The sequence below is a fragment of the Hyla sarda genome, chromosome 5, assembly GCF_029499605.1.
Source record: "Hyla sarda isolate aHylSar1 chromosome 5, aHylSar1.hap1, whole genome shotgun sequence".
NCBI lineage: Eukaryota > Metazoa > Chordata > Amphibia > Anura > Hylidae > Hyla > Hyla sarda.
The window spans coordinates 53,489,155-54,582,331 of NC_079193.1; the positions used below are offsets into that span (position 1 = coordinate 53,489,155).

The following is a 1,093,177-nucleotide window of genomic DNA, read 5'->3' on the forward strand; positions in this document are numbered from 1 at the left end:
CAAGTGACCTCCTGCATTAGCAACACGACCCTGGCAACCTTATCCTCCTACACTCCTACATATTCTTCAGCAAATATTGATGTGTTTTATGTATTGTTCTAATGCAACTAGAGACTCTTTTTATATACTTTGTAATTTAACCAATATTGTTTGGAAATGAATGTATTTTACTGTCTGAATGTTTTTGAATGTTATGATGTAATTTTAGCCACGCCCCCTTCATATACTTGGCGCCCTTTTGCACTATTTATGTGTGCTACTGTTCATTACATTGTACTCTGATCTGAGGAAGGGAGGTCTACTCCCGAAACACGTATTTTCCTGTATGTTATGTTATTACAATAAATGGTTCTGCTGAGCATCTTTATATCATTACGTTGGTCTGTGCTTATTCTTACCTGGGAGTCTGCAGCGCCATTCTACAGGGGTCCTTTTCCGGTTCTTCTTATTTTGGTGTTTAGTGTGACATTATGGCTAATTTGCTTTAGTTCCAATACACACAAAGGGAATAAACTTGTTTATAGCAAAACATGTGTTACTGCAATCCTTTTCTGTGAGAAATACTTAATTTTCTTGAAAATGACTGGAGACTAAACATAGTGAATAAAATTATGAAAATATGTAGGGTAATAAATTTGAATAAGCCCCTCCACCTGCGTGCAAAAATGTCAGCTTTATAAAAACATAATGCTAATGAAACCACATGTTAAATGGTTAAAAAAGTACCAAAGTCCAGAATTGCAATTTTTTGTTAATTGATATATCAGAAAAAAGTAAAAAAAATAAAAATAAAAGTGATTAAAAAGTCTCATATAAACAAAAATGGTACCAATAAATACTACAGATTACAGGGAAAAAAATATCACTCAAACTGCTCTGTATAAAAAAAAAACGTATAGAGTCAGAAGAGGACAATTTTAATCATTTTCTAAATTGGACATCGTGTAATGTCTGTATTCCGTGTTTTTCTTTGTTGGTGTGTATTCACACCTACTTGTCATGCCTGACCAGTTTTTGCATGTTGTGTGTTTTGGTCAGGATAGTGTTAATGTTTCCAGCCATTAGGCTTCCGGGTGGGATTACTTAGACCCAAGCTCTGCTGGTGTTCCTTGCGGCTAATTGCAATAAGATTCACATAACACCTTAGTCTGTGTCTGTGTATCCTGAGTTCAGCCATGGATTCTGTCCTGTATCTGTGTATCTAGATTATAGCCTTGTTATGTTTGTGCTTTGTTCAGGATATTAGTGTTATGCTTTGTGAATATTTAGTCTATCTTGGTTAGACCCATGTTCAGATTGTTATCTGTCCTGTTTGGTTCTTGTTAGTGATTCCTGTTTAGTTCCTGGAGTCTGTTTAGACTTATCCAGTTCTCAGTCCAGTGTTCGGTATTTATCCTGACCTGTTTGGTGTCTGACAATTGCTCACCCCCTGCATATCCTGGTCCTGTTTAGCCATTATATGTTTATCCTGTTATCCAATCTTGTTGATATTATCATTTCTACCATTTATCTTGTCTCTGGTTCTGAACTGATTGTCAATATATGCTATATCTTGCCTTGATATTTCTGTTTGTTCCTGCTGTGTATTATGTCTATAGTTCTATTTGTTGGTTATTGTGGTAACCCCTCGTGTTCTTGATGTGTACCACAACCTTGTACAGTCAGTTTATTAGGTTGACCATGATGCCCCTGCACTTTAAGATAGGAAGGGACTGTCGTCCAGTTGTTTTTCACCATTAGAGCGGTTGAGTTAGAAGCAGGGAAAGTTATTTAGGGTCAGCTTAGGGTTCACTCTTCACAGCCAAACATAACGGTTTGTGAAGCGTTATTGATGCTTCATGACACATTGTAATTGTATCGACCTACGGAAAAAGGATTACATATCATTTTTACCATGAAGTCCACTGTGTAGATACAAAAAAAAAAAAACACACACAAATTAATAATGCCCCATTTTTGCCAAATGGCTTTGATATAGATAATGTGATAAAATGAGTCATGTCATTACAAAGTACAATTGGTCTTAAACGAAGTTATGGTTATTAAAAACTGCTAAATAAAAATAGCTGTGTCCTTAAAGGGGTACTCCGCCCATAGACATCTTATCCCCTATCCAAAGGATAGGGGTTAAGATGTCAGATCAACGGGGTCCCTCCGCTGGGGACCCCCGGGATCTCGGCTGCGGCACCCCACTATTATTACTGCACAGAGCAGACTCGCTCTGTGCGTATTGACCAGCGAAACAGGGGCCGGAAAATCGTGATGTCATGGCTCCACCCCTCGTGATGTCATGGCCCGCCCCCTTAATCCAAGTCTATGGGAGGGGACATGATGGCTGCCACGCCCCCTCCCATAGACTTGTATTGAGGGGAGGGGCCGTTACATCATGAGGCGGCGGAGCAGTGACATAATGATGCTCCGGCCTCTATATTGCCAGTCATTACGCACAGAGTGAGTCTGCTCTGTGCAGTAGTGATAGCGGGGTGCCACAGCCGAGATCCTGGGGGTCCCCAGCGGAGGGACCCCGGTGATCTGACATCTTATCCCCTATCCTTTGGATAGGGGATAAGATGTCTAGGGGCGGTGTACCCCTTTAATTTCAAGGTACTAAAAAAATCTAATGTTACAATACAGTTACCCAAAAATGTTTATTACAAAAGAAAAGGCCTCATGCAGCTACATTAAAAATAAAGAAAACAGTTATGGATTACAAAAACTCAAGGAGGCAAAAATATATTTCTCATTTAAGGAAATATACAGTGTCTTGGTTGTTAGGGGTTAATATCAAAACTAAAGCTCAACTTCATGAAGTTCCTAACTAATTCTAAGGGACAACAGTTTGTTATTCCAATAAACATGGTTGGATATGACGTCCCTTAGAATGAACTGATAATTCTTGTTGTATTTCAGGTGATGAAACATGGATTTCTGGTCCCTCCGCTGTCACTCCAATTACTACAGAAAATAAATATTTCTGATAAACCACTTTTTTTTATAAAGTGAAATAGTCTGATCTGGGAGTCACATCAGCCTCTCTTTTCCCATTTAGAATTCTTATCTACAGCGACACCTTGAATTTTCAAAGTAGTGAGTTGTTGAATGGAAAACCTGCTTCTACGGTTTGTACCTAGCATTTAAACGATTCTGTATTATGTGAGGAATGAAATGTCTTATAAGAGATGCTGCAGCCTTGAGATCATTTGATATTTTGCACTACAAACAGAAAATATACTGTAAATATAAATGTGCTTCTTTTCATTGTCAAATGTAAAAAAATCAGGAATGTGAAAATGTTAATTATATTTTCTTTATGTTCTAAAATCAGTTTGTTTTTGTGAAGAACACACCCTTATCCAGACCAGGATTTTAATTGTACCATTTGTCTTTGATAAGACCATCACCCTAGAAGACCACTTTTCCTGAAATTTTGGGTAATTGTCTTAAAGAGACTCAATGGTGTGTCTTCCAATTATGGCAATGTAGTTTCATACTGGGATAATAGGACCAAAATCATTATATATAGGATGGCTGGACTGTTATACCTTATATGTCTGTTGTGTCAGCCCCCGTCCTCATAGATTGTAAGCTCATTCCTATTGTTTGAATAATTAGTGTGTACTTCTGTAATGTTTGATTGTCTATGTACCCCCAGAATGGTAAACATCTGCAGAACATGTTGCCTCTATATGAATACATGTTATCATTATTATTATTATTGTTATTATAATTATTATGCTACCATAATCCTAAAGTGTCCCTGTCACTTAAAAAAGTTTTAATCGATTGGCTTCCGAGTGTTCAGACAACCACCAATCACTAGAACAAGTGGGAGATGGGCTTGGGTAAGGGCATCTCTCCCAGATTAACTCAATCTTGCCAGACGATGGGAGTAGTGTACTTAGCCACATGTAATTGTCCCAAAATTTACATGGGAAAAACGGTCCAACAATTACGTAGACGTATATCTAAGCATATAAGTACTATAAATACTAACCAGGACATGCCCATTGCGAGGCATATGAGGACAGTACACAGTGATTCCCCTTTAGAATTACGTTTTTGTGGGATTACCCAATGTAAATTGGGTCCGAGACGCGGCAATCTCAACACCAGACTGCTTCAAGAAGAAGCCCGATGGATCTGGAGACTGAAGTCCCAAAGTCCAAATAGGCTTAATGAAGGCTTTACTTACGCAGCCTTCTTATAGAGATAGGAATCACCAATACCAAAAATATATATAGAAGAGCCACGAGCCTTTACTAGTAACTTTAAATCTCTAACCTAGTATCACTTCCTTTAAACTATGGTAATTAAAATAATAATTTTGTAAGATGTACAAAAACTACTCTTACCAAGGACAAGTAATAAATTTATTAGCAAAAAATCCTATACAGAAAATGATCGGGACTAATGTTTATTTTTATGCATTATATCTATGAATTCACAAATGCTTAGGTGATATGACTAATTACTAATTTTTAATAACAGCATAATATAAACCCCTCCTCTTATCTAATAATAACTATTATGACCTATTAGAACTATCCAATTCCATTTATAAGGTATTATTGTGTACATGATTCTTTTGTGGTAAAACAATCAGTTTATTAATTAAGTACATGCTATCTAATAGCCATAATATAATCTCTCATAACCCAATATAACTAAACTATATACATATAGTTGTGACATATAAAATGTCCTCCCTATGTTGCCGTTTGTCACTATTATAAAAATAGTATCTCGGATAGTGAGATAGCAGCGTTCTCACTATGTAACTATTAGCCTTATACAGTAATACATAATATCTAAAATCTGGCTGTAACACAGCTCCTGTAAGCTTAGTTATATGCAAGCAATGAGGATGTAATAATGTAACAAGAAGAGTAAAATCGGCTAAGTGCCGGCGCATATGGTCTCGCGCAGCTCTGCAGTTCAGTCCCGTTTGTCACAATAACTAAGTACTCGCGCACGCTCTTCTGTGCATCTGGACCGCGCATGCGCCCGATTCGGACACTCGGGATTCTATCAGACAGCGCAGGAGAAGCGGCGCACATACGTGGATGGCTTTGGCACCACTGAGGAGGACAGAAGTATGAATGGAGCGTTCTGGTAGGTTGATATTGCTGTCAATCAAGTGACTATAACAGGATGCATCCTGGTACAATTCGATTGGCTAGGAGGTGGACAATCGTTGGTTGAGGAAGAATCTGTACAGGATTGTGACCAATTAGTCGCCATGGTCATACAGGAAGTGACAATTTTTGGTGATGTCAGAGATAGGAGGTTATATAAACCTCTGCAAGGCTTGTTTGCACGCCATTTGCCTCTTAGCCCTTGATAAAGCCACAGCTTGTGGCAAAACGTCGGGCGGGCGGGCAATGTGTTAAATTTAAAATTTGTCTCACACTCATAGATTGTGGACTGCAGCCACAATCTATTTATTCACTACTATCAGTTGGCATGCAGTGTCATGCAAATTAATGGAATACGCATCTCTATGTGTGAGGTTATTTTAATCTTGGCTCATTAAACGTTAAGTTTTATAGTGGGGGGGAATATAGGGTCTCAGTGATCGCTTAGCGATCAATTGTTAATAATATTGGATTAACCCTCCACTCATAGGCCCCTTCTCCTGTTGCACTAGGTTTTAGTGTTTAGCTCGGACCTTTACCGGATGGCAGACCTGGAAAAGCAGACCCTCACTAAAAGTAGTTGAGTATCCCTGCTCTATAGCAATGACTTGCATTGAGTCTGTGCAAGGTATAGTAGGTTAGTAATGCAAGCGTAGTGAGAGCGGTCTTGCATCTCTTGCATTTCCATAGAAAATGAATGTTGTAGGCCATCTATAGAATGCACTCTTACTGAGAGGTTGGGGGTGGCATTCCGCAAGGACCCCCTGATCACATAGGGATAAGGTCATCACTAGACAACCCATTAAAATGTTCTATGTGTTGCCTTTTCCTGCATAGAATGTTGTACCTTAAAAGAACAGTGTTTAACTCCTTGGGGACTCTTTCGTTTTTGCACTTTCGTCTTTTCCCCCTCACATTTTAAAAATCATAACCCTTTTAATTTTGCACCTACAGATCCATATGAGGGCTTTTGTTTTGCCACCAATTCTACTTTATAATGACATCAGACATTTTACCCAAAGATCTATGGCAAACAAAAAAAAAACACAATTTTGTGACATTTTGGGGGCATCTATTTCTACACAGTAAATTTTTTGGTAAAGATGACACCTGATATTTATTCTGTAGGTCCATACAATTAAAATGATACCCTACTTATATAGGTTTGATTTTGTCTTACTTCTGGAAAAAAATCAAAACTACATGCACGAAAATTTATACGTTTAAAAACATTCTCTTCTGACCCCTATAACTTTTTTATTTTTCCGCATATGGGGATGTAGGCTCATTTTTTGTACCGCAATCAGAAGTTTTTATCAGTAACATTTTTGTTTTAATCGGACTTTATGATCGCTTTTTATTCATTTTTTTACGGCATAAAAAGTGACCAAAAATACACTATTTTGGATTTTGGAATTTTTTTACGTGTACACCATTGACCGTGCGATTTAATTAATTATATAAATTTATAGTTCAGGCATTTACACGCGGCGATACCACATATGTTCCTATTTATTTTTATTTACATGTTTTTTTTTTATGGGAAAAGGGGGGGATTCAAACTTTTAATAGGGAAGGGGTTAAATCACATTTACTAACTCTTTTTTTACACTTCTTTTTTGCAATGTTATAGGTCCCATAGGGGACTATAACTTGCAGTACATTGATTGCCAGCACTGTTCAATGCTATGCCATAGCATTGCATTGATCAGTGTTATCGGCGGTCGATCGCTGAAGCCTGGATCTCAGGCTTGGAGCAATCGCTGATCAGACGCACCGGAGGCAGGTAACGGACCCTCCACTTGCGTTCTAGCTTATCAGCCCAACTGAGCTGCTGGGAATACTTTTTTTTTTTTTACATTTTAAACACGGTGATCAACTTTGATCGCCGGGTCTAAAAGTTTAATAGTGCGCATCATCGTAAGCCCCTAGGATCGACCTGATATGACACAGGGTCACCGCGTGACCCTGCGTTATATTACGGGAGCAGGCACAGGACATACAGGTATGACCTGCGTCCCCAAGAGGTTAAATATAAATATTCAGATAAAATCTTTTTTTTTTACTAATGTAACTCAGATGTCCTTGCAGGACTAAACATTTTGCCTACATTGAAGACTTTATATCAGTTCCGTTCCGATAGTGGTAAAAAGGAACCGTCTTCTGCACAGAAGCAATGACAATGATGAAGATATACTCTTGTCATTTTCTGAACATTGGGTGGTTGATATTGACAGGCTAGATAAGTGCTAAGAAGCTCTTCCTGACAGGGAGTAACGGGAGATGTTTGCTAAGTCAAGATCTCAATGGTAAATAGCGAGTGTGAGAAGGGGAAATGTTCCTGAACAATGCTACGAAGCAAAGCAACGATGAACAAAAGTAGCTGATGTATTTTCTCCCAGTGTATGTTCAGTGGAAGCGGACCCCACTTCCCATTTTATTTTATTTTAGAAGGGGCTCAAATCCTGATCCCACTCCATAATTTCTTAACTCCATCATGATATAAAAGAATGTCATGTGGATGGGGGGGGGGGGGGGGAATAATGGGGAAATAGATAAGGCTAGTAAAATGCTAAAATGATGAAAAAAAGTATTAGTACTTATTATATTTAATATCAAATATGCATTGTTGGCAGACAGTGGGTAAATTGTTTTAACCCCTTGGGGACGGAGCCCATTATGACCCTAAGGAGAGGAGCATTTTTTTTTAAATCTGACCTCTATCACTTTATGCATTAATAACTCTGGGATGATTCCAAGATAGTTTTTTCGTGACATATTCTGCTTTATGTTAGTGGTAAATTTTTGTTGATACTTGCATCATGGTGAAAAATTCCAAAATTTCAGGAAAAATTAGAAGATTTAGCATTTAGCATTTTGAAGCACTCTCCTTGTAAGGAAAAGGGACATATTGAATAAATTATATATTGATTCACATATACAATATGTCTACTTTCTGTTGGCATCTCAGAGTTGACATGTTTTTACTTTTTGAAGACATCAGAGGGCTTCAAAGTATAGAAGCAATTTTCTCAAAAATTTCAAAATCAGAATTTTTCAGGGACCAGTTAGGTTTTGAAGTGAATATGAGGGTCTTTATGTTTGAAATCCCCTATAATGGACCCAAATATGAAAACTGCACCCCTCAAAGTATTCAAAATGACATTCAAAAAGTTTGTTAACCCTTTAGATGTTTCACAGGAATAGCAGCAAAATGGAGGAGAAAAATCTAAATCTCAATTTTTTACACTAACATGTTATTGTAGCCCAATTTTTTTTATTTTCACAAGGGGTAAAAGGTAAAAAAAAAAAGCACCCCAAAAATTCATTTTCTCTCGATTAACCCCTTAAGGACCAAGGACGTACCGGTACGTCCTTGGTCCTGCTCTTCTGATATAACGCGGGGTTACACAGTAACCCCGCGTCATATCACGGCGGGCCCAGCGTCATAGTGAACCTGGGAACCGCCTCTAATAGCGCGCAGCGCCAATCACGGCGCCGCGTGCTATTAACCCTTTAGCCGCGCGCTCAGAGCTGAGCAGCGCGGCTAAAAGTGAAAGTGAAAGTTCCCGGCTAGCTCAGTCGGGCTGTTCGGGATAGCCGCGGCTAATCGCGGCATCCCGAACAGCTGACAGGACAGCGGGAGGGCCCCTTCCTGCCTCCTCACTGTCCGATCGCCGAATGACTGCTCAGTGCCTGAGATCCAGGCATGAGCAGTCATGCGGCAGAATCGTTGATCACTGGTTTCTTATGAGAAACCAGTGATCAGCATAGGAAATCAGTGTGTGCAGTGTTATAGGTCCCTATGGGACCTACAACACTGCAAAAAAAGTGAAAAAAAAAGTGAATAAAGATCATTTAACTCCTCCCCTATTAAAAGTTTGAATCACCCCCCTTTTCCAATAAAAAAAAAAAAAAAAACACAGTGTAAATAAAAATAAAAATAAACATATATGGTATCACCGCGTGTGGAAATTTCCGAATTATAAAAATATATCATTAATTAAACCGCTCGGTCAATGGTAAGGCGCAAAAAAATTCCAAAGTCCAAAATAGTGCATTTTTGGTCACTTTTTATATCATTTAAAAATGAACAAAAAGATCAAGTCCTATCAATGCAAAAATGGTACCGTTAAAAACTTCAGATCACGGCGCAAAAAATGAGCCCTCATACCACCCCATACACGGAAAAATAAAAAAGTTATAGGGGTCAGAAGATGACACTTTTAAACGTATTAATTTTCCTGCATGTAGTTATGATTTTTTCCAGAAGTCCGACAAAATCAAACCTATATAAGTAGGGTATCATTTTAATCGTATGGACCTACAGAATAAATATGAGGTGTCATTTTTACCGAAAAATGTACTACGTAGAAACGGAAGCGGTTTTTTTTTCAATGTTGTCGCACAATGATTTTTTTCCCATTTCACCGTAGATTTTTGGGCAAAATGACTGACGTCATTACAAAGTAGAATTGGTGGCGCAAATAATAAGCCATCATATGGATTTTTAGGTGCAAAATTGAAAGAGTTATGATTTTTTAAAGGCAAGGAGCAAAAAACGAAAATGCAAAAACGGAAAAAACCCCGGTCCTTAAGGGGTTAAAGAAATATCTCATATGTGGATGTAAAGTGTTCTGTGGGCACACTAGAGGGCTCAGAAGTGAAGGAGCGAAAATGGCATTTTGGAGAGCGAATTTTGCTGAAATGATTTTTGGGGGGCATGTCACATTTAGGAAGCCCCCATGATACTAGAACAGTAAAAAAAAAAAACACATGGCACACTGTTTTGGAAGAAGCACCCCTCAAGGAACATAACAAGGGGTAAAGTGAGCCTTAACACCCCACAGGTGATTGATGAACTTTCGGTAAAGTGCTACCCCAATTTTTTCATTTTCACAAGGGGTAACAGGAGAAAAAGCCCCCAAAATGTTTTAACCCCATTTCTTCTGAGTATAGAAATATCTCATATGTGGATGTAAAGTGATCTGCGGGCGAACTACAATGCTTAGAAGAGAAGAAGCGCCATTGGGCTTTTGGAGAGAGAATTTGGTTGGAATGGAAATCGGGGGCCATGTGCATTTACAAAGCCCCAATGGTGCCAGAACAATGGACCCCCCACATGTGACCCAATTTTGGAAACTACACCTCTCACGGAATGTAACAAGGGGTGCAGTGAGCATTTACACCCCACTGGTGTTTGACAGATCTTTGGAACAATGGGCTGTGCAAATGAAAAATTTTATTTTTCATTTTTACGGATGACTGTTCAAAAAATCTGGATGAAGGAAGGAAAATGACCTTGGCAGCAGGCGCTCAGGATCCCAGTAGAAGCAGTTACACTCAGGTCACAAAATGGTGAACTTTCAGAAACTATATTTGATGTACAGCATTACTTCTGTATATTTCTGTAATGCTGTAATATTTCTTTAATACTATAATGTTTCTGTAATGCTGTACATCAAATAAAGTTGCTGAAAGTTCACCATTTTGTGACCTGAGTGTAACTGCTTCTACTGGGATCCTGAGCGCCTGCTGCCAAGGTCATTTTCCTTCCTTCATCCAGTTCCTCTACAGGACACCATCCGGCCATTCCTGGAACCTTTGGGCTGCACAGATCCACACAACTTTCAATAAGAAAAACCCTATGGGGTGATATGCATATTTCCTATATGCTCAAGGTAAGCGGCTAATCTATAGAGCCTGAAAGAACCCCCCCTCCAGCAAGGGACACCCCGCTCTCTCTGTCTAGGGTAACACACGAGGCGCCGTCCTCCGGTCTTTTCTTTTTCTATGTCTCTACAGTGTTCAAAAAAATTTGTCAGACACCTTGCCTTTCGTGAGAGGTGTAGTTTCCAAAATCAGCCACCTCTGTGCAAATCACCAATTTAGGCCTCAAATGTACATGACGCTCTCTCACTCCTGAGCCATGTTGTGCGCCCGCAGAGCATTTCACGTTCACATATGGGGTATTTCTGTACTCGGAAAAAATTGCGTACCAAATTTTGGGGGGTCTTTTTCTCCTTTTGAGGGGGCGCCACAAACTCTCAGCTGCTGCAAAACTACAACTCCCAGAATGCACTGACAGACCATACACACTGGGAGTTGTAGTTTTGTAACTGCTGGAGGCACACGGGTTGGAATCACTGAGTTAGGAAACAGACTCCAGCTCAGTGTTTCCCAACCAGTGTGCCTACAGCTGCTGCAAAACTACAACTCCCAGCATGCACTGACAGCCGAAAGGCATGCTAGGAGTTGTAGTTATGCAACAACTGGGGAAAAACAGTTTGGAGACCGCTAAGTAGTGGTCTCCAAACTGTAGCCCTCCAGATATTGCAAAACTACAACTCCCAACATGCCCTCCCAGCCTTTGCTGGTAGTTGTAGTTTTGCAAATTTTAGAAGGCCACAGTGAAGAATACTTACCTGCTATCTTCACTGCAGCCTTCTCCACCACCGCACTTTCCGGCCTTCCTCCTCCTGCTGCTGCTCGATGTCCCTGCGGCCACTGCTCTGTAGTGTCGAGCGGCATAGGCCATATTAGAATTCGAGAATATTCGCGAATATATGGACGAATATTCGTCATATATTCGCGAATATTTGCATATTCATAATATTCTCGTTTTATTTTCGCATATGCGAAAATTAACATATGTAAAAATTAGCATACACAAAAATTTACATAAGAGTAAAATATGCGAAACTTTGCACATCAGTCTCACACAGTAGTATTAGAGCCTTCTTTACACCACAAAAGCTGGAAGCAGAGAGGGATGATCACTGTGATGTGTACTGTGAAAAAAAAAAAAAGAGTATTCGTAATTACAAATATATAGTGCTATATTCGCGAATATTCGCGAATTTGCGAATATGCGATATTGGCGAATAAAATTCGCATTGCGAATATTCGCGAGCAACACTGCTGCTCTGATGCTGCCCGGTAAATCGGCCATGCTCCCCCCTTGCTGCACTTGTTCCCCCCACTCTGCCTGGACTTCAATCGGTGGGCAGAATGGGGGAAATTAACTTTAACCCTCCCCCCACCCCCAACTGCCATTGGTCAGGCAGCCCTGATCGACCAATGGCAGGGGATAGGAGGAGGTGGCACCCCTGCCACCTCGCTCCTATCCTTTAGGATGATTGGGGCTGTCTCTGGCAGCTCCGATCATTCTTATTTTCCGGGAGATCAGGTCACCAGTGACCATATTGGCCCGGAATCACTGCAAATCGCCGCCCCCAACAGGTTAAAGAGTACTTGTCATGATTATGTTAAATTTTACAATCCTCCCAGTTCACTGCCCCCATCATGATAAACCACCCCCTGCTTTATTTTTATTGTTTGTTAGTTTTCTACCTTGATATAGCTCTGTATTTTCTGCTCAGTCAGATTTACAGACCGGGAAGGGGCGTTACCCAGCAGGTGTGATGTCTACTGAAGCCATACAGGGGAGAACTTCCTCCCTCACACTGCTACACAAAGCCCGCAGCAGTTCAATGTGAGATTACCTATGATTGGCTAAGGCTGCAGACACCCCCCTCAGCACTCCAGACTGCATTTCCTGATTTTGGAATTCTGCCAGTCCAGCAGGAGTCCAAAGTTTGTGTAAGAGATGGGGGGGGGGGGGGGAAATGTGCTCTGGGCAAGTAGGGAGACACCTAGTGGCAGCTTTTTTAAACACAAATAAAACATAGAAAACTTCATTTTTTCTAAGTACATTAGAAGGATTTTTCTATGGCGTGTATTAGCAAAGATTAGTTTTAATGACAGTGCCCTTTTATTTTTTTACTACATCACTACTTACTGGCCTGTTGACTATGTCCTTTTATCCTTCTTTCTGGCTACTTCTGTAGCTATTGGTTGTTCCCTGCAATAAAGTTTGTCCTCTGTATTCACAGACCGTGCCCTCAGCCATCCAGATTAGTGACGGTGGTGCAAGTTACATCCTGACGGTGGTGCAAGCTACATCCTGATGGTGTGCTACATTCCATTATGACAAGGAAATGGGGAGATTGTCTACAAACAGGACAGATTAGGTGTCAGTGCTACTTTGTGGGTGTTGCGGCTCTTCGTCAGTCTGCCAGTAAACAGAAAACGTATTCAGCAATATATTGTCACTACATTTTAGCTGGATGGGTAGTTATATAGCAGTTCTGACACAGAGGGCTCCCTGAGTAAGGAGGCTCTGGCCAATGGCACACAGTTTGCACCCCCCCCCCCCCCCACTGCCACCCCCAAACACCGACACTGAAGTCAAGAGAAGACCAGGAGCAAAGTAATGTTTCAATTTGGGAACAAGAACAAAAGTGATACATTCCCTTTAAATAATGCTAAGTATCCCATTATATATTCTGTGAGCTCATAAACTGTACACCATGCACTAGAATTCAGTTCTAAAATGAATGTTGTAATGCTCCTTTAAGCATATTTTAACAGTCTCCGCACATATGTATCTTGGCTCATAACACGCCTGGCTTGTCTCACATAGTACTGTCGCATCTTCCTAATTACAGATTACTTTAGAAGTTGCTTATACTGTAGAGTGAATTTATCTGAGACAATTGTATATGTTGAGTGTTCCGCCAGGAATTAAATCATCCCATGTTCTTAAATTGGTTGAGGCGTTTAACATAAACAAAAGACAGATTAGAGGGTTTTGTCACAGTTCATTCAGACGAAATTCTGGAGAAGCAATTGTCATATTTGAATTAATCTGATTTACTTACACTCAAGTGAATTTTTTATATTATTGTAACAATATATTTTTAAAATTTTATGTAAAACTTGCTTTGATCAACTCTCACTACTAAAGAAGTTTGATGCCTTTCAGTCATAACATAAGAGAATAAACTTTGCAATATACACTGATCAGCCGTAAAGTAAAATCCACTGACAGGCGAAGTCAATAATACTGTATACTGGGCAATGAGAGAAAAGTTTTTAAGGTTGATAGAAGTGTCAGAGGCAAAATTGTTATGGCTAGATGTTGAGATCAGGACATCTCTAAAAGGGCAGCTCATTAAGATTGTTCCAAATATGCAGTGATTAGTACCTACCAAAAGCAGCTAGAGGATAAACGATTGGTAAACCAGACACGGAGTCATGAGCAGAGATAGAGATAAGCGAACTGAACCCGTGGAACCCGATTTCGTTCAGAACTTTCCTAAAAGTTTGGTTCGGCAGAAACTGCTAAAATAAAATCAGTAACATGGCAGAAAAGAGAAAAAGGAAGATCGCAGGACCACGGAAAATACCATAATGCCTTTCAAACTGCTCTCCCAGCCAATCGGAAGGCAGTATAGAGGAGATGTGAAGCCAGTATAAAAGCCTATGCACATAGTTTCAGCAGCCATTTTAGAGATTGCAGGTGTTAGGTGAAGATCTCTGTGAGGGTCACTAAGCAGTGAACAGCACTTTTAGGAGTAGAACTACATGTATATAATAAGTGTAGTAAAGCAGCATTCTGCATCTGTTCTGTCAGGGCAAAATCTATTTATCTGACAGTTTTTTTGTTTTGTTTTGTTTTACACTAATTGTGATAAAGTCACATAGAGGGTTTTGTGTCATTTTTTTGCCCTAAAATGGGAGTATTTTTTCACAGTTTGTAAAAAGCCATTACTTCTTTACTTTCCAGGTACAAAACCTGTTGCTACTCCCAAAAGGTATTAATTTTTTTGACCACTTGGAAAAAGCCATTGCTTCTTTCGATACCTCTCTGTGTGTATAAACACCAGCCGGCATCTATCTCCAAAAAGGATCATTTTTACATTTTTATAATGTTATTTTTTAAAATCATAAAAACTTACTAATGCAGTGTTTTTTATTTAACCTGTTAGTTACCACCCGGTACCATCCTATTACCCATAGCCATACATGTTGCCATATCTTTAAAATTAAATTTGCATTAAAAACAGCTCAGCACTACATAGATACACTCCTATAGGGCTTTAAGGGCTCTAAGTCAGTACAGAGGTAGAGTTTCTCCTCCAAGGGTATGTTTTGTCCACCTCCCCCCCCCCCCCCTTACCCCTTACCCCATTAAGTAAAACAGCTCAGATCTCTGGACGGCTGCTAGCTTAAATTGAAACTTATAGTTGCCAACGGTCCAATTTTTTCCGGGACACTACTGGGATTTGGGACCTTGTCCTGGGCAATTTTAATGTCCTGCAGAAACTGAAAAGTGCAGTGCACTGGGTCCTTTACCCGCAATTTTACTGCATAGGAAGGAGACTGAGTATTGCTCAATGCTGTCACTCAGCAAGGACACCCTTGTGTCTTGGAAGCATCACATCTGACATCCCACATGGTGTGCTGCGCTCCACTCTGTCCTCCTTATTGAAATGTACCCTTGCATGAATTGCCATCGGGCTTCTAATTTCTCTCCAGCCAGGATATAGTCGGTGTTCCTGCACTTTTACTGCTGGGCAGGTCTACATCAGGGGCTTCCGCAGTCTGTCTCCTGTTATCCTATCCTACTCAAGCAGACTTTTTACTGCCGGTAGTGATGGTGCTGCTCTAATCAGCTGTGACAAGGTCATACTGTGAGCTGTCATTTCACATGGTAAAAAAAACACTTCAGCACTTTTCCTTTACTTGGGTAATAAGTAATGTTTGATTATTGTAGTCAAATATTGTGATTAGAGATGAGCAAACTTACAGTAAATTTGATTCGTCACGAACTTCTCGGCTCGGCAGTTAATCATTTATCTTGCATAAATTAGTTCAGCTTTCAGGTGCTCCGGTGGGCTGGAAAAGGTGGGTACAGTCCTAGGAAAGAGTCTCCTAGGACTGTATCCACCTTTTCCAGCCCACTGGAGCACCTGAAAGCTGAACTAATTTATGCAGGATAAGTCATCAACTGCCGAGCCGAGAAGTTCGTGACAAATCGAATTTACTGTAAGTTCGCTCATCTCTAATTGTGATTATTGTAGCTAAAATTATAATCCCATCCCTGTGTGTGTATCTATCTATCTTTGTAGCATTTTAGAATTGCCCTCCCCCTAATTCTTTCTGCACCCTAATGTGTCCCCCCCAAAAAATATAAAAGCTAGCGTTACCACTGCTTACCAGGGAAAGCCCTAGGATGCACTATGGGAAGAGACAACAAACATACACAGGGATCCACCAGTGTTGGCAGCTAATGATGAGCGGCATAAGTCATGTTCGAATTTGCAATATTTCACGAATATTTGGATGAATATTCATCCTATATTCGCAAATTTTGCATATTCGTTCACTTTTTTTGCCATGCGAAATTCATAATAAAATTCACTAAATGAGTATGCGCGATTATTTATTTCAACTAACTACTTTCCTATTGGTTGCTAGGGATGTTGCTAACCTCTGACAACTGTATTTGCATCCTTATCATTGGCCCACAAGCTAAAAGAAGGGAGGGATCAGTGTCCTCTGGAAGTGCTGATATTCGCATAATTTTCGCATATTCGCGAATTTTCACATATTTTCACCTTGGACCACAAGCTGGAAGTAGGGAGGGATGATCACTTTTTATTTACACAGTACACATCATTGTGATGTGTACTGTGTGAAAAAAATGAATATTCCTCATAATGAATAAAATTAATGATATTCTAAATATTCGCAAAATCGTGAAGTGACGATATTTGTGGTAAAAATTTGCTATTTGAATATTTGCGCTCAACACTATTGGTAGCATGCTGCTTCTCACCAATCCCACTATGTGCCGACTATGTCACACTATTACTACAATCACCCCCATCATGCTACACCTGTCATACTACAACTAGGGGGCAGGATCTACCAAGGGCCAATTATCTTTTAGGTATTTTAGTGATAGCCTTTTGACATAAACTGACTTTATCTTAGTCTGTGAATTCATGCAAAAGACCTTCACAATAGTAGGTAGTTTTAATGTGACCCCTGATTGGTGTAAACCCTGTTTCTATTTACCACAATTTTTACATTAAATGCAGCCAGCAGTGTAAACAATGGATGTTTTTATTCTAGTTTTCATAAGTATGTCAAGGGTCAAGCATGCATCAGCAATAAGCAGTGAGCTGATAGTAGGCATTACTGGCAACTATAAAATGTTTTTTTTTATTAAAGGTCATTTGCAAAGTCTTTTTTTATATATGATCTATATACATTTTATGTATATTTGTAATTTACATTAGTAAAACATGTGTATATCTGGGGATAGAAAAATGCTTTATACTTTTTACACTTGGGGTCCCTGTAGCTATTGCCCATGTGTCTCAGCCAACAGCTGTGTCAAGAAAAAATATAGGTGTGGGTGGGACAAGCAGGGCACTGTGCAGGCTCGTGACTTGTCAATCAGCCTGCTCTTTAAGCCAGAGCCTCAGTGCACAGAGTAGTAAGTTGTCAGCTTTGAGGAGTGAAGGAGGAAGTTCCCTCATAAGATGTGAGGGCAAGCAGGGGAACGCCTGTTCCTCCTCAGTGAACTGCATGCAGTGTAAGCAACATAAACAAAGTAGTTAGGAGCCATACAACAAAATATGGATATAAGCACACAGATAAGATCAGCAACAGTTAAAAAGTAAGCCTGGATTTTGTTTCTTGTTTTGTTAAAATTTTTTATCAAGTAACAAGTACACTTTAAATATATTCTGGCATAGTAGTGAATACCTTTAAAAATCTCCTACCAGACAGCTTTTCAATTGTCACACCCTAAAGGGCAAATACCTTCCAGACCCCAAAAATGTAGGACAGGCCATATATATTTAAACAAAAAAATCTGGATAGCCTTTTTAATACACAAGTATTTCCTAATGTGTTTGGCAGCAGTGATCATTCAAGTTCCCTGTACAATGACCAATACTGCACAGATTTCCTGCAATTTATGCATTATGGGGAGATTTATCAAAACCTGTCCAGAGGAAAAGTTGCTGAGTTGCCCATAGCAACCAATCAGATCGCTTCTTTCCTTTTTAACAAGGTCTCTGCAAAATGAAAGAAGCAAACTTTTCGGTTGGACAGGTTTTGATAAATCTCCCCTTATCTGTCTATAAATGATTTGCGACATGTTGTGTTGTATTGACTTTTTCCGTGCTCCTTAGTTCGTAGTTGTTTACAATTAATGACTTCGAAAAATCCTTTCCAAAAATAAAGCGTTATTAATATTCAAGCAGATTGATGAGATTTTGTAGCACTGTATGCTACTGAATTATTTAGAAAGATCATATTATCTAAATCCTGGGATAGCTGAAAATCTCTCATATTTATATTACTATATACAGTATTACTATTTCCAAATAGGATACTCCAAAGCCGTATATATATATATATATATATATATATATATATATATATTCAGGAAAAAAAACTGCAGAAAATTTTATTTATGAATTTCTGGTTTTGATTGGTAATTCCTTTAATTGGATAGGGAGTTCTTGCATAGTACTCATAACTAAATGTCACAAAATAACAAATATAATGTTAAAGGGAATCTGTCAGCTCTATATCATGCTCAGAGCTAAAGTAACAATGGGGCTGTGCTGAGCCACAGCATGTATGCCTCCAGCCTCTTCCACCCCTCCCTGTCTAGATTGATGTACAGGTCTTTCAGCACTGAGCTGTGCCTGACAATAAAGGTAGGGGAGGGAGGAGGCAAGCACGCTGTGGCTAAACACATCTTAGACACTCGAGCTATAAACATGATCTAGAGCTGACAGATCCCCTTTTAATATTACTCAATTTTATTGATATTAAAGTGGTGTTTTTTTGCACATGGCCGTGGTTTTTTTGCACATGGGCTTAATCTAGGAGATAGTGCTTACTGTTATCGCTTCATTATCAGAAGCAGATAAGTGGGCAGTCTAACTTTGCTGATATATTTTATAGCCAAGTTTATAAGGAAGAGGGGGTAGCTAAAGTTCTGTTTCAAATAATTGTTTATATATTTCTTCCAATTTTAAATGGGCACTGTCAGATCCAAAAACTTTTTACATGTTGTTACTGATAAAAATTAACCCCTTTTTTCATTTTTGCACTTTCGTTTTTTTCCACCTCACCTTCTAAAAACCATAATGCTTGAATTGAAATTGAAAATTTTCCCTATACGGGGCTATATGAGGGATCATTTTTTGCACCGCGATCTCTAGTTTTCATTGGTACCATTTTTGTTTTGATGGGATTTCATACATTTTTTTAGAGTATACAAACTGACCAAAAATATGCAATTTTGGACTCTTTTACGTATAGGCCATTGACCGTGTGGTTTAATTAACATTATATATTTTCATAGTTTGGACATTTATGCACGCAGCGATACATATGTTTATGTTTATTTTTGTTTCCATATTTTTTTTTTATGGGAAAAGGGGGGGGGGGATTCAAACTTTTATTAGGGAAGGGGTTAAATCACTTTTATTAACTTTTTTCCTTTTTTACGCTATTTTTTAGTCCCCATAGGAGACTATTACATGTAATCTACACATTCACAATCGGATAGCGAGGAGGCAGGAAGGGAGCTCCCTCCGTCCCCTCAGCTGATGATCGTGACATCGCATTTTCATTGGTCCAAATCAGCTCAGCTAAGCTGGCAGGATGTTTTTTTTTTTTTACATTTTAGACACTGCAATCAACTTTTATTGTGGCGTTTAAGGGGTTAATGCTGAGCATCACCATTATTGGGTCCCTGCAGCTGAGCTCCTGAGCCTGCATTATAAAAGGGGAGCGGTACTAGGGCGTACAGGTACACCCTTCATACATAAGTGGTTAAAGACCTTTTGTAATATGGTTGTTAATTTATAAAATAAATAAAATACAGTATTTAATAAAGAAATTAGCTCCTGAACCACTAGTGTCCCCCATACCTACTAGGATATTAGCCAGTCCTGCAGCAGCATCAGGCTTGTCCATGAGTCATGGACAAAAGATTACTCGTGGACAAGGCTGTTATAGCAGACACACCACTCACCTTCCACCACAACAAAGAGGGACACGTCCCCTCCCACCACACACCAATTACCTCCCCCACCACAAGGGAAGGACACTCCCCCTTCCCCTGAGAAGATTTCTAACACTGTGAGCTAATGAAGAGAGGTATTTTTATAATAAATGTAGGTGATAGAGGCATAAAATTACAAGTACATTGTCAGGATTAGGTACTGAGTAACGTAACATTTATTTTAAATTTTTTTGTGGGAACTGACAGGTACGCTTTAATGGAGTTTTAGTGATGCCATATCATTAGGTTATCCTATGAAATCCTACCTTCTCAGCATTTAGACCCCCAACCATTCTTTAGCATGAAGAATTGCCTTATGGTTTTTCCATGTACAATAATACTTCTGGCTGCCCAATACCAGGGAACTAAAACCAAGTTGTCCCATTCATTCAATGGAACTGTGTTGTAGTTTCATGCAAAACTGATGGGATCGGCAAGGTTCATAGAGGTTAGATCCACACTCATAATGCTGGAACAAATACCTAAAATGCCATAACACCCTAACATGGGAACACTCCTTTATTTTAAATATGAGACTGAATCATATCATGGATATTATGATATTTAGGGAAAAATTGCTGAATTTTTCTTTTTTTAAATTTTTTTTTTGTATTTTGCATGAAATAAAGCCTAAAACAATGCAATGTCATTGAGTATTAAATATTATATAGGGATACACGTTAGAATGGAATAACTTGTCTTTGCAGCTTTACTTAAAAGGCCTTATATATATATTAACACACACACAAAAGGATATGTATTTGGAGATTATACAAAATTTAGAGCAAGATTAGTTGTCTTATTTAGTTCATTGTACTACATATTGATCACAGCTGGGCAACTGGAAATGAATCATGTAGCAAATCTATGTTTTAATATCCTTCTGGTTATTTAAATGATTGAATACCCCCTAGGGATTTGGGTCTGTTCTGCTCCTTGGCGGAGATCAGAAACAAATAGCTTCTTCCTATGTTATTCTTGTCTTATGTAAAGAGGATTTGTAGAACTAAGTCTCTGGTGTAAACAGTATTGAAAACTTGTTCTAAAGGATTAAGACTTGTCTAATGATTTGACCTAGGAAGAGTGTCTTCCAACAGTCAAAACAAGTGCAACTAACTAAGGTCACTTTTAATAAGACTATTGTCTAAGATGGAAAAGAAAATGGAAATCTAAAATTACCCTAAAAGGCTGTTATCTGGCATTGGTTGTCCTGCCTGCTCTTCGTACAAGGACACTAAGTTCTCTGTTTGTAGTATACATTTTACCTCTTAAAGTATTTACATTTCTCTTTTAGATCAGGTAAAACAATATTTTCAATAAGAACCATAAAAAAATGCTCCAGTGTATAGATATTACTGCTATTCACTTCGTATGGCACCCCCTGCTGTTCCTTTAAAGGGGTACTCCGGCGCTAAGACAAAGGATAGGGGATAAGATGCCTGATCGCAGTCGCCCCGCCTCTGGGGACCCCGTGATCTTGCACGCAGCACCCCGTTACAATCAGTCCCCGGAGCACATTCGCTCCGGGTCTGATTACTGGCGATCATGGGGCCGGAGCATTGTGACATCATGACTCCGCCCCTGTGTGATGTCATGCTCCACCCCCTCAATGCAAGCCTATTGGAGGGGGCGTGGCAGCTCCCATAGGCTTGCATTGAGGGGGGACCGTGATGTCACACGTGGGCGGAGCCGTGATATAACAATGCTCCAGCCCCGTGATCACCAGTAATCAGACCCGGAGCGAACATGCTCCAAGGATGCTGCGATAGCGATGTAGGGCGACATCCAGGGCAGCGGTGACGGCGGGGACAGGTGAGCATAACTTTCTATACTTTACATTGTAATGATCCCTCAACATAAGATGGTTTCAACTAACGATGGTTAATTTGGAACGAATTACCATTGTATGTTGAGGGACCACTGTATTTGATATTGCTTTGTGTGGAAATGTTTGAACTATTAAGAAAATAATGTTTATGATTCCTTATGGTGAGAAGCATAAATGAAGTAAATTACCAAAGACCAGACATAAGGATTTTTGGCCACATCACATATCAAAAATAAAATTATAATGATACCATCAAAACAAAAATGCTACTACTGCAGTCATGGCCGTAAATGTTGGCACCCCTGAAATTCTTCTAGAAAATTAAGTATTTCTCACAGAATAGGATTGCAGTAACACATATTTTACTATACACATGTTTATTCCCTTTGTGTGTATTGGAACTAAATCAGAAAAGGGAGGAAAAAAAGCAAATTGGTCATAATGTCACCAAACTCCAAAATTAGGCTGGATTATCCACCATCTGGATTATCTTGCGTTGACACCTTTCATCCATTTTTCTCTTCTGTCCACACCCAGGGAGATTAACTACAGTGCCATGGGTTGCAAATCTAGATCTCTGGAGATGGACTTGTAACCTTGAGATTGTTGATATTTTTTCACAATTTTGGTTTTCAAGTCCTCAGACAGTTCTCTTCTCCTCTTTCTGTTATCCATGCTTAGTGTGGCACACACAGACACACAATGCAAACACTAAGTGAACTTCTCTCCTTTTTATCTGCTTTCAGGAATGATTTTTATATTGCCTACACCTGTTACTTGCCTCAGGTGAGTTTAAAGGAGCATCACATGCTTGAAACAATCTTATTTTTCCACAATTTTGAAAGGGTGCCAATAATTTTGCCCAGACAATTTTTGGAGTTTGGTGTGACATTATGTCCAAGTTGCTTTTTTTCATCCCATTTTTGGTTTAGTTCCAATACACACAAAGGGAATAAACATGTGTATAGCAAAACATGTGTACCTGCAATCCTTTTCTGTGAGGAAAACTCAATTTTCTAAAAAAAATTCAGGGGTGCCAACATTTATGGCCATGACTGTAAAAACAACAGATCACAGCACAACTCTCATACAGCCCCATATATAAAAAAGTAAGAAATTTATAGGGTCAGAGAAGGGAAATTTGAAACATACAATAATAGAAAAGCCTGTAATCATTGGTATGGTTTTAATAATACTGATCAACAGAATAAAAAGAACATTTTTCATCATAAAGTGCACCTCATAGAAATGAAACCCCCGAAATGACCCCCCAAAAATAATATTGTATTTATTCACAGTACATTTTAGGGTAAAATAAAAGGTTTCATTTGTCATTAGAAAGTACAATTGATTGTGCAAAACACAAGCTCTTATATGGGTGGGTGGATGGAAAAAGAAAAGACTTATGAATCATAAAAGGCGAGGAGAAAAAAACAAAAGTGTAAAAACTAAAGACTTATATAACTTCCATTTATATCCCATTGGTCCCAACCCACACAGCCATTTATTGGCTCTTTTCTGAAGTTACTTGATCTACCGACCATAGATGCACCTTACAATCTCTTAATGACCCCATATCCCTAACATATTTGTCTTCAGTCATTTCTTCTTTAAAAATTAACAAAGCTCCTTATGGGTATAGCTGAGAATACTATAAAAAAATTGCACACATCTGAACTCCACATATTCTAGTAGTTTTTAGCAAAGTATTCTCCTCTAGTTCTATCTTTCCGGAAATGCTAAATACTGTTATTATAACTGTCCAGAAACCAGGTAAATCATTGGACAAACTGGAGAATTTTAGACCTCCTTACTAAATATAGATCTACAAATCTACGAAAAAATATTGGCCAATAAATTCAATGAGATACTTCCCTCGTTCGTAAAGAAAAATGATGAAATTGGGTTTGTTAACCCCTTAAGGACCCATGACGCATGCATATGTCTCCGCACCCTGGGCTTTAAAGACCCATGACGTATGAGTACGTCATGGCGTCTTCTGGTCTCTGCCGCTCACCGGGCGGAGATCAGAACGGCATGCCTGCTGAAAGCAGCAGGCATGCCGTGCAAATGCCGAGGGGTGTCCCGGGACCCCCGCATGTCGGCGATCGCCGGAGATCGCTTGCGAAATCACGCAAGCGATCTTCGGCGATTCGGGTCATTCGGGTCACTTGTGACCCGATGACCCGCAAATACAAGGTGATCAGCGGTGTACAATACACCGCCAATCACCTGCCGTTGCTGGGGAGCGGTGACAATACTGTCACCGCCCCAGCAATGCTGCTATTGGCTGGCGAGCGTCCAGCCAATAGCAGAGAGGCAGAGGAGGGGTTAACGCTCCTTTCCGCCGCTGTACCTGCTCTCTGTGTTCAGTCAGCGGGTGCAGCAGCAGGAAGAGGACCGTTGATCCCCCCCTCGGAGCTCTGGAGCCCCCTCAGTAGCCGTTAGAATAGGGACAGAAGCTTGCAGGGACATTTAGGTGTAATAAAGTATAATAAAGTAAAAAAAAAAGTAAATAAAAGTTTTAAAAAAAGGAACCCCCCCCTCCCCCCCTGACCCCCTAATAGGTCCCCAAGGGTCCTATTAGGGCTTGATCCCTCACCCCAGGCCATATTAGGGGTTCAGGGAGCTGCGTGCACCATCCCTTTTTTTTGGGCCGCAGCTTTTTTCTTTTTCCTGAAAAAAAGGGTTAAAAAAAGTAACAAAAAATCCCCCCCCCCTGACCACCTAATAGGTCCCCCAGGGTCCTATTAGGGTCTGATCCCTTACCCCGGGTCCTATTAGGGGTTCAGGGAGCTGCGTTTGCCACCCCTTTTTTTTTTTGGCCGCAGCTTTTTTTTTTTTTTATAATAACGGTGTGTGGTTGATAATCACACACCATTATATACTGTGATACACCAAGCACCACATACACACTTCCCCGCCCCCCCCCCCCTAACACCCCCCCTCCCCCCCTGCCACCGCCCCTCCCCCCACCACCGTAGAAAAAAGGCGATGGCTCGCAGGCATTTTCGGCAGCGGAGGCTTACGCTTTTTTAGCCTCCGACTCCGAATCTGCCAGTGAGGACGAGGAAGATCCTACATTTTTGTGTTCTTCCTCGCCCTCCTCATCATCTAGCAGTGAAGAAGAGCCCCCTGCACGCCGCCAGGCGAGGCCATGCACCCCCCATGAGAGTCCGCATTTGAGGCAACAGGTTAGGGACGGCCACACATCACAATCCCAGAATGATGATTCAGAGCATAGGGTTTGGGGTGGGCATATTTTTTTTAGTTTTGGCTATGCTCTGGGTCATCATTCTGGGAACATATCCTATTTTATTATGTTTTATCATTTTCTGGCCCACTGTACCCCATATTACGGGCCTCTGTACCCCACCTGTCTACCTCAGTTATGGCCCATTGTCCCCCATAGTGTTCCCCTATTTTAGGGCTCAGTGCTCACCCCATTAACGCTCCTTGAGGGGTGGGGGTCCCACATCCTGGCTCCATATCAAGCTCAAGGTCCCTGACTGCGCTCCCACTCAAGCAAGACCTGCTGTGCACCCGCCAAGCCAAAATCATCAAAAAATAAGGTATGTCCTTACTCCAAAGAAATGTATTTACAAATTGTGGGGAGTCTTTTCTGCTATTAACCCTTGTAAAAATGTATAATTTGGGGGGAAACACTCATTTTAGTGAAAAAAAATTATTTTTTTTACATATGCAAAAGTCGTGAGACCCCTGTGGGGTATTAAGGCTTACTTTACCCCTAATTATTTTCCTCAAGGGGTCTAGTTTCCAAAATGGTATGCCATGTGAGTTTTTTGTTGCTGTCCTGGCATCATAGGGGCTTCCTAAATGCGACATGTCCCCCCCATTTCAGCAAAGTTTGCAAATGTGACTCTTCTGAGCATTGTGGCACCCCTGCAGTGCACTTGACGTCCACGTATGGGGTACCTCCATACTCAGGAGAGATGAGGTTACAAATTTTGGGGGTCTTTTCTGCTATTGACCCTTGCAAAAATGTGAAATTTGGGGGGAGACACACATTTTAGTGAAAAAAATGTTTTTTTTACATATGCGAAAGTCGTGAAACCCCTGTGGGGTATTAAAGGACAACTGCAGCACAATATACACTTATCCCCTATCTACAAGATAGGGCATAAGTGTTTGATCGCTGGGGGTCCAACCCTGGGACCCCCCTCGATCTCCCTAACGGGGCGACGCTATTAGCGCTCATAGTGAGCGCTAAGGCGCGTAGCGTCGACCTAGAGGTCGACGGTGACGCCCCGTATCCTCCCTGTCCCAATACAGTTCTATGGGGGAGACGGGGAGGCAGGAACACTGCCTCCCCACCTCTCCCATAGAGATGTATGGAGGAGGCGTGCCGGCTGCAACCTCATGCTGCGGCTGGCACGCCCCCTGCACGGGGGAGCCCCGGCACAGTCGCGGCCCCGTACAGGAGATCACAGGGGGTCCCAGCGGTCGGACCCCTCGCGATCAAACACTTATCCCATATCCTGTGGATAGGGGGAAAAGTGTTAATTACGCTGCAGATGTCCTTTAAGGCTCACTTTATTCCTTGTTACGTTCCTCAAGTGGTCTAATTTTTCCAAAATGGTATGCCATGTGGGTTTTTTTTTTTTGCTGTCCTGGCACCATAGGGGCTTCCTAAATGCGACATGCCCCCCGAGCAAAATTTGCTCTCAAAAAGCCAAATATGACTCCTTCTCTTCTGAGCGTTTTAGTTCGCCCGCAGTGCGCTTCAGATCAACTTATGGGATACCTCTGTACTCAGAAGAGAAGGGGTTACAAATTTTGGGGGGTATTTCCGCTATTAACCCTAGAAAAAATTTTAAATTAGGGGGGAAACACACATTTAAGTGAAAAATAAATAAACATTTTTTACATAGGCAAAAGTTGTGAAACCCCTGTGGGGTATTAAGGCTCATTTTATTCCTTGTTACATTCCTCAGGGGGTCTAGTTTCAAAAATGGTATGCCATGTGTTTTTTTTTGCTTTCCTGGCACCATATTGGCATCCTAAATGTGACATGCTCCCCGAGAAAAATTTGCTCTCAAAAAGCCAAATATGACTCCTTCTCTTCTGAGCATTGTAATTCGCCCGCAGTTCGCTTCAGGTCAACTTATGGGATACCTCCATACTCAGAAGAGATGTGGTTACATATTTTGGGGGGTATTTTCTGCTATGAACCCTTGCAAAAATGTGAAATTTGGGGGGGAAACACACATTTTAGTGAAAAATAAATAATTTTTTTTCACATATGCAAAAGTCGTGAAACCCCTGTGGGGTATTAAGGCTCATTTTATTCCTTGTTACGTTCTAGTCTCCAAAATGGTATGGCATGTTTTTTTTTTTTTTGCTGTTCTGGCACGATAGGGGCTTCCTAAATGCAACATGCCCCCCAAAAACCATTTCAGAAAAACATACTCTCCAAAATCCCCTTGTCACTCCTTCGCTTCTGAGCCCTCTACTGCGCCCGCCGAACACTTTACATAGACATATGAGGTATGTCCTTACTCAAGAGAAATTGGGCTACAAATACAAGTATACATTTTCTCCTTTTACCCCTTGTAAAAATAAAAGAAATTGGGTCTACAAGAACATGCGAGTGTAAAAAATGATTGTGAATTTTCTCCTTCACTTTGCTGCTATTCCTGTGAAACACCTAAAGGGTTAAAATGCTGACTGAATGTCATTTTGAATACTTTGGGGAGTGCAGTTTTTATAATGGGGTCATTTGTGGGGTATTTCTAATATGAAGACCCTTCAAATCCACTTCAAACCTGAACTGGTCCCTGAAATAGTGAGTTTGAAAATTTTGTGAAAAATTGGAAAATTGCTGCTGAACTTTGAAGCCCACTGGTGTTATTAAAATTATTGGAAATATCCATTTTCCTTACAAGCAGAGAGCTTCAAAGTGAGAAAAATGCAACATTTTCAAATTTTTCATCAAATTTTGGGATTTTTCACCAAGAAAAGGATGCAAGTTACCACAAAATTTTACCACTAAGTTAAAGTAGAATATGTCACGAAAAAACAATCTCGGAATCAGAATGATAACTAAAAGCATTCCAGAGTTATTAATGTTTAAAGTGACAGTGGTCAGATGTTCAAAAAATGCCCGGGTCCTAAGGTGTAAAGTGGCTGGGTCCTTAAGGGGTTAAAGGACAACTGCAGTGGTAAACATTTCTATATGCCCGTGCCTCAAAAATAAACAAAATAAACTCATACATACCTTCCTACGAGCCCCCATTGGTCCGGCACAGGCCTCACGGTCCTGCAGTGCTGAAGTCATTCCACTTCCTGGGGAAGCCGTCCAGAGCCGTCAGCGTATCACCAGCCGTGGCGATGTCCCGCCCCAGTCGGTGAAAGGCTGAGCCCACTGTCATGTAAGAAGCCAGCCAGAGCTCCTTACATGACAGTGGGCTCAGCCTATCACAGGCCGGGGTGGGACATCGCCATGGCCGGCGATACGCCGAAGGCTCTGCGGCGTCCCCGTCCCCAGGAAGTGGAATGATGTCAGCACTGCCGGACCGTGAGGCAAATGGTTGGCAAATCGTTGACGGAACTAGGAAGTTTATTAACCTTATCCACCATGCAGGGTCAAAACTGTGTCTTCTCTGCTGTTGACTCTCGACGCAGAGAAGGCCTTTGACAAGGTCCACTGGGGGTTTCTAAATTCTGTCTGAAATAAATTTGGTTTTGTGCGCCAAATTCATAAAGCAATTGGAGGTCTATATTCCAAACCCTCTGAAACAGTATACTCATCTGCCTTTTTGAGAGTAGGTGGAAGAGATCATTGTATCAGCCTTTTCGCAGACAATATCATCATTGCATGTACAAACCTCTAAACATCTTTGCCCACTATTCTTAAGACTCTGAACGAGTTTGGGTCAGCATCTTATTAAAAAATAAAGGAAAATAAATTGCATATTCTAAACCTAGGCTTGTCAGCTAAAATAGTTAATGCTTATTTATCTTTCAAGTGGACTACCACCTCCATCCCTTTTTGAAGCAAACCATTCATTCCTCCTCAAAAATACTAAACACACCATCTTTACAGTTTTCAGTCGGTTCCAAAACCGGATACGGGGCAAAAATGAGCTGACCGGATTCACTATCTAACGAGATGTGGACGGGAGCGCCCGGTTTTCACATCTCCCAGCCGGATCCAATCACCGTTTTGAAGAATCGTGGTGTGAATGCACCCGTAGATGTCACTTGCTGGCCTATTCTGGTTAGGTACATCAAAATGATGGTTCAACCAAAAATGTGTCCCCATTTACCTACCCATGTCCTAAATTTAAAAAAAATACAGTATACTTTCGAAACATTTCCTTTTTCCTTGAAGGAATTTTTACATAAAATTTAAAATTAAAGGGGTATTCCAGTGAAAATCTTTTTTCTTTTAAATCTACTGGTGGCAGAAAGTTACTTCTATTAAAAAATCTTAATCCTTCCAGTACTTATTAGCTGCTGAATGCTACAGAGAAAATTCCTTTCTTTTTGGAACACTGATGACATCACGGACACAGTGCTCTCTGCTGACATCTCTGTCCATTTTAGCAACCATGCATAGCAGATGTATGCATAGCAGATGTATGCATAGCAGATGTATGCTAAGGGCAGCATGGTGGCTCAGTGGTTAGCACTGCTGCCTTGCAGTGCTGGGGACTTGGGTTCAAATCCCACAAAGGACAACAATAAATAAAGTGTTATTATTATTATGATAACGTCAGCAGAGAGAACTGTGGTCGTGATGTCATCAGAGAGCATTCCAAAAAGAAAAGACTTTCCTCTAGAGTATTCAGAGAAAGTACAGGAAGGATTAAGATTTTTTAAGAGAAGTAATTTACAAATATGTTTAACTTTCTGCCACCAGTTGATTTAAAAGAAAAAAGGTTTTCACCGGAGTACCCCTTTAAATCTCTTACTGTATTGGGGAAAGACAAAGGTGCTTCCTTATGTGGGATCAGCTGTATAACATGGGGGTGCGCAAGCAAAAGAAGCGTGCTCACCTGGGCAGGTTGTGCTATTTCAGACAAAACACTTACGAAAACATGCAAAGTAGATAGAGCTGCTGCGGCTTCCCAAGCCAATGGGATCGGCATAGAATCAGGATAATGGAAGGAGAGAGTGAAACCGGGAAGTGGTATCCGCGCTGCTCTGTGTACGGAGGAGTCGGTGGAAACTCTGGAGACAACGGTGAGGGTAAATCCAACTTTATTTCATTCACACAACGGGTTTCTGGGTGTATACCCTTTCATCAGGCGTGATCACGCCTGATGAAAGGGTATACACCCAGAAACATGCACTGCGTAGAAATGGAAGCCCTAAAAGTTATGAAATGTTTTATTTTCATTTTTTCAATTTTGTCCCACAAATATATATTTTTTTTGTTTTGCCATAGATATTTTGGTACACTGACTGATGTCATTACAAAGTAAAATTGGTGGTGCAAAAAAACAAGCCATCATATGAGTCTATAGGTGCAAAAATGAAAGGGTTATGATTTTTAAAAGGTAAGGAGGAAAAAACTAAAGTGCAAAAACTGAAAAACGCTGAGTCCTTAAGGGGCTAATGAAAAGGTACCAACAATTTTGACCACATTTGTATATACTTACCCATCATTGGGAATGTCACCCCAGAAGAAGAAAATACTCCGAAACATACGGCGGAGTGGGCGTTCTCGTATGAAGTGTGTTTATTATTTGTAATAGGCATGTGGTATTGCACTCTTTGTTGCTTCCAGATATATTTTCAATATGTACTTTATTATTGAGAAGCAGAAAAGGTACAAGTACAACATGTAAGCTGCATTTTAGATATTCTGTAAGCCGCTGCTAATTATATGTACTACATGCAGTGTTGTATTGCATGTTATTATATGTACTACATGCAGTGTTGTATTACATGTTTATTATATGTACTACATGCAGTGTTGAATTACATGTTTATTATATGTACTACATGCAGTGTTGGATTACATGTTTATTATCTGTACTACATGCAGTGTTGTATTGCATGTTATTATATGTACTACATGCAGTGTTGTATTACATATTTATTATATGTACTACATGCAGTGTTGAATTACATGTTTATTATATGTACTACATGCAGTGTTGTATTACATGTTTATTATATGTACTACATGCAGTGTTGAATTACATGTTTATTATCTGTACTACATGCAGTGTTGGATTACATGTTTATTATATGTACTACATGCAGTGTTGGATTACATGTTTATTATATGTACTACATGCAGTGTTGTATTACATGTTTATTATATGAACTACATGCAGCGTTGAATTACATGTTTATTATATGTACTACATGCAGTGTTGGATTACATGTTTATTATATGAACTACATGCAGTGTTGGATTACATGTTTATTATCTGTACTACATGCAGTGTTGGATTACATGTTTATTATATGTACTACATGCAGTGTTGAATTACATGTTTATTATCTGTACTACATGCAGTGTTGGATTACATGTTTATTATATGAACTACATGCAGTGTTGGATTACATGTTTATTATATGTACTACATGCAGTGTTGAATTACATGTTTATTATCTGTACTACATGCAGTGTTGGATTACATGTTTATTATATGTACTACATGCAGTGTTGGATTACATGTTTATTATATGTACTACATGCAGTGTTGGATTACATGTTTATTATATGTACTACATGCAGTGTTGAATTACATGTTTATTATATGTACTACATGCAGTGTTGGATTACATGTTTATTATATGTACTACATGCAGTGTTGGATCACATGTTTATTAAATGTACTACATGCGGTGTTGAATTACATGTTTATTATATGTACTGCATGCAGTGTTGGATGACATGTTTATTATATGTACTACATGCAGTGTTGGATTTCATGTTTATTATCTGTACTACATGCAGTGTTGTTTTGAATGTTTATTATATGTACTACATGCAGTGTTGAATTACATGCTTATTATATGTACTTTATGCAGTGTTCGATTACATGTTTATTATATGTACTACATGCAGTGTTGGATTACATGTTTATTATATGTACTACATGCAGTGTTGAATTACATGTTTATTATATGTACTTTATGCCGTGTTCGATTACATGTTTATTATATGTACTACATGCAGTGTTGAATTACATGTTTATTATATGTACTACATGCAGTGTTGAATTACATGTTTATTATATGTACTACATGCAGTGTTGAATTACATGTTTATTATATGTACTACATGCAGTGTTGGATTACATGTTTATTATATGTACTACATGCAGTGTTGGATTACATGTTTATTATATGTACTACATGCAGTGTTGGATTACATCTTTATTATATGTACTACATGCAGTGTTGGATTACATGTTTATTATATGTACTACATGCAGTGTTGGATTATATGTTTATTATATGTCCTACATGCAGTGTTGGATTACATGTTTATTATATGTACTACGTGCAGTGTTGGATTACATGTTTATTATATGTACTACATTCAGTGTTGTATTACATGTTTATTATATGTACTACATGCAGTGTTGGATTACATGTTTATTATATGTACTAAATGCAGTGTTGGATTACATGTTTATTATATGTACTACATGCAGTGTTGAATTACATGTTTATTATATGTACTACATGCAGTGTTGGATTACATGTTTATTATATGTACTACATGCAGTGTTGAATTACATGTTTATTATATGTACTACATGCAGTGTTGGATGACATGTTTATTATATGTACTACATGCAGTGTTGGATTACATGTTTATTATCTGTACTACATGCAGTGTTGTTTTGAATGTTTATTATATGTACTACATGCAGTGTTGAATTACATGTTTATTATATGTACTTTATGCAGTGTTCGATTACATGTTTATTATATGTACTACATGCAGTGTTGGATTACATGTTTATTATATGTACTACATGCAGTGTTGAATTACATGTTTATTATATATACTTAATGCCGTGTTCGATTACATGTTTATTATATGTACTACATGCAGTGTTGGATTACATGTATATTATCTGTACTACATGCAGTGTTGGATGACATGTTATTATATGTACTACATGCAGTGTTGGATTACATGTTTATTATATGTACTACATGCAGTGTTGAATTACATGTTTATTATATGTACTACATGCAGTGTTGGATTACATGTTTATTATATGTACTACATGCAGTGTTGGATCACATGTTTATTAAATGTACTACATGCAGTGTTGAATTACATGTTTATTATATGTACTGCATGCAGTGTTGGATGACATGTTTATTATATGTACTACATGCAGTGTTGGATTACATGTTTATTATCTGTACTACATGCAGTGTTGTTTTGAATGTTTATTATATGTACTACATGCAGCGTTGAATTACATGCTTATTATATGTACTTTATGCAGCGTTCGATTACATGTTTATTATATGTACTACATGCAGTGTTGGATTACATGTTTATTATATGTACTACATGCAGTGTTGAATTACATGTTTATTATATGTACTTTATGCCGTGTTCGATTACATGTTTATTATATGTACTACATGCAGTGTTGAATTACATGTTTATTATATGTACTACATGCAGTGTTGAATTACATGTTTATTATATGTACTACATGCAGTGTTGAATTACATGTTTATTATATGTACTACATGCAGTGTTGGATTACATGTTTATTATATGTACTACATGCAGTGTTGGATTACATGTTTATTATATGTACTACATGCAGTGTTGGATTACATCTTTATTATATGTACTACATGCAGTGTTGGATTACATGTTTATTATATGTACTACATGCAGTGTTGGATTATATGTTTATTATATGTCCTACATGCAGTGTTGGATTACATGTTTATTATATGTACTACGTGCAGTGTTGGATTACATGTTTATTATATGTACTACATGCAGTGTTGTATTACATGTTTATTATATGTACTACATGCAGTGTTGGATTACATGTTTATTATATGTACTAAATGCAGTGTTGGATTACATGTTTATTATATGTACTACATGCAGTGTTGAATTACATGTTTATTATATGTACTACATGCAGTGTTGGATTACATGTTTATTATATGTACTACATGCAGTGTTGGATTACATGTTTATTATATGTACTACATGCAGTGTTGTTTTGAATGTTTATTATATGTACTACATGCAGTGTTGAATTACATGTTTATTATATGTACTTTATGCAGTGTTCGATTACATGTTTATTTTATGTACTACATGCAGTGTTGGATTACATGTTTATTATATGTACTACATGCAGTGTTGAATTACATGTTTATTATATATACTTAATGCCGTGTTCGATTACATGTTTATTATATGTACTACATGCAGTGTTGGATTACATGTATATTATCTGTACTACATGCAGTGTTGGATGACATGTTATTATGTGTACTACATGCAGTGTTGGATTACATGTTTATTATATGTACTACATGCAGTGTTGAATTACATGTTTATTATATGTACTACATGCAGTGTTGAATTACATGTTTATTATATGTACTACATGCAGTGTTGGATTACATGTTTATTATATGTACTACATGCAGTGTTGGATTACATGTTTATTATATGTACTACATGCAGTGTTGTATTACATGTTTATTATATGTACTACATGCAGTGTTGGATTACATGTTTATTATATGTACATACTGCAGTGTTGTATTACATGTTTATTATATGTACTACATGCAGTGTTGGATTACATGTATATTATCTGTACTACATGCAGTGTTGGATTACATGTTTATTATATGTACTACATGCAGTGTTGAATAACATGTTTATTATATGTACTACATGCGGTTTTGAATAACATGTTTATTATATGTACTACATGCAGTGTTGAATTTCATGTATATTATATGTACTAGATGCAGTGTTGGATTACATGTTTATTATATGTACTAGATGCAGTGTTGGATTACATGTTTATTATATGTACTACATGCAGTGTTGTTTTGAATGTTTATTATATGTACTACATGCAGTGTTGAATTACATGTTTATTATATGTACTACATGCAGTGTTGAATTACATGTTTATTATATATACTTAATGCCGTGTTCGATTACATGTTTATTATATGTACTACATGCAGTGTTGGATTACATGTATATTATCTGTACTACATGCAGTGTTGGATGACATGTTATTATATGTACTACATGCAGTGTTGGATTACATGTTTATTAAATGTACTACATGCAGTGTTGAATTACATGTTTATTATATGTACTACATGCAGTGTTGAATTACATGTTTATTATATGTACTACATGCAGTGTTGGATTACATGTTTATTATATGTACTACATGCAGTGTTGGATTACATGTTTATTATATGTACTACATGCAGTGTTGTATTACATGTTTATTATATGTACTACATGCAGTGTTGGATTACATGTTTATTATATGTACTACATGCAGTGTTGTATTACATGTTTATTATATGTACTACATGCAGTGTTGGATTACATGTATATTATCTGTACTACATGCAGTGTTGGATTACATGTTTATTATATGTACTACATGCAGTGTTGAATAACATGTTTATTATATGTACTACATGCGGTGTTGAATAACATGTTTATTATATGTACTACATGCAGTGTTGAATTTCATGTATATTATATGTACTAGATGCAGTGTTGGATTACATGTTTATTATATGTACTAGATGCAGTGTTGGATTACATGTTTATTATATGTACTACATGCAGTGTTGAATAACATGTTTATTATATGTACTACATGCAGTGTTGAATTTCATGTATATTATATGTACTAGATGCAGTGTTGGATTACATGTTTATTATATGTACTAGATGCAGTGTTGGATTACATGTATATTATATGTACTACATGCAGTGTTGGATTATATGTTTATCATATGTACTACATGCAGTGTTGGATTACATGTATATTATATGTACAATTCACCTGGTTGTTGATTCCTGGAGTCCGCCATACAATGAGCTTGATATGTTTTTAACATTTATTGTTGAATAAAGTTTTTTGTTTCAATATTCTGTTTCAGATTTCTCTTAGGTTTTGTACTATTTGTATAGTGCATGTTAAGTCTATAAACATCCCGCTATACAGATAAAGTACTCCAGTAAAGATGGCGCTAGCCTTGTTATTACAAATAATATGGATACACTGTTATCTTTCCTTCTGCATATTATACATTTGCTTACTTTTTCATCATCCAGTTTGTTCTGCATCATTAGCATGACAAAATGGCAGGAAAAAAAATGTGCTCTTGCAATTCCCGTCATGGTCACGCAAATTCTCTTTGTAGTGATTTCCTTTTTTTTTTGTTCCTAGAAAGATGCACTCGGCTGCATCATAAAAGCACTTTCTCAGCAACCACTGCCAATGTGAACCAGTCCATATAATGAAAACTATTACGGCTGATTTATTGTCCTAACACCATTGCACCCATGCAGCTGTCAGCAGGTCTTGTCCCTTTTAAGGAAACCCTGCGGGCAGAATTTTTTTCTAGTGCATCCAGCAAATTTATTTTATGCCATCACTCCCCAAGTCATTTACTTGAAACTGTCTATATAGGAATGAATCTTGACAGAAAAATAACACTTTATATGGCACTCAAATATCTCTATGTAATTTATCCCTCTATATTGAATTGTGTCTAGGAAACCAGTAATTTCTTAACCTGCAGTTAAAGTTAAGTACAGTACATAAAATAAAACAGTAACAAATTCATTGTGCACTTGAAAACTATGATGAAAGTGGGATGAATATCCACCGTGATAAAGGGTACTGCTCGTGCAGAGTTAGATCTTTGCTCTTTTTTTCTATTTAAAGGTGTACTCCACTGGCCAGCGTTCGGAAGTATATATTCCAAACGCTGTTTTCATGCTGGGGGGGTCAACCACACCCCTCATGACATCACTGCCATGCCCCCTCAATGCAAGTGTATAGGAGGGGGCGTGGCGGCTGTCACGCTCCCTCCCATATAGACTTGTATTGAGGGGGCATGGCCGTGATGTCATGAGGAGCGTGGCTGACCCCTGCAGCGTGAAAACAATGTTTGGAACATTTACTTCCGAACACTGGCCAGTGGAGTACCCCTTTAACGGATTTTAGACATTTTAGTGACAGAGAACTTGGTTTCCTCGAGTTATAGGTCAATATGTTTGTACATTTATGGGATCTGAAGTGGACACTGTCCAGTCTGAGCATTTGTCATTCCTCTTGGTTTTGCTCATGGCTGGTGAATAAAAATGATCAAAAGATCAAAAAGGAATATCGACCCCAATGTTATACCAATGAAAAGATGTCACTTATGGAATCCATCACAGGTACATATTGGAGGTATATTGTACTGAAGGTCAAGGAATTTCCTTTACTAATGTCTTCAACATACACAATGAGTTACATTAATGTCATATTAATGCGTCTACAGAGCCCATGGGGAGCTATGGGTCTTCATGGTATCAGACTACAAACAAATCCTTATTGCTTCCTAACGTTCCATATCGCTTGCTAACATTTTTTTTTGTAGAAAGAAAACAAATGGATGTTGACAAATGAATGGTAATATAACTGCCAGAACAGACGTTACAGGGCTTGTTCTTAGTCCGTAATCATGCCACAGAGATATGGATGGGAGAAGTGGGCACAAAATGATACAAGATGTTTAATCAAGAATAATTGCAAATGTTGTGTATTGACACTTGCTGCTATGGTGGGTTAGTGCAGCCGGAGCCTACCTACAATCCCTAACCCTGCCTACTTATAGATCTGCCCTAAGCGATAGACTCCTTAACTTGGTGACAGTCCTTACTCAGAGTAAGGTGCAGGGCGTTGCAATGTAAAAAAACACACAATGTGTGTCAAATTCAGAAAGCAGGTCAGGACACAATGGGTTAAACAGCACAGAATAAGGAGTAATCACAAAACAAAGGGAAAGAACAGATGGATAAAGGAATGTCAGGCAGGCCAGGCCAAAATCAAGATAGCGGGGAGGTGCATAATCAGAAAGCAAAAAAGTGGTCAGGTCACAAGCCAAGGTAATAATGCAGGTACACAGGCATACAGAAGATACAAAGCCAGTAACAAGGGAGAAACTCTGTCACCGGCAATGTGTGGAAGACACACTGAGGTTTCAATAGCCTACATTAAGAGGGTGTGGACGCTAAGGCTGGATGCTTTTAGCTTGTCGTCCACATCCCCTGATTGGCCCAGGCATCTTAACGGCAATGAGTGGTGCCGCATCCAATAACAGGAGGGGTGAAACTGCTGCCAGAACCAGAGGCAGTCACACTCATTACGATGACAGTATAAGAAATGCCAAGGTCAGGTGCAGTCAAATAGTCCTTATGGTGTAGCCATATTTTTTGTAACCTTTCAGTTGGTCCTAAGTGTAATGGTAATGAAATAGGGGAACTGCATTTGGATTGAAAATAGGGTTCTTCCCCTAAACGGTACCACCGAATGGTCACCACTATGATTACAGTAGGAGGTAACCTCATGTATTAGGCTTGTAGCTTGTCAATAATTTTTTGCCACAAATTAAATAATATAAAGATAAAGTAGAATTAAACTACAAGACTACATATGCAGTAAATGGTGGTGGATCCCCCTTCATCACAAAGTTTTTACAATTATTATTCACTATGAATAGGGGTCAGCAAATACCAGTCTCATGTTTACTTGACCAAAAGCGAAAAGGAAGGTATCAGCATATGTCCTTTATTGACACTCCAGCTAAAAACACATAAAACAAAATAGGAGCGCAATCCTAGTGCATTATCCACGGTTATTTTATATAGTACAAGGTGAAGTTCAGTTATGCTCACCGAGGTTGGTTATGCTCAGAGCATAACATCTGATACAGCATGTCATTTTGGAGCGGGTCAGAATTCTGTGCCAGGCACTGCCTCTGAGATGGGGATGTGATGTCACAGCCACGCCCCCTCCCATAGACATGAATGGAGGTGCGTGGCATGATGTCATAAGGGGCGTGGCCGTGACATTACGTCCCCGTCTCGAGGCAGTGCCCGGCAAAGAATGCCGGGGGCTGCACATAGATCACGGGGTAAGATGTATAAAGCTGGAATATCCCTTTAATGACACGGCAGCTCGTCAATGTGTTTAGGCTCAATTGCAGTTCCAGCTCTCTGTACACCCGAACCAGGCTGCCTATGTAACTGTATAATCTCTTATCAGATCACATTATCATTACAATGAAATGAGGGTCAGTCTGGAGGTGACTCCTAAACAGTCCTGTCTCCTTCCCCCCGACTACCATGTAGCCTCAGAACTGTCTCTAGCAAAACAGGATTCTCTGGAAATTAAGCAACAGATTATTTAAAAAAAAGGGAAACATAACAAATAATCACTTCAGGTAATAACATTCTGTCCTCACATGCCTGCTGCAGGTCTCGGGAATCAAATTGACTTCTGATTGAAAAAGTAAATCAGAGCCGGCACTTGAATAGGTCATTATGACGGAATGGCAGATTTAAATCTCATGCATTTATTTAGAATGTCAGATGATAAAAATCAGCCACCATTCACTACCTGAACCTCTTCTACAGACAACTCCGGCTGCTATTTGCATGATATGAACATAATAATATTTTTTTTTTTTAAGTCGGTATCAGATTTACAGTGCAGTTTAGTCTTAACTATATATAAAAGTTAAACTCGTACGAAGTTGACCAGAAATGTCGAATAGCAATTAACCCTGAATGACCTGTAGAAAAAATGGTTTGAATTCATATAGGAATGTTTTGTGTAGGATGTTATACCATTCTGCCACTAGAGGGCAGTCTATTGTCTCGTGAAAACAGGCTGTTGTAATGCAAGCAGGAGTGACTGACTATTGTATATAATGATAAATAGAGGATACACAATGCAAAGTGATAGACACAGTAGACAGCACTGAATATCGAGTCACAACTAGAAATGTATCTATCTATCTCATATCTATCTATATATCTATCTATCTCATATCTATCTATATATCTATCTATCTACCTATCTGTCTGTCTGTCTATCTATCTATCTATCTTCTATCTATCTATCTATCTATCTAATATCTATCTTCTATCGGTCTATCTATCTATCTCATATCTATCTAATATCTATCTATCTCATATCTATCTATCCATCTATCTATCTCCTGGGCTCTCAACCCCTGGTACGCGTACCCCTAGGGGTACACCACGGTTTGATTGGGGTACGCCAAATCGCTGACAAATTCCGGCCATGCATTGGCCAGTATTTGTCAGCGCAGATAAGGGAGCTGTGTTGTTGCCAGCGAGACGTGTGACCTCCCCTGACGTTGTGCAGAGGTGCTGCACAGCGCAGGAGGGCGTCACACGTCAGTGCAGCCCCGCCCAATGTGCGGCCCCACTGAGCGCTGCACGAAGGAGCAGGCAACAGGACCGCAGGAGGCCCCCCCTCCATATTAATCCCCTTGAGCCATTACCCCCTCCCTCTGATTCCCTTTTGCCATATCTAATAATAATAGTACAAGGGCATTAAGAAGGAGGGGGGGGGGGGATATTGGCACAAGGGGATTAATATGGAGGTGGGGGAGTAATGATTAACCCTCCCCCCTCCATCTTAATCTCTTGTGCCATTATTCCTCCCTCCCTCTGATCCTCTTGCGCCATTTCACCCCTCCATCTTAATCCCCTTGTGCCGTATTTCCCCCCTTCCTCTGATCCCCTATTGCCATATCGGATAATAATGGAAAGTGGATTAAGATGGGGGGGATGGCACAAGGGGATTAATATGGAGGGGAAAATAATGGCACAAGGGGATTAAGATGGAGGGGGGAACAATGGCACAAGGGGATCAGAGGGAGGGGGGGTTGATTATCCCCTTAAGGACCACGGTTTTTTCAGTTTTTGCACTTTCGTTTTTTTTCATTACATTTTAAAGATCATTACCCTTTCAATTTTGCACCTAAAAATCCATATGATGGCTTATTTTTTGCAACATCAATTCTACTGTGCAGTGACATCAATCATTTTACCGAAAAATCCACGGCGAAACGAAAAAAAAAATCATTGTGCGGCAAAATTGAAGAAAAAATGCCATTTTGTAACTTTTGGGGACTTCCGTTTCTATGCAGTAAATTTTTTGGTAAAAATGACACCTTCTCTTTATTCTGTAAGTCCATACTATTAAAATGATACCGTACAAAAAGGTTGAGAACCACTGTTCTATCTATCTCATTATCTATCTTCTATCTATCTCGTATCTATCTATCTAATTAATATCTATCTATCTCATTATATATCTTCTATCTCTCTATCTAAAATAAAAATAATAAAATAAAAATCAGTGCAGCACTCCAAAATATGAAAACATTTGAAAAATGTAATCCATCAAAAACAAGTGTTACAGGCAGGCAACGTTTCGATCCTCTCCAGGATCTTTTTCAAGCGGGAGAGGATGAAAACGTCACCTGCCTGTTTTTGATGGATTACATTTTTCAAATTTTTCCATATTTTGGAGTGCTGCAGTGATTTTGTTTGTTTTTTGTTGTATACTTGAACAAGATATATGGACTTTTCCTAAGCAATTGCCTGCACCTGGCTCTAAAAACACACACTTCTTTTTTTTTTTTTTGAGGGTTGCTGTATTGTTGAATTTTTATCTATCATCTATCTATCTTCCTGCAGAAGTGGTTGCTGCAAATACAGTGAAGGAGATTAAACATGCATGGGATAAGCATAAGGCTATCCTTCATATATGATAGAGCCAGGGACTATTGATAGGATTCAGATTATTGGACAGACTAGATGGGCCAAATGGTTCTTATTTGCCGACACATTATATGTTTCTATCTATCTATCTCTCATATCTATTTATCTCATATCTCATATCTATCTATCTTTTTTATCTATCTTATATCACTCTCAAACTAATGATTCGTAATTTACTTTTTTTTATATTTTAACCCCTTAAGGACTCAGGGTTTTTCCGTTTTTGCACTTTCGTTTTTTCCTCCTTACCTTTTAAAAATCATAACCCTTTCAATTTTCCACCTAAAAATCCATATTATGGCTTATTTTTTGCGTCCCCAATTCTACTTTGCAGTAACATTAGTCATTTTACCCAAAAATGCACGGCGAAACGGGAAAAAAAATCATTGTGCGACAAAATCGAAAAAAAAACGCCATTTTGTAACTTTTGGGGGCTTTCGTTTCTACGCAGTGCATATTTCGGTAAAAATTACACCTTATCATTATTCTGTAGGTCCATACGGTTAAAATGATACCCTACTTATATAGGTTTGATTTTGTCGCACTTCTGGAAAAAATCATAACTACATGCAGGAAAATTTATACGTTTAAAAATGTCATCTTCTGACCCCTATAACTTTTTTATTTTTCCACATACAGGGTGGTATGAGGACTCATTTTTTGCGCCGTGATCTGAAGTTTTTATCGGTATGATTTTTGTTTTGATCGGACTTTTTGATCACTTTTTATTCATTTTTTAATGATATAAAAAGTGACCAAAATACGCTTTTTTGGACTTTGGAATTTTTTTGCGCGTACGCCATTGACCGTACGGCTTAATTAATGATATATTTTTATAGTTCGGACATTTACGCACGCGGCGATACCACATATGTTTATTTTTTATTTTTTTTACACTGTTTTATTTTTTTTATGGGAAAAGGGGGGTGATTCAAACTTTTATTAGGGAAGGGGTTAAAAGACCTTTATTAACACTTTTTTTTTACATTTTTTTTGCAGTGTTATAGGTCCCATAGGGACCTATAACACTGCACACACTGATCTCTAATGCTGATCACTGGCGTGCATTAACACGCCTGTGATCAGCATTATCGGCGCTTGACTGCTCCTGCCTGGATCTCAGGCACGGAGCAGTCATTCGTCGATCGGACACCGGGGAGGCAGGTAAGAGCCCTCCCGGTGTCCGATCAGCTGTTCGGGACGCCGCGATTTCACCGCGGCGGTCCCGAACAGCCCGACTGAGCAGCCGGGTCACTTTCACTTTCACTTTAGAAGCGGCGGTCAGCTTTGACCGCCGCTTCTAAAGGGTTAATACCGCACATCGCCGCGATCGGCGATGTGTGGTATTAGCCGCGGGTCCCGGCCGTTGATTAGCGCCGGGACCGACGCGATATGATGCGGGATCGCGGCGCAATCCCGCTTCATATCGCGGGAGCCGGCGCAGGACGTAAATATACGTCCTGCGTCGTTAAGGGGTTAAAGGGGTACTCCGGTGGAAAACATTTTATTTTTTCAAATTAACTGGTACAAGGAAGTTAAACAGATTTATAAATTACTTTTATTAAAAAATCTTAATCCTTCCAGGATTTATCAGCTGCTGTATGTTCCACAGGAAGTTGAGTGTTTCTTTTCTGTATGACCACAGTGCTTTCTGCTGACACCTCTGTCCATCTCAGGAACTGTCCAGAGTAGAAGCGAATCCCCATAGCAAACCTCTCCTGCTCTGGACAGTTCCTGACACAGACAGAGGTGTCAGCAGAGAGCACTGTGGTCAGACAGAAAAGAACAACAACAAAGAACTCAGGTTCCTCTGTAGTATACAGCAGCTAATAAGTACTAGAAGGATTAAGATTTTGTTTAATAAAAATAATGTCAGGGACCTGCCGGGGGGATAGGGAGAGTGAGCCCTAAACCCTAAAACATCTCTCCCTGCCTACTTGCACACTCACCCTAAACAGTGAGTCGACAACTGTGAGCCAGTCCCTTCCTGTGCTAAAGTGCAGTGGCGTAAAAACAAATAATAAACATAGTCGTCACAGGCCAGAAACAGAAACCTACTAGACAAAACAAATACTAAGAGGGCAGAATATAAACTCACAAACAGAACAGAATATAGTGAATTAACAAACAGTTCACTAAACCAGATATCTGGTAAACGGCAGACATGATAAAATGAACAAGATGAGGCATGATAGAAGTATACAGCAGAATCCAGGAGATGAAGGGGATAAACAGAAGAACTGAGAGCCAAAACACAAAACTAGTTACTAAGAACTATCACAAGCAGGTACAAGAACAAAGTACAAAGGATCGTATCAACCAAACAGGAAATAAATATAGGACACTGTTCACACTGGGACACAGAAAACAGAAAGTAGAACCAGATGAGTCTGAATAGACTCCAGAATACCGAACAAGAATATAACATACAGAGCACAGGGTACAAACTAGACTCGGACACAGTGTGAACACCGACAAAGCTGAACAGACATAATCCTAAAACCAACCTAATATAACACAGACTAAAATACAAGGAGCATGCTATATAACCATGGCTAAAAACCCAGATAAAATGGCAAGATAAATACAAGGTGCATGCTCAAGCAGACATAGTAGTTGTTACGCCGATCGCTCCGGGTCCCTGCTCCTCCCCGGAGCGCTCGCGGCATTCTCCTCTCTGCAGCGCCCCGGTCAGACCCGGCCTCTTTGGTGAATAGCTTCTGCATCCCGGTGACCCGTCTCGTCAAGCCGCTCTACATTTCTTCGATCAACGGAGTGAAGTTGGACTGCACTGTGCGTTATCGCACAGAGCCCATGCTTATGAGCATTGGACTGCATCACGAGAAAATTGAATTTTTCGTCCTGCCCAACTGCACCTCTGAAGTCCTCCTCGGTCTGCCATGGCTCCAGCATCATTCTCCCACCCTTGACTGGACCACCGGGGAGATCAATAATTGGGGTCCTGCTTGCCGCAAGAAATGCATCACATCTGCTCCCAGTCCCATCTGTCGGGCCTCAGTGTCTCCTCCTGTGCCTGGTCTCCCCAAGGCCTATCAGGACTGTGCCGTGCCTCCTCATAGCCCCCGTCCTGGTGACACTCTGCCCTGTGACATGCTTCACCTTCTGCCCCCTCTCCATTCCCATTCCTTCTGAACTACCTGCCGCTGGTGTAGCTACCCAGGACTTTTTGTTCCGGAAGGAAAGTCAAGAGGCGCCCCCTATGTTCTCTTTTCATTTGAAGGGACAAGGAGACAAAAAGAGGGGGAGACCTAAGAGGGGGGGTACTGTTACGCCGAGCGCTCCGGGTCCCTGCTCCTCCCCGGAGCGCTCGCGGCGTTCTCCTCTCTGCAGCGCCCCGGTCAGACCCGCTGACCGGGAGCGCTGCACTGACATTCACGATGGGGATGCAATTAGCATAGCGAATCGCGTCCCAAGCCACTTACCCGTCCCGGTCCCCGGCTGTCATGTTCTGGCGCGCGCTGCTCCGCTCTCTAGGGCGCGCGCACGCCAGCTCTCTAAGATTTAAAGGGCCAGTGCACAAGTGATTGGTGCCTGGCCCAATTAGTCCAATTAGCTTCCACCTGCTCCCTGTCCATATAACCTCACTTCCCCTGCACTTCCTTGCCGGATCTTGTTGCCTTGTGCCATAGAAAGCGTTAGTGTTGTCCAAAGCCTGTGTTCCAGATCTTCTGCTATCCTCATTGACTACGAACCCTGCCGCCTGCCCCGACCTTCTGCTACGTCTGACCTTGCCTCTGTCTAGTCCTTCTGTCCCACGCCTTCTCAGCAGTCAGCGAGGTTGAGCCGTTGCCAGTGGATATGACCTGGTTGCTACCGCCGCAGCAAGACCATCCCGCTTTGCGGCGGGCTCTGGTGAAAACCAGTAGCAACCCTAGAACCGGTCCACCGACACGGTCCACGCCAATCCCTCACTGACACAGTGGATCCACCTCCAGCCTGCCGAATCCTAACAGTAGTAATGCACTCAATAACCAGCACAGACTGCACAGAAGTCTGGCTTAAAATATACACACCCTAGTTACCAGTTGAACAGAGCGTTAACTATTCCCTATCCAGGTGGAATAGCCAACTGCTCTGAACAAACAAACTAGTGTGCGAATACACACCTAAACAGAAAAATGCAAAAAACAAATAAACGAACATTACAAGTAATTTACAAATCTGTTTAACTTTCTGAAACCAGTCGATTTGGGGAAATTTTTTTTTTCCCACGGAGTACCCTTTTAAGTACCTTACTTCATAAGAATTAGTTCTTAAAATACACTTTCTTTTTAGGATTACAAATAAAACATAATATTTTGAGTAAACTAGATAAAGATTTAAAGCCAGGTTTATTTTTTTTTATATAAATTAAGTTATATTTACCTAAAAATTTCCCCAATAGAGTTGACTGGTGATATGCATGCAAACTGGTTGAAAACATAAAGGGGGAATAATTAATAACTGACTTTGTCTTTTCTTTGTGTAGACTGCACCAGATTTGTTAAAAGATTGGCGCAGCACACATTTACAAAATAATTTTGCCTTGTATGCACCATGAACAAGGATTTTTAAGGGGCGTGGCCTCAAAAAATGGGTCACGGCTTCCATTGCGACAAAGTCTATACCACCACAGAGGTGGTGTAGATTGAGCCCACAGTGTAAAATGTGCCAGATTTTCAAACAGCCTGAGACACTTTTAGCCCCTTAAGGACCCGGGGTTTTTCCATTTTTGCATTTTCGTTTTTTTCCTCCTCACATTTAAAAAATCATAACTCGTTTAATTTTTTACCTAAAAATCCATATGATGGCTTATTTTTTGCGCCACCAATTCTACTTTGTAATGACTTCAGTCATTTTACCCAAAAATGCATGGCGAAACGGAAAAAAAATCATTGTGAGACAAAATTGAAAAAAAACGCCATTGTGTAACTTTTGGGGGCTTTCGTTTCTACACAGTAAATTTTTCGGTATAAATGACACCTTATCTTTATTCTGTAGGTTCATACGATTAAAATGATACCCTACTTATATTGGTTTGATTTTGTAGTACTTCTGGAAAAAATCTAAACTACATGTAGGAAAATTTATACGTTTAAAAGTGTCATCTTCTGACCCCTATAATTTTTTTCAATTTTCCACGTATGGGGTGATATGAGGGCTCATTTTTTGTGCCGTGATCTGAAGTTTTTAGTGGTACCATTTTTGCATTGATAGGACTTATTGATCGCTTTTTATTCATTTTTTCATTATATCAAAAGTGACCAAAAATGCACTATTTTGGACTTTGGAATTTTTTTGCGTGTACGCCATTGACCGTACGGTTTAATTAATGTTACATTTTTATAATTCGGACATTTCCGCACGCGGCCATACCACATATGTTTATTTTTATTTTTATTTACACAGTTTTTTTTTCATGGGAAAAGGGGGGTGGTTCAAACTTTTATTAGGGGAGGGGTTAAACGATCTTTATTCACTTTTTTCACTTTTTTTTTCAGTGTTACAGCTCCCAAAGGGAGCTATAACACTACACACACTGATCTTTTACATTGATCAGTGGTTTCTCATAAGAAACCACTGATCAATGATTCTGCCGCTTGACTGCTCATGCCTGGATCTCAGGCACTGAGCAGTCATTCGGCGATCGGACAGCATGGAGGCAGGTAGGGATCCTCCAGCTGTCATGTAAGCTGTTCGGGATGCCGTGATTTCGCCGCGGCGATCCCGAACAGCTCCCTGAGCTAAGCGGCATGGTTTCACTTTCATTTTAGATGTGGCGTTCAACTTTGAACATCGCGTCTAAAGGGTTAATAGCACGCGGCACCGCGATCAATGCCGTGCGCTATTAGCCACGGGTCCTGGCCGTTGTTAGAGGCCATGGCCCCGCGTTATAGATCGGGAGCGGACTCAGGACGTACAGGTACGCCCTGGGTCCTTAACAGGATAAAAGTTTTGTGCAATCTTGTCTTAGTTAAACTAAGCAACTTTTTGAATATGTCCCCCAAAAAGTATAATTAGTCAAACAAATTAGGTATAGTATTCTTTTTCAAGTAGAATTTCAAGTAGAGTTCTAACGGCCTATCAATCCCCACACAGTTATGGTGCTCTCCTCAAGGAGAAACTTTAGCTCTTTTACCCATGTCGACAGGCCTCTTAGCACACCCAGCTCTGTAGTGATGAGGGTCAATCACCTTTAAACAGCTGTCTGCAGATGGGTATTCTTTCCATCTAAATATATTTATTGCTTGGCATACATTCCCAGTCAGTTTCCAAGACTCTAAAGTTGGAGTGAAACACTGATGTTAAGGGAACGCTACCTGAAAATGTGGTATAATTGAGCTGCTTTTAATTTTCTTTCTTCGTAGAATTCCCAGTAGAGTGATAATGGCCTCTAAACCTATACACACCATTATGGTGCACTCCTCAAGGAGAAACTCCTTGAACCCACTATTTTGTGCAAATTATAAATTGCAGACCGCAAATTGAGTTGTCTTAACTTAAAACTACATGTTAAAACATATAGGGGAAGATATATCAAAACCTGTGTAGAGGAAAAGTGGAGCAATTGTTCATAACAACCAATCAGATTGTTTCTTTCATGTTTAAAAAGTTCTCTGAAAAATAAAAAGAAGTGATCTGATTGGTTGCTAAGTCTAAATAGTCAAACAAAGTAGCTTTAGTATTCTTAACTTAAAACTATCATGTGCAAATTGACAAAGTGCGTAATTAGTCAAGCAAAAATTGGTTTAGTTCAAGAAAATATTTACCCATCACAATATTTTTTAAAGTAATAGCAACAAATGATAAAGATTAATGACATACAAAACACATGGGGGCAGATTTACTATAACAAATGTGATAAAAGGAGTGGATGTTATGTTATGAAATTGTCTGTTGTGAAAATCTGATATTTTTAGACTAATGGGGCAAATGTTCTCTTGCAAATTTGTCAGAATTATTTTGTAGTTTGCACCAAAAAACTGTCTTTTACGACATGTACCACAAGTATAATGCATTTAAATTTTTTTTTTTTTTAAATCTTGTGTATTTGTCTTGCTCGAACTTTGGACTCAAACTTTGGAGTCACCTCTGGAATTCCTTCTAAAATAGTTCTCTGGATCTAGTTCAAGAGATGCTGAATCTGAATCTGTATTTCTTCTTTCTACTCAGTTGTATTCACCTTTAACCTCTTAAGGATGTAGGGTGTACCTGTACGCCCTACGCCCGATCCTGGTATTTAAAACGGGGTCACGCCGAGTCATTCCGGGTCGCTCCCGGAGGCCCTGGGTTAATAGCGTTCTGCACCGATTGTTGTGCCACGCGCTATTAACCCTTTAGATGCGGCGATCAAAGTCTTAAATGAAAGTGAAAGCTTCCCGGCAGCTCAGTCGGGCTGATCGGGACTATCACGATAAAATCGCAATGTCCTGATCAGCTAGCATGTGAGCGGAGGTCCCTTCACCTCTCTCTGTCGCGTCTGATTAGCGATTGGCGAATCTCCGAATTATAAAAATATATTGTTAATTAAACCGCACAGTCAATGGCGTACGCGCAAAAAAATTCCAAAGTCCAAAATATCGTCTTTTTGGTCACTTTTTATATCATGAAAAAATGAATAAAAAGCGATAAAAAAGTCCGATCAATACAAAAATTATACAAATAAAAACTTCAGATTACGGCGCAAAAAATTAGACCTCATACCGTCCCATACGCAGAAAAATAAAAAAGTTATAGGGGTCAGAAGATGAGAATTTTTAACGCATACATTTTCCTGCATGTAGTTATGACTTTTTTCAGAAGTACGACAAAATCCAACCTATATAAGTAGGGTATCATTTTAACCATATGGACCTACAGAATAAAGATAAGGTGTCATTTTTACCAAAAAATGTACTGCGCAGAAACGGAAGCTCCCAAAAATTGCATTTTTTCTTCAATTTTGTCACACAATGAATTTTTTTTTCATTTCGTCGTGGATTTTTGGGTAAAATGACTGATGTTGCTGCAAAGTATAATTGGTGGCGCAAAAAATAAGCCATCATGGAATTGTATGTGCAAAATTGAAAGTGTTATGATTTTTAGAAGGTGATGAGGAAAAAAAGAAAATGCAAAAACAGAAAAACCCTGCGTCCTTAAAGGGTTAATAAGTAGTCCTCTCCATTATATTGGGGAGCTTAGTTGTCTTCACTATGCATACACCTCCTCTCACTCTCAGCCCTCAGCCATCTATTTTGGTCTCCTTATCAACATGAATGCTTATGCTTGACACAGCCAAATGTTCATGTGTTTTTAATGGAAAGAGGAAAGGTAAGCTGCTGGTGGCTGCTTACCTCTCTGACAACTATAGTGTAAGGCAGCGAAATTCCCAATCCTTCTCTCGCCCAGCACCATTTGTTGGGAAGCCCCCATACACATTAGATAGTCAGCTGGCCAACTTTTGACTAAAGTGTGTGTGGACCTTTAATGACATTTGTCATGGTCTTCAGTGGCAGGATATGTTTAAAGAGAACCTCTCATAATCATGTTAATTTTTATAAGTCTCCCTGTTCACTGCCCCATCATGATAAATAGGAATGAGCTAATCAAATCTGCCGAATTCAAATTCATTACGAATTTCAGGAAAAATATGATTTGTAACGAATGCGAATATCACTGCAATTCGATAATGCAAATCGCAGTCCAGGCTCCAGGAATCTAAAATGATAGATCCACATGGGTGGACATGGGGGTAAGGAATCCTGGGAAGGAGGGAACAAGGTTAGGCGGGATGATCCTAAATCACATGCAGCATGCAGCCAATCAGCAGCCAGCCACCCCTGTGATGTCACAGCCCTATATAATTGGCAGCCATCTTGCGGCCATTCACATCAGTGTTCTATTACAGAGAGAGAGAGGGACAGACAGCAGTGTGTGTTGCACAGAGAAGCATTTTTACAGCAGAGATTCACCTCCCAGTCACATCAATGTTCTATTGCAGAGAGGGGCAGAGAGCAGTGTGTTGCACAGAAAAGCTTTTTTACAGCAGCGATTCACCTAAAGCACAAATCCAGCCTAGAAGCACTGATAGGGAAGGGAGTGAAAATGAGAGAGGGTAATTTTGAGTGTAGTACACACAACTGTGTGCTGCATCACTGGTGTGTACAACAATTGAAAAGTTAATAGTATACAGCCAGTTAGGGTGAGTAGAGCACAAAAAGCGTATTGTCCTCTATTAAGTGTAAACTGTGCGAACATCTAAGTGGTGTACCATTTTGTTCCTGTTAAAGTCTTAAGGGTCTAGAAACTGAGAAAGGCCAGCCAAAACTACACACCTGCTGGTGTTGTAGACAAATACTGTTTTAAGCATACTGGAGCGCATTGTCCTCCCCTCATAAGTGCATACCACATACGTACATCTAAGTGGTGTACCATTTTGTTCCTGTTAAAGTCTTAAGGGCCTAGATACTGTGAAAGGACAGCCAAAAGTACACACCTGCTGGTGTTGTAGACAAATACTGTTTTAAGTGTAGTGGAGCGTATTGTACTCCCCCCATAGACGCACTAAGTATGTCAGGTAGAGAAGTGCCAGGACGTGCACAGCTCTCAGGCCGTTGGTCCTCTGACAGTGTGCGACTCCGCCTCCTCATCCTCCACCAAGTCCTCAGCCTTCACTGCACGGACAAATTTCAATGCCCTATTAGCATACCATGTGTGCAGGGCACAGCGGTGTCACGCTGTTCTTCACATGGTTTGCCTTGGCGAACGGAGTCACAAAGGGAAGGAGCTGCTAAAAGTAATTTATCAAGAAATGAAATCATGGCTTACTCTATGAAAAATGGAAATGGGAACCATGGTGACTGACAACAGGAAGAACATCTTGTCTGCACTGTGACAAGGAAGCCTGAGACATGTGTCCTGCATGGCACACGTGTTCAATCTGGTTATCAAGTGGTTCCTGAAGTGTTCCCCCCATCTGCAAGACATCCTAATAATGGGAAGGAAACTTTGCATGCACTTCAGCCACTCGTACACCACAAAGCACACCCTCCTTGAGCTGCAGCGTCAGAACGGTTTCCCCCAACAGTCTGATTTGCGACATTTCTACACGTTGGAATTCCACCCTCCATATGTTGGACTGACTATACTAACAGAGAAAAGCCATCACCTATTTCTTGATTATCCAAGCAGATAGGGGGACTCCCCTGTGTAACTTCAATGTCAACCAGTGGCAGCTCATACATGACACCTGGTGTTTGCTCAGGCCCTTTGAGGAAGCCACATTATTAGTCAGTCACCAGGATTACGGGATGAACGACTTCATTCCACTGCTTCATTTACAACACTTGTTGGATATGATGGCTGTTCAGGACACTGGAGACATGGCGCCTACATCTTATGGCCACATGAGCCCTGTGTGGGCTGGACTGGAGGAGGATGGGGAGGGGCACAGTGGAGCACAGCTTAGGCTTCGTGAGATGGGTGGTTTTTAGTCATCTGACAGGAGAGGAGGAGCAGGAGCAGCTAGAGGGCTACGAGGAAGGCGAGAGAGGACCCAGACACACTGTGGCAGTATTCAGTGGAAATGGAGGCAGGGAGTCCCTCCGAGTCACTTGCACAAATGGCACGATGCATACTCACTTGCTTGAGTACTGGCCGCCGAATTGTCACCATTCGGCAGCGGGATGACTTCTGGCTCTCCATCTTATTGGACTCTCGCTTCCAGCACAATATGGGGGCCTTTTTTTACACCCACTGAGAGGGAGGACAAACTGACCTACTACATAGACATCCTACGTAGTCAGTTGGCCGATGCCTATCTGCGCCATCGTTCATCCTCTCGTAAGTCTAACTCGGGGAGCCTCTGTGCTCTCCTTCCACTGAGGGGAGGGGTGTGGTTGCAGGAGCAGTACCAGCTCCATCAGCAGCAGCATGAGTCAACAGTCGCTGATGAGTAGCTTTCTTCACCCGCATAGTGAAGCAACTCATCAGCAGAAGGTAGACCTGGAGCAGGACCTGAACCAGCAGGTAGTGGCATACCTTTACATGACCATGCCAACACACCTTCAAGATTCTCTGGACTTAGCGAATGCCTTGAGAAATAAGAGATCCACATTGTTTGTCCCTGCCATTCAGCCCCAAACATACTAGATGCATTTAGACGCTACTACATTGACCTTTACAATTTGCCTAAACCTCCCTCATTGTCCCCTGGAGCTCACTCCCCACCCCTATTATCCCTGTCGCAATACATGGCTGATACCGCTCTCCCGACCCTTTCCTCGGACACCATTGAAGCACTTGAGAGACCATTCTCCCTGGAGGAACTGGACCTAGCCATTTCCTCTCTACCGACGGGCAAGAGTCCTGGCCCGGATGGCTATACGGCGAAATTTTTCAAGGTCCTCAAAGATGTCGTATCGCCACCTATACTTTCTGCTTTCAATGATGTCTCAGGTAACACCCAACTGCCCAGCTCTTTCTTATGGGCATTTATTACAGTTATACCTAAAGAGGGAAAGGACCCCCTCCTATGCCCCAGCTATAGGCCCATATCATTGATTAATACTGATGCTAAGCTATATGCCAAACTCATTGCAAATAGGTTGGCACCCCATATGCCCTCCCTTGTCCATCCGGATCAAGTGGGCTTCATCCGCGGGAGAGAGGCAAGAGATAACACTTTACGAGCATTCTCCATGGTGCATTGTGCCCGGCAGCGGCAAATCCCTCTGTTCTTGCTCTCTCTCGATGCGGAGAAGGTCTTTTACCGGGTGGACTGGGAGTTTCTAGCGGCCACCCTAACCCAGATTGGCCTGGGCCCGGTGATGCGCCATAGGATAATGGCTCTCTACACTAACCCCCAAGCCCAGATCAGGCTAAATGGCTGTCTATCAGACACGTTTGACATTTGTAATGGGACGAGACAGGGTTGCCCTTTATCCCCCCTCTTATATGTTCTACGCATGGAACATCTATTGGTAGATATCCGTCAGAACCCTGACATCAAGGGCCTTGCCCTGCCTCCTTCCCATTTTAAGTGTTCGGCGTTCGCTGACGACATTCTCCTCTACCTATCCTCCCCCGTTACCACTCTGCCGTCCCTCATGGCAATGCTTCGTCGCTTCTCCAATTATAGTAACTACAAGCTAAACCCCACGAAAAGGGAAGCTCTGAATATTACTCTCCAGCCCCGAACACTGGCCCTACTTAAGACCCTTTATCCATTTAAATGGCAGACGACATCCCTAAAATACTTGGGTGTCCAGGTCCCGTCAGATCTGTCCCACTTTTTACGGCTCAATTTTCCCCCTCTCCTGCACTCATTGAGATCAGACTTGGCAAGATGGGAACGTAGGGACTTCTCCTGGTTGGGAAGAATCAGTATCTTTAAAATGAACGCTTTACCACGACTTCTATATCTGTTTTCTGGCATCCCCACCCATGTTCCCCGGTCCTTTTTCCAGGAGGTCTCAGCATTGCAGTCGAAGTTTGTCTGGTCTCATCGACGTCCCAGGATAGCTAGAAGTGTCTTGTATAGACGGAAGGCGGAGGGCGGCCTGGCCATGCCCGACTGTCTCTCTTATTACCTCTCAGCAGTCCTCACACGACTGCTTGATTGTTGCCATAGCCGCAATGAAAAGCAGTGGGTGGCTCTTGAGAGTAGGGTCAGTGGAGTTGACCCCCTTGTCAATACTGTGGCTGGTCGATACGCCCCCCGCCTTTCGCAAACCAGGGAATGTCACTCCGATATTAAATTCCATATTTCGGGCTCATTCCTCGTATCTGAAGAAACTGAACCTATACTCCCCAGGTGGCCCGCTCACACCACTCTTTGGGAACCCGGCATTCCCCCCCGGCACTGAACTCGCGTACATTCCTTACATACTCCAGAGACAGGGGAACGTCCTTTCACTCCCTCATAACTGATGTGGGATTGAAATCTCTTTCTGACATCACAGAGGGGACTCCCTGCTCTACACTCCATATATTCCAATACAATCAGCTAAAACATTTTTACACCTCCCATAATCGTGCTCTTGCGCTGCATCGTCCGCTCACAAAATTTGAGTCTCTATGTGTGTCCTCCTCTTCAATATCGCACGCTGTTAGTACTATCTACAGCCTTATTTTAGACACATACGCACTGCAGCCACTGCCCTTCCGATCTGCCTGGGAAGCTGAGATTCAGGAAAGTATCCCAGATGAACACTGGAATCGAGCTCTGACACTCTGCCACAAATCCTCCATCTCCAGCAAAGCCTAGGAAACTAACTATAAGATTCTTACCAGGTGGTATAGAGTGCCCACCCTGTTGTCCCGCATCTACCCATCCGTTCCAGACATCTGTTGGAGATGTGGACAACAGGGAGGGACAATGTCGCACATATGGCTCACATGCCCTGTCTTAGACTCCTTTTGGTCCCAGGTATTGGAAGCTATCACCCGCCTGACCTCACTCCCTATCACTAAATCCCTGACCGTCACATTGCTGTCTGGGCTCCCCTATCCCGCACCCCGCTACCCCACTAAATTGGCACACTTCCTATTGATCGCAGCCAGAACAGTTATACCTCGCCTCTGGAAGTCCACTTCCCCTCCTACGTTCTCGTCCTGGCTGACCGAAGTATCCCACATATGTCGCATGGAGGAACTTCTGGCGGATTCCAGGAGACACATAGTTACATAGTTAGTATGGTCGAAAAAAGACATATGTCCATCAAGTTCAACCAGGGAATTAAGGGGTAGGGGTGTGGCGCGATATTGGGGAAGGGATGAGATTTTATATTTCTTCATAAGCATTAATCTTATTTTGTTCCAGGAATGTATCTAATCCTGTTTTAAAGCTGTTAATTGTTCCTGCTGTGACCAGTTCCTGAGGTAGACCGTTCCATAAATTCACAGTCCTCACGGTAAAGAAGGCGTGTCGCCCCTTGAGACTAAACTTTTTCTTCTCCAGACGGAGGGAGTGCCCCCTCGTCCTTTGGGGGGGTTTAACCTGGAACAGTTTTTCTCCATATTTTTTGTATGGGCCATTAATATACTTATATACGTTTATCATATCCCCCCTTAAACGTCTCTTCTCAAGACTAAACAATTGTAACTCCTTTAATCGCTCCTCATAGCTAAGATCTTCCATGCCCCATATTAGTTTAGTCGCGCGTCTCTGCACCCTTTCCAACTCCGCAGTGTCCCTTTTATGGACAGGTGCCCAAAACTGAACAGCATATTCCAGGTAAGGCCGTACCAATGATTTATAAAGGGGGAGTATTATGTCCCTGTCCCTTGAGTCCATGCCTCTTTTGATACATGACAATATCCTGCCGGCTTTGGAAGCAGCAGCCTGACATTGCATGCTATTCTGTAGTCTGTGATCTACAAGTACACCCAGATCCTTCTCTACCAGTGACTCTGCCAGTTTAATCCCCCCTAAGACATACGATGCATGCAGGTTATTAGTACCCAGATGCATAACTTTACATTTATCGACATTGAACCTCATTTGCCAAGTGGATGCCCAGACACTTAGTCTATCCAAGTCATCTTGTAACTTATGCACATCCTCTATAGACTGTACCGTGCTACAAAGCTTGGTGTCATCTGCAAAGATAGAAACAGAGCTGTTAATACCATCCTCTATATCATTGATAAATAAATTAAACAACAGCGGGCCCAGTACTGAACCTTGGGGTACACCACTAATAACCGGGGACCAATCAGAGTACGAATCATTGACCACCACTCTCTGGGTACGATCCATGAGCCAGTGTTCAATCCAGTTACAAACTAAAATTTCCAAACCCAAAGACCTTAACTTACCTGTCAGACGTCTGTGAGGGACAGTATCAAACGCTTTAGCAAAATCCAGAAACACTATATCCACAGCCATTCCTCTATCAAGGCTTCTACTCACCTCTTCATAAAAGCAAATTAGATTGGTTTGACAACTTCTATCCTTAGTAAACCCATGCTGGCTATCACTTATAATACAATTATCCCCTATGTATTCCTGTATGTAATCCCTTATAAGTCCTTCAAACAATTTACCCACAATGCACGTTAAACTTACCGGTCTATAGTTTCCTGGGGAAGACCTAGAGCCCTTTTTGAAGATTGGCACCACATTCACCTTGCGCCAGTCCCTTGGCACAATACCAGACACCAGAGAATCTCTAAATATCATGAACAGGGGTACAGATATTACTGAACTTACCTCTCTAAGAACTCTTGGGTGTAGTCCATCCGGTCCTGGGGATTTGCTTACATTTATATCACTTAACTTACCTTGTACCATCTCTACATTAAGCCAGTTCAGTACATTACATGATGTGTTACCAGCACTGACCTGGCCAATGTCAGCTCCTTCTTCCATAGTGTATACAGAACTAAAGAACCCATTCAGTAGCTCCGCCTTCTCTTGATCGCCTGTGACAACCTCCCCATTATCATTATTAAGGGGTCCTACATGCTCTGTCCTTGGTTTTTTTGCATTTATATATCTAAAAAAATATTTAGGATTAGTTTTGCTTTCTTTGGCCACCTGTCTCTCATTTTGAATTTTTGCTGTTTTTATTACATTTTTACAGATTTTATTAAGCTCCTTGTACTGTTTAAATGTTATAGCTGACCCTTCAGATTTGTATTTTTTGAAGGCTATTTTTTTGTTGTTTATTGCTCTTTTAACATCATTTGTCAGCCATGTAGGATTTAGTTTTAATCGTTTATATTTGTTCCCCTTTGGTATATATTTAGCTGTATAGTTATTTAGAGTTGATTTAAAGATGTCCCATTTACCTACTGTATCAGTATTTGACAACACCTCCCCCCAGTCTATGTCCTGTAGTGCAGCCCTCAGCCCAGGGAAATTTGCCTTTTTAAAGTTATATGTTTTTGCCTTCCCCGCCTGTCTTTGTTTTCTACATTTTAAGTCAAAAGTAACTATATTGTGGTCGCTATTACCAAGGTTTTCCCGCACAGTTACATTACCAACCAGCTCTGCGTTGTTGGAAATGATCAGATCCAACAAGGCATCACTTCTTGTTGGGTCCTCCACAAACTGGCCCATAAAATTATCCTGCAATAAATTTAGGAATTGTCGCCCCTTTGTAGTTTTAGCCAACCCCGGACCCCAATCTATATCTGGATAGTTAAAATCTCCCATTATTACCACTGTACCTGCCCGGGCGGCCCTCTCTATTTGTTTATGAAGCCGAACTTCTATCTCTTCAGTAATATTAGGGGGTCTGTAGATTACACCAAATACTATTTTTTCAGTATTTCCCTCCTTTTGTAATTCTACCCACAATGATTCCACATCCTCAGAATCATCACACACTATGGCATCGTTCACACTGACTTTCATACCACTTCTTACATACAGACAGACTCCACCACCTTTTCTGTTCATTCTATCCTTGCGAAACAATGTAAACCCCTGCAGATTGACAGCCCAGTCATGCGAGGAGTCCAGCCATGTCTCAGTGACCCCAACTATATCAATATGTTCCTCCAGTATCAAGGCCTCAAGCTCCCCCATTTTATTTGCTAGGCTTCTGGCATTTGTGAACATACACTTTACATTTCCATCCTTTATGTTATTGGGGTTAATGGGATTCAAGGGTGTAAGTTTTACTTTCCTATGAAGCTTATTCCTATTAACTATTCTAACCCCTCCCTCCGCTCCACCCCCAGGTACATTTATAATTCCCACCTCTCTATCTACACTATCTTCCCCCTCTTTGCTGTAGGTTCCCTCCCCCCAAGTCCCTAGTTTAAACACTCCTCCACCCTTCTAGCAATCTTCTCCCCAAGCAAAGCTGCACCCTCCCCATTGAGGTGCAGCCCGTCCCTACGGTAGAGCCGGTAACCAACAGCGAAGTCAGCCCAGTTCTCCATGAACCCAAACCCTTCCTTCCTACACCAGCTTCTGAGCCACTTGTTTACCTCCCTGATCTCCCGCTGCCTCTCTGGTGCGGCTCGTGGTACTGGTAGTATTTCAGAAAAGACTACCTTGGAGGTCCTTGCCTTAAGCTTGCGGCCTAAGTCCCTGAAATCATTTTTAAGGACACTCTACCTACCTCATACTTTGTCATTGGTGCCAATATGTACCATGACTGCTGGGTCCTCTCCAGCCCCGCCCAACAACCTGTCAACCCGATCCGCGATGTGCCGAACTCGTGCGCCAGGCAGACAACACACTGTTCGGCGATCCCGGTCTTTGTGACAGATTGCCCTGTCTGTCCCCCTAATAATTGAGTCCCCCACCACTAGTACCTGTCTGGCCTGCCCTGTACTCCTCCCTCCCTCCTTACTGGAGCAGACACCCCCCTGGCGGTCAGAGGCGGTATCCTGCTGCAGTTCTGCTAGCTCTGCTAGCTCTGTAATGACACCTAAATCAGTTTCACGCCACCTGGTCCCCATGGCTGACATATATGGCCTCACCTGACTTTAGAACCCAACATCTGGAAGGCACTGACTCTACAGCCCCTACACCCACATGCCCTTGACATTCTCTCCATCTCGTTCAACCTCACTCACTTATCTACACATGACTTCCTTCTCCGGTGGTGTCGCCCCAGCTCACGAGGTAAGATCTACTTTGCCTGTACATTTTCCTTCCTTCTTTCTCCACCTTTCCTCCCCCCCCCCCTTTTTTTTTCTTTCCTCCCTTTCTGTTTTCCTATTTCTCTACTTTACATATGTGTCGAATTGTTTATATAGCATATGATTGTGTGGTTGCTTAATGCTACCTTACATTTAACACCAGATCTATGTGACATAACCTTGGTTGCGTTAAGTGAGTATTGACTGTATTCTTGTCAGCCAATCTATCGTTTGTGTTGAATGTCATTTGAGCGTTCTCATAACTTTTAGTACTACTGACTTATTGACATGATCATAATGCTATAGTTCCCTGCAGACTTTCTGTATGTATTGTACTGAACAAATATTTCAATAAACACTTACTGTTAAAAAAATAAATAAATAAATAAAAAAGATTCTCTGGACTTCTTGGCAGCCAAACTTGATTTGTGGCTGCAACTAGCAGAGTTTTCCCTGGAAAAGCTGTGCTGCCCAGCCAGTAGTATGCCATCAGAACGGTTATTTAGTGCGGCGGGGGCCATAGTCACCCCAAGGAGAACTCGTCTGTCAACGACAAATGTGGAGAGACTGACCTTTGTGAAGATGAATCAGGGATGGATCAGCAAGGATTTCCAACCACCAATTCCTGATGCATCAGAGTAGATTGACCATGGTGCCACACCAATATCAGCATCAGACCACAAGTAAGTATTGAGTATATGCATTAGCTAAAACATAACTTTTGTTAGGATAAAATATATGTACCCAAAAGTTTTTTTTTAAATCAAACAAAAGGAAAGGTGTGCAACAAACACCGTGTGCAACCTACACCACCAAGTATTGATGTGATGCAAAGATCTCTAAAAGGTGGAAGGGAACAACGTATGGTCTATGGTAACTGGTGTGTGTGTGTGGGGGGGGGGGGATTTCCCCTTTAAGGCCCTACTCTTGCATTATTAATTCCCTTCTTTGCAAGTGTTCCTCGCCCTACAAAGGGCAGCCCCACACAGGAACCTCTTCCGATTTCCACCTACAAATACTGCCATTTCACATGGTTTTTAGGTGGAAATAGGAAGAATTTCCTGTGTGTGGTCGCCCTTTTTAGGGCGGGTATCACTTGCCAAGAAGGGAATTAATATTCCAAGAGTAGGACCTTATAGGGGAATTTTTTTACCCCCACCTGCTACAATGGACAATACGTTGTTCCCTTCAAACCTTTTCGAGGAAAGTGTTACTCATCTTAAAAAGGGCAACCCAAAAAAGGAACCTTTCCCTATTTCCACCTAAAAACCCTGGAAAATGGCAGTGTTTTCAGGTGGAAATAGGGAACGATTCATGTGTGCGGCCGCCCTTTTTAGGACGAGTAACAATTGCCAAGAAGGGAATTAATAATGCGTGAGTAGGGCCTTACAGGGGAAGTTTTTACCCCCACCGGTTACAATGAACCAAACGTTGTTCCCTTCCACCTTTTAGAGGTCTTTGCATCACATCAATACTTGGTGGTGTAGGTGGCACATGGTGTTTTTTGTACACATTTCCTTTTGTTTGATTTAAAAAAAACTTTGGGTACATATATTTTATCCTAAGAATATTATTAATATATTTATATCCTACTTATATAGGTTTGATTTTGTCGTACTTCTGAAAAAACTGCATGCAGACAAATTTATATGTTTAAAATTGTCCTCTTCTGACCCCTATAACTTTTAAATTTTTTCGCGTACGGGGCGTTATGAGGGATCATATTTTAAGTTTTTATCGGTACCATTTTTCTTTTGATCAGACTTTTTGATCACATTTTATTCATTTTTTTATGGTATAAAAAGTGACCAAAAATACGCTACTTTGGAATTTGGAATTTTTTTGCACGTACGCCATTTACCGTGCGGTTAAATTAATGATATATTTTTGTAGTTCAGAAATTTATGCACGCAGCTAGGCAACATATGTTTATTTTTATTATGTGTATATATATTTTTTTATATGGAATTTGGGAAAAGGGGGATGATTTTAAGGAAGGGGTTAATGTGTGTGTGTTTTTAAACTTTTTTTTTACACTTTTAGTCCCTTTAGGGGACTTTTAGGAGGAATCATTTAATTCCTCATACAGATCAATGTGGTTCCATCCTGCCAGGCTTTATCATTCTGAGCACAGGAGACGCTGTGGGAGGAAAGGATCTCTCCCCCTGCGAGTGGATCGTGGACCCCTCAGCAGTGGATCGTCCCCCCCGCGATCGCGCTGCAGGGGGCGATCCACCCCACTGGACCACCAGGGACTGGGTAAAGGCACCTTTAGACTCTGCTGTCAGCTTTGACAACGGCGATCTAAAGGGTTTAGAGATGAGCGAACTTACAGTAAATTCGATTCGTCACGAACTTCTCGGCTCGGCAGTTGATGACTTTTCCTGCATAAATGAGTGCAGCTTTCAGGTGCTCCGATGGGCTGGAAAAGGTGGATACAGTCCTAGGAGACTCTTTCCTAGGACTGTATCCACCTTTTCCAGCCCACCGAAGCACCTGAAGTCTGAACTAATTTACGCAGGATAAGTCATCAACTGCCGAGCGGAGAAGTTCGTGATGAATCGAATTTACTGTAAGTTCGCTCATCTCTAAAAGGGTTAATAGCCGCCCGCGGTGTCCGCCACATGTCGGCTATTAACGCCGGCCCCCAGCTACAGGAATCAGCTGGGGGCCTGCTGGTATGACGCGGGCTCGAGTCTGGAGCCTGCGCCATCCCCGGTTAATGGAACATGGACGAGTATAGACGTCAATGGTCGTTAACCGGTTAATCTTGTGAGGCCCTATTGTCTCGTCAGACTGTTGCCGCCTACTGGCTGGGTCATTTAGCTACTATATGGTCTCCTCATTCTGCCGCCACCCCTACACTGTGTCATTCAGCCACTCATACTGATGCTACCTCCAGGCTCTGTCATTGTGCTGCTTTGTGACAGTGATTCTAATAGCGGCACCTCTAATCTGCATGTCATACTGAATAACAGTATTATTTCCCTAACCCAGCACACACCCTATGCGTGTTACAGCAAGGCAAAGTGTTCCACACCCTTATTGAGGCTCTCTGTAGGACAGAAATAGCTGTTTTTAATACAGATTTGCTGTGAATAAATTCGGAGAAAACCTAATTTCGGGAAATTCGACGAAGCTGCCAAATCGAATTTTTCAGAAATGTACTCATATCTTATGATAAACTGCCCCCTGCCTTTATTTTTATAATTTTTTCGTTTTTTTACCTTGATATTGCTTTGTATTTTCTGCTCAGTCTCAGTCAGATTCACAGACTGGGAAGGGGCGTTACCCACCTGTTCCAGCCCCTGCCTCTCAGCGCCTCCACTCCCCCCCCCCCCCGACTGTCTTACTCTGTGTGGAACTGCAAATGTTTCATTTAACCAGTTACTGTTCATTGTTATCGTTCCAACCTGTTTCATTGGATTGTTGTGGCAATTACAGTAGTAATATATGACAACTAGAGAGGAGTGAATTAAAAAAAAAATTGATTTGTCTGATTTGATTCACTCATCTCTATTGATGACCCATTGGAGGGCAAGTCTGGTGCCAGCAGTTGAGGTAATTCCAGCTCCAATAATGTATAATTAATGCAGTGTATTATTTTCTGTAGTGAAAAAGGTCATACTTGTATCTTAAAATCGAGCTAGCGGTCCGCCGCGAGGCCAGCTAATGCCTGTCCCAGCCCCTGCCTCTCAGTGCACCCCCATGCTCTAAGTGTCCACTTGAAAAGGGATGGACTGCAGTACCAGCAACTTGGACAGGAGCACATTCAGCTTCTGTGCCATTAAATAAGTGGGCACATAAAGCTAGAAGTGGCTGTAGGGAAAAAGCTAGTATGTGTATCTTAAAATTGAGCTGGTGGTCCAGCGCCAGGTGAGCTACCACCTTTTCCAGCCCCTGCCTCTCAGCGCCCCCCTGACTGTGAAAGTACAAATGTTTCATTTAATCAGTTATGGTTCATTGTTATTGCTCCAACCTGTTTAACCCCTTAAGGACCAAGAACGTACCGGTACGTCCTTGGTCCTGCTCTCCTGATATAACGCGGGGTCACACTGTAACCCCGCATCATATCACGGTGGGCCCGCCTCTAATAGCGCGAAGCGCTGATCGCGGCGCCGCGCGCTATTAACCCTTTAGCCGCGCGCTCAGAGCTGAGCCGCGCGGCTAAAACCGAAAGCGAAAGTTGCCGGTTAACTCAGTGGGCTGTTGGGGATAGCCGCGGCGAAATAGTGGCATCCCGAACAGCTTACAGGACAGCGGGAGGGCCCATACCTGCCTCCTCACTGTCCGATCGCCGAATGACTGCTCAGTGCCTGAGATCCAGGCATGAGCAGTAATGCGGCAGAATCGTCGATCACTGGTTTCCTATGAGAAACCAGTGATCAATGATGAAGATCAGTGTGTGCAGTGTTATAGGTCCCTATGGGACCTATAACACTGCAAAAAAAAAGTGAAAAAAAAAAGTGAATAAAGATCATTTAACTGAATTCGGGTAGAAAAACAGACATGGTGCACATCTACAATCTTGTATAATGATCAGATTGCTTCTCAGCATAATATCAAAAACTAACAGGTTGTTAGTATACATTTTTGATCAAAAAGTAAAAGCCCACTCGCCACGTCAAGGCCACCTATCCAGAGTGGGTCCCTAATGTCCCTAGCATAAAATGGCGCAGCACCGGGCGGCGACCACCACCGCCGCGACACCAATGCCCACAGGGGGGAACGACCCACCGGCAGAGCGGCCCCAATGCCACTCATGGGCCGCACCTCCCCGCAGACACGGCGCCACGGCAGCAACGGACGCCGCACGGCACCACACCAGTGTGAACAAGGTGTAATAGCTCACTTACCATGCTCTCCCAGTCAGACTGGGAGGCTGCTAGGAAAGAAATGGCCCATGTGTCACTAACTACTACTTATATAGGGTTGGGCTGAGGGGGTGGGGAAGAGTGCTACACAAGTTAAAACAAAAAGAAAGGAGGGGATAGAAATCACAGTGTGAATTCGGGTAGAAAAACAGACATGGTGCACATCTACAATCTTGTAAAGATCATTTAACTCCTCCCCTATTAAAAGTTTGAATCAACCCCCTTTTCCCATAAAATAAAAAACACAGTGTAAATAAGAATAAAAATAAACATATATGGTATCACCGCGTGCGGCAATGTCCGAATTATAAAAATATATCATTAATTAAACCGCTCGGTCAATGGTGCGCGCGCAAAAAAATTCCAAATTCCAAAATAGTGCATTTTTGGTCACTTTTTATATAATTTAAAAATGAATAAAAAGCTATCAATAAGTCCTATCAAGGCAAAAATGGTACCGTTAAAAACTTCAGATCACGGCGCAAAAAATGAGCTCTCATACCGCCCCATACACGGAAAAATAAAAAGTTATAGGGGTCAGAATATGACAATTTTAAACGTATTAATTTTCCTGCATGTAGTTAGGATTTTTTCCAGAAGTCCGACAAAATCAAACCCATATAAGTAGGGTATCATTTTAATCGTATGGACCTACAGAATAAAGATAAGGTTTCATTTTTACCGACAAAATGTACTACGTAGAAACGGAAGCCCCCGAAAGTTACAAAACTGCGTTTTTTTTTTCAATTTTGTCGAACAATTATTTTTTTTCCGTTTCACCGTAGATTTTTGGGCAAAATGACTAACGTCATTACAAAGTAGAATTGGTGGCACAAAGAATTAGCCATCATATGGATTTTTAGGTGCAACATTGAAAGAGTTATGATTTTTTAAAGGCAAGTAGCAAAAAACGAAAATGCAAAAACGGAAAAAACCCCAGTCCTTAAGGGGTTAATTGGATTCTTGTGGAAATTCCACAGGTAATATATGAAGTTGACAACCATAGGGCCTCAGTCTTGGAAAGATGTTTTTAAATTTAAGATTTTCATTAGATTCACAAGTTTAGTTTCCCGGGTGCTCAAAGCATTTATTTTGAACTAATACTGTATGACCACAAAACCCAATATAACAAGGAGTCACATGGAGGCAAAATGACAGAGCCTAGAGGTGGCTGCAGCCCGACGAGACCATGGGGCCTCACAATAGAAAAGATTAAAGATATTTTGTAAAATTCAAATTGAAGATTTTATATAAATTAAAAGTTTAAAAGTTTAATTAAAAGGTGCCAACAGCATGAGAAGGCCACATGATGGCACAATGACACAGCCTGGAGGTGGCAGCAGCATGAGGAGTCCATATAGTGGCAGAATGACCAAGCCTGGAGGTGGCAGCAGCAAGAGAAGACCATAGGGCCTCACAATTGAAAAGATTAAGGATATATTTTAAAAATTAAATTGAAGATTATAAATAGATTAACAAAACAATTTTTATGTAATGTGCCAGCAGCATGGTGAGACCACATGGCGGCACAATGACACAGCCTGGAGGTGGCACCAGCATGAGGAGACCAAAATGTCGCAGAATGACCAAGCCTAGAGATGGCAGCAGCAAGAGAAGACCACATGGTGATAGAATGATACAGCCTGGAGGTGGCGGCAGCCTGACGAGACCATAGGGCCTCACAATTGAAAAGATTAGAGATATTTTTTAAAATTGCATGTTAACCCCTTAAGGACCCAGCCCAAATATACCTTAAGGACCCGGCCATTTTTTGAACATCTGACCACTGTCACTTCAAGCATTAATAACTCTGGGATGCTTTTACCTTTCATTCTGATTCCGAGAATGTTTTTTCGTGACATATTCTACTTTATGTTAGTGGTAAAATTTTGTTGATACTTGCATCATTTCTTGGTGAAAAATTCAAAAATTTTATGAAAAAATTTAAAATTTTGCATTTTTTAACCTTTGAAGCTCTCTGCTTATAAGGAAAATGGATATTCCAAATAAATTATACATTGATTCACATAAACAATATGTCAAATTTATGTTTGCTTCATAAAGTTTACATGTTATTACTTTTGGAAGACATCAGAGGGCTTCAAAGTTCAACAGCAATTTTCAAATTTTTCACAACATTTTCTAAATCGGAATTTTTCAGGGACCAGTTCAGTTTTGAAGTGGATTTGAAGGGACTTCATATTAGAAATACCCCACAAATGACCCCATTATAAAAACTGCACCCATCAAAGTATTCAAAATGACATTCAGTAAGTGTGTTAACCCTTTAGGTGTTTCACAGGAATAGCAGCAAAGTGAAGGAGAAAATTCAAAATCTTCATTTTTTACACTCGCATGTTCTTGTAGACCCAGTTTTTGAATTTTACAAGTGGTAATAGGAGAAAAAGCCCCCAAAATTTGTAACCCAATTTCTCTCGAGTAAGGAAATACCTCATATGTGTATGTCAAGTGTTCGGCGGGCGCAGTAGAGGGCACAGAAGGGAAGGAGCGACAATGGGATTTCGGAGAGTGAATTTTTCTGAAATGGTTTTTGGGGGGCATGTCACATTTAGAAAGCCCCTATGGTGCCAGAACAGCAGAAAACACCACATGGCATACCATTTTGGAAACGACACCCCTCAAGGCACGTAACAAGGGGTCCAGTTAGCCTTAACACGCCACAGGTGTTTGACAACTTTTCGTTAAAATCGGATGTGTAAATGGGAAAAAAAAATTCACACTAAAGTGCAGTTTTTCCCCCAAATTTACCATTTTTACAAAGGGTAATGGGATAAAATGTTTCCCCAAATTTGTAACCCCATCTCTTCGGAGTATGGACATACCCCATGTTAGGATGTAAAATGCTCTGCGGGCGAACTACAATGCTCAGAAGAGAAGGAGTCACATTTGGCTTTTTGAAAGCAACTTTTGCTGAAATGTTTTTTGGGGGGCATGTCGCATTTAGGAAGCCCCTGTGATGCCAGAACAGCAAAAAATACCCACATGGCATACTATTTTGGAAACTACACCCCTCAATGAACGTAACAAGGGGTCCGCTGAGCCTTTACACCCCATAGGTGTTTGACGACTTTTCGTTAAAGTTGGATGTGTAAATGAAAAAAATTTTTTTTTTTACTCAAATGCAGTTTTTCCCCTAAATTTTACATTTTTACAAGGGGTATTAGGAGAAAATGACCCCCAAACTTGTAACCCCATTTCTTCTGAGTATGGAAATACCCCATGTTAGGATGTAAAATGCTCTGCTGGCGAACTACAATGCTCAGAAGAGGAGAAGCGCCATTGAGCTTTTAGAAAGAGAATTCGTTTTGAATGGTAGTCAGGGGCCATGTGCGTTTACAAAGCCCTCCGTGGTGCCAGAACAGTAGACCCCCCACATGTGACCCCATTGTGGAAACTACACCCCTCACAGAATTTAATAAGAGGTGCAGTGAGCATTTACACCCCACAGATCTTGATATATGTAGTGTTTTACCCTTTATTTTGTGTTAGTGTAGTGTAGTGTTTTTTGGGTACATTCGCTCTGGCGCGTTACGGTGAATTTCCCGCTAGGAGTTTGCGCTGTGGCGAAAAATTTGCCGCAGCCCAAACTTGAAGCAGGAAATTTACTGTAAACCTGTCCGTGTGAATTTACCCTGTACATTCACATGGGGGGGGGGGGCAAACCTCCAGCTGTTTCAAAGCTACAACTCCCAGCTTGTACTGACAGACCGTGCATGCTGTGAGTTGTACTTTTGCAACAGCTGGAGGCACACTGGTTGGAAAACCTTCAGTTAGGTTCTGTTACCTAACTCATTATTTTCCAACCAGTGTGCCTCCAGCTGTTGCAAAACTACAACACCCAGCATGTACTAATCACCGAAGGGCATGCTGGGAAATGTAGTTATGCAACAGCTGGAGGTACCCAACTACAACTCCCAGCATGCCGAGACAGCTGTTTGCTTTCTGGGTATGCTGGGATTTGCAGTTTTGCAACATCTGGAGAGCTACAGTTTTTAGACCAGTGCACAGTGATCTCCAAACTGTGGACCTCCAGATGTTGCAAAACTACAACTCCCAGCATGCCCAGACAACAAACAGCTATGTGGGCATGCTAGGAGTTGTAGTTTTGCAACATCTGTAGGGATATAGTTTAGAGACCACTGTATAGTGGTCTCAAACTGCAGCCCTCCAGCTGTTGCAAAACTACATATTCCAGCATGCCCAAACAGCTGCCTGGGCATGCTGGGAGTTGTATTTTTGCAACATCTGGAGGGCTACAGTTTAGAGACCACAGTCTCAGACTGTAGCCCTCCAGATCAACTTACCGGCTTCCGTAGGAGCCCGGGAGCCGTCCTCTTCTGACGCACGTCACGCTGCCCGCCGATCACGTCGCCGCAGCCTCCGGATCGGTAAGTGGATGTCAGCGCCCGGTCCCCTTCGGTTCCCCGTTCTGCCCCGCCTACTGTAGGTGGGCAGGACAGGGAAAACGAAAGTGAACCCCCCCGACCCCGGTCTGCTATTGGTCGTCGCCTCTGACGATCAATAGCAGACCAATAGCAGGGATAGGAGGGGTGGCACCCCTGCAACCTCACTCCTATGCCTACAGGGGGATCGTGGGTGTCTTAGACAACCGCGATCCCCCTTATATTCTGTGTCACCATAGACCAGTATGACCTGGAATCGGCGCAAATCGCAAGTGTAAATTCACTTGCGATTTGCGCTGATCGCCGACGGGGGGGGGGGGGGTCTGATGACCCCGCTGGGCATATGCGCGGGGTGCCTGCTGATTGATATCAGCCGTCACCCTTGCCCGGTCCCCGCCCGGCGCGCGGCGGGGACCGAAATTCCCACGGGCGTATGGATACGCCCTGGGTCCTTAAGTACCAGGACGTCAAGACGTATCCATACGCCCTAGGTCCTAAAGTGGTTAACATCCTCTGGATACAAGATGAAAAACTGCCACACCGCAGAGTAGCTGATTTTCCCCTCAACAGTCTGCACTTACTGACTGCTACTGCTGCCAACTCCAGGGATCCCTGTTCCACTACCTTCCCAGCAGATAGGCTGCCGTGAAGCAGGTGGTCTACCCCGGGCACATTTGGTTCCAGACTTCCCACTTCTGCCACCATGTTGACTCCCAACCATGCTACCACCTTGCTGGCTCAACTGCTGCCTCACGGTAACCTGCCACCCATCTCCTGATGATGATGAAGCCCCTTCTGCACCTGGCTCCCAAGTGCGATTGGCTTCATCATCATCGAGTTGTATCTGCACGTGACCAATGTCCTCCTCAGGTTCCTCAACAGTGTGTGCTTCAGGAGCCTGAACACTCCCAACACTCTCCTAATCACTACTTGCCCGCCTAGAAAATGAAGCGGGGGATGTATCCTCCACTTCTTGGCTGGGCAGTAGCTACTGACTGTCCTCTAGTAGATCATCCTAACTAAAAAGTGGAGCTGAACCCACAGCATAGGATACTTCTATGGAGGCAGGAACGGCATAGGACAGAGGCACTTGGAGGACAGGGACCCCTCCTGGGCCATGCCAACTAAGGTTTGTGTCTGAGGAACACACCGACTGTTTACTGGGGGGTGTCAGATGTCACTTGTGATGGATTGGGTTACCGAGTTAACCAGTCAATGACAGCAGATGGGTTGCTGGTCGAGACACGACCGCTAGCTCATACCAGGATCTCAGCCCTCTCGCTGAGATTCCTGCTGCCACTCGCCCCTAGTCTGCTGCACATTTTGCCTGCACCTGTTGAATTTAGGCCTCTGCCACTCGTCCTGGCACTTCTCTGCCTGACATACCTTGTGCATATATGAGGGGAGGACAATACACTCCACTACGCTTACAAACAATATTTATCTACAACACCAGCAGGTGTGTACTTTTGGCTGGCCTTTCACAGTAACTAGGCCCTTAAGACTTTAACAGGAACAAAATGGTACACCACGTAGATGTATGTACGTGGTATGCACTTATGAGGGGAGTACAATATGCTCCACTACGCTTAAAACAGTTTGTCTAGAACAGCAGCAGGTGTGTACTTTTGGCTGGCCTTTCACAGTAACTAGGCCCTTAAGACTTTAACAGGAACAAAATGGTACACCACGTAGATGTACGTATGTGGCATGCACTTATGAGGGTAGTACAATACGCTCCACTACTATTAAAACAGTATTTGTGTAGAACAGCAGCAGGTGTGTACTTTTGGCTAGCCTTTCACAGTAACTAGGCCCTTAAGACTTTAACAGGAACAAAATGGTACACCACATAGATGTACGTATGTGGTATGCACTTATGAGGGGAGTATCATATGCTCCACTATGATTAAAACAGTATTTTTCTACAACATGAGCAGGTGTGTACTTCTGGTTGGCCTTTCACAGTAACAAGGCCTTTAGGACTATAACAGGAACAAAATGGTACACCACATAGATTTATGTACGTGATATGCACTTATGAGGGGAGTACAATGTGCTCCACTACTCTTAAAACAGTATTTGTCTAGAACAGCAAGTGTGTACTTTTGGCTGGCCTTTCACGGTAACTAGGCCCTTAAGACTTCAACAGGAACAAAATGGTACATCACCTATGTACGCACAGGTTACACTTAATAGTGGACAATATGCTCCACTACACAACCATTATTAGGCACTAATGGCAGGTAATTATGGCTTTTAGTGCTCTGCTCACCCTAACTGGCTGGCTACTATTAGCCTTTCAGTTGTTGTACACCTCAAATTTGCACTTTTTTTTCTAAGTAATAAAACTTTATTACTTAATTTTTTTATACAATTAACATTAGAAAGATTGCTTGTTTTCTATAAGGAGTGCAATAGCAAAATAATAATTTTTTTTACTGACAGTGCCCTTTTAAAGCTCCTGTGCAATCTCGTAGCCTGAAACTGACACCATCAGGGAACGTTTTTCCAGAAGTCCCATGTAAAGTCAATGGGACTTCTAAAAATGTATTCTCCTGTTATGTCAGTCCTGGAGCAAGTCTACAAGATTGCTCCAGGACTGACAACATATCCTGCCGCCGGAGATCTTGACAGGTACCCTTTACGACTGACATATTAAATATGGGTCTTATGGGTGAGATATGAAATATTATGGTTGGAGATTCCATCTGCTATGGCCGCAGAATTCCTTTGGTACTAGGAACACAAGGACATACACCATCACTATTGACAGCAATGCAGTCCGTGCCGATCTCAGCTGAAAGAGGGAATGCGTTCATTCTTTCAGCAGAGTCTAGAATTTGAATTTCAACTGCAAATTTTTGGGGAAATTCTGCTCTGTGCACAGTGCAGTAGAATCCCACTGAAGACAACGAGAGGCGGCTGTAATAGAATTTCTGAGTGGAATTTCTCAGCTCCAAAAATTGTCATGTTTATGTAGACAAGATATTCTGCTATTGGGGGTGCTAGATCAGTAGCTATATATCCAATAAAAAATATCAGGATGATTAATATGTGAAATAAGCCTTCTTTTTCATAAATAAGGATTTGATGGACAATAGTTGATGTACTTTTTCCTGCTTAGAACTTTCATTGAACATCTCAGCCATCCATCAGAAGAGACATATCTTTTTATCACTTCTACATTAAGTCTGTTCTAATTGAATGGCTTGACTTAATCATAATAATTTTCCATAGCATTTGCCTTGGCACTCTATCTGGGACCATTGATTTACAGCTATTGATCCGTGCAGCTGTTTCTGACCACTAATACTTCTTTGCAAAGTGACAGTAAAACCATTAAGCACATTATATAAGGCTCTTCTAGCAATCAGATGTTGTTAGCGACCCTTCATCTGTGACGAAACTTATAAAAGACCCATTCAGATTTCTTCTTTTTAAATCCTGTTCTTGTTTTTTCTTCCTTGTTCCTTTGTATCACTTAAAATGAGACAACATTTTTCTTAGCTTTCAGCTAAACGTTTTTCCAATGTCAAAGCTGTGAATATTTGTAATGCTCTATGATTTTTGACCCTCACAGACGTCTTTGGAAGAAATGACCCTATTTTATTAGATAGCCTCATTCACTCTAATTATGATGCAAAATTGCCCACATTGACATGTTCTATTTATAAGAGAAAAAAAAAGATTTTCATTAAGAATCAGCTCTGCCTAAAGAATTACAGGGCTTGACATTACATTTACCCATTCACTTGATCTTATACAACTTTGACTTAAGAATAAATGTACATTGTGAAAGGTGACTTTTCAATACCAATTCTATTTCACTATTTTATGAGAAAATATATTCCTATTAACCCCTAAAATAAATCACTTAAAGGGGTACTCTGCCCCTAGACATCTTATCCCCTATCCAAAAGATAGGGGATAAGATGTCTGATTGAGGGGTTCCGACGCTGTGGACCCCCGCAATCTCTCCTGCCGCACCCGGCAATTGTTTAGAGCATCGGGTGCAGCGCCGGAGGCTCATGACATCACAGTCACACCAAGCTTGTGATGTCACAGCCACACCCCCTCAATGCAAGTCTATTGAGCATGATGGCCATCACGCCCCCTCCCTTAGACTTGCATTGAGGGGATGTGGCCGTGACATCATGAGCGGGGCATGGCCATGAAGTCATGAGCCTATGGCCAATCATCCAGCATGGAGCGAAGCTTGCCCCGTGCACCGGATATCTGGGGTGTCTCAGCCGAGATTGCGGGGTAAGATGTCTAGGAGCAGGGTTACCCCTTTAAATTAGATTAATTTAATTTATTTTTTGGATAATCAACCTCATTTTTTTTACCATTGTTTTTATTTTAATAATAGAAAATAGAAACGTGATACAATATTTCCAGTGATACAATATTTCTCAAAGGAGATCATTCACCCCTCAATTGACCACAATTTCCAGGGAAGAACATAAAGAATGAAAATGTGACCCAAGGTTTTTCCAGAACTCCCATGTAAATTGGACTTCTGGAAGTCTGATTGAGTCAGTCTCGGAGCAAGTCTACGAGATTGCCTGGAAGCTTCACACATATCCTGGGAGCAGAAAAGGTCCTACTTTCGCTCCCTGGTTGTCTCAAAGCTGTACTGTTCTGGGACTGGAGAGGGTAGGTGCTTGTCGCAATCATTGTGGAAGGGAAAATCTATTCTTACCTTTGAGAAGACCAGGAAGTGCAAGTGGAGGGCTGGGGAGGAGAACAAGCAGGACCTTTTCTTCTTCTGAGACAATATCTTAAAGGGAATTTATCATCTATATGTTTTTTTTTTTTTTTTTGTTTTTTACTGATTAGAGACAGATACTGAAACGTACTTTTTTTTCCTTATTTTCTGATTGAGATTTTTTTTTCTTCAGCCCTCTTGCCTGAGCTGTTTTTAATAGCATTTAATAGCATTTAATAGCATTTAGTGATGTGCTTTACAGAAGAACCCATGGACATAGACATCAACAGACTGAAACTGTCCCATTCAGATGATTTGTACGACACTACTGAGCATTCTCTGCAAACTTTTCAGAGGCCATTTTACAGAATGGGGTAGGCTGGTCTCTGCTGTAAATAATGTGGATCCAGTGTTATCTCTCTAATTGTGTCACCTTTCACTGTACTGATTGTTTGCTATGAGAGGAAAGGATTGTTTGCTTACTGGGAAATGATCTGTACAGAACAGGAAGTTTCAGTTCGGTTTTAGCCCTAGTGGCCATAATGAAAACTGCAAAATGTCATGATTATTTTAAAATATAGATAGGAAAATACAAAATTAGAGAAAACATCCCCTAAAACATAAAAACTTTTTGTTTGTTCATTTTTTATTACACAAAAGTCCCTTTTACAAAGACATGTCAAATGTTTTGATCAGTTGGGGTCTCAGGGCTGAGATCTCTACCGATCAGGAGCCCGAGCCGGGACTCTCAGTGATCTTTGTCTCTCTGCTCCATTATAAGTCTATGGAGATAAAGATCGCTGAGATTCAGGGGGTAAAGCGCATTACCTAACACTTATTCCCGCTTCTTCTTCTGATCAGTGGGGTTTAATAGCTTTTGGCATTACTCAGTGACATGTCAAAACTTTTCTTAAATGACAGGTATACTTTAAATACCCGAGAAAACCAGACCCAATGGAGCCAGCAAAGTTGTACGCTAGGGATAGTAAAGCAAAAGAAAGAGAACAATTATTTGAAGGGGAAAGGGCAGACAAGACCTCAAGATAGAATATAGATAGGTGCGCCCAACTAAAGTAATTTTATTGACTAACAAGATGGTTGTAGGCAAGTTTCTTGTCCACCATATAAGAGGAGATGTGTCTCTTCCTTCCAAATGGGAAGCATCAAATAACTTTTCCAGCTATGGGTAATTATTTGATTACCAAGAAGATGAATATTTTGAATAGTTTTGGTATGCCAGCAAAACAGTTTTAGGGCTTCCCAGGAGTAATTTGGGGTATTATCATTTTTTCTGGCATATAAGACGACTTTTTAACCTCGTAAAAATGTTCTCAAAAGTCAGGGGGTCGTCTTATACGCCGAGTGCTGCGAGTCGGCCAGGACGCCCGTGGTATGGATTATTCATACCCTGGGTGTCCCGGCCGAGATTAACTTCTCCACTTCTCCCATCACATTTGGGACATCTCTGTGTCCCGAAAGATCTTTTTGGGACACAAGGATGTAGCGGTTACCTTTCTGCGACCCCACGTTAACTTTAAAAACGCAGGGGCCACCGGGAGGTAGTACACGCAGGGATGTCACTGATGTCCCATGTGTGGGCCCATAGCAACAGCAGAGCGGAGAGGAACAGCGAGGACGTGTGGGCATCGTAAGTTACCAGCCGCACGTCATCTTCGGTGCAACGACCACCGCTTCTCCAGTCCCGGGATCTACTGCTATCGCCTATAGGCCATAGCAGTAGATCATGACCCCAGACTGGAGGAGCGGTGGTTGGAGCACTAAAGTGGGATAGTACACAGACATATAGCCTCCAGCCATACATTGTAGATGGCTAAAGGGTGTATGTATGTGGGGTCCACTGCCTACCTAATGTGGGGGAACTACAACCTATTGTGGGGAACTATACTGCCAACCTAATGTGGGGGAACTACAGCCTAATGTGGGGGAAACTATACTGTCAAAGTAATGTGGGGGAACTACAACCTAATGTGGGGGGAACTATACTGCCTACCTAATATGGGGGAACTACAACCTAATGTGGGGGAAATTATACTGCCTACCTAATGTGGGTTAAACTAAACTGCCAACCTAATGTGGGGGAACTACAACCTAATGTGGGGGAAACTATACTGTCAACTTAATGTGGGGGAACTAGAACCTAATGTGGGGGAACTATACTGCCAACCTAATGTGGGGGAACTACAACCTAATCTTGAGGAACTACAACCTAATGTGGAGGAACTACAACCTAATGTGGGGGAACTATACTGCCAGCCTAATGTGGGGGGGAACTATACTGCCAGCCTAATGTGGGGGGAACTATACTGCCAACCTAATGTGGGGGGAACTATACTGCCAACTTAATGTGGGGGAACTACAACCTAATGCGGGGGAACTATTCTGCCAACCTAATGTGGGGAAACTATGCTGACAACCTAATGTGGGGGAACTATGCTGACAACCTAATGTGCAGCTACTATGCTGACAACCTAATGTGAGGGAACTATGCTGATAACCTAATATGGGGGGAACTATGCTGACAACTTAATGTGGGGGAACTGTGCTGACAACCTAATGTGGGGGAACTATGCTGACAACTTAATGTGGGGGAACTGTGCTGACAACCTAATGTGGGGGAACTATGCTGACAACCTAGTGTGGGGGAAGTATGCTGACAACCTAATGTGGGGGGACAATGATAAGGTACCGTATCACGGTAGAGGGGTAGACTTATACGGCGAGTATATCCCAAATTCTATATTTTAACTGTAAAAATTGAGGGTCGTCTTATATGCCCAGTCGTCTTATACGCTGGAAAATACAGTATATCAAAGAAAATATCAAGGAGTACAACCTTATCCATGGCATCTTGGCCCTCAGACATGTCCCCACTATATGTGAAACATGTCCCCACTAATAAAGCTGGTGTGGAAATGGAAGAATATGCTGGCACTGGTCACTGTTTAAAACAAAATTATGTACCAAGAAAGCCACAGAAATCTACGTATTGACCAGAGTTAGACGCTGGTTGAAGGTCTAATTCAATAGTGCACCATTAGCATAAATGATCTAATAATGTGTTTAGTCTCATAGTATTCCTATATTAACCCACTGCTCTGCAGGAAATATCCCTTCACTTTGTCCAGTAAATCTATCTATATATAGAAGTCAATATATGGCTTATGTAAGAGCATAACCATTGCTAAAAAAAAATCCACACATAAGAATTGAGGTTTGATGCACATTTTAATGCAAAAAAAAAAAAGAAGAAAAATAATAAAAAATAAAAGGGCATTGTATATAATTCATAAAATATGTGAGAAGGCTCTCTGGTAAGCATTCAGGATAGAGAGAGATAGATAGTGAGAGGAAAAGAGAGAGAGAGAGAGAGAGAGAGAGAGAGACAGATGGAAGGAGAAAGAGAGAGAGAATGAAAGAAAGAAAAGCTGTCAGGTTCCAAATGCTTCACAGATGAGCCAAAGATCCTGTCAGATGAAAATAAATGTGTTCTAGCACTATTTTCCTCTGCTTTCTGCAATGCCTTGTAGAGTAATGCACACCATGATGACTAGTATCCAGTCATGAGGGGTTTGGATATGACAGCTCCAATCACACTTGCTGAGTCCTCCTTCTGCCTTCTCCTTCTTCTGCCGAGGAGAGCTTGGTGCAGGACCTACCCACTAAGCCAATCAGCAGCATTGTTGTGTCTCATCTCGTAAGCAGGCAAAAGAAATGAGCAGCAAAGTACCTGATGCAGAGGAAACCGGAGCAGAAGTGGGACCTGCAGGGGACTGGGGATAAAGAACAGCTGTTACTGTGTAAAGAACAGCCAAAGCTGTGCTACTAAGGTAGAGTCGGGAAAGACAACTTTTCATGTCCCAGGTCATACATTATGGCAAAACTGAGCACAGCAACAAGACACAAAATACAGAAATCAACAAGGTCACTTCTAAGCAAATAGATTAAAGCTGACTTTGGTTTAAATATCTGCTGTTGAAACTTTTTTGAAAAGCACAAAATAATAGGCAGCATTGAGGACTGCAGATGTAGTGGTAGGCCATGAGGAAAGACACATCGGGGGGCATGTATGAAGGATTTTACCCAGTTTTTTTGACTGTGATTTGTCTCAAATTTCCTTTTATGTCACTTTTTGCAACAAGCAATTGTGCCAAATGGTTAAGAACAAAATCACTGATTTCACTTTGTTAGTGGTAATTTCAGTTACAATCATTCTTTGGTCTGGAATTCATTCATTGCGACTTTTTGATTTGGCGCAAGTTTAGGCGCAAATACCTTCATTTAGGCGCAAATCTACACCATGAATAAAGTGACAGATAAAATAGCTACAACAATAGAATGTCCCAAAGTCAGATTCACTGCCTGGAATTCTGGGGTCTGCGCCTTTTGTAGGGCTACATTTGTGCCAAAGTTACAAACTTGCGTACGACAATTGATCATTTTGGTGCAAATATCCTCCATTTGAGGCAAAAAAACATACATAAAATCACACATTGCTACATCATTATTGATACATGTCCCCCATCATGCTTACTTCACTTAAAAATTAGAACATGTCCAGTAGCGTCGTCAGCAAATAACTGACTGGGAGAAAGCAGTGGGACCCAAGTACATCCATCTACTGCTAGTCATAGGTGGTCCTTATGAAAGAACTGTGTCCATATAGCCGTACCTTCAACATGGAAACCAAACTACGCACAAGAACATAGGAACTGGGATGCAGAAAAATGGCCATAGATGATCTGAACCGAGGAGTCAGTTCTTGATATTTGGCTGTAACAGGTAGGAGTTTGTTCACCAAAGAGCTTGAGAGCGGTACAATAATGAGTGGCTGTAGGCAACAGTGAAGCATGGTGGAAGTTCCCTGCAGGTTTGGGGTTACATTTCTGCTAATGGTGTTGGGTATTTGGTCAGGATTAATGGTGACCTCAATGCTGAGGAATACAGGCACATACTCATCCACCATTCAATGCCATTAAGGAGATGTCTGATTGGCTCCACATTTATTAGGCAGGAGGAACTATCTTCAGCGTAAAGAAGAAGTGATGATATGACCTCCATGTAGCCCAGTCCCAGTCTGTTTGGGGTGACATGATGAGAGAGAAGGATCAGAAAAAGACCCCTGGAGTCGGCATTCTCCTTGAAGCCAGACCGATTGAATACCTTGCCTAGCCTGAGGGCTGGGGATACATTACCTCTTGATGCGCTTACCATTGTTGTGTAGGATCCTACACAACCACATCTGGATCCTTTACTATAACCTGGACTTCGTTGTCTTCATCATCAAGAGTCGCAGCGCTGGTATCCAAGGGCTCCTTTTAACTTCTCCTCCTCAGAAACACAGAAGAATGCGAGTGCTGCACGGACATTGCGGGGGGGGGGGGGGGTCCCAGCGATCAGACATCGTATCCCCTATCCTTTGGATAGGGTATAAGATGTCTTTATCCAGAATGCCCCTTTAATTCTGTTGTATTTTGGTTTCATTTACAGTTGTTTGCCTGTCGCTGTAATAAACAGCAACAAGTAACGTGTTAAGCTCAAAACTAGGACACAAACTTTTTTGTTTACTTGGACTTTAATTACTTTTGTCTGTAGCCATTGACCAGGATTTACTTAACCATTGATTAGAGCATTTGTTATTATGTGTAACCTTCATTATCGGATATTTCATGCTCTCGTCCTCTATTTGTGAAGTGTTCTGACCAGCCTGGTAGACTGCGCAAGTGTCACAGTTATAATATTCCGACTTTCCCATGCCATTTATGTTTATTCCTAAGTGTATAATTTATGCTCTAAAAGTGTTTATTCCAGGTTTAGAAAATAATATGTTTAAAACGTTTTGCACTAATTTATTAAAGAGCAAAAATGATCTGTTGTTGACCGACTGCAGCTGAATACAATGGCATTTTTTTTAATACTATTTTCGTTAACATCCAACAAATTCTCGTAAAAACATATTTATGAAAGGAATGCAGATTTTCCATATTCAGGCTCCTCGCCCTATAAGGCGCTATATAAATAAAGATTATTATTATAAGGCAAGCAGCATGCATCTCATTATGCCGACACTGATTGCAGGATCCCATTGACCACAAGCAGCTTGTCTGCCTGCCTAGATGCTTTGATTAGTATATAATCAATCTTTAATCCAATCAGGGAACTCACTGCCTGCCACTGATAAAGGTCTCAGCAGGGAACTGATGAGGCCATGACCTACCAGTCTCCAGGGAGCACCTACAGAGTGGAAGGTGCAGTTAGCCAAGAGACAGATACAAGGGAAAGCAATTAAGCAGGTTTGAATAGGATTCTGATAAGGAAAAGACTTTTGAAGATACAAAGTATTCTTTCAGTGGATTTTTTTTTCACAATTCCTCCCACTGTTTTTGGAGATTTTAAAAATGTGATGTAGTGATCACAATGTATCACAAATCTTGCTTTTGTTGAAGGGAACCTTTGATTAAAAAAAAAAAAGTTTTCCACCGGAGTACCCCTTTAAGGCGTAAAGGAGTGCTGCAGTGATAGTGATTAATCGTCTGTTTGTGGGGGGTCTGACCGCTAGACCCCCCCCCAGCAATCGCCACAGCTCCATATATAAGAGAGCAGGGGCACTGAGCAGGAGATCAGATGTTGTCTTACACTGCAGTACCCCTTTAAGACACCTGTGATGTCCCAGTACAGGTACACGGTCATGTACCACCTGTAGGCCTTGTCAGGTTGAGTCCCTCAGTGACCTGGGGGCTCCCCTGCCGGGTCTCCCTTTGTTCTCCTGTAGGTTTAATAAATATGGTGTATGTTCCTTTAATCCTTTGACAGGATCCCTATGTCTGGATAGTATAAAAGACTGTGGGAGGTCTCAAGGACCTGTGAGTAAGTTGGTCACATGTTATATTATGTCACATGATCTGATGTCACATGTACTCCCAGAAAGCACTAGCTTTAACCTATGACCCACAGCTTGACCAATGGGCTTTAGTCCAGCCCCCCACTATATAATGGGTGGCCATTTGCAATTCGCTCTCTTAGCTCTTGCTTGCCAGCTCTCTTGCTGTAAGCAGATCTTGTACCATCAGTCTTTGCTGAAACAGCAACCACCAGAGATCTCAGGACAAGTGATCAGCATCTGTAAGGCCCAAAATTTATCGTCACTCCAGTAAGTCTCAAATCTATGTCTGCTGTCACTGAAACTAGTCAAGTCCTGCACATAAGTTTATTACAAGTATTGGTGCAGCAAGCTGCGAGGTCCTCTGGGTACTGGCCACCTCTCTGGGAAATCTGGCCTTAGCTTTGAAGATAATTACACTTGTCTTCTATTCAGTAAAGCCTCCGTTTGACCATAACTGGTTGTGGACTCTTTATTCACTACTAGCCCATGGTATAGCGGAGGAACCGGGCGTGTGGTGTTCCGGTACCCGAAAACCACACTGGTGTCACAAACACATAGCAGGAAAACTCCTCATAATCAAAAACAATCAAGCGTTTTTAAATGTTGGATATCCCCTTTAATAAGGTTTCCTCTACAATAAGTTTGTTGCGGGTAGTAAGTAGTGTACATGCCTCAAATAATACTTTTAATCCAGTGCATGGGGCATGCTAATGACTCCTATGTAGGCAGCCCGGCGCGGCTGTCTTCACCTGGTCTTGACCGGAGTGGCTGTTGCACAAAACTGTGCGACTTTTGCCAAAGTTGCGTACCATAAATCAGTGTTTAAACTGTGCGCCATGCAAACCAGGACCAAACCACGCCTATTGTATTTACTGGGAGAAAAAATTATGAGGCCAACGTCACATCATAAATGCGGCCAACACTGTGACTGTGACTTCAAGGAAATTTAGACCATAGATAAATGACTTTTTTATGCATATATGCTAAACATGGACTCAAATTGTCATGTGAACAGCCTTCTATGTAACCTCCCCTATCTATCTATATACAGTATATATATAAAACTCAATGGGGAAGATTTATCAAAACATGTGCAAAGAAAAAGTTGCCCAGTTGCCCATAGCAACCAATCAGATCACTTTCATTTTGCACAGGCCTTGTTTAAAATGAAAGAAGCGATCTGATTGGTTGCTATGGACAACTCTCCAACTGCTCCTTTGGACAGGTTTTGATAAATCTCCCCCAATGTGTGTATATGTTTGTGTGTGTATTTATGTATATAGATATGAGGACGGGATATGAGGACCAGATATGTGGACGGGATATGAGGACCGGATATGGGGAGGGGATATGAGGACGGGATATAGGGAGGGGATATGAGGACAGGATATGAGGTTGGGATATGAGGACGGGATATGGGGTCGGTATATGAGGACAGGATATGTGGACGGGATATGAGGACTGGATATGGGGAGGGGACGGGATATAGGGAGGGAATATGAGGACAATATGGGGAGGGGATATGAGGACAGAATATGAGGACGGAATATGAGGACAAGATATGTGGAAGGGATATGATGACGGGATATGGGGAGGGGATATGAGGACGGGATATGAGGACAGGATATGAGGTCAGATTATGAGGACGGGATATGAGGTCGGGATATGAGGACAGGATATGTGGACGGGATATGAGGACGGGATATGGGGAGGGGATATGAGGACGGGATATAGGGAGGGGATATGAGGACGATATGGGGAGGGGATATGAGGACAGAATATGAGGATAGGATATGGGGAAAGGATATGGGAAGAGATATGAGGTCAGGATACGAGGAGGGGAATTGGTGTTGGGATATGAGGATAAAAGCTTCCTCCTTTATTTATTTTCCTCCCCCACAAGGATTAGGTAGGAAAAACCAGACAATGCCAGGTACTCATCTAGCTCTAAATAAAACATGGCTGGACCATTGTATCAAAAAAGCACTTTCTGCCTTGTGTCTCAACCCCATTCTTCATAGACTTTAACCTCTCGGGAGCAGGGCCCTCACTCCACTTGTTTGAATATTTAGCGTGTAATATGTGTGATATTTATCTTTAGTTGTATCCCCAAAACTGTAAAGCAGATTCTGTTGGCCCTATATAAATAATAATAATTATAATAATTATTATAATAATTAATTATTATTATCATTTTTTTTTTTTTTATTGCAATATAAGGCTATGCTTACACTGCGGATTTGGATATGTGCATACTTGCGCCAGTCTTTCTGTAGCTTTTTTGCTGATTAGGTGAAAAACCATCTGCATATGCGTGCATATAAAAATTGGATTTTTTTTGCACAGTGTGAACATAGCCTAAGGCATATTAAATATATGTGCGTCTGCAATTGCTGCCTGTGGTTGGGTTGCAAAAGGACATGTAGTTTTACAAGAATCACTTTTTCTGTATTTCCGCAATAGATATCAAAAGGCAGAGCTAATGTGAAACAACAGGGGAAAAAAAGAGATGAATCAGACTTCAGTACATAACACAAATTGTTGGCCCTAATGAAAGTGGCATGTCTTATTGGAGGTGGCCTGCGTGCGTCTGACAAAGCCATTGTGGACATTAGCGAACATTTCATTGGTCATTTTGCAGAAGATTACAGCTCCTCTAACCTCTCCCGACAGCCTAGACTTCATTTTATACAGAATCAATGAGATCTGTAAATGTGCATTGTTTCCCTGAGGAGCTTCCTCCTGGAGGCCAGCCAGTAAATAGGTTTCATTATACACAGCGGAGCGGGACAATCATTATTTGATTTTCTGCAAATTGTGTCTGTGGATTTCCTGTTTTGTCCAGACACCAATAGATGTATTGTAAAACCGTGTCACCACTTAAACTCCAGAAAGTAAATCATGTCAGCTGCTTTTTTTTCCCATTCTGTGCTAGACACCTAATTTTGATGTACTGCAAGATCGACTAAAAAACCTCAGCTAGACTTATTAATCTGACTAATTCTATTCTCGGCGTGGCTCTAATTTTCAGTCTTGTTTACCTGGAGTGTATTAGCTATTTCCTATCCATTATTTACCTGCAAACCAACAGGTCATCGGCAAACGCAACCCTGCTACGTCTATAAATTACACAGTGTGGACCATTAAATGGTAACTCTCATAAAAAATTTTTTTGCTATTGCACTCCTTCTGGTAAATAAAAAATAATATACTTTGTTAAAAAAAAAGAAGTTTTTATTTGTGCTTAAAGGGGTTGTGCACTGCCCTGCCTTTCGGAGCTCCGCATGCAGCATCCGGAAGTTCATTACTCTGAACGCTGTGTGCGGGCTTCCGTGTTCGCGGCCGCCGGGCGTGACATCACTCCCGCCCCCCTCGTGATGTCACGCCCGCCCCCTCTACCAAAGTCTATGGGAAGGGGGCGTGACAGCAGTCGTGCCATAGACTTTCGTTGAGGGAGCAGGCGTGACGTCACGAGGGGGCCGGGCGTGACGTCACGTCCGGTGATCGCGAACACGGAAGCCCACACACAGCGTTCGGAGTAATGAACTTCCGGACGCTGCGTGCTGAGCTCCGAAAGGCAGGGCAGCGCACAACCCCTTTAAAAAAAGCTCAAGAGCACATTTTCCCCCATCTCATACACAGACTTTGGACCGAAGCCCAAACACAGGAAGTGCAGCCTGGAGTGCTGAGGGGGGGGGGTCCAGCCTCATCCAATCATAGCTCCTCTCACTCTTATCTACTATGTGCTGTTGGTTGCCCCCCCCCCCCCCTCCCCCCAGCACTCCAGGCTGCACTTCCTGGGTTTGGGATTCCATCCAAAGTCTGTGTATAAGATGGGGGAAAATGTGCTCTTGAGCTTTTTTAAACTCAAATAAAACATAGAAAACTTCATTTTTTTTTAAAACAAAGTATATTAGAAATATTTGTTATTTACCATAAGGAGTGCAATAGCAAAAAATTTTTTTAATGAGAGTGACCATTTAAGTGATTCTTTTCAACACCACGGGATCGGTCTATTTTGGGTGTTCCCGACCAAGTCATTTTCTTCACTAAAAGAGCAATACAATTGTATAGCAGTTGTCTAGGATTAGAAAAGCACTGCTTCTTTCTTTCAAAAACAGTACCTCTTCTGTCCACAGGTTGTGTCTGATATTAAAGCTTGGCTTAATTGAAGTAAATGGGACTGAGCTGCAGTACTACAAACAACCTGCGGACAGGAGTGGTGCTGTTTTTGAATATAAGAAACAGTATTTTTCTAATCCTGAACAACAAGTTGTAGTTGTTATTGATATCATTTTGGGGTAAATAAAATTTAGTTAGTCCCTTAACCCCTTAACCCCTTAAGGACTCAGGGTTTTTCAGTTTTTGCACTTTCGTTTTTTCCTCCTTACATTTTAAAAATCATAACCCTTTCAATTTTCCACCTAAAAATCCATATTATGGCTTATTTTTTGCGTCGCCAATTCTACTTTGCAGTGACATTAGTCATTTTACCCAAAAATGCACGGCGAAACCGAAAAAAAAATCATTGTGCGACAAAATCGAAAAAAAACGCCATTTTGTAACTTTTGGGGGCTTCCGTTTCTACGCAGTGCATATTTCGGTAAAAATTACACTTTATCATTATTCTGTAGGTCCATACGGTTAAAATGATACCCTACTTATATAGGTTTGATTTTGTCGCACATCTGGAAAAAATCATAACTACATGCAGGAAAATTTATACGTTTAAAAATGTCATCTTCTGACCCCAATAACTTTTTTATTTTTCCACGTACAGGGCAGTATGAGGACTCATTTTTTGGGCCGTGATCTGAAGTTTTTATCTGTATGATTTTTGTTTTGATCGGACTTTTTGATCACTTTTTATTCATTTTTTAATGGTATAAAAAGTGACCAAAATACGCTTTTTTGGACTTTGGAATTTTTTTGTGCGTACGCCATTGACCGTACGGTTTAATTAATTATATATTTTTATAGTTCGGACATTTTCGCACGCGACGATACCACATATGTTTATTCATTTATTTTTTTACACTGTTTTATTTTTTTTATGGGAAAAGGGGGGTAATTCAAACTTTTATTAGGGAAGGGGTTAAATGACCTTTATTAACACTTTTTTTTACATTTTTTTTGCAGTGTTATAGGTCCCATAGGGACCTATAACACTGCACACACTGATCTGTCATCCTGATCACAGGCGTGTATTAACACGCCTGTGATCAGTGTTATCGGCGCTTGACTGCTCCTGCCTGGATCTCAGGCACGGAGCAGTCATTCGCCGATCGGACACCGAGGAGGCAGGTAAGGGCCCTCACGGTGTCCGGTCAGCTGTTCGGGACGCCGCGATTTCACCGCGGCGGTCCCGAACAGCCCAACTGAGCAGCCGGGTCACTTTCACTTTCACTTTAGAAGCGGCGGTCAGCTTTGACCGCCGCTTCTAAAGGGTTAATACCACACATCGCCGCGATCGGCGATGTGTGGTATTAGCCGCGGGTCCCGGCCGTTGATTAGCGCCGGGACCGACGCGATATGATGCGGGATCGCGGCGCGATCCCGCATCATATGGCGGGAGCCGGCGCAGGACGTAAATATACGTCCTGCGTCGTTAAGGGGTTAAGGACTCAGCCCATTTTGGCATTAAAGGGGTACTCCACTGAAATCATCTTATCCCCTATCTCCACTGCGGCACCCCTATATTTCGGTGCACGGAGCGAACTCCGCTCCATGCCCGATGACTGGCAGACACAGCCATCACGCCTCCTCCATTCATGTTTACGGGAGGAGGCATGATTGCCATGTACTATCCGTCACACCCCCTCCCATAGACATGAATGGAGGGTACTTGGCGTGACATCACGAATGCGGAAGCTCCAAGCTGCCATGTTCCGGACGCCACCGCTGCTGGCACGGAGATCACAGGGGTCACAGGGATCCCCAGCAATAAGACATCTTAACCTCTATTCTTTGGATAGGGGATAAGATGTTTTCAGCGGAGTACCCCTTTAAGGACCCAGACAATTTTCGTTTTTGCACTTTCGTTTTTCCCTCCTCACCTTCTAAAAATCAGAACGCTTTCAATTTTGCACCTACAGACCCATATAAGGGCTTGTTTTTTCGTCACCAATTATACTTTGTAATGACATCACTTGTTTTTAGACATGTGCAATTCGTTTCGGAACGAATACTAAACTTAACAAATTTTCCCGTTTTCGGGTGTTCGTTAAAATCCAAATGCACGAATATTTCCGAAAAAGAATACGAATATGAATATACAGTTAACGAATGCATTCGTTAAGTAACGCATAACGAATAATCCATGTTAACGAATAACGAATGCATTCGTTATCAGTAAACCGAATGTAAGGAATGAATTAGATTTTTTTCATTGGGTTTACCTGAGGAAAACTTGCCTTCCTACACAGAGAAAACTGCAAAAAAAGGTGAAAACAACAAGAATCCTAAGGTAACACCTGCTATTTATTGCAAAAGAGCATCAGCAAATGAAACTAATGTGCATTTCGTTTAGTAACGAATGCTAAATTTAACAAATTTTACAGGTATAACGAAAGATCTGAACTAACGAATGCATTCAATGTTATTAACTAATGCATCCGAAAACGAAAAAAAAAATTGACGAATGACGAATGCACAGCATTCCGAATATTCACAGAACCGAAAATATTTAAAAAATGAAAAAGAACAAAATGAAAAAAACTTAATTTTTGGTTCTGCACATGTCTACTTATTTTAAAACATAATCTTTAGCGAAACAAAAAATAACTTATTTGTGGGATAAAATATAATAAAATGCCATTTTGTAACATTTGGAAGCGTCCGTTTCTATGCAGTGCACTTTTCGGTAAATTGATGTCAGTTTTATTTTACTACTTAAAACAAATTATTACTACATGCACCAAAATTAGTATAGCCCGTGGTCTGTAGTCTTCATCGGTACTTGTATTGATGGGATCGGACTTTTTGATCGGTTTTTAGAAAAAATGCACAATTTTGGACTTTTTAATTAATTAATTTTTTTTACATGTATGCCATTGATGCCAAGTGCAGCTTAACTAACCTGATATTTAATAGTTCTGACGTATTAACATGCAGCAATGATTCAAACTTTTATTAGGGGAGGGGCTTATTCACATTTATTAACCTATAGGGGGCTATACTTGCAATTTTTTGATTGCATTCACTGTTCATTGCTATGCCATAGCACAGCATTGATCAGTATAAGAAAATGATGGTGCACTCCACATGCGGTGAAAAAAATTAGATTTTTTTTATTTGCAATACAAAAGTAAGGTAATGTTTCCTTCAATTTAGACCTTCATCAGAGCTAAATGAAAATAATAAAATAATGATATAGTGTACAGTGTCCATAACCATGCATAAAACTATTTTACATTTGTTTTATGCATTTCACAGAGAGAGCGTGTGCTGCAGGCACCCGCTCCATTCATTTCTATGGGAGCAATGGAGATGCCCAAGTGCCATACTAGGTATCTTTTACACTTCAGAATGCTCTTATTGAGATCCGAGGCCATGTTCTAAAAATTGGGGGGGGGGGGGGGGGACCCAGGGGGGGACCCTCCCACGATCCACAATCGTATTTTCCCTATTCTGTGGATAGGAAATAAGTTATTTCTCTTGGACTACCCCTTTAACTATGCTGAACTGCAGAAAGTAAAAGCATTTTAATACTACTAACAATTTTTTTTCTATGACACATGGCATTTCATATTGTCCACCGTTTGACTAAAACAGGATAATGCAAGCTTATAAATTTGACTTAAAATCCCATTAGGTTTTACTTATTTTTTGAAGAATGTCAAGAAAAAGTTTTAGAAAGTCCGAATTGCATTTGTGCACTTTTTTCGAGGCTTTCATGAGTAATTGTACACCCCATCATATTATCTTTGTTTTATTACTTCAATTTCTTTTACAAAGAAGACGTGAATTTCTTTCTCCCTGAATTTCTCTGATAAGGGAATATATGAAAATGAATACAATGAGCCCATTGTTGCAAATTACTGCGCCGATAATGTTGTATGACATTAAGTTCAATGGTGTTATTTCCAAGAGAGAAGTTAGTTAAATTTAAATAAAAGATTGTTCATATAAGAGAGACCTTAAGTTACAGCAGAATGAGGAAGGTTGAATTTATAAATATGTTAATAGAGCCTTCTTTCATAATAAATTAGTTTGTCGTGTCTTGGAATAAGAGGAAAATATGAACTAGTAATTATACTCTGAGTAACTCTATTAATAAATCTGGAAATTGTATCCTGTCATGAAATATTGCATTATGACAACATAATATCATTTGTAGCTGTCCTTCGTATATATTAAAACATTCTTATTCCTATATTCCTAATTGGCCACCATGAAACCCATTGTACGAAAATCAATTAATATGGCGGCAGTACGTACAGATATCATCTCTATGATCTCTATCTTTTTTGCTGTTTTCACTTTTTCAGTATTATAGTGTGTTCAGTGTAGGATAATACATTGCACAGTCAAGCATTTGCTAAATTGTACAGTTTTATTTAACAACTTGCTAAACTCTTAAATATGCTGTAAGCTTGCTACTATATATTGGCATAGGCAGACGCTATTAGACACGAGTTTATGGTAAACACTAAAGCAGTTCTTTAAAATAACATAGGCCATCATCATCATGGGACTACCAGGCAATGCAGCTCAAAATGCCCCTTCCATACCTGTCACAAAACTGGATATGGGGCATAATGAGCTGACCGGAGTCACTATCTGACTCCGGTCGGCTCATTTAAATGAATGAGATGCGGGCCGGGTCCGGCTGGGGTTCGGGTGCGCCCGGTTTTCTCATCCCCCAGCTGAATCCGCTGACTGTATTTAAATCCTTACAGGAAACTCTAGCATTAAAGTTAAAGGGGTACTCCAGGTAATTAAAACTTATCCCCTATCCACAGGATAGGGGATAAGTATCTTTTTTTTTTTTTTTGGGGTGGGGGTCTGACCCCCGGGATCCCATGCGATCTCTGGAATGGGGCCCAGCTACTCACATTCCCCCCTTAAAGATGCATGGAAGTGACTACCCTCATCCTTCAAGTACATTGGATCTTAGCCAATGGCTGAGACTGGGGTCCTGGCGCAGCTGGTGATTGGCTATGCAGGTCATCACTCCAACAAGTCTTTGAGGGTGGGGGCGGCTCTGCTACAAGGATGGGTGAGTATCCTTGGATAGGGGTAAGTTTTAGTTACCAAGAATACCTCTTTAAAGGGGGTTTTCTAAAGAGTTTTACATTCTTCTAGAATGTTGAAATTATTTGGAAATGGTTATAACTTTCACCCAGAGTCACAGTTGTTATTATGTTAAAAAAAAAAACAAACATCAGACGGATTTAGGAGTCAATGGATGACATTTTTGGAAGACATACCTCAAAACTAATACCCCATTCCACAATAAGAACATACTAAACATCAGACATGGTTGTGTGCAGGTCAGGGACTGTCTTGCTTCTGCAAAACCTGGATGACTTGTGATCACTGGTGGAACCATGAATTTTGCTATGAGAAAATCCCATCTGCCCATCAATCTGTGACCTAATCACAAACAGCAGAACAATGATCTGAAGCACATTCCACCTCTGAATAGCTCCAAAGAAGCTAAATTAAAGATTTTGAGTAGCTGAGTTAAAGTCCTGAATTTAATCCCACTGAGATGTGTACAACTGAAAAGCAAATAGTAGCCAGCCAGTTAGGGTGAGCAGAGCACTAAAAGCGTATTGTCCTCTTTTAACCCCTTCAGGACGGAGCCCATTTTGGCCTTAAGGACCGGAGCGTTTTTTGCACATCTGACCACTGTCACTTTAAACATTAATAACTCTGGAATGCTTTTAGTTATCATTCTGATTCCGAGATTGTTTTTTCGTGACATATTCTACTTTAACATAGTGGTAAATTTTTATCGATACTTGCATCCTTTTTTGGTGAAAAATCCGTAAATTTGATGAAAAATTTGAAAATTTAGCATTTTTCTAACTTTGAAGCTTTCTGCTTGTAAGGAAAATGGATATTACGAATACATTTTTTTTTGGTTCACATATACAATATGTCTACTTTATATTTGCATCATAAAATTGATGAGTTTTTACTTTTGGAAGACACCAGAGGGCTTCAACGGTCAGCAGCAATTTTCCGATTTTTCACAAAATTTTCAAACTCAGTATTTTTCAGGGACCAGTTCAGGTTTGAAGTGGATTTTAAGGGTCTTCATATTAGAAATACCCCATAAATGACCCCATTATAAAAACTACACCCCCCAAAGTATTCAAAATGACATTCAGTCAGCGTTTTAACCCTTTAGGTGTTTCACACGAATAGCAGCAAAGTGAAGGAGAAAATTCACAATCTTCATTTTTTACACTCGCATGTTCTTGTAGACCCAATTTTTGAATTTTTACAAGGGGTAAAAGGACAAAATTTTTACTTGTATTTGTAGCCCAATTTCTCTCGAGTAAGCACATACCTCATATGTCTATGTAAAGTGTTCGGCGGGCGCAGTAGAGGGCTCAGAAGGGAAGGAGCGACAAGGGGATTTTGGAGAGTACGTTTTTCTGAAATGGTGTTTGGGGGGCATGTTACCTTTAGGAAGCCCTTATGGTGCCAGAACAGCAAAAAAAAACCACATGGCATACCATTTTGGAAACTAGACCCCTCGGGGAATGTAACATGGGATAAAGTGAACCTTAATACCCCACAGGTGTTTCACGACTTTTGCAAATGTAAAAAATAAATAAAAAATTTTGCCTAAAATGCTTGTTTTCCCAAAAAAAATTTATTTTTAAAAAGGGTAATAGCAGAAAATACCCCTAAAAATTTGAAGCCCAATTTCTCCCGATTCAGAAAACACCCCATATGGGGGTGAAAAGTGCTCTGCTGGCGCACTACAGGTCTCAGAAGAGAAGGAGTCACATTTGGCTTTTTGAACGCAAATTTTGCTCTGGGGGCATGCCGCATTTAGGAAGCCCCTATGGTGCCAGGATAGCAAAAAAAAACCACATGGCATACCATTTTGGAAACTAGACCCCTCGGGGAACGTAACAAGGGGTTAAGTGAACCTTTATACCCCACAGGTGTTTCACGACTTTTGCATATGTAAAAAAAATTTTTTTTTTTTTACCTAAAATGCTTGTTTTCCCAAAAATTTTACATTTTTAAAAAGGGTAAAAGCAGAAAATACCCCCCAAAATTTGTAACACAATTTCTCCCGAGTACGGCGATACCCCATATGTGACCCTAAACTGTTGCCTTGAAATACGACAGGGCTCCAAAGTGAGAGCGCCATGCGCATTTGAGGCCTAAATTAGGGATTGCATAGGGGTGGACATAGGGGTATTCTACGCCAGTGATTCCCAAACAGGGTGCCTCCAGCTGTTGCAAAACTCCCAGCATGCCTGGACAGTCAACGGCTGTCCGACAATACTGGGAGTTGTTTTGCAACAGCTGGAGGCTCCGTTCTGGAAACAGTGGTGTACCAGACGTTTTTCATTTTTATTGGGGAGGGGAGGGGGGCTGTGTAGGGGTATGTGTTTATGTAGTGCTTTTTACTTTTTATTTTATTTTTTGTGTTAGTGTAGTGTAGTGTTTTTAGGGTACAGTCGCACGGGCGGGGGTTCACAGTAGTTTCTCGCTGGCAATTTGAGCTGCAGCAGAAAGTTTGCGGCAGCTCAAATTTGCAGCCGGATACTTACTGTAAGCCTCCGCCCATGTGAGTGTACCCTGTACGTTCACATTGGGGGGGGGGGACATCCAGCTGTTGCATAACTACAACTCCCAGCATGCCCGTTGGCTGTCGGTGACTGCTGAGAGTTGCAGTTTTGCAACAACTGTAGGCACACTGGTTATGTATCACTGAGTTTGTGACCTAACTCAGTGTTTCACAACCAGTGTGCCTCCAGCTGTTGCAAAACTACAACTCCCAGCATGTACGGTGCATGGTGTACGGTGACTGCTGAGAGTTGTAGTTTGCAACAGCTGGAGGCACACCGGTCGTGAAACACTGAGTTAGGTAAAAAAAAACTCTGAGTTTCACAACCAGTGTGCCTTCAGCTGTTGCAAAACTACAACTCTCAGCAGTCACCGACAGCCAACGGGCATGCTGGGAGTTGTAGTTATGCAACCAGCAGATGCACCACTACAACTCCCAGCATGCACTTTAGCTGTTTGTGCAAGCTGGGAGTTGTAGTTATACAACAGCTGAAGGTACACTTTTCCATAGAAAGAATGTGTCTCCAGCTGTTGCAAAACCATAAGTCCCAGCATGCCCATAAGGGAATGCTGGGAGTTGTGGTGGTCTGCCTCCTGCTGTTGCATAACTACAGCTCCCAGCATGCCCTTTTTGCATGCTGGGAGCTGTTGCTAAGCAACAGCAGGAGGCTGTCACTCACCTCCAACGATCCAGACGCTGCAGGTCAGTCCCGCCGCCGCAGCTGCTCCTGGGGCCCCGATCCCAACAGGGGCGCCGGGGATCGGGGTCCCCAGCACCGGGGGTCGTCTTCCCGCACCCGCTCACGTCCTCCGGAAGAGGGGCGGAGCGGGTGCGGGAGTGACACCCGCAGCAGGCGCCCTGATTGGTCGGCCGGTAATCCGGCCGACGAATCAGGGCGATCGTGAGGTGGCACCAGTGCCACCTCACCCCTGCAGGCTCTGGCTGTTCGGGGCCGTCAGAGACGGCCCCGAACAGCCAGTAATTCCGGGTCACCGGGTCACCGGAGACCCGATTGACCCGGAATCGCCGCAGATCGCTGGACTGAATTGTCCAGCGATCTGCGGCGATCGCCGACATGGGGGGGCATAATGACCCCCCTGGGCGATATGCCGGGATGCCTGCTGAACGATTTCAGCAGGCATCCGGCTCCGGTCCCCAACCGGCTAGCGGTGGGGGCCGGAATTCCCACGGGCGTATGGATACGCCCTCGGTCCTTAAGGACTCGGGATTCAGGGCGTATCCATACGCCCTATGTCCTGAAGAGGTTAAGTATAACCTGTGTGTACACCTAAGTGGTGTACCATTTAATTCCTGTTAAAGGGATTCTCTGGTGGAAAACTTTTTTTTTTAAATCAACTGGTGCCAGAAAGTTAAACAAATTTGTCAATTACTTCTATTAAAAAATCTTAATCCTTTCAGTACTTATTAGCTACTGAATACTACAGAGGAAATTATTTTCTTTTTTGAACACAGAGCTCTCTGCTGACATCATGACCACAGTGCTATTTGCTGACATCTCTGTCCATTTTAGGAACTGTCCAGAGCAGCATATGTTTTCTATGGGGATTTTCTCCTACTCTGGACAGTTCTTAAAATGGACAGAGGTGTCAAAAGAGAACACTGTGGTCATGATGTCAGCAGAGAGCTCTGTGTTTCAAAAAGAAAATAATGTCCTCTGTAGTATTCAGCAGCTAATAAGTACTGGAAGGATTAACTTTTTTTTAGTAAAAGTAATATACCAATCTATTTAACTTTCTGGCACCAGTTGATTTAAAAAAAAAAAGTTTTCCACCGGAGTACCCCTTTAAGGGCCTAGATACTGTGAAAGGCCAGGCAAAAGTAAACACTTGCTGGTGCTGTAGACAAATACTGTTTTAAGTATAGTGGAGCGCATTGTCCTCCCCTCATAACTGCATACCACATACATACATCTAAGTGGTGTACTATTTTGTTCCTGTTAAAGTCTTAAGGGCCTAGAGACTGTGAAAGGCCAGGAAAAAGTACACACCTGCTGGTGTTGTAGACAAATACTGTTTTAAGTGTAGTGGAGTGTATTGTACTCCCCTCATATATGCACTAAGTTTGTCAGGCAGAGAAGTGCCAGGATGTGCACAGAGGAGTGGCAGAGGCCTCAGGCAGAGGTCGCAGCAGACTAGGGGTGAGTGGCAGCAGGAGTTGCAGCGAGAGGCCTGAGCTCCCGGTATCAGCTAGCGGTCGTGTCTCGACCAGCAACCCATCTACCGTCATCAATTGGTTAACACGGTCATCTACTTCATCACAAGTGACATCTGACACCCCCAGTCAACAGTCGGTGGGTTCCTCAGACACAAACCTCAGTTGGCTTGGCTCGGGAGCAGTCCCTGTCCTCCCATTGCCTCTGTCCTATGTTTTGGGTTCAGCTTCACTATTTGGTGAGGACGATCTACTAGAGGACAGTCAGAAGCTACTGCCTAGCCAAGAAGTGGAGGAGACATTCTCTGCTTCCTCCACCAGTCGGGCAAGTGGTTATGAGGAGAAAGGCATGGGAAGTGGTGTTGCGAGTGTTCAGGCTCCTGAAGCAGACGCTGTTGAGGGAGGTAGTTGAACAGGGGTTTTGGGAGTCGGCGGCAGTAGCTGTCAATCAGTGCAGACTGTTCGAGGGAAAATAAGCTACGCGGCGGTGTGGCAGTTTTTCATCGACATCAACATTTGCAGCACCACCATAAAGCAGCCTGGAAGAACCGTGGCTCTGATGTAGTGGTCCAGCCTGCTGCATCATCCAGTGGCATACCTCTCCCTGTTTCAGCCAGCCAAAGCTCCATCACCTCAGCCGAAGGGAGCTGTGTGTCATACCTATCTTCTGTCGCTCCAGATGCTCCTGCTCCTCCTACTTCTAGTCAGTCATTCTGCCTGCAATCCATTGGCAAAGCCATGTCCAAGAGACAACAGTATGCGCCCACTTATCCAACGGCACAGAAGCTGAATGTGCTCCTTTCCAAGTTGCTGGTGCTGTAGTCCCTCCCTTTTCAAGTGGTGGACTCTACACCTTTCAGAGAACTGATGGTTTGAGTTGAGGTGGAGAGTCCCAAGCAATCATTTCTTTGCAAAGAAGGCAGTACCAGCCCTGCACAATTTTTTGGAACAGAAGGTGGACCAGTCCTTGAGCCTGTTGGTGTGTATCAAACTGTGCAGCCGTAACTATGGTCAGGGACAATACATGTCCTCTTCTGGCCCACTGGGTGAATGTGGTTCTTGCACAGCCACAAGAGCAACTTGGACAGGTCGCGCCGCTTCCGCCTCCACGCTCTCAGGCCGTTGGTCCTGTGACAGTGTGCGACTCCACCTCCTCATCCTCCACCGTGTCCTCAGCCTCCACTGCACAGACAAGTCTCAGTGCCCCTCCAGCATACCCTGTGTGCAGGGCACGTCGGTGTCACGCTGTTCTTCACATGGTTTGCCTTGGCAAACGGAGTCACACAGGGGAGGAACTGCTAAAAGTCATTCATGAAGAAATCGAATCATGGCTTACTGGAAAACTGGAAATGGGAACCATGGTGACCGACAACGGGAAGAACATTTTGTCTGTGCTGTGACAAGGAAGCCTAAGACATGCGCCCTGCATGGCACACATGTTCAATCTGGTTGTCAAGAGGATCCTGAAGTGTTCCCCCATCTGCAAGACATCCTAACAATGGGAAGGAAACTTTGCATGCACTTGAGCCACTCGTACACCGCAAAGCACACCCTCCTTGAGCTACAGCGTCAGAACGGTATCGCCCAAAACATTTTGATTTGCAACGTTTCCACACATTGGAATTTCATTCTCCATAATGTTAAAACGACCATCACCGATTTTTTGATGATCCAAGGGGATAGGGGGACTCCCTTGTGTAACTTCAATGTCAACCAGTGGCAGCTCATACGTGACACCTGCCGTTCAAGGCCGGATTGAGAGCATCATGGGCCTGGTGCTGAAGATTTTGATGGGCCTTTTTATAGAAATACCGTATTTATCGGCGTATAACACGCACTTTTTAGGCTAAAATTTTTAGCCTAAACTCTATGTGCGTGTTATACGCCGATAAGCCGCTGCAGTTCAATGATTTAAAGCGGGCGCTTTAAATCAATGAATTGCAGCGGCTTTGCAGGTGCAGAGACAGCCAGCGCTGCCGGCTTCTCTGCCCCTGCCTGCCCTGGGGTCTAGAACCCTGCAGCCGGCCCTTCTCTCCCCCTGGCTATCGGCGCCGCTGCCCGTTCTCTCCCCCTGACTATCGGTGCCGGCGCCCCATTGCCGGCGCCGATAGCCAGGGGGAGAGAAGTGGCGCCGGCAACGGGGCAGCGGCGCCGACAGCCAGGGGGAGAGAAGGGGCAGCGGCACCCATTGCCGGCGCCGCTGCCCCGTTGCCTCCCCCCATTCCCGGTTGCATAATTACCTGTTGCCGGGGTCAGGTCCGCGCTGCTTCAGGCCTCCGGTGTGCGTCCCCTGCGTCGTTGCTATGCGCTGCACGGCGCGGCACATGACGTCAGTGCACCGCGCCGTGCAGTGCATAGCAACGACGCAGGGGATGCACACCGGAGGCCTGAAGCAGCGCAATGGGTGCCGCTGCCCCTTCTCTCCCCCTGGCTGTCGGCGCCACTTCTCTCCCCCTGGCTATCGGCGCCGGCAATGGGACGCCGGCACCGATAGTCAGGGGGAGAGAACGGGCAGATAGCCAGCGGGAGAGAAGCGGCAGCAGGGCTCTAGACCCAAGGAAAGGCAGGGGTAGAGAAGCGGGCAGCGACGGCCCCTCTCCCCCTGCCTTTCCTGGGGGTGTATCGGGGTATACACGCGAACACACACGCACCCTCATTTTACCATGGATATTTGGGTAAAAACCTTTTTTTACCCAAATATCCTTGGTAAAATGAGGGTGCGTGTTATAGGCCGGTGCATGGTATACCCCGATAAATACGGTATATAAAATGAAAACACAACACAAAGAAATTGTGTTGGACATTCTGTCTTATTGAAGATATGCATTACAAAAAAATTAACTTTTAATAATATTCTCAGGATAAAATATATGTACCCACATTTTTTTTTAATTAAACAAAAGTAAAGGTGTGCAAAAAATACCATGTGCCACCAAGTATTTATGTGATGCAAAGACGTCTTAAAGGTGAAAGGGAACAACGTATGGTCCATTGTATCCGGTGGGGGTAAAAACTGCATTATTAATTCCCATTTTAGCAAGTGTTACTCACCCTAAAAAGGGCAGCCCCACAAAGAAACCTCTCCCTATTTCCCCCTAGTCCATAGCGCTGAATAAAGGATTTTATCTGTTTGCAGCTCCATGTGGGATTTCCTCGACTGCTCCTGACTTCTACAGAGACAAGCAAGATCCAGGCTGCACCCCGACTCTACACCCTCATATTGGGTATACAAGCTTCAGTAGGTATTGTGCTCAGAGCATAACACCCCCAGGTGAGCAGTTTTAATATTGCTGCTATCATTAACCTCTGCACCACCAGAGTAACGGCACATGACTTTTGCGCTCTTGTCTGTTTTTTTCACATATCTTACTAGCTATTTCCCCCTACAAACACTGCCATTTTCCAGGGTTTTTAGGTGGAAATAGAGAGAGTTTCCTGTGTGGGGCTGCACTTTTTAGGGTGAGTAATACTTGCCAAGAAGGGAATTAATAATGTGAGAGTAAGTTTTTACCCCCACCTGCTACAATGGACCATATGTTGTTCCCTTTCACCTTTTAGAGGTCTTTGCACTGCATCAATACTTGGTGGTGTAGGTGGCACATGGTGTTTTGTTGCACACCTTTCCTTTTGTTTGATAAAAAAAAAAAATTTGGGTCCATATATTTTATCCTAAGAATATTATTAAAAGTTACGTTTTACGCAATGCATATCCTCAATACTTACTTGTGCACACCAACACTTTTACAAAAGAGACCATTTTGCACCTGCCTCAGCTACTATTTTGATCCTGCCACCCGCCTGATGCCACACATCTGATGCCAAGTTCTCCTTTGTCACGGGTACTGGTATTGCCCCCCCCCACCGCACCACTCTGTTACCGGGTCACTTTCAGGATTCCTGATGCTGCTTCTGCTGCCACCTCCAGGCTGTCTCATTCTGCCACCATATGTACTCCTCATGCTGATGCCATCTCCAGGTTGTATCATTCAGCCACTATATGGTCTCCTCATACTTCCGACACCTCCAGGCTAGGTCATTCAGTCACTATATGTTCTCCTCTTGCTGCCACCATCTCCAGGTTGTCATTAAGCTACTATATGGTCTCCTCATGCTGCCACCAACTTCTGTCTGTGTCATTCAGCCACTATATGGTCTCCTCATGCTGCCGCCAACTCCAGGTTGTGTCATTCAGCCACAAAATGGTCTCCTCATGCTGCCGCCACCTCCACGCTGAGTCATTTAGCCACTATATGGTCTCCTCATGCTTCCGCCACCTCTAGGCTGTGTCATTTAGGCATTATTTGTTCTCCTCATGATGCCGCCAACTCCAGACTCTGTCATTAAGCCACTATATGGTCTCCTTATGCTGCCGCCAACTCCAGGCTGTGTCATTCAGCCACTATATGGTCTCATCATGCTGCTGCTAACTCCCCGCTGGGTCATTCAGCCACTATATGGTCTCCTCATGCTGCCACCACCTCCAAGCAGGGTCATTCAGCTACTATATGGTCTCCTCATGCTGCCGCCACCTCCACGCTGTGTCATTGAGGCACTATATGTTCTCCTCATGCTGCCGTGAACTCCTAGCTGTGTCATTCAGCCACTATATGGTCTCCTCATGCTGCGGCCAACTTCAGGCTGTGTCATTCAGCCACTATTTGGTCTCCTCATGCTGCCGCCACCACCATGCTGGGTCATTCAGCCACTAAATGGTCTCCTCAAGCTGCTGCCAACTGCAGGCTGTGTCATTCAACCACTATATCAGTGGTTCTTAACCTTGTTGGAGGTACTGAACCCCACCAGTTTCATATGCGCATTCACTGAACCTCTCTTAATTGTAAAAATAAAATGTAATTTTTTTCAAATTCAAAACATAGGAGGTATATATTTAAGTATATATTTATACATAGGTGCACAATATGAACAAAACCATTAAGAACAAAGAACAAAACCATGAAAACATGATTTTCACAGAAAAACTAAAACATAATGAATATTTACTGCAAATCAGTGTAACTTCTGCTGTTGTCTTTCAGAGACCAGTTCAGATATGTGTGGTTTTACCTTGGCAAGTGCCATTTTCGCAACAATGGCAGTTTTCCTCCACAATAGGCAGACAGAGTTCCCCCACATTAGGCAGGCAGTGTTCCCCCACATTAGGCAGGCAGTGTTCCCCCACATTAGGCAGGCAGTGTGCCCCCCACATTAGGCAGACAGTGTTCCCCCACATTAGGCAGACAGAGTTCCCCCACATTAGGCAGACAGTGTTCCCCCACATTAGGCAGGCAGTGTTCCTCCACATTAGGCAGGCAGTGTTCCCCCACATTAGGCAGGCAGTGTTCCCCCACAATAGGTTGGCAGTGTTCCCCCACATTAGGCAGGCAGTGTTCCCCCACATTAGGCAGGCAGTGTTACCCCACATTAGGCAGACAGTGTTCCCCCACATTAGGCAGACAGAGTTCCCCCACATTAGGCAGGCAGTGTTCCCCCACATTAGGCAGGCAGTGTTCCCCAACATTAAGCTGGCAGTATGGCCCCACATTAGGTGCAATATAGTCCCCCACATAAGGCTGGCAGTATGTTCCCCCACATTAGGTGCAATATAATCTGCCACATTAGGCTGGTAGTATGTTCCCCCACATTAGGTGTCATATAGTCCCCCACATTAGGCTGGCAGTATGTTCCCCCCACATTAGGTGCAATATAGTCTGCCACATTAGGCTGGTAGTATGTTCCCCCACATTAGGTGTAATATAGTCCCCCACATTAGGCTGGCAGTATGTTCCCCCACATTAGGTGCAATATAGTCTGCCACATTAGGCTGGCAGTATGTTCCCCCACATTAGGTGCAATATAATCCCCCACATTAAGCTGGCAGTATGTTCCCCCACATTAGGTGCAATATAGTCCTCCACATTAGGCTGGCAGTATGTTCCCCCACATTAGGCTGGCAGTATAGTTCCCCCCACATTAGGTGCAGTATGTTACGCCACAGACATACAGCCTCCAGCCATACAGTATGGCTGGAGGCTTTATGCCTGTATACTGCCCCACTTCAGTGTTCCGACCACCGCTCCTCGGGTCGGCCATAGCAGGACCGGAGGATCACTGGTTGGAACACCGAAGCTGACGCTCTGCTGGTAAACACTTACCAACTGCAAGCGCGCGTCCTTCTTGCTTCTTCTCCGCTCCTCTGCGCTCCATTGCCAAGGGCGCATGCATGGGACGTGAGTGACATTCCTGCATGTGCTAGTTCCCGGCGGTCAACACATTTTTAAAGTAAACGCGGGGCATCTTTCGGAACACAGGGATGTGCCGAGGCAAAAACACCCGCTGGGGAGGAGACTGCCTCACCGAACCCCTGGGGTTCGATCGAATCCAGGTTAAGAACCACTGCACTATATTGTTTCCTCATTCTGCCGCCAACTCAAGGCTGTCAATGAGCCACTATGTTCTCCTCATGCTGCTCTCAACTCCAGGCTGTGTCATTAAGCCACTATATGGTCTCCTGATGCTGCTGCCAACTCCATGCTGAGTCCTTCAGCCACTATATGGTCTCCTCATGCTTCCGCAACCTCCAGGCTGTGTCATTCAGCCACTATATGTCCACCTCATGCTGCCACAAACTCCAGACTGTGTCATTCAGCCACTATATGCTGCCGCCAACTCCAGACTGTGTCATTCAGACACTATGTGGTCTCCTCATGCTGCCGCTAACTCCAGTCTGTGTCATTCAGCCACTATATGTTCTTCTCATGCTGCTGCCACCTCCATGCTGGGTAATTTAGCCACTATATGGTCTCCACATGCTGCCGCCAACTCCAGGTTGTGTCATCCAGCCATTATTTTGTCTCCTCATGCTGCCACCACCTCCACTCTGGGTCATTCGGCCACTATATGGTCTCCTCATGCTGACGCCAACTCCAGACTGTGTCATTCAGCCACTTTATGGTCTCTTCATGCTGCCACCAACTCTGTGCTGGGTCATTCAGCCACTATGGGGCCTCCTCATGCTGCTGCCATCTCCACAATGTGTCATTCAGCCACTATATGGTCTCCTCATGCTACAGCCACCTCCACACTGGTTCATTTAGCCACTATATGGTCTCCTCATGCTTCTGCCACCTCCACGCTGTGTCATTGCCACACTATATGTTCTCCTCATTCTGCTGCCACCTCCACGCTGGGTCATTCCGCCACTATATGGTCTCCTCATGCTGCCGCCAACTCCAGGCTGTGTCATTCAGCCCCTTTTTGGTCTCCTCATGCTGCTGCCACCTCATTGCTGGGTCATTCATCCACTGTATGGTCTCCTCATGCTGCCACCTCCTCCACACTGGGTAATTCAGCCACTATATGGTCTCCTCATGCTGCCACCAACTCCATGCTGGGTCATTCAGCCACTATGGGGTCTCCTCATGCTGCAGACATCTCCACGCTGTCTCAATTAGCCACTATATGGTCTCCTTATGCTGCCGCCACCTCCACGCTGTGTCATTCACGCACTATATGTTCTCCTCATGCTGCCGCCACCTCCACGCTGGGTCATTCAGCCACTATATGGTCTCCTCATGCTGCCGCCAACTCCAGACAGTGTCATTCAGCCACTTTTTGGTCTCCTCATGTTGCCGCCACCTCCATGCTGGGTCATTCAGCCACTATATGGTCTCCTCATGTTGCCGCCAACTCCACGCTGTGTCATTTAGCCACTATATGGTCTCCTCATGCTTCTGCCACCTCCATGCTGTGTCATTCACGCACTATATGTTCTCCTCATGCTGCTGCCACCTCCACGCTGGGTCATTCCACCACTATCTGGTCTCCTCATGCTGCCACCACCTCCACGCTGGGTCATTCAGCCACTATATGGTCTCCTCATGCTGCCGCCAACTCCACGTTGGGTCATTCAGCCACTATATGGTCTCCTCATGCTGCCACCAAATCCAGGCTGTGTCATTCAGCCACTATTTTGTCTCCTCATGCTGCCGCCACCTCCATGCTGGGTCATTCGACCACTATATGGTCTCCTCATGCTGCCGCCAACTCCACGCTGTGTCATTTAGCCACTATATGTTCTCCTCATGCTGCCACCAAATCCACCCTGGGTCATTCAGCCTTTATATGGTCTCCTCATGCTTCTGCCACCTCCACGCTGTGTCATTCACGCACTATATGTTCTCCTCATGCTGCTGCCACCTCCACGCTGGGTCATTCTGCAACTAACTGGTCTCCTCATTCTGCCGCCAACTCCAGGCTGTGTAATTCAGCCCCTTTATGGTCTCCTCATTCTGCCACCTCCTCCACGCTGGGTCATTCAGCCACTATATGGTCTCCTCATGCTGCCTCCAACTCCACGCTGGGTCATTCAGCCACAATATGGTCTCCTCATTCTTCTGCCACTTCCACACTGGGTCATTTAGCCACTATATGGTCTTCTCATGCTTCCGCCACCTCCATGCTTGGTCATTCAGCCACTATATGGTCTCCTAAAGCTGCCAACACCTCCACGATAGGTCATTCAACCAATATATGGTCTCCTCATGCTGCCGCCAACTCCAGGCTGTGTCATTCAGCCACTATTTTGTCTCCTCATACTGCCGCCACCTCCATGCTGGGTCATTCAGCCACTATATGGTCTCCTTATGCTTCCGCCACCTCCACGTTGTGTCATTCACGCACTACATGTTCTCCTCATGCTGCCGCCACCTCCACGCTGGGTCATTCCGCCACTATCTGGTCTCCTCATGCTGCTGCCAACTCCAGGCTGTGTCATTCAGCCACTTTATGGTCTCCTCATGCTGCCTCCAACTCCACGCTGGGTCATTCAGCCACTATATGGTCTCCTCATTCTTCTGCCACCTCCACACTGAGTCATTTAGCCACTATATGGTCTCCTCAGGCTTCCGCCACCTCCACGCTGGGTCATTCCGCCACTATCTGGTCTCCTCATGTTGCCGCCACCACCTCCACGCTGGGTCATTCAGCCACTATATGGTCTCCTCATGCTGCCGCCAACTCCACGTTGGGTCATTCAGCCACTATATGGTCTCCTCATGCTGCCGCCAAATCCAGGCTCTGTCACTCAGCCACTATTTTGTCTTCTCATGCTGCCGCTACCTCCATGCTTGGTCATTCGGCCACTATATGGTCTCCTCAAGCTGCCATCACCTCCACGCTGTGTCATTCACGCACTATATGTTCTCCTCATGCTGCCGCCAACTCCAGGCTGTGTAATTCAGCCCCTTTATGGTCTCTTCATGCTGCCGCCATCTCCATGCTTGGTCATTCAGCCACTATATGGTCTCATCATTCTGCCACCAACTCCACACTGGGTCATTCAGCCACTATATGGTCTCCTCATGCTGCAGCCACCTCCATGCTTGGTCATTCAGCCACTATATGGTCTCCTAATGCTGCCACCAACTCCAGGCAGTGTCATTCAGGCACTATATGGTCTCCTCATGCTGCCAACACCTCCACGATGGGTCATTCAACCAATATATGGTCTCCTCATGCTGCCGCCAACTCCAGGCTGTGTCATTCAGCCACTATTTTTTCTCCTCATACTGCCGCCACCTCCATGCTGGGTCATTCAGCCACTATATGGTCTCCTTATGCTTCCGCCACCTCCATGCTGTGTCATTCACGCACTACATGTTCTCCTCATGCTGCCGCCACCTCCACGCTGGGTCATTCAGCCACTATATGGTCTCCTCATGCTGCCGCCAACTCCACGTTGGGCCATTCAGCCACTATATGGTCTCTTCATGCTGCAGCCACCTCCCCACTGGGTCATCCAGCCACTATATGATCTCCCCATGCTGCTGCCACCTCCATGCTGTGTCATTAAGGCACTATCTGTTCTCCTCATGCTGCCGTCACCTTCACGCTGGGTCATTAAGCCACTATATGGTCTCCTCATGCTGCCGCCAACTCCACGTTGGGCCATTCAGCCACTATATGGTCTCTTCATGCTGCAGCCACCTCCCCACTGGGTCATTCAGCCACTATATGATCTCCTCATGCTGCTGCCACCTCCATGCTGTGTCATTAAGGCACTATCTGTTCTCCTCATGCTGCCGTCACCTTCACGCTGGGTCATTCAGCCACTATATGGTCTCAACATGCTGCCGCCAACTCCAGGTTGTGTCATTCAGCTACTTTTTGGTCTTCTCATGCTGCCACCACCTCCACGCTGGGTCATTCAGCCACTGTATGGTCTCCTCATACTGCCGCCACCTCCATGCTGGGTAATTCAGCCACTTTATGGTCTCCCCATGCTGCCGCCAACTCCAGGCTGTGTCATTCAGCCACTTTATGGTCTCCTCATGCTGCCGCCACCTCCACACTGTGTCATTCAGTTGGGAAAATTCAGCGAATGGGTTGAATTGAATTTTTAAAAAATTCTCTCATCTCTAATAATGATTTCCCACCCAGCGGTCACTCCACCCATTGAAGCTGAGACAGGCTCCCTTTGAACACTTGACTAAGGATGTAATGTCTCGGGCCACAATACAACCTGAGAAAATCTGAGACGACTCATTTTGTATGGCAATAAAAATAAAAGTTGCGGCAATAATTACAGAAGAATCGCAAGACCACCTTAAAACACTGGTACAGACACTATATTATGAATTATACTAACTAACTTTACAGCTCCTGTAGCATAGTCAAATAAAATAAAATCTTGGAATACCCCTTTAAAGAGGAAGTTAATGCTAGAAGTCTCTTTTAGTGTCGTCAAATGATAACAACTCAGCAAAGAAGAGAATCAAAGTACCAAACTTCCCAAAGCAATGTGAAAAAATCATACCAAGTTTCCCTATTATATCAATATAAATTGGATAATCTGAAACATTTAAATGTGTCTTTTTAGCAAAAATAGAAGAAATGTGGGCAAATACTTTTCACATCCCTGTAAGTTCTCACATCAGACTTCTGGGTATTGTTAATTGTAAACAATACATCACCCATATGTAACAGAATTTACCAGATCTTGCACTTTGCAGACAGGGAACCAGCTGGGCCACCAAGGAGATGTAAGGTCACACAGTACGTGGCTGATACCAGACTGGAGGAATTAAAAGAAAATTACCAAAAGTTTTAGATAAATGCCACTCATGTAAATAAATGTGACATCATCTTTTCTCTTTGCATTTTTTTTTATTGAAGTATCAAAGATCATAAACCTGTTACAGCTAGAAGTATAGGCGTATAATCTCGAAGGATGGTACAGAGGCTGAAATTCACTTTTTAATAGCTTTCTTCTTTGCTGGAATAAGAGCATTTAAAGGGGTAGGTCCATGAAGCTGAGACACCCACAGATCACAAAGTATCTTGTGTTGCATATGTATTAGCCACACATGCATTATATTGTTTTTTTTTTTTGAGCTCCCAAACGTTGTTGAGCACTGAGAAAAGGATTTGAGTGCTGCCGCTACATGTGTGGTGTGCTCCATTCATTTAGGAATAATTTTCTCCTTACTCTCTTGATCCATGGGGGACCCAATGGCTAAACCTCAACAGATCAGCTTGGTATTTCCTATAATCTGGATAGGGGATGATAAATAGTATGCAATCTTTATTTTGAGTATTTACTCTCAAAACAGAGGGAAATGATAAATAGCAATTTTTCAATAACACTTGTTGAATATATATTTGAATCAAGATAATACAAACTACATGTTCATCAAGTTTACTTGATACATCACACGAGCCACGTGTTCAAGTAGCAAGGTTACCAGTTGTCACAAGGATATCACGGTACTATATATATAGAATCTATGACATATAGCTACACTATTTCAGTACACATGGGGGATGATGGTTAAAGAATGAAACCATATATGCACATGGAGTATCCAATCAGAAGAAGCATACACTCACGAGTTAATAAATATTCAGCCAACCCATAAAGAAAAGACATATAATTTTAATAAACCTTATATGTATATTTATGGACACTCAGTGATAGTGGACACATCCTCAATTAGGATAAACACGCCCTCATTTATAAAGTACATACCTTCAATCATTATAGACACGCCCATAATTTGAGCATAAGAGGTATTAGGAAATAGAGGAAGGGGTCTCCAATACAAAGGTCTCCAATACAAGGGTCTCCAACACAGGACCTCCAGGATATGGACACATGGATGAAATAGGAGGAGAATGATGAGGGAGGAGAATGAGGAGAGAAGTTAAGACAGGGGCTGCCATTTTGGAAACATGAACACAAGGTCACTTGCTTGAAGAAGGATCCACCATGCTGGATGAAGTAACCAAGCCATATATTTGGAAGAAATCCCAGCTGGTGAGATGAGATTTAAGGACACAAGCCTATGTACCTCTCCTAAGTATTGACTTATGCTAAGAACTGCCATGAAGAAACATATGCTAAGGACTGCCACTATATGAAGATTTTATTGTTTTATGTACTGTCTGCCAGATTACAATAAATGTATGTTTTTTATACAAACAAAGTGAATAGGATATCCCTCCATGTCGGTCAGACCGGAATATAGTTACATACTGCATTTCCAGTAATCCTTTTTATTTTTAACAGGGGATAACTATGAAATAAAATTTCAGATATTATAAATTAATAGTCTAGGGTGCCCTGATCACACACCTTTTCACAGTTTCTTGATGCACTCTTCTGTTCCTGAGATATGAGAGTTTACAGTTTGTGTGACAGTTCAGTCAGGTGGGTGTGAACTTCATTTTAATAATGGGAGTGACTGCGGGGGATCAGATGATGGGTGGGATTATACAGTCAGGGGGTGTGAATGTTGTACATTGATCGGCGTGTCTGCCTAATACATACCCTTGACTGTATAATCCAACCCATCACCCCATAGTCACCTTTAATAAAATTATGTTCACACCCATCTGACTATTAAAGTTACACCCATCTCAGTTAAACACTCAATTGTCAGACACATTATAAACCCTCATATCTCAGGAATGGAAGGGCGTATCAAGAAACTGTAAAAAGGTGTGTGATCAGGGATCTCTAAAATATTAAATATTTAAAGGGGTATTCCAGGGGTATTCCAAAATGTTTTCATATTAACTGGCTCCAGAAAGTTAGACAGATTTGTGAATTACTTATATTTAAAAAATCTTAATCCTACCAGTACTTATCAGCTGCTGAAGTGGAGTTGTTATTTTCTGTCTGCCACGCCCCTCCCTTTATGTTTATGGAATGGGCATGACGCCCCCTCCCAAACCCAGCATTCTTAAAAAAAAATTTGAACGCTAGGTACTGCAGGGAGATGGGGGGGGGGGGGGGGGTCCCAGCAGCAGGACATTTGCGATCAGATGAGTACCCCTTTAAACCACAAAGCAATGCTCAGGTAGACCTTAGGTTTTATCGGCTAGCTGCTGCTAATATGGGGTGAGGTGAGAAAGACTTACCTATCTGGCATCTCATATTCCTTCAAGGGTCAGTTCAGAAGTTGCAGGAAGATTGGACAATGTCTTCTTCATTCATGATTCCTGCTTCTCCAGATATGGCTGTTTTGTTAAAAAAGAAAAAAAAATCTCTTTTAACCTGCCAAATTTAATTGAACTGAGAGGATAGCTAAATGTGATTTATAGCTGGAGTAATATAATAACAGACAAAAACATTTTAATTTATTAATGAAGTCTACTCTTCTCGAAAAAGATTGAATAGTCAATTGAACAACAGTTCACTAAAATACATTAACATCAGGTCAACTGCTTTGCATTTCAAACAATATGCGCACATTTCCATGGAGGGTAATCTAAAACGGTATTTTTTACCAGCAGCCAGTGCATCTTTATCTTAAAATTCCAAGTGTTTCAACAATGGAAATTTTTTAAGAACCAGACAATTATTTTTCAGCATCAATTGATTAATGACTTAGTCTTGACACAGAGAAAGTATGGAACAAAGAAATCCATTATAATAATGCATAGGCATAAACCATCTTCATTAATTGGCTCTTTTAGCATTAGCTTCCCATAAAAGAGAATATGCTATGAGGAAGACGGACAAATATTAACTTTAACTGCATCCTAAGATGCCCATGATGAAAGTGAAGGATAAATAAAGTGTCTGCACTCCATTAAAAACATTTTGCATGCATGGCTTCCACTGCCGGTTCTAGGGGACACTGACAAATATAGCGTCAGTTACACTTGAAATTTTTCTGCATATTTTATGTAACAATTAACAGATGGAGACGATTTAACTACGACCTCAAAGCATGGGCAGTAATTATACCGTACAGTGGATGTTCATACACAATGGCGACTTTAAATCAGTAATCTGAGTAGCATGCATGTGTCTTGGTTCTTAGGAATCGCTAATAAATTGACTTGCATGACGTACTCAATGAATCCATTAAAGGGGTTGCTTCACTATGACAATCCCCTTTAAAGGGGTACTCCCGTGCAAAACATTTTTTTAATCAACTGGTGCCAAAAAGTTAAACAGATTTGTAAATTACTTCTATTAAAAAATCTTAACTCTTCCATTACTTATTAGCTGCTGAATACTACAGAGGAAATGGTTTTCTTTTTGGAACACAGAGCTCTCTGCTGACATCATGACCATAGTGCTCTCTGCTGACATCTCTGTCCATTTTAGGAACTGTCCAGAGCAGGAGAAAATCCCCATAGCAAACATATGCTGCTCTGAACAGTTCCTAAAATGGACAGAGATGTCAGCAGAGAGCACAGTGGTCATGATGTCAGCAGAGAGCTCCTGTGTTCCAAAAAGAAAACCATTTCCTCTGTAGTATACAGACTCTAAAAAGTACTGGAAAGATTAAGATTTTTTAATGGAAGTAATTTACAAATCTGTTTAACTTTCTGGCACCAGTTGATTTATAAAAAAAACATTTTCCACGGGAGTACCCCTTTAAGACTAATGCTTGATGACTACTTACAGACAACATCTACTTAAAGCGGGCTGATGTTGGCTGGGGGAGGGCTTCCTGCTGGCGAATGTTGGTGTTTTTTCTAGTCTTTATCTGAAATGTGTGTATTTATTTATTTATATTTCATTCTTATCTTATCTCCTTTCTATGTCCTGTTTTAAGGTTACATGGAAGACCCAGGGTTGAACGCAAATTATAGTAATGGGAGGAATATCTCCAAATCAAGGTTATTTCAGTTTAGGGGGGCAGGGGTAAAAAAGGGAAAACTCTAAGACATATTGATAACTGATAAAGAAAAATGGAAATGTGATTTTAGATGGAATGTACAATTTTTGCTGAAAAAAAAATTAATGAAAAAAAAAAAAAAAAGGTTAATTCAGTTTGTACAAATCGTCATGTTGTCAATCTTCACGATTTATATGACTTCTAACCTCTTAAGGACACAGGCCATTTTAGCCTTAAAGGGGTACTCTGCCGCTAGACATGTTATCTCCTATCCAAAGGATGGGGGAAAACATGTCTGATCTCCGCTGCGGCACCCCAGTTATCCGGTGCACAGAGCGAACACCACTCTGTGCCTGATGACTAGCAATCATGCCATGTCCCCTCCATGCAGGTCTATGTTAGGAGGTGTGGTGGCTGTGTACTCGCTGTCATGCCCCATCCCATAGACATAAATGGTGGGGATGTGGCTTGATGTCACATACACGGAAGCTCCAGGCTTACATGACCGTAATGCCATAGCACCGGCCCAGAGATCTCGGGGGGCCAGTAGCCAGACACCCACACATTCAGACATGTTATCCTCTATCCTTTGGATAGGGGATTACATGTTTAGGGGCAGAGTACCCCTTTAAGGACATAGACAATTTCAGTTTTGCATTTTCATTTTTAACTCCCCGCCTTCTAAGAGCCATAACTTTTTTATTCTTTCAACCACAGACACATTGAGCGTGCTTGTTTTTTGCGTGGCCAGTAGCATTGTGTAATGGTATGGTAAAACTGTCTTGTTTTCTTTACTCTGTGGGTCAATGTAATTAAAACGATACCCATGTTTACATGTTTCTCTATTATTATTCTGCTTTAAAAAAAAAAAAAATTGTACTTTTTTTTTAACAAAATTAGTATGTTTAAAGTCACTGTATTCTGACTATAACTTTCTCAATTTTCTGTATACAGAGATGTGTAGTGATCTGTAGTTTTTATCGGTACCATGTTTGCATATATGTGACTTTGTGATCACTTTTTATTTATTTTTATTTTTTTACATTTACGCCATTCACCATATGGGACCATTAACATTTTATTTTAATAGTTTGGACATTTATGCATGCAGCAATACCAAATATGTTGATTTATTTATTTTTGTTGAAATGGAAAAATAGGGAAATTTCATTTTTATTTTGAGAGGGGCTTATTCACTTAAAATCTTTACACTCACTTTATTACACTTTTTTGTCCCCGCAAGGGACTATTTATTGCAATGTTTGAATTTCAGATATTGAACAATGCTATGCATAGCACTGATCAATGTTATCTGCAATCTGCTTCTCTGGTCGAAGCAGGTTAGGAGAGCTTCACCAACCATCTTAACACATCGGACCACCGGTGGCCGGATGTGTGTATGAACTTCAAGACTTAAGATGATCATTATTGATCATGGTATCTGAAGGGTTAATCCATCAGGTCTTGGCTTCTGTTGGGCGATACGGTGATCGCGGAACCACACGGTTTACATGTATGTCGCTGTGCGCTATGTCCCAGGGCACCACAACATACATTATGCCACATGTCCTTTATGGGCTAAACATAACAAGGGCTTCTACTGCTCATCGATTAAGCTACATTTGCCAACTTTCTCTTTCGATTCATTCTCAGAATGTATATGGGATTGTGACGTTCATGAGTGGATCCTTTTGTATGACCTATTCTTGCATGACCTGTAAGGTCTGACCTGTCACCCTGTTCTTGGTTTTGTTTTTATTTTGGTGTCTTATATACTCCATGGGTGATATTTATCATTGGCTTTATACCACTTCAAAATTTTGCACAATTTTCGGTAGAACATCTTTCAAAGTTGTCTACTGCTTGGTGCACCATACACCATTTTTTTTCAGTGGAGCTATATTTATTATTTGTGCAAATTTAATTTAGAAGTTTTTTTGCGCAAACCTACACCACCTAATAGAACACGCACAAAAGTGTCAGATGCAAGAACACAAAACTTAAACCTATCTCTGCAGCCCACTGGTTTCTATAATTGTGCAGAATTTATCAAGTCCTGTGCACCTTTTTAGTTTTGAGCAACTGTGCAAACAATACATCAAGCAAACAGGGGTAAAATATTTACTACCTTACACCAACATTGATAAATGTCCCCCATGTCTATACATGCTCTGTTCTATAGAAATAATTTAGTCAAATCATCTTTAAATAAACAATTATATTAAAAAGGAATTAATCCTGCCTGGTTTATCAATTGATCACTGTGAAATCAGCTCCTAATGGAGAAATGTAATATTACATGCCAGCTAGTCTAATGTGATGGCCTCTTTTCCCTGACTACTTTTGTAACCAAATATGGTGAACATGTGGACTGAGCTATTTCTTGAATAATTGTCCTGAAGGCCCAAGCTTCAGCTTCCTTAAAGAGTACCTGTCACCAAACTAAACTTTTAATATATTGTTCTTTATGTAATTATAAGACATTTTTCTACTTATTTGCAGTTAAAATTCTCAACCATTATATGTTTTTAACCCCTTCCCACCATAGGTAGCATGCATACATCCCAGTTGCTAGCTATTTAGTGCAGGGGGACGTATGCATATATCTTGGCGATATCATGCCCAGCCTGACGTGCTGCAGGAGATCACCGGCTGGACCCAGCTGTCAATCACAGCCGGGGTCCCACCACAGATGCCGAGACCAGGATCGTGCAGGTCTCTGGAGCATTAGCCCCATAGATGCCATGATCAGTCCTGATCTCGGAATCGATGGGGTTGACAGGGGGAGGTGGATCCCCCTGTCCACCAACGGTGCTCCCCCAATGCGATCCTGGGATCCCATTGGTTGCCATGGCAGCAGGAGGCCAGCTGATGGCCTCCTGTCTGCCTAGTACGGCAGCTTGTGAGGTCCAGCCATAGACTAGATCGCACAGGCTGCATCTCAGTGTAGTACTGACTGTTATACTGTGCTGTAGTACAGATGTACTGCAGCATAATATATCCTGTAAAAAGTTAAAAGTATATAAATAAAAGTTTTTTTAAATAAAATAATAAAGTGATAACATTTAAATAAATGCCCCTTTCCCAATAAAACCCTATATTATTACCCCCCTCCAAAAAATTGCCCAAACCTATACATAATAGGTATTGCCATGTTCGTAATGACTTGTACAATAAAACTATAATGGTATTTAGGATTTTGTTGAGAAAAGGAAAAAGAACCTAAGAAAGATATATAAATTGTGTATCACCATAATCGTACCGACCCACAGAATAAAAATAACATAATTTTTACCATTCAGGGAATGCCATAAAAAATTTAAAATATTTTTCACAATATTTTGGAGTTTTTCACAAAAAATGCTGCATGAATCAACAAAGATTTACCACTAATATAAAGTACAATGGCCCTGATTTACTATTGTAAACCTGACATGTGTTGTCGTGTTCTGCGCCAGAAATTCTGCCTGCACCAGAATCTGCGCCATAATTTGCTCCAGAAAAAAAACCCTTTTACTGATGTACCCGACATTTTCACAAAAAAACAGCATAATTACTAAAGTTTCCACAGAAAATGTAGTGGATTTGAGCAGAGGAAAACCAGATCTGCACATGTGTAAAACAAGCAAAATGTAGGGAAAAGTGCAAAATGTAGAGAAACCTTAGTAAATACCTTGGGGAAAAAAATGTAGAGAATTAAAACCCACAAAGAAATCGACACTTCACTCTTAGTAAATCAGGGCCAATATGTCAAGAAAAAACTAACTCAGAGCTATTATAATTAACCCCTTAAAGGGTAGCTCCCACCATCCTTTTTTTTTTCTGTCCCTGCCTATTGTCCATCTATCCCTAACCCCCTCCCTGCCTTGAATTTTTTTTTTACTATATTAAAAATGGCATTTTGTCTGCCTGGTAGTGTGGTCACTACCAGACAGACTTCCCCAACAGGCAACATCTATTTGCTGTCAGGGCATGCTGGGAGTTGTATTGGGGAAACAACTGGAGGAACCCTTTGGTGAAAACAATATATCTTTGGAATAACAATATATTGCGAAAAAAAACAATTACCGAAGTGCTGCAACCCGCTCTATCCCAGCACCCCCCCCTGAAAAAAACTATTACTGAAGTGCCTCAACCCGCTCTATCCCCCCCCTCCCCGCCACCGCGCAAACCCCCCCACCCCCTGAAAATCTATTACCGAAGTGCAGGGCAGTCCTGAGACCAGGAGGCGGAGCCGGCGTGCGAGGCCAGGGAGTCAGGGAGCCGCATCCTCTGTGCTCTCAGCGCTCACTCCCGCCTGTCTAATTGACAGGCAGGGAGCGAGCGCAGGCTGATTGGCTGACTGAATTAGGACCGATTGCCCGGCCAGCGTCGGTCCTAATTCAGTCGTGACATCACGGCAGGCTGCAGCCGGCCACTAGGAGGGAGACCCCTAGTGGCCGGTATTCAAATATAAAATAAACTATTTAAATATTTTTTTTTTTTTATTATGAAAGTGTATTAGAGATATGTAGTAGTACATAAGTACTACAACATATCAAAAAAAAAATTTGGTGACAGTGCCCATTTAAGGACTAAAATTCCATATTTTGGCTTATGTTTTGTGCCACCAATTCTACTTTTCAGTGGCATCAGTCATTTTACCAAAAAATTCACGGTGAAATGGAAAAAAAAAATTCATTGTGCGACAAAATTGAAGAATGCTATTTTGAAAATTTTGTAGGCTTCCGTTTCTATGCAGTGCATTTTTAGGTAAAAATTACACCTTTTATTTATTCTGTAGCTCCATATGATTAAATTGATACCCTACTTATATAGGTTTGATTTTGTCTTACTTCTGGAAAAAATCATAACTACATGCAGGAAATTTATTTATCAGACTTTTTGATAGCTTTTTATAAATTTTTTCATGATATAAAAAGTGATCAAAAATATGATATTTTGGATTTTGGATTTTTTTTGTTTGTACGCCATTGACCGTCTGGTTTAATTAATGATATATTTTTAGAGTTCGGACATTTCCGTACACAGCGATACCACATATGTGGGGGGATTTTATAAAGGGGGTGATTCTTACTTTTATTAGGGAAGGGGTTAAATGATCTTTATTAACTTTTTTTACACTTTTTTTTTGCAATGTTATAGCCCCCACTAGGGGCTATAACACTGCACACACTGATCTTCTACACAGATCACTGACATGCTTTAACTTGGCAATGATCAGTGTAATCTGCTGTCGATTGCTCAAGCCTGCATTTCAGGCTTGGAGCAATCGTCGATCGGACGTGCCGGAGGCAGGTAACGGACCCTCCACTTGCATCAAGCTGATCGGAACATCGAGATTTCATCGCAATGGTCCCGATCAGCCCAACTGAGCCGGGAGTGTATTTTTGTTACTTTAGATCTGGCGATCAATAATGTGCGGCACAACGATTAGCGCCGCACGCTAATAGCCCGGGGTTCCGACTTTCATTAGCCGCTGAGACCGACCCGCTGTGCCGGGGGGTCACGGAGTGACCTCACATTATAGACCGGGACTGGGAGCAGGGCGTACAGGTACGCCCTGCGTCCTTAACCCCTTACCTCTTTGTCGATTTTTCATTTTTGCACTTTTGTTTTTTCCTCCTCACCTTTTAAATATCATAACCCTTTCAATTTTACACCTAAAAATCCATATAATGGACCACCAATTCTACTTTGTAATGACATCAGTCATTTTACCAAAAAATCTATAGCGAAATGGAAAATAAATCATTGTGCAACATAATGGAAGACAAAACGCCATTTTTTCACTTTTGGGGCTTCCGTTTCTACGCAGTACATTTTTTGCCTTATCTTTATTCTGTAGGTCCATACGATTAAAAAGATACCCTACTTAAATAGGTTTGATTTTGTCGTACTTCTGAAAAAAATCCTAATTATATGCAGAAAAATGTATACGTTTAAAATTGTCTTCTTCTGAACCCTATAACTTTTTTATTTTCCATGTACAGGGCGGTATGAGGGCTCATTTTTTGCGGCGTGATCTGTAGTTTTTATCGATACCATTTGTGTTTTGATCTGACTTTTTGAATCACCTTTTATAAAAAAATTTTATGGTATAAAAAGTGACCAAAAATACGCTATTTTGGACTTTGGAATTCTTTTGCGCAAAAGCCATTGACCGTACGGTTTTAATTAATGATATATTTTCATAGTTTGGAAATTTATGCGAGTGGCGATACCACATTTGTTAATATTTATTTTTATTTACACAGTTTTTTTTTATGGGAAAAAGAGGGGGGGGGTTCAAACTTTTATTAGGGAAGGGGTTAAATCATCTTTATGAACTTTTTTTTTACTTTTTTTTTTTTTGCTGTGTTATAGCCCCCATAGGGGACTAAAACATGCAGTACATTGATTCAGTACACTGATCACTATCACTGCATTGCAATGCATTGATCAGTGTTATCCGCGGTTGATTGCTCAAGCCTGGATTTCAGGCATTGAGCAATCAATTGCCGATCGGACGCACAAGAGCCAGGTAAGGCACCCTCCTATTGCATTCTAGCTGATTGGGACATTGCGATTTTACCGCAATGGTCCCGATCAGCCCGACTGAGCTGCCGGGAAGCTTTTCCTTTCCCTTTAGACGCGGTGATCAACTTTGATTGCCACGTCTAAAGAGTTAATGCCGGACATCAGCCCGATCGGCGATGTCCAGCATTAGCCGTGGGTCCTAGTTGCTTATACCTGCTGAGCATGCGTCATACCTCAGGAGCCGCTTATGGACAGTTATAAACGTCCATATGCAGCAAGGGTTAAGAAGTTAAAAGAGACATATGCCAGATTTGAAAAATTGGGTTTGGTCATTAAGGTAAAAACAGGTGGTGTCCGTAAGGGGCAATGTGATGGGAAAAAAAACAGCCACTAGGTGGCTCTGTTCCGTACCCTGCCACAAGTTGTCACGATTCGGCAGGCTGGAGGTGGATCCTCTGTGTCAGAGAGGGATTGGCGTGGACCGTGTCGGTGGACCGGTTCTAAGTAGCTACTGGTTTTCACCAGAGCCCGCCGCAAAGCGGGATGGTCTTGCAGCGGCGGTAGCAACCAGGTCGTATCCACCGGCAACGGCTCAACCTCTCTGACTGCTGAGATAGGCATGGTACAAGGGATAAGGCAAGAGCAAGGTCGGACGTAGCAGAAGGTCAGGGCAGGCAGCAAGGATCGTAGTCAGGGGCAACGGCAGGAGGTCTGGAACACAGGCTAGGAACACTCAAGGAAAGGCTTTCTCTGGCACAAGGGCAACAAGATCCGGCAAGGGAGTGCAGGGGAAGTGAGGTATAAATAGGGAGTGCACAGGTGGAAACTAATCAGGGAGATTGGGCCAGGCACCATCATTGGTGCACTGGCCCTTTAAATTGCAGAGACCCGGCGCGCGCGCGCCCTAAGGAGCGGGGCCGCGCGCACAGGGACAACACAGAGCGCTGGCGCGCGCGCGCCCTAGAGAGCGGAGCCGCGCGCGCCAGAGCATGACAGCCGGGGACCGGGACAGGTAAGTGACCTGGGATGCGATTCGCGGGCGGGCGCGTCCCGCTATGCGAATCGCATCCCCGCCGGCCATGTCAGTGCAGCGATCCCGGTCAGCGGGTCTGACCGGGGCGCTGCAGGGAGAGAAACGCCGCAAGCGCTTCGGGGAGGAGCAGGGACCTGGAGCGCTCGGCGTAACAGTACCCCCCCCCTTAGGTCTCCCCCTCTTTTTGTCGGGATGTCGCTCCACAGAGGACGAGGACATCGGGAGCGACTGTAGAGTCTCCCTCCGGGGGACAGCGAAGTCCTGGGTATGCCCATGCATGGCAGATAGTCCAGAAGGAGTGGGAATGGGGAGGGGGGGCAGAGGGTGAGGCTTGACACGGGGCAGAGTGTCACCAGGACGGGGACTATGAGGGGGCACGGCACGGTCCTGACAGGCCTTGGGGAGACCAGGCACAGGAGGAGACACAGAGGTTTGACTGACGGTGACTGGGAGCAGACGTGAGGCATTTTCTGTGGCAAGAAGCACCCCAGCTCTTGATCTCCCCGGTGGTCCAAACAAGGGTAGAGGAGTGGTGTTGGAGCCATGGCAGACCGAGGAGGACTTCAGAAGAGCATTTGGGCAAAACAAAAAGTTCCATTTTTTCGAGATGCAGTTCCATGCTCAAGAGCAGGGGTTCTGTGCGGTAACGCACAGTGCAGTATAGAAGTAAATCTTCTTTCTTTCTGCGGCGAGTCCTCTCTTCAGGGGTCAGGCGAGACCGATCCACTTGCATAGCCTCCTCGGCGGGAGGCACAGGGGTGGATTGCAAAGGATACTGTGAGAGAGGTGCTCCGAGCGGTGTGGCACATGGCAGGGCCTTCCCAGGCAGGAGACCACGGCAGAGTCTAGAGTCCCCATCAAATTTGTCCGGCAGGGACAAGCAGGGGTTAGGAGCGGCCGGTCGCTGCGGAGGAGTTGCAGGAGCCGGCGGAGGAGATGGTTGTTGCTGTTGCAGCTGCTGTGTCTGTGACTGAAGTTGCTGTATCTGCGGCAGCAGCTGCTGTATCTGTGACTGAAGTTGCTGTGTCACGGTGGTCAAGTATGCCAGCTGGTGATTTCGTTGGGTGATCATTAGGGATTGCTGGGCAATCACCGTGGAAATGTTGGCAAGACTTGACAGCGGCACCTCAGCGAAATCCATGGCCGGATCTTGTTGCCCTTGTGCCAGAGAAAGCCTTTCCTTGAGTGTTCCTAGCCTGTGTTCCAGACCTCCTGCCGTTGCCCCTGACTACGATCCTTGCTGCCTGCCCTGACCTTCTGCTACGTCCGACCTTGCTCTTGCCTTATCCCTTGTACCATGCCTATCTCAGCAGTCAGAGAGGTTGAGCTGTTGCCGGTGGATACGACCTGGTTGCTACCGCCGCTGCAAGACCATCCCGCTTTGCGGCGGGCTCTGGTGAAAACCAGTAGCTACTTAGAACCGGTCCACCGACACGGTCCACGCCAATCCCTCTCTGACACAGAGGATCCACCTCCAGCCTGCCGAATCGTTACACAAGTCAAACATTTAGTTTGGTCTCCTCCCGCCAGGCAGGAGACCAAACTCAGGAAGTGCGTGCGGGGCATGGTGAGGCACAGCTCTCGCAGGCTTCAGTGATGTTGCACCTCCTGAGGAGGTGTGTTAGGAGTAGTAAGGGAATATAATCTGAGTTAGTTTAGAAAATATGGTTTGATGACAGGTACTCTATAAAGGAGGCATGATGCTTTCTTCTCATGTTTCTTGATGCTTTATTGAACATATATTTCAATTGACATGCTTTGAGTTTCCAGTGCCTGACGGTTTCCCGAACCACTGCCTTGTTTAATTGTTTCGGGTCTTGGAGTTCAGGCATGAAGACCTTGTTTAGTTTTCTTGTTTAGAACATGCCTTACTGTACAAATGGAAACCTCAATGCCTGCTGAATAATTTATTGGGGGACTGTCACACATTCTTGTTCAAATTGTTGAATGGTATATTCTGATATATTCTGTAATGTCTAATTTGTACATTTACCCTATGATTGTAAAGAATAACACAATTATATATATATATATATATATATATATATATATATATATATATATATACTGTTATAAGGTGGCAAGGAAAGGGTGTATTTCCTTTGCTCACCCTGATGAATCTCTCACCCGCTTCTTAAGTAATGAGGCAGCAGGGAAGGGAGGTGTATATAACATGGAGACTCAGTCTAATATGTGCTCTCCCTGGGAAACAGCATGTTGCTGTAGGGGGAGACACTCGGTCCCTGTTGAGGAAGCACACAGCTGGAATTTGTGAGTGGTCCAAGAAGTGGTGTGAACTGTAACAGGTTGCAGGTGTCACATGTTTAACTAGCTGAGGGTAGCTCACCAGTTAGTAGTCAGGGTATGCTGATATGTGTAGTCAGTGACCAGACGGTCTAGGATTTTATTTTGTTCCTGCGTTATGTTTGTTTTTCCCCTGCAACCTGTCTAAATAAAGCTGGCAAGGTGCCAGGCTTGCATTAATAACCGTTGTCTGTTGGTTTATTGAGTGGAAACGTGTCCCGTGGCAGTGTCAAGGACGATCCCAGAGCTATCCCCAAGGAGGAATCCTTACAATACATACACAGTGAGTCAAAAAAAAGTATTTAGTCAGCCACCAATTGTGAAAGTTCTCCCACTTAAAAAGATGAGAGGCCTGTAATTTTCATCATAGGTATAACTCAACTATGAGAGACATAGAGAAAAAAAATCCATAAAATCACATTGTCTGATTTTTAAAGAATTTATTTGCAAATTATGGTGGAAAATAAGTATTTTGTTAATAAGAAAAGCTCATCTCGGTACTTTTTTTTATATACCCTTTGTTGGCAATGACAGAGGTCAAACGTTTTCTGTAAGTCTTCACAAGGTTTTCACACACTGTTGCTGGTATTTTGGCCCATTCCTCCATGAGATCTGGAGACTGGCTAGGCCACTCCAGGAACATTAAATGCTCCTTACGAAGCCATTCCTTCATTGCCGGGGCTGTGTGTTTGGGATCATTGTCATGCTGAAAGACCCAGCCACATTTCATCTTCAATGCCCTCGCTGATGGAAAGAGGTTTTCACTCAAAATCTTACGATACATGGCCCCATTAATACTTTCCTTTACATGGATCGGTCGTCCTGGTCCCTTAGCAGAAAAACAGTCCCAAACCATGATGTTTCCACCCCATGCTTCACAGTAGGTATGGTGTTCTTTTTATGCAACACAGCATTCTTTCTCCTATGCAACACAATGAGTTGAGTTTTTACTCAATCCTCTTCTGGAACCTCCAAATTCTCTCTAGCAAACCTCAGACAGGCCTGGACATGTACTGACTTAAGCAAGGGGACACTTCTGGCACTGCATGATTTGAGTCCCTGGCGGCGCAGTGTGTAACTGATGGTAGCCTTTGTTACTTTGGTGATCATTTTGACACCACGGGGTGAGATGCTTGTTTGTAGGTGACCAAATACTTATTTCCCACCATAATTTGCAAATACATTCTTTAAAGATCAGACAATGTGATTTTATGGATTTTTTTCTCATTAGGTGTCTCATAGTTGAGGTATACTTATGATGAAAATTACAGGCCTCTCTCATCTTTTTAGGTGGGAGAACTTGCACAATTGGTGGCTGACTAAATACTTTTTTGCCCCACTGTATATATTGTAAACACCCATAAATCCATTCTTTAGAAAGGTACCTTGACAATAAACTGATAACTCAGCGTTCTCCTGTTGGGATCCTTAGTGATCATCTGCAATCTGTGGTAAAACTTCACTGTAAGGCTATGTTCACATCTCAAAATTTCCACGTAAAGATGCTGAATTTTGGCCAAATGATGTAGACACTTAATTCCAAATCTTTCTGCATATATGCCGAATTTCTGCAAAATTCATGTGCAATTTATGTGGAAATTCTGCATGATTTTTGAGTGAATTTTCCGTGCACAGAAAAAGATGCTTTTCATTCATTGCTTTTGTAAAATTTTGTGCGCAAAATCAGTCTCTGCACGAAATTCGCATATACTCTACATTTTGAGGGAGCAAATCTTGCCCTTGTAGTCCGTTGCTATGGGCAATCCCCAGCATAAAAATGCATACAATGGAGGATGCTTGTAACAGACTACAAGTGCCACAATGGCATCCTCTACCAGATAAACAGTGTGGATGTGTAACAACTAGAATACAATCACGAAATTTAGGTGCACTACTGTGGTAGATGTGTACAAGGACATTGGCTATCCCTCAACACTGATGTTAAAATTGAGACATTCGCCAGTATATCCTTAGATGAAGGACATACCAGAGCCAGCAAACCAACGCCAAGGTTTCTCAAGTGGTACGGGACCTAACGCTAACCTACCTGTGCGTGATAAGCAAAAACCAGGGGCCAGTGGGCAATTACAGCAGCATTAGGCCGACATGCAGCCTGCTCCCAGTTGCCTCCAGTGTGACTGAGCACACATGCAATGCGAGGAGGGAGAGACAGGCTACAAGCCCCACCTAAGTTGGCTGATATGTGTGCCGGCCTCACCGGTGAACCTTAATGCTGCCTTAATAGTGGTGATCAAGGCGCATTAAATGTGGAGTTTATACACCTCCAAGGTTAAGATTTAAACAACAACAAAGACGTGGTCTCAAATGGCAGGAGGTGCTCAACCCCAAATGCAGTTGTGCATATATACTGGGGGAGCAGATCCTGCCCTTGTAGTCCGTTGCTATGGGCGATCCCCAGCATAAAAATGCATACAATGGAGGATTCCTGCAACAGACTACAAGTACCACAATGGCATCCTCCACTAAATAAACGGTGTGGATGTGTAACAATTAGAATACAATACCGAAATTTAGGTACACTTCTGTGGTAGATGTTTACAATGACATTGGCTATCCCTCAACACTGATGTTAAAATTGAGACATTCGCCAGTATATCCTTAGATGAAGGACATTTCAGAGCCCGCACACCAACGCCAAGGTTTCTCAAGTGGCAACGGACTGCAAGGGCAGGATCTGCTCCCCCAGTATATATGCACAACTGCATTTGGGGTTGAGCACCTCCTGCCATTTGAGACCACGTCTTTGTTGTTGTTTAACCCCTTAAGGACGCAGGACGTACTCAAACGGCCCCTTTTCCGAGTCCTTAAGGACTCAGGACGTTTGAGTACGTCCTGTCAAATCCCGGCCCCCCACCGCTAGCCGGAGGGGAGCTGGTGACCGATGCCTGCTGAAATCGTTCAGCAGGCATCGCGGCATATCGCCCAGGGGGGTCATGATGACCCCCCCATGTCGGCGATGGCCACAGATTGCAGGACAATTCAGTCCAGCGATCTGCGGCAGATTCCGGGTCAATCGGGTCTCTAGTGACCCGGAATTACAGGCCGCCGGAACAGCCATAGCCAGCAGGGGTGAGGTGGTACTGGTGCTACCTCACGATCGCCCTGATCGTCGGCCGGTTTACCGGCCAACCAATCAGGGCACCTGCTGCGGGTGTCACTCCCACAACCCGCTCCGCCCCTTTTCCGGAGCACGTGAGCGGGTGCGGGACGCGGACCCTGGGAGCTGGGGACCCCCATCCCCGGCATCAATGTTGGGATCGGGGCCCCAGGAGCGGCGGCGGCGGGACTGACCTGTGCCCGGAGCAGCAGCAGGAGGTGAGTGACAGTCTCCTGCTGTTGCTTAGCAGCAGCTCCCAGCATGCAAAAAGGGCATGCTGGAAGCTGTAGTTATGCAACAGCAGGAGGCAGACCACCACAACTCCCAGCATTCCCTTATGGGCATGCTGGGACTTATAGTTTTGCAACAGCTGGAGGCACATTTTTTCTATGGAAAAGTGTTTGGTAACAAACTCAGTGTTTTGCAACCAGTGTACCTTCAGCTGTTGCAAAAGCTACAACCTCCAGCATGTACGGACAGCAGAAGGGCATTCTGGGTCTTGTAGTTATGCAACAGCTGGAGGCATACTACTTTGGCTGGGGATGCTGGGGATTGTAGTTATGTAACAGCTGGAGACACACTGGTTTGCTACTTAACTCAGTGTGCCTTCAGCTGTTGTATAACTACAACTTCCAGCTTGCACAATCAGCTAAAGTGCATGCTGGGAGTTGTAGTGGTGCATCTGCTGTTTGCATAACTACAACTCCCAGCATGCCCGTTGGCTGTCGGTGACTGCTGAGAGTTGTAGTTTTGCAACAGCTGAAGGCACACTGAGTTAAGTAGCAAAGCAGTGTGTCTCCAGCTGTTACATAACTACAATCCCCAGCATCCCCAGCCAAAGTAGTATGCCTCCAGCTGTTGCATAACTACAAGACCCAGCATGCCCTTCCGCTGTTCGTACATGCTGGGGGTTGTAGCTTTTGCAACAGCTGAAGGCACACTGGTTGCAAAACACTGAGTTTGTTACCAAACTCGGTGTTTCACAACCAGTGTGCCTCCAGCTGTTGCAAAACTACAACTCCCAGCATGCACTGATAGACCGTACATGCTGGGAGTTGTAGTTTTGCAACAGCTGGATGTTTCTCCCCCCAATGTGAATGTACAGGGTACACTCACATGGGCGGAGGTTTACAGTAAGTATCCGGCTGCAAGTTTAAGCTGCGGCAAATTTACTGCCGCACCTCAAACTGCCAGCGAGAAACTACTGTGAACCCCCGCCCGAGCGACTGTACCCTAAAAACACTACACTATACTAACACACAATAAAATATAAAGTAAAAAACACTACATATACACATACCCCTAGACAGTCCCCCTCCCCTCCCCAATAAAATTGAAAAACATCTGGTACGCCACGGTTTCCAAAACGGAGCCTCCAGCTGTTGCAAAACAACTACTCCCAGTATTACCAGACAGCCACTGACTGTCCAGGCATGCTGGGAGTTTTACAACAGCTGGAGGCACCCTGTTTGGGAATCACTGGTGTAGAAAACCCCTATGTCCACCCCTATGCAATCCCTAATTTAGGCCTCAAATGGGCATGGCGCTCTCACTTTGGAGCCCTGTCGTATTTCAAGGCAACAGTTTAGGGTCACATATGGAGTATCGCTGTACTCGGGAGAAATTGTGTTACAAATTTTGGGGGGTATTTCCTGCTTTTACCCTTTTTAAAAATGTAAAATTTTTGGGAAAAGAAGCATTTTAGGTAAAAATGTTTATTTTTTTTTACATATGCAAAAGTCGTGAAACACCTGTGGGGTTTTAAGGTTCACTTAACCCCTTGTTACGTTCCCCGAGGGGTCTAGTTTCCAAAATAGTATGCCATGTGTTTTTTGTTTTGCTGTCGAGGCACCATAGGGGCTTCCTAAATGCGGCATGCCCCCAGAGCAAAATTTGCTTTCAAAAAGCCAAATGTGACTCCTTCTCTTCTGAGACCTGTAGTGCACCAGCAGAGCACTTTTCTCCCCCATATGGGGTGTTTTCTGAATAGGGAGAAATTGGGCTTCAAATTTTGGGGGTACTTTCTGCTCTTACCCTTTTTAAAAATGTAAAACTTTTGGGAAACCAAGCATTTTAGGAAAACTTTTTTTTTTATTTTTTTTTACATGTGCAAAAGTCATGAATCACCTGTAGGGTATTATGGTTCACTTTACCCCTTGTTATGTTCCCCAAGGGGTCTAGTTTCCGAAATGGTATGCCATGTTGTTTTTTTTTTTTTTTTTTGCTGTTCTGGCACCATAGGGGCTTCCTAAAGGTGACATGCCCCCCCAAAACCATTTGTCGCTCCTTCCCTTCTGAGCCCTCTACTGCGTCCGCCGAACAATTAACATAGACATATGATGTATGTGCTTACTCGAGAAACATTGGGTTTCAAATACAAGTAAACATTTTCTCATTTTACCCCTTGTAAAAATTCAAAAATTGGGTCTACAAGAACATTCGAGTGTAAAAAATGAAGATTGTGAATTTTCTCCTTCACTTTGCTGCTATTCCTGTGAAACACCTAAAGGGTTAAAATGCTGACTGAATGTAATTTTGAATATTTTGGGGGGTGCAATTTTTATAATGGTGTCATTTGTGGGGTATTTCTAATATGAAGACCCTTCAAATCCACTTCAAACCTGAACTGGTCCCTGAAAAATTGTGATTTTGGAAATTTTGTGAAAAATTTGAAAATTGCTGCTGAACTTTGAAGCCCTCTGGTGTCTTCCAAAAGTAAAAACACGTCAATTTTAGGAGGCAAACGTAAAGTGGACACATTGTATATGTGAATAAAAAAAATATTTGGAATATCCATTTTCCTTACAAGCAGAGAGCTTCAAAGTTAGAAAAATGCAACATTTTAAATTTTTTCATTGAATTTTTGAATTTTTCACTAAGAAATTATGCAAGTATCGACAAAATATTACCACTAACATAAAGTAGAATATGTCATGAAAAAACAATTTCGGAATCAGAATGATAGGTAAAAGCATTCCAGAGTTATTAATGCTTAAAGTGACAGTGGTCAGATGTTCAAAAAACGCTCTGGTCCTAAGGTGTAAAATGGCCTGGTCCTTAAGGGGTTAAAGCAGCATTAAGGTTCACCGGTGAGGCCGGCACACATATCAGCCAACTTAGGTCTCTCCCTCCTCCCATTGTATGTGTGCTCAGTCACACTGGAGGCAACTGGGAGCAGGCTGCATGTCGGCCTAATGCTGCTGTAATTGCCCACTGGCCTCTGGTTTTTGCTTATCACGCACAGGTAGGTTAGTGTTAGGTCCCGCGCCACTTGAGAGACCTTGGTGTTGGTGTGCGGGCTCTGGTATGTCCTTCATCTAAGGATATACTGGCGAATGTTTCAATTTTAATATCAGTGTTGAGGGATAGCCAATGTCCTTGTATACATCTACCACAGTAGTGCACCTAAATTTCGGTATTGAACTCTACATTTTGCGGAGTTGAAAAAAGCCCCTATTCACTTTAATGGGCTTCCACATTTGAATTCTGCATAATAATTTTGCATGTCAGCATAGCCTAAGTATCCACTTTCCCTGCAGCGCCACCACTCAAAAAATTTAACATTACACGTAGTGCCTATTCAAATGAATGGGTTATCTGTGTAATGTGGGACAAAAAAGATCCTTCAAAGCAAGAAATGCTCTTTATATTTGCTCTCCACTTTGGCCAAGAGATAAGGGCATATGGATAGTTGTTGTCTTAGTTAGACAACCCCTTTTATGAATTTAAACATTGGCATCAGGGTTTGCCAACCGTCTGGAAATTCCTTGACAGTTCAAGTGTCCAAAAATAATAATCATTTGTAGTGTTGAATATTTGGAGACTGTAGGCACTTAAACAGATTATAATGATTGTAATTACCCTCATTGTATAGTAAATAAACAGTGAATGCTGCTAATGTGCTCCTATCAGCATCTGAGCCACAGCTTTGTATTCTTTATCTTAATAATTTATTATAGTTTTCTAATGTTGGTAAAAATAGCTTTTTTATTTTATTGATAAGTTGTCAATGTCTTTACACAGATTTTTTGTTTTAAAAAGTAGCAAATTTTGGAGCAACGCATGTTTGTGTGAGACTTTTTTGGATTTTTTGGCACTGCATGTTTCAGGAATGTGTTATGTAGAAGCCAATTTTATTTTGGCAAATACGGGATGCAAATTTATTATTTGAGACTTTAATTAAAAGATCCGAAATTTTTAAGCAAGGGGATATAAAAAGTCTTAAAGGGGTATTTTTATTTTAAATCAACTTGTGCCAGAAAGTTAAACAGATTTGTAAAATTACTTCTATTAAAAAACCTTAATCCTTCCATTACTTATCAGCTGCTGTATAATACAGAAGAAGTTCTTGTCATTTTGAATTTCTTTTCTGTCTGTCCACTGTGCTCTCTGCTGACACCTCTGTCTATGTCAGGAACTGTCCAAAGCAGGAACAATTCCCCATAGCAAACCTATCCTGCTCTGGACAGTTCCTCACATGAACAGAGGTGTCAGCAGAGAGCACTGTGGACAGACAGAAAATAAATTCAAAAAGAAAAGAACTTCCTCTGTATTATACAGCAGCTGATAAGTACCGGAAGGATTACATTTTTTTTTAATAGAATTCATTTACAAATCTGTTAAATTTTCTGGTACCAGTTGATTAAAAAAAAAATGTCCATCGGTGTACCCCTTTAACCTTCCACCATAGTAAAAAAAAAAGGGTTGCCAACAATGCATAACAAGCAGGTCTGCTAAGGCTGGATTCACATATGTGCGGTGTCTGACACAGTTTCCCTCCGGCATGCACAGGAGGGAAACTGATGCTAGAACTGATCCCATTCATTTGAATGGGACAGTTCACAATCATACAGCGTCTCAATTTTGATGCCGGATGGTTGGACATGCCGGGGGGCACCAGACAGGGGAATGCAGCTTGCTCCACTGCTCAGAAACAAAGGACGCCAGATGCCATACAACTGATGACAATTTTTCATCAGTTGTGGCATCAGTTGCGTCAAGATTTACCTATGCTGGATGTCAGACATGTGTGAACCCAGCCTTACATCACTCAATTTAACTCTAACTAGTTTGATTTTTTAATGTACAAACATTTTTGGAAAACTGAAACCTTATGTTGGTGGGAAGGTTTATTTTCAATAATTTATTTATGTGTAATATTTATAATGTTAAAAAAAAATGGATTGCTTGGTTTTGGTGAATTTTGTGAATAAATAACACCCTTGTGATGATTTCGTGTTCATTTTGTTTTCATTACAAATACAATTTTTAAAGATGTCAAGACATTTGCCTGTGGTTTTATTATTATTTTTTTTATAGTATTCATTGCGCTTGTATCTTTTGTAATAGCTGTAAGACTTTAAAATATTACAATTTTTATTTTATTTAACAATATAAAAAACATGTATGATTACATCTGTGGTAATGTTATTTTTGGTTTCCAGCTGAATTTTCTTTGGTCTTAGTGCACTATTATCTCTAACCGTACAAAGTCACCAACAAAATCCCTTCACTGTCCATACATATGTCTCTACTGACTGAATATCCATTAAAAAGACTCTACAATGTCTCTAGCCACTGAAAAGTCACTTAAAATAAAGTAGGGTAAAAAAGTCTCTAATCATTAAAAACATTGCAAAAAACTTGCAAGGAAACCAAAACTGTTGTAAGCCACTGGTTTAACAGAAAAGTTTAGAGAAACACCATTTAACAAAACAGTGTGCCAATATGATAAATAAGTTGCCATTTTTAGACAACAAAAAATGGTGTAGTAAAAAGGGTTCAGCTAAACCAATACAGTGGTCCCTCAACATACGATGGTAATCCGTTCCAAATGGACCATCGTTTGTTGAAACCATCGTATGTTGAGGGATCCGTGCAATGTAAAGTATAGGACAGTGGTCTACAACCTGCGGACGTCCAGATGTTGCAAAACTACAACACCCAGCATGCCCGGACAGCCGTTGAAGACCACTGGTATTGGAGGTTATACTCACGTGTCCCCGCCTCTCCGGACCGTCACCGCTGCCCTGGATGTCGCCTTCCATCGCTGTTGCCGTGTCCCCGGGATGTCCCCGACGCTCCGGCAAGGCCTCTGCTTTCCCAGCATCCTCGCTCTCCATTGCCCCAATCACCACTCCTATTGGATGACGGGACGGCGTGCGCAGCGACGTGATGATGACGATGCAGGGAATCCTGAAGAGGACGCGCCGGAGCCCCGAGGACAGGTAAGTGATCGTCAGCGGACCACACGGGGCACCGTAAACGGCTATCCGGTGACAGCTGAAGCAGTCTGCCCTGCCGGATAGCCGTTTATGCAATGGCCCCCGACATACAAAAGCATCGTATGTTGATGCTGCCTTCAACACGCGATGACCTCTGAGAGGCCATCGTAAGTTTAAATGATCGTATGTCGAGGCCATCGTAGGTCGGGGGGTCACTGTATTGATAAATCTTCTCCATAGTTTGGGAACCTGGACCACAATTGATTTCAGTAAATATGATATTGTTCTCTCGGAGATTGTTTGTACTCCAAGGGTACGGTCACACTGAGCAATTGGAGCGGAATTGAAGAGGAATAATTTCTGTCAGGAACATCTTGTTTTTTGCCATTTTCTCCCTTCTGCAGAATTCACAATTTACAGAATTCCTGCATGGAATTTTCACACTGAATTTATGCGTGAATTCCGGGCGAAACTCCTTTTTTCAGTAAAAAAAAAAAATCCCATTGACTTCAATGGGCTTTTAGCGGCGAATTTCGCCTGAATAGTGAACATGTTCATTTCTCAGGAGGAATAGAATTTGGTGTCAGAATCCTGCCAGCAGAAATTCCTCAGTGAAGCTGGCAGCAGAAATTCCCCAGTGAAGCTGGCAGCAGAAATTCCATTGACGTCAATGGAACTTTAATTTGAGGATGAACTGGAGCGGTATAAGCGAGCAGAATTACTCCAGTAAATTCCTTTCCAATTCCTCAGTGTGAACATACCCTTTAGTCATTTATGAGCAGTTTCTAGGACACATATGGCATTATTACTACTATGACTACAGGTAATATTACTATTTATCGCTGATAATTACATTGTGCCCATATTATACATGTTGATAATTATTCTGCATTGGCAGTAATTGATTCTCTGTGCATTATAAAGCTAGAATAAGCATTACACAAACATTTATTAGAGGCGCTCAGTTTACATAAGTGTTAAGCAATGTCATACGTGTCACCTCGAAACAAAGAGCATAGGCTAATAAGATCCGAGTAATTAATAGCAGTCAGCCAGGAAAGTCAATGTATATTATGTCTCAATGACAAAAGAATACACTATATTGGTCAGCGGCACAGACCAGACTGAATGCAGGAGAACTTTCCCAATACGGCTAAAACAAAGAATATGGAACCTTGAGTTGGAAACATCACAAGCACTTTTTATACCAAGCAACTTTTGTTCAATAGAATCTGTCATATCCTTTTACATAGTGTACAAGGTAGGGGTCAAAATCTTTTTCACAGGAAATACCTACAGATTTGTGAACTTCTACCTTGTCTTCAACTTGAGGAGTCAGGGGGGCGGGGAGCTGACAAGAAGCCAGAGTGCGGCATGCTGGAAGGTCTAGTGAAGAGGATTCTTTGTAAGAAGGATATTAGTGCAACTTTAAAGGGGTTTTCCAAAATTAGAAATATAAAGATGATTTCTTCTACAGCGCCACCCTTGTCCTCATTTTGTAATACCACACACAAGTTGAGGACAAGTGTGGTGCTGATTTTGAAAGAAATTAATTCAGTTGGTTTGATCCTGGATAATACCTTTAACATAAAGTTCCTGGCTATTGCAGAGTAGATAGTGAGTTGGTAAACTCATCACTTCTACTATCCTGGGGCCAGACAGTGACTGGTCATGGAAGTTGGCGGCTTGCAGTATGCTGTGTGAGCTGCCACTGAAGTGGAGTAGGCAGAGTGCATCATCAGACAGTGAGCATCTAGACCTGGGGAGTCCATTGTGGCTGATCCCCCTAGCACTAATGGGCTGTTGACAGCTACAGTGGATGTCAATTGCCATGCAGACCTATAATGTGGTATATTTAGGCCTGTAATGTGGCCACCTGTATGTTGGAGTCTGGGTTGTAGGACAGAAGAATAGATCTGGTAGACAATAATAAGGGTGGCCAACTTGGGTCCCAGAGAGTAAGGCCCAAACATGTCAACTTTTGAGGAGGGAGAATTAAAAGTGCGGCCTAGTGCCCTCAATAGTGAGGGATAGCCTGCTGTTACTAAATTGACGGGAAATTACATCTGGGTTAGTGCCCCTGAATTCTAGGTATGATGGAGGGAATTATGTGAACTACCGATTCGGTGTGGTCTGTTTGACTTAATACAGATCAGAAAGAGGCTTCTGTAAAGGCAACAGACTTAATTGAAGTGTTAAATACTGGTATATGTCTGTTAACACTGAATTACTGGGAAGGTTCTGTTCACACTTACTAATTTAAGGGATATTCCACGTATGTTTCCACACAGTGTGTGCCTCAATATCCAAACGCAATTTGTCTAAAAAACATTTATTAAATGTTTTGGGCACTGTTTGTGCATAGCTCAACAAGGGGTATGGCTTCACTGTATAGGGTGTGGCCTCATAAGGAAGGATGTGGCCTAAAATGTAATACACTACCCTAGAGGCTCAGATTTTGTCAGACGACCTCAAACTGACATAAAAGGTGGACAGCTCTGAAACTGGGATTAGACAGTCTAAGAATTTACTTACATAAGGATTGCCCCTTGGGGCAAACCACTAATTACCCTAATTTCCCATATACTAAAAATTCCCACAAGCTTTATTAAATAAGTTGATACACACAAATAAATTTAAAAGCTGATTCTATGCTGTCACCCTACTGATTATTAGTGAGTATTGAGCTTGTCTCTCTCTGAGAGCTCATTCTGTAACATCCGATCATGTAAAACTACAGTGCGTCTGCAGGTCACACTGGTATTTACGGTTTAGGATGCAGCAAAGATTATGATAAAAAAAAGTCCTACACAGCCCCCCCTCAACATGTTTCGCTACATCAGTAGCTTTGTCAAGAGGTAGGGGGCATGTGAGTTCGGATGCCGTGCCTGCTCTTTTATAAGCTTGGTTTTGTGACGTCATTGTTATGTAGTTACGTCCTCCCTATCCAATAGGATCTGCTGTTGTGTTGTTTAATATTCAGATTGGTCCTTGTTAAGTGATTGGCGGGTGACTTCTCCTTTCACAGGAGATCTCTGCTGTTAATTCACACCCTTCACTCCCCCACGTGACCTTCCAATGTACAATCCTCCAATTAGATTCTTTATGTTTCTGACGTCTAAGTCTAAGGCTGGACCAAATTTATCAAACTGTAGTTTAATTGTCTACATTATGTACTATTTTGTTAAAGGGGTAAAGTTAAACAGATTTGTAAATTACTTCTATTAAAAAATCTTAATCCTTCCAATAGTTATTAGCTTCTGAAGTTGACTTGTTGTTTTCTGTCTAACTGCTCTCTGATGACTCACGTCCCGGGACGTGACATCATCATTGAGCAGTTAGACAGAAAACTTAAGAAGCTAATAACTGTTGGAAGGATTAAGATTTTTTAATAGAAGTAATTTACAAATCTGAAAAAAGTAGAAAAAGGCCAGCAAGGCTGAATGAAATCTTCAAAACTTTATTCACGAATCCTCGTTAAAAACCTTCATGGTGGCAAAAAGACACAGACATATACAAAAGTAGAAAAATTGCACATGGAAAAACAGTCCCAAACAAGGCTGACACATTTCAGGTTGCTATACCCTTACTCATAGCTATGAGTATGGTATAGCAACCTGAAACGCGTCAGCCTTGTTTGGGACTGTTTTTCCATGTGCAATTTTTCTACTTTTGTATATGTCCGTGTCTTTCTGCCACCATGAAGGTTTTTAACGAGGATTCGTGAATAAAGTTTTGAAGATTTCATTCAGCCGTGCTGGCCTTTTTCTACTTTTTTCTGCTTTGGTTGGAGGTAGCCGTGCACGCCCCAGGTGAGCTGAGACTCTTTTTCTCTTTTATTGTTATAATTTACAAATCTGTTTAACTTTCCGGAGCTAGTTGATATATATAAAAAAAGGTTTTGCCTGGAATACCCCTTTAACTCTGGGACAGTGCCTTATTGAGTGAAAGTAGTCACTAAGCTTTTGTGCCTCTCCTGAAACTATACCATCAAAAATACTTAACCAGTGAAAAAGTTGAGTTACCTTGTTTTTTTGATTACTTTTTCCCTCACTTGTTCTTTTTTCAAGGGAACAAAACATAAGAAAATGATGGAACCCCGTAATAAAAGTGTATTAGCTCTGTTAACTTTCCTACATAGTATAAACTACATACATGTTGTTATCAATTATATACAGGGCCGCAAGTAGAAGAGGGATGTTTTAGATATTGGATCTTCAAAGTTGCTCTTCTGTGAATGAACATTCAGGATCCTAGATGCTTCAGCTGTTGGAGAAGTTGCAAAAGGGAACTAAAGACTGGCACTGGTACCTTTGACACAAGCTTTCCAAAAATGGATCACATGGGGGGACATTTATCAAAGCATTTAGTAGTTTTTTTTTTTTTTGCTTAAAATTGTCGCAAAAAAGTCACACAAAGCAAAAAGTGATTTTTGACTTGCAGTGGTCAGAGATTTATCAACTGCGAAAGTCGCAAAAAAGTCGAATTACATGAAAAAACCTACTAAATTTACTCCAGCTCAGACATGGAGCAGAAAAAGCCACTTCCAAAGCAAAATAAGAAAAATTGCTTAAGTGAAAGAAATTTATCAACAGGCTGAAACCATTGATAAATAAGTTGCACATAAGCAAAAAAATTGTAAGAAAAAAATAACTAAAAAAAGGAATATATAAGCAAGCATTGATAAATGTCCCCCATAGAGTCAAACACTTCATTGTTGAATCGCAAAATTATTTAAAGATTAAAAAGAGTCACTGCTGCCAATGCTCCTGCCCACCCACTTATGGGTCCTATAGGTAGAAATCTATTAATCTTTGTAGGGGAGAGTGGGGGGCAGTGGTGACTTCTCTGGTCCCATGGTGTGTGCCCTCAGGGGCACGTTCTCCTAAACAACACTACATACCAGCATAAGGGATAGATCTATGTTATGCTTCCCTCAGCAAGAGCAACATATCCTACGTGACAGGTTCCCTTTAAGCTCCTGGGCCCCAAAATAACGGCCCCACCTAGTTTCTTTCTATGTGCAAAAGGGGATTTAGCCTCCGAAACATAGATACAACTGTGACCTCTATTTCTTCTTTAAAGGGGTACTCCGGTGAAAAACTTTTTTTTTTTTTTAAATCAACTGGTGCCAGAAAGTTAAACAGATTTGTAAATTACTTCTATTAAAAAATCTTAATCCTTTCTGTACTTATTAGCTGCTGAATACTACTTTTCTTTTTGAAACACAGAGCTCTCTGCTGACATCATGACCACAGTGCTCTCTGCTGACATCTCTGTCCATTTTAGGAACTGACCAGAACAACATATGTTTGCTATGGGGATTATTTTGCTATTTACTCTGGACAGTTCCTAAAATGGACAGAGATGTCAGCAGAGAGCACTGTGCTCATGATGTCAGCAGAGAGCTCTGTGTTTCAAACGGAGAAGAATTTCCACTGTAGTATTCATCAGCTAATAAGTACAGAAAGGATTAAGATTTTTTAATAGAAGTAATTTACAAATCTGTTTAACTTTCTGGCACTAGTTGATTTAAAAAAAAAAAAGGTTTTCACCGGAGTACCCCTTTAACTAGACTTGGAAAGGAGTCCACCAATCCGGACTATTTTAACATGCAATATAAAGTACAGTATATCAGCCCTTTGTGAAGGATAAAACTGTGAACTTCTGACTCAACACATTCCCTGCTATTAAAAGCAAACGAAAAGGTAAAGCCGGACAGAATTATTTTATACTGAAATATTTTATTAAATGTTCTGTTCTCGTATTAATGAAGTACGGTTTCAACAATGCACCTGACAAGTCCCTTTCATGGATAATAAATGGTGTCAAGATGAAAATGCAGAGTATGACATTAAAGCAAATTATACTTTATTGATTTCACATAAGATTGATGGTAGAATGTGCCTCTTATACAGTTTGTACCAAATGAAAATATTCCAGTCTTTTCTTGACACCCCCCCCCCCAAATACAGTCATTTGAAAGTGAAAATGAAAAGAATAGTATTTACATAACCTTCATACAACGCCATGGCTGCTATAATAATGCAGGACCGCATTGGCGGGTTATCAGTAGACTCCACTCTATACAACCCCCTTGTAACCTACTACTATTTCTTAACATTCTGTTGCCTAAAGAGAGATTGTTTATAAAGAACTTACCGTATTTTTCGCCCTATAGGATGTTCCGGCATATAAGACGCACTCAATTTTTAATTAGGAAAATCTAGAATACAATGTAAAGTATAGGTCACAGTGATCTTCAACCAGTGGACCTCCAGATGTTGCAAAACTACAACTCCTAGCATGCCCGGACAGCCAACGGCTGTCCGGGCATGCCAGGAGTTGTAGTTTTGCAACATCTGGAGGTCCGCAGGTTGATGATCACTGGTATAGGAGGTAATACTCACGTGTTCCCGCCGCTCCGGACCCGTCACCACTTGTCACCGCTGCCCTGGATGTCGCCCTCCATTGCTTCACTGCGTCCCCGGGGTGTCTCCGTCGCTCCGGAACGTCTTTGCTGCCCGGTATCCTTGCTCTCCGTCGCCGCCATCACGTCGCTACGCACGCCGCTCCTATTGAATGACGGGGCGGCGTGCGCGACGACGTGATGGCGACAACGGAGAGCGCCGGCCATGCAGGGAATCCCGACACGGAGCAGACACCGAGGAGGCAGGTAAGGTCCCTCCCGGTGCAGCCGGGTTAGTGTCACTTTCGCTTCAGACGCGGCGGTCAGCTTTGATCGCCGCGTCTGAAGGGTTAATACAGAGCATCACCGCGATCGGTGATGTCCTGTATTAGCCGCGGGTCCCGGCCGTTGATGGCCGCAGGGACCGCCGCGATAGGTGTGTATTCACCGTATAAGACGCACCAACTTTCCCCCCCCCCCCCCCCCAGTTTTGGGGAAGAAAAAGTGCGTCTTATACGGCAAAAAATACGGTACATTTGTTTGAAGTTATGACCCATTTAGCCTCAGTCTACATAATGTAGAATGATACATGAAATAGAAATCTAAAAAATAACAACTGTATCAAAAACTACAAAACATTGCACTGTGTTAAGGATTCCACATCCTTTTTCACATCAAAATAAGGTATAAAAAAAAATATTTCAAAGGAGATGAGGCTGGCTGAGCACAGTTATAGATGCGTGTGCTGAACTCTGTCCTGGACATTATTGTCCTCTACATCTTGAACACTTTTTGATTATAATGCTGTATTTTCAGTACCAGTTTTAGACCAAAAAGCTGTATATAACAATTTTTTAGAAGTGCTCCACTGAGACTAGGCTTCGATATAATTACTTCTCATTTGTACATGGGGGTGAAGTGTAGTTTGATATTGAAGATGTTAATTATATTCCTTACCAGATAAATGAATAGAACAAACAAAACCCAAATAATAAATCTTACCAGAGAAAAGTGCTTATTTCTTTACTTATTAGGCTCCTTTTCTGCTCCCCTGCTAAATATTTTATTCACTCTGCAAAAACTGCTCAAATCAATCTCAATATTGGTCAGATTACTGAATTATCAGGTTATAGCTGTCCATAGAAGTCTATGAAGAGGAGAGGGGGAGGAGAGAAGGTGAAGACATGGAGATAATTTAGTAAGTGTTTATAAATTTTTATCTCATCCAAGTGCTTGATTCACGGTTTACATTGTTGAGTACTGCTCCAAAATCTCCTCAATGCTTCTACTTCTGAGAGTGGTCTATAGAGATTAAGGGGAACAAGCTGTCCTTTATGTGTGTGTATGTGTGCAGTATATGGAAGACATCATAGCATCTAGTCTCCAAATGCCTAGGCAACTAAAAATTACAGATGGGGACTGTGGAGCAGAAATCTTGTGAAAAATACCATATACAAATAAGATAATAGAAATTAAAAATAATACTCATCATACACACAGTACACAGCTTATCCTGAAATATTATCTAACATTGCAAGTACAGTATGATTTAAAGGGGTTATCCAGGAATAGAAAAACATAGCTCCCCAGGTTGGGTGTGGTTCTGCAGCTCAGTTCAATTGAATTGAATGGAGTCAAGTTGTTAATACCACACACAACCTGGGGTCAGATATGAAAGAAATTAGCTTTGTTTTTCTTTTCCTAGATAACTGTTACGCCTAGCGCTCCGGGTCCCCGCTCCTCCCCGGAGCGCGTACGGCGTCTCTCTCTCCGCAGCGCCCCGGTCGGTCCCGCTGACCGGGAGCGCTGCACTGTCATGGCCGTCGGGGATGCGATTCGCACAGCGGGACGCGCCCGCTCGCGAATCGCATCCCAGGTCACTTACCCGTTCCCGTCCCCTGCTGTCATGTGCTGGCGCGCGCGGCTCCGCTCTCTAGGGCGCGCGCGCGCCAGCTCCCTGAGACTTAAAGGGCCAGTGCACCAATGATTGGTGCCTGGCCCAATTAGCTTAATTGGCTTCCACCTGGTCCCTGACTATATCTGACCTCCTCCCATGCACTCCCTTGCCGGATCTTGTTGCCTTGTGCCAGTGAAAGCGTTTTGTGTGTCCAAAGCCTGTGTACCAGAACTTCTGCTATCCACCCTGACTACGAACCTTGCCGCCTGCCCCCGACCTTCTGCTACGTCCGACCTTGCTTCTGTCTACTCCCTTGTACCGCGCCTATCTTCAGCAGCCAGAGAGGTTGAGCCGTTGCTAGTGGATACGACCTGGTCACTACCGCCGCAGCAAGACCATCCCGCTTTGCGGCGGGCTCTGGTGAAAACCAGTAGTGACTTAGAACCGGTCCACTAGCACGGCCCACGCCAATCCCTCTCTGGCACAGAGGATCCACCTCCTGCCAGCCGGCATCGTGACAGTAGATCCGGCCATGGATCCCGCTGACGTCCCTCTGCCTTATATTTCTGATATCACCACGGTGGTCGCCCAGCAATCCCGACAGATCGCCCATCTAACCCACCAGCTGTCGGAAGTATTCACCATTGTGCAGCAACTTCAGTCGCAACTTCAGCAGCAATCATCTCCTCCGCCAGCTCCTGCACCCCTTCCGCAGCGAGTGGCCACTCCTAGCCTCCGCCTGTCCTTGCCGGACAAATTTAATGGGGACTCTAAGTTTTGCCGTGGCTTTCTTTCGCAATGTTCCCTGCACTTGGAGATGATGTCGGACCAGTTTCCTACTGAAAGGTCTAAGGTGGCTTTCGTAGTCAGCCTTCTGTCTGGAAAAGCCCTGTCATGGGCCACACCGCTCTGGGACCGCAATGACCCCGTCACTGCCTCTGTACACTCCTTCTTCTCGGAAATTCGAAGTGTCTTTGAGGAACCTGCCCGAGCCTCTTCTGCTGAGACTGCCCTGCTGAACCTGGTCCAGGGTAATTCTTCCGTTGGCGAGTACGCCATACAATTCCGTACTCTTGCTTCTGAACTTTCCTGGAATAATGAGGCCCTCTGCGCGACCTTTAAAAAAGGCCTATCCAGCAACATTAAAGATGTTCTGGCCGCACGAGATACTCCTGCTAATCTGCATGAACTCATTCATCTAGCCACTCGCATTGACATGCGTTTTTCTGAGAGGCATCAAGAGCTCCGCCAGGAAAAAGACTTAGATCTCTGGACACCTCTCCCACAGTCTCCATTGCAATCTGCGCCTAGGCCTCCCGCCGAGGAGGCCATGCAAGTGGATCGGTCTCGCCTGACCCTGGAAGAGAGGAATCGCCGTAAGGAAGAGAATCTTTGTCTGTACTGTGCCAGTACCGAACATTTTTTGGTGGATTGCCCTATCCGTCCTCCACGTCTGGGAAACGCACGCTCGCACCCAGCTCTCGTGGGTGTGGCGTCTCTTGATGCTAAGTCGGCTTCTCCACGTCTCACGGTGCCTGTACGGATTTCTTCTTCAGCCAGCTCTTCCCTCTCAGCCGTGGCCTGCCTGGACTCTGGTGCCTCTGGGAATTTTATTCGGGAGTCCTTGGTGAATAAATTCCGCATCCCGGTGACCCGTCTTGTCAAGCCACTCCACATTTCCGCGGTCAACGGAGCCAGGTTGGATTGCACCGTGCGTTTCCGCACGGAGCCCCTCCTAATGTGCATCGGACCTCATCATGAGAAAATTCAGTTTTTGGTCCTCTCCAATTGCACTTCTGAAATTCTCCTTGGACTACCCTGGCTTCAACACCATTCCCCAACCCTGGATTGGTCCTCAGGGGAGATCAAGAGCTGGGGTACCTCTTGTTTCAAGGACTGCCTTAAACCGGTTCCCAGTACTCCCTGCCGTGACCCTGTGCTTCCTCCTGTATCCGGTCTCCCTAAGGTCGTTATGGACTCTGCCCGCCTTAAGAAGTGCCTCTCCCCCCCTCCCAGTCCAGTCAGTCAAGCCTCGGTGCCTCCTCGTGGCCCTCGTCCTGGTGTCACACTGCCCCGTGCCAGGCCTCGCCCTCTGCCCTCCCTCCCCATTCCCACTCCTGCTGTACTGCCTGCCGTTGAGGAATCCCTCCATCCTTTCCCGGTGTCCTCATCCCGGGGGGGGCAGTTACCGGACAAAGAGAAGGGGAGACCTAAGGGGGGGGGTACTGTTACGCCTAGCGCTCCGGGTCCCCGCTCCTCCCCGGAGCGCGTACGGCGTCTCTCTCTCCGCAGCGCCCCGGTCGGTCCCGCTGACCGGGAGCGCTGCACTGTCATGGCCGTCGGGGATGCGATTCGCACAGCGGGACGCGCCCGCTCGCGAATCGCATCCCAGGTCACTTACCCGTTCCCGTCCCCTGCTGTCATGTGCTGGCGCGCGCGGCTCCGCTCTCTAGGGCGCGCGCGCGCCAGCTCCCTGAGACTTAAAGGGCCAGTGCACCAATGATTGGTGCCTGGCCCAATTAGCTTAATTGGCTTCCACCTGGTCCCTGACTATATCTGACCTCCTCCCATGCACTCCCTTGCCGGATCTTGTTGCCTTGTGCCAGTGAAAGCGTTTTGTGTGTCCAAAGCCTGTGTACCAGAACTTCTGCTATCCACCCTGACTACGAACCTTGCCGCCTGCCCCCGACCTTCTGCTACGTCCGACCTTGCTTCTGTCTACTCCCTTGTACCGCGCCTATCTTCAGCAGCCAGAGAGGTTGAGCCGTTGCTAGTGGATACGACCTGGTCACTACCGCCGCAGCAAGACCATCCCGCTTTGCGGCGGGCTCTGGTGAAAACCAGTAGTGACTTAGAACCGGTCCACTAGCACGGTCCACGCCAATCCCTCTCTGGCACAGAGGATCCACCTCCTGCCAGCCGGCATCGTGACAATAACCACTTTAACTTACAATGCATAAAATTAACAGATTTTATGGATAAGGATTTTGGGTTTCTGTAGGCTACGTCACAATTTAATTGGTGCATGTTACACTTCTTGGACCCCACCAGTAAGGAGTACAGGGGGTCAATTTTCCACATTTTTCTTTTCATGAGGACTGTTGAAAGCAAGCAGACTTAGACATACATGTGCAAGACCCTCTACATTGCATTCTTTGAAAGTTATGGAAACACTGAGCACTATTATCCACTGTGATGTAGAGACAGGGTCCCAAAAGTGGATATGTAATGTGTTTGGTAGGAATATCCCTTTAAAGGGGTACTCTGCCCCGAGACATTTTATCCCCTATCGATCTCTGTGCAGCACCCGGCGTTCGTTTAGAACAATGGGGGTCGGCAGTGGGGGTCATCACGTCATGGCCACGCCCCTGGTGAAGTCATGAAACGCCCCCTTAATGCAAGTCTATGGGAGAGGGTGTGGCAGCCACCCCGCCCCCTTCCGCAGACTTGCATTGAGGGGGCGTGACAATGACATCACGACCCCCCCCTCCCCGCCGCCCGCTTCAAGCATTAGGAAAAAAATGTTAGGAATGCTAGGGCAGCGGAGTACCCCTTTAACCTGTTGGGGGCAGAGTGTGTACCTGTACGCCCTTCGCCCACTCCTGTTTTATAACGCGGGGCAGCAGTGCTGCGCGCTATTAACCCTTTAGACATGTCGTTCAAAGTTGAACTCCGAGACTAAAGTGAAAGTAAGTCAATGCTGGTTAGCTCAGTGGGCTGTTCGGGATCACGTCATCCTGAACAGCTGTAGGGTAGCAGGAGGGTCCCCCACCTTCCTCCTTGCTGTCCGATCACCGAATGACTGCTCAGTGCCTGAGATCCAGGCATTAGCAGTCAAGTGGCAGAATCATTGATCAATGGTTTCCTATGAGAAACCATTGATCAATCTAAAAGATCAGTGTGTGCAATGTTATAGCCCCATATGGGAGCTATAACATTGCAAACAAAAAGTGAATAATTATCATTTAACCCCTTCCCTAATAAAAGTTTGAATTACCCCCCTTTTCCCATAAAAAAAACAGTGTAAATAAAAATAAACATATGTGGTATCACCGCATGCAGAAATGTCCGAATTATAAAAATATATCGTTAATTAAACCGCACGATCAATGGCGTGCGCACAAAAAAAAATTCCAAAGTACAAAATAGCGTATTTTTGGTCACTTTTTAAATCATGAAAAATGAATAAAAAGTGATCAAAAAGTCTAATCAATACAATCATGGTACCGCTAAAAACTTCACATCACGGCGCAAAAAATGAGCACTCGTACCGCCCTGTAAGCGGAAAAATAAAAAAGTTATAGGGTTCAGAAAATGACAATTTTAAACGTATTCATTTTCCTGCATGTAGTTATGATTTTTTCCAGAAGTACGACAAAATCAAACCTATATAAGTAGGGTATCATTTTAATTGTATGAAACTACAGAATAAAGAGAAGGTGCCATTTTTACCCAAAAATTTACTGTTGGAAATGTTAGAAAATTTACTGTTAGAAAATTTCTGTTAGAAACGGAAGCCCCCAAAAGTTACAAAATGGTGTTTTTTCTTCAATTTTGTCGCACAATGATTTTTTTTTCCGTTTCGGCGTAGATTTTTGGGTAAAATTACTAATGTCACTGCAAAGTAGAATTGGTGGTGCAAAAAAATAAGCCATCATATGGATTTTAGGTGAAAAATCGCAAGGGTTATGATTTTTAAAAGGTAAGGAGGAAAAAAAATGAAAGTGCAAAAACCCTCCGTCCCCAAGGGGTTAAATAATAATAATATATATATATATATATATATATATATATATATATATATAATTATTATTTTTTTTTTTAAACAGAAAGCTTTTTTCCTTTCCCAAAAATGTTATTTTAACTTTTGCTTTTGCTAAGTAGTATGAACGAAAGGCCAAATAAGTAGCCAACATGTTGCATGCACACCCAGTAATGTAAGAACTATTGTAAAGCAGTCCTCTGAGTTTCATACATGGGTTTCCCGGTTTTCATTCTAATACCGTTGCATTTAATCTAAGATCTTTTTGTGTCTCAGCGCAGCGAAACAAGCCTTAAAATATAGTTCAGCAACAGCATAACAATTTCATTGCTATGACCCCTGGAGTCTTACAAAATTCAGTGGAACCATAATTGTCAATTCTTTCTCTGCTATGTGTTATAGCTGACAGAGGTCACTATTAGCTACATGACCTTTGGCTGGTACTCAAAGAGGTAATATTTCTTCTCTAGTTTGCTGGACAAAATGTTAAATGAAATCGATGCTACCCTTACTTTGTTGAAAATAAAAAAAACTAAACAAAACTTTAGTCCAACCTTACTGTTAATCACATTTAGAACTACATATTAACAAAAATATCTGATATCATTATAGGCTATTTAGAGAAGTATAGATCAGTGACCCATCATATTGCCATTGGCCTGAAGCCAGACATGGAACTAAACCGCACCTGAACTCCTGCATTGGGTCATTGGCTTACAGGTTTCCAATATCACTGATCCCATTACTTATTTAGGTGCATCAATAAATGGGAAAATCCAATGAAAAATATCAGGTAACATACAATACTTGTAAAATCAGCATCATGACAAAACATATTACACCTTTCTGAAAAAAGACCCCAACAAACAATACATAGAGGGACTTATTCATATAAAGAAGGGATTTCATCCTTTCTACTGGATCTAAAACTGGGCAATCCTAAAATCCTATAGGGAATTGGACAAAACAAGCAGAATACCCCTATTTTTACATAGTAAAATGTAACTTCCCCACCTACCATTACTAGTAATGCCCCCCTTTTACTGTCACTTTGTTTGTATTGCTGATGTAGATCTTTATTATTAGTTCTGTTTTAAAAATCTTGTTTTGGGGGCTTGAATTATCAGACCTGACGATGTTTAAAAGAAAAATTATTGTTAGGGCACCCCTATAGTGCCATCTAAGTTGATGGGTGTGTCGATGGCTACCATTTCCTTGGTTACATCTTAGATTGTAAAGACTGGCAAAACAGATGCAGACAGAAGTAGCTGTGGTCAAAATTCTGCTATATAAATTTTGGTAGGTAAAGTCTCAGAAATTGGACTAGTCTTTTGAATTGAACTAGTCTTTTGTTTATATAACACTGGCACTTCCCTCCAGGCAGTCATTTCACAATTGCGCTCACTCACTTTACTTTGTAAATGGTACATGAACAGTGACCAGCATACAATATTATGGTACATAAATGGCACACTTGCTATCACTGACAAATATATTCTCACCACAAGGATACCATTGACTGGTTATAGATCAACAGACAAATCAGAGATACAAAGACAACAGGGAGCAGCCTCTTGGTTTACAGTGGGGCAAAAAAGTATTTAGTCAGCCACCAATTGTGCAAGTTCTCCCACTTAAAAAGATGAGAGAGGCCTGTAATTTGCACTAGGCTAGAAAGACTGAATCTGCAATAGGCAAGCAGCTTGTTGTGAAGAAATCAACTGTGAGAGCAATTATTAGAAAATGGAAGACATACAAGACCACTGATAATCTCCCTCGATCATGGTGTCGAAATGATCATAAGAATGAAGAGCAAAAATCCCAGAACCACGCGGGGGACCTAGTGAATGACCTGCAGAGAGCTGGGACCAAAGTAACAAAGGCTGCTATCAGTAACACACTATCCCGTCTTTAGTTTGCTAGAGAGCATTTGGATGATCCACAAGGGGATTGGGAGAATTTCATATGGTCAGATGAAACCAAAGTAGAACTTTTTGGCAAAAACTCAACTCTTCATGTTTGGAGGAGAAAGAATGCTGAGATGCATCCAAAGAACACCATACCTACTGTGCAGCATGGGGTGGAAACATCATGCTTTGGGGCTGTTTCTATGCAAAGGGACCAGGACGACTGATCCGTGTAAAGGAAAGAATGAATGGGGCCATGTATTGTGAGATTTTGAGTGAAAACCTCCTCCCATCAGCAAGGGCATTGAAGATGAAATGTGGCTGGGTCTTTCAGCATGACAATGATCCCAAACTCACCACCCGGGCAATAAAGGAATGGCTTTGTAAGAAGCATTTCAAGGTCCTGGAGTAGCCTAGCCAGTCTCTAGATCTCAACCCCTTAGAAAACCTTTGGAGGGAGTTGAAAGTCCATGTTGCCCAGCAACAGCCCCAAAACATTACTGCTCTAGAGGAGATACGCATGGAGGGATGGGCCAAAATACCAGCAGCAGTGTCTGAAAACCTTGTGAAGACTTACAGAAAACGTTTGACCTCTTTCAATGTCAATAAAAGGTATATAACAAAGTATTAAGATGAACTTTTGTTGTTGACCAAATACTTATTTTCCACCATCATTTTCAAATACATTCTTTAAAAATCAGACAATGTTATTTTATGGATTTTTTTTCTCATTATGACTCTCATAGTTGAGGTATACCTATGATGAAAATTATTGGCCTCTCTCATCTTTATAAGTGGGAGAACTTGCACAATTGGTGGCTGACTAAATACTTTTTTGCCCTACTGTATATTCAGAAGTAATATAAAAGAGAGGTGCCCCTGTACAACCACCAGACAAAAAATAATTGATCACTTGTGCAACCCTTAAAATTTTTCCCTGTCTACCATACATTATTTGTTTTCACAGGATGATGTGCAGCCAATAAAAATTATTTAAATTGTCGCCTTATTATTGGTCCTTTTTTCAAAGGCCGATTATTAGGAGCAAGTCTTCCTCATTCAGCCGATAAGTGGCCCATGTAAAAGGGTCCTTGACCATATTTCACAGAAAAAATTATATTGATTAAAAGATATTCCCAGATTGTTCTCTTTTTTCATGCAGGTACCAAAGTTAGAGAGTCTCTTCATCACCATTAGAGACTGGTACTTTCCCTACCTTGTAACAATACAAAAGGCAGGAACTGTACCTATATTATATCAAAACATAGACCATATACTTTCTCCCATGTTCATCTTCCAATGTGGTACACATGGTAGTATGATACTGTAATGTGTACATGGTGTCCAAATGAAGAAACCTATTGTGTATAAGGCAGTTGGAGCAGAGTCTACAATCCAGGATGAATTGGATGAATCTACTCAGATAAACAATAAGAATGAACTGGGACACACCTACGGACAATCACTTTGCAGGACCAAGACACACTGGCTGGAATTGATCATTGTAGGTGTAAGTGAAGCATGTATCATTGAAGGTGTTAGTGAAGCATTTATCATTGAAGGTGTAAGTGAAGCATTTATCATTGCAGGTGTTAGTGAAGCATTTATCATTGAAGGTGTAAGTGAAGCATTTATCATTGCAGGTGTAAGTGAAGCATTTATCATTGTAGGTGTAAGTGAAGCATTTATCATTGTAGGTGTAAGGGAAGCATTTTTCTACACTTTTTTTGTGTGCTGGTAATGTGTAGTAGCACCAAATTTATTAAATGGTTACAGAACATTTGATAAATTTTGTACAAGTAAAAGTTTTCTGCAATTTCTCACTTCACATACATCAAAAAGCTAAGCTAAGTCTGAGCTGGTGTAGTTTTAGAGACTTTTCAATAGCTTTGCGCCTTTTGTGCGCCTTTTCACAAAAGGCACAGTTCATAAAACCCTTCCATATCATGTGCATTGCCAAAATCAGTGGATTGCAACTCAAAATCTGCAGAAATGTGTAAACCAAAAGGCGCAAAAAAGGTGCAAATAAACCATGCTTGCACCTTTTCTAGACACAAAAAAACAGTCTAAAGACAATGATAGATGTCAGTCACTATGACATATTTCAAAGTTTTAGTATTGAATAAAATTAGAAATGAACTAACTTTTTAAGACTGGTTCTGCTGATTTGTGAAACTCTAGCAAAAAGTTTTGGTTCGAACACTTGGAGTGGGCAGCGCGGGGGTCGTGATGTCACGACCTCGCCCACTCAATGCAAGAATGCCACTGGGACCCCCACGTTCTCTATGCAGCACCCGGCATTCATTTAGAATGCTGGGTGCGGGTGGGGGGGTTGTGATGTCACGGCCATGCTGCCCCCTCAATGCAAGTCTATGGGAGGGGGTGTGCTGGCCATCACATCACGACCCCCCCATCCACACCCGTCCACACCCAGCATTCTAAATGAACGCCAGGTGCTGCATAGAGAATGCGGGGGTCCCAGTGGCGGGACCCCAGCAATCAGACATCTTATCCCCTAAGATGTCTAGGGGACAAGTACCCCTTTAACCCCTTAATGAAGCAGGATGTAAATGTAAGTTCTGGTGTGGTGGTACTTAGCACATCAGGATGTACATTTACGTCCTATACATGACCGCGTGCATTGGAGCGATGCTCGGGTCATGCGCGACAGGTCCAGGCTGCTGTAGCAGCCAGGGACCTGCCGGCAATGGCAGACATCAGTAATCGCGCAGATATCTGCCATTAACCCCTCAGATGCCGTGATCAATACAGATTATGGGATCTGCAGCGCTGTGGTCACTAAAATGGATGATTGGATCGCCCGCAGCGCTGCCGCGGAGATCCGATCATCTGGAATGGCAGACGGAGGTCCCCTTACCTTCCTCAGCTGCCTTCCACGGGTCTTCTGCTCTGGTCTGAGATCAACATGTCAACATGTCACTATAAAAAGTGAAAAAACGCTGATGCGTTTTGGGCTGAGATATTAGCCCTTAATCATGGCCATGATTCACTTTTTATAGTGACATGTTGCTATTCCCCCATATTTAATATGGACTATTAAAGTATGAAGTTTTTATCCTTTGGGAGCTGGACACTGTATTTTTTGTTTCTACTATTGATGTCTACGTAGGATACGGCCCATTGTTCTCTCTGTGCTTCCATCCTCATATGTGCATTGGACATTGATGTACTTTCAGACTAAAGTGGTGAGCTGATTTACGTTTTTTCCCTATCCTTTGCATTATGTCTATCTGTGTTGGTAACTGCTTAGTGTCCCTCAGAGAAATCTTCACCTAACACCTGCTGGCTTTGAAATCTCCTGATTTGCTAGGAAAGCTATTTGAAAGGTATTATGGGATTCCCTGAAGTCATGTGATCCCTCCTCCTCCCCTTTCTCCTGAAGTTTCTCCTTTCTCCTGAAGTTCAAATGAAGTTCAAATAAACCAAACTTCTCTCAAACTTCTGACTGAACTCTGGTTCAACACTCATCTTTAAACAAAATGACCAAGGGATCTGCAAATTCCAGCTGATTAGAACTTTTCAGTCATTGATACAAGGAGGACTTAAGCTAACACTTTGATAATGCTAGCACATTCCACAGAGCTTCATATTTTAGAATATACATCTGTAAAGAAAATCAGAATCACCACACAAATTGACAATTCGAACAAGAAAAATGAAGATTCTACTCACAAGAGTTTACAATTGATAAGAAAATAGGGATAACACAAGAGGTAAACATTCTTTGTACAACTGTTTAGCACTCTTGTACATAGAATAGGGTAGTACATAAAAAGCTGCCTGAGGTAATAACCAGCCAGCATCTACTTGAGTGGAAGGTACTTATTATGGAGGATGTTAGCATGACACAGCAGCTACATTCATTTTTACCTATATCTTTACCTTTATCAGTCCTAACAATGGCTCCCAGTACTCAGACACCCCTTAAGACTTACGGTAGGGCAGTATTGTGGGACCAATCAGCAATCATGTGAGAAATGCATACAAGCACATATCACTGTCAAAAACAATAGCAAATCACTAATCACCATAAGGTGACTGAAAAAAAAAAGAGTAGTAGTGCAGGATGGCTCAGATAGTGTTAGGATTCGGCAGGCAGGAGGTGGATCCTCTGTGTCAGAGAGGGATTGGCGTGGACCGTGTCGGTGGACCGGTTCTAAGTTGCTACTGGTTTTCACCAGAGCCCGCCGCAAAGCGGGATGGTCTTGCAGCGGCGGTAGCAACCAGGTCGTATCCACCGGCAAAGGGTCAACCTCTCTGACTGCTGAGATAGGCAAGAGCAAGGTCGGACGTAGCAGAAGGTCAGGGCAGGCAGCATGGATCGTAGTCAGGGGCAACGGCAGGAGGTCTGGAACACAGGCTAGGAACACACAAGGAAAAGCTTTCACAAGGCACAATGGCAACAAGATCCGGCAAGGAAGTGCAGGGGAAGTGAGGTTATATGGACAGGGAGCAGGTGGAAGCTAATTAGGCTGATTGGGCCAGGCACCAATCATTGGTGCACTGGCCCTTTAAATCTCAGAGAGCTGGCGCGCGTGCGCGCCCTAGAGAGCGGAGCCGCGCGCGCCAGAACATGATAGCCGGGGACCGGGATGGGTAAGTGGCTTGGGATGCGATTCGCGAGCGGGCGCGTCCCGCTATGCGAATCGCATCCCCATCATGAATGTCAGTGCAGTGCTCCCGATCAGCGGAGCCGACCGGGGCGCTGCATAGAGGAGAACGCCGCGAGCGCTCCGGGGAGGAGCAGGGACCCGGAGCGCTCGGCATAACAGTGTGCAAACAACAAACAGAATATGACAGACAACAAATAACTAGAAAACACTGTCTAAGGAAAAGTAAACTAATAACAGTAGAACCAGAAGTAACATGCCAAAACTCTGAAATATCCCAGAGGCTAATCCAATACCAATAGGAAACTGCTCAATGTGAACACAGATAAAACATTGACAAGCAAAAACTTATCACTTATGGCAGCAGGAGATAATTACTAACAAAATTCATCAATCAATACGACCAGCCTGAAAACCCAGCCAAGGGATCCATCATATGGACTAAGGAATTAACTCCAATGGAAACACAAAACTTAAAACCGCAGTCTGCAAATAATAGAACATCTTTTTTTTTTTTTGAACATGTGCTGCACTCTTCCCCACCCCCTCAGCCCAAACCTATATAAGTAGTAGTTAGCTACACCTGGGCCATTTCTTTCCTAGCAGCCTCCCAGTCGTTCCCCCCTGTGGGCATTGGTGTCGCGGCGGTGGTGGTCGCCGCCCGGTGCTGCGCCATTTTATGCTAGGGACGTTAGGGACCCACTCTGGATAGGTGGCCTTGACGTGGCGAGTGGGCTTGTACTTTTTGATCAAAAATGTATACTAACAACCTGTTAGTTTTTGATATTATGCTGAGAAGCAATTAGATCATTATACAAGATTGTAGATGTGCACCATGTCTGTTTTTCTACCCAAATTCACACTGTGATTTCTATCCCCTCCTTTTTTTTGTTTGAAAATGTGCTGCACTCTTCCCCACCCCCTCAGCCCAAACCTATATAAGTAGTAGTTAGCTACACCTGGGCCATTTCTTTCCTTGCAGCCTCCCAGTCTGACTGGGAGAGCATGGTAAGTGAGCTATTACACCTTGTTCACACTGGTGTGGTGCTGTGCGGTGTCCGTTGCTGCCGTGGCGCCGTGTGTGCGCGGGGGGGTGCGGCCCATAGACTGGTTTGAGTGGCATTGGGGCCGCTCTGCCAGTGGGTCGTTCCCCCCTGTGGGCATTGGTGTCGCGGCGGTGGTGGTCGCCGCCCGATGCTGCGCCATTTTATGCTAGGGACGTTAGGGACCCACTCTGGATAGGTGGCCTTGACGTGGCGAGTGGGCTTGTACTTTTTGATCAAAAATGTATACTAACAACCTGTTAGTTTTTGATATTATGCTGAGAAGCAATTAGATCATTATACACGATTGTAGATGTGCACCATGTCTGTTTTTCTACCCGAATTCACAACATGTGGACAATGCTTATGTTATATCTAAAATGGAGGTCACCGCACATTTTGATCCAATGTTGTCACCTATCTACTGATGGCAAGGGATTGATGCTTCTGCACCACACATTGATCCACATAAACAGGAAGTATAAAAGAGGGTCATAGATTTTAGACAGGAAATATGTCTCCAAAATCTCCAATAAGTCACCTAATGACAAAATATGTAGAACATGCTTTATGCAATCCTTAATTTGGAACAGGCTATGTCCACCTCCACTAAGAGCAGAGTTCCTCCAAACAGTTACAACGTTTTTAGGGCTTTGCCTTATTACTTATGCGAGCAGTGAGCTGGCATCACATCTAGCTAAATATCCTCTTGCCTGCTTAGGCTTCTTTCACACTACCGTCATGTTCCTGCATGAGATCGATGAGAGCCAGGGAGTAAAGCGCACTACCATCCCATGTTTGGTCATATATGTAGCAATGAACCTCGACTGGACACTATGGGTTGACCTGAGGATGTTCCATTTTCTTTAGAGACCTGGAATCTTTCAGCATGACTAATATGCAAGTAGAGGTTTTCTGGTAAGTACATTTCTTAACACTATACAACAATAGGTCAGCAATGGGAAGGTAGATCTCAAATTTACCTCTATGGTCTAGATGTTACCTCTCTGTAGTCCAGGACTCCTGAGTGTCTACTGCCTATATATATATATATATATATATATATATATATATATATATATATATATATATATACATATATCAAATTATTATTTTTTTTTTTTATTCCAACAAACCTGCTGTATCCCAATGACCTTTATTCTTCCTAGTCTTTCAAACCTCACATCCTGACCCTTACCCTCTCCACCTCATAAACAGCCACTTATTTTAGCAGGAGCCCAAGTGAAGCCATTCCATGTCTTTTTATCACCACCACTCCCCCTCTTTGCATCTGCCCACCCAGTTTGATTACCAGCCACAAGATAAAGAGGACATGATTTGTGTTACGCCGAGCGCTCCGGGTCCCCGCTCCTCCCCGGAGCGCTCGCTACACTCTCTCCGCTGCAGCGCTCCGGTCAGATCCACTGACCCGGGGCGCTGCGATTCTGCTGCCAGCCGGGATGCGATTCGCGATGCGGGTAGCGCCCGCTCGCGATGCGCACCCCGGCTCCCGTACCTGACTCGCTCTCCCTCGGTCCTGTCCCGGCGCGCGCGGCCCCGCTCCCTAGGGCGCGCGCGCGCCGGGTCTTTGCGATTTAAAGGGCCACTGCGCCGCAGATTGGCGCAGTGATTCCAATTAGTGTCTTCACCTGTGCACTTCCCTATATCACCTCACTTCCCCTGCACTTCCCTGCCGGATCTTGTTGCCATTGTGCCAGTGAAAGCGTTCCTTGTATGTTCCTAGCCTGTGTTCCAGACCTCCTGCCGTTGCCCCTGACTACGATCCTTGCTGCCTGCCCCGACCTTCTGCTACGTCCGACCTTGCTTCTGTCTACTCCCTTGTACCGCGCCTATCTTCAGCAGCCAGAGAGGTTGAGCCGTTGCTAGTGGATACGACCTGGTCACTACCGCCGCAGCAAGACCATCCCGCTTTGCGGCGGGCTCTGGTGAAAACCAGTAGTGACTTAGAACCGATCCACTAGCACGGTCCACGCCAATCCCTCTCTGGCACAGAGGATCCACTACCTGCCAGCCGGCATCGTGACAGTAGATCCGGCCATGGATCCCGCTGAAGTTCCTCTGCCAGTTGTCGCTGACCTCACCACGGTGGTCGCCCAGCAGTCACAACAGATAGCGCAACAAGGCCAACAGCTGTCTCAACTGACCGTTATGCTACAACAGTTACTACCACAGCTTCAGCAGTCATCTCCTCCGCCAGCTCCTGCACCTCCTCCGCAGCGAGTGGCCGCTCCTGGGCTACGCCTATCCTTGCCGGATAAATTTGATGGGGACTCTAAGTTTTGCCGTGGCTTTCTTTCCCAATGTTCCCTGCATCTGGAGATGATGTCGGACCTGTTTCCCACTGAAAGGTCTAAGGTGGCTTTCGTAGTCAGCCTTCTGTCCGGAAAAGCCCTGTCATGGGCCACACCGCTCTGGGACCGCAATGATCCTGTCACTGCCTCTGTACACTCCTTCTTCTCGGAAGTCCGAAGTGTCTTTGAGGAACCTGCCCGAGCCTCTTCTGCTGAGACTGCCCTGTTGAACCTGGTCCAGGGTAATTCTTCCGTTGGCGAGTATGCCGTACAATTCCGTACTCTTGCTTCAGAATTGTCCTGGAATAATGAGGCCCTCTGCGCGACCTTTAAAAAAGGCCTATCCAGCAACATTAAAGATGTTCTGGCCGCACGAGAAATTCCTGCTAATCTACATGAACTTATTCACCTAGCCACTCGCATTGACATGCGTTTTTCCGAAAGGCGTCAGGAGCTCCGCCAAGATATGGACTCTGTTCGCACGAGGCGTTTCTTCTCCTCGGCTCCTCTCTCCTCTGGTCCCCTGCAATCTGTTCCTGTGCCTCCCGCCGTGGAGGCTATGCAGGTCGACCGGTCTCGCCTGACACCTCAAGAGAGGACACGACGCCGCATGGAGAACCTCTGCCTGTACTGTGCTAGTACCGAACACTTCCTGAGGGATTGTCCTATCCGTCCTCCCCGCCTGGAAAGACGTCCGCTGACTCCGCACAAAGGAGAGACAGTCCTTGATGTCTACTCTGCTTCTCCACGTCTTACTGTGCCTGTGCGGATGTCTGCCTTCTCCTTCTCCTTCTCTACCGTGGCCTTCTTGGACTCTGGATCTGCAGGAAATTTTATTTTGGCCTCTCTCGTCAACAGGTTCAACATCCCAGTGACCAGTCTCGCCAGACCCCTTTACATCAATTGTGTAAACAATGAAAGATTGGACTGTACCATACGCTTCCGCACGGAGCCCCTTCTAATGAGCATCGGATCTCATCACGAGAGGATTGAACTTTTGGTCCTCCCCAATTGCACCTCGGAAATTCTCCTTGGACTTCCCTGGCTTCAACTTCATTCCCCAACCCTGGATTGGTCCACTGGGGAGATCAAGAGTTGGGGGCCCTCTTGTTCCAAGGACTGTCTAAGACCGGTTCCCAGTAACCCTTGCCGTGACTCTGTGGTTCCCTCAGTAACCGGTCTCCCTAAGGCCTATATGGACTTCGCGGATGTTTTCTGCAAAAAACAAGCTGAGACTCTACCTCCTCACAGGCCTTATGATTGCCCTATCGACCTCCTCCCGGGTACTACTCCACCCCGGGGCAGAATTTATCCTCTCTCTGCCCCAGAGACTCTTGCCATGTCTGAGTATGTCCAGGAAAATTTAAAAAAGGGCTTTATCCGTAAATCCTCCTCTCCTGCCGGAGCTGGATTTTTCTTTGTGTCCAAAAAAGATGGCTCCCTACGTCCTTGCATTGACTACCGCGGTCTTAATAAAATCACGGTTAAGAACCGCTACCCCCTACCCCTCATCTCTGAACTCTTTGATCGCCTCCAAGGTGCCCACATCTTTACTAAATTGGACTTAAGAGGCGCCTATAACCTCATCCGCATCAGAGAGGGGGATGAGTGGAAAACGGCGTTTAACACCAGAGATGGACACTTTGAGTATCTGGTCATGCCCTTTGGCCTGTGCAACGCCCCTGCTGTCTTCCAAGACTTTGTCAATGAAATTTTTCGTGATCTGTTATACTCCTGTGTTGTTGTATATCTGGACGATATCCTAATTTTTTCTGCCAATCTAGAAGAACACCGCCAGCATGTCCGTATGGTTCTTCAGAGACTTCGTGACAATCAACTCTATGCCAAAATTGAGAAATGTCTGTTTGAATGCCAATCTCTTCCTTTTCTAGGATATTTGGTCTCTGGCCAGGGACTACAAATGGATCCAGACAAACTCTCTGCCGTCTTAGATTGGCCACGCCCCTCCGGACTCCGTGCTATCCAACGCTTTTTGGGGTTCGCCAATTATTACAGGCAATTTATTCCACATTTTTCTACCGTTGTGGCTCCTATCGTGGCTTTAACCAAAAAAAATGCCGATCCCAAGTCGTGGCCTCCTCAAGCGGAAGACGCCTTTAAACGACTCAAGTCTGCCTTTTCTTCGGCTCCCGTGCTCTCCAGACCTGACCCTTCCAAACCCTTCCTATTGGAGGTTGATGCCTCCTCAGTGGGAGCTGGAGCTGTTCTTTTACAAAAAAATTCTTCCGGGCATGCTGTCACTTGTGGTTTTTTTTCTAGGACCTTCTCTCCGGCGGAGAGGAACTACTCCATCGGGGATCGAGAGCTTCTAGCCATTAAATTAGCACTTGAGGAATGGAGGCATCTGCTGGAGGGATCAAGATTTCCAGTTATTATTTACACCGACCACAAGAACCTCTCCTACCTCCAGTCTGCCCAACGGCTGAATCCTCGCCAGGCCCGGTGGTCTCTGTTCTTTGCCCGATTTAATTTTGAGATTCACTTTCGTCCTGCCGATAAGAACATTAGGGCCGATGCTCTCTCTCGTTCCTCGGATGCCTCAGAAGTTGAACTCTCTCCGCAACACATCATTCCACCTGACTGCCTGATCTCCACTTCTCCAGCCTCCATCAGGCAAACTCCTCCAGGAAAGACCTTTGTTTCTCCACGCCAACGCCTCGGAATCCTCAAATGGGGTCACTCCTCCCATCTCGCTGGTCATGGGGGCATCAAGAAATCTGTGCAACTCATCTCCCGCTTCTATTGGTGGCCGACTCTGGAGACGGATGTTGTGGACTTTGTGCGAGCCTGCACTATCTGTGCCCGGGATAAGACTCCTCGCCAGAAGCCCGCTGGTTTTCTTCATCCCCTGCCTGTCCCCGAACAGCCTTGGTCTCTGATTGGTATGGATTTTATTACTGATTTACCCCCTTCCCGTGGCAACACTGTTATTTGGGTGGTCGTTGATCGATTCTCCAAAATGGCACATTTCATCCCTCTTCCTGGTCTTCCTTCAGCGCCTCAGTTGGCTAAACAATTTTTTGTACACATTTTTCGTCTTCACGGGTTGCCTACGCAGATCGTCTCGGATAGAGGCGTCCAATTTGTGTCTAAATTCTGGAGGGCTCTCTGTAAACAACTCAAGATTAAATTAAATTTTTCTTCTGCATATCATCCCCAGTCCAATGGACAAGTAGAAAGAATTAACCAAGTCTTGGGTGATTATTTGCGACATTTTGTTTCCTCCCGCCAGGATGACTGGGCAGATCTCCTTCCATGGGCCGAATTCTCGTATAACTTCAGAGTATCTGAATCTTCCTCCAAATCCCCATTTTTCGTGGTGTACGGCCGTCACCCTCTTCCCCCCCTCCCTACCCCCTTGCCCTCTGGTCTGCCCGCTGTGGATGAAATTTCTCGTGACCTTTCCATTATATGGAGAGAGACCCAAAATTCTCTCTTACAGGCTTCTTCACGCATGAAGAGGTTCGCGGATAAGAAAAGAAGAGCTCCTCCCGTTTTTTCCCCTGGAGACAAGGTATGGCTCTCCGCTAAATATGTCCGCTTCCGTGTCCCTAGCTACAAGTTGGGACCACGCTATCTTGGTCCTTTCAAAATTTTGTGTCAAATTAATCCTGTCTCTTACAAACTTCTTCTTCCTCCTTCTCTTCGTATCCCTAATGCCTTTCACGTCTCTCCTCTTAAACCACTCATCCTCAACCGTTTTTCTCCCAAATCTGTTCCTCCCACTCCTGTTTCCGGCTCCTCGGACATCTTCTCTGTCAAAGAGATCTTAGCCTCTAAAAAGGTCAGAGGGAAAACTTTTTTTTTAGTGGACTGGGAGGGTTGTGGTCCTGAAGAGAGATCCTGGGAACCTGAGGACAACATCCTAGATAAAAGTCTGCTCCTCAGGTTCTCAGGCCCTAAAAAGAGGGGGAGACCCAAGGGGGGGGTACTGTTACGCCGAGCGCTCCGGGTCCCCGCTCCTCCCCGGAGCGCTCGCTACACTCTCTCCGCTGCAGCGCTCCGGTCAGATCCACTGACCCGGGGCGCTGCGATTCTGCTGCCAGCCGGGATGCGATTCGCGATGCGGGTAGCGCCCGCTCGCGATGCGCACCCCGGCTCCCGTACCTGACTCGCTCTCCCTCGGTCCTGTCCCGGCGCGCGCGGCCCCGCTCCCTAGGGCGCGCGCGCGCCGGGTCTTTGCGATTTAAAGGGCCACTGCGCCGCTGATTGGCGCAGTGATTCCAATTAGTGTCTTCACCTGTGCACTTCCCTATATCACCTCACTTCCCCTGCACTTCCCTGCCGGATCTTGTTGCCATTGTGCCAGTGAAAGCGTTCCTTGTATGTTCCTAGCCTGTGTTCCAGACCTCCTGCCGTTGCCCCTGACTACGATCCTTGCTGCCTGCCCCGACCTTCTGCTACGTCCGACCTTGCTTCTGTCTACTCCCTTGTACCGCGCCTATCTTCAGCAGCCAGAGAGGTTGAGCCGTTGCTAGTGGATACGACCTGGTCACTACCGCCGCAGCAAGACCATCCCGCTTTGCGGCGGGCTCTGGTGAAAACCAGTAGTGACTTAGAACCGATCCACTAGCACGGTCCACGCCAATCCCTCTCTGGCACAGAGGATCCACTACCTGCCAGCCGGCATCGTGACAATTTGGACATAACTGGGCTCCTGCTGTGCTGGGAAACACATAACAATATACAAACAAATGCTCAGGCCTAGACTTTTTATCAGCAAGTAGTCTTTTTTATATATAGGCCAGCAACAATTCATGAATATATCAGTTATAAAAATAAATCACCCAGAGTGCCCACAAAACATAGGAGGAGGTCTAATAACATCTTCTCTGCATTCAGAGTATTCAGTCCATGGCAGCCATCTGTGCAGGAGAGCTTCAGCATTGAGGGACATTGCTCCTGTACATGAGACACAAGTTAGAAGAATAATTGCTGATATAAAGTCTAGTCCTGAGTGTTTGTATATTATTATGAGATTGAAAGAAACTTTTGGAAAGTGTTCTGTTAGCGGTATATTTGCTCTGGCAATGAGTTAAGTTGTGCTGCTTAGCAGTGCTTGTTAACTCCTCAAAGGTGGGGGTATACAGTATACTGTGAACTGAATATCCACTTACCCGCTTCATTTCTGCTCAGATGTAGCTAAAAATGCATAATGTGAACAGATCCACACTTACCACCCTTGTTTCTGGTTTTCTATCTTCTTGTGTAACTCTTCCTCTAGTGACATTATCACTAGAGGCTAGGGTACACAGAAAGAGTCCATGACCAGGTACCAGGAGGGTAAGTGATCTTCTGTTCACTCTATACAATATACAGCCTTTTATATATTCCCTTCCTCCCAAGGAGTTAACTAGTGCTATTAAAACTTTCCTTGAAGAGCCGCCTCAAAGCCCTCATAGCACTGCTTTAGTGAATATATTGTCAGATTCGTGAGTGCCGAACCTGACAATGTTTGCAAGTTCGGTGAGCTGCTTACAAATAATCCTCACTAGACCTCTTTCTTTGCTTTCCTCTATAAACCCCAAACACAATTGTCTCCAATATTTCTTCTCTGCATACTCTGGAAGTATCAACTCTAACAATTATATTCTCAGACACCTTTCTTTGAAATCTTCCATTGCAATCTGAAAACCAACCTACAATAACCCTGTTGCTACCATACTACCATGTGAACAGCGTCTACCATCAACCTCTGTCATCTTCCCTCTTGTCTGGTCCTTTGTTCGCAAGTTTCAGTAGAAAGCAATAACTTAAATATTTTACTTAGTGAATCCATTTTAATGACACTGTGTCTTCAATTGATACATATGTCATAAAAGAAAATAATGTTCAAAGCCATATGCAATACTATCATTCTGATATTTATTGAGTAGACTATTCAGCATTATTCATTGACCACAAAATATTCACATCTCTTACTGCCGCACAATAGAACCAAAAGGACGATTATCATTTCACAATGTTTTTATGACAGCGAGGTCAAAAGAGTAATACTTTCTAAAGTTATTTAAACAGCCGTGGCTTATATCAGTAGTTTTGACACTTATTTATTAAAATACATTGACTATGCATTTCTTTCAGGACCAAATGAATTCAAATGATGTGGTAGAATTAAATGCTGACATTTCTGTTAAAAATAATAAACTGCAAAATGTATTGATCGGAAATAATGAAATATCAACAGAGTCCACAAGGGCCTCTTGGAACCTCTTTTGTTATGACCATGTGCAAATGCTAAAGTTAATCTGTAAACCAATATTCGGAGCTCAAACAAAGATCATAAAGGCTTTGGGGTTTAGAGAATAATTGCAGACACTTAATTCAAATGCCAGAATAAAATTGCAGAAAAGAACTGAGTTTGCAAAGAAATAAAAGATCAATAAGTTCAGTTTTTGCATTGAAGGGTTGTAATGATTCAGAGGAAATGGAGGAAACACAAAAAGCACAATATAACAATGCTGGAAGAAAAAAGTTCTATAATCGGATATTTTATGTTCAATCAACAAGTGGCTGAGAAGGCTCCTCAATCTAAACAGTGCTTATCATACATAGAACCAAATAGAGTAAAAAGATTAATAAAAGGTTGTTAAAGGATCTGGTACAACTTTGTGCAACAATATTATTTTTATTATTATTATTAATCTCTTGGGCACACAGGGCGTACAGGTATGCCCTGCATCCCCAATCCTTAAGGACGCAGGGCGTACCTGTACGCCCTGGTCCCATTTACCGGGTTTAAACCATTCTCACCAGTGGAGAATGGGTTAAACCCAGTGGGTCCCGGTTGCTACGGGCAGGGATGACCCACGGCTAATGCCGGCACGGCTGATCGGGCCTATGCCCGGCATTAACCCTTTAGACTCAGCGATCAAAGTTGGTCGCGGCGTCAAAAGCGAAAGTGAAAGAATCCCGGCAGCTTACAATGTCCCAATCAGCTTACCGGATGACGGGAGGGTGCTTACTTGCCTTTCCGTCATCCGATCGGTGATCTACTCTTACATGCCTGCATTGCAGAGCACAGAGAACACTGATCAATGCTATGCTATGGCATAGCATTGATTGGTGTAAGCAATCAGAAGACTGCATGTTGTAGCCCCTATGGGGGGTTAAAAAAGGGTAAAAAAATTGTAAAAAAAAGTTAATTAACCCCTTCCCTATTAAAAGTTTAAATCACCCCCCTTTTCCCATTTTTTAAATAAAATAAAGAATAAAATTAATCATATGTGGCATTGCCGCCTACGTAAATGTCTGCACTATTAAAATATAAGGTTAGCTAAAATGCACTGCTGATGGCGTACATGTAAAAAAATTGTGCATTTTTGGTCACTTCATATTCCATAAAAATATTAATAAAAAACAATCAAAAAGTCCCATCAAAACAAATATTGTACCGATAAAGACTACAGATGATGGCACAAAAAATGAGTCCTTATACCTCCCCGTACATGGAGAAATAAAAAAGTTGGGGCTCAGAAGATGCCAATTTTAAACATACCATTTTGGTGCATGTAGTTTATAATTTTTTTAAGTATTAAAATAAAATAAAAACTACATAAATTGGGTATCCTTGTAACCGTATGGACCTACAAAATAAAGATAAGCTATCATTTTTACCAAAAAGTGCACTGCGTAGAAATGGGAGCCCCCAAAATGCACAAAATGGCATTTAAAAAAAAAAATTTCACCCCACAAATAATTTATTTTTGTTTCGCTGCAGGTTATATTATAAAATAAGTGATGTCTAGGGATGAGCGAATCGAATATGATCTGAGGAATCCAAATTGTTTACAAATTTCAGGAAAAATTTCAACAAATCCGAATATTGCCGCAATTCAATTGCACAAATTTAGTGAGGTCCAGGCTCCAGGGCATCTAAAATGGCGGATCCACATGTGAGGACTTGAGGCAAGGAACTCTGGGAAGGTGGCAAGGTGGGTAGATGGGATAACCCAGAATTACATGCAGCATGCAGCCAACCAGCAGCCAGCAACCCCTGTGATGGCACAGCCCTATATAATCGGCAGCCATCTTGCGGCCAGGCATTGCAGCATTTTATTGCAGAGAGAGCAATTTGTTGCTGAGAGAGAGAGAGAACTTTTGGGTATAATACACAGCGACTCCACTGCTCCAGTGGTGTACAGCAACTCTAAAGCTTATAGGGGCCACTTAGACTGAGCACTAAAAGCCAATGTCAACTTCTATTAGTGTCTAATAGTACTGGACTGGGCTCTACTACACAGCGATTCTGTACTGCTGCAGTTGGTTGTACAACAACTGTAAAACTAACAGGGGCCAGTTAGGGTAAGCACGAAAAGCCAGTTTGCGTACCAGAGCTTAAGTGGTGTACGTTATTTTTTTCCTGTAAAACTAATTTGAGCCTAGTTACTGTGAAAGGCCAGCCAAAGCTACATCCTTGTTTTTGTAGCCTAATACAGTTTTAAGCTGAGCGTATTGTCCACCGCTCATAAGTGTAACCTGTGTGTACATAGGTGGTGTATGCTATTTTTTTTTCCTGTAAAACTAATTTGGGCCTAGTTACTGTGAAAAGCCAGCAAAAGCTACACCCTTTTCTTTGTAGCCTAATACTTTTTTAAGCGGGGTATATTGTCAACCTCTCATAAATGTAAATTGTATGTACACCTACTTGGTGTACGTTTTTTTTTCCTGAATAACTAATTTTGATCTAGTTACTGTGAAAGGCCAGCCAAAACTACCCATTCGTTTCTGTAGCCTTATACAGTTTGTAGTGGAGCGCATAGTCCTCCTCTCATAAGTGTAAACTGTTCGTATACCTATGTGGTGTCCTTTATATATTTTCCTTCCTGATAAACTAATTTGGGCCTAGTTACTGTGAAAGGCGAGACAAAGCTACACACTTGTTCATGTAGTCTAATACATTTTTAAGCGTAGTGGAGCGCATTGTCCTCCTCTCATAAGTGTAACATATATGCACTCAGCTGGTGTATAAGTAGGTCAGGCAGAGGAGTGGTTGGTGGCCTAAATTCATCAAGCGCAGGCAGAGGTCGCAGCAGAGTAGGGTTGTGTGGCAGCAGGAGTTGCAGTGAAAGGTCTGAGCTACCGGTGTCAGCTAGCAGTCGTTTCTTGACAAGCAACCCAGCAGCCATCATTGATTGGTTCACTTGGTCATCCACTTCATCCCGAGTGACGTCTGAAAACCCCAGTCAACATTCGGTGGGTTCCTCAGACTCAACCCTCAGTTGGCATGGCCCTCATGCTGCTGTTGCCACCTCCAGGCTCTGTCACTGTGCTGCCATATAGTCTCCTCATGCTGATGCTGCCACCTCCAGGGTCTCTGATTGTGCTGCCATATGGTCTCTAGTGATGAGCGGCATAGGCCATATTCGAATTTGCGATATTTCGCGAATATAAGGACGAATATTCGTCATATATTCGCTAAATTCGCATATTCGTAATATTCGCGTTTTATTTTCGCATTTGCGAAAATTCGCGTATGCCAAAATTAGCATATATACGAAAATTAGCATATACAAAAATTAGCATAAGCGGAAATTTGCGAATGCGGAAATTTGCATATACAAAAATTAGCATAAGCGAGAATTTGCAAATGCGAAAATTAGCATGTGCAAATTTTCGCATATGCGAAAATTTGCGCACCAGTGTCACAGTAGTATTAGAGCCTTCTTTACACCACACAAGCTGGAAGCAGAGAGGGGTGGTCACTGTTATGTGTACTAGGAAAAATAAATAAATAAATAAAAAAAATAAAAAAACGAATATTCGTAATTACGAATATATAGTGCTATATTCGCGAATATTCGCGAATTTGTCTCCTCATTCTGATGATGCCACCTCCAGGCTCTCTCATTGTGCTGCTATATGGGGTTCTCATGCTGATGCTGCCCCCTCCGAGCTCTGTCATTGTGCCGCCATATGGTCTCATGCTGAAGCTGCCACTTCCAGGCTCTCTCATTGTGCTGCTATGAGGTCTCCTCAAGCTGATTCTGCCACCATATGGTCTCCTCATGCTGATGCGGCCACCTCCAGGCTCTGTCATTGTGCCGCCATATGATCTCCTCATGCTGATGCTGCCACCTCCAGGTTCTGTCATTGTGCCACCATATGGTCTCCTCATGCTGATGCTACCACTTCCAGGCTCTCTCATTGTGTTGCCATGGATACTGCAAAACATAACTAAAGGGGCACTCCAGTCCTAATACATCTTATCCCCTAATCCAAAGGATTGGGGATAAGATGTCTGATCGCTGGGGACCCCCGCAATCTGTCATTCAGCACCCACCTTTGTGAGCTCTCTGCAGCGCTGGAGGCTCCGAGTGTGCTGCATGACATCATGTGACGTCACACCTTGAGACGTCACACCCCGCCCCCTCTATACAAGTCTATGGGAGGGGGCGTTATGGCCTTTGGATAAGGGATAATATGTATTAGGGCCGGAGTACCCCTTTAAGGTGCTGGTCTCCAGAAATTCCTCCACATCAGACCACAATTAGTATTGAGGATATGCATCAGCTAAAACTTAACTTTTCTTAGGATAAAATATATTGACCCAATTTTTTTTTTTAATCTAACAAAAGGAAAGGTGTGCAAAAAACACCCTGTGCCACCTACACCCCCAAGTATTAATGCAATGCAAAGACCTCTAAAAGGTGGAAGGGAACAACATATGGTCCATTGTAACAGGTGTGGGTTAAAACTTCCCCTGTAAGGCACTACTCTTGCACTATTAATTCCCTTCTTGGCAAGTGTTACTCAACCTTAAAAGGGCGGTCCGACACAGACACTGTGTATTTCCATCAACAAACACTGCCATTTCCCAGGGTTTTTAGGGAAATAGGAAGAGGTTGCTGTGTGGGGCCTCCCTTTTTAGGGTGAGTAACACTTGCCAAGAAGCCTTACAGGGGAAATTTTTACCCCCACTTGTTACAAGGAACCATACATTGTTCCCTTCAACCTTTTAGAGGTCTTTGCATCGGATCAATACTTGGTGGTGTAGGTGTTTTTTGCACACTTTTCCTTTTGTTAGATTTAAAAAAAAAATTGGGTCCATATATTTTATCCTAAGAATATTATTAAAAGTTAAGTTTTACATAATGCATATCCTCAATACTTACTTGTGCACACTAACACTTTGACAAAAGAGACCGTTTTCTTTTGCCTACCTGCCTCAGCTACTATTCTGATCCTGCCACCCACCTGATGCCAAACATCTGAGGCCAAGTTCTCCCTCTTTCACCCACCTTCGTCACCGGGTACTGGTGTTAACACCCACAACCCCACTCTATCAAAGTGTACCTAAGTGCACGGCAGCAGAGACCAATGGAGCTGTAACTACGGTCAGAGACAATACATGTCCTTTACGGCTCACTGGGTGAATGTGGTTCCTGCACAGCCACAACAACAACTTTGACAGGTCACACCGCTTCTACCTCCACACTCTCAGGCCGTTGGTCCTTTGACAGTGTGCGACTCCGCGTCCTCAGCCTCCACTGCACGGAAAAGTCTCAGTGCCCCTCCAGCATACCATGTGTGTAGGGCACGGCGGTGTCACGCTGTTCTTCACATGGTTTTCCTTGGTGAATGCAGTCACACAGGGGAGGAACTGCTGATTCATAAAGAAATCAAATCATGGCTTACTACACGAAAAGTGGAAATGGGAAACATGGTGACCGACAACGGGAAGAACATCTTGTCTGAGCTGTGTCAAGGAAGCCTGAGCCATGCGACCTGCATGGCACACGTGTTCACCTTGGTTGTCAAGCACTTCCTGAAGTGTTCCCCACATCTGCAAGACATCCTAACAATGGCCAGGAAACTTTGAATGCACTTCAGCCACTCGTACACCGCAAAGCACACCCTCCTTGAGCTTCAGCATCAGAAAGGCATCCCCAACATAGTCTAATTTGCAACGTTCACACACGTTGGAATTCCACCCTCCATATGTTAGACCAACTAGGAGGGGGAGGGGGACAGTGGAGCAGAGCCAAGGTTTTGGGAAATGGGTGGTTTTTATAGTCATCTGACAGGAGGGGAGGTGTAGGAGCAGGATGCGGGAGCAGGGAGCGGAGCCTGCCACAAAGTGGGATGGACTTGCTGCAGCAGGCAGCACCCAGGTCGCTACCCCTGGCATGACTCGACCCCACAGGCGTCTGAGGTAAAGCGTGACATAGAAGGGATGAGACAGGACGTAGTCGGAATAGCAGGAGGTCAGGGCAGGCGGCACAGGAGCGTAGTCATTATGGTAGCAGAAGGTCAATAGTTAGGCGGCAAGGAGCACGGTCAGGTCACGGAATGCAAAGTCTGGTACATGGCAAGGAACACAGGATAAAGCTTTCTCTAAGGCACTGAGGCAAACAAAGATCTGGCAGGGGTATGAGGGAGCTGCTGGCACATTAAATGAAACTTAAAAAATGTAAATCTGTATAAAATCTTCAATTTAAATTTTACAAAACATCTGTTAGACTCACCGCAGTCGACTGGAACTCAGGGGGTAGTACCACGGTGGTCAGAGGAAGAGAATAACGATTTTTGATTGTGATTTTGTTGAGGCCCCTGTAATCAATACATGGAAGGAGAGAACCATCCTTCTTGCCCAAAAAGAAGAATCCTGCTCCAGCAGGAAATGAAGACTTTTGGATACCGTATTTTTCGCCCTATATGACGCACCGGCGTATAAGACGCACCCAATTTATAGGTGCAAAATCTAAAAAAATAAAGATTCTGAACCCAACAGTGGTCTTCAACCCAGCATGCTGGGAGTTGTAGTTTTGCAACATCTGGAGGTCCGCAGGTTGAAGACCACTGATATAGGAGGTAGTACTCACGTGTCCCCGCCGCTTTGGACGCATCACCGGTGCCCTGGATGTCGCTCCATCGCTGTCGTCGGGTCCCCGTGGTGTCCCTGACGCTCCGCTCTCCGTCGCCGTCATCATCTCGCCGTCATCACACTGCTACGCACGCCGCTCCTAGTGGATGACGGCGTACGCGACGATGTGATGACGTCGAAGGAGAGCGCAGGGGAGGCAGGTAAGGTCCCTCCCGGTGTCCTGTAAGCTGTTCGATTTCACCGCGGAAGTCCTGAACAGCCCGACTGAGCAGCCGGGTTAGTGTTATTTTCGCTTCAGACGCGGCGGCCAGCTTTGATCGCCGCGTCTGAAGGGTTAATACAGGGCATAACCGCGATTAGTGATGTCCTGTATTAGCGGCGGGTCCCGGCCATTGATGGCCGCAAGTATTCGCCGTATAAGACGCACCAACTTTTCCCCCCCAGTTTTGGGGAAGAAAAAGTGCGTCTTATACGGTGAAAAATACAGTATATCCTGGAGGTTCTCCTGTTTATATTTTTGCATGGATTTAGTCTCAGGGACTGACAAAGGAGAGATTCTACCATGAGGAGGCATAGTCCCAGGCTGTAAATCAATGGGGCAATCGTAAGGACAATGCAGAGGTTAATTCTCGGACTGCTTTTCGCAGAAGACATCAGAAAAATCTTGATAAGGGGAAGGCAGACCAGTAGCACAGTGGCTAGCAAATCAAAGCTCATTGCACTCACAATCTGAACTACGGTCCTCTATACAAAGACTGTTTTGTTACCTGCAGTTGCATAAAATATGCAGTAAAGCTTATTCTGGTTTTCATCAACATCTGCTGTGGACATTCCTTTATTTTCCCTACCGTTTATGGGACGGTTGGCGGTAGGACCATTACCCTAAGGAAACTTCACCCTGGCGTCACAAAAAAAAAGGGTTAATACCAATACTCCACACTACCCCTCTGCAACACCCCATTGCATCCTTCCAGCACGGCATCACATCTGTATTTCAGATGCGTATTATGGACAAATATCCATATGGTGAAAATCAGGCATCACAAAGTACAAATTAATGAATAAGTCAAACAAGAGGCACGAGAGAGCTTATAATCTAATTTTTGTATTTGACAAAAATCTAAATAGGACCAAAATTCTGTTTTGATCAATTTTTAGAATATAACTTTTTAGCAGTCAAATAGTTCTAAGTCTCTTGCACAGATGAATAATAAAATTCTGGATAAAGCTCACTATACACTGCACACACACAATATTATAACAATGAGCTCATGCAATAAGTATACAATCAACTCATGAGATCTCCCTTTATGTGGCTGCTGGCAGCCAAAATTTGAGAATTGAATTCTATGTCTGGGGGGGAATGTGGAGCCAGAAAAAGGAACTCAGAACGCTATAGAAATATATTAAGGAATGAGAAAACAGAATAAAAATGATATAGTATTAAAAGGTAGGAAACTGTATTGTACTTATCTATTGTTTTTTTACCTGAATTTCTATTTGGCTGATTGAATAAAGAATGGTTGTAAGTGGAATAAAGACTCAAATTCAAAGACAGAAGATAAAGATCAAAGCGTGCTCTCTCTAAAAATAAGCTTTAAAGACGTTTTCTACCAAGTACATATATCGCTTATATACAGGATCAGTGCTCAGTGTATGATCGCAATGGAGCAATGGGACCCCAGTGATCACTAAAATGGGGTTCCAGGCTCAGTGATAATGAAGAGCTTGAACAATTTCATATTTGAGCATGTGAACTCAGCTTATCTGTCTTATTAGTCCCAAAGATTTTGAATAGGATGGCAATGCACAAGGTTGACTACTACACTATTCAAACTCATCCTCACTGTGGAATCAGGGCCCACATTGCAGGGGTTAGTGGAGTCCCCAGCAATAGACTACTACAACACAAAGCAATTTAAATGGGCACTGTCCGATACAATAACTTTTGATATGTTATAGAGCATGCAAAAACAATACGCTTTGCAATTGCTTTCATCTGAAAATTGTCAGTATTTCATACTGAAAAAGCCAGTCAAAAAAGAGGCCACTAGGGGACCCCCTGTCTCCTGGGACAAATACCAGTCCTGCAGTGTCCAGTGGTCATTGACATGTCATGGACACCATGAGTGATTGACAGGGCTGCAGGCAGGTCCAGAGCTGCTGTGCTAGCTCACGGCTCTCTGTTAGTCAGAGCAGATTGAGGGAGGGGGAGAAGGGGGAGGAAGGGGAGAAGGGGAGGAAGGGGAGAAGGGGAGGAAGGGGAGAAGGGGGGGAGGGGTCAGCATAGTGAGGAGAAGAGAGGGACACACCCCATGCCTCTGCATGGATAGAAACCTCATTGAGCAATGATGGCAAGTAAATAAATGTAATTCCGAAATAAATATAGGTTGTATACACATAAAAATTTGATGTACTGACCAACATATAATAGTTTTTTTTTTTTTTGGGAGGGGGGTGGGGGGGGGGTCTGACAGGTCTGCTTTAAGCAAAGCATTGCACAGTGACCTCAGCTGACCTTCATTACTGTGCCCAGTGATTGTGCTGCACTACAGATCCCAGCAGTGTGACTGCACTAAGGAGCCTATTAAGAGCTATCACACTACAACACAAAGCATTTTGAGCAAAGCATTGTGCAGTGGGCTGACCTGCATTTTACCTATATTTTCTGGAATTTAAGCAATAAAAGAGCATTTCTAACTGGATTAAATAAAAAAACAGCATTTCTAGCTGTGAGAGTAAAATGTGACAGGCAGTGTCTACATAACTTAAATATTTGGTGAGTGACACATGACCCAAAAAAACTATATCACCTCAAAATCTTTTTCTATTAAAAATAATTCAGGTACATAAAATGTTTGGACATGTATGGGGTAGAGGTAAGAGCACCCCTGCCATAGCCTTTGCCAGTAAACAAATTGGTAGCAGTACCAGCTCTTGGGCACCACCCACTGATCCAGGCCCAGTACATGTAGCAGCAGCAAGCAAAAATTCATTTCTTCCAGGGTTGTGTTGCTTTAGAGGACCATATGGCCATTGCTGCTACTCCTGAAAAGGTAGAATATTTTGAACACTTGGAAAAAGCCACTGCATCCTCCAATACCTCTGTGCGCATATTCACATTGGCAGACATCTACCGGCAACCAGGGATACAGCTTTATTTAAGTGTTAAAAAGCATACAAAATACTCCAAATCAGTGTGTTTTTAAACAAGCTGTTAGTTACCAAGGGTTACCGTATATCCTTTAACTGGGACATAAACTTAGCTTTAAAACCACTTTAAAACATCTTTTTTTTTTTTTTATCAACTGTTGCCAGAAAGTTAAACAGATTTGTAAATTACTTCTATTAAAAAATCTTGTTCCTTCCAGTACCTATTAGCTGCTGAATGCTACAGAGGAAATTCTTTTCTTTTTGGAACACAGAGCTCTCTGCTGACATCTCTGTTTTTTAAGAACTGTCCAGAGTAGGAGAAAATCCCCATAGAAAACATATGCTGCTCTGGACAGTTCCTAAAAAGGACAGAGATGTCAGCAGAGAGCACTGTACTTGTGATATCAGCAGAGAGCTCTGTGTTCCAAAAAGAAAAGAATTTGCTCTGTAGTATTCAGCAGCTAATAAGTACTGGAAGAATTAAGATTTTTTAATAGAAGTAATTTACAAATCTGTTTAACTTTCTGGCAACAGTTGATTCAAAAAAACAGGTTTTCAACCGGAGTACCCATTTAAAGGGGGACTCCGCTGCTCGGCGTTTGGAACAAAAAGCTGGCACTGGGAGCTCGTGAGATCATAGCCCCGCCCCCTCATGATGTCACACCCTGCCCCCTCAATGCAAGTCTATGGGAGGGGTCGTGACAGATGTCACGCCCCCTCCCATAGACTTGCATTGAGGGGGCAAGAGGTGCAGCATCTATTCCGAGTGTAGTGTAGTAGCATATTGTGGTGTAGTAGCGTATTGTAGTGTAGTAGCGTATTGTAGTGTAGTAGCGTATTGTAGTGTAGTAGCGTATTGTGGTGTAGTAGCAAATTGTAGTGTAGTAGCGTATTGTGGTGTAGTAGCGTATTGTAGCGTAGTAGCATATTGTAGTGTAGTAGTGTATTGTAGTGTAGTAGCATATTGTGGTGTAGTAGCGTATTGTAGTGTAGTAGCGTATTGTAGTGTAGCAGCGTATTGTATTGTAGTGTAGTAGCGTATTGTAGTGTAGTAGTGTATTGTAGTGTTGTAGCGTATTGTAGTGTAGTAGCGTATTGTGGTGTAGTAGCATATTGTGGTGTAGTAGCGTATTGTGGTGTAGTAGCGTATTGTAGTATAGTAGCGTATTGTAGTGTAGTAGCGTATTGTGGTGTAGTAGCGTATTGTAGTGTAGTAGCGTATTGTAGTGTAGTAGCATATTGTGGTGTAGTAGTGTATTGTGGTGTAGTAGCGTATTGTGGTTTAGTAGCATATTGGGGTGTAGTAGTGTATTGTAGTGTAGTAGTGTATTGTAGTGTAGTAGCGTATTGTAGTGTAGTAGCGTATTGTGGTGTAGTAGCGCATTGTGGTGTAGTAGCGTATTGTGGTTTAGTAGCGTATTGTGGTGTAGTAGCGTATTGTGGTTTAGTAGCATATTGGGGTGTAGTAGTGTATTGTAGTGTAGTAGCGTATTGTAGTGTAGTAGCGTATTGTAGTGTAGTAGCGTATTGTGGTGTAGTAGCGTATTGTAGTGTAGTAGTGTATTGTAGTGTAGTAGCATATTGTGGTGTAGTTGCGTATTGTGGTGTAGTAGCGTATTGTGGTGTAGTAGCGTATTGTAGTGTAGTAGCGTATTGTAGTGTAGTAGCGTATTGTGGTGTAGTAGCGTATTGTGGTGTAGTAGTGCAGAAAAGTGGAATTCAGCAGAAGGGCACAGAAACATTACAGGTGCATTTCTCATTTAGCATACATGGTCATTGTTACTTCAGAATTTTTCTCTTTAAAAATAGAAGGAAATTCAAAACAAGGAAATTAGTAAAACATATTAGGGGACCTGTGTTTGGAAAATGGTCTTATCTCTCCTTTGATTTCAATGGGCAGAGTGGGTGCTCTGAATTGGCAGTGGGGAGAACAAGTATTTGATACACTGATGATTTTGCAGGTTTTCCTACTTACAAAGCATGTAGAGGTCTGTCATTTCTGTCATAGTGACTCTTCAACTGTGAGAGATGGAATCTAAAACAAAAATCCAGAAAACCACACTGTATGACTTTTAAAACATTTATTTTCGTTTTTTTTGCATGACATAAGTATTTGATTACCTACCAACCAGTAAAAATTCCTGCTATCACAGACCTGTTATTTTTTTCAGAAGCCCTCGTGTTCTCCACTCATTACCTGTATTAACTGTTTGAACTCGCACACTTAATCAAACAGACTCCAACCTCTCTACAATAGCCAAGACCAGAGAGCTGTGTAAAGGCTTCAGGAATAAAATTGTAGACCTGCACAAGGCTGGGATGGGCTACAGGACAATAGGCAGGCAGCTTGGTGAGAAGGCAACAACTGTTGGCGCAATTATTAGAAAATGGAAGAAGTTCAAGATGATGGTCAATCTCCCTCGATCTGGGGCTCCATGCAAGATGTCACCTCGTGGGGCATCAATGATCAAGAGGTAGGTGAGGGATCAGCCCAGAGCTACACGGCAGGACCTGGTCAATAACTAGAAGAGAGCTGGCACCACAGTCTCCAAGAAAACCAATAGTAACACACTACACCCTCATGGATTAAAATCCTGCAGTGCACACAAGGTTCCCTGCTTAAGCCACTGCATGTCCAGCCCCATCTGAAGTTTACCAATGACCATCTGGATGCTCCAGAGGGGGAACTCTAGAAGGTCATGTGGTCTGATGAGACAAAAATAAAGCTTTTTGGTCTAAACTCCACTCGCTGTATTTGGAGGAAAAAGAAGGATGAGTACAACCTCAAGAACACTATCCCAATCATGAAGCATAGAGGTGGAAACTTCATTCTTTGAGGCTGCTTTTTAACAAAGGGGACAATACTACTGCACTGTATTAAGGGGAGGATGGATGGGGCCATGTATCGCCAGATCTTGACCAACAACCTCCTTCTCTCAGTAAGAGCATTGAAGATGGGTTGTGGCTGGGTCTTCCAGCAAGGGAACGACCCAAAACACACAGCCAGAGCAACTAAGGAGTGGCTCCGTAAGAAGCATCTCAAGGTCCTAGAGTGGCCTAGACAGTCTCCAGACCTGAACCCAATAGAAAATCTTTGGAGGGAGCTGTAAGCCGTATTGCCCAGTGACAGCCCTGGAACCTGAAGGATATGGAGAAGGTCTGTATGGAGGAGTGGGCCAAAATCCGTGCTGCAGTATATGTAAACCTGGTCAAGAACTACAGGAAACGTTTGATCTCTGTAATTGCAAACAAAGGTTTCTGTACCAAATATTAAGTGAAAAGACACTATGGAGCCCAAGCTCAAAGGTAATGTATCACCAGTTTTGTTTTACTAAGTGCAACCAGATACTGATAGATATGTTTAAGCCACTGCATGTCCAGCCCCATCTGAAGTTTACCAATGACCATCTGGATGCTCCAGAGGGGGAACTCTAGAAGGTCATGTGGTCTGATGAGACAAAAATAAAGCTTTTTGGTCTAAACTCCACTCGCTGTATTTGGAGGAAAAAGAAGGATGAGTACAACCTCAAGAACACTATCCCAATCATGAAGCATAGAGGTGGAAACTTCATTCTTTGAGGCTGCTTTTTAACAAAGGGGACAATACTACTGCACTGTATTAAGGGGAGGATGGATGGGGCCATGTATCGCCAGATCTTGACCAACAACCTCCTTCTCTCAGTAAGAGCATTGAAGATGGGTTGTGGCTGGGTCTTCCAGCAAGGGAACGACCCAAAACACACAGCCAGAGCAACTAAGGAGTGGCTCCGTAAGAAGCATCTCAAGGTCCTAGAGTGGCCTAGACAGTCTCCAGACCTGAACCCAATAGAAAATCTTTGGAGGGAGCTGTAAGCCGTATTGCCCAGTGACAGCCCTGGAACCTGAAGGATATGGAGAAGGTCTGTATGGAGGAGTGGGCCAAAATCCGTGCTGCAGTATATGTAAACCTGGTCAAGAACTACAGGAAACGTTTGATCTCTGTAATTGCAAACAAAGGTTTCTGTACCAAATATTAAGTGAAAAGACACTATGGAGCCCAAGCTCAAAGGTAATGTATCACCAGTTTTGTTTTACTAAGTGCAACCAGATACTGATAGATATGTTTATCTTTTTCTTATTTTTCTAGTTGTAGATGTTTTTAATTCTATTTTCTGTAACTGTTTATGAAGGCAGCCATCTTGATTGGGCTTCTTTTAAAAGTGTTTAGAGACTTGCTTCACAGCAGCCATATCAAACAATAGTCTGGAGCTGACCTATTGACTGCTATGGCAGATCATTCTAGGCATGCTATGTGACCTGTGCAGAAGTCACTTGCAGGGAGGGGGAAGAAAGTGGAGCTGTGACTATCCCCTATTGTGAATGGGCAAAAAAAAAAAAATGTATCTCCTTTTATAGAAATCATGACTTAAAAAAAAGACCACCAGGGGTCCCCATATCATCTAGAACATAATTCTGTCTGGCTGCGGCATCATCTTTGCCCCAGCTAATGCAATGGTTGGGACAAAGGCCAGGAAGTGAGGGTGGGACAAGCACTCCACTGTGCTCACTCCTGACCTATCAGATTGCAACATGAAAACAGAGAGGAGGGGGTTACAGAGCAGCCTGCAGTGATTGAAAGAAGAGACACAGCACAGCAGAATCAGAGAGGAAGTGAATGTATGCTAAGTGAGGGCGGGCTCAGTGCTTGCCTTGGACATGCCCCTTCTGAGCAGTGGATGTCAGAATGAGTAAGCAGCAGAACGGAGGGATTTGTAATCTAAATACAGAAGCTAGGCACATAAAAAAGGCATGAAAAGCATCTGCATGACCAAGTGAGTAGCATATAGAAGCATTATTTTTTTTCTGTAATGTGACTTTTAAACAAAAGTAAATTTTCTGATAAAAAAAACTTTCCTTTAATTATAAAAAAAAAAAGAAATCAACATGTTTAAGATACTGTCACCTAGGAAATAGACAAATACAGAAATTAATCATTATAACAAAATGTTCACACATCGTTTTTCCGGTGTTTTTTTTTTGCAAAATAAAAATAGCTGTCAGTATTTTTAACTTATATTGCTCTTCATTTATTGCTTAAATTTCAGTATGCATACATCGGCCACCCTGCCCAGTTAGCCACACCCACATCATTATAAAGTCAAAACTCTAAATTCTTCTGCCCCCCTTAACACCCTTTTAGGAGAGAAAATTTGTTCTTTCAATTTTTTTTTAAAGCAGACACTAAAAAAAAAAAAAAAGAATTACAATTGTAAAAAAAAAAATGTGTGTGAATAAAAAAAAATGGTTTCATAAAAAAAATAAAAAAATAAAAAAGCATCCAAAAATAAGTAGCATATTACATATTTTTACGGATACAAAAAAAAATTCCCTTTTTTTTTTTTTTTTTTTTTTTTTTTTTTAAATGTGTACACTGGCAACTACTTTCCCACAGCACATAAATATTTTTTTCAAAAACAGAAATAATTTTTTTGTGATTTTACAAAAGCATTTTTTTTTACATGTGCCTGAAAATACAATGTGTGAACATAGCCTGATGTTATAAAGGGGAAATATGCCAATTATTTCACATAACACACTTACATACACTTAATTTAGTGTCAATCACTAGATGTTAATCGCCCAAGATGCAACGCGTTTCGCTGCGGGAAAGCAGCTTCATCAGGCAGGGCCATCTGCCTGATGAAGCTGCTTTCCCGCAGCGAAACGTGTTGCATTTTGGGAAATAAACTACCTCAATGTTATCTGATCTCCATTCATTTTGTATCCTGCGCCATGTGGAGCCGGCGTTCTTCTTGAAGCCAGACTGATTGAATACGGTATATATCGCTATATTCTAAATATTCGCGAAATCGGAAAGTGCCGATATTCAGGGTTAAAAATTAGCATTTCAAATATTTGTGCTCAACACTATTCAGATGTACTGCAGATAGATGTACTATATCATTGAAATGCACTGAGACAGACTTCTGTACCATTGTGATGTATGGTGATTTTCTGATTCTACTTAGAGCAGTGTTTCCCAACCAGGGTGCCTCCAGCTGTTTCCAAACTACAACTCCCAGCTGTTGCAGAACTACAACTCCCAGCTGTTGCAAAACTACAATTCCCAGCATGCCCAGACAGCCTTCGGCTGTCTGGGCATGCTGGGAGTTGTAGTTTTGCAACAGCTGGAGGCACCCTGGTTGGGAAACACTGATTTAGAGCAAAACACTCCAATACCCGAAATGTAAAACCAGAGAATTCTAGTTCATCATTTGTTCTACTTGTTCAATATGGTAGTGCCCTGTAATCTTCGCGCCCATTGTTCCATGGGTCATTTATGCTCCACGCAATCATTGTATCCCTCCTCACCATTATTAGCTGTCTGTCACATGTATCGATTCTGCTCAAGCTGCAATTTACATGGATTTTTTCCTCTTTACTGTCTTAGAGAAAAAAAGAAAAAAAAAACACTATCCATAGACCGGCGTAGTCTGTTTCACCAGGTGCTTGAGACAAACAGAAACTTATGTGTCTTACAGCAAAGCCCTCGGCTAGTAAGCAGAGACTGTCAACCGGCTGCTGCTGTATGTAGCTGCTAAATGTCAAGGTGCCACTCTCATTCCCTCTGTATGGTATATTAATTGTGATGTTGCCGAGGGTCTCAAAAAATAAAAAATAAAAAAAAGCAAGGTGATCACAAAGACCTCTTTTTCTGTTTTTCTTAATACCGTTGCTACAGTAACCTCCTCAAAGATTTCGTGTTTGACTGAAGCCTGGAATACTCCATTATTTCTACAAAAGATTGGAACATCCAGCAAAGAGACAAAATGGACTTGTTTTAAAACAATGAAGATAGAGATGGATAATTATTGGAATAGATAGTTGTGAGATAGATAGATAGATAGATAGATAGATAGATAGATAGATAGATAGATAGATAGATAGATATGAGATAGATAGATAGATAGATATGGGATAGATAGATATAAGATAGATAGTTAATAGATAGTCATGAGATAGATAGATATGAGATAGATAGATTATAGATAGATAGGTAGATAGATAGATAGATATGAGATAGATAGATATGGGATAGATAGATATAAGATAGATAGATAATAGATAGTTATGAGATAGATAGATAGATAGATAGATGGATGGATAGATATGGGATAGATCGATAGATATGAGATAGATTGATAGATATGAAATAGATAGAAACAGAAGACTACAGCAGCACACTGCTAGCACAAAGATATAGATAAAACATGAGTATATAGATACAACATGAAAAGCCATACAGCTATGGTGTAATAAATGGAAATATAAAATTATGAAGTTATGAAATAGTGAGGTACTTAGCTTGCAATTTGGCGGCCAAATAGCTTGGACCGTCCCACCGCGGTAAGGTGACCTCATTTGGGACGGACCCTACACTATGAATATGCCTCTGTGTGATCAGTTCAGCGGGCATTGCAGGATCTGAAACATCCAGACACCTTATATACACCTGATAGAGGTGGGTGGTGTGCATCTATAGATAGATAGATAGATATGAGATAGATAGATAGATAGATAGATAGATAGATAGATAGATAGATAGATAGATATGGGATAGATAGATATGAGATAGATGGATAGATATGGGATATATAGATAGATAGATAGATAGATAGATAGATATGAGATAGATAGATAGATAGGCGATAGATAGATGTTAGACAGATAGATAGATAGATAGATACAGCAATGTCAAACACAGGCAGCACTCCAGATTAAGGTGCAAAATAGAAGTGGCTTTATTCACACCAAATAGTGCAAGGCGACGTTTCGACCACCTCCCGTGGTCTGCATCAGGCAATGTGGTACAACAAGTGAGAGCTTTAAATATGGTATAATACATGACACAATTTCCTGGGTGTATACAAATTACATCACATCCTTGTTATACCAATGTTATACGTAAATAAACAAAAAACATGTGCGGTAAGATTACAGTACTGGTACTCATACAACACTCAATCGGGAGCCCATATCCACTGTAAATGCAAAGTGACAAATAAAAACATTTGTATATTTACAAACAGTGTATCATATCAAGTGGATCAAAAAATTATACATCGCATTCAAACTCCTGGTAAATATTTAATCTGCTCATTTGTCTGACACACAGTTGCAATTATTGGCAAAGGGACTGAACTTTTGTCCTGGAGCTGGATATCCTCCAGTTCTTCCGGAGACTACGGCTGAAAGCCTAGTTCTCCGGGAGCCCTGGGAGGGACCCATGTCCGGCTGGATCAGAGCAGCCAAGCAATAGGACTACGTTGTTTACAGCAAAAGAATTGGATTTGTCTGTACCCAGTGATTTTGTACCACCTATTCATTTACCTGTTATTGATGCATATTGCCAGATGGTCAAGGTGGAGGTAGAAAAATGTAGGATTGGGGATACACATTTGTTTTATCCAAACTTAACCAGTGAGCAGGTGACTGCCATAAATGATCTTGTCCATAACCACAATCTGATCATAAAACCCGCAGACAAAGGCGGGGCGATTGTGGTTATGGACAGATCACAATACTTGAAGGAAGCAGAACGTCAGCTTAGAGATAATAAAACGTATGAGAAGTCGGCTGTGGACCCCAAATGGGCTATTGAAAAAGAGATAAAACAGCTGTTGCAACAGGCTAGGGATAACAACATTATAGACAAGGGACTATACAATTTTTTACTTGTTCTATACCCCATCACACCTATACTATACTTACTCCCCAAGATCCACAAGTCTCTTGTGGTTCTGCCAGGACGCCCAATAGTTTCGGGCACCAATTCATTAACCAGTCACATCTACATTTTTCTAGATAAAGTGTTGCACCCATTTGTATACAACGCTAAGTCATATTTGAGGGACACAGCCGATTTCATGAACAAGATAGAAAGATTGTTCATACCAGAGGGCACAACCTTGGCGTCTTTGGACATAACAAGCTTGTATTCCTCAATTCCCCATGAGGAAGGGATTCAAGCAGTACGCGATACCATCCAGGGCAAATTTTCTGACGCACATGCTGATTTTTTGATTGGTCTGTTAACTACTGTTTTATCTAGGAATTACTTTTCCTTTAATGACCAATTCTACATACAGAAAGTCGGGACCGCGATGGGTACTAACGTGGCCCTGACTTATGCAAACATCTTTATATCTGGTCTTGAGGAACACCGGATCTATGTTTCCCACCACTTCAGCCATGTGCTGGGGTGGTGGAGATATATTGATGACATCTTCTTTGCATGGTCCGGCCCTCAGGACCAGCTACAGGATTTTTACAGCCACCTCAACTCAATAAACCCTTACATCCAATTTACACTAACTACATCTAAGGAACGGGTCCACTTTTTGGACACCTGGGTAGAAATACGAGACAACTGTTTAGTTACAAGTTTACATGTGAAGGAGACAGATTGCAATTCTATCTTAAGGTATGATAGTGGACATCCTAGATCCACGACCAATTCACTACCAGTCAGCCAGATGTTAAGAGTAAGACGCATTACAAGAGACCCAGATAAAGTGGGACTAGAGCTAGAAAAAATGGCCAGCAATTTTACGCAGAGGGGTTACCCATCCAAATTAATACAGAGATGCAAGGACATAGCCCTCACAAAGGATAGATTGGAGTTACTACAACCACACAAAGAAGAAAGTGCAACACAAGCAAGAGTGGCTTTCGTCTTGACTTATTGCACTTCCTCACAACAAATAGCAAGAATACTTAGGAAACATTGGGGACTCTTGGAAAAAGGGTACCCCAATGTCTCCGAATTCAAATATCCCCCACTAATGTCATATAGGAGGCCGCGAAACTTGAAGGATCAGTTAGTTAAAGCTGACGTCTCGACTAAAAAAGTGACTCAAAGATTCTTGACATCAGGTAACAAGGGATCATACCCTTGCAGAATGTGTGTGAACTGTGCCTATATGCAGAGGGGCAGTTTTTTCACACATCCTGACACCGTTATAAAACACAAAGTTAACTTTTACTTAACCTGTACCAGCGACTATGTCATGTATATCTTATGGTGCCCTTGTCAAAAATTGTACGTAGGGGAAACTACCTGCGATTTTAAGACACGTATAAATCAGCACCAATACACTATTAGGAAACAAAGGCAGGACCTCCCAGTGTCGAAACATTTCCAGGAAGCTGGACATTGCGAAAAGAGATTTGAAATTTATGTTGATGGACCACGTACCCCCATTGAAAAGAGGGGGTGACAGGATGAGTGCCATAAAAAGAAAAGAGCTCCAGTGGATTTTTAAGTTACAAACATTGAAGCCACGGGGTCTTAATGTGGACTTCAAGACAACACACGCTATCTGTAATATGTAATGTGGATAGCATAGGGGCAAAGTGTATACACCTATAGAGAGTATGAAGTTTCTGTGCGGCAAACTTTTTCCATATATGTATGTACCTTTTTTTCATTCATGTTTTTTACTCTGCTGACACTTACACGTATTTCTCTTTTGTGTTCTTTTAGGTTGGAGTCGGGAGTTGGGATTACCTCCAGCTAATTATAATAATTCGGGAAGATCACTCACCTGCATCTTCACTTTCTACTCTTTTTATCTTTGATTTTATGTTTTATTTTTACTTTTTTCAGCTTCTTTGTTTCCTATACTCCAGTGTCCCTTATGTAAGATACGCCTTCAGGCCATCCATGCTGCTAAGTCCACTGGCTACTGGTTTCTTACGCTATTTTACTATCCCTCCATATCAGGGGCGGCACCTAGCCTGGACCACTTGTCCTACGGCTGGAGGTTCATTGGACCTGGAGATGGATACCCCCGATCTGAGCTTCAGTAAGTGGAGAGTGATGGGGAGATCCGGTGCCTGTAGCCCGCTGGGAACGGATGTACATCTCTACTGCATTACTGTATTCCTCTTTGCCAGTAAATGGATCCAGCAGTAAAAATGGCGACTGCACTGTGAGAACTTGCAGTGCGCACGCGCACCTAGGATTGACCAGCACCACTGGCTGCCCTCACCAAAGATGGACCGGAGCTCTTTAGATCACCTAGGCCCATGGGCGGGCATGACGCGGTGACGCGACTTCCGCCGGAAGTCTCCGGATACCGGAGAATCACGGATTTCCCTTTTTTGTTTGAAATGGGAGTGATCAAAGTACCTGAAGAGACTTCTACACCTGGAGGCTCCCTCTCCTGACCCAACCCGGAGGTACCACACAGGAGTTTGAATGCGATGTATGATTTTTTGATGCACTTGCACTATGATACACTGTTTGTAAATATACAAATGTTTTTAATTGTCACTTTGCATTTACAGTGGATCTGGGCTCCCGATTGAGTGTTGTATGAGTACCAGTACTGTAATCTTACAACACGTTTTTTGTTTATTTACATATAACATTGGTACACACCCACAAGGATGTGATGTAATTTGTATACACCCAGGAAATGATGTCAAGTATTATACTATATTTAAAGCTCTCACTTGTTGTACCACATTGCCTGATGCAGACCACGGGAGGTGGTCAAAACGTCGCCTTGCACTATTTGGTGTGAATAAAGCAACTTCTATTTTGCACCTTAATCTGGAGTGCTACCTGTGTTTGACATTGCTGTATCTTGAGGGACCTTGGGGCTCAGGTCCGACCACAGTGTGCACCTTTTACTTTTGGACTATCTTGTGTGCTGCTTTACTTGCTGTATATATAGATAGATAGATACATAGGAGATAGATAGAAATGGGATAGATAGATGATAGATATGAGATAGATAGATATGCGATAGATAGATGTTAGATAGATATGAGATAGATAGATAGATATGAGATAGATAGATATATAGATAATAGATATGAGGATAGATAGATATGAGATAGATAGATATATAGATAATAGATATGAGGATAGATAGATATGAGATAGATAGATATGAGATAGATTGATAATAGATAGATAATAAATAGATAGATAGATAGATACAAACAAGAATAAGCTGGCCAGCACATACTGATACCAAACTACTGCATGGATCCAGCATACAGGTGCACGCTGCTAGGCTCAGGTATAAGCCTATTGCGGTGGGATGGTCCGAACTATTTGGCCAAATGGTGAGCAAAGCACCTAATTTACCTTGCATTATAGCAATATAGCATTTCATGTTTTATCTGTATATTTGGATAGCAGTGTTCTGCTGTATTCTCCTGTTTATAAAGATAGATAGATAGATAGATGATAAATATGAGATAGATAGATAGATAGATACAAAAGTCCAAAGAACAGCACATCCGCCCAGATATAATAAAGTAATAAGGTGGACGCCATCATGGGGTTCCTGGTCAGGGAATCCAACATCAATCCAATGGAAAGGATCGCAGCACACAACAAGAATATTCCAAAATCGTGTAGTGTTTATTCCATCCTCAAAGAACAAACAAGTGCAACGTTTCTGCGGCCTCTCTCTTTCTTGCTTGAAAAAGGTGGCGAGAGGCCACAGAAACGTTCTACTTGTTTTTTTTTTTTGAGGATGGAATAAACACTACACTATTTTGGAATACTTTTGTTGTGCGCTGCGATCCTTTCCATTGGATAGATAGATATGAGATAGAAAGATGATAGATAAGATATGCTTCCCCTTATGAACAATAAATTACCAAGAGTTGAGTGAACTTTTCAAAAGTTGGGTTTGCAGGGCTTGCCGAACTTTTGGAAAAAAGGTTTGGTTCACGGCAACCAGATCTCGGCAAACCGGCAATGAGATAGGCCTCAAAACACATGTATAATATTGTTTCTAAGGACTCTTAAGTTCTGTATAACACTGCTGGGGTCACCTAGGAATGTATTCAGGTAGTTTTAGGGTGTATTCACTCGCACTGTATCCTGCCCATATTTGATGTTCAGGATTTGAAGCTGCAGATTTCAATGTAAATTAATGGACCGGACACAGGTTGTGTACCTTTTGAACAAAATATGCAAGCCCACCACTCACATCAAGACCGCCTGATAAGAGTGTGTCCCTGAACTAACACTGACGCTGCAACACCAAGCTCACAGGGGGGAATGGGCCAAAAGTCAGGCAACTCCACTGCTGCCCAACCAAGCCCCAGGGTTTGGGACACACCACCCCACGCAAAGCACCACAGCAACAATAGCTGCTGCAAAGCACTACACCAGTGCAACCCTAACATGTGTTCCCTGCCAGAAGGCTAATAGAATGCTAGGAATAAATGGCCAGCATTTGGCCCAGGCATTTTTAACCCCTTCAGGACTGGGCCCAGTTTTCATATCTGACCTGTTCCACTACATGATGTTATAACTTCAGTAGACTTTAACTTATCAAAGTGATTCTGAGAATGTTTTTTCATGACAAATTGTATTTAATGTTAGTAGTAAATTATGGTCAATAAATTCAGCATTTCTGTGTGGAAAAAATCAAAAATTTTGGGAAAATTCTGCATTGTTCCTGAATTCCAGATTCTCTACTTTTAAGAAAGATAGTCACACAACATAAATCAGTCATTAATTCGCATTTACAATATGTCCACTTCTTGCTGACATCATTTGTCTAATGTTTTTCTACTTTTTTAGGACGTTATGGGACTTAGAAATTTGGCAGCAATTTTCAAAATTATAGAGAAAAGTTCAAAATCTGATCTTTTTAGGGACCAGTACAGTTCTGAAGTAGATTTAAGGGGCCTGTATGTAAGAAGCACCTATAAATCACCATACTATAAAAACTGGACCCTTCAATGTAATCAAAATGCCATTTGGGAAGTTTATTTACCCTTTAGAAGTTTCAAAGAAATTAAAGCAAAGTGAAAATCAAAAATGTATTTAGTTTTTATTATTTCGTTTTTTTTGCAAGTGTGCAAAGTTTCTATAATTTTTTCTGCAACACAGCAAGTGCTGAAAGGAAAATATTTAGAAATATCCCATATGTGGCCTTTGTGCTCTATACAGTGGGGATCAAAAGTTTGGGCACCCCAGGTAAAAATGTGTATTAATGTGCATAAAGGAGCCAAGGAAAGATGGAAAAATCTCCAAAAGGCATCAAATTACAGATTAGACATTCTTATAATATGTCAACAAAATTTAGATTTTATTTCCATCATTTACACTTTCAAAATAACAGGAAAAAAAATGGCATCTGCAAAAGTTTGGGCATGCTGCAGAATTTATAACATGCACTGCCCCCTTTGCAAAGCTGAGACCTGCCAGTGTCATGGATTCTTCTCAATCATCATCTGGGAAGACCAGGTGATGTCAATCTCAAAGGTTTTAAATGCCCAGGCTCATTTGACCTTGCCCCAACAATCAGCACCATGGGTTCTTCTAATCAGTTTTCTAGAAATCTGAAATTGAAAATAGTTGACACTCACAAAGCTGGAGAAGGCTATAAGAAGATAGCAAAATGTTTTCAGATGTCGATATCCTCTGTTCGGAATGTAATTAAGAAATGGCAGTCATCAGGAACAGTGGAAGTTAAAGCAAGATCTGGAAGACCAAGAAAAATATCAGACAGAACAGCTTGCAGGATTGTGAGAAAAACAATTCAAAACTCATGTTTGACTGCACAATCCCTCCAGAAAGATCTGGCAGACACTGGAGTTTTGTTACACTATTCCACTATAAAGAGATACTTGTACAAATATGGTCTTCATGGAAGAGTCATCAGAAGAAAACCTCTTCTACGTCCCCACCACAAAAATCAGTGTTTGAACTTGGCAAATGAACATATAGACAAGCCTGATGCATTTTGGAAACAAGTTCTGTAGACCGATGAGGTTAAAATTGAACTTTTTGGCTGTAATGAGCAAAGGTACATTTGGAGAAGAAAGGGAACATAATTTGAGGAAAAGAACCTCTGTCCAACTGTTAAGCATGGGGGTGGATCAATCATGCTTTGGGGTTGTATTGCAGCCAGTGGCACAGGGAACATCTCACGAGTAGAAGGAAAAATTGATTCAATAAAATTTCAGCAAATTTTGGATTCTAACTTGATGCCATCTGTGAAAAAGCTGAAGTTAAAGAGAGGATGGCTTCTACAAATGGATAATGATCCTAAACACACCTCGAAATCCATGGGGGATTACATTAAGAGGCGTAAACTGAAGGTTTTGCCATGGCCTTCACAATCTCCTGACCTCAACATAATTGAAAATCTATGGATAGACCTTAAAAGAGCAGTGCGTGACAGACAGCCCAGAAATCTCAAAAAACTGGAAGACTTTTGTAAGGAAGAATGGGCAAAGATACCTCAAACAAGAATTGAAAGACTCTTGGCTGGCTACAAAAAGCATTTACAAGCTGTGATACTTGCCAAAAGGGGCAGTACAAGATATTGACTCTGCAGGGTGCCCAAACTTTTGCAGGCGCCATTTTTTTTTTGTTTTCTGTTATTTTGAAAGTGTAAATAATGGAAATAAAATCTAACTTTTCTTGACATATTATAAGAATGTCTAATCTGTAATTTGATGCCTTTTGGAGATTTTTCCATCTTTCCTTGGCTTCTTTATGCACATTAATACAAGTTTTTACCTGGGGTGCCCAAACTTTTGATCCCCACTGTATGAATCACACACAGACATGACGGAGCACCATGTGGATTTTGGGTCTTCCTATTTTATAGTCAGTTAGTGTCACCCTATTCTAAGATCAGTAACATTTTTATTTTTTCACCAATGGAGCTGTGGGAGGGCTTAATTTTTGCAGGATAAGTAGTGGTTTTGAATAGTATTATTTTGGGGTATGTCTGACTTTTTGATTACTTTTTATTATATTTTAATGAGGCCGGATTACCCAAAAGCAGTAATTTTAGCAAGATTATTATTTTTTACGGTGTTCACCATACAGTATCAATGACATAGTAAATTTATTCTGCAGGTCGGTTCGATTATGGCGATACCTCATTTATGTACTTTATTCGATGGTTTATTACTCTTACATTATAAAAACTATTTTTAATAAAAAAATCTTGTTAGTGCATCGCTATTTTCTGAGAGGTGTATTTTTTTTATTTTTATACCGACAATGTTGTGTGATGGCTAATTTTTTCGGTGAGGAGTTGACGTTTTTAGTGGTACCATTTTAAGGTACATGGGACATTTTGATCTCTTTTTATTTTAGTTTTACAGAGGTGGCATTGATAAAAAAGATTTGCATAATTTTTATTTTTTACGATGTTCATCATGCGGGTTGAATAATGTGATATTCTCATTGCTTGGGTGCGCGGCGATACCAAATATGTGTATATAGTTTTGGGGGGGGGAGAGAAAGGGAGATTGTGTATGATTATTTATTTTTATTTATTTGTTTATTACATATATTAATAGTTTATTTTTTATTTATTTAGTGTATCTATTTATTTTTAAATTTTATTTTACTTTTTTAAATTTTTTTTTTACTGTCCCACTAGGGGGCTTGACACTTATAATTCACTGCAGTACAGATCTGTACTGCAGTGTACTATCCGTATCAGTGTAACACTGACAGCTGTCTTTGTTTTACTGATACACATACGAGATCAGACTTTGTCTGTGGGCAGAGCCTGATTGGCTTCCATAGCCAGGTAACCAGGGGTCGCTTGGAGGTCCCTGGTTGCCATGGCTACCCTCTGTGACTGCAGCACTGAAGGGGTTAACTGTCAGGGTAGGAGCACAGCTTCACTCCTGACAGCTGCGGCAGGTGCCTGACGATATGCGATCACTGGCCCCAGCCGCCGATCACCACCCTTACACCCACGGCACAGCGATCATGAATAGACGTATATAAACATCCATTTGCGTTGTCATAGCAAAAATGGACATATATATGCATTTGTTTGCCAGAAGCGGTTTATTAGTGGGAGACTTTATTAGGGTTACCTTCTGGCATTCTCTCAGCCCTCTGGCAGGGAGCACATGGTAGGTGTTTGCCCTGGTGTGGTGCATTGCGTTGGCCATTGTTGCTGTGGGGCTATGTCTGTGGGGTGGGGTGGCACAGAGCCGGGGGCTTGGTTGGGTACAGTGGAGCTACCTATCCACTAGGTTATTTCCTCTGTGGGCTTGGTGACATGGTTGCGGTGGTCATGCCCAGCGCTACGCCAGTGTTAGTTTAGGGATCCACTCTTATCAGGTGGCCTTGACGTGGCGAGTGGGCTTGCACGTTTTCATTAAAAGGTACAATTAAAACCTGTTCATTTTTTAAATTATGCTGAGAAGCAAATAGATCATAGTACAACGCTGTGGATGTACTGCCATGTTCTGTTTCTCTATTCGTGAGTTAATGTTTTGTATGTTTCAAGGCTGAGTGAGTAGAAATCAGTCCATAAGCATAATTGTCAAAGAATAAAATGTGTGGAAATAAAAGCAACATTTGGTGGTATATGGCACATCAGTCATTTTAGTTTCCAATTACTCATTTAATTTAATAAACGCTGAATTTATTTTCTCTAATCCACCAACCAATAAACATTTCTAACACTCGGCTTAAAACTCACACATACAATTTAATGTTTGCTTGCTTATTAATTATAAAAAATTGCACAATCTACCGTGTTGTATATTCAGAAATTTAATTTTTTATAAAACCTGAGATTTTTCCTTCAAGTAAAATTACAGATATATAATTACATTTTAATACCTCAATTAAAAAATTGTATCCAGCTTTCCTCAAGTACATCAAGTAACAGGTATTTTATATATAAAAGGATTTAAAGGGGTACTCCGGCGGAAAACCTTTTTTTTTTTTTTTTTTTTTTTTTAAATCAACTGGTGTCAGAAAGTTAAACAGATTTGTAAATTACTTCTATTAAAAAAATCTTAATCCTTCCAGTACTTATTAGCTGCTGAATACTACAGAGGAAATTATTTTCTTTTTGGAACACAGTGCTCTCTGCTGACATCATGACCACAGTGCTCTCTGCTGACATCTCTGTCCATTTTAGGAACTGTCCAGAGCAGCAAATGTTTTCTATGGGGATTTTCTCCTACTCTGGACAGTTCTTAAAATGGACAGAGATGTCAGCAGAGAGCATTGTGCTCATGATGTCAGCAGAGAGCTCTGGGTTCCAAAAAGAAAACAATTTCCTCTGTAGTATTCAGCAGCTAATAAGTACTGGGAGGATTAAGATTTTTTAATAGAAGTCATTTACAAATCTGTTTAACTTTCTGGCACCAGTTGATAAAAAAAAAAAAAAGTTTTCCACCGTAGTACCCCTTTAACAGTTTTCATTGGGACCTCAACTCAATTGATTATTTCATTTGAGTCAACATGACACCATGGGGCAGTGATTGGCTCCTGAGATCACATGACAGCACATGGGTCATCCCAAGTCCACTTCCATCATAAAAGATCCTATTCTCTCAACTCATTCCAATATGACAATAATGCTCCACACTGTGACAATCTTCATTAAACAAGTTATCAGATCTAAAACTATAATGTCTCTCCCTATGCTCTCTGCACTTTAGACTTTCAGAGATTAGCTAGTGACTGGTTTACTGTCCTTTATGTAACCTCCCCTATTTATTAACCCCTTAACCTGCTAAGGACCAAGGGCGTACCTGTACGCCCTGAGTCTGTTCCATTTCTATAATACGGGGCCACAGTGTGGCCTCTAACAACGGCTGGGACCCGTGGCTAATAGCTTGCTGCACTGATCACGGTGCCATACGCTATTAACCCTTTAGATGCAGCATTCAAAGTTGATCGCCGCGTCTAAAGTGAAACTAAACTACCCCCGGCTAGCTCAGGGGGCTGTTCGGGACCGTCACGGCGTCCCGAACAGCGGTAGGACACTAGAAGGGTCCCCTTACCTGCCTCCTGGTGTCCGATGACCGAATGACTGCTCAGTGCCTGAGATCTAGGCATGAGCATACAAGCGGCAGAATCGTTGATCAATGGTTTCCAATGAGAAACCATTGATCAATGTAAAAGATCAGTTAGTGCGGTGTTTTAGCCCTCTATAGGAGCTATAACATTGCAAAAAAAAAGTGGGGGGAAAAGTTAATAAAGATCATTTAACCCCTTCCCTAATAAAAGTTTGAATGACCCCCCCCCCCTTTTCCGATAAAAAAAAACTGTGTCAATAAAAAGGAGATTTTTTAGACTTACCGTAAAATGTCTTTCTCGAAGGAACCATTGGGGGACACAGAACCTTGGGTATATGCTGCTGTCTCTAGGAGGATCGACACTATGGCAACCAAAAAGTCGGCTCCTCCCAGCAGGATATACCCGCCTCCAGGCCACTGAGCAATTCAGTTTTAGTCCCAGAGCAATAGGAGGAGACCGACAGGTCAAAGGAAAAAAAACATGAATTGTCCGAGAACCCGAAGAAACAATAACTGAACACTCCCTCGGACAGATAACCGAAAAGGAACCCCAGAAAAGGGCGGGAGCTGTGTCCCCCAATGGATCCTTCGAGAAAGAGGTTTTACGGTAAGTCTAAAAAATCTCCTTTTCTCTATCGGCTCCATTGGGGGACACAGAACCTTGGGACGTACCAAAGCCGTCCCTTGGGTGTGCAGATAAAAAAGGTCGGTCAGTCGGCTGCACCACCGCCGCCTGCAACACTTACGGCCCAGACTAGCTCCAGCCGATGCGAAGGTATGAACCTGGTAAAAGCTCAAAAAAGTGTGCAAAGACGACCAGGTGGCCGCTTTACAGATCTGCGAGGCTGAGGCCTCGTTTCGGAGAGCCCAGGATGCTCCCACAGAGTGGGTGAAATGAGCCAGAAACCCTGAAGGGCGGGACCTTCCCCTTACAGCGGTAAGCTTCCGAAATAGCACATCGGATCCACCTAGAAATGGTGGCCTTGGAAGCAGGCTGTACTTTCCGATGACCTTTCGTAAGGAAGAAAAAAGAATCGCACTGGCGAAGGGAAGAGGTGAAGAAAGATAAGTCTGAACAGCCCGTACCACATCCAGTTTGTGGAGTAAGCCCTCCCTGGGATGAGAAGGAGCGGGGCAAAAGGACAGAAGACGATGTCCTCGTTGAGATGAAAATGCGAAACGACCTTAGGTAAGAAGGACGGATCTGGCCGGAAAACAACCTTGTCCTGATGAACTATCAGGTGAGGAGAACGGCAGGAAAGAGCTGCCAGTACATATACACTCCTAATGGAAGTAATAGCCATAGAAAAGCCACCTCCCAGGATAGGAGGCGAAGAGGAACCCCCCTAAGAGGCTCAAAAGGGGCGTCCTGGAGAATGCCTAGGACTAAGTTCAAGTCCCGAGAGGGAGAATGGGACTGGTAAAGGGGGACAGCGTGTGCCACGCCCTGAAGGAAGGTCTGGACATGCGAATTGTAAGCCAGAGGACGCTGAAGAAAATGGAAAGGGCCAATCTGCCTTTCGGGGCCAATGCCTTTCAGGGCCAATCTGGAGCCACCAGAATGGCAGAAACTCCTTCCACCCTGAGCTTCCTCGGAACCCTGGAAGAAGGGGGAGGGGAGGGAACATATAGGGCAGGAAAAAAACCCGACCACAGAATTACTAGGGCATCCACGGCAGAAGTCCCTGGACTTTGACACAAACGTCGGAATCTTCCGGTTGTGTCGAGACGCGAAGAGATCCACGTCCGGGGTCCTCCAGACGTCGCAGATCTGTGCGAACACCTCCAGAAGAGGAGACAATTCTCCGGGGTCGGCTAAGGACCGACTGAGGAAATCCGCTTCCCAGTTGAGCTCTCCTGGAATGAGAATAGCCGAAATGGCCGGAACTTCTTGTTCCGCCCAAAGGGGAATCTTTGTCACCTCGGACATGGCTGCTGAGCTGCGAGTGCCGCCCTGCCGATTGGTGTATGCCACAGCTGCGGCGTTGTCCGGCTGGACACGGACAGGGTGGCCCTGAAGCAGGGACTCCCAATGCTTCAGACATGATATATCACCCTCAAATCCAGGATGTTCATGGAAAGAAGGGCTTCTTGGGGAGGCCAGAGGCCTTGAACCGTCTGATCCCTGAAAACACTCCCCCAGCTCGACAGGCTGGCATCTGTCGTGACCACCTGCCAGTGGAGGGGAAGGCGGAGCCACCAGGGCAGGGACCGACTGGTCTGAAGAGGGGAACAAACTTGCGATCGAGAGAGAGAGAGAGAGAGGACCTGTCCCACCGGGCAAGAATTGCCAGCTGAAGAGGACGTTAAGAAACTGGGCAAAGGGTACGGCCTCCATGGATGCCACCATCCGACCCAGGACTTCCATGCAAGTACGGATGGAGACCGGGGATGGTATCCGGAGGGAGCAGACTCCCGACAAGAGGGCCAGACATTTGTCCGGCGGGAGGCGAACCCGAGCAGAGGCCGAGTCCAAACTGAAGCCCCAAGAAAACCAGAGACTGGGTGGTGGAGAGAACAGACTTGTCTCGGTTGACCATCCACCCGAAACGAAAAAAGGTCTGAAGAGGGAAGATCACATTCTCCCAAGCCTGGGCACTAGTGGAGGCCTTGACGAGGAGGTCATCCAAGTAAGGAATCACTGAGACACGCCGCGACCATAGGAGAGCTATGACGGGTGTCAAGACCTTGGTAAGACCTGTGGATCAGAGGCCAGACCAAAGGGGAGGGCCACAAATCCCAAATGACCTTCCGGAACTGCAAGCGGAAGTACCGCTGATGGCCGGGAAATATAGGAACCTGGAGTTAGGCATCCTAGATATCCACTGAGGAAGAAACTCCCCTTGATCTATAGACGCCACCACTGAGCGGAGATATTCCATTCGGAAAGGCGGATTAGAAGGTGTTGATTGAGACGCTTGAGACCCAAGATGGGCCGCACAGAACCGCTCTACTTGGGAACCCCAAAAGCGCTCCCTGGAAGGGACCGGAACAATGACTCCCTGGATGAGAAGGGATTGAAGCGCCCCCCGAAATTCCCCCGCTAGCGAAGGAGACCGGGGGGCTAGGGGAGAGAAGCAATTTCAATACGGTATCCGTTGGACACCACGTCCCTGACCCAGGAGACTTGAATGTGCGCCGCCCAGACGTCTTGAAAAAATAAAAGACGACCTCCCACCCGAGAAAAATTTGCTGATGGGAGTGTCCCTTCATGCGGAAGTGGATTTGCAGGTGCCAGACTTGGCTGCAAAACGGCCGGAACGATTTTCCGATTTTCAAGAGGGGCGTGCCCGGAAAAAGCCAATCTTTTGGTCCCGCGAGGGCGCCTGCCCAGACCCATTATTGGTACTAGCAGTCCGAAGGACCGAAGGCAAAGGACTTCCTACGGGAAGTAGTGCGAGCTCTATTCATAGAACATAGAAAGTCTCCAGCCCTGGAGCACTGGAGCGCTAGGGCAGACAGTGCCTCCGGAGGAGATCCAGAAAGAACACCTTGACGGAGTTGGGAGGACCAAATGAAAGTGCCTTCCGACACCCAGGCAGAAGCAAAGGCGGGAAGCAGAGAGGAGCCCGCCGCTTCGAATGCAAACTTTGCCAAGGTCTCTACCCTTTTGGTCTGCCGGAGGCAGAAGGCAGCCACATCCGCCAGCGGCAGTGTGGTGGCCCTAGAGAGGCGTGAGACTGGCGGGTTCGCCAAAGGAGGAGAAGTCCACTTTGAGATGAGGTCCTTGGCGAAAGGAAACTGCGCCAGAACTTTCTTGCTTCCTGAAACCTCTTGTCAGGATGCCTCCAGGCGGATTCCAGCATCCAACATCTTAAGTGCTGGACGGGCACGATGAAAGGATAATTCAGGAACTACGTCCGAAGATCCTGGGTCCTTTAGATGGAAGGTGTCTCTTATGGCAAAAATCAATGAGTTCCCCGTGTCAGCCATATCCGATTGGTCCTCTGAATCAGATGCCGAATCGGAGACGTCATCCGCAAATTCTCCAGGAGAATGGGAGCGAGTTGAGGCGGCCCTAGATGAGGGAGAGGCTGACTTGGTACGCGGGTCTGGGGAGCCAGAGCGGCGACCATGAGAGCACCCTCTGGAAGAGAGATGCCTGCAACCTGCGGAGCAGGGGAGCGATTCCTCAGGGAGGAGCGTCTATGCCTGCCAGAAGACTCAGGGGAAGACCCTGAAGAAACACCCCGATGACGCTAACGAGTGCGGTCAGCATAGGGGTGAGAGGAACGTGTCCCACTGGAGGGCCGGTGAGGAACCCAGGCTGGAGGGGCGGCCGAACCCAATGGGTCTGAAGGAGCACCTGGGTTAGAATAGCAGGGGGGTCTGGGGGAGCAGTGGAGCAGGCAGAACAAGTGGGTTCAGCAGAACCCGGCATTTTTGCAGAGCAGTTTTTACAAACGTAATGGGTAACAAACATACCCAATATCTGCTTTGAGGGAGGAACAGTTCTGGGCACAGACATAGCAAATGAACAGTCTCACCCAAGACTGTGTCCCTAGGCAGCTGCTGTGAGGAGAACTCCGCACTGTGCTGGGAGGAGAGAGAAAAGACGCCAGCCAATAGGAGGAAGAGGCCGGGTCAGAGGGACATTCTGGACATCCCTGTGTCCCGAAAGATCTTTTCAGGACACAAGGATGTCCCGGTTACCTTTCTTAAAAACGCAGGAGCCGCCGGGAGGTAGCGCACGCAGGGACGTCACTGATGTCCCGTGCGTGCGCGCATAGGAACGGAGGAACGGAGAAGTGGAGGAGCTGCACATTGAGGAGGAGGACACATGCGCGCATGGTAAGTTGAACGTCATCTACGGTATTACGACCACCCCTCCTCCAGTCCCGGGACCTACTGATCGTGACTCATGACTGGCGGAGCAGTGATCGGAACACTGAAGTGGGGCAGTTCACAGACATACAGCCTCCAGCTATACACTGTATATGGCTGAAGGCTGTATGTCTGTGGGGAACTATACTGCACCTAATGTGGGGAACTATACTGCCAAGCTAATGTGGGGGAACTGTACTGCACCTAATGTGGCGGAACTGTATTGCACACCTAATGTGGGGGAACTGTACTGCACACCTAATGTGGGGGAACTGTACTGCACATCTAATGTGGGGGAACTGTACTGCACACCTAATGTGGCGGAACTGTACTGCACACCTAATGTGGAGGAACTGTACTGCACACCTAATGTGGAGGAACTGTACTGCACACCAAATGTGGGGGAACTGTACTGCACACCTAATGTAGGGGAACTGTACTGCACACTTAATGTGGCGGAACTGTACTGCACACCTAATGTGGGGGAACTGTACTGCACACCTAATGTGGGGGAACTGTACTGCACACCTAATGTGGGGGAACTGTACTGCACACCTAATGTGGAGGAACTGTATTGCACACGTAATATGGGGGTATTTCCTCAATATACAGCATACAGCTCCTAATAAGTACTGGAAGTATAAAGATTTTTTTAATAAAAGTAATTTACAAATCTGTTTAGCTTTTTGGCACCAGTTCATTTAAAAAAAAGTTTTCCACCGGAGTACCCCTTTAATGACAATGGACTTAAATGTACGTCATGGTGCGGTGGTACTTAGTGCACCATGACGTACATTTATTTCATGGACATGACCACGAGCCCTGGTCCGGTACGATGCTTGGGTTATGCCTGGCAGGTCCCGGCTGCTAGGGCCAGGGACCCGCCAATAATGGCGGACATCGGCGATCAGGCTGTGGTGATCAATACAGATCGCTGCATGTGCGGCATTGCGGTACTTAAAGGGATACTCCGGCGCTAAGACATCTTATCCCCTATCCAAAGGATAGGGGATAAGATGCCTAATTCCGGGTGTCCCGCCGCTGGGGACCCCCCGTGATCTTCCACGCCGCACCCCATTAGAATCAGCCCCAGGGGCGTGCTCGCTCCGGGTCTGATTACTAGCGATCACGGGGACGGAGCATAGTGACATCACGGCTCTGCCCCCGTGTGATGTCACGCTCCGCCCCCTCAATGCAAGCCTATGGCTCCAGGGGCTGATTCTAACGGGGTGCGGCGTGGAAGATCACGGGGGTCCCCAGCGGCGGGACCCCCGCGTTCAGGCATCTTATCCCCTATACTTTGGATAGGAAATAAGATGTCTTAGCGCCGGAGTAACCCTTTAAAAGGGATGATTGGATCGCCCACAGCGCTGCCGCGGGGATCCGATCATCCAGCATGGCGGCTGGAGGTCCCCTCACATGCCTCCAGCCGCCTCCAGGCGTCTTCTGCTCTGGTCTGAGATTGAGCAGATCAGAGCAGAAGATAACCAATAATACTGATCAGTGCTATGCCCTATGCATAGCACTAAACAGAATTAGCAATCAAATGATTGCTATAAATAGTCCCATATGGGGACATAAAAAGTGTAAAAAACAAAAGTAGAATAATAAAATAGGCCAAAATTGCTGCTTTTTTGTCATTTTTGTCACTTTTTATTATAAAAAATTTCATTACAAAGTAAAATTGGTGATGCACAAAACAAGCCCACGTATGGGTCTGTGCATGAAAATATAAAACAGTTATGATGAAAATGAAAATGCTAAATAAAATTGGCCTGTTCCTTAAAGGGGTACTCCACTGGCCTGCCTTTCGGCTGCGTTCGGAACTAATGTTCCAAATGCTGTTTTGTTTATCATCTTTCGTTTGTCATCCGTAACCAATGAAACATTAAAATAAATACAAAAAGAAATTATTCTTGGTAAACCAGAGATTGTGAAGCCAGAGGAGGGCCTGTGCAGCTTATTATCACTCCATCAATACTGCCATACCTGGGGGAACATTGCACCAGGAAGATCTTCACAGTCTGAGATGCACTAATCTAAAAGTTAATGCAACTTACAAAATTATGACTTAAGAATTTAGAGTTCTCCATGTATTATGTCTGCCATGACCTTTATAGAAAATGTTGATAGGAAAGGGGTGAGGGGCGGTACTTTTAACTGCCAGCCAAACGCTCCAAACCCTTTATCCTCTGTCTGTGGCCAGTTCAGCTTTAGATGTTGTTTATGGCAGATATACAAAGTGTTTTTGAATCTCCTTGTTTACATTTACTAAATTGAATTTGCCCTATCTTCCAAAGTCATCTGACTTCATGCCCTTGAGGTTTTGGCTGCATATCTCATGTTGAATCTTCGGAGCAATAATTTTCAGTAACAATATAATCCTCATTCCTGTTTTTTTGGATGTTCTACCGAAACATTTGAGACTTTGCTCTTTATTCTGTTGGCACCTGCGTAAGGTCTCATAATAGTCCCACTGTTTGTCTTTCGGCCTGTTACACTCCACCGCTTGCGCCTGCTTATACAATAGGATTACTTACATTGGCAACTAGTCTTTCCAGGTGCTTAAACATATTCCAAGTTAAGTGTCCTGTGAATCTTTGTGTTGGTAGTGAGAGAACACTTTTAAATGATCAGCAGTCTAGCGTCCTCTCTCTTTTTTGCATGTAGCATTTTCAGCATTTGAACAATATACAGTGACCCCCCTGATCTACGATGGCCCCGACATACGATCATTTCAACATACGATGGTCTCTCAGAGGCCATGGCATGTTGAAGGCAGCATCAACATACAATGCTTTTGTATGTCAGGGCCATCGCATAAACGGCTATCCGGCAGCGCAGACTGCTTCAGCTGCCACCGGATAGCCGTTTACGGTGCCCCACGTGGTCCGTTGACGATCATTTACCTGTCCTCGGGGCTCCGTAGCGTACTCCTCTGGATCTCCTGCATCGTCGGTGCTCTCCATTGTCGTCATCACATCACTGCGCACGCCGTCCCATCATCCAATAGGAGCGGCGTGCGTAGCGACGTGATGGCGGCGACGGAGAGCGAGGATGCCGGGGAAGCAGAGGCCTTGCCGGAGTGTCGGGGACACCACGGGGACAGTGATTGAGGGGGACAGCCAGGGCAGCGGTGACGAGCCGTGACGGTCCGGAGCGGCGGGGACGTGGGTGATTACAACTTCCTATACCAGTGATCTTCAACCTGCGGACCTCCAGATGTTGCAAAACTACAACTCCCAGCACGCCCGGACAGCCGTTGACTGTCTGGGCATGCTGGGTGTTGTAGTTTTGCAACATCTGGAGGTCCGCAGGTTGTAGACCACTGTCCTATACTTTACATTGCACAGATCCCTCAACATACGATGGTTTCAACAAACAATGGTCCATTTGGAACGGATTACCATCCTATGTTGAGGGACCACTGTACACTGTAAACTCCCTCAGCACCAAATCTACAACCCATCATACCCCCCCCCCCCCTCCTCTCCCATTTACCTTGTGGAGGGTTTCAGGTAGTTTATGAATGTTGCTCATCATTCAATATATCAGAAGAACTGTATCTTATGGTTTAAATATTCTCAAGTATTTTCAATATATATTTTTTTTAAGATGAAAATTGGTAAGGAATAAGATCTGTATTTAGAATACATACCTTATGAGATAACAGGCTGTCCATATGTCTTCTTTTTGGGGGGTTACCACCAAGATTTCCAGCCAATCTTAGAGAAACTTACATTTTTGGATGCTTAACCCCTTAACCCCTTAAGGACCAGGCCATTTTACACCTTAGGACCGGAGCGTTTTTTGAACATCTGACCACTGTCACTTTAAACATTAATAACTCTGGGATGCTTTTACCTATCATTCTGATTCCGAGATTGTTTTTTCATGACATATTCTACTATATGTTATTGGTAAAATTTTGTCGATACTTGCATCGTTTCATAGTGAAAAATTTCAAACTTTGCTGAAAAAAATAGAAAATTTTTGCATTTTTCGAACTTTGAAGCTCTCTGCTTGTAAGGAAAATGGATATTCCAAATAAAAAATTTTTTTATTCCCAAATACAATATGTCTACTTTATGTTTGCATCATAAAATTAATGCGTTTTTACTTTTGGAAGACACCAGAGGGCTTCAAAGTTCAGCAGCAATTTTCCAATTTTTCACAAAATTTTCAAACTCACTATTTTTCATGGACCAGTTCAGGTTTGAAGTGGATTTGAAGGGTCTTCATATTAGAAATACCCCACAAATGACCCCATTATAAAAACTGCAACCCCCAAAGTATTCAAAATGACATTCAGTCAGCGTTTTAACCCTTTAGGTGTTTCACAGGAATAGCAGCAAAGTGAAGGAGAAAATTCACCATCTTCATTTTTTACACTCGGATGTTCTTGTAGACCCAATTTTTGAATTTTTACAAGGGGTAAAAAGAGAAAATGTATACTTATATTTGTAGCCCAATTTCTCTCGAGTAAGCACAAACCTCATATGTCTATGTAAAGTGTTCGGCGGGCGCAGTAGAGGGCTCAGAAGCGAAGGAGCGACAAGGGAATTTTGGAGAGTACGTTTTTCTGAAATGGTTTTTGGGGGGCATGTCGCATTTAGGAAGCCCCTATGGTGCCAGGACAGCAAAATAACCCCCACATGGCATACCATTTTGGAAACTAGACCCCTTGAGGAACGTAACAAGGTGTACAGTGAGCATTTACCCCCCACTGGTGTCTGTCAGAACTTTGGAACAGTGGGCTGTACAAAATTTTTAATTTGCACAGCCCACTCTTCCAAAGATCTGTAAGACACCTGTGGGGTGTAAATTCTCACTTCACCCCTCATTATATTCCGTGAGGGGTGTAGTTTCCGAAATGGGGTCACATGTGTTTTTTTTTTTTTTTTTGCGTTTGTCAAAACCGCTGTAACAATCAGCCACCCCTGTGCAAATCACCTCAAATGTACATGGTGCACTCTCCCTTCTGGGCCTTGTTGTGCGCCCCCAGAGAAGTTTGCGCCCACATATGGGGTATCTCCGTACTCGGGAGAAATTGCATTACAAATTTTGGGGGGCGTTTTTCCCTTTTACCTCTTGTCAAAATGAAAAGTAAAGGGCAACACCAGCGTGTTAGTGTAAAAAATTTATTTTTTTACACTAACACGCTGTTGTAGACCCCAACTTCACCTTTTCATAAGGGGTTAAAGGAGAAAACCCCCCCAAAATTTGTAACACAATTTCTCTCGAGTACGGCGATACCCCATATGTGGCCCTAAACTGTTGCCTTGAAATACGACAGGGCTCCAAAGTGAGAGAGCGCCATTCGCATTTGAGTCCTGAATTAGGGACTTGCATAGGGGTGGACATAGGGGTATTCTACGCCAGTGATTCCCAAACAGGGTGCCTCCAGCTGTTGCAAAACTCCCAGCATGCTTGGACAGTCAACGGCTGTCCAGCAATACTGGGAGTTGTTGTTTTGCAACAGCTGGAGGCTCCATTTTGGAAACAGTGACGTACCGGACGTTTTTCATTTTTATTGGGAGGGGAGGGGGGCTGTGTAGGGGTATGTGTATATGTAGTGTTTTTTACTTTTTATTTTATTTTGTGTTAGTGTAGTGTAGTGTTTTTAGGGTACAGTCACACGGGCGGGGGGTTACAGCGAGTTCCCGCTGCGAGTTTGAGCTGCCGCGCAAAATTTGCTGCATCGCAAACTTGCAGCCTGATACTCACTGTAAGCCCCCTGCCCATGTGAATGTACCCTGTACATTCACAGGGGGGGACCTCCAGCTGTTACAAAAAATACAACTCCCAGCATGCACAGCTTATCAGTGCATGCTGGTAGTTATAGTTTTGCAACAGCTGGAGGCACACGGTTGGGAAACACTGAGTTAGGAAACAGACAATGTTTCCCAACCAGTGTGCCTCCAGTTGTTGCAAAACCACAACTCCCAGCATTCTCAGACATGCTGGGAGTAGTAGTTCGGCAACATCTTTAGAGCCAGATGTTGCCGAACTACAACTCCCAGCATGCTGGGAGTTGTAGTTTTGCAACATCTGGAGGACTACAGTTTGCAGACCACTAATACAGTGGTTCCCAATCTGTGCCCTTCCAGATGTTGCAAAACTAGAACTCCCAGTATGCCAAAACTGTCCAGGCATGCTGGGAGTTGTAGTTCTGCAACATCTGAAGGGCCAGATGTTACAGAACTACAACTCCCAGCATGCCTGGACAGTAAGGGCATGCTGAGGATGTGTAGTTTTGCAACATCTGGAAGGGCACAGTGGTCTCCAAACTGTGGACCTCCAGATGTTGCAAAACTGCAACTCCCAGCATGCCCAGACGCCAAGGGCTGTCTGGGCATGCTGGGAGTTGTAGTTTACAGGGTCCCAATACAGCAATGCATGTCGCTTTACGGCGACGTGCATTGCTGTAAAGGGCCCGACCGCGGCTGAAGATCAACTCACCTGTTGCCGCCGCCGCCATCTTCCTCGCCGGGATCCGGGTCTTCAGGGACGAGGTAAGTACCGGGGCCGGTCCCCAGCACTCCCCCGTCCCCCGCCGCGTCCTCCGGTCTTCCTCCCGTCCTCTCCGGACTTCAAGGGGCCGGGCAGGACGGGAGGAAGTAACCGCCCCCCCTCCTGCGATTGGTCGGTTAGTTAACCGACGGATCGCAGGGGATCGGAGGAGGTGGCAGGCTTGCCACCTCGCTCCGATACTTCAGCATGGTCCTGGCTGTCTGTGACAGCCGGGATCATGTGAAATTACCGGGCGGTCGGGTCCCAGAGACCCGATCAGCCCGGTATCGCCGCAGATCGCAAGGGCGATTTCCCTTGCGATTTGCGGTGATCGCCGACATGGGGGGCCTACATGGCCCCCCTCGGCGTTTGCCCTGGATGCCTGCTGAAGGATTTCAGCAGGCATCCAGTTCCGATCTCTGCCCGGCGAGCGGCAGAGACCGGAAATACAACAGGACGTTCTCTAACGTCCTTGGGCATTAAAGCCCAGGTAGTGAGGACGTTAGGGAACGTCCTATGTCCTTAAGAGGTTAAGGACCAAGCCCGTTTTGACCTTAAAGGAGTACTCCCGTGGAAAACTTTTTGTTTTTTTTAAACCAACTGGTGCCAGAAAGTTAAACAGATTTGTAAATCACTTCTATTAAAAAATCTTAATCCTTCCAGTACTTTTTAGGGGCTGTATACTAAAGAGAAATCCAAAAAAGAAATGCATTTCCTCTGATGTCATGACCACAGTGCTCTCTGCTGACCTCTGCTGTCCATTTTACTAACTGTCCAGAGCAGCCTATGTTTGCTATGGGGATTTTCTACTGCTCATGTATTTTAAATGACCATACATTTTAAATACATGTGGAATTTAAGTAAGTTTAATAAAATAAATAAATAAATAAAAAGGAAATAAATTTGTAAAAAAAACATTCAACAATGAAAATAAATGGAAAAATATCATAAGTAAAACAGAACTCAATCCTATATAGCTTATGTGCATGTTTGTTTGTGTATATTTTAGATACATCTCTATACAGTGATTCCCCGATATACGATGGCCCCGACATACGATCATTTCAACATATGATGGTCTCTCAGAGGTCATCGTATGTTGAAGGCAGCATCAACTTACGATGCTTCTGTGTGTTGGGGCCATTGCAAAAACGACTATTCAGCAGCGCAGACTGCTTCAGCTGCCACCGGATAGCAGTTTAATATGCCCCATGTTACATGTCCATGCCGCTCCGGCCCGTCATTTTGTTGCTCCACTGCTGCCGATGACGTAGTGATAAGGCATCGGAGGAGCAGCGTGGACACGTATGATTGAGCACGAATCCATCAACATACAATGGTTTCAACAAGCAATGGATTGTCTGGAACCATTTACCATCGTATGTTGAGGAACAACTGTATATATGTACGTAAACACACACATAAAATTTTCTTAAAGGGGTACTACCGTGCTGACAACCTATCCCGTATCTAAAGGATAGGGGATAAGTTGCCTGATGCCTGGGGACCCCCGCGATCTCACACGCAGCACCCCGCTCTCATCAGGCCCTGAATCGAACATCGCTCCGGGTCTGATGACTGTCGATCACGGAGCCGGAGTATCGTGATGTCACGGCTCCGCCCCCATGTGACGTCACTCTCCACCCCCTCAATGCAAGTCTATGGCAGAGGGCGAGACAGCTGTCTCGCCCCTTCCATAGACTTGCATTGAGGGGGTGGAGCGTGACGTCACATGGGGCGGAGCTGTGACGTCACGATCACTGGCCCCGTCATCAGACCCGGAACGGATGTTTGCTCCAGGGCCTGATGAGAGCGGGTGCTGCGTGCGAGATCATGGGGGTCCCCAGTGGTGGGACCCCACGCGATCAGGCAACTTATCCCTTATCCTTTAGATAGGGGATAAGTTGTCAGCATGGTAGTACCCCTTTAAACATACCTATAAATATATATATATATATATATATATATATATATATATATATACATATATGTATATATATACACTTATATTTATTTGTGTAAATACATATTGGGGGAGATTTATCAAAACCTGTCTAGAGGAAAAGTTGCTGAGTTGCCCATAGCAACCAATCAGATCGCTTCTTTCATTTTTCTGATTGGTTGCTATGGGCAATTCAGCAACTTTTCCCATGGACAGGTTTTGATAAATCTCCCCTATTGTGTAAATAATAATACATATAGCAGCTTGAACAGCTCACCAAGAGTGTGGCGGTGGTTGGAAACCACGGCTAATAGCTGTCAATAACGTGAAGAATAGGAGTTGGGGTTTTGTTTTTTGCGTGTGACAATAATGTGTCAGAATTTACTTACCAACAAAAAGAACAAATAAGTAGAAAGCAAAAAAAAAAAAAAAAAGATGATAGGATAGAAAATCACAAACCCTACACTCTTAGCAAATCAGGGCCGATGCCTTTAGTCTAAACACAAATAAAATCTCTTGACAGATTCTGAACCTTTCTGACTATCGGAGGTCAAGGAAATCATAAAAACACCGGACACTTATATTGCAATGTTCCTGCAAATTAAAGTTTCATGGAAGTGTTAAGGAATTTACAACGGAGGTCAGGGACTCCAAGATATATTACAAAGAGGCCACTATGATTAATGATAGGAGCCAACGCATTACAACTGCATTTGTTTATCTATATAAAACACAGATTAAATATAATTAGTGATGAGCGGCATAGGCCATATTCGAATTCGCGATATTTCGCGAATATATGGAGGAATATTCGTCATATTCGTATATTCGTTATATTTGTTTTATTTTTATTTTTTGCGCATATGCGAAAATATATGCGCATATGCGAAAATATATGTGCATATTCGGTACACCGGTGAAAAACTTTTTTTTTTTTTTTTTTTTTTTTTTTATCCACTGGTGCCAGAAAGTTAAACAGATTTGTAAATTACTTCTATTAAAAAATAGTCCTTAATCCTTCCTGTACTTATTAGCTGCTGAATACTACAGTGGAAATTCTTTTCCGTTTGAAACACAGAGCTCTCTGCTGACATCATGAGCACAGTGCTCTCTGCTAACATCTCTGTCCATTTTAGGAACTGTCCAGAGTAAAAGGAAATCCCCATAGCAAACATATGCTGTTCTGGACAGTTCCTAAAATGGACAGAGATGTCAGCAGAGAGCACTGTGCTCATGATGTCAGCAGAGAGCACTGTGCTCGTGATGTCAGCAGACAGCTCTGTGTTTCAAACGGAAAAGAATTTCTGCTGTAGTATTCAGCAGCTAATAAGTACAGGAAGGATTAAGATGTTTAATAGAAGTAATTTATAAATCTTAGTAAATAAAGAAAAAAGGTGTCCTGCACTCACCGCTTCTATCCAGGTAATCCTGCTCCCATCTCGGGTCACGACTCGAACACGGAGGACATGGGTTGTGGAGCGCTCAGAGGCGACTGCCGGCGGTTTCACGCATAGGAATGCGCTTCATCCGGCCTCGTTAACGTCATCGCGCTGTGCGAATTATAAAGGTGCAGCTGGTGAGTCACATGATTCCAGGTGAACTCTCACCCCGTGTTACATTCAAAAGTGAACGGACCGAAACGCCACATAAGGAAGCAAAAAGCAAGTTAGGTAAGTACATCAATACTAATAGACCTAAATCTGCCCTGAATAAACAGAAATTTATAAAAAAGGGGAAAAATCTAATTTATCATTTAACCCTAACGGCCCCTGTGCGTCAAGGCGCAGTATCCAACGCGCCTCGGCACGCAGGAGCAGACGACGTCTATCTCCTCCAGAAGGGTGACAAGGGATTGTTTCAAGACCTCCAAATTTTAACGTGGTGCAATTTCCACCATGTATGGATTGCATATGCTGAACAAATCTTGGGGATCCACCTCCTTTTCGAACCGAGTACATATGCTCACGCACTCGGGCCCGGAGTTGTCTCTCGGTTTTTCCAATATAAAAAAATTGGCAACTACAACATAAAAAATATACAACGAAGGTGCTCCGGCAGGTGATGAGGTGTTTTATTTCAAAAACATAACTCCCTAATTTAATAGAAATCGCATTAATGTTGTGAGGGCATTGAGGACAGAAACCGCACTTCTTATTCCCTTTCGGGGCTATACCAGACAACCAAGTCTCCTTGGGATGTGCTTCTCTATTCAACTTCTGACCCTTCAGTAGATCAGCGATAGTCTTGTTTTTTCTGAAGGTAACTATGGGTCTATTTTGAGCTGTATTCACAATGTCTGGATCTGCCATTAGTAGATACCAGTTCTTAGTGATGGCAGATTTGATAACGTGATTCAGAGGGCTGTTTTTAAAAGCAAACGTGAATTTTGAATTTTCTTCAGTGGTGGACGGAAAATCTTTTTTCTTATTTTTTGAATCAATAAGTAAATCTTCTCTGTTTTTAATTGCAGCTCTCCTGTAAGCTCGTGCTAATACTTCATCAGGATACTGACGCTGTCTAAAGCGTGTAAGTAAGTGTCCTGCTTGTTCCTCATAATCAGACTGCTTGCTATTATTTCTTTTTAAACGTAAAAGCTGGCTATACGGAATAGAATTTTTAGTTTCAATGGGGTCAGTATCCTGATGAAGTATTAGCACGAGCTTACAGGAGAGCTGCAATTAAAAACAGAGAAGATTTACTTATTGATTCAAAAAATAAGAAAAAAGATTTTCCGTCCACCACTGAAGAAAATTCAAAATTCACGTTTGCTTTTAAAAACAGCCCTCTGAATCACGTTATCAAATCTGCCATCACTAAGAACTGGTATCTACTAATGGCAGATCCAGACATTGTGAATACAGCTCAAAATAGACCCATAGTTACCTTCAGAAAAAACAAGACTATCGCTGATCTACTGAAGGGTCAGAAGTTGAATAGAGAAGCACATCCCAAGGAGACTTGGTTGTCTGGTATAGCCCCGAAAGGGAATAAGAAGTGCGGTTTCTGTCCTCAATGCCCTCACAACATTAATGCGATTTCTATTAAATTAGGGAGTTATGTTTTTGAAATAAAACACCTCATCACCTGCCGGAGCACCTTCGTTGTATATTTTTTATGTTGTAGTTGCCAATTTTTTTATATTGGAAAAACCGAGAGACAACTCCGGGCCCGAGTGCGTGAGCATATGTACTCGGTTCGAAAAGGAGGTGGATCCCCAAGATTTGTTCAGCATATGCAATCCATACATGGTGGAAATTGCACCACGTTAAAATTTGGAGGTCTTGAAACAATCCCTTGTCACCCTTCTGGAGGAGATAGACGTCGTCTGCTCCTGCGTGCCGAGGCGCGTTGGATACTGCGCCTTGACGCACAGGGGCCGTTAGGGTTAAATGATAAATTAGATTTTTCCCCTTTTTTATAAATTTCTGTTTATTCAGGGCAGATTTAGGTCTATTAGTATTGATGTACTTACCTAACTTGCTTTTTGCTTCCTTATGTGGCGTTTCGGTCCGTTCACTTTTGAATGTAACACGGGGTGAGAGTTCACCTGGAATCATGTGACTCACCAGCTGCACCTTTATAATTCGCACAGCGCGATGACGTTAACGAGGCCGGATGAAGCGCATTCCTATGCGTGAAACCGCCGGCAGTCGCCTCTGAGCGCTCCACAACCCATGTCCTCCGTGTTCGAGTCGTGACCCGAGATGGGAGCAGGATTACTGGATAGAAGCGGTGAGTGCAGGACACCTTTTTTCTTTATTTACTACAATTTAGTGACTACGGTCTTTATTGTCCTAGCACCTCCGTTGCCAGGGTGGATTTCCAGTCTAGCGGGACGCCGTCTCCATCTCGTGGTCTTAGGAGGCCTAAGGTATCGGTGCCACTGTTGTTTCTTGTTTACTTCTAGTAATTTATAAATCTGTTTAACTTTCTGGCACCAGTTGATTTAAAAAAAAAAAAAAAACGTTTTTCACCGGAGTACCCCTTTAATGGTATAGGGCACTAATGGGCTAGTACAGTGGCCTCCAACCTGTGGACCTCCAGATGTGGCAAAACTACAACTCCAGCATGCACGGACAGCCGTTGGCATGTCAGAACTGCTGTAACTGCAGCCTTTGGCTGTCTGGGCATGCCGGGAGTTCTAGTTTTGCAACTTTTAGAAGGCCACAGTGAAGATTACTTACGGGCGATGTTCACTGTAGCCTCCTCCGCCGCACTTTCCGGCCGCACTCCTGATGTCTCCGCAGCCTCCGCCCTATGGTTTCTCCCGCCGATGCCGCTACGGAAGCCGGTTCTCTCCCCCACCCCCTTGTTTCTCCCCCGCTCTTCCCGAATTTTGATCGGTGGGCAGAGCAGGGGAAATTAACTTTAACCCTCCCACCCCCAACTGCCATTCGTCGTCAGCCTGATCGACCAATGGCAGGGGACAGGAGGAGGTGGCAGCACTGCCACCTCGCTCCTATCCTTTAGCATGGTCGGAGCTGTCTGTGACAGCTCCGATCACTGTTATTTTCCGGGCGATGGGGTCACCAGAGACCCCATTAGCCCGGAATCACTGCAAATCACCGGTCTGGACTCCCCTAGAATTTGCCATGGGATGCCTGCTGATAGATATCAGCAGTCATCCCAGTCCGGTGACCGAAATTCACACAGGCGTACAGGTACGACCTCCGTCCTTAAGTACCAGGATGCAGGGGCGTACCTGTACGCCCTTCATCCCCAACAGGTTAAAGACTCTAGATCAGACCTCTTTAATTAATTCCAGACAAATAATATGAATTCAGTCTCAGGACCAAACCCTTCTAGACCAGAATCCAGACCCTAAAATGAATTAGAGCCTAGACCAGACAAATAATTTTAATTCAGTCCCCAGATCAGACCATTACAATTAAATTCACCATAAAAGTAATTAGACCCCAGAGCAGACAAATATATATATATATATATATATATATATATATATATATATATATATATGGTTTTCATTACCATATGTGCTTACACAGTTCTGAGGTTAGCCAACGTTGAGAACTGTTGTGTTAGGCCCTGGCAGTAGTTCCAGATCTGCCATAATAAATGCATTGAAAAAGACACTGTCATCCTCCAATGCATTTACAATAGGAGGCCTTTGGGGTCAAGACAGCTGACATTCCCATTGTTAGACCAGGGTCTGCCATCTTGAGGACCACTCTTGTAAAAGTATAAATAAACTAAAATTTTTGTATCAATTTATAGTATAAATGCATGATAAAAAAAAATGTAAGTAGTTATAATTAAAACACTAAAACATACATATAGAATATAGCACTGTAGTAAATCTTTGTCTTGGAAATAGTTGACACCAACCTTCAGCCAGAGCACCTAAATTACGTGTCTCAAGTGCAAGGCTGGAGTTGTCAAGTCATTCTTTACTTGGCTGGCGAATATTTGGCCTTCACTGTCATCCAGCACTTTAATTATCTGGGTAGGTGAATTAAATGTAACTCCTGAAAAAGTAATAATCCAACCTTCACATGTCAACAATTACAATCAATAAAACAGCCATAAAATGTGTAAAACATAAGGTGCTGCTTCTTACGAATATTTGTGTCAGTTAAATTTTTATCATCTTAAATAGTATATATTAAAGAAGATAACAGTTTTGAATAACTGTGCACTAAAATAAGAATGTGTGCAGCTCACAGCTAAACATTCTGAGGTTATGATGGTTGACCACCGAAACACCCTACACTTTAATTTAGAATACATTTATACAAAGAGACAACCAAACCTCAAGGACTCAAGGTGCATAATATATAATAAATTTGTGCTGAGAGACCGTGCTTAAATTTCAAATAATTATTTATTACAAGTTAATACAGTGATCCCTCAACTTACAATGGCCTCAACATACAATAGTTTCTGGACCATCGTAACTTGAAACCAGACTCAACATACAATGTACAGACAGTCCAGATCTGTGAAACGTGTCACAACTGGAGGCACTGACCAATCAGAATGGGCATTTTACTGGTAAATCACCTCTATTAGGCTGGGTTCACACTACGTTTTTCAACTACGGTTCCCGCATACGTTTTCATTAGTGAAAACGTATGGAACGGTATTGAAAACCGTATACATAGGCAAAGCATTGCAAACCGTATGCACCATGATGCATATGGTTGCGTACGGTTTGCTTGCATTACGGTTTTTAACAGTACTCCAAACCGTGTTCAACCGTGTTTTTTCTTTGCACATGCGCATTTGCATCCTAAAGTCCCCACCAAAGACTCCTTCCATTAAAAATGGACAGAATTTTCAAAAACGTATTGTTTTAAAAAAAAATAAAAACGGATGGCACAGTATGCACTTTTAAAAACAAAATACTGTTTAAAAATGCATACGGTTTACTTTTTCCCATACTGTTCCATCCATTTTTTTCCCATACGGTTTTTGATAGAAAACGTATGCGGGAACCGTGGTTGAAAAACGTAGTGTGAACCCAGCCTTACTGAAGTGCATACACTGACTGGTGTCTGGTAGCGCCCTCTAAAGTACAGGAAGGAACTACAAGTTATGTATTACTCCTTACCTGTGCCAGGGTTAGCTGCTCCTTTGGACACCAAGTAAGGGTGGCTCCATTTGGGACACTGTGTGTACTGTATAGGACCCTGAAGAAGCTCCTGTCCTCTACATAAACCATTGTTTCCCAACCAGGGGGCCTCCAGCTGTTGCAAAACTACAACTCCCAGCCGTTGGCTGTCCGGGCATGCTGGAAGTTGTAGTTTTGCAACAGCTGAAGGCACCCTGGTTGGGAAACACTAACATAGACAGTGATTTATAGCTCCCAGCAGCAATTTCTTAACTTTTATATGTATTAGTCATCTACTTATTTTTCTTTAATCCTCACTTTCTCCTATTTTTGGATGACATTTTGGTGGCTTCAGAACCAATTACCAGGTTTCCATAGAGTTATGGTCTCAACATACAATGGTTTCAACATACAATGCCGTCCTGGAACCGATTAATATTGTAACTTGAGGGACCACTGTAGATAACAACAATAATCAATAATATTCAATAATACAAGCACTAATAACGATAGCCTGGGCCTTAGTGGTAGGAAGAAGTAAATAGGTGTAACACTGATAATACTTGGGAGAATAATATGACTGGCAGGTAATATAAGGTTTAGACGCTAAACTTACACATTAACAGATATCATGCACAATAGATGGTAAAATGTTGCATAGACCAGCAACCGGTAATCCGGCACTTCAGATGGATTGCTGTGAGATAGTAGTTGTCTGTTCCATGCCACTCAAATGATCATAGAAGAAGTATTCATGGATATAAAATGATAAATTCATCCACTCAAATGCAGTACTTATAATAAGTTAGGTTACGTCTCACCCAAAATGTACACAAACACCGGCTGGTCCCGTTCTGCGGCGGACCTTTTGGATGCAATGTGACTGTTTCCTCTGGTAGCTCTGTGGTTACAAAGTGACTTGTAGGACCCAATGTCCTTAGCTGTTGGCTGGCAAACTCACTAGTGTTGCTCATGAATATTCGCAATTCGAATATTCGTCCCGAATATCGCATATTCGCGAATTCTCGAATATTACGAATTTCGTGATTAAAATTCGCTATTACGAATAATCGTCTTTTTTTCAAACTGTTTTAAAAACTGAGCACATTGTAGGGATCTCCTTCGACTGATAAATGCAAGGCTTGTATCATTTCATTAAAGACCCTGGGATGAGACTGTGAGGCGAAAGGTTTATGCTTGCGAATATTCGCATTGCAAATATATTCGTAATGCGAATATTCGTGGAAATTACGCCCTACTTATGCCTGTGAGCCAATGAGAGTTCTGCAAGCACAGTTGTCAGAGCTTAGCAACGTCCCTAGCAACGTCCCTCGCATGATGTTATAGCGCTCAGAAGAGCGAAATTTCGCTATTAATTTCGCACTCGCAATAGCGAAATTTCGCAATTCAAAAAAATGTCACGAATATAACGAATATTCGAATTTTATGAATATGGGACGAATATTCGTCCTCATATTCGCAAAATATCGCAAATTCGAATATAGCATAAGCCGCTCTTCACTAAAACTCACGTGCGCTGCTGCTCCGGCAGGAGCAAGATGTTACTCGTACAGCGTTCCTGTACAAATGGCGAGTGATGTCAGAGGGCTTGGGCGGACTTCAGCAACACCTGCTGCATAAGTTTATGATAAACGAAGGCTCCCAAGTAGGTAGCAGTGTGTCTCTTTAGTGCTCCGTTCAGGCTAGATGCGTTTCAGGGTACTTATAGTAGTGTTCTCGACCCCTTCTTCAGTAGATAAAAAGATGACATTTTTTAATAACTGTGATCTGAGTGAAGAAATAACTCTCTGAAGAGAGTGAAGAAATAATCTGCCCGACATTGTCTGTCTAATCATTTATTCCAAGAGCACAGATATCCTTGTTAGTGTCAAACATTAATGACAACCCATTAGCTGATTTATTGAGTGGACAGTAAACCGTTGCTTTTTCTTTTCATAACCCTTGAGGACATTGAAGACAAAATATAGAATTTTCAGGAAAGTGATATTTTCAGGAAATATATGTTATGTACAGAGTAAACATGTAAAAAATTACAAAATATAATATTTGGACTGCATTGTATCTAAACTTTTAATAATATAATAATAGAGAGATATGTTTACATAACAAAAAACTTGCAATTGTTTAGTAGCTGGCCCAGTGGACCAAATGGTACTGATGCATGGCACCAGGGGGTCTGGTAAGCAGGCATAATCAGCAAATAGTCAGCAATTGCGGTCAAGTGCTGGAGAGTTAGTGGGATGAGGCAGAGACAGAGTTGGTAACAGGCAAGAAGGTCTAAGCAGGTACAGGCTCAGGGTTACCAATCTGGGTCATCACAAGATAATTGGTATGGTACATGAGAGGTCATCAGGCTCAGGACAATGAATCAACGTTAATAACAGATTGAGGACACCTTTACTGTGAATTCAAAGGTATCACAATATTGCCCTGGCAACAGGGTGTTGCTATGCAGGAATTGGAAGGGAATTTCACTGTAACACGAATTTCTATTAGTGTACAAAAGTAGAAATCACCGAAAAAAACACTAAGACTTAACCTTTAATTATGACATTAAAAAAGGGATTAAGTCCTTAAAACCATCAGACAAAATAATACTGTGACACCAAACGGCCCAATAGGGGTCCAGGCCACAATAATTAGATCATAGATAAAAAAAAATTATTATTATTAAATTATTGTGTGTTCGTGACGCCAAGATGTGGTTGTTTTGGTATAGGGCACCGCCGACAAACCAGTCCAGAAACGGCATGCGATAAATGAGAGTTCACAGCAAGCATTTTAAGCAACTTGAACTTTTACTTGGAAAAGGCAGATAACAATCTTTACACATAGCCAACTTCCACAGAGGTGACAGGGACACAGGGAACCTCTCAGGCTTGCTTGGACGTACTATTATAATGCTGATGCAGGCCACTGTACTACTGTTATCACTTTGCAGGGACAGTAGGGACTTGACTTGTGCTCACAGATTTGATTTGGCTACAGGCAGGGCCGTTTGAAGGAATTTGGGGGCCCCAAGCAAAATGGACATGGAGCCCCCCGATGTTCACGCACATCACGCTCTAGGGCCGGCGTCAGGACGTAGTAACGCCGGCCCTTGAATTCTGGGAGCGCGACGTGAGCGAATGTCGATACGAGGCCCCCACATTAGGTGCAGCACAGTTCTCCCCACGTTAGGTGCAGCACAGTTCCCCCCACGTTAGGTGCGGCACAGTTCCCCCCACGTTAGGTGCGGCACAGATCCCCCCACGTTAGGTGTGGCACAATTCCCCCCCACATTGGGTGCAGCAGAGTTCCCCCCACATTAGGTGCAGCAGAGTTCTCCCCACATTAGGCTAGCAGTGTTCCCCCACATTAGGTGCAGTATAGTTCCCCCACATTAGGTGCAGTATAGTCCCCATATTATATGCAGTATAGTTCCCCACATTAGGTGCAGTATAGCTCCCTAAATTAGGTGCAGTATAGTTCCCCCACATTAGGCAGTATAGTTCCCCCACATTAGGTGATGTATAGTTCCCCCACCTTAGGCAGTACAGTTCCCCCACATTAGGTGAAGTATAGTTCCCCACATTAGGTGCAGTATAGTTCCCCCACATTAGGCAGTATAGTTTCCCACATTAGGTGCAGTATAGTTCCCCACAATAGGTGCTGTACAGTCCCCCACATTAGGCTGTAGTTCCCCCACATTAGGTGCAGTATAGTCCCCCCCACATTAGGTGTAGTCTGTTCCCCCACAGACATACCGCCTCCAGCCATACAGTGTATGGCTGGAGGCTGTATGCCTTATTACTGCCCTACTTCAGTGCTCCGACCACTGCTCCTCTGGTCCGGCCACCATAGCAGTAGGTCCCGGGAATGGAGGAGCGGTGGTCGGAGCACTGAAGCTGATGTGCCGCTGGTCACTTACCATGCTGACCAGCACATGTCCTGTTCGCTGCTCTGCTCCTCCACGTTGCTTTCCAATGGGCGCACGCACGGGACGTCAGTGGGCTAACAGGGGCATGGGATGTCCTTAATAGGGATGTCCTTAAAAGTGTTGGGGAAATTAATCTGGGGGGGGGCAATTTCCCCCCCCCCTGGATCCGCCACTGCATGCATTATATACACACACAACACACTGTGCACATTACATACTGTACATGCATGCTTCATACACACACAACACACTGTACATATTACATACTGTACATGCATCATATACACACACATACTGTACACATTAAATACTGTACATGCATCATACACACACAACACACTGTACACAATACATACTGTACATGCATTATACACACAAAACACATACTGTGCACATTACATACTGTACATGCATCATACACACACACTGTACACATTACATACTGTACATACATCATACACACATACTGTACACATTGCATACTGTACATGCATCATACACACACATACTGTACACATTACATACTGTACATGCATCACACACACTGTACGCATTACATACTGTACATGCATTATACACACACCTACTGTACACATTACATACTGTACATGCATCATACACACACATACTGTACACATTACATATTGTACATGCATCATACACACACATACTGTACACATTACATACTGTGCATGCATCATACACACACACACTGTACACATTACATACTGTACATTCATCATACACACACATACTGTACACATTACATACTGTACATGCTTCACAAACACACACACACTGTACACATTACATACTGTACATTCATCATGCACACACATACTGTACACATTACATACTGTACATGCATTATACACACATATACTGTACACATTACATACTGTACATGCATGCTTCATACACACACAACACACTGTACACATTACATACTCTACATGCATCATATACACACACGTACTTTACACATTACATACTGTACATGCATCATACACGCACAACACACTGTACACATTACATACTGTACATGCATTATACACACAACACACATACTGTACACATTACATACTGTACATGCTTCATAAACACAACACACATACTGTACACATTACATACTGTACATGCATCATACACACATACTGTACACATTACATACTGTACATGCATCATACACACACACTGTACACATTACATACTGTACATGCATTATACACACACATACTGTACACATTACATACTGTACATGCATCATACACACACACACTGTGCACATTACATAATGTACATGCATCATACACACACACTGTACACATTACATACTGTACATGCATTATACACACACATACTGTACACATTACATACTGTACATGCATCATACACACACATACTGTACACATTACATACTGTACATGCATCATACACACACACACACTGTACACATTACATACTGTACATGCATTATACACACACATACTGTACACATTACGTACTGTACATGCATCATACACACATACTGTACACATTACATACTGTACATGCATCATACACACATACTGCACACATTACATACTGTACATGCATCATACACACACTGTACACATTACATACTGTACATGCATTATACACACACATACTGTACACATTACATACTGTACATGCATCATACACACACATACTGTACACATTACATACTGTACATGCATCATACACATACTGTACACATTACATACTGTGCATGCATCACACACACACACACACTGTACACATTACATACTGTACATTCATCATACACACACATACTGTACCCATTACATACTGTACATGCTTCATACACACACACTGTACACATTACGTACTGTACATTCATCATACACACACATACTGTACACATTACATACTGTACATGCATTATACACACACATACTGTACACATTACATACTGTACATGCATCATACACACACAGATAGAATAGATCAGTGTTTCCCAACCAGGATGCCTACAGAGGTTGCAAAACTATAACTCCCAGCATGCCCAGACAGCCTTTGGCTGTCCGGGCATGCTGGGAGTTGTAGTTTTGCAACAACTGAAGGCACACTGGTTGGGAAATACTGGTATAGATACACACATGCACTTTACATATAGTCATCCACAGTAGTAACACACACAGGCACAGTACATAGACATACACATATGTACACACACATATATATATATATATATATATATATATATATATATATATATACACACACACACACGCTTATAGACATATACATGCAGGGACACCTACTATAGTCAGGCCCCATGTTGTACAGCCTCTGCAGTTTCCTCTCCTCACAGCTCTGTGTCCTCTCTTCACCCCTCCCCCTCCTCCTGCTCATACAGCTGAGAGAAGAGTCCGGGCTGAGGGAAGATACCAAGTGCAGCGGGGGTGGGGAGAGCATGATTGTGGTGAGGTGAGAAGAACTCTAAAGCTGCAAATGAGTTTATTTATTTAAAAAAATGTCAGACATTTGGGGGCCCTCTTGTTTGATTGGGTGCCTGGGACCCGGAGCACAAGCTCCAAGAGCACGATTGTTAATCCGGCCCTGGACTGATGGGGAGAATTGCCCCGTCGCTACAGGACGGGCAAGCACTGGCTCTGCTCGGGGCCCCCCAGCTAGCTCGGGGCCCCAAGCAAATGCTTGGTTTGCCGGTCCTGTAGCGACGGGCCTGGCTACAGGTTTATTGGCTTTGGCCTAGATATGCTGGACTTGACTTGTATAGGACTTGCGCTTGCTTTTAGGTCCAGGTCTCAAGAGAGTGCAGGAACAAGAGAGGGAATATACAGACTACAGCCCCTTATATACTAGGGGGCTGGACTAAAGCCCATTGGTAGCTGGTTGCCTGGGGTACCTGTGCCCTTAGAACTCTGGGTGTATCATGTGATTACAAATCACATGACCAACATTTTATACAATCTGTACAACTTTATACATAATGACATTCTCAGTAGGACACATACATTAAATGTACATAGTGAATATACAATGCATTAAACTTCATATAACCTATGGGTAACCCTGCAGGAGAGCCCTGTGGACCTTAGTGGACTCTTCCTGAGGGGACTTAAGGACTGTACAGAACTATGTTCTGTACCGGGACACCGCAATTGCATAACTCTGCCAGTCATGAGGATACAGTAGGAGTAAAGATGATAGTATATCTCCTAACTAAAGGAGGGATATAGGTAAGGAGAAGAGGGGGGAGGTCCTGAAGGAATAATTATGGCCCAGTTGATAAGGATGGCCACTACTTGCCACTCTCCCTATTAATCCCTCTCTCTAGACTTACCCCTAGGTGGAGTTGACGCCCTGAGAAGGGTGGCCCCGCTCCGGAACCTAGTCTGTACTGAACCTGTTTACCCTGAAATAGGGAGAAAAAAACAGGAAAGAGGCTCACTGTCTCACTGGGGTGCCCTGAATAACTGGTTGGACAGGGAAGGATAGCCCTGAATCAGTAGTTACAGCCGCTTAAATAAGCTAGATACGCAAATAGCAATAGCCCCTTTAGAGAAGTAGGTACTGAATTTGTACTAATGTGATATCATAGGAAAAAACTAGGTTCACATGGTAAGTATGGCCAAATATAGAAGGTCATGGTAAAAAAAAAAAATCACGATGAGGCAAAACTCACTGTTTGCTGCCCTCAACATAGAAATGTACCAATTAAAGACTGGCACAGTGTAATAACCTGCAGTATTACAAAAACACAGACATCATACATCCTTGTAAATTAAGCATAGACGTCTACGTTCACAGCAACCATGAACCGCTATAGATGTTAATCTATGTTAGAGGGTTAATCAACTGTATTTAAATTCCTGCATGACACAAATGCCACATCAAGCACCATTGTTACAACCCAATTAAGATTCTGGTTCACATGGATACACATATAGGACCCACTACTAAGTAAGGTTTCTTGACTCAGATATGAATAAGAGTTGATAGATCCGTATGAGATATAGTAATACTTGTGTGAAAAATAGCAACCAAATATAAAAAGGCCTATACTTATCAAACCAAAGTGACTGGTCATAGATGTCCCAATGGAATTGGAAGGGGACATATTTATGGATTCATTGCTGGTAATCATCTATTAAGAGCAGACAGGAAAAGGAGTTGCAACTGGACCATAGAAGCTGTGTTAACTTGAGTAATTGTCACATCCGTGCCAACTAGAACTCACCCTGACCAGTGTGCCTACCTACTTAGACAATCCACATTAAAAGGTGGTCCCCAACAGTGCGATGGTCCCTACACTGGACTAAATGCAGGGAAGTCTAGACTAGGGAAACAGACTAAGGTCAATAACACACAATACAATACGAAATCAGCAGACAAAAAGTAAGTGGGAACAAGACAGGGGTCAAAACCAAGAGGCAATTAAAGTACAAAATCAGAGCTAAAACTAAGTCAGAACATTTAACGGGTCAAGCCCTAGATGGTGGTGTAGTACAAAATCATCAGACAGAATGATCAGGACACAGAAGGTAAAATAAGATAAGGTACACAGGGAACTGACAGGAATTAGGAACACTGGTGAAGGGAATTAACCTCTATCAGTGGCAACTTAGCCCATTTCAATCTTTGACCTCCTAGAGGTGTAAGCGCAGATGTGACAGCTGACAGGCCTGGTGCTCTCACCTCCTTATTGGCCGGGACTGAACACACTGATGATGAATGGCCCTGCGGTGTGCAGAGCCATTGTCCTGACAACGCACAGTGCTGCCAGCCATAGGGAATGGAGACCAGAGCTAGTGCTGGATCCCGGACAGGTATGTTACAGTAATTGGGTGAGTAAAACTATAGTACTTTTATGGTTTTATTAAATAAGCACTGTCATATACAACAACTTTTGATATGTTGTAAAGAATGCATGATGTGTCCATGTGTCATCACCTATGTTATGGACACACTTCCTTGATTGACAGCTGTGAGTGCAGGGCTCACAGCTGGAGGAAAAATCCTCCCACTGTCAGCTTGTGTCCCGCTACTGTCAGTGAGGACAAGCTGGGAGTTGTAGTTTTGTTAATGCTAGGGGGAGATGTGAGCAGACAGTATACTGAGGGAGGGGGCGGAGACCTTCACAGTGAGGCCACGCCCCCTCCCTTTGAGAGGAATTCAGACTAGTGAGCTAAATTAGAAGTGTAATAAAAAAAATATAAAGTTGCTAGACACATATAAAATGTGATTTACATGGTCAGGATTAGGTACTGAGTGATATATTTAAAAAAGAAAAACAGTTTTGGATCTGACGGGTACGCTTTAAGCCCATTCTTTGGAGGCATCCTTTGATTTAACACATCAATTTTTATAGAATTAAAGAAAAACATTTGCGATTTTCATAGTGCTTTTGTTGGGAATAACATACAAAGATCCATTATGCAACATGTTTCATCTTCTCAGTAGCAAAGTTGAATTGGAATTGTACTGGGAATAGAATGAATGAAACATTTCCTTGAGCTATCATGTAGTTATTTTGACAGGGACAGAGACAAAGATTAGATTTTTAAGGGACAAAAACAACAATGGGAAATAAGAAAAAGTCAAAAAATTTGTTCACAGAGCTCTGATTTCTGATTTTTTCATTAAAAGATCGGTTAAAAAAAAAATCTATGAGAACTAAAAGACCAATGGCTTTTTCCACATGACACAAAATAGATTAATCTGTAGACCTTATGTTGACTACTAGTGGTGAAATCATTCTACCTCCCCGAGGACACAACAAGCGCTGTGAACAAGCGTAAAAGTATGTGCAGAACTACAGGCCAGGCTGAGCAAATGATTCAACCATTATTGATCGAGAAGAGAAGGGACTACATCCTAATGATGTACCTACATTTATCTTTTGGCAGTGGAAAGAATATTTCAGGGATCAATACTTAATACTGGCACATTTAAAACATAGAAAAATATATTTTTATATGCTATATATAGAAAATGTATAAAAATCATATACCAAGGTATGAAAAATGACAGTTATAGACAAACACAATCTAAACTAATAACACACAATCGCATTGCGTAAACATCTATAGTGCATGGAGAAAAAGTAAGTGAGCCCTTGCTTTCTATTGCTTCCAATATATTTCTAGCTATAGCAACAGGGGCGGACTGACAACACTCAGGACCCTCGGACAAAAAAAAAAAGCATGGGCTCTCTGCGAGACATCGCTCCTGGCCGCGCCTCTATACACAAAATCAACAGCACAAGCCAGCGATAAAATGAACTCCACCTTGATTTTCATCCAGATTAAAACATCAACATCAACAATGTCAGTGGAATAAAACTCAGGAAACGTCCAGCATGATGCGTTTCAGGTCATGTGACCCTTCATCAGATGCATCTGATCAAGTGTCACATGACCTGAAACACATCATGCTGGACGTTTCCTGAGTTTTACTCCACTGTCATTGTTGTCGAATCCATGTCGATGTTTTAATATGGATGAAAATAAAGGTGAAGTTCATTTTATCGTTAATTTACAAATCTGTTTAACTTTCTGGCACCAGTTTATAAAAAAAAAAAAAAAGTCCACCGGAGTACCCCTTTAAGAAAAGCCCCTTGAGCCACTGGAATAAATCCAGGGCTGGACTGTAAGGGAGGCATAAGTGTCTTGAGGGGAAGGGCAGAGGGGGACAGATGGATCTGGAGGGAGGGGACAGAGGGTTTTCAGGAGGCACAAAATTTGGAAAATGGATGACTGAGGGGTCTGGGGGAGGGGACAGAGGGGTTTGGGTGGCACAAAAATGTGAAGGATGACTGATGGGTTTGGGGGAAGTGGACTGAGGGATTTAGGGGGCACAAAAGTTGGAAGAAGGATGACTGAGGGGTCTTGGGGAGAGGGGACATAGGGGATTGAGGGAACAAAAGTTGGAAGAAGGATAAATGAGGGTCTGGGGGGGGGACAAGGGCTCACGGGGAAGAAATTGTGAAGAAGGATGACTGAGGGGTCTGGAGGAGGAGGACATAGAGGGGTCTGGGGAGAAGAAGGAGGCAGATGGGTCTGGGGTGGATAAAGTGTAAAGAAGGATGACTGAGGGGCCGGGGAGAAGGTGCCAGAGGAGTCTGGGGGGCACAAAAGTGTGAAAGTAGATGACCCTTGAGGGCATGTTCCTTTTTTTTGTGGACATCCATTCTGCCAGCGGAATTCCGCTGGACTGCATTTCCATCTATAAAGATGGCACACATCCATGCAGTCCTACTGACAATGGCTTCGGCAGTGCATGCTGCAAGCGGACAGTGAAGAGAAGCCCTTAGGGGTCTACAGGACAAGGGAAAAAATTGGGTCTGGGGGGGACATAGGGGTTTGGGGAAGGACAGTACAGGGGTGGGATTTTCAAAAAAGAAGGAACATTATCAGTATAATTTTTAGGGGGCATGATGTCTGTCAGGGTTACATTTGGGGGGTACAGTGTGTGGCAGGGTTATATTTAGGGGGCACAGTATCTGGCAGCATTATATTCAGTGGGCACAGTATATGGTTATGGTTATAATGATTTTTAGCTGTATACAGAGTGAGGAGCAAATGATGTCCAGGCATCAGACACGGAAGAGGGAGATGTAGCTGGAAGAAGACAGTGCATCTGGATAAGATGAAAAAGAAAAGGAACGGCAACAGAAAAGATGTCACTCAGGTTATCATATCCGTGTATTCTGTCTGACTGTCAAATCACAGCTGTGGTCACTTGTAAATTCTGAAGTTATGATGGGCAAAACTGTACCCCAATTTGTGGCTCTCCAGCTGCTACAAAACTTCCATTATGCCTGAAGCTTTGCAGGCATGATAGGAGTTGTAGCTTTGCAACAGCTGGAGAGCCACTTGAACTGAGGTGATTTTACACTACGCAGCCTGTTTTATTTTAATAGGGCTCTGACTGCTGCGACCCCCCCCCCCCCCCCCCAAAAAAAAAAAAAAAAAGGGTTGCGTTGTCTAATATGCCCGGGCCTATTTTAGGTCCCAGTTCAGCCCTGGATAAATCTGTTGTATTTTTAGATTTTTTTCTTCTAAAAATCTGGGCCAGCGTGTCTTAGAATCTGGGCCAGTGTGTGAGGTTTGCCAAATTGCTTCAAAATACATTTTGGCTCATTTTACACCACAGTTAAGGCATACAGCCCTTAGTAAATCCGCCCAGTATGCCTCCTGTGGTATTATTTTTCTCTATATTTACTAATACCAAATCTGCTTGGGGTGGGATAATCAATTATGGTGCTTTTAAAGGGGTACTCTGGCCCTAAGACATCTTATCCCCTTATCCCCCTCCCATAGACTTGCATTGAGGGGGCAGGGCGTGACATCACATGGGGGCGGAGACGTGATGTCACAATACTCCATCCCCGTGATGGGGAGGCATAAAACTTGGAGCCTCCAGTGCTTCCTGCAGTGCTGAGAGGTGGGCGCTGCATGCTAGATCAAACATCTTATCTCCTATCCTTTGGATAGGGGATAAGATGTCTTGGGGCCGGAGTACCCCTTTAATATCAGATTAAAAAGATCACCAATAAATCAATAATTTAAGACATTAAATTAAAATTATAAAATTGTGTCCCCTTTTCCTTAGGGGTCTGCCCACATCCCAACAGTTGAACCCCCATGATCTCCAGAATGAAGAACAGAGTCTCTCCTGAGAATGGGGAACCAGGTCTCCCCTGAGAAGAGAGCTGCATATGCTCATTACCTCCAATAATTTTCTGTAGAAGCCATTGAAGATAGTCAAACTCTGTACTCAGGGAAGACCTGGTTCCCCATTCTTAGGGGAGACACTTTTTCTAACAAAACCTAGAATTTGGGCAGGCAGAACTAATTTTTATAGAGGACATTTTTTTGACAGTTTTATTTAGCTCCTTATCATAAACTGACTTCTCCCGATCACTTTTCCCGATCTTCATGTGACAAGTCTTGGATTATAGTACTTCAAAAGAAGGCTGAAGATGGTTCAAACACCCTTAAAGGGGTACTTCACCCCTACACATCTTATCCCCTATCCAAAGGATCTTATCCCCTATCCAGTGGCGGGACCTCCACGATCTCCCTGCTGCACCCGTCGTTCGTGACGTCACAGCCACACCCCACTTGTGATGTCATGACCACGCCCCCCTAAGTGCAAGTCTACAGGAAGGGCCATGAGTGGAGTACCCCTTTAATATTCTTCCCCTTGCTATCAAATTTCAACATGACTTGCTTCTGTTGTCCAGTATTTAACACGATGATCCAGCTGTCATCATTTCAGGGAAATATTTGATGGAGAAAGACTTTGTTTAAACATAAAACTCTGCAATGGGAAACAATTTTAAACAATGAGTTCTATATGATAATAGATTGTTCTTGTTTTCAACCACCAGATGGAGTTGGAGTAATTTAATGTGGCTCAGTCTGATGATGCATTACGGCACGTTGCCAACTGAAACAGATGCCGTCATCTGCTATGCTGGTACCTGATATATCTGTATCCATTCTATATTACAAATATAATATGTTGTGAAAAGACTATTAAGAATGCCAGAGTGCTCTAAAAGCATGAATAAAACAATGATTTTATATGTACTAAAGGCAACCAACATGCAAATTTTATTCTTCAGCATAGTTCGGCGCAGAAAAAAGAAGACTTAGGGGCGACCTAATAACTCTGTATAAATATATCAGGGGACAGTACAGAGATTTCTCCCATGATCTATTTATACCCAGGACTGTATCTATAACAAGGGGGCATCCTCTACGTCTAGAGGAAAGAAGGTTTCTACACCAGCACAGACGGGGGTTCTTTACTGTAAGAGCAGTGCGACTGTGGAATTCTCTGCCTGAGGAGGTGGTCATGGTGAACTCTGTAAAAGAGTTCAAAACGGGTCTGGATGCATTTTTGGAGAATAATAACATCGCTGCTTATGTATACTAGACTTATAGGGACAGAAGGTTGATCCAGAGATTTATTCTGATGCCATATTTGGAGTCGGGAAGGAATGTTTATGAGTATGAGGGTTTTTTGCCTTCCTCTGGATCAACTCAGTAGGGACTCAGTAGGGATATAGGTTGAACTTGATGGACTCTGGTCTTTTTTCAACCTCATGAACTATGTTACTATGTATTGCATGCACTAGCAGTTAAAAGACCTTTAAAAAGGTACTCTGTTGGAAAACAAATTTTTTTTTGAATCAACTGGTATCAGAAAGTTAAACAGATTTGTAAATTACTTCTATTTAAAAATCTTAATCCTTCCAGTACTTATCAGCAGCTTTATGCTCCAGAGGAAGTTGTATTTCTTTCTGGAGTTCTTTTCTGTCTGACCACAGTGCTCTCTGCTGATATCTCTGTCCATATCAGGAACGGTCCAGAGCAAGAGAGGTTTGCTATGGGGATTTTCTTATACTCTGGACAGATCCTAATACGCACATGTCAGTAGAGAGAACTGTGGTCAGACAGAAAATAACTCCAGAAAGAAATACAACTTCCTCTGGGGCATACAGCCACTGATAAGTACTGGAAGGATCAAGATTTTTAAATAGAAGTAATTTACAAATCTGTTTAACTTTCTGCCATTAGTTTATTTGAAAAAAAAAAAAAAATGTTTTCCACCATACCCCTTGTAAAGCTCTAGAAGTTGGATTGGAAGTCATGTAATCTTATAATATCATGTAATGTATTAAAAATGCTATTAATAAACACAATTATATTTAATTGTCCCTGAATGGTGTCATTTTTATTAAAGGGGTATTCCAGGAAAAAAACTATTTTTTTTTTATATCAACTGGCTCCAGAAAGTTAAACAGATTTGTAAATTAATTATATTAAAAAATCTTAATCCTTCCAATAATTATCAGCTGCTGAAGTTGAGTTGTTCATTTCTGTCTGGCAACAGTGCTCTCTGCTGACATCTCTGCTTGTCTCGGGAACTGCACAGAGTAGAAGAGGTTTGCTATGGGGATTTGCTTCTACTCTGGACAGTTCCCGAGACAGGTGTCATCAGAGAGCCCTTAGACAGAAAAGAACAACTCACCTTCAGCAGCTCATAAGTACTGAAAGGATGAAGTTTTTTTTATTTGAAGTAATTTACAAATCTGTTTAACCTTCTGGAACCAGTTGATATAAAAAAAAACAGTTTTTTTCCTGGAATACCCTTTTAAAACAATAAAAATGACACCATTCAGGGACAATTAAATATAATTGTGGTTATTAATAGCATTTTTAATACATTACATGATATTATAAGATTGCAAGTGTGCTATATACATATGCAGCTTGATAACTTGGTGCTGTGAGTTGTTATACTCGGTTCTAAAGTAGGTTCGGCAAAATCCCAGAATATTGATCTGTAAATAATAAAATGTTAATACTGTATGTGCAAGTATTTATTCACACACAACACATTGAGAAAACAGGCGAAAAGACAAACAAAAAATTATAAATATGTTTTATTTCATGATTTGTTTTTCTTTTTTAAGTAGAATTAAAGAACGTTATTACAGTTTCTGCTAAAAAACGTTATTTCTTGTACAATAAAAATGTTTCCTATATACTTTCTACATCAATTACTCATAGTTCCAATGCCTCTGATAATTGTCATTTCATAGGAAGCTTTGAAAAAGTGGTAATGGGAAGGCTAACAAAATATATAGGGACCAAGTTGTCCAATAAATTCCCCTATACCCCAGGAAATAGTAAAAACAAGTAAAAAGATCGAGAAATTGGCGCTCAAGTCTCTCATCAATACAAAGAAATTGTAATCAGTCTATTTTTGGGTGGGTAATCTATTAATTTATTTAGCAATAAACCATGTACCGTATATACATCGAGTATCAGCCGACCCGAATATAAGCCGAGGCTCCTAATTTTCCCCAAAAAACCCAGGAAAAGTTATTGACTCTACTATAAGCCTGGGGTGGGAAATACATCATCCCCCATGTCATCATCCCCCCCTGTCATCATCCAGACCCCCGTCATTAACACCCCCGTCATCATCACCCTGTCATCATCACCCTCATCATCATCACCCTGTCATTATCACCCTGTCATCATCCCCCCCCTTCATCATCCCCGCCTGTCAATCTCTTCAATGTCAGTGGTCTTCAACCTGTGGACCAGGTTGAAGACCACTGCGGCCTTCGTCATCATCCAGACCCCCCCCCCCTTTAGTTTTCTACTCACCTTCCCTCAGAGGGAAGGCAGGGTGAGCTGGTCCGGGTCATCTATTCTGCAGGGACCTTCCGGTGGGGAGGGTTAGTCGTTCCGGGCTGTCCATTTTCACTGGGAGGCCCTCTTCTCTGCTCCGGGCCAGCCCCGGACTAGTGCCGTTGCCTTGACGATGATGCACAGGGATGTTCATGCGCAGGGACATCCCTGTGTGTCGTCGTCAAGACAACGGCACTAGTCCGGGGCCGATGGCTTTCCGGGCATGCTGGGAGTTGTAGTTTTGCAACATCTGGAGGTCCGCAGGTTGAAGACCACTGAAAGAGATTGACAGGCGGAGAGTTCACTCGTGTATAATCCGAGGGGGGGCGTTTTCAGCACGAAAAACTCGGCATATACTCGAGTATATACGGTAATAAAATATGAAAAGTAAATAAATTGTGTTACTGCAAACCGCAGGGCGCTTGCTGTTGCTTGTTATTGTATCTGTTTTACCATAAAGAGTAGTGATAACAAGCAACCACAAGGGCCCTGTGGTTTGCAGCAACACTATTTACATTTTATATTTTATTACATGTTTTACTGCTTAATAAATTGATAAATTAACCCATCTTAATCAAGATATATGATAAGAAGTAAATAATGAAGGTTCCTACTGAATCGATGACTGTCTTATATATTAAAACCATGAGGAAATGATACAGAACTTTCCAATATACATAATCATTTATTTGTTTATTTTTTTTTTAGTTAGGACGCCATTATATATATCCGACTCACCAAACTGGCCACAACTGATGTAACAGCTGATGCCACAACTGATGACAAATTGTATCAGTTGTCTATGGGTCCGGCTCCCAGTTATATCTGCAGGCTGGATGGGGAAAGCTGCAGGATGCGTCCCCCACATCCAGCGTTCCCAGCGGTCCCATTTGAGGTGCCGAATAAATCTGAACTTTCTCATTCAAATGAATGGAATAAGTTTGTTTAATAATTGGCGCTTTTCTACAGTGCCAAAGAAAAACTGAGCTGGATCGATGCATGTATGTGACAGTACCCTGAGTCTACAAATAGCATAACATCAATTCATAATAGATATAAAGGGGTACTCCGCCTCTGGATGTCTGATTGCGGGGTGTCCGATCGTGGGTAACCCCTTCATCTCTGAGATAGGAGCACCTCGGCATTCTGAACACAGACGCTTGAAGCCCTGTGATCAGACATCTTATCCTCAATCCTTTGGATAGGAAATGAGATATTTAGGGGTAGAGTACCCCTTTAAATTGTTAGGTTTTTTTTCTAGTAAATAATGGTGCAAAATAGGAGCATACATTATGCTATGTCCCTTTTCATTGTTCATTACCCACATTAGTTTAGATTTAGATAGGATGAAAATGCAAAAGTGAAGATCTTCAGGATGAAGCTAGTTCTGTAACATCTGAGATTAAATTATTAATCCAGAAATCCAGAAACCCCATTTTCAGTCATTCTGGACAGTACGCGTGCTTTCATGACAGAGGTTGGTTTACAGGATGAAAGGTATTATACAACTCATTTGAAACCATATGGAATACATTTATTACAGACTATCATTGTATTAGCATCAGTAATGTATGTTATCAAAGACCATAGCTAGTTGGTATTTGAAAGGGAATATATCTTCTGTCATTTTTATACTATGTAAAACAAGATAATAACACATATTGATTTTTTCTAATCTTTTTTTAAATTCTATGAATGTAGATTGTTAATATTGTATTTTATGTACATGATGATAGGGGCTGCCATATTGCCTAAACTGCTATTAACAGCATATAGAGATGTGCTTTATAGCAGCCACATTAACCACGGAAACCTGTGATCAGGAGATGTTCATTCATTTCTATGGGAGAGATGTCTAGGCATGCCCTGTGACCTAGGCAAAGATCATTGTGCAATGAGGAGGAGAAGGGGAGCTGTAACCATCACCTAATGAGAATGGTGGATCCTGTGTCATCTATCTACTGGTGTGAATTTGGGTAGAAAAACAGACATGGTGCACATCTACAATCTTGTATAATGATCTGATTGCTTCTCAGCATAATATCAAAAACTAACAGGTTGTTAGTATACATTTTTGATCAAAAAGTACAAGCCCACTCGCCACGTCAAGGCCACCTATCCAGAGTGGGTCCCTAATGTCCCTAGCATAAAATGGCGCAGCACCGGGCGGCGACCACCACCGCCGCGACGCCAATGCCCACAGGGGGGAACGACCCACCGGCAGAGCGGACCCAATGCCACTCAAATCATTCTGATTCCGAGATTGTTTTTTCATGACATATTCTACTTTATGTTAGTGGTAAAATGTTTTTACTTTTGGAAGACATCAGAGGGCTTCAAAGTTCAGCAGCAATTTTCCAATTTTTCACAAAATTTTCAAAATGGAAATTTTTCAGGGACCAATTCAGTTTTGAAGTGGATTTGAAGGGTCTTCATATTAGAAATACCCGATAAATGACCACATTATAAAAACTGCACCCCTTAAAGTATTCAAAATGACATTCCAAAAGTTTGTATGCCTTTAGGTTTTTCACAGGAATAGCAGCAAATTGAAGGAGAAAATTCAAAATCTTCGTTTTTTACACTGGCATGTTCTTGTACACCCAGTTTTTGAATTCTTACAAGGGGAAAAAGAGAGAGAGAGAAATCTTCCTAAAATTTGTAACCCAATAAGGAAATACCTTATATGTGTATGTCAAGTGCTCTGTGGGTGCACTAGAGGGCTCAGAAGGGAAGGAGGGACAGTGGGATTTTGGAGAGTGAGTTTGTCTTAAATGGTTTTTGGGGGGGCATGTCAAATTTAAGAAGCCCCTATGGTGCCAGAACAGCATCCCCCCACATGGCATACTATTTTGGAAACTAAAGCCCTCAAGGAACGTAACAAGGGGTACAGTGAGCCTTTGAAGACTTTTCGTTAAAGTTGGATGTGTAAATTATTTTACTTTATTTTTCACTAAAATGCTAGTTTTCCCCAAAATTTTAAATTTTTACAAGTGGTAATAGGAAACCATGCCCCCCAAAATTTGTAACCCCATCTCTTCTGAGTATGGAAATACCCCATATGTCAACGTCAAGTGCTGTGCTGGCGTACTACAATGTTCAGAAGAGGAGTCACATTTGGCTTTTGGAAAGCAAATTTTGCTGAAATGGTTTTTGCATGGCATGTCGCATTTAGAAGCCCCTATGGTGCCAGAACAAAGAAAAAAACACATGGCATACTATTTTGGAAATTACACCCCTCAAGCAACATTATAAGGGGTACAGAGAGCCTTAACACCCCACAGGTGTTTGACAAATTTCCGCTAAAGTTGGAAGTGAAAATGAAAAATTAGATTTTTTTCACTAAAATGCTGGTGTTACCCCAAATTTTTCATTTTCACAAGGGGTAATAGGAGACAAACCCTCCCAAAATTTGTAACCCCATTTCTTTTGAATATGGAAATACCCCATATGTGGATGTAAAGTGTTCTGCGGGCGAACTACAATGCTCAGAAGAGAAGGAGCGCCATTGAACTTTTGGAGAGAGAATTTGATTGGAACAGAAGTCGGGGGCTATGTGCGTTTACAAAGCCCCCCATAGTGCCAGAGCAGTGGACCCCCCACATGTGACCCCATTTTGGAACTACACCCCTCACAAAATTTAATAAGGGGTGCAGTGAGCATTTACACCCCACTGATGTTTGACAGATCTTTGGAACAGTGGGCTGTGCAAATAAAAAATGTAATTTTTCATTTTCACGGACCACTGTTCCAAAAATCTGTGGGGTGTAAAGGCTCACTGTACCCCTTATTAAATTATGTGAGGGGTGTAGTTTCCACAATGGGGTCACATGTAAGGGGGGGCACTGTTCTAGCACTATGGGGGCTTTGTAAACACACATTGCCTTCAATTTCATACACATTCTCTCTCCAAAAGCCCAATGGCGCTCCTCTGCTAAGCATTGTAGTGCGCCCGCAGAGCACTTTACATCCACATATGGGGTATGTTCTTACTCAGAAGAAATGGGGGTTACAAATTTTGAGGTGCTTTTTTCCTATTCTCCCTTGTGAAAAAGAAAAATTTAGCATTTTATTGAAAAAATATATGTTTTTTCCTTTTCACATCCAACTTTATTGGGGTGTTATGGCTCAGTATACCCCTTGTCACTTTCCGTGAGGGGTGTAGTTTCCAAAATGGGATCAAAAGAAATGTGGGTATATATTCTTTTGTGTTTATGTCAGAACCACTGTAAAATCAGCCACCCCTGTACAAATCACCTATTTAGACCTCAAATGTACATAGTGCGCTCTCACTCCTGAGCCTTCCCGCAGATCACTTTACACCCACATATGGGGTATTTCCGTACTCAGGAGAAATTGTGTTACAAATTTTGGGGGTCTTTATTTTCCTTTTACCGCTTGTGAAAATTTAAAGTATGGGGCAACACCAGCATGTTAGTGTAAACATTTAAATTTTTTTACACTAACATGCTGGTGTAGATCCCAACTTTACCTTTTCATAAGGGGTAAAAAGAGAAAAAGCCCTCCTAAATTTGTAACACAATTTCTCCCGAGTATGGAAATACCCCATATGTGGCCCTAAACTATTTCCTTGAAACACGACAGGGCTCCGAAGTGAGAGAGTGCAATGGGCATTTGAGGCCTATTTTGGGGATTTGCATCCGCCACCAAGATACCCTACGGCAGTGTTTCCCAAACAGGGTGTCTTCATCTGTTGCAAAACTCCCAGCATGCCTTTACAGTCAGTGGCTGTCCGGCAATACTTGGAGTTGTTGTTTTTCAGAGGCTCCGTTTTGCTAGAGGCTCCGTTTTGGAAGCAGTGCCGTACAAGATGTTTTATTTATTTATTTATTTATTTTTTATTGGGGGGGGGACTGTGTAGGGGTATACATATATATATATATATATATATATATATATATATATATACTATACTATACAAAAAAAGAGGATTGCAGCAGCACACATTGGTCAAAAAATTGAGGCTCTTAGCGCACTTTTTGATCAAAACGTGTCCCCCATCCACCACGGGGAGGTGGCCTCATTTAGGATGGGACCCTAGCACAAATTCTGAGCCTAACACTCAACTATCCACTCACCTCTGCTGGGCATATAGCCTCTGACTGGGTGACATGCTGGATCCATTTAAAACTCCACCTGTGAAAACGGGGGAGGGGTGCACAGCTAAAGAGGGTGCCATTTCCCCCTGAATTGTACATACAATTTTGACCAATGTGTGCTGCTGCAATCCTCTTTTTTTGTATAGTCTGTATCTGCCATGGCAGTGTGCACCCGTGTATTAGGCTGTTGTGCTGGCTATCTTTCTTTTTTCTTGTATGTACAATTCAGGGGGAAATGGCACCCTCTTTAGCTGTGCACCCCTCTCCCGTTTTCACAGGTGGAGTTTTAAGAGCCTAAGAGTCTAATTTTTTTGACCAATGTGTGCTGCTGCAATCTTCTTTTTTTGAATAGTCTGTATCTGCCATGGCAGCGTGCCCCCGTGTATTAGGCTGTTGTGCTGGCTATCTTTCTTTTTTCATATATATATTTATATATATATATATATATATATATATATATATATATTTAGTGTTTTACTTTTTATTTTGTGTAGTATAGTGTTTTTAGGTTACATTCACACGGTCGGGTTTACAGTGAGTTTCTCGCTGGGAGTCTGAGCTGCGACGGAAAATTTGCCGCATCTCAAACTTGCAGCAGAAAACTCACTGTAAACCCGCCCGTGTGAATGTACCCTGTACATTCACATGGGGGGGGGGGGACAAACCTCCAGCTGTTGCAAAACTACAACTCCCAGCATGCACTGACAGACCATACATGCTGGGAGTTGTAGTTATGCAACAGCTGGAGGCACATTGGTTGTGCAACACTGAGAGTTTGTTACTTAACTCTGTGTTTTGCAACCAGTGTGCCTCCAGCTCTTGCAAAACTAAAACTCCCAGTACAGTCTCTTAGTGTACACTTAGGGCTCTTAGGGCACACTTGTTGCAAAACACTGAGTTAGGACACAAACTCTGTTTCACAACCAATGTGTCTCCAGCTGTTGCAAAACTGCAATACTCAGCATGCATTGACAGTCGAAGGGCATGCTGAGAGTTGTAGTTTTGCAACAGCTGGAGGCATGCCCTTTGCGGCGATTCCAGGTCAATCGGTTCTCTGGTGACATGGTGACCTGGAAAAAAAGAGTGAATGGGGCTGTCCGAGACAGTCTCATTCACCCTTACCCAGGAGGAGTGAGGTGGCACGGGTGCCACCTCACGATCATGTGATTGATCGATCAGAACGACCGATCAATCACTGTCCTGCCAGGCGGCGATCGGGGCGGAGATTGGGGTCGGCGGGGGTCTCCTACATTTCCCTTGTCTGGCAGGGGCCCCCTCAGGAGCGGCGGTGGCGGTCCTGGTGGCAGGAGCGGTGGCAGGAGCGGCGATAGTCCTGGCTGTGCAGGCGGCAGGATACAGCAGGAAATGAGGCCTGTTCACCTCCTGCTGTTGCTTAGCAACAACTCTCAGCATGCACAGCCAAATGGCATGCTGGGAGTTGTAGTTTTGTAACAGCTGGAGTTCCAACTACAACTCCCAGCATGCCCTTTGGTAGTCTGTGCATGCAGGGAGTTGTAGTTGTGCACCACTTTTTCATAGAAAAAATGTGCCTCCAGCTGTTGCATAACTACAACCCCCAGCATGCACACACTACCAAAGGGCATGCTGGGAGTTGTAGTTGGAACTCCAGCTGTTGCAAAACTACAACTCCCAGCATGCCCTTTGGCTGTGCATCCTGAGTGTTGTTGCTAAGCAACAGCAGGAGGTGAACAGGCCTCACCTCCTGCTGTATCCTGCCGCCTGAACGGACAGGACCATCGCCGCTGCTGCCACCACTCCTGCCACCAAGACCGCCACAGCCGCTCCTGAGGGGACCTCCGCCAGACCAGAGAAAGGTAGGAGACCCCCCCTCCCTGGCCCCGATCTCCGCCCCGATCATCGCCCAGCAGGACAGTGATTGATCGGTCGTTCTGACCGATCAATCAAGTGATCGTCCTGTGCCACCTCACTCCTCCTGGGTAAGGCTGGGTTCACACCACGTTTTGTTAAATACGGTTCCCGTATGCGTCTGGGAGGAGGGGGCGGGGCTTAATCGTGGCGCCTGCACTCAGCCGTATTCGGGAACCGTATTTAATGTATGTCTATGAGCCGACCGGAGTGAACCGCAGCCTCCGGTCGGCTTCGTTTTCGGCCGTATGCGGTTTCCCGACCGTAGGCAAAAACGCGATCGACCACGTTTTTGCCTGCGGTCGGGAAACCGCATACGGCCGAAAACTAAGCCGACCGGAGGCTGCGGTTCACTCCGGTCGGCTCATAGACATACATTAAATACGGTTCCCGAATACGGCTGAGTGCAGGCGCCGCGATTAAGCCCCCCCCCCCCTCCTCCCAGCCGTATACGGGAACAGTATTTAACAAAACGTGGTGTGAACCCAGCCTAAGGGTGAATTCACCCATTTTTTTACAGGTCACGAGGTCACCACCGGGTCACCATCTGAATTGACCGGCGATTTGCGGCGATCGCCGACATAGGGGGGTCTCTGGAACCCCTTGGGCATTTGCACCGGATGCCTTCTGAATGATTTCAGCAGGCATCCCGGTCTGGTCCCCGCCCGGCGGACCGGAATTCCCATGGGTGTACAGGTACGCCCTGAGTCCTTAACTCCTAGGAATTAAGGATGTACCTATATGCCCTGGGTCCTTAAGGGCTTAAAGGGGTGTCAAAGAAGTCAGAATAGTCAGAAAGTCTGGGTCAGCAATAAATGGGCAACAAGGTACAAAATCGCAAAGGCAAATACATCATCAGAAAACAGGCAATGGGCCAAACCTAGAGAATGGCGTAGTACAAACTCAACAGACAGAAGGGTCAAGGAACAGGCAAAGGTAAGTTCAAGGAAGATCAGGACAATAGCAAGGTACAGCAACACAAGTAATGGGATTAACCTTGATCACGGGCAAGGTATAAGTGCAACTGCTGGTTTCTATAGCCAAACTCAAGAGGTAGGAGCTCCAACTGCAGAGATGATTGGCCTTACCCTTCCCCCTCCTGGTAGGTCAGCAGGGCTGTCAATAAAATTACATGCTGAGCTGCACTGAGAAGAGCTGGTTGTTATAGAATCTATGAGACACTGGACACTGTTGGTGAGGCTGTGCAGGGAGTGGACACTGTGGGAGCAAGGATGGGTATGTGTATGACTGTTATGCCGAGCGCTCCGGGTCCCTGCTCCTCCCCGGAGCGCTCGCGGCGTTCACCTCCATGCAGCGCCCCGGTCAGACCCGCTGACCGGGAGCGCTGCATTACTGTCACCGGTGGGGATGCGACCCGCGTAGCGGGACGCGCCCACCCGCGGCTCGCATCCCAATCCCCTCACCTGTCCCGTCCTCCGTCGGCTCAGTCCCGGGAGGGGAGGGAGCGGGGCCGCGCGCGTGCCGGCTCTCTGAGATTTAAAGGGCCAGTGCGTCATTGATTGGCACCTGGCCCAATCAGTATATTCACCTGTGTCCTCATTATAAAAGCCCACTTCCCCTTCCTGGTATCGCCGGATCTTGTTGCCTCAGTGCCAGTGAAAGCGTTCTTGTGTATGTTACAAGCCAGTGTTCCAGACCCTCTGCCGTTGCCCCTGATTACGATCCTTGCTGCCTGCCCTGACCTTCTGCTACGTCTGACCTTGCTCTTTCCTTATCCCTTGTACCGCGCCTGTCTCAGCCATCAGCTGGGGTTGAGTCGCTATCGGGTGGAACGACCTGGGGGTTACCTGCCGCTGCAAGTCCATCCCGCTTTGCGGCGGGGTCTGGTGAAAACCAGTAACCCCTTAGACTCCGTTCCACTGGTACGGCCCACGTCATCACCCCACTGACACAGAGGATCCACCACCAGTATTCTCACTGTATACATATCTGGATCCTGACAATGACATCTTCTGGGATGATAATAAAATGACTGCCGAAAAGTTATATGTACATAACAGGAAGTGTCAGGCTATTAAGAGGTTTAGTGATCATAACAAAAACTGCAAAATTTAAAAAAAATTTTATATAGATAGCTCCATGGAAAATAAAATAAAAAATCAACATCCCTTCTTAAAATTATGTTTATCGTCAATAGTTATAAAATATTTCACCCAAAACGTTTTATTAACAAAAGTATTTATTTTCTGATCATACATTACATACCTTGGGTTCTTATTCTATACATACTATGCTTCTACAGTTGTCACAGCTGGCAAACACAGCATCTGAATACCCAAATGTCTGCATTTGCTTTCAATGGTCAAGAGGGCTCTGAAGATGACTTAGACTGTATACAGTAGAGTGTAAGGGTACCCAAAGATGAGTAACTCTATAGAACTGTATACAGTACCATACACAGTACAAACTGTAGTCCCTCAAACTATGTTTGCTACAAACTACACTCTCGCAAAGCTAGGTGTGGGGTTTTGAAGCACCGAACAGTATCTGTGTGTACAGAACCCACAATTACTGCCCACCAGGAGGTGGTGTACATAATAAATAGGGCCCCATAGCAAATATTGATGTTTGTCCCCTACTATTGTGACCCCCAGGTCAGAAAGGTCTGGTGTTTGCTTATCCTTTCTAACTATGACACATTGATCAAAACCTCCATTATTTTGCTGACAATGCAGATAACTGGACAGAGGTTTTCCTAGTAAAAGGAATGGGACCAACCATGAGAGGGCCCACTCTCTCCAAGAGCACCATAGTAGCTGCATGGTTTTCCACTATGACATATGTGCCCTTGAAGAGCCCTTATGGCTCTACATGCATAGAGAATGTAACAGCACTGCAAAGCCTTTGGTTCCAATTATAGATAACCATGTGTAGGTAGCCATTGGGGAGCCAAGGCAGTAATGGGCAAAAAAATAAGAAAAATCGAAATCTTAAAAAAACAATTAGTAATTTTTGTCTGTAAAATATCTCATTGTTAAAAACACCAACCGAATAAAAAAAAACAACAACTATTATTTACAAAAAGAATGTGATACACATGCCATGTTCACAATGCAGCATGAAAAAAAGCTTGAACTCCCCCAGGAAACTGATGTGCACTACAGATGCTGAAAAGACTCTTGAAAGATTTTTCTGTTCTTGTGGCTGTGTCAGATACAATAAACTTGTTAGTCAGATTCTACACATTTGACCAGTCTGACGGAGCGCGTGAACTCCTTGATGGCAGGAAAAGAGAAAAAGATGAGATGATGGCTCAAGATCAATAGCTTTACATATGCAGCTAGAACGTACGCATCCCTCAACTCTTGCTCTAACAGTCTTCGCTGCCTATTAAAACCCACAAGCGGGTAGAGAGGAAATTCTTTGATACCGCAATGTTAAGGCACTTCTTTAAAATGTTCTCATCGTGTATTTAGTCCCTGTCGGTGACTGATTTTTTTTTTTAGCAGTGTAAATATATAGTGGGAGCCCTTACTGAACGTGCCGCTGAGTCATAAGTCACGAGTAACCAACATGCTAGTCTCTTCATCACAATGATTCAACTTGACCCTATAGAGCAGGGAAGCCATGATCGAGATTTGTGCCCAGCATGTGTATGAATATAATGTTACTTTGATATTTGAGAAATGCATTATTTTGCTACTTTACAAACCATTAGTGCAAACTTATCCTGGAAATGACAATGGGATTCTGGAATACACAGAAAGACAATTCTATTTAAAAGGTATGTTTATTTTTACAACCGCTTTCTCAAAATAAATAAATTATGTATATATATATATATATATATATATATATATAATTTATTTTATTTTATTTTTTTTTTTTTCAAAAAATTATGTATATATGTTATGCATACATACAAAAATTCACAAATATATAAATAAATATATATATATATATGGGAATATGCAAAGCAGCTCATTACATCAACTTCTCAGGCGATGTTCCCTGGTATCAGCTTAGCTCCAGTTACGGAATATAAAAAACTGATCGGGATTAATGCCAAGCCAGACTTACTCCCCAAAAGGGAAGCTTCTACCCATCTGCAGACAGCTGTTTCGGGGTTTATTGAAAGAGCTTTATTGTCCGTTCAGTCATTACAAGTCATACAGTAAATTACAATCACACAAAGCATGACAGCACAATACACAGCAAAGGTTCCCTAAGCTATACATCGCACATCATGCTACTCTAACACTCTGCTCAATCCTGTAATAGAAAAGCACAAGAGATCGAATAACAAAACAAAACAATCTGTGATCGGGGCGGGGGCGTGGGGGGTATGGGCGACTATGTAGGGGCGGGGAGGGGGCGGATCACAGGGCCAAACTGCTGGGCTGTATCTTCAAGGAGACATGGGAGAAGGAGAGGGGTCTTCACTCCTCTTCTTCCCCATCGACGGCCGGGCTGCCCAAGATGGAATAGTCTCTAAGCAGGCTCTTGATGAACCTACGGCAGTCCCGGATGGACATGCTCTCCCTGTTGATCACGAGGCGGTTTCTGGCAAGCCACACTGCGTCCTTAAAACAGTTCATAAGGCGCCAGGCCTCCTGGATGGCCTCCACGTCGTGGATCCCAGGGAACAGACCGTAAAGCACCGAATGGTACGATAGGCAGTTCCTGGGTACAGAGTCTCTAAGTTCATGTTCCAGGGAGTCCAACAGATCCTGCGCAAAGGGGCACTGCCAAAACATGTGCAAAGATGTTTCCTCCACATAGGGGCACCGGGGGCAGTGTGCACAGGTTGCGGGCATGCATGAACGACCTGAGAGAGAGACCTCCCTTGACGACCATCCACGACAAGTCCTTGTGTCCATTGGTAAGCCGCTTTGAGGCCACATTAGTCCAAATTGTCTCTGCAGTGGCTGCGGGGAGTCCCGGAATCAGCTCAGTCAAGTCCTTAGCTCGGATGAGCTTGTAGATTGTCTTCGGCTTCCATAGGTCAGGTTTCAGTCCCTCCAGCTGGTGCTCCCTCACAAACCGGACAACATCCCCATAGAACCAGGGAGCGTTCCAGTTGTAAGGGATGGAGCTGTCCCACCTGTCCCAGCCCAGCTGTCTCCAAAGGGGCATGAGAAACAAGCGAGATATGGACCTGTCCGCTGAGCCAGTCTTTTCAACAAGAGTCTGCTGCACGCTGACACATTCAAAGGAGGCCCTCAGCAGAGTGGGGATATCGGGTATTCCCCTCCCACCCTTACGGGGCTCCTTGTACATCACAGTCCTCTTGACTCTGTCCATTTTGCCCCAGATGAAGCGAAACACTGTACGGGTGATGGCCTTGCAAACGGTGGTATGGGGAGGCCAGGCCTGTGCGGTATACTTGAGCACAGGCAAAACTTCACTCCGCAGGACCAGTGCCTTGCCTTCAATAGAGAGCTTTCTGGAGCTCCACAGTCCGATCTTAGAGTTCATCATTCCTAGTCGGTCTTGCCTAGAATTAAGGGCCGCTCCTTCCTTCCCGAACCAGACTCCAAGAATTTGAATGAAGTCCGGCTTAACAGTAAAGGGGAAGGGGGTAGAAGAAGCCAGGTGCCATTTCCCGAAGAGCATTGCTTCCAACTTCCCGGAGTTGACTTTTGCCCCCGAAGCTTTGCCGAAGTCCTCGCAGGTCTGGACGAGTGCAGTCACTGAACGCTGGTCAGCGCAGAAGACGGTCACGTCGTCCATGTAGAGCGAGCACTTGACCTCGTAGCGATCTGGTCCTGGTTCGGTGATCCCTCTGATCTCTCCATTCTGCCGGATAGTCTCAGTGAAGAGCTCTATAACACAAACAAAAAGAAGAGGTGAAAGAGGGCGGCCTTGTCTAACCCCTGAAAGGATGGAAAAGGGGTTAGTCTTCCAGCCGTTCACCAACACCGTGCTGTAAATATCAAAATACATGACGTTAACAAAAGAGCAAAACATCTTCCCCAGACCTAGCCTGCGCAAAGCCCTGCCGATGAATGCGTGGAAGACACGGTCAAATGCCTTCTCCTGATCCAAACTGACCAGGGCGGCGCGGCCACGACGGTCCTGGATGTAATGGACCATGTCTCTCACAAGGGTAAGGCTGTCAGCAATCCTGTGACCAGGAATGCCGCAGGTCTGGTCCGGATGGACGATCTGCCTGATGACAGATTTCAGCCTGTTGACCAGCACCTTTGCGAGGATCTTGTAGTCCACGCTCAGGAGAGAGATGAGACGTCAGTTTTTCAGGTCACATCTCTCCCCCTTCCGTTTATACAGGATCGTGATCATCCCTTCCCTCAACGACGGAGGCATTCTGCCCCCCACCACCATCTCCTCGTACACCTCCAACAGGTCTGGACAGATCAGGTCACCCAGTGCTACATAGAGCCCGGGGTCCTGCCGGGCTTAAAGGATTTAGCGGCAGAGAGCAGCTCCCACACCGTCAAGGCATCGTCCATAGCCGCCACACCTGCGGGATCAACAACGTTAGTTATACCTGACTGGAACCTCTCGGCGGCTTTGGGGTCGGATGACTTGGGGGCGTAGAGGTTGCTGTAGAAGTCGGAGACGACCCCTCACCACCTCCTCCTTGCCCCTCCTCATGTGTCCGGTCTCATTTCGTAGCTCAGTCAGGGGCGTGTGGCCAGCATGGAGCTTCCTGAAAAAGAAAGAGTTACACTTCTCACCCTTCTCCAGGTTCTCCACCTTGGAACGAAAGATGATTCGCTTGGATTCCTCCTCAAAGTGCCTTTTCAGGCTCTTTTTGGTCTCCTCGAGCTCCTCCCTGACGTCCCAGCCACACTGGAGCAGGTCCTGCAGGGACCGCAGCTCACACTGCTGTTTCCTGAAGTCCCACTTCTTTGCACACGCCTGTTGTCTGCCTTTTGCCTGAAAGAAACAACGGAACTCGAACTCGACAGGGGCGGGAGGGGCAGGGGAGGGGGCGGAAGGGGCGGGAGGGGCAGGAGAGGGACGGGGCAAGGGTGGTGGCTTTCGCCTTCTTACCCTCCTTGGTCGGTTTGGCCGTCCGTGCTGCTGGCTCCGGAGCTGGGGCTGGCTTTGGTGCTCTTGCTGCCACAGATGCCCATGCTCTCTCCCTCTGGGGGCAGTCCTTGTAGCTGTGAGCCGCCAATCTGCAGAGGTTGCAGGTCTTGCTCTTGGGGCAATCCTTGGTCATGTGACCTGTCACATGGCAAAACCTGCAGGCATCCTCCTTACAGTCCTTGCCCTCGTGGCCCATCTTGCCACATCTCCTGCAGGCCTGCGGCATGTCCGGGTAGAAGATAAGTCCTGTGGAGTTGCCCAGGGAGAATGCCGGTGGCAGGTGCTGTAGTCCATCTGGAGAAGCAAGGTTCTTGTTCAGTCTGACGACCACAGACCACTTGCAGGTCCAGTATCCTAGAGAGTTCAGGATGCAGGTGGGCTCCCTCACCACGGTGCAGAAGCGCTTCAGGAAGGTTGAGATGTCCGTGCCTCAGGTGTGTGTGGGTTCCGCATTGAGACCGTCATCCGCCTTGCCTCGCCTCTCCTCTCCATGAATAGGGCAGTTGCCCACAAAGCGAGAGAAAGGGGATTCGGGACTCGCAGCTTTCACCACCACTCGTCAGACAGCTGTTTCGGGGTTCTTGTCCCTCATCAGTACACAGCAGGATGATCTGGCTTGGCTGAGGGGCCTTAGACCAACTAAAGGGGATGAGTATTTAACTCAGGGCGAGTTCACCACTCCTGGTGTGACGGAGCTTTCAAGGGCCACTTAGCACTCCGCGAGCATTCTGGGTAGGGGAATATGCAAAGCAGCTAATTACATCACCTTCTCTGGCAATGTTCCCTGGTATCAGCTTAGCTTCAGTTACGGAATATATATATAAATATATATATATATATATATATACATACAGACAGCAAAAAAGGATCTCACTGCAGCACACATAGTATGGTAGAAAAAAAGCTCAGTGATTTATTCCACAGTAAAAAGTATTTTCACTGCAAGCTTGTGTTGGTTAGTACTACAGCTCGGGTGGAGAACCTATGAAGCCCAGAATGAATCCCTAGATCTGCTTGAGAGGATTTCTAGAAGATTTACAGATTATACAGAAACTGCAAGAAATCATAGCTCTGGGATATGCACAAGCTTCAGGCCGGGCCTAGAGACTGCATGGTTACCACATCACACTTTACCTAGACCTGCATCCTGCATAGGACACTGCAGCTTAATAATCATGAGTACAGTTATCATTGTGGTTGCCACATGTTCATAAACTTCTTTAGTCACCAATAAATTTGTCAAAAGTAACAAAGTAAAGTAGTCAATGAGAAGGAGGGGAAAGTGTGGTTCACCTAAAGTTTCTCTGTCTATCAGTGGTGAAAAAACATATGTCAATATTTTAAGTAAGTACTTGGAATAAATGTGGATTACTTATTCAGATCTCCACATTAAAAGGGGTCTTCCCAGAATTTAATTAGAAGAAGTAAATAGAAAATAGAAGTTATCCCCTGTCCTATATCCCCTATAGGATAGGGGATCACTGGATGACCGAGGGGAGGGGGGATGTTCCAATAGCTGGGATGCTGCCAATCCCCAAAATGGAGTTGACATATCCACTTCAATGAAGCTGAGTAAACCATCCATGCCTACCAATTGGCCTATTCATTTTCTATGGAGCAGCACTCTACCCAAAAGCAAAAAATGAAAATGTGAATAAGGCCTATAACTGTTAACCAATAACTAATAATTAACATACAGTAAAACAGCCTAAAATTGCTATAATTTAAAAACCTCAATGTAAAAGCAAATATACTGTTAACAACAAATTAAAGCAAAAACTTCAAAGGGTACCTGTCTTTTTTTTTTTTTTAACAGGATTACATATCAAAGAGACATGTCAGAAGTTTTGATCAGAGCTGTCTGGATGCCGACACCCCTACGATCCCAAAACTGAACAGGCAGCAGTGCTCAGCTTAGCACTGTGTCTGTTTGTTTCTAATCATCATGGCTCAGTTCTGCTCTGTGAGCGGCCTGGGCACTGTACATAGAGATGAGCGAATCGAATCTGACGAATCCAAATTCGTTACGAATTTCATGGAAAATTCGATTTGTAACGAATGTGAATATCGCCGCGATTCTATTCCGCGAATCGCTTCATTAAACTCAGATTAGTGCGGTCCAAGCTCCAGGGCATCTAAAATGGCGGATCCACATGTGTGGACATGTGGCAAGGAATCCTGGGAAGGCGGGAACAAGGGTAGGTGGGATGACCCTGAGTCACTTGCAGGATGCAGCCAATCAGCAGCCAGTCACCCCTGTAATGTCACAGCCCTATATAATTGGCAGCCATATTGCTACCAGTCACTTCATCCTTACACTGCAGAGAGATACATAGGGACAGACAGCCCTGTGTGTGTTACACAGAAAAGCTTTTTCCAGCAGCGATTTACCTCCTAGTCAAGTCAACGTTCTGATGGACAGAGAGAAGTTTGCTTGTCACAGAAAAGCATGCTTACTGTCCACAGTGTTATATTATAGAGAGGATCAGAGAGCAGTGTGTTGCAGAAAAGAACAGCAGCGATTCAGCTCAAGCACAAATCCAGGCTAGAAGCACAGATAGGGAAGGGAGTGAGATTGAGAAAGTGCAATTTATGCTGTAGTATACAGCGACTGTGTGCTGCAGCAGTGGCGTCTACTGCTGGTGTTGCGCACACAAACTTTTTTAAGCATACTGTAGCGCATTTTTCTGCCCTCATAAGTGAATACCACATACGTACATCAAAGTGTTGTTCCATTTTTTTTCCTGATAAAGTCTCAAGAGCCTAGATACTGTGAAAGGGCAGCCAAAAGTACTCACCGGCTGGTGTTGTACACAAAAACTTTCTTAAGCGTACTGTAGCACATTTTTCTGCCCTCAAAAGTGCATGCCACATACATACATCAAAGTGTTGTACCCTTTTGTTCCTGATAAAGTGAGTGGCAGCAGGAGTCGCAGCGAGAGGCCTGATCCCCCGGTATAAGCTAGCGGTTGTGTCTCGACTAGAAACCCATCTGCCGTCATCGATTGGTTAACACGGTCATCCACTTCATCACAAAAGACATCTGATACCCCCAGTCGACAATCGGTGGGTTCCTCAGACACAACCCTCAGTTGGCATGGCCTGGGAGCAGTCCCTGTCCTCCCATTGCCTCTGTCCTATGCTGTTCCATCACCCACAGAAGTATCTTATGCTGTGGGTTCAGCTCCACTATTTAGTGAGGACGATCTAATAGAGGACAGTCAGCAGCTATTACCCAGTCTAGGAGTGGAGGAGACATCCGCCGCTTCCTCCGCTAGGTGGGCAGGTAGTGATGAGGAGAGTGACGTGGGAGGTGGTGTGCCAGTGTTCAGGGTCCTGATGCAGACACTGTTGAGGAACCTGAGGAAGACATCAGTGACGTGCAGACACTTGTTGATGATGATGAAGTTGATCTCAATTGGGAGCCGGGTGCAGAAGGGGCTTCATCATCATCAGGAGAAGAGGGTAGCAGGTTGCCCATGAGGCAGTGGCTGGGCCAGCAAGGAGGTAGGATGGATGGCAGTCAGCATGGTGGCAGAAGTGAAAATTCTGGACCAAACTTGCCCAGGGAGACCATCGGCTTCATGGCAGCCTAGCTTCCCAGGTGGTAGTGGAACTGGAGATGGTGGCAGTAGCAGTCAATTAGTGCAGACTGTTGGTTGGAAAATCAGCTACTCTGCAGTGTGGCAGTTTTTCTTATTAAGCATCCGTAGGAGGATAACATAGCCACATGCAAGATTTGTCAGCAGAAGGTGAAACCTGGCCAGGGTCCCAATGTTGGCACCACGGCTCTGCGTCAACATTTTCTGCGCCATGATAAAGCGGCCTGGGAGAACCATGGCTCCGATGTGGTGGTCCGGCCTGCTGCATCACCCAGTGGCACACCACTCCCTCTTTCAGCCAGCCAAGGTTCCACCACCTCAGCCGAAGGAAGCTGTGTGTCAAACCCTCCTTCTGTCTCTACAGATGCTCCTGCTTCTCCTATTTTTAGTCAGTCATTCTGCCAGCAATCCATCGGCAAAGCCATGTCCAAGAGACAACAGTATGTACCCACTCATCCAACGGCACAGAATCTGAATGTGCTCGTTTCCAAGTTGCTGTGCAGGGCTGGTACTGCCTTCTTCACAAAGAAATACCGTCTTGGGACTCTCCACCTTGGCTCGGCACAAGCCAGCAGTTCTCTGAAAGGTGCTGAGTCCACCACTTGAAAAGGGAGTGCAGCACCTTTCAGAGAACTGCTGGCTTGTGCCGAGCTGAGGTGGAGAGTCCCAAGATGGTATTTCTTTGTGAAGAAGGCAGTACCAGCCCTGCACAATTTTGTGGAAGGGAAGGTGGGCCAGTCCTTGAGCCTGTCGGTGTGTATCAAAGTGCACAGCAGCGCCGACATTTGGAGCTGTAACTATGGTCAGGGACAATACATGTCCTTAACAGCTCACTGGGTGAATGTGGTTCCTGCACAGCCACAACACCAACTTGGACAGGTAATACTCCTCCAAGCTCTCATGCTGTTAATCCTGTGACAGTGTGCCACTCCGCCTCCTCAGCCTCCACTGCACGGACAAGTCTCAGTGTCCCTTCAGCATACCATGTCTGCAAGCCACTGCGGTGTCAAGCTGTTCTTCACATGGTTTGCCTTGGAGAAAAGAGTCACACAGGGGAGGAACTGCTAAAAGTCATTCATAAAGAAATTGGAGCATGGCTTACTCCACGGAAACTGGAAATGGGAACCATGGTGACTGTCAACGGGAAGAAACTTGTCTGCACTGCGACAAGGAAGGCTGAGCCATGCGCCCTGCATGGCACACGTGTTCAATCTGGTTGTGAAGTGGTTCCTGAAGTGTTCCCCCCATTTGCAAGACATCCTAACAATGGGAAGGAAACTTTGCATGCACTTCATCCACTAGTACACCGTGAAGCACACCCTCCTTATCCCTCAACATAGTCTGATTTGTGACGTTGCCACACATTGGAATTCCACCCTCCATACGAACAGAGAAAAGCCATCACCGATTTCTTAATGATCCAATCGGATAGGGGTACTCCCCTGTGTAACTTCAATGGCAACCAGTGGCAGTTTATACGTGACACCTGACGCTTGCTCAGGACCTTTGAGGAAGCCACATTATTAGTCAGTCGCCAGGATTACGGGAGGAAACAACGTCATTCCACTGCTTCATTTCCTACAACACGTGTTGGAAACGATGGCTGGTCAGGGCACTTGAGACGTGGCGCCTACATCTCACGGCTACAAGAGCTCAGTGGGGGCTGAACTGGAGAAGAAGGAGGATGAGGGGGAGGGGCACAGTGGAACACAGTTTAGTTTTCGCAAAATGGATGATATTTCTAGTCATCTGACAGGAGAGGAAGAGCAGGAGCAGCCAGAGGAGCTAGAGGGTTATGAGGAAGGCGAGACAGAGGACCCAGACACACCGTGGCAATATGCAGTGGAGATGGAGGCAGGGAGTCCCTCCAAGTCATTTGCACAAATGGCACAATGCATGTTCAATTACTTACGTGGTGACCGCCAAATTGTCACCATTCAGCAGCGGGATGACATCTGGCTCTCCATCTCATTGGACCCTCGCTTCCGCCACAAAATGGAGCATAGTGAAGCAATTCATCATCAGCAGGTAGACCTGGAGCAGGACCTGAACCAGCAAGTGGTTGCATACCTTGACATGCATAACTTGATTTGTGGCCGCAACTAGCAGAGTTTTCCCTGGAAAAGCTAACCTGCCCGGCCAGTAGTGTGTCATCAGAGCGGGTGTTTAGTGCAGTGGGGGCCATAGTCACCCCAAGGAGAACTCGTCTGTCCACAAAAAATGTGGAGAGACTGACCTTTGTGAAGATGAATCAGGCATGGATAAGCCAGGATTTCCGCCCACCAATGCCTGATGCATCAGAGTAGATTGACCATGGTGCCACACCCACAAATATGGATAGTGCCAAACAGATTTAACGCCCTGCTCCCCAGTTAAAAAACATTCCTTCGCATCAGACCTTTTTTCAACCACCTTCATCACCGGGTACTGGTATTACCACCCACCGCACCACTCTGTCACCGGGTAACTTTCAGGACTCCTGATGCTGCTGCTGCCATCTCCAGGCTGTCGCATTCTGCCACCATATGTACTCCTCATGCTGCCGCCAGCTCACCACCTCCACGCTGTGTCATTCAGCCACTATATGTTCTCCTCATGCTGCCGTCAACTCCAGGCTGTGCCATTCAGCCACTATATGGTCTCCTCATGCTGCCTCCAGCTCCACACTGTGTCATTCGCCACTATATGGTCTCCTAATACTGCCACCAACTCCAGGCTGTGCCATTCAGCCACTATATGTTCTACTCATGCTGCCACCAACTCAAGGCTGTGCCATTCAGCCACTATATGGTCTTCTCATGCTGCCGCCACCTCTATGCTGTGTCATTCAGCCACTATATGTTCTACTCATGCTGCCAACACCTCCATTCTGTGTCATTCAGCCACTATATGGTCTTCTCATGCTGCCACCAACTCCATGCTGTGCCATTCAACCACTATATGTTCTACTCATGCTGCCACCAACTCCACGCTGTCCCATTCGGCCACTATATGGTCTCCTCATGCTGCCGCCAACTTCAGGCTGTGCCATTCAGCCACTATATGGCGAAATAGTTGTCACCAACTCCAGGCTGTGCCATTCAGCCACTATATGGTTTCCTCATGCTTCCGTCACCTCCATGCTGTGTCATTTAGCCACTATATGGTCTCCTCATGCTGTCGCCACCTCCACGCTGTGTCATTCAGCCACTGTATGTTTTAATCATGCTGCCACCAACTCCAAGTTTTGCCATTCAGCCACTATATGGTCTTCTCTTGCTGCCACCAACTCCATGCTGTGCCTTTCAACCAATATATATTTTATACTCATGTCGCCACCAACTCCAGGCTGTGCCATTCAGCCACTATATGTTCTACTCATGCTGGCGCCAACTACAGGCTGTGCCATTTGGCCACTATATGGTCTCCTCATGCTGCCGCCACCTATGGTCTCCTCATACTGCCACCAACTCCACACTGTCCCATTCAGCCACTATATGGTCTCCTCATGCTGCGGCCAACTCCAGGCTGTGCCATTCAGCCACTATATGGCGATATAGTTGCCACCAACTCCAGGCTGTGCCATTCAGCCACTATATGGTTTCCTCATGCTTCCGTCACCTCCATGCTGTGTCATTCAGCCACTATATGGTCTCCTCATGCTGTCACCACCTCCACGCTGTGTCAATCAGCCACTATATGGTCTACTCATGCTGCCACCAACTCCAGGCTTTGCCATTCAGCCACTATATGGTCTTCTCATGCTGCCACCAACTCCATGCTGTGCTTTCAACCACTATATGTTCTACTCATGCTGCCGCCAACTACAGGCTGTGCCATTCAGCCACTATATACACAGCACACTCCCTATGTGTGTTAGGACATGGCAAAGTGTTCTACAGCCCTATTGATCTCTGTAGGCCAGAAATAGCCGTTTTTAATAGCGATTTGCCGCAAATAAATCGGTCCGAAACTAATTTTTTTCGGAAAATTTGGTGAATCGGCCGAATCGAATTTTTCAGAAATTTGCTCATCTGCAACTGTACAGATTGACATAAAGGCCTTAGGAAAACTAGACAATTTATTGGCTATCAATTCATTCACGACTCGTGCCTCTAAGAGAGCTGAGCAATGTCCATTCACTTTAGGGATTGATGGGGTTCTCAGCAGCCAGAAACCTCAATGATCAAAATTTCTGATATGTCTGATATGACGTCAGAAGTTTTTTTTTTTCTAGAGACAGGTATCTTTTAAAGGACTTTTCTAGCAGTTGTTATAGTTTTTTTTTCAAAGTTAGTGGTGCCTTAACCCCTTAAGGACGCAGGACGTAAATGTACGTCCTGGTGAGGTGGTACTTAACGCACCAGGACGTACATTTACGTCCTAAGCATAACCGCGGGCATCGGAGCGATGCCCGTGTCATGCGCGGCTGATCCCGGCTGCTGATCGCAGCCAGGGACCCGCCGGCAATGGCCGACGCCCGCGATCTCGCGGGCGTCCACCATTAACCCCTCAGGTGCCGGGATCAATACAGATCCCGGCATCTGCGGCAGTTCGCGATTAAAATGAACGATCGGATCGCCCGCAGCGCTGCTGCGGGGATCCGATCATTCATAACGCCGCACGGAGGTCCCCTCTCCTTCCTCCGTGCGGCTCCCGGCGTCTCCTGCTCTGGTCTGTGATCGAGCAGACCAGAGCAGAAGATGACCGAAAACACTGATCTGTTCTATGTCCTATACATAGAACAGATCAGTATTAGCAATCATGGTATTGCTATGAATAGTCCCCTATGGGGACTATTCAAGTGTAAAAAAAAATGTAAAAAAATTTAAAAGTAAAAGTAAAAAAAAAGTGAAAAATCCCCTCCCCCAATAAAAAAGTAAAATGTCCGTTTTTTCCTATTTTACCCCCAAAAAGCGTAAAAAACATTTTTTATAGACATATTTGGTATCGCCGCGTGCGTAAATGTCTGAACTATTAAAATAAAATGTTAATGATCCCGTACGGTGAACGGGGTGAACGAAAAAAAATTAAAAAAGTCCAAAATTCCTACTTTTTTAATACATTTTATTAAAAAAAAATTATAAAAAATGTATTAAAAGTTTTTTATATGCAAATGTGGTATCAAAAAAAAGTACAGATCATGACGCAAAAAATGAGCCCCCATACCGCCGCTTATACGGAAAAATAAAAAAGTTATAGGTCATCAAAATAAAGGGATTATAAATGTACTAATTTGGTTAAAAAGTTTGTGATTTTTTTTAAGCGCAACAATAATATAAAAGTATATAATAATGGGTATCATTTTAATCGTATTGACCCTCAGAATAAAGAACACATGTCATTTTTACCAGAAATTGTACGGCGTGAAAACAAAACCTTCCAAAATTAGCAAAATTGCGTTTTTCGTTTTAATTTCCCCACAAAAATAGTGTTTTTTGGTTGCGTCATACATTTTATGATATAATGAGTGATGTCATTACAAAGGACAACTGGTCGCGCAAAAAACAAGCCCTCATACTAGTCTGTGGATGAAAATATAAAAGAGTTATGATTTTTAGAAGGCGAGGAGGAAAAAATGAAAACGTAAAAATTAAATTGTCCTTAAGGCCAAAATGGGCTGAGTCCTTAAGGGGTTAAAGGGGTATTCTGGAAAAAAAAATCTATTTAAAGGGAATATATCACCTGTATTTGTTGTTCTTTTTCTAATCAGTTTCTATTTTCTGGATTTTTTTTTTACATAATTTTTTGTCCATTATCATGGGGGCTGCCATTTTGCCTGATCTGTTTTTAATAGCCTTCAGTGATATGCTTTACTGCAGGACTCATGGACATAAACAATGGGGTAGGCTGATCTCTGGTGGTGGATCTATGTCATCACTCTACTGATGTCACCTTTTACTGTACTCCTGAGAGGAAAGACATTACTGGGAAACACTCTGTATAGAACAGGAAGTCTATGCTTAGTTTTAGCCCTAGTGACCAGAATGGAAACTGCAAGTTTTCAAGATAATAACATAATACAGATAGTAAAATGCAAAATGAGAAAAAACATCTCCAAAATTATTTACAAATATGGTTAACTGGTTAACATGAAAACATTATTTAAAGGGGTATTCCAGGAAAAAACTTTTTTTTTTTATATCAACTGGCTCCAAAAAGGTAAACAGATTTATAAATTTCTTCTATTAAAAAAATCTAAATCCTTTCAATAATTATGAGCTGCTGAAGTTGAGTTGTTGTTTTCTGTCTGCCAAAAGTGCTCTCTGCTGACATCTCTGCTTGTCTCAGGAACTGCACAGAGTAGAAGAGGTTTGCTATGGAAATTTGCTTCTAAACTGGGCGGTTCCCGAGACACATGTCATCAGAGAGCATTTATACAGAAAAGAACAACTCAACTTCAGCAGCTCATAAGTACTGAAAGGATTAAGATTTTTTTTTATAGAAGTAATTTACAAATCTGTTTAACTTTCGGGAGCCAGTTGCTATATAAAAAAAAGTTTTTTCCTGGATAACCCCTTTAACCTGTTAAGGACATAGGACGTTCTCTAACGTCCCCACTACCTGGGCTTTAATGCCCAAGGACGTTAGACAACGTCCTGTTGTATTTCCGGTCCCTGCCGCGCCCCGGGCAGAGATCGGAACTGCATGCCTGCTGAAATCCTTCAGCAGGCATCCAGGGCAAACGCCGAGGGGGGCCATGTAGGCCCCCCATGTCGGCGATCACCGCAAATCGCAAGGGAAATCGCCCTTGCGATCTGCGGCGATACCGGGCTGATCGGGTCTCTGGGACACGACCGCCCGGTAATTTCGCATGATCCCGGCTGTCACAGACAGCCAGGACCATGCTGAAGTATCGGAGCGAGGTGGCAAGCCTGCCACCTCCTCCAATCCCCTGCGATCCGTCGGTTTACTAACCGACCAATCGCAGGAGGGGGGGCGGTTACTTCCTCCCGTCCTGCCCGGCCCCTGAAAGTCCGGAGAGGACGGGAGGAAGACCAGAGGACGCGGCGGGAGACGGGGGAGTGCTGGGGACCGGCCCCGGTACTTACCTCGTCCCTGAAGACCCGGATCCAGACGGCGGCGGCGGTGACAGGTGAGTAGATCTTCAGCCGCGGTCGGGCCCTTTACAGCAATGCACGTCGCCGTAAAGCGACATGCATTGCTGTAATGGGACCGTGTATACTACAACTCCCAGCATGCCCAGACAGCCCTTGGCGTCTGGGCATGCTGGGAGTTGCAGTTTTGCAACATCTGGAGGTCCACAGTTTGGAGACCACTGTGCCCTTCCAGATGTTGCAAAACTACACATCCTCATCATGCCCTTACTGTCCAGGCATGCTGGGAGTTGTAGTTCTGTAACATCTGGCCCTTCAGATGTTGCAGAACTACAACTCCCAGCATGCCTGGACAGTTTTGGCATACTGGGAGTTGTAGTTTTGCAACATCTGGAATTGCACAGATTGGGAACCACTGTATTAGTGGTCTGCAAACTAGTCCTCCAGATGTTGCAAAACTACAACTCCCAGCATGCTGGGAGTTGTAGTTCGGCAACATCTGGCTCTAAAGATGTTGCCGAACTACTACTCCCAGCATGCCTGAGAATGCTGGGAGTTGTGGTTTTGCAACAACAGGAGGCACACTGGTTGGGAAACATTGTCTGTTTCCTAACTCAGTGTTTCCCAACCGTGTGCCTCCAGCTGTTGCAAAACTATAACTACCAGCATGCACTGATAAACTGTGCATGCTGGGAGTTGTAGTTTTGTAACAGCTGGAGGTCCCCCCCTGTGAATGTACAGGGTACATTCACATGGGCAGGGGGCTTACAGTGAGTATCAGGCTGCAAGTTTGCGATGCAGCAAATTTTGCGCGGCAGCTCAAACTCGCAGCGGGAACTCGCTGTAATCCCCCGCCCGTGTGACTGTACCCTAAAAACACTACACTACACTAACACAAAATAAAATAAAAAGTAAAAAAAACACTACATATACACATACCCCTACACAGCCCCCCTCCCCTCCCCAATAAAAATGAAAAACGTCCGGTATGCCACTGTTTCCAAAATGGAGCCTCCAGCTGTTGCAAAACAACTCCCAGTATTGCTGGACAGCCGTTGACTGTCCAAGCATGCTGGGAGTTTTGCAACAGCTGGAGGCACCCTGTTTGGGAATCATTGGCGTAGAATACCCCTATGTCCACCCATATGCAAATCCCTAATTTAGGCCTCAAATGCACACGGCGCTCTCATTTCAGAGCCCTGTCGTATTTCAAGGCAACAGTTTAGGGCCACATATGTGGTATCGCCGTACTCGGGAGAAATTGTGTTACAAATTTTGGGGGGCTTTATCTCCTTTAACCCCTTAAGAAAAGGTGAAGTTGGGGTCTACAACAGCATGTTAGTGTAAAAAAATAAATTTTTTACACTAAAACGCTGGTGTTGCCCTATACTTTTCATTTTGACAAGAGGTAAAAGGGAAAAACGCCCCCCAAAATTTGTAATGCAATTTCTCCCGACTACGGAGATACCCCATAAGTGGGCGCAAAGTGCTCTGGGGGCGCACAACAAGGCCCAGAAGGGAGAGTGCACCATGTACATTTGAGGTGATTTGCACAGGGGTGGCTGATTGTTACAGCGGTTTTGACAAACGCAAAAAAAAAAAAAAAAAAACACATGTGACCCCATTTCGGAAACTACACCCCTCACGGAATGTAATGAGGGGGGCAGTGAGAATTTACACCCCACTGGTGTCTAACAGATCTTTGGAACAGTGGGCTGTGCAAATAAAAAAAATTTGTACAGCCTACTGTTCCAAAGTTCTGACAGACACCAGTGGGGGGTAAATGCTCACTGTACCCCTTGTTACGTTCCTCAAGGGGTCTAGTTTCCAAAATGGTATGCCATGTTGGGGTTATTTTGCTGTCCTGGCACCATAGGGGCTTCCTAAATGCGACATGCCCCCCGAGCAAAATTTGCTCTCCAAAAGCCAAAATGACTCCTTCTCTTCTGAGCATTGTAGTTTGCCCGTAGTGCACTTCAGGTCCACTTATAGCGTACCTTCATACTCAGAAGAGATGGGGTTACAAATTTTGGGGGGTATTTTCTGCTATTAACCCTTGCAAAAATGTGAAATTTGGGGGGAAACACACATTTTAGTGAAAAAATATATATTTTTTTTTACATATGCAAAAGTCGTAAAACCCCTGTGGGGTATTAAGGCTCACTGTATTCCTTGTTACGTTCCTCAAGGGGTCTAGTTTCCAAAATGGTATGCCATGTGAGGGTTTTTTTGCTGTTGTGGCCCCATAGGGGCTTCCTAAATGCGACATGCCCCCCGACCAAAATTTGCTCTCCAAAAGCCAAATATGACTCCTTCTCTTCTGAGCATTGTAGTTCGCCCATAGTGCTCTTCAGGTCCACTTATGGGGTACCTTCATACTCAGAAGAGATGGGGTTACAAATTTTGGGGGGTATTTTCTGCTATTAACCCTTGCAAAAATGTGAAATTTGGGGGGAAACACACATTTTAGTGAAAAAATATATATTTTTTTTTACATATGCAAAAGTCGTGAAACACCTGTGGGGTATTAAGGTTCACTTTACCCCTTGTGACGTTCCCCAAGGGGTCTAGTTTCCAAAATGGTATGCCATGTGGGGATTTTTTGCTGTTCTGGTACCATAGGGGCTTCCTAAATGCAACATGCCCCCCAAAAACCATTTCAGAAAAACATACTCTCCAAAATCCCCTTGTCGCTCCTTCCCTTCTGAGCCCTCTACTGCGCCCGCCGAACACTTTTCATGGACATATGAGGTATGTGCTTACTCGAGAGAAATTGGGCTACAAATATAAGTAAACATTTTCTCCTTTTACCCCTTGTAAAAATTCAAAAATTGGGTCTACAAGAACATGCGAGTGTAAAAAATGAAGATGGTGAATTTTCTCCTTCACTTTGCTGCTATTCCTGTGAAACACCTAAAGGGTTAAAACACTGACTGAATGCCATTTTGAATACTTTGGGGGGTGCAGTTTTTATAATGGGGTCATTTGTGGGGTATTTCTAATATGAAGACCCTGCAAATCCACTTCAAACCTGAACTGGTCCCTGAAAAATAGTGAGTTTGAAAATTTTGTGAAAAATTGGAAAATTGCTGCTGAACTTTGAAGCCCTCTGGTGTCTTCCAAAAGTAAAAACACGTCAATTTTATGATGCAAACATAAAGTAGACATATTGTATTTGTGAATACATTTTTTTTTATTTGGAATATCCATTTTCCTTACAAGCAGAGAGCTTCAAAGTTAGAAAAATGCTAAATTTTCAATTTTTTCAGCAAATTTTGGAATTTTTCACTAAGAAACGATGCAAGTATCGACAAAATTTTACCAATAACATAAAGTAGAATATGTCACGAAAAAACAATCTTGGAATCAGAATGATAGGTAAAAGCATCTTAGAGTTATTAATGCTTAAAGTGACAGTGGTCAGATGTTCAAAAAACGCTCCGGTCCTAAGGTGTAAAATGGCCTGGTCTTAAGGGGTTAAACAATTGGACATATTTAAACCCCTTTAAACAATCGGACATATTTTGATGACATTCCTTTTAACTGTGCTTGGTGAGCAGTTTTATTCATACAGTTTATAAGTATACTTTCCCCCTTGCTCCCATGCTGCCCTATTCTGTGTCTGTCCCCCATTGCACTGTAATTACTTGTGTCTGTTTGCAAAACGACCTTCCCCTTCAGCCAATCAGAGCTGAGGCAGGGCATTGCTGAGGCCAAAAGCATAAAGTACCTCTTAGTAAGTAGTCTTAGTGGGTGGTTTTATTCAGTGAATGACAGTTCATCCTGCTCAATGGTTGACAGCTATCTGTGAATAAGTGTGCAAATACAGTAGCTGTCAGTCTCTGAGTATGACAGCCCAGCCCACATGACTGCTGATCCCAGAAGAGCAGAGATGTCTAGAACTTTTGACATCAACCTGCTTCTCCTGATCTATAACATGATACCTGCAGATTGTACTGTAATATATACATATATATATATATATATATATATATATATATATATATACATATATATATACATATACAGGGTGGCCATTTATATGGATACACCTTAATAAAATGGGAATGGTTGGTGATATTAACTTCCTGTTTGTGGCATGTTAGTATATGTGAGGGGGGAAACTTTTCAAGATGGGTGGTGACCATGGCGGCCATTTTGAAGTTGCACATTTTGAATCCAACTTTTATTTTTCCAATAGGAAGAGGGTCATGTGACGCATCAAACTTATTTCACAAGAAAAACAATGATGTGCTTGGTTTTAACGTAACTTTATTCTTTCGTTAGTTATTTACAAGTTTCTGACCACTTATAAAATGTGTTCAATGTTCTGCCCATTGTGTTGGATTGTCAATGCAACCCTCTTCTCTATATACTGCTATATACTACTATATACACCGCAGGAGAAATGCTAGCACAGGCTTCCAGTATCCGTATACACTGCTATATACTACTATATACACCGCAAGAGAAATGCTAGCACAGGCTTCCAGTATCCATATACACTGCTATATACTACTATATACACCGCAGGAGAAATGCTAGGCACAGGCTTCCAGTATCTGTATACACTGCTATATACTACTATATACACCGCAGGAGAAATGCTAGCACAGGCTTCCAGTATCCGTATACACTGCTATATACTACTATATACACCGCAGGAGAAATGCTAGCACAGGCTTCCAGTATCCGTATACACTGCTATATACTACTATGTACACTGCAGGAGAAATGCTAGCACAGGCTTCCAGTATCTGTATACACTGCTATATACTACTATATACACCGCAGGAGAAATGCTAGCACAGGCTTCCAGTATCCGTATACACTGCTATATACTACTATATACACCGCAGGAGAAATGCTAGCACAGGCTTCCAGTATCCGTATACACTGCTATATACTACTATGTACACTGCAGGAGAAATGCTAGCACAGGCTTCCAGTATCTGTATACACTGCTATATACTACTATATACACCACAGGAGAAATGCTAGCACAGGCTTCCAGTATCTGCATACACTGCTATACACTACTATATACACCGCAGGAGAAATGCTAGCACAGGCTTCCAGTATCCGTATACACTGCTATATACTACTATATACACCGCAGGAGAAATGCTAGCACAGGCTTCCAGTATCCGTATACACTGCTATATACTACTATATACACCGCAGGAGAAATGCTAGCACAGGCTTCCAGTATCTGTATACACTGCTATACACTACTATATACACCGCAGGAGAAATGCTAGCACAGGCTTCCAGTATCCGTATACACTGCTATATACTACTATATACACCGCAGGAGAAATGCTAGTACAGGCTTCCAGTATCCGTATACACTGCTATATACTACTATATACACTGCAGGAGAAATGCTAGCACAGGCTTCCAGTATCTGTATATACTGCTATATACTACTATATACACCGCAGGAGAAATGCTAGCACAGGCCTCCAGTATCCGTATACACTGCTATATACTACTATATACACCGCAGGAGAAATGCTAGCACAGGCCTCCAGTATCCGTATACACTGCTATATACTACTATATACACCGCAGGAGAAATGCTAGCACAGGCTTCCAGTATCCGTAGTTTCAGGTGCTGCAGAATGGGCAAAACTAAAATTAGAACAGGACCCTCAGTTTACACAGAAGATTTTGTTCAGTGATGAGGCAAACTTTTATGTGAATGGTGAAGTTAACAAACAAAACCACCGCTATTGGTCTGACACTAACCCACATTGGATAGATCCCTCCAAGACTGTTGGAGCACAAAAAATGATGGTATGGTGTGGTATATGGGGTACAAAGATAGTGGAGCCATTCTTCATCAATGGAAACCTCAAGGACACTGGATATGCGAAATTGCTACATGATGATGTGTTTCCCTCTTTATGCACTGAAGCTGGCACGTTCCCTGCACCAGCACATTATGGGTGTCAGGTCCGAGCATTCCTGGAAAGAGGATTGGTCGTCGTGGGCCAGTTGAATGGCCCCCAAGGTCTCCCAATCTGACCCCCTTAGACTTTTATCTTTGGGGTCATCTGAAGGCAATTGTCTATGCTGTGAAGATACGGGATGTGCAGCACCTGAAACTACGGATACGGGAAGCCTGTGCTAGAATTTCTCCTGTGGTGTTGCTATCAGTGTGTGAAGAGTGGGAGAAGAGGGTTGCATTGACAATCCAACACAATGGGCAGCACATTGAACACATTTTATAAGGGGTCAGAAACTTGTAAATAACTAACAGAAGAATAAGGTTACGTTAAAACCAAGCACATCATTGTTTTTCTTGTGAAATTCCCAATAAGTTTGATGTGTCACATGACCCTCTCCTATTGAAAAAACAAAAGTTGGATTCAAAATGGCCGACTTCAAAATGGCCATCGTGGTCATCACCCATCTTGAAAAGTTTCCCTCCTCACATATACTAATGTGCCACAAACAGGAAGTTAATATCACCAGCCATTCCCATTTTATTAAGGTGTATCCATATAAATGCCCCACCCTGTATATATAATCTGCCCAGCTCCTCCTGCTCTATAACATGATACTTGCAGATTGTACTGTATTGTATATATCATCTGCTCAGCTCCTCCTGCTCTATAACATGATACCTGCAGATTGTACTGTATTGTGTCTATCATCTGCTCAGCTCCTCCTGCTTTATAACATGATACCTGCAGATTGTACTGTATTGTATATATCATCTGCTCAGCTCCTCCTGCTCTATAACATGATACCTGCAGATTGTACTGTATTGTATATATCATCTGCTCAGCTCCTCCTGCTCTATAACATGATACCTGCAGATTGTACTGTATTGTATATATCATCTGCTCAGCTCCTCCTGCTCCATAACATGATACCTGCAGATTGTACTGTATTGTATATTTCATCTGCTCAGCTCCTCCTGCTCTATAACATGATACCAGCAGATTGTACTGTATTGTATATATCATCTGCTCAGCTCCTCCTGCTCTATAACATGATACCAGCAGATTGGACAGCATTTTCAATGCAACAGGTTATCTTTATTTAACCAAAATGACAACATCTCAGGGATCTATGATGCCATTAGTTTGGGTCATTAAACCTATGGTTCAAATAATATGCCCATTTTACACTCCTATTAAACTAGCCATAAGACTCCATTACCTAATAGAAAGTTTTTTGATAGCATTTTTTGTGGCATTTTTATTGTGTCACATTTGAAACAGAAATTTGTGTGCGATTTTCTATAGCACCATACCCAGAGCATTCCGCTATAAGGCCACAAACCCCCATACCACCACAAACAACAACAAAAACCCTGTTTGAATAGACTTTTCAGTAATTTGCTATAATCGTTATTGTAACGTTAAAATTAAAACTCCAAAAAGAAACTATTTTTTTCCTTTTTATAGACTTCAAAAAAATTCCCTTTGCAAAACAGAATCGAAATCTCTGGGCATGAATTGGTTAGCATTTCATTTTTGGCCACTCGTACCCTAATTTACATATTTGGTCACGGTAGAAGAATAATACCTGAACATCCATGAATTATTACTATGCACAACTAATGCAGCTTATGCACCAGGGAATGCGGCTCTGCTACATCTGTACAAACTGTGCATATCACATACCACAAAATATAGTTTAGGAACATCAGACAAATAGATATAAGCTATATAGGAACACACACACATTCTAAACAAGTAGGCACTACATATAGACACAAAGATAACTGCCATGACCAGATGAATCTTCTGAAATGTAAAGATTAGCAAAATGCCTTGATGTAATTAATGTTCTTCCCATAAAAATATTAATATTAAATATTTTTTTTTTTTTTATAAATGTATTTCCACATTGGCCCACATGGGACATGAGGAGTCTATGTAGATTGTACTTTTTCTCAATAAATGTTCATTAACATTTGTTTTCCTTACATGATATTGTGTATGATTGTACACCTCTGCAGAATATGTTGGTGCCATATAACAGTAATAACAACAACAATAATAATAATACTAGAGATGAGCGAACTTACAGTAAATTTGATTCGTCACGAACTTCTCGGCTCGGCAGTTGATGACTTTTCCTGCGTAAATTAGTTCAGCCTTCAGGTGCTCCGGTGGGCTGGAAAAGGTGGATACTTTCCTAGGAAAGAGTCTCCTAGGACTGTATCCACCTTTTCCAGCCCACCGGAGCACTGGAAAGCTGAACTAATTTATGCAGGAAAAGTCATCAACTGCCAAGCCGCTCATCTCTAAATAATACATATTATTATTATCATTATTATTTGTTTTATTATTATTTTATACTAATTATATCCAACATTATTTTATATGGTTAAGTTATTATAAAGGACATATCGGACAAGCTAGGTAAGTAGTCTACAACTAAGAGACCATAAGGTAATATTGTGTTACACTCACATCCAGAATTCAAACACAACATGTTATAGACCTGATACCTTTTATTCAATAATAATAATAACAACAACAAAAACAACAACAACAATAATAATAATAAATATTATTATTATTACAGCAACACCAATAACTATATCAATAATAATATATAGTGTAAGTAAATAAATAAATAAATACATAAATAAAACGTAATAAAATACACAAAGGAACAACTACTGTAACTCCCACCTATTTTACAGCGGACAAAGCCTCAACTTCCATTCACTCTATATGATTCACATACTTCATCAGAGATCCGCACTTGTCTTTTCCTGGATACGTAATAACATACTTTTCTACAATCTCATCTGCAACCCTTAGCACAACATCTGATACTTCTATTCCTTCTTGAGAGCTAACTAGTTAATAATCAGAGCCGTGGTACGTGCTCTCAAGTCACCCAAGTGCAAGTAAAAAGTGCAAGTGTTCACACAAAAAAACATTCACGAACTAGTTAATAATATATATATATACAAAAAAAATAAAAAAAATAAAAAAAAATAAACAACTCTTTGCCCTGAGAACTAGTTGCGAGCAGGGTCCAGGAACGTAATGTTCTGCCCATGTGGCTTAATGCGAGAGGCAGAGAGATGCTTTTATATCCTGCATTCTTTAAGATGCCCCCCAGGCTTCTTCTTCCAGATAATCTGGCAGTATGTTCCCAGCCCCTACAGTGCAGCTCCTTCTTCTTCTCCTTTCTATCAGGTCCTAGGCACATCCATCAGCCCATGTGGGAGCTGAATTTGCAGCTGACAGTGGAGATCCAGAGGACTGCTGATGGTGTGATGTCAGAGCCAGGAGACAGTTCTGATTGGATCTAATTAGACTTTGCTATAGCAAATAGACAGGCTCCCTGCATGATTGGCTTCAAAGTGGCTTGTGCCAAACGACTAGCAGAGGTGCAAAAAGTACATTCAGAGCATTTGCAGCCCCTGCTAAGAGGAAGACAGCCTGAGACTGCGAGCTGATCCAGCAGCCTCACCACAAGCTTTCCCAAGCATGCAAAGAAGATAAAAGACACTTAACACGGCTAATAGCAAGTGACTACATGCCAGAACAAAATCCAGCAGGATACAGCAGCAAGCTCCAGAGGTATATATACCAAGCAGGCACTGAAATCTCATTAGCGCGAGCAATTTGGTGACTATTCTCCAAGCATTTCACTCAGCAGCACTCCATCCATGGCTTCAGTTCTGGGCAGCAGCAGGACCTCAGCTTGTCCAAGTAGTCAACTCAAATTCAAGTCTAAGAGGAGAAGAAGGAGATCTAAGAGGAAAGGTAAGAGGCAGCATCTTACTCCATTATTATAGTGCACTACCTTAGGGTGATCAATGCCCTAGTGCAGTGGTCTTCAAACTGTGGCCCTCCAGATGTTGCAAAACTACAATTCCCAGCATGACCGGACAGCCGTTGGCTGTCCGGGCATGCTGGGAGTTGTAGGTTTGCAAAATCTGGAGGGCTACAGTTTAAAGACCGCTGTCCTAGTGCATGTTCTTCAGCAGCAGCCCTCATTTCCCCCCCAATGAGAATCATTAGCATGTCTGTGGCTTTGTTTCCTCTTGTCACAGACATTTAGCACATGATCCCTGCCAGTTCTTAACAGCAGCAAGTCTAAGGGGTAGAAATGCCTGATGCTTTCTGAGAGTAAACTCAGGCTCTAGTCAGCAGCAGCACCAGCTATGTAGTTGTGCAGGGCTGTTTTATGGGAATTTTTAACTTCTATCATGACCTACTTGGGGTTATAGCAGACACACAACAAAGTGCGAAATAAGACGTTGAATAGATGATTTGAAATGAGAAGGTCAATAAAGTTTCTAAAGACTCAAAACCAAGTAAACAACTCTGGTTACAATACTGTAAATAATGCACAAACAATACAAACAGACGAACTGCGTACAATGTACATAATGCACAAACATAAACCATACACAATGTACATAATGCACAAATATAGACAAACTGTATAAAAGGTACATAATGTGCAAACAATACAAACATAAACCATATACAATGTACATAATGCACATACATAGACAAACTGTATACAATGTACATAATGCACAAACAATACAAACATAAACCGTATACAATGTACATAATGCACAAACAGACAAACTATACAAAATATATAATGCACAAACAATACAAACATAAACCTTATACAATGTACATAATGCACAAACATAGACAAACTGTATACAATGTACATAATGCACAAACAATACAAACATAAACCGTATGCAATGTACATAATGCACAAACATAGACAAACTATATACAATGTACATAATGTACAAACAATACAAACATAAACTGTATACAATGTAAATAGTGCACAAACAGACAAACTATACAAAATATATAATGTACAAACAATTCAAACATAAACCGTATACAATGTAAATAGTGCACAAACAAACTATACAAAATATATAATGCACAAACAATACAAACATAAACCGTATACAATGTAAATAGTGCACAAACAGACAAACTATACAAAATATATAATGTACAAACAATACAAACATAAACCATATACAATGTACATAATGCACAAACATAGACAAACTGTATACAATGTACATGATGCACAAACAATACAAACCTAAACCGTATACAATGTACATAATGCACAAACATAGACAAACTATATACAATGTAAAAAATACACAAATAATATAAGTATAAACTGTATACAATGTACATAATGCACAAACAATACAAACATAGACAAACCGCATACAATGTTCATAATGCACAAACAATACAAACACAGACAAACCGTATACAATGTACATAATGCACAAACAATAAACAAATTGGTTGTTATGTTTATAATACCCAAACAATACAAATCTACACAAACTGAATATACATGATGCACAAACAATGCAAACCTAAGCAAACGGTTAAAAAGAGACCGTGTACAATGCAAACATAAACAACCGGCTGCACTACTCCCATTGAGGCGTTTTCAGGGTCTCTACTTAGAGGCCCTAAGCAGGTGGATGTATTCCTATGTATACTGCTTTAGCCTACACATAAGGGTTAAAAGATAAACAGTGCCCTTAGAGGTATTCGAGAGACTGAATCAACTTGTGAAAATGTATAATTTATCACTTTAGACTGCTCCATCGCCAACATAACGAAAAAGGTGCTATTTTTAATAAGAGCGCACGTCTGAAAATGAAACATACCTCACCTATACCAAAAAGTGATAGAAACTTAGTCGGATGCCAAAATTCTTCTTGAATCTTTGTGAGCTGCAAACTTTACCTGCTTCCTGTGATTTCCTGTAAGTATCCAGCCTCTTGTCAGACTAATAATAGTAACAGAGTCAACTACATCACCACCGTTTAGCGCAGTACGTTAAGAAGTGATCTGTCAATATTTACTTCCGTCCTTCTGACTTGATCTAAATCCAAAATGGTAAATCATTTATTTTGGCTTGCGTGATCATGATCTTATTATTTTTGGGGGGCACCAATTATCTGTTCTGTTTGTTTCCACGTCAACAATAAAGACAGACAGCTTGAAAGGTAGAGCCCACTGGCTTCTGCTTTGAAGTATTGACTTTTTGATTGATGGGGAAAAAGAAATGCTCAAAATTTTTGTTTGATGCAAAAAAGGAAATTTGGCAAATTGCAAGAAAGAAAAAAAATCGTATTATTAAGAAATAAATAAATATTATCCACTGTCATGCATTTTGCATCATAAATTAATGCGAGCCGTAAATGATAGGGGTTATTAATAAAGATCCATAAATGACCTTGCCAATTTTAATAACTTATTATGGGCCATGATTTTGGGAGCTACCAATATTGTGAGTCTTGGACCCACAGAGGTCTTACTGGTAGCTGTGTATTTCCAAATTCATTGAAATGCTTCTACCTTTGAGCGACACCAGGTGTAAACATGATTCTGTATTTAAGAGGAATATCTATTCTACAATACACACAACTTGATCTACACGGACACACACGAAGAAGCTATTTTGTGTTTGTACAGTGATTAAAAAGTCATGGCTTCAGGCAAATAAATTATGTGAATCTAATGAAAGGATATGTGTCAGTGACTTTCCAATCAAAAAAATAATATGAATAAAATAATAATAATGTAAAAAGACCTAACTTTTACTGTAAAAAGACCCAACAATTACAACTATACGGTGTCCAATATAAACTAATTTTTAATATTTTTTTTTCAGATATTTTTCAAAAAGAGTTCAAACTAATAGTCACTAAATATTTTTTTTTTTTTTTTTTTTTTACAATCTAATAAGTATATAGCTGGGTGATGTACAGTATATTCATTAAGCATCTTTGTATGTTGTAAATAGATAAATAAACAAAAGAAAAATCAAACCATAAGTGCTTTTCTCTATGTTGTACGATTTGTTATTATTATTTTTTTTAACTATAGATACTAGGATTATACCCCCCGTGATGTGATATGTGGTTCTTGGGAATTATTCCACTTGCCGGTATCACTTTCCTGTAGTCATAACAGTCTCTTGGAAACCCATATGTTTCTAAATTAAATTCATAGGAAGATGTTCATCACTTGGAGGATTGTAGGTTTAACTTTAAATGTCCTTTATAATGTCAACATCTGCATGTGGTGTAATCCTTGTCAGGGCTGTCACTGCCTTACCCAGTACAGGGACTTGACAGTTCTAACAATATAAACATGCCTATAATATGACGAGCGCCGTTCTCTCGCTGCTGTCACTTCTGTATCTTATCTGTTTATTTTTCTTATACTCTAACTTTAGATTTTATAGAAAAGTGTGATCCATGTCATCTGTAGTGTTCATGTGGTTACAGCTGTAGTATAGGAGGCTGGCATAGTACAATTGTGCTAGGCCTGTGTTTCATACAATATACCAATAGTAGCTTAACGCCTTGTTTTTGAGGAGACAGGGATGTTGGTATTGCTGGGGAATTTATATGAAAATCTGAAATACTAATAGTGGCCAAGGTGATGCCAATATTCTCAGTAGACTCATGCGTATATATTGAATATTCTCGCAATATACATTTGATTATTTCGGAGGACAGTATAGGTCATATATAATATAGTCTCCTAAGAAGCAGCATGATCTTGAAGATATTGATAGACACAATGCATATGTATATAGGTACATAAAAAAAGACAAAATCTATTTATTTATCTATCTGTATCTGTCTGTATGTCTGTCCATCTATACTTCTATCCATTTGCCTATCTCCTATTTATGCTATCTAGCCATCTAATATTCCAATATCTGTTTATCTATCTGTTGGTCTATATATCTATTTTTATATCTAGTGTCTTTCTTTCTTTCTTTCTTTCTTTCTTTTTTTCTCACACTATCTATCTAAACACAATGCCAAAATACAGTGCATAAAGTGGTAGACAAAAGAAACCCAATAGCCCACTTAGTACATAGTTCAGAACCTTTATTTGTGAGGATGTTTTTTTGTTTGTTTTACATACCTATTTTTGATACTAAGATTTTTATGACTGTATCTGTATGACCATCTATTGCTGCACATCTAATCAGTGTCACATAATGAAGTGTGGTAGCGCACTATAATCTACAGCCTTAGATAAGTGACACCAGTTCTCATTGGTTGTCATGCACAATGTCACATGTCCTTTATCACAAAATCAATAGTGTGATACAGAATTGACTGTCACCGGACTGGTCAGTGTTTAGTCTCTAGCCGGCCTGGAATGTTAATGAGTTTGGTCATCACTTAAGTTACTAAAGAGCTGATCCATCTGTCCAGCGAAGCCTTTGTGTGGCCTATAGAACCTCTCTTCAAGGCAGTTCATTGGTCTGGAAACTACAAAAACAAAACTGTGCATTCTACGTTTTATTTTTCATCTCCCCCCCCCCCCCCCACCACCCCAAAAAAAATAAAAAAATACATAGGAGGGTATGTATCAATAACGGTGTTGCAAAGTGTGATTTGATGTATGTTTTTTGGGTCAAATGGAGCATAGTTGGAGTTGTGCCAAAATTATCAATTGTCGCTTGCAAGTTTGGCACAAATGCAGCCCTACAAAAGGTGCAGCCTCCTGCCCCAGAATTCCAGGCAGAACTTTCTGACTGTGAGGCAGTTAAATCTGACCTTGGGACTTTGGCTGGTTTACAGAGGTAAAGCTTGCACAGCCAGGGCCTTTTTTGCTGTTTTTAATTTGTGCATTAGGGGGGATATTCATCCAGACCTCTATTTTGGAATAGTGTTGCATTTTCCTCTAGCAGCCAATCAGGTTGCTTCTTTTATTGTTCAGGGTCCTTTTCCCACTTTTTTGGTTGGGCACTGTTTAAATGTTCTACATTCTATTGTAACTATTTTGTCTGTCATTTTATTTTTGGTGTGGATTTGCACCTTAATGAAGGTATTTGCGCCAAAATTTGCACCAAATCGAAAAGTTGCATATAATGAATTCCAAACCAATGCATGATTTTAACTTATTCACGACTAACACAGTCAAATTAGTGATAATGTTCTAAACAATTTGGCGCAACTGTTTGTAACAAAAAGTAACATATAAAGGAAATGGCGACAAAACACAGTCAAAAAAACTGTATAAAGGCCTTCATACATACCCCTCATAAATGTCAAAAATGGTGAAGCCGCTTTCTTCAACCATTGATATTTTCAGAATATTGCATGTTCTATATCAACATTTTGTTTTAAGATCGAATTATTTTGCCAACAAAAATTTGACAGCTGATGGAGCACATTGCATTGACATATGGTATGCTAATGACAAATGCAATATCAACTTCTAATACTTTTAATAAGCATAGTGGATAAAGTAGAAAAATAGACTTAATATACTGTGTGCATGCATTGGAATTTTCAGACCTGATATATGGAAATGAGTCTTCTAGTGTTATTGTTACTATCATTATTGTTACTATTATTATGTGGGGGGACAGCTCCCAGAAGGTAAATAGTCAGTTTAGAAACTTGCGATGGGTGCCAAACTTTTTTGTATTTGCTGTCTATAAAAGTTCTTATTGCTGTGTAGCTAGGAAAATTATAATTCGCCCCTGGAGTGGCCCAAATATTACATTATTATTATTATGTTTATTTTTATTATTTCATCTGACTGTTATTTATTTATTTATTTATACTATTATTTATTTATTTTATTTACTTGAATTTGGTGTTGTAGCAAAAAATATAAGCACTTGCTTAGGATATTTCCAAAATAAAGCTGGAAATGTAATTTTACATACACGTTAAAACACACATAATACAGAAATTGGGTATTTTGTTGTACTTCAAGGAAATCCCAAAAATACAGAAGAAAAACATACCTGCGGCCTGCAGATGGCGTTGTTCTAACCTGTACAGAGCTGCGTAAGGTGTTCATTGCCTAAACTGTATCCCTATGGTTTCCAGAAAAAAAAGGGAAAAAATTTTTTCAATTATATAACATTACATGTGCCAAGAAATGTCTGCACTGGAATCATGGTAGACTTGGTCCAAAGACAAAATGTGATCTGTGGAAGCAGCCAGTGAAGGGAAGATGCTTTTTTTTCAGTATACACAAGCTATGATTGTTACTAAGAGGAAAATGTAATACTTATCAGTGTACCCTCTTGATCCTTTCATTATGTTCAAGATAGATTTTGGGCATGTCATGTGTTTAGAATTCTTTAGATTAGTTTAGAGTCCTAATTTATTTTATTTTTTTTTTTTTTTTAATTGCCAAAAAATAATCTCAGTCATTGCTTGGAGTAAACCTTCACTTTGTCTGCACCACTATGTCATAAAAAATCCCTTTCCATTATAGTTAATGGGAAACCTTCTTATTAAAGGGGTACTCTCGTGGAAAACTTTTTTTTTTTTTAAATCAACTGGTGCCAGAAAGTTAAACAGATTTGTAAATTACTTCTATTAAAAAAATCTTAATCCTTCCATTACTTTTCAGGGGCTATATACAACAGAGGAAATGCTTTTCTTTTTAGATTTCTCTGACATCATGACCACGGTGCTCTCTGCTGACATCTCTGTCCATTTTAGGAACTGTCCAGAGCAGCATATGTTTGCTATGAGGATTTTCTCCTGCTCTGGACAGTTCCTAAAATGGACAGTACTGTGGTCATGACATCAGAGAAATCTAAAAAGAAAAGCATTTCCTCTGTCGTATATAGACAAATCTGTTTAACTTTCTGGCACCAGTTGATTTAAAAACAAAAAAATCACGAGACTACTCCTTTAAGTAGAGGATAGTTCAACAGCACAATTCCAGGTAAAATTCCATCTTCTCTATTAAGCCATAAAAAATGTAAATCAAATCCACACAACATAAAACACTACGCATCAGGACTGACATGTTTGGTCTTACGACCTTAATCATTTATGTTGTGTGGATTATATTTACATATTTTTATGGCTAACTTAAAGGGGTACACCGGTGGAAAACTTTTTTTTTCTTTAAATCAACTGGTGCCAGGAAGTTAAACAGATTTGTAAATTACTTCTATTAAAACATCTTAATTCTTCCATTACTTATTAGCTGCTGAATACTACAGAGGAAATTATTTTCTTTTTGGAACACAGAGCTCTCTGCTGACATCACAAGCACAGTGCTCTCTGCTGACATCTCTGACCATTTTAGGAACTGTCCAGATCAGCATATGTTTGCTATGGGGATTTTCTCCTACTTTGGACAGTTCCTAAAATGGACAGAGATGTCAGCAGAGAGCACTGTGCTCGTGATTCAGCAGAGAGCTCTGTGTTCCAAAAAGAAAAGAATTTCCCCTGTAGTATTCAGCATCTAATAAGTACTGGAAGGATTGAGATTTTTTTAATAGAAGTAATTTACAAATCTGAATTCAGGTAGAAGAAACAGACATGGTCGCACATCTACAATCTTGTATAATGATCTAATTGCTTCTCAGCATAATATCAAAAACTAACAGGTTGTTAGTATACATTTTTGATCAAAAAGCACAAGCCCACTCGCCACGTCAAGGCCACGTATTTAGAGTCCCTAATGTCCCTAGCATAAAATGGCGTAGCACTGGGCGGTGACCACCACCGCCGCGACACCAGTGCCCACGGGGGGAACGACCCACTGGCAGAGCGGCCCCAATGCCACTCAAACCAGTCTATGGGCCGCACCTCCCCACAGACACGGCGCCACGGCAGCAACGGACGCCGCACAGCACCACACCAGTGTGAACAAGGTGTAATAGCTCACTTACCATGCTCTCCCAGTCAGACTGAGAGGCTGCTAGGAAAGAAATGGCCCTTGTGTAGCTAACTACTATTTATATAGGGTTGGGCTGAGGGGGTGGGGAAAAGTGCAGACACATGTTCAAACAAAAAAAAGGAGGGGGATAGAAAACACAATGTGAATTCAGGTAGAAGAAACAGACATGGTCGCACATCTACAATCTTGTATAATGATCTAATTGCTTCGCCCAGTGCTACGCCATTTTATGCTAGGGACGTTAGGCACCCACTCTAAATAGGTGGCCTTGACGTGGCGAGTGGGCTTGTACTTTTTGATCAAAAATGTATACTAACAATCTGTTAGTTTTTGATATTATGCTGAGAAGCAATCAGATCATTATACAAGATTGTAGATGTGCACCATGTCTGTTTCTTCTACCTGAATTTAATTTACAAATCTGTTTAACTTTCTGGCTCCAGTTGATTTAAAAAAAAGTTTTCCACTGGAGTACCCCTTTAATAAAGAAGATGGGTTTTTACCTGAACACGTGCTGCTAAACTATCTTTCACTTAATTTTAGACATTGTTTCTGGCCAGTGCTCGTGGACCGTTCGTGCAGATGGTTACCAGAGAGAGGGTGTGAGCTGGTTCATATCTTTTTATTTTAAATAACAAACTTTCTTATTAAGTTGTATGAGGTTTTTTTTTTTTTTTTGTCCTTGATGCCGAAAATTTCCCTTGTGGTTTTGGCATATTATCAGCTTCACTCAGAGGAGCTGGGTAATTATTGAGCTCAAAGTAATAATCATGAAACCCTTCTTATAGTCTGAGACACATTGATGGCACAATGGCATCTTGGTGATGCTAAGAGTCATTGTGCCCACCAGAGAAAATGATTCTGAGGGTCCAACCTCCATTTGTACAGAACATGACAACTTTCCATTTTACTTGCATTATAGTTTTTTTTTTTTATCATTTAAAACACATAGCATATGATCAAAAAAGTCTAATAGGATATTGTAAAACAGTTTATGAGATATTGACCTTAGTCGCAAGTGACTGGCTCCAATTGGGTTGTCTTCTGTTGGACCATCTACTTATTTAGGTCAAAGAGTTGAGCACGCTGAGCCCCCTGAACCTGGATTCAATTTGAACTTCGGAAGTTCGCGGCCCAACAAACTTTCGAACATTGCTGGCTGACAACTCAGCTTGGCAAGAAAGTAGTTAATTATCGCTGCTGAGCCATTCTTGTTAACTCCTTGGGGGAGGGGGTGTGCACATTATACAGCCATCTGTATGGCTGAATAATGTATACAGTGAAAAGAACGAAACTACCATTTAGTTGCTGGTCAGGGAAACAAGAAGAGACCCGGATCAGCGGCGAGATGGTAAGTATTACTCTCTTAACTGTATACCTATAAATAGCTGTATAATGTATATCCCCAACCCCCCCCCCCCCCCCCCCGGATTTATGTAGTGCAGCTCCGTAGCGCTAATTAATTCCTTCCTTGCTTGGTCGGTGCATATCGTCCAGCCAAGCAAGATGTTACAGTGATAGTGGTACTGTGACAAAAAAAGTTAAGTTGTCCTGTGAACTAAATACTTTCAGAAAGCTCACTCAATTCTATTCATAACTTATAAAGCCTAGGTTTCTAAACTGTGGAGCTCCAGCTGTTGCAAAACTATAACTCCCAACATGCCCGGTCAGATTCCTCAGGTACTCTGATGGGGGTAGTATGACCATGAACTCATATATTTTAGTAATGTCTTAACTTTCTAGAGCCTAAGTCTCCAAACTGTAGACCTCCAGCTGTTGCAAAACCACAACTCTCAACATGCCCGGACAGATTCCTCAGGTACTCTGATGGGGGTAGTATGACCATGAACTCATATATTTTAGTAATGTCTTAACTTTCTAGAGCCTAAGTCTCCAAACTGTAGACCTCCAGCTGTTGCAAAACCACAACTCTCAACATGCCCGAACAGCCAATGGCTGTCTGGGCATGTTGGGTGTTGTAGTATTGCAACAGCTGCAGGTCCACAGTTTGGAGACCAGTGTTCATTAAACCAGATGACAGCATAAAGCCATACTTGTCCATAGCTATCATCGCATTGCATTTCCAGCACAGGTTAAACGCTTTAAACTGACTGGTTACTATGGATAAAATCACTAGAATTATTAGCAAAAAATGTTTTTTGTTTAACTCCCATCATATTGGTAGTTTAGGACATGTAAGGTTATTTGTCTTTTCGTGTCATCATCCAGAAAGTTATTTATTTTAATTTTTTTACAGTTTTTTACTCGCATTGCTATTATTATCCCCATTTCAGAATATCAGCATTTTCCTTTAGACTTAGGTGCTTCGCATGAGGTAAATTTTCATTTTTAGTTCCCGGGCTATACACATTAGAAATATTAATACATTTACATAGGAAATGATATACCGTATTTATCGGCGTATAACACGCACTTTTTAGGCTAAAATTTTTAGCCTAAAGTCTGTGTGCGTGTTATACGCCGATACACCCCCAGGAAAGGCAGGGGGAGAGAGGCCGTCGCTGCCCGCTTCTCTTCCCCTGCCTTTCCTGGGGTCTAGAGCGCTGCTGCCGGCCCTTCTCTCCCCCTGGCTATCAGCGCCGCTGCCCGTTCTGTCCCCCTGACTATCGGTGCCGGCGCCGATAGCCAGGGGGAGAGAAGCGGCGCCGACAGCCAGGGGTGCGTCCCCAGCGTCGTTGCTATGCACGGCGTGGGGCTCTGACGTCATGCGCCGCGCCGTGCATAGCAACGACGCTGGGGACGCACGACGGAGGCCTGGAGCAGCGCGGACCGGACTCAGGTAATTATGCCACCGGGGATGGGGGGAGGCAACGGGGCAGTGGCGCCGGCAATGGGTGCCGCTGCCCCTTCTCTCCCCCTGGCTGTCGGCGCCGCTTCTCTCCCCCTGGCTATCGGCGGCGGCACCGATAGTCAGGGGGACAGAACGGGCAGCGGCGCCGATAACCAGGGGGTGAAAAGGGCCGACAGCAGCGCTCTAGACCCCAGGAAAGGCAGGGGGAGAGAAGCGGGCAGCGACGGCCTCTCTCCCCCTGCCTTTCCTGGGGGTATATCGGGGTATACACGCGCACACACGCACCCTCATTTTATCATGGATATTTGGGTAAAAAACTTTTTTTACCCAAATATCCTTGGTAAAATGAGGGTGCGTGTTATAGGCCGGTGCGTGGTATACCCCGATAAATACGGTAATTGTATACCTCATCTTCCAGTATACTTTTATTTGCAATTTTATATTTTATTGTTGTGAAATAGACTGTTTGGGACACAATTTTCTGATGTTTTTTCTTTTTTGAATACAATCTTCTTGCTCTCTTTAGTGCACTTCATTGTAATGCCTTTGTATAGGTCTCTCAGATATACAGTAGCCCTTCTATTTTCTACATTAAAACAAGTTTTTATAGTAGCTTAGTGTTTCCCAACCAGAGTGCCTCCAGATGTTGCAAAGCTACAACTCCCAACGTGCAGAGACAGCCTTTGTTTGTCCAAGCATGCTGGGAATTGTAGTTTTGCAACAGCTGGAGGCACCCTGGTTTGAAAACACTGCAGTGGCTACTAGATAGATGAAGAATTCTATCAGGTCCAAACCCTCTGTTGTCCTGGTTTGTTGTCTAGATAAACATTGTTTAACTACAACTCCCAGCATGCCCAGACAGTCAAAAGGCTGTCCGGGCATGCTGGGTATTGTAGTTTCACAACAGCTGGAGGCACCCTGGTTGGGAAACACTGGTCTAGAGTTACTAGGATCTTTGGGAATATGGATTTTACCATGTTCTTTCTGTTACTAAGTCATTCTCCTGCAGTTCTGGTCACCCCATATAGTGATAAACCATCTCAATTTTGGCAAACCTTTTGCACTTTTGGCTATGTTCACACAGCATAAAATTTAGTGGCCCATTTTATGTTATGTTTCCCATGTCAGTGTTTCCTAACCAGGGTGCCTCCAGCTGTTGAAAAACTACAATTCTCAGCATGCCCGGACAGCGGCATGCTGGGAGTTGTAGTTTTGCAGCAGCTGGAGGCACCCTGGTTGGGAAACATTGGTCTAAAGACAAATGTGCTCCACTACGCTTAACAGTATTTTTTTTAGAACAGCAGCAGGTGTGTACTTTTGGCTGTCCTTTCACAGTATGTAGGCCCTTGAGAGTTTAACTGGTACAAAATAGTACACCACTTAGATGTAGGTATGTGGTAGGCTTATAGAAATTATTCGATACCGCTGACTCCTGCCTTCTCCCGTTCAGTGCATTAAAAGAGTCTATACATTTCAGAACTGGAGACATATTTTTAACATATGCCATGAATATGTAATCGGGGCTTGTTTGGCCACTGGGACCCCACTGATCACAAGAATCAAGTGTCCTGACCCCTTGTACCGAACACAGCATTGCGCTTGTATGTACATTCTGAAATTGCAGTTGAGCCTCATCCACTTTCATAGGACTGTGTTGTAATACCACAAACAGCACACAGTGTGCTTAGTAAAACTATAAATGGTCTATAGCACTAGGAGTCCCAGTCATTGAACCTATATGTGATGCATTGATGGCTTATGCAAATCAAATTGAATATAACAATATCCTTTAAAGCAGTGTTTCCCAACCAGTGTGCCTCCAGCTGTTGCAAAACTTGAACTCCCAGCATGCCCGGACAGCCGTTGGCTGTCTGGGCATTCTGGGAGTTGTAGTTTAGCAACAGCTGGAGGCACACTGGTTGGGAAACACTGCATTAAAGGTTGAATTATTGCACAAGCTTATATTCCTTTGTTATTTTTAGAATTAGAGTCAGTCATAAACTAATTCATCACCATCCTCTATAGTCAATGACAGGATCAGTTCTCTACGAGCAATCCAGTAGTGTTATACATTGAAGACATTGCCATAAATCTGTTCCAGTTTAGCCTAGTAAATACCGTATATCAGCTGCAGATGTTATATATGTTTGTAATTTATATATATATATATATATATATATATATATGTGTGTATATATATATATATATATATATATGTATATGCATATACATATTTGTGTATATATATATATATATATATATATATATATATATACACACACATGGGGGTGCACACTGAGGGACATATTCAAAGACTACTGTCACTTCTGTTACACCAATATCAATCCTACTTCTTTTAGTTTTTTTCTCCTTACATTTTCAAAGGTCCCTTGAGCTGCCTTAAAAATATGCGAGAGTCACACATCCTCCCATAGACTTGCATTGAGGGGGCATAGCTGTGACATTACGAGCCTCCGGCACCGCATCGCCAGTTATCCGGCACGGAGCGAAGTTCGCACTGGATGACTGGGGTGCCGCAACCGAGATGCGAAGGATAACTGTACGTGTGAACGCACCCTTAGGGTCTATTCATACGTACAGTATTCTGCGCAGATTTGATGCGCAGGATTTCAAGCTGTGTTCAGTTTACATTGAGATCTGCAGCAGAAAATCCTGCGTATCAAATCTGTGCAGAATACTGTACGTGTGAATAGACCATTAAGGGGTTGCAGTTTAAAGGGGTAAGGGGTAAGATGGAGATTTATTAAGCTCCATAGTAGATTTTTTTTTGCGCAAAAAAAAGTTGCACGATCTTGCACATGTCCGAATTTTCTGTACATGCTGCGACTTTTTGATTTTTGCTTATACCAAAACACATTTCTGAAATCTGCTCATGTAGTAATTTTTTTTTTTTAACTTTGCAGTGTATTTATCAAATGCGATAGGCGCTATTTATGAAGAAAAAAAGTTGCATCTCCATTTAAAAGTCACATATGTATTCCAGGTCCAACCTGGCTTAAAGAGAGTGCATACATCCGCAGAAAAGGACATTAACACCCACTTTAACTACTGTTCTCGTTCTGCATCATGAAAGAAAGCTACTACATTAATGTTAATTATAGAAAAAAATTAAATATATAACTAATAACTATTAATTTTAAAGGAGTACTTCCGTGGAAAACATTATTTTTTTTTTTTATCAACTGGTGCCAGAAAGTTAAACAGATTTGTAAATTACTTCTATTAAAAAATCTTAATCCTTCTTGTACTTTTTAGGGGCTGTATGCTAAAGAGAAATCCAAAAAAGAAATGCATTTCCTCTTGTGTCATGACCACAGTGCTCTCTGCTGACCTCTGCTGCCCATTTTAGGAACTGTCCAGAGCAGGAGAAAATCCCCATAGCAAACATATGCTGCTCTGGACAGTTCCTAAAATGGGCAGCAGAGGTCAGCAGAGAGCACTGTGCTCATGACATCAGAGAAATCTAAAAAGTGAATCATTTCCTCTGTAGCATATAGCCCCTAAAAAGTACTGGAAGGATTAAGATTTTTTAATAGAAGTAATTTACAAATCTGTTTAACTTTCTGGCACCAGTTGATTTAAAAAAAAAAGTTTTCCACGGGAGTACCCCTTTAAGATTGAAAATACACACTGCACACCTTGTTAATTTTAGGACACATACATGCTGGTGTACCCACTAAATTTTAAAATGAATGTTGTGTTAAAATAAAATAAGGTACAAAATAATTGTGTAAGAATTTTTACAGACTACATAAATAACTTATATGTGGCACTTTTTCCTTAACCCCTTAAGGACCGAGGGTTTTTCCGTTTTTGCATTTTCATTTTTTTTCCTCCTTGCCTTTAAAAAATCATAACTCTTTCAATTTTGCACCTAAAAATCCATATGATGGCTGATTTTTTGCACCACCAATTCTACTTTGTAATGACTTCAGTCATTTTGCCCAAAAATCTACGGCAAAATGGAAAAAAAAATCATTGTGAGACAAAATTTTATAAAAACCCACTGTTTTGTAAATTTTGGGGGCTTCCGTTTCTACACAGTACATTTTTCGGTGAAAATGACACCTTATCTTTATTCTGTACGTCCATACGATTAAAATGATACCCTACTTATATAGGTTTGATTTTGTCGTACTTCTGGAAAAAATGATAACAACATGCAGGAAAATGTATACGTTTAAAATTGTCATCTTCTGACCCCTATAACTTTTTTATTTTTGCGCGTATGGGGCGGTATGAGGGCTATTTTTTGCGCCGTGATCTGAAGTTTTTAGCGGTACAATTTTTGCATTGATAGGACTTATTGATCGCTTTTTATTCATTTTTTCCTGATATAAATAGTGACCAAAAATGCACTATTTTGGACTTTGGAATTTTTTTGCGCGTACGCCATTGACCGTGCGGTTTAATTAACGATATATTTTTATAATTCGGACATTTCCGCACATGGCAATACCATATATGTTTATCTTTATTTACACTGTGTTTTTTTTTTTTTTTAATGGGAAAAGGGGGGGTGATTCAAACTTATAATAAGGAAGGGGTTAAATGATCTATATTCACTTATTTTTTTGCACTTTTTTTTTGCAGTGTTATAGCTCCCATAGGGACCTATAACACTGCACACAGTGATCTTTCACATTGATCACTGGTTTCTCATAGGAAACCAGTGATCGATGATTCTGCTGCTTGACTGCTCATGTCTGGATCTCAGGCACTGAGCAGTCATTCGGCGATCGGACAGCGAGGAGGCAGGTAGGGGCCGTCCTGCTGTCCTGTAAGCTGTCCGGGATGCCGCGATTTCGCCGCGGCTATCCCGAACCGCCCACTGAGGTAACCGGCATACCCTAAAGGGTTAATAGCGTGCGGCACCGCAATCAATGCCGTGCGCTATTAGCCACGGGTCCCGGCCGTTGTTAGAGTCCGGGCCCGACCCGCTATGATGAGGGGCCACGCCGTGGTCCCGCGTTATAGATCGGGAGCGTATACGTGACGTTCCAGTACGTCATGTGTCCTTAAGGAGTTAAAAAAAAAGAAACATCCATAGTAATACAGCTTCATGCACATTTTGGGGTGGGTAATGTACCGAGCCGTTTTTTTTTTTCCATTATTGTTGCCTGTTGGTGCTGCGCTGTCTTCCTTCCTGTCGTAAACTCTGCCCTTAGTGCAGCGACGCAAGACAACATTACAAAATGCGGGCTCAAAATTAAACAAAAAAGCCTCCAGAGTACGTATATTAATGGTGCGGCATAGTATGTTTTTATATTTTTTTATTTCTGAGGAGGGTGGACGGTTGTTGCGGGATAGTTGGAGTGCAGCTATTTAGTGCTAGGTAGGCCAGTCAGGGTGTCACCCGATACGGTACATCCCCCCCCCCCCCCCTCCCCGTCACGCTCTAGCAACGCTACTGGTAATAAAGAGTAGATAAAGAACTTCGGCTATTAATATAAGGGAAAACTTTTCTGCTTTAAAAAATGCTTTTGTAAGTGGGTTTCCCGGGTTTGCTTATGTCTGATTTATTCATCAAGGTCGTGCGACTATTTGATAAATAGGTCACATGTAAGCAAAAGTAAGTTAAAAAAAATAGTCATATTTGAAAAGAATGATAAATCTCCTAACTCGTTACAGTTTGTTTTGAAAAAATATTGTAAACATTCCGAAAAATCACAACACGGTTTACAAACAGAATAAGCAGCACCCTGCTTTATAAACTGTCATCTGAATACAAGGTTATTTATATATATATATATATATATATATATATATATATATATACAGACACATTTTTTAAAGAAGAGTCAGAACTATTAAAAGAGTAGATTATGTGCTGTGAAAAACTGAGATTATTTCGGTATGAAATGAAGTGCGTTGAGACAGATTACAGAAAGGCTGGAGATAAAAGGACCAGTCTAGTTTTTCCATCTCCCAACTCTGCCAAAGCAATAAATGAGTAGTGTTGCTCGCGAATATTCGCAATTCGAATATTATTCGCGAATATCGCATATTCGCGAATTCGCGAATTTCGCGAATATAGCGCTATATATTCGTAATTACGAATATTCGTTTTTTTTTTTTTTTCTTCACAGTACACATTACAGTGATCACCCCTCTCTGCTTCCAGCTTGTGTGGTGTAAAGAAGGCTGTAATACTACTGTGTGAGACTGGCGTGCAAAAATTCGCATATGCGAAAATTCACATATGCGAAAATTCGCATATGCTAATTTTCGCATATGCGAATTTCCACATGTTAATTTTCGCGTGCGCGTATTTTCGCATACGCGAAAATAAAACGAGGATATAACGAATATGCGAATATTCGCGAATATATGACGAATATTCGTCCATATATTCGCGAATATTCGCGAATTCGAACATGGCCTATGCCGCTCAACACTATAAATGAGCTTGTTTCATCGTAACTGCGTTTTTTTTTCTTTCTATTTTTTTTTTCTCCAGACCAAACTGTTCCCTATGACAGGTTTGTGTCATGTCTGGAGATGTGCACTTCTTATCTTGTCCGCTGACAGCTCAAGAGGCAGGGGCTGGATTTGGTGATAAAATTAAATCGATTAATCCTTTATCCACCATCCGATTTCTAGTGATCCGTGTAATGACAGCAATTTAAGATTGCATCAAGGGCATTAGTGATGATGGTTGAGCTTAAATTTAGAATTAAAATGCGGGCTTCATGAATACCAGACTATAGAGTACAAGCGTTTCCATGTAAAACAGACGCAGCCTCCTCTCCTTCCACCCCGCAGTTAGTTTTTAATTTCTACTGCTTAACCTTTCCCACTTATATCATTATACGGTGTAGGCAGACTGTAGGGTTCAGGCAGAGCTATCATTGACATTATAACAAGGTAACGTTTTAATAATACACTGCTTAGATTGTGTCTCGTACTCTATTATACCAAATTACATTTATTCCCCCAATGTAACCATTCTAATCTCCAGTTATAGATTGGTCGTCTGTCCATATTGCATTACAGCCTTTTAGGTGTATATAGTGCGGAACCATTGATTAAAACATAACGCAATTTACCAATCATCAGGTTTGTGTGTATTCCTGTAGTACATACAGTCAGGTCTGGCGCAGCGTTCCTGCTGATTTCAGTTTACAATCTAGTTTCTGGTCCCCAGGGCAGAGTGATTTCTGACAGTATCTCCGAATCTTTAACCGATGAGTTACTGCACACTCAATAAGATATCAAGATGTAGCAGAGGTGAATTTGTCCGCAATCATAACTTAATGAGTTCAGATAACACCATTGACAACTGGGCTGTTCTACATCTGAAGTTGTCCTGCATAAGAAACTATAAAGCGATTGAACAAGGAATGTTATTAGTATATAAACCTAAGAGACCTAGGAGGATAAAAAATTACGGGGAACTAAATTAATATAGCCAATCCTTTCCCTCTTAAAAACCTATTTCATTTTCTAAATATCATTCTTTAGCTATCTAGAGCAGTTTCCCCTCTTTCAGTTGTCACTTACATGCAGTGAGTGAGGAAAATATGCCATCCAGCCATCCTCTGTGTCTTTATCCAAATCCCTCTCTGAAAACAGTCCCCACCCTTCTGAGACACAACCATGTGGTTTCTGCCCTGCACTGATGACTCATTCTCCCTTTAGTGTTGAGAGCAGGGAGGTGTGTGCAGCCTTATCTAATCACATGCTGAACTTCTCTCTGCTGCTCAGAGCAGGATGGTGGGGGCTGTTTTCAGAGAGTGAACTGGACAGCAGAGCAGAGCTGCAATGATTCCTGGGAAATGTAGTATCTATGCGGCAAGGGGAGGGAAGCATGGCAAATAGAGATGAGCAAACTTAGGCAGTTGATGGCTTTTCCTGCATAAATTAGTTCAGCTTTCAGGTGCTCCGGTGGGCTGGAAAAGGTGGATACAGTCCTAGGAGACTCTTTCCTAGGAATGTATCCACCTTTTCCAGCCCACCGGAGCACCTGAAGGCTGAACTAATTTACGCAGGATAAGCCATCAACTGCTGAGCCGAGAAGTTCGTGACGAATCGAATTTACTGTAAGTTCGCTCATCTCTAATGGCAAAGAATATCAAGCAGCCAGAGAAGACCACAGGAGCCATGCATATCAGGCAGGGTCATTTACAGGGAACATATCCAAGTAGTGTGGTGACTTTGGAGCTTTTTTTTATGTATAATTCTCTGGAGTACATGTAATGTGGTTCAGTACATACCGACTTGTAGTATGAAGCAATAAAGTATGAAGCAGAAATCTTGCAAATATGAATTATACCTTTGCAGAACTGACTACGGCGACTTTGAAGATTGCAGTATTGCATTACAGTATTGCATCTCATGATTGCCAATATGGTAGTGCTTCGACAGTCACCCGACAGTCACCCAAAAAAGTAAAATGCAACTTACCATCAGCCTTAATGCAAGTCATGAGCAACTAAAACCTGCTGACTTTTTACAGCCATACAGACAAATTCTACAGCTATTTTGGTTGCGCATTTTAGATGTGTCGTTCTAGCCCAAAAATAACATGAGCCTATGCATGAACAAAAAGGTGGCTGAACTAGCATTTGTTGAACCAAGTGATATAATACTGTCCAAATACTACTGCTATATAGTGCCTAAAAATACTGCAATACCATGTAGAAGAAAGTAGCTGACTATCTCTTGCCTATGGGGGGCCTCCTGACACTCTCCCAATTGCAGATGTTGGAGGAAAGAAGGATCTGGCAGCTGGATTTCTATAGCTGATCCTTTTGTCCTGAAGGGAAATAAGTAGCCACCAGAGGAGTCTGACAATGTTTTGCCTCCCCTCCCCCAGCTTAACTATGCCATACCATGCATAAAATAATACTGTCATACATAATTAAAATGATAACACCATACAGGGTTAAAATGGCCTGACTCCACTATGCAAAGATTAACTCTATGCAGTGTTATATTTCCACTATACGGCACTTCACTAGCACCGGCATACAGTACAGCACCATTATTATGCACTGTGATGTCCGAGAATAACTAAGACTTTTCACATATTCTGTTACAATTGGGATTGTTTTTTGGTTTCTCCAGCATAAGTGACAACTTACATTGACAAAGTAGATTGAAGCATTAAAAAAAGCAAACGGCAGACAATAGACAAAAGGGATCATTTACTAAGCTGTGCCTGTAGTGTAAGCCCCCCAAATCTTCAGACATTTACCCCAACTCACAGCTGACATGCATTTATATGATGAGTGCAACTGGCAGCCACGGAGTCGCTGGGTTTACCTCTCTCTACCTTGGCTTTGTTGGCCATCACTTGTGTTCGTTGAGGTGGGAGCTGCTCTGCTCTAAAGACGTATAAGTAGCTGAGGTCTCGTACAGGAGATTACCAGGGGGTCACACCCCATGATCAGACACTTACCCTAGAGTAGCCCTTTATCGTGGTGCAGATTTTAGAATCCACTTTTGTTGCAGATTTTCAATGTCAACCCTTCAATGCATGTGGTCTAAATAGTCATGTGGGAGGTGCTATTCAGAGACTGTCAGATATCTGTGTGTTAATGGATACGTAGAGAGAGCGCTGTCAAACAGTGGTTCGGAGCGCCCAATTGACTACTTTGTTAATTCTGGACGATGTAGTCAAGTGGGTGGTCATACTTTGTGAATGACAGCGCCTTTTACATGCACTTTTATGCACACAGATAGCTGTCAATCACTGAGTAGGACCGCCCACATGTATCATGAATAAATAAAACTGGAACTGCTTGATGACATCAGTTTGTGATAGCAATATTTTTCTTATATGTTCTTGAGACTGTCACCATTTTGCCTTGTCATAACCTTCGCTCCTCAGAGAGTGGACCTCACAAAGTGCACTTTGACTTAATATGACTCTGTAAGGCACTTTACCTTTTGTTCAATTTTGTTTGTCTATGAAAAACTTAATAAAGATATACTTTGAAAAAAAAAAAAAAACTTCCTGGAACTATTCCAAAAAATCTATACAGTGACCCCTCAACCTACGTTGGCCCCGACATACGATAATTTCAACATGCGATGGCCTCTCAGAGGCCATTGCATGTTGAAGGTAGCATCAACATACGATGGTTTTTTATGTCGGGGCCATCGCATAAACGGCTATCCGGCAGCGCAGACTGCTTCAACTGCCACCGGATAGCCGTTTACGGTGCCCCATGAGCTCCGGTGATGTCTCTTACCTGTCCTCGGGGCTCCGGCGCGTCCTCTTCGGGATCCTCTGCATCGTCGGCGCTCTCCATCGTCGTCATCACGTCGATACGCACGCCGTCCCGTCATCCAATAGGAGCGGCGTACGTAGCGACGTGATGGCGACGACGGAGAGCGCGGATGCCAGGGAAGAAGAGGCCTTGCCGGAGCATCGGGGACACCTCGGGGACGTGGCGACAGCGATGGACGGTGACATCCAGGGCAGCGGTGACGAGCGGTGACGGTACGGAGCAGCGGGGACAGGTGAGTGCAACTTCCTCTAACAGTGGTCTACAACCTGCGGACCTCCAGATGTTGCAAAACTACAACACCCAGCATGCCCTGACAAGCAATGGCTGTCCGGGCATGCTGGGTGTTGTAGTTTTGCAACATCTGGAGGTCCGCAGGTTGTAGACCACTGTCCTATACTTTACATTGCACGGATCCCTCAACATGCGATGGTTTCAACAAACGATGGTCCGTTTGGAACGGATTACCATCGTATGTTGAGGGACCACTGTATAGCAATCTGCTAAGCGCCACCCCCCATAGCATGATACCTGCAGAATGGTCTGAATATTCATGCTCCCAGCATTTGGAACATTTTGTTCTGAGCGCTTGGAGTGGGCAGCCGTGATTGTGCCGCCATGGCCACGCCCCTCATGCCATGCCTCCTATAGACTTGCTTTGAGGGGGCATTGTGTTATGTCACGGGGGATGTGGCAGTGAAGTCACGACCCCCGCCGCCCACACCCAGCATTCTAAATGAATGCTGGGTGCTGCACAGAGACCTTGGGGGTCCCAGCGGGGGGGGGGGGGGGGGGGGGTGTCCCGCAATCAGACATCTTATCCCCTATCCTTTAGATAGGGGATAAGTCTAGTGGGGGAGTACCCGTTGAAATGCCTATGGTCACTCCATGTGCAAATAACAGTATATATTAAAACGCCATTTTCATCTTGGGAGTTGTAGTTTTTCAACAGCTGGAGGCACACTGGTTGGGAGACACTGTACTAGAGCAGACCAGGTTTCTTTTGAATCATGTGGTCCTTGTTTCTAGAGGGAGGGGGAGTGGGGAGGGAGCAAAATGGCAAGGACCACAGGCTGCCTGATTTATAGCACTTCCGGTGGGGGAGCGGTCACTGAGATCGCTGAAATATTGCCGCTGTGCTTTTTAAATGGTGGCCTTAATATCTTGGCATTATGGTTTAAATGGCACATAATTCTATTTATCCAGAATACCCCTGTAATCATCCTCCTGCTACACTCGACTATTGTTATTGTGGATCTCAATCATTGTAGCAGGTTATAGAACAGTGGTCTTCAACCTGCGGACCTCCAGATGTTGCAAAACTACAACTCCCAGCATGCCCGGACAGCCAACGGCTGTCCGGGCATTCTGGGAGTTGTAGTTTTGCAACATCTGGAGGTCCGTAGGTTGAAGACCACTGTTATAGAATGAACACTTAGTGTAGATAGATATATACTGCACATCTAGTGGTAAATTCTTCAGAAACATTGGGCTTTCTTCTGTGCCGTTAAAAAAGTCTCCAGAAATGTGCGACTCCAGAGGTCATTCTTTGTTACACAGGCAAAAAAATAAAAAATGTCTCCTCCTTTGACAGTGATAGCCAGGGAACTATGGTTCAGGGTAACATTTTCCATTGAGGTAAAGTACAGTAGGAGCAGAAAAAGTTCTGCAAATAATACACGTTCATAGGGGAGTCATATAACTAGCAGAATAATAAATGTACTGCTATAATACGGGCAGCATTAGGCTGTGTTCACACAGTGTACTTTTAGGTGTATTGTATTAAAAAAATAAAGTGTTTGTAAAACTGTGAGAAATTTGCGTCAGTTTTTTGCAAAACTAGTGTATGTAGTGTGCTCTAAGTGAAGTGTGTGGGGAAACTAGTGTGCCCTGGTCGTCACTTTTTTTTACACACACATATACATATACATATATATATATATATATATATATATATATATATATATATATATCTTAGAGCTGCAATGATTATTCGATAAAATCGATGAAATTCAATAACGGGATTCGTTGTCGCCGAATCCAGTTATTGAATAATTGTTCGATTCGTTATCCGGGCGCCGGTGGTCATAAGGCTGCTGCAGGCGCGAGGTCAGAATTCTAGGCCGCACCACCGCAGCCTCTGTTCAAATCCCTGTCCCACCCTCCGCTGGCCCATTGCTCACCAATAAAGCGTGCTGCTGCTGCTTCTCTCCTCCCCTCCCCCGCCGCTTGTGGACGCTCTGTACATTGTGCCTCCATTTTATGGAGCCTCAGCCTGGCCTGGAGGACCTCACCTGTACTACTGCCGCTGGTAGGCCAGTTTCCTGCTGTTTAATGCGTTCTGCCACTGTTACTGCCGCATTGCATATTGACACACACAGGGGGGTATGTGCAGAGCATTGCACCCTAGTGTCATCTACAGACAATAGGGTGCAATGCTCTGCACATACCCCCCATGTGCATAGCAGTGTATATGTACATATGTACATACTGTACATACACACTGCAATACCCATGGGGGCATGTGCAGAGCATTACACCCTTGTGTCTGTAGTACAGACACTAGGATGCAATGCTCTGCACATACTACTATGTGTATAGCAGTGTGTATGTAGTACACACTTACACAACTATACACATGGGGGTATGTGCAGAGCATTGCATCCTAGTGTCTGTACTACAGATACAAGGGTGCAATGCTCTGCATATACCCTTATGTGTATATCGGTGCGCAGTGCACTCCGCTTTGCCCAATGTGCAGCACATAAATAAAACCCCTTATTTTTTCACTATTTTAGAGTGCCACTGCCTTATTTACTTGACTGTATATGGTGGACCGTAGACCGGGACCTGGGCGGGTTGGCACTGTGTACCATAGGATTGGTAGTGCTGTATATATATATATATATATATATATATATATATATATATATATATATGTGTGTGTTTTCGAATGCATTTTACGGATACATTTTTGTTAATAACATAGGGATGTGGATATGGAGAATGGAGGTGTTATTCAGAGGGGCATAGCAATAGAGACTAGTGTATAAAGGGGGTCACATGACCAGACACCAGTAATAGATATGGCACACTGTAGTTGCGGGGTCAGTATTACATTTTGTGGGGGGCTTCACGTTTCACCTCTCATGACTCTTGTTGCTTTGCTATCCTCATATGCTGATTGTATTTTTTTTGTCTGATCTTAGGAAGAAATTTCCTGCATGTTGCTTATTTATTAATTAATGACTTACCTATATGATTCTGTTTCCCCTCCATTCCTCCACCCCAACTTCCATGCAAAGTTGGTAAAATCAGATGTGTACCACATACATATATGAACAGGAGGACAAATGTGCTGTTGTTTAGATAAAATCACCTACATTATGGGGGAGATTTCTCAAAACCTGTCCAGAGGAAAAGTTGCTGAGTTGCCATAGCAACCAATCAGATCACTTCTTTCATTTTTGAAAAGGCCTCTGAAAAATAAAAGCAACAATCTGATTGGTTGCTATGGGCAGCTCAGCAACTTTTCTCTGGACAGGTTATAATAGATCTCCCCCTGTGTCACTGTACTGTTCTTTTTCTTCATGGATCTGATTACTTCCTGGTTTCCTCTCTGACCTGTGACCCTGCTGTTGCCAGGCAACAGAGCACACACTTCCCCACAGACCCCCTTACTTGCAAACACAGTAGAGTCTAAAGAGCAAAATGCAGTTGAGCTGAGCATGCCTGACCATCTCAATGAATGCCCTAAGAGGGTTGTAGCCAGGGGCAACAGGGCAAAACAAAGCAGGCACATGGGGAGTTATATATAATCACTATATATAGCACTCAAACAGTATGTTTTCAGAAATGCTTATACATAGGAAATATATTTATATTAAACATAATGCATCAGTTTAAACCTATTTATTATATTAAAAGGGGTATTCGGGGCAAAAACATTTCATCCCCTATGCAAAGGATAGGGGATAAGGTGTCTGACCTCGGGGGGCCCGCTTCTGAGACCCCCTGTGATCTCCCTGCAGCACCCACATTCTATGCTGTCACGCCCCCTCCCATAGACATGAATGGAGGGGGCATGGCGTGACGTTACGTCCCCAGTCCCGGAAACCTGAAGTTTCCAAAACTGGAGATTCAGCACCCGCATAGAATGCGGGTGCTGCAGGGAGATCGCGGGAGGTCTCAGCAGCGGGCCCCCCACAATCAGACATCTTATCCCCTATCCATTGGATAGGGGATAAAATATTTTTGCCCGGAATACCCCTTTAAGGGGTACTCCCACCAAAATGTATTATACTATATGCCCGTGCTGCCACTATTAAAATAATAAACTTTAACTTATCTCCTGGCCGGGGGGAGCGGCGGAAGGGAATTTAATGGTTATTATTTTAATGGTACTACTGCATGAGGAAATTAATGGTCAAACTGGCCAATATTAGTCAATGTAATAGGCACAGGGATCAGCCAAGGATCAAACAAATTGTTCTTTGTTGACTGATCCCATCTATTAAGGAGGCATGAAAACCATTGTTGACTACTAATCTCCCCAGGTAAGAGGACATGTTTGGCCAACAATAATAGGAGTACAGTACCACATAACCTAGTGATCATTTGTGCAGCCCTACCTGCACAATAATCAGACTGTATACATCGGGCATGGGTCTACCTATGTAATACTAACTACCCTAATGTAACTGTTATAACAGTAGAACTAATAAGGCTGTCAAGTTGTCCACCTACCTGCACAAGACTCGGGCTGTATAAAAGGCTCCACATTGGGCATGGGTCTACATATGTAATAAATTATAACAAAGTAGGAGGAGCATCGTGCTCAGGATTCCAGATCCACGTGGGTGCACGACTCCTGGAATAGCCCATTTCCCACAAAATATAAAAAAAAAAGGTGGAAGCAGCACTCCAACTTGTAGGTGAAAAAATCACAAAAGTTTATTCACACATCTGTGCAGGCAACGTTTCGGCTCGACATTATAGCTTGAGAAAGGCTCTATTGTCGAGCCGAAACGTTGCCTGCACAGATGTGTGTATAAACTTTTGTGATTTTTTTCACCTACAAGTTGGAGTGCCGCTTCCACCTTTTTTTACATGTAATAAATGAAGAGCAGGGTAGATCAGCTCACCAGCTGTGTATCCCGTCCACAAAACGGCAGGTGCACGTCAACACCAAAATTAGGAAGCAGGTAGCCAGCGTGGAATAAGTAGAAAGTCCCATCTATTATGTAAAATCGACAACACAGGTCAGCAAACAAACATGACGCGTTTCAGGCGTGTACCGCCCTTAGACCTGTTTCTCTATCTATGTAATACTACCCTAATGTAACTGTTATAACAGTATAACTAATAAGGCTGGCAAGTTGTCCACCTACCTGCACAAGACTCGGGAAGTGTAATAGGCTCCACATCATGCACAAGTCTACCTGTGGAATACTGTGGAATCTCATTGTGTTATATACAAAATGTACTCTTGCGTCAGTGCTCTTATATCTTACATCTTGTGTTCCTTCCATGCTTGTTATAGTTTTAGGGTATTTTCACACAGCGTTTTTTCTTGGCATATTTTTGCAGCGTAAAATAATCATGGCGTATTGTAAAATTATGGTCGGAATATATATATATATATTTTATTTTATTTTCCAAATTTTCCATCTGTATTTTTGGCTTATGTAACTTTTTCTTTATTGCTTTAAATTTTAGGTGCATTTTTTTTGCCCTCCTTAGCCACACCCAAAACATTAAGTCAAAACTCAAATCCCCTTTAAGTCAAAACTTTGTCCCCTTTTTAACACCCTTCCGGGAGAGGCAATTCATTATGTAAATTAATGTAGTTAAAAATGGACGCCTTTATTTTAATAATGTACACCTATGTGAACAATCAAAAAAAAGGGGTCATATTTTAAAGTAGCATGTCACTTATTTTTACAGACACAAAAAAATGCAACAGTTTTCTTATACACTGTGTGCAACCACTTTACATAGAGCACACAAATTTTATTATTATTATTATTTTTATTTTTTTAAAGTACACCTTTTTAGCAATTTTATGGGTGCATTTTTGATCAAAACTACATGTGTGAATATAGCAGCCTTAAAGTACTCTGCCTCTAAACATGTCTGGTCGCAGGGGTCCTTTGGATAGGGGATAACATGTATAGGGGCAGAGTACCCCTTTTAAAAATTTTTTATTGGAGTGCGGTTTTCAGTGGCAGTGCATATTTTTTCAGAGATTTAGGCTAGGTTCATATCACGATTTAACCATCCGATTATCGGACCGTAAAATCGGACAAAATCAGATTACAAAAAATTGTATACAATCGTATGTAAAAATTTCTTTGCTATCCAATTTTTAAATCGTATCCAAAAATCGTACAGATAAAAATTCCATCCGATTTTCAATAAAAATCTGATCCTGTTTTAAAAATGTATATGTATGCCAATGGCAATAAAGTTAAGTCTACTGCGCATGCGTACTAAAAAATCATGTGCGATTAATCTGATAGAATCAGCACAGTCACACGATTCCATGTGATTTACATAGACATCAATAATAAAAAAAATCGGACACGATTTTGATCAGATTTAGAATCTGGACGAAAAATCGTGGTCAACCACGATTTTACCTCCGATCTTAAATCATGCAAAATCGGATGCGAATCAAAACTGATCCATTTGTTGTCTATCATTAATGAACGGTAGTCAATGGATATGACTTGGCGTGCAGATTTGTACGATTTCAAAGTCAAAAATCGTGAGAAGAAGTAGGATGATAAAATCGTGATGTGAATGCACCCTTAAAAGAAACCTATCACAATGAGCAAGCGGTCTGATCTGCCCGCATCATGTTATAAAGCAGAAGGAGCCGAAAAGATTGAGATATATAATATCGTGGAAAAAGATTTAGAACAACTTGAACTCTTACTAAGTTTAGGAGTCTAATAGGCGGTCTCAGTCAATAAATATCAGTCTTCAATGTACGGTAGGGGACTATGCATACATGAATGGATGTCAGTCAATAATTAGAACTGCCCACCTGCCTATTCTGTCTAGCAGGAAATTTCATTACAGAAAAGCTTAAAATAAAATAAAATCTGTTTAAATAAAACAATACATCAATCTGCTCAGCTCTTCCTGCTCTGGACCATGATGGGAGCAGATCAGATTGCCTGTTCAATGTGCCGGGTCATGGTTAAGATTCCTGATTGTAGTTTTACCAGTTATCCTGCTCAGTATTTTGAATAAAGTTCTTCTGTTTGGTTTTATGGCTGTAGAAATGCTGAAATGAATGTTTAATTGCGGCTGTAAAATGGCTCGGAATAACATTTAGTGAAAGGAGATATGTAGGCAATCAGACAATGCTGTCCATTGGAGAAAATTGCAATAGAGGGAGAAAAAATCTCATTCCACCCAACTGTCTAGAGTAGATAGTAAAGTGCACTGTGCAGACTTCATAAAATGACACATTTTAACAAAAATCAGCTGCTAATGAAGCACTTAGGTGGAAGCTCCAGATAGATGGAGAATTCCTATTCATGTCAGTGGGGTATTTTCATCCAATTATGGAGGGGCAATCAGCGATTCAGTCTATACTTAATCCATTTCCTCCCATCCCCCCCAACAAGGTTATCCATTAAGCTGCAATGGTTCAGATAAGGGAATTTTAAGCTTGTGATTGACTAAGGAGTGATTGAGTCACATAGTGTAATAAATACACCTCCAATACTCCTATTTATTATGTTATTAGGAATAAGGTATAGAATACCGACTGCCTATGTCTGAACTGTTATGTTATAAAGATACTTAAAATTGTTTTTTCAAGAAAAGCTTTAATATGGTCAACATAGCTATAAAATAACTATTTCTAAGTGATTCTTTGTTAGCTCTAATCATTCTTGTTCTTTGGTGGCATGCAGTTGCGTTGACATCCACGTCACATCATATTATCACATGTAGATAATACCATAATATGTATATTTGTAATATACATTGGTTACAAAATGTGTATGTTTTCATCCCTACGGCTATTGTCTGTTTGTCTCTGTGTGGAGACCAAATACAGGAAGTGAGGGTGGACAAGCAGGGCTCTGTGCATTGAGGACAAGCAGGCCTTTGTACACGGAGGACAAGCAGGGCTCTCTATACTGAGGACAAGCAGGGTTCTTTACACTGAGGATAAGCAGGGCTCTCTATACTGAGGACAAGCAGGGCTCTTTGCATTGAGGACAAGCAGGGCTCTGTGCATTGAGGACAAGCAGGGCTCTGTGCATTGAGGACAAGCAGGGCTCTGTACACTGAGGACAAGCAGGGCTTTCTACACTGAGGACAAGCAGGGCTTTGTACACTGAGGACAAGCAGGGCTCTCTACACTGAGGACAAGCAGGGCTCTGTACACTGACGACAACCAGGGCTCTCTACACTGAGGACAAGCAGGGCTCTGCGCACTGAGGACAAGCAGGATTCTGCACACTGAGGACAAGCAGGGCTCTGTACACGGAGGACAAGCAGGGCTCTGTACACGGAGGACAAGCAGGGCTCTGTACGCGGAGGACAAGCAGGGCTCTGTACACTGAGGACAAGCAGGGCTCTATACGCTGAGGACAAGCAGGGCTCTGTACGCGGAGGACAAGCAGGGCTCTGTACACTGAGGACAAGCAGGGCTCTGTACACTGAGGACAAGCAGGGCTCTGTACACTGAGGACAAGCAGGGCTCTGTACACTGAGGACAAGCAGGGCTCTGCACACTGAGGACAAGCAGGGCTCTGTACACTGAGGACAAGCAGGGCTCTGTGCACCGAGGACAAGCAGGGCTCTGTACACTGAGGGCAAGCATGGCTCTGTACACTGAGGACAAGCAGGGCTCTGTACACTGAGGACAAGCAGGGCTCTGTACACTGAGGACAAGCAGGGCTCTGTACACTGAGGACACGCAGGGCTCTGTACACTGAGGACAAGCAGGGCTCTGTACACTGAGGACAAGCAGGGCTCTGTACACTGGGGACAAGCAGGGCTCTATACGCTGAGGACAAGCAGGGCTCTGTATGCTGAGGACAAGCAGGGCTCTGAACACTGAGGACAAGCAGGGCTCTGCGCACTGAGGACAAGCAGGGTTCTGCACACTGAGGACAAGCAGGGTTCTGCACACTGAAGACAAGCAGTGCTCTATACGCTGGGGACAAGCAGGGCTCTGTACACTGAGGACAAGCGGTTCTCTGTACACTGAGGACAAGCAGGGCTCTGTGCACTGAGGACAAGCAGGGCTCTGTGCACTGAGGACAAGCAAGGCTCTGTGCACTGAGGACAAGCAGGGCTCTGTGCACTGAGGACAAGCAGGGCTCTGTGCACTGAGGGCAAGCAGGGCTCTGTGCACTGAGGACAAGCAGGGCTCTGTGCACTTAGGACAAGCAGGGCTCTGTACACTGAGGACAAGCAGGGCTCTGTACACTGAGGACAAGCAGGGCTCTGTACACTGAGGACAAGCAGGGCTCTGTACACTGAGGACAAGCAGGGCTCTGTACACTGAGGACAAGCAGGGCTCTGTACACTGAGAACAAGCATTGCTCTGCACACTGAAGACAAGCAGGGTTCTGTACACTGAGGACAAGCAGGGTTCTGTACACTGAGGACAAGCAGGGCTCTGCACACTGAGGACAAGCAGGGCTCTGCACACTGAGGACAAGTAGGGTTCTGTACACTGAGGACAAGCAGGGCTCTGTACATGGAGGACAAGCAGGGCTCTGTACATGGAGGACAAGCAGGGCTCTGTACATGGAGGACAATCAGGGCTCTGTACATGGAGGACAAGCAGGGCTCTGTACATGGAAAACAAGTAGGGCTCTGGACACGGAGGACAAGCAGGGCTCTTTACACTGAGGACAAGCAGGGCTCTGTACACTGAGGACAAGCAGGTCTTTGTGCACTGATGACAAGCAGGGCTCTGTACAATGAGGAAAAGCAGGGCTCAATGTGGCTCTGTGACACACTCCTGGCTCACACATCAGGATGATTGACAAGCCAGGAGACTGCACAGAGCTTTGCTTGTCCTGCTCTCATTTCCTGTATTTGGTCTCCTCATCTCCTCATAGAGACACACAGGCAACAGCTGCAAGGACAGCTTTTTTTCACCCAAAAATATACTTTTTTTAATCAATGTATATTACAAATATACATATACAGTCATGGCCGTAAATGTTGGCAACCCTGACATTTTTCAATAAAATGAAGTATTTCTCACAGGAAAGGATTGCAGTAACACATGTTTTGCTATACACATGTTTATTCCCTTTGTGTGTATTGGAGCTAAACCAAAAATGGGAGGAAATAAAGCAAATTGGACATAATGTCACACCAAACTCCAAAAATGGGCTGGACAAAATAATTGGCACCCTTAACTTAATATTTGGATGCACACCCTTTGGGAAAAAAATCACTGAAATCAGTCACTTCCTATAAACATCAATAAGCTTCTTACACCTCTCAGCCGGAATGTTGGACCACTCTTCCTTTGCAAACTGCTCCAGGTCTCTCTTATTGAAGGACGCCTTTTCCCAAAAGCAATTTTAAGATCTCTCCATAGGTGATCAATGGGATTTAGATCTGGACTCATTGCTGCCACTTCAGAACTCTCCAGCGCTTTGTTGCCATCCATTTCTGGGTGCTGGGCTGTACAGTGTGACCCAAAATCTGTTGGTAATCCTCAGATTTCATGATGCCTTGCACACATTCAAGGCACCCAGTGCCAGTGGCAGCAAGACAACCCCAAAACATCACTGAACTTCCACCATATTTCACTGTAGGTACTGTGTTCTTTTCTTTGTAGGCTTCATTCCGTTTTCGGTAAACAGTAGAATGATATCATAAAGCTCTATCTTGGTCTCATCTGTCCACAAGATGTTTTCACCGAACTCAAGTTCATTTTGGCAAAATGTAGTCTTGCTTTTTTGTGTCTCTGTTTCAGCAGTGGGGTCCTCCTGGGTCTCCTGCAATAGTGATTCATTAAATGTCGACGGATAGTTTGCGCTGAGACTGATGCTCCCTGAGCCTGCAAGACAGCTTGAATATCTTTGGAACTTGTTTGGGGCTGCTTATCCACCATCCGGACTATCCTGCATTGACACCTTTCATCAATTTTTCTCTTCCTTCCATGCACAGAGAAATTAGCTACAGTGCCATGGGTGTCAAACTTCTTTATAATGTTGCGCACTGTGGACAAAGGCAAATCTAGATCTCTGGAGATGGACTTGTAACCTTGAGATTGTTGATATTTTTCCACAATTTTGGTTCTCAAGTCCTCAGACAGTTCTCTTCTCCTCTTTCTGTTGTCCATGCTTAGTGTGGCACACACAGACACACAGTGCAAAGACTAAGTGAACTTCTCTCCTTTTTATCTGCTTTCCAGTGTGATTTTTATATTGCCCACACCTGTTACTTGCCCCAGGGGAGTTTAAAGGAGCATCACATTCTTGAAACAATCTTATTTTTGCACAATATTGAAAGGGTGTCAATAATTTTGTCCAGCCCATTTTTGGAGTTTGGTGTGACATTATGTCCAATCTCCTTTTTTCTCCCTTTTTTGGTTTAGTTCAAATACACATAAAGGGAATAAACATGTGTATAGCAAAACATATGTTACTGCAATCCTTTCCTGTGAGAAATACTTCATTTTCTTGAAAAATTTCAGGGGGACCAACATTTACGGCCATGACTATAATAGTATTATCCACATTATATCAAAAGTTTTTGTTAACATCAGGTACACTTTAACTGGTACCAGCACTTAGTGTTAAGCTGTCCATACACATTACTTAGCTGTCAGCCAATTGCTAGTTCGGCTATCGACAGCTTTTTCACGGGACCGCACTCATACATGCATGCTTGACTGAGCATGCATGTGTTCTGAACAGGGAGAGGAGAGTAAGTTGATCTCCCTTCAGAACAAAAGGATCGAATATGTTGAAATTTACCCGATGCTTTTCTGCCCCCTGATATCTGCTGTTGGTGCAGAGTGAAAAGGCCACCATTGATGTTAAAATAGTTTGTTATTCCTAACGAAATCTTGTGCATAGACAGTAGAGATTTGTTTCAGGTCCCATTTTTGCACATTTGACTGTCATATTTGTTTTTTATTTAGATCTTGATTCAGATTCAGAAGTGATTAGATTTCCCATGCAATGTAAGGTCAGGAGCAGGGTCTTCTTGTCAAAAGCAAGCATCCCTGCTCCTGTACTGTACTCTGAGCAGCGTTTCTGGGTACAGAGAGAATGAAATGAAAGGAAATGAAATGAAAGGCTCTACCTATAGCCTGGCCAGTTACCTCAGGACCACTCAGTGTACTTCAGGAGCAGGGACTAAACAATCCGAAATGAATTACAAAATTTTGGATTCAAATGGAGCCAAATTTCTTGTGCCAAATTAAATCATGCATCCGTAATGCCAGTTTAACTTTTGATAAATGTACAACAAAAATAGAGAAACACAGCCACACATCCACAATTTGTATTTTGATCTATTTGCTTCTCAGCATAAATTCAAAAACTAACAGGTTGTTAGTATACATTTTGATAAAAAAAAAAGTACAAGCCACTCGCCATGTCAAGGCCACCTATTTAGAGTGGGTCTCTAACCTAACACTGGCGTAGCGCCGGGTGGTAACCACTGTCCCCGCGACACCAAGCCTACAGGGGGAACGACCCAGTGGCTGGGCAGCCCAACTGTTGCCCGACCAAGCCCTTGGCTCCGGGCCACACCACCCCACAGACACAGCATCACAGCAACAATGGCCGTCACATAGCACCACACTAGTGTGAACACCTACCCTGTGCTCCCTACCAGAGGGATGGGAGAATGCTCGGAGGAAACCCATATGCAATCTCCTGCTAATTAAATATGCCTGGGCCGAATGGGTGGAGTGGAGTGCTGGCTATGAAAGAGTTCACCATAACTGGTCAAGACCAGTATATGGAGGGTTAACTTTGTTATTTATTCCAATAGATTCCCTTTAAGGAAATCCAAAAACACCCTAATTTCCCATATACTTATTTTATTTTATTCCCATAAGCTTTAATAGTTTCCACACAATTAAAAACCGATAGTGCTGTATAACCTTGTTGTATACTTTCACTGATTTAAATTATCAACAGAGGAACTCTGTTGCTGTGCACTGTCTTGCTGACAAGTATAGGCTGAATGTGTCTGCAGATCACATCCTATTGTTTTCTTCGGCAACAGCACTATGCCTAATTAAAATTCCCTACTCTGCCCCCCTCGACATGTTTCGCTATGAAGTAGCTTTATCAAGAGGCGGCGGGCATCTGAGCGTGGATGCCGTGTCTGCCATTCTTAAAAGCTCTGTTTGTGATGTCACTGACAGGAAACTCGATCTGTCCCTGTCTAATGGGGTGCTTGGTCCCTCCTCCAACCCTGTGATAGGACCATTCATTTTGATTGTAATGTATTTTCTCCAATCAACATCCTCCTTCCTTCATACTTGGTCACGTGTGATCAGAGTCGAGATGAACAACCAATCCCGTTTCTTGTTTACCTGTGCAGTCATTTGAGATGGCTATGAAAGAGGGGACAGAGCGGCACCCCAAAGGGGGAGGGTGCAGCTATGCTTGGGGAGAAGATGGCTAGATGGGTGGAGGAGTGTTTAAGGAGGAACCTACAACGTAGAGGGGGAAGATAGGATAGTGTACATAGAGAGGGGGGACTTATTAATATACCTGGGGGTGGAGTGAAGAGAGAGGTTAGAATAGGTAATAGGGATAGGCTTCATAGGAAGAAAAAACATACACCTTTGAATATCATGTTGACTAATGCCAGAAGTCTGTCCAATAAAACAGAGGAACTGGAGTGGTTGATGTCTGAGGAAAATTATGACATAGGGGGTATAACAGAGACTTGGTTGGATGATAGCTGTGACTGGGTGATCAACATGCAGGGTTACAGTCTATTCAGGAAGGATCGGACAAAACCAAAAGGGGGAGGAGTTTGTCTTTATGTGAAATTGAGGCTGAAGGCCGCACCGCGGGAGGATATATGGGAGGGACACAATAATGTGGATGCATTATGGGTAGAAATATATGGAGATAAAAATAAAAAAATATTCTGATAGGGGTTTACTATAAGCCACCAAACATAATGGAAGATATAAATATATATAATATAAACTGGGAGACTGAGACCTGAGAATCTCATAAAGGAAACAGGTTTCTCCCTATAACTAAAGACAATTATCTGTCCCAAATGGTGCAGGGCCCGACCAGAGCGGGCGCCCTGCTAGACTTAATATTAACCAACAGACCTGACAGAGTAACTATTGTGCAAGTAGATGGACACCTAGGAAATAGTGATCATAATATAATACATTATAGCTTGTTCTTCAATAAGTTAACCTCTCGAGGGGCTACAAAAACAATGAACTTTAGGAAGGCAAAGTTTGATCGAATCAGAGAAGCCCTTAACAATATATAATGGGATAGTGTCCTCAAAAACAGGAATACTGACAGTAAATGGGAGACTTTTAAAAAATATCTTAAATTCTCACTGTAAGATGTATATACCTTATGGGAATAAAAGGGTCAGAAATAAAAGAAAACCAATATGGATGACTAAAAATGTTAAGGAGGAAATAAATGACAAAAATAAAGCATTTAATTGCTAAAACAGAATTGCAGTGAAGAACTATTAAAAAGCTATAGAGAAAAATGTTAAATATGTAAAAAACAGATAAAAGCCATAAAAATAGAGACAGAAAGACTCATTGGCAAAGAGAGTAAAACGAACCCCAAAATGTTTTTTAACTATAAAAATAGCAAAAAGGTAAAAAAGTGTGAAAGTGTAGGCCCCTAAAAAATGATGAAGAGGAAAAAGCAAATATATTAAACAAATTCTTCTCCACTGTATTCACTGAGGAAAATGCAATGTCAGGTGAAATACAGTGTGATAAGGTAAACTCCCCAGTAGACGTCACCTGTCTAACCCAGGAAGAAGTACAGTGCCGCCTACAAAAAATCAAAAAAGACAAATCACCAGGTCCAGATGGCATTCACCCCCATGTTCTAAAGGAATTAAGTAATGTAATAGACAGACCCCTATTTTTAATATTCAGGGACTCTATAGTGACAGGGACTGTTCCCCAGGACTGGAGCATGGCAAATGTGGTGCCAATATTTAAAAACTGGTCAAAAGATGACCCCGGGATTATAGGCCTTTTAGTTTAACCTCCGTTGTATGTAAATTGTTTGAGGGGTTTCTTTGAGATGCTATTTTGGAATATCTTGATAAAAATAAATGTATGACTCCATATCAGCATGGCTTTATGAGGGATCGGTCCTGTCAAACTAACCTGATCAGCTTTTAAATGGAGGTGAGCTCCAGACTGGACCAGGGGGAATCATTGGATGTCGTATACCTGGATTTTCCAAAGCATTTCATACGGTGCCACATATAAGGTTGGTGCATAAAATGAGAATGCTTGGACTGGGAGAAATGTGTGCAAGTGGGTAAGTAACTGGCTCAGTGATAGGAAACAGAGGGTGGCTAGTAATGGTACTTATTCTGATTGGGTGACTGTTACTAGTGGGGTACCACAGGGGTCCGTCTTGGGTCCTATTCTATTTAATATATTTATTAATGAACTTGTAGAGGGGTTGAATAGTAAAGTAGCAATCTTTGCAGATGATACTAAACTCCGTAAAGCGGTAAACACTATAGAGGACAGTGCACTGTTACAAATGGATCCGAATTGGTTGGAGGTTTGGGCTGGGAAGTGGCAGATGAGGTTCAACACTGATAAATGTAAGGTAATGCACTTGGGGAAGAAAAATCCGGGCTGTGATTATGTATTAAATGAGAGAACACTTGGGACGACTGACGTGGAAAAGGACTTGTGAGTCTTAGTTAATAGTAAATTTAGCTATAGTTACCAGTGTCGGGCAGCTGCTGCCAAGGCAAATAAAATCATGGGGTGCATCAATAGGGGCATAGATGCCCACGACAAGGAAATAATTCTACCGCTGTACAAATCACTAGTCAGACCACACATAGAATACTGTGTACAGTACTGGGCACCAGTGTACAAGAAAGATATAGTGGAGCTGGAGAGGGTTCAAAGACAGACAACCAGGGTAATACGGGGAATGGGAGAACTACAGTACCCAGAAAGATTATCAGAATTAGGGTTATTTAGTTTAGAAAAAAGAAGGCTTAAGGGAGACCTAATAACTATATATAAATTTATCAGAGGTCCATACAGAGATCTCTCCCATAATCTATTTATACCCAGGACTGTATCTATAACAAGGGGGCATAAGGTGGTCATGGTGAACTCTGTAAAATAATTTAAAAGGGGTCTGGATGCATTTTTGGAGAATAATAATATTACAGGTTATGGATTCTAGATCTATATGGACAGAAGGTTGATCTAGGGATTTATTCTGATGCTATATTTGGAGTCGGGAAGTAATTTTTACCTCTAGTATGAGTTTTTTTTTGCCTTCCTCTGGATCAACTCAGTAGGGACTCATTAGGGATATAGGTTGAACTTGATGGACTCTGGTCTTTTTTCAACCTCATGAACTATGTTACTATGTTACAAATGTACAACAAAAATAGAGATTAACTTTTGAGAAATAGTAAACTTTTAAATACAGGAACATTGACATGAAGCCTTTTGAAACATTACAAATTGAATTACCATATTGCATTACCAGCAATATCCTACTATTTATGAAGACTGGCGTCTCACGATTCAAGAGCGTGTGTCCTCACTAAAATCTTGCTCAAATATGCAGCTACCAACCATAAATTGTCAAAAGTTAGGAGAGCGAGGGTTACCATGCCCCTGTCGTTCTAAACCAGGGGCGTAGCTATAGAAGTAGCAGAGGTAGCAGTTGCACCAGGGCCCTGATGCCTAACGGGGCCCCAAAGCACATCTGCCCCATTAGAGACCAGCAATATAATTGCCATATGGGGCCCTGTTGCAGATTTTGCATCGGGCCCAGAAGCTACAAGCTACTCCTTTGAGTGAAACCACCATGAACTCAATAGTGAATGTGGATAAATAGGAATTCACAAGTTTGTAAGCATTTTCTGATCTGTATTTCAATTTGAGAGTGATATGATACAATCCATTTTGATGGGATTTGACTGAAATAATATCATTTGCCAGCGCATATGGTTGTAACTCAAAAATCCTATGATGAGCAATAAAGCAATACCATAGCGAGCCACATGAGGTTCCCAAGCCACTTGGTTGGATATCACTGCTCTAATTCATAGTTGTGCCAAGTCGCATGTAGTGGATGTCTGTCCTAAATCAATCCCTATCCTGGAAGAACAATTTGGGTAATTCTAGGTGGCGAGTAGTGTGTCTGTGTGCATGACAGGCATGCTGGGAATTGAAGTTTTAAAAAGTACCTTTCATGATCTTGTTAAATGTTATAATACTCCCAGTTCACTGCCCCCATCATGATAAACAACCCCCTGTCTTTATTTTTATTATTTATTAGTTTTCTACCTTGATATTGCTCTGTATTTTCTGCTTAGTCTCAGTCAGATTCACAGACTGGGAAGGGGCTTTACCCAGCAGGCTGTGACATAATCTGAAGCCTTACAGGGGAGAACTTCCTCACTCTGCTACACACAGCCCAGAGGAGTTCAGTGTGAGATGAGCTATGATTGGCTAAGGCTGCACACACCCCCATCAGCACTCCAGACTGTATTTCCTGATTTTGGACTTCTGACAGGCCAGCAAGAGTCCAAAGTCTGTGCAAGAAAATGGGGGAAATGTGCTCTGGACAAGTAGGGAGACACCTAGTGGCAGCTTTTTTAAACACAAATAAAACATAGAAAACTTCAATAGAAATATTTTTTATTTACCATAAGGAGTGCATTAGAAAAAAATACGTTTAAATGAGAGTGCCCATTTAAGACATACGGGGGGCTACAATTTGAGACAACTGTTTTAGAAAATAGTAGCTGAAAACTTTACGTTGCCTATATCTAAATTAAATAACACATAAATATATATATATATATATATATATATATATATATATATATATAGATATGAAGTTCTTTGTAATTCATCAGCCTTAGGCAAGGGATATAATAGAGTATGTGACGCTCCACCTGGTACATGACAACTAACACTTACATCAGTACAAACACAGTTTTAAATACAATTAACATAAATCTATTTAAAGCAGTGCTTCCAGCTCTATACATAAAAAAAAAGCCAGATATCCGCAGCCGACATACAGTAGATACTAATAAATACTAGTGGCGAGCTGTCAAAAACTGTTTAATGTTATCATCTCTGGGGCTCCCAGACTGTCATGACTTAATTACTCCGGGATGTGACTGTAATGCGGCCGGCAGACAGGGTGCATAGGTGCTGGAGCGGCCGCTGCCTGAGAATCGGGAGGATTAACTTGACAACTGCGGAATATAGTTTTTTAGGCTAACTGGACAACGCTGAATGAAACAGAACTGGGATAGAAACCAGAGTGCTTCATTGTATTCTGAATACAAATGAAGACTGGAATAAAAGAGACATTTACTGCCAAATAACATCAATTTATAGTATGTAAATACTAGCACTTGGGCTCTGAATTAGCATGAGCTTGTAGTCATCCTACATTGCGAGATGCATTGAGGCGGTCTTTCTAGTGATCTTTTTATACCTAGGGCGGTAACCATGACAAGGGGGCATCCACTACGTCTAGAGCAGTGGTCTCAAACTGAGGCCCTGGAGATGTTGCAAAACTTCAACTCCCAGCATGACCGGACAGCCGTTGGCTGTCCGGGCATGCTGGGAGTTGAAGTTTTGCAACATCTAGAGTTTTGCAACATCTACAGTTTGAGAAAAAAAAGTTTCACCATCATCACAGACAGAGATTCTTTACTGTAAGAGCAGTGACACTATGGAACTCTCTGCCACATGATGTTGTGAAGTCTGACTCAATAAACACATTTAAAGGGGGGGCCTGGATGTTTTTCTGGAAAAATATAATATTACAAATTATGGACACTGGATTGATCTGGGGATTTATTCTGATCGCCCTATTGGAGTCGGGATGAAAATTTTCTCTTGTATGGGGTATTTGACATCAGCCTCATAGGGTTGTTTTTTTGTTTTTGTTTTTTATCTTTCCAAGGACTCTTATTCCTAATACTATAAATGAGAGGACCCACCCAGAAATACATTTTAGGAGGATTTGAATTCAATTAGGATTTGATGGCCAATTTGGATTAATATGGTAGCAGGGACTTGTGTCAGGAGTGTGTCAGTCACATTGTGTCTGCCAGAAAGCTACAGTTAGTGGAGATGCTGTGTGCATCACTGCTTACAAATACAACATTTGCTTGGCTGGGGACTCTGGGAAGCACTGTAAAGGCCAGACCAGGGTATATAGCTTCCTCCAAACTTGCGACGGGAGTGAAAGGCGCTGGACACAACCACTGGAAAATAACTCGGTTTAATCACCCATGATGCAATTGTGGTGTCCCAGTACAGGTACATTGTGTCAAGGTATTTTAGGTCCTGTCAGATTGAGACCTTCAGTGTCCTGGGGGCTCCCCTGCAGGGACTCAACTATTTCTAATGTGTATTTGCACTGTTATAACTTAGCAATCCGTTATTAGGTGTCTGTAGCTTTAAGTATGTTACCTAGCAACCTCATGCTTAGTCAGGATATGTGAGAGTGGAGGACTGAGGGCTAGACTAAACTTTTGTGTAAGGTGTTATATTATGTTATTCCTTGTATGTAACTTTATTGTAAATCCTAAAGGGGATACAGACAACTCTATGATCCACAGCTACCTGGCCAATGGGCTTTAGTTTAGCCTTCCCTTATAAGGGGTGGCATTTCCTGTGTAAAGGAGAGTAGGAGAGTACAGGAGTAAAGGTGTGGAGTTCAGAGTACAGAGTGGAGGTCCGAGCAAGTTCAGAGGAGGTGAAGCTCTGGAGTGAGAGCAAAGATGAGCGGGAGATAAGAAAAGCATGAAGTAACCCCAACTAATAGCAAGCCTTTACTTCAGCCTTGATCAGCCTTGATCAGAGAATTCCTAAAGGACAATTCATTATCTACCGACACTTCAGTAAGGGACTTTAATCTGAAGCCTAATATAGCGCAGACCTAAAACTCCTAGTCCAGCCGTAAGAGCCAAGCATATATGCAATATCAAGTCCAGGCACTGCAAGCTGTGTGGTCCTCTAGAGACTGTCTGTTAAACCTTTGGGAGACTTTGGTTGAGCGCTGTGGAGATTGTACCCCCTATCTTCAAGTTAGTAAAGCCTCCGTTAAACTGCAATCTAGTGTGGAGTCAATTCTTTCCTTGCTAGCCTGTGGGGAGACGGAGTTCCCCGGACCTGTAGTACCCCGGGAGATACCAAGATTACAGTGGCATCACATGACATTAAGGGTTAATACCATCCGATCTTGGGTTCATAACCCCCCCCCCCCCCCCAAGAACCAAGTAGCTAACCCCAGCGTAGTGGCGGTCGCGAGTTTCACTCGTGGTTACCACACAATCACCCATGAAGTTTCACAGTAAGACTGCTTCATCAGACATACCCAGGTGAGTACAACCATACAATATATAGGGACCCTGATTAACCCTTCAAGCAAGCTTAAAGGGACCATGCACCGCATATCTAGAAAAATGTGTGTGCATCAGTAATACGATAAAAATTATATACATAAAGCTTAAAAATAAGCAGGGTAAAGATGAAAAATAATTATCTGTTGATAACCAGGGCCCTCAACTTGACAAAATGTTGCCAGTATCACAAAGCTGCAGAAATGTGGCCTCACATACTGGGTGGCAAAGCATATATTGTTTATCTCACTGCACAGTGGGGGTACAGGAGCAGGGTGCTCTCACACTGGGTGGCAAAGCATGCAGTGTATGCCATGCTGCTCAGTGTACAGGAGCTTTTGTCTGATAGGAATCCCTGATCCTTTTTAAGTGATTCACCAAAAGCTAACCACAAGTAATTTTGAAAAATCAGCATACAGAGTCTTGCTTGTCCTCAGTGTACAGAGCCCTGCTTGTCCTCAGTGTACAGAGCCCTGATTGTGCTCAGTGAGGACAAGTAGGGCTCTGTACACTGAGGACAAGTAGGGCTCTGTACAGTGTACAGAGCCCTGCTTGTCCTCAGTGTACAGAGCCCTGCTTGTCCTCAGTGTATAGAGCCCCGCTTGTCCTCAGTGTACAGAGCCCTGCTTTTCCTCAGTGTACAGAGCGCTGCTTTTCCTCAGTGTACAGAGCGCTGCTTTTCCTCAGTGTACAGAGCGCTGCTTTTCCTCAGTGTACAGAGCCCTGCTTGTCCTCAGTGTACAGAGCCCTGCTTGTCCTCAGTGAACAGAGCCCTGCTTGTCCTCTGTGTACAGAGCCCTGCGTGTCCTAAGTGTACAGAGCCCTGCGTGTCCTAAGTGTACAGAGCCCTGCTTGTCCTCAGTGTACTGAGCCCTGCTTGTCCTCCGTGTACAGAGCCCTGCTTGTCCTCCGTGTACAGAGCCCTGCTTGTCCTCCGTGTACAGAGCCCTGCTTGTCCTCCGTGTACAGAGCCCTGCTTGTCCTCAGTGTACAGAGCCCTGCTTGTCCTCCGTGTACATAGCACTGCTTATCCCGCCCACACTTCCTATATTTTGTCTCCGCACGAAGACACACAGGCAATAGCTGCAGGGTCAAGACAGCATTTTTTCACCCCAAAAATCTATATACATACAATGTTATTATCTGCATTATATAATACGTTTTTGCAAATTCCAAGTAAGCTTTAAAGGGGTTTTCCAGGAAAAAACTTTTTTTTTTATATATCAACTAGCTCCAGAAAGTTAAACAGATTTGTAAATTACTTCTATTAAAAACTCTTAATCTTTTCAGTACTTATGAGCTTCTGAAGTTAAGGTTGTTCTTTTCTGTCTAAGTGATCTCTGATGACACCTGTCTCGGGAAATGCCCAGTTTAGAAGCAAATCCCCAAAGCAAACATCTTCTAAACTGGGCGTTTCCCGAGACATGTGTCATCAGAGAGCACAGAAAAGAACAACCTTAACTTCAGAAGCTCATAAGTACTGGAAGGATTAATATTTTTTTTAATAGAAGTAATTTACAAATCTGTTTAACTTTCTGGAGCCAGATATATATATATAAAGTTTTTTTCCTGGAATACCCCTTTAAGATAGCAGAACCTTGGGGGTTCAACTTGGCACCCCCACCATTCAGGTGGATGACAAGAAGCTGTAATACTAAACTGTTGGTAATTGTTTAATGGATGCTCAAGTCCAAGTGTATGTATGTAACATCCCAAGTAATAATATTAGAAGCAATCTCCAGTTAACTCTCAAGTACTTTAAAAATCCCTAAAGATAATGCTGATATTTTGCTTGTATAGAGCAGTCGTGTAGAGTATTACTAGTGAGGAGCAGACTTCCCAGCTAAGCCGTTAATAATAGCACTTAATCACAAAATGAAAATCTCGTAAGTCATGGACCAGCCTCATATCTGTGAACTATAATGAGGAGGAAGAAGTAAGACCAATAAACAGGAACACTGTAACTCTTTACCTCGCATATAGCCAAGTCTCATAGCTCTTGTATATGATATTGTGATTATATTACTAAGGGGGAGGTAATCTACCGGTTCACATTGTATATTGAAGATACGGTGTGTGCACTGAGAATACTCATGTAGTGTAAAATAAGGTTTGTTCATGGGTCTATCTATATCACATGTACTTAAAAGTGTTTTCCGGGAATTACAAAGATATGCAAGGGGGCAGGAATGTCAAGGGTGAATAAAAAAATGAGTTTTGCCCCTATAGTCAAGCCTGGTTCAGTGCCACCACCTTTGCCTTGCCTAGTCATTGGCTGCATAGTGGATGGTGGTACACTGTACACTCCCACCATGGACTCGAAAGTAGTCACAGGGCTAGACTAGGAGCAAACAGAGGATTGAGTACGGGTTTTGTATGTGCCAGGATTTACCTTCTTAATCTGTTCCTAATGGCACATTTTTGAGAACCACAAAAAACTCATGGAACCAGTTTCAGATTGGAGCAGCTTGAATCCACAGTAAGCTGTTTATTTTGCCAGGGATGCCCAGTGCCATCTAGACAGTGTTCCTCTAATGACAACTGTAGGAGAAATGATGACCATTGAGATGAATTGCTGTTCAATTCATACATGCCTCTAGTCCAGCAGAGCACAAGACCCTTAGGGGTAGTGTGAACGTCTTTGTAGGACAACCCATCTGTAACAGCAAGACCTATAATAGCTTTTAAAGGGGTACTCCGGTGGAAAACTTTTTTAAAATCAACTGGTGCCAGAAAGTTAACCAGATTTGTAAATTACTTCTATTAAAAAATCTTAATCCTTACAGTACTTATTAGCTGCTGAATATTACAGAGGAAATTGTTTTCTTTTTGGAACACAGAGCTCTCTGCTGACATCACGAGCACAGTGCTCTCTGCTGACATCTCTGTCCATTTTAAAGGGGTACTCCCCTGGAAAACATTTTTTTTAATCAACTGGTGCCAGAAAGTTAAACAGATTTGTAAATTACTTCTATTAAAAAATCTTAATCCTTCCTGTACTTATCAGCTGTTGCATGCTCCACAGGAAGTTTTTCTCTTTTTGAATTTCCTTTTTGTCTGACCACAGTGCTCTCTGCTGACACCTCTGTCCATTTCAGGAACCATCCAGAGCAGGAGAGGTTTGCTATGGGGATTTGCTCCTGCTCTTGACAGTTCCTAAAATGGACAGAGATGTCAGCAGAGAGCACTATGATCAGACAGAAAGGAAATTAAAAAAGAAAAGAACATCCTGTGAAGCATACAACAGCTGATAAGTACAGGAAGTATTAAGACTTTTTAATAGAAATAATTTACAAATCTGTTTAACTTTCTGGCACCACTTGATTTAAAAAAAATAATAATTTCCAGGGTAGTACCCCTTTAAGAACTCTCCAGAGTAGGAGAAAATCCCCATAACAAACATGCTGCTCTGGACAGTTCCTAATATGGACAGAGATGTCAGCAAAGAGCACTGTGCTTGTGATTCAGCAGAGAGCACTGTGTTCCAAAAAGAAAAGAATTTCCTCTGTAGTAATAAGTACTGGAAAGATTAAGATTTTTTAATAGAAGTAATTTACAAATCTGTTTAACTTTCTGGCACCAGTGGACATAAATATACAGTGACCCCCCGACCTACGATGGCCCCGACATACGATTATTTCAACATACAATGGTCTCTCAGAGGCCATCGCATGTTGAAGGCAGCATCAACATACGATGCTTTTGTATGTCGGGGCCATCGTATAAACGGCTATCCGGCAGCGCAGACTGCTTCAGCTGCCACCGGATAGCCGTTTACGGTGCCCCGTGTGCTCCAGTGACGATCACTTACCTGTCCTCGGGGCTCCGGCGCGTCCTCTTCTGGATCCTCTGCATCGTTGACACTCTCCATCGTCATCATCACGTCGCTGTGCGCGCCGTCCCATCATCCAATAGGAGCGTAGCGACGTGATGGTGGAGACGGAGAGCGAGGATGCCAGGGAAGCAGAGGCCTTGCCGGAGTGTCGGGGACACCCCGGGGATGCGGCGACATCCAGGGCAGCGGTGACGGTCTGGAGCGGCGGGGGCACGTGAGTATAACCTCCAATACCAGTGGTCTTCAACCTGCGGATCTCCAGATGTTGCAAAACTACGACTCCCAGCATGCCCGGAGAGCCGTTGGCTCTCCGGGCATGCTGGGTGTTGTAGTTTTGCAACATCTGGAGGTCCGCAGGTTGTAGACCACTGTCCTATACTTTACATTGCACGGATCCCTCAACATACGATGGTTTCAACAAACGATGGTCCATTTGGAACAGATTACCGTTGTATGTTGAGGGACCACTGTATTTATATATGCTCCTCAGCCTGTTTATGGCAAATTTTTACTGCAAATATCGGCACTTCGCAATTTCGCAATAATTTTTTTTATATGCGAATATTTATGCGAATATCGTCACTTCCAGACTGGACACTGATCCCTCCCTTCCTTTAGGTGAAAGATATAATCGTGCATGCGCACTATGCGAATTTCATTATGAATTTTCTTTAAAAAAAAAAAAAGAGAACGAACATAGCGAATATGCACATTTCGTGAACATAGGACGAATATTCGTCCATATATTCGCAAAATATCGCAAATTCGAATATGGCCCCTGCCGCTCATGACTAATCTTCATATTTGGATCCTAATGCAACTGCTGCCTCTGCAACCCCTACAACAGAAACCCTAAAGTTAAAATCTAGACACAATCTAGAACTTTCATGCCCTCCTATGTGATACTAACATCCCTAAATTCCAGGGATAGATGGCTTATTGCCTGATTTTTGGCTGCTTTTTAGATAAATATTTGTATAATGATTCCGGGCACAGAGAGCACTGAACTACTGTCACTCCTGTTTCCACCTTTTCCCAATTACTGCTATTAATTTCATGGAACATTAGATGCAGTCGTTCTCATCCGTGGTACCAGCTGTCTGGTGCTCGGTAAGACCTAAAGCCCATTGTACACTGACATTTTATGCTCCTTTATAGGCCCGCTCTGTGCTCAACTGAATGCTTCTTAAAACATGCTAGTCTGCAAGGCAGCGGGGATCTACGGGTGTGCTTGGCTGCTACCGTATATACTCAAGTATATACGGTAATCCAGTGCTGAAGGAAAGCAAATTATTACTTGTTAGTTGTGTTATTTTTGTTATTTTTATGTGTGTTTTGCTATTCTAGATTTCCTTTGCATATACCTTGTGGGACAATGGATTGTACTTTGCATATAATGAACAAGTGTGTTTTAGAGTACAAGTAGAATGTCTTGGTACTAAGAACTACCGTATATACTCGAGTATAAGCCGTGCTGAAAGCGCCCCCCCCCCCCTTTGCTTATACTAGAGTGAACTCTCCGCCTGTCAATCCCTTTACAGTGGTCTTCAACCTGCGGACCTCCAGATGTTGCAAAACTACAACTCCCAGCATGCCCGGACAGTCATCGGCTGTCCGGGGATGCTGGGAGTTGTAGTTTTGAAACATCTGGAGGTCCGCAGGTTGAAGACCACTGCGGCCTTCGTCATCATCCAGACCCCCTCTTTAGTTTTCTACTCACCTCCCCTCGGTGGGAAGGAAGGGTGAGCTGGTCTGGGCCATCTATGCTGCAGGAACCGTCCGGTGGGGAGGGCTAGTCGTTCCTGGAGGCCCTTATCTCCGCTCCGGGCCGGCCCCGGACTAGTGACGTTGCCTTGACGACGACGCACAGGGACGTCCATGTGCCGCAGACCTCCGTGATGTCTCTTCGCATGAACGTCCCCCTGTGCGTCGTCGTCAAGGCAACGTCACTAGTCCAGGGCCGTCCCGGAGCAGAGAAGAGGGCCTCCCGGTGAAGATGGACAGCCCGGAACGACTAACCCTCCCCGCCGGACGGTCCCTGCAGCATAGATGACCCGGACCAGCTCACCCTTCCTTTCCACCGAGGGGAGGTGAGTAGAAAACTAAAGGGGGGTCTGGATGATGACGAAAGCCGCAGTGGTCTTCAACCTGCGGACCTCCAGATGTTTCAAAACTACAACTCCCAGCATGCCTGGACAGCTGATGGCTGTCCGGGCATGCTGGGAGTTGTAGTTTTGCAGCATCTGGAGGACCGCAGGTTGAAGACCACTGATGAAGGGATTGACAGGCGGTGATGATGAAGGGGGCGGGGGATGATGACAGGGTGATGATGAAGGGGGGCGGGGGATGATGACAGGGGGATGATGACGGGTTAATGATGACAGGGGTCAGGATGATGACGGGGTGATGATGATGTTAATGACGGGGGTCTGGATGATTACATGGGGGGACGATGTATTTCTCACCCTAGGCTTATAGTCGAGTCAATAACTTTTCCTGGATTTTTGAGGTGAAATTAGGGGCCTCGGCTTATATTCGGGTCGGCTTATACTCGAGTATATACGGTACTCAGGACCCAACCCAATGTTATCTCCGTGCTCCTTCTGTTTCTAGCTTTGAATGCTGTTTTTACCATTGGATGGTTTTATTTATTTTTTTGGAACCCAGAACTAGTGTTGAGCATGAAAAATTTGAATTTTTACAGCGAATATCAACACTTCGCGATTTCGCAAATATTTTTTATATATATATATTCTAAATATCATATATTCTTAATGACGGATATTATTTTTATTTTTTTTCAAATATGCAAATATATGCGAGTATACGCGAATATGTAAATATTCACGAATATCAGCACTTCCAGTCAGAGGACACTGATCCCGCCCTTCTTTTAGGTGAAAGATATAATCGTGCATGGGCACTTTGCAAATTTAATTACGAATTTTCACATGGAAAAAAAAAGAGAACAAACATAGTGAATGTGCGAATTTTGCAAACATAGGATGAATATTCGTCCACATTCGTGCAAAATATCGCAAATTTTAATATGGCCCCTGCCGCTCATCACTACCCAGAACCAGTTTGTCGACTGTATTTTCGATATATGGAAAAATCTTATAGAGTTTTACTTAACGTAGAAATACATTTTTAATTAATGACACATTTTTTGTCAATTGACCGCCCCATACAAATGAGTGCTTTCATGGCTAATCATGTGTTGTCTATGTGGACAGGGGTAAGCCTCTGCCAGACTTCTCCAGCATCGGCCAATCCCTCTTAGGACAAAAGTGTTAGGTGGTAAAACATTTTTTTAAAATTCAACTCTTTAAGTGGAGAGTCAGGAGGTCACCATACACCCTAGACCGGAGTTCTCCAAACTGTGGACCTCCATATGTTGCAAAACTACATATTCCAGCATGCCTGGACAGTTGTTGGCTATTGAAAGTTGGGAGGCCGCCATACACCCTAGAACATTGGTTTCCCAACTGTGAACATCCAGCTGTTGTGAGTCCAGGCATGCTGGGAGATGTAGTTTTGCAACAGCTGGAGGTCCAAAGTTTGGAGACCACTGACATAGACAGTTGGATGAATCACGTTCGGCCAACTTTAGTTTAAGGTGTATGGATACAATAATCATTTTTTATGAGCCAAAATTGGCGAGTGGTTTATAGGCCGGAAGGCTTCTGTGCAACCTTCCTGTTTATAGCTAGGAAATATTACAGTTATAAAATTAAGGGGAAGTTTTTGAGAACTGGACGATGACTTACTTAACACAATACCATGATCTGATTGTAGTTGTCAGTGCTGCAAGTGTTTAAAGGGGTACTTCAGTAGAAAACTTTTTTTTTTTTTCAAATCAACTGGTGCCAGAAAGTTAAACAAACAGATTTGTAAATGACTTCTATTTAAAAATCTTAACCCTTCCAGTACTTATTAGCTTCTGTATGCTCCAGAGGAAGTTCTTTTATTTTTGAATTTCTTTTCAGTCTGACCACAGTGCTCTCTGCTGACACCTCTGTCTGTGTCAGGAACTGTCCAGAGCAGGAGAGGTTTGCTATGGGGATTTGTTCCTGCTCTGGACAGTTCCTGACACAGACAGATGTGTCAGCAGAGAGCACTGTGGTCAGACAGAAAGGAAATTTTACAAGAAAAGAACTTCCTCTGGCGCATACAGCAGCTGATAAGTACTGGAAGGATTAAGATTTTTAAATAGAAGTTATTTAAAATCTGTTAAATTTTTTGGCATCAGGAGATTTAAAAAAAAAAAAAAAAATGTTTTCCACCGGAGTACCCCTTTAATGTTATTTTGCACTAGTTTTTGGCTATTTTTGGCATATAAAACAAATAATAATTAAATAAATAACCATTGTATAGTGCCAAGAGTAAAGATGACTGTTCGGATGTAAGCTTCATGTGTTAAGTTCCATATATAACCCACATAAAGGAACTCAAGTCAATCACCGATACTGCCGTTTTTTCACTTCCATCGTTGAGCCAGCAAGCAGGCTGCAATAGTTCCGTAAGTGGTCTACAATTTTCTGCTTTTTAACTCTCCCTAGGCGTAGACTGCACCTTTGAACAGAGAACTAGATTTTTGTCACTTTCTTCAGTTTCTAAAGGGTAACGGTAGATCCCCATTGACAAGAGCATTGAAGCTCAGATGAAAAGTGAATACTGTGTAAATGACTGCATTTTGACATTTTTCCTTTTCCCGCAAATGTGAAGTACAATATCAGCAACACATCAGCTCCAAACAGACTATGCCTGTGTCATTATACACAACAGGGACCGATTCCAGGGGATGGCAAGAAATCCAGATATGAGTCAGTTATGAACACAAGCTTGTCAGGAGCTAATTGTCTCTTGTTACCGAGAGATCTGCCTGCGGTCCGTACTTCTGACAGTTTATCTGTCTGTCTTGGAGCCATCCAGATAAGTAAACATTTCAGCAGATGAAAATGTACGGTTAGTGTATGTCTAGCTGAGTGAATGGGGTTGGGCATTGTTTACATGCAATACATTGTAATGGTCATCGTGACAATTTATCATTAACCATTTACACATGTCAATAAACATGAAGAAGACTGAGTAAGCACTCACCACTGATGGCAACTTCAATTACTTAGTCACATTGGGCAGATTTGGGGGAGGGCGTTCATAGACACGCTAGGAGTGCTCAGAGGGGACAGCCGTTTTGTGCACTTTTGATGCACTTCTTCAGGCCTTGGGAAGCTATTGGCGCTCAAAGTGACAGCTGTTTAGTGCTTAATGATGCACAAAACTGCTGTAGCCTCTGAGAGCACTGATCAAACACTGATCAAACACTGTTGACCTATCCTAAGGATAGACCATCATGTCCTAGTCTTAAAGAACCGTTAATAATATTGATTTCATTGGTAACTTATTCAGCTACAAGCTATGCTTATAGTCTTGAAGGTGTTTACCCGGAAGTTAAATAAGTGGCCTATCCTTTGAATATAAAAATGGTCTTACTCCCAGAAATCCAACCAATCTGTCCAATGAATGGACTGATGCATAGATACATATGATACATAGATATGATTGTCCCTAAAACTCGTACTTCTCAAAACCCATCTTGCCAGTGCAAGCAAATTGGGGGGAAGGTTTGTTGAAGTTGTTTTTTCTTGTATTTGGTTCAAATATCTGGGATTTTTTGTGAATACTATATTATTGTTGAATGTATATGATTATACTTTGTCTACTGACATATCTTGTGGTTATTTTTTATACATTTTATTTCTGAAAATTACAGAAATAAGAAAGTTAGAAAGTGCTAGAGTCTTCTTCCATTTATGTCTTGTACTGAGGCCTCCCTGCACCTTCATGCTCCATAGTTGAGTCATTGTGGCAGTGCTGAGCTGCAGCAGGCACTCCTTCTCCCTCCCCCACCCCACCCTATCTGCATGATTGATGGACAGCTTTCAGAATGGAGCCTTGTATGTCACTCAAAGTATCACAGGAATGGGAAGGGAGAAGGTGTGTATGCTGTGGCTCAGCACCACCTCTATGTTCTTGAGCTACAAAGGAAAAATACTTTTTTATAACTTTACAAATGTCCGTCAGAAGTAAACAAGTATACCTAGTTTTATCTCAAAATAACTTATCTGCCGATGTCTGAAGCGCCATAACTGGTACGAGCTGACAGATTCCCTTTTACTCTGTGTGTGCCTTTCTCTTATAGAAATAAAACACAGTATTGTATGGTAGTACATGAACCCTAAGCGTGCGTTTTATTGCAGCAGTAAACAATGCAAACCTTTGCCTAAAATGTACTCAGTGACTTTTTTTAAGGCGTCACCGTCCACTGATAATTCACTGCGTCTCTGCCCATTGTGTTATCTAAAGGTCTTTCATTTGCTCTTGCACCAGAACACAGAGGGTCATTGTCATACTCTGGGAATACATCTGCCAGTGGATTGCACTGAGGATTAAACTGATTGGAAGCAGAAAAAGAGACGTTGCCCATAGCCAAGCAGGTTGAGCCGATTTTCAATTGAGCAGCATGTCAAAAACATCTGTAATCAAAACGAACTATAGGATTAAACATAATATGTATCTGGCTGGATGCTCCATACAAGCAGACTTTACCGAGGTCGGGTACTGACAGGGATAACACATCATTTTCCCAGTGACAGCTTGTCCCTTAGATGGTCCCCAATAATGCAGATTGAATTACTTTGCCTAATAATGCAGATTGAATTATAATACACTTTATTCTGCATTAATGCATATTCATCAGATAAAAGCTAGACAATTATTTAGATAGATTTCTTTCTTTTTTTGTGTGTGTGTTTTAGCAGGTGGAGATTGTTTGGGGATTTGACCAGTGCGGGATTTAAAGAACAAATTATAATCTACAAAACACATGGATTACGTGATGTACAAAAGTGCGAATTTAAGCAGATTTTCTGAAGGTTCCAGGGTCCGATAATAACATAGAGAAAGGGCTTCAGTCTCATTACAGTAATGAGTCAAATGATCCTGCGCTAGGTCCCATCTCCTAAAAAAGCTGGGGCAGTATTAAAAAAAAAAAAGAAAAAATATAATAATAATAATAATAATATATATATATATATATATATATATATATATAGATATTGTAGCTGTTAAAAAGGCATAACAATATAACAATTCTTTGTGTGTAGAAAAGTCAGCTCTCTGCATTTGTTTGCTTTCTCATTTCTTCGTTAGGAAATCATTGATTTAGGCCGTGACCCTTCAGAAAATCCAAGCAAGAGCCTCCGGGCCACAACCAAAACTTATCCAACCTTGCAGAAAATCTTCATGTGTTAATACTAGATAAAGCAAAATCTGTAATACCTTTTTTGCCAATAGGACAAAATCAATAAAAGTTCAAGCTTGCTGCCTGCATTTATAAAATGTTTCAAAACAAAAGGATTTAGGCATTTTTTATTTATTTTTATTATTTTGTTGCAAAGAACGGGGGAAAACTAGAATATATATCAAGATCCAGATTTAGCAGAGCAGAGTCATTTGGCAGATTTCAGCATAATATGTGATGGTTTTCCATAGGACTGCAGATAAGTCTACCCAGGTAACTTAGTGTGTTATATTGGTGCACACCAGAAACAGTTATATCTGCATTAAATGTGTGATTGCATATTTCTTGCCAAATTTATAATCTAAACCAAGTCCTTATTCCTGATGTTCACATAGGGGGACATAAATAAAAGGGGTACTTCGGAAGAAAAAAAAATAGTTTACAGAACAATTTATACCAGGAAGTTATTCAAATTTGTAAATTACTTTTATTTAAAAATCCTTAACCTTCCAGTACTTATCAGCTGCTGTATACTACAGGGGAAGTTGTGTAGTTCTTTCCAGTCTGCCCACAGTGCTCTCTGCTGACACCGCTATCTGTTAGGAACTGTCCGGAGCAGGATAGGTTCGATATAGGGATTTGCTCATGTTCCGGACAGTTCCTGAAACCGACAGAGGTGTCGGCAGAGAACACTGTGGTCAGAGTGGAAAGAACTACACAACTTCCTCTGGAGCATACAGCAAATTATTAGTACCGGAAAGATTAAGATTTTTAAATAAAAGAAATTTACAAATCTGGATAATTTTTAGGTACCAGTTTATTTTAAAAAACATTTTCTTTTCTGGAGTACCCCTTTAAGCCATGCCAGCAGTGCATATACCCAAATATTATGGGTTCTTATTTGTGTGCATAAATAGGATAGGGGATAAACTCCTAGGAGCAGAGTACCCCTTTAATTTAAAACATTTCTACTTTGAGTAACAGAATCTTCATGTAAAAATGACTTTGTGCAGAACTTGCCCACCCTCACAGTAAGCGTGAATTGGCCATCACAGTTGCATCCAACTTGTAAAGTCTCAAGAGTAGAGAATGGTTCAATATGAATGCGATTCCCTAAACTGTCTATCACAGCAATAATGGAGATGAAATGTGCGTGGCAATCGAGACGTTAATGAATATCATTAGTTCTAAAGGAGCTTCGTAATTCGCGGTTCCATCTCCCGATCAAGTGTAACAGTTTCTCAGGTTTAGGACGCAGTGTCCTCCGCCAAGCAGTGCACAGGGAAAAGGTTATTAACATTGAAAGGAGCCCATACTCTCTCGGGAGAGTTGCAGATAAAATGACCAAGGAAAGAAATAGCACAACTTCTCAAATTAGCATAATTAGTAATTATCTCTTAATAGCCCCACTTGGCTTTAGAGACTTGGCTCTTGAAATTCCGCTTAAAGTTCAGTCAGGAAAAACAAATTTCATGGCGAAATGTCTCAATAACACAGCTGAGGTGCCTCGGTAATCGCCTCATTTAGGTAAAGAGAAGCAAATGGACATATGGATAAACATGGTCTCTGTTTATCTGTGCATAATCATATTCGTCTACGTGCATATCAGGCTTTGTATACAAAGCACAACAAGAAAGACTAGTTGTCCAGTTACTGCTAACTCCACAGGATAGGGGATAAGTGCCTGATTGCGGGGGCTCTGACTGCTGGAACCCCCTGCGATCTCCTGTCCGATGCCCCGGCTCCCCCCATGCACGGAGCGAGAACCATTCTGAGCATGAAGAGAGCTGGGGCTCCAGGCAGGTGGTTGCGGGGGGGGCCCAATGGTTAGACCCCCATCAGTACAGTTCAGTACCAGAGTACCCCTTTTTAAACATTTTTTTGGGGAACATATTTAACATGTCTGAATATTTTAAGCACTTCTAGTTACTTGCTTGTTTGTTTCCCAATCTTGGAAGGAAAGAAATCTTAAAATGTGTCTGTCACTTCTGTACTGTGGTGTGTGTGTGTAAATGGAGGAGTAGCACCTTTTGTGGCCATTTTATAACTTGCATATGGTATTTTTTTGCCATTTGCCCTTCTGCATGCTCTGTCTTTAGTTTTCAGTTATCTCTGAGCTAGTGGATGGAGACTAGCCTCCCATATACACAGAAGTGGGGCTCCTGTTAACCTATATCTATACAGCTCAATCACAGAAGCAGCAGCAGCATGGAGGAAATTACAAAGCAGTACTGAGCAGTTTAAACTGTGACTCCACACTGTAGACTACTGTTGTCTTGTTGTTGTCTCTCTGTTTGCTACTGTTTATCTCCAGCTGCTCCTTCTTCCTTTCCCAAGTGATAATTTTAGGCAGGGTTAAAAGCAGGAAAGCTTCCTGATAAGTAAAGAAGAAAGCATTTTTTTTCTCTCTGATAAGATATATTACAAAGTTTCTCATATTGACTTGTAATACTGAATTATGCAAAGTTAGTTGAAAAGTCAGAGGGGCCACCAATAATGTGTCATGTGCACAAGTTTAAGCTGCTCTGTAAAGTACAAGACCATATGCACATGAAAGAAGTCAGGAAAATAACAGTGAGTCTCTATGATGCTATGTTCCAAAAGGGCAGAGTTTCCCAACCAGGGGGCCTCCCACTGTTGCAAAACTACAACTCCCTGCATGCCCAGACACCAAAAGGCTTGCCCTATGGATAGATTAGACCATGGGCGTAACTATAGGTGGGGCACAGGTAGCAGTTAATGTATTATTGTATTATAAATGGTGCATATGGTCCAGAAGCTACAAATGATGCCTCTGGGTGAGACTAAACTAGAGCTTTTTGGTAAGTCACATCAGCTCTATGTCTTTAAAGGTGTATTCCAGGATTTTATTTTTATTTAACTGTGCTTCAGTGGTTGTAAAGTTAGCGTAGTTTATAATATAGTGTCTGTACCCGTATTTGATGGGTTGATCTCACAATTTTAATGGGATCTTTCCCTGATGTCTCAGGTTTTCTCAGGTTGCAGTGCGGCCTAAGACATTACATCACTAGTCAGGTGTATAAAGGGAGCTTGTCTGTACTTCAATGGGTGAGTGACTGCTTGGTGGGGAGGGGAGAGATAAGTTTCCACAGGGAAGCAGAGAATTGTCCCAGGTGTGCTTCAATGGGTGGGGTGGCTGATGTGTGGGAGGGAGAAAAGTGACCTCACACTTATAAACAAGGGATACTGGGATTTGTAGTTGGAAGGAGTGACTTCCAACAAAGAGTAAAGCAGTGGACTCACATCGCCATTTAGCCTCAAGAGAAGCACGGATCCTTCCTAAGCTTGTCCATTACTGTCAGTCAGGTAAGTACTAAAATCCCCTTTTGGTAGATAACCCCTTTAACAGAAGGGTACCAACAATTGTATCCATGTCTGTATCACCTCAGTTCAATACAATGAGGGAGAAGACAGATCCAATAAAAAGGAACAAAAACAACATACAAAAGAAACCCTTCCTTTATGTGAAATTTGTAGATGATGAGGATTGTGTGGACTGAATTAATATATATATATATATATATATATATATATATATATATATATATATATATATGACAGACAGTGGATAGAACTGTTTTTCAAATATCTATATAATTAAAATAGAATGAGACCATCTCCCTAGTGAAATCCTCTCTGTTCCCTCATGTACCTGTTCTTCTGCACCAGTTATTATTAACCCACTATGTTCTAATTCATTTATAGTGTTTATATTTCAGTAATACTTACATTTCTAATACAAAAATGTGCGATTTACTACATCCCCTACATGTTGTAACTAGTTTTCCAAAATGTCATTTACATTCCTTTGTGTTCTCCGATCAGACTTTTCATTGAAATTCTGTCTTGGCTTTCTCTGTTAGACAAATACTGATCTAAAATGTACAAATACAAAGAAAGAAAAAAAAAACGCTTTTCATCATCCTGGGGGAAGGTGAACTCCACCGCTAGATGCAGCAACTAATTTTATCACACAAGCTTCTTTTCCCGGTGGCCAAGAAATTCTTGTTTTTTGTTTCTGTCCTTTTTTTTTTTTTTCTTGACTCTGATACTTTTTCCTACAAACATGTATCAAGGCTCAAAGTTGTGAACCTATGGATATTGCAATATACGTCTTCTCTACTTACGGATGTGTTACTACTTTAGTTACCTCTATTTTGGAGACATGTTTCGGTTGAAATAGGTCAGCTTTTAAAGGTCTACAAAACCCCCTATGATCAGTATAAAAAGCTAAATCCCAAAGATAAGGCCTCATAGCTTGAAAATTAGAGCTCTTTAGGGAAATTATTTGACCTAGCTAGAGAAAGTAGAACATGAGTATAGAAGTGGATAGCTCACTCCATTCATATTAAAATGAAGGTCTATTTTGGGTCCTTTATTCTTTTAGGATCCTTTTAGCAGTTTCTCAGACAGTAAACTTATGTGCCTGGCCTTATTAGGGATCTGTATTTATTGTAGTTCACTGGCCATAGAAATCTATTTGCCGATATTGTACCTTCACGTGCCTCCGTCTTTATTGAGGCAGTGAGACATGTCTTTTTCATAGACCCCTATAAAATCTGTGGCTACAAAAAAAAGTTATAGTGAGTTCAATCTAATACCTTATTAGGATAGGGTCGCGCATAGCACAGCCGCAGTGTATTTCATGCTGCGGATTCGCCGATGCCAGTCCCTAGAGCGAGCTCTGGTGACTGGCAGTGCATCTGCAGCGTGAATTATGCGCTAGGTGTTACCCTACCCTAAGGGAAGGATTCAATTTAGGGAGCTAGAGGGACTCTATTTTGAGCTGCAATTCTGGTGCACACAGACAAATAATAATTGAATTTTTCACCACAATCTCAAGAAATCCCCAAAAAAGGGGTTTGACTATGGGGAAAAGGGGCGTGGCTACACTAAATCTTCAAATCAATATCTATTTACTACTTTAAAAAAGTATGAGAAAGAATTAGTGAGAAAACCAGTAGATAAATCTATTTAGATTGGTCCTGCTTTTTGAATGGATTAACACCTTGAGGCTAAGTTTTCACTTTATATTCAAAAGGAATAGGACATCTAAAGGAAGAACTTACACTTCTCCTCTTATGGATCCACTTCTGATTTTGGCACAAAAACTGCAGTGGCAGATAACCAAAAATTGCCAGAAAAAAGACTAAGTGGAAACTTAGCCTAAAGGGGTACTCCGTTGTAAATATCCATGTGGGGGTCCCGCCACTGGCGACCCCCGCGATCTATGTTGCGGCAGCCTCCAGCTGTTGCAAAACCACAACTCTCAGCATTTCCGGACAGCCACTGACTGTCCAGGCATGCTGGGAGCTAAGCAACAGCTGGAGGCACCCTGTTTGAGAATCACTGGCGTAGAATACCCCTGTGTCCACCCCTATGCAATCCCTAATATTGTCCTCAAATGCGCATGGCACTCTCTCACTTTGGAGCCCTGTCATATTTCAAGGAAACATTTTAGGGCCACATATGGGGTATTTCCATACTCGAGAGCAATTGCACTACAAATTTTGGGGGGCTTTTCTCCTTTTACCCTTTATGAAAAGGAAATGTTGGGGGCTACACCAGCCTGTTAGTGTAAAAAAATGTTACACTAACATGTTGGTGTTGCCCCATACTTTTTAATTTTCACAAGAGGTAAAAGAAATAAAAAAAAAAAAAAGTACGGAAATACCCTATACCATATGTGGCCATAAAATGCTCTGCGGACGCACAACATTGCTCAGAAGTTACATCGCACATGTACATTTAAGGCCTGAATTGGTGATTTGCACAAGGGTGGCTGATTTTACAACGGTTCTGACATAAACACAAAAAAATAAATACCCACATGTGACCCCATTTTGGAAACTACACCCCCCACAAAACATAATAAGGGGTATAGTGAGCCTTAACATCCCACAAGTGTTTGACGAATTTTCATTATAGTTTGATGGGAAAATTATTATTATTTTCATCTAAAATGCTGGTGTTACCCTAAATGTTTTCTGAGTAAGAACATATGTGGATGTAAAGTGCTCTGCGGGCGAACTACAATGTTCAGAACAGAAGGAGCGCCATTGGGATTTTGGAGAGAAAATTTGTCTGGAATTGAAGGCCATGTGTGTTTACAAAGCCCCCATAGTGCCAGAACAATGGACCCCCCACATGTTACGCCATTTTGGAAACTACACCCCACATGTAATGTAATAAGGGGTACAGTGAGCATTTACGCTCGACAGGTGTCTGACAGATTTTTGGAACAGTGGTTAGTGAAAATGAAAAATGCACAAGGCCCCCGACTTCAATGTGGATGAATGTAAAGTTATGCATCTGGGTACAAGGAACATGCATGCATCGTATGTCTTAGGGGGGATTAAATTGGCAGAGTCACTGGTAGAGAAGGATCTGGGTGTACTTGTAGATCACAGACTACAGAATAGCATGCAAGGCTGTCAGGCTGCTGCTTCCAAAGCCGGCAGGATATTGTCATGTATAAAAAGAGGCATGGACTCAAGGGACAGGGACATAATACTCCCCCTTTATAAAGCATTGGTACGGCCTCACCTGGAATATGCTGTTCAGTTTTGGTCGCCTGTTCATAAAAGGGACACTGCGGAGTTGGAAAGGGTGCAGAGACGCGCGACTAAACTAATATGGGGCATGGAACATCTTAGCTATGAGGAGCGATTAAAGGAGTTACAATTGTTTAGTCTTGAGAAGAGACGTTTAAGGGGGGATATGATAAACGTATATAAGCATATAAATGGCCCATACAAAAAATATGGAGAAAAACTGTTCCAGGTTAAACCCCCCCAAAGGACGAGGGGAGAAGAAAAGGTTTAGTCTAAAGGGGCGACACGCCTTCTTTACCGTGAGGACTGTGAATTTATGGAATGTCTACCTCAGGAACTGGTCACAGCAGGAACAATTAACAGCTTTAAAACAGGATTAGATACATTCCTGGAACAAAATAACATTAATGCTTATGAAGAAATATAAAATCCCATCCCTTCCCCTTATCCCCTTACACCCTTCACTTCAATTCCCTGGTTGGACTTGATGGACGTATGTCTTTTTTCAACCATACTAACTATGTAACTATGTAACTATTCCAACCAAATTCTCTCTCCAAAAGCTCAATGGCGCTCCTCCTCTTCTGAGCATTGTAGTGCACCCGCAGTGCACTTGACGTCCACACACGGGGTATTTCCATACTCAGAAGAGATGGGGTTACACATTTTGGGGGACATTTTATCCTATTACCCTTTTTAAGAATGTAAAATTTTGGAAAAAACTGCATTATAGTGAAACAAAAATTCATTTACACATCCAACTTTAACGAAAAGTTGTCAAACACCTGTTGGGTGTTAAGGCTCAATGTACCCCTTGTTACGTTCCCTGAGGGGTGTAGTTTCCAAAATAGTATGCCATGTGTTTTTTTTTTTTTTTTTTACTCTTCTGGGACCATAGGGGCTTCCTAAATGTGACATGTCCCCCAAAAACCATTTCTGAAAAACTCACTCTCCAAAATCCCTCTGTCGCTCCTTGCCTTCTGAGCCCTCTAGTGAACCCGCCGAACACTTGACATACACATTTTAAGTATTTCCTTACTCGAGAGAAATTGTGTTCCAAATTTTAGGGTGATTTCTCTGCTTTTACCCCTTGTAAAAATTCTAAAACTGGGTCTACAAGAATATGCGAGTGTAAAAAATTAAGGTTTTGAATTTTCTCCTTCACTTCGCTGCTATTCCTGTGAAACACCTAAAGGGTTAACACACTTACTGAATGTCATTTTGAATACTTTGAGGGTGTAGTTTTTATAATGGGGTCATTTATGGGGTATATCTAATATGAAATCCACTTCAAAACTGAACTGGTCCCTGAAAAATTTGGATTTTGAAAATGTTTTGAAAAATTGGAAAATTGCTGCTGAACTTTGAAGTTCAATCATAAAATAGACATATTGTATATGTGAATCAATATATAATTTATTTGGGATGTCCATTTTCCTTATACGCAGAGAGTTTCAAAGTTAAAAAATGCAAAATATAAAATGATGCAGTTATCGGCAACATTTTACCACTAACATAAAGTAGAATATGTCACGAAAAAACTGTCTCAGAATCAGAATGAAAGATAAAAGCATTCCAGAGTTATTAATGTTTAAAGTGACAGTGGTCAGATGTTCAAAAAATTCCCGGGTCCTTAAGTTGAAAATGGGCTGGGCTAAATTTCTTATTAATTTTTCCTATATAAAAGTTTTTGTTCTTGTGTGTGTGTTCTTTTAGTTATGAGTGGAATTCTGAATTATCATTGTGTTACTCTGTTTTTTTATTTTTGGTTGTTTGTTTTTGTTTTTATATTTCTGAGTTCTGATGGAAAAGGATTTCGATAAACTAGAGGAATGGTCAGAACTTGACAATTAAAGTTAAATGTGGATAACTGCAAGATAATGCACCTGGGTGTAAAAAGACTAGTGTTGCTCGCGAATATTCGTTTTTTTTTTTTCCCACAGTACACATCACAGTGATCATCCCTCTCTGCTTCCAGCTTGTGTGGTGTAAAGAAGGCTCTAATAGTACTGTGTGAGACTGGTGTGCGAATTTTCGCATATGCGAATTTTCGTTTACACTAATTTTTATTTATGCTAATTTTCGTATATGCTAATTTCCGCATACGCGAATTTTCACGTATGCGAAAATAAAACGAGGATATTACGAATATGCGAATATTCGCGAATATATGACGAATATTCGTCCATATATTCGCGGATATTCGTGAATTCGAATATGGCCTATGCTGCTCAACACTAAAAAAGACAAGAGCAGGTTATAGAATGTGTCATACAGTCCTGACCTCAGTATCTAAGGAAAGGGATTTAGTGGTCATTATTTCAGAAGACTTAAAGGTAGGAAGACAATGTAATAGAGCAGCAGGAAATGGTAGCTGAATGCTTGGGGGTGTATAGGGAGAGGTATAAGCAGTAGAGAGGAAAGTACTCATAGGTGTATAGGAAGAAGTATTAGCAGTAGAGAGGGATATGTTCATGGTGTATAGGGAGAGGTATTAGCAGTAGAAAGATAGAAATACTCATGCCGCTCTACAGAACACTGGTGAGACCTCACTTGGAGTATTGTGTGCAGTACTGGAGGCCGTATCTCCAGAAGGATATAGATACTCTAGAGAGAGTTCAGAGAAGATACTAAACTAGTACATGGATTGCAGGATAAAATTTACCAGGAAAGGTTAAAGGACCTTAACATGTATAGAAGAAAGAGACAGAGGGGATATGATAGAGCCTTTTATATATATATATATATATATATATATATATATATATATATATATATATAGGAAATCAACAAAATAAAGGCAGGGAGGATATTTAAAAGAAAAAAAAACTGCCACAAGAGGACATAGTTTATATTAGAGGGACAAAGGTTTAAAAGTTATATGAGGAAGTATTATTTTACTAAGAGAGTAGTGGATACATGGAATAACCTTCCTGCAAAAGTGGTCTCTGCAAGTAGAGTGAGGGAGTTTAAGCATGCATGGGATAAGCATAAGGCTATCTTTCATATAAGAGAGGGATAGGCATAAGGCTATCCTCCATATAAGATAGAGATAGGCATGAGGCTGTCCTTCATATACGATAGGGATAGGCATAAGGCTATCCTTCATATAAGATAGGGATAAGCATAAGGCTATCCTTCATATAAGACAGGGATAGGCATAAGGCTGTCCTTCATATAAGATAGAGATAGGCATAAGGCTATCCTCCATATAAGATAGGGATAGGTATAAGGCTATCCTTCATATAAGATAGAGATAGGCATAAGGCTATCCTTCATATAAGATATGGATAGGTATAAGGATATCCTTCATATAAGATAGAGATAGGCATAAGGCTATCCTCCATATAAGATAGGGATAGGTATAAGGCTATCCTTCATATAAGATAGAGATAGGCATAAGGCTATCCTTCATATAAGATATGGATAGGTATAAGGCTATCCTTCATATAAGACAGGGATAGGCATAAGGCTATCCTTCATATAAGATAGAGATAGGCATAAGGCTATCCTTCATATAAGATAGGGATAGGCATAAGGCTATCCTTCATATAAGATAGGGATAGACATAAGGCTATCCTCCATATAAGATAGAGATAGGCATAAGGCTATCCTTCATATAAGATATGGATAGGTATAAGGCTATCCTTCATATAAGATAGGGATAGGTGTGGTTACCCACGAGTTTCTGGCAGGACAATGGGTGTAGTGGTGTGAGTGGTGGGATCAGATGGTATTAACCCCGGGGACAAGATGTTGCTGGTAGCCCCTAGTGTTCGTGATGTCAGTGTGGTTTTAGGGTTCCTCCGCTATCCAAGTTGCTAGTAGGGAAATGAGAGTCCACAACCAGTTATGGTCAAACGGAGGCTTTACTGAGTATAAGAGAGATGGAATTATCTTCACAGCTAAGGCCAGATTTCCCAGAGAGGTGGCCAGGACCCAGAAGGACCTCCCAGCTTGCTGGACCAATATACTTGTAATTAACTTGACTTGAAATTGAACTTGACTTGACTACATGCAGGACTTGACAAGTTTCAGTGATAGCAGACTTACTGGAATGACTGTAGCTTTTGGGGTCTTCCAGATGCTGATCACTTGCACTGAGATCTGAGATCAGGTTGCTGTGCTCAGTAGCAGATGGAATCTCCAAGAGAAGAGATAGAATTGTAATGGCTGGACCTTTAAATAGCGGGGGGCTGGACTAAAGCCAATGGGTCAAGCTGCTTGTCATAGGTTAGGCTGGTACTGCTCTCTTGGTGAACATGTGGCAACAAATCATGTGACTGCATAACATGTGACAGACTTACACATGTCCTTGAGACCTCCCACAGGTCCTTTTTACCACCTATTCATAAGGATACTGTCTAGACATTAAAGCAATACACAAAACACTCTGGCTATCCTTCATATAAGATAGGGACAAGAACTATTCATAGTACTCAGAATTATTGGGCAGACTAGGCCGAATGACTCTTATCTGCTGACACAGTCTATGTTTCTATGAATGAAAAAATAAACAATGCACTCATGATGCCATTGGTGAAAACATTTTTGCATTTGCTTACATGTTTTGCTGTGAAAATTCATTTGGGAACTCTGTTTAAATCATAATGCCCTAGTTCTCCACATTGACAAGTGACAGGAAATGTTCTCAATCGGCTTTTCCTGACGCAATGTACAGGAAAAAAAAATCTGCATGTAGGGCTGGGCGGTATGGCCAAATATGTGTATCGCAGTATTTTTGTAACTTATGGCGGTTCCACGGTATATAACGGTATTCCCCCCCCTTCCCCTCCCCCAAAATTAATAATCAGCCCAGCGCTGCCCCAATCGGGGCACTACTCACATGTCACCAGCAAGCGCTGCCTCCTCATCCTCCTGTTTGTTGCGGCTGCCGGCGCTGACACTCTCTATACTGTGCGGTATCCCTCTGCCCGGGCTGCAAAAAGTAAACAAAATATGTGAGTAGTAGCGCTGGGCTGATAATTAATTGGGGGGAGAAGCAGAACAGCGATCGCGGGTCACATATGATTAGTTCCCCGATGGGGACAGCGCAGCATCGGGCTGATAATTCATTCATTCCCGAGGGGAAGGGGCCAAACCGGTATTGTGGTATGGGTTAAAATTCATATCGTGCAGCACAAAAATTTCGGTATTCGGTATGAACCGGTATACCGCCCAGCCCTACCTGCATGCCATAAAATATGAAATACCATTTTTATTAATTTGATAAGTTATGAATACCATGAAAAAAATGAGTGTCACAGAACCAGATTAACAGTTACAAGTTGCACTCCATTATTAGTACATCAGGGCCATTGTGTCCCAAAGGACTAATCCCGTCCACAAATGTATCAATATACGCTCCCATTTTTAACACCGCCACCTACAGGTTATTTTAATACAAAAGGTGCTGATTGGGACAGTTTCAATTTCAAACATAGCTTTAGACTTTTGATTCACGATTCCATTGTAAAAATCCTCTCCCAATTCTCTCAATTTATGAGCGGAGACAATCAGGAAAAAAAAAAAAGTTCCCCTATTGTTCCTAGAATATAGGCTGACTCTCTTGCAAGGAAGTAGACAAAGGTTTCAAATTGGCGTTAAAACTATCTAAATCCATAAGCTTATCATGTAGGTTCTTTCATTCCATAGAAAAAAATGGGAAACAGCAAAAGGCTAAAGAGAAATGTGATTGAGCAATTTGCAACTGAATACTTTTCATACCTATATTAATAGATACAATTCATTTTAAGACTTCAAAAATCTTGTGAAAGCGGAATCGGTGTAGGGAAGATGCCAGATCAAAAGGCACGGGAAACTGTACAGTATATGCAGATGAGGGGGGTGTTTTATGGAATAGACTCAAGGATAACAAAGGAGGCGAACGCTACGGAGCTGAGGAAAGAACTGATTTATAGGGAAGCACACCCTTTACATATTTTCTTTATATTATTTATATATTTATTTTGCTTTTCATATCTGTATGTGTGTATATACTACAGTATATCATAGGCAATATACTGCAAATAACACATTTGGAAAACCCATTCAGTCTTGGTCCCATGTGTACACATATTGATGATAGGTAGGGTCTGAATGCTGCTAAATCCACCATGAAAATGAACCCCACCTTGAGCATGCTTTCCAATGGCTCCATTAAAGGGGTATTCCAGGAAAAAAAACTTTTTGTTTTATATCAACTGGCTCCAGAAAGTTAAACAGATTTGTAAATGACTTCTATTAAAAAATCTTAATCCTTTCAATAATTATCAGCTGCGGAAGTTGAGTTGTTGTTTTCTGTCTGGCAACAGTGCTCTCTGCTGCCATCTCTGCTTGTCTCGGGAACTGCACAGAGTAGAAGAGGTTTGCTATGGGGATTTGCTTCTAAACTGGGCGGTTCCCGAGACACGTGTCATCAGAGAGCACTTAGACAGAAAAGAAGAATTCATCTTCAGCAGCTCATAAGTACTGAAAGGATTAAGATTTTTTTAATAGAAGTAATTTACAAATCTAAGCAATAAAGAAAGCACGTACGTGCACTCACCGCTCGGCGGAGACAGCTCAGTGTGGGAGTCCGGTTCACGGAAAGCTGGATCTCAGCATTGGCGCAGGTAGATGGGCGCTCGGAGGCTACGGCGGCTGTTTTACAAGTGAATGCTTGTTTCTTTCGGCCTCCTTTGGAGGCCGTAAGAAGCATGCATTCACGTGTGAAACAGCCGGCGTAGCCTCCGGTGAGTGCACGTACGTGCTTTCTTTATTTCTTAGATTTGTAAATTGCTTCTATTAAAAAATCGTAATCCTTCCAGTACTTATTAGCTGCCGAATACTACAAAGGAATTTATTTTCTTTTTGGAACACAGAGCTCTCTGCTGACATCACGAGCACAGTGCTCTCTGCTGACATCTCTGTCCATTTTAAGAACTGCGAAGAGTAGGAGAAAATCCCCATAGCAAAAATATGCTGCTCTGGACAGTTCCTAAAATGGACAGAGATGTCAGCAGAGAGCACTGGTCATGATGTCAGCATAGAGCACTGTGTTCCAAAAAGAAAATAATTTCCTCTCTAGTATTCTGCAGCTAATAAGGACTGGAAGGATTATGATTTTTTAATAGAAGTAATTTGCAAATCTGTTGATTAAAAAAAAAAGTTATTCACCAAAGTACCCCTTTAATGCCAAATCTAGGTACATCAACTGCTTCGAAGATATCTGGTTGTATGGAACATCAAGATACATCAAGATTCTGAAGGATTCATAGGCATGTTGAGTTATGAGTTATGAATTTTACACCACACTGTTATGGTGCTGCCATTTCCTAATGTGCCAGTGCCGGGAACATGAATCCTGATCCAAGAGTAGAAGAAAATTCGACATTGTCAGATACTCAGATTAGATAATTTTTTTGTTTATCAGGTTCCGTAATTTACTATTGTCGTTTTTTGTAGTATCCAGATTGAATCAAATCTCTACTTTGTTGGAATATGTATGTATAATAAATGTGCAGGGTTCATAGCGCTCCCGGCCCCCACACTGAGTTTTTGCTATCACAGTTTAGCAAAGTGTATCATGGTAGTTTGCGTGTAATAAGCAGCTGAAAATGAGCCCACTAGAGGGAAATCCACAATCCTTGACAAGCCTTTTCCTGGGGGTGATTGATAGGTTTCTGTTCAGTCTCTCCCCTTCTCTCCCGCTCCCTCTCTTTTTATAAATGTAATGAATTCAAGTGTTCTTTTATAACAAGAACGCAGAGGAAAAAAAAAAATTCTTGCAGGCACTGGAAGACACAGATCTGCTTTGTGCCGCGCTGAGATTAATTCTCTTCATAGAGCAACCCTGACATGGTTGAGGATTAAAATAATTAACAATTGTAGTGTAAATCTTTTAGAGAAAGGATAAAGGGTAATGTAAGAATGAATGAAAAATAATATAAATGTTAAAGCGCCTGAGGGTAAATATAGTTAAATGTCAACATCTCTATTTTTAAGACCAGTAACGTGCAGCAAATTCCCTTAGTGGTCGGTTATCAGACTCAATTGCGACTGAGCGCTCCGGCTTCTTAAGGCAATGTGGCCTCTATCAAACACCAGCAGAGCAGGGTTCAGTATATTAACAGGATCAACCGCCTCCACCGAAAGCAGAAAAACGACTCACAGTATGTTAATTGTTACATAGCATATGCGCTGCGAGCCGGGGCGCCGATTGTAGTTCTCCCACTTTATTACAAGCGGGGGTCAAAGAAGAGTTCACTGCCAGATGCAATACAGTTATGTGAGCGAAATCCAGTCAGAAGGATTCTGGGCAATGAGGTTTTCACCCCGAGACTAACAAAGTGGTCACATATTAGTAAATAGTTAGAGAATGTTAGGTAGTCATTTTTCGAAACGTAAGACTCATGCAGATGATTTATGGCTCATACAACGCCTATAGAATCCTAATACATGTGTACAATAGGCCTGACGTATATTCTGGAAACTGTCCCTCCTGCACTGCAAATACGGAAAACAGTCTTATACATAGCATTTTGAGCTTCATCAATATCTACTTTAGAAACATGACCCTTCGTAAATGAGTGTATGAGAATCATAACATTCCCCTGCTTTTCCTGGTCTACCATAGACTAAATTGATATTAAAATACATTTTCAGAAATTCAAGTGGTTGGAGCACTGCTTTAATATTATTTGTGGTCGTTGCTACATGACTGAAATGCGTACAACCCTAATACTAACCAAACAACCAACTGTAACCAATAATCTATCAACCTCAACTAAGCAGTTTGGAGTGTGCCATAACTGCGGCGTAAAGAATATGCCTGGAAAAGAGGGCATACCCTGTGGTAAGTGTGATGGAATGAAAAGAAGGGGGGGCGGGTGGGAGCGAAGAACCCACGGCGTCATTGAAGGGGGGAGAGCCGTGAGTTTTATAGTCATCCCGCTCCTCCCACAATTACAGGCCAGCTGCGCAGGCCTTTCCATTTGTGGTCGTTGCTACATGACTGAAATGCGTACAACCCTAATACTAACCTAACAACCAACTGTAACCAATAATCTATCAACCTCAACTAAGCAGTTTGGAGTGTGCCATAACTGCGGCGTAAAGAATATGCCTGGAAAAGAGGGCAAAACCCGGATTTAAACAAACATTTGTTTATTGCGGATTACAACACAAGAGACTGGAATGAGCTAGCCATTTCTTTGCGAGGGTTAGGGAAATACTGCATGTAGCATCCGCATTTCCAACATCCTAATTTCATGATTACGTGGGCTGGGACCCCGTGCTTAGAATTGGCTGTAGCTGCGCCAATACGGAAGGAGTGACCGGATAATGAAGTCGGGACTCCTCCCAGCGACCCGACCGAAATGCGTAAATGTTTGATGAATTGAGAAGTAGTTAGCGGGTTGGACCTGAAATGGAGTAAAGGGTCGTCAGCTGATAGGTTAACACAGGCATTCAACAATTCACGGAGGACTGTGGCAGGACACCCTTTGTGCACGGTGGGGAAAACCGAACAACCACAGTTTGACCCGGTGACGAGGTCTTGGTCTGACTGAGTGACAGCTGGAAATGATCAGAGACATGTGACAGCTGACTGACCTTAGGAAAGGGCGCGTTAATGGTCCGAGTAGTACACTCACCCGGTCTGAGAAACCCATAACAGGCAAGGTACATGGCCGCTTTTAATGTGAGGCTATCACGGATACCCAATGGTGTGGAGTCTAACAAGTCGGACAACTGCCTGAACATGTTGCCTGTGATTGGTTGTCTGACTGGGCTGCGAGGGACTTCCTTCTCAAGGATGCCCTACAGAGCGGACTTCACCAGGCGAGAAGAGAGTATAGAGTAACTACGGGTATTGGTCAAGGATAAATGGTGTTGGATACCGGCTAGATAACTCTTAATAGTATTGTGGGATAAATGCAGTGTGGTATGGCAAAACCCGACATATGCTAATAGGAAGGGAACTGAAATCTTGTCGCCCTCGGCGTGCTTGGATCTGGATTTGGAAAACAAGTTCCACGCCGTACCATAAATTTTTTGCGTATTTGCGGACAAGGCATCTGCTGCAATATTCTGGACTCCTTCAACGTGAGCACATGTGAAAGTAAATGTATGTAGTAGGGACAGCCAAACTAACCGTCTAGCGAAGCTCATTTATCTATAACATAGCTGACCGTCTAACACCAGGACAGAGAGAGAGTATCCGAAGACGTGACGGATGAGAATTGTATACGTGACTGGACCTAGACAAGTATGTGCCCGGTGACAAGAGCGAAACGTTATACAAGTACCTTAACAACCTAGAACACCCTGAAGAGCATCTTTAGGAACGAGACTACACAGAGAAAGGAGCGCATCGACAACGCAAGCAATCACAACCTGCAAGCGTATCAGGTTCATGAGGTGATTACTTGGACAACAATAATCAACTCTTTAAACCAGGACAGAGGGAAAGTATCCGAAGACGTGTTGGACGAGAATCGTATGCGTAACCGGGCCTAGACGAGTATGCGCCCGGTGACAAGTGCGAAACGTTATACGAGTATCATATCAACCTAGAACACCATGAAGTACATTTTTGGGACATGACTACACATAGAAAGGAGCGCATCGACAACGCAAGCAATCACAACCTGAAAGCGTGTCAAGTTCATGAGGTGATTACTTGGAGAACAATGTACGACACTTTAAACCAGAACAGAGGGAAAGTATGCGAAGACGTGTCGGACGAGAATCGTATGCGTAACCGGGTCTAAACGAGTATGCGCCCGGTGACAAATGCGAAACGTTAAACGAGTACCATATCAACCTAGAACACCATGAAGTACATTTTTGGGACATGACTACACAGAGAAAGGAGCGCATCGACAACGCAAGCAATCACGACCTGAAAGCGTGTCAGGTTCATGAGGTGATTACTTGGACAACAATAAGAAACTCTTTAAACCAGGAGAGAGGGAAAGTATCCGAAGACGTGTCGGACGAGAATTATATGCGTAACTGAGTCTAGATAAGTGTGTGCCCAGTGGTAAGTGCGAAAGTTCATACGAGTACCATTACAACCCAAAACATCGTGAATTCCGTTTTTTGAGAACGTGACTATATCGTAAAAGAGGTGCACCGACGACACAAGTAAACACAACCTGAAGACGTGTCAGGTTCATGAGGTGATTACTTGGATAATAAAACAAATCTTATCACCTATGTGGCGTTATTGCTGTTCTGAAGGCGTGTCAGTAACAACCGTGCAACGTACTCCCTGCAGGCGTGGGAGGCATGATGGGTATACATCACCTATGTGTGGCGTGTCAGTCATAACAATTATGCGACGTACCCTTTCTGTAACATGACAGGCTTAACAGGTAAATACCACCTATGCGTAGTGTCAGTGTCGTTCAGAAGGCATGTCAGTACCAACGATAATGAGACATACCCCGTCTGCAACGGTTTACTGGGTCAGCCCCGCCTGTGCGTCGTGTAATAGTCGTTCTGAATATGTGTCAGCAGCGACAACTGCTATGTATCACCCTGCCTATATAAAGATGCGTGCAGAACGACTACGTGTGAAACTGTCGTGAACCGCTAAGCATGGCTATACCACCAACTTGATGAACCTATACTCGGGCCAACCATATACGCGTATAGACCACCAGTGAATGCCTGAAGCTAACCACGACCTGATGGCAGAGAAAATGCCGGCAAGTAGTAACTATTATAACCACATACCTGCGTACAGGGCCACACCCCATGTGCTGTATGAGCATGTGCGCTACACAAAACTGCGGGCGTACGAACTTCACAAATAGCGCAAGTGCATGTACAGAACACATGCCACGAGTGCACACGCAGCCTGATTCCCGCGTGCACCCGAGTAATATAACCCTACAAACACGCGTGATACAGGTCCTGCGAGCGGGTGTGCAGCACGAACCTTATGAGTGCATACTCAGTAGTAATCCTATGAGCGTGGGCCATGTAATACTATAAACGTGCGTACAGTGTGACTCGTATGAGCGTGTACAAAGTATGAATCCTATGAGTGTGTACAACATGACTCCTACAATAGTGTGTGTAGTATGAACCCTGCAAGCGAGTACAAGCGTGTATACCACGTAAACCTACGAGCAAGTGTACAATATGGATGCTACATTGGTATGCACCGCATGAACTTTATGAATTATGCAAGCGAGTGTACCGTACAAAAGCTACCGCGAATGTACTGCATAATCCTAACGCGTGTAAAGTAAGAATCCAACAAGCGTGTGTACAGGATATCCTACCAGTGTGTACTGTGTACGGCATGAATCTTATAAGTGTGTACGCAGCATAATGCTACAAGTATGTACAAGCGTGTGTATAGAGTAAATGCTACAAGCATGCACCCCCCAACTATGCGCAAGTGTGAGTGCAGTATGAATGCTACAAGCAAGCGTACAGCATGAACCCTAAGGGTGAATGTACAATATAATCCTACAAGCGAGTGCACAGTATGAAACCTGTAGGCAAGTAAACGGTATAAACACTACAAGTGTGTACTGTATGAATCTTACAAGCGTGTGTGCAGTATAAACCTTACAAAGGGGGTGTACAATATGACCCTAAAAGCGTGTGTACGGTAGAGAACGAATGAACCCTATAAGCGTGTGTGGCGTATAAATGTTACCGGCATGAATCCTACCAACGTGCATGGGTACCAGGATGTGTACAGCATGAACCCTACGGCATGATTCCTATAAGTGAGAATCATAGCTTCACAACAGCTGGAGGCACACCGCCCGGAAACACAGAAATATAAAATAAATGAAAAGAAAACTGTGAGGGAGTTAGTTAAGAGACAAAGGTTGGAAGTGAGCGCAGCTGTTGGTGTAGCGTGCCTTAGACTGACCAGATTGGCAGCTGTGGGGGTGAAGCATAAGGCCACAGGGTGGGGCGGAGCGGTGAGTCCGATTGAGTGTAAAGGTGTGCGAGTCACAGTATACGGGAGACACATATAGATCCTCCCAGCAGCACGGAACTACAAAATGTGATAATGATATATATGTGCAGGAGACTGATCACATAGTGCGGTGATGTTATACATGTGCAGGAGACTGATCACATAGTGCAGTAATGTTATACATGTGCAGGAGACTGTTCACATAGTGCGGTAATGATATACATGTGCAAGAAGCCTAACACATAGTGCGGTAATCATATACATGTGCAAGAAGCCTAACACATAGTGCGGTAATCATATACATGTGCAAGAAGCACATGTGCTGACCACAGTGCTCTCTGCTGACCTCTGCTGTCCATTTTAGGAACTATCCAGAGCAGCCTATGTTTGCTATGGGGATTTTCTCCTGTTCTGGACAGTTCCTAAAAAGGACAGCAGAGGTCAGCAGAGAACACTGGGGTCAGGACATCACAGGAAATGCATTTCTTTTTTGGATTTCTCTTTAGTATACAGCCCCTAAAAAGTACTGGAAGGATTATGATTTTTAATAGAAGTAATTTACAAATCTGTTTAACTTTCTGGCACCAGTTGATTAAAAAAAAAAAAAGTTTCCACGGGAGTACCCCTTTAAAGGGGTATACCAGCCGTGCAAAACTTTTTTTTTAATCAACTGGTGCAAGAAAGTTAAACAGATTTGTAAATTTTATATATATATATATATATATATATATATATATATATATATATATTAGGAATGTCAGCTCACCCGATCCTCCATATGGCAAATAGAAGCCTCCAACTCAGGACGAAAAAGGCAAGAGCCAGCGGTATAATAAACATCACCTTTTATTGTAATCCAAGTTAAAACTTCAACATGGACATCTCAAATACTCAAAGCTTGTCCAGGAGGTTTTATTTGAGACGTCCATGTCGAAGTTTTAACTTGGATTACAATAAAAGGTGAAGTTTATTATACCGCTGGCTCCTGCATTTTTCGTCCAGATTTGTAAATTGCTTCTATTAAAAAATCTTAATCCTTCCAGTACTTATTAGCTGCTGAATACTACAGATGAATTTTTTTCTTTTAAGAACACAGAGCTCTCTGCTGACATCACAAACACAGTGCTCTCTGCTGATATCTCTGTCCATTTTAGGAACTGTCCAAAGCAGCATATGTTTGCTATGGGGATTTTCTCCTACTCTTCGCAGTTCTTAAAATGGACAGATTTTAAGAACGTCAGCAGAGATGTCAGCAGAGAGCACTGTGCTCGTGATGTCAGCAGACAGCTCTGTGTTTCAAAAAGAAAAGAATTTCCTCTGTAGTATTCAGCAGCTAATAAGCACTGGAAGGATTAAGATTTTTTTAATAGAAGTAATTTACAAATCTGTTTAACTTTCTGGCATAAGTTGATTAACAAAAAAAAAACAAAAAAAAAATGTTTTCCAGTGGAGTACCCCTTTAAACAGATTTGTAAATTACTTCTATTAAAAAATCTTAATCTTTCCAGTACTTTTTTAGGGTCTGTATACTACAGAGGAAATGGTTTTCTTTTTGGAACACAGTGCTCTCTGCTGACATCACGAGCACAGTGCTCTCTGCTGACATCTCTGTCTATTTAAGGAACTATCCAGAGCAGCGTATGTTTTCTATGGGGATTTCTCCTACTCTGGACAGTTCTTAAAATGGACAGAGGTGTCAGCAGAGAGCACTGTGGTAATGATGTCAGCAGAGAGCTCTGTGTTCCAAAATGAAACCATTTCCTCTGTAGTATTCAGCAGCTAATAAGCACTGGAAGGATTAAGATTTTTTTTAATAGAAGTAATTTACAAATCTGTTTAACTTTTTGGCACCAGTTGATTTAAAAAATAATGTTTTCCACGGGAGTACCCCTATAAAAAAATATTAATAATAATATGATGCTGGGGGGAGGAAGGATAAAAATTAAAAATATATCTATCAGGCTCCACGGTCTCCCGCTCATCCCCTGCATCTCCCTTTTGACTCTGTCAAGTCCTGCAATGTTTTCTATTTTCCTGCTTCCTTGATATGCGATGGGTGCAGGACCTGCTTGCTCAGCCATTCACTGGCTGAGACAGGACACTTGTGGCCAATGATTGTCTTAGCCGGCAGGTCCTTTTCCAATTGCTGTCTCGGAAACAAGAATAAGATACAAGATCAGGGGACAGCTGGGACGTGAATAGGAAATGCAGAAGACTAGCGGGGGATTGGGGATAAACAAGTTTTTCCTTTAAACTTTTCCTTTAAAAGGGCAGAATGGTAAACTTTATATATTATACATCTTGTCAAAACATTTACCTTTGTAATATACTTTATAAAAAGAAATCATGTCTTATAAAAAAAAAAAAAAAAAGACTACTAGGGGTCCCATACCATCCAGAACATAATCCTGTCTGGCTGTAGCATCATCTTTGTCCCAGTTGAAGCTCAGGCAGGGACAAAGTCTAGTACAGTGGTCCCTCAACATACGATGGTAATCCGTTCCAAATGGACCATTGTTTGTTGAAACCATTGTATGTTGAGGCATCCGTGCAATGTAAAGTATAGCACAGTGGTCTACAACCAGCGTACCTCCAGATGTTGCAAAACTACAACACCCAGCATGCCCGGACAGCCGTTGGCTGTCCGGGCATGCTGGGTGTTGTAGTTTTGCAACATCTGGAAGTCCGCAGGTTGTAGACCACTGTTAGAGAAAGTTGTACTCACCTGTCTCCGCCGCTCCAGACGGTCACCACTCGTCACCGCTTCCCGGGAGGTCGCCGTCCATTGCTGTCGCCGCGTCCCCGGGGTGTCCCCGACGCTCCGGCAAGGCCTCTGCTTCCACGGCACCCGCTCTCTCCGTCGCCGCCATCACGTCGCTACGCATGCCGCTCCTATTGGATGACGGGACGGCGTGCGCAGCGACCTGATGACGTCGATGTAGAGCGCCGACGATGCAGAGGATCCCGAAGAGGACGCGCCGGAGCCCCAAGGACATGTAGGAGACCATCACCGGAGCTCACGGGGCACCGTAAACAGCTATCCGGCGGCAGCTGAAGCAGTCAGCGCTGCCGGATAGCCGTTTATGCGATGGCCCCGACATACAAAAGCATCGTATGTTGATGCTGCCTTCAACATGCGATGGCCTCTGAGAGCCCATCGCATGTTGAAATTATCGTATGTCGGGGCCATCGTAGGTCGGGGGGTCACTGTAATTGAGGGTGGGACTAGCACTGAGGCTACAGCATGAAAACATAGAGGAGAGGTTACAGAGCAGCCTGCAGTGATTGGATAAAGAGACCCAGCACAACACAGCAGATTTATGGAGTGAATATGTGGTGAGTGAGGGTGGGCTAAATGCTTGCCCCGGACACGCCCCTTCCCGAGCAGTGGATGTCAGAATGAGTGAGCGGCAGAATAGTGGGAATGAACCAAATACAGAAGCTAGACACATAAAAAGACATGTAAAGAATCTGCATGGCCTAGTGAGTAACATATAGAAGCATTATTTTTTTTGTGATATGACAAGAATGCTTTGAGTCTACCAAGCTCTTCTCAATCTTCTTTTATGATCTCCTCCATTTTTTTCATTAGTATTTGATATGTTTAGATAGCAAAAGTAATCATTTTCAACTTTTTCATGAGTGTCTTCCTTATACTGGTCCATAACGTATGGCTCTCATGACTGGGTTGTTACAACTCCCGGTGGGAGGACCACTGCCTTACAACATTGGGGGGTTGCAGTAAAGCGTAAAAGCATGGTTCAGAATGAGAAGATACAGTTGGGTCACTTAAAGGAGACAGTAGTGTTTTTTTTATGTTTCTTCTTTAACATTTTCCTCCCCGGCAATTTTCCTTCCGGTATTAGCCTTTTTTTCCCTTCAAGTAAGTGTGGCTAACCTATGATTTCGCTTTTACTCAGCTAAGAACAGGTAATGAATTGATTCCTTCTTAAGCACAGAAAAGCAAGGTAATTACGGGAAATGCTTTAAATTGAAGCAAGATTTTGAAGTCATTAAGTTGTTTTTTAGTGGAGCAAAAAAGATAGGTTGAGCCGTAAGAAGCTGTGAAGAATCTGGCAAGACTCATATTTCTCTTTTTCTCCCTTCACACTAAATTACACATTAGCTATAATTTCTTTGCAAACTATGAAATATCATTCCTTAACAGTCAAAATAAATTAGAAAACCTAATAGACCCTATAAGTCCCGCTTTCTTTATCCAATAAAACTAGGTGAATGTTTTATGCTTTTATATTAGTGTCATTCATTTCGGTGCAGCTAATGGAAACTAGAAGCTGACTAAACATCGGCACTGAACAATATCCCGATAAGCAATGAGGGGAAAAAAGGAGCATTCAAATTTCAAAAATAAATTGCAAAGTCTCCAGAAAGTGTTTTTTCTACCGATAGCCCCATAACATAACTTTCTATGACTTAAGACCACCCTATAATAAATATTAAAACTACTACCGTATATACTCGAGTATAAGCTGACCCGAATATAAGCCGATGCCCCTAATTTCACCCCAAGAACCCAGGAAAAGTTATTGACTCAACTATAAGCCTAGGGTGGGAAATACATCATCCCCTCCTGTCATCATCCAGACCCCCGTCATTAACATCCCTGTCATCATCACCCTGTCATCATCCCCCTCGTCATCATCCCCCCCTTCATCGTAACTGCCTGTCAATCCCTTCATCAGTGGTCTTCAACCTGCGGACCTCCAGATGACTGAAGACCACCCTATAATAAATATTTAAACTACTACCGTATATACTCGAGTATAAGCCGACCCGAATATAAGCCGAGGCCCCTAATTTCACCCCAAAAAACACAGAAAAAGTTATTTACTCAACTATAAGCCTAGGGTGGGAAATACATCATCCCCCCATGTCATCATCCAGACCCCCGTCATCATCCAGACCTCCATCATTAACACCCTCATCATCATCATCACCCTGTCATCATCACCCCATCATCATTACCCTGTCATCATCCCCCTAGTCATCATCCCCCCTTCATTATCACCGCCTGCCAATCCCTTCATCAGTGGTCTTCAACCTGCGGACCTCCAGATGTTGCAAAACTACAACTCCCAGCATGCCCGGACAGCCATCGGCTGTCCGGGCATGCTGGGAGTTGTAGTTTTGAAACATCTGGAGGTCCGCAGGTTGAAGACCACTGTGGCCTTCGTCATCATCCAGACCCCCCTTTAGTTTTCTACTCACCTCACTCATCTGGAGGTCCGCAGGTTGAAGACCACTGTGGCCTTCGTCATCATCCTGACCCCCCTTTAGTTTTCTACTCACCTCACTCATCTGGAGGTCCGCAGGTTGAAGACCACTGAGAAGGGATTGACAGGCGGAGAGTTCACTCGAGTATAAGCCGAGGGGGGCATTTTCAGCACGAAAAATCGTGCTGAAAAACTTGGCTTATACTCGAGTATATACAGTAAGTCAAAAAAGCTATAATATCATAAAATGAACAGAGCCATATAAAGTTAATCAGGTACTAAATTAGCAGAATTTTATTTCACTGTCCAGACTGACTCAAAATAGGAATAGAAAACTACCGTAAATATGAGGCGTTTCTGATTCCATGTAATGCTAACCGACATATACTGACAATATATATATATATATATATATATATATATATATATATATATATTGTATGTCGTGCATGATGTCTAGAAAAGTGTCATCTGAATGCCAGATCAACATCTTGACAAGGGTACGGAAAGAAGTTATCAGGCTTCAGTCTGGTTGTGGTGACAAGCACAATTTATTATCCAAGGGCCTTTATTACTGAAGCTTTGCTCTATAAATGGGCTTATTTGCTGTTGCCTTAATAACATGTATTTGCTATTGCTTTTATAGCATTAACATATTTTGCAGTTCTGTACAAATATTGTCATTAGTCACATGTGTCATTCCCAGTCCTTAGTTAGGTTCACAATATACGAGAAAACCAAATCCAATGTTTGTGACATTGAAAGATAAAGTTATTAAAGGGGTACTCCACCCCTAGACATCTTATTCCCTATCCAAAGGATAGGGGATAAGATGTCTGATTGCGGGGGGCCCGCCGCTGGGGACCCCCGGAATTATAGCATGCAGCACCCACCTGTATCTGCTTCCGGCAGCACAGGAGGTTGTGGCTCCCGACCACGGGAACGGAAGATCATAATGTCTCAACCCCGCCCCCATGTGATGTCACGTCCCGCCCCCTCAATGCAAGTCTATGGGAGGGGGCGTGACAGCCATCGTGCTCCCTCCCATAGACTTGCACTGAGGGGGGTGGGACTTTGGATACGGGATAAGATGTCTAGGGGTGGAGTACCCCTTTAATACTGTATTATGATCTATGTGAATTCAACTAGAGAAAAAAACAGACATGATCGCACATCCACAACATGCACCTTGATATAAGGCTTCTCAGCCACATTTATTAAACTAACAGGTCATTAGTGTAGTTTATGATCATGAAGTGCAAGTCCGCTAGCCACGTCATGGCCACCTGTAAGTAGTGGTCCCTAACATCCCTAGCATAAAATGGCACAGCACTGAGCGGGGACCACCACTGCCCCAACACAAGTGCCCTCGGGGCAATGACCCGCTGGCAGAGCAGCCCCAATGCCACTCAAACCAGTCACTGGGCCACTGTGGATCCTCTGTGTCAGTGAGGTGATGGTGTGGGCCGTACCAGGGGAACGGAATCTAAGGGGTTACTGGTTTTCACCAGAGCCCTCCGCAAAGCGGGATGGACTTGCTGTGGCAGGTAACCCCCAGGTCGTTCCAGCCGATAGCGACTCAACCTCACTGACTGCTGAGTCAGGTGCGGTACAGAAGGACTAGGCAAAAGGCAAGGTCAGACGCAGCAGAAGGTCATTGCAGGCAGCAGTGGTTCGTAGTCAGGGGCAACGGCTAGGGTCTGGATACACAGGCAATGGAACACACAGAAACACTTTCACAGGGTACAAGGCCACAAGATCCGGCAGGGACAGGAAGGGGAAGTGGGTTTATATAGTGTAGGGAGTGCTTGGAACTAATTGGGCCAGGCACCAATTAACCCCTTAACGACGCAGGACGTATATTTACGTCCTGCGCCGGCTCCCGCGATATGAAGCGGGATCGCGCCGCGATCCCGCATCATATCGCGTCGGTCCCGGCGCTAATCAACGGCCGGGACCCGCGGCTAATACCACACATCGCCGATCGCGGCGATGTGCGGTATTAACCCTTTAGAAGCGGCGGTCAAAGCTGACCGCCGCTTCTAAAGTGAAAGTGAAAGTGACCCGGCTGCTCAGTCGGGCTGTTCGGGACCGCCGCGGTGAAATCGCGGCGTCCCGAACAGCTGATCGGACACCGGGAGGGCTCTTACCTGCCTCCCCGGTGTCCGATCGACGAATGACTGCTCCGTGCCTGAGATCCAGGCAGGAGCAGTCAAGCGCCGATAATGCTGATCACAGGCGTGTTAATGCACGCCAGTGATCAGCATTAGAGATCAGTGTGTGCAGTGTTATAGGTCCCTATGGGACCTATAACACTGCAAAAAAAATGTAAAAAAAAAGTGTTAATAAAGGTCATTTAACCCCTTCCCTAATAAAAGTTTGAATCACCCCCCTTTTCCCATAAAAAAAATAAAACAGTGTAAAAAAAATAAAAAATAAACATATGTGGTATCGCCGCGTGCGTAAATGTCCGAACTATAAAAATATATCATTAATTAAGCCGTACGGTCAATGGCGTACGCGCAAAAAAATTCCAAAGTCCAAAAAAGCGTATTTTGGTCACTTTTTATATAATTAAAAAATGAATAAAAAGTGATCAAAAAGTCCGATCAAAACAAAAATCATACCGATAAAAACTTCAGATCACGGCGCAAAAAATGAGTCCTCATACCACCCCATACGTGGAAAAATAAAAAAGTTATAGGGGTCGGAAGATGACATTTTTAAACGTATAAATTTTCCTGCATGTAGTTATGATTTTTTCCAGAAGTGCGACAAAATCAAACCTATATAAGTAGGGTATCATTTTAACCGTATGGACCTACAGAATAATGATAAGGTGTAATTTTTACCGAAATATGCACTGCGTAGAAACGAAAGCCCCCAAAAGTTACAAAATGGCATTTTTTTTCGATTTTGTCGCACAATGATTTTTTTTTCCGTTTCGCCGTGCATTTTTGGGTAAAATGACTAATGTCACTGCAAAGTAGAATTGGCGACGCAAAAAATAAGCCATAATATGGATTTTTAGGTGGAAAATTGAAAGGGTTATGATTTTTAAAAGGTAAGGAGGAAAAAACGAAAGTGCAAAAACGGAAAAACCCTGAGTCCTTAAGGGGTTAATGGTGCACTGGCCCTTTAAATCTGAGAGACCCGGCGCACGCGTGCCCTAGAGAGCGGGGCCGCGCGTGCCGGGACTGAGCAGGAGGATGGGGCAGGTGAGAGACATTGGGCGCTGAGCGGTGAGTGCACGTACGTGCCTTTGTTGTTATATTTATTGATACTTCATCTTCTTCGTATGTGCACCCCGCAGGAGACCTTGCATGGGCCACTGATGTTATGCAACAGTCGTGCTTCAGGTGCAGTAACACTTTAGAGTGCCCTCTCCGTTTCTGGTATTTTGTACTTTTTGAATGTCCCTTGAAATAATTTAGAGTTGTTCTCTATGGGAGTTTTCACCCCTTCTATCTAGGCTAGACATCATATTTACGGTAGCTTCTCATGTAAAGCAGAGCTGTTTAATAGTAGGCATCTGAAGTTCAAGGCTCATAGGAAAGAAAATATTTACCCTATTACCCTTCAGTCCAGTAATCAGCTACATAGAGCTGCCCCCTAGAATCTCTTTACAATATAATTTACTATATAGTGTATATTAGAGTGCTGTGGAGAAAACTTTAGCTGCTTGAGATTTGTAACAATGCAAGGAGTAGGTATGTGGGAGTCAGTGGCACAATGTTATCACCATGTGTCGGAATGTTTTATATACTTGGCTCTTTTAAACATTGATTCCTGGTATGTGTGTAATTGCAGAAATGGTGTAATGCAATGCTCCATAAAGTTTTGTGAAGGACATAATGTGATTGATACGTAGATGGAGGATTTTTTAAATGCACCGTTCAGGCACATCATGAAAACGGTGTGATTTGTTTCCTGAGTCTTCATGGTTTCTTTTATTATATCGGGTATTACTTAAGTTTTTTTTTTTTTTATACAGTTTGCACAAGAAATCTAGAGCTGATTAGAATATCTACAATCCCATGAATAGGAATATCCTCAATGTTGTTCATCTCAGTGCAGGAGATTGACTAAGCCGAATAGAAAGCTGTTTAGGTGTAATAGGTTTCTTTAGGATGACCTATCTGAATTACAATTATCTGAATAACAATTTCGAAGAACCTTTTCTCGGAGGGTGCGTTTCTTTTATCTGGAAATTTTATGACTACATTGACAATTGATTGTTACTATTGTCATGACCATGGGGCTTGTCCAAACACATTCTTACTTAGTCCGGTCATCGCTGACCGAGAACTAGAAACACCTATTTGTCTATGTATTTGCCTATTACTTGAAGGACTACAGATAAATGTTATCATGACTATCTTAAAAGGGCATTCCGGGCTTAACTAACTTTTATCTATCCTGCCATTATGAAGAATTATGCTAGTTCTACATTAACGTGCTATACCGCTCTGCCGTGGATCGTCTTAATTTTCTTCTTTATATGATCCCCCCAGGTTTAGTGTTTCCGTTAAGTCCTGATGACGTTCGTCTGACAATCCTTTGCAACTCGAGGTGGCAGCTGGTGTCAGGGGGCTTGGCTATTTCTTGTATTTCCTCACAAGCCAGCCCCCTGATGACATTTGCTGTCCATCTGTACGTCCTGACGTGCCGGCGTTCCCTGCATTCCCGCATTCTGCAGATTGCCGAGATCACGGGACACCAGCACATCAGGATGTACAGATGGACCGCAAACGTCATCAGGGGGCTGGCTTGTGAGGAAATACAAGAAATAGCCAAGCCCCCATATACCAGCTGCCACCTCGAGCCGCAAAGGATTGTGAGACGAAAGTCATCCATGCCTGAACTTAAACATTAGACCTGGGGGGACCATATAAAGAAGAAAAAGAAGACAATCCACGGCAGAGCAGTATAGCAAGCAAACGTGGGACTAGCATAATTCTTCATAATGGGCAGGATAGTTAAAAGTTAGTTAAGCTCGGAATACCCTTTTAAAGTATCTCCTTATGGAGACCACAACACAAACAGCTAATCCTCACTGAAAAAAAGGCATGCAAATGAACTCTTATGAGTTATCTTTCTAATGCCATCTACTGGAAGTAGCTACCATAAAATCTATGTCCAACCCATAAATAAGCCTTGAAATACAACTTCTTTATGGGTCAAACCTCTGGCAGAACTAGAAGGATGATATTTTGGAAAAGCTTTGAAAAGAGTTTGTAAATGATGGCACTCACCATACAGAAGCTCAATCTCTATTGTAGAAATTGGTGCATTCGGAACATCTGCAAGCAGAGGCAATGAGGACGGGGGTGTACACGGGGCAGACTGTTTTGCGTGTCGCGTGTAACAGTCTGTCCCGTGTACATTCCCCTCCTCCTTTGCTTCTGCCTGCGGATGTTCCGAATTCACCAACTTCTACAATAAAGATTGAGGTGCTGTGTGTTGAGTGCCGTCATTTACATACTCTTTTCCAAGTGTTTTAATTTATCTGCAGACAGAGCACCACCACAATACTCAGCAGGTGCGGACTTATTCAGCATTCCCCATGTTTGTAATGTGAATGGGCTCCTATTGGTGCAAGTGCCGAAGTGTTTTTCTTTCAAAACACAATATTTTGGAAAAGAGCTCATTTGGAAATGAGGAACAATGGGCCAACATTTGTACCCTAATGCTGTAGACTTAAAGTTCATTGAAAAATTGCAGCAGTAGAGGATGTTACTTTTACAGTAGGAACTGAAAACTGATTTCTACTTAAATATATCTCACATGGAGACAGACAAAGCATTCAGTAATTCTCTGCCAGTACCGAGCATCAAAAGAGAAGCTTCTCCGAGGTAGGGGTATTTTTCTCAGGAGTTCCTTCAATATAAAATGGTTGGGAATTACTCTACTAGTGAGTCAAAGATCTAACACAAATGAGGCCTAGCTGAAACAGGAGGCCTAGCTGTCCACGAGACTACCCATGGGAACACAACAGTAGGTTGCAAGCCTTTTATAGTAGCTGATTAGATTTGTTTGAGTCTTTAACCTGTAGATTACACAGGGTGTTTCTATACGCCCTTGCCGCCCGGTCCTAAACACACCAGGGTGTACATGTATGCCCTGAAGTGTTTAGGGTCTGTGAAGCGAGTGTAGGAGCTGCACTTGCTTCAGCAGTGCAGGGGTGAGTGAAGGCTGCTATCAGCAGTCACCGCTAATGATGGACATGATGTCATTAACCCTTTAGATGCTGTGCCACTCAATCATCACTTCAGTTATACATCATGATCCTGCCAGAGTCTACCTGTATAAGTAGAGTGCTGATCTCCTCGTACATTATTATGCAATAGCATATCATTGTACAGTCAATGCAATCCATAGACTGCATATAATAATCCCCTATGGGGACATAAAAATTGTCAAAATAAATAATCCCCCAAAAAATTTTTTTAAAAGCTTTTATAAAATGTACATCTCCTAATAAAACGGTAAAACATCCCTCTTTTCCTATTTTACGAAAGATATATCAATAGAAAACTTTTTTAAATTACTGTGTGCCGAATTGTCCAAACTATTTAAATATAATGTCTATGATCCCACACAGTGAGTGGCATAAAAAATACAATTTAGCTTTATTCTCTGTAGTAATGTTCTTACGGTATGCCTGATGAAGCTGCCCATGCGCAGCGAAACGCGGTGCATAAATGTTACACTAAAGCTACTCTTCTGATATATCCACAGATCCATGAATTTTTTAATCTGAACAGCGTCAGGTATCCTGTTCGTTTCTGAATTCCTTTTATAGTCTATAATAATTCTAGTAATTCATATTGATTTCTTAAAAGGCTAATGTGTAGGCAACCTTCGCCACTGCATATGTCTTGCATCTCCCATGCTTTTGCAGCATTTTGGCTGTAAGAGTATCATGGGAGATGTGCTGAAGGTTGCCTATGCCTGGTGTAGTGTCTGTAAGAACTATTCCAGATAGTACATAGTATCAGACTGTATCAGACATGTTTCATTTTACTGACTCATATGAAGTATGAAGGGATAATGAGGGACATTTATCAATGTTTGCTTATGTATTCTTTTTTTTTTTTTAGTAATTTTTTCCTTACTTTTTTTTTGCGTATGTGTGACTTATTTATCAACTGGTTTTAGCCTGTTGATAATTTTCTTTCACGTAAGCAATTTTTCCTTTTTTACTTTGGTAGTAGCTTTTTCTGCTCCATGTTTGAGCTGGAGTAAATTTAGTCAATTTTTAACCCTGTTGCGACTTTTTTTTTGCACAGTTGCGACTGTCGCAGTTAATAAATACCTGACTACCCGTAGTCCATTTTAAAATTATTACTACGTAGTTAATTTTTGGAAAACTTGCTTTTCTCGCTTCCCAGTCAAAATGTTGCACGAAAAATCGCGACATTTTTGCGACATTTTTAGTAAAGAAAACCTGACTAAACCCGTTGATAAATGTCCATAAATATGATTAAGTGGTAGATTTCTACGGGGCACCTCATCCAGTCACTCTCACACCTCATCTAGTCTCTCTCTCCTGCTAATCTTTAACCTCTCCCTCTCTTCTGGGGTCTTTCCCTCCTCCTTCAAACACTCTATCATAACCCCACTATTGAAAAAACCATCTCTGGACCCTTCCTGTGCAGCCTACTATCGACCCCTGTCAAATCTCCCCTTTATCTCCAAACTCCTGGAACGCTTGGTCTACTCCCGCCTTATCCGCTATCTCTCCGAGAACTCTCTCCTTGACCCCTTACAGTCTGGTTTCCGCTCCCTTCACTCCACAGAAACGGCCCTAACCGAATGTTAACGATCTTCTGACGGCCAAATCAAATGGCAATTTCTCTTTACTGATTCTCTTGGACCTGTCTGCGGCTTTTGACACTGTGGATCACCAACTCCTCCTCAGTCTCCGCTCCATCGGTCTCAAGGATCCTGCTCTCGACTGGTTTTCTTCCTATCTCTCTGGCCGCTCCTTTAGCGTCTCGTTTTCTGGCTCTACTTCTTCTCCTCTTCCCCTTGCTGTCGGGGGTTCCCCAGGGATCGGTCCTGGGTCCTCTACTCTTTTCACCCCCACCCCACCCCCTCACTGTTTTCTTCCTCCAATACGTGAATGGGGATAAGATGTCTAGCTGCGGAGTTCCCATTTAAGAATGCTGGATGGGATGTCTGTGTATAGTACCTTCTTCATTTACATGAAATACTTAAATAAATGCATTGAGCATATTCCAGCTTCTCTGGAAAGTCTAGTGTTAAAATGGCATCTGTGTAATTACAGAGCGATTACTACATTATTGCTGCATTATGTTTAGGTACTTATGTGCTCATTTACGCTGCATGCTACATATGTCCTGATAAGTAGCTTATTACGGTGTTTTCTTCCATCCACATCTCTACTTTTTGGTATAAAAATGCAAGGTCATAGATGACAGGGCCAGAAATAGCAGTAAGTGCTTCTTCAGATGTATCATACTTGATGCAGGTAATGAAGACTGAAAAATCAGTAATTGTCTGGGTTGTAGAGGCAACAAGGGGATTTTCTTACTGGCCAATTATCTTGCCGCCTGCGCGGGTGACATGATTGGGAGGTATTCAGCTGTTAACCTCTGCAGGCTGGCACTTTATGTCAGGAACATTACACCGAGAGAAAAAAAAAAAAGAATGTTGAATCTTTTCCATAAATGAAATGTATTTTTTTGTCTTTCATGTTAGCTGTGCCTTCACCACGTACACAGAATAAAGGCAGGCGTTCCGTTTAGAATTCTTTTGGATAAATTATATTTATTGGTTTGGGATAATAAGAAAAACAAACTGGTATTTTTAAGGCTATGTTTACATCTTGTATTTGAATATGTTTGAAAATTACAGCGGTGCTAGATCTGTCACATGACGGACACCGACAGGACCTCATTTTAAAGATAAAGTCTAGCATTGAATTAGATAAGAAAGTTCTTCCTTTATTTATCCGTTATTAAAATCAGCTTCCAAAAATGATAAAGAAGATTTTGCCTCCGCTTTTTGGGTTGAAATCCTTATTCATACCATTGCACCCAATCAACCACATTGACAGTGATGAGTTTCTGTCATGGCGTCCTTTATTTTACTGTATGCTGCAATGTTTTTTATTTCCATATTCCAAACTTAAAGGGGTACTCCGGTGAAAATCTTTTTTCTTTTAAATCAACTGGTGGCAGAAAGTTAAACATATTTGTAAATTATTTCTATTAAAAAAATCTTAATCATTCCTGTACTTATTAGCTGCTAAATACTACAGAGGAAATTCTTTTCTTTTTGGAATGCTCTCTGATGACATCATGACCACAGTTCTCTCTGCTGACGTTATTATAATAATAATAACGCTTTATTTATTGTTGTCCTTAGTGGGATTTGAACCCAAGTCCCCAGCTGCACCCAAGTGCTAACCACTGAGCAACCATGCTGCCCTTAGCATACATCTGCTATGCATGGTTGTGTTCGTGATGACATCAGTGTTTCAAAAAGAAAGGAATTTCCTCTGTAGCATTCAGTAGCTAATAAGTACTGGATGGATTAAGATTTTTTTAATAGACATAATTTACAAATATGTTTAACTTTCTGCTAGTGTTGCTCGCGAATATTCGCAATGCGAATTTTATTCGCGAATATCGCATATTCGCGAATATAGCACTATTTATTCGCAATTACGAATATTCGTTTTTTCTTTTTTTTTTTATTATTTTTTTTTTCACAGTACACATCACAGTGATCATCCCTCTCTGCTTCCAGCTTGTGTGGTGTAAAGAAGGCTCTAATACTACTGTGTTAGACTGGCGTGTGAATATTCGCATATGCTAAAATTAACATAGGCAAATATTCGCATATTCGAATTTTCGCATATGCGAAAATATGCTGCGAATATTACGAATATGCGAATATATGACGAATATTCGTCCATATATTCGCGAAATATTGCGAATTCAAATATGGCCTATGCCGCTCAAAACTATTTTCTGCCACCATTGATTTAAAAGAAAAAAGGTTTTCACCGGAGTACCCCTTTAAGTTTGGAATATGGAAATAAAAAACATTGCAGCATACAGTAAAATAAAGGACGCCATGACAGAAACTCATCACTGTCAATGTGGTTGATTGGGTGCAATGGTATGAATAAGGATTTCAACCCAAAAAGTGGAGGCAAAATCTTCTGTATCATTTTTGGAAGCTGATTTTAATAACGGATAAATAAAGGAAGAACTTTCTTATCTAATTCAATGCTAGACTTTATATTTACAATGAGGTCCTGTCGGTGTCCGTCATGTGACAGATCTAGCACCGCTGTAATTTCCAGACATATTAAAATACAAGATGTAAACATAGTAATTTACAAATATGTTTAACTTTCTGCCACCAGTTGATTTAAAAGAAAAAAGGTTTTCACCAGAATACCCCTTTAAAGTGGTTATCCGGCCAAAGACATCTAATCCCCTATCCAAAGTATAGGGGATAAGATGTCTGATTGGAGGGGGGGCGCTGCTGGGACCTCCGTGATCTCCGTGCAGCACCCGCATTCTATGCAGGGCTGCGTCTCCAGTAGCTCTTTCTTTCCGGGACTGGAGATGTACCATCAGGCCACACCCCCTCCATTCATGTCTATGGGAGGGGGCGTTACAGCCTTCATGCCCCCTCCCATACACATGAATGGAGGGGGTGTGGACTGGAGACGCAGCCCCACATAGAATGCGGGTGCTGTACGGAGATCGCGTGGGGTTCCAGTGGCGGGCCCCTCACGATCAGACATCTTATTCCCTATAGTTTGGGAGTCGTGACATCACGGTCTTCTGTTCCCGTGGTCGGGAGGAATTAGCCTGAAAGCCTTCAGCATTTCTGGAAGCAGTTACAGGTGGGTGCAGCTTGCTATATTGTGGGGTCCCCAGCGGTGGGACCCCAGGGATAAGATGTCTAGGGGCAGAGTACCCCTTTAAGAGTGTATTAAAGGGAACCTGTCATTACTTTCATGTTGCCTGTATCACACATTTTCAGAGATGTCCCTGGTGGCTTCTGTTTGACCCTTCACCCTGGATTCATATATCTTTCCATACATCTAAAACGGGAGAGATCTATCAACCAAGGCTGAAGGTGGGGAGAAGCCGCCGGTGACAGGATGAAAGTGACGACTGGTTCCCTTTAAATAGGTTGCAATGCATATTGCTTATACCAGGATGTAGACTTTTTATAAGCTGTATATACAGTGATCCCTCAACTTACAATGGCCTTAACATACACTAGTTTCAACATACAATGGTCTTTTCTGGACCATTGCAACTTGAAACCAGACTCAACATACAATGTACGGACAGTCCAGATCTGGAGGAACTGACCAATCAGAATGGGCATTCACTGGTAAACCACCTCTATTACTGAAGTGCATGCACTGACTGGTGTCTGGTAGCGCCCCCTACAGTACAGGGAGGAACTACAAGTTCTGTACTACTCCTTACCTGTACCAGGGTTAGCTGCTCCTTTAGACACCAAGTAAGGGTGGCTCCATTTGGGACACTGTGTGTACTGTATAGGATCCTGAAGAAGCTCCTGTCCTCTACATAAACCATTGTTTCCCAACCAGGGTGCCTCCAGCTCCCAGCATGCCCGGACAGCCAACGGGTGTCCGGGCATGCTGGGAGTTGTAATTTTGCAACAACTGGAAGCACCAGCTGGAGGCACCCTGGTTGGGAAACACTGACATAGACAGTGATTTACAACAGCTGGAGGCAACAGCTGGAGGCACCCTGGTTGGGAAACACTGACATAGACAGTGATTTACAGCTCCCAGCAGCTCCTACTTACTTTTATATGTAAGGATTTGCTTTATCTATATTAGTTATCTACTTATTTCTCTTTAAAAGGGTACTCCGGTGAAATTTTTTTTTTCTTTTAAATCAACTGGTGGCAGAAAGTTAAACATATTTGTAAATTACTTCTATTAAAAAATCTTAATCCTTCTTGTACTTATTAGCTGCTGAATACTACAGAGGAAAGTATTTTCTTTTTGGAATGCTCTCTGATGACATCACGAGCACAGTTCTCTCTGCTGACGTTATAATAATAATAATAATAACGCTTTATTTATTGTTGTCTGTAGTGGGATTTGAACCTAAGTCCCCAGTACTGCAAGGCAGCTGTGCTAACCATTGAACCTCCATGCTACCCTTGGCATACATCTCCTATGCATGGTTGCTAAAAAGAACAGGGATGTCAGCAGAGAGCACTGTGCTTGTGATGTCATCAGTGTTCCAAAAAGAAATGAATTTCCTCTGTAGCATTCAGCAGCTAATAAGTACTGGAAGGATTAAGATTTTTTTTAATAGAAGTAATTTACAAATATGTTTAACTTTCTGCCACCAGTTGATTTAAAAGAAAACAGGTTTTCACCGGAGTACCCCTTTAATCCTCACTTTTTTTTCCCTATTTTTGGATGACATTTTGGTGGCTTCAGAACCAATTACCAGGTTTCCATAGTTCTGGTCTCAACATACAATGGTTTCAACATACAATGGTCGTCCTGGAACCAATTAATATTGTAACTTGAGGGACCACTGTACTATAGTGTTGCTCGCGAATATTCGCAATGCGAATTTTATTTGCGAATATCGCATATTCGCAAATTCGCAAATATTCGCGAATATAGCACTATATATTCGTAATTACGAATATTCTTTTTTTTTTTTCACAGTACACATCACAGTGATCACCCCTCTCTGCTTCCAGCTCTAATACTACTGTGTGAGACAGGTGAGCGAATGTTCGCATATGCGAAGATTTGCATATGCTAATTTTCGCACATGCAAATTTTTACATGTGCGAAAATGAAACGAGAATATTACGAATATGCGAATATTCGCGAATACATGACGAATATTCGTCCATATATACGCGAATATTCGCGAATTCGAATATGGCCTATGCCGCTCAACACTACTGTACTATTATTTTCAATATTAGTCCACGGGCGATCACACGGTATCCTCTTGCACGCTAGTATTTCCAGTCTTAGATAATCTATAGTGCTATCTGTGTATTGTTTTTGTCCCAGTCATATTGTAAAAGAAAATGACCTTTTCAAGTCACTGAGCTCAGGAGGAGCTGGATGATAAACTTCAGTTCCCCAGATGGTCCTCTGCTGTCATAATGACGGAAGTTTACTGTAAGAGAGTGACTGAAACAAGCGTGTTTGGAAGTCTACGGTAATTATCCGCTATCTGTGCAAAAGACATAAAGTATTGTTTATTGAATGTGAACGAGCATAAGAGAGGATCCCCAGGGAAGGGGAAATGGAGACCCGTCTGATCGAATGCTGCTATTTAGATGAATAGTAAATGCTTCTGCTGTTTCTACGCTGGAGTATAGAAGATTTGATATATTATTATTGTGATCTTTTTGTATTTACCACTTCGACAATTTGTTGTATACGTTTACCACTCCTTTGTTTATTTGTTACTGATGAAACATTTTGTTTACTAATATGTTCTACTGTGTAACACATTCCAGCTACACTTAAGGTGTAAGTGTTCACACGTAGAGGTTTCTAATTGCATATATTGAATACAAAGGAAGAAATAAATGTGAAAACAGGAGTCTCAGTCTGTCCTTAACCCCTTAAGGACCAGGCCATTTTACACCTTAGGACCAGAGCGTTTTTTGCACATCTGACCACTGTCACTTTAAACATTAATAACTCTGGAATGCTTTTAGTTATCAATCTGATTCCGAGATTGTTTTTTCGTGACATATTCTATTTTAACATAGTGGTAAAATTTTGTGGTAACTTGCATCCTTTCTTGGTGAAAAATCCCAAAATTTGATGAAAAATTTGAAAATTTTGCATTTTTCTAACTTTGAAGCTCTCTGCTTGTAAGGAAAATGGATATTCAAAATATTTTTTTATTTTATTCACATTTCCAATATGTCTACTTTATGTTTGCATCATAAAATTGACGTGTTTTTACTTTTGGAAGACACCAGAGGGCTTCAAAGTTCAGCAGCAATTTTCCAATTTTTCACCAAATTTTGAACCTTGCTTTTTTTCAGAGACCAGTTCAGGTTTGAAGTGGATTTGAAGGGTCTTCCCATTAGAAATACCCCACAAATGACCCCATTATAAAAACTACACCCCCCAAAGTATTCAAAATGACTATCAGTAAGTGTTTTAACCCTTTAGGTGTTTCACAGGAATAGCAGCAAACTGAAGGAGAAAATTCACAATCTTTATTTTTTACACTCGCATGTTCTTGTAAACCCAATTTTTGAATTTTTACAAGGGGTAAAAGGAGAAAATGTATACTTATATTTGTAGCCCAATTTCTCTCGAGTAAGCACATACCTCATATGTCTATGTAAAGTGTTCGGCGGGCGCAGTAGAGGGCTCAGAAGCGAAGGAGCGACAAGGGGATTTTGGAGAGTACGTTTTTCAGAAATGGTTTTTGGGGGGCATGTTGCATTTAGGAAGCCCCTATGGTGCCAGAACAGCAAAAATAACCCACATGGCATACCATTTTGGAAACTAGACCCCTTGGGGAACGTAACAAGGAATAAAGTGAGCCTTAATACCCCACAGGTGTTTCACAACTTTTGCATATGTAAAAAAAATATTTTTTTTTTCACTAAAATGTGTGTTTCCCCCCAAATTTCACATTTTTTCAAGGGTTAATAGCAGAAAATACCCCCCAAAATATGTAACCCCATCTCTTCTGAGTATGGAGGTACCCCATAAGTTGGCATGAAGTGCATTACGGGCGAACTACAATGCTCCGAAGAGAAGGAGTGATATTTGACTTTTTGAGAGAAAATTTTGCTCGGGGGGCATGTCGCATTTAGGAAGCCCCTATGGTGCCAGAACAGCAAAAAAAAAAACACATGGCATACCATTTTGGAAACTAGACCCCTTGAGGAACGTAACAAGGAATAAAGTGAGCCTTAATACCCCACACGGGTTTCACGACTTTTGCATATGTAAAAAAATATATATATTTTTTTTCACTAAAATGTGTGTTTCCCCCCAAATTTCACATTTTTGCAAGGGTTAATAGCAGAAAATACCCCCCAAAATTTGTAACCCCATCTCTTCTGAGTATGGAGGTACCCCATAAGTGGACCAGAAGTGCACTACGTGCGAACTACAATGCTCAGAAGAGGAGGCGCACCATTGAGCTTTTGGAAAGAGAATTCGTTTGGAATGGTAGTCAGGGGCCATGTGCATTTACAAAGCCCCCCGTGGTGCCAGAACAGTGGACCCCCCCACATGTGACCCCATTTTGGAAACTTCACCCCTCACAGAATTTAATAAGTGGTGCAGTGAGCATTTACACCCCACTGGCGTTTGACAGATCTTTGGGACAGTGGGCTGTGCAAATGGAAAATTACATTTTTCATTTTCACGGATCACTGTTCCAAAAATCTGTCAGACACCTGTGGGGCGTAAATGCTCACTGTACCCCTTATTACATTACATGAGGGGTGTAGTTTCCAAAATGGGGTCACATATGGGGGGGTCCATTGTTCTGGTACCATGGGGGCTTTGTAAACACAAGTGGCCTTCAATTCCGGACATATTTTCTCTTCAAAATCCCAATGGCGCTACTTCTCTTCTGAGCATTGTAGTGCACCCATAGAGCACTTTACATTCACATATGGGGTATGCTCTTACTCAGAAGAAATTGGGTTACAAATTTTGGGGGGCTTTTTTTTATTTTCCCTTGTGAAAATGAAAAATTTAGGGTGACACCAGCATTTTAGTGAAAATTTTTTTTTTTTTTTCACTTTCCCATCCAACTTTAATGAAAATTTGTCAAACACCTGTGGGGTGTTCAGGCTCACTATACCCCCTCCTTACGTTCCGTGAGGGGTGTCGTTTCCAAAATGGGGTCACATGTCTGTATTTATTGTTTTGCGCTTATGTCAGAACCGCTGTAAAATCAGCCACCCCTGTGCAAATCACCAATTTAGGCCTCAAATGTACATGGTGCGCTCTCACTCCTGAGCCTTGTTGTGCGTCCGCAGAGCATTTTACGCCCACATATGGGGTATCTCCGTACTCAGGAGAAATTGCGTTACAAATTTTGGGGGTCTTTTTTTCCTTTTACCTCCCGTGAAAATAAAAAGTAAAGGACAACACCAGCATGTTAGTGTAAAAAAAATTTTTTTTTTACACTAACAGGCTGGTGTAGACCCCAACTTTTCTTTTTCATAAGGGGTAAAAGGAAAAAAAGCCCCCCAAATTAGTAACACAATTTCTCCCGAGTTTGGAGATACCCCATATGTGGCACTAAACTGTTTCCTTGAAATACGACAGGGCTCCGAAGTGAGAGAGCGCCATGCGCATTTGAGGACTAAATTAGGGATTGCACAGGGGTGGACATAGGGGTATTCTACGCCAGTGATTCCCAAACAGGGTGCCTCCAGCTGTTGCTAAACTCCCAGCATGCCTGGACAGTCAGTGGCTGTCCGTAAATGCTGGGAGTTGTTGTTTTGCAACAGCTGGAGGCTCTGTTTTGGAAACACTGCCGTACAATACGTTTTTTATTTTTTATTAGGGGGACAGTGTAAGGGGGTGTATATGTAGTGTTTTACCCTTTATTAGGTGTTAGTGTAGTGTAGTGTTTTTAGGGTACATTCACACTGGCGGGTTTACAGTGAATTTACCGCTAGGAGTTTGCGCTGCGGTGAAAAATTTGCCACAGCCCAAACTTGAAGCAGAAAACTTACTGTAAACCCGCCAGTGTGAATGTACCCTGTACGTTCACATGGGGGGGGCAAACCTCCAGCTGTTTCAAAACTACAACTCCTAGCATGTACTGACAGACCGTGCATGCTGGGAGTTGTACTTTTGCAACAGCTGGAGGCACACTGGTTGGAAAACCTTCAGTTAGGTTCTGTTACCTAACTCAGTATTTTCCAACCAGTGTGCCTCCAGCTGTTGCAAAACTTCAACTCCCAGCATGTACTGATCGCCGAAAGGCATGCTGGGAGATGTAGTTATGCAACAGCTGGAGGGATCGCAACTACAACTCCCAGCATGCAGAGACAGCTGTTTGCTGTTTAGGCTTGCTGGGAGTTGCAGTTTTGCAACATCTGTAGAGCTATAGTTTAGAGACCACTGCATAGTGGTCTCCAAACTGTGGACCTCCAGATGTTGCAAAACTACAACTCCCAGCATGCCCAGACAGCAAACTGCTGTCTGGGCATGCTGGGAGTTGTAGTTTTGCAAGATCTGGAGGTGCACAGTATAGAGATCACTTTGCAGTGGTCTCAAACTGTAGACCTCCAGCTGTTGCAAAACTGCAACTCCCAGCAAGCCTAAATAGCTCTCTGGGCATGCTGGGAGTTGTAGTTTTGCAACATCTGGAGGGTTACAGTTTAGAGACCACTATAGTGGTCTCAGACTGTAGCCCTCCAGATGTTGCTAAGTAACTCACCGGCTTCCGTTGGATCCAGGGAGCTGCGTCGCGGTCCTCTTCTTCCGCCGATCGTCGCCCGCTGCCGCCGCTGATCGTCGCCGCTGCCGTCGCCGATGGGTAAGTGGATCTTCGGCGCCGATCCCTGTCGGTTTCCCCGTCCTGCCCCGCCTATTGTGGGAGGGCAGGACGGGGAAACCGAAAGTAAACCCCTCCGCCCCCGATCTGCTATTGGTGGTCGCGTCTAGACCACCAATAGCAGAGATAGGAGGGGTGGCAACCCTGCCACCTCACTCCTATCGCTACAGGGGGATCGTGGGTGTCTAGGACACCCGCGATCCCCCTTCTATTCCGGGTCACTGGGTCACCATAGACCCGCATGACCCGGAATCGGCGCAAATCGCAAGTGTGAATTCACTTGCGATTTGCGCCGATCGCCGACATGGGGGGGTCTAATGACCCCCCTGGGCATTTGCGCGGGGTGCCTGCTGATAGATATCAGCAGTCACCCCGGCGCGATCCCCGCCCGGCGCGCGGCGGGGACCGAAATTCCCACGGGCGTACAGGTACGCCCTTGGTCCTTAAGTACCAGGGAGCAAAGGCGTACCTGTACGCCCTTGGTCCTTAACCCCTTAAGGACCAAGGACGTACCGGTACGTCCTTGGTCCTGCTCTTCTGATATAACGCGGGGTTACACAGTAACCCCGCGTCATATCATGGCGGGCCCGGCGTCATAGTGAAGCCGGGACCCGCCTCTAATAGCGCGCAGCGCCGATCGCGGCGCCGCGCGCTATTAACCCTTTAGCCGCGCGCTCAAAGCTGAGCCGCGCGGCTAAAAGTGAAAGTGAAAGTTCCCGGCTAGCTCAGTCGAGCTGTTCGGGATAGCCGCGGCTAATCGCGGCATCCCGAACAGCTGACAGGACAGCGGGAGGGCCCCTACTTGCCTCCTCGCTGTCCGATCGCCGAATGACTGCTCAGTGCCTGAGATCCAGGCATGAGCAGTCATCCGGCAGAATCGTTGATCACTGGTTTCTTATGAGAAACCAGTGATCAACATAGAAGATCAGTGTGTGCAGTGTTATAGGTCCCTATGGGACCTATAACACTGCAAAAAAAAAGTGGAAAAAAAAAGTGAATAAACATCATTTAACTCCTCCCCTATTAAAAGTTTGAATCACCCCCCTTTTCCAATAAAAAAAAAAACACAGTGTAAATAAAAATAAAAATAAACATATGTGGTATCACCGCGTGCGGAAATGTCCGAATTATAAAAATATATCATTAATTAAACCGCTCGGTCAATGGCGTGCGCGCAAAAAAATTCCAAAGTCCAAAATAGTGCATTTTTGGTCACTTTTTATATCATTTAAAAATGAATAAAAAGTGATCAATAAGTCCTATCAATGAAAAAATGGTACCGTTAAAAACTTCAGATCACGGCGCAAAAAATGAGCGCTCAAACCGCCCCATACACGGAAAAATAAAAAAGTTATAGGGGTCAGAAGATGACAATTTTAAACGTATTAATTTTCCTGCATGTAGTTATGATTTTTTCCAGAAGTCCGACAAAATCAAACCTATATAAGTAGGGTATCATTTTAATCGTATGGACCTACAGAATACATATCAGGTGTCATTTTTACCGAAAAATGTACTACGTAGAAACGGAAGCCCCCAAAAGTTACAAAACAGCGTTTTTTTTTCAATTTTGTCGCACAATGATTTTTTTTCCCGCTTCACCATAGATTTTTGGGCAAAATGACTGACGTCATTACAAAGTAGAATTGGTGGCGCAAAAAATAAGCCATCATATGGATTTTTAGGTGTAAATTTGAAAGAGTTATGATTTTTTAAAGGCAAGGAGCAAAAAACGAAAATGCAAAAACGGAAAAACCTCCGGTCCTTAAGGGGTTAAGGGGTTAAAGGTGTACTCCGGTGAAAACCTTTTTTCTTTTAAATCTACTGGTGGCAGAAAGTGAAACATATTTGTAAATTACTTCTATTAAAAAATCTTAATCCTTCCTGTACTTATTAGCTGCTGAATACTACAGAGAAAATTATTTTTGGAATGCTCTCTGATGACATCACGAGCACAGTTCTCTCTGCTGACATTATAATAATAATAACGCTTTATTTATTGTTGTCCTTAGTGGGACATGAACCTATGGCCCCAGCACTGCAAGGCAGCTGTGCTAACCACTGAGCCACCATGCTGCCCTTAGCATACATCCTCTATGCATACATCTTCTATGCATCTGCTATGCATGGTTACTAAAATGGACAGAGATGTCAGCAGAGAGCACTGTGTTCGTGATGTCATCAGTGTTCCAAAAAGAAAGGAATTTCCTCTGTAGCATTCAGCAGCTAATTAGTACTGGAAGGATAAAGATTTTTAATAGAAGTAATTTACAAATATGTTTAACTTTCTGGAGCCAGTTGATATATAAAAACGTTTTTTTTTTCCTGGATAACCCCTTTAAATAAAACTGCATCCTGGAGTGCTGGATCTATCTCTTTATAGACAATGCAGGGAGCGGCAGCCGTCTGTAGCTCCATTCTGCTAGGCGGGTTAGGGCCCTGTTCTGGAGATTGCAGAGGGATCCCAGTTATTGGACCTCAGTGATCACATGTTTATTCACTACCCTATAGATAGGGGATACGTTTTTTATTTGCTTGATAACCTTTGGTGTTCAAGGGTGGATATTCCACCTAAACTTTGTTGGGGCTATAAAAGTGATGTCCATGGAAGATCTTTGGATAACATTAAGTGAATAATATGTTATACAGTGGTCCCTCAAACTACAATATTAATTGGTTCCAGGACCACCATTGTATGTTGAAACCATTGTATGTTGGGACCAGAGCTCTATGGAAAACTGGTAATTGGTTCTAAAGGCACCAAAATGTCATCCAAAAGTAGGAAAAAGTGAGGATTAAAGAAAACTAAGTAGATAACTAATATAGATAAATCAAGTCCTTACATATAAAAGTAAGAAAGATCTGCTGGGAGCTGTAAATCACTGTATATTTCAGTGTTTCCCAAGCAGGGAGCCTCCAGCTGTAGCAAAACTACAACTCCCAGCATTCCCGGACAGCCAAAGGCTGTCCGGGCATGATGGGAGTTGTAGTTTTACAACAGCTGGGGGCACCCTGCTTGGGAAACAATGGTCTATGTAGAGGACAGGAGCTTCTTCAGGGTCCTGTACAGTACACACAGTGTCCTAAAAAAGTAAGATGGAGTCGTCCTCACCTGGTGTCCAAAGGAGCAGCTAAACCTGGTACAGGTAAAGAGTACAGAACATGTAATACCTCCCTGTACTGTAGGGGGCGCTATCAGACACCAGTCAGTGCATGCACTTCAGTAATACAGGTAAAGAGTACAGAACATGTAATTCCTCCCTGTACTGTAGGGGGCGCTACCAGACAGCCAGTCAGTGCATACACTTCAGTAATACAGGTAAAGAGTAGTACAGAACATGTAATACCTCCCTGTACTGTAGGGGGCGCTACCAGACACCAGTCAGTGCATACACTTCAGTAATACAGGTAAAGAGTACAGAACATGTAATACCTCCCTGTACTGTAGGGGGCGCTACCAGACAGCCAGTCAGTGCATACACTTCAGTAATACAGGTAAAGAGTAGTACAGAACATGTAATACCTCCCTGTACTGTAGGAGGCGCTACCAGACACCAGTCAGTGCATACACTTCAATAATACAGGTAAAGAGTACAGAACATGTAATACCTCCCTGTACTGTAGGGGGCGCTACCAGACACCAGTCAGTGCATACACTTCAGTAATAGAGATGTTTTACCAGTGAATTGTCCATTCTGATTGGTCGGTTCTTCCTGCCATTGACACATTTCGCAGATCTGGACTGTCTGTACATTGTAATTTGAGTCTGGTTTTAACTTACAATAGTCCATAGAAGACCATTGTATGTTGAAACTATTGTATGTTGAGGCCATTGTAAGTTGAGGGATCACTGTATAAATTTTTTCTTAAAAACTTTACTTTTCCAGACACAAAATAGATCACATCGGGGGTCTTAGTCTGTATCTACACACAATAGACCACTCACATGAAGCTGCCTGATAAAATGAGAGCAGGATGAGCATTAATGGGTGAACAGGACGCTGTAAATGACCTGCGTTGTATTTCTCAATCATTATCGGAATCAGTTTATCACTTTTACATATCATTCTTTTCCCCTGCAATTATTTCTGTCATACTATTGTGCAGTGTAATGTAGGAGATATATTATACCGCCACACATCATTTAGCATTTCCATGCGTCTCTACCATTTCATTAAATCTTTTTTTTGGAAATATGGACCCAGTTAACTAGTTAGATGACGAGGAACGTTTTATTTTGCATAGAAAGTAAAGAAAAGAAAGACTAGAGCAAACTGGAGGACAACAACTCATATGATCCTTTTGTCTGTTACTATGCTTTGTTACTACCGTATATACTCGAGTATAAGCCGAGTTTTTCAGCACAATTTTTCGTGCTGAAAACGCCCCCCTCGGCTTATACTCTAGTGAACTCTCCGCCTGTCAATCCCTTCATCAGTGGTCTTCAACCTGCGGACCTCCAGATGTTGCAAAACTACAACTCCTAGCATGCCCGGACAGCCATTGGCTGTCCGGGCATGCTGGGAGTTGTAGTTTTGAAACATCTGGAGGTCTGCAGGTTGAAGACCACTGATGAAGGGATTGACAGGCGGTGATGATGAAGGAGGGGGATGATGACGGGGGTCTGGATGATGACAGGGGGATGATGATGGGGGTGAAAATGACCAGGTGATGATGACAGGGTGATGATGACAGGGTGATGATGATGGCGGTGTTGATGACGGGGGTCTGGATGATGACATGGGGGGTTGATGTATTTCCCACCCTAGGCTTATAGTTGAGTCAATAACTTTTCCTGGGTTTTTGGGGTGAAATTAGGGGCCTCGGCTTATATTCTGGTCGGCTTATACTTGAGTATATACGGTATGCTGTTTCTTTAGTAGCAGCATAATTCTAATTTATGACCAGTATATTATGCTATTCACTAGGATCTTTCTACTAAGCAATGGTTATTATAGTGAATTTGTAATGTAAACATGCCACACGCCATGTTGAATTTAGAACAGGACCACCCACTGGACTCCTTAGCAAAGAGTCAGCAGAAATTAAAATGAAGTTATGCCAAATCGTTTTCCCCACACTATATGTAGCAGCTTGCTCTTCTGAGTGTTGCTGTGTAAGAGGGGGCGTGAAAGAGGAGTTACAAAAACTGTGATTATCTGTTGTGCGGAGTGAATCTGTGGAGTGGGTGCGACTGCCTATAGTCTACATTCATATTTTGGGTAAGTTTTTCTCTTTTGCACATAGTGGGATAACTGTTAGAGTTTAAACACCCTTTTTCATTTTTTTTTTTTTTTCTCTGTTCCACCTCTAGGGGGAGGAGGAGTAGATTGGGCACAGGTGTATAAATCTTAGCTTGGGACTCTTATTGAGAGCTTGCTCTTCTGAGTGTTGCTGTGTAAGAGGGGGCGTGAAAGAGGAGTTACAAAAACAGGAGTTTGAAAGCAGGAGGTTGAGATCGCTGTGACTGTTAATTTCTGAACCCACAAGGTCTACAAAAAATTTTAAGTGTCATTTTGACTGTCAGTTTTTTCCTATACATTTGTGAAATCCCCATAACTAGATGGCCTCCATGTTGGAAAATGCAGTCCAATGTGCATCCTGTTCAATGTATGCAATCCTTGAACAACAGTTTGAGGGTGCATATTGTTGTGCGAGATGTGTGCTAGTTGTCCGTTTGGAAGCCCAGATCCTGCATCTAGAGGGGCGACTGGCAACAATGAGAAGCATTAACAACATGGAGAGGAGTCTCGTGCTCACTGAGCAGGCACTCTCGGGAATAGAGGTGGGGGAGGACAGTGGGACGGAGTTGCAGGACAGTCAGGCAGTTAGCTGGGTTACAGTTAGAAAGAGGGGTAGGGGAAAAAGTGTCAGGGAGGCTAGTCCTGAACTGGCACACCCCAACAAGTTTGCCCGCTTGGCAGATGAGGGGGATGCCATTCCAGAGCTAGCAGAACTGCAGCAGGATACCGCCTCTGACCGCCAGGGGGGTGTCTGCTCCAGTAAGGAGGGAGGGAGGAGTACAGGGCAGGCCAGACAGGTACTAGTGGTGGGGGACTCAATTATTAGGGGGACAGACAGGGCAATCTGTCACAAAGACCGGGATCGCCGAACAGTGTGTTGTCTGCCTGGCGCACGAGTTCGGCACATCGCGGATCGGGTTGACAGGTTGCTGGGCGGGGCTGGAGAGGACCCAGCAGTCATGGTACATATTGGCACCAATGACAAAGTAAGAGGTAGGTGGAGTGTCCTTAAAAATGATTTCAGGGACTTAGGCCGCAAGCTTAAGGCAAGGACCTCCAAGGTAGTATTTTCTGAAATACTACCAGTACCACGAGCCACACCAGAGAGGCAGCGGGAGATCAGGGAGGTAAACAAGTGGCTCAGAAGCTGGTGTAGGAAGGAAGGGTTTGGGTTCATGGAGAACTGGGCTGACTTCGCTGTCGGTTACCGGCTCTACCGTAGGGACGGGCTGCACCTCAATGGGGAGGGTGCAGCTTTGCTTGGGGAGAAGATGGCTAGAAGGGTGGAGGAGTGTTTAAACTAGGGACTTGGGGGGAGGGAACCTACAGCAAAGAGGGGGAAGATAGTGTAGATAGAGAGGTGGGAATTATAAATGTACCTGGGGGTGGACCGGAGGGAGGGGTTAGAATAGTTAATAGGAATAGGCTTCATAGGAAAATAAAACTTACACCCTTGAATCCCATTAACCCCAATAACATAAAGGATGGAAATGTAAAGTGTATGTTCACAAATGCCAGAAGCCTAGCAAATAAAATGGGGGAGCTTGAGGCCTTGATACTGGAGGAACATATTGATATAGTTGGGGTCACTGAGACATGGCTGGACTCCTCCCATGACTGGGCTGTCAATCTGCAGGGGTTTACATTGTTTCGCAAGGATAGAATGAACAGAAAAGGTGGTGGAGTCTGTCTGTATGTAAGAAGTGGTATGAAAGTCAGTGTGAACGATGCCATAGTGTGTGATGATTTTGAGGAGGTGGAATCACTGTGGGTAGAATTACAAAAGGAGGGAAATACTGAAAAAATAATATTTGGGGTAATCTACAGACCCCCTAATATCACTGAAGAGATAGATGTTCGGCTTCATAAACAAATAGAGAGGGCCGCCCGGGCAGGTACAGTGGTAATAATGGGAGATTTTAACTATCCTGATATAGATTGGGGTCCGGGGTTGGCTAAAACTACAAAGGGGCGACAATTCCTAAATTTATTGCAGGATAATTTTATGGGCCAGTTTGTGGAGGACCCAACAAGAAGTGATGCCTTGTTGGATCTGATCATTTCCAACAACGCAGAGCTGGTTGGTAATGTAACTGTGCGGGAAAACCTTGGTAATAGCGACCACAATATAGTTACTTTTGACTTAAAATGTAGAAAACAAAGACAGGCGGGGAAGGCAAAAACATATAACTTTAAAAAGGCAAACTTCCCTGGGCTGAGGGCTGCACTACAGGACATAGACTGGGGGGAAGTGTTCTCAAATACTGATACAGAAGGTAAATGGGACATCTTTAAATCAACTCTAAATAACTATACAGCTAAATATATACCAAAGGGGAACAAATATAAACGATTAAAATTAAATCCTACATGGCTGACACATGATGTTAAAAGAGCAATAAACAACAAAAAAATTGCCTTCAAAAAATACAAATCTGATGGGTCAGCGATAACATTTAAACAGTACAAAGAGCTTAATAAAATCTGTAAAAATGTAATAAAAACAGCAAAAATTCAAAATGAGAGACAGGTGGCCAAAGAAAGCAAAACTAATCCTAAATATTTTTTTAGATATATAAATGCAAAAAAAAAAAGGACAGAGCATGTAGGACCCCTTAATAATGATAATGGGGAGGTTGTCACAGGCGATCAAGAGAAGGCGGAGCTACTGAATGGGTTCTTTAGTTCTGTATACACTATGGAAGAAGGAGCTGACATTGGCCAGGTCAGTGCTGGTAACACATCATGTAATGTACTGAACTGGCTTAATGTAGAGATGGTACAAGGTAAGTTAAGTGATATAAATGTAAGCAAATCCCCAGGGCCGGATGGACTACACCCAAGAGTTCTTAGAGAGGTAAGTTCAGTAATATCTGTACCCCTGTTCATGATATTTAGAGATTCTATGGTGTCTGGTATTGTGCCAAGGGACTGGCGCAAGGCGAATGTGGTGCCAATCTTCAAGAAGGGCTCTAGGTCTTCCCCAGGAAACTATAGACCGGTAAGTTTAACGTGCATTGTGGGTAAATTGTTTGAAGGACTTATAAGGGATTACATACAGGAATACATAGGGGATAATTGTATTATAAGTGATAGCCAGCATGGGTTTACTAAGGATAGAAGTTGTCAAACCAATCTAATTTGCTTTTATGAAGAGGTGAGTAGAAGCCTTGACAGAGGAAAGGCTGTGGATATAGTGTTTCTGGATTTTGCCAAAGCATTTGATACTGTCCCTCACAGACGTCTGACAGGTAAGTTAAGGTCCTTGGGCTTGGAAACTTTAGTTTGTAACTGGATTGAACACTGGCTCATGGATCGTACCCAGAGAGTGGTGGTCAATGATTCGTACTCTGATTGGTCCCCGGTAATTAGTGGTGTACCCCAAGGTTCAGTACTGGGCCCGCTGTTGTTTAATTTATTTATCAATGATATAGAGGATGGTATTAACAGCTCTGTTTCTATCTTTGCAGATGACACCAAGCTTTGTAGCACGGTACAGTCTATAGAGGATGTGTATAAGTTACAAGATGACTTGGATAGACTAAGTGTCTGGGCATCCACTTGGCAAATGAGGTTCAATGTGGATAAATGTAAAGTTATGCATCTGGGTACTAATAACCTGCATGCGTCGTATGTCTTAGGGGGGATTAAACTGGCAGAGTCACTGGTAGAGAAGGATCTGGGTGTACTTGTAGATCACAGACTACAGAATAGCATGCAATGTCAGGCTGCTGCTTCCAAAGCCGGCAGGATATTGTCATGTATAAAAAGAGGCATGGACTCAAGGGACAGGGACATAATACTCCCCCTTTATAAAGCATTGGTACGGCCTCACCTGGAATATGCTGTTCAGTTTTGGGCACCTGTCCATAAAAGGGACACTGCGGAGTTGGAAAGGGTGCAGAGACGCGCGACTAAACTAATATGGGGCATGGAACATCTTAGCTATGAGGAGCGATTAAAGGAGTTACAATTGTTTAGTCTTGAGAAGAGACGTTTAAGGGGGGATATGATAAACGTATATAAGTATATTAATGGCCCATACAAAAAATATGGAGAAAAACTGTTCCAGGTTAAACCCCCCCAAAGGACGAGGGGACACTCCCTCCGTCTGGAGAAGAAAAAGTTTAGTCTCAAGGGGCGACACGCCTTCTTTACCGTGAGGACTGTGAATTTATGGAACGGTCTACCTCAGGAACTGGTCACAGTAGGAACAATTAACAGCTTTAAAACAGGATTAGATACATTTATGGAACAAAATAACATTAATGCTTATGAAGAAATATAAAATCCCATCCCTTCCCCAATATCGCGCCACACCCCTACCCCTTAATTCCCTGGTTGAACTTGATGGACATATGTCTTTTTTCGACCGTACTAACTATGTAACTATGTAACTATGTAACTATGATCCGCTTAGCTTGCTGACCAACAGAAGGCATGTACCACCATACCTTTAGGTGGCCTGAAAAGTTGTTCAACATTTTATTTTCAACTATTTTAATTCTCAGTCTGCTAATGATTTAGTTACCGTATTTTTCACCATGTAAGACGCTCTGGCATATAAGACGCACCCAATTTTAAAGGATGAAAATCTAGAAAAAAAATATTCTGAACCAAATACAATGTAAAGTATAGGACAGTGATCTTCAACCTGCGGACCTCCAGATGTGGCAAAACTACAACTCCCAGCATGCCCGGACAGCCAACTGCATGCCGGGAGTTGTAGTTTTGCCACATCTGGAGGTCCGCAAGTTGAAGACCACTGGTATAGGAGGTAATACTCATGTGTCCCCGCCGCTCTGGACCGTCACCGCTCATCACCGCTGCCCTGGATGTCTCCCTCCATCGCTGTCGCCGCGTCCCCGGGGTGTCCCCGTCGCTCTGGAATGTCTCTGCTGCCCGGTATCCTCGCTCTCCGTCGCCGCCATCACGCCGCGATCGGTGATGTCCTGTATTAGCCGCAGATTCCGGCCGTTGATGGCCGCAGGGACCGCCGCGATAGGACACACCAACTTTTCCCCCCCAGTTTTGGGGAAGAAAAAGTGCGTCTTATACGGCGAAAAATACGGTAATCTAGGCTTGGAATACACAACAATTTCAGATGCAACACAACAAATCTCAGATGGATTTCTTATGACTGCCGAGTTGTGGCCTTGATCATTTATTGGTCTCAGTTTGACCCTTTTATCTTATCAGAGCTACAATGCAAAACATTTACAGGAGTTCAACATGGTAACTTTCGGCTAGATTCCCTATGTTGTGGCTGAAATTGCTCTGTAGCCCAAGCCTAAAGGGGCTTCTAGGAGTGGAAAAAGGGTATATTTGTTCATTTAATATGACTGACCTGCACTAGCCCTAAAGGCTTGTAAATTACTTCTATAAAAAATTACTTCTATAAAAAAAATCTTAATCCTTTTAATAATTATCAGCTGCTGAAGTTGAGTTGTTTTCTGTCTGGCAACAGTGCTCTCTGCTGACATCTCTGCTTGTCTTGGGAACTGCACAGAGTAGAAGAGGTTTGCTATGGGGATTTGCTTCTAAACTGGGCGGTTCCCGAGACAGGTGTCATCAGAGAGCACTTAGACAGAAAAGAACAACTCAACTTCAGCAGCTCATAAGTACTGAAAGGATTAAGATTTTTTAATAGAAGTAATTTACAAATCTGTTTAACTTTCTGGAGCCAGTTGATATATTTGATAATTTTCCTGGATAACCCCTTTAAAGTATTTTTTATTTTTTTTTTACAATATTTTGATATATGTTTCACATAAATGGTAGTTTAGTGGTTAAATCCACCCAACGGAGCCCTAGGGCAACACAGTAAAACTGGCCATTCTAATTTATAAGGCAGGTGTTGAAATGAATTGGTCTTTTATCGTAACGCAGATTTACAGTGCATTAGGCAATTCATTTTTTCAATTTAGTGTACTGCCTCTGATAAATTAACAGATGTCGATTGATTTTTTCCCTTCAGTCCCCCTGTTTACACCTGACAGCCAGTGTTTTATAGCTGAACAGTTATTTGAAGTTATAAACATTATAATTAGCAATTTTTTAATTAGGCTGACAATTAACAGGAGATTTGCAAAGCCGCTAATTTGACATGTCATACTCTCCACACTGTTTATGTTAACCAATACTTGAGTGAATTCAATTGAACAGAACCACGGTGTCTGCAGAGCGAATCTCATAAGAGCTTGTTTGGCCCACTTGTCTACCATGGTGACACGTTGGGTTGACAACTGAGACTACACTTCATTTGTAAAACGATGACTGCCGAGCACTCCAGGTTAAGGCTCAAGGAATCCTGAATATTGTTTGGAGAGCTATTAGGGGAATAAATAAAAATTGGGACAACAAAAACTGTCTGGTTTTGCCCATATCCACCAATCAAAGCTCAGCTTAAAGGGGTACTCCACCCGTAGACATCTTATCCCCTATCCAAAGGATAGGAGATAATATGACTGATTGCGGGGATCCCGCCGCTGGGGACCCAAGGGATCTCGGCTGCAGCACCCACCTGTTGCGGCTTCCGGCAGCGCTGGAGGCTCTCATCCTAACGTCTCACGACCACGGTGACGGGAGATTGTGATGTCACGACTCCGCCCCTGTGTGACGTCACGCCCCTTCCCATAGACTTGCATTGAGGGGGCAGTGAAACCAGGTTGAAAAGTTCAGTCACAGGTATCATACATTCCTGTCCTCAGAGCCACCGGAGAGAGGGAAGAGACACTGAACTGGTGAGACTCCTATCATGTGTGATCTGTATGCTGAGCTGTGTATCTAATCCCTCAGTGTGTGATACTGTGTGCTGGGCCCCTGTATCTAATTTCCCCATGTGTTATCTGTCTGTTGAACTGTGTATCTAATCCCCCATGCGTGATACTGTTTCTTGTGCCCCTGTATATAATCTCCCATGTGTGATCTGTCTGCTGAGCTGTGTATCTTATCCTCTCATGTGTGATACTATTTGCTGAGCCTCTGTACCTAATCCCCCCATGTGTGATATGTCTGATGAGCTGTGTATCTAATCCCCCCATGTGTGATATGTCTGCAGAACTGTGTATCTAATCACCCATGTGTGATAATATTGGCCCCTGTATCTATGTGTGATCTGTCTGCTGAGCTGTGTATCTAATCCCTCTATGTGTGATACTGTCTGCTGAGCTATGTATCTAATCCCCCTATGTCTGATACTGGTTGTTGATCCCCTGTATCTAATCGTATAGATATTGTCTGCTGTAACTCTCTAATACTGCTAAATGTGATATTGTCTGCTAAACTAGTGTTTGTTACAGTGTGTCACCCCAGTAGTAAGGTGATTACATGAGGAGGAGGTTTGTTACAATGTGTCATCCCAGTAGTAAGGTGATTACATAAGGAGGAGGTTTGTTACAGTGTGTCAACCCTGTAGTAAGGAGATTACATGAGGAGGAGGTCTGTTACAGTGTGTAACCCCAGTAGTAAGGTGATTACATGAGGAGGAGGTTTGTTACAGTGTGTCACCCCAGTAGTAAGGAGATTACATGAGGAGGAGGTCTGTTACAGTGTGTAACCCCAGTAGTAAGGTGATTACATGAGGAGGAGGTTTGTTACAATGTGTCATCCCAGTAGTAAGGTGATTACATAAGGAGGAGGTTTGTTACAGTGTGTCAACCCTGTAGTAAGGAGATTACATGAGGAGGAGGTTTGTTACAGTGTGTCACCCCAGTAGTAGGGAGATTACATGAGGAGGAGGTTTGTTACAGTGTGTCACCCCAGTAGTAAGGAGATTACATGAGGAGGAGGTTTGTTACAATGTGTCATCCCAGTAGTAAGGTGATTACATGAGGAGGAGGTTTGTTACAGTGTGTCACCCCAGTAGTAAGATTATTATATGGGGAGGAGGTTTGTTACAGTGTGTCACCCAAGTATTAAGGTGATTACATGAGGAGGGGGTTTGTTACAGAGTGGCACCACCGTAGTAAGGTGGGGCATGTCAAAGGGCAGGGCTAATGGGTGGGGTCAAGGGGGCGGCAAAATTAGCTTTCGCCTAGGGGGGCAAAAATCCTTGCACCAGCCCTGAGGGTAGCACAGTACAAAGTCAAAAGACAAAGTCAGGGTAAGGTCAGGCTAAGGGTCAGGATTCAGAGAAAGCCACTTTATACAAGGAACGTGTGTGAAGGGCTGAAGTAAGACCAATCACAGGTGTGACAGTTGTACAACACCTCCCAATTTGTCGGCAGGGCTGTCATTTCTATGACATGCAGCTCTGCACTGTGTAAAGCTGGACATCACAGAGCCCCCCGGATGGTGCTGGCAATGCTCTGCAGAAATGCATTGTTTAAGTGTAATGTAACCTAACAAAGAAGCCGTCCATTGTTACTGCCTAGTATGAAGGGCTCATGTGGACTGTTTTGGTGGCACACAGGGGTCCTACATACAGTAATATTTGGCAATGAAGGATGGCTGTATACCTGAGATGCCCCAGTTTCTTCCATCATGTAAACTGTATTCTTGGGAAGTTCCATAATTAGAAGTGGAATGATATTGCTCCCAAGAGGCCAATGGGTAATATCTCAGACCTTGTTTTACGTGTCCTATATCCTCAGGTCACATTTCTTCTCAATGCAGATGGAAAGCAATTAATAGTCTGAGCTCCCGGAGTATCGCATACAGTCCAAGCACCTGGGAACAGAAATAACAATGATCGTCTGAGCACCGGGAAGAATAACACATTGATTGGACGCATATCGCATGTTTAGCCCGGAGCAAAGAAGAAAAATAAAGATGATGCTTCATTGACACTAAACTGATTAGTTTAACCCAGGACATATAAATATATGGTGTCAAATCCAGTTACTTTCTGCATTATCACACTGTACATCTATTCTTATTAGAGTCTTATAGTACAAGTTAGCAAACAGCACCAGCCAATAGTGCTGACAGTTATAATGAATACAATAGAGGCTGTTGTAGAATTTAAAGGGGTACTCCGGCACTTAGACATCTTATCCCCTATCCAAAGAATAGGGGATAAGATGCCTGATCGCCGGGGTACCCCTGTGATCTTGCACGCAGCACCCCGCTGGAGCACGTTCGTTCCGGGTCTGATTACTGGCGATCACGGGGCCGGAGCATTGTGATGTCACGGCCCTGCCCCCATGTGACATCACGCCCCGCCCTCTCAGCATTGTGACGTCACGGCCCTGCCCCCATGTGACATCACGCCCCGTCCTCTCAGCATTGTGACGTCACGGCCCTGCCCCCATGTGACATCACGCCCCGTCCTCTCAGCATTGTGACGTCACGGCCCTGCCCCCATGTGACATCACGCCCCTTCCTCTCAGCATTGTGACGTCACGGCCCTGCCCCCATGTGGCATCGCGCCCCGTCCTCTCAGCATTGTGACGTCACGGCCCTGCCCCCATGTGACATCACGCCCCGTCCTCTCAGCATTGTGACATCACTGCCCTGCCCCCATGTGACATCACGCCCCGCCCTCTCAGCATTGTGACGTCACGGCTCCGCCGCCGTGTGGAGTCACGCTCCGCCCTCTCAGCATTGTGACATCATGGCTCCGCCTCGTGTGGAGTCACGCTCCGCCCTCTCAGCATTGTGACATCACGGCTCCGCCCCATGTGGAGTCACGCTCCGCCCTCTCAGGGGGGAGCGTGACATCACACGGGGCGGAGCCGTGACATCACAATGCTCCTGCCCCGTGATCGTCAGTAATTAGACCTGGAGCGAAAGTGCTCCGGGGACTGATTTTAACAGGGTACTGCATGCAAGATCACGTGGGGTCCCCAGCGTCGGGACCCCCGCGATCAGGCGTCTTATCCCCTATCCTTTGGAGAGGGGATAAGATGTCCAAGTGCCGGAGTACCCCTTTTAAGGGGCACAAGTGGAAAAAAATGTTTTTAAATCATCTGGTGCCAGAAAGAAACAGATTTGTAAATTACTTCTATTTAAAAATCTTAATGCTTCCAGTACTTATCAGCTACTGTATACTCCAGAGGAAGTTCTTTTTCTTTTTGAATTTCTTTTCTGTCTGACCACAATGCTCTCTGCTGACACCTCTGTCCATGTCAGGAACTGTCCAGAGTAGGAGCAAATCACCATAGCAAACCTATCCTGCTCTGAACAGTTCCTGACATGGACAGTGGTGTCAGCAGAGAGCATTGAGTCATACAGCAGATGATAAGTACTGGAAGGATAACGATTTTTAAATAGAAGTAGTTTACAAATCTGTTTATCTTTTCGGCACCAGTTGATTAAAAAAAAAAAAATAATAATTCCACTGGAGTACCCCTTTAAGTGACATACTAGACCTGAGCTGAAGAAATGCATTGTTGTTTTTTTTTTCTAATTGACACATTAGAACTGTGGAAGAAACAGTAACAGGCGCTTGAAGTGTCAGTGGAAATTTACAGGTGGAAAGTTACACAATAAAAGTGTTAATTAAATGAGAAGTATCGGGGGCTTTCCTTGATATGTCGCCTTGTGTGTCAGAAATATTTGTGTTTTACAGGAATATACAGTGGTCCCCCAACATACGATGGTAATCCGTTCCAAATGGACCATCGTTTGTTGAAACCATCGCATGTTGAGGGATCCGTGCAATGTAAAGTATAGGACAGTGGTCTACAACCTGCGGACCTCCAAATGTTGCAAAACTACAACACCCAGCATGCCCGGACAGCCGTTGGCTGTCCGGGCATGCTGGGAGTTGTAGTTTTGCAATATCTGAAGGTCTGCCGGTTGAAGATCACTGGTATTGGAGGTTATACTCACGTGTCCTCGCCGCTCTGGACCGTCACGGCTCATCACCGCTGCCCTGGATGTCGCCCTCCATCACTGTCACTGTGTCCCCGTGGTGTCCCCGATGCTCCGGCAAGGCCTCTGCTTCCCCAGCATCCTCGCTCTCCGTCGCCACCACCACGTCGCTACTCATACCACTCCTATTGGATGACGGGATGGCGTGCGCAGTGACGTGATGACGACGATGGAGAGCGCCGACGATGCAGGAGATCCCGAAGAGGACGCGCCGGAGCCCCGAGGACAGGTAAGTGATCGTCAGCGGACAACACGGGGCACCGTAAACGGCTATCCGGTGGCAGATGAAGCAGTCTGCGCTGCCGGATAGCTGTTTATGCGATGGCTCCGGCATACAAAAGCATCATATGTTGTAATGATTGTATGTCGGGGCCAGCGTAGGTCGGGGGGGGGGGGGGGGGGGTCACTGTAAATGTATGTTGTTTCCCTAATATAATGACTAGATATTTCTATAAAAAAGAGGCGCTAAGAAAAAATTGCAAAAACAAAAACAAAAAGCTTTGCATTTTATAAGCAATACCTAAGACTTCAGTGCTTGAGTTTTGTAGACTAGAAATGTTAATCTATCTATCTTTAGAGTTCAATTTATCACCTATCCTGGAAATAAGTGGTCAAGGAGGGTTTAAACGATGGGCCATCGATCCTGAGAATAAGGGTCCCCTGCACCCCTGTGTGAAAGAAGCTATGGTTTCCACTGCAATTGTGAGTTATTCTCTAGACTGACAGATCTTTTCCTGTTTGGGTACAGGGAGAAATCTTTCAAGGCTGGTGGGGCGGGGTGAAGCCATTAGGGTCCACCCCATTGACTTGTATTTCAGGCAGCATAAAAGTGATATTTCCCTTTAAAGGGGTACTCCGCTACCCCAGGGTTCAGACAATTTTGTTCTGAACACTTGGAGCAGGCGGTGGGGGTCGTGATGTCACGGCCAAGCCACTCGTGATGGCACAGTAAAAAGCTGGACATCACCAACCACATACCAAAATAGCAAAAATATCATCTTTATTACAAAAATACCTAAAAACCCTATTACAAAAATAAACTATTAGAATCGTGGAAGAATCGGTATGTTTATAAAGAGATCCACCTAACGTCAATCCCCAGATAACTCCCGACGCGTTTCCCAGTATATCCTATGAAATTACGGTTCATCAGGGGAATGAACCGTAATTTCATTGAATATATGGGGAAACGCATCGGTAGTTATATGGGGATTGACCCTTAGGTGGGTCTCTGTGTATAGGAGATTCCCATCTTTGTAAACATACTGATTCTTGCACGATTCTTATAGTTTATTTTAGTAATTGGGTTTTAGGTATTTTTGTAATAAAGATGATATTTTAACTATTTTGGTATGTGTTTGGTCTTGAACTAGCTAAATTGGATGTCATAGTCCAATATATTTAGTGATAGCAAAACTGGACATCATAGAGCCCCCAGCCCCCCAAAAATATAAAATTATGAGAAATACAGTCAAAATTCAACATGCGAACACAGCCTAAAGTCTTTTAGGGTCTATTCCCACATACAGTAATCTGCGCAGATTTGATGCGCAGGATTTCAAGCCGTGTTCAGTCATTTAGTTTACATTGAAATCTGCAGCAGAGAATCCTGTGCATCAAATCTGTGCAGAATATTGTACATGTGAATACACCATAAATCTTTATAAAACACTTTCATTGTGATTATTATTTATGATGATCTTTCTCCAAAAACACACATTGAGTAAGAAAACGTATCCAAACTGATGTGACCCGACTTTAAAGGGGTAGTCCAGTGGTGAAAAACGCATCCCCTATCCTAAGAATAGCGGATAAGTTTGAGATTGCGGGGGATCCGACCGCTGGGGGCCCCTGCGATCTCTCTGTACAGGGGCCAGGCTCTCCGGCCAGATAGCGGGTGTTGACCTCCGCACGAAGCGGCGGCCGACACGCCCCCTCAATACATCTCTATGGCAGAGCCGGAGATTGCCGAAGGCAGCGCTTCGGCTCTGCCATAGAGTTGTATTGAGGGGGCGTGTCGGCCGCTGCCTCGTGCGGAGGTCGACACGCCCCCTTCCCGAGGGGTGTTGGTGCTCCGTACAGGAGATCGCAGGGGGCCCCAGCGGTCGGACCCCCCGCGATCTCAAACTTATCCCCAATCCTTAGGATAGGGGATAAGTTGTTCACCACTGGGTTCACCACTGGACTACTCCTTTAACTCACTATTAAGTCTGAGCTTACCTAAGTAACCTCCAGCATCCTAAATAGATGACCAAGCGCAGTGATCAAATGCTACACCAAATCTCTCTGCATATATGGAGGATTTATAGGAAATGTAGGCGGTATAACAGAAACATGTCAGTGATGGATTAACATCCAAAATGAAGCCAATTCATGCCTGCCACATAATATAAGTAAACACAAGGCATACACTAGAACATCTACATTCTATAATAATAGTCTATACTGCACTATACAATAAAACAAAAAGAATAATAATAAAACTTGCAGTTGTTTTTCAGTTTTTTTTTTTTTTTTAGAGATCAGTTTAAGGATGTATTCACACATACAGTATCTTGCTCATATCTGATGTGCAGCAGTTAAAGCTTCAGATTTAATGCTGTGTTCAGACATTTACATTGAAATCTGCACCACAACATCTACAGCTTCAAATCCTGCACATCAAATGTGCGTAGGATACTGTACGTATGAATACACCCTAAAAAAGTGCAGACTGATGCCGCAGATCAGGTAAAAAGCTTTCTGTAAAAAAAAAAAAAAAACAACAAAAAAGAAAAACAATTTGGGTATATTCACACGTATGCTGTGCATATTTGACAGCTGCAGATTTTATGCTGCAGAGTTAAAGGGGTACTCCAGTGGAAAACATATTATATTTTGAAACCAACTGGTACCAGAAATTCAACAGATTTGTAAATTACTTCTATTTAAAACTCTTAATCATTCCAGCACTTATCAGCTGCTGTATGCTCCAGAGGAAATTGTGTAGTTCTTTTCTGTCTGACCACAGTGCTCTCTACTGACACATCTGTCCGTGTCAGGAACTAATCAGAGTAGGAACAAATGCCCATAGCAATCCTCTCCTGCTCTGGACAGTTCCTGATATGGACAGAGGTGGGAGCAGAGAGCACTGTGGTCAGACAGAAAGGAACTACGCAACTTCCTCTGGGCATACAGCAGCTGATAAGCCCTGAATTAAGAATTAAGATTTTTAAATCAAAGTAATTTACAAACCTGTTTACCTTTCTGGCACCAGTTGAAAATGTATTTTCCACCGGAGTACTCCTTAACATGTAAACTTAAAGCGTTAGTGCAAAAAAAAGAAAAAAAGTGATATGTTACTCAGGACCCGATCCTGATCATGTGCATATCATTTTTATGTGTCTCGGACCTATATATCCAGAGATATAAGCATTTATCTGCTGGTGAGTTACTGTTTCATTGTGCAGGCTGGAGGGGGCGTGTCTGTCTGTCTCCCTCACAGGAGCAAGCCTGTGCAGTCAACCAATCAGTACTCTCTACTCTGTAACCCTTTCCTCTCTGGTTTTATACTGTGTCATGTATCAGAGGAAGATACTTGGAGTTTGCCTGCAGTAATCAGAAGACATTATGGTGAATTCATAACAGGATAAAATGTATAAATATAAGAATAGATTTTTATAAAATTAGTGCAAGGATTTTTTTAGATAAAAGTACAGCATTTTTAGGAATACATGTTCTATCTGTTTTATCTTCTCCTAGTAAAGCTGGATGCTAATCAGCATAGCTGTCACTATGTGTGTCATTCATCTTTCACAGACTCCTGAATGTCTGATCAACTTCTTTGTCATTCAGGAGTCCGAGAAAGCTTTGACTATTTCAGCATGCTGGGAGTTGTAGTTTAGTAACAACTGAAGCTGCAGTGTTTGTAAATAACTGTGTTAGAGCAGTGTTGCCTCCAGCTGTTTTAAAACTACAGCTCCCAGCATGTCCACACATCCTTTATCTGTAGTTTTGCATACACAATTGAAATCTCCTATACTGGATACCGGTATGCTTTACGGCCGGTATCCAGTATGCTGTAAAATCTAGACCAGTCTGTCTGGCTAAAAGACATGCGACCCCTAGTGGTGGCTATTTTGAGCTTGAAATTCAGGTGAAAATGTAATTTTTTTTAACAGGTGTATATTGTGAAATGTCATATTATAATGAGTCCTGCAATATATGAAAAGTTTTTAACAATGACAGTGCCTCTTTAATGACTAAACACAGCTTCAAATCCTGTGCCTCAAATATGTACATGGGAATAGACCCTTAAAGGGGTATTCTGGTGAAAAACGTTTTTGTTAAATCAACTGGTGCCAGAATGTAAAACAGATTTGTAAATTCCTTCTATTTAAAAATCTTAATCCTTCCAGTACTTTTCAGCTGCTGTATGTTCCACAGGAAATTATTTTATTTTTAAATTTATTTTTCTGTCTCACCACAGTGCTCTCTGCTGACACCTCTGTCTGTCTCAGGAACTGAGCAGGATAGGTTTGCTATGGGGATGTGCTCCTGCTCTTGACAGTTCCTGAGACAGACAGAGGGGGCAGCAGAGAGCACTGTGGTAAGACTGAAAGGAAATTTAAAACGAAAAGAACTTCCTTTGGAGCATACAGGATTAAGGATTAAGATTTTTAAATAGAGGGAATTTACAAATCTAAATACAAAAAAAAGCACATACGTGCACTCGCCGCAAAGCAGAGACAATAAAGCCTGGAGGTCCGGTGGTGAAGACCAGGTGCCGGGTCTCGGCATCGGCGCTGGCATGTGGCACTCGGAGGGTACGCCGGCTGCTTCGCAGATAGATCCGTGCTTCTTCCGGCCTCTGAGGCTGGAAGAAGCACGCATCTATCTGCTAAACAGCCGTAGTCGTAGCCTCCGAGCGCCACACGCCAGCGCCAATGCTGAGACCCGTCACCCCGTCTTTGTCACCGGACCTCCAGGCTTGATTGTCTTTGCTTTGCGGTGAGTGCACGTATGTGCTCTTTTTTTGTATTTATGTTGTCTACTTCACACTGTCATACCGCAGGAGACACTGACAGAGGTCGCCGAGGAGCGCTTTGCTTATAAAAGGTGATATTGCTCTTAAAGGGTTACTATCGTGGAAAACTTTTTTTTTTATCAACTGGTGCCAGAAAGTTAAACAGATTTGTAAATTACTTTTATTAAAAAATCTTAATCCTTCCAGTACTTTTTAGGGGCTATATACTACAGAGGAAATGTTTATTTTTTTTGATTTCTCTTATGTCACGACCACAGTGCTCTCTGCTGACCTCTGCTGTTCATTTTAGGAACTGTCCAGAGCAGGAGAAAATTCCCATAGCAAACATATGCTGCTCTGGACAGTTCCTAAAATGGACAGCAGAGGTCAGCATAGAGCACTGTGGTCGTGACACAAGAGAAATCCAAAAAGATAAACATTTCCTCTGTAGTATACAGCCCCTAAAAAGTACTGGAAGGATTAAGATTTTTTAATAGAAGTAATTTACAAATCTGTTTAACGTTCTGTCACGAGTTGATAAAAAAAAAAAAAAAGTTTTCCACAGTAGTACCCCTTTAAGAGTGCTCTCCCCTTTTTCTGTTGCTTTTGTGGATGAATTTACTAATCTGTTTATTTAAACCAGTTGATAAAAAAAAAAAAAAGTTTTTCCCACCGAGGACCCCTTTAAGATGGAAAAAAAAACTTGATGTCAACCTTGCCTAACGTAGACCAGGTTGGGAAATCTCCCCGTACCTCCAGTCAGCGGCAGTCATTTCTGCTGCTAGGAGATGTTGCCTTACCAGGAGCGGACAGATGAAACGCGTGCGTGGCGTTCTAATTGGGAAATCTATTTATTCTGAGCTGTTTATTTAAGCACAGGAGGATTCCTAATGGAGCTATCAGCCGCCGTTCATTGGCTAATAGTTTAATTAGGCCCATCTGGTGGAGGCTGTGGAGAGAAGTGTCCCGGCTCCGATATTGGCAGCAAGGTAATTTTTCATCCCATGGCCCAGAGACTGGCATGCGAAATCATGTAAAGCTAAGCAGAAGCTTAGCAATCTGTCTCACAAGAGAATAGCTAGAAGCGAGCGGAGACCGCTGTGTCATTCACCTTGGCACATGAAGGAGAAAGGGGCCTATTCACTAATCCCCTTCACATGACCTCACCAACACAAATCTTTAGACAGATTTTGCAAAGTGAAGGAAATCTTGCTTTTTTTTTTTTTTTTTTTTCCGCCAGCCAAGGCTAATAAAAGGAAAACGCTTTCCCTCCGAAAAAAAAAAAAAAAAAAAAAAACTATTTAAATGGTAATAATATGTTATATTGGAGACAGATAGGAACATGACCATTTAAAAAATATGTTCCGGTTTAAGAAAGAAAACCTTAACGTTGAAAGTCTATTTCACAGAGAAATATATTTCTGGCTAAGCAAATTGCAATATCTTTTACATAAATGAAGGTTAAATATGCTTCATATATCTGAATTGCTTCTAAAAATTCAGCTCTGGTATCGAGGGAGCCATTCGTCACAGGAAAGTATATTGGGAAGATTTGCTGGCGCTGCACATTTTGTCTCTGATGCTCAGTTTGTGCGTTCCATCGTGTTTGTACCGCGGAAATAAAAGGCTTCTGCCCAGTTACTTTAATGGAGAACCTCAATGGAAATTTTTTTTTTTTTTAGGTACCGTATTTTTCACCGTATAAGACGCACTTTTTCTTCCCCAAAACTGGTAAGTTGGTGCGTCTTATACGGCAAATACACATTAAGACTCTGTCCAATCACGGCGGTCCCTGCATCCATCAACGGCCGGGACCCGCGGCTAATACAGGACATCACCGATCGCGGTGATGCCCTGTATTAACCCTTCAGACGTGGCAATCAAAGCTGACCGCCGTGTCTGAAGGGAAAGTGACACTAACCCAGCTGTTCAGTCGGGCTGTTCAGGACCGCCGCGGTGAAATTGCGGCGTCCCGAACAGCTTACAGGACACCGGGAGGGACCTTACCTGCCTCCTCGGTGTCTGCTCCGTGCCAGGATCTCCTGCATGGCCGGCACTCTCTGTCGTCATCACGGAGAGCGAGGATACCGGGCAGCAGAGACGTTCCGGAGCGACGGGGACACCCCAGGGACACTGCGACAGTGATGGAGGGCGACATCCAGGGCAGCGGTGACGGGTCTGGAGCGGCTGGGACACGTGAGTATTACCTCCTATGCAGTGGTCTTCAACCTGCGGACCTCCAGATGTTGCAAAACTACAACTCCCGGCATGCCCGGACAGCCAACGGCTGACCGGGCATGCTGGGAGTTGTAGTTTTGCAACATCTGGAGGTCCGCAGGTTGAAGATCACTGTCCTATACTTTACATTGTATTTGGTTCAGAATCTCTTTTTTCTAGATTTTCCTCCTTTAAAATTGGGTGCGTCTTATATGCCGGAGCGTCTAATAGGGCGAAAAATACAGTAAATTATTTTGTCATTTGCCATAGATCGATCTGGATAGTCTAGAAGGCATCCAAGCACTGACAACGCTTCCTCAATAACACTGCAATCCCACTATTGTTTTGGGAACCTAAGTGTCTATTCACACGGCAGAATTCCCGTTTGTGGAATTCCACCTTAAATTAAAGGGGTACTCCCCTGGAAAACATTTTTCTTTAAATCAACTGGTGCCAGAAAGTTAAACAGAGTTGTAAAATACTTCTATTTAGAATCTTAATCCTTCCAGTACTTATCAGCTGCTGTATGCTCCACAGGAAGTTATTTTCTTTTTTTTTCTTTTTCATTTCCCTTCTCTCTGATCACAGTGCTCTCTGCTGACACCTCTGTCCACTTTAGGAACTGTCCAGAGAAGGAATAGTTTGGTATGGGCATTTGCTCCTGCTCTGGACAGTTCCTAAAATCGACAGAGGTGTCAGCAGAGAGCACTGTGGTTAGATAGAAAGGAAATTAAAAAAGAAAAGAACTTTCTCTGGAGCATACAGCAGCTGATAAGTACTGGAAGGGTTAAGATTTTTAAATAGAAGTAATTTACAAATCTGTTTAACTTTCTGGCACCAGTTGATTAAAAAAAATATGTTTTTCAGTGGAGTTCCCCTTTAAAGCCCATAAACATCTATGGGACTCCGCAGTCTCATTTACATTCACACTCAGTGGCGTAGCGTGGGTTGTCAGCACCCGGGGCAAGGCAAGTAATTTGCGCCCCCTAACCCGTGGATTTTAGCACTTGAGTCTCTTCCACTAGATTAGTTAAAGAAACCCTAACCCCCTAAGCACTTGTATTGTTTGTTATGAAAATACTGATGTAATTAAAGTAAAATGCATCTAAATACAAGTTTATTTTCAAACACTTTATTGAGTGCGAACATGCATTACACATTCTCCACATTTTCAGCCGGTCTATGAATACAAATCTACAAATGTAGTAACCGAGCATGGGCAGCGCTATTATATGTCGTCTCACAACCATCGTAAACGACAAAAAATATCAAGACCAAAAACGAAACATCAAAATGGAACCATACCCTGGAGATGATCCAAGGCACATGACTTTGGGTATTATAAGTAAGCGGCAAATGTCAGGGGGGCATTATATGGGCATTATATGGGCACATGACATGGGGCCCCTGTCATGTGCCCCCACATATATTGCCCCCTGACATGTGCCCCTCACATATAAGGCCCCCCTGCCATGTGCCCCCACATATAATGCCCCCCTGACATGTGCCCCTCTCATATAATGCCCCCCTGACATGTGCCCCTCACATATAATGCACCCTGTCATGTGCCCCTCACATATAATGCCCCCTGTCATGTGCCCCCACATATAATGCCCCCCTGACATGTGCCCCCACATATAATGCCCCCTGACATGTGACCCTGACTTATAATGTCCCCTGTCCTGTGCCCCTCACATATAATGCCCCATGTCCTGTGCCCCTCACATATAATGCCCCCTGAGGGGGCAGGACAGGGGGCATTATATGTGAAGGGCACATGTCAGGGGGGGGGGCATTATACGTAAAGGGGCACAGGACATGGGGTATTATATATGAGGGGCACATGACAGGAGGGGGGTCCTGTCATGTGCCCCCACATATAATGCCCCCCTGACATGTGACCCTTACTCATCATTTGCCCCTCTCACTTATAATTTCCTCCCCCCTCCCCTTTCTCACGCCCGTCACCTTTCTCCCACGCTGCGGCTGCTCCATTCCTGCAGTCAGTGAGAGCCGCGGGGACGTGATCTCCGTCGCCGACGCGATGATGTGATGTCATCGCGCCAGCCTGCCGTGATTGGCTCTCACTGACTGCAGGAATGGAGCAGCCGCGGCGTGGGAGAAAGGTGACGGGCATGAGAAAGGGGTGGTGGAGCGGGACAGCCGACAGCTCCCGCTCCACCATGCGATAGTTCAGGAAGAGGGGCAACAATCTCAGGGGGGGGGGCAATTGCCCCTGCCCCCCCTGGATCCGCCACTGCCTCCACAGTGGGCGGCGACCCGGCGGCTCGGATCGGATTCGCACAGCCAGCACTGCAGAGAGAGTGAGCCAGGCAGGGGCAGAGAGCTGCGATTGCAAGCGCGCCCCCCCAGTGCGGCCGGCCCCCCTGCACCCCCCACGCTACACCTCTGTTCACACTTCTGAATTTCCACTTGCGCTAGCGGAATTCAGAAGTGTGGATGGGAGTGTAAAATCCCATAGAAGTCTTTGGGCTTTAATTTGAGGCGGAATCTGCAAACTGAAATTCTGCCGTGTGAATACACCCTAAGGGTACGTTCACACGCGCTGATTTTTTAGTGGGTTTTCCCGCTGCGTATTTGAAAGTGGGCGGGTTCTTCTCGGCTGTCCGCAGCAGATTTTCTGCGGCGGAATTTACGCTGCGGAAAATCCGCCACAGTCCCTACTGACTTCAATGGGGCTTGCGGCGGATTTTCCGCAGTGTACATTCCGCCGCGGAAAATATGCTGCGGACAGCCAAGAAGAGCCCGCCCACTGTCAAATACGCAGTGAAAAACCCACTAAAAAATCCGCACGTGTGAACGTACCCTAAGGCTGGGTTCACATGGAATCTTTGTCCAAAATTATTCCAGCTAGAGATTCCGAGGGTGGTCGGCACCAACTGAATCAGCCGGCATATAGTAGCTCATAAGTACTGGGAAGCTGGAGTTGTTAAGAGAAAATCAATTTACAGATTTGTATAACATTCTGGCCTTAATTAATTAGAAAACATTCTCTTTTTTTCCAGAATACTTCATAATTTTTTTTTTTCAAAATAAAAAAGGAGGCTTCAGCTAAATTATATAAGACCCCAAATTTCATACCCCAAAATTAATTTAGACATCACACACAAATTCAATTTAGACCATAATCCCAAAGTTAATCAGATCCCATACAGCAAAATAAAAGTCAAATTCCAAACATTAGATCTCAACATTAATTCAGACCTCAGACCAGACCCCTAAATTAAGCAGACGAGACCTCTTAATAAATCCAGATCCCAAAGCAAGCCCCCAAATCAATATTAGATCCCAGGCCAGATCCCTAAATAATTCAAATCCAAGACTAGGCCCCTAGATTAATTCAAACACCAGGCCTGTAAATTAAAGGGGTAACTCCGGAGGGAAAAAAAAATTTCAAAGCAGCTGGTCCCAGAAAATTATACAGATTTGTAAATTACTTATATCTAATAATCTTAATCATTCCGGAAGTTGTATAGTTCTTTTCAGCCTGACCATATTGCTCTCTGCTGCCACCTCTGTCCATGTCAGGAACAGTCCATAGCAGGAGAGGTTTGCAATGGGAGTTTGCTCCTGTCCTGGACAGTTTCTGACATGGACAGAGGTGGCAGCAGAAAGCACCGTGGGCAGACTGGAAAGAACTACACTACTTTCTCTGGAAGCAGCTGATAAGTACTGGAAGGATTAAGATTTTTAAATAGAGGTAATTTATAAATCTGTTTAGCATTCTGGCACCAGTTTGTGGCGACCACAGGGAGTTAGACAGTTTGTGTTACATGACTCGGGGTGGATAGATGCCAGGGCACCATTAACCTATACGGCCTGAGAATATGACAGCTTCTCCTGGGCCAGGCACAGGATAATAAATACACCAATGCAAGGTTACAGATAACTGTCTCTTTATTTAGCTGGAGGTAGGAAAACTCAAACAATACATACTTTGGACGGATGGGCAGAGTGGAACCCGGGGAGCCTGTCGCCTTTCTGGGAGTTGTAGTTGCTGTTGAATGGAGCTTTAAGATTAGTAGCAGCACATGCTGACTTGAAAGACTTGACTGAGTGAGGTAGAGATCTTCCCTAAGAGCTTTGGTTACCGCCAGGTTTTGACAATTCACCTGAGCACTGGGGTCTTTTCCTGAGATTTGGCATGGCTGTGGAATTTAGTAGACTTCTTCCCCCAAGGCTTCTCCTCAGCATGCTAGCTAGACCACCCCCTCCTTCACCTCTCACTCTCTCCTCTCACACTAAACTGAACTGCAGCTCCTCACTAACCACTCCTTACCCCCTACACTACAATAAGGGCTAGGTGTGGGGGTCTCAGATTTGGTGGCAGGGTCACTTCTGCCACAATCCCTTATAGGTACAGAGCATAAATTACACAAAACATGACACAGCAATAACTCACTTTGTAACAGGTTAGACAATGGAGCAATGGGCCCAACATATAGACAGCAGGGTTACCCGAGGCAATCTTTAGCCCACAGTACAGCCTTTGGTGTTGGGACACCAGGATTCGATTTACCATTTTTTTCCCCTCCGGAGTACCCCGTTAATATTAGATCTCAGACCAGACCCCTATATTTGTTCAGGCCCCATATCAGCTAAAGGGGCATTTCAGCCATAGACATCTTATCCCCTATCAAAAGAATAGGGGATAAGATGTCTGATTGTGGGTGGTGCTCTGCTGGGACCCCCCCCCCCCCCTCCCCCCGGCCGTAATCTCTGTGCAGCACCCGGCATTCTGTGCCAAGCTGCTGCTCCGATCTCGGAAACCTCAGAGTTTCTGGGATTAGAGATGTGACATCATGCCACGCCCCCTCATGACATCATGCCACGCCCCCTCAAAGCATGTTAATGACGTTACGTCTCCAATCCCGGAAACTCAGAGAAAATTCTTTTCTTTTGGAATTTCTTTTTTGTCATGGCCACAGTGCTCTCTGCTGACACCTCTGACCATGTCAGGAACTGTCCAGAGCAGGAAAAAATCCCCAGTTCCTAGAATGGACAGAGGTGTCAGCAGAGAGCACTGTGTTCGTGACAGAAAAGAAATCCAAAAATAAAAGAATTTCCTCGGTAGTATACAGCAGCTGATAAGTACTGGAAGGATTAAGAATTTTTAATCGAAGTAATTTACAAATCTATTTAACTTTCTGGCACCAGTTGATTTAATAAAAAAAAGTTTTCCACCGAAGTACCCCTTTAAGAGTAATCATAAGCTTCCATACACTGTCCCATTGATTTGCAAAACACAGAATTTCTGCAAAATATCATTTTGTAAACTTCTTAAGTGTTTTTTTTTTGTTGTTGTTTTTTTGCATAAAACAATAAAAGCTCTTGATATCTGAATCCCTGCACAGTTTCCCCGTACTTTTATAATGTCATATATGAAGATTAAGACATGGAACCTGCTTCATACAATTCCCAGCAGGATTTCTACTTCCACTTTCTCAGCCCAGTTTCTGACAATGTCCGTGCTGACTAAACTAAAAGAAAGGAAAAAAGAAAAAGAAGGAAAAAGACATTATTTGGCAAATAGTGCAGTTTTAATGCATAAATGACATTTAGGGACTGTTGTTATCCTCGGAGGACAAATCGCAGTTTAATAGTAGAATCATGAGGCAATCGGTCAATAAATCAACCACTTGGAGAGCTGTCACCATCTAAGTCCAAGGAAAGCAGCGTCTAAGCGCTACTTAACTCCGACTAATCAGAAAATGAATCCTAATTTATCAGTATCACATCTTCCTCCTACCTTTAAAGACAAAATATCAAGAGAGTATTGCCTCGCTGCAACCTTAACCCCTTAAAGGAGTACTCCGCCCCTAGACATCTTATCCCATATCCAAAGGATAAGGGATAAGATGTCAGATCGCCGCAGTCCCCGGGATCATTACAGCACAGAGGACCGCGGTGATCTGACATCTTATCCCCTATCCTTTGGATAGGGGATAAGATGTCTAGGGCCAGAGTACCCCTTTAAGGACGCAGCCCATTTGGGCCTTAAGGACTCTTAAGGACAATTTAATTTTTACGTTTTCATTTTTTCCTCCTCGCCTTCAAAAAATCATAACTCTTTTATATTTTCATCCACAGACTAGTATGAGGGCTTGTTTTTTGCGCGACCAGTTGTCCGTTGTAATGCCATCACTCACTTTACCATAAAATGTATGGCGCCCAACCAAGAAAGTACTATTTGTGTGGGGAAATTAAAAAGAAAACCGCAACGTACAATTTACGGTAAAAATGACATGTTCTTTATTCTTTGGGTCAATACAATTAAAATGATACCCATGATAACGTACTTTTCTATTACTGTTGTGCTTAAAAAAATCGCAAACTGTTTAACCAAATTAGTACGTTTAAAATACCCCTATTTTGAAGACCTATAACTTTTTCATTTTTCCGTATAAGCAGCGGTATGAGGGCTCATTTTTTACACCGTGATCTGTACTTTTTATTGATACCATATTTGCTTATATAAATCTTTGAATACATTTTTTCTAAAAAAAAAAAATGTTAACAAAATTTTATAAAAAAGCATCTATTTTGGAATTTTTTTTTTTACGTTTACGCCGTTCCCCGTACGGAATCATTAACATTATATTTTGATAGTTTGTACATTTACTCACACGGCGATACTAAATATGTTTATTTAAAAAAAATACGCTTTTTGACGGTAAAATGGGAAAAACTTTCTTTTTACTTTTTATTTTTACATTTTTCAACTTTTTTTTTACACTTTTAATGTCCTCACAGGGAACTATCTATAGCAATAATTTGATTGCCAATACTGTTCAGTGCTATGCATAGGACATAGCACTGATCAGTATTATCGGCTATCTTCTGCTCTGGTCTGCTCGATCAGAGCAGAAGACCCCGGTAGACGGCAGGAGCCAGGTGAGGGGACCACCGGCCACCATGCTGGATGATAGGATCGCCGCGGCAGTGCTGCGCGCGATCCGATCATCCATTCAAAGTACCGCACTGCCACAGATGCCGTGATCTGTATTGATCACGGCTTCTGAGGTGTTAATGGCAGACATCCGCACGATCGCGGATGTCGGTCGTTATTGGCGGGTCCCCGCTGCTAGCAGCCAGAACCTGCCGTGTATGACGCGAGCACCGTTCCGATGCTCGTGGTCATACACAGGACGTAAATGTATGTCTTTGTCCAGGACGTACATTTACGTTCATGGTCGTTAAGGGGTTAAAAAGTCTCGCAAAAAAGTGCAGAAAAGTTGGAGGAAACATACAAAATGGTGTTCTGAAGTAATTGATAGTTTTTTTTGCTTATGTGCGCCAATTTATCACCCCCCCTTGATAGCATGATAAATGTGTCACACATAAGAAAAACGAAAGCAAAACAAAAATCACTGCAAAACTCACTTTTCAAAGTCAACAATGATACATCTCCCCCCCCCCCCCCTATTTTTTTTTGTAATGTTTCCCCTGATCCAATGGGTATTATTTCCTAATCAATGATTACTGTTCATATTTATTACATTAACCCCTTAATGACTGTTGTCAGTGGGGCAGAAGTATCCTTGCGCAGGTCCCCTGTGATAAATATAATGGGAGCTCAGCGATAGCAGGGCACTTGCTTTACTACCAGGGGCACGGAAACCAATGAACTTTGTAGTTTAACCCCTTAGATGTTATGGTAAAATTGTGATTGCACCATCTTAGTGGTTTCTGGGCATCGATCACCTTATTGCCCCCGTTGACATGATCCCTGGGATGTGGATGGGCTTCCATGAAAGCAAAAGGCCTAATTGAGGCATGTATTTGTGCCTACTCAGCGATGCCACCGGCGGGGTCAGATAGGTTTCCTGTCAGCATTAGGTTGACAGGATAACACATTGCACTACAGTAGTAGTGCAGTGTATTATATAAGCGATCGCGAAATTGCATGCTCCCTTGTGGGACTGAATAAAAACTAAAAGTAAAATTTTGTAAAATACAATTTTATTATATTAAAGAAAAATCCCCCCAGACCCCACATGTACCCCATAATAATTTTTGTTTCATATAAAAGATTTTTTAAAAACTATAAAATTATTTGATTATTTTTTCCACATAGTAAATGTTATGAAAATAAAAAGAACCTCCCCTCAAAAAAAAAAATTAAATAAATAAATGGAACCAAGAGTACTCAACAAGCCACACGTAACCCCCAAAGGGTGCCATTAAAAACCTTCAACTTTAACCCCTTAAGGACCGGAGGTTTTTCCGTTTTTGCATTTTCGTTTTTTGCTCCTTGCCTTTAAAAAATCATAACTCTTTCAAATTTACACCTAAAAATCCATATGATGGCTTATTTTTTGCGCCACCAATTCTACTTTGTAATGACATCAGTCATTTTGCCCAAAAATCTATGGTGAAGTGGGAAAAAAAATCATTGTGCGACAAAATTGAAAAAAAAACGCTGTTTTGTAATTTTTGGGGGCTTCCGTTTCTACGTAGTACATTTTTTGGTAAAAATGACACCTCATATGTATTCTGTAGGTCCATACGATTAAAATGATACCCTACTTATATAGGTTTGATTTTGTCGGACTTCTGGAAAAAATCATAACTACATGCAGGAAAATTAATACGTTTAAAATTTTCATCTTCTGACCCCTATAACTTTTTTATTTTTCCGTGTATGGGGCGGTATGAGGGCTCATTTTTTGCGCCGTGATCTGAAGTTTTTAACGGTACCATTTTTGCATTGATAGGACTTATTGATCACTTTTTATTCATTTTTAAATGATATAAAAAGTGACCAAAAATTCACTATTTTGGACTTTGGAATTTTTTTGCGCGCACGCCATTGACCGAGCGGTTTAATTAATGATATATTTTTATAATTCGGACATTTCCGCACGCGGTGATACCACATATGTTTATTTTTATTTTTATTTACACTGTGTTTTTTTTTTTATTGGAAAAGGGGGGTGATTCAAACTTTTAATAGGGGAGGAGTTAAATGATCTTTATTCACTTTTTTTTTTCACTTTTTTTTTGCAGTGTTATAGGTCCCATAGGGACCTATAACACTGCACACACTGATCTTCTATGTTGATCACTGGTTTCTCATAAGAAACCAGTGATCAACGATTCTGCCGCATGACTGCTCATGCCTGGATCTCAGGCACTGAGCAGTCATTCGGCGATCGGACAGCGAGGAGGCAGGTAGGGGCCCTCCCGCTGTCCTGTCAGCTGTTCGGGATGCCGCGATTAGCCGCGGCTATCCCGAACAGCCCGACTGAGCTAGCCGGGAACTTTCACTTTCACTTTTAGCCGCGATCGGCGCTGCGCGCTATTAGAGGCGGGTCCCGGCTTCACTATGACGCCGGGCCCGCCATGATATGACGCGGGGTTACTGTGTAACCCCGCGTTATATCAGAAGAGCAGGACCAAGGACGTACCGGTACGTCCTTGGTCCTTAAGGGGTTAAGAAAAAAAAGCCCTTATGTAAATAGTTTTAAAATGATAATTCTTGGAGGGAGACATTGGTCAATAAAGGGTTAACCTTTTTATTTATAATATATATATATATATATATATATATATATATAATTTTTTGTCTTTTAAGAGATGAATCATCTAAAATGGACTTTATAATGTTCATACTGCACATTCTTCTACTGAACATAAGTGTAGGCCAGTGTTTCCCAAGCGGGGCGTCTTCAGCTGTTACAAATCTACAACTCCCAGCATGCTAAGAGTTGTACTTTTGCGACAGCGGGTTGGGAAACACTTATGTTGGCATTCGAGTCCATAAAGTATTGAACACTGAAATCCGATGGACATTTGACCGCCCGTCCTCAGAGTTCCAGTAACACTAGATTTTGAGAACCAATATTTTCAGCACTTAGTTTACATATGAATAAAATAGGTCACTGCTCTCATTGCAATCCTATTCTGCAGAGTCATTTCGCTCAAAGTTCCGTATTCCTCATGCCCAATAAATCTTTATAGAGTATTGTTGGTCGTCCAGAATATTTTAATGCTCAGCATCTTCTGTTTATGCAGAATAAAAATTTGTCAAGTGTTGAAATATTGGTTCTTGTTGAATTTTAGATGTACGGCATTGTGTGACAAACATGCGTTCCGTCTCCCCGGCCTTCTAGAGAGGGCAGTCTTGCCAACTCACAGTATATTTACTGACTGTAAAGTGGGAAAGAGGCTTTTAAAGCCAAATGTCTTCCACAGCTCTAATACCATGAGTAGGTGGACAGCAAATACAAGAGGTTACGTTAGACTTTTCTACTATACACATTTTTTTTCAGTATTTATGCCTACTAAATTCTAAAATGCTAATGACAACTGTGTAAATACAGTGGGGCGAAAAAGTATTTAGTCAGCCACAATTGTGCAAGTTCTCCCACTTAGAAAGATGAGAGGCCTGTAATTGTCATCATAGGTATACATCAACTATGAGAGACATAATGAGAAAAAAAAATCCATAAAATCACATTGCCTGATTTGTAAAGAATTTATTTGCAAATGATGGTGGAAAATATGTATTTGGTCACCTACAGTCAAGCAAGATTGCTAGTCTGAAGTTTGCTAGAGAGCATTTGGGTGATCCAGAAGAATAATGGGAGAATGTCTCATGGTCAGATGAAACCAAAGTAGAATTTTTGGTAAAAACTCAACTCATTGTGTTTGGAGGAGAAAGAATGTTGAGTTGCATCCAAAGAACACCATACCTACTGTGCAGCATGGGGTGGAAACATCATGGTTTGGGACTGTTTTTCTGCCAAGTAACCAGGACGACTGATCCATGTAAAGGAAAGAATGAATGGGGCCATGTATCGTGAGATTTTGAGTGAAAACCTCCTCCCATTAGCAAGGGCATTGAAGATGAAACGTGGCTGGGTCTTTCAGCATGACAATGATCCCAAACACAAGAAGCATTTCAAGGTCCTGGAGTGTCCTAGCCAGTCTCCAGATCTCAACCCCATAGAAATCCTTTGGAGGGAGTTGAAAGTCCATGTTGCCCAGCGACAGCCCCAAAACATCACTGCTCTAGAGGAGATCTGCATGGAGGAATGGGCCGAAATACCAGCAACAGTGTGTGAAAACCTTGTGAAGACTTACAGAAAATGTTTGACCTCTGTCATTGCCAACAAAGGGTATATAACAAAGTATTGAGATGAACTTTTGTTATTGACCAAATACTTATTTTCCACCATAATTAGATTTTTTTTCTCATTCTGTCTCTCATAGTTGAGGTATACCTATGATGAATATTACAGGCCTCTCTCATCTTTTTAAGTGGAGAACTTGCTCAATTGGTGGCTGACTAAATACTTTTTTTCCCCCTCGTGTGTGTGTATATATATATATGTGTGTGTGTGTGTGTCAAGTCACACCTTGTGTGTCAACTTGTACTATGAATAGGGTCTAGGGGCGGAGCACTCTTTGGTTTGTTCTACACATGAATGGGGAGATATGTGTATATCAAAACCTTTGCGGAGTAACAATAGAGCCGTTGCTCATGGCAACCAATCAGATTGTTTTGTTTTGTTTAAAAAGGTCTCTGAAAACAGAAAGCTGCCATCTTATTGGTTGTTATGGGCAATGGCTTCATTGTTTCTATGCACAGGTGTTTAACAGCTTTCTTATAACAGATATTTTTTGCTTTACTTTTAGATTTTCTTGATTCTTTTGTTCGCCTTTTTCCATATCTATATTGCTTTTGTAAGTGTATAGCCAGAACACATAGTAGTGCCGTCTCCTCTCATCCACTCTAGTAAATCCATGCCTTCATTAAGTGATTAACAGTAAAGAGGGTTTTATTTTCTTCCAAAAAACAAACCCTGGAAAGAGGAATCACTGGAAACTAATTTTTTTGTTCATTGAAACATTAATATTTTCTAAGCTTTCTTCTATTCTGGAGTAGATCCAAGAAGCGGGATCGTTTTAGTGTAACACACGTTTGTATTACAAGGGAGTTGGGAGTTGAAGGAAGAAAATTAATATAACAATTTTTTGTTGTTCCGTATATACATTCTTTTGGCTTTTTCCAGTCTGGGATGAAGGCCAATCTGTCCTCTGATATTTCAGACAAATGCCGTTCTGAGGAGCCTGAAATCACCAATTTGTCTTTGTAATACACTATTGCCTTATTAATCTTGTCTAATTATGCTTTAAGAGGAAAATGGGAATAGAATAAATTACAGTAGGGTAAACCGAAGTTTGTATTTACTTTAGGTTATTGTACATTTTTTTTGCCATTTTTTTTTGCCATTTTTTTCCAACTTGTACATACACTATACTGGATAGGATATCCACATAACATGATTGCTTTGCTTGGTGCCTGGAACTTAGTACGGTATGTATCATTCCATATGGAATTTAACTGAAAATCAGATTGAATGGTAAAAATCCCTGCCCATTAATAGAAGGATCTGTACACGTCTGCATTCAAATCTGTTTTATTATATAAGGATTCATTCCACTAGCACCCAACAAACTATTGGGCTCCATTGTAGCTTCTTCCAAATAATGGTGAACCTATCCTTAGTGCCTACACTGTATCTTGCTCAATGCTAGTGCTTAAAGGGGTATTCCGCCCCTAGACATTTTATCCCCTATCCAAAGGATAGGGGATAAAATGTCAGATCGCCGCGGTCCCGCTGCTGAGGACCCCTGGGATCCCCGCTGCGGCACTGCGCCATCATTACAGCACAGGGCGAGTTTGCTCTGTGCGTAATGACGGGCGATACGGGGGACGGAGCAGTGTGACGTCATGGCTCCGCCCCTAGTGACATCACGGCCCGTCCCCTTAATGAAAGTCTATGGGAGGGGGCGTGATGACCGCCACGCCCCCTCCCATAGACTTGTATTGAAAGGGGCGGGCCGTGACATCACGAGGGGCGGAGCCGTGATGTAACGATGCTCCGGCCCCTGTACCACCCATCATTACGTGCAGAGCGAACTCGCTCTGTGCTGTAATGATAGCGCGGTGCCGCAGCGGGAATCCCAGGGGTCCTCAGCAGCGGCACCGCAGCGATCTGACATCTTATCCCCTATCCTTTGGATAGGGGATAAAATGTCTAGGGGCGGAATACCCCTTTAAAGAGGGTTTCTAAGGATTCATTTTTTTATTTGACTATGCTACAGGGGCTGTAAAGTTAGTGTAGTTCATAATATGGTGTCTGTATCTGTGTTTGATGGCTGGTCTCAAAATTCTTATGTGATCTTTCCCCCGATGTTTATTTTAACAGCAAAGAAAATGAGTGTCATCTCTGGTTTTCCCAGGTTGCAGTGCGGCCCGAGACATTAAATCGCTAGTCAGGTGTTAAAAGGGAGGCTGTCTGTGCTTCAATGGGTGGAGTGACCATTGGGTGGGGGGATGATCATTCTCAATAGGCAATTGTCCCTGGTCTGCTTCAATGGGTGGGGCAGCTGATGTGTGGTAGGGAGAAAAGTGACTTCACACTTACAAATAAGGGATCCTGGGACTTGGAGGGAGGGAACTTCAACGGGAAATAGCCTTTTACAAAAATAAATCAGCAGCATCCTGGTATGTTACAGTTTGGCAAGTAAGTACTAAAATCACCATATGGTGGATAACCCCTTCAAGTGCCTTCCTAAGCAGTGTAAGACAGAAATTTTCCAGTGCCAAAGTGTATGCCTGAAACAGTGTGAGCCAAACAGCACCCCATAAAAGAGTTCCAGGGTGCCCCTGAAAATAATACTAACTGAAGAGTTCCCATATAGAGTGTTAGCCAAAGAATGTTCCTAATAACTATGTCAGGAGGAGAGTGTCTCTAAAACAGTACAGTAACGAGTGTTTACATAAACAGCACAAGCTAGAAAATAACCAATAAACAGTGGCAGCTGGAGATTGCCCATATTTACAGTTAGCAACAGAGAGTGTACTCATTAACTGTCAGACAGAGAGTGCCCTTGAAACAGTGCAGGCCTAAAAGTGCCCCCATAATAGTGCAGACGCAGCTTCCTCATTTACAGTGTGAACCAGACAGTGCCCCAATAAACAATACAATTTGTAGTGTCCAAATGTAGTGTCAGGCAGAGATAGTGCCTATTACCTGTGTGATCTAGAGAGTGCTCCTTAAATAATGCAATAGAAAAAGTGTCCCCATAAACAGGGTGAGCCATATAGCACCCAATAAACAATGCCAGAATGCCCCAGTAAACATCGCTAGCTGAAGTGAGCAGCCAGAGAGTCCCCCACTTACTGCATTAAATAGAGAGTGCCCCCATAAACTGCATCAACCAGAAAGTGTAACTAGTAACTGTATGAACTAGAGAGTGCCCCCTAAACAGTGCAATACAAACTATCCTTATAAGCAAACAATGTGAGACAGATAGTTCCCCATAAACACATAAACAGTGCCAAATTACCCTAATAAGCATTGCCAGCGGGCTTAAGCTTATAAAGACAGAGTGTCCCTATTTTACATGTTTACCAAAATTTACACATTAACAATGTCAGCCAAAGAGTCCGCCCATAAATATCTCCGGATAGAAAGTACCCCGATTAACAGTGTCAGCCAGATAGTACCCTCTCAAATAGGGCCAACCAGAGAGCGTGAGTGAGCGCTCCCTTATAATGTTTCCACAGTACTGTCAATGACTGTTATACTACCTGTTATGGGCATGACTTAAGCCACATATAGAAGAAGATCTGCCAAACAGAGTCTATCAGCAGGATGGTCACTTCCATATTTCTATTTGGATGTTTGGTAAAACCTGAAAGATACTACTGGAACGTTGGATTGGCTATGCAGAAACCATTCACCAATATTGCTTCGGCCTCCATGATCACCAGATCTAAAACCCTTTGACTTCCTTCTGTGGGGCTACATTAAAGGGGTACTCCACCCCTAGACATCTAATCCCCAGAGGATAGGGGATAAGATGTCTGATTGTGGGGCACCCGCCGCTGGGGACCCCCGCAATCTCCCTGCTGCACCAGACGTTTGTTTAGAGCATTGGGTGCAGCATCGGAGACTTGTGATGCCACGGTCACACCCCCCCACATGACGTCCCGGCCACACACCCTCAATGCAAGTCTATGGGAGGGGGCATGACTGCCATCCCGCCCCTCCCGTATACTTGCATTGAGGGGGCATAGCCAGTCATTTGGCACAGAGCGAAGTTCCCTCCATACACTGGATGTCTGGGGTGCTGTAGCCAAGATTGCGAGGGTCCCCAGCGATCAGACATCTTATCCCCTATCCTTTGGAATGACCAGAGAAACATTTACCGTGCCACCAATGGAAATTACTCATTTGTAGTGCATAGATAAATCTTGGCTAGGTAATGCGTCTTTCCATGTTACTAAATTTGTGTTGCGTTCTCTTGGTAATATCCAGTCTATAATTCTGCAGCATCCTATTTGAATCACCCTGTATATTATTCTACTTCGCTACCCATTAAAAATGCCACCAAAAATTCTACTAAAGATCTCATTTGTAGTTATTTCTTTTTAATGATGCGTAGGTTTCCTGCGATGAATGGACGGGATACAATTCATTATCTGCTTGAGAGAGAACATTGCATGTCAGCAGTTTGCTGGGTGCTCCACAAGAACCAGGCCCGGTCCCTATTCATTCATAGTAAGACAATATTATATAATTATCTGAGAATGCAGTTTGTAAGATCTCATGCGTAGAGGTGGAATCAATTTTAGAACATAATACCATGGTGTTGAGGAAGGTGTATATCGATCCTCTTGGATGGTTAGTGCATTTTATATTGTAGCACACAGAAATAAAACTGAAATAGCCTGACAGGCTGAGAGGCGGCAGAAGTAATGTTCTGCTTTCTGCCGTTGAGGGTGTTTGAAACTTTCATTACCAATAGAATTTATTTGCTGCTATCAGTCTTCAAGCCACAATAAGCACAAAATTCCTGCAAGTAAAATAGATAAATTATATATGATTCTTATTATATAGGTATTTTTGCTCGATGTACTACAGATTCTGAGCACTTTCGGACTGAGTAGAGTTTATTGGTTGCTTGCATGGAAAAAGTAATAGGGTTTTACCTGTTTTACACGTGTTGATTCACTCACTCCATCAAATGTCCTTTTTTCATTTTCTTTTCTTTTTCATTATGTTTTATTACACAATTTCCCCAAACAATAAAGTGTTAAAGGGGTACTATGCCCCCTCATGACGTCACCCCATGCCCCCTTCATTCATGTCCATAGACATGAATGGAGGGGGCTTGACGGGATGGCACAAGGGGTGTGGCCATGACGTCACGATCACGGCCTCCGGCTCCGAGTGTTCTGAACAAAATGTTCAGGACGCTGGGGCACCGGAGTACCCCTTTAAATAAGGCTCTGTTCATATCATGTTAAAGGGGTATTCCAGTGACTAGACCTCATCAGGACAGGGGATCAATGTCTCAAAACAGTCCAACCTCTGAGAATGGGACTTCCAGTGATTACGAGAACGGTGATCTGGCTCTACTGGCTAAAGAAGTAGTAGGTCGGCACATGGACCATTCATTCTCGACCTATGGGACCCCCTGCAATCTCAAGAATAGGGACTCGACTCTCCTGCTCGAATGGAACAGTGACATCCCCCTGTGCTCAGTTTTAGTCACTGGAATACCAAGGACTCCTGACTGAAGAGTAGCCCATGGAAAGGTAAACAGTGGGCTATGTTGCCAGCACCCAGAGAAATGTCCTATAGAATCTTTGGGTATAATGGCACTGTCCCTATATGGACAGTTACATCATCAGAGATTCCCTGGGGAAGCCAATCAGTTTTCCACACCTCCTGCCAACAAGTGGCACTGCCGGTAGCTACCAATTCCCATTTTAATGCAACGATTGGCTGTTTTCTTTAGCACCTCGAAGTATGGAATAGTCTACTGCCATATTTCATCTTTTAGCAGCAATGCGGGGGCGGAGGCTCGTGATGTCACGGCCATGCCCACTCAATGCAAGTCTATGGGAGGGGGCGTGACGGCCGTCCCATCCCCTCCCATAGACATGCATTGATGGGGTGTGGCCGTGATCTCACGAGCCTCCGTCGCTCTAAACTAATGCCGGGTGCAGCACAGAGATCATGGGGGTCCCCAGCGGTGGCACAGTACCCCTTTAAGGGTTATATTCCTATAAGACATTTTTCCATGCATATGCATTCCATTGTTTTCTATAGTAATACATTCTATTGTTCACACTGTGCTTTTTTTCTGCAATGCAATTTGAAATCCGTTTAGCAGAAATTTAGTTTTCTGTGCAGATTAAATGGGACTAATCCACATCCAAAATTGTGTCAAAATCTGCAGCAGAAATTCAAGGGTATGCCATGCCGAATATTCAGTGGTGCACTTTTCCAAATGCTAAATTTGCTGTGAGAACATAGCCTTAGTTAGTAGAAGTAAACTGTACAAAGTGAACGGGAAGAAGCCACAATTTACCATAAAACTTTTTACATCTATACAGGTGTAAGGTCTAGTGCCCTTTCTTGTTTGGGTTTTGGTAAATGATAATCTCCATTGACTTGACAATGGCAAAATAAATAGTTCACTACTGCGGCAGCAACAGCAGATAAAAAAGCCAAAACTATGTTAAAGGGGCACTCCACTGACCAGCTGTTTTCTCGCTGTGGCGGTTGGCCACGCCCCTATTGATGTCATGACCCTGCCCCTCAATGCAAGTCAATTGCATAGGGCGTGACGGCCATCACGACCCCTCCCATATACTTGCATTAAGGTGTCGTGGCCGTGACATCATGAGTGGTGTCACAAGGGGGCGTGGCGACCCCCACAGTGCAAAAACAGCATTCGGAACTAAATGACCAGTGGAATACCCCTTTAACTCTACTTAGTGTCTGTGAACCCCTGGTTTTAAATACCGCTTTGTAACAATTCCTAGCGGAGAAAGTGAACTGGCACTCCTGTAGTTAACAGGCATAAAATTCAGCAACAATCCCCTTAGATTGGCGGTGGCGCTATGTAAGGGAGTGAAGTGGCGGTGTAAAAGCCCCAACAGTGAGTATCCAATTATGTCCACAATGAAGAAAAGAAGGCTGCACTCACCAATGACTTCATCTGCACTTTATTTCATGTACAAGGGTGTACATGGGGCTGCACTTGTAGCAGGTGCTTTCCTATGCGAGCAACATATGTTTCGCACTGAGAGCCAGATGATGCGCTAGTTAGTGCAAAACATATGTCACTCGCATAAGAAAGCACCCACTACAAGTGCAGCTCCATGTACACCCTTGTACACAAAATAAAGTGCAGATGAAGTCATTGGTGAGTGCAGCCTTCTTTTCTTCATTGTAAATACAGCTTTGAATGAATTTACTCCCAAAGTTATGTATTAAACAATGGCGCTCTAGGGAAAAATTAGTGGGTATTGAAATTCACTAACATCAAAGCCAGAAATGGGGGCCGTATGTCATTGATATCACTAGAATGTCAGTAAATATAGATTTATATAGGAACATTGCTATCTAGAGTTAAAGGGGTACTCTGATGGAGAAACTTTTTAAATCAACTGGTGCCAGAAAGTTAAACAGATTTGTAAATTACTTCTATTAAAAATCTTAATCCTTCCAGTATTTTTTAGGGGCTTTATTCTACAGAGGAAATGCTTTACTTTTAAGATTTCTCTGATGTCATGACCACAGTGCTCTCTGATGACCTCTGCTGTCCATTTTAAGAGCTGTCCAGAGCAGCATATGTTTGCTATGGGGATTTTCTCCTGCTCTGGACAGTTCCTAAAATGAACAGCTGAGGTCCGCAGAGAGCACTGTGGTCATGACATCAGAGAAATATAAAAAGTAAAGCATTTCTTCTGTAGTATACAGCCCCTAAAAAGTACTGGAAGGATTACGATTTTTTAATAGAAGTAATTTACAAATCTGTTTAACTTTCTGGCACCAGTTGATTTTAAAAATAAAAGTTTTCCACCGGAGTACCCCTTTAATATTTTGTATGATCAAAAGTTCAGTTTACCTATAGAAGTGAATTACTAATGTATCACTGGGGAATTACTCTTCAATAAGAACACCCCTTTCCCCATGAGACTACTCACTGTCAGGGTGTATTGATGAAGTTGCCCTTGGAGAGAGAAATTATACTATATATATGAAGTTAAGGAACATCCAATAAGGCAGTGATGCAAAAATAATATATAACTTTTATTCTAAATCTTTTAAAAAAATAATTAAAAAGTCCACAGCTAACAGTATAGTTGGTCAACACAGGACTGTGCTCATGAGATGGGTGTAGGGTAACAGGTGAATACCTATATCTAAATAGTCCTACCTCATCCTAGGACTATCCCTCACTGCATTTAGTGTGGGTGGGGGTGGGGTTTAGTGATTTCCACTCGCAGGTGGTTAGCTGATTAGTCTCTCATACTCCTGTCCAACGCGTTTCTCCCACTTATTTTAAGGGTTCATCAGGGAACCGAGGAGGGAATAATAGGCTAACAGTATATAATCATATCACAGAAGGGTACATAAAAATAGGTATATATGGACTAAGTTAAGATCAGTAGTTAGTCAGATACAGACCAGATAGACACTAGATGAAGGGATGGGTATGTCAGTCAGTCACTGGCAAGTTAGAACCACAGTCAATGTCCAGATTGGTGAGCTTACAGTCCAAAAAGTAATTCAGAGTGATATGCACACCGTCAAAAGTCCAGAGTCAATATGATAACAGCAAACCACCATATCATAACTTTAAATTAAGTAATACATATAGATTATCTATATATAGCACCACAGCCATATAGGGTGTGTGGTGTCACATCCATGTAGATTCCAATATCGGTGATAGCACAGAATAATTATTGCGTCCACACAGATATATAGTAGCACTTAAATCCTATGTATGGAGATGAACTTGGTTTAAATAACCATGTATGAAAACTTGGGTGGTTGATTCTCCTATACGGACTGGTGGTGTTTATTGTACTCTGGACCATGTGATCCCAGCAACTGATAATTCCCTGGTAGATCTACTGACAAATTGCCATCTAAGGTCTAATTAGACCTTCCACCTTGGAGCCCTATATTTGGCCTCTAGATGCTTGGACATCACTGGAGAAACGCGTTGGACAGGAGTATGAGAGAATAATCAGCTAACCACCTGCGAGTGGAAATCACTAAACCCCACCCCCACCCACACTAAATGCAGTGAGGGATAGTCCTAGGATGAGGTAGGACTATTTAGATGTAGGTATTCACCTGTTACCCTACACCCATCTCATGAGCACGGTCCTGTGTTGATCGACTATACTGTTAGCTATGGACTTTTTAATTCTTTTTTAAAAAGATTTAGAATAAAAGTTATATATTATTTTTGCATCACTGCCTTATTGGATGTTCCTTAACTTCATATATATACCTATAGAAGTGGGTTTATTTTTTTTATTTTTTATTATTATTATTTTTTTTTACTTCGGCCTTTGAATCCACGATGTCATGTTATAATCCTGTGTAATACACTTCTATTACCTCTGTGTTCAACTCTGTCACATATTCATGCACAGGACCCACACCCGGAAGAACTGTAGTTCAAGTCTTTTTATTTTACTTTTGAGTTTGACCTTTCCCAGCATTCCATGTAGCCAAAGACTATATAAGATAAGTCACATGGTCTCCCGGGGGCGTGGCTATGCTACAGTGGTTTAAATGTGTGGAGTGCCGCTTCTCCCATTAAATAATTTGCATCACTCTGCACTTAAAGGGGTACTCTGGTGAAAAGCATTTTTTTTCTAATCAACTGGTGCCAGAAAGTTAAACAGATTTGTAAATGACTTCTATAAAAATCCTAACCCTTCCAGTAATCAGCTGCCGTATGTTGCAGAGGAAGTTGTGTAGTTCTTTTCTGTCTGACCACAGTGCTCTCTGCTGACATCTCTGTCCATGTCAGGAACTGTCCAGAGCAGGAGAAGTTTGCTATGGGGATTTGCTTCTACTCTAGACAGTTCCTGACATGGACAGAGGTGTCAGCAGAGAGCACTGTTGTCAGACAGAAAAGAACTACACAACTTCCTATAGAGCATACATCAGCTGATAAGTACTGGAAGGGTTTTAAATAGAAGTTATTTACAAACTGTTATGTTTTTGGCACCAGTTGATTAAAAAAAATGCTTTACACAGGAGTTCCCCTTTAAGGTCTGGTCCTCTACAGTTTTCAAAGTAAAATTCTGAATTAGCATTAACTGTTTGTTTGATTGTTTGATAAATAATATTTAGCATTTCTAATGAACAGAATGTATGCGTTACCAACCTAAATAGTGAAGTTCATGTGTCCCATGCTCTTTTCGATGGATGCGGAAAAATCAGACTGGTTTCTATTTGGTCCATACTAAGCAAAGTTTATGCGCCAAGCAAAGACGCAAATCCTCATCATAAATGTCATGTGTTTCCATAGACATCTCCTTTGTATTCTTTTTGGACAATTGTCAAGATTGTTGCATATTTTTAGCAAATGGGTAAATAAATATAGAAACTGTGTAGAATGATTCACATCTGCACTCACCTATAGATTTCAATTCTTTATTTCATTGTCATATGAAGACAGAAGTCGGCCCGGGTGGGATCGGGAATGGAGCGCAATCAGCTGGTTTCTCGGCAAAAACCGCTTCCTCTGGCCTTTTTGCCTCAAAACCAGCTGATTGCCACCATCCGCACAGCCTAGGCTGTTGCGCTCCATTCCCGATCCCACCCGGGCCGACTTCTGTCTTCATATGACAATGAAATAAATAATTGAAATCTATAGGTGAGTGCAGATGTGAATGATTCTACACAGTCTCTATACAGATTTCTACTGCCTCTTTCACACATCTGGCACCCCTGTACACCGGTTGATAGCTCTCCCGGCATGGGTTAATGCCATACATCCACTGCTTCACAGGATTACACAGTAGTGCCGTCCTATCTTTCTTCTACCTACACGGGTAAATAAATGTCTGGAACAAGTAGGTGAAAAATTGTTAAATCTGGGCTTACTTTTTAAAACTATGACATAAATATATTATACTAAAGCAACAGTTAGATTTATATATATATAATAATAAAATTAAATCATAATATTTTTATTTTAATAAGAATATTAATAATAGACTTTTTTGCGCTACATTGGACATTGCATCAAGACAAGGAAAGTAATGCAGAAGGCATGAATAATACATGACGTGGCGGCGTAGGCATTTCAGACGTGTTGCCGCCTAAGTGGAACGGTCACAATACGATGTGCGCTTATTTAACTTTTGATGGATGCAAAAATAATAAATAAGGGCACAGATGAGTGGATTAGAACAAGCTGCAATGGGGGAGATAAGGAATTTTATTAGAAGTGTTCTTTGTACACATCAACCAAGGAAAATGTCATTGAGGTTCATCGCTCACTTTGTAACCTGGTAATTAACATGATGGAAATCGCGGTGGTAAAAAATCAAAAAAATGGATCTGTGCGAACCGACATGACATGCACACGAGATGTATTATATGTTTCTAAGATTACTTTTTTTTATTAATTTTTTACTGATTTCACCATTTTGTAGACAGAACTTGTGTCAGACACTTGATTAATAAACCTGTAAGGCTAAGTTTCCATTTATTTTTTTTGCAAAAACACCACAAAAAACACCCTTTTTTTTTTTTTTTTTGCAAGAAAAAAATGCTGCGGCGAGATGTTAGCTGCAAGTTAATAGGGAATAGCAAAACACAATACTCACATGACGTTTTTCTCTTTGGCGTTTTTTCATCCCTCTTTGGTGTTTTCTCTTTATGTTTTGTATTTTTGGGGCTCAGTGGCAGATTTACAAAACAGAAATCTATGACCACCCTCTAAACTTATACGTATACTTTATTATTGGTATAAAAGTGACATAGTCCATATAGATGTCATGTATTGTATGCTGTAAATAAATCAACTAAACCAGTACCGTTATTTTTTTTCACAGGCCACAACCCTCTGGAATTAAGAACATCAAGACTGCTGGGAGGTATGATATTTATGTTTGTATCATTTTTCAGGTTAAAGGGCTTTCTGGGGTTTATTTTAAGTGGTCGGGTAGTTATTTGATCTTGTTTGTGGTCAGCACAAGTGCTTAAAATTGTTTTAGTGGCAAGAGCATAGATACTATAGAGGCAGACCTGCGGCCCTCTGACTAGAGAAGAACTATTTGTGGTGTCAAAAAGTATAATGAAGCAATTTGCTAATATATAAATTTTAGCCACACTGCACAGATCTTTTATTATCAGCTGAGCTGTCTGGCTTGAAGCTGTGACATATTGTCACACTTTTCTAAAAGCAGAGCTCCCATCGCTGGTCCCCCCCCCCCACCCCCTCCTTTTTGCTCAGGACTGGACCAGTGATGTGAATGGGGAGGGGCTTATATTTCTGCTTATTTGAATAAGGCAGCAGGAACCCTTTGTCAGACACAGAAGTTTCCTCCAAAACAAGCTTACTGCTGCCTTTTCTTGAAAAGGCTTCTTGCTGTCTTAAAGGGGTACTCCGGTGGAAAACAATTTTTGTTTATATCAACTGGTGCCGCAAAGTTAAACAGATTTGTAAATTACTTCTATTTAAAAATCTTAGTCATTCCAGTACTTATCAGCTATTGTATGCTGAAGAGGAAGTTATTTTCTTTTATTTATTTTCTGTCTGACCACAGTGCTCTCTGCTGACACCTCTGTCCATGTCAGGAAATGACCAGAGCAGGAGAGGTTTGCTATGGGGATTTGCTTCTACTCTGGACAGTTACTGACATGGAGAGAGGTGTCAGCAGAGAGCTCTGTGGTCAGACTGAAAAGAATTCCAGAAAGATATACAACTTTCTCTGGAGCATACAGCAGGTGATAAGTACTGGAATGATTAAGGTTTATGAACAGATGTAATTTACAAATCTGTTTAACTGTCTGGCACCAGTCATTAAAAAAAAAAAATGTTTTCCACTGTAGTACCCCTTTAAAATCTACTATGAAGTAATATGAGCTACCCTCTTTACATCACTGGTATTTTCCTGAACAGACAGAAGGGAAAGGGGGTGGGGGCAGTAACTGGAGCTCTCTGTATTCACAGCCAGTGAAGTGATATCACAGCTACATGGGAGAGAGCAGAGCTGATATGTAGAGTTCTCTGCACTATAGTTTGCAACATTATACTAGTAAGTTGCTTTATGATACTTTTGACACCATAAACATGCTGTTTCTTTTGCTGGACAACCCCCTTAGGTTACTGTAGAAAATGCATTTCTATAAAACCTTGTTGTTTTGAATGTAAAGAAAAGCATTTTCCATTTCTTTCCCCTAGAATATATGTGATCCCGATTTTAATTCTGTCTCTTGTAAGTGGTGAAGAATTACAGAATATAATTCTGTGTTGGTGAATTTGCATTTTTATGGTCTTTGAGCTGATATAAGATTAGAAGTGGAATGTTAGTGTTACTTCCGCACACATCACTCTCTACGGAATTCTGGTTCGACTTCCCTATGGCTCATGTTGAAGCCTTGAAAATGCTTTTTTTCCTTGCTCTTCAGAAACTGCCTGAAATCTGAAATTTCGAGCGCAGCACTTATTATTAATGAGGTAATAAGCTAAAGCAGCCCTTGGGCATTACTCACCTTTGTATACTTTTCTATCATTATAATTGAACTCATTGGCTTTTTGTTCATCTGTTTGGACAGCTAGATTGATGACTGCGCCGGTATGGAATGTCATTTCTTCACATTAAATGTTGTGTATGAAAAATAACAGCAACGTAATAGGCAGGGGACAACGCTGTGCCTGCGTAATAACTTGCTTGTGGGGGGAATAACGTATTTATGAAAAAAAATGGTTGAGTGAAAAAATCAGGAAAAGGGCTTTACTGCATGCGGGTGAATGGGATTGTACCATACTATGTCTCCAATTGTAAGCTGGTTTAACTGTCAGTATTTCAGAAATACAGTAAAAAAAATTATTAAAAAGTAAAATTTTAAAAACTTAAACATTCCAATGGGGAAGTTGGCCTAGATAAATGTCTTTTTTTCCAGCCAAATAAACTATGTTAGGGTGCATTCACACCACGATTCGTTAGTATGGTCACCGGATCCACCTGGGGGATGTGAAAACTGGGTGCTTCTGTGCCCCAGCCGGACCCATCCCGCATCTCATTCCATTGAATGAGCCGACCGGAGTCAGTTAGTGACTCCGGTCTTCTCATTTTTGTCCCGTATCCGGTTTTGTGACTGGACTGAAAACCATAGTCTAAATCCGGAACTGGGATTTCTGCGGCAGATGTTTCTGCCATGTGCACAGTGCTGCCTGCAAAATCCCACTGAAATCAATGGGACTCTGTTGCAGCTGAATTCTTCAGCGGAATTCCGCACGGAAATTCTATCGTGTGAACATAGTCTTACTTATGTTACTTCCAGGGCAACATTCAACTTAAAGGGGTACTCAGCCCCTAGACAGAAATTAGATGTCTGATCGAGGGGTCCCGCTGCTGGGGACCCCCCTATCTCCCTGCTGCACCCAGCGTTCGTTTAGAGCATTGGGTGCAGCGCCGATGCGGGGCGGAGGCTCATAACGTCGCAGTCACGCCCTGCCCTTGACGTCACAGCCACGTCCCTTCAATGCAAGTCTATGGGAGGGGCCCATCACGCCCTCTCCCATAGACTTGCATTGAGGGGATTGACCGTGATGTCAAGGGCGGGGCATGACCGTGACATCAGGAGTCTCTGCCCCGCATCGCCAGTCATCCGGAATGGAGAGAAGTTCGCCCGTGCACCGGATGTCGGATAGGGGATAAAATGCCTAGGGGCAGAAGACCCCTTTAAGAGAACTGTAGATGTCCATTCAGAAAAGACTCCCATTCAAATTGAAAATTACAAATAAAGAGATAAACCAACAAATAAATAAACTGTTATGTTTTCGCCACAGTTCTTGATTGGAAGACCCAGATGAAAGGCTCAGAAACGGTGCAAAAATTTAGGTAGTTTGTTTAATTTATTGTTTATAGTTTGCAGCCATTAACATGTCATTTTTAAACAAAAAAAACAAAAAACCACCTGAGCCCTGTCATATCTTTTGGACACAATGAAATCATCTTGGCGTGCACATGGTTCAACTCTACCTGTAAAGCACACATTGAATATTTCTAATTGTGTTTGCTGTCAGTTTGTGTATACCAGGTGCCTATTACTCTCCGAGTTCTCCTCTACTACAACACAGTTTTAACATCCGCCACTCCTCCGGGCCTGAACAAATTCTCATTGAAGAAAGATTCCATTTCTTCAACTATAATCATCAACTGTCCGCTCTGTGCCGATCCTCTGTTGTACAAGACAAACCTAAACTGACAGCTTTACGAGCAGCAGCACATTTATGTGTCTATGCCCGTGATATCCTGTGGCACCATAAGCGTGTGGCGATTTTTTTTCTCTCTCTGCCCAGGGCATTAATCGGATGTTATGTTGATAGATGCAGGTGGTTAAAAATAGTGGCGCATTCTTTTTTTTTTTTTTTCCCCCCATTCTGTGTATGGTACAAGCAAGTGAATAATTTTGTGTTGTAAGCAGAATGCCAAGGGACAGTAGAAACCGTATGGTAATAGTAGCTGTGGTACAATGACAGAGTACCGCTTCCAGCGCAGTAAATCAAATGCTGAGCCGCTTGCCATTGCTTCTAATGTGACTTCAGCCAGGCAAACAAAGCAGGTGTATTCATTCTACATGTTGCCTTTGAAAATATATTTCTATGGCCTACATGGAAATGACTATTATTATTTCAGATACAGAAATTCTATATTTGAATAATTTGCATATACAGATGTAGTCATATGGCAGGTCATATGGCACTATTCAGTATGCCCCATTATGATATTGTAAATGGTTTAATATAATATATGGTTTAATATAGTAAATTTACCCCTCTACCTGTTTTGTTGCGTCCGCAACGTCATCAGGAGGGAAATGGGCCGTCGTGACGGCCCATTTCCCTCCTGATGAAGTTGCGGACGCAATGAAACATATAGAGGAGGCACGTATACTGTTTTATTAACAAGTTCTGATGTTAGGTTAAGTAAGGTGGAGACTGCAGACCCACCCAAATTATAAGTGGTCAATTGACCATCAGTACACTAAAATACCAACATCAGACCTCTGGTTTTAATATCTCACCCTCTGATTTTTAATATATTATAATTAAAGTGATATTTTAAGGGTGGGCATCTAATATGTTTTTTTTTTTTTACCCCGGGCTCGGGCCTGTGGGTTTGGTAATTGTATTATTGTCCCCTTACCTACCTGGGGTCATACATTGTGGTGGTTTATAGTCCTCTATCCCTTTTACCATATCCATTGTAACATTGCCTAAAGATGAGTCTCTGTAGATTACTGGATTTCTTTAGTGATAGTATGCTCCACCCCACCCCCCTGCTTAAAACTTAACTTTTAATGATAATATTAATTATAAAAAATAAATTACACCACTTTTTTTTAATGGTATGGGGCTCACAAGTGGTGTAATTACTATTTCATAGTTAATATTATCATTATAAGTTTTAAGTACTATCCTTTATTTTTGGAGTCCAATTGTGGTTTAATCGCAGGATAGAACTCACCAAGTAGGGTCTATGAGGCCATAACAATACTCAATCAAATAAATGGGTTTGTTCTATAATTCCAGGCACAACAGTTGGCAGAAAGTCTCATCGCAGACTAAAAAGGCAAATGGGACTTTGGCCCCTTTGTCCCCAGAGGTCAGATACAAAGGTAGCAAAAACGTAGTGCTGTTATCCCAGTGCATGAGATGAGCTGCGATGCATACAGTATGCATCACTACTCAAAATTAGTTACTAGACATGTGCAATTCGTTTCGACACGAATGCTAATTTATACAAATGTTACCGTTTTCGGGTGTTCGTATTGATCTGAACGCACGAAAACATATTTGGAACATTTCTGAATAACCAAGATAATACGAACATCAGATTAAAGAATACATTCGTTAACCGTTAAACGAAAGTAAATAATTAATTAGATTTTTTCAATTGGTCCTTGGGAGGTCACATGATTGGAGTTCATTGTCACATGATACCTTTTAGCCAATTAGCTTATTCCAGTCGATTCCTACTGTATCACAGACAGTGAGGCTTTTTAATTAGTTGTGAGGTCATCCTGTGAGAGTTTGCCTGGTGTTACTGGAGTGTGGAGTCACTGGATTTGCAGAAATGGACAGTTTACCTGAGGAAAAGTTGGCTTCTGGCATAGAGACAACTGCAAAACAAGCTGAGGTAAAACCTACTATTTTTTACAAGAGAGGATCAGCAAGGCCTGCGTTTAGAAATAAGCATTAGAAATAAGCATTAGAAATAAGCATTAAAACGAATAACAAAATCGTCCGAAAACAAAAGTGAAACGGATGATACATATAACGAATAGATCCGAAACAACGAATGCATCCGAAAGCTGAACAGTTTCCGAATGCGTCCAAAAACAGAATAAAATGAATTACTGTATCCCGAAGGTTTAACAGAACCGAAAAAATTTTTATCCAAAAAAAAAAAGAAACAAAATTTTTGGTCGTGCACAAGTCTATTAGTTACACTTGCTGGGCCAGGTAGGAGAACAGGTATGCACCTGGTTTGATGAATGTACGGTGAGCAATGATGAATGCAGTACTGGCCCTAAAAAGTACTGGCCCTTGCCGGCAAGCCAATGGGCAATATTGTTGGTGGCCACTACACCAATTCTAATGTTATGGCTTATGATAGAAATTTGCCATTCCATTATATAGGATTAACTTATTATGACAGCTTATCAGATAGTTTATGAAAGTAAGTAACTTGGGGGATTAAATACTTAAAATTTGTATGCCTTATAATACACTACAAGCCTACCCCCACATCAGTATCTATCCCGGTCTATCTTTATATAGTTAAAGGGGTACTCCGCCCCTTCAACATCTTTTCCCTTATCCAAAGGATAAGATGTCTGATCGCTGGGGGTCTCTCCACTGGGACCCCCCTCCCCCATCTCAGCTGCGGCACCCTAGACATCCAGTGCAAGGAGCGAACTTTACTTCATGCCAGATGACTGGTGATGTGGGGCGGACTGGTGTCACGGCCTCGTCTCGCATGTGACGTCACGGCACTCCCCCTCAATGCAAGTCTATTTGAGGTGGCGTGACGGCCACCACGCCCCCTCAAATAGACTTGCATTGAGGGGGTGTGGCCATGACATCATGAGCGGGCGCGGCCGTGATGTCACGAGCCTCTGGCGCTGCACCTGACACTCTAAACCAACGCCGAGTGCAGCAGGGAGATCGCGGGGGTCCTCAGCGGCAGGACCCCTGTGATCTGACATCTTATGTCTAAGGGCATAGTACCCCTTTAAGGTTTACAGGTAAACTACATATAAGCTTGAAGTGATTCTGAAGGAGGAGGCAGCTTGTGCAATACACCGTAATGGCCTCATCAATGCTCCGTGGCCCTGTATTATCAGTAAATATGCATTATTTCTAGCACAGGTCATTGTCCAAAGCGATGGGTCAGCCGGTGTTTTTCAGTTGTCACTTTGCTGTCTCATCGGATACAAAAGTTAATTAAATTTTGAATGTCTGGCAGAAGAATCCGAGACATCATTAGCAAAATTGTGTGAATATAAAATTGCCTGATACATGTGTCTGCAATTACGGCAAAAATCAGATGTATTCAGAGGTACGTTATGGGAAAACTGTCTATTATTATTTTAATAGCATCTGGTAATACACAAATTGTCGAATTTGTCATTTGAGAAATGTTTCCATGTGAAGTAAAGTGGGAATATACACCAATCAGCCACAACATTAAAGGGGTACTACACCCCTAGATATCTTATACCCTATCCAAAGGTTAGGGGATAAGATGTCTGATCGCGGGGGTCCTGCTGCTGAGGACCTCCGCGATCTCCCTGCTGCACCCAGCATTCATTTAGAGTGTTGGGTGCAGTGCCGGAGGCTCGTGATGTCACGGCCATGCCCTCTCAATACAAGTCTATGAGAGGGGGTGTGACATACATCACGCCCCCTCCCATAGACTTGCATTGAGGGGGGCATGGCCATGACATCATGAGCAGGGCATGACCGTGATGTTACGAGCCACTGCCCTGCATCACCAGTCATCCAGCACAGAGCGAAGTTGGCTCCATGCACCGGATGTCTGGGGTGCTACAGCCGAGAACGTGGGGGTCCCCGGCTGCGGCATCCCCACAATCAGACATCTTATCCTCTATCCTTTGGATGTCGAGGGTCGGAGAACCCCTTTAATACCACTGATGGAAGTGAATGAATACCATTGATTATCATGACAGTAGTGCCTGTCAAGATTAGGCAATTTACAAACATATTTACATTTATTTCTAATTCAGTGAAGGGCTCCAATTTCTCATAAAGCATTGTACACAATATTGCAACATGCCATCAAAACACTCAGAAGGCTTCATATACAGGCAATAGCTCCCCAATAACTGGGAACCGACATGTAGACAAACACAGCCTATACATCTCATGACAGAGTATCACCAAATCATGTTGTTGTGAAAAGCTGGTACTTCCTCACCATACATCTTAGGAGAGATAAGCAGGACACATCTGTATTAGGTAACAAGAGAAGAGTCCACACTTCAGTGCATGATGTTGATGTGGTGGACACAAGAAAGATAGACAAGAGTAAGGAAATGAAGATCTTTGTCAAGAACCACTTTGAGATGGCAAGTCGTATGGATTTGAACCTCACTAAAATGGCAAGTCTTATGGGTTACTTACAGTCATGGCCGTATTTCTCACAGAAAAGGATTGCAGTAACTCATGTTGTGCTATACACATGTTTATTCCCATTGTGTGTATTGAACTAAACCAAAAAAGGGAGGAAAAAAAGCAAATTGGACATAATTGTCACATCAAACCCCAAAAAAGGGCTGGGCAAAATTATTGGCAGCCTTAACTTAATATTTGGTTGCACATCCTTTGGAAAAAATAACTGAAATCAGTTACTTCTTATACAATCATAACTATATACTATAAACCTATAATCATCAATAATCTTCTTACACCTCTCAGCCGGAATGTTGGACCACAATTCCTTTGCAAACTGCTCCAGGTCTCTCTTATTGGAAGGCGCCTTTTCTCAACAGCAATTTTAAGATCTCTCCATAGGTGTTCAATGGGATTTAGATCTGAACTCATTGCTGCCACTTCAGAACTCTCCAGCGCTTTGTTACCATCCATTTCTGGGGGCTTTGTGATGTATATTTGGGGTCATTGTCCTACTGGAAGACCCAAGATCTCGGACGCAAACCCAGCTTTCTGACACTGGGCTGTACAGTGCGACCCAAAATCCATTGTAATCCACAGATTTCATGATGTCTTGTACACATTCAAGGCACCCAGTGCCAGAGGCAGCAAGACAACCCAAAAACATCACTGAACCTCCACCATATTTCACTGTAGGTACTGTGTTATTTTCTTTGTAGGCCTCATTCTGTTTTCGGTAAACAGTAGAATGATGTGCGTTACCAAAAAAACTCTATCTTGGTCTCATCTTTCCACAAGACATTTTCCCAGAAGGATTTTAGCTTACTCAAGTTCATTTAATCTAGATCTCTGGTGATGGATTTGTAACCTTGAGATTGTTGATATTTTTCCACAATTTTGGTTCTCAAGTCCTCAGACAGTTCTCTTCTTCTCTTTCTGTTGTCCATGCTTAGTGTGACACACACAGACACACAATGCAAAGACTAAGTGAACTTCTCTCCTTTTTATCTGCTTTCAGGTGTGATTTTTATATTGAATTAAACACATGTGTAGGGCAATCAAAGTGCTGTCAGCACGCCAACTTTTAAACAGTATAGTAGGTGAGTATAACATGAAACAACTCACATTTTTCAGAAAGATTCTTCCGGCTTTAATTTCATATTCAATCATGCACTGTGACAGTCTCGCAGGACTCGAACAGTTACATTTTTAGCAGCAGAAATTAGCAGCGATGTCCATATTTTCATCAGCCATGGCACAACGTTTCAGGGGTGGACCTCCTTAATCATGCACTTTAATCATGTGATTTTTATATTGCCCACACCTGTTACTTGCCCCAGGTGAGTTTAAAGGAGCCTCACATGCTTGAAACAATCTTATTTTTCCCCAATTTTGAAAGGGTGCAGCCCATTTTTGGAGTTTGGTGACATTATGTCCAATTTGCTTTTTTTCCTCCCTTTTTTGCTTTAGTTCCAATACACACAAAATGAATAAACATGGGTATAGCAAAACATACTTCCTTTTCTAGAAAAAATTCAGGAGTGCCAACAATTACGCCCTTGACTGTATAGTATGTATTGGTTAGAATTGACCAGATGAAGGGCAAGTGGTGAATCTGTGATATAATTGTGGAGCATCCAAGGATTATTCATGCATGTGGGAAGAATAGCATTGTATGGTCCGATCCTACAGAAGATCTTCTATATTACTGAAACGAATCCATGAAGGCACCACTTTACACTTTACACTTTACACTTTACAAAACTAAAATGGATTATCCCAACAACAACATTTTTGACTTGCCCACTGGAAACCCAAGAAATTATGGGACAACTGAGACCTCACAGTACTGCACTCTCCATTTTGATGGGGGACTCTCGTGATGCTGTGTATAGGTGATAAATGTCCTTCAAGGGATTTACCACAGGACTTGATACGGTATGTCTTGTGAATGATATGCTTAGGCACACCAGACAGTATTAGTGAATAGAGCAGCTTGCTGCTTTAGGTAAAAAAAAACTAAAAGATACCATAAGAGACCAAAAAAAGTTTGAAGTTATAATTTGTATAAAGTCAGTTTATTGATACAATCAACATTTAGGGGGTCATTTATCAAGGCCGTAAGCGACCTATATTTTTGCAAAGTTGTGGAGCTTTCACCGCATTTATGAGGCGACTTTCCAGTATATTCGCTTGTACTGTTTATCTATGCAACGTTTGTAACAGTAGTGCCTATTTAACAGTAGTATTAATGTGATAACAATAAAAAATATTTTTGTTCTTATTTCCATGTAGTCCGCAATATCTATGCATTTATGTTACGCTATTGTATCCTACTCGGTTTCCATCATATTCACATTTTACAAATTCATAATGATCCATATTTTTTACAGCTTTATATAAAGTGCACTCTTAGACATGCAGATGTATCTCAGTCCTCGCATTTAAACCATAACTTCCTTAAAGGGGTACTCCACCCCTAGACACCTTATCCCCTACCCTTTGCAAGCCTGCTACACTCGGCATTCCAATAGACTTGTATTGAGGGGGCGTGGCAGTGATGTCACAAGTGGGGCGTGGCCATGACATCACAAGCCCCCACCCCGCATCGCCAGTCATCTGGCACGGAGCGAAGTTTACTCTGTGCACCAGATGTCTGGTGTGCCGTCACACCCTCTCCCATTGACTTGCATTGAGGGAGCATGACCATGATGTCATGAGAGGTGTGGCCAACCCCCTTGGTGCGAAAAACAGCTTTCCGAACCTTTACTTCTGCACATTGGCCAGTAGAGTAGCCCTTCAAGAAGATACCTAATGTAGGTGGGTCCAGTGTGTTAATGGGGAGTGTCAGGGGCTATTGAGTTCTCTTCTACAATAGCTGAGTGTGTGGCTTTTATTATGAATGGAAGCCAAAATACAGGTGTACAGTAGTATTAGTTGGGTTCCATGTACCAAGTCTTCCATATCCAGCCTTTGTTGATTTCTTTGTGCATGTGCTTCCACAGACTGGAAAGTTACACTGCAACTTACATCCATACATATAAATGCAAATAAATGCAATTTTACAAATATATGTTCTTTTTGTTTTACAATACATTTGTCTTATCTTAGACCAGTTTACACTGGTTGAATATAGTTGCATCGCTCTTGAAAGTACCATAACTATTAACTAGTAACACAGACAATGATAAAAGTAGGGATCATCCTAATGGAAATGACCACCAAATCCCCATTGCACAGTTAACCACTGGTTTGGAAAGTCATCCCAAAATGCTGAGTTCTGTCCTTATTGATTTTTTCTGGGGTCTTCTTGGACAGCTGAGCATGTGGTGTATGGATTTCTCAAGAGTGTCAGACTTTCTATGAATTCATACACGACTGTATTAGCCATCCCTTTTTAAATATAACCAACTACATGTCAATTGAGCTTGTGATTTCAAGGAAACGCAGAGTATCTCTCAAAAAACACTTCATATTCATTAGAAGTAGAGCAGGAAAAAACCCTCAGGTATGGCGCTGCAGACTCTTGTAGACAGATGAGGCGGATGCCAAAGGTAATAGGAAAGTCCTCAGCAGGACATTTTATTAAAAAAACAATAAAATGGACAAGATTACGCGTTTTGGGAGGACCCCTCCCTTCCTCAGATCAGGATAAGGACAGTACAACAATAGCAGGTTTATATAGCCCAATAATGGGCGCCAAAAATACATGGTAGGAGTAACAATCCAAACTTGAAAATCAAAGTACAGGAACAGAAACAGCACTTACATATAATATACAGTATGAATATACATTAGGAAGCGATACAATTACAAATTGTGGTAATATAAGGTCAGGTTATGTGTTGGATCATGGCTGGCAACTGCTGCTTTTTATTGTTTTGTAAATTTATATTAACACATAACCTGACCTTATATTACTACAATTTGTAATTGTATTGCTTCCTAATGTATATTCATACTGTATATTATATGTAAGTGCTGTTTCTGTTCCTGTACTTTGATTTTCAAGTTTGGATTGTTACTCCTCCCATGTGTTTTTGGCGCCCATTATTGGGCTATATAAACCTGCTATTGTTGTACTGTCCTTATCCTGATCTGAGGAAGGGAGGGATCCTCCCGAAACGCGTAATCTTGTCCATTTTATTGTTTTTTTTAATAAAATGTCCTGCTGAGGACTTTCCTATTACCTTTTGCATCCGCCTCATCTGTCTACAAGTTTGCAGCGCCATACCTGAGGGTTTTTTCCTGCTCTACTTCTAATATTGACTCCCAGGACGACTTGTTTCCTCCTGCAACCCATCGGCATAGCAGTGACTCGCACTACAGTACCCCGATTATATCGTGGGTGATATGCTTTTTTGCATAGATCTCAAGATGAGCGGCCATCTATAAGCCCCGTGGGGTTGCCCCCCCCACCCACCACCCGATCTACACGAGGCGCCGTCCGTTGGTCCTTTCTTTTCTTTTCTCTACACATATTCATTAGACACTTGAACGCCGTGGCACCATGAACAGTATGCCTTAAAGAGAAAAAAAAATATGTTTTAATCAACTGGTGCCAAAAAGTTAAACAGATTTGTAAATTACTTCTATTAAAAAATCTTAATCCCTTTCACTTGTCTTCTCCCTCCCCCTGCTTTGCTCCCCCCCTCTCCTTCCTTTGTATCCCTCCCCTTCTCCATCCCCCATCCCTCGTGTGCCCTCCCTTGCCCCGTAGCCCCCTCCCTCCTCCCCCCCCCCTGTGCTTACCTTTGAAGCAGCTACTGAAGTCCTGTCTCATCCCTCTCCTCCACTTTTGTCGATTGTTGTGCTTTCCAGTTTTGAGGGAATCGATAACTCCCTCGTGCCACTTCGGTGGCCCTGGGTACAGACCCCACTACACCCCCCTTGGATCTCTCTAGACACTTGTTTTTTACTGTTTCTTTATTATCTATGTGTCTCTGCCCCAACGAGGCATCCGACTATCTCTTGTTATACTGTTACTGTGTTAACTCACCTCGGTGGGTGTGTCTCCGTGCCTTAGACTATATGCTTCTCTGATAAGAATTGCACTTATTGCTGTTTCAGCCATGACCATACCCTGGTCTTTTTTGTACTTTCGTATTATTGTATCTTTGAAATTGTTCAATAAACAGATTATTAAAAATAAATAAATAATAATAATCCTTCCAGTATTAGCTGCTGTATACTACAGAGGAAGTTCTTTTCTTTTTGGATTTATTTTCTGTCTGTCCACAGTGCTCTCTGCTGACACCTCTGTCCATTTTGGGAACTGTGCAGAGCAACATATGTCTGCTATGGGGATTTTCTCCTGCTCTGGACAGTTCCTGACATGGACAGAGGTGTCAGTAAAAGAATTTCCTCTGTAGTATACAGCCGCTAATAAATACTGGAAGGATTAAACTTAATTTTACTTTCTGGCACCAGTTTTCCACCGGAGTAGCCCTTTAAGATGAACCTTACTTTAAAACTGGGTTGTCTATACCCCACATCTTAGATCTGTGACATGACCCAGATTAAAAGGACTCATGAATGAGACAGTTTGAGGGTACTCTATAGGACAAATTACAAGTTATCTCTGCAATGAATGACAACTTTCATATCTAACCAATGGACCATTTTTGGTCTTCCGCATTTTTCTCCTGAAAAGCGCTGGAAACACTTAGAAGGCTTAAATGCTATTATACAGCGAAACCATCTTGTTGGTAAAAGCTTGTTTTGTTCTTGTAAAGCTTGATAATTTATTTCTTCATTTACATGTTTTATGTCATTTAGAATTTCATTTATTCCTCTTAACAATAACAGCATTTTATCTCAGTTGTGTTATACACTTTAAATGCCAGCTTAACCCCCGGTTATTAATTTAAAGTAGCAATTGCTCTCTAAAGTATTACTTTAAAATTAATTTGCATAGCAAAGTGTTTCTTTCAAATTAAAGTTACAATATAGACGTGATTGCGCCACTCATATTGGAATCGTACTAGAACTCTGTTCTAATCTAATTTGGGTGAAACATGTATCCCCTTCAGGTGAACCCTCAGCTATACCGAAGAATACTATGCAAAAAATATGAGCGCGTGAAATATAATCGTCTGGTCTCACAGTGTAAAATGGGCTTCATCCAGACAATTAAACGAATGTTCAGGCTTCCTCTGAGTTGGAATCACCTCTATTCTTTGGATCTTCCATCAAGATAGCATGTACAGTATATATATATATATATATATATATATATATATCCCAAAAAAATAGGGCAGCATTCCAGTGATCCAAATGTACAAAAATAACTTTATTCACCCAATAGTGAAGCAACGTTTCAACCTTCTCAATGAGGTCTTTCTCAAGCATCATTGAGACCATTGAGAAGGTTGAAACGTTGCTTCACTATTGGGTGAATAAAGTTATTTTTGTACATTTGGATCGCTGGAGTGCCGCCCTATTTTTTCTCGGATACAATCCTGGTTGAGACACTTTGGTCGAGTCTAACATAGGACTGAGCACCTGCCTGGATCCGGGGATCTGAATCCCACACAGTGCCACTCAACACTTGGAATATATTTATATATATATACAGTGACCCCTTGGCCTACGATGGCCCCGACATACGATAATTTCAACATGCGATGGCCTCTCAGAGGCCATCGCACGTTGAAGGCAGCATCAACAGACGATGCTTTTTTATGTCGGGGCCATCGCATAAACGGCTATCCGGCAGCACAGACTGCTTCAGCTGCCACCGGATAGCCGTCTACGGTGCCCCGTGAGCTCCGGCGATGGTCTCCTACTTGTCTTCGGGACTCCGGCGCGTCCTCTTCGGGATCCTCTGCATCGTTGGCGCTCTCCATCGTCGTCATCACTTCGCTGCGCACGCCGTCCCGTCATCCAATAGGGGCGGCGTGGGTAGTGACGTGATGGCGGCGACGGAGAGTGCGGATGCCGGGGAAGCAGAGGCCTTGCCGGAACGTCGGGGTCACCTCGAGGATGTGGCAACAGCGATGGACGGCAACATCCCGGGCAGCGGTGACGAGCGCTGACGGTCCAGTGCGGCGTGGACAGGTGAGTACAACTTCCTATACCAGTGGTCTACAACCTGCGGACCTCCAGATGTTGCAAAATTACAACATCCAGCATGCCCGGACAGCCAACGGCTGTCCGGGCATCCTGGGTGTTGTAGTTTTGCAACATCTGGGGGTCCGCACGTTGTAGACCACTGTCCTATACTTTACATTGCACGGATCCCTCAACATACGATGGTTTCAACAAACAATGGTCCGTTTGGAACGGATTACCATTGTATGTTGAGGAACCACTGTATATGTGTATATTTATTTATTTAAAAATATACATTGTGGTACACTGACATGGCAAGGAACATTCTGGACCATTTGCTGCCTGAATTATCCACCTTAATTTTTGATGGGGATAGCTTTGGGGTCAGTTAAGGACAAATGAGGCTTTACAGGGTACTCAGTGGAAACAATAAGCTGTTTACACATGGTGTGCTCCAGAGTGATATTCATTGTAGTCATTGTACAAAAGGAGGAAAGATTTATCATAATCTAATATAATTCTTTTTGTCAGAGAGGTCCCATCAAAATACATTTTCCCCCTGCTAGGACCCCAAATATCAGTTGTAATCTGAGCGAGAACCTGGTGCAACATGTTCTAACACCCTGCATCAACCTGCATTGCCCCTATAGGAGAATTGTAGTTTTACATAAAGTCAGATGCTCCAGTGTGAGATATTAGGATAGGGATAGAGGCTGACTGTAGTTCTAAATAAGGGGCTTCTCTCTATTAAAGTGGTATACCAGTTAAACACAAAAATTAGATGTTGCTCTGTATAATATGAAAAAAAAACTACTTACTTACCCTGTTCCCCTGCAGCTCTTATCTACAGTCTTCTAGTCCCCCCACTGTTCATTGTTTCCTTCTGCTTCACAGAAAAGCAGGACCTCCCCGCTCAGGCAGACATTGGCTCCAAAATTAACCCATTGTGGGCAGTTATTGGCTGAGTCATCAGTTCCTGTTCCAACTTCCTGATTTCAAAGCAATAATCAGCATGGGATCGGGAGTTCTTTGAACAGGAGTTGCAGGGGACCAGGGTAGATAAGTATCTCTTATTCGTTATTTTTGCATCATGCCCAGCAATATCACAAAATTATTTTGCCAGAATACCCCTTTAACTTAGATGGTCTTAAGCATTTGGCTAATAAATTAGACAATCTCCCTTAGTCAATAGATATGCATTATTTGTGAAGTGTCAGAAACAATAAGCCTGTTAAGGAATAGTGTTGCTCGCGAATATTCGCAATTCGAATTTTATTCGCGAATATCGCATATTCGCGAATTCACGAATATTCGCGAATATAGCACTATATATTCGTAATTACGAATATTCGTTTTATTTTTTTTCACAGTACACATCACAGTGATCATCCCTCTCTGCTTCCAGCTTGTGTGGTGTAAAGAAGGCTCTAATACTACCGTGTGATACTGGTGTGCGAATTTTCGCATATGCGAAAATTTGCATATGCTAATTTTCGCATTTGCGAATTTTCGCTTACGCGAATTTTCGCATATGAGCAAATAAAACGAGAATATTACGAATATGCGAATATTCGTCCATGTATTCACGAATATTCGCAAATTCGAATATGGCCTATGCCGCTCAACACTATTAAGGAACACACCAAGACCCTTATTTATTCTATGAATTATATGAAAGTGCATAAGCTATAATATAGTATTAAATACTATAGTACATAATTCATTGTCTGTCAAACTAATTGACATCTTGGTGGAACCAGAACAACCTGCCATTGGTTTCTACTGTATGATAGAGTCAGCACTGTATTTTGTTTTTTGTTGGGCACCTTAGTAGATTAGATTAACCCCACTGCATATTAGTGGCATCTGTTGGGTGCTAGTGGGTACTGTCACCTTGGTATAACCAAATCAAAGGCTCTGCTCACATTTGTGTTGAGGGCTCCTTTTGAAACCGATTTGGCAGATTCCATGGACTTTGAGATGAAAACAACTGTGCTGAATAGTATTTTTCCTATCAAACATACGGAAACTTTGTTGGAACCAAATAGAACCCATTGTAAGGCCATAAAATCTATTATGTGCCGCTATTGACTGGATTTATTTATCTGGATTTATGTGTTGTGGATTTTGATGGACACCTTATTGAAACCAGATGGAATCCATTGCAAGTCGGTGGGATCTGTTGGACACCAGTGATGTCCGTCATGTAGCATTGCATAGATGTTTCTGCATTTAAAAGAAATGATTGAAGCCGATGTAAATAGAACCTAACGGTGCATTCACACGGCCGTTTAGACCCGTCTCGTTCTTCTCCCGTCAAAAAAACAAGACTGACTTTTTAAAAAAACGGACAATAACGGATGCAGATGGATGTTATCCATTTGTATCTGTTTGGATCCGTTATTGTTCAGTTAATAAATAAAAAAACACATTTTTTTTTGTTCTGAGCATGCTTCTGAGTCAAAAGACTGATTGAAAAAACGGATACAAACGGATAACATTAAAGGCTCATCTGTTGTCCATAGATTTCAATGTTAAATTTACCGTATCTGTTTTTTCTTCCGTTTTTTTGACGGAAGAAAAAATACTGCATGTGCCTTTTTTTCTGACGGGTGCAGACGGGTACAAACGAATGTAAACGGATTGTAAAAAAAACGGGGATAGACAGCTATGTGATCGCACCCTAAGTGAGTCGTAGATCTTGGGTCTAATCTTACAAAGCCAGTTTCGGAAATCAGGTAAATAACCAGGTTGTCATTGTGTAATGGCATTTTTCAGCTTTCGTAAAAAGATGTTGATGAATGTCAATCAAATGTAGGGGCTATTTTAAGCTAAGCCGTTCTGTAGTATTTGGCCCAGTGCTCTAAGTCCCTGCAGTGACTAAATAGGATTATACCTATTCTTGTATGTAACAATTATTTGTATGAATTCTTTACTTATGAGCAATAGTAGCATCTTATTTTCTCCCACCTATATTACTCATAATTTCATCACGAATTACCATTTCTAATAAAAACAGCAACAGCGCACAGCGGCACGGTGAACAGATGGAAGGATGTCTCACTAGTTGCACATCACAGACTCATTTGTAGCTAAAACGGGTGAGCAATTGTTTATAAAAGCAATGCCATCTATTACATGGGATAAATCCAAAGCTGTATCTTATTAAAACAATCAGGATAAGGTCACAAAGACTGGGCTAGTCACAGGTCAAAAGGTTATTTACTAGCTAGATAAGTCGACAAGGGTCGGAGATTTAATACATTACTCTATTTAGGGCATTGCACCATATATGTAGAGCTTGCTGCTGCTAATAGGACCCTAGACAGTGTATGGGCACGGCACAGTTTGGCACCATGTCCTGTTGAGGTTGCCATGTTAATGTCATCATTAGAGCGGAGCGAACGTCCAGTAATTCGATTTGTCACGAACTTCTCGGCTCGGCAGTTGATGACTTTATCCTGCATGAATTAGTTCAGCTTTCAGGTGCTCCGGTGGGCTGGAAAAGGTGGATACAGTCCTAGGGAGACTCTTTCCTAGGACTGTGTCCACTTTTTCCAGCCCACCGGAGCACCGGAAAGCTGAACTAATTTATGCAGGAAAAGTTATCAACTGCCGAGCCGAGAAGTTTGTGACGAATCAAATTACCGTATTTTTCGCCCTATAGGACGCACCCAATTTATAGGTGAAAAATTAAATTTTGAACCCAATAGTGGTCTTCAACCTGCGGACCTCCAGATGTTGCGAAACTACAACTCCCAGCATGCCCGGACAGCCGTTGGCTGTCCGGGCATGCGTGGATTTGTAGTTTTGCAACATCTGGAGGTCCGCAGATTGAAGACCACTGCATAGGAGGTAATACTCACGTGTCCCCGCCGCTCCGGACCCGTCACCGCTGCCCTGGATGTCACTCCATCGCTGTCGCCATGTCACCGTCGCTCTGGAACGTCTCGGCTGCCGGCCGGGTATCCTCGCTCTCCGTCGCCGCCATCACGTCGTTACGCACGCGCACGTACGCGAAAACGTGATGACGAGGAAGGAGAGCGCCGGCCATACAGGGGATCCCTGAACGGAGAAGACACCGAGGAGGCAGGTAAGGTCCCTCCCGGTGTCCTGTAAGCACTAACCCGGCTATTCAGTCAGGCTGTTCGGGACCGCCGCGGTGAAATCGCGGCGGTCCCGTACAGCCTGACTGAACAGCCGGGTTAGTGTCACTTTCCCTTCAGACGCAGCTTTGATCGCCACGTCTGAAGGGTTAATGCAGGGCATCACCGCGATCGGTGATATCCTGTATTAGCCGCGGGTCCCGCGGGTAGATGGCCGCAGGGACCGCCGCGATAGGGGTGTATTCGCCGTATAAGACGCACCGACTTTTTCCCCCCAGTTTTTGGGGGGAAAAAGTGCGTCTTATACGGCGAAAAATACGGTACTGGAAGTTTGCTCATCTCTAGTCATCATGTCAGCAGACACAAGAAAGTTATTAGGCAAGGCAGAATTTTTTTGCTCTCAGTCCCAGCATCAGCAAGGTATCGGGATAAACCAGCACCTCTGTGTTCTTCTTCCACTATTTGCCGTTCAGTATACAAAAGAATCCTGGTGTAAATAGAGGAGGTGCTAAGTGAAAATACTGAACTATCCCAAGGGAATGAATGCTTATACATGATTATATACATGTGCGTAGAATTAGTACAGTGACACACATAATCCCTACAGTTCTGTATTATGGTGCTATAGGGACATTGAGTGCGGATGTATGGAGCTTACACACAGCACTCTTTTCTGCCCTGGGAACATTACATCTAAAGATAATTGCTTTCAAATATAGCATGCGATAGGATAGGCAATATTCCTTCTGCCTTTTAGATTCATAAGGAGAAAATCTCTGCATCCCTTTGTATAAATTGGAGCTGTATATATATATATATATATATATATATATATATATATTCATTTATTTTTCATTAAAAATAAAGGGAATCTGCTGTATTTACTATATATATTAGGGATCGACCGATATCAATTTTTTAGGGCCGGTGACGTTAATCTGGTACCTTTCAGGCCAATAGCCGATAACTTATACCCATATCCCGGTATAAGTTATCGGCTATTTAACAACCCCCGGCGGGGCAGAAGCCACTGCAGGTCAATGATTTAAAGCGGGCGCTTTAAATCAATGAACTGCAGCAGCTTTTGCGGGGCCAGAGACCGCCGCCACCCCCGCTTCTCTCCCCCTGCCGGTCCTGGGATCCTCCCTAGTCCAACCACCACCGCCGCTGCCCCATTGCCTCCCCCATCCCCGGTGTTATAATTATCTGTTCCCGGGGTCCGCGATATGGCTGGCTCCTGTGACTTCCTGTGCTGTCACTGTGCGCACTGACGGTGACATCGCGTTGAGGACGCCACTCGTCATTGCGCTGCGCAGCGCCCAGCAACAGCGCTGGACATCACAGGAGCCAGCCAAATCACGGACCCCTGGAACAGGTAATTATAACACCGGGGATAGGGGAGGCAATGGGGCAACGGCAGCAGTATGTGGCCAGAGGATGGGGGAGGCAATGGGGCAGCGGCGGCGGTATGTGGCCAGAGGATGGGGGAGGCAATGGGGCAGTGGCGGCGGTATGTGGCCAGAGGATGGGGGAGGCAATGGGGCAGCGGCGGCGGTATGTGGCCAGAGGATGGGGGAGGCAATGGGGCAGCGGCGGCGGTATGTGGCCAGAAGATGGGGGAGGCAATGGGGCAGCGGCGGCGGTATGTGCCCAGAGGATGGGGAGGCAATGGGGCAGTGGTAGTCTCTGGCCGGGGGCGGGGCGAAGCGGGGGGTTGGGGTATTACCGGCATATCAGCAAAATAATTGCCAATACTGATAATGTCCAAAATCGTGAATATCGGCCGATAATATCGGCCAAACCATTAATCGGTCGATCCCTAATATATATATATATATATATATATATATATATATATATATCCAAGTGTAACAATAGAGTACCAAAAAGCTTTCAGCACTCACCGCTGTGAGGTGAGTGCGGAAAGCTTTTTGGTACTCTATTGTTACAAGTGGTTACATATGTCTATTCGATATTTATTTCCAGCACCACCGCCGACTCCATTAGATATGTGAATCCATAACTGCACCACTCTCCTTACTGCTGATTTGCTTACTTAACCCCTGATGTACCGATACTAGCTGTGCCATTCTACATATTCACACTCATATATATATATATATATATATATATATATATATATATATATATATGTGTGTGTGTGTGTGTGTGTGTGTGTGTGTGTGTGTGTGTGTGTGTAAAAGAAGGCAAATACGCATTTAAACACATTGCACGAAGTGCATATTCAGTTTAGCAGTCTACATTTGGTACAGTATGGCTGAGAATGAAGTTGTATTAGGGAATTTGGCACGCCGGGGTAACGTCCAGCCTTTTGAGCGAGTGCCTGCGAGCTGCCTGCCAGTCCTCCTGTAATGAAAGATGAACAGAACGGGTTTCACACACATATCAATTCGTCCTCAGATTCGCGGCCAGCAATGATGTGAAGCATGACTTCAGCTGTAGAAAGGCTGAGATTTGTTTTATATAGCTTCTTTTTTATTATTTATTTACATGTGGCTCTGACTAAGGGCTCATGCACATGATGGATTAAGCTCCTTTCACACCACCTTTGTCTAGCTGCTGGATCCAGCCAAAAAAAGGAAAGATGGTAGACACATTTTAAGATGGTTCCAGCACTATCCGTTGCCCTGTACTTTGCATAAAAATTAAAAATTGATTGAGATGGAAAATGACTCCAGTTTCTTGATGTGCAGAATAGGGGTGTGAATCGGCAAGAATTTGGCGATACGATACGTATCGCGATACACGTATGACGATGCGATATATAACGATATATCCCGATTCTGTTTACGAGACAATATATCACGATATATCCCGAATCTGTCACAAAAACTATATATTGCGATTTTTACGCACACAGTGATACCAAATATGTTTATTTTTATTATGTTTACATGTTTTTATATAGGAATAGGGGGTGGAAGGGGTTAATGTGTGTCTTTTACACTTTCATTCCCCCCCAAAAAATGTATACACTTTATTGGACTTTTAGGAGGAATCATTAGATTCCTCAGACAGATGAATAGAGTTCTATTGAACTCCATTGATCTGTGATCCATTGATAGAGCCTAGTCAAGCCAGGCTCTATCAATGACAGAGCCACGGGACAGCAGGAAGCAGCTACCTCCACAGTGGATTGCCTGCCCGCGATCGTGCTGCAGGGGAGCGATCCACCCCACTAGCCCACCAGGGAGCATTCACAGGTCCCTTTAGACGCCGCTGTCAGCTTTGACAGTGGCGATCTAAAGGGTTAATAGCCAGCTGCGGCAATCACTGCATGCTGGCTATTAGCGGCAGCCCCCAGCTACTGAAATCTTGGGGCTGCAGAGTATGGAGCGGGCAGGAGTCCGGAGCCCGCTCCATACAGACTGCTCAGCGCAGCATGCTGGCTATTAGCGGCGGCTCCCGGGTACTGAAAACAACCGGGGGTCACAGAGTACGCAGCGGGCACGAGTCGGGAGCCCCCTCCATACACCCAGAGCGCCGCCGCACTTGTCAGGTCCGGCCATGCTTGCACGAGCCAGAAAAATTCACCTGCCCTGTGCACGGAACTGTATGTTGATACGGTATCGCAAAATGAAAAATTGCGATAATTGAGTGAATCGATTTGTTCTTACACCCATAGTGCAGAATAGGGCACAGGTCTTTGCTATCCTATCCAGCAAAAAAATCAATGAAATGCAAATTTGAAAAGGGTCTTTCTGCTCATGAAACATCCAGCAGAAACCAGTGGAGGATCCGGTGGTGGTGGTGGTGGTGGTCAACGGGGAAATTGTTCACCCCCCCTAGGGCCCCCCCTGCCACTATACTATGTGTAATAATATATATGGGGGACACTCCCCATGTGAATAGTGCCTGATAGTGCCACTCCTGAGACTAGACTATGGATTAGCCACTGGCAGAAACAGTGGGGCTTAAGTGTTTAGTTACATCACTTTTGGGCCTTTAAAGGGGTACTCCACTGTCCAGCATTTGGAACAAAATGTTCTGAACGTTGTTTTCACGCTGCAGGGGTCCGTCATGCCCCGACCCATAGACTTGCATTGAGGGGGCGTGTCTGTGACATCATGAGGGGTATGACCGACCCCCGCAGCGCGAAAACAGCGTTCGGAACATTTGGTTCCAAATGGTGGCCAGTGGAGTAGCCCTTTAAGTTATGAAAACAGTTTCTGAAGCTGAAATTGTCTACAATTGTATCTGTGTCAACCCTATGACCTGACTATCACCTAGTGATTCCATTTGGGTCCTTTTCTGACCATATCTGACTTCTGGCTCCGAATGAAAACCAAGGCAGACAATGTTTTTTTAGTCCAATCCAAAAGTCGGAGATCGTTGAAAAATTACCCAAATGGGTCATGGCTTTGAAAGGGGTGCACACCAATCCTAAGCACCGATATGTCGACAGCCAATTTCAGCTTCAAAAATCATATTTGTTCCTTGGAGGCACAAACCATGATGTGAACGCACCCTTACCTTTCAATTGTGTCATGTGGAGAGGTTGGCCCCAGTATGTCTTCTATTTCAAAGTTTTAAGAATCTCTTCTAATAAAATGCTAAGCACTATGTTCCATTGGATGAAGTTCTTTGGTGCTGTTTCCCTCTAGAAGCGATAGACTCCATGTAGCTGTACACAGATTATCTACAACTTTGTAGTACGGAGTCACAGCCGTACTTGCCAACAGTCCCGATTTTGCTGTAACAGTCTCACAAATCAGGATGCAAAAAAGGAGGGATTTATGTAAACTCCACTCAAAAGTGAGTGTTTTTGGGCATTCTCCTAGAATATTGGCTATCCCAAAATCCTGATCTTTGGATCTAACAATCCGCAAGGACTTTCTCAGTCTCCTATTGGTTTTGCTATGTGCATGACTCTGTAAAATAAAAAACTCCATCCTCTGTACCACTCTAATGATTTCTTTAGGAAACTGTATAAATAACACTAAATCATTTAGCGTAAGGTTTTCTTTAAACAATGAAAGAAATTAAATACTAACCCACATGACCGTAGGGAATTTCATTCTCGGTGACTGCTCTATAGATCTATCAGGAAACACCTGATGCTGAACTATAGCCTGTAGTTTGTGGTTCATTGAAAGACCACATGTAGCTGAGCATTACATTTTGCTTAGGGGTCTTGACAGCAAATGCTAGGAATTTAAAATACAAGTCTTCAGCACAATTCACATTTTCTTCTAATTTTTATGTAAAAAAAATATATATATATTTGAGATACAGTGGGGCAAAAAAGTATTTAGTCAGCCACCAATTGTGCAAGTTCTCCCATTTAGAAAGATGAGAGGCCTGTAGTTTTCATTATAGGTATACCTCAACTATGAGAGACATAATGAGAAAAAAATCCATAAAATCACATTGTCTGATCTTTAAAGAATTTATTTGCAAATTATGGTGGAAAATAAGTATTTGGTCTCCTACAAACAAGTAAGATTTCTGGCTCTCACAGACCTGTAACTTCTTCTTTAAGAGTCTCCTCTGTCCTCCACTCGTTACCTGTATTAAAGGGGTATTCCAGGAAAAAAAAACATTTTTTATATATCAACTGGCTACGGAAAATTAAACAGATTGGTAAATTAAACAGATTGGTAAATAGTTATTAGCTTTTGAAGTTTTCTGTCTAACTGCTCAATGATGATGTCACATCCCGGGAGCTGTGCATGATGGGAGAATATCCCCATAGGAGCTGGACAGCTCCCGGGACATGAGTCATCAGAAAGCAGTTAGACATAAAACAGCAACTCAACTTCAGAAGCTAATAACTATCGGAAGGATTAAGATTTTTTTAATAGAAGTAATTTACAAATCTGTTTAACTTTCCGGAGCCACTTGATATATATAACAAAAAGTTTTGGCCTGGAATACCCCTTTAATGGCTCCTGTTTGAACTTGTTATCAGTATAAAAGACACCTGTCCATAGCCTCAAACAGTCACGCTCCAAACTCCACTATGGCCAAGACCAAAGAGCTGTCAAAGGACACCAGAAACAAAATTGTAGACCTGCACAAGGCTGGACTGAATCTGCAATAGGCAAGCAGCTTGGTGTGAAGAAATCAACTGTGGGAGACATATAAGACCACTAATAATCTCCCTCGATCTGGGGCTCCATGTAAGATCTGACCCCATGGTGTCAAAATGATCACAAAAACGGTGAGTAAAAATCCCAGAACAACACGGGAGGGGGGTGGACCTAGTGAATGACCTGCAGAGAGCTGGGACCAAATTAACAAAGGCTACCATCAGTAACACACTACGCCGCCAGGAACTCAAATCATGCAGTGCCAGACGTGTCACCCTGCTTAAGCCAGTATATGTCTCGGCCCGTCTGAAGTTTGCTAAAGAGCATGTGCATGATCCAGAAGAGGATTGGGAGAATGTCATATGGTCACATTTTATTTCAAAAAATTAATAAAAAAATGATCTAAACGTTTTATATATGCAAATGTGGTATCTAAATAAAAGTACAGATGACGGCTCAAAAAAGGAGCCCTCATAACACCACTTATACGGAAACATGAAAAAGTTATAGGTGGTCAAAATAGGGCGATTTTAGATTACTGATTTTGTACAAAAAGTTTTAGATTTTTTTTAAGCGGTACAAAAATATAAAAGTATCTAACCATGGGTATCATTTTAATCATATTGACCCACAGAATAAAGAACACATGTCATTTTTACCGTAAATTGTACAGTTTGAAAACGAACCCCTCAAAATGTGCAAAATTTTGGTTTTCATTTAAATTTCCTCCCTAAAAATTTTTTTTGGGAGGGTTCACCGTACATTTTATGGTAAAATGAGTGGTTTCATTGCAAAGTAAAATTGGTCACACAAAAAACAAGCCCTCATATGGGTCTGTAGATGGAAATATAAAAGAGTTATGGATTTTAGAAGGTGAGGAGGAAAAAACGAAAACGCTAAAATAAAATTGGCCTGGTCCTTAAGGTGAAAATGGGCTTGGTCCTTAAGGGGTTAAAAGTTTCAAACAATCTCTGTGTATAAGCAAAGCCCAAATAACCAATAATAATAGTAGTAAAAAAATTACAAAAAAATATTAAAATAAAGCCACTTAGCTGGTATAACACACTTCACATCCCTTCCTAGTCACATTTCCTCGATAAGCAGTGACCACAACAGTTTCAATTAAAGTCTCATCACATACACAGCCATGATGGACATGTAGTCATATGGATATAATTTTCAGTTAGGGAAAAGTAATTTTATTTCCAGCTGAATAAGCACCTCCGTAATAACAGTCGGGTGCGGCGGCACTTTGCCTTCCTCCCATGCTGTTCGCTATGTAAAAGGTCATATTTCTAATAGTTTCAGATTCTGTAATAATCAATTTGATAAGCTCGGTAAAATAAACTACTTGAATCTATAAGGGGTTTACTTGCTCCGCGGTTACACAGTACGGTTGTGAGGTCACTTGGCTGCCGCGCAGATTTCTGAAATCCTTTCCAAGTTATCAGTTGATTGAAGTCGCAGTTTTTCGACATCAATGTGAAATGATTTTTTTTTTATTATTATCTCCGCACTTAAAGGGGTTATCCAGGAAAAAACTTTTTTTTTATATATCAACTGGCTCCAGAAAGTTAAACAGATTTGTAAATTACTTCTATTTAAAAAATCTTAATCCTTTCAGTACTTATGAGCTTCTGAAGTTAAGGTTGTTCTTTTCTGTCTAAGTGCTCTCTGATGACGTGTCAGTTTAGAAGAGGTTTGCTATGGGGATTTGCTTCTAAACTGGGCGTTTCCCGAGACACGTGTCATCATAGAGCACTTAGACAGAAAAGAACAACCTTAACTTCAGAAGCTCATAAGTACTGAAAGGGTTAAGATTTTTTTAAATAGAAGTAATTTACAAATCTGTTTAACTTTCTGGAGCCAGTTGATATATATAAAAAAAGGTTTTTCCTGGATAACCCCTTTAATACTTTTAATGCAGTAGTGGGTGTTGTGCTAAGACTGTAAATTCCGTTTTTTACAATATTTTACCAATATTTGGCATTTTAAAGGGGTATTCTGAAGGATAGGGGATAAGAGGTCTGATGATGGGGTCCTGCCGCTGGGGACCCCCGCAATCTGTCATTCAGCAGCCACCTTTGTGAGGTCTCTGCAGCACTGGAGGTTCCTAGTGTGCACCGTGACAACCAGGGGGCCAGAGTATCGTGACGTCACAAGTCCGCCCCCGTGTGACATCACGCCCTGCCCCCTCAACGCAAGCCTATGGGAGGGGGTGTGACGGCCGTCACGCCCCCTTCCATTGAGTTGCATTGAGGGGCGTTGTCATGATATCACGAGGGGCGTGGTCGACCCCTGCAGTGCGAAAACAGCGTTCGGAACATTTAGTTACGAGCGCTGGCCAGTGGAGTGCCCTTTTAAAGCCTCATGCTCATAGGCTCCCTTTAGTGTTATACTACATAACCATAGTCACGCGATGCCTTGCAGGACATTGCCTACTAGTACCTGGTTAGAGAACTGTTTCATTTTTCGTGGCATACTTTCTACAAGGTGCAGGAAAACCACAGAGTTTTTGCTTCATATGGAAATGATGACATCACGCAGTTTTTGCAGATTTTGAGAATTTCTCATTCCCCCATATCCCAGCGGTGATCTATAGGATGAGATCTGGTAACTGTGGACGCCATTGGATTCCAGTGACCTCATTGTCCAGTATGAGATGATGGGATGTGACATGGGGCATTATCCTGCTGGATGGGAACATATAAAGGGATGGACATGGTCAGCAACAATACTACAGGTAGACTATTGTCTTTATGCCAGGCTCAGTTGGCCCAAGGTGTGCCAAGAAAATGTTCCCCACGCCATAAAACGCCACCACCAGCCTGCAAGGCTGATACAAGGCAGGATGGATCCATGCGTTCATGTTGTTTACACCTAAATCTGACCCTGCCATCTGAATGCCCCAGTTGAAATCGAGACTCATCAGACCAGACAACATTCTTCCATCTTCCAATGTCCAATGTTGGTGACCTGTGTGAATTGTAGCCTTAGTTTCCTTCTTTTAGCTGACAGCATTGGTCTTCTGCTGTTGCTGTAGCCCATGGGCTTCAGGGTTGGACATGTTGTGCATTCAGAGAGGGTATTTGGTAAACCCTGGTTGTAGCAAGTGTTAATTGAAGTTACTGTTGCCTTTCTGTCATCTCAAACCAGTCTGCCCATTCTCCACTGAACTCCGATATCAACAAGGCATTTTTGTCCACACAACTGCTGCTTACTGGATATTTACTCTTTTTTTGGACCATTCCTTGTAAACCCTAGAGATCATATTGTGTTAAAGTCCCAGTAGATCAACAGTTTCTGAAATACTCAGACCAGCCTGTCTGGTACCAACAATCATGTCACATTCAAAGTCACTAAAATCCCCTTTCTTCCCTATTCCTATGATTTGTTTGAACTTTAGCTAGTTGTCTTGATCCCATCTACATGCCTAAATGCATTCAGTTGCTGCCATATAATTAGCTATTTGTGTTAACAAGCAATTTAAGAGGTGTACCTAATAAAGTGGCCAGTCAATGTACACTTATTCTTTTAGGGTGAAAACATGAGCTACCGATTGTATAAATCCAGAATACAGCAGCCAATCAGCACTCAAGTTTGCCCGTAAACTCGTGCACTGACTGCCTCCTGCATTCTGGCCGCGAGTGTCTGAGAACTCGTGTGTTTTCATTGTTTATACTTTTTTTTATATGGATGTACCGTATATACTCGAGTATAAGCCAAGGCCCCCTAATTTGACTCAAGTATAAGCCTAGGGTGGGAAATACGTCATCCCCCCCCCCTTCCTTATTATCCAGATCCACACTGTCATCATCCCCCTGTCATCATCCTGACCCCCTGTCATCATTCTGACCCCCTGTCATCCTCACCCCCTGTCATCATCCTGACCCCTGTCATCATCACCCCCTGTCATCATCCTGACCCCTGTCATCATCACCCCCTGTCATCATTCTGACCCCCTGTCATCATCACCCCCTGTCATCATTCTGACCCTCTGTCATCATCACCCCCTGTCATCATCCTGACCCCTGTCATCATCACCCCCTGTCATCATTCTGACCCCTGTCATCATCACCCCCTGTCATCATCACCCCCTGTCATCATTCTGACCCTCTGTCATCATCACCCCCTGTCATCATCCTGACCCCTGTCATCATCACCCCCTGTCATCATTTTGACCCTCTGTCATCATCACCCCCTGTCATCAACCTGACCCCTGTCATCATCACCCCCTGTCATCATTCTGACCCTCTGTCATCATCACCCCGTCATCATCCTGACCCCTGTCATCATCACCCCCTGTCATCATTCTGACCCCTGTCATCATCACCCCCTGTCATCATTCTGACCCCTGTCATCATCACCCCCTGTCATCATCACCCCCTGTTATCATTCTGACCCCCTGTCATCATCCTGACCCCTGTCATCATCCTGACCCCTGTCATCATCACCCCCTGTCATCATCCTGACCCCTGTCATCATCACCCCCTGTCATCATCCTGACCCCTGTCATCATCACCCCCTGTCATCATTCTGACCCCCTGTCATCATCACCCCCTGTCATCATCCTGACCCCCTGTCATCATCACCCCCTGTCATCATTCTGACCCCCTGTCATCATCACCCCTGTCATCATTCTGACCCCCTGTCATCATCACCCCCTGTCAACCCCAGTCATCATCCAGACCCCCCTGTCATCATCCCCCCCCCCATCATCATCCAGACCCCCCTGTCATCACCCCACCCCCCCCCCCCCGTCATCATCCAGACCCCCCTGTCAATATCCGCATACCGGTGGGGAGGGTGAGCCGGTCCAGGCCGTCCATCTTCACCGGGAGGCCCTCTTCTCAACTCCGAGCCGGCCGCAGTGACTTACCTGTGCGGCGGCGTCAATGTAGCGTCACTAGTCCGGAATGTGGACGGTCCCTGCAGTGAATATGGATGGCCCAGAATGCCCCACCACCACTGCATGCCTGAAGCGATTTTTTTCACTTCAGTATAAGCCGAGAGGGGCATTTTTAGCACAAAAAATGGGGTTGCTGAAAATGTTCTTGGCTTTTACTATTTTTTTACCCGGAATCCATATTCACAACATCTTTACTATGACATTCATATATTTTGACACTATAGTTTTTTTTTTTTTACATATAGTTTTTGAATATATATATATATAGATGGAATAAATTCTTGCTCACATTTTTCACTATCCTGGAGTGCTGCATTGTTTTTTCAATTTTTTTGTACCCTATTTGGCACTTTGTGGACCTTGTCCTTAAAGGGGTACTTTGGGGGAAAACTATTTTTTTTAAATCAACTGGTGCCAGAATCTTATATAGATTTGTATTTTACTTCTATTTATAAATCTTAATCCTTCCAGTACTTATCAGCTGCTGTATACTACAGAGGAAGTTCTTTTATTTTTGAATTTCTGTCTGACCACAGTGCTCTCCTGAGACAGAGAGAGGTGTCAGCAGAGAGCGCTGTGGACAGATAAAAAATAAATTTCAAAAGAAAAGAACTTCCTGTGGAGCATACAGCAGCTGATAAGTACTGGAAGGATTAAGATTTTTAAATAGAAGTAATTTACAAATCTGTTTAATGTTTTGGCACCAGTTGATTTAAAAAAAAAAAATAGTTTTTCACCTGAGCACCCCTTCAACAACTGTCTGCACCTGTCTCCAATGAACTTTACTGCTATTTTTATTTTATAGATAGATAGATAGTAATCCAGAGAATAGCAGCACACAAAATTTTTTTTTTTTAAACCTGGGTTTTATTGCATTATTCCAGTGCAAAAATCAGAGAGCAACGTTTCCGCGGCCTCTCGCCGCCATATAATGGCGGCGAGAGGCCGCGGAAACATTGCTCTCTGATTTTTACATGGCGGCGAGAGGCCGCGGAAACGTTGCTCTCTGATTTTTGCACTGGAATAATGCAATAAAACCCACATTTTTCACAATTTTTTTTTTGTGTGCTGCTATTCTCTGGATTACTATTACAAGTGGAGCCCTAACCCAGGCGCCCGTATAGCATGCACCTATCACAAAGCTCATCAAAAGGTTGTGCTGCTTCCCTTGGAATTTAGATAGATAGATAGACCGTATTTTTTTTATATATAATATAAAGATAATTTTTCAGCTTTGCCTACTTTTATTAGTATATTGTTATTTTTTCATATATTATTATATTATATATATATATATATATATATATATATATCATGAAGATGTTTTTCTCCTTTGCCTATTATTTGTATATTTTTATTATTCATTATTTACATATTATTATTCATATTTTTATTATTTTTATTTTTATTATTATTATGCAATATCTATCTATCTATAATTAAGCAGTTTTTTTTATTACTTTGCCTACTATTGTTCATACCCTTTCTGCCGTATTTGACAGCTTTTTAGCATTTTCTTCTTTTCTGAGCCTTTTCCCTCCGAGCCTATGTCATTTTACCATTGGTAATAGTAATGTTACTTGAATTGGGGCAGAGCTCACAACACGGATTCTTCTTAAGCGATAGACTTTAGACTGGGAAACAAATCGAGAAAATAGAAGATGATGATGAACGGAATCTGTCATTCCCGGAATCTTCCACCAAAGGAAGCAAAGAGTTAACACCGGAAAAAGACAATACCCGCTGTGACCAGCAGGTCCCTGTGCAATCATCAGTGGAACCAGCTATTATAGCCAATTTGATAGCTTGAAAATGAACTCATTAGTGGTCTTTTATCAGTGGAAAAAAAGTCTATTAAATCCGGATGTGTGAAGAAGCAGGATTCAGACTCATTTCCATCCCACTTGTGACCTGAACAAATCACAGAAATGCTTTTCAAGGAACTCAGGTCAGGCCTGACGAGAAAGAGACAGATTCTCCACACGAAACCTAAACCCAGATTCTGCAGATTAATGATATTTAGGTTTAACTGGTTCCTATTAATACATATGTATGGTCATATACAATACTAAGCGTTGACTGTCCAGGCATGCTGGGAGTTGTCGTTTTAATTTAGCCAAACAACAAAAACGGCAAAACAATACGTGCCGTATGTAGGTCCCGGGGGTACCAATATATAGCCAAAAACAAAGAGACCCACAATACTAATATTATTTCAAAAAGTATAACAATCTTTATTAGACAATAAAAAACAATTTTAAAAAATTAGTAAAAGGCAGAGGATGACCTTACGCAGCTGACGAAGCCCATACGCGAAACGTGCGTTGGGGTGTTGGTGCTTGGTGTTCCTGGCCTTTGGGTATATGACAGGTAGTCTCTTTAGGTATCACCCATCTTGGGTCCCTATTTATGTTTGTTATATTGCATTGCTGCTCCCTATGTTACATCAAAGTATGTTAGATATTATATCTATTGTTACGATATCATAAGTATGCAGCTACGCCAGTCTTACACTATGTATGCTCTTGACTGAATGCCTACATTACCCAGGTCCACTGGCACTTGTTGTCTCCTGCGTAAGGTCATCCTCTGCCTTTTACTAATTTTTTAAAATTGTTTTTTATTGTCTAATAAAGATTGTTATACTTTTTGAAATAATATTAGTATTGTGGGTCTCTTTGTTTTTGGCTATATATGAGTTGTCGTTTTGCAACATCTGGAGGGCCGCAATTTAAAGATGCAAGTGCTTAAAGGGGTACTCCGGTGGAAACCTTTTTTTTTTTTTTTATCAACTGGTGCCAGAATGTTAAACAGATTTGTAAATTACTTTTATAAAAAAAAATCTTAATCCTTCCAGTACTTATTAGCTGCTGAATACTACAGAGGAAATTATTTTCTTTTTGGAACACAGAGCTCTCTGCTGACATCATGAGCACAGTGCTCTCTGCTGACATCTCTGTCCATTTTAGGAACTGTCCAGAGCAGAAGAGGTTTTCTATGGGGATTTTCTCCTACTCTGGGCAGTTCTTAAAATGGACAGAGGTGTCAGCAGAGAGCACTGTGCTCATGATGTCAGCAGAGAGCTCTGTGTTCCAAAAAGAAAATAATTTCCTCTGTAGTATTCAGCAGCTAATAAGTACTGGAAGGATTAAGATTTTTTTTTTTTTATAAAAGTAATTTACAAATCTGTTTAACTCTCTGGCACCAGTTGATTAAAAAAAAAAAAAAAAAAAAAGGTCTCCACCGGAGTACCCCTTTAAGCACTTGCATCTGTAAATTGCGGCCCTCCAGATGTTGCAAAACTACAACTTCAACTACAAGAGAGCACTGTGCTCATGATGTCAGCAGAGAACACTGTGTTCCAAACAGAAAATAATTTCCTCTGTATGATACAGACCCTGAAAAGTACTGGAAAGATTAAGATTTTTAAATAGAAGTAATTTACAAATCTGTTTAACTTTCTGGCACCAGTTGATTAAAAAAAATAAAATAAAAAAAGTTTTCCACCGGATTAAAATATCTTCATCCTTCCAGTACATATCAGCTGCTGTATGCTCCACAGGAAGTTCTTTTATTTTTAAATTTACTTTTTTTTCTGACCACAGTGCTCTCCGCTGACACCTCTGTCCATTTTAGGAACTGTCCAGAGCAGAATAGGTTTTCTATGGGGATTTTCTCCTACTCTGGACAGTTCCTAAAATGGACAGATGTGTCAGCAGAGAGCACTGTGGTCAGGCAGAAAGGAAATAAAAAAATAAAAAAAGGGCTTCATGTGGATCATACAGCAGCTGATAGGTACTGGAAGGATTAAGATTTTTTAATAGAAGTCATTTACAAATCTGTTTAACTTTCTGGCACCAGTTGATTTACCGGAGTACCCCTTTAAGTTTGTTCACATTAAAGTGAGATCTTCTTCTGACCCATAGAAGTGTTATATATAGTATAGAGTTTACGGGTGTTGATATTAATGATATTATGTGAATTTATCAGAGGAAAAGATACATAAAATAGTTTTATGGTGCTGGAAACTCGATTTCTCCCTTTTCGTCGAGTAATAAAAGAACGATTCCATTTCTCCCATATATCAATATGACAAATGACCCTCTTTCTATTGGACTAGAGAAGAAAGCCCCCACAAGACACTGATTTATAGGTGGTAGTGATCATGTACAATGACCCTCTGCACAATCCATTACCTTAAGGTCATTTCCAATTCGAAGGGTCGAGTGGTTTGAAGATATAGAACCGTTTGAATGGCTTTTTGTCCTAAGTCACTTTACATGTAAACCTCAGGTCGCTAAACTCCTAATTACTATAGGACGAGTCTAGAAAAAAAAAAAAAGTTTGTAGCAAAAAATTTCGGAAAACTGAAATCTATGTAAATTTTCAATATACAGGTAAAACTTGAAAAATGTGAATATCGTGCAAAGTTCATTCATTTCAGTAAGGCAACTTAAAAGGTGAAACCAATATATGAGAGACTCATTACACGCAATATTCAAGCCGTGTTTTGTCATAATTGTGATGATTATGGCTTACAGCTCATGAAAACCCCAAAGCCCCCCCCCCCCTCCAAATTCCTATGATTTGGGGAGCCCTGTCATCTGCTGGTGTTTGTCCACTGTGCTTCTTTAAAGGGGTACTCTGCTGCTCAGCGTTTTGAACAAACTGTTCCGAACGCTGGAGCCGGCGCCGGGAGCTCGGGATGTCATAGACCCGCCCCCCTCATGCGGCCCCGCCCCCTCAATACAAGTCTATGGGAGGGGGCATGACAGATGTCATGAGGGGGCGGGTCTATGATGTCACGAGCTCCCGACTCATGCGTTCTGAACAGTTTGTTTCAAATGCTTAGAAGTGGAGTAGCCCTTTAAGTCCTGGTTCAACACATCCGTCTACCAGAAGATTTTGGAACACTTCATGCTTCCTTTCCTTTTAAAGGGGTACTCCTGTGGAAAACTTTTTTTTAAATCAACTGGTGCCAGAAAGTTAAACAGATTTGTAAATCACTTCTATTAAAAAATCTTAATCCTTCCAGTACTTTTTAGGGGCTGTATACTAAAGAGAAATTAAAAAAAAGAAATGCATTTCCTCTGATGTCATGACCACAGTGCTCTCTGCTGACCTCTGTTGTCCATTTTAGGAACTGTCCAGAGCAGCATATGTTTGCTATGGGGATTTTCTCCTACTCTGGACAGTTCCTAAAATGGACAGCAGAGGTCAGCAGAGAGCACTTTGGTCATGACATCAGAGGAAATGCATTTTTTTATTTTTTATTTCTCTTTAGTATACAGCCCCTAAAAAGTCCTGGAAGGATTAAGAATTTTTAATAGAAGTTATTTACAAATCTGTTTAACTTTCTGACACCAGTTGATTTAAAAACAAACAAAAAAAGTTTTCCATGAGTGTACCCCTTTAAGTTGCATTAATGAAATACAGTGGACTTGTGCAAGATATTCTAATTATTTCGAGTTTCACCTGTAGTGTCGCTGCGGGAATCCCATTGCGAGTTACACTACCATTGATTTTAATCAGTCCACAGACAGTCCGCAATAGTGTCAGATTTGCGGACTGTCCATGGACCTATTCAAATGAATGGTAGCATAACCCTTTCTGTTACTGGGGGAACTGGTTGCACTACATCTTTAACCTTAACCTGGGAGGCCACCAAAGCCTTGCGATCTTTCCATGGCTTGATCAGGTTTATGTGGTATTCTCCTGTCTGGTTGATGGACCTTGTAAATCGCCTCACTCATCTTTTCTACAATCTCAAAAAGACTCTGCCACTTTGCTAGAAACTTACTTTCGACGGTGGGCACTAAAACCAGGACCCTGTCCCCAGGATTGAAGACCCTCGCCCTGGCAGATCTGTTATAAATCTTGCTCTGGGCCTCCTTGAGCTCTCTACAGATGCTCTTTGACTATAGGCATCACCGTTGCTATCCGGTCCTGCATCTGGGCCACATGTTCAAAAATACTTTTATATGGGGTGGCCTCGGTCTCCCAGGTTTCTTTGGCAACTTCTAATATACCCCTTGGATGCCGGCAATAGACTAACTCAAAGGGCGAAAACCCTGTAGACGCCTGGGGCACCTCCCTGATAGAGAACATGAGGTAGGGTAATAGACAGTCCAAGTCCCAGCCATCCCTTTCTACTACCTTTTTTAGCATATGTTGTAGGGCTTTGTTAAACCTCTCTACTAACCCGTCCGTTTGAGGGTGGTACACTGAGGTACGGATGTGAGTGATTTTAAACAACTTGCATAGTTCTTTCATGACCTTTGACATAAAGGGCGTACCCTGGTCAGTAAGGATTTCTTTAGGGATCCCTGTGCGAGAGAACATGTAAAACAATTCCCTAGCGATACTTTTGGAGGCCATGTTTCTTAAGGGTACCGCCTCCGTGTACTGGGTAGCATAATCCAGCAAAGGGCTGTTTGGGTGCTAGAGAGACTGAGATGAGAAGCAGCCACAGCCAGAACTGCAGCTCAAACCTACCAGGTCTGAAACCTTCCTCTATGAACATTTTGTCTGTTTGCTTGGGGCCAGACATTAGGCCTTCAGTAGGATAGAGAGGTATCCTGATGTTTAGTTAGAGCCAGACAGGCTTAGGTTTTGATTAAACCTTTTAAGGACCCATGACGTACCGGCCGGTCGGGTCTGGCCGGTACCCGTGGCTAATAGCGTGCAGCACTGATCGTGGTGCTGCGCGCTATTATTCCTTTAGACGCTGCGTTCAAAGTTGAACGCCGCGTCTAAAGTCAAAGTAAAACCATGCCGGTTAGCTCAGGGAGCTGTTCGGGATCACAGCGGCGAAATCGCAGCATCCCGAACAGCTTACATGACAGCCGGAGGATCCCTACCTGCCTTCATGCTGTCCGATCGCCGAATGACTGCTCAGTGCCTGAGATCCAGGCATGAGCAGTCAAGCAGCAGAATCATCGATCAGTGGTTTCTTATGAGAAACCAGTGATCAATGTAAAAGATCAGTGTGTGCAGTGTTATAGGTCCCTATGGGAGCTATAACACTGTAAAAAAAAAAAAGTGGAAAAAAAAATGAATAAAGATCATTTAACCCCTTTCCATAATAAAAGTTTGAATCACCCCCCTTTTCCCATAAAAAAAAAAAAAAACTGTGTAAATAAAAATAAACATATGTGGTATCGCCGCGTGTGGAAATGTCCGAATTATAAAAATATATAATTAATTAAACCGCACGGTCAATGGCGTACGCGCAAAAAAATTCCGAAGTCCAAAATAGTGCATTTCTGGTCACTTTTTATATCATGAAAAAATGAATAAAAAGATTAATAAGTCCTATCAATGCAAAAATGGTACAGATAAAAACTTGGTACAGATACAACAAAAAATGAGCCCTCATACTGCCCCATACACGGAAAAATAAAAAAGTTACAGGGGTCAGAAGATGACAATTTTAAAAGTATACATTTTCCTGCTTGTAGTTATGATTTTTTCCAGAAGTACGACAAAATCAAACCTATATAAGTAGGGTATCATTTTAACCATATGGACCCACAGAATAAAGAAAAGGTGTCATTGTTACTGAAACATGTACTGTGTAGAAACAGAAGCCCCCAAAAGTCACAAAATGGTGTGTTTTTTTTCAATTTTGTATCACAATTATTTTTTTTTCCGTTCCGCCGTAGGTTATTGGGTAAAATAACTGATGTCATTACAAAGTAGAATTGGTGGCACAAAAAATAAGCCATCATATGGATTTTTAGGTGTAAAATTGAGGTAAGGAGGAAAAAACAAAAATGCAAAAACGGAAAAACCCTGGGTCCTTAAGGGGTTAAAATAAAGATCCTCTTGGATATTTGAAACCTGTGGCCTGTATGGATAATGGCATTGCCGACCCCACAGGTGAGCAGTTCCCTACTGTTGTCATTTTTTTAAGCGTTATAAGGCCGAAATTTCCATGCAAATTCGGCATTAGAAATCTGCTGGAGATTACGGCGGCCTATTGTATTCAATGGGATTCTGCTGCACTGGGCATAGGTGGAATTTCTGCACCAGATGTCCACAGAACAAATTAACCTGTTAATTCTTTCTTCGGACTCCGCAAAGAATGCAAAACCGTCTATAAGACGCCACATTCCCGTGCGCTCTTAGCGGCGTCATGTTATGCTGGCGCCCGCAGTCTCCGTAATGTCTGCAGGGAGGACATGCCCTAACTTTACAAATTGTGACTCTTACAAATGAACTCTGCTGTGTGCCCCATGGCCATCAGTTTTACATAACTGTGCATTTTCTTTCATATAAATGTAGCAAACAATAACTTGACATTTAATGCATTGAAAAGTTAAGTTTCAAGTTAAAGTTTGCTACATGTGTATGGGCCAATTATATAATCCATATAACATAGCTAGATAGCGTCAGGATCTGTCTCTATACCAGTAAGATAAAACCATCCGAACAAGTTGTGTGTGTATATACGCTTGGTCGCCTCTACTGGTGTGCGGCTTCATTCTGTATGTAGTTGAGTGATTGAGTGGATGTGCATGAGCATGGGTATGGAAGTATGTGAGCAGGCACTTATCTGACCATGTCAAGATGAGAATTCAAGCATACACAATACATGAGGAGGAGTGGGCACCATTAAAGGGATACTCCGCCCCTTGACATCTTATCCTCTATCCAAAGGATAGGGGATAAGATGTCTGATCACGGGGGTCCCGCCATTGGGACCCCCACGTTGTCTGTGCAGCACCCGGCATTCATATAGAACGCTGGTTGCGAGCGGCAGGGGTCGTGACATCACAGCCATGGCTCTCCTGATGTCAATGCAAGTTTATGGGAGGGGGCAGTTGAGTACCCCTTTAAGGCTAAGGCCTCTATGAGCTTTGGTGGGGACAGGGATGGGTAAATGATTACAACCTGTGCATAGCAGTGTGGAATATTTGCAGAGTGTGATTGCTATATACATAACTATTAAATATTCTTCTACATTTATGGATAATAATGTAAAGAAAAAGTGTCTGCCCATTGAAACCTACTTAATTCCTTAGGCTGGATTCACATATGTCCAGCACAGTATCCCTCCGGCACACACCGGACAGTTGGGACAGTTCACAAACATTTAGCATCTCAATTTTGGCGCTAGATGGTTGGACACGCCTGGGACACAGCTTGCTGGATTTCCCAGTCCGGCGTCCAGTGGGTGCCGGATGCCATAAAACTGATGTCAACTGATGCACATTGGCCCTGATTTACTGAGTGTTGTGTAGTTTTCTTTGTGGGCTTTAATTCCCTACAATTATTTTCCACGGCATTTACTAAGGTTTCCCTACATTTTGCACTTTTCCCTTCATTTTGCTTTTTTTTTTTTTACAAATGCTCTAATCTGTCGGGTTTTCCTCAGCTCAAATCCACCACATTTTCTTTGGAAACCTTTAGTTGGGTTTTTGTGAAAATGTTGGGGACACGCCCCTTTTCCCAACGGCCACGCCACTTTTTCAGGTTTTCTCAGTAAAATGGAGAGTTAGGCTAGAATTCCACTGTGGTTTTTGCCCTGCGATTTTTTTGGCTTAAAAACTAAATTTTTAGAAATAATAAATAATAAAAAGTGTGTGTGTGTGTGTGTTTCACTTTTTTTTCTCTCCTTTTTTTTTTTTTTTTACATTTTTTAATCAGTTATGGCATCAGTTGCGTCGAGATCTAGGCTGAGTTCACCTATGCCGGACATATGTGAGTGAACCCAGCCTTACAGTATCACTACAAAATGCCCATGGATTGAAAATAGTGATGAGCGGCAGGAGCCATAGTCAAATTCTCAATATTTTGCCAATATATGGAAGAATATTCGTCCTATGTTCGCGAAATTCACATATTCACTCTGTATGCTCACTATACGAAAATCTAAATGAAATTCATATAGTGCGCGTGCGCGATTATATCTTTCACCTAAAAGAAGGGAGGGATCAGTGTCCTCTGCAAGTGCCGATATTCGCAAATATTTGCATTTATGAAATATTCACGCTCCCCACCCACACAAAAAGTTTAATTGTTGTTGTGTCAGTTATTATTTAACTATTTATTTGCAACACAAAAAGAGAAACACAGCCGCACATCCACCATTTGTATAATGATCTGATTGCTTCTCAGCATAATTACAAAAACGAACGGGTTGTTGTTATACATTTTGATCAAAAAGTACAAGCCCACTCGCTTTATTTATTGTAGTAAGAGGGAGGGGGAGTTATAACCTGCTAGGAGGTAATTGGGTCTCAACAGTCTTATAATGCCGTTCCGGCAATGCCTTGGCTCTAGTCATGTGCACCATAGACCTTTATGTGATTCCACCCTGGAATATATAGTGAATGTTTTCTATAACACACACATCCACACAGCAGAGAAATACTTCCATGCTAGTAGCACTGCCTTCTAAAATTTAGTTCACATATGCATTTTATAGGAAGGGAATGTGGTCACCTAGCGCTTTCGGTAGGAAGCTGTCATTCTGAATTCACGTATGCAGTGTACTTGAGATGCCAGTAGCAAAACAGACTAGCCTTGTAGCTAAGCCAGTCCAGCTAGATTAAAGCAAACCAGTCTATTCTGAAATGTCATCCAGGATTATATAAAGAAATACAACATGATTCATAGCTAAGCTACCCTGTTCAGGCTCTATTGAAATATTGGGAACATATTTGGAAAGTATGAGAAGATAGATTTTTTTATATTGTACATGTTATTATTATTAACACTGGTTTATGGGTTGTAAATATGGCAATCTTGGGCTCTGTTTCCACATTGGGATTTGGAAGTATTTTACAATATGCAGCACTAAGAAAAAACCACTGCAAAATGATCGGTTTCTTTGGTTTTACTATTCTGTGGTATTTTATGTGTTTAAGTAAAATTAAAAATGTTTTGTTATTCTATAAACTACTGAGAACATAACTCTTAAATTCAAAATAAATAAAAAATATAGTCACGTAGAGGATTTCTTTTTGGGAAAATAAACAAATATATTTGTAGAAAAAACATACAAACAAAATAATAAAAAAAAAGATGCCTTGTTTTTAGACCTTAACCCCTTAAGGACCACGGACGTATGAGTACGTCCCTGCGCCCTGTGTCTTAAGGACCAGGGACGTACTCATACGTCCGTGGGAATTCCGGCCCCTGCCGCACGCCGGGCGGGGACCGGACTGGAGTGACTGCTGATATCGATCAGCAGTCACCCCGCGCAAATGCCCAGGGGGGTCATCAGACCCCCCCATGTCGGCAACCGGCGCAAATCGCAAGTGAATTCACACTTGCGATTTGCGCGATTCCAGGTCATTACGGGTCTATAGTGACCCGGTGACCCGGAATATAAGGGGGATCGTGGGTGTCTAAGACACCCAGGATCCCCCTGAAGCGATAGGAGTGAGGTGGCAGGGGTGCCACTCCTCCTATCCCTGCTATTGGTGGTCTAGACGCGACCACCAATAGCAGATCAGGGGCGGGGGGGGGTTAACTTTTGTTTTCCCGTCCTGCCCACCCACAATAGGCGGGGCAGGACGGGGAAACGACGGGGACCGGCGCCGAAGATCCAGTTACCGATCTGGGCAGGCGACGGAGGCTGCGGGCGACGGAGATCGGCGGGCGGCGATGACGTGCTGCTGGATCCGACGGAAGCCGGTAAGTTGCCTAGCAACATCTGAAGGGTATAGTTTGAGACCATTATACAGTGGTCTCTAACTGTAGCCCTCCAGATGTTGCAAAACTACAACTCCCAGCATGCCCAGACAGCTGTTTGGGCATGCTGGGATTTGTAGTTTTGTAACAGCTGGAAGGCTACAGTTTGAGACCACTATATGGTAGTCTCTGAACTATAGCCCTCCAGATCTTGCAAAACTACAACTCCTAGCATGCCCTTACAACTGTTTGCTGTCTGGGTCTGCTGGAATTTGTAGTTTTGCAGCATCTGGAGGGCCACAGTTTGCAGTGGTCTCTATACTGTAGCTCTCCAGATGTTGCAAACCTGCAAATCCCAGCATGCTGGGAGTTGTAGTTGCGATCCCTCCAGCTGTTGCATAACTACATCTCCCAGCATGCCCTTCAGTGATCAGTACATGCTGGGACTTGTAGTTTTGCAACAGCTGAAGGCACACTGGTTGAAAAATATTGAGTTAGATAACAGAACCTAATTGAAGGTTTTCCAACCAGTGTGCCTCCAGCTGTTGCAAAAGTACAACTCCCAGCCTGTATGGTCTGTCAGTACATGCTGGGAGTTGTAGTTTTGAAACAGCTGGAGGTTTGCCCCCCCATGTGAACGTACAGGGCACATTCACATGGGGAGGCTTACAGTAAGTTTTCTGCTTCAAGTATGAGCTGCGGCAAATTTTTCGCCGCAGCGCAAACTCCTAGCAGGGAACTCACTGTAAACCTCCGCCAGTGCGAATGTACCCTAAAAACACTACACTACACTAACAAATAATAAGGGGTAAAACACAACATATACACCCCTTACACTGTCCCCCCCCCAATAAAAATTTAACACATCTTGTATGGCAGTGTTTCCAAAACGGAGCCTCCAGCTGTTGCAAAACAACAACTCCCAGCATTTCTGGACAGCCACTGACTGTCCAGGCATGCTGGGAGTTTAGCAACAGCTGGAGGCACCCTGTTTGGGAATCACTGGCGTACAATACCCCTATGTCCACCCCTATGCAATCCCTAATTCAGGCCTCAAATGCACATGGCACTCTCACTTTGGAGCCCTGTCGTAATTCAAGGCAACCGTTTAGGGCCACATATGGGGTATCGCCGTACTCGGGAGAAATTGCCTAACAAATTTTGGGGGCTTTTTCTCCTTTTACCCCTTATGAAAAGGTGAAGTTGGGGTCTACACCAGCATGTTAGTGTAAAAAAATAAATTTTTTACACTAACATGCTGGTGTTGCCGTATACTTTTCATTTTGACAAGAGGTAAAAGGGAAAAAAGACCCCCAAAATTTGTAATGTAATTTCTCCCGACTACGGAGATACCCCATATGTGGGCGCAAAGTGCTCTGGGGGCGCACAACAAGGCCCAGAAGGGAGAGTGCGCCATGTACATTTCAGGTGATTTGCACAGTGGTGGCTAATTGTTACAGCGGTTTTGACAAACGCCAAAAAAACAAAACCCCACATGTGACCCATTTTGGAAACTACACCCCTCACGGAATGTAATGACGGGTGCAGTGAGCATTTACACCCCACTGGTATCTGACAGATCTTTGGAACGGTGGGCTGTGCAAATTAAAAATGTTGTACAGCCCACTGTTCCAAAGATCTGACAGACACCAGTGGGAGGGTAAATGCTCACTGTACCCCTTGTTACGTTCCTCAAGGGGTCTAGTTTTCAAAATGGTATGCAATGCGGGGGTTATTTTGCTGTCCTGGCACCATAGGGGCTTCCTAAATGCGACATGCCCCCCCGAGCAAAATTTGCTCTCCAAAAGCTAAATGCTCTCTTCTGAGCATTGTAGTTTGCCCGTAGTGCACTTCAGGTCCACTTATGGGGTACCTTCATACTCAGAAGAGATGGGGTTACAAATTTTGGGGGGTATTTTCTGCTATTAACATTTGCAAAAATGTGAAATTTGGGGGGGAAACACACATTTTAGTGAAAAAAAAATAATTACATATGCAAAACCCTGTGGGGTATTAAGGCTCACTTTATTCCATGTTACGTTCCTCAAGGGGTCTAGTTTCCAAAATGGTATGACATGTGTTTTTTTTTTGCTGTCCTGGCACCATAGGGGCTTCCTAAATGCAACATGCCCCCGAGCAAAATTTGCTCTCAAAAAGCCAAATATGACTCCTTCGCTTCTGATCATTGTAGTTCGCCCGTAGTGCACTTCAGGTCAACTTATGGGGTACCTCCATTCTCAGAAGAGATGGGGTTACAAATCTTGGGGGGTATTTTCTGCTATTAACCCTTGAAAACATGTGAAATTTTGGGGGAAACATACATTTTAGTGAAATGTTTTTTGTTTTTTTTACATATGCAAAAGTCGTGAAACACCTGTGGGGTATTAAGGCTCACTTAATTCCTTGTTACATTCCTCAAGGGGTCTAGTTTCCAAAATGGTATGCCATGTGCACACGTTTAAAACAATTTCCTGAAGAAATTTCAATGGGGAAAATCCACAACAATTCCACAGCTTATCCACAACATCCATTCATTCGCTGCAGATACTTATTGTACATTGCGTTTTTTTTTAGCACAGTGCATATGCCCTATGTGAACATACTATGGAAAAATCTCATTAAAACAAATTCTTTATTATTCTTCTATGATATGATGCCTTTACATTACTATGTGCGCTTATAACAATGGTTTCACTTTTATTATACCTGAGATAGTTAATCTCTTCTGCACTGTACTTAGTGTTCGGAGATTCACAGAAACAGGTTTTCTGCCGATAGGATCAGTTTCATCTCCAGCCGTTACTATCAGTGTTTGACAAAGAAAGGCAGCCCCATGGAAATGGAAATCTTGTATCGTTCCATTGACATATATGGCTTCAGGAAGTCTCGGAGACTGTATCTGGCATGTACAATAATCCGCCTCATGCCGGGCCTTCAGTCTGAAAGAAACTCATACATCACTCCATGATAAACCGCCAGCCAAATATTAATATCTCCAAGAAAGAAATAATAAATACATGACTTGAGAAACTCCCATTTTCCATCAGGCCGAGATAATGACTTTCATTCTGGTGATCTACGGTTGTCACAAACTCTTTATTTAGATATATGGCTTGTTTGATAGGGCTACAAGATATCAACTAAATGTGCTGTTTTCTGCTATCTCATGAAATTGAACTATAGGGTTGTCAATATGTGCAAACACATTCTTATGGGGAAAATAATATATCTTTAGTGCTAGCTGGAAAAAGTTCTGCATGGATATATATATATATATATATATATATATATATATATATATTCTCCAGTTTATAAGAAAATGGGTATATAATAAAGATATTTAAATGGGCACTGTCATTTGCAACATTTTATATAATGTAGACAATAACATTACATATACATTTGTAATATACATTGGTTAAAAAAATGTGTATATTTTACGGTGAAAAAATGTTCCCTAGGTCTAACCACTAGGGTCCTTACACTGTCTAGAACACTGGGGGAGATGTATCAAAAACTGTGATGAGGAAGAGTGGTGCAGTTGCCCATAGCAACCAATCAGATCACTTCCTTAATTTTTAAAGAGACCTGTGAAAAATAAAATAAGCGACATGATTGGTTGCCATGGGCAACTGCACCACTCTTTCTCTACACAGGTTTTTATAAATCTCCCCCACTGCCTTATCCCTGCAGCTATTGCCTGTGTGTCTCTGTGCTAAGACAAAAGACAAAAAGATTGAGTGGGACAAACAGGGCTCTGTGCAGGCTCCTGGCTTGTCAATCAGCCTGCTGTGTGAGTCGGGAGTTTGTCACAGAGCCTCACTGCACAGAGAAGCCAGTTGTTAGCTCTAAGACGTGAGGTGTGAGGGCAAGCGAGGGAATGCACCCTCCTCCTCAGTGAACTGCATGCAGTGTAAGAAAAATAAGCAAGGAAATTAGGGCCATAAAGGATGACAACCTGGATTTAAGTTATGAGATTTAAGCACACAGACAGGATCAGCACCAATTAAAGAGTAAGCTTGGGGCATTTTTTTTTATCTCGTGGCAGGTACACTTTAAATGGTCACTGTGGCTTCAAACAAACTTACCTTCATAGGATGGCCTATGTGATTCCTAACATATTTGTAAATCACTTAATTTACCAAAAATTATTCCATACCCCAAATAACGTAACTCTAAGATTCTGTTCACTTGGTTTTTCCCTTCTCTACTGACTGTTTTTAGGGGAAATCTGTATCTAGTAAAATCTAGAGATGGGCGAATCAAAGCTGATGAAATCAAATTAATTCCGAATTTTATGAAAAATTAGATGAATCACTTCATTCACTACATATTGTCCGCCCGGGGCTAAAACTGCGGCTACACATGTGAAGACAACAGGCAAGGAAGTCTGGGGCAATGTAAAGGTCGGTAGGCGGGATCACCCTGAATCACATGGCGGCATGCAGCCCATCAGCAGCCAGCCAACCTGCCCTGTGATGTCACAGCTCTATATATTCAGCAGCGATTGCCGAAGAGGGGCATTTCTGAGAGTAGAGACTGTTTGTGCACACTAATCATCGTTACTGACAATACAGAGTTTTACAGCGGAAAATCTATTCACCTGAAGCCCTCATTCGTTCTGGCTGGAGAGAGAGAGCAGACACTGTGTGGTCATTAATCAGCGTTACTGACAATACAGATCAGCACAGGGGAAATCCATTGACCTCAAGCCTGCATCACTGCAGGCAGTTAGAGTTTAGAAGTCGTTTCATAGTCTGCCAATTGAGATCATCACAGGAAGCACTCCCCATTCAAAGACTGCAAGCAACCATAGTGCATCCAGTCATTGTGCCGCACTGTGGCGCTGATTCTAATAGCGACGCCTGTAATCTGCATGTCATACTGAATAACAGTATTATTTCACTAACCAAGCACACTGCCTATGCGTGTTACAGCAAGGCAAAGTGTTCTACACCCCTATTGAGGTTCTCTGTAGCCTGGAAATGGCTGTTTTTAATAGCGGTTCACTGCGAATATATTTGTATCAAACAGATTTTTTCCGGAAAATTCATCAAATCAGTCGAATCAAATTCTTGAAAGATTCGCCCATCTCTAATCAGGACATACACAGAAATTGGGGAGGGGGGCTTAGCATGTGATATGTGTAGGAGAGAGGGAGAGCCTAAGAAAGACCGTTTTGTGTACCTGCAAGCTTAGCCAGTCTGGGTAATCAAGGTTTCTTTCTCATCTCACACCACTCACAGAGCTCAGGGCAGCTGTCCAGTGTTTCTATTGCAGTGTAGTTCCCCTCTCTCCCCTCCCTTTAGCTTCTCAGTAGCTACTGCAGTGGAGTGCTTAGTGTAACCCTTTCCTTGCTGTGCTGCTTCTTTCATTTTTGCTTATGTAGCACCTTGCAAAATCACTGCATCAGTAACCCCTTCTCCCCCATATCTATAGTAGTGTAACATGCAAATCACCAGCCCAGCAGAATGAAGCCTGTCTATTTCAGTGCACTCTCATCAGCACTATATCATGGAATAACAGAAAGGAACAAAACCCAAAATTAGGAAAGTAGCTTGAGTAATTTTTTATATTAGTATTTCTGGAAATTTTCAGCAGATGGACAAAGAAGTTTTTATTCTCTGTGGTGGCTCATATTTTGGCACTGGTTTGAATTTAGTGGTTTGCAGCCCATAAAATCCGCAATAGGTTTAAAAAGAACATTTGTGCCCATTTGACTAAAGAAAGTTAAAGTGATCAGGCAGAATGCCATGGCTGGAATAGACTGCTGTGTCAGTACTGCTAGACTATAATAACTACCTGACACACAGTTCCTCCCCTCTTATTCCAAATCAATATGGATTATGCATATGAAACAATGGAAATACAGAGTTACAGGACTATCAGGCCTTTGGGAGGTGTAGATATTTGTAAAATGCTTTTCACACAATTCTGCAATGATTCTTCAAGCTCGGAAATAGCATATAAACATCCTATTTACAGAAATAAAACAAAAAAGATGCTAAAATATTTTTTAATTCTTCTTGAATCCAGTCTAAGGGGTTTCTATTAGGGCCGTATCACTTGGATTGCCCCTACTGTAGTTCTATTGTATTCTACAAACATAGATTCCCATAGAGTTTTGGTACAGAAGAACTAGATGGGGTCCATGTGTTTGTCCATAATACTCACAGTCAAGTAATTTACATCTCACTTTTTTTTATAAATCAGCTTTCTGATGTGTTTATTTTTTTTAACTAAAGCCAAAAGTGGATTCAACGAGAAAAAGAAAGTCCTGTCTTTATATTTCCAATTCCTTTTGAAACCATTTCTGGCTTTGACTCAAAAGACTGCATCAAAAACTACATTGGCATGTTTCCACAAGAAATGCTGTGTGAGACCCCCCCCCCCTCCCCTCCCCCCTTTAATGGAAGTGTAGGATCTCGTTTGATAATTTGATTATAAATTAATTGTAGAAATTAAACCCCTGATATATTCTTTTTATCAAAATTATTTATATTCTTATAGCAGGGATGGAAAGTTAAAGGAGTTTTCTGTTTTCTGTTCCATGTTTTGAGACACGAATCGGGAAATCACAATATTATAACAACAGTGGAGATGTGCTTAACAGCATCTTTAGGGATACTCCACTGCCCGAGCATCCGGAACATTTTGTTCCGAACGCTGGGTGCGGGCTGCGGGGGTCGTGATGTCACGGCCACGCCCCTCGTGATGTCACGCAACACCCACTCAGTGCAATTCGATGGAAGGGGGCGTGGTAGTCGCCACGCCCCCTTCCATAGAATTGCACTGAGTGGGTGTTGCGTGACATCACGAGGGGCGTGGCCGTGACGTCACGACCCCTGCAGCCCGCACCCAGCGTTCGGAACAAAATGTTCTGGACGCTGGGGAGGTGGAGTACCCCTTTAAAGACATGCTATACAGCAGAGCCAGTAGACATAGACAACAATATATATAACCTATTCACTTCCTGGGAATCAATCACCAACTGGCAACAAAATTAATTCAATATAGTACCTACACTTGTCACCACAAATGTATATATACACAAATACTCAATCCAAAATAAAAATTCCTTTATTGATCACAAAATTCTACATAAAATTCCACAAAAAATAGAAAAAAAGCATGAAGACAGCACAAAAATGAATTCCCTATCCCATAAAATACATATGTATATATATATATATATATATATATATATATATATATATATATATGGACAACAATAGACTGAAAGGAGTATATATTTTATCCCCTATCCAAAGGATAGAGGATAAGGTGTCTGAATCGCAGGGGGCGTCACGCCACACCCCCTCCATTCATGTCTATGGGAGGGGGCGTGAGGGCCGTCTTGCCCCCTCCCATAGACATGAATGGAGGGGGCGTTACGTCACGTCCCCAGTCCCGGAAACTCGGAGGTTTCCGAAACTAGAGACACAGTCCCTGCATAGAATGCGGGTGCTACAGGGAGATCGCGGGGGGTCTCAGCAGCGGGCCCCCCGCGATCAGACATCTTATCCCTTATCCTTTGGATAGGGGATAAAATGTTTTTGCCCGGAATACCCCTTGAAGCTGTCCTATTTAGATGTATTGAAGATACTACTGTGCATTCTCTGTGTTATGTCTCTACTGGTGGCCCCTTTCACTGTACTCCTTGTCTGCTCTGTGAAGAAAGGCATTTCTGGAAATAGATCTATACAGAACCGGACATCTCAGCTTAGTTTTAGCCCTAGTGGCGGGAATGAAAATTGCAAGATGTCATTATTGTTTTATTTTAAAATATAAATAGTAAAAACATCATCAAAAATTCTTGAAAAATATGGTTAACGTAAAAACATGATTTCAACAATGTGTAAGATAAAATGACAAATTCCCTTAAAAAAATAAAAGCAAATAGAATTAGCATAAAAAGTAAAACAAATAAGATAAAATAAAATATGTAACCTCTAAATTTGGAGATGCACCAGCGCCTCCACTGCTTTGGTGGACCCTGCCAGAAGTAGTGGCCTCGGTGGTCACATGCAGTACATGCAGGAAGGGGCCAGTGATTGGCCGCTGTGTTCAGTACACAATGCACAGCATCATCATTATAGCACCTCTGGTGGGGAACACTGGAGTTGCAGAGGTGCTGGAGCTATGGCAAATCCACAAATACAAGCTGTCCCTTCCTTCTTGTAGCCCGGTGACTTAGCAGTGACTTGTAAAGGAAATATTTACCATAATGTTTGCTGATGCCCTGTATTTGTATAAAAACGAAAAAGAAAACGAAGAGCGCTCCATAGCGTAATACCGCTGGTCTCAATTACAAACAGCCAATATAGGTTTGACCCTTACCGAAGCAGGTTGTGTGGACTCACAACAATGGTCAGTGTGATGTGAGCAATATGCCCGGTCTGCAGCCTTCCCAGCCAGGTAAACAATACCAAGGGACGAACTTCCAGGGTTGATGGGAATCAGCGGCGCTGACCAGGAGTAGACACGTCAGGTAGGTAAGAGAAGAATTTATTTTCAAATAATGCAACGCGTTACACCGCGCCTGCGCGGCTTCATCAGGCATCATGCCTATTTGTATAGGATTCCCTTCATAATGCACGGAATAACATTAACAAGTTCTCACATTTGATACATATTAGCTGACATGACACAAAATATTTAGTCTTTCTTTTCTGTAATTGCACAATTCCTACGCCGTCCTCTCTATTAGTATTCTCTATATAAAGTTTTTGTACAGACTTCTATACTTTGTGTTTCTAATTTTAGAGACCCTATTATTTTCGACTCCTGGTTGCTGATGTAGTTGTTCTGTGGCCCTAGGAGGTACTGATTCTGAATAAGGAGCCTGGCAGGAGTTGATTTTGACAGGTTTGTTGTCACATGCCAAATCTCATATGTCATCAGAACTGGAATGAATATCCATCTGCTGATATAACATGAATTTACAGGACGATATAAGTATTATCAAATCTATCTGGGACTTCAAATACAATGTAACAGGAATTAAAATTATACTGGACAAGCGGATCATCTTCATTGATATTAGAATTATAACTATTGGGTTATACGTGAATAAAACACCCTAGTATAATGTCTATGAATATGGGCCAAGAAGAATTAGACTCCAGTATTGATTAACATACATGTCGACCACAATTTGAACGTGAATGGAGGTATCTTATCACAGATAACCCCTTTAATATTGGAGCCGCCATAATGGACAGCCAAGGGCCAGTCACTTCAGTGAGGGGGCATGTTGTGGGACCATTGTCATGAGAGGCCAGGGAAAGCCACACTCAGTATATAAACCTATCACAAGTTTCTTTGATTACTCCTTGTCACGATGCCGGCTGGCAGGTAGTGGATCCTCTGTGCCAGAGAGGGATTGGCGTGGACCGTGCTAGTGGATCGGTTCTAAGCCACTACTGGTTTTCACCAGAGCCCGCCGCAAAGCGGGATGGTCTTGCTGCGGCGGTAGTGACCAGGTCGTATCCACTAGCAACGGCTCAACCTCTCTGGCTGCTGAAGATAGGCGCGGTACAAGGGAGTAGACAGAAGCAAGGTCGGACGTAGCAGAAGGTCGGGGCAGGCAGCAAGGATCGTAGTCAGGGGCAACGGCAGGAGGTCTGGAACACAGGCTAGGAACACACAAGGAACGCTTTCACTGGCACAATGGCAACAAGATCCGGCAAGGAAGTGCAGGGGAAGTGAGGTGATATAGGGAAGTGCACAGGTGAAGACACTAATTGGAATCACTGCGCCAATCAGCGGCGCAGTGGCCCTTTAAATCGCAAAGACCCGGCGCGCGCGCGCCCTAGGGAGCGGGGCCGCGCGCGCCGGGACAGGACCGAGGGAGAGCGAGTCAGGTACGGGAGCCGGGGTGCGCATCGCGAGTGGGCGCTACCCGCATCGCGAATCGCATCCCGGCTGGCAGCGGAATCGCAGCGCCCCGGGTCAGTGGATCTGACCGGAGCGCTGCAGCGGGGAGAGTGAAGCGAGCGTTCCGGGGAGGAGCGGGGACCCGGAGCGCTCGGCGTAACAGTACCCCCCCCCTTGGGTCTCCCCCTCTTCTTAGAGCCTGAGAACCTGAGGAGCAGACTTTTGTCTAGGATGTTGTCCTCAGGTTCCCAGGATCTCTCTTCAGGACCACAACCCTCCCAGTCCACTAAAAAAAAAAGTTTTCCCTCTGACCTTTTTGGAAGCTAAGATCTCTTTGACAGAGAAGATGTCCGAGGAGCCGGAAACAGGAGTGGGAGGAACAGATTTGGGAGAAAAACGGTTGAGGATGAGTGGTTTGAGAAGAGAGACGTGAAAGGCATTAGGGATACGAAGAGAAGGAGGAAGAAGAAGTTTATAAGAGACAGGATTAATTTGACACAAAATTTTGAAAGGACCAAGATAGCGTGGTCCCAACTTGTAGCTAGGGACACGGAAGCGGACATATTTAGCGGAGAGCCATACCTTGTCTCCAGGGGAAAAAACGGGAGGAGCTCTTCTTTTCTTATCCGCGAACTTCTTCATGCGTGATGAAGCCTGTAAGAGAGAATTTTGGGTCTCTCTCCATATGATGGAAAGGTCACGAGAAATTTCATCCACAGCGGGCAGACCAGAGGGCAAGGGGGTAGGGAGGGGGGGAAGAGGGTGACGGCCGTACACCACGAAAAATGGGGATTTGGAGGAAGATTCAGAGACCCTGAAGTTATACGAGAATTCGGCCCATGGAAGGAGATCTGCCCAGTCATCCTGGCGGGAGGAAACAAAATGTCGCAAATAATCACCCAAGATCTGGTTAATTCTTTCTACTTGTCCATTGGACTGGGGATGATATGCAGAAGAAAAATTTAATTTAATCTTGAGTTGTTTACAGAGAGCCCTCCAGAATTTAGACACGAATTGGACGCCTCTATCCGAGACAATCTGCGTAGGCAACCCGTGAAGACGAAAAATGTGTACAAAAAATTGTTTAGCCAACTGAGGCGCAGAAGGAAGACCAGGAAGAGGGATGAAATGTGCCATTTTGGAGAATCGATCAACGACCACCCAAATAACAGTGTTGCCACGGGAAGGGGGTAAATCAGTAATAAAATCCATACCAATCAGAGACCAAGGCTGTTCGGGGACAGGCAGGGGATGAAGAAAACCAGCGGGCTTCTGGCGAGGAGTCTTATCCCGGGCACAGATAGTGCAGGCTCGCACAAAGTCCACAACATCCGTCTCCAGAGTCGGCCACCAATAGAAGCGGGAGATGAGTTGCACAGATTTCTTGATGCCCGCATGACCTGCGAGATGGGAGGAGTGACCCCATTTGAGGATTCCGAGGCGTCGGCGTGGAGAAACAAAGGTCTTTCCTGGAGGAGTTTGCCTGATGGAGGCAGGAGAAGTGGAGATCAGGCAGTCAGGTGGAATGATGTGTTGCGGAGAGAGTTCAACTTCTGAGGCATCCGAGGAACGAGAGAGAGCATCGGCCCTAATGTTCTTATCGGCAGGACGAAAGTGAATCTCAAAATTAAATCGGGCAAAGAACAGAGACCACCGGGCCTGGCGAGGATTCAGCCGTTGGGCAGACTGGAGGTAGGAGAGGTTCTTGTGGTCGGTGTAGATAATAACAGGAAAACTTGATCCCTCCAGCAGATGCCTCCATTCCTCAAGTGCTAATTTAATGGCTAGAAGCTCTCGATCCCCGATGGAGTAGTTCCTCTCCGCTGGAGAGAAGGTCCTAGAGAAAAAACCACAAGTGACAGCATGCCCGGAAGAATTTTTTTGTAGAAGAACAGCTCCAGCTCCCACTGAGGAGGCATCAACCTCCAATAGGAAGGGTTTGGAAGGGTCAGGTCTGGAGAGCACGGGAGCCGAAGAAAAGGCAGACTTGAGTCGTTTAAAGGCGTCTTCTGCTTGAGGAGGCCAAGACTTGGGATCAGCATTTTTTTTGGTTAAAGCCACGATAGGAGCCACAACGGTAGAAAAATGTGGAATAAATTGCCTGTAATAATTGGCGAACCCCAAAAAGCGTTGGATAGCACGGAGTCCGGAGGGGCGTGGCCAATCTAAGACGGCAGAGAGTTTGTCTGGATCCATCTGTAGTCCCTGGCCAGAGACCAAATATCCTAGAAAAGGAAGAGATTGGCATTCAAACAGAAATTTCTCAATTTTGGCATAGAGTTGATTGTTACGAAGTCTCTGAAGAACCATACGGACATGCTGGCGGTGTTCTTCTAGATTGGCAGAAAAAATTAGGATATCGTCCAGATATACAACAACACAGGAGTATAACAGATCACGAAAAATTTCATTAACAAAGTCTTGGAAGACGGCAGGGGCGTTGCACAGGCCAAAGGGCATGACCAGATACTCAAAGTGTCCATCTCTGGTGTTAAATGCCGTTTTCCACTCATCCCCCTCTCTGATGCGGATGAGGTTATAGGCGCCTCTTAAGTCCAATTTAGTAAAGATGTGGGCACCTTGGAGGCGATCAAAGAGTTCAGAGATGAGGGGTAAGGGGTAGCGGTTCTTAACCGTGATTTTATTAAGACCGCGGTAGTCAATGCAAGGACGTAGGGAGCCATCTTTTTTGGACACAAAGAAAAATCCGGCTCCGGCAGGAGAGGAGGATTTACGGATAAAGCCCTTTTTTAGATTCTCCTGGACGTATTCAGACATGGCAAGAGTCTCTGGGGCAGAGAGAGGATAAATTCTGCCCCGGGGTGGAGTAGTGCCCGGGAGGAGGTCGATAGGACAATCATAAGGCCTGTGAGGAGGTAGAGTCTCAGCTTGTTTTTTGCAGAAAACATCCGCGAAGTCCATATAGGCCTTAGGGAGACCGGTTACTGGAGGAACCACAGAGTTACGGCAAGGGTTACTGGGAACCGGTTTTAGACAGTTCTTGGAACAAGAGGACCCCCAACTCTTGATCTCCCCAGTGGACCAATCCAGGGTTGGGGAATGAAGTTGAAGCCAGGGAAGTCCAAGGAGAATTTCCGAGGTGCAATTGGGGAGGACCAAAAGTTCAATCCTCTCGTGATGAGATCCGATGCTCATAAGAAGGGGCTCCGTGCGGAAACGTATGGTACAGTCCAATCTTTCATTGTTTACACAATTGATGTAAAGGGGTCTGGCGAGACTGGTCACTGGGATGTTGAACTTGTTGACGAGAGAGGCCAAAATAAAATTTCCTGCAGATCCAGAGTCCAAGAAGGCCACAGTAGAGAAGGAGAAGGCAGAGGCAGACATCCGCACAGGCACAGTAAGACGTGGAGAAGCAGAGTAGACATCAAGGACTGTCTCACCTTTGTGCGGAGTCAGCGTACGTCTTTCCAGGCGGGGAGGACGGATAGGACAATCCCTCAGGAAGTGTTCGGTACTAGCACAGTACAGGCAGAGGTTCTCCATACGGCGTCGTGTCCTCTCTTGAGGTGTCAGGCGAGACCGGTCGACCTGCATAGCCTCCACGGCGGGAGGCACAGGAACAGATTGCAGGGGACCAGAGGAGAGAGGAGCCGAGGAGAAGAAACGCCTCGTGCGAACAGAGTCCATATCTTGGCGGAGTTCCTGACGCCTTTCGGAAAAACGCATGTCAATGCGAGTGGCTAGGTGAATAAGTTCATGTAGATTAGCAGGAATTTCTCGTGCGGCCAGAACATCTTTAATGTTGCTGGATAGGCCTTTTTTAAAGGTCGCGCAGAGGGCCTCATTATTCCAGGATAATTCTGAAGCAAGAGTACGGAATTGTACGGCATACTCGCCAACGGAAGAATTACCCTGGACCAGGTTCAACAGGGCAGTCTCAGCAGAAGAGGCTCGGGCAGGTTCCTCAAAGACACTTCGGATTTCCGAGAAGAAGGAGTGTACAGAGGCAGTGACGGGGTCATTGCGGTCCCAGAGCGGTGTGGCCCAAGACAGGGCTTTTCCAGACAGAAGGCTGACTACGAAAGCCACCTTAGACCTTTCAGTGGGAAACAGGTCCGACATCATCTCCAGATGCAGGGAACATTGGGAAAGAAAGCCACGGCAAAACTTAGAGTCCCCATCAAATTTATCCGGCAAGGATAGGCGTAGACCAGGAGCGGCCACTCGCTGCGGAGGAGGTGCAGGAGCCGGTGGAGGAGATGACTGCTGAAGCTGTGGTAGTAACTGCTGTAGCATAACGGTCAGTTGAGACAGCTGTTGGCCTTGTTGCGCTATCTGTTGTGACTGCTGGGCGACCACCGTGGTAAGGTCAGCGACAACTGGCAGAGGAACTTCAGCGGGATCCATGGCCGGATCTACTGTCACGATGCCGGCTGGCAGGTAGTGGATCCTCTGTGCCAGAGAGGGATTGGCGTGGACCGTGCTAGTGGATCGGTTCTAAGCCACTACTGGTTTTCACCAGAGCCCGCCGCAAAGCGGGATGGTCTTGCTGCGGCGGTAGTGACCAGGTCGTATCCACTAGCAACGGCTCAACCTCTCTGGCTGCTGAAGATAGGCGCGGTACAAGGGAGTAGACAGAAGCAAGGTCGGACGTAGCAGAAGGTCGGGGCAGGCAGCAAGGATCGTAGTCAGGGGCAACGGCAGGAGGTCTGGAACACAGGCTAGGAACACACAAGGAACGCTTTCACTGGCACAATGGCAACAAGATCCGGCAAGGAAGTGCAGGGGAAGTGAGGTGATATAGGGAAGTGCACAGGTGAAGACACTAATTGGAATCACTGCGCCAATCAGCGGCGCAGTGGCCCTTTAAATCGCAAAGACCCGGCGCGCGCGCGCCCTAGGGAGCGGGGCCGCGCGCGCCGGGACAGGACCGAGGGAGAGCGAGTCAGGTACGGGAGCCGGGGTGCGCATCGCGAGCGGGCGCTACCCGCATCGCGAATCGCATCCCGGCTGGCAGCGGAATCGCAGCGCCCCGGGTCAGTGGATCTGACCGGAGCGCTGCAGCGGGGAGAGTGAAGCGAGCGCTCCGGGGAGGAGCGGGGACCCGGAGCGCTCGGCGTAACACTCCTATTATGTAACCACTTTATTACATTTGCTATTTTGACCTGATCTGGGTGGTTTTTGAACTGTATCTTTGGTCTCATTTTGTGTGAAATTTTCCGGCCCTGACTTTAGATTTGTGCACTATACACCAGCCTTATTGTTTTGAACCATGTATCAGAGTGTCATCTGTAAACTGTTGTTTATAGCTGTTGCTATTGGGACTCGACCTGAGGATTTCCCTGAGGTGAAAATTTAATAAGTCCTTAGACTTCTTAAAGGGTTACCCCACTGGCCAGTGTTCAGAAGTAAATGTTCCAAACGCTGTTTTAGCCACGCCCCTCATGATGTCATGGTCATGTCCCCTCAATGCAAGTCAATGGAAGGGGGTGTGACGGCCCACCGTAGACTTAAATTGAGGGGGCATGGCTGTGATGTTACGAGGGGCGTGGCCGTCCCCCGCAACATGAAAACAGCATTCGGAACATTTATTTCCGAATGCTGGCCATTGCAGTACCCTTTAAGCCAAATGCAATAATGACACAGTGGATTCCCTCTCTCTCCGGACCCTGTATATCAGAAATTGGAATGACTACTATCTATTGGGAGAGGGGGGTTTACTAAGGCTGCCACCTCACACACCGCTCTTAAGTATATTCCCACCAGCGCACAGATGTAAATTGTAGCAAATCTGGTGCGTATGAGCTCAGCAGGAAGTGTCAAAAAGTGTCAAAAAGTCGAAAGTGTCAACCGAAGCAGGATAGTTGCTTAGGAGGAGTGAATTCCCTAAACATTAAAATAAATTGTAGGCCAATGGACATTTTCATGTTGTAAATTGAAATATATATGGTGGCCATGTACATAAGACATGGCTTGTTGGCCCAATGTTTGGTCAGCAGCTATCTCTCTTTATTCCCCCATGTATTTGAACATGGAGAATGCAAGACTCCTCTAGCAGCAGCTTATGTCCAAGAGGTATGGTCAGCCTTTCTCTCCCCTGACACCATCTGCGTACATCTTTTTGGAATTGGAAAATATCTGGGAATACTATCAGCTCAGGATTGGCAGAAACCCAGGTACATCTGCTGTTTGGGGAAATCTGGTCAAAAGAGATCTTCTGCGGTCTTGAAATACAGTGAAGAATTTTAAGCATGCACGGGATAGGCCCAAGTCTATCCTTAATATAAGATAGGGCCAGGGACTATTCATAGTATTCAGATTATTGGGCAGACTAGATGGGCCAAATGGTTCTTATCTGCCGACACATTCTAAGAAGCCATACTTTCAACATAGAAACAAGGCCAAGCAACTCAAGGGTCTATTCACACGTACAGTATTCTGCGCAGATTTGATGCGCAGATTCCAATGTATACTGAGTGACTGAATACAGCTTCAAATCCTGCGCATCAAATCTGTGCAGAATACTGTACGTGTGAATAGACCCTAACTATGCAAGAAAACAGATACAATGGAGTGAGAAAAAACGACAGCAGGCGTTTGGGATTTGTGAGTCATAAAATGAAATAATTGGCTATAACAGAAAGCAGCTTATTCACCCAAGAGCTGGAAAGTGGTGCAACAATGAGTGTCTGCAGGCAACCAGGAAATATGGTGGACGTTCCTTGCTAGTGTGCAGCTAAATTACAGAAAATTCAATTGTAGATTTGGTCACACCTGCCTAAAACCCTTGGAGAGTAATACCCTTGTAAATATATCCTATCTTAACACAGTAATTATTATTTTTTTATGTAACATTTTTTATACTATAGTATTTTTGCATGTCATTTTGGTGGCCTTTTTATTTAGTATCATTTTGTACAGCTTTTTATTTTTTATTTTCTTCTGGTGTAACTCAAGACCTATAGAGAAGCCTGTGGGAATCAAAATGCAATGCCCAGATAATGCAGAATTTTAGAAAGAATGCCGCTGACCCATAAAACACTGCTCTGGAATGTGCAGTATTTTCTTTCATACATATGAAATCAAACATTTGTGCACGGATACTGATTTGCCATTATATTACAATCACCTACCTGACCTCCTGTCACCATCACAGCTCTGATCCCTTGAGGCATGGACTACCTAAGACCTCTGCCCTGTGGTATCTGGTACCAAGATGTTGACAGTAGATGCTTTTTAAGGGGTTATCCATGAATAGAAAAACACAGCTAATTTTTTTCCAAAACAGCTCCACGTCTGTCTCCAGGTTGGGTGTTGTTTTGCAACTTGGCTCCATTCACTTCAATGGAACTGAGCTGCAGAACCTGGAGACAGACGGGGACAGACTGGGAGCAGTTTTTGAAAGAAAGTAGCTGTGTTTTTCTATTCCTGGATAACACCTTTAAAGGGGTACTCCCCTGCCCCAGCTTTCGGAACATATTGTGACGTCACTTGCATTGAGGGGGTGTGACGTGACATCACACCCCGTCAAAGCAAATCTATGGGAGGGGGCGTGTTCCGAACACTGGTGCAGTGGAGTACCCCTTTAAGTCCTTTATCCTGATTTTATCTCTACATTGTGAATTTGGTTATTCTGTTTCTTCATAGAAATTCAAGATGTGACAGAACTGTTATAGTATCCTTCTTTTCACTATTTTCCATCAAATATGATTAAATCTGTGATAAAGGCTCCTTACAGAGACTACCATGGACCAGCCTTGTCCTTCCAGCACATCCCACAGATGCTTGATAGGGTGTAGATCTGGGGAATTCCAAGGCCAAGAAAACCCCTTGAACTCTTTGTCATGTTTCATAAAACATTACTAAACAATTTTTGCAGTGTGGCCAGGGCATTATTCTGCTGAAAGAGGGGTACTCCACTGCCCCAGCATTCAGAACATTTTGTTCCTAACTCTTGGAGCGGGCGGCGGGGGTTATGACAGTGGAGAGCTCCGGTGAATGGTGGGACCACAGGTTGTAGCGGTGTAGGTGGTTTGGGCAGATGGTATTAACCCAGGGGCACAATGTTATTAACCCCTAATGTTTGTGACGCCAGAGTGGTTTTTAGGTATCGGGAACCACCCAAATGATATCTCCGCTATCCCAATGGCTAGGCAGTGAAATGAGAGTCCACGACCAGGTTATGGATTAACGGAGGCTTCACTGAAGTCAGACAGTTGTTATAGTCTTTACAGCTTGCCAGAATCCCAGAGAGGTGACCAGGAACACAGAAGGACCTCGCAGCTTACTGGGACTAGTAATAGACTTTAAATCAGCCACGAAGACAAGGATAGACTTGACTTTGGAATGGACTTTAGGCTTGGTTGGACTGTAGGTAATGACAGCAGACATAGACTTGACTTACTGGAAGTGACTGTAGATTTGAGGCCTTCCAGGTAGCTGGACACTAGCACTGAGACATCTGGTCTCTCTGTTCCTCAGCAGCAAAAGAGCCAAAAGAGAGAGATTGCAGCACCCCCTTCCTTATAAAGGGGGGGCTGTACTAGAAGCCCATAGGTCAAGCTGCGGGTCATGTGTTAAGCTGATGCCCTCTGGGTAACATAAACATGACATGTAACATCTCACAGGTCCTTTAGACAATTACATTGGTCCTTCAAAGATCCTTTATACTGTCTATACATTAGTATACTGACTATACATATAGTACAATAAATAACATTAAAGTAACAGCAGGGGAGACACTGCAGCAGAGCCCCCAAGTCACTGAGGGATTCAACCTGACAGGGCCTAAGTGTACTGGAACATTACATGACGTCACGACCACACCCCTCCTGAAATCACACCACACCCCCTCAATGCAAGTCAGTGCAGCCACGCCCATCCCATAGACTTGCATTGAGGGGGTGTGACATGACATCACGCCTGGACCCAGCATGCTAAACTAACCACCAGGTGCTGCACAGAGATCGTGAGGGTCCCAGCTGCAGGACCCTGCGATCCGACATCTTATCCCCTATGCTTTGGATAGGGGATATGATGTCTTGGGGCGGAGTACCCCTTTAATGAAAACCACTGCCATGAAAAGGTTTGCTTTGTATAGCCAATGTTTATTTAGGTCGTACATACAGAACTAACTTTCACATGATGCCAAGGCCCAAGGTTTTTCAGCAAATGCCCAGAGCATAATACTTTCTAAGTTAGCTTCCCTTATGCCCAAAGTGCATCCCCAAGTAAATTCTATACCTGCACTTATGTAAAATAAAGCATGATTCAACAGACCAGGCCACCTTCTGTTATCCAGTTCTGATGCCTAAATGCCCATTGTAGGTATTTTTTGAGGTGGACATGGGTCAGCATGGGCATGCTAACTGGACAGAGTCCAATACTTAGCAAGTTGATGGCACTGTGTCTTCTGATAGGTTTGTATCATACTGTACCTAGCATTACCAGTGTAACAATTTGTGATACAGTAAGATTGGGGTGGGATTGGAAAAGCCTTTTCTTCCCACAAACATCATGGAGCCTTGGGTGTCCATGGCCGTGAAGCCGTTTTCCAGTTCTCTTTTTTTCAGACCACTTTATGTAGGTACTTGCCGCTGTATAACAGGAGCACCCCAAAAAAAAACTGCCATGTTGGACATGCCCTGATCAAGTCATCTAGCTATCATATTTTGTCCCTTTACCAAACTACTCAGACCCTTACGCTTGTCCATCATCTTCAAGAATGAACTTCCAGGCTTATATGGCCCATACGTTGACAGATCACAAGTTAATCCCCGTTTTCCCATTGACATCTCTTGCCGGTGGTGTTAATGTTCATGCTGATCAGTATATTCTGTGCTACGTATGGTGATTCTTTATCTTCATTTTGACACCGTTGTCATTATATGATAAACTTCTCTTCTGACTTACATCAACCGCAACATAAATCAGCCGCGACAGAATCCAGATTGATAAAAGTCAACGGTTTCATTGGCCGTTTGGCTCATAATAATTTTGTTTCAGTCTCATCCTGTTCCATCTCCCATCTTTATGGAGCTTCTTTTTAATATATCTCTTGCAGCTGGAAAGGCTGGCACACTGATCCCTCCGGAGCCTTTCCCGAGTTCTGCTCTGTGGATTGGATGATATTTTACACTGTGATACAGCTGACAGATTGCTATGAGCCCCTAGAACAGTCACTAAAGGCATTACCTACATAATTTAGCCAGGCACAATCTACTTGGAAACTCTTGATCGTGGAGTTCACAGCTCAACACTTCTAGCTCCCCTTACATTTTTACATGCAGGTCAGCTCTTAAGACGTTCACTCCCAGCTATAGTGTTTGGTTCTTGCCTGTGAATCCGATTTCATGTCTTTCTTTCCAAAAATTAACTCTAATTGTTGTTTAAAAAAAATACTACTGCTTAATGCTTCGTACTTTTACTTGGACCAAAATGTCCAGTACACAATGAATTATTTTAATGCACCATTTTTCTATATTTATTATTTTTTTTTACATGTGGTTTTGCTCATATTTTTTATTTTATTTCTTTGTCATATTTCAAACATTCTGGTATTTTTTCCTTTGGGCACAATGACAAAAAAGACAGTATAGCTAGACTATGCTGCATTTACAAAGAAGTGCCTTTGACCCCCCCAAAAAATGCAAAAAATAAATAAAAATGAATACAAAAAGTGCTATGTTTATAGTCACAACAATATTTTACTACAGACTTTAACCCCATCCTCATGAATATCTTACATGTATTAGAAACATTGGTTGTGAAAGCAAGGAGCAGGTTTATGAGCTGAGCCTGCTCCATGTCTGTCAGGTGTTGGCTTCTAACTGCAGCTGACATTGCTGTCAGTGGCAGGCATTGGGGTTCTGTCTGATGCTAGCTAGTTAACTCCATTGATGCGAGGGACGAGGGAGCTGAGGCCGCCAAACCTGGTATTGCTTTGAACTTGGGGGTGAACGCGGCTCGCTGAGCTTTTCAAACATTGCCGGTTAAGATTGCGCGTACCTGGCAATGAGAAGAATATATAGGAATGCAGCAATCTGCTAAAAGAAAACAATATATATATATATATACATACAGAAAATATTCCCCTAAAGCCCTCTTAACCATTTTATTAAAAAAGAAAACCGCTAGTGATCGACTTAGTCCTCAAATCCAAAGTAGTCTTTCTCATTCACGTATCTGAAACTGGGGAGAGCGCTGATAAAGTGCATAAAGCATACCTTCTTGTTCTTGTTCTACTTTTGTCCATCTGCCCTTTCCCTTCCCTCTCTTCTCTCTTGACCTGTGTGACTGTGCTTATACCCTCCATAACTTGATGGCCCTTCCCTACACCTGGCCTATGCCCTTATTGAGATTTACATTCCAGTTATTGTTGTTTTTTTTGTTTTTTTCTTCTCATGTTCTCTCTGAATTGCATTGTTATTTTGAATATAACCTTTGTCATGATTTGAGAAACTCCTCTATGATATTGAACTGGCCGTCCCACGAGCGCATCGAAGAGAGTCACTCATACCATTCTTTCTTCCTGTAAGATGCTTTTGTTGTTTTAGTGTCTTGTATGCTATTTTTGAAAATAAAAAAAAATTTTACTTTGAAAAAAAAAAAGTGCATAAAGCAGTGTTTCCTAAACGTGTTTGCTAAACTACAACCCTCAGCATTCTCAGACAGACTTTAGCTGCCTAGTTAAAGGGGTACCCCACTGGCTAGCGTTCGGAACTATATCTGAAAGCTGTTTTCGCGTTGCAGTGGTCGGCCACACCCCTTGTGATGTCACGGCCATGCCCCATCAATGCAAGTCTATGGGAGGGGGCGTGACGCCCCTCCCATAGACGTGCATTGAGTGGGTGTGGCCATGGGGTCACAAGGGGCATGGCCGACCACCGCAGCGCGAAAACAGCATTTGGATTTAGTTCCGAACGCTGACCAGTGGAGTACCCCTTTAAGCAACAGCCTCTAGTTTCAATGCCGGTGCGCAGCAAACTTGTTCACCCCAAACCAAATTTTTTACGAAAGATCGGCGAGCCCGGCACCTTTGGCAGCCAGGGACCTTCTGGAGGTCTCTTTGCTTGCCAAATTTGATCTGCTGATATAACGTGCCATAGGCAGTACAATAGTTAAACAGTACACTACAATAAAATAGTATTCCAATGTACTGTGTAAGCAACCGAACAATTGTCTGTACAATTTATCAACAGATATTTTGGGGGGAAGTTTCACAATACATCATGTGGTAAAACAAAAGGTATCCATAAAAAGTATGAAAATAACTAGAGATGAGCGAATCAAAGCTGACAAACCCGAATTCGCTACGAATTTCAGGAAAACTTCGAATTGCGAATATCGCCACGATTCTATCGCATGAACTGCTTTATTAAACTCTATTTTCTGCGGTCCAGGCTCCAGGGCATCTAAAATGGTGGATCCACATGTCAGTACATGGGACAAGGAACACTGGGAAGGCGGGAAGGCAGGTAGGCGGGATGACCCTGAATCACATGCAGGATGCAGCCTATCAGCAGCCAGTCACCCCTGTGATGTCACAGCCCTTTATATTTTGGCAGCCATTTTGTGTGTGTTTGTCGTCATTTCATTCATTACACTGCATAGAGATAGGACGGACATCGCTGTTTGTGTGTTACACAGAAAAGCTTGTTGCAGCAGCATTTCACCTCTTAGTCACCTCAGCCTTCTGTAAGACACAGAGCAGCATTTTTGCACAAAAATAAATTCTTACTGCAGCCATTAACCCCTCAGTCACTGTGAACAGCATTGTATTACAGAGAGGGGCAGAGAGCTGTGTGTTGCCTCAGCTTCAGAAAAGTTTTCAGAGGAGGGAGAATTTTTTTTTTAGAGCAAATCTGTGTCTTTGTTCCACAACAACTGGTCTGCTGGTTATACTAGTCTGTCGACGGTATAATGCATACCCAGCAGTCCATTCCCAAAAGTATTTGAGAGAGAGCCTTTTTGTAATTTTGGGTTTAGTACACAGTGACTGTGTCTGCAGCACTGTTGTGTACTGCTGGTGTTGTGGGCAATTTTTATTTATTTTTTTTGCACTGTAGTGCATTTTTCTGCCCTCATAAGTGCATACAAGATACCTACATCTAAGTAGTGTACTATTTTGTACCTATTAAACTTTTAAGGGCCTAGATTCTGTGGAAGGTCAGGGAAGAGTAATCACCGGCTGGTGTTTTACAAAAATACGTGTTTTTAAATGTACTGTAGTGCATTTTTCTGCCCTCATAATTGCATACCACATACAGACATCTAAGTAGTGTACTATTTTGTGCCTGTTAATCTGTCAAAGGCCTATATACTGTGAAAGGACAGCCAATAGTACACACTTGCTGCTTTTACAGACAAATACTGTTTTAAGCGTAAAGAAGCATATTGTACTCCCCTGATATACACAATAAGTATGTTTTGCAGAGTAAAGCCAGGATGTGCACAGTGGAGTGGCAGAGGCCTAAATTCATCAGGCGCAGGCAGAGGTCACAGCAGAGTAGGGGCGTGTGGCAGCCGGAGCGAGATGTCTGAGCTCCCGGTGTCAGCTAGCAGTTGTGTCTCGACCAACAACCCAGCAGCCGTGATTGATTGGTTCACTCGGTCATCCCCTTTATCCCAAGTGACATCCAACACCCCCAGTCATCGGTGGGTTCCTCAGACTCAACCCTCAGTTGGCATGGCCCTCATGCTGCTGCTGTCACCTAAAGGCTCTGTAATTGTGCTGCTCTATGGCCTCCTCATGCTAATGCTACCACCTCCAGGCTCTGTCATTGTGCTGCTCTATGGTATCCTCATGCTGATGCTGCCACCTCTAGGCTTTCTCATTGTGCTGCTCTATGGTCTCCTCATGCTAATGCTACCACCTCCCTGCTCTGTCCTTGTGCCACCATATGGTCTCCTCATGCTGATGCTGCCACCTCCAAGCTCTCTAATTGTTCTGCTCTATGGTCTCCTCCTGCTGATGCTGCCACCTTCAGGCTTCCTCATTGTGCTGCTCTATGGTCTTCTCATGCTGATGCTACCGCCTCCACGCTCTGTCATTGTGCCACCATATGGTCTCCTCATGCTGATGCTACCACCTCCAGGCACTGTCATTGTGCTGCCATATGGTCTCCTCATGTTGATGCTGCAACCTCTAAGCTCTCTAATTGTGCTGCTCTATGGTCTCCTCATGCTGATGCTACCACCTCCAGGCTCTCTCATTGGGCTGCCATGGATACTGCAAAACATAATTAAGATGCTGGTCCCCAGTTTCAGAAATTCCTCTGCATTAGGGTCACTTTCAGGACTCCTGACACTGCTGCTGCCACCTTCAGGCTGTCTCATTCAGCCACTATATGGTATCCTCATGCTTCAGCCAACTCCAGGTTGTGCAATTCAGCCACTATATGGTCTCCTCATGCTGCCACAAACTCCAGGTTGTGCCATTCAGCCACTATATGGTCTCTTCATGCTGCCACAAACTCCAGGCTGTGCCATTCAGCCACTCTATGGTCTCTTCATGCTTCAGCCACCTCCAGGTTGTGCCATTCAGCCACTATATTGTCTCCCCATGCTGCCACAAACTCCAGGCAGTCATTCAGCCACTATATGGTCTCCTTATACTGATGCCACCTCTAGGCTCTGTCATTGTGCCGCCATGTGACATGTTGTTAGATTTGGTCCTTTGTACCCACATGCCAGGGCCCGGGACACTAAAACTGGGAGTGTTAGCTAAAATGTCAATTTCTAAATCTTAAATTTCAATGGTCTCCTCATGCTTCAGCCAACTCCAAGCTGTGCCATTCAGGCTCTATATGGTCTCCTCATGCTGCCACACACTCCAGGCATACATTCAGCCACTATATGGTCTCCTCATGCTTCAGCCACCTTCAGGCTGTGCCATTCAGCCACTATATGGTCTCCCCATGCTGCCACAAACTCCAGACAGTCATTCAGCCACTATATGGTCTCCTCATACTGATACCACCTCCAGGCTCTGTCATTGTGCCGCCATGTGACATGTGACTCCTTGTTAGATTTGGTCCTTTGTACCCACATGCCAGGGCCCGGGACACAAAACTAGGAGTGTTAGCTCAAATTTCAATTTCAAAATCTTAAATTTCAAAATCATAAATTTCAATGGTCTCCTCATGTTTCAGCCAACTCCAGCTTGTGCCATTCAGCTACTATATGGTCTCCTCATGCTTCAGCCACCTCTAGGCTGTGCCTTTCAGCCACTATAGGGTCTTCTAATGTTTCAGCCACCTCCAGGCTGTGTCATTCAGCCAATATATGGTCTACTGATGCTGCTGGGCCTGGGCCTAAAAAAATTTATGGTAGCAGTAGCTACCATAAATCTTAAATTTAAATGTCAAAATTCATCTTTTAATCCTAGGGATTGTGAAGCCCTAGTGTCTACTCATGCTGCTGCCAACTCCAGGTTGTGTCATTCAGCAACTATATGGTCTCCTCATGCTGCCAACACCTCCATGCTGTGTCATTTAGCCACTATATGGTCTCCTCATGCTGCCAATACCTCCAGGCTGTGTCAATCAGCCACTATATGGTCTCCTCATGCTTCTGCCAACTCCAGGCTGTGTCATTAAGACACTATATGGTCTCCTCATGATTCAGCCACCTCCAGGCTGTGTCATTCGGCCAATATATGGTTTACTGAGGCTCCTGGGCCTGGGCCTAAATTTTTTTATAGTAGCACTAGCTACCATAAATCTTCAATTTAAATTTCAAAATTAATCTTAGGCATTGTGAAGCCCTAGTGTCTACTCATGCTGCTGCCAGCTCCGGGCTGTGTCATTCAGCCACTATATGGTCTCCTCATGCTGCTAACACCTCCACGCTGTGTCATTCAGCCACTATATGGTGTCCTCATGCTGCCAACACCTCCACCCTGTGTCATTCAGCCACTATATGGTGTCCTCATGCTGCCAACACCTCCACGCTGTGTCATTCAGCCACTATATGGTGTCCTCATGCTGCCAACACCTCCACGCTGTGCCATTCAGCCACTATATTGTGTCCTCATGCTGCCAACACCTCCACGCTGTGTCATTCAGCCACTATATAAGGAATAGGCAACCTTTTGGTAGTGCTGTGCTAAAAAAAAAAAAAAAAATTGAAGTCACTTGGTGTGCCTGAAATTTGGGTGTGGCTTTATTATGGGTGTGGCTTACTGTGGGTGGGTTTTGTGGGGATGTGGCTTGTCACAGGGTAAGTGTTTTTTTTTTCTTCTGAATGTTTCCAATATATTGTCCCTGCTGTAAGGAACTTACAGTGAGTACAATACAAAGAGAGGGGATTGCCCACAACAGCCGCAAAGTATTTGTTTAGCATGGATAAGCATTTTAATTCAGATCCCAGAATCAGACCCCACCATAATACAGACCCCAGAATCAGACCCCAGTATCACTACCCTACATAATACAGACCCCAGAATCAGACCACAGTATCACTGCCCTACATAATACAGACCCCAGAATCAGACCCCAGTATCACCGCCCCGATTAATACAGACCCCAGAATCAGAACTCAGTATCACCGCCCTGAATAATATAGAAACCAGAATTAGACCCCAGAATCACTGCCCTACATAATACAGACCCCAGAATCAGACCACAGTATCACTGCCCCGATTAATACAGACCCCAGAATCAGACCTCCGTATCACCGCCCTGCATAATATAGAAACCAGAATCAGACCCCAGAATCACTGGCATGCATAATCTGTAGATGACTGTTATTGGGATCTGTAGATGATAACTGTTATAGGGGGATCTGTGAATGACACACTTATGGGGGATCTCTGGATGATGCATTTATGGGGGATGTTAAGATGATACACCTTTGTGGGATATGCAAATCACACACTGTTATGGGGGTTCCTTAGATAACACACATATAGGGGGATCTGTGAATGAAACATTTATGGGGGATCTGTAAATGACACGGTTATGGGGGGGGGGGTCTGTGAATGACACACTTACGGGGGAGCTGTGAATGAGCACTGTTATGGGAGAGCTGTGAATGACAAATTTATGGGGGAACTGTCAATGACACTTATGGGGTAGCTGTGAATGAACACTGTTATGAGGAGCTGTGAATGACACACTTTTGGGGGAGCTGCGAATGACACACTTATGGGGGAGCTGTGAATAACTCACTTATGGGGAGCTGTGAATGACACACTTATGGGGGAGCAGCGAATGACACAATTATAGGGGAGCTGTGAATGAACACTGTTATGGGGAGCTGTGAATGACACACTTATGGGGGAACTGTGAATGAACACTGTTATGAGGAGCTGTGAATGAACACTGTTTTGAGGAGCTGTGAATGACACACTTATGGGGGAGCTGTGAATTACACACTTATGGGGGAGCTGTGATTGACACACTTATGGGGGAGCTGTGAATGACAAACTTATGGGGGAATCTGTAGATAACACAGTTATGGGGACCTATAGACTGACAGGGACCAGAGCCTGTCTCTGGGTCAGGAAAGCTGCTGTCAGAGCCAGGAGCTGAGCTAAGTGTATTCCACAGAAACATACAGACGACTTACTGGTCGGTAGCAGTGACCTCTGACCTCCTTCAGACACCTCACTGCAGCCGATACAGAGCTCAGAGTGATTCCCCTCCCCCCTCCATGCTGCCGACAGACAGCGGAGCACGACAGTTGAAAGGTGAAGAAGAGAGAAAACTCTCTCTCTCTCTTAAGTTGTTTCCAGAGCAGCACAGCAATAACCCGGCAGGGAGAGGAAAGGGGAAGAATAAATCTTCCGCCCCTGGCCAGATCTTTTAGCAACTGCTTAAAGTGACAGTGTCCCAGGACTACCTGCAGGTCAGCACTCGCTCACGTGCCACTCAAATGCACCCTGCGTGCCATGAGTGTCACGTGTGCCAGGGGTTGCTGACCTCTGCACTATATGGTCTCCTCCCACTGCTGCCACCTTCAGGCTCTGTCATTGTACCGCTCTGTGACGCTGATTCTAATAGTGATGCCTGTAATATGCTTGTCCTACTGAATAACAGTATTATTTCACTTCCCCAGCACACTCCATATGCGTGTTAGAACACAGCAAAGTGTTCTACACCCCTATTGAGGCTGTCTGTAGACTAGAAATAGCCATTTTAAATATAGATTTGCCACAAATAAATTCGACCCAAAACAAATTTTTTCGGAAAATTCATCGAATCAGCCGAACCGAATTTTTCAACAGCTTGCTCATCTCTAAAAGTAACCTTTATATGTCTCTGACGATGAAAAAACTAAAACTGGACCGATCTTAAAAAAATTAGGAGGAAAAGAATAGGGATAGGTCGTCAATAAATTTAGCCCAGTAAACCCCAATAACTTTGTTGACATTTGCCAGGGTTTCAGTAACTTTTAAATCCCAGAAGAAGGAATGTACCGTAAACAAAGTATGAATAGAGCTTTATGTTTACCCGGCTATACTATCCTCCTATCAAATATTTCATAGATAATATACACAGTTTTAGAGTAAAAGGAATGTTGTGTGATGGTATAATTATACTATACTGTGTTTATACCACTGCATCTATTGTTCTACAGCTACATACTGTTTACCCTTGTATCCATCTAGAGATAATAATTGAGCTTACTATAGCGGCTCGGCTTGTAGGTGACTTATTTCTCATTGTATTATTTGTACTCAAATTATAAATATTGACAGCAATTAACTGTCTATGCTGAAGACCTAAACATATTAGATTCCTGAACAAAAGGGATTTCCTAGCTACTGTTCAAGTGCGAATCTCCGGAATTACTATATACAAGGTTGTTTAAGTCCCCAACTTTTTGTAGGGAATTTCATAACTCCCTATTAACCCGGAGAAACTCAGGGTGGATCTCTTCATTAAAGGGGTACTCCACCCCTATGCATCTTATCCCCTAAATGTCGTCGTCAAGGCAACGTCACTAGTTCGTAGCCGTCCCGGAGCGGAGAAGAGGGCCTCCCGGTGAAGATGGACAGCCCGGAATGACTAACCCTCCCCAACGGACAGTCCCTGCAGCATAGATGGCCAAAGATGGACGGCCCGGATCAGCTCACCCTTCCTTCCCACCGAGAAACTGGGGAGGTGAGTAGAAAACAAAAGGGGGGTCTGGATGATGACGAAGGCCAGGCAGTGGTCTTCAACCTGCGGACCTCCAGATGTTTCAAAACTACAACTTCCAACATGCCCGGACACCCATCGGGGTACTACTCACGTATGTCACCCACAAGCACTGCTCTCCTCCTCTTTGTTGGGGGAAACTGGCGCTGGAACTCTATACTGTACGCCAGTGGTCTCCAACCTGCGGACCTCCAGCTGTTGCAAAACTACAACTCCCAGCATGCCTGGACAGCCGTTGGCTGTCCGGGCATGCTGGGAGTTGTAGTTTTGCAACAGCTGGAGGGCCGCAGGTTGGAGACCACTTCTGTTGGCTGTATCCCTATGCCAAAAGATAAAGAAAATAAACTTTAACTTACCTACGTCGGCCTCACGCTGTTCCTGGGGACTGGAACGTCAGACAGCTGTCAGCCTATCACCGGCCGCAGCGATGTCCCGCCCCGGCCAGTGATAGGCTGAGCCCACTGTCATGTAAGGAGCTCTGCCGGCTTCTTACATGACAGTGCGTTTAACCTATCAATGGCCGGGGCGGGACATCGCTGCGGCCGGTGATAGGCTGACAGCTGTCAGACGTAGGTAAGTTAAAGTTTATTTTCTTTATCTTTTGCAGCCCGGGCATAGGGATACAGCCTTCAGCAGTGGTCTCAAACCTGTGGCCCTCCAGCTGTTGCAAAACTACCACTCCTAGCATGCCCAGACAGCCGTTGGCTGTCAGGGGATGCTGGGAGTTGTAGTTTTGCAACATCTGGAGGTCCGCAGGTTGAAGACCACTGAAAGGGATTGAGGGGGGGGGTGATGACGAGGGGGATGATGACGGGGTGATGATGACGGGGTGATAATGACAGGGTGATAATGACAGGGTGATAATGACAGGGTGATAATGACAGGGTGATAATGACGGTGATGATGACAGGGTGATGATGACAGGGGGATAATGACAGGGTGATAATGACAGGGTGATAATGACGGTGATGATGACAGGGTGATGATGACAGGGGGATAATGACAGGGTGATAATGACAGGGTGATGATGACAGGGTGATAATGACAGGGTGATAATGACAGGGTGATAATGACAGGATGATGATGACAGGGGGATGATGACAGGGGGATGATGACAGGGGGATAATGACAGGGTGATGATGATGTGGGTGTTAATGACTGGGGTCTGGATGATGACGGGGGTCTGGATGATGACAGGGGGGGATGATGTATTCCCCACCCTAGGCTTATAGTCGAGTCGATAACTTTTCCTAGGTTTTGAGGTGAAATTAGGAGCCTTGGCTTATATTCGGAACGGCTAATACTCGAGTATATACGGTAATACTATCAAGCTATGCATATTTCTGTACATAGCCCATCAAAGTTTTTCTACAATGAACTTTCGGCTTACCTGTTTATTATTACCTGCTTAATATCTAGAGCCCTTTTTCTGCAAGATCAGCACCACATTTGCCTTGTACCAGTTCCTTGGCACAATACCAGACATCAGATAATCACTAAATGTTATGAACAAGGGTACAGAAATTACTGGGTTACTGACTATTAGCTACCATTGGTAAAAATGAGAAATGAGCTGCAGTAACCCAGAATGGCCACTACAGGATGTATTGAGCTGTCTGCTTCCTGCTCTGTTTCTCTGTGTATGGTGGCACTGCAGCTCAGGCAAACAGCTGATTGGCTAGGGTACTAAGAGTCTGCACCTACCAATATTATATTGATGACCTGCCCTGAGAAAAAAAACTCTTAAACTCTGAAAGGTTTTCTGGAAATTGGGTTTCCAAACTGGACAAACCCCTTTAGAAAGTTAAAGATGTACATTATCAGGTCCTTGTGGGGGTGGGGGCACAATCCAAAAATTCAATGTTTTGATAGCAGTAGGTTTTTGATTTCAACATCAAATGCTATATGTGAAGTGCTCAGTGCAGATTAGTTAGTCTTTTCTGTGTTTCTTGAAAAGCCTGTTTTAATATCAAAGATTGTTTGTGCCGAGTTCTGTACCATATGCTCTTCTGGAATTGATTATTCATAAAGGGAATTTTAATGAGATTAATCTAAGAACTGTTAATTTTTCTCTTTCCAAGACACTAGGAATTTGTACATCTCCACTGCATAGTTTTTATTTTAATAGACTATTTTGTTTTGTTGTTGTCTTTTTTTTTTTTTTTGCTCTTGAAGTCCCAGCATATCAATGTATTAGGGTAAGTTCACATGCAGCAGATTTCTTGCAGACACTGTCCCATTCACGTGAATGGAGTTTGCAGAAATCTATGCACATGCTGCACAAACAAATGTTAAACTGCTTTTTGGTTACTGGGTACACGTAGGTGCAGAGTCTAAGGTCCCTACTCATTCTCTACCCAGTAACAGCCAACCCTTGACAGCGGGTTATGTACACAAATAAATCAGAGCATGGTTCAAGATTGGGTCCGAAACAGAAGAAGGTTAAGGCAGGTGGCAAACAGAAAGTATTCATGAAGGGGCCAGGCCAGAGCAAAAGATAACATGTATTAAAGGGGTATTGCGGGCAAAAACATTTTATCCCCTATCCAAAGGATAGGGGACAAGATCTCTGATCGCGGGGGGCCCGCTGCTGAGACCCCCCGCGATCTTCCTGCAGCATTCTATTGGGATGCTGAATATCCATTTTTGGAAACCTCCGGGTTTCCGGGACTGGGGACGTGACGTCACGCCACACCCCCTCCATTCATGTCTATGGGAGGGGGCGTGACTGACGCCACGCCCCCTCCCATAGACATGAATGGAGGGGGCGTGGTGTGACATCACGTCCCCAGTCCCGGAAACCTGGAGGTTTCCGAAACTGGATATTCAGCATCCGGATAGAATGCGGGGAGATCGCGGGGGGTCTCAGCAGCGGGCCCCCCGTAATCAGACATCTTATCCCCTATCCAAAGGATAGGGGATAAAATATTTTTGCCTAGAATACCCCTTTAAGCCAAGCCTGTAAAGTGTCCCTGTCATTTGTAAACTTTTGACTCAAGACGAGCGCCATGAACATATAATAGAGCTTGTCTCTTACAGCAAGATGTAGATCACAGGAAGCCAGGAAGTGAAGCACTCAGCTTCAGTTTTTACATTAAACATATTTTTAAAGAATTTTTGGTGATTTTCTTTCTAAATTTTTATTTTACAATCTATATTTTAAAATAATCCTAAAATCTTGCAGATATTTTTCTGGTGACTAGGCCTAAGAATGAGCTGGGATTTCTTGTTCTATTTCTTGTTACTATCATCACATTGTACTTACTTGTGAAATGAAATGTACTCTCTTACAATGCCCTGTACTTACTTACTAACTTAGAGCCCTGACTTTACACATGATAACATAGGGCCAACTTGAAAGACTTCCCCTGCTGTCGGTTCCCGGCTTTAGCCTTAACTTGGGGCCAGGTGAAGTTCATGTCGGAAGCATTGACTCCTTGGCACAGGCTCCCTCTTGGTTTGCCTCTTCTGCGTTATCCTTATGGATGCCAATTGAAGGCCTGTTCTGGTGTCACCAGTATATAGGCCTGAAAGTTGACACCAGTATATAGATAAGAGGGGGACAGACCATTCACAATAGGTGATTACCAGAGCTCAGATTCCCCCTCCCTAAGCAATGAGTTCAGAGCATGCCTAAAATTATCCCAAAGAAGTCAATCAGTCCCATAGACTGTTCTGTCCTATATCTCTGCGGCTGTTGTAAATAATTTCTCTAAATGATATGCTTAAAGCTCAGGCAATTTGTTTAACTCTTTAGTAATGTTCATAAAAGAATAAAGTCAGTACATTTAGAAAGTAGAAATAGATTAGAAAAAAAAACATGTTTTGGTATCTGGCTTTAAAGGGGTACTGTGTTGGAAAACACATTTTTTCAAATCAACTGGTGGCAGAAAGTTAAACATTGTAAATGATTTGTAAATTGCTGACACCTCTGTCCATGTCAGGAACTGTCCAGAGCAGGAGAGGTTTGCTATGGGGCTTTGCTCCTACTCTGGACAGTTCCTGACATGGAAAGAGGTGTCAGCAGAGAGCACTGTGGTCAGACTGAAAAGAACTACACAACTTCCTCTGGAGCATACAGCAGCTGATAAGTACTGGAAGGATTATGTTTTTTAAATAGAAGTAATTTACAAATCTGTTTAACTTTCGGGCACCAGAAAAAAAATTGTTTTCCGACGGAGTACCCTTTTAAGCAGTAAAAACTAATTTAGGCAACACAATCCTTTTAAAGGTATCACACCATAGGCCATAGCTGGCACAAACAAAGGTAAATAAATAAATAAAAAAAGAACTTGTCAATAAATTGGTCAATGAATGGTCCTTTCCAACCTAAAAAAAAAGAAAATTAGATAAACATGATTAATAATATTTTTTGCAGATACATGCATATGTTTCCATATAGAGGGAAATACATCTATTACATTGTAAGCACCATTGGGAGAAAACGGCAAGAAGATGGCAAATGCTCTGTTCCTTTAAGAAATGATTGTTTTTCGCCACATCTCATCTTCTAAGTGTATTACTTGACAGCTGCATAATCTTGGAGGAAATTCCCACACAAAAAATCTAATTACCATTCCCTGTAACTGTCATCAGCAATTTTGTTGGCTGCAAACTGGAATTCTGACTCTATCGGATCACTTTTAAATAAATAATAGGCGCATTGTCAGGAAACATATGTTAGGATTTCACACTACTCAGAACGTTTCTCACAACGCGTTGCTCTTTATACAGACGTGTCATTGTTCTACGTCATTCAACACTAGGATGCACATTCGGATATTTTTTTTAAACTGCTTCACTCCGCTTAAATAAGCATTTAATGAATTCTAAAGACAATAATTTATGTTGTGATTTCACCGAACAATTATGCAATTCGCAAACAAACCTCCGCTGCAGAAATTCGCCGACAAGCATTAAGTATGAAAGACCCTCTTTGCAGCAGCTGCTGTTGTCATTTTTGTATCTTATCGCTATTTATTTGCTTTGGTAGCGTGAAGGGAATAAAGGTTCTTTAAATGTGCAGCGGTGGAGATCAAACACTACAGATACCTTGAGCTAAAAGGGTCTGTAACCTTTAAAATATTTTAGGTTTACAAAAAAACATGTTCAGAATATTCAATGAAAGATTGCAAATTCTACAATTATTGTTTATCTACAGTACATTCATCAGTATTGATAGTCTAGATAGTGATGGTGGCTGTCAGCTGCGGAAAACAGCCAGCAGGCACTGGGATGGAGAGAACTTATCTCCAGAAATGGGGTTGTTAAACGGGTACTCCGCCCCAAGACATCTTATCCCCAGACTCCGGCACCCCAGACATCCGGTGCACAGAGCGAACTTCGCTCCGTGCCGGATGACTGGCAATGCGGGGCGGAGTCTTGTGACATCACAGTCATGCCCCGCTCGTGATGTCACGGCCATGCCCCCTCTATGCAAGCCTATGGGAGGCTGTCATGCCCCTCCTATAGATCTACAGTGAGGGGGTGCGGCCGTGATGGAGCTGAGCCTCCGGAGCTGAACCCAGCACTCCAAAGGAACGCCGGTTGCAGCACGGACAAGGTGGGGGTCCCCAGCGGTGGGACTCCCATGATCAGACATCTTATTCCCTATCCTTTGGATAGGGGATAAGATGTCTAGTTGAGGAGTACCCCTTTAAGGCTGTTTGGAGGGGTGCAGGAACCTTGTGAGCTGCTGTGACTGGATGTAAACACAGTGCATGTGACCAGCTCCATACATTGTGCAGTGGACATGCCAAGTTATTGCAAGACAGCTTCCAATTCTTGCCAGGTGTCAACACATTGCTAACCATTAATTGATTTTGTCTGAAAAATCTTTTGAATGCTGCAATGATATATATACATCATCAATGCAATAAATAGCAAAAAAAAAAATATAAAAAAGTATCTATTTAAAGGAGTACTCCGGCGCTCACTTTTTTCCTTTTATCCTGTCCGGGCTGCAAAATAAAAGAAAACAGACTTTCTCTTACCTGCCAACGAGCCCCCGGAGCTCCGGTACAGGTGTTTGGTCCCCGGGCTGTATTCTTCTTACTTCCTGTTAGCCCGGCACGTCACACGGAGCTTCAGCCTATCACCGGCCGAGGCGGTGCAGCCTTAGCAAATCATGACTCATCTCACTCACTGAACTGCTCTGGGCTGTGTGTAGCAGAGTGAGGGAGGAAGTTCTCCCCTGTATGGCTTCAGATGATGTCACGCCTGCTGGGGAACGCCCCTTCACAGTCTGTGAATATGACTGAGACTGAGCAGAAAATACAGAGTGATATCAAGGTAAAAAACTAACAAATAATAAAAATAAAGGTAGGGGGTGGTTTATCATGATGGGGGCAGTAAACTGGGAGGATTACAACATTTAGCAAGATCATGGCATGTACTCTTTAATATTCAGTTGGTATGACGAAACAACTGAAGTTTCTAAGAAAGTCCACATATTAGAAGACTGACCGCCAAGCTGCGACCTTCTTTGACAGACTATATGACAATGTTTCCTACCAAAGTTTATGTGCAGTCATGGGGTTTTTTGGGACCTGGTTAGAAATTAGACTGAGGATATAAGTAGGTATTTGGCTTCTGAGCAATCTCTCTGGGCCAAATACACCACTAGGCGCCTTGGCTCCTGTTGACCTGAATAGAAGGTTTATTTTTGTCACGTTTTGTGCTATTAGGACCTCAAAATTTCATATTTTGTTAGATGAGTTTTGTGTTATAAGTTAATGCTAAACTATTCCATGTATGAATATTCATAAAAATTTGGTTCTTTCACTCAGTGAACCATGTGTGTCCCTTTTTAACCACCCAAAAAAGTTAAGAAAGTAAGCCTCCATATATATGCATCGTGTTGGCTCAGTGATGTTGCCTTTCAGAATTGGGGTCCTGGGTCTAAAACCAACCAAGGATGACATCTTCATGGAGTCTGTATGGTCTCCTGGTGTTTGCCCTGGTCTCCTCCTTAACTTCAAAAACTACAGATTTTCTGGCTTTTAATGAAATTGGCCCTAGTGGGCATTTGTCTGCGATATGAAAAATAATGTGGGTATAGGTACAGATCTGTACAGATCTGTGGTATATAACTGTGCTATATGAGCTGTTCCTATCTATATATTTATAAAACTCAACATATGTGTGTATATACGTGTATATGTATGTTCCAGTATAACTTCCGAAAGGCTGAAGATCTGATGTTATACTAGTTACACATATTTCTTATATGTTGAATATAAATATAGTAGAGTTTAGGGATGTCCAAATACTGACAATCTCTGCAGCTCGGAAGTAAAACAGCAGAGCTCAGACAGTTAAAGGGGTACTCCACTGGAAAATATATATTTTTTAAACAACTGGTGCCAGAAAGTTAAACAGATTTGTAAATTACTTCTATTAAAAAATCTTAATCCTTCCAGTACTTATCAGCTGCTGTTATGATCCACAGGAAGTTCTTTTCTTTTAGAATTTCCTTCCTGCCTGACCACAGTGGTCTCTGCTGACACCTCTGTCCATTTTAGGAACTGTCCAAAGTATGACAAATCCCCATAGAAAACCTATGCTGCTCTGGACAGTTCCTAAAATGGAGAGAGGTGCAGCAGAGAGCACAGTGGTAAGGCAGAAAGGAAATTCAAATTCAAAAAGAAAAGAACTTCCTGTGGATCATAACAGCAGCTGAGAAGTACTGGAAGGATTAAGATTTTTTTAATAGAAGTAATTTACAAATCTCAAACCTACAATTCCGGCCATACACCGACTTCAATCCATAAGTGCAAGAATTAACTAACTATAGACCTACAACCAGCACTCAATAAGAATCCAAAAATGTAAATTCAAAAAATGACAAAACTTTATTAAGGAACAATATCAAAAACACAGTATGGGACCCATCCAATTAAAACAACCCACCATGAAAAATGAACCCCACAAAAGGACAGGGGACAGCTCATCTCTAGACCCTAGCATACATGAAAAAATCACAAGAATAACAAAATCATGGAAAATAATGTGGTCATATGTTATTACCTAAGGTAGTCATGCTGAGTCCTACAAGATCACTGTACCCCCACCGCCGCCTCAACACGTGTTTCGTATTCTTCCTCAGGAGGTGGGGATTAACATGCTTAGCGTCCTTTTATATCCGCCTGCCGATAATTGGCGCATGCGTCTGGGACGAACGCCGCCGGGGATTTCGGAAACCGTCACTGAGACGCACACGCCACATCCGGTGACGCACTGTCCCAGTATTGACAATCACGCGCATGCGCACTGACAGGGGGATATCCCTCACAAGGTATGTGCAGACTTGCGTATCCTTACCGACCTAACAATGTCGCAGGATCGCGCATGCGCCACCGCTATATCAGTCCCTATAACATAATAACAGATGACCACATTTTACAATGAATATTACACCCACTGAACCGCATGGATGAACAATAACATGGGTAAATCATTCAACTTGGAATTCATTAGATAATCTCAAAAACAACCCATACTCCATCCCCCTTATATTAACCTTATTACAAAGACTAATACCTATACAGTAAATACATCATATTATAACCTATACATTACATAAATATAAATTAAAATTATTATACATAATTACATCCATATCTATAGTACATATTATACATTAAAAAAAAACTCCTGTGTATAAATAATTAGTCTTAGTATACATTACCATGAGAATATAATTCATAATATAAATTACTAAAATTGTGTATGGAAAACCACCCCCTCTATAACCCCCCCCTTATATATATCTACCCTACTCTCCCCATAGTAATACCCCCCCCCCCCCCCCCCCGCACTGCTGCAGTAAGGAGTTCAGGGAGGGCAAGCAGCCTATCACGGCCATTCACAACCTCTAAAGGAAGATGGCAAAAATACGCCAAGTTATAAAATGCAATACTTTATGATCAAGCAAAAAAATATTAATATTTTTTTATTTGTAAGTTTTTTTTTTTTATTAAAACACTGTTTTATTTATACATAATTGTTATTTTTCCTCTCCCACAAGGTTTAGGTGGGAAAACTAGGCAACTACAGGTACTTAGCTAGTAGTTCAAAAATTAAACATAAAATCGTTGGAATGTTGTCCAGTAGTTATGACTTTTTACAGAAAACCCATATCATGTGACATCACATCCCACCGGCCACTGTGCTTTATTTTTACATACCGTATAGATAACATCAGAATTCAGACCTAGATTTTTGTAGCATTTCTACAAATCTGTTGATTTAGTTCTTGACCATTTGTTTATTTTTCCTTTGTCTAATTCGAATGAATGGTAGAATGGGATATGCTTATTCGTAAGTGTTTTTATTTTTTCACAATGAGACATTTTACGATTACATTTTATGATTATAGTAAAGCCACCCTGTTGTGATAAAAGGCACTTTGTAAAGGAAATGACTACTGCGCACGGCATTTGTGTGACTGCTCTATGACTTCTGGGTCATATAATCTACTCCGTTTATCACTTTTTTATGCACTTGGTTACTGCATAATGAAAATGAAATACAAAGCTACGGTTATGTTGCCTGTTCTTATAAATAAGGCGATTTGACTTGCAAGTAGCTTATCATGAGGAATGCTAACATGCTGATTACAGAGTATAATCAAGTCTGCCTTTACTACCTTTGTTTGAAATTATGTTTTTAAAAAGATTTCATCAAAATATTCTTCCTCCCGCAGCATCTAGACTTTTTTGATTTGCATATGCAAATCTGTTTTCTTAAAGGAGAAGATATCTGCTCAACTCTCAACTCTTTCTTAACTCTTATCCCCCCATGATCTCCCTGCTGCACCCAGCATTTGCTTAGAGCATAGGGTGCAGCGCCGGAGGCTCGCGACATCATGGCAACGCCCCGATTGTGATGTCATAGCCATGCCTCCTCACTGCAAGCGTATGGGAGGGCGTGATCGCCATCATGCCCCCTCCCATACACTTTAATTGAGGGGGAGTGGCCATGACGTCACAAGCCTCCGACCCGCATCACCAGTCATCCGGCACGGAACTAAGTTCTGGGGTGCCACAGCCAAGAATGCGGGGGTCCTCAGCTGATAATCGATAAGATGTCTAGGGGCGGAGTACCCCTTAATGTGTAGTCTTATAGCCTGCTCACAGATTTGTTGAACTGAATTTGAAGTTTTAAAATTCCCCACAATCATATCTGTTATTGTTACTGCTACTTAATTAAAGGGTCCTTTAATTTAAAAAAATGATCATACAGAGACGCAACCATAACCCCCCCCCCTCCCTCCTCCACTTCGACTCCCCACAATGTACTTGGATCCATCATCAAAACCTGGCAGTAAATGTTCAATTTTCCTGCAGCGCCACCACTGTCAAAGTTAAGCATTACACCGTATCCATTCAAATATGTAGCAGAAATGAAGAGAAAGTCCAGCGTGGCAATTCAAGCAATACTTGGTACTTTATTCAGCAATCAGCCAACATGGAAGACAGGTCACGCGTTTCGGCCACAATACGTAGCCTTAGTCGTACCGACTAAGGCTACGTATTGTGGCCGAAACGCGTCACCTGTCTTCCATGTTGGCTGATTGCTGAATAAAGTACCAAGTATTGCTTGAATTGCCACACTGGACTTTCTCTTCATTTCTGCTGCATTTGCTGGACTGGGGTCCGGTCCTGTCCGTGTCGTGACGAGGGCACAAGGGTGAGCCGTGTCAATTCTGCTCTGCTTATTCAAATATGTGTTTTTTATTAACATCAAAATTGTACAAGTCAGTCAACAATACAGCTATTGTGTCCATTTAAATGTATTGATTGCCTGTGCTGGACAAGACATGTCCTCTAGAGCAAGAGATGTTATTGGTTATAGCTCTCTCGTCTACCCTAGAGACAAGGATCCTAAAAAGAGGATTTTCTGCTGTTTACTCAAATTTAGGTTTTTATGTGGTACCCAATGGGATAGTGGGTGTTGTAGGGCAGGCCATCTGTGGGTAGTATCACATGGCAGTGTGGGGTTTTTAATAGGGAGTCCCCTGTGAGCCCAACAATGTTTTTTTCAATTTAGTGTTCCCTCGTAGTTTATAGTGTAGGAGTGATACCCCGTGAACATATCCCACCAGCAGTGACGGAGTCCGGATGCAGGACCCTATCCAACCATCAGTGAATTTCACACAGGGACAGATGGTCATTTCAATTAAAGGTGGAGTTCCCCTGCCAAGCAAGTTTGTCATCTTAAATCTTTTAGAAAATCCTATTATTAACTTTTGAAATGAAACATCTAAAATGTATTTGTACCTTAAACAGCCTCTTTGGATAAGAAAGCTGTTGACATTATCTCACATGGTAGTTAGTGCAGATTTTCTATCACATGTAGGGCATGTAGCCAAGTATTATCCATATTAGGAACAAGTATTACTTTCCCAGTGGAACCCATTATTCAATAAACAACTTCTCAAAAACAATGACTGTAATTGAGCATAAGGCTAACGTCACTTCACATTAACATAACACTACATTGCTACAAACAAATAAATAACAATATGACACTAATTAAGTTCTGGCATCACTCCCATCCTGACCTTCAGAGGGGACTTGCTGAGGCGAGATGATAATTTAGAGTTGCTGCCTGGGAAACATACATATTTTTTACATGCGGTGTATTACTTGGAGTTTTGTTGTTTTTCTGGAACTTACCCGAATTAATGGGTTTGTTTATTGCATTTCTCTAAAAAGCCTTCTTTCTTTTGGAGCCATAAAACAAGCAAACAAACATAGAACAAACAAACTGGGAAACTCTCTCAAAAATACCACAAAAAGAGCATGCTGTTTTAAAAATAATAAAAACCATCACATGGGGGGGGAAAGAAAACACCACTAAAAAGACCTTCATATTCTTTTATTGAATGCCAACAAATATCTGGCTCATGCGTTTTGAGCATTAAAAAAGTGGCTGAAAAACCATTTTAAAAAAACACCACAAAAACCAAACCTGAATGATGTAAAAATTGAAAAACATAATGCAATATAAAGCATGTTCTTACAAGAAAACAACACATATAAAATGTCGATGCAGAACTTAATTGGCCCCTGCTCTAGCTCCACCTCCTGTTCTTTTTCAGCTTGACTGGCGGCATCATTAATCATCCTGACGATGGCCCTGGGCCTTTTGTCACTGTATGATGTGGCTGGTGCAGCCTATCAGGCAGTGGGAGCATCGGTCTAATCATTTTAACTGGTCAGATTTTCAGTCCTATGCCCGTGTTTGTAGATGGATTCCTTTAATCATGTTCCTGTTCTATTACCTGTGACCTGACATTTTCTGACCTCTGTCTGTGACCTGACCTTGCCTTTGCCTGCTGATTTTGTACTCTGTTGTCCACTTGCTTTAACCCTTACCTGTCCTGATTCTGTTTTTGATTCTGATGTTTTTAATATGCTCTCTTTTATGTTTTGACACTCTGGCTTGTTTTGAATTAACCCCTTGTCTGCTGATTTGGTACCTTTCTGCCCATGTATTGCTGACTTGTCTGACTTCCCTGACTGTTGCCCAGATGCAGTCACCATTTGGGGCAGATGGTCCAAGTAGGTAGGGACAGAGGTTTGGGGGGAGCTCAGATCTACACTGCTCCCTACCTCTGGATGTGACCTTTTAAATCTCGCTTTACTATTTTTGATAAAACTCTTACCTGGTCACTGATATACAACATTTTGTGACAAATGACTACACAAATCAGAATTTATTTCTAGAAAGATAATAAATGATTGCTGTACATTATTACATAATAAAACAAGAAACTGGATGTCCAGCGCCAAGATTCGTGCAAAACGGATTATTTAATGCTTAAAAAGCCATAACAGGGGTCAATGTGACGAGTTTCAGATGCGTTAGCACCCTTAATCGTACAGGTACATGTACGATTAAGGGTGCTAACGCATCTGAAACGCATCACATTGACCCCTGTTATGGCTTTTTAAGCATTAAAGAATCCGTTTTGCACGAATCTTGGCGCTGGACATCCAGTTTCTTGTTTTGCTACAATAGTGCTGCCTCGCACAGTCCGTGCACCTGGGGCCCTGGAGGGTGAGCTGAGAATTCCATTACCTTTTCTATTATTACATAATAGAATCCATTGCTGGACAATTTATCAGTACTTTTTTTTTTTAACTTTACAACTACTTTATTTAGAAAATGTGTTTGTATTTGAAGAGTAGTAAAGTGAAGTTGTCCAAATATAACAAAAAAACGGAAATATTCTAGCAGCCAAATTATAAAAGCAAGAATAGGCTCATACATAAGGCTCATTGATATTGAGGTCAATGTACAGCATTTTAACCAGGAAATTTTCTAGACCCAGGGGTTTATGCCCAGGGCCATATAGTGGTGCCATAAAGGTGCATGAACCCTCTGGGACCCCGGTGATCTCCAGAACGGGGCCCAAATCTTTTTGCTGAATGCTTCCACCCCCACCTTCCAAGAGGAACTGATCTTGTCAGTGACTACCGTATTTTTCGCCATATAAGACGCACTTTTTCTTCCCCAAAACTGGGGGGGAAAAGTCAGTGCGTCTTATACGGCGAATACACACCTATCGCAGCAGTCCTTACGGCCATCAACGGCCGGGACCCGCGGCTAATACGGGACATCACCGATCGCGGTGATGCCCTGTATTAACCCTTCAGACGCAGCGATCAAAGCTGACCGCCGCGTCTGAAGCGAAAGTGACACTAACCCGGCTGTTCTGTCGGGCTGTTCGGGACTGCCGCGATTTCACCGCGGCGGTCCCGAACAGCCCGACTGAATAGCCGGGTTAGTGCTTACAAGACACCGGGAGGGACCTTACCTGCCTCCTCGGTGTCTTCTCCGTTCAGGGATCCCCTGTATGGCTGGCGCTCTCCTTCCTCGTCATCACGTCGTCGCGTACGTGCGTCGGCGTGCGTAACGATGTGATGGCGGCGACGGAGAGCGAGGATACCCGTCCGGCAGCAGAGACGTTCCAGAGCGACGGGGACACGGCGACAGCGATGGAGCGACATCCAGGGCAGCGGTGACGGGTCCGGAGCGGCGGGGACACGTGAGTATTACCTCCTCCTGCAGTGGTCTTCAATCTGCGGACCTCCAGATGTTGCAAAACTACAACTCCCAGCATGCCCGGACAGCCAACGGCTGTCCGGGCATGCTGGGAGTTGTAGTTTTGCAACATCTGGAGGTCCGCAGGTTGAAGACCACTATTGGGTTCAAAATCTTAATTTTTTTTAGATTTTGCCCCTAAAAATTGGGTGCGTCTTATACGCCGGTGCGTCCTATAGGGCGAAAAATACGGTAGCTGCTCAGCCAATTACTGGCCGCAGTGATGTCCTGCCTCAGTTGGTGATTGGCTGAGTGGGCTGTCACTTCCAAGACCAGTTTGTCTCAGAATATCCCTTACAGGTACAAAAGTTATTTATTACATATTTCCTAAACATTGTCCTTTGTGCAATGTTATACATTCCCAATACATTACGGCTATTCTAGGAATGGAGAAAGCCATTTCTGTGCATTGGGCTGTAGGACGTGTTTACTGGAAGAACAGGGACTTGTAAGTATAGCGACAACACATTTCTCCAATTCTCTAAGGACACAAAGTGGTTCGCTGCTATGTTTCATTGTAACATTAAATAATGATCACTACTACATATAGGACATAATCATCTGTAAGAACGGCTCCTCTGATTCATTTTATTAAGAATCCTATGCGTTGCCAAGTGAATATATTAATTTGATTTAACTGAACTAATTAAAGTCTAGGAGTCGACACTCAACCGGCTGCTTCTGCCTTTTTTTTATTTCATTTTATCACTGATTAAAATGTTAATGAAAAACAAAACAGCCATAACTTTGTTATGCCTATTTCACACAACAAAATCTGCTCAGTATGCCCAACACGTTCCCAAAGAAATCTCCCTTATCCTTCAATGAAACATACTCTCATTAAGTGCAGCCTGCCGCTGTCTATCTGGAAATAAAAACACACAAATAGAGTTACGCATTTTATGTAATTCAAGGAAAGGCCGTACATGTAAGATACCGGATAGAATTTCTACAGTGTCGCCAAGTAAAACTGCAGATTTAGGTTCATTTTCCACTTTTTTTCTTTACAAAAATGGTCCAATAAAATGCCAAAAGTGCATCACTCTGTTTTTTTCGTTGATAAAACCCAGCAGCTAGATGTCAATAGGAAATTATGAAATGCTAAACCAACTTTGCGTTTGGTATTTCTTCTTTACTTTTGCGTGTTTTTGGGATTACTTAGGGCTGGGCGGTATACCGGTTCATACCAGATACCGACATTTTTGTGCTGCACGATAGGAATTTTACCCCATACGGCAATACCGATTTGGCCCCTCCCCCTTGGGAATGAATTATCAGCCCAGCGCTGCACTGTCCCCACATCGGGGAACTAATCATATGTTACCCGCCAGCGCTGTTCTGCCCCCCCCCCCCCAAATCATGTTACCCGCCAGCGCTGTTCTGCTCCCCCCAATAAATTATCAGCCCATCGGGGTACTACTCACATATGTCACCCACAAGCACTGCCCTCCTCCTCTTTGTTGGGGCCACTGGCACTGGAACTCTATACTGTATGCCAGTGGTCACCAACCTGCGGCCCTCCAGCTGTTGTAAAACTACAACTCCCAGCATGCCCGGACAACTGTCCGGGCATGCTGGGAGTTGTAGTTTTGCAACAGCTGGAGGGCCGCAGGTTGGAGACCACTGCTGTTGGCTGTATCCCTATGCCTGGGCTGCAAAAGATAAAGAAAATAAACTTTAACTTACCTACGTCGGCCTCACGCTGTTTCTGGGGACTGGAACGTCGGACAGCTGTCAGCCTATCATCGGCCGCAGTGATGTCCCAACCCGGCCAGTGATAGGCTGAGCCCACTGTCATGTAAGGAGCTCTGCCGGCTTCTTACATGACAGTGCATTTAACCTATCAATGGCCGGGGCGGGACATCGCTACGGCCGGTGATAGGCTGACAGCTGTCCGACGTTCCAGTCCCCAGGAACAGCGTGAGGCCGACATAGGTAAGTTAAAGTTTATTTTCTTTATCTTTTGCAGCCCGGGCATAGGTATACAGGTATACAGCAGTAGTCTCAAACCTGTGGCCCTCCAGCTGTTGCAAAACTACCACTCTGTAGTGTGAACCCAGTCTAACAGTATCGCCAATGTCTGATAGGAGAAACCCCTGTTTTTTTTATTATCTAGTCAAGGAAAACCATGAGAACGTTCTGACCCAATCTTTATAGGGTGTACTTCCCAGGAAGAAGATTATTCCATATCAAGCACCTAGCACCATCTGTGCACCATTCATTAGAATACTTCTCACTAGCTACAATGACCAATATTAAATCAATCTGAAAAAAAGTGGAAGACATCAAAACACTTGGGGATTTATCAAAACCTGTCTAGAGGAAAAGTTGCTGAGTTGCCCATAGCAACCAATCAGATTGCTTCTTTCATTTTTGAAAAGGCCTCTGAAAATGAGAGAAGTAATCTGATTGGTTACTACGGACAACTCAGCAACTTTTCCTCTGGACAGGTTTTAATAAATCTCCCCCAATGTGTTACATAGTAACATAGTAACATAGTTCATGAGGTTGAAAAAAGTTCAGAGTCCATCAAGTTCAACCTATATCCCTAATGAGTCCCTACTGAGTTGATCCAGAGGAAGGCAAAAAAAACCTCATACTAGAGGTAAATATTCCTTCCCGACTCCAAATATGGCATCAGAATAAATCCCTGGATCAACGTTCTGTCCCTATAAATCTAGTATACATAACCAGTGATGTTGTTATTCTCCAAAAATGCATCCAGACCTCTTTTAAATTATTTTACAGAGTTCCCCATGACCACCTCCTCAGGCAGAGAATTCCACAGTCTCACTGCTCTTACAGTAAAGAACCCCCGTCTGTGCTGGTTGGGAAACCTTCTTTCCTCTAAACGTACAGGATGCCCCCTTGTACATGTCCTTCCGATCAGTTTAAGAAACATCCACAATGTTATTTATGGATTTGTAACATCCATCTGTGTCTGTACAAATGAGTTTTTCCTTAAATACAAGACACATATTTATAGACAAGAAAGCCAACCATTTTTAGAAAGCCGGAATTACGCGTTGCTAAAATCAGCATCAGTGGAGGCAAAATGTCAAATCAGTTAGACATGAGTAGCATATGCCAGCAGTATGACTAGTAAGGGTAACAGATGGCAACATATGCCAATGGTATGACTAGTGGTGTCCTACACAGCAAGCTAGGAAGTATCTGTAAGGATGCCAATGCACTGCGCAAGATGCATCAGAGAGACAGAAAAAAATAAAAAAAATACACATCAGTTTGGAATATAGACACTGGTTATGGAAGTCACATAATAGAGTTAAAGGAGTTATAAATAAAAATGTCAGCACAAAAGGTAACAAAAAAACAAAAAAAGGATTCATGGGCCTGACGAAGCACGTACCACGTGATATGGACCGTCTCCGACTGTCTGAATACCTTCACTTTGTCCATGTCTCTACCATTAAGGATCCTGATAATGTCGCCTAAACAGAGAGTTCACTTGTTTCTTCCATTCTTCCGTGCATATGTTCTATCTATCTAATTGAAGAGTAGCACCCTGAAGTGGATACATGTGTAGTGACGCACCTGATAGAAGCTCGGTTCTAAGCATACAGAGAGCGGTATTGAGCTGGTTCCGGGTCCACTGCCTTATTGTGTTTAACAAATAAAGGATATTCCCTAGGTTGATCCTCTACTGGTGGTAGTGCCTATGCTATGGTGGTCCACTGCGGTCTTTGTTTACATCCCTGGAGCAATAAAGTGCTGCGCTGTCATGTGACTGCCCATAATGCCAATAGATGTAGCAGCCTCATGATGACTTAACACATTATAATTAGAGATGTCACGAATAGTTCGCCGGCGAACTTAGCATAGTTCGCCGGGCGAACATATGTGAAGTTCGATCCGCCCCCTATACTTTAACATTGCGGTAAACTTTGACCCTGTGAGTCAGAGTCAGCAGGCACATTACAGCCAATCAGCAGCAGTCCCTCCCTTCCAGACCCTCCTACCTCCTACACGGACACCATTTTACCCTCATTCGGCATGCTGCAGGCTTAGGAAGTGGAGGGTCAGAGAAGCTGCTCCTGCTGTAATAGGGAAAGTGATAGCTAGGTTGCTGCTAGGTGATGTATTCAGGGTCCACTTTACTCCTAAAGCACTAGTCTAACATCTGCTTTAAGGACAGCACCCAAAAAAGCCCTTTTTAGGGATCAAATATCAGTCTGCGTGTCTTGCAACAGCTGGAGGCACCCTGGTTGGGAGGGAACCACTGGTTAAAAGGGGTACTCCAGTGTAAAACTTCAAGCAACTAACTACAGTATTAAATGGGCTATAAGTTCAGTCCATGTGTCTTGCAACTGCTGGAGGCACCCTGGTTGGGGACCTCTGCTTAAAAGGGGAACTCCTCTGGCAACCTTTTTTGCTCATTGTCACACTTGTGCAAATCACATTTGGTGTAACAGTTGTTCAAATAAAAAAATTTAAAATACCTTTTTTGGCTGTGAAATAAAACCAGTGCTGCCTCAAGGGGGGCTCTAACTATGTGCTGCCTAATATGGGGGAATCTATGTGCTGCCTAAAGGGGGATCTAAATATGTGCCGCCTAAAGGGGGCTCTATGTGCTGCCTAAAGGGGGGCTCTAACTATGTGCTGCCTAATATGGGGGAATCTATGTGCTGCCTAAAGGGGGGCTCTATGTGCTGCGTAAAGGGGGGCTCTAACTATGTGCTGCCTAACATGGGGGAATCTATGTGCTGCCTAAAGGGGGGGATCTAACTATGTGCTGCCTAAAGGGGGGATCTAACTATGTGCTGCCTAAAGGGAGGCTCTAACTATGTGCTGCCTAACATGGGGGAATCTATGTGCTGCCTAAAGGGGGGGATCTAACTATGTGATGCCTAAAGGGGGATCTAACTATGTGCTGCCTAAAGGGGCTCTATGTGCTGCCTAAAGGGAGGCTCTACCTATGTGCTGCCTAAAGGGGGGCTCTAACTATGTGCTGCCTAATATGGGGGAATCTATGTGCTGCCTAAAGGGGGGATCTAACTATGTGATGCCTAAAGGGGGGCTCTATGTGCTGCCTTAAGGGGGCTAAAGCACGTTATTCCAAACCATTTAGGAATGTTAGGTGATTTATGCCCTTTATGGATTAAAACCAGACTCTGCATCAACTATGTAATTTTCCATGGGAGTTTTGCCATGGATCCCCCTCCGGCACGCCACAGCCCAGGTGTTAGTCCCCTTGAAACAACTTTTAAATCACTATTGTGGCCAGAAAGAGTCCCTGTGGGTTTTAAAATTCGCCTGCCCATTGAAGTCAATGGCAGTTCGCCCGGTTCGCCGGTTCGCGAACATTTGCGGAAGTTTGCATTCGCCGTTCGCGAACCGAAAATGTTATGTTCGCGACATCACTAATTATAATATTTCCTTGCACTGTTCTATGTTCTGTATACATTGGATAACAAGGTAACAAGTAAAGAGATTCAGAAGATCGCACTCACCACTATAGCTCAAGTCCTTTATTGGGGCACGTAAAGCAGGTACAGAAGATACAGATGCGTGGAACCATGGAGGCGCACCCGCATCTGTATCTTCTGTACCTGGTTTACATGCCCCAATAAATCACTTGAGCTATAGTGGTGAGTGCGATCTTCTGAATCTCTTTACTTGTTATATTTGCTATTGACTTGGACTGGATCTGCACCTCCACACTCATTTATTAGTGCTCACTCCCACTCTTGCATATGTCCACTGAAGTTACCTACCTGAAGTGAAGTGAAGTGCCAGACTCCTGCTTCTACTCTGTGATTCAGATTTGTAAACTACTTCTATTAAAAAATCTTAATCCTTTCAGTACTTATGAGCTGCTGAAGCTGAGTTGTTCTTTTCTGTCTAAGTGCTCTCTGATGACACGTGTCTCGGGAACCGCCCAGTTTAGAAGCAAATCCTCATAGCAAACCTCTTCTACTCTGTGCAGTTCCCGAGACAAGCAGAGATGTCAGCAGAGAGCACTGTTGCCAGACAGAAAACAACAACTCAACTTCAGCAGCTGATAATAATTGAAAGGATTAAGATTGTTTAATAGAAGTTATTTGCAAATCTGTTTAACTTTCTGGAGACAGTTGATATAAAGAAAAGTTTTTCCTGGAATACCCCTTTAAACACTGTAAAAAAAAAAAAAAAAAAATATAAGAATTTCACTGTAAAAGAAAACGGAGTTCAACTTTTCTAAAGACGTATTAAGATATTTATTGTGACAGAATTTTGGCCATAGGCTAAAAAATTGGGGGAAAAATTTGTTTAAGAGCGAATATTTCCTTTGTTTTGGGGATATCATGACCATGTGGGTTTACTATAAGTTATATTGGTTAACGGAAATCTGTCATCAGAATCACCCGCACTAAACCTGTTACACAGGCTTGTAGTGCGGTGATCCTGATTAAAACGCTTCTTACCTGGTTAAAAATGGTTCAGTGGTTCTTCAGATATCTTTATCTTTAGTTTTCTGTTATTCCCTGGCTTGGGACTCAGTGGGAGGAGTTATCATCTCGGACTTGGCCACACGTCATTCTAGCTGGGCGGAGCTGCCGCCTGGCTCATGAATATTCATGACCTTATCCTCATGCACCAGACCTAGAAAAAGGAGTTAGACCAGGAGGATAAGGTCATGAATATTCATGAGCCAGGCGGCAGCTCCGCCCAGCTAGAATGACGTGTGGCCGAGTCCGAGATGATAACTCCTCCCACTGAGTCCCAACCCAGGGAATAACAGAAAACTAAAAATATAGATATCTGAAGAAGCGCTGAACCATTTTTAACCAGGTAAGGAGCGTTTTAATCAGGATCACCCGCACTACAAGCCTGTGTAACAGGTTTAGTGCGGGTGATTCTGATGACAGATTTCCTTTAAGTGTGCTGTTATGTTTATTGTATGTATTTGTGTCTTATTAGTAAACAGTCCATGTTATCATCAATTCTGCATTTTTTATGTGTTTGTTTTATAGAGGGACATCTAATTTAATACAGTTGATCAATTTTGCTTGAGAGATGGGTTAAAAGTCCTATTTGGATGTCACATCTATGTCCAATTGTCACAACATCGGGCACTCGTTTGTTTTCTAGATGTTTTACAGTACTGTGCAAACGTTTTAGGCCGGTGTGAAAAAAAGGCTGCAAAATAAGAATTCTTACAAAAATAGAAATGTTGATAGTTTATTTTCATTTATTAACTAAATGGAAAGTGAATAAAGAAAAGAGAAATTTAAATCAACTCAATATTTGGTGTGACCACCCTTTGGCTTCAAAACAGCATCACAAATTGGAGGATTTTGTAGGATTATAATCAGGTGTACGATTAAAGATGTTATCCAGGAAAAAACCTTTTTTTTATTTATATCAAACGGCTCCAGAAAGTTAAACAGATTTGTAAATTACTTCTATTAAAAAAATCTTAATTCTTTCAGTACTTATGAGCTTCTGAAGTTAAGGTTGTTCTCTTCTGTCTAAGTGCTCTCTGATGACACGTGTCTCGGGAACCGCCCAGTTTAGAAGCAAATCCCCATAACAAACCTCTTCTAAACTGGGCGGTTCCCAAGACACGTGTCATCAGAGAGGACTTAGACAGAAAAGAACAACCTTAACTTCAGAAACTCATAAGTACTGAAAGGATTAATATTTTTTAATAGAAGTAATTTACAAATCTGTTTAACTTTCTGGAGCCAGTTGATATATAAAAAAAAAAAAAGTTTTTTCCTGGATAACCCCTTTAAAAATACCAAACCGTTGGTAATAATTATAATTTTCATATGTAGGTTGAAACAGAAACAGAAACAGCTGTGTAACAGGCATAAAACTGGGGGAGGAACAGCCAAACTCTGTTAAATAGATGAGTTTTTTGAAGACAGTGTCATGTCACAGGATGTAAGCCATGGCAAAGCAAGCAAGGGTTTCAAGCTTTGCTGTTTAAATTCTTTTAAAGAACCACAAAGAAATGACCAAGGCATCTTAAATGCAGTGATCAACCAAGGAACCTTAGTGCAGTAGATTATAGACACATCGGGGGAGATTTATCAAAACCTGTCTAGTGAGAAAGTTGCTTAGTTGCCCATAGCAACCAATCAGATCACTTCTTTCATTTTTAACAAGGCCTCTGAAAAATGAAGAAGCGATCTGATTGGTTGCTATGGGCAGCTTTTCCTCTGGACAGGTTTTGATAAATCTCCCCCATAATGCTTTCTTTATTTCTAAATCATGAGAAGTCTAGCCATGCCATGAGTGCAGAATTGGCAATAAACTGTGGGATCCAGGTACACTCTTATACGTTTCTAAAACATTTGGTCAGAAGTGGTATTTATGAAAGCATTGTGGTCCCCCCCAAAAAAACAAAAAAACAAAAAGACATACCATCGTCATGGAAACAAGGACAATTGACTCATCGACTCAATTATGTACAAAAACATAGGCAGAAAAATGGCAGCAGATGCTTTGGACTGAGGAATCAAAATGTGAAATATTTGGCTTTAACAGAAGGAAGTTTGTTTACCAAGGACTGGGAAGTGCTACAACAATGAGTGTCTGCAGGCAACAATGAAGCATGGTAAAGGTTCCTTACATCTTTGGGGCTGCATTGCAGAACATGGAGTTGGGGTTTGGGTCAGGATTAATGGTGTACTTAATGCGGATGAAATGATGAGCTCACTGTTAAGAGTACAGTGGTCCCTCAACATACGATGGTAATCCGTTCCAAATGGACCATCGTTTGTTGAGGGATCCATGCAATGTAAAGTATAGGACAGTGGTCTACAACCTGCGGACCTCCAGATGTTGCAAAACGACAACACCCAGCATGCCCGGACAGCCAACGGCTGGTCCGCAGGTTGAAGACAGCTGGTATTGGAGGTTATACTCACCTGTCCCCGCCGCTCCGGACCGTCACCGCTCATCACCGCTGCCCTGGATGTCGCCTTCCATCGCTGTCACCGCTGTCACCCCGGGGTGTCCCCGACGCTCCAGCAAGGCCTCTGCTTCCCCAGCATCCTCGCTCTCCGTCGCCGCCATCACGTCATTACACACGCCGCTCCTATTGGATGACGGGACGGCATGCGCAGCGACGTGATGACGACGATGGAGAGCGCCGACGATGCAGAGGATCAGGACCCTGAGGACAGGTAAGTGATCGTCAGCGGACCACACGGGGCACCGTAAACGGCTATCCGGTGGCAGCTGAAGCAGTCTGCGCTGCCGGATAGCCGTTTATGCGATGGCCCCGACATATTGTATGTTGATGCTGCCTTCAACATGCTATGGCCTCTGAGAGTGATCGTATGCTGAAATGATCGTATGTCGGGGCCATCATAGGTCGGGGGGGTCACTGTATTGGTCATTTTGAGTTCATAAGGGAGAGGAGTAAGTAAAAGTTCAGCCTGTAAGGAGAAGTGTAAGGGTCTCACAGCTCCTAAACTAGGACCCTCAGGCTTCCAGTAAGGTCTAGTGCAGTTGTGGCTATCATGTCAAGGATATATAACAGACATGCACCCCGCAGCTGGGATGTGCAGTACTGAAAGGATTCATTTATAAAAAATAAAACTCTAAACAGTTGGAGACCTGCACTAAAGAGAAACATGACTACCAAAAGTTATGGACAGAAACATTGGGAAATCATGCTCCATCTTTAAAGTGTTAAAGGGGTACTCCACTGGCCAGCATTTAGTTCTGAAAGCTGTGTGCGCGCTGTGGGGATCGGCCATGCCCCCTCATGATCTCAAGCTATGCCCCTTCAATGCAAGTCTATGGGAGGGCACGTGGCAGCTGCCACGCCCCCTCCCATAGACTTGCATTGAAGGGGCATGGCCTGACGTCATGAGGAACTAAATATTCCAAACGCTGGCCATTTTTAACACTTTAAAGATGGGGCATGATTTCCTAATGTTTCTGTCTAGTGGACTACCTTTTTAACCATTTCATGAAGTAAAGGGAACCACAAGTTTACTATTTTTAAAATGTCCCCTAGTCTTTGGTTCCTATTGCATTCTACCATCAACGACACCTCAACCACCATTGGCCAGGAGGCATATGCACACAAGGAGTGCGCCACGCCGACGACTACTATCTCTTTCATCTCACGTCCAACCTCCTTATCACTGTGCCAGACCAAGGATTTTGGGAGGCCTGGTGTACTCCAGCTAGAGTGTATACTGGGAAACTTTACTGAGGACTACTACGGTACTACCCTACTACCTGCATTCTTTCAGCCAACACCTCCCTCTTATTTGCTGCACGGCTACTACTGGGGATGTTAGTCATACATGACTTTCTTTTCTTTTCTTTTTAGTGTTTTCAAATGTTTTTCTTGTCTTTATTCCAGAGTAAATGCTGTAAATTAAATCCCAATAACATCGCTCCATCCATGTAAGAAAGTATTCCAGGCTTATTATTTTAACTGATAAACTTGTTATTATTTTTATTCTTTTATCTCTTTTTAATTGCAATAATTTCTAAGCAGCTGGTGCTAAATTATTAAAAGTAGGGCAAATCTTGTTCTTAGTATGTGTCTAATAGTGGGAGCCCAAGAGCCATGTGCGCCCTGCTGGGAAGAACAGTTCAGTCACTGATGAATAGTGCGTTTTCCTACCAATGAAGTACTAAACGTTGTCTAGCTGTCATATATGCCAGTTACCTTCACTCATTTGTATAACTGGGATTGTATCCAGAGCTGTAAATGTTTAATAAAGTTCACAAAACCTGCCAGAAAATGTTGCCGCTTCTCATACGTATCAGATTTAATAAGTTCCAAAAGTAAGGAATTATTAAAGCTCGTGTCATCCCGCTGTTGTTCCATCGAGGGCAAATTTGCAATTATTTGTCGGAAGCGAATTGTACAATTGAATGTTACGGCATAAATCTGCAGTAGCTCTAGGATTGGGGGATACAAGAAGCTTCTGCTTCCTGGAGTTAGAGATCCAGCCAGTTCATATAGCTTGCTGCTGGCTATGGATTATAAATAGAGGACTCAGGAGTTTCCGGAGAAGGCAAGGATACCAACATGCTACACTATAATAACATAACAAATATTGAAAAGCAATAAAACGAGAGGCAAGACGTCGTAATGTTGATGCGGGTGATATTAAAGTGATGAAAGCATGATGAGAAAATATCACGTGTTTCTTTATATACTGCGTAGCGGCTTAGACATAAAGCCTGTATATCCCTTTACTGCTATTTTACTATATATTACAGAGAACTAGTGAGGGGGGGGGGGGGGGGCTTTGTATGGTTTAGATGGAAGGCAAAGATGTTATGAGTTTATATACTAGATACCATGCAATAATTGTCCAATACTTGAAGGTGCGAGTATATTTACATAAACACATATGGGGCGCCCTGCTCTCCCCATGAATGGAGGCACAAAGTGGTCTATAGGAGAGCTGGAGATACAGTGTTCGGGTATTTCAGGCTCTGCCATAGAGAAACATGGAGAGGGCGTGTCGGTCACAGATTCGTGCCATGGTCGACACACTCTCTCCATACATAGAGTTAGGGGGCCATGCGGGAGATCGTGGGGGTCCCAGCAGTTGGACCCCCCTCAATCTGACACTTATCTCCTAGAATAAGGATAGGGGAACATTTTACAATACTGGATAACTTCTTTAAACTCCTTCACTGTATTAGCAGCGACCACTTCTGCAGGAAGGCTATTCCATGCATCCACTACTCTCTCAGTAAAGTAATACTTCCTCATATTACTGCAGAAACCTTTGCCCCTCTAATATAAAACCTTTTGTGGTAGTTTTTCTTCTTTTAATTATGCTCTCCTCCTTTACCGTGTTGATTCCCTTTAGATACTTAAAAGTCTCTATCAAATCCCCTCTGTCTCTTCTTTCTTCCAAGCTATACATGTTAGAGTCATTTAACCCCTTGGGGACAGAGGGTTTTCCAGTTTTTGCACTTTCGTTTTTTCCTTCTTACCTTTTAAAAATCACAACCCTTTCAATTTTGCAGCAAAACATCCATATGATGTCTTATTTTGCACCAATTCTACTCTGTAATGACATCAGTCATTTTACCCAAAAAAATACGGCGAAATGGAAGAAAAAATCATTGTGTGACAAAATTGAAGAAAAAAAAATGCCATTTTGTAACTTTTGGGGGCTTCCGTTCCTGCACAGTGCATTTTCAGTAAAAATTACACCTTATCTTTATTCTGTAGGTCCATATGATTAAAATGATACCCTACTTATATAGCATTGATTTTGTCGTACTTCTGGAAAAAATCATAACTACATGCAGGAAAATATATATGTTTAAAATTGTCATGTTCTGACCCCTATAACTTTTTATTTTTAACTTTGTATGGGGCGGTATGAGGGCTCATGTTTTGCGCCATGATATGAAGTTTTTAGTGGTACCATTTATGTATTGATCGGACTTTTTGATCACTTTTTATTCATATTTTCATGATATAAAAAGTGACCAAAAATAAGTTATTTTGGACTTTGGAATTTTTTTGCGCATACGCCATTGACCGTGCGGTTTAATTAACAATATATATTTTTATAATTCGGACATTTCCGCATACGGCGATACACATATGTTTGTATTTATTTTTATTTACACAGTTTTTTTTTATTGGGAAAAGGGGGGTGATTCAAACTTTAATTTTTGCAGTGTTATAGCTCCCATAGAGACCTATAACACTGCACACACTGATCTTTTACATTGATCACTGGTTTCTCATAGGAAACCACTGATCAATGATTCTGCCGCTTGACTGCTTATGCCTGGATCTCAGGCACTGAGCAGTCATTCGGCAATCGGACAGCGAGGAGGCAGGTAGGGATCCCCCAGCGGTCTTGTAAGCTTTTCGGGATGCCGCGATTTCGCCGCGGCTATCCCTAACAGCTCCCTGAGCTAACCGGCATGCTTTAGTTTCACTTTAGACGTGGCGTTCAACTTTGAACGCCACGTCTAAAGGGTTAATAGCGCGCGGCACCGTGATCAGTGCCACGCGCTATTAGCCGTGGGTCCCGGCATGGCCCTGCGTTATAGAAAGGGACGGGGCTGAGGGCGTATAGGTATGCCCTTCATCCCCAAGGAGTTAACCTTTCCTGGTAATTTTTATTCTGCAATCCATGTACTAGTTTAATATCTTCTCTGAACTCTCTACAATGCATCTTTATCCTTCTGGAGATACGGTCTACTATACGGTGTAGAAACAGAAGCCCCTAAAAGTTTCAAAATGGTGGATTTTTTTTTTTTTTTTTCGTCCCACAAATATTTTTTGGGTTTGTTTTGTTGTAGATGTGCCATCATTATGCCACACATTTGCCTATCTGCAGTCATACATGACTTCCATTCCATGCCTTCTATAATCTCGCTTTTTTCGCCAGACATCCTGTAATGTATCGCCACTGGCTACAAGGCTTAAAAAGGCTATGCTTTCCAAGGAACATGCTATGGGCCGGTGGCTTATTCTCCCGTGACTTCAGAATGAAAAAATAAGAAAACTTTATCGCTGATTGCATTTTAATGCAGCGGTTTGTTTGGCCTGCAGCAAAAAAAAAAAAAAAAAAAAAAAAGCTTCTAAATTGTTCGCGCCTAAACAAATTACCTAATGATCTACGCCTGATGGAAATATACCGTAGCGTGGACGATATGGGGCTGGGGGTGTACGGACGCACATAAGTTGCTTACAGAGCCCATACCGTGATTGATGTACGTTAAAGAGCCGCGATGAAGCCACAAAATGTAATTTTACTGGTAATGGTTATATGATCTGTTATTGATTAATGTTCTAAATGGGTAATTTTAATCCAATCCAACGAGCCAACAATGTGAAATCTAGCAGAACAAGCCAGTGAGGTGTGAAACATTCTAACATCTTCTATGAGGCTGCTGCCCGTAATGCAGTTTCCCAAGCAGAGTGCCTCCAGCTGTTGCAAAACTACAACTCCCAGCATGCCCGGACAGCCGTTGGCTGTCCGGGCATGCTGGGAGTTGTAGTTTTGCAACAGCTGGAGGCACCCCGTTTGGTAAACACTGCCGTAAGGAAAATACACAACCAACCATCGACTCCAGTAAACCATTGATTCCCATTGGTATATTGACCATTAAAGGGGTTATCCAGGAAAAAAAAAAAATTATATATCAACTGGCTCCAGAAAGTTAAACAGATTTGTAAATTACTTCTATTAAAAAATCTTAATCCTTTCAGTACTTATGAGCTTCCGAAGTTAAGGTTGTTCTTTTCTGTCTAAGTCCTCTCTGATGACACCTGTCTCGGGAACCGCCCAGTTTAGAAGCAAATCCCCATAGTAAACCTCTTCTAAACTGGGCGGTTCCCGAGACTCGTGTCATCAGAGAGCACTTAGACAGAAAAGAACAACCTTAACTTCAGAAGCTCATAAGTACTGAAAGGATTAAGATTTTTTTAATAGAAGTTACAAATCTGTTTAACTTTCTGGAGCCAGTTGATATATAAAAAAAAAGTTTTTTCCTAGATAACCCCTTTAATGTTGTTCTTTTCTTTCTAAGTGCTCTCTTATGACAAGTGCCTCGGGAACCGCCCAGTTTAGAAGAGGTTTGCTATGGGGATTTGCTTCTAAACTGGGCGGTTCCCGAAACACGTGTCATCAGAGAGAACTTAGACAGAAAAGAAAAACCTTAAAGGGGTACTCCGGTGAAAAATGTTTTCTTTTAAATCAACTGGTGTCAGAAAGTTAAACATATTTGTAAATTACTTCTATTAAAAAATCTTAATCCTTCCTGTACTTATTAGCTGCTGAATACTACAGAGGAAATTCTTTTCTTTTTGGAATGCTCTCTGATGACATCACGAGCACAGTTCTCTCTGCTGATGTTATTATAATAATAATAATGCTTTATTTATTGTTGTCCTTAGTGGGATTTGAACCCCAGTCCTCAGCATTGCAAGGCAGCAGTGCTAACCAGTGAGCCACCATGCTGCCCTTATCATACATCTGCAATACATCTGCAATACATCTGCAATACATCTGCAATGCATGGTTGCTAAAATGGACAGAGATGTCAGCAGAGAGCACTGTGCTCGTGATGTCATCAGTGTTCCAAAAAGAAAGGAATTTCCTCTGTAGCATTCAGCAGCTAATAAGTACTGGAAGGATTAAGATTTTTGATTAGAAGTAATTCACAAATATGTTTAACTTTCTGCCACCAGTTGAATTAAAAGAAAAAAGGTTTTCACCGGAGTACCCCTTTAACTTCAGAAGCTCATAAGTACTGAAATGATTAAGATTTTTTTAATAGAAGTAATTTACAAATCTGTTTAACTTTCTGGAGCCAGTTGATATATAAAAAAAAAGTTTTTTCCTGGAATACCCCTTTAACACAGCCCTGTCTCACAGCCTCCTCCATCCAAATCAGAAGTGTCATGTACTTTACGCTACGGCTTTATTTAATTTGCTTGGTATAAAAGAACTTTCACAAGACATATCTTCTCCTGTCTGTAGCCAGCAAGTTAGCAGTTTTACTGATAGGGCGTTTATCTCATTTCTTTTGCAATGGGAAAGGGAAGTCCCTTTTGTTTGAGGCTTTCAGTGTCTAAAATAATGTGGGTTTTTTATTCTTTTTTCTTTTTTTCCTAGAGCTATACAACTACAGTATATCCGTTTATCTGAAGTCTCTTTTATTCTTCCTTCTCTAGAGGTAGGAGACAGTAGTGAGTCAGACCCACGTATTTCTGCACTATGAAAGAGAGAAAAAGGAAACAAAAAGAATATATACTGTATTCTGAAATAGCCATAACATTGACACTTGTGCAGTGAATGACATGGAATATCTCATGACAATGGTGCCTGACAAGGGGTGAAGATGAGTTCTTGAAGATGAAGTTTTGGAAGAAGGAAAAAAAAAAAGGGGCAGAGGTAAAGGATCTGAACGACTTTGTTGTGGCCCAAATTGTAGGCTGACGGTATTTCCTTAAAGGGGTCCTCCTGTGTAATTTTTTTTTAATTTAAATCAACTGGTGCCAGAAAGTTAAACAGATTTGTAAATTGCTTCTATTAAAAAAACAGATTTGTAAATTGCTTCTATTAAAAAATCTTAATCCTTCCAGTACTTATCAGTTGCTGAATACTACAGAGGAAATTATTTTCTTTTTGGAACACAGAGCTCTCTACTGACATCACGAGCACAGTGCTCTCTGCTGACATCTGTCCATTTTAGGAACTGTCCAGAGTAGGAGAAAATCCCTATGGCAAACATATGCTGCTCTGGACAGTTCCTAAAATGGACAGAGATGTCAGCAGAGAGCACTGTGCTTGTGATGTCAGTAGAGAGCACTGTGCTCCAAAAAGAAAAGAACTTCCTCTGTAGTATACAGCAGCTGATAAGTACTGGAAGGATTAAGATTTTTTTAATAGAAACAATTTACAAATCTGTTTAACTTTCTGGCACCAGTTGATTTAAAAAAAAAAAAAAAAGTTTTCTAGCGGAGTACCCCTTTAACATTTTACCACCCATCTAAACATATATATAGATAAAGTACATCCCTTCATGACAGCAGTATTCCCTCATCACAGTGGAGCAGGATAATGCATTCACAAATGCCGTGAGGAACTTGACAAAAAGTTGAAGGTGTTGATTTAGCCTTCAGGTCTTAATCATCTCAAGCATCTGTGGTAAATGCAAGAAAAATAAATCCAATCCAAAGAGGCTGCACCTCATGGCTTAAAGACAAGCATCTGGAAATCTTTAGATACCTAAAGAGTAGAGATGAGCGAATTTACAGTATATTCGATTCGTCACGAACTTCTCGGCTCGGCAGTTGATGACTTATCCTGCATAAATTAGTTCAGCTTTCAGGTGCTCCGGTGGGCTGGAAAAGGTGGATACAGTCCTAGGAGACTCTTACCTAGGACTGTATCCACCTTTTCCAGCCCACCGTTCGTGACGAAGTTCGCGACGAATCGAATTTACTGTAAATTCGCTCATCTCTACTAAAGAGGCCTGATGGAGGTAGATTGACAATTGTGAGGAATAAACCATTATTAATAATAATCATTGGACTAGCCTCTTCACTATGACACCGTCACCTCCCTATGTGTGTGGAAGCCTCTGGGACTATAGCTCAGTTTTGTTTTGTTTTTAATTTAAGTTTCATTACAGATATATTTTCAGGATAAGCTGTTGTGTGTGTGTGCCTCTGCAGACTTCATCTCTGATTTTAGAAGTCCTTGAGCTAGTGGGTGGAGTCTAAAGGGTCCTTAGGAGTAATAGCAGCATGAGGACATTATAGAGCAGTACTGAGCAGTCTAAGCTGTGGGTGAGCTTTAATACTAACAGTAAGTTCATGTGTAGGCTCTTTGCAGTTTGTATTTGCTTCTAGCTCTCTACTTCTTACTTCTCACCCTATTCTCGCCATTGATATATATATATATATATATATATATATATATATATATATATATATATAGACACCATGTAATCTGATCCTGCAATAAATTGCTAGTCCATATTGTAAGGACAAAACACATTTAAGCTATTTTTTTTAAAGAGCAGGGGGAGGGCAAGAAAGGAGCTGGATAAGAGGAGAAAAAAATATTTTTCTCCCATGAGATATATTATAAAGTTTCTTGTGTGTACTATTGTTTTATGCGAAGTTTTTTTTAAACAATACTTGAAGGGAATCTGTGCTATATCATGCTTACAGCTGCAGGCAGATATGGTAACATAGCTGATAGGAAGATAAAACAAATGATACCTTTCTCTTAGCTCATGCCTTTTTGTGAAGTTATAAAATGAAGTTTTTCTACAAAGCTCAAAAGTCCTGAGCTGCAGCATGCACTCCTACTCCCTCCCCATGTAGTCTGAGGGAGGCCATGGAAACCGGAAGTAGCCAGTTCCCAAAAACAAGCCAGCAGGGTGATGGGGGAAACAGGACATGGCCATTTAACACCAACACAAGCACAGGTCCTTGGTAAGCATGCCCATTACTCTATGAAAATTACTAAATAATTATATATATATATATATATATATATATATATATATATATATATATATATCGTATATAACACCTTTAAGTAGACAGGGCTTTTCTGCAGTACTAAACATGTCGACATGGACTTGTGTGTTACTATGGTGGTTCTGTGGATAGGACCTCATTGATCCTAACCTTTATAAGAAAAGGAATTACTTATTAAAAAAATAATAAGTTAAACAGATGAAATTAAGCAACATGTGAAGCAAAATGACAGCGACAGAAAACCACCGAGTTATTATTATAAGTAATTTGCAGGAAATCACATTTATATCTTCGATGCCGGGAATGTGTGTTAGTGTTTGCATGAAATAGGATTCTTCATAGGCTAAAGCTGCTATTGGTTTCTATGGCAACAGACACTGGTGACCTTGAACTGCCCGTTGCCCCTAGCAACTCATAATCTTTATATATAAAAAACAGTTTCGGAGGTCTCCGTCTTCCCAATGTCAGGGGCTTATCATAATTAAAGCATCTTTCTATCGGAGCATTAACCAGCTGCTAATCACTTGTGTGACTCTTGGATCAGCGTGACTGTGTGCATGATTATTGCTGGGATACAGACAGGCATTGTGTGCCGAGGACTCGCTGCAGAGGAACAGGATCGTATAGGAGATAGCACTGCGCCATTTATTTACTGCCCAACAGCCCTAGAGTCAGATTGTGTGTGCCTGAGGGGAGTATTAATAGAGTGACCTGGGCTCGTGTACCACGTGTATAGAGTAGTCGTGCGCTCATCCTATGATGACCCGTCAGTGATGGGATCCCCAGGAGTGCGCATGAATGTAACCGTGTCACCAGTCAATAGGACTATCCCAGATTGAGTTTTGCAGAATGTCACAAGTGTCACAGTCCGCTGCTTTTTGTTCATCCAAGTGAGCGTATTTGTGCGGCCAACGCAACACTATTGACTCGTATATACCTGAGATATTTGTCGTGTCTGATAACACTTGTTACATATGCAGTATTTGACATACTGATATATTTGTTGTAGCTAGTAAAGCTTGTTACAATTACAGTATATATATATATATATATATATATATATCCAGGACTCAAGTCCGCAGGAACGCACGGGAATGGAGTTCATTCACTTTTTTCAAAGCAGGAAAACTGTCCCCATTAGCCGGAGTCCTGCAGGACTAGCCCACGAGTGGAAATATTGGGTGAGTGCCCACACTTTTGTTCCCAGGACTTGACCACTGAGTATATCACATACTGCAGCTTATATGGGCTGATAGATTTACTTCACTGCTAAATGTGGAACTCAAAAGCAGGGTACATAGGGTTGCCACCTGGCCGGTATTTTTGTATAAAAAATACTGTCCATGTAATCGCCAGTATTATTCCAATCAATCCTCCAACTCCTGGAATGTTGCTCCATATATTAAAGGGGTACTCCGGCCCTGAGACATCTTATCCCCTATCCAAAGGATAGGGGATAAGATGTCTCACCGCAGGGGTCCCACCGCTGGGGACCCCCCCAATCTTTTATTCGCCACCCACCAGTTTGAGCTGTACGCCACGGTGCCAGCTCACAAACAGCCGGGTCGTGACCACTGGGCCGGAGTATCGTACCATCACGCCTCCCATAGACTTGCATAGCTGGGGAGGGGTGGGACATCAACAAGGGCGGAGTCGTGACGTCACAATACTCCGGCCCTGTGGTCGCGCCCGGCTGTTTGTGAGCTGGCACCGTGGCATGCAGCTCAAACAGGTGGGTGGCGAATACAAGATTGCGGGGGTCCCCAGCGGTGAGACATCTTATCCCCTATCCTTTGGATAGGGGATAAGATGTCTCAGGGCCGGAGTACCCTTTTAAACCAGTGTTTCCCAACCTGTGCACCTCCGGCTGTTGCAAAACTACAACTCCCAGCATGCTGTCATTTCTCCTGCGGTGTTGCTATCAGTGTGTGAAGAGTGGGAGAAGAGGGTTGCATTGACAATCCAACACAATGGGTAGCACATTGAACACATTTTTTAAGTGGTCAGAAACTTGTAAATAACTCATGAAAGAATAAAGTTACGTTAAAACCAAGTACATCATTGTTTTTCTTGTGAAATTCCCAATAAGTTTGATGTGTCACATGACCCTCTTCCTATTGAAAAAACAAAAGTTGGATTCAAAATGGCCGACTTCACAATGGCCGCCATGGTCACCACCCATCTTGAAAAGTTTCCCCCCCCCTCACATATACTAATGTGCCACAAACAGGAAGTTAATATCACCAACCATTCCCATTTTATTAAGGTGTATCCATATAAATGCCCCACCCTGTAAATAATACTATATAGTCCAACATGCCAGGAGTTGTAGTTTTAGTTTGGCAGCTGCTGAGCCACAGGCTGTATCAGGACATACTGGGAGTTGTAGTTAGTAGCTAACTGCAACTCCTAAATTGAATTTAAAAAAAATCAAAAAGTGATCAAAAAGTCACATCAAAACAAAAATGGTACTAATAGCAGCCCTCATGAGCCCTCATACAGGCCCGTATGAGGAGAAATAAACAAGTTATAGGGGTCAGAATAGGACAAAATTTCCCTCACATATGTGTATCCAGTGATGTCACGCATATATAATAAATTATGCAAATTACCATGACCGGTATTTTTTAGCAAGAAAGGTGGCAACCCTAGTGGTACACAGACTATGCTTATAAATTCTCCCAAAGAGTGTATGTATGTGAAGGCCCGCTACAAGTAGGCCACTCTATATGGCAGCATATATTTTTGTCGCTATCTTGATGTATAGATTGGTGACTTACTCCAAAAGCCTGAAGTGAACAGGGTCTTAAGCCCCCATTACATGGGGTGATAATTGTCCAAATAGATTGACACTGCCCTGTGTAATATGGCCAGAGAAAATCCAATGAATGAGCAAATACTTGTTGGTCAGCTTATTGCGTAGTCTTGCCATATGCAAAATCATCGCTCATCAACCCTACAGCTACGGATAAATGAGGGCAGCAAAGGGCAGCAGTTGTTTGTGTGGCCCTCCCGGGACCATAGTCAGTCCTTGTCATAGACTCAATAAAGCCTCACTGACCTACAAACGTGCCACTTGTTAATAGCACGTCAGGCCATCTAATAGCGCCCTTAGGGTATGTTCACACTGCGGAATACCCGCGGAATTCCGTGTGCTGAATTCCACAAGTAAAATTCCGCCCAGTGAACATTAGCATCTGTGTGAATGGGTCTTCCGCGAGACCCGTTCACACTGCGGAATTTCAGCAGCGGACAATTCCGCCGCTGAAATTGTTCCGCGCAAAGAAAGACATGTTCATTCTTTGCGTGGAAGTCTGCGAGGCCTCTGCTTCCCCGGCATCCTCGCTCTCCTTCGCCGCCATCACGTCGCTACGCACGCCGCTCCTATTGGATGACGGGACGGCGTGCGCAGCGACGTGATGACGATGGAGAGCGCTGACGATGCAGAGGATCCCGAAGAGGACGCGCCGGAGCCCCGAGGACAGGTAAGTGATCGTCAGCGGACCACACGGGGCACCGTAAACGGCTATCCGGTGGCAGCTGAAGCAGTCAGCGCTGCCGGATAACCATTTATGCGATGGCCCCGACATACAAAAGCATTGTATGTTGATGCTGCCTTCAACATGCGCTGGCCTCTGAGAGACCATTGTATGTTGAAATGATCATATGTCGGGGCCATCGTAGGTCGGGGGGCCACTGTATATATATATGTATAAAGCTTGGAACTGTTCCATACATTTGTTCAGGAGATATGTGTTTCGGAAATGTTGTAGTGTTTTGTTATGTTAGGTAAGTCATTATGGGATTACTAAGAAGTCTCTCAGGTCAATATTATAATGGGATGTATTAAAGGTTGTGACTGTGATCAATAGAACAGACAGCAGATAAACATGATTAGCACCGTACATGGGACAAAAGCGTCCTCTATGACTCTTTTACTGTGCACCGCAGCACAAATATTGGCAGCTCGATACATCAGCCTATAATATGTGCAATTATCTTCTACATCACAGAAAAATAATTAAACCAGGTGTCAGGGGCCCTAAAGTGACACCAAAAGCTGCTTCAAACTTAGTAGACTAGTTTCTCAATTGACCTGTCATACTAAAGCCCTGCGATTAACTTCTAAAATTAATGTCCACTTTTTTTTTTATAATGGCTTAGATTGGAGTTTCCCAACCAGGGTGCCTCCAGCTGTTGCAAAACTATAACTCCCAGCATGCCCAGACAGCCTTTAGCTGTCCAGGCATGCTGCTGGTTGTAGTTCTGCAACATCTGGAGGCGCCCTGTTTGGGGAACACTGGCTCCGATTCTGTGGGCTCCATTTTTATGAATTAAAACCCTGAACCCCCTACATAATCGTAGTATTTAGAGATGATCAAATCGGTTTGTCACAAATCCAATTAAGATCGAATCTCACAAAGGATACGTATATTAGCAGTATTGAAACTTTTTGCCATTAATTTCTGGATTCATTTCAATCATGCTCCTATATACTGATCAGCTTGGTGTATGCATTACAGCTTCCACTAAATTAGCTAGGCACTAGAGTGGAGCAGGGAGTCTTGTCTTTGACAGGAGTCCCTGCTCTTGTGCATACTTTGCATGAGCAGTCCCAGGCAATCAGAGCACATTTTAGTCATATCTTGGGTGAAGTTTTCCTATAAATAATAAGATTTTGCCTGTCTTATTATCACATTAGGAGACACAAGTCTGATTTGAAGGGATTTGACATTAAGGTCAAAACAGGCCATGACATTAAGGGGTTAAAAAATATATTCTTGTAAGAATAGATAGATAGATACTAGATAGATATGAGATAGATAGATAGATAGATATGAGATAGATAGATAGATAGATAGATAGATATGAGAGATAGATAGATAGATACATACATATGAGATAGATAGATATATATGAGATAGATAGATAGATAGATAGATAGATAGATATGAGATAGATAGATATGAGATAGATATGACATAGATAGATATAAGATAGATAGCTAGATACTAGATAGATATGAGATAGATAGATAGACATGAGATAGATAGATACTAGATAGATATGAGATAGATAGATAGATAGATAGATAGATAGATAGATAGATATGAGATAGATAGATAGATATGAGAAAGATAGATATGAGATAGATATGACATAGATAGATAGATATGAGCTAGATAGATATGAGATAGATAGATAGATAGATAGATAGATGATAGATATGAGATAGATAGATATGACATAGATAGATAGATATGAGATAGACAGATAGATATGAGCTAGATAGATATGAGATAAATAGATAGATAGATATGAGATAGATAGATAGATAGATAGATAGATAGATAGATATGAGATAGATAGATAGATAGATAGATATGAGATAGATCAGAGGCAGCTCTAGACTTTTTGAGGCCTTAGGCGAAAATAAATCTGAGGCCCCCCAAGCACGATAAAAAAATAAATAAATAAAAATGTAAGCAGGTGATATTAAAATTAACTATATAAATTGCATATTTTAAGGCAAACTTTAATATATATATCATAGCCTCGTTATTCACAGCTCTTGAAATCTTATTTTTCTAATTCAATTATTCTACAAAATATCTATACACAAACATTGGGTATAGATAAAAAAAAATTGTGTCTGACTACTCAGTTATTCTTGTTGGTGTCTTCCTAAAACTGAAATAAAGTTGTCAACAGGGTATTCAAAGAACACTATAGAATCAGGAAGACAACTGTGTATTCCTGACCTTATAGTGGCACCCCACATCCCCTTTAAATTTAGAAAACAAAATTTTGGTGGGGGTCCTACTGCTGGGACCCCCACCAATCACCTTGGTTCCAATTGCTCTCCAGCTGTTATAAAGCTGTAACTCCCATCATGTCTGGAGAGCCTCAGGCATTATGGGAATTGTAGCTTAGCAACAGCTGGAGAGCCTCAGATTAGGGTACATTGTCACCTATCATCACTGCAGAACTAACAAGTGACTCCAGCTCTGATGGGACAGTCAGGAGAATACACAGTGATATCAGTGACTTGAGTGATGTCTTCTCTGTTGTCCTTTTTTTTTCTTCATCTGGTTCAGATGTCAGGACTTCTTCCAGCTCCATCTTCTCTGCAGAGTCTGACACCCGGACATCATAGGTTCTCACTTTGTCAGTAGATCCTCATCCTCTGTATGAAGAAAATAATCATTATTATTCTGCTAAATACTGTACCCCTGAATATAATACTGCCAACCACTGTATCCCCTGAACATAAAATTACCATCCACTGTACCTCCTGCATATAATACTGCCACCCACTGTACCCCCTGAATATAATACTGCCACCCACTGTACCCCCTGAATATAATACTGCCACACACTGTACCCCCTGAATATAATACTGCCACACACTGTACCCCCTGAATATAATACTGCCACCCACTGTACCCCCTGAATATAATACCGCCTCCTACTGTACCCCCTGAATATAATACTGCCACACACTGTACCCCCTGAATATAATACTGCCACCCACTGTACCCCCTGAATATAATACTGCCACCCACTGTACCCCCTGAATATAATACTGCCACACACTGTACCCCCTGAATATAATACTGCCACCCACTGTACCCCCTGAATAGAATACTGCCACCTACTGTCCCCCTAAATATAATACTGCCACCCACTGTACCCCTGAATACAATACTGTCTCCTACTATACCCCCTGAATATAATACTGCCACACACTGTACTCTCTGAATATAATACTGCCACACACTGTGCTCTCTGAATATAATACTGCCACATACTGTACCCTTTAAATACAATCCTGCCACACACTGTACTCTTTGAATATAATAGTGCCACACTGTGCCCATGAATGTAATACTGCCACCCACTGTACCCCTGAATATAAACCCTCAAAAATAACCATGCTATATACGCTGTACCCTCTGAATATAACTCACATATGCCACACACTACCTTCCAAATATAATAATCCCTTCATAATAATAATACTAATACTGTTACACACTGTTTCTTCTCAGTTTATCTGAATCACACCTGTCCTCCTCCAGACCCCTCTGTCCTCCTCCAGACCCCTCTGTCCTCCTTCTGGCTCCTCTGTTCCAACCCCCCCCCCAGACCCATAAGTCCTCCTACATGCTCCTCTTCCCCCTCCCTAGACCACTAAGTCCTCTCCAGGCTCCTCTGCCCCCTCCCCAGACCCCGTGAATTCTGCTCTAGGCTAGCCTGCCAAACTCTCCAGACCCCAAAGTCCAACCCATACCCAATCACCTCCTGCCCCCCCACATTGATGAACAGTATATGCATTTATGTATGATGTGTATGAGTCTGGTGTATGTATGATATTTGTGTGTATGATGTATGTATGATAAATTTACACATCTTACACCCATCTATCATACATATACACACACATCATTCATACATCATACATACATTATATACACACATCATACATACACATGCCGCCTCCGCCCCCCCTCCCACACATGCATAATACATACATACATATACATCCTACATAAACACATCATATATACACCCGCCACCTCCAGATCCCCCCATGATACATACATCTCCACAAGGGAACGTGCCTGTAGTGCCTGCGCTGCGCCTGCGCTGTGTGCGCTGTGTACGCTGAGAGGAGGAGGGAGGGAGGGGGTTTACATCTCGGCAGCGGGTGGTAGAAGCTAGGGGGGAGGGAATGGGGGGTTGAGACCAGCGCCGGTGGGGGGGGGGTTGAGACTAGCGCCGGGGGGGGGTTGAGACTTGCGCCGGGGGGTTGAGACTAGCACCGAGGGGGGATTGAGACTAGCGCCGGGGGGGGGGCTTTTGAGACTAGCGCCAGGCCTGCGACAAGCCTCCCCTTCAGGCCCGGGCACGATCTGCAGCCATTGTATACTATAGTGGCAGGGGGGCCCGCAGGTCTCTAATTACACCATTTAGGCAGCCGCGAGGCCCCTTTTAGCGTGAGGCCTTAGGCGGCCGCCTAAATCGCCTACTTAGAGAGCCGCCTCTGAGATAGATAGACAGATAGATATGAGATAGATAGATATGAGATAGATAGATAGCTATGAGATAGTTAGACATGAGATAGATAGTTATGAGATAGATAGATAGATAGATATGAGATAGATAGATAGATAGATAGATAGTTATGAGATAGATAGACATGAGATAGATAGATATGAGATAGATAGATAGATAGATAGATAGATATGAGATAGATAGATAGATAGATAGATAGATATGAGATAGATAGATAGATAATGAGATAGATAGATAGATATGAGATGATAGATAGTTATGAGATAGATAGATATATATGAGATAGATATGAGATAGATAGATAGATATGAGATAGAAAGATACTGTAGATAGAGAATGAAAACTTATATTTACCATTGCCGTACTCATACTGATCCATAGAATAAAGTAATAAAAAAAACATATCATTGATACTCTATAGTGGTAAACTCTTGAAAAGAGATGCCTCTAAACCACCCCCACCCCCAAAGAATTAATAAATGCTGGAATTCTATTCATTATTTCAGTTCTGCCTCATAAATATATATATATATATATATATATATATATATATATATATATATATATATATATATACTGTATATAAATAATGTTACATTACATATAGTATTATATACCAGAGGAAAAAACAAAGCATTGCCACTGCCAATTAAAATAATATTTTTTATTAAATCACAATTAAAACATTACAAAAAGATTTGTGCAAAATGTGCCAGTATTCAGATACAATCCAATAACTGCTGCTCCCGGTTGTTCTTGTATATATATATATATATATATATATATATATATATATATATATGTGTGTAAACTCACTATCTTATTTGTTAAAGGGGAGTGTGCAATGTATAGGGGATGAGGGTGATATTCACCAACACTCCACTACACCATTAGTACCTTGTACCCCTAAAAAATTCCCCCGTGGCCTCCATAAGTCAAATAGCCCCACATGCATTACATCTCTCTATGTCAATAGACACTCACCCATAATGACACCGGTACAGCCAACCCCGACGTACGTTTCGTTAAGGAACTTTATGAATTATATCTGAATACTGGCACATTTTGCACAAATCTTTTTGTAATGTTTTAATTGTGATTTAATAAAATATATTATTTTAATTGGCAGTGGTAATGCTTTGCTTTTTCCTCTGGTATATAATAGGTAGTAATCTATACTGTGCTATACAATAGTGAGAACAGAGACATAATCTATTATGGTGATAGGAAATAGATTAAGACCGAGGGGTCTGTGTGAACTTTTGTTGATAATCAATTAAATATAGTATGTTTAATTTCTACTACATTTACTCTACATTGAGATTCAACAAACTACAGATCTACAAATTGGATTTAACTGGATCTACAAATAGGATTCAAAAGGCCCCTGAGCGGGCCAGCAATATACAGTACACAGCACATGCCTACCCAATGAAATGTCATTTACCAGCAGTATATTAGCTAGAGTACAGCTTGGGAATGGTAAAAGGTTTACGAAATTACCAAATGCAGGTTTTACAGCAACATTTTAAAAAACTTCAGGTAAGAAATGAAAATAGAAAAGCACAACTTTACAGACAAATAATTAAATCTATAGGAAAAAAATATGGTACATGCCCAGAATACAATTATTTGAGATGCTGAGATACGTTTTACTTCTATTAAATTGGACTTCTATTTTGTATGCCGATTTTTGGTTTACCGTCCAAATAAAAAAAAATTGGGGGAAAGCTTTTTAAATTAAGAATCCTCAGTGCTGGGATTTCAGAGCAGAAATGGGCTGTGAAATATGACAGGAACAAATAAAATTATTAAAAGTCAATAGGAAAATATTTATTTCAGGGCTTCAGCTTCAATTGTCAAAAATCAAACAGAATTAGTGGAATAGTTCAACATTCAGCAAATGCGGAAAGCTGAGCAAAGATTCTGGAACCGAGAGGAAGCAAATCATAAAGCCTTTCAGGTTCTTTTCGAAATATGCACACAATATAGTAGAAGAAGTCCATTGCAAGCCTAAAAGCCAAAAAGTGCATATTACAGACATTCAAAACCAGCAAATTTCCACTTACTATTGAGAAAGCAGCATAACAGTGTTAAATTGCTGTAAAAAGGTTCAATTAAGTCATCATCACAGGAGCCCATGGGCACATTCTCACATTCTTTATGTGATTTGTATTCTTTTTAGTGTACATTATGAAGATTCTACATACATTGAAGAGTCTACATACAAATGTTTAGATTAACAAAATACTAATTCTTTAAAGGCATTGCCTATAAGAACTCTGAGATAACAGAGGAAATCCCCTAGTCAAATATTTTCTTGCATTACACAGAGCAGAGTATCCCTCTCTCTGGAGGTATTTGCATCTTTGCATTATACATTGGTACTGTCCCTGTCTTTTGGGGTGCCCACTTCCCTATCAGGGTGGCCCCAACCATGTGCTGGTCCCTACGCTACTTATGTACAGGGTTTAGCAAAGTCAAGGTAACAAACAGCACAGTATGGAAATCATGAAAAAGATCAGTGCAAAAGGGTTAACAAATGATTGAACAGCAATAGAAGTACTAATAGAGAATGCACAAACAAATGTATATTCAGGCTTAAACAAACCAGGTCAGTAAGGAAGAGAGCAGTGGGGTACAAAATCAGAATTCAATAGAGCAGTCAGGAAAACAGGCCAAAATTATATGCTAGAGCCACAGGCAGAAAAGATCTTTTATCGTAGGCAAGAACATATAGTCTAAGGGCAATATAAATAGACCAGCTCAGGAGCTAAGGTGACTTCTCTGGAAGACAATTTACACCCCTTTAGAGAAAGTCCTGGATTACGAAACAGAGTGAAGTGACGTCATTTTCACATGTAGACCTACCTTCCTGTAAAACAGCATTAGGATCTGTTCACACTGCTGTTACAACAGAAACCATGGTGGCAGTGTCAGATCCGTCTTATGATGCATAGTCATGCCTGTAGGAATCTATTGACTTTTATAATGTGGTCCATTTGGACACCGTTAGAGTGTCTGTCATTTTGATAGGAAAAATAATGCGACAGACTCTGAGGCTCTGAATGAAGCTTCTGACAGTAGTGTGAACTGAGCATTGGCTATATACAATTCTGTTGTGTTCTTGTTTATCAGGACTGAGCATACAGAGCCTGTGTAAAATACCCAGGATGTATGTATTGAGATTTTCCACCTGCCATTGAGAAACCAGCATAACAGTGTTAAATTGCTGTAAAAAGGTTCAATTAAGTCATCATCACAGGAGCCCACGGGCACATTCTCACATTCTATGATTTGTTTTCTTTTTTATTGTACATTATGAAGGTTCTACCGAGATTCAAGAGTCTACTTTCAAATGTTTAAATTAACAAAATACTAATTCTCTTTAAAGGCACCGCCTATAGGAACTCTGAGATAACAGAGGGAATCCCCTATCCAGAAATTTCTATGTATTACATAGAGTATCTCTCAGAGTATCTTTTAAAATGTTTGTATATTATATCATTGGTACTGTTATGCTGGGCAAGGATCTGCAATGTTTAAAGGGGTATTCCGGACAGAAACATTCCTTTGGGATAGGGGATAAGATGTCTGATTGCGGGTGGCCCGCCGCTGGGACCCGCCGCTGGGACCCCCCGTGATCTCCCTGCAGCACCCGCATTCTATGCGGGAGCTGCGTCTCCAGTTTCGGAAACCTCCGGGTTTCCGGGACTGGGGACGTGACGTCACACCAAGCCTCCTCCATTCATGTCTATGGTAGGGAATAAAATATTTTTGCCCAGAATACCCCTTTAATGTTTGTGCATTATATTATTGGTACTGTCATGTTGGACATGGATCCGCAATATAAAATTTTTTTGTATTATATTATTGCCACTATAATGCTGGGCAGGGATACGTGTGGCACTGAACTGACTCACACCTGCCTTTTCGGGTGCACAAGTCCCTAATAGGTTTCCCCATTCACGGTGCCGGTCTCTATGCTTCTAATGTGCAAAGTGTAACAAAGTCAAGGTAACAAACAACACAGTATGGAAGTCACGGAAAAGGTCAAGGAACAAAAGGGTTAACAAACGATTGAACAGCAATAGGAATTCTAACAGAGAATGCACAAACAAATAACATAGTATAATCATGGTTAAACAAACCAGATCAGTAACAGAGAGAACGATGCGGTACAAAATCAGAATTCAATAGAGCAGTCAAAAATACCAGGCCCAAAATATATACACAGCAAACCAGAGCCACGGACAAGGTAAAGATCCTTCATCTCAAGCAAGAACAAGGAGTCTGAGAGTAGTATAAATTGACTAGTTATAGAGGTCATGGGTGCTAAGGCCGAACACAATTGGTCAGTTGGCCATGCCACCTGATTGGCCCAAGTATCATTATGGCAACGGGCAAAGCTGCAGTTGAGGAGGAGAGGCTGGAGCGGTTGTCACCAAAATCAGACAAACCCATTACAGGTACATTGATGTTATCAGGCATTGTGGAATGCTTTATTTCTCTTGTGGTGGCACTGCAGTAAGATATAACACAAGGGATTCCAGAAGTGGGACACACTGTGATCAGCTCCTTAATAGACATGAGCAAAATACATTTTCAGTCTGTCAAATATGTTTCGGTTACAGATCCCAATTTAGAAGTGCTCAGATTGGCTGCTACAGTACACTGGTAGTATCTGGGGTTGTACCCAAGATGTTAAGTGCAGAAATGAGGAGATCCAAACACTGGAGTCATTTGAAAATAACTTGCGACTTTACTAGATGGTTCTGTAACAATTTCAGATATTACAGTCCCTTTGGCACAGGATTGCAAAGTTACAACTTTTGAGCAGATGGTTTAAAGTTAGTCACTATAATAGTATCTTTTATAGTACATATACTGACTGAAAGTCTCCATTGGCTTTTTATTTGTGTTTTAAAGTGATGCGGTGGCAGATAAAGATGTAGTCCATTTATGCCAGACTCTACTGGGAAGGACTTACTCGGGTTGGTTTACTGTGAGGCAGATACTTGAAACTTTACTCATGGTTTCCAGCACGAGGTGTGGGCCGCACAGTAACTAGCAGTAACATGCGTAGCCACTCAGCACTAGCCATACCCCTACCCCTTTGTGGTTAGGGCTAGTGCCCTAACACTATCCCCTTGTGGACTGGAATCCACAAAGGGATTAGTGTTTTTCAGAAAGGTCCTTGCTCAGCTGGTTTTCCACTTCTGGCTAGAAGATTGTCTATCTTGGAGCCGGAAAAAAGAATACTTTAAGATTGATGCCCTCACAATGTAGACTAGAAGCAACCTTTTGGGTGAAATTCCCCAAAACTCCACACAGTGCTATATTCACTGTGCACGTGACCCCGATATATCTCAGTTTAGATGATTCTTGCTACAAGAATAGTAGGTAGTTCTTACTTGTAGCAGATTGCAGCTGAAACAGGATGGCCTAAACCTGAACATGACTAACTACTCCTAGCAGGTAAATTCTGACTAGGTGTTTTCCTGCCATGAGCCAGCCTAACTGATTGAATAATCTAACAAATAGGAGCAGAGCTGATTAATGTCCTCTCTTTATTCTATTGAGAGCCAGACTACACTGTCTTTGGGTCCAGTCCTCTGAGGAGAGAAGGTTTGACTAGGAAACTCCTCCCTCAGCCTTTTTTTTTTTTTAGAAACTTGTACATAGAAACAGATGTAGTGCAGTCCTAGCCATGGCTCATTCAGTCGGCGCAGGCCTCACTCTGAATCTCTATTCGGAATTTTTCTGTCTGGAACATTCTTAGTGTGAACCTAGCCCAACAAACAAAACGACAGGTATTCCTCAGCCGAGGCAGCACAGAACAGCGAAAAGCCGGTGAATGTACACAATGGGGGAGATGTATCAAAACCTGTGTAGAAGAAGAGCGGTGCAGTTGCCCATAGTAACCAATCAGATTGTTTCTTTCATTTTTAAATAGAACTGTGAAAAATGAAAGAAGCGATCTGATTGGTTGCTATGGGCAACTGCACCACTCTTCTTCTATGCAGGATTTCATAAATCTCCCCCAATGTTCAAACTATTTTCTTATTTATAATTTTGCATGAAAATATTTTCTTTCTGTACATTTATTTCCGTAAGCAATTACTTAATTTATTATTTTATTTACCCCTCATACTGTCGAGCTGCTGTTGTTCAGGGCCGGACATTGTGCGGAGGCTTGTTCCCTGCTCTGCTGCTCATGTTTAGTGACACACTTACACCGTACTAATAACGATGCCCTTTGGGAATCCTCGGAATGCTTGTTGGTCATTGCCAAGGTATAATCAATAAATCTGCCAGCCAGGCTCTTAATGTTGTATTTCCTCTTGAAATTAAATGAACACTACTATTACTGATTTTTCATGGAGTCCCCTTACTAACTCACCCCACATGGGAATATTCCCATCAATATTGATTTTCTTAAGAATCTAACAGATGAAAAACAAGTAGCAGTGAAGTCTACCTGATATATTTTTTGGAAGTCATTCTATCATAAACCAAGGAATGTAGAGGCTATAAAGAAGGTTTTCCATGTATAAAATAGTTTATATGCTTACATTTCAGTATAAGTAGACATGCACAAAATCATTGATGGATTAAAAGAAGACATTGGGGCTCGGGGTCATGAATATTATACCAAATAGTATTTATTAATGTTTAAAAAATAATATATCAATCAGCGTCATGTGCTGTGACTCACAGGGCCCTTGTGAGTCAACAGGGACACAAGATAGAAATATAAAATAAAAATATATATAAAATATATAATGGCAAAAAAGGGCTAATAAAATAAAATACGGTAATAAAATGTGGCTGTTACGCCTAGCGCTCCGGGTCCCCGCTCCTCCCCGGAGCGCGTACGGCGTCTCTCTCTCCGCAGCGCCCCGGTCGGTCCCGCTGACCGGGAGCGCTGCCCTGTCATGGCCGTTGGGGATGCGATTCGCACAGCGGGACGCGCCCGCTCGCGAATCGCATCCCAGGTCACTTACCCGTTCCCGTCTCCTGCTGTCATGTGCTGGCGCGCGCGGCTCCGCTCTCTAGGGCGCGCGCGCGCCAGCTCCCTGAGACTTAAAGGGCCAGTGCACCAATGATTGGTGCCTGGCCCAATTAGCTTAATTGGCTCCCACCTGTTCCCTGGCTATATCTAGTCTCCTCCCTTGCTCTCCCTTGCCGGATCTTGTTGCCCTTGTGCCTAGTGAAAGCGTTTTGTGTGTTTAAAGCCTGTGTACCAGAACTTCTGCTATCTCCCCTGACTACGAATCTTGCCGCCTGCCCCCGACCTTCTGCTACGTCCGACTTTGCTTCTGCCTACTCCCTTGTACCTCGCCTATCTTCAGCAGCCAGAGAGGTGAGCCGTTGCTAGTGGATACGACCTGGTCACTACCGCCGCAGCAAGACCATCCCGCTTTGCGGCGGGCTCTGGTGAAAACCTGTAGTGGCTTAGAACCGGTCCACTAGCGCGGTCCTCGCCATCCCTCTCTGGCACAGAGGATCCACTACCTGCCAGCCGGCATCGTGACAGTAGATCCGGCCATGGATCCCGCTGAGGTCCCTCTGCCTTATATCTCGGATATCACCACGGTGATCGCCCAGCAATCCCGACAGATCGCCCATCTATCCCACCAGCTGTCGGAAATGTCCACCATTGTGCGCCAACTTCAGTCGCAACTTCAGCAGCAATCATCTCCTCCGCCAGCTCCTGCACCCCCTCCGCAGCGAGTGGCCACTCCTAGCCTCCGCCTGTCCTTGCCGGACAAATTTAATGGGGACTCTAAGTTTTGCCGTGGCTTTCTTTCGCAATGTTCCCTGCACTTGGAGATGATGTCGGACCAGTTTCCCACTGAAAGGTCTAAGGTGGCTTTCGTAGTCAGCCTTCTCTCTGGAAAAGCCCTGTCATGGGCCACACCGCTCTGGGACCGCAATGACCCCGTCACCGCCTCTGTACACTCCTTCTTCTCGGAAATTCGAAGTGTCTTTGAGGAACCTGCCCGAGCCTCTTCTGCTGAGACTGCCCTGCTGAACCTGGTCCAGGGTAATTCCTCCGTTGGCGAGTACGCCATACAATTCAGTACCCTTGCTTCTGAACTTTCCTGGAATAATGAGGCTCTCTGCGCGACCTTTAAAAAAGGCCTATCCAGCAACATTAAAGATGTTCTGGCCGCACGAGAGACTCCTGCTAACCTGCATGAACTCATTCATCTAGCCACTCGCATTGACATGCGTTTTTCTGAGAGGCATCAAGAGCTCCGCCAGGAAAAAGACTTAGATCTCTGGACACCTCTCCCACAGTCTCCACTGCAATCTGCGCCTAGGCCTCCCGCCGAGGAGGCCATGCAAGTGGATCGGTCTCGCCTGACCCTGGAAGAGAGGAATCGCCGTAAGGAAGAGAATCTTTGTCTGTACTGTGCCAGTACTGAACATTTTTTGGTGGAGTGCCCAATCCGTCCTCCACGTCTGGGAAACGCACGCTCGCACCCAGCTCTCGTGGGTGTGGCGTCTCTTGATGCTAAGTCGACTTCTCCACGTCTCACGGTGCCTGTTCGGATTTCTACATCAGCCAGCTCTCCCCTCTCAGCCGTGGCCTGCCTGGACTCTGGAGCTTCTGGGAATTTTATTCGGGAGTCCTTAGTGAATAAATTCCGCATTCCGGTGACCCGTCTTGTCAAGCCACTCCACATTTCCGCGGTCAACGGAGCCAGATTGGACTGCACCGTGCGTTATCGCACGGAGCCCCTCCTAATGTGCATCGGACCTCATCACGAGGAAATTGTATTTTTTGTCCTTCCTAATTGCACTTCTGAAGTTCTCCTTGGACTACCCTGGCTTCAACACCATTCCCCAACCCTGGATTGGTCCACTGGGGAGATCAAGAGTTGGGGTCCCTCTTGTTCCAAGGACTGCCTTCAACCGGTCCCCAGTACTCCCTGCCGTGACCCTGTGGTTCCTCCTGTATCCGGTCCCCCTAAGGTCATTAAGGACTCTGCCTGCCACAAGAAATGCCTCTCCCCCCCTCCCAGTCCCATCAGGCAAGCCTCTGTGTCCCCTCATGGCCCTCGTCCTGGTGTCACACTGCCCCGTGCCAAGTCTCGCCCTCTGCCCTCCCTCCCCATTCCTACTCCTGCTACTCTGCCTGCCGTTGAGGAATCCCTCCATCCTTTCCCGGTGTCCTCATCCCAGGGGAGGCAGTTACCGGACAAAGAGAAGGGGAGACCTAAGGGGGGGGGTACTGTTACGCCTAGCGCTCCGGGTCCCCGCTCCTCCCCGGAGCGCGTACGGCGTCTCTCTCTCCGCAGCGCCCCGGTCGGTCCCGCTGACCGGGAGCGCTGCCCTGTCATGGCCGTTGGGGATGCGATTCGCACAGCGGAACGCGCCCGCTCGCGAATCGCATCCCAGGTCACTTACCCGTTCCCGTCTCCTGCTGTCATGTGCTGGCGCGCGCGGCTCCGCTCTCTAGGGCGCGCGCGCGCCAGCTCCCTGAGACTTAAAGGGCCAGTGCACCAATGATTGGTGCCTGGCCCAATTAGCTTAATTGGCTCCCACCTGTTCCCTGGCTATATCTAGTCTCCTCCCTTGCTCTCCCTTGCCGGATCTTGTTGCCCTTGTGCCTAGTGAAAGCGTTTTGTGTGTTTAAAGCCTGTGTACCAGAACTTCTGCTATCTCCCCTGACTACGAATCTTGCCGCCTGCCCCCGACCTTCTGCTACGTCCGACTTTGCTTCTGCCTACTCCCTTGTACCTCGCCTATCTTCAGCAGCCAGAGAGGTGAGCCGTTGCTAGTGGATACGACCTGGTCACTACCGCCGCAGCAAGACCATCCCGCTTTGCGGCGGGCTCTGGTGAAAACCTGTAGTGGCTTAGAACCGGTCCACTAGCGCGGTCCTCGCCATCCCTCTCTGGCACAGAGGATCCACTACCTGCCAGCCGGCATCGTGACAGTGGCCACACACTATAATAAATACAACCTGGATGTTTTAGATTGCTCACTTTTATCATGCGACTAAGTTCAGTAAGCCAGTAATGTCCAGGTATGGTGACAAGTCTATGACTCCCTGATTGGGGAGTGTGGAAAGATGCAATGTTATTAGTTGTACTACAATATTAGGTAACAGTTGTGCAGGTAGGTGGATGGTACCTTGAGATGCGTGTCAATTGTAGTCCACGTTCCGGTGTCTCCTGGCAGGCTGCATGCTAGAGACTTGGCCGTCTTGGCAGCGCGAGCGGCAGCGGGCTCCGGTTGTGTGTACTGCAGCGCTTCTCCAGGATGCAGCAGAAGAAGATCCCGGCGGCATCCTCGTGTTTGAGGTAGCGCGTGTTGTCACGGGTTGATTGGCAGGTCTCAATATTGTAGGTAGTGGTGGTCTCTGGGGTTATAAGTAGCTGGACGCGTTTCAGGACCTCCTTAGGTCCTTTCTTCAGCAGCTTGGTATAGTGTGTTTGGGGGTCATTCTCTAAGATACATATACCTTAAACCCCTCCTCTTTGAGGAAACATCACATCCAGTTTGATAAAGTTTGATAAACTTTATCAAACTGGATTTGACGTTACAAAAAGACTTCCTCCACTATCTACAGAACCTGCTCTGATGCCAAACAAGGGGCAATAGGTAAAAAGTGGCACCAATCAGATTACAACTAGTGAATGTGCAGTTCACAGAACTCTCGTTTTACTTCTTCCCAAATTGTTTGTCATTTTCTTCCCCCTAGTTTACAGTGCTTTTTCCTTCTTGCAGATTGGTTATGTATCAGCTCCTTTTCGGAAAATGTTGGGACCTGGCCCAATGTTTCTTGCCCACGTGTCACCCCGTACATATCTGAAGAGGTTAAAGTGTGAAATCCTCAATTTGCATTTTTTTTCCCCTTCTCCTTTTACCATTTTCCTCAGTATCATTTTCTGTTAGTTATGGTTGTAATGGGCATGGGGGCGGGGGGTGGGGTGGGGGGGGGGTTGGGGGGGATATGAAATCTGCTTTAAAATCCACATGACTTACAGAAATACTGCATGTGACCCCCCTAAAATGCTTATTTTCATGGCCACAATCAGTTATTCATATTCATGAGTTATTTCATATTCATTTTTACTAAACTTTCTTCTCTGTGTCCTGAATTTCTCCAAACTATATTGATTTTCCTTTCACTGAAGATGTAGACACATAACTTACGTTCAGCTTACATGCGCTTAAAGTGTTAAACTTTTAGTGTTAGTGTATATGTATACATAGTATACATAACTGAAAGTCTGTAAAGTAAAATAGCATGAGACTGAACTACCTCTATACCAAGCTTTACCATAGACCATCCCCTTGAAATAAAGAGGCCAGACAACAATAGAACTATTAAATGGGTGGGGGTTGGCCACAGCATTTTTTATTTTATTCTTTATAAAAATAACAAAATATATTTAAGATTAAGGCACTTGACACTCGTTCAATCTGGTCGGTACTGCCATACCGCCTCGGGTGCACAGGTTCAGACACCAGACTGACCACCTTTCGCGACCTCTGACCGCCGCTGTGACTTCACAAAACACTGGCGGAGACTAAATAAAAAAACAGCAGAAAAAACAGGACAAGAAAATAAAAGACAAACAAAAAGAGAGGGTGGGACAAGACCTCTGGATCCCAGGGGGGAATGGCGCACACCACAGGGAGCGCACTATATAAATGCAGAAGGGGGGGGGGGGCACAAAAAAAACATGGGAATACTGCTATCCCTGATTGGCTTGGCTCCCAAGGATTAACCCCTTCCCCCTCTAAGGTCAGCAGCAAGAGGAGGTGGAGAGCAGACTTGCTGGAGCCTGATTTTTTAAAGGGCCAGCCGCTTATCAGTCAGGGGGCAGGCTGAATTAGGCATCGCTTGCCCCTTCATAAATTAAAGCAAAAAAAATCAGCATTACCAGCCCTACTGCTTTGTGTTAAATTCCCTTTATCAGAACAGTATGGCCTCATAGCAAATAATGGGTGCTGTATTACGTACAACACATATGTGCCGAAAGGTTTCCTGAAATAAAGCATTAAAGGGGTACTCTAGTGGAAAACTTTTTATTTTTTTTAAATCAACTGGTGCCAGAAAGTTAAACAGATTTGTAAATTACTTCTATTAAAAAATCTTAATCTTTCCAGTACTTATTAGGGTCTGTATACTACATAGGAAATGCTTTTCTTTTTGGAACACAGAGCTCTCTGCTGACATCATGACCACAGTGCTCTCTGCTGACACCTCTGTCCATTTTAGGAACTGTCCAGAGCAGCATATGTTTGCTATGGGGATTTTCTCCTACTCTGGACAGTTCCTAAAATGGACAGAGATGTCAGCAGAGAGCACTGTGGTCATGATGTCAGCAGAGAGCTCTGTGTTCCAAAAAGAAAACCATTTCCTCAGTAGTATTCAGCAGCTAATAAGCACAGGAAAGATTAAGATTTTTAATAGAAGTAATTTACAAATCTGTTTAACTTTCTGGCACCAGTGGAATTTTTTTTAAACGTTTTCCACGGGAGTACCCCTTTAAGGTGACCAATTTTTTGGCCTTGTAAATTGATAGAGCTACAAATATGGCAGAGCAAAATTTACAATTTGTGCATAATGATAACTCCATGCAGGGGCTAACAGTAGCTAAGAAGGGGCGGGGGGGGGGGGGGGGCACTTGCTTTTGGTACAGTCAGGTAGAGATATAAAGTTGGGCAATGAATTAGTGGATCTAAAGGTTCTGTGTGTGCATTGTGAATGTATATGTGATGTGTAGGTATGTGTGTGTAATGTGTAGATAATTTGTATATGTGTGTAATGTGTAGATAATTTGTATGTGTGTGTGTGTAATGTGTAGATAATTTGTATATGTGTGTGTAATGTGTAGATAATTTGTATGTATGTGTGTAATGTGTAGATAATTTCTATATGTGTGCAATGTGTAGATAATTTGTATGTGTGTGTAATGTGTAGATAATTTGTATGTGTGTGTGTAATGTGTAGATCATTTGTATGTGTGTGTAATGTGTAGATAATTTGTATGTGTGTGTGTAATGTGTAGATAATTTGTATATGTGTGTAATGTGTAGATAATTTGTATGTGTGTGTGTGTAATGTGTAGATAATTTGTATGTGTGTGTGTAATGTGTAGATAATTTGTATATGTGTGTGTAATGTGTAGATAATTTGTATGTGTGTGTGTGTGTAATGTGTAGATAATTTGTATATGTGTGTAATGTGTAGATAATTTGTATATGTGTGTAATGTGTAGATAATTTGTATGTGTGTGTGTAATGTGTAGATAATTTGTATATGTGTGTAATATGTAGATAATTTGTATGTGTGTGTGTAATGTGTAGATAATTTGTATATGTGTGTGTAATGTGTAGATCATTTATATGTGTGTGTGTAACATGTAGATATGTGTGTGTAACATGTAGGTATGTGTGTGTGATGTGTAGGTATGTGTGTGTGATGTGTAGGTATGTGTGTGTTCTGTATATGTATATATGTGTGTAGCCAGTGTATAAGTGTGTCTTATACCAGCACTAAATTTGTATGCTGTATAGTGCAACCCTATGGCCCTCATTTACTAAGAGTGTTGTGTAGGTTTCTATTTTCCACGGTATTTACTAAGGTTTCCCCACATTTTCCACTTTCCCTACAATTTGCTTTTTTTACACATGCTCTGATCTGTCTGGTTTTCCTCGGCTCAAATCCACCACATTTTATGTGGAAACCTTAGTAAGTATGTTGGGTTTTTGTAAAAATGTCGGGAACACGCCCCTTTTCAGAGACCACGCCCCATTTTCCCAGTGGTCACGCAACTATTTCAGGTTTTCTTAGCAAAATGGAGAGTTAGTCAGGGTTTTTTAAATTCTGGCGCAAAGTCTGGCGCAAAATCTGGTGCACAACCCGACAAAACATGTCGGGTTTGCAATAGTAAATGAGGGCCTGTATGTGTGTAGCACAGCTGTATTGTGTGTGTGTGGTATTGCAGTACTCTGTACGTCAAAAATCACCAGAATGGCCTAAACCTGGACTAGACAATGTAAAAATATCACAGATTTCTGGCACATTCTGAGGCTATGTTCACACCTTGGAATTTCCCTGCGGAATTCTGCATTGGAAATCTGCACGGAGATTCTGCCGCAGCAGAGTCCCATTATATGCAACAGGATTCTGCTGCGCTGCGAAATTGTTTGGCAAAATTTCCATGACAGATGTTCCTGCCGTGGAAATTCCAAATTCCGTGTCCGGGCATGCTGTCCGGGCATGCTGAGAGTTGTAGTTTTGCAACAGCTGGAGGCACACTGAATGAGTAATTCTGGGCCATTGTTTTGTTCACAACTTACATGTAACTCCTGGAGTTGTGATAGAACATTCTTTACATTGAGCGGAAACCTCCAGTAATGGCTATAAATGCCTCACCTCCAGATATCCACGTACTGTACAGTGCTGCTCTATATACACTCTTTTATACACTCAGTGACTAAAGTACAATGGTTGCTACAGAATTATCACTTAAAAACCACTGCTACAGTATAAAGAACAAGACAAATTACAGCCTGCGCCTACAAGCACCTTTTCCAGGGGTATTGTCTTTTAGAAATACAATTGAAGGTGCCGAGAACTCTCAGCGATCTGTCTGCCACTGTTCTCTTGTTTTGTTTAATACCAGAGAGTACGTAGTATTTTAGTTGTCCAAGCAAAAAACAGTAATGTATATATTGATGTGTGTATATAGTATATACACTGATCATCCATATCAGAGGCGTAACCTGTAGCTTATGGGGCCCAATGGAAAATATACAACAGAGCTTCATGTGCCATTTGGCCCACTCCTCATAAGATACTGCTCCAGCTGTCTCAGGTGTAAAGGTGTCTTCTCTAGACTGCAGGTATATGGTCCCACTCCTCATAAGATACTGCTCCAGCTGTCTCACGTGTGAAGGTGTCTTCTCCAGACTGCAGGTATCTTGGCCCACTCCTCATAAGATACTGCTCCAGCTGTCTCAGATGTGAAGGTGTCTTCTCCAGACTGCAGGTATCTGGTCCCACTCCTCATAAGATACTGCTCCAGCTGTCTCAGGTGTGAAGGTGTCTTCTCCAGACTTCTGGTATCTTGGCTCACTCCTCATAAGATCCTGCTCCAGCTGTCTCAGGTGTGAAGCTGTCTTCTCCAGACTGCAGGTATCTTGGCCCACTCCTCATAAGATACTGCTCCAGCTGTCTCAGGTGTGAAGGTGTCTTCTCCAGACTGCAGGTATCTTGGCCCACTCCTCATAAGATCCTGCTCCAGCTGTCTCAGGTGTGAAGGTGTCTTCTCCTGACTGCAGGTATCTTGGCTCACTCCTCATAAGATCCTGCTCCAGCTGTCTCAGGTATAAAGGTTTCTTCTCCAGACTGCAGGTATCTGGTCCCACTCCTCATAAGATACTGCTCCAGCTGTCTCAGGTGTGAAGGTGTCTTCTCCAGACTGCAGGTATCTTGGCTCACTCCTCATAAGATCCTGCTCCAGCTGTCTCAGGTGTGAAGGTGTCTTCTCCAGACTGCAGGTATCTTGGCCCACTCCTCATAAGATACTGCTCCAGCTGTCTCAGGTGTGAAGGTGTCTTCTCCAGACTGCAGGTATCTTGGCCAACTCCTCATAAGATCCTGCTCCAGCTGTCTCAGGTGTGAAGGTGTCTTCTCCAGACTGCAGGTATCTTGGTCCACTCCTCATAATATACTGCTCCAGCTGTCTCAAGTGTGAAGGTGTCTTCTCTAGACTGCAGGTATCTTGGTCCACTCCTCAGAAGATCCTGCTCCAGCTGTCTCAGGTGTGAAGGAGTCTTCTCTAGACAGCATGTATCTTGGCCCACTCCTCATAAGATACTGCTCCAACTGTGTCAGGTGTGAAGGTGTCTTCTCTAGACTGCAGGTATCTTGGCTCACTCCTCATAAGATCCTGCTCCAGCTGTCTCAGGTGTGAAGGTGTCTTCTCCAGACTGCAGGTATCTTGGTCCACTCCTCATAAGATCCTGCTCCAGCTGTCTCAGGTGTGTAGATGTCTTCTCTAAACTGCAGGTATTTTGGCCCACTCCTCATAAGATCCTGCTCCAGCTGTCTCAGGTGTGAAGGTGTCTTCTCTAGACTGCAGGTATATGGTCCCACTCCTCAGAAGATCCTGCTCCAGCTGTCTCAGGTGTGAAGGTGTCTTTTCCAGACTGCAGGTATCTGGTCCCACTCCTCATAAGATCCTGCTCCTGCTGTCTCAGGTGTGAAGGTGTCTTCTGCAAACTGCAGGTATCTTGGTCCACTCCTCATAAGATCCTGCTCCAGCTGTCTCAGGTGTGAAGGTGTCTTCTCCAGACTGCAGGTATCTTGGCCCACTCCTCATAAGATCCTGCTCCAGCTGTCTCAGGTGTGAAGGTGTCTTCTCCAGAGAGCAGGTATCTTGGCCCACTCCTCATAAGATCCTGCTCCAGCTGTCTCAGGTGTGAAGGTGTCTTCTGCAAACTGCAGGTATCTTGGCTCACTCCTCATAAGATCCTGCTCCAGCTGTCTCAAGTGTGAAGGTGTCTTCTCCAGACTGCAGGTATCTTGGTCCACTCCTCACAATATACTGCTCCAGCTGTCTCAGGTGTGAAGGTGTCTTCTCCTGACTGCAGGTATCTTGGCTCACTCCTCATAAGATCCTGTTCCAGCTGTCTCAGGTGTGAATGTGTCTTCTCCAGACTGCAGGTATCTTGGCCCACTCCTCATAAGATCCTGCTCCGGCTTTCTCAGGTATCAAGGTGTCTTCTCCAGACTGCAGGTATTTTGGCCCACTCCTCATAAGATCCTGCTCCAGCTGTCTCAGGTGTGAAGGTGTCTTCTGCAAACTGCAGGTATCTTGGCCCACTCCTCATAAGATACTGCTCCAGCTGTCTCAGGTGTGAAGGTGTCTTCTCCAGACTGCAGGTATCTTGGTCCACTCCTCATAAGATCCTGTTCCAGCTGTCTCAGGTGTGAAGGTGTCTTCTCCAGACTGCAGGTATCTTGGCTCACTCCTCATAAGATCGTGCTCCAGCTGTCTTAGGTGTGAAGATGTCATCTCTAGACTGCAGGTATCTTGGCCCACTCCTCATAAGATCCTGCTCCAGCTGTCTCAGGTGTGAATGTGTCTTCTCCAGACTGCAGATATCTTGGCCCACTCCTCATAAGATCCTGCTCCAACTGTGTCAGGTGTGAAGGTGTCTTCTCCAGACTAGAGGTATCTTGGCCCACTCCTCATAAGATACTGCTCCAGCTGTCTCAGGTGTGAAGGTGTCTTCTCCAGACTGCAGGTATCTTGGCCACTCCTCATAATATCCTGCTCCAGCTGTCTCAGGTGTGAAGATGTCTTCTCTAGACTGCAGGTATCTTGGCCCACTCCTCATAATATACTGCTCCAGCTGTCTCAGGTGTAAAGGTGTCTTCTCCAGACAGCAAGTATCTTGGTCCACTCCTCATAAGATCTTGCTCCAGCTGTCTCAGGTGTGAAGATGTCTTCTCCAGACAGCAGGTATCTTGGCCCACTCCTCATAAGGTCCTGCTCCAGCTGTCTCAGGTGTGAAGGTGTCTTCTCCAGACTGCAAGTATCTTGGCCCACTCCTCATAAGATCCTGCTCCAGCTGTCTCAGGTGTGAAGGTGTCTTCTCCAGACTGGAGATATCTTGGCCCACTCCTCATAAGATCCTGCTCCAGCTGTCTCAGGTGTGAAGGTGTCTTCTCCAGACTGCAGTTATCTTGGCCCACTCCTCATAAGATCCTGCTCCAGCTGTCTCAGGTTTGAAGGTGTCTTCTCCAGACTGCAGGTATCTTGGCCCACTCCTCATAAGATCCTGCTCCAGCTGTCTCAGGTGTGAAGGTGTCTTCTCCAGACTGCAGGTATCTTGGCCCACTCCTCATAAGATCCTGCTCCAGCTGTCTCAGGTGTGAAGGTGTCTTCTCCAGACTGCAGGTATCTTGGCCCACTCCTCATAAGATCCTGCTCCAGCTGTCTCAGGTGTGAAGGTGTCTTCTCCAGACTGCAGGTATCTTCCAGCTCCTCCCACAGATGTTCTATAGGATTCAGATCAGGGCCCATAGAGGCCACTTCACAAATGTCCAATATTCTGCTCTTAGCCATTCTTGGGGGTTTTTAACTGTGTATTTTGGGTCATTATCCTGTTGGAGGACCTATGACCTGCAATTAAGCTTCCTGACACTGGGCAGCACATTTCCCTCCAGAATTCCTGGATAGTCTTGAGATTTTATTCTACCCTTTTCCGATTAAAGGCAAATAGCGCAAATCACCCACCAAAATATTACTGAGCCTCTTCCATGCTTTACAGCTGGTACTTTTTTTTTCTTTTGTGTTCTTCATTTTGTATCTGTGAACATAGGCGGAGATTTATGAAACCCTGTCCAGAGGAAAAGTTGACCAGTTGCCTATAGCAACCAATCAGCTTACTTCTTTTATTTTTCAGAAGCCTTTTTCAAAAATGAAAGAAGAAATCTGATTGGTTGCTATGGGCAACTTGTCAAGTTTTCCTCTACACAGGTTTTGAGAAATCTCCCCATAGAGCTGATGTGACTAGAGATGAGCGAACTTACAGTAAATTTGATTCGTCACGAACTTCTCGGCTCGGCAGTTGATGACTTTTCCTGCGTAAATTAGTTCAGCTTTCAGGTGCTCCCATGGGCTGGAAAAGGTGGATACATTCCTAGGAGACTCTTTTTTAGGAATGTATCCACCTTTTCCAGCCCACCGGAGCACCTGAAGGCTGAACTAATTTATGCAGGATAAGTCATCAACTGTCGAGCCGAGAAGTTCGTGACGAATCGAATTTACTGTAAGTTCGCTCATCTCTAGATGTGACCTGCCAAAATGCTCAAGTTTTGTCTCTTCTGTCCAAAGGACAAGCCATAACGTTTCTGGGAGAATGTCCTTTGTCTGGGACAGTTTAATAATTTTGTTTTTATAAATTTATTCTGTTGAACCACAATTCAAAAACATTTCTTATTTTCATCAGTTAATGTTCAGTAAAATTGTTATTCATCAATACTTTTGTCAGTATCAAGTTATTTCTGGGAGCATTGTTTTTTTATTTTTTTATTTTTTTCTGTCTTTAACTGAAGGTACCAAAAAATGTGTCCATGTCTGTATTTATCAAAATTTGCCAGTGTCTGTTGGTTATAGGAGTTTTCAGCATACAAGTGTGTTGCATTGAGACAAGACCTTTAAAGGGGTACTCCACCCCCAGACATCTTATGCCTTTATCCAAAGGATAGGAGATAAAATGTCTGATCAAGGGGGTTCCGCCTCTGGTACCCCCGCGATCTCTGTGCACATTCCGGTGTTCGTTTAGAACGCTGGGTGCAGGCGCTTGGGGTTGTGACATCACAGCTATGCCCCTTGTGATGTTACACTACTCCCCCTCAATGCCACGCCCCCTCCCATAGACTTGCATTGAGGGGTTGTGGTGTGACATGACGAGGGGCGTGGCAGTGACATCACAACCCCCCGCCGCCTGATCCAAGCATTTGGAACGTAAGATTCCAAACTCTGGGGCAGCAGAGTATCCCTTTAAACTGGGATTTTTGTAGATTGAAAGCTGCTATAACAACGTAAAATGAAGTGTAAATAACTCATGAACAAGTCTACAGAGTGCCAGTTGCGGAATCGAGCAAAGACTGACCAATCATGTTCTTGTACAGTTGGGGCCAACAACCAATAATAATAAGCAGCCATTTTGTTCTTTTCTTATCTAACATTAATAATTTGCAAATTGAGATTGAAATAATTTAAAAAAACAGTTTTAGATTGGATATAAGCCATGTAATGAACACATCATATCGACTTGTGGTCTCAACCTGGCTTGTGATACTTTTATTAAATATAATTTTTGAAAGAAAGCTTACTGATATTTTTTTCAAAGCCCATATACGACACAAAAGGGAGATTTCCCGATTTCCCAGCGAATGGGTGATCAGTCTGTTACATTAACTCTCGGTAGTAAAAGTTTTCAGCGATGACACATGATAAGATTTATCTCGGCTTTGCTCTGTGTGTTTGTGTTAATATAATTAAAAAGAGAAAAATGTAATTTTGTAAATTGTGGAACAAATGTGCTGTGTAGACAGCTTAAATCCTCCGAGTGTCATCATCATTTCCAGCTTATGACATTCCCATCTTCTAAATCTGTGATCCTATTAGTTACTAAAAACACTCCGCTCCTGGAACTGGTGTAACAGCGAGATAAGAAATGCCATGACTCTATGGTTAAACTGCAGCTGTGCCTGGATAAGCAGGGATCTGGAGAAAAAAATGCACATATATATATATATATATATATATATATATACAAATGTGTATATATGAGGAACTTCTCTACATTATTCTCTACATTAATGGGGTTTTGCCACAATAGATACTTATCCGCCAACCTTAGATATATTGAGTAGTCCTATAAACATTGAATAGAGCCGTGGTGGAGTCTGCGTGCTGCCGCTTTATTTTGATTTCCTAGATCACAAGGGATAACAAGCAGATTGGCACCAGAATGAACGGTTTGGCCCGTGCCTGCATGGCCACTGTTCCATGTATTTTCTATGGGGCCACCAAGCATTTTTGAGTCTATCCACAGACGATGAATGCAGCGATGGCCAGGCAGACAGGCGCTGCCCACACTATTCATTCTGGGAACAATTATGTCTCCTTTATTGTGATTGGATGCCCACTGCTCTGCTTATTATCCCCTATCCTTCATGGTGGGTCCTATTCACGTGAATGGCACCAAAACACAACAGCAGGTGGACAGATATTGTTCTGAAAATCAATTTTGTCTTGTCTCGGACAACTCATAAGTAGTTATTTCCATCTTATAAAGTGATGATGTATCACTTGAATATGTTATCACTTCATCATTAGTGAGATTCCTACTTGTGGGGCCCACAATGATCCTGAATAACAGGGCTACAGTGCTGATTTTGAGCTTCAAGTTTTGCATGAGTAGCAGCACTCCGAGCCACCCGGCTGAGCAAAGAGCTGCAACACTGCCCCATTCTTGGGTGGTTGAGGTGATGTGCAGAGAAAAAAGTTTGCGGACTCTTCATTCTCAGAATCGGTGACTAAGTTTTCATACAAATTAAGAATAAAAAGCAGCAAAACATACTCCTCCAATGGGTGGAGGTGCAGGAAGGTACTTAAAGGGGTATCCAGCTTTATACATCTTATCCCCTACCCTTTGGATAGGGGATAAGATGGATGATCGCAGGGGTCCCGCCACTGGAGACCCCCGCAGTCTTGGTGCAGCCCCCGGCATTCTGTACCAGGCGCTGCCTCCGAGACCAGGATGTGATGTCACGGCCAAACCCCCTCCATTCGTGTCTATAGTCTCCAATCATGATGGAGGCAGCGCCTGGCACAGAATGCCGTGGTGGCACCGAGATTGCGGAGGTCTCCAGCGGCGGACCCCTGCGATCATCCATCTTATCCCCTATCCTTTGGATAAGGGATAAGATGTATACAGCTTCAATACCCCTTTAAATTTGCAGTCAAGAATACAATGCCTGGAAAATGAAGTGGAGGAGAGCCCCAGCATTGTTGTCCATTCTTGTCCAATTTGTTAAAATGATTTAATCTTTACTCCGAGGCTTCAAATGCATAGGCAGTTTTTGTTCTTCCAATGATGTGGTTTAAATGGTTTTCAATGATTTAAATAAATATGAATTGATTTTAGCTACTGGACAGGAATGGACTTTGGCGCTGAATCTCTTCTAACAAACCCACCTAATGTTTGCTCCTTGGTTTGCTGTACGCTACATATGTACAGTATGTTCTGTTTTATATTGTTGGGTAATATTCTTCCCCCAAACTGTTGTATTTTAAGCAGAGTGCGGTGCCCAGGGAAACCAGCAAGCATTGATATATTATTACCATACTGTCATGCATTGGCCTATATTTCTCTTTTTCAACACGTATAATTATTTTTAGTAGCCGAAATAAGAAAAAAGCAAGGCCATACTACAGAGTACATTTCTGCACTAGTTTTGACATATGGCTTTACTAAATCCAATAGCATGTTACCAGATTCCATAAATCACTCTGCACCACTTTTGATATAGAATTAATGGTAGCTGAATCAAAAAGAAAGCACAGCGCATGGTAACTAATCTCCACTATATATTACATGTAACACAATATTAGCATAAGAAACAATACCTCGGAGCAATAAGCTATAATTAGTTGCCGCTCTCAGTTTTATCTCTTGATATAACAAGAGCTATTAGAATTAGACATGGTAAATCATCCCGATCATAATGAGTCATGCATACATCTCCGAGCCGTAGCCTGCAAATGTGAGATTAATTAAAGATATTGCTGGATCTTGGTCCACGGTCCTCTGTCTTGTTCTAGGTTTTTCCCAAAATAATATGAATGCCCTTATTTTAGTATAGATTTGGTTTAGCCATTTTTTGAGGTGTCATTGAGTGGTGCAAAAAGATACTATTGATAAGGTCTTACAAACTCACCTGGCCTGGGACAGTCAGCTGCAGTGCAGGTGCTCACACCTTCTGGAAGCTGAAAATATTTAAATATTGTTCCCCTGTGCCCATGTTACCCTGTGCTCCTTCTTGTCTATATGCCTGTTCCCTGACTATTCTCTTGCCTGCTGATTTTGTACTACGAGCAAATAAACGAAGAAAATGAATCCGGAAACTCACCGCAACCATAGGTGATTCAGCGTGGTGCGGCCGCCATGGATGTCCGGGATGGTGCGGGAAGCTCAGAGGCGCTTCCCCCACCATCCCGGACATCCATGGCGGCCGCACCACGCTGAATCACCTATGATTGCGGTGAGTTGCTGGATTAATTTTCTTCGTTTATTTGCTTATATGTGTTTCTGGATGTCCACGCACCACCGTATTTTCAGCATTTTCTGTACCGATTCATTCCATAGAATTCCATTGCATTGCAGTTTGAGACTCAGCTGTGTTAGTTAGGTGCCTCCTATTTTTTTCTTGCTTATCCTGATTTTGTACTACATTGCACTCTTGGGCTGATCCTTGCTTGCTCTGATTCTATTTCTGATTCTGTTTTGGTACTATGCTCCCATCTAGGTTTTGACTTTCTGGTTTGTCCCTGGTTAGACCGTCGTCTGCTGATTTGGTTCCTAATGTGTCCATATATTGCTGACCTGCCCTCTTTAACACCCCATGCTTTTGGGAAATGTAGGGACAATCACCCAGGTAGGGGCTGCTATTTGGGGCAAATCACCTAAGTAGATAGGGACAGTAATTTGGGTCAAGTTCAGGTCTGCACTGTTCTATACCAGACGTGACATAGGTTCTATGTTTATGTGCTCCCTCATATCAACTCACCAGTAAGGAGAGAAAATAGCATTCAAATTTTACTTTAATCTACTTATTAAAAGCTATTTCACTTAACCCCTTATGGACCAAGCCCATTTTAACCTTAAGGACCAGGCCAATTTTATTTTTGCGTTTTCGTTTTTTCCTCCTTGCCTTCTAGAATCCATAACTCTTTTATATTTCCATCTACAGACCCATATAAGGGCTTGTTTTTTGTGTGACCAATTGTACTTTTTAATGAATCCTCTCATTTTAGCATAAAATGTACGGCAAACCCAAAAAACTATTTTTTTTACGGAGGAAATGTAAATGAAAACCACAATTTTGCACATTTTGGAGGGTTTCGTTTTCACGCTTTACGGTAAAAATGACATGTGTTCTTTATTCTGTGGGTCAATATGATTAAAATGATACCCATGGCTAGATACTTTTATATTTTTGTTCCACTTAAAAAAAATCTAAAACTTTTTGTACAAAATCAGTAATCTAAAATCAACCTATTTTGACCACCTATAACTTTTTCATTTTTCCACATATAGGGCGGTATGAGGGCTAATTGTACTTTTTATCGACACAACATTTGTATATATAAAACTTTTAGATAATTTTTTATAATTTTTTTTTGGAATACAATGTGACAAAAAAGCAGCATTTTTGGAACTTTTTTTTTTTTTTTTACGTTTACGCCGTTCTCTGCACGGGATAATTAACATTATATTTTTATATTTCAGACATTTACGCACACGGCGACACCAAATATGTTTATTTAAAAAAGTTTTACGCTTTTTGGGGGTAAAATGGGAAAAACTGAAAATTTTCATTTTTATTGGGGGAGGGGATTTTTCAGTATAAGCAATCATTTGATTGCTACTACTGTTCAGTGCTATGCATATGACATAGCACTGATCAGTATTATCGACTATCTTCTGCTCTGGTCTGCTCGATCTCAGACCAGAGCAGGAGACACCGGGAGATGGACGGAGGCAGGTGAGGGGACCTCCGTCCGCCATTACAGATGATCGGATCTCCGCGGCAGCGCTGCGGGCAATCCGATCATCAATTTTAACATGCGCATTGCTGCAGATGCTGTGATCTGTACTGATAGCCGGCATCGATCGCGGATGTCAGCCATTACCGGCGGGCCCTCGGCTGCTGCTAGCAGCTACAACCTGTCGTGTATGACGCAAGCACTGCTTCGATGCTCGTGGTCAGACACAGGATGTAAATGTATGTCCTGGTGTGCTGAGTACCACCACACCAGGATGTACATTTACGTCCATGGTCGTTAAGGGGTTAAATATATATCCACAGCCCTTGAACTTATCCATCCCGAATATCTATTTTAACTTGGTGCTAAGACTAGTGGAATACACTGACCTCTAAACAAATTACTTGTGTTCTAGGTCCATACATTTCTGCATGGGACTCTTTGTTAAAACAAATAAGGCTTCACTTACTGTAATGTCTGTCTTGGGTTATGTTCAGACTGCCGTTTGATTTTGGTGGTCTGAACAGTTTTATATTCCTGGCTAGGAAATAGTTAATTTTTTCACCCAATGTCTGTGCGGGTGTGTCTAGAAAATACCTTCTCAGTCTAGCTTCTGAGCTGGTGATTGACATCTTGTCTTGCTGCTACTTGCTTGACATGCTGCTATGGAGCTCTTGGTGAAACACTCTTTGAGCTTTAATTCTACTATTTTTGCTTTAGCATGCACTTGGTATGTTCTGGGTTTTAGCCATGGTTATGTAGCATGCTTATAGTAGATCTAATCAGTGTTTGAGTAGTCGGTTTTAGGATTTGTATATCCTTTCTGTTATGTATCTGTAAACACTATGTTTTCTCTTGTATTCGTTTCTGTACCAAGATATCCCTGTTACCTGTCCATGTTGACTCTGGGGAATTGAGAATTAGAGCAAGAGATCTCCGTGCTCCATGGTGGACTGTGGGAGATTGCATTCTAGTATCAAGATATTCCTGTGTCTTCTGGTGGTTCTGGGGTATTGTGTTTATTCCTGTTTAGCAATAGATCCCTTTTACCTTTGTGTAGGGGACTCTGAGGGTATTGATTATTCCCTTTGTCTACTGAGCTTTTTCCTTATTTGTTCATGGAGTCTATTTTGACTCATCCATTTCCTAGTCTTGTGTTCAGTGGGAACAGTGTCCTATATTTATATCCTGTTTGGTTTATCTGATCTTTGTGATTTGTACTTGTACCTGTTTGTGAACAGTGTCCTATGTTCCTGTATCAGTTTGCCTGTTTATATTCTGCCTTGTTAGTATTTGTATATCTTGTTGTCTAGTAGTTTTCCGTTTCTGGCCTGTGACAACCTTGTATATGTGTTTTTACTCCTCTGCAATTTAGCGCAGGAAGGGAACGGCGCCCAGTTGTCGATCCATCAGTTAGGATGGATGGGCAAGTAGGCAGGGAGAGATGTTTTAAGGTCAGTTTCGGGCTCTTCTCTCCCTGTCTTCCCCAGTCAGTCCTAACACTTACATCATGATTGTGCCATCCATGGCAGGTGTACATCAGCAATCTGTTGAGTTGAGATGTCAAACCAAATCCAATAAAATCCCCCCAAACGAAATGCAGAATTTTTGTAGGCGCTTTAGAGATGAGGACAAACAGCTAAAAGGAAACTTCCATTTATTTTACCGACAATGCAATGCGTTTCATGGTACTTGCTGACCACTTTCTTAGGCATGAAAACACTTTGAAACGTGTTGCATTGTGGGTTATCAAACTCCCCCCCCCCCCCAAACCCCTCCCACCCTGCCACTCAAGTCTGCTTCTCCAAAAATCAGCTCAGCTTTGTCCTGTGACTGCAAGACAAGCAATACAAGTCTATGGAGGGGGGGGGGGGGGGGGGAAGGAGCTCCGCCCACCAGCTCTGGGAGAACTTCAAATTATAGATGAAGCCTGCAGAGCAGAAATCTTCAGAAAAATACTGTATATGAGAAAAAGTGCTGCATCTCATGTACGCACAGAGGGCAGCTTATCCTGAAATGACAGGTATGCTTTGAGTTTTGATCTATTTCAGTGGCCTCAAACTGTGGCCCTCCAGATGTTGAAAAACTTCAACTCCCAGCATTCCTGAACAGCAGAGGGCCACAGTTTGAAACCACTGATCTATGTTATATGCTGCTGGACCTAGGGTCATGAACTTAGGGGGCGATAAGAAAAAAATTCTGAGAAGGAGACATTGAATAGACAATGGGAGTGTATTTTGTGTTATATGTTACTGTTTTGTCCCTCAGCAATTAAACCTATGGGGGGGAGGGTAGGCTTTTTGAAAAGTCTTCTATATTATACTTCTCGCATTGTACGTTACCACAATGCCGCCATTACCACTCCACAATATGATGTATAACTCAGTAATCAGTGAAATTATACTTTAATGCATTTCATCCTTACAGAAACTCTGCCATTCTCTTCCTACCATTAAATCAAGGGCAGTGATTATGTCTTAATTAAACTTAATTACATTGTGGACAGTATAATTATGAACTATTTCAAAGCCCCGGATGCAGCTTTCTTCTGAATCTCTCTCTCTAAAGTTGAAGCACTTTCAGGGCTGTAGAGGAATGTAATTACATCTTAAAGGGGTTCTCCGGCGACATAAATAAAGCCCCCAATTACAGTGCGGTTAATTAGCTCCCTGTGATTTTGGATCTAGTCTATGGATGTGGAATTGCGAAGGTTTTGAGTCCCTATAGGATGCCCCATTGTATTCTGTGTGTAGTTCTTCTGAACAACATGTCTGGACAAAATCACTAACAGATAAGAAGTGTAGAATAATTCATACATATGGCTTTTACAAGTCTGTGGGGTGCAACAACGATAATGCATTATGCCACTAGTCTGCCATACAGGTTTAGCATTTATAGGAGGATATCTCCATAATAGGGTCCTGTAAGGATACACCATATGAACAACACACCAGAGTCTCTGCGGTAAGGAAGGAGAGACACCATGTTGCCATGTAAAGGCTCTCTGAGGCATTAGACTTGTTGTAGTCAAAGGAAATGTCACCAATATCTATATAGAGGAGTTTTCCGAAAAGTGACATTTATCATCTATTCTAAAAAAATTTCTCCTCTCTGAAGCCACGCCCCTTTATTTCGTCCCTTTTGGGGTGGGGGCAGCTGGGCCTATTTTCAGGAAGAGGCCTGGAGCTTAAGATCCATCAGCTCCTGTGTTAATGTGGCCCTGATGCACTCACTTCCAGATTCCAAGATATGGGGGTTTATCTATTTCACATCTGTACTTTTCCCTGAGTAGTCAGATGGGCGGGAACATTGCTTCAAAATGGGGTATAAATGTTAGAGTGTGGTTATGCGCTTTATAATCACACCCCTAAATATGATTTACACCTCCTCAGCCTCCTAATCATAAACCCTGAGCCTTATTTATTTGGGACTTATCACAGGTTCTCTTTATGCAATGGCTATAGGGTCTACCGTATCCTCTGGATGGATTCTTGAACCCAGTTTAGTGGCAGGGCATTCAGAGATGCATTGTATGATAATTTGCATGACTGACTAGCCAAACTGGATTAGGCCTTTAGCATTATGACGTTCATGATGTATACAGTGGGGCAAAAAGTATTTAGTCAGCCACCAATTGTGCAAGTTCTCCCACTTAAAAAGATGAGAGAGGCCTGTAATGTTCATCATAGGTATACCTCAACTATGAGAGACATAATGAGAAAAAAGAAAATCCATAAAATCACATTATCTAATTTTTTAAGAATTTATTTGCAAATTATGGTGGAAAATAACTATTTGGTCAATAACAAAAGTTCATCACAATGCTTTGTTATATACCCTTTGTTGGCAATGACAGAGGTCAAATGTTTTCTGTAAGTATTCACAAGGTTTTCAGATACTGTTGCTGGTATTTTGGCCCATTCCTCCATGCAGATCTCCTCTAGAGCAGTGATGTTTTGGGGCTGTTTCTGGGCCACACAGACTTTTAACTCCTTCCAAAGATTTTCTATGGGGTTGAGATCTGGAGACTGCCTAGGCCACTCCAGGACCTTGAAACTCTTCTTATGAAGCCACTACTTCATTGCCCAGGTGGTGTGTTTGGGATCAATGTTATGCTGAAAGACCCAGCCATGTTTCATATTCAATGCCCATGCTGATGGAAGTAGGTTTTCACTCAAAATCTCAAGATACATGGCCCCATTCATTCTTTCCTTTAAACAGATAAATTGTCCTCGTCCCAAAGCATGATGTTTCCACCTCCATGCTTCACTGTAGGTATGGTGTTCTTTCTCCTACAAACACGACAAGTTAAGTTTTTGCCAAAAAGTTCTACTTTGGTTTCATCTGACCATATGACATTATCCCAATCCTTTTCTGAATCATCCAAATGCTCTCTAGTAAACTTCATGATTTGAGTCCCTGGCGGCATAGTGTGTTACTTATGGTAGCCTTTGTTACTTTGGTCCCAGCGTTCTGCAGGTCATTCGCTAGGTCCCCTCATGATCATTTTGACACCACGGGGTGAGATCTTGCGTGGAGCCCCAGATTGAAGGAGATTATCAGTGGTCTTGTATGTCTTCCATTTTCTAATAATTGTTTCCACAGTTGATTTCTTCACACCAAGCTGCTTGCCTATTGCAGATTCAGTCTTCCCAGTTTGGTGCGGGTCTACAATTTTGTTTCTAGTGTCCTTTGACAGCTCTTTGGTCTTGGCCATAGTGGAGTTTGGAGTGTGAATGTTTGAGGTTGTGGACAGGTGTCTTTTATACTGATAACAAGTTTAAACAGGTGCCATTAATACAGGTAACAAGTGGAGGACAGAGGCGACTCTGTTACAGGTCTGTGAGAGCCAGAAATCTTGGTTGTTTGAAGGTGGCCAAATCCTTATTTTTTCACCATAATCTGCAAATAAATTCTTTAAAAATCAGAATGTGATTTTTTTTCTCATTATGTCTCTCATAGTTGAGGTATACCCATGCTGAAAATTACAGGCCTCTCTCATCTTTTTAGGTGGAAGAACTTGCACAATTGGTGGCTGATTAAATACTTTTTTTTTTGCCCCATTGTAGGTGTTCGCGTGCTATGTGAGGAATCCCTTCTTCCTTCTACATTATTTAAAGTGTCCTTGTCACTTTTATAAAACATTTGACATACATAAAAAGCTTTGATTGGTTGGTATCTGGGTGTTCAGACCCAGACTGATAATTACGCAGAACTGGAAGAAGCACGCAGCTGAATGCCTCTCTCCCTATCTCATTGCGATCTCTGTCTCCTTACATGGGATGGGCTCCATCGACTTAAAATAGAGAACATATCTTGCAGTGAGACAGTAAGGCTTAGTTTCTACTTTTCCAAAAAAAAAGCAATAACTGCCCCCATAGCGTTTTTTCATTGAAAAAACACTGCATCCAGATGTTTGCTGTAAATCAGAGAGAAATCGCTAAATTATTTTTCAACTTTGCGTTTTTCAGTTTGGTGTTTTTTAATCCTTTTGGCGTTTTTATCACTCTTTTTTGGCTTTTTCAGCTCCTTGGCGATTTTGCAAAGTCGCAGCATGTTGAGCCTATGGCGTTTTTCCCATAGAAGTCTATGGGAGTAAAAAAAAATGCCAAGAAAAATGATATGTGGGTTTTAACTTTGGCATTTTTGCAGGCGGTTTTTATTATTTTTTGGACTTTAGCGATCCAAAAAAGTGGTGGAGATACTTTTTTTTATAAAATTTTGTGGGGTACCATTAAAAAAAAGTAAATAAAAAAGATACAGTAGCGATGGAAAAAATAGTATCTAACGAAATTTGTCTTTTTTATAATGAAATTTTTATTAATTTTTAAAACAGGGATCAATTTATGTGGACGGGCAGGTCACTTAAAATGTAGCCGACAATAATAAAAATGTAGTGTGCATGTGTTTTTTTACTTTTTTTAAAAAAATTTAGGTAGTACTACTACTCCCAGCATGGAACACACTGTTCCATGATGGGAGTAGTAGTACCTGTATTTCTGACACCCATTGCGATCCTTATGTATAATGTATAGATGTGGCCGGACGCTCTAATATGGTCCCCTGCACTGCCATATATAAACACCTATTCATATTTCCCGCAGAGAGCTGTGATTGGCCGGATGGTTCCAGCCAATTACAACTCTCTGTGGGAAATATGAATAGGTGTTTTTATACGTCAGTGCAGGGGACCATAGAAGAGCAGCCAGCCACATCTATACATTATATAGAAGGATCGCAACGGGTGTCTGTCTATTAATGCAGGTACTACAGCTCCCAGCATGGAGCAGAGTGTGGAGCAGTTAAGGACAGATTACAGCGGGTGTCACTCTTGACACCCACTGCGATTGTCCTTCATTCTTCATCCCTGAGATGCGGAGCGGCTTTCTCCTGCACTTGCATCTCTGCTCTGTATTTGGGCCGGCCACGCACTCATTCATATTTCCCACAGAAGAGCGGTGATTGGCTGCCACCATCCGGCCAATCCCCACTCTGGGCAGAAAATATGAATGAGTGATGTAAATTTCTATTCACATCACTGGCCTTAGTATAGTGCCGAGATGTGAGCACTGTATAGAGCCGTATGCTATATTATGGATGATTGCATCGGGTGTCAGGAGTGACACCCGGGGCGATCTGTCACACACACACACAAAATTTTTTTTATTGTCGGCTACACTTTTTGTGCTCTGCCCGTCCACATAAATTGCTCCCTGTTTAAAAATTTATAAAAATTTCTTTATAAGAAATATGAATTTTGGTAAATACATTTGTTTTCCATCACTACTGCATCCTTTTCTATGCATTATTATTATAATTTTTTTATTTTTTTTTTTTATTTGGTAACCAACACATTTTGAAAAAAAAACATCAGGGAGCAAAAATGCAATTTCCACTGAAAAGCAAAAAAAAAATGCCAAACACAGAAAATGCTGTGGTGTTTTTTGTGGCAGATTTTTCTTGTGTATTTTTGGGCCAAAAAAAAAAAAAGAAGAAGAAGAAACAGCCTCAGGCTATGAAATCCTGCTTTTCAGTTAAAATTCCATGCAGAAAAGCAGAATGCAGAATTTGCACATATTTGAGCAGAATTTCAAAACTTTCACTCGAACACAGAGTCTCATTCACTTCAATGGGGCACTGAGCGGAATTCCACGTCTTATAATTGTGCGGAATCCAAAATCAGGAATTTCCGTGGCAGAATTTGCAAATGTGTGAATGGAACAGCGCATTCCTATTGCATATAATGTGCACGGAATTTTGTGAAATTTTCGAGTGCGATTTTCTAAATTTTGGCGTGTGACCATAGCCTAAGGAAGCCAGCGAGGAAGTAAAGAGCAATCTATTGATCAGCGAGGGTCTGAACAAAAGTCTTTTGCTGTGTCTCTAGGACAGTACTTAAACTTAAAAAACGTATGCGAAAAAAAACTGCAGTAAGGCTGGGTTCACACCACGTTTTGTTAAATACGGTTCCCGTATACGGCTGGGAGGAGGAGGGGTGGGGTTTAATTCCGGCACCCGCACTCAGCCGTATTCGGGAACCGTATTTAATGCATGTCTATGAGCCGACCGGAGTGAACCGCAGCCTCCGGTCGGCTTCATTTTCGGCCGTATGCGTTTTCCCGACCGCAGGCAAAAGCGTGGTCAACCGCGTTTTTGCCTACGGTTGGGAAACCGCATACGGCCGAAAACGAAGCCGACCGGAGGCTGCGGTTCACTCTGGTCGGCTCATAGACATATATTAAATACGGTTCCCGAATACGGCTGAGTGCGGGTGACGCTATTAAGCCCCGCCCCCCCTCCTCCCAGCCGTATACAGGAACTGTATTTAATAAAACGTGGTGTGAACCCAGCCTTATTGTTGTTTTCCAAATGTTGTGTTTCCAGCTGTTGCAAAACTACAACTCCTAGCATGCCCGGACAGCCGAAGGCTGTCCGGGCATGCTAGGAGTTGTAGTTTTGCAACAGCTGGAGTCGCGACGTTTGGAAAACACTGCAGCAAAACACTTTAGAACTTTGTCAATATGTCTCCATGTGTAGCGATCAGGGATACAGCGGGCCGGTGGCCATCATTCTAAATAAGTATCACAGCTTTACAACATGAGTCGTAATAAACATGTTCCTAATTGAATCCGACCCCTTTCTTCTTCTGGGCCGGGGGGGTCTCGTATCTATTAGCACAGTCCATAATTCACCACTCAATAGGCTGACAGGTGCCTAGATTCAGCTCATCTCTCAATGGCATTTTTGGCAAGTCGTCCCTAGGGAGGTCACAAGGACATCTGTGACAGATACTAGGACTCATATACACAGTCAGGGTCACACCACATAATAAATACATGAGACGTTCTTAGGGTTCATTAAAACCGGGATGGAATCACCGTATTAAAGGGCAGCAGAACCATTCCGATATTGATATTGACATCGAAAATTGCTGATCCTAACAAAATTTGCCCCCCCCCTCCATTTTGCGCCTACGGACGAATGATCGGTTTTGCATATTCTGCACTTACTGCATTTATTCGGAGATCATCTATATTATAATGAGTCTGTGCGAACATTTGCAGCTGCACTGCATTTCTACAAAGCTTCTATTGTAACAGGAGGGCCCAGATTATCCTCAGGGATGCTGCATGGCTCAGAGGCTATTGTAAAGCTGCCATCCCGGAGAGTGATGGCGTTTGCCCTTCATAAACTCTGCCGAGTGCCGGCAATGTCACCCCATTTCACACCCAACCTCAGTCTGTCAAGTCAAGAATTTGATTCCCAAAAAGTGTCTGTCTCGGACTGGACAAAACATCAAGTACCTTTTGAAAACTTTCCGAAAGTGCAATGTCAAAGGGACGCGATTATTCCTATTACTTGCCTTTTGTAAAGTATAAGGCTACGTGAGCCTGAACACTTTAATGGGGTACTCCAGAAAAATAAAAAATGTAATGTTTTAAAATCAACTGGTGCCACAAAGTTATAGAGATTTGTAAATTGCTATCATTTAAAAAATCGTAATCCTTCCAGTACTTATCAGCTGCTGTATGCTCCAGAGGAAGCTGTGTAGTTAGATTCAGTCTGACCACAGTGCTCTCTGCTGACCTCTCTGTCCATGTCAGGAACTGTCCAAAGTTTAAGCAAATTCCCATAGCAAACCTATCCTGATCTGGACAGTTCCTGACACGGACAGAGGTGGCAGCAGGGAGTATTGTGGTCAGACTGGAAAGGCTTAAAACAACCCTAAGGGTAGTTAGGGGCAAAAGCCACAATATATCGCAACCCCAGGGCCGAAGACCGGGGTCAAAAAAAAAAACCTACATATCAACCCTATATTATAGCTTTTTTAGGTGTCATTTAAAATAAACCCCAAGGTGATGATTAACACTGACACTAGAACAGGGTAATGTGTGTTTTGTCGTAAATGAACTTGGAGAACACCTCTCTTGATTTAAACTGAATGCGGTCCTGCAGTTCACCGCAAAGATCACCCCTGTCTAAGTGTCCTTAAAATCCAAACAACATGCCAACCTCGACATGTTTCGCTGTTACAATGGTGTTGGCAGGTGTTCTCTGAGTTCATATACCACTATACACACATTATCCTGTTCTAGTATCAGTTTTAATCATCACCTTGGGGTTTATTTTAAATGACACTAATAAAAGCTATATTTTAGGGTTGATATATAGGGTTATGTTACCCCGGGCTTCGGCCCTGGGGTTTGGACAGACTGGAAAGAACTACATAATCTCCTCTAGAGTATACAGCAGCTGATAAGTGCTGGAAGGATTAAGATTTGTAAATAGAAGCAATTTAGATATCTGTACAACTTCCTTGCACCAGTTGATTTGTTGAAAAGTTTTCCCCCCTTTAGAGTACTCTTTTAACCCCTTCCCGCTGTAGGATGTATGCATACGTCACAGCACCCAACACGTTCACGCCCTGGGACGTATGCATACGTCCTAGTGATCTCCGGCACTGCTGCGGGCAGTGCAGGAGATCGGTGGCGGGACCTGGCTGTCAATCACAGCCAGAGTCCCGCCGCAGCTGCCGGGGCCGCGATCGCTCCGGTCCCGGCAGCATTAACCCCATAGATGCCGTGATCAATCCTGATCACGCATCTATGGTGTTGATAGCTCCCCCTGTTCTCCAACTACGGCGCCGCGATACTTCATCTGGAGTTATTTGTGTAACTGGAATAGACTGGAATAGAAGCTAAACTATTGTGTTAATTGTAATGACACTTGGTAACACTTTCACATATTCTTGGAAATTCTAACAATATATCTATAGAATCGTCCTCAAAGTTTGTCATATAGTTATTAGAAAAAACCTCAGAACCCCAGAAGAAAAAAATATGAATGCATATGATTTATAAAGGACGGTCTTTTAGTTGCATTTGGAATTATATGTTTTGTTTTTTTATGATGGGGTCATAAGTTATTCCCTTTGTATTTGGAGCCGGAAGTTCCCTTTACTATTAACACTTTTGTGTACACTGGGATCCCCCAATGATCACAAGAACAGAGGTCAATTACCACTTGAGTGAATAAAGAGCGGCCAGCTATAGACCAGTGTTTCCGAACCAGGATTCCTCCAGTCAACTGTCAGCATGCATGGATAGCCAACAGTTTGCCTCCTTCATCTACACTGTCCTTGAAAGGTAAATCAAGGCTTCCCTTTCCTCTCTCATCACTTGGCGGAGCATGCTGGGGGTTGTAGTTTTGCAACAGCTGGAGGCACCCTGGTTGAGGTACACTGATATAGACTGATAAATAGGGAGAAATGGCGCTCTAGAGGTTACAATCTACAAGCAATAGTACTTTGATGAGAAATTATGTTGACAATATATATTGTAGTCCATTGTATCCTATGTATCCCTGATATAGGACCAAACATAGAATGACTGTCTAAATTCTATATTATTAATAGTTCTCTTTCTATTTTGTTTACAGGATACAGAAATGAAAATGGGAGTTGTACGCAAAAGGGTAAGTTTTAAGTTTTGCGCTGAAACATTTTTTCTTTTCCTTTGTGGTCTCACATTTTAGTTGGGACTTATTATTCTTTGGTAATAGTTGTTCTCCTTACCCTCAAACTACTTGAACAGTATGTTTGTAATTTTTTTACTTAAAGGAGTACTCTGCTCCTAGACATCTTATCCCCTATCCAAAGTATAGGGGATAAGATGTCTGATCGTGGAGGTCCCGCCTCTGTGGACCCCCGTGATCTAGGCTGGAGCACCCCAGACATCCGGTGCACGGAGCGAACTTCACTTCGTGCTGCATGACTGGCAATGTGTGGTGGAGGCTCGTGACATCACAGTCCCGACCTGCTTGTGATGTCATGGCCATGCCCCCTCAATGCAAGTCATGCCCCCTCCCATAGACTTGCATTGAGGGGGCATGGCCATGACCTCACGAGCGGGATTTAGCCGTGACGTCACGAGCCTCCGGTGCTGCACCCGATGCTCTAAAGGATCACCGGGTGAAGCAGGGAGATCGCGGGGGTCCCCAGCAGCGGGACCCCCGCAATCAGACATCTTATCCCCTATCCTTTGGCTAGGGGATAAGATGTCTAGGGGCGGAGTACCCCTTTAAGGCAGTTTTAAATCTGTTAAAATAAAATAAATAATATAAATAACTGGCGACATATTTGTTCACACATTGGCTGGGTTCACACAGCGTAACATTTGAGACATATTTAACATTTTCTGGAACACGTTGCTATGATATTTAAATTGCGGCTGCAAAAAATAAAAAAATCTGCTCATAAACAAAAATACAAGCAGAAAAAATAAATTTATTTTGCTTAGTATTTTAAAATCAAAACCAGGAGTGGAACCAACACAGAAAAAGGGGTAAATCCTTCCAATATAGTTTTTTTAAATATAGTTTTCTGTGTTGATTTCACTCCTGATTTTGATTATAAATACTATGTTCACATGGACGGGTCTTTTGCAAGTTTCCCACTGTAGTTTTTTTTACAGCAGACCCCAATGAAGTCAATGTAATCGTCTGCGAAAATTTCACTGCAAAAATTCCACCACAGAGGGAAACCTAAAAAAGATCCTGTCAAATGAAATGAATGAATGAAAGTAATGCACTCACCCCAAAAATTGTGGTCCAAACAGCTGTTTATTGTGAGTTCAATGATGTGCCTAAGGGGCCAGGGAGGGCAGAAGAAGAATGAAGCTCCGGGGAGCTCATGGGTCCCGTTTTGCAGGTATTCTGCTTGGTCACTGGGGCATATCCTGATACTAGCCCAGAGATTGGTCAGAGCAGTGCCGAGTTTTCACTTCTGGCTTATGATTCACCAAAAAGATCCTGCCTTGTGAATGGACCCTTAGGCTAAGTTCACACAGTGTCAAATAAATAGCAAAAGACATAAAAGCTTTTGTACGTCTAATGCTGGAATTATGGCCGCGTTTTTTTAAACATTGTTTTCACAGACATTTTTATTACCTTTTACTGTTCACATTATTATGTTAAAATACACATGTATTTTATTCCTATTTATGTCTATATTTTGTTAGCGGTTTAACACTGTGTGAACACTGCCTTATGATAACATAGGTGCACACGAGAGCCCTGTATCGGGATTAGGCCCCAAAAGAGTACTTGCAGGTTAATGAGGTTGTTGTGGGTGGGAGCAGGCAGTCACAAAACATACAGCGGGTCCTGCAAAATTCTGTAGTACCATAGGGGGCTGATGGGCTGATGAAATGGCACAAGGGGTGATGAAATGGCACAAGGGGCTGATGAAATGGCACAAGGGGCTGATGAAATGTCACAAGGGGCTGATGAAATGGCACAAGGGGCTGATGAAATGGCACAAGGGCTGAAGAAATGGTACAAGGGGCTGATGAAATGGCACAAGGGGCTGATAAAATGGCACATGGGGCTGATGAAATGGCACAAGGGGCTGATGAAATGGCAATGCCACAAGGGCTGAAGAAATGGTACAAGGGGCTGATGAAATGGCACAAGGGGCTGATGAAATGGCACAAGGGGCTGATGAAATGGCACAAGGGGTGATGAAATGGTACAAGGAGCTGATGAAATGGCACAAGAGGTGATGAAATGGCACAAGGGGCTGATGAAATGGAACAAGGGGCTGATGAAATGGCACAGGGGGATGATGAAATGGCACAGGGGGCTGATGAAATGGCACAGGGGGCTGATGAAATGGCACAGGGGGCTGATGAAATGGCACAAGGGGCTGATGAAATGGCACAAGGGCTGAAGAAATGGTACAAGGGCCTGATGAAATGGCACAAGGGGCTGATGAAATGGCACAAGGGGCTGATGAAATGGCACAAGGGGCTGATGAAATGGCACAAGGGGCTGATGAAATGGCAAAAGGGGCTGAGGAAATTTCACAAGAGGCTGATAAAATGTTACCAGGGGCTGATGAAATGGCACAAGGGGCTGATGAAATGGCACAAGGGGCTGATGAAATGGCACAAGGGGCTGATAAAATGGCACGGGGGAGGGGGGCTTTTTCTAAAAGCTGTAACAAAATCTTTGTGGAATCTGGACACACATGTTGTGGGAGTGGGTGGTAATGGTCACCTATCCAGCGGGTGGGAGTGTATTTAAAAAAACAGTCCTGCCCAGGGCTCTAGTGCACACTATATTTTCATGTAACAAGGATGTGTTCAGTGGCACTGTGCCAGTACTGCATACTAAACATATATAACTATACGGCAATTACAAATATGTAAACAATTTAGCTTGAGTCACAAATTGCATATTCAGATTTGCCAATCCATATGTTACAATGCGTCAAGTATGTTGCCCATTGTATATTTTTATATATCACTTTTTTTCTCCAGTCTCATGTGCAGATTCAGAAACTTGAAATGGACAAAACAGTTCAATATTGCTCACAATAGAAAGAAGGCAGTATAAGAACATCAACATGAAGTGATAAGTCATTGATTATAGAGCAGATAGTTTAAAGGGGTACTCCACCCCTAGACATCTTATCCCCTTTCCAATGGATAAGGGATAAGATGTCTGATCACGGGGATCCCGGTGCTGGGGCCCCCCACAATCTCCCTGCTGCACCTGGTGTTCATTTAAAGGGTTGGGTGCAGCTTCAGAGATTTGTGGTGTCATGGTCACGCCCCCTCAATGCAAGTCTATGGGAGGGGGAGTGGTGGCCGTCACGCCCCCTCCCATAGACTTGCATTGAGATGGCGTGGCAGTGACGCCACGAGCGCGGCGTGGCCATGATGTTTCTAGCCTCCGCCCGGCATTGCCAGTCCTGCGTCACAAAGCGAAGTTCACTCCGTGCACCGGATGTCTGGGGTGCCGTAGCCGAGATCGTCGGGGTCCCGTCGCTTTGGATAGGGGATAAGATGTCTAGGGCAGAGTACCCCTTTAAGCACCTTCTTTGCAGTATTGATACATGAGAGTGTTCACTGTGCCTTCAGAACACAGCCCTTGTGGGTCTCATGGTACAATAGTATTGATGCCAGTAATGAATTTGTTTGTGTGGTTTATATTGTTTCCTATTGACTTTCCAGTGTACACGTCTTCCCGTGTGTCTGTTCCATTAGGAATCAAGACATAAATGTCATTAGCAACTTGAAAGACTTAGAAAAATGAACACAGGTGCCCAGTCATTACAGATTCATTTGGTGTTCATTGTAATAACATTAATCATGATTAATTCATTTTCTACTAATGTACCAAAGGCTTGTTCTTGAGCAGAATTTAGATTTTCCAATTTTCGTCTTATTCCAGCCATGACAAAAGATGACAAAATAACATTTAGAGTTTCATTAAAAAATATATATATATTGTCATAAATTCACTTAAGGCATGTCAATCAGAGAGTTCTAGGGCTTTAATAAATAGAGGCAATTATCCCGGGCAATCTTGGTCACTTAACCCTTTCACATCGTGGGTGTGGTGACACCGCAATGCGAAAAGCTGCGTAAATTTATTTCCCCATATAGTGGCTGCCAACTTGATCGGTGGCACACTTCTTTGTGTCTATGGTCCGGTACGTTATGTGTGTAGCACACCACAAAAAGTACATCGCTGGACTCTGTGCTCATGTACTGCGATCGGTGATACATACCCTGTATGCGACAATAATCACCTGTATAGTACAGTTCATTTACCGGGATAGGTACAAGAGCAAATGTAAAGTGAGTAGCCATGCATACTGTGCATGTATCACTACCCTTATACACTAATGCCCAGCAGTAGGGTCAATGGCCACTCACATTAAATCAAAACCATAATCTCAAAAAAAGTTGGGATATTTAAAGTCAAAGATGCAAAATGATGATCTAAAAAAATGTCGGAAAGTAGGAAGGGGCAACAATTCTTCCTTATTTATTAAAACATCATTAATATGATGGTGTGCAAGCAAGTCATTAATCCCCCAATGTGTATCCAGTGCAAACCATGAGTCCCTTCAATAAGTAGGAGCTCAATAAGTGTTTCCAGCAATCATGGAAAGGACTCATGGTTAGTTTAAAGGGGAACTCTGCCCCTAGACCTATTCAAAGGACAGCCATCACGCCCCCTCCCATAGACTTGTGTTGAGGGGTCGTGGCCATGACGTCACGAGCAGGGTGTGGCCGTGACAGCCCGAGCCTCCGGCACACCGGTGCTGCATCCGACGCTTTACATGAATGCTGGGTGCAACTGGGGACCCCCACGGCCATCTAGCCCCCTCCCATAGACTTGCATTAAGGGGCCTGGCCATGATGTCATGGGCAGGACGTGACCGTGACGTCACGAGCATCCGCCCAACATCACCAGTCATCTGGCATGGAGCGAAGTTCGCTCCGTGCACCGGATGTCTGGGGTGCCGCAGCCGACATTACGGGGGTCCCCAACGGCGGGACCCCTGCGATCAGACATCTTATCCCCTATCCTTTGCACAGTTTTTATAACAATAGTAATGATTGGATCCCGAGCTAAGTCTTTGCAAGATATATTAGAGGTGAATAATAAGGCTAGGTTCATACTGAGGGATCTCCGTCTGGAATTATTCTGAAGCCATCAGTGCCGAGTCCATCGATGTTAGGATCATGCGGATATTGTCCTCATAATGTTCTGTACGGATTCCGATCATTCTGATGTTCCCTAAGATGCTTGTTTGGCCATTGAGTACTAAATGCACTAAATACTGTTATTTGCACTATGGTATTTTTCTGTATAGCAATGCTATTGGTATAGTATGTAGCAAAGTTGTCTGAGTAGTTTTTTGCATCTTTATTTGGGCATTGTAGGCTGTATAACTAAGCACTCTAAAGCATTTTTATTTGGAACTTATACTGTTTAATAGTAGCATCTAGGTACTGTATAGGTACTGTATAGATTTATGATGCAACTTTCGCCGGAGAGAATGATATTTTTTGTGGGTTTTTGTGGGTGTGGTTTCCTAGGTGCACACACAACTTACACATTTCTGTTGTGCAACATTTTGCGCAACAGCCACTACAGCATGGACCAGGGGCCACAACAGGACAAGTGTGCTCTGTAAGGCCCCTTTCACACTGACATTGTGCTCCACCTACAAACGTCCATCAGGCCCTTTTTTTTTTGACGGGAGTAGTGGGAGAAAAAAAAGTAGCATGATGTATTTTTCCTCCCCCGATTCTTCCCAGGCTCCTGGACGGACATCACACTGTAATGTCACAATGGTAGTGTGAAAGAAGCCTGAACATTAGCATTAAAGGGGTATTCGAAGGAATAAACAAAAAACAGGCCTTTTTTCTTTTAAAGGGGTACTCCCGTGGAAAACTTTTTTTTTTTTTTTAAATCAACTGGTGCCAGAAAGTTAAACAGATTTGAAAATTACTTCTAATAAAAAAAAAAATCTTAATCCTTTCAGTACTTTTTAGGGGCTGTATACTAAAGAGAAAATAAAAAAAGAAATGCATTTCCTCTGATGTCATGAACACAGTGCTCTCTGCTGACCTCTGCTGTCCATTTTAGGAACTGTCCAGAGCAGAAGAAAATTCCCATAGCAAACATATGCTGCTCTGGACAGTTCCTAAAATGGACAACAGAGGTCAGCAGAGAGCACTGCGGTCATGACATCAGAGGAAATGCATTTCTTTTTTGGATTTCCCTTTATTGTACAGCCCCTAAAAAAGTACTGGAAGGATTAAGATTTGTTAATAGAAGTGATTTACAAATCTGTTTAACTTTCTGGCACCAGTTGATTTAAAAAAAAAAGTTTTCCACGGGGATACCCCTTTAAAGACAGCGCCCTCCTTGTGTCCACTCTGGGTGTGGTATTACAACTTGGCTCCATTCACTTCATTGGAACTGAGCTGCAGAACCACACCCAACCTGGAGACAGACCGGGAGCGGTCCTTGAAAAAAAAAAAAGACCTGTTTTTTTATTCCTGGAATACCTCTTTAATATCAACAGACACCGGCATCCTGATAAATGCCGACCATCTGCGCCTACATGGCACACACTAGCGTGTCACACAGGCGAAAATAAGTCGCCTTTGTTAATGAATGACCCCCTTAGTGTGTAATTATGTCTTATTGTTTGTTTATGTACCTCCAGAATTGTGAAGTGCTGCGGAATATGTTTCATATTATTAATACAGTGGTCCCTCAACATACGATGGTAATCCGTTCCAAATGGACCATCGTTTGTTGAAACCATCGCATGTTGAGGGATCCGTGCAATGTAAAGTATAGGACAGGGGTCTACAACCTGCGGACCTCCAGATGTTGCAAAACTACAACACCCAGCATGCCCGGACAGCCAACGGCTGTCCGGGCATGCTGGGTGTTGTAGTTTTGCAACATCTGGAGGTCCGCAGGTTGTAGACCACTGTTAGAGGAAGTTGTACTCACCTGTCCCCGCCGCTCTGGACCGTCATCGCTGCCCTGGATGTCGCCCTCCAGCCCTGGGGTGTCCCCGATACTCCGGCAAGGCCTCTGCTTCCCTGGCATCCTCGCTCTCCGTCGTCGCCATCACATCGCTATGCGCGCCGCTCCTATTGGATGATGGGACGGCGTGCGCAGCGACGTGATGACGACGATGGAGAGCACCGACGATGCAGGGGATCCCGAAGAGGACGCGCCGGAGCCCCGAGGACAGGTAAGTGATCGTCACCGGAGCACATGGGGCACCGTAAATGGCTATCCGGTAGCAGCTGAAGCAGTCTGCGCTTCCGGATAGCCGTTTATGCGATGGCCCCGACATACAAAAGCATCGTATGTTGATGCTGCCTTCAACATGCGATGGCCTCTGAGAGTGATCGTATGCTGAAATTATCGTATGTCTTGGCCATCGTAGGTCGGGGGTCACTGTATTATTATTCTGTAATTTCAGTCTATCAATATTATACTTAGATTAACATCAGGTAAGTTATTAGTCCTGTAAATAGAACCAGACAATCACACCGGGAACGTAAATATTGCACCGTTTTTAAGACACAACTTGATATGCTGTGCATATGACTCCGGGATGCATGACGTCCACTGGGTCACATGATAGAACCTTTCCATTCTAAAGGGATGTTCTGTAAACCTATTTGGGAATAGACTGCGCTCCTTGGTGGACATGTGCCTATTGTCAGTGTATTTGATGTATGCTTACGGTGTTTATTAGGAGTATTTCATATGTTGCAGCATGTGTGTGTTTTATATTTGTAGCAATTTGCTATAGTGCCTTAGGCAATTCCCTTGCTGATGACTTGACATATATCATCAACGCCTAGCAAACCAGTGCGACTTGATGCAAACATTTAAAGAGCCCCCCCCCCCTCCCCCCCCTCCGCCAGAAGAGAATAATACTCATTATAAAGAGCAATAAATACAAGTCATTTGTCACTGCTCGGGCTACTGCAGGCACATTTTGGACAGGACGACAGATCATTTAGCAACCAGCAAAATTCAGCACAAAGTCACAAAACACATAACAAATTGCTTTCTGAATAGAAAAATGTCCCTGCTTTAAGGTCTACACTTATTTGCATTTGGCAAATTATTGGAAGGGTGACCTTGTGCTTTAAACATGCAGAATACACCGAAAGTGAAATTAAGATCATCTGGACCATATTATTGCTAGAACTCCAGCCCTGAAGCCAATATTTACGGTAATTAGGAGTCACTCCGCCGGAGCTTGGTATCTGGTACACTAACTTAGAACACAGAGTGAATGCAAATCGTATGATAAGGATGGGCGGCAGCCATCACAGGCAAATACACAATATTGATGTCAGGTATATACACCAGCCGGCCCATCTAGTCTGCCTATATAGAGTATTAGTATTATCATACCATAAATGTGCAAAGACAATACAAAAGAAAAGAAACAGAATGTTCCTCTTTACTAGGAAGCTGTAGGAATTGTTTGTGTGATACCTGCTGAAGGCTGCTATAACTGGACATTACCCTGCGGCTATCCTAGCGCCTCAACAAGTTACAGATAGAGACATAAAAGGTTCATAAAACAGCTCCTGGGTCTTCTGTAATGCACATAGAGGACTCGTAGAAGGCAGGGGGATGTGCAACTTGATAGCCTGGGAATGGTTAATCGATCAGTTTGTCAGTTATCAGTCAGTTATCTGTTAATCAATCATCAGTTAGTTATTAGTTAGTCAGTTATCACTCAGTCAGTCATCAGTTAGTCAGTTATCAGTCAGTCATCAGTAAGTCAGTTATCATTCAGTCAGTCATCAATAAGTCAGTTATCATTCAGTCAGTCATCAATAAGTCAGTTATCACTCAGTCAGTTAGTCAGCAGTTAGTCAGTTATCACTCAGTCAGTTAGTTATCAGTTTCCGCAATGATACTAGACACAAAGCATCCTGCACTCACCACTATGTAATTGACTTGATGCTCCTACATGGAGGACACCGGTGGATCAAGTCTCAGAACATCCATGTGCGCTCAGAGGCGACAGAGTCGCCTCTGAGCGCCCATGGATGTTCTGAGACTTGATCCACAGGTTTCCTCCTTGCAGGAGCATCAAGTCCATTACTCAGCGGTGAGTGCAGGAGGCTTTGTGTCTAGTATCATTGCGTATTATTGAAGTCTGTTCTAATTCTACTTCCTAGCACCGCCACTGGACGGCATGTATGTGTTGCCACCCTTGACTTGTGAAGTGACAGTCTGTGTATCTATGTTAGCTGGATTGGGAGAGTTGGTGGTGCCATCCTGAATACCTCTGTGGCCACGTAGTCATCAGTTTCCTATCAGGGAGCTGGGATGGCAGGCCAGTCAGACTCAACGCTGGCATCCCACACTTCCTGAATAGTGGCAGACTGAGACAGCTGTTCTTTATTTGTGTTCTGAACTTTTGCCTGTTTCTGAGTTTTCCTTGCTTCCTGGTTTTGCCTCTAATGTTCCCTCCCCGTATTTGACCATTAGTGTATTGCTGACCCTCCCCTGGTATCTGACTCTGAGTTGGATTTTGACGTTACCTCCTGATTTGGAACCTGGTTTTGACTATTGACTATGGTAATGTTATTTTATCCTTTTGTCTTTGACATGCTCACCTGGTTCTGACCTAGTTAGTTTGATCATTCTTCCCCTCTTCGATTAGAATTTGAGCTCCTAGGTAGGGCCATGGTCAAGTTTTCTTCTCTAGGGCATTAGTAACGTGATCCTGGTAACAGGTGCATCTAAAAAAATCAAGGTCTTCTTTATTCCTTCCTATATGTAAATCAAATATACTTTGTTATGCCTAGTGCAGGAATATTTCACGGACCTAGGGCTGCATAGATGTTTGTAGTCCATATATTCCAAGATATTAGTCACAAGGATATTCTAGCAAGAGAATCACCCAAAAAAAATCCTCCTGATACAAACAATACAATCTAAAACGTAACCTTTATGTTGTATACTAAAACATATTACAAAAAATATAAATAAATCCAAAATATGGTTGTGGCAAAAAATTATATACAGTACATCACAAAAAATATTGCTAGGAGCCCAGGAGTGTAATAACCCACCGCTTGGTAATCAGAGTTTAGATTAGAAGCTGGTAAAGCCAATATAGAAAACACTATCTTAGATAATATATAAAGAGAGTGCGGGTAGTACCAAAAATTTAGCGGATTATAGATGTTCCAAAGATATAATAAATATAAATAAGGCGGTTAGATGGAAAGTGGGAGGGGGAAGGTGCCCACTAGTATAAAGATGTCCGTCCCTCTGTCCCTGCCTTTTGAGGAACCCACCTCCTTAACAGGGTGCCTCAACCACGGTGCCGGACCCTACATTACCTAAGTGAGGGGAAAAAACTAAAAAATTGTGATAGTGCATGAAAGAGGGTAGGATATTACACCCCAGGGCTCCACAGTAACCAAAAAACAATCCGGTGTATATAAAGGAACCCAAATATATTAAAATCACCAATGTAACCAAAAGTTCCAACGCATTTCACCTGACAGATTTGCACAGGCTCATCAGGGAAAAAACCTTGACAACATAGGGATTACCATAATATACCTAATATAATATAAAAAGCAAAAAAACTCAAAATGACCGTAAGACAAAAAGCAGCAATGGCTTATTTTTCTCTTGATAATGCAAATAGCGACAAATCAGTCACAGAAAAAAAAAATATAGTAATAATAAATTGCAGCATATATTCCCAATAGCTGATTTCATGTAAACGTGATGCAATACGATGCTGGTTAGAGTAAATGGTCTAATATCAGCTAATGGTCACAACATAGCCGCAGTATGTAAATAGCCCAACATATGAGACTAAGATGTCATTTCTAACTCAGTTATAATAATCAAGATATTAGCTAAATTCCATCCAAAGTCCCCATTGCACCAAACCTGCAGAGATTAGGTAAATTTCGATGCAGAGACCTCAATGGTATTATTGTCTCAACCTGCACTCATATAAGAGAGTCAATCGTGTGCATAATAGCAGAGCTCCGTGGTGCGTGATGAGACATCACCGGGATAAGATAGTAACCACAGGCAGGATAGTAAATGCAAATGATAGTAAGCATAGATAGATAAATCCTGTGGGGTGTAATGGCACACCGCCGGGAAAAATACTTATCCCCCCTGGGCAACTCTGCGCTGACGCTGGTAGATTGATGGTCTTAGGTGTAGGGAGCCATGCTGCGGTCTGACTCTGGTGGCAATTGCCAGTGTTTTATAAAGTGCGCCGCTTACCTGACTTCCGGTGGTGACCATGGCGGCCATTTTGAAGTCGGCCATTTTGAATCCAACTTTTGTTTTTTCAATAGGAAAAGGGTCATGTGACACAACAAACTTATTGGGAATTTCACAAGAAAAACAATGATGTGCTTGATTTTAACGTAACTTTATTCTTTCATGAGTTATTTACAAGTTTCTGACCACTTATAAAATGTGTTCAATGTGCTGCCCATTGTGCTGGATTGTCAATGCAACCCTCTTCTCCGACTCTTCACACACTGATAGCAACACTGCAGGGGAAATGCTAGCACAGGCTTCCAGTATCCGTATACACTGCTATATACTACTATATACACCGCAGGAGAAATGCTAGCACAGGCTTCCAGTATCCCTATACACTGCTATATACTACTATATACACCGCAGGAGAAATGCTAGCACAGGCTTCCAGTATCCGTAGTTTCAGGTGCTGCAGAATGGGCAAAACAAAAATTGGAGCAGGACCCTCAGTTTACGCAGAAGATTTTGTTCAGTGATGAGGCAAACTTTTATGTGAATGGTGAAGTTAACAAACAAAACCACCACTGTTGGTCTGACACTAACCCACTTTGGAACACAAAAATTGATGGTATGGTGTGGTATATGGGGTACAAAAATAGTGGGGCCATTCTTTATCAATGGAAACCTCAAGGCCACTGGAAATTGCTACATGATGATGTAGCAATTTCCAGCAAGATGAGTTTTTCCAGCAAGATGGTGCACCACTACATTATGGGTGTCAGGTCCAAGCATTCCTAGATGAACAGTTTCCTGGAAAGAGGATTGGTCGTCGTGGGCCAGTTGAATGGCCCCAAAGGTCTCCCGATCTGGCCCCCTTAGACTTTTATCTTTGGGGTCATCTGAAGGCAATTGTCTATGCTGTGAAGATATGAGATGTGCAGCACCTGAAACTATGGATACTGGAAGCCTGTGCTAGCATTTCTCCTGCGGTGTTGCTATCAGTGTGTGGGAGAAGAGGGTTGCATTGACAATCCAACACAATGGGCAGCACATTGAACACATTTTATAAGTGGTCAGACACTTGTAAATAACTCATGTAAGAATAAAGTTACGTTAAAACCAAGCACATCATTGTTTTTCTTGTGAAATTCCCAATATGTTTGATGAGTCACATGACCCTCTTCGTTTTGAAAAAATAAAAGTTGGATTCAAAATGGCCGACTTCAAAATGGCCGCCATGGTCACCACCCATCTTGAAAAGTTTCCCCCCTCACATATCCTAATGTGCCGCAAACAGGAAGTTAATATCACCAACCATTCCCATTTTATTAAGGTGTATCCATATAAATGGCCATCTCTGTATAATAATGGTATATTGATAAAGAAATGAACTATATAAGTTGTTTAGAAGGCTGTCATAAAGGATAATAAATCCAAAATAGATATAAATATAAAACTATGATTGTGGAAGGATATCAACTTACAGATAGCCTAATCCTGGAGAACCAATTTTAGTTTTCACTAATCACATGGATAGATAATTAAATAAAGGAAGTAAAGGAGAGGCACTCATTCAGACCCCCCAGGGTCAACTGTACCTAATCTATATATCCATTGGGTTTCTTTCTGAATGAGACGACGGTCCACGTCGCCTCCCCTAATATTGGGCTGGATTAACTCTAGGAACTGGAAAGAGAGGGCTTGATTAGAGAGAGGTTTTTCTCTCTGGTTATTAATGTCGCCTATATGCTCTAAAATTCGTCGACGTAGTTCTCTTTTAGTCTTTCCCACATAGATTAAGGGCCAAGGGCATTGACAGGCACAAACTACATTCCATGTCTTGCAATTTGCAAAATCACGGCTAATATATCTATGTCTGTCATGGGGACCCTGAAGATATTTTGTAACCTTGATATAGTTGCATCCCTTACAGGAACCACAACGATAGATTCCCACAATCTTCCGATCTAGCCAGGTACCTTTTCTGGGCAATAGAGTCAGATGGAAATGTATCAAGTGATCCCCTAGGTTCCTGCCACACCTATAGGTGATCTGGGGTTGCTTACCCACAAGGTCAGATATCAATGGATCTGATGTGAGAATAGGCCAGAACTGGGTGATAATTTGGCAAATAGGGGTCGCAGCCGTATTAAAGGTCCCAATTATCCTTAAACCATTTTCTTCCTTTTTATTCTTATCCTGGCATACCAAAAGAACACTCCGGTGTCCTTTTCTTGCCTCTTTATAGGCCTTGGATAGAATATGATTCGAGTATCCTCTTTCTCTAAAATTTTGCCTGAGTTTGTTAGATTCTGACTTGAAGGATTCGAAATTGGAACAGTTTCTCCTCATGCGGAGGTATTGGGCTTTAGGAATACCACACTTCAAAGGAACCGGGTGATGGCTCTCCCACTTGAGAAAATTATTACCAGCAGTGGGTTTCCTATAGAAACAAGTGTCTATACATCCCATGGAATTCCTAAACAGCATCACATCAAGAAAACACAGGGAGTCTTTATGGATTTCATATGTAAAATGGAGTCCCAACTGATTTATATTCAATTCTTGTATGAATGCAGTAAATTCTTCATTTTTTCCTGCCCAGATTATTATGATGTAGTCCATATACCTTCCCCAGAAGGATATTGATGGCTGGTATTTGTCATAAATGTCGCTAAATACAACAAACCTCTCCCACCAGCCCAGGTCGATGTTAGCATAGGTGGGCGCTGCCAGACTGCCCACGGCAGTCCCCCTGAGCTGGTGGAAGGTCTGTGCATTACAGGTAAAATAATTTCTGGTAAGGACAAACTCCAATAGCTGTAAAACAAAATAATTGTGTGCACGCAAGTGTATGCTACAGCTGGAGAGAAAGAATTTAACAGCTTCCGTACCCCTATCATGTGGTATGGAGCTGTAAAGGGCCTCTATATTGATGGAGCAAAGCCAAGCATCCCCATCTAATGTGACATCTTCTAATTCCAGTAATAGGTCCATGGTGTCCATGATATATGAAGGGAGTGATAACACAAAAGGGCGTAATATTTGATCAAGATACACACCCGCATTTTGGTCGAGGTTGTTGATCCCCGACACAATTGGACGACATTTTATTGGAGATACACCTTTATGTATTTTTGGCAGTGGGATGCATCGGATAGATAAAGTGATATTCCTTCTCATCATTGAGGTCTGATTGCAGTGCCCTATCAGCAATCTCTTTAAGTTCTTTTTGGAATATGGGTGTGGGTTCCCTATCCAGGATGCGATACCCAGTTTTGTCTTTTAATACATTCGTACATATAGTGATGTAAGCTCCATGGTCCATAATAACTAGGTTCCCTGCCTTTATCAGAGGATTTTATTACTATGGTCTTATCTTGTTCTAATGCCTTAAGAGAGGTTAGTTCTTCATTAGTTAGGTTGGCGACTGGATGGTGATCCATTTTTATTGTCTCATCAATGGCTCTAGCCACCACCCTTAAAGGGGTATTCCGCTCCTAGACATTTTATCCCCTATCCAAAGGATAGGGGATAAGATGTCAGGTCGCCGCGGTCCCGCTGCTGGGGACCCCGGGGATCCCCGCTGCGGCACTGCGCTATCATTACAGCACAGAGCGAGTTCGCTCTGCACGTAATGATGGGCGGTACAGGGGCCGGAGCATCGTTATGTCACGGCCCCGCCCCTCGTGATGTCATGGCACGCCCCTTTCAATACAAGTCTATGGGAGGGGGCGTGGCGGTCATCACGCCCCCTCCCATAGACTTGCATTAAGGGGACGGGCCGTGATGTCATGAGGGGCGGTGCCATGACGTCACGTGGCTCCGTCCCCTGTATCCCGGGGGTCCCCAGCAGCGGGACGGCGGCGATCTGACATCTTATCCCCTATCCTCTGGATAGGGGATAAAATGTTTAGGGGCGGAATACCCCTTTAAGAAGGTACTAATGCTATCTTCGTCATTAACTGGAGGCATCCTATTGCTACGTAAATGGTATGTAGAAAATCGACCTTTTCCTGGTTCCCTCTCATTCTCATCCAGAAGGGAAACCAGGGTTTGTGCATCAATGAGTTCATCTGGGGACCACCCATAGTCCAGTCCTATTCTCTGATCGCGCATCTTAAGAAATCTTTTCCATCTCAAGGATCTGGCAAATAGATGGAGATCACGAACCCATCCAAAAGTGTCTGGGCGATTCGGGGTATAAGATTTTTTAGGAGAGAGAGCTCAGATTCGGAAAAACTTTTTTGGGAGAGATTTACAATTTGTTTATCCTCAGTCATAGATACAATAGATGAAGTCCCGGGTTTTGGTACTCTTTTATTCTCTAGTGCAGATACTCCAGCTTGATGCTGTTAGGGCATTAGTAAGGTGATCCTGGTAACAGAAGCATCTAAAAAAAATCAAGGTATTTTCTATTCATTCCTCTATGTAAATCAAATATACTTTGTTATGCCTAGTGCAGGCCTGAGGAGGCTATATGTGACACAAGTATTTGGTGTTCTTTGATATTCTTTAAAGGGGTACTCCGCCCCTAGACATCTGATCCCCTATCCAAAGGATAGGGGATAAGATGTCTGATCGTGGGGGTCCCGCCGCTGGGGACCCCCGCGATCTCTCCTGCAACTGTATGGAGCTCAGTTTGCTCTGTGTCTGATGACTTACGATACAGGGGCCGGAGTATCATGATGTCATGACTCCACCCCCTCGTGACATCATGCCCCGGCCCTGCAATGCAAGTCTATAGGAGGGGGCCTAATGAATGGATAGGGGATAAGATGTCTAGGGGCGAGTACCCCTTTAAATTCTGTAGTGTTTTAATGGTTTCTAATGAGTTCACCTGGGTAACTTCCAGCACTAGCAGCTTAATTAGATGACCAGATGGAGAGATTAAATAGAATTGGGAAATGGGGCTGCATTACAGGACCACATCATTGTAAACTTTCCAACCAAAATGAAGCTTATCCTATGCCTGCCACATCAGAAAAAAGAGGTAGGAGCCAGGCATACAAAAGAACCTCTACATTATCCTCCAATAATAGCCTATACTGCACTATATAAGCAAAACAGAAATATTTATGTATACACTATAGGCATACAGGTTTGGATAATGAGACTGTTGGACTCTAGAGTAGGAGGTTTTTTTTTGGAGCATTGTGCATTTTGCTGGATACTGATAAGCATGGATTCCATAATGCCATGTTTTAGTATATCGATCTGTTTGCCTTTTCTTTAACATTTCACTGTTTAAAAAGAAATTCTTCTAGGGTGCAGATTACAGCAGTCGGGCGAAGTCACACATGAGTCAGAATGACCGCTTCACCTCTGCTTATTATAGACTCACCTGTTCGCATGCACCACTATATCCATGTAATGCTCTGCTATATGAAAAGTTACTATGACAACTGGTAGAGAATCGGAAGAAATATAGGGAGTCACAGACTGGCAAATACCATATGCTTCGGGAACGATACAGTTCTTAAAAATACAAAATGTAACTGTTACCTTCTAAAATTGGGTACCCATTGCTAGAAAAAAATGGTAAGATCCAGAACTAATATTCTAGTACAATGCCTCTATATTTACATTTATGCTACACCTCACCTTGACATGAAATAAACTTAGAAAAGCTATTGGTATTGATAGAAATAGAGAGAAAAGATGTAACAATTATCCACAATAGATGTACTTGTATAAAATTGTAGTATTGTAGTAAGTAGTATGTATCAATTCATTACATTACAAATAAAAATTTAAAGAAATGAAATTACTCGAGTATACTCGAGTATAAGCCGAGTTTTTCAGCACGATTTTTCGTGCTGAAAACGCCCCCCACGGCTTATACTCGAGTGACCTCTCCGCCTGTCAATCCCTTCTCAGTGGTCTTCAACCTGCGGATCTCCAGATGTTGCAAAACTACAACTCCTAGCATGCACTGACAGCCACCGGCCACCGGCTGTCCGGGCATGCTGGGAGTTGTAGTTTTGAAACATCTGGAGGTCCGCAGGTTGAAGACCACTGCGGCCTTCGTCATCATCCAGACCCCCCCCCTTTAGTTTTCTACTCACCTCCCCTCGGTGGGAAGGAAGGGTGAGCTGGTCCGGGCCATCTATGCTGCAGGCACCGTCTGGTGGGAAGGGTTAGTCGTTCCGGGCTGTCCATCTTCACCGGCAGGCCCTCTTCTCCGGGCCCACTCCCGGACTAGTGATGTTGCCTTGACGACAACAAACAGGGACGTCCGTGCGCATCAGACGTACCTGCGCATGAATGTCCCTGTGCATCGTCGTCAAGGCAACGTCACTAGTCCGGGGCCGGCCCGGAGCGGAGAAGAGGGCCTCCTGGTGAAAATGGACAGCCCGCAATGGCTAACCATCCCCACCGGACGGTCCCTGCAACATAGATGGCCCGGACTAGCTCACCCTTCCTCCCCACCGAGGGGAGGTGAGTAGAAAACTAAAGGGGGGGTCTGGATGATGACGAAGGCCCGGCAGTGGTCTTCAACCTGCAGAGCTCCAGATGTTTCAAAACTACAACTTGTAATTTTGCAACATCTGGAGGTCCGCAGGTTGAAGACCACTGATGAAGGGATTGACAGGCAGTGATTATGAAAGGGGGGGGGAATGATGATGGGGTTGATGATGACGGAGGTCTGGATGATGACATGGGGGGATGATGTATTTCCCACCCTAGGCTTATCGAGTCAATAACTTTTCCTGGGATTTTGGTCTGAAATTAGGGGCCTCGGCTTATATTCGGGTCGGCTTATACTCCCTTCTTCTAGGTATTACAATTAATCTGAAATGAATCCCCCAAAATTCTGAATAATACAATCTAATACAATCTTTTTTTTTTTTTTTAAGCAATATCAGTTCCGATCAAACTAATTCCTTCATTCCAATAAATAAAAGTTTGATTACTGTATAATACATAAAAATAAAACTGATTTAATTCTTTGTACCATATATATATATATGGTACAAAGAATTAAATCAGTTTTATTTTTATGTATTATACAGTAATCAAACTTTTATTTATTGGAATGAAGGAATTAGTTTGATCGGAACTGATATTGCTTAAAAAAAATAAATAAAAAAAAAGATTGTATTAGATTGTATTATTCAGAATTTTGGGGGATTCATTTCAGATTAATTGTAATACCTAGAAGAAGGGACTCCTGTCAAAAACAGGAGTCCCTGCTCCTGTACAGCGAGTAACAATAGTGTATGCATCACCACTAGCTGAGTACTTTCTCTGGGACAGGCACAAAGCTATAGTGTGTGGTGGCTGCTCTTGGATAAATGATGATGCTAGATGTACAGTGAAGTGTACAGATCTACAGGGGTTACATTCTATCCATTCATTGGATCAGATGATTGTAATAAACCTGCCTGCTCGGGTCAATAAGTGGCACTGCGGTCAACATATTGGGGAGCATGAGCACTGGGCCAATCGGTTCTCTTGAGTGATATCTCTGCATATGTTTCCCTGACCTTTTGCTTTTTTACCACTCTCCTGCCTGTTGATTCTGTGCATTGTAGTCCTCCCGGTTTGACCCTTGCCTGCTCTGTAATTGTATTTGGTTCTGCTTATGTACTTCGTTATTCTCCTGATTCTGACCTTGGCCTGCTTGACTTAACTTTGTGTATTTGTCTGCCTTCTTGTCACCTTCCTGTTTGTATATCCTGGTTTCTTCCCCAATTAACAACTTGTTTTCGAAAGTTATTCCTGATATATATGACTGCTGTCACTTTGTGTTTGACCACGCTATGCCAGCACCTATTCATAGTTGGGAATGTCGCCCAGTTAGGGGTCCATAGCCTAGGGTGGATAGTCACATAAGCAGGAAAAGCAGCTGTGGGTGGGCTCAGGGCTGCATTTTTCTTTGCCCCTGACAATGATTTTTTGAAGTCCTTGCTTAAAGCCTACTCAGCTGTCAAGTCTCAACAGCCAATTGGAGTAGATGCACCTGAAACAATTTGCCAATTGGAGCGAATTCTCCCAAAACAATTTTTGGAAGATTTGCTCATCCCAGTTTACTTACAAAACTGAACAGCCCCAGAAGGTAAACCACCTAGGATGGAAAATCCACAGCATTTCTGCAGATATTTTTGTAGCAGCCAATCTGCGCCAAATGTGTTGTGGATTTGTTGTGATGTGCAGCTACAGATATTTTAGCAGAATCTAGGGCGTTTTTGCGACAAATTCCAAAACAACTGCCGATTTTTCACAGATTTTGACTTCCCTATTAATATCATTGGACAAAATCTGCAATAAATGTACAGAGTATCCCTAGTATAAATTGTCATTCTATGGATTTAAAATCTGCAACAGGGCAAATCCCACCCTCTAGGCTGCTACTGTAACAAGCTATGCACTGTGTGTGAACATACCCTATAAATTATCACCATGCATTATTTAGATCAGTGAAGTTTTATAATATTTTGGAATGAATTATATCAAAGACCTTTTTCCTCTGATGATAATAGTTTTGGAGCTATATCTAAAGCTGCATTTACCTCTTTAGTTCCCACTGTATAAAATAAGAAATCCGATTTTATTTTTTCATTTTATATTTTTTATCTTCAAAAGTGGGACGAAAGTAACATTAACATAGAAGCAAATCCATCACCAAATGAAAAATGCAACCTGATGCTTTTTTGATAAATAGTCCCTCCTGTACAACCTGAGACCTTAATAGCTAGAAGTGTCAGCTCCTTGAAGAAGAATTAATAATATGCGGGGAGGTAATTAATTTGAGATGAGTTGCAGAGATTACTTTTATTATTTGCAGAAGTTTTTTGTTTGGATTTTGTTGCTTTTTTTAATAATAAAAAATAATAATAATAATAATAATAATATTGGACATTAAACTTTAGTAAATTTAGAATTCTCAAGTCAAATGACACGTAGCGCTAGGACAAGTCAAACATAGCAAAGATGCAGAATTAAATTTATTGTTTATAATATTCATTTGACCACTATTATTAGTGGCCCAGATTTACTATTGCAATTGCACTAAAAGAAAAAAAAATCTGTGTTATATAACTTGCATGACATTTGTTATGAGTTTTAGACACTTTTTAGACTTTTGAATAGAGATGTGGTAGGACTTTGCTTAAAAAATGCATAGCCCAAATGCTCAAAAAAATCTGCCAATATTTTGATGTAAAAATTGCAATGCCCCTCCTCCTCAGCATGTCCCCCATTTCTCCATACAGTGCCCCTTCCTCATCAGCATGCTCCCCATCTCTCCACACAGTGCCCTCCTCCTAAAGCTAGGTTCACACTAACGCTATGCTCCGTCCTGTTAAGGATCCATTAGGCTCTTTTTTTTGTGCTTAACGGACCCTGAATCAGTCGAAGCACAACGGGCACCAACGGATCCTGATGACTCCCATTGACTTTGCATGGGGTCCATTGGGTGTCCGTTATTTTGGAGGAGGTAGTGAAAGAAAAATACTGACCATGCAGTATTTTTTACTCCCATTAAACTCCTGTTAAACTCCCGTAGTGTGAAAGAGCCCTAAGCATGTCCCTCATCCCTCCACAAAGTGTTCCTTCCTCCTAAGCATGTCCCCCATCCCCCACAAAGTGCTCCTTCCTCCTAAGCATGTCCCCTATCCCCCACAAAGTGTTCCTCTCTCCTCAGCATGTCCCCCATCCTAAACAAAGCGTTCATCTCTCCTCAGCATGTCCCCACTAAGGGTTCTGGCAGGTGGTGGGCAATTGCAGGCCCAAATGCAGCATCCTGAGGATACACTCGAGGAAGAATGACAGGAAGCTTTTCCTCTTCCTGAGTCTTGTGTGCGCGGCCCCTCCTCCTCTCCAGCACACTGCAGTGAGAAGGCAGAGGGTAGGGCCATCGGGTGCCAGGGGCAGAGCCTGAGCTTGTGTGATGTCAGGAATCCCCAGCACAACCGGGGACCTAGCCCTCACCCCCAGCCTCGGGCACTTAATTTAATTTAAAAAAAATTCAATCCAGAGCTACATTGATAGATGTATGTGATCCAGCGATGAAATATAAAGAATTAAATCAGTTTTATTTTATGTATTATACAGTAATTAAACTTTATTTATTGGGATGAAGGAAATAGTTTGATCTGAACTGATATTGCTTCAAATAAAAAAAATAAAAAAGATTGGATTATTCAGAATTTTGGGGAATTAATTTCAGACTAATTGTAATCCCTAGAAGAAGGGACTCCTGTGAAAAACAGGAGTCCCTGCTCCTGTACAGTGAGTAACAATGCTGTATGCATCACCAATAACTGAGTACTTTCTCTGGGACAGGCATCCCCAGCACAACCGGGGACCTAGCCCTCACCCCCAGCCTCAGGCACTTAATTTCTTCTCTTTGCAGCACAGCAATCCAGAGCTGCATTGATAGATGTGTGTGATCCAGCGATGCATCACATAGTGTAGTGGCAGGCCCCCTGGCTATAGGACACGGTCGCAGTTGCGACCCTTGCAACTTCTATAGCTACACCACTGACAATATGTAAAAAATGGGTGATTTTTGATGACAGAAAGCAAATAGATGTAGTCACCGCAAACATGGATGCTTCCAGTATATATTCTGCCTTCACATTTTTTGCTGTAGGTTCCTGAGCAGTGAAAAGCACAGAAGCTTCTACTGTTCAGATTAAATCTGAAATGTCTGTTAAACCTCTAATTATCATCTTGCCTTGTGGGTAAAATGGTACCGTTCAATTATTGTTTTTTGTTCGCCTGTCAGCTGCAAAAAAACATATTAATTATCACGGCTTTTCAAAGCAGCAAAAGGAACCACAAGCCTGCAAATTGCTTTCTAAATGCAGTAACTGTAGACCTAATACCTTTCTATGGAGTGACAGGACTGCATAATACTACCCAGAATGCAAATTTGATTTTATGTAATTGTTTGTGTTACCAAATTTTGTTAAAATATCTGTTTTGTTGTTTATTTACAATATTGTATATTTATTGTACTATATTGTATTGTTATATAAAAACAATTAAAATTATTCAAATTGAATTAAAATAATATATACTTACATATAGTGATTATATATACTTACATATAGTGATATTTCTTGGGCCCTTAAAAGGATTCAGATAGAATAGGTCGGTTTATAGAACGCTGAGCCTTCTAACTTTTTTGGTGGCATATTGTGGTCTATAAAACAGGTAAAGTCTTGAGTCAAAAGACGGATAGTATTTTCTTCCTGTTCATCCTAGATTAATTTTGTATCTAGTCTAGAAAGGTAACGGCACTGCTAGAAATATCTTGTGCGACAAACTTCACATGCTTTATCAGGCAAGGATTGGCTTAAAGGACAACTGCTGCGGACAACTGCAGGATAGGGGATAAGTATTTGATCGCGGGGGGTCCGACTGCTGGACCCCTGCATTAGCGCTCAGCGTGATAGCTGATAAATGTTTTCTGCTGCAGATGTCCCTAACACCCCCCCCCCATCTGTCCCTGACGCTCACTGACTCTATCCCTGTTTTTCTTTTTACTTAAAAATGTAGATAAAGACCTTTTTCCCCTTCACTGTGGCTGCTCAGTCTTTCAGTCTTTCTGCTGTGTGCGAGAGAGAAAGAGGCCTTGCACGGCCGGCGCAAAGTCATCTGAAGCCTGCCGGGCTCTCTTCCGCCCTTCTTCCTCTGTGAAGCCTGTGATATATCAGGCAGACCCGATCCCCAGTCAGAGCAGCGCGCGTCTGTTCTCCTTCTCAGGGGACACAGTGAAGTGCAGTTTATGTGTTCCGGCTGCAGTCTGAGATTTCTGACTCATGCCAGGCTAGGCATGAGTCCGAAATCTATAAAAGACTAGTGGCCAGTCCATCTAGGGAGACCCCTAGTGGTAGGTTTTATAAAGTGTAAATTCACAAGGAAATATATATATTTTTTTTAATTATATACAATTAGGAACTTGTTATTAATGCCTTACTGTGCAATATATAAAAAGTTTTTTGTAACAGGTAAAAAAATAAAATGTCTCATAACCTCATAGCTGCAAAATTGCAATAAAAATGCAGCGTGTGAACACAGCCTGAAGGTTTTAAATCTTTATTAAACACCTAAATTGTCAAATGGTTTCTGCCTCATGACGATATTTGTCTGAAAGAGGAAAAAACACACTTGTGAATAAGAAAATGCATCAAAATTGCACATCATGTGAACAGAACCTCTACATTATTATATTATTGTTAGCATTGAAGTAGCCTATACTGCACTATGTAAGTTTAAAAAGTTCTGCAGTGCCTTTTTAAGAGCCTTATGCCTCTTATACCACTGGATTTTTACCTAAAGTGTACCTGTCACTTAAAAAAAAACTTTTAACATGTTGTAGAGACAAGTCACCAATTCTGATCTGTTGGGGTCTTGGAGTTCTGAATGATTAAGAAAAGCACACGGTTGAGCAATTCTTTCCCTGTACTCTTTAGCTCATATTTCTCCCAGATCCTGACTTGTCTATACCACAAAAACCTTTGACTTGTCTATATGGCAAATGTTAACTTCGTTGTATAAAAATCATGGGACCACTAGGGGTCTTGATACCATCTAGAACATAATCCTGTCCAGCTGCAGCATCATCTTAGCTGAAGCACAGGCAGGGAAAAAGTCCAGTAAGTGAGGGCGGGTCTAGCACTCTTCTGTGCTCACTCCTGTCCTATCAGATTGCAGCATGAAAACAGAGAGGAGGGGGTTACAGAGCAGCCTGTGACTGGATTAAGAGACATATCAAAGCTGTGGGAAGCAAAGGGAAGAAGATGAGGACACACCCACTCCAGAGCACATGAAGAAAAACCAAGTAAGCAACGTAAGAAGATATTTATGAGAGAAATATAGGTACTAGACATTGGACTGGAGTGTAGGCTTCTTTGTGGGTTTTAATTCCCTACAATATATTTTCCACGGTATTTACTAAGGTTTCCCTACATTTTCCACTTTCCCCACACTTTGCTTTTTTTTACACATGCTCTGATCTGTTGGGTTTTCCTCAGCTGAAATCCAACACATTTTATGTGGAAACCTTAGTAAATATGTTGTTTTTTTTGTGAAAATGTCGTAAGCACGCCCCTTTTAGGAGACCACACCCCCTTTTCCCGGCAGCCATGCCCCTTTTTTTTTTATTTTCTTAGCAAATTGGAGAGTTAGTTGGGGTTTTTTCAATTCTGGCGCAGATAGAATTTGTAGCGCAGATTCTGGCCCAGACAGAATTTCTGGTGCAATGCGACAGAATCTGGCGCAAAACCCGACAAAACATGTCGGGTTTGCAATAGTGAATAAATAACTTTATTTTGAGGGATATGATAGGTACTCTTTAAAACATTCCTCTACTATGTTTGTAGTTAAGAAAGAAGGAATACTGCAATGAAAATAAGTTTCACCAATACAAACATCCACACAGCTCTAAATGCTCTACTACCTACTATTGCCCTTTCCCATGACATAGTGTGTACCGTACATATAGCACCATCAATTACTTTTCAATCTGGGAAATTGATGTAAACAATGAGGACTCGGGAATTGCCCTTTAGCAACTTAGTAGCACAATGAAGAAGAAAAAAACACTCTGTTACTAAGCCAAGCAGCTCTTTAAAAAATAGGTGACACATTTTGACCTGTCCTTATGGACTGACAGATGATACTGTAACATATATTGACTGGAAAGAGACCATTAAGGGTCAGAGGCAAGTAGTCTTGGTGAAGCCAGCCATTGAAGAGGCAGTCACAGCTCATTAGCAGGCTTGCAGGTAGTGGCATTTTAGATTTGTTCCGGGCCCTTTGTAAAGGTTCCTTGACAGCTTGAGTTATGTTGACAGCCTATCCTCAAAGGGAAAGAGGGTGTCATTCAGCATGCTGCAGAGATGAAGCATGTTTTTCACTGTCACCTTCCACATAGAATAAATGGATGGCCTAGAATCTTGCCATCAGCGACATTCCCTTCTGGGGGGAAGAAGAAAAAAAAAATGGAAGACTCAAGTTTGATGTTGTAAATCACCGTAATTTGTTACAATTTCCAAAGACAAATATGACAGGATGGAATTACTTTTCCGAGCTGAGACAGTCATTTTCAGAAGCTATAAAGTGCCTGTATAAATCTAAGGATGAGATATATTTAATCTGAAGAAACTGCACAATATCATCTCAGTATTTCATGTTTACAAAGGCGACCGGTTATGCGCGTGTAATGTAATGATAAGTTCATACATATCAGGGACATATAAAATACCTTGATGGCCTGGAGACGTTACTACATGATGAATCATGGCTTGTAAATGGGAAGCCCTTCTAATGTTTGTAGTCTATGCACGGTGGGGAAGGAAGGGGTTATACAAGGAGCGTTCCATTGTTACCACCACCTTGTGTAGAGCGTTAACTGCATTTCTTTTCAGATATGCGTACAAGAGACCTTCACTCGAAACAACTTCACCCCGGACAAAAACAATATAGCTTTGTTCAAGGTTCGGTTACATTGATTCTGAACAACAGGAAAGATGCACTGGAATGCAGCTCTTCACATAGCTGCCTTTAACCCTTCCATTATCCAATGTGGTTAAAAGAATTCAGTATTTCCTTCAACTTCATCTAACACCATGTAAGTTACACTTTGGTTGTCATATTTGAGGCCATTGTATATGAAAAGATGACATCCTTATTTATGCTTTTCACACCAGTTTTTTATGGAATACATCGTCAATTTCAATTTAGCAATTTAGGTAGTCAAGATTCTTTAAGAATTTGGATATTATTTAAAGGGCCATTTATTTTTTAAAGGGTCATTGAGAAAAAATTAACTTTTGACATGTCAAAATTTTGATCAGTCGAGGTCTGGGTGATTAGACCACCACAAATCATTAGAACTAGCCAGAAAAAGTGCATGGCTTAGCATTTCTTTCACTGTCTCTCTGCAGGAGATGGATTCTTTAGTAAGACTAAATGGAGAGCAATGGTGGAAAACAGAGGCCCTGCTTGATATACAGTCAGGGCCATAAATGTTGGCACCTCTGAAATTTTTCAAGAAAATGATTTCTCACAGAAAAGGATTGCAGTAACACGTTTTGCTATACACATGTTTATTCCTTTTGTGTGTATTGGAACTAAACCAAAAATGGGAAGAAAAAATGCAAATTGGACATAATGTCACACCAAACTCCAAAAATGGTCTGGACATAATTATTGGCACCCTTAACTTAATATTTGGTTGCACACCCTTTGGAAAAAATAATAGAAATCAGTTGCTTCCTATAACCATCAATAAGCTTCTTACACCTCTCAGCCGGAATGTTGGACCACTCTTCCTTTGCAAACTGCTCCAGGTCTCTCTTATTGGAAGGTGCCTTTTCCCAACAGTAATTTTAAGATCTCTCCACAGGTGTTCAATGGGATTTATATCTGGACTCATTGCTGCCACTTCAGAACTCTCCAGTGCTTTGTTGCCATCCATTTCTGGGTGCTTTTTGACATATGTTTGGGGTTATTGTTCTGCTGGAAGACCCAAGATCTCGGACGCAAACCCAGCTTCCTGACACTGGGCTGCACAGTGCGACCCAAAATCTGTTGGTAATCCTCAGATTTCATGATGCCTTGCACACATTCAAGGCATCCAGTGCCAAAGGCAGCGAAAACAACCCCAAAACATAATTGAACCTCCACCATATATCACTGTAGGTACTGTGTAGAATGATGTGCTTTACCAAAAAGCTCTATCTTGGTCTCATCTGTCCACAAAACATTTTCCCAGAAGGATTTTGGCTTATTAAAGTTCATTTTGGCTAAATGTAGTCTTGCTTTTTTATGTTTCTGTGTCAGCAGTGGGGTCCTCCTGCCATAGCGTTTTATTTCATTAAAATGTCAACGGATAGTTCGCCCTGATACTGATGCTCTCTGAGCCTGCAGGACAGCTTGAATATCTTTGGAACTTGTTTGAGGCTGCTCATCCACCATCCGGACTATTCTGCATTGACACCTTTCATCAATTTTTCTCTTCCGTCCATGCCCAGGGAGATTAGCTACATTGCCATGGGTTGCAAACTTTTTGATAATGTTGCGCACTGTGGAAAACGGCAAATCTAGATCTCTGGAGATGGACTTGTAACCTTGAGATTCTTGATATTTTTCAGCAATTTTGGTTCTCAAGCCCTCAGACAGTTCTCTTCTACCCTTTTTGTTGTCCATGCTTAGTGTGGCACACACAGACACACAATGCAAAGACTAAGTGAACTTCTCTCCTTTTTATCTGCTTTCAGGTGTGTTTTTTATATTGCCCACACCTGTTACTTGCCCTGGGTGAGTTTAAAGGAGCATCACATGCTTGAAACTATCTTATTTTACACAATTTTGAAAGGGTGCCAATAATTTTGTCAGGCCATTTTTGGAGTTTGGTGTGACATTATGTTCAATTATTCTTTTTTTCTCCCTTTTTTGGTTTAGTTCCAATACGCACAAGGGAATAAACATGTGTATTGCAAAATATGTGTTACTGCAATCCTTTTCTGTGAGAAATACTTCATTTTCTTGAAAAATTTCAGTGGTGCCAACATTTACGGCCATGACTGTATGAAGAAAGATGATCACAGGCGATGCGCAGTACAATGATTATACACAGACCTGTGCATGCACAGCAAACACTTAAGGACACTTCAGCAGCATATTTGTTGGACCTGAGGAAGGCGAAGGTTTGAGTTGAAGCGTGTTGTCCCTTTATTTTATTGAAGTTGATCATTGTCCTGCGCATCGCCTGTGGTCATCTTTCTCAAATATCCAGCAGCGCCTATGTGAATCTATCTTTTCCTCCATTTTTCTCCAATTCGCTGATCGGCCTCATCCAAATGCCAATTTGGGTTAAGAGTGCAGCAGCCTTACCACCGTGGTTGCAGTGGTGCCACTCTTCATGCCAACAATAGAGTTGTGCCTATCTCTAGTACAACTCCATAAGGTTAGTAGCTCACAGTGGTGTGGTGATTGGGTACACACCTGTTGTGAATCTACACAAGGGAGCGTGGCCTCTTTTTCTGGTTTTGTTCCCCTATCTATAGTGATAGGTCCAAGCCAGGGTTGAACCTAACAATAGTAAGACTATGGGTCCTGTCTCCTCTAGAGAGCTGCAGAGTACAGTGAGCCAGGGAGAGAAGTGCTCAGCCTCGTGCTTCTCCCGGCTTATTTTAATGATCGTGGGGGTCTGAGCACCCAGATATACCCAATGAAAACATGTGATACGTCCCAATTTTATTTTTTTTTTCCATTAAATTCTGAACAGTGATGTTCAGAGAAAGAACTAATAAGCTGTGATGCAAAACGCGTAAAAATATTATAAAGGTTTTCTGTCCACAGGTATTACAGCTCAGCTCAATTCACTTTAAAGGAGTAGTCCAGTGGTGATTCAGTGGTGAGCAACTTATCCCCTATCCTAAGGATAGGGGATAAGTTGCAGATCGCGGGGGGTCCGACCGCTGGGGCCCCCCGCGATCTCCTGTACGGAGCCCCGACAGCCCGCGGGAAGGGGGCGTGTTGACCTCCGCACAAGGCGGCGGCCGACACGCCCCCTCAATACAACTCTATGGCAGAGCCGAAGCGCTGCCTTCGGCAATCTCCGGCTCTGCCATAGAGATGTATTGAGGGGGCGTGTCGGCCGCCACCTCGTGCGGGGGTCGACACCCGCTATCTCGGCGGAGAGCCGGGGCCCCGTACAGAGAGATCGCAGGGGGCCCCAGCGGTCGGACCCCCCGCGATCTCAAACTTATCCCCTATCCTTAGGATAGGGGATAAGTTTTTCACCACTGGACTACCCCTTTAAAAGAACTGAGATGCAATTCCAGACACAAGCTAACGACAAGAGTGGCACTGTTTCTGAAAGTAAGCAACTATGTTCTTTTTTCTTATCGTGGATAACCCTCCCTATCCTTATCTGACACATGCCATTTAAAGTGATGACATGCTCTTATATCGCAAAGGGGCCACAGTGACTCCTGAGGAAAATTGGCCTAAGGACAACCTTGCACCTGCTATACTTATATCACGCCAGACATCAGTAAGCAAGCAAATTCCGGATCCAGTCCTGTCATTGTCATTAAGCCATAACGGAGCTCAGTAATCCTGACACTGCTGATACACTTATGGGATTATTATGTGCATAAAGGGAACAGTAAAAGAGAACCTGTCATCAAACCATATGTTGTAAACTAACTCAGATAATATTCCCTAACTACTCCTGACACCCCTCCTGCACTTAAAACATTTTTCCGAGCTTTGAAAAGCTGTGTATCTTACCTTTTCCCTTGCCCATATTGTGGCAGGAGAAAGTTGGCATTCCCAGCAGGCGCAACATCACTGATCCTGTGAGACCTGTACCTCGCCATGCCCTACACTTCTGCAAGTCCGAGAGGAGACCAAACTAACTGTTTGACTTGCGCAGGTAACAGAACAGAGCCACCTTGTGGCTGTTTTTTCAATCACATTAAAAACATATAAAGGTTGAGAATTTCAACAGCAAGTAAATAGCAAAGTGTCTTATTATTACATAAGGAACAATATATTAAAGGTTTAGTTTGGTGACAGGTACTCTTTAAACAAGCACAGTACCTGCAACAATTACTGTATAGATATATTATTATCTTCTCCCATGGCTCAACACATTCCAATATTCATGTCACAAGAGGATAGTTTCCACATAAAAACAAAAAACAAAAACATGATTATGTGATCTTTGTGTAACCTATGGTTGTGTTATGAATTGCAGCCTGTTGAGGGCTTTGTATTCAATTTATATCATGAAAATTGGAATCCTTAACTAATGTCATGAAAGGTAAAGATGGAGACATTTCTATCAATCATCACTTCTGCCATGCCCCCCCCCCTTATCTCTGACTTACCATTCAAACTCAATTCACTTCCAAAGTCATCTTGAGAGACAAGATAGACTATCAGCTCCATGAGGGATCAGGTTGCACACTGCCCATAGAAGTCTATGAAGCAGGTAGGGGGATGAAGGAGACAAAGTAGTAAGATATGAGTTTGGAGAGAAACTGATACTTAAAGATGTAGCCTGCAGAGGGAGAAACTGATGAAAATGCCAAATGAATTTGATATAATGACCAGAAATAGTATTATTGGCTGCCATGACAAATTTATACATCAGCTCTGAGCTGGTGTAGATTTCTGCAACTTTTGGTGTCACAAATCGACCCCTGCACAAAGCCTTAAAATGTATGCATTTTTGCGCAGAATTTGTGACTTTTGAGTATATGTATCATTGGCACGGCTAAAATAATGTCCCCATACTTTATATTATAGCACATATGAGACAAACTGTACAGAATTCTTTTAAAGCAGCATGTAAAAAAAACAGTTGTAACATAGAAAATGTATCATTTTAAATTGTATTGGCTTCAGGGATTTATTATGACTTTTTGTAATGCTGAAACAAGATGCATATATTATGGCCATTGACAATGCTCTGTGATGAGAAGAATCTCTTTTTTTGTGTTGTTTTTTTGTTGTTGTTGTTGTTGTTTTGTTTTTTATCTACTAATGGGACCTGCTATTGTGCTTAACATTCACTGTGGATTGTATGTACAAGGCATTCAACTCATGGACAAATTCCAATTGATTTGTAAAGGTTATAAAACACAGCAGCTTGTCAAGGTCTTTGGTAGTGATAATAAATTCTGCCGGTGACAGTATGGACACTGTAACTTATTCCCTGCTTTATGTGTTTCTGTACTGTGGCTAAAAATATGGCTGCGACTGCATTAATCACATTGAGGAAGCACCGGAGATGGAATATTTATCAAGCCCAATGAACTGTCAGTGATCTGGCCCTACAAAAACCTTGTAATAGAAATTGTGATCAATACCAGGAAACACGCAGAAGACCTCTTTGGTCTCAGGTAGATTATAACGGACATTTATAACGGATGGTACCCAGTAAATATGGCCATGGCTCAATTCTACACATTTTGGTACCACCGTGTGCCTTCCTCAGGTCCTCCAGAATAGTGAAGCAGTGATCCTGTCAGAAACTTGTGCCATCATGGACAGGTCCTCTTATTTCTTTTTTCTCTCCCCAAAACTACCTTCTTGGGCCATAGATGTAGCCTAAATTTCCTTGTCTCTCACATAAAATCTATAACTAGACCCTCCATTTACCCTGTGTCATTTATAATGCAGGCATTTCCCACTGGGACAGAATGCCCGGGACACAACATATAGTTACGCTGCAACATATATGTCACGTATGGGCAGGGAAGGAGTGCACTCTAATCTTGCCTGCTCCCCTATCCCTGCCTACTTACTTACCTGCCCTAAACGACCGGTCTGTAACCACAAAGGCAGTCCCTTCCTGTATACGTGAGGGGCATAATTGTCAAAATGATAAAGTACAATGACACTGACTAGGTCTGGGGACAGTGGGATAACAGACAAACTAACAAAATATGACTACACACTCACACTCCAGAGTCAACTAACCATGTCAAAGCCAGGAGAAGTCAAAGTACCAAGTCACTAATACCAGAGAGAAGTCGAGATGAAAGCTAAAAGTCAAAGATGCCGGGTACACCAGAGAAACAGGGAATACACGCTATCTACTGGAGCAAAAAGATTCTTTCACAGGCCCTGACTGAGAGCCAACTGCAAGGTTAAAGGGGTATTCCGGTGAAAACCTTTTTTCTTTTAAATCAACTGGTGGAAGAAAGTTAAACATATTTGTAAATTACTATTAAAAAAATCTTAATCCTTCCTGTACTTATTAGCTGCTGAAAACTTCAGAGGAAATTATTTTCTTTTTGGAATGCTCTCTGATGACATCACGACCACAGTTCTCTCTGCTAATGTTATTATAATAATAATAAGAAGAACACTTTATTTATTGTTGTCCTTAGTGGGATTTGAACCCAAGTCCCCAGCACTGCAAGGCAGCAGTGCTAACCACTGAGCCACCATGCTGCCCTTAGCATACATCTGAAATGCATGGTTGCTAAAATGGACAGAGATGTCAGCAGAGAGCACTGTGCTCGTGAGGTCATCAGTGTTCCAAAAAGAAAGGAATTTCCTCTGTAGCATTCAGCAGCTAATAAGTACTGGAAGGATTATGATTTTTTAATAGAAATAATTTACAAATCTGTTTAACTTTCTGCCACCAGTTGATTTAAAAGAAAAAAGGTTTTCACTGGAGTACCCCTTTAAATAGGCAACTCACAGCTGCTCTCATCAAGCGGTCAGCTGACCAGCTAGACAGCTAGGTGTAACCAACAAAAGCAAACAAACAACCTGTCAGAACCTTTTAACCCTATAGGTTCTGACAATATAGTTACATCATCTATAGCTACACCCCTGCATTTAGTTTTCCCTGTAAATCACTAGAATATCAGGTGATAGAGAATACATGTAATCTCCTCATTTAAACAACCTGGTACTTTGCATTTTTGTGTTCTTTTGTACCGAGACATTGAAATAACTTCTGGTTTGTATATTGCATCTAGATACTTGGTAAGAATAGATGTCACATCTGTACCAAATAGTGTAAGCACAGGCATAAAACATATCAGGCCAGTAGATTGGGCACCACATGTGGCCTGCAAACCCCAACTGTGTGGCTCACCATAGAAGCTATGGATAGGAACAGATGGACTGGATAAAATATAGCATGCACAGGAGCAATACTGTAAACATAGCCTTAACCTCCTGTGTCAAATTCAAGGAACTTGTAACCTTCAGATTATTGATATTTTTTCCACAATTTTGGTTCTCAAGTCCTCAGACAGTTCTCTTCTCCTCTTTCTGTTGTCCATGCTTAGTGTGGAACACACAGACACACAATGCAAATACTAAGTGAACTTCTCTCCTTTTTATCTGGTTTCAGGTGTGATTTTTATATTGCCCACATCTGTTACTTGCCCCAGGTGAGTTTAAAGGAGCATCACATGCTTGAAACAATCTTATTTTCCCCCAATTTTGAAAGGGTGACAATAATTTTGTCCAGGCCATTTTTGGAGTTTGGTGACATTATGTCCAATTTGCTTTTTTTCCTCCCTTTTTTGGTTTAGTTCCAACACACACAAAGGGAATAAACATGTGTATAGCAAAACATGTGTTACTGCAATCCTTTTCTGCGAGAAATACTTTATTTTATTGAAAAAATTCAGGGGTGCCAACATTTACAGCCATGACTGTATATATATATATATATATATATATATATATATATATATATATATATACATACACACAGAGGTATATTTGCACTGGTAGTTCATATTGCATTGGGGAGACAGTGGACAGCTCCTGGTGCTGAACACAATATTTTCCATAGTAACTTCTTTACTGAACGCTGTTCTTTTATTCTGCCTATATATATGCTGGATAAAGTGATGCTTCATGCATTCATTATATTATGTAATTGAAAGGTGTAATTATCTATTGATAAAAAGTCATTAAAGTCATTATGAGTGAGTGTGTTTCCTTATGGTGAAGCTTAATCTACTACATATTCATTTTTTCATCTATCTACTTAGGCATTTACTATACTTTACCATTCACTATCATTTAGTGCAGGGGTTTAGGCACAGACTTTTAATTCCTAATGTTTATTTATTTATTTATTGAGTATGTGTGTGTGTTATGCTAAAGCAGCCCTGTGAGGTTGTTAGGGTATCAAGTACATCTTTCCGTAGTTAATTGACCCCTTCATTGAGGAGCTATCAGAGTTTAAAACTATATGCAAATTAGGCTCCTCAGCTGCTAGAGCCCGATACAGTTCGACCGCTTTACGAAGTAGTCAGTCCTCTGTCAATCAGGGATGTAGAGGAGGTGACCAGTACACAGAGGGGGGTGACCAACTGGTGAAGGAACCAAACTGTGCTGGGCTCTACCAGTTGAGGGGAATGCCCATTGGATTCCAAGTCCTAATTTGCATATATTTTTAAACTCTGTTATGTTGGCGTCGGATGAGTCACCAAGGCCTAAAAACACAATGTGATCTTAAAAGTAAATGTCCATGAGCCCCTCTGACATACAGTATGTAATACAGTATTCTTAGAATGCGACCTAATAGAGGATTTATTTTATTATCTTAAAGGGGTACTCCACCCCTAAACATCTTATCCCCTATCCAAAGGATAGGGGATAAGGTGTCTGATCGTGGGGGTCCCACCACTGGGGATCCCTGCGATCTCCGTGCTGCACCTGGCGTTTTTTCAGAGCGTCGGGTTCAGCGCCGGAGGCTTGTGACATCAGGGCCATAGCCCGCTTGTGACGTCACTGACATGCCCCCTCAATGCAAGTCTATGGGAGGGGGCGTGACTGTGACTTCATGAGCCTCCGCCCAGCATCGCCAGTCATCCAGCACGGAGCAAACGGAGCAAACTGTCTGGGGTGCCGCAGCCGAGATCGCGGGGGTCCCCAGCGGCAAGACCCCTGTGATCCATTGTGTTAGGGGATAATATGTCTAGGGGCGGAGTACCCCTTTAAGGCTATGTTCACACATTTTAAAATTTAATCAAATTAACTGCCACAAAATAGGTATAAAAATTGTCACTTTTTTTTTTAAACCTAATAATTTGTTGTATTTAAAGGAGTACTCCGCTGCTCAGCGTTTGGAACAAACTATTCCGAACGCTGGAGCCAGGAGCCTGTGGCATCATAACCCCGCCCCCTCATGACACCACGCCCCGTCCCCTCAATGCAAGTCTATGGGAGGGGGCGTGACGCCCCCTCCCATAGACTTGCATTGAGGGGGCGGGGACTCCATGAGGGGGCAGGGCTATGGCGTCACGAGCTCCCGATGCCGGCTTCAGCGTTCGGAAGTTTGTTCCAAACGCTGAGCAGCGGAGTACTCCTTTAAGTCTATGGAAATGAAACAATGTGTGCACTGATGGCACGTTTCCATAGACTTTAAAGTGAACCTGTAGCAAAGAAAATACTATGTTATCTAAGGCATTATGTTATAGAGCTGGAAGAGCTGAGCAGATTGATACATATCTTTGTGGGAAAATATTCAGTATAACTTGTAACTTATTGATTGAAATCCTTGCTTGTCCCACCCTTAGGAGTCCAGCGAACAGTGTTACCGCCCACTGGACTCCTATGAATGGAAAGATCAATCTATTCCCACAAAGATATTCATCCATCTGCCCAGCTCCATAGCATTTTCATGGTGACAGTTTCCTTTTAATATAATACTTTATTAGATTAAAAAAAAAAAAAAACTTTTTATACTTATTTTACAGCCCAAATTTTTTTTTTCATTTCACGGTGCATGAACATCGCCGAAAAGTACTAATGACATTTTATTTTCTTAAAGTGTTTTAATGCAGAAAATATATAGTTTCTCTGAGTGTTAGATGACAATTTGACAGATCTGACATATGTAGTGTAGAATGAAATTAAAAAAGCTCTATTATAGAAAAGTTTTCCATAATTGCGACTGTAGTAAAAATATTGTCTATGATTAAGGTTTTTAATGTGTGAAAATGTTAAGCAACAATACTTCTGTGATTTTTCTAATGCATTCGACGCCAGTCATGGATTCCCTGAACGTGTTATACCCATCACGAGTGCAAACAGAGAATTGTTTTTCCGTAAAATCCTAAAAGCAGAAAACCTTACCCCATCTAACAAGTGCTGGAAATTCTTTTTATTGTCTGCCGCAGAGAGTCATTAGAAAGCTCTTGGCAGGTTAACTTTGAGCAACTGTTGTTATATTGATTTCAGAATCAGCTTGAAGTATCTGACCACTTCACATTGTCGGCTAATTAGTGCGAAAAAATAAAAATTACAATAAGTGTCCCAGCGTTGGCCGCGCATTAATGTCTACGACGTAAAACCGCGCACTTGTGGTATTTTCCCTGCCGCCAATTAATAGTCACCCGGTGGAATTTACATTGGGAATTCAGATGAATAGAGGATTGGCAAATATTATTGAACATCTGCGTTAACTGTTCTCTTATGGGGTAAACATGTGTAAGGGTGCTTTCACACCACGTTTTGTACTTACGGTTCCTGTATACGGCTGGGAGGAGGGGGGGGGGCTTAATCGTGGCGCCCGCACTCAGCCGTATTCGGGAACCGTATTTAATGCATGTCTATGAGCCGACCGGAGTGAACCGCAGCCTCCGGTCGGCTGCGTTTTCGGCCGTATGCGGTTTCCCGACCGCAGGCAAAACGTGGTCAACCGTGTTTTTGCCTACGGTCGGGAAACTGCGTACGGACGAAAACGCAGCCGACCGGAGGCTGCGGTTCACTCCGGTCGGCTCATAAACATGCATTAAATACGCTTCCCGAATACGGCTGAGTGCGGGCACCGCGATTAAGCCCCGCCCCCCCTCCTCCCAGCCGTATACGGGAACCGTAAGTACAAAACGTGGTGTGAAAGCACCCTAAGAACGTTTATTATGAGATAGGAAGGAAATATGTTGACTGGGTGCTGATAGCGAGGGACAGTCATAAAAACTATACAAGACACATGTAAGGCTGCTCTCACACTATAAAAATACCTCCGTTATGAACGACTGTTATAAAAAGCCTGGAAATCGTCAGTTATCATTTATCACCTCCCCTAATAAAAGTAAGAATCACCCCCCTTTTCCCATAAAAAAAAAAAAAACTGTGTACATAAAAATAAACAAATGTGGTGTCGCCACGTGCGGAAATGTCCAAATTATAAAAATATATCATTAATTAAACCACACGGTCAATGGCGTACGCGCAAAAAAATTCCAAATTCCAAAATAGTGTATTTTCGGTCACTTTTTATATCATGAAAAAATTAATAAAAAGCAATCGATAAGTCCTAACAATGCAAAAATGGTACCGCTAAAAACTTCAGATCACGGCACAAAAAATGAGCCCTCATACCGCCCCATACGCAGAAAAATAAAAAAGTTATAGGGGTCAGAAGATGAGAATTTTAAACGTATTAATTTTCCTGCATGTAGTTTAGATTTTTTCCAGAAGTGCGACAATATCCAACCTATATAAGTAGGGTATCATTTTAATCATATGGACCTACAGAATAAAAAGAAGGTGTCATTTTTACCGAAAAATGTACTGCGTAGAAACGGAAGCCCCCAAAAGTTACAAAATGGCGTTTTGTTTTTTTTTCAATTTTGTCTCCCATTTCGCCGTAGATTTTTGGGTAAAATGACTGACGTGATTACAAAGTAGAATTGTTGGTGCAAAAAATAAGCCATCATATGGATTTTTAGGTGCAAAAATTGAAAGAGTTATGATTTTTTAAAGGTATGGAGGAAAAAATGAAAATGCAAAAATGGAAAAACCCTGGGTCCTTAAAGGGGTACTCCACCCCTAGACATGTTCTCCCCTATCCAAACGATAGGGGATAAGATGTCAAATCGCCAGGGACCCGCTGCTGGGGACCCTGGGGATCGCTGCTGCAGCACCCCACTATCATTACTGCGCAGAGCGAGATCGCTGTGCACGTAATGACCGGCAATACAGAGGCCAGAGCATCGTTACGTCACGGCTCCGCCCCTCATGACGTCACAGCCCGCCCCCATCAATACAAGTCTATGGGAAGGGGCGTGGTGGTAATCACGCCCCCTGCCATAGACTTGCATTAAGGGGACGGGCCGTGATGTAATGAGGGGCGGAGCCATAACGTCATACTGCTCCGGCCCCTGTATCGCCCGTCATTACGCACAGAGCGAACTCACTCTGTGCAGCAATGATGGCGGGGTGCCGCAGTGGCGATCCCAGGGCTCCCCAGCAGCGGGACCACGGCGATCTAACATCTTATTCCCTATCCTTTGGATAGGGAACAAGATGCCAGGGACGGAGTACCCCTTTAAGGGGTTAAGCCAGGTTGTAGGCTTCTTAAACCAGCACTGATCTACGAGATTTGCATACATCTAGGGCAGAGTTTCCCAACTAGGGTACCTCCAGCTGTGGCCAAACTACAACTCCCAGCATGCCCGGACAGCCTTCAGCTGTTTGGGCATGCTGGGAGTTGTAGTTTGGCCACAGCTGGAGGCACCCTAGTTGGGAAACACAGGTTTGATGTAAGAGATCTGCACTGCAAGAAACCAGCATCGTTTTGGTGTCTCATGCCTACTATATATACACTGATACATGGTACAAATACAGTAGTTAGCTCCACAAAATATTTGTTATTGTGCCAGAGGCGGAATGCATCGTAACGCTTCATTAACACTTAATTGACAACAAATAGACACCAAGAAAATAGTGAATAATATGCAATATTTTTGTCCTCCAAAGCATTTCATTTCCAATGTTTATTATAAAGTAAGTACAGAGGTTCTTAAACATTTCAACCCACTGACGAGAAGACTTGACGGTAGGTGGTTTTCTTCTGCTAAGCCATCTAAATATTTGGAGACAAATATTGTCAAATATTGTCACGAGTTATTTTAAAATCCAAAACATTGGACAAAAAGTTGCTTTCACTTTAATTCATAAATATCTAGGGTCAAATCCCACCAAGGACAATATCTGCAAGGAGTTAGTATGTTCCTCCCACACTCCAAACGACACTGATGGGTAAATTTAGATTGGGGGCCCCAATGGGGACAGGGACTGCGGAATCTGTGTGCACTATATAAAAAAATAATTATTATGATGTAAAGCACCCACAAATACTCAGTATTTTCCAACCAGTGTGCCTCCAGCCTTTGGCTGTCCATGCATGCTGGGAGTTGTAGTTTTGCAACAGCAAAAAGCATACGGGTTGGGAAACACTGACCTAATAGATCCACCACCTGCATCATTTGCATTGTTGGAACAATGGAAATGCTTAAAGAGGTATTTCAGGATTTTTTATTTTTATTTGACTGTGCTACAGGAGCTGTAAAGTCAGTGTAATTTATAATATAGTGTCTGTACCGGTGTTTCATGGTAGTTTCACAATTCTTATGTCAAATTTTTCCCTGATGTTTATTTTTCACAGCATACAAAATCACTGTCATCTCAGGTTTTCCCAGGTTGCAGTGCGGCCCGAGATATTACATCACTAGTCAGGTGTTCAAAGGAGCCTACAACACTAGAAAAAAAACCTCCGTATGTCAATATGCAATAACAAATAATGTACACAATGGTATGAAAAAATAAAAATGTTATTGTTTATTTAATTGCACAGAACAACCCATTAGTTCCCAACCCATAAAAGACATATATAACACAAGACAAGTTAAAAAACAAGCGGTGGGAGTACACCAATAGATAACAGTATAAATGGATGCAGCAGCATATATATAAGATCAAAAGAGTGTCAAAAAGTTTATAGCTACATACATATGGTATATATATATATATATATATATATATATATATATATATATATATATCTATATAAATATATATATATATATATATATATATATATATATCCTCCCCAGATGAAGCAGAGCGAAACGCGTTGGGGTGTGAGGTGGGGGAAGACCGGAGTACACGTTTGCGACCTTTTAGGTTTGTTTTATTCCTATAATTGTGATATGGTCAATTTCTATATGTGAATTTGTGGCAGCAATATCAGATTTGGACTCATATTATACAGAGTCACCTCTAGAGTGACGCGTAGCCATTAGGCCTTAACATACTGTATTTATAGAGCCTTTTTATTTTTGTACAGCTATAACTTCCTGGCACCTGTTGATTAAAAAAAATGTTTTCCAGTGGAGTACCCCTTTAATCCTTCCAGTACTTATGTATTCTTCAGAGGAAGTTGTGTAGTTCTTTTTAGTCTGACCCCAGTGCTCTCTGCTGACACCTCTGTCCATGTCAGGAGCAGGAGAGGTTTGCAGAGAGCAGTGTGGCCAGACTGGAAAGAACTACACACCTTCCTCTGGAGCATACAGCAGCTGATAAGTATTGGAAGGATTACGATTTTTAAATAAAAATTATTTACAAACCTGTATAATTTTTAGGCACCAGTTGATATAAAAAAAAATGTTTTCCTCCGGTGTACTCTTTTAATGTAGTTGTGAACGAGCCCTTAGGCAGTTGTCCGCCATTCAAAAAATAATATAGCAATAAAAAGAAAACACAATAATACGATACAAAATAATTAAAAAAATTATAAAAAATGTTACTTATAATGCATAGATTTATTTCACAGATATAAAACATATGCTTTGTGAAGTTTTATTAGTGTCTTATTATTAGTAGTAGTAGTATCGTGGTATTTCTTGGCATGTAACGTTCCGTCATGTTGGTTTGTTTCCTGTTTTTTATGTTACTTGTTATTTGAAGTATTATTAACCAAACCCCTGGGTCGTAGCCCGGGGTAAAAAAAAAAAAAAAAAAAAACTCAATAGACAACCCCTAAAACTTAACTTTTAATGTTACTTATAAAATGCGTATTTCCCAATAACAAAAGTGTTGAAACTGATACCGGAGTGAACCAGAATATAATATCTGTATCCTGGTCCTCTCTGGTATCAGTTTTAACACTTTTTTGTTGGGAATTACCGTATTTTTCGCCATATAAGGCGCTCCGGCATATAAGACACACCCAATATTAAAGCATGAAAATCTAGAAAAAAAAGATTCTGAACCTTCAACCTGCGGACCTCCAGATGTTGCAAAACTACAACTCCAGGCAAGCCCGCACAGCCAACGGCTGTCCGGGCATGCCTGGAGTTGTAGTTTTGCAACATCTGGAGGTCCGCAGGTTGAAGACGACTGGTATAGGAGGTAATACTCACGTGTCCCCGCTGCTCCGGACCCGTCACCGCTGCCCTGGATGTCGCCCTCCATCGCTGTCACCGCATCCCCGGGGTGTCCCCATCTCTCCGGAACGTCTCTGCTGCTGGGTTTCCTTGCTCTCCGTCGCCTCCATCACATCGCTACGCACGCCACTCCTATTGGATGATGGGACGGCGTGCGTGACGACGTGATGATGACGAAGGAGAGCGCCGGCCATGCAGGGGATCCCGGCACGGAGCAGACACCGCGCAGGCAGGTAATGTCCCTCCCGGTGTCCTGTAAGCTGTTTGGGACGCTGCGGTGAAATTTCACCGTGGCTGTCCCGAACAGCCCGACTGAGCAGCCGGGTTACTGTCACGTTCACTTCAGACGCGGCGGTCAGCTTTGATTGCAGCATCTGAAGGGTTAATACAGGGCATCACCGCGATCGGTGATGTCCTGTATTAGCAGCGAGTCCCGACCATTGATGGCCGCAGGGACCGCCGTGATAGGACAGGGTTTTAATGCGTATTTGCCGTATAAGACGCATATGTTTTGGGTAAGAAAAAGTGCGTCTTATACGGCGAAAAATACGCTATACGTTTTTAAAGTAACATATTAAAAGTTACGTTTTAGGGGTTGTCTACTGAGGGTTTTTTTTTTACCCCGGGCTACAGCCCAGGGGTTTGGTTAATAGTATCTTTGGCCCCTCGCTACCCTTGGGTAGTTGTTATGATTGTTATTTGAGGTACTCACATTTGATGCTGAGCAAAAGAGATTGATGTCACTTCGCATCCAGTTCATAGAATTGATGAAAACCTGCTGTATTAGGTCAGCGGAGCTTACAGGAATGTGAGTCTTCTATCGATTCCAGGAACATTTTACTGGCCCCTTCTCCCTTTATGTAAACTCCCCCTATCTGGAAATGTGAGTGCTACAGTAATAGATACACTTATATAGAAAACATGGAGCATTTACTAAATTCTAGAAGACTACAACATGAGGAAAATCTGCTATAAGTTCTCACGTCTACTTGCTGTAAATTTCTATGTAACCCAAGGTTCACACCATCAATAACACTTTGTCATGGTGACACTTGAAGTAATGTCCAGTGACCCAAGAGGTTAATCATTGTCATAGAAGGGAAGCAGATAAGTGTTAAACTCCTGTGTTTCTTGCCTGGCCAGGGCATGTTCCATCGAAAGAATCTGTTGCAAATCTACGGCAGAAATCTGAGACGTACACTTGGATTTCTGTTGCCGATTTTTACTACATAAGGATGCCATAGAGGGGAAGCCTTTTAAAGGGGCACTCTACCCCTGGACATCTTATCCCCTATTCGAAGGATAGGGGATAAAATTTCTGATCGCAGGGGGTCCTGCCGCATAGCAGCTATGGTCGCTCGTCATGCTCTATCCCATATACATGAATAGAAGGGGTGCGGCATGACATCACGACCACGGCTCCACGAACCCAGTGTTCTGATCAAAAATGTTCAGAATGCAGGGGTGCCACCCAGAGATCCGGCCGCTGGATAAGGGAAAAGATGTCCAGGGATGGAGTAACCCTTTAAGTCATCACATGGACATGGCCTACATGACTTAAACTGTGATGTCTAATGAGATGTTTCAGATGGAGACCCTTAAAGGGCTACACTGGGGATGAGTAGTCTACCTTTGTTATGTCCTCTAGAATCAAGCCTACCCAATATTACTGGCTCCTGTGGCCCCTCTCTGGTGGCTCCATATTCTTTTTCCCTCCTTGTGTCCCTTGTAGGGCAGTGCGGCTCTATGCTGCCTGCTTGGCTATCCTAACTGGTCAGGTGAAAGTGGGGAAATGGCTGAAGAATCATAATATGTCATATTTTGATAATGATCAATAGGGGATTGGTGGGCTATAGATTTAGTTTACCTGGAGTACCCCTGGGAAGCAAACCATAAAATATAATCTTTTAAGCCCTCATGTTGTATTCCCTTTTACACAGATAGGTAAATATGAGCCACTCAATGCTAGCAGGGCAGGGAGTAGCCCCCTTGACTACTTAAACTGTGATTTATTTGAAATTCTGGAGCGTTTCAGAGTAAATTATGGTTTTCCGTAACCCCACTCACTGCATCTGTTTCATGCTGCCTGTGGTTCGGACAACATGAACCAAGGGACAGGTTTCCTTTAAATATGAAATATTCTGATATATGTATTTTTTTTACTTTTTAAAGTTTGTAAAGTTTTTACCTGTGTGTTCCTTTAAAGGGAACCTGTCCATAGTTTCATACTGCCCAAACTATAAGCATCATGAAACGCTGATGGGACCCCTTGTGCCATTTTAGAGAAATCATAGTTGTAACTTAAGCTGGGAACAGGGCCCCGAGTCATCCCAGTCATCTGCCTGTGCTGATTGGCAGATATGTTCCTATACACAAATAGGCACAGATCTGTCATTCAGGGTAGGAAGATGGTGTAAATATACATCAAGGGGCAGAAAATGGAATAAATTGCACCCATTTTTCGCAAAACAGATTTTGGTTCCAATAATGGGTGCTGACTGAAACTGAAGCCGCCGATGCCACCCTCCTCTTCTACACTCCTTTTAGTTATTTTTTGGGTGGCTGGAATACAGGCAGGTCACATGATTTGGCCTCATATTCAGGCTCTGATAAAGTTTAAAACGAAAACACAGATGTAAAATGGACACCCTCAGGTTACATTCGTCACCATAGACTTTCAATGTCAATTTTTACTGCACGTTAGTTCCGTATGTAGTCAGGTTTTTTGGCTGGACAAAAAAAAGGGCATGCTACGGTTGTGATTGGGGAAAAAAACTGACGCAAACTGTAGTAAACTGAGATGAACTGATAATAAAAATGCCCCATTGACATCAGTTGGATCAGTTCAGATCAGTTATTCTATCTCTTTGCTGGATGACATGAACGGAACACAGAAACACGGATGTAAAACTAGCCCAAGGCTAGGTTCACATTGCCATTGTACTCCGTCCCAATCTGGGTTTGTTAGTTTTTCCCCAAGAGCACAACAGACTCCAGGGTCACCATCGGGTCCCGACGGATCCCATTCATTTCCGATAGACTTGCCGACAGAGCTCCGTATAACGTGATGTGAACAATTTTCCCTCCACAATGTGATGAGAGAAGGTGATCATGTTGGTTCCTTCAGCAATGTATTTAGCAGGAATATCCAACAACCTCTGCTTGTCTTTGTTAAAAAACTAAAAATACTTGACAGCATAGAGGGATTTTATTTAAGGCAAACAGTCGACCAGTTTTACAATTCCATGGGAACACAGTGTTTTGCCTAAATGACATTTAGCCGTGTTGTAGTCCTAATCATAAAAAAAACACTGGCAGATCACTGCTTAAACCTCTGTCCCACAGTGAATATCATTTTCAATATACTGTAAAAATCCTTTGAAGTGTTTGCGTCTGGGCAGCCCTGGAGGATTTAAACGGAATTAGTTAATAGCGACACCGCGTTCAACTAAATTTATTGGTTATGAGTTCCTGTGATCGTACGAAAAATAAAATTAAAGAAATCCACAGAAGAATACTCTATCATTTCGGTAATGGCATAATCCCTGACAGTGAGGTAATAAAAGTGCATTGTGACCCCCCGGTGTAACATGTTTACCAGGAAAGTCAAAAAGATTGATCATTCCATCTTAGAACTTCAAGCAGTGTTCAGATTCCGCACAACTTTAACTTGTCCGGAGCCGGTAAGATGCACGGACTACAATTACAAAATCCTCCGTCTTAACAATACCCGCTGCTCAGTCATTAAATCCTCGTTGTGTTGATCCGGCTGAGGAATACCTTTAATGGCTACAATAAATTCTGCGTTTCCGTTCCTCGATAGCATTTTCCATTTCATTCTGTGGGTAGCTGGTAACTTTTTACCCTTTTATCACTTGTATGGTTTTATTTCAGGTTCTATCTCTTTTATTGCATGCGGGTCACCTTTAGAGAGACTAATGCAATCTGTGTCCCTGTTAGTAACCAAACGTAGCACTTTGGGTTATGCAGTATTAGAAAAGCATTTTTGCTTTTTTCTAAAAATAGAGTCACCCCTGTCCGTGGTGTAAAAACTCGGCTCTATTCACTTCAAGGAATCTGAACTGCAATTCTGCACACAAACTGATGACAAGAGTGGTGCTGTTTCTGGAAGAAATAAGCTACCGTATATACTCGAGTATAAGCTGAGTTTTTCAGCACAATTTTTCATGCTGAAAACACCCCCCTCGGCTTATACTAGAGTGAACATACTGGCTTAGCTGTGAGGGGATGTCCAGGCCATACATCTTCGGCCATCTATGCTGCAGGGACCGTCCGGTGGGGAGGGTTAGTCGTTCCGGGCTGTCCATCTTCACCGCAAGGCCCTCTTCTCCACCCCGGGCCGGCCCCAAACTAGTGACGCTGCATTGACGCCACCGCGCAGGGACGTTCATGCGCAGGGATGTCATGGACGTCTGCTGCGCACGGACATCCCTGCGCGTTGTCATCAACGCAACATCACAAGAACATCACTAGAAGGACTTCCTCTGTAGTATACAGCAGCTGATAAGTACTGAAAGGACTAAGCTTTTTTAATAGAAGTCATTTACAAATCTGTTTAACGTTCTGGCACCAGTTGATTTAAAAAAAAAAAAATATGTTTTTCACCGAAGTACTCCTTTAACCCCTTAACGACGCAGGACGTATATTTACGTCCTGCGCCGGCTCCCGCGATGTGAAGCGGGATTGCGCCGCTATCCCGCATCATATCGCGTTGGTCCCGGCGCTCATCAACGGCCGGGACCCGTGGCTAATACCACACATCGCCGATCGCGGCGATGTGCGGTATTAACCCTTTAGAAGCGGCGGTCAAAGCTGACCGCCGCTTCTAAAGTGAAAGTGACCCGGCTGCTCGCGGCGTCCCGAACAGCTTGCAGGACACCGGGAGGGCCCTTACCTGCCTCCTCGGTGTCCGATCGGTGAATGACTGCTCCGTGCTTGAGATCCAGGCAGGAGCAGTCAAGCGCCGATAACACTGATCACAGGCGTGTTAATACACGCCTGTGATCTGTGTAAAAGATCAGTGTGTGCAGTGTTATAGGTCCCTATGGGACCTATAACACTGCAAAAAAAATGTAAAAAAAAGTGTTAATAAAGGTCATTTAACCCCTTCCATAATAAAAGTTTGAATCACCCCCCTTTTCCCATAAAAAAAATAAACAGTGTAAAAATAAATAAAAATAAACATATGTGGTATCACCGCGTGCGTAAATGTGCTAACTATAAAAATATATCATTAATTAAACCGCACGGTCAATGGCGTACGCGCCAAAAAATTCCAAAGTCAAAAAAGCGCATTTTTGGTCACTTTTTATACCATTAAAAAATGAATAAAAAGTGATCAAAAAGTCCGATCAAAACAAAAATCATACTGATGAAAACTTCAGATAACAGCGCAAAAAATGAGTCCTCATACCACCCTGTATGTGGAAAAATAAAAAAGTTATAGGGGCCAGAAGATGACATTTTTAAACGTATAAATTTTCCTGCATGTAGTTATGATTTTTTCCAGAAGTGCGACAAAATCAAACCTATATAAGTAGGGTATCATTTTAACCGTATGGACCTACAGAATAATGATAAGGTGTAATTTTTACCGAAATATGCACTGCGTAGAAACGGAAGCCCCCAAAAGTTACAAAATGGCGTTTTTTCTTCGACTTTGTCGCACAATGATTTTTTTTTCATTTCGCCGTGCATTTTTGGGTAAAATGACTAATGTCACTGCAAAGTAGAATTGGCGATGCAAAAAATAAGCCATAATATGGATTTTTAGGTGGAAAATTGAAAGGGTTATGATTTTTAAAAGGTAAGGAGGAAAAAACGAAAGTGCAAAAACTGAAAAATCCTGAGTCCTTAAGGGGTTAAAAGCAAATGCCACAAATGGCAAATGCATGGTGCAATAGTGAGTAACTTTGCACACAGCACCGTACATTTTCTGCACGGCTATAAAGCAAGCGCAGGGGCAGCGCACATTACGTAGTAAGTGAGCTCCAGCTGCTATCAGCAGCAGATAATGGGGGAGATCAGAGATTCCGCTGATATCCACAATTAACCCCATACATGCCGTGATCAATGCCAGTCACAAGATCTATAGAGAAATCGGAGGTTCCGGTGGACTTAATGAACTTCCACTGTGGCTATTAATAGTCTCCCTATGGGGACTTAAAAAGTGTAATATAAGTATTAAAGAAAAGTTTTGTGGCATCAAGGGAATAACAAGTAAATAAACAAGAGGGAGAGAAAGTGTTGAGGTACACCCTATGCAAATTTTCGGGACCATCACTTTTCTCAAACATGGGTTGATTAAAAGGGGAGTTACACTAGGTTTCCATACAGGTTTTTAAGGTGCTTTTTTGGGGAAAACTACCACTGCAGTTCATGAGCCAAAGCCAGGAGTGTATTCAAAGGAATGAGAAATTCAAAGGGATAACTTCTATTTCTCCTTTCTCATGGATCCACTTCTGACCTTGGCTCAAAAACTGCAGTGATAGATTTCCAAAATATGGCAGAAAAAAAAAGATATTCAGAAAAACAAAGCTATTGATAAAACAAGTAGAGCCAGTGTTAGGCTGGGTTCCCACGACGTTTTCTCCCATACGGGAGCGCATACGGCAGGGGGGAGCTAAAACCTTGCGCTCCCATATGCCTTTCTATGCGCTCCTGTATGTAATTCATTTCAATGAGCCGGCCGGAGTGAAATGTTCGGTGGTCCGTCTGTAAAAGCGCATACAGCGCAAAAATTAGCCGACCGGACTGAACATTTCACTCCGGCCGGCTCATTGAAATTAATTACATACGGGAGTGCATAGAAAGGCATATGGGAGCGCGAGGTTTTAGCCCTCCCCCCAGCCTTATATATTTTTATTATCAACTTTCTATGTAGTGTTGCCAATAAGGTGGGTCTCCAAGATACATGGTTAATACAAGATGCTGCTGATGTGAAAAAACCCTTTAAAGGTATACTCTGTCCCTAGAAACTTATCCCCTATTCAAAGGATAAGATGTCTGATTGCGAGACTCCAGCTTCTGGGGACCCTCGCGATCTCGGTGTGGCACCCCAGACATCCAGAGCACAGAGCAAACTTTGCTCCATGCCGGATGACTGGCTATGCGGGGCGGAGGTTGGTGACATCACGGTCAAGCACTGTTCATGATGTCACAGCCACGCCCCCCTCAATGCAAGTCTATAGGAGGGGGCGTGACTCCGTCATGCCCCCTCCCATAGACTTGCATTGAGGGGCATGGCCATGACGTCACGAGCCTCCAACACTGCACCCAATGCTCTAAACAAATGCTGGGTGCCACAGGGAGATCGCGAGGGTCTCACTGCTGTGGACCTTTTGGATAGGGGATAAGATGTCTAGGGGCAGAGTACCCCTTTAAGACATTTCTGTATGTCCTTCCTATGTGTCATTGTTTGTTATGTAAAATCTTGCCATTTCTATACCTTGCATGGCTATGGCATTATTATTATTTCATCAGTAACAGTTCTGCAATATTATACCAGTATATTTCTCTTTACATAGTCATGTCTGATATTAATACTTGGCACCTTGTAGATAGGGCTTTATTATTTTTTGTTTTGATTTTGGTTTCTTTGAACATTTAATTAAATCTTCATTAAAAATACCCTGATACAAACCAATTGAACATACACAATACCATAAAACCAATCTAATTCCATAGGATCCATCGAAGGGATTTTAAATGCAGTCAAATTCCCGATGCTTTAGAATCCATATTATTTTTCACTTTCCCTTTTAAATAAAATCCTCCAAAATACCTGGATAAACAGATAAAGGCCTCCGCCTTTCCACCGATGTTCTTGACTTGTAGATGACAGAGGTCAGCGACTATTCTAATACATTACAAGAACTAAACAGCACAAGTCACCAGCTCAAGATAGTAAATGAATTTGAGCAAGGAAAGGGACACAGTGAACCACAAAATAAATGAATCATTGATTTGGAACTTGTTCAGTCAGACTGGAGATGCACAGTGAGACAGATAAGGGTAAATGGATCTCAGGTTAAAGAGACTCGGCTGTCAACACGTCAAGAGTTTTTTTCTCTCAAGACAATAGATGGTGATGAAATTTTCTGTGCTGGTGATAAATACGCAGAGTGACCAGAGCTGTCTCTATGGCAGGAACCAGGAGCAAGAGCCCGGGATGTATATGTAGAATGAGGAAGATTAATACACAGCCGGGAAATGATGTTAAAGGTTGGAATCAAGAAGAAGGGACAGAAGACGTACCAAGAACACACAGTAGTCTATAAAACATGGCTACAAAAGGACAAGATAAGGAATCATGTGTCTAGATCTTTATTGTTCTCATTTGGGATTCATTATAAAGTGGTAAGAAGAGGTTAGAAAAGGCATCCTTGTTGTTATAGACAGTGCCACAATTGTATAATGGCTGGGTCCGGTATTGCAGCTGTGAATAGGGTTGAGCTGCACTTTTAATCATAACCGTGGTGCTGTTATGGAAACTATTAAAGGAGTACTCTGCCCCTAGACATCTTATCTCCTATCCAAAGGAGAGGGTATGATCGCAGGGGTCCTGCCGCTGGGGACATCCGCAATCTCCTTGCTGCACCCGGCGTTCGTTTAGCGCGTCGGGTGCAGAGCTGGAGGATTGTGACATCACGGCTGCGCCCTGCTGGTGACATCACGGCCACGCCCCCCCCTCAATGCAAGTTTATGGGGGGCATGACACGCCCCCTCCCATAGACTTGATTGAGGGGGTGTGACCGTAATGTCATGAGCCTCTGCTCCGCATCGCCAGTAATCCGGAACGGAGCAAAGTTCGCTCTGTGCACCGGATGTCTGGGTGCCACAGCCGAGGCCACAGGTTTTTTGGATAGGGGATAAGATGTCTAGGGGCGGAGTACTCCTTTAAGCCTTCATTTTCTAATCCTATAATACTACTATAACCTATCCCATCGAATAGTCTGAAAATCCTGGCCGGTAGGCGTTTCACTTCCCTACAAACTGCTGTCCCTTGCCTATTGTTTGGGGTATTATGTTTCTAGCAGCATATAGACCAGATGGAACATGGGGGGGGGGGGGGGCAAGGCTTAGAAAGTGTTATGCAGGGGAAAAAAAATATGTACTGTTTGCATGCAGCCTGAGCCTCTCTGCCTCCTCCAGAGGGTCAACACTGTGCTTAAAAAGTAAATGAAAGCTCCTTATCTCTAACCACTCACATAGTTCTGAACAATTATTAATTTTGTTTATTTTTGTCTTCCTACAATGGCTCCTAAATGTCATTTCCTATCTCCCCTCCATTTAGTCATCATCATTATCAGCTATTCACTGCTTAGACCAGGACTGGTGTTGTGATAAAGCCAATTTCTTGCAATGATCCTGCTGCTGTATGTTGACTTTCTGCTTTTCTAGCACCTTGAAAATCCAGTGCATCAATACCCCTCTCTCTGTAATTAATTCCCCAGCACAATGCCATCCTGTTCATTCCCCTTTTTCCAGCATTTACTATGTCATCACATAGCAGAAACGAGGAGGGCTTGTGAGGGGGTGTTGTCCTAACATTTACCTGAGAAAGGGAAAGGAAGTAACTGTGTGTGCACTGCTGGCCAACAGTCCAGCTCAGATTTCTCCCCCTGAAATGGAAAAAATGGAAAAGAGCTGTACACCATAGGGCTCTCAGGGGCACAATCATAGCAGCAAAACCCAGAAGTGACAGTCAGTGGCGTTGCTAGGGTTGGTGTCACCCGGTGCGGTAGAAAATGGTGTCACCCCCATACCTACCCCCTCCCCCCAGAAAGTTTTTAGCCTGTTGTGACAGACACCACTGTTGTAGTGCATTGTGAGAAATTCCAGTATAATAATCAGATATACCAGCTGCCACAGAATGGGAAAGTGTTAAAGAAGTTTTCACCATTTAAATATACAGCTCCCAGAATTACTTAAAGGGGTACTCCACTGGAAAACATTTACTTTTATATCAACTGGTGCCAGAAAGTTAAACAGATTTTTAAATTACTTCTATTTAAAATCTTAATACTTACAGTACTTATAAGCTGGTGTATGCTCCACAGGAAGTTGCGTAGTTCTTTCCAATCTGACCACAGTGCTATTCGCTGACACCTCTGTCCATGTCAGGAACTGTCCAGAGCAGGATAGGTTTGCTATGGGGATTTGCTGCTACTATGGACAGTTCTTGACATGGACAGAGGTGTCAGCACAGAGCACTGTGGTCAGACAGAAAAGAAATTAAAAAAGAAAATAACTTCCTGTGAATCGCTTATACAGCAGCTAATAAGTACTGGAAGGATTAAGATTTTTAAATAGAAGTAATTTACAAATCTGTTTAACTTTGTAGCACCAGTTGATTAAAAAAAATGTTTTCCAGTAGAGTACCCCTTTATGCAGTGGTGAGGTTATGCTGGGAGTTGTAGTTTCACTGACCATAACTGTAGAACTGACAAGCGATTACAGCTCTAATAGGACATAGAGAGGAGAATGTACAATGATATCAGTGACGTCTTCTCTACAGTCTTCCCTTATCTAATTCAGATGGTACATACCGCCTGGTCCAGCTAAAACTTCTCTCTGTAGAATGTGACGCCCAGACGTCTCCTCACTATGTCAGCGCATTCTCATCCTCTATATGAAAACAATTATTATTATAAACCTGACAGACACTGTATCCTCTAAATATAATACTACTATACACTATACTCTTTGATTATAAACCTTCCATACACCGTACCCACTGAAAATAATACTACCGCATACTGTACATTCTGAATATACCAACACATACTGTACACTCTGAATATAAATCTGCCACATACTGTACCCTCTGAATATACCGTCACACACTGTACCCTCTGAATATAAATCTGCCACATACTGTACCCTCTGAATATACCGTCACACACTGTACCCTCTGAATATAAATCTGCCACATACTGTACCCTCTGAATATAATACTACCACACACTGTACATTCTGAATATAATACCATCACATACTGTACCCTCTGAATATAAATCTGCCACATACTGTACCCCTGAATATAATACTATCACATACTGTACCCTCTGAATATAATACTACCATATACTGTACCCTCTGAATATAAATCTGCCACATACTGTACCCCTGAATATAATACTATCACATACTGTACCCCTGAATATAATACTATCACATACTGTACCCTCTGAATATAATACCAACACATACTGTGCACTCTGAATATATTACTACCACCCACTGCGCCCTCTGAATATAATACTTAGAGATGAGCAAACTACAGTAAATTCAACTCGTCACAAACTTCTCGGCTCGGCAGTTGATGGCTTTTCCTGCATAAATTAGTTCAGCTTTGAGGTGCTCCCGTGGGCTGGAAAAGGTGGATATTGTCCTAGGAGAATCTTTCTTATGAATGTATCCACCTTTTCCAGCCCACCGGAGCACCTGGAGGCTGAACTAATTTACGCAGGATAAGCCATCAACTGCTGAGCCGACAAGTTCGTGACGAATCGAATTTACTGTAAGTTCATCATCTCTAATAATACTACCACAAACTGCGCCCTCTGAATATAATACTACCACCCACTGCGCCCTCTGAATATAACACTACCACAAACTGCGCCCTCTGAATATAACGTTGCTATACAGTGCACCCTCTGAATATAATACCACAACCGCAGTAACACCCCTCAACATCCGTTAGCTGATGCTATTACCACGGGAGGGGGGTATTGGTGGTGTTGCTAGTGGATGATCGGGGTGCTACTACTGGGGGGGGGGTGTTGCTGAAGGATGATGAGGGTGCTACTGGCCATCCCCCCTGGCAGCATCACCCCCATCATCCATCGGCAGGATCATCCTCCTGGCAGGAGCACCGCCATCATCCACCATCAGGATCTGCTGATGGAGGTGCTGCGGGGGGGGGGGGGGTATAGTTGCTGGCGGATGATGAGGGTGCTCCTGCCAGGGGGGGGGGAGCATTAGGTAGGCAGCAGTTCCCCCACATTAGGTAGGTAGCAGTTTCCCCACATTAGGTAGCATCTTTTCCCCACATTAGGTAGCATCTTTTCCCCACATTAGGCAGCATAGATTCCCCACATTTGGTACCAGTTTCCCACATTAGGTAGGTACCAGTTACCCCACATTAGGTAGCAATTTCCCCATATTAGGTAGCACAGATTCCCCACATTAGGTAGCAGTTTCCCCACATTCGGTAGCACAGATTCCCCACATTAGCTAGCATAGACTCCGCACATTAGGTAGCATAGACTCCGCACATTAGGTAGCATAGACTCCGCACATTAGGTAGCATATACTCCGCACATTAGGTAGCATAGACTCCCCACATTAGGTAGCATAGACTCCCCACATTAGGTAGCATAGACTCCCCACATTAGGCCGCAGGTTCCCTTGCAGGTTCCCCACAATGCGTCAGTCTCCCCACACACACACACACACACACACAAAAATAAAAACACATACAACACAGAGAGACACACACACACACACTCGCAGACAGACACACAGTCACACACACACAGAGTCACACACAGAGTCACACACACACACAGTCACACACACACACAGTCACACAAACACACACAGAGTCACACACACACACAGAGTCACACAAACACACAGTCACACACAGAGTCACACAAATATAGAGTCACACACACACTCAGAGAGTCACACAAACACACACAGTCTCACACACACACACACACACACAGAGTCACACACACAAACATAGATAGAGACACACACTCACCCATCCAGCGCAGCGATCCTTCTCACTGGGCGCAATGCGAGTGACGTAACTGACGTCCCCCTGCGCGGCCATGCGGTGTGACGTCAGGCCGGCGCAGACGTGGGAGCGGAGGCCGGGCACAGTACTGGTGAAGGTGAGAGGGGGGGCGCGTGATGACGGACGGGCGCACTGAAAGGGGGGGGGGGTTGCTAACGGACGGGCGCACCGCACACACAGCACATAGGGGGGTGTCAGTGTAGCTGGGGAGGGGGTGTGGGTGCTGCGGAGCGTCTTGGTGTCACCCCATTAGGTTGGTGTCACCCGGTGCGGGCCGCACCCCCCGCACCCGGGTCGCAACGCCACTGGTGACAGTGTCACCACTCTGAAGGGTTATTGCAGGTTTTAATATCCTTTTGAAAGAGCAGGTATGCTTCAAATCGGTATGTTCATATAGTCTCAGTGTAATAAATTTATCTAAAAAAAGACCTGTGAGCTTTCTGACAATATAAATCCTGGGTCCCTGCTGCTCACTACTTTTTGGTTCCCTGTAACTGGTGGATGCCAGAGCAGGCATTTCCTAGATGGGGGAGGAGGAATTAGTGAGCAGCAGGGACCCTGGCTTTATCAGGACAGCAGTGACAGTGCTATTCAGACCTCTTTTCTTTTAAAATGTATCTATCACCAGACAAGCCCGTTAAATATATATTACGTTAAAAAAGCATGTGTCCTCCGGACTTAGTCTGGTTTGCCTATATTTTTTATACCTCTTATGTACCCCTGCGCGGGATACTGTTGCATAGTATATGATATCTGTGCACGATTTCTCAGGTGTTTTCCAGGTTTTGTAAATGTTTTTTACTGTTCAATAAAACAAATTAAAAGAAAAAAAGCATTTGTCCTCTTTTCCAAGAATAGGAACAAATGTTGGATGAGTGAAAGACTGACCACAGGGATCTTTATCAGTCTCCGGACAAAAGTCATATAAAATGAGCTTTTCTATAACTCCTAGAGATGAGCGAATCGAAGCTGACGAACCCAAATTTGTTACGAATTTCATTAAATATTCGAATATCGCCGTGATTCTATCGCGTAAATCACTTCATTAAACTCCATTTACTGCGGTCCAGGCTCCAGGGTATCTAAAATGTCAGTACATGGGGCAAGGAACGCTGGGAAGGCAAGGTGGGAAGGGAAGTAGGCAGGATGACCCTGAATCACATGCAGGATGCAGCCTATCAGCAGCCAGTCACCCCTGTGATGTCACAACCCTATATATTCGGCAGCAATTTTGTGGCTCCTCATATCATTCATTACACTGCAGAGAGATAGGACAGACATCGCTGTGTGTGTGTTACACAGAAAAGCTCATTCCAGCAGCATTTCACATCCTAGTCACATCAGCGTTTTCGTGGATGGAGCTCATTGTTTTTTTTCACTGAAAAGAGTTTTTACTGGAGCCATTAACCTCCCAGTCACTTTCTACAGCATTGTATTACAGAGAGGGGTAGATAGCTGTGTGTTGCCTCATACATTTCAACAAGCTGCCTCAACTTCATAAACCTTAGCAGAGGAGGCAGGAATAATTTTTCTGCACAATTCTGTGTCTTTTTTCCACAACAAATCATCTACTGGTTATACTAGTCTGTAGATGGTATAATACCCAGCAGTCACTTCCTAACAGTCTTTGACAGAGTGCAATTTAGTATTTAGTACACAGCTTTTTTGCACTGCAGCACTGTTGTGTACTGCTGGTGTTGTGCAAAAATATGTTTTTTTTTATGAGTACTGTACCGCATTTTTCTAGCCTCATAAGTGCATACCACATACGTACATCTAAGTAGTGTAATTTTTTGTACCTGTTAATCTATCAAGGGCCTAGATACTGTGAAAGTCCAGGCAAAAGTAATCACTGGCTGGTGTTTTACTAAAATACGTTTTTTTAAGCGTACTGTACCACATTTTTCTGCCCTCATAAGTACATACCTACATCTAAGTGGTGTACTATTTTGTGCATGTTAATTAGTGTTGCTCGCGAATATTTGCAATGTGAATTTTATTCACGAATATCGCATATTCGTGAATTTGCGAATATTCCCGAATATAGCGCTATATATTCACAATTACGAATATTCTTTTTTTTTTTTCACAGTACACATCACAGTGATCATCCCTCTCTGCTTCCAGCTTGTGTGGTGTAGAGAAGCCTCTAATACTACTGTGTGAGACTGGCGTGCTAATTTTCACATATGCAAATTTTTGCATATGTAAAATTTTTTCTTATATGTGAATTTTCGCATATGTTAATTTTCGCATATGCGAATTTTTGCATATGCGAAAATAAAACGTGAATATTACGAATATGCTAATTTAGCGAATATATGACGAATATTCGTCCATATATTCGCGAAATATCGCAAATTCGAATATGGCCTATGCCGCTCAACACTAATGTTAATCTGTCAAGTGCCTACATACTGTGAAAGGACAGCCAAAAGTAATCACTGGCTAGTGTTTTATTCAAATAATTTTTTAAGCGTACAGTAGCACATTTTTCTGCCCTCATAAGTGCATACCACATACGTACATCTAAGTAGTGTACTATTTTCTTCCTGTTAATCTGTCAATGGTCTACATACTGTGAAAGGACAGCCAAAAGTAATCTTCGGCTGGTGTTCTAATCCAATACATTTTTTAAGCGTACTGAATCACATTTTTCTGCCCTCTCAAGTGCATACCACATACCTACATCTAAGTAGTGTACTATTTTGTACCTCTTAATCTGTCAAAGGCCTAGATACTGTGAAAGTCCAGCCAAAAGTACTCACTGGCTGGTGTTTTTTTAAATGTACTGTAGCGCATTTTTCTGCCCTCATAAGTGCATACCACATACTTACATCTAAGTAGTGTACTATTTTGTACCTGTTAATTTGTCAAGGGCCTAGATAATGTCAAAGTCCAGGCAAAAGTAATCACCGGCTGGTGTTTAACTAAAACATGTTTTTTTTTAAGCATACTGTACCGCATTTTTTTGCACTTTATAAGTGCATGCCAAATACCTAAATCTAAGTAGTGTACTAGTTTGTACCTGTTAATCTGTCAAGGGCCTAGATACTGTCAAAGTCGAGGCAAAAGTACTCACCGGCAGGTGTTTTTACTCAGATACTTTTTTAAGCGTACTGTAGCTCATTTTTCTTCCCTCATAAGTGCATACCACATACCTACAGTTAAGTAGTTTACAATTTTGTACCTGTTAATCTGTCAAGGGCCTGCATACTGTGAAAGGACAGCCAATAGTACACACCTGCTGCTGTTCTAGACAAATACTGTTTTAAGCGTAGTGAAGCGTATTGTACTCCCCTCATATACACAATAAGTATGTCAGGCAGAGTAGTGCCAGGACATGCACAGTGGAGTGGCAAAGGCCTAAATTCATGAGGCACAGGCAGAGGTCACAGCAGAGTAGGGGCTTGTGGCAGCCGGAGTCGTAGTGAGAGGTCTGAGCTCCCAGTGTCAGCTAGCAGTTGTGTCTCGACCAGCAACCCAGCAGCCGTGATTGATCGGTTCACTCGGTCATCCACTTCATCCCAAGTGACATCCAACACACCCAGTCAACAGTCAGTGGGTTCCTCAGACTCAACCCTCAGTTGGCATGCCCTCATGCTTCTGCTGGTACCTCAAGGCTCTGTCATTATGCTGCTCTATGGTATCCTCATGCTAATGCTGCAACCTCCAGGCTCTGTAATTGTGCTGCTCTATGGTCTCCCCATGCTAATGCTAACACCTCCAGGCTTTGTCATTGTGCCGCCATACGGTCTCCTCATGCTGATGCTGCCACCTCCAAGCTCTCTAATTATGCTGCTCTATGGTCTCCTCATGAGGATGCTGCCACCTCCAAGCTTTCTATTTATTCTGCTCTATGGTCTCCTTATGTTGATGCTGCCACATCCAGGCTCTCTAATTGTGCTGCTCTATGGTCTCCTCATGCTGATGCTACCACCTCCAGGCACTGTCATTGTGACGCCATATGGTCTTCTCATGCTGATGCTACCACCTCCAAGCTCTCTATGTGTGCTGCTCTATGGTCTCCTCATGTTGATGCTGCCACATCCAGGCTCTCTAATTGTGCTGCTATATGGTCTCCTCATGCTGATGCTACCACCTCCAGACTTTCCCATTGTGCTGCCATGGATAGTGCAAAACTTAATTAAGGTGCTGGTCCCCAGTTTCAGAAATTCCTCTGCATTAGGGTCAGGACTTCTGAAGTTGCTGCTGCTATCTCTAGGCAGTTTTGTTCAGCCACTATATGATCTCCTCATGCTGCCACAAACTTCAGGCTGTGCCATTCAGCCACTATATGATCTCTTAATGCTGGTACAAACTCCAGGGTGTGCCATTCAGCCAGTATTTGGTCTCCTCATGCTTCAGCCAACTCATGGCTGTGCCATTCAGACACTATATGGTCTCCCCATGCTGCCACAAACTCCAGGCAGTCATTCAGCCACTATATGGTCTCCTCATACTGATGCCACCTCCAGGCTCTGTCATTGTGCTGCCATGTGACATGTGACTCCTTGTTATATTTAGTTAAAATTTCAAAATCCTCAATTTCAATTAAAAAATCTTAAATTTCTGTTTAGAAATCTTAAATTTCAATGGTCTCCTCATGCTTCTTCCAACTCAAGGCTGTGCCATTCAGACACTATATGGTCTCCTCATGCTTCAGTCAACTCCTGGCTGTGTCATTCAACCACTATATGGTCTCCTCATGCTTCAGCCACCTCCAGGCTGTGTCATTCAGCCAATATAAGGTTTACTGATGTTGCGGAGCCTGGGCCTGGGCTTAAACATTTTTATGGTAGCACTAGCTACCATAACCCTTCAATTTAAATTTCAAAATTCACCTTTTAATCTTAGGGATTGTGAAGCCCTAGTGTCTACTCATGCTGCTGCCAGCTCCAGGCTGTGTCATTCATCAACTATATGGTCTCCTCATGCTTCAGCCACATCCAAGCTGTGTCATTCAGCCACTATAGGGTCTCCTCGTGCTGCCAACACCACCACGCTGTGTCATTTAGCCACCATATGGTCTACTCATGCTGCCAACACCTCCACGCTGTGTCTTCAAGCCACTATATGGTCTCCTCATGCTGCCAACACCTCCTCACTGTGTCATTCATCAACTATATGGTCTCCTCATGCTTCAGCCACATCCAAGCTGTGTCATTCAGCCACTATATGGTCTCCTCGTGCTGCCAACACCACCACGCTGTGTCATTTAGCCACCATATGGTCTACTCATGCTGCCAACACCTCCACGCTGTGTCTTCAAGCCACTATATGGTCTCCTCATGCTGCCAACACCTCCTCACTGTGTCATTCAGCCACTATATGGTCTCATCATGCTGCCAACTCCTCCAAGCTTTGTCATTCAGCCATTATATGGTCTCCTCATACTGATGCCACCTCCAGGCCCTGTCATTGTGCCGCTCTGCGGCAGTGATTCTAAAAGCGATGCCTGTTATCTGCATGTTCTTCTGAATAACAGTATTATTTCACTACCCCAGCACACTCCATATGCATGTTAGAACAAAGCAAAGTGTTCTATACCCCTATAGAGGCTCTATGTAGTCCAGAAATAGCCATTTTTAATATAGATTTTCCATGAATAAATTTGGATCAAACTACATTTTTTCGAAAAATATGGCGAATAGGCCGATTTGGATTTTTTAAAAGTTCGCTCATCTCTAACAACTCCCATAGACTACAATGAAACAGTACTAGCACATGATCAGACCTTGTTACTTTCCTCTCCTCCATCTAACTTAAACTCTTACCTATTCAAACAGGTGAGAGTTCTAGCAGTTGGATTTATCCTACATTTATCCTGTGGATAGTGAATACATGTGTCTTGCCGTCATTTATTTCCTCAATAACACAGTTTTACTGGTAAAACCCCTGTATTTCTGAAGTGCATGTACTGACTGGCTGTCTGGTAGTGCCCAATACAGTACCGGGAGGTACTACATGTTCTTTATTACTCTTTACCTGTGCCAGGGTTAGCTGCTCCTTTGAACACCAGGTGAGGGTGGCTCAATTAAAATTTTTTAGGACACAGTGTGTACTATACAGGACCCTGAAGAAGCTCCTGTCCTCTACATAGACAGGGATTTACAGGTCCCAGCAGATGTTTAGGACTTGTTTTAACTGTATTAGTTATCTACTTATTTTATTTTCATTTAGTCCTTACTTTTTCCTATTTTTAGATTAAATTTTGGGGGCTGCAGAACCAATTACTGGGTTTCCATAGAGTTATGGTCTCAACATACAATGGTCATCTTGGAACCAATTCATATTGTAACTTGAGGGACCACTGTATTGCTTATGTATACTGCATTGCATTTACACAGTAGACTATTGTTCGGTACTAAATGTAAAATCTTTAAGAACCTATTTATGTACCGTAACAGAAATAAGAGATGAACAATGTCTTCTTAGAACTCTCCTTCTTAAATATTTATGAATTAAATCTTATGCATACAGGTAAATATTCCTTCTAATATACTCCCTTAGGATTAGAACATCTGTATTTGATTTTCCTTGCACACTTCCTAAATCACTTCTGCACACTTCTCTTGTCACACGCGGCTTGTAAGTGTCCTATTATTCACAGATTACATAGCCTCCGAGTTTGGTGTTCTGCCAAGCTGAAGAAAAAAAAAATCATTTAACTAGGTTTTAATCTATTGTACAGGTTATCGTCCCCTGGAGAGCTGTTACAGTCCTACCAAAATAACAATGAAAAAGAGGGGTTATATCCACTTACACACAAGGTTCTGGTAACATCATTGCGGCGCTATTAGTAATCAAACACGGCAACATCAATTATGATGTCCGCTAAACGCTGAGTTATCAGTAAACATTTATAATGCCAGTGTAAACAAGCGAGATTAAAGAACCCACCATTCCCACCCCCATCCCTTTCAGCAAATAGGAAGCATTTCTCTTTAGCGCAGTCAGATAAAACAGATTCACGGTGATGGATAAAAATCTATTTCAATTGCAAAACATGGCACAATGGCAAATTGAAACAATGTCTGGATTAATGTTTGACGGCATGTGTGCATGTGATTTCGCTGTCGAGAGGTAGCTGTGCCTGTGTTTAAACTGAGATTACGCTTGATAACAGGGTGAGATGGATGATTGGGCATTGGCGCTAGGTAACTACTATACCACTTCAGCTTCTCTTTGCTCTACTTAGCTTTTACTATAGACTATGTGGGCGGCCCATTATAATCATTGGCCAAGAAGTCCTTTGGGGAGATACACACTGGTCTGGTAAAAGTCACAGATATCAAACACCCTAATTTCGGACATTGATGACATACCCTGTGGCCAAGAACGTGCACACATAGACTCAAAAGAGGGCTTGAGCCCCTGCCCTTTTAATGCACCTCTTTGCTTCAGCAGAGGAAAGGGTTTTAGCAACCATCAAAAAAAACTCTCAAGTCTTAAAGGGGTACTCCTTCTGGCTGAGTTCGGAACATTTAGTTCCAAATGCTGCGCGTGTGCTGCAGGGGTCGGCCTTGCCCCCTTGTGAGGTCAGGCCACACCCCCAATACATGTCTATAGGAGGGGGAGTAACGGCCACCACGCCCCCTTCCATAGACTTGCATTGATGGGGCGTGGCCTGATGTCACAAAGGGGTGTGGCCGACACCTGCAGCATGCACACAGTGTTCAGAACATTAGGTCCGAACGCAGCCGGAAGGCTGGCCAGTGGAGTACCCCTTTAATTTGAAGCAGTGGAGAAGGGTTTTAGCACCCATCAAGAAGAACGCTCAAGTGTTCAGTCACAGCAGTGGGGAAGGGTTTTAGAAACCATCAAGGATAATGTGCAAGTCATAGTCAGAGCCATGGGGAAAAATGTTAGCATCCATCAAGGAGAACACTCATGTCTTTAGTCAGACCAGAGGCGAAGGGTTTTAGCATCCTTTATGGAGAACAGTTAAGTCTATGGTCAGAGCAGAGTGGAAAGGTTTTAACATCCATCAAAGACACACTCAAGTCTTTAGTCAGAGCAGTGGGGAAAGGTTTTAGCAACCATCAAGGAAAATGTTCAAGACTTTAGTCAGAGCTGTGAAAAAGAGTTTTTAAGCACCCATCAAGGAGAACACTCTAGTCTGAAGTCATAGTATAGGGGAAGGGTTTTAGCATCCATTAAGGAGAATGGTCAAGTCTTCATTTGGAGCAGAGTGAAAGGGTTTTAACATCTATCAAGGAGAACACTTGAGTATTCGGTCGGATCAGTGAGGAAGGGTTTTAGCATCCATCTAAAATAACGCCCAAGTGTTCAGTTGGAGCAGTGGGAAAGGGTTTTAATATTCATCAAAGAAAACTCAAGTCTTCAGTTGAAGCAGGGAGAAAATGTTTTAGCTCCAACAAGAAATACGATCAGGTTTTCAGTCAGAGCAGAGGGGTAGGGTTTTACCATCCATTGAGGAGAATGCTGAAGTTATTAGTCAGAGCAGTGGGGAAGAGTTTTTGCTTCCATCAATAAATGCACTGAAATCTTTAGTCGGAGCAGTGGGAAAGGGTTTTAGCTCCATCAAGGAGAATGCTCAAGTGTTCAGTCAGAGTAGTCAGGAAGGGTTTTAGCACCCATCAAGGAGAGCGCTCAAGACTTTAGTCAGGGCAGACGGAAAGGGTTTTAGCTCCATCAAGAAGAATGCTTAAGTCTTGAGTCTAAGCAGTAGAAAAAAGTTTTAGAATCCATCAAGGAGAACACTCAAGTCTTTAGTCAGAGAACAGGAGAAGGAGAAAGAGTTTACAGTGTAGATAGCCCAGATGGGGAGGGGGTTAAAACTTGCATTCCTTGGTCGTGCAAGTAGCATACTTATCCACCGACATATATTTAAACTGCTCTACATCAGAATGTTTAGGTGATGACATTTTTAGTGTTGCTCTTCCATTGAAGTATCATTATAGCATATACGTTTCTTTCATGTTGGTTGCTAAAATCTAAGCATAAGTGCAATTATTAACACCATTAATGGGTGTATGGGTGTTGATATACACATCCATATAGCCTCAAGCCCACGAGTGAGGTTGGTGGATAAGGCATAGTTTACATTAGGTGGCTCTCCCCAGTTGTTTTATTTCCCCATGTCATTGTATTAACCCACTAGAGACTCTAGACACACTAGTGCTAATAGTCTGGATCTCATTTTCACTCTTCAGTTTCCTGACAGGATCTCGATACAACCCCTCAACATGTAAATGCCCAATTACATGGGACAATTATTGACCGAATAGCGATCAGTCTTTATTCCTTATTGGCTTATGGTGTCTTTTTTTGCAAACTTGAAAAACATTATTGCCCCATGTAAACAGGAGATGTGTGGACCACAAAAATAGACGTGAAGGGACAGCCATCATTTGTATTGATCTGCTCGCCCAAAAATTGAGCTCTGTAAAGGCTCTTTAAATGAGCACTGTACTACTGGATAGGTGCTTGTATTGAGCGTAAGGATCTATTCACACTGCAGAATTTCCGCATGCGGGATTCCGCCTCAAATTAACCCCTTAAGGAACCGGGGTTTTTACGTTTTTGCATTTTTGTGTTCTTTTTACTTTTAAAAAATCATAACTCTTTCAATTTTGCACCTATAAATCCATATGATGGCTTATTTTTTGTGCCACCAATTTTACTTTGTAATGACGTCAGTCATTTTACCAAAAATATATGGCAAAATGGAAAAAAAAATCATTGTGAGACGAAATTGAAAAAAAAAAAAGGTTGTACATTTTGGGGCTTCCGTTTCTACACAGTACATTTTTTGGTAAAAATGACACCTTCTCTTTATTCTGTAGGTCCATACAATTAAAATGATACCCTACTTATGTAGGTTTGATTTTGTTGTACTTCCGGAAAAAATCTGTCAAATTTATACGTTTAAAATTGTCATCTTCTGACTCCTATAACTTTTAAATTTTTCTGCGTATTGGGGTGGTATGAGGGCTCATTTTTTGCGCTGTGATCTGAAGTTTTTAGAGGTACCATTTTTGTATTGATAGGACTTATTGAATTTGTTTGCGCGTACGCCATTGACCGTGTGGTTTTATTAACAATATATTTTTATAATTCGGACATTTCTGCACACAGCGATACCACATATATATTTTTATTTTCACATGTTTTTTTTTAAATGGGAAAAGGGGGGTGATTCAAACTTTTATTAGGGAAGGGGATAAATGATCTTTATTCACTTTTTTTGCAGTGTTATAGCTCCCATAGGGGAGCTGCACGCATTGATCTTTTACATTGATCAATGGTTTCTCATAGGAAACCATTGATCAATGATTCTGTCGCTTGACTGCTCATGCTTGGATCTCAGGCACTGAGCAGTCATTCAGCGATTGGACACCAGGAGGCAGGTAAGGGATCTTCCTGCTGTGTCACAGCTGTTTAGGATGCCGCGATTTCGCCACGGACATCCCTAATAGCCCCCTGAACTAACCGGCAACGATTTACGTCATTCAACTTTGAACGCCGTGTCTAAAGGGTTAATAGCGCACAGCACCGTGATCAGTGCCACGCGCTATTAGCCACAGATCCCGGCCGTTGTAAGAGGCCCGACCTGCTATGAGTCGGGCCACGCCGTGCCCCCACATTATAGAACGGGAGCAGACTTAGGAGCGTACAGTTATTAGTGTTGAGCGGCATAGGCCATATTCGAATTCGCGAATATTCGCGAATATATGGACGAATATTCGTCATATATTCGCGAATATTCGCATATCCGTAATATTCTCGTTTTATTTTCGCATATGCGAAAATTTGGGTATGCGAAAATGTGCATATACGAAATTCGCAAATGCAAAAATTAGCATATGCAAATCTTTGCATATGTGAAAAATCGCACTCCAGTCTCACACAATAGTATTACAGCCTTCTTTACACCACACAAGCTGGAAGCAGAGAGGGATGATCACTGTGATGTGTACTGTAAAAAAAAAAAAGAATATTCGTAATTACGAATATATAGCGCTATATTCGCGAATATGCGATATTCGCGAATAAAATTCGCATTGCGAATATTCACGAGCAACACTAACAGTTATGTCATGGGTCCTTAAGAGGTTAAAGCCCATAGACTTCTATGGGATTCCACACTCCCATTCACACTTCTGAAATTGAAGTCTATGAGGGAGATTTATCAAAACCTGTGCAGAGGAAAACTTGCCCAGTTGCCCATAGCAACCAATCAGATTGCTTCTTTTATTTTTCACAGGCCTTCATAAAAATGAAAGAAGCGATCTGATTGGTTGCTATGGGCAACTGGGCAAGTTTTCCTCTGCACAGGTTTTGATAAATCTCCCCCTATGTGCTTTAATTTGAGGCAAAATTCTGCCATGGGAATAGACCCTTAAGTTTGCCCATGTAAAATTATCTAAAGTTTTTATGTAAAATGTGTCCTTTTTTAATAACAGTAGATTAGCAACTTGCTGTTCTTGATATCCTCTAATATTATATGTAAAGCATTTCTAAGTTACTCACAAAGCACTGTGAGATAATCCAGAATACAGCAAATTTCTCAAGTCTTCTGATTTCCCAGGTGTGTCCCCAGGAGCCCTGTGTAAATAATTCTTATTGTCTGAGCAAATATTCACAGGATGAAAAGGTTCTATCCCGGGCTTTCTAATTATAAGTGATTTTCAGTTCATTTTAAGATGTCTTCATTTCATTAAATTGCCTTCATTTGTGCAGGTTAATCTGCTTGAATACACACACTAAACGTTCTGTATAGTATATAGTATATTGGCAGTAACCTTCATTGTACGAAACCCTCTTTTTATGTATGTCATCCTATGCTACAATAAATTGTAAGCTATATTAGGTATAGGCAGAGAACTGTCTGTGTATACTTGTTCACACTGTGCAGGGTTTTTTTTTTTCTGTTTTTATTTATTTTTAATTTTTTGCTAAAACCAGGTATTCTTCTATTGGCTCATTCATTCTAGAGCTATAACTTATCTGTATAAAGTTATTGAGCTGGAGAAGCTGAGCAGATTGATATATAGTTTTGCGGGGTAAGTTCCAGGATAACCTGTCCTTTATTCATGTAAACCGATTGTCCTTCTGGGCTAAGTAGTCATGTGGGCGGAGCTACACAGTGACTGACAGTTATCTGTGTATACGTTTAAAAATAGAGAGCTGTCAATCATGAGTAGGACAGCCCACGTGACTATGTAGACCAGAATAAGCAGAGATTTGAACAAATAAATGGCAAGTTTTCCTGGATCCTTTCAGATTTTCCATTAAGGCACATGAGCTTCAAGCTAACCCATATGGTAAATGGCACTTGGGGCTGAAATGCTACAAGTTGCGCCTCTGCCTCAGACTCTTGAGAATTCATCCACATCTTGAGTATTTTTCGTTGCTTGGACATTCGGGTGCCACTGCACCATGTGATCATAGTATAAAGTCTGGTAATTTGGAAGTGTTATGGACCATTGGTGAAGTTTTATTTTTGTACCTCAGAAAGGCAGATTGGAATATAATATTTTGTCTTTACTAGGATTATTGATTTGTCTCAACTTCGAATGTAATACGTTTTCCAATTGTGGTTTTCAGTTCAGCAGCAGGTAGATTGTAATAACCAGTCTCCATGTAGTTCATGAGTGCAGCTCTAGGCAGGTCTCTACTGTACCACGGACTGAAGAAGACAACTCTCGCAACAGCTGTGGTTATTCTGGACTTCAGGGGATGGCCTTAGGAGTATGAATAGTGTTTAAATCAGACTTTATATAGTATATGATCTATATATACATGAAAGGAGAACATTAAACTAGTACTGCATTCAGTCAATTCAGCATCACAGACCCTCAATACAGTAGGGGAATGGGATATTCTTCATTAACAAGATAGCAATGCTATCTATAATTTCCCATAAAAATGGCCCATAAGCATGGAAGCAACATCCTCTGTTACAATAGTAGCGCAAATGGCCCTATATAATGAACATTGCTTAAAGGGCTACTCCGGCGCTAAAACATCTTATCCCCTATCCAAAGGATAGGGGATAAGATGCCTTATTGCGGGGGTTCCGCCATTAGGGACCCCTGTGATCTTGTACGCAGCACCCCGGTTACAATCAGTCCCCAGAGCATGTTCGCCCTGGGTCTGATTACTGGCGATCACGGGGGCCGGAGCATTGTGACATCACGCCCCCACCCCCCTGTGATGTCATGCTCCGCCCCCTGAATGCAAGCCTATGGGAGGGGGCATGACAGCTGGGGGGGCGGAACGTGATGTCACAGGGGGCTGGACCGTGATGTCACAATGCTCCGACCCCCATGATTGCCAGTAATCAGACCCGGGGCGAACATGCTCTGGGGATTGATTGCAACCGAGGTGCTGTGTGCAAGATCACGGAGGTCCCCAGCTGCAGGACCCCCGCGATCAGGTATCTTATCCCTTATCCTTTGGAGTACCCCTTTAAGATACAATTTGTAGTGACATTCAAGAGATCCAACAGCCATGGCTTTTGGATTTGGTGTAGACCTTTTGCTTTTCATTAAAACAACTCTAACTTAAAAAAAAAAAAAAAAAAAAGTGTTACAGGGGTCATAAGAGGACAATTTTAAGCATACTTTTCAAGAAACCAAACCCCCAAAAGCTACATAATAGCGTTGTTTTTTGTTGTTGCCCATTTCATTTTCACTCCACAAATAATCATTTTTGGGCTTTGCCATAGATTTTGTGGTAAAATGAATGTGATTAAATGACGTCATTAAGAGGTTAAAGGGGTTCCCCAGGACAAAATAATTGATGGCCTACCAGCAGTAGCTAATTGATGAAGTGCCAACATCCCCTACCAATCGCCCATTCTGCACAGCTGTGGCACCCAGAAATAAACAATGTACATTGTGTAATGGTGATGCTGGATTAATACAGTGCAGCTTCCATTGAAGTGAATTATGACTTGAGATGACCCTTATAATCTACCTTTCTTTATCAATGTTTATTCAAATACATCTAGGTCATGACTACAATTTCAGAATTGCTGATAAATACCTACAATGGCCACACTTTGTTTTATCATTTTGAAAAACAATGCAGATGTATGTGCTATTTAGGTGGCAAATAATGTAGTATTATTTTCGTGTACAGGCAGGGAACAGTGAAGCCCTAACAGCCATTGTCCCTACCTATTGCCTATCTGCTCTAAGTGACCGATCAACAACCACAATGACAAACCCTCCCTGCTAGTGCTGGGGCAGTGTTGTCAAAGCAATAAAATACAAAATGTTCAAAGCCGAGAAACAGCTGGAGGCACACAAACTAACAAAAGTAAATCTAAACACATAATACTAAGAATTCTGGCGCTCTGGGTCGCGGATAACTGAGGCACACTGTGAACTGGTTTAGTTATAAATATAAGGATAACTTATTATATTCAAATAATGAGACACTGGATGAATAACGGGTTGCAGGGCCCTTGCTCACCACTTAAAGGGGTATTCCAGGATTTTTTTTATTTGACTATGTTACAAGGGCTGTAAAGTTAGTGTAGTTCGTAATATAGTGTCTGTACCTTTGTGTGACGGTTTTCTCACAATTCTTCTGTGATTTTCACCCCAATAGTTATTTTCAACCGCCTACAAATTACTGTGTCCTCAGACTTTCCCAGGTTGCAATGCAGCCGAGACCTGGCTCACTAGCCAGATGATGACAGGAAGCCTGTCTGCTTTAATGGGTGGAGCAATCGCTTGGTGGGAGAGAGATCAATCTGCAACTAATGCAACAGCTGTAGGCACCCTGATTGAATAACACAGGTCTTTTGAATGGATGCAGCTCATTTATGTTTCAATGGGTGGGGTGGCTGATGTGTGGGAGAAAGGAAAATGGAATTATGGGATTTGTAGGCAAAGAAGAAAACTCAAAAAGGAAATACCAGTTCACGAAAAGCTAGCCACAGTGCTATAGTAATCTCACAACATAGCCATTTAGCTCCAAGACAAGCACAGATCCTTCCTAAGCATGTACTGGCAGGTATGTACTAAAATACCCTTATGGTGGGTAACCCCTTTAAGTCAAACCAGTAAACAGTTACAATAGAGGTAAAAATGAAGATTGATACATTATTGGTAAAACAAAAATGTAAAAATAATAAAACAATGATATTACAAGTAAGGTTCTTAGGCTTAGTCAGATTAAATGCAGTACTTCCATAGATAACATGATGTTATCTATGGAAGTACTGTATTTAATCTGAACACAGCCTAAGCATCTTATTTTCAATATCATTGTTTTATTATTTTTTCCATTTTTGTTTTACTAATCATGTATCAATCTTCATTTTTACCTCTATTGTAACAGTTTATTGGTTTTACTTAAAGGACATTTGCAGTGCTAATAAACCTATGCTCTAATGTCATGAAAACTGAAGTTATATAAGTGTGTAATAGGTTTGCATTACTTTTCTGCCCCTTTTTCGTCACTCCGTTTTGACAGGAAGTTCGGGACTACTCTCCAAATGCTCATAGCGTCGACCTATTCTTTCCTATGGAGACGCCATTTTGGTCGTCGCTACGTCATAGCTTCCCATCATGCGGCGGGAGCTTTTCTACACTCCCCCCGCCGCGACTCGGGCCTCCCATCTCCTCCCCTCTCATCCCTATTCATTTGCTGATTATGCGCTCAGCCCTGATTGGCTGAGCGCACAGTATAGGCGTTACAGGGCCGCAGCCTATCTGTATGGGCTGCGAGCACCTGCACCCTGTTATCCCCTTCATTTCTCCACGGTCTGTGCTGTGTAAGACCGCTCTGATATAACACATAATGTTAAAACTGCACAAACAACATTAAAGAGCCAGTGCTTTCCAGCTGGCTACACAAATAATGTAACAGCTGCTGTGCAAATAACGTAAATGAGCGAGCTCTTGCCGGCTGGCTGCAAGAGACTGACATAAGAGGGAGAGGATGGGAGGAGATAACCGCAAGGGACGGAGCTGTGGGCGGCACTTTATTATAATTTCCTCAGGGGAGAGAGCAAGGGGGGAGAGCAGGGGGGGAGGGCAGCAGGTTACAGGAAGCAGGCACAGGGAATCATGGGAAATGTAGTCTCTATGACATGATTGCTTACTGCTTCAGACGGCAATTACTGGAGAACGGCTGGATCAATTTGGACATATGAGGTATCATTGGAAAGGTCTTTCAAAGAGGGTTTTTTTTTGTACCAGCACTGCAAATGTTCTATAAGTGGTGAGCAAGGGCCCTGCAACCCGCTGGTGATCCAGTGTCTCATTATTTGAATATAATAAATTATCCTTATATTTATAACTAAACCAGTTCACAGTGTGCCTCAGTTATCCGTTACCCAGAGCGCCAGAATTCTTAGTATTATTTGTTGCCACTTTTTTGTCACCTAGGGTATAGGTAACTATCTGGCTAGCTCGGGCTTTATTGACATCCAACTGTCTGGTGCCTCTCCTACGCCTTCTTCTGTTAAATCGAAACACACATACACAGAAATTAGGGTCAGACTAACCGGGTCAGAAACTTGAGATAGTGAAGTACCAAAACACAAGAGCAGAAGAAAGGTCAAAATCCGAGCAAAGATCAATATCCAGAGAACAAACAATGCTGATTACTCAAACTAAGTTTTTTCACTCTCAACTGCAAACAGAGTGAGCTGTAATTAAGAAGCTATCCCCGCAGGTGCAGGCTCAGCCTGGTTAGCTGCTCACAGCCCAGATTGGCTAGGGTGTAGCAAAGCAACCAGGCCAAGCCAAAACTTAGAGAAGTTTTACCCTTTGGGTCAAACAGGGACAAGTCATTAAAACTATTGTAGAAGATGAAGGACGAAGACATCTTGATCAGGTGCTGCTCCCCTCCCAGGGTTTGAAAATTATTCAATCCAGAATGAAGTGGGTACATTCAATAGAAAATGTATTGTTAAATAAAATAACAAACATAGGTAGCAGGATGACGCATTTCGGGGTGCATTCACCCTTTCTTTAGACTAGTTTAACCAATCTGAGGAAGGGGGTGTGTGCAGACCAATCTGAGGGAGGGGTGAGTGCAGACCAATCTGAGGAAGGGGCGAGTGCAGACCAATCTGAGGAAGGGGCGAGTGCAGACCAATCTGAGGAAGGGGTGAGTGCAGACCAATCTGAGGAAGGGGTGAGTGCAGACCAATCTGAGGAAGGGGTGAGTGCAGACCAATCTGAGGAAGGGGTGAGTGCAGACCAATCTGAGGAAGGGGTGAGTGCAGACCAATCTGAGGAAGGGGTGAGTGCAGACAAATCGGAGGATTGGGAGTATACCCCAAAACGTGTCATGCTGCAACCCATGTTTGCTATTTTATTTACCAATAAATGATCTATTAAATATATCCTCTTTATTCTGGCTTGGATAATTTTCTAGCACCAGATCAAAAGATCTTTATCCTTCATCTTCTTCAATCGACATACCAGGATTGTATCTCCAGCTCCTATGGCCTCAGGCTAGCAGCTTTTTCCACATTGCAGTACCCCAGTATATTGGGGTAATACACCATTTTATCATTGCTCCAGGTGAGAGGCAATTTTTTATGGGTCCTTGTATCTCCTTTACTACTCTGGATAAGGATCTGAAGGCACCTGTATTAACCTGCTTTTAATGTAGTACTATGGTTAGAAAGAGTATTCAAAATCACAGAACATGACAACTCAAGGACTTGTATTTCCATATTTTGATTTATTTATTCTTTTTGGGTGGGAGGGAGGAGAAATGCTCTTGAATTTATTTTGATAGCACGGCTGAAAATATCCAAAATATTTGCACATATTCTAAATTGAAAATATGATTGTTGACAACTAAGTGGACATGTCCTCTAGGTCCTGGAAAATGATAAGTTGCCATCCTGTCCTGTCGATAATTTCCCAGTGAGCATTTTTCCATTTAATGCACCAGTCAATGGAGGCGTTTGTCTTTATTTAAATGAAGGCATTGATAATGGCAACATGTGCAATCTTCAAGCAGGGAAATGAGCATTGCGAGTGTGTCCTCACTTCATACTGGAGAAATTATTGCATCAGTGATGAAAAGCGTTTTTTGAAAGCGAGACTTGATTGGAATATCAGACAGTTTACCTATCACTTCTCAGTGTGATACTTTTCAAACAAATTTCTTGGGATTTTATTCCTTTTAAACTCAATGCAAGAAAATATAGCCTGCACAGGAGAGATAATATTGTTGTGGAAAATATCCAGTGGATTAATGTATTTCTTCTGAAGCCAGCAGGAAATTGTGTTTCACTTTGCGCTTGTGAGCTTACTGCGCTGACTGCGCTTACGTCATGTTAAGAGTGACTTGTAAAATAACAAATAAAGGGTGCAATACTAAAAAAAAAAAAATAATAATAATATTGAAGATTTAAAAAATAAAATAAATGCTCAAAAAATATCTCCTCTATCATTCACTTAAAAGTAAAATAGGAAAGAAAATATTTCAACCTGGTATCAATACAGTGGATAAAAGTTCAGATGGACAATCTATTTATCAGGGATTAAGCCTCCCGGTAGTTCGGCTGAGATGAGTTTTAAGGTTAAACATGTGGTGTTTTTTGCTGGTATTTTATTGACAGATTTTTATCTCAGTTTAGAGAAGATTCACTTGAGGTGATATTTTTTCCTGGGTGTAAACATTGATGACATTGTTATAGAGATTTTTTTATCTCCCAATTTAGAGATTTTTTAGATTGAACTACATTGGAAAATAATTATATAAGAAATAATAATTATATAATAAAAAATAAACAATAATTAAAGATGTCCTTATCACCTGGACCCACTGCTTTATGGAGTCAGGTCCTTTGTTTTTCTAGACCTTTCCATTCATTAGCTATCGGTGCTGTTAGTTTCGAAACCCAATATTATAGTAAGGATTTGGGACCTAGATGGTCAACTGGTCGGCCATCACCAATACATTCTCAAAAGGGAGAGTGCTCAGGTACACACTCGATTACAGCGGTACTCCGCCCCTAGACATCTTATCCCCTATCAACAGGATAGGGAATAAGATGTCTGATCGTGGGGGTCAAACCACTGGGGACCCCCGCGATCATGGCTGTGGCACCCCAGACATCCGGTGCATGGAGTAAACTTCCATCATGCCCCTCCTATAGACTTGCATTCAGGGGACGAGGCCATGAAGTCACGAGTGGGGCACGACTGTGATGTCACGAGCCTCCAGCGCTGCACGTGACGCTCTAAACGAACGCTGGGTACAGCAGGGAGATGGCAGGGGTCCCCTGTGATCAGACATCTTATTCCCTATCCTTTGGATAGGGAATAAGATGTCTCAGGGCGGAGTACCCCTTTAACAACTGCTAACAATCGTGAGACCTTGACAGTCCATGGATATCATTGCAGTCTATGAATTGTCAAAGGGGCGGTCTCCACTGCTCTCAATGGGATGTGAAACTCTGCACTATTTTATTTTTGAACTGAGTGGTGGGGACTGCCCTGTTGACAGTAGGGATCGACCGATTATCGGTATGGCCGATATTATCGGCCGATAATCACGATTTTGGGAATTATCGGTATCGGCAATTACCTTGCCCCCGCACCGCCCCCACTGCACCGCGACCGCCACCCCCCCGACCCGCCGCACCGCACCCCCCACCGTGATGCTGGGCGGTATACGGGTATGGATTTTTGCCCATACCGCTATACCGGTCGGGCCCCTCCCCCACCCTCCGAGTCAATAAAAAAAATTTAACTAACCCGTAATGGGGGTGGTCCGGGCCATCCATCCTTCCTTCCTGTAGTGTCCGGGGGCGTTCCGGGTTAAGAGTGAACCGGTCCGGGCTGTCTTTCTTCTCCGGCGGACATCTTCTCCACTCCGGGCAGGCTCCGGCCTAGTACACTGCATAGACGCCGCTACGCTGTGACGTCAGGTGCGTCGCTGCGCACGGGCGTCACTGTGCAGCGGAATCTATGCAGCGTACTAGGCCGGAGCCTGCCCGGAGTGGAGAAGATGCCCGCCGGAGAAGGACAGCCCGGACCGGTTCACTCTTCACCCGGAACGCCCCCGGACACTACAGGAAGGAAGAATGGATGGCCCGGACCACCCTGACAGGTAGGGGAGAGAAGCGGGTGGCGGCGGCGGCCTATGGCCCCGCAAAAGCCACTGCAGATCATTGATTTAAAGCGCCCACTTTAAATCAATGATCTGCAGCGGTGTCGCAGGGGGTTAAATAGCCTATAACTTATACCGGAATATTGGTATAAGTTATCGGCTATCGGCCCTAAAAAAACGATATTGGTCGATCTCTAGTTGACAGTCTAGGCTCCAATAGCTAGTGAAAGGGGTTGCCTGGAAAAATGGTGGCGCTACATGGACAATGATGGCTGCCATTGTTACAAGAGGCCATAGGTCGTCTGTAAGATATATTTTAACCCTAAATACATTATTTTGGAATGAGAGAACCTCTTCCTAAAATGAATCCTGCTCGATGATCAGTTGATCTGCATTGTTCTGGCATCAGAACTCCTTTATGATCATTTGTTATTTCCAAGGGAAACTGGTACCAAAAAAAAAAAAAAAAATTCTTGTCTGCTAAATGACACATTTCAGGAATATTATATATCCTTCCATAGATAACAAGACATATAGCAATGCACAGCAATTCATAATATAGGGTCATCAAGTTTGGTTGAAAGAATATTATATTTCAATAAATTTGTAATTCATGGAAAGAATTTGTGGTGGTGGGTATGTGGTGCAGGGCAGATGTTGTTACCCTAGGGGCAGATGGCATTCACCCCTTGTATTCGTGATGCCAGGGCATGGTTTAGCCTATAACCAACCGAAGGTATACCGCTGGATCCTGGACTAGGCACGGGGGGGCAATAAAGACTCCAACGCCAAGTTACAGACAACGGTAGCTTTACTGGGGTAGACATTTGGTAAAAGTCTATACAGTTCAACCAGGGCCCAAGGAGGTGACCAGTGATGCAGAGACTTTAAAGGGGTACTCCGCCCCTAGACATCTTATCCCCTATCCAAAGAATAGGGGATAAGATATCAGATCGCTGGGGTCCTGCTGCTGGGGACCCCAGGGATCTCAGCTGCGGTACCCCGCTATCATTACTGCACAGAGCAGACTCGCTCCATGCGTAATGAGGGGCAATACAGGGGCCGGAGCATCGTTACATAACAGCTCCGCCCCCTCGGGACTTAATGGCCCGCCCCCTCAATACAAGTCTATGGGAGAGAAAACTAGTCCAACCAGCGCACTCCGCCCGGACAGATGGAGCACGGACTCCGGCGCTGGACAATGCCACTGAGAACAGAAAATTTTGAAGATGGAGTCCAGCTCAATGTGCAAGTAAAATCCAATTTATTGACAGACTAGTGCAGGAACACAAGGGTTACGCGTTTCATGCGCCAAAGCACTCTTAGTCATACACCATATACAAGGAAAATGTGGGTATATATAGGTGGAGCAATGACAAAAGATCACAGGTGATGTGATCAGGTGTGATTAACTCCTTCCATACTTTACAACATTATGTAACCCTTGTGTTTCTGCACTTGTCTGTCAATAAATTGGATTTTACTTGCACATTGAGCTGGACTCCATCTTCTACATTTTCAAGTCTATGGGAGGGGGCGTGGTGGCCATCACGCCCTCTCCCATAGACTTGCATTAGGGGGGGGCGTGACATCACGAGGGGTGGTATTACGCACGGAGCGAGCCTGCGCTGTGCATTAATGATAGCGTGGTACCGCAGCCGAAATTGGATAGGGGATAAGATGTTTAGTGGTGGAGTACCCTTTTAAGGGCTTGCTGGGACTTGTAGTAGGACTGGACAATTGAATGCAGACCATGCTGACTTGACAAATGACAGGGAATGACTTGACTTGACTCATAAAGCTGTGACTTTATCTTACTTGACTTGATGGTGGCTGCAGGACCTGACTTTGAGGCCTCCAACACTCTAGACACACACACTAGGCCCGAGTGCACTGGACCTCAGCAGAAGAGCAGAGCTCAAAGAGAGCAAGGAAAGAGAGAGAAGCTAGCTCCTCCCAGGGCTTATATGGGGGAGACTAGCAGAGAGCCCACCCATAGGTCACTCTTGGGATCACCTGGTCACTGGTACCTCCTGGGTAACAATCACATGACATAACTCTTAAAGTTACAACACATTTTATAATACAATACACTGCAGAACATATGTACAGGGAGGAAACAGGTGAAAGGGGCCCTGGGGACACTAAAGGAGGCTGCCTTACAGGACAGAAAGGGTACGGGGCAACATCTCCCGTACTGGGACACTGCAAATTTATATTCTTCTGAAAAATAATTGCATCAATTTAATACGGAAATCAATTCTATTTTACGTGGACCCAAGAATTTGGCGCGCTGTTATAAATATTCGCATGTCAAGATAAATCCATAAAAACATATTATACCTGGGATGGAATCACAGTTTGTAATCACTGGCGACACGCCCAGGCTGCAGGAAATGAGAGTTTAAATGCTCAGTGACAGATCCATCCTTCATTAAATCTCTGTTTGCAAGACATTATCCTCCTGCGAATCATGGGGAAAAATGGATGTTGTGCTAGCGTTCAGGAGAACAGATGTTTAAATTAATGGCGGTGCCTAGGACATGCTGTTTTGTATTGTTCATGCGAGTGATCAATATTACCGTATTACAGTGTTGATTCAGAAAGATGAACATTTAAGAATTATTCTAATTACCTTTCCATGTAAAAACATATCAACACATTATTATGTATACTTCTCATTATCCTTATATAATGTATGATAAATGCTATATGCAAAAAATGCCTAATATAGGCCACCCAAAATGTTCTTCTACAGGGGTATACTCTTAAGTGAAACAAAAAAAAACAAAAAAAAAAAACAAAAAAAAAATAATATATATATATATATATATATATATATATATATATATACATATATATATTTATATATGAAATATCTGAGAATATGATGTGAAGCTTTCAAGACTCCTTTGGTTTCTTTATCTGCCTGGCAAAGAAATCTAAGTTGGTCTGGAAAGCTTGTTGCATAGAAACAGAAGTCCTGCACAGTTCTTAGGTTTAAAGGGGTACTCCGCCCCTAGACATCTATCTAGGGGATAAGATGTCTGATTGTGGGAGTACCCGCCATCTCTGCTGCAGCACCCCAGACATCCCGTGCACGGAGCGAACTTTGCTCCATGCCGGATGACTAGCAACGTGGCCCTGGAGGCTCCTGACGTCAAGACCACACCCCATCATCATGCCCTTCCTCTCAGTGCAAGTCTATGGCCTTCACGCCCCCTCCCATAGACCTGCATTGAGGGGGTTTGGCATGATGTCACAAGGGGCATGGTCATGATATCACGAGCTTCCGGCGCCGCAGCTGGCATTCTAAACAAACACTGGGTACTGCAGGGAGCTCGCTGGGGGGTCCCAAGAGGGGACAACCCCTCAAACAGACATCTTATCCCATATCATTTGGATAGGGGATAATATGTCTAGAGGTGGAGTACCTCTTTAAGAAGGACTTGAAATTTATGCACAGAGGTACATAGGAAATCCCCCCTCTTAGTCATAGAGTATGAATAAGGGTATGTCTCACACCCGAAACGTGTCACTGTGTACCTGTGTGTGTCCAAATGTTTCAATAAACCTCAAGTTCTTCTTGTGCATGAAAGCTGTGCTGGATTCCAGTTCTTCTCTTTATACACTTTTAAGGTTATACCCTGCACCCGTCCATAATACATCCAGTCTGTCTGGTGAAGCTGACGTGGACTGTTTTTCCGACTTAACAACTGCAGTATGTTACAGAATTTATGGTCTATGTCAACAATGGACTTGTCAACAATGTATTTTAATTTTTCTTCCCCTAAAAATAAAACATTTTTATTTCATGCAGCTGCAGGTGCCTACTGTCAAAGCTAGTGTGAAGACATACCGGTTTGTTAAACATTTCGCATCTGAAGAACTTCAGATTTTGGATTTTAGAGTCACGATAAGCCTAGCTTCTTCTAGTTAGCAAATGCCCCCTGCAACTTCAGGAATCTTTTCTAAGAATCCATTTGAACATCGCCCAAACCAACATGATAAAATTATTTGGGGGCTACCATTAAATTACTAATGACTTCTACTTCAAGCCTATATGAGCTGCAGACATAAACAGACAGATGATAGCGCATAAAAAGCAGTCAATGGTGTGTCAAAGCTGATGGACTTTTCATAACTTAGGAAAGGGGGTAGCCACCAAAAAGTCACTTTAGTATTTACCTTCCAGGCAGTAATAGACATGGTTAGGAAGGATCCATGCTTGTCTTGAAGCTAAATAGCTGTGTTGTGACTTGTGAGTCCACCATAACGCTGCTACTTTCTTTTTTGTGAAATGGCATTATCCTGTTGGAGTTCCCTCCCTCCAACTACAAATCCCAGCATCCATTGTTTGTAAGTGTGAAGTCATTTTTCTCCCTCACACACATCAGCTACCCCACCAATTGCAGCACAGCTGCAGCCCTGTGGAGAATGCTCTCCCTCCTAACCAGCGGTTGCTCCACCCAGGGCTGGCGTTAAGGCGGAGCAAACCGGGAAATTGCCCAGGGCCCCCGGGGAGGGGGATCCACCATTAAGCAACCCACAGGGGGCCCTCTGTCACATTCGGGACATCCCTGTGTCCCGAAAGATATTTTCTGGACACAAGGATGTCCCGGTTTCCTTTCTGCGGCTCGCGTTAACTTTAAAAATGCAGGGGCTGCCGGGAGGTAGCGCACAAAGGGACGTCACTGACGTTCCATGCGTGCACCCATAGGAACAGAGGAGCAGAGCATTGGAGCATCGAGTAGGAGGATGTGCACTGGCTGGCATGGTAAGTTACCAGCTGCACATCAGCTTCGGTGCTCCGACCACCACTCCTCCAGTCCCGGGACCTACTGCTATGGCCTATAAGCCATAGCAGTAGATCGTGAGCCCTGACCGGAGGAGAGGTGGTCAGAGCACTGAAGTGTGGCAGTACACAGACATACAGCCTCCAGCCATACACTGTATATGGCTGGAGGCTGTATGTCTGTGATGTCCACTGCCTACCCAATGTGGGATAACTGCAACCTAATATGGGGGAGCTACACTGCCAACCTAATGTTGGGGAACTATACTGCCTGCCTAATCTGTGGGAACTATACTGCCAACCTAATGTGAAGGGAACTATATTGCCTACCAAATATGGGGGAACTACAACCTAATGTGGGGGGAACTATACTGCCAACCTAATGTGGGGGAACTATACTGCCAACCTTCTGTGGGGGAACATACTGCCAACCTAATGTGGGGGAGCATACTGCCAACCTAATGTGGGGGAACTACAACCTAATGTGGGGGGAACTATGATGCCAACCTAATGTGGGGGAACTATGCTACCAACCTAATGTGGGGGAACTATACTGCCAACCTAATGTGGGGGAACTAGAACTTAATGTAGGGGGAACTATGATGCCAACTTAATGTGGGGGAATTATGCTGCCAACCTAATGTGGGGGGAACTATACTGCCAACCTAATGTGCGGGAACTACACAAAAATATAACATTTTATTATTCTGATCCCTATAACTTTTATTTTTCTATGTATGGAGATGTATGAGGGTAATTTTTTGCATTGTGATTTGTAGTTTTTATCAGGACTTTTGAATAGCTTTTTAGATATTTTTTATGGTATTTGAAGTGACCAAAAATGTGCAAATCTGGTTAGTGCACTATTACAACTTTTGGGGCCCTAATTTTGATTTTGCCCAGGGCCACGCTAAGCCTAAAACCAGCCCTGGCTCCACCCTTGTGTTGACAAGCTCCCTTTCAACAACTGACTAGCGATGTAATGCCTCAGGCCACCTTGCAACCTGGGAAAAGCTTGAGGCAACAGTCTTTTTATGCTTATAAATATTAACATCGGTGCAAAAATCACATAAGAATTGTGAAATCAGCTATCACGCTCAGGTAGAGATATTATATTATGAACTACACTAGCTTTACAGCCCCTGTAGCACAGACAAATAAAAAAAATCCCAGAATACTCCTTTAAGTCAAGTTTTGTCCACTATTCAAGGGTCCTGGGTTGGGCCAAGCTGCTTGCCTTCTTGCTCCCTCCACCCCTCTCTCCTGCATGACTGATGTACAGGGCTCGGTTTCCTGCACCAAACCCTGTCACCAGATAGCATGCCTGCACTGTGCCTATTAATAGTCATGTACATGTGGTGACTGTCCCTACTGTGGGAAAAGGCTTCCAGGACCTCTGCACACTTTCTGTTATAAGTAAGCACAGTTCAGGGGTAGGATTTGAAAACAGAGCTTGTTGCTACAAGCCGACCACCGTGTGTCAATCATGCAGAAGAGAGGGGTGGAGGGAGCAAGAAGGCAAGCAGCTCGGCACAACATCCTGGACACGACACTTGAACCCTTTTAAAAACTTGACTCTTTAAGCTATGAAAAGCCCATCAGCTTTGAGGGAGGGGTGGAGGAGTGAAGATGCGAGCAATGCTGTGGCACTTCAGCAGCTCGGCCCTGCCTCCTGGACACTTGATCCTGGCAGATACAAATGATTTGATAAATTATGAAAACTTAAGCTTTGAAAAAGGTATGATTGCTTTTCTTATCAATACCATTCCAGTGTTTCCCTACTAGTGTGCCTCCAACTGTGGCAAAACTACAATGCCCAGGATGCCCGGACAGCCAAAGGATGCTGGGAGTTGTAGTTTTGCAGCAGCCGGAGACACACTGGTTGGGAGACACTGTATTATCCTCTTCATTATCTATGGGGGCCAACTGCTGTTAAACCAAAACTGTTAAAACTGTTCCTAAAACAGAGGTCCATTGACCCCATGGGGAATGTAGCAGCAGTGTCTATCCTCAGCCACCGCTCTGTTTATCCTTTATGGGACTTCTTCTTTCACACTGCCGTTGCACCCCGTCAATAATGGCCGTCAAACTCTTATTTCCGAGTTTGACGGCCATCATGATGACGGGGCACAACGTGCAACAGGCGGTCACGATGGACCCCGTTATAGTCACTGGGGTCCATTGGGCGCTGCTGTTTTTCAGTGGGAGTAGCGGGAGAAAATGACGGCACAAGAAGAATTTTTTCTCCCACTATTCCCCCGGGTTCCCCCCGATGGCTGTAAAATATTCATGGATATTTTACTTAGATTTTCATGGATAACACATTCTATATTGTTTTTTGGCCGATTTCCTATTCAGTTACTACATGTTAAAAAAAAAAAAACAGACATGAATGTCAATGGCTGCCCTATCTAGACCACTTAAATAAAGGGGGGGAAGCGCTTCTTTTATCGCATTACACTCCCTGCCATAAAGTAGGCAATGTTTAAATTTTTAACAATTGAAACAAATCACACACCTTTAATTATACGGCTTTAAGATGTTAGTTATATGAGCGAGTTTCCACTTAGATGGATATTCATGATAAGATTAGCCAACTATCACATAATAGATGCACAAGTGAAAATTCCATTTGTATCCTAGCAACCGTTAGCTTGATTAAGCAAACATTTAGCTGGGGCTGCGGGAAAAAAAAATTCTTATTTTCATATATATCCTCTTGTCAGTTAGTAAGTGTTTCACAAGACATGTTTACATAGTGTTTTTCAATTGGATGCTACATATAGAGAGATACGAAATCCAAACCTATTCTGTGTTGTTTTTATTCAACATAAACATCTATTTAGCAGCATGGTATAGTCTGAATATACTAGGTTGGCTTTTAAAGTGTAGGTATATATTGGGCAGTGAGATATTGTCATAGAAGGGGGGACCAGTGAGTTAGTGATCCCTAACTGTCCCTACAACCGATGTCCCTTCCTATTGCCCATCCACCCTAAACGACGGATCGACAACCATGAAGAAGGACCCTATACTGCGCTAAAGTGCATGGGCGTAAGAGTCAAACAAACCAAACTGTACAGGAACATAATGGAAATACTACAAAGCTACAAACCGATATACCAGACAGGATATAGCATACTAACAAACAGTACAAGAACCAGAATCAAGATTAACGGCAGATATAATAATATGAACAAGACTAGATATGGGGAGAGATATACAGCAGACAACACCAGGAGATGCAGGTGATGAACAGGTTAACTAAATGTCAGAACACTAAATGGGTCAGGATATCAAGAGCACTGATCACACTGGACTCTGAACAAGAGACACACTGAACACCCCACTCCAAACATGGAGGGACAACAATACTAAAGCCAAATATGATACAGGATACTGGCCTAGAAGGTAATATAAATCCTAAATACAAGCGAACACGGTTACAGACACAAGACTAACTCACTACTAGATAGATGGATTAGCACAAGGCTCAGAACAGGATACTATCCTAGGAGATCCAAGATCAAACAAGCAAATACAGATTTGCATATTTTTCATTTTAGATGCTGCAATCAACTTTGATCGCAGCATCTAAGGGTTTAATGCCAGGCATCACCGCAATCAGTGGTATCCAGAATTAGACAGGACTTCCCTGCTATGACACTGGGTCAGCTCAAGAGCCCGCATCATAGCAAGGGAGCAGGCACATGGCGCACTGGTACGTCCAGTGTCCTTAAGGGGTTAATTTTCATTTTGTTGATAAATGTCCATTTTCTTTTCTCCCAGTTTAAAGTAGGAACATGAAGCTGTATTTATAACAGCAACTAACAGGGCTGGTCACATGGAATGAAACATGCAATATAACACAGTCCAATCTGTTCTTCTATTTAAGGTGAATGTAAACAAAATAACAGTATTCCAATTAATACATTTTTACTTAATATGTCAAAAGTATGTGCATATAAATATCTGATGTGGATTAAATATTAAAAAATTTTCTTAACAGAAAACCATCTATCAAGCAAGTGTATGACAAAGTGAAAAGAGAATACTTTTAACACTTCCTGGTATATTTATTAACGTTAGTGTTGCTCGCGAATATTCGCAATTCGAATTTTATTTATAGCACTATATATTCGCAATTACGAATATTGTTTTTATTTTTTTATTTTTTTTTCACATAACACATCACAGTGATCATCCCTCTCTGCTTACAGCTTGTGTGGTGTAAAGAAGGCTCTAATACTATTGTGTGAGACTGGCGTGCGAACTGGCGTGGAATTTGCGTGCAAACTGGCGTGCGAATTTGCGTGCGAACTGGCGTGCGAATTTGCATATTCAAATTTTTGCATATTCAAATTTTCACGTATGCAAATTTTCGCATATGCAAATATTCGTATATGCGAAAATATACCGCGAATATTACGATTATGCGAATTTAGTGAATATATGACGAATATTCATCCATATATTCGCGAAATATCGCGAATTCGAATATGGCCTATGCCGCTCAACACTAATTTACGTATACAGTGGGGCAAAAAATGATTTAGTCAGCCACAAATTGTGCAAGTTCTCACACTTAAAAAGATGAGAGAGGCCTGTAATTTTCATCATAATGTGTACCTCAACTATGTGAGACATAATGAGAAAAAAATCCATAATAAGTATTTGGTCACCTACAAACAAGCAGGATTTCTGGCTCTCACAGACCTGTAACTTTTTCTTTAAGAGTCTACTCTGTCTTCCACTCATTACCTGTATTAATGGCACCTGTTTGAACTTGTTATCAGTATAAAAGACACCTGTCCACAACCTAAAACAGTCACGCTCCAAACTCCACTATGGCCAAGACCAAAGAGCTGTCGAAGGACAACAGAAACAAAATTGTAGACCTGCACCAGGCTGGGAATAGGCAAGCAGCTTGGTGTGAAGAAATAGACTGTGGGAGCAATTATTAGAAAATGGAAGACATACAAGACCACAAATAAACCTCGATCTGGGGCTTCACGCAAGATCTCACCCAGTGGTGTCAAAATGATCACAATAACGATGAGCAAAAATCCCAGACCCACAAAGGGGGACCTAGTGAATGACCTGCAGAGAGCTGGGACCAACGTAACAAAGGCTACCATCAGTAACACACTACACCACCAGGGACTCAAATCATGCAGTGCCAGATGTGTTCCCCTGCTTAAGCCAGTATATGTCTGGGCCCGTCTGAAGTTTGCTAGAGAGCATTTGGATGATCCAGAAGAGTATTGGGGAGAATGTCATATGGTCAGAGGAAACCAAAGTAGAACTTTTTGGTAAAAACTAAACTCGTCATGTTTGGAGGACAAATAATTCTGAGTTGCATCCAAAGAACACAATATCTTCTGGGAAGCATGGGGGTGGAAACATCATGCTTTGGGGCTGTTGTTCTGCTAAGGGACCAGGACGAACGATACGTGTAAAGGAAAGAATGAGTGGGGCCATGTATTGTGAGATTTTGAGTGAAAACCTCCTCCCATCAGTAAGGGTATTGAAGATGAAATGTGGCTGGGTCTTTCAGCATGATGATGATTCCAAACACACAGCCCGGGCAATGAAGGAATGGCTTTGTAAGAATAATTTCAAGGTCCTAGAGTGGCCTAGCCAGTCTCCAGATCTCAACCCCATAGAAAATCTTTTGAGGGAGTTGAAATTTTGTGTTGCCTAGTGACAGCCCCAAAACATCACTGCTCTAGAGGAGATCTGCATGGAGGAATGGGCCAAAATACCAGCAGCAGTGTGTGAAAACCTTGTGAAGACTTACAGAAAACATTTGACTTCTGTCATTGCCAACAAAGAGTATATAACAAAGCATTGAGATGAACTTTTGTTATTGACCAAATACTTCTTTTCCACCATAATTTGCAAATAAATTCTTTAAAAATCATGTGATTTTATGGATTTTTTTTTCTCATCATGTCTCTCATAGTTGAGGTATACCTATGATGAAAATTACGGCCTCTTATCTTTTTAAGTTGGACAACTTGCACAATTGGTAGCTGACTAAATACTTTTTTGCCCCACTGTATGTGTACATTTAGAAAATGTGTTGCCGAAATTTCTACATGTCATATGAACGCAGTTTTTTTCTCTTAAGAATAGTAAGACAGTTCTCAAAGGATCTGCCACTATGATAAACCCCTTTAACCCCTTAACGACGCAGGACGTATATTTACGTCCTGCGCCGTCTCCCGCGATATGAAGCGGGATCGCGCCGCGATCCCGCATCATATCGCGTGGGTCCCGGCGCTAATCAACGGCCGGGACCCGCGGCTAATACCACACATCGCCGATCGCGGCGATGTGCGGTATTAACCGTTTAGAAGCGGCGGTCAAAGCTGACCGCCGCTTCTAAAGTGAAACTGAAAGTATCCCGGCTGCTCAGTCGGGCTGTTCGGGACCGCCACGGTGAAATCGCGGCGTCCCGAACAGCTGATCGGACACCGGGAGGGCTCTTACCTGCCTCCTCGGTGTATGATCGACGAATGACTGCTCTGTGCCTGAGATCCAGGCAGGAGCAGTCAAGCGCCGATAATGCTGATCACGGGCGTGTTAATACACACCTGTGATCAGGATGAGAGATCAGTGTGTGCAGTGTTATAGGTCCCTATGGGACCTATAACACTGCAAAAAAAAGTAAAAAAAAAGTGTTAATAAAGGTCATTTAACCCCTTCCCTAACAAAAGTTTGAATCACCCCCCTTTTCCCATAAAAAAAATAAAACAGTGTAAAAAAAAAATGATAAACATATGTGGTATCGCCACGTGCGTAAATGTCCGAACTATAAAAATATATCATTAATTAAGCCGTACGGTCAATGGCGTACGCGCAAAAAAATTCCAAAGTCCAAAAGAGCGTATTTTGGTAACTTTTTATAACATTAAAAAATGAATAAAAAGTGATCAAAAAGTCAGATCAAAACAAAAATCATACCAATAAAAACTTCAGATCACGGCGCAAAAAATGAGTCCTCATACCGCCCTGTACGTGGAAAAATAAAAAAGTTATAGGGGTCAGAAAATGACATTTTTAAACGTATAAATTTTCCTGCATGTATTTATGATTTTTTCCAGAAGTGCGACAAAATCAAACCTATATAAGTAGGGTATCATTTTAACCGTATGGACCTACAGAATAATGATAAGGTGTAATTTTTACCGAAATATGCACTGCGTAGAAACGAAAGCCCCCAAAAGTTACAAAATGGCGTTTTTTTTTCGATTTTGTCGCACAACGATTTTTTTTTCCCGTTTCGCCATGCATTTTTGGGTAAAATGACTAATGTCACTGGAAAGTAGAATTGGTGATGCAAAAAATAAGCCATAATATGGATTTTTAGGTGGAAAATTGAAAGGGTTATGATTTTTAAAAGGTAAGGAGGAAAAAACGAAAGTGCAAAAACGGAAAAACCCTGAGTCCTTAAGGGGTTAAATTAGACATCCGTAAAGGGGTATAAAGGAAAAGAAAAAGATGGGCACCACTCAAATATAAGATAGTGGGTGCAATCAGTGAGTGAGTCAGTGAGAACACATAGACATAACATAAAAAAGAAAGCAAAGCTAGCCACTATAGGAAGACGCACACCACAAATAATCTATAGAAAATATAAAATGCAATCTTTATTATAAAATCAATTACAGCACATGCATCTAAAACCACTTAAAAAGAATACACAACATAGTGGAGGATTATAATCCTACAAAACACCAACCCCTTAGTGGACACGCATGATCTAATGGAAGGGTCCCTGAGATGTGATGAAGGCAAAGGACACGTGTCACCTATATAACACACTGTGAGGCATAAGGACAATAACCAGATAGACCACAATATTGATATATACAATGAATAATTGTGACATAAGTAATGCCCATGCAGCTGACACCCGCTAATGCCTGCCTGCTAACAAAACAGTAGCATATTACAAAGGGTAGACAGAGACACCCTCACCAACATAGGGGGACACAGCAGCTCCACACTTTCCGCTGCCCTTGTGGCAGCTTCCTCAGGAGTGATGTGTGCTGCCAATATATATATAATATATATATTAGCACAATATAAATAGCTAGTGAAATGGAGTTCACCTGTGTACATAAAAGGGTAGGGTGTTTTCAAATTACGTACCTATTGTATAGCTCCCCCACTTGTATGGCGGCAAGTAGCGTGGCCAGAAGCAAAGTTCCCAGGACAGTGAGGCGGCGTGTGACGCAGCCAAAAGCCAGTAAACACGTGACATGCAGCATGACCAGAAGTGGGGCATTGCGCATAATGTGTAAAGCGTACAGAAGACAGAAGCGTGGAAAGAGATCGCTAAGAGGTGTGCTGGATATGGGGCAAGGGGAACCAGCACAGTGCTGACGGAAGTGGGGCTTGTATACAGTACTATACAATATCACTTACTGGACTAGGGAAGAATACTGACTGGACCTGACTAGTCATTTCCGGGTTTTAGTGGGGCTTTTGAGTATAATTAACTGGACCTTTCTGGGGCTTAAGTGTGTGAATGACAAAACCTTACAAGCCTTATACCCTAAAACAATATACCTGACAAGGTTAAAAAATATGTATAAAATAAGACAACATCGTGCCCAACAGGAATAAGGAAAAATAATATAATGTATAACAATATGTGATATTGATAAAGTGCTATAATAACATAAATAAATAAACAAATAAACTACTACAAACAAAAAACATGTACATTTGGCTTATGCATGCTATGCAACCCCTATGTAAAGTAGATGACATTGAAGGATAAAAATATTTATATATGTGTGTGTGTGTGTGTGTGTGTGTGTGTGAAAAAACCTAGGTGACGCAAATAAAACTCTAAATTATTATATATCCCAAATACAACACATGAATCACTTTATAAACAAAAGAAGATGCATATTCCAGGTTACCCGTAGCCCGAGGGCCCCATCTTCCCACCAGGCATGGTCCTCCCCTGCCGAAGTGTCGGGCACCAGAGCAATAGGTACCAAATTACTTGTATCAATATCGTGTAAAGAACATAAAAAGAACCACACATCAAAAATTATGTAATTATACAAAATTATAAATATCCACCCATATAAAAATCTTTTAAATTTATATACATTTTTCTTGAAGATTATATATTATTGATGTTTCCATGCTGTAGAAGTGGAGGAAGAGTAATTCAGATATCAAATATCCCGACAAAATTCAGACCTGAAATGACAAACAATATAAGAGAAAACTAAGGGAAGTGTACCAAAACAATATGTGAAATAAAAACAAACATCAAACATAATATGAACAAGTGATACAAAAAAAAAAATTCTTTCCTTAAAGGGGTACTCCACAGCCCCAGCATTCAGAACATTTTGTTCCGAACGCTGGGTGCAAGCTGCCACGCCCCGTCCTATAGACCTGCATTGAGGGGGCATGTGATGTCACGATGGGCGTGGCCGTGACTTCACAACCCCGCCATCCCTTCTGTGGGCAAAGGCTTCCAGGCACTATGCACACTTTTCGTTATAAGTAAGCACAGGGGTAGGATTTGGAAACAGGGCTTAGTGCTACAAGCCGAGCACTGTGTGTCAATCATGCAGAAGAGAGGGGTGGAGGGAGCAAGAAGGCAAACAGCTCGGCCCAACCTCCTGGACGCTTGAGCCATTGGAAAAACTCGACACCCTTAAGTTATGAAAAGCCCATTAGCTTTGAGGGAGGGGTGGGGGAGTGAAGATGCGAGCAGTGCTGTGGCACTTCAGCATCTCGGTCCTGTCTTCTGGACACTTGATCCTGGGAGAAACTATTGATTTTATAAGTTATGAAAAGTTTAGCTTTGACACAGGTAGGATTGCTTTTCTTATCAAGTGTGCCTCCAGCTGTTGCAAAACTACAACTCCCAGCATTCTGTATTGTTCTAGGGGTAAAAAAAACAAAAACAAAAAAAAACACCCATACTCACCTTCCTATTCTTCTCTTCTGTGCAGTCCACAATATTGCCTCTCCCTCCTCCTTAGCGGTTTGCCAACATAAGGCTGTGGGTGGCTCTCTGCTCTGTCAAACTCTCAACCGAGCACCACATTTAACTGTAAGTGCATGATTAAGACGTGTTTATAGGTAAATAAGGTGCTGGCAGCTGCAGCAGCCCTGCTGGGGGGCAGAAATGGGGGCACCTGCTTCCCCCTGACCTCTAGCCTGGTCTGCCCCTGCAGTGCCCTCATCCAATGGGTACTCTGTAGTACTTGGAGGCAGGAAAGCACAACCTTTAGGCGAGGTGGGTGTCGGCCAGTCACCAAGTAGTACAAGGCCTTCTTTAAAAGAATTAAGGGTTAGAAAATCAGATCTTAACCAACAAATAGGATTTGTGTTTGGGGTGTAAAATTTTTCAACTGTGGAAGTGAGTGCACCTATTAAGAAAATAAACCTTGTAGGAATATACAAAGGGAGAATTTTTACGTAGTCTGATGCTTGCACCCTAAAAGGCGGTGCTGTTAGTGCCACAAAGATATCACGTGCGCAAGGATAAGGAAGCCAATATAGGAAAAACATTTGCCTGAAATGCCGGCATGATAACATCGCAACGTGTTTTACTCAGAGAGGAGAAAATTTGGCATCTCTTAGAGAAAGAGTTGATAACATAACAAATAAGAGACACAACATTATTACTCAACTATTCTTTTTTTTCTTATAAACTAGAAGTTACACAATTAAACTCCGAGTCATTTCGGCTGACATTTCCATTAAGCTCCGTGCCTTGATTTACAATAATTGATGTGTTTATACATAGCTGAATGTGTTCATCAAGCCACTTGTTCTGCTTTCCAGAGAAAGTCAATAAACAGTCATTTTAATGGGTGATTCCCTGGATTGCATGTAAGACCTTACAATTGGAGACTTTTTTTTCTAAATTGTTGCAGTATTAGGTAATCCCACAGCTGTGGACTGAGGATTAAAGGGGTACTCCACTGGCAAGCGTTCGGAAGTAAATGTTCCGAAAGCTGTTTTCATGCAGCGGTGGTGGGTCATGCTCCTCGTTACGTCATGGTCAACGCCCCCTCAATGCAAGTCAATGGGAGGGGGCATGACGGCCGTCACACCCCCCCCCCCCATAGACTTGCATTGAGGGTGTGTGGCCATGATGTCACAAGAGGCGTGGACGACCCCCGCAGTGTGAAAATCAGCGTTCAGAACATTTACTTCCGAACGCTGGCCAGTGGAGTACCCCCTTATAAATATTACTTTGGGTTCAGCTAACTACTGTCGAATTTAGAAGACAAGTAGAGACAGGTAGACCACCCAAAGAAAACTGAACTATTTTTATGTCAGCTTTCAAAATAATAACTGCACAAATATGATGACATCACAAGACAATTCGGAAGTTCACCGGATACTTGCATTAACAACTTTAAAATAGTTATCCAGGAATAGAAAAATAGAGCTAATTTCTTTCAAAAAACACTCCCCGTCCGTCTCCAGGTTGGATGTGGTATTGCAGTACAGTTACATTGAAATGAATGGAGCCAAGTTGTAATACCACACACCACCTGGGGACAGACGTGCATCTGTTTTTGAAAGAAATTAGCACTGTTTTCTATTCCTGGATAACCCCTTTAAAGGGGTACTCTGTTTTATTTGCCCATTATGTCCGGGCTGCCGCAAGTAACGGACTTAACTTAATTTACTTCCTGCCACTACCCCGGTTCCACTGATATCCCTCTCCCATCCATCGGTGCCGTCTTCTTCCTGCTTAAGGTGCCCAACATGTCACACTGCCACCCAGCCAATCGTCTTCCACAGCCATGTCCTGTCCCAGCTGGTGATAGGCTGAGCTGCAGCGTGACATATTGGGCCCCAGGACCAGGAAGAAAACCCAATACATTGGAATCAACCAGTCCATAGTTAGCACAGTAACCATGCTAATACAGTCATTTTTTTTTAGCCAACTATGTATGATTAAAATATTGATATAAAAGATGTAAACATATTGGTGCTGGATAACTTGAATTCTGTTCATTTAGCTTTATTACAGTAAAACTGACACAAAAAAAAACGTATACAATAGTCGTTACCTGTGAGGTGTCAGAACTTGGAAGCTGTTTATGAATATCAATGCTGTCAATAAATGCCATTGGGTTAAGGTAAAAAAAAATATATTTTTTTACTGTTTTAATGATGTCACCATACATATAACCCAAACACGGATGGAGATTCAGCAAAATCAATGATTTAAAAGGAAAAACAACATAAATTTGTTATAAAGCTATAATATTATTTTTTTCTGTATGGTGAGCAGCACGAATTTCAAATGCAAAAAAAGAACGACATCATCAAATTCTACCCATTTTTTTCCTGCTGCTGCATTTTGCAAAAGAAAAAAAAGAGTTAAAGGGTTACTCCGCCCCTAGAAATCGAATCCCCTATTCAAAGGATAGGGGATAAGATGTCTGATTGTGGGCATCCCGCAGCTGGGACCCATGCGATCTCTGTTGGTTTAGAATGCTGGGTGGCGGGGGTCACCCCTCGTGATGTCATGCCATGCCACGCCCCCCCAATGCAAGTCTATGGGAGGGGGCGTGGCAGCTGCCACGCCCCCTCCCATAGACTTGCATTGAGGGGGGTGGCATGACATCATGAGGGGGAGTGGCCGTAACGTAATAGTCCCCCCCACCAGCTCCAAGCATTTGGAACAAAATGTTCCGAACGCTGGGGCACCGGAGAACCCCTTTAATCAAATTAAACTTAAATGATGGATGAATTTCTAAGTTGCACCACAAAAACTACATCAAATGCAAAATGTCAAAAAAAATATAAAACAAGAAAATGTAAAAAAATAAATAAAATTGCAGCTCTTGAAAGGCAACAATAGAAAAATAATAACATTTGCCTGTGCATTGAGGCCCAGAATGTATGTCAGGGGTTAAACAAATGAAAAAAAAAAAGGCAAAATATGTGGCAAAAATGTGCGCTTATTGTTTTCAATTGGAATATAGGTCGCAGTTCACACTGTGACGTTTATATTTCATGTCACTTATTTTAAGTAAAATCCAGGATGCAGATTAGAAATAGGGATAATCTAAATTGCCAAGAAGACACTGCAGAAACACAAGACAAATCTCCGAATTTCTGCATTGTATTTTGGACCAAAAATTTCCCCTTGGGAAAGATGTGCTGTGTGATGACACAGCCCAGAGGGACGTGTCATCACTCCGCCATGTAATTAAAGGGGTACTCCGCCCCTAGACATCTTATCCCCTATCCAAAGGATAGAGGATAAAATGTTTGATCACAGGGGCCTGCGAACTCTTTGCAGCACCCGGCGTTTCTTTAGAAAGCTGGGTGCGGATGGTGGGGGTTGTGATGTCACAGCCACGCCCCAGTGGCATCACAGACCAGTCCTTGTGGCATCACCACACCCCCTCAATGCAAGTCCATGGGAGCGGGTGTGACAGCTGCCACGCCCCCTCCCATAGACTGGCATTGATGGGGCGTGGCATGGTGTCACAAGGGGCGTGGCTGTGACATCACAGCCCCCCCGCCGCAAAATGTTTTGAATGCTGGGGCAGTGGAGTACCCCTTTAAGCAGCCTAATGACCTTTGGTATGGTAGAAATACTGATTCGTAAGTTGTTTACTAAAAACTGTTTTTTTATTTTATTTTTTAAACAAAATATAAGGGAAACAAAACCACACAATCAGGCGTATTCTCCATCCTAAAATCTGGGTGACAGTCGATAGATATAGTTGTCAGGTGACAAAAGACTCAAATACTTGTAATAACTAATATCTTAATTTTTTATCAATAGTGAATTTTGAATTCAATATGCATAATCTTTATTATTTATAGTTTATTTTGATATCAATCAAAGAATTTGTATCAGAATGAGATGGAAATCTCTGTTCAGTTGACAAATATCTTCCTGTGTTATCTCAATACGATCGTTCATCTTGTGGTCAGGTATATGAAAGCCCTGACGCTATGATGGATACGGTTAGGCTTTTCCCGTACGCCGAGATCCCAACTGTATTTCCATAAAGTTATATTGAGAGACACACAGGCTGAGAGTGTAAAGAGTTAACTCCATATAGTGTGTTTACTGGAATTGTATATAAAGCATTTCTTTCTTCTCTTTTTACCAACAATTTGTATAAATATCCAGCCATGCGGCCCAATGCAATCTGTAATGAGAAGTATAATTTACCCCAGTGTGTATGCCACTTTACGTGTGGAATGAACAGCGTGCGTCTTGTCCTCCTTTTTAACATTATTCATTCATTTGTAAACAAATCCTCACTACCCTGAAATAAAGGCTGTGGTAATACTGCCAAAGGGAATTAATACATTTGGTTCCCGGCAATTATTAGCCCCAGTGTTAATACTTCTCTGATTAGTATAATAAACGTCGTTATGTAAACTAAACCTTATAGCGTTGCATTAACTTATTACCTGTAGGATAAGATGTTGTGTTTCCCTCAGGACAACAATAATGTGGGCAACCAGACTCTGCACTAGTGTTGCTCGCGAATATTCGCAATTCAAATTTTATTCGCGAATATTGCATATTCGCGAATATAGCACTATATATTCGTAATTACGAATATTTTTTTTTATTATTTTTTTTTCACATAACACATCACAGTGATCATCCCTCTCTGCTTCCTGCTTGTGTGGTGTAAAGAAGGCTCTAATACTGCTGTGTGAGACTGGCGTGCGAATTTTTGCATATGCGAAAATTTACATATTCACATTTTTGCATATTCAAATTTTTGCATATGCTAATTTTTGCATATGCAACTTTTCGCATATGCGAAAATATACCGCGAATATTACGGATATGCGAATTTAGCGAATATATGACTATTATTCGCCCATATATTCGCGAAATATCTCGAATTCGAATATGGCCTATGCCCCTCAACACTACTCTGCACTAAAGTAGCTGAGGGGAAGGATAAATTACCACTTGTTTTTTTTTTCTTGCCCAGCAAAACGCCACATTCGCCTCACTATCTTTAAAAAAAAAATTATTATTTTTTACGCTAGGAACGCTGCAGACAGATGTTAGCTGGAAGGCAATAGGGTACAGTGGTCCCCCAACATACGATGGTAATCTGTTCCAAATGGACCATCGTTTGTTGAGGGATCCGTGCAATGTAAAGTATAGGACAGTGGTCTACAACCTGTGGACCTCCAGATGTTGCAAAACTCCAACACCCAGCATGCACGGACAGCCGTTGGCTGTCCGGGCATGCTGGGTGTTGTAGTTTTGCAACATCTGGAGGTCCGCAGGTTGAAGACCACTGTTAGAGGAAGTTGTACTTACCTGTCCCCGCCGCTCCGGACCGTCACCGCTGCCCGGGATGTCGCCGTCCATCGCTGTCGCCGCATCCCCGAGGTGTCCCCGACGCTCCGGCAAGGCCTCTGCTTCACCGGCATCCTCACTCTCCATCACCGCCATCACGTCGCTACGCACGCCGCTCCTATTGGATGACGGGACGGCGTGCGCAGTGACGTGATGACGACGATGGAGAGCGCCGACGATGCAGGGGATCCTGAAGAGGACACTCCGGAGCCCCGAGGACAGGTAAGTGATCGTCAGTGGACCACACGGGGCACCGTAAACAGCTATCCGGCGGCAGCTGAAGCAGTCTGCGCTGCCGGATAGCCGTTTATGCGATGGTCCCGACATACAAAAGCATCGTATGTTGATGCTGCCTTCAACATGCGATGGCCTCTGAGAGTGATCGTATGCTGAAATTATCGTATGTCGGGGCCATCGTAGGTCGAGGGGTCACTGTATTACGATGTGCCATACCCACTTGTTGTTTTATCCTTTTGGTATTTTTTCACTCCTCTTTGGCGTTTTTAGGCTCAGTGGCAGTTTTCCAAAATGGCAGCAATCGAGATTATGGTGTTTTTTTTTTTGTTTGTTTTGTTTATATTTGGCATATCATTTATTAAGGTATTTAGAGCCATTTTTTTTTTTGCGTACAAAAGTAGCACATGCGCCTAAGCACTTTTTGTGTGACAAAAAGTTGCAAACAGCCATACCTAAGCAAATTTCAGTTTTCACTTTGCAGTGGTCAGGTCGTACATTGGCAAAAAAAAGTCACAAACCCCGTACAGAAAGTCACAAGGTCTCACCTGGAGTAAAAAAAACTCCCAGTCACAAAAAAGTCTCACAAAAGTCTCAACTGCGATTTTTCTTTTTTTTTGCTTATGTGCTCCAAACTTATCAATAGTGTTGAGCGGCATAGGCTATATTCAAATTCACGATATTTCACGAATATATGGACAAATATTCGTCATATATTCGCAAAATTCTCATATTAGCTGCCTTTTTTTATTATGTGCCATAAAATTTGCATGCGCATGTGAATTCACCATAAAGTTCGCATGCGCATGGGCAATATTGCGTGATAAAAGAGCTAAAGGAAGGGAGGGATCAATATGCGCAAAAATTTGCATATGTGAATATTCGCATATGCAAATTTTCGGGTGCTTGCCAGTCTGACTCAGTAACTAGTATTGGAGCCTTGTTTACACCACAAGCTGGAAGCAGGGAGGGATGATGACTGTGATGTGAACTGTGAAAAAAAAAATATTTGTAATTCACGAAATACCCAATTTGCGAATATGCGATATTCGCGCCCAACACTACTTATCAACCCCCTGTGATAGTATGATAAATACTACAGTATGATAAATGTCCCCCTATGAGAGGCAAAAAAATGGCATCAAAAAGGTCATGTGGGTTTAGCATTGAAGTTTTTTTTTTACACACAATTAAAAATTTAAAAAACGGCACAAAAACTTGGAAGTGCAAAATGAGGGGCTAGTTTTTTTTGGGGCCATTTTCTTTTTTTAAAGAAAAAATGCCCCCCTAAAAAAGTGGAAACCTAGCCTAAGGTTCTGTTTAACAACACTGAATTAACAACGTCAAGTGTAGAATTCGAAATGACATTCAGATGTGTTTTCCTTTACATGAATTTCAATTTTTACTGATACAAATTCAATACTGTATGAAACTATGCATCCCAGCTTACTGTAATAGATTCCCCGGCTCTGCAAGTGCCATTTGGGTAAATTGTACGTGTATTGGCCTTTATATAAGCAGATAATTGAATAAGCAATATATATATATATATATATATATATATATATATATATATATATATATATATATATACATATATATATATATATATATATATATATACACTTCTTTTTTTTTGCTGTAGAGCTTTAGTGAAGCCTTGTGGTTCATGCTTAGGTCTGTAACAGCCTATTTAGAGAGTATGGACTTTACTTAAAGGGGTACTCCGGTGAAATTTTTTTTTTTTAATCAACTGGTGCCAGAAAGTTAAACAGATTTGTAAATTACTTCTATTAAAAAATCTTAATCCTTCCTGTACTTATTAGCTGCTGAATACTACAACAGAAATTCTTTTCTTTTTGAAACACAGAGCTGTGTACTGACATCACGAGCACAGGGCTCTCTGCTGACATCTCTGTCCATTTTACGAACTTTTAGGAACATTTGTTTGCTATGGGGATTTCCGTTTACTCTGGACAGTTCCTAAAATGGACAGGGATGTCAGCAGAGAGCACTGTGCTCATGATTCAGCAGACAGCTCTGTGTTTCAAACGGAAAAGAATTTCCACTGTAGTATTCAACAGCTAATAAGTACAGGAAGGATTGGGATTTTTCAATAGAAGTAATTTACAAATCTGTTTAACGTGTTGATTTAAAAAAAAAAAAGTTTTTCACCGGAGTACCCCTTTAATTAAAACTGGGACTGTGAGTCTTTGCCACTTAAGAGGTTGAATGAGAAGACAAGATGTAATTCTTACCAGGTGTTGTCTTTTATATGTCTGGCAAAAAGAATATGGAAGCATATGTACCTAAACAAATCGGATTCCTTTCACCTGCATCTCCCTGCTAACAAGCAGCTGTTGACTATTTGTATCTCTGCGGGTTTTGGAGGCAGAGGAAGAATTATTTCGTTAGATGAATTGATCGGCTCTGCGGTCTGATTAGAGATTGGACTTCCCGGGACAATGTATCAGATGTAATATTATTTTTCATTCTTTTCACTTTCAGCGATGAATTAGCGCGGCGGTATAGTGTATTTAAAGGTTTCTGTCACACTGTGTCCTTTTCTGCATTTTGCACAAAGTTAAGAAACTGTAATATGGCCACAAAATGCCAGCCAGATATTTGTCGAAAGCCAATAGTAAAATATAAAACCAATTGCAAGTAATAATTTATGTGAAATAACGGAAATAAAATGGACTATGTTTTATATATACTGTAGTAGATCTATATCTACCTTCATCAGCTCTCCTATAGAGATATATGGAGGAGCCTTGTCGGCTGCTGTACAGGAGATCGTGGGGGGTCGTGGGGTCGGACCACTCTATGATCTAAAACTTATCCCCTATTCTTTGTATAGAGAATATGTTTTTCTCCATGATACTTCTCTTTTAAATCAAGCCCTGGGGTAAGACCTAACACCTCAATTACTCTACCCTTTAATTTCTCTTTTCACTCTTTCCCTCTCCATAATCTTTTATGGGCAGCATTTAATCCGATCTCTTGGTGAAATTGAGCAGTTTTTTCAGAGCGAATAAAGGCTAATTTAGAGGACAGAAAGTAGCCAGATATAAGGAGAAATATGTTTTTTTCATCTAATATTACAAAAGTTCATTACATGTATCATTGACTTATGCAAATTTTGTTCACAATACAGTAACCCAATGATTCCCAACCAGGGTGCCTCCTCCAAGTTTTTGAATCTGCCGGTAACAATTTAAAGTAACCTCTGGGTGCAAATGAATGCAAAGCAAAACATCATAAAAAACACCATATAAAATAATGTATTTTTCACAAAAATTGCTATATGATAAAGAAGTGGAAAATGTGGTAGCCTGTTAAAACAACAGGTCATTGTGTTCTTATGACATAGTTCCTATGGTCACAGGACCTTTTCAGTTTACCACCTTTTATTAGCTAATAGCAACTAATTATTCTAAAGGCAACAAGTATACGGTGTATGTGTGAACATTAACACATTTTTAGGACTTTCTCAATTTTGGGATTTTGAGTCAAATACAGGCCCAAATGGACGATGGCCTCCCAAACTAATAACCTCTATGACTATTAGGCAAGGCGAAAAGTCTGTGCTGTGATAATATTGGAAGTGAGAGCGTTAATAAGTAGTAAATCCGTTAAATTCTTTTAATCTGGTACTAATCAGGAGTGATCATTCTGCATTAGATACTGGGGAATACTGCGTAGTAACAAGGAAATAAGGTGTCAGAATGTCATTTGTGACCTCCTAGAGCAGTGTTTTCCAAACGGTGTGTCTCCAGCTGTTGCAAAACTACAACTCCCAGCATGCTGGGAGCTGTAGTTTTCGGACAGCTGGAGATACACTGTTTGGAAAACACTGCCCTAGGGGTATAGCACACAATATAAGATAAATAAATCAAAATAAATAAAATAAAAAAGAAAAATGTTATACTGTATATTAAAATGACAGACTAGATTTTACACTTTTGTAAGTCAAATACTTTATTTTTTTTTACTTTTTGTACACGTAAGAAATACCTTATACCTAACATAACATATATAACGTAACAAACCTAATATAACTTTAAAAAAAAGAAATGTAAAAGAACTGTACATGTGTAAAATGCATTTTGGTAGCGCTTCAGTAAAAAAGATTAGGCCCCTCAAATTAAATGTAAAACAGAATGACTAAAAGGTATCTAGTATGGTTATAAAAGGGGAACTCTGCTAAAAAAAACATCTTATCCCCTATCCAAAGGATAGGGGAAAAGATGTCTGATAGCAGGGGTCCCGCCACTGGAGACCCTTGCGATCTCCGGTGCGGCACCCCAGTCACCTGTGCACGGAGCGAACTCTGCTCTGTACCAGATGACTGGCGACTACACTTAACTCCACCTACCTAATTGATGCCATGTTTGAACTGTATAAATACTTTTGGTTTGGGGCCAAATTATGCCCGTCCTGTACCTGAGTAAGGTGATTGTTTCACCGAAACGCGTTGTCATGGAATAATAATGGTCTAAATATCATTACAGTCTGGTATTGAGATATTTTACAGTTGATTGATGGATCTTATACAGTGATGAAAGATCCTAAAATATTGGCTGTCAGACAGTGTTAGAAGCTTTCATCATTTCCTAGTTCTATTGGAGGAACATTTCATGTAGTTGCATTTTTCATTAAGCACCATGAGAGTCAGGAGCTGTTGTGCTTAAATTGCTGAGCAGTAGTTGATTTTACTGTATAATATACAATAAGACGCCCCAGGGATCTTTAATTTTGTACTTCATCAGCAAGGACCCTGCTGAGACCTTCTCAATAAATAGATTTCATTCCCGAATCCCAACCATAGCCGGGACTCACCAGCCATGTTTTCCCTTCTACCATGTCCTTTCCTGGGATGTTAGAAATTAGTTCTAGCCTGATAACATTTACTTTCTATTTACCGTATTTTTCGCCGTATAAGACGCACTTTTTCTTCCCCAAAACTGAGGGGGGGAAAGTTGGTGCATCTTATACGGTGAATACACATTAAAACCCTGTCCTATCGCGGCGGTCTCTGCGGCCATCAACGGCCGGGACCCGCGACTAATACAGGACATCACCGATCGCGGTGATGCCCTGTATTAACCCTTCAGATGCAGCGATCAAAGCAGACCGCCGCTTCTGAAGGGAAAGTGACACTAACCCGGCTGCACCGGGAGGGACTTTACCGGGCATGCTGGGAGTTGTAGTTTTGCAATATCTGGAGGTCCGCTGGTTGAAGATCACTGTCCTATACTTTACATTGTATTCTAGATTTTCCTCCTTTAAAATTGGGTGCGTCTTATATGCCGGAGCGTCCTATATGGCAAAAAATACGGTAGTTTCTTCTCTGGAGAAATAATTGATGTATGCCTCACTATAAGGCTGTGTGAATAAGGAAAAACAATGGAACAGAGACATCGCTATCCCTCGGTGGGAAGGAAGGGTGAGCTGGTCAGGTCCATCTATGCTCCAGGCACCGTCCGGTGGGGAGGGTTAGTCGTTCTGGGCTGTCCATCTTCACCGGGAGGCCCTCTTCTCTTCTTCGGGCATGGCCCCGGACTAGTGATGTTGCCTTGACGATGAAGCACAGGGACGTCCCTGCGCATGAACGTCCCTGTGCGTCATCGTCAAGGCAATGTCACTAGTCCGGGGCCGGGCCCAGAGCAGAGAAGAGGGCCTCCTGGTGAAGATGGACAGCCCGGAACGACTAACCATCCCCATCGGACGGTCCCTGCAGCATAGATGGCCCGGAGCAGCTCACCCTTCCTTCCCACCGAGGGGAGGGGAGTAGAAAACTAAAGGGGGGGGGGTCTGGATGATGACGAAGGCCACAGTGGTCTTCAACCTGCGGACCTCCAAGTGTTTCAAAACTACAACTCCCAGCATGCCCGGACAGCCGATGGCTGTCCGGGCATGCTGGGAGTTGTAGTTTTGCAACATCTGTAGGTCCACTGGTTGAAGATCACTGTCCTATACTTTACATTGTATTCTAGATTTTTCTCCTTTAAAATTGGGTGCATCTTATATGCCAGAGCGTCCTATATGGCAAAAAATACGGTAGTTTCTTCTCAGGAGAAATAACTGATGTATGCCTCACTATAAGGCTGTGTGAATAAGGAAAAACAATGGAACAGAGATGGCGCTATATAGTACAATTATTTCCGGTGGATAACTGTAAATACAGTAGATGGATGAATCTGCTCACCTTGGCACAACACTGTGAAGCGCTGTGAATAGATAGATGTCGGGAGGCCGCCGGCCCTCGATGCTGTGGTCACAATGGTGCAGGATACAGGTAGACAACCTGGATAAGGATGACCTGGCAGGGTTCCTCTTTTTTACATAAATAATTTGTCTTATAGCTTGCGGCGCATCACCCGAGGACACAATGAAGGTGAGAGAAATGTGTCTTTTATTAGGTAAGTATAAAAGACAAATACACCGTGAGAGCAAGCGTTTAGCGATCAAGATATGAAGTTTTTATCAAACATATTTGCAAAAGAACATACATTAAAAACATTAAATACTGGGAGGTATGGGAATGGTAATTAGGAATGCTGCTGGTGAAAACCGACTAACACATGGAGGTTATGCTTATGGCATACAAGTTGGTAGTACAAAAATAGTAATGGTAAACAAAGACCACAGTGATTACAGTACATACTCGAGTATAAGCCGAGCTTTTCAGCACGATTTTTCGTGCTGAAAACGCCCCCCTCGGCTTATACTCTGGTGAACTCTCCGCCTATCAATCCCTTCTCAGTGGTCTTCAACCTGCAGACCTCCAGATGTTGCAGAACTACAACTCCCAGCATGCCCGGACAGCCATCAGCTGTCCGGGCATGCTGGGAGTTGTAGTTTTGAAACATCTGGAGGTCCGCAGGTTGAAGACCCCTGCGGCCTTCGTCATCATCCAGACCCCCCCTTTAGTTTTCTACTCACCTCCCCTTGGTGGTGCGCATGAACGTCCCTGTGCGTCGTCGTCAAGGCAACGTCACTAGTGCGTGGCTGGCCCGGAGCGGAGAAGAGGGCCTACAGGTGAAAATGTACAGCCCAGAATGACTAACCCTCCCCACCGGACAGTCCCTGTGGACGGACCCAGACCAGCTCACCCTTCCTTCCCACCGAGGGGAGGTGAGTAGAAAACTAAAGGGGGGTCTGGATGATATCGAAAGCCGCAGTGGTCTTTAACCTGCGGACCTCCAGATTTTTCAAAACTACAACTCCAAGCATGCTGGGAGTTGTAGTTTTGCAACATCTGGAGGTCCGCAGGTTGAAGACCACGGACTGAAGGGATTGAAAGGCGGTGATGATGAAGGGGGGGGGGGATGATGACGGGGGGGGATGATGACCGGGGTCTGGATGATGACAGGGGGGATGATGACAGGGTGATGATGACAGTGTGAATTCGGGTAGAAAACAGACAAGGTCGCACATCTACAATCTTGTATAATGATCGAATTGCTTCTTAGCATAATATCAAAAACTAACAGGTTGTTAGTATACATTTTTGATCAAAAAGTACAAGCCCACTCGCCACCTATTTAGAGTGGGTCCCTAATATCCCTAGCATTAAATGGCGTAGCACTGGGCGGCGACCACCACCGCCGCGACACCAGTGCCCACGGGGGGGAACGACCCACTGGCAGAGCGGCCCCAATGCCACTCAAACCAGTCTATGGGCCGCATCCCAAACAGGGTGATGATGACGGGGGTGTTAAAGGAGTAGTCCAGTGGTGACTCAGTGGTGAACAACTTATCCCCTATCCTAAGGATAGGGGATAAGTTGCAGATCTCCTGTATGGAGCCCCGACAGCCCGCGGGAAGGGGGCGTGTCGACCTCCGCACGAAGCGGCGGCCGACACGCCCCCTCAATCTCCGGCAATCTCCGGCTCTGCCATTGAGATGTATTGAGGGGGCGTGTCGGCCGCCGCTTCGTGCAGGGGTCAACACCAACTATCTGGCCGGAGAGCCAGGCCCTCGTACAGAGAGATCGCAGGGGGCCACAGCGGTCGGACCCCCCGCGATCTCAAACTTATCCCCTATCCTTAGGATAGGGGATACGTTTTTCACCACTGGACTACCCCTTTAATGACGGGGGTCTGGATGATGACAGGTGGTGATGATGACGGGGGTGATGATGACGGGGGTCTGGATGATGACAGGGGGATGATGACAGGGTGATAATGACAAGGTGATGATGATGGGGGTGTTAATGACGGGGGTCTGGATGATTACATGGGGGGATGATGTATTTCCCACCCTAGGCTTATAGTCGAGTCAATAACTTTTCCTGGGTTTTTGGGGTGAAATTAGGGGCCTTGGCTTATATTCGTTTCGGCTTATACTTGAGTCTATACGGTAGATATGGGTAAAGTGGCAAAGTGCATCAAACATACAGATCGCAAGGTCAGAGTAACTAAAAATATACACAGGGTATGCATTACTTATTAATAAAGATCATTCCCACAGTGGATAAGATAACATGTGCACGGTCGTGGAGGTTTGCACATGTTATCTTGTATGGGAAGTTGTATGCCATAAGCATAACCTCCATGTGTTAGTTGGTTTTCACCAGCAGCATTCCTAATTACCATTCCCATACCTCCCAGCATTTGAATGTTTTTTAATGTATGTTCTTTCGCATATATTTTTAATAAAAAACTTTATATCTTGATTGCTAAACACTTGCTCTCATGGTTTATTTGTTTAGTCTTCTTTTGGCATAGATCTATTACCTTAGGAACATTTTTGTTAGCGTAAGTATACAAGACAGCTTCGTGGACAACGCTTTTCAAAGGACTCATCCTTCTTCCTCAGGTCTGTGTTTACAGACCTGAGGAAGAAGGAAGAGTCCTTTGAAATGCGTTGTCCATTAAGCTGTCTTGTATACTTACCTAATAAAAGACACATTGCTCTCACCATCATTGTGTCCTCAGATGATGTGCCGCAAGCCATAAATCAATTTTTTAATGAAAAGAAGAGGGACCCTGTCAGGTTACTATAAGGCTGAGTTCATAAATAGTATTTTGGCCAATATTTGTTCAGTATTGTAACAACAAGCCCAACTGTATCCAAAACACTGAAAAAGGGCAAATCTTTCCATTATAGATTTTTTTTCCCTCTGTGTTGGTTCTACTAAAATAAGGACAAAATCCTGACCTACATTCTCCAGCTCAGTCTGATCTTTGTGAGACGAGCTTGGAAGAAAAACATGATTTTACAACTCTGCAAACAGACATCAGCTAGGAGAGAGGTATCATTTGTTTTATCTCCCATCAGCAATCTGCCCATGTCTGATGCTCTGAGCATGGCATAGAGCTGATAGATTCCCTTGAATAATTCTGATAAATATATATATATATATATATATATGTAATGGACCAATCACAAGGAATATTACACCCAATTTTCCTTAAAGAGAACGTGTCATCACTTTTAGGGTTGGGTCACACTTGCCGTATTTGCTGCTGCGTATTTTCCTATCCATTGAAGTCAACGGGTAGCAAAATCAGTGGCCGAAAATGCACAGCAAAATATGGCACATGTGACCCTACCTTTATGCTGCCAGAACCACGAGTCATGGGGGAGGTCCCAGGCTATTTCTTTCTGCCCCACCGACTTGGAATTAAAGATCTTTCCCTGTTTGGGTATAGGGGGAAATCTAGGAAAACAGGCAGGGCAGAGAGAAGCTGACGGAGACCACTCAAATGACTCGTGGTTTAGGCAGCATAAAAGTGAAAAAGGTTCTTTTTAAATGTGTTGTATCATTCAACTCCTTAAAACAAAACCCTATGGTGGTCACCAAGGCTACAAGGGAGAGTACATAGATAAACTAGTCAGCAGGGGCCTACAGCTTAGGCTACATTAATATTTCTGTAGCAAAACAACCATTATTTATGTATAAAAATAAATAAATAAACAAAAATTAATATGAGCCAATCACCAAGCAGCTTTAAAACATGTGAGCTGGAGTCATACAATAGACATTACAATAGTCTATGCATAGCCCCAACTTGATATAGTACAATGGTTAGGCACCATTTATGGAATAAATTGATTTACTGTATATACTCGAGTATAAGCCAAGTTTTTCAGCACGATTTTTCGTGCTGAAAACGCCCCCCTCGGCTTATACTCGAATGAACTCTCCGCCTCTCAATCCCTACTAAGTGGTCTTCAACCTACGGACCTCCAGATATTGCAAAACTTCAACTCCCAGCCGATGGCTGTCCGGGCATGCGGGGAGTTGTCGTTTTGAAACACCTGGAGGTCCGCAGGTTGAAGACCACTGCGGCCTTCGTCATCATCCTGACCCCCCCCCCCCCCCCTTTAGTTTTCTACTCACCTCCCCTCGGTGGGAAGGAAGGGGGAGCTGGTCAGGGCCATCTATGCTGCAGGGACCGTCCGGTGGGGAGGGTTAGTCGTTCCGGGCTGTCCATCTTCACCGGAAGGCCCTCTTCTCTTCTTCGGGCACGGCCCCGGACTAGTGACGTTGCCTTGACGACGACGCACAAGGACGTCCCTGCGCATGAACGTCCCTGTGCGTCGTCGTCAAGGCAATGTCACTAGTCCGGGGCCGGGTCCGGAGCGGAGAAGAGGGCCTTCCAGTGAAGATGGACAGCCCGGAACGACTAACCCTCCCCACCAGATGGTCCCTGTAGCATAGATGGCCCGGAACAGCTCACCCATCCTTCCCACCGAGGGGAGGTGAGTAGAAAACTAAAGGGGGGAGGGTCTGGATGATGAAGAAGGCCACAGTGGTCTTCAACCTGCGGACCTCCAAGTGTTTCAAAACTACAACTCCCAGCATGCCCGGACAGCCGATGGCTGTCCGGGAATGCTGGGAGTTGTAGTTTTCCAACATCTGGAGGTCCACAGGTTGAAGACCACTGATGAAGGGATTGACAGGCGGTGATGATATAGGGGGGGAATGATGACAGGGGTCTGGATGATGACAGGCAGTGATGATGAAGGGGATGATGATGACAGGGTGATGATGACAGGCGGTGATGATGAGGGGGGGAAGATGAAGGGGGGAAGATGACAGGGGGATGATGATGGGGGTCTGGATGATGACGGGGGTCTGGATGATGACAGCGGGGGATGATGTATTTCCCACCCTAGGCTTACAGTCAAGTCAATAACTTTTCCTGGATTTTTGGGGGTGAAATTAGGGGCCTCGGCTTATATTCAGGTCGGCTTATACTCGAGTATATAAGGTACATTACTACTACAAGAGTGCCAGGATATTATGTCTATACTATTATTACTGGCTCTTCCTCTCCGACCCATTATTTTTGTTCTAATACTTGATTTATTTTTGGTGACGAAAGTTGGTTAAGGCTACCATAGATGTGCATCGTGTTTTGACTGTGGTTAGTAAAATAGGACAGAAATATATGAGAAAGATCTGCCTGGCCTGAAATGCCTCATGTCAACTCATGCCAGAGTTATTGAAGCTTGAAGAAAACAATATATAATATCATAATAAACATGGCACACATACTTGCTCCATTTTTGCTCTACGACTTCATTCATGGCCCCCTTGGGTATAATGCTGCATAAAGTGCACATCCTGCACAATGAACAATCCGGTTGGGAATCATTGAGAATCCATATATTTACTTCATTTTAATCCATCCTTATACATGTTGTTTTCTTTTTCCACTGATTTATACAACAAAAACTTAAAAAAAGGATGTCCCCGAGGGAAGGAAAGCTTTACAAAATGTCTGTCACATCACGTTTACAGTAAGCCAAACAGTACTAGACAAGAAGTAACATTTTCTAGGAGGGTTTGTTTAGCTGACCCTGACAGAATGTCTTTTACCTGACACTAAAATGTAGTCATGTGAAGCATTACAAACGTGTATATCAAATCCTATCGAACATCTGTGCCTGAGACCAAGGCCACATATGATGCATATTGATCGCCCAGATTAGAACAGTTACTGTGTCTGATAAGAAAGAAATTACTTTTCTACCTCGGAGTTCTGACCCTCAGATGACATTACATGGAATACAGGATTACCTAGAAACAAATGGAATGGATGGGTCAGAATATTATAGCAATATGAATGTTATCAGCTAGCAATCGGAGATACAAAGAAGAGTAGAGAAATATTATCAATGGCGTCACAAACAACTAATGACATCACATCTTCTATTCTTCTAATATAAAAGCCACATAATGATTGGTTTCTGGGGCAACGCTTCAATTATCTATTTGTGCCGATGCAATTTGTCAAATCAGGTACAAAAAAAAAGGTTATCCAACGCTACACGTTGTATGACAGCTCTCATTGTCTATAGGCAATGTAACTGATAACCACTGACTAGTGTTGAGCAAACTATCTAAATATAGTTTGGTTTGCGGCAAATAGGTTCTTAAACCCCTAAATATGTTTATAACATTGTTTAACAACTCTTAAAGGGGTATTCCAGGCAAAAAAAATTTTAGCCCTATCCAAAGGGCTAAGATGTCTGATCACGGAGGGCGCTGCTGAGACTCCCCGCGATCTCACTGCAGCACCCGTATTCTATGCAGGTGCTGAATCTCCAGTTTCGAAAACCTCCGGGACTGGGGATGTGACGTCCCCAGTCCCGGAAACCTGGAGGTTTCCGAAACTGGAGATTCAGCACCCGCATGGAATGCGGGTGCTGTGGGGAGATGGCGGGGGGTCTCAGCAGCAAGACCCCCGCGATCAGACATCTTACCCCAGATCCTTTGGCTAGGGGATAAAATTTCTTTGCCCGGAATTCCCCTTTAAGCCCTGTATAACAGTAGTAGGAATACATTCAAGCTGTTTTAACATGGTTTTAAGGATCAGTTATGGTGATATCTTATTAACCTATTAATAATGTTTATGCATAAAGTGTCCCTTGTTGTCAGTAGATGTCTGCCTTTGTTAAAATGCACACAGAGGTAGCAGAAGACATAATGGCTTTTTCCAAGCTTTTTAACCCCTTAAGGACTCAGGGTTTTTCAGTTTTTGCATTTTCGTTTTTTCCCCCTTACCTTTTAAAAATCATAACCCTTTCAATTTCCTACCTAAAAATCCATATGATGGCTTATTTTTTGCGTCACCAATTCTACTTTGCATTGACGTCAGTCATTTTACCCAAAAATCCACGGCAAAACAGAAAAAAAATCATTGTGCGGCAAAATCGAAGAAGAAACGCCATTTTGTAAGTTTTGGGGGCTTACATTTCTATGCAATGCATATTTTGGGAAAAATGACACCTTATCATGAATATGTAGGTCCATACAGTTAAAATGATACCCTACTAAAATAGGTTTAAATTTGTCATACTTCTGGAAAAAATCATAACTACATGCAGGAAAATTTATACGTTTAAAAATGTCCTCTTCTGACCCCTATAACTTTTTTATTTTTCCGCATATGGGGCTGTATGAGGGCTAATTTTTTGTGCCGTGGTCTGAAGTTTTTAGTGGTACCATTTCTGTTTTGATCTGACTTTTTGATCACTTTTTATTCATTTTTTAATGGTATAAAAAGTGACCAAAAATAAGCTTTTTTGGATTTTGGAATTTTTTTACACGTACGCCATTGACCGTGCGGTTTAATTAACAATATATTTTCATAGTTTGGACATTTACGCACGCTCCCATAGGGACCTATAACACTGCACACACTGACCTGTTACACAGATCACTGGTGTGTATTAACACGCCTGTGATCAGTGTTATCGGCGCTTGACTGCTCCTGCCTGGATCTCAGGCACGGAGCAGTCATTCTCCGATCGGACACTGAGGAGCCAGGTAAGAGCCCTCCCAGTGTCCTGTAAGCTGTTCGGGACGCCGCGATTTCACCGCGGCGGTCCCGAACAGCCCAACTGAGTAGCCAGGATACTTTCACTTTTGCTTCAGACGCAGCGTTCAGCTTTGATCGACACATCTGAAGGGCTAATACAGGGCATCACCGCGATCGGTGATGTCCTGTATTAGCCGCGGGTCCCGGCTGTTGATGGCCGCCGGGACCGACGTGATATGACGCGGGGTCGCGGCGTGACCCTGCGGCATATCGCGGGAGCCGGCGAAGGACGTAAATATACGTCCTTCATTGTTAAGGGATTAAAAAACTTCCCTTTCTGGAAGTAGCAACAGGTTTTGAGTCAAGAAGAAAAGAAGGCGGCATGTATTTTTCAAGCATTCTGTGCAACAGGATTGGTGTTCCAAAATAGTGAAGAAGAAATCTTTTTTGGGGGGATCATGGGATGGGCTGATGGTAGCAGCAGCATTGATCTCAGAATAATAATGAACGGCAAATACTTTCATTAAAGGGGTATTCCGGTGGAAAACTTTTTTTTTTAAATGAACTGGTGCCAGAAAGTTAAACTGATTTGAAAATTAATAATAAGGACTGGATCGTGCTTCAATTATAAAATGAAAAATAAAAATGTATTTCAAATATAAAATGCAATTTGTCCTCAAAGCACAGGGCCCTTGTGCCAAGGAAAATATTAAATAAAAAAGCATAAAATACGATTGTATGAATGCATAAGATCGAATTATAACACATTAATATATTGTAAACAAACACTGATAGCTAACATTATAGATTTGATAAAATATCAGAATTTCATTTGGTAATCCAGCCTCTGATAGTCCAGAAATAAGCTCAAATCCCGTATGTGATTGAGATTCCGTAATAATGGAAACAAGAAGAATGGAATATAGTTACCAGCCTGTAGAAAGTCCCAACTTGTCGTCACTTGAGGATAAAATGAGAGGTCCACAAACTTGGGATGGTAAAAGACCGCGGGGGTCTGCCTGCCACAGACCAGATGGATTAAAAGCCACTTCCAAGGTGGTTCGCGTTATGGTGTTGTGGACCTCATGGTATCCTGATGGTGTCTGATGTCACAGGTGCTGGGCAGTGCTGCCTGGAAGATGGACTTGGGATCAATCTGCTGATATGCAAGGCTGAATCGGGATCGTCCGGATTGAAATCAGGTATCGGTGATAGATAAGTAATCTTAGTACACCTAGATGCGTTTCAGGGCTCTCATATGTTAAACAAGGCCCTTTCCTCAGTAGGCATGTATACTTTTTGAAGCTGTAGATCCTTTATATATTTGTCATAATCAAATGAATTGCACAAAGGTGATACTTGGGATAAAACAAAAAATTGGAACGGATCATTGCAAAAGTGTCCGATATACATGATGACCCGAACTGGCATCTAGAGTAGCCGTTAGTTCAGTAGGTGCTTGTGGATTTTTATTACCGCAACATGGAAACAGGTTTATACGTATAAATGGCAACAACAATAAGACATCCTAAACTAATAGTTCAGCTACACAGTAATAAACTCATAACACTATACAATAGTAGGAATACATAAGACAGAAAAATCAATTGTAATAAAAGAAAAATTTAAAATAAAAATAAGAATGAAATGAAATAAAATCAAATGAAAATAAAAATAAGATATAATTAATTAAAGTAAAGATAAAAATAAAAATAAAAGTAAAAATGAAAATAAAATGAAAATAAAAATAAAATTAGAACTAAAAATAAAAATAAAAGCAAAAATAAAATCCAGTCCAGTTTAACTTTCTGGCACCAGTTCATTTAAAAAAAAAAGTTTTCCACCCCTTTAATGAAAGTATTTGCCGTTCATTATTATTCTGAAATCAATGCTCCTGCTACCATCAGCCAGGCCTTCACATACACAACATCATTTTATAATTGAAGCACGATCCAGTCCTTATTATTAATAATTTTTCATCATTGTGTCAGGTAACTGATACTAGCCTAGAGTGGTTTGTTATTGTTCAATCAGACTATTTCAAATTCCCAACACCAGGTGTAGGTGTACAACCTCCTTACCTCAGCTAGTTAATTGTGAGCTACACAATCCCCCTTTTTGATTTGTAAATGACTTCTATTTAAAAAATATTTATCCTTCCAGTACTTATTAGCAGCTGTATGCTACAGAGGAAATTGTTTGCTTTTTGAATGTCTTTTTTGTGTTGTCCACAGTACTCTCTACTTACACCTGTGTCCATGTCACGAACTGTCCAGAGTACCATAGGTTTTCTATGAGGATTTTCTCCTGCTCTGGACAGTTCCTGATGGGCATCAGGTGTCAGCAAAGAGCACTTTGGTCAGACAGAAAAGAAATTAAAAAAGAAAAGTATTTCTTCTGTAGCATACAGCTGCTAAAAAGTACTGAAAGGGTAAAGATTTTTTAATAGAAGTAATTTAAAAATCTATTTAACCTTCTGGCACCAGTTCATAAAAAAAAATGTTTCAATCTGAGTACCCCTTTAATGCTTAAATAGCAAACAGTCATTCTGTCTTCAGAGCTCCACCTTGCTCCGGGTCAAATACTTTAAGTACATGTAACATGTAACGTCCATAGCCGAAGCTGCGCATGATTAAGGGGATCCTGCCCAAAACGTAGTGTCTGGTTTGGCTATGGACGTGGGTGCAATGGCTCCATACTCTGAATGAATTAATATTGCTGTAACGCTAATGAAAAACATGGAAATTGAAAATAAATGAAGAAATGATGACTGATAAGGTTTGTGAAATCGTCTTTTCAATTTATTGCACTGTCGGATCCTCTGTTACATGTACTTAAAGCAGCAAGGATGGCAGCAGGCAGTGGTATACTGGTTGTAGTTGTAGTAGCCAGCATACAGCAGGCAGTGGTGGACATGTGGGAATTGTAGTAGACAGTGGACAGCAGGCAGTGGTATATTGGTTGTAGTAGTAGTAGCCAGGGGGCAGGACAGCAGGTAGTGATGGACTGGTGGGACTTGTAGTAAACAGCAGACAGAAGGCAGTGGTGGACTGGTGGGACTTGTAGTAGACAGCAGACAGCAGGCAGTGGTGGACTGGTGTGAAATGTTTTACTCTTACACCCTTCTGGGACTTTTTTAGTATATATATATATGTGTATATATATATATATATATATATATATATATATATATATATATATAGATCTATCATCTAGCAAACCATTATTTACGAGTAGACATTTAATGCTTCAGTATTAAATATATAATTATGAACATGTACATGGATTAGATAGTCCAGAGAAAGGAAAGTTACATAATGTATGTACATTTAAACTGATTCCAAGATTTTCTCAGCTTTTCTAAATGTTTTGGTTTTTTTTCGGGGAGAAAAAAAACTGCCTTGCTAGTTTTACCAACTTTAATTAAATTTGAGATACTAGTTTTATATAGCAAGAATGCACAGGACAATATACCATTCACTGTGGTCTACAGACATAAGAAGCAGGCATGATTACCTTTTTTTTAATTTTTCATCCAAAGAATTCTCAAAGTCTTAGAACTGATTCCCCTGAATGTCAGTGTGATGGAAGCCTACCGCTTCCATTCCTCAGAACAGCTGGTAGTTTTGCAAGAAGCTCCCCAGTGGCCTACAGTCGCAATTTGTAAGTAGCCTTGTCTTCTAACATTTCAGGGCAACTAAAACGCGACAGGATGACAGATAGTCCCCTCAATAGATACTGACAAACAAATTAGTGGAATGATGCGTTTGCTAGCATACCAGATGTGTTGAGTTCTATCATATGGAACAGGCAATGAAAAACTGTCCGGGTCCCATCTGTGCGTTTTGTAATCACTGATGCACTAGTTGTGTGACTGCAGGCACGGCAAATATTTTCTCTGTATTTACATGCGCAATAAATGAACAGTCGAGGGTCATGACCTGCTTAAATTTATCAACACTTTAAATTTCCAATGTTATTACAGCGGCTGGTAACCTGCAGTGACTACAGGAGATGTAATGAGCCATACAAACAATATACCGGCACCAGTTATATATTTAATAAATTAGTATTGGGCCATTCATAAAAACCGTGTTCTGATAGATATGAAGACCCAGATAATAACAAGAATTGCAATACACTTCAGGCTCTGGTCACTGCCATCTCCGCTTCTGTTAAATAGAAACCATCAAATAATGCACATCAACTGTGCCCAGTGGATCCCAATACATAATTGCATAGGGTAGTTGAATGAAGACACATTTCTATCAGGTTCAACCAAGGCAGGGGAGATCTTAAGGATAGACTTATAATGGAGTCTATTAGGCTTCGTCATGGTGCACATATTCTTCCTATATAATCTGATATAACTACCATTCAGAAACTTCCACAGTTGTGTGAATGGAGGCTACTGTAAGTGTGTCACCTACAGGTGATTTATAATCTACTGGCTGAGTACCTGGCATTGCCCAGTCTTCCTACATAAACCTTGTGGGTTTACTGTGTGCCACCCAACTTTCCCAGTCTCCTGAAGCCCCAGCAGTGATAGGCTGCTTATGCTCCCTGCCCCCACACTGATGTCTTCTCTCCCCCCTGACTTCTCTGTAATAAATCTTCTCTCCCTCGCCTGCCCTGTTCCCTTTCCCTGGCCCTGCCTGACGGACAGTGAAATCATACTCTACCATTAATTTTGTCCAGCGGCAGGGTGTTCAAAACTCCTGAGAAATCTCCACAACCTGAGATGGGACTTCCAATATATCCCCTGATGATTTTACTCTCAGGCTGAAGAGAGAGCAGGGGAGTTTACTATACATTTTTTTTTTTTTTACATATGAGAAACCTGTGTATCAAATTATATAAAAATATCTCCAGCTGTTCCGATGTTATGCTGGAACAGATCATTGGGTCTACTAGAGGAGGTGATTCTAAAGGTCCACCCTACTTTTTGTAAGTTATTGCACACCTAGGGACTAAAAGGATATCAGGAGACTGCTAATAAAGTCAACTCTAAATAAGGTTGTATTCTTCTAGACATTTGGGACCTTATATTAGAGGTACACTATTGTATCTCAGCTTGACCCACCGGAGGATCCTCTCGTACCCTCAGGGGCCAATGCAACCATAACCATAAAAAAACATATTACCCTTCTATCCTTCAAGGTTATGAGTAGAGCCTATAAGAAGTGAGGGTGTCTGTAAATCAATACTTCAAGTAGAGGCAAATTTAGTATGATCCATGAAGGGCCCCTCTCATGTGCACACCCGTAACCGAAAATGTAATGGACAGTTGGGGCTTTTTTACCAACAATGTCCTATTTCAATATAAACATGATAAATCTACAATTGTGAGTAACATATGGAATTTATATTGTAAGATTGTTATAAATCCTGGCCAAAAAATCTAATCTAATCTAATGCAAAAAAAAATTTGACCCAAAGCTTTTTTTTTTGTTAAATGTAGAAGAAACATCATTTCTGCCTGTTTGATGTTCAATAAAAGGTATAATTTTATGTCCCAATTGCCTGCATGCTTCCCACTTCTAAAAGTAGACTCCTAGAATAGAAAATTCTCAGGCTTTATAATTACTGTCTTTCCTGTCTAAACTGTGGTCAGTAAAAAAAATAAAAAATAAAACTACTGAAATATATTGTAAAAAGGGATTTCAAATTGATGGTTAGATGGTATCCTACCTTTACATTACATGTTACTTATATGTTATTACTTTATTATCAGTGGTGCATCTAGATCCAGGTCCTTATGACTATAGGGGCTAATAGGGTCTACATAGGGAGCAAGAAGCTCTTTTGTTGGCATTTCCCAGCATTAAACTACCGTATATTTATATATTAAAACTATGCAAAACAGGGATAAAAGATGTAACTAAACAAAAGATCACTATACTATTTTTATGTATTTATAGCTGATTATAGGGACTGATCATTCACTTTTCTTAATGTGTATTTTGAAAAAAACGGGTCTAACAAAAATATGTTGCCAACATGGTGTCTACCCAAGATGCCCAGAGAAAAGTGTAAGATAATCATCATTTAAAATTATTTTTGTAAAAGTCAGAACTATAAATAGAATACTCACCCTATGTGTTCATATATGTGTATATGTATGTTCCAACAAAGCTTCAGAATGGCTGGAGATATCATATCATTCCTGTATGCCAAATAAAAATACAATAGAGTTAAGGATCTCCTGGGCAATCTCTGAAGCCCGAAAGTAAAACAGCAGAAACTGGACATTTAAATTATACTTTACCATGATGTTGGTCCGGGGGTATGATGTTTAAAACTCCTGGGCAATCTACACAGTTCAAGACTAATGCGATCAGGAGGTGTATCGGAAACCCCATGCAAATCTAGGAGACTTCTGGTACATCTCCTGATCGTGTTTCTCTCGGGCTGCGTAGATTGTCTGGGAGTTTTAAACACCTGACCAACCTCATGGTAAATTATGATTCAACTGTCTGGCAGAAAAGTGCATAGAATAGTAAGTGGCAATAGTTCGGGGGCAGGAAGAGGGGGCAGTGCTGGCCATGGAAAGAAGATTGATCGTGAGCTACAAAAAGAGAGAGGAGAGGGAGTGGGTTATGGTGGGTACTCAGCTTACTGATATAATGACTAAGATGGCATTTATGACAGTCTGGTGCTATAAATACATGGTCTGAAACCAATTAATTCTAATAGGATTATCATAAGGCTCTTCTTTAGCAGAAAGATTGCCACTTGCTACTCATCTGTAAACTAAAAGCAGAGAATCATTAAGGGAATACTGTAGTAGAATATAACTTATCCTCTATCCGAGGGATAGGGGATAAGTTATAGATATGGGGTGGTCCGACCGCTGGGACCCCCCGCAATCTCCTGTCCAGGGCAGCGGCAGTCCACAGGAAGTGATGTACAGACCCCTGCAGGAAGTCGTGGCAGACACGTCCCCTCCATGTATCTCTATGGGATACATGGAGGGGCCATGTCGACCGCCATGTCATGCAGTGGACGGAACGCCCCCTTCCAGTGGACTGCTACGGCTCCGTACAGGAGATTGCGGGGGGTCCCAGCAGTTGGACTCCCCATGATCAATAACTTATCCCCTATCCTTCAGATAGAGGTTAAATTATATTCCACTACAGTATTCCTTTAAGTGTATTTAGAATGCCCCCTTCCTGCGGACTGCTGCGGCTCCGTACAGGAGATTGTCTTATCGCCTATCCTTCAGATAGAGGTTAAATTATTTTCCACTACAGTATTCCTTTAAGTGTATTTAGAATGCCCCCTTCCTGCGGACTGCTGTGGCCCAGTACAGGAGATTGCGGGGGGTCCCAGCAGTTGGACTCCCCATGATCAATAACTTATCGTCTATCGTTCGGAAAGAGGATAAGTATTATTCCACTACAGTATTCCTTTAAGTGTATTTAGAAGATTATAAGATGAGCACAATTTGGAATGTGGGAGAAAACCTCAATACTGTGCCTGTTTAATGCAGGTGATTTCCTGGTGGGGTTTGGAAAAGTACAGCCAGTGCTGGAAAGTAAGTGTCTCACTATGTTACTAAGAGATAATGTCAACATTTTACATTTAAATCATGTATATTTGAGATAATATAAGTATTTTATTAGGTGGTGCTCCAAACTGGAGAAAATATGGCCTTTAAATACAGTTAAAAGTAAACAAGTTAGGTGACAAAATATTTGCGATTTGGACTTTCACTATAGCAGAATAAAATATGTTCATATATTTTTTTTAATAACTACGAGGTTCCAGCTACAGAAACCTCTAAGGAGAGATGTACTCTCTGTTTTCCTACATTATGATTCTTTTTTGTCAAGTTAGGGGGAGGGATAAAAGCATGTTCTTGCCATCATAAGAAATGTGAACGCCTTCGGGCTGGAACAGAAACAGCTACAGTTACTTACTACCTACCTAGTATTTGTGATGCACAAGACAGGGAACTAAATTTGCCTCCAGTAACAAACTGAAGTGAAGGAGAATACGGACACAATAATTCACTACTGCCGAGGTGTCTGGTCGCTGTTTATGCATTTAACAAAACTTGTACTAAACCTTTAAACTTCTTAAAGTCAAATCAGGTTAGACTTCATAGAAGGCTACAAAGGGAAAAGAAGACAAGGAGAAGTGCCTTTTCATGTTTTCAGCTATATTAAGAACCTAAATTAAGATGGGTTAGATGTCTTTAGAGAGTAACAATGAGAAAGATGTGTAACCTTCATTCATAAGTAAGCCCCATCCTCATTTGCCTTACCACACTTTCATAGCCCACCTTGGTTCTTGGTGTATACAGACCTGGTGAGGGCCAGTGTTGCTCCTAATACCAAATTTTAGTGCCTCAACTAGTAAATCCATTCTAAAGGAGGTATGTGTACAGACGTGTAGGACACATTGCAAAACAAAAACCTCCAAGGAAAGTGGAATTCAGGCGCTGAAGGACCAGACAAGGTGGAGACAGCAAAACATTTCCCAGTATGCAACGCGTTTCGCGCATGTGCGCTTTATCAGGCATATGGACAAGCGCACCTGCCTGATGAAGCGCACATGCGCAAAATGCGTTGCATACTGGGAATAAATGTTTTACTGTCTCCACCTATTCTGGTCCTTCAGCGACTGAATTCCACTTTCCTTGGAGATTTTTGTTTTGCATTGCTACATCGGTGGAACGGCAGCAGTGGACCATTGTTACACACCCTCACTTAAGTTATGCTGGCCTATGCACAACTTGTTCTGGTAAGCGCTAATACTACCTAGTGTCTTACATTGATTTGGCGATATTACACCATGGAGCGCTCCTTCTCTGTCTTTTTCTAGTGTAGGACACATAGTAGAGCCAGCAATAATAATGTGTACATTTGACCAATTACCTTACATTACACTCACATACTAGTGTTGATAAATTTAACCACTAAGCTGCATACACACATTACTGCTACTGCACTATTCATAAAATAAGTCAGGCACAACTAGAATGACACACATGGGAATTCAGATAGTAAGTGATAGTAATAAATGAACATACCTTGATATATAATGTTATTTTACAACTTTCTGTGGTTGTTCATGCTTTCCTTATGTTGATAAATTGCTGCCTGCTCTGTTTTTATGCTATTATGTCACTTTCTGCCTGATGTACATCCTGTAACAGACTTCCTGTCTTTGCTGTACACTCTAGCTTGGGTTTCAGCCAACTCTATCACCCTCTCACTATCTGGAAGGCTCCTGTGGGGGAAGCAGGCATGGTTATAGTCAAGCAGGTCTAATGGGAGGGAGATATAACTGGTTTAAATAAATTAATAAAAATGCGGCATATAGATTGCTTACCTGTCTGCCTCAGTACTTAATCCACCACAAATCCATTTGTTTTGGAGCGATTAGTCCTGTACTTCCTGGTTTTAATTCTTGGTTGAGCAGAATACATTGCTTCCCCTTACCTCTTCATCAAAATCAAATGTCACAATCAGTAAGGTTGCAGCACCAGCTATTCATTCCCCGTCTGCTCTTCTTCCTGTGGCCTTGTTCAGCATAAGGCAGAATGCTGTAAACACACCTCAATAGAATAAGATCACAGAGTCAGTTTTCTAAACTATTTAATTAAAGCTGACCACCTTATATCTCGTTAAGTTAAACATCACTGTGTTCTCTGCATGTAAAATTAGAAGTTTTCTCACAAAATGATATCAGCATTTTTACTGTTGCCAAAAAAGTTGCTTATCATGAAGAGTCATTTATTTCTTGCCGTCCCTACATATGAGTTTATAAAGATATATCACACTTTAGGTTTTCACATCTTCCAAATCCTAATGTGAATTGATTGCAGTTAGCAGTCGGCCACATGCTCCCATTATAAACTACTGTGCTTCCAATATTATCTGAAGAGAAGATTTTTTACTATGAAGTATAGCCACAATATGGCGTGCATGTTCTTCTAAGTCATGCTTTTCTGAACACAGAAGGCTTGTTAATGAATGAAGACTGTCTAGATGGTATGAAAATGCACGGCTTCTCATACACTTATCTCATTGTTACCTGAATAATATAAATGATGTTGATCAAAATCCCAATCTCTTGATCTCTTCAGAAAGATATTAAAAGGGATTTTATGGTTCATATACAGAGTACCAGTTCATGCTGTTCTTTATGTTTTAATTCTGCTACATGGAGATCATTTGGCCTTGAAGGAATTTTATGTCCACAAACACGTTTTTACGGCATTTGCTTGATGTTAGGTTGTGTCGAGAAAATCCTCCCTTTGGGCCAAAGACCAGAGCTTTCATAAACTCTGATCTGAAGATGTGAATCACTATGAATTCTAAAATGTAGACCCTAATGACTATCTCAAGTGTAATACTTTAAACTAACAAGAACTTGCTTAACATTTTAGCTTACATGATGAAAAGAAGCCTACATCTTCAATAGAATGTACATTCATTTCCACCAGACTCTAGGCAGTTTTGAAGCCATAAAACAAGGAGTATTTTGGGATGTAATGAGACACCAAGTAAAGTTGACTACATGATGTTATATCAATTTAATGGAACACCAATGGGAATTAACAGCGTGTTCCTTTTGTACGTTCACACATGAAGTGTGATAGAAAATCTTTTTTAATTAAAAGACATTTTTCACAGCTTGATCAATGTTTGAGTATGAGCGGCATGTCATGTATTGGTGTATAGAAACATCGGTAGTTTAATGTACTTAAAGGATTACCCTGCCCCTAGACATCTTATCCCCTATCCAAAGGAGAGGGGACAAGATGTCTGATCGCAGAGGTCTCACCACTGGCGACCCCCACGATCTCGGCTGCGTCACCCCAGACATCCGATGCGGGACTGAACTTCGCTCCGTGCTGGATGACTAGCGATGCGGGGTGGAGGCTCGTGACGTCACAGTCACACCCTGCTCGTGACATCACGGCCACGCCCCCTCCCATAGACTTGCATTTAGGGAGCGTGGCCGTGATGTCACGAGCCTCCGGCGCTGCACCCGACTCTCTAAACGAGCGCTGGGTGCAGCAGGGTCCCCAGCGGCAGGATATTGGATAAGATGTCTAGGGGCCCGAGTACCCCATTAATGTATATGTGCTTGAGGTCAAGAACACGTAGATGTTTTCTATTGTAGGAAAGAAAATGATGCTTAGATGATCAGAATATTTTATTGGCTTATCATCACACATGTTGAGCATAAATAATTATAATCAAAGGAAAACTAAAATATACTTGGGAAAAAAATCAACCCTCAACATTCAATATGAATGAAGATACTTTCAATGCATCATATGATATACACTGAACAATTGAGTTCCACACCTCTTTATGACTTCAAATATGTTTTTTTTATATCAATACCAATTAAAAATATATATTTTCTTATAACATTTTGTATATAAAATAGCAACAAATATCAACAAGAAAGGGTAACATAAATAGGAGACTCAAGGCAACAGTATTCATAAACAGTATAAGAGTCAAAAGAACATGGATCAGTCAACCAGAAAGCCAGACTACACACTTGAGCACCTTCCTTCAACTGCATGCAATGCAACCCTTATAGGCTCCAGGATGGAAGTGCCATAGATATATAACACAATGGGGTTTATTTCCTAAGGGTGGAGTGTAGTTTTCTTTGTGGGTTTTGATTTCTGACAGGTATTTTCCCAAGGTATTTACTAAGGTTTCCCTACATTTTGCACTTTTCCCTACATTTTGCTTTTTTTTACAGCGGTTCTGATCTGTCGGGTTTTTCCCAGCTCAAATCCACCACATTTTCTGTGAAAACTTTAGTAAATATGTTGGGATTTTTCAAAACTGTCGGGGACACGCCCACTTTCTCCCGTGACCACTCCCCCTTTTCAGAGTTTTCTTGTAAAATGGAGGGTTTTGGTTTTTTTGGTCGCAAATTGTGTCGCATGGAACGTGCAACACAATTTGGGTGCAAAACCCGAGAAAAAAGAGTCGGGATCACGTTAGTAAATAAACCCCAATATCATGAAGTGCTGGTGATTAGTGTAACTTCATAAGTGCTTTTTGCCATGTAAACCTATGTTCAGAATGGAACTATTTTACACATTGTCATGATGAGCCTCTGTCTGCTCCCCATTTTAGACATATTGTATAATCAGAAGACCCAGTTTCTTGTTGAAGTGGCCCATCAACGTACCTTCTTCTTGTGGGCCCAGGTTAATACCCAATAATGTGACCCAAAGGTCCAAAAGAAAACTTAATATGGTATTAACTTCCGAACCAATCTCTTGCCACATTTTCTATAAGACTGATTCAAAAATTACCTTGTGGGCATAAGGAGTTGGCACCAGTTGAAGCATAAGAGAAAGAGGATGAGCAGCAATAAGACACAATTGAAGAGGACCAATTCACCAATTCCTCTTAATATAGATCACTTGAGTGTGTCATCAACTTTAAACCTGCTGACTTTGTTCCATTTGTAGGTATAAGAAACAAAATCTACAGGACACATCATACTTACAGAATATGTTGACCCAAACAATGCCCCTAAGAATTATAGATCCAACGCATAAGGAAATACATGCACAAAGAGAAAAGAAGCGTTATAGGATCAAAAAAATAATTCTTATTGGGAACATATATGCAAAAAGACATACATTTAAAAGTATTGAAACCACTAAAGAATAGGAGGGTATACAGAAATACAATCAAAGGTGGACTAGAACAAAAGGTGGTGGCTGACTCAAAAATATACAAATCTGCGTAACTTTCTGGCACCAGTTGATTTTAAAACACTTTTTGTCCTCTGGAATACCCCTTTAATTCAAGCCTAATAAGAATCCCATCCAAAGATCAGTCTATGAGCTGGAACAGAAAGCCAATCTGTAAGAGCAACTCTGTTGGACTTAAAGGGGTACTCTAGTGGAAAAAATTTTTTCAACTGGTTCAAGACAGATTAGCAAATTACTGCTATATAAAATCTTAATCCTTCCAGTTCTTATCAGCTGCTGTATACTACAGAGGAAGTTGTGTATAGTTCTTTTCTATCTGACCACAGTGCTCTCTGCTGACATCTCTGTCCATGTCAGGAACTGTCCAGAGCAGGATAGGTTTGCTCTGGGGATTTGTTCTTGCTTTGGACAGTTCCTGAATTGGACAGAGGTGTCAGCAGAGAGCACTGTGCTCAGACTGGAAAGAACTATGCAACTTCCTGTGGAGCATACAGCAGCTGATGAGTACTGGAAGAGTTAAGAGTTTTAACTAGAAGTAATTTACAAATCTGTTGAACTTTTTGGCATGGTTAATTAAACAAAAAATTGTTTTCCACCGGAGTTCGTCTTTCGGGCTTCCATGGATTACTTGGATCAATATTTCCCTACCAGTGTGCCTCCATCTGTTGCAAAACTAGAACTCCCGACATGCCTGGACAGCCAATGGTAACCATTTCCCTTGTGGACCTTCTGTTTGTGGTTGTACAAACCGTGACTGTCATATATGTGTTCTGTATAGTTAATTCTCTTATTATCAGAAGGTTTTGGCTTGATTGATACTATTTATCGGGGATGGGAAGACAAGGGGTTAACTACATGACCAGCACATATCCTACTTGTAAGTATGGAGGCTACTAGATAGTGTTTGCCCCCTTCCCAGGCCACCTGTTGTTGAATATGAAAAAAAAATTATCTATTCTAAAGGTGACTTTAAATAATTCATGCTACTTGCTGATAAAGACACGGCGTTATCTAGATTCCTTTTAATTCAGTGTACAGGGATTATTGATGACTTTTCCACATTCAGTGCACACAGTACTTTCATACACTAGTGAAGGTCAGTGTGAATAAAGGAGCAGATAATTATCTTCTAAGAGAATATTAAATTACACAGGCGGCTTAAAATATGACTTTATTTGGAATTAAAAGTGGCAGGATTTGAGGACACCGCTTTTAGAACTGAGCTTAGCGGGTTAGTCAGAGATAAGTGACAGTGGTCTGGAGAGAGAAGATGGGGAGGGGTCAGGCATGTCATTAAGATGGGGCAACCGAGCTGTGCGAGCTCTGTAAACATTGGTAATGGGCGGCATATACTAATAAAACATAACCGATGGCTCCATGAACGTCCAGGAGGAGGAGAAAGTTATTTCATCTCCATCAAAGCCCTATCAGTTCTTTCCAGTCAATTATAAATGGGCACTGCCAGATGCAAAAACTTTTAGTATGTTGTACATAACCTTTCTTATATACCGTATTTTTCACCCTATAGGACGCACCAGCATATAAGACGCACCAAATTTTAAAGGTGCAAAATCTTGAAAAAAAAGATTCTGAACGCAACAGTGATCTTCAACCTGCGGACCTCCAGATGTTGCAAAACTTCAACTCCCAGCATGCCCGGACAGCCAACGGCTGTCCGGGCATGCTGGGAGTTGTAGTTTTGCAACATCTGGAGGTCAGCAGGTTGAAGTCCACTGGTATAGCATTAGGAGATAATACTCACGTGTCCCCGCCACTCCGGACCCGTCACCGCTTGTCACCGCTGCCCAGGATGTCGCTCCATCGCTGTCGCCGCGTCCCCGACGCTCCGGATGTCTTCTTCCCCGGGATCCACGCTCTCCATCTCTACGCACACCGCTCCTACTGGATAACGGGACGGTATGCGCGATGAAGTGATGACGTCGAAGGAGAGCGCCGGCCATGCAGGGGATCCCGGCTCGGAGCAGACACCGAGGAGGCAGGTAAGGTCCCTCCCAGTGTCCTGTAAGCTGTTCGGGATGCCACGATTTCACCGCGGCGGTCCCGAACAGCCCCACTGAGCAGCCGGGTTAGTGTCACTTTCGCTTCAGACGCGGCGGTCAGCTTTGATCGCCGCGTCTGAAGGGTTAATACAGGACATCACCGCGATCAGTTTTGGGGAAGAAAAAGTGTGTCTTATACGGCAAAAATACGGTACTTCATAAGAAAATGTTATTTTCTTTTTTATAAAAATCATGGTTTGTAAAAACAAAAGACCACTAGGAGTCCCCATACCATCCAGAGCATAATCCTGTCCAGCTGCAGTGTCATCTATGTCCCAGCTGAAGCACAGGACAGGACAAAGTCCAATAAGTGAGGGTGGGACCAGCACTCCTCTGTGCTCACTCCTGTCCTGTCTATCAGTGTGAAAACAAAGCCGAAGGGGTTACAGGGCAGCCTGCAGTGATTGGATAAAGAGACCCAGCACTGCACAGCAGACTCAGGGAGGAAGATCAGTCATGCAAGTGAAGACACACCCCTTCTAAAGAATGACAAACCAAGTGAGCAACAGATAGAAGGTGTTTGTGGGAGAACTATATGTGCTAGGCACATAAAAATTATGTGTACATGATTGAATTAGGTACTGAGTAACATATAACTTTTTTTGTGAGATACGACATGTACTTTTTAAAGGGTTGACTATTTTGCTGCTTCATTTTTTATAACCGAACTGAAGTGCAGGCCATGCATCAAATATTTGGATGCATGCAAACAATGTCTGTGTAAAGTAACATTACAGGCCATGTGATGTAGCTACATCACCTTTACATCCTTAGCCCCCCAACGCAGAAACCCCTTTCCAACCTGATTGGAGATGATATAGTTATAGCCAAAAACAGAAAGTCCAGTGTAGCAGGTGCAGTAAAAACAAGAAAACTTTATTAAAGCTTGGACAGAAAATAGCAACTGGAACAGTAATGCTGACATTTTCTGGATCCCTCCGGACCCTTAGTCATGACATCAGATATACCATGAATAAGTGTATAGATGGATCTGAAACGTGTTGACATTAGTGTTTCAATTGCTCTGACTGTGCTTTAATAAAGTATTCCTGTTTAACTGCGCCTTCTATACACCAGAATTGATCACCAGGTCTAACACCCTGTGACTTTCTGTGGGCTACGTCTCAGCGTATCTGACCCCCCAAGTGACCGGATATGACAGACCTGAGACAACATCACTGAAACAGTAAAGTCCATATCCGAGGATATGCTGGACCGTACCTGGACAGAACTGGACAACCGTCTAGACATCTGCCATGTCACCAATGGAACATTTGCAGTGAAGAAATATAACTTAGATAGACAGTGAGTCTTTTCATGTTAATAAATGTGTGTTATGTTCTCTCGGTTCTGGATACCAAAGCTCTAATTTTGCACCATCCTTATTGAATCACCCTGTAAATTTTATTTTGTATAATTTATGGTCTGAGTTACTCTGCTTGTAAAAATTGTGTAGTGTTGATTCAAATGTACGCAGCACAAGCTATAACCGATCACAGTCCTGAATTATGTGCTGCCTCCATCCATTCTGTGGAGCATGAAAGAGTTCCTATCCTATAATCCTTTTTTAGAATAAGGAAGAGAAACTCCTTACCTAGTATGTGATCTTCTTATTCACCACCCTGTTGCATAGGCTTAACAGAAGCTCCTTGGTCCCAATGAAAAATCTAAAAGAAAGGGCCCCTAAACTGTACGTTTCATTTGTATTTTGGGTGCTAGTGTTCGAGTGCTTTAGTTTTTGCTCCGTTACCCCCTGCCATTTTGAATTCTGCCCATATAACTTAGGGTGGGTGTAGCCATAGGGCCTCATTTATCAAAACTGTCTAAGGGTAGGGTCACACGTGCTGTATTTTGCTAAATATTGACTGATTTAGCTAAATATTGACTTCAATGGCACGTGTGAACCCAACCCTAAAAGTAAAATGTTTTTTTTTGCCCATAGCAACCAGTTACATTTTGCCAGAGCAGTTTATGTGGGCACTGTCAGAATCAAAAACTTTTTGTATGTTATACATTAACCTTTCTGATATACTTCATAAAAAACTGTTATTTTAATAGAATTCATGGCTTATAAAAAAGGGTGCTAGAGGTCTCCATACCATCCAGAAAGGAGATATGCAGCTGTATATAACTTATCCCCTGTCAGCAGGACAGTGTTTGGTCTCAGGGGGGTCCGACCGCTGGGACCATGCAGTGTCATTTTTGTCCTAGCTGAAGCACAGGCATAGAAAAAGTCCAGGAATTGAGGACAAGACTAGCACTCCTCTATGCTTCCTCCAGTCTTGATTATTAGGCTTCTATCTGAAAACAGAGAGCAGCCTGCAATGATTGGATGAGACCCAGCACAGCAGACTTAGGGAGGAAGTGAATGCATGGTGAGTGAGGGCGGGCTTAGTGCTTGCCTCAGACACACACCTTCCAGAGCTGTGGATGCCAGAATGAGTGGAATACATTGCCTTCTATTGGGCAATGCCCATGTGTTCCTAGCTTAGGTCACACTCATATTCAGAAATTACAAACATACCTCCTCAATTTGAATTTTTTTTTTCTCAACTCTTGCTGAGCTGGTAAGACACTTCCTCCATCTTCCTTAATACCACAAGACAAACTTTGAGATGGATTCACCTCAGCCACCATGGTCGCAGACTCCTGTGGAAGATGTAACTCTAGGATTTTTATTTTATTTTTAAGAGAAAATAACGAGTGACACGAGCCACCATATTTCCTCTATCCAAGAGTTTAAGTTATGAGGTAAAGATACACCATGGGGGAGATTCATCAGACCCTGTGCAGATAAAACAGACAGGTTGCTTCTTTCAATTTTTAAAAATCAGCTGAAAATTAAAAGAAGCAATCTATTGGCAACTGGGCAACTTTTCCCCAGCATAGGTCCTGATAAATCTCCCCCCATGTGATGTACTGTATATAAAAGATTGTGCCACAATATGAAATGTACCATGTGATGTTACAATTGGCATTGTGATGTCTCAATGTTAAGAGATTGTGCCACATTTTGAGATGCACCCAAGTTCTGGCTATTGTAAGATGGGTTAAAGGAGAAGTGTAGTGATATATAACATCCCCTATCCAAAGATTGCGCGATCCTGCTGGGATTTCAGTCTGCTGAAAGTGGGTGTGCCGACCCCCACACGGAGCAGCGTCCGACACACCCTCTCCATGCATCCTATAGAGATACATGAAAGGGGCGTGTCTGCCGCGGCTTCCTTCGAGGGTCGGAACGGCTGCTTCCGACAGACTGCCGGGGCCCCATTCAGGAGATTGCGGCGGGGTCCCAACACGATCTATTTTTCACTGCATTACTCCTTTAATAAATGTAAAGGGAAACAAAACTACAGGAGAAAAGCAAACTGACACAATTGATATTCCCCCTCAATGTGTGGTCTGGCTCCTGCCAGACGGGGCGCTAGCAATTCTATAGCGATACCATCGTCAGTGTCTGTAATAAGATAGTATAAAGCACTCTTGTGTGAGAACAGTGAGGCTGTATGGCTTCTGTCTATTTGTCTTTCTTTTTACATTGTATATTTTAAGGTCATACTGTATTATACTGTATAATGTGCTGTGGTAATAACCTGCTAGAAGGCTGCGTGACTGAGCAGCGACTGCGAGTTGCCCGAGGACTCCTTTAGCTCAATTATGACTTGTTACTTCTTATTACCACATTTCAAGTTAAGAGAAAAAAAAAAGGAGCGAATTGTGACTTCACCTTTCTTAAGAACTCACTTTTTTTTTCCTTTTCTCTCGGTAAACATTGTTACTTAAAAGGTGTTCTTTTCACAACATTTTAAATCAATTACATCTTGAACTTGAAAAGAACACAGTGGATGCATGTGTCGGGCAGGATGTTTACTCTTTGCTGACTGAAGATGTCTTCTCCAGATTAAAGGAGGGGGCATGAAGAGTTTGGAGAAGCAATATGAATAAAATAGTAGACAAAATGCTCCTGTCACAGTAAGCAGGGCTGTGACAAGAGCCATGACGCTGCCAGGTACAAATCAGGACTCTAAATCACCCAGGAACAAGGAAAGACATGATGGGGGAGATTTATCAAAACCTGTCTAGAGGAAAAGTTGCTGAGTTGCCCATAGCAACCAATCAGATCGCTTCTTTCATTTTTGAAAAGGCCTCTGAAAAAAAGAAAGAAGCGATCTGATTGGTTGCTATGGGCAACTCAGCAACTTTTCCTCTGCACAGGATTTGATAAATCTCCCCCATTTACCATATAGATTTGTCAAGTCGCTTATTCTTCAGGTGTGGTAAATAAAATCTAGACATGGGCCGACATTTATCATTGTTTTTAGACAGTTTTTTGTGAAAACAATAAGTTGGGGCCCCCGTGTTGAAAACCCCGAACCCTGCTCTCCCCATACCTCCCCAACCCTGCTCTCCCCATACCTCCCCAACCCTGCTCTCCCCATACCTCCCCAACCCTGCTCTCCCCATACCCTAGTGCAGAGTCCTGAGGCAGCAGCAGTGGTGTGTGAGGCCAGAGAGCCAATGTGCTCTCAGCGCTCGCTCCCCCCTGTCTGATTGTAAGGCAGGGAGCCAGCACAGGCTGAATGAATTAGGACCGATTGCCCGGCCGGCATCCGTCCAAATTCAAGCGTGACGTCACGCCAGCCTGCAGCCGGCCACTAGGAGGGAGACCCCTAGTGGCTGGTTTTCAAAATTAAAATAAACTATTTTAATGGAAAAAATTATTCATGGATCTATATTGGAGATATGTTGTAGTACATAAGTACTACAACATATCAAAATAAAAGTTCGGTGACAGTACCCATTTCAATTTTATACTGTTTCTGCAGAGATAACCCCTGCAAGTCAGGTAAGCCAGTTTTTAGGCCTAAACTGCAGCCGAATTCTGGTGCATTTTCAATGGTAAATCGGTTCCAGTGTTCGGCTGTGTTTTTTCGGTGCCTTTTTCCTCTGCCTTTTGTCAGGGCTTGGAAATATAATTTGATATTGGATACAGTACAACAATTATGTATCATTACACATCTTTAGACACAATAATAGATGAGTTGTATTTAACAATTTTCTTTTCTTCCTAGTTACTTGAGTAAGGCTTCACAGAGACCATGGCAACCATCTTACTGGCAACGTGTGACTTTCCTCTTGTACCACTGTATAATAAGAACATTAAAAGACTGAAATTTTACCTGGAAATGTAGAGTGACATGAGAAAAATGTCTATAATCATGACAGAAGTATATGTTTACCCTTGTCAACAGGAAGCTATTCTAGATGTCATAACATGACACTAATGGTGATTACATGGTACCTGACGGCACAGACAATTACTGGAGTAAAGAATATCTTAATACCGTCATTTACATGAGATACAAGGGATTTTACACCAGATACAATTTTTGTAGCAAAATAATAATAAAAAAAAAATAATAAAAATAAAAAGATAAACTATTAGTTCCATACTGGTGCACAGCTGATTTACTTTAGGGCTTCCCTGATAATATCACTTATACGGTTATTTCTAGACTGGTGTAGCGGTGTGTACTGTATGTGCAGAGAATTACATTTTGAGAAATGTATTTATTATTCTAATAGCAAAGTTGTCCCTTTCACTTAAAAGGGACAATGCTGCAGTAGCATGCATCACTGCTACACATATAACGACTGCCAGTATGAGACAATGGAAACATTAAAGGGGCATTCCAGGCAAAATCTTATATATATATATATATCAACTGGCTCCAGAAAGTTAAACAGATTTGTAAATTACTTCTATTAAAAAATCTTAATCCTTCCAATAGTTATTAGCTTCTGAAGTTTTCTGTCTAACTGCTCAATGATGATGTCACGTCACGGGAGCTGTGCATGATGGGAGAATATCCCTTGCATGATGGGAGAATATCCCCATAGGAGCTGGACAGCTCCTGGGACGTGAATCATCAGAGAGCAGTTAGACAGAAAACAGCAACTCAACTTCAGAAGCTAATAACTATTGGAAGGATTAAGATTTTTTAATAGAAGTAATTTACAAATCTGTTTCACTTTCCGGAGCCAGTTGATATATAAAAAAAGCTTTTTGCCTGGAATACCCCTTTAAAGGGGAACTCCCGTGGAAAAAAAAAATATAAATCAGCTGGTGCCAGAAAGTTAAACAGATTTGTAATTTACTTCTATTTAAAAATCTTAACCCTTCCAGTAGTTATCAGCTTCTGTATGCTCCAGAGGAAACATACTGTATGTTCCAGAGGAAATTATCCAAAAGTGAATAAAGAAAGAGGTGGATCACTCACCGGTCCGATGCTGTGCACTTTATTCAGGAAGTGATTACAATGGCTATATACAGATAGATGGAACGGCAGGGTACGAGGTGTTACAGAGCCCCGTCCGAAGCGACGGCGCCATTTCATTCCAGAATTCCGGACCTGAAGATACGCCCAGAGGGCGTGAAACAGCACTGTCGCTTCGGACAGGGCTCTGTAACACCTCCTGCCCTGCCGTTCCATCTATCTGTATATAGCCATTGTAATCACTTCCTAAATAAAGTGCACAGCATCGGACCGGTGAGTGATCCCCCTCTTTCTTTATTCCCTTTTGGATAATTAGTTGCGTTGAATCCTGTTAGCGTGAGCACCGCCAGCAAACTGGCTGATGTGAATAGGTGCATAACCTTTTGACAGCAGCACATACTGAACCTATTACCCCGAAGCAGTGCCAGATGTCCTGTTTAACTTGTCTTTTCTTTTTGAATTTCCTTTCTGTCTGACCACAGTGCTCTCTGATGCAAATCTCCGTAGCAAACCAATCCTGTTCTGGACAGTTCCTGACATGGACAGAGGTATGAGCAGAAAGCACTGTGGTCCAACAGAAAATAAATTCAAAAAGAAAACATACAGCTGGTAAGTACTGGAAGGGTTAAGATTTTTAAATAGGAGTAATTTATAAATTTGTTTAACTTTCTGGCACCAGTTGATTTAAAAAAAATTTTTTTCAGTGGAGTACCTATATAAAGTGGCCCCAACACTGGCCCATTCAAATAGCTGGTTTAATATGAATGGGCAGTGCTGGATAGAGACCAATGTTCAGTAAGGCTACTTCCACACTGCCATTGTGACCTGCCCGTAACTCGTCTGTTAGGCTCTTTTTTTTTTGCCTTTAATGGCCGTTTTCAGGACTGGTCACAACGGGCACTGCCGAATCCCAGTGATTATAGGGTCAGGGTCAGTTGTTTTAGAGAAGTATAGCTGGAGAAAAAGACGATGTATACACTTATTTTACTACCAATATATGCCCGTTGTTTTACAAAGTGTGAAAGTAGCCTAAGAGGCATCAGTGGGTGCAGGACAAAATCTCCAACAACCTAAAAAATATATGAAAGTAGCCTAATAGGCAACAGTGGGTGCAGGACAAAATCTCCAACATTTAGTTGGAGATTTTGTCCTGCACCCACTGTGGCCCTTGCTGAACATTGGTCTTTTTATAACCTATCTTTTAAAGGGGGTTGGCTAACTTTTTAGTAGAAAAGCTGGCACAAAAAGCATTACTCACCTGCTGTTCCAATGCTCATCGGTCCCGGATGATTGTCACCTGTTATGACACATAGGAAATACTTGCGCAGGCAACCAGTGAACACCGGGGTGACTCGGCTCAACCAGTGACTCGCTGATTGGGCAGTTCCTTGTCTTGAAATGGAGTCCCTGATGATCACTTAGGCTGAGTTAACTTATGTCTGGCATCCGGCATAGGTGAACTCAGCCTAAATCTCGACGCAACTGATGCCACAACTGATGACAACTTGTCATCAGTTGTATGGCATGCGGCATCGGACAGGGGAACGGACAGCAAGCTGCGTTCCCCTGTCCGGTGCCCTCCGGCATGTCCAACCATCCGGCGTCAAAATTGAGATGCTGGATGATTGTGAACTGTCCCATTCAAATGAATGGGATCAGTTCTAGCATCAGTTTCCCTCCGTTGCACACCGGAGGGAAACTTTGCCGGACTGGATATATGTGAACCCAGCCTTACTGATCTTGTTTTGACACACAGGAAAACTTGAGAAGGCAATCATTGGTCACAGAGGTGACTTGCCTCAACCAGTGATTGGCTGATTGGGCATTTCCTTGTGTTAAGACAAAAAAAATATTCCTCCAGACTACAAGACAAATGACAACTGATGGAAGAACATTTCAGATTACATACGTCCAAAAGAAGAACTTTTGGCTTCATATACATTCATATACAGTATTTTCTTTTACTCCTATAATGCAAGCTTATTCTGCGATGCTGTTCAATCTTCTGCTCACGATCTTCTCCCGCTATCACACACACTCATACAGTCATGGTCGAAAATGAAGTATTTCTCACAGAAAAGGTTTGCAGTAACACATGTTTTGCTATACACATGTTTTTTTTCCCTTTGTGTGTATTGGAACTAAACCAAAAAAGGGAGGAAAAAAAAATTGGACATAATGTCACAAAACTCCAAAAATGGGCTGGACAGAATTATTGCCACCCTTCCAAAATTGTGGAAATATAAGATTGTTTCAAGCATGTGACGCTCCTTTAAACTCACCTGGGGCAAGTAACAGGTGTGGGCAATATAAAAATCACACCTGAAGGCAGATGAAAAGGAGAGAAGTTCACTTAGTCTTTGCATTGTGTGTCTGTGTGTGCCACACTAAGAATGGACAACAGAAAGAGGAGAAGAGAACTGTCTGAGGACTTGAGAACCAAAATTGTGGAAAAATATCAACAATCTCAAGGTTACAAGTCTATCTCTAGAAATCTAGATTTGCCTTTCTCCACAGTGCGCAACATTATCAAGAAGTTTGCAACCCATGGCACTGTAGCCAAATCTCTCTGGGCGTGGACAGAAGAGAAAAATTGATGAAAGGTGTCAACGCAGGATAGTCTGGATGGTGGATAAGCAGTCCCTAACAAGTTCCAAAGATATTCAAGCTACAGGCTCAGGGAGCATCAGTGTCAGTGCGAACTATCCGTCGATATTTGAATGAAATTAAACGCTATTGCAGTAGACCCAGGAGGACTCCACTGCTGACACAGAGACATAAAAAGCAAGACTACATTTTGTCAAAATGAACTTGAGTAAGCCAAAATCCTTCTGGGAAAACATATTGTGAACAGATGAGACCAACATACAGCTTTTTGGTAAAGCACATCGTTCTACTGTTTACCAAAAATGGAATGAGGCCTACAAAGAAAAGAACACAGTACCTACAGTGAAATATGGTGGAGGTTCAATGATGTTTTGGGGTAGTTTTGCTGCCTCTGGCACTGGATGCCTTGAATGTGTGCAAGACATCATGAAATCTGAGGATTACCAACGGATTTTGGGTCGCACTGTACAGCCCAGTGTCAGAAATCTGGGTTTGCGTCTGAGATCTTGGGTCTTCCAACAGGACAATAACCCCAAACATACATCAAAAAGCACCTAGAAATGGATGGCAACAAAGCGCTGGAGAGTTCTGAAGTGGCTAGCAATGAGTCCAGATCTAAATCCTATTGAACATCTGTGGAGAGATCTTAAAATGGTCATAGGAAGTGACTGGTTTCAGTTATTTTTTCCAAAGGGTGTGCAACCAAATATTAAGTTAAGGGTGTCAATAATTTTGTCTAGCCCATTTTTGTAGTTTGGTGACATTATGTACAATTTTCTTTTTTTCCTCCCTTTTTTGGTTTAGTTCCAATACACACAAAGGGAATAAACATGTGTATAGCAAAACATGTGTTACTGCCATCCTTTTCTGTGAGAAATACTTAATTCTCTAGAAAATTTTCAGGGGTGCCAACATTTACGGCCATGACTGTATATGCTTGGGCCAATTTCATAGGCAGCTGTCCAAGGTATCAGTATATTTTTGGAGTGTTGGAAAGACCAATGTACCCAGAGCATATGAAGCAAACTCTTTGGCCAGATTTGAACTTGGAAACCAAGTGCTGCAACATAATGGCCCTGATTTACTATTGTAAATCCGGCATATTTTTTGGTTTCTGTGCTAGATTCTGGCACATTGGCCCTCATTTACTAACATGATTCTGACTCTTTTTGTTGAGTTTTCTGTGCGACAGAATGGCCCTCATTTACTATTGCAAACCCGACATGTTTTGTCGGTTTGTGCGCCAGATTCTGTCCCATTGCGCCAGAAATTCTGTCTGCGTCAGATTTTGCGCCAGATTTGAAAAAACCTTGACTAACTCCAGTTTGCTAAGAAAACCCAAAAATGGGCGTGGCCCCAGGGAAAAGGGGAGTGGTCTCCAAAAAGGGTCATGTCCTCGACCTTTTCACAAAAACTCAACATATTTACTAAGGTTTCCACATAAAATGTGGTGGATTTGAGCTGAGGAAAACCCGACAGATCAGAAAATGTGTAAAAAAAGCAAAGTGCAGGGAAAGTGGGAAATGTAGGGAAAGCTTAGTAAATATTGTGGAAAGTAAATTCTACTCTTAGTAAATAAGGGCCAATTGTGCCTGAAATTCTGTCTGCGCCAAAATGTATGCCAGAATTTCCACCAGAATAAAAAAATAAAAAAAACAACTAACCCAAAAGGGGGCATGGTCACCAGGGAAAGTAGGTGTGGCCTCTTAAAAGGGGGCGTGTCCCCGACATTTTCCCAAAACCAACATATTTATTAAGGTTTCCACAGAAAATGTGGTGGATTTCAGCTGAGGAAAACCAGACAGATCAGAGCATGTGTAAAAAAAGGCAAAATGTAGGGAAAAGTGCAAAATGTAGGGAAACCTTAGTAAACACCATGGGAAAAAAATTGTAGGGAATTAAAACCCACAAAGAAACTTACACTCCACTTTTAGTAAATCAGGGCCAATATGTTTAACTACTGAGCCACTTTTTTTGTGCGCCCGGAGTAAAAAAAAAGCAAAAAGGGCTCTAAATACCTTGATACATGTCTCCCTTCCTGGTTTTAACGTAACACACAGGAAATGGAAGAAATGCTTGTTCATCCAATCATCGACCTCAGTGGTGCTCTGCCTCAGCCAGTGATAGACTGAAAAAGTGAAATGATCCCATTGGACAAACCCTTTAAAATCTGTATTTACTCTACGTGTCTACTTTTTGGAAGAAAAACACCTGAATGCCCAAACACGCCTGCCCACCAAACTTAATTTTCTCCTTTACAAAAAGCAGCATGCTGGCAATTTTTGCCAAGTCAGACAATATCGAAAGCCCACTGATGAAATTGCAAAACAATAAATGTACAATAAATATAATTTCAACAGCAACAGGAGGGAATAGTGAATTTTATTATCACTACTCATAGATGTATTTGTTGAAACGGGCAGACAGGAAAAATGTTGTATTTGATGGGATTATACAGCACTCATCCTTATGAGCTGGAAAACAGAGGAGACTCATAAAATTAAATTCTTTGTAATGGGTGTTTTCGACACCGAAACAGAAACAGATGACTTGGAAAATTCATTTTAAAGTGTTATCCTTAGAAAAGGTTCATAAAAAACCTTAATAAGTCGCCGTATTGTATTTTTTTTTTACCCGTCTGAGGAGTAGAATATTGTGCAAACTACATTAAGTTATCTTTGATCTAATTTGACTAGGCTCAAAAAGATTTCAGATTGATTTTCGTAAGACCTAATAGAGAATAGCGTGCATAGAGGATTCGCTCATAGAGCATAAAGCACACCCGTCGGTGCATTGCCCCTTATTGCTCACTTTACTGTTCTGAAGATGTAATAAAAAAAAATATATATATATATATAAATAAATAAATAATACTCTACAAATGTAATGGGTTTTCATTTTGGAAATGGCATTTTATTTGAAAGGAGCTGAGTGGGCCATTATTGTTATAAGTAGGAAGTACAGCTGCTAAGCCGTGCCATTATAAATGCCTGTTTACATTTATATTGTTAAGCAAGTAATAAAATTCCATCATCTTTCCTTTCCGTGCAGCCACATAACACAACGGATCGAGGAGGAAAAAAAAACATAAAAAAAAAAAAACAAAGATGAGAATTGCTTATGGCTCTTTATTCCGCTATTATAATTTACTTTCATTTACACATGTCTGTGGAAGCACTTGTTTCTTTTCATGTTGTAAGAGTGGAGCAACAATTCCATTTCCCAGCTATTAAAGGAAAACGACAGCTGAGACGTACGGCGCTCCGATATGAAAGATTATTTTGTAACATTCATAAATATATATTAGACCATTCCTGAGGTTTGTTTTGGATGTATACATTAGGGCTTGACATGTTTAAGCCTTTGTTAGTTTTCATTAAGTTTTTAAATAAATATATATATATATATATATATATATATATATATATATATAATTTATTTATTTTAACAATTTTTTTTTTTTTATAATGATTATTGTTTTTCCTGACAACTAATCATTAGGAATTCAATGTTTTCCCGGAATTCCAGCCACATTACTTATTGAGGGCTTATTTTTGTAGTTTTTATTTGTAGTGCTTTTAAGTAGACAGGACTTTTTGTCCAGACATGTTTTCTGGGATCTGAGATGATGAATAAAACAGCATTAGAGCAAATCTCACTGTTGTTGTTTTGTTTTTGTTTGTTTGTTTTTTCATTTACAGTGTTCACCACGCAGGCTCAATAACAGTGGGAGAGATTTGTTAAAACTGTTTATAAATGATTTATTAGCCCGTCTAAGGCTGCAGTAACACCTCGTTTTCAGCCTACGGTTGCCGGTTCCTGCTGGAGGAGGGGAAAACCGGGCACTCCTGTACCCCAGCCGGACCAGCGCTGAAATCCATTTACTTTAATGAGCCGACCGGAGTCATATGGTGACTCCGGTCGGCTCATTCTTGACCCGTATCCGGTTTTGTGACCAGACCTAAAACCGTAGTATATGGATGGATTTCAGCGCCGGTCCGGCTGTAGTACGGGAGCGCCTTTTTTTCCCCTCCCCCAGTCGGATCCGGCAACCATAGGTTGAAAACGAGGTGTTAATGCAGCCTTACATGGTCTATCCTCAGATCTAAACAAAGGTCAAGTCTGAAACATCTCAGTTGTTTTTGTATCATTGTCCATTTTGTATTTTAGAAGTATATGAATAAAGCTGTTATGTTTTATGGTAGGAGCTGTTGTCCAGGGTGCTGGGATTCCACTCCCTTTGGAGTTTCCTGAAATCTACAGTCTACCCTAAATCTGCACCACTGTTCAGGAGATATAGTTAACATCAAGAATTTTTGGACCATACTACTATTTTTCTGTAGCAATTTAAGCCAAGCCCCCAATGGCCAGCTCATTTTTTATTGGAGTTAGAATTAGGATGTCCATCAGATCCAATACGTGTGAACTAGGCCTAACTGTTCCATGATGTCTATGTGCAGGCACAGGCAGGGAGGACATTGAATCGACAAATAAGCTTTGGCTCTTAAATTGGTCATACACCCCAGATGAAAGCTACTTAGCCCCTTCTTTCCATACACATGCATTCTCAATGGGGGGGGGGGGGGGTCAAGCCACTGCCTCTTTTGGAGATGACTTCTTCCAAACAATAGTTTTTCTTCCAAACAATTTAAAATATAGTAATTTCAGGTTTATTGGTCCTTTAATCAAAGCATTAGTAGTAGAATAATAATTGAAAGTTTCTATTGCATCCCATTCTGCATTTGAAACAAAAGTGCAAGATCTTCTTAAACTACCCGTCACTGTGATTTCCATTCAATACATTTCTTGCGAAGTGTCATCTGTGATGAGCAATTATCACTATTCTATTGTGTAACCGGCAATATATTAATTTCCAACAATTCCAAGGGACACGAAGAAGCTTGTGAATAGCAATTTGAATTTAAGATGTAAAGAGATTCTGTTATACAAAACATATTCCATTTTGGCAAATCGTCAGTGGCCATCTGCCTAATTGTTGTTGTTCATTTAAAATGATCTATTTCCGACAGAATTAGTAATAGCGCACATTAAGAGAAATGCAAAACAACTATTGTTTGAAACGATATCAGCGCCTGTCAGTGTTAAGTACCGTGTGTTTTCTTCGTTAGCTTATTTCAGGCCCATATGCATGTTGTCACTATAGGGCATGCTGTACAAAGGCTTCTCCATGAAACTGGGGCATGCATGGGATAAGATGATTCTTCAGTATCGCTGCTCATGTTTTGCCTTTGTGGTGCTAAATAGCAGCTATAACCATGTTTTACACTTGTTCGTTTTGTAAGTCTTTAGTCTGGGGCTACACTATGTCAGCAGTCATCTGCAGCCTGGAGTTTTTCTTAAACCATTTTAGTCAACTGCCAAGTTCCTTGATGATTGCTTTATGGCTGCTTTTTATCACACCCTTTGAAGGGTTAATTCCATCCTCGGTATAGGATATGCCATAAATGCCTGATTTACCTGGTTCCCACTTCTAGGACTGCCGTATATATACGTGGAATGGAGGTCATTAATTCTTGGTCACCACTACTAATGTTTCTTTCTGTAACTCCTCTAGACTCCAATGGGCAGGACCATGCAGGTATAGCCACCTCTTCTTTGAAGTTCATGACCAATATAGTGGGCAAGAATTTACTAATGGTGGTCAATGGAATACATTATTTTGTTTTTAATGCTTTTCTTTTGCTTTTGACATTGATCTGTTGATTTCAATGGGGACCATGTAATGCCTCAGGTCCCCTGTGACGGCACTGCATGGGAAGTAGACTTATAATGCCATTTTGTCTTGCAGATTATAGTTAATGAGAATGAAAGAGTGGCAATGCTGGTGTACAGTTACAACCTGTTCACTGCCCAGCCACCCTCTGTGCATGGAACTTAAGCATAGCCCCATTCAAGTAAATGGGAACAGCTGCAGTGAATGGGAACAGCTGCAGTTCCCTGGGAGCATTGCTTTGTAGGGAAAATATAGAAGAAGATGTAACACATAGTGATAGGTTTTGTTCACCTTATCCCTATGTGTTGAAGTCAATGGGGTCTGGGGCGGAAAATCTGCTACGGACAGCCAGCGGAGAGAAACAAAATATCCTTGTATAAAATCACGATGTGTTACACCTTTTTCTATGTTTTCCTTGCAAAGTACTGCTCACTGTCACCTGGCAATTGAGAGAACTGCAGCTGTTCCCATTCACTTTAATGGGGCTATGCTTAAAGACGTCTGATCGCGGGGGTCCCACCCACTTCGCTCTGTGCCTGATGACTGGCGATGTGGGGTGGAGGCTTGTGATGTTACGGTAACGCCCCGGTCGTGATGTCACTGCCAAGCCCCCTCAATGCAAGTCTATGGGAGGGGGCGTGATGGCTGTCGCCCCCCCTCCCATTGACTTGCATTGAGGGAGCGTGGCCGTGACATCACGAGCCTTCGGTGCTGCACCCGACGCAAACAAACACCGGGTGCAGCAGGGAGATTGGAGGGTCCCCTGTGGCAGGACCCCCACGATCAGACATCTTATCCCCTATCCTTTGGACTGGGGATAAGATGGCCAAGGGCAGAGTATCCCTTTAAGTTTCCTGCACAGAGGTTGGCTGGGTGGCACCGAGCAGGGAATAATACCAATATGTTTTTTTTTTTTTATTCTCAGGATTGGAGAGGGTCTCAGGTGTGAGACTACCATAATCAGCAAGTGAAGGTATATCCTAGCAATGAGTTATAACTTTATAAAATAGGGAAACCCATTTAAAGGTTTGATGAACACACAGTACCTACATTATACACATAGATAAATATGCAGGTTAATAATTAAATCCTTTAGATTCCATGCTTTTAGTAAACAAGCAGGAAAAGTCGAAGTACAGTTTTCTCTGGTTGTGGCTAAACATAGGTTAAGTCAAAGCCTTAACTAGGAAGGTAGAATAATAATTCTGACAATGAGACATGTGTGAAGTACTTGATACATTTTATTGCAGCTTCTATGTTCTATCGCAACGAGAGGCTCCTTTCTATTTCTTCCTGCTCATCCTCTTCCCAGCAGCTAATCCTTCATGGCGCAGACGGTTTTATCTGATAAATCAGTCACCCCTCGTCTCTTGATAGAGCGAGTGAAGGAGTTACTACCAATGTCTAGCAGCACTTCAAACCCCCAAATCATTCGGCATTAAGCAGAATTCATCTCAACGACAAGACATCTATTAGATAAAAACAGCCAAACTATATATTTCAGCATGCACAATGGGGACCCCAGGAGTCGTACACTTGTACATGTCAGAGGCTCTAATTTATAGAAAAGTAGATGTGTCTCGTACCAAATAATTTTCCTTCTGTTTCTAATATAAATTTTCGCTGTCTTTTACATTTTTATTATTGTTCAATAAGTTCCTGCAATAATGCTATAATCATATTGCTGAGCGAAAGCATTGTGAACCATACCTGACTGTAATTTCAAAGGCTTCAGTGTTTTCAATGGATGTGAAGTACTTGATGGATAAAATTATACTATATGGTTAGATATTATTGTTCATGAACGAGCAAAACATTTGAATATATGAAACTTTGTATTGGAGAAAGTCGCTTTTGAAGGGGTTTCCCGACAAAAAATAAATTGTGTCCTACACTACATCCATCAAACAGTGTCCGGACAAGGCTGCACCTACTACTTCCCTTACAACAAGGGGGAAGCACATGCCCAGGCCACTTGGTTACTACTAAAACTATCTCAGGTGTGAGAAAAGATACGTCTGCGGCACTCGTCAAGGATCCAAACTTTATTAGCAGCTAGGGCAGAACACAGGCAACAATTGTTTCGCTCACAGAGCTTCTTCACGGCCTATGGCCGTGAAGAAGCTCTGTGAGCGAAACAATTGTTCCCTGTGTTCTGCCCTAGCTGCTAATAAAGTTTGGATCCTTGATGAGTGCTGCAGACGTATCTTTTCTCACACCTGAGATAATTATCTTTGCTGCTGCAGGTCTGCTTGAGCACCGCCCAGATCCCACCCAATGTTCCTACGTGTACCTGCCGTGCCCCATTGCAGACAGTGAATAAGTTAAGGTAGTGCCAGCGTGATTTCTTGCTCTGTACATGTGTTTGACTACTACAACTATGGTTACATACAAAAAATGCTTGTCCAGGCATGCTGGGAATTGTAGTTTTGCAACAGGTGGAGGCACACTAGTTGGAAGACATCGCACTAAGCAATACCCCAGTGTTGCCAGGAAACATTGCTAACTGAGCCACCATGATGATTCGGTAGATATATTTTTAGATTTCTGATTGCGGGGGTTCCGCCACTGGGGACCCCCGCGATCTCGGCTGTGGCACCCCAGGCATCCGGTGCACGGAACGAACTTTTATCTGTGCCGGATGACTGAAAATGCGGTATGGAGGCTTGTGACGTCACGGCCACACCCCCTCAATGCAAGGCTATGGGAGGGGGCGTGATGGCCACCACGCCCCCTCCCATAGACTTGCATTGAGGGGCCGTGACGTCACTAGCGAGGCGTGGCTGGACGTCACAAACCTCTGACTCTGGACCCGACGATCTAAATGAATGCCGGGTGCAGCAAAGAGATCGTGGGGGTCCCCAACGGCAGGACCCCTGCAATCAGACATCTTATCCCTATCCTTTGGATAAGGGATAAGATGTTTAGGGGCGGAGTAACCCTTAAATTATAGTTTAATAAATTTGAGAGCAAAAAATCTTCGTAAACATAAGCGCAAATGCAATCTTTCCAATGGAATGTATTATTTGTTATTAACTCATCTGTTTAAAAGAATGGACATATTAGTAAATTTTGTAAGTTTTTAGAATTTTGGAATTTTTTGGCAGCGGCCAATGCTACCACAATAAAATAAAAAATTAAAAGAAAGGTTATATGTAGGTCAGATGCCAGAAGACACTGAATTACAAATGTACGACCTGACGCGGTAAACATCACATGCAGCAGCTACCAAAAATAGCGGTGTCAAGAGCTTACTTCAGCTCTGTGTGCAACAGTGTTACCATCATGAAGTCCCATTATTCATTCGCTGACCTTACCCAAATTGTGGTATAAATGGAGTGTCCTAAATTTATCTCCCCTTAGCCGTAGCATGCAGTTCCTCTTTCTCCTCTGTTTTCTGCTTCATTAAGTGCTTTGGACAGCAGTTCCCAGCAGCCTGTATCATTCAGACGTTTTTGTCAACTAATGTCTTCGTGAAATGCTTTGAAGATTTTCTGTAAATGAATATTATAAATTATTTGAATAGAAAAAAAAAACATTCACACAAGTGGAATGTCTGCACCACTTATTATTATTTTAATTATTTATTAATTATATATTTACTAATTATTTGGTGCCAACATATGCAGTAGTGTGTAGGTTTCTCTATCTTCTATATCTATTAATTCTATGGTGCCTACATATGCAGTAGTGTTGAGCAGTTTTCTTGAGCTAAGGCTGAATTCAAACAGTGGTCTTTCCATGGGGATAGATATGCCTGTGATATATGCGGCAGACATTCAAGAGTAGCCTTAGATTTCTGCCTTGAAATCCACAGCAAAATATGCCATAAAAAAGTTCAAAAATATGAATATATATATATATATATACAGTATAAATAGAAATATGTGTATGTATATATTTTTTTTTTTTCATGGAGTAAAAAATACAAGACAGTCCGGCACTCTGGGATTGGGATGAGATGGATGGGGGAGGTGGGTATACACTGCGATTCGGACGTGTGGCGGTGCTCTGGTTAACACAGTAATGCAAACATCATAACCAAGCAAAGGCAAAGAAGAACCAGCAACTCACCAAATTCACATCTTCCAACTTCTTTATTAGATGTAATACTCACATAAATTCATAGGGAGGGGACATACACAGGGGGCATACCAAGAGGCGACAAGCTCCGTTTCGCACTTCCTCCAGCCATCCTCTCAGCGAGGAGCACATGTCCGCTACATGTCTGTAGAACAACAAGCGCTCCATTCACTTCAATGGGAGCTCCATCATTTATTTTCGGTGCTTCCAAATAATAAATGAAGCACGTGCCCACTGAGCATCGGGTACCATTCAGGAGATCACGGAGGGGGGTGGTCCCAGTGGTCGGAATCCCTGGTTATCAGCTACTTATCCCCTATCCACAGGTACATTTTTGACTAGCTTCTCATTTACAGGGTAAAGTGCTTAAAGAAATCAATGAGAAGTGGCTAATTAAATGAAAACATGGCCCCAACTAGAAGGTTGTCAACTAAACCAATGGATGGAAAACTACCATGGAGTGTGTTGGTTGTGCCAAGTCAGCTGTGTGTAAAATTTTGTGTAATTTAGTTCAAGTGTAAACAAAAAGAATAGGTTATAAAAAGGAAAACATCTTGGTAGATCAAGGAAGACTTAGAAATGCAGGACAAAACAAATGTAAACCAGGGAAGGAGGAGTAAATATTTTTGACCAAGGTGTCGGAAATTGCTATATGAGTGAAGAGGATTTGATTTTAGTGGTATTCAAGGGTCATTCACTAATCTGGGTTAACATCTAAATTTCGGTTTTCCACACCTTTTGTTTCACGTTGATATGGAACCAAGTGTAATGTAACAGACTTCAATCTTTCCACTACAGAACTAGGGTTGTTTTGAAGTAACACTATTTTACAATCTGCTCCTTGTCCAGCCATCCTTTGAAGTTCTACTTATGAATTTCTCTTTTGGGTTTTATTGACCTTTTAAACAAGTCTGTCTAACGTTCTAATAAATGTTCTTTTTTTCTTTTTTACAGAAAAAATTAGCATGCTGTCCACCTTTATTGTACCGTTCAAGTTTATCAATCCTGGTGCAAGCAGCATGGACGAAGAAGATAATTTAAGTAAGTTTTTAATGCATGGTTTACAGATTGCTTTGGTTATTATTTTATTTAATTTTTTTTATTTATTATTTATTTTTTAAAGGGGTTTTCTGGTTTGATCAATTAAATCTTATATTTGGTATATGGAAAAGATTTTTGTTACAAAGAAATGTATTTTTCGTATCGATTGCTGATAAGTTGCAGGGTCAGGGGGGAAGCCAAATCTTGGCCCGCCAATGTGCTGAACAGGAGTTAAAGGGGTACTCCACTGCCACAGAATTTGAAACATTTAGTTCCGAATGCTGGGTATGGGCTGCGGGGGTCATGACGTCACACCACGCCCCCTCCCATAGACTTGCAATGAGGGGGTGACACGTCACGATGGGTATGGCCGTGACGTCACGACCCCCGCACCCAGCATTCTGAAATAAACGTTCCGGACTCTGAGGCAGTGGAGTACCCCTTTAACAGCTACTTAAAGTGCTCAAATATCAATTACTAAAGGCATAAAAACCAAGACAAGTTTAGTGATTTGTTTAAAGCAGTTGCCTCCAAACTGTGGCCCTTAAGATGTTGCAAAACTACAACTCCTAGCGTACCCAGACAGCCATTGACTGCCTGGGCACGATAGGAGTTGTAGTTTTGCAACATTTGGAGGTCTACAGTTTGGACACCACTGGTCTTAAAGGCCATCTGTGGCCGAAAAACAACTTATCCCCTATCCGCATTTATGGGAAATAGGGTAATTTTTGGATTGCCTTGTGGTGATCTATAGGTTGAATTGGGAATATACCCACAATATATTGGTCTTTTGCATATTGAAGTGTTAACCGTCGACCTCTCTAGGTCGACGCTACGTGCATTAGCGCTCTCACTGAGCGCTAATGCTAATGCCCCATTCAGGGGGTTGGACCCCTGCAATCAAACACTTATCCCCTATCCTGTGGATAGGAGATAAGTGTTATAGCGCTGCTGTTGTCCTTTAAGTGTATGGCAGAAAGAAGTTTCCTATCATGATCCAGGCAAAAGATATAACCAGTAGTCCAATATAGGAAAAGATCTCTGCATGTGGAAGCACCACACACCAAGGTATTCTTCAAGACGTCAGTAGATTATTGCAGAAAATGGTGCCTAAAGAAGATATAAACAGGGGATGAAATAAGTATTGATCAGGTCACCATTTTACTCACTAAATATATTTCCAAAGATGCTATTGACATGATATTTCCACCAGATGTTGCTAACAACCCAAGTAATTCATACATACAAAGAAACCAAAACAAATACGTTCAGAAACTAAGTTGTGTTTAATAATGTGAAACGACACAGGGAAGAAGTATTGAAGACATAAAGAAAGTAAGGTGCAAAACGGCATGGAGAGCCAAGACAACAGCTGAAATCTATTAGTAATTAAAAAGCAATTCAGCCCCTTGTGCAAATTAATATAATCAGGTTCAGTACCAACTGATGTCCTACAAATTGCCAAAGTGTCACACAAGACACCTCTCATGATGGGTTAAAGCAAAGAGCTGTCTCAAGACAAAACCTAAGGATTTATAAATTTTAACCCCTTAAGGACACAGCCCATTTTGGCCTAAAGGACCAGGCTAATTTTATTTTTGCGTTTTTGTTTTTTCCTCCTCGCCTTTTAAAATCCATAACTCTTTTATATTTCCATCCACAGACCCATATGAGGACTTGTTTTTTGCGCAACCATTTTTATTTTGTAATGACACCTCTCATTTTACCATAAAATGTATGGCAAAACCAAAAAAATATTATATGTGTGAAAACCTAAATGAATACCTCAATTTAAAATTTTGAAAATTTGGAGGGTTTCCTTTTCACGCTGTACACTTTACAGTAAAAATGACGTTTCCTTTATTCTGTCGATCAATACAATTAAAATAAAACTTTTCTGTTATCGTGCTGCTTTTAAAAAATCTCAAACTTTTTTGACTACCTATAACGTTTTCATTTTTCCGTATACTAGGATGTGTGAGGGCTCATTTTTATCTGTAATTTTTGTAGTACTTTTGTGTATGTGTGGCTTTATTATCACTTTTTATGATTTTTTTTGTGAATGTAAAGTGACAAAAAAGCAGCAATTTTGATTTTTTTTTTCCACGTTTACACCGTTCACCATACGGGGTCATTAACGTTATATTTTGATATATTGGACATTTACGCACGCGGCGATACCAAATATGTTCAATAATTATTATTTATTACGCTTTTTGGAGAAAAATGGGGGAAAAGGGTGATTTAAATTTATATTCGGGGAGGGGATTTTTCACTTTTTTAAATCTTATTTTTACTTTTATTTTCAACCTATTATTAGATTGTATAGGCATAGCACTGATCAGTATTATCTGTGATCTTCTGCTTTGGTCTGCTGGAAGGCATATCAGTGCAGAAGACCCCAGGAGAGTGGCAGAGGCAGGTGAGGGAACCTCCGGCCGCCATCTTACATCTCAGGGCATCTCAGGGATTAATGGCGGACATCAGCGCCATTGCTGATGTCCGACATTACCAACGGGGCCTGCCATGCATGATGCAAACACCGCTCTGTGCTCACGGTTATGTACAGTATCTAAATGTATGTCCTGGTGCGCTAAGCAACAGCGGACCAGGACGTACATTTACGTCCATTATCCTTATGGGGTTAAAATGGTACTCCACTGAAGAAATTTTTTTTTTTTTTATCAAATTGTGCCAGAAAGTTAAACAGATTTGTAAATTACTTCTATAAAAAAAATCTTAATCCTTCCAGTACTTATCAGCTGTTGTATGATCCATAGGAAGTTCTTTTCTTTTTGAATTTCCTTTCTGTCTGACCACACTGCTCTCTGCTGAAACCTCTGTCCATTTTAGGAACTGTCCAGAGCAGGATAGGTTTTCTATGGGGATTTGCTCCTACTCCAGACAGTTCCTAAAATGGACAGATGTTTCAGCAGAGAGCACTGTGGTCAGACAGAAAGGAAATTCAAAAAGAAAAGAACTTCCTGTGGATCATGCAACAGCTGATAAGTACTGGAAGGATTAAGATTTTTAAATAGAATTCATTTACAAATCTGTTTAACTTTCTGGCACCAGATGATTTAAAAAAATGTTTTCCAGTGGAGTACCCCTTTACCCCTAGACATTATTCCCTATCCAAAGTATAGAGAATAAGATGTCTGATCGCGGGGGTCCTGCTGCTGGGGCACCCCGCTGTCAGTACTGCACAGAGCAAACTCGCTCTGTGCATAATGACAGGCAATACAGGGGCCGTCACGGCTCCGCCCCTCGCGATGTCGCGATGGGAGGGGGCATGGCAGCTGTCATGCTCCCTCCCATAGATTTGTATTAAAGGGGCGGGCTGTGATGTCACAATGCTCCGGACCCTGTATCGCCCGTCATTACGCACAGAGCGAGTTTGCTCTGTGCAGTACTGACAGCGGGGTACCGCAGTCGAGATTTTGGGGGTCCCCAGTAGCGGGACCTCCAAGATCAGACATCTTATCCTATATGCTTTGTATAGGGGATAAGATGTCTAGGGACGGAGTACCCCTTTAAAGATTCTGGATGTTCCAGTGAGCACTGTTGGGGCCATAATACGGAAATAAAAAGACAATAATTTGACCATAAATTTGCCTCAACCAGGTGCTCCTCACATTATTTCTGACAGAGGAGTAAAAAGAATAACCAGCAGAGTTGTCCACGAGACAAGGACACTTGTAGAGAGCTTCAAAAAGACTTACAGTATTTAGTGACAAAAATTGGGGCCTTGTTCACTGCTTATTTCAGCTGCTGTATACAAATGGACATATATTGGTCCGGAAGCACTAAACTTCAAATAAGAAACATTGACATAATTAAATTCTACTAATGTTGTTTCAATAAAACAGTTAAAATATAATACATAAAAGACATAAAATAGAATTTTTCAAAAAAGTATACAAACAAAGAGGTAGAAAGATTAAATAGGATGCTAAGCAGCAACTTGGTAGGTCAGATTATGGGACGATTTACAGGATGTTAAAGGGGTACTCCGATGCTTAGACATCTTATCCCCTATCCAAAGGATAGGGGATAAGATGCCTGATCGCGGGGGTCCCACCACTGGGGACCCCCGGGATCTCGGCTGTAGCACCCACCTCAACGGCTTCCGGCAACGCTGGAGGCTTCGGATCCCGACCACGCAAGCGAAAGAGCGTGCCGTCATGACTCCCGTGTGACATCACGCCCCATCCCATAGACTTGCATTGAGGGGGGGCGACATCACACGGGGGCGGAGCCGTGACGTCACAACGCTCCGGCCCCGTGATCGACAGTAATCAGACCCGGAGTGAACACGCTCCAGGGACAGATTTTAACGGGGTGCGGCGTGCAAGATCACGGGGTCCCCAGCGGCGGGACCGCTGCGATCAGGCATCTTATCACCTATCCTTTGGATAGGAGATAAGATGTCTAAGCACCGGAGTACCCCTTTAAGAACCAAAAGGCGGGGTACATAGCTGGATGGTGTCCCTAATCCAGATGTAGATTCCCATATGTCATTGAATGACTGCATCTGGGTGGGACTGGGTAACAGCTTGAGGTAAAGCAAAGAAGCTTAAAAGAGCTTAAGTAAAGAAGCAAAGTAAAGCATAACATTTGTGACATTTAAAAACTATAAACAAGTATTGAAGAAAGCCTTTTTCTTTGAATATCTACCACTTAACTTTAACTGTTTGAATGTGTCTGTGTTAATGTGCCTTGTGACTCGGATTGCTCTTTAAGTGTCCTTTAACAACACGGTTATTGACTGCAGGAATGGCGCAACAATAAACAATATTAAGGATGAATGGCGGAGATACTAGATCCATGAATCAGTCATAAACAAAATTCATAGGTTATCTTGCACATAACATACATTTATAGGTAAATCAGAGGCTGGCATTTACTTTTCTCGCTCGTGGTATTTGCACATTCAGAATCAAACACTTCTTAGATTTACATAAAATGCCAACGTTCAGCCCACGGAGTGAAAGGTAGATAAACGCAGCATTTACAGATAAAAAGGAATGCTGTGCTGGGTTATAGTATTTTTCATAGACCTCTTTTGTGATCTTTGTTCAGAAATTGATCAGAATATCAATATAATGTACACTCTGGTGAGTCGTAATCACATCCCGCCACTCGCATCAGTCTATGGGAATTTACTGTATTGTTTTTTGCAAACTGGTAGGAAGGGAATCAAAGAAGGAAAACCCTTCAGGAAGGGATATTAACAGCAATGGCCACTTTTTGTTTTCTAGTCCAAATCCAAATGTACCTGTGTTACTGGACTGTAATGGCTATGGACACCTTTGGAGTGACTTTATATTGTTGATTTGTTTCCTGAATGCAAAATAAAACAACTTTCTAGGTAGTCTTTATTAGAAATTTCCTACCATATTGCTGCTATTCATAGAGGGATAAATTTGTTGTATGGGCTTTCTGCTCTCTTATGGCCCATGCACACTATGGAATTTCTGGGTGGAAAATCTGGTGCAGCAGCCTTCCGTTTCTTTTCAAATGGATTCGGCTGGGCTGTGCATACTATCCACACTGCTAAATGTCAAATTCCAGAATGCATCAAAATGTTCATTCTATCAGCGGAATACATCATGGAATTACAATGCCGGACATATGCCATCTGTGCAGTCATTGGGCCTGCTACATATGGAATGTCCACCCAGAACTTCTCTGGGCAGATATTTCATAGTGTGCACAGGGAAATTAATTTATCAGACCCTTATTCCCTATCCACAGGATCTCGGGCCATCACTTGCGCGCATCAAAAAATAGGGGGCTGAAACACATTGAGGAGGGGAAAGCAGATAGAACCCCACACAGGAGAACGTGGGAAATCTATTCCCAATTCTGTGAAAAAGGGGATATGAGCCTGTTAAGTTCAGTTACCCAGACTACCCTTTGAATAATAGTGGCCGGAGGGGATCACATATTGGCTAAAAGAGTGAACAGGGGGGGGGGGGAACCCTGAGGACAGCTTACACAGGCTGTAGAAAGAGAAGACAGCTGATACAAGGCAGTCTGCATTTGAGAATTATATAAGCTCTGTACAAGTGGAAAGAGAAAATAGAACTCATACAGTAAGCTGCTATAGAAGCAAAAGTAAAGACAATTTTAATAAAGACCCATGGAGAAAATGTTTTTGTAATATAAAGCTTTATTAAGTATAAAGTATTATAAAGTATAGAATTGCTTTTCAGAGGTGTTTATAGCATTTAAAGGGGTACTCCACTGACCAGCGTCCGAACGCTGTGTGCGCGCGCTGCGGGGGTTGGTTACACGCCCTCGTGATGTCAGGCCATGACCATCAATGCAAGTCTATGGGAGGGGGAGTGGCAGGCACCACGCCCCTTCCCATAGACTTGCATTGAGGGGGCAACTCTGAACGCTGGCCAGTGGAATACCCCTTTAAATGGACACTGTCAGATTCAAAAACTTTTTAGATGTTGAACATCTTGACAAAACATTAACCTCTGATTTCCTTTTTATAGAAATTGTGGCTTATAAAAAACACCATTAAGGGTCCCCATACCATCCAAAAACATAATCCTGTCTGCCTGCAGCATCATATTTGTCCAAGCTGGGATGGACTAGCACTCCTCTGTGTTTCCTCTTGTCCTATCAGACTGCAGCATAAATAAAAATGAGAGAAGGGGGTTACAGAGCAGCCTGAAGTGATTGACTGACTAGACCCAGCACAGCAGACTCAGGGAGAAAGTGAATGCATGGTGAGTGAGGGCAGACTCAGTGCTTGCCTTGGACACGCCCTTTCCTAAGCAGGGGATGTCTGAATGAGTGAGCAGCAAAAAAAAAGGATCTGTAAGCCAAATACAGAACTTAGGCAATTAAAAAGACATGTAAAGCACCTTCATAATGAGTAACATATAGAAGCATAATTTTTTTCTGTGATATGACAGGTACGCTTTAGAGTTGGGATAGGATGTAGATAGTTCATAGATTAGATGCAGAATCTAGTATAGAATTGCCCATGAAATCCAGCATGTGTGAATTGAACCTTATTGTCTCTACAGTTGAAATCCCTGTTATACACTATATTTCTATTTCTGGTACTGCTTCCTAAATCAAGTCTGTGGGTATAACATTATTGCTGAGGCTGCTGAGAGCCTACTGTGTTAAAAGGAGCGTCTTTGACTTTAGTAGATAATACTAAGTGTAAGGATAAGCGGTTATACAACTCATCTCTCTACTTCACTTGCTATTTATTGTCCATAACTACTATCTGCCATTAGACCACCTGGTGCCATGCTTTTAGAGCAAAGTACAGAGGAGAGAAGGGTTTACTTACTCAGAGAGTTTTAGCGTATGGTTATTTATTTTTGTTTTGCATTGTATGCATGCCGGCAATGTCAAAAGTGTCTTCAAAATAGGAAGAATGTAAAATACAGTCTCCGATTCCTGTATTATTATGATACTGGTGGCAGCTGCACATTTTTCAATTTGTAAGTTTTAGCAATGCATAGAATTTGTTTCACCCAGAGAAAAGCTTCAGCTTCCTTGGCCTGGGTCTAAGAATCTGGAAAAAGTTAAAAAGGCTTGTTGGCAACCGGCTCACATCCCATAATACATCTTTACAGGATCTTTCCTTAACACCCGGCAGAGCTGTGGGTGACCACACTTTTGGATGACTACATAGTAGTGTAAAGTATATCTCCATAAAGAGCAAAGAATTGGAGCACTCACCCAATCCAGTAGTCATGTAAATTCAGCTTTATTTCAAACCATAAGAATACATCACATGGAGGTGGAAAGATGGAAAGTTTGAGGGTGTACAGACACTGGGCGACGGTCTGTAGTTTGAAATAAAGCTACATTTGCAAGACTATGTCTGGATTGGGTGCTCAGATTCTTTGTTCTTTTTGTAGATATATTGACATGCTTGAATTCCTCATTGATGCACCAGCCCACAGAGAGTTAATGCATGTATTCTACTAGAACCTTGCCTCATAGTCTTGCCTCATCGTGTTCATCCCGTCCGATTGAATCTATACACGCTTCATTCAAGACTGTGTGGGGTTTTTCTTCTTTTTATGTGAATAGAAGGGTAGAGTCCACCAGAGGAGTGACGGCAGTGCCTATTGACTCTACCTGGCCTCTAGATGGCAGTCCAAGTCCTTTTGTTCAAAATTTCTGTAATTTCGATTCTGTGAAAATTTAGAGCAATTGTTATTTCCCCAGGGGTTGTCACCCAACACCCCATTACTCATTAGTTATGTAAGGATGATCCCCAGAATGACACATACATTGCAGATAAACAAATCACTTTATTAACAAGTCAAGGGTTGTTAAAGAGAATCTGACACCAATATGCTGGGTTATAGTGCGGGCGAACTTACCTAGATCCATTGAGTATCTGCAGAGTTCTGGCACTGTAAACTTCCTGCTGCATTGCTATTCAGGGCACAACCAAAGCTCACCCAGCTCCCCTGCCTCCTCCATGTTCTCAGTCTGCTCCGCCTCCTTCATTATTATGCTATTGAAAGCCAGAGTGCTCACCTGTGGCATAAATTAGCATAATAATGAAGGGGCAGGGCAGATGGAGAATATGCCTCTGGTATCGCTGTCCTGTCCTCTGGTGCTGTCTTCATCTTGCTTTGGGGGCCCGACAGGTCACACTGAGACTCGACTAATTGCTGGCCACTGGTGTTAGGTATTGGGCCTGGGCATCAGGAAGAAGACGGGCCTGGGATCAGTACATCACACTGTTGCCCAGCCTATCACTGACTGAGGCAGGACATCACTGCGACCGGTGATTAGCTGAGCGGCAGTGGAATATTTTGAATTCTAAAAGCAAGAAGAAGACTGCATCGGAGGACAGGACAGAAATACCAAGAGCACCAGAGTAGAAGCTCGAGGTAACTAAATGGTTATTATTTTAATTGGGCATAATGGAAGAATAAAAGATTTTGCCAGAGTACCCCTTTAATAGAATATCATTCAGCGGAATAACATTCATAAAGAAACATTTCATGCAAATTCACCGTTATGAAGGCACTAACTGTTTCATTTATTCTGAATCCTGTAATAAGAGTAAAATCGCAGTGTAAATGCTGATAGATTTCCGTAGTCGGGTTTGAAGTGATTTATTACAGCTGTCAAATAATTTCCAATTTTATAAAAAATAAAATCTCTTTATATTATTTTACTGAAATGCGACAGTAAGACTCTGAATTGAGATCCCAGCAAGCATTTTCCATCAGGTCCCAGACAGTAGAACATTGGTCTGGTAATCCCTTCCCCTGATCTGGTTGGTGTAGTATGCTATTAAAGGTCTAGAACCGGAGGCTGCTGCAATCTCTTCAGCAGCTTAGTTTAGACTTTTTTATTATTATTTTTAATATTTTTTATTAAGTGAATGATTCTTTCCCGCAGTAATGACAGGCACATCAAGCATTCCAAATGACATCATCTGTCAGGTCTAAGCTGGTACAATACCTAATGCAGCTTAAGACGTGTCATTTCATTCCAGGTAGAACATTCACATAAAATTCATGGGAGTGAGTTTATTTGGAAATGTAATCAGACTAAATTGTTCTGCTATGTATCTTAAACATGTTATTATGTGAGAGGTGCTGTATTAGCCGGCTGATAATGAAAGGCTGGCAGAAACAGAGACATTTAAAGAGAGAGAAGGGTTTTAAAGAAGAACTGTCCTATGTTATGGCTAAGCTAAATAGCAAACTTTTTAAAACTTTTTATTAATTTATTTTTACAAAGATTCACGAAATGCTATAGATATGTAACTGTAGATAGTAATGAGGGATGGGTACAGAAAAATCACATCTCATTGTAAAAACCAGAGATGTCACTGCACCTTCATGCAAACTTTTCAGAACAATGTAGTATTAAAGGGGTACTCCACCGAAAAACATCTCATTCCCTATCCAAAGCATAGGGGATAAGATGTCTGATTGCGGGGGTCCTGCCGCTGGGACCCCCCGCGATCTCCAAGCAGCGCCTGTGACATACCCGGCATTCTAAACAGTATGTCCGGCACGGCACCCTAGTCACGGAGCGAACTCCACTTTGTGCCGGATGACTGGTGACTACAGCTGCCACGCCTCCTCCATTCACGTCACGCCACTCCCATAGACATGATGGAGGAGGTGTGGCATGACATCACAAATGCAGAAGCTCAATGCTTCCGTGTTCCGGACGCCACTGCTGCCGGCCCGGAGATCACGGGGGTCCAGTGGCGGAACCCCTGCAATCAGACATCTTATCCCCTATCCTTTGGATAGGGGATAAGATGCTTTTCAGAGGAGAACCCCCCTTTAATGAGAGTTGCATGCAACAAATCACATCAGATTCATGAGAAGCCAAATAAATTTTGCCTTCATGCAACTTTTCCATGGCAATAATGGTAATAATAAAATTTCACACAACCAATCGTGTTCATGAGAAACCAAAGAAATCTTGCCGTGGCTTGATGCAACTTTTCACAACACTTGATCAGAGAAATCTTACTGTGTCCCCATGCAACTTTCTCACAGCAATCCGTGTAGTACTGTTGCCCATACAAAATCCCATCATACTCATGAAAAGCTAAAGTAATCTTATTGCTCCTTCAGGCTGCTTAAAGCGAAACTGTCATTTACTCTGGGTGCTATAACCTACACACAGCCTTTGTACTGTGTGCAGATGGTGTGTACAGCATTGTGTTTACCCTATATTTGCAGACTTTCATCACCCCAAAAAATGCTTTTGATCACAGTTACACACAGATGGATAGGCGTGGCATGAGGTACACTATGCCCCACCCCCTGTGTCAGTGCTGGGACCGCTGCGCTGGGACACACAGGTCCCAGCGCATGCGCCCCTCAGCTCATCTAATGTGCGCACAGCCACATGTTATCCAGGCAAGCGCTCGCTCCCGCTGCCGTCTGCCTCCTCAGTGCACTTGCGCGCGGGGGACAGTTCCCGGTACTAGAGGCAGAGAGGAAGCGCACTCTCTGCCTCTAGCACTGTGCAGGCATACTGAGGAGGCAGATGGCAGCGGGAGCTTGCCTGGATAACACGTGGCGGTGCACAAGTTAGAAGAGCTGAGGGGCGCATGCGCTTAGACCTGTGTGTCAATCACCCAGCAACCCCAACACTGACACGGGGTGGTAGTGGCAGCGGGGCGTAGTGTACCTCGTGCCACGCCTATCCGAATGTGTGTGACTGATCAAAAGCATTTTTGGGGGTGATGAAAGCCTGCAAGATTAGGTAAAAACAATGCTGTACGCACCATCTGCACACAGTACAAAGGCTGTGTGTAGGTTATAGCACCCAGATTTCATGACAGTTGCGCTTAAAAAAAAAAAAAACACTAATATTAAAAAGAGTTGCACACAAAAAATCACATCATGGCTGCTACTGTCATCATTTCAATAGGATATTATGGTAACTGGTGAAAACATGTTATAACATGAAGCTCTCCTATACTTATCACTCAAAAGTCTGTTTCTATTTTGTTAATATGCAAATTAGGCTCAAATGCCCAGGGGGCGTTCCCCAGCACTGTAGAAGTCTAAGAAAATCCAGTCCATGTCCTCAATTTCACTGCCCCATTTGAATCTGGCTACTCTGTTTCACTGACCACCAGAGAACATAGGCTGGACTTACCTGGGCACTTGCCATGTGCCACATGCCCCCTAGGCACTTGAGCCTCATTTGCATAATAACAAAAAAGGCTTATACTGCATCTCACCATTAGAAATACAATTGAAATAAAAAAAGGTATGCCTGTAATCATAATTGCTAGCCCTATTTAGACACGGGCCTATTTACAACTGTGTTTTCCTGCTGATAGGCCTGTTTTAAGCCCTTAAGGACCACAGGCTTTTTCATTTTTTCACTTTTGTTTTAAAAATCATTACGCTTTTAATTTTTCACCTAGAGACCCATATGAGGGCTTGTTTTTTTGCACCACCAATTGTACTTTGTAATGACATCAATGAATTCATCGCAAAATCTATGGCAAAACCAAAAAGAATCTTTGTGGGGCAAAATTGAAAAAAAAACAAAACACACCATTTTGTAACTTTTGGGGGACTTCCAATTCTACACAGTTCACTTTTCGATCAAAATTACACCTTATATTTATTCTGTAGTTCCATACAATTAAAATGATACCCAATTTATATAGATTTTATTTCGTTTTACTTCTTTTAAAAAATTACAACTTTTTGTATGAAAATTTGAATGTTTAAAAATGTCATCTTTTGACCCTTTAACTTTAAAAATTTTCCATGTACTGAAATGTGTGATGGCTCATTTTTTGCGCTGTGATCTGTAGTTGTTTTCAGTAGGAGTTTTAGATCGCTTTTTATACATTGTTTTAGGGTATACAAAGGGACAAAAAATACGCAATTCTGGACTTTGGTATTTCTTTTGTTTGTTATTTTTTTATGGGAAAAGGGGGCGGGGGATAATTCAAACTTTTATTAGGGAAGTGGTTAAATAACTTTTATTTTATTATTTTTTTTTTTTATAACTTCTTTTTTTTTTTACACATTTTTTTTTTTGCCCCCTTAGGGGAGGGACTATTACATGCAATCCTTAGATTGCATACACTGTTTAATGCTATGCCATAGCATAGCATTGATCAGTATTGTCAGTGCTTGACTTCTCCAGCCGGCCATGGCTGACTACAGCATCGAGGGACAGATCGGACGGCGAGGAAGCAGGTAACAGCCTTCTCGCCATCCTCTCAGCTGTTAGGGATGGCGCAATGTCACCCCGGTGGTCCCGAACAGCCTGCTGAGCTATCCGGGATGCCTTTTCTCCTGTTTAGACGCCACAATCAACATGGTGAAATTATTTATCTTTTTATTTCCGTATAATGGCCCCAATAGTGGTCATTGGAACATTCAGAATCTTTAAAGGGGCATTCCACTGAAAACATTTTTTTTTAAACCAACTGGTGCCAGAAAGTTAAACAGATTTGTAAATTACTTCTATTAAAAAATCTTAATCCTTCCAGTACTCATCAGCTGCTGTTATGAAGTGCTTTTCTTTTGAATTTCCTTTCTGTCTGACCACAGTGCTCTCTGCTGATACCTCGGTCTATGTCAGGAACTGTCCAGAGTAGGAGCAAATCCCCAAAGAAAACCTCTCCTGCTCTGGACAGTTCCTAAAATGGACAGAGGTGTCAGCAGAGAGCGCTGTGGTCAGACAGAAAGGAAATTTGAAAAGAATTTTCTGTGGATCATAACAGCAGCTGATAAGTACTGGAAGGATTAAGATTTTTAATCTGTTTAACTTTCTGGCACCAGTTGATTTAAAAAAATATATAATTTCCAGTGGAGTACCCCTTTAATACCGGACATCAGCACGATCGTCCAGCATTAGCCGCGGGTTCTGGTTGCTGATAGCAACCAGGACCCACCGCTTATGAAGCAGGCTTAGCTGCTGAGCGCACTTCATATAACGGGAGTGGGCAATGGACGTAAATATACGGCAATTGTCCTTAAAGGGGTACTCCCGTGGAAAACTTTTTTTTTTAAATCAACTGGTGCCAGAAAGTTAAACAGATTTGTAAATCACTTCTATTAAAAAAATCTTAATCCTTCCAGTACTTTTTAGGGGCTTATCCTAAAGAGAAATCAAAAAAAAGAAATGCATTTCCTGTGATGTCCTCTGCTGACTTCTGCTGTCCATTTTAGGAACTGTCCAGAACAGGAGAAAATCCCCATAGCAAACATATGCTGCTCTGGACAGTTCCTAAAATGGACAGCAAAGGTCAGCAGAGAGCACTGTGGTCATGACATCACAGGAAATGCATTACTTTTTTGTATTTCTCTTTAGTATACAGCCCCTAAAAAGTACTGGAAGGATTAAGATTTTTTAATCGAAGTCATTTACAAATCTGTTTAACTTTCTGGCACCAGTTGATTTAAAAAAAAAAAAAAAAGTTTTCCACGGGAGTACCCCTTTAAGCGAAACAGTACTGACATCCGACATCGAGATTACAAGTAAATATATAAATAAAAAACTACAGTAAGAGTTTCCTTTCAATTTCTTAGGATATGTTCACACGACCAAGTTTATATCCGTGTATGTAGCGAGTTTACAGTTTGAGGCATGGCGAGTTCCCCAGGGTAGATTTTCTACAGCGGAATTTCCGTAACCCTGTGAAAGTCAATGTAATCTGATGAAGATTTTACCACGGAAAAACCAATGCACCACAAACTTACAGTGGGAAAGTTGCTGTAAACTCGCCTGTGTGAACTCCCCTTGTGAACTCGCCCGTGTGAAAGGATATGGTTGAAAATTTGAGCTCCATGCTCAAAGTCATAATGGGGGAGAAATTCATATTTCCTTAAAAAATAAATAAATAAACAATTGCTCACAACCAATGATGTCACTTTAAATCATGAATGGAATTGATCTGTAAATTTTCCTGAATCAATTACCAAATGATTTTCCTAATCTTTTCCCCTTGCGGAGAGACTTATACCTACACATATAGCTATATTCTGAATTCACACACATCATATTCATTAGACCAATCACACTTAAATATTCACTTTTTGGCTGAGTATGTTGTGTCAAGAAATAAAGTTTTGAATGTTTGAAAGTAGAATAACCTTCAGGAAAAACAATATTATCTCTTCAAATGTAGCATGGAGAATCGGATGACTGGTTTTTCTGAGCCCTTTCGACCTAGAGACACAGGCATTGTCATTATTAGTGATGCATTATCGTTCTGAGGACGGAGAGCATGATGATCACACGAGCCCATTTAACTCTTCCGTGCATGATAACGCATCGTCATACTGTAGAAAATGAGATATGCTCTGAGAGTTTGAAAGATAATGAAAAATGGAATATATTGCAAGGCGCTAGGTATGTAAAGTACACTTAGGAGCTGATGCCTTGTGCATAAAGAGGGCTCTCATAGAAAATGCATTTTTCATAGAGGTATTAGCTTTTATAGTTTCGTTAATCTCATAATGATGATGATAACGCGTGAGAGAACGTATAGATCTAAGTATATTAACCTTAAAGCCATTTTGCATTTCTTGAAAATGATGATAATGGGGTTTTATATAAAGAGTATGATACACTGCATAGTTAATGTAACAGATGATGGGCTTTACTTCTTTCTGGTGTGCTGTACATTTATGACAGCTTTTGGCAATTATATGTTGTGCCCTTAATGTAAACGTAGCTTACAAGCATCGTCAAGTTTTTTTGGCGATACAACCTAAAAAAATTCAGGCTGTTTATACACATTTGGTGCAAGGATTTTAAAGGAAACCTGTCAGTTACATATCATGTTCCGCACTGTAGACATGGGCAAATAGTTGAAGAAATGGTACCTGATGCTTGTTTGCAAAGTTATAAAATCATGTTTTCCTTCTACTCTCGAGTTGTAGCAGTCGGGCAGAGCAGCAGCATCCACATGCTTCCCTGCTCTGATTGATGTACATGCATGCCTCCCACCTCCCCTACCCCTCCCACCTGGAAGAAAGTGTGAGCGGTGAGGGAGGGGGCATGCAGCTTAGCTTGTCCCCTATGACACTTCAGCTTGGAAATAAAACATGATTTTAAAACCCTTCTAAGAAACATGTGTCATTTGTTGTATTTACCTACCAATTACCTCCCCATGTCTGTTGCTCTAAGCATGATATAGAGCGGACAGATACCCTTTAAGATATTTGACATGAGGGAGTGGCACTCCAGGGTTATGCTACAGTTTTTCATTTTTTCTTGACTTATTTTAACTCAAGGGGTTGTACACTAGATAATCCTTTGCACTATTCAGGACACAAAGGGTGCGTGGCTACTTAGTATGACTTCTATGTTCTGATATACTGTACTGTTTTTTTTTTCAGCCGACGTATATACGGAGATGTTCTTCTCTAGAAACAGCACTATTAGTAGGGACTCTAACAAGATAAAGCCTCAGAATGACTCTATATTAAAACAGAGGCAAATAAAGATACCATAAAGAGTTCAGGCACTTCTATGGCAGCCTATTATGGCTCAGTACAAAAAAAGAGTATTAAAATGCAGTGTGTGTATGATTCGCCAATCTTAGTCATAAAATAATATTGCATCATATTAACAGCAATATGACACTGCATGAAGTATATATCACACAAGATTCAATAGTATGGCTCTTACTATAAATGAACAATTAAGTTTACAACATTATTAACTTTGGTTCTAAAGGTATTTTTGCTCACCCCCATTTAATGGTATATTTTGCCATTTCGTTAGAACTGGCACATTTACTAAGAGTGTTGTTTTTTTTTTTTTGTGGAATGTTCATGTAGGGTAGAGTCACATTTGTTGTATTTAGTTGCATATTTTCTGCAGTTGATTTTCCTTACCATTGACTTTAATGGGTAGTAAAATACGCAGCAAAATACGCAATAAGCAATTGTGACCCTTACATTTAAACTAAAGTTCTGACCTTTTTTTTCTTGGTGAGAATCTTCAGCCATATATTGATATGATTTTGTGTGAACATGTTAGTAAATAGGTCAGGTTGTACTAAAATCATAATGGAGATGTGGAGAGAGTCGGCACTCGAGTTCTATTGTGGTGCACGAGGACAATTGCAAAACAAGTAGAGAGAGAAATCCCGGCACTCACAGTAATCTTCTGCCAAACGTGGTGTGTTTATTTACACGGTGCTAAATACAAAGGACGCGTTTCGACCAAAGCCTCATGTCAGTCTGAATAAGGCTTTGGCTGAAACGCGTCCTTTGTATTTAGCACCGTGTAACTAAACACACCACGTTTGGCAGAAGATTACTGTGAGTGCTAGGATTTCTTTCTCTACTTGTACTAAAATCATAAGACCATGTCCCATTTTTATCCATGATTGTGTTGTATTTACTGGGTTTGTGGGTTTATTTGGCACAGTAAGCCACCATTTCCGGGGCAGACAGAATTTGGGGAACATTACACCACATTTTGTTGCACTACCCGATAAAAGCAGGTTGGGTTCACAACAGGAGTAATTGCTGCAAAATGTTCTCTAGCTTAAATGAAGCAATCTAAATAAATTAGCAGCATGTATCTGAGGCACCTTACAATAAAATTATGTTACATTTTATAATTTTACAAATATTTATGTATGCAACTTCCTTATTTTTTCTTTCAAAAATTCTAAATCTTGTCCACTTTCTCCATTGTAAAGTTGTAGAGTTCAATATATATGAGGGGATCAAAAAATGTTACACAACAAAACATTATATTTACTCCTGAAGACCTAGAAAACAGTGGTAGGGTATGAAGAAATCCATTTGTTAACCCATTTGTCTTTGACCTCTGAGGATGCCACATGCCAAAACAAGTTGGAGAGGGGCTTATGTGTCATTATGAACTATTTCACTGCTTTTCTGGTTCTAAAATGAAAACTGCAGCTATATACATTAGACTGTTGTAGCTGGCTATATACTGCTGCAGCACACCTGCAGCTATTTCCAGACTTACTTTACTAAGTGTTCACAACAGTATATTTTATTAGGGCTATTAACAGGTTTATTTTTAAATGTGGGTTGCTTTTGCCCCCCCCCCCCAGGTCTTTTATACTCACCTTGGGCATTGTTTTTGTTGGTATTATTGGATATTAGTACTGAGTTTCTTCTATTTGAATTCAGAATCTGCATGAAATCTGTGTGAAAAATGTATCCCTTTCTTTTCTTTCCAGTAGGAATCCATGTTATATTTAATATGGTGGACATTTTTTTTTTACCTAAATTTTAAATGTGCATTGTAAAAAAAATCTTTTTTTTTTTAATAGAAATTATTCATTAAAAAAATATTTAAAAAAAGACCACTAGGGTGTCCATACCATTCAGAACATAATCCTGTCCATCTGCAGCATCATCTATGTCCCAGCTGAAGCACAGGCTGGGACAAAGTCCAGGAAGTGAGGGCAGGACTAGCACTCCTCTTTGCTCACTCCTGTCCTATCAGACTCCTGTCTTAAAATGGAGGGGAGGAGTTAGAGAGCAGAATGAGTAAGCAGCAGAACAGATGGATTTGTGAGCCAAACAAACTAAACTAAAAATATATCATATTACATAATATAGCAAAGTGTATAGGCTCTAACTCAGGGCAAAAGTTAAAAAAAAATTCTGCTAAATTAGTAACATTAAAGTATAAACATTTTTAAGATTAAATGTAAAATTTAGGTAGTTTTTGGTTATTTATAATTAAAAAATTAGGTTCATAAAACAGAATTTAACACAATCAGAAATAATACAATTTTATCCTTTCTATTTCTACTTCTTTGCCATCAATTAATATGACATATGTAGAAATTATAACCCCTTCTACTCCCTCTTAAAATCAAGATGTTCTTGTTCCAAGGAGATTCTGTTTAATCAACCCACATCCGTCTTCTAGTCAAGTCTTACTTCCCTCTTCTCGACTTGTTACTTTGCAGAAAAGATTAATGGGCATATAATGGTTTAATACCACACTACTATGGGCTCCTAATCACCAGCCCCAAAGGCACTCATCTCTCCTTCATTCCTCAACCTCTGCTGTAACATGCCGGACGTAGAGCTTCTCAGAGCCCAGCGCCGCTCACTGGTGAATGGTGCTCTATGGAGTTAACACGTAAAACTGTTTGTCCTTTGGGTCACCTGCTTTACATATTTTATACAAATTAATGGATAATCTACCTCTGGCAGAGCTCCACGGTCCACCTGGTCTACTAAAATAGCATATGCATGCAGAAAGGGAACATACAGTCCAGGACAGGAAAATTGCATTACTGTTTTTATTTTTTCTTGTATACTGTATCGGCCAACGTGAAGCGGTAAAGGGAGTTATATTTTCTTAACATCTAAAGTTGTGATTGAAAGGTACTTTACTGGATCTTTTACATATTTTCTGAATAAAATCTAAAAAAAAAAGCTCATGATGCAAAAAAATAGCTTCCACAAAGCTCCATAGGTTGAAAAAAAAATAAAAAAACTAGGCTAAGTTCACACAGCATTTGTGCCATGGCCCATTCAGGGCCCGTTCGATTCTTTTTTTTTTTTTCACCGAACAGACCCTAAACAGTTTGGAGCACAACTGGCAGGTCAAATGTTTTCAAATTAAAGGGGTTCTCCACCATAAGGTGATTTTAGTACGTACCTGGCAGACAGTAATGGACATGTTTAGAAAGGATCTGCGCTTGTCTTGGGACTAAATGGCTATGTTGTGAGATTACCATAACGCTTTGGCTATCTATTGGGAACTCGCTATTTCCTGTTGGCGTTTGTTCTCTTAAACTGCAAATCCCATATTTCCTTGTTTATAAGTGTGAGGTAACTTTTCTCCCTCCCACACATCATTCCCTTCAATGCAATAGACCAGTGTTTTCTGACCAGGGTACCTCCAGCTGTTGCAAGAACAGAATAATCTTCCTCCCACTCAGCAGTCACTCCACCCATTGACAAAAGACAAGCTCCCTCTGATCACCTGACTAGTGATGCAATGTCTCAGAGCGCACTGCAACCTGGAAAAACCCGAGACAACACTAATTTTGTCTGCTGTTAAAATAAACCTTGGGGCAAAAATCACAAAAGAATTACAAGATAACTATGAAACACAGGTACAGACACTATATTATGAACTACACTAACTTTACAACCCCTGTAGCATAGTCAAATAAAAAAAAATCCTGGAATACTCCTTTAGCTGGTGCCAGAAAGTTATACAGACTTCTATTTAAAAATCGTAATCCTTTTTGTACTTATCAGATGCTGTATGCTCCAGAGGAAGTTGTGTAATTCTTTCCAGTCTGACTACAGTGCTCTCTGCTGCCACCTCTGTCTGTGTCAGGAACTGACCAGATCAGGAGAGGTTTGCTATGGGGATTTACTCATGCTCTGGAAGTTCCTGGCAGACAGAGGTGGCAGCAGAGAGCACTGTGGTCAGAGTGGAAAGAACTACACAACTTCCTGCGGAGCATACAGCAGCTGATTAGTACTGGAAGTATTAAGATTTTTAAATAGAAGTAACTTACAAATCTGTATATCATTCTGGCACTGTTCAATTTGGAAAACATTTTTCTATCCAGAGTACCCCTTTAAGGTCATCAGACCCTCACATGGTCAGTTGACAGTTTGCAATCATAATACATAATTATTGTATATGGCAGTGTCCCCCAACCAGTGTGCCTCCAGCTGTTGCAAAACTACAACTTCCAGCATGCCCAGACAGCCATTGACTATCTGGGCATGCCGGGAGTTGTAGTTTTGCAACAGCTGGAGGCACACTGGTTGGGAAACAATGGTATATGGTCTCCTAATATATAAAAAAATAAAAATAAAAATAAGAATAATGAGCGCTAATCAGTTTGCTGTCACAATTCCTGCCCCCAGCAAAATTGTCTCCTATTACCTGAAATCTAGATATTTATATGATATTTTAAAAGCAAGAGGTTCAGCTCTAAACTTAATTATGAAGCCGCAAAAGGAAAGAAAATTCATATAAGACAATGTAAACACTCAACAAATGAACAATAATCAGGTTTATAGACAGTTGTTGAAATCCTATTCCAAGTCTCAGGCACGTCTGAAACCATTTCATGGTATAAATCAATTTATGGTGGAGAACCAGAACTAAATGTATAATTGTTTGGAGTAAGGTGCATATTTATTCAGACTGGGGGATTATTATTCTCAGGGAAAAAATAAAGAAAAAAAGAAAAAAAGCTCAAAATGTATTTCAAGATAATTGCAAAAAATACATTGTGGGTGTTTTAAAGTGGTACTCCGGTGGGAATTTTTTAGTTTTTTTAAATCGACTGGTTCCATAAAGTTTCACAGGTTTGTAAATTACTTCTATATAAAAATCTGCTGCTGTATGCTCCAGAGGAAGTTGTGTAGTTATTTCCAGTCTGACCACAGTGCTCTCTGCTGCCACCTCTGTCTGTGTCAGGAACTGTCCGGAGCAGGTGAGGTTTGCTATAGAGATTTGCTTCTACTCTGGACAGACTAGGACCGCAAAGGAATGCGCAGTCTCATAGACGGCTATGCATTCCGTGCGGAGTCCACAGAAAGAATGGACAGGTTCAAACATCTGGCGCGGAAATAACACACCGTGTGCAAAGTGCAGAAAAATCCCATTGAATCTCCGGCGGAATTCTGCATGGAATTTCCGGACGTGCAAACATGGCCTTACTTTTTGCAAAAAAATAAATAAATGATGTAGGCAGTTGTACAGGCAAACATTTGCAAACATCAATGGAGTTCATCTTAAAGGGGTACTCCGGTGGTTAAGATTTTTATATTGTATCTTCTTTTAATGTTCATGTTTTTTGCAATTGACATGTATTATATGTTTGTGTAGCATGTGTCTTTTTTTCTTACCTGTTTGTGGGCCAGGAAGTTCTGCAGTTCTGTGTTGGATCTCTTACTGTTGTCCACAATGTCGGCCATGTTAGGATTCGGCTGTGGACAACATGTCATGGCTTTTTTTTCTCTGTTCTTTCAGAATTACATGAGAGAAATAAACCACACACCCTCATCTCCCCCTTGTGGAGGACACAGGTCTGCATGAGAGAAAGAAGCTAGAGCAGGGGGAGAGAGAGGACGTACACAGCTCCTCATCTCCCCTCCCCCTGCTCTGTCTTCTGAGGATGCAGGTCTGCATGAGAGAAAGAAGCCAGAGCAGGGGGAGAGAGGACATACACAGCTCCTCATCTCCCCTCCCCCTGCTCTGTCTTCTGAGGATGCAGGTCTGCATGAGAGAAAGAAGACAGAGAAGATAAGAGTGTTATCTGAAGGGGAGGATGAGAAGGTGCACGAGCTGGGGATGTATAGACTGCAGGGGAATAAATCTCGGACTGAGGATGATTTCTGTGTGTGAAGGGGGGGGGGGGACTCCTGATTGACACATGCTAGGAGTTGTAGTAGTCCCTGTTATGTGTGTGTATGCTAGTGTTTACAAACCAGTGTACCTCCAGCTGAAGTAAAATTATAACTCCCAGCATGCCCTGACAGCCTTTGGGCATGCTGGGAGTTGTAGTTTTGCAACAGCTGGAGGCACACTGACTGGGAAACACTGGCCTAGCCTATTCAGTATATTACAAAAAAAAGTGCATTATTTCCCAACCAGGGTGTCTTCAGCTGTATCAAAACTACAACTCCCAGCATGCCCGGACAGCTTTTGACTATCCGGGCATGCTGGTAGTAGTAGTTTTGCAACACCTGGAGGCACCGTGGTTGGGAAACACTGGTGTATGCCCTATAGAGGTGTGGTGAACTACAACCCACAGAAGACTACAGAGGCAGCCTGCTGGTGTTATGCCACAGACTGAAGACTCCTGAATGACACATGCTGGGAGTTGTAGTCCCTTTTGTGTGTGCATGCCAGTGTATCCCAACCAGGGCTGATTTATATTAGTGTGCTGTGTATAAGGGGGCTGACCCGGGAAAATAGTAGAATGGGTAAAGGGCGGAACAAACAAACAAAAAAAAGGAGCCGCCCCAAACCAGCAAGGCATGTGGTGGCATGCTGGGATTTGTAGTTTTCAGCACAGCAAGAAACAGGAAATAAAAGCAAAAGATAGGAAAACAAAGTGGGGGATAAAAAGACAACAAAGAACGGAAATAGAGTCGCCTAAACAACAAGAATAGAAATGAAACAAAACAAATAGGGTAAGTCAAAAACGGAAAAACATGTTGACCACCGGAGAACCCCTTTAAGGGTGCGTTCACACGCTAGTAACGCTGTGGGAAACCCGCTGTGAGTTACGCTACCATTCATTTGAATGGGTCCGGGGGCAGTCTGCAAATCTAATACTATTGCGGACTGTCTGTGGACCCATTTAAATCAATGGTAGCGTAACTCGCAGCAGGATTCCCACAGCGGGGAAACCCGCTGCTGGTAATAGCATGTGAACGCACCCTAAAGAGGTGTTCTGAGTTTTATTTTTCAATATTTTCAGCCTGGGGAAAACACAAAAAAAAGCATATACTTACCTTCCTTGCTCCTGCTGCTGCTACTATTCTCCCAGTGCCAGTCCCATTGCACTGCACTTGCTGTGTTTGGGATTGGCAATCCGCGGCTGAGGCAGGACAAAAAAGTGACTGGCTCAGTGGGCAGCGCATTGGCCGAACCCAAACGCCACAAGAAATGTGCAATGGGATAGGTTCAGGAGAATAGGGGGCAGCAAAGGGGGTGAGGAAGGTAAGCATAGAGGGGGAGATTTATCAAAACCTGTCCAGAGGAAAAGTTGCTGAGTTGCCCATAGCAACCAATCAGATCACTTCTTCCACAAAACTCAGAATACCACTTATGAATACTTGGTAGCCCCACAGTTGTGATTAGTGATGAGCGGCATTGGCCATATTCAAATTTGCGATATTTCATGAATATATGGAAATATGGTTGAATATCCGTCCTATGTTCGCAAAATTCGCATATTCGCTATGTTCGTACGTTTTATTTTCATTCGAAAATTCATAATGAAATTCGCATAGTGCGCATTCGCAATTATATCTTTCACCTAAAAGAAGGGAGTGGTCAGTGTCCAGTCTGGAAGTGCCGATATTGGCATAAATATTTGCATAAATATTCACATCAAAAAAGGAATATTCGGCATTTCGAATATATAACGCTATATTCCAAATATTCGCGAAGTCGCGAAGTGTAGATATTTGTGGTTGCTATGGGCAACTGGTCAACTTTTCCTCTAGACAGGTTTTGATAAATCTCCCATATAGAACTTATATAGATATAGACAGTAGCCCCACAACTGCCTCAAAATGACAGGAAAACATCTGAATGTTCTATCATATCAATGGATCATATACAGCGCCCTAATCTGCACACTGTCTCCAGCAGGGCGAGAATTGATTTAGGAAGATGACATGTAATCCAGAGGGCGCTAGGTAGCAATTTTGCAGTACTGTAATGACAGAGTAATGGTAAAAGCTATAATGGAGGGCTTTTGTGTTATCTGAAAGGCCCCTGAAGTTCCCATCGAAATTCTTTACTGCGTTTTCCTATATCATATTTCGTTTTCCATGTCTCGGACCAATGGATGTTATAAGAATATAACAACTAAAAGGTAGTGACAAATCATCTAGAACAGTGGTCTCCAAATTACGGGCCTTGAGATATGGCAAAACTATAACTCCCAGCATGCCCGGACAGCCTTTGGCTGTCCGGGCATGCTGGGAGTTGTAGTTTTGCTACATCTCGTGGTCCGCAGTTTGGAAACCACTGATATAAAATTGTATAACTATTATTTATCTTCAATTATTGATGTTTATATTCACATGTGCATTGGAGGCCCCATCTATACCAGATTCCATCAAAAATAATGGAAAAAGTAGCACAGAATTCTGGACTATTTGTTTTCCCCCAGTAAAATTCCAGATACCATGACTGGAATCCAACCAATCCTATTGGTCAATGACGTTTGTCGGTGCTATTTTGTCCATTATGTGACATATCTGCTGTTATTAAAAAAATTTCGGTTTTTATAGCAGAACAGGAAAACGGAAATACTGAAATACCGAAAAAGAAACACAGCCGCACATCCACCATTTGTAATTTGATCTGATTGCTTCTCAGCATAAATTCAAAAATTAACAGGTTGTTATTATATGTTTTGATCAAAAAGTACAAGCCCACTCGCCACATCAAGGCCACCTATTCAGAGTTGGTCCCTAAACCACCACCACCGCGACACCAAGCCCACAGGAGGAGCGACCCAGAGGCCAGGCAGCCCCACTACTGCCTGACCAAGCCCCTGGCTCCGGGTCACACCACCCCAAAGACAAAGCACTAGAGTAACAATGATCACCGCAGTGCAACCACACCAACGTGAATAACTACCAAGTGCTCCCTGCCAGAGGGCTGGGAGAATGCTAGGAGGAAACCCATATGCAGTCTACTGCTAATTAAAAATGCCAGGGCCAAATGGGTAGAGCGGAGTGCTGGCTATGAAAGAGGGGACAGACTACAGACTACTAGCGGTTCTCTGTTGCGGCCATTGTTGCTGTGATGCTTTGTCTGTGGGGTGGTGTGGCCCAGAGCCAAGGGCTTGGTCGGGCAGCAGTGGGGGTGTCTGGCCACTGGGTCGTTCCCCCTGTGAGCATGGTGTCTCTGAGGCAGTGGTCTCCTCCCGGTGCTGCACCAGTGTTAGGTTAAGGACCCACTCTGACTAGATGGGCTTGACGTGGTGAGTGGGCTTGTACTTTTTGATCAAAATGTATACTATGTAACCGAAAAAAACTTTCCTCAAGGGCTCAAAGAGTAAAAATACCAATTATGGTAGGGGAACTCTTCACTAAAAGAGCAACTATAAATCAACCTACAGGTGTGGGAAGCCACACAGAACTGTGAATTTGCCCCAATGTAAATAATTTATAACAAGCGTAATCACATATATCGGTTAAAAAATGCATATATATATATATATATATATATATATATATATAATACAGAATCAATTCATTAAAAAATATATACGTAAGGGTTAAAAATACATATGTATAATATAATCTAAGATATAAGGTGGATACTGGGGTGAGGAAGCCTGTGTACCAATAAGAATAAATATAGACAGTATGACAAAACTGCTAGTAAGCTGCAATTATAATAATAATGGGATTGCATACACCAAAGAAAAAAGAATATAGTGAAACTATACCCAGGAAATATGTGCAAAACAAAGTGGTAAATGTGCAAAAGCGCATGGGACAACACACTCCACACAAAAGCCAAAAAGGACCAAGAGTGAATTAAAAAATGATACAATTAAAGAGATGATTGTTGGTGAAAAAATTTGTAAAAAAGCGGTGATGAATCACAACACACTGGTGAAATACAAAGGGGGTATATAAGGTGCAAATAGTGTGAGAATATAACAAATAAAAGCCAAAAAATATAGAACCCAGTAGTGGATTAATAAAAAAATAATATCTGGGTGACCATATAGGGTCTTAGCAGCAGTAATGGTGATTAGCAGCAAACAGGTCAGGGGCGGACATATCACTTGTTCAGCCGGTTCGGCTGCACAGGGGCCCAGCGTGTTAGGGGGCCCCCTAGTAGCCCAGGTCACAGCCTGGGCCTCACAGTCTGGGCCCCTGCAGGGCCCCCTGCCAGTACTTCATACTAAATGCTGCAGCAACAGGTCCCGGACCTGCCGCTGACAGCAGTAATTTACCTCGGCCGGGCGAGAGGACAGGCCAGGGGCTGATGGGAACAGACGTGCCCCGCGCAGGCACGCACGTCTGTTCCAAGCCCCTGACGTCACGTGTCATGGCCTCTGACCCCGGCAGAAGCGACAGGAGCAGCAAACCCTCCCGCATCGCTGAGCAGATAAGGTGAGGAGAGTGACGGTCGGGTGCAGGGCGGTGGGGGGAGGGGATTGTAATGATGAAGAAGAGGACAGGAGGGGTGTTGAAGAGGTTGGTGGTGTAATGATAAGAAAGATTGGGGGGTCTGGGAGAGCATAGTGTTGATAAGGAGGACCAGAGGGGGGGTCAGGGGGGTAATGATTAGGGGGTTTAATGTTGATGAGAAGGATCGGGGGGGGGTGTCAGCTGTGTAATACTGATGAGGTGCTTAAGGTATATGGGATGATGAGGAGACTGAGGATGGAGTGCATGGGGTGATGAGGAGACTGAGGATGGAGTGCATGGGGTGATGAGGAGACTGAGGATGGAGTGCATGGGGTGATGAGGAGACTGAGGATGGAGTGCATGGGGTGATGAGGAGACTGAGGATGGAGTGCATGGGGTGATGAGGAGACTGAGGATGGAGTGCATGGGGTGATGAGGAGACTGAGGATGGAGTGCATGGGGTGATGAGGAGACTGAGGATGGAGTGCATGGGGTGATGAGGAGACTGAGGATGGAGTGCATGGGGTGATGAGGAGACTGAGGATGGAGTGCATGGGGTGATGAGGAGACTGAGGATGGAGTGCATGGGGTGATGAGGAGACTGAGGATGGAGTGCATGGGGTGATGAAGAGACTGAGGATGGAGTGTATGGGGTGTATGGGGTGATGAGGAGACTGAGGATGGAGTGCATGTGGTGATGAGGAGACTGAGGATGGAGTGCATGGGGTGATGAGGAGACTGAGGATGGGGTGCATGGGGTGATGAGGAGACTGAGGATGGAGTGCATGGGGTGATGAGGAGACTGAGGATGGGGTGCATGGGGTGATGAGGAGACTGAGGATGGGGTGCGTGGGGTGTATGGGGTGATGAGGAGACTGAGGATGGAGTGCATGGGGTGATGAGGAGACTGAGGATGGAGTGCATGGGGTGATGAGGAGACTGAGGATGGGGTGCGTGGGGTGTATGGGGTGATGAGGAGACTGAGGATGGAGTGCGTGGGGTGATGAGGAGACTGAGGATGGAGTGCATGGGGTGATGAGGAGACTGAGGATGGAGTGCATGGGGTGATGAGGAGACTGAGGATGGGGTGCGTGGGGTGTATGGGGTGATGAGGAGACTGAGGATGGGGTGATGAGGAGACTGAGGATGGAGTGCATGGGGTGATGAGGAGACTGAGGATGGGGTGCGTGGGGTGAATGGGGTGATGAGGAGACTGAGGATGGAGTGCGTGGGGCGATGAGGAGACTGAGGATGGGGTGATGAGGAGACTGAGGATGGAGTGCATGGGGGGATGAGGAGACTGAGGATGGAGTGCATGGGGTGATGAGGAGACTGAGGATGGAGTGCATGGGGTGATGAGGAGACTGAGGATGGGGTGCGTGGGGTGTATGGGGTGATGAGGAGACTGAAGATGGGGTGTGTGGGGTGTATGGGGTGATGAGGAGACTGAGGATGGGTTGTGTGGGGTGTATGGGGTGATGAGACTGAAGATGGGGTGCGTGGGGTGTATGGGGGTGATGAGGAGACTGAGGATGGGGTATATGGGGGGTGATGAGGAGACCGAGGATGGGTTGTGTGGGGTGTATGGGGTGATGAGACTGAGGATGGGGTGCGTGGGATGATGATTAGACTGAGAATGGGTTGTGTGGGGTGTATGGGGGGATGAGACTGAGGATGGGGTGCGTGGGGTGTATGGGGTGATGAGGAGACTGAGGATGGAGTGTATGGGGTGATGAGGAGACTGAGGATGGAGTGTATGGGGTGATTCAGTGGTGTATCGTGGTTGGCAGTATTATATTGATAGAGTACAGTGGTTGGCAGTATTATATTTAGGGGGCACAGTGGTTGGCAGTATTATATTCAGGGGTACAGTGGTTGGCAGTATTATATTCAGGGGTACAGTGGTTGGCAGTATTATATTCAGGGGTACAGTATTTGGCAGTATTATATTCAGGGGTACAGTGGTTGGCAGTATTTAGGGAGTACAGTGGTTGGCAGTATTATATTCAGGGGTACAGTATTTGGCAGTATTATATTCAGGGGTACAGTGGTTGGCAGTATTTAGGGAGTACAGTGGTTGGCAGTATTATATTCAGGGGTACAGTGGTTGGCAGTATTCAGGGGGTACAGTGGTTGGCAGTATTATATTCAGGGGTACAGTGGTTGGCAGTATTATATTCAGGGGTACAGTATTTGGCAGTATTATATTCAGGGGTACAGTGGTTGGCAGTATTTAGGGAGTACAGTGGTTGGCAGTATTATATTCAGGGGTACAGTGGTTGGCAGTATTCAGGGGGTACAGTGGTTGGCAGTATTATATTCAGGGGTACAGTGGTTGGCAGTATTATATTCAGGGGTACAGTGGTTGGCAGTATTATATTCAGGGGTACAGTATTTGGCAGTATTATATTCAGGGGTACAGTGGTTGGCAGTATTTAGGGAGTACAGTGGTTGGCAGTATTATATTTAGGGGGCACAGTGGTTGGCAGTATTATATTCAGGGGTACAGTGGTTGGCAGTATTATATTCAGGGGTACAGTGGTTGGCAGTATTATATTCAGGGGTACAGTATTTGGCAGTATTATATTCAGGGGTACAGTGGTTGGCAGTATTTAGGGAGTACAGTGGTTGGCAGTATTATATTCAGGGGTACAGTGGTTGGCAGTATTCAGGGGGTACAGTGGTTGGCAGTATTATATTCAGGGGTACAGTGGTTGGCAGTATTATATTCAGGGGTACAGTGGTTGGCAGTATTATATTCAGGGGTACAGTGGTTGGCAGTATTCAGGGGGTACAGTGGTTGGCAGTATTATATTCAGGGGTACAGTGGTTGGCAGTATTATATTCAGGGGTACAGTGGTTGGCAGTATTATATTCAGGGGTACAGTATTTGGCAGTATTATATTCAGGGGTACAGTGGTTGGCAGTATTTAGGGAGTACAGTGGTTGGCAGTATTATATTCAGGGGTACAGTGGTTGGCAGTATTCAGGGGTACAGTGGTTGGCAGTATTATATTCAGGGGTACAGTATTTGGCAGTATTATATTCAGGGGTACAGTGGTTGGCAGTATTTAGGGAGTACAGTGGTTGGCAGTATTATATTCAGGGGTACAGTGGTTGGCAGTATTATATTCAGGGGTACAGTGGTTGGCAGTATTATATTCAGGGGTACAGTGGTTGGCAGTATTATATTCAGGGGTACAGTATTTGGCAGTATTATATTCAGGGGTACAGTGGTTGGCAGTATTTAGGGAGTACAGTGGTTGGCAGTATTATATTCAGGGATACAGTGGTTGGCAGTATTCAGGGGGTACAGTGGTTGGCAGTATTATATTCAGGGGTACAGTGGTTGGCAGTATTATATTCAGGGATACAGTATTTGGCAGTATTATATTCAGGGGTACAGTGGTTGGCAGTATTTAGGGAGTACAGTGGTTGGCAGTATTATATTCAGGGGTACAGTGGTTGGCAGTATTCAGGGGGTACAGTGGTTGGCAGTATTATATTCAGGGGTACAGTGGTTGGCAGTATTATATTCAGGGGTACAGTGGTTGGCAGTATTATATTCAGGGGTACAGTGGTTGGCAGTATTCAGGGGGTACAGTGGTTGGCAGTATTATATTCAGGGGTACAGTGGTTGGCAGTATTATATTCAGGGGTACAGTGGTTGGCAGTATTATATTCAGGGGTACAGTATTTGGCAGTATTATATTCAGGGGTACAGTGGTTGGCTGTATTTAGGGAGTACAGTGGTTGGCAGTATTATATTCAGGGGTACAGTGGTTGGCAGTATTCAGGGGGTACAGTGGTTGGCAGTATTATATTCAGGGGTACAGTGGTTGGCAGTATTATATTCAGGGGTACAGTGGTTGGCAGTATTATATTCAGGGGTACAGTATTTGGCAGTATTATATTCAGGGGTACAGTGGTTGGCAGTATTTAGGGAGTACAGTGGTTGGCAGTATTATATTCAGGGGTACAGTGGTTGGCAGTATTCAGGGGGTACAGTGGTTGGCAGTATTATATTCAGGGGTACAGTGGTTGGCAGTATTATATTCAGGGGTACAGTGGTTGGCAGTATTATATTCAGGGGTACAGTATTTGGCAGTATTATATTCAGGGGTACAGTGGTTGGCAGTATTTAGGGAGTACAGTGGTTGGCAGTATTATATTTAGGGGGCACAGTGGTTGGCAGTATTATATTCAGGGGTACAGTGGTTGACAGTATTATATTCAGGGGTACAGTGGTTGGCAGTATTATATTCAGGGGTACAGTATTTGGCAGTATTCAGGGGGTACAGTGGTTGGCAGTATTATATTCAGGGGTACAGTGGTTGGCAGTATTATATTCAGGGGTACAGTGGTTGGCAGTATTATATTCAGGGGTACAGTATTTGGCAGTATTATATTCAGGGGTACAGTGGTTGGCAGTATTTAGGGAGTACAGTGGTTGGCAGTATTATATTCAGGGATACAGTGGTTGGCAGTATTCAGGGGGTACAGTGGTTGGCAGTATTATATTCAGGGGTACAGTGGTTGGCAGTATTATATTCAGGGGTACAGTATTTGGCAGTATTATATTCAGGGGTACAGTGGTTGGCAGTATTTAGGGAGTACAGTGGTTGGCAGTATTATATTCAGGGGTACAGTGGTTGGCAGTATTCAGGGGGTACAGTGGTTGGCAGTATTATATTCAGGGGTATAGTGGTTGGCAGTATTATATTCAGGGGTACAGTGGTTGGCAGTATTATATTCAGGGGTACAGTGGTTGGCAGTATTCAGGGGGTACAGTGGTTGGCAGTATTATATTCAGGGGTACAGTGGTTGGCAGTATTATATTCAGGGGTACAGTGGTTGGCAGTATTATATTCAGGGGTACAGTATTTGGCAGTATTATATTCAGGGGTACAGTGGTTGGCAGTATTTAGGGAGTACAGTGGTTGGCAGTATTATATTCAGGGGTACAGTGGTTGGCAGTATTCAGGGGGTACAGTGGTTGGCAGTATTATATTCAGGGGTACAGTGGTTGGCAGTATTATATTCAGGGGTACAGTGGTTGGCAGTATTATATTCAGGGGTACAGTATTTGGCAGTATTATATTCAGGGGTACAGTGGTTGGCAGTATTTAGGGAGTACAGTGGTTGGCAGTATTATATTCAGGGGTACAGTGGTTGGCAGTATTCAGGGGGTACAGTGGTTGGCAGTATTATATTCAGGGGTACAGTGGTTGGCAGTATTCAGGGGGTACAGTGGTTGGCAGTATTATATTCAGGGGTACAGTATTTGGCAGTATTATATTCAGGGGTACAGTGGTTGGCAGTATTTAGGGAGTACAGTGGTTGGCAGTATTATATTCAGGGATACAGTGGTTGGCAGTATTCAGGGGGTACAGTGGTTGGCAGTATTATATTCAGGGGTACAGTGGTTGGCAGTATTATATTCAGGGGTACAGTGGTTGGCAGTATTATATTCAGGGGTTCAGTGGTTGGCAGTATTATATTCAGGGGTACAGTGGTTGGCAGTATTATATTCAGGGGGTACAGTGGTTGGCAGTATTATATTCAGGGGTACAGTGGTTGGCAGTATTCAGGGGGTACAGTGGTTGGCAGTATTATATTCAGGGGTACAGTGGTTGGCAGTATTATATTCAGGGGGTACAGTGGTTGGCAGTATTCAGGGGGTACAGTGGTTGGCAGTATTCAGGGGGTACAGTGGTTGGCAGTATTATATTCAGGGGTACAGTGGTTGGCAGTATTCAGGGGGTACAGTGGTTGGCAGTATTATATTCAGGGGTACAGTGGTTGGCAGTATTATATTCAGGGGGTACAGTGGTTGGCAGTATTCAGGGGGTACAGTGGTTGGCAGTATTATATTCAGGGGGTACAGTGGTTGGCAGTATTCAGGGGGTACAGTGGTTGGCAGTATTCAGGGGGTACAGTGGTTGGCAGTATTATATTCATGGAGTACAGTGGTTGGCAGTATTATATTCAGGGGTACAGTATTTGGCAGTATTATATTCAGGGGTACAGTGGTTGGCAGTATTATATTCAGGGGTACAGTGGTTGGCAGTATTCAGGGGGTACAGTGGTTGGCAGTATTATATTCAGGGGTACAGTATTTGGCAAGGTTATAATGATTATTGTCATCATACAGAGGATGAGGATCTACTGACAAATTAAGGAACCAATGATGTCCAGGTGTCAGACTCTGCAGAGAAGATGGAAGAAATCCTGGTGTCTGGACCAGATGAAGAAGAAAAGTAAAGACAACAAAGAAGACGTCACTCAGGTCAGTGATATCATTGTGTATTTTCCTAACTGTCCCATCAGAGCTTTAGTCACTGATATCATTGTGTAGTCTCCTGACTGTCCCATCAGCTGTAGTCACTTCAGACATGATGGGAGTTGCAGCTTTCCAACATCTCGGGAGACACTTGAACCAAGGTGATTGGTGGGGGTCCCATGAGTCAGACCCCCACCATAAAAATGGGCTGTTTATTTAAAAATGCCTGGGCCTATTTTTGGTCCCAGTCTGGCCCTGCCTGTAAGTCACTTCTATCATTAAGGATAAGAAGCCGAGGAACCAGGGGGTGCCAAGGGGTGTCGTGCTAAGTCCAGGGGTGCGAATGTAAAGGGGAGCACTGCCCTCTGCCTCCCAGCTAGATACGAGTCAGGCTGACCTGGGGGAGTACTCACTGGGCCGCACACTGAGAGGGACAGGGGCCACCCGGAGCCCACCTCAGGAGTCGTTCCATCCACCTGTGGTGGACAAGGCAAGTGGCGACACTACACGCGCGGGGTAAGTGGAGGCCCCCCCGGTGGGGTCTAGGTACATGAGGGGGCACAGTTCTGGGGGGGGGCCCAGGCACATTCTTTGCACAGGGGCCCTCTGCTGTCTGTGTCCGCCCCTGAAACAGGTGGTAGAAAATAGGATAGCAGCAGAGATAGTAACTAGCAGCTGGCAATAATGTTAAGAAATGAAGGTAAAGGAAACAAAAAACTTTAGTAGCAGCTGGCACAGGACTCACCCCAGTCCACCTCCACAACTCCGACGTGTTTCGCGTTTCACTCCTCGACAAAGCCGCTTCCGGCGAAACGCGTCGGAGTTGTGGAGGTGGACTGGGGTGATTCCTGTGCCAGCTACTAGTTTTTGGCCTTTGTGTGGAGTGTGTTGTCCCATGCGCTTTTGCACATTTACCACTTTGTTTTGCACATATTTCCTGGGTATAGTTTTGCTATATTCTTTTTTTCTTTGGTGTATGCAATCCCATTATTATTATAATTGCAGCTTACTAGCAGTTTTGTCATACTGTCTATATTTATTCTTATTGGTACACAGGCTTCCTCACCCCAGTATCCACCTTATATCTTAGATTATATTATACATATGTATTTTTAACCCTTACGTATATATTTTTTAATGAATTGATTCTGTATTATATATATATATATATATATATATATATATATATATATATATATATGCATTTTTTAACCAATATCTCAATAAAATAATTTTTATATGTGATTACGCTTGTTATAAATTATTTACATTGGGGCAAATTCACAGTTCTGTGTGGCTTCCCACACCTGTAGATTGACAAAATGTATACTAACAACCTGTTTGGGGAAATTATAAGTTAATTTAATTTAATAAGGGTTTGGAAAGGCAATTTTGGGCACAGGGGGTACTGAATTTGTATATCAGCTCTACAGGGGTATTTTGAGTCACTGAGAGTGGAATTTAAAATTGTAGAAAGAAAGGAATTTTTCTATTTACAACTAAGGGAAGCAGATGGGAGCACAAGGGATAGGGATACATTTTTTATAGGAACATTTTTTATAGGAACATAATCTTTTCACGTATATTATGCAATCAAAGAGCGCAAAGAAGTCCCTGAGGAATATTTATAAAGGTTTCATTCATGAAACTCCAATTACATTTCAGGATCAAATTAAAGCTAAGTGGGAGAGAGGGATAGGTCCCCTGGAAGATTCTACCTGGGAATAAATATAAATAATGCTGTGTTAGGTTCTTCGAATAAAAAGTTCCAGTTCTTACAGTTAAGGATTGTCTATAGACTATATCACTCCCCTGTATTTTTGGAACTCATTGGTTGTAAACAAGATTCTTTTTGTCCTAAGTGTTCGGAGGATAAAGCAAATGTTATACATTTGTTATTGAGATGTAGGAAGGTGAGGGGTTTTGGGGCAAATATAGAGGAATGCCTGGGGAAAAAATGTAACAAAACTATAAATCTGGATATTAGATCGGCCATTTTGGGTGACTTGAATGAATTTGGGAATTTGAAGGATAATATGTTAAAATTAGTGATGCTTGCCAAATACTTGATAGTACGGAGTTGGTTTGATCCCAGTCCTCCTCACTTTAAACAGTGGCTATGCTTGATGGGGAGCATTAAATTATATGAAGGAGTTAGAGTAGGGAAGTCAAGGAGAATTTGATATGACATGGGGCAAGTGGTAATGTCATTATGAAACATGAACCAACTAATGTTGTCATTGCCATTTATATGTACGTGTTTTCTTTCTTCTTCTTTTTTCCCCTCCACACAGGGAGGGGTTGTAGGAGAGAGGGTGGGAGGGGAAGGGGAAAGTATACTTCTTGTATTGTAAATGTGTATTGATGTGAATTAAATATCAAATGTTAAAAATAAAGCAATATCAAAAAAATACTAACAACCTGTTAGTTTTTGACATTATGCTGAGAAGCAATTAGATCAAAATACAAATGGTGGATGTGCGGCTGTGTTTCTCTATTTGTGTTGTACATTTGTAGCCTCTCCTTCCTTCCATGGCCAGCACTCTGCTCCACCCATTCGGCCCAGGTGTTATTATCAGGAGACTGCATATGAGTTTCCTCCTCCCCTGGCAGGGAGCACATGGTAGGTGTTCATACTGGTGGGGTTCTCTATGGCAGCCTTTGTTTCTGTGATGCTTTGTCTGTGGGGTGGTGTGGCCCAGAGCCTGCGGCTTAGTCGGGCAGCAGTGGGGCTGCCTGGCTACTGGGTCGTTCCCCCTGTGGGCTTGGTGTCTCTGAGGCATTGGTCGCTGCCCAGTGCTACGCCAGTGTTAGGTTAGGGACCCACTCTGACTAGGTGGCCTTGATGTGGCGAGTGGGCTTGTACTTTTTTTTATCAAAATGTATACTAACAACCTGTTAGTTTTAGAAATTATGCTGAGAAGCAAGTAGATCAAAATATATATGGTGGATGTGCAGCTGTGTTTCTCTATTTTTGTTGTACGCTTAGTGCTACAATGACTAAATAATACCTCCAAGTATTGCATGTTTTCCCTAGAGTTTTATACCTTATGCGTATCATCTTTCGACTATTGTAATAGCCTGGGGGAGTAGGGTATATGGGGTGTAGCTGTGCGGTTACTAAAGGGTGCTTGCTTAAACCTTTCTATTCGTGACGCCAGGGTGAGGGCTATTCTCTGTATACTTGTCCTACCGCCACCTGTCCTAAGAGCTATAGGGAGATAGGAAATAATTGATTGTCCACCACCGGAGGTTTGCAGAAACTTGTTGGAACTTTTACTGAAGATTTTATTTAATAATGTACAAGAACAGTCCATACAACAGAGTCTATTAGAGCTTGACAAGTGGTTGGGACCTCGTGAGTCTATTGAGCTTAGGAAGATAATTGTTGCGGTGATCCACTGGATTTAGGAGTTTAGATTCGGTCCAGTAATCACGCTAGCTTTAGCGGGGATTGAGATGTTAACTCAAGGTTTAGTTTAGGCTGAGGCCGGCAGGTTTCTGGCCTAGCTTGTATTTGAAAGTTGCGCAGATCCGTCCTGCTAGTCCGGTATCCACGAGACCAGCAACCCAAGAGAGCGATAATTGGCTACAGGTCCCTTATATGGGCAGGGGCTGGATTAAGATCACTGGTCCATAGCAACTGTCAATCTTCTGTACAGAGAATTATGGGTTACCATGTGACCTAAGGACCTACAAAGGTCCTCCAACATACCATAGAGGAATCAACACAGTCACATGACCGAGGTAAATATACTATACTTTATATTAAATATATGCATTTAAACATTATAGAAGAGGCGACTAGGGGCTGTCCCACCTGAGGGACCCTACCTGAACGTAGTGACTCTGACTTTGGGGACCGCCATACAAGGTACGGTATGTAATACGGTACCGGGACAACACACTATCATTGTATTCAGTTTTATCAGCCAACTCTAATTTTATTTATCTGGAAGGGCCTTAAGCCTTGCATCAACAGGCATGATCGAGAAGAATCAATGGGGCAATATGGGATTATACTACCTTTAACCCCTTCCCGCTATTGGATGTATGCATACGTCCAGGCGAACTACACGTTCGTGCAAATGGACGTATGCATACGTCCAAGCGATCTCCTGCTCTGCCGTGGGCAGCGCAGGAGATCGCGGGTGGGACTCAGCTGTCAATCACAGCCGGAGTCCCACAGCAGCTGCCGGGGCCGCGATCGCGCCGGTCCCGGCAGCATTAACCCCATAGATGTCGTGATCAGCGCCGCGATAAAATAAGGGGGATCGAGGGTGTCCAAGACACCCTCGATCCCCCTTGAAGAGATAGGAGTGAGGTGGTAGGGGTGCCACCCCTCCTATCCCTGCTATTGATCGGCGGAGCGACCGACCAATAGCAGACTGGAGGCGTTGAAGTTCGGTTCCCCCCTGCTATGCCCACCCATCGGTGTCCGGGCACAGCGGGGGGAACCGTGTAGGTAGTAGTGGTGGCGGCGGCAGCGGTGGTCACTTAGCCGGCGGCGGAGCTCCAGATGACGGCGGCGGCTGTGATCATGGCGGCGGTGGAGGTGAGTATGGCACCGCGTGTCTGGGAGTCTGTTGCCTAGCAACATCTGCAGGGTGACAGTTTGGAGAGTGGTCTCTAAACTGTGGCCCTCCAGATGTTGCAAAACTACAACTCCCACCATGCCTTGACAGCTGTTTGCTGTGTTGGCATGCTGGGAGTTGTAGTTTTGCAAAATTTAGAGGGGTTCAGGCTAGAGATCACTGACAGTGGTCTCTAAACTGTAGCCCACCAGATGTTACAAAACTACAACTCCCAGCATGCCCAGACAGCAGTTTGCTGTCTTAGCATGCTGAGATTTGTAGTTTTGCAACATCTGGAGGGCCACAGTTTAGAGACCACTGTCAGTGATCTCCAGCCTGAACCCCTCTAAATCTTGCAAAACTACAACTCCCAGCATTCAGGAACAGCAAATGGCATGCTAGGAGTTGTACTTGCGTGCCTCCAGCTGTTGCATAACTACATCTCCCAGCATTCCCTTTGGCAATCAGTGTATGCTGAGAGTTGTAGTTCTGTAACAGCTGGAGGCACACTGGTTGGGAAATACCGAGTTAGGTAATCGGTTCTATTACCTAACTCAGTATTTTCCAACCAGTGTGCCTCCAGCTGTTGCAAAAGTACAACTCCCAGCATGCACGTTCTGTCAGTGCATGCTGGGAGTTGTAGTTTTGCCCCCCCCCCCCCCCCTCCCATGTGAATGTACAGGTTACATTCACACTGGCGGCGGATTACAGTGAGTTCCCTGCTTCAAGTTTGAGCTGCAGCCGCAGCTCAAACTCCTAGCGGGAGACTCAGTGCAATCCGCCGTCAGTGTGAATGTAACCTAAAAACACTACACTACACTAACATAAAATAAAGAGTAAAACACTACATATACACACGTACACTGCCCCCCCCACCCCCCCCCTTCTCCCCCAATAAAAATGAAAAACGTATCCTATAGCAGTGTTTCCAAAACGGAGCCTCCAGCTGTTGCAAAACAAAAACACCCAGCATTTCCGGACAGCCATTGACTGTCCAAGCATGCTGGGAGTTTAGCAACAGCTGGAGGCACCCTGTTTGGGAATCACTGGTGTAGAATACCCCTAGGTCCACCCCTATGCAAATCCCTAATGTAGGCCTCAAATGCGCATGGCGCTCTCACTTTGGAGGCCTGTCGTATTTCAAGGCAACAGTTTAGGGTCACATATGGGGTATCGCCGTACTCGGGAGAAATTGCCTAACAAATTTTGGGGGGATTTTTCTCCTTTTACCCCTTATGAAAAGGTAAAGTTGGGGTCTACACCAGCATGTTAGTGTAAAAAAAAAAACATTTTTGTACACTAACATACTGGTGTTGCCCCATACTGTAAAATTTCACAAGCGGTAAAAGAAAAAAAGCCTCCAAAATTTGTAACGCAATTTCTCCTGAGTACGGAGATACCCCATATGTGAGCGCAAAGTGTTCTGGGGACGCACAACAAGGCTCAGAAGGGAGAGTGCACCATGTAAATTTGAGGTCTAAATTGGTGATTTGCACAGGGGTGGCTGATTTTACAGCGGTTCTGACATAAGTGCAAAACAATAAATACCCACATGTGACCCCATTTTGGAAACTACACCCCTCACGGAATGTAATAAGGGGTACAGTGAGCATTTACACCCCACTGGTGTCTGACAGATCTTTGAAACAGGGGTCTGTGAAAATGAAAAATAAAATTTTTAATTTGCACAGTCCACTGGTCCAAAGATCCGTCAGAGACCTGTGGGGTGTAAATTCTCCCTGCACCCCTTAATACATTCCGTGAGGGGTGTAGTTTTAAAAATGGGGTCACATGTGGGGGGGTCCACTGTTCTGGCACCACGGGGGGCTTTGGAAATGCACATGGCCAAATTCTCTCTCCAAAAGCTCAATGATGCTCCTTCTCTTCTGAGCATTGTAGTTCGCCCCCAGTGCACTTCACGTCCACTTATGGGGTATTTCCATACTCAGAAGAGATGGGGTTACAAATTTTGGGGGGTATTTTCTGCTATTATCCCTTGTAAAAATGTAAAATTTGGGGGAAAACAAGCATTTTAGTGTAAAAAAAATAATTTTTTTTTTACATATGCAAAAGTCGTGAAACCCCTGTGGGGTATTAAGGTTCACTTTGCCCCTTGTTACATTCCCCAAGGGGTCTAGTTTCCAAAATGGTATGCCATGTGTTTTCTTTTCTGTCCTGGCACCATAGGGGCTTCCTAAATGCGGCATGCCCCCAGAGCAAAATTTGCTTCCAAAAAGCCAAATGTGACTCCTTCTCTTCTGAGACCTGTAGTGCGCCAGCAGAGCACTTTTCATCCCCATATTGGGTGTTTTCTGAATCGGGAGAAATTGGGCTTCAAATTTTGTGGGGTATTTTCTGCTATTACCTTTTTTAAAAATGTAAAATTTTTGCTAAACCAAGCATTTTTGGTAAAAAAAAAATTTTTTTGTTTACATATGCAAAAGTCGTGAAACACCTGTGGGGTATTAAGGCTCACTTAATTCCTTGTTACGTTCCTCAAGGGGTCTAATTTCCAAAATGGTATGCCATGTGTTTTTTTTGCTGTTTTGGCACCATAGGGGCTTCCTAAATGCAACATGGCCCCCAAAAACCATTTCAGAAAAACGTACTCTCCAAAATCCCCTTGTCGCTCCTTCGCTTCTGAGCCCTCTGCTGCGCCCGCCGAACACTTTACATAGACATATGAGGTATGTACTTACTCGAGAGAAATTGGGCTACAAATTCAAGTATAAATTTTATCCTTTTACCCCTTGTAAAAATAAAAAAAATTGGGTCTACAAGAACATGCAAGTGTAAAAAATGAAGATTTTGAATTTTCCCCTTAACTTTGCTGCTTTTCCTGTGAAACACCTAAAGGGTTAAAACACTTACTGAATGTCATTTTGAATACTTTGGGGGTGCAGTTTTTGTAATGGGGTCATTTATGGGGTATTTCTAATATGAAGACCCTTCAAATCCACTTCAAACCTGAACTGGTCCATGAAAAATAGCGAGTTTGTAAATTTTGTGAAAAATTGGAAAATTGCTGCTTAACTTTGAAGCCCTCTGTTGTCTTCCAATAGTAAAAAACATGTTAAATTTATGATGAAAATATAAAGTAGACATATTGTATATGTGAATCCCAAAAAAAATATTTGGAATATCCATTTTCCTTACAAGCAGAGAGCTTCAAAGTTAGAAAAATGCAAAATTTTCAATTTTATCATCAAATTTGGGGATTTTTCACTAAGAAAGGATGCAAGTTACCACAAAAATTTACCACTATGTTAAAGTAGAATATGTCACGAAAAAACAATCTTGTAATCAGATTGATAAGTAAAAGCATTCCAGAGTTATTAATGTTTAAAGTGACAGTGGTCAGATGTGCAAAAAAGGGCTGCGTCCTAGAGGTGAAAATGGGCTGTGTCCTTAAGGGGTTAAAGGGGTACTCCGGTGGAAAACATTTTTTTTTTCTAAATCAACTGGTGCCAGAAAGTTATACAGATTTGTGAATTACTTCTATTTAAAAATATTAATCCTTCCAGTACTTATCAGCTGATGTATACTACAAAGGAAGTTATTTTCTTTTTGAATTTCTTTTCTTTCTGACCACAGTGCTCTCTGCTGACACCTCTATCCATGTCAGGAACTGTCTAGAGCAGGAACAAATCCCCATAGCAAATCTATCCTGCTCTTGACAGTTCCAGACATGGACAGAGGTGTCAGCAGAGAGCACTGTGGTCAGACAGAAAAGAAATTCAAAAAGAAAATAGCTTCCTGTGGAGCATACAGCAGCTGATAAGTACCGTATTTATCGGGGTATACCACGCACCGGCCTATAACACGCACTCTCATTTTACCAAGGATATTTGGGTAAAAAAAGTTTTTTACCCAAATATCCTTGGTAAAATGAGGGTGCGTGTGTGTGCATGCGTATACCCCGATACACCCCCAGGAAAGGCAGGGGGAGAGAGGCCGTCGCTGCCCGCTTCTCTCCCCCTGCCTTTCCTGGGGTCTAGAGCCCTGCTGCCGCCGCTTTTCGTCTGCTGACTATCTACGCCGCTGCCCGTTCTCTCCCCCTGACTATCGGTGCCGGCACCCCATTTCTGGCGCCGATAGCCAGGGGAGAGAAGTGGTGCTGGCAATGGGGCAGCGGCGCCTATAGCCAGGGGGAGAGAAGGGGCAGCGGCACCCATTGCTGGTGCCGCTGCCCCGTTGCCTCCCCCATCCCCGGTTGTATAATTACCTGTTACCGGGGTCGGGTCCACTGCATCGTTGCTATGCACTGCACGGTGCGGCACAATGACGAGTGACGTCAGTGCGCCGCGCCGTGCAGTGCAGTGCATAGCAACGATGCAGGGGACGCACACCGGAGGCCTGAAGCAGCGCGGACCCGACCCCGATAACAGGTAATTATACAACCGGGGATGGGGGAGGCAACGGGGCAGTGGCGCCAGCAATGGGTGCCGCTGCCCCTTCTCTCCCCCTGGCTATCGGCGCCGGCACCGCTTCTCTCCCCCTGGCTTTCGGTGCCGGCAATGGGGCGCCGGCACCAATAGTCAGGGGGAGAGAACGGGCAGTGGCACCGATAGCCAGGGGGAGAGAAGGGCCGGCAGCAGGGCTCTAGACCCCAGGACAGGCAGGGGCAGAGAAGCCGGCAGTGCTGGCGGTCTCTGCACCTGCAAAGCCGCTGCAGTTCATTGATTTAAAGCTCCCGCTTTAAATCATTGAACTGCAGCGGCTTATCGGCGTATAACATGCAGGTAGACTTTGGGCTAAAAATTTTAGCCTAAAAAGTGCGTGTTATACGCCGATAAATACGGTACTGTAAGGATTAAGATTTCTAAATAGAAGTAATTTACAAATCTAAAACCACTGAAGGAGGAGAGAGCACACCGTGCAGCTAAACATGCAGATATACGATACCGCTGGTATACACTGGCAGCCTCCGGACCCGATAAATTACAAGGCAGCACCTGCGGGGTGCACACACTAGATAAAGTATCCAATAATACAATGAAAAAGAGGTAGCGTGCACTCACCGCGGGTAAACAGCTGCAGGCCCTAGGTCCGGGATCACCACGGCATAGACGAAGACGGTAAGGGGCGCTCAGAGGCTACGCCGGCTGTTTCGGACGTAGGAACGTCCTTCTTCCGGTCTCCTAGGAAGAACGCAGGAGGACTTATGGTCGGCAGGAACGCCAGGGAACAGGAGGTGTTGTTACAGCTGTTTCACGGGAACACAGCCCGCTTCGTCAGACGAAGCGGGCTGTGTTCCCGTGAAACAGCTGTAACAACACCTCCTGTTCCCTGGCGTTCCTGCCGACCATAAGTCCTCCTGTGTTCTATGTTGATGTCCAACGGAATAAAGAATTTGTGCACGTTGATCGGGTGAGTGCGGTTTTCTCTACATTGTCCCAATAATTCACAAATCTGTTTAACTTTCCGGAGCCAGTTGATATATAAAAAAAAAAGTTTTTGCCTGGAATACCCCTTTAATGGTGTACAATCTTTGGGGTTCCCTACAAAAACAGTGGCCCTAGTCAATTGCCCAGTTTGCCACCAAAAAATACAAAATATATTATTTTTCAACTACAAGATTTGCAGGAGGGTTGTAACAGGGATTATTTCTTATAGACTTAATTTCTTTCCCATTTCACGAGGTGAATTTTGGGCTTCGATACTGTGAAAATCTTTTGAATCCTGAACGAAGTGAAGCGTGCAGGCTGCTTTCACTCATCTCTACTCCAATTTTCTGCTTCTCTTTCACAGCCAGAAAAAGAAAAAAATAAACTTTTTCCAATTTACACCTCCATGTTTTCCTTATATGTTTACAGGAGAAGAAAGCTGCGGTGAAGTGGGAGAATTTTATTAGTTCAGAAAACACAAATTTTAAAAAGACCTTTGAATATTTATAGTGCGTATATAGCTCTTAGACGGTTTGTGTTTGGGAACAGGATTTTTTAACTGGATTATCTGATGAAATTCTAGTCCTGACTTGTGCCGGTGTTTTGGAAGAAATACAGACCTTAGCAGAAGGGGCACATTCTTACATACATATCACAGCATTACCAGTGTCTCTTAAAGGGGTACTCCGGCGCTTAGACATCTTGTCCCCTAACCAAAGGATAGGGGATAAGATGCCTGATCGCGGGGGTCCCGCCGCTGGGGACCCCCGTGATCTTGCACGCCGCACCATGTTTATAATCAGTCCCCGTAGCGTGTTCGCTCCGGGTTTGATGGCGTGTGGAGTTACGCCTCCGCCCCCGTGTGACGTCAAGCTCCGCCCCTCAATGCAAGCCTATGGGAGGGAGCGTGATAACACACGGGGCTTAGCCTTGACGTCACAACGCTCCGGCCCGTGATCAACAGTAATCAGACCCGGAGCGAACATGCTCCGGGGCAGATTATAAACCGGTTCGGCATGCAAGATCACGGGGGTCCCCAGTGGCAGGACCCCCGCGATCAGGTATCTTATCCCCTATCCAAAGGATAAGGGATAAGATGACTAAGCGCCAGAGTACCCCTTTAAAGCAGTAATGTCTCCACAAAATATTTCCTAAATTGGGTGCAACTGGAATGGTAGCAAAGGCTTATGTCTAGTCTTCTCCACAAGGGGGAATATTGTGGGCATGCTGTGTAAAATTTGTAGAGGTCACTATAATACAGTGGTCCCTCAAGTTACAATATTAAAGGGGTACTCCCGTGGAAAACTTTTTTTTTTTTTTTTTTTTTTTTTTATAAATCAACTGGTGCCAGAAAGTGAAACAGATTTGTAAATTACTTCTATTGAAAAATCTTAATCATTCCAGTACTTTTTAGGGGCTGTATACTAAAGAGAAATCCAAAAAAGAAATGCATTTCCTCTGATGTCATGACCACAGTGCTCTCTGCTGACCTCTGCTGTCCATTTTAGGAACTGTCCAGAGCAGCATATGTTTGCTATGGGGATTTTCTTCTGCTCTGGACAGTTCCTAAAAGGGAGGTGGTGACCTCCGCTTTGGGCGGGAGCCGTGACGCGCTCCTATGCTAGCGCATTGGGTCTACAAAAAGGAGAATGCAGGGGCCGCAACGATCAGACCCCCTGCGATTTAAAACTTATCCCCTATCCGAAATTTTAGAGTATGAGACTTGTCCTTTAAAGGGGTACTCCAGTGGAAAATAATTCTTTTTAAATCAACTGGTGCCAGAAAGTTAAACAGATTTGTAAATTACTTCTATATAAAAAATCTTAACCCTTCCAGTATACTTATCAGCTGCTGTATGCTCCAGAAGAAGTTCTTTTCTTTTTGAATTTCTTTTCTTTTTGACCACAGTGCTCTCTGCTGAAACCTCTGTTTGTATAAGGCAATGTCCAGAGCAGGAGCAAATCCCCATAGCAAACCTATCCTGCTCTGGAAAGTCCCTGACATGGACCGAGGTGTCAGCAGAGAGCACTGTGGTCAGACAGAAAATACATTTAAAAAGAAAAAACTTCCTCTGTAGTATACAGCAGCTGATAAGTACTGGAAGGATTAATATTTTTTAATAGAAGTAATTTACCAATTTGTTTAGCTTTCTCGCACCAGTTGATTTAAAAAAAAAATAGTTTTCCATCAGAGTACCCTTCATTAACCATAGGTTACCTTTAGAACATTTATGTCACCTGTTAACATTCTCATCTTTGTTATAATGACACCCAGTGTTTTTCCTTTTACATACAGGTACTAGCAGTGCAGAAGTAAAGGAAAACCGGAATTTTAGAAATCGAGAGGACCTTGCTTTATCTACCGACAGACCAAAGGTTGGACCAACCAGTCTTAAACGTAAGAGGCCATTGGAGGAAGGTAACGGTGGTCACTTCTGCAAACTACAGATAATACTAAAGAAACTGTCATGGTCAGTAACACCAAAAAATGCCCTTGTTCAACTTCATGAACTAAAGCCCGATTTGCAATATAGGATAGTTTCACAAACTGGCCCTGTGCACGCCCCGGTGTTCTCTGTAGCGGTGGAAGTCAATGGACTCACTTTTGAGGGCAGCGGACCTACAAAAAAGAAAGCCAAAATGAGGGCAGCTGAATTGGCTCTAAAATCTTTCGTTCAGTTTCCAAATGCTTGTCAAGCACACTTTGCGATGGGGAACTGCATCAGCCCATCCACCGACTTCACATCTGACCAGGCAGACTTCCCAGACACTCTGTTCAAAGAGTTCGAACCATCTACACACAGCGAGCACTTCCCAGGCTATTGCCCGGTTAATAATGAATTTCTTTCCAGTGCATATCGACATGGGAGATTAGTTTGTCACACGTTGGATTTAATGGGCCATACCAAACAAAGCAAGCACAAGATGGCATCCCCAGCTGAGAGTGAGAAGAACCCAGTGGTGATGCTAAATGAGCTGAGACCTGGGCTGAGGTATGTCTGCCTTTCAGAAACTGTGGAGAAGCAACATATCAAACACTTTGTGATGGCAATGAGGGTTGATGGGAGGACATTTGAAGGTTCAGGCCGTAGCAAGAAGTTGGCCAAGGCCCAAGCCGCACAAGCTGCACTACAGGCGCTCTTCAATATTCAGCTGACCAGCCACATACCCAACAGGAGTAAATATAACCTCTTATCACAGGTAAGAGATCAGGGCCTTGACTTGGGTTGAGAGAAATGTGATTAAATATTTATGTTACTCGACAGGCACGTTGGTTCAGGTCACTTAAAGGAGTTATCCAGGAAAAAAACCTTTATATATTAGTGGTCATTGGAACATTCAGAATCTTTAAAGGGGAATTCCACTGAAAACATTATTTTTTTAAACCAACTGGCTTCAGAAAGTTAAACAGATTTGTAAATGACTTCTATTAAAAAATCTTAATCCTTTCAGTACTTACTTATGAGCTGCCGAAGTTGAGTTGTTCTTTTTTGTCTAAGTGCTCTCTGATGACACCTGTCTCGGGAATTGTCCAGAGTCGAAGCAAATCCCCATAGCAAACCTCTTCTACTCTGTGCAGTTCCCGAGACAAGCAGAGATGTCATCAGAGAGCACTGTTGCCAGACAGAAAAGAACAACTCAACTTCAGCAGCTGATAATTATTGGAAGGATTAAGATTTTTTTAACAGAAGTAATTTACAAATTTGTTTAACTTTCTGGAGCCAGTTGATATAAAAAAATGGTTTTCCTGGAATACCCCTTTAAGATTAATGTCATTACTCTACAAATGTGAAATTGTTATACAACACCAAAGTAACACAAAACAACAATGCAAAATACAGTGAAAAACGAATGCCGAATAACAATAAATACCAAAATAATATGTTAACAGGTAATCTATATGGTACATAATAAATGATTGATGCCAGCTCATTTATGTAAGTGCCTTATTGTGTAGGTGACATCCATATGTCTTTTTCTAATACACTGCCGTACAAACAGGTTGAGTACATTTGTGTGTGTGGGTATATTGGTGTGTGTATAAATAAATATATTTATATGATAAAATGTCTAATTGTGTGGGTCCCGCTGCTGGGGATCCCTGCATTCTCCACTGCGGCACCCCAGTCATCCAGTGTACGGAGCGAACTCAGCACTGTTCCGGATGACTGGTGACTACAGCCGCCACATCCCCTTCATTCATGTCTGTGGTAGGAGGCGTGATGGCTACCAATTAGCCGTCACGCCTCCTCCCATAGACATGAATAGAGGGGGCGCGCCGTCATGTCACAAGCACCGGTGCTCCAAGATTCCATGTTCCTGAAGCCGCTGCCAGCCCAGAGATCGCAGGGGTTCCCAGTGGTGGAACCCATGTGATCAGACATCTTATTCCCTTAGATGGTTTAACCCTTTAACTTTCTATGAATCTGACTGTTAATTCTGCTACATCTGCATCTACTTGACATGCTCTGACTCTGTTAACTCTGCTATAATATTTATATATATATATATATATATATATATATATATATATAATGTACAAAAAAGAAAGTTGCAACAGCACTCTAGGTCAAAAAATGGAGGCTCTTAGCGCATTTTTTGATCAAAATGTATCCCCCCAAATGTATATATATATATATCTATAGTAACGGAAGAAAAGACACTTGCACTCACCGGTCCTGTGATTATCTGTATTCCGGGTTATCCATTGTGCAGGGAAGCATGTAGATTAGGGCACTCAGAGGCTAACAGCCGTTTTCGCACACAGCCGTGTGCTTCTTCCGGCCTCTTGAGGCCGGAAGAAGCGCACGGCTGTGTGCAAAAATGGCTGTTAGCCTCTGAGCGCCCTCATCTACATGTTTCCCTGCACAACGGATAACCCGGAATACATATAATCACAGAACTGGTGAGTGCAAGTGTTTTTTCTTCCATTACCATATTTGATATACTAGTTCTCTATGGCACTTAGCACTACAGCAGTGATCTTTCATGAAGGCAGCTATGGCCACTGAACCGCTTATATATTACCATTATACTACTATAATTGAAGGATTGAACAGAGAAACTGTGCCCTCCAAATCCTTTCTTATTGTATATATATATATATATATATATATATATATAGATATATATACTGTTATATATCTTTTGATGATCCTGACTTAAAGCATGTAGGCTTCAGCACTAAAATGTCCCAAAATTCCTTTGTGACTCAGTATTTCTTTACACCAGTAATCTTATGTAGGAAAACTATCTCCGGTGTATCCTGGAAGCTCAGCTGACCGTTTTCAGTCAACCAGCAGAACTATGAATGCAGCTCTGAAGTATAGTTCAGGCCATAATAAAGGGGCAATACAGTTGTAATAGTTCTACAGTTATAAAGTTATTGAATGTTATGGGATTATTTCTAGACCTAAATGGTGTAACTGTGTTAAAGTATACCTTTTTCATTAATGTACGCCAAAGTTTTTATTGCACTAATATAAATAATGTATCTGCATGAAGCCCCCATTGGCGCCATAATAGTTTAGGACGTACATGATTACATAGCTACATGGCTATACCACTATGTCACCCCTGCAGCCATGTAGCCAAAGTCAGCAGGGAGGATGGAGTGGTGGCACTGGACACCCAACATGCCTGATCATTCTTTCCTCTAATATATGCCATCAGGGGAGAGTATGAGGAGCTCCAAAAGACACTAAATGGTTGGCCGATCCTGATGAAATGAAGGTGTATGGCCGACATTTACCAGTTGTGTATGGGCACCTTTAGAATGGCTTCTACCACAACTCAGAAAATATGTTTTGATAAACAATAGGAACATGTACACCACAAAACACATTGTCCTGTCTTATATTAATTTACCTACCTGATGAGGTGTACATAGTCGGTAATTGTGCAGCCTTATCTCCTCTGAGCTGCTCAGCTAATGGAACCATCTTAATTAATTTCACAGAATAACAAACAAATGTACAAACACAACCCATGTGAGCACAGTAACATCTCCATTACTGCTCCAAGTATTAGTCTTATGGGTGTGTGATATAGATAATGTAGACAGATAGATAGATAGATAGATAGATAGATAGATAGATAGATAGATAGATAGATAGATAGATGGATAGATAGATAGATGGATAGATAGATAGATATATATATGAGGTAGGTAGATATGAGATAGATAGATATAAGGTAGATAGATATGAGGTAGATAGATAGATATGAGGTAGGGAGATAGATAGATATGAGGTAGGGAGATATGAGGTAGGTAGATAGGGAGATATGAGGTAGGGAGATATAAGGTAGGTAGATATAAGGTAGGTACACCGACAGACAGACAAACAGATAGGTAGATAGATATAAGGTAGATAGTCAAATGGGAGCAAACTTTATTGCAAAATGGTGGGGTAAATGCAGTAAATGCAGTCATCTGGCAGTAGGGTTCCCAACTGTCCGGTATTTTACCGGTACAACCAGTATTTTGGCCACCCCGCCGATATTTTTATATAAAGAAAAATACCGACCATGCAATGGCCAACGGCTATCCAAGCATGCTGGGAGTTGTAGTTTTGCAACAGCATGAGGCCCACTGGTTGGAAAACACTGTCCTATACTATATACTACTATATAGTCCAACATGCTGGGAGTTGTAGTTTTCATTTACTTTTTTTTAAATTATGCTGAGAAGCAAGTAGATCAAAATGCAAATTGTGGATGTGCGGCTGTGTTTCTCTATTTGTGTCTTACTTTTATAGTAATAATGTTTATTTATATAGTGCCAAGAGATTTTACAGCACTGTAAAATAAGGACAACTATCAAACATTACAATACAATAGTCCCTCTAGTTACAATATGAATAGGTTCCAGGATGACCATTGTTGAGACCAGAACTTGATGGAAACCTGGTAATTGGTCTCCGGTGATCAGAGGTCCCCACGCCATCTTTTCAGGTACCCGGCCTCCATCTTCTCCCCCGATTCTGCCCGACATCCAGGGGTGGGCAGAATGGGGGTTTCCATGGCAACCCACTATCCTGCGCTGCTATTGGTCAGAATTAATTTCTGACTAATGGCAGGGGATAGGAGGAGATCGCAGCACTGCGACCTCCCTCCTATCCCTCAGCATGATCGGGACTGTCACTAACAACTCCGATCATCCCAGTTTTCCGGGTGATCGGGTCACCAGAGACCCGATCAGCCCGGAATAGCAGGAAATCACATGTCTGAATTGACATGCGATTTTCTGCGATCACCGACATGGGGGGGTCTCAGGACCCCCCTTGGCGATGTGCCGGAATGCCTGCTGAATGATTCCAGCAGGCCTCCGGATCCGATCCCCAACCGGCTAGCGGCGGGGACCAGAATTCCCACGGGTGTATGCATATGCCCTACATTCTTAAGGACTCGGGATGCAGGGCGTATGCATACACCCCACATCCTGAAGATGTTAAACTTCTTATGGAACAGTCTTTACAGTTATGCAGTTTCTCTAGAAGCAACCAGGATGCAGGATACCTCACAGGCTTGCTGGGACTCGTAGTATTGAGATTTCTGCAGGCCACTGTGCTACTAATTGTATCCTTGAGTTGAGTAGTAGTCACTAGAATTGTAGATAGAGCTTGATAACTCACGTTTTGAAGTGGCTGCAGGTTGCTTAGGCTTTGGCCTAGATGAGGTGACTTTAGTAGTATATGCTGAGATTGGGCTTGCTTTGTAGCCAGGAACTAAGAGAGCGAATTTAGAGATTACAACCCCTTATATACTAAGAAGGCTGGACTAAAGCTCATTGGTTGCAAAGCCTGTAGGTCCTGTACCCAGGGAACTCTGGATACATCTGGACCCAGGAAGGTCCTATACACTTGTACAACTTTATATACAATGGACAATATGCGTAATACATTTACAATGCATTTATAGAAGGTGAGCCCTACAGGAGAGCTGGTTTCAGAGAAGTCTGGTTTCAAGTTACAATGCTCCAGAAAAGACTGAAAATATTACAACCTGAGGCCATCGAGGGACCACTGTATAACACTTTAAAGGGGTACTTTGTTAAACGGATTTGTAAATCGCTTCTATTAAAAAATCTTAATCCTTCCGGTACTTTTTAGGGGCTGTATACTAAAGAGAAATCCAAAAAAAGAAATGCATTTCCTCTGATGTCCTGACCACAGTGCTCTCTGCTGACCTCTGCTGTCCATTTTAGGAACTGTTCAGAGCAGCCTATGTTTGCTATGGGGATTTTCTCCTGTTCTGGACGGTTCCAAAAATGGATAGCAGAGGTCAGCAGAGAGCACTGTGGTCATGACATCAGAGGAAATGCATTTCTTTTTTGGATTTCTCTTTAGTATACAGCCCCTAAAAAGTACTGGAAGGATTACGATTTTTTTTAATAGAAGTGATTTACAAATCCGTTTAACTTTCTGGCACCAGTTGATTTAAAAAAAAAAAAAGTTTTCCACGGGAGTACCCCTTTAAAGTGTTATACAGTGGTCCCTCGATGGCCTCAGGTTGTAATATTTTCAGTCTTTTCTGGATCATTGTAACTTGAAACCAGACTTAACATACAAAGTTACAGACCGTCCAGATCTGCGAAACATGTCAATGGCCGGAAGATCCGACCAATCAGAATGGGCATTCACAGGTAAAACCCCTGTATTACTGAAGTGCATGCACTGACTGGCTGTCTGGTAGCGCCTCCTACAGTACAGGGATGTGTGGTGTCCCGGTAAAGGACATGGTCCTTTCCCCTCCCTAAGACCCCTCTGGAAGACTCCCTGCAGTCCATAGGGCTCTATAACTTTCTGGCACCAGTTGATGTAAAAAAAAAAAGTTTTCCACGGGAGTGCCCCTTTAACTATTAAAACAAGAGGAGTGAGGGGCTTGCTCACGAGAGTGCACAGTCTATGAGGAATAAGAGTTACAAATGTTATCATGAACTAATAAATGTGTGGTGATATCCTTGGTTGACCCTACAGGTCCTAAGCCTTATGATACTACGTGAGTGTTTTCCCAACCAGTGTGCCCCCAGCTGTTGCAAAACTACAACTCCCAGCACGCCCGGACAGCCTTTGGCTGTCCGGGCGTGCTGGGAGTTGTAGTTTTGCAACAGCTGGAGGCACACTGGTTGGGAAACACTCTTCCTCATGACAAGGCTATGTGTCTTGAGCTCTGGCAATTCATTCGTTCCCCTTTTAAAAACAAAGTCAAGTTGCAGACAGTAATAGGACTCGTTCGTCGGTCTCATCCCCAGCATGCGTTCGCATACTGTACTGTGTATATACATCCCGCCTTATACAAACAACCCATTTGTAGAGATTAGTTGTGTGTCAGTCTTTGTCCTAGGGCAGCATATTTTCATCTCTTTAATGCCATATTTAAAGTTCATAAAAATCCCTCATAAGAAATGATCACCGCGCTAAGTATTTACCGGTTGTGTCAGTGTAAATGCGAGCCTGCGAAATGCTAATGAACGTTGATGAGTTAAAAGAGGCCATAAGATCTCATTTCATCAGCTGATAATATGCCGACGTGATTTACAGTTTGATTTACAAGCAGTTTTTAATTAAGAAAGCGAGTGGAAAAGATGGCGGCGGAACCCGCGGTGCCAGAGGAGCCCATTTGGATTTTAAATTTAGATTTAACTGTAACTGTGCCAAGTGGTGTCTGCACAGATGTTGAGACAAGATGAAGAGGATGTAGAGTAAACATCACATATTCTTGGCTGTCCAGGCATGCTGAAAGTAGCAGTTTTGGAAGGTCTGGAGAGCCAAAAAGTCGGGGAGTACTGATCTAATAAATAAGATTTGTAATTTTATGTGCACAAAATTTTACAACATTGAAGTTTTGCTGACTATGTTTTAGATGGTTTTAGATGGCGGTGTGGAAATATAATTATTGCTAGATTTTTAATTAAAAAACTTTATGCTGATGTGATTCGGAATTTATTTTGTTTTTCTTTATTTGAAGCGCAGTTCTGGACCATGGCATTCAATCTACGGATTTTGCAAAAGTCCCAAGTAAGTCTATGCACCAGATCCGTAGATTTAAAGGGGTACTCCGCCCCTAGACATCTTATCCCCTATCCAAAGGATAGGGGATAAGATGTCTGATCGCAGGGGTTCTGCTGCTGGGGACCCCCAAGATCTCGGCTGCGGCACCCCGCTATCATTACTGCACAGAGCAAACTCGCTCTGTGCCTAATGATGGGCAATATAAGGGCTAGAGCATCGTGATGTCATTGATCCGCCCCCTTGTGACGTCATGTTCTGCCCCCTCAATACAAGTCTATGGGAGGGGGCGTGGTAATCATCATAGACTTGCATTAAGGGGGCAGACCATGATGTCATGAGGGGGCGGAGCCGTGACGTCACGATGCTCCGGCCCCTGTATTGGTTGTCATTATGCACAGAGCGAGTTGACTGTTCAGTGATGACGGTGGGGTGCCGCAGCCGAGATCATGGGCGTCCCCAGCGGCAGGACCCCTGCGATCAGACATCTTATCCCCCATCCTTTAGGTAGGGGATAAGATGTCTAGGGGTGGAGTACCCCTTTAATGCTGAAGTCTCGCGCAAGTCCCTGGCTCAGGTGGTAGCACAAAAATTTTAACATATGTTCTTCCACCCGAGACCTCACTGAAGTGTGCTTTAACGGAAATGTGTTACGTAGATTTCTTATTTATTTTTTTACTGATCAGAGACAAATTCGGAAACATATAATTTTTTTCTAATCTATTTCTATCATTTGATTGTAAACAGTTTTGTTTTTTTATCTTTTGTACATTATGGGGATAGCCATATTGCCTGAGTTTTTGGAACAGCATTTAGATTCCTTATAGCAAGTCCTATGGATATGAGATAAAATAGACTGAAGCTGACCCTATTCACTTCTATGAGAGAGTTTTTTGGGCATGTTTTGTGACCTGTGCAGAGATCATTGTTCAGGGAGGTAGGCTGAGCTCTCATCATCACCTGTTGTAAATGGCCTGATCCTGTCCTATTGAAAGGTGTAACCTTTAACTGTAATTCTGACTGTATAAAAAAGGAGAAAAGTGTTGAAAAGTGTCAGCTTATTGTTAGGCTCAGTGGCCAGAATGAAAACTGCAATATTTCAGAATAACTTAAAGATAGTTTAACTGGAAAGTAAGAAACATTAAAACATGTTTCAGCAATAGGTTATTTTTTGATGGCACATTCTATAAAATCTCAGAGATCACAGACTATAAAATATATCAGTAGAATGTGTGTATAAAATGAAAGTATATTTTCCATCAGTTCTAGGTGATGAAGAAGCACAGGGGTCTTGTTCCTTCTAGACAGGAGTTTAAATGTGTCTTCCTTAACTCGTATGTATCTCGAAAAATAAGAGTGGGAAAGAATAAACTCTGTGTTCCTAGCTGCTAAAGTGAAATCCAAATGTATTTCCCCAGAAGAGAAGATACGCAGGTATAACACTGTAGGATTAGGCATATAGGAATACGTGTAGGCACAAGAATATGCAACTCGAGTTAAGTACTAATAAGTAGTTCCTTGTTTGCATCAATTTGCACCTTCTTCTCTATAATACCACAGCAGAAAAACAATAAGGACCAGATATTAGGTTTCACGAACTCCAATCACTGCTCTATAATTCAGTAGATAGTAAATATCACCAATCGCGTGTGACTAGTATAAGAGTATTTTATTGTTAAAATTTGAACATACAACACGTTTTGATCCCTACAGCATGGACCTTCCTCAGGGATGAGGTTAGTACACTGTTAGCAGTTTTATCGTTCAAGCTGTTGAGGCCCCACTATTTTGCACCAGGGAGTGCCCCTCTTTGTTTCTGTTCTCTATGAGACCAGAAATTGCATACTTCCTTTTCCCTAGGGCGGCTATACTAAATGTATTTAATGTTGAAGTGAGAGAATCCAGAGAGGTGTATGGTTAAGTGGGAACCAGCACCCGGCTAAATAGCATAAATGTCATGGGAAACTATAGACAATCACAAAGAATATGTGAAAATATTAAAGGGGTACTCCGCTGCTAGACATATTATCCCCTATGTTTTGGCTAGTGGATAAGATGTCTGATCACGTGGGTCCTGCTGCTGGGGCCCCCCCAATGATCTCCCGCAGTACCCAACGTTCTAAACAAACACCTGGTTCCTGCGTCAGTGGTTGTGATGTCACAGCCACGCCCACTTTGTGACTTCACACCACGCCCCCTCCATTCATGTCTATTGAAGGGGGCGTGTCAGTGGACACGCCCCTCCCCATAGACATGAATGGAGGGGGCTTAGCGTGACGTCACAAGGGGGTGTGGCCGTGACGTCACGATTACAGCCTCTGGCTCCAAGCGTTCTGAACAAAATGCTTAGAATACTGGAGCACTGGAGTACCTCTTTAATATCATTTATTATTATTATTATTATTCATTTATAAATGCAAAACCTTTTCTCAATGTGAAGTGCTGCACTGTGGCTTTCTCCGAATTGCAGTTTTCTCAGGGGGCCTGCCCTGAAGCTCCCATTGTTTTGACACCTAACTTCTTTTCCAAGGGGTTTCCTGTCTCCCATTCAGTGGAAGCTAGATTTTCTTAAGTGACTACACCTGTTTTTTTACTTTGAAATTGGCACGGCCTCCACATCAGAAACCAAGCAGGTTTTGCCTATGTGAATATACCTTTATTATTATTATTATTATTATTTCTAGCAGCAGAGTAGAGGAAGTTAAAGGGGTACTCCAGTGGAAAAAAAAATGTTAAACAGATTTGTAAATTACTTCTATTTAAAATCTTAATCCTTCCAGTACTTATCAGCTGCTGTATACTATAGAGGAAGTTGAGTTGTTCTCTTTTTTCTGACTACAGTGCTCTCTGCTGACACCTCTGTCCGTGTCAAGAACTGTCCAGAACAGGAGCAAATCCCCATAGCAAACCTCTCCGTCTCCAGACAGTTCATGACATGGACAGAGGTGGCAGCAGAGAGCACTGTGGTCAAACAGTAAAGAACAACTCAACTTCCTCTGATGTATTGTAACGGGTCACGGCAGGTGGTGAATCCTCTGGGCCTGTGTGGATGATGACCTGAGCTGTGCCAGGGAGCAGAGTCTAAGGTGCCACTGATTTTCACCAGAGCCCTCCACAAAGTGGGATGGTCTTGCTATGGCAGGCTACACCCAGGTTGCTACCCCTGGCACGACTTGTCCACACAGGTAGCTGGGAGGTGGCGTGGCACAGAAGGAGACTGGCAGGACGTGGCAAGATGGCAGAAGGTCAGGGCAGGTAACGCAGGTGCAGGGTAGGTAAGGTAGCAAGGAACAGGTACACGGTAACAGGGACACAGGACTTTCACTATGGCACTAGGCAACCAAAGATCTGGCAGGGAAACAAGGGAGGAGCTGATATTTAAGGACACGGGACAGGTGTAGACACTTGATTAATAGAGCACTGGCCCTTTAAGTGAAAGAGCTCCGGCACGCGGGGGCATGCACGCTGCAGCTGCAAGGACACGGAGAGGTGGAAGATGGGGGAGGTGAGTGACGGACTGGGATTCACATGCGGGCGCGTCCTTCGATGCGAATTTCAACCCCGCCGGCAGCAGGGACATAAGTAGAGAGAGCTCACGGCCGGAGCGCAGGTTTTACAGTACACCCCCCCCCCCCTTTGGAATTCAGAGAGTTCCCCACTACATGAGACCAGGGGGTTTCTGGAATGGGCAAAGGCTGTAAGGAACTTGCAGGCTTCTGTCGTGGAGTCTTCCGTCTTCTAAGGTGACCAACTGGCAAGGAAGAATGTCCCAAAATCAAGACTTTAAGTCTGTGTTTAACAGGCACAGAAGATATCACAGGGGAAACAAGACAGTGATCTTGGCAATATTGTCCCCAACACGTGATTTCACCAGATTTCCAGTCAAGTTGTGGAGAATCACATTGAAACCAAGGAAGACAAAGAAGAAGCACATAGAACTCAATTCATTCCTTTTGCAAATTTCCTACTTGCATGACGAGGGGTTCTGTGTTAAATTGCACCTTACAGTTTAGATTTTGTGCATTAACAGAAGAGATGTAGCAGGGCTTGGCAAGACGAGACACTGGAAGATGGTGTTTATGGACCCAGGAGGCACAAACGAAAATACCAGCGGAACCAGAGTCCAAAAGAGCAGAAGCGATGAAAGACGTCTTGGCAGAGGAATATACTTGAACCAAGGTGGTCAAGCGAGGAGAGGTAATATTCACATCAAGGGATGCCACTCCTACTTGTCTAAGATGAGAGCGTACAGAACAGTATTTGGGAAAGTGCTCCGGACTGGCCCAATATAGGCACAAATTCTCATTGCGTCGTCAGGATCTTTCCTGCTGCGTTAAGAGAAAACAGTCCACTTCCATAGCCTCTTCGGCAGGAGGCAAAGAAGACAGTAGAGGTGGATGTTGGAACACGGGTGCCAGGCGAGGTAATCGCCGTGTTTGGGCAGGTTCTTTTTCCAAAGGAAGTTCTTCCTGCCTCTCGGCAAAATGCACATCAATTCAAGTGGCTAAATGGATAGGTTCGCTCAGGTTAGTCGGAGCATCTCGTGCAGCGAGAGCATCCTTGATTCTAGAGGAAAGTCCTTTTTTAAAGGTAGCACACAAGGCCTCATTGTTCCAAGCAAGTTCAGAGGTAAGTGTGCAGAACTGAACCGCTTAGTCCCCAACGGAGGAGTACCATTGGCAGAGGTTCAGAAGAGCCGTCTTGGCAGAGGAGGCTCATGCGGGTTCTTCAAATGCATTGCGGAATTCTGCAAGGAATGCTGACAGGTTCAAGGAGATCGGATCTCTACGATCCCAGAGAGGAGTAGTCCAGGATAAAGCTTTCCAGAAAGTAGGCTGACCACAAACGCCACTTTAGCACGCTCCGCCCGGAACAGACCCGCCATGAGTTCTAGATGGATAGAACACTGTGTCACAAAGCCTCTACACAGCTTGGGATCTCTGTCATACTTAGAAGTAGTGTTGAGCGGCATAGGCCATATTCGAATTCGCGAATATTCGCGAATATATGGACGAATATTCGTCATATATTCGCGAATATTCGCGTTTTATTTTCGCATATACGAAAATTCGCGTATGCGAAAATAACATATGCGAAAATTAACACGCAAAATTAGCATACGCAAAAATTCGCATATGCGAAAATTCGCATATGCCAATTTTCGTATATGCGAAAATTCGCACACCAGTCTCACACAGTAGTATTAGAGTCTTCTTACACCACACAAGCTGGAAGCAGAGAGGGGTGATCACTGTGATGTGTACTGTGAAAAAAAAAAATACGAATATTCGTAATTACGAATATATAGCGCTATATTCGCGAATATTCGCGAATATGCGATATTCGCGAATAAAATTCGTATTGCGAATATTCGCGAGCAACACTACTTAGAAGGCAAGAACAAACAAAGCTTGGTCTCAGGAGAAGCTGCAGACAGAGGATTCAAGGTTCAAGAACAGGTGGCTGCTGCTGTTGCTGTTGTTGCTGCTGAGTGTGGATTCTGGCTGAGAGTGGATTCAGTTGTTGCGCCTGATGGGCTAACTGCTGCGACTGTTGAGCCACGACGGTGGGAAGATCAAAGACATCTGGAAAAGGCACCCCAGCGGAATCCATGGCCGGATCTTACTGTAACGGGTCATGGCAGGTGGACCATCCTCTGGGCCTGTGTGGATGATGACGTGAGCCGTGCCAGGAAGCGGAGTCTAAGGTGCCGCTGGTTTTCACCAGAGCCTGCCGCAAAGCGGGATGGTCTTGCTGCGGCAGGTGACACCCAGGTCGCTACCCCTGGCACGACTCGTCCACACAGATGGAAATTAAATTAGGGTCTACACCGCATTTATGAATTGCTCTAACTTTTCTAGTGACAGTAAATACAAGCATAAGGATTCATTAACTTTAGACTGCAGGATGAACTATAGACTCTCAGCCCACAATATCTTTTTGATGAGCGCCAGCTTTTGATTTTTATAAGCAAATTCTTCAAAATTCTGCTGCCGGAGCCTGAAAGTGGCGTTTTTCCTCTCAGCTAGGACGGAGCTTGTTAAATGTTCTTTTATCACTCTCATTAAATAGAAAAGGCGGCAGTGATTAGGCAAACACGACATCAAAGGGAAGGGGAGATTCATTGTACTGATTAGAAGGCTGTTTGTTAGAAGAAGTTTCCCATACAATATTAGGGCTGAGGCGTTCCTCTAGGTCACTGCTTCCCAACCTGTGGCTCTCCAGCTGTTGCATACTACAACTTCCGGCCAAATGGGAGTTGTAGTTTTGCCATAACTGTGGAGCCGCAGATTTCATTAATACTGTGCTAGTTCCCATTGCAGCATGTAACAGCTGCTAAGGCCGGGGTCATTTTAATCATAAGGAAAATACTCAAGGTCTTTTCAGACAAGGGCTAACATTAGACATCAGCACTGAAGCCCAGAGGGGAGAACTTGCTTTTTCTCCTGTATCTGATGTCCAGAGAAGACATTAGGCATTAACAGTAAGCATGGCAGAAAGTGTGCCAAGTTTTGAAGAATTATGCACATGGCATGACACATTTTGCACATCTTGCTAGTCATGTTATACATGCTGTTCTTGTTGTTGGCAATTTCATTGCTATTATGCACTTACACCAATATTCTGGCCTAATATCTTCTGCCATTATATAACTTGTAAATGCCTTTTTTTAACAGATTTCTGCTAAGCAGGCTTTATCTACAATTTGCAGTTCTCCCAAAGTTAATGGGTGGAGCCTAATGTCTGTGGTGTCTCAAAACACTGTACACACACAGAAGGAGAGCCTGCAGAGATTTATCAAAACCTGTGTAGAGGAAGAGTGGCGCTGTTACCCAAGGCAACCAATCAGAATTCTTCTTTCATTTTTCACAGGTCTCTTTAAAAATGAAAGAAGAAATATGATTGGTTGCCATGGCTAACAGCGCCACTCTTCCTTTACACAGGTTTTGATAAATCTCCCCCATATATCTCTATACACAGCCTAAACAGCACTAACAGCCTAAACTGTTCATATTTCCCTGGTGTACGAACTCTTTCAAACAGAGCTGTCTGTGTAGCCTGTGTATGTTCACAGGCTCTTCTTCTACCCAGCCTCCCCGCCCTCCATGGACTTGTATTGCTTGTCTTACAGACAGAGGACAAAGTTTAGCTGATTTTCAAAATAGAAGAGTTGAACAGCAGAAAGGGGGGGGTTGTATAAAAAGCTTGATAACAGGAGAAAGAGGTGTCTATATTACAAAGTTTCTTCTTTTCACTTGTATTGTTGATCAAATTACAGTGCCTATTTATATGGGTAACCACTTTTAACCACTTAAGGACGCAGGGCCCCCGAGTCCTTAGGGACTCAGGGCGTACCTGTACATCCTGAGTCCCACTAACAGAATTGCTACGGGCAGCCAGGACCCACGATTAATGCCGGGCACCGCCGATCGGGCTGATGCCCGGCATTAACCCTTTAGATGCCGCAATCAAAATGATCCCGGCATAGGGGATAAGATGTCTTAGCACCGGAGTACCCCTTTAAGGGGTTAACAACCCTCTTAGCAACTAATGAATAGAGGCTATGTGCGGTGTATACATTTGAAACTTTCTTGGCACATATACTGGATGTGATAGCTATCGTAGCTTCAATCTTTCCATTTGTTAACACAGGTCATGTGATACGTGGAACTTTGTTAATTCTAGAATAATCCAGACCTCAATTTAATAACACTCTATAAATAACAATTCATGAGAAAATGTTACAGAAAATGAATATTTTAGCAGCAATGTGATGTATACTACACAATCTGCACTGACGGCTTTTGTGTTGACTGCCGTAAACATTTCAACTTGTTTTGCCCATAAGAAAGTCAATGCAACACAATGGGACAAACAATGAAAATGTCATGAGACCGCGATGTCTGGATGCATTAATTGTAAAGCTGGTAAGCATTGGCTTCCATTAATTTATGCCCTCCTTAGGTTGTTTTCTGAATATTTAGAAGTTCAGCTAATCCCTTGAAATTCCTATAATCTTATTTTCCAATATTAAAAACGGTGGGTGATTAATACAATTATGATGGTTCTGAGAAACGAGAATAAAATAAGTGCGTCAGGATTTAGCCAGGATTTAGGATTCGGCAGAAAGACATACAGCAGTTTTTGGCCTTCTATACATTGCAAAATGGAGTTTCTTCCATAACCATATTAAAGGGGTACTCCACCCCTAGACATCTTAACCCCTATCCAAAAGATAGGGGATAAGGTGTCTGATTGCGGGGGTCCCGCTGCTGGGAACCCCTGCAATCTCGGCTGCGGCACCCCAGACATCCATTGCACAGAGCGACTGGCGATGCAGGGCGGAGGCTTGTGACGTCACGGTCACGTCCCGCTCATGACGTCACGGCCATGCCCCCTCAATGCATGTCTATGGGAGGGGGCGTGACGGCCGTCACGCCCCCTCCCATGCACTTGCATTGAGGGGGCGTGGTCGTGACATCAGGAGCTGGGCGTGGCCATGATGTCATGAGTCTACGGCGCGGCACCTTACACTCTAAATGAACGCAAGGTGCAGTAGGGAGATCGTGGGGGTCCCCAGCAGCGGGACCCCCGCGATCAGACATCTTATCCCCTATCCTTTGGATGGGGGATAAGATGTCTAGGAATGGAGTACCCCTTTAAGTCTTTGTTCAAACTCATAGCAGTCTACAGGGCCATACTGCACCTCTATATTGCTCTGATATAAACAGTGACTCTAGGGGAGAATATTTCCTTAATATGGTGTTGTACAGAATAGTATCCAGTCATATGACTCTTTATGTCACCATACCGACACACCGTATTGCCCAAGGTATGGGTAATCATTAGCATTCAACCAGTTCATTTTCCATTAATTTTTTGTAATGCAACCTGCTATGTTTACAAGAAAATATTCCTTAGTCCGTTGTTCTCCATTAAAGTCAATGAATAATGCATTGATCAGTTGTAGAAAGCTTAAATGTGATTTCAAAATGTAAGTAAAAAAAATAAAAAAAACATATTTTTTTAACGTTTGTGACTGCCCTTTATGATACTACGAATGAGCTGTTATAGAGTATTATAGGCACTTTATACCAAAAATTATCATGTTGATCGGTAATTCACTGGTGACCACCTTGTTCCATATTATTTTGCAGGCATATTGACAGCTAATGCGACTCTCAAATGAGATTACTGTACCTTGCAAAAAGTACCACAGATATCATCTTCTAGGATCCTTTTGATTTCAGACAGAAGGTAAACACAAAATTAGACAAAAAAAAAAACTTGGCCGTACATCCATATTATACATTGATCTACTGCTTCTCAGCAAAATTTACTAAATCTAACTTAAGGATAATTTTATATGCACACTTGCCTTTTCATGGCCATCTTTTAAAAATGGGTCCCTCACCTAAAAGACATACAGTGACCACCTATCTTCTCTCAGTCCGCTGGTAGGGAGCACATTAAGCGTGAGCTTTTGCAATATTATTTTTTCCTTGGTTATGATGCTGTGTGGCGGCCATTTTTGCTGGAATGTTGTATCGGTAATAAGGTATAGCCCAGAACTTTTAGGTTAGCGACCAACTTGAAAGAGTCAAGATGACCGGTTGGCGCAATGAGATATAAAGGTATTCCAAGGAGGAAATGTATAAAGACTGGTTTTGAATTCAATGCCAGTTTCCAGCATAAATGATATAACATTTGCCACCCCTTTAACATGAAGCCTGCCCACTTTTTTCTAGGGTGTGTAACTTATCAATAAATCGCAAAAAAAATTTTTAAATGCCATCTTGTCATTTTGGGGGCTTCCGGTTCTATGCAGTGCACTTTTCAGTAAAAATGACACATTATTTTTATTCTGTAGGTCCATACGGTTACAAGGATACCTAATTTATATAGGTTTTATTTTATTTTACTACTTAAAAAAAATTATAACTACTTGCACCAAAATTAGTATGTTTAAAATTGTCCTCTTCTGACCCCTATAACTTTTTATTTTTCCGTATACAGGGCTATAGTTTGAGGGATCATTGTTTGTGCCGTGATCTGAAGTTTTTATCGGTACCATTTTTGTTTTGATGGAACATTTTGATAGCTTTTTATAAAAAAAAATTTAGAGTATACAAAGTTACCAAAAATATGCAATTTTGGACTTTGGTATTTTTTTACATATACGCCATTGACCGTGCGGTTAAAGTATCGTTTAATTTTTATAGTTCGGACATGTACACACACGGCGATATCACATATGTTTATGTTTATTTGTGTTTACATATATTTTTTTTTATGTGAAAAGGGGGGTGATTTAAACTTTTATTAGGGAAGGGGTTAATTCACATTTATTAACTTTTTTTTTTTTTTTTACTTTTTTTACACAATTTTATAGTCCCCGTAGGGCGAGGAGGCAGATAAGGGTCCTCCCGCAACCGTTGAGCTGCCGGGATACATTTTTTTTCTATTTTAGAGTCTGTGATCAACTTTGATTGTGGCGTCTAAGGGGTTAATCATTGATGTCCAGTTTTAGCCGTCGGGACCACTGAGCTATGACGCGTGGTCAGCTCGTGACCCTGCGTCATAGAAGGGGAGCAGGACGAGGGCGTGGCGTGACATCAGGAGAGGCATGGACGTGACGTCTCAACCCCTGCAGCCTGCACCCAGTGTTCGGAACTAAGTTTTCCGAATGCTGGGGCAGTGGAGTACCCCTTTAAGGAGTTACGTAATGGCGAATACCTCCCCAGGAAAAGCAATAGTTCAATGTATAATATTTGAATGTGTGACTATGTCTTCTTCTCTACATCTGTGGTACAATAGAGAAGTTAAAGGGGTATTCCAGGAAAAAACTTTTTTCTTTTTTAGATCAACTGGCTCCAGAAAGTTAAACAGATTTGTTAATTACTTCTATTAAAAAATCTTAATCCTTCCAATAAATATCAGCTACTGAAGTTGAGTTGTTCTTATCTGTCTGGAAACAGTGCTCTCTGCTGACATTTCTGCTTGTCTCGGGAACTGCACAGAGTAGAAGAGGTTTGCTATGGGGATTTGCTGCTACTCTGGTCAGTTTTACTCTGGAAGTTTTTTCCTGGACAATCCCTTTAAGGACTGCACTTAGAGCACATCTGCCAAACAGATGTAACATCTGTAACACTGAGCACTGTGTAAATTATACAGCTCACAGAGGGTTATGACCCTGGTTACTGTATGTGGCATCCAACTGAAACGGTTTAGATCTACTGTCCAGCCAATCGCAATGCTTTTCCCTAATCTTGTTCAGCCAAATGCTATGCACAGCTGTAGCACCTACTAGTTTAACCTATGTGTATAGGGCCACTTAAAGGGGTACTCCTCCCCTAATCATCTGTCTGATCGTGGGAGGGTCCCACCGCTGGGGACCCCCGCAATCTCGGCTGTGGCACCCCAGACATCCATTGCATGGAGAGAACTTCGCTCCTTGCCAGATGACTGGCGATGCGAGGCTCATGACGTCACAGTCACTCCCCGCTCCGGATGTCAAGGCCATGCCCCCTCGATGCAAGTCTATGGGAGGGGGCATGACGCGCCCTCCCATAGACTTGCATTGAGGGGGCATGGTCGTGATGTCACGAGTGGGCGCGGTGCCGCAGGGAGTTCGCGGGGGTCCCACCGCTGGATAGGGGATAAGATGTCTAGGTGCTCCATTTTTATAGCATTTTGCTTCAATTTGATCTTGCGACGACTGGAATAAAATAGTTATAGTCAGCCTTGTAGCTAATGAGTGGATATAGAATGACATTTGGGAACGAGAGATCTTTCTGATGTGTAAAGTAGGTCATTGGTATCTTTACATTTTCCCTGTATTTCAATTAAAAAGTGATCACTTCTAATCTGATCTCATCTAAGATGAATGGGATAAATGGTTTACTTTGTAGAGGAAAGTTACAGAAACACTGACATATTCCACTTTCTTTTATGTAAATTCCGCTTGCATCATAATTATAATTTCCCTTTCAGCCTCAATGGCAGTCACATTGAATGTCCTCTATCCGACGTGTCCCCGATACAGCGGATTACAGCCTTCTGGATCCTGAGTCTGGACTTCTAGTTTCCCAGTTGTTTTATGATGAGGTGGAATCAATGAAGTATCATTCTTCCACAATCTCAGAGGGCGAACGCCAAAACAGACGGGAGCCACTAGCCAGCTGGCTAAGGGAAATCCTTACAGTCAGTCACTTGATAAATAAGACCCAACGCTTCTTATTATCCCTCAATAAGGAATATTGATATCATTCTGACGGGCAGTTTTTCATTTTGGAGACATGAAGGTGACCTTCACTGGCTTTGACCAGCTTACAGATTGTTTCTCTAATCTTCTGCTAATATTAATCCATCTCACTCAACACAAACAACATTTCAATGGCTGCTGCCAGGAAGCATTAATTGATACTACCGGGCATAAGGGAGATGTATAGAAACTTCCATAAAGAAAAAAAAAGATGAAAACTATAGCTTGACTAACTAGATAGGTGCCCTCTTTCTAATATACTCAAGTTTAAAGGGGTACTCCATTTTGTTCAGTGAGCATAGCGATAATGCGGCCAATCAATCAAGCGGAGGGGCGTTGCTGCCTGCCGAAAAAGGAGACTAGATGAGAGGAGCTCCCCGCCCAAGGGCTACTTACGGGCATGCAGTGACTAGTTAATGGCCCTCATTTACTGTTGCAAACCAGACATGTGTTGTGGGGTTGTGTGCAAGATTCTGGCGCATTGCACCAGGAATTCTGTCTGCGCCAGTTTTTGCGCCATAATTTGTGCCAGAATTGATAAAACCCCAACTAACTCTCCATTTTTCTAAGAAAACCCTGAAAATGGGTATGGTCGTCGGGGAAATGGGGTGTGGCCACCGAAAAGGGGTGTGTCCCAACATTTGCACATAAACCCAACATATTTACTAAGGTTTGAGCTGAGGAAAACCCCACAGATCAGAGCATGTGTAAAAAAAAAAGCAAAGTGTAGGGAAAGTGGGAAATGTAGGGAAACCTTAGTAAATATTGTGGAAAATAAATTGTAATGAATTAAAACCCACAAAGAAACCTACACTCCACTCTTAAATAAGTAAATAAGGGCCAATGTGTTCATATCTTCACCATCCCTGGGGGCAGGAGCGTCCCCCGGAGATGGTGAGGATAAAGATTTTACCCTATATAATGCGTTGCCAAGCATTATATAGGGTAAAATCTGATGATTGGTTCCCTTTAAAGCATTACAGTCATATCAAACAACTTTTTACATGTTGCTAATGTCAAGATCGCACAGGGTGTCACTTCTGAGACCCGCTGTGTTTACAGTCTACAGCCAGGTGTAGCGTACAGCAGGGTGCACCTCACTTCTTGGCTGTCAATCAAATCCAACTTTTTCTCTGCATATGTCTATACAGAGAAAAAGTCGTATCTGCTGGAATAGAGTGAGTTGCCGCGCACTTCACCGGCACCTAACTCATGATCGCAGCCAGTCACAGAAGTGAGACCCGCTGCAATCTCAACCTTTGACATGTCTGGGCAACAAAAGTTGTTTCAAAAGTTTTGCTCATTCCTGATGTCTTGTGGCCACGTCGCTCCCCACCCAACCCCGCAATATAATCCTCCTTCCATAATAAAAAATTTAAATCCCCCCGCTTTTCCCATTTTCCAAATAAAACAATGTAAAAAAAAAAAACAATAAAAAATACCGTATTTTTCGCCATATAAGACGCTCCGGCATATAAGACGCACCCAATTTTAAAGAAAGAACATCTCGAGCAACATCTGGAGGTCCGCAGGTTGAAGACCACTGGTATAGGAGGTAGTACTCACATGTCCCCAGCGCTCCGGACCGTCACCGCTGGTCACCGCTGCCCTGGATGTTGCGCCCTCCATCGATGTCGCTGCGTCCCTGGGGTGTCCCTGTCACTCTGGAATGTCTCTGCTGCCCGGCATCCTCGCTCTCCGTCGCCGCCATCACGTCGCTACGCACGCCGCTCCTATTGGATGACAGGACGGCGTGCGCGACGAAGTGATGACGACGAAGGAGAGTGTCTGCCATGCAGGGGATCCTGGCCCAAAGCAGACATCGAGGAGGCAGGAAAGGTCTCTCCTGGTGTCCTGTAAGCTTTTCGGGACGCTGCGATTTCACTGTGGCGGTCCCGAACAGCCCGACTGAGCAGCCAGGTTAGTTTCACTTTCGCTTCAGATGCGGTGGTCAGCTTTGATCACCGCATCTGAAGGGTTAATACAGGGCATCACCGCGATCGGTGATGTCCCGTATTAGCCACGGGTCCCGGCCATTGATGGCCGCAGGGACCGCCGCGATACGACAGGGCTTTAATGTGTATTTGCCGTATAAGACGCACCAACTTTTCCCCCCCAGTTTTGGGGGGGAAAAAATGCGTCTTATACGGCGAAAAATACAGTAAATGTATTTGGTACCGCCACATGCAGAATTGTCCAAACTATTCAATTTTTACATTCCTGTTCTCGTACGGTCAATGGCGTAAACGCCAAAGAAATGACAAATTGTGGATATTTGGTCGCAAAATATATAAAATAAAAAAATGTATCAAAAAGTCATAACTACAAAAATATAGTAACATAAAAAAATACAACTCATGCACAAAAAATTTAACAGAAAGGTCCAAAGGTGAAAAAAATAAAAAAAAAAGGTAGAGGAATCAGAACATAACAATGAAAATATTTATTTCGTTTTTTTTTTTTAGCATAAAACTAAAAAAACATTATCCAAGTTCGGTATAATTGGAATCATCTTGACCCATAGAATAAAGTTTGCGTCTCAGTTTTACCATATAATAAAATCTGAAAAAAATGATTTTCCCACACAATTGCTCAATTCCATTTATTTTTTATTTTTTATTTTGCCTACAAATAATATTTTTTTCTGGCCTTGTAATAGATCATGTAATAAAATAAAATGGTGAAAAGTAAAACCTGTAACCTGTCCCCCAAAAAAGAAGCCCTAATACAACTTTGTCAGTGGAAAAATAAAAAAGGTATAGGTCTTGGGTGAGGAGGATGAAAACGTGAGTGGTAAAAATTTGGTAGGACAGGAAAGGGTAAAGGCAGTGGTCTCCAAAGTGCAGAACTCCAGATGTTGCAAAATAACAACTCCCAGCATGCCCGGACATTTCTGTTAAGTTGGAGTACGTCAGTACCCGGATCATTCTAGATTCCTATGGGGTATGATTGCTAAAATCCATATAACAGGGGTAGACACCCTCCTCATGTTTGTTCCGGCCTTTGTCTACTATGACTAGACTGGCATATATTACTTTCAAGTGGCTGCAGCTTCATTGAGAACATTTAGCATCACAGCTGGAAAGAACTAGGAGCGCTGACAATACAACAGGAATAAAGTGCGGTGCATCTGCTTAAGTATCCCTATATATTCACACTCTCTATTAAGGGTCAATAGTGGTTGGTGACCATCGTAAATCTGGACTTATGTGTTGTAAGAGGCATTCTTCAGCTGAGGGTTTGTCACACTGACACCAGTCCCTGCTGAATTACATTGTAACAACACATAATGGGGCAATTAATTATTCTGTACCATTGTATGGCTGGAACAGATGCCTATACAACACATGGCCAATGAAGCACGCGAGATCCGATTATTCCCCTCTAAATGGGATGTGGGGGCTTGGATCTGGAATCCCCTATGAACAGTTTGTGCCCTGGAGGAAGGTACATGACTATATATTGGGGGATGAATATATCTCAGATACCTAAGAAAGGGAAAGAAGTAGCCATGTGTTACCGACCAACAGGAACGCTAGATATGTGTAATAGTCATTTGCTAAACAGAGACATAAAGACTAATGTGAAAGATTTATGGAATATATTTTCTGTCTCCATTTCATAGTGAGCACTTTTAGGGTCTATTCACATAGCAGAATTTCCACTTGCGGAATTCCGCCACAAATTAAAGCCCACAGACTTCTATGGGATTCCGCACTCCCATTCACACTTCTGAATTTCCAAGCGGAAATTCTGCCATGTGAATAGACCCTTATGATGCCCAATACCCTATTGGCACACACCAAGTGGCTCAGTAGGATGAGTGTGTGATATTTGTATTGAGGAGACACCACATTTTGGCTTACCAATAGGACTCTATTAGGCAAATTAGTACATAAGTAAACATGATGTAATGTCAATATTTGGTGGCTGTAAATCCAAGTGTAGGATAAGGGGGAATAAAGAAACCACTCGTTTATAAGAGATAAATGATGATAGACAGATAGATAGCAAACAAGGATCTCTGTGCTGTCTCTCATGTCTATCTATCTATTTCATATCTATATGTGCTGCAAAGGGATCCTTGTTTTCTGTTACATAGTGTGTGGGCCCCTGACCCAGGCTCTAGAATCTGTGTGCACCAGCGTGAAAGACTTTTGCAAATTAAAAAGGGATGTGCTGTTTTTCTTCTGCTTTCTGTTGGATAGATAGATATGAGATAGATAGATTATAGACTGATAGATAGACAGATAGATAGAGGAGTGTAGCGGAGGACAAGCAAAGCTCTGTACACTGAGGACAAGCAGGGCTCTGTACACTGAGGACAAGTAGGGCTCTGTACACTGAGGACAAGCAGGGCTCTGTGCACTGAGGACAAGCAGGGCTCTGTACACTGAGGACAAGCAGGGCTCTGTACACTGAGGACAAGCAGGGCTCTGTACACTGAGGACAAGCAGGGCTCTGTACACTGAGGACAAGCAGGGCTCTGTACACTGAGGACAAGCAGGGCTCTGTACACTGAGGACAAGCAGGGCTCTGTACACTGAGGACAAGCAGGGCTCTGTACACTGAGGACAAGCAGGGCTCTGTACACTGAGGACAAGCAGGGCTCTGTACACTGAGGACAAGCAGGGCTCTGTACACTGAGGACAAGCAGGGCTCTGTACACTGAGGACAAGCAGGGCTCTGTACACTGAGGACAGCAGGGCTCTGTGTACTGAGGACAAGCAGGGCTGAGGACAGGCAGGGCTCTGTACACTGAGGACAAGCAGGGCTCTATGCAGTGAGGACAAGCAGGGCTCTGTACACTGAGGACAAGCAGGGCTCTGTGCACCGAGGACAAGCAGGGCTCTGTGCACCGAGGACAAGCAGGGCTCTGTGCACCGAGGACAAGAAGGGCTCTGTACACTGAGGACAAGCAGGGATCTGTACACTGAGGACAAGCAGGGCTCTGTACACTGAGGAAAAGCAGGGCTCTGTACACTGAGGACAAGCAGGGCTCTGTACACTGAGGACAAGCAGGGCTCTGTACACTGAGGACAAGCAGGGCTCTGTACACTGAGGACAAGCAGGGCTCTGTACACTGAGGACAATCAGGGCTCAGTACACTGAGGACAATCAGGGCTCTGTACACGGAGGACAAGTAGGGTTCTGTGCAGTGAGGACAAGCAGGGCTCTGTACACTGAGGACAGGCAGGGCTCTGTGCAATGCAGCTCTGTGACAAGATGATTAACAAGCATTGACCATGCACAGAGCCCTGCTTCCTGTAGTTTGTCTCTGCATCTGCACACACAGGCAATACAGTGGGGATTAAAAGTGTGGGCACCCCAGGTAAAAATTTGTATTAATGTGCATAAAGAAGCCAAGGAAAGATAGAAATATCTCAAAAATGCTTCAAATTACAGATTAGGCATTCTTATAATATGTCAACAAAAGTTACATTTTATTTCCATCATTTACATTGTCAAAATAACAGAAAAAAAAGTGGCGCCTGCAAAAGTTTGGGCACGCTGCAGAGTTAATATATTGTACTGCCCCCTTCGGCAAGTATCACAGCTTGTAATCGCTTTTTGTAGCCAGCCAAGAGTCTTTCAATTCTTTTTTGAGGTATATTTGCCCATTCTTCCTTACAAACGTCTTCCAGTTCTTTGAGATTTCTGGGCTGTCATGCACTGCTCTTTTAAGGTCTATCCATAGATTTTCAATTATGTTGAGGTCAGGAGAATGTGAAGGCCATGGCAAAACCTTCAGTTTACGCCTCTTGATGTAATCCCCTGTGGATTTCTAGGTGTGTTTAGGATCATTATCCATTTGTAGAAGCCATCCTATCTTTAACTTCAGCTTTTTCACAGATGGCATCAAGTTAGTATCCAAAATTTGCTGAAATTTAAATTAATCAATTTTTCCTTCTACTCGTGAGATGTTCCCTGTGCCACTGGCTGCAATGCAACCCCAAAGCATGATTGATCCACCCCCATGCTTAACAGTTGGACAGAGGTTCTTTTAATTAAATTCTGTTCCCCTTCTTCTCCAAATGTACCTTTGCTCATTCCGGACAAAAAGTTCAATTTTAACCTCATCGGTCCACAGAACTTGTTTCCAAAATGTATCAGGCTTGTCTATATGTTCATTTGCAAAGTTCAAACGCTGATTTTTGTGGTGAGGATGTAGAAGAGGTTTTCTTCTGATGGCTCTTCCATGAAGACCATATTTGTACAAGTATCTCTTTATAGTGGAATAGTGTACCACAACTCCAGTGTCTGCCAGATCTTTCTGGAGGGATTGTGCAGTCAAACATGGGTTTTGAATTGTTTTTCTCACAATCCTGCAAGCTGTTCTGTCTGATATTTTTCTTGGTCTTCCAGATCTTGCTTTAACTTCCACTGTTCCTGATGACTGACATTTCTTAATTACATTCCGAACAGAGGATCTTGACATCTGAAAACGTTTTTCTATATTCTTATAGCCTTCTCGCGCTTTGTGAGCGTCAACTATTTTCAGTTTCAGATTTCTAGACAGATGAACCTGGGCATTTAAAACCTTTGAGATTGACATCTCCTGGTCTTCCCAGATGATGACTGAGAACAATCCATGACACTGGCAGGTCTCAGCTTTGCAAAGGGGGCAGTGCATGCTAGAAATTCTGCAGGGTGCCCAAACTTTTGCAGACGCCATTTTTTTGTTTTCTGTTATTTTGAAAGTGTAAATGATGGAAATAAAATCTAACTTTTGTTGACATTATATGACATTATAAGAATGTCTAATCTGTAATTTGATGCCTTTTGGAGATTTTTTCATCTTTCCTTGGCTTCATTATGCACATTAATACAAATTTTTACCTGGGGTGCCCAAACTTTTGATCCCCACTGTAGCTGCAGGGACAAGACAGCATTTTTTCTCCCAAAAATATACACATTTTTAACTAATATATGCTAAAAAAAATATATATGTATATTGTTATTATCTACATTATATAATAGGTTTTTGCAAATGACCGTTCCCATTTAGGTAAGTGAATGCTCTGCATTACTTAAATAGTTAACGTATTACAAAACAAGGAGCAATGTATAAATAAGTATTGAAAGTAATAACAATCTGGTAAATAAAATGTCACTGCTCATGAAGCCTCCAGCCCACAGGAGATTTCAGGTCTCAGACTGAGCCCGACTTGGTCAGACAGGAGTTTGTGCTCTTTCCTGATCTTGTGTTGTGTCATTACACTGAATGATGTTTTATAATTATCCGCTTAGCACTAGATATAATAATCCTGCTCTGCGGAGAACAGAGGGCAGGAGAGAGGGAGAGATGGAGGGAGAGATGGAGGGATGAGGAGTCTGCTGGTAGTTAGCAGTGGATGTTACTAAAATGAGGTCTCTTGTATATTTGCCTTTCTGTGAACCCTCCCATAGATCTGCGCTCCCGCACACTGTGCAAATTCACCAGACTTGCATTTCTCCATTCCTTACCAGTTTTCAGCTCCTTATGAAGCCAGTAATTATAGAAATAGCCTTTCAGCTTTAAAGAACACAGGGAAGCTCTTTGAAATCCAACAATAGCTGTTCATCTGTAACCAATGCCGCCCTCTAGTGAGCAGATTAGGCAAAGCAAGAGGTCAGAATACTTCACATACTATTATTAGACTTTTGATGTTTTTCTGCCTTCTGTTACATTTCATTTTAAGTTTAAATTAAAGATAAAATGTTGTGCATTTTCAATGGACTTAATCAGGATGAGTCAGGTGTCAGAAATGAAGGGGAGTCGCTGCACATTCATAAAAGAAGCAGACAAATTAATTCATGCTACAGGATTTTGGATCACACCATTTAATTTCAGATCCATAAACTACATGAGCTTAAAGGGGTACTCCAGAGGAAAAAACATTATTTCAAATGAAATGGTGCCAGAAAGTTATTCAGATTTGTAAATTACTTCTACATAAAAATCTTAATCCCTCCAGTACTTATCAGCTGCTGTATGCTCCAGAGGAAGTTGTGTAGTTTTTTCCAGTCTGACCACAGTGCTCTCTGCTGACACCTCTGTCCGTGACAGGAACTGTCCAGAGAGGGAGAGTTTTGCTATGAGGATTTGATCTTGCTCTGGACAGTTCCTGACACAAGAAGAGGGGGCAGCAGAGAGCACTGTTGTCAGGCTGGGAAGAACTACACAACTTCCTCTGGAGCATACAGCAGCTGATAAGTACTGGAAGGTTTAAGATTTTTTTCCTCCGGAGTACCTCTTTAAAGTGATCGCATACACATAAGCCAAATGGCACCTTAAAGGGGTACTCCGGTGGAAAACTATTTTTGTAAAATCAACAGGTGCCAGAAAGTTAAACAGATGTGTAAATTAATTCTATTTAAAAATCTTAATCCTTCCAGTACTTATCAGCTGCTGTATGTTCCACAGGAAGTTCTTTTCTTTTTACATTTCTTTTCTGTCTGACCACAGCGCTCTCTGCTGACACCACTGTCCATGTCAGGAATTGTCCAGAGAAGAAGCAAATCTCCATAGCAAACCTCTCCTGCTCCGGACAGTTCCTGACAGGAACAGAGGTATCAGCAGAGAGCACTGTGGTCAGACTGAAAATAAATTAAATAACAAAAGAACTTCCTGTGGAACATACAGCAGCTTATAAATACTAGAAGGATTACATTTTTTAAGTAGAAGTTATATACAAATCTGTTTAACTTTCTGGAGCCAGTTGATTTAAAAAAAAAAAAAAAGTTTTCCACCGGAGTACCCCTTTAACAAAGTAGGATAAGGCTGGGTCCACACTACGTTTTGTCCCATACGGGAGCGCATACGGCAGGAGGGAGCTAAAACCTCGCGCTCCCGTATGTGACCGTATGCGCTCCCGTATGCCATTCACTTCAATGAGCCGACCGGAGTGAAACGTTCGGTCCAGTCGGCTCATTTTTGCGCCGTATGCGCTTTTACAACCGGACCTAAAACTGTGGTCAACCACGGTTTTAGGTCCGGTTGTAAAAGCGCATACGGCGCAAAAATGAGCCGACCGGACCGAACGTTTCACTCCGGTCGGCTCATTGAAGTGAATGGCATACGGGAGCGCATACGGTCACATACGGGAGCGCGAGGTTTTAGCTCCCTCCTGCCGTATGCGCTCCCGTATGGGACAAAACGTAGTGTGGACCCAGCCTTAGTTAGTAGAACTGATACACTAGGTCAGTAGTCTCCAGATGTTTAGAAACTACAACTCCCAGCATGCTTGACCGTCATTCCCATTCAGCTTGCTGTTTCCTGTTTGTGTTGCTACTGTAAATCGTATTTCTAAAAGTTGTGCAGAAAGCTATTGCAATTTGACTGTCCCCATAATTATTTACAAAACAAATAAATAAATAGAAAATACAAACAAAAAACATGATTCAGTCTCTGGCTTGGATTAGGAAAAAAAAATAGGTAATGCTTTCCATTTAAGGAACAGTATTTTTAATCTCGGGATTATTTTTGTGCCCTACGTAACACTGTATACACATATTTGGCATTGCTCTGCACAGGGGGATTAGATAATGAACAGAGCATTAAAAATAAGGAAAATTAGGAGAATTTACCATTGTATTTAGAGTTTTTTTTGTGTAATTTGTAATGCAACAATTTGCGCAAGAGTTTTTCTTTTGATTTTTTTTTTGCGCAAAATCTGAATTCTTCATAGCCATGTCTACGGTTAAAGGGGTTATCCAGGAAAAAAATGTTTTTTATATATCAACTGGCTCCCGAAAGTTAAACAGATTTTTAAATTACTTCTATGAAAAAAATCTTAATCCTTTCAGTACTTATGAGCTTCTGAAGTTAAGGTTGTTCTTTATTGTCTAAGTGCTCTCTGATGACAGGTGTCTCAGGAACCGCCCAGTTTAGAAGCAAATCCCCATAGCAAACCTCTTCTAAACTGGGCGGTTCCCGAGACACGTGTCATCCGAGAGCACTTAGACAGAAAAGAACAACCTTAACTTCAGAAGCTCATAAGTACTGAAAGGATTAAGATTTTTTAATAGAAGTAATTTACAAATCTGTTTAACTTTCTGGAGCCAGATTATATATATATATATATATATATATATATATATATAAAAGTTTTTTCCTGGATAACCCCTTTAAGTTTACCATAGAGCACTTTCTACTGCAGAATCAAATTTATTAACTGTGTTTTTTTTTTACGCCAAAAATGCGCAAAAGCACTTTTATTGCGCAAATATACACCATCTCGGACGACACGTACCAAGGTGTCAGAAAGCCTCTGAGAATGTGAAAGTTTGTTCTCCTTTGCATTTTGGAAACATAATATTTTAACTATTTTGGGACAGTTAGGACTACTACTCCGATCCTGGACAGATTCTGCCCATGCTGGGAGTTATAGTCCAGGGGCTGACAGGCAGAATGCACCAGGTCATTCTCCAGAGACCAGCTGCCGCCGCCGGGAGACGGGAGCTCTGATTGGTGAAAAGCTATTCACCAATCAGAGCTCCCGTCTCCCGGCAGCAGGGATTATGAATTATGAGAGATGTATACAGGAGCCAGCGGGGAGCGCAGTGGAGCCACCGGCTTGTACAGTTAATAAATGCAGATCGCAGCAGGTTTCTGGAGAATGACCTGCTGCAATCTGCCCCTCAGCCCCTGGACTTTAACTCATATCATGGATGGGGTCTGTCCATGATGGGAATAGTAGTCCTAAAAGTCCTGCAGCCGGGGGATGTGCAAGTGCCATCCCTCAGCGCTGCGGTACTACAACTACTCCCATTATGGGAAAGACTCTGTCCCGTGATGGGAGTAGTAGTCCAAGGGCAAAGGGACAGATCGAAAGGGGGGTCTCCTGAGACCCCCTGCGACCTTTGCTGCTTTGCCCCCTAGTGATGACGTCATTAGGGTGCGGAGCTACACTGTCCAGTCCTGACTCTGTTCTCATTATGTGTTTTGCATGATGGGAACAGAGCCTTTCTGGCAGTGTGTTCCCAAACAGGGAGGCTCCAGCTGTTAACTACAGCCCCATGATGGAAGTTGTAGTTTAGCAACAATTGGAGGCTCCCTGTTTAGAAACATGCTGCATTATGTGCGCCTTCCCCAGGGGAGAGCGCAAAAAATGTACTAACCCATATTTCTTGTTGTTCTTTTCTTCACATTTCAGATACTTGATTGCGGAGGACTACGTCAGATTCGGTGGACTGCGATGATGACCAGCATTTTTTTTAAATTTCTATAAAAGGGTTAACGAGGGCATTGGGGGAGTGTTTTTTTTAAATAACATTTTTTTTCAATGTGTCGTGTTTTTTATAATTGAATTTTCAGGCTTAGTAGTGGAAGCCGTCTAATAGACAGAATCCCTTACAAAGCCAGGGCTTAGTGTTAGCCCCAAAACCAGCTAGCGCTAACCCCCAATTATTACCCCAGTGCCCACAGCCACAGGGGTGCTGGAAGGGCAGGTACCAACAGGCCTGGAGCTTCAAAAATGGCGCTCCTGTGCCTAGGTGGTAACAGGCTGGCATTATTTTGGTTGGGAAGGGCCAGTAACAATCGTCCTCGCCCACCCTGGTAATGTCAGGCTGTTGCTGCTTGGTTGGTATCTGGTTGATACTGAAAATAGGGGGAACCCTATGCGTTTTTTTTTTTATAAATAAACAAACGTGTGTGGTTCCCCCATTTTTTCAGTATCATCCAGATACCAACCAAGCAGCAAAAGCCTGATGTTACCAGGGTTGGCAAGGACCGTTATTACTGGCCCTCCCCAGCCTAAATAATGCCAGCCTGTTACCGCCTAGGCCCAGGAGCGCCATTTTGGATGCTCCGGGCCTGTTGGTACCGGCTCTTCTCAGCACCCCTGTGGCAGTGGGTACCGGGGTAATAATTGGGGGTTAATGCTAGCTGATTTTGGGGCCAACACTGGCCCTGGCATAGTAATGGATTTCGTCTATAAGACGGCTTCCACTACTAACCCTGAAAATTCAATTATAAAATACACAACACATTGACATTTTTTTTTCAAATAATCCCCACAGCCCTCGTTATCCCTTTTATTGACATTTAAAAAAATGCTGTTCAACATCTCAATCCACCGAATCTGACGTAGTCCACTGCATTCACGTATCTAAAATGAGGAGAAAAAAACCCCAAAAACAATAAAACTACAACCTTTTCTATGATTTCTACACTATCAAAAAGCTAGTGAGAAATTTTTGATGTAAAGTGGACTCTCACCTCTTTGAAAGTATCATGTAAAGCCCACAATATACGTGGACACGCCAACTTTTACAAAACTTATGTGAACAGTGTAAACCGCGGCACAAAGCTCTTTGAAAATGTGATAGATATTTTTTGTGCGAACATAGTTTTTTTTTTCGGCGCAAAATGCTTTGAGAATCTCCCCCTCTGTGTACTTTATAAAGATTTATGATTTTGCTATTGTGCAGAGTTTTGTTCGGCGCACACTTCTGCTCCCGCACTTCTAGCAATGTACCACGGGGAAATGCCACAGCTCTGTGAAGTGTGAGGTAGAGAAGAAGTGTACTGTAGAGCGAGGGGGGGGCGTTTCTGTATTTGCACAAAATTTATCAAAGGACGTGCACAACTTTTGTAAATCTTGAGCAGGAGTGTAAATTAGACAAGCAGTGTAAAGACACCTTGTCACGATGCCGGCTGGCAGGTAGTGGATCCTCTGTGCCAGAGAGGGATTGGCGAGGACCGCGCTAGTGGACCGGTTCTAAGTCACTACTGGTTTTCACCAGAGCCCGCCGCAAAGCGGGATGGTCTTGCTGCGGCGGTAGTGACCAGGTCGTATCCACTAGCAACGGGTCACCTCTCTGACTGCTGATGATAGGCGAGGTACAAGGGAGTAGACAGAAGCAAGGTCGGACGTAGCAGAAGGTCGGGGGCAGGCGGCAAGGTTCGTAGTCAGGGTGGATAGCAGAAGTTCTGGTACACAGGCTTTAGACACACAATACGCTTTCACTAGGCACAAGGGCAACAAGATCCGGCAAGGGAGTGCATGGGAGGAGGTTAGATATAGTCAGGGACCAGGTGGAAGCCAATTAAGCAAATTGGGCCAGGCACCAATCATTGGTGCACTGGCCCTTTAAGTCTCAGGGAGCTGGCGCGCGCGCGCCCTAGAGAGCGGAGCCGCGCGCGCCAGCACATGACAGCAGGGGACAGGAACGGGTAAGTGACCTGGGATGCGATTCGCGAGCGGGCGCGTCCCGCTGTGCGAATCGCATCCCCAACGGCCATGACAGTGCAGCGCTCCCGGTCAGCGGGACTGACCGGGGAGCTGCAGGGAGAAAGACGCCGTGAGCGCTCCGGGGAGGAGCGGGGACCCGGAGCGCTAGGCGTAACACACCTAATGATAAATCTCCCCCAATGTGCATATTCCTGCTTCTTATAAATATTTATTAAACTGAAAAAAAGAATTATAATGAAACTATAAAACAATAACTATAAAAACATAAGTCCTAAATTTTAAAGAAAAAAAAATTTGAGGTCAAATAAAAAATATAAAAAGGTCACCATTTAAATTAAGCATTCTAAAAGGGGAAATGTAACTATGGACACAAAGATGAACACTTCAGGTGAACACCTCTGGCAGTGCCTATAACAGCCTATGTTTACCTCCACAATCTGACATATCCTTTCCTTTGGGAATGGATGCCTAAGGACCAGATATATTACATTGTTGTTGTTTTTTTTTTTTTTCAAATAAAGAAGTTTATTTCAGAATCCTACGTTCACACAATTTAGTGTCAAACTCCTTTACTGAAGTAATATCAGAAGTCACAAATCTGACCCCGGTACCGGAACTCAAGTAATTTAATCCTCAATGTCCTTAGAGTGTTCAGAGGGCCTCAGAACTAGGAGAAAAAAAGTAGTGAATTTATGCCAATTAATCTCAGTTCGACCTATGTTCCTACTAGAAATTTTGAAAAATTAAATTTGGCCGATTCGCCAAATTTTTTTAAAAATTTGTCTCGATCCGAATTTATTCACAGCGAATCTATATTAAAAATGGCTATTTCTGGCCTACAAACAGCCTCGATAGGGGTATAGAACACTTTGTGTTCTAACACGCATATGGAGTGTTCTGGGGTAGTGAAATAATACTGTTATTCAGAATAACATGGAGATTACCGGCACCGCTTTTAGAATCGCTGCCGCAGAGCAGCACAATGACAGAGCCTGGTGGTGGCATCAGTGGGAGGAGACCATATAGTGAATGAATGACATAGCGTGGAGGTGTTGGCAGCATGAGGAGACCATATAGTGGCTGAAGGGCACAGCGTCGAGGTGTTGGCAGCATGAGGACACCATATAGTGGCTGAATGACATAGCGTGGAGGTGTTGGCAGCATGAGGACACCATATAGTGGCTGAATGACACAGCATGGACATGTTGGCAGCATGAGGAGACCATTTAGTGGCTGAATAACACAGCGTGGAGGTGTATGCAGCATGAGGAGACCATATAGTGGCTGAATGGCACAGTGTGGAGGTGTTGGCAGCAGGAAAAGACCATATAGTGGCTGAATGACAAAGCCTGGAACTGGCAGCAGCATGAGTAGACACTAGGGCTTCACAATCCCTAAGATTAAGATAATTTTTTTAATTTAAATTGAATATTTATGGTAGCTAGTGCTATATTGGCTGAATGACCCAGCCTAGAGTTGCCAGCAGCATGAGTAGACACTGGGGCTTCACAATCCCTAAGATTAAAAGATGAATTCTGAAATTTAAATTGAAGATTTTGGGTAGCTAGTGCTACCATAACAAAATTTTTATTCCCAGACCCAGGCCCAGCAGCAGCATCAGTAAACATATATTGCCTGAATGACACAGCCTGGAGTTGGCTGAAGCATGAGGAGACCATATAGTGTCTGAATGGCACAAGCCTAGAGTTGGCAGCAGCATGAGGAGACCATTGAAATTTATGATATTTAAATGTAAGATTTGGAAATTGAAATGAAGGATTTGGAAATTGAAATTTCACTACTCTGCCTAACATACTTATTGCGTATATGAGGGGAGTACAATACGCTTCACTTCCTTAAAACAGTATTTGTCTAGAACTATTATATAATTGTATATATATATTTATAAAATATATTTATAAAATAAAATATAAATATAAAAAAATAGTGTACTATTGGCTGTCCGTTAACAGTATATAGACCCTTGACAGATTAACAGGTACAAAATAGTACACTACTTAGATGTAGAAAGTGGAATGTCAAGCGCAAGATAGATCCAACGGAGCAATTTATTAGATAAAACCTCAGTACATGGACATAGTGGGCACAGGTGATGCGTTTCGGCCCACCTAATGGGCCTTAGTCATGACGTCATGGCCTTAGGTGGGCCGAAACACGTCACCTGTGCCCACCATGTCCATGTACTGAGGTTTTGTCTAATAAATTGCTCCGTTGTATCTATCTTGCGCTGGACATTCCACTTTCTTCAGTTTCTGTTTCTGGCATTGCCCATGCCAGTCCGAGCACATTGGCTTTAGAGAATGAGAGCTGGGATCACACCTATATTACTACTTATATGTAGGTATGTGCTATGCACTTATGAGGGCAGCAAAATGTGCTACAGTACGCTTAAAAATACTTATTTTTACCTGTGTCCCAGATTCCAAAAGTATCTGAGTACACCACCAGCCGGTGAGTACTTTTGCCTGGACTTTCACATTATCTAGGCCCTTGACAGATTAACAGGTTTAAAATAGTGCACTACTTAGATGTACATATGCGGTATGCACTTATGAGGGCAGAAAAATGCGCTATAGTATGCCTAAAAACTCTGTATTTTTGTAAAACACCAGCCAGTGATTACTTTTGTCTGTCCTTTCACAGTATGTAGGCCCTTGACAGATTAACAGGTAAAAAATAGTACACTACTTAGATGTACGTATGCGGTATGCATTTATGAGAGCAGAAAAATGCGCTACAGTAAACTTAAAAAAAACGTATTTTTGTAAAACACCAGCAGTACACAACAGTGCTGCAGACCAAAAAAAGCTGTGTACTAAACCCAAAATTGCACTCCATCAAAGACTATTAGGAATGGACTGCTGTGTATTATATCGTCTACAGACTAGTATAACCAGCAGATGATTTTTTGGGTGGAACAAAGACACAGAATTGTGTTGAAAAATTCTTCCTGCCTCCTCTGCTAAGGTTTATGAAGTTGAGGCAGCTTGTTGAAATGTATGAGGCAACACACAGCTATGTGCCCCTCTCTGTAATACTATGCAGAAGAAAGTGACTGGGAGGTTAATGCCTGCAGCTGCAGTAAAAATGCTTTTTAGTTAAAAAAACAAAGGAGAAAGCTGATGTGACTAGGAGGATGTTAAACGCCGCTGGACTGTGCTTTTCTCTGCTGTAACACACACACAGGCGCTGCGTCCTATGATCCTTCTGCAGTGTATTGTAATGAAGTGAGGAGCCAGAATTATGTCTACCGCTTATATAGGGCTGTGACATCACAGGGGTCAATGGCTGGTAATGCATCCTGCATGTAATTCAGGGTCATCCCGCCTACCTCCCTTCCTGCCTTGCCTTCCCGCCTTCCCAGTGTTTCTTGCCCCATGTACTGACATGTGGATCCGGCATTTTAGATGCCCTGGAGCCTGCACTGCAGTAAATGGAGTTTAATGAAGTGATTCGCACAATGGAATCGCGGCGATATTCATATTCATTGCAAATCGAATATTTCCTGAAATTCGTAACGAATTTGGGTTCCTCAGCTTCGATTCGTTCATCTCTAGTTCCTACCTTAAAACTTAGAAATATATATTTTTTTAATAATATCATATTTATTTACTTCCATCCTTTGCTTAATTTTTTCTATCTTGTTGTAGCTGTTCACCTTGACCTATTTATTTCACTATTTTTTTTCTATACATGCCAACATTTTGTTTACACAAAAAAGTAGTTTTTATTACAATAATCTCTTATCTTGATCCACTGTCAACAATAGAAATTAAATGATAATAATATCTTTTATTTTATAATAAAATCATTAAATGTTTTACCTTGTTTTTTTTTTTTTTTTTTGACTGATTAAAGCCAAATTGTCCGGGGTAGGGATCAGTACAAACTTAGAACAAGCCCAAACCACTGTCCCTACTAGTGTTGCTCGCGAATATTCGCAATTCGAATATTATTCGCGAATATCGCATATTCGCGAATTTCACGAATATAGCGCTATATATTCGTAATTACGAATATTCGTTTCTTTTTTTGTTTTTTTTCTTCACAGTACACATCACAGTGATCATCCCTCTCTGCTTCCAGCTTGTGTGGTGTAAAGAAGGCTGTAATACTACTGTGGGAGACTGGCGTGCAAAAATTCGCATATGTGAAACTTAACATATGCTAATTTTCACATATGCGAAAATAAAACGAGAATATAACGAATATGCGAATATTCGCGAATATATGACGAATATTCGTCCATATATTCGCGAATATTCGCAAATTCGAATATGGCCTATGCCGCTCAACACTAGTCCCTACCTACTTGGAAGATCCGCCCTTGACGGCAGCCCCAACTGGGCAACGATCTCTGTACTGCAAGTGCAGGGGCATCAGAAGAGTCAGTCAGTACTAGTCAGAAACTGTTAGGCAAAAAAGGTACCAAAGCAGCAAACAAGTGGTAATCTACAGACAAGTCAAAGGGTCAGTAGAATAGCAAAATGCACAAAACAAAACACAGTGCAGAAGTCAGAGAAACATAAAAACTGAATGGATTAACAGGTAGTGTTGAGCGGCATAGGCCATATTCGAATTCGCGAATATTCGCGAATATATGGACGAATATTCGTCATATTCGCGAATATTCGCATATTTGCAATATGCGCGTTTTATTTACGCATATGCGAATATTCACGTATACGAAAATTAACATATACAAAAATTCGCATATACAAAAATTAGCAGTAAATTTCGCATATGCGAAAATTCGCACACCGGTCTCACACAGTAGTATTAGAGCCTTCTTACACCACATAGGCTGGAAGCAGAGAGGGATGATCACTGTGATGTGTACTGTGAAAAAAATAAAAATAAAAAAAAATAAAAAAAACGAATATTCGTAATTACGAATAGATAGCGCTATATTCGCGAATATTCGCGAATATTCGCGAATTCGCGAATATGCGATATTCGCGAATAAAATTCGAATTGCGAATATTCGCGAGCAACACTATTAACAGGCACAAAACTCGAGGCAAAACAGAAATCATATTCTTACTATATAATTTATTACCAGATGGGCTATTTTACCTGACCTTATTTTTAGCAGCATTTTGAGATGTGCATAGACATAGGAAACAATAGGCTTAAGTCACTTCTATGGAAAAGTTTTCTAGGCATGCTCTGTGACCCGGGCAAAGATTATTGTGTGTGTGATGGGGTTGATGAGCTCTGAGTATGAGCTCTGAGCATCATCTATTGTAAATAGTCTAATGACAAGTCCTCTTTAATGAGCTATCCTCATCTTATATGGCATGGTATATCACTAGGGTATGCTATCAGTTATGATTGTGGAGGTCTGACCTCTGGTACCACCATGGATCCTGAGAATGAAGGTGCCACATCTCTGATTTAGCACTGCATTCCTTTCTATGTTTTCCCTGCACAGTGGTGCTTCCAGTCACCTGGGTATGCACCCACCCCCAGTTACTTGCATACATTTATGTTTCAGTCGTGAGTTTGTGGTGTGCAAGAAACAATAGTAAAGGAAACGCATTACTTAACCCCTTAAGGACCAGGCCCATTTTGGCCTTAAGGACCAGACCATTTTTATTTTTGCATTTTCGTTTTTTCCTCCTCGCCTTCTAAAAATCATGTTTTTTGCGTCACCAATTGGACTTTGTAATCATATCACTTATTTTACAATAAAATGTATGGCGCAACCAAATAAATATGATTTATGTGGAAAAATTGAAAAGAAAACAGCAATTTAGCAAATTTTGGAAGGTTTTGTTTTCACGCTGTACACTTTCCGGTAAAAATGACATGTTTTCTTTATTCTGTGGGTCAATACGATTAAAATGATACCCATGGTTATATGCTTTTCTATAATTGTACTGCTTAAAAAAAATCTCAAACCATTTTAACAAAATTAGTATGTTTGAAATTGCCCTGTTTGGACCACCTATAAATTTCTCATTTTTCCATATATGGGGCGGTATTTTTTGCGCCATGATCTGTAGTTTTTATCAGTACCCCTTTTGCTTAGGTTTTACTTTTTATAAATTTTTTATAAATTTTTTTTGGAATAAAATGTTACAAAAAAGCAGCAATTTTGAACTTTTTTATTTTTTTACATTTACGCCGCTCACCATAGGGGATAATTAACAATATATTTTTTAATAGTTCAGACTCTTACGCATGCGACGATACCAAACATGTGTAATTATTTTTTTTACACTTTTTTGTGGGTAAAATGGGAAAAACTGTTTAACTTTTTTATTGGGGGAGGGGATTTTTCAAATTTTTTTACTTTTTTATTTTACATTTTTTTATTTTTTTTTCTACACTTTAATCGTTCCCATAGGGGACTATTTATAGCAATAATTTTATTTCTAATACTGTTCAGTGCTATGCATAGGACATAGCACTGATCAGTATTATCGGTCATCTTCTGCTCTGGTCTGCTCGATCTCAGACCAGAGCAGAAGACCCCCGGAGATGGCCGGAGGCAGGTGAGGGGACCTCCATCCGCCATGCTGGATGATCGGATCGCAGCGGCAGCACTGCGGGCGATCCGATCATCCATTCAAAGTACAGCACTGCCGCAGATGCCATGATCTGTATTGATCACGGCATCTGAGGGGTTAATGGCGGACATCTGTGCGATCGCGGATGTCCGCCATTACCGCCGAGTCCCTGGCTGCTGAAAGCAGCCGGGACCTGCAGCGCATGACGCGAGCACCATTACAGTGCTCGCGGTCATGGCAGCGCGTAAATGTACGTCATGGTGCGTTAAGTCCCACGTCACCATGACGTACATTTACGTCCATTGTCGTTAAGGGGTTAAAGGGGTACTCTGGCCCTAAGACATCTTATCCCCTATGCGAAGGATAGGGGATAAGATGTCTGATCACGGGGGGTACCGCCGCTGGGCACCCCCACAATCTCTCATGCAGACACCACCTGTGGCAGCTGCACAGAGCAATGTTTGCTCCATGTCTGATGGGTCACGACTACGGGGCCGGAGTTTCGTGACATCACGTCCTGCCTCCTCCCATAGACTTCCATTGAGGGAGCAGGGCAGAGCGTGACATCAAAAGGGGGTGGGTTCATGATATCATGAAACTCCGCCCCCCGTTGTCGTGACCCTTCAGACATGTAGCAAACATCACTCTGTGCAGCTGCCACAGGTGGTGTCTGCATGAGAGATTGTGGGGGTCCCCAGCGCCTGCCTAAGATGTCTTAGGGCCGGAGTACTCCTTTAAGAAGCATATTGGAGTAGACTGTTACTTTGGACCATCACTGAATGAACATAGTAAATCTATAAACCAAGCAATCTATCTTGATATTGCATCTCATTTTCACTGTTTGGAGTCAGGAGTTGACATGTCAGAGAAGCAGCCAAGGCAGCTGCTATGGGGTTTACAAAGGTAGGAGGCCCAAATCATGTTGTCTCATCCTTCTTATCAATGGGAAGTAAGAACCTGCACAAGAATCTCCAAGATTCCTAAACATCAGCAAATAAGGCAAAAGATCACGAGAGTTGAGATAAAGGATGAATGGACTTTCATGGTATCAGGGTGGTATGTTTATATGAACTAACCCCAGGAAGGGATCCCATTTTGCCCTTGTTATGAAGACCACTTTTTTCTATATATATCCCTTACAAGTCATTTCTGACTTGTTTTAAGCAAAGAACAATTACAGTAGTATGTATATATATATATGAAGACGAATAATAAGAAGAATGGTATTGGCTAATAAGCTGGCCCTACTATATAGAGGTAAAATCTAAGATTGCCCTCGATCAATGACATCCCCAGACTCCACCAATGCTATGGTAACGTCACAGTTTTCTATCCATTATTTCTTATAAACGTTTCCTTTTGAGTGAATAGAGGTAAAGATTTTACTAGCTGAGACTAACTGCTGTGCAAGATACAATAACCTTAAACCGGCGGTGATTCCAAATCAATACAGCCAAGTAAAAATGTAATCCTGCTATTTTCAATTCAGTGAAACCTCATTGTCAGGCCCAGCACTTGTTGTGTTATGGTGGAGACCGCCACGTCTCTGTGCCATTGTTATAGAACTTTTGACTTACTGCGGCAATTGTTTTTTTGCAATCCAACCATAACATAATGGCAGACTGGTCAAAAAAGTTACAGTATAGTTGTCACGATGCCGGCTGGCAGGTAGTGGATCCTCTGTGCCAGAGAGGGATGGCGAGGACCGCGCTAGTGGACCGGTTCTAAGCCACTACAGGTTTTCACCAGAGCCCGCCGCAAAGCGGGATGGTCTTGCTGCGGCGGTAGTGACCAGGTCGTATCCACTAGCAACGGCTCACCTCTCTGGCTGCTGAAGATGCTGAAGATAGGCGCGGTACAAGGGAGTAGGCAGAAGCAAGGTCGGACGTAGCAGAAGGTCGGGGGCAGGCGGCAAGGATCGTAGTCAGGGGCAACGGCAGGAGGTCAGGAACACGGACTAGGAACAGACAAGGGAACGCTTTCACTAGGCACAAGTGCAACAAGATCCGGCAAGGGAGTGCAAGGGAAGTGAGGTAATATAGGGAAGTGCACAGGTGATTACCCTAATTGGAACCACTGCGCCAATCAGCGGCGCAGTGGCCCTTTAAATCGCAGAGACCCGGCGCGCGCGCGCCCTAGGGAGCGGGGCCGCGCGCCCCGGGACAGAACAGACGGGGAGCGAGTCAGGTAGGGGAGCCGGGGTGCGCATCGCGAGCGGGCGCTACCCGCATCGCGAATCGCATCCCGGCTGGCAGCGGGATCGCAGCGCCCCGGGTCAGAGGACGTGACCGGAGCGCTGCAGCAGAGAGAGAGAAGCGAGCGCTCCGGGGAGGAGCGGGGACCCGGAGCGCTCGGCGTAACAGTACCCCCCCCCCTTGGGTCTCCCCCTCTTCTTGGGGCCAAAGAACCTGAGGAAAAAAAAAAACTCAATTTTTCCGTGATGAGGTCCGATGCAAATTAGGAGGGGTTCTGTGTGGAAACGTACGAGACAGTCCAATCTTTTATTGTAAAAACAATAGATGTAGAGGGGTCTGGCGAGACTGGTCACAGGAACGTAGAACCTGTTGATGAGAGAGGCCAAAAAAAATTTTCCTGCAGATCCGGAATCCAAGAAGAGCATAGTAGAGAAGGAGAAGGTAGAGGCAGATATCCGCACAGGCACAGTAAGGCGTGGAGAAGCAGAGTTGACATCAAGAACTGTGTCACCTTTGTGCGGAGTCAGCGTACGTCTTTCCAGGCGGGGAGGACGGATAGGACAATCCTTCAGGAAGTGTTCGGTACCGGCATAGTACAGGCAAAGATTCTCCATGCGGCGTCGTGTCCTCTCTTGAGGTGTCAAGCAAGACCGGTCAACTTGCATAGCCTCCGCGGCGGAAAGCACAGGAACAGATTGCAGAGGACCAGAGGAGAGAGGAGCCGGAGAGAAAAAACGCTTCGTGCGAACAAAGTCCATATCCAGGCGGAGCTCCAGACGCCATCCGGAAGAACGCATGTCAATGCGAGTGGCTAGATGAATGAGTTCATGTAGGTCAGCAGGAGTCTCTCGTGCGGCCAGAACATCTTTAATGTTGCTGGATAGGCCTTTTTTAAAGGTCGCGCAGAGAATCTCACTATTCCAGGACAACTCGTAAGCAAGAGCACGGAACAGAATGGCGTACTCGCCAACGGAAGAAACACCCTGGGCCAGGTTCAGCAGGGCAATCTCGGCTGAAGAAGCTCGGGCAGGTTCCTCAAAGACACTTCGAATTTCCGAGAAGAAGGAGTGTACAGAGGCAGTGACGGGGTCATTGCGGTCCCAGAGCGGTGCGGCCCATGACAGGGCTTTTCCAGACAGAAGGCAGAACACGAAAGCCACCTTAGACCTTTCAGTAGGAAACTGGTCCGACATCATCTCCAAGTGCTGGGAACATTGCGAAAGAAAGCCACGGCAATACTTAGAGTCCCCATTAAATTTGTCCGGCAAGGACAGGCGGAGGCTAGGAGTGGCCACTCGCTGCGGAGGAGGTGCAGGAGCTGGCGGAGGAGAAGATTGCTGGAGAAGTTGCGACTGAAGTTGGTGCGAAATGGTGGACATTTCCGACAGCTGACGGGTTAGAAGGGCGATCTGTCGGGCTTGCTGGGCGGCCACCGTGGTGAGGTCAGCGACAACTGGCAGAGGAACTTCAGCGGGATCCATGGCCGGATCTACTGTCACGATGCCGGCTGGCAGGTAGTGGATCCTCTGTGCCAGAGAGGGATGGCGAGGACCGCGCTAGTGGACCGGTTCTAAGCCACTACAGGTTTTCACCAGAGCCCGCCGCAAAGCGGGATGGTCTTGCTGCGGCGGTAGTGACCAGGTCGTATCCACTAGCAACGGCTCACCTCTCTGGCTGCTGAAGATGCTGAAGATAGGCGCGGTACAAGGGAGTAGGCAGAAGCAAGGTCGGACGTAGCAGAAGGTCGGGGGCAGGCGGCAAGGATCGTAGTCAGGGGCAACGGCAGGAGGTCAGGAACACGGACTAGGAACAGACAAGGGAACGCTTTCACTAGGCACAAGTGCAACAAGATCCGGCAAGGGAGTGCAAGGGAAGTGAGGTAATATAGGGAAGTGCACAGGTGATTACCCTAATTGGAACCACTGCGCCAATCAGCGGCGCAGTGGCCCTTTAAATCGCAGAGACCCGGCGCGCGCGCGCCCTAGGGAGCGGGGCCGCGCGCGCCGGGACAGAACAGACGGGGAGCGAGTCAGGTAGGGGAGCCGGGGTGCGCATCGCGAGCGGGCGCTACCCGCATCGCGAATCGCATCCCGGCTGGCAGCGGGATCGCAGCGCCCCGGGTCAGAGGACGTGACCGGAGCGCTGCAGCAGAGAGAGAGAAGCGAGCGCTCCGGGGAGGAGCGGGGACCCGGAGCGCTCGGCGTAACAATAGTCATCATAGTCAGTTGGTATACTGTATATGTTGAAAGTTGGTCCCTTGGTTTGGGTTGTGACGACTACTGCACGAGGAGAATATCCACTGAAAAGGTTAAGTATATGGTCTAACCGCCTGACCCTGTGCCATGTAATAGACCCGGTAGACGAGTGCTGATCTAGGAGATGGATTAGGCAGCAGGTGATACTTTGTAATACAGTCCCAGCTCATGTCAATCCATGATGATTCTCTGGAGATGCTTTGTATACTATGTTCTTTACTTGGCCACTTTATGTTATTTTGCAGTCATGTATACATTGGTTTTCCCTTGTAATGTACATTGTCCTTGTCCCTGGATATGTGTACATTGATCTTGTCTGTACTTTTGATCAATAGAAATATGGTAATTGTTCTTGACTTTAGTCATGTGTACACTTGTATACACGACCTTTTGGTCATATTGGTAATCATGTAAAAATTGACATTTTCTGTGGCTTTTCTCTAAAAATACAAACATAGGTCTTGTCTGTGACCATTAAGGCTAGACTTTAGCCAAACTTACTATACAGGCAATGTCTCTGGTGATCCATAAATGAGTGTTGCTTGATCTCATGCATTAGTCATTTGATCATATATAGGGCATAGCAATGGAGGGTGCTAAGTAGTGTTGAGCGGCATAGGCCATATTCGAATTCGCGAATATTCGCGAATATATGGACGAATATTCGTCATATATTCGCGAATATTCGCATATTCGTTATATTCGTTTTATTTTCGCATATGCGAATTTTCGCACGCCAGTCTCACACAGTAGTATTAGAGCCTTCTTTACACCACACAAGCTGGAAGCAGAGAGGGGTGATCACTGTGATGTGTACTGTGAAAAAAAAACTAAAAAACGAATATTCGTAATTACGAATATATAGCGCTATATTCGCGAAATTCGCGAATTCGCGAATAATATTCGAATTGCGAATATTCGTGAGCAACACTAGTGCTAAGGTGGCAGTCACACCTAGGCCATCCTGCCTTAAAGGGGTACTCCGGTGGAAAACTTTTTTTCTTTTAATTAACGGGTGCCAGAAAGTTAAACAAATTTTGTAAATTACTTCTATTAAAAAATCTTAATCCTTCCAGTACTTTTTAGGGGCTGTATACTAAAGAGAAATCCAAAAAAAGAAATGCATTTCCTCTGATGTCATGACCACAGTGCTCTCTGCTGACCTCTGCTGTCCATTTTAGGAACTATCCAGAGCAAACATATGCTGCTCTGGACAGTTCCTAAAATGGAAAGCAGAGGTCAGCAGAGAGCACTGTGGTCATGACATCAGAGGAAATGCATTTCTTTTTTTGGATTTCTCTTTAGTATACAGCCCCTAAAAAGTACTGGAAGGATTAAGATTTTTTTAATAGAAGTAATTTACAAATCTGTTTAACTTTCTGGCACCAGTTGATTAAAAAAATATATATATAAAGTTTTCCACCGGAGTACCCCTTTAAGGGGGACCAATAGTTCCTCTATCACATAAGAAGCCAACAATATTATGAATGGCACATGATTAGTGTCAAAGATCTTAAACTCTAGAACATGAGCATGAAGGTCTCTGGTATTGGATTTTTCTGTGGCTATTTGTCCATTGGTGTTGACAGTGGTCAGTAGTTTTGTTTGGCCATATAAACTTATCTCATGAATACAGTCTTTCTGACATTTGTTCCACAGAACATAGAAACCCTTTAAGTGTACCTGTGATATCACAGGAAAAAAAATGTTCCTATTTTTCTCACTAGGTCATGCTTTACATGTCTTTATTTCTTTATTAGTTGTCTAGCTTCTGTATTTGGCTCACATAGCCCTCTGTTCTGCTCTATAATCCCCTCCTCTCTGTTTCATGGTGCTGTCTGATAGGACAGGAGTGAGCACAGAGGAGTCTTAGTCCTCCCCTTATCTACTGGACTTTGTCCCAGTCTGTACTTCAGCTGGGACAAACATGATGCTGCAGCCAGACAGGATTATGTTTTGGATGGTATGGGGACCCCTAGTGGTCTTTTTTTTTTAATTATTTTTATAATTAATGCGTTCTATAAAAAAGGAGTTCAAACATTTTTAAAGAAGAATATTAGAAAGGTTATGGTTTTGCCAAGATGTACAAAATATTAAAAAAAATGTATTAGCCATCATTGTACAATTTGATCTCACATAGAGATAAGCGGCAAATACAGTAGGCCACAGTTATTTCACTCTATACACCCAAAGAATAATAGCAGACACGGGGTTTATATTTGCACATTTGTAAAAAATATTTGGAATAGGTAAGGAGTTAAATTAGACTGCAGCTCCTCTCAGTGCCGTATTTACCGGTAAGGAGCAGTGGTCTATGCTCTGTGCTCTCCGAGAGCAATCTGCGGCCGTCACAAAACACTTATTTTTTATTTGGTTCAAAGATCTCTAACAGTAAACAGCAGTGAGGTGTTACATGAAGCCTTATCACACAAATAGGACCTAAGCCAATGTATTCCCAAACTGCGTCTCCTGATTGTAAAGTCCTGCAGCTCTGACTGTATAATGGAAATATTCAATCATCTGATGAATCGGATAAAGGAGGGGGCAGGTTTTTACCTTCTTAATTTATTTCCCTAAAATCCAAAAGGCAGTGGTGTCCAGAAAAAAATTCAAATTATGAATAAATGGACTATTATGTTTATTTTATTACTTCATGGTCTTTATTTTTTTTATAGATATGTGAAATTTAAAGGGGTTTTCTTTGTTTAGAAAACCTATTTTCAAATGCCCTATTAAATAATCTTGAGTTAATACGTTTGGGGTCCCTATTCAGGATCCTCAAATTTTTGAAGAATAGATAATAGTCATAAAAAGCACTGGAGAAACACATCAGTGCATTAAACAGACAGCCTGTTGATTTTAATAGGCCCAGTGTAATTCTTCATCCCTCCTGTGGTGGCACTGTAGGAAAATTGAAAATTACTGGCACTGGGAATCGGTTATGAAACCAGGCAATTCTTTTCATAAAATTTTCAGTCAACTCACAGCATTTAATAACACATATATATTTCTGGTATAGATGTAGCCGTGGTTATCTTAAATGCATGAAGCCAACACAGCAATTTGTAGTATTGGGATATCCTACTGCATCAAGGATCAAGATAAGGCCAGTAATTGAGGATTTATATTAAAAGTAGCTTTGTTTAATATGTTTGGATAACTTATCTTAAACAGGTTATCCAGCGGGAGGATTTCAAATTTTTTTTTAGTTTTTTTTTCAAAACGAAGCCCATTGTGTGGGACATAGAAAAAAAAAAACCTGTACTTACCTTCAGCGCTCCTGATTCTGCTCCAGGCCCCCAGTGTGATCGTCTTCCTCACCTACAACGCAACTCTTGTCCCCAGGAAGCACCGGGGCCAAGTGTGTCATACTGCCACTCAACAAATCACTGACTGGCCACAATGTCCCGCCTAGCCCAGCGATTCACTGAGTAGGAGGATGGCACACTGGGCCCGGGTGCTTCCTGTGATGACAATCACGTTGCAGGTCAGAAACCCCTTAGGAGTGCAGTATAATATCTTAAAGGGGTATTCCGGGAAAAAACATTTTATCCCCTATCCAAAGCATAGGGGATAAGATGTCTGATCGTGGAGGGCCTGCTGCTGAGACCCCCTGCGATCTCACTGCAGCACCCGCATTCTATGCGGGTGCTGAATCTCCAGTTTCGAAAACCTCCAGGTCTCCGGGACTGGGGACATGACGTCACGCCATGCCCCCTCCATTCATGTCTATGAGAGGGGGCGTGATGTCTGTCACGCCCCCTACCATAGACATGAATGGAGGGGGCGTGGCGTGACGTCACGTCCCCAGTCCCGGAAACTCAGAGGTTTCCGACACTAGAGACGCAGTCCCTGCTTAGAATGCAGGTGCTACAGGGAGATCGCGGGGGTCTCAGCAGCAGGCCCTCCACGATCAGACATCTTATCCCCTATGCTTTGGATAGGGGATAAAATGTTTTTTCCCGGAATACGCCTTTTATGGGGTATTTCCACGTTGACTACTGTAGTTAAACTTGTAGGACACATTAAGTTGAACATTTTTTCAAATTCATTCATTTAGCAAATTTGGCTCCTCCTGATTTTTCTGCTTGTTCCTCTCCTTGATGACAGCTCATTGTCTAGGTTACAGACCCGCACTCCACTCTAGAAGTGGTGTTTGGGCCGGTATATAGTCACGCCCATTTGTTGAGTAATGGTAAAGAACGGTAAAAATAAGCTGGGTCTTACACAAGACTTACGCTTTGGGTCTAAAATAGCAATATGTACCCTATTGACTTGCTGAGTTTGGTCCACCCTAGTTCCTCCTTCTGACCTGAATTGGGAATAAATTCTAATTCTTACAGTACCCCATCATTCGCCTGTATTCTTCTTCCCTGTCAAGTACTTTTATATACTTCTGTCATTTTTGATAGTATCTCCATTTTTTCTGTGACGGACATTTTCTCTATATGTGCCTGCCTTACTTCAGCCGAGATCTAAGCAGAGACGATATTGTGGCAGAAGCCAAAGGATTTTCATAATATGTATGATAAGCTTCATGAATTTAGAAAGCAATTCCATTAGTCAATAAATTAAATAAGGCAGGCATTCAAAGCCTGTTTATTTATGTAATATTCTCATAAACTCTTCATAGACTCGGAGAGAAATGACTTTGGTTTTTGAACTCTTTAAGTTGATAACATTTCAAAAGACCTCTAAATCATATGTGAGAGTCATTTTATTCTCCATTAGCTAGTGAAACATTTATTGAAAGTGTACCTGTCATATCACAGAAAAAAATAATGCTTATATAGGTTACTTACTAGGTCATGCAGATTCTTTACATGCATTTTTTTATGTGTATACCTTTTGTATTTCGCTCACAAATCCCTCTGTTCTGCTGCTCACTCATTCTAACATCCACTGCTCAGAAAGGTTGTGTCCAAGGCAAGCACTGAGCCCTCCCTCATGCACCATGCATTCACTTCCTCCCTGTGCCTGCTGTGCTGGGTCTCTTCATCCAATCACTGCTCTGTAGTGTGATAGGACAGGAGTGAGCACAGAGGAGTGCTAGTCCTTACTTCCTGGACCCTGCCTGTGCTTCAGCTGGGACAAAGATGATACTGCAGCCAGGCAAGACTATATTCTGGACCTCTAGTGGTCTTTTTTTTTTTTATATATATATAAAACGGCAATACATTTTATATAAAGTATATTAGAAAAAATAATTTGTTTGGTCAAGATGTACAACATATCATTTTTTTTTTCTGACAGTGCCCAATAACCATCATTGGTAACTGTACCATACAGTTCATAAATAGTCCTATACAATGTCCAAAGGTTCCAAAGAAAATGCCATATAGTATCTACTACTAAAGAATCCAGAACTATAAATACAAAGCTCAAATAGTAGTACCTAATGATATACATTAATAAAGAACCCTATTCTTCTTATTGTGTAAGGTCTCAGTGTAGTAACTCCCACATGTCACATAGTTAAGCCATATTCTGTGGGAAATTCCATAACTTTTAGGTTTTTACATGTTAAAGGGGTTGGTTGCAGTTTATTTATTTATGTATAGAAAACATATTTTTTGGAGATCACAATTTTTTTTTAGGGATGTAAAAGATTTTATTTAACCATACATGGGGTATTCCAGAGCTTAGAATAGCCCAAGCCCATTGAAAACATTGTGTTATAGACACAATTATACATTTTTCATGTTCTTGGATTTTAGTAAATGTTATTCAATTACTAAAATGATAACCAAGTGATTATTTATATTGGCCCTAAAATAATATCTGGGGCCCAATGTACTTATGAATATGTGATTATGATTACTTATTATTATGCTCTGTGTTATAAGAAGAGTTTTAAGGTGTGTATGCTTCCATTTAGAGATGAGTGAATTTTTTAAAAATTCGATTCGGCTGATTCGATCACTGGCGCAGAATGTCTGGATGTGGCAGCAGGGAGACCATATGACATTAAAATTGAAGAGAATAAATAGATTTTTTATGTAATGTTTATTTTATTTTATTAGAATTTATTTTCATTTTTTGAGTGAGCATCGAGCTGGCGGTCTGCCGCGAGGCAAGCTACCACTTGTCCCAGCCAGTGCCTCTCAGCGCAGTTGGCGGCAGCATGAGGAGAACATATAGTGGCTGAATGACACAGCGTGGAGGTAGCAGCAGTGTGAGCAGAACATATAGTGGCTGAATGACACAGCATGGAGATGGCGAAAGCATGAGGACACCATATAGTGGCTGAATGACACAGCATGGAGGTGGCGGCAGCATGAGGACACCATATAGTGGCTGAATGACACAGCGTGGAGGTGGCGGCAGCACAAGGAGAACATATAGTGGCTGAATGACACAGTGTGGAGGTGGCGGCAGCATGACGAGACCATATAGTGGCTGAATGGCACAGCCTGGAGTTGGTGGCAGCATGAGGAGAACATATAATGGCTGAATGACACAGTGTGAAAGTGGCGGCAGCATGAGGAGACTATATATTGGCTGAATGACACAGCGTGGAGGTGGCGGCAGCATGAGGAGACCATATAGTGGCTGAGTGACACTCGCATTATTAATTCCTTCTTGGCAAGTGTTACTTGCTCTTAAAAGGGCGGCCCCACACAGGAACCAGTCCCTATTTCCACCTTCAAACACTGCCATTTCTCAGGGGTTTTAGGTGGAAATACGGATTGGTTCCTGTGTGGGACCGCCATTTTTAAGACGAGTAACACTTTCCTTGAAAAGGTGGAAGGGAACAACATATTGTCTATTGCAGCAGGTGGGGGTAAAAACTTCCCCTGTAAGGCCCTACTCTCGCCCTATTAATTCCCTTCTTGGCAATTGTTACTCACCCAAAAAAGGGCAGCTTCACACAGGAAGCTCTCTCTATTTCCACCTAAAACCTTGGGAAATGGCAGTGCTCTTAGGGGGAAATAGGGAGAGGTTCCTATGTGGGGCCACCCTTTTTAGGGTGAGTAACACTTGCAAAGAAGGGAATTAATAATGCGAAAGTAGGGCCTTACAGGGAAAGTTATTACCCCCACTGGTTACAATAGACCATACGTTGTTCTCTTCCACCTTTTAGAGGTCTTTGCATCACATCAATACTTGGTGGTGTAGGTAGCACATGGTATTTTTTGCACACCTTTCCTTTTGTTTGATTTAAAAATAAATTTGAGTACGTATATTTTATCCTAAGAAAAGTTACTTTTTAGCTAATGCATATCCTCAATACTTACTTGTGGTCTGATGCAGAGGAATTTCTGTAACTGGGGAGCAGTGCCTTAAATATGTTTGGTACTATCCATATTTGTGGAGTGTTGGTGTGGCACCATGATCAATCTACTCTGATCCATCAGGCATTGGTGGGTGGAAATCCTGGCTGATTCATGCCTGATTCATCTTCACAAAGGTCAGTCCACATTTTTCGTGGACAGACGAGTTCTCCTTGGGGTTACTATGGCCCCCGCCGCACTAAACACCCGCTCTGATGGCACACTACTGGCCGGGCAGGACAGCTTTTCCAGGGCAAACTCTGCTAGTTGCTGCCACAAATCAAGTTTGGCTGCCCTGAAGTCCAACGGATCTTCAAGGTGTGTTGGCATGGTCATGTCAAGGTATGCCACCACCTGCTGGTTCAGGTCCTGCTCCATGTCTACCTTCTGCTGATGAGTTGCTTCACTATGCGGGTGAAGAAAGCTACTCATCAGCGTCTGTAGACTCAGGCTGCTGCTGATGGAGCTGGTATTGCTCCTGCCACCCCTCCCCTCCCCAGAAGCCATGGCAGTGGAAGGTGAGCGCAGAGGGCCCCCCGAGTCAGACCTGCGAGAGGATGGGCGATGGCGCAGATATGCATTGGCCAAATGACTACATAGCATGTCTCGGTAGTAGGTCAGTTTGTCCTCCCTCTCAGTGGGTATAAAAAAGGCCTCCATTTTGTGCCGGTAGGGAGGGTCCAATGAGGTGGAGAGCTAGAAGTCATCCCGCTGCCGAATGGCGGTCACTATGCAAACAAGTGAGCATGCATTGTGCCATTTGTTCAAGTGACTCGGAGGGACTCCCTACCTCCATCTCCACTGCATACTGCCACGGTGTGTCTAGGTCCTCTGTATGCTTACAGAAAGCTTAAAAAGCAAGCAAAATCGTTTTTACTGTAATACCGCAAAATTGATATTATATTATAGTGTATTGTAGTGTATTAAAAACAGGCACAGATTTGAAAGAAGCATTTTATTTCAGCGAAAATGAATTATTTAGTCAGATAGATTGAGAGAGTGTAATACAGGGAGTTCACGAAAAATCATTTTTGCATAATGCATTGCTCAAAGGACATTGTAGCCGTCATTATAAAATGAATACTTAGTGTTGAAAGATTAATGACCAGTCCCGGATTAAATTGTTCAACCTCTCAGTTGCATTTGCACTGAAGCCAAAATGTATATAGTGAATTGACTATCCAGACTGCACACAAAGGTGTATGCAATTTTATTCCCTTTCTTTAAATGGTTAACTCAATACTGAGAAATAGGAGGGCAATTCTCACTACAAGAAATGTAAATAAAGGGAATTATAATACTAGAAATCTGCTGTTGAATTTATCTTTATTCAGTTATCATGTCTATATGACTGTAAAAATGTAGAACTGAACTCATAGCAAAAAACACGCTGTTCAACGGGATTGCTTTCTAAAACAAAACCAATAAATCACATTTATAAAAATAAAGAAAGTTTGTAAATGGTATTGGTTAAAAAATATTATTGTGTCCGGAGCTCCTATACAGACCTTAGTGTCAAACACACATTGTACAGTCTGATCTTGATGTAGTAACTTAGGGGAGAAATAAAGTATATGAGTGTAGAATCAGACTTTGCATGGTTTGTTTGTTGTCTGTAACCATAGAGACACTTACAATCTGTAAACAAATTGTAAAGTTGACCTCTTCCAGAAGAGAGATTGTACTCTTTTGGCATCTATTGGAGGCAGCGCCCCTGCACGTCTATGCTCAGCTCCCTTCTGAAGCCTTAAACCATTAGTCTTGCAGTCACTTGTAATGTCTGTAGTGATCATTACCTTCCCTAGATCCAGCACTACATCACTGTCCAATACTAGGCACTTCTTCCACTCCTGTTTTGTCTTGCGTCTCATGGTGTGGCAGAAAAATGTGATCTAGTTACTAAGCACCTGTGTCACGATGCCGGCTGGCAGGTAGTGGATCCTCTGTGCCAGAGAGGGATTGGCGTGGACCGTGCTAGTGGATCGGTTCTAAGCCACTACTGGTTTTCACCAGAGCCCGCCGCAAAGCGGGATGGTCTTGCTGCGGCGGTAGTGACCAGGTCGTATCCACTAGCAACGGCTCAACCTCTCTGGCTGCTGAAGATAGGCGCGGTACAAGGGAGTAGACAGAAGCAAGGTCGGACGTAGCAGAAGGTCGGGGCAGGCAGCAAGGATCGTAGTCAGGGGCAACGGCAGGAGGTCTGGAACACAGGCTAGGAACACACAAGGAAACGCTTTCACTGGCACAATGGCAACAAGATCCGGCAAGGAAGTGCAGGGGAAGTGAGGTGATATAGGGAAGTGCACAGGTGAAGACACTAATTGGAATCACTGCGCCAATCAGCGGCGCAGTGGCCCTTTAAATCGCAAAGACCCGGCGCGCGCGCGCCCTAGGGAGCGGGGCCGCGCGCGCCGGGACAGGACCGAGGGAGAGCGAGTCAGGTACGGGAGCCGGGGTGCGCATCGCGAGCGGGCGCTACCCGCATCGCGAATCGCACCCCGGCTGGAAGCGGAATCGCAGCGCCCCGGGTCAGTGGATCTGACCGGAGCGCTGCAGCGGGAAGAGTGTAGCGAGCGCTCCGGGGAGGAGCGGGGACCCGGAGCGCTCAGCGTAACAGTACCCCCCCCCCCTTGGGTCTCCCCCTCTTCTTAGAGCCTGAGAACCTGAGGAGCAGACTTTTGTCTAGGATGTTGTCCTCAGGTTCCCAGGATCTCTCTTCAGGACCACAACCCTCCCAGTCCACTAAAAAAAAAGTTTTCCCTCTGACCTTTTTAGAAGCTAAGATCTCTTTGACAGAAAAGATGTCCGAGGAGCCGGAAACAGGAGTGGGAGGAACAGATTTGGGAGAAAAACGGTTGAGGATGAGTGGTTTAAGAAGAGAGACGTGAAAGGCATTAGGGATACGAAGAGAAGGAGGAAGAAGAAGTTTGTAAGAGACAGGATTAATTTGACACAAAATTTTGAAAGGACCAAGATAGCGTGGTCCCAACTTGTAGCTAGGGACACGGAAGCGGACATATTTAGCGGAGAGCCATACCTTGTCTCCAGGGGAAAAAACGGGAGGAGCTCTTCTTTTCTTATCCGCGAACTTCTTCATGCGTGATGAAGCCTGTAAGAGAGAATTTTGGGTCTCTCTCCATATGGTGGAAAGGTCACGAGAAATTTCATCCACAGCGGGCAGACCAGAGGGCAAGGGGGTAGGGAGGGGGGGAAGAGGGTGACGGCCGTACACCACGAAAAATGGGGATTTGGAGGAAGATTCAGAGACTCTGAAGTTGTACGAGAATTCGGCCCATGGAAGGAGATCTGCCCAGTCATCCTGGCGGGAGGAAACAAAATGTCGCAAATAATCACCCAAGACCTGGTTAATTCTTTCTACTTGTCCATTGGACTGGGGATGATATGCAGAAGAAAAATTTAATTTAATCTTGAGTTGTTTACAGAGAGCCCTCCAGAATTTAGACACGAATTGGACGCCTCTATCCGAGACGATCTGCGTAGGCAACCCGTGAAGACGAAAAATGTGTACAAAAAATTGTTTAGCCAACTGAGGCGCTGAAGGAAGACCAGGAAGAGGGATGAAATGTGCCATTTTGGAGAATCGATCAACGACCACCCAAATAACAGTGTTGCCACGGGAAGGGGGTAAATCAGTAATAAAATCCATACCAATCAGAGACCAAGGCTGTTCGGGGACAGGCAGGGGATGAAGAAAACCAGCGGGCTTCTGGCGAGGAGTCTTATCCCGGGCACAGATAGTGCAGGCTCGCACAAAGTCCACAACATCCGTCTCCAGAGTCGGCCACCAATAGAAGCGGGAGATGAGTTGCACAGATTTCTTGATGCCCACATGACCTGCGAGATGGGAGGAGTGACCCCATTTGAGGATTCCGAGGCGTTGGCGTGGAGAAACAAAGGTCTTTCCTGGAGGAGTTTGTCTGATGGAGGCAGGAGAAGTGGAGATCAGGCAGTCAGGTGGAATGATGTGTTGCGGAGAGAGTTCAACTTCTGAGGCATCCGAGGAACGAGAGAGAGCATCGGCCCTAATGTTCTTATCGGCAGGACGAAAGTGAATCTCAAAATTAAATCGGGCAAAGAACAGAGACCACCGGGCCTGGCGAGGATTCAGCCGTTGGGCAGACTGGAGGTATGAGAGGTTCTTGTGGTCGGTGTAAATAATAACTGGAAATCTTGATCCCTCCAGCAGATGCCTCCATTCCTCAAGTGCTAATTTAATGGCTAGAAGCTCTCGATCCCCGATGGAGTAGTTCCTCTCCGCCGGAGAGAAGGTCCTAGAAAAAAAACCACAAGTGACAGCATGCCCGGAAGAATTTTTTTGTAGAAGAACAGCTCCAGCTCCCACTGAGGAGGCATCAACCTCCAATAGGAAGGGTTTGGAAGGGTCAGGTCTGGAGAGCACGGGAGCCGAAGAAAAGGCAGACTTGAGTCGTTTAAAGGCGTCTTCCGCTTGAGGAGGCCAAGACTTGGGATCGGCATTTTTTTTGGTTAAAGCCATGATAGGAGCCACAACGGTAGAAAAATGTGGAATAAATTGCCTGTAATAATTGGCGAACCCCAAAAAGCGTTGGATAGCACGGAGTCCAGAGGGGCGTGGCCAATCTAAGACGGCAGAGAGTTTGTCTGGATCCATTTGTAGTCCCTGGCCAGAGACCAAATATCCTAGAAAAGGAAGAGATTGGCATTCAAACAGACATTTCTCAATTTTGGCATAGAGTTGATTGTCACGAAGTCTCTGAAGAACCATACGGACATGCTGGCGGTGTTCTTCTAGATTGGCAGAAAAAATTAGGATATCGTCCAGATATACAACAACACAGGAGTATAACAGATCACGAAAAATTTCATTAACAAAGTCTTGGAAGACAGCAGGGGCGTTGCACAGGCCAAAGGGCATGACCAGATACTCAAAGTGTCCATCCCTGGTGTTAAATGCCGTTTTCCACTCATCCCCCTCTCTGATGCGGATGAGGTTATAGGCGCCTCTTAAGTCCAATTTAGTAAAGATGCGGGCACCTTGGAGGCGATCAAAGAGTTCAGAGATGAGGGGTAGGGGGTAGCGGTTCTTAACCGTGATTTTATTAAGACCGCGGTAGTCAATGCAAGGACGTAGGGAGCCATCTTTTTTGGACACAAAGAAAAATCCGGCTCCGGCAGGAGAGGAGGATTTACGGATAAAGCCCTTTTTTAAATTTTCCTGGACGTATTCCGACATGGCAAGAGTCTCTGGGGCAGAGAGAGGATAAATTCTGCCCCGGGGTGGAGTAGTGCCCGGGAGGAGGTCGATAGGACAATCATAAGGCCTGTGAGGAGGTAGAGTCTCAGCTTGTTTTTTGCAGAAAACATCCGCGAAGTCCATATAGGCCTTAGGGAGACCGGTTACTGGAGGAACCACAGAGTCACGGCAAGGGTTACTGGGAACCGGTTTTAGACAGTCCTTGGAACAAGAGGGCCCCCAACTCTTGATCTCCCCAGTGGACCAATCCAGGGTTGGGGAATGAAGTTGAAGCCAGGGAAGTCCAAGGAGAATTTCCGAGGTGCAATTGGGGAGGACCAAAAGTTCAATCCTCTCGTGATGAGATCCGATGCTCATAAGAAGGGGCTCCGTGCGGAAACGTATGGTACAGTCCAATCTTTCATTGTTTACACAATTGATGTAAAGGGGTCTGGCGAGACTGGTCACTGGGATGTTGAACCTGTTGACGAGAGAGGCCAAAATAAAATTTCCTGCAGATCCAGAGTCCAAGAAGGCCACAGTAGAGAAGGAGAAGGCAGAGGCAGACATCCGCACAGGCACAGTAAGACGTGGAGAAGCAGAGTAGACATCAAGGACTGTCTCACCTTTGTGCGGAGTCAGCGTACGTCTTTCCAGGCGGGGAGGACGGATAGGACAATCCCTCAGGAAGTGTTCGGTACTAGCACAGTACAGGCAGAGGTTCTCCATGCGGCGTCGTGTCCTCTCTTGAGGTGTCAGGCGAGACCGGTCGACCTGCATAGCCTCCACGGCGGGAGGCACAGGAACGGATTGCAGAGGACCAGAGGAGAGAGGAGCCGAGGAGAAGAAACGCCTCGTGCGAACAGAGTCCATATCTTGGCGGAGCTCCTGACGCCTTTCGGAAAAACGCATGTCAATGCGAGTGGCTAGGTGAATAAGTTCATGTAGATTAGCAGGAATTTCTCGTGCGGCCAGAACATCTTTAATGTTGCTGGATAGGCCTTTTTTAAAGGTCGCGCAGAGGGCCTCATTATTCCAGGATAATTCTGAAGCAAGAGTACGGAATTGTACGGCATACTCGCCAACGGAAGAATTACCCTGGACCAGGTTCAACAGGGCAGTCTCAGCAGAAGAGGCTCGGGCAGGTTCCTCAAAGACACTTCGGATTTCCGAGAAGAAGGAGTGTACAGAGGCAGTGACGGGGTCATTGCGGTCCCAGAGCGGTGTGGCCCAAGACAGGGCTTTTCCAGAGAGAAGGCTGACTACGAAAGCCACCTTAGACCTTTCAGTGGGAAACAGGTCCGACATCATCTCCAGATGCAGGGAACATTGGGAAAGAAAGCCACGGCAAAACTTAGAGTCCCCATCAAATTTATCCGGCAAGGATAGGCGTAGACCAGGAGCGGCCACTCGCTGCGGAGGAGGTGCAGGAGCTGGCGGAGGAGATGACTGCTGAAGCTGTGGTAGTAACTGCTGTAGCATACCGGTCAGTTGAGACAGCTGTTGGCCTTGTTGCGCTATCTGTTGTGACTGCTGGGCGACCACCGTGGTAAGGTCAGCGACAACTGGCAGAGGAACTTCAGCGGGATCCATGGCCGGATCTACTGTCACGATGCCGGCTGGCAGGTAGTGGATCCTCTGTGCCAGAGAGGGATTGGCGTGGACCGTGCTAGTGGATCGGTTCTAAGCCACTACTGGTTTTCACCAGAGCCCGCCGCAAAGCGGGATGGTCTTGCTGCGGCGGTAGTGACCAGGTCGTATCCACTAGCAACGGCTCAACCTCTCTGACTGCTGAAGATAGGCGCGGTACAAGGGAGTAGACAGAAGCAAGGTCGGACGTAGCAGAAGGTCGGGGCAGGCAGCAAGGATCGTAGTCGGGGGCAACGGCAGGAGGTCTGGAACACAGGCTAGGAACACACAAGGAAACGCTTTCACTGGCACAATGGCAACAAGATCCGGCAAGGAAGTGCAGGGGAAGTGAGGTGATATAGGGAAGTGCACAGGTGAAGACACTAATTGGAATCACTGCGCCAATCAGCGGCGCAGTGGCCCTTTAAATCGCAAAGACCCGGCGCGCGCGCGCCCTAGGGAGCGGGGCCGCGCGCGCCGGGACAGGACCGAGGGAGAGCGAGTCAGGTACGGGAGCCGGGGTGCGCATCGCGAGCGGGCGCTACCCGCATCGCGAATCGCACCCCGGCTGGAAGCGGAATCGCAGCGCCCCGGGTCAGTGGATCTGACCGGAGCGCTGCAGCGGGAAGAGTGTAGCGAGCGCTCCGGGGAGGAGCGGGGACCCGGAGCGCTCAGCGTAACAACCTGATCATGCCTTTAGGTCTGGCAGCCTATTAAAAATCCTTCCATCCATTGCCTGTTCCTGATTGACCCTGACTTGGTCTTCTTTATGTATATTGCCCCTGCCTTACCCAATATATTGTTCATATGATAAGTGTTGCTCTCTTCTTGGCCCTGTTCCTGACTATAGTACCATCTTATCATTTGACCTGACGCCCCCGACCTCTCCTATTGACAACAGTCAGCTTTGTTTCGGCCTATGCATCATCACTACTGACATAATTTTATAACTATTATGGGGACAGTGGGGGAGATTTATCAAAACCTGTCCAGAGGAAAAGTTGTCCAGTTGTCCATAGCAACAAATCAGATTGCTTCTTTCAATTTTTTTACAAGGCCTCTGAAAAATGAAAGAAGCAATCTGATTAGTTGCTATGGGCAACTGGGCAACTTTTCCTCTGGACAGGTTTTGATAAAACTCCCCCCATGACCGGAGATGAAGTTTATACCTACGGCGTCCATTTTAATGCATAATCAGTCATCTGTTGTAAATCCGTCCCGTTAAACAGCGTCCCGCCTTCTCCCTCAGACCAACTGCCTTCAGTCGTCAGTCGCAACTCTGTCCTCTTTCAGGTGAAACAGCATCCCGCCTCCTCCCTCACACCAATCTCCATCATCCTTCGGCCACAACTCCATCCTTCCTCATCCGAAACTCCCTAGTCCGAAACGCCCTCATCCCTCAGTCGATTCTCTCTCAGACGCAACTTCCTGCCGCATAGCATGTATAGCACAGCCGAAAATGTGAAACTTGCACGTGTACTACAGACAATTCGTGTTCTACAGAGTCTGTATAGCAGAACCGACACTGTATAGTATGTACACTAGAACCCATAAAGCAGATACTCGGCTCTGCTACACGACAGGAAGGTTTTTTTTCTGAGGGATGATGGAGTTTCAGATGACGGAGTTTCGGATGACAGAGGATGAAAGAGAGAGTTGTGCCTGATGCCTGATGGAGATTGGTCTGAGGGAGGAGGAGGGGCGCTGTTTCGCCAGACGAGGGATGGAGTTACGGCTGACGACTGACAAGGTCCTAAAATGGACACCATATATACCTTCTTGTTGGGAGTTAGGAGTAAACGACCAGAGGTTCCCTTAGACTCTGTGTCCTCAGACTAGCCCGTGCCAAATAAACTACCAGTAAGGGGCAATAAAAACAAAATGATGTCATGCACGTTTCAAGTTTGTGAAATAACAACTCTCAGCAGGGGTATAACTTGAGGGGGAGATAGCAGTCACACCAGGGCTGGATGCCTGAGGGACCCCAAAGACCACTATGACACTCTAAAAACTCTTGTCTTATAAATGGCACATAGTAGGTGGAACAAATTTTCCACTGGGGCTTAGGAGTCTTAAATTACACCTACAACTTCAGGTCATCGCACAGAACAAACTTGTACATTAAACTCAAAAATAATGTATGAATCATGCAAAATAGGGAATTTCCTCCAAACTCCACCAAACATCTCCCCATATCTCAGCTATTACCTTGTCAATGTGTTTTAAATTGGAGTGTGGTCTGGTGTTACCTATGGGCATCATCATTTTGGGCCTAATAATATTGTAATATGCAGAAGAATTGTCCTTCCAATTCTCAACAGACTTTCCCTTACAATGTAAAAACCTACTAAATAAATAAAACTTCACTAAATATGAACATATGTCACCAGTTACCTTCAACAGACAGGGAAGCAGCTTCTGCAAAAATATTGATATAAGGCTAGGATATGGTTCACACACTACTTTTCCCTTTTTCTTGTACAGTCCCGGGCTAGACCTGTATTAAGCAGGATTAAGTAGATATGAGAGTTGTGTGAGGTTTATTCTTTCTAAAGTTCATCAGTGAATCAATAACTTTGTAAACACCTTAAAAAAATGTAGAAGAAAAAATGATCTTCCAGCCATAAAAGTTGCCATTAACTTTGTATCCTGAATATTTTCCAGTGCATTTAGTTTTTTATACAAAAATAACAAAACTTTGTGAAATGACAGAGGATTAGAGTATGCTTGATTCCAACAACATGTTGCATATGAATGAACATTATGATACACTTTATATGTCACTCGCCTTTCCCACCAAGCCAAGGAGAATAATTCGACAAAGCTGCACTCGCTCAGTTCCCCGCTGTGCTCTGGCAATGATTTCTTTCAAGTGGTAATTCAAAAACAACCTTTCTGGGAATATGTGACACAGGAAAGAGAAAGTAGCCAAGTCTATGTCCCAAGGTGCCACGGCGCAGATGAAAACTGTGAAATCCTCTTGTAATTATTTCGACAAGAGAAGAAGCGTCTTAACAAACTGCTAGTGACCCCAGCAAAACAAAAAAATCTCCTGGGCCAATGTAAGCCAGGATGAATCTATCGGCAAACTGAGTTATACACGTGTCAGTGATACATTAATACATATTTCACATAGAGGTCAAGTCTTTTTGTGTAATGACCGTGACTCTGATGCTGAGGTTAGTCTATTGCGTATCTGGCAATGAAAACAAAATGACAACCGTTGTCTAAGGGATTGTATGCGGAGAGCGGAGCAACAGACGTTTATATAAAAATATACTGCGAGGGCAATAACAAACCAAGATTGGCCCGTACTGCCCAATGGAGGTGAAAGATCAGTTTATGAATCATTGTAATACACTTTTTTTTAATGAGATTTAAATGTTTACATATTTTTTTATACTTTTTTGTGTTATATTTGTGGGGGTTTACAAAGTACGTTAAAATTGCCCTGGCAAAATTATGGAATCACCACACTTAGAAGGTGTTCACCCAGTTGTTTACTTAATATCAAATGCATAAATCAATTTTTTATACGATGAACATTCTGGGTATATGTATATGTGGTGACACGGGGGTGCAAGATAGACTTGTCAATTCATGACGCCAGGGCACTGTTAGCCTATACATGGATGAGGTAGGGACAGCTTCTCCTGGGCTAGGAACGGGGCAATAAACAGACCGACACCAGATTAAGGATAACTATCTGTTACTGAGGCAAGTGTAGATGGTACAACACACGCAGTACAGGGCGGAGGAGAAGGGATGCAGTGTAACCCTTGAAAGCCCTATTGCCTTGTTGGGATTAATGGTGCTTTTCACCCAATTGAATGATTAAGACTTGAGATTAGAGACTTGAAGATATCCCACGCTGACTAGGGTTCTGATCAGGTCCAATTACTAGCACCACCAGGATATGACTCACCAACTTCTATATGGAGGAACACTTGCAGAATGGTGGGGCTGATTTGAGAAGATGGTTTCTTAAGGCTTCCCTCTGGATCCACCTCACACTTCTTCCACCTCTTTTCCACACTGCCGCTCACATGGAGCTCTGCTCAGAACTAGGTCTTAACTGTAACTAGTTCAGACCTCAACTGGGGCAAATCCTCTCTCCCTACACTATACAGGACAATTTGGGGGTTCCCATTGGGTAGCAGGGGTCACCTGGTTACTACTGCATCTCCCTCTTAAAGGTACAATGCATACATAATGCAAAGAATACAGTGAATATAGGAAATATAATAAAGTACATAAAAATAGTAAACAATACAACCGTGGACCCAACACAGGAGCAGTGGGCATGCCCGAGGAGATCTGCAGCCCACAGGACAGCCTTTGGTGCTGGGACACCACATATATCAGACACATATAGACAAAAAATATTTTGTTATTTTCATAGTGGGCACCAAGCCACATTAGCTCAAAGAGTATTCAGACCCTGACTGATGATATGAACAAGCCGGGAGAGCACATTCTTCTACTCACTCTGTGTCACATGACCCGGATGGACTTTCAATGCAAGTCTATGGGGCCATCCAGGTCACGTGACACAGAGCTGGAAGAACACAAAACTTCTCCAGACTTGTGGGACAATAAAAGGACAATAAAGGACAAAAGACAAACTTGCAGGTTACATACAACCTTTCTAGATGTGTTATATCTATTGTAGCCTAGGAAAGTCAATGGGGTAACATGGCAACCCATAAGTGGGTGTGACCGCAACCCAGAAATGTAGCCCCATTCACACACCATAATAATTTTAGTTCAGCACTGTAATTTGTGGCTGTGTTCCCTATGTAATCTGTAGTCCTAGCCTTAGAGTCCATAAACACAGCAAACCTGTGGCACGTACCACTTTGAATCACCTCAGGTCTGTAATATAGACCCATAGGCACTCTGTGTACCGCCAGATGGTGCTTCCTTGGGCGGTAATTCTTGGGGAGAGTTTTTGAGTAATTCTCGGGGAGAGTTTCTGCAGTTGCAAAACTACAACTCCTAGCATGCCCGGACAGCCTTCGGCTGTCCGGACATGCTAGGAATTGTAGTTTTGTAACAGCTGAAGGCACCCTGGTTGGGAAACGCTGGTATAACAGGTGTTTTTTTGCATGGTTAAAGGGGTATTCCAGTGAAAAACATTTTTTTTTTATATAAACTGGATCCAGAAAGTTAAAAAGATCTGTGAATTACTTCTATTAAAAAAAGTCTTAATCCTGCAGTACTCATCAGCTGCTGAAGTTGAGTTGTTCTTTTCTGTCTGACAACAGTGCTCTCTAATGACACCTCTGTCTGTCTCAGGAGCTGTCCAGAGTAGCAGAAAATCCCCATAGCAAACCTCTCCTGCTCTGAACAATTCCTGAGACAGACAGAGGTGTCAGCAGAGAGCACTGTGGTCATACAGAAAAGAACAACTCAACTTTAGCATCTGATAAGTAATGGTAGGATTAAAGGGGTATTCCAGGAAAAAAACTTTTTTTTTATATATATCAACTGGCTCCAGAAAGTTACACAGATTTGTAAATTACTTCTATTAAAAAATCTTAATCCTTTCAGTACGTATGAGCTTCTGAAGTTAAGGTTGTTCTTTTCTGTCTAAGAGCTCTCAGAAGGCACGTGTCTCGGGAACCGCCCAGTTTAGAAGAAGTTTGCTATGGGGATTTGCTTCTAAACTGGGCGTTTCCCGAGACAGGTGTCATCAGAGAGCACTTAGACAGAAAAGAACAACCTTAACTTCAGAAGCTCATAAGTACTGAAAGGACTAAGATTTTTTAATAAAAGTAATTTACAAATCTGTTTAACTTTCTGGAGCCAGTTGATATGAAAAATATTTTTTCTCCAGAATACCCCTTTAAGTCAAAGTTGTGGATTCACAGCAGAGTTGCAACAAAATAAAGGTTTCCACTGTGCGTCCTTGACCATAGAGATTCTCACCCTATTCTTCACAATGTCACATAATGCTAATTTACTATCCTTCGTAACACATTATTATAATAGGCTACTTTTACTCAATATTAATATTATTAACTCCGTCATTACTCTTGATAAATACAATTTATATCCAAACAGGAGCGTTTTTCTATTGAACCTAATCCAATATTAGCCCCATCTGTTCAGCATTAGATTATTCGCGATGGTTTATTAAATATTATTGATCCCATTGCAGTACCGAGTGGCCACACTTTATCATAGCAGGTGTGATGGCGGACTCCTCCCACCAACAGCTGGAACCGGTAATCGAGACCTAATTGGGCCGTTAAGTGATATAATACGCCGCGGCTTATTATAATAAATGATCCATTAATATCTCCTATTTCCTGCCTATTAGTCCATCAGAACTGTACGTTCCCTAACACAACATAAATGGTTTTCAATAATAAGTTTCACCGCCAAGAAAAAAGAGGGAAAAAAATCCTCAGCAAGATCCAGTTTAAAATGTCCCTTTGACCCAGTGAGCCGCAGTACTCAGCTGGAACAGACAGTATTATTAGATACCAAGGAAAAGCTTGATGTGCACTGCATTAAATTGAAAACCTAAATCTCAGTCTGGAAAATGCTGATCTCATTGAATTTCATCATCTCAACCAATCGTATGGAAATGGCTGATTTCGCACAGGTTGGACACGCAAAACATACTTAAGGAACTACAATGAGATGTAAATCCAGGCAATAATGGATTCGAATCACTGCAGTTAGAAGTTTTTGCTTTATTCATTTAACCCCATGACTCTCGTCGCTTTTCTAAGCGCGGTGTGTAAATGTCTGCGTACGTGTTTTATCATACTGGGAAGTTGACACGTTTACATACCAGCGAGGGCAAAGACTAACTGGGGACCTAAAATAAAGTGTCAGCCAATAAATGAGACCTAGTGGTCTACAATAGCACAACAACACTCCTCCTGCAGGTTTGCATTGGAACTGCAGGGTCACGCACGTTATCATAAACATTGCAAAACAATTTGTTAATTGTGTGACTCCCCCCAGAGTACAATACTGGAACTGCAAGTCAGTGTATAAAAGGGATACTCCAGGCAATTTTTTTGTACATTTATCCTATATGCCGGGGCTGCCATCATTAATCATGCGTATTTGCTGCTGCATATTTTCCTACCCATTAAAGTCAATGGGTAGCAAAATCAGCTGCGTATTTTGCGACCCATTGACTTTAATGGGTAGAAAAATATGCAGCAGCAAATACGCAAGAAAATATGGCTAGTGTGACCCTACCCTTAACTAATAAGTTTTAACTTTACTTTACACAGCTCCCTGGGGCTGCCAATATCAGACTCCTGTCCTCCGTCCTGGTCTTCCTCATTCTGGAGCCCAACATGTCACACTGTGCTGAGCTTATTGCTGGTCATATCGATGTCCTGCTTTTGCCAATGATAGGCTGAGCTGAAGTGTGATGTAATGGGCCCAGACACCAGGAAGAAGGCAGACACTGACACTTACACTCAGCATATCATCAGCCGAGGCAGAACATCCATGTGGCAGGCAATAAGCTGACCCGCAGTGTGATGTGTGGCCCTGAAACCAAGAAGAAGGCGGGGCTTGGGGAGACCGATATTGGTGGCACCAGGGGAGCAGAGGTAGGTAAACTAAAGTTTATGGTTTTAATAGTAGTAGCCCAGGCATAAGGGATAAATTAAAAAAAAAATGTATTACTGTATTGAATGTTGTATTCCACCCTTGAAGTATTTTGTGTTCCTTATAAGGAAAACACCCCAGTAATATGAAGGTAAAAGTGATGAACAAAACCCCCGAGATTTGTTTTTGGGTGAAGAGGAGTCGGTTCCAGCTCTTGAAGTATAAAATGACTTGTTTATTCCGACATGAAAAACCACAGGAACACAGGTAAGTGACGCGTTTCAAGTGCAGGTGCACTCTTAGTCATACAAAACCATACATACCTTTCGTATGACTAAGAGCGCACCTGCACTTGAAACACGTCACTTACCTGTGTTCCTGTGGTTTGTCATGTTGGAATAAACAAGTCATTTTATACTTCAAGAGCTGGATCCGACTCCTCTTCTTTCCATAATGCTACGCTGGTGCCGTCCAGCACCTGAATCCGTGTTCCATGTGTCCTGGGCGGGGAGAGCTGGACCCACTTCCTTGTTTTGTTTTTGGGAGGTTTCACAGAAAAAAAAATAATTTCAGATTCAACAGCCAATACAATTTTGGCAATATACACCCCGGCCTGGGTTGAGAGTGCCTGTCCCATGGAGGCAGTGTATTGTATGAACACTTACCTCAGTGGGCCATACAGTAAAACGTGGTGCAAACTGTACTGCTATTAACTGGATATGATATAAACACTATGCAAAGTGCTCTACGCTATCAGTATACCATGTTTTGCAAGGTGGGGGTACAGGTGTCTGTGCCCCCTTTTGTAATTTCCAATTGACCTACAAATCAATTTGCACTATATAGTGGTACATGGAAGCCCCCCAAAGACTTTGTGCACCCAGCATGTTCTGGTATAAAAAAATTCTTCATATTGTGTTGAATTCTTCTTCAACATCTGCCCCCCTTCCCCCCCCCCCCCCGACAACAAAAAAAACAAAAAAAGAACTGAAAAAACTGTCGCAAAAATGGGGTTTCCTTCACAATTTTCTATTTATGTATGTGCATACATAGAAATCCTATAGGAAAAATTCTGGAGAAACTATACATTTTTGGAAGCTGATAAACTGGGAATACATGTGAGAGACATCTATCTAATATTACTGGCATCCAAGTCCATTTCGGCATTGTAACATGCGGAAAATCAATTAAATTCCTTCATGAATATTGCTTTACACTTTCCAGTCATGCTGACAGGACTCATGTTGTGATGGCTGATGAGATCCAAGTATGGAGGGTTCATTTTATCAAATTAGGCACAGTGCAGATTTTAATACACTTCTCTTCCCTGAACATTAAAAGTCGTCCCTTTATGGCAAGTCCTGAGGATTTAGGCTCCATATAGCTCGCATATTCTTTCTAGGTAGAAGCATAGCCATCCTGCTGTTAGGGGTGTCATATGGCACCATGTCAAGGACAATACAACTAAATACATTTGGCCCAATATCAGAAAGGAAACGGGTACATTACATGAGTGACTGCTACCTGTAACTCTCTAGTTGCCGGAAAACTACAACCCCAGGCACATTCTGGCAGCCAAAGGCTAGAATAATCCACTACGCCAAATGCAATATTGCCAGTAAAATATATATTTGTTTATGCTACAATAACCACGAGTGATCAGGGCAGTCCCTGGTGGTTTCTCCCTGCCCCTCCATCATTCATTGATAGATCTCTTCCGGTTTGGATATAGGGCAAGATCTGCCAATTAAAGCTGGCAGGGGAGAAAAAAGCCACCAGGGATCACCCCAATGACTTGTGGTTCAGACTGTATAAAAGTGATGATAAATTCCATATAAAAATGATCATGGTGCAGCATTTTGGTTCATCATAGTCACAAATTACAAATCATGGTTAAATGTATTATCACACATTGTAATTTGTTGACTTCTTACAAGATAAGGGTTTTAAAAATAATGAAAATGGAGTTGAAATTTTAAAAGATCCCATAAAGTTGCTTAAAGGGGTACTCCGCCCCTAGACATCTTATAAGATGTCTGATCTTGGGAGTCCCATTGCTGGGGACCTCCGAGATCTCGGCTACGGCACCCCAGACATCCGGTGCACGGAGTGAAATTCGCTTTGTGCCAGATGACTGGCGATGCGGGACGGAGGCTCATGATTTCACGGTCACGCCCCCACTTGTGATGTCATGGCCATGCCCCCTCAATGCAAGTCTATGGGAGGGGGCGTGATTGTCATCACGCCCCCTCCCATAGACTTGCATTGAGGAGGCACAGCGGGGGTATCCTTTGGATAGGGCATAGCCATGACATCACAAGCGGGGGGTATCCTTGGATAGGGGATAAGATGTTTAGGGGCAGGGTCCCCTTTAAGGACTCCTTACTGCTCCACATAGATAAGTTCTGTAGGCTGCCATATGGTGCCCCCATGTGGTGTTTTATTATGAAGGTATCTTCCTTTGTAGTAAAGCTTTAGGGATGATTACCTCCATGTGGCATTAGATAGAGCATACTGATCAGATACTGATGAAGTTGGACAGTATGGCTCAATGGACTGTTATGGGTGCTGTGTTACACGTCTGTGTTGTGCAAAGCCATAATGAGACTGTGCGCATGAGTTTTTAGTCAGAACTGGTGTAGTTATTACTTTGAAGGATAAAAATATACTAACATATTCAGTTACTATCAACTTGGCTTATTAAGTTGGAGAAACATCTGGTCTTTCCATCCTCTACTGTGAGTAAAGTAGAAATGAGCCATCCCATCTCCTTGAGTAAGGTTGAGCAGCTTTTGGCTCCATACCTAACCCCAAACAGGTTATGTATTGGGCTAAAAAGTGATTGTATGTAGGAGCAACGTGTCTCATTCGAGAGACCAACGTAAACAACATGGGGTTTCCCAATATCTAATAGTCTCCAAATAAGCAAAAATGTCTACGCCCCCCCCCCCCCCCACATGGCTCTAATATAGCAGCAATGAAAATGAGGATGCAAAAGTTACTAGTCCCCAAATCCAGTGGGTTCCCAGCTGTCTCCAAAGTGCAAAGTAACAGTATCCAAAAAAGACTCCTGTAGAACAGTGCAAAAGCATTTATTCCCATGATACCATAAATACACCATGTTTTGACCCACTCAGGGATCTTTATCATGTACATTTTTTTTTTTGTACCATGGAGAAATATATTTTCTTGAATTGTTCTTCATAAAACATTTTTGGATGCTATTACTTTTCACTGTAAATAACATGGTGTCTAATGACCTTTAATCATTTCAAAGACAAAGAAACCTAGTTCATAAAGTTGAAAAAAGACCAGAGTCCATCAAGTTCAACCTATAACCCTAATGAGTAGGGAAAGGAAAGGTTTCCAGCTCTCCGTAAAAAATATTCAGAAGGAATTCAGGAAAAAATTAAAAGTCCAAAATTTATTTAGTCCATCTTGAAATCAAAAACACAAATAAACATTGTGTGAGGATAAAACAACCCCTGCACAGACGCGTTTCGGACTATCTGTCCTTAGTCATGGAGGACAGAGTCCGAAACGCGTCGGTGCAGGGGTTGTTGTTGTTTTTTCGATTTTGATTTTAGGATGGGCTAAATAAATTTGGGACTTTTAATTTTTTCCTGAATTCCTTCTGAAGATTTTTTCCGCGGAGCTGGAAACCTTTCCTTTCTCTACATGTTACCGAGAATAACGGCCCGGCTCTCTCCTGGCTTCCGGATACAAATGAAGAGTGCACGAGAACTGATCTATTACAGGGGGTGAGCTGGCTATATTTTCTTTTTTTGTCTGTAATGAGTCCCCACATGGCACCATACGTAGAACTGATGCTTTACAAGACCAAGTTCTTTGCCGAACACGTACTCCTCTACTTAACATTCCGAAACTTTTCCAAAACACCTCAACTCACGCAAATAGACGGATGGCATCTTCTACAAAACTAGTTGAACTCTATTCAAGCTAATGGATGATGACTGAATAGTGGTCATTATAGGCTGTCACTATAATATCTGCCTTTCTGATTATGCATAGAAATCTTCCAAGGCCCGGAAAGCCTTTCTTCTTAATTGCTCGGTAATATTATTATTTTTTTCTTTTTACTCACGGTACCAAAAAATCATAACATAAAAAGCTTTAATTTCTATGCAAAATAGATTGGATGATTGAGGTATAATTAAAATGGTAATTATAGCCTTAATGCTCTATATTTGACTTTAAAAAAATATGTTACGTTGGGAGAAAAGCTATTTAAGGAAACTGTTTGAAATGAATGCATTCAAGGCATATTAAATCCTTTTAGAATCCAGTTATTGATTTTTACATGCTTTCATGTGTAGTCTAAAACATTTTCTTCATTTATTTCAGTCGATGGGAATAATGCAAAATCATTGGGACGTGAAAAGTCCAAATGAATGCAATATTCTGGATGGTGATATTTAATGCGATAAATATTTGTAATGTCGGTAGCAATCGTTGCGAGATGACTAATTACAGAGGCCCTCGGCGCGCCATGAGATTACAGAACGCCGGATACGGCTGGCACACAGCTGATATTTGGGGAATATGTCACCACCTCACTCCGCAAGTGTAAAAAATGACATTTCGTTTTTTGATCCTTCACTGACTGTTTAGACTTGGAAAGGAAAAAAGAAAGAATCACCTACAGCCATACATCAAATGTCATGTGCGGCAGTATAGTGGAACCATATCAATATTTCATGATGTATGGCTTGCTCGGAGGTTTTAGGAACTGTGACCGTGCCAAAAATGACACCAAGTATGCTTTGCACTTACTCAACCATGATGTCAGCCTAGAGCAGCAGAAAATAGATGAGGAGACTGTGTACATTTGCTAAAGTATTATTAGTAGACCGCTGAGACTGCATTGTGATGGCGCCTCCGTTACATGAATGTCATTTTCCGTGGCTGCTTTGTTCATTTACATTTTTCTCCAAATTGACCTTTTGATTGCACATTATAGTAGAAAAATGGTTCGGATATTATGCAAATAGATATCAAGAGCATATTACACAGGGAGGAGTAGGGCAGCCATCAGGATAATAGAAACCATACTGTAGGCAGGGGCTCAGGCTTATGAGTTTAAAAAAAGGGGGACTCACACTTGGTTGTCACCTATCCCTCATTATCCAAAGAGTTCTGATTGGTTGCTATAGGCAACAACGAGAATCTTACTATGGGACTGCTTGATAAATTGCCCCCCACTGTTTGTAACCTGCATTTATTCATTATCTTTCCATGTCACTGCTGGATTCTGTAAATGCGCAGCGTCATTCTCCCTGAGCCATTGGTTTGCATGGAAGATCAACACCTGCCATATCATTATCTCTTGTCTTTCCATTTTACTAGTTTCTGCTGGCTGTAGGTTTGGCTTTTATCTGGAGGAATGAATCCATGCCTGATTTTAGTGGTATCTGGCTTTGGTGTGGTTTGTGCCTCCCCGGTAACTTCTGTGCAGGTGCTGGGCTATTGCTTCCCTGCTCAGTTTGTCTGTGCCCTCTGCCTTGTTTGTTGGAGTAGACAGTGTCCAGTTTGTTACCTTGGACCTGCTGCTGGTTCGCTTGTCTCTGTCGGAGGGTTTCTGTACATTTGTTTTGGCCAGTACAAGAGATTTATGCCCGTTTGTGGTTTGCTTGAATCGGGCTTTGAGTGCTACTATTCCTATCAGTCTTTCTATGAGAGTAGATGTTGAATCGTTCTGCTGCAGACACTCTTGGTCAGTGGTTGCTCAACCATCTTGCAGGTACTACTGCTCCTATCATCCTGGTGAGCTGCTGCTACTATTACGTGCATTTCCTGTGTGATTAATGGTGGGTATTTCTATCCTGTTCTGCTAATAATACCTGGGGGCCCCTGAGTATAGAGCCATTTATGGACCCAAGGAAGATGACTGCTAGAGGTGGTTCTGTAGGCTAGCAACCTATGAGTATTAATTACAGCAAATAAGATGTTTTCCTCAGTCTCTCACTCATTCACTGAAAAAGAGAAACTGCAGTTGCATACCCCTCCTCCCTATCCTCAAACTAATGTATTCCACTGGCCTGACATTATTTTAGGTGTAAGAGGTGGTTTCTGAACAATTAGAGCGTTAGTATGTGGTAATGCAGCTCAGTTCCAATGAAGTGAATGGAGCCGAGTTGTAATACCACACACAACCTGAGGAAAGATATGGCACTGTTTTTGGAAGAGAGCATTGGCATTTTTACTAATGTTAACCTAATATTTATAACCAGCTTTATTTTTCTGCCTTTTTGAACAAGGAAAAAAAATGCCCTAATCTGTAAAATTGTGCAAAATTGCATAGAGATGTGCAAGGATTACATGAATGCTTTGAAAAAGTGTAGGAGCTCTTTAACTGGCTTATCTGGGACACTTCAATAGGCACTGTCATTTCAACAAACTTTGCATAGATCAAAATTACAAGCGGATATAAGAAACTCTGAAATATATATTTTTAGACAAAAATGCTTCTTTCTCCTGTTATCAAGCTTGTTCCTTCCCCCTCCTGATTCTCAAATCTTTTTGTTAAATCAGCTTAGCTTTGTCCTGTGCCTGCAAGACAATCAATACAAGTCTATGGAGAGTGATCTCCCCCCACCAGTTCTGGGAGATCCACAAATTATGGATGAAGCCTGCAGAGCAGAAATCTCCCCCCAATAATGTCACATTCATGGAATTTTGTATATGGATGAATACAAATGCCTTGAAGGCCTTTGCCCTGTATAGATATACCAGTTGCAGCCCTGGTTTGTCCACTGTTATCTTTTATGTGGAAATTAAAATCAGGTGACGGCATACAAGATATGTCTATGAGACAAGCGAGACATGATCACAAAAATGTGGCTCCCTATGGGCAATGCATCTGCTTTTGTAAGAGAAACCTTTTAATAAGCCATCAGTTTATTGACTATCCGAGCCCTAGAAAACCCTAAGGGTACATTGACATACATGTAATTCGCTACAGATTTTCCGCTGCAGAAATTCTGCTGTGGATTATGTTGCTACACATTGACATTAGTGTTTCTGCAGCAAATCTGTGCGGGATATCCAAAGCAGACTTTCTGCAGTGAAAAATTTGCAACGGATAATATACTTGTGAACGTACCTTTAAGTTTTCAAAGTCCTCTGGAACAGCCCTTTTTTTTTTATTTATCCAAGCAAATCGACGTGCGTACAGTAATGGCTGGGCCTGATGCTACCACTCAGCCCTGTTCACTTAAAGAGACCATTGATATGAGGTCCTAGCAAACCCTTTAAAGTGTTTATCCAGGAATAGAAAAAAAGCTTATTTTCTTTCAAAAACCTCTCCCCTTCTGTCTTCAGGTTGGGTGTGGAATAACAACTTGGCTCCATTCACTTCAAGGAACTGAGCTGCCTAACCACGATAAACCTGGAGACAGATGCAGAGCGTTTTTTTAAAAAATAAATTACCATATTTTTTGTCCTATAGGACGCACCGGCATATAAGACGCACCCAATTTATAGGTGCAAAATCTAAAAAAAAATAAAGATTCTGAACCCAACAGTGGTCTTCAACCTGCAGACCTCCAGATGTTGCAAAACTACAACTCCCAGCATGTCCGGACAGCCGTTGGCTGTCCGGGCATGCTGGGAGTTGTAGTTTTGCAACATCTGGAGGTCCGCAGGTTGGAGACCACTGCATAGGAGGTAATACTCACGTGTCCCCGCGGCTCCGGACCCGTCACTGCTGCCCTGGATGTCGCTCCATCGCTGTCGCCGCGTCCCCGTGGTGTCCCCGACTCTCCGGACGTCTTTCTCCCCGGAATCCTCGCTCTCCGTCGCCGCCATCACGTTGCTACTCACGTCCCTCCTATTGGATGACGGGACAGCGTGCGCAACGTCGAAGGAGAGCGCCGGCCAAGCAGGGGATCCCGGCACGGAGCAGACACCAAGGAGGCAGGTAAGGTCCTGTAAGCTGTTCGGGACCGCCGCGATATCACCGCGGCGGTCCTGAACAGCCTGTCTGAGCAGCCGGGTTAGTGTCACTTTCGCTTCAGATGCGGCGGTCAGCTTTGATCGCCGCGTCTGAAGGGTTAATACAGGGCATCACCGCGATCGGTGATGTCCTGTATTAGCCGCGGGTCCCGGCCGTTGATGGCCGCAGGGACCGCCGCGATAGGGGTGTATTCGCCGTATAAGACGCACTGACTTTTCCTTCCCAGTTTTGGGGAAGAAAAAGTGCGTCTTATACGGCGAAAAATACGGTATCTCTTTTTTTCTATTCCTGAATAACCCCTTTAAGCATGCACAATGCGGAATTCTACTTTTATTTACTTAGAACATACGATTTTAAAGGGGTACTCCAGTGGAAAACAACTAAATAAATCAACTGGTGCCAGAAAGTTAAACAAATTTGTAAATTACTTCTATTAAAAAATGTTTTATCCTTCCAGTACTTATTAGCAGCTGTATACTACAGAGAAAATTATATTATTTGGGGATTTCTTTTCTGTCACGACCACAGTGCTCTCTGCTGACACCTCTGTCCATTTTAGCATATGTTTGCTATGGGGATTGTCTCCTGCTCTGGACAGTTTCTGACATGGATGAGGTGTCAGCAGAGAGCACTGTGATCGTGACAGAAAAGAAATCCAAAAAGAAGAAAAGAATTTCCTCTGTAGTATACAGCCGCTAATAAGTACAACTTTTTAATAGAAGTAGTTTACAAATCTGTTTAAAGGGGTTATCCAGGAAAAAACTTTTTTTATATATCAACTGGCTCCAGAAAGTTAAACAGATTTGTAAATTACTTCTATTAAAAAATCTTAATCCTTTCAGTACTTATGAGCTTCCGAAGTTTAGGTTGTTCTTTTCTGTCTAAGTAATCTCTGATGACACGTGTTTCGGGAACTGCCCAGTTTAGAAGAGGTTTGCTATGGGGATTTGCTTCTAAACTGGGCGTTTCCCGAGACACGTGTCATCAGAGATTACTTAGACAGAAAAGAACAACCTTAACTTCAGAAGCTCATAAGTACTGAAAGGATTAAGATTTTTTTAATAGAAGTAATTTACAAATCTGTTTAACTTTCTGGAGCCAGTTGATATATAAAAAAAAGTTTTTTCCTGGATAACCCCTTTAACTTTCTGGCACCAGTTGATTAAAAAAAAATTAAGTTTCCACCCAAAAAGTATTTTGCAGGAAGGACTCAACATTACAGATAAGATTTGGATTCTGAACAGAATACAGAAATGACTTGTCCGTCAATTTTGCGGAGCACAGATACTTACTATGTGACAATTTTAAAATAATGTCAAACTTTTTCAGATCTTTTCCTAATACCGTGACTGTTCCCTGCGCTAAAAAGCTAAGTCCCGCGTTCCCAAGAATCTCCTTTAATGCTTCTCGTGCTGTAAAAAGCTTCAGACCAACAGGTATAATTTGATTTTTCTTGAGTGTTTTTCTACAGAGCGACTTTTAACTTGAGCCATTTTTAGTGCCACTTTCTTTGTGCATTTCCCACAACTGAGGGAAAAAAAAATACCCTGTCACTTAGAAAGGCTTCAGTGGGTAAAGTCTGTTATATGGGCTGCAAAGCCATCTGGACTTACTACTGAAAAGGTTGGACATGGTTATAGGCAAAGATTTTATCGCATCTGAAAAAAAAACTTTGCACACGGTTTCTATCTTCCAAGGTTGATGGCGGGATTAGTAGATTTTGTACTTTCTGTTTTGCTCTTTGCAAAAAAAAAAAAAATGACAAGTGATGGAAAAGCAGCAAGAACCGAGATTTCTATCTTAGGTGAAGGCTCAGGCGGCGATAGCGGAACACAAACAAGAAATAGATTACTTCTAGTTCAATCAGAAACTACTGGACGGACCTTTGTGCTGTATAGGTCAGTCAGTGTAATACTAATATAATGGCACATAATGGTCTGTAGGAAGATTTTTAAAATTATTATTATTAATTATTATGATGCATTCAACATGAATTGACTAGAGATGAGCGAACGTACAGTAAATTAGATTCGTCACGAACTCCTCGGCTCGGCAGTTGATGACTTTTCCTGCATAAATTAGTTCAGCTTTCCGGTGCTCCGGTGGGCTGGAAAAGGTGGATACAGTCCTAGGAGACTCTTTCCTAGGAATGTATCCACCTTTTCCAGCCCACCGGAGCACCTGAAGGCTGAACTAATTTACGCAGGATAAAGTCATCAACTGCCGAGCCGAGAAGTTCGTGACGAATCGCATTTACTGTAAGTTTACTGTACCGCACGCAGAATACACCCTACTGTCTATGATCTATTGATTTAATTGTTTTAAAGGGGTACTCCGACGCTAAGACATCTTATCCCCTAGCCAAAGGATATGGAATAAGATGCCTGATCGTGGGGGGCCTGCTGCTGGGGACCTCTGTGATCTTGCACGCAGCACCCCGTTATAATCAGTCCCCGGAGCACATTCGCTCCGGGTCTGATTACTGGCGATCACGGGGGCAGGAGCATTGTGACGTCACGGCCGCCGCCCCCGTGTGACGTCACGCTCCGCCCCCCCAATGCAAGCCTATGGGAGGGGGCGTGTCACGCCCCCTCCCATAGGCTTGCATTGAGGGGGCGGAGCGTGACGTCACACAGGGGCGGGGCCGTGACGTCACAATTAGAGATGAGTGAACTTACAGTAAATTCGATTCATCACGAACTTCTCAGCTTGGCGGTTGCTGACTTTAGCAAGAGTCTCCTAGGACTGTATCCACCTTTTTCAGCCTACCGGAGCACCTGAAAGCTGAACTCATTTATGCAGGATAAAGTCTGCAACCGCCGAGCCGAGAAGTTCGTGACGAATCGAATTTACTCTAAGTTCGCTCATCTCTAGTCACAATGCTCCGGCCCCCGTGATCGCCAGTAATCAGACCCGGAGCGAACACGCTCCGGGGACTGATTGCAACGGGATGCTGCATGAAAGATCACGGGGGTCCACAGCGGCGGGACCCCCGCGATCAGGCATCTTATCCCCTATCCTTTGGATAGGGGATAAGATGTCTTAGCGCCAGAGTACCCCTTTAATGTTGTTAAAAATGGAATTCTGTTAGTAGGGACACTGTGGAACGTGTACACTGCAAAATTTCTGTGTAACAAATAGGACTAAAGAATAAGTAATCAACATGTTTTATTTCGAACAGTGTGTGTGTGTGCAGTAGATATGTGTGTAGGTGTAACAGAGCAGTGTGTGTGCAGTAGATCTGTGTGTAGGTGTAACAGAGCAGTGTGTGTGTGCAGTAGATCTGTGTGTAGGTGTAATAGAGCAGTGTGTGTGCAGTAGATCTGTGTGTAGGTGTAACAGAGCAGTGTGTGTGCAGTAGATCTGTGTGTAGGTGTAACAGAGCAGTGTGTGTGCAGTAGGTCTGTGTGTAGGTGTAACAGAGCAGTGTGTGTGTGCAGTAGATCTGTGTGTAGGTGTAACAGAGCTGTGTGTGTGCAGTAGATCTGTGTGTAGGTGCAACAGAGCAGTGTGTGTGTGCAGTAAATCTGTGTGTAGGTGTAACAGAGCAGTGTGTGTGTGCAGTAGATCTGTGTGTAGGTGTAACAGAGCAGTGTGTGTGTGCAGTAGATCTGTGTGTAGGTGTAACAGAGCAGTGTGTGTGCAGTAGATATAAGTGTAGGTGTAACAGAGCAGTGTGTGTGCAGTAGATCTGTGTGTAGGTGTAACAGAGTAGTGTGTGTGCAGTAGATCTGTGTGTAGGTGTAACAGAGCTGTGTGTGTGCAGTAGATCTGTGTGTAGATGTAACAGAGCAGTGTGTGTGCAGTAGATCTGTGTGTAGGTGTAACAGAGCAGTGTGTGTGCAGTAGATCTGTGTGTAGGTGTAACAGAGCTGTGTGTGTGCAGTAGATCTGTGTGTAGGTGTAACAGAGCAGTGTGTGTGCAGTAGATCTGTGTGTAGGTGTAACAGAGCAGTGTGTGCAGTAGATCTGTGTGTAGGTGTAACAGAGCTGTGTGTGCAGTAGATCTGTGTGTAGGTGTAACAGAGCAGTGTGTGTGCAGTAGATCTGTGTGTAGGTGTAACAGAGCAGTGTGTGTGCAGTAGATCTGTGTGTAGGTGTAACAGAGCTGTGTGTGTGCAGTAGATCTGTGTGTAGGTGTAACAGAGCTGTGTGTGTGCAGTAGATCTGTGTGTAGGTGTAACAGAGCTGTGTGTGTGCAGTAGATCTGTGTGTAGGTGTAACAGAGCTGTGTGTGTGCAGTAGATCTGTGTGTAGGTGTAAAAGAGCTGTGTGTGTGCAGTAGATCTGTGTGTAGGTGTAACCGAGCTGTGTGTGTGCAGTAGATCTGTGTGTAGGTGTAACAGAGCTGTGTGTGTGCAGTAGATCTGTGTGTAGGTGTAACAGAGCAGTGTGTGCAGTAGATCTGTGTGTAGGTGTAACAGAGCAGTGTGTGTGCAGTAGATCTGTGTGTAGGTGTAACAGAGCAGTGTGTGTGCAGTAGATCTGTGTGTAGGTGTAACAGAGCAGTGTGTGTGCAGTAGATCTGTGTGTAGGTGTAACAGAGCAGTGTGTGTGCAGTAGATCTGTAAGTAGGTGTAACAGAGCAGTGTGTGTATGTGCAGCAGAGCCGCGCATGTAGATACAAAAGACCAGTGTGTATATGTATTACAAAGTATTAGATAGCTAGGGGGTGGTTACTGGGCATCACATTTGTATTGATTTCAGGAGGTGTCTGTTTTAATTTTGTATGTATTGATTGGCTGTTTGGTGACACATATACTAAAGGTGTTCCATGGTTAAAGTTGTAATCCTGGGAACTAAATCATTTCCCTCTCACCAACCTATTTATTTGTCTAAATATCGTTCATTAGCCATATAGAAAAGTTTCCCTCTTTCAGCTGTCATTTACATGCAGAGAGTGAGAGAAAGAAGTCATTCTCAGATCCTCCTTGTCTTTGTGCAAACCCCTCAATGAGACTAGCCCCCACCATCCTGGAAGACAAATACCACATGATTTCTGGTTCACAGCCCCTTCCACCCCCTGTGTGAGGATTTGGCTGGCAGAGAAGCCCAGTTTCCTCAGAACATAATGTTGCTCTTTTCCTGCTGTAGATCTAATCACTGACTGCTGTCATTCAGAGAATATCATGATTTATAGCTGGGGGAGGGATAGTTTGAAAGAAAATACATGTACAGTGTGTAGCATGCACACAGATAGCAAAAGCCATTACACAGAGCTGCACTGGCTGCTGGGAGTTGTAGTCTGGGCTGCATGAAAGAAAAAAGAATATTCAGAAGACAACAGGGGCCACAGGAGCTGGCAAAATCACATGGATAACTACAGGGGACACAAAACAGGTATTGTGGTGGCTTTGGGGCATTTTTATTTTTGTATCAGAAATTAGAAGCTCAAACTGCACTAAAGATAAGAAATAATCAGAACAACATTTCAGACCTAATATGACCTAATTTTAAAAGATGGACAATGACTTGAGAATCACTATCATGTATCTGAAAAGTGCTTTCTGCATTCCCTGCATATCTGGCCATATATCAGTCTACCATGGTTATAACTTACACCGGCTTTTCATTGTGTGTGTGTGTGTGTGTGTATGTATGTATATATATATATATATATATATATATATATATATATATATATATATTATGTGTATATATATACGAGTGCAGACATAATATTGATCTAGACCAGGGATTCCAAAGTGGATAATATTGCCCCCAGGAACAATCCGGGGGGGGGGGGGGGGGGTTGGGGTAGTAGTAGCCTCAGGTCAGGGCTGGTGCAAGGATTTTTGCCACCCTATGCAAAAGCTAATTTAAATCACCTCCTCATGTAATCTCCTTACTACTGCGCTGACACACTGTAACAAACCTCCTCCACATGTAATCTCCTTACTACTGTGGTGACATACTGTAACAAACCTCCTCCACATGTAATCTCCTTACTACTGCGGTGACACACTGTAACAAACCTCCTCCACATGTAATCTCCTTACAACTGGGGTCAAACACTATAACAAACCTCCTCCTCATGTTCTCTTCTTGTAACTGGGGTGACACACTGTAACAAACACTGGGGGGCATTGGGAGGAGTGGTGCTGGCTGTGAGTGTGTGGTTCGGATGCTGTCTGGCTAAGTTGCGGCGGGTAGAGCAGCTCCCCTCCCCATCAAGAGGGTGCTCTAGGCAGCTGCCTATTTTGCCTATAGGCAGAGCCGGCCCTGCCTCGGGTGCAATTGGGGGGGGGGCATTGAATAAAAATAAGGGGGCAATGGAGGCATAAAGAAAGAAGTAATGATACATTCAGAAAAAACATTTAAACCTATTTAATCTGTTGTGTAACCTAGAGTTAAAGTTGTACTGGTGAGAAGTCCAGCATGTATCGGCAGGAATATGAGCGTGTAATGACTGGTTTACAATGCCATACTATAAATAGGGGACATACAGCGATTACATCCTAGAGTGTGTGTGACGGTATCAGTGTGGTGCATGTGTAATGAGTACATCAAAGTTTTTATTTATTTTTGACACCTTTACAGAGAACGTACAATAAAACAGCAATTTACTTGTGGGTAAAAATACATGTCTGCCGTAGGTTTCTGCGTCTTTTAGTGCAAAAACACACATCATATTTTTTAGACTAGAAGAAAAAAAATCTTTAAAAAAAGCGTCTGCATCTTATAGTCCACAGCCTTAGGGATCTTGCATTAGCAGGCCAGTTCTAATACAGTACTCTGTCCGATCACTGAGATTAAAGGGGTACTCCACTGCCCGAGCATTTGGAACAATTTGTTCTGAATGCTGGGTGTGGGCTGGGGGGGGGGGGGTCGTGATGTCACTGCCACACCCCTCGTGATGTCACACAACACCCCCTCAATTGAGCCCCCCCTCAATTGAACCCTCCGTTGAGCCAGCATTGGACATGGCCGCACAGGTTCAGGAAAGGTAAGCACTAAAGCAGTGGTCTCCAACCTGCGGACCTCCAGATGTTGCAAAACTACAACTCCCAGCATGCCCGGACAGCCAACGGCTGTCCGGGCATGCTGGGAATTGTAGTTTTGCAACATCTGGAGGTCCGCAGGTTGAAGACCACTGCACTAAAGTAACCCAAAAAAAAAAAAAACTACCCAAGTTGAAAATAAAATCCATTTCACATGGTGACTATAAACCCCACAAAAGAAAATAACTCATCGCTTGCTGATATACTGCAGGAGGGACTCCGAAATGGCTGCTCTACAGGGTAAAATACGCGTCCTCTGTGGCGGTAAGTTCTGGGTAAAAGGCGCTGTGAACGGCTGATTTCAACATTTGAGCCAAAATTACTAACAACTTGCACCAAATGATAAATTTGGTGCATGTCCATGAAAACCAAAGTGAAAAAAAAAGGGTCAAAAGAAACGGTCAACAGGCAAAATTGATAAATACCCCCCTATGTGTGTGTGTGCAGCAGAACTGTGTGTAGGTGTAGCAGAGCTATGTATGTGCAGTATAGCTGTGCATGTGGGTACAAAAGATCTGTGTGTATATGTAGGATGTAGGTAGCTATAGAAACATAAGGGACTGAAATTTGTGACATCTTTCTATTTGTTCTCTTAAAGGGGTACTCCGCCCCTAGACATCTTATCCTCTATCCAAAGGATAGGGGATAAGAGGTTAGATCGCCACGGTCCCGCTGCTGGGGACCCCGGGGATCGCTGCTGCGGCACCCCGCTATCATTACTGCACAGAGTGAGTTCGCTCTGAGCGTAATGACGGGCGATACAGGGGCCGGAGCAGCGTGACGTCATGACTCCGCCCCTCATGACATCACGGCCTGTCCCCTTAAAGGAGTAGTCCAGTGGTTATTCAGTGGTGAGCAACTTATCCCCTATCCTAAGGATAGGGGATAAGTTGCAGATCGCGGGGGTTCCGACCCCTGAGGCCCCCCGCGATCTCCTGTACGGAGCCCCGACAGCCCGCTGGAAGGGGGCGTGTCGACCTCCGCACGAAGCGGCGGCCGACACGCCCCCTCAATACAACTCTATGGCAGAGCCGAAGCGCTGCCTTCGGCAATCTCCGGCTCTGCCATTGAGATGTATTGAGGGGGCGTGTCTGCCGCCGCTTCGTGCGGGGGTCGACACCCGCTATCTGGGCCGAGAGCCAGGGCCCCGTACAGAGAGATCGCAGGGGGCCCCAGCGGTCGGACCCCCCGCGATCTCAAACTTATCCCCTATCCTTAGGGTAGGGGATAAGTTTTTCACCACTGGACTACCCCTTTAATGCAAGTCTATGGCAGGGGGCGTGACGACCGCAACGCCCCCTCCCATAGACTTGTATTGACGGGGACGGGCCGTGACGTCACGAGGGGCGGAGCCGTGACGTAACGATGCTCCGGCCCCTGTATTGCCCGTCATTACGTGTAGAGCGATCTGAGCAGTAATGATAGCGGGGTGCTGCAGCAGCGATCCCCGGGGTCCTCAGCAGCGGGACCCCGGCGATCTGACATCTTATCCCCTATTCTTTGGATAGGGGATAAGATGTCTAGGGGCGGAATACCCCTTTAAATAAAGCAGATTTCTAGGGTGGAGTGGGGAAGGGGGGTGCTAAGTAATTCAATTTTTTATATTTTTTTCTGGAAAAAAAAATAAAAGGGGGGGGGGGCAGTAGGCCAAATAAGTTTGAAAACTTTTGATGTAGATAATTTGGTAGGTGATGACTACAAGTATTGCATAATTTAGAGGCTGGCTTCTTAGTGACACAAACTATTGGCCAATTGGGGAGGCAGTGTACATTCGCATATGTTCCTTGAATTGTTGAGATAAATGACATTAAACATTTCGGATGTATCTGTATATTCCAGCAGACTGCCATATACCAGGCATTGTCATGAATTTAGGAATTTGATCTATAGATTTGAAGGAAAAGTCAGTGACTGGATTATATACAGTAGGGGCTGTTGATGGCTTCCAGAGCTAACTAGTCCCGGAAATTAGTGTCTGGAGTAGTGTTGCTCGCGAATATTCGCAATATGAATTTTATTCGCGAATATCGCATATTCGCGAATCCGCAAATATTCGCGAATATAGCGCTATATATTCGTAATTACGAATATTCGTTTTTTTTTTTTCCCCCACAGTACACATCACAGTGATCATCCCTCTCTGCTTCCAGCTTGTGTGGTGTAAAGAAGGCTCTAATGCTACTGTATGAGACTGGTGTGCGAATTTTCGCATATGCGAAAATTTGCATATGATAATTTCGCATATGCGAATTTCAGTTTATACAAATTTTCGTATATGCTAATTTTCGCATATGAACATATTCGCATATGCGCATTTTCACATATGCGAAAATAAAACGAGAATATTACGAATATGCGAATATATGACGAATATTCGTCCATATATTCGCGAATTTGAATATGGCCTATGCCGCTCAACACTAGTCTGGAGTAGGAGGAAGGCAGAAGCATAACCAACACAGAAAGAACTACTTAGCATACAGTGTTGTGATAAAAGGGGTACTCTGCCCCTAGACATCTTATCCCCTATCCAAAGGATAGGGGATAAGATGTCTGATTGCGGAGGTCCCACCGCTGGGGACGCCTGCGATCTCGGCTGCGGCACCCCAGACATCCGGTGCACTGAGCAAACTGCGCTCTGTGCCGGATGACTACCAATGTGGGGCGGAGGCTCCTAACAACATGGCCACGCCCCCTCAATGCAAGTCATCACGCTCCCTCCCATAGACTTGCTTTGAGGGAGCATGGCCGTGACTTCATGAACGGGGCGGAGCAGGGAGATCACGGGGTCCCCAGCGGTGGGATCCTCGCGATCAGACATATAAACCCCTATCCTTTGGATAGGGGATAAGATGTCTAGGGGAGGAGTACCCCTTTAAGATTTAAGGCACTGATGCTATGCATTGAGGATATATTGTATAGCCAATATCTCAAGCTTATATCAAGTGCTCAATGTCGAATACCAGGATTTTATAACAATGTAAGACTCCTTGTAATCATCCGTTTTCTGGCACAATAGTAAATACATACACAATAGTTAAACATGAGATGTCTCGATGATCACAGGTGTGGGCGAGACTGCACAGAACGCGCAATTTCACCAGTCGTAAGATGATATTGTAACAGCTCATATATATGTATGATATATGTAATGATAAATAGTGACAAGCATATTAACGCTTGCCGGAAAACATTTTTTATTGTTAAACAGATTTAGTAGTTTTAGGGAAATCATATGTAGAACAGTAATATTGTGGCTCTTACTGTATAGATTGTAATAGACTATGAGATTAATGCAATGATACATTGGCCACTATCCACATTCTATTTCATATTTGTTAATGGAATTTAAGGTGTAACAACGAAATGATTTTGGATGTGAGTGTCAGCCATTCTTTAAGAATGTCAGAATGTTCACCTGCACTAAACCCAATATACTGGGTGACAGTGTGGGTGAACTGGAGTCCAATGTCCAAATCTATGCTCTAAGCTTGGTTCTGGTACCGTATGTATGCAGTAAACTCATTCTTGTAGTACACTTGTTCTTTAAACACCTCTTTGAAGTAAGCTTGGATCTGCTACAGTTTTTCTATAGTAAGCTCAGTTGCTGTATGTGCGACACTCCTTCCATTACCATATCTATGCTTTAGGCTTTGTTTTAGTATGTATAAGTCCAGTTCATTTATTTATGCACCCCCAACAATCATTGCATAGTGGTGGTGCTGGGTAACTGCTTCTCATCCCCTAATAGATAGGATAGGCCATCGAACATGTAGTCACAGAAAACCCTTAAAGGGGTACTCCGCCCCTTGACATCTTATACCCAGAGGGGTGCTGCAGCCAAGATCCCGGGGGTTCCCAGCAGCGGGACCCCCCTCAATCAGACATCTTATCCCCTATCCTTTGGATAGGGGATAAGATATCTAGGGGCGGAGTACCCCTTTAAGGTCCAAAAAATGTGTGCACCACCCTCTACCCTGGAAGGCATATCCTAACCAAATGGCTTGTACACCTCAATGTTAAGGGACAGAAATCACTAAACAAGGATGGTATATTATGTTGACAGATACATTTTAATATGTATCATAGATACGAGCAAATCTCAGAGAATTGTTTTTGGTCTGATTCAACAAATCAGATTAGTTTTGATTTTGGATCCAATCTCAGATTTGGAAGTATCTGAATTCCCCTTCTATCAAAAGGAGGAGTCCCTTCTCCTGTACAGTACACTGAGCAGCTGGGTATTATTTAGAGTGCCATACCCAGCAAAAGTAGTGAGTATTACACACCTTGCCCTAGGGGGCATACCCTAACCAAATGTTAAGGGACCAAAGATACTAACCAAGGGTAATATATTATGTTGACAGATTCATTCTTATTCTGTGAATCTGACTTTCAGATTAGCTTTGGATTTGGATTTGAATTTTGAGGTTTCCCCGATTGTCCTGTGCTTAGTCTTGGTAAATCTGTACAGGAGCAGGGACTCCTATCAAACAGAGAAGTCCCTTCTCCTGTACAGTACACTGAGCAGTTGGGCGGTATGTTGAAATGCAGTCGGCACCTCCAGGCTGCTCTGTGAACATTAGCAGAGACAAATGAAACAAAATCACAAAAAGTTCCAATTCTAACAAAGCCAATTTTTTGGTGAAGTGGGGGCTGACTCTATTTCATGCTGAAATGATTTCATTATCTCTAATCATACAATCATCCTAGTAATAAACTTCAAGAGACTCAATTATTTGTAGTATGGGAGGTCTCAGTAGGTGCAGCTATAGTATATGTAATGTAACTATTGTAGAACTCTAGTTCCTCTATGTGATTTGGTTTCTAGGTGCCCTAAACTAGCTGTGGATGATGACCTTGTAATGTAATCTTTTGCTCATACAGAATTATTAGTTCAGATAGATGAGTGTGCTGCGGCTTTCCCAATACCTGACCCCTCCTCATCAGTTATCGTCTCTCTTCCTCAGCACACTCATAAATCCTCATTGCTACAGCTGATTGCTTGGAGGAAATGCTGGAGTTTTTGTCTATCAGCCAAGAGAAGGATGACTATAATTCACACTTTACCGTGTTGGTTTTTTTTTTCAAGGAGTTTTTATGATATGATCACCTACTAAAAGGAAGTGTACAGTGCAATTTCATGCAATTGTTTGTTATAACATACATATAAACTACAAACAAATATCCAAAAAGTAGATTACGGTACTTGCAGTGTAGAGCATCGTGGTCAAGTTCTCTTCCTCATAAAGGTCCTCTAGATTTCAGGTGTGGCAATTATGCATAGATCCTTTACAGTGCTTGGATGGAACTGTATAAAAATAACAAATAATAAAATAATTAATAATAAAAAAATATAATAATAAGTATAATGTAATACCAGCTGTCAATTGATTAATAGTATGTCAACAAATGTATTAAAGATCTATATATCTGCCTTCAGTTTGCAGAAGCTGCCCTCCCTATGATTCTTCTGAAAGTATCTAAAGATTGTCAGAATCGTTGGAATTATATTGGAACCATGGTCTGAGCATGTGACCCTGTTGCTTTTCTCATCTCTCTTTACCATGTAACCCAACACATTATGGGGGCTATAATGTACCTCTACATTCAGCGAGGGCTATAGCCAGATATCATGCAATTTTGATCCAGTGAAAGGCAAGAACCCTCATAAGCTAATTGTCCAAATTTTAGGGGGAAAAAATCTTTACTGACTCGAAATCTGTCAGTCAGTACTAATCCCTAGATTCTATTCTCCAGAAGTCTGATTTATGGCACAGATGAGAGGCATCCAGTTCTCTTATGGACTCTTTGAATATTGAATTCACAATGAGGACTTCCTTGAACAGAGTTGCATAGTCTTACTGCTCTTACAGTAAAGAATCCCCTTCTGTGTTAGTGCAGAATATTCCTCTCCTCTATACATGGTAGCTAGCCCCTTGGATCATTATGAATACCTTTGCATTGTACTTTAAGGAGTACCTGTCACCAAATAAAACTTTTAATATAATGTTCCTTGTGTAATTAGCAGACACTTTCCCATTCACTTGTTTTTAAAATTATCAACATAAATATGTTTAAAATGTAATAGAAAAACCCACCACTGGTGGCTCTGTTCTATTTCTTGCTGCAATTAATACAGTGAGTTTGGTCTCCTCCCGGCCTGGCAGGAGACCAAATTAGGAAATGTTTCTCTGCACTGAGCTTGATTGACAGCTGTACAGAGCCTCACTGAAAGCTACACAGAGCCTCACTGAAAGCTGCACAGAGCCTCGCTGAAAGCTGCACAGGGCCTCGCTGAAAGCTGGACAGAGCCTCACTGAAAGCTGCACAGAGCCTCTCTGAAAGCTGCACAGAGCCTCACTGAAAGCTGCACAGAGCCTCACTGAATGCTCCAAAGAGCATAACTAAAAGCTGTGAGAGCCTCACTGAAACATGCATACAGCCTCACTAAAAGCAGCAAGAGCCTCACTGAAACATGCATACAGCCTCACTAAAAGCAGCAAGAGCCTCACTGAAACATGCATAGAGCCTCACTGAAAGCTGCAAAGAGCCTCACTGAAACATGCATAGAGCTTTACTGAAACATGCATAGAGCCTCATTGAAAGCTGCATAGAGCCTCACTAAGAGCTGCACAGAGCTTGAGGTCTTCTATTCATCACAGCACTGCAACCATGTGTGGGCAGAAGTGCTCCCCCAGCAGGCTTCAGTGATGTCATGCCTGCAGGGAAACGCCCACTTTCTCCTGCTGGGAGATTTCGCTATGGGAGCAAGAATAAAGAAAAGATACACAGCTTTTAAAAAATTCTGAAATTCTGAAATTTTTGGGTGTGAGGCGTGTTAGCAGTAGTTAGGGAACATAGCCTGAGTTAGTTTAGAAAAGTTTATTTGGTGACAGGTACTTTTTAAGCTTGTGACCCAGACAGCCCCTTCTGCATTGGGATTTTGTGCTTGACAAACCCCTTGACATTAACCCTCAGACCTAATTCTGACCATTTCAGTCCTTGTCTTTACATCCTGGTATTAAACCTTCTTTGTTTACCTTGAGCCTATTGTCTTTCCTATCCCACTCCTTCACAATTATTCAGAACCGTCATCTAGTTGGGGCCGATATCTAGGGCTGATCACCCAAGTAGCCAAGGTGCGGTTGATGAATAGGGCTGTACATCCTTACCCCTGTCCAGACACAGCCATTTTGTAGTTTTGTAGTTCACCTTTTCATCTATTACCTTGGTTACCTAAAACTCTATCTCTACTATCTCATATGTGCACACTGGTGGATAGGCCGCCTATAGACATATCATGTTACCTTCATAGCCATGGACTTTTGTGAACTTTTTATCTCATATTTTACATAGCAAAACATAATTTGATCAAACAGAGGAGTAACAACATCTTTGCAAAACAAATTTTCTGGATTGTATTCTACAAAGGTAGTTGAAAAATTCAGAATTCAGTTTTTGTGTTAAAGGGGTACTCCCGTGGAAAACTTTTTTTTTTTTTAATCAACTGATGCCAGAAAGTTAAACAGATTTGTAAATTACTTCTATTTAAAAATCTTAATCTTTCCAGTACTTTTTAGGGTCTGTATACTACAAGGGAAATTATTTTCTTTTTGGAACACAGAGCTCTCTAAACTGGGCGTTTCCCGAGACACGTGTCATCAGAGATCACTTAGACAGAAAAGAACAACTTTAACTTCAGAAGCTCATAAGTACTGAAAGGATTAAGATTTTTTAATAGAAGTAATTTACAAATCTGTTTAACTTTCTGGAACCAGTTGATATATAAAAAAAAAAAAGTTTTTTCCTGGAATACCCCTTTAAAATAGGGTGCGTCTTATATGCCGGTGCGTCCTATAGGGCGAAAAATACCATATGTTATTGTTCTGTTCTCAACCAGCTGTAAAATAGAAATATCTCATTACCTTGATTGGAGAAGCAGAAAAGATTATTTCCTTCGGCTAAAAAAAAAAATTTAAAAAAATAAAAATGGAAGTTTTCTCCGAAGTTCTTTTCTTCTCTAACTTCACAAAGTCTTGCCAGATCATTTGAAACCTGAGGAGAGACCCAACACTTGAATAGTATGGAAAGCAGATTGCCATATGCCCCTACAAATCAAGTATCAGACCATTAGCATTACTACAGCGGGAAATCCACAACTATTAGGCTAAAAGACAGCGTGAACCTTGACAGGAATAAAAAAAACGGAATCCAATATGTTTGTAATGACTGCTTCAGTCGTGTCCTTACCGTCTAAACCATAATGCTCTGTAGAATTCCTTTTGCAGATTATAAACAGCCCCTAGACATTTAATTCAATCCATCAAATAGTTAAAGGGGTACACCGGTGGAAAACTTTTTTTTTTTTTTAAAGGGTAGCTCCCACCATCCTATTTTTTTTTTTTTGCTAGCCTGTTCCCCCCCCGCCACGGCACTAGCCCGTTCACTCCTCACCCCCCCTCCCGCCCCGCATACCCCGTTCCCTCATTACACTTGCAGTTACTGCAGAGTCCAGCAGCGGGCGTGCAGGGACAGCGGCGGCAACGAGGCGGCGGCGATGTGCGGGAGGAGTGGCCTCCCAGCCAGTGGCCGGGGAGCCAATGCGCTCGCTCCCGCCTGTCTGATTGACAGGCAGGGAGCGAGTGCAGCCTAACTGAAAAAGGACTGATTGCCACTCCAAAATCAGTCCTTTTTCAGTAGCCGGTTTTTAAATGTAAATTAAACCTTTTTAATGAAAAAAAAAAATAATAAAAGTATATTAGAGATATGTTGTAGTACATAAGTACTACAACAGATCAAAAAATAAAGTTGGTGACAGTGCCCATTTAAATCAACTGGTGCCAGAAAGTTAAACAGATTTGTAAATGACTTCTATAAAAAAAAAATCTTAATCCTTCCAGTACTTATTAGCTGCTGAATACTACAGAGGAAATTCATTTCTTTTAGCTGACATCATGACCACAGTGCTCTCTGCTGACATCTCTGTCCATTTTAGGAACTGTCCAGAGAAGGAGAAAATCCCCATAGCAAACATATGCTGCTTTGGACAGTTCCTAAAATGGACAGAGATATCGGCAGAGAGCACTGTTCTCATGATGTTAGCAGAGAGCACTATGTTCAAAAAAGAAAAGAATTTCCTCTGTAGTATTCAGCAGCTAATAAGTACTGGAAGGATTAAGATTTTTTTTTAATAGAAGTAATTTACAAATCTGTTTAACTTTCTGGCACCAGTTGATTTAAAAAAAAAAAAAAAGTTTTCCACCGGAGTACCCCTTTAAATGATACCTGTCATTAGTAATAACAATTAATTAATATGTTATAGATGTGCCTGTTTGAATTATTTTTCTAATATACTTCTTAAAAAGTTCTGTAATTTTATGTGTTAAATTAACCACTAAAAGTTTGGCCACCAGGGGTCCTCCTTCTGGTCCTGCCTGCAGTCCTGCTAGCAGATTGTCTCCTGTAGCAGCCTGGCAGAGACACAAGTCAGGAAATGCAGGCAGAACCTCAGCACAGTGTATACAGCGTATAGAGCTTAATATTTCAGCTCTCTTTTTGCAAGCTGCTGGGCAGAGCTGCAACACTGTAAAGTTCAGTGTTGAGAGCTGGGGAAAGGCTGCGGCCTCAGCCAATCACAGCCCATCTCACACTGAATGGCTTTCGGTTGTGTGTAGCAGAGTGAGGGAGAAAGTTCTCCTCAGCAGGGCTTCAGATGATGTCACGCCTGCTGGGGAATGTCCTTTCTCAGTCTGTGGAACTAACTGTGACTGAGTAGAAGATACAGAACCATATCAAGGTACAAAACTAACAAATAATAAAAAATAAAGGCAGGGGGTGGTTTATCATGATGGGGGCAGTGAACTGAGAGGATTAGAAAATGTATCAAGCTCATGCAAGTACTCTTTAATATGGAAAACAACCTGATATATGAAAGTAAAGACACATGTTTGTTAAAGGAGTATTCAGTATTCTTTTGGGATGCTTTTAACATTAACATAAAAAAGAAAGTATACTGACCTGCCCCTGTTCCCCCACAGCTGACTCTCTATTGTCTCCCAGTCCAATGATTTATCATTCCAGTTCAAGAGAATTGCTTAGATGGCGCCTAGTCAGTGGCTGAGACTGCCTCCAGCTATTGCCTACAGCTAATGCAAAACTACAACTCCCAGCATACTCGCCCAAACCTGCCTAAGTCAGTGGTCTTCTAACCAGTGTTCCTCCAGCTGTTGCAAAACTATAACTCCCAGCAAACCTGCTGGTATATGTAGTTTTGCGACAACTGCAGGCACAATGGTTGGGAAACGATGGACTAGGGCAGTGTTTCCCAACCAGGGTGCCTTCACATGTTGCAAAACTACAACTCCCAGCATGCCTGGACAGCCAACGGCTGTCCAGGCATGCTGGGAGTTGTAGTTTTGCAACACCTGGAGGCACCCTGGTTGGGAAAGACTGCCCTAGGGTATATGTACATCTCAACTGAGACATCTTGGCAAAAAAATACTACATTAGTGACAATTCTCACTGCAATTAACCCCTTCAGGACGGAGACCATTTTGGCCTTATGGACCGGAGCGTTTTTTGCACATCTGACCACTGTCACTTTAAACATTAATAACACTGGAATGCTTTTAGTTATCATTCTGATTCCGAGATTGTTTTTTCGTGACATATTCTACTTTAACATAGTGGTAAATTTTTGTCGATACTTGCATCCTTTCTTGGTGAAAAATCCGTAAATTTGATGAAAAATTAGAAAATTTTGCATTTTTCTAACTTTGAAGCTCTCTGCTTGTAAGGAAAATGGATATTACGAATACATTTTTTTTGGTTCACATATACAATATGTCTAATTTATGTTTGCATCATAAAATTGATGTGTTTTTACTTTTGGAAGACACCAGAGGGCTTCAACGGTCAGCAGCAATTTTCCGATTTTTCACAAAATTTTCAAACTCAGTATTTTTCAGGGACCAGTTCAGGTTTGAAGTGGATTTGAAGGGTCTTCATATTAGAAATACCCCATAAATGACCCCATTATAAAAACTACACCCCCCCCCCCCCCCCCAAAGTATTCAAAATGACATTCAGTCAGCGTTTTAACTCTTTAGGTGTTTCACACGAATAGCAGCAAAGTGAAGGAGAAAATTCACAATCTTCATTTTTTACACTCACATGTTCTTGTAGACCCAATTTTTGAATTTTTACAAGGGGTAAAAGGACAACATTTTTACTTGTATTTGTAGCCCAATTTCTCTGGAGTAAGGAAATACCTCATATGTCTATGTAAAGTGTTCGGCGGGCGCAGTAGAGGGCTCAGAAGGGAAGGAGCGACAAGGGGATTTTGGAGAGTACGTTTTTCTGAAATGGTTTTTGGGGGGCATGTTACCTTTAGGAAGCCCTTATGTGCCAGAACAGCAAAAAAAAAAACACATGGCATACCAGTTTGGAAACTAGACCCCTCGGGGAATGTAACATGGGATAAAGTGAACCTTAATACCCCACAGGTGTTTCACGACTTTTGCAAATGTAAAAAAATAAAATAAAATTTACCTAAAATGCTTGTTTTCCCAAAAGTTTTTTATTTTTAAAAAGGGTAATAGCAGAAAATACCCCTAAAAATTTGAAGCCCAATTTCTCCCGATTCAGAAAACACCCCATATGGGGGTGAAAAGTGCTCTGCTGGCACACTACAGGTCTCGGAAGAGAAGGAGTCACATTTGGCTTTTTGAACGCAAATTTTGCTCTGGGGGCATGCCGCATTTAGGAAGCCCCTATGGTGCCAGGACAGCAAAAAAAAAAACACATGGCATACCATTTTGGAAACTAGACCCCTCGGGGAACGTAACAAGGGGTTAAGTGAACCTTTATACCCCACAGGTGTTTCACGACTTTTGCATATGTAAAAAAAAAAAAAAAAATTTCCCTAAAATGCTTGGTTTCCCAAAAGTTTACCATTTTTAAAAAGGGTAAAAGCAGAAAATACCCCCCAAAATTTGTAACACAATTTCTCCCGAGTACGGCGATACCCCATATGTGACCCTAAACTGTTGCCTTGAAATACGACAGGGCTCCAAAGGGAGAGTGCCATGCGCATTTGAGGCCTAAATTAGGGATTGCATAGGGGTGGACATAGGGGTATTCTACGCCAGTGATTCCCAAACAGGGTGCCTCCAGCTGTTGCAAAACTCCCAGCATGCCTGGACAGTCAACGGCTGTCCGACAATACTGGGAGTTGTTTTGCAACAGCTGGAGGCTCCGTTCTGGAAACAGTGGAGTACCAGACGTTTTTCATTTTTATTGGGGAGGGGAGGGGGGCTGTGTAGGGGTATGTGTTTATGTAGTGTTTTTTACTTTTTATTTTATTTTTTGTGTTAGTGTAGTGTAGTGTTTTTAGGGTACAGTCGCACGGGCGGGGGTTCACAGTAGTTTCTCGCTGGCAATTTGAGCTGCAGCAGAAAGTTTGCGGCAGCTCAAATTTGCAGCCAGATACTTACTGTAATCCTCCGCCCATGTGAGTGTACCCTGTACATTCACATTGGGGGGGGGGGGGGGACGGGACATCCAGCTGTTGCATAACTACAACTCCAAGCATGCCCGTTGGCTGTCGGTGACTGCTGAGAGTTGCAGTTTTGCAACAACTGTAGGCACACTGGTTATGTATCACTGAGTTTGTGACCTAACTCAGTGTTTCACAACCAGTGTGCCTCCAGCTGTTGCAAAACTACAACTCCCAGCATGTACGGTGCATGGTGTACGGTGACTGCTGAGAGTTGTAGTTTTCAACAGCTGGAGGCACACCGGTCGTGAAACACTGAGTTAGGTAAAAAAAAACTCTGAGTTTCACAACCAGTGTGCCTTCAGCTGTTGCAAAACTACAACTCTCAGCAGTCACCGACAGCCAACGGGCATGCTGGGAGTTGTAGTTATGCAACCAGCAGATGCACCACTACAACTCCCAGCATGCACTTTAGCTGTTTGTGCAAGCTGGGAGTTGTAGTTATACAACAGCTGAAGGTACACTTTTCCATAGAAAGAATGTGCCTCCAGCTGTTGCAAAAGCATAAGTCCCAGCATGCCCATAAGGGAATGCTGGGAGTTGTGGTGGTCTGCCTCCTGCTGTTGCATAACTACAGCTCCCAGCATGCCCTTTTTGCATGCTGGGAGCTGTTGCTAAGCAACAGCAGGAGGCTGTCACTCACCTCCAACGATCCAGACGCTGCAGGTCAGTCCCGCCGCCGCAGCTGCTCCTGGGGCCCCGATCCCAACAGGGGCGCCGGGGATCGGGGTCCCCAGCACCCGGGTTGCACGTCCCGCACCCGCTCACGTCCTCCAGAAGAGGGGCGGAGCGGGTGCGGGAGTGACACCCGCAGCAGGCGCCCTGATTAGTCGGCCGGTAATCCGGCCGACGAATCAGGGCGATCGTGAGGTGGCACCAGTGCCACCTCACCCCTGCAGGCTCTGGCTCTGACGGCCCCGAACAGCCAGTAATTCCGGGTCATTGGGTCACTGGAGACCCGATTGACCCGGAATCGCCGCAGATCGCTGGACTGAATTGTCCAGCGATCTGCGGCGATCGCCGACATGGGGGGGCATAATGACCCCCCTGGGCGATATGCCGGGATGCCTGCTGAACGATTTCAGCAGGCATCCGGCTCCGGTCCCCAACCGGCTAGCGGTGGGGGCCGGAATTCCCACGGGCGTATGGATACGCCCTCGGTCCTTAAGGACTCGGGATGCAGGGCGTATCCATACGCCCTATGTCCTGAAGAGTTTAAAGGGGTACCCTGGTGAATTTTTTTTTTTTAAAATCAACTGGTGCCAGAAAGTTAAACAGATTTGTAAGTTACTTCTATTTCAAAATCTTAATCCTTCCAGTACTTATCAGCTGCTGTATGATCCAAAGGAAGTTATTTTCTTTTTAAATTTCTTTTCTGTCTGACCACAGTGCTCTCTGCTGACACCTCTGTCTGTCTCAGTAACTGTCCAGAGCAGGAGAGGTTTGCTATGGGGATTTTCTCCTGCTCTGGACAGTTCCTGACATAGACAGAGGTGTCAGCAGAGAGCACTTTGGTCAGACAGAAGATACATTTGAAAAGAAAAGAACTTCCTGTGGAGGGAGCTTACAGCAGCTGATAAGTACTGGAAGGATTAACATTTTTAAATAGAAGTCATTTACTCATTTACATTTACACCTCTGTAAGCATTTGGGATATGGCTATATATTCTGTTTCCCTGTATCCTCCCTTGCAACCGCAGGAGGGACTTCAGTGGTGCGCTACGTCAAGGCAAGTCCAATCAATATATATGTAGCAAAGAGATAGGAAAACGGAGCAACTCACCACGCCGACCCAGGAATTCTTATGCAAGTGGTTTCTTTATTCTATGTCTTAAAACATAGGAAAGAAGCAGGGGAGAGTGAACGTGGGACGCGGGGGTATCCTTTCGGTAAGAGGATACCCCCGCATCCCACGTTCACTCTCCCCTGCTTGTTTCCTATGTTTGAAGACATTTAACTTTCTGGCACCAGTTGATTAAGAAAAAATCGATTTTCACCGGATACCCCTTTAAACCAGTTGCAAACAATTTTTTAAGATCGTAAAAACATTTCAAGCATTTACCCATCTGATGAGTCACGGAATAAATAACAGCTCCCCGTCAGAACCATGATGTCTTCTTGTCTGTGCCCATCTTTTTGAAGCTGTGTTGAGCGTGAATTGTGTTTGGCCTCAGATGCCACCAACTGATTGTAGCATATATTCCTCTTTCAATACAGTTTATTGAAAAAAATGAGCATTTTTGTATATCTATTGCCCTATTTATCTTGTACTGATCCTGAGTTATAGCTCATATTGTAGTCCAATGCTGTATGCATTTTATAGCAGATGTTTCTCAGTAATTCCTTTCTGGCTTAGTATCCGCAACAGAGCTTGTCCCGGTGACTTCCAGTAACAGCAGCAGATCTGTGAATTCAGCTCTGGAGTATGTACACTGCTCAAAAATATAAAGGGAACACTAAGAGAACACATCCTAGATCCTCCAAATGAATGAACTAATCATATTAATTACTTTCGTCTTTACATAGTTGAATGTGCTGACAACAAAATCACACAAAAATTATCAATGGAAATCAAATTTATCAACCCATGGAGGTCTGGATATGGAGTCACACTCAAAATCAAAGTGGAAAACCACACTACAGGCTGATCCAACTCTGATGTAATGTCCTTAAAACAAGTCACAATGAGGCTCAGTAGTGTGTGTGGCCTCCACGTGCCCGTATGACCTCCCTACAACGCCTGGGCATGCTCCTGATGAGGTGGCGGATGGTCTCCTGAGGGATGTCCTCCCAGACCTGGACTAAAGCATCCGCCAACTCCTGGACAGTCTGTGGTGCAACGTGGCGTTGGTGGATGGAGCAAAACATGATGTCTTAGATGTGCTCAATCGGATTCAGGTCTGGGGAACGGGCGGGCCAGTCCATAGCATCAATGCCTTCCTCTTGCAGGAACTGCTGACACTCTCCAGCCACATGAGGTCTAGCATTGTCTTGCATTAGGAGGAACCCAGGACCAACCGCACCAGCATATGGTCTCACAAGGGGACACTAATAGAAGTCAGGCTACCTCTGGCAAGCACATGGAGTGCTGTGTGGCCCCCTAAATAAATGCCACCCCACACCATTACTGAACCACCACCAAACCGGTCATGCTGGAGGATGTTGCAGGTGGCAGAACGTTCTCCACGGCGTCTCCAGACTCTGTCACGTCTGCTTTCATCTGTGAAGAGCACAGGGCACCAGTGGTGAATTTGCCAATCTTGGGGTTCTCTGGCAAATGCCAAACGTCCTGCGCGGCGTTGGGCTGTAAGCACAACCCCCTCCTGTGGACGTCGGGCCCTCATATCACCCTTATGGAGTCTGTTTCTGACCTTTTGAGTGGACACATGCACATTTTTGACCTGCTGGAGGTCATTTTGCAGGGCTCTGGCAGTGCTCCTCCTTGCACAAAGGCAGAGGTAGCGGTCCTGCTGCTGGGTTGTTGCCCTCTTATGACCTCCTCCATGTATCCTGATGTACTGGCCTGTCTCCTGGTAGTGTCTCCATGCTCTGGACACTACGCTGACAGACACAGCAAACCTTCTTGCCACAGCTCGCATTGATGTGCCATCCTGGATGAGCTGCACTACCTGAGCCACTTGTGTGGGTTGTAGACTCTGTCTCATGCTACCACTAGAGTGAAAGCACCACCAGCATTCAAAAGTGACCAAAACATCAGTCAGGAAGCATAGGAACTAAGTGTTCATCTGTGGTCACAACCTGCAGAACCACTCCTTTATTGGGGGTGTCTTGCTAATTGCCTATAATTTCCACCTGTTGTCTGTTCCATTTGCACAACAGCATGTGAAATTGATTGTCAATCAGTGTTCTTCCTGAGTGGACAGTGTGATTTCACAGAAGTGTCATTGACTTGGAGTTACATTGTGTTGTTTAAGTGTTCTCTTTATTTTTTTGAGCAGTGTATAAGTTTATTACTTTAAAGGGGTGTTCCAGGAAAAAACTTTTTTTTATATGTATCAACTCAAGAAAGTTAAACAGATTTGTAATTACTTCTATTAAAAAATCTTAATCCTTTCAGTACTTATGAGCTTCTGAAGTTAAGGTTGTTCTTTTCTGTCAAAGTGCTCTCCGATGACACGTGTCTCCAGAACCACCCAGTTTAGAACCAAATCCCCATAGTAAACCTCTTCTAAACTGGGCAGTTCCTGAGACAGGTGTCATCAGAGAGCACTTAAACAGAAAAGAACAACATTAACTTCAGAAGCTCATAAGTACTGAAAGGATTAAGATTTTTTAATAGAAGTAATTTACAAATCTGTTTATCTTTCTGGAGCCAGTTGATAAATAAAAAAAAGTTTTTCCTGGATAACCAATTTAAGGTCCCTTTTACATTGTCACTGCTCCGCGTCAAGAATGGCCGTTAGTTTTTTTTTTTTTTTGTGACTTTATCGGCTGTTCTTGTGATGGGGAGCATCGGGCAAAAACAGGTCCCGACGGCCACTATTTACTATTATGGGGCTGTTGGGCGCCATTGTTTTTTGACAGGAATAGCAGGAGAAAAAAGACAGTGCAAGCAGAATATTTTTCTACCACTATTCTCCCCGGCTCCCCTGATGGCCATCACACTATAGTGTCATAATGGTAGTGTGTATGTAGCCTTAAAAAAGGAAATATATAAGATCATTAATGTAATGTATTACAAAGTTACTTTTTACCATACTAAACTGAAATAAACTACACTTTTTTAGAGAAAAGGAAGACAAAAAAGTGGATGTGCTGTGCCCAGAGGATAATGTTTAAAACTTGGGTTAATTCCATGTAACACATGTTTCTAGTCCCTACTGGGCTCTTCATCAGGTAAAGATCCAGGTACAGACTAGAAACGTGTTGTGTTAAAAGGAATAGACCAAATTTGATACCAACATGTAATATCAAGACTGGGTGGATGGAGAGGATGCTGACCCATGCCAAGTGAGTGTACCCAGAGTACAAACCCCTCTGGTAAGTGCAATTCTACTTGCACACCTGTCTTTAGTACAGACGTGCTACACTAGGGACACACCCCTATTTTTTATATTTTTTTAGGTGTTTAGGGTATGTTCACACGTACAGGATCCTGGACAGATTTGATGCTCAGGATTTGTAACTGCAGACATTTAGTTTACATTGAAACCTGCAGCAGAAAATCCTGCGCATCAAATCTGCGTACGTGTGAACATATCCTTAAACTACAAATTTAGAACATAAAAAAAAAATCCTCCTGTTCAGAGACTATCAGGAAATAATATATATAATCGTATATAGTCATTGGATGAGTATTAAAAGAGATTCATGGTTTTGGAGCAATGTGAATGAGCCGATAATTTTCAGCATCTCCCCCCCCTAGTGCAGGTGATTTCATAGAAGCTTTTATGTAGTTAAAGAAAACCTATTTGCACTAATTTAATATCTGTTCTAGTACAACAGCTTGACACCTGAGGCTTTTCCTAGAGCAGTTACAATGCTGTGAACTGAACACGCAGCTTCGTTGAATTGAATTATTCAGGATCGCAGCCAATGGTATATACGTCCCTGTTGGGATAAGCTTGTGGGTTAGAGTTCAGTAGGAAAACGTCCATCTGGTTATTCGTTGCCAGATGCAGTATTGACCCTACAATATTGATATGGAAGAAAACTGTGCCAAGTGCTAAGTGCAAAACATTGTCTCCGTTTAGTACCGTCTGGAGAATTGCCTTTTCTTTGTTTTATGCTAAAAGATATGAAGGAACACTGGTGCGTGACTGCATGCACAATGAGGAGGTGCTGTTTGGATTCTTTATTTTCAGGATCAGTCAGAGATGATCTTGAGTTACAGTCTGTTTTATAGTCCACAGCTGCATTAATAATTCTGCAGATCTCAGAGGAGAGATCTCCCAGCATTCCATGCTGCCTCATTGATTGCTTAGAGCATTATGGAAAGTGTAATCTCTACACCTGGCAATATACAGTAAACTGATGTAAGAAAAGCTAACTATACCCTGCATTCGTACTACACACAGATAAACTATTAGAGGAGTGTCTGAAAACAAGTCCCTTCATTAATACTGTGAACGTAGCCGTGATGTATAATTTAGGTTGTAGCACCGTCATTTGGGAACACTTTTGACATGTTGCCCAGACATGTCAAAAGTATAGATCTCGCCAGGTCTCAATCCCCATTCTGTATTAGACTCTATGGTAAATTAGTTGGGTTTAAGTGGCATCTGGGGAGTAAGGGGTGCAGCAGGTTTTAGGATTAGGATATTGTGCAATCTAAACTTTTGAAATGTCTGGCCAATGTGTAAAATGATTTTTCCAAATGACAGTGAAGCTTTAAAGGGAACTTGTCATAATGAAAATACAGTACAATCTGCAGGTATCATGTTATAGAGCAGGAGGAGCTGAGGAGATGATATATACAATACAGTACAATCTGCAGGTATCATGATATAGAGCAGGAGGAGCTGAGCAGATGATATATACAATACAGTACAATCTGCAGGTATCATGTTATAGAGCAAAAGGAGCTGAGCAGATGATATATACAATACAGTACAATCTGCAGGTATCATGTTATAGAGCAGGAGGAGCTGAGCACATAATATACACAATACAGTATAATCTGCAGGCATCCTGTTATAGAGCAGGAGGAGCTGAGCAGATGATATATACAATACAGTACAATCTGCAGGTATCATGTTATAGAACAGGAGGAGCTGAACAGATGATATATACAATACAGTACAATCTGCAGGTATCATGTTATAGAGCAGGAGGAGCTGAACAGATGATATATACAATACTGTACAATCTGCAGGTATCATGTTATAGAGCAGGAGGAGCTGAGCAGATGATATATACAATACAGTACAATATGCAGTAATCATGTTATAGAGCAGGAGGAGCTGAGCAGATGATATATACAATACAGTACAATCTGCAGGTATCATGTTATAGAGCAGGAGGAGCTGAGCAGATGATACATACAATACAGTACAATCTGCAGGTATCGTGTTATAGAGCAGGAGGAGCTGAGCAGATGGTGTATACAATACAGTACAATCTGCAGGTATCATGTTATAGAGCAGGAGGAGCTGAACAGATGATATATACAATACAGGACAATCTGCAGGTATCATGTTATAGAGCAGGAGGAGCTGAACAGATGATATATACAATACAGTACAATCTGCAGGTATCATGTTATAGAGCAGGATGAGCTAAGCAGATGAAATATACAATACAGTACAATCTGCAGGTATCATGTTATAGAGCAGAAGGAGCTGAGCAGATGATATATACAATACAGTACAATGTGCAGGTATCATGTTATAGAGCAGAAGGAGCTGTGCAGATAATATATACAATACAGTGCAATCTGCAGGTATCATGTTATAGAGCAGGAGGAGCGGAGAAGATGATATATACAATACAGTACAATCTGCAGGTATCATGTTATAGAGCAGAAGGAGCTGAGCAGATGATATATACAATACAGTACAATCTGCAGGTATCATGTTATAGGGCAGGAGGAGCTGAGCAGATGATATATACAATACAGTACAATCTGCAGGTATCATGTTATAGAGCAGGAGGAGCTGAGCAGATGATATATACAATACTGTACAATCTGCAGGTATAATGTTATAGAGCAGGAGGAGCTGAGCAGATGATATATACAATACAGTACAATCTGCAGGTATCATGTTATAGAGCAGGAGGAGCTGAGCAGATGATATATACAATGCAGTACAATCTGCAGGTATCATGTTATATAGCAGGAGGAGCTGAGCAGATGATATATACAATACAGCACAATCTGCAGGTATCATGTTATAGAGCAGGAGGAGCTGAGCAGATAATATATACAATACAGTACAATCTGCAGGTATCATGTTATAGAGCAGGAGGAGCTGAGCAGATGACATATACAATACTGTACAATCTGCAGGTATCATGTTATAGAGCAGGAGGAGCTGAGCAGATGATATATACAATGCAGTACAATCTGCAGGTATCATGTTATATAGCAGGAGGAGCTGAGCAGATGATATATACAATACAGCACAATCTGCAGGTATCATGTTATAGAGCAGGAGGAGCTGAGCAGATAATATATACAATACAGTACAATCTGCAGGTATCATGTTATAGAGCAGGAGGAGCTGAGCAGATGACATATACAATACTGTACAATCTGCAGGTATCATGTTATAGAGCAGGAGGAGCTGAGCAGATGATATATACAATACAGTACAATCTGCGGGTATCATGTTATAGAGCAGGAGGAGCTGAGCAGATGATATATACAATACAGTACAATCTGCAGGTATCATGTTATATAGCAGGAGGAGCTGAGCAGATGATATATACAATACAGTACAATCTGCAGGTATCATGTTATAGAGCAGGAGGAGCTGAGCAGATGATATATACAATACAGTACAATCTGCAGGTATCATGTTATAGAGCAGGAGGAGCTGAGCAGATGATATATACAATACTGTACAATCTGCAGGTATCATGTTATAGAGCAGGAGGAGCTGAGCAGATGATATATACAATACAGTACAATCTGCAGGTATCATGTTATAGAACAGGGGGAGCTGAGCAGATGATATATACAATACAGTACAATCTGCAGGTATCATGTTATAGAACAGGAGGAGCTGAGCAGATGATATATACAATACAGTACAATCTGCAGGTATCATGTTATAGAGCAGGAGGAGCTGAGCAGATGATATATACAATACAGTACAATCTGCAGGTATATTGTTATAGAACAGGGGGAGCTGAGCAGATGATATATACAATACAGTACAATCTGCAGGTATCATGTTATAGAGCAGGAGGAGCTGAGCAGATGATATATACAATACAGTACAATCTGCAGGTATCATGTTATAGAGCAGGAGGAGCTGAGCAGATGATATATACAATACAGTACAATCTGCAGGTATCATGTTATAGAGCAGGAGGAGCTGAGCAGATGATATATACAATACAGTACAATCTGCAGGTATCATGTTATAGAGCAGGAGGAGCTGAGCAGATGATATATACAATACAGTACAATCTGCAGGTATCATGTTATAGAACAGGAGGAGCTGAGCAGATGATATATACAATACAGTACAATCTGCAGGTATCATGTTATAGAGCAGGAGGAGCTGAGCAGATGATATATACAATACAGTACAATCTGCAGGTATCATGTTATAGAGCAGGAGGAGCTGAGCAGATGATATATACAATACAGTACAATCTGCAGGTATCATGTTATAGAACAGGGGGAGCTGAGCAGATGATATATACAATACAGTACAATCTGCAGGTATCATGTTATAGAACAGGAGGAGCTGAGCAGATGATATATACAATACAGTACAATCTGCAGGTATCATGCTTTTTTACTTAGAAAAGAGAGGTCAAATGAATGAAAACCGTTTGTTTTTTTGGGCACACAGTGGCGCATGTCCAGTGCACAAGAAGGTACCAACATATGAAAAGCATATTCCCACATTTCGAATAAATAGCAGAAAGCAAAGACTTTCTCAAAAAAAAAGGCAAGTTTGGCGCATAACTTTAATAAATAGAGAAAAAAGCATTTGCCCATAGTTATTTCAGCCAGATTTATATGGACTTCAATAGTGATTGAGGTCATATATCTATGCAGGGGAATTGGAGCTTTGTATTAGAAAAAATGGAGTCCTAACTGCTATAAGAATACCGTATATATAGAAATAAATCAGCATGGATTGACTTAAATGGGTACTCCGCCCCTAGACATCTTATCCCCTATCCCTGCTGCATCCAGCGATTGTTTAGAGCATCGGGTGCCGCTCCGGAGGCTCTTAACGTCACGACCGCGCCCCCTCCCATAGACTTGCATTGAGGGGGGCGTGGCCATGACGTCTTGAGCGGGCATGGCCGTGATGTCACGAGCCTCCGCCTTGCATCGCCAGTCACCCAGCCTGCATCGAAGTTCTCTCTGGGCACCGGATGTCTGGGGTGCTGCGGCCGAATTCACAGGGGTCACCAGCGGTGGGACACCTGCGATCAGACATCTTATGGATAGGGGATAAGATGTCTAGGGGTGGAGTACCCCTTCAAAACATGATAAACGGCTACCGTGTGAACTGGGCCTTACTTTTACTCCATTGCTGACAACATGAGCGAATTTATGTAACTATTTGTCATTTTATAATGTTTTCATACATGGAAGAGGTTGTTATTTGTAATAGATACAAATTGCAGTGTTTGGGTTATTTGGGTCTTCTGGCGATATGTCCAATTTTCCAGCTTTTAAACACAAATGATACGTTGTTTTTTTTTATACTGTATATAACTAATCTGCCCCTAGTACAAACACACGGCGTCATTACTGAATAATACAAGCGACCATTAGAATAGTTAATACATTCAAATATCACACTGTAGCGAAATCCCATTTCTTTGTATCTTTTCTGTAGTGTATGCTCCTACCGATATGCAAATCTAACCTTTCAGATGCTTTACCCAATAAACCCAGAGGCCGTAGCTGAATAACAATGTTTACTAAAAGGCTTTCTTTTGTATAATCTATTGATTTAATATCTTTTTGACAAGAGTAGAATGCCAGTATTACCCAGAAGGCTGCTGATGAAAATCTTAGCCCATTTGTTTTATATATATTATTTAGCACAAAGCCACAGACAGTGGGCAAAATGGAACATATGTCGGTTTTATAATTGCCGATAATCTCCGGCATGTTTGTGACGGAACTATTTACTCAGTAGGCACTTATGACAAAGCCGGAAAAATAGCTACGCACGATTCCAACATGTGCCGAAATACGGCGAATATTAGTAATATTATTTATACGGTATAGTAATCGCACACAGAAATCTCAAATAGTCATAACTTTTCTGTAGATATTCCAAGTTTTCCCCCCATTGTTTCCAGGGGGCTGCACCTATGAAAAGGGGTTTTAGTACAAGAGGTAAAAATAAATACAATAAACATGAACTTAAAGGGGTATTCCGGGTTTATCTTATCCAAAGGATAGTGGATAGCTGCCTTCGAGACGGAGATGTGACATGACTGCCATGCCCCCTCCATTCATGTCTACGGGAGGGGGCGTGGCAGTCGTCACGCCCCTTCCCACAGACATGAATGGAGGGGGCGTGGCCGTGACATCACGTCCCTGTGTCGGAGGCAGTGCCTGGCACAGAATGCAACTAGAACGCGGGGGTCCCCAGCGGTAGGAGCCCTGCGATCATACATCTTATCCACTATCCTTTGGATAAGATAAACCCGGAATACCCCTTTAAAGAGTAATGGACAAAGGGAGACATGACCCTGCCCATAAGGGCTTACCAGAAAGGAGGGAAGGAGACAGTAGGTGGGGATAGAAGCTGCTCATATGGTAGTGTAGCAGTAGGGTTATTGTAGGTTGTAGTCTTTTCTAAATAAATGAGTGCTCAGCTTACTTTTTTTCCTGGTCACAACCTATGCTCGGATCTTGGCGTGCCTTAGCCTTACTCCTTGGTGTTGTGCACCATTTTTTCCTGGTCGACTGAGCTAATCACCATCCATACTGGGAAACAACCTGGTACCCTCGAGCAGCTTCCACATCCAGGAGTGGGATAAATGGAAAAACCCTAGACTGTACTTAGTGTACAGTCTAACTTTGGCTTAAAGTCAAATCAGTTGGGTATCACAGCAGGCCCACCCCCATAACTGTTACAGATAGCTTTGAATGGAATTGAATAAATTAGGTTTTTCCTATCCAATTCTATAGTTTTCTTGAGATAGTATAAGGCTAAGTTTCCACTTGTTTTTTTTTTTTTCTGGCAGTTTTTGGATATCTGCCACTGCAGTTTTTGAGCCATAGTCAGAAGTGGATCCATAAGGGAGGAGAAGTGTAAGTCCTTCCTTTATATGTCCTATTCCTTTTGAATGCACTTCTGGCTTTGGCTAAAAAACTGCAGCGGTAATGTTCCAAAAACTGCCAGAAAAAAAACCAAGTGGAAACTTAGCCTTAGGGGGTCTACAACTGCTCATCTCTCTTATCTGCATCCCCTCCAGGACTTAGCACCAATCCTAATTGATCTTTCAGTTAACAAATATGACAGGTCTATGGCTATGTTAGGCTGGGTTCACACCACATTTTCGCAATACAGTTCCCGTATACGTTTTCAATTTGAAAACCGTACGGAATCGTCTTGAAAACCGCATGCATTGACTCTCCATTGAAAACCGTATGCCAAAAGATACATCAGGTTGTGTACTTTTTGCATCCTGTACAGTTTTGTCAGTTTTTTTCTCCTACCCAAAACCGTAGCCTACCATGGTCTTTGGTCCGGTTAAAAAACCGTGTTGAAACGTATACGTTTTTTTAAAACATGGGAGTATGTGCGTACGGTTTCATCTGGTTTTCACTATACGGTTTTTGACTTTGCACAGTTTTTTTTCTTGGAATTTCAATCAAACAAGTGAAACTTGTTAAAAATGTATACTTGGTTTCTTAAAAAAACAGATGCAACCGGCCATAATTTTTCAAACCGTATGCAGATTAAAATTTGTAGACACGTTTTGATACAGTTCAATCAGGTTTTGAGGAATCCGTGTTTTATCAACATTGCAAAAACGTGGTGTGAACCCAGCCTAAGTGGTGAGAACTGGAGGTCAGGCATAGAAGAATTAGAAGACTTAGTAATTTAATGGACCCCCTATGACAGATTTCTCCCTCCCTCATCACCAGTAGAGACTGTTCACGTCAGCCGAGTTCAGATGTCAGCGCTTTCATGATCAAGTACATCTTATCTATAGTTTTCATCCATCTTTGATATTATTCTAATGATTTGTATCCCCCACAAGCCTGTGAGCTCTGACGCTTCACTTGGTGTACTTAGCAGTCATTTGGCAGCTACAAGTGCTCCTGGCAGTCAGTAAACAGCCATTGATGAATCGCTTCTTTCTGTTCCCTCTGTAAAACATTTAGATAAAACAATGTTGAAATAATAAAGACCTGGAAGAAAATTTCTTCTCGGGCTTATTTATTTATCTCCCCTCTCGACCTTTTCTGCTTGGTGCGCATTACATTATTTCTTTTGTCTCGATGCCGTGTGATCACTGAACATTAAAGCAATGAATGAAACTGGTTGATTCTAATGGGGTTATACAGTATGTATTAGTCCCAACACAGATATTTAGTAGGTAAAAATATTTATAGAAATAGAGCAGCTCATAATTAGAGATGTCGCGAATTGTTCGCCGGCGAACAGTTCCCGGCGAACTTAGCATGTTCGCATTCGCATTGCCGGGCGAACATATGTGAAGTTCGATCCCCCCCCCTATACTTTAACATTGCGGTAAACTTTGACCCTGTGAGTCAGCAGAAACATTACAGCCAATCAGCAGCAGTCCCTCCCTTCCAGACCCTCCTACCTCCTGCACGGATGCCATTTTACCCTCATTCAGCATGCTGCAGGCTTAGAAAGTGGAGGGACAGAGAAGCTGCTCCTGCTGTAATAGGGAAAGTGATAGCTAGGTTGCTGCTAGGTGGTGTATTCAGGGTCCACTTTACTCCTAAAGCACTAGTCTAACATCTGCTTTAAGGACAGCACCCAAAAAAGCCCTTTTTAGGGCTCAAATATCAGTCCATGTGTCTTGCAACAGCTGGAGGCACCCTGGCTGGGAGGGAACCGCTGGTTAAAAGGGGTACTCCAGTGTAAAACTTAAGTTCTTTCAAGCAACTAACTATAGTATTAAAAGGACTATAAGTTCAGTCCGTGTCTCTTGCAACTGCTGGAGGCACCCTGGTTGGGGACCTCTGCTTAAAAGGGGGACTCCGCTGGTAACCTTTTTTGCTCATTGTCACACTAGTGTAAATCACTTTTGGTGTGAGAGTTGTTCAAATAAAAAAAAAAAACCTTTTTTGGCTGTGAAATAAAACCAGTCTGTTCACATCCCAGTTGTGAGTTTTTTTTTGCCTGCAGGGCTAATTGTGTCACCCTAGTGCAAATCACATTTGGTGTGACACTTGTGCAAATAAAAAAAAATACCTTTTTTGGCTGTGAAATAAAACCAGTCAGTTCGTGTCACAGTTGTGATTTTTTTTGCCAGCAGGGCTAATTGTGTCACCCTAGTGCAAATCACATTTGGTGTGACACTTGTGCAAATAAATAAAAAAATAAATCTTTTGGCTGTGAAATAAAACCAGTCAGTTCAAGTCACAGTTGTGATTTTTTTTTTTGCCTGCAGGGCTAATTGTGTCACCCTAGTGCAAATCATATTTGGTGTGACAGGCCACCCGTTGTGGTGCTGGGATTCCCTTTGGCCCTAGAATAATGGCCAGTGTTCAGAGGCCACGTACCCTGAACCCACAAAGTTCTGAGGACATAGTTGACTGGCTATCACAAGATCTTCTACAGCTTCTGCTCGGAACTTTGACGCACCATCCTTCTCCTCTAGCTTAGCTTCGGGCACCTCTCATGCTACCACTTGCCCACCTGCCGCCACCACCAACACTAGCACCACAGGAGCTTTACTTGATACATCAGAGGAGTTATTTACACATTAGTTTGAAGACATGAGTGATGCGCAACCATTATTGCCAGAGGATGTAGTTAACAGTGATATGTCTCAGTCAGGCAGCATTACACACATGGACGTATGGTGTGATGATGATGTTGTACCCGCTGCTGCTTCCTTTCTTGAGGTGTCAGATAGCGGTGAAGGTGTTGATGATGACGATGTGTCCGTGGATGCCACGTGGGTGCCCGCTAGAAGAGAAAAAGAACAGGGGGAAAGTTCAGATGGGGAGACAGAGAGGAGGAGTAGACGAGTTGGAAGCAGGAGCTAGTGGCACAGTGAGACAGCATGCATCGGCACCCGGGGTCAGCCAGATGGGACGCCAATCAACGCATGCTGTTGCCACCATCAGAATGCCGTCATCGCAGAGCTCAGCAGTGTGGCATTTTTTTGGTGTGTCTGCCTCTGACAACAGTGAGGCCATTTGCAACCTGTGCCAGAAGAAACTGAGTCGTGGGAAGTCCAACACCCACCTAGGTACAACTGCTTTGCGAAGGCACATGATGTCACATCACAAACGCCTATGGGATCAACACATCAGTACAAGCAGCATACAAACTCAAAGCCGCCATCCTCCTCCTGGTCCAGCATCTTCAGCCAGGTCAACCACTGCTGCCCTCCTTGCCCCCTCTCAACCATCCACCTCTCCATCTCTCACCTTGAGCAGTTCCTGCTCATCTGCCCACAGTCAGGTGTCTGTCAAGGAGATGTTTGAGCGCAAGAAGCCAATGTCTCAAAGTCACCCCCTAGCTCTGTGTCTGACAGCTGGCTTTTCTGAACTGCTAGCCCACCAGCTTTTACCGTACAAGCTGGTGGAGTCTGAGGCCTTTAAAAAATTTGTAGCCATTGGGACACTGCAGTGGAAGGTACCCGGCCAAAATTTTTTTGCACAAAAGGCAATCCCTAACCTTTACTCCATTGTGAAAAAGGAAATTATGGCATGTCTGGCACACAGTGTAGGGGCAAGGGTCCATCTGACCACTGATACCTGGTCTGCAAAGCATGGTCAGGGCAGGTATATCACCTACACTGCACATTGGGTAAACCTGGTGATGGCTGCCAAGCATGGAATGCGTGGCTCTGCAGAGGAGTTGATGACACCGCCACGACTTTCAGCCAGGCCTGCTGCCACCTCCTCTACTCCTCCTACTCCATCCTCTTCCATAACCTCCTCGGCCGAGTCCTCTTCCACTGCTGCATCTTGCTCCACATCACAGGCAACCCCCCCTCCCAGCTCCCCAGGTGCTATTCCACATCCCGGATACAGCAGTGTCACACCATCTTTGGGTTGACTTGCCTCAAAGCGGAGAGTCACACCTCACCAGCGCTCCTGTCGGCCCTGAACGCACAGGTGGATCAGTGGCTTACTCCGCACCAACTGGAGATCGGCAAGGTGGTTTGTGACAACGGAACAAATTTGTTGGCGGCATTGAGGTTGGACAAGTTGACACATGTGCCGTGCATGGCACATGTGTGTAATCTGATTGTACAACGCTTTGTGCTCAAGTACCCAGGCTTACAGGATGTCCTGCAGCAGTCCAGGAAGGTGTATGGCCATTTTAGGCGTTCCTACATGGCCATGGCGCACTTGTCAGATATCCAGCGGCAAAACAACATGCCAGTGAGGTGCTTGATTTGCGACAGCCCGACACGTTGGAATTCAACACTCGTAATGTTCGACCTGCTCCAACAACAAAAAAGCCGTCAATGAATATTTGTATGACTGGGATGCTAGGACATCATCTTCGGACCTGGGAATTGTTTTGCCACGTTACTGGATGCTCATGCGCAATGCCTGTAGGCTCATGCGTCCTTTTGAGGAGGTGACAAACCTGGTCAGTCACACCAAAGGCACCATCAGCGACATCATACCGTTTGTTTTCTTCCTGGAGTGTGCCCTGCGAAGAGTGCTGGATCAGGCAGTAGATGAGCGTGAAGAGGAAGAGTTGTGGACACCATCACCACCAGAAACAGCCTTATCAGCATCGCTTGCTGGACCTGCGGCAACGCTGGAAGAGGATTGTGAGGAAGAGGAGTCAAAGGAGGAATGTGGCTTTGAAGAGGAGGAGGAAGACCAACAACAGCAGGCATCCCAGGGTGCTCCTTGTCACCTATCTGGTTCCCGTGGTGTTGTACATGGCTGGGGGGAAGAAGATGATACCTTCCCTGACATCAGTGAGGACAAGGAACGGGACATGAGTAGCTCGGCATCCAACCTTGTGCATATGGGGTCTTTCATGCTGTCGTGCCTGTTGAGGGACCCTCGTATAAAAAGGACGAAGGAGAACGACCTGTACTGGGTGTCCACGCTACTAGACCCCGGTATAAACATAAAGTGCCTGACATGTTACCGCATTACAGCAAGGCAGAAAGGATTCAGCAGGTCCTAATTTTTCTTGCCTCTGGTGCTGCACTTTTTCTGCCTCTGCAATTTTTCTGGCGGCTGCGACAATGCCAAATTTTCCAGCCATGTGTACATGCCTAATTTTTCTGGCCTCTGGTGCTGCACTTTTTCTGGTGCTGCAATTTTTCTGGCGGCTGCTTTCATCTTTGTTTGATGAAAAATTTTATTTGGAAAAGGATTCCTTTGTGTGTTTCTCCGTCCTGCATTATAGAGTCTTCTGGACTCTTGGATATACGCTTGTTCTTATATTTCAGCCATGTGTACATGCCAAATTTTTCTGGCCTCTGGTGCTGCAATTTTTCTGCTGCTGCAATTTTTCTGGCCACTGCTTTCATCTTGATTTGATGAAAAATTTTATTTTGTAAAGGATTTCTCTGTGATTTTCACCATCCTGCATCATAGAGTCTTCTGGACTTTCTGATAATTTAAACTTGAATTTTCCAGAGTACTAACCATTACACCAAGGAACGCTTGTTGCGTGTGATTTTTTAACTTAAATTTTCAAAAATAAAATACAGAGAGGGATGAACTCTGTTTCTTTATTTGATGAAAAATGTTATTTAGAAAATAATTTCTTTGTCTGTTTCTCCGTCCTGCACTATAGAGTCTTCTGGACTCTTGGATATGCGCTTGTTCTTATATTTCAGCCATGTGTACATGCCTAATTTTTCTGGTACTCTCTGCTGACATCTCTGTCTATTTTAGCAACCGTGCATATTAGATGTATGGTAAGGGTAGCATGGGGGCTCAGAGGTTAGCACTGCTGACTTGCAGCGCTGGGGCCTTGGGTTCAAATCCCACAATGTGCTGCCTAAAGGGGGGATCTAAATATGTGCTGCCTAAAGGGGGCTCTATGTGCTGCCCAAAGGGGGCTAAAGCACGCTATTCCAAAGAAATTAGGAATAATAGGTAATTTATGCCCTTTATAGATTAAAACCAGACTCTGCATCAACTATGTAATTTTCCATGGGAGTTTTGCCATGGATCCCCCTTCAGCACCCCACAGTCCAGGTATTAGTCCCCTTGAAGCAACTTTTAAATCACTATTGTGGCCAGAAAGAGTCCCTGTGGGTTTTAAAATCCGCCTGCCCATTGAAGTCAATGGCGGTTTGCCCGGTTAGCGAACATTTGCGGAAGTTCTTGTTCGCCATTCGCGAACCGAAAATGTTATGCTCGCGACATCACTACTCATAATATTCACTCTTGCCTGTGGTGAGCTGGGGTGTTGCAGTAGTGTAGCAGGGTCTGGTGGTATTAACCCTTTGGGGTAAGGTGTTATAAATCCCTAATTATTCGTGACGCCAGGATATGGTTCTTCCGGTATGGTAACCGCCGTCAACCAACCCAATAACGGTCTTCAATAAAGGAATGTCCACAGCAGGAATTATGCAAGAACTGGAATTTTTACTTGTAATTCTTAAGAAACAGTCTTTACAGTTATGCAGTTTCTTTAGAGGCAACCGGGACACAGGATACCTCGCAGGCTTGCTGGGACTTATACTATTGAGAATATCTATGCAGGCCACTGTGCTACTAATATTATTCTTGAGTTGAGTAGTAGTCACTAGAATTGTAGATAGAGCTTGATAACTCACGCTTTGAAGTGGCTGCAGGTTCTTTAGGCTTTGGCCTAGATGAGATGAATTTAGATAGTACAGGTATTGTACTTGGCTGAAATCCAGGAGTTAAAAGAGTGCAGAAACAAGAGAGCTAACTGAGAGACTACAACCCCTTATATACTAAGGAGGCTGGACTAAAGCCCATTGGTTGCTAAGCCTGTGGTTACTGTGCCCATGGAACTCTGGGTATGTCACATGACAGTGCTTCACATGACTAACACTTTGTACACATTTGTACAAACTTTATACATATTGACAATGCATACACAATATACACAATGCATTTAAATGAGACACTAGAAGGTGTGAACCCTGCAGGAGAGCCCTATGGACTGCAGAGACTCTTCCTGAGGGGACTTAGGGAGGGTACTGGACCATGTCTTGTACCGGGATACCACAATGATAAAAGCACAGCTCTGTCTCTAAGGCCTTGTTTACACAAAAAGCACCTTTTGACTAGGGTTGCCACTAGAGATGAGCGAACTTACAGTAAATTTGATTCGTCACGAACTTCTCGGCTCGGCAGTTGATGACTTATCCTGCATAAATGAGTTCAGCTTTCAGGTGCTCCGGTGGGCTGGAAAAGGTGGATACAGTCCTAGGACACTCTTTCCTAGGACTGTATCCACCTTTTCCAGCCCACCGGAGCACCTGAAGGCTGAACTAATTTATGCAGGAAAAGTCATCAACTGCCGAGCCGAGAACTTTGTGACTAATGGAATTTACTGTAAGTTCGCTTATCTCTAGTTGCCACCTGGCCGGTATTGTAGTTTGGCCACCCTGCCTGTATTTTTATATTAAAAATACCAGCAATGCAATGGCCAGTATTTATCCAACCAATCCTCCAACTCCCAGAATGTTGCACCATATTCTATACCAGTGTTTCTCAACCAGAGCACCTCCAGCTGTTGGAAAACTACAACATACAATGGTAATCCGTTCCAAATGGACCATCGTTTGTTGAAACCATCGCACGTTGAGGTATCCGTGCAATGTAAAGTATAGCACAGTGGTCTACAACCTGCGGACCTCCAGATGTTGCAAAACTACAACACTCAGCATGCCAACACCCAGCCGTTGGCTGTCCGGGCATGCTGGGGGTTGTAGTTTTGCAACATCTGGAGGTCCGCAGGTTGTAGACCACTGGTATTGGAGGTTATACTCACGTGTCCCCGCCGCTCCGGACCATCACCGCTGCCCTGAATGTCGCCTTCCATCGCTGTCGCCGCGCCTTTGGCTGTCCGGGCATGCTGGGAGTTGTAGTTTTTCAACAGCTGGAGACACACTGCTTGCAAAACACTGCAATACAGGCTACACAGCTTTGCAGGCCTAGCATTGTTATGGAGTTAATAAGGACTGTAATTCATACTCATATCTGTTTCTGTTCTAGGAATTTGCAGACTCGATATATCAGCTTGTAATACAAAAATTCCAGGAGCTTGCGGAAAACTTCTCAGTGTGCACACATCACAAAGCCCTCGCAGCCATCGTCATGACCAGAGGTAAGGTTCCTCCAGAGGAGGTCTTCATTATTGCTGTCATTCGCTAAGGACCCTTGAGGTATCATGACTATGTAGTTATATGGATACAGGGGTACATTGATCAATACCCGTGCAGAGGAAGGGGGGTGCAGTTGCCCATAGCAACCAATCAGATTGCTTCTTTCATTCATACAAGGGCCTCTGAAAAATGACAGAAGCGATCTGATTGGTTGCTATGGGCAACTGCACCCCTCTTCCTCTACACGGGTATTGATCAATCTCCTCCTTAGTGATCATATCTTCTGGGCAATGTATAGAGGATTTCCACCAGGAAACTTTAACCTACGTGTACGTATAACAAAGTAAAGTAACATGGTAGATTTTTCATAAGATGAATGACTGTTTTGTATGCAGGGTACATTCAAAAGTTTGCCAAGAATAGATAAATAGATAGATAGATAGATATGAGATAGATAGATATGAGATAGATAGATAGATATGAGATAGATAGATATGAGATAGATAGATATGTAGAAAAACAGCAGCATCCAGGGTATCCGTGAATAATGTGTGGTTTTGTCAAGCTTGACAAAGGCCTTGTGAGAAGGCTGAAACGTCGCAACCTCTGATGTTTTGGTGAATAAAGCCACACATTATTCACGCATACCCTGGAGTGCTGCTGTTTTTCTACATATGCATTTGGGACTTGGGACCGAGCCAACCAGCTAGCACCACAGTCAACCCGGTTGTGCTGCCCGCTTTTCTTTTTTTCTAGATAGATAGATAGATAGTTAGATATGAGATATATAGATATGAAATATATAGATATGAGATAGATAGATATGAGATAGATAGATATGAGAGAGATAGATAGATATGAGATAGATGATAGATAGATAGATAGATAGATAGATAGATAGGAGATAGATATGAGATAGATATGAGATAGATAGAGAGATAGATATGAGATAGATATGAGATAGATAGATATGAGAGAGATAGATAGATATGAGATAGATGATAGATAGATAGATAGATAGATAGATAGATAGATAGATAGGAGATAGATATGAGATAGATATGAGATAGATAGAGAGATAGATATGAGATAGATATGAGATAGATAGAGAGATAGATATGAGATAGATAGATATGAGATAGATAGATAGATAGATATGAGATATATAGATAGATATTAGCATACCCTGGAGTGCTGCTGTTTTTCTACATATGCATTTGGGACTTGGGACCGAGCCAACCAGCTAGCACCACAGTCAACCCGGTTGTGCTGCCCGCTTTTCTTTTTTTCTAGATAGATAGATAGATAGTTAGATATGAGATATATAGATATGAAATATATAGATATGAGATAGATAGATATGAGATAGATAGATATGAGAGAGATAGATAGATATGAGATAGATGATAGATAGAAAGATAGATAGATAGATATGAGATAGATAGATAGATAGATAGATATGAGATATATAGATAGATATTAGTGTTTAGCGGCATAGGCCATTTTCGAATTCGCGAATATTCGCGAATATATGGAGGAATATTCGTCATATATTCGCGAATATTCGCATATTCGTTATATTCTCGCTTTATTTCCGCATATGCGAACATTTGCGTATGTGAAAATTAACATATGTGAATATTAGCATATACAAAATTAGCATACGCGCAAATTCGCATATGCGAAAATTAGCATGTGCTAATTTTCGCATATGCGAATTTTCGCGCGCCAGTCTCACACAGTAGTATTACAGCCTTCTTTACACCACACAAGCTGGAAGCAGAGAGGGATGATCACTGTGATGTGTACTGTGAAAAAAAATAAAAAAAATAAAAGAATATTCGTAATTACGAATATATAGCGCTATATTCGCGAAATTCGCGAATTCGCGAATATGCGATATCCGCGAATAATATTCGAATTGCGAATATTCGCGAGCAACACTAATGGTTACATCCTTTTCTATTATTTTACTGCTTTTAAAAAATCTCAACCTACAACTTACAAAATAAGTTTGCTTAAAATCATCCTATTATGAACACCTCTACCTTTTCCATTTATCCATATATAGGGCTGTATGAGGACTAATTTTTTTTCGCCACCTGTAGTTTTTTTAGTACCACTTCTGCCTATATGTGACTTTTTAATCGCTTTTCATTAATTGTTTTGGGAATGGGATGGGACTTTTGTTTACGTTTATGCCATTCACCGTACTGAATCATTAACATTATATTTTAATAGATCAGACATTTCCGCACACAGTGATACCAAGTATGTTAATAATTATAATTTTTTAGGCTTTTTTGAGTAAAATGGGGAAAAGTTGTGATTTAAATTTTTTGGGGGGGAGGGACTTTTCAACATTTTTTTAATACTTTTTTTTACTTTACTTTTTTGTTACTTCTATTTTTCTCTATGTCCCCATAGGGAACTATCTATACCAATCAGATCAGCCATTACAATCGTTGCACTTCCGTAGATGCTGTAATCTGTACCGATCACGGCATCTGAGGGGTTAATGGTGGACGGACATCAGTGGGATTGCTGATGTCCGCCATTAACGATGGGTCCCCGGCTGCTGATGGCAGCTGGACCTGCCGTGCATGACGCGAGCACCACTCTAGTGCTCAGGTCATGTACAGGACGTAAATGTACATCCTGGTGGTCGTTAAGGGGTTAATATTGTTGGTTGTTATTTAGTAAATATCCAGTGATGACCCGAGACACCTCGAGTTTAGTACAATTTTCCTGAACTGTTACTCTAAAGAAAAAAAAAACAGCTATATCTGTCCTCGTGAGGAACAGCCTTTACCAGATGTTACTATAAATTAACTTTATACGTTATATACATCTAGTGCTGTGTTTACATTGGCTTTGAGCATTCTATCGGAGGCATATACAGTGGTCCCTAAACATACGATGGTAATCCGTTCCAATTGAACCATCGTTTGTTGAAACCATCGTATGTTGAGGGACCGTGCAATGTAAAGTATAGGAGAGTGGTCTACAACCTGCGGACCTCCAGATGTTGCAAAACTACAACACCCAGCTTGCCCGGACAGCCAACGGTCCGCAGGTTGTAGACCACTGTTAGAGGAAATTGTACTCACGTGTCCCCGCCGCTCCAGATCGTCAACACTCATCACCGCTGCCCTGGATGTCGCCGTCCATCGCTGTCGCCGCGTCCCTGGTGTTCCCGACGCTCCGGCAAGGCCTCTGCTTCCCCGGCATCCTCGCTTTCCGTCGCCGCCATCACGTCGCTACGCACGCCGCTCCTATTGGATAAGTGATCGTCAGCAGACCACATGGGGCACCGTAAATGGCTATCCGGTGGTAGCTGAAGCTACATACGATCAACATACGATCACTCTCAGAGGCCATCGCATGTTGAAGACAGCATCAACATACAATGCTATTGTATGTCGGGGCCATCGCATAAACGGCTATCCGGCAGCGCAGACTGCGCTGCCGGATAGCCGTTTATGCGATGGCCCCGACATACAATAGCATTGTATGTTGATGCTGTCTTCAACATGCGATGGCCTCTGAGAGTGATCGTATGTTGAAATGATCGTATGTCGGGGCCATCGTAGGTCGGGGGGTCACTGTACTGTATCAAGAGTTTTTTCCCAGCCTTTTTCTCTGGTTGAAGACATCTACCACTGTTTAAGCATATAGTGACATTTGCTGCCCTTAAGACCCCATTAGTGTTGAGCGGCATAGGCCATATTCGAATTCGCGAATATTCGCGAATATATGGACGAATATTTGTCATATTCGCGAATATTCGCATATTCGTAATAGTCTCGTTTTATTTTCGCATATGCGAATATTCGCGCGTGCGAAAATTAGCATATGCGAAAATTAGCGTTTACAAAAATTAGCATATGCGAAAATTAGTATATGCACAATTTCGCATATGCGAACATTAGCACACCGGTCTCACACAGTAGTATTAGAGCCTTCTTTACACCACACAAACTGGAAGCAGAGAGGGATGATCACTGTGATGTATATTGTGAACAAAAAAAAAAAAAAAAAAGAATATTCGTAATTACGAATATATAGCGCTATATTCGCGAATATTCGCGAATTCGCGAATATTCGCGAATATTCGCGAATATGCGATATTCGCGAATAAAATTCGAATTGCGAATATTCGCGAGCAACACTAATAGATATGAGAGATAGATAGATATGAGAGAGAGATAGATAGATGATAGATAGATAGATAGATAGATAGATAGATAGATAGATAGATATGTGGTGTACTTGTGGTATGGGGTATGAGATGCAGGGCAGATGGAATTACCCTAGGGGCAGATGGCATTAACCCCTTGTATTTGTGACGCCAGGACGTGGTTTACCCACCCAAAGGTATACCGCTGGATCCTGGGCTAGGCACGGGGGTAATAATGACTCCGACCCCAGGTTACGGACAACGGTAGCTTTACTGAGTGACAGATGGAACAGTATTTACAGTCCAGCCAGGCCCACAGAGGTGACCAGTGACTTCAGAGACGTTAAAGGGGTACTCCCCTGGAAAAAAAAAATTTAATCAACTGATGCCAGAAAGTTAAACAGATTTGTAAATTACTTCTATAAAAAAAAATCTTAATCCTTCCAGTACTTATTAAATGCTGTTATAATCCATAGGAAGTTATGTTCTTTTTGAATTTCCTTTCTGCCTGACCACAGTGCTCTCTGCTGACACCTTTGTCCATCTTAGGAACTGTCCAGAGTAGGAGAGGTTTTCTATGAAGTTTGCTCCTACTCTGGACAGTTCCTAAAATGGACAGAGGTGTCAGCAGAGAGCACTGGGGTCAGGCAGAAAAGAAATTCAAAAAGAAAATAACTTCCTGTTGATCATAACAGCAGCTGATAAATACTGGAAGGATTAAGATTTTTTTAATAGAAGTAATTTACAAATCTGTTTAACTTTCTGGCACCAGTTGATTTAAACAAAAATGTTTTCCAGTGGAGTACCCCTTTAAGGGCTTGCAGTAGATTTTAGTAAGTAAAGTGACCAGTGCTATAAAGAAATGTCTTAGGCTAAGTGCTCAGTGCTTACCCATCTCTAGTCAGCGTGCCTCGGCTCCCCAATGCTGTTTTGTTCCCTACTTTTTCAAGGGGCTGCCGTCTCTTGAAAAAGTAAGGAACGAAATGGCGTTGGAGAGCCGAGGCACGCTGACTAGAGATGGGTAAGCACTGAGCACTTAGCCTAAGACATTTCTTTATAGCACTGGTCACTTTACTTACGTGTTTACATCTTGCTTATCTTTGCACATTGGAGGTCAGCTTGATGCAGCAGGACTCGTTACTTATTGATGCACTTTAGAGTCTCTGATATTTAGTACTTTGTTAGCCTACCATATATACTCGAGTATAAGCCCACCCGAACATAAGCCGAGGCCCCTAATTTCACCCCAAAAACCCAGGAAAAGTTATTGACTCGACTATAAGCCTAGGGTGTGAAATACATCATCCCCCCATGTCATCATCCAGACCCCCGTCATCATCCAGACCCCCGTCATCATTCCCACCCCCCTTCATCATCACCGCCTGTCAATCCCTTCATCAGTGGTCTTCAACCTGCGGACCTCCAGATGTTGCAAAACTACAACTCCCAGCATGCCCGGACAGCCACCGGCTGGGAGTTGTAGTTTTGAAACCTCTGGAGGTCCGCAGGTTGAAGACCACTGCGGCCTTCGTCATCATCCAGACCCCCCCTTTACTTTTCTACTCACCTCCCCTCGGTGGGAAGGAAGGGTGAGCTGTTCCAGGCCATCTATGCTGCAGGGACCGTCCGGTGGGGAGGGTTAGTCGTTGCGGGCTGTCCATTTTCACCGAGGGGGCCCTCTTCTCCGCTCCGGGCCCGGCCCCGGACTAGTGACGTTGCCTTGACGACGACGCACAGGGACGTTCATGCGAGTCCCTGTGCGTCGTCGTCAAGGCAACTTCACTAGTCCAGGGCTGGCCCGGAGCGGAGAAAAGGGCCCCCCGGGTGAAAATGGACAGCCCGCAACGACTAACCCTCCCCACCGGACGGTCCCTGCAGCATAGATGGCCCGGACCAGCTCACCCTTCCTTCCCACCGAGGGGAGGTGAATAGAAAACTAAAGGAGGGGTCTGGATGATGACGAAAGCCGCAGTGGTCTTCAACCTGCAAACCTCCAGAGGTGTCAAAACTACAACTCCCAGCCGATGGCTGTCCAGGCATTCTGGGAGTTGTAGTTTTGCAACATCTTGAGGTCCGCAGGTTGAAGACCACTGACAGGCGGAGAGTTCACTTGAGTATAAGCCGAGTTATACTCGAGTATATACGGTATCCTCTGTTTATTTGTATTCGGTTTAGTAGTCCAGGGTGAACTATTATATTATTCTTTGTATAAGTGCTGTTGGCTATATGATACATAATTAGTGCCTTGGCAGCAGTGCAGGTATCGTTCTACTATTCATCTCGTCCATATGTAGTGTATTTTAACATTTGTGATAATAAAGATTTTGTCATTTTAATGGTAGATACACTCCAGTTTCTTCTTTTTGTGTTTGCTAGTGTCATAGGAGTGACCAGTTCATTATAAAGGGATCCTGATGGACACCCATTATATAGTATGATGTATAGACAAAAAGGGTGTCCGTTTGGGTTCTTTTGTTGCACAGACAATATGGTGCAGAGCGGAGAGGATGCCGTGTAACCCCTTGGGAGCCCTGTTGCCTTGCTGGGACTTGTGGTGCTTTCACCCTATAGATTGATACTGACTTGAAAGGGGATTGAAGATTGATCCAGGTTGCTAGGGTTCTATCAAGGTCCTGAAGCTTTCTCCGCCAGGGCATGAACTTCCACCATGCGGGTGATCCTTGCAGAATGACTGGAAAAGACTTGAAGAAATAGATTTAGTCTGGGCCTTCCCTTAGAGATTCTCCACACACCGCACACCTTTACCACACTTGTGCTCTGCTCACAGCTCCAGGCTGAACTAGGGCAACCCCTCCCCCCACTACACTATATGGCCAAGAATTTAGGGGTTCCTATTGGGCATACAGGGTCACATGGGCTTACACTGCTCCACTCTTAAAGGTACAAAACATATATAAATTGCTTCAACACGATAACAGTGATAACCAGTCATTTAGTGGACCTAACACCTGTGCCGCAGGTCTGCCCGAGAAAGTCTCAAGTTACAGGACAGTCTTTGGTGCTGGGACACCACCGATAGATAGATAGATAGATAGATCACTTGAGAAAGGTAGCGGGAGGCTACTGAAACGTTGTTACTTGGATACACCATGGAATACACCACACTTCTTTTGGACTATATTCGGTGTACTGCATTTATCCTATATTGTATCAGCTCGAATCATACTGCCACGATCCTAGACCTGCGTGCACCTACCTATGACTTTTACATTGGATGTGCTGCTTGGGCCCTGGCTGAACTGTGTAGACCAGGGGTACTCAACTGGTGGACCGCGGCCGTCAGTCATCCGGACCTCCGGCCGGATCTCCCCTGATTCATTTGTTTAGGTGTCTTTAAGATACTGATACAAATGAATAACCGCAGCCCGGAGGGAGGGAGCACTGTGTTCCCTGCCCGGCGCTTCTCCCATGATCCAGGCAGCGCAATTAGCACTGCCTGCATCATCTGCTCTGGCCAGGTCTGACTAGAAGAGGCCAGAGCAGCGGAGCAGTGCTGGACCTGGGACGGCGATCCTAAGCTCTCAGGTACAAATTTGTGTTCCCCTCCTGTGACTCTCCAGTTGTTGTAGAACTACAGTTCCCATCATGACCTTCTGTCTGTGCATGATGGGAGTTGTAGTTTGCAACAGCTGGAGAGTCACAGTGGAAAAGTTCATGTAGGTGCACATTGGCATCCTTCATTCTAAGGGCATAGTGGCATAATTAATTCTGGGGGCACAGTGGCATAAATAACTTTGGGGCACAGTGGCATCATAAATTTTGGGGGCACAGCGGCATCAATAATTCTGGGGTCAGAGCGGCATAACTAATTCTGGGGGCACAGAGGAATCATTAATTCTGGGGGCACAGTGGTATCACTAATTCTGGGGGAAACATTGGCATCACTAATTCTGGGGGCACAGTGGCATCACTAATTCTGGGGGAAACATTGGCATCACTAATTCTGGGGGCACAGTAGCATTACTAATTCTGGGGGAAACATTGGCATCACTAATTCTGGGGGCACAGTGGCTTCATTAATTCTGGGGTCAGAGCGGCATAACTAATTCTGGGGGCACAGAGGAATCATTAATTCTGGGGGCACAGTGGCATCACTAATTCTGGGGGAAACATTGGCATCACTAATTCTGGGGGCACAGTGGCATCACTAATTCTGGGGGAAACATTGGCATCACTAATTCTGGGGGCACAGTAGCATTACTAATTCTGGGGGAAACATTGGCATCACTAATTCTGGGGGCACAGTGGCTTCATTAATTCTGAGGACACAGTGGCATCACTAATTCCGGGGGCACAGCAGCATCATTAATTTTGTGCGGCACAGTGGCATCATTAATTCTAGGGGCACAGTGGCATCATTAATTTTGTGTGGCACAGTGGCATCATTAATTCTGGGGCACAGTGGCATCATTAATTCTGGGGGCACAGTGGCATCATTAGTTCTGTGCGGTACAGTGGGATCACTAATTCTGGGGGCACAGTGGCATCATTAATTCTGGGGGCACAGCGGGATCATTTATTCTGGGGGCACAGTGGCATTAATTATTTGGGGCACAGAGGTACAATTAGTACAGGGCACAGTGTTTGTCAAAAAATTTATTTGGGGGCATAGCGTGCGGCAGTAATATTGGAGGAGAATAGCTTGTGGGAGTAATATTCCATATACAAGGGGCATAGTATGTGGCAGTAATATACGATTGGCCCAGTGTGTGGCAGTATTATATTCAGGGGGTACAGTCTGTGGCTGTAATATACCAGGGGTACAGTGTGTGGCAGTTTTATATTCATGGGCACAGTGTGTGGCAGTATTATATTCAGAGGGTACAGTGTGTGGCAGTATTATATTCAGAGGGTACAGTATGTGGCAGTATTATATTCAGGGGCACAGTGTGTGGCAGTATTATATTCAGAGGGTACAGTATGTGGCAGTATTATATTCAGGGGCACAGTGTGTGGCAGTATTATATTCAGAGGGTACAGTGTGTGGCAGTATTATATTCAGAGGGTACAGTGTGTGGCAGTATTATATTCAGAGGGTACAGTGTGTGACAGTATTATATTCAGAGGGTACAGTGTGTGGCAGCATTATATACAGAGGGTACTGTGGTGTCCCGGTACCGCATCCTATACGGTACCTATGTATCTGTGGGTCCCCATAGCCAGAGTCCCTAGGACGTAGGGATCCCTGTTATGTAGTTTACCCCTTGTCGCCTCTATTCCAACTAATATACCAATAATTTATTTAAGGTTAATGTAAATATGGTAATATAGATGTAAATAAATAGTTAATTACCTGTTCCATAGCGTTGCAGGACCTGCGGGTCACGTGGCTAGGTAAACTCTATGGTATTCTGCTTAAGGACCTTTGGAGGCCCTGTGATGTAAGCAATCCCATTACTCTCTGTAATGGTGAGTGACAGATCTTTGGACCATCTTCTCGCTCTCTTGTTCCTGTGCAGCCAAACAGTAAGGATCTCTCTCTTGTTCCTGGGCTGTCAAACGAGAAGGACCTGTACCGCAACCAATGCAGTGAGTTAGGCTCGAGCCTTGCGGCAACGGCCGGATCATTCAAAATATAGAGTGTATCAATTCCCAGGCACTCTGCAGCATCACCGGACCTAATAATACCCCTAAATCCGGATGGATCTGCATATATCTACCCTAAATTCAGAGACTGTATAAATAGCTCAAGGTCCGCAACAACTGTCAGTCACTGAGCGATATAAGGACTGTTTGTGTGAGACTGTTACTGTGCCTTGGATGTATCGCAAGCACTTAAGTAAAGTTGTTCAAGTTCAATCTCCTTGTGGACCTTCAGTCATTTCATGCACCTATCGTTACTGGGAAGGGCGGCGATAGGCCGGAGCATTGACTCAGCATACTAGCGACTATTTTTGCATTGCTGGATCTGGATTGGGGTCTCAACCATCCTATTTATTTGCAATTTTACCTTTTGGGTTGTGCTGCTTTCCCAGTATTTTTTTCTAGATAGATCGATAGATAGATATGAGATAGATAGATATGAGATAGAAATGAGATAGATAGATAATAGATATGAGATAGAAAGATAGATATGAGATAGATAGATAATAGATATGAGATAGAAAGATAGATATGAGATAGATAGATAATAGATATGAGATAGAAAGATAGATATGAGATAGATAGATAGATATGAGATAGATAGATAGATATGAGATAGAGAGATAGATATGAGATAGAGAGATAGATAGATAATGAGATAGATAGATAGATAGATATGAGATAGATAGATAATGAGATATATAGATAATGAGATAGATAGATAGATAGATAGATATGAGATAGATAGATAGATAGATAGATATGAGATAGATAGATAGATGAGAGATAGATAGATATGAGAGATAGATAGATATAAGATAGATAGATATGAGATAAATACATACATACATAGATACATAAATAAATAGATAGATAGATAACTAGGTTGATTACATATAGTACATGTATAGGTGGAAAATAGATATCCACATTTTAAGAAGGAAATGGATGCACATTTTATTTTATTTCATTTTATTTTATTTGGCTTTGATTTCTAAGTATGATTTACAGCAGCCATCAGAATATCCTGACAATATCAGAATTGAATTTTTCAGGGCAGGGAAAAATAATAAATGCCATCCATTTCCACTTAATGTTGATTTACAATGTTTCTGTCTTTATCAACCATAAAATACTCCTCAGTACAGCTAGTCATGTCTGTGATACAGTGTATTGTCATAAATGTTTGTGGGGGAGGTTACAGGAAGGAATATTGATTATGAGGATGATTGGAGATTTAGAAGACGCTGCCTGGATTTATGAGGTCTGTAATATGATTGGAAGAGAACTGTAATGAATGTCCTGTGAATCTCGGGGAATCCGAGCTCCTCGGGGTCACTGTCCTGTCTAAATACACAAAGCAGAGACTTTACATGTCAGCTACATAGCATGAAGGGGTTTTCTAGAATAGGAACAAAGGGGGACATGCATCATTGCATTTAGACCATTTTTCACGTCTACAAATTTTGCGCAATTGCGCTTTTTTTGCATAGAGCTGCGTTTTTTTTGGTGGACAGTTTTCTAAAGTTGTCACCAGTTTGATCTACAGTACACCACCTAATCCAGTGGACTGGTATTTATCAATTGCGCAAAAAAAAGTAGATTTTTTCTTTTGCGCAATTGCGCTTTTTTGCAAGAAAAGTAGTCTAAACATAAGAGTGCTAGCAAGGACTCGTAGAAAATGGCAGACGGTGGAAGATGCAGGTGGGGGATGCAGGAGCCGTCTCTCAGCACTGCAGTACTACAACTACTCCCATCATGGGACAGAATCTGTCCCATAATGGGAGTAGTTGTAGTACCACAGCGCTGAGAGACGCACATCCCCCATCTGCGGGACTCTATTGTGACTGTTAGGACTACTACTCCAATCATGGACAGACTCTGTCCATGATGGGAGTTGTAGTCCTGGGGCTGAAGGACAGATCGCAGCAGGTCATTCTCCAGAGACCCGCTGCGATCTGCATTTATTAACTTAAAAAGCCGGCGGTACATGCGGCTCCACTGCGCTGCTGCCGGCTCCCGTATGCAGATGTCACAATTCATAATCCCCGCCTCCGGGAGAGGGGAGCTCTGATTGGTGGAAAGCTATTCACCACTATTAGCCAATCAGAGCTCCTGTCTTCTGGCGGGGATTATGAATTGTGACAGGTCTATACAGGGGAGCGAGTGGAGCCGCTTCTACAGTATATAATTGTTATGTGTACTGTCCCCCCCCCCCCAGACTAATACTGACCCCTTCTATAGTGAGCGCTGGGACCGCTGTGTGATTGACAGGTCCCCAGCGCAAGTGTCCGGCCCCACTGACCTTTATATGTTATAAATCTTTATGATACACACTGCCCGTCCTCCTCTTCATTCTTCTCATACCGGAGACGCGCGGCTTCTGTATCATAGTCTATAGACAGAGCTTTGACTATAGTGAAAGCAGAAGCCGCGCGTCTCCGGTATCAGAAGAATGAAGAGGAGGACGGGCAGTGTGTATCATAAAGATTTATAACATATAAAGGTCAGTGGGGCCGGACACTTGCGCTGGGGACCTGTCAATCACACAGCGGTCCCAGCGCTCACTATAGAAGGGGTCAGTATTAGTCTGTGATGGGGAAATACACATAACAATTATATATTGTAGAAGCGGCTCCACTCGCTCCCCTGTATAGACCTGTCACAATTCATAATCCCCGCCAGAAGACAGGAGCTCTGATTGGTGTATAGTGGTGAATAGCTTTCCACCAATCAGAGCTCAGGTCTCCCGGCGGCGGGGATTATGAATCGTGACATCTGTATACAGGAGGCGGTGGGGAGTGCAGTGTTGCCGCCGGCTTTTTAAGTTAATAAATGCAGATCGCAGTGGGTCTCTGGAGAATGACCTGCTGCGATCTGTCCTTCAGCCCCAGGACTACAACTCCCATCATGGACAGAGTCTGTCCATGATGGGAGTAGTAGTCCTGGCAGTCACAATACAGTTTCACAGCTGGGGGATGTGTAAGAGCCATCCCTCAGCACTGCAGTACTACAACTACTCCCATCATGGGACACAACATTTCCCATGATGGGAGTAGTAGTCCAAGGGCAGACTGACGGATCTCAGGGGTTTCACTCTTGAGACCCCTTGCAACTTCTCCGCCCCTGCCCCCTAGTGATGACATAATTAGGGGGCGGAGCTTCACAGTCCAGGCCTGAAGCCAGGGTGGTAAGTATGGCTCTGTTCTCATTATGCGTTTTGCATAATAGGAACAGAGCCTTTTTGGCAGTGTGTTCCCAAACAGGGAGACTCCAGCTGTTGTTTATCTACAGCCCCCATGATGGGAGTTGTAGTTTAGCAACAATTGGAGGCTCCCTCTTTAGGAACACACTGCATGATGTGCGCTCTCCCCAGGGGAGAGTGCCAAAAATGTACTGACCCATTTTTCGTGTTTTTATTTTCTTGTCATTTCAGAGAAGTGAATGCAGAGGACTACCTGAGATTCGGTGGAGTGTGATGATGACTAGCATTTTTTAATGTCAATAAAAGGGTTAACGAGGGCTGTGGGGGAGTGTTTTTTTAAATACATTTTTTATTTCATGTGTTGTGTTTTTTATAATTGAAATTTCAGGCTTAGTAGTGGAAGCCGTCTTGTAGACGGAATCTATTACTCAGCTGGGCTTAGCGTTAGCCCCAAAAACAGCTAGCGCTAACCCCCAATTATTACCCCAGTACTCACCGCCACAGGGGTGCCGGGAAGAGCTGGTACCAACAGGCCCGAAGCATCAAAAATAGCGCTCCTTGGCCTAGGCGGTAACAGGCTGGGGTTATTTAGGCTGGGGAGGGCCAGTAACAATGGTCCTCGTCTATCCTGGTAATGTCAGGCGGTTGCTGATTGGTTGGTGTCTGACTGACACTGAAAATATGGGGAACCCTATGTGTTGTTGTTTTTTTTGTAATAAAAAAAATGTGTGGTTCCCCATATTTTCAGTGTCAGTCAGACACCAACCAATCAGCAACAGCCTGACGTTACCAGGGTGGGCAAGGACCATTGTTACTGGCTCTCCCCAACCTAAATAACCCCAGCCAGGAGCGCTATTTTTGACACTCCAGGCCTGTTGGTACTGGCTCTTTCCGGCAACCCTGTGGCGGTGGGTAACGGGGTAATAATTGGGGGTTAGCGCTAGCTGTTTTTGTGGCTAACGCTAAGCCTGGCATTGAAAAAAAATTTATTTAAAAAAAAACACTCCCCACACAGCCCTCATTAAACCTTTTATTGACATAAAAAAAAAGCTGGTCATCATCGCAATACACTGAATCTGACGTAGTCCTCCCCATTCACGTATCTGAAATGAGAAAAAAAAAAGGTTAGGACATCATTTGCCATCTCACCTAGTGAGTGCGCCCATACTGCAGTGTGTAACAGGGAGCCTCCAATTGTTCTTGTCTGCCTACTGTATCCTGTATATACAGTCATCTATAGATGGCTGTATATACAGGAGAGCGCACAAAGATTTAACTCAGAGCTGCAGTGTGGGCTAACTCTTTCCTTGCTGGGCTCCTGTATAGTATACATGGATACACTATGCCCCCTGTATACTATACAGCGGGCGGAGGTAAGTAGTGATGCTCTGCACCCTGTATATGTATATGCTATACATCACTCCTTACACTCCGTGGGGCGGGCGCTCTGCATGTGACCCCTGGAGTAGAACCTGCAGTGAAAAAAATGCACACGGTACAAAAATGTTTGTTTCCGCACACCAGCAAAAATGCAAGAAAAAACACAAGCGGAGAGATTAATCAAAACCTATGTAGAGGAAGAGCGGTGCAGTTGCCCATAGCAACCTATCAGATTGCTCCTTTCATTTTTGTAAAGAAGCAATCTGATTGGTTGCCATGGGCAACTGCACTACTCTTCCTCTGTACAGTTTTTGATAAATCTCCCCCAAGAAAAATTACCAAAATGCAGGAAAAGCTGGGACCGTTTTTCAGGCGTTTTTGCTGGTGGACAAAAAAAATCCTCAGTGGAATCCTGAAAAACAATAGAACAAAAGCCCAGTGTCCAGGATACACCACTATTCCTGTGAGGTGTAGAACAGGTCTACAAATAGAACTGTGTGGAGATTTAGACCATTGCACGAAATTTATCATGGGGCTTGCACAAGTTTGATAAATTTGGAGAAATTGCTCCAAATTTAGACCAACCAAAATGATCTACAAAAAACATCTACCAATAACAACATTGATACATCTCCCCCAAAGAGTCTGGTTTGTTTTTTAGAAGCTGTAGGGCTGTGTCATCAGTCATGTCCATACACAGACATGGCTTGTTTTTATGGGAAAAAAGTAAAATCTAGACAAAATTTTTTTTCCCATAAATATAATCAAAATATCCTTTTATTTGTCAGTATAAGTCCTTACATAGTTTTGTCCATACACTGTAAGTGCCTTAAAGGGGTTATCCAGGAAAAAACGTATATATATATATATATATATATATATATATATATATATATATATCACCTGGCTCCAGAAAGTTAAACAGATTTGTAAATTACTTCTATTAAAAAAATATTAATCCTTTCAGTACTTATGAGCTTCTGAAGTTAAGGTTGTTATTTTCTGTCTAAGTTCTCTCTGATGACATGTGTCTCAGGAACTGTCCAGTTCAGAAGCAAATCCCCATAGTAAACCTCTTCTAAACTGCGCGGTTCCCGAGACATGTGTCATCATGTGTCAGACAGAAAGGAACAACTTTAATTTAGAAGCCCATAAGTACTGAAAGGATTAAGATTTTTTAATAGAAGTAATTTACAAATCTGTTTACATTTCTTGAGCCAGTTGATATATATATATATATATATATATATAAAAGTTTTTTCCTGGATAACCCCTTTAACCCCTTAACGACGCAGGACGTAAATGTACGTCCTGGTGATGTGGTACTTAACGCACCAGGAAGTACATTTACGTCCTGAGCATAACCGCGGGCATCGGAGCAATGCCGGCATCATGCGCGGCAGGTCCCGGCTGTGGATCGCAGCCAGGGACCCGCCGGTAATGGTAGCCACCCGCGATCCCTCGGATAGGGGATAAAATGTCTTAGGGCTGGAATGCCCCTTTAAGGATAAACCATCAATATCAGATCTATTGGGATTCAATTTCTGTCTGCCCTACAAATCAGTTGAGTGAAGGGGGTGCATCGCTCAGGTGAGCACTACAGCCACTACATTGTTTTCCCGGCTCAGTTCTATATACTGTGGTCCCTCAACATGCAATGGTAATCCGTTCCAAATGGACCATCGTTTGTTGAAACCATCGTATGTTGAGGGATCCGTACAATGTAAAGTATAGGACAGTGGTCTAATACCTGCGGACCTCCAGATTCTGCAAAACTACAATACCCAGCATGCCCGGACAGTGAACGGCTGTCCGAGCATGTTGGGAGTTGTAGTTTTGCAACATCTGGAGGACGCAGGTTGAAGACCACTGGTATTGGGGGTTATACTCACGTGCCCCCGCCGCTCCAGACCGTCACCGCTGCCCTGGATGTCGCCTTCCATTGCTGTCACCGCGTCCCCGTGGTGTCTCCGACGCTCCAGCAAGGCCTCTGCTTCCCGTGCATCCTCGCTCTCCGTCGCCGCCATCACGTCGCTATGCACACCGCTCCTATTGGATGACTGGACGGCGGGCGCAGCGACGTGATGACGACGATTGAGAGCGCCGACGATGCAGGGATCCTGAAGATGACGCTCCGGATCCCCGAGAACAGGTAAGTGATCATCAGCGGACCACACGGAGCACCGTAAACGGCTATCCGGTGGCAGCTGAAGCAGTCTGAGCTGCCGGATAGCCGTTTATGCAATGGCCCCGACATACAAAAGCATCGTATGTTGATGCTGCCTCTGAGGCCATCGCATGTTGAAATGATCGTATGTCGGGGCCATCGTAGGTCGGGGGGTCACTGTACATTATAATGGCTGTCCATGGTACTGCAGCTTACTGTGGCTCAGTTAAGTGAATGGGAGTGGTGACCCCACCTCTGCCAGTGATTGGCTGGTGGCACTTCCTTATGTCAATATGGTAACAGGAAGTGTTGAGTAGCAGGGACCTGGCAGGGGAAAAAGCAGGTAAGTATTGCTTTTTTATATTTTTTTGTTATCCCAGCATGGCCATTTAAAAGAAAAAGATCTCAGAAACCCTTACAAAGTTATTAGGAATGGTGGCTGCCACATTCAATTCATAGTACTTGTTACCTCTAGTAAAAATGCTCATTATTAAATTGTTAAAAAAAATAATAATAATAAAACATTTTGTACATATAAATTATGACAGTTTTAGAACTTTATTACTTAACCAAGCATGTGCCTGCATATCAAATTACCCAAACTATAGCATCATCTAGTAAGTGACAGCAGGGGCATATTTTTTATTATTTTTTACTATTTTTGTACAATGTAAAAGTCGAACTGCCATTCAATCCTAAATTACCCAGGTCATCACACCTAGACGTGTGAGGGCAAAGGAAATCACTCACTGGGAGCACCTGGAAAAGAAGACCTGGCACTTAAATGTGAACTTTCCGCGGCGGTCACAACATGTTCGCTGCTGTTAGAGTGCTTGTAGGCTACAGGCTTGTAAATTGCATATTATCTCAGCATGGAGAAGGTTTTAATGCAGTCTGTTCACATACAGTATATCTTCAGAGCTGCAGGAGATGCTGCTACCAAACTCATTCAATCTCAGCAATAAGAAGCCGGTTTGGTTAAATCTGGTGTTGTGATATCTTGGCATTGTTTGGCACAAAATGGCTTAATCGCCTTATTGAATATAGAATTTAAATGAAAATAATAAATCACTTTAGTGATCTAATTAAAGATTGTCATTTGCAGTCAAGGAAATCAGCACAAATTAGATTTGGTCCAAAATTAGCAACAAATTTTGATTTGTTAGAATCTGATTTTTTTGTGCTTTGTTTTGTTTTGTTACATTCCTGCTCTTGTACACTGATTGGCCCAGAGGAAGCGGTGATCCTGTAAAGCACCCAGTCCAGCCGATCAGTGTACTGTATGGGAGCCGGGACTCCTGGTGGCTCCTGTACATATTTGGGCAAGCATGGCACTTCCAGATCCAAACCCAAGATATATCTCACAGCCAGAACAAAAAGAAATCTTGGAAGAGCTCATCTCTATTTAACCCCTTAAGGACGCAGCCCATTTTCAGCTCTAGGACGCAGCCCTTTTTTGCACATCTGACCACTGTCACTTGAAAAATCCCCAAATTTGATGAAAGAATTTAACATTTAGCATTTTTCTAACTTTGAAGCTCTCTGCTTGTAAGGAAAATGGATATTCCAAATAATTTTTTTGGGATTCACATATACAATATGTCTACTTTATGATTGCATCATAAAATTGACGTGTTTTTACTTTTGGAAGACACCAGAGGGCTTCAAAGTTCAGCAGCAATTTTACAATTTTTCACAAAATTTTCAAACTCGCTATTTTTCATGGACCAGTTCAGGTTTGAAGTGGATTTGAAGGGCCTTCATATTAGAAATGCCCCATAAATGACCCCATTATAAAAATTGCACCCCCCCCCCCCCCCAAAGTATTCAAAATGACATTCAGTAAGTGTTTTAACCCTTTAGGTGTTTCAGAGGAAAAGCAGCAAAGTGAAGGAGAAAATTCAAAATCTTCATTTTTTACACTTGCATGTTCTTGTAGACCCAATTTTTGAATTTTTACAAGGGGTAAAAGGATAAAATTTATACTTGAATTTGCAGCCCAATTTCTCTCGAGTAAGCACATACCTCATATGTCTATGTAAATTGTTCGGCGGGCGCAGTAGAGGGCTCAGAAGAGAAGGAGCGACAAGAGGATTTTGGAGAGTACGTTTTTCTGAAATGGTTTTTGGGGGGCATGTTGCATTTAGGAAGCCCCTATGGTGCCAGAACAGCAAAAAAAAAAAAAAAAAAAACACATGGCATACCATTTTGGAAACTAGACCCCTTGAGGAACATAACAAGGAATTAAGTGAGCCTTAATACCCCACAGGTGTTTCACGACTTTTGCATATGTAAAAAAATATATATATTTTTTTCACTAAAATGTGTGTTTCCCCCCAAATTTCACATTTTTGCAAGGGTTAATAGCAGAAAATACCCCCCAAAATGTGTAACCCCATCTCTTCTGAGTATGAAGGTTCCCCATAAGTTGACCTGAAGTGCACTACAGGCGAACTACAATGCTCAGAAGAGGAGGAGTCATATTTGGCTTTTTGAGAGCAAATTTTGCTCTGGGGGCATGCCGCATTTAGGAAGCCCCTATGGTGCCAGGACAGCAAAAAAAAAACACATGGCATACCATTTTGGAAACTAGACCCCTTGGGGAACGTAACAAGGGGCAAAGTGAACCTTATATACCCCACAGGTGTTTCACGACTTTTGCATATGTAAAAAAAAATTTTTTTTACACTAAAATGCTTGTTTTCCCCGAAATTTTACATTTTTACAAGGTATAATAGCAGAAAATACCCCCAAAAATTTGTAACCCCGTCTCTTCTGAGTATGGAAATACCTCATAAGTGGACGTGAAGTGCACTGGGGGTGAACTACAATGCTCAGAAGAGAAGGAGCATCATTGAGCTTTTGGAGAGAGAATTTGGCCATGTGCATTTACAAAGCCCCCCGTGGTGTCAGAACAGTGGACCCCCCCCACATGTGACCCCATTTTTAAAACAACACCCCTCACGGAATGTAATAAGGGGTGCAGTGAGAATTTACACCCCACTGGCATTTGACGGATCTTTGGAACAGTGGGCTGTGCAAATTAAAAATTTTATTTTTCATTTTCACAGACCCCTGTTTCAAAGATCTGTCAGACACCTGTGCGGTGTAAATGCTCACTGTACCCCTTGTTACATTCCGTGAGGGGTGTAGTTTCCAAAATGGGGTCACATGTGGCTATTTATTGTTTCGCGCTTATGTCAGAACCGCTGTAAAATCAGCCACCCCTGTGCAAATCACCAATTTAGACCTCAAATGTACATGGTACACTCTCCCTTCTGAGCCTTGTTGTGCGCCCGCAGAGCACTTTGCGCCCACATATGGGGTATCTCCGTACTCAGGAGAAATTGCGTTACAAATTTTGGGGGCTTTTTTCTTTTACCGCTTGTGAAATTTTAAAGTATGGGGCAACACCAGTATGTTAGTGTACAAAAATGTTTTTTTTTTACACTAACATGCTGGTGTAGACCCCAACTTTACCTTTTCATAAGGGGTAAAAGGAGAAAAAGCCCCCCACAATTTGTTAGGCAATTTCTCCCGAGTACGGCGATACCCCATATGTGGCCCTAAACTGTTGCCTTGAAATACGACAGGGCTCCAAAGTGAGAGCGCCATGCGCATTTGAGGCCTAAATTAGGGATTTGCATAGGGGTGGACATAGGGGTATTCTAAGCCAGTGATTCCCAAAAAGGGTGCCTCCACCTGTTGCAATACTCCCAGCATGCTTGGACAGTCAATGGCTGTCCGGAAATGCTGGGAGTTTTTGTTTTGCAACAGCTGGAGGCTCCATTTTGGAAACACTGCCGTAGGATACGTTTTTCATTTTTATTGGGGGGGAAGGGGGGGCAATGTATGTGTGTATATGTAGTGTTTTACTCTTTATTGTGTTAGTGTAGTGTTTTTAGGCTACATTCACACTGACAGTGGATTACAGTGAGTTCCCCGCTAGGAGTTTGAGCTGCGGCGGAAAATTTGCCGCAGCTCAAACTTGAAGCGGGGAACTCACTGTAATCCGCTGCTAGTGTGCATGTAACCTGTACATTCACATGGGAGGGGGGGGGGCAAAACTACAACTCCCAGCATGCACTGACAGAACGTGCATGCTGGGAGTTATAGTTTTGCAACAGCTGGAGGCACACTGGTTGGAAAATACTGAGTTAGGTAATAGAACCTATTACCTAACTCGATATTTCCCAACCATTTCCCAACCAGTGTGCCTCCAGCTGTTGCAGAACTACAACTCTCAGCATGTACTGATTGCCAAAGGGAATGCTGGGAGATGTAGTCATGCAACAGCTGGAGGCACGCAAGTACAACTCCCAGCATGCCGAGACAGCCTTTTGCTGTTCCTGAATGCTGGGAGTTGTAGTTTTGCAAGATTTAGAGGGGTTCAGGCTGTAGATCACTGACAGTGGTCTCTAAACTGTGGCCCTCCAAATGTTGCAAAACTACAAATCTCAGCATGCTAAGACAGCAAACTGCTGTCTGGGCATGCTGGGAGTTGTAGTTTTGTAACATCTGGAGGGCTACAGTTTAGAGACCACTGTCAGTGATCTCTAGCCTGAACCCCATCTTGCAAAACTACAAATCCCAGCATGCCAACACAGCAAACAGCTGTCAAGGTATGGTGGGAGTTGTAGTTTTGCAACATCTGGAGGGCCACAGTTTAGAGACCACTCTCCAAACTGTCGCCCTGCAGATGTTGCTAGGCAACAGACTCCCGGACACGCCGCCGCCATACTCGCCTCCACCGCCGCCATGATCACAGCCGCCCCCGCCATCTGGAGCTCCACTGCCGGGTAAGTGACCGCCGCCGCCGCTACTACACGGTTCCCCCCCCCGCTGTGCCCGGACACCGATGGGTGGGAATAGCGGGGGGAACCGAACTTTAACCCCCCCGCCCCCAGTCTGCTATTGGTCGGCCACTCCACCGATCAATAGCAGGGATAGGAGGGGGTGGCACCCCTGCCACCTCACTCCTATCTCTTCAGGGGGATCGAGGGTGTCTTGGACACCCCGATCCCCCTTATTTTATCACGGCGCCGCCATTGGTGGGCAGGGGGAGAGCGCTCCCCCTGCAAACACTATAGATGCCGTGATTAGAACTGATCACGGCATCTATGGGGATAATGCTGCCGGGACTGGCGCGATCGCGGCCCCGGCAGCTGCAGTGGGACTCCGGCTGTGATTGATAGCTGAGTCCCGCCGGCGATCTCCTGTGCTGCCCGCGGCAGAGCAGGAGATCGCTTGGACGTATGCATACGTCCATTTGCGCAAACGTGTAGTTCGCCAGGACGTATGCATACGTCCAATAGTGGGAAGGGGTTAAAGGGATACTCCGGTAGAATTATTATTTTTTATTTTAATGAACTGGTGCCAGAAAGTTAAACAGATTTGTAAATGACTATTAAAAAATCTTAATCCTTTCAGTACTTTTTAGCAGCTGTTTACTACATAGGAAAATCTTAATTTTTTTAATAAATTTTTTGTGTTGTCCACAGTGCTCTCTGTCCAGAGCAGGAGAAAATCCCCATAGCAAACCTATACTGCTCTGCTGACACCTCTGCCCTTGTCAGGAACTGTCCAGAGAGCACTGTGGACAACACAAAAAAGAAATTCAAAAAGTAAAGAATTTACTCTGTAGCATACAGCAGCTAAAAAGTACTAAAAGGATTAAAAAAAATTGTAATAGAAGTAATTTACAAATCTGGCACCAGTTCATTTAAAAAAAAAGTTTTCCACCGGAGTACCCATTTAAGGTATTCAAATCAAACAGTTGATGTAAGACAAATGTCATCATGTTGTCATGAATCTTGTCATACAATTTTCTTCAGATTCAAATCATGTGACTTTTTTTTACCCTGAGAGGTCAATGTAAATATTGTATGTACTTACTAAATCGCAGGGACATTATAATATACGCTGATATTCACCAATGATCCATATCAATAAAACCACCCCTCAAATGTATTGTACATGGTCCCCTTTATGCTGCCAAAACAGGTCAAACCCCTCAAGGCATGGACACCCAAGACGACTGAAGGTGTCCTGTTATATCTGGCACCACCAGACCCTGATTAAGGTTTGTAAGTTGTGGGAAAAAGCTCCATGGATATGATTTGTCTGACCAACATTGGTACCTATCTAACTATGGCAAAAAAAAAAAAGGCTTTTTCTCCCAATTTATTCAACCAGTGCTCAAATTTTCTGAGGAAGGAAAAAATATACAGGAACTGTCCACCAGGAGAGGTATGTGATGGGGAATTCCTTCTTCTCCAGACAGTTCCTCACATGGACAAAGGTGGCAGAAGAGAGCACTGTGCTCAGACTGGAAATGACTACACAATGGAGCAGACAGCAGCTGATGAGTACTGGAAAGATTAAGATTTTGTAAATAGAAGAAATTTACAAATTTGTATAATTTTTGGCACCAGTTGATTTGAAACCAGTTGATTTTTTCAATCTTTTAATCAGGACGATAGAAGGAAAAATGGAATACAAGAAATACCGTAAATGCCAGAGCATAGACAATAACCCGCATGAGAACGCAAAAACTAGGGAGAGGTGGCTGAACAATCTTAGACTGGGTTCACACCACGTTTTTGCAGTACGGTTCCCGTATCAGATTTTTTATGAAAAATTGATTCCTCAAAACCTGACTAAACTGTATCAAAAAGTGTGTACAAATTTTAACCCATATACAGTTGAAAACCGTGTACGGATTGAAAAATGATGTCCGGTTGCATCTGTTTTTTAAGAAAAAAAACGTATGAAATTCCAAGAAAAAAAACCTGTGCAAAGTCAAAAACCGAATGGTGAAAACCGGATGGAACCGTACACACATACGATTCTGTACGGTTCCCATTGACTCCCATGTTAAAAAAAAAAAACGTATACGGTTTAATACAGTTTTTCACCCGGACCAAGAAACGTGGTAGACTACAGTTTTGGGTACAGGAAAAAAACTGGACAAAACCAAATGGGATGCAAAAAGGACTAAACTGGATGATGCGTTTGACATACAGTTTACAATGTTAAGTCAATGCATACGGTTTTCTATACAGTTCCATATGGTTTTTAACCTGAAACCGTATACAGGAACTGTATAGCAAAAACGTGGTGTGCATGCACCCTCAACCAGCCCTGCACCCTCCGCCATCATTATAGTCTGATTCAGAGTATCAACTGTGAGACAGATACATGGCACCTGCTCCAAATAAACTAATAGGAGCCATCAGGAAGAATAGCGGGAAGACTTCTGTAACACATGGTGGATCATGACAATAGTCTGTACAAGCGTTAAGTGCATCATTTAGCTGAGGTAGCAGAGAGAGAGAGAGAGAAAAAACTGTATGTAGTCAAAATTTCTTAAAGTCTCTTCACTACATTGACTGGAGAAGGGAGTCAATACGCCCCAAACGTTGCCTGTTATTACGGCGCAGTGAATGAAGTACCTATAATTGCATTATTGACCTCCCGAGTGCAGCCTCTACTTTGCACGACAACTGTGCCCTGGGTGACATAGATCTGGCACCTATATAATTATTGCCCTCGTTCTCAGACTTGTCTGTATCTCTATTCTACAAGAAAGAAAACCCAACACATCTGTATAATTCCGCTGTACGCACTTCCATCCTAAACCCACAGCAATTTATTTTATCAAGTGCCTGAAACTACTTATTACTTTCCTTTGACTTATTTACCACTAATTGTCTTTCCTTTGTTAGACATATTAATAGGCTTTCAGTGCATTACAGCTCATCACAATTAGCCTCTTATTAAGAATGCATTTACTGGGCTGCAGAATTACAAGAAACAATAGACATTGCCAGTAGGCCACTTTACTGCACTCGCTGCATTGCCAAAATCCCTCTCTCACGGAGGCATCACATTATCATTGTGAACAAGATGAGGCAGACATTTAAACACTATTTTCCTATCTGCCGTTGATCGATCTTGACAGTATAAATGCGTCCATCTAGTCTTTATCACCTTGCCTTCTTTTCAAAGTGTGGCATTGAAATGTCCGCTGTAATCATTGCTGGATCGGGGGGGGGGGGGGGAGACATCTGAGCAGATATTTTTCTCTGCTTTGCATTAAATTATTTCGGCAGTTCCTTTGTGGAGCTGACAATCACTCTGGTATAAGAAGCACATGGCTAGTATTTTACTACAGTGTGGGCTAAGATGACATGTGGAGGGGGTGGGGGGAGGGCAAGGGCGCGCGCAGCTGATGGAATTCTTCAATCAAGGCTGACGGCTGCAGAAAAATAGAGATCTGTGTCCGATGTTTAACTACGGAGGCGTCTCTGTCAACCTTATGCCGCCATTATACGGGCAGGACAAGATCTATTGTCATTTTGTGTATTTGGTTGGGTTCTTTCTGTGACACTTAAACAGTCTAAAGGATTTTACGCTTCATAAATGTCCAATTGGGGCCTTGTCGTGTTCTTTATGGTTCTGCCGTTTTCTGATACTAAAACTGGTATTTTAGCTTATATGTATTTGCGTAACCATTGAGCCTTGGTTACAAAGAAAACATCTTTAAAGAGGAACTCCACTACTTTAAAGCGCATCCCCCTATCTGTAGAACAGGGTTCCGTCTCTCCCTGTAAATGGAGCAGCTTGTAGAGTATAGTGATCATGTGTCTCTGGTGCTCCCATAGAGAATGCATGAAGCACATGCACAGGGAGAGATGATCAGTCTGGAGATTGCAGAGAGTCTCGAGGTTTTAAAGTAGTGGAATACCCCTTTAAAGGGGTTTCACACAAACATCATGTGATTGCTGGAGGTAGGACCGCTGGGACCTCCAGTGATTTTAAGAACAAGGTGCCCAGCTTTTCCCAAATGGAGAACTGGTCACTCATGCACACTATCACTTAAAAGATAGTCCAGTACAGTGTTCCACCATCTCTGGCAGTTCAGTAGACAAAATGATTGGAGCACAGGGCACACCAGGGAAAATTAGGTCAAACGCTTTTGAAATCACTGAGGTGTCCCATAAGTCAAAACTCATTAGTAATTTACTATCATTTGGAAATGAGAATATTGTTGTTGGTGGGACATTGTATCTCCTTTTTTTTTAAGTGAGTGTATCATTAGAAAATTACATGTTATAAAAATGGGATTTGTTTTAATGAAAATGTATCTTACATTCTTGGCATGTTTTATATGACCCTAATAAAAAAAATCAATGTGCAATTTCCCCACTTGCCACTGAAGCATACTAAATAAGCTGTCATTTTCTGTATCAGATTTTTTAGCTTTGCTGAATATACTGGGACAGACTTAGCGGAGTGATCTCATTTGGCAAGGATTTATGACAGCCCTATTCTACATCTGAAGGCAAAAATAAGGCAGGATAGCTGCATTACACATTGTACACACAAATAAGGCTCTATATTCAGCTTCCTTGCCTCCCTCACTGGACTCTGGGGAGAGGGGGGAGCAGTTTGTGCTCTTTGTGGAGACTGTATTGCGGTCATTTATAGTGATCTCTGACAGATAATTGTGTGGTGTTCCGGTACAGGACATGGTCCTGTACCCTTCCTAAGTCCCCTCAGGAAGAGTCCCTGCAGTCCCTAGGGCTCTCCTGCAGGGCCTCCCCCCCCCCCCCTTGCTCATCAGTTACTGCTTCATATAAATGCATTGTATATATTATGTGCGTATTGTTCAGTATGTATAAAGGTTGTACAAATGTATAAAATGTATTGGACCTTCCTGGTTCATGTGATCTACTGTCATGTGATGTACCCAGAGTGCCATGGGCACAGGAACCACAGGCTTGCAACCAATGGGCTTTAGTCCAGCCCCCCTAGTATATAAGGGGCTATATTCTCTAAATTCGCTCTCTTATCTCCTGGATTTCAGCCAAGTACAATACCTGTACTATCTAAATTCATCTCAACTAGGCCAAAGCCTAAAGAACCTGCAGCCACTTCAAAACGTGAGTTATCAAGCTCTATCTACAATTCTAGTGACTACTACTCAACCCAAGTATACAATTAGTAGCACAGTGGCCTGCATGAATCTCAATACTACAAGTCCCAGCAAGCCTGTGAGGTATTCTGCATCCTGGTTGCCTCTAGAGAAACTGCATAATTGTAAAGGCTGTTTCATAAGAAGTCTAAGTAACGCCCCCTCCCAAAGACTTGCATAGCAGGGACGGGGGGTGACGTCACATGGGGGCGGAGTCGTAACATCACGATACTCCGCCCCGTGGTCGCCACCCGGCTGTTTGTGAGCTGGCACCGCGGCGTGCAGCTCAAACAGGTGGGTGGCGAATACAAGTCCCGAGCAGTGGGACCTCTGCGGTGAGACATCTTATCCCCTATCCTTTGGATAGGGGATAAGATGTCTCAGGGCCAGAGTACCCCTTTAATCACTTCACACTCACACCTTCATCGGCAACCAAAATGTGTCGTGGACAAGAGTACTAATACCCATAGATATTCTTTGTATTTGTAATTGTCCCTTGACCTGAACAAAGAGACGAACCACCCGCCATATATTTTTTGCATAATCAAGAATATGTCATTATGCCGAAACATCTGCAGTCCGCCCGTATAATAATTCCTGCAGACGATCTTTCATCTAAAGAAATAAGCCACCCAAAACTTCAATTTTTTCCCCCAGAAAATGCAGCATTTGGCACACTAATCTGATCAGTCACTTAATCACTAGTGACCCTCACTGTTTGCTTCTTATAAAGGTTTTTAGAAATTGTTATTATTCATTTGTACATTGCATATTTTATGTATGTGAATGATGTCACCATTCACTTATGTATATGTATATATACTTTCTAAACTATGTATCACTTATGTATGCATCCAATTTTTGACATCAATGTACGTATCCAATCTCTGCTGTGGGATTTAGTCAAAACACTGCTCAATGCGCAGGCATTATGCAGCCTGATTTGACAGCTACTGTGCTGCAAGTATCAAGCACCCCGATCTGACAGATACCTTGTCTACGTGCGTCCTTGCCAACCATGCCAACCACGGAACGCACTTGTGGACACATCACTTCTGTCATGGAGTGACGTCACTATGACACGGACTTCTCCCGCGCAGATTTAAAACTGAATACATTCCCCTGTCTATATAAACATAAGGTGTGCATGTTTTAACTATACAAACCTGACAAAGCGAGACGCATTGTTTTATCTGTTTTTAGTTCTACATAAACAAGTATCTGATACCACTTAGATTACTAGCATTTTTGCCATTACGGGCAGAGCCACCCAATATCCTCAGGCGCCGAGGAAGAAACCTACTTTTCACCCTGGAAGACGCAGGAGCTGCCAACTCCGGGAATATCTCTCCTATTAGAAAGTTCTATAAGTTATATCTAGTAAGTTAGAAAGTTTTATAATTTATATTGAGTAAGTTAGGGAGTTCTATGAGTTACCGTATATACTCGAGTATTAGCCGTTCCGAATATAAGCCGAGGCCCCTAATTTCACCCCAAAAGTTTCACCCAGGAAAAGTTATTGACTCGACTATAAGCCTAGGGTGGGAAATACATCATCCCCCATGTAATCATCCAGACCCCCGTCATCATCCAGACCCCGTCATCATCACCCCTCCGTCATCACCCCGCCATCGTCACCCTGCCATCGTCACCCCGCCACCAAGGAAGGGTGAGCTGGTCCGCGCCATCTATGCTGCAGGGACCGTCCGGTGCGGAGGGTTAGTCGTTCCGGGCTGTCCATCTTCCCCAGGAGGCCCTCTTCTCCGCTCCGGGCCTGCCCCGGACTAGTGATGTTGTGTTGACGACAACACGCAGGGACATCCGTGCGCAGCAGATGTCCGTTACGTCCCTGCACATGAATGTCCCCGCGCGGTGGCGTCAACGCAGCGTCACTAGAGGGCCCGGACCATCCCCTCACAGCTAAGCCAGAAACCTTTTTTTGTTCACTCGAGTATAAGCCGAGGGGGGCGTTTTCAGTATATATGGTATATCCAGTAAGTTAGGGAGTTCTTTGAGTTATATCCAGTAAGTTAGGGAGTTCTATGCAGTAGAGATTTTTCTACACTGAACCATCTAAATTTTAACCGTAAACATATATTTTACCAGTAATGTAAAGGACACCCTGAAAGTGAACAGTTCTCTAATTTGCATGTTCACACCGTGTCTTCACCTCCCTGGGCCTGGCCTGAGAACATGTGTCAGATAGAGTGAGAATATTCTCCTGCTCCAGATAGTTCACACAAGTTGTACATTTCACACAGACACAGCCGGTGAGTAATGTGCATCATCAGGTCATCTGTGAGAAAACATCCAAATGTTCTGACACTTCCATTCTGACATTTTTGACACTGATATTTTTAAAGAAGTCAAGAAGTTACAGAATTAACACTTTTATGTAAAGGTTTTGGCCTGTGTGCAACCAGACATTGAAAAGAAATGGTGGGTACAAGGGCGGAACTAGAGTCCCATGGGCCCTCGGGCAAATTCTGTATCTGTCCCGTCCCCGTCCCCCCCCCCCCCCCTTCAATTAAAGGGTATATTAAAAACACATATATAACTCAATGTATGTATATGTTTATGACCCTGCATCACTTCCAAATAGCTGGAGATATTTCCATGAAACTTGGTACACATATTACTTATATGTCAGCTAAATATAATACAGTTATATTAGCCATAACCCATCCCCATTTATAAGGGTTGGGGTTTTTGTCGCATGCAAGTCTATGGGACTTCCAGTACCTTACTCCACCAGCTCTGCTTCTCCGCTGGTGGAGTAAGGTACCTTAAGCCACACACCCCTCCCATAAGCCTTTCTCATTCTACTTTTGGACCATTATTGTACATTGTTGTCCAGCCTGCAAGCAATGCCCCTCCCATGGGATATGGGGATGGCATATGAGGACGGAATATGAGGTGAGGATATGAGGAAGGATAAGAGGTCGGGGTATGGGGACAGGATATAAGAACGGGATATAAGGATGGAATAGGAGGACAGGATATGAGGGTAGGGTATGAGAACAGACTATAAGGTCAGAATATGAGGAAGGGATGTGAGGTCAGGATATGAGGTCAGAATATGAGGACAGGATATGAGGGTGGGGTATGAGTTCAGGATATGAGGACGATATTTTTGTGTTACCAATAATGGACCACAGACAAATAATACTGTCACACAATGATCGCTACAATTATCGCTATTATCGCTATAATAACTTATAACGTTATACTGTTACTGAATAAAATCTTTTATACAAAAGAACAATATTCCCACATACAGTGACCATATAATGGTCGATAACTGCTCTAAACAGGCCCTGAAGACCATATAAGTGATTACAGTGCAGTTATATCCAGTGACTCAAACGTAACATCTTTGCTGATTGGAGTTGTTCACTTTTCTTCTCCATCTGGCCCGGACCATCATGAGGATTTCTTCTGACCTTGACTCGTCTCTGCAGAATCTGCCAGACAAATATGTTAGGCTTTTTACTCTATGTTCAATTGTGTGTTCAAAGACACATACACACGGTGCTCATGTGGGACATGGGACACGAATGCCAAGTTGCACCTGCAGTAACCACAATTATTACATCCCTGTCTGTATATCAATTCTCTACAGAGACTTACACAGATGGCTGGGGGTTTGTCGCTACCTATGTGAATGAGGCCTCATCCTAGTGCAAGTTTACATCATTATACACCCCTATATTAAAACAAGAGAATCCATCACAGAATACCACTTTTCCTCCTTTCAATCTCTTGTAGGGGTTGGTTTTTCTCTCACTGGAATAAGGCCACATTCACACAGAATTGTGCAGCACACATTGTGACAAGCTTCACATGTCAATATACAGTCATGGCCGTAAATGTTGGCACCCCTGAAATTTTTCAAGAAAGGGAAGTATTTCTCACAGAAAAGGATTGCAGTAACACATATTTTACTATACACATGTTTATTCCCTTTGTGTATATTGAAACTAAATCAAAAAGGAGGAAAAAAAGCAAATTGGACAAAATGTCACCAAAATCCAAAAATGGGCTGGACAAAATTATTGGCACCTTTACTTAATATTTGGTTGCTTCCTATAATCATCAATAAGCTTCTTACACCTCTCAGCCGGAATGTTGGACCACTCTTCCTTTGCAAACTGCTCCAGGTCTCTCTTATTGGAAGGCGCCTTTTCCCAACAGCAATTTTAAGATCTCTCCACAGGTGTTCAATGGGATTTAGATCTGGACTCATTGCTGCCACTTCAGAACTCTCCAGTACTTTTTTTGCCATCCATTTCTTGGAAGACCCAAGATCTTGGATGTAAACCCAGCTTTCTGACACCGGACTGTACAGTGTGACCCAAAATCCGTTGGTAATCCTCAGATTTCATGATGCCTTGTACACATTCAAGGCACCCAGTGCCAGAGGCAGCAGAACAACCCCAAAACATCATTAAACCTCCACCATATATCACTGTAGGTACTGTGTTCTTTTCTTTGTAGGCCTCATTCCATTTTCGGTAAACAGTAGAATGATGTGCTTTACCAAAAAGCTCTATCTTGGTCTCCTCTGTCCACAAGATGTTTTCCCAGAAGGATTTTGGCTTACTCAAGTTCATTTTGGCAAAATGTAGTCTTGCTTTTTTATGTCTCTGTGTCAGCAGTGGGGTCCTCCTGGGTCTCCTGCCATAGCGTTTCATTTCATTTAAATGTCGATGGATAGTTCACGCTGACACTGATGCTCCCTGAACCTCCTTGTTTGGGGCTGCTTATCCACCATCCAGACTATCCTGCTTTGACACCTTTCATCAGTTTTTCTCTTCCGCCCATACCCAGGGAGATTAGCTACAGTGCCATGGGTTGCAAACTTCTTGATGCGCACTGTGGACAAAAGCAAATCTAGATCTCTGGAGATGGACTTGTAACCTTGAGATTGTTTAAATTTTTCCACAATTTTGGTTCTCAAGTCCTCAGACAGTTCTCTTCTCCTCTTTCTGTTGTCCATGCTTAGTGTGGCACACACAGACACACAATGCAAAGATGAAGTGAACTTCTCTCCTTTTTATCTGCTTTCAGGTGTGATTTTTATATTGCCCACACCTGTTACTTGCCGCAGGTGAGTTTACAGGAGCATCCCATGCTTGATACAATCTTATTTTTCCACAATTTTGAATGGGTGCCGATCATTTTGTCCAGACCATTGTTGGAGTTTGGTGACATTATGTCCAATTTGCTTTTTTTCTTCCCTTTTTTGGTTTAGTTCCAATACACACAGAGGGAATAAACATGGGTTACTGCAATAATTTTCTGTGAGAATTTCTTCATTTTCTTGAAATATTTCAGGGCTGCCAACATTTACGGCCATGACTGTAGGTGGCAAAAACAACTACAAGTTTCCATGCAGATTCTATTTGGATATTTAACGCCATGAGTGAGAGAGAGGTTTTGTAAGACTCCAAACACTTTGCTAGTACTGTAAAGCATTGCAAATGTTCTGCATGCAAATCCACAGCAGAAGATCTGCAGCATATCCAGCCAAAGGATATCCAAAGGATAGGGGAGAAGATGCCTGATCGCGGGAGTTCCGCCGCTGGGGACCCCTGTGATCTTGCACGCGGCACCTCGTTTGTAATCAGTTCCCAGAGCGTGTCTGATTACCGGCGACCACAGGGGCGACGGCGTGTGACATCACACTCTGCTCCTCAATGCAAGCCTACGGGAGGGGGCGTGACAGCTATCACGCCCCCTCCCGTAAACTTGCATTGAGGGGCGGAGCGTGACGTCACACGGGGCAGAGGCATGACGTCACACGCCGCGGGACTCCCGCGATCAGGCATCTTATCCCCTATCCTTTGGATAGAGGATAAGATGTCTAAGCACCAGAGTACCCCTTTAAGATGCCAGATTAATGTAGGGGAAAACCTTTCCGATTTTGCCGGGACAAGTCAACAAATTGACGCTGTTGGACTTCAACATGCCCAAAAGACTTGTTCTCAGGGGAGATAAGCCACCACCAGCAGAGTCTGACTTTCTATTTAGAACACATGTACACTTGACCGAGCCGAGCATGCATATGTATCGGAGTCAGTAGAGATAGCTATCAGAACCCTGAACCTTTCTTTGTTCACAAACTATGCATAATACACTGTTAAAAAAAATAAAGGTAACACTTAAACAACACAATGTAACTCCAAGTCAATGACACGTCTGTGAAATCACACTGTCCACTCAGGAAGCAACACTGATTGACAATCAATTTCACATGCTGTTGTGCAAATGGGACAGACAACAGGTGGAAATTATAGGCAATTAGCAAGACACCCCAATAAAGGAGTGGTTCTGTATGTGGTGACCACAGACCACTTCTCAGTTCCTATGCTTCCTGACTGATGTTTTGGTCACTTTCGAATGCTGGCGGTGCTTTCAGTATAGTGGTAACATGAGACGAAGTCTACAACCCACACAAGTGGCTCAGGTAGTGCAACTCATCCAGGATGGCACATCATTGCGAGCTGTGGCAAGAAGGTTTGCTGTGTCTGTCAGTGTAGTGTCTACAGCATGGAGGTGCTACCAGGAGACAGGCCAGTACATCAGGAGATGTGGAGGAGGCCGTAGGAGGGACACAACCCTGCAGCAGGACTGCTACCTCCACCTTTGTGCAAGGAGGAGCAGGAGGAGCACTGCCAGAGCCCTGCAAAATGACCTCCAGCAGGCCACAAATGTGCATGTGTCCACTCAAGACTCCATGAGGGTGGTATGAGGGCTCGACGTCCACAGGTGGGGGTAGTGCTTACAGCCCAACACCGTGCAGAACGTTTGGCATTTGCCAGAGAACACCAAGATTGGCAAATTCGCCAATGGTGCCCTGTGCTCTTCACAGATAAAATCAGGTTCACACTGAGCACATGTAACAGACGTGACAGAGTTTGGAGACGCCATGTAGAACGTTCTGCTGCCTGCAGCATCCTCCAGCATGACCAGTTTGGCGGTGGGTCAGTAATGGTGTGGGGTGGCATTTCTTTGGGGGCCGCACAGCCCTCCATGTGCTTGCCAGAGGTAGCCTGACTGCCATTAGACTGCCGATGAGATCCTCAGACCCCTTGTGAGACCATATGCTGGTGCGGTTGGCCCTGGGTTCCTCCTAATGCAAGACAATGCGAGACCACACATACTACTGAGCCTCATTGTGACTTGTTTTAAGGACATTACATAAACTTGGATCCTCCTGTAGTGTGGTTTTCCACTTTGATTTTGAGTGTGACTCCATATCCAGACCTCCATGGGTTGATACATTTGATTTCCATTGATAATGTTTGTGTGATTTTGCTGTCAGCGCATTCAACTATGTAAAGATGAAAGTATTTCATATGATTAATTCATTCATTCAGATCTAGAATGTGTTATCTTAGTGTTACCTTTAGTGTAAAATACAAACATTTAATTTTAGTGTAGGCGGTAAAACGAGATTCTCCTTTTTACTCCATTTTGCAGTGTGGCCTGTTTGTCCACTAGATGTCAGCACATGTAAAAGCTACAATATTTGCAGTTTTTTTTAATCATTTATTTTTATGTAGACACTATGAAATGCAAAATAAATATTGACAAAATTATTTCAGCCCAAAATATTTACTAGAAATAAGTTTCAATTCATCAAGGTCTCAAAATCTTTGTATTTTACGATCTCTGAATTCCATCAGTATATGCAAATTTTCGACTGAAAATCACATGACTAAAGATAGCCTTTGGCTGTCTAGGAATGATGGGGGTTGTAGTTTAGCAACCGCTGAAGCCTTAAACGGTATGTATGCAAATCTTGCACATCTCATATTATAATAATAATGTGGGGTGTGGAGAAACGGCCAGGGACACCCCCGATGACTCGTGGTTCAGGTATGACATGACAGGTGGTCCCTTTAATTATGGTTCGGCTATGTAGACACCGTACACACTCAAGAGTATTATTCCTCACTGCAGTGAAAAGGTTAATGGGAATAGCGAATTTATTTAATCAGTCCAGACCACAAGAATGCTATTTGAATAGAGATTTCTTAGCGATTGTTAACCTGTCACTGCTATTTCCTCCAGAACGACTCCATTTAAATGGGCAACATGACGTCTGACATGAAAATTATTTATAAACTGGAGAATTTACTTATTTCCTGCTCAGAATCTGAAGGTATAACCAGTGTACGTTTGCTTAAACTTTATTCACACAGTGGTTTGGAACTGGATTCACCAGGTGTTTAAATAATGCTGCCCGGTGACTGCACACATCTTATCTCCTATCCAAAGGATGGGAGCTAAGATGTTAGATCGCGGGGGTCCTGCCATTGGGGACCTCCGCGATCTCCGGGACCCCTGTCATTCGCGGCTGGGAGCGAAATCCGCTCCGTGCCCAATGACTGGCGATGCAGGTTGCCACGCCCCCTCCATTCAAGTGTATGGGAGGAGGCGTGATGCCTCTGTACTAGCCGTCATGCCCCCTCCCATAGACATGAATTGAGGGGGCGCGGCGTGACATCACGAATGTGGAAGCTGCAAGCCCAGAGATCGGGGGTGGGGGTGGGGGGTCCCAACATCTTATCCCCTATCATTTGGATAGGGGAAAAGATGTGTGCAACGGAGTACCCCTTTAAGTGGCAATGCAGGGGGGTTAACAGTGCCCACTTTAGTCCCTGATGTTATTGTTTAAAATGTTTTCTACCCTACTTTTTCATTTTACAACACTATGGATAAAGCTGCAGATAAAGAAATTAATGGAAAAAAAAAGTAACTACATTTGGGCAATTTTTTGTTCATACAGTGAAACCTCTTTGAGCCGATCACCAAAATTTGTGCAAAAAAAGTTGTCTTTTATGGAGTCAGCAAGCATGCACAGTATACAAATAAACACAAATAATGATGACAGAGCCAAAAAAATAAATATATATATATATATATATATATATATATCTTCTATAATGTGTCGAATAGCCTGCTACACCTTGTTGGGTAAACACACTTAGCATTCGACCATAATGCTATTAATGACCTATGGCCTAAGGTCAACAAAAAATTTTAAAAAATATGATTTGATAAATTGCAGAAAAATATAAACAATGCAGAAAACCTCACATCATATGAGACCAGGAATCGGCACATGTAATTTATAGATAAATAAATATGAAAGTGATAAATAAAACACTCCACCCACTCTTAACTAACTACACATAACTTTGGGTTAGAACTCTTAAAGATACAGTAAAATATATCAAATGTATAGTACTTAAATTTGGAGGAAAACCTGAAGAAGCACCCTTGTGTGAATATCACTAGATGGTGAAATGATGGAAACTTAAATTATGCTGTGTGCATTACATGAATGCACTTATATGCATAGAACATGCCCCGTTCTCTGCAGAAGAAAGAAAACATGATCTGTATGCTAACCTTTACAATCTTAACCTGGACATTAGGGCAAAAGATCTTTTCACCTAAGCAATGGATATCATTTCATCTACATATTAAAATTGATCTTAATCAAATGAGAAGCCATTTTTTTCTTACCAAGATCATGTGAGATCAAACTTCTACAAGCTGGGTCCATTACATTGTCATGGGTAGCCATTGTCCTGTCACCATGTGGATGGATGTTCCAGGTTATGGCTGGCAGGATAAATGGTCTATATGTCTACACACATCTTTATGATGCTCTCCTCAAGGAAAAACATTACCCCTTTGGTCCCATCGTGATAGGCCTCTTAAAAGCCAGCCTGCACCCTGATTTGTTCTGGAACTGCTGTTGCTTCTCAGCTACAACTACAGCTTCAAGTATAAACAGAACAATAGTAAGGATAAGATGTGAGGTGTTGTTTCTCAAACTAGAAAGGTGCCAGCTATGTCCCTGCAGACCCTACGAGATAATATATCACTGATCATACATAGTCAGACGCATAATTAACATTAATATCTGTGACACACAGGTGACATCTTCTCAGATTGCAGTCTGAAAATTACAGTGCCCCCGGCTCAAGTAAAAGATTTCAGCTATTACTGTTCCTGCATTTTCATCTAGAAATGCCAGTCTGACTTTCCTGTCCAGATCTGACACCCAAGGAAGGACTCAGGCAGTTCAATAATGTCATTGTGCTACCTGTGCCACAAAAACACTCTGAATGGTGGAGTAGGGAGCTGAGGACAGCTTTGCAACTGCCAGAACATAGTCATTCAGTTGAATCTAGATCATAAAGGGGTACTCTGTCCCTCGACATCTTATCTCCTATCCAAAGGGTAGGGGATAAGATGTCTGATTGCAGGGGTCCCGCTGCTGGGGACTCTACGGGATCTATGTGCTGCATCCGGTGTTCATTTATAGTGTCAGGTTTAGCGGCGGAGGCTCAAGACGTCACGCCCGCGCCCTGCTTGTGTAGTCATGCCCCCACCCTTAGACTTGCATTGAGGGGGCATGGCCTTGACGTCACGAGCGGGGTGTGATTGTGACATCACGAGCCTCCGCCCCGCATCACCAGTCATCTGGCACAAAGCGAAGTTTGCTCTGTTCACCGGATGTCTGGGCTGTCCCAACCGAGATTGCAGGGGTCCCCAGCGGCGGGACCCCCGCAAACAGACATCTTATCCCCTATCCTTTGGATAGGGGATAAGATGTCTAGAGGCAGAACCCCTTTAAGGACACCATTACAAGATTTAAGGAATCTGGGATCTTTCTTTTCTATGGTTCCCAAAACCAGTTATTATAGCAACTGGTTTGGGAGACTTTGCGGGAACAGCTGGATCCCACCCCTGTAGAATAATAATAAATGTTGTAATTTGGAATCTTATGTATATTTCAGACTGTGAAGTTAGTAAGTCATGAAAAAGAGAATAATGTAGTCCAGGTTGTGGTTTTTTAAGGTCAGCAAATTGTGGCTCTTTACTGTTTTTAAGTAATCAGTTTTCTGCTTTTCCACAATAAACTAGAAGCGTCATTGTGTACTCAGCTTTCCTTCTCTTACAATTTATCTGAGTTCTTACCTGTCCTCTGCTGCATTGAATCTCACATTCACTGTTGATGATAGACCATTACAAGCAAGGTTAAGATGACATATGAAATGCCTCCTAGCATTTATCTATGTCAGGTTAAAGTCAAAGTGTGACCAAGAGCAGGTACAGTACAAACCTCGCATTTGTAGGCTGTTAAGGAATATGCGCTTGTATTCACAGCGACTAAAAGCGATTTTCGGAATTAAAGTGTATTAAGGCTCCACTCAGATATTCTATGGCTGCATGCAAAATATTCTTCTCTTGATTGAGGTTATGTAGGTTTAAAGCATTGTTAGGTGCACAATATTGTTTAGGGCAGTGGTAGCCAGGGTTCAGTTATCCGACCAAAATACCAAAGTATCTTCCATTGGGTGTCCCAAAAGTCCAGCAAAAGACACTTACATTTACAGCTGACTTTAAATTCAGTCATTTCCCATTAGGGTCTATGTTTGAAATCATTTCTCAACAAAAAAACACCCATAGATATTGGGATAAGTGTCTGATTGGGGCTGGGCCAGTCACTAAGATCTCCACCAATTTTGAGAATGGAGGTCCCAAGCACTATACTAAGCTTTCTTTGTCTATGCCATAAAACAGAATGTATTGGCAGTGTTCATGTGTGGCCAATACTTCAGTCAAATGGGTAGACACAGGACTCCAGTTCTCATGATCAGTGGGGGGGTCCCAGAAGTTAGACTGCCACCAAACAGGCGAATAGAAGATAAAAAAAAAACCTTTAATGCAAATCCATATACCAAAAGCTTGATGTCATGTACTTAGACGATCCGCCCTAAATGGCAGCCCCCAACTGGGCGACGATCCCTATGCTGTAATATGCAAGAAAGGAAGAATGTCCAGCGCACACACGTGTAAAACCAAGCTGCTTTATTGCATGGTTGCCATAGGATACATCGAACACTCAGGTAACGTGACGCGTTTCGGCCTGCAGGGCCTTAGTCATACTAAGTATGACTAAGGCCCTGCTGGCCAAAACGCGTCATGTTACCTGAGTGTTCGATGTATCCTATGGCAACCATGCAATAAAGCAGCTTGGTTTTACACGTGTGTGCGCTGGACATTCTTCCTTTCTTGCATATGTTTAGACTAGTCCTGGTCCTATCCGCGTGCAGAAGCCTGGGGTGGAGCTGGTTCTACTTGCTTGTATCTTCTATGCTGTAATAAGTGCAGAGGAGTCAGACAGTCCGAGTTAGCAACAAACAGACAAAAAAGAAAATAAAGAAACAAGCTAAATAGTCAGAAACAAGGAAGCAGCAAAGTATACAATCAGAATCACAAGGTTCAGACGGACTGAATTTCCGAATAAGTACATTTCCCACGAAAATGGATTAGTTACGAAACGAATTGCACATGTCTGGAGGTCAACCAAACACAAGAGTTAAAAAGGTTGTCATGTTATTGTCACGATGCCGGCTGGCAGGTAGTGGATCCTCTGTGCCAGAGAGGGATTGGCGTGGACCGTGCTAGTGGACCGGTTCTAAGCCACTACTGGTTTTCACCAGAGCCCGCCGCAAAGCGGGATGGTCTTGCTGCGGCGGTAGTGACCAGGTCGTATCCACTAGCAACGGCTCACCTCTCTGGCTGCTGAAGATAGGCGCGGTACAAGGGAGTAGGCAAAAGCAAGGTCGGACGTAGCAGAAGGTCGGGGCAGGCAGCAAGGATCGTAGTCAGGGGCAACGGCAGAAGGTCTGGAAACACAGGCAAGGAACACACAAGGAACGCTTTCACTGGCACTAAGGCAACAAGATCCGGCAAGGGAGTGCAGGGGAAGTGAGGTGATATAGGGAAGTGCACAGGTGAACACACTAATTGGAACCACTGCGCCAATCAGCGGCGCAGTGGCCCTTTAAATCGCAGAGACCCGGCGCGCGCGCGCCCTAGGGAGCGGGGCCGCGCGCGCCGGGACAGAACAGACGGAGAGCGAGTCAGGTAGGGGAGCCGGGGTGCGCATCGCGAGCGGGCGCTACCCGCATCGCGAATCGCATCCCGGCTGGCAGCGGAATCGCAGCGCCCCGGGTCAGAGGACGTGACCGGAGCGCTGCCGCGGGGAGAGTGAAGCGAGCGCTCCGGGGAGGAGCGGGGACCCAGAGCGCTCGGCGTAACAGTACCCCCCCCCTTGGGTCTCCCCCTCTTCTTAGAGCCTGAGAACCTGAGGAGCAGACTTTTGTCTAGGATGTTGTCCTCAGGTTCCCAGGATCTCTCTTCAGGACCACAACCCTCCCAGTCCACTAAAAAAAAATTTTTCCCTCTGACCTTTTTGGCAGCTAAAATTTCTTTGACCGAGAAGATGTCCGAGGAGCCGGAAACAGGAGTGGGAGGAACAGATTTGGGAGAAAAACGTTTGAGGATGAGTGGTTTGAGAAGAGAGACGTGTAAGGCATTAGGGATACGAAGAGAGGGAGGAAGAAGAAGTTTATAAGAGACAGGATTAATTTGACACAAAATTTTGAAAGGACCAAGATAGCGTGGTCCCAACTTGTAGCTAGGGACACGGAAGCGGACATATTTAGCGGAGAGCCATACCTTGTCTCCAGGGGAAAAAACGGGGGGAGCTCTTCTTTTCTTATCCGCGAACTTCTTCATGCGTGATGAAGCCTGTAAGAGAGAATTTTGGGTCTCTCTCCATATGATGGAAAGGTCACGAGAAATTTCATCCACAGCGGGCAGACCAGAGGGCAAGGGAGTAGGGAGGGGGGGAAGAGGGTGACGGCCGTACACCACGAAAAATGGGGATTTGGAGGAAGACTCAGAGACCCTGAAGTTATACGAGAATTCGGCCCATGGGAGGAGATCTGCCCAGTCATCCTGGCGGGAGGAAACAAAATGTCGCAAATAATCACCCAAGATCTGGTTAATCCTTTCTACTTGTCCATTGGACTGGGGATGATATGCAGAAGAAAAATTTAATTTAATCTTGAGTTGTTTACAGAGAGCCCTCCAGAATTTAGACACGAATTGGACGCCTCTATCCGAGACAATCTGCGTAGGCAACCCGTGAAGACGAAAAATGTGTACAAAAAATTGTTTAGCCAACTGAGGCGCAGAAGGAAGACCAGGAAGAGGGATGAAATGTGCCATTTTGGAGAATCGATCAACGACCACCCAAATAACAGTGTTGCCACGGGAAGGGGGTAAATCAGTAATAAAATCCATACCAATCAGAGACCAAGGCTGTTCGGGGACAGGCAGAGGATGAAGAAAACCAGCGGGCTTCTGGCGAGGAGTCTTATCCCGGGCACAGATAGTGCAGGCTCGCACAAAGTCCACAACATCCGTCTCCAGAGTCGGCCACCAATAGAAGCGGGAGATGAGTTGCACAGATTTCTTGATACCCGCATGACCTGCGAGATGGGAGGAGTGACCCCATTTGAGGATTCCGAGGCGTTGGCGAGGAGAAACAAAGGTCTTTCCAGGAGGAGTCTGCCTGATGGAGGCAGGAGAAGTGGAGATCAGGCAGTCAGGTGGAATGATGTGTTGCGGAGAGAGTTCAACTTCTGAGGCATCCGAGGAACGAGAGAGAGCATCGGCCCTAATGTTCTTATCGGCAGGACGAAAGTGAATCTCAAAATTAAATCGGGCAAAGAACAGAGACCACCGGGCCTGGCGAGGATTCAGCCGTTGGGCAGACTGGAGGTAGGAGAGGTTCTTGTGGTCGGTGTAGATAATAACAGGAGAACTTGATCCCTCCAGCAGATGCCTCCATTCCTCAAGTGCTAATTTAATGGCTAGAAGCTCTCGATCCCCGATGGAGTAGTTCCTCTCCGCTGGAGAGAAGGTCCTAGAGAAAAAACCACAAGTGACAGCATGCCCGGAAGAATTTTTTTGTAGAAGAACAGCTCCAGCTCCCACTGAGGAGGCATCAACCTCCAATAGGAAGGGTTTGGAAGGGTCAGGTCTGGAGAGGACGGGAGCCGAAGAAAAGGCAGACTTGAGTCGTTTAAAGGCGTCTTCTGCTTGAGGAGGCCAGGACTTGGGATCAGCATTTTTTTTGGTTAAAGCCACGATAGGAGCCACAATGGTAGAAAAATGTGGAATAAATTGCCTGTAATAATTGGCGAACCCCAAAAAGCGTTGGATAGCACGGAGTCCGGAGGGGCGTGGCCAATCTAAGACGGCAGAGAGTTTGTCTGGATCCATCTGTAGTCCCTGGCCAGAGACCAAATATCCTAGAAAAGGAAGAGATTGGCATTCAAACAGACATTTCTCAATTTTGGCATAGAGTTGGTTGTCACGAAGTCTCTGAAGAACCATACGGACATGCTGGCGGTGTTCTTCTAGATTGGCAGAAAAAATTAGGATATCGTCCAGATATACAACAACACAGGAGTATAACAGATCACGAAAAATTTCATTGACAAAGTCTTGGAAGACGGCAGGGGCGTTGCGGTCCCAGAGCGGTGTGGCCCATGACAGGGCTTTTCCGGACAGAAGGCTGACTACGAAAGCCACCTTAGACCTTTCAGTGGGAAACAGGTCCGACATCATCTCCAGATGCAGGGAACATTGGGAAAGAAAGCCACGGCAAAACTTAGAGTCCCCATCAAATTTATCCGGCAAGGATAAGCGTATCCCAGGAGCGGCCACTCGCTGCGGAGGAGGTGCAGGAGCTGGCGGAGGAGATGACTGCTGAAGCTGTGGTAGTAACTGTTGTAGCATAACGGTCAGTTGAGACAGCTGTTGGCCTTGTTGCGCTATCTGTTGTGACTGCTGGGCGACCACCGTGGTGAGGTCAGCGACAACTGGCAGAGGAACTTCAGCGGGATCCATGGCCGGATCTACTGTCACGATGCCGGCTGGCAGGTAGTGGATCCTCTGTGCCAGAGAGGGATTGGCGTGGACCGTGCTAGTGGACCGGTTCTAAGCCACTACTGGTTTTCACCAGAGCCCGCCGCAAAGCGGGATGGTCTTGCTGCGGCGGTAGTGACCAGGTCGTATCCACTAGCAACGGCTCACCTCTCTGGCTGCTGAAGATAGGCGCGGTACAAGGGAGTAGGCAAAAGCAAGGTCGGACGTAGCAGAAGGTCGGGGCAGGCAGCAAGGATCGTAGTCAGGGGCAACGGCAGAAGGTCTGGAAACACAGGCAAGGAACACACAAGGAACGCTTTCACTGGCACTAAGGCAACAAGATCCGGCAAGGGAGTGCAGGGGAAGTGAGGTGATATAGGGAAGTGCACAGGTGAACACACTAATTGGAACCACTGCGCCAATCAGCGGCGCAGTGGCCCTTTAAATCGCAGAGACCCGGCGCGCGCGCGCCCTAGGGAGCGGGGCCGCGCGCGCCGGGACAGAACAGACGGAGAGCGAGTCAGGTAGGGGAGCCGGGGTGCGCATCGCGAGCGGGCGCTACCCGCATCGCGAATCGCATCCCGGCTGGCAGCGGAATCGCAGCGCCCCGGGTCAGAGGACGTGACCGGAGCGCTGCCGCGGGGAGAGTGAAGCGAGCGCTCCGGGGAGGAGCGGGGACCCGGAGCGCTCGGCGTAACAGTTATACTATGTTTGTTTATTTGAAACTACTTAATAAACTTTGAATTTGAAAAAAAGAATGAAAAAGGTTATATATAATGAATATTGTTTTAGTCTTCGCCAGATTAGCAGTGTTCCTGAATGGGTAAATTATACAAAATTTACATCAAGCAATTTTGGCTATTTTTTTCCTCTGGTTTTAGGCAGATTTAAAGGTGCACCTCAAAGGAAACAGGGAGAGAAATATTTTCCTATTGACCTATTGTCTCGTACTGTTGTGATCTCTGTTGGCATGTCACCGCTGTCACGTGTCATCACAAGCAGATCATATTCAAAACTAAAATGTATCCTCTGAAGGCACATACAGTAAATCTCCATCTACTGCGGCATTTTTGTACTGTGGTATGCGTGGTCCCTTAGAAATGCATTAGAACCGTATTATAGATCTATGTCATAGAGATTCTAAATACAGTCATGTGTATAAGATCTACAGTGGTCCCTCAACATACGATGGTAATCCGTTCCAAATGGACCATCGTTTGTTGAAACCATCGCATGTTGAGGGATCCGTGCAATGTAAAGTATAGGACAGTGGTCTACAACCTGTGGACCTCCAGATGTTGCAAAACTACAACACCCAGCATGCCCGGACAGCCGTTGGCTGTCCGGGCATGCTGGGTGTTGTAGTTTTGCAACATCTGGAGGTCCGCAGGTTGTAGACCACTGTTAGAGGAAGTTGTACTCACCTGTCCCCGCCACTCCGGACCGTCACCGCTTGTCCCCCCCCCTGCCCGGGATGTCGCCGTCCATCGGTGTTGCCACGCTCCCGGGGTGTCCCCGACGCTCCGGCAAGGCCTCTGCTTCCCCGGCATCCTTGCTCTCCGTCGCCGCCATCAAGTCCACTACGCATGCCGCTCCTATTGGATGACGGGATGGCGTGCGCAGTGATGTGATGACGACGATGGAGAGCGCCGACGATGCAGAGGATCCCGAAGAGGATGCGCCGGAGCCCCGAGGACAGGTAAGTGATCGTCACCGGACCACACGGGGCACCGTAAACGGCTATCCGGTGGCAGCTGAAGCAGTCTGCGCTGCCGGATAACCGGACCATCGTAGGTCAGGGGGTCACTGTATTTGGCTTGGATAGAATTGGCAGAAAAAGTACTTAATTCCTATATATATAATATATATATATATATATATATATATATATATATATATATATATATTTATATATATATATACATATACTGGGGCTGCAAAAAGTGGGGTTAATAAAATTCTTTCTTTATGACCCTGACTATTTTATTGTTGCAGGATCTAACTATTTGGTAAATATACATTTATATTTAAACAGGCTATTTACGATCTCTTCATTTTACACTGATAAAAAGTGGTTGTTGTAGTTTTGCAACATCTGGAAGTCCACAGGTTGAAGACCACTGTTAGAGGAAGTTGTACCACCTGTCCCCGCCGCTCCGGACCGTCACCGCTCGTCACCGCTGCCCGGGATGTCGCCGTCTATCGGTGTCGCCGCGTTCCCAGGGTGTCCCCGATGCTCCGGCAAGGCCTCTGCTTCCCTGGCATCCTCGCTCTCCGTCGCCGCCATCAAGTCCAATACGCGCCGCTCCTATTGGATGACGGGACGGCGTGCACAGCGACGTGATGACGTCGACATAGAGCGCCGACGATGCAGGGGATCCCGAAGAGGACGCGCCGGAGCCCCGAGGACAGGTAAGTGATCGTCAGCGGACCACACGGGGCACCGTAAATGGCTATCCGATGGCAGCTGAAGCAGTCTGCGCTGCCGGATAGCCGTTTATGCGATGGCCCCGACATACAAAAGCATCAGATGTTGATGCTGCCTTCAACATGCGATGGCCTCTGAGAGTGATCGTATGCTGAAATTATTGTATGTCGGGGCCATCATAGGTCGGGGGGTCACTGTACTGTAATATATCTCCATTTACTTTTATGTAGCTAAAGAGCATTGATTACACTTAAGTAAAAGCTACAAAATGTTACATTGATCGGCATTGTAGTGTAGTGTCTACATATACTATACTGGATACTTTTCAACAATCTTCTTACATTTACTAGGCTGTTCTTCACGAAGACTCTAGACAGAAAACAAAGTGCCATGTATCCTTACAACAAATCATGTGTCAGGTTATATGATAAATAGGTTATTGCTTATCAGATACACAACTGTAAAATCAACAATATGTTAGCAGATGTAGGACGCCATATAATACACCATTCATTGTTCCATATTTTCAGCACATCGGCAATTGCTCAGAGTCAGACTGAATTTAGAACATAAATAAATCTTGACCCGGGGCCCCAATGTTATCCACAGTTCTGTGAAATTGCTGCTTTCCTTGTAGCTGATATATTTATCATGTACTGTAACCATGTTTTCTATTTTTACTTTATTTCCACTGTCACTTTTTATCAGTGTAAAATGAAGAGATCGTAAATAACCCGTTTAAATAGAAATGTATATTTACCAAATAGTTAGATCCTGCAACAATAAAATAGTCAGGGTCATAAAGGAAGAATTTTAGGAACCCCACTTTTTGCAGCCCCAGTATATATATATATATATATATATATATATATATATATATATATATATGAATTAAGTACTTTTTCTGCCAATTGTATCCAAGCCAAATACAGTGACCCCTGACATACGATCTTTTCAACATCCGATGCTTTTGTATGTCGGGGCCATCGCATAAACGGCTATCCGGCAGCGCAGACTTCTTCAGCTGCCACCAGATAGCCGTTTACGATGCCCCGTGTGGTCCGCTGACGATCACTTACCTGTCCTCGGGGCTCCGGCGCGTCCTCTTCGGGATCCCCTGCATCGTCGGCGCTCTCCATCGTTGTCATCACGTCGCTGCGCACGCCGTCCCATCATCCAATAGGAGCGGCGTGCGTAGCGACGTGATAACGGCGACGGAGAGCGAGGATGCCGGGGAAGCAGAGGCCTTGCCGGAGCGTCGGAGAATCCCCAGAGATGCGGTGACAGCAATGGACGGCGGCATCCAGGGCAGCGGTGACGAGCGGTGACGGTCCAGAGCGGTGGGGACACGTGAGTACAACTTTCTATACCAGTGGTCTTCAACCTGCGGACCTCCAGATGTTGCAAAACTACAACTCCCAGCAAGCCCGGACAGCCGTTGGCTGTCCGGGCATGCTGGGTGTTGTAGTTTTGCAACATCTGAAGGTCCGCAGGTTGTAGACCACTGTCCTATACTTTACATTGCACGGATCCCTCAACATGCGATGGTTTCAACAAACGATGGTCCATTTAGAACGGATTACCATCGTATGTTGGGGGACCACTGTAATGAAACAGTGGTCTTGTGCTATTTTATGCAACCCCAATAATGAGAACTGAGGTCATTTGTCTTGCATGTAAATGGAGAGGCAGCATGTATGTTCACCCAAATCCAAATGTCTATTGGACTTCAGAACAAGTTCAGCACATAGATAGTGAATAAAGTGTGGCCAAGCATGCACACTGCCTCTCCATTCATTCTGAGGACAATTGACCTCCATTTTCATGAATGGTGAAGGTCCCAGGGGTCAGATACCCATCGATAAGCGATTTATTCCCTGTTCTGTGGATAGAGGATAACTTTTAATCTTGGAATTACCCTTCTAATGGGGTTATCCAGTAATAGAATAGAAAAACAGAGCTACTTTTTTTCCAAAAACAGTGCCACCCTTGTCCTCAGGTTGTTTGTGGTATTACAACTTGGCTCTATTCACTTCAATGGAACTAAGCTGCAATACTACAGAACCAGAGGACAGGTGTTGTGCTGTTTTTGAAAGAAATAAGCTCTGTTTTTCTATCCCTGGATAACACTTTTAAGTATAGCAAAAGATTAATTAAGGAAGAAAGTTTTAGATTTATAGAGTTGATGCACATAGCTTTTTTTTATAAATGTAATAAAGCTTCTACAAAATTAGCCCTCTGCATTACTTCAGTATACTTCTGATTTATTTAGAGCTAGATGAGCACCCGGCGTTGCTTGTTTTTTCTACCTAATGCGTGTGGGGGAGGAAAAGCAACATAGGAGGAAGTACTTATCCTCATATCCGGATGTCATATCCAGTTCTCATATCCCATCCTCATATCCCAACCTCATATACTCATATCCAATACTCATATCTCTACAACATATCCCGTCCTCATATCCCGTCCTCATATCCCATCCTCATATCCCAACCTCATATACTAATTTCCAATTCTCATATCTCTACAACATATCCCATCCTCATATCCCGACCTCATATCCCAACCTCATATACTCATATCCCGACCTCATATCTCTACAACATATCCCATCCTCATATCCCGACCTCATATCCCAACCTCATATCCTGACCTCATATCCCATTCTTATATCCCATCCTCATATACCATTCTCCTATGCTGTCCTCATAACCAATACTCATATCTCTACAACATATCCCGTCCTCATATCCCGTCCTCATATCCCGACCTCATATCCCGTTCTCATATCCCGTCCTCATAACCCATCCTCATATACCATCCTCATATTCCATTCCTATATCCCGACCTCATATCCTGACCTCATATCCCGTTCTCAAATCCCGTCCTCATATCCCATCCTCATATCCCATCCTCATATCCCGTTCTCATATCCCGACCTCATATCCTGACCTCATATCCAGTTCTCATATCCCGTTCTCATATCCCATCCTCATATACCATTCTCATATCCTGTCCTCATATCCAATACTCATAGCTCTACAACATATCTAATCCTCATATCCCGACCTCATATCCCATCCTCCTATCCCATCCATATATCCGACCTCATAACCCGACCTTATATCCCGACCTCATATCCTGTCCTCATATCCAGTCCTCCATATCCTGTCCTCATATCCCTTCCTCATATCCCCTCCTCATATCCCGACCTCCTATCCCAACCTTATATGCGTACCTCATATCCCAACCTTATATCACAACCTCATATCCCGACCTCATTTCCCATCCACATATCCCGAACTCATATCCCGACCTCATATCCCACCCTCATATCCTAACCCCATATCCCCTAGTCATACCCCCTCCTCATATCCCGACCTCATATCCCGACCTCATATCCCATCCTCATATCCTAACCACATATCTCATTCTCATATCCGGTCCTTAGGTGGGGCTGAGTTGTGATGAAGATATTGTAGGCCGAAAATCGAAGGAGGTGTGGTTTTGTGAAAGTGGGCGTGACTTGGCATCCGGACCAATGCACAAAAAAGGGTAGAAAATAAAAGGGGTGTGGCTTAAACGGTGGGTGCAGCTTTGTGAATGGGGTGTGGCATGCGGGAAGGGTGTGACGGACTGATGCACTCACCAGGAGATGCAGAGCAGAGCTTGGAGTAAGGTACTGGAGGCCCTATGTACTTGCATGGGACTTAAGACAAAAACCCCATCCTTCACTTAAGGGGGTAGGTTGGGGTTAATTTAATTATCATATACTTCGTTTCATCAAAATATCTCCAGCCGTTTGGAAGTTATGCTGGAACATACATTTTGCATAGACTTGTATGGGACTTTAAACAAAAACCCCAACCCTCGTAAATGGGGGTGAGTAAGGGTTAAATCGCCTATCCTATGTTTGTTGTTGACATATAAGTAACATGTGTACAAAGTTTTATCAAAATATCTTCAACTGTTTGGAAGTGATGCTGGAACATACACACACAATGGCCCTGATTTACTAAGAGTGTTGTGTAGGTTTCTTTGTGGGTTTTAATTCACTACAAATTGTTTTCCACGGTATTTACTAAGGTTTCCCTACATTTTCCATTTTTCATTTCTCCCTACATTTATTTATATATATTTATTTATTTATTTATTTTACACATGCTCTGATCTGTCGTGTTTTCCTCAGCTCAAATCCACCACATTTTCTGTAGAAACCTTAGTAAATATGTTGGATTTTTGTGAAAATGTCAGGAACACGCCCCTTTTTTTGGTGGACTTGCCCACTTTTTGTTTTTTCAATTCTGGCGCAAAGTCTGGCGCAGACAGAATTTCTGGTGCAATGTTCCAGAATCTGGTGCACAACCCGACAAAACGGGTTTACAATAGTCGGGTTTACAATAGTAAATCAGGGCCATTGAGTTTTATACATATATATCGATAGATTTTTTTTTCTTGTAGTTTTTATACCACCAACATATTCCACAGCGCTGTACACATATTACCATCGCTGACAGCAGTCCATGTCCCCAGACCATATTAGATTCTCAAATAATTGTCTTAACTCGCTGATTTAAGATTGGACAACCATCTAATATACTGTATATAAGGGCCCCCATGACACCCACCTAATGGCACACTTTGGAGGAGAGAAGGGATAGACATGTAAGGTTTCAACATTCCCAATCATTTTTAGGGGGATAAGCAGACATCTAAAGACCCTACCAGATTTCTTCCCTCTATCAGCTGCTGTATGCTTCAGAGGAAGTTGTGTAGCTATTTTCAGTCTGACCACAGTGCTCTCTGCTGACACCTCTGTCCATGTCAGGAACTGTCCAGAGCAGGAAAGAGTTTCTATGGGGATTTGCTTCTGCTCTGGACATTTCCTGACATGGACAGAGGTGTCAGCAGAGAGCACTGTGGTCAGACTGAAAACAACTACACAACTTCCTCTGAAGCATATAGCAGCTGATAAGTACTAGAAGGATTAAGATTTTTAAATAGAAGTAATTTACAAAACTGTTTAACTTTTTGGCACCAGTTGGTTTAAAAACTTTTTAACGTTTACCTGTTGCCAACAAAAACTTTTTATATAATGTAGATAATAACATTGTGGTAGCCTGGGGGAGTTGGGTATGGGGAGTGTAGCTTTGCGGTGACTAAAGGGTGCTTGTTAACCCTTGCTATTCGTGACGTTTAGAACTCACGGTTTAAGTTCCACTGAGGCCGGTAGGTTTTCAGGCCTAGCGTGTCTTTGCAAGTTGCGTAGATCCGTCCTGCTAGTCCGGCATCCACGAGAGCAGCAACCCAAGAGAGCGATAATTGGCTACAGCTACCTTATATGGGCAGGGGCTGGACTAATGCTAATTGGTCCATACTTGTGTCAATCACCATTACAAAGGATTGTGGGTAACATGTGACCCAAAGACCTCCAAAGGTCCTCCAACATACCATAGAGGATATTAACATGGTCACATGACCGAAGGTCCTGCAACACTAAACAAGGAAAGTACTATACGTTATATTAAATATACATTATTACCAAATATATACATGTATTAACAGTATAGAATTAGAGTTGAGAAGAGACAACTAGGGGCTGTCCCACCTGGGGGACCCTACCTGAGCGTAGTTACTCTGACTTTGGGGACCACTACACTAGGTATGGTATGCAATACGGTACTGGGACACAACAACATTATATGTATATTTGTAATATGCATTGGTTAATAAATGTGTATATTTTTGGGTGAAAAAATGCTGTCTCTGCAGCTATTGCCTGTGTGTCTCTGTGAGGAGTCCAAATATAGGAAGTGAGGACATGACAAGTAGGGCTGTGTGCAGGCTTCTGGCTTGTCAATCATTCTCATGTGTAAGCCCATAGCATGTCACAGAGCCTCACTGCACAGAGCCATGCTTGTCCTCAGTGAACAGAGCCCTGCTTGTCCTCAGTGTACACAGCCCTGCTTGTCCTCAGTGTACAGAGCCCTGCTTGTCCTCGGTGTACAGAGCCCTGCTTGTCCTCAGTGCACACAGCCCTGCTTGTCCTCGGTGTACAGAGCCCTGCTTGTCCTCGGTGTACAGAGCCCTGCTTGTCCTCGGTGTACAGAGCCCTGCTTGTCCTCTGTGTACAGAGCCCTGCTTGTCCTCAGTGTACAGAGCCCTGCTTGTCCTCAGTGTACAGAGCCCTGTTTGTCCTCAGTGTACAGGGCCCTGCTTGTCCTCAGTGTACAGGGCCCTGCTTGTCCTCAGTGTACAGAGCCCTGCTTGTCCTCAGTGTACAGAGCACTGCTTGTCCTCAGTGTACAGAGCCCTGCTTGTCCTCAGTGTACAGAGCCCTGCTTGTCCTCAATATACAGAACCCTACTTGTCCTCAGTGTACAGAGCCCTGCTTGTCCTCACTGCAAAGAGCCCTGCTTGTCCTCAGTGTACAGAGCCCTGTTTGTCCTCAGTGTACAGAGCCCTGCTTGTCCTCACTGCACAGAGCCCTGCTTGTCCTCAGTGTACAGAGCCCTGTTTGTCCTCAGTGTACAGAGCCCTTCTTGTCCTCAGTGTACAGAGCCCTGCTTGTGCTCAGTGTACAGAGCCCTGCTTGCCCTCAGTGTACAGAGCCCTGCTTGTCCTCACTGCACAGAGCCCTGCTTGTCCTCAGTGTACAGAGCCCTGTTTTTCCTCAGTGTACAGAGCCCTTCTTGTCCTCAGTGTACAGAGCCCTGCTTGTGCTCAGTGTGCAGAGCCCTGCTTGCCCTCAGTGTACAGAGCCCTGCTTGTCCTCAGTGTACAGAGGCCTGCTTGTCCTCAGTGTACAGAGTGTACAGAGCCCTGCTTGTTCTCAGTGTACAGAGCCCTGCCTGTCCTCAGTGTACAGAGCCCTGCCTGTCCTCAGTGTACAGAGCCCTGCCTGTCCTCAGTGTACAGAGCCCTGCCTGTCCTCAGTGTACAGAGCCCTGCTTGTCCTCAGTGTACAGAGCCCTGCTTGTCCTCAGTGTACAGAGCCCTGCTTGTCCTCAGTGTACAGAGCCCTGCTTGTCCTCAGTGTACAGAGCCCTGCTTGTCCTCAGTGTACAGAGCCCTGCTTGTCCTCAGTGTGTACAGAGCCCTGCTTGTCCTCAGAGTGTACAGAGCCCTGCTGGTCCTCAGTGTGTACAGAGCCCTGCTTGTCCTCAGTGTACAGAGCTCTGCTTGTCCTTACTGCACAGAGCCCTGCTTGTCCACCCTCACTTCCTGTATTTGGACTCCTCATAGAAACACACAGACAATAGCTGCAGGGACAAAAATATACATAATTTTTAACCAATGTATATTACAAATATACATATGATGGTATTTTCTACAATATATAAAAAGCTTTGGTTGATGACAGGTACACTTTAAGGGCTTTTAGGTAGAAAATTGTTTCAATTAAATCATATTATTTTTTTTTTTATAACAAACAACTATTGTTGTAGACTATTCTTTCCTCCCCTAGGCAGTGGTCTCAAACTATGGCCCTCCAGATGTTGCAAAGGTTTTGCAACATTTGGAGGGCCACAGTTTGAGACCACTGTCCTAGGGCTTGTCTGAAATCCCTGTTATGTTTTCATAACATGCGCTCTATTAGGTAAAATCCATAATAAACGGTCATGATGGGCTATTGCAAGGGGGGGGGGGGGGAAGTCTATGGCGAGAATAATCATGAACTTATCGCAATGAGCTGACAATACAGGAATGCTGGATCCATGCCCTACAGGACGGAGCTTGTAAGCAGGCATCATTACTGTAAGCTAAAGCTTAGCATTTCCATAACAATGCAGCGCCTCTAAAACCCACGCTTACATCTACTACTTGTTAGATAAAAGGCTGCTGACAAAGTTTTCTTGTTCAATCAATAACTACATCCTTGGAGCACACATTCTATATGAGGTAATAAACATCTCCCACTGAGGGGAGAAACGACTGGGTTGTTTATGGGCTGCTAAAGCTATTGCTGATGGTTAGAGTCCTTATAAATGTAGCCAGCGCTGGAAGCACTAAATAAAACCTCGAAATCAGTCTGAGTTCTCTTCCACTTTAGTTGGCACTGAGAGTTCTGTTAAATCACAGCCATCACCTGGTTCAAGGCTGCAAGAGGGGAGGAAACTATCTATCTACAGTGGGGATCAAAAGTTTGGGCACCCCAGGTAAAAATTGGTATTAATGTGCATGAAGAAGCCAAGGAAAGATGGAAAAATCTCCAAAAGGCATCAAATTACAGATTAGACATTCTTATAATATGTCAACAAAAGTTAGATTTTATTTCCATCATTTAAATTTTCAAAATAACAGAAAACAAAAAAATGGCGTCTGCAAAAGTTTGGGCACCCTGCAGAGTTAATATCTTGTACTGCCCCCTTTGGCAAGTATCACAGCTTGTAAACTCTTTTTGTAGCCAGCCAAGAATCTTTCAATTCTTGTTTGAGGTATCTTTGCCAATTCTTCCTTACAAAAGTCTTCCAGTTCTTTGAGATTTTTGGGCTGTCTGTCATGCACTGCTCTTTTAAGGTCTATCCACAGATTTTCAATTATGTTGAGGTCAGGAGATTGTGAAGGCCATGGCAAAACCTTCAGTTTACGCCTCTTGATGTAATCCCCCGTGGATTTCGAGGTGTGTTTAGGATCATTATCCATTTGTAGGAGCCATCCTCTCTTTAACTTCAGCTTTTTCACAGATGGCATCAAGTTAGCATCCAAAATTTGCTGAAAATTTTATTGAATCCATTTTTCCTTTTACTCGTGAGATGTTGCCTGTGCCACTGGCTGCAATACAACCCCAAAGCATGATTGATCCACCCCCATGCTTAACAGTTGGACAGAGGTTCTTTTCATTAAATTCTGTTCCCCTTCTCCAAAACGTACCTTTACTCATTCCGGACAGAAAGTTTAATTTTAACCTCATCGGTCCACAGAACTTGTTTCGAAAATGCATCAGGCTTGTCTATATGTTCATTTGCAAAGTTCAAACGCTGATTTTTGTGGTGAGGATGTAGAAGAGGTTTTCTTCTGATGACTCTTCCATGAAGACCATATTTATACAAGTATCTCTTTATAGTGGAATAGTGTACCACAACTCCAGTGTCTGCCAGATCTTTCTGGAGGGATTGTGCAGTCAAACGTGGGTTGTGAATTGTTTTTCTCACAATCCTGCGAGCTGTTCTGTCTGATATTTTTCTTGGTCTTCCAGATCTTGCTTTAATTTCCACTGTTCCTGATGACTGCCATTTCTTAATTACATTCTGAGCAGAGGATATTGACACCTGAAAATGTTTTGCTATCTTCTTATAGCCTTCTCCAGCTTTGTGAGTGTCAACTATTTTCAGTTTCAGATTTCTAAACAACTGCTTAGAAGAACCCATGGTGCTGATTGTTGGGGCAAGGTCAGAGGAGTCTGGGCATTTAAAATCTTTGAGATTGACATCACCTGGTCTTCCCAGATGATGATTGAGAACAATCCATGACACTGGCAGATCTCAGCTTTGCAAAGGGGGCAGTAAAAAGATATTAACTCTGCAGGGTACCCAAACTTTTGCAGACGCCATTTTTTGTTTTCTGTTATTTTGAAAGTGTAAATGTTGGAAATAAAATCTAACTTTTGTTGACATATTATAAGAATGTCTAATCTGTAATTTGATGCCTTTTGGAGATTTTTCCATCTTTCCTTGGCTTCTTTATGCACATTAATACAAATTTTTCCCTGGGGTGCCCAAACTTTTGATCCTCACTGTATCTATCATATCTATCTATCTCATATCTATCTCATATCTATCTATCTATCTCATATCTATCTATATATCTCATATCTATCTATCTCATATCTATCTATCTATCTCATATATATCTATCTCATATCTATCTCATATCTATCTATCTCATATCTATCTATCTATCTCATATCTATCTATCTCATATCTATCTATCTCATATCTATCTCATATCTATATATCTCATATCTATCTATCTCATATCTATCTATATATCTCTTATCTATCTATCTATCTATCTCATATCTGTCTATATATCTCATATCTATCTATCTATCTATCTCATATCTATCTATCTATCTCATATCTATCTCATATCTATATATCTCATATCTATCTATCTCATATCTATCTATATATCTCTTATCTATCTATCTATCTCATATCTATCTATATATCTCATATCTATCTATCTCATATCTATCTATCTCATATCTATCTATCTATCTATCTCACATCTATCTATCTCATATATATCTTATATATATATATCTATCTCATATCTATCTATCTATCTATCTCATATCTATCTATCTCATATCTATCTATATATCTCTTATCTATCTATATCATATCTATCTATATATCTCATATCTATCTATCTCATATCTATCTATCTCATATCTCTCTATATATCTTATATATATCTATATATCTCATATCTATCTATCTATCTTTCTATCTCATATCTATCTATCCATCTCATATCTATTCATCTCATATCTATATATCTATCTCATATCTATCTATATATGTCATATGTATCTATATACATATATATAGATATATAGATATATATATGCGGCACTTCATTTGATTGTTATGTTGCATATTGTCTAAAATGTATTTTAGATGATGATCACCATATTCTATGGTTATGTATTTGATCTGGCACTGTTTGCACTTTGTAATCATGGCACCTTACAATGTACCTGTATTTTATGATGTATATATTGCCCATTGTTTTATATTTTTTTTTTTTACTAATTGGATAATGAGTCCACTTGTTGTTGCACCTTGTAAAATGCTGCTTTGAACATTTGTACATCATGCTTGATAAAGACGGTGTGATACCGTCGAAACGTCGTGTCTGAACATGGGTTAATAAAGCACTGTTGTGTTTTCACCAAACGACCTTGGGTGTGCTGCTGGACTCTGTGCTTCTTGGAATCTATGTACACGGTCTGCGACTGGGACTGCGTTTTTTCCCACTTGCACCCCGCTTTCTGCCGGTATCCATACTACGGTTGTGCTGCCTACCTCCTGTGATTTTGTATCTATCTATCTATCTCATATCTATATATCTATCCTATATCTTTTCCCAAAAAAAAACACCACCTCACTTTTTTCTCACTATGTCTTATGGGGCTGACCTGCAATACCAGATACAGTCCATGGAAAAGAATGCGCTGTTCCGAAAAAAAGGCACCTTTTTAATACTGTACAATCCCTTAAATGTTTTATTTTATTTATTTCTTAATTAATTATTTATTTATTTATTGAAAACTTTACTCTTTATTCAAGCAGTTATTGAATGCATCATGCCAAGGGCACAGTAAATAGACAAGTCAAGCATAGCCCCTACCTGCCTTCTTCCCAGCACTGTGCATGGTTAGATGTCCTTATAACAAAAAATTGACGGAAAAGCAGCATGAACAGATGTACTCTAAGCCAGTGTTTCCCAACCAGGATGCCTCCAGCTGTTGCAAAACTACAACTCCCAGCATGCCCGGACAGCCGTTGGCTGTCCGGGCATGCTGGGAGTTCTAGTTTTGCAACAGCTGGAGGCACCCTGGTTGGGAAACAATGCTCTAAGCAATTATGAATTTATGCAAAGATATTATATAGGGAATGCATTTCTGTCAGAAAATTGATTTTCCCTAGACTTTAAAGGGGTACTCCACTGGAAAACATTTTTTTTTTTTTTTTTTTTTTTTTCAAATTAACTGGTGCCAGAAAGTTAAACAGATTTGTAAATTACTTCTCTTTAAAAATCTTAATTCTTCCAGTACTTATCAGCTTCTATATGCCCCACAAGAAGTTCTTTTCTTTTTGAATTTCCTTTCTGTCTGACCACAGTGCTCTCTGCTGACATCTCTGTCCATTTTAGGAACTGTCCCGAGCAGGAAAAGATTGCTATGGGGATTTTCTCCTGCTCTGGACAGTTCCTAAAATGGAAAAAAATAATGTTTTCCAGTGGAGTACCCCTTTAAAGTCTAGGGAAAATCTATCATCTGACAGAAATGTTTTCCCTATATAATATCTTTGCATAAATTCATAATTGCTTAGAGTACATCTGTGCATGCTGCTTTCCATCTAACTATGCAAAGTACTGGGAAGAAGGCAGGTAGGGGCCATGCTTGACTTGTTTATTTACTGTTCCCTTGACATGATGCATTCAATAACTGCTATAATAGCAGAAATTGCAACTTTTTCTGTTGCACACCCCCTTCCCATAGACTTGCATTGAGGGGGTGTGGTGCGATTTCATGAGGGGCAATTTCACAAGCCCCCGTCACCACACCCAGCGTTTTAAATGAACGCCGGGATCTGCACAGAGATTGCGGGGGTCCCAGGGGCGGAACCCTCATGATTAGACATCTTATGCTCTATCCTTTGGATAGGGTATTCGATGTCTAGGGGCAGAGTACCCCTTTAAGGATACGCTGCCCTGAGTGTATATATGATAAGTAACACAGTTTTTGACCATAATAAGATATATACACAAATATACCATGTATCCCCTGGCTATCCTTTTGCAGGCTCCACCCTTAAGGGTCAGCTTCCCCTAAGCTCAGCTCCAGGGTGGATGGTGACTAGTCTCTATCACATGGAAAACAGGGAATCTTGCTCCCCTACCTCTTTGTAGCAAATCCTCATAAATAGAAGCAGCATGGAGATCATTATAGAGCAGTAGTAGAGCAGTCTAGCCTAATTCAGCACTGGGATGAGATGAGATTTTCCATGAACACGATTCCCAGTGTCATCAAAGAATACCAGAACGAAACAACCATTGAAACAACGCTTCACCAGCTCCTAATCTATGCATTAGGGACCGTGTGGGTGCATTGGTATCAACAGTACAATACAATCAATTATAAACTGAGGAGAAGGATGTTAAATGCTCTAGGTAAATGGCTTTTGTAGGTTAAGGAAGAATTGGCTACAGTCAACCGAATGGGTTTGTTCTGCCGTTTTTGTAACAAACAGTTGGTCTGGGAAAGGTTGAACTTGGTAGATTTGTACTCATAACAAAAAGCAAAAATGTAACTATTTACTGTCTTTTGAAAAAAAATATTCTAGATCATTATAGAAATATTTATGAAGGTTGTATTATACTCCAGTTAGACTACATAGGATGGGGGTCTCTGGGGTCAGAGGTCTGTTTTAGGTGTGGCAGAGAGAGGAGGACCTTCTTACATGTGGTTTGGACTTGCTCCTGTGTTGTGCCTTTTTGGAGCGAGGTAGTGACGTTCTTGTTTTAACGCCGGAGGTATGTTTGCTAGGGATTATTAATGGGTCGCTTCCTTTTGTTTTGTGCTCACAAAGTTATAGTGATGGCCTGGAAGGATGTGTCCTCACCCCCTCTGGCCCGGTGGATAGCCCTAGTTAATAAATATGTCCCATTGTACCATGCCCTCTATGTTAGTAGGAAATGTCCCAAAAAATTTGACAAGGTCTTGGTTCCATGGTTGTTGTTGGATGTCTCTACCGATCCTCCAGTTCGGGGAGCCTCTCAGTCGTAGAAGGGCTAATTGGTATTGAGGAGCTCCTAGGGTATGTTTGGATGTGTGTGAATGGCTTGTCTATGTTGGGTCTTTGTGTACTGTTGTTCTGGGTGGGCCTCCCATCCCTCTTGTAGTCATACTCGTCCCAGGTTGTGTGTGGCTATTACTTGCCATGATTATGTTGGGGGGCGGAGGGGGGGTGGGAGTCCAAGGAATTGTTACTTGTCTGTTGATCCAGTTGATTGAAAATCAATAAAAATATGTTTTAAAAAAGAAATGTTTATGAAGATTGTTTCTCTTATTGCAACTTTTTGTTTCTTAGGTTTAGACCTGAGGCAGGCACAGGTCATTGCTCTGTCATCCGGCACCAAATGTATCAATGGAGAATACCTTAATGACCAAGGGCTGGTGGTCAATGACTGCCATGCGGAGGTTGTAGTGCGAAGAGCTTTCATCCACTTCCTTTATACTCAGCTGGAGCTACATTTAAGGTAAATTGAAATGTGCTGATGACATGTTATGTGATCTGCCGTGGGGCAAATCTGTCCTCTAGATGTCTGATCCGCGCTTCTTTCAGGAAGGCGTCTATTTATTCTGTGTTTCCCAGTGACCAATATTTGAAGGGAATGAGCAAAGCAATTTAATACATCTTTCATCTTTCAGTGTCTGGTTCATGAAAGCACATTTCCTTTCATGAAGAATTAGATTTGCGCAAGTCAAGGGATACTTTTAGATATTTGTTTACATAATTCATGAAAAACTCAGAACTGAACCGACTTAGGCAAAATGCTTGATGGAAAGCTAGATTTGCCATCTCCCGTGGTGACCAAATTCAGGCTATTTACTTTTGCTCTGTACTCAAAATGTCCTTGTGTTTTAGATTAAGGGAAGCTATTACAAACTTATAAAGTGCTGATAATTTGCAGGGTCTTGATGGGGAACAAGTTGACTACACTATTTTGTGGACTTTCTTGAATATTATTAAGTTGATTTTTCAATTGATCTAACATTATTGCAAATGGAAAAGTTTCACATTGTGGGGGGGGGGGGGAAATATAGATATAATAAGCTACAGACTTTTTAAACTCAACGAAAATAGTAGCAGACGATCACAAGGTTAGCCATCACTTTATGTAACCAGCTCCTGGGACCCCACCAGTCCTATGACTGAGGAAGCCTCAATGCGGACCCTGCACAGTAGACCTCCTGTTCAGCTGCTGATCAGAGAACCACAGTCACATAAACGTATGAGGAGACACCGAATGCTGATCTTTCTTAAGGTTGTATAAACCAACCTACAGTACTCCATTGTCTCTAGTGGTAATTCTCCAGGCCCTGGCTGGCTGTCCCAATAGATTTTTTTTTTAGTTGTCATAGCTATCATATTTTTCTGCCTAAATTGGTCTATTTGATTTTAGCACTGTACGTTATTGTCAAAGGGGTCATGAGAAAGGTCTACTAGCTAGTAAAGTGTTTTACATAACCACAAGTATTTATTTCAATAAGACAAATAAACTAAACATAAAGGTTTTCTTGGCTTAAAACACTTCCAGGGAGAAGGGATTAGGAGGGAAAATAAAAAAATACTCACCCCTCCAGTCACTCATGGCCCAGTGCTGCTGCTCCAGAGTGCCCAGAGAACGTGCCCTGGTGGCATCACTGTAAACAGTGGTTGGGATGCTGTGGCCGGTCACTGGCCAGCCTTCGTGGTCATGTGCTTGTTGCAAGTGACTTCTGAGGCCACTGATTGGGGCACTTAGGCCATGGACTCTAGAGCCGCTGCACTGCTGGATTGGGAATGTCCAAATAGGTAAGTAGCAATTTTTTTCTTAAACCCAGAAAACCTCTTTAAATCAAATGATTATCAGGTGTGCTCATTAACTGTTTGCATTCAGTCTTCTGGTACGGCCATTGTGATATTCAGTACTGTCAGGCTGTAAGGATTGTAAGGATTGTTAGATGTCTGGAAAATGGAATCTGAGGATCTTTTTCGGCATGCTTTGGGAGCTCTCCCAGCAAATTTACCCATAGGGGGGTATTAATCAACGGAGTTATGTGTTTGTTTGTTTTTTGGTGCCTTCTCTCCACTGTCATTTTTTTAACTTGCTCAAAATCACACGGTCCTGTGTGTGATTTTTGCTTTGGTCAGCAATTCATCATTTGCGACAATCAATCTTTGACACAATTTTGCGCCTTTAGGGGGGTTTTTTTTGGTGCAATTCACCACCAAGAAATTTTGTACAAGGAAAACACACTTAGCAATGTCAGAAAATGTAAAGGCATCAAAATACATAAAAAAATGTTTTGTGAAAGCAGCGACGCCTCTGGGGCTGCTCAATACTATCCTGCGACATAGTTGTCTCTGAGGAACCTTCACCCTCCGTTGAGCCAGCAATTGGACATGGCCGCACAGGTTCAGGAAAGGTAAGCACTAAAGCAGTGGTCTCCAACCTGTGGACCTCCAGATGTTGCAAAACTACAACTCCCAGCATGCCCGGACAGCCAACGGCTGTCCGGGCATGCTGGGAATTGTAGTTTTGCAACATCTGGAGGTCCGCAGGTTGAAGGCCACTGCACTAAAGTAACCAAAAAAAAAAAAAAAACACTCAAGTTAAAAATAAAATCCATTTCACATGGCGGCTATAAACCCCACAAAAGAAAAGAACTCATGTCGCCTGCTGATATACTGCAGGAGGGACTCCGAAATGGCCGCTCTACAGGGTAAAATACGCGTCCTCTGTGGTGGTAAGTTCTGTGTAAAAGGCGCTGTGAACAGCTGATTTCGGCATTTGCGACAAAATTACTAACAACGTGCGCCAAATGATAAATTTGGAGCATTTCCGGAAAAAAAAGTGAAAAAAAGGATAAAAAGAAACTGTCAACAGGCAAAATTGATAAATAACCCCCATAGAGCCCAGTCACCCTAATGGTGAGCAGAAAAGTGTAATTTTGGACATCTGTTTGGGTAGTTTTTGCTGCTGGATGGAATATTGCAGATCTCTGCACTATTCCATAAAGAAGGATTCATAATAATAATAATAATAATAATAAAATTGCCAGTATATGTTGTTTTTTTTAAATGGCAATCTATGTGTAGTGGATGCCACAAACTGGCATATATCATAGTTATATGGGAGGTATCATGTACTCTATACCTCTGTGGACCCCGTAACAAGGTTGTGCGAAAAGAACCAAATACAGATAACAGAATATATATATATATATATATATATATATATATATATATAGTGTATACATGTATACATAAAAAAAAAAAAAATTAATTATTGATTTAACATTCATTCTACTCTGAGGGTGTTTGCACACTACAGAATACATCTGCCCAGAGAAATTCCCGGCGGACATTCCGTGTGTAGCAGGCTCTAGGACCGTGCAAACAATCACTATCCCCATTAACAGCAATGCTGTCCATGCAGAATTACGACGAAAGAATGAACATGTTCATTCTTTTGCGGGGTCTGGAAATTCAGCATAATGTGCAGAGTGCGGCAGAACCCTGTGAAGGATAATGGGAGGTGGCTACACCGAAATCCCCACCTGGACTTCCTTTGGGTGGAAATTCTGTAGTGTGAATGGGTCTGTATGATATGGTCGGCTACTTCTTGTGTTTCTACTCTAAGCATATAGTAATGACAGCTGCCTTGCCCTCCTTTCATCATAATAACATTGTCTTATTTCTTTACAGCAAGCGCAGAAGTGACTGGGAAAGATCTGTTTTCATACGGTTAAAAGAAGGAGGTTTCCGGCTGAAGGAGAGCATCTTATTCCATCTGTATGTTAGTACATCACCGTGTGGAGATGCCAGGCTAAACTCTCCCTATGAGATAACGTCTGACTGTAAGATTTGACTTTTTAAATTTTTATAAAACAAGAAAATTGTTATTCTTTTGTGTAAATATATATATATATATATATATATTTATATAACCAAAGATTAATGTCTAAAAACAAATAAGTAGGTTAAGAAGCAGTAATAATGTGATACAATTAAAGTTCAGCCATTTGCCCATTGTCAGCCCGCTGAGGCACACAGTAGCATTGCCTGCCTACACAACCAATTGTTGTCTTATGCTTTCCCGGGCAAACAGATTTTCTTTTGATTGCTTTTCCCTTTGCCTTATCTATACCTTTACTGTGTATCCACATGTGCAATGAAAGAAACGCTTCAGTGACTACCATTTACATGCACAATATCAGTCCCCTCAGGCTCCTGAGAGCTATTTCCACCATCCAGCTGATTTTATTGCTCAAAAATGCTACATTTCTAAATTTCTCAACATATGGGCAACCTGTGTGTATATAGTATTAATATGCGCACAAAGCTTCTGTCATTATCTAATTCCCTGAATCGAAGGACATTTGTTTATTTCCCTGCAACGCCACTACAGGGGAAATGAAGCATGATGCAGTGCCCATTGGAAGCAATGGGGTATGTGTGTAATGCACGGACATGCCAGGTCTTGCGGAGAGAGAGATACTCCTGCACTTCTCTCCACTCTGGCTAATAAATGATGGTACTTAATCTAGAACCCCAACCTATTTACATAAAATGTACTCATACAATATGTGTAAATGGGTTTTTTAAACCAGGCAATGCCTTTAACTTAAAGGGGTATTCCCCCCATAGACATCTTATCCCCTATCCAAAGGATAGGGGTTAAGATGTCTGATTGCGGGGGGCCTGCCGCTGGGACCCCCATGATCTTTGTGCAGCACCCGGCATTCTGTAGCGGCTGCTCCAGTCTCTGAAACCTCTGCACAGAATGCCAGATGCTGCACGTAGATCACGAAGGTCCCAGCGGAGAGCCCCCCAGCGATCAGACATCTTATCACCTATTGCAGGAACATGTTGAACATTTTGAATGGTAGAGGAACATTCAGACCGGAACCAATTTCTAGATATACCCATGTAAAGTGTACAGTAACACGCTTAACTTCCTGGCTAGCCACAGTCCATATCCAGCTGCAGGAGACAGTCCGAAAGACTAATAATGCAACTGGGCAGAGATCATGTAACTTTGCAATTTTGCTAATAATCTTGCAATTTTGCAAATCTTGATTGAATTTTGTGATATAGAGAGAATACACAACTGCAAGGCCAACTGGGTGACAGTCCTTCTACTGAACTACGTGCAGGGGCTTCAGAGTAACCAAAATAGTCAGACAAACCAGGTCAGTAACACACGGGCAGATAAGGTAGAAAATCGTAAAGACAGAATCAGGACAAGCTATGGATCAAACCTAGAGAGCACCAAGGTACAACATCAGAAGGCAAATGCAACATCAAGAAACAGGAATGGGTGAAACCAAGACAGCAGTGTAGTACAAAATCAACAAGCAATGGCAACGTCAGTAAATAGGCAAAAAGTCAGGTCATAGGAGCTCAGAAGATAGTCAGGCATAGAGAACAGGCATGCTGGTGAAGGGATGAATCCACAATTACATATGTCTGACTGCCTGACACCTGTACCGCCTGATTGGTGAGCAGGGCTGTTAGCATTTTGACATGCAGCTCTGCCTTTTATTCCCCCTGCTTGAAGGTGATGGGTAGTTTTCCTCAGTGGCGTAACTATAGGAGGTGAAGAGGTAGCAGACGCCTGGGGCCCCAAAGCACGTTTGCCCATAACAGGCCAGTATTATATTTGGCACATGGGGCCTTGTTACAGATTTTGCACTGGAGCCCAGAAACTACGCCACATGATTTTCTTTCATGTAGATCCCATGCCTTTGTGTCAAAAGGGTGGGGAGCTACAAGCGGAGACCCTTGCGTTTTGGTGATAGTGATATCAAGTACATTATCATGTATGGGTGGTTATGTTAATGAGAACATATTATTACAATATAGCCACATGCTGCTCTGTTATCTAAATTCATAAAAAAGGAAGATGAGGAAATTCTATTCTGATGCGAATAATTATGAGGGGAAAAAAACACAACTTAGCGCCCACAATATCCGTGACTCATTTCATAGTTTTTAAATTGAGTTATTATTGAGGCCACTCGACAAAAGAGCTAAAGGAGAACAATGATTTCAATGCAGAACAATGGACGCTGCAATAACAGACATTTCCATATCATAGCAAGAAAAACTCGAGTTACAGAAAAAAAAGTCAGCGATAATAAAGTGTTTGTGCAAATTACTTCAATGTAAAAATCTAAATCCTTCCAGTACTTATCAGCTGCTGTATGCTCCCCAGGAAGTTTTATAGTTGTTTTCTGTCTGACCACAGTGCTCTCTGCTGACACCTCAGTCCATGTCAGGCACTGTCCTGAGCAGGAGAGGTTTGCTATGGGGATTTTGCTTGTACTCTGGACAGTTCCTGATACGCACAGAGGTGTCAGCAGAGAGCACTGTGGTCAGACAGAAAAGAACTCCAGAAAGAAATACAACTTCCTGTGGAGCATACAGCAGCTGATAAGTACTGGACGGATTAAGAGTTTTAAATAGAAGTGATTCACAAATCTGTTTAACTTTCTGGCACAAGTTGATTTAAAAAAATGTGTTTTCCTCCGGAGTACCTCTTTAAGTGCGCTGTGCGCCCCCTTTTTTTTTTTTGCTGGTTTCCACTTTATATTTTGTGACTGTACTTATACTGACGTTTCATATGCCGATTTAACACTAAAGTCCAATAAAGTCAGATTTTTGTCTATTTCATTACAGCAGTGTTTTCCGAGCAGTGTGCCTCCAGCTGTTGCACAACTACAAGTTGTAGTTGTAGTTTTGCAACAGCTGGAGACACATGGTGTCAAAGACACAGATTTCCACTCATTTCTGATATACATATTTTGTTTTTCTTATTTAAGTGAACAAGTGCAAGCACATAGTGAGGAAATTTCGAGGACATCTTCGGACAAAGATAGAGTCTGGGGAAGGAACGATACCTGTTAGGACTCAGCCTGCAGTACAGACGTGGGATGGTGTCTTATCGGGAGAACAGCTAGTCACAATGTCTTGTACGGATAAAATTACCAGGTAAATAACATTTGATGCATTTTTTTTTTCACTTTGAGAGTGCGTTCACACAACAGAATTTTTGAGCGGAATTAATTTAACATTGGTTCTATTCACCCATTCACACTGCAGAACTTTTTCAGCCATGGATATTCTAAATTTTGGGCCCTCCAAAAAATTTACATGTTACATGTACATGTTCATAAAAATTCTGTGCAGGCTGCATTGCCGTCAGTATTCATGGCATAGGTCCGCCTGGTCGTAGCGTCAATGGATTTCGTCAGTGCCCGCATTTCCTAGCAGAGATTCTGTAGTATAATCAATTGCCGCTATAGGCCGTTAGCGGTGGTCCCTGGCTATTGATATCAGCTGGAGGGGGGGGGGGTGCCCGGTATGAAGGAGGATTGCATCGGGACACCGTCACTCCAAACACTGTCACCTTCCCCATAACATATCCATAGATTCCTTAGATAGTTGCCCCCTTAGTTGCCCACATAGTTGGCTTCTTGTAGAGAGATTCCTTTCTATAGATAGTAAGCTCCTTGTAGATCATTGCTCCACTGTAGATAGTTTCGACACTTTAGATAGTTGGCCTCTTATACTTGGTTACCCCCCCTGTAGATAGGTGGCCCCTTGTAGATAGGTTCCTCACTGTAGATAGTTGCCCCTTTGTAGATAGTTGCCCCCCTGTAGATAGTTGCCTCTTGTAGATAATTACCCCTCCCCCTGAAGATAGGTGGCCCCTTGTATATAGGTTCCTCACTGTAGATAGTTGCCCCTTTGTATATAGTTGCCCCCCTGTAGATAGTTGGCCCCTTGTAGATAGTTACCCCTCCCCCTATAGATAGGTTGCCCCTTGTAGCTAGGTTCCTCACTGTAGATAGTTGCCCCTTTGTATATAGTTTCCCCCCTGTAGATAGTTGGCCCCTTGTAGATAGTTACTCCTCCCCCTGTAGATAGGTTGCCCCTTGTAGCTAGGTTCCTCACTGTAGATAGTTGCCCCTTTGTAGATAGTTACCCCCTTGTAGGTAGTTGGTCCCTTGTAGACAGCTTCCTCACTGTAGATAGTTGACCCCATGTAGATAGTTTCTTCAGTGTAGATAGTTGCCCCATGTAGATAGTTGGTCCCTTGTAGATAGTTTCCTCACTGTAGATAGTGAGCCCCTTGTAGATAATTGCTCCACTGTAAATAGTTTCACCACTGTAGATAGTTGGCCCCTTGTAGATAGGTACCCCCTCTTCCCCCCCCCCCCCCTGTAGATAGGCGGCCCCTTGTAGATAGGTTCCTCACGGTAGTTGCCCCTTTGTAGATAGTTGCCCCCCTGTAGATAGTTGGCCCCTCGTAGATAGTTGCCCCCCTGTAGATAGTTGGCCCCTTGTAGGTAGTTTCTTCACTGTAGATAGTGGGCCCTTTGTAGATAGTCCCCCCCGTATAGATTGTTGGCCCCTTGTAGATAGTTGCCCCGCTGTACATATTTGGCCCCTTGTAGATAGTCTACTCTCTGCAGATATTTGGCCTCTTGAAGATAGTTACCCCCCTCCCCCCCCCCCCCCCTGTAGATAGGTGGCCCCTTGTTAATAGGTTCCTCACTGTAGATAGTTGGCCCTTTGTAGATTGTTGGCCCCCTGTGAACATAGCCTTAAAGGGGTTATCCAGGAATCAAAAAATAGAGCTGATTTCTATTTTTTCTTTTTTTCTTTTAACGATTCTTGTCTGTATTCATGTTGGGTGGGGTTTTACAACTTGGCTCTACTCACTTCAATGGAACTGAGCTGCAGAACCACACCCAACCTGGAGACAGACAGGGAGCGGTTTTTAAAAGAAATTAGCTGTTTTTCGATTCCTGAATAACCCCTTTAATCTAGCTCTTCTTCAGGATTTCTTAATTTATCCTTTTTTTTAGTAACTTTTTCTTAGAAACTATTCAGTGACAAGAAATGAACTGTATAATGCATTGTGCTAAAGGTTCCTTGACTGCAGTAGGAAGTCCTTCCGGGCGTTGTATTGTTTTAGACCTTTTTTCTGATTCCTTTAGACAGTTTGATCGTACAGAATAAATCACATAGGGGGGAAGCATAGTCTGGTATCGTCTTGCCAGTGATTTCCACCAGCTCCATGTCACTCCGGCTAAAGCCTGATGGACGCTAGTAGTTCAGTACGTTGCCTGTAGACCATGCTCCACATATCAAACCTCTCATGTTTCTTTTAGCTCTTAGCTGTTTACATATAAAAATACAATTGATTTGATTTGATGTTGCCCAAGTAGACGTTTCACCTGTGTTATGTTTTTGAAAATATATTTGTGTCTTCTGTGTTTTTGTACCATGTTAATACAGGAATTTCTATTTTTACTATGTTTTCAGTGGAAAACCTTACTGTTTTATAAGTAGCGGCACCTGCTTGAGAAAGGCCTCATTGTGAGGCTGAAACGTCGCATTGACCTGATGGGTGAATAAACACACTGCTTTTTGCAATTTGGAGTGCTGCTTCCTTTTTTGATTTCATATATATATATATATATATATATATATATATATATATATATATATATATATATATATTTCCTACTTGCTGGGAGTTGTCATTTTGCAACAGCTGGAGGTTCCCAGTTTGGAGAACACTGGGCTAAAGGGTAATATTGCATTTCTGCTATAGAGGGTTTCATTAAATTACATTGAGGGGTATGTATAGAACTTTGTACTCCATTATTTTGGCTGTAGTTTGCCTCTATTTTTGGTGCAGCTGCTTTTCGCGACAATATTTTGCGCCAAACCCAATAGAACAATTTTTACAAAGTGACCTTGGAAGTCGTGATTTCAGTTGAAATCGTGCAGTGGTCAGGAATTTATTATTTGCAACTTTTCTGTTTGTCGCATATTTTGTCGCATCTGCGCTTATTTAGTCATCAGATGGCTTAGAAACTGACTGTGCACAGCATTATTAAAAAGTCGCACATTTGTCACACAAGTCAAAAATTCGCACACAAAGTCACAGAGGGGCACCATACAAAGTGCAGTACTGAACAGTGTTGAGCGCGAATAATTGAAATTTTTATTTTTAATGCGAATATCAGCACTTCGCGATTTTTGAGAATATTTAGAATATCAGCACATAAACTTGTAAACTTTTTTGCGAATATCAGCACTTCCAGTCAGAGGACATGATCCCTCCCTTCTTTTAGGTGAAAGATATAATCGTGCATGGGCACTATGCGAATTTCATTACGAATTTTTGCATGGAAAAAAAAAGAGAATGAACATAGCGAATATGCGAATTTCGCCAACATCACGAGTGGGGCGTGGCCGTGACATCACGAGCCTCCGGCGCCGCACCAATAGTCATCTGGCACAGGACGAAGTTCGATCTGTGCACCGGATGTCTGGGGTGCCGCAGCAGAGATTGCGGGGTTAGGGGGGTCCCAATGGCAGGACCTCCACGATTAGACATGCTATCTCCTATTCTTTGGATAAGGAATAATCCCTTTAAGCCCTGTAGTGCATAAATACTAACAAAGCAACATAGTTTATAAAATTAAAAACAGACAAACATCTATCAAGTTAAACCTACTGTACCGGTCACTTGGAAAAACTTTTAGCATGTCCTAGAGACATGTCGAAAGTTTTGATCTTTGGGGGTCCGAGTGTTCAGACCTCCACCAATCTGAAGAAAGAGCTAGGAGAAGGCCGCGCGGCTGCACACTCCTCTCCTTGCTCTGTGTCATGTTGTCCAGACATGTTCCCTAGACTTACACTGTGAGTTTGTCTCCATCACGTGACACGGAGCCGGGAGAGAATACGCTGAGTGCAGACTTCTCCTGGCTCATTTTCCTGATCATTGTAGGTCTGAACACTCAGACTCCCACTGATCATAATTTTTGATATATTAAAAGTTTTTCCTAGTGACAGTGCCCATTTAAGGCGGTATTCGCAACTCCAAAAAGTTAGCCCCGGTATACAGGATGGGGGGTGGGTTGACAAGCTCATTAGTGGGGGTATAACCGGACCCCCACCTGTCCTGTGGATAGGGGATAGCTTTTCGAGTTGGGAATGCCCCTTTACAAGGAACCTTAACTGTATATAAATTAATGTAATTTATTAGGACAAAAAAGAATCTCTCGTTTTGCTTGTTGTTGCAACTCTATGCATGTCAGTAATGCAAGTATTGGAGACTGATAAAAGTGTATACTTACAGAGGGGTAACTATTAGCTTCTGGGCTCCAATGCTAAATCTCTAACAGGGCCCCATGTTTACTATGTTCCATTTATACTTCTCATGGGGCAAAGATGCCTTGGGGCCCTCTCAGTCACAGGAAAGTGCTTAGTTATGTAACACATTCCATGGCAAAACACCAAATATGGCACCACACCGGCTTGGTTTTAATGTTGCCCTGTACACTCGTGATGTAGAGTCAAGCACGGCCTGAGTAGTAACATCTTCCCGCATGATTACCTCTGCTGGCAGGTGTGAACACCAGAGCTTAGAATATTGAACCAGACCCAGATTGTAATGCGAGCAGCTGTGTTATCTTAATGGAGCAGTTAAACTACATTTGTACTAAACGTTGCAGATGCAAATCTTCTCTTTTTATTCTTCATTTTTTACTGTATGGTTAATATGTATATGTGTGGATTGCTGTATGATACAGTATATGGTAAAGAGAGAAGGAAGCATCTTAAAGGCATACTCCACTAGCCAGTGTTCAGAACATTTAGTTCTGAACCCTGTGTGCACGCTGCGGGGTCGACCACATCCCTTGTGACATGACGCCACGCCCCCTCAATGCAAGTCTATGGGAGGGGTTGTGACGGCCGTCAGATTGGCGTGACATCACGAGGGAGTGGGATTGACTCCCGCAGCGTGCCAACATAGTGTTTGGAACTAAATGTTCCGAACGCTGGCCAGTGGAGTACCCCTTTAAAGAAATGGTTTAGGAGTACCGATAGGGGTACCTATAAAATACAAACAACTACACTGCTCAAAAAAATAAAGGGAACACTAAGATAACACATCCTAGATCTGAATGAATTAATCATATGAAATACTTTCATCTTTACATAGTTGAATGTGCTGACAACAAAATCACATAAAAATTATCAATGGAAATCAAATGTATCAACCCATGGAGGTCTGGATATGGAGTCACACTCAAAATCACAGTGGAAAACCCCACTACAGGCTGATCCAACTTTATGTAATGTCCTTAAAACAAGTCACAATGAGGCTCAGTAGTGTGTGTGGCCTCCACGTGGCCGTATGACCTCCCTACAATGCCTGGGCATGCTCCTGATATGGTGGGGGATGGTCTTCTGAGGGATGTCCTCCCAGACCTGGACTAAAGCATCCGCCAACTCCTGGACAATCTGTGGTGCAATGTGGCGTTGGTGGATGGAGCGAGACATGATGTCCCAGATGTGCTCAATCGGATTCAGGTCTGGGGAGCGGGCGGGCCAGTCCATAGCATCAATGCCTTCCTCTAGCAGGAACTGCTGACACTCTCCAGCCACATGAGTAGTGTTGCTCGCGAATATTCGCAATGCGAATTTTATTCGCGAATATCGCATATTCGCGAATATAGCGCTATATATTCGTAATTACGAATATTCGTGTTTTTTTTGTTTTTTTTTTTTTCTTCACAGTACACATCACAGTGATCACCCCTCTCTGCTTCCAGCTTGTGTGGTGTAAAGAAGGCTCTAATACTACTGTGTGAGACTGGCATGCGAATTTCCGCATATGCGAAAATTTGCATATGCTAATTTTCGCATATGCGAATTTTCGCTTATGCCAATTTTGTATTTGCTCATTTTCGCATGTGTTAATTTTCGCACGCGCACATTTTCGCATATGCGAAAATAAAACGAGAATATGCGAATATTCGCGAATATATGACGAATATTCGTCCATATATTCGCGAATATTCGCGAATTCGAATATGGCCTATGCCGCTCAACACTACACATGAGGTCTAGCATTGTCTTGCATTAGGAGGAACCCAAGGTCAACCGCACCAGCATATGGTCTCACAAGGGATCTGAGGATCTCATCTAGGAACCTAATTGCAGTCACGCTACTTCTGACAAGCACATGGAGGGATGTTCGGCCCCCCAAAGAAATGCCACCCTCACACTATTACTGCCCCACCGCCAAACCGGTCATGCTGGAGGATGTTGCAGGCAGCAGAATGTTCTCCACGGCATCTCCAGACTCTGTACGTCTGTCACATGTGCTCGGTGTGAGCCTGCTTTCATCTGTGAAGAGCACAGGGCACCAGTGGTTAATTTGCCAATCTTGGTGTTCTCTGGCAAATGTCAAATGTCCTGCACGGTGTTGGGCTGTAAGCACAACCCCCACCTGTGGACGTCGGGCCCTCATACCACCCTCATGGAGTCTGTTCCTGACCATTTTAGTGGACACATGCACATTTGTGGCCTGCTGTAGGTCATTATGCAGGGCTCTGGCAGTGCTCCTCCTGCTGCTCCTTGCACAAAGGCAGAGGTAGCGGTTCTGCTGCTCGGATGTTGTCCTCCTACGGCCATGTCTCCTGATGTACTGGCCTGTCTTCTGGTAGCGCCTCCATGCTCTGGACACTACGCTGACAGACACAGCAAACCTTCTTGCCACAGCTCGCATTGATGTGCCATCCTGGATGAACTGCACTACCTGAGCCACTTGTGTGGGTTGTAGACTCAGTCTCATGCTACCACTAGAGTGAAAGCACCGCCAGCATTCAAAAGTGATCAAAACATCAGCCAGGAAGCATAGGAACTGAGAAGTGGTCTGTGGTCACCCCCTACAGAACCACTTCTTTATTGGGGGTGTCTTGCTAATTGCCTATAATTTCCACCTGTTGTCTGTTCCATTTGTACAACAGCATATGAAATTGATTGTCAATCATTGTTGCTTCCTGAGTGGATCAGTGTGATTTCACAGAAGTATCATTGACTTGGAGTTATATTGTGTTGTTTAAGTGTTCCCTTTATGTTTTTTGAGCAGTGTATATAAACATCATATCAGCGTTCCCCAACCACTGCTCTGGAAGCCATATGTGGCTTTCAATTCCATGAAGGTGATTTCCTATTGTTGGTAGCTGCACATGTGCCAGGAATATCAGATCATTACTAGATCTCTATATATATCTTAACAGCTAAAGGGGTGCCTTATGAAGACAACCACAGTGCATTTGGTTGCCCTTTACGAGGCAGAACGGATGTCATCTCTGAAGAGGTAACCCATTGTAAGGGCACTAGGGCATATCTTTTTAGACTTTTAACATGGTACCAGCCTTATAAATAGCTATATAATAATAGCATACTGTACATACTGCCTATACCAGCCATATAGTATACTGCCTATACCAGCCATATAATATACTGCCTATACCAGCCATATAATATACTTCCTATACCAGCCATATAATATACTGCCTATACCAGCCATATAATATACTTCCTATACCAGCCATATAGTATACTGCATATACCAGCCATATAATATACTGCCTATACCAGCCATATAGTATACTGCCTATAACAGCCATATAGTATACTGCCTATACCAGCCATATAGTATACTGCCTATACCAGCCATATAGTATACTGCCTATAACAGCCATATAGTATACTGCCTATAACAGCCATATAGTATACTGCCTAAACCAGCCATATAGTATACTGCCTATACCAGCCATATAGTATACTGCCTATAACAGCCATATACTATACTGCCTATACCAGCCATATAGTATACTGCCTATAACAGCCATATAGTATACTGCCTATACCAGCCATATAGTATACTGCCTAAACCAGCCATATAGCTGTATAACTCCAAAGTAGTGCTAGTCTAGGTACAATGCTAGACATAAGTACCTATAGTATTAACCTAAAGTACAATTACTGCATAGTAGTACAAGTCATAGGGAGGGATTTATCAACTGGTGTACACCTGCAAAATGGCGTGCTCATTGGGGACATTTATCAATGTTGGTGTCATTTAGTAAATATTTTACCCCTGTTTGCTTGATGTATTGTTTGCACAGTTGCTCAAAATTTACCAAAAAGGTGCACAGGACTTGATAAATTTTGTTCAATTATATAAACCAGTGAGCTGAAGAAATAGGTTTAAGCTTTGTGCATCTGACACTTTTGTACGTGTCCTATTAGGTGACATAGGTTTGCGAGAAAAAAATATATAGACTTTGCGCAAAATAGCACTTCAAAATGTAATTTGCGCAAATAATAAATACATGTGGTGAGCTTGGGGGATGTAGGGTGAACAGGGGTGTTGCAGAGTATTGTTGCAGGGTGTAGCATTAACCCTTGATTTTCGTGGCGCCAGGGTACGGGCTTCCTCAATGTATATGTCCTACCGCCACCCGTCCCAGGAACGATAGGGAGGAATAAAGGATTGTCCACAGCAGAAGTTGTAGTAAACTAGAAATAACTTTACTGCAGATTTTATGCAGATGATGATAACAGTCTTTTACAAGAGGACCGGGATTTAGGCTCCTTCCAGGTTGGCTGGGACTTTGAGGTAAAATAAGCTTTGATTTTGCTGTACGCTGTTCCACTGAATTTAGGGGAATGTTTAGGTTCAGTAGTCACGTAGGATTGGTAAGATTTGAGTCAGATTAACTCATGGTTTAGAAAGCTCTGAAGTGGAAGGCTTCAGGCCTAGCTTGTCTTGTAGCTGTGATAACAGATCTGCTTCCTCTGAGATCCCAAGGGAAAGAGAGCAATTATTGGATACAGCGCCCTTATATACAGAAGGGGCAGGATCAAAGCTTATTGGTCCCCAAACCTGTCGGTCCTAAACCAAGGCATTATGGTTACATCACTTGACCTAGTCATATGACCCAAAGGTCCTTAAACCTAGCATAACACAATTCAGTATAAATCACGTGACCAAAAGTCCTGTACATCAATTACATTATCGTAAAACATATTAAATATATACATGTCTAAATGGCATTATGAGGCGACTAGGGGTTAACCCACCAGGAAAGCCCTACCAGCATGGAGGAAGTCCGACTGTGGGGACATACGACAAAGGTACGGGACCAAGTCCAGTACCGGGTCACCACATACAGCTCCACAGCAATAAATGGTGTATGGTGCACCAAACAGTAGACAGCTTTGAAAGATGTTCTACCGAAAATTGCACAAAAAGAAATTGTGCAAAAAATGCAAGGACATTTAGAACATTGAAGTGGTGTAAAGCCAATGATGACTGTCCCCCAGTGTGTTTTTATTTTCCTGGAATTATTCTCTATTTTTATGTTGTCTGCGCTAATGTCACTTTTCTTTTTATGCATTTCCAGGGGGCGTTGTGAGCAAAATGCACTTATCATTGTGCTGAATTTATCTTTTTTTTTTGCAAATGTACTCCAGTGACCAGCTGGTATAGGATGTATGTGAGCTTCTTGTCATTTGTGCAAATTTAGGAAGTGACATGTGCAACATTATACATACCTAGTGCAGCAACTGGGAAAACCACACACTTGAGCAGCAGGTTTGGCATCTAGCAATAATCCGCACTAATGATAAATCCCTCTATAGTGTATAAATAATTGTGCCAGCTGTAAGAACATGCCCTGCGCCCCTATCAGCAAAACACAGGCCAAAGTAGACAAAAATGATTTTACTGACAAGTCTGTAGAACAAATATGAGCAAGGTAATACTACTAATGTTGCAAAAATATAAAGCAGATATGCAATTAATCTTTATTAAAATATTTTTTTTGTTTTTTTGTCTACTGCTCCTATGCTTACCTATGTTTGGTCTGATCCTTCAGTCAAATCCACTCACATCTGTCCTCTTCAGCCTGTTAAAGGGGTAGTCCCACACCCCAAAATTGCGATCTATAGGCTGTAGCTAGGATAAAAATGAAAAAACATTTATACTCACCTTTCCCCAATCCCCCCCCCCCCCTGCTTTATATGTCTCAACAGTCCCCAGTCCTGGCTTAGAGTTGATTCCTGCTTTTATAAGGACATGCAGGAAGTGTCCGCTTAGCAATGTAATGCTTTGGCCAGTGTGTCAATATGGATATAGGAATTGCTACTCAGTTGGGACAGAAATAGCAGGGTTTAGGGGAAAGGTGAGAGTTTCATGTGTTTTTTTATTTATTTATTTTTACTCAAGCCACATCCCAAATTCCATAATTTTGTAAAGTTGAACCATCCCTTTAAAGGGGTACTCCACCCCTGGCATCTTATCCCCTATCCAAAGGATAGGGGATAAGATGTTAGATCGCCGCGGTCCCGCTGCTGGAGACCCCGGGGATCGCCACTTCGGCACCCCGCTATCATTACTGCGCAGAGCGAGTTCGCTCTGTGCTTAATGATGGGCGATACAAGGGCCGGAGCAGCGTGACGTCATGGCTCCGCCCCTCATGATATCATGGCCCATCCCCTTAATGCAAGTCTATGGCAGGGGGCGTGACGACCGCCACGCCCCCTCCCATAGACTTGTATTGACGGGGGGCGGGCCGTGACATCACGAGGGGCGGAGCCATGGCGTAACGATGCTCCGGCCCCTGTATTGCCCGTGATTACGTGCAGAGCGATCTCGCTCTGTGCACTAATGATAGCGCGGTGCTGCAGCAGCGATCCCCTGGGTACCCAGCAGCGGGACCCCAGTGATCTGACATCTTATCCCCTATCCTTTGGATAGGGGATAAGATGTCTAGGGGCGGAGTACCCCTTTAAAGGGGTTTTCCAGCAAAAACTGTTTAACTAAGACATGCCAAGCTGCCTGTAAACAAAAAACAAACTATGCAAATAGATAGAGTATCTCGGCACAGCTTACTTCTGCATACCAAAAAGAATACCTTCTCAGAGTGTAATGGGGAACTGTCTCTAATAGTTCAGCGGTGCTCTGATGTAAAAACAGCAATTAATGATGCGTATAGTGTAGATGAAAGGAAACGTCGGCAACTCACCAAAACAGCGGCCGTTGTTGCCTACTGTACCCCCCTGGACCCGTCCGTCCCGTTACATGTATGTAATATGTTAGTATTTATAATAAAGAAACAGAAAGAAGATTTGGTGAGTTGCCGACGTTTCCTTTCATCTACACTATACAAATTAAAAACAAACTATACTTACCGTACTTCCCCCAGCGATGTTGCACTTCCCCTCCTGTTCCACGGAACAGGGTCGTCACATTGCACCTTAGCACTGTCCCGCCTCAATCAGTGTTTGGTTCATCGGCAGCATGACATATTGATCAGAACCCCATCTTCTCTTTGTTCCTCTCTCTGGTCCTGGGGCCCAATATGTCAAATTGCTACGAAGCAGGGCACTTCTGTGGCTAGTGATTGGCTCAGCCACTGTGATATCCCAGGCCTCAGGATCAGGAAGAGGAGTTCAGTGGACATCAGGAGATGCAATACCAGAGGCATCGGTGGAGTACGGGAGATGTTTAGTTTGAATGTTTTTTATTTATTTTTATTTTTTTATTACTTAAACTGGCAGTCTGGCATGTTTTTAGTAATCTGTAAAGAGAGGGTAAAAGCCCTCCTTGGTGTAATAAACGAGAGACAACTAAAATGCAAAAGGCTGTATAGCCGCTCACCTGAGGTAGTTGTGTAACAACATACACAACAATGGTGAGCGTGTAATAGTGAGGTGTCCGCAGACCCCCGGCTCAAAACATTAGAGAAAGAGATGGCTTCAACAGGAACGTCGGTTCCACATGGCGCAGGACACAGACAGCATCAGGTAGGTAAAAGCAAGTGTGGTGAGCTTGTGGGGAAGTAGGGTAGGTTGGGTGTAGCTGTGCAGTGATGAAAGGGTGTTGGATTAACCCTTAACTGTCGGACGCCAGGGTGCGGGTTATTTCTCTATATAGATATATACTACCGCCACCCGTCTCCGGAAAAATAGGGAGGAATAAAGGATTGTCCACAACCGTAGGTTTAGTAAACTGGAAATAACTTTACTGCAACTTTTATGCAGGTTAACAGCAGCAACAGTCTTTACAGAGGACCAGACTTTAAGTTCCTCACAGTTGGTTGGGACCTTATAGGGAAATAAGCTCTGAGGCTTGCTTTACGCTGTTCCACTGAATTTAGGGTTTGGTTTTAGGTTCAGTAGTCACGTAGATTTAGGAATGAGTTTAGTTGAACTCACGGTTTTGTATTCGGCGGAAGTTAGCAGGCTTCAGGACTAGATTTGTCTTCCAGGTATCCACAGAGCTCCTCTCTCTCTGCTAGTCCGGAACCCAAGAGAGCGATCATTGGATACAGCGCTCTTATATGACAAGGGGGCAGACTCATAGCTTATTGGTTCCACCAACTGTCGGTCCCTTCACAAAGCATTGTGGTACATCATGTGACCACATCACGTACCCTGGAAGGTCCTTAAGCTTAACCTAACAGTAGGCTTAGTAGTCATGTGACCTAAGGTCCTGGAAGTACTATAAATTATATACATTTCATGCACATCAAACATATAAAATTAAAGAAGGAAGAGATGACAAGGGGTTATCCCACTAGGAGGATCCTACCGGTACGCAGGAACTCTGACTTTGGGGACTTAGCACACAAGGTACGGTACAACGTACGGTACCGGGACAACACACAAGGGTGTTTCATTTTCCCAGAATGCAACGCATTTCACTGCTACAGCAGCTTCATTATGCCTGATGAAGCTGCTGTAGCAGTGAAACGGGTTGCATTCTGGGAAAATGATACACCCTTGCTTTTACCTACCTGATGCTGTCTGTGTCCTGCGACATGTGGAAGCGGCGTTCCTGTTGAAGCCATCTCTTTCTCTAATGTTTTTAGTAAAGCAGTTTTACTGGACAACCCCTTAGGCTAAGTTCCCACTTGTTTTTTTTTTTTTCTCTGGCAGTTTTTGGAATACTGCCACTGCAGTTTTTGAGCCAAAGTCAGAAGTGGATCCATAAGGGAGGAGAAGTGTAAGTCCTTCCTTTATATGTCCTATTCCTTTTAAATACACTTCTGGCTTTGGCTCAAAAACTGCAGTGGCAGCATTCCAAAAACTGCCGGAAAAAAAACAAGTGGAACTTAGCCTTAAGCTAGCAAATAAATGTTTGCAAGACGCCAGTTGGTAGGGTGTGTACGGCATTAGATTTCTTTGTATGTAGTCATATAAGTCTTCATACAGGCTATAGACCCTTAATGGTAGGATATTATATCATTTTTATAGACTTTTTTCATTTTTTAAGACTTTTTTCAAACGTACTTTGGGGGGTATTTATGAAGCACTTTACCCTTGTTTTCTGGGGTTAATTTGGTGCAAAATTTTCACGCAGTGCGTTTTTTGCACCTTTTGTTGCGCCTTTTCATTTACGCACATTTCTTTCCTTGGCGGCAGTATGTGTGTTTTCAGTTGGGTTTTTGCAGTGGTCAGGAATTCATGAAAATGCTACTTTTTAAAAAGGTGCAAAATTTGGTGAAAACCCTTTAAAATCACCTCCATAAAAAAGTGGCATAGAAAACACACATTACAAAAAATAGTTGAAATGACTCATTTAGGCCCCTTTCACACTACAGGTATCATCCTGCTTTTTTACTGCTGTTATTTTACAATAATGGATGAAAAATAAACGGATGCAATAACTGGTAATAACGGATGATAACTGATGACCATCATCCGTTATTTTTAATGGGTTTTTTGTTAAAAAACCTGATGTTGTTCATCTGTTATCATCCGTTATTACCAGTTACATCTGTTTTTGTAAAGCTGTTCTGAGCATGCTCAGTACATAAAACGGATGTTAAAAACCTGACAATAACTGATGATAACGGATGTCTTTTTTGAACATCCCAAAGACTTCAAAGTTGAATCTTAACGTCCAATTTTTCACCATTTTTTTTTGCCGGACAAAAAATTAGTGCATGCACCGCCTTTTGTGCCAGCAAAAATAACTGACATTAGTAAAAACAGACATACCTGATGCAAAAGGATGGTCAAAAGATCCCATTGGCATGAATGGGATTTTTTTGACGGCCATTTACAGGATTTTTTGCCGGAAGTAATAACGAAGGTTTTTTTTTTTTACAGGATGATACCTGTAGTGTGAAAGGAGCCTACTATAAGCAGACCACCTTGTAATTGAAATATATATATATATATATATATATATATATATATATATATATATATATACCCTGTCAAGTAAACTATTACTACAAAAAATTATTTAAATTTTTTTTTTTTTTTACATTTGGTTAGGATGGACATGTTTAACTCCTCAACGACGCAGGACGTATATTTACGTCCTGTGCCAGCTCCCGCGATATAACTGTATAGCAGTGACCCTGCATCATATCGTGTCAGTGCCGGTGGCCATCAACGGCCGGGACCCACGGCTAATACTAGACATCACCGATCGCGGTGATGCCCGGTATTAACTCTTCAGATGCGGAGATCAAAGTTGATCGCCGAGTCTGAAGTGAAAGTGAAAGGTTCCCGGCAGCTCAGTGGTGCTGTTTGGGGCCACCACAGCGAAATTGCAGCATCCCGAACAGCTTGCAGGACGCGAGGAGGATCTCTACCTACCTCCTGCATGCCCGATTGGCGAATGACTGCTGCGTGCCTGAGATCCAGGCAGGAGCAGTCGAGCGGCGATAACACTGATCAATGCTATGCTATTGCATGGTAGTGATCAGTGTAGGAAATCAGTGTGTGCAATGTTATAGTCCCCTATGTGGGCTATAACATTGCAAAAAAAAAAAAGTTTAAATAAAGTGTTATTAATGTGATTTAACCCCTTCCCTACTAAAAGTCAAAATCACCCCCTTTTCCCACAAAAAAAATGTAAATAAAAATAAACATAGGTGGTATTGCCGCATGCGTAAACTATAAAAATATATCGTTAATTAAACCGCAAGGTCAAGGGCGTACACATTTAAAAAATTCCAAAGTCCAAAATAGCGTATTTTTGGTCACTTTTTATACCATAAAAATTTTTATAAAAAGCGATCAGAAAGTCCAATCAAAACAAAAATGGTACCGATAAAAACTTAAGATCACGGTGCAAAAAATGGGCCTGCATACATCCCCATATGCAGAAAATTAAAAAAGTTATAGGGGTCATAAGAGGACATTTTTAAACGTATTAATGTGCATGTAGTTATGATTTTTTCCATAAGTAAGACAAAACCAAACCTATATAAGTAGGGAATCAGTTTAATTGTATGGACCTACAGAATAAAGATCAGGTGTCATTTTTACCGAAAAATTTACTGTAGAAACGGAATCCTACAAAATTTACAAAATGGCTTTTTTTTTTTTCAATTTTGTCGCTGATGTCATTACAAAGTAGAATTGCTGGCGCAAAAATAAGTCATCATATGGATTTTTAGGTGGAAAATTGAAAGGGTTATGATTTTTAAAAGGTGAGGAGGTAAAAATAAAGATGCAAAAACTGAAAAAGAGAGTCCTTAAGGGGTTAAAAGTCTGGATATTTGGTACAATTAAGTTCAACACACAAGTAATCACCTCTGAAAGAGATTCCTGTAACACTCACCTGTAAGGTGGGTAAATTCACACATATGATTTTTGAAATTGCACCAAATTTATAGCCCGACTTGCGCCTTTTTGTAAATTTGGTGCAGTGAGTTAAAAAGCCACCCATGAAAAAAAAGGAGTAAAAACACATACCACAACCATTATTTGTAAATACCGCGCTTTGTTTTATTTTTTTTTATTTAGATGCATTGGAGCAATAAACATGATTGCAAAGTTCTACATGGCCTTTGTCAAAATTATTCATTCACCCCTTAACGACGCAGGACGTATATTTACGTCCTGCGCCGGCTCCCGCAATATGAAGCATCACATCGCGTCGGTCCCAGCGCTCATCAACGGCCGGGACCCGGGGCTAATACCACACATCGCCGATCGCGGCAATGTGCGGTATTAACCCTTTAGAAGCGGCGGTCAAAGCTGACGACCACTTCTAAAGTGAAAGTGAAACTATCCCGGCTAGTCAGTCGGGCTGTTCGGGACCGCCGTGGTGAAATTGCGGCGTCGTGAACAGCTTACAGGACACCGGGAGGGCCCTTACCTGCCTCCTCTTTGTCCGATCGACGAATGACTGCTCCGTGCCTGAGATCCAGGCAGGAGCAGTCAAGCACCGATAACACTGATCACAGGCGTATTAATACACGCCAGTGATCAGCATGAGAGATCAGTGTGTGCAGTGTTATAGGTCCCTATGGGACCTATAACACTGCAAACAAAAAGTTAAAAAAAAAGTGTTAATAAAGTTCATAAAAATAAACATATGTGGCATCGCTGCGTGCGTAAATGTCCGAACTCTAAAAATGCATCATTAATTAAACCGCACGGTCAATGGCGTACACGTAAAAAAATTCTAAAGTCCAAAAAAAAGCGTATTTTGGTCACTTTTTATACCATTAAAAAATGAATAAAAAGTTATCAAAAAGTCTGATCAAAACTTCAGATCACGGCGCAAAAAATGAGTCCTCATACTGCCCTGTACGTGGAAAAATAAAAAAGTTATAGGGGTCAGAAGATGACATTTTTAAACGTATAAATTTTCCTGCATGTAGTTATGATTTTTTTCCAGAAGTACCACAAAATCAAACCTATATAAGTAGGGTATCATTTTATCCATACGCATAATGATTTTTTTTTCCGTTTCGCCATGAATTTTTGGGTAAAATGACTAATGTCACTGCAAATTAGAATTAGTGACGCAAAAAATAAGCCATAATATGGATTTTTAGGTGGAAAATTTAAAGGGTTATGATTTTTAAAAGGTAAGGAGGAAAAAACAAAAGTGCAAAAACTGAAAAACCCTGAGTCCTTAAGGGGTTAAAGGGGTACTCCACTGGAAAAAATAAGTTTTTTAAATCAACTGGCTCTAGAAAGTTAAACGGATTTGTAAATTACTTCTATAAAAAAAATGTTTTATCCTTCCAGTATTTATTAGCTGCTGTTATGATCAACAGGAAGTTCTTTTCTTTTTGAATTTCCTTTCTATCTGACCCCAGTGCTCTCTGCTGACACCTCTGTCCATTTTAGGAACTTTCTAGAGCAGGAGAGTTTTTCTATGGGGATTTGCTCCTGCTCTGGACAGTTCCTAAAATGGACAGAGGTGTCAGCAGAGAGCACTGGGGTCAGACAAAAAGAAAACAACTTCCTGTGGATCATACGGCAGCTGATAACTACTGGAAGGGTTAAGATTTTTTAAAGAAGTCATTTACAAATGTTTAACTTTCTGGCGCCAGTTGATTTAAAGGGGTACTCCACCCCTAGACATCTTTTCCCCTATCCAAAGGAACGGAAGTCACCGGAACGGAAGTCCGTGACGTCATGACTCCGCCCCTGTGTGACGTCACGCCCCATCCCTTCAATGCAAGTCTATGGGAGGGGGCGTGATGGCAGTCACGCCCCCTCCCATAGACTTGCATTGAGGGGATGGGGTGTGACGTCACACAGGGGCGGAGTCGTGACGTCACGGACTTCTGTTCTGGTGGTTGGGACCAAGACCCTCCAGCGCTTCCGGAGCAGAAAAAGGTGGGTGCCGCATGCTATATTGCGTGGGTCCCCAGCGACGGGACCCCCGCGATCAGACATCTTATCCCCTACCCTTTGGATAGGGGGATAAGATGTCTAGGGGCGGAGTACCCCTTTAAGAAAGAATAAGGTTGTATTAATAAATTCTAGCCATTATATTGATAGCATCTGTAGAGGAATATGCTGTAGGTGACATAGACTGTGGTTAGGTTTACACCTCGGAGAACAATATACCCCTTCATCACGTATAATAAAATGTCGCTCGTGTCAATCATTATAGTCCAGGAGACGCTGCCTCTGTTTTGTACTAAACCTATGTAATTCAGCAATCTAATAAAATGTCGCTGTGGCGCATAGTATGATTTGCACTTACTGAAGAGGCGTATTTGTCTCTTACTCTGAAGGGTGGTTATGAGCCTTTCACCTATTTTATCTATGGCATTTCTATGATTGACAAATGGGGGGAAAAATATTTACTTAAGGTTTAACTATATTGAAAACTGGACAAGGGATTTTGTCTCGGTAAACAGCGCTGTAATATCAAGTGTTTGAACAAATGATGGAGGAATTTCTCGCTCACTTCTGGCTGTGGAGATTTCCCAGTTAACATTGATTCTGATTAGAAATAAGCTATTGGACTTGTGATTCCGCAGTCGGCACGCACTTGACTTTTTGAGGCGGTATTGTTGTTGTACTCATTATCACATGAGAAAGTTTTGTCAGAAAGCAATAAAGCTTTTACAATGGATCTTTCCCAGGAAGGATTTATAGATCATATCTTCTATAAAAAATAACAAAAAACGTTATGACTCATTGATAAATCTTCTGTTATTTGCTGGATTAGAACAAGCGGAGTTGTACTTTAATAAGGTGACATTTATTCTATTGCACTTATAGCCAAAGGGGGGAAATTTCTCAAGGGATTTACACAGGATTTTTGGTGTATATTTGTCACAAAAAAGTCACACGTGACTTTTGTGCAACTTTTAGTGGTACGCCGGGCTGCATGATTTCTCTCAATCCAGCTGTTTTACACGAGATCTGTTTTTTACTTAGCTGTAGGCAGAGATTTACTAGCTGTGACTTTTGTTAAAAAGTCGCACAAAAAGTCGCAAACAGCCTAAAAAGTTGCAAATCTACACCCAAAAAACAGTTGGCTTAGAGAAAGTCCCGTAAAGTCCCGCCCGTATCTAACACCCGCTGTCCGCCCGCAGCTATCACTGGCTACCCACATATACCACCCGCCACCCCCTGTTGTAAGACTACAACTCCCAGCATGCCCTTACAGTGAGGACATGCTGGGAGTTGTAGTCTTACAGTAGCTAGCTGGCGGGTAGCTAGCTGGCGGGTAGCTAGTAACTAGCTCCGGCTGAGGAGAGCTGTGAAGTTGCCTCGGCTGGGGAGGGTACGGGCAAGGATGGGGGCGCAACAGGGCTTGTGAGGAGGAAATAGGTCCCCACCAAACTAAGGCGGGAGGAAAATCGTAGAAGGAGTAGGAAGCTGGAGAGTGCCCAGGTGGCGGGGGTAGCTTCAGCCCCTGCTCCTGAAGCTGGCCCTGTAACCGCTGAAGCCCTGGAGGAGAACGTGCTGGATGAGGAGATCAGGAGGCTCCCCCTATGAAAGTGTGGATGAGGATAGTAGGGAGAGGCCTAAAAAGAAAGATAAGGGCAAAAGTAAAGGAAGAAAGAAGAGGTCAGAGTCCTCTGTTCCTTGTACTATGGGCCAGGTCCAAAACTGAAGCCTGACTGCCCCCCCTCTGATTGACCTGTCAAACCGGTACCTCGTCCTCGATACCATCTCCTCCCCCTACTTGGAGGGGGAAGGTGAGGGCGGGGTGCCTAGGAAGAAAGAGCCTTTGGGGGGAACTGGGCCCTGTCCTGTCGGGACACCTTCCTCGGAGGGCAGGGCTAGACCGGGGCCGGATGGAGATGGGGATCAAATGGATAAATCGGAATCCAAAAAAAGGTCTAAGTGTGGTCCAGCCCTCTTATCTTCTTCGGGGGATGAGGGGGCGAAAAAGAAGGGGAAAAAGAAATAAAGGGTGAGGCCATCTAATTCAATCACCCAGTATGGCGGCACTCACCCCATTGACGCTGGCATCTATTAATTATGCCAGCATAAAGTCTGATATGGCTAGATTCGCAGCCTTTGATTTTCTCAGCCACGTTGAAGCCGACATTTTCTTTTTACAGGAGTCCAGGTTGTCAGATCTAGCCTCTCTGGTAAAAGCCAGAAGAGAGTGGAGGCGTGGTCCCTCCCACTGGTCTCTTGCGGCTGAGCCGTATAGTGGGGTGGCAGTCCTTTTTGCCGAACCTGTGGAATGCCGACGGGTTATTGAATTAGAAATGGGGAGGTGCCTGATCTTAGATGTCTTCATGAAGGGACAAGAGCTTCGGCTCATTAACATCTACTCCCCGCAAACTAAGCGGGGCCGTAAAGATCTCTTTATGAGGATTAAGCCCTTTCTTTTTACGAGTCGGCAAGTGATCTTTGGAGGAGACTTCAATAATGTCACGAGGTCCCAAGCTTGGAGAGGCTCCAAAGGTCCGCTGACTTGCGATAGTGTGGCACTGATTAGCATAGCTAGAGAAGCTTGCCTAGAGGACGCCCACATCCGGAGCCCCTCGGGCCATGCGGGTTTCACCTATCATCAAGGTAGTCGCAGGTCTAGGATAGATAGGTTTTATTTAAAGGAGGAAGCCGTCTCTTACGCAGTGTCCGTGGTTGAGGTGGAGTTCTCCGATCACTGTATCATTTTGTTTTCCCTGAATGTTTCAGAGACCCCCCGGATGGGAAAAGGTTATTGGAAGCTGAATTTGTTCCTCCTGGAGGAAGCGGAGAGAAGACAGTCCTTTGAGGATTTTCTTCAGAGTCAGGTACCTTTACTGGACCTATGTAGTAGTAAGTCAGAGTGGTGGGAGATATTCAAGAAGCGAGCCTCTCGAGCCTCAGGTCCATGAACAGATAACGCTTGTATCAGGGTCTGAGGAGGAAACTCGAGCTTCTTGTCTCGACTGGAGGTAGCCGAGAGGATATCTCCAGGATGAAATCCTTGCTGATGGGGTGTCAGTACGATAGGCACGCATCTTTGGTTTTTGAGAGGGATTACAGGAGGTACAGCTTGCCCGACCCTTACAGAAACTGCAAGATGTCAGTGAGTAGTAAAGTCATTTCAGGACTTATTGATAGTACAGGATCTCTGAATCGGTCCAGATCAGGGATCTTGGAGGTCGTCAGATCCTTCTACTCGCACCTCTTGGGGAGGAAGGATCTAGATCGAGACAGGATGTCGGCTTTCCTGGCTGAAACCATTCCTGAGCCAGGGGTAGACCCCTCTCTTGGTGTTTTGGCAGAAGATGAATTGAGACTGGCGATCGAGGGGCTTGCCCCTAAGAAGTCGCCAGGTCCAGATGGCTTAACATCCGAGTGGTACAGGACCTTTAAGTAGTCTTTAGCTCCCCTCTTGACTGAGGTATTCAATGAGTGTCTCTCCTCGGGCACTCTGCCGAAGTCAATGAGGAGGTCAGCTCTGATTCTTCTCTCAAAGGGTAAAGATCCTAGCCAGATTGAGAATTGGAGGCCCATAGCACTTCTCAATACGGACAGGAAGCTTCTTGCCAAGATACTGTTTAATCGGTTGGTGAAGTTTGCACCCAGGCTCCTTTCGGAGGCCCAACACTGCACTGTTCCAGGCCGCAGCACCTTAAGTGCTGTCCTTAGTGTCAGAGAGGCAGTGGAGCAGAGTAGTGCAGGTCTCTGGAAGGGGTACTTGCTGTCCTTGGATCAGGCCAAAGCATTTGATCGGGTGAACCACGAGTACCTCTGGTCCGTCCTCCTGAGATATGGCTTACCGAGTACTTTTGTTATTTGGGTTAAGATCTTGTATGCAGGGGCAGAGAGTTTACCACTGGTGAACGGGTGGTCTGGCCGCTCCATTGGAGTGGGGTCCGGAGTCCGTCAAGGTTGTCCTTTGAGCCCGCTCTTATATGTGTTCGCAATCGATCCCTTCCTTAGGAGGGTGAGTCGCGGACCATTGGCGGGAGTCAGGATGAGTCTGGTGGAGCCGGAGGCCATCCAGAGGGTGGTGGCGTATGCTGATGATGTCACCATTTTCGTCTCCTCTAGAGAGGAGGTCGATGTGGGGATGTCGGAGGTGGACCGCTACTCGGAGGCATCCGGGTCTAAGATCAACCGGGATAAGTGTGAGAGTCTCTAGCTGGGAGGGGTGGATCCCACGTTTGATCTCCCAGACACCCTTCCAGGGCCCCAAGAATCAGCGAAAGTCTTAGGCATCACATTCGGCCAGGATGATTATCCCACCAAAAGCTGCTCAGAAGGTGGACCAGTGGAAGGGTTGGTCTTTGACCCTCAAGGAAAGGGTACACCTGATCAAATCGTACCTGCTCTCCTAGTTTATCTATATGGGCAGCTTATGTATCTTGCCAGAGGCCTACTACACTAGGATCTACAGCCTGTTTTTCCAGGTGTTATGGGGGAACAGGATGAACCTAGTCAAGAGGGAGGTTACGTACCGCACAAGGAGACTAGGGGGTTTATCTATGGTAAACCCGGTGGCGTTCTTTACGAACACCTTCTTGGAAGCTAACATCGCAAACCTCTGGAAAGAGAGGGCTCCTCCATGGGTAATCTCCTGCAGGGAATGGTTTCGGCCTTTTTTCCAGGAATGGGAGAGGGGAGGGCGAGTGAAGGACCTCCGTACGCCCCATGGATATCTTCCGGCTTACGCTACCCCGACTCTGAAGGCAATACGTTGGTGGGGTCTGGGAGTGTGGGAGATCAGGACCCAGTCAAGGCAGTTCCTTGACAAACTGGTTCTGTTGACCCACTTCCAGAAGCCTCTGGCGCTCAGAGACTGCCCAGGTCAGGATCTGAGGGTGGGGTTGTATCTTTTAAACATGAAAAGGATCCCCCAGAAGTTTTGGGACTTGGCCTGGCGCTGTTTTCAGGGGAAGCTATATGTAAGGGACAATGTGAAGTACAGGAACTCTGATTACCGGGGATGTCCCCGAGAAGATTGCGGGGACACGCTGGAAAGCATGGACCACTTCCTGCTTCATTGTCCCTTTAATATAGGGGTCTACAACCGGGTGGGCGCTTCCATCGGCTGGAGTCAGCTTGCCGGCCTTACCTATCCAGAGTGGGCTTATGGGGCATTCAGGACCCTGGGTGGCCGAGATCGAGGCACTTTATTCTTAGTTTGCTTAGTGGTTAGGTACTACACATGGAATGCATGGTGTTTAGTATCGACCCAACAGAAAATTCTCTCCGAGGTGGAAGTCTGTAGGAATATCACCATATTTGTTTTTTATTTATTAATCAATTTTTTTTTTTCCCGGTGGATAATTCGCCATATTTTTCTTTTGTTATTTATAAATAAAGAGGGGAAAAAAAGGAAGAAGGAGAGCAATGTATATATGTGTATATATATGTGTTTGTTTTTTTCTTTTCTTTTTTTTTTTTGTTATGGCGAGGAAAGCTTTATTTATGTTTTATAAGGAATGTGTGTGTGTGTGTGTGTGTGTGTGAGGTTTTGGACGTTATAGGTAGGTCATTTTTGTTAGATTACCTGGGCTGGCCTGTTAGAAAATTTGAGTTGTTATTTTGAGACAGAAAGTCTGTATTTATGTTCAGTTTGGCAAATTTTTGTTACAGTCTATTGGACTTGTTTTTGTGTTTTGTTTTTTAATTTTATAATAAAAGAGTGTCAGCAGAGAACACTGTGGTCAGACTGGAAAGAACTACATAACTTCCTATGTTATCCAGCAGCTGATAAGCACTGGAAGGATTAAGATTTTTTTAATAGAAGTAATTTACAAATCTGTTTAATTTTCTAGCACCAGTTGATTAAAATAAATAAATAAGTAAATAGTTTTCCACCGGAGTACCCCTTTAATTGTTTTCTTCATCCTTGAAGGACTGTTACCTATCAGATCTTTTTTAAATGCCCCTGTCACTCTATAAAATACTTTTGACATATGCCATCCAATTACTACAACATGATTAGGAAGAGGAAAAAGCATGTCTGAGCGCTTCAAACCCTGTTCTCTGTGTGTGCGACCAAGATGGTAGATTTACATTATTAGACCATCCTGATACCAGCTTGTTCTCTACGACCTGGCAGTTTTGTTTTTTATTTTGTTTGTTTGTTAGTTTTTTCTTGTTTTTTTGTTACAGTGCCTATTTAAGTTTTTGTTTATTGGTTCAATTCCATTTTGAGTTTAGAAAATAAATGTCAAAACCCAAAGCATTGCCATCCCGCCATCTGAATATTGTTCCGATTCTCTATCTTTACGTTCCACTCTTTCCGCCACTTGTCCAGACCATTCACAGTAGAAAGCTTATACTTCAAGCAAATAAATAGCCCTTACATGTTAAAGGGGTATTCCGGGCAAAAATATTTTATCCTCTATCCAAAGGATAGGGGGATAAGGTGTCTGATCGCAGGGGGCACGCTGCTGAGACCCCCCGTGATCTCCCTGAATCTCCAGTTTCTAAAACCTCCAGGTTTCCGGGACTGGAGACATGACGTTATGCCACGCCCCCTCCATTCATGTCTATGGGAGGGGGCGTGACGTCTGTTAAGCCCCCTCCCATAGACATGAATGGAGGGAGCATGGCGTGATGTCCCCAGTCCCGGAAACCCCAGTCCCTGAAATTGGGAGACACAGTCCCCACAGAAGAATGTGGGTGCTGCAGGGAGATCGCGGGGGGGCTCAGCAGCGGATCCCTCTCCCCCCGCGATCAGACACATTATTCCCCTATCCTTTGGAATTCCCTCTTTAAAGGGGTACTACTGTGGTGGAAATTTTTTTTTTTTAAATCAACTGATGCCAGAAAGTTAAACAGATTTGTAAATCACTTCTATCAAAAAAATCTTAATCCTTCCAGTACTTTTTAGGGGCTGTATACTAAAGAGAAATCCAAAAAAGAACTGTATTTCCTCTGATGTCCTGACCACAGTGCTCTCTGCTGACCACTGCTGTCCATTTTAGGAACTGGAGAAAATCCCCATAGCAAACATATGCTTCTCTGGACAGTTCCTAAAATGGACAGCAGAGATCAGCAGAGAGCACTGTGGTCAGGACATCAGAGGAAATGCATTTCTTTTTTGGATTTCTCTTTAGTATACAGCCCCTAAAAAGTACTGGAAGGATTAAGATTTTTTTTAATAGAAGTGATTTACAAATCTGTTTAACTTTCTGGCACCAGTTGATTTAAAAAAAAAATAAGTTTTCCACGTTAGTACCCCTTTAATATAATTTGCTGGGGGGAAAATTTTTTATATAAACCGACCCATAATAATTCCATACAATAAAAAACTGGCAAGCCCAGAACCAAGATTATCATTCTGCCGCCGCAATTGCATTTAGCATTTTGAAAAGGTGAGTATTTAATGATATTCCTTTCTTTCCAAATATTACTTTACTTGGAGGAATTACCGAACAGAGATATGCAAATCTGATAGTCTAAAGTAAATGTTTCATAAAATCAATGACTGTTTAAATTGTGGGACTAAATTGTTTGTATATAAATATTACCTTTTATATTCCATTTGAGTTTTATGTAGATGAACACATTACTTTAATGACCTGTATTTGCAGAGTGAGAGGAGAAGATTCTCTCAAAATTTCCCAGCAGCCAGATGGCTGCCTTTTCTAGCATGAGATTAAAAGATGTTTCTAATTCACAGCTCTGCTTCTGAGGCAAATTAATATAGCAAGCTAAATTGCTTGTGTTTTTGGAATAAAATTTAAAGGGCCCCCTTTTTTGTGTGTGTGTGAAGTACCTTGTGTCACAGGTTCCTATAGCAGATTGCTCCTCAGGTACAATGTGGCGGTATAAACATTTGGTAATTAATGGGAAGGATTCCGCGGTAATTGACTGCTATGGGAAAGGGAAATATAATGACTCCTGATTAATCATGAAAGAGAGATTCATTGCATAAAGGCAGAACAATAATCGCCCTAACGATGGAGAAATGCTAATTAATGAACAGAACCAGGATGTTAGAAATTAACTGCAAAATGCTTATTTTTTAGGGGGGGGGGGAAGGATTATGGTTTCCGGAATCAGGATAAATTCTTCCTTATTTATGAACGAAAGGAAATAGCTAAAAGCAATAATGGCAGATGACCTTTCGGGCCTAGAGGACGCTCCTTATGTATGGAGGATTTGGGTCACTGCCAGTGGCTGGAGGCATATACAATATGTGTGTATCTCCTGCTTTTCTTTGTTCACTGAGACATAATTTGAAGCCTTTGGGCACCAAAGCAAATCTGGAACAGGACCCCTACCTACCAAATTCCATATATAATGATGAATGCTTTATATTTGACAGACAGGCTTTTGCTACTTTTGGATTGTGTATTAGACTGTGTGCACACATACAGGGGAAGTTATGAAGCCTGGTTTGCGTACAAAATAGCAATTTTTTTGTACGTCATGCTTAACCCTAGAGATGAGCGAACTTACAGTAAATTCGATTCGTCACAAACTGCTCGGCAGTTGATTGCTTTTCCTGCATAAATTAGTTCAGCTTTCAGGTGCTCCCGTGGGCTGGAAAAGGTGGATACAGTCCTAGGAGACTCTTTCCTAGGAATGTATCCACCTTTTCCAGCCCACCGGAGCACCTGAAGGCTGAACTAATTTACGCATGATAAGTCATCAACTGCCGAGCCGAGAAGTTTGTGACAAATCGAATTTACTGTAAGTTCGCTCATCTCTACTTAACGCGTACCAGTCATATCCCAGAAAAAAATATAAATAAATAAATGCTTATATATGTTTACTCACTAGGTCATGCAGATGTCTTTTTAAGTGTATAGCTTCTGTACTTAGCTCACAAGTTCCGCTGTTCTGCTGCTCTCTCATTCTGACATCCATTAGTCAGGAGAAGGGGTGTGTCCAAAGCAAGTACTGAGCCTGCCCTCACTCACCATGCATTCACTTCCTCCAAGTCTACTGTGTTGTGCTGGGTCTCTTCATCCAACAACTGCAGACTACTCTGTAATCCCCTCCTCTCTGTTTTTATGCTGCAGTTTAACCCCTTCAGGACCAAGCCAATTATGACCTTAAGGACCCGGGCATATTTTGCACATCTGATTACTGTCACTTTAAGCATTAATAACTCTGGGATGCTTTTACTTAGGAATTTGATTCCAAGATAGTTTTTTCGTGACATATTCTATAGACTTAAACATAGTGGTACATTTTTGTCAATACTTGCATCATTTCTTGGTGAAAAATTCCAAATTTCATGAAAAATTTGAAAATTTTTCATTTTTCTAACTTTGAAGCTCTCTGCTTGCAAGGAAAATAGACATTCCAAAAAAATTATATTTTAATTCACATATACAATATGTCTACTATATGTTTGCATCATAAAGTTGACATGTTTTTACTTTTGGAAGACATCAGAGGGCTTCAAAGTTCAGCAGCAATTTTCCAATTTTTCACTAAATTTTCAAAATCTGAATTTTTCAAGGACCAGTTCTTGAAGTGGATTTGAAGGGTCTTCATATTAGAAATACACAATAAATTACCCCATTATAAAAACTGCACCCCTCAAAGTATACAAAATGGCAATCAGAAAGTTTGTTAACCCTTTAGGTGTTTGGGCCCCATATGTCGATGCGGGCACACTACAGGGCTCAGTAGAGAAGGAGCACCATTGGGCTTTTCGAGAGAGAATTTGGCTGGAATTGAAGGCCATGTGTGTTTACAAAGCCCCCATGGTGCCAGAACAGTGCCCCCCCCCCACATGTGACCCTATTGCAGAAAGTACACCCCACATGTAATGTAATAAGAGTTGCAGTGAGATTTTACACCCCACTGGCGTTTGACAGACTTTTGGAACAGTGGGCTGTGCAAATGAAAAATTTTATTTTTAATTTTCACGGACCACTGTTCAAAAAATCTGATACCAGTGGGGTGTAAATGCTCACTGCATCCCTTATTACATTCCCTGTGGGGTGTACTCTCCACAATAGGGTCACATGTGGGGGGGGGGTGGGGGTCCACTGTTCTGGCACCATGGGGACTTTGTAAACACACATGGCCTTCAATTCCAGCCAAATTCTCTCTCCAAAAGCTCAAGGGTGCTCCTTCTCTACTGAGCCCTGTAGTGTGCCCGCAGAGCACTTTAAATCCACATATGGGGTATTTATATATTCTGAAGAAATTGTTACAAATTGTGGGGGGCTTTTTTCCTATTACCCCTTGTCAAAATGAAAAATCTGGGATAACACCAGCATTTTAGTGAACTTTTTTTTTCATTTTCACGTCCAAATTTAACAAAAATTCTTCAAACAGCTGTGGGGTGTTAAAGGGATACTCCGCCCCTAGACATCTTAGGACATCAGGGCGTTCTTGTATGCCCTTTCCTTAAGTGGTTAATGGGACAGGAGTGAGCACAGATGAGTGCTAGTCCCTCCCTCACTTCCTGGACTTTGTCCATGACTGTGCTTTAGCTGGGACAAAGATGATGCTGCTGCCAGACAGGATTATGTTCTGGATGGTATGGGGATCCCTAGTGGTGTTTTTTTTATAAGCCATGATTTCTATTAAAAGAAGCTAAAACATGTCATAAGAAAGGTTAATGTTTTGCCAAGATGTGCAACAAAAGTTTTTGAATCTGACAATGCCCATTTAAGGCAAAGTGTTGGAAAAGGCATGGCCTCAGCAGATGCCAGATTTACTACACTTTACATTAGAGAGATAGTGTAGCTGAAATATATATATATATATATATATATATATATATATATATATATATATATAAATGCTAGCTTGGAGCAAGCTTTTGGTGCCTTCATGTATGTTTGGCGATGCAGTATTGAGCTAGATCACCATCCACAACTAATGCCAAAACTGATGGCAAAGTGCATCAGTTTTGTATTGTCCATTACCCTATTATTTCTGCAGGCTGGATGGAAGAATGCTGCAAGATGTGTTTCCCCATCTGGCCTGTCCAACGATCCATTGTCCCAATGAAGATGACGGATTAATATGAACTTTTCTGTTTAAGTGAATGGAATCAGTTTTCCTCCTGCACTTTTGTACAGCGCTGGAGGGAAACTGAGCCAGATCGCCAGACATATGTGGCGGCACCCTTAGATTTCAAAGCATGGCGTATGGGCAGCTGAGGAAATTCCCAATTACCTGCTACTTTTTATAAATTTCCAAGCAAATTTGAAGCCAGTGTGATTTTATTTAAGGCCAGCCTGTCAAACACCAGCCTCTCCCCCCCCCCCCCCCCATTGTTTCTTGGGTGTATTTTGAGGTGTTGAACAGGCATTTTTTTTTTGCTTCAAATACATCTATTTTATTTCTATTTGAATTACATTGGATCCAATGGAAATTCAATGTTTTTGACAGTTATTTAAAGATAATATATCATTACTATTATAAAATAAAATAAAAAATGTATGGCAAATTTTTTGGGGGGTTTAAATGTGTGTAAATAACAATAAAAATATCATAAAACACTCCAAGGAGCAAAAACAATTTTTTTTTTTAAATTGAGACAAATTTTGCTTGTAAACAAAAGTATTTTTAAGACTCAACATTTTCTGTGTGCACAAAGGTCAAATCATCTATGTCCTCATTATTAAGTACAATCTGTGTATATATCTAAAAGGTAGGAAGAGTAGATACAAGGAGCTTCTGCAGTAGGTTCGGTTCTACAGCAACATCAAAGAGAAGTAATTATGGTTGACTCAACACTTGATCGTAGCACGCTGTTATTACAAAAAGTGTTAGTGTTGCCTGTAGCAGTCTTCTTTTTTTTTTTTGGGGGGGGGGGGGGCAAGGTCAGAATGAAAGAAGTGATCCAGTTGTTGCTGGTGGCGATATTGTCACATTTGGTTTGAAGAGTTCTCATGAATGAAGACCTTTGCATTTCCTAGGTAATATTTCTTTTTACTGAAAGAAAAGCAAGAAAGTGGGAACTGCAAGTCTTCTTTTCTATTTGTTATACAGTATTGTAATTATGTTCTTACAGAAGCACTTCAGATTTGTTTGAAATATAATGCTAAATTACCAGCAATATTCCTGCAGGGCGATGTGTTTCATCCAAGCTCAGCTGCATTCATACATACTAAAATCATTTATTATTGTTGGTGGCTCATATGATCACCATTCAGTTCACAAGTTATTTATGTGCTTTACTGTGTAGACATGAGATTAGTCTACACATCATAACCTATCAAATCCCGCCTGGCAGCTCTCAGATCCCGCCACTTCTTTCCAATGTTTGCCAGCCTTGGTGCTCTGTATGTCCCTCCATTTATAGTGTGTTGAGAGACCAGGAGTGCAGTGATATAGTAGGCGAGTTTATACAATGATTAGCTGCAAAATTATACAACTGTCCTAAATTATACAGCCTGGCACTGCTATCTGCAGAATCTCCAGTATATTCCTATGAGATACAGCTTGACACTGATGTTGCTTGCTTCCTACTTGTAAGAGCTAACATGAAGAAACCTAAAACAAAGAGACAGGCTAAAGCTGCATCTCATAGGAATGCGTTATTGTTAGAGGACAGAGGTTCTACCTCACTAATCTATCATTTACTGCACTGCTATTACAGTGATAAGAATCCTCTCCGCTGCAATGTCAGAGGCATTGTGGGAAATATAGGTTAGGTATATTAGGTCAGCCACATTAGAGAGAAAGAAAGAAACAACATGGTAGACAACTCAACTCAATGGCACATCAATACACAAGGGCCAATACACTTCTATTTAATAATTCTTATTCTGCATTAAATGAGGTGGGGGCCGAGTTTTTAACCATACTACTACTACTACTACTACTATCTGTGTGAACCCAGCCTTATTGTTATTTTTTTATTCATTTCCATCATCTACCATGGAGGTCTGTAAAGCTATGGTATTTTCACACTGCATCTCAGTCTAAGAAGTGCATTGGTTAATTCCTGATGTATACCTGCAAGGCAACCATCATACATAGGCTCTTATATTAAAGGGGTACTACCGTGGAAAACTTTTTATTTTTTTTTATTTTTTTTAATCAACTGGTGCCAGAAAGTAAAACAGATTTGTAAATCACTTCTATCAAAAAAATCTTAATCCTTCCAGTACTTTTTAGGGGCTGTATACTAAAGAGAAATAAAAAAAACAAATGCATTTACTGTGATGCCCTGACCACAGTGCTCTCTGCTGACCTCAGCTGTCCATTTTAGGAACTGGAGAAAATCCCCATAGCAAACATAGGCTGCTCTGGACAGTTCCTAAAATGGACAGCAGAGGTCAGCAGAGAGCACTGTGGTCATGACATCAGAGGAAATGCATTTCTTTTTTGGATTTCTCTTTAGTATACAGCCCCTAAAAAGTACTGGAAGGATCAAGATTTTTTTTATAGAAGTGATTTACAAATCTGTTTAACTTAAACACCAGTTGATTTAAAACAAAAAGTTTTCCACGGGAGTACCCCTTTAAAAAATTAAAAAATAAATACATGTTTTGTACTGTATGCCTCTCTGAGAAATAAACACATGTTGCTGCATTATTCCCCACAGCCGCTAAACTTAAATCCCAATGTTTTTCAACATAAACAGAATCCAAAATGACAGTTTATATCTCCGTCAGGTATTTACCATATACATTGAGAGCTTTTTTTGCACATATAGTTAAAGCCACTGTTTACACAGAAAATAGCTTACAGTGGTCTCACAGTAACGGTACCAACTTAGAAGTGCAAAGAGACAAAGTGTATTGTATGTCATCTTAAACAGATACAGCAGAAAAGAACTTTCCTATGCAAACTTATGATCTACCCCTAACAAAAAAGGTTGGGGAACTGCATTAGAGGGCTTATCCAGTTTAGACAACACGTTTACAAGAATGGTTCCTGAAATTTTCATGAGTTGATCTGTTTTTGCTGAGGGAAGATGAAGTATTACATGGACCTTGGTGAAATCAATGGGCCAATTAAAGGGGTACTCTGGTGGAAAACATTTTTTTTTTTTTAATCCACTGGTGGTAGAAAGTTAAACAGATTTGTAAATTACTTCTGTTTAAAAAACGTAATCCTTCCAGTATTTATCAGTTGCTATATACTACAAAGGAAGTTGCATGGTTCTTTTCTGTCTGACCACAGTGCTTTCTTCTGACATCTCTGTCTGTGTCAAGATCTGTCCAGAGCAGAAGCAAATCCCCTATTAAAAAAAAAAATAGTGGATCCTGCATGTCACCCAGTCACTGGCTGTATACCCAGCAGAGGTGAGTGGAATTAGCATGTTAGGGTCCGATCCAAAGTGAGGCCACCTCCAAGTGGTGGACGGGAGACACGTTTTGATCAAAATGTGTTAAGAGCCTCCATTTTTTTGACCAAGATGTGTTAATTCCAGGATAATGTTTAATGACTATTGAGATTATAAATAGGTTTTTTGGGTTAATAATAAAGGTTTTTAGTTCTGGAATAGTATTCTACAGACCACAAACTGCTTATCTCCAGCTATCATTGAACTACCATCCCTAGCATAAACTGGAGTCTTGGAAATTCTCGCTCCATAGCGTTGGACGTGGTATGTTTCTGATTTTGTCAGCATGTATCTAGGGTTCTTCTACTAGAGCCGCACTTTGTAATCACCTGACTCTGTATTTTCTGACCAGTGTAATTTCAATTTCTTTGTCCAGATGGAATATCCTGGGGTTACAGGGCGCTCTTCTTAGTCACTTCATCGAGCCTATTTACGTGCACAGCATTATCGTCGGCAGCCTACACCATGCAGGCCACCTGTCCAGGGTAATGAGCCACAGAATAGAAGAGATTGGTAAATTGCCGGCTCCGTATCGGCATAATCATCCTCTCCTTAGCGGTAAGCAAATGCCTTTCTTGTAGACAAATGACATGGTTCCCTTCCGTTCTTCTAAACCGTAGTAATTGTGCGAGAAGCCTGCATGAAGGTTAATCAAGGTCAAGCAGCAACAGCCTTTCCTTCATTATGTATTATTTACTGAAGACCCCTCTTATACCCTTACTTCCGTTGCTTGTAGGTTAATGTCTTGTGAATTGAATATACAGTACGTACTTCTTTTCAAGCATTCATTTTCAATTAACGTTGAGAATTTTTTTTTTTTTTAAGAACAAGCACATTTCTTTTTATTGTTATCCTTTTAAAAAGGACTAAGATTTATCAGTAATGAGAAAATAAAAAAATCAAAAAAATTCATTCGATTTGAGGTTTTGGTGAATGTTTTGATTGTTTAACATTGAGAATTTTTATGCCTATTATGCTTAAATATATTACCTACATGCACTATACCTCCTCGAACGTGTGCTGTATGATCACGTTGTGGGATGTGTTCTGTTTCTAATGAAGAAAACATTTATTTCTTTTAATGTTCCCCGACTCATTGGCAAATACTAGTTTAGATGTATCAAATGAAATATATTTAGAGAATAAGGCTTTGTTCATATGTAAAATGTAAAAAAATAAAATGTTGGTTTTATGTCTTAAACAATTCCCCAAAAAATGTTTTTTTTTCTCTCTCACTGAATTGCATTGAATTCAATGGTATTTTAACAGCTGTAATTATTACAGATGTAGAATTGAGTTCAAGGGGTTTCCTTTCAAGAAAATGTCAGTTTTGGGGGATATTTTTTACCCTCTTATTCAGACCATTTACAATAAATGGTTGGATTAGACACTACTTAATAATGTTTGCTGGGATTTAAAAAAAAAAACTGTCAATAAATGGCAGGGGGGGGAAAAATAAACAGATACAAAATAAAGGTTATAAAATGTTCCAAATGGCAGGTCAGGATAAAAAAAAAAAAAAAAAAAAAAAATTCTGCCCTTGATTTTAAATATTTTTTTTCCACAGCATTCAATATAGAGCAAAATCATGTTCGCAAAAATTGGCCGTTTTGTTTAGCCTTAAACTGTCTGAGAAATGTCTTATTTACACTTAAACAGTCTGGTAAAAATAGGCAGATGTTCCTATAATAATGTGTCAATGGAATATTGACTAATAGAGCATAGATGGGGGGAAAAAATCTGCCAATTTGTCATTGAATGTTAAATTTATCATGTATGAACCTACAACTCTTGCCAATAAATATACAACAAACAGCAATGTTGTAAATAACTTAATTGTGTTGGTTAATTAACTCATATCTATATACAACAACCCCGCCCCCCCCCCCCCCCCCCCCCCCAGAAAGAAAAAAAACACATACATGGGGCACAATAAACACATCACTACATGGTGGGGAAACATCACATGTGTCATTCTATACAAAAACATTAATGTTACAATATTGCTCCTAATGTACACTGCCCTGTCCAGATGTAAGCAATTTATTGGTAGCCAAAAAGCTGTAACAGGGTTGTTGCCACATGGTACATATTCCTGGTAATTTATATATATATATATATATATATATATATATATATATATATATATATGTGTGTGTGTGTGTGAGTGTGTGTGTGTGTGTGTTACATTGGTGAGACCAGTCAGCCACTTAATAAAAGGATGAACCTCCACAGATCGTCCATCAACAACCATAGAGAAAAGGACTATTGCACCCCAGTTGGACACCATTTCATCAAAACAGGTCACTCCCTACAGGACCTCAAAATCAAGATCCTGAAAGGAAACTTCAAGAACATCCAGGAAAGAAAGACATTTGAAGCCAAAATGATAGTTTTGGACTTAATGTAGATTTAAGCTTTTTATCCCATTATCAAAATTTCCTATAACCTTTGCTAAACTGTCTTCCCTCTCCCTGCTCTAACACCATTACACCCCTGCTCCCCTCCCCTGTCCAAGTCTTATCTTCAGTCTATGGTTCTGTAGTAAAATTGTCCTTTCTCCTCTGTCCAGCGTAACCACCATTCTCACCTCTGCTCTCCAGCCCCCCCCCCCCCTCATCCTTATCTGTAGTCTATCGTCCTATAGCTATACAATTTATGGCCCAACTTAAAGGGGTACTCCGGTGAAAACCTTTTTTCTTTTAAATCAACTGGTGGCAGAAAGTTAAACATATTTGTAAATTACTTCTATTAAAAAATCTTAATCCTTCCAGTACTTATTAGCTGTTGAATGCTACAGAGGAAATTCCTTTCTTTTTACTATGGAAAAAGTATTATAAGGGTTATGGCTAGTTTATATTAGAGGAAAACACAGCAATAAGAAATTGATACAAAAGGTATACCAAAAAAATTAATAATCTCTCATTCTACAAGAAAAAGAAAAATGTCTTTGCGGAAAAAAGAATAATGTTCTAAATAAGTTATTTTCCTGTGAAAAGCCGCTCTGCATTCAGGCTTCTGGGACATAGTATTAAGGATGATCTAGTGTGAATAGATCTGACCATTTAGCACTGAGTCAAATTTTCAACACTGTCAATAGGGACCAAATTACCCACCACAGCCCTAACTCCATCTTAAATATAGAGGGACTATGGCCTGGTGATGAGGTCTCCCGAGGCTGAGACTTTTATAGCAGTGTATTGCTGTGGACTCAAGCTGTCACTTAATAGTTGACACTGGAAAGGCACATTACAAAAAGTCTTCCTATGAGACAGAGTATAGGTCTTGGATGATAGGCTTTGTAGTCAACATGGACTTCTCAAGAATGTCTAGAAGGGCTCTTGCATTGGACCATATAACAATTTTATATTTTACAAAGCCATAACTGGTGTCTTAGAAGTGCATGAGTCCTTTTCTGCACTTCTGCATGCCCATGATTTCGTACTACAGAATACCATGGTTGGGTCTTTAAAATTGTGGTATGTTTTATCCAACTTAAAGGGTACTCCAGTGAAAAACAATTTTTTTTTAAATCAACTGGTGCCAGAAAGTTAAACAGATTTGTAAATTAAAAGAAAAGAAAAAAGTGTAAGTGCAGCTCACAATTAATAAATATCACCGACCGAGGTCAACAGGGCATGCAACTATACCACAGTTGCAAATACCAGAAAATATATATAGGAAAAATATTGCCCGGACCTTCCAAGGTGGTGTCAACAATTGGTTGAAATAATTTTTATTGGATTTCTTTTTTTGAGAAATTTACAACAAAGGAAAGATTGGCCAAAGAAAACCACGTGGCCAAGGAACAATACATAACAAATATAACACAGTTATATAAATATTACTAAAGCGATCACTCAGCTGTATGTAGAAATATTAATTTGCAGAATGATGTCTTTGGATGTTGCGGATATTATAGACATATCCGGTAGATCATTATAGGTCATCTTGAAAAATAAAAACATCACATAAGCAGTTTTAAAGTATTTTATAGTCATACCTATAACTCTGCAGCGAAGAATAGGATTTTTCCTTACTAGATCCCGTAGTCCTCCCCTCTCTAGTCACAGGAAGACTCACCGGAAATATGTGCAAAGTGTGACACCCAGTAATCATAAGTAGTAATGGGTAGTTAGAGTAGTACCATTTAATAATATAGGATGAACATAATTTAATGGAATGGATCCCAGAACAGCATGAAATCTAATAAAACCGTGATAGAAGTGATGTGCATGGTTAATTAGCAACACCTAGCCCAGTGGATAGTGCTTCGTCCAGGTCGGTGTCAACAATTGGATATAGAATATGGATAACTATGTCGTACTCCAATGATAATTCAAAATAATTATTTATTTAAAATGTATTCTAATATAGTGCATTACTCCTCACAGGGCCCATGTGAGAAGAACACATATAGTAAATATACAGATTTAGACAATCTTAAAATATAAAAATAAGCAAATATTTAAAATATAGCACTGGCATATGGAATAGCTCTATATGAACATATTGATCTTATATCCTCGCAGTATTAGAATGATGCGGTATATTTTTTAAGTGTCATTTTATATAACAGTTGTATATCAAGTTAGATACTGTGTTACCGGTCCTGTGATGGAATGGATAGTTTGGCTCTGACAGCTCTTGCTGAGGCAATTGGAGTTGTTCCTGTGCCTAAGTACTGCAGTCGGCGGTCTCAGATGGTGCTGTGGCCTTGGCTCGCAGGGTCCAGATGTTTCGCGGTGGTGGTTGTCACAGGCTTGTGGCTCTGGCAGGCGCTGATGGTATATTTGCCGGGAGACCGAGCGCTGGCATGCGCTTATAATGTCGGTTTTTCTCACCGCTGGACTTGGAAGAAGCCGGAGACCGCACGCTGAGTAGATGGAGCTCGCCTCGTGTGGATGGCGTGTGACGTCAGCTGAGCCGGAGCTGGACAGGTAAAATCAGGACCGGACACTAGTCTGAATTGACTAAGACGTAGAGAGTCCACAGTACGTGATCAGCTTACTCCGTGGGTATTGGAGACAGTTCATAAAGAGCATAGGTGCCAGTGAGAAAGACTAGACGCATTTCAGGGTTCTCAAATACGACCCTTTCCTGACTACTGAGGAAAGGGTCGTATTTGAGAACCCTGAAACGCGTCTAGTCTTTCTCACTGGCACCTATGCTCTTTATGAACTGTGTCCAATACCCAATGAATAAGCTGATCACTTACTGCGGACTCTCTACGTATTAGTCGATTCAGACTAGTGTCCGGTCCTGATTTTACCTGTCCAGCTCCGGCTCAGCTGACGTCACACGCCATCCACACGAGGCGAGTTCCATCCTCTCAGCGTGCGGTCTCCGGCTTCTTCCAAGTCCAGCGGTGAGGAAACCGACATCATAAGCGCATACCAGCGCTCGGTCTCCCGGCAAATATACCATCGGTGCCTGCCAGCGCCACCAGCCTGTGACGACCACCACGGCAAAACATCTGGACCCTGCGAGCTAAATCCACAGCACCATCTGAGACCGCCGACTGCAGTACCTAGGCGCAGGAACAACTCCAATTGCCTCAGCAAGAGCTGTCAGAGCCAAACTATCCATTCCATCACAGGACCGGTAACACAGTATCTAACTTGATATACAACTGTTATATAAAATGACACTTAAAAAATATACTGCATCATTCTAATACTGCGAGGATATAAGATCAATATGTTCATATAGAGCTATTCCATATGCCAGTGCTATATTTTAAATATTTGCTTATTTTTATATTTTAAGATTGTCTAAATCTGTATATTTACTATATGTGTTCTTCTCACATGGGCCCTGTGAGGAGTAATGCACTATATTAGAATACATTTTAAATAAATAATTATTTTGAATTATCATTGGAGTATGACCTAGTTATCCATAGATTTGTAAATGACTTCTATTAAAAATCTTAACCCTTCCAGTACTTAGCTGCTGTATACTACAGAGGGAGTTCTTTTATTTTTTTGATTTATTTTCTGTTTGACCACAGTCCTCTCTGTCCACGTCAGGAACTGTCCAGAGCAGGAGAAAATCCCCATAGCAAACATATGCTGCTATGGACAGGTCCTGAGACAGACAGAGGTGTCAGCAGAGAGCACTGTGGCCAGACAGAAAAGAAATTCAAAAAGAAAATAACTTCTTGTGGAGTATACAGCTGGAAGAATTAAGATTGTTAAATAGAAATAATTTACAAATCTGTTTATCTTTCTGGCACCAGTTGATATGAAAAAAAATATTTTCCACCGGAGTACCCCTATAATATTTACGGATCTATTGTCAAAAGGATAGCTCTCTGTCCCTCAGACCTTGTATGGCAGTGGTCTTAAAACTGCAGACTTCCAGATGTTGCAAAACTACGACTCCCAGAATGCCCGGACAGCCAACGGCTGTCCGGGCATGCTGGAAGTTGCAGTTGTGCAACATCTGGAGGTTCCCAGATTGGAGGCCACCGCTGTGTGGTAGTGCATGGATGCTGCCCGTGCACAAGCCATATCAGTCAGATGCTTATCATATTCTAATTAAACAAAATTAGTCATACTACTCCAAAATAGTCACATGTGATCTGGATAGAATGATTCTAATTATTCGGCTGTATATGAAACCCTTCTGGATAAGTGGTACTTAAGCCATGATGCTTACAGGGCTAATAACTAGGTAATATCCACTCTGCGCTAAATGTTTGATAGCATTACCACAGGATAAATTCATTTCTCAAGTGTATTTCTATATGGAGCAATGATAACATCTCTACAAAAGGATGTTCAATAATTTAACGAATATTAGGGACTGGAAGAATGTTACATAGGTACATAGTTGATAGGGTTAAAAAAAAATTGTTCATTAATTATAATAACCTATAACTCTACTGTGTTGATCCAAAGGAAAAAAATCTCATAAGGCTGATGCCAGTTGCCCCATATTGGAAGAAACATTTATTCCTGACTCCAAATATGGCAATTAAAATAAATTCATGGATCAACAACCCACCTCCAGAAATCTGGTATCCATCACTTGCAATTTAGCATTTTTCAAGAAAGGCATTCAGACCCCTTTTGACTGTGCTCAGTAAAACAAGCGTCACATGTCCCATAGTCACACTGCTCTTACAGTAAAAAACCCATACCTTCCAACTTTTTCTGAAATCAAAGAGGGTCAAGCCATGCCCCTAACCACGCCCTTGGCCACGACCTTACCACGTCCACACATTTGGAATGGAAATACATATATATATATATATATATATATATATATATATATATATATACTCTTTAACAGCCATAATGCATAATGTTGTCAGCCTGACCTCCTATACTTAGGTGACTGGCTGACAACAACCACAATCATTACCACGATACACCATGTAAGTGATTATAGTGCACTTGCATCGACTGATTCACAGGTGAATTGACATCTTTTCTGATCGGAGTGGGTAACTTTCCTTTTTCTTCTCCATCTAGAGCCAACCATCATGATAATTTCTTCCAGCTACGATTCATCTTTGTAGAACCTGTCAGAAAAAAAAAAACGTTTTAGGCTATGTACTTTTCCAAGTCCTACAGTGCCCCAAACTGTAATAACGCCCCCCCCCCCCCCTTGGTGTCCCATTCAATAGAGTTGGTGGATAAGAGTAGTTAGTTAGGTTGTTCCAGTAGATAGAGAGGTCCTTCATGTAGTTTCCCCTATTATGTAGTTGCCCCAAGTGGATTGACCTCCCTCCCCTAGATAGCTACCCCCTGTAGTTAGTGCCCCTAGATAGCTCCCCCTTGTAGGTAGAGACCCCAGAGATAGTTGCCCCTTTGTAGGTAGGGAGACCCCCCTGGAGATAGTTGTCTTCTGTAGGCAAAAGCCCCTGGAGGCAACTATGCTCCTCTGTTGGACGATCCCCCTAGATAGTTGCCCCCTGTAGGTAATTGACCCGCAATGATTGTTTTTTACCTAAAATCTGGCTGCACCTTCGGTCACATTCATTATTGTCACTGCTGAAGCTCCCGGTGATTCTGGACAGCTTAATACTGCAGCTTCCCCAAACAGAACAGACCACTGAATGCAGCGGCGGTGCGAACACTGAACTGTCCTGCATTTTCCTATTAAATTCAATATAATTCAATATAATTCAATGGGGGGAGGGGGAGACTGAAATAAAATGTAAATATTCTCTAAAAAAATAAATAGTATAAGTCATAGGAGTTGTGTGATCGGCAAACAAAAGCAAGCAGGATAATTTCCATATTAAGTGGCCCACATGTCATTGCCACTGGTATTGTATAAGACATACACATTCCCTTTAAAGATAAGTCATCATCTTCTATGAAATTATAAGTATTTATAGCCTCCTTTTAGAGCGGCTATGGCCATAATTACTGCATCTCTCCTCCGTATAACAAATTAACCCCCCGGCGCCATCCTCAACTAATGTGAACAACGTGTAGTCACGTTCAGATAAATTACTGAGATACAGTCGCATTTTTCCGGTGAATTTTACATATTATTCTAGATTAGCATATTAGAAATAGAATTCAGAAATTCTAACATTTAAGCTTAAAATACAGATCAGCACGCTTCAAATAATGGTTAGTTTACTTGTAATAAGATTTCGCGTGACGCCCCCTCCCATAGACTTGCATTGACGGGGCATGGCTGTGACCTCACGAGCAGGACATGACCATGACATCATGAGCCTCTGCCCCGCATTGCCAGTCATCCAGCACGGAGAGAAGTTCGCTCCATACAACGGATGTCTAGGGTGCCGCAGCAGAGGTCCTTTGGATAGCGGATAAGATTTTTGGGGGCCGAGTACCCCTTTAAATGCCCAGAAAATCCCTTAAAATTAGGGTTATACATAGCACATCCGAAGTGGGTTGCCTGCAGCTAAAATTCCGCTTGTGGATTCTTCTCTGCGGAATTCCGCAAGAGGAATTTCCGCCGTAGAAAATCTGCAAGCGGAAATCACTGACATTAATGGTTAGTAAAATCCCCTGCAAGCAGAGTTTCAGCTGTGCAAAACCCACTGCAGATGTGTTACATGTGACTCTACCTTTAAGCAGTATCCTGTAAAATTGATATATATGCACTTAGGGGGACATGTAGAAAGGCTTGCCAGAGGCGCAGACTCTCTAAAGGGGCGCAGACTCTCTAAAGGGGCGCAGACTCTCTAAAGGCGCACATCATCACCAGCTTTGCACAATAATGTGTGACTTTAGAGGATTTATACCACTTGTGCCAAGGGAACATAAAGGAGGCATGAAGAAGGCTGGAAGGGGGCTCAGCCTCGCATGGAAGGGACATACCGGGGCAAATCCTCCTCACATGCAACTTTAGGGCGTAAAGACCCAAGACCTATTCACCTCCATAGGTGATGTGTATTTGTGCAGCGGGCTACAGAGCCACAGGATTTACCAAGAGTCACGCACCTCTTAATAAATCCAGGGGACCAAAAACTGGCAGAGTTTACTTTATTTGTTGCCGTTAAATCGATTTTCTAAGCTCAGCTTGGTTCTAGAGAACCCCGCCGGTTCTGGAGACAGTATACCGGAGGAAATGGCACTGACACGCTCAGTTGTCAATTATGCATTTCCCATTTATTGAAAGGTCCTGCTACATCTTATACACTCAGTTATTGCACGTAGTCTTTATTATTCCAATGGTTATTGTGTTCATCCAGGCCAGAACTGGATATAGACATAAATGGTAGCATAATGATAGACAAAATAATACGATGGGTAGGTGATCCAGACTTAATCAACACTTTATTGGACCTTTATCATAAAGATTAATAGAGCTATCTGAAATTGAATAGTTATCAAATGGAAAATGACTCTTATTTAAATAAGTCTCTTAAAGAGGTAGTAATCATTATTCTGATTTAACAGTATGGAGGGGGCGTGTCTGACTGGAGCGGGCGTGTCTGTTGACCTCTTAGTGAAGTCGACGACACAAGCGCTAGCCGTGCAGAGCCACAGCAGTTCCAGATCCCTGTACGGGAGATTGCGGAGGGTCGCAAAAAAAAAAAGCGATCGCAAAAAAAAAAAAAAAAAACAAGCCTGATTTCCTTAAGGGGTTAAAAGGATACTCCGACGTTACACCGTAAACAATCTGAAACAATTGTAAAATTGTGTGGCACCTGATGAAATTGTTGACAATTAAGGCTAGTTAAAAATTTTTGTTAAAACATGGTGTGCATTGTAAATTGTGACTTTTTTTTTAAGCCACCAAACTAGCTCAAATTGCTTAAAGGGGTACTCCGGTGGAAAACTTTTTTTTTAAATCAACTGGTGCCAAAAAGTTAAACAGATTTGTGAATTAGTGTGAATTCGGGTAGAAAAACAGACATGGTGCACATCTACAATCTTGTATAATGATCTGATTGCTTCTCAGCATAATATCAAAAACTAGCAGGTTGTTAGTATACATTTTTGATCAAAAAGTACAAGCCCACTCGCCACGTCAAGGCCACCTATCCAGAGTGGGTCCCTAATGTCCCTAGCATAAAATGGCGCAGCACCGGGCGGCGACCACCACCACCGCGACGCCAATGCCCACAGGGGGGGAACGATCCACTGGCAGAGCAGCCCCAATGCCACTCAAACCAGTCTATGGGCCGCACCCCCCCCCCCCCCCCCCCCCCCCCCCCGCCCCCCGCAGACACCACGGCAGCAACGGACACCGCACAGCACCACACCAATGTGAACAAGGTGTAATAGCTCACTTACCATGCTCTCCCAGTCAGACTGGGAGGCAGCTAGGAAAGAAATGGCCCATGTGCAGCTAACTACTGCTTATATAGGGTTGGGCTGAGGGGGTGGGGAAGAGTGCAGCACTCAGATTTGTGAATTACTTCTATTAAAAAATCTTAATCCTTCCTGTACTTATTAGCGGCTGTATACTACAGAGGAAATTTATTTATTTTTGGATTTCCTTACTTTCACGAACACAGTGTTCTCTGGTGACACCTCCTGTCAATTTAAGGAACTGATTTGGGGATTTCCTCCTGTTCTGGACAGTTCCTGAAATGGATAGAGGTGTCAGCAGAGAGCACTGTGTTTGTGACAGAAAAGAAATCCAAAAAGAAAATAATTTCCTCTGTTGTATACAGCCGCTAATAAGTACTGGAAGGATTCAGATTTATTTATAGAAGTAATTTACAAATCTGTTTAACTTTCTGGCACCAGTTAATTTATTGTATCGGATTTGCTCAAGCTGCGATTTAGTATGTTCTACTGGCACAAGTAATACTTAAATATAAAAATGTACTAAAAATAAACTATGGAAATAATCATCTATGGAATTTATCCAAAAGTCACCTTATAAATTTCACTGCAACTACTAGTAGGTGGTGCGTTGGGTTGTTTTGCCTTCCGCTGATCAAAAAGCTGTGAATTTGACGGGCAGGTGTCTGTTTCCAACCTATATTACTATGTTAATGAAAGACATTAAAGGGGTACTACGGTGGAAAACATTTTTTTTTTTTTAGATCAACTGATGCCAGAAAGTTAAACAGATTTGTAAATGACTGCTATTAAAAAATCTTTACCCTTTCAGTAATTATTAGCAGATGTATGCTACAGAGGAAATTTTTTTTCTTTTTGAATTTCTTTTTTGTCTTGTCCACAGTGCTCTCTGCTGACACCTGATGCCCGTTTCAGGAACTGTCCAGAGAAGGAGAAAATCCGCATAGCAAACCTATGCTGCTCTGGACAGTTCCTGACACAGACAGAGGTAGCAGAGAGCACTGTGGACAAGACGAAAAAGAAATTCAAAAATAAAAGAATTTCCTCGGTAGCATACAGCTGCTAATAAGTTCTGAAAGGATTGAGATTTTTAAATAGAAGTAATTTACAAATCTGTTTCACTTTCTGTCACCAGTTCATTTAAAAAAAAAAGTTTTCCACTGGAGTACCCCTTTAACCTCTTGGTCTTGTTTACTGGGTTTAAACCGTTCTCACCAGAAGAGAATGGGTTAAAACTGGTGGATCCCGGTTGCTACGGGCAGCCAGGACCCACAGCTAATGCCGGACATGGCCGATCGGGCCAATGCCCGGCATTAACTCTTTAGACGCCAAAACTAAAGTAAAAGAATCCCGGCAGCTCAGCGGAGCTGATCGGGACTATCGCGACAAAATCACGATGTCCCGATCAGCTTACCGGATGACGGGAGGGTCCCCACCTGCCTCTCCATTGTCCGATCGGCGATCTACTGCTCCATGCCTGCGCACGCAGCAGGCTAGAGCAGCAGATCGCCGGTTACACTGATCAGTGCTTTACAATGGCAGAGCACTGACCAATATATGCAATCAGTGAGGACACTGAGGAGAAGCAGGGCTCTGTACACTGAGGACAAGCAGGGCTCTGTGCACTGAGGACAAGCAGGGCTCTGTACACTGAGGACAGGCAGGGCTCTGTACACTGAGGACAGGCAGGGCTCTGTACACTGAGAACAAGCAGGGCTCTGTACACTGAGGACAAGCAGGGCTCTGTACACTTAGGACAAGCAGGGCTCTGTACACTGAGAACAAGCAGGGCTCTGTACACTGAGGCTCTGTCCTCTCAGTGTACAGAGCCCCGCTTGTCCTCAGTGTACAGAGCCCTGCTTGTCCTCAGTGTACAGAGCCCTGCTTGTCCTCAGTGTACAGAGCCCTGCTTGTCCTCAGTGTACAGAGCCCTGCTTGTCCTCAGTGTGCAGAGCCTTGCTTGTCCTCAGTGTACAGAGCCCTGCTTGCCCTCAGTGTACAGAGCCCTGCTTGTCCTCAGTGCACAGAGCCCTGCTTGTCCTCAGTGTACAGAGCCCTGCTTGTCCTCAGTGTACAGAGCCCTGCTTGCCCTACTGCACAGAGTCCTGCTTGTCCACCCTTACTTACTGCATTTGGTCTCCTCACAGAGACACACAGGCAAAAAAAAGCTGCTGTGAAAAAATATATATACATATTTTTTAATCAATTATATAAAAGTTTTTCCTGCAATTCTTCTTTGTTTCATGAAATTTAGATTTTTCTGTTATCTTGCTTTCATAAAATTCCATATCTGTGGGGAATTTACATCATTTTATTCAGTGTGAATGCAGCATGACAAGGTCTACAGGGAGAAGATGCTGCCGAATGTGTTTTATTCTGTTTATCTTGCGTGTGTGCAGAGTGTCTGTTCATTCAGTTCACATTTACGTTTTCTATTCCTGATTGATCTCTCCGCATCTGGATTTCATCTCTGTCCTGTGGCTGTTCTCTCAGTATATGGAGCAAGAACCAAGATGTCATAGTGTAAAGTCCGGAGACATTCTGGCTATCTCATCTGAGCTGCAGAACACATTCCTGCTACAAGTGATCTCAACTTTTTTTTTTTTAAGATAATTTGCTATAAGATGACCACAAATACTTAGTGTGTAGAATAACTATTGTATGAGATCTAAATTACATTCAAGTGAAACAGATTTATAAATAACTTATATTTAAAAATCTTAACCCCTCCAGTACTTTTCAGCTGCTGCATGCTCCACAGGAAGTTCTTTTCTTTTTGAATTTCCTTTCTGTCTGACCACAGTGCTCTCTGCTGACACCTCTGTCCATGTCAGGAACTGTCTGGAGCAGGATATGTTTGCAATGGGGATTTGCTCCTACTCTGGACAGTTCCTGACACAGACAGAGGTGTCAGCAGAGAGCACTGTGGTCAGACAGAAAAGAACTATAGAACTTCCTCTGTAGCATACAACAGCTGATAAGTACTGGAAGGATTAAGATTTTTTAATAGAAGTTTATTACAAATCTGTATAATTTTCTGAGTATGTATGCCGGCTGCCGTAATTGCCCACTGGCCCCTGGTTTTGCTTATCAGGCACAGGTAGGTTAGTCTCAGGTCCCGCGCCATTTGAGAAACCTTGGCGTTGGTGTGCGGGCTCTGGTATGTCCTTCATATAAGGATTTACCGGCTAATGTCTCAATTTTAACATCAGTGTTGAGGGTTAGCCAATGTCATTGTTACATCCACCACAGTAGTGTACCTATTCCTATATATTATTATTCTAATTGTTACACATCCACACCGCTTATGTGGTGTAGGATGTTATTGTGGCACTTGTAGTCTGTTGCAGGCATCCTCCATTGTATGCATTTTTCTGCTGGGGATCGCCCATAGCAACGGACTACAAGGGCAGGATCTGCTCCCCCAGTATATATGCACAACTGCATTTGGGGTTGAACACCTCCTGCCTGCCAGTTGAGACCATCTCTCTTTTTCGTTATTTAAGTACTTGAAGGCTTAAGATTTTTAAATTGAAGTAATTTACAAATCTCTTTAACTTTTTGCCACCAGTTGATTTGAAAACATTTGTTTCCACCAGAATATCCCTTTAATTTGACTTTTCATGCCATTTTCTCTGTGGTTTGGAAAGCTTATAGCAGCCGAAGCAGTGATGTTACACAATCTGTTTCCATAATTTGGGGAGTTACATAAACAGTGGGGCTATGCTATTTGCTTAATTCCCAACAAAATCAATGGGAGTTACGCAAGCTGTGTAGCTTCTTGGCTTTAGTTTCTTTCGACTTTCCTGACCACCTTCAGCCGCTGAGAATAAATACATACATTTAGGTGCACGACTGTGGTAGATGATGTAGACAGTAACATATGATTAACCCTCAAACTGATGTTAAAATTGAGACATTAGCCTGTATATTCTTATATGAAGGACATAACTGAGCCCGCACACCAACGCCAAGGTTTCTCAAGTGGCACGGGACCTAACACTAACCTACCTGTGCCGTATGGGCAAAACCAGGGACCAGTGGGCAAATACAGCAGCATTAGGTCCAACTCACAGTCTTCTCCCACTTACCTCCAGTGTGACAAAGCACACATATAATGGGAGGAGGGAGGAAGGCTATGAGCCCCACCCAAGTAGGCTGATATGTTGCCGACCTCACAAGTGCACCAAAATGATGCCTATAATATTGATTAAGGTGCATTCAATTTGGAGTTTATACACCTCTAAATATAAGATTTGAACAACAAGAAAAAAAAGTGGTTTCAAATGGCAGAAAATGCTCAACCCCAAATGCAGTTCTGGGGGAGCAGGATCCTGCCCTTGTGGTCCGTTACTAAGGGCGATCCCCAGCATAAAATGCATACAATGGGGGATGCACCTTCAGCCGCTGGAAACAGGCAGTACCTGACCAGAGAAGCAGGAGCTACATTTAGCAAGAATTCCCTAACCCACTCCCCTAATCACTTCCCTAAATTACCTACAAACTTATAATAGAAAAAAAACATTGGCAAAAATCATTGCAAAAGTAACAGAGGAATAGATATATTATAGATTCTAATTTCTTACACCAGGAGATATGTGTTTGAAGATTAAGAAGATACTGTATATGATCCCAGCGTGAGTTCTGCTCCCTCTGTCTCATTATGTCCTCAGTAAGGATCCCATTTTGCCGATGCCAATATCGAGTAAAATAAATAGCGCATTAGTTTGGAAGTCTCCGTAATCATCCTTGGCCTTGTCTACATTATTGGTGTGGAGTGTGGCTCCATTCTGCCGCTAACATGGCTGTTTTAAATAAAGAAAGCTGCTATCATAACAAGCTTAATAACGTGTCACTTGCCGCGCGTACCTTATAATTAGAGAGCTCCAGAGACGAGATTAAAATCTGCATAAACACTTAATTCCTGTCATCTGCATAAGCATATTTAGGAATGGCTGCCCATGTTGTTTACCAGAGTAACCTCATAGTTTAGCTTATGATAGCATTTACTACACTGCTATTTTGTAGTGGCTGGGAGATGTCTTTTGCTAAACAAATTGGGAAGCACAGTACAACTCTCAGCAGAAACATTACCACTTTGGTTGGCATTAGAGATGAGCGAACTTGCAGTAATTTCATTCGTCACAAACTTCTCGGCAGTTGCTGACTTTAGCCTGCATAAATTAGTTCAGCTTTCAGGTGGAGACTCTCTCCTAGGACTGTATCCACCTTTTCCAGCCACCGGAGCACCTGAAAGGTGAACTCATTTATGCAGGCTAAAGTCAGCAATGGCCGAGCCGAGAAGTTTGTGACGAATCAAATTACTGTAAGTTCGCTTATCTCTAGTTGGCATACATTCCCAGTCAGTTTCTAAGACTCCAAGTTGGAGTGACATGCTGACCTTTAAGGAAAAGCTACTTTTCCTTTCTCTCCTAAAATAAAATAAAAACAGTGTCCAAAAATTTATTGAAAATTCTGTTTGGCTTCTGCTTGGTAGGGAGGACTCTCAATGTGTGTGTGGGGGAGGGGGAGGGTAAGCAGGACTCCCACTGTGTGTGTGGGGGGGGGGGAGGGTAAGCAGGACTCTCACTATGTGTGTGTGGGGGGGGGAGGGTAAGCAGGACTCTCACTGTGTGTGTGTGGGGGGGGGGGTAAGCAGGACTCTCATTGTGTGTGGGGGGGGGAGGGTAAGCAGGACTCTCACTGTGTGTGTGGGGGGGTAAGCAGGACTCTCCTTGTGTGTGTGGGGGTTAAGAAGGACTCTCACTGTGTGTAGTTGGGGACAGCAGGACTCTCATTGTGAATGGGCAGGTCAGCAGGACTCTCATTGCAGGTAGGTGGGGTCAGCAGGACTCTCACTGCAGGTAGGTGGGATCAGCAGACTCTCACTGTGTGTGGGTGGGGTCACCAGGACTCTCACTGTGAATGGGCAGGTCAGCAGGGCTCTCATTGCAGGTAGGTGGGATCAGCAGGACTCTCACTGTGTGTGGGTGGGGTCACCAGGACTCTCATTGTGAGTGGGCAGTTCAACAGAATTCTCATTGCAGGTAGGTTGGGTTAGCAGTACTCTCACTGTCAGTTTTTACTTAACTTTTTACCAAGAAATCCTGCTTCATATCTTAGTAACCTATATATCACAAAGCTCAGCTTCTACTCCTATATTATATACTGCTATAAAATAGGGTGGCATAAATCAGATTACAAGTTTGCTTTTTATGATATACTCTGTCTTTTCACGTCTTTAACACTGTTCTAAGAGTTCTGCTTGTTATCACTAGATTAAAAAACGTAGATGTTTACTTCCAGAGGCGAAACATCCGTCATGGTCACATTAAGATTACACAGGACCTTAAGTAAACTTTTCTTGTCATTTATTGCGAAGTGTGAAGTGGATATACCGTACATGTAGGCCAAAATGTAAAAGCAGATACAGGCAGGCCTGGACTAGGGCCAAAAATAGACCCGGACATTTAAGACTAAGCTGCCCAGTCAGACACTGTATCTTTTCAGTTCGTTTGAACCCCACCAAAGTACTGTCCTCTTCCAGATGCCTCATTCCCCTCCAGACCCATCTGTCCTCCTCTTGTAGACCCCTCTGTCCCCTCCAGACTCTTAAGTCTTCTTCCGCCTCCAGACCCCTCTGTCCTCCTCTTGTAGACCCCTCTGTCCCCTCCAGACTCCTAAGTCTTCTTCCACCTCCAGACCCCTCTGTCCTCCTCCACCTGACCCCTATGTCCCCTCCTCCTCCTAAACTGAACTACAGTGACTTCTACACCCAGTCTCTTAACCCCTTAAATACTTGTCTGACACCAATGTTTGATCGGCAGAGATACAACCATTGTGACCACATTTTACCGATTACTAGAACAGTGCCTATGACACTAAGAAGATGATGAGCCTTTTTTTCCCCCCGTTTTAGCTTTATTTGGCTTTCCTCAGGGGGCCATATGGATGGTCTTCATAGTCATGACTCAATAGCCTTGAATGTGGCTGCCCAAAAACGTTCCCTGGAGCCAACAGGAGACAATAGTCTTCTTGGTGTTGTTTCCAATTCATCTTAGTGGTCTGACCTACCTATAGGAGGACATTCATGGCCCATGCCAGCAGTATGTCACTAATTTCTATGATGGATATCTCCATTTTGAATAGTTATTAATGGGGTTTTTGTTCTCTTTATTTTAAGCCAGCATTGCTACAATTCTACCTATCTACACAGTGCAGCACACACTATAGTAAAGTCCTTGTAGAGTTGGTCCCTTTGAATACAAGACAAGTGATTATGACTTAAATCATCTTCCTCATATGCCTTTCCTATAGCTCACCTGAACGCTGACAGATGAAAAACACAGCGCTGTGTCCAAGGGATTTATCTGGGAAAATATTTTCATCTTAAAAATGTCACTGCAAAACTAGATTAATTTTGCAGAACATGAGTAAAGCTTTCATAAATCCCCTGCAAGATGTCTTCTGCATAAATTAGCTTGGGTCACATTAGAGATAGGAGGCAGACCGTGCACGTCTTCTATTACATTTACATTTTCTTATATTAGGACAATTATAAGAAAATGTCAAATAGATTTATATTCAAAAATATGTATATTTATTCAAATTCAATTTTAACAGCAATTCCAGTCCCACCTGTCCACAGCACTCTCATTAGTGCAATAGACTTGGAGTGGCAAGGTCCATACTCGACCAGTGCTCCATTTAAAGCAATCAGAGGATTAGGGCCCATTGCTCTGGCAGTTGGTGAGAGTCTCTGCAGCCAGACCTCCTCCAATCCTGTGGATAGGTGATTGAAGGAGTACTCCTTTAACTTTCTTGCTGCTCCGATCCCGTTGCCAGATAAGTAAGCACGGAGGCAGAGTCCCTGATCTCCTCCCACCCGATCAGGCTTGATTGATACCTTGAGGCTTTGCATAAAGTTCCCAGCGTTTAGGGAGTCAAATAAGCCTGAGTGGGCTGTAGGAGGGCAGGGGTAGTGTGACTACCTGTTGCTAAGGTTCGGCCTTCATTCTGATCCGGATCAATAAAATATCCACTTACAGATCACCTGTGTGGGTCTAAATTAGAATTAGAGGTATAATGTGGCCAAATTAGAAGCTACATTAATGAATACACAGACAATGGATACACAGACAGCTGTCACGCCCCCTCCCATAGGCTTGCATTGAGGGGGCAGAGCGTGACATCACACGGGGGCGGGGCTGTGACATCACAATGCTCCGGCCCCCGTGATTGCCAGTAATCAGACCCGGAGCAAATATGCTCTGGGACTGATTATAACGGGGTGCTACATGCAAGATCACGGGGGTCCCCAGCGGCGGGGCCCCCGCGATCAGGCATCTTATCCCCTATCCCTTGGATAGGGAATAAGATGTCTTAGCGCTGGAGTACCCCTTTAATTTTATTTAAAGGGGTACTCCCGTGTAAAACTTTTTTTTTAAATCAACTGGTGCCAGAAAGTTAAAAATATTTGTAAATCACTTCTATTAAAAAATCTTAATCCTTCCAGTACTTTTTAGGGGCTTTATACTAAAGAGAAATCAAAAAAAGAAATGCATTTCCTCTGATGTCCTGACCACAGTGCTCTCTGCTGACCTCTGCTGTCCATTTTAGGAACTGTCCAGAGCAGCATATGTTTGCTATGGGGATTTTCTCCTATTTTGGACGATTCCTAAAATGGACAGCAGAGGTCAGCAGAGAGCACTGTGGTCATGACATCAGAGAAAATGCATTTCTTTTTTGGCTTTCTCTTTAGTATACAGCCCCTATAAAGTATTGGAAGGATTAAAAAAATTTAATAGAAGTAATTTACAAATCTGTTTAACTTTCTAACATCAGTTGATTTAAAAAAAAGTTTTCCACTGGAGTACCCCTTTAAACATGACACTTGCAAAAAAAAATTAAATTATTCGTGAATCACAATAAATTTTCATACAAAAAAAATTCACACAAAAAATAAAACATAAATCTTATATTTTCATTACTCCACTTTGCACGTGACTATTGCGCTATTTCCCACAGTGCATTCTCACTTAGTTGTATGTTAGGTCCATTATATTCACTTGACTTTAAAAGCTATATTTTTTTGGAAATCATCCATCTCCAGAAATCCCTCTAATCATCTCCGGATTCCTATTAAACCCCCATTAAGCGCGGCTCCATGGAAACACGGTAGTGCCACCCTCCTGTGCGGCTGACATACATCTTTTTGTAATATGTAGATGGGAACATTTGTCCTGCCATCATTAAATGGCATTTTTTATTAATATCCTACAAAATGCTAGCAAAACATGCAGTGTCTGTCGGCCGGAGCTGTTCATTAAGTAATGATGTGATCGAAAATGTCACCCAACCAGTGTGAATAAAGCTCTCGCCGCCACAAATCCCGATTCAGCTCAGATCATATCTGATACCAGACAGGAAATTTGGCAGCAATTATTTAACTTATGAAAGATAAGTTCATATCTCAAGTTAAACAGCCCAAATGTAAAAAGAATAGACGCCAGTGCTTAGCATTTTAATTGCCGGAATGGGAAGCTGGGATTTTTTTTTTCTTGCCATTCCTAGTGTAGAATTAAAGGGGTATTCCAGAATTTTATTTTCTTAAAGGGGTACTCCAGTGGAAAACTTTTTTTTTTTTAAATCAACTGGTACCAGAAAGTTAAACAGATTTGTAAATTACTTCTCTTTAAAAATCTTAATCCTTACAGTACTTATCAGCTGCTGTATGCTCCACAGGAAGTTATTTTCTTTTTGAATGTATTTTCTGTCTGACCACAGTGCTCTCTGCTGACACCTTTGTCCATGTCAAGAACTGTCCAGAGCAGGAGAGGTTTGCCATGAGGATTTGCTCCTACTCTGGACAGTTCCTGACATGGACAGAGGTGTCCGCAGAGAGCACTGTGGTCAGACAGAAAGGAAATTCAAAAAGAAAAGAACTTCCTCTGGAGCATACAGCATCTTATAAGTACTGGAAGGATTAAGATATTTAAATAGAAGTAAGTTACAAATCTGTTTAACTATCTGGCACCAGTTGATTAAAAAAAAAAATAGTTTTCCACCGGAGTACCCCTTTATGCCTTTGAACCCATGATGCCAAGTTATAATATTGTGTAATATGGGCCACTTTGTCCCATTTTCATGCAGGGGACCCACACCTGGAAGTGCTGTAATGTAGGTCTTCATTTTACTGATGTCGCATTTCCACTGAGACATTGCGATTTGCGACTTTTCATTGCGCCTTTGTCATTACGTCGTTTTCAGGTTCCGACTGCAAATCAACTTTTGACAGCTTCTTTTTTGCAGTGGTCGGAATTTACTATTAGCCCCTTTTATACTTTGTCGCAAAAACGGTTACTAATACCGCAATTTTGTCGCAATTCAAAGTCATTTTTAAACTGGCATAAAAAAGTGCCATATCATCAGTTTTGGCTAGTAAGCCCCAATAAACGCCAAAGTTACGATATAGCATGCGACAAATGATAAATTTGGCGCAAGTCCATCGAAAACACAGCAAAAAATAAATAAAAATAGGGTAAAAAACCACATAGAACAACCAGTTTTGAAAAATACCCCCCAATATGTCATAAGTCACATGGTCTCCAGGGGGCAATGGCTATGCTGCAGTGGGTGGGGAGGATAACATTATTTTAGTAAATCCCTTCCACCCCGCTATCCACCCACCCACAATGGCATTGCCATGCTCCTCAACTGGGGATTTTTAAATATACTGGGATTTTTGGGGAAGGGTCAGAAACCCCTTGGGTCCATAATGGGAATCGGCTCTCCGTGAGAAGCGTGTGTGGTAGATGGCATGAGCTTCATTAATTTCTCCTCACTAAGAGAGTCGGGGTCCCATTCCAGAGATTGAGGGGTGTCCCAGCAGTCGGACCAGCAACCCCCCCCCCGATCAGCTGCTTATCCCCTATTCTATGAAAAGGGGATCAGTTAATTTTGGCTGGAGTTCTGCTTTAATAGTCAAAGATGCCTTAACGCACCAGGTCTCACTGTTAACCCTGCTACATCAGTACTATCATTAACTTATCTATTGTCAGGCAGAGTAGTCTTTCCATTATTACTATCTTAAATACAGTATAATAAAGTTACAATTAATTTTACTGTGAGCTCTAAACTTTGATTTTTTTAGTTTTTTTTTTTTTTTTACTAGTCAGGGGTACAGTCTGTTGTGCTGAAATGTAGTGATCAATTTCAACTGCAATTGTTTATTTTTACATCAAAGTAAATGGAAAAAATTAAAAGTGGCAAAAAATACAATTTAAAATAATTATACAGTTAAAGTGGAACCACCAACCTTGTCTTCATACCTCTGCATGGTCTGCAACTGTGTATCTATTCAATGTACACTCATATTCACCATGGGATGACATTGGTTCTTCTTTTTGATTTTGGGGCAGGTGTGAACAACGCTCAAGCTCGTCAGCCAGGGAAATCTCCAAGTGTTAGTATTAATTGGATTATGGGAAGTTCGGATCTGGAAATCATTAATGCAACAACAGGGAAAAGAAGCTGTGGGGGGCCATCCAGACTCTGCAAACACTTACTATATGTTCGGTGGTCGAGGTTATATGGAAAGGTACAGTATGTGTCCATAATTCATCTCCAGTACAAAATGTATTAAAGGGGTACTCCGGCGCTAAGACATCTTATCCCCTAGCCGCTGGGGACCCCCGTGATCTTGCACGCAGCACCCCGTTAGAATCAGTCCCCGGAGCACATTCGCTCAGGGTCTGATTACTGGCGATCACGGGGGCCGGACCATTGTGACGTCACGGCCCCACCCCCGTGTGATGTCACATTCCCCCCCCCCCCTGAATGCAATCCTATGGGAGGGGGCGTGATGCAGCTGTCACGCCCCCTCCCATAGGCTTGCATTCAGGGGGGGGCCTTGACGTCACAATGCTCCGGCCCCCATGATCACCAGTAATCAGACCCGGAGCGAACGTGCTCTGGGGATTGATTCTAACGGGGTGCTGCGTGCAAGATCACGGGGGTCCCCAGCAGCAGGACCAAAGCGATCTGGCATCTTATCCCCTATCCTTTGGATAGGGGATAAGATGTCTTAGTGCCGGAGTACCCCTTTAAAAAAGTATTTTATATTGTCCTAAATCATTACAAGGCCATGTTCACACAATGTATACAACTTATTCAGCCATAAAAAAAAAAAAATTTTGAAAAAAAAAAAACAGCTGGGATAAAAATCAGTTTATTTAAAAGCTTAAAGGGGTACTCCGCCCCTAGAGGGGTACATCTTATCCCCTATCCAATTTTGCTCAGTGCCAGAAGACTGGCGATGCAGTGCAGAGGCTCATGACGTCAAGGTCACTCTCCACTGGTGACGTCACAGCCATGCCCCCTCAATGCAAGTCTATGGGAGGGGGCGTGACGGCCATCACGCCCCCTCCCATAGACTTGCATTGGGGGGGCGTGGTCATGACATCACGATCGGGGCGTGGTCGTGACGTCACGAGCCTCCGGCGTGGGCCCGATGCTCTAAACGAATGCCGGGTGCAGCAGGGAGTTTGTGGGGGACCCCCGCAATCAGACATCTTATGCCCTATTCTTTGTATAGGAGATAAGATGCCTAGGGGCGGAGTACCCCTTTAAGAAATACGGCCATAAAATGAATGTGTATGCGCACGGCCATTTTACTACTGACTTAAATAGATTTTTGTTCATTTTTTGATCAGTAAAAAACATGTTGCTCATTTTGCTGTGTCTATATATATATATATATATATATATATATATATATATATTAAATAAAAATACTATTTATAAATATTGCATTATGAACACATGCATACAGAACAAAAGACAAAACTAGTGACCTACACAAAGGACAAAGGACCCCCTTGCCCATATGAGCTTACAAGCTATGGGGGGCATCAAGGAGTATTTATAAAATACACCATAATCTATTTGTTTTGTTTAGCAGTTGTATTATTTATAAGGATTTGTGGGATTTTATGGACTGTAAAAAACATTATGCTGCCTGATTACCCTTGTTAACTGCATGAGTGACGTGCCTAGTATTCTGAGCACAGAGATGGGACTTGCTGGGTGATATATTTACTGGTAAGAGGTTTTTGCCTGAGATAATATGGATCAGTGATGACCTGAAGAAATAGCATTCTCGGGCTGGTTTCGGTATTGGGAGTTTTTCTGCCGTGTACATTTGGTTTTGCATACAACCCAGTAAAAGAGATGTTATGTATGTGCTTTAGATATGAAGATCTAGAATTACTCTTCCCTATACTACCAGCACCCCCTTAAATGAATTGGCTCTGACAAATACAGTTTAATAAATGGGTTGTCCAGCAGGATTCTTTTATATTTAAAGGGGCAAACTAAGTGATTCCCAACAGCCGCCATTCTAATACTTACCAGGTACCTGCTCATATCTTGAGGACTTCCTGGTCCCTTGTAAACGCAGAGGAAATGCATTAAAGGGGTACTCCGGTGGAAAACATTTTTGTTTAATCAACTGGTGCCAGAAAGTTAAACAGGTGGAACTCTGGTGGAAAAAAAATTATTAGATCAACTGATAATAGAAAGTTAAACAGATTTGTAAATGACTTCTATTAAAAAATCTTTACCCTTCCAGTACTTGTTAGTAGCTGTATGCTACAGAGGAAATTCATTTCTTTTGGAATTTATTTTTTGTCTTGTCCACAGTGCTCTCTGCTGACACCTGATGCCCGTATCAGGAACTGTCCAGAGCAGGAGAAAATCCCCATAGCAAACCTATGCTGCTCTGGACAGTTCCTGACACGGACAGAGGTGTCAGCAGAGAGCACTGTGGACAAGACAAAAAAGAAATTCAAAAAGAAAAGAATTTCCTCTGTAGCATACAGCTGATAATAAGTACTGAAGTAATTTACAGATCTGTTTAACTTTCTGGCACCAGTTCATTTAAAAAACAAATGATAGCTTATTAAGACTAGGTGTAAAGGGAAGTAGCATCCCATAGTAGGGAGCACCTGCACATCCAAGCATTACAACCAATTGACGTAAGTGAGAGCTGTGTAATGCTTTATGTGCAATGAGGTGGCACAGTAGGTAAATTGACTACATGGACGCTACTTACCCTCGGGATCAGCCCTCCTAAAATTTCTATGGTAAGTGGGTACTGGGAGCCATTGAGTCTTGTTCTGCAGTTTGTCAGCCAATCGTTGCCATTGCATTATAAATCACCAAGAATGCTCATAAGTGGTTCTCTAAAATTTAAGCCAGACCACAGCAAACACATGGAATAGATCTCTTACTATGACATCAACAACAAAAATGTTGCCTAACAACTGACTCTGCATTCAAACATAACAGACTATAACATGGCAGGAGTATTCCGTAACATTATCTCTATGAATGAGCGTCTTTAGATTTTCTGAGGATATGGAGAAAGCATTTAATCTGTGTTGCCAAATGGGATGTAACTGCTCATAGATATATGGGCCATAGAAAGGATTATCATGATCCAATATGGTTTTCTACTTAAAGTTATGTTACCCCTGTAGAAAGGCAGAAGTGGCACATGTTCTTTGCTGGTTTTTCAATGAGTTTAAGGAGAGCATAAACCCTTCAAGGGGTACTCTGCTGGAAAACTTTTTTCTTTTTTTTTTTTATCAACTGGTGCCAGAAAGTTAAACAGATTTGTAAAAATCTTAATCCTTATAGTACTTATCAGCTGCTGTATACTACAGAGGAAGTTATTTTCTTCTTAAATTTCCTTTCTGTCTGACCACAGTGCTTTCTGCTGACACCCCTGTCCATGTCAGGAACTGTCCAGAGCAGGAGAGGATTGCTATGGGGATTTGCTCCTGCTCTGGACAGTTCCTGATACGGGCAGAGGTGTCAGCAGAGAGCACTGTGGTCAGACAAAAAGGAAATTCAAAAAGAAAAGAACTTCCTCTGTAGTATACAGCAGCTGATAAGTACTGGAAGGATGTGAATCATTTCCAGCGGAGTACCCCTTTAAGATGCACATACATCTTCAATAGATTTTTCTCTCCCTCCACATGATCTGTTGAGATAATTACATGTACATTAGAGTTTGAGAGAAGAGATAAAAAACACACAGGGGGCGCTCCCTGTAGAGATATATTCACTGGTGTGCACCCTCCACCACACCAAAGTGGTTTACCGACCTTGTTAATAGCCGCACTAGAATGTGCAACAGTGGTAATGACAGAGGTGATTGCAGGTACTGGCTGCTGCGCTCTGACCGGTATCGGATTCCAAGGTTAGAGGCCGATAGGGAATAGCAGGAGGAAGATATAAAAACTGGTTTGAGAGGCACTGCAGAGACTTTGGACAACAAGGGAAGACTCGAGCAGCACAGGACAACGGAAATGTTATTTTAGTAATGGGGACAAAGCGTTTCGGCATTCACTAATGCCTTCCTCAGGTCCACTAACAGTTCCCAGGGTTCTGGGGTGCTGGTATGGAGGTCCTGTCAGGTTTCTGTGCTGCCATGGTCTGGAGACACAGAAACCTGACAGGACCTCCATACCAGCACCCCAGAACGCAGCATAATCTGACCCTGGGAACTGTAAGTGGACCTGAGTAAGGCATTAGTGAATGCCGAAACGCGTTGTCCCCATTACCAAAATAAAATTTTCGTTGTCCTGCGCTGCTTGAGTCTTTCCTTCTCGTCCAAAGTCTGTGCAGTGCCTCTCAAACCCCTTTTTTTACACTATCTACATGTATCATGTGCAGCGTTTTGGAGTTGAGTTTAACCCATTTCTTATTCACTGGATTTATTTAGAGGCAGACTTGTCTTCAGCAGGTCCATGGCCCATCACAGAAATATACACCAGTCATGAGCTAGTGTATATTGCTGCATTTTTAGGTGTGACAAGTAATGAAGGTTTGTAATGGAGATTTGCACATTCCATGTGAGCCCAAGCCCCCTTCCGGACATTTTTATTCCTTCTTAAAGTTCCCTTTGTACAAGTGCTCAAAAAGTTGCGCATTTGTTGTGGCACAAGTGATGATATTTAAGTGATATCACCATTTCTGTGCAAAAAATGTGCGACTTCAGAGCATGAACACAGCTGGTGCATCATATTTAGTATACACCGCATGAATCGTATCATCATTCTGATCTCTCAGTTAGGTGGCCCTTTTTATTTTATTTCATTGCGATATCAGAAATTTAGCATTCAATATTTATGCCGTCTCATAATAACAGTAATCTCGGCCCCTTTCAGGCAGCGCTCGAGCGCAGGTACTTATCACAGACAGAGATAAATAACCAACAAACACATTTTACATAGTCCGTTAACTAGAAGAATCTCTCCGACCACGTTTAACAATCCTGTTCTCCGATATTTATGTGCGCTTTAAGGTTGCCAATTAGAAAGCAGTCAGTGAATGGAGCTAATTGAATTCCTAAATAAAAGCTTTCTCCATTACTCACCACGACTTACGTTAATGCTCCCGATATTGACAAAATAATTCATTTTACTTAAGCTGAAAAAGATCTATTGACACTTGAGATTCTCTCCCTTGTTACTTTATATAATATATCATTTGAAGTACTAGTCAATTAAATTCTCCGATAGATAAGACGTCGACAAACCACAAGGGAAATGTAACCCTTCTATTTCTGGCAGTAAATAAGCCTGCAGAACAGTGTAGTGTTTTATTTCTTTAGTGCAGTTTTTTTCTTCATACCTGTGTTTTTTTTAATAAGAAGTTACCTTTTATGAGACCTTTTGGGGATTCTGCCAACAGTAAAGACTTTTGCTCTTCCTTCGCGATATTAGTCACAGGAACGTCTTGTGTACCGAGCTTCACCGGAATGCATTTTTATTTTGCCGCTAAGGACAGAATTCATAAAGCCGCAATCCCCTGTACTACTCTCAATCAACAATTTAAGGCATTTGTCAGCAAGCAACACACAATCCCCCCGCAGTGCAGGGGATCAAGACCTAATGAAGTTTGGCTTATGAACCTTTTAGCAGCTGCGTTCTGCCTGGAGATGTGTGTTTGCTCTATCCCCTTAAAGGTCTCAAGATTTGTCAGGTAAAGAGCAGTGGAGATGCTGAGCTTTATAGAAAAAATATAGAAAAAATTCTGTTTGTGAAAACAAAAGGTATATGGGTAAAGACATGAAGAGCAGCATAGGTTTAGAATGTTTCTTTTAAAGATATTCAATTTTAAAAAATGTCAACAAATTTAGGGAGACATATTCAAAAACTTAGTTTTACGTAGACTAAGCAGTATTTTACCAGTGCCTCAGGCTGTTTAAAAATCAGGCTGTGTTCTCAGTCTACAACACCTCTGAGGTGGTATAGTTAGAGGGGTTCTCCCGGCCTAGACATCTTATTCCCTATCCAAAGGATGGGGGATACAACTTCTGATCTCCGCAATCTCCGCTGCGGCACCGCAGTCATCAGGTGCATGGAGCGAACTTTGCTCCATGCCAGATAACTGGCCGTGATTGGCACCAAAGGCTCGTGATGTCACAGCCACACACCCTTCGTGACAGCCACCACGCCCCTTCCCATAGACTTGCATTAAGGGGGTGTGGTGTGATATCACGGGGGTGGGGCTGTGGTGTCATGAGCCTCCGGCGCTGCAGCCGGCATCCTAAACGAACGCCGGGTGCTGCAGGGAGATCACGGGGGGTCCCAGCAGCGGGACCCCCATGATCAGACATCTTATACCCTACTCTTTGGATAGGGGATAAGATTTCTAGGGGCAGAATACCCCTTTAAGGATTTTTTTTTTCTTTTTTTTTTTTTCTTTGGTGCAGACTTTTCAAAATGTGTTGTGTATTTAAGCCCAGCTCCTTTCCTAGCCCTTTTCCAAAGCCATGCCCCAATTAAAAAAAGAAGAAAAAACATTAACCAATCTGACAGTTTGAAATGGTATAGTTAAGGACTTGGGGTTTTCTTGGTGAAGACTTTTCAACATTTGCTTCTACTTAGGCCCAGTCCCTTTCCTGACCATTTTCCAAGGCTATGTCCCTTTAAAAAAATGAATAAATAAATAAACACCAACCACTCTGGCACAGTTTAAATGTAAGACAACAAAAAAATGGTAAATAGAGGATGTGTGGAAAATGAGTGAAAGGGGAAAGAGTCAAACAAATGACGTAGTGTTCATGTGACCCTTTCCGCACACTGCTCCAGCCTTGTTAATAGGCTATGAAAATGATCACCCATCAAGGAGAATAGCAGAATAGGGCTAATCCACTTCTAGGCTCCCACATCATCCATGTAAGTAAGTGACTTGTTGCCAATGCATTTTCTGTGACGTGGATTTGTTAAGCAAACTGCAAGTACATTTTGCTTCAGAATCCATATGGAAATCCATTGTTTGAACAAGCCCTTAACCGTGTCCTATTGAATGCTGCACCTAGAGGTGTTAAAACTGTGAGGCACCAATACACAGAATGTATTTCGAAAAATTGTGTAACTTTTTACTAAGCAATGAATAAGAGATGATTATGGTAAAATCAGGATAGGTGATATGTATAATTAAATTCAACAAGGTTGTATTGTTTCTTCTGAAGAATAAAAAATTAGCATTATTTAAAGGGGTTATCCAGGAAAAAACTGTTTATATATATATATATCAATTGCTTCCAGAAAGTTAAACAGATATGTAAATTAATTCTATTAAAAAATCTTAATCCTTTCAGTACTTATGAGCTTCTGAAGTTAAGGTTGTTCTTTTTTATCTAAGTGCTTTCTGATGACACGTGTCTCGGGAACCGCCCAGTTTAGAAGAGGTTTGCTTTGGGGATTTGCTTCTAAACTGGACGTTCCCGAGACACGTGTCATCAGAGAGCACTTAGACAGAAAAGAACATAAGTACTGAAAGGATTAAGCTCATAAGTACTGAAAGGATTAAGATTTTTTAATGGAGGTAATTTACAAATCTGTTTAACTTTCTGGAGCCAAAAAAGTTTTTTCCTGGATAACCCCTTTAAAAATACATATTATATGTAAAGTGATGCTTTTTGTTAGTCAGCTAGGTACAAGTGAAGCAAATTTCCACAGATTCTTTCATTTCTAAATGTTTTGTTATGTATTCTATGTTTTTTAATTACATATAAATATTTCTAAATATACTTTTCATGCCACATGACAATATCACATGCTTCCTTTAATACAAGGGGTTATCCAGCCTTTCTTCAGACCTTTCCTTATGTAGGCCATCAATACTAAGCAGGGGTACGACCACTGGCATCGTCACAATCAGCCAAGTAAATAGGACAATGAATTCAATAGTTCTTTAATTAGAGCTACAATTCTGTAAATACTGAAGGGGTTACAGTGCCTATATGAACACCATTGCTCCCCTAAAACGGATGATCAGAAGGGGTGTGGGGAGTCAGACCCCCACCAAACTAATATTGATGGCCTGTCTTAAGGATAGACCATCAGTTTTTAAAGCTTAGATAGCCTCTTTAACATAGCCTTTTTCCTACTTCTAAGGCTAGGTTCAACTTAGGAAATTTCTGACTTTCTAAATTCCGGTGAAGCAAAATCCCATTGTTGTCCATGGCATTCCGCTGCACAGTGCACACTACGGAATTTCAGCGGCAGACTTGTTCATTCTTCTGGTGGAATCCGATCCACAGACACTGCCATCTATGGGGACATGTCCATGTGGTCTTAGTGCCTATTAAAGTTAGCTGGCGCTGGCCGCACTTGGAGATTCTCATTGTGAACCTGGCCTTAGTCTACGGCAAATAAGTGGGAAGGAAAGGGAAGGAAAGTGAGATTTCTAATAAAAATACAATACCGATTTCCCTATAAAATAGATATTAATCACCTTCATTTTCTCTTTGAAACCCACAGCTAAGCTCACGGACGCTGAGTCAAGAAGAAATGCCTTTGGTGTACTGTGAAGCCAAGACGGTGAACCCAACGTACCAATGCGTGAAACAGCAGCTCTTTAAAGCCATTCAAAAATCAGGCCTTGGCACATGGGTGAAGAAGCCTCCCGAGCAAGAACAATTTTTACTAACTCTGTAAATTCGGGATAGATCTTTCTTTATCATTTTACCTGGATTCTTCTGGAACAATACAAAATTGGCAGAATTTTTATGCCTCTCGTGCAAACTTTGTTATCAATATACATAATTAGATTATTTTTGTAACGCAGTTAATACATTATATCAATGAACGACATGCTTTACGTGTTCGGGGGTGATCAGAGACAAAAATGCTTCAAACTTTGTCCATCTTTGAGGTGGTTAAAGTTATGATCAGGACTGGATTTACATGTTCAGTGTCCAGTGATGGGAGTCTGTGGCAACAAAGTACGATGGGGTGTAATATCGCTATCAAGGAGATCTTCAGAATGTTAATAAATATGCATCAAATATTTTCCATCTGAGGTCACATTAACAATAGGAGCATAAATGATGTCTGTGTATACAAAGCACCCTTCCTTTCAGATGTTTGTATCTCCATATACTATATGGTTAAATGTACGCCCAGCTCTGTCCCTCTGCACACTCAAATACAAGGTCTTCGAGAATTTATTTTATACTAGCGCTGGACATCTCTTGAAAGAAATTATAATTTTTAATATTTATTATACCAAAATGTCCCTTTCTACATTATTTTTCTCTGATTTTAAAAGCAGGGTTATTATTGTTGTTAAGAGTGAATTATAGGGGTTAATCCAAAATCCAGCGTTCATGAACTCTGAAGAGAAAGAATGGAGTGATGGCCATTCTTGGGATCGGTGGTGGTCGCATAAATTATAGTGTTCTTCGAATATCCAGTGTTCATAAACTCCATGAAGAAAGAATGGAATGATGGCCGGCTGTGAAACCTTATCTGATCACCTAGTCCTGTAGATCCGGAAATAACCCTTTAAAGAGTACATGTCAAAACAGGAGGATAGTCCTGGAGAAGACTTATCTTAGAGTATGTGGTCAAGATCCTACTTCTATCCAATGTCTATTGCACTGTATTCCATCCGGTCTGCCTCTAGCTGTTGGAAAACTACAACTTTCAGCATGCCCAGACAGTCTAAAGCTGTCCGCGCATACTGGAAGTCATAGTTTCCCAATAGCTGGAGGCACACTGGTTGGGAAACACTGGTCTATTGTGACACTGTATATGACAACCTGGGATTACTTAAAAGTGGTACATGTTTAGCATGTATGCTGAATGTGTTTTTAGCCTATAATGGGCCAAAAGGAAGTCCTTTAGACATACTATATGTTCAGATGTTATCCATTATAGCCACTTGTATCGGCTATGTACCCTATAGGCATTCCATACCTTTTACACAACATAATCAGATGTGCTATGTTTTGTTTTACTACCATTCATTATTTCTCAGATTATTTTATCCTATCTTTATTGGATATAGGATAACATAAAATGCATAGTCATGAGAAAGCTAAGTGCATACAGTGCTACTCTTTTTTATTTTTTTTTATTTTGCACAATTGCATAGCATGAAATAAGAAAGTATAACCCTTAAAACAAAACTTTGAGAATAAAAGAGTTTAAAGCTGAGCATACACATAACATAACAAGGTAACTTTGGACTTTAGCAGGTGCTGCCACCATTTAAAACCTCCGGACTTTCCCCCAACCGCATGTTGAGAAAGATAAGAATAAGGGATATTGGATTTTAAAGGGGTACTCCCGTGGAAAACTTTTTTTTTTAAATCAACTGGTGCCAGAAAGTTCAACAGATTTGTAAATTACATAATGTAGAGATACATGAATGAATGTCTGGCACAGCACTGGCAAGCATAGGGTGTGCTCCGATGTAACAGGATCCGTACGCTGGAGTACAGTGAGACCACTGGTGGTGCTAATACGGGGTGCAGGTAAGAAAGGCACAAATCGCTATGGCATCAGTAATACGAAACGTTGTGCACCGTATCTTTATTCCGTGACAGCAATCGACATGAACACAAGACAGCAGACGGTTGGCAGGAACGCCAGGGACAAACACACGTGTAGTAACAGTGTGTCCCTGGCGTTCCTGCCGACCGTCTGCTGTCTTGTGTTCATGTCGATGAATAAAGATACGGTGCACAATTTACGGGTGAGTGCAGTTTTCTTCGTATTACAGATTTGTAAATTAATTCTATTAAAAAAATATTAATCCTTTTTAGGGCCTATATACTACAGAGGAAATGCTTATCTTTTTAGATTTCTCTGATGTCATGACCACAGTGCTCTCTGCTGACCTCTGCTGTCCATTTTAGGAACTGTCCAGAGCAGCATATGTTTGCTATGAGGATTTTCTCCTGCTCTGGACAGTTCCTAAAATGGACAGCAGAGGTCAGCAGAGAGCACTGTGGTCATGACATCAGAGAAATCAACAAAAAAAATCATTTCCACTGTAGTATATAGCCCCTAAATAGTACTGGAAGGATTAAGATTTTTTTATAGAAGTCATTTACAAATCTGTTTAACTTTCTGGCATCAGTTGATTTAAAAAAAAAAAAAGGCTTTCCACTGGAGTACCCTTCAACTTCCCAGTCCTTTTGTTCTCGGGTAGACAATCTGTCCTCAGAGGTATATGGCAGCAGCTTTCTCCCCTCTTCCAGCTGCATCTGCATGGGAATTTGAGAGATAGCTATAAGCCAAACAAGTGCTCAACTGATCTTATGTGTATGACCAGCTCAAGGTTCCCATGTGGACTGTCTAAGGGCTCGTTCACACCACTGCTGTTCTCTGGTAATTGGAGCTCCGTTGGTTGGTCCGTTGGAAGGATGAGAGTTGAGCACAGATAAAAAAAAAAGTGTCCTATATTTTTTTTTCTCCGGTCAACTCCTTTAATATACCGGACCCCTCAAGTCAAGGGAATCCGTCGGGACCAGGCGTGCTTCGACCCGTTTAGGGTCTGCTCAGCCCAAACAAATAAAAGAGCCAAATGGACCCATAGCAGGTTGGAGCACAACAGCCGTGTGAACTTAGATCTTCCATCATAATTGTTTAGAGGAGAAATAAAGTGGAATTCATTGAGGACATGGAGGACATGTTCTCCTTTCCTTTCCATAGCAGTGTCTGTCCGCATATCCAATACTCAATAAACAGTAAAGAGCTCTGTGTGTTTGTCCTGCATTTGATATTCATAGGGTGAGGCTGGGGATAGAATGGAAACCATCGGTATTCATAGGCTCTAAGGGGTTTAAAACTTCTGACCTTGAGACAAATAGGCAAGTAGATGTAAATGGATTATAATACCACGACATCAGCTTCGTATTAGATATGCTCACACCTTTCCACAATATCCCTTTGATGCCTTCCCAGTATTTCCAAAGTTTTTCAAATCTTTGTTTTTAAGGGTATGTTCACAATTAAGCACTAGTTTACATATTGAGTTAATCATCAGTACTGTAGAGTAGATATGCTAAAGGGATTGTCAGGCCACAATGTTTTAAAAATTTTAAATAAAAAATAAAAAAAATAGAAAAGTCCAGTGAACTTTACTGATGCCCTGACATTCTCATTTAGATCCTTCCCTGGTCCTGCCAGTCTCTGCACTCCTTAGTCCCCAGACATGTGACCTCTTACATCTCTTACAACTGCAGCAGTTTAATGTTGATGTCTAGACGTACTAAAAAATGGGGCAACTCAAGAAGTGTCGCAATGGCAGGGGAATAGTAGGGTGACCATGTCTTCCTTGATTATTTAATGTGCAAGCATCAAGTTCACCTTCAGCTCCAGCATGGGGAGTCTCAGGTGGTATAGTTACCTAGACAACCTTACCATGCTCAGTGAAGTTTCTTACACAAGTCCTTCTCTGATGAATGGGACTCGGAACTACACTAAGCACGGTGCAATTGTCTGAGCAACTGTACCACCCAGCATGGTCTGCATCTCCCCATGCTGGAGCTGAAGATCACTCGGACCTGAAACTTTGGACTTGTGCTTTGATACCATTCTAAGCCATTTAAGAAGAAAAAAAATAAGGGGTTACCCCTAGATTATAACTGGGACTATGTGAATGGATTGGCATTCAACCATGAGCACTGCTACTATGGAACTCCTAAAGATAGCTGCATACTCCACCTCTGCTCCATTCACATGTGGGACAGAAGACTCTTATTTTCTGTGATTGGCCCTGCAGTCAGACCCCCACCCAGTGAGATACTTCCCAACTATTCTATTACATAACCCTGTTCCATTTCATATTTAATCTTTACCAACCATTCACAATCCTTATCTAAAATGATCCTACAATACATCTAGCTCCCCCTCTTCACATCAATGGTCTGCACCTCAGCAGACAGGAGGGGAGGGGGAAGGAGGGACGGGAGCTCTCTCAGCCACAAGCCAGATAGCTCAGATGAAGGATCTGTGCACTAGGACTAATAGTTCATAGAAGTAGAATAGTTAGCTCAATTAAAACTTAACCTTTAATAGTATTTCGTGATAAGATAAGTAGTCCTCAGATAACAAATAAAAGTTTACATAAGGTATAGGTCAGATGGATGGAGAGCCAAGACAAATCAATGGGGTTCCAATACCATCACCAATCATAACAGCATTATCCTACAAAATGCAATCTGTGCAATGAAACACTAGGAAGAAGCAATCAATCCCGACGCGTCCCCCCCCCCCCCCCCCTCCAAAACAGATAAAGTGGAGCAATACGGGGTTCTTCAGGGGATATAGAAAGTAGGAAACAATAACCAATTATGATACAGCTGGTAAGTGTTCGCTGCCAGCTAAACTAAGCTACGCTGCCAGGAGGGAACTAGCCGTCATCAATTGGCTGCCCTGACAACCACTCCGGGTGAAGGACTATACCATTGGGTCTGAGTGAGTGGTCCTTATCGGGCCTTATATCTTAGTTTAGCTGGCAGCGAACACTTACCAGCTGTATCATAATTGGTTATTGTTTCCTACTTTCTATATCCCCTGATGAAACCCGTATTGCTCCACTTTATCTGTTTCGGAGGGGGGGGGGGGGGGGGGGGGGGGGGGAAACGCATCAGGATTGATTACTTCTTCCTAGTGTTTAATTGCACAGGTTGCATTTTGTAGGATAATACTGTTGTGATAGGTGATGATATTGGAACCCCATTGATTTGTCTTGGCTCTCCATCCATCTGACCTATACCTTATGTAAACTTGTATTTGTTATCTGAGGACTACTTATCTTATTACGAAATACTATTAAAGGTTACGTTTTAATTGAGCTAACTATTCTACTTCTGTGAACTATTATCCTAATAGATCTAGCCACAATCAGCTATCTTTCACAATTTCTGTGAATTTATTCATTATGACTAATAGAATAATATTACTAAGTTATTTTATTATAATTTTATATATTTGACCCAATACACAGGTTGTGTCTTTACAACCTGGACAACAATAGCTTGGGTGGTTATGACCTAATGTCAGGAATCAGGATTATTTAAAGGGGTATTCCAGGCAAAACCTTTTTTTATATGTATATCAACTGGCTCCGGAAAGTTAAACAGATTTGTAATTTACTTCTATTAAAAAATCTTAATCCTTCCAATAGTTATTAGCTTCTGAAGTTTTCTGTCTAACTGCTCAATGATGATGTCACGTCCCGGGAGCTGTGCATGATGGGAAAATATCCCCATAGGAACTGCACAGCTCCCGGGACGTGAGTCATCAGAGAGCAGTTAGACAGAAAACAACTCAACTTCAGAAGCTAATAACTATTGGAAGGATTAAGATTTTTTAATAGAAGTAATTTACAAATCTGTTTAACTTTCTGGAGCCAGTTGATATATACAAAAAAGTTTTGGCCTGGAATACCCCTTTAATGCCACAATAAACCAGGAAAAAGGCTGTGTAGTTGGACCGCAAAATGACACGTGGCCATTCTTTCAATCCTTAACTTGACTCTGCACAGATTTTTATTACCCTACTTATACCCAGGAATCAGCTTTACACAATAACCAGAAGTGGAATTAAGATAGCCTGAAAAATATCTTCTTTATAACATAAGACGAGAATTTACCCCTTCTTCGAACCCTTTGTGGTGACGGTATGAATGGCTGACATGCTGTCAGGTATAAATTAGTAGGGTCATTGTAAAATAGTAGGCTACTCAGGGAAGAACGATAAGGCGACATTAATCCTTTAATCTGCCCATCCATTCTTGTTTGGAATTTCTATTGCACTTCATATTTACCTGCAAGACAAATTGCCTATTCCTGCTGTCTCGCAGCCCAGCGCTTAGTTCTCCGCTCAGATAGTATCTTGCCGCACTTGCCGCATTTGTCTTCCCCCTTCCCCGAGAACAAAGCCGGCATTTCTAAAGGGAAGAGCTGCGCAGCTCAGCATTTTTTAGGGGCGATGAAACACATCATAGCAATAGATTAAAGTCAAACCATTTCTTTTTCCGTTCCTCCTTGGCTGACAGAGCATTTAGGTCATCGTGATTGAATATATCTTTAGTTAATTTTGTACATGACCCCAGTCTGTGATACATTTATAGAATTAACTTATATAATATCATTTCTATATGCAATATCAATAGGGCAGTGTTTCCTAACTAAGGTGGCTCCAGTTGTTACAAAACTACAACCCTCAGCATGCCTGGACAGCCTTCGGCTGTCCAGGCATGCTGGGGGTTGTAGTTTTGCAACAGCTGGCGGCACCTTAGTTGGGAAACACTGATTTAGGTTAAAGGATATTTGTAAAACTTCTGCTACCTGCATCTGACAAAAGAAACAACCGGTATATGGTGTCAAAAAGTATAATAAAACAGCTTTCTGATATAATGTTTCTATAGGGCACAGATTAGCTATAGGGCACAGATCTTCCAAATCCCCTCTACTCTCTCCCTTGTAGCTTTCTGAATGCAGAACTCCTGTCCCTCCTCCTCCTCATTCCCTCTTGTCTGCTCAGGAACTGGCCATTGATGTGAAGAGGGGTGCTCATATTACTGCTCATTAGATATTTTTTTTAAAAGCAGAAGGAAGCCATCCTTAGTCACAGTAGTTTCCTTCAGAACAGGCTCACTGCTGGCTTATCTGAGAAAGGCTTCCTGCTGTCTCAAAATCTAATGAACAGTAATATAAGCTCCCCTTCTTCACATCAGTGGTCTTGTCCTGAGCAGACAGAAGGGAAGATGGGAGCAGGGACGGGAGCTCTGCATTAAGAGAGTGTGACGTGATGTCACATCTACAAGCCTGAATGCTCTGCTTATAATGGAAGATCTGTGCACAATGGCTAATAACATTATATTTGTAAGTTGCTTTATTATACTTTTATATATTTGGCACTATGCACAGTTTGTGTCTTTTACTGGACGACCCCTTTAACCTAGTGTGGGTGGTTATGACCTAATGGCACACCTTAAGGCTCCAAGTAAAATAGTGCTACAGGTATAAGGTCTCATGCACACAAAAATATGAGAACTCTACATAATATGGCACAATAGATGTCCAAACTATAGTTGTGAAGTCTCTTATTTCTGACCAAATCTATTTGTATAGATACAGTTCTATAAGGAATTCCATATGGGTACCCGATACATTCGGATGCATTTGCTTCTGCATGTTTTTTATCTATTGATAGCTGCTTTTCTGGATTGGCCACCAATATATAATAGTGGTAATCAAGCCTCCGACAAGCCCGCTGAGTGAAGGGGCAACTACATCCACTAAGCGCTACAGCGTCTTCACGTCCTACCAGGCACCTCTGTATACTGGGTAGTGGCTGTACTTGGTATTGCAGATCATCTCATTGAAATTATTGGGATGAGCTGCAGTGCTGGATACAGCAACCACTAAATGTATAGGGGTTTGTCTGGTGGGTAGTGAAGAAGCTGTAGCGCCTGAACGAGCACAGTGACCCCTTTAATGATTTTTTTTTTTTTTTTTTACAGCAGCACAAAAAATCTTGCCATAAAAACGTGCAGCAGTCAAAAAACCTCCACGGAACTAATATCGCTATATTACATAGAACTGGTACAGAGCTTTAATATGGCTATGTGCTTTGAAGGGGTATGGCTGGGCTTATATGAATAATTTAGTTCCCTGCAGTGCATGCTCTCCTCACTTTTGTCTGACTATGTCAGAAGGAAGCATGGGGAGTGACTAATGCAGTGTAGTAAGTTATTCACGCCCCAGGTCCGATAAGCCTACCCATACATCTAGTGCATCACAATTATGTACACCCCTGTATGACGGATTAAGGAATCTGAAGAAAACAGACACAGGGGGCGGTTAGGGGAATCAAAGAATTTTGAATAAATTAATTATAATATAATGTAATTATAATAAAGAATTTATCTATTCCACTACATAATGTTTTTAGAAATGACCACAGTTCTTCTATATAAAGGAAATAAATGCAATGAAATTTTACCACTTGTCTGTCCCAAATCCACCCCAGTTCTGGATGCTGAAAGGTCTTGGGACCTAATGTCCATGTGATGGTGTGAACAGCATTATTATTAATAAAAATTAAAGGGGTACTTCACCCCTAGACATGTTATCCCTTATCCAACTGATAGGGGATAACATGTCTGATGGCGGGGGTCCGGCCACTGGGGACCCCTACGATCTCCGGCCCAGCACCCCAGTCATCCAGTGCACCAAGCAAACTCTGCTCCGTGCTGGATGACTGGCCACCACAGCAGCCACGCCCCCCCTCCATTCACATCTATAGGAGGAGGTGTGACCGCTGTGTACTAGCTTTCATGCCCCCTCCCATAGACATGAATGGAGGGGGCCCCAGGCTTCCGTGTTCATGAACGCTGTGGCACCAGCCCAGAGATCATGGGGGGTCCCAGTGGCCAGACCCTCCACGATCAGACATATTATCCCCTATCCTTTGGACATGCATAGGAGTCGAGTACCTCTTTAATGAAAGCACAAGCTTCTAATCTCCTAGGAAATCTCTATGGTAAAAATAATTAACATTCCATTCAATATCAATTTAAATGAAATGATAAATGTATTATGTAGGCAATAGTATTCAGGCATTTAGGAAACACGGGAATTACACATCATTTTTGAATGACCAAAGATTAGATTTTTGCCAAAGCTAACCTTACACATTGGTAAGTACCAAAAATGAGCTGCAATATAATTCTTTATAAAGAAATACAAAAATATAAAGAAATACAAAACTATATTTAATTCAACAATACATTTGGTGCAACAAATGCATTTTTATCCATTCAATATCAATTTCTTTGTCTTCACTGTTCTTAAAAGGAAACTCCATATTGAAGGGGTCAGCTGATGTATACTACAGAGGAAGTTGTGTTGTTGACGGCCCAGCAAATGAGGACATTGCTGGCTGTGAAGGGGAAAGCTGCCGCACCAGACGTGATGCGGTCCCACATTTCTCTGGGTCCTGGAAAACTTCACATCACTGGCTGCTTTATGTTTTTTGTGTAACTCCCATTAACTTTACCAGGAGTTGCGTAAACAACGAATCACCACAAGCTACAGTGTTAGGGTATCTCCTATGGTTATACCATATAGGTCCCCGAATATCCCTTGAGGCCTAGATTCCCACCACCATGATTTTTTCCAATGTTCTGCTCTGTCATAGGATAAGAACAACAAAATAGCAGTGTTATCCCTTTCATGGGGCCTAATAGCACTTAAGGCTGCAGGATTTTTAATGGAATTTGTAATGGGGGGGGGGGACCCTAACCTTCAACTTAGATTGGAACAAAACATTAAAAAGCTTAATACAGTAAATATTTTATGTAACCAAGCTTCAATGGTTCAAATACCATTAAGATTGGTTGGTTTATATTATTATGAACAAGTCTTGCAAGACACAAAAATTGATGACCTGGGGATTAAAGAAATGTAATCCAGTGTCCCTAGGGCATTGCCTTAAGGTGAAAACACGAGAGTTGTTGGCTGCACGTAGCCGAAATCCGTCAGCCAGTCAGTGCACAAGTTTGCCGGCAAACCTGTGTCGCCATAAGCTGGTACATTTCAGCCGCATGCAGCTTATATGTTTTTACCATCATATAACCATAATATCAGTGCTTTTTTATTTCTTTATTCTTCTTTAAAAATTAGAAATTATTCCTCTTTATTACCAAGTGTTAAAATACTGCAATAGGGACAGAGCCCAAGAAAGAAGAACAGCAAATAACTCAAAGATAAAAAGATTACAATGTGATATGAACCTATCATGGCGGTACATAGGAAAAGGGGTAATACCATTGATTTTTACGTAATTCAAAGATTGATCAGAATATTTGGACTGTTACAGGTTAAAGAAATGTTATATTATAAAGCAAAAGCATAGGAAATCACAATTCAAATCCATTCAGATTCCCATGTCATATTTGTTCCTTCAGTTGTAATCTTTATCCGTCCAGAGCTATATTTTTCGGAAGCCCATGCCAACATTTATTGCGCTATTTTTTTTTGTTTGTTTTGCATGTCATAACACTGAGCACTAAATGGATTATTTTTATATGTATGTTTCTCAAATGTATGTCTTACATTGAAATGGGCAGGGCAATAGAATATTCATATATTCCTATTCCTGTTTAGAGATACTAGACACATTCTTTAATGCGGGTCGCCTGCAAAAAAAATGGCGCAGTTCGAAGTTTACTCTAAGTAGCCCAAAAATAAAGATAGGTTTATTATATATATATATTTTTTATTTTTATTTATTTATTTATTTTTAAATGCATCCATAAAATCGTGGAATGTTTGCACCCGTTTTTTGCAAAATGAAGGTAGGTAAGTCTATGAGAAAGTGGTTGTGCGTACAGTATGTAAGATATATGTCTGTTTTCTTTTCCTAAATATATATATACTGTACACAACCACTTTCCCATAGACTTACATAGACCAAACTAATAAGTTTATTTATTATTTTCCCTTTCTTTCTTTCTTGGGCTCCAGTGTAAGCTATTCGAAAGTCCTTATTAATCTGTCTGAATGCTGATTTGGTGCCGTTTGCGTTAATTCCTAATTCCTAAATTTCACACAGGCGTGTATACAAGACGTGTTACTATTAATAAATGTTGGCCGCTGTGAGTTGCGCACTACTCCCAGGCTGCTTGATCTATAGGACACTTGAGCCTTATAAACCATATTTACAAAACATTCGAGCTTTAGGACAATACTGGCCACAACATATGTACAAAAAGGAAGCATGATTTAATGGCAATACTGTATAATCTAATGTAAATTTGTAACATTTGTAAAAAAAAAAAAAAAGTAAATAAAATAAATACGTTAAATTTATGATATCTAATACAGTAAGTGAATGTTTCTGTTCAGTAAATAAAAATAACAGGAAACGATCAAATCGGTCGATTTTTGTTTATGCGTATTCTTGAGGAGGACATCTTCAGCCAATAAAAGAAGAAACCAGTCGCATGAGTGGCTACACCTAGATGAGGAGTCATATCTGCCCTCTATATTAAAGGGGTATTCTGGGCAAAAACATTTTATCCCCTATCCAAAGTCTAGAGCCACCTCTGGTTCAGGCTTTAAAGGGGTATTCCTGGCAAGAACATTTTATCCCCTATGCAAAGGATAGGGGATAAGATATCTGATCGCGGGTGGCCCGCTGCTGAGACCCCCCGCTATCTCCCTGCAGCATCTCCTGAATCTCCAGTTTTGGAAACCTCCGGGACTGGGGATGTGACGTCACACCACGCCCCCTCCATTCATGTCTATGGGAGGGGGCGTGGCGTGACGTCACATCCCCAGTCCCGGAAACACGGAGGTTTCTGAAACTGGAGATTCAGCACAGGCATAGAATGTGAGTGCTGCAGGGAGATAACGGGGGTCAAATGTTCTTGCCTGGACTACCCCTTTAAAGCCTGAACCAGAGGCGGCTCTAGACTTTGTGTGGCCTTAGACAAAATTTGAAAACAAGACCTCATTGGCTTTCCCAGCATACTGTGGGTTGGCAGCACCTGGTGCAAGGCAAAGTATTGTGCACCCACACCCCCCAATGTGAGTTAATGAAAATGCATACAGTGTATACATCACTGCTCTCCTGGACAGCATGCAGGATTTTCTAAAGTGTTGGGGTATAGAAACATGAAATAATACCTCCACACAAGGATGACATATTACTTTTGCAGTGACTAAATAACAGCATTATACTGATACTAAATGCATAAAAACCAGTAAACACACATCAATAACACCACTATACTAGACAAATTATTCCACCGCACCCTGACTGCACTTGAGAAAGGATCTGGTTTGGACCCGAAACGTGTTGAATGTGCTATCTTACTTGTTTTATGCTATTTATCTTGGAATAAATCTCTTTACTCTGGAGAATCACTGGGATCCTATCACTGTCCTCCTTATATAGTCCCCATCCATTGTGGAATTTCCACTTATGAGTGGGTTGTTTCTCAACAGACGCTGGGTGGCGCATTCCTTAGTGTCCCCTATGACAAACACTCAGGGGGTCCCTTCCAGTTCTCTGGCCTCGGCTGTCTCTCCAGCTGCCTTCATTGAACTCTAGGCAAGCGTTGTCCACTATCACTGATGAGAATGGGGCAGCACACGCCTATCCACAGCCACAAAACTTGACTTCCAGGTCTTTGCAGCCACATCTTCATATACCTTAGCTACCATGGCCTAGTACACACTTTATATAACAATGACCATGCTGTTCTAGCAGACAATCGGCTACTCTGACCAAGCCATTGATTTCTATTAGATAACTACACCAAATTAGTTCAGTCACATGGCTGGGCCGCTAGTCTAGGAAATACTAAGGAGCCAACGTTTTTTTCAGACACATCCCAACGACATTACACAAGACAATCTAAAAATGGAGAATTGTTTCTGCCTCTCAGAGGTTTAATATATAAATTACAAAGTGATCAACTCCAATGTCTACAAATCCGTTTTACGTTTGAAGTACAGGAGCTTGTTCTACGAGTTCAGACAAGGTTATCTGCAACTTAACATTACAAAACATGAAAAACCAGGTTACTTATAACCAGATAGCTTGTTTGTAAATCCACTGGTAAGAACATTGCGGGAGCTCTGTGATTTGGGAGAACAAAACAGTGAAGACTATTCCAAGACCAAACAGAAATGTATTTTTAATACATAATTACATGAAACCACATAGTGTTAACTAGGACAGAGATTAAGGAAGCAAAGTATACATCAAAAAGCAGAGTAAGCCTGTTCTGGTCCGTGCACAGTGTGTTACCATTCAATCAAAGTAGATTATTAGGTTAAATTACACTTTATACAACGGTAACCACTGGAACCGGAGCTAAAACACCAACCCTGCTGTGTTAAAAGACTTAACCATTGGTGAATATTACACATTTTTTATGGCTTTTTATCTGAAATTCATGGCCAAGATCCTACAGGTGTTTTCATAATCCGTTCATTCCAAACAGCAAAGAGCTACACAACGAAAAGAAATGCACTTACAGCGTAAGACTGATAAGAACCAAAAATGAATAATACAGGAACCACATATCTGAAATGACTGTATTCCGCTGATTTGTATTACAGTGGAAACCTATTTTAAAGCATATTTTTTTAGCTATTTCTTGCAAATTTCTTGTACCAATGCCTCAGGTGAACTAAACATGAAAATATATGGGATTTTTTTTTTACCGTATTTTTAACTTTTTTCCTCAAGCTGCACATTAAAGGGGTACTCTGCCCTTAGACATCTTATACCATATCCAAAGAATAGGGGATAAGATGTCTGATCGCGGGGGACCAGCTGCTGGGGACCCCCACGATCTCCCTGCTGCTCCCGGCATTCATTTAGAGCTGGAGGCTCGTGATGCCACGGTCGCGCCCCCCGCTCATGAAGTCACAGCCACGCCCCCTCAATGCAAGCCTGTGAGAGGGGCTGTCACCAGTAATCCGGCACAGAGCAAAGTTTATTCTGTACATTGGATGTCTTGGGTGCCGGAGCCGAGATCGCGGGGGTCCCAAGCAGTAGGACCCCCGCGGTCAGACATTTTATCCCCTATCCTTTGGATAGGGGATAAGATGTCTAGGAGCGGAGTACCCTTTTAAATTCTACTGACATTAAAATTAATAGAATGCCAAGTAAAGATGGCATTCCTAGATATCAGGGTGCACATGGGCTGTCATTTAGATATTACTACGTCTCTGTAGAAGGTGCAGGCAAAAAGTAAATTAGGTTGTAGAATCCATTCATATGCTTGGGATGGGATACTGGTGATCATCAGATTTGATGCAGATTTTGACAGGGAATAGCTTGAATCACACATTATTTAAATCACATTTTTAATTATATACATATTTTTAAAATGTATTTGTTTCTAAAAATTAAAAAAAAAACTGACTCAACACTAGAACATACAAAATTGGCTGATGTGTCATATTTTAACAAATTTTTTGGCTTTGCTGTGTAGACTGAGGCAATTTCAGCAGAGTAATCTTCTTAACTTTAAAGGATGGTGGCAGCATAGTGGCTCAGTGGTTAACACTGTTGACTTGTAGCACTGGGGTCCTGGGTCAAATCCCACCAAGAACAATATCTGCAATGTGTTTGTCTGTTATTCTCGTGTTTGCGTGGGTATTCTCTGGGTACTCTGTGTTCTTCCATCACTCCAAAAAAAATTATAGTAATAGGCAAATATAGATGGTGTGCCCCAATGAGGACAGTGTACAGCGTTGCGGAATCTGTGTGCTATATAAATAAAGAATTATTGTAAGGGCCATGCATGGCAGAACTATTGTACAGCTGGAGGCTGGAAAATGACAATATAGTAATAAGAAGCAAAAGAAAGAGCCCGTTCAGCACTTCGATTTCAGAACTGCTGGAGGTACATAGGGTAGGGTGTGTAGTTGGTTCTTGAATTAAGGTGTAGGTGGTGCTCAGACTACTTGCAGTATTCAGTGGATACAATATTCATGAGAAGAGACAAAATTGAAAAGCCGGCCACTCACCAATGTATTCCTTCTTCAAGCTTTTATTGCAGTGACATAATACTCACATACACGGGGGTGTGTACAGAATGGAAGAGCAGAATGGAAGAGCTCCGTTTCGCACACTCAAGTGCTTTGTCCGGCCATACTGGCACTTGAGTGTGCGAAACGGAGCTTGTCGCCTCTGTACCCCCTGCTCTTCCTTTGTGTACACACCATCCCCCCCCCCCCCTTATGTGAGTATTATGTCGCTCCAATAAAAGCTTGAGGAAGGAATATATCGATGAGTGGCCGGCTTTTCATTTCTCTCTCTTCTTATGACAATATAGTAACACAATCGACACTGAAAAGACTCTTCATGCCAAAATACAATCCTATTCACATGCTAGAAATATATTAGCACTACATTGCATAGGTCCTATGGGTGGCAGAATTTTTCTTTGAGGAGCCGAGCAGTTTTCTTCTGGCCTCCCATGAAACCTCTTCCCCTGGATAAAGGATCTATTCAGATATGGACATGTGACCATATGTTTACAGGTCATTCACAGGACATGTGACCATATATTTAGAGGTCATACACAGGACATGTGACCATATGTTTACAGGTCATACACAGGACATGTGACCATATGTTTACAGGTCATTCACAGGACATGTGACCATATATTTAGAGGTCATACACAGGATATGTGACCATATGTTTACAGGTCATACACAGGACATGTGACCATATGTTTACAGGTCATACACAGGACATGTGACCATATGTTTACAGGTCATACACAGGACATGTGACCATATATTTAGAGGTCATACACAGGACATGTGACCATATGTTTACAGGTCATTCACAGGACATGTGACCATATATTTAGAGGTCATACACAGGACATGTGACCATATGTTTACAGGTCATACACAGGACATGTGACCATATGTTTACAGGTCATACACAGGACATGTGACCATATGTTTACAGGTCATACACAGGACATGTGACCATATGTTTACAGGTCATACACAGGACATGTGACCATATGTTTACAGGTCATACACAGGACATGTGACCTTATATTTAGAGGTCATACACAGGACATGTGACCATATGTTTACAGGTCATACACAGGACATGTGACCATATATTTAGAGGTCATACACAGGACATGTGACCATATGTTTACAGGTCATACACAGGACATGTGACCATATCTTTACAGGTCATACACAGGACATGTGACCATATGTTTACAGGTCATACACAGGACATGTGACCATATGTTTACAGGTCATACACAGGACATGTGACCATATGTTTATAGGTCATACACAGGACATGTGACCATATGTTTACAGGTCATACACAGGACATGTGACCATATGTTTACAGGTCATACACAGGACATGTGACCATATCTTTACAGGTCATGCACAGGACATGTGACCATACTTTCTGGTTACCGATACAAAGGCAGGTTAGACATATATTCCCACCATGATGTAGATCAGCCATGTATGCTATTGAGGGGGAAGCTGCTTAGTATTATAGTTGTGCACAGATAAGGCAATTTACAGCGTGCCAGTTACATGATAGTATGTAGTGCACCATGCTAGGTTACAACCTATTAGTGACGCTCATACTATTCGATCAGATGGGCTGCCCAGCATCCTATATGTGCACCCCACAATGCACTAGCCTCTTTTCTTTGACTCAGGAATCACCCAATGACATAGCAATGTTGTTATCAATTACATATTTTAAATTTTATTTTTATAAAGTACATAAATTCTATTTTCCATAGATTTTATGTCATATTGATCCCAGCTATAGCAAATACTCCAGGGCCCATAATGTTCAAGTTGTACCACTGCTTAAAAGGGTACTCCGCCCCTAGACATCTTATCCCCTACCCAATGTCACCACTGGGGACCCCTGCGATCTCTCCTTTAGCACCCCCGCTCATGAGCTGTGCGGAGCAAAGATCGCTCTGTGGTTGATGACGGGCGATACAGGGGCAGGGGTATCGTGACTTGCATTGAGGGGGCGGGGTGCGATGTCAGGAGGGGGTGGGGCATGAGGTCACGAAACTCCGGCCCTTGTATTGTAAATCATCAGCCACTGAGCAAAGCTTTGCTCCATGCAGCTAACGACTCTGGTGTTGCAGGAGAAATCGCAGGGGTCCCCAGTGGAGTGACGCCCGCGATCAGAAATCTTATCCTTTGGATAGGGGATAAGATGTCTAGGGGCAGAGTGCCCCTTTAAGTTTCCATTAATGCAAGCTTATCTTTTAATATTCAAAAGATTACCATATATACTCGAGTATAAGCGGAGTTTTTCAGAACGATTTTTTTGTGCTGAAAATGCCCCCCTTGGCTTATACTCGAGTGAACAAAAAAAGGTTTCTGGCTTTAGCTGTGAGGGGATGGTCCGGGCCATCCATCTCCGCCTGTGAATCCCTTCATCAGTGGTCTTCAACCTACGGACCTCCAGATGTTGCAAAACTACAACTCCCAGCATGCTCGGACAGCCATCGGCATTCTGGGAGTTGTAGTTTTGAAACATCTGGAGGTCCGCAAATTGAAGACCACTGCGGCCTTCGTCATCATTCAGACCCCCCTTTTGTTTTCTACTCACCTCCCCTAGGTGGGAAGGAAGGGTGAGCTGGTCCGGGCCATCTATGCTGCAGGGTTAGTCGTTCTGGGCTGTCCATCTTCACCGGGAGGCCCTCTTCTCCGCTCCGGGTCAGCCCCGAACTAGTGACGCTGCGTTGACGCCACCGCGCAGGGACGTTCATGCGCAGGGACGACACGGACATCTGCTGCGCACGGACGTCCCTGTGTGTCATCGTCAAAGCAACGTCACTAGTCCGGGGTCGGCCCGGAGCGGAGAAGAGGGACTCCCGGTGAAGATGGACAGCCCGGAACGACTAACCCTCCCCACCGGACGGTCCCTGCAGCATAGATGGCCGAAGATGGACGGCCCGGACCAGCTCACCCTTCCTTCCCACCGAGGGGAGGAGTAGAAAACAAAAGGTGGGTCCGGATGATGACGAAGGCCGCAGTGGTCTTCAACCTGCAGACCTCCAGATGTTTCAAAACTACAACTCCCAGCATGCCCGGACAGCCGGTGGCTGTCCGGGCATGCTGGGAGTTGTAGTTTTGAAACATTTGGAGGTCCGTTGGTTGAAGACCACTGAGAAAGGATTTACAGGCGGTGATGATGAAGGGGAGGATGATGACGAGGGTGATAATGACGGGGGTCTGGATGATGACATGGGGGGATGATGTATTTACCACCCTAGGCTTATAGTCAAGTCAATAACTTTTCCTAGGTTTTTTGGGGTGAAATTAGGGGCCTCGGCTTATATTCAGAACGGCTAATACTCGAGTATATACTATACATCTGTTTTATGTTTAAAATTGAAGCAAATTGTTACAAAAAGGATCCTGAGCCGATATGATGTATTTATCTTATTTGACAGATCATTCAATCCCTAACACTTTTAAATTCAAGCAAATGAGAATGTGACTATTACTCTGCTTTGTACAATTTACCACCGGAATCACATTTTGTCTTATCTTCTGTCTGTTTGTGTAAGTGAAATAGAAATGATCTAAAGCATAAAGTAGTTTTGTTCTTCAGAATATTCATAAAACACATTTACAAGAAGTCATCATTAGGAAAGAAATTCTTCAAATCTACTTTAGGGATTTTCATGTAATAACACATCCTCAATTGTAATGAGATTATCTACAAATTAAGATTTTTAACTATCCTCCTACTTACTGGAGAGAAGAGTGGAATGAATAAATAGAGGGGTTGTCTGAACCTATCTTCATATACTCAATTCTGAAATTCTGAGATGATGGGTGCTTTGGAGAAAGAGCAGGAAGCGGTGTCTCCTATTAAATAGTTATATATGGATGAGAGCGGGGATACATAGCCCTGTTCAGGCATCTTGGGGACTAATTTAAAGTGCACAGTTCCAAAAAAACATTGAAGGTACCCTTTAAAGGGGTACTCCACCAATAAAGAACTTATCCTTTAGATAGGGAATAAGATGTCTTTAGATAGGGGATAAGATGTCTGGGGTGTCGCAGCCGAGATCGTGGGGGTTACCAGTGGCAGGACCCCCGTGATCTAATCTGCGACACTCAAGACATCCAGTGCACGGAGTGAACTTCGCTCCGTGCCGTATGACTGATGATGCGGTGGGGAGACTTGTGACGTTATGGTCACGCACCCTCAATGCAAGTCTATGGGAGGGGGCGTGACGCTATCACGCCCGCTCCCACAGGCTTGCATTGAGGGGGCGGAGCGTGACATCACACGGGGCGGGGCCGTGACGTCACAATGCTCCGGCCCCCGTGATCGCCAGTAATCAGACCTGGAGCGAACATGCTTCGGGGACTGATGATAACGGGGTGCTGCGTGCAAGATCACGGGGGTCCCCAGCGGCAGGACCCCCGTGATCAGGCATCTTATCCCCTATCCTTTGGATAGGGGATAAGATGTCGTAGCGCCGGAGTACCCCTTTAATGACCAGGCTCTTTTTTTTTTTTTGACATGTGTCTCTTTAACTGGTAATAACTTTAGAATGCTTTTTCTCAGCGGAGCGATTCTGATATCGTTTTTCCGTGACATATTGTACTTTACATAAGGGGTTCATTTTTGTTGACACATGCAGCATTTTGGGTGAAAAACTCCAAAATATTGTGAAAAACTGGAAAGTATCTGGCATTTTTTTTTTACGGTGTACACTGTGCTGTACTTTTTATTGGTATCATTTTTTTATATACTTGCTACCTTTTGATCTTTTTTTATTACTCTATTTGTGCCCAATTTTTTTTTTTTTTTTTTATTTATTTATTTTTTTTTTTTACGCCGTTCACCGCACTGGATAATTTACATTATAGTTTTATAGTACATGTCATTACGGACGTGGCAATACCTATTATGTATATACGTCCCATAGCGGGAAGGGGTTAAGGCATGGTCATTTATGCCACTCATTAATGATAAACACTTTATAACATGTAATTTAAATTGGCACTGTCAGGTTTAGAAACATTTTATATGGCGCACATCTTGGCAAAATATAAAAAATTTCTTATGAAGTTTATTAAAAAGGTTATCTCCTTTTTCTAGAAATCGTGTCTTATACAAAAGACCACTAGGGGTCCTCATACCATCCAGAACATAATCATGTCCGGCTGCCACAACATCTTTGTCCTGACTAATGCACAGGTTGGGATAAAGTACAGTAAGGCTGGGTTCACACTATGATTTCAACTACGGTTTCCGCATACGTTTTCTATCAAGAACCGTATGGGAAAAAAACGGATGAAACAGTATGGGAAAAAGTAAACCGTATGCATTTTTAAACAGTATACTGTTTTTAAAAGTGCATACTGTTCCGTCCGTTTTTATAGAAAAAAACATACGTTTTTGAAAATTTGGTCCATTTTTAATGGGAGGGGTCTTGGGTGGGGACTTTAGGATTCAAATGCACATGTGCAAAGTAAAAACTTATACGTTTTTCCCGTATGGAACCGTATACATGTGCGTTTCCCATTGACGTCCATGTTAAAAAAAAAAGTATGCGGTTGCAGTACGGTTTTTAAACCGGAGACAAAATCGTAGTCAACCACGGTTTTGACTCCGGTTTAAAAACCGTACTGCAACCGCATACGTTTTTTTTAACATGGACATCAATGGGAAACGCACATGTATACGATTCCATACGGGAAAAACGTATACATTTTTACTTTGCACATGTGCATTTGAATCCTAAAGTCCCCACCCAAGACCCCTCCCATTAAAAATGGCCAAAATTTTCAAAAACGTATGGGTTTTTTTTCTATAAAAACTGACGGAACTGTATGCACTTTTAAAAACAGTATACTGTTTAAAAACGCATACGGTTTACTTTTTCCCATACTGTTCCATCCGTTTTTTTCGCATACGGTTTTTGATAGAAAACATATGAGGGAACCGTAGTTCAAAAACGTAGTGTGAACCCAGCCTAAGTGAGGGTGGGACTAGCAGTCCTCTGTGTTCACTCCTGTCCTATCAGATTGCCACGTGAAAACAGATAGGAGGGGGTTACAGAGCAGCCTGCAGTGATTGTATGAAGAAACCCAGCACTGCACAGCAGACTCAGGGAGGAAGATGAGTCATGCAGAATGAGGACATGACCCCTCCAAAGCACAGAATGATAAACCAAGTGAGCACAGATAGAAGGTGTCTGTAATAGAAATATAGATGCTAGACATACCAAAATGATATGTACATGATCAGGATTAGGTACTAAGTAACATAACTTTTTTTGTGGGTATATGTTTTTTTCCATTCATACAAAGCTGCTGTGGGTAAATAATTAGATCTTAAAAAAATATTTCAGTCTGGCATCTATAAAAAAAAAAAAAAAATCCCTATATCAGTAGAACTCAATAGTAAAAAAAAATTCCAAAAAATGGGCAAAAATTCATTGTGTGAACATGGCCTGAGTCTGGTCTGATGGGCTAAATTGATTATCTGAAGCGATTGGGGCTGAAGTTACAAGCTAAAATCACAATAACTTTGTAGTAATTAATTGTAAATAAGTCCAGACAAATCATGAGAGATAGAAGATATTACGATAATAAAGTAACCTCACTATATATATAGATGACTTCTGTGCTGAGAGAAATCTCATTATGATTTCCTGTCCAGCTGATTTTTTCCATCTTGAGACTGGTACGATTTCCCCTGTGTAGGCATACTTTGGTTGGTGCCCGCTGGGTAGGCCAAACCTCCTTAATCCCAGGACTAGGCCTGGGCACATCAGCAAATGACTTTTCTTTTGCTCCGGACACATACTTGGGTGCCATGACAGGTATCTCGGGCAAACACTCTTCTTCATGACCTTGATCTTTTACTTTTGGAAACAGCAGGATGAATAGATCTGCATTCCAATCTTCAGACACACTTTGCACATGACGGACACAGACTTGTACTTTTCACAGTGGCAGACAATAAAATCTTCTCCTCCCCCTCTATTTCACAAGCGCCTCATTGCATAAGCGCTTTCTGGGACTTATAGTTTATTGTGCTGTATATTCTGTGTTGTAGAGGACGGCACTTGGTTATGGTGCGCTGTGCTCATGGATCATATAAATCCAATGAAAAAGGACAAATCCTGGCACCAGCGGCTTTAATGCAGATAAAAGGATTTATTTGTAATACAGCATGTATTATACACGTAACAAGACGCGTTTCGGCTGTTGCAGCCTTTTTCAATCGTATACAATTTAAAAAGGCTGCAATAGCTGAAACGCGTCTTGTTACGTGTATAAAACATGCTTTATTACAAATAAATCCTTTTATCTGCATCAAAGCCGCTGGTGCCGGGATTTGTTCTCACCAAACTGTATCTCAGTGTACCCTGAACTCACATGTTCACCTCTGCATACTCCCCTAACAACAACATTCAAAGCAACAGGATTTATTAAAGTAAAAAGTGCATGGAAAATACAAATACATTAACCATTGCATAGCTTTGCATAATACTGTAGCTCATAGAGAGTCCTAAGGAGAGTGGGTCCAAGACAGACATTGAGGCAGCATCTGCCACACAGGATGGGCAGGAGTACAGAAGAACACGTGATTCTGTACTGGGTCACCACAAGAGCTGCTGGGAGCTGTAAATCATCGTCTATGTAGAGGACAGGAGCTACTTCAGGGTCCTGTACAGTACATGCAATGTCCTAAAAAAGGAAAATGGAGCCGCCCTCCCCTGGTGTCCAAAGAAGCAGCTAACCATGGCATAGGTAAAGAGTACAAAACATGTAGTACCCCCTTGTACTGTAGGGGGCGCTACCAGACAGGAATTCAGTGCATACTCTTCATACAGGTGCTTTATCAGCAAAATGCCCATTCTGATTGGTCAGTTCTTCCAGGCATTGACATGTTTCCCAGATCTGGACTGTCCGTAGCATTGTATTTGAGTCTGTTTTCAAGTTACAATGGGCCAGAAAGGACCATTGTATGTTGAAACTATTGTATGTTGAGGCCATTGTAAGCTGAGGGATCACTTTATAAGTCCTCCTCTGGAGGATTGGATTCTCACCTTCAGTGGGTGGATAAAGCACTTGTCACCCACAGAAATCCTGTTGCTATGAACGTTGTTGTTAGGGAAGTATGCAGAGGTGAACATGTGAGTTCAGGGTTCAGTTCTTAGCTGAGGTACAGTTTGGTGAGGAGTGAAGTCTGATAGGTGGATCAGAGATAGCTGTCAATCTGCATGGCTGGACAGGGATGACCAGAGCCCTTCTATCAGCACTGTCAAGAAGGCCTCCAAATGGATTCCGCATCAAGGCCTTTAGTACAATGTATTTATGGTAAAAAAAAAAAAAAAAAAGTAAAATGCTAATAAAATAATAAAAAAATATAATGCATTTCGAAGGTTGCATCCCTTTTCTCAGACAATCAATCCGGGGAGGGGGTGTAACCCTCGAAACGTGTTATTGTTTTTAAAGTATTTTATTTGCATTCTTTGTTTTTACACAATAAATACATTATACTGAAGCCTTGGAGATCTTCTATGATATAAGTGCCTATTTTCTCACTCTCTACTACTTCTATAGTATATCCAAAAAGGAAGCAGAATAGTGGGCACTACCTATCCATTCTGTGTGTAACAACTATTCCACTAGTCCTGCACGTAAGAAAAAAAAACCTCAGTACTAGTGTTGCTCAGCCAGATATAACAGTCGACAGCTGGTGGAACCACCTAATAAGGCTAAAGGAAGTGCCTGGAGCCAAACAGCCATTGTCCCATTTGAAGTTGTCCCATTAGAACACATTCTACTACTTTTTTGATGACACAGAAGTGTGTGTTTAGGCTGTGTTGTATTGTGGTACATATATACATCTGCATATATTGTATTTACCATGTGGGGAAGTAGGGCACAGGGTGGCAAGAATTCTTTCATAGTAGGGATGTATTATGCAGGCATAGTTGTGTGACTATAGATTGCCAAATGGTGCAAACATCCAGATGTTCTGCGGCAGTGATTCTAATAGCAATGCCTGCAATCTGCATGTCATACTGAATAAAAGTATTATTTCACTAACACAGCAAACTCCCTATGCGTATTAGGACAAGGCAAAGTGTTCTACACCCCTATTGAGCCTATATGGTTTCCTCATGCTTCTGCCACCTCCAGACGGTGTCATTCAGCCACTATATGGTCTCCTCATGATGCCCCGACCTCCGCGCTGTGTCATTCAGCCACTATATGTTCTCCTCATGCTGCCACCACCTCCACGCTTGTCATTTAGCCACTATGTGGTCTCCTCATGCTGCCACCCCCTCCAGGCTGTGTAATTCAGCCACTGTATGGTCTCCCCATGCTTCTGTCACCTCCAGGCTGTGTCATTCATCCACTATATGGCCTTCTCATGCTTCTGCCACCTCCAGGCTGTGTCATTCAGCCACTATATGGTCTCCTCATGCTGCCGCCATCTCCACGCTGTGTCATTCAGCCACTATATGTTCTTCTTATGCTGCCTCCACCTCCACGCTGTGTCATTCAGTCACTATCTGTTCTCCTCATGCTGCCACAAACTCCAGACTGTGTCATTCAGCCACTATATGTTCTCCTCATGCTGCCGTCAACTCCAGGCTGTGTCATTCAGCCACTATATGGTCTCCCCATGCTGCCGCCACCTCCAGGCTGTGTCATTCAGCCACTATATGGTCTCCTCATGCTGCCGCCACCTCCAGGTTGTGCCATTCAGCCACTATATGTTCTCCTCATGCTGCCGCCACCTCCACGCAGTGTCATTCAGCCATTATATGTTCTCCTCATGATGCCTCCAACTCCAGGCTGTGTCATTCAGCCACAATGTGGTTTCCTCATGCCACCTCCAGGCTCTGTCATTGTGCCGCTCTGCAACGGTGATTCTAATAGCAATGCCTCTGATCTGCATGTCATACTGAATAACAGTATAATTTCACTAACTCAGCACACACCCTATGCGTGTTACAGCAAGGCAAGGTGTTCTACTACCCTATTGAGGCTTTCTGTTGGCCAGAAATAGCCGTTTTTATTAGCGATTCGCCTCAAACTAATTTGGACCAAACTGAATTTTTCAGTTAGGAAAATTTTTCAATGGGAAAATTTGGCGAATCTGATTTTTTTTAAATAAGCTCATCTCTAGGAGTAAAATTGAGAAAGAAAGTGCAATTTTGGGTGTATTACAGCAGTAATTTACCTCAAGCCCAAATCCAGCCTAGAAGTACTGATAGGGAAGGGAGTGAGACTGAGAGAGTAAGTGCAATTTTGGGTGTAGTACACAGCGGCTGTGTGCTGCAGCACTGGTGTGTGCAACAACTGAAAACCTAATAGTAGCCAGCCAGTTAGGGTGAGCAGAGCACTAAAAGCGTATTGTCCTCTATTAAGTGTAACCTGTGCATACATCTAAGTGGTGTACCATTTTGTTCCTATTAAAGTCTCAAGGGCATAGTTATTGTGAATGGGGAGCCAAAAGTACACACCTACTGGTGTTGTAGACAAATCCTGTTTTAACCATACTGGAGCACATTCTACTCCCCTCATAAGAGCATACCACAGACGTACATCTAAGTGGTGTACCATTTTGTTCCTGTTAAAGTCTCAAGGACCTAGATACTATGAAACTGCTGTAGGAAAGGACGGCACCAGGGTATGGTGCACCGTACTCGTGGATCAAATAAATCCAATGGAAAAAGAAAAAATCCCGGCACCAGCGGCTTTGATGCAAGTAAAAGGATTTATTTGTAATACTGCATGTATTATACACGTAACAAGACGCGTTTCGGCTAATTCAGTCTTTATCAATTCATCAATTGAGAAAGGCTGCATTCGCCTAAAGGCATCTTGTTAAGTGTATAATACATGCTGTATTACAAATAAATCCTTTTATTTCATCAAAGTCGCTTGTGTCGGGAATTTTTCTTTTTCCATTAGATACTATGAAAGGCCAGCCAAAAGTACACACCTGCTGGTGTTGTAGGCAAATACTGTTTTAAGCATAGTGGAGCGCATTGTACTCCCCTCATAAGTGCATACCACATACACACATCTAAGTGGTATACAATTTTGCTCCTGTTAAAGTCTCAAGGGTCTAGTTACAGTGAAAGGCCAGCAAAAAGTACACACCTGCTGGTGTTTTAGACAAATACTATTAAGCGTACTGTTTTAAGCGTAATGGATCGTATTGTCATATGTGCATACCACATAGGTACATCTAAGTGGTGTACCATTTTGTTCCTGTTAAAGTCTTAAGGGACTAGATACTATGAAAGTCCAGCCAAAAGTATACACCTACTGGTGTTGCAGACAAATACTGTTTTAAGCGTACTAGAGCGCATTGTACTCCCCTCATAGGTGCATAACACATATGTACATCTAAGTGGTGTACCATTTTGTTCCTGTTAAAGTCTCATGGGCCTAGTTACTTTGAAAGGCCAACCAAAAGTACACACCTGCTGGTGTTGTAGACAAATACTGTTTTAAGCGTAGTGGAGCGCATTGTTCTCCTCTTATATACGCACGAAATATGTCAGGTAGAGAAGTGCCGGGATGTGCACAGAGTAGTGGCAGAGGCCTAAATTCATCAGGCAGAGGTAGCAGCAAACTAGGGATGAGTGGCAGCAGGAGTCACATCGAGAGACCTGATCTCACGGTATCAGCTAGCGGTAATGTCTCGACCAGCAACCCATCTGCCATCATCGATTGGTTAATACGGTCATCCACTTCATCACAAGTGACATCTGACACCCCCAGTCAACAGTCGGTGGGTTCCTCAGACACAACCCTCCTGAAGCAGACACTGTTGAGGTACCTGAGGCCGACATTATTGACGTACAGACACAACTTGATGATGTTGAAGCCAATCGCACTTGGGAGCCGGGTGCAGAAGGGGCTTCATCATCATCAGATGAAGAGGGTTGCAGGTTGCCCGTGAGGCAGCAGGTGAGCCAGCAAGGTGGTAGCATGGTGTGCAGTCAGCATGGTGGCAGAAGTTGAAAGTCTGGAGCCAAACGTGCCCGGGGTAGACCATCTGCTTCACGGCAGCCTACATTCCCTTGAAGTAGTGGAACAGAGGTTCCTGGAGTCAGCGGCAGTAGCAGTCAATCAGTGCGGACTGTTGGTGGGAAAATCAGCTACTCGGCGGTGTGGCAGTTTTTCCTCAAGCATCCGGAGGAGGTTAACATGGCCACATGCAAAATGTGTTGGTAGAAGGTGAAGCGTGGCCAGGGTTCCAATGTTGGCACCATGGCCCTGCTTCAACATATGTAGCTTCACCATAAAGTGGCCTGGGAGAACCGTGGCCTCGATGTGGTGGTCCAGCTTGTTGCATCACCCAGTGGCATGCCGTTCCATTTCAGCCAGCCAAGGCTCCACCACCTCAGCCGAAGGGAGCTGTGTGTCATACTCATCTTCTGTCGCTCCAGATTCTCCTGCTCCTCCTTCTTCGAGTCATCCATTCTGCCAACAATCCATCGGCAAAGCCATGTCCAAGAGACAAGAGTATGCACCCACAGTATGCAGTCTCTGACTCTAAGTGGTGGACTCTGCACTTTTCAGAGAACTGATGGCTTGTGCTGAGCCGAGGTGGAGAGTCCCAAGCTGTCATTTCTTTGCAAAGAAGGCAGTACCAGCCCTGCACAATTTTTTGGAACAGAAGGTGAGCCAGTCCTTGAGCCTGTCGGTGTGTATAAAAGTGCACGGCAGCGCCGACGTATGGAGCTGTAAGTACGGTCAGGGACAAAGCCACAACAGCAACTTGGACAGGTTACGCCACTTCCGCCTGCATGCTCTCAGGTCGTTAGTCCTGTGACAATGTGCGACTCCACCTCTTCAACCTCCACCGTGTCCTCAGCCTCCACTGCATGGACAAGTCTCAGTGCCCCTACAGTATAACATGGTATCACGCTGCTCTTCACATGGTTTGCCTTGAGTCACACAGGGGAGGAACTGCTAAAAGTCATTCATCAAGAAAACAAATCACAGCTTACTTCACGAAAACTGGAAATGGGAACCATGGTGACCGACAACGGGAAGAACATCTTGTCTGCACTGCGACAAGGAAGCCTGTGCCATGTGCCACGTGTTCAATGTGGTTGTCAACTGGTTCCTGATGTGTTCCCTATCTGAAAGACATCCTAACAATGGGAAGGAAACTTTGCATGCACTTCAGCCACTCGTACACCGCAAAGCACACCCTACTTGAGCTGCAGCGTCAGAACGGTTTCCCCAACATAGTCTGATTTGCGACATTTCCACACATTGGAATTCCACCCTCCATATGTTGGACAGACTATATGAACAGAGAAAAGCCATCACCGATTTCTTGATGATCCAAGCGGATAGGGGGACTCCCCTGTATAACTTCAATGTCAACCAGTGACAGCTCATACGTGACACCTCCCGTAAGCTCAGGCCCTTTGAGGAAGCCACCTTATTAGTCAGTAGCCAGGATTACGGAATGAAAACCTCATTCCGCTGCTTCATCTACTACAACATGTGTTGAAAATGATGGCTGGTCAGGGCACTGGAGACATGGCGCCTACATCTCATGGCCACATGAGCCCTCTGGAGGCTGAACTGGAGGAGGGGCACAACGGAGCACAGTGTAGATTTGATGAGATGGGCGGTTTCTCTAGCCATCTGACAGGAGAGGAGGAGCAGACAGAGGAGCTAGAGGGTTATGAGGAAGGCGAGACAGAGGACCCAGACACACTGCGGCAGTATGCAGTGGAGATGGAGACAGGGAGTCCCTCCGAGTCACTTGCACAAATGGCAAGATGCATGCTCACTTGCTTGCGAAGTGACCGCCAAATTATCACCATTCGGCAGTGGAATGACTTCTGGATCTCCACCTTGTTGGACCCTCGCTACCGGCACAAAATGGGGGCCTTTTTTTACACCCACTGAGAGGGAAGAAAAACTGACCTACTACAGAGACATCCTACGTCGTCAGCTGTTCAATGCCTACCTGCACCATGGTCCATTCTCTCGCAGGTCTCACTTGGGGGCCCTCTGCGCTCACCTTCCACTGCCATGGCTGCTGGGGAGGGGTGGGGTGGCAGGAGCAGTACCAGCTCCATCAGCAGCAGCCTGAGTCTACAGTAACTGATGAGTAGCTTTCTTCAGTCACACAGTGAAGCATCAGCAGCACTTAGACCTGGAGGAGGACCTGAACCAGCAGGTGGTGGCATACCTTGACATGACCCTGCCAACACACTTTAACCTCTTAAGGACTCAGCGATTTTCCGTTTTTGCATTTTCATTTTTTCCTCATCACCTTCTAAAAATCATAACGCTTTCAAATTTGCACATAAAATTCCATATGATGGCTTATTTTTTGGGCCACCAATTCTACTTTGCAGTGACATTAGTCATTTTAGCAAAAAATCCACGTCGAATTGGAAAAAAAATTAATTGTGCGACACAGGGGGCTATAACACTGCACACACTGATCTTTTACCCTGATTCCTGCAAAGCCATAGCTTTGCATGGATAAGCGAGATAGAGGGTTAATTGCTCAAGCCTGTAGCTCAGGCCTGGAGCAATCAAACGCTGATCGGACACGACGGAGCAAGGTAAGGGGGTCTCCGCTCACGTCCTAGCTGATCGGGACATCGCGATTTTATCGCGAAAGTCCCGATCAGCCCGACTGAGCTGCCGGGAAGCGTTTACTTTAATTTTCAGCACGGCGATCAACTTTGATCGCTGCGTCTGAAGGGTTAATAACGCGCGGCACAACGGTCGGTGCCGCGCACTGTTAGTCCAGGGTCCGGCTATGACTAGCAGCCGGGACCGACCCCATGTGATGCAGAGTCACGCCGTGACCCCGTTTTAAACACCGGGACGGGCGCAGGGCATACAGGTACACCCTGCGTCCTTAAGAGGTTGAGATACGCTGGACTTCTGGGCAGCCAAACTTGATTTGTGGCTGCAACTAGCAGAGTTTGCCCTGGAAAAGCTGCCCTGCCCAGCTGTCCTGCCCAGCTGTCCTGCCCAGCCAGTAGTGTGCCATCAGAGCGGGAATGTTTGCCTTATAGGGGAAGTTTTTACCCCCACCGGTTGCAATGGACCATACATTGTTCCCTTCCACCTTTTAGAGGTCTTTCCATCACATCAATACTTGGTGTAAGTGGCACATGGTGTTTTTTGCACACCTTTCCTTTTGTTTGATTTCAAAAACATTTTGTGTATATATATTTTATCCTAAGCATATTATTAAAACTTAAGTTTTACGTAATGCATATCCTCAATACTTACTTGTGCACAATAACACTTTTACAAAAGAGACCATTTTCTTCCGCCTACCTGCCTCAGCTGCTATTCTGATCCTGCCACCCGCCTGATGCCCCACATGTGATGCCAAGTTCTCCATTTTTCACGCACCTTTGTCACCGGGTACTGGTATTGCCACCCACCACCCCACTATGTCACCGGGTCACTTTTAGGACTAATGATGATGCTGATGCTATTTCCAGGCTGTCTCATTCTGCCACCATATGTTCTCCTCATGCTGATGTCACCTTCAAGCTGTCTCCTTCTGCCACCATATGTTCTCCTCAAGCTGATGCCAGCTCCAGGCTGTCTCATACTGCCACCATATGTTCTCCTCATGCTGATGCCAGCTCCATGCTGTCTCATACTGCCACATATGTTCTCCTCATGCTGATGCCACCTCCAGGCTGTCTCATACTGCCACCATATGTTCTCGTCACGCTGATGCCAGCTCAATGCTGTCTCATTTTGCCACCATATGTTCTCCTCATGCTGCTGCCAGCTCCATGCTGTCTCATACTGCCACCATATGTTCTCCTCATGCTGCTGCCAGCTCCAGGCTGTCTCATACTGCCACCATATGTTCACCTCATGCTGATTCCAGCTCCAGGCTGTCTCATACTGCCACCATATGTTCTCCTCATGCTGCTGCCACCTCCAGGCTGTCTCATTCTGCAACTATATGGTCTACTCATTCTTCCGCCACCTCCAGGCTTTGTCATTCAGTCACTATATGGTCTCCTCATGTTGCCACCAACTACAGGCTGTGTCATTCAGCCACTATATGGTCTCCTCATGCTGCCGCCACCTCCAGGCTGTGCCATTCAGCCACTATATGGTCTCCTCATGCTGCCGTCACCTCCACGCTGTGTCATTCAGCCACTATATGGTCTCCTCATACTGATGCCACCTCCAAGATCTGTCATTGTGCCGCTCTGCAACAGTGAGTCGCCTCTAATTTGCATGTCATACTGAATAACAGTATTACTGTATTTTACTAACCCAGCACACACCCTATGCGTGTTACGGCAAGGCAAAGTGTTCTACACCCATATTGAGGCTCTCTGTAGGCCAGAAATAGACATTTTTAATACAGATTTGTTGCGAATAAATTCTGACCCCAAAAAAATATTCTGAAAATTTGGCGAATCGACTGAATCGAATCTTTTTAAAATTCGCTCATCTCTCTACATAATCACAGGTTTTGTTGTGGACTCTACAATCCCCTTTCGTATAACTGACTGGTATTCATGTGTGTTTCTGATCCCGGCACTTGGCACATTTTTCTTCTCATAGGTCACAGATAACCTGGGCTCCCTATGAAATAACGCTCTTTTCCAGAGACACTAAAGGATTTCTGTCTTGTATCCTCCAATTACCCATAAGGCCGTCACAGCTAATTACATGTAATTGTGGAGGATGCATTAGCATATTGGAATGGTGACCTAGTTATTGGCATCGCACAAGCTTTATTTTTGTCCTGCTGGAATCTCTACCCATTTGTTCCAGTATTAATGTGACTTTATCTTAATCATTTAACTCCTTTTAACAATTGAGGAAAAACATTTAACTATGCAGTCCTTTTAAAACAAAGATCTAGGATATTAGTATATTAGGTCTGGCTAACAGCACCGCTTACCTAAGTGATATAAAATTATCTCCTTGAAGAAGGTTAGGGATATGTGGTCAATCACAACAGAATATACAACACATTCTTCATAGGAGTTATATACAGTTTTAAGAAGCACTACTGGTTTGTTTTTGTTTTTTACCCTTATCATGCACACTCATCATCACTAGTCATATGGTGCCATTTGTTTTATTCCAGCACCACTGTATCCATGCGTTTCATTACTCTTACCTGTTCATGTGATTACCAGTCTGACTCATGAAAAAATTACTGTGCTTAATGTGAGTCACAGGATGTCAGTTCTGGGTCAGCTGACTTCCTTTGAACTACAGGATGACATCATTACCAACCAGATCCCCTCCTACTAGCTTCCACATCTCCTCCCATGCTCCATCTGCTGTCCCTATGCAATCAGTATTTATAGTAGTTATACATCTCTTCTGAGGCTGTGCTCACACATTGCGTTTTTTTGCTGCAGTTTTTCTGTTTTTGCCGTGATTTTCCCAACATCGTGACTAGAATGGTGATATTGTACTGCAATTGTACAAATCATAGTAAAAAAAAAAGGGTAATTTTTACCACAATTTTTGAAAGTAATTGCAGAAACTGCCTATATCCAGTAAAACATGAAAAATGTGGTAGCACTTTAACATGTGAACACAGCCTTAAGACTTCAAATCTTCATAAAACACCACAAATCACCTCATGACAATATTTCTCAAAAATGCACTTCAAATAAGAAAATGCATTGAAACTGTGTGTGGTGTGAACAGACACCAACCCACTTATAAGTCTTTAAGGGATGCTCCACAGGCCAGCGTTCAGAAGTACATGTTCCGAGCTCTGTTTTCGTGCGGTGGGGGTTGGTCATGCCCCTCGTGACATCATGACCACGCCCCCTCAATGTAAGTCTACGGGTGGGGGCGTGATGGCCTTCATGCCCCCTCCCATAGATTTACATTGAGTGGCATGGCCGTGATGTTACGAGGGGTGTGGCCGACCCCCGCTGAGTGAAAACAGCGTTCAGAACATTTACTTCCGAACCCCGGCCAGTGGAGTACCCCTTTAACTGTTCAGGTTTCTGGTTGCTGCAGTTTATCAAGTGAATAGTTTGGCCCCATCAGGGATTTAACTATCCCCTCTCTTTGCAAATCCGGAGGATTCATGGGAAATGGAGACAGAATAACAAATCCAGTTTTGCACTGAATCACAAACAATATTTATAAAAACTCATGCCTGATACATCACCTAAAAAAAAAGGTAGGCACAAGGCATACACAAGAACCTCTATATTATTATGCTGCACAATATAGGTAGGTACTTATTTCATGTAAATCTGGTTTGACATTATATTGGTTACAATTCTTTGTTTTATCATAGAGTGTTTTGCTTTACTTTGTATGTTACGTATACATTGATAGGTGGGAGCCAAACCAAATGTCCTGCACAGGCTGCCATCATGCCCCTTGGGATTCTTTTAGATAGGGAAAAGGTGATTCAAAGCTGGAACAATGCAGTTCCTAGACAGTTTATACACCTTACAGCACGTGCAGAATTGTGGTTATGCATCTTCCAGCAAAAGATTATTTGCAATGGTAATACATGTTTTTTTGTGTCCTGTTTACATTTTGTCTCCTCCAACACAATGGATGCAATATTCTGCTTAGTACATAGTGATTTAATGATTTAATATTTTGCTCATATTATTTATATGCTCAGATGTTTCTTCTCTGTCACGGTCAAACAACTCATCACTGAGGGTATTATTTTATTGTTACAGGTTGCCTGCAGTTTATTTTAGGAGGAATTCCATTACTTTGGGTTGCAGTGGAATATATTTGAAGGGTTTATTTACCTGTCTCTCTGGCTAAACAGTGCTTTATGAGACCTTCAAAGTACTGGGAGAAAGATCACTTCATCTAGCCTCTGATGTGGAAGGTGGAAGGAGTAGGTGGCTAACTTGAAAGGGTACATTGGCAAAAAATAAATAAAAAGGCAAATACGTCACATTGGCTGTCAGCCAATCACTGACCGGGATGCCCTGTGTTGCATTGACCACTGGCACCAGGCGCAGAGACCCACAGCAGTGATATCTACAGCACTGGACAAACGTGGGAGGTAAGTAAAAGTTTGTTTTAAGGGAAAGGCTGGACATATATATATATATATATATATATATATATATATATATATATATAAAAACAATACCACCAGAGTACCCCTTTAAAGATGTATTCCTGTTTCAGAAAATTGCATTTGTGCTTGGGGATTCATGTGCGATGATAATGTTGCTCTGAAGTTGTGTCAGTAACAACAACTGTGCATTGCATCCCCCTGTTGCTCTGAAGACTTGTCAGTAACCACAATTTTATTACAATCCAGGAGACTCACATCATGCTATTCTTTCTTTACTGTTTTTCTATAGCAGAAAACAAAGGATTAACAGTAAATTCCAAGAAAAAAGTTTAACAGGTGTTAACTAATGTCTAGTGTACAGTTAACAATGGTACAGTCCGAATAGATATAATGGCTCATCAGGATAAGCTCCTCCTCTTTCTTTGCTGCTATAGCTAGAGATAAGTATCTGAGAATTTTCTCCCCACAAATTTCATGTACCTCATAACATTTTTCATAATTATATATATATATATATATATATATATTTAATGTTAATTACATTTATTTACATTTAATTGTACCCTAATATATTATGTATAGCCATATTCTTGTTATTTCATTACAATATACAGTATGTACATTTCAGTCCATTGTTCACTGCATTATATTCATATCTGTAATTCATATCTATAATTCATTACTTATATACTCTGTATCTCCTACATCACAACTACCCTCTATTCACCTAGATACCTAATACACGGTCTATACCGTACCCCTGAGGTATTTGGTTGTCAGCTGGCTCACACTGTCACTCTCCTCAGATGCACATCCTCCCATTGAGTCCCATCATCCTGTCAGCTACTCGGAGCACTTCCTCAGCTGTGTTCTACTCTCCTTCTCCCGACGATAATAAACGCTGCTCTGTACTTTCCTTATCACCAGTATCCTTCTAATTCATGTATATGAAATTCATATGTCTTCTCTATTACCATAATTTATAATAGGTTACATTATTACAGGCAATATTCAGGTTTACTCTCTCATGATTGTTATATATCATATTAATACCAACAAATTAAATACTACCTGTTATTTCCTAATACATGATTCTGAATACCTTATTTTCTCAACTAATAAATGTCAGTGATTAATTCCTAAATGTATGAATTCATATGTACTAGAGATGAGCGAACTTTTGAAAAATTCGATTTGGCCGATTCGCCGAATTTTCCGAAAAAGTTTGTTTCGATCCAAATTTTTTTGCAGCTAATCTATATTTAAAAAGGCTATTTCTAGCCTACAGACAGCCTCAATAGGGGTATAGAACACTTTTCTGTGTTCTAAAACGCATATGGAGGGTGCTGGGGTAGTGAAATAATACTGTCATTCAGAATAACATGCAGATTACCGGCATCGGTTTTAGAATCACTGACGCACAGCAGCACAATGACAGAGCCTGGTGGTGGCATCAGTGTGAGGAGACCATATAGTGACTGAATGACACAGCGTGGAGGTGTTGGCAGCATGAGGACACCATATAGTGGCTGAATGGCACAGCTTGGATGAGGCTGAAGCATGAGGACACCATATAGTCGCTGAATGACACAGAGTGGAGGTGTTGGCAGCATGAGGACACCATATAGTGGATGAATGGCACAGCCCGGAGTTGCCAGCAGCATGAGTAGGCACTAGGCCTTCACAATCCCTAAGATTAAAAAGATGAATTTAGAAATTTAAACCGAAGATTTTGCATAGTGGGTGCTACCTATGATAAAATTTGAATTTCCCAGACTCAGGCCCAGCAGCGGCATCAGTAAACCATATATTGCCTGAATGACACAGCCTAGAGTTGGCTGATGCATGAGTACACACCAGGGCTTCACAATCCCCCCCAAAAAACACAACAATTTTAGAAATTTTTGAAGAAAATTTTGGATAGTGGGTGCTACCCATGAGGAAATTAGAAATTCCCAGACCCAGGCCCAGCAGTGGCATCAGTAAACCATATATTACCTGAATGCCATAGCCTGGAGTTGGCTGATGCACGAGTACACAGCAGGGCTTCACAATCCCCCCCCCCCCCCCCCAAAAAAAAGCATACATTTTAGAAATTTTTGAAAAAGATTTTGGATAGCGGATGCTACTTATGAGAAAATTTTAAATACCCAGGCCCAGCAGCGGCATCAGTAAACCATATATTGCCTGAATGACACAGCCTGGAGTTGGCTGATTGTCACGAACCGGCAGGACTGGTAGTGGATCCTCTGGAACAGAGAGGCGATGGCGCGGGCTGTACTGGAGGACCGGTTCTAAGCAGTTACTGGTCTTCACCAGAGCCTGCCGCAAAGCGGGATGGATTTGCTGCGGCGGAAACTACCAGGTCGTGTCCCCCAGTAACAACTCGACCTCTCTGGCAGCTGATATACACAGGGAGTAGGCAAGAGCTTAGTCGGACGTTGCAGAGGTCAGAGCAGGCGGCAAAGGTTCACAGGCAAGTAGACGGTAGCAACGGGTTCGGCAACTGGCAAGGCAAACTAACACAGTAGGGAACGCTTTCTCAGAGGCACAAGGCACAAAGATCCGGCAAGGCAGGAAGGGGAAGGAAGCTTATATAGGAAGGACACAGTAGGAGGTGAGGAACCAGCGCACCAATTACCGCTGCACTGGCCCTTTAAATTTACTGAAGTCGGCGCGCGCGTGCCCTAGAGAGCGGGGCCACGTGCGCCGGGATGCAGGAGTGCAGGGAGCGGTGTGCCGAGGATCAGATGAGCCGGGCAGGGACGCGGCACGTGACCGGGAACCAGCCACCACGCCAGCCGCGTCGCTGAAGCTATGGAACCCGCCCTCCCGGTCAGTGCGACTGACCGAGAGATACCGGGACCCCGGGACTGAGGGCTGAGGCTGAGGAGGTGATGACCGGAGCGCTCGCTGTGACACTGATGCACGAGTACACACCAGGGCTTCACAATCCTCCAAAAAAAACACAACATTTTTAGAAATTTTTGAAAAAGGTTTTGGATAGCGGGTGCTACCTATGAGAAAATTAGAAATTCCCAGACCCAGGCTCAGCAGCGCCATCAGTAAACCATATATTGCCTGAATGACACAGCCTGGAGTTGGCTGAAGCATGAGGAGACCATTGAAATTATTTTTTTATTTGAAATTTAAATCAAACTGTGAGTGTCCTGGACCCCAGCGTGTGGGTACAAAGGACCAAATCCAACAAGCCCCCACAGGGCTCATGTGGCCGTGAGATGTAGGCGCAACGTCTCCATTGCCCTGACCGGCCATTGTTTCCAAGACTTTTCGCCAAGGCAAACCATGTGAAGAACAGTGTGACACCACCGTGCCCTGCACACATGGTATGCTGAAGGGCCACTGAGACTTGTCCAGGCAGTGGAGGCTTAGGACACAGTGGAGGATGTGGAGTCGCACACTGTCAGAGGACCAACGGGCTGACAGAGTGTAGCAGGAAGCAGCATGAGTACACACCAGGGCTTCCCAATCCCTAAGAAAAAACAACCATTTTTGAAATTATTTAAGAAGATTTTGGATAGCGGGTGCTACCTATGAGAAAATGTGAAATTCCCAGACCCAGGCCCAGTAGCGGCATCAGTAAACCATATATTGCCTGAATGACACAGCCTGGAGTTGGCTGATGCATGAGGAGACCATTGAAATGTCAGATTTTTTTATTTGAAATTTAAAGCAAACTTTGAGTGTCCCGGACCCCAGCGTGTGGGTACGAAGCACCAAATCTAACAAGCCCCCACAGCAGCATCAGTAAACCATATATTGCCTGAATGACACAGCCTGGAGTTGGCTGATGCACGAGTACACAGCAGGGCTTCACAACCCCCGCAAAAAACACAACAATTTTATAAATTTTTGAAAAAGATTTTGGATAGCGGGTGGTACCTATGAGAAAATTTAAATTCCCAGACTCAGGCCCAGCAGCGGCATCAGAAAACCATTTATTGCCTGAATGACACAGCCTGGAGTTGGCTGATGCACGTGTACACACCAGGGCTTCACAATCCCCCCAAAAAAACACAACAATTTTTGAAATTTATGAAGAAGATTTTGGATAGCTGGCGCTACTTATGAGAAAATTTGAAATTCCCAGACCCAGGCCCAGCAGCGGCATCAGTAAATTATATATTGCCTGAATGACACAGCCTGGAGTTGGCTGATGCATGATTAGACTGATTTTTTATTTGAAATTTAAATCAAACTTTGAATCTCCCAGACCCCAGTGTGTGGGTCCGAAGGACCAAATCCAACAAGCCCCCACAGGGCTCATGTGGCCGGAGATGTAGGTGCAACGTCTTCATTGCCCTGACTGACCCTTTTTTTTTTTTTTGTACTTTTGTTAACCCCTTAAGGACTCAGGCCATTTTGGCCTTAAGGACTCAGACAATTTAATTTTTACGTTTTCATTTTTTCCTCCTCGCCTTCTAAAAATCATAACTCTTTTATATTTTCATCCACAGACTAGTATGAGGGCTTGTTTTTTGCGCGACCAGTTGTCCTTTGTAATGACATAATTCATTATATCATAAAATGTATGGCGCAACCAAAAAACGCTATTTCTGTGGGGAAATTAAAACGAAAAACGCAATTTTGCTAATTTTGGAAGGATTCGTTTTCACGCCGTACAATTTGTGGTAAAAATGACGTGTGTTCTTTATTCTGAGGGTCAATACGATTAAAATGATACCCATTATTACATACTTTTATATTATTGTTGCGCTTAAAAAAAAATCACAAACTTTTTAACCAAATTAGTACGTTTATAATCCCTTTATTTTGATGACCTATAACTTTTTTATTTTTCCGTATAAGCGGCGGTATGGGGGCTCATTTTTTGCGCCATGATCTGTACTTTTTTTTGATACCACATTTGCATATAAAAAACTTTTAATACATTTTTTATAATTTTTTTTTTAATAAAATGTATTAAAAAAGTAGGAATTTTGGACTTTTTTTTTTCCGTTCACGCCGTTAACCGTAGGGGATCATTAACATTTTATTTTAATAGTTCGGACATTTACGCACGCGGTGATACCAAATATGTCTATAAAAAAAATTACGCTTTTTGGGGGTAAAATAGGAAAAAACGGACGTTTTACTTTTTTATTGGGGGAGGGGATTTTTCACTTTTTTTTTACTTTTACTTTTACATTTTTTTTTACACTTGAATAGTCCCCATAGGGGACTATTCATAGCAATACCATGATTGCTAATACTGATCTGTTCTAAGTATAGGACATAGAACAGATCAGTGTTTTCGGTCATCTTCTGCTCTGGTCTGCTCGATCACAGACCAGAGCAGGAGATGCCGGGAGCCACACGGAGGAAGGAGAGGGGACCTCCGTGCGGCGTTACGAATGATCGGATCCCCGCAGCAGCGCTGCGGGCGATCCGATCATTCATTCAAATCGCGCACTGCCGCAGATGCCGGGATCTGTATTGATCCCGGCACCTGAGGGGTTAATGGCGGACGCCCGCGAGATCGCGGGCGTCGGCCATTGCCGGCGGGTCCCTGGCTGCGATCAGCAGCCGGGATCAGCCGCGCATGACACGGGCATCGCTCCGATGCCCGCGGTTATGCTTAGGACGTAAATGTACGTCCTGGTGCGTTAAGTACCACCGCAACAGGACGTACATTTACGTCCTGCGTCCTTAAGGGGTTAAAGAACAAGCGCATATCCAAGAGTCTAGAAGACTCTATAATGCAGGACGGTGGACCACAAAAAGACATTCTTCTCTAAAGTAATGTTTTCTGAAATAAAGAAGTAGAGTTCATCCCTCTCCGTATTATTTTTGAACATTTTAATAAAAAAAATCACACACAAGTGTTCAATGGTGTAATGGGTATTATTCTGGAAAATTCAAGTTTATTACTGAGAAAATTAACAGAAAATTTGAAAAAACAGTACCCAAGAGGGTGTAATAACCCCATACATTGCACCATAAATGTTGAAATTTAAATTAAGCATGTATATATCTATTTCACAAATCATGAAATTAAAGGCCCAAGCCCAGAGGCATCATGAAGGTAAGTCGTTCCTGAAAGACACAGGAGCAGTCAGGAGTAGGCATCAGCAGTACCCAAGAGGCTTTCATAACCCCTTACATTGCACGATCAATCGCGAGATCGAGCAATAACAGGTGTGTGATGCCCTCAGATGTCCGGGGCTGCACGCGCGCTACACTGAACGGACCAGCGTGTGTCTATCCTTCACCGACAAGTGTGGGTAACCTGCTGAACCCATTCCTGATAGGGATCGGGATTTCAATTAATTGCCATGAAAGAAGAATTCCAACTAAGTGCGGGTCATAAGCTCGGGTTCATTAAGTCCCTGCCCTTTGTACACACCGCCTGTCTCTACTACCGATTGGATGGTTTAGTGAGGTCCTCAGATCGGCCCCAGTGGGGTAGGTGACAGCCCAGGCAGAGCGCCAAGAATTTAAAGATCATTGTTGAAATTAGCATTAAGCATGTATTAGCTACTGCTAAACTTGCAAAGATTAAAGGCACAAGGCCAGAAGCATCAGTGAGGCAAGAAGTTCCTGAAAGACACAGGATGAGTCAGGAGCAAGCATTCTCAGTTCCCAAGAGGGTTTCATAACCCCTTCACTAAAGATCAATGCTGAAATTTGCATTAAGCATGTATTTAGCTACTGCTAAACATCCAAAAATTAAAGGCCCAAGGCCAGAAGCATCAGTGAGGCAAGAAGTTCCTGAAAGACACAGGATGAGTCAGGAGCAGGCATTCGCAGTACCCAAGAGGGTTTCATAACCCCTTACATTTAAAGATCAATGTTGAAATTTGCATTAAGCACGTATTTAGCTACTGCTAAATATCCAAAAACTAAAGGCCCAAGGCCAGAAGTGTCAGTGAGACAAGTAGTTCCTGAAAGACACAGGATGAGTCAGGGGCAGGCATTCGCAGTACCCAAGAGGGTTTCATAACCCCTTACATTTAAAGATCAATGTTGAAATTTGTATTAAGCATGTATTTAGCTACTTCACTTTGCGGGTTCACTGCTCCATGTCTACCTGCTGCTGATGAGTTGCTTCACTGTTGTTTCACTGCGCTACTCATCAGCGACTGTAGACTCAGGCTGCTGCTGATTGAGCTGGTACTGCTCCTCCCACCCCTCCCCTCCCCAGCAACCATGGCAGTGGAGGGTGAGCGCAGAGGGCCCCCCGAGTCAGACATGCGAGTGGATGGACCATGTCGCCGATAGGCATCGGCCAACTGACTATGTAGGATCTCTTTGTAGTAGGTCAGTTTGTCCTCCCTCTCAGTGGGTGTAAAAAAGGCCCCCAATCTGGGAGGGTCCAATAAGGTGGAGATCCAGAAGTCCTCCCGCTGTAGAATTTTGACAATTTGGGGGTTACTATGCATGCAACTGAGCATGGATCGTGCCATTTGGGACTACCTGCCTCCATCTCCACTGCATACTGCCACGGTGTGTCTGGGTCCTCTGTCTCGCCTTCCTCATAACCCTCTAGCTGCTCCTGCTCCTCCTCTCCTGTCCGATGACTAGAAACACCGGCCATCTCATCCAACCTAAACTGTGCTGCACTCTGCCCCTCATCCTCCTCCTCCAGTTCAACCCCCACAGGGCTCATGTAGCCTTGAGATGTAGGCGCAACGTCTCCATTACCATGACCAGCCATCGTTTCAATCATTTGTTGTAGGAAATGTAGGAGTGGAATTACGTCATTCATGGCGTAATCCAGGCGACTTACAAATAATGTGGCTTCCTCAAAGGGCCTCAGCAAACGGCAGGTGTCACCTATGAGCTGCCACTGGTTCACATTGAAGTTACACTGGGGAGTACTCGTATCTGCTTGGATCATCAAAAAATCGGTGATGGCTTTTCTTTGTTCGTATGGTTTTCCAACATATGGAAGGTGGAATTCCATGTGGCAACGTCACAAATAAGACGATGTTGTGGGATACCGTTCTGACGCTGCAGCTCAAGGAGGGTGTGCCTTGCGGTGTACGAGTGGCTGAAGTGCTTGCACAGTTTCCTTGCCATTGTCAGGATGTTTTGCAAATGGGGTGAAGACTTGAGGAAGTGCTTGACAACCAGATTCAACACGTGTTCACACTTCTTTGTCGCAGCGCGGACACGATGTTCTTCCCGTTGTCGGTCACCATGGTTCCCATTTCCAGATTTCGTGGAGTAAACCATACTCGGATTTCTTTACGAATGAATTTTAGCAGTTCCTCCCCTGTGTGGTGCCGACATTGGGACCCTGGCCACGCTTCACCTTCTGCCGACATATCTTGCATGTGGCTACGTGAACCTCCTCCGGATGCCTGATGAAAAACTGCCACACTGTCGAGTAGCTGATTTTCCCACCTACAGTCCGCACTAATTGACTGTTACTGTCACCATCTTCAGGAACCCCTGTTCCACTACCTCCCAGAAAGATAGGCGGACGCGAAGCAGGTGGTCTCCCCCGGGCACGTTTGGCTCCAGAATTTCCACTCCTGCCACCATGCTGACTGCCAACCGTGCTACCACCTTGCTGGGTCAGCTGCTGCCTCGAGGGTAACCTGCAACTCTCTTCTCCTGATGATGATGAAGCCCCTTCTGCACCCGGCTCCCAATTGCGATCGGCTTCATCATCATCAACAGTTGTCTGCACGTCACTGATGTCCTCCTCAGGTTCCCCAACAGTGTTTGCTTCAGAACCCTGAACCCTGGCAACACCGCCTCCTACGTCACTCTCCGCATCACTACTTGGCCGCCTAGCAGAGCAAGCGGCGCATGTCTCCTCCATTTCTTGGCTGGGCAGTAGCTGCCGACTGTCCTCTATTAGATCATCCTCAGTGAATAGTGGAGCTGAACCCACAGCATAAGATACCTAGGAGAGGGAACAGCATAGGACAAAGGCAATGGGAGGACAGGGACTGCTCCCGGGCCATGCCAACTGAGGGTTGTGTCTGAGGAACCCACCGACTGTTGACTGGGGGTATCAGATGTCACTTGTGATGAAGTGGAAGAGCATGTTAACCAATCGACAACGGCGGATGGGTTGCTGGTCGAGACACAACCGCTGGCTGATAACGGGAGCTCAGGCCTCTCGCTGCAACTCCTGCTGCCACTCGCCCCAAGTCTGCTGCCAACTCTGCCTGAAGTATTTAGGCCTCTGCCACTCCTCTGTGCACATCCTGGCACTTCTCTGCCTGACATACTTAGTGCGTATATGAGGGTATTACAATACGCTACACTACTCTTTAAACAGTATTTGTCTAGAACAGCAGCAGGTGATTACTTATGGCTGTCCTTTCACAGTATGTAGGCCCTTGACAGATTAACAGGTACAAAATGGTACACTACTTGGATGTACGTATGCGGTACGCACTCATGAGGGCAGAAAAATGTGCAACAATACTCAGAAAAAATCTGTATTTTTTAAAAACACCAGCAGGTGATTACTTTTGCCAGGACTTTCCCTGTATCTAGACTTGTTACAGATACAGAATAGTAGACTGCTTTGATGTAGGCATATGTTATGCACGTATGAGGGCAGACAAATGCACTACAGTCCGCTGAAACATAACGTATTTGTGAACAGCAGCAGGACCCAACAGTGCAGCACCACAAACAAAAGAAATCAGAGATTAAACCCTAAATTGCACTCTGTCACAGAGTGTTAGGAATGGTGTGCAGTGGTTTTTATACAGTCTACACACAATTCTGAGCAGCAGATGATTTGTGGAGCAAAAAAAGCACAGAATTGCGCTGAAAAATTAGGAGATAAGATGCTTCAGAAAGTTCAGGCAGCTTGGAGATCTGTATGAGGCAGCTAACAGCTATATGCCCCTCTCTGCTGCAATGCTCAATAACGTGAATAGGAGGTTTAGCTATCAATGATCCTTCTCAGTGAGAACACCAAAGCACTGCACTCCTGTCTGTCCACAATGCTGATGTGACTAGCAGTTGCAGTGGTACGCTGTGGTATATGCAATTCACACAGTCCTGTCCTCTCTATGAGTGCATGGATGAAATGAAGAGCGGCAAGATGACTGCCGATTATATAGAGCTGTGACATCACAGGGGTCAGTGAATACTGATAGGCTGTATCTCGCATGTGATTCAGGGTCATCCCGCCTACCTTCATTCTCGCCGCAGTTTCCCGCCCTCCCATAATCCCATGTACTGACATGTGGATCCGCCATTTTAGGTCTCCTTTAGCCTGGAACGCTGTAAAATGGATTTTAAAGAAGCATTTTTCATGAAATTCTTAATGAATTCGGGTTCGTCAGCTTCGAATCGCTCTTCTCTAGTCATAACTAACCTTCCTCTTTTTTCAAACGTAAAAACCAAATTGACTTCCTGAATTAAACAGAACTCCTTGGGCAGCTCCTTTTTGAGTATGCTGAATAAGAAGATATTATACCAACATCCTGTCTGGTGTGAATCTCTTGCGCTGGCCCTTAGCATATGCAGCAGCGGTCACTCATATTTTAATACTACAGGCATGGGGAGATCACACTAATCGGTGAAGAAAGAAAGGCAACGTATGGCGAGTACTAACTTGTAAGCCCCTCAGCGGCGATGGACTGTCAGGGAGTTCCAGAGTAGAGCCGAGCTGCGGGGTTCAGAAAACTCACGACAGAATCATGAAGTAAACCACAAAAGAAAAGAAGATCTGCACTCACCGCTCAATATCGGCTATCGCGTCCTGGAGTCCGGGAATCACAGGCTCAGCGTGAAGCAGGAAGCGCTCAGAGACTATACCTGTATAGTCTCTGAGCGCTTCCTGCTTCACGCTGAGCCTGTGATTCCCGGACGCGATAGCCGATATTGAGCGGTGAGTGCAGATGTTCTTTTCTTTTGTGGTTTACTCATATTTTAATGTCTCACCTCAAGCAATCCCAATGTCATAGCCCAGCCATCTTGCAGCCACTCAAATCAGCGTCCTATTGCAGAGAGAGAGAGGGACAGAGAGTAGTGTACGTTGCAAAGAAAAGGATTTTAACAGCAGCGATTCACCTCAAGCCCAAATCTAGCCTATAATCACTGATAGGTAAGGGAGAGAGAATGAGAGAGAAAGTGCAATTTTGGGTGTAGTACACAGCGGCTGTGTGCTGCAGCACTGGTGTGTACAACAACTGAAAAGCTAATCGTAGCCAGCCAGTTAGGGTGAGCAGAGCACTAGAAGCCCCAATCACCTGGTATTAGTGCCTAATACTGGTTGAGTAGTGGAGCATATTGTCCTCTATTAAGTGTAACCTGTGCGTTCATAGGTGGTGTACCATTTTGTTCCTATTAAAGTCTTAAAGGCCTAGTTACTGTGAAAGGCCAGCAAAAAGTACACACCTGCTGCTGTTCTAGACAAATACTATTTTAAGCGTACTGGAGTGCATTGTACCCCCCCCCCCCTCATAACTGCAGACCACGTACGTACATCTAAGTGGTGTACAATTTTGTTCCTATTATAGTCCTAAGGACCTAGTTACTGTGAAAGGCCAGCCAAAAGTACACACCTACTGAAGATGTAGACAAATACTGTTTTAAGCATACTGGAGCATATTATACTCCCCTCAAATGTGTATACAACGAACGCACATCTAAGGGGTGTCCCATTTTGTTCCTGTTAAAGTCCAGGTACACACCTGCTGTTGTTGTAGACAAATATTGTTTTAAGCATCCTGGAGAGCATTGTACGCCCCTCATATGTGCATACAACATAGGTACATCTAAGTGGTGTACCATTTTGTTCCTGTTAAAGTCTTAAGGTCCTAGTTACTGTGAAAGGCCAGCCAAAAGTACACACCCACTAGTGTTCTAGATAAATACTGTTTTAAGTGTACTGGAGCTCATTGTACTCCCCTCATAAGTACGTACCAGGTACGTATATCTAAGTGGTGTACCATTTTGTTCCTGTTAAAGTCCTAAGGGCCTAGTAACTGTGAAAGGTAAGCCAAAAGTACACACCTGCTGGTGTTGTAGACAACTACTGTTTTAAGTGTACTGAAGCGCATTGTACTCCCCTCATAAGTGCATACCATGTACGTGCATCTAAGTTGTGTACCATTTTGTTCCTGTTAAAGTCCTAAGGGCCTAGTTACTGTGAAAGGCCAGCCAAAAGTACACACCTGCTGGTGTTGTAGATGAATACTGTTTTAAGTTTAGTGGAGCGTATTGTCCTCCCCTCATATATCCACTAAGTATGTCAGGCAGAAAAGTGCCAGGACGTGCACAGAGGAGTGTCAGAGGCCTAAATTCATCAGGCAGAGGTCGCAGCAGACAAGGGGCGAGTGGCAGCAGGAATCGCAGCGAGAGGCCTGAACTCCCTGTACAAGCTTGCAGTCGTGTCTCGACCAGCAACCCATTTGCCATCATCGATTGGTTAACACGGTCATCCACTTAATCACAAGTGACATCTGACACCCCCAGTCAGCAGTTGGCATGGCCCGGGAGCAGTCTGACTGGGAGAGCATGGTAAGTGAGCTATTACACCTTGTTCACACTGGTGTGGTGCCGTGCGGTGTCCGTTGCTGCCGTGGCGCCGTGTCTGCTGGGAGGTGCGGCCCATAGACTGGTTTGAGTGGCATTGGGGCCGCTCTGCCGGTGGGTCGTTTCCCCCCCTGTGGGCATTGGTGTCGCGGCGGTGGTGGTCGCCGCCCAGTGCTGCGCCATTTTATGCTAGGGACGTTAGGGACCCACTCTGGATAGGTGGCCTTGACGTGGCGAGTGGGCTTGTACTTTTTGATCAAAAATGTATACTAACAACCTGTTAGTTTTTGATATTATGCTGAGAAGCAATCAGATCATTATACAAGATTGTAGATGTGCACCATGTCTGTTTCTTCTACCTGAATTCACACTGTTTTAAGTGTACTGAAGCACATTGTACTCCCCTCATAAGTGCATACCATGTACGTGCATCTAAGTTGTGTACCATTTTGTTCCTGTTAAAGTCCTAAGGGCCTAGTTACTGTGAAAGGCCAGCCAAAAGTACACACCTGCTGGTGTTGTAGACGAATACTGTTTTAAGTTTAGTGGAGCGTATTGTCCTCCCCTCATATATCCACTAAGTATGTCAGGCAGAAAAGTGCCAGGACGTGCACAGAGGAGTGGCAGAGGCCTAAATTCATCAGGCAGAGGTCGCAGCAGACAAGGGGCGAGTGGCAGCAGGAATCGCAGCGAGAGGCCTGAACTCCCTGTACAAGCTTGCGGTCGTGTCTCGACCAGCAACCCATTTGCCATCATCGATTGGTTAACACGGTCATCCACTTAATCACAAGTGACATCTGACACCCCCAGTCAGCAGTTGGCATGGCCCGGGAGCAGTCCCTGCCCCCCCCCCCCCCCCCCCCTTGCCTCTGTCCTATGCTGTTCCCTTCCCCACAGAAGTATCTTATGCTGTGGGTTCAGCTCCACTATTTAGCGAGGACAATCTACTGGAGGACAGTCAGCATCTACTGCCCAAGTGGAAGAGACATCCGCCGCCTACTCCTCTAGGCAGGCAAGTAGTGATGAGGAGAGTGGAGTGGGAGGTGGTGTTGCGAGCACTCAGGCTCCTGAAGCAGACACTGTTGAGGAACCTGAGGGGGACATCAGTGACATGCAGACACAACTCGATGATGATGAAGCCCATCGCACTTAGGAGCCAGGTGCAGAAGGGGCTTCATCATCATCAGGAGAAGAGGGTTGCAGGTTGCCCGTGAGGCAGCAGCTGAGCCAGCAAGGTGGTAGCATGGTTGGCAGTCAGCATGGTGGCAGAAGTTGAAAGTCTGGAGCCAAATGTGCCCGGGGTAGACCACCTGCTTCGCGGCAGCCTACCTTCCCGGGAGGTAGTGGAACAGGGGTTCCTGGAGTTGGCGGCAGTAGCAGTCAATCAGTGCGGACTGTGGGTGGGAAAATCAGCTACTTGGCAGTGTGGCAGATTTTCATCAAGCATCTGGAGGAGGTAAACATGGCCACATGCAAGATGTGTCAGCAGAAGGTGAAGCATGGCCAGGGTCCCAATGTTGGCATGGCCCTGAGTCAACATATGCAGCGTCACCATAAAGTGGCCTGGGAGAACAGTGTCTCCGACGTGGTGGTCCACCCTGCTGCATCACCTTGTGGAACGCCGCTCCCTGTTTCAGCCAGCCAAGGTTCCACCACCTCAGTCTAAGAGAGCTGTGTGTCATAAGCATCTTATGTCGCTGCAGTCCCTCCCTATTCAAGTGGTGGACTCTGCACCTTTCAGAGAACTGGTGGCTCGTGCCAAGCCTAGGTGGAAAGCCTAGGTCCCAAGCCATAATTTCTTTTCAAAAAAGGCAGTACCAGCCCAGCACAATTTTGTGGGCCATTCCTTGAGCCTGTCGGTGTGTACCAAACTGCATGACAGCGCCAACGTGTGAAGCTCACTGGGTGAATGTGGTTCCTGCACAGCTATAACAGCAACTTGGACAGGTCATGCCGCTTCCGCCTCCACGCTCTCAGGCCGTGTACGACTCCTCCTCCTCCACTGTGTCCTCAGCCTCCACTGCACGGACAAGTCTCAGTGCCCCTCCAGCATACCATGTGTGCACGGCACGGCGGTGTAACGCTTTTCTTCAAATGGCTTGCCTTGGCGAATGGAGTCCCATGGGAGGAACTGCTAAAAGTCATTCATCAAGAAATCGAATCATGCCTTACTCCACTAAAACTGGAAATGGGAACCCTGGTGACTGACAACAGAAAGAACATCTTGTCTGCGCTGCGACAGGGAAGCCTGAGCCATGCACCCTGCATTGCAGACGTGTTCAATCTGGTTGTCAAGCGGTTCCTGAAGTGTTCTGCAAGACATCCTAACAATGGGAAGGAAACTGTGCATGCACTTCAGCCACTCGTACACCGCAAAGCAAACCCTCCTTGAGCTGCAGCGTCAGAACGGTATCCCCCAACATAGTCTGATTTGCGACGTTTCCACACGTTGGAATTCCACACTCCATATGTTGGACCGATTATACTAACAGAGAAAAGCCATCACTGGTTTCTTGATGATCCAAACAGATAGGGGGCTCTCCTGGGATGACTTCTGGCTCTCCAACTTATTGGACCTTCGCTACCAGCACAAAATGGGGGCCTTTTTAACACCCACTGAGAGGGAGGACAAACTGACCAACTACAGAGACATCCTACGTAGTCAGTTGGTCGATGCCTATCTGCGCCATCGTCCATCCTCTCACAGGACTGACTCGGGGGACCCTATGCGCTCACCTTCCACTGCCATGGCTGCTGGGGAGGGGAGGGGTGGCAGGAGCAGTACCAGCTCCATCAGCAGCAGCCTGAGTCTACAGTCGCTGATGAGTAGATTTCTTCACCCACATAGTGAAGCAACTCTTCAGCAACAGGTAGACCTGGAGCAGGACCTGAACCAGCAGGTGGTGGCATACCTTGACATGACCATGCCAAAACACCATGAAGATCCGTTGGACTTCTGGGCAGCCGAACTTGATTTGTGGCCGCAACTAGCGGAGTTTGCCCTTGCAAAGCTGTCCTGCCCTGCGTGGGTGTTTAGTGCGGCGGGGGCCATAGTAACCCCACGGAGAACTCGTCTGTCCATGAAAAATGTGGACGGACTGACCTTTGTGAAGATGAATCAGGCATGGATCAGCCAGTATTTCCACCTGATGCATGAGAGTAGATTGACCATGGTGCCACACCAACACTGCACAAATATGGATAGTGCCAAACAGATTTAAGGCCCTGCTCCCCAGTTACAGACATTCCTCCACATCAGACCACAAGTAAGTATTGAGAATATGCATTAGCTAAAACGTAACTTTTCTTAGGATAATATATATGTACCAACATTTTTTTGGAAATCAAACAAAAGGAAAGGTGTGCAAAAAACACCATGTGCCAATGGTTTCTCATAGGAAACCAATGATCAATGATTCTGCCGCTTGACTGCTCATGCCCTGATGTCAGGCGATTTCATTGCGGCGGTCCCGAACAGCCCCCTGAGCTAACCGGCAGTGCTTTACTTTCACTTTAGAAGCGGCGTTCAACTTTGAACGCTGCGTCTAAAGGATTAATAGCACGCGGCACCACTATTAGCCAAGGGTCCCATCCGTTGTTAGAGGCCAGGCCCGACCCGCTATAAAGCGGGGCCATGCCGTGGCCCTGCGTTATAGAAAGGGAGTGGGCTGAGGGCATATAGGTACGCCCTCCATCCCCAAGGAGTTCAAAAGGACGGCCCCACCCAGGAACCTTTCCCTATTTCCACCTAAAATCCCTGGGAAATGGCAGCATTTGTAGGTGGAAATAGGGAGAGGTTCCTGTGCGGGGGGCCGCCCTTTTTAGGGCGAGTAACACTTGCCAAGAAGGGAATTAATAATGCAGTAGTAGGGCCTTACTGGGGAAGTTATTACCCCTACCGGTTACAATGGACCATACGTTGTTCCCTTCCACCTTTTAGAGGTCTTCGCATCACATCAATACTTGGTGGTTTAGGTGGCACATGGTGTTTTTTGCACACCTTTCCATTTGTTTGATATAAAAAAAAATTGGGCTCATATATTTTATCCTAAGAATATTATTAAAACTTACGTTTTACGTAATGCATATTCTCAATACTTACTTTTGCACACTAACACTTTTTACAAAAGACACCCTTTGCTTCTGCCTACCTGCCTCAACTACTATTCTGATGCTGTCACCCTCCTGATGCCACACATCTGATGCCAACTTCTCCTTTTTTTCACCCACCTTTGTCACCTGGTACTGGTATTGCCACCCATGGCCCCACTATGTCACCTATGTCAGGACTGCTGATGCCACCTCCAGGCTGTCTCATACTGCCACCATATGTTCTCCTCATGCTGATACCAGCTCAAGGCTGTTTCATTCTGCCACAATATGTTCTCCTCATGCTACTGCCAGCTCCAAGCTGTCTCATTCTGCCACCATATGTTCTCCTCATGCTGATGCCACCTCCAGGCTGTCTCATTTTTCCACCATATGTTCTCCTCAAGCTGATGCCAGCTCCGGGCTGTCTCATATTGCCACCATATGTTCTCCTCATGCTGATGCCAGCTCCAGGCTATCTCGTACTGCCACCATTTGTTCTCCTCAAGCTGATGCCACCTCCAGGCTGTCTCCTTCTGTCACCATATTTTCTCCTCATGCTGCTTCCAGCTCCAGGCTGTCTCATACTGACGCCATATGTTCTCCTCATGCTGCTGCCAACCCCAGGCTGTCTCATTCTGCAACTATATGGTCTCCTCATGCTTCTGCCACCTCCTGGCTGTGTCATTCAGCCACTATATGTTCTTCTCATGCTGCCACCAACTCCAGGCTGTTTCATTCAGCCATTATGTGATCTCCTCATGCTGCTGCAAACTCCAGGCTGTGTCATTCAGCCACTACATGGTCTCCTCTTGCTGCCGCCATCTCCAGGTTGTGTCGTTCAGCCACTATAGGATATCCTTATGCTGCCGCCACCTCCAGGCTGTGCCATTCAGCCACTATATGGTCTCCTCTTGCTGCTGGCAACTCCAGGCTGTACCATTCAGCCACTATAATGTCTCCTCATGATTTCGCCACCTTCAGGCTGTATCATTCAGCCACTATATGGTCTCCTCTTGCTGCTGCCAACTCTAGGCTGTACCGTTCAGCCATTATATGGTCTCCTCATGCTTCTGCCACCTCCAGGCTGTGTCACTGTACTGCCATGTGGTCTCCTCATGCTGCTGGCACATTTAATAAAACGTTTTATGTTCATGTGTTTGAAATCTTCAATTTAAATGTAAAAAAATATCTTTAATCTTTTCAAGTGTGAGGCCCTATGGTCTTGTCAGGCTGTTACCAGCTCCAGGCTGGGTCATTCAGCCACTATATGGTCTCCTCATGCTGCCGCCACCTCCACGCTGTGTCATTCAGGCACTATATGGTCTCTTCATGCTGCCGCCACCTCCACGCTGTTTCATTCAGCCCCTATACGGTCTCCTCATGCTTCCGCCACCTCCAGGCTGTGTCATTCAGCCACTATATGGTCTCCTCATGCTGCCACCAACTCCAGGCTGTGCCATTCAGCCACTATATGGTCTCTTCTGGCTGCTGCCAACTCTAGGCTGTGTCATTCCACCATTATATGGTCTCCTCATGCTTCCCCCACCTCCAGGCTGTGTCATTCAGCCACTACATGGTCTCCTCTTGCTGCCGCCATCTCCAGGTTGTGTCGTTGAGCCACTATATGATATCTTTATGCTGCCGCCACCTCCAGGCTGTGCCATTCAGCCACTATATGGTCTCCTCTTGCTGCTGGCAACTCCAGGCTGTACCATTCAGCCACTATAATGTCTCCTCATGATTTCGCCACCTTCAGGCTGTATAATTCAGCCACTATATGGTCTCCTCTTGCTGCTGCCAACTCTAGGCTGTACCGTTCAGCCATTATATGGTCTCCTCATGCTTCCACCACCTCCAGGCTGTGTCATTCAGCCACTATATGGTCTCCTCATGCTTCCGCCACCTCCAGGCTGTGTCACTGTACCGCCATGTGGTCTCCTCATGCTGCTAGCACATTTAATAAAACTTTTATGTTCATGTGTTTGAAATCTTCGATTTAAATGTAAAAAAATATCTTTAATCTTTTCAAGTGTGAGGCCCTATGGTCTTGTCAGGCTGTTACCAGCTCCAGGCTGGGTCATTCAGCCACTATATGGTCTCCTCATGCTGCCGCCACCTCCAAGCTGTGTCATTCAGGCACTATATGGTCTCTTCATGCTGCAACCACCTCCACGCTGTTTCATTCAGCCCCTATACGGTCTCCTCATGCTTCCGCCACCTCCAGGCTGTGTCATTCAGCCACTATATGGTCTTCTCATGCTGCCACCAACTCCAGGCTGTGCCATTCAGTCACTATATGGTCTCCTCTTGCTGCCGCCAACTCCAGGCTGTTCCATTCAGCCACTATCTGGTTTCCTCTTGATTCCGGCAACTCCAGGCTGTGCCATTCAGCCATTATATGTCTCCTCATGATTCTGCCACCTCCATGCTGTGTCATTCAGCCACTATATGATCTACTCTTGCTGCGGTCAACTTCAGACTGTTCCATTCAGCCACTATATGGTCTCCTCTTGCTGCCGCCATCTTCAGGCTGTGTCATTCAGCCACTATATGATCTCCTTATGCTACTGCCACTTCCAGGCTGTGCCATTAAGCCACTATATGGTCTCCTCTTGCTGCTGCCAACTCCAGGCTGTACCATTCAGCAACTTTAATGTCTCCTCATGATTCCGCCACCTCCAGGCTGTGTCATTCAGCCACTATATGGTCTCCTCTGGCTGCTGCCAACTCTAGGCTGTGTCATTCCGCCATTATATGGTCTCCTCATGCTTCCGCCACCTCCAGGCTGTGTCATTCAGCCACTATATGGTCTCCTCTTGCTGCCGCCATCTCCAGGTTGTGTCGTTCAGCCACTATATGATATCCTCATGCTGCCGCCACCTCCACGCAGTGTCATTCAGCCACTATATGTTCTTCTTATGCTGTCGCCACCTCCACGCTGTGTCATTCAGTCACTATCTGTTCTTCTTATGCTGCCGCCACCTCCACGCTGTGTCATTCAGTCACTATCTGTTCTCCTCATGCTGCCACAAACTCCAGACTGTGTCATTCAGACATTATATGTTCTCCTCATGCTGCCGCCAACTCCAGGCTGTGTCATTCAGCCACTATATGGTCTCCCCATGCTTCCGTCACCTCCAGGCTGTGTCATTCAGCCACTATATGGTCTCCTCATGCTGCCCCGACCTCCGCGCTGTGTCATTCAGCCACTATATGTTCTCCTCATGCTGCCGCCACCTCCACGCTGTGTCATTTAGCCACTATGTGGTCTCCTCATGCTGCCACCACCTCCAGGCTGTGTCATTCAGCCACTATATGGTCTCCCCATGCTTCCGTCACCTCCAGGCTGTGTCATTCATCCACTATATGGCCTCCTCATGCTTCTGCCACCACCAGGCTGTGTCATTCAGCCACTATATGGTCTCCTCATGCTGCCGCCACCTCCACGCTGTGTCATTCAGCCACTATATGTTCTTCTTATGCTGCCGCCACCTCCACGCTGTGTCATTCAGTCACTATCTGTTTTCCTCATGCTGCCACAAACTCCATACTGTGTCATTCAGCCACTATATGTTCTCCTCATGCTGCCGCCAACTCCAGGCTGTGTCATTCAGCCACTATATGGTCTCCCCATGCTTCCGTCACCTCCAGGCTGTGTCATTCAGCCACTATATGGTCTCCTCATGCTGCCGCCACCTCCAGGTTGTGCCGTTCAGCCACTATATGTTCTCCTCCTGCTGCCGCCACATCCACGCAGTGTCATTCAGCCACTATATGTTCTTCTTATGCTGCCGCCACCTCCACGCTGTGTCATTCAGTCACTATCTGTTCTCCTCATGCTGCCACAAACTCCAGACTGTGTCATTCAGACATTATGTGTTCTCCTCATGCTGCCGCCAACTCCAGGCTGTGTCATTCAGCCACTATATGGTCTCCCCATGCTTCCGTCACCTCCAGGCTGTGTCATTCAGCCACTATATGGTCTCCTCATGCTGCCGCCACCTCCACGCTGTGTCATTCAGGCACTATATGGTCTCTTCATGCTGCCGCCACCTCCACGCTGTGTCATTCAGCCCCTATATGGTCTCTTCATGCTTACGCCACCTCCAGGCTGTGTCATTCAGCCACTATATGGTCTCCTCATGCTGCCACCAACTCCATGTTGTGTCATTCAGCCACTTTATGGTCTAATCTTGCTGCCGCCAACTCCTGGCTGTGTTATTCAGCCACTGTATGGTCTCCTCTTGCTGCCGCCAACTTCAGGCTGTGCCATTCAACCACTATATGGTCTCCTTATGCTTTCGCCACCTCCATGCTGTGTCACTCAGCCACTATATGGTCTACTCTTGCTGCGGCCAACTTCAGACTGTGCCATTCCGCCACTATATGGTCTCTTCTTGCTGCCGCCAACTTCAGGCTGTGCCATTCAGCCACTATATGGTCTTCTCATGCTTCCCCACCTCCAGGCACTGTGTCACTGTACCACCATGTGGTCTCCTCATGCTGCTGGCACATTAAATAAAACTTTTTAAGTTCATGTATTTGAAATCTTCAATTTAAATGTTAAAAAATATCTTTAATCTTTTCAATTGTGAGTCCCTATGGTCTCGTCGGGCTGTTGCCACCTCCAGGCTGGGTCATTCAGCTACTATATAGTCTCCTCATGCTGCCGCCACCTCCACGCTGAGTCATTCAGGCACAATATGGTCTCCTCATATTGATGCCACCTCCAGGCTCTGTCATTGTGACGCTCTGCGACAGTAATTCTAATAGCGATGCCTTTAATCTGCATGTCGTACTGTAACCCAGCACACACGTTGGCCCTCATTTACTAGCATGATTCCAGAAAAAAACTGACAGAATCTGAATCACTCTGAGTGAAAAAAAAAACTACAAAATGGGCGTTGTTTTCGGGAAAAGGGGCGTGTTCCCTACATTTCATCCAAAATTGCTCATTGTTCTGCCCATTGTGTTAGATTGTCAGTGCAACCCTCTTCTCCCACTCTTCACACACTGATAGCAACACCACAGGAGAAATGCTAGCACAGGCTTCCAGTATCCGTAGTTTCAGGTGCTGCACATCTCGTATCTTCACAGCATAGACAAGTGCCTTCAGATGACCCCAAAGATAAAAAGTCTAAGAGGGTCAGATCGGGAGACCTTGGGGGCCATTCAACTGGTCCACGACGACCAATCCACTTTCCAGGAAACTGTTCATCTAGGAATGCTCAGACCTGGCACGTTCCCTGAGTTTTTCCAGCAAGATGGTGACCACCACATTGTGGATGTCAGGTCCGAGCATTCCTGGATGAACAGTTTCCTGGAAATTGGATTGGTTGTCGTGGGCCAGTTGAATGGCCCCCAAGGTCTCAAAGCGGAAAAAAAAGTTAAACACACACACACTTTATAAAAAAATTAATTTTAATTTCGTTATAAACAAATAAACATTTAGTTAAATCATTTGTTTTTCATCCCTACTGCATCCTTTTTTTTTTTTTTACCTTTCTGGATTTTAATTTAAAAATCTGTCGCAAATGTCGACAGATCTTTCGTTGCGACAGATTTAGGCTAAGGTTCTACTTTGTTTTTTGTCATGTATTTTTTGGTTTTAAAAACACGAAAGAAAAAACACCTGAAAAAACAGCGTTTTTCTGGTGATTTTTCATTTGTGTGGAAATTGCATTTTTGGCACCTTGGCAGTTTTTTGGTACCCCAAATTTTTTGAGTACCAAAAAAAAAAATTTGGGGTACAAAAAGAAAAAAAAAAGGATGCAGTAGTGATAGAGAAAAATTAATTTAATGAAATTTGAATTTTTTATAGCTAAATTTAATAAATGTTTAATAAAGTGTGTTTGTTTCACTTATTTTTCTCTGTTTTTTACATTTTTTAGGTAGTACTACTAATCCCAGCAACGGACTGTCCCATGATGGGAGTAGTAGTACCTGTACTAATAGACATATTGCCCCAGGTGTCAGTCGTGACACCCGCTGCGATTGTCCATAATATAGTAGAGATGTGGAGTGGCTCTATACAGCGCTCGTATCTCTGCACTATACTCCGGCCAGTGATGTGAATAGAACATTCACATTTTCCGCCCAGAGTGGTGATTGGCCAGATGGTTGCAGCCAATCACAGCTCTCAGCGGGAAATATGAATGAGTGAGTGGCCGGCCGGAGTATAGTGCAGAGATGCGAGTGCTGTATACAGCCGCTCCACATCTCTACTATATTATGGACGATTGCAGCTGGTGTCAGTAGTGATAGCCGCTGTGCTCTGTTCTTACCTGCAGGTACTACTACTCCCAACATGGAGCAAAACGTTGGGAATAGTAGTACCTGCAGATCGTCCATAATATAGCAGAGATGCGGAGTGGCTCTATACAGTGCTCGCATCTCTGCTCTGTACTCCGGGCAGTGATGTGAATAGAAATTCACATCACTCATTCATATTTTCCGCCCAGAGTGGGGATTGGCCGGATAATGTCAGCCAATCACTGCTCTCAGAGGGAAATATGAATGAGTGAGTGGCCGGCCGGAGTATAGTGCAGAGATGCGAGCGCTGTATACAGCCGCTCCACATCTCTACTATATTATGGACGATTGCAGCGGGTGTCAGTAGTGATACTCGCTGTGATCTGTTCTTACCTGCAGGTACTACTCCCAACATGGAGCACACTCTGCTCCATGCTGGGAGCTGTAGTACCTGCATTAATAGACAGATCGCAGTGAGTGTAACTTCTGACACCTGTTGCGATCTGTCTATTAATGCAGGTACTACAGCTCCCAGCATGGAGCAGAGTGTGCTCCATTTTGGGAGTAGTAGTACCTGCAGTTAAAGAAAAGATCACAGCGGATGTCACTCCTGACACCCGCTGTGCTCCTGCTGTATAATGTATAGATGCAGCGGCCGCTCTCCTATGGTCCCCTGTACTGCTGTATATATACACATATTCCTAGAGCTGTGATTGGCTGGAACCATCTGGCCAATCACAGCTCTGCGGGAAATATGAATAGGTGTATATATACGGCAGTGCAGGGGACCATAGAAGAGCGGCCAGCCGCATCTATACATTATACAGAAGGATCGCAACGGGCGATCTGTCAATTAGTACAGTTACTACTACTCCCATCATGGAACAGTGAGTTCCATGCTGGGAGTAGTAGTACTACCTAAAAAAAAAAAAAGTGAAAAATACACACACACTACATTTTTATTATTGCCGGCTAAATTTTTAGGTCCCTGCCCACCCACATAAATTGATCCCTGTTTAAAAATTAATAAAAATGTTGTAATAAATAAGATTTGTTAGATACAATTTTTCCTTCACTGCTGTATCTTTTTTAATTTTGTTTTTTAATGGTACCCTACGAAATTTTATTCAAAAAGGTATCTCCATCACTTTTTTGGATCGCTAAAGTCCAAAAAAGAACAAAAACCGCCAGCAAAAATGCCAAAGTTAAAACCCACATTTTTTCTTCCCCCCCCCCCCCCCAAAAAAAAAAAAAAAAAAAAAAAAAAGACAAGTAGAAACTTAGCATTATGGATGCAACAGATTTTACAGTGCGACAGTATTTTTCCCTACGACTAAAAATATCAGGGAAAGTGCGACAGATTAGTAAATACCAAGTGAAAAAAGGTTGGAAACACAAAAAAGAAACACCGTCAAGTCCACTACAAGTCCCAGCGAGCCAACAAGCTTCCTAAAGTTCTGCGAGCACCTCCTTGGGCCTAAACTGAGCTGTAAAGACTTTAACACCTTGTATGCCTCAGTAAAGTGCCGTTGCTCTGTAACCTTGCATCAGAGTGATTATTTGCCCTGCGCCTGGCCCAGGAACCAGCGGCCATACTTCGGGTGGTGTAGAGGATAACCATGCCCTGGCATCACGAACACAAAGGGTTAATACCATCTGCCCTAAGGGTTAACAGCATCTGCCCTTCTAACACCCACTCCACACATGCACCTGCGTATTTGGGTGTTGTGCTGACTTTTTTCTGGGTTTTGTTACTATTTTTCCTCACCCCGCTGAAAGTTTCACAGTGCCTGGATCTGCTAATTCCACACACACAACTTCAGCATGCTCCCCTAGCACTGCATGCGGCTTTAGCCACACTCTTACTCACTTCCTGCCATCAGGACAGTTATGTCAGCTCCTCTAGGTATCTTCTAAAAAATGAGCCATCAACTGGCAACAGCTAATATTACAGTATGTACATTGTGTTACCTTCAAGCGGTAAAAACCTTGAAAAGGATTTATGTTATCATCTCTTCATCCCTCTATCCTAGTAACTCTTTGAGGTTTCTCCCATTGGGGGAAGTTTAGACCGGTTAGGAACTGTTGACAAATGCTCAGCAAGCATACTGTGAACTTACAGACGAGCCATTCTGCTAATTCACACAGAGGCAAATGCAAAAATAACACTGACAGCTGGAGATTGTATGATGAAAGGCAAGACTATGTCTAATTTGATGTTCCCAGGCTATGTTACATCAGGCACATTAAAAATATCAACTAACAGCATGAGGGGAATGCCCGGAGGCGTCAAGATATGCGATTTATAACTTGACTTTCAAACCGTAAGTGCATAAAATATAAAGATACAGAAGGGATCCTATCTGTACTGGAAATTATGTAATTACTTCTGTAATTAAATCCATGCGAGGTAGAAATTGACTATTCAATGTGCTCCCTGAAATAATTACTATGGGGCCTGCTGTTACTGTGCGCCGGAAGCCATAGCTGGAAGCCAAAACTATATATGTTAGAATAGAAGGTAGTCTAGTGTGGAAACTGTACAGAGCACATGTCAGCCATGGAAATGTCAACTAGAGGTAGAGTCAGTGTTGTGTGCATCACAGCTCACTTAGAATACCTCCATATCATCCCTTCTTGATTAGTTGGGGTCCCACCTCTGGGACCCTTGTTGATCTTGGCAATGAAGGGGATGCAGCTCCAGCCTTTATATCACACTATTACGGCAGCTTGTGTAAACTATTGCCACTATGTCATTTTCCATTGCAGGTTGAGTAAGGGATAACCCCTTCTTTTCTGGTCAATGCATCAGTATTCTCTGCATAAAATATTCTCAATCATTATCTGCTACAGAGCCATGAAGACGGGTTGGTCTGGACCATTGGGAATTTTGGCATGAATACAAACAATTTACCTTGACACTGAATAAGATTGTGAAAAACTATGGATGCTTTACGACATATAGCTTGTTGCTGTCTGGCTAATTATTTATGCGCCGTAAAGTTTCTGATTGCAGAGACTTATAGTAGACCTCCTCCAGGAGAAAAAGAGTTTGTTCTCCGGTGCCACCTACTGGAGGTAGCATTCAATATGCAGCTCCTTTAAAGAGCCTTGAAACACGACTGGGGATTATTAGCCAAGAATCTTCTTCTAAAGAAAGAGTTACCCATCTGTAGACAGCTGTTTTGGGGTTCTTGCCCTTCGTCAGTAAAGAGTAGGTTGCTGTCTGGCATTTTTCAAGGAACTTAAAGAGGTATTCCGTCCCTGGACATCTTATCCCCTATTCAATAGATAGGAGATAAGATGTCTGAACGCGGGTTGTCTGGCAGCTGGGACCCTCCACGATCCCACCCCCTCCCAGAGACATAAATGTAGGTGGTGTGACGTCACGACCACAGCCACCCGAGCCCAGCGGAGGTGCCAGCCATGAGATCATGGGGGTCCCAGCGGCCACCCAACCCCCCTCCTCCCAAGGACGAGACATCTTATCCCCTTTCCTTTAGGGGATAACTCGTCCAGGAGTGGAGTACCCCTTTAAGAGGTAAAGTTTTTCCTTGTGTGGATTGGGGTCTCATAGGCCTTGCAATGCTCCACTAGAGGAAAATAGGAAATAAAAAAGATGGCATTGAATAATATAAATGTTCTTCTGTTTTGGATATCTTAGAGAGACAATTGTTATGTGTAGGCCTGGCTAGAGACTCCGCACCTCAGAAGCTGCCAGAGCCAGTCTCCCAGGACCCGCAGTCTCCACATAGCAGCTGTATTTCCCGTTGTCCCAATTGTTATTGCTCCTCATAGATTTCAGATATAAGACAGATTTGATCCCACTCACCATAGCTGTTTATGTGCCGTGATGGTCACAAATGATTAAATGTCCAAAGTGTTCAAGTTTTACGAATCGCCCTCCTGCAGCTCTGTGCATATGCTGTGGTATATTGGCTGTCTGTGTGTATTGTGTAATAGGAGTGTGCAGCTCACTGTTCCTGATAAGTGTCCTAGAAGTCATTACTAAGCACTCCAGTCTGAGGATGATGTTCGCAGCATCCACATTAATTGTCACGCCTTTTACCACGGCACAGCAATTAAATCCCATTAGCAGCTCATTAGAGTAAACAATGTCGTGCTGCAGAAACACAACGCTCCTTCCCACAGCGAGACACCGAGCCACTGTGTGCGCTCACTGAGGCCAGAATACTGTAACCTTTTATCTGCCATGGGAACCATGGGGCTCATTCAGAAAGCTAGGCACAAGCCAGGCAAATCCCAGTTCTATCTCTAGGAGAGAAAATGCATGCAGAACCCATTAGCTGCCATCGGTGACTCCGCTGTTTTTGGTTTACACACTTCTTGAGGAAATTTTCTTTGGATTGCTTATACCGACTGTCATGTGTTTATGCAGTGTCCCAATGGGAACCCTGTCGGGCCCAGTCTGATGGCTGAGCGTTGCATAGCTGATGCCATGTTTGACCCTTGTTGGTAAATTATACCGTTTTATACGACTGTTGAAACCCCATTACCTCTTCCTTAACCATTGTATACCCCCCTGCCCTGCCCTTACTTACTAATAATAATAAATATGAGACATAACTATTAAATCTTTGTGTGGGTGAAGGTCATCCACAGCTTTATTTATAAATAACAATAAACATGTAAGAACAAAGCACAATTGGCTTCTTGTCAACTTTGGAAGGTACTGTCACACCCGCTGGTGTGCAGGTCTGCCCCAGGTTGAACCCACTTTCTGTCTTCTTTACCACCCCCTATGACTTAAAACAACAAAAACAACAGGAGGTAGGGACAAAACTCCGGGTCAAGGGCAGATTGAGGGAAAGGGGTGGTCACTCTAGGCATATAGGCAGCTTGCTCTTTCTGAGTGTTGCTGTGTAAGAGGGGGCGTGAAACAGGAGTTTCAAAAACTGTGATTATCTGTTGTGCGGAGTGAATCTGTGGAGTGGGTGCGACTGCCTATAGCCCACATTCATATTTTGGGGGGAGGAGGAGTAGATTGGGCACAGGTGTATAAATCTTAGCTTGGGACTCTTTTTGAGAGCTTGCTCTTTCTGAGTGTTGCTGTGTAAGAGGGGGCGTGAAAGAGGAGTTTCAAAAACTGTGATTATCTGTTGTGCGGAGTGAATCTGTGGAGTGGGTGCGACTGCCTATAGCCCACATTCATATTTTGGGGGGAGGAGGAGTAGATTGGGCACAGGTGTATAAATCTTAGCTTGGGACTCTTATTGAGAGCTTGCTCTTTCTGAGTGTTGCTGTGTAAGAGGGGGCGTGAAAGAGGAGTTTCAAAAACTGGAGTTTGAAAGCAGGAGGTTGAGATCGCTGTGAGTTTTAATTTTTTAACCCACAAGGTCTACAAAAAATTTTAAGTGTAATTTTGACTGTCTGTTTTTTCCTATACATTTGTGAAATCCCCATAACTAGATGGCCTCCATGTTGGAAAATGCAGTCCAATGTACACCCTGTTCAATGTATGCAATCCTTGAACAACAGTTTGAGGGTGAATATTGTTGTGCGAGATGTGTGCTAGTTGTCCATTTGGAAGCCCAGATCCTGCATCTAGAGGGGCGACTGGCAACAATGAGAAGCATTAACAACATGGAGAGGAGTCTCCTGCTCACTGAGCAGGCACTCTCGGGAATAGAGGTGGGGGAGGACAGTGGGACGGAGTTGCAGGACAGTCAGGCAGTTAGCTGGGTTACAGTTAGAAAGAGGGGTAGGGGAAAAAGTGTCAGGGAGGCTAGTCCTGAACTGGCACACCCCAACAAGTTTGCCCGCTTGGCAGATGAGGGGGATGCCATTACAGAGCTAGCAGAACTGCAGCAGGATACCGCCTCTGACCGCCAGGGGGGTGTCTGCTCCAGTAAGGAGGGAGGGAGGAGTACAGGGCAGGCCAGACAGGTACTAGTGGTGGGGGACTCAATTATTAGGGGGACAGACAGGGCAATCTGTCACAAAGACCGGGATCGCCGAACAGTGTGTTGTCTGCCTGGCGCACGAGTTCGGCACATCGCGGATCGGGTTGACAGGTTGTTGGGCGGGGCTGGAGAGGACCCAGCAGTCATGGTACATATTGGCACCAATGACAAAGTAAGAGGTAGGTGGAGTGTCCTTAAAAATGATTTCAGGGACTTAGGCCGCAAGCTTAAGGCAAGGACCTCCAAGGTAGTCTTTTCTGAAATACTACCAGTACCACGAGTCGCACCAGAGAGGCAGCAGGAGATCAGGGAGGTAAACAAGTGGCTCAGAAGCTGGTGTAGGAAGGAAGGGTTTGGGTTCATGGAGAACTGGGCTGACTTCGCTGTCGGTTACCGGCTCTACCGTAGGGACGGGCTGCACTTCAATGGGGAGGGTGCAGCTTTGCTTGGGGAGAAGATGGCTAGAAGGGTGGAGGAGTGTTTAAACTAGGGACTTGGGGGGAGGGAACCTACAGCAAAGAGGGGGAACATAGTGTAAATAGAGAGGTGGGAATTATAAATGTACCTGGGGGTGGAGCGGAGGGAGGGGTTAGAATAGTTAATAGGAATAAGCTTCATAGGAAAATAAAACTTACACCCTTGAATCCCATTAACCCCAATAACATAAAGGATGGAAATGTAAAGTGTATGTTCACAAATGCCAGAAGCCTAGCAAATAAAATGGGGGAGCTTGAGGCCTTGATACTGGAGGAACATATTGATATAGTTGGGGTCACTGAGACATGGCTGGACTCCTTGCATGACTGGGCTGTCAATCTGCAGGGGTTTACATTGTTTCGCAAGGATAGAATGAACAGAAAAGGTGGTGGAGTCTGTCTGTATGTAAGAAGTGGTATGAAAGTCAGTGTGAACGATGCCATAGTGTGTGATGATTCTGAGGATGTGGAATCATTGTGGGTAGAATTACAAAAGGAGGGAAATACTGAAAAAATAGTATTTGGTGTAATCTACAGACCCCCTAATATCACTGAAGAGATAGAAGTTCGGCTTCATAAACAAATAGAGAGGGCCGCCCGGGCAGGTACAGTGGTAATAATGGGAGATTTTAACTATCCAGATATAGATTGGGGTCTGGGGTTGGCTAAAACTACAAAGGGGCGACAATTCCTAAATTTATTGCAGGATAATTTTCTGGGCCAGTTTGTGGAGGACCCAACAAGAAGTGATGCCTTGTTGGATCTGATCATTTCCAACAACGCAGAGCTGGTTGGTAATGTAACTGTGCGGGAAAACCTTGGTAATAGCGACCACAATATAGTTACTTTTGACTTAAAATGTAGAAAACAAAGACAGGCGGGGAAGGCAAAAACATATAACTTTAAAAAGGCAAATTTCCCTGGGCTGAGAGCTGCACTACAGAACATAGACTGGGGGGAGGTGTTCTCAAATACTGATACAGAAGGTAAATGGGACATCTTTAAATCAACTCTAAATAACTATACAGCTAAATATATACCAAAGGGGAACAAATATAAATGATTAAAACTAAATCCTACATGGCTGACAAATGAGGTTAAAAGAACAATAAACAACAAAAAAATAGCCTTCAAAAAATACAAATCTGATGGGTCAGCTATAACATTTAAACAGTACAAGGAGCTTAATAAAATCTGTAAAAATGTAATAAAAACAGCAAAAATTCAAAATGAGAGACAGGTGGCCAAAGAAAGCAAAACTAATCCTAAATATTTTTTTAGATATATAAATGCAAAAAAACCAAGGACAGAGCATGTAGGACCCCTTAATAATGATAATGGGGAGGTTGTCACAGGCGATCAAGAGAAGGCGGAGCTACTGAATGGGTTCTTTAGTTCTGTATACACTATGGAAGAAGGAGCTGACATTGGCCAGGTCAGTGCTGGTAACACATCATGTACAGGTCAGTGCTGGTAACACATCATGTAATGTACTGAACTGGCTTCATGTAGAGATGGTACAAGGTAAGTTAAGTGATATAAATGTAAGCAAATCCCCAGGACCGGATGGACTACACCCAAGAGTTCTTAGAGAGGTAAGTTCAGTTATATCTGTACCCCTGTTCATGATATTTAGAGATTCTCTGGTGTCTGGTATTATGCCAAGGGACTGGCGCAAGGCGAATGTGGTGCCAATCTTCAAAAAGGGCTCTAGGTCTTCCCTAGGAAACTATAGACCGGTAAGTTTAACGTGCATTGTGGGTAAATTGTTTGAAGGACTTATAAGGGATTACATACAGGAATACATAGGGGATAATTGTATTATAAGTGATAGCCAGCATGGGTTTACTAAGGATAGAAGTTGTCAAACCAATCTAATTTGCTTTTATGAAGAGGTGAGTAGAAGCCTTGACAGAGGAATGGCTGTGGATATAGTGTTTCTGGATTTTGCTAAAGTGTTTGATACTGTCCCTCACAGACGTCTGACAGGTAAGTTAAGGTCTTTGGGTTTGGAAATTTTAGTTTGTAACTGGATTGAACACTGGCTCATGGATCGTACCCAGAGAGTGGTGGTCAATGATTCGTACTCTGATTAGTCCCTGGTTATTAGTGGTGTACCCCAAGGTTCAGTACTGGGACCGCTGTTGTTTAATTTATTTATCAATGATATAGAGGATGGTATTAACAGCTCTGTTTCTATCTTTGCAGATGACACCAAGCTTTGTAGCACGGTACAGTCTATAGAGGATGTGTATAAGTTACAAGATGACTTGGATAGACTAAGTGTCTGGGCATCCACTTGGCAAATGAGGTTCAATGTGGATAAATGTAAAGTTATGCATCTGGGTACTAATAACCTGCATGCATCGTATGTCTTAGGGGGGATTAAACTGGCAGAGTCACTGGTAGAGAAGGATCTGGGTGTACTTGTAGATCACAGACTACAGAATAGCATGCAATGTCAGGCTGCTGCTTCCAAAGCCGGCAGGATATTGTCATGTATCAAAAGAGGCATGGACTCGAGGGACCGGGACATAATACTCCCCCTTTATAAAGCATTGGTACGGCCTCACCTGGAATATGCTGTTCAGTTTTGGGCACCTGTCCATAAAAGGGACACTGCGGAGTTGGAAAGGGTGCAGAGACGCGCGACTAAACTAATATGGGGCATGGAACATCTTAGCTATGAGGAGCGATTAAAGGAGTTACAATTGTTTAGTCTTGAGAAGAGACGTTTAAGGGGGGATATGATAAACGTATATAAGTATATTAATGGCCCATACAAAAAATATGGAGAAAAACTGTTCCAGGTTAAACCCCCCCAAAGGACGAGGGGGCACTCCCTCCGTCTGGAGAAGAAAAAGTTTAGTCTCAAGGGGCGACACGCCTTCTTTACCGTGAGGACTGTGAATTTATGGAACGGTCTACCTCAGGAACTGGTCACAGCAGGAACAATTAACAGCTTTAAAACAGGATTAGATACATTCCTGGAACAAAATAAGATTAATGCTTATGAAGAAATATAAAATCTCATCATTTCCCCAATATCGCGCCACACCCCTACCCCTTAATTCCCTGGTTGAACTTGATGGACATATGTCTTTTTTTGACCGTACTAACTATGTAACTATGTAATATAAACCCAGAGAGAGGGCACTAATAAGCCCGGGAAATAACACTACCCTCTGATAGGATGAACGCCAAATCCCCCACCCCCCATGGGAGATACAACCTAGTTGTTGGGCAAAATAACAGGTAAGGGAGGGGACCAGCCCATACCAGCAGGGGTTTATTAACTCTTAACCTGCACCACAGTCTGGGGACAAGCTAGTTATACAAAGCTTGCCCCACCAATTTGTTTGCACTGTAACTGAGATCCAGGTTTGGCTGTGAGCTAAGAGGTATTGTAGGTACTACATGGATGTGATTGTGCAGGGAACCTTCTAGAGCTGTGGCCTAAAACTGTGGCCAACGGCTGTCCGGGCATGATGGGAGTTGCAACATTTGGAGGGCCACAGTTTGAGAGCACTGTTCTAGAAATAGAAGGAACTTTCTCAAGCCCTACCCCTCTCTCTGCCAGGAGAAGAAATTAGATTAAAGGGGTTAGCCTCCATAAGGTGATTTTAGTACATACCTGCCAGGCTATCTTTTTGTGAACTGAGTATTTTCTGTTGGAGTTCGGTCTCTTAAACTACACATCCCATAGTTCCATGCTTGCAAGTGTGAAGTTGCATTCCTCCCTCCCACACATCAGCCACCCCACCCATTGCAGCACAAATTAGCTACATCCATTCAAAAGACCAGTGTTTTTTAAATCAGGGGGGCCTACAGCTGTTGCAAAATGATCTCTCTCCCACCCAGCGGTCGCTCCACCCATTGAAGCAGTACTGGCTCCCTTTCCCTAACCTGGAAAATCCCGAGACCTGAGTAATTTTGTATGCTGTTAAAAATAAATATTGAGGGCAAAAATCACAGAAGAATTGTGAGACCACCGTCACACACAGGTACAGACAATATATTAGGGACTACACTAACTTTACAGCCCTGTCGCATAGTCAAATAAAAAAAATTCCTGGAATACCCCTTTAACCCCTTAAGGACTCAGCCCATTTGGACCTTAAGGACAATTTTATTTTTAAGCTTTGGTTTTTTCCTCCTCCCCTTCAAAAAATCATGACACTTTTATATTTTCATCCACAGACTAGTATGAGGGCTAGTTTTTTGCGCGACCAGTTTTTCGTTGTAATGTCATCACTCACTTTACCATAAAATGTATGGTGCAACCAAAAAAATACTATTTGTGTGGGGAAATTAAAAAGAAAACCGCAATTTTGCAAATTTTGGAAGGTTTTGTTTTCACGCCGTACAATTTATCATAAAAATAAAATGACATGTGTTTTTTATTCTCTGGGTCACTACGATTAAAATGATGCCCATGATTATACACTTTTCTATTACTGTTGCGCTTAAAAAAAATCGAAATTTTTTTAACCAAATTAGTACGTTTAAAATCCCCCTCTTTTGAAGACCTATAACTTTTTCATTTTTCCGTATAAGCGGTGGCATGAGGGCTAATTTTTTGTGCCCTGATCTGTACTTTTTATTAATACCATATTTGCTTATACAAAACTTTTATTACATTTTTTATAAAACATTTTTGGAATAAAATGTTATAAAAAACCAGCTATTTTGGACTTTTTCTTTTTTTTACGTTCACGCCGTTCACCATACGTGATCATTGACATTTTATTTTAATAGTACGGATATTTACGCACGCGGCAATACCAAATATGTATATAAAATTTTTTTTTTTTACACTTTTTGGGGGTAAAATAGGGAAAATGGGCCAATTTACGTTTTTATTGGGGGAGGGGGTTTTTCAAATTTTTTTACTTTCATTTTTACACTCTTATAGTCCCCATAGGGGACTATTTATAGCAACCATTCGATTGCTAATCCTGTTCAGTGCTATGTATAGGACACAGCACTGATCAGGGTTATCAGTCATCTTCTGCTCTGGTCTGCACAAAGGCAGATCAGAGCAGAAGACTCCCAGAAGACAGCGGAGGCAGGTGAGGGCGATCCGATCATCCTGTTAAGTGATCGCGATGCTGCAGATGCCGTGATCTGTATTGATCACGGAATCTGAGGGGTTAATGGCGGACATCCGCAGGATCGCGGGTGTCCGCCATTACCAGCGGGTCCCTGGCTGCGATCCACAGCCGGGACCTGCCGCACATGATACCGGCATCGCTCCGATGCCCGCGGTTATGCTCAGGGCGTAAATGTACGTCCTGGTGCGTTAAGTGCCACATCACCAGGACGTACATTTACGTCCTGCGTCGTTAAGGGGTTAATCAGTAGTAGGGTTGGAGAAGTAGGAGCTTCCTAATCTGCCTCCATCTCTTAGCCTTATACCCAGAATTGCTTGGAGCGGTTACAGTCCCTGCGCAGAATCTGTTGATCTTATTCAGGTCCCTCCTAAAGAAAAGACAAATAGATGGTGAGGAAGAGAAAGAGTTTTACATAGCCTGTGGGAAGAAGGTGTACATGTGCCCCATAGCTTCACCATAGGACCTTACAGGGCTTCAGGCCGGGCCTATGAGCATGAAATATTCAAGAAACCTGCACCTTGCAATCAGCATTCTAGATAGAAAATTGACTAGAGACTTTCTGGGACCAACTGAGAGCCAAACAGTTATTAATCAACTCACAAAAGAGAGACATGTGACTACTGACACAACAATAATGTCCTAAATTTAGACATGGCAGAGATAGAACAAAATGGCAGCAACTATCAGTGGTTCGCCCTTATTACGGGACTTAAAGGGGTATTCCAGTGAAAAACAATTTTTTTCATATCAACTGGCTCCAGAAAGTTAACCTGTTGGGGATGGAGGGTGTTCCTGTACGCCCTCCGCCCACTCCTTTTCTATAACGCGGGACCACGCGTCATAGCGGGTCGGGCCCGGCCTCTAACAACGGGCGGGACCCGTGGCTAATAGCGCGCAGCACTGATTACGGTGCCGCGCTCTATTAACCCTTTAGATGCAGCGTTCAAAGTTAAATGCCGCGTCTAAAATGAAAGTAAACTACTCCCGGCTAGCTCAGTGGGCTGTTCGGGATTGCTGCGGCGAAATGCTATAGGACAGCAGGAGGATCCCCTACCTTCCTCCTTGTGGTACGATCGCCGAATGACTGTTCATTGCCTGAGATCCAGGCATGAGCAGTCAAGCAGCAGAATCATTGATCAATGGTTTCCTATATAGGTCAGTGTTTACCAACCAGGGGTGCCTCCAGCTGGAAGTTGTAGTTTTGCAACAGCTGGAGCCGCTATGGTTAGGGAAACACTAGTATAGATTATGGTGCAACATTCCAGGAGTTGGAGGATTGGTTGGATAAATACCAACTATTGCATTGCTGGTATTTTTAATATAAAAATACCGTCTGTGGTGACAACCCTAGTCACAAGGATTTTTCAGGTCTAGGGGAGGTGTGTGTGACCATCAGGTTTCTTACTTTTCTGCTTTGGCAGAGATGCCATTGTGGTGAGCTTGGGGGATGTAGTGTGAACAGGGGTGTTGCAGAATAGTGTTGCAGGGTATAGCATTAACCTTTGATTGTCGTGGCACCAGGGTGCGGGCTTCCTCTAGATATATAAATGTCCTACCACCACCCGTCCCAGGAACGATAGAGAGGAATATAGGATTGTCCACAGCAGAAGTAGTAATAAACTGGAAATAACTTTACTGCAGATTTTATGCAGATGATGATAACAAACAGTCTTTTGCAAGAAGACCAGGACTTAGGCCCCTCCCAGGTTGGCTGGGACTTTATGGTTAAATAAGCTTTGATTTTGCTGTACGCTGTTCCACTGAATTTAGGGGAATGTTTAGGTTCAGTAGTCACGTAGGATTTGTAGGATGGAGTTGGATTAACTCACGGTTTAGAATATGGCTGAAGTGGAAGGCTTCAGGCCTAGCTTGTCTTGTAGCTATGATAACAGATCTGGTCAGTTTAGTAGTCCAGAACTAATTTCGAGATTATTGGATACAGCGCCCTTATATACAGAAGGGGCAGGATCAAAGCTTATTTATCCCCAAACCTGTCAGTCCTAAACCAAGGCATTATGGTACATCACATGACCTAATCACATGACCCAAAGGTCCTTGAACCTTAGCATAACACAATTCTCCATACACCACGTGACCAAAGGTCCTGTACATAAATTACATTATATAAAATATATTAAATATATACACTTTTAAATAACACTATGAGGCGACTAAGGGTTAACCCACCAGGAAAGCCCTACCAGCATGGAGAAACTCTGACTGTGGGGACTTACGACAAAGGTACGGGACCAAGTCCAGTAACGGGACACCACACCATGATATTGGATCTTCAGCTGAACATGGGTTGGTTGCACCCAGGTGGTACCTGAGAGCATAGTTGGTCCTTCCTGAGGTTTGGCAAAGGCAGACTTAGATCCTGGACCCTTGTAAGTGCCTTCTGGCCTGGAGGGAAGGTTTGCGGGGTGTCTTTCCTATCAGGGAAGGCACAATAGTAGAAAAGAGGTAAGTCAGAGCCTCGGCACAGCAGGTACAATTAAACAGCATGAATCCTGGAGTGAAATAAACCCAGCAATGTAGTATGGGGTGCTTAATGTGGGAATAAAAGTTCACGTATACAGTAGATATGTAGAAAAAAATCACGAAGCACTCACCATCATTCCGTTACTTCTTGCTTTATTGCGGTTCATCCATCTTAAAAGCATGAAACATTGAGGGCTAGAATGACGCTTCTTCTGCTGTCCTTCCGGGAGGCCGGAAGAAGTGTCAATCAACGCGAAACAGTTCTGTCATCTCTACACCCCGCACCTGTCTTCCCTCGCTGCACTACCCAGCAATGTTTCAAGCTTTTAAGATAGATGAACCACAATAAAGCAAGAAGTAATGGAATGATGGTGAGGGCTTCGTGATTTTTTCTACATATCCTTTCAAGGAAGGGTTTGTGACAGGCCACATCCTTGTGTACTTTTGTTTTGCATCGGGATAAAAGAAAATATTCCTTAGTGCTTTCAGAAAGTTACAAAAGGATGACTCTCCCTTCTGGGAGGGATTCTGGCATGGCATATCTACCATGTTTCCAAGCTCAATTACTAAACTAAAGGAAATCTACCTCTCATATGTGGCAGTGAGAAACAAGTCCCTTTCCTTCTAGAGGAGAACTACTTTGCATGTCAGACAGTTTTATTTTCATATGTGGTGAGGGTGTGATGAGGGCAGATGGAATTACCCTAGGGGCAGATGGCATTAACCCCTTGTATTTGTGACGCCAGGGCATGGTTTGTCCTCTACACCACCTGAAGCTAAACCGCTCGATCCTGAGCTAGGTACGGGGGCATATAATGACTCCGACGCCAAGTTATGGAACAATGGCAGCTTTACTAAGTCAGACAGATGTAACAGTCTATACAGCTTGGCTAGGCCCAAGGAGGTGACCAGTGACTTCAGAGACAACAGGGCTTGCTGGGACTTATGGTGGACTTGGACAATTTAATGCAGGGCCATGCTGACTTGATACAGATTGACTTGGACTGACTTGACTCAGACTGACTATGACAGACTTTACCCCGTTTGTAGCTTACTATGTTTTGACTTGTATCTGGGAAGTAGTGGACTTGTGGATCCGTGGCTGCGTGGTAGACGTTAGGCCTCTTTAGGACACCAGACACTCTCTCCGGACTTGACCTCACTGTAGTTCAGCAAAGACTCAAAGAGACAAGAGGAAGCTCCGCCCAGGGCTTATATGGGGGAAGACTCTGGAGGGGTCCCATAGGTCACCCTTTAGGTCACATGGTCACTAGTACCTTCCCTGGAGTTACACACAGAGCATCGGCAGTGCAAGACTCCTGCTGCGATGGGGTAGCCCTGTGTGTCTGCTTGTCGCGGCAGATTTCCCACTGGCAGTCACAAGTGGATACACAGAGCTACCCAGCCGCAGCAGAGACCTCTCTCTGCCGATGCTCTGTCACTGCAGTAGAGTCACACAAAGCACATCTGCAGCATAATTCTTGCTGCGGATGTGCTTTGTGCAACCCTACCCTTAATAGGTATTTGTGGTGGGCTGATTTTTGCAGTTATGTTTCCACAATGGTTTTTCAGTTCTGCCACCGACAAATTATTAAAAAGTTATTTTCTTTTTGCATTCAGAGGGTCCTAAATGAGGTATCAGGACATCTCGTAGACCGGCATAACCAGCTGCGGCAGGCATTGCTTTGGGGCATTGGTGGCATGTGCCCATTTACTTCTTTGTGACAGCTTATAAGCAATAAACTCATTTTTGATATGGCTTCCTTTGTTCCCTGGTAAAATGTATTGGGAGGTTGTAGTAAGTCGTCACCATGTAAACATCAGATTTCCCTTTCAATCACTTCTAGTTGGATACAGATTTTCTGTTCATTTGGATTATAGGAAAGACAATGTGTATCAGTCAAATGTTTTCTTGTGTGATTAATCTAATCACTCAGTGACAGAGGCTGCTCGGAAGGCGGAATTGGAAGCCGTCACTGTCAGGACTAAGCCTGAGTCAATAATTCTACACCAGAACTTGGCTGAAAGTCCATTCTACACATCAGTTATTCCTGAAAATTCAAACACACATCTGAGTAGTTAATTTAATACAGGTTATGGCCGTGTTCACCTTTCCAACTAAATTTTCAAAAATAAAACATTTTACAATTTTGTAAATAGTCTTGAGTAAAATATACTCTAGAATGTTGTATATTCAGCTAATATATAAGGTAACAGTACAGGAAGTACAGTGGGGATCGGCACTGAGATCATTAACCTGCCCGGTGGTGTGTCAGTCTGTCCATAGCCCACAAGTCATCTTGGCCAGAGACAAAATAAAAGGAGGGCATTTAGGGTGTGCGCTTCAGGGAAATAGGAGCCCCTACATATCCACTTATTCCTGTGGTCAACCTACTAGTAGTCTCTCCATCATACACCCCTTCCTGCTTATTCCTTAGGCTGTGGACTGTAAATCCTGTCTGCAATAGCAAACATACATTCAAGCTCATGGATGTCCCCTTCCCAGTAAACGCAGCTACAGTTGCTTTTAAAAAAACAAAATAATTATGGGGGGCTCCACCAATCTTAACTCCGCCTTGACATAACAAGAGGATGCCATGGTTCTCCTCTGCAAGGAACGCACAGCTCCAACATTATTTTCAATCCAGAGCAGTGTGTGAGGTCCCTCTCCCGGGACCTGTATCTGTCTGTTGCAAATCCCGGTCTGTCCTATTTCTCTAGCAGAGTCCGCTATCAGATATCTGTCTATTTTGGACTATCATAGGGACTTTTAGCTGGGTATCTTACTGTGTGAGGAATGGACAATACCTTAAAGGAGAATTCCAGTGTTCAAAACGTATCCCTATCCACAGGTAAGGGGAAATGTATCTAATCATGGGGAGTGTGACCAGTGGGACCCCCCTCAATCACAAGAACAGGTATCAAACTCTCTCTGCTAAATGGAACAGGGGATCCTAGTGCATTTCATTAATTCTCCATGAAGCCACTGGAAATAGCCAAAATCAGTGTTTAGCTATCTCTGGGGTTCCATATTGAATGAATGCTGACCCAACGAGGAGAGTCAGGTCCCCATTCTCACTCACAGGAGTCTGAGAGTTTGGACTTCCCATTGTTGTCTGGATAGGGGATGAGTCTTTATTGCTGCAATACCCTTTTAGCCTTTCAAGAGCCTTCTACACAAGGTGATAATCGGTCAAAAAGGATTATTTCAGCCAAAGACACAGTCATTAGCCGATGAACGACAAAATCCGATTGATCCAGCAATGATTTCAGGGACTGTTCACTGCCAATTACTGGCCCGTATAAAGGGTCCTATAAACAAGTGCTGATCAGCTAAACATAGTCAATCTTTGCTGCTATTGGGCAGCTTTCTGCCCCAATTTAAAAGGAGCCTTAGACTCTGTGCCAACCAAATATCAGTCGCCAAAACTGTTCTCCGCTTTGCCAAGAAGCAGCTTCCAATCCTTGACTTCCCCAACTTGGTTTTGCTTTTGATTGTAAAGGTCTTCAGCCAATTTACCTCAATCCATAAAATAAGGGGCTTATCCTTTTTTTTTTTTTTTTAGAATTCCAGCATCTTTCATGAGCCAGTCACAAAATATCCAGTGAACCAAATACATGGTACTAACACATGCACTCATTGTCTTCCTTATCCACAGGATAGGCCAGGCGAGGAATACTTCCTGTCCCTGTGCCATATAAGGCTTGTAACATCATTTGGTCTGGCTAGTCAAGGCCGTAGACCAGTGCTCCCCAACCGGGGTGCCACGAGAACCCCCCATGGGTGCTGCGACAGGTGGAGAAGATGTTGACAAGAAGTGCTAGGATGCCTGCGGCTTACCTCCATCACAGTTGTCCTAGTGCATGCAAGGAAGTAAAGTCTCTAGGGCTTCCGACCTCTAGTGACACTGCCTGCAGGCACTAGAGGATGGGAGCATCTCTTTCTTAAGGATGCACACAATGAGCGACGTCATCGTGTACCCGCTGAAGATACTCTTTTTGGTGCCAAAATTGAAAACAATGGGAATCTGTTGCAAGCAGAATTCCACTGCAGATTTCTTTCTGCTGAATTTCAGCAGTCTGGACGAAGCCTTAGCGCAACAAGAGGAACCTGCGACATACTAGGCGGGTGGTGTTAATTTATTACTTTATCAGCTTATTCTTACAAAACTTTGAGATACTTTTAATGTTAAAAACGACAGAACGCCATTTGTAGCCTCTTGTATTGTATTCATCTTCCCTCATTGTATTACAACATCGATATACGTCTCTTCTGTAGCAATCAATAGTCTATAAACAATATGTCCTGGAGTCAGCGAAAAACTTCTCCTATGAGGATGACAAATGTAAAAAGAAAAGGTCTCACTTTTCTATTACTCATTTTACCCAGCAGTAAAACACCGAGTTACTCGGGGGCCTGTGCCAGTCTTAAAAAAGTCACATTTTTGCTCTAAGAAAACTTCATAAATAATTTATTGGGCATAATAAATTTGATGAAGACGTGATGTAAAAAAAAAATAAAAAATGTATTTGGCGCAACATGAATAGTTATATAAGTCAATGGCGTCGGCTTCATTTCCCTCTCCCTTGTGGTGCCAGCTTGGTAAAAATCAAGGTGACATAACCTGAAGTAGCGGTACACACATTCCGCCTTTTGAAACTAACATTTTTGATTTCCCCATCACTGAATCAAAAAAAAAAAATGAAGAGGAATTGGGAACAAAAAAAATTCTTAATTCATCAAAACCTCCGATATATGTGATTTTTTATTCCTCATAAATAGTTTGTTGAGATACGCATATTTCAAAGAAAACAGTGCTGCATCCATGACATACCAATTATCGGAGAGCGTAATGCCTCACAGGCACATGAATTATAAACCAACACGTTTCTACAGGACCACGCTCGTATACCGCCAAAGAACCTTGTTTATTTTTATCGTATGACAAAGCTGTATAGTGCCCTCTAGTGGCCTAACATGAGATTAACAGTATTTAAGCAGAAGTAAAATAAAAAAATCCCAATGGGGCGGACGAATTTTGTATTTCCTGCAGATGGTTTTTTGAGTCATCTTATAAATATATATATATATATATATATATATATATATATATATATATATATTTTTATATATATATATATATATATATATATATATATATACATTTTTCCTTATAAGTATTTAACACATTTAGGATTACTTAGGCTTTACCTTCATATCAGTTATGATATATGGTATATAGCAGTGTTTTCAAAACTGTCTCCAGTTGTTGTAAAACTACAACTCCCAGCATGCCGGTCAAACATACTATTAACGTTTGACCTATAATTTAGTATATTAACAACAAATACACCCGAATCACCCAATGATGACCCGGTAAGGATAACGATGGGGCTAATTCTCGTCAGCATCTCCTGCAGATCTGTTTCTCACCGAGTCTGCAGCAGATACCAGAAAATCTGGTACTAGAAAGTTATGCAGATTTGTAAATTACGTCCGGGCATGCTGGGAGCTGTAGTTTCGCAACAGTTGGAGGTCTACAGTTTGAAGACCTAGGGGAGATTTATCAAAACCTGTCTAGAGGAAAAGTTGCCGAGTTGCCCATAGCAACCAATCAGATCGCTGCTTTCATTTTTCAGAGGCCTTTTCAAAAATGAAAGCAGCGATCTGATTGGTTGCTATGGGCAACTCAATGTTTACTTTGATCAACTTCCCCCTAGGTCTTCAAACTGTAGACCTCCAGCTGTTACAAAACTACAACTCCCAGCATGCCAGGACAGCCGTAGGCTGTCCAGGCATGCTGGGAGTTGTAGTTTCGCAACAGCTGGGGCCCCGCAATTTGAAAACAACTAGACTAATGTTAGACATTCTGGAAGCATTAGGGCCCATGCGCACTGAGCAAATTACACATCATTTTGTATTTGGCGCGGATAGGCTAAGTTTCCACTTGGTTTTTTTTCTGGCAGTTTTTGGAATACGGCCACTGCAGTTTTTGAGCCAAAGCCAGAAATGTATTGAAAAGGAATAGGACATATAAAAGAAGGACTTACACTTCTCCTCCCTTATGGATCCACTTCTGACTTTAGCTCAAAAACTGCAGTGGCGGTATTACAAAAACTGCCAGAAAAAAAAATCAAGTGGGAACTTAGCCTAAAAGTGCCGAATTTCAAAGTCAAATGAACATGTTTACTTTTATGGCAGAATCCTGATCTGCGCCAGAGGTTCCGCTACAAAACCTCCGTAGTCTGCGCAGAGCAGCAGAATCCCATTGAAAAAAAATTGCGTAATTTGCTCAGTGCACATGGGCCCTAATGGTTCCAGAACGTCTAACATTAGTTATTTTCAAACTGCGGGCCTACAGCTGTTGCGAAACTACAACTCCCAGCATGCCCGGACAGCCAACGGCTGTCCGGGCATGCTGGGAGTTGTAGTTTCGCAACAGCTGGAGGTCTACACTTTGAAGACCTTGGGTCTAGCTGAAATAATATATTGCATAAATATTTCTAGGCAATAGATTGTAATCTGACATTCACTATAGGGGGAGATTTATCAAAACTGGAAAAGTTGCTGAGTTGCCCATAGCAACCAATCAGATCACTGCTTTCATTTTTAACAAGGCCTCTGCAAAATGAAGAAGCGATCTGATTGGTTTCTATGGGCAACTCAGCAACTTTTCCTCTGGACAGGTTTTGATAAATCTCCCCCTATAGCTTTATATGTTATAATGTGAACTTATTCAATCATAGCATTAATCATATTTTTTTCTGCTATAGACGGACACTCTACATGCAGAGGACATTGTAGACTAATAAGAATGTAGCGTCTGCACAGCACACAGCCCCCCCCCCCCCCCCCCCACCATGCCAGTAAGCCGTCCATCCGGTCTCCACATAGGTCAGTCCGGTTCATTAAATATTTTTTTCGCTCACATCGCTGCAGACGTTATCCTCACTTCCCATCTCTCCTTTCACCCTTTGCCGGAGGTAGCCATCAAAGCTGTTACTATGGCATCTCTGCCAGCGCTGGAGCTGGCGGTAAACAGCTCTGAGATTAACAGATTATTGCCACAATTTGATCTGTTTAGAATAACAAGAGACAAATCCGCATCCATTTAACTCACTGCTGCTCAGTACGGCTTACTGCTTCAGAACGCCGAAGATTTGTGAGATTGTAGAAATAGTCAATTGTATATAATGAACCAACAAAGGCACAGAAGGTAAAAATACAGCAAAAAGCGGAAGCAGGCAGACATATCGGACAGGTTTACCTACCAGCTCCAAGAACCTAGCTGAGGGTGGGTTCACACTACGTTTTGTCCATACGGGGAGCGCATACGGCAGGAGGGAGCTAAAGCTCGCGCTCCCGTATGTGACCGTATGCGCTCCCGTATGCCATTCCACTTCAATGAGCCGACCGGAGTGAAACGTTCGGTCCGGTCGGCTCATTTTTGCGCCATATGCGCTTTTACAACCGGACCTAAAACCGTGGTTGACCACGGTTTTAGGTCCGGTTGTAAAAGCGCATACGGCGCAAAAATGAGCCGACCGGACCGAACGTTTCACTCCGGTCGGCTCATTGAAGTGAATGGCATACGGGAGCGCATACGGTCACAATACGGGAGCGCGAGGTTTTAGCTCCCTCCTGCCGTATGCGCTCCGTATGGGACAAAACGTAGTGTGAACCCAGCCTTAGACTTCGATCAGAATTTGGTATTATTTTAAAGGTGCACTACGCCAGAAATACCGAAATTATAAAAGAACATTTGGAGGTTTTCTTTTATCTAAGAGCCGAGGAAAGTTCTCTCGAATCACCCAAGGGGCAAGAAAAAGTGCAAAAGTGTTACACAAAAAAAAACGTGCACAAAGGATGCGGTCTATCGCAAGCCCTTCTCCGACAGGAGAGAGGCCATCCAACAAGCCTTACCCTTCACCTCCGGACCAAAAGGTACCTGCGAGGTTCCAGGTTCGATGTCCCTTTTCGCCGAAGCTACTAAGGGACCACAAATGCTCTGACATCCCCCTTGGCGTTAGCCAAGGTATCTGCCCGCAGAGCCGATAACGGTCGGTCCCCCTACACATGCAGGAGTACCCCGGGGTTTTTGCATGGAGGTGCGGAACCTAATGGCCACACACACCTCCCCTAGACCGCTAGGAGGGACACCCAGAAGGGCTACCGCATCCTAACAATTCTGTGAACACACAACACGCAAAAAGTGACACAGTGACAAAAAAGAAAATAAATAAGTGAATGTGCGCGGATACACTGCCCAGACATCCGGACGGATCTATGAAAAATTTATCTGATCCTAGCCAGAAGGCCGGGAATCAAGAGGTGAGTGCCAAAGGTGAAGAGATCATGGCGCCAGTGCTTCCAGTGGAGTTTCGGCACCTCAGGGTCACCACTTCCCCGAGGCACTAAAAGTACCGCGGCTCTAGACCCCCTGAGCCTCATGGAAGAGACCTGGAGGGAAAGCAGGTCACATTGCGGCAGCCGTCGAGCTGATACCTCAGAACCAGAACTGCCCCCTACCATGCAGCACCCATCCCCACACCGGTGCTGTATGGACGACCAGCATGAGACTGATAAGAACAGATACTACACTTGATCTTAGCCAAAAGGCCAAGAAGCGATAATCACTACTTCCTACCTCACAAACCTCCAGAGCTGAAATCCTACAAAACAGTTATAGGTTAGGGACAGATGTTTTCTGGACTTCCTATCTGTAACCTGCTACAGTCACGAGGGGCAGTGGCTCTGGGCCCATTTACACGGTTGGGCCCACTTACTGTGCACAAGAGACTTACATGGTGTAAACTGTCCACCTGCTCTCCGTTCTTAGAATAACAATGTCAATGAATAGTGTTGTGATCCAGAGAGCCATCAGCTACCTGCCCCACCTTAGACTCTCATAGGCCACAGGTACTTCAGGCCTGCCACATACAGTATCTCCTATGACAGTGGTGGGCAACCTTTTTTTTCAACTGAGCCAAATTTTGCCAAAACCACGATTGAAATTTATTTTGAGAGCCACATTTTAAAACCGAAAATACATAGGATGGTACAATGTTTTTAGTTTCAATAAGTTTTTATTATATGTGGGGGCACAGACCTGTCATTTGCCCCCACATATAATGCCCCCCTGCCATGTGCCCCTCATATATAATGCCCCCCTTATATATAATACCCCATGTCCTGCGCCCCTCACAATATAATGCCCCCCTGACATGTGCCCCTCACTTATAATGCCCCCTGTCATGTGCCCCCACATATAATGCCCCCTGACATGTTCCCCTCACATATACCGTATATGCCGGTGTATAAGACGACCCCCCAACTTTCACAGTAAAATATAGAGTTTGGGATATACTCTCAGTATAAGACTACCCCTCCTACCGTGATGTACAGGTACCTTGTAGTCCCCCACCCCCCCCATTAGGTAGGCAGTATAGTTCCCCCCACATTAGGTAGGCAGCATGTTCCCCCACAATAGTAGGCAGCTCCAACACATTAGGTCAGCAGTTCCCCCACAATAGTAGACAGCTTCCCCACATTAGGTCAGCAGCTCCCCCACAATAGTAGGCAGCTCCCCCACATTAGGTCAGCTGCTCCCCCACATTAGGTCAGCAGCTCCCCACAATAGTAGGCAGCTCCCCCACAATAGTAAGCAGCTCCCCCACAATAGTTGGCAGCTAACAATATTAGGAAGTTCCCCCACAATAGTAGGCAGCTCCCCCCACAATAGTAGGCAGTATAGTTCCCCCACAATGGTAGGCAGCTCCCCCCCAACAATAGTTAGCAGTATAGTTCCCCCACAATGGTAAGCAGCTCCCCCCCACAATAGTTGGCAGTATAGTTCCCCCACAATAGTTGGCAGTATAGTTCCCCACGATAGTTGGCAGAAGAGTTCCCCCACAATAGTTGGCAGTATAGTTCCCCCACAATGGTAGGCAGCTCCCCCCCCCCACAATAGTTGGCAGTAATAGTTCCCCCCAACAATAGTTGGCAGTATAGTTCCCCCACAATAGTTGGCAGTATAGTCCCCCCACAATGGTAGGCAGCTCCCCCCCCCCCACAGACATACAGCTTCAAGCCATATACAGTGTACGGCTGGAGACTGTAGGTCTGTATACTGCCCCCCACAGTGTTCCGGTCACCGCTCCTCCAGTCCGGGGTCACCATCTACTGCTATGGCCTATGGACCATAGCAGTAGGGTGCCGGGACCGGAGGAGCGGTGACCGGAACACTGAAGATGACGTGCCGCCGGTCACTTACCAGGCTCCGACCGGTGCACGTCTTCCTCCGGTCCTCCTGGTACTCCTGCGCCTCTATGGTTGTATGACATGTCATATTCGCAATATTCGCAAATATTTGCAAATTCGCGAATATGCGATATTCGCGAATAAAATTTGCAATGCAAATATTCGCGAGCAACACTAAAATATACATATACACCCTGTTCCAAATTATTATGCAAATTCTATTTAAGAGTAACAAAGATTACATAACAGAAACAATCTCGGACACCTGTGATAATTAGATTTCCACAGGTGAGCCCAATTTAAGGAAAAGCTACTAAAGGTGGGTGTTCCACATTATGAAGCAGACACCATTTTCAAGCAATATGGGAAAGTAAAAGGATCTCTCAACAAGAGTGAAATAGTTCAATGCTTTGGACGATGTATGAAAACATTAGCTATTTCACGAAAACTTAAACTCATCGTACTATTAAGAGATTTGTGGCTGATTCAGAGCACAGAGGGGGTTCGTGCAGATAAAGGCACATTGAGGAAGATTTCTGCCAGATCCATCATGCATCAGATTAAGAGAGCAGCTGCTAAAATACCATTACATAGCAGGTAACAGATATCTGAAGCTGCTGGTGCCTCTGGAGTCCTACGGACATCAAGGTGTAAAGTCCTCCATAGTCTTGCAACTGTGCATAAACCTTCTATTCTGCCAACACTTACCAATGCTCACCAGCATCAGAAATGGCTGCATTGTGCAGAAAAATACATGGACTAATTTTCAAACAGTCCTGTTCACTGATGAGTGCCATGCAACCCTGGATGGTCCAGATGGATGGAGTAGTGGAAGGTTGGTGGATGGCCACCCTGTTCCAACAAGGCTGCGACGTCAGCATGGAGTTATGTTTTGCGCCGGAATCATGGGAAGAGAGCTGGTCGGCCCCTTTGGGGTCCCAGAAGGAGTAAAGTATGTGGAGTTTCTGACTGACCACTTTCTTCCCTGGTACAGAAGGAAGAACTATGCTTTCTGTAATAAAATCATCTTCATGTATAACAATGCATCATCTCATACTGCAAAGAATACCTCTGCATCAATGTCTACTAACGGGATAAAAGGAGAGAAAGTCATGTGTGGCCTCCATCCTCCCCTGACCTCAATCCTATTAAGAACCTTTGGAGCATCCTCAAGCAAAAGATCTATGAGGGTGGGAGGCAGTTTACATCCAAAACGCATCTCTGGGAGGCTATTCTGACATCTTGCAAACAAATTCAAGTAGAAACTGTCCAAAAACTCACAAATGCAATGTATGCAAGACTTGTGAAGCTGCTATTAAATAAGGGGTCCTATGTTAAAATGTAATGTGACCTGTTAAAATGTTTAAAAAGTTAAAATGTTGTTAAAAGTTTGATTGAAATAGCTTTTGATTTCAGTAAATATGCAGCAAATTCAACAAATTACAATTTTCAGTTCTTTACAACCTATAAAGTGTTTTGAAACTTACTGTGCGTAATCATTTTGAACGGTGCAATGTAAGTTTATTATGTTTAAAAAAAATACTGTTATCATTAGGAGGTTTGTTCAATAAAATTTGAATTGTAATCTTAATAGTTGATAACATGAGAATTATGCTGACTGTTATTTACATCAATTATTTAGGTAAATGAGAAAAATATAATTTGCATAATAATTTGGAACAGGGTGTATATGAGGGGTATACTCACTGATGTGAGATACTGTAATTACACTGCAAGCACTCGTATAGTCTGCAGAGCCTGTGTAAAGCTTTTTAGGATGCACCCCTGCAGATAAAACATACATTCATTCATTCATGGCATTGGTGGTGGGATAGTTGCTTAAATTTTCACATTGCCGCCCCGTGTAAGTCTATGGAACTTCTACCTAATCTGGAGATCTCGGGCTCAGGCGGTGCGTAAATTTTAAGCAAATCTGTCATCAGTATCACCAGGAAGCAGCACATGTGCCGCAGGGAAGGGGATTATTAATATCGATGATCTGCCCACGTGGCGAAGATGACATCAGAGTGCCCGGAGCACAGGTCCTAGCTCCGCCCATCAGGAATTACGGCGGAACGGCATGATAGTTTGGGATGCTGTAAGTATCATTTTGATCAGTATCACCCGCACTATAAGCCTGTATGACAGGTTAGTGCGGGTGATACTGATGACAGATTTCCTTTAAAGGGGTTCTCTGGTGCTTAGACATCTTATCCCCTATCCCGTGATCGCGGGAGTCCCACCGCTGGGGACTCCCGTGATCTTGCACGCGGCACCCCGTTTGTAATCAGTCCCTGGAGCGTGTTCGCTCTGAGTCTGATTACCTGCGACCACAGGGCCAGCGGAGTGTGACGTCACGCCTCTGCCCCGTGTGATGTCACGCTCCGCCCCTCAATGCAAGCCTATGGGAGGGGGCGTGACAGCTATTACGCCCCCTCCCCTGTAGGCTTGCATTGAGGGGCGGAGGCGTGACGTCCCACACTGCCGGCCCTGTGGTTGCCGGTAATCAGATCCGGAGGGAACAAGCTCCAGGGACTGATTATAAACGGGCTGTCGCGTGCAAGATCACGGTGGTCCCCAGCGGCAGGACTCCCGCGATCAGGCATCTTATTCCCTATCCTTTGGATAGGGGATAAGATGTCTAAGCACCGGAGAACCCCTTTAAACATATTTCTTGACACCTGAGCAATCACTAGATGTACGCTTTGAAGGGGTACTTCGCCTCTAGACATCTTATCCCTATCCAAAGGGTAGGGGATAGGATGTCTGATCACGTGGGTCACGCCACTGGGGACCCCCGCGATCTCCCTGCTGCACCCAGCATTCGTTTAGAGTGCCCGGTGCAGCACCAGAGGCTCGTTATGTCATGGCCACGCCCCTTCAATGCAAGTCTACGGGAGGGGGCGTGAAGGCCGTCACGCCCCCTCCCATAGACTTGCATTGAGGAGGCATGGCCATGACATCACGAGTGGGGTGTGACTGTGACGTCATGCGCCGCCGCCCCGCATCGTCAGTCATCCAGCACGAAGCAAAGTTTGCTCTGTGCCCTGGATGTTTTGGGTGCTGCAGCTGAGATCACGGGTTCCCCAGCGGCGGGACCCCCACAATCAGACATCTTATCCTTTGGATAGGGGATAAGATGTCTAGGTGCAGAGTACCCCTTCAACATACCCATTACCTAGTCTAGAGGCCAACACAGTGCCTATTCAAACCAATGGTCTCTCTTTGTATCCACCCTACCTTATAGATGGGGATAATGAACTCAGACATTTCTAATAAAGTCTATAAAAATGAGTTTTCTAAGATCGACCAGGCCTTTAAGAAACATTCTATCATTGTGTTATTTGCACACCTTTGGTATAGCTGATACAGTATTTTCATTTAAGGTGATATGACGAAGGATATATAAGGTGCTTTAGATATACAGAGTATAATCCAGGCACCAACGTCAGGTACTGTATGAAGCCAAGTACACATTTACAATAAAACCTTGATAAACCTTTTGGTTTCCTGTCAAGTCATTAATATTCATTACTACATGTTTATCACACATTTGTGATGCTTTTTAACACGGCCCGCAGCTTGTTAGCAGCTTTGTGATGGAATGGAGACAAATCCAACACTGATGAATATTGTATATCTTCCTATCTTGGTGCAAACGACATCATCTACCTGAGAATGACTGCAGATGTGATAAAGGGATGGAGTGCGTTACCCAGGGATGTATCTATTAGATTTTTCTAGCAAGATACTGAAGCTTGTTCTATTTGTCCAATCGCCATCTACTTGCTGGTTCTAGATGTCTTTATTTCTTTTTTTCTTTAATGTACTTGTATAGTCTTCAGACCCTTTTTTCACATTTTGCCGTGTTTCAATTTTGTCCTAAAATATAAAAGGTTAAAGTTTTCCCTGATTCCCTCTTTGGCGGAGATTCTAGCCTTCTTGGGGATATGGTTTGCACACCTGAATTTGGGGATTTTCTGCTATTCTTCTCTGCAGATTCTCTTAAAGAGTACTTCTCATGATCATTTATATCAATCCAAAATGTTTTTGGTCTTCTACCTTGATAGAGCAGTTCAGTGTGAGATGAGCTATGAGTGGCTAAGGCTGCACCCCCCAGCACTCCAGACTGCATTTCCTTATTGTGGACTTCTGCCAGGCCAGAAGGATTCCAAAGTAAGCGCAAGAGATTGGGGGGGGGGGGGGGGCAGGGGGGAGAATGTGCTCTGGACAAGTTGGGAGACACCTGGTGGTAGCTTTTTTTAAACACAAATAAAACAAAGAAAATGTCTTTTTTTTTTTTAAACAAAGTACATTAGAAATATTTTTTATTTACCATAAGGAGTGCAATAGCAAAAATTAGTTTTAGTGAGAGTGCCCATTTAAGCTTCTTCAGGTTGTATGGGGATCATTGGAGGAAGCCATTTGCAGGTCTCTCCAGAGATGTTCGACTGTGTTCAAGTCAGGGCTCTGTTTGGGCCACTTAATGTCCCTAAGCCAATCCTGTGCTGTCTTGGCTGTGGGCTAAGGGTCAATGGGGGGAAGATTTATCAAAACCTGTGCAAATGAAAAGTTGACCAATTGCCCATAGCAACCAATCAGATATTTTCTTAAATTTTTAACGCCTTAAGGACATAGGGCGTACAGGTACGCCCTGACGTCCTGGTAGTTAAGGGCACAGGGCATACCTTTATGCAGGCACCCTGTGCAAACCCCTGGCGGGGTCCTGAGACCCCACCCCCATGTCAGCGATCGCCGCAAAATGCCGGTCAATTCAGACTGGCGATTTGCAACGATTCTGGGTTAATGAAGTCTCTAGTGACCCAATGGCCAAGAAAAAAAAGGGTGAATGGGGCTGTCTGAGACAGTCCCATTCACCCTTACCGAGCTATAAAAATAAAAAAAATAAAAAACATCTCGTACGGCACTGTTTCCAAAACGGAGCCTCCAGCTGTTGAAAAGCAACAACTCCCAGTATTGCCGGACAGCCACTGACTGTCAAGGCATGCTGGGAGTTTTGCAACAACTGGAGACACCCTGTTTGGGAAACACTGCCTTGGGGTATTTTTGTGGCAGATGCAAATCCCCAAAATAGGCCTCAAATGTGCATGTTGCTCTCTCGCTTCGGAGCCCTGTTGTATTTCAAGGAAACAGTTTAACACATATGCAGTGTTTCTGTACTTGGGAGAAATTGTGTTACAAATTTTGGGGGGCTTTTTCTCTTTTTACCCCGTATGAAAAGGTAAAGTTGGGGTCTACACCAGCATGTTAGTGTAAAAAAATTAGATTTTTTACACTAATATGCTGGTGTTGCCCCATACTTTTAATTTTCACAAGTGGTAAAAGGAATAAAAGACCCCCAAAATTTGTAACGCAATTTCTCCTGAGTACAGAAATACCCCATATGTGGGTGTAAAATGCTCTGCGTGTGCACAATAAGGCTCAGAAGTGAGAGCGCGCCATGTATATTTGAGATCTAAATTGGTGATTTGCACAGGGGTGGTTGATTTTACAGCGGTTCTGACATAAATGCAAAACAATAAGTACCCACATGTGACCCGATTTTGGAAACTACATCCCTCACAGAATGTAACAAGGGGTATAGTGAGCCTTAACACTCCACAGGTGTTTGGCAAATGTTCATTAAAGTTGGATGTGAAAATGAAAAAATAAAATTCACTAAAATGCTGGTGTTACCCTATATTTTTCATTTTCACAAGGGAGAATAGGAAAAAAAAAGCCCCCCAAAATTTGTACCCCTATTTCTTCTGAGTAAGAACATACCCCATATGTGGATGTAAAGTGCTCTGCGGGCGAACTACAATGCTCAGCAGAGGAGCGCCATTGGGATTTTGGAGAGAATGTGTCCAAAATTGAACGCCATTTGTGTTTACAAAGCCTCCATAGTGCCAGAACAGTGGACCACCCCACATGTGACCCCATTTTGGAAACTACACCCCTCAGAGAATTTAATTAGGGGTGCAGTGAGCATTTACACCCCACAGTTGTCTGACAGATTTTTTGAACAGTGGTCCGTGAAAATGAAAAATAAAATTTTTCATTTGCACAGCCCACTGTTCCAAAGATCTGTCAGACACCAGTAGGGTGTAAATTCTCACTGAACCCCTTATTAAATTCTGTGAGGGGTGTAGTTTACAAAATGGGGTCACATGTGGGGGGTCCACTGTTCCAAATATCTGTCAAACCCCAGGTAACCAAATTGAGAACAGGACGTTCGTTAGGCAATATCAAAGGAGCCACTGGATGGAATTTGGTAAGTGGCCCCCTCTTTGCACTCCTGGTCATTCACACTATAATCCTGTGTATTGGGTTTAGTGTGGATAAGAAGATCAGCAGGGGATAGAAGGTCCAAACAATCGCATCCAAAAAAAAACAACTGAGGTCTTGTTATAGTGATTATAAATATTGTAATATTGTATCTCTTGTACCTTATATGCCATTCGGAGAAAGGTTTTATTATGCATTGGCCATAAGGGATTGGTGGGGGGGGGGGGGATTGTCACCAAGCAGTGGTTTGTTATGAATCTATGCCGGTGTTCTCCATCCAGGGTGCCTCCAGCTGATGCAAAATTACAACTTGCTGATCTGCGAAGAGCAGAATTTTTGCCTCGGAGCTTGCGTTGACTAGTGCCCACTGCGATCTAACCTTGACCATATTCTAAGTTCATTTTTTCTACTTTCAGTCTCAGAGTAACCTTGTAGAGGTTGCAAGGGGAGAAGAAGAAAAAAATGGCTTCAATTGTCTCTTACGTCTCATTAAGCTCTGTACGACTTCCAGCAATTTTTAGCAGGAGATAAAATCAGCAATATAAGTTTTAAGGAGATCTAGATTTGTCGAGCCGAAGCCTCTCACTAAGATTGAGGAAGGGGAAAGAAAAAAGCCTAGTGATGTCTGATGTGCAATGTGCTCGCCATTTAATGATCTCTCAAAGAAGGAAAAAAATAAATAAATTAGTAAATAAGACAATGCCGCTTCATTGTGCCTTCTTGTTATCAGTGATAAACTGACAAAGCCGCTTCAGAGATATCTGATGGGAATAATAATACTGGAAGCTTTTAATTGTTTTACTGTATAGTATATGTCACTGGTGACCTGGGCTGAATATACTAGTCAGTTCTAGATTAAAAATGAATCTATACATGTAGTATTGGATGTAAAAATATTTTTTTTTTATTGTTGATGACACAAAAAAAAATGCTCCAGGTTCACTCTATATTAAATCCTGGTTTTCATCCTTTTTTGGCTCCTAATTCCCTTGTTTATGTTGTTTACACTACCTGCAGTTTACTGAGAAGGAGGGTCTGTTCACTTTCTTGCACTCACATCTCATGTGAGAACTTTTTCTTCCTCACCCCTCAGAGCTGATAACGGGCTGCTCTGTGCAACGAAGCTCTGTAACACGCTCCCGGCTCACACAACAGGATGACAAGCCTGAAGCCTGCACAGAGGCCTGCTCGTCCTCAGTGCCCAGAGCCCTGCTCGTCCTCCGTGCCCAGAGCCCTGCTCGTCCTCCGTGCCCAGAGCCCTGCTCGTCCTCCGTGCCCAGAGCCCTGCTCGTCCTCCGTGCCCAGAGCCCTGCTCGTCCTCCGTGCCCAGAGCCCTGCTCGTCCTCAGTGCCCAGAGCCCTGCTCGTCCTCAGTGCACAGAGCCCTGCTCGTCCTCAGTGCACAGAGCCCTGCTCGTCCTCAGTGCACAGAGCCCTGCTCGTCCTCAGTGCACAGAGCCCTGCTTGTCCTCAGTGTGAACAGCCCTGGTTGTCCTCAGTGTACAGAGCCCTGCTTGTCCTGCCCACACTTCCTGTATTTGGTCTCCTCACAAAGACACACAGGTAATAGCTCCAGGGACAAGACAGTATTTTGTACAGTGGAGGGACTCCCAGTAATAAGAAGCATGAAGCCTTTTTTTCAGCCAGTAATACAGATTTTTTAAAACCTGTGCAGGGAAAAGTGGTGAAGTTGCCCATAACAACCAATCCGATTTCTTCTTTAATTTTCAAAAAGGCTTTGGAAAAATTAAAGTGATCTGATTTTATGCTGCCCAAAATGTGGGTGCAGGGAGCGGGGTCCCGGCCCACTATGGCCCGTTTGATGCTGCCTGCGGTTTTGGCAGCTTAAAATAGGTGAAAAGTTCTCTTTGAGTATTTTTACAGTCTGCCTTGTTTGGTCCAACTGCTGGGATCCCCCCGCGATCTCCAGAATGGGACACAGAGTCTACCCTGAGAATGGAGCAACGGTCAAGAGTGCGCACTGCTGCTCCATTAATTCTCTATAGGGGCTGCCAATGAGCCTCCATAGGGGCCAATTTAGGGTATGTTCACACTGAAGGTTTGGAGAGGAATTTCCACGAGTAATTCTGTAGCTTATTCCTCTCCAATTCATTCAGCAGTGAAAAACCCCATTGTATGTAATAACATTTCTGCTCCTCAGTTCACACTGAGGAATTTCCGCTAGCAGAACTCTGTCAATGAATTCCGTTCCACATGAAGAATGAACATGTTCTTTCTTCATGCGGAATTCGTGTCCTGACCCCAGAGAACTCAATGTAAAAAAAAATGTTCAGTCCGCCACACTGTCTCCTATGCCGTGCTGAATTCCGCACTGATTTCTGTGCGGAATTCCGCGCAGAAAAAAAAACGATCATTTTTGAGCAAATTTTTTCAGCGAGAATTACGAGCAAATATTAATCAGTGAGAACATACCCTAAAGCCACACACTTTACTCGGCTATCTTTGGCAGTTCCAATTAAGAATGAATGGATCAGTAGGGTACACAAACAACTGCTGCACCATTCTCAGGAAAGACCACTTCATTTTCAGAGAAGATTCTTTACATTCTGGAGATCACAGAGGGTCCCAGCAGTTGGACCCCCAGCGTTCAGATAGTTACCAGCTATCTTGAAGATAGGGGATAACTTGTATTCATGGGCAAACCACTTTAAAGGGGTATTCCGGGAAAAAACATCTTATCCCCTATCCAAGATGTTTTTGCCCGGTATACCCCTTTAAAGGGGTACTCCGGTGAAAACCTTTTTTCTTTTAAATCAACTGGTGGCAGGAAGTTAAACATATTTGTAAATTATTTCTATTAAAAAATCGTAATCCTTCCTGTACTTATTAGTTGCTGAATACTACAGAGGAAATTATTTTCTTTTTGGAATGCTCTCTGATGACATCACGAGCACAGTTCTTTCTGCTGACGTTATAATAATAATAATAATGATGCTGCTTTATTTCTTGTTGTCCTTTTGAACCCAAGTCCCCAGCACTGCAAGGCAGCAGTGCTAACCACTAAGCCACCATGCTGCCCTTAGGAAACATCTGCTATGCACGGTTGCTAAAATGGACAGAGATGTCAGCAGAGAGCACTGTGTTCGTGATGTCATCAGTGTTCCAAAAAGAAAGGAATTTCCTCTGTAGCATTCAGCAGCTAATAAGTACTGGAAGGATTAAGATTTTTTAATAGAAGTAATTTATAAATATGTTTAACTTTCTGCCACCAGTTGATTTAAAAGAAAAAAGGTTTTCACCGGAGTACCCCTTTAAGTAATGTCATCATGTACTGCCACTTTATTACCTTTTATCATGTGTAACACAAGAATAACATGACAGATACTGCATGCATGGAGCTCTGGAAAAAGGTGTTGGAAAAATCTTCATTAGTGCACAAAACCAGGGATCACTAGGGTTATAAAGTAGGAGAGCAAGGGTGAGCGTGTTTAACCCTTTAAGGACCAGGCCATTTTTCACTTTAGCATTTTCGCTTTTTTCCTTCTCACGTTCTAAAAATCATAACGTTTTCAATTTTCCACCTACAGACCCATTTGAGTTTTTTGCACCACCAATTTTACTTTGTAATGACATCAATCAATTACCTTACGGCAAAATCAGAAAAAAAAATTTTTGTGGGGCAAATTTTTTTAAAAAACAACGCCATTTTGTAACTTTTGAGGGCTTCCGATTCTATGCAGTGCAATTATTTGTAAAAATGACACCTTATTTTTGTTCTGTAGGTCCATACAGTTACAAGTATACCTAATTTATATAGGTTTTATTTTACTATCTAAAATAAATTATAACTACGGTACATGCACTAAAATTTGTATGTTTAAAATTGTCATCTTCTGACCCATATGACTGTTTTATTTTTCCGTATACAGGGATGTAAGAGGGCTTATTGTTTGTGTTGTGGTCTGTAGATTTTATTGGTACCATGTTTGTTTTGATGGAACTTTTTGAACCTCTTTTTATTCATTTTTTTTAGGGTATACAAAGTGACCAAAAATATGCAATTTTGGACCTTGGTATTTTTTTACGCAAACGCCATTGACCGGGCTGTTTAATTTACGTTATATTTTTGTAGTTCGGACATTTTCACATGCGGCGATACCACATGTTTATTTTTATTATGTTTACATATTTTTTTATATTGCATTTGGGAAAAGGGGGGTGATTCAATCTTAATATGGAAGGGGTGAATGGGTGTTTTTTTTTTTACTCTTGTTAAACTTTTTTTTACATTTTATTAGTCCCCTTAGGGGACTTTTAGGAGGAATCATTAAAATCGTTCTGGGTTAATGTCTTGTGGACAGATGAGACCAAGATAGAGCTTTTTGGTAAAGCCCATCATTCTACTGTTTACCGAAAACAGAATGAGACCTACAAAGAACTCAGTACCTACAGTGAAATATGGTGGAGGTTCAATAATGTTTTGGGGTTGTTTTGCTGCCTCTGGCACTGGGTGCCTTGAATGTGTGCAAGACATCATGAAATCTGAGGATTACCAATGGTTTTTGGGTCGCACTGTACAGCCCAGTGTCAGAAAGCTGGGTTTGTGTCCGAGATCTTGGGTCTTCCAGCAGGACAATGACCCCAAACCCCAGAAGTGGATGGCAACAAAGCGCGGGGGAGTTCTGAAGTGGCCAGGAATGAGTCCAGATCTAAATCCCATTGAACACCTGTGGAGAGATCTTAAAATTGCTGTTGGGAAAAGGCGCCTTCCAATAAGAGACACCTGGAGCAGTTTGCAAAGGAAGAGTGGTCCAACATTCCGGCTGAGAGGTGTAAGAAGCTTATTGATGATTATAGGAAGCGACTGATTTCAGTTATTTTTTCCAAAGGGTATGCAACCAAAAAGTTAAAGGGGTATTTCAGTTAGTGTAGTTCAAGTTAGTGTAGTTCATAATATAGTGTCTGTACCTGTGTGTGACGGTTTTCTCACAATTCTTCTGTGATTTTCCCCCCAATATGTATTTTTAACAGCATACAAAATGACTGTTGTCTCAGATTTTTCCCAGGTTGCAATGCAGCTGAGACCTGACTCACTAGTCAGCTGATGACAGGAAGCCTGTCTTCTTCAATGGGTGAAGCGATCGCTTGGTGGGAGAGAGATCAATCTGCATCTAATGCAACAGCTGGCACCCTGACTGAAAACCACAGGTCTTTTGAATGGGTGCAGCTCATTTATGTTTCAATGGGTGGGGTGGCTGATGTGTGGGAGGGAGGAAAAATGTATTATGGGATTTGTAGGCAAAAGAAGAAAACTCAAACAGGAAATACCAGTTCACAAAAAGCTAGCCACAGTGTTATGGTAATCTCACAACATATTAGCCCCAAGACAAGCGCAGATCCTTCCTAAGCATGTCCATTACTGCCTGCCAGGTACATACTAAAATCACCTTATGGTGGAGAACCACTTTACGGGTACCAATAATTTTGTCCAGACCATTTTTGGAGATTGTTGTGACATTATGTCCAATTTGCTTTTTTTCCTCCCTTTTTTGGTTTAGTTCCAACACAAAGTTGAAAAACGTGTATAGCAAAACATGTGTTACTGCAATCCTTTTCTGTGACAAATACCGTATTTATCGGCATATAACATGCACTTTTAAAACTTAAGTTTAAGGCAAAAAGCCTGCCTGCGTGTTATACGCAGGTAAATCTTCTGGTTACTGACTTAAAGTGGACGCAGCAGCAGCTGCTTGTTAAGTATTAGCAGCACGGCCGCGGCCACTTTAAATCAGTGACCAGTGGCGTGTCCTCCCCGCTCTGGAAAACTATCACTTGTTTTCTCCTTCACTATCCACAGGTACTGGTGGATAGTGCGGGAGATGCTGATTAAAAGGTAGGGCAAATCCGGACAAGGTAGGGCTCATTTTAATCAGCGTCTCCCGCACTATCCACCAGTACCTGTGGATAGTGAAGGAGAAAACAAGTGATAGTTTTACTTTTCATTTTCCCTACCTCCCTCATCATTCCCCCTTTTCCCCTGCTTTTCATAGTTTTGTTAATTTTCCTTACCTTGCTGCGCTTCAGCAGGTCAGGCGGGGGGGGGGGGGGGTCTTCGGGCTGCGGTCAGTGAAGCAGATGAGTGACGTCCTCTGCCGGCTTCTCTGCGTGGCATCACTGACGTCACTTTTCATTTCCTGTAGTCGCCGCCGAAAAGTGGCATCCCTGATGCAGAGCAGAGGAGCCGGGAGAGGACGTCACTTATCTGCTTCACTGACCGCAGCCCGCAAGACAGCCGAAGCGCAGCCAAGTAAGGAAAGAGTGGTCTTCAACCTGCAGACCTCCAGATGTTGCAAAACTTCAACTCCCAGCATGCCCGGACAGCAGTTGGCTGTCCGGGCATGCTGGGAGTTGTAGTTTTGCAACATCTGGAGGTCCGCAGGTTGAAGACCACTCATAGGAGGAACATGATGGGGGGATGATGAGACAGGGAGAAATGATGAGGGGGGGAATGATGGGGGGATGACGACACAGGTTGGGGGGGGAATGATGAGACAGGGTGGGGGGATGATGAGGGGGGAATGATGGGGGACATGATGAGACAGGGTGGGGGATAATGAGGGGGGAATGATGGGGGACATGATGAGACAGGTTGGGGGGATGATGAGACGGGGAAATGATGAGGGGGGAATGATGGGGGGACAAGATGAGACAGGGTGGGAGGATGATGAGACGGGTGGAAATGATGAGGGGGGAATGATGGTGGACATGATGAGACAGGTTGGGGGGGGATGATGAGATGGGGAAAAGATGAGGGGGGAATGATGGGGCGACATGATGAGACAGGTTGGGGGAATGATGGGGGACATGATGAGACAGGGTGGGGGGATGATGAGACATGGGGAAATGATGGGGGACATAATGAGACAGGGTGGGGGATGATGAGACAGGGTGGGGGGATAATGATGGGGGGCATGATGAGACAGGGTGGGGGGATGATGAGACATGGGGAAATGATGGGGGACATAATGAGACAGGGTGGGGGATGATGAGACAGGGTGGGGGGATAATGATGGGGGGCATGATGAGACAGGGTCGGGGATGATGAGACATGGGGAAATGATGGTGGGGGGAGGCACTAGATGCTTAACCCCTTAAGGACCGGAGGTTTTTCCGTTTTTGCATTTTCGTTTTTTGCTCCTTGTCTTTAAAAAATCATAACTCTTTCAAATTTACACCTAAAAATCCATATGATGGCTTATTTTTTGCGCCACCAATTCTACTTTGTAATGACGTCAGTCATTTTGCCCAAAAATCTATGGTGAAGCGGGAAAAAAAATCATTGTGCGACAAAATTGAAAAAAAAAAACGCTGTTTTGTAACTTTTGGGGGCTTCCGTTTCTACGTAGTACATTTTTCGGTAAAAATGACACCTGATATGTATTCTGTAGGTCCATACGATTAAAATGATACCCTACTTATATAGGTTTGATTTTGTCGGACTTCTGGAAAAAATCATAACTACATGCAGGAAAATTAATACGTTTAAAATTGTCATCTTCTGACCCCTATAACTTTTTTATTTTTCCACGTATAGGGCGGTATGAGGACTCATTTTTTGCGCCGTGATCTGAAGTTTTTAACGGTACCATTTTTGCATTGATAGGACTTATTGATCACTTTTTATTCATTTTTAAATGATATAAAAAGTGACCAAAAATGCACTATTTTGGACTTTGGAATTTTTTTGCGCGCACGCCATTGACCGAGCGGTTTAATTAATGATATATTTTTATAATTCGGACATTTCCGCACGCGGTGATACCACATATGTTTATTTTTATTTTTATTTACACTGTGTTTTTTTTTTTATTGGAAAAGGGGGGTGATTCAAACTTTTAATAGGGGAGGAGTTAAATGATCTTTATTCACTTTTTTTTTGCACTTTTTTTTTGCAGTGTTATAGGTCCCATAGGGACCTATAACACTGCACACACTGATCTTCTATGTTGATCACTGGTTTCTCATAAGAAACCAGTGATCAACGATTCTGCCGGATGACTGCTCATGCCTGGATCTCAGGCACTGAGCAGTCATTCGGCGATCGGACAGCGAGGAGGCAGGTAGGGGCCCTCCCGCTGTCCTGTCAGCTGTTCGGGATGCCGCGATTTCACCGCGGCTATCCCGAACAGCCCACTGAGCTAGCCGGGATGCTTTCGGTTTCACTTTAGACGCGGCGTTCAACTTTGAACGCCGCGTCTAAAGGGTTAATAGCGCGCGGCACAGCGATCAATGCCGCGCGCTATTAGCCACGGGTCCCGGCCGTTGTTAGAGGCCGGGCCCGACCCGCTATGACGCGGGGCCACGCCGTGGCCCCGCGTTATAGATCGGGAGTGGACACATGACGTTCCAGTACGTCATGTGTCCTTAAGGGGTTAATGTCTGTATGACTAGTGGTGGTCTATGACAGGGGGAAATGATGAGACATGGGAGGATGATGAGACATGGGGGGTGGCGATGAGAGGGGTAAATGTGGCACAGGGACTGATAAAAGGGAAGGAATGATGTGGCACTGGAGGGGACGGGACCAAACTGAGGTGTGGAAGAAAACGAAGTTGGGTGGATGATGTGGCATTTAGTCCAAGTCATTTATTTTAAATTTTATTTTTTTAACTTAAATTTCCCTGTTAAAATGGGGGTGCGTGTTACACGCCAGTGCGTGTCATATGCCGATAAATACGGTACGTAATTTTCTTGAAAAATGTCATGGTTTCCAGCATTTATGGCTATGACTGTAATAAATATAATTTATAGGAACAGTACCATGTATCTCCTTGTTCTAACACCTGAACATGAACTATAGCTAACAGATTCCCTTTATTACCCTGGGTGACATTCAATATCCTAACAAAATTTAGACAGCCTCTAATGGTTGAACATATCATTTTTCCTACCTTTGTCACAATGGCGGTTTAATCAATTCTTGACAGAGAACAACAAGTCCACGGAAGGATTTTCTGGAGGGTAGCAGAGATTTTTAAGGTGATTTCAAAACAACCATAAAAAACTGAATATTTCTCTACCATTCAAACTTACAGAAAAATCTAAAAGCAAACATAAAATTAGGTGATTTAAAAATATACGTATACGGTTTAATACAGTTTTTCACCCGGACCAAAAACCATGGTAGGCTACGGTTTTGGGTACAGGAAAAAAACCTGATGAAACCATACAGGATGCAAAACGGACACAACCTGATGCATTTTTTGGCATACAGTTTTCAATACAGTTCCGTACAGTTTTCACATTGAAAACGTATACGGGAACTGTATTGCAAAAACGTGGTGTGAACCCAGCCTTATAGAACCATTATGGGCATAAGAATAAAAGTTTTGTTCTAGCTTCAAAACAAATTAGAAATTCTAGATGATATTAGGCAAGCCTTACTTTAGCACCTCCATCAGCACAAGCCCACTCCAAAAAATGGAACCGGTTTGCATATCCCATAGCTCTCAAAGATAACTATTCACCCCCCTATAAAAAACTTAGAACTGTGTTTCCCAACCAGGGTGCCTCCAGCTGTTGCAAAACTACAACTCCCAGCATGCCCGGACAGCCGTTGGCTGTCCGGGCATACTGGGAGTTGTAGTTTTGCAACAGCTGGAGGCACCCTGGTTGGGAAACACTGACTTAGAAGGTCACTCAAGCTAACTAAATGACAAATGCAAAAATGTTTTGGCTAAAGAACTTTATTTTATAATTTTTTTCAAATTCACTATAGTTAAAGAACATGATCATAACAGATTTTTCTAACAGGAATTTTTTTTTTTTTTTTCCATTTTGTCATTTTAGTGAATTTTTTTTATCCCGCTTTGTTATGGCTATAATTGTAAAATATTTCTGATTTCATTTTTGCTGACATCTAGTGGCTAAACTCTACATTTTCAGATTCCTAAAAAGATAAGGAATCTTGAAAGAAAACCTTCAAATAAGCTGTATCACCTCAGTATCACAAAAAGCAGTAGTATGGATAATAGAGAGTGTATTGTACTGCCTGACCAAGATAAGCAGCTTTCACACTAAAAAAAAAGGGCGATGGGAAAATTGCAGATACCTGTACCACCCACTCCCGGTTTCATATCATAACAGTGGGGGGAATAGATAAAAGTCTGTGCACCAGAAACAGGGGGCAGGCTTAGCACAAGTGGATGTAACCAAAAACAACTAAATTGTGCACCAGATTTTTTTAACAGTTTGGAGGGAGATTTAAAAAAAAAATCTGTCCAGAGGAAAAAGTTGTCCAGTTGCCCATAGCAACCAATCAGATCGCTTCCTTCATTTTTCAGAGGCCTTGTTAACTCCTCCCCACTATAGGACGTATGCATAAGTCCAAGCATCCGACACATTCGCGCAACTGGACATATGCATACGTCCTAGCGATCTCCGGCACTGCCGCGGGCAGCGCAGGAGATCGGCGACGGGACCCGGCTGTTAATCACAGCCGGAGTCCCGTCGCGGCTGCCGGAGCCGCAATCGCACCGATCCTGGCAGCCTTAACCCCCTAGATGCTTTGATCAATCTTGATCATGGCAGCTATTGTGTTGACAGGGGGAGCGCTCTCCCCCTGTTCACCGACGGCGGCGCCGCGATATGATCACGGGTCGCCGTTGGTTGCTGTGGCAGCAGGAGGTCAGATCATGGCCTCCTGTCTGCCTGCTACGGAAGCCTGTGAGATCCAGCCAGAGGCTGTATCACACAGGTTGTAGTGTCTGCAGCTCATCAGGGCATACTGTGCTGCAGTACAAATGTATTGCAGCATAGTATAACCTGTAAAAAGTGTAAAAAATAAAATAAAATGTTCTTCAATAAAAGTATGAAGTGTAAAAAAAATATATAAAAAATGCCCCTTTCCCAATAAAAGCCCTGTATGATCACCTAAAAAGATCAAAAACACAAATCATATACATAATAGGTATTGCCACATCCGTAATGATGTGTACTATAAAACTATAATGTAAATTATCTTGCACGGTGAACGCCGTAAAAAAAATAAAAAATAAAAACATTTAAAAAAAAGTACAAAATTCGCCAATTTTGGTACAAATCGCGGAATAAAAAAGATCAAAAGGTAGCACCAATAAAAAGTACAGCTCATTCCGCAAACAATAAGCCCTTACTCAATGGCGTCGGACTAAAAATAAAAAAGGTTACGCCTGTTGGAAAATGAATGGCAGAAAAAGAATTTTGCTCAGAAAAGGAAAAAGAACATAAAGAAAGCCATATAAAATGGGTATCGCCATAATTGTACTGACCCACAGAATAAATATAGCATCACTCTTACCGCACAGTGTACACCATAAAAAATTTAAAAAAACACCAGAAATTTTCCAGTTTTTCACAATATTTTGAAGTTTTTCACAAAAAATGCTACATGTGTCAACAAAAATGCACCAGTTATATAAAGTACAATATGTCACGAAAAAAACAATCTCAGAATCGCTCTGCTCAGAAAAAGCGTTCTAAAGTTATTACCAGTTAAAGAGATACATGTCAAATTTAAAACAAAGAGCCTGGTCATTGGGGTAAAAAATGGGTCTGTCCTTAAAGGGTTACTCCGGTGAAAACCTTTTTTCTTTTAAATCAACTGGTGGCAGAAAGTTAAACATATTTGTAAATTACTTCTATTAAAAAATCTTAATCCTTCCAGTACTTATTAGCTGCTGAATGCTACAGAGGAAATTCCTTTCTTTTTGGAACACTGATGACATCACGAACACAGTGCTCTCTGCTGACATCTCTGTCCATTTTAGCAACCGTGCATAGCAGATGCATAGCAGATGCATAGCAGATGCATAGCAGATGTATGATAAGGGCAGCATGGTGGCTCAGTGGTTAGCACTGCTGCCTTGCAGCGCTGGGGACTTGGGTTCAAATCCCACTAAGGACAACAATAAATAAAGTGTTATTATTATTATAATAACGTCAGCAGAGAGAACTGTGGTCGTGATGTCATCAGAGAGCATTCCAAAAAGAATTTCCTCTGTAGTATTCACCAGCTAATAAGTACTGGAAGGATTAAGATTTTTTTAATTGAAGTAATTTACAAATATGTTTAACTTTCTGCAACCAGTTGATTTCAAAGAAAAAAGGTTTTCACCGGAGTACCCCTTTAAGTGGTTAAAAATGAAAGAAGTGATCTGATTGGTTGCTATGGACAACTTTTTCTTTGCACAGGTTTTGATAATTCTCCCCGTGTGTCATTTTTGAACATACATTTCAGAATGTTTAGTCTAAGGTAAGAATTAGACATTTATTCCTCCCACGGTGCTTCCAGCTGTGAGAATGGGGAGGGAAACAGGGAGTGGAAAAACAAAAACAAAACAATTATGAACTAGTAATGTGTTTCAGCCAGAACCACACATGGGGGAAAATAACCTGTTGCTGATCTTCCCGCTAATCCGCAGCAGAATCCACGTTTGCTATGGATTTACAGTGAAAGTCACCAGTCACCAATACTACATTGGTGAAATCAGTGGTGAAAACCCTCCACAATTCCACAACAGGCTCAATATTGTTTGCAAAAGAAAAGTAAACAGGAGTAAAATCTTATTTCTACCCTGGTACTGTGATCTGCTGGGAATTTTCCCCGATACACTGGGCCCCAGTGACACAGTGCAGCGCAGGAAGAAGATCTCAGTCAGGGACCGGAGGAGGACACCGGGAGCACTGGTGGTGAGTGGGTTTCTTTTTATTTTTTTTTTACATACAGCAAAGTCATTAGTAAAACTGGAGATGGTCTAGAAACCAATTGATAAGAATACAAGGCAGGTGTCTACTAGGCAAAGTCTGAATCAACATTCCCCCCCACTGGTTCTTATACTGGTATATGCGTGTGTGTGTATATATATATATATATATATATATATATATATATATATATATATATATATATATATATATATATATACATATACATACATACAGTGGTCCCTCAACATACGATGGTAATCCGTTCCAAATGAACCATCGTTTGTTCAAACCATCGTATGTTGAGGGATCCGTGCAATGTAAAGTATAGTACAGTGGTCTACAACCTGCGGACCTCCAGATGTTGCAAAAGTACAACACCTAGCATGCCCGGACAGCCAACGGCTGTCCAGGCATGCTGAGTGTTGTAGTTTTGAAACATCTGGAAGTCCGCAGGTTGAAGACCACTGGTAGAGGAAGTTGTACTCACCTGTCCCCGCCGCTCCGGACCGTCACCACTCGTCACCGCTGCCCTGGATGTCGCCCTCCATCGCTGTCGCCGCGTCCCCGTGGTGTCCCCGATGCTCCGGCAAGACCTCTGCTTCCCCGGCATCCTCGCTCTCCGTCGCCGCCATCACGTCGCTACGCACGCCGCTCCTATTGGATGACGGGATGGCGTGCGCGGCGACGTGATGACGACGATTGAGAGCGCCGACGATGCAGGAGATCCCGAAGAGGACGAGCCGGAGCCCTGAGGACAGGTAAGTGATCGTCAGCGGACCACACGGGGCACCGTAAACGGTTATCCGGTGGCAGCTGAAGCAGTCTGCGCTGCCGGATAGCCGTTTATGCGATGGCCCCAACATACAAAAGCATCGGATGTTGATGCTGCCTTCAACATGCGATGGCCTCTGAGAGGCCATCGTATGTTGAAATGATCGTATGTCGGGGCCATTGAAGGTTGGGGGGGGGGGGGTCATAATCTAATCTAATCTTCAAAACATCAGTAAATAACAAAGTAACTTAACTTTTTGTATAAAGTACAGATCACTCCAAGGAAGAAGTGATATAACAACATGTAAAATTCTGACAACTGCAAGAACTAAATATTAAAATTCAACTCATTTTTCACCGGAGTGCCCCTTTAATTTTTATCCGGAGCTCATTGCTTCAATTACAGCCAGGACCATTGAACAAAGACATTCAATTTTTGAAATGATTCTTTTATTTAAGAAAAAGAGACACAAACATTCAATTTAAATGTCAAACAGGCAAAAGAATGTACTGTCATCTCACGGCAATTCATCTAGAAAATGCTGTATTGTTTTATTTTATCGAATTTCATCAAGGAGAAACTAGATAATCATTGACATTTGTACTTTTAAGCCTTACCTCTTCATAAAACAAGAATTCCCAAAAACTGCTCAACAATACTAGAAAACAACACCAGAACACAGGGATCACTAATATTCAGACAGTCTTTTTCTTTATACAATATTTGACATGTGACTTACGGTAAATATAATACCAATGTTAATTGCTGATTGGCGCATGGTTTCTATTCAATGGGCATAGCGGGAAAATAACTTAAAACTTTGAGCTTCAGTTTTTTTTTTTTGTCACCTTAAAATGAATATAAGTTATAATACATATTCTTCCACAATTTGTCTGAGAGATAGCAGTCTATGCATTGCAACCTTAAGATCGGGACTGCCATGGTTCTATTGACTTTTGCTCCTTATAGGGTTCTATGTTATCCATGTCTGGAACAGAAGGACCAGACTAGATGGATGATGAAATGTGGCTGAATTATGGCCATCTGAAACTGGCCTAAAAGTAGTACTGGTCTTCATGTGGTCACAGGCTATTAGGGAAGACTAGATCCAAAAAAGCCAGAACTAGAGAACCCATGAAGGTCTGTGGGCTTTAACCTTTGGCCATATACATGGATATCTGTTAGTAGATCCCTTTGATTCCAGCAGCATCAGCTAGTTACAGAAGGGAGCGAGCCATCAAAAAACACATGCATAAGTGAAGATGAGTGAAATATAATCTCATATTTGGAAAATACAGATTATTTGCTATTTTTGTATCTTTACAGCAATGCACACTTTTTTTTTAGGATAGTACTTCACCTAGTCTCTTATTAATGCAATTCCTGCAAATCCAGAAAGGAATCTAATGGATCCAAACCAGTGGCTTTTTCAAAGATCTTATAAAGACAGTCTCTCTAGATTGAAAAAACTGCACATTAAATATTCTGGCAGTGATACGCAATCTCCCAAACCATATCCATAAATGGACCACTGCAAGATATATATCCAAACAGTATAACTTATTTATAAATAAAAAAAATAAATCCTTGTTCTGGGCAAAACTATAGAAACCCCATGTACACTTAGGGCTCCTTCACACTATGTATTTTCCAAGTTGAATTCTGTCTCGATGCAGCAGCCTCCCATTGTTTTCAATAAGCTTCTGCTACAATGTTCACACTGCAGAAATTCAGTGGCGGACATTCCGCCACAGGAACTCCGGATCCCCCAGGCCACCAAAAGAATTAACATGTTCATTCTTTTGGTGGAATTCCGCCTGGACTGCCTCGCCATCAATGAGGATGGCACGCGTCTGGGTGGTCCTAGCTTGTTCTGCCATCGCCTGCTGCCCATGAAATCTCTAGGTGGAGATTCCGTAGTGTCAATGGGCCCTAAAGTCTGGATCTAACTTTTACCAAAATAAATGTTTGCCTCCGAAGTGGGGAAACGGAAAAACATTCCTTATCTTAACACTCTTAAAGAAGTCCATGTTTGTGAACAGAAGCAAAAGGAAATGTTTAGATATGTTGTATCTTCTTATCTTGAAATGAGGCTTAAAGTGGTACTCCAAGGGATAAGGATAGGGAATAAGATATCCAAAGGAGAGGGGGATAAGATGCTTGATGACGGGGGTCCCCACCGCTGGGGACCCCTGCGATCTCTGGGCCAGCAGCGTCCGGAACATGGAAGATTGAAGTCATGCCTCCTCCTGTTGACATAAATGGAGGGGGAGTGGCAGCTGTAGTCGCCAGTCATCCGGCACAGAGCGGTGTTCGCAAGGTGCATGGGATGACTGGGGTGCCGTAGCAGAGATTGCTGGGGTCCACAGCGGCGATGGGGATAAGATGTTTTACTGAGGAGTACACTTTTAAACACTACAATTTGAATAAAAACTAACAAAAACAAAGAAAACAATAACACTATTAAATGTAAAGGGTAATGCTAGTGTAATAGAGACATGTGTAAAGGGGAAAGACTCACTTTATGAACTGTTGGAGGGATTAGTCTTGAGGTCAACGTTTAGAGACCACTGGTCTATAGGCTCATAACAGGGGTGAGTCACCAGAAGCCCACTCCTATGTATGTGGCTCTATTGGCAGGAGCATAGTTCAGGTCTAGTCTGAGCTTCATAGAATAATCGGTAAACATGGTAAAAAATACACGTACATATGAAATGACTTCATAGTACAAAAATATAACGCAACATTGCATTTTGGATAGCCCAAATGGATTATACAGTTTTGACTATTTTTGTCATTGACCCTGGACATAGCAAGCTTGGGAATAGAGCCATGATGGGGTGTTGGGGGTCTGTGTTGTCTTCTATCAGTTAAAACAATATCAAATGCCCCTTTGTTCTTATTAACCTATTGAAAAAATGCTTCCCGTTTCAGAATCTATTCATTGGGTAACAATAGTAAGGAGGTCCCGGCACTCACCAAGTCGGATGAAATAACTGAAGTGTTTATTCACATCTGGTCATAGTACTGGTAAAGAGCGTACGCCATATTCGGCTGCACCAAAACGCGTACAGTCGGTACCACTAATATGACCAAATGTGAATTAACACTTCAGTTATTGCATCCGACTTTGTGAGTGCCCGGATCTTCTTACTACTGATATTATTGGCTTTGATGATGCCACCACGTGCATCACCATCATCCCAGTTGTGCTCACACTTGTCTACTATTCATTAGGTAAAGCAAGAAGCCATTTCATGTTTGGCTTTTGGCACTGGAAGGGTAAACAGGCAAGTCCCTTTAAGCGATGTTAAAGGGGTACTCCACTGGAAAACATTTTTTTTTTTTATCAACTGGCTCCAGAGAAAGTTAAACAGATTTGTAAATGATTTCTATTTAAAAATCTTAATCCTTCTAGTACTTATCAGCTGCTGTATTCTCCACAGGAAGTTCTTTTATTTTTGAGTAGTCGTATAGAGAAAAAGGATGAGCTGGCACTGCTTCTTCACACACACAATATTAATCCCATTCGACACAAACGTGCAGCTTATCTGTCTGTGCATCGGTGCTGGTGGGGCTAAACTTGTATGAAATGCGGTTCACTGTATAATCAGGAGTAGAAGAAAAAGACAAATGCACTCACCACTTCGTATGCTTTTTCTTTATTTAAAGTTCCATTTGGAACTTTAAATAAAGCAGCAGCATACGAAATGGTGAGTGCACTTATCTTTTTCTTCTACTACCTCTTATTTTTGAATTTCCTTTCTGTCTGACCACAGTGCTCTCTGGTGCCACCTCTGTCCATGACAGGAACTGTCCAGAGCAGGAACAATATCCCATAGCAAACCTCTCCTGCTCTGGACAGTTCCTAAAATGGACAGATGTGTCACCAGAGAGCACTGAGGTCAGACAGAAAAGAAATTCAAAAAGAAAAGAACTTCCTGTTGATCATATAGCAGCTGATAAGTACTGGACGGATTAGAATAGAGATGAGCAAACTTACAGTAAATTCGATTCCCATATATATATATATATATATATATATATATATATATATATATATATATATATATATTTTCCAGCGGAGTTCCTCTTTTAAAAGATTTTTGGACCTTTTTCTGCCTTGTTATACTTACAGCAACTCCAAAAAGTTAGGGTTAGTCAATGAACTGGAAGGCGACAGACCAAATCTTTCAACATACTGTAGTTCAACTATCTCATGTAAGAGAATAAACGGAATGGTTCTAATAACGGATAAAACAAGTCACACGGACGCACTTGTTTTTAATTCGGAAATGACATGTGACCGATACAATCAATACATTTACATACAGATATCATTTAGATGTAAAGATTTCCCTAAGACTTCCCCTGGAGTGTCATCACATTCATGTGCAAAACAGGAAAGCAGGCCGCCTTATTGCTGACTATGATCTCCTGGCGCGCCATTTAGCAAATAAATCATCAATACTCAAGGAGAACAATAATATATTACATAGCAACATTAACAGCCTAGCTATGTAAAGCTGGGGATGCAATGATTTCAAAAGAATAGTATTGATGGGGCGGAAAAAAAATTATAAAATGCAACCTGTTAAGCTTTTCTTTTTTTTGTCGTCTTATTATTATTTTGGGGGGAAAATTGCTCTAAATGTTGTCAAAGTCATTCCTAAGAAGGTCAGCCCGCAGTCGCTGAAAATGCTATTTGAGAGTGTTACAAATTGTTCGTAACGGCATCTCAGAGCTAAAGTGCTTTAAATTTGCTTTCATATTTTTGGTGATTGAAAATCACATTGCGAGCCTGATTTCAATTCTCACAAGAACAGGCTCCTAAGAGATTATCTTTTTTTTTTTTTACTCTAAACAAGGCATGGGCAAGGTAAGAGTATAAATTCCTGTCGACGATGATAAGCTCACCGAAGAGATTTGGCAATGGTATAGTAGATTTAAAAAGGGGATGTCCCATTAATGAGGATAAATTAGGGTTTCCCCAACCAGTGTACCTCCAGCTATTGCAAAACTACAACACCAAGCCTTCGGCTGTCCAGGCATGCTGGGAGTTGTAGTTTTGCAATAGCTGGAGGCACACTGGTTGGGAAACACTGGGATAAATTATTAATATATGATTTGCGTGATCGTTGGGTGTTCCTGTGTTGAGTCCTCCAGCGATCATATATATATATCCTTCATCCTTGTTGGTAGAACAACCCCTTTAGGGTCTATTCACAGTGTCCTGCGCATATTGGATGTTGCAGATTTTGAGTTGTGTTCAGTCATTTAGTTTACACTGAAATCTGCAGCTTTAAATACGTAGCAGATACTGCACGAGTGAATAGACCCAAAGGGTAGGGTCTAGGGATCGAACGATATTGATTTTTTAGGGCCGATCCCGATAATCTGTGGCCTTTCCGGTCGATAGCCGATATTCCGGTATAAATTATCGGCTGGCGCTTTAAATCAATGAACTGCAGCGGCTTTTGCAGGACCAGAGACTGCCGCCGCCCGCTTCTCTCCCCCTGCCGGTCCTTAGTCCAACCACCGCCGCTGCCCCATTGCCTCCGCATCCCCGGTTTTATAATTACCTGTTCCCGGGGTCTGCGCTACTTCTGGCTCCAGCGGCGTCCTGAGCTGTCACTGTGCGCACTGACGGTGACGTTGCGTTGTGACATCACTCGCCATTGCACAGCGTAACACAGGATGCCGCAGGAGCCAGAAGTAGCGCGGACGCCGGGCACAGGTAATTATAAAACCGGGGATGGGGGAGGCAATGGGGCAGCGGTGGTCTCTGGCCGGGGCGGTGGTGCGGTGGGGTGGGGGGGCATTATCGGCAAGGTAATTGCCGATACCGATAACTTCCAAAATCGTGATATCGGTCAAACCAATAATCGGTCGATCCTTATGTAACTGATCCGCCGGTGACCTGACCCATAGTGTGCCTCCAGCTGTTGTCATAACCAAGCCCCCCTCCACCTTGCCCATTCACAGCAGCAATCCGTCGCTTGGAGCAGCCAAACATACACCGTTACGTACGACCCTTCCCTAAGGGTGTATTCACATGTACATTATCTTGTGCATATTTGATGCTGCAGATTTCAATACAACCTAAATGGCTTCGAATCCTGCGTATTAAATACGCTGTACGTGTGAATAGACTTTAAGGGAAGGGTCAAACACGCACGGTATTTTACGCTGTGAGCATTCTGTCTACGGTGCATATGTGCAATAAGCAGACACACAAGGCTTTCCCCGCCGCAGCTCTGTGTGTGCGCAATAAGGTTTAGAAGCGGGCCCTCACGTCACAGTTAGGTTGGTGCGCTCAGTCCATCTCTGAACATCACTGCACACACAGGACTGTGGTGGGGAAAGCCCTGTGTTTCTGCTCATAGCGCATGTGTCATGTTTTCCACTGCCCGCCAGATGTCTTGCAGCGTCAAATATGCTCCGTATGCGCTGCGGGTGACCCTACCCTAAAAGAGAAAATTCACTTTTGCAAATATACATTTTTTATAGTCCACATCTAGACAATACAAAAGTTAGGTAAATATGCACATTTACTGCATTACGGACCAATCTCATCAAGAGCTGCATTCTGAATTCTACTGATCTCTTATCTCCCAGTGACCCCCTGCTAGATCGGTGTCTGGAAAGCAGATGGTTTGCCATTCTGTATTCTGGGACATGTTTTTACACCAGACACAGCACAGTTATCTGATTTAGAACACATATCTGTTCCAGAAAGTAGTTCAGCAGATCTCATTGTGTTATAAGAGCCTAGCCAAGCTGTTTAAGTGTACATTGTGAATGCAGCATCGGGGTACATATAGCTATAATTCAAAATAAGTACAATATAGTTAAAAAGGTTACCATCTGATTGGTGGCGGTCCGATAACTGGGACCAACACTGATCACAAGAAAGTGGATCACCTATATTCAGAGTGCTTGAAGAACTTGTGATTGGCAGGGGTCCCAGCAGTCGGACCCCAGCGAACATGTACTTAGCTATATGGTGGATAGGTTATAAGTTATTTAGAAGGAATTAAATAGCTTTTCCGACAGAAGCTGAACCTTTCTTGGGATTTGCCTGGTATTGCAAATTACCCTCATTCATGAGAATGGGGCTAAAACACAACTATCATTTGGACATGATGCAAGCAAGTGCTTTCGCTCCGCCAAAAGAACGGAATCACTGGAGTCCCATAAATTTGCACGTTGCGTGAGTCTATGGGAATTTGGAAATGCCGAAGTGCACACGTGAACGGACACAGCACTTGAAGCCCTGCACTGTGTCCAAATAATAGTTACCCTGCTTTGGGGGGTAAAAGGCAGACCATTTTTTCCCCCTAATCTCGGACAACCATTTTAATAAGGCTATATCTAGAAGCAAAGTATAAGTTGGTCAAAAGCAAACCTCTCTGCCCTAGTGTCCATACTATTCTAGAACAACAAAGTCCAGCATAGACACTGCCATAAATGTTGGCACCCCTGAAATTTTTCAAGAAAATAAAGTATTTCTCACAGAAAAGGATTGCAGTAACATGTTTTGCTATACACATGTTTATTCCCTTTGTGTGTATTGGAACTAAACCAAAAAAGGGAGGAAAAAAACAAATTGGACATAATGTCACCAAACTCCAAAAATAGGCTGGACAAAATTATTGGCACCCTTTCAAAATTGTAGAAAAATAAGATTGTTTCAAACATGTGATGTTCCTTTAAACTCACCTGGAACAAGTAACAGGTGTGTGCAATATAAAATTAACACATGAAAGCAGATAAAAAGGAGAGAAGTTCACTTAGTCTTTGCATTGTGTGTCTGTGTGTGTCACACTAAGCATGGACAACAGAAAGAGAAGAAGAGAACTGTCTGTGGACTTGAGAACCAAAATTGTGGAAAAATATCAATAATCTCAAGGTTACAAGTCCATCTCCAGAGATCTAGATTTGCCTTTGTCCACAGTGCGCAACATTATCAAGAAGTTTGCAACCCATGGCACTGTAGCTAATCTCCCTGGGTATGGACGGAAGAGAAAAATTTATGAAAGATGTCAATGCAGGATAGTCCGGATGGTGGATAAGCAGCCCCAAACAAGTTCCAAAGATATTCAAGCTGTCCACCAGGCTCAGGGAGCATCAGTGTCAGCGCAAACTATCCGTCGACATTTAAATGAAATTAAACGCTATGGCAGGAGACCCAGGAGGACCCCACTGCTGACACAGAGACATAAAAAAGCAAGACTACATTTTGCCAAAATAAACTTCCTTCTGGGAAAACATCTTGTGGACAGATGAGACCAAGATAGAGCTTTTTGGTAAAGCCCATCATTCTACTGTTTACCGAAAACAGAATGAGCCCTACAAAGAAAAGAACACAGTACCAACAGTGAAATATGGTGGAGGTTCAATTATGTTTTGGTTGTTTTGCTGCCTCTGGCACTGGGTGCCTTGAATATGTGCAAGGCATCATAAAATCTGAGGATTACCAACGGATTTCGGGTCGCACTGCACAGCCCAGTGTCAGAAAGCTGGGTTTGCGTCCGAGATCTTGGGTTTTCAAGCAGGACTATGCCCCAAACATACGTCAAAAAGCCCCCAAAAATGGATGGCAACAAAGCGCTGGAGAGTTCTGAAGTGGCTAGCAATGAGTCCAGATCTAAATTCCATTGAACAACTGTGGAGAGATCTTAAAATTGCTGTTGGGAAAAGGCGCCTTCCAATAAGAGAGACCTGGAGCAGTTTGCAAAGGAAGAGTGGTCCAACATTCCGGCTGAGAGGTGTAAGAAGCTTATTGATAGTTCTAGGAAGCAACTGATTTCAGTTATTTTTTTCCAAATATTAAGTTAAGGGTGCCAATAATTTTGTCCAGACCATTTTTGGAGTTTGGTGTGACATTATGTCCAATTTGCTTTTTTTAATCAATTTTTTTTGTTTAGTTCCAATACACACAAAAGGGAATAAACGTGTGTATAGCAAAACATGTGTTACTGCAATCCTTTTCTGTGAGAAATACTTCATTTTCTTGAAAAATTTCAGGGGTGCCAACATTTACGGCCATGACTATATATCACAACTGCAATTGTGGCTCAACAACATTTTTTGCTTATTTTTGTAACATACATCCTTTAAAGAACAAAATAAAAATACATATTTTAAAAAAAGTAAGATAAAATGCTGAAGCCTCAAAAAAACAGGAAAAAAATAATACCAGAAGCAGCAAATGCTTTATGATGAATTTGTTGTATAATGCTGAACTATGCCATGAGTGACATATACACTCCATTTCATAGTTTTTTTTTTTCTGTAACAGTTTTTAATTTACTCTTATGTCTATTTATTTTTTACAGGCGGCAGATATGCCTATGTATAAATGCAGCAGACGATTACATCCTTCACAACAATTACATGAGATTCACATTATATCACAGTAATGTAATGCCCTACTGCACATCTACATTTGATAGTGACAAGTAATAAGCACTACAATGTGCTCTGGATGAAAAATAAAGATTTTTGTGATGGGATCCCAAAAGAAATATTTCATCTTTAAAACGGAGGGACAAGGACTGTGTCTTGCCTGTTTTCCTCAGATGCGTCATGCACAATGAGGGAATGAGAACACGTTTACAAAGCACTCGTTTTTGGGATCTCACAATAACGGCAGGCCAGTGAACGCCTGTGCTGATGGAAAATATCCATGGTAAAAATGTTAAATTCAACCAATACATATACATATTTAGGTCTTCTTAGGTTCATTTCTCTTGCAGCAATGCAGGGATGTTTATGTTCCATCCTATGGCCTGGCGATCGAAGCCGCACGTGAAGAGATTGCATGTTGGATGATCTTCGCTCCAAGCCGAGCAGCAGACCATTCTACGGTGGCCCTGAAATACCAATGAAGAGGCGGGATCAGTATGGGGTAACACTGTATTATGTAAATGAGTTAAACAATGACATGAGGGTCTCAAAAAATGTGACACAGCCCCCATTATAGGGAGGTTAGCTATCGGCGCAGATTCTGGACAATGCCTTTCACCTTCCCTACGCTCTTACCCAAAGGACTCTTAATTGTTCACTGTTATCTGGAATAAAGCAGGAACTGTCGCATGATGAAATTACTTCATCACAGGGCGGTCCAGCACCACTAATCCACTAGAGCGGAGGATGTAGAGGCCTCAGAGCGGGACCGGAAGGGGAGTGGGATTTTAAGCATTTTCTTTTGGAAGGAACTTATTGGGGAAAACCACTTAATGAGAGAATCTACCTAATAGAGACATTCACTACTTGCCATTCTTCTGGGTGCTTCTACTTACGGGAAGAAATCCCTACATAAGGTCTTCCCTACCTACCTTCTTACTGGGGGCTTCTACCCAATGTGGAGGCATATCTAAATTGTGGGTGTCAGTGAGGGCCCCATTGCCAGATAGAGAGTTTATTCACAGAGGGCAGGTATAATGTTATAGAGCAGGAGGAGCTGAGCAGATGATATATACAATACAGTACAATCTGCAGGTATCATGTTATAGAGCAGGAGGATCTGAGCAGATGATATGTACAATACAGTACAATCTGCAGGTATCATGTTATAGAGCAGGAAGAGCTGAGCAGATGATATATACAATACAGTACAATCTGCAGGTATCATGTTATAGAGCAGGAGGAGCTGAGCAGATGATATATACAATACAGTACAATCTGCAGGTATCATGTTATAGAGCAGGAGGAGCTGAACAGATGATAGACACAATACAGTACAATCTGCAGGTATCATGTTATAGAGCAGGAGGAGCTGAGCAGATGATGTATACAATACTGTACAATCTGCAGGTATCATGTTATAAAGCAGGAGGAGCTGAGCAGATAATATATACAATACAGTACAATCTGCAGGTATCATGTTATAGAGAAGGAGCTGCTGAGCAGATGATATATACAATACAATACAATACAATCTGCAGGTATCATGTTATAGAGCAGGAGGAGCTGAGCAGATGATATATACAATACAGTATAATCTGCTGGTATGTTATAGAGGAGGAGGAGCTGAGCAGATGATATATACAATACAGTACAATCTGCAGGTATCATGTTATAGAGCAGGAGGAGCTGAGCAGATGATATATACAATACAGTACAATCTGCAGGTATAAAGTTATAAAGAAAAAGGAGCTGAGCAGATGATATATACAATACAGTACAATCTGCAGGTATCATGTTATAGAGCAGGAGGAGCTGAGCAGATGATATATACAATACAGTACAATCTGCAGGTATCATGTTATAGAGCAGGATGAGCTGAGCAGATGATAGACACAATACAGTACAATCTGCAGGTATCATGTTATAGAGCAGGAGGAGCTGAGCAGATGATATTTACAATACAGTACAATCTGCAGGTATCATGTTATAAAGCAGGAGGAGCTGAGCAGATGATATATACAATACAGTACAATCTGCAGGAATCATGTTATAGAGCAGGAGGAGCTGAGCAGATGATATATACAATACAGTATAATCTGCTGGTGGTATGTTATAGAGCAGGAGGAGCTGAGCAGATGATATATACAATACAGTACAATCTGCAGGTATCATGTTATAGAGTAGGAGGAGCTGAGCAGATGATATATACAATACAGTACAATCTGCAGGTATCATGTTATAGAGCAGGAGGAGCTGAGCAGATGATATATACAATACAGTACAATCTGCAGGTATCATGTTATAGAGCAGGATGAGCTGAGCAGATGATATATACAATACAGTACAATCTGCAGGTATCATGTTATAGAGCAGGAGGAGCTGAGCAGATGATATATACAATACAGGACAATCTGCAGGTATCATGTTATAGAGCAGGAGGAGCTGAGCAGATGATATATACAATACAGTACAATCTGCAGGTATCATGTTATAGAGCGGGTGGAGCTGAGCAGATTATATATACAATACAGTACAATCTGCAGGTATAAAGTTATAAAGAAAAAGGAGCTGAGCAGATGATATATAGTTTAGGTGGGAAAATTCTAGGACAACTTGTCATTTATTAAAGGGGTACTCCGGTGGAAAACTTTTTTTTTTTTTTTTTATCAACTGGTGCCAGAAAGTTAAACAGATTTGTAAATTACCGTATTTTTCGCCCTAAAGGATGCACCGGCGTATAAGACGTACCCAATTTATAGGTGCAAAATCTAAAAAAATAAAGATTTTGAACCCAATAGTGGTCTTCAACCTGCGGACCTCCAGATGTTGCAAAACTACAACTCCCAGCATGCCCGGACATGCTGGGAGTTGTAGTTTTGCAACATCTGGAGGTCCGCAGATTGAAGACCACTGCATAGGAGTTAATACTCATGTGTCCCCGCCATATGTCCCCGCCGCTGCCCTGAATGTCGCTCCATCGCTGTCGCCGTGTCCCCATTGCTCCGGAACATATCTGCTGCCGGCCGGGTATCCTCGCTCTCCGTCGCCGCCATCACGTCGTTACGCACGCCGACGCACGTACGCGACGACGAGGAAGGAGAGCGCCGGCCATACAGAGGATCCCGGCACGGAGCAGACACCGAGGAGGCAGGTAAAGTCCCTCCCGGTGTCCTGTAAGCACTAACCCAGCTATTCAGTCGGGCAGTTCGGGACCGCCACGGTGAAATGGCGGCGGTCCCGAACAGCCCGACTGAACAGCCGGGTTAGTGTTATTTTCACTTCAGACGCAGCGGTCAGCTTTGATCGCCGCGTCTGAAGGGTTAATACAGGGCATCACCGCGACCGGTGATGTCCTGTATTAGCCGCGGGTCCCGGCCGTTGATGGCCGCAGGGACCGCCGCGATAGGGGTGTATTCGCCGTATAAGACGCACCAGTTTTGGGGAAGAAAAAGTGCGTCTTATACGGCGAAAAATACGGTACTTCTATTAAAAAAATCTTAATCCTTCCAGTACTTATTATGTGCTGAATACTACAGAGGAAATTCTTTTCTTTTTGGAACACAGAGCTCTCTGCTAACATCATGACCACAGTGCTCTCTGCTGACACCTCTGTTCATTTTAAGAACTGTCCAGAGTAGGAGAAAATCCCCATAGAAAACATATGCTGCTCTGGACAGTTCCTAAAATGGACAGAGATGTCAACAGAGAGCACTGTGGTCATGATGTCAGCAGAGAGCACTGTGTTCCAAAAATAATTTTCTCTGTAGTATTCAGCAGCTAATAAGTACTGGAAGGATTAAGATTTTTTAATAGAAGTAATTTACAAATCTGTTTAACTTTCTGGCACCAGTTGATTTAAAAAAAAAAAAAAAAAAGTTTTCCACCAGAGTACCCCTTTAATGGAAATCTCTGCTCATTCTAGGCTCTGTAGTCATGTGGGTGGTCATACTCTGTGATAGCAGGCTGTGATCATGCACAAACCGCCTATCAGTCGTTGATGAGTACCACCCATTAGACTCCTAAGCCCAAAATGAACAGAGATCGCCACACTTTTAATAAAACTATAAATCAAACTGCGTTTTTAATGTAACAAGTTCCCTTTAATTTTAATAAGCAGCAACTCAGTCTTTTTTTAAAAACATTTTTACACAACAATATCTTGTAAGAATATGTACAGGGTGGCCATTTATATTGATACATCTTAATAAAATGGGAATGGTTGGTGAGATTAACTTCCTGTTTGTGGCACATTAGTATATGTGAGGGGGGAAACTTTTCAAGATGGGTGGTGACTATGGCGGCCATTTTGAAGTCGCCCATTTTGAATCCAGCTTTTGTTTTTTCAATAGAGGGTCATGTGACTCATCAAACTTATTGGGAATTTCACAAGAAATCTGAATTTCACAGGAGAAATGCTAGCACAGGCTTCCAGTATCCGTATACACTGCTATATACTACTATATACACCGCAGGAGAAATGCTAGCACAGGCTTCCAGTATCCGTATACTCTGCTATATACTACTATATACACCGCAGGAGAAATGCTAGCACAGGCTTCCAGTATCCGTATACACTGCTATATACTACTATATACACCGCAGGAGAAATGCTAGCACAGGCTTCCAGTATCCGTATACACTGCTATATACTACTATATACACCGCAGGAGAAATGTTAGCACAGGCTTCCAGTATCCGTATACACTGCTATATACTACTATATACACCGCAGGAGAAATGCTAGCACAGGCTTCCAGTATCCGTAGTTTCAGGTGCTGCAGAATGGGCAAAACTAAAATTAGAACAGGACCCTCAGTTTACGCAGAAGATTTTGTTCAGTGATGAGGAAACTTTTATGTGAATGGTGAAGTTAATCAACAAAACCACCGCTATTGGTCTGACACTAAACCACATTGGATAGATCCCTCCAAGACTGTTGGAACAGAAAAATTGATTGTATGGTGTGGTATATGGGGTACAAAGATAGTGGGGCCATTCTTCATCAATGGAAACCTCAAGGACACTGGATATGCGAAATTGCTACATGATGATGTGTTTCCCTCTTTATGCACTGAAGCTGCACGTTCCCTGAGTTTTTCCAGCAAGATGGTGACCACCACATTATGGGTGTCAGGTCCGAGCAGTCCTTGATGAACAGTTTCCTGGAAAGTGGATTGGTCGTCGTGGACCAGTTGAATGGCCCCCAAGGTCTCCCCATCTGACCCCCTTAGACTTTTATCTTTGGGGTCATCTGAAGGCAATTGTCTATGCTGTGATGATACAAGATGTGCAGCACCTGAAACTACGGATACTGGAAGCCTGTGCTAGCATTTCTCCTGCGGTGTATATAGTAGTATATAGCAGTGTATACGGATACTGGAAGCCTGTGCTAGCATTTCTCCTGCGGTGTATATAGTAGTATATAGCAGTGTATACAGATACTGGAAGCCAGTGCTAGCATTTCTCCTGCGGTGTATATAGTAGTATATAGCAGTGTATACAGATACTGGAAGCCAGTGCTAGCATTTCTCCTGCGGTGTATATAGTAGTATATAGCAGTGTATACGTATACTGGAAGCCTGTGCTAGCATTTCTCCTGCGGTGTATATAGTAGTATATAGCAGTGTATACGGATACTGGAAGCCTGTGCTAGCATTTCTCCTGCGGTGTTGCTATCAGTGTGTGAAGAGTGGGAGAAGAGGGTTGCATTGACAATCCAACACAATGGGCAGCACATTGAACACATTTTATAAGTGGTCAGAAACTTGTAAATAACTAACGAAAGAATAAAGTTACGTTAAAACCAAGCACATCATTGTTTTTTTGAAATTCCCAATAAGTTTGATGTGTCACATGACCCTCTTCCTATTGAAAAAACAAAAGTTGGATTCAAAATGGTCAACTTCAAAATAGCCACCATGGTCACCACCCATCTTGAAAAGTTTCCCCCCTCACATATACTAATGTGCCACAAACAGGACGTTAATATCACCAACCATTCCCATGTTATTAAGGTGTATCCATATAAATGGCCACCCTGTATTTTATCACTTCTCCAGCACCAAGGAAAGCGTCAATGAAGTCTCTTTGTATAAAATGCATCACATCAATCATGAAAAGGATAAAGCAAATGCATTCAGATGCTGCATAAAAATTTAAGGTGATGGCACACCATCCTTTAGGTAAATCCCACTCACCTGTCTATTACTGCGAGGAAGACGCGCTAATCTTACTCCAGACATATCAAATAACCGAACCTGTCGATTGTCATGCGGAAGGGCAATGATCCTCTGGCCGACGGACACACTAATCCTGAAAATAAAAATAAAAAAATAAAAAGATTTAAGAATGTAGAAATACAGTCCAAATACTTAACCACTTAAGGACCTAGGGCGTATGGATACGCCTTGACGTCCTGGTACTTAAGGACCCAGGGCGTATCCATACGCCCGTGGGAATTTCGGTCCCCGCCGCGCGCCGGGCGGGGACCGGGCCGGGGTGACTGCTGATATCTATCAGCAGGCACCCCGTGCAAATGCCCAGGGGGGTCATCAGACCCCCCCACGTCGGCGATCGGCGCAAATCGCAAGTGAATTCACACTTGCGATTTGCGCCGATTCCGGGTCATACGGGTCTATTGTGACCCGGTGACCCGGAATAGAAGGGGGATCGCGGTTGTCCAAGACACCCACGATCCCCCTGTAGGCATAGGAGTGAGGTGGCAGGGTTGCCACCCCTCCTATCCCTGCTATTGGTCTGCTATTGATCGTCAGAGGCGACGACCAATAGCAGACCGGGGGCGGGGGGGTTAACTTTCGTTTTCCCCGTCCTGCCCTCCCACAATAGGCGGGGCAGAACGGGGAACCGAAGGGGACCGGGCGCCGACGTCCACTTACCCGTCCGGAGGCTGCGGCGACGTTCATCGGCGGGCGGCGTCACGTGCGTTTTGAAGAGGACGGCTGCCGGGATCCTACGGAAGCCGGTAAGTAGATCTGGAGGGCTACAGTCTGAGACCGTGGTCTCTAACTGTAGCCCTCCAGATGTTGCAAAACTACAACTCCCAGCATGCCCAGACAGCTGTTTGGGCATGCTGGAATATGTAGTTTTGCAACAGCTGGAGGGCTGCAGTTTGAGACCACTATACAGTGGTCTCAAACTATATCCCTCCAGATGTTGCAAAACTACAACTCCTAGCATGCCCACATAGCTGTTTGTTGTCTGGACATGCTGGGAGTTATAGTTTTGCAACATCTGGAGGTCCACAGTTTGGAGATCACTGTGCAGTGGTCTAAAAACTGTAGCTCTCCAGATGTTGCAAAACTGCAATTCCCAGCATGCCCAGAAAGCAAACAGCTGTCTCGGCATGCTGGGAGTTGTAGTTGGGTACCTCCAGCTATTGCATAACTACATCTCCCAGCATGCCCTTCGGTGATTAGTACATGCTGGGAGTTGTAGTTTTGCAACAGCTGGAGGCACACTGGTTGGAAAATATTGAGTTAGGTAACAGAACCTAACTGAAGATTTTCCAACCAGTGTGCCTCCAGCTGTTGCAAAACTACAACTCCCAGCATGCACGGTCTGTCAGTACATGCTGGGAGTTGTAGTTTTGAAACAGCTGGAGGTTTGCCCCCCCCCCCCCCATGTGAACGTACAGGGTACATTCACATAGGCGGGTTTACAGTAAATTTCCTGCTTCAAGTTTGGGCTGCGTCAAATTTTTTGCCGCAGTGCAAACTCCTAGCGGGAAATTCACCGTAACCTGCCAGTGTGAATGTACCCTAAAAACACTACACTACACTACCACCTAATAAAGAGTAAAACACTACATATACACCCCCTTACACTGTCCCCCCCCCCCCAATAAACAATTTAAAACGTCTTGTACGGCAGGGTTTCCAAAACGGAGCCTCCAGCTGTTGCAAAACAACAACTCCCAGCATTTCTGGACAGCCACTGACTGTCCAGGCATGCTGGGAGTTTAGCAACAGCTGGAGGCACCCTGTTTGGAAATCACTGGCGTAGAATACCCCTATGCAATCCCTAATTTAGTCCCCAAATGCGCATGGTGCTCTCTTACTTCGGAGCCCTGTCATATTTCAAGGAAACAGTTTAGGGCCACATATGGGGTATCTCCGTACTCGGGAGAAATTACACTACAAATTTTGGGGGGCTTTTTTTCCTTTTACCGCTTGTGAAAAGGAAAAGTTGGGGGCTACACCAGCCTGTTAGTGTAAATTTTTTTTATTTTTTTACACTAACATGCTGGTGTTGCCCCATACTTTTTATTTCCACAAGTGGTAAAAGGAAAAAAAGACCCCCAAAATTTGTAACGCAATTTCTCCTGAGTACAGAAATACCCCAGATGTGGGCGTAAAATGCTCTGCGGGCGCACAACAAGGCTCAGGAGTGAGAGTGCACCATGTACATTTGAGGCCTAAATTGGTGATTTGCACAGGGGTGGCTGATTTTACAGCGGTTCTGACAAACGCAAAAAAAAATAATACCCACATGTGACCCCATTTTGGAAACTACACCCCTCACCGAACGTGACAAGGGGTATAGTGAGCCTGAACACCCCACAGGTGTTTGACGAATTTTCATTAACGTTGGATGGGAAAATGAAAAAAATTATATTTTTTCACTAAAATGCTGGTGTTACCCTAAATTTTTCATTTTCACATCGGGAAATAATAAAAAAGCCCCCCCAAATTTGTAAACCCATCTCTTCTGAGTAAGAACATACCTCATATGTGAATTTAAAGTGCTCTGCGGTTGAACTACAATGCTCAGAAGAGAAGGAGCGCCATTGGGATTTTGTAGAGAAAATTTGTCCGGCATTGAAGGCCACATGTGTTTACAAAGCCCCCATAGTGCCAGAACAATGGACCCCCGACACATGTGACCCCATTTTGGAAACTACACCCCTCACGTAATGTAATAAGGGGTACATTGAGAATTTACGCCCCACAGATGTCTGACAGATTTTTGGAACAGTGGTCCGTAAAAATGAAAAATAAACTTTTTCATTTGCACAGCCCACTGTTCCAAAGTCCTGTGGGGTGTAAATACTCACTGCACCCCTTATTAAATTCTGTGAGGGGTGTAGTTTCCAAAATAGGGTCACATGTGGGGGGTTCCACTGTTCTGGCACCACGGGGGGCTTTGTAAACGCACATGGCCCCTGACTACCATTCCAAACTAATTCTCTTTCCAAAAGCTCAATGGCGCTCCTCCTCTTCTGAGCATTGTAGTTCGCCAGCAGAGCATTTTACGTCCTAACATGGGGTATTTCCATACTCAGAAGAAATGGGGTTACACATTTTGGGGGTAATTTTCTCCTATTACCCCTTGTAAAAATGTAAAATTTTGGGAAAAAACTGCATTTTAGTAAAAAAAAAAAATTTTTCATTTACACATCCAAATTTAACGAAAAGTCGTCAAACACCTGTGGGGTGTTAAGGCTCAGCGGACCCCTTGTTACGTTCCTGGAGGGGTGTAGTTTCCAAAATAGTATGCCATGTGGGTATTTTTTGCTGTTCTGGCACCACAGGGGCTTCCTAAATGCGACATGCCCCAAAAAACCATTTCAGCAAAAGTTGCTTTCAAAAAGCCAAATGTGACTCCTTCTCTTCTGAGCATTGTAGTTTGCCCGCAAAGCATTTTACATCCTAACATGGGGTATTTCCATACTCAGAAGAGATGGTGTTACAAATTTGGGGGGGCATTTTCTCCCATTACCCTTTGTAAAAATGGTAAATTTGGGGGGAAAAACTGCACTTTAGTGAAAAAATTTTTTTTTCATTTACACATCCGACTTTAACGAAAAGTCGTCAAACACCTGTGGGGTGATAAGGCTCACTGGACCCCTTGTTACGTGCCTTGAGGGGTCTAGTTTCAAAATGGTATGCCATGTTGGGGTTTTCTGCTGTTCTGGCACCATAGGGGCCTCCTAAATGTGACATGCCCCCAAAAACCATTTCAGCAAAATTCCCTCTCCAAAATCCTATTGTCGCTCCTTCCCTTCTGAGCCCTCTAGTGCACCCGCCGAACACTTGACATACACATATGAGGTATTTCCTTACTCGAGAGAGAATTGGGTTACAAATTTTGGGGGATTTTTCGATCTATTACCCCTTGTAAAAATTCAAAACTGGGTTCTACAAGAACATGCGAGTGTAAAAATGAAGATTTTGAATTTTCTCCTTCACTTTGCTGCTATTCTGTGAAACACCTAAAGGGTTA

The 1,093,177-nt window shown here is 42.9% G+C and overlaps 2 protein-coding genes, 2 long non-coding RNA genes and 1 pseudogene across 8 annotated transcripts in view; 1 reads left to right on the forward strand and 4 right to left on the reverse strand.

Annotated features, from left to right (window-relative positions):
• Positions 1-256,577: 256,577 nt before the first annotated feature.
• LOC130273163 (uncharacterized) lies at positions 256,578-281,180 on the reverse strand. The gene is made up of 3 exons (XR_008843894.1): positions 281,005-281,180; positions 262,779-262,850; positions 256,578-256,699 (listed from the first exon to the last, which is right to left on the reverse strand). It is a non-coding gene; the product is annotated as an uncharacterized LOC130273163 (long non-coding RNA).
• On the forward strand, positions 256,602-974,657 carry ADARB2 (adenosine deaminase RNA specific B2 (inactive)). Of its 2 annotated transcripts, XM_056519506.1 has the most exons (12): positions 256,602-256,732; positions 398,049-398,090; positions 544,044-544,079; positions 686,419-686,505; positions 731,387-732,291; positions 844,799-844,910; positions 903,494-903,662; positions 906,878-907,029; positions 909,997-910,165; positions 942,346-942,527; positions 964,141-964,319; positions 972,562-974,657. In XM_056519506.1, the coding sequence occupies exons 1-12, from the start codon at positions 256,636-256,638 to the stop codon at positions 972,736-972,738; spliced, it is 2,307 nt and encodes a 768-aa protein (XP_056375481.1). In that variant the 5' UTR covers positions 256,602-256,635; the 3' UTR covers positions 972,739-974,657. The 2 variants fall into 2 exon arrangements, with proteins under 2 accessions (XP_056375481.1, XP_056375483.1); XM_056519508.1 differs by lacking the exons at positions 256,602-256,732; positions 398,049-398,090 and adding an exon at positions 513,169-513,245.
• LOC130273164 (uncharacterized) lies at positions 650,164-671,331 on the reverse strand. Its single transcript, XR_008843895.1, has 4 exons — positions 671,229-671,331; positions 661,330-661,543; positions 658,085-658,156; positions 650,164-650,246 (listed from the first exon to the last, which is right to left on the reverse strand). It is a non-coding gene; the product is annotated as an uncharacterized LOC130273164 (long non-coding RNA).
• Positions 974,658-1,051,923: 77,266 nt separating the features above from the next.
• LOC130275256 (U2 spliceosomal RNA) lies at positions 1,051,924-1,052,125 on the reverse strand (annotated as a pseudogene).
• Positions 1,052,126-1,077,788: 25,663 nt separating this feature from the next.
• Positions 1,077,789-1,093,177, reverse strand: part of WDR37 (WD repeat domain 37) — a 219,303-nt gene continuing 203,914 nt past the window's right edge. For all 4 annotated transcript variants that reach the window (XM_056519509.1, XM_056519510.1, XM_056519511.1 and 1 more), the window contains 2 exons: positions 1,089,133-1,089,247; positions 1,077,789-1,083,399 (listed from right to left, as the gene is read on the reverse strand). In XM_056519509.1, the coding sequence (XP_056375484.1) occupies positions 1,083,268-1,083,399; positions 1,089,133-1,089,247 (247 nt within the window). In that variant the 3' untranslated portion in view covers positions 1,077,789-1,083,267. The remainder of the gene's footprint in view (positions 1,083,400-1,089,132; positions 1,089,248-1,093,177) is intronic.

Coding starts and splice junctions, on each gene's coding strand:
- ADARB2 (XM_056519506.1), top strand. CDS start 256,636: ATGGCTTCAGTTCTGGGCAGCAGCAGGACCTCAGCTTGTCCAAGTAGT. Junction 686,506..731,386: donor GGACGAAGAAGATAATTTAA/GTAAGTTTTTAA, acceptor TTTTACATACAG/GTACTAGCAGTGCAGAAGTA. Junction 907,030..909,996: donor CTATGAGATAACGTCTGACT/GTAAGATTTGAC, acceptor TTCTTATTTAAG/TGAACAAGTGCAAGCACATA.